The following is a 1,132,031-nucleotide window of genomic DNA, read 5'->3' on the forward strand; positions in this document are numbered from 1 at the left end:
GCTCCTGACCTGGCAACCCTAGTTTTAAGTGGGTTTCAATGGCATCCAAAAGATATATGTAACTCACTTAAGCAAATATCTCAAGGCTTATTGAAACCCTAACCCAAATCCAGACTCCACAACTGTATGGGGTGGTTGTTGTTGCTGGATAGATAGCTGGACCCTGGCAAAAAAATGTGGAGTATGGTGAAGAAATGATTGGACAAGATAGGGTTGAGCATCCATGGGGTAGTAGGTCATCACTGTTGACAAGCAGCATCCTTCATCATCAAGGTGGGAGCATCTTGGTCAGCCACATTGAATGGACTATCATACATCTTCAGCCAATAACCAATATCATGATATAAAGGTGAAGGTAACAACGCTGTTGCAATAGGCATTCTTTACTAGCAGGTCTGGATTCATGTTTGAATTGAATGTTGTTTGCCCCCAAGAGCCATCTTTCTGAGCCTGAAAATGTGAGCCTCAAAAAACACCCTATAATAAAGCAGTGAATAGATAATGAAACATAGCAAGCAACCCTATGATTTGCTCACCTCCAGAATTATACTGCCTCAACTTTGAAATACAAGCCAGCTCATTTCCCCCCTTTTTCTTTTGTACTTTAGGTTTATACTGTTCTTCTCCATATATATCTCTAAAGATTAATATGAATATGTGTGCATAAGTATGCATTATTCCTACCCTGCTCTCCACGTCAGAATGGAAAGTAAATCAAGATTGGTGGAAGCTGGTCAGGTTGATTAACTGCCCCCAATTAAGTTAATCCCCAAATGAAGGAACTTAACACTTTTTAATTCTTTCTATTGGACAGCACAGATCTCAATACCTATTACACAGTTGGCCAATGGGGACCCAGAATGTGTGGCTTGTACTTTGTCAGCCTCCCAGCAGGCACTGTGGGACACAGTTAACAATATATCTGGTGTTTCTTTTTTTTAAAGTGTGGATCTGTCTGCACAACCTTTTAAGTAATTTATGAGGGAACATTTAAACTGCATATATCAAAAATAACAACATGTGATTACTTATATTAATGGGAATTTCATGCTACAACGATAATCTCACAGAGGAAATGTAAATTTTAAGCTTGGCTTGTAAGCAAAGCACACACATTTACTCATGTGTGTCTGTTCTGCCCAATTATGTAAAAATCACAGACATGGGGAGGTGAACCTCCTGTACAATGTAAACTAGCCAAGGTAACAGCACAGTTGTCACATGCTGTTGAAAAATAGATACTGCAGAACCTCGCTAATGTTAAAAGAATTATGCTAAAGCAAGCGCCGTGTGCAGTTGTACCACCAAGGTGTTGATATGAAACTGCGCGAGCGGGACCTGTGAATAAACAGTGCAGCGCATCCCCAGTGAAGTACAGGTTAAATTCAGGGCCTGGTGCCAGTTATTCCATCCTTCATCTGTCCCAGTCTTCCCTTTCCCCACTATGGCAGCTTGAGAGCACAGACCCGAACAGCCTCAACTCCCTAAATTTATGATCAGAGGGATCATAAATTTGCCCATTATTTTGAAAGCAATAAGCAGAATTCACCAAGTGGGAAGGATGCTTTTCATACTTAAGGATGCTCAGCATTATATTTTGCAAGTGAAATAGGGTAGGGTATCCCACTTCCAAGGGATCACAGTTCTTCTAAAGTGCCTCTTACTCTTTGGAATGGAATAATAAGAACCAACTCCAGAGAAGCCTTCTTCTGGGTGAAAATGTCACCAAGGCTGCTTGAGCTGACGATATATGTGAAGTTCATTCCCATGTATCAGGGCTAGGTGGAAAAACCTTAAATCCCTCTTCTTTGGCAAGGGAATTGTGCCTCCTGCATCCAAAACTCGCTCTTTGAGGAGCTGTGGCAGTGGCACCAATGTCCCATGTAGTATATGATGACTCCCTTCTTCACGTTGAGGGTGTTCCCATCTGTCCCTCCCACCTAGGGAAAAATACTCTCCAGCAATCCACCTGTGCAAGGTCAAAGCAGGGGGAATGCTCAGACTGTGACGGTATGACAACATACATAGACTTCTGTGTGTGTGCGCGCGCATTACTGCATACATTTGTACACTAAATATTTATCATTAAGCATGTACGCAATTCAAAAAAACAGCACCTTTCTCTTTTGAAAGAACTGTGAAATGTTAATGAACCTATAAGTACAAAAGTCTCAAGGCTGCTGAGAAAAATGGTGGCTCTGTATTGAGTTGTGTGTCTCGTCCCTGCTTCCCCATTTTGGTGTCTTGAAGCTGTGAATTTCCTGGGGCAGAGCACATACTTTGCAGGCAAAAATCTGAGGGTCAATCTCTGGTATCTCCTGCTAGGGAAACCCCTTTCTGAAACCCTGGAAAGCCATTGGCAGTCACTGTTGATAATACTGAGCTAGATGAACCAATGGCAGCCGCCTATGTTCCCATCATCAGCTGTAACACAGGCTTGAGGAACCACACATTATTTTGATAGCAGGGAAAGGAATAAAATGAGAGGGAAACCTGAGAGTGAGTTGCCATTTATTTTCAGATCATCATTATGGTGATGTACTTTGTAATAGCTAGTGTTGCTGTCAAAAAGGAAATGAGGAGCACTGCTGGGTCATCCAAGGATTCATCTAGATGAGCAACCTGCTCCCACAGTGGCCATATAGATGTTTCTGCAATGCCCACAGGAGGGAATGATGTGTTTAAAATACGCCAGCTTTTGTTCGTATGTGGCACTCATGGTATGCAACAGACGGAAAAGTGGAACGTTAAATACAGGCCATCCTTACCATACACTGTAGACAAATGTGCCCTCTGCCACCTATAGATAGAACTGTCCTGTATTAAAGTGGGGTTTTGGTACCCAAATGTAATCAAACCAAAGTGAGTTCTGAATAACCTTCCCCAATTACTAATAAGGAAAGGAGGAGTTGTCCACTTCATGAGATATATGTAGGGTGTCACATATTTTCTTGTCCCTGAAAACTTTCCTTAATCTTTCATCTTTTTTTGCAACTGAGCAATTCAGAGTAATGTGTTACTTTGGGCTTTATATGTAGGGATGCCAGAATGACCTTCTGACAATTTCAGAGATGAAGGCACATCTTAAAGCAATATATTCGTGATTGGAATGGTGAGGGGCGGGGCAGGATATTTACTTTTTTCTACCATCTCAGCCATTTCTTATTAGCTGCCGTAAAGATGAAAAACATTCCACTTCTGATTCCTTTCTCTTTCTCTGCCCCCCTTTTGCTTTTTTTGATTGAGTAGGTCAGTAATGTAAACTGATAAACAGTAGGGAAACATGAAGACTTTAATCAAGCACATCGTTATAGAATAGCCCTCAAGTTAAAAAGGGAAAACGGCGGGGGAAGTTAAGAGAGATATTCATAGATGTCTGAACTTGAATGCTTTCTTTAGTTTAAAAAGTTGCGTTTTGTGCTGAAAAAGTGCACAGCATCAGTAAACCTCTTGGAGAAAAAAAGCCCCATATCATTTTCAGATATGCTAAAATTCTTACATAAGTTTTTCCAGAACAGAAACATCTGCATGCACTATATGTGGATTTAAGTGAAACTCAGTTTGCACACATAGAAAATTCAATATGGAGGAGAAAGATTCAAGCACAGTTTTCCCCCTGCCATGATAGCTTTCTATACAGTAGAACCTCGGTTCTCTATTGTAATCTGTTCCGGAAGACAGTTTGACTTCCGAAACGTTCAACAACTGAGGCGCAATTACCGGTTGGCAAAATCCATTGAAAAATGGAGAAAGGTGCCTCGGAAGCAGTTTGACTTCCAAGGCGCATTCAAAAATGGAAGCATTCACTTCCGGGTTGTTGGCGTTCGGGTTCTGAATTGTTTGGCTTCCGAAGCATTGACAATCAGGGTTCCACTGTATATGAACATCCCATCTTATGAGCTAGTGGCTCTAACCACTAGCAACACAATCCTATGCGTGTCTAGCTGGAAGTAAGCCTCACTGAGTACAATGGGATTAATTCGCTGTGTATAACATTGCAGTCTAAAATGATGCAGCTCAGACCGGGGTTTACCACCTTTGTTGGCCCCAGAGTGAAATCCAATGGGGAGACCCTGAATGTCTATATTGATTTGAAACCTATTGCTATAACTTTGGTGTTGCCATAGCACCACTGGGTCTTGATATACCCAGGGTAGAATTTTGTATTAATGGGGTTGAATGCATCATATTCCCGAGTAATTACTAAAGAAACAGCTGCAGTTTTCACCAAACTATTAAAATAAATAAATAAATAAATCAGAGTTTATTTCTAACCCCACCCCCACCCCACAGATTCGGAGTATTTCTGGAAGAACTTCAGTCTCTCCTATTATTGCTCCCCAAACCTAAATTTACCATTCATTTTGGTTTTTATAGCTTCCAAAATCATTCATATTTGCATAGATCCCTTGGCTGAATATACATTTTACCTCGCACCTGATTAGAAAGAAATACACTCTCCCTAGGTTGGGAAGCTACATCAAACCCAGAAGATAAAACAATGCCTTGTGTGTCTTTGTTGTTGCGCTTTAATTCTGTTAATCGCCCTAGGTAAAGATTAGCTGCTGTTGTCAATTTAATTCAGCTTCAAACAAAGCAACAAGGTCACTACCCCTCCCTCTTTTTTTTAGCAAACAGGATTGAGTTGTCATGTAGTCCTAATAGGCAGCACAGGGAATCATTAGTCCACCTCGGCTCCCTGACTGATGGGCATTTCATTTCAATCATCTGACTGAGCTCTAGCGGTCCAGTACTATTGACACCATGTCAGGGCTGAGAGTAGATGCCTTAATCGCCTCAGACACTCTCTGCATTGATTTGACAAGTTGCTGTAATGACCTTCTTGCTTCCCCACCCCCCTTCTTTCTGAAGGATTACTGTTTACCCAGGGAGGTGCCTGGGACTAAATGCACCGCATTGTCATGGAAACTATTATTGTTGCATCTCAATCCCATTAACGCCGTGGTGTGTGACATTGATATGAGACACTGAATATTTCAATGGAGTTCAGGCCACTTCAATAACACTAATCTCTCCCCATTAATCAGGCTTTACACAATCCACAAGGAGTTTTCCCCGTGGTTGAACCAGGAGGAGGTATGTAAGTGCTATTTGGTGGTTTATTTTCACGAATGATCCTTAACGTTCATTTTTGATATTCATCTCCAAATTGAATTATATAAGGAGTCATTGATTAGAACATGCATTCAGTTTAAGCATAGATTTCTTTTTTGCAACTAATAAGTGAATATAGATAATAAGGCAAAGAGTCTTACCGTATTTTTCGCCCTATAAGACGCACTTTTCCCCCTCCAAAAATGAAGGGGAAATGTGTGTGCGTCCTATGGGCCGAATGCAGGCTTTCCCTGAAGCCTGGAGAGCAAGGGGGGTCGGTGCGCACCGACCGCTCTCGCTCTCCAGGCTTCAGGAAGCTATCCACTAGCCGTGGGAGACCCAGCTCTCCCAAGGCTAGCGGAGACCTTGCCGGCACCCAGAAGCTTGGGGCGCGCTGAGCTCCGCTCGCCCCAAGCTTCGGGATTAGCGCAGCGCTCCGCTAGCCCTGGGAGAGCCGCGCAGCTCTCCCACGGCTAGCGGAGACCTTGCCGGCACCCAGAAGCTTGGGGCGCACTGAGCTCCGTGCGCCCCAAGCTTTGGGATTAGCTCAGCGCTCTGCTAGACTTGGGAGAGCCGCGCGGCTCTCCCAGGGCTAGCGGAGACCTTGCCGGCACCCAGAAGCTTGGGGCGCGCTGAGCTCCGCTCGCCCCAAGCTTCGGGATTAGCGCAGCGCTCTGCTAGCCTTGGGAGAGCTGCGCGGCTCTCCCACAGCTAGCGGTGACCTTGCCGGCACCCAGAAGCTTGGGGCGCGCCCTAAGCTTCGGGCTTAGCGCAGGGCACCTGGGGGGGAAATAATTTTTTTCCCTTTATTTCCCTCCCAAAAAACTAGGTGCGTCCTATGGGCCGGTGCGTCCTATGGGGCGAAAAATACGGTATAGGCTACCAAATTTATTATGGAAGAAGCTTTAGTGGACCATAGCTTACTTCATCAGATGCATGAAGTGTTATCCTGAGTTGTAGGTACACGACTTGGGATGGGGTGGGGATTGTAAACATTGATGTCGGAAGGAAATAAAACACAGAAAACTACAAATGATCATAATTACCTTAATAACAGTCACCATTCACTCACACACACAAACCCAGCAGCTGATAACAAAGACATCCTGACATTAGCTAGCCAATTAGCACAAGTAAAGTGAGAAAAATCCGCTGTGCTGATTCAGCATACCTGTGATAGCATTTAATATTTTTGTGCATTGCAACTGTTTCACATCATAGACAGTGCACACAATTCCATTTGCTCTGCATCCAGTGTGCACCCACCACTGTTTTGGGAAGCTGTTGTACACATGGTAGTAACAACACACATCTACCCTGTATCTATCCTGTCATTTCTTAGAAATACTGCATTTTGATACATTTCCCATCAAGCCACAATTGAACACCTAGCAGTGTTTTAAGTCAACAATCTGTACATAGCTGTAGTCTTCACTCTATCCATTATGTAGTGTCCTGGGAGGCTGAAATGTCCCCCCACTGGATTTTCTATAATGCCATTTCTGATGCCAGATTTCTATCCATTTATTATTTTGCATAAAAACTGGTCTTCTTGTGCTATGTAGAATGCAAAATGCCACTGCTGGCAGATCGTATCATATGTCCCATTGGAAGGTGAGTGGGTGAATGAACCCCTGAAATTGTGGGTGACATTATCAGGTCTTGTTATAGCACACTGTTGGGTAGGAGGATCCAAGGCCACAACCTGATATGGCATCATCACTTTATTGGGCTGGAACACTTTTATAATTCTCTGTGTTGTGGAAGATCCTCATTTCCATGAGTGGCTGGCTTGCCAAACTCTGTGGGGCACAGATCTCAGGTCCCAAGAGCCAATCAGCCAATGTACTGGTTTCAGGATAGACCCACATGATCACATTAAACTGTACATACAGACTGGGATCATATGGACTGGGGCGGTGATATTGACCAGCACTTAGGCTGTCCAGTGAGAGGATTGTTGATTTACACCATGCTAAACTCAGTGGGCTTTAATCAATAAAGTTATGGCCATCATTAATTTCATCCTAGCTATTGCTGCTGGGCACCAGCACTATATGCTGCTGGTTCAAGCTTTGAGTTGGTGAAAAACCCGTAACCTCTTCTGCCCTGCCCCAATCCACGCTGCTGTTCCTTGCTTCTCTTTTGTCGTTATGCACTTAACAGCTCATTAAAAATACAGCCCTTGGGTTGCCAAAGGGGAAAATAATATGCATAAATAAATATTATTAATACTGTGTGGCATTCATCTGATTCTTCTGGGGTTAACCTCATGCATTTAAAAATATGTTTTGTGTGCATATTTCATATACAGCACAAGATGTGTGCTGATACGCATGATGCTAGAAAGGAAATGACAGGAATATGTGCTATGTTCAAATAGATCATATAGGGACTTGGCTAAATTTATATTAAGATGACAAGACTCCAACCACGATGCACTCTAAAACTGCTAATAGACAGTATGTTGTCTGTTGTCTCCATAGTACATTACCAGTGATTCAAATTAAGGAGGGAGCAATGCTGGATTATGGTGCGTCACTTTAAATCGAAACGCATTTTGGCAATGTACATGGGCATAATGGAAGATTATCTATCTAGCATCAGCATGTTATTGTTATAATACATTTAGCCACGAGAAATGCAGCACACAGAGAAAAATAGTAATAAATGGCATCCAAATTAGGAGGGGACTAGCTCCTGACTAGCTCCTTGAATGAAGGCCCTCAGGGCTAGCATGGAATATGCACGCTACAGCCTTTACCTGCCTTGTTCTGTCCTTTTCTGTTTGCTACTTGCCTTCTATTTAAATTGAACTTTGCCTGGTTCTTCTAAAATGGAATCTACTCAAGGCATGCTTTTATATATATATATATATATATATATATATATATATATATATATATATATTATTAAAGGTTTTCTCAATACAACAAAAAAAGCAAACAAAATAACATATAATTTTTTCAATATCCACATTTTCTTCACTTCTTTGGACTTCCTCACATCTCTCGTTCCTGCGTTCTAGGTTTTTCGAACTTTACCCAGCAATTTATCACCTTGTTTCAATTCTTATATTATAATTTCCAATATTGTGTCCCTAATTTTAGATAGTTTTACCCAAACCTTAAAAGCTTAATTTTAGCATAATATTTATCCAAAATTTGTCTTTTCTTATATTTTCATTTATCTTCATATTCCTTTTAACTATCTTAATGGTGCCATATTATTAATAATCTTACATCTTTCTTAACACTCATACAATTTACAGTATTTTTGTAAATAGTCCTTAAATTTCTTCCAGTCCTCCTCCACAGCCTCTTCTCCCAGGTCTCAGATTCTGCCAGTCATTTCTGCTAATTCCATATAGTCTATCAGTTGCATCTGCCATTCTTCCAGTGTGGGCAAATCTTGGGTTTTCCAGTGCTTGGCGATAAGTATCCTTGCTGCTGTTGTTGCATACATAAAAAATGTCCGATCCTTCTTTAACACCCTCTGGCCGACAATGCCCAAAAGGAAGGCCTCTGGTTTCTTAGGGAAGGTATACTTAAATACTTTTTTCAATTCATTATATATCATTTCCCAGAAAACCTTAACTCTAGGGCAGGTCCACCAGAGGTGAAAGAACGTTCCTTCAATTTCTTTACATTTCCAACATTTATTATCAGACAAATGGTATATTTTTGCAAGCTTGACTGGGGTCATGTACCTACTCAAGGCATGCTTATGCAACCATAAGTCCAATGGTATTTCTGAAGTTTCACATTGTGACTTTCAGGATATAGTCAGTGGTATCAGAAGCTAGGTTAATGGGTAGATATCAGGTATCAATTTTTTGCCATTTTTTGGGGGGTGTCATTGTTCTGAGCACTGGGCAGGAAGCCCTGGTCAAATAGCTGAATAACAGGTTCTCCCTAGAGAAGAAACATGAGTGAACACCCTAGAAAACTGGAGCCCGGTATGCTTTCTCTCTTCCCTTGAGTGGTCTCACTCTTTGGAGAATAATATATTCCTCATACCAACATGTCAGAGAGATGGGGGAAGCAGGGAGAGAGAGGTCACACTCACTTTTGTGTCCTCAACCTGTTATCCTCACAGGAATACAGCGTTCAGTGTTGAGGACACTGTTGAAAGGAGCCTGAAACTTTTTCACATGCGAAACTCCTTGAGGAAATAGGGCCAGTTTTCCTAGCTTTCAGTAAAAGTGCTAGTTTTTGCCTGAAGACAGTCCAACATTCAAAAGTGTGCTGGAAGTGATTTGAACATACACCTACTGCATTTAATGTATTGTAAACCACTTTGCGATTTCCCCCTCTTAAAAATATAAAGTGGTATAGAAATAAATATCATCATCGTAATCATTATTACATCAGAGGCATTTGTTTTTAAGTCAGCAAATGAGTGCTGAAGTGGCTCAGGGTCACAGGACCACAAGGACTGCCTCTCCCTATATGAACTGGTCAGGACCCTACAATCATCATCTGATGCCCTGCTTTGTGTGCCTCCTCCACAAGAGGTCTGGAGATTGGCAACACAACAATGGGCCTTTTCTAAGTTGGCTCCCTGTTTGTGGAATGTTCTCCCCAGGGAAACTCACCTGGTGCCTTCATTATACAGTGGTACCTCAGGTTACAGATGCTTCAGGTTACAGACTCCGCTAACCCAGAAATAGTACCTCGGGTTAAGAACTTTGCTTCAGGATGAGAACAGAAATCGTGCAGCGGCAGCAGCGGAAGGCCCCATTAGCTAAAGTGGTACCTCAGGTTAAGAACAGTTTCAGATTAAGAACAGACCTCCAGAATGAATTAAGTTCTTAACCCGAGGTACCACTTTAGATGCCAGGTGAAAATGTTTCTCTATAACCAGGCCTTTGGCTGATTAACATTCCATGCGCTTTTAAATGTGTTTGTAGGAGGGGGGTTATTGGTTTGTTCTTGTCCTTATTACGTATTTTGTGTTCTCACTATTCATGTGTTGCTTGTGTGAAGGGGGCCCATGCATAGAAAAGGGGGAAGTGGGGCAGTTTCCCTCTCCACAGCGGCCCATACATTAGACATGTATGGCTAAGTTGTTGGAGCCTTCACACACTGGCTTCCCCAGCTCAGACATCCCATCCCTAATACTGGTGTCAGTCAGATTAAGCTGTGCAGGGCAACCTTAACAGCAATGATGTTCTACTGCTCTTTTCTCTATGGACTCTGTTCATGTGGGCAATACATGAAGGGAAGCCTGACATTCTAAGTATTGTAGAAGTGGTTGGAATCTACATTTTCTGCTCTGAGAACAAATGTCTCAGAATGCAGCAGGGGCATGTTCAAACTGGGTCCGCCCCACTTTGAAAGATGGCCCCATGTGACTTTCATCAGTTCCCATCCCCAGCCTTCAGCCCAGACCTGGATGTGGGTAGAAACCAACACACCTAAGGAAAGAGGCAGACATCTGAGCCAACAATGGGGATTGTTGCCAAAGCTGCTGGCATCACAAAGGTACGGATGTCATCTCCTAGTAACACAGAAACAGAGATGGGCTACAGTTGAAGAGGAAGAGGGGAAGGAAACAGGAGTTGTGGGCACAAGAGTCCCACAGGATGGAGAGAGGGAGGAAGCAGGAAACAAGGAAAGACAAAGGTGCAGTTCAACATCTACACAAACCCACTGGGAGACTGGGAATGCAGTGTCATCAGTGTGCAGAATGATGTCCACCATTATCTCTTCTATGAGATGCTGTGGAAGACCTGAGCCATCATACACTTTTTCTCACTTGTCCTTTGTTAGAACATCTTCTGTCTTTGTTGAGATCATGGTAAAACCTTATTGGGTATCCCTTTTTTTGCTAGGTTCCCCCCTAAATGTAATACTGAACTCATCGATGCCTATAAATGTCTGTGTATGAGATTTTTTCTTTTATTTGCAAGGTAAAATTGTATAGCAGTTATTGACTTGAACTTTCTAACTACAGTCATAATTCAATTGTTTTTGAATTATCTAAAATACATAATTGTTCATAGGCTGGCACTGTCAGTTTTAACTTTTAAAGAAAGTGTTGTTAAGCTGATGAATATTATCTAGGAATTCAGCAAAACATAATTCTCTGCTCACCAGTTACTAGAATTTGGCTATTCTACTAAAACATCCATTTCCACCCTGGTATCCTCCAGATTTTTGGGACCACAGCACCCATCAGCCTCAGCCAGCATGACCAGTGGGTAGGGATTTGTAGTACAGCATTGTTTTGAGAGCCCCAGGTTGGGAAAGGATGTACTAAAGGAACAGTGACCTTTCTATTGTAATATGTAATGATCGGGCAATACAGTATTGACAGTTACAACCCAGCTGCCATTCTGTTCTAGAAATATTCTCCCCCCACCTGTGTTTTTTTCCAAACTTCTTTATCTTGCTGGGGTTTTTTAAAAGATTACTAGTGTCTGGCACATAAAATTGACCCCCCTCTTTGTACTTCCACTTTTTAATATAAGTTACCCCTTTTATGCAAGCACCTTTTTAATACAATTCTCTCCCTGCACCCACTTCCTTGAGTATATTCTATTAGCTTTCTAAATTGGTGGTGCCTTTTTTAATTAGAGGCACTACTGTCAACATTTTATCCTCATAAATTTCTATTTTTGTCCCCATTCATCTTTCATTTGTCCTTTCTTGTGTTCCTACAGTTCACTTTCTGTCTTTAAAAAATGCTCCTTTCCTAACTCGGACATCTGTCTATGGCATTCTAACTTCCTTATTATATTCCCTTCTTTCTGTGGATGTACAATGTTTTCATCTTTACTCCTTTTAATAATTATGCCCTGTATTCCCTTTTTCTGTTCGTATGGTTTATAATTCTTCCCCATAGACTATCAGCAGTCATGTATCACGCTTCTATATTTTCCCCATCGGTCCCAGAAATTTGTGTGTGATTCAATCTGTGACTCTCCGTTCCCTCACAAAATGCTTAATTGTTCAGTTACCTGCATTCTTAAAGTTAATGTTCAGTTGTCACCAACAGACTCAGATTCCCACTCACTGCATTCCCTGCCTTCCAGTAGTGATTCTGAGAGGAATGCTCATTTTGCTTAATCAATTAAAAACATGGCCCACTTAATTGGTCAGCAGATCTTTTTTATAATATGCATTTGTGATCAGAAACACAGACATCAACATGGATAAAGCACCCCACCCAAGGCCAGATCAAAATCCTCCAACCCCAGTTCCCTAGCTCTATTCACTATAAAATTGGGGAGGCAGGCCTTTCAGCAGTTTTCAGGGTGCAAATGTAATTTAACAGAGGTCTCAGGAACTATGTCAACCAGGCAACTAACATTTTTTATTTCCTAGAAGGCCTCATTCCAGTAGATATTGGAAGGGGCCAATAACAGCCACTAGAAAATAATGGAACCGTTTTTTGTGAGTGCTGCCATTTGTTTACCCAAACGCACCATGGTACAGAACATTTTGGGAAATTAGAAATGGCAACTGTCAATTGGACAGTGCTTCAAAGAGCTCTGGTAAATTGTGTCCACCCCTTGTGAAAATTATGCCCCTCCAAATCATGAAAAAGAAGAAGAAATCTCCCTTTTTTTGCCACCAAGCCCTCCCCCCAAAAATTATTAGTGTGAACATTTGCCTTTCGAAGGTTTGGTCCAGGTCTGATTCCAAACTCTCTCTCACCCAGGAGGTAGTACCTTTTCAATTTAGATAACTTCTCTGGTACCCTGTTTTTAGAAGTACATGTAATAATGATGTGAATAATAATGCCTTTTCCTTCAAAACTATTTTATCAGATTTCATCAAATAACTAATTGATTAAAACTCATATATTTGATTTACTAATGTGCCTTTCTACTCGAAAGCAAGCATGTTTTTGTTCAATGGGGCTTGCTCAATAAGTGCCTTTATTATTGCAGGCTTAATTAGGTTATAGTCACAACTCCGGGCCAAATTACAAATTCCTTGTAAGGAAAAAAAAGTATTTCCACCTCAAGATTTCTTTGCATTAAGCGAATATGAATATATATATACACATACAGTATATATATATAACCAAGTCAATCCCTGTCTGCAGCTCATGGTTTAATAAACATATACAATGTTTGTTGTTTTTAAAAAAAGACGGGATGAAACAGGAACGTAAGCCAATCCTCACACTGACTTCATGAAGATATAAAAGTATTTAATGACCAGGTGGAATGCTCACAGAGGTTGGCTGAGATGACTGACGAGCTTTTAACGTACAGTGGTACCTTGGGTTAAGAACTTAATTCGTTTCGGAGGTCCGTTCTTAACCTGAAACTGTTCTTAACCTGAAGCACCACTTTAGCTAATGGTGCCTCCTGCTGCCGCCGCGCCGCTGGAGCACGATTTCTGTTCTCATCCTGAAGCAAAGTTCTTAACCTGAGGTACTATTTCTGGGTTAGTGGAGTCTGTAACCTGAAGCGTATGTAACCTGAAGCGTATGTAACCCGAGATACCACTGTATTGGCAATTTGCTTTGACTTACAACTTCACCCCCCACCCTGAAATCCCTTCTGCTCTTCATTATGGAGCTTGTGAAGACAGCAGTTCTAAGAGTGAATGGGACACACTTGGATACTGTAGAGTTCACTCTTCCACATTCACAGTTGGAAGGAGAGTTTCCAAGGTTGGAGGTCTCCTTCAGGTCTCCTTAGCAGAGAGCTTCACCATCATTGTCAGTGTTCTGAGGGCAGCACGGCAAAAAGAAGGTAGACCGGGGAAAGCTTTGGATCAGCCGGATTCAAAGAAGCCTCATTCTCCGGACACACCTTCAAATCGGAGGGGAGGACTAAATCAACCCTGGCATTGTTAGATTTTCATTTTTTAAGAAAGAGGAACTGGTAAGGAAAAATGGGTTAAACATGGGTCAAGAGCCACTTGCCCCAACTCACACAACTCCTGTCAGGGGTGCTGTGTGTCCAGCAGGGCTTTTGAAGTGGTGGCTCCTTCATCACAGACTCTCCCCACCATCAACCCCTGTAAGGTTACTCAGCTAGGGTGCAGTTCTATACACACTTACCTGGGAGTAAGTCATTGGAACTTATGTGGTGGTAGTAATAGAGTGGACAAGTATTGGCTTTTGTTGGAAATGGCGTCCTTCACCCCACCAGGAGCTATACTTCGTACTGAAAATTGCCAAATGTTATCATTTCCAATCTCTAAATTTAGATTAGGAGTTTTAGAATTGGAAATCTGATTTTCTGAACCAGATTAAATTTAGCTCTATTGAATATGTTGTTTAGCAGCTCTGCCGAAATCAGCTGCAGCAGAGAGAGCCCCGGGCTATATTTGTTTCACCTCTAATTTCTCTCTTACTTACACACACTTTCAGTAGTTTCTTTTTATAAGAGCAAGAATGAATAATGACAGCCCGAGGAAATACGAAAAGTAATTTTTTATTTAATTGGTTTTGGACACAAATGTCATCTTTGGTTGTTTAGTGGAAGAAAAAAGACAACTGCTAATGGCAATGCAACCTTTTGCAAAGAAAAAAATGCTATTTAAACAATAAATTGCACTATTATGGAAATGTCAGCAGTCTTTATTCTGCATATATGTTTTGAGGTGAACCAGAGACCATTTAGTCCTCAGTGTTTCCCATGCAGATAATGTTTATCCCAGATAATGGTCCAAAGGCACACACTGCATTTCTTCTGCTAAAGCTGTTCAGAAGGTTTCACTATGTAAGCTGCCGGAGTGGGAAACTACCTGCAACCACATGTAAATTGATGGGGGAGAAAGAATGGAGTGGAAGTATAAAACATAAAAAATGTAAGTGAAAAAGTGGGAATGAAATATTGTAGTAACATTGGACATGTGGAAGAAGTGGCTGGAGGAGAATTACCTTCCCGCCGGAGTGGTACCTATTTATCTACTTGCACTTTTTGGCGTACTTTCGAACTGCTAGGTTGGCAGGAGCTGGGACTGAGCAATGGGAGCTCATCCCATCACAGGGATTCAAACCGCCGACCTTCTCATCAGCAAGCCCAAGAGGCTCAGTGGTTTAGACCACAGCGCCACCTGCATCGTCCCATTTAAATGGTATAAGATTAACAAGATTTACTAACTAAATTGACCAGGGTATTGAAAAAAAAGTTTTGTACAGATACCCTTGTCAAGGAGTCACAGTTGCCTACATTTCTGTACTGCATGTACATGCAGTAGGAAGCCTGGGCTTGCCAGTGTTCAGTCCCTGAAAAAGGCCTGTGGCTCATGTTTAAGTCTAAGAATGTAGGTAGCAGCCCTTAGAGTTAAACTTGTTGGTTTGTTTGTTTTTAAATTTATATACTGTCTTTCTTCCAAGCAGATCCCAGGGTAGTGTTTGATAATATCTAGAAAACCTTGCATTTATCCCACCACCACCCCCCAAGCCACACGCAGACAATAGGGTTAATTTTGAACAGACACTGCTGTCCTTTTCCAACATGTTTATTTCTTTAGGTGGCCAAGAATAATTTATTTCCCTTCCTTCTAATTCCTCTGCTTTTATCAGCACAGCTCTTAATTGCTCACTTTTAGAAGGTGGTTGTGCCTTAAGTTTTAAAACTCTGTTTCCTTCGACCAAGAAAGTTTACTGCCCTTCTTCTCCCTTAATGAGTGCCAAAATCATCACGAAAATATACTTTATGAATAATGCATTGTGGCCCAATTAAATGTGACTGCTGCTTATTTATTGCAAGGGGTATTTGCTACCTAGTAGTCAAGTGGCACTATCTTTTGACAGACAAACCAACAACCTGGAAACACTTTAACATAGTGGGAATTGTATAAATTAAAACGGCTCCTGTTTTAAAACCTTAACCTGAAATATCATCCCCTCTCAAACACATTAATCATAATGTTTAAGTTAAAAATGTGAAACTATCTGCATCTATTTCCTTACACCAGCAGCGGCTGCAATACAGAAGGATCTCACAGCGTCAAAACACAAGGAATTGTGGTGAGGATTCAGATGGTGGGGAATTCTTCTAAAATCCTGTTATGAGTTGGAATTAGAATTGCAATTTGGACAGAGTTGGAGACAGAGAAGCAAATACCTGTGGGCTCAAAATGGGGGTATATATTAGGTTCAAATGCTCACTTCGGAGGCCCGATGCTGGGTTGGTGTATCTGCTGCCGGCAGTAAGAGGGTTGATTTCCTTCCAATAGATTCTGCCTCTATATTTGTAATTAAAGCAAACATTGCAAAAATGCCACGAGTGTCCAGTGCTATTTCATGCAGTAGAAACTAAACAATGTAGTACAGACCCTGGAGCTTCTCATCGCGTGGGGAAGTGGGGTAAATATACCTTACCATTTGTTGGATGGATAATACATTCATGTTTAGGATACGTGTGAGAAATGAGGGTTTCTACGTTGCCACTTCTATGCCCATTATGTGTCGGGTATTATACTCGGAGGGCAGGAACTCTGAATGAACTACAAGATAGGCAGCAAGATGACAAGGTATTGCCGTTTAAGGGTAGCAACAATTGCAGTGAGGCTGCAATAACTCGCCCAAATCGAAGTGCTGCTGCAGGAGTGTTGAGAATTGTCACTGCTGTAACCACTATGCCAGTGTTTCACAAACTTGGGTCTCCAGCTGTTGCACTACAACGCTCACCATGTTGTCGGTCCTCCTAGCTAGGGATGATGGGAATTGTAGTCCAACAACAACTGGAGACTCAAGTTTGAGAAACACGGCACTATGCTGAAGGTGCATAAGATTTAAAGAAGAGGAGGAGGAGGAGTTTGGACTTGATAGCCCGCCTTTCACTCCCCTTAAGGAGTCTCAAAGCGGCTAACAATCTCCTTTCCCTTCCCCCCCCCACAACAATCACTCTGTGAGGTGAGTGAGGCTGAGAGATTTCAGAGAAGTGTGACTGGCCCAAGGTCACCCAGCAGCTGCATGTGGAGGCGCAGAGAAGCGAACCCGGTTCACCAGATTACCAGTCCACCGTTCTTAGCCACTCCACCACGCTGGCTCTCTTTGCAGACATGCACTATGGCAGCATTAGATATTGGCCACAATGTGCATATTGAAAGTTCTTCAGAAATGCTCCAAAATATTCTCTAATCTACCCTCCACCCTGATATGTTACTTTTCTATATCCAGAGGTTTTTTTGTTTTGGTTTGTTTTGGTTTTAGGTGGAAAACCATTAAGATACAATAGCTGTCTTTTATTCTGAAGCTATACACTCAAAAAGGACATTGTCATATGCTTTGGTTGAGCTTTTAGACAGTCCTGATAGACTACAATGTACTTTAAAAGTAGTTTGAGTTTCTGTAAATAAAATGTGTATTTTTAATGTGGAAATAATATTGTTTCATTGGGTGGCTGGGGAAACCCAGCCAGATGGTGGGGTATAAATAATAATAATAATAATAATAATAATAATAATAATAATATGGGTCTGTCATTGCTGTATGACTGTATAAAAATGCACAGATAATAAGGCTAAAGTTTGGCTGATTAGAGGGGGGAAGTGTGGAGCTGTTTTTAGGAAATATATTTTCCCTCAAGTTCAGTTTAAAAAATTATTATAGCATGTTTCCCCCCCCACACACACACTCACAAGTATGTGTCCCCACCCCACTATAGTGGGTAATAATATTGATAAGTAGTTTAACTGATGAATTAATCACCACATTCTGGCAACTCTATGATTCGTGTCAATTATTTAGACTATATTGCTGGAAATGATTTGAAATAATTGCTAGTGAAACAATAAGATTCAAGATCTTTTGGAGTGACAAGGCTCTTAGTTAAACTAAAAAAACAACTGCTGTGCTTCATTACAACAAGATGGAGGAAAGTATTATATTATGTGGTTTCAAGATCATGTGAAAATTACAGCAAGAACCTAATGAAATAATTCATGATTCATATCCATAAAAAGACATAGTCTTTGAAAGAATGGGGCTGGTCATATAGTCATAAGTGGCACCTGCAACGAAGTGTTGCAGTGTAGCCCCACTCCTTCAGAGGAGCTCTCTGTTTACACCTCTAGCCAGGAACTGGAGCCTTATAGTCGTGTGGAGGCATGGAAGTGTGAGGAGTGGGAAATTAGCATTTCCCCCCTTTCCCATCCCTTGAGAGCTTCCCTTTCTGTGATATTTAGTGCTAGAGAGCTTAGGGTAGGGGCTGCTAGCTCACAAATCTGAGTGTTTTATAGCTGTGCAGTGGGATGGGGTGGTTGAGAGTGGGTATCCTTTGTCCCTTGCCTTCTTCCTGAAACATTCCTATAAACATCCCAGCTCCCACAGTGGTCCCTCCTTCCCCCAACGGCCACCTCAGAGGTGCCCAAAGGACCATCTGGATCTCAGGGGAGCGAAAACAAGTCTTTTCCTTTCGTTGTGACATATTTGCAATGCTTTCTGTTATAATAATCTTATGTAAACTGCTTTTGTGAGAGGGGCATCAGAAAAAAAATTCTCTCCAATCCTAATCCCCCCTCCTTTTCAAGATACTTTCTAGAACAGACTTGAACGGGCCAAGGCCCTCTTTGTTTTAAAACCTTTCACCTCCTTTCTTTTTCCTTTCTCTCAGCTGTTACTTTCACATTGCATACATCCTAGAAGCTCAAAAGTACTTGTCAGACTGTGTGTGTGTGTGAGAGAGAGAGAGAAACATACTTTTTCCTGTTAATTTACAGATAGTTCTGTAAAGTTGGGGTGATGCATCCCGGTTGCATCCAGAAGCCACCATATTGATTTTGAATAGTCCTGGTTTACTTTCAAACCATCTAAGTTTGTTTTAAGAGGAGTAGATGAGCAGCTCATACAGACAGCTCCTAAATAAGTTTTATCAGAAGTAAGTCTCATTGAATTCTGTGGCTCTTAGATTTATTCTACATATTAGAATATGGCGGGAGAATCCTGCTCTGCCCGAGCTTTGATCTTGGGCTTCTGGAGGCTTCCTCCCAAGAGGTGTGGGGAAAGCCAGAGGAGCTTGACATCCTACAGAGAATAAATGAGGTGTCATTGGTCCACAACTCTGGTTTATTTGCCCTGTTATTTCTCTAGTTATCCTTTTGAAGTAATCATCCACCCTCTCCATGCTAACTGCTAGGGAAGATGAGTTGAGTAAGCTTACTAGGATAACAGAATGGGTCCCTGGCATTTCCCTCCTCAACTTCAAAGTAAGGCCCTCCAACATTCCTCAGGTGGGAACCTTCAGAATTCTGAAGAATCAAAGCCAGGATGCTTTTCACATGGTGAGTGCAGTGAGACATTTATTGTATGTTAATTAAATATCAATGGAAAGAGCACTGATTTTCAGTTACTTTAATTAAGGTGTACGTCTTCATTACCTGAAAATGGCCATAAGTGGCACAGGCATATTTACAAGCTCCCTGAATATATTTGACAGCGATTTTTAGAGAACATCGACTCATTGTCTGTTGGCTTAGGCCTTAGTGGTAGAGAATCTGCTCTACATGCAGAAAATCCCAAATTCAACCTCCGGCATCTCCAGTTAGAGCCAGTAGATTTCCACTTGTGCAGTAGGACTTTTTGCCTCTTTCCCCTTCCCCTGCCTCCCCCAAAATGACCCTGGAGAGCTCATGAGAACCATCTGAACAGCACAGAGTCTGACACGTTATAGTTGAACCTCACATTTTTCCACAATGTGCATCACTTTATGCTTAGTGTATTTCACCTGCCTTTTTGTTACCCATTTACTCAGATTAGATCTTTTTAGAGCAGTTCTGCTTGGGATGTATTTATGGAAAGGTTTTCAGGTACCAAAATATGCCTTTGGTAACCTCTTACGTCACTGCACTGCTTCCAAACAATAGGTCCGCCTAGCGTTTATGTCTCTGGCATTTATCGTCTTAAAACACAGCTACGTTGTTCTTTTTCTCAGTTTGGATAGGAGCTGGTTTGAGGGGGAACGGATCAAAATGCATTATTTCACAAGGAACGACAAGATGGGTACAGGATAGATATGGATTGTGGCTAGTGGTGTGTGTACTCCACTTCATAAACTGGGAGTGAGGGGAGTACACTGGATGCAGAGTTAACAGGAGTGCATACACAGCCTCTGATACCAAATCAGATGAATGCTAGCCAGGCACATCTCAGGAGTCACTAGAAATAAGATTGGCAACCTCTGGTTCGGTATGCTTCTTCCACATGTGTCCGGCTACTGTTATTGCAAGTCAAATCATTCTTCCATGGGCTAAATGTGTTCTTTCACTCTAGGGTGGTTTTACCTGTCCAGACTATTAATTTGATTTGGAAGACACAATGAAGGTTTTCTATAACGATATGCAGGTAAGGTTGGCCCTTCACCTAGCAGATATGCCTACTTAGCTGTGCAAGGTCTTATAAAAAAAATTACTCTTTGAGGGTGCTTTATTTGTGATTAATAACAAATATACATTAGGTGAAGTTGAAAAAGCAATTTAATAAATACTTTGGGGAGGGGGATACTTGTCAGTGCTGACCCTTAATTAAGATGAATGATGGAAGCATATGCATCACCATTTACAGGGCATGGTTCAGTCATCCAGCACATATTGCCCACACTCTGCTGTCCATGATGCTAACAATTGAGTTTTGTTTTTTTTGTGCTGCACACCCAAACCACCCATGATCAGAAGGGCCCTCCTACATTAGCCCTTCTCACCTCATAATTCTGTTCTTCATTGCATCGCTACAGGAAATGGTTTAGGATTCTATGGCTTCTTGAATCCACCTGGCAGGATTTTCATCAGTGTGGGGAAGAATCTAAAAAGAGGGCTCTGGAAGTTGAAATGCAGTATGACTTCTAAACACTCTTTAATCAAGCAGAAAACAGGAAGAGCTTTTGCCGAGACAGCCAGATACTGTTGATGAAAGAATTTATCTTTTGTTCCATAAATAGGTTTCAATCCATCCCTTGTTGACAGAGCAAGATGCAAGATAATAGAGAGGTGATGATTCAGGGAGGAAGAGGATTGGCTAGTCCAGCTTATTCTTCCTCCTACTTCTCATTCAGAGCTCTCATCTGATGCCTGGACAAAAGGAGAGAAAGAGAGAGAATAGAATGCCTGGAGAAGGAACAATAATCTGGGCTGGCCAATCTTCCCACCACCAAACCTTCCATGCCACCCAAACCTTGGTCTTTGCTCTGTCTGCTTCTCATCTTCTACACATGGCGGGGGGGGGGGGGAGAATTGTATCCACAGTGACTTTATAATGATCTCTTTACCCTGTTAAAATGTTTTCATAGTATTCACTCAAAAGCTTTCCATCTTGGATGGGAAGAGATCAATTTGCCTCAGTTGTTAAGTGATTAATTCCTCAAATGAGCTTTCAAAATATTGATGACAGATAAGCTCTGACATCCACATACCATGATAGCATGGCTTCACTTGTACAATCATAGCTTCACAGGCCATAAATATTAGAAGAATAGTGATGCCATGAAACCCTGGAATATAATTGGGGTGCTGCTAGTTTTATATAATGGGAGAGCTTCCACTAGAGGCTCATCAGAACAGTTCCTGGACAATGCCACTTCAGACTCGAGGTGAGGGGTTTTAGCCTTGCCTTCTCCATGTCATCATAAGTGTTGTATGTGCATGGATTTCCTCATATGGGGAAGCATTCTTCAATGTGATCTCCTATCTCAACTTTATTTGAAAATTCTACACAGGTTTCATCTGATTAGGACCCACCTAACTGACCACAAAATTTGGCTTCAGGTAAAATTCAATTTATAGTTTTTGAAGCCATGAAAACCTTGTTTCACCATCTAAAAACAACAACCAGCACCTCCCAGAATCAAACATATGTGAAAACCTTACTTTCTTACTATACTTACAATTTTCTTGCTAAATGTAAACTTACCAGTTTAGTATTGTGGACTGTTTTGTGTATAACTTAGCACATAAAGTAGTACTGATTGGTATTGTTCCACTCACCCCACCTTCTTTCCTAGTGTATTGCTAGGCAGGCTTCCTCAATACTCTCTTCCTTCCACCTTCAGTTCTAGCAGCCACCCAACCCGTAGGTAGTTCCTGTGTGCCTTCCTTATTCCTGTCCTGGTGCTTCCTATTTTTTTGGGGGGGGGGGTGAGTATTGTGAGTCATCCTTCCCTGCCAGCAGTAAATACTGCCAAGGCAGTAAGAGTAATGCATAACAATTTTCTCCTAACCTAGCCACCCCTTCCGCTCCCCAACTCTGGCAAGGTAGGGAAGCACTGGCAGGAGTCAGTGTTGGTGGCAGTGGTGGAAGTTGCAAATATTGTCTTGAGTTGTGGGGGAAGCAATACTAGTGTGGAGGCAATGATGTGGGAACATTGCAGAGCAATTTATGAAGTGGGAGGTAATGCAGTCTACTTCAAATCCATTATGAATACACTTTGATCACAGAAGTCTCTCAGCCCCACTCACCTCACAGAGTGTTTGTTATGGGGGAGGAAGGGAAAGGAGAATGTTAGCCGCTTTGAGACTCCATAAAGGGAGTGAAAGGCGGGATATCAAATCCAAACTCTTCTTCTTCTTCATCTGTGGGTTGCTGCTTCATATACCTGCAGTAAAAGACCTGTCTTGAGGTGCCCATAGACACCACCTTGCTTATATCATCATTAGATGGAGAGGAGAGAATTGTATGTCCTTTGCCAACATGTGTACCTATTTCCTGGTCTTTGTGGGCCATTTGCCTGCAAGTATCCTAACAAAAGATGTGCATCACAGCTTTGCCACTGACTATTCCATAAGTTTCAACTCCTCCTCCTGGATGCATTAACCCTTTCCTTTTGCAACCTCCATTCTTAAGATATATTTATAAAAAACATGAAGTATAAACACTTTAATTCAATTCAGTTACAATATACGCTTTGTTAGATACGGAGATGCAAGCTGTTGCACCATAAGGGTACCTAAGTATATCTTAGATTTTGCCAGTTGGGAAAATAAGAAAAAAAATACAGTGAAAATTGAAACCATAAATATTGTAGTAAAAGGAGGAAAGTTTTATTATCTGGACTTAGAAACAATATGTTGATATAAAAATTCTCTTTTAATAACTTTTGCCTTGCATTTGAGGGTGTTCACAGGGCCAAAGGGAGCCAAAACTCCTATCAAGTGTTGTTGGTTTTTTTTCCTGGGGGGGTGGAGAACAAAATTGGGGTTAGGGTGGAACTTACTAGTATCATCAGTGCTTCTCACAGTAGTCTTATGATATATATATGTATGTATATATTTTAAAAAGGTGACTGCCAAGAAAACCATTGATGAGGCCAGTGACTTTCCCCTCAATCCCCCTCAAAGGTCCTCCCCAAGTTTTGCCACCTGAATGCCCTGTATAGACCTCTGCATTAATCATGCAGAAACAGAAAAACCCCTCACCTTTTTAAGACAAGTTCAGAAAATAAACATTTGTATACTGTTGTTAAGGAATGGCAATATGTTTAGATACCCAGTAAAACTTTGTAATAGTATAGCATATCATCATTAATATGCATCACAAGGCTACAGTCCTATTCACATGAAATGGGAAGGGAACCGGGTTGAACGTAGTAGAGTTGGCTTCTTGAGTAAGTGTGGACACGAGTAGGCTGCAAGCATCATACTAACTGCAGAGAAACATAACTATCCTGAACCCATATAGTCATATATTGCTCCATCCCAGTAAATGAAATATCCTTAAAAATACTAATGTATATTTCTGAGTTCTCAAATTGGTGTCCTAAAGATACATGTTTTCTGGTCCTGAACTTTCGCTTTGAGCTTGCATGAATTCAGTGAAGCTCCTCAATTCTTGTACGTGCTTGCTTGTTCCTTGTGTGTAGGTATATATTTTCAAAGTTCTATCAAATTGTTTTGTTTGATGCAATGACCTGAGGAATGAGAAAGCAGAAATGTCAGAGGCCCAGTTGCCCAAAGGCCTTGTCACCATGCGGCAAAAGAAGGATGACTGGCAGATTCCTAGTTTAGTGCTAAGAGGCTTATGTATTTACTGATGCAGACAGATACGGTAGCAATGCTATAATTACCAACCTTATTACCTTTCAATACAGGATATAGGAGTTTTGCATCTGTGAAATTGGCAGTAATTTATTTCAACGTGCTACTTCTAAAAGTATTTCAATCATCATTCTAAAAGGTTTTTCTTCTTTTAGAAAAATGCAATGTACCAATATTTCTGCTGGGATAAAGGGAAAAGACCAAAAAAATGGGCGGGAGTAAGGGTTAACTCTAAACCTTCACATTGCTAGATAATAGGGCTTGTAAAACCCAACTTTGGAGTCAAGAATTATTCTTCAAAACCCTGTTGCATGTTTCCCATCCAATGGGCTGCAGTTTGTTATAAGCTCTCTGTTGTTGGCATCTGTCTGTCTCGGGAGACAATGGAAGAAGCGTCTTCCTGGGAGCAACTGCCTGAGAGTGGCACCTGACAAAGATGCAACCTCTGCACTTGTTACAACCTTTTCTAATGCATCTAAGGCAGTCGCAGAAAGCTGTGTGTGTACAAGTCAGAGTTCTGCATGACGAATGGCTCCTAACCCTCACACCCCGCTTGCCTGAGCCGTTGCTTCTTTTAAATCACCCATCTTATCTTGAAGAAACACATCTTGTTCTGTATCCGAACCAGGTTGCTTATCTCACCTCCAGAGGCTGCCCATCAACGTGAGGGTGTGAAGTGAAATGACTTCGCCAGCTATCGGCTCAATTTGCAGTGAGCAGCCCACATCTCGATACCAACACATAATTCAGTTGGTTTTGGCAGATTGCTAAAAGGAAGGCTAGAATCACACTGCCAGGGACGCTGAATTATATCAACTTGAGACAGAATCTGAGCCCTGCAGGTCAGGATTTGAGGACACTAAAGGAAGCTTAAGCTTGTATTTGTAACAACAAATATTTTGAAATGTGGATGCTCAATGCAGACCAAACTATAATGGAGGCTGAGGTTAACATTCGACAAAATTTTGCAGAAGCAACTAAATACAATACGTATGTTATCAGTTAAATTTATAGTTCAACACAGGAAGCAGCTGTATTGATTGATCTTTATATTCAGTGTGATCATTGTTAGGGGAAACAATTCTTATATTCATTCCTAAAACTGGTAAGAAGCTGCTCAAAAATCTTTCATAGCTAGTTAGTTTAAACATACTGACCATTTATATGCCAACCCTAAGAATTGCCAGGCACATCACTATCAATGCTCAGGACTGTGTTTTGCCGTAATACCATGAGAATGTAGAAACAGCACAGAACTGAAAACAAAATTGCGTTTCAACAATTTTTAAAGCAAGTTTCTAGCCCTTATGGTCAGGAACACATGCATGTTGAAATTGTGGACAATGATTTCTGAAAACATAGAAGCCTGAGAATTGGTTAAAATGCATTTCCACTGGGGCTTCCATGGCCTGCGTAGGTCCTTGGCCCTCCACCTCAACTTTTTTGAACTTGTATTATCCCTTCCCTCCTTTGGTTTGTTGATTTGCAATTCCTCCTCTTAGTTGGTCCCTGGTTATTTAGGGGGAACCCTTCTACCCACCCCATAACAAAATCTGTCCAGAGGTGTCAGCTTTTATAATCAAATAAACCAAAACACTGTGATAAGTATATGTTGTTATGGGCTTCTGTTTCAGGTTTCTGTGAATAGGACTGTTGGTGTAAGTTGCCTAGGGAAATACCTTGACGTCCTCTTAGTAGTCTGTTGAAGCATATAGCTATGCTCCATGCAACCTATCTATTTGTAAGTAAACACAAAATATTACAAGACAACTTGCACCTGCATTTTTGGACACCAAAGTCAATATAGGTTAGGCAAGGCCCTTGTTTTCAAATGGCTCCTATACACACATACATACATATATATGTTTTGTTCTGTTTATGGCCTGACAGCTGCACATCAGAATGAAGCCCATAAAATGGTGACATATGGGTGTATTTCACCAAATCCTTCCTGGGTGACATTTCAAAAGCTGTAGTGGCCAGCCACAAATGTAACCTTAATCACTGAAAAAAGCACATATATTCAACATTCTATATATATATATATTTAGTGTGTGTGTGTGTGTGTGTGTGTGTGTGTGAAGAGCATGGGTAGAGTGTAAAGAAGGGCTGGGTATGGTTATTTCTGGCTTCTGCCTCCATTGGTTTAACCTATCTGAACTGGTCACAGTGCCGACATCCCTTATACTTCGTTAAAATGCACCACAATCTTACTCATGTTTATGCAGAAGTACATCTCCCCTGTGACTTACCCTCTGTTAAGTGTGCTTCAGGTCACAGCCTCAGAAGCGATGTTTCGACTGGAGTCCTATACCCACCTCCCTGGGAATAAGCCTCACTGCACTCAATGGGGCTTGTTACTGAGGAGCTATGTGTAGGATTGCACTGTCAGCGAAGTTTTACAAACCTGTAAAGCAGCTGTCCCTCCTGGTTCCTCCATTGTCAGCATCACAACAGAAAGATCTGCAAGAAGGGAGGGTCTCTCTTTCTTTTCTTTTTATCTTGTCATTCCAGAATCCCACTTCTCGCCTTCAGCTGCTTGCATCCATATTGATGGGGAACAGGATAAATAGAACAAGCTAATTTGTAATCCCAGATAGAAAATGATGGCTCGACTGTTTCCGTCATTGAGCACTCTGCCAGTTTAAACAGCTGATTAGTCAGCTTCTGTGGAATCGATCTGAATCAGTTCCACCTGCATGCTCCCACCAGGAGCCACTTTATTGTAAATCAATCATTCTGAAAACAACTCACAAAGGGGCCAGTCCTCACTAACAAGCCATCAATTTGACCTGTCTGTCTGGAGCACACTGCCAATTAGGAGTGCAACAAACATTTATTCAAAAATTATGGGCAAGTTTACACAGTTCATTTTTCCTCTTCTTAAGAGGCACCTGTAGCAATATATGTTGCTGCATCATGTTTGTTTTTAAAACCTTATTTGGGGAGGGGCCAGTTTCCAGCTATCACAATAGAAAGGGCTTTCGGTATGTGCATGAGAAAGAAAACATGTTCAGAATTTTAACAAACAGATGGGGCAGTTAGCCTTTATTACCAAAAGCCAATGTTAGCAGGAACTCAGAAGCTTTATGTCCTGCCCTTGATCCCCCAGGGTATAAAGATCAATCCTAGAAGTCAGAGAAGTTCTCCTCTTTCTTTGACATGATGAATTGCTAAATTTTGGCCTTGCGGGATAGTGGCTCATCCAACTGGCAGTGGTTGGAGAATCTGCCTTAGGAGGGATGCACAGATATATGGTTTGGTCTTTCAACTTTTCCTTTAAGATAGTTCAAACTATCCTAAATAAAAGAGAATGAAAAAGATATGTTCTAGTTTTCTGCCCTTTCTTTTCCTTTCTTTCTTTTTTAATTGGCGTGTCTGGGCATTTCATTTATGTCAACACTAAAGTGTGAGAATAATGTTTGGAAGCTCTGTGTCGTGTTTAGTATCTCAAGAGTGTAAGACTCTTCCAATTAGATGCAGGAGGGATGGGTGCGGGGATATGTACTGATTTAAGCTCTGATGCCAGGCTGGGTATGCTAGCTGAGCTAACGCCATTGCATTGCCAAAGTGTGCTTTTCGAGACAGGTTATGGTTGGCTATAAAAATGTGATACTCTGTCATACAAGCTGCATAACACCACAGCTCAAGAAGACGAAAAAAGGCTAGGGAAAATATTTCATTCAAACCCTAACTTAAAAGCGTAAGAAGAACCTGTTGGATCAGGCCAATGACCATCTCGTTCAGCATCCTGTGGCCAACCAGGTGCCTGTGGGAAACCGCCAAGTTGAATCTGAGCACACAAGCACTCTTTTCTCCTGTTGTCTCCAGCAACTGGTATTTGGAAACCATACTGCCTCTGACTGTGGAGGTAGAGCGTAGTCATCATGGCTAGTAGCCATCTATAGATAGCCTCCTTTTCATGAATCTTCTTTTAAAGCCATCTAAGTTGGTGCCCAAAAGGGACGAGGGTGGCGCTGTGGGTTAAACCACAGAGCCTAGGACTTGCTAATCAGAAGTTCGGCAGTTCGAATCCCCGTGACGGGGTGAGCTCCCGTTGCTCGGTCCCTGCTCCTGCCAACCTAGCAGTTCGAAAGCACGTCAAAGTGCAAGTAGATAAATAGGTACCGCTTCAGCTGGAAGGTAAACAGCGTTTCCGTGTGCTGCTCTGGTTTGCCAGAAGCGACTTAGTCATGCTGGCCACATGACCCAGCTCCCTCGGTCAATAAAGTGAGATGAGCGCCACAACCTGAGAGTCGGCCACGACTGGACCTAATGGTCAGGGGTCCCTTTACCTTTATCTTTAAGTTGGTGCCCATCATTGTCTCCTGTGAGAGCAAGTTCCATAGTGTAACTATGTCCTGTGTGAAGGAGTTTTTTAGGAAGAACTTGGTGACTTTAAAACGTCCTACCATCACAGAACTCTTTCCAAATCAATGCATTTGCTAAAGAGCTCCTCCACATGTGTCACAGAACCCCAGCGCATCGCAGATGATTCTGTGATGTTCCAGGGTGAATTGCACACTCATTTGCTCAACAGGTGGAAAAGTCTGAGAACGTGACCCAGAACGTGTCCAACACTCTTGTGCAGCTGGAGAGGATTGAAAGGGTGTGGATATGCTGTCTTTCACACAAGTTTGTCTGCTATTACTCACTGGTGTAGCGTGGGCAAGTAATTTGTGCCCCCTAACCCGTGGATTTGCGCCCCCTAATCCGTGGATTTGTGCCCCCTAACCCCCAGATGTTGCGCCCGGTGCGGCCGGCCCCCCCTGCACCCCCACGCTATGCCACTGCTATTACTAATATAACAAAACAGGTGTGAGGGGAAAGGCAGCGGACTTTGCATCTTGTAAGACTCTTAAGAGGAGATGTGGAAATAGAGGAAGTACAATACAGGTCTGTGAGGATCTGTAGTTGCAGTGCAAGTTTCACCAAGCCCTTTTGGGAAGGAGAGGCATACAGTGGCTGATTTCTCCATCTCTTGAAATACAAAAGCCAAAGAAGATTGTCACATAATAAAGTAAGAATGTCCACATTTACCAGGATAACTTAATTTATAATTGCTGCTGCTCAAAATGTGAGAGAGGACACCACCCATTGCATGCCGTTCCTCCGCTCCCAGAAACTGAAGCAAGAACTTGACAGTCCTTCTCATGTCCCCTCTCTTGGTTCTACTTTATTACCACTGTAGTCAGCCCATTCTTCAGAAATGCTGAAAGTCCAGCGAAAAAAATAAATGGTTTCTTTAGCCTATACTTGTCCTGCCAACTGATCCTTGGAATGCCTTTTGCTATAACTCACTTTCATTCTAGGCTGGAATTATGGAGGCTCAATGCCGAAAAGCGACACCAAATGCTTTGTATTTTCTGTCTCAATGACTTTCACCCTCCGTTTGTAAGGAAAGAGATGTAGGCAGAGTCCTCGATAGGACAGAGAAGAATTCACAGGCTCAAATGGAACCCAAGCCCTGTTTATTATTTGGCTGAGGGATCTGAACTGTTTCAGTGGGACTGATATCAGAGTAAACATAGACATATTGGTTGTAGTATGTTTATAGTATCTGTAAGTCACTTTGAGTCATTTCCACAAGTAAAGTAAGTATGATGATGATGATAAAATATCTGGTCTGGTTTCATACCTGGTTTTGGGAGAGAGATGGGGAAATGTGAGCCTGTTGGTTCCCCTTAATCTCCAAGTGGCTCTTGGCACCATAGACCATGGTGTTCTTCTGCAACAACTCAAGGAGGCACTGTACTACAACAGTTCTGCTCCTACCTGCAGTGTCACTACCAGAAAGTCGTACAGTCGTACCTTGGAAGTTAAACGGAATCTGTTCCGGAAGTCCGTTCGACTTCCAAAACATTTGGAAACCAAAGTGCAGCTTCTGATTGGCTGCAGGAGGTTCCTGCAGCCAATCAGAAGCTGCGGAAGCCCCGTCGGACATTCGGCTTCCAAAAATAGTTCACAAACTGGAACAGTCACTTCTGGGTTTGTGGTATTCAGGAGCCAAAACGTTCGAGAACTAAGCTGTTTGAAAACCAAGGTACAACTGTACTAGGAAATAGCTTTTGGGCTGTGGGGATCCACAAGGATCCCGTCTGTGCTTCCTATGCTTTCTATATGGAACCATTGGAAGCTGTCTGTCTTTCTGGATCCATGTTCCTTCTCCTGCATCCTATTCCTCACTCTGTCATGTCCTCAGGTATCACTTTGGCACCAGATAATGTGTAGCTTCATGTCTACTGAGGAAGAGATCTGATCTTCCATTTAGTGCATGGAAGGTAATAAATGACCTTGTTTTCTTCCTAGCTGACTATAGCATAGTATCATAAACCTCAAGAGGCAATTGTCTGGTCATTTCTACTTACTGCACTCAGAGCTAGGAAGGGTCTATGACCACTGGCAGGAAGAAAATGGGATTGCTACTTCCTTTTTGGGTGGGTTTCATGTATTTTTGAGGGTTATGTGACCAGCAGAGTTGTTAGCACAGCTTTTAAAAGCATAGGAACCCTCCTACACTGGAGAAAAGGCAGCAACACAAGAAGGTAATCTGGAATAAGAGGTAACCTATGCAAGCTGTTCTATAGAGGCTAAAAAGCGAGAAGCCCCTCAGTTCAAGTGTAATCTCAACTATGAATTCATTAGGGGACCTTAGACAGGCAGGTGTTCTTCTAGTTTCTGCCCCCTCCATCCCCTGCAATATGAGGTCAATAAAACTGGCTTCTGTTACACAAGTACTGTAAAGAATACTGGAGAGCTTGACTTACACTATACAGAAGCTACTATCATGCTAAGATACACATTCTGGAATGTGAGGGTCTCAAGGGCTTGCAAATTGAAATCCATGCATTTCTTAGAAGGCAGTCTTCTGTAGGTCTTTAGGACTGTCATGGAGCCATAATTCTTCATATGCCAAGTCTATTTCTTGAGCCTGTCCTGTTAAAAATAAAAAAAAAATGCAACAGGATCCCACTATCCCATATGAAGCTGCTACATTCCCAGCCAAAATGATCTGAAAGTCCCTCACCAGCTGCCAGTGTTTCCATAAATGCTCCAGAGTTGTGTCTGCAGCCAGATGGTCCTTGACAAACTCTTCACATGTCAACTTGCATTGTGATATCAGAGCAGTTTCTTCCCCATAGTTTTGTGTGCATGTGCACACACTTGCCATTATTTTGCTTCTCTTTTTTTTCTGCACTCAGAAGAAGGATTTCTGTTTTACCTCAGACGTTATTCAGTAATGGCAGCCTATGAATCGCTGAGAAATTCCGACAGTTCTAACACGTTTTATTCCAGGATGTGGCTTTCCTTGGTACAGAATTTTTACCCATAGAATGGATAGCAGAGAGATCCACAGCTTTGCTATATTTTCTTGTTGTGTGCCAAGGAGGAGGAAGAATTGCCACAGAACCCTAGTGAACTGCTAAAGGAGGGACAAAGAGAAAGGAAGGGAATACAAATAATATGCAAATGGCTAACTAACAAGACTTGGGAGAGTTGGCCTAGACTAGTGGGAGAAGGTACGTATAAGGAGCTACAATGGCACCTTGGTATACCCAAACGGCTTAGTTGTCGAACAAATCTGCTCCCAAATGCCACAAACCTGGAAGTAAGTATTTTGGTTTGTGAATGCTTTTCGGAAGCCGAATGTCCGACGCAGCTTTCACGGCTTCCAATTGATGGCATATTATCAGCTTGAGATGGAGAGAAGAAGGAGGAAAGGGAGAAACATCCAGAATGTCCCTTTCCTCTTTTGAAAGTCTTTTGTCCCCCATGAAAGGGGGACATTTAATGGAGCTTGGTGTCTTCTATTCCTTATGGGGAGGGAGGCTTGCAATTGTTTATAAGGATTTCTACTTTTTCTTCCTTTCTTGAACAGCAACAAAATCTTTGCTGCCACTCCCAGTGATGGTTAAGCTGCAGTGGGCAGCCTGACGATTTTCCTAACTGTAGTCATTCTGTGACAATGATAAATACCACCCCCAGACATATATTAATACTCCATGAATTCTTATTCTCACTCACTCACTCACACACACACACACACACACACACACACCACCCCAGCCATAATTGTAGCCCACCTCAGGGTTCGAGTCACGAGTGGCAGCTGGTACCCATGAAAATCAGAGTGCTCAGGATTCCAACTCTGCCCAAGTTCGTCCACCAGCCCCAGCCTTAGCCTCACCCCCTCTTGAGATTCAGTATTATCATCCCGTGCTTATGTGTGAGTGACCTCAGCTGAAAAACGTGTGTGAGAGAGATGAATTCTCTTGTTTCTAGTGTCTGACTTGAGATACCCAGTTTACACATGCAAACTGTTACTTGATCGTCATTAATGGATGTACTTCAAACCAGCTCTGAATTCTTATCAGTGCTCCTCCTTATTTGATACATTTTCTCTGGAGTTTGCATTCATGCTGCGATACCATGAAAACTGTCATATTTGATTATATTTTTTGTGAGACTTTTTTTTTCTTTTCATTTCCATACATTTACGATGAATATTAGTTTTAAAATTTGAAACAGCAAGAGGAAATACTTTGCTTGTTGGGGAAAATATTTCAGAGTCTGTCCAGTTTAATCTTGCCACCATAACCATGAGATGGCCACCCTAACCAGCAGCAAGGGTGTCCTTCAAAGACTAGCCCCTAGGCACTGGCACTGGCGTCTAACATCTAGCAGCCGCACATCAGTCCTAGGGAAATTAAAGCCAATTTCTGGACACCAGACTGTGGTTTTTATGCATGCATCTAGACAGCATGGAGACTGCCTTGCCATATACTGACATAAAGGACAAATAGACCTAGTTATTATCTGTGACACAGTGAGAGCCCAGATGACATGCTCCGACAAGGTCTGAAAACAGTAAAATAGAGATGTTGAAAAGAACTGGTGTTAAAATGAAGCTCCAAGGACTGCATCATGGGATGGTGGCAGGATTAGGTGTGTAGTGTCTTAAAAGTAGCGTATTGGGGACACACACGCACCCCTTGCCAGTTAACTTCCAATCCTGTCCATATAAGAGGCTGAGTTTGATCTTAGCAGTGTTAGTCCAGTGAATTCTTTGTTGGAGTTCTGAATTTGCAATATGTGGTGTGAGTGTTGATTCTTATGTAGCCAAAATTCATGGTAAAGGTAAAGGGACCCCTGACCATTAGGTCCAGTTGTGACCAACTCTGGGGTTGCAGCGCTCATCTCGCTTTATTGGCTGAGGGAGCCGGCGTACAGGTTCCGGGTCATGTGGCCAGCATGACTAAGCTGCTTCTGGCGAACCAGAGCAGTGCATGGAAATGCCGTTTACCTTCCCGCCGGAGCGGTACCTATTTATCTACTTGCACTTTGACGTGCTTTCCAACTGCTAGATTGGCAGGAGCAGGGACTGAGCAACAGGAGCTCACCCCATCACGGGGATTTGAACCACCGACCTTCTGATCAGCAAGTCCTAGGCTCTGTGGTTTAACCCACAGCCCCACAAATCCAGAGGGTGGTAGTCAACTAAGTCTTACTTAAACATTAATGAACATAATCCATTTCAGTGGGTCTACTCTGAATACCACCCACTAAATTGCCATACACCAAAGAGAACCCAATGGAAACAAAGCATGCTAAATAGCCACTGAAATTGCTAGTAAAAACAAGTGGGGCCCATGGAGAAGGGGAAATGGGATTGGCTGGTGAAGGGGAGTGTATAGCCCCAGTGGTCCAGGAGGCTTCAAAACAAGTTGGCAGGATAGGACTAGCTCAGGTATCTTCAACCTTTTCAGGCCAGGACCCATTTTTAACACACACATTGGGGAACCCATTTCTTATTCTTTTACCATACATTTGCATGGTGGTAATGTTCCTGTTGCGACCCGCCTTGGATCTGGCTGAGACCCATGTGTGTCCCCACCCACCAGCTGAAGACCAGTGGACCAGCCCCTAGAGAAGGCAAGGAGTGCAGAGGGTGTAAAGAGGAGAGTGGGAACCGAGAAGTTCCGTATATTTATTCCTCCTTTGCCCTTTACTCCATTTCTGTCTTTTTCTCCAAGTGAAATGAGCAAAAGAGAACAGAGGAAGAGACGTGTGTGTGTGTGTGTGTGTGTGTGTGTGTGTGTGTGTGTAAGAACCTTCTCATTGTTTTGATATGTCACTCCCTAGTTTACTTTGAGATGCTATTTTTAATCGTCTCCATAGAAGGAAGTGAGAGTTGCCTATAGAAACCAATAGAGAAATTAAGTTAGGATTGGGCATTAGTACATCCTACACCTAATGATAATACCGAAAATAGAGCAGCAAAGAAAAGAGTTCCTGCAAGTTAAGGGATGGGCTGAAGCCAAGAGGGTTACAAAATAGAATCTTATTCTGTTTTACTCAATTTGGAGGGCTGTGCCGAGATACAGAAACCCTGCGCTGTTGTTAATGCAGATCAGAGGTAGGACTGAATCTGCTTCGGATTCTCAAGTTGCACCCACTCCATACATTTAAAGCAGCTGTTACATGCCACTTTAATTGTCGTGACATCTCCCAAACAGTCTCAGGAACTAGTATATACAGTTGTACCTTGGTTTAAGAACAGCTTAGTTTATGAACAACTTAGATTAAGAACGCTGCAAACTTTGAAGTAGGTGTTTTGGTTTGTGAACTTTGCCTTGGAAGCAGAACATGTTCCGGTTCCTGTCGAGTGTGTTCCATTTGTAAATTGAGTCCATTGCTGCTATGGGAAAGCATGCCTTGGTTTAAGAACGCTTTGGTTTAAGAATGGACTTCCAGAACAGATTAAGTTCGTAAAGCAAGGACCACTGTAATTAGTCTTAAGGGAATGGGGAAACATTGGTGATGCATGAATGGCTTCTGCATGTGGTTTCAAATGCAAGAGGCTGTGCAATGCAGTGAAAGCTTGTTCATGCTAGAAGCACCAAATTCTGTGTACAAATCCACTTAAAATGGATTTCCTTTCCAATCCTGGTAGGAGGGCCCCAGCAGTGACTTTGATGCCAGAGGCCTCAGACATCCCAGAATGCGGCATGATTGCCAGTCCGTGTCACTGCTATTCTTGTAGCCTGCAGGTGTCAATGCAAGCACCAATAAAAATGAACCAATAAGGATAGGGAAAGGAATTTAGCAAGATGAGGAAGTTGGGGAAAATATATTTTTCATGCATAAGTCGATCAAATTCAGCAGCCTGCTGTGATGGGAAAGATACATAATATGATAAAGCTTGGTAGCAAAGACATGTGTGATTGAACAAACCAATGAAGAGATAACATTTGAAAGCTTTACAGCTTGGAAAGCTGTTAGCAAGCTGGGGTCCCCTTCATCATTTTTAATTTTAGTTTTACTGCCCTTCATTTGCTTTGACAGGTTGATGTTGCCATGGTGCAGTTGAAATCCTCATAAAAGTGCTGTTACCCTTTCCAAGAAGGCTATTTTTTCCAAGGGTTTATGCCACATTTTATAGTTATGTCAGAAGGTTTACTTGGTTTATGAATCCTGCAAGCAGTAGGATTGCTTTGGAAACTCTGAGTTGCATTTTGGCTTCTGCCATTTAACGGTTTAAGCTTTAAAAAAAGATCACCATATCAACGTGTTATGTCCTTTCAATAATTAAACTCATTACAAATTTATCCTTTTGTTAATAAGGGCACATAAAAAGCATTCGATGCTTATGCTACCCATTTGATCCAAAAAATATTTGCTGCAGAGGGTGGGTGGGTGTGGGGAGCTGTCACATGTCCTTAAATATTGATCAGATATAGGAAACAACATCATCAATCACATAAACATTTACGATTTGGGGGTGGGCGTGTGCGGATTGGTACTTACAGAGTTTTCGTCATACCTATAGAGTTATTCCCAGTATGCCCATGACAACCTGTCCAAATGCTATGGCCAGCAGCATGCAAATGTCAGTCTGAAATATAAAAACTTTTGCCAGCATGAAAAATTGCATGTCCGTGATAGCTCACTTTCTCTGACCATTGGCAGAGGAAGTATTCATTTGACATCAAGTTAACATGGGGTCACAGCACAGTAGGGAGTTAGCCAAATATGTTACACTACCCAACTAGCTCTGATCCCTATTGCACTTGGCCCTAAACTACAAGAACAGAGATGGGCTAAGATATGTTTATGCAATTTCCATTAAAAATGCAGTACAGTGATACCTTGGGTTAAGTACTTAATTCGTTCCGGAGATCCATTCTTAACCTGAAACTGTTCTTAACCTGAAGCACCACTTTAGCTAATGGGGCCTGCTGCTGCCGCCGCACCGCCGGAGCCCGATTTCTGTTCTTATCCTGAAGCAAAGTTCTTAACCTGAAGCACTATTTCTGGGTTAGTGGAGTGTGTAACCTGAAGCATATGTATCCTGAAGCGTATGTAACCCAAGGTACCACTGTATTGGGCCACGTGGAAAAGAAACAAGCTGCCCAGTCTGTGTTTTTTGGTGAGCCGCCTCTGATGGATAAGCTTGCTAGGAAGTAAGTTGCACTGAAATAAGTAAGACTTCTGTGTAAATGTGCTTAGGGTTGTGCTGCAAGTAACTTGCAACATCACAGAAAGCCTATATCAGCGGGTGGAATTGACCTCAGGCTTCTCAAGAACCAGGCTGGTAGTTTTCCTTCTGTTGCAGGCTTCCTCTTCAACTTTTGGGTGGTGGTGGTGTGACGTGTGCCTTTGCATTAAAGACATCTTTGATCCAAATATTTTGGAACAAGAACACTATTTCTGCCCCTTTCTCTTCAGTCAGTTAAGCAGGTCACTTTTGTTGCAGCTTTATAATCCTGCTTTGTCTTAAAAAACAGTACCCTGTCATTGGTCCCTCCTTGCTTGATACTTTCCTCCTTAATTGCCTTTCCATTCGAGCCAGAGACGTATAGCGGCAACTGCAGTGTGGTGCAAAAAAACCCATTCATTGTTATCAGTCAACAGAGTCTCCTACAGGAGCACCTTAACAAGAGCTAGTTCACAATGAGCTGAAGGCACAAGATGGATGGTGTTCATAGTTCATTATTTGAACAAGGGTATCTGACTTATGGCAAATCTATCTGAGAGAGTGTTGTAGAATTCTATTTTATCTTTAAGAAATGGTGTTTTAGAAAAGTAAGATATTTACTTCTCTTGCAGTGAAGAATTTAAGTAGAAAAATTCCCTCTGTTTGTTTGAATCATACTGGAATGATGAGGCAGGGCCGAGTCATACATCAAGAAACCAAAAGGTGGGAGTGGCAGGGGGCAGGGAGAGACATGACTCTTCAGGGTTGTATTTTATTTTGTGCAAGAAGAAGATGCCCCATGCTATTGCTGGACATACTTTGTGCTTTAAAAATATTGTTGCACGCCACCCCAGTCTCTGAGCAGTGCAAGGTTACGGGGGTTCCAGGCCAGGGTACGTGTTTCCTTTGGAATGAGGCACAGAGAAGACTGTGGTGTCTTTATGATATATGGTTTATTTACACATGTATACAACCCGAGGCTACGAAGGAGGGGTTTGCAGCATTGACACACCAGAGGGGCCTTGCTTCACTGCCTTGGATTCAACCAGAAATCAAGCATCACTCTGTCTCTCTGGCTTCCTAGCCTGTTGTTTTCCCATTTCTAGCTTCTAGCTCAAATCTTTCAACTCTCACCTTTTTTCTTTCTAACTACCAACCAGTTTGCTGCCTGGCACAGATCCACTTCATTTGTTCCTTTAATGACCCATTACCTAGGCCAGGCATGTCCAACAGGTTGATCACTATTGACTGATCGATTGTGGGGGTGTCCCAGGTCGATTGTGGTATCAACTTTGGTCACCCCCCCAAAGCTCTACAACTTTGGTCAATCTTAATGGGTAGATCACAGCCAGTCTTTTTATACTGTGAGTAGATCGCAGTCCCTTGGGAGTTGGACGTGCCTGACCTAGGCTATCGCCCCATCAGGATGCTAGTAGCCTGGCTTAATTTTTAACACTTGCTGGATCCAGAGGTTACAAGGGTCTCGGCATACAGCCTGCTCCCCTGCCTCTAAATTCATAACAATGAATTCATTGTCGGTTCTTTTTTTTCTGCTTATGTTACTCCTTAAATTACATAAATGCAAATGTTTAATAATTGTTTCTCCACAGTTTCAGCTGTTCTCTCTCTCTCTCTCTCTCTCTCTCTCTGTGTGTGTGTGTGTGTGTGTGTGTGTGTGTGTTCGTTCCCAGTCATGCCAGATACCAGATACGGAAAACAGCTATAAAGTTGATAGGCATAGATGAGATAAATATAGGCGGTGAGCATTTTGTGTTCATTCTTTTGGACCTGGAAGAGGGCATAACAGGTGTAATGGGGCAGGACAGGCTTATGCACACTCAGCCAATGTGCATAGGGGCCAGGAGCTGAGCTCCCATGCAAAATGACCACCACCTGTAGCAGAAAAGGAGGGAATCATTTTCACCACTTTGGATGGGTCAAAACTTTATAGCTGCAATATCAAGTGATGACTTCCAGATTTGAATGGGCTATAATATTCCACATTGCTTTACTTCACCTTACCTAAGTATACTCAATTAGAGATAGGATGATTCCCCCACCCCCTTCATTAACAGGATTTGTACAATTAATTTCAGAATTGAAGATGCATAGTTTGTTACTGCTTTAAGTCCTTCAGTTGTTTTGCATATTCTACTCCTTGCCACATTGCCGATGGAAAATAGTAAAAATACTGTTACAATTTATCTTGATGTGGCTGATTTTAGTTGCAATCATGTGTATGTTCTTTTTGTGCAGCGTTTCACTAACACACACACATATGTTCCTGTGCCCCATTCAAAATGATAGTGATAAAACCTGGACTGTAATTTGCTTTCTTGTAGCATCTGATCACTATGCACAGCTGCATATGCATGCTGGTAAAGCACTGCACAAGAAGAATATTGATAATAAGTAGAAGCATTTCAAGATAGAAGTTTTGCATTATGAGAACAAAAAAATATCCCCAAACCCAAACAAACTCAGGGAGTGTTGACACTCTGTTTATGCGGGTGGGAGGAACTGAAATCTGAGAGGAACAATGGAAATTGATCATGTGCTATGCTTTGTACAATTTTTAAATTAGATATAATGAGAAAGGGTCCCTAATGAATCTGCTACGTTGAGGGGGGAAAAGAAAGAAGGAAAAGATAATATCCAATATTTGGTGAGCTATTCAAATGGATAGAATTTCAGATGCATCAAGCTTCCCCAGCTTCTTAGAGCAAAGGTGCATGGCGCATAGCTTTAAAGCTAACTCCAGAGCTGCAAGCTTCAGATCCAGGGATGAAGGCTGTTTGGCTTTGGAGAGTTTTATGGAGGAATTAACTTTCTCTGGCCCATATCTGGCCCAAACATGTCCCTGACTGGTAGTTTATCATAGGAAGAGGCTGGTGCATTGTGAAGCATTTGAAGGAGTGTCCTGATACTGAGGCGAGCGACACTGCTTTGCAATGATGTCTCTGAAGTGCAAGCATATCACAAATCATTTGGGCTGCAGAAGCACAGCAGAACTGATGTGCACCGATGTTGCCATTTAATGTAGTTTCCCAGCAAACCTTTCATAAAATTCATGATTGTAGCTGACCTCTCTTACTGGGCTCCTCTCTCTTTCTTTTTTAAAGGCCTATAACCTGGCTTTGAGAAACTGTGCGCCGGAAAAGTGATGTGCAGAGAATCATGTTCTCTTCAGAAAAAAGATACAGGAGGTGAGGCCCCAGTCAAACAGTTGATTAAATGTCACAGTGCATTGGGCCATTTCCTAGACTGTGGTGGGATTTATTTCATTCTGTCTGCACAAGAAGAACCCGACCCTGCACTCTTCTTATGTTACAGCTGCCACTGAAATGCAGGCTGAAGTTAATTTTATGCATTTATTAATTAAATGTATTGCCCACTCTTCACCCAAAGGTCCCAGGGCTATATTTAAAAAGTAAAATAACAACAACCACCAAACAAAAAGTTTACACAATAACACCCTATGGTCACAGTTAATATGCAACAAAAGCAGCAGCACATCAATACATCAGAGAGAGTTTAAAAACATCGGAGACCTTCTAGGATCTGCTTAAATTCCCCCTGGCCTTCCTCTCGGTCACTCTTTCCACTTCCTCTAGTGCAACAGAAAGGCGTCCATCCCTGAAAAACAGATATGCACTAAAAATAATAATCCTGCAGACAAAGTGGCAGTAACTAGGAGGAAGGTTTGGTTAGTGGGAGCTTTCAAATTCCTCTCCAGGAGGTGCCCTGTGTGGTTGATATCTTGCATATGTACTCACATATTGGAAACCTTCAAGGTCCTGTATGGCATCTAATTAGCAGAAAGTTTTATGCCCAGCTTAGGCAAGACATATCCAAGGGCTCCTCTGCGGATTCCTCAGCTCAATGCACTCATGCACTGCCCCCCCCCATCTCAACACCTGCTGTAGCAACTGACCTTCAGCAGATTCTGATGGCAAGCCTTGTCCTCACTTGCTACTTGCTGCGTGTGGGCCAAGCTGCTGTTGAAGGCACAGTTGCAAGCTGCAATTTACGCTTAAGGCACAGCTTTGGGAATGACACTTGCAGGGATGCTGCTTTGAAGATGGGCCTTGCCCTCTTACCATTTTTCAGTCCCTTCTCAATGCAGCCCGCCCGCAAACATAATTGCTGACCAGAGCTGAAACAGATAAAACGCTAGGGCAGAAAATTGGGAGGCTGCTGTTGGCATTTTGACAAGCCAGGACAGTATGCTAAGTGGATGTAGCTGAAGATTGAACTTTTGGTTCTTTTAGTAAAGCATATGCTGTGTTAATTGATCCTATTTGATACTTGTCTTTTGGACAAAAACACATTAATGCAATCCATGTTATGTTTAGTCTGGTCCAAAAAGCTGAAGAGCTCACATTCTAGTTACCTGCTTCCACCAAAGAAGAAAGAGAAAGGAAATTTGAACAGGCAAAAAACAAATATATCAGTTAGGGTTACTCTGAGTATATGATAATCAAGGAAATGCAACTTGGAGAGGCAAGCAAAAGTTCTTTCCCCCATCTCTTCACTGTAATCATTATCAAGGAAAAGCAAGTATTGGTCTGTTCAGCATAGCCAATGAAATGTTCCTCCACCATTAGAAACTAGAGGGAATGAGTAGTTTTCGTCTTCCACTGTTACATCAGTAGCTGTTACACCAATCCACTGCCATCTAGGTGAATGCCTACCAAGAGGTATGAAACAAGACATGGGATTGGTAAAATGGCTGCTGATGTCACAAAGGCACTTCTTCCACAAGCCTAGTAACCAACACAGAATAAATCCCAGCCTCCTAAAAGCTCTGTAGGAGGAAGCTGGAAGAGTAGGTTGGGGAAACACTGCAGTTATTGCTGCATATTCTATTCCTTTCCAGAATGACTTTACTAAGCCTTTGTGCTGTTTTCTTAGATCATCAGGCTGCCCCCAACTTGACTCTGAATTTCTTAATGCAGGAAAACATGAGAGGAAGGAGGATTAGGCTTAAGAAGGTAAGGCAGAAACAAGATAAAACAAAAGACGAGCGAAGCTAGTTGGGAAGGAACACAGCCAAAACTACTACCACATATCCACATACATTTGAGGACTTTCTGCTAGTAATAATTACACCATAGGCTTTTCAGCACCCCTGCTCTCAAAAATGATTTCTGCAGTTTTTCACATATCCATCATCAGTTAATGAGAAAAGAAATTCCATTCATAAATTATCAAAGGGAAGAGAAATTGCAGTGACATTTTTATGGGTGGGGTATGGAGCTTTTTTGTTGCACTTGCCTTACCTTCAAGGTGGCCAAGGGGGTTTTCTGAGAGCCCTGTATTTTTGTGGTCTGCTTTCTGCAGACCTCCTGGGTGCCCACACTTCCTGAAAGCCCCATGATGTTATAGTTATAGTTCATTACTTCTTTTAAATAAGTACAGCTTTGTTTTGTTTTTGTTTTAATTCAAAAGGAAGGATTTTCCTTTAAAAGGAAATCAGCAAGCTCTCTTCAGTCTCAGGTGCTCATTAACCAATTTCTCCAGCCTCCTGTATTTCAATTAAAGCTGAAAGGGAATAGGTCATGAGGTAGCTCCTCCCATTGATATTTTTCAGGTGGGGAAGTGTGAGCAGCTGGGGGAGCCAGGAGTGTGCTGGAGAAATATTCAATGGACATAAAAAACACACAAGTGACCTTCAGGCACCTCGCAAGGCTAAGGTAAGCTCAACTCAGCACCTATCAAGCTTCTAAAAGAAATTCTAAGGCGATACTAAAGCACACTGTGAATAGGTCATAAAACAGGAGCCAAATTTTAAGCCCACTTTGGAAGAAAATTTTAAGTAAATTGGAGGGTAGGTAGTTTTCTTGGAGTAGTGAGCAGCAGCCAGTTGTGATCGTTTCATTGTCCCTTCATGCAGAATTTTCTCAGTCCCATCTCCAGCACTCAGTGGAAAATGACAATGACTTTTGCTGTTATAAGGGCAAAGAGATGGGGAAGCTGTGGCTCTCCAGGTGTTGTTGCATTAGGGCTGGGGCTGACGGGAGTTGGAGTCCCCCTTTCCTGGTATTAAAATATGCTGAAATGAAATTACGTATGTAAAAGAAAAAGAGAGAACACCAAAACTACATTTTTTTAGCATTTTGAATTCTAAACTGAATACTAATACATGATTTGTTGTTGGCATCCATCTGCCTCGAGAGATGATGGAATGCACCTCCAGGGGTGAGGTCAAACTGCTGTGTTAGCAGCACCAAAGTGACCTGGGCTGCCTAGACAAAAATACCCCTCTCTTTGCCCCGCTGATATGGGCCAAAGGAAAGCAGGGCAATACATTTGACACTGACTTGGGTGCAAGTGTTACTGGAAGGAGGTGTACAATGTACCATCCTGCCGTCTTAGGAACTCCACTCTGCAAGGCGTGTGTAGGGTTTCTCCTTAGGCTTTTGTTTTTCCAAAGATATCCTGCAAGGCAGCAGAAGTTTAGCATCAGAGTTTTCCTTCTAGTTGGGCTACCTTCCTAGGTGGATGAGCCCCATCTGCCCCTCGCTTCCCTCTACAGCATGTGCAGAAACAGCCTTGAACATTGGACCCATTATTGGTCTCGTCTGCTCAATCCGCTGGAGCCTGTCTTTGCATGTAGGGGAAGCTCCAAACTCAACAAGGGTTTGAGACACGTTGACTACCGTCGCCTGGTATGGCTGGCCAAAGCTGTTTCTGGGGTGTGACCTCTGACTCATGCTGACAGCTTCTAGGAGCCACTAGAGACAGCTGAATGCAGGGTGGAGCCAAAGGTGGGCAAACTACCACACAATGAGGATGCTGTGTTTCTCACCAGAGGGACTGTCTGTCTGTCTGTCTACACCAGGGGTAGTCAACCTTTTTATACCTACTGCCCACTAATGCATCTTTCTTGATGGTAAAATTTCCTTACCACTCACCAGTGCTCGATGGAAGGAGGATTCAGCTTCTGCCGTAGAACCCCCTACCACCCACCTAGCATCCTGAAACGCCCACAACACCTAGTCTACACCCACCCACTCCCCTAAGAAATAGTAGCTAAGCTGTGTAAACTGTAATTCCTAGAGGGAGATTGCTGTTTCAGCCATGAAGGGTATAAGCCAGGTTTGTGCTTTCATTGTCATGTTATTTGAGGTTGACACAACCTCTTCTTCCTACTGCAAAAACAATACTCCTTGTACATCAGTAAACTGAGAGGATAGCCTTGAGAGTGACTACAAGGGCAAATTGGCAGGACATTGTCGTGGACAAGCACAGTCTATTAATTGCAGCAAAAACAGCTGTGGAACATGAACTAGCTTCTCAGCCCAGACAATATAAATCTGCTGGCGCTAAATGCCTTCATTTATATATGAGGATACAAAAGAATGGTCTTTAATTATTTCTGGCATATGTCCTTTAAATTCAAAGCTGAAGAATCGTTGCGGGCAAAGGGTAATACTTCTTAACAGGTTACACTTCCCTCAGGATTTCTTGATTGACATCGAAATGGGTTCCCCCCCTCCCCATCTGATTGACAGGATGGCAGGTGTGAAGTGATGCTGGAGTGCTGTAATAATGTGTCAAAAGACCTTAAATCAAGACTAATGTGGCTTCAGTGATAAGTTCCCATATGGCTCATATGGAATTACAGGGACAAGCTCATCCAGGGACTGTTATTTTTGGAATATCTAGATTATTTAATAGTTCAGTCTCCAAGGAGTATTTGGACAGAGGTTTAAGAAAAGCAATTGGTTTTTTTGGGGGGTTTTTTTTTACTTTTGTGAGGAGGTTCCTTAAGGCAAGAGACGTATGCAGGGAGGGTGGGAGTTTGCCCAGACAAAAATTGATGAGCTAACCATAAGAAGGTGCAAAGGCGCTTTGAGGAAATTGATTTTTCTCGACAAAACTTTATAGTAGGAAGTGCCAAATTCATATTAAGATTTCATTTCAAGTACTGGTAAGTGGCAACTTTAGTCCCGGACCAAAACCAGCTTTTTCCACTGCATCAGGAGGGTCCCCCCCCCCCCGCATCATCTCTGAATCCTCAACAAGGACATTCAGCATTGGTGAGAGGCCAATAGCTCTCACACTATACTTTGACTATAAATGTTTACTGCATGTCACTTCAGTGCTGCAAATGCAGCAGCTACAGCCGTAGCAGGTGCTGTAACCTTCCAACGGTTTGACTTGATGTTCTGAGGCTCCATGATCTTGCGCAGGTTGCATGACTCCTGGGGGAGCATGTCCTGGAATACGCACATCCCCATTTTCTCCCCATGACCTGTTGGAGGGTATGTGAAAGGCATGCTCTCATCGAGGTGGCAGACCTGTGTCTGAGTTTCAGATTGCCGGTGGGGGCTTTCATTAAATGAATGTGCCATATAAATCAACAAAAAATCTATTCCACATAGAAAAACAAGCTGACTTGAACCAAGTTGAAGAACCATCAGGTTTACCTGATTTTGGGGGGTGAATTTGGCGACAGAGGAGGGGGTGAAGCATCTTCTTTTCTTTCTTTATTTTTTGAAACTTGGGGTTCAATTTTCGAAGGAGATAAAACTTGCTAGATCTCTTTAATGGTTAATCAGGCTGGTGGCCACCACTTTGAATTTCTCTCAATGCCCTGAGGTTCCTGGATTGAGGAACGATAACTGCCCCAAAAAAAGTTGTTGGGAGGGCTACCTCTCTCCACCCCTGATTAGATTAGGACATTCTGGAAAACTATAAATGACAACCACCATTTTTGAGGAGCTTCAGTAAGTTTTGCTCCGCCCCCTCAAAAATCCACCTCATGACCAGAATGCCACCTCATTTAATGGTGAACAATGCCATGAAATTACCCGTATTTTTTGCTCTATAAGACGCAACAGACCACAAGACGCACCTAGTTTTTGGAGGAGGAAAACAAGAAAAAAAAATTCTGAATCTCAGAAGCCAGAACAGCAAGAGGGATTGCTGCACAGGGAAAGCAGCAATCCCTCTTGCTGTTCTGGCTTCTGTGATAGCCGCGCAGCCTGCATTCACTCCATAAGATGCACACACATTTCCCCTTACTTTTTAGGAGGGAAAAAGTGAGTCTTATAGAGCAAAAAATACGGTAGGTAACGGGTGGATTGCCTAGCTCCCTGGGAGAAGTAGGCATCAGTTATGATTGGCATGGCTAACCAACAGTGCACAGGGTGACCTAGTCAGAAGCACACTGCCTCACAACTTTCCCATGGAAGAGGTGCTGAACAAAAGTTCTGCTTAGGGGACAAAGGCTTACCGCACAAAGAGGGTGTACCAGTTGGATTGTCCAGGCCAGCTGTCCATGGAGCCAGCTCTGCTAGGAGGTGATAACTTACAAGTGTTTGCTTGTGTCCTGCCTTCTTTCTGCCTTGCTAAATGTGAGGTGCTCCTCGGTAAAGTTGCATGTATTTCAATCTGCCTTCAAATTTTCCTTCTGCCTAGTGTGATATTTATCACCACCACCATCATCATTTTCAGTGCTCCCTAGCAAACTGGCAAGAACCACTTCCCACCTGACAGACTGCATTGCATCAACCAAACAAGCCAATATAGGTATGTGGATAAGAGTTTTGTTTGGGTAGGTTCATTGTATCGATTTGATACACACACACACTGACAGACAGAACAAAACTTGATAGATGTTAGATAAAGACGGAGGATGTGAGTATGTTTTGCAGTTTGGCATCCTCCTGCAACAACACTTTCTTGAACAGCTGACAAGAGCTTGGACAATCCAGCAGTATGCATCAGCTTTGAGAAATGTGGAGGTTTGTGCGTTTTTTGCTTCATGCAATCCTGTTGGCCTTCGTCGGATTTCTCTGCTTTGTGGTAGAAGCTTGATGTATTGAGTGGACTCTGGCCTTCCTTTGTGTCCGTGAGTTAGCCTTACATTAATTACAGCTGTATGCTGTCCTCTCATATTCTTCCCTTCTCTCTAGCTCCTTGTTCCCCTAAGAGCAGGCTGTTTCCAAATATGAATAAATCTGAATGTCAAACCGAGCTCCCCCTTACTGCTTCAAATACCGATCTGAATATGAATGTCAGGACCCTGCACATGCTTAGTTTTTCGTATGAGCATTTCTCGCCTATCCGCAGGAGTGATTTGACTTCTCTGTATTGCATTAGACCACTGTCATTAACGACAGGGGTGTCATTTTGATGTGATCTGTGAGGCAGCCGAAGCTTTGAAGTTGAAAGATAGAACAGACATAGATAAATTGTGCTCAGAGTATGCTGCTATTGCAACCATTATTGCTGGCAATTATTTTGCCAAGTGACACATCTGATAAGAAGTCATCCGGCTTGCTGGGAGGGAAGAGAGGGAGGGTGGGGGAACCTCCATTCATTGCAGAAATGTGGTAGATCTGTTGATTTTATTTATTTGGGTATTTTTTTAAAAAAATAAATAAACAAAACACACCAGGCTGATAAAAGCATATTAGATTTGAGAGTCGGTTCTGTCCCCATATATTTCTTGTGCTGTTCTTTCTAAGCTGTATTTAAGGTATGACTTCCTTTCTCTTTGGATGACCTTGGGCCAGTCAGGTTTGCTTTCTAGCATTTTGGACACCAGTCTTATTTTTTATTGTGTTCTTCTGAGTGTCTTAGCCATCAAGGGCCATGTCAGAATAGCCATAGCAAGCCCAGCCCACCTTTCCTCATAATATCCATTAGATTATACACTGTGGGTAGTGCACAACCTTGAAAAATGGCAGAATTACCAGCTAGTTCTGATAGTAAGCTCTGAACAGCCCAACACTGCTCAACCTGTTTCTTAATCACTTGGATGATGGAGTAGAGGAGATGCTGATTAGATTTACAGAGGACACCAAACTGGAAGGTGCAGCTACTTCTCTTAGAACAACCATGGGTTCCCAGACATTGCTGAACTACAATCTCCACCAACCCTAGCCCAGCCCAGTGATGCAGCAAGATAGACCCCACTGTGGATCATCAGGAGAGGGGGGCTCTCTGAATATGTTTGTGTGTGCAATACTGTATATACAGTGTGGACATTGGCTTCTTAGGCCAGTGTCCTATGTGGAATAGATTCCTACTAGAATAGGAACCTTGGTGGGTTGGCCAACCCTTGATGCAACTTGGTTTAGCCACCCCAATCTTAAGAGGTTTGGTAGACCACAAGCTAATCACCAGTTAGCATTTTTAGCTGCTGTATTGCATAGCTAATGCAGTTGTAGACTGCATCAACATAGTGAGTGTCCATATCATGAAAAGTAATTGGTCCCACTCTACTTGGCTTTGCTCTGACTTTACCTGGAGTACTGTATCCTGTTCTGTGCACCACGGTTTAAGAAGCAGATTGATGAAGAGGAAGGAGTGCAACAAAGGTAGTGAGGAGCCACCACTGGTGGCTGGTACCTATTGAAATTGGTAGAGAGGCCAACAGTAGGTGGAGCCAGAGCCATTAATTCTGTTTTTACCCCCACTCTCCTCCCTGCTGGCTTCTGTAATGGCAACACTGAGACTAAGGAGGAGAAAGATAACAGTTCCACACCAAAACTATAGAAGGCAAGTAGGTGGGGTCTACCTGAGGTTGGTGGTGCAATGTCCCATTTGCCCTAATGGACCAGCCTGGAGGTTACCAAGTCCTAACGAGAAAGGTTGAAGGAGTCAGGTATGCTTAGGCTGGAGTGGAGAAGAGATGATTAAGAGGTGATATAACAGCCAAGTTTGAAGGAGCAAGTTTGTTTTCAATGGGTTCAAATAACGAATAGTGTTTTGTTTTTAAGAAACATTAAGAAAAAATTCCTAACAGTAAGTTCCTGATCAACAAGACGACCTCTCCTCTTATTCCATGACTGCTAAGCTTACTCAGGAATCTTTGGTGTGATGCCTAGTTGAAAGCTTTTTGAAGCCACACTCTGCCAATGGAATCACCTCTCTGCACATGCTCATTGACACTCTCAAAGAACCCAGATAAGTTAATGAGATAGGACTTACTGTTGCGGAGGGTCATACCCTTGTCATCCAAGGGACCAACAGCTTCTCTAGCTAGTTTCTTGCTACTAAGCTCTTAAAATAACTTCTTGGTGTTGGTAATATTTTTAGATATGTGCTGCTCCTTTGGTTTCCCTTACTATATGCCAGCACTTACTTTGCCAAAGTTTTGTTCCTTTTCGCTCTCTTCATTTGGACAAGTCTTCCATTTTTGAGGGACTCTCCATCATTAGTGGTGGACTCACCTTCAGCAGAGGTTCTTAAGCAGAGGGTGGTTGGCCAAATAGCAGAAATGTCCAGAATTTCTATTCATGGAGGAGAGATACTAGAAAAGTTGTATTTCTTTTGGGAGGGAAATACAATATTTTTCAATCTGTACAATATGAAAAACAAAATGGCTTGTGTCCGCTGATTTGTCTCATCTCTCATAGAGAGCCAGTGTGGTGTAGTGGTTAAGAGCGGTAGTCTCGTAATCCTGGGGAACCGGGTTCGCGTCTCCGCTCCTCCACATGCAGCTGCTGGGTGACCTTGGGCCAGTCACACTTCTGTGAAGTCTCTCAGCCCCACTCACCTCACAGAGTGTTTGTTGTGGGGGAGGAAGGGAAAGGAGAATGTGAGCCGCTTTGAGACTCCTTAAAGGGAGTGAAAGGCGGGATATCAAATCCAAACTCTTCTTCTTCTTCTTCTTCTTCTTCATCCACATCCCTCATTTTAAAATTAGAACTGATGGTTTCAATCTGTCTTTATAAGGGACATGTTTCTCATATTCTGTCTTGCTTCCCAAATCAGAATTGTACATCGTGGAAGCTTCATCAAGCAATATTAATTCTGTTATCCACACTGTGAAAACTCAAAATTTCATAGCAATATTAAACACTTTAGCTACTCCAGTGTTAAATGATACTCAAAGAGAATCTTCACCAGCAACTAGCTATAATACATTTGAATAGCTTAAAAATACTGGAGTTAAAACCATTGATTTAGGGTCAGTGATACCTCCCTTGCATTAAAAGGTAAAGGTAAAGGTACCCCTGCCCGTACGGGCCAGTCTTGACAGACTCTGGGGTTGTGCGCCCATCTCACTTAAGAGGCCAGGGGCCAGCGCTGTCCGGAGACACTTCCGGGTCACGTGGCCAGCGTGACATCGCTGCTCTGGCAAGCCAGAACCGCACACGGAAACGCCGTTTACCTTCCCGCTGGTAAGCGGTCCCTATTTATCTACTTGCACCCGGAGGTGCTTTCGAACTGCTAGGTTGGCAGGCGCTGGGACCGAGCAGCGGGAGCGCACCCCGCCGCAGGGATTCGAACCGCCGACCTTTCGATCAGCAAGTCCTAGGCGCTGAGGCTTTAACCCACAGCGCCACCTGCGTCCCTTTTTTCCCTTGCATTACAAGACTATTATAAATAGGAAACAAAAGCCTAAATAGGCAAAGTCATCCATTGAAAGGCATTCTATCTCACAGTTGTTAATGTGTGAGAAGAGGTGTCAACTGTTGCATCTGGCTAGATGGCACACCCAGTGATATAGAAACCCTTCGCTGAAATCTCAGATGTGTTGAATCTGGTGTGGATGCCAAGCTGGAGTCCTGGGCAGTTTTCTCCAGATCTAGATGTGGAAGGTGTCTTCTCCATTCCAGGGTTCCTGAGGGCACTTGGTATGAGCCAGAAGGGGCCCAGGCATTATTCTGTTGCCGAGTATTCTGAGCAGACCTGACCAATCCAGGAGCTCTGGATAGTTTGCCAACCGCAGGGCCCAATACAGCATAATCCTACTTCCTTCTATGCTTGAAGTGTCTCAGCTGAAGCGGTTTTTTCATGGCTGGCCCGCTTATGAGGCAGGATGAAGCAACCGCCTTGGGCGGCAGAAGCTGAAGAGGCAGAGCCCCACCCCACCCCTCTCCACGACTGGCAGCATTGCCAGTTCTCTGTTGTGATGGGGCAGGTGAGGCACCAATGGGGGCACCATATCTTTGCCATTCCAGGCAGGGGCAGGGGCACAGGGGTGGCACATTTCCGTTTCAGCTCAGGAGCCAAAACAGATGGCGTGGCCTTGAAGTCCTATTTATATAGCAAGATTTGCCTTTTTTCTTTCTTTCTGGCAGACTCCTACTTTTAAACAGCAAGCAAAACTTCCCTACCTCTGTTGCCACCTTTGCATTCTGGTGAAAGCTTCACCTGTTGAAAGCGACACCTCTGGATTTCTGATTCATACTCTGTGCTCCTTGAGTAATGTTTGTTATTACTCTCTGGTGAAGAAAATGTACTCTGCACAAATGAAGATATATTCTCTCATTTGTTATTAAAAAGCTGAGCTCAGGCTTCAAAAGTTCCAGAGCTGAGCCCTGGCTCTCAAAGCAAGTCCTCTTGCTGCAGCTCTGGCCTGCTAAAGTTTGTGTTTGGGTCTCTCTGGGCTGATATTTTAGTATCTGCTTCTCCTTCTTACTATATTAGCAGTGTTGGCACAGGAAGCCCATTCTGATCTGGGGCCCAGTCCAGCTGCTCCAACATGTCTTTGCATTAATCTGTCCAAAGGCATACATAATAGATTATAAAGGGCTGTCTGTATTCTGTGGAGCTGCAAGTTCATGCAGAATGAGGCATCTCTCTGACAGCTGACTTAGATATAACTTTATAAATGTAAGTATCAGATGGAAAATGCACCCCCCCACACACACACATAGTGAACTGGTTGCGGATGAGATCAATTTATCAGTGGTGTGCATGTTAACCTCTGATAGTTGCTGTGTATCAGAAGTAGAGGAGGGGGACTTCTGCCATCTGTTTTTCGTATCATTTTTTAACACATAGAGAAATCCCCAGCCCTTTCATTTGCAATATAAAACTTCAGAATTGGTGGGCAGTGTCCACTGAAGGCTCAGGAAAAGTGAATTTAGAGCAGCCAGGAGTTGCGCTGTGTTTATCTTCCCCTTCTCTTTTATATTCTTGCCCAGAGACTGAGGAGGGGCTAGAAAATGCCGTTGTTGGCAAGAGAGATAGTGTGGTTTAGTGAATAGAGTCCTGGACTTGGAGCAAGGTTCAAATCAAGCTCCCTAGATGACCTTGGACTAGTTACGTTTCTCTACCTAACCTTACCCCCCATAGGGTGGTTGTGCAGATAACATGGCAGAAAACCACATATACCACTCTGAACTCTTCAAAGAGTGTGATGGGCAGTTATGATGATAAGACCAGCCATTTGGAACTTTGTGAACCACAGAAGAAAAAAAGTGGAATGTGCTGCATTTCATGTATGAATTGTGCTGGTCTAATGTACTGTAAGAGGACGTGGGTGGCACTGTGGCCTAAACCACAGAGCCTTGGGCTTGCCGATCAGAAGGTCAGCAGTTTGAATCCCTGCGACGGGGTGAACTCCCATTGCTCAGTCCCAGCTCCTGCCAACCTAGCAGTTTGAAAGCACGTCAAAGTGCAAGTAGATAAATAGGCACCACTCCAACGAGAAGGTAAACGGCGTTTCCATGTGCTGCTCTGGTTTCGCCAGAAGCGGCTTAGTCATGCTAGCCACACGACCCGGAAAAACTGTCTGCAGACAAACGTCGGCTCCTCCGGCCAGTAAAGCGAGATGAGCACCGCAACCCCAGAGTCGTTCGCGAATGGACTTAACTGTCAGGGGTCCTTTACCTTTACCTACAAAAGTTGGGTTTCAGGTCTCTGCTTCTGTGTAATTTGCATATAGTGGGCAGTATTCAGCTGCCACCCAGAACCACACACTATTTAAGATTGCATTTGTGTGTTTTTGTTGTTGTTTTAGTCGGAACCATGTCTGATCAATATTTGGTCACTTAAAGCACTTTCATGCAATGACACACTTTGGCGAACACTCGTAGCCGAGTAAGATTGTCTTCCATAAATACGGTTTTAACAATGAGTTGGTATTTCTGGACACACCACAACCATGGCATTGTGATAGAAACAAGTGGCAGTTTTATTATAATATGTTTTGTGTTACCATTTCACCTGGTTCTTTGGTAGTTTTGTTTGGTAACTTCCCCGTATAACTTGGCTCAGAAAGCGCCTGTTTGAGTTCACACATGGAGTGTGCCTTGTGTCAGCCACATCATCTGACAGATGGAACGTGATTGCTCAGCTTTAAAACATGCCGTCTGGGATCTGCATCAGTTCTCTTCTTAGAGTTTTAATTCTTTCTGCATGCCTCTGACTAGTCTTTGGGCTTCAAATGTAACCATTCTGAATGAAAGAGATGAATGACCCTCTATTTTCATGGGTATGGGTCATTATGGTAAATCCAGTTTGGGGCCTATTCTGTCTTCAAAAGAGAGGCCGCTTCTGGAGCACCAAAAGGGGAAGAATGGACAGTGCTCTTTTTTCCAGGACGGCTATCATAGCATAGCAAGGTCTGGAAATATAAAGGGACATTTATGCTGCTAACCCTGCAGATTTCCGGGCAAAATGCCCACCAACTTTGCTTTCAAGTGCATGTTGATAAAAATTGATTCTTGGAAGTCCGGATGATTATGTGAAGTTGAAAGAGAAAAGGATTCTGCCTCTGGCAAGTGCCGGCCACAAAGCAATACCAAGAGATTTCAGAACTGCCCCCTGGTCCCCCAGCATCTTGAGGCCCACTGGCTGATTTGGATTTTTGAGAAGGTGCCATGGGCGCCACCACAAACCAAAAATCCTGGGGTCCCATAAGGAGCTGTGCCCCAGATCCATTTTTGTGTCCAATGGCAGCCGTGTGAAGTGATGGGTCTTTAATCTTTACTGTGCAGTCTATAGATACTCTAATTTGATGGTGGTCTGGGGAGCCCAGGATTTTTCTTTTATTACAGTACTCACCAGTACAGTACTTGGCTTAAGTCAGTGCAATGTGGCAGCAAAAAATGCCAAAGTAGGTGAGGACTAATCTCCGAAGCCTAACTGTCCACATTGTTTCAGAAAGCAGACCGCGTTATGCAAACCAGCTCAGTGAATTTACAAGGGTTCTTGGTAGCAAAGAACTTCAGGAAATATTCAACTTTCATGCTAAAAAATACAAATCAGGGATATAATATTTATTATTATATTTAAATCCTGCCCTTTATTCAAGCAGCACAAGGCAGGGAGCACACACAGACGCACACCTTATTACACTGCGGTGTGAAAAACAGTCTGATGAAGAGGGTCAAACTTCTGCTAAGCTGTGAAGCTGGTCTTGGACATAACACTGCCTCTCAGCCTAACCGACTTGAGTTACTGTGAGAGAATCATCACAAGTAGGCCACCTCAAGCTCCTTTGTTATTCTAAACATATTTCATGCAGGTGATCTTTAAAACACAGAATTGATCATCTTTCTGCAAGCATTTATTATTTTTGTGCCAGTATTCCAATAAACCATTTACCCCTGAAAATGAAGTAGGCACGTTAGGTTGCTTCCAGATGGCCTCTTTATTGAGCATCCATCCTGATTTGTTTGCAGGGGACTTAGGCGATGTCAGGTATTTACTGAGCATTCATTCTGATGCAGTTGAAGGATGTTATGACATTGGGTCAAGCAATCATTATCCCACACTTTCCAGTGCATTTTCCCATCCATTATCACAAAAAAAGTCTGTTTGGGGGCAGTGGGATGGATTTGTTGCACAGCACCTCCCAATGGACTATAATTGCACATCTTGAATTTGCCAGTATGTGACTGAATCCCACCCAAAATAGTGATAGTCTGGAAGTGCCCTTGTTTTGATAGAAGAAGTATGTAACAGACATGGTGTTGTTCCTGTTTTTGAAATATTAAAAAAGTCCTTGACAAAGTGGATTATGTGAGAAACTGATCATGTCAAGGCAGGAAGCTGAAAAGAGCAGCCATGCTGTGTCAAATTTCTGTTGCCTTCAGCTGATGTTTCTTGGCAACTGGGCCTCTCACTCCCTAAAGGGAGAATAAGTCTGTGGTGGATCAGAAGATCTGGTCTTCAATGGTCTATGTGCCTTGACTATTTGTAGGGCACATTGCAATAAATTGTTTTTGATGAATGCACAGATGCACCACAGTAACCCTGCAGAGGAATATGCTAATAGTTTTGTCTATTCTAACATGCAGCTATCGTAATTGGTATAAAGAGTCAACAAACAGCCTGTCTGACCCTATGGAGCCATTTTAGGTGTATCAGGATATTTTAGTTGCATCATTGACATTGGGATTGTTCTTGGAGGTGCAAATGTCAGCAGGGTTCTCCCATAATCCACTAAGCACCATCCTCTGCCCCTATACCACTAGACTCCATCTCTGGGGTCTTAAAGTTCTGAACCTGAAATCCAGAACCCGATTAAGAAAGCCGATCAGGGAACAGACTCTCCAAGACCTGGCCATGTGCATTGTGGCCAGCAGACAGTTGGTTTTGGTCAGTCAGGGTCCACCTCCAAGGTTCCTGAAACAAGCTGATATTAGAAGATATTAGATATTAGCTAGGAAGATTAAAGGAAACAGATTTACTCCATTGTCCCTTCAGCCCAGGAACATTGTGATGGTGGTGTTAAAAAAAGCCAACACCCACAAAAAGCTGGTTTGTAGCACATAGTGTTGAGACTGGCTGGCTTTTCATTGAGTGAGATACATAATCTCCCTAAATTTCATTTCCTATAATCCCCCCCATGCTAAATACACATACTTTCAAGTTGTGTCTCAAGATGCTTGGCAGGAGGAGTCTAGGGGTCCTTGAATCAGATGAGGCACTTCAGCATTTATGAGATCTCTGGTGAATGTACCTGTTGGCAAGTTGAAACTCAGGCCTTCTCTTCCTAATTCATTTCCTCTGGGGCAGGAAAGAAAAAGGGTTTCCAAAGGTGCAAGAGACAATAATACTGCTGATTCACTTTCCAAGGTTATTGTAAGCATTACTGGGGCAATATATGTGAGTACTGTACTTCAAACTCTCAAAGGGTTACTTCTGGGTGAGACTTTTAGTTGACTGAGATGCCATGAATCGTTCAATTACAAGATGATGGTTTAGGGCTTTGATTTAACACTGCACAAGTGCAGAACAGTCAGATCTATGTTCATGTAGCCCTATAAAATAAGGTGCAATTGCACTTAGCTCCCTGCTACAGCTTCTAAATAGATGATTAGCACAGTTGTACCTTGTTTTACATGGTTATGTGCACAAGCTCCTGCTGGTAGATTGGGCTGGAAATCACGTGTGCTACTTGTTTGCACACATAATTCCCTGGCCAGCTGTGGCGGTGTGTGCACACGTCTGCTTCTATATGCATATGACCCCCAACCTAAATATGCATTATATCATGGGGGAAAGAAGGAAGAAAAAAGCCACACAAGTATAGCTCCTTGGTTTTTAGAACACAAATACATAAATTTTTAATCTGAGAAAAATACAAAATGAAACCATGTACAAGTTATGTACAAACCCTTTTTACAAGACAATATATTTATCACTGGATATTACATATGACAAAGTCAGGTAGATCATTTCTGAGCACCAGCATTTGCGCACTCTCTTTCTCTCCCTCCAATCCTTACTCAAACAAACAAACAAAACAAATGATGAAGCCACACTCCTTTTTCTTGATGAACTTTGAGTTAACACCCCTGTTTCCCCCCCCCCCCCCCGTTGTCCCTTTGGGAGAAACAGCTGGCTAAGACAGATGCCTCGGTAAGTCATAGTCCCATATTTGCTTCATTGCTGGGCCGTGGGGAGAATGGGTGGGCCACCTTTGATAATTCACAAGATTCATGGACAGTATCCCAAAGGAGAAGTTAATTTTTCAAAAAGATTGCTTTGAAAACGTAACACAAGTCTACTAAACCTCACCTTGGAAACATCTGATGACTTTTCTGTAATGTTCTAGTCTATCTTCCTAAACTGCATTAAGGTACCAAACTAGCGTTTCTCCTTAAATTTCAATTAGATGCATTTGTGCAGTTTTCTTTTCTCATTTGAAGGCCTCCAGACCATAAATTAATTGGGAATGAACCTGGGTGAAATGGAACATGCAACAATAGCTGCCACAAAACAATACGAAACTTTGCTTGCCTCACAAACCCACTGGGAAGCATGTCTGGGTGATCTGTGCATAGAGAGCGCATTGCTGCCAGGGTTTAATGCTTATGCCTGCTCTTGGGAGGCACTTTAGCATGGGCACAGCACTCGAGAGTGAGGGAGCCTGCCATAGTGAATGCAACTAGGCAGGCTTAAGAGTGCTTCACTGGTCAGTTCTCGAGGGTCATATGCATGTAGGTTGGCCAGGTCAATTTTTCAGGAAACAAGGCATGCTTGGGACTAGTAGTATCTGAGACGAGGGTATTTCTTTGTGGAGTCTGTGGAAATGGGACTCATGGAAGTAAGGAAAAACCAGTTACCCTGATGCAGCATGGAAGCAGACTGCCCCTTGCACAGCTGCATCATGCACATCTGGCCACGTTGGTCACGGGTGAGATTGGTCTTTGTTCCCCATTGCAGATGGAATGGTAGGATTCTGCAAAAGGGGGCGATGCTTTAAAGTGTAGGACAACTGGTGACCCTGGCAGGTGCATGCCGCAAATGGAGCCCTTAAACTGCTGCTACACTTATGTGTGGTGTACTTAAATCTTTGAAGACCCTATAAGGTATTTAAAAGGAGGAGGTGGCCGACCTGGCTGTGGACAGTGTCATGATTGCTCAATTTTGAAAGCATGGATCATTAACCCACTTGTAAGTTATTGCTGTTGTTATGTGGCGAGTTCTGCAGCTTATTATTGCAAAGTACCTTAAGCACGTGTTTCTGCAAATAAAGCACTCAAGTTTACCCATTTTGCTTGCCTCTCAGTGGCATTCCCACCACATCAGATTAATAGTTAGACGCTAATACTGTTTTCTGAATTTCCTTTAAAAATATAGTGAAAGCTTTCTGTGGTCGCCTTCTGCATCACTGCTAAATAGTGTGCTTGAGGAAATACCTTTCATCCTTGCATTCTCACCTGCTTCTGCTTGCTTAACTCTTTATCCTTAGCTGAGTCTCAAGAAAGAAAGAAAAATGCACAAAGAAAAATGCATTGGGAGGGGCTGAGGGGAAACGACATAACTCCCCCCTTACTTGTGTTGCTCCTACTAGTTCCTCAAGGCAACTGGCAACTTGGTTCCCTGTTACTGTGGCCTCTTTCTCTAGATCTAAAAGGGCTAACTCTTTGATATACCCTGGATGGAGAGAGATCCCATAGCAGTTTCTTCCCCAGTGATTCTTACTAAGTAGTGCTTAGAGGGAGCTGAAACAAATGAAGAAAAGACTCTTCTTCAATTCAATGCAATTCAACTCAGCTGTAAATGACACAGTGAAACAGTTAAAGTGAAAGAAGCGGCTAATTGCACAGTATGTACTCAAGAATGTAAGAATCTCTTTGTAGTCCATTTAATCCAGCCTTCTGTCTCCAGCAGTTACCAAACCCCTATGATATACACAATACAAAAACAAGCAGGGCACAGTGAAGAAAACCACCTGACATTGTTGTTTCATCTCTGGCATCTACTAATTAGAAGTATGCTGTATCTGAATATAGATCTTCCATGTTTTAGCTATCATGGGTTATCAGCCACTGACTTGTCTTATATGCATTGGTATAATGTTGAATTATAGAATGTGTGGCTCTTGGAGTCATCACACCTTATGGTGCAAGACCATTAAGAGGTTGTCTCTTGAATTTTGCTATGTGGCTGCTAATCCAGACAACTTCTGAAATTACAGATGCATAATTCAATGGGATTGGGGGAGACTTGCAGCTCTACCTTCATTAATTGTTGTTTTCTACCACCAGAACTGGAGGATTGACTGTCTAGAGGCAGTTCACCTATGTGCAAACCCTTTTCCAATATTTTTCAGTTCCAAAATTTAGTTTTTCATTTCATCCCAAATTCAAAGCACAGAAAAACATCTTTAGACTTGGCTTTATTCTTCTCTAATTATTATCACTAAGCATCCCATGAGCTAGTGTGCGCAAATATTCACAGTGTGTGACTGATGGCACAAGGGGATAAGAAAGTGGGAACATGTTTGCAGGATAGCCATGTGTTTGTGGTCCTGCCTTGCCAATGCTTGTAGACTCTGCGTGTATGAGAGCCACCACAAGGTAACTGCAGAAAAAACCACCTTCTGTTGAATATAAATTTGTGGGCATCTCTTTAGCCAGACACCACTTATCTGACTTTGTTTAATTTCTCTGTTGCCTAGACAGGGGCTGGTGGGGGTGGAAGGCAGGGCTCCCAGCAATAGGTGGCAGCAGAGCCAATGGCAGTCAGAGCCAACAAATACCATTTCCATCTTCCTGCCTGGTGAGTTCTACAAAAGCAACACTAAGGAGGATGAGGATGATGGCAAGTGCTGCCTCTTGGACCAGTTGTGAACAAGAAAGGCAGGCAGATGTGGGATGGCTGAGGGACCAGCCTCCACTGTGTCTAGATTTGTAGGCCCAGTTTGCGTGTAATGCTAAGAATAAACCTTGATTACAGCTCATGGTTTTTCGGGAGTGAAGCACGCCATGAGCTTGAGTTCAGACATAATATTAACCTGCAAAAAAGGCTTAGCCCTGGATTGGCTAGGTGTTGCATGTATAACTGGTTGCAGTCACACAGAAGCCATCATTGCCTGATGTATTTGATGTGTGTGTTGGGGTGGGGGGATACTATCCTGGGGCATAGTCTGAAGGCACTTGATGATGCAGTTTTGCTGAAGCTAAGCAGGTTTGGCTCTTGGCAATGCCTCTTTGAGTGACTGCCTGGAAACCTCTTGTACCCTGCCTTCATTTCTGGTATGGAAGGAAGGTGGAATATAGGTGCAAAATATCACTTGTGGAACTGATTGGTTAACACATGAAAAGTTCCAATTCTCTGAGGCTGCATATTAATGTGGAACAATGTAGTGTGTGATCCAGGCGGGCATGGCCAACTGGGAATGCTACTGCTATCATGGAAACTGTTACCAATGAAGGCTGAATTGCCTCTTCCCCAGGGCTGTCTGTGTGTCCTCTATATGAAATGTATTAAAGTTTGGTACTCACTCAAGACAGCCCATATTCTGCACCAAAAACCTGAACTTCTTACAAATTGTGCAAACTAAGTACAGTATTTTTTCCACAGATTCCCTCATTCTGTATGTTATTTTGCAGTGTTTGTTATATTGAGTCATGCATTCTAATTTTGCTAGATCTGGAGAAGAGCAAGGAACCGTGCTTAAAGGCCAATAAAGTCCCCCTGCCCCATGCTGATTTCTGAAAATCTGTATCAGCCATCCTCTCTGTTGAGTGAGATTTAAACGGACTTACCCATACTCAGAGACTTTCAAATATACCTTCATAGCAATAAGGGCTAGAAACTTGTTTAAAATAATACATACATACATACATACATACATACATACATACATACATACATACATACTAGAAAGTGAACTGAGAGTCTCAAGAAATTCTATCTATACCTAAGGCCACATTTTGTACTTTTTCTCAACCCACTGAATTGGAGTGCATACACAAGTCCTTGCCTATCGATATCCAGTCATTCAAAGCTATTAGCAGTCACAAGAAGGAAATCGTAAGAAAGCTTCCACTATAATTCCAATCTGTGATCATCTTTGCATGGGCTTATCCGTGTGTTGTATTTATTTATAGGCTACACCTGGACCTGCCCAATTCTTAATAAAGATGCATTGCACAGCTGAGCTATGAGTGCCACTCTCTATTATTTTAACTTCATTGTTATAAAACTTTCTGCTTTATGTAACGTGGCCAAAGAAATAGAATGGTGAGCTTTTTTTCTTTACAGGTAATTTAAACTGATTTAATTCCTGTTCTTTGCTCTCAAAGCAAACAACCACTTGGACCCAAATTGAGTGAATTCTCTTGGCATTGAGGCATATTTCACTTTTTTGTGTCTTGCAGTTCATGAATGAAAAAGGAGTACAGACTCAGGCACAATCCACATGCGTTTGCACAACCTACACAGGCTGCAGTTTGGCCTTTGCAAACCGTCTGGGTGGATTGTGCCCTTTCGGGGGGGGGGGGATTTTTTAATGACCTAAAGCAAAATCCAGAATACAAATTGCAGCCTGCCTGTAGACTTATACTTCTCAAAGCTAAAACCCACCTTGGTTTTGGGTATTGTGATATGGGTATAAAACAAACTGCTGTTCGTTTGCTCTTTGTGAGGAAAGTGGTGATATAAGTACTTTTGATAAGCAATCCAATTCCCCATACATTATATTCACAGTTCTTAATTTCCTCTCTCTTTTGAAAAGCTAATTCTACAAAACATAATGACAAAGTAGTCACAGTCCAAGAAGTCACTCCGGAATTAAGTCTATTAGGTGTGAGTATGAATATATTTGTACTGCAGCCAGTAGACAAACATTAAAGCTGAGATAGTTTTTAGCTTAAAATAGTGGGTTATATAGTGGACACCTTTATCTGCGCAGTACTCGTTTGATTCACTGATATTACTCTAATGATAACAATATCACAGAATGTTTAATCTCAGCGTTGGTTTTTGTTTTTTTACAACTTTGCACAATTACAAAGCCTAAAATCAGCTTGTGTAGTGGAACCAGATGCCAATCTCTTGCCTCTGCCTGATTGTGTCCCCCTTCACTTCAGGAGATCATCTCCCCAGCTCAGCCTAGATCAGCAGTTTGTCATTTAAACTGGAGAGAGTTGCTAAATTATTTAGAGCCTCAAATGCTGGAGTGACCATATATTGCAGCGCAGATATGAAACATCACCATTTTGCCTGACGGCTAGAAAGCTTGTTGGCCGTTTTGTAGAAAAAACTCCTGGTGACCTTTCCTACAGGCCTTTTTTAAAATATTCTATTGAATACATTCATTATTCTTTGTTACTACAGTTATGCTTGTTTTGTTGTTACCTTTAGGGGCAGAGTCCCAAAAGCTTGGAAATTAAAAGTTTTATTTCTATCACCTAACAAAGGAAGACAGAAATTAGGTGGCTGCAGCATAGCATGAGCAGTGCCTGAACTACAATGTTTACATCACAATTAGAGCTCACCTACTATCTGGATGTATTGCGATTGGGAGGCTGGATTCAGCTTTTCCAAGCACGAGAGGCCATTGGCAAGTTGTGGTATGGAAATTAGTTTTGTCACCTTTCGGGCTGCAGCTTATCTTTTGCTAAAGACAGTTCCTGGCATATATTACAATCTGATTCCTTGTCTCCCTCCCCTTAAAAATCAAAACAAAATAGGTTGGGATTAAAGGCCTCTGAATCTTGGTGATAAACTTGAAATTTCCATGCTTGGCCCCTTTGCACCGAGATGTGCTAATCATAGTCAACATGAAGCAATGAAGGGAAGCAGCATTTCTTCTACCGCTTTCTGGGTAGTCCCCATTAGACTCTCATTTATTTGCTGCATTTTTGTTTTATGCAATGCTAACGTCCGCTACTTTATTGCCACTATTAGCCATTTATGTGATATTGGACTTTCTATTTACCTGTGAGGAAGATGCTCTGTATGAACATCTGTAGTAACTATTGGAGCAATCCCATGCATATTTACTCAGAAGTAAGACCCTTTGTGTTCAGCGGGGATCACTTCCAGGTGAGTGTGCACAGGACTGCGCCATATGGTAGTAATCTAATGGACAATTTCAGAATGAAGTTAATTTTACAAAAATATGACGTTTCCACTTTTTTTTTCCAAAATAAATATGCTTCAGTTTATTAAGAGCTGGTGTCAATGCTAAACAAAATACACATCTTCCAGGAAAGAAACATTCTAGTATGCTCTTCTTTGTTACTTCTTCTTTGAATTACTAAAATACAAGTTGGACCTTTTTAAAATACATAATTTTTCTCTCTAATTACATTTTTTTTCTTTGTTTTGTGACCATCATTCTCCTGAAAGACATGAAAAGGAGCAGGAATATAATATATATATTTTGCTGGAGTCTGGCCACATTTGTAGCTGTTTTGTTAAGGGAAAATACTGGACAGTGAAATAAAGAAAAAAATATATTTTCTTTCTAATAAATAAAAATAATTTAGAACGCTAGAGGCTATACATGACTGCTTTGATTATGTTGTTTTATAAATGAAATAGTTTCCAAAAGACATGGAAGCAAATATTAAAGGCAGACAAACAAAGATCTGTCTACTTTGCTTTCTGGCAAACACTTGCCTTTCTTTAACTTTTCCCACCAGTGGTTCGGCATGAAAGAGGAACAAATGTCACATCACCATTCATGAAGTCTGTCAAGTTGTTGTTTTAAAAAAAATAGTTCTGGCCTTCTGTGAGTCAACATTCATCTTCAACTTCTCTGATTGGTGGTATCAAGCTGCTTGTAGACTTATACTGATTGATCTGATTGGCCATGTGTGTACTCATGGGCTTGATTTGAATGTTTCTGGGATAGGCATTATCCGGCTCATCTGTAAACCATTTCTTTTCTGCTAAAGAGCAAAATGGATAGAGAGACAGAACAAGGGAGGAGGAAAAGGAAAAGTTTAATTAGTGCCATGCCAAAAGCAGTTGAGAAAAGTGCAGGGTGCGGGCGGGGGGGAGCAATCAATAGAAAGTGACTTTGAATAATGGCTAGCAGTGAAGTGCTGTAGATTTTATAAACCCAAGAACACTGATTAGAAGAGAGGGTGGAACGTTTGCAGGCTTGAAAGCTAAGGGTTAAAAAGAACTGGCAGGTGACTGACTCATTTGTGGAAGGTGACCAGAGCCTTCAAAGTGGTGTCCGAAGTGCTGCCCTCTGTTTTAATGTGATTAGTGAAATGACTAGTGATTGGCTTTTAGAAAAGCACTACCTGGTTTAAATTTGAACTGAAATGAATTTGCCCAGATACATTTCTCTCAAAGAGTCCCCATTGTGACTTTCTTTGTCAGATACTTTATGAGTGCTTGATTATCTGAACAGTTTTTAATATTTCACAGATGATTTTTAGTACCGTATTTACTCGAGACTAATGCACCACCAAATCTAATGCACCACCAAATCTAATGCACCACCTCAATTTTCAGAACCTTGAAACAAAACAAAAAAGTATTTGCTGGTGAATGTGAATGTGCATCGAATCTAATGTACACCTTAATTTTCACAATGTAATTTAGCCAATAAAGGTGAGCATTAGATTTGAGTAAATACGGTATTAGACAACACACATGTTATTCAATGGCATTAGAAAAATATGTAGTGTTTATTGGGGAATTAATACATGGTGGCTATATCCGATAGCTGACACAGTACAGTGATGATGTGCAACAATACCAGTATCTGACAGCATCTGGTAGAGAATGTATAATGGAATTTAATAGATAGATGACAATTCATGAGACTTGTATTTCATGTCTGCCAAAGTCAAATTAAGAGACACCAACATGTCCAAATCACATACATTTTGAATTTTGAGGTTAAAAATCGGCATTCAAAATGTGGTTTATATTTCAAATGCGAAATGTCAAACTCAGAATCTGAATGGCAAAACTGGAAAATGCAAAATTTCAATTGAATCAGGGCTGGGGCTACTGTATTTCCCAGCGTTTAGTGACAAATAGTTGCTGCTGTCTGTTCCTACATGAGCTCCTTGGTAGCCATCCCAGGCTTTGTTTACCCTGAATACAGTCATGAGTAGCTTGTTCAGCACTGACAAAACCCATCAGGATACCCCCCCCCCTCCTGGTCAAATAACCTATTCTCTAAATAAGTACAAGTTTCTAAAATCTCTATCAGGTTTGAAGGAGATTCTGCTCATATAGTGATGCACACAGAGGGCTCATTCCATGCAATATGGAATTCTGCTTTTTCAACAGTCTCTTCTGTATAATATTAGTGGGACAGTTACTATGTAACTTCATATTTTACTAAATACTGATGTGCAGCTTGGAACTTAGCTAGCCACTTTGTGAATGTTCTGTTGAAATTACTGGCTCAAAAAAGTAGTCAAACGCATTTTAGGGTGCAATCTTACGGTCGCTGGGAGCTACAGGGCCATAGGATAGATCAGAACTACCCCTCCTACTCTGGAGAGCTCTGACGTTGAAAAAGGAGATTAGCAGAGGGATGTTTTGGAGGCGATTTGGGAAGCAGCTTGGATCTGAAGATTCCCAAATGTTTCCTGCCCCTTAACACGCCCCCAAACCAGGAGGAAATCGAGAAATGCTTCTGAGACTGTCTCCTCTCTGCCCCCTTTGCCTCCCATTATTTCCAGTGGGAGGGAAAGAGAGGAAGTTAAGGAAGACTTTATCCGAAGCCTGGAGAGGGATGGAGGATTTTTTTAAAAAGCATTCCTCTGCCCTGCCAGCCTGAGTCCAGCAGAGGGTGTTGGTTCAGCTGCTATTCGTCATTCATCCACACCCCTAAAGAATGGACTGTTAAAATTAATATTTTGTGAGAAAATAATTTTTCATTATGGGGCAGTGGGGGAGGCAGATTACTGTGGGAAAAGGAATGGAACGGGTTTGTGAGATAACATATGTACAAGTGGCAAAGGCCAAAAATTGGCTGCTTTCTCAATTCCTGGAACTGGGGAAATGGGCGGTTAAGGTAGGAGCAACTATTAGAAGGCATGGCTAAGTATCTGTGGGAGGATGGAAGTGAGCCCTACTTTGGTGAGGAGGTGGGTGCCTCTATCCCCTCCACTATGAGGGGATTGTTGCCGCAATGGTCCTTGCCAATGCACCCATCCCCAAAACAAAATTTAACCCATATGGGAGCATCCACACTGTTCCCATTTAGAGGAACTCCTGTTGGGTTCCTTTGGAAACTTTACATAAAGAATTGTGCATGAATAAATTGCCATGATGGTAGTCAGCCCAGTTTAATGATTTATGTATGTGAGGCCCACAGACGCCACTCCTGAACACTGTTGCAGATACATCTTGATATTACTTTGGAACTGAGCATAGTTTCTAGAGAATGTGTGTTATATTTGTTAGGTGTCCAGCTGAAATTTATGTGCTAGAAAATTAGCTGACACGCTGAGGTTTTATTCGCCTAGTGGCTTGTTATGTATAACCTTATGTTGCTTGTAGAATTTTTTTACTTAACAGATTAAAAACGGAAAATATCCTGTTATTTAAAGAAAGGCACATTTTGCCTTTTCTGTCATATATGTGTTCAAGAGTAGGGTATGCTTCCTTTTTAAAAAAAAAGGAAGCATGTATGATTCTGAACCAGGTTCTTCACTCTCTAATTAAGTTTGCTCTGATGTGAACAGATTGGCTGATAGGAATTCATAATGTTAAATCCTGCACAGTGAAGCTAACTGATTGAATGCCTTAAATTATTCTTCCTGACAAAATGATAAAGTTACAGTCTGTTCTTAGATGATCTACAGCTTGCCAGACTCCTACAGCTTCTTTCTATATTCATTTATCTTTTTTGTCAAGCTGGGTTTTATACACACACATATAGCCATAGATCTTTTAAAGTCATCAGAATATCTGAATTGTTAATGAGGCTCTAAGGGAAGGGTTTCTGACGGGCTGGCTTCAGAAAGGTTGTAGGGGGTGGAATTCTGGGAAATGCGTACACATCAAAATAATTTCAGCTCCATTTAAAAACCATTTAGTTCAAGTGTGACACATGAACCATTATGCATTTGTGGAAACCAATTTTGTATGATCTACGATTAAACTAACCTTTCAGAGAGGTGTTAAAATGCACTGGTTCTCATGTTTTAAAAGCCTTGCAAGATCACATAAACAATTTCAAACTAACAGTTTTTCAAATACTTGGTATTTAAAATGATATTGAGAGAAGTTAAGTTTGTGTACTTTTTATCTCCCTCGTTTGTCATTACTTTTCGTCAGATCTGCTGCTTTACAAACGTTGCAGATGGGAGAAAAGCTGGGGCAATTGGTCTGGTCATCAGAGTCTGCTCCCACTCGCTCCCCCCAAAGGGGCAATCAGTTCCTGGACTTTGAAATTTGTATGAAGCATCTATTTGGGCATGTGTTTCCATGTACTGGTGCAGCATGAGCTGCCCGGAAATAGAGGAGTGGTTGCTCTCATGGTCTAAATATGATATGTGTGCGTAATTTTCCTGAGACATTTTGATGGTTGTGTCAAACTCCTGTTTGTTTCCTTTGCAGTTCTTCAAATATTCTCCCAGAGCCTGACCTCACATTTTGGTTGAAGCGAAGTTTGGCAGTAACACTACTACATTTCCAAGAGTTCTGCAAGAAGAAGGGCACAGATAACCAAGCTCAGGTAGGCAAGCTTAGATTATTTTGGAAGGCTCTGCATTCTAGACTTGTGCTGTGAAATTGCCCATTAGTTTGGGGTTCAAATGTGGTTCATGCAAAACCTACATGCAACTTTCTTTTCAGGCTTTTGATATTGGTTGGAGTAAATTACACTTTATTTCCACAGCAATCAAAGGGACTTGAGTTAGTTGTGATCATGACTAATTTGCCTCACTGATTTCAATGGGGTTAAAACTTGATGAACTTACAGTACAATCCTATACATGTCTACACAGAAATAAGCCCCACTGAGTTCAGCAGAGCTCTCTCTCAAGTGAATTGGTATAGGATTGCAGTCTTAGCCTGGGTACAACTGAAAGCAAAACACAATCCATATATGTCCCCCCACTTCAGTCCTTGATGTCACTGGAGGAGATTTAAGTATGGGCTACCATTGGAACTTTACTGTGCTTAACTGTGACTAGATTGTACTCTTGGGGTGGTATTCAACTTTTACTCTTAAGTAGACCTATTGAAATTAATGGACCTAATAGAGTAGATCAACTAGTATTGATAAATATGACCTAAGTAAAACTACGTAACGCCCCCCCCCCAAAAAAAGAAATGTATAGCTAGATGAAGGGGTCGTGTGTACAGAATGCCGCTGGCTGCACAAACTTTCGTGTGGGAGAGAGAAATATATAATCTGCTGCAAATACCTTGCAAGTAACAAGTTTCACAGCAGAATATTTACAATGATAAAAGCAATGTGTGTGTTTGTGGTGGGGTGGATTACCTTGCATGCCTTTTTTCCCCTCCCTCTAAATGGCATATTAAAAGTTCTGCCACCCCCATGCTTGTTTGTTTGGCAGGGAGTATTTTATATGCAGTAGGTGCCAATCAGCTTGCTGGGAAGGCAGAGTGCTCTCATTATATCTGAACTGCTTTCACAATTCCTGACTTGGTTTTCCCTGCAAACATGTTTCATGGCATGAACGATGAGGGGCTGAAATAAATGAAGATGCTCAGCTAAGGTTGTCATCTACATTGCTTCACAGCTCTAGGTTGTTTCTCCTCCTGCACTCCATGTCTCACTTGTAAGGTTTTATGTTCTTGAGTTTTCTGTGGGCCAGATGAGGTGAACATGCAAGCCACATTGCCTGAATTATATGTGTCCGTCTTAATTCATGCATAAGCCAGGGTGTGTAGCTTCAGTTTTAAAGAATTGTGTGGGTGAGGAGAGCTGAAACCTTCCCCTTTACCCAGCTTCCTTATAGGAAGTGATCCTGGTTGAGAAAAAAGGAATGCTTTGCTGGTCCCACACAGAAGGAGGGGATGAGGGTTTCAAAACCCCTCCCCTGGTCACGCATTTGAATGTTCAAATCACATCTTTAACTGTCCTGCTTTACAAAGTAAACAGACATGATTGCCACCATCGCCACTAGTCTAGCCCTGAGCTTGGGAAAAACCATCAAGTTGTAATTGTGGGACTTTCTGACCCAAGATTAGGGCCATATACGTAAAGGTGCATCAGTCAGCTCAGGATCCACAACTAGGCTTGTCCTCAGCATCACTTTGAAAAGATACCTATCCATAATCTGCAAATAATATAGTCTTTGCTCCCCCCCCCCCCCGCCTGCCTTCAAAAGCCATCCGGGATAGCGGGAAGCGCTTCCCTGCTATCCCGGACTGCTTTTAAAATGCTGGCGGTGGGGAGCAAAGCCTTTCGGCCCCCGCCGGCCTTCCTGGACCTCTTCTGAAGGCCGGAGGGGGGGGGGAAAGGCTTTGCTCCCCACCGCTAGCATTTAAAAGAGGTCCCCGGAGATTTCCCTATGGGCTTTCTTCTTGCGAAGCAAGCCCATAGGGAAATTCGTTTTGCGAAGCGCCTCCTAAACGGAAAACCCTTTCGTCTAGCGGGTTTTTCATCTTGCGAGGCCTTCGTCTTGCGGGGCACCACTGTAGATAGATAGATAGATAGATAGATAGATAGATAGATAGATAGATATGATACTATACTATGCTGAACTGTTTAAATGTTCCTTTGATTGTCCTTGAATCTTCCCACCACACTTGCCATTCTCTCCTATCACACAAGTGTGGCGTGCCACACCCTTTGAGAACCACTGGTGTAATGGGACTGTGCCTTTGACCTGATCTCTGTCAGAAGTACTGCAGCATACCAGGATATAGAGAGGCATGGCAGCAGTAATGTTGGGGCAGTGTAAATGCACTGGCATGAGACCACATTGGTTCCACTGGTGGGTTTGCATCGCACCTGCCATGCAGTCACCACCCATCCTGGTCTGCTGCAGCTACTCGGCTGGCCAGAGGTCAGGTGAACAGTGCAGCCCAATAATGTTGTCCCCTGCTTACCAACTTTTTGTATTCACAAGTTTTCCAAATGCAGCTTACAAATGGACACTTTCTTATTACCACCATGCATTTTAACATCGGTTCTAATCTTCCTGCAATCATGGTGCTGGAGCCAGAGCTATACCTCCCACTTACACGAGAGAGGTATCAGACTTTGTTAACGCCAAGGTTTGCTGACACCCCCAAAAACTTTACAGAAAAACCTAAGAGGTTGAACACATCCCTGTCAAACAGCCCCATGATAACTCGGTGGCATGAAATGTTGAATGAATGAAATGAGAGAGCGCGAGAAACAGAACTGGATGGAAGGGAGTCTGGGGTAGAATGTGTGGACCTAGCTATAAAAAGGATAAAAAGAATCATCTCATTGTCCGGATAGATCAATTTCTGGTTCACACTGAAAAGCCATTTTAAAATGTCCTGAGGGATGGAAGTGAGAGCTGCTCATGAAATCAGTAGGGAAAGCAGAAATTTTAATCTAGCTGAAACAAAGTGCAAGTGTGTTCCTCCCCACCAAAACAGGCTGGGGAGGTCTGTGCATACTCAGCGGGCCCAAATGCTCACTAACTGTTGCAGTGCAGAGGGAAACCAGGGAGCCGGGTTAATGGCTCAACCCTCTGAACAGCAGCATTCCGTACAGCAACATTATGTTGCCAGGCTCACTTGTGTACATATTTGTTGAAATAGCAACTTGCACAAAGTGTGAAAGGACATCACTTGTTTGTAATGTATTAAAGTCAATTCATGGCCTAAATCCTCTAAATTCAGAGGGGGATAACTGAAGCATGTAATAGCTCAATAGGATCCCTGCTTTTATATCTTAAAACCAAGTATGTGTCCAGCCCTTACAGTTTTAGTTCAGAGATGTTTGGTGCCTTAGCATTTTGTGCCATTGTGGTTTCAAAATAAAAGCAGTTGGGCGACACATCTGCCTGTCGCAGTTTAGCCATCATTCATGTAAAGAAAAATTGTGGGAATAGGTGTTCGTGTTACTAAAATATGCAAAACAGCTGTGCTCATCAGGCTCATGAAGCGTTCTGCCTTCAGTGGGGAACAAGCTGCCCATTTCTGATCTCAACATAAATGCCCACCCAATCCAGCAAGGGAGATCCATGTGCATAAGCAGGCAGTGGACACTGACCTGGATGTGCACCTGCAACCAGAGGCGGAGCTAGCTGTGCCGGCACCTGGAGCAGCACACATGCTATGCACCTGGGGGCAGGGCTAGCTGCCCAGCGGGGCAGGGGAGCATCCCGGGGGGTCACCACCTGCGACGACTAGTGAGCATCGGGGGGGGGGGCTCTGCCTGCGGTGAGCATCACAGGGGCGTGGGGCAGCAATGTCACCCCTCCAGAGATGACACCCGGGGCCCACTGCAGCCCCTTCCTCTGCCAGTGTGTGCAACCACACTGCACTGTTCATCTGGGCCTCAGTGGACATTGCTGGATGCAACTTTCATTGTGGATGTCCCCATCTTTTAGCACATCTCCACCCCTGCCCTTGGCCACCACTTGCACTTGCCTCCTTGCATGAATAAAGCATGGGGGGGTGGGGTTGTGCGTATAATGTGTCTAGTATTAGAAGTTAGGCACATTCACATAACATTTTCAGCATGAAAAAAGGCTTGAGGACTTCTAAAACGTTCCCCAAATGTTCTTGCATGCTTACTGTTCCTTTTATTTGTCTTTTCCCACTGGTTTGAAGCAGCTTCATAGAGTCATCTGGCTGCTGCTGCAGTGCCACTCATTTTTTTAAAAATCTTTCTCTCCTCGCCATCACCAAAACAAGCAAGTCAACCTCAGTGAGCTTGCTCGCTGGTGATGGGAGTTTTTAATGGTGCTGCAGTAGCAGCAGCTAATCAAGGCTGTGAAGATGCTTCCAGTTGCCACCCTCCCTGGAGAGAGGAGCCTATATGGAAAGTGGCTTTTGTCCCCTTTGAGCCCCAAAAATAACTATGGAGGATACCAGGGACTGTGCTAAACTGTTTTGGTTAACGTCATGGGAAAGAGTGTGACCCGGGGTTCAATAAATGCCCCATGTCAGCCACAAATCCCATCTCTGTATCACTGCAAATTCTTAATACCCTTTGTAATTTGTACACTGTAACCTGCAAATTTGCTAAGCCAGGGCACCTGGAATTATAGTCCAAATTAATTGAAGGGATACCTGTAGGATGTAGTACCATTTCAAATGGGAGATGGCAGGGACAGGAGGGAATAATAAGCGCATTATTTGGTGTGTGTTTCTCATATAATTTTCACATCTGTTTTTATGTTACAAAGCCTTACGTGCTTCAACACTTTATAAACACCTGGACCTTTATTCAAAGACAATGTTTTCCAAATGAGTAAACAAACCAACAAACAACCCCATGCACACTATCTCTACTAAGTGAATCTACTTGTATATTGAAAGCAGTGTAAAAATGGGTAGTGATTTAGGGCACAATTCAGCAAGCAAAGTGGGCGAATACTATTCCAGTGAATGTATGGTGTTCCTGTGCTGGATCTTGTTAAAAGAATGGAAAGGCCCTACAGCAGCAGTATTTGCTGAATTGAGCTCCTTAGAGGCCCAATTTAAGCAAGGCTTTCATTGATAATTTTGTGTCATGCAGAACATTTTCTGGTCTTTCCCCCCTTTTCTTTCTTTCTCTAATACAAACACATAATCTACAATGGTCTCCATTTTAGATATACGGTTATGCATTTCCTCAGACACATTCGTTGCTGCGTCAAATTCATGGGACAACTGCTTTTATATTGACATCCCTTCCATTGTTGGAGGAACCAGGTTGTAGCATTAACAGAAAAGCAGGTCTGATGGCAAAGCAGCATATGGAATCCCCACCCGCAATCCCTAAATAAATTAGTAACATAATATCAAGTCAATATTCACCACTAGAAATGGGGAGAGGGGGAAGAATGGTGGTGAATGTATACTGGGTGACAGAAGTGGGGAGATAGAGTGACAAGACAAGATGGCACCACAGGAAAAACAAAAAACAATAAAACAGTTTCACCAAGTGAGCACCTAGTTGTTCAGTTGTGGGGGACACGTGCAGTTGGAAATGAAATGCAAGCAGGTGATAGGGTAGAGAGAAAAAATCACAAATGAGAGTTGAGCAACAGCAGCAGCAACAACAGCCAGTTTACTTTGGGTTTAGAAACAAAGCCAAATAAATAAATAAAATTAAAATAGACATTACAACAAATCTGAAATTAAAAAAAAAAAACTGAATCAAGTTTGGTAACGTGGTTTTTAATGTGTCACAAGTTTCCACAAGGACAAAGTTATAGAAGGAAACCCCACAGCAGTTTTCTAGCTCATGCAGAACCATCAATTGTCATACCTTGGCCCATCCTATTCATCCTTGTCGCACTTTAGAAAGAGAAGTAAGCTATGTAAGTTTTACAACGCCTTTAAACTGTCACGCGTCCCATTGAGCACTTTAACTGGCACATCCTTGGTGTGTGTTAGAGAATGCCTGGTGGCAAAGATCAGGACCTTCTTTTGCAAAACTGTGCAAATTTATCTTTAGGGTCCCACACAATGAGTTGGCAGTACTGCTTTGGTCTTACGGGGCAGAGGGTGAGTGGTTGATGGGGGTAGGGACAATAATAGTCTGAAACGTTTTCCAGTAATGCCAACTTGCAGTCACCCCTCAGTATGTAAGACTGGGAATTCCCAATCAGGATTACAAGTAAGGCGGAAAGGCTTTAGGCATTGCACCAAACCAGAGGTTGTCAGTAAAAGTGCTTGGCTTCATTGTCAATTCACACAGCAAGCTTCTATAATCGTCATGCTTTCCGGAGGAGGAGAAGGGAGGGGAAATATCTATATAGCAACTCCCCGCATCCCCAATATACTTTCTAAAACATAAAGCACATGCCAGGCAACCAGCTAGCTACTATTTCTATAAAGGGAAGGGGTAGGACAGAGGAATAGGGAGCAAGGAGGTGCAGTTGCAAGGAATTAGTCTTCTGCAATGGATAAATAAGGTGGTGCAGGGCTCCAAGGTGCAAGCCAGATAGTTTAGAAACATGTTCTGTGAACATTCAATCCTGACTCCATTCCTGTGAACCACATTTAATTCTCTGCAATGTTGTTAGCTTGGCCAGTGTCTTGCTGAACTACATTATTTATGCACGTTTTTTTCTGAAACTAATGACTAGGTCTTACTGACAAGTAAATGGGTTAGGCACTAGATATGAGCTACTGATTAGCACAGAGGGTTGCAAGATGTCCTTTCAGAGAGCTTCTTGACTGTACAGCGATTCCCCCCAAATGTTCACTGAGTACAAAAGCAGACATATATTGGGGCGGCTCTGTGCAGGATTGTTTCTTCACATACAACCTGCCAATTTATGGTGTGAGAACACACCACAAATCCCTCAAGTAGCCCTGCCTGCATTACAGCTGGTAAGTGAGAAGAAATCCCTGAAGCCTCAGCAGGGCCCAGAAAGTATGGGGATGATACCATCATGGAGCCTTCCCTGAATGGACAAAAGAATTTTTTTGGTGCTGGAAGGCCATGTTAACAGGGCTATTCCCAGTCATAAGCATGTCTGCTGCTCTAGGAGCAGATTGTTGTTGTTGTTTATTAAAAAAAAATGCATATATTTTTGAGGGAGTGCAAGAGAGACAGAGAGAAGCAAATTTCTAGTTTCAGTCCAGAAACAATTGTTCCTCACTACTTTGGGAAACTCTGGCTTACTAGTTCTAAAGCAGTGGAATCTTGCAACCCCGATTGAAGGAGTTAGCAATAGGCACTAATGCAAGGCAATCTGTTTTGTACGTTCTTTAAATCCTTTCAGGGATTTAAAGGGTATGTTGCCATTAAGTTCAGCAGGTGCTATGCAACAGCTATATTATTATTTACCTTGGCTAAACCCATCAACCTAAAGCATGACCCCAGATTTTCCTGTTCATGTGTATGCAAGTTCTTTCTGGAGGTTTTAATAGCACACAATTAAGCTATCAGAATGGGAAGGGAGTGCGCTGATAATAAGAGTTTATTGATACGTAAAGTTACTTGCTCTTTTCTGAATAAAATGAGCATGAGCGTTTGCCATAGCGGGGAGGATTTATACCCCATTTATTCTGTACATAAGGTGACTAATTCCCCTTTTAATAGATATAAAAGTCTCAGGGAGGAAGATTCTAATAAGCTGTATTCTGTATTTATGATACACATGGCTTTTCTTCCCAAATGTCAAAAGTAAGAGGAAATAGAGTTATTCATGTGGCAGTATAGACAAAAATTAATATGCAATTAGAACATTGTTTTAAAAAGTGGGGGAGGTTAAATAATTAGAACTGAAGAACTACAGGCCTAGTTATTTTTTTAGTATTTTCCTATTAATGTGAAAAAGGCACTCTCTCTATATATTTTAACAGTCCTATGTGCAAGAAACATCCTGATATTACTTTGGTATAAAAGCAGGTGCAGCAAAAGTCTATAAAATAGTGTGAGGCTGTTTCAGCACAAAAGACTGACCCCCACCCCTACAGCACATTTATCTGAGGCTTAGAAAAGTAACCAATTTGGGGTTGAATTTCATGTGTGTGAATTATTTTACGCAAGTGCTCCTTTTACCACACCAGCCTTGCATTAGATAACTTTCTGTAGCTGACACCACAAAGTCAGTAGTCACACTACATGTGGTTTAATCTCTGTTAGAACAGTTATGGTGAGGGGTTCTTAGCATCTGCTCTTAACTTCCCCCCCCCCCACCTGCTCTGCGTCATAAATAATGTTTGGTCTGCCTGTTTCGTTGCTGTTGTGCTTAAGGGTTTTATGGTATTGAAATAAAAAATGACAACCACATGCACACTGTTATACATATGCAAAATATGTGTATAAAAATGGGAACTCCACAGGGGAGGGCTGGGGAGAAGAGGGAAAGCTACTATTGGACACACCAATTGGGAGGGTATGGGTGGTGGATACAGCTTCACACACGGTGGGAGTGGGTACACGTATCAAAGTCTATCTTCCTGCACGTACTTCTGCTTTTCCCGGGAGTCCCTGGTCTTAGTTCGATTCTGTCGGTTTGCGGTTGCTGGGATAGAATGAACCGATGAGCTTTTCTTGCTAGACGTATAGGAGGAATGGGAAGAATGGGAGAGACTAGCCCGGGACTGGCCAGCATTGTGGTCGTACTGCATCAAACAGAAGATCCAGTCTGTCGGCACAAGCTCAAACTCATAAGGTGGGTTGGCTATAACAAAACTGAAAAAGAAAAGAACAGCCTTCTTACTTCATTTCCATGAGATTTCCATGCTCTACACAAATAATATCAATTTCATTGTTCTGCATGGGACAATGACAATAAAGATATTGTATATCGTATATCGTAATATCATCAGCTTGATATTTTCACGCTCAAAGGGATGGAGATAGCTTCTATTGTACAGTCATTGCATAGGTATCTGATAAAGGTTGCAGTAGTGTTGTGGGGAGCTGCTTTTTCATGCATCCATCCCACAGCACTACAGTAAAGGTTCCCAACAACATGTGTGAGGGCCTTGACTTTGAAATGTACTGCTGGCGGAATCCATAGAAGAAATAAGCGTTTTCAGGGTAGTGGTGGTGGTTCAGCAAATCTCGTGAGTTATATGTGTCAGTCGGAATTTGAAGCGAGTTCATAGAAGCCTCCCCAAGGCGAGACATCCAAGATGCTTCAAGAGATGCCCCAAGATTTTCAATGAACCTGTTGTAATTTCTCTGTAGCTTTCTGCACATCTCTCACCACCAAATAATGCAAGATCCTCCCATCTTAATGCATTCAGGGAACGGATATTTGCATCAGCACAAGAGACAGAAAACAGCTGAGGCCATTTTCAGTTCAAAGGGTGAGCATCACTGAGATGGCCAGGTTTGGGAAAAGGTGTCTTACTATCCCTGCAGCCATGTCTGTAGGAAACAGATCCAAAAGCTGATAGGCAGGTGAGGAGAATATTATAAAGTAAGAAAAGTGGGCTGAACAAGTCACTTTGTCTTGGAAGCAGTTGCCTGTAATACACTAATGTGTGTGGCAGCCCCCCTTGCTGGAATATGCTCTGCCACAGTAGACAGGTTGGGGAAGACAGCTTGTCCTGCAATCTGTGACTCTTTTGATGAGTTCAGTTCAGATATTTTTTGTTGTTTGCCTCTGAACCCTATCTGCTGTAAGTCATACCTCCAGTCTTCCCTTCCCCCTAATTTCCTTCGCCCATTTCTCTTCCTTGACCCTCTTTCCATACTATTGCTATATCTCATTTGCTAACCTGAGAATTGCAGGGGCTTTAAATCCTGTGCCTACTTTGGAGGCAAAACAATTGTTAAGAGGGAAACAGAATGGGGAAATCTTGTATGTGTTTGCTCACCAGTGGTGTTTGTTCATTTACTTTATCTATTTAAACTACCCATATCTCGTGTTTCTACCCAACAAACGTACAACATTCAAATGTTGAGAATATCAGCTACAGCCATGTCAGGAATTTAACAGTAATAATTGTGTAGTTTTTTTTAAAGTTATCCTCCCATTTCAAAAGCCCAGAGAAACAAAATAAGTTTTACCTGTTGCTGGAAAAGGAGAAACACATGAGCTTCGGGGAGGGGGGAGAGAGAATTCTAGAGATAGGACATCACCACAGAAAATGCACGGGGGCATCTAAAGCTGGGCTTTTGATGACACTCTCAGCACACAGACAGGTTCAAATGAGAGAAGGTACGACTTCAGATATCTCAGTCACCTTTGCAACTTTGGACTAATTGCTTCGGGTTATTTGGAATGAGGAAGGGAATATATTTTCTACATCTTCTAAAAAAACACGTGGCTTATTAACAGTTAGCTCAGTAGTGAAGTATTCTGGTACATTGTGATCAACTGGTGACAGTTTCTTAGTTATTTATTTGTAGTTCAAAATCAGCTTGTTATACTAGAACATTAGGGAAAAAATGGAGCTGCTAAAATAATACCCTTTAGGCTTTCAAGTTATCCAGTGTACTTCCTCAGGTTTGATATGGGGGGGGGGGGAGTGTGTGAACCCAAGAATGGTTTAATCTTTGCCCATATATTTTTTTCTCTCTTAAGACGACTGAAGGAGTACTTTTATGCAGGGCTATCCTCTGCGTTAGGGATGTGGGTGGCGCTGTGGGTTAAACCACAGAGCCTAGGACTTGCTGATCAGAAGGTCGGTGGTTCGAATCCCCGCGACGGGGTGAGCTCCCGTTGTTCGGCCCCTGCTCCTGCCAACCTAGCAGTTCGAAAGCACCTCAAAGTGCAAGTAGATAAATAGGTACCGCTCTGGCGGGAAGGTAAACGGTGTTTCCGTGCGCTGCTCTGGTTCGCCAGAAGTGGCTTAGTCATGCTGGCCACATGACCCGGAAGCTGTACGCCGGCTCTCTCGGCCAATAAAGCGAGATGAGCACCACAACCCCAGAGTTGGTCACGACTGGACCTAATGGGCAGGGGTCCCTTTACCTTTATCTTCTGCGTTAGGGGGTCTCTTGATAAACATGGAAGTTCACTATACTGTATTCAGGAAATGATCAGTGGTAGTGAACTCATATAGCGAAAAAAACACAGGATGCTTCATACTTACAAAATGGGCTTAAACTCAGTGAAGCTTACTACTTCGAAAGAAGCATGCAGTAGCATATGCACAAATACTTCTACCACCTTGGTGCTGTGGTGAAGTTTACAGGGACAGTGAAAAACAGCAATAATGATAATGGCTGGCCAAGAGGCTTAAGTTTATACATACCGCTTAGTGCATTGGCTAGGCGTGCTTTGGTTGAAATCTCTCAATCGGTATATTCCAAAGCAAAGCATATTGTATGTTTTCAAAGCTTTACAAAACAAATCTCCATAACAACCACCGTCCTAGGAGACAAAAAGGGGAAGAAAGGAATTAAGAGGTTGTTCTTCACTTCCTTCCCACCCCCCACCCTTCAGCCTCCTTTGCAACAGTGATAATGAAAGGATGTATGGAGGGGGATATTTTTTAAGTTCGTAGTTCTGTGCCAAGGGGACAAGGTGTGAGGCAATCTGTTGTTTACTTGTCACGAGTGAGAAACAATTAGTCAAGGAGCTGTCTAATTTAAATATTTAATCTTGAAACCAGCTAATAAATGTGTGCATGGGAATGTGTCCGAACCCAGTGATTGTATCCCCCCCCCAAAAAAAACCCCTCACAAAAACCCCAACCTGAACTGGGAACAGTGACTGACTCTTATTTTAATTGAACATGTAAGCTTGGGGCCCAGAGAACAGCTATTCCACAAATTAAGAGCAATGTAGTCTGAACTACTGGATGATTAAGAAGGTGTGACTTTTCCTAACTTGCTCCGGTCTTGCAAATTACTGTGTCATATGGCTCAGTTTATTTAACTATGTTGTCAATTTTCACCAAGATAGTTTGGATTTCACTGGGGAGATTAACACTTAGTAGGTAAGAATCCCCCCCTTTCTTTAGCCCTGAAAAAAATGGAAATTAGAGAAGGTGAGGATGTGTTTGTCTGTAACTGAAGTTGCCACCTATCAAAATTGTCTTTTGTCTCCAAGCCAAGCATTTGTTTTGATTAGGGGACTCAACTGGCATTCAGTATGGCAGATATAGAAACTGTTTCATATATATGACGAATCAAACTTCCAGCTTCAGTATCATCTGTATAAGTAACAGCAGTATGTGACCCCCACTTACTGCGAGAACCATGGGGGGTAGTCAAAACTGGTATTTCACAAGGATCCAATTTGTGCAAAGGGGCAGCAGGGTTGCGCATGTGCTTCCCATCTCACATAGGATGTGCATGGGCATTTGTGTAATCCCATTTGCGGGATTATCCCTTCTACAAATTAGGTGTCATCACCTCAAGCTCAGAGGAGGAGTCAGCCAAGTCCAGAGCTGCTATGCTACCAACTGGGGAATTGGATCAGGCTCTGGATGTTGGGGCTTCAGAGCCAACAGTGCTTGACTTGTCAGAGCAATCAAGCACTTCCCATGCTACCCCATCTGCCCAACTGGTGGTGAAAGAGACCTAGCAGGCCTAAGTTCACCTCTGGCCTTTGTTGAACCAAGTATGGAGTGACTTGTGGTGCTCCAGCCACTGGCCTGCCTTGTCCCTGTGGGTACCTGATTAAGATGGGTCAGAACAATAAGGGGAGGGAGAATCAAGTGAATGCCCATTGGGGTTAGACATACTTAATCTGTTTGATGTTATTCTATATGTACATGGCTTCATTTTCTACACTGGGAGTTCAATGTTTGAACTGATGGAGAAACCCTGTGTCTAAGATTATGCTGTCCTTGTTTATATTTACAGCCTGCCCGGGTAAAGAAATCTTGAAGAAGATGGAGATGCCTAACTCTCACGGAGGTCGGGTTTGAACCACATCAGATACAGATGGGGAGCTCTTATGGAAGAATATAAAGCCATGTATAAAGCACATAAAGAATTGACAGGTCAGTGAGTCCTTTCTCCTCAACATTTGTTTTCTGTTTTTTATATAAAGGGCCATTCAGCCACACTGAACTACTGGCACGGTTACAGCCCAGTTCACGTTTATCACCACTGCCAACCCTAGTTCCAGTTTAAATTTCTTTGACCACAAGGAGGGCTAGTCTGGTTAGAGGGATGACTCCTTCCCCTTGAAGAGAAGGCCTAAGGATGGAGAGGAACCTGCCTGAATCCTCCAGTAGGAGGCATCCATTCTAGGAAGAAATAATAGCTCAGTCAGTAGAGGACAAGACTCTTAATCTGAGGGTTGTAGGTTTGAGCCCCACACTGGGCAAAAGATTCCAGGGTTGGAATACATGACCATCGTGGTCCCTTCCAACGCGGTGATTCTATAAAAATCTCCCACTTGGATATGGCAAATTGTAACAGCAACAATATAGCAAACAGCAATAGAAAAATAGGAATTTACCCAAGCCAGAGCAGATGGGACAACTAGAAACCTCCCCACAGAACCATGTTTAATAAGGTAACTACAAGGAAGGTAAAATAGGGCTGGGGTGTGTGTGTGTGTGTGTGTGTGTGTGCCTACCTTGTGGAGGACATTGCCTAATGATGGTGCCACATCTAACAAGGTCCCTGGGCTACTCCACTATTCCCTTGCTATGTCAGGTTGCACTTGGAAGCCAGCAGCCAAGGTACATAAGTGAAGAGCTCTTCTTTGCTGCCATTAACAGTTGGAAGGGGGGTGTTTGGGTATTTTGCCCAGGTTCCAGCTAATTTGGACAACATTTCCTGTGATGCAGGCTGGATGATGTTGGGTTTTCAGCATTGTGGTGTATCACCAGTAGGCCTGGGCAATATATCGCCCAGGACTGGCATGAGGAGCAGATTACGATGGCGGTATCTCTCAGTGGTATATCGCTGGTGAAACCACCACTGCTCCTGACTGAGGCCCTCTGCTAGCAGTGTCCACTGGAGGGAGTCAAGAGTTCCCTCCTCCAGCGGGCTCTTCTATCAGAGGGACTCAGGGGTGGTGGCGGTTTCACCAGCGATACACCACTGAGAGATAGCGCCATCCCACTCTGCCGTCATATGACGCAGAGGGAGAAACAAGCTGGATTGGTGAGGTGCTGATACAGCTTGTTCTTCCTTCTGCATCTTTAAACTGCTCGACTGAGGAGTGTGCAGCTGCCTTGCCTCAGCCGAGCAGTTAAAGGAGCCCTGATGCTCCTGGGAGAGCACCAGGGCTGTCTCACCTAGTGTGGGGGAACCTTCCTTTTTTAAAAATAAATCTCTGTTTTAAACAACCTTAAGATATCAATGACTTCCCTTCCTCTCTTTCCATGGTTCATTTTGCACAATATAAATCCCTGCATATTTTTATTACATCCATCAAAACTTATTTACACTGTTGAATTTATCTTAATGCTGCCCACGTTTTCAAACACAATTTTCCTCCATATATTCAATAAACATTTTCCAATCTCCTTTAAATATATGTTCTTCTTGTTCTCTTATTCTATATGTTAGAACCTTCCTCTTCCTCAGCTAAGCTGTGTTGTCCCAGCCCGTGAACGCCTGAGCTCCCACAGTGAGAGTTGCAGCAATTTCACTTGGTGCCTTGTGGGCCAGTGCAGCTTTTTTTTTTCAACATCACGATATATTGCCAAACTGTGATGTTTGGCAATACACTGCAATGGCGATTCACTTTCAAGCTGCATTGGCCCCAGCTGGTGAGGCGCAGGGTGAAACTGCCTCAGCTCTCACTGCGGGAGCTGAGGCGCATTCACTCAAGTGCCTTGTGGGCTGGGGTCAATGCAGCTGCCCCCAGCCTGTGGCAGGGGTCCTTGGCATGGGGGGCTGCCCGCTTGCCTTCCACTCCCCAAATATGGACCAGGTGACAGTAGTGTTTAACTGCCTTCACCCATACAAGCATGCTGCCTCTTTCCCCGGGGTGGTTGTTCACCCCAGGAGGAAAGACAAAGTCCATCCTCCTGGGTGAAGTCTGCAAGGCAGGGGCTGTCTTAGGTCAGGATGGTGGGCTCCGTTTTTCTGGGAGGAAAGATGCAGCCCACCCTCCCGGACAAAGCCAGCCAGGCCCTAGCCAAGTTAGGCTGCTTCTGCACGAGCTGGAGGTGTAAACGTCTCCATTGAGGGGCATGCAGCTGCGCCCCCCCTCAATTGAAAATTGTCACAGAGCCTGCACCTCCCCAGCTAAACAACCACAAACCCGTTCCTACTTGTGTATGAGCAGGAACTGGGAAGAGGGAGAGCACATTAATGGAGACCCCACTGCGCTGCTGGCTCATGTGAGCCAGTGGCTTGTCAGGCGCTTTGTAAAACAGCTTGGCTGAGGCGAGGGCCCACTGTGGCGGTATGAGGGCAGAGTGCGGTGGCAGTTTCACTCAGTGGTATATCGCTGGTGAAACCACCACCATTCCTGACTTCCTTTGCCTCCAGCGCCTGGCTCCCCTTGTTTCTCCCTCAGCTGGGCGCTGGAGGCAGAGGGACACAGTGGCGGTTTCACGAGCAATATATCCCTGAGTGAAACTGCCATTGCACTCTGCTGCTCCCTCATACCAGTCCTGGCCAATATTATCAATATATCGCCCAGGACTGGTATGAGGGGGCAGAGCGCAATGCAGATCTAATTCAGAAGAGGGTTTGCCGGGAGTGGGGGACGAGGAATGGTGATTATGTCAGGGGACAGCTGGAAAATATCTGGGAGACGGGTTAAGTCTTCCAGCTGCCAATTCTCAGATCACTGCAGCGAACAACCCCAAAATTCAACAGCTCTGAGTGGGATACTCAAAGAAAGGTAACACTGCCTTTAGAGATTACGCATCTTCTCTGCTGAGGACAAGACAAAGGCAGCTACAGAATAGCTCCTGGACTTTTCCTTTTGCTGTCCTGGTCTTACCCCAAGGTCTGCAAAAGGCCCATCTAGCAGTGCCAGCTGCGCCACCCGACACCTGTCCCTGTTTGCAAGCGTCTGGGGTGTGCTGTAGCCGCCTCTCAGCGCGTTCTCCTCCGCAATCAGCGACTCCAGCTCTGGCGTGGCTCCTCCTGTTACCAGTGTACGTATCAGCGTGAGAATATTGTCATTGAAGTATGTCTGTGGAGATAAAAGAAAGCTCTTCAAGCAAACACCATTAAAGTCACAACTGAAGACATCCAAATTACAACTTTTCTGGGTTTCTGCTGTTTAAAGTTCTTGGCTTGTCGCTTCAAATAATTTCTCATCGGAAGTGAAAAGACAGCAGCCCCCAATTACTCTATTTTCTTCTGTCCCATTAGGCTTCTGCTCGATCCCCCTCCCTTTATTTTATTTTTTTTAAAATCTAACTCAGGACTGATTTTTATTAAAGAACAAAAATGTAAATCATTTATGTTTCCTATAATTGGTGTTAGTGGTGAAGCAATGACTGCCTTCCTTCTCATTGCCTTCATGTCTAATAACAGCCTTTAGGACATGTAATTGTAAAAATCCAGACCACATTTAAAGCTTACACAGGCTAGATTGCCTTTTTATACTTGTCACCAATCCATTGGGGAGCCGCCTCTGTGCTTCGGGTGTCATTACTTATTACTGTTGCTGGACTCGAGCTGTCTTCCTGCTGTATTGTACTAAACATCTTATTACGAGACTTGACAGTGTTCAGACACAAGCATGTATCAATTAAACATTTTGAGTTCATTCCAGATAAATGTATGATGAGTTTAGGGTCCTGCTGGTCCTTTTAAAAAACTCTAGGGTATGGGGTAAGTGTAGTTTATTAGGGAAGATTTTCTCCACAGTGACATTTTGCCAGCATCAGTAGCTGCTCTGGTCTCTCAGGCAAAACAATGGGCATTTTAAATATTAATTAGACGCCAGCGGAAGGAAGTTCATTTAAAAGTGCACATGTCGAGTTGCAAGAGGCTTCCTTAAGTAGCTGCAGTCTATGGCTGGTGGAGGACAGTATTTTATTTTATTTTTAAAGAGGATTATCTCTAATCCTAACAAGGACTGCTGTATTGGTCACATATATGGCAATCGCTTCAGATTTTGCTTCAGGAAAAATTGGATGGCAACCCAGGAAAAACTCCTACAGCACAATCCTATACATGTCTGCTTACTACTGTAAGCAAATCAATGGTGCCTTAGCATTCCTCAAATTACTCATATGGGAAGAATCCTCCAATTGTGCTTAGCAGGCACATTTCTGTTAACAGCTCTACTCCACTGGCTTGGATGATAATATCCTTTTAGATTCAAATAACATCTTTAGAGATATAAACATTTCTGAATCCTCCCAGTTACAAAAACTGCAATCAGGGCATTGAAACATTTTTGAGGTGTTACCATCTGAGAAAGATCTTTGAAACAGGACCTTATCTAGAAGCCTGTCTGCTGTCAGCTGCTTAGAGCATTCTTCAGCGAAATAATAATTATTTTTGTGATATATAGTTTTGGGATTTTTTAAAGCCTTGCTGAAATGCTCATTTTGCAATTGTGATATTTTATCTACTTGGTTGTGAACTCATGATTATCAATATATTGTTGTTGCAGTCCTATGGCTTTTGTTTCAGCACTTTCTGTGGTTGCTAGGGAAACCAGATTCAACAGAGGGCGGGGCGCTTGCACCTCTGAATGGCCATGAGTTACAGAAGCCCCGTTCCTCTTGGCCTCTGGTCGCACTATGGACAGCAAGGCTGCTGCTTTCGGATAAGAAGATGGTTGCTGGTTTGAGTTTCAACAGGAAGGGATTAGAGTTAGCATCACAGAGACCTCACACTGTTCTGAAAAGATGCTCTTTCCAGAACCAGGTTGAGTATTTTAATATCCACAGAGCTATACCTGCTACTTATTCTACTGTGGCTTGGACTCCTGCATATTTAACAGTTGGTAGAAGTAGGAAAAGTTGCATCTGTCTAAATTCCTGGAATTGCATGGACTGAATTTCAATGGATATGTTTGGTAACCCTGTTTTTTCTTTGAGGGTGTAGCAGCTAATCTTTAGCTCTTAGATTACTACAACTACTACTAAAATAACAGAGGAAAATCTTGTGGCAGCTTCAAACATCCTAAATAACATTTTACTATGTAGTAAGGACTTTGGACATGAAACATAAGGAAAAATTAACTAGAAAACTATTTTCTGATCGATCCATGAAAGAGGTAATGCAATCTGAATTTGCTACTCGCAGTAGGAAAAAAATCTGAATGCATTTAGAAAGGTGATTAAGTTTAGAGGAATCCTTTTAGGCCAAATTCCTGCTGTTGGCTGTGTAGCAATCAAGGGTAAAGACCTTTTAATTTGCAACCACAGTTGCTAACTAGAAAATCATGTGAGTCTATCTGCAATTGTTCCAGCATGAGGGACAAAGGTAAGCACAACCCTGGCTTACTATAACCTGGGCAAAAGATAGGTCTCTATATTTGAGCTTGCAGTGCCACCTAGCCCTTTTTTCTGCATTCCATCAAAACTGTTTTGAAAGAGCACAACTATTTGGGGCCTGCTTTGTAAAATCCCCCCTCCCTTTGAAAAGTAAAATAATCACACAACATCTTATGGTTCACCATTAATGCTGTCATGCTTCTTAAACTAATTGGTCTCTTACAGAAAATTTAACTGAAAATTAACAGAGCTCTTTAATACATTCTAACAGCATTTTGCCTTTCATTTATAATTATTCTAAAACTATCATTTTCTGTGTCAAGGCTGCCACATTTAAAATATTTGCTAGTTTGCATAGAGTAGCTTAAAGAAAAACTCCAGTGCTGGAGTATTTGTTTTTTGTCAGTATTACAGAAATGCATTTTTATTTGTATAGTTTATTTAAAATATAATGGATCTCCAAATGCTGACAGTCTTGAACTGAAGTCATTATCTTAAAGCTAGTGATGTTACAGGGAGTGAACCCTAAACAGAGCAGAAATAATCTAATGTATTTATCTGATAAATCTACCAAACAGATTTGTACAGAATTGCATGATTTAATCATAAGATAAACCAAGAGAGTAGTTTATCACCTGATAATATTTCTGAACAGCAGGAAAGTATAAGACTTGTGTTATATTTTATTTAACAAAAATTGCATACCACTTGATTGTAAGGAAACCTCTAAGCGCTTTACAAAAATAATCATTGTGGCTGTCAACCAATATTAAAAAAAAGAAAATTTTATTAGATGGATTGCCTTGTTTTTGACTAATTGACTAAAGTAAAACACTGTATTTACACAAATCTAATGCACACCTCAATTTTCAAAACCTTGAAACCAAAGATGTATTTGCTGCTGGCTGTAAATGCGCCATCAAATCTAATGCGCACCCTCATTTTTGCTGCTTAATTTGGTCAAAAAAGGTGCTCGTTGCACAGTAAAGCCACATATTGCAAAATCTAAACATCCACAACTTCAAGGACTGTGAATGAAAGGATAGCTTTACTCTTAAATGTGATAACTTACCTCATTAGGGAACTGCTTACTTCCTCAGCTGTGTTTCTTATGAGGCCCGTACTTGGCTATATCCCTGCACAACTCCTTGGCTGGATGGCTGGCTTCTGCATACCTGCTTCTTACCTGCATTCATTTTAGGTGACTATCTGTAGCCATATAGGAACATCCTTGCATTTTGGACAGGATTCTTTAAAGGGATGGGGGAGGTCCAAAACAGCGTACAGAATGAGTCCCTGTGTCTTATCACTACTGCAGCCATTTGTTCCTACAGTAGCAGTAGCAGTTCCAGGCCTGTTGTGCATGCAACATTTATTCTCCATCCTGGATGTAGGCTGCACACGTGAGCTGAGACAACATTTGAATTACACAGCATGGAGCAAAATTAGAGGTGGGTGTTTTCAACCATGCAACTAGTTGTGGGCTGAAGGACAGAGGCTTAGCTTAATGTCACAAGGACACTTGAGCAACCTATTCTCAGACCACCTTGCTTGTTTGTCCCCACTGTAGTTCTTAAGGCAAATGAGGCACTGGGAGATGTTTCCCCAGCTGAAAAGCTGTGTTTTCTCTACAACCTATGAGCCACTGGTTTCTGACTGTACTACTTCTACCAGCGCTGATCGAAAAGTTAAGGATGTACAGGCAGAGACGTACAAGGTCAGGTAAAAGGAGCAGTCTGTTTTCCAACAGAGCTGTGGTCAAAATGGCAGGTTTCAACCATCTGTGTAATGAGGAAATAGAAAACACTGGATACTTACTGCGCTCATGAGAGAATCCAGCACGCTGACTGCAAATGCAGTTCCACACGCAAAAGGTTGTGTGAGATACAGTTCTGTATCAGGGTCGTCGTCATCATCTTGGTCCAGAAACTGAACATTTGAATCATTCACTAAAAAGATAATGGTTAACAAATAAATAAACCAGCAGAAGACCTTGTCATGCTACATGTGTCCGGGTGTGTGTGTGTGTGTGTCCCCAGAAACATAGGTGAATGGTGAGAATGGAGTTTAAATGGCTGTTTGAAATGAGTGTTGGGAGAGGAAACAAATAAACAAACACCAGCTGATCGTTATGAAATGTGAATGTCCCAAAAGGTGAAATAACTTTCTCATATGAGGAGTTTCTTGGTATCATCAGGAGCACAACCAAGATTGCCTTGTCAGTAGGAGGGAACAACTCCATTACACAATAGAAATCACACAAAATACTGTTTCAGCTCAAAGACAAGTAAAGGCCCAGATGGCTTCCTATAACAGACCTGGTGTGGCACATTTGAGGAATTTCACCTGAAATTAAACCATATCTGAAAAAAATAGGATCAGTGTGAGGAAGATTTGCTTTATTTATTTAATAGATTTATAAACCACTTCATGACCAGAGGCCATCAAAGCAGAGTGCAAGTGGTTTGTTTTGGTTTGTTTGTTTAGTTTGTTTGTTTGTTTGTTTTTTAAAAAAGATGGTCAGAAAGGAATAGAGACAGTGTCCTGGACCCATATTCTCTGGTCCTAATATTATACAACAGAAACGCTACAGTGTGTTTTACATGCCTTATTATGAGCACTCCCTTTTCCCAGGCAAATTTTGGCCACAACATGTGTGAGCCTAGTTCACACTAAAAGGATGAATGTGAGGCTGCAGTTGGGAATTGACATTCTCCATTTATAAAAATCCCCCTGTGTCTTATAGTCAATGAATAACAAAATTGCTTTGTTTAACATTCTTTTCTTCTTCTTTTTGAAGCAAATGTCTATTTGAGAGAGTACATTCCGCTTCAAAAATGGACCTTTGGGGAAGACAAGAGTCTGTTTTCAAATGCTAAATTAAACCAAGGCACAATCTTCAGCAGCATTGTATATACCACTTCCTACTGGCAGACTTGAAAGACTAATAACTCACACAAGGCTAATACCTGACACAAAAGCTTTCCCACCTTTTACATGGTGACAATTTCCGAATCGCAGCAAAATCTAATGTGAACGTTGCAAGGCTAAGCCTCAATAGCTTTATCGTCCTGGCCTACATTCTCCTGCTAGGATTAGTATGAAATGTCTCTGAGCTAAGATGGGACTAGAGGTAGGATTGGTTTAAGAGTGCAGGACTTTGCCACAGGAAGTGCTAATCAAAATTTCACTTTCCCAAAGAAGCCTGTTTAGAAGCTTAGCTGGTTTCAGGACATCAGAACCCTTAGCTTTTGTGTGGAAAGTGGGCCCCCAAAACAAACCAACAGCTTAAGGGAAGAGCTGATGCTGGAGTTTCTTTCTCCCCCACCTAAAATGTCTCTTATTTCTTCTTTGACTCCTCTGAGAGCTGTTAAGACATGTCAGTCAAATTGACAGGTGGCTAGATTTTTTTTTAAAAGGAAAGCAAAGCAAGAGAGAGAGAGAGAGAGTGAAAATGTCTAGACCAAAGAAAAATGAATTGGTGTGAAGATACTATGGGAGCAGCCGGCAGGTCAGATGAGTGTGATCAAAGATTTACTGATGCTGCGTATGGGGGGGGGGGGGAGAGAAATCATTAAGAAAAGCCAGAACAAGACAGTCGATTTCAACTGGAATCACAAATAAAACACATTCAAAGCGGTGCTCTGAGGGTAGCCCCCTCTGATACAGCCAGATAAATAAAAGAGAAAGCTGATGACAGTAGGAACAACAATAAAACAAAAGACAGTTGATGTGAAGGAAAAAGGCACTTCTTACCCAGTTCAGTTATCATTAGAATGTGAGTTCCACTGTTTTTTTCCTGACTGATTGAAACCAAAGGCAGAAGTTTGCCAGGCTTAGCTAATAAGTAAAGTGTTTAGGAGGGGATTGGGGTGGAAGGGGAAAGAAGGCACAGAAAGAGAATAAAGTAAGGGATAAGACAGGTAAGGTCTAAAACTAAATGGAAAGAAAGTGAACAGGACAAAAGGACTACAAATCAAGCTTGCCTTTACTATGAGAAACAGAATGGCTTTCACGCTTCACACTGCTTGACAACACTCACTAGTCTAATGCCACAGCAGAAATGGGAAACAAGCAAACGGTCGCCACATTCTCCATGATAACACTCCCAATGCCATTACAGAACAAATTAGTTATTAATTTGTCAGCATAAGAGCAGAGGAATGAACAAGCAAATATTTATTTTTGTTAAGATGCAGGTAGCACATGAGGCAAATGGTTGCATTTTCTCTGCAACCAAAGAGCCACACCTACTCTGATACATCAGTCCTAATAAACAGATGTGCAATCCTGCATCTGCCCACAGGGGTGCTGTAATCCAGCGGGCAAGTGTAAACTGGGGGATAATTGCACTCAATGCAATGGCTCTTACTACCACAACCACCCGCAAGGGGGAGAGGGAAGTGTTAAGGTGGTTTTGTTGAAAGGCAAGGGGCAAACAACAGAGTGTAATGGTGGGCAGTAGCCTGTGGACCTTCCAGCTGTGGCAGGTTGCCCACCCACCCTTCTGTCTGAATGTAGGGATCAGCCCCACTCTTAGCACTGATTTCTGTTCCCCCTCTGGTGCTGCATCCAAGCTTTGTTTTATAGAGCAGATTCTGAAGATCTGTCACCAAATAAGGGAAGAAGTAAAATTATGTTCAGGCTTCAGTGAAAGAGCTTGGTTAATCATTGTTCCCCCGCCCCCTTCCTTCACAAGAATAATTAAACATAAGTACATTAAATGAAAGGTACTACGTATGACCTGTGTTCATTTCCTTAGGCTGGCAAAGAGGGAGAGAAGGAGGGTAAAGAAATGAGCAAACAAGAACAGATCACCTTCAATTTCTCTTACCTAATTCTGTTATAATAGGGATATCAATTCCTGTTGTGATGGAGTGCTGCCGTAGAAGGCCATGCACAGGGCTGTTGTCTGGTGACGATCTGTCCATTCCTGGTGGTGAAAACCCTGCGGAGAAAACATCATGCCAAAATTTAGGCATTACACTGGGTTACCACTTATTTAACAGCTTTCAATGGTTCCTGGTCTATTCCTGGGCATATTAAAAAAAAAAACAACACTTGTATTTTATTTACTTTGCTTTCAAAACCCTTCTTTGGTATGGGATCAGAAATCCTTATCTGAAGGATTTCATGTCTCTATATGTGCCTGTCCAGATCTCCATTACCATCTTCTTAGGCCAGGGGTTCTCATACGGTGTGGCAATGGCGTGGCAGGAGTCTCAAGGACAACCCAAGAAACAATAAATTCTTTTTATTTACAGAATGTGGATAAATATATTTTCAAAATTAGAGCAAGAACATCAAGTGATACTGAGGACAATCCTAGTTGGATCTCCCCCACCCCATGTATTCCTTATCAATAAAAAAATCAGAACCATGCTGGTTTTGATTGCTCCAAGAAGCTCAGAATGGTATGTAAGGGATACCTAGCTGAGTTGCAGCATTGACAGGACCTAATTAACATCAGACATAATAATGGCACCTGCAGACCATCGACCGAGCTTGGAATTGTTATTTCAGATTAGTGGACTGAAATCTCTGAACTGGCCTATGCCTTCCATGCCATGCTATCTTACAGACCTTATCATACGACAGAATGGTTAATCGGTTTAAAAGGTAATTAAAACAAGGAACAGGGCTGTGCTGCTATCCTTACCCTCGTCCTTACTTGCACTACAAGGCTCCACCCCCTGAATATCCGTATGCTGTCGCAGGGAGGAAATCTATACGTCAGCAGTCAAGGCCAAGAAGTGAAACACTTCGACCTTTTGTGCTCTATTGCTGTCTATTAGGTGTATCTGACCAGCCGTGTTTGAAAAGAGTTTTTGGAAACAGGAGAAAATCAGTCTATAGTTGGCTGCATTATTCAGAGCTTCTCCAAAGTGGAACTGGTAGTCCTTTGCATTCTTCTCTAAGCAAAATATGGCTGCAATATAAATACATGGACTCTTCCTACTCACCGCAGCAAGCCAGCTTTTAGCCTCAACCCACCCACCCCCACTATCCCCTCTCCAGTGTTTGTTTGAAATGCATATGACATTTCTGTGAGACTGTCAGCAGCTTTATAATTTCAAATTGTATACACAAAGCAAATGCACAGAAGAAAAAAGTACTAAATGGCTTGCACTTTCTCCCTGAATGGAAAGCTAGTTCTACACAACTGTATACAAATGTATTTATTTAAAACATTTGCGAGTGCATGGAATTAAATGGCTGGTTGGCATTTCCTCACCAAAATAAATTAATAAAGGTCGTCTGGTTTGCCAGTCTGGGGGTGCCATATTTCAATAAAATAAATGCGCCTTTAGAGCAACAGGAATGAAACAAGTCCACTCCAGGGTTGCCAGGGGAAATGATTTGCTTATTGATATAAATGTTAAGTGTTATTATTTCCATTCTCTTAGAGAGCTGGCAGGAAGAAGAGAGGTAGGCAGTAGGTCCTCCTTCCCTCCTCCAGGAACATCCTCTTTGCAGTCTTTTCTAGCCAGCCCAAAGCATAAATTTTAGATGCTGCCTATTTTCTTCCTTCAAAAAAAAAAAAAAAGTGAAGGAAACATAAACTGTTTTATCACAACTTTTATTTGAAAGTATGAAAAACTGCAAGTGACAGCTGTGCGAATTCAGTGGATGTGAAGTTTTTGAATTTCTTCAACTTGACAAGTAAACACCTTAAATCGGTAATGCTATATATGCATAATACATGGCCTGTATTTTGACATCCATCATCAAATGCTGACTTGAGAAAATACAGATTTGTACGTCAAGGAATAGCACCCACAAAGCAGGAAGGAATTCAGGTCACAGGGTATTAGGAAAGCAGTATTTCATTACAGCACCAGAAACAGGCTAAGTCATGAGATGTAAGTGCTGTTTGGGGATGTGAAGAGATTCTCTTCTACTTCACAGAGCCCTCCTTCATTCAGAAATGACACGCTTTACTCAAAATATCCATTTTCATTTGCCTTCTCATGTTTTCAGTCATCCAAGCTTAAATATTAGGACCCATAAAACTGAAGAGGGGTGACTGTTATTGTTGATTTTCCTTTGGTTCATAAAACAACCCCACATTAATTAGGAGCCACAATGCTAGCAGTTGCTTTAGTTTATTGTCTAGAACAGTCATTCTCACACTCCAAGCCCTTCCTCTGCTAACCACTTGAAAATGGCTGGGGAGTCTCTCAGTGGACCATTAAATAAACTTTTTCCTTCTTCAGCACCACCATCATCTTCAAAAACACCATCATATGTTATGGAAATTACATGACCTGGGCCTGAGAAAAGGGCAGCTTTAATTGGTAGGTTGCTAGGGGGGATAATTACATTAAATTTATATCTATTTATTCAATTTAATTTTTAATTGTGCCAAAAGCTTATTTGAGCTACTGAAGGCAGTGTGAGACATCTTGCAGTTTGATAGCTTCCACCTAGTGTTGGAAGGAGTTGCCATATTTATTATATTTAAATAGTATCGAGGATATTGGCTTGGACCCTTAGTCTATGTTCCAGTCAGGATATGGCGATTCCTGCCCGCTTCTGGCTGCAGCCTCTAAAAAGCCAGTCCTGGTGATCAGAAGCTGCAGAGCAAGAGACGAAAGCAGTGACTTCCGCAGACACAAGCAAAAAAGGCTGATTGGATCTAACCTCTTAATATTAAAGCACATCTTCATTATTTTCTCTTAATCCCAGTTACACAACATACTAAACTAAAGCTGCGTACGAAAACAAAAAACCACACATACAATTATGTCTTGTAGTCTTAAAGGAATATATTCTTTCCCTTCACTGAAAGGGCATTTGTGCTTGAAAGGAATCTTGTTTTTGCCTCGCTTGATCTCTGGGCCCTCTGCTTTTTGGCTTCTGCTACCTCTATGGGCACCCCTCTGAACACACCTTTAGGAAGGGTTCACCCTGACATCACACACCTATCATCAAGAGAGCAGGAAAACTAAGTTTTATAAGCCAATTTCATAGGCTACAAACAGAAACGCTTAACCCACCACCAAGGGGAACAGACCCCAGGGCAGAGTGCTCCTTAGGTATTAAACTCTGCACAGTAGACTAACAGTATTTTCGAGGAGAGACAAAAGCAAGTTGTGTATTTAGCCAGTGTGGAAATTGCCACTTCCCAAACTAAAGTTAACCAGACAGTTGGGGCTAATAGCTATATTTTAGCTGGTACCCTCACATATATACCCAATGTGTAATGGAAAGAGTGGGGGAATCCAGTTAGCAGATATGTTCAGATTAAAGACTTCTGAAACGTTAAGGGGAAGGTCAGTTTTTTTTGCACAGTGCTATCCAAAGACACACACCCCCGTATATACACAGATGTGCATGCGAACACAAATTTGACCCAGTTTCTCCCTGATTTTCATATATTTGCCCCACAAAATGTGTCATTCAGAGCTATTTCACATTTGACAAAGAGATTGTGTGTGGCTAAATGTTAAAAAGATTAATAGCCTTGCTTCTTTTTAAAAGTTTAATAATTGCTATGGGGCTCACACACGAAAACAAAGATCACCACAGCCAATCACAAACAAACAACCACACCCTAGGCCAACCCCAACCAATCTCACCACCAAAGGAACACAAGTGAACAGCACAAGCAATGCTGACACCAAACCCTACATACATTAAGCATAATAGAAACATCGCCACCCAACCCCACCTCCACCCCCTTTTTTTCTTTTCTTATTTTTCTTCTCCCCCTAATGTCTCAACAAATGAAACGGATTTGTAAAAGTGTTACATGGAAAAAAATATGAGGCATTACACTTACTTCTGTAAAACAAGAAAATCTTTAATAATTTTTTTTTAAAAAAAAATTGCTATGGGGGCTTCAAATCTAATCTGAACTACTACAGTGCTTAAGGAGCAGGTGCTTAATTTCCCTCCCAATTTCCATATAACCCCCCCCCCCAAAAAAAAACCCATCCCTGTTATTTCTGGGGTGGAGGGGGGCAGATAAAACAATGTTATCGTCCTTCTATGTTTCTACCGCAGGACAAATAGCAGATACACAAGGGATTTTTATAAGGAAAATGAAGGGATGGAAGGATGTAAGACTGCTCTTAAACTTTTTAGAACAGTGGGAAATCCTACCATAGCTTTCTTAGTATCACATCTAGTTGTTCCTTCATTTAAAAAAAGTGTTGTCATTGAAATAGGATTACAGTGAAATTTCAGGATAAAATCTGTGGTTCCTGCTTTGGTCAAACATCCAAGGGATTTTCAGAGGTGGTAAGAAATTTCAGCAAGAAATTTATTGGGAAAGTCACATACATGCCTAAATACATTCACCTGGGCAAACACAAGCAGCAGGCTTGAATACTGATTATGTTACTTGAATACTGGTATGTTCCACTTGGCATGAATGAACCATTTCACAAGATCTGAGTGTAATTATCATGATTTTGAAATACTTATCCAAACTCTGTTTGCTTTCTGTTGCAAACCAGTGTTAAATTTAGTCTTGGTATTAAGGTATGACCCGTGCTCACCTATTCAAATTAATTAAACTGCATTAATCTTTACGTTTGCTAAGGCAGGTTGTCAATGAGTTGTAAATGGAAGCTCACTGTTTCAGAAAGGGAATTTTAAATGCAACTTAGGGAAGACTTCTATAGGCACCTGGCTTTTTAAGTGAGAGAAAAGCAAAGCAAAAATAAAAACATCAGTGCAAACAAAGAACAAAACATATTTTGTTAAGTAAACACAACAATGCTGTTTAACACATGACTGGCAACTGCTCAAACCTAAATTATTTAAAAAAAATTCCCATTGCCACTTATGGGGAAATTATGCAGATTAGAATTTGATTAGGCTTATTTCATGAGACTCAATTTGGACTTTTAATCTATTAAGCTCCAATAAATGAGGCATCTGAATAGCTCCCCTGAGCAGCAGCTGTAATAACCACAGCAGTCTTCCCTCCCTGCTTCTGCAATACGTATTTCAACAATTTCTTTAGCAGACGATGTTAACGGAAATTCCAGGTCTCTGAGTACAATTACTTTTTAACTAGTATGAAAATGTCAGGTGTACAGGGTAAGGCAAATGGAGCCTTAAAATGTGCTTAAACTGCATTTTTATGGGCCTCAACATTCATCACATTTTCTGGTGCTACCGTCTCCCCTCTCTTGTTTTTGACCAGCTTTGTGTGTTTGGTAGGGCCTGCAGATCTGTACATGAATAAAACCGCAATGAGGCACAATTAAAACCAATGCAAAGCACACCCTTGTGCCAGGCAAGGTCTCCATGGAGAAAAGGCCTGCACGCTGCACTCTCACCTCGCCACCTTGCAGTGGGATGGTGTCTGCTACTGGAGCCTCTTTCTGGGTTCTGTGTTGTGATCAAATTGTGGGACACTTTTTTCCGGTGCTCGGCAAATCTTCCGAGCACCAAATGTACAGAACCAGGGGGTGGGGCAAGCCAAAGGGGCAGACAAAACTAAAAAATGCCCCATCTGGTCATTTTCTGTCAATGGGCTGGTAGGGATTTCCAGCCCAAAATAGCCTGGGCCAATATTTTGCCCTTTCAAACACCTCCCAGAGCATATCTAATTTTCAGTGGCCTGCAGAAGCCTTGTGATTCATCAACGTGTGTGCCTATTCCTTGCACTTGTTCATAAAGACTCCAAAAAAGTATGCTTTCCCCACACAAAACTCAGAGCAAAATTGGTATAATTAGCAAACCATTTGTACAATATGTAAATTGCGGCTGCCTATATTTGAGGAACTGGAATATGACATTCCAAATGCTGTTAAGTAGCCATTGCTGAGCATTAAGTGAAGCAGGAAGAGGGAGCTGCTGTGATGTGAAGTGGCAACAGAGGGAGGGAGGAATGTATTGGGTTCTGATAAGCCCTCTCCTTACTCACTACTTAGCTACAGTGGCCAGCCAATGCGGCTGTAAGGATACTGCAGACAGCCTATATTGGAATGAAATGTGGTTTTAGAGCTATGAAATTGTCCACCCTCAAAGCTGCTATTAGTCCAAGAGCTCTGAGGCTAATAACAGCTTCGGGGGAGGGGGGCATCATGGGGAGGGGGAAGGATTATTGCTCTCCCTGCGGTCCCGATCCCGCTTTCTTCCACAAACCCTTCTTGCAGCTGCTCCTATTACAATGCGGAAAACAGGCGTGCTGAAGGCGTTTGTGTATTTAAACATCACATTTGTATGGGTCCTAAACTTGTGTGACGGGCAATAAGTCTTTGTAGTTACACAGGACAAAGAAGATACTGCAAGAATGGGCCGATACCTCAGAGTAAGAGTAACCAGAATACAACAGACGCTTTGCTTTTGGTTTTATGGGGAAGCAAACATACTTGAGAAATAAGCTTCTCTTCAAAACAACAACAACAAACAGTAGAAAAAAAAAGCAACAACTGTGTAGACCAATCGAGTAAGACCTTGGTCCAGCCCTGAGAGAAAGCATGCAGAACGCAGGCTGAACCTTGCATGCTGCGTACCAGTTTTTCCTTTGGTCAATGCAAGTACCTAAAGTTATATTCCTTCACAGTGGCCACAAGGAAGTGAAACATATTAACCAGGTACTGTGTGATAAATAAAAAGTACTTCCTCATAATTGGAAGTAAATTGGAACTGAAATTTAGGAGGATAATATTCTTTTGAACAACATACCTACTATATGGAATTTGACAACTGGGCAACAAAAATGGGTTCTGATATAGATGCATTGGAAAGATAAATGTGTAGCTCTATTTATTCAATGGATTGAAGACCTGACTACACATGCCAACCGATGAATGGACTGCTTATAGACATAAACTTTGCATGGACAAATAGAATTAAATTTGGAACTCATTTACACAAAATACAGTAGGTTAAAAATTGCAGTTGTTAATTGTACCCTTTTATTTATTTTTCCTTCTTCACTTTTTTTATTATAAAGAAACACTTTTTTATGTGCTGTATTTAAATTTAAGAATAAATAAGGAATAATAATTGGAATGAAAAGAGCTAATAAAATCTCTTACAGTCTGCAAGAGAATGTTCAGATTGCGCAGAAATGAGGCTACGTTGAAATACAAAACACATCAGAAACATTATGCTACACTGCCCCTTGCTGAAATACCTATTATGCCACTGCCTTCCATTAAAATAAATACCTTTTACAATAACGTATTACAGGGAGTATGGATTTATGTTACCTGATAATAGGTACAGACTGATGGATAATAATGACTGTTATTATTGAACAAGAGTTTTATGCTATATATGATGGCTAATCATCAATTTCTTTATGCAGTTAGCGGCATTGTTCCACTAGTGCCAAACAACGGAAGCCTCTTTTTCCCATACAAATATTACCGTATTTTTTGCTCTATAGGACGCACCGGACCATGGGAGGGAGAATGGGGGGGGACTCCCCCTCTCTGCTCAGCACCCATTCAGCGAAGCGGCAGGAGAAACGGAGTCCCTTCCATTTCTCCTCCCGCTTCGCTGAAGGGGCACTGTGCAGCTCTCCCTCTCTACTGAAGCCAGGATAGTCTTGCTCTCCCGGCTTCAGCAAAAGGAACCCGAAGCCTTTGGAGCACAGCGCAAGGTCCCCCTGCGCTCCAAAGGCTTCAGGTGGCTATCCCTGAAGCCTGGAGAGTGAGAGGGGTTGGTGTGCACCGACCCCTCTCGCTCTCCAGGCTTCAGTGAAAGCAACGCGAAGCCTTTGGAGCGCAGGGGGACCTTGCGCTGTGCTCCAAAGGCTTCGGGTTCCTTTTGCTGAAGCCAAGGAGCCTGCATTCGCTCCATAGGATGCACATACATTCCCCCTTAATTTTTGGAGGGGGAAAAGTGTGTCCTATAGAGCGAAAAATACGGTATCTCTGTAGATCTGTAGTTGGCAGTGCTTTTCCAGTTATGCTGTTAAGATGACACAGCCTACCAGAAGGAAGGACTCATTTGTGCATAGTCAGTGTAATGAGCAGGGGGGACACAGCACCCTGGGCTGTGAAGGGCTTCAGCTCAGTGGTAAGGCACCTGCTTTGAACAAAGCAGGCCCAGCTCAATCCCTAGCATCCCCAGGTAAGGCAGGGGGAGATCCCAGTCTGAAATCCTGGAAAACCGCTGCCTGTCAATGTAGCTGGACCCATGATATAAGGCAGCTACCCGGGTTCCTATGGCAACATTTCAGGCTTGGGGGGGGGGGGAAGAGACTGGGCTCTTTGGAAATCAGGCAGGCACCTTCAATGTACTCTTTTCGGTGCCTGCTAAAAGCTTGTTTCTTTAGGCAAGCCTATCCAGACCAGTAGAATGCCGACAAGCATTTTAATATGGTCTTCAGCTTACCATTTTAAATATCCCACCCGCTACATTTCAAACAGCTGTTTTCAAATGCTTTTTACTGATAGTTTCATTCTTGCTGAAAACCACTTTGAGGTTTTATTGCAATCAAGTGGTGTATAAATCTTGTGAAGCAAGCATCCAGAGCATCTCCATGCAGCAAGAATGGCAGTGAAGGATCAGAGCGTTGCAGCTGGACATGGAGCAAAGTAATGCTAAAAATCATGTCTTGCTGTTCTTATAGCATGACTATAAGAGCTGTTCGACAGTGGAATGGACTCTGTTGGAAGGCAGTTGTCTGTCCTTGGAGGTTTTTAAGCAGAGGTTGGATGGCCATCTGCCATGGATACTTTAGTTGAGATTCCTGCATTGCAGGGGGTTGGACTAGATGATCCTGTGATTCTGAGTCTGTCTTAAGATTCTTGGAAAACACACACACACACTACGAATTTTCTGTATTCCCTCTAATAACTACAACTTGTGGACCTTTGATAACCATAAAATGCAGCATATTAATAAGGCATTTAAAGTACAAAAGAATGACTCAAAGCGAATCACCCATCATGATAATCTAAACTGTAGTGTAAGATCTTTGAAATTTATATTTTACCCATTATAAGTAAGCATAAGGGCAATTGGGGGGCAGGGAGGAGCCACCAGCCTCAGTCACTTTCAGAGTAAGCAAAGGTGTGCTGGGGAAGCTCAAGCCTGTGAGATGTGATATTACACACACACACACACACACGTGTGAGTGTGTGTGTGCAAAAGACACAGTTGTCTTCCATTGAATAAAACAGAACAAACCATTGAAAAATTCAGTGGAACTAGAATCAGTCAGCTAAAACAGCTCTGGAATTCCATCTAAGATGAAGGTCACAGCTGATTAAGGAGATCATCTAAGAAATTTCCAAGGAAGATACAAGAGTTTATCTTCACCTAGTGAAATTTCCCAGGAGGGTTCTGAACATCCTTAGACTGTCATTAGATTTCACTATCACCTAAAATGAATTTCGAAGTGAATCTGGAGAGTCATCCTGGGGAGAAATTTTTAAGGCAAGCCAGAAACAGCATAATTTTGCAGTAGGTTTCTCCACACTGATTGCTATTGCAAAAGTAAATGTAAACTGAAGCCACTTGGGGAAATGTAGGTGTCTCTTTAAACCGAAATATGCTTCACAGTTGATTTACTATGGCCACAGATGATGTGAATAAATCAATTTGTTTTAATGTTACTAAAAATGCAACATTTCCCTCCTAAGTAATAATACGAACTTCTTGCAAAATAAAAAACATCCCTCCCCACCAGGTTGCCTTTTTGTTAACTAGCTGCAAAGCTCAGACTTGGGTTCCCTTTACTGGCCACGTTGCCATTCACATGTGCCCTCTCCAAAACTCACCCAAAGATTAAAGGTGTATTTAACACAAGCCAACTATGCTCAGTAACAAAATACCTTATTCTGGCCATTAAAAGTCATTAAAGAAGCATCTTGAACTAGCTTTGAGTAACTCTCTTAGGCTGCAATCCTAGACACACTTACTCAAGAGTAAGTACCACTGCAATTGATGCTACTTACTTCTGCATACACAGGTTTCTCCGCCTTGCTATTACAGTGGTGCCTCGCAAGACGAAATTAATTTGTTCCGCAAGTCTTTTCGTCTTGCGAGTTTTTTGTCTTGCGAAGCACGGTTTCCCATAGGAATGCATTAAAAATCAATTAATGCGTTCCTATGGAAACCGCCTTCAGACCAGGTCCGGGGACAGTCTGTCCCCCGACGTCTTCTGAAGGCCGGCGGGGGGCGAAAGTCTTTGCTTCCCCCCCCGCCTGCCTTCCCGGGAGAGCCGAGAAACGCAGCGCTGCCTTCCCGCTCTCCCGGGAAGGCAGGCAGGGGGGACAAAGACTTTTGCCCCCCGCCGGCCTTCAGAAGAGGTCCAGGACCTCTTCTGAAGGCGGGCGGGGGGCAAAAGTCTTTGCTCCCCCCCCCCCGCCTGCCTTCAAAAGCCATCCGGGATAGCGGGAAGCGCTTCCCTGCTATCCCGGACTGCTTTTAAAATGCTGGCGGTGGGGAGCAAAGCCTTTCGGCCCCCGCCCGCCTTCCTGGACCTCTTCTGAAGGCTGGGGGGGGGAAGGCTTTGCTCCCCACCGCTAGCATTTAAAAGAGGTCCCCGGAGATTTCCCTATGGGCTTTCTTCTTGCGAAGCAAGCCCATAGGGAAATTCGTTTTGCGAAGCGCCTCCAAAACGGAAAACCCTTTCGTCTAGCGGGTTTTTCGTCTTGCGAGGCGTTCGTCTTGCAGGGCACCATTGTATATCTGCACAACCTTGTGAGTTAGATGAGGCTTACAGATAGTGATGGCCCCAGGAACACCAAAATAGCTTCATGGCTGAGTAGGGATTTCATTTTTTTTGCTCAAAAATGGGAGGAATGTTGGAGTTATTATTAAGTATTAATAAATAACCACAACAAATCTATTCTGTGCTTGCTTTAATTAAATCTTGAATTTATCCCAATCATGATCATCTGAACAGAACTGCCGTAAATCGCAAATTACTTTTGATCCCCTCCATCTGAAATGTCACACCTGGTCTTACAGTGAATGTAGCATAGTCAGACCTACAACAACACAACTTGCTTACAATGCATGAAACTTGGGATTATTTTTATGGTTTAGGGTAGGCGTTGGAGGAGAGCAGGGCTCTCGTGCCCTTACGAGATATGTGCCTTTTGCAGTATGGAACCACAATTTTAGGGAATGCTCCACCTGTTGATATTATGTCTGTTGGGCTTCTTATTACTTGCGTGTTACCCCTGGTTTATTTTTGCGTGTTCCACTGCCACCTGAGAAAGAAGGTACAGATTTGCATGCCACATAAAGTATACATAAATGTTAGGCAAATACGTGTCCTCTTTGGCGAATGCAGCAGAAGACCCAATCTACATACAGTATAGTGGGCCCAGTAAAGCCTTTTGGCACCCCTGCGCACACCTGGTATCAGTGCAACGTCAGGTCTAGGGCAGATACATGTTGCTTTGCCAAAATGGCCTTGTGGGCCAAATGGGGAGGCCTAGCAGACTTAACAGTGGGCCAGATATTCCCCATGCCAGCTATAAAATTTTTTAGAATCGACCAGCATTTGGACAGTGCACTAAACGAACGCCACATGGATGGGATACCATGCAGCATCACTGCCAGTTATGCACTAAAATATTAACATGGACACAACAAAACCCTAGCCCTTTGTTCCTCCCATTATACATTGGGAACATCTTGAAGTTAACATTCCTTTGGAGGCACAACCTTCTAAGCCAAAGAGAAAACACTGTATTTTTAAACTCATGAACTTTCCTAAAGTAATTGCCTAAATGCACATAAATAACCATTTATTAAACAAACAATATGTGCCAAAACAAGGAAGGTATCCTGGAATTATGCTCGGGAGGCTGCCGGCTATCAGCCATAACATCAAACCTCTCTCATAATCCTGTAATATATTATCGATATGTTCCATTTTGTCGAAGCTATCTTCATAATCAAGATACTATCACAGCCGCTGTGGGCATTGAAACTATTTTTAATTTTAATTTAAAGAGCAATTAAAGAAAGACAATGGATACACAAGATAATAAAGTAAGTGATTAGCGGCATGCAAACGACACAGGCTTAATGATAATACCTAGTCCTATTCTCTAAAGGGCCTGTCGAGAGAACCCTCTTCTTACTTGGGGGTTGTTCAGCTAATGTGCCTCAACCTACAATTACAACATTGCTGACACCATTAACCACTGAAACAACATCACTTCGTGAAACCCTTGTTGTCTCATTAAAATGTAAAGGGTCAGGTAATTTGCCAGCTTTGTAGGTCTAGTTTTGTTGTTGATAATTAGCAAGCATTACCCAGAATAGGCTCCCACTGGGAACCAGTGAAACTTTGTGAAATATTAAAGAGGAAACTCTGCATTTTATTGAAAACTGAAAGATTTGCAGCCGGCTGTGACAATAGGTAGACATCTGAAAATATGATTTGGTACTGTGCTAAAGCCCAGCATTAATGAAATGTGTGTCAATTTTAGTTGTTAATGCTGATGAATCAGGTCTAAATTTGACTTGTCTGCCTCAACATAGGCAGGTTATAGATCGACACCCCCCCCCCCCCAAGAATGACTTACTCAGAGGTCTCACTGTATTGAACAGCACAAAGCCACATCCCTATATTCACATAGAAGTAAATTCCATCAGATGCAGCACTCTTACTTCCAAGTCAAGGTATTTAGTAGTGTTAGATGGAGAGTTTATGCCTCTGTGTGATTTAGCTGCATTTGTTAAAACAAGGAGATTGAGAGAGAACGTCTTGGAATTCCCGGTCCTCCTTTTATTATAACTTTCCTCCCATCATTTTAAAACAGCTCCAATAACATTTACCATCAGTTAATATGTTGTCTGGGAACTGAGCAGTGTCCTGTTCTTTAAATGGATCTTTTGGAACATAAACCACATTCCAATAAAAAGTGAACAGAAAATTATGAATTCATTAAAACCACTTTGGTATCTTTGGTACTACATATAATATTTATATTCCAAATCCTGTAAAAATATGCTTTAATATCTTTAGGCAACTATAAGGGCTTAAATATTTATAAAATGGCTAAAGATAAAGCATAGCCCTCTTATTCCGACATACAGATGATGTAAGGCATGCAATCAAAGACAATAACACTTTCAACCCATTTGTCATCTTAAAGGAGCCTCTCGACTTCAGTTCCCTTGTGAGCCATCTGCATGAGAATTGTTGCCTGCACGGGGCACTCCAGAGGAGTTTGCTCCTTAAAAACTACCAAGAGTGCTATACTTCACATAAAACAGGGTTTTCAGAAAACGGAGACAAAACTATAAATTTGCAGGCAAAACAGCTCCGGGAGGGGCTTCAAAATACTGCTGTATTTATCTCTGGGACATCTGGGAAACAGGAAGCATTTTGATTTAATATTTCATAACACACAGGCAATTGCTTCCTTGCCTGGTATATAATTAATGCTCATAAAGAGTGTGTGTGTGTGTGTGTGTGTGTGTGTGTGTGTGTGTGTAAATTTTATTTCTCAGTATCAGGAAATATATATATATATATATATATATATATATGCTTTCGTAGATTTTCACGGGTACAGGAATGCAGGTTTTGGTGTCCTCGGGTGTCTTCCCGTGTAAAAGAGCTGTTCCAGTAACAAGAAGCCGAAAGCACCAGCCTGAAGATGACGAGTGAGACCTCGTCGAAACGTCGCCTAGACACCCCAACTTTTACACGGGAAGACACCCGAGGACACCAAAACCTGCATATATATATATATATATATATATATATATGCACACCTGCATATTAAAAGGTTTTGCTTTCCTTTTGAAATGCAGAACAACAAATAATAATACAAAGGAGCCATAATTTGTTTCTCTGCTACTATTATTTATGTTTGCAGTTAATGTATACCACCATATGCTTAGCAGTAGATTATATCCCTCCTCTACCCATTTTCAGCTCGTTCATTTGGCCAGAGCTGGCTTGACATTAATTAGGAGCAGAGAGGCTGTGGTGGCAGATGAGAAAGGTGTCTCTAACTGAACCAGCTATTTTCATAAAAGCCCATCTGTTTTCAGGACCCTTGGTTCTCTTCTCCTCCACACAACTAAAGCAGTGCAGAAACCGTGTGGCCACCCTGTTGGCCGGGGAGCCAGCCGCAGCCATGCGCATTCCCTTCCCTCCGACATTTGTGTTTCTCTTCACACAGGGTATGAAACTCACTTCATACTGCCATTTTAGATTCTTGGTTAACAGAAACTCGGCTTAACGTAAATGCTGGCTAAAGACCAATCCACTGTTAAATGGGGAAGGTGGATTCCCCAGGAGTCTGGTGATTGGATCCCAATCTGGAAGCTAGCATGAAGTGGCCCATTCTGCCTTCTGCCATGTTGGGAGCAATTCTCCCCTCTATCTTCTTTTTCAAGAGCTAGGCCTTAAAGGCCTTAAAGAAAGGCATCTCGGCACTATGTCCCCCCACCCCGGCTACTTTTGCTGAAGTTAACTCTGCCTTGTTACTGCTTACAAGGCTTTCCCTGGCTTACAGTGGTACCTCGGGTTAAGTACTTAATTTGTTTCGGAGGTCTGTTCTTAACCTGAAACTGTTCTTAACCTGAAGCACCACTTTAGCTAATAGGGCCTCCTGCTGCCGCTGCACTGCTGCTGCACAATTTCTGTTCTCATCCTGAAGCAAAGTTCTTAACCCAAGGCAATATTTTTGGGTTAGCGGAGTCTGTAACCTGAAGCGTATGTAACCTGAAGCGAATGTAACCCGAGGTAGCACTGTATTGTTCAATTCTGTGTTGTAAGCTAAGAGAGGCATGGCTAATCCACTTGTGTTTGGCACACCACCTCTCATGCATTTATGCCAAGAGTTCTGCAGTAACTGTGGTAATGATGCCATGAGGTGAAATAATCTATAAAAAAACCCGACACCTTCCACAAGGTGCCCACAAACCAAACCTTTAGAGCACATTTAAAGCACAGTCCCCACCAAAGAATATAGGGTAGTTTACCCCTCACAAAGCTGCAATTCCCAGCAATTTCCCTGCACTTCTACCACAGCACCTAGGATTGGGAGGGGGGGTGTGATATGCTATGGAAATGATGTCAGGGTTGCTGTGTTGTCTGTTTAAACTGGTATAATTTTATTGTCAACTTCACTGCTGGGACTGCATAGGATCTCAACTACATTATGCCAATATTACACTGCTGGTGCTAGAGTCACTGCTGGCATAGGTTTGTCTAACCCCAAACTCATTTTCTGTTTTTCTCTATTTATTTACTTTTACACCATCTTGTCACAGGTCCCATTACAAAAATTGAAAATGGACCTCGCAACAAGATCACTTATGTGGCTAAAATACAGTTCCCAGGAGAAACTCCCATAAGTTGAAGTCATTCAGAAAACCGTTCTCTGAACATTGCAAGGCTGAACTACACCTGAACTGTTACATTGCAATCTGTCTTATAATGCCTTTGGAAAAAATGTTACTTCTCAGTCTCTTTCTCCTCCCACCCAGCTTCAGAACTGTTCAAAGCCATAAGGTGTTTTTATTGTCTGAGAATCAGTTTTTAATGACATGCATTGTTCTTATTATGCAAGATTCAAAACCACAGCTTAAATCATTAGATGATAAAATAAAATTATTGGACAGAATATTCAGAGTTACGACTCAGAGGCAAATCCACCACATAAAGGCAATTATTATACTTAACTGTTTAGGAATTTATACATATAAATTTATACTTATTTATACATATAAATTCCTAAACAGTTATGTATAATAATGGCCTTTATGTGTTTGGCAAGAAGCTACCATGCGCATTCTGTTTCAATTGAGGTGTGTGTGATGTTTTGGATTTGGTCTGTTGGGCAAGTATCAGCAGGTTTGAGGAGAAGCAAAGACACATAAGAAATTTAAAGAGGGAATACAAAAAAAGAAAAGTGGTAAGCACTATATTTTTGACAACATTATTCTGCAGTGCATACAATATACTTCAAACTTTCCGTTTCCTAGTATTGTAGCATCTGATAAACAAGAAATTTTATCATATACTGATAACCCCTTTCCCTAAAAATTGTTGACCATGCAGGCATGGCCAGCACCAATTGAGAGTGATGTATCAAATGATACCTGCACATATGAATGGGCCACCAGGCATATTTACAATATAGATGGAATGTGTATGACCCTTCAAACTCAGTTATCTTCACAAAGAGTCAGTTCACACATGTTGTTGCCGGCAATTAAGTATACAGGAATCAACTAAGGGACAAGTGTGAATCAGGCCTAAGCCTCCCTTTGGCTGTGAAAATTTAGAGCAGAGTAAAAGGCCTGGCCTTGCCCACTTAAGAAATGGCAAGAATGGCAAAAATCAAGGATGCTGATTCTGTGGAAAGTACTCACACACGTGCATGCAGTTTGAATCAACATAAACTTCCATTGTGGACAAATGGCTCCCACATGTTTGCAGTTGGGGTATTTGTATGCTTTTGAGCAGGGGGAAAAAACAGCCAGGGGAAAAGGGTTAAGTAGATCCTTTCCCCCCCACTAATGACCATAGCTGTCAACTTTTCCCTTTTCTTGCGAGGAATCCTATTCGGAATAAGGGAATTTCCCTTTAAAAAAGGGAAACGTTGACAGCTGTGCTAATGACTGTGACCTCCCATAGCTGCGTTTCATTTTTAAAAATCCTGCATAGAACAAACATGCAACTGTGTGGCATGTGTATTTTCAGTTTAAGTGCAATTATCATTACTGGATTGTTGCCTTTTTCTCAAGATTGCTCAAACTAGAACCTGTTGGAAAGCTACATTGTTTATTGTGTATTGTTTAAAAACCTATTTTCAGGTTTTTTCCAGTTTTAAAAACTATTATTTGCTGTTTGTATTATGTTTGAAAATCATCTTGAGAGACATTTAAAAGGCAATACATTATTATTATTATTATTATTATTATTATTATTATTATTATTATCTTGGTAAGTGACTGATTCTGGGCCATGTTTTCTATCTACAAAATCTATAGTTAAAGCAGATAACTATTTGGAGCAAATGTCGAAGGCCACCAGCAATCCTCGCAGTTCCCAATGTTCTACTGTCCCTCATAAATCAGCAAAGAAAATGCTTCAACAGTCCAATCTGTGGATCCTCAGCTCTTCTATTGAATGTTGCTCATTAACTTTTGAAAAAATTAGCCACTTAAAAACACACACAACCTATTTATTAGTCTTTGGGACCCCGCTTCTCAAACCTGTTACAAAGGGGGCCCCCTTTATGAAGTGATTTTAAATAGGAGATGGGACTGTATGTTTTAAATTTGCTTAGTTGATCTTCTCAGTTTCAAAGGTGTTCATTCCTTAACGCTCATTTGAAAAGCCTGAAGAAACCCTGTTGTTCTTTATAAAACGTCTTTGAAATGACTGTTTGGCTTTGACAATGATTTACCGCCTCAGAATAAACTGTTAAGATTATAAACAGCTGTTGAAACAGTTGATGGCAACCCAGCTAATTTTGGGCTGGTTTAACAGAGGTGAAACTGACAAATTATGGTTGGGACAGATTCCCTCACTATCATACAAGAATATAATGTACCCAGCAATCCATATAAAAGCAGTTTAACTTGTCAGGGTGCACATACAGGCACACCTCTGCCTTCATTTAGCCAAAAAAAAGGGGGGAGTATAAACAAGCAGAGGAGGGTGAGTAACCCGGCAGGGGCAGGAAAACTGTTTCCACTGGAATTTTAAGTAAAGTCAAAGCAAGAAGACAATTTCTTTGAAATTCCTCAGTGAAACATCTAAAGAATATCCAAAGCCAAAGAACTCTGATACCAGTTCACCAGTTCAGTCTATGCAATGCTTTTAAGAATCATTAAATGCTTCAAACCTGGGGACACGGATGGCGCTGTGGGTTAAACCACAGAGCCTAGGATTTGCCGATCAGAAGGTCGGCGGTTCGAATCCCCGTAACGGGGTGAGCTCCCGTTGATCGGTCCCTGCTCCTGCCAACCTAGCAGTTCGAAAGCACGTCAAAGTGCAAGTAGATAAACAGGTACCACTCCAGTGGGAAGGTAAACGGTGTTTCCATGTGCTGCTCTGGTTCGCCAGAAGCAGCTTAGTCAAGCTGGCCACATGACCCAGAAGCTGTACGCTGGCTCCCTCGGCCAGTAAAGCGAGATGGCGCTGCAACCCCAGAGTCGGTCACGACTGGACCTAATGGTCAGGGGTCCCTTTACCCTTTACCTTTAATGCTTCAAACTTGGGGGAAAATCTTCTAAATACTTGGAACAAATATTCTCAGATTTTGATATTTCATTGAAAATAGCACATTTAGTGCAGCCAAATTACTGCAAAATACTCACACTTAACATCGGCGTTATTTGAATGCTATTTGGCACCCATTTGTTGCCTCTCTTAGTGGCTACTTCTGGGCACCATCTCCCTCTTCCTTTGCCCTCACAGTCTTCAGCTTAGTTTGCCCACTACTTTGTTTACAAGTTGCTATGGAGTCCTCACATCAGGTGACCTCACATCACAATGACGTGTTGTGATGTAATTGGCAAAAAAAAATGCAGGCAAGGGAGGAGGAAGGAAATGGTATTCAGAACAGCATCAGAACTATTTGAATCCTCCAGCCAGGCAAGCAAGTGTTATTATCAGAGCTCAAGTACGCATTCCAGCCAGGCAAAAACACTCAAGAAGAATACTGGTAGGGGTACAGACTGGGGAGTGGGTGGTGTGGGGAGAAGCCCCAGTGCCAGGCAGAGCAGCTTGGAATTTCATTTGACCCATGAGTCTGAGGGTCCTCGACCCCGTGTGACACCCAAGATAAGAGAACAATTTCCAGACAGGTGTTTTGTTTTATTGAAAAGCAGCCTTTGAAGATATGACCGAGAGCAGGAGTGGAGAGGTTAATTACCCATTCAGCTCCTTGCTCAGTCAAAATCCATCTCTTCCCTATGTCCTTCTTGCTCATTAGAAGGCTGGGGTGGGATCCTGTATTTCTGTATTTTTCTCTCCTGCAGCTGGGGCAGGTGATTTGGAATAGATAAGTGGCAGGAGACATGCTCCCCCCCCAAAAAAAAAAATCCCCACAAAAAAGTATACAGCTTTATATATTCTAATTTATAAATATATATATAAACAAATAAAAAGGTGCATATTATTAAATGGTGGCAGCAGTCACAAAATTAAAAGACGCCTGCTTCTTGGGAGAAAAGCAATGACAAACCTAGAGAGCATCTTAAAAAGCAGAGACATCACCTTGCCAACAAAGGTCCCTATAGTTAAAGCTATGGTTTTCCCAGTAGTGATGTATGGAAGTGAGAGGTGGACCATAAAGAAGGCTGATCGCCGAAGAATTGATGCTTTTGAATTCTGGTGCTGGAGGAGACTCTTGAGAGTCCCATGGACTGCGAGAAGATCAAACATATCCATTCTGAAGGAAATCAGCCCTGAGTGCTCACTGGAAGGACAGATCGTGAAGCTGAGGCTCCAGTACTTTGGCCACCTCATGAGAAGAGAAGACTCTCTGGAAAAGACCCTGATGTTGGGAAAGATGGGGGCACAAGGAGAAGGGGACGGCAGAGGACAAGATGGTTGGACAGTGTTCTCGAAGCTACCAGCATGAGTTTGACCAAACTGCGGGATGCAGTGGAAGATAGGAGTGCCTGGTGTGCTCTGGTCCATGGGGTCATGAAGAGTCGGACACAACTAAACGACTAAACAACAACAACATTATTAAATGATAGCTGTAATTGAAATAGGATACATCTCAATACAATAGAGGGGAGGGTTGTGACCAGGTGAGCAGGTACGGCAGCTCACTTTGCTGGCTAGGTGCTAACTGGGCAAACTTCAATGTCCCTGTTCTCAACTTCTTAGGGGTCTTTATCTTTTATGTGGGCTTGGACCAAGCAGATTCCTTTCAAATAGGAACTGTCTTCTGTACACTAGGAGACTCTGTCGTCGTCGCCACCCCTTTATTCTGCTTAAAACGGCAGCCTCCCAGGGCAGCTGTTCCATAAAAGAAAAACTCTTGGGAGACTGTTGATGTATCTCCGATGTAACATTGAGTTTGTCCCTTAGAAAAAGTGGTGAAAAGCTAGAGGGAAGGCCGGGTGCAATAGGATTTGAGGAAACAAAACAATCAAGGACAGCACACTGAGATTCGATAGCGAGGGACAGAAATTAACCACTAGCTCTGCTGCTTCCTCCTGATACCTCTCAAGAAAACTGATGTATTGTCAGTGAAAAATTGGCATGCGATATAACCTATCAGGTGGACTGCTTGGCTCATCAACTCATTTGAGTTTGATCTCTCTGTCTATATTTGTAGATGTACACGTGAGTAAACTCTCAGGTTGATATGGCCAGAGAACTGCAACCAATGTTATTCTTTACAGAAAACAAGCAGGTGAAGCTTTTCTAGGTTCTGTCTAAAAATATTTATGGGTGTCAATCTGCTGTTAAAAGCATAGAAGCCTGGACAGAAAGAATAAGGAGGTGGCGGCCCTACATGGTCACTGCCACTGCTTTTGGTGCAATTTCAGCTTCCTTGCATTTCAAAGCAGAAAGCTATGCCTAGTGATGGGTCAGGGTTTGTACCAAATGATGTGAATTGAAATGTTTTCCCAGGATAAATAATGCACAAACTTTTAAGCAAAAGGAAAGTGACAGCCGGCTCTGTAAATAAAAGCACTTAGTCGCCAGTAAGGAGCTGCAAAGTGGAGGCACTCTTTGCTGATCAGCAGAAATAGGATCACCATATATATATATATATTGCCGCCGCTGCCACTGTACTTCCTGTATATTAAGGACAGGATCTGTGGGGAGGGGGGAGCTCTTCTGAGCAAGCCCCCCCCCCCCATTGACATTAATATTCAACCGGGACTTGTGCAGAAGGGCTTTTTGCTGGGTTCTACACTAAAACTGCATCTCACAGAGAATACTGTCACTCCAAATACAATTTGCAGCAAAGTTTATGCCACCCCTTTGATCTAATTGCTTTTGACAATGTGAACCGTGGTATTTAAGATCCTTCAAGAAAATCTACTGTTCTGTTGTGAAAGCACAATAACGAGATCAGAAGTAGTGCACACGTAAGTGGCACAAACCTCCATGAAGCTAAGCGTTTCCTCACTGGGTACTTTGGAATTTTAAAGAGTAAGGTATCTCAGCACCATTCCCACTCAGAGCCAAATGGCTTACTGCTTGTTCCCAACTTTGAGTATGAACTATTGCCCAGGCCCTCTTAAAAACTGTGACCTAGGAACAGATTGTCTGTAGATCAACAGAACAGTCTGTTTCTGGCCTCTCTCAGTTCCACATATAAATCAAGTTAGGTATTACAGTGAAGTTTATAAATTCAAAGGATCTGTATGAAAATTCATATTTAAATATAACTTTTCACTCAACGCACGGTCCTGAATTTGTTTTCTCCCAAAGTCAATATTTCTTAATTGTTTATTGTAAGATATGTAGTTTTGTACATTGCTTTAAGTGGAGAACTGCATCAAAATGTGAAATCCGAAAGTTAACTGTGTTCTGATTGGCACTTTAGCCTCAGAGGTGCAAATCAGGCTGGTCACAAAGAATCAATTCCTCAAGCATTCCTAATGTTGAAGTGGTATGTATAGATAACAGGGCATGGCTGCAATAGCACCGAATCACCCATATATTCAATCAAGACAAAATAATAGGATTTGAAAAAGAAGAATCAAAATTACAGAAATAATTATTACAAAATTCTAAAAAGAATATATCCAAAATGTATAATCTGTTATTAGAGTGGGATTTAAAGGACGAAGAGGTGAAGGAGGTCATGATTGAAAGACCTACATTGGCTCCCAGTACGTTTCCGAGCATAATTCAAACTGTTGCTGATGACCTTTGAAGCCCTGAACGGCCTCAGTCCACTATACCTGAAGGAGCGTCTCCACCTCCATCGTTCTGCCTGGACACTGAGGTCCAGCGCTGAGGGCCTGCTGGCGGTTCCCTCGCTGTGAGAAGCCAAGTTACCGGGAACCAGGCAGAGGGCCTTCTCGGTAGTGGCACCCACCCTGTGGAACGCCCTCCCACCAGATGTAAAAGAGAAAAACAACTATCAGACTTTTAGAAGACATCTGAAGGCAGCCCTCTTTAGGGAAGCTTTTAATGTTTAACAGACTACTGTATTTTAATACTTTGTTGGAAGCCGCCCAGAGTGGCCGGGTTATAAATAATAAATTATTATTATTATTATTATTATTTTTTGATGGTGATGTTGGTGTCTTTTCAAAACGCATGTTTCCCTCCCACACACATTATGAGGATGTTGCAGTTATGGACGGACTATGCCCCTTTATGCCTCTGCAATTATATTTTCTCCTAGGCCCCTTTTATAGATGTGTTGGTGGCTGCTCAGAACACAGCAGAATGGGTAAGAACACATAGGAAGTTTTCCTTATGTGGTTTTGGCACGTTTTCAATATACCAATGCAAATTCCTCTGGGTGGAGGGAAAGTGTTCTAATCTGCCCAAGCCTCATACAGGGTATGGTTCCTTCTATAAAATTACATTGTGAACAGCCTCTCAGTGGGACTGCAGGATATAGGAACCAGGAAGTAGAATAAATAAGGCTGCACAGAGCAGTATTGGCCTTTGCTACTGTGCTGCATAGATATTCTCTCCACAAGCAACTTTGTTTGGAATATAAAAGTGGGATGTTGAAAGCAATAACAATTACTATGTACGTTTACTATTGTTGGTGTCTCATCAAAACTTCAATTATTATATCCACTTCCGATATATTATATCAGTCTGAGCCTTATATATTTGGGTTTGCTTCTGGAGTGTTAGCAGAGAGTGGAGATTTTTTTATTTATTTATATATATATATATAGGGATCTATGAAATACCCTGCAAAGTCTGCCCAGCCACGTACATTGGACAAACAAACAGACGAATAAATGCACGTATCGCAGAACACAAGAATGCCGTCAAAAAAGAAGAAAAAACTTCCTCTCTTTTCCAACACATGAAAGAAACAGGACACGAAATTAATTTTGCAGATTCCAAATTGCTCTTTAACACGGAACATCACCACAAGAGAATAATCATGGAAGCCATCGAGATAGAGAAACACCCTCACAACATGAACAAGCGTGACGACACATCCCGCTTGCCAGACATCTGGAAATTAGCCCTCCCCACAAAAACTGACACCAGATCCAGAGGCACACAGAACGCCAACACCAATCAACCACACCAGACCCAAACCCAGACCCTCTCCACAGATGAATTACTGACACCATCCAGTAGCCAATCCATGGTGGCACCTCCGGATGCTGCACCCCCCTGCAATCCCTACACAGATCTGGCTGACACAAGCCACAAAACCACAGCTCGCCCCTATACACGAAGCCAAGCCAAAGCACAACTAAGTGCAATACAGCCATCTTCTCAGGAAAACTCTTCACAAAGTTCAAGAGGTCAAGACACAAAGACTTTAGCAACTAATCCACACCTAATGACCCACCTAAGTGGTACTCAGGATATCACTCAAGAAATCACTCAAGGTATCTCTCAAGTAATTAAGGAACAAAAGAAGAAAAGGCACACTAGCCTGGGAACTTCCTCTCTGCCCAGAACATTGGAGGCTAGACACCACACCCCCTCTACAGTATTTATAGGAACTCAAACATTGAGATCCCGCTCTGTTCCAGTAACAAGAAGCCGAAAGCACCAGCCTGAAGATGACGAGTGAGACCTCGTCGAAACGTCGCCTAGACACCCCAACTTTTACACGGGAAGACACCCGAGGACACCAAAACCTGCATTCCTGTACCCGTGAAAATCTACGAAAGCATATATATATATATATATATATATATATATATATATATATATATAATTTCATAGGATGGAAAGCAGAGGTAACTTCAAGGCAGAGTTGGTAATAACAAAAACACATATAAAAGAAATGCACAAAATACAGAGATTTTTACTTGTTTTGCATAATTCTTATTGGTTTGCTTTTTTCTGTGTTGCAATAATGGGATCTGATAGGAAGCGCACAGGAAATGCCCAGTCTTATTTGTGCATTATAATTTTATAGGGTGTTTGTTTTGCTTTCATAAGTGTTTTTATCCAACTTTGGGAAAGCATTGGTGAATAGTGTGGGGGGTCAAAAACAAAGGACTCCCTTCATGTAGAAATCATGTAGAATTGTAGATAAATTGTGAGAATCTTCATGTGCATTCTATGAAGCCAAACTTTCCATTCTTTCCCCCCTTTCTCTCTCTTTCCCCCCTGCCTTTAAAAAGTATTATCATTATTTAAAAGGTGTTATTATTGTGCCGTGTGGCACTTGGCTGCTATCTTGCGGACAAAGCAAACACCCTTGTCAGAGAACATTTGCAATTATCCCATTTTGCATCCAGCGTGAGGACAAGCCACCTCTGGCTGTGTGATGTGTAGCAATGTGACTTCATTGCTATAAACTTGGAGGCTGCAGAATGCTACAGATTTAGCAATCACCCATCTGAGAGTGAAATGAAATAAAATTCTACCACTCAGTCAATTTTCGCTCCCTTGCTAGGATTGCCAAAACTTGCCTTTGTGTATGTGTGCAAACAGTGTGGTGTTGCGACCGTCCCTTAAAAACCCATCATACCAATCAGCAGGTTTAACTGTCAAGCAAGCTGATGTAAGGTCCCTTTGAATTACTGAGTGAGGGATATTCTTCCTGCCAGGTCCTGTCCCCTGTAGGCACTATAGAGAAGTATTATAGGGCAGTTCTTACCTTGGGAATTAGCCTGCAAGACCCCAATGCTGTCATCAAACTGCATAGACTTGATGTTGAGTGACGCCAAGATGCATTCCTTGTCCTGCAGCGAAGTATCATCAATATTATTCTGATTGGCTGACAGGATTACGCACATGTCGCAGAGGTTGATGTTGACAGCCCTTAAATCAGCTCGACTTAATGGTGTACCCTTCGGCAGAGAGAGAGAGAGGAGAGAGAGAGAGAGAGAGGAAAAGGGGAGGGAGGTGGAGGAAGAAATGGAAAAAAAACAAATTAAATACTGAGAAGGAGCTTTGGGAAATTATTTAACAAGTATCTTTTTTATGCTCTGACATTAAGCTGGTCTAACTATGTGCCAGGGAATAGAAGGAATGTGCTAATCTAAAGGGTAGTTGGTGCTGATGGCAGCATTTTAGCGTTAAGTCTCAATACTCAGTCAAGCTATTACTAACAAACAAGAAGCAGGAACGTTGCCAGAGCTCTGCATCTTGTCTGCAACTCAGAACTGCCTTGATTTCAGTCAGCCTTGTGTGGCAAGTTCTTGCCTTCCAAGCATAGCAAGGGGTGTGTTCAAGTATCTGGAATATTGGGCCATGCTAAACCTGGGGGGAAGAATGCTCTGAACACACAAATGCAAAGAAAACACACACTAGGTGAAGCAATACCCAGCAAAGTGTAATTCTAGTCATCCCCCGCCCCATGTACTTCAACAAACTGTCATTTAAAATGGTCTGATTGAGCCATTTAAAAAGAAAACGGAATTGTCTCAGTGCCTATTCTTCTGGGAACAAAATTACCCATCAGAATGTAGTAACATTTTGTAATGTAATTGTCTTATGGACGTGTATAAGTTTCGGACTGATGTTTACTTGGGAATAAGGGATGCTCAAAACCATTGTGGCTCCTGTGAGACGGCCCCTGAAATGCATTTATTGTTCCAAGTGGCAGACATCCATTTTTTGACGGGCCTTTCCTGATGCAATGACATATGCATGCATATGGACCACAGCAAGGGGCCAAATGCCAGCCACTTGATGCATGATCAAATGTTAGTGTTTTTGAGGGGGCTTCCACTTGGCAGGCCACAATGTATGCCAGTGTATAGTGTTTACAGTCTAGCATGATTTCCTTCTTAGCCACAGTGGTGTGCAAATGTTGCATGGATGAGGGTCGATGGCCAACACAGATCTGAAAATGTGACATGATTCGCCCTGGATGCAGCACAGGAATGTGCATTTAGACATGCCCAGCACTTTGGAGAAACGAGGCATGATAGAGCGATACATTAGTAATTATTAGCTGCCTTGTGTTTTGGGACAGCGAGGTCACTCGTGATAGCTGCAGCTTTGAAAAGTAACAAGCAACTTGGATAGACAAGCTGGATTTGAAGCCTTGTTACTTTTAGGCACAAAAGAAGAAATAAAAGAAAACAGACAATATTAATGCAAAGCATTTGATGTGGAAATCATTGCAATTCTCTTGCTGCTTTGCACCTTGTTTGCTGGGTGTAAACAGCAACCTAATAGAAATTTGCACTATCGTTAGCAGTCAGGCATAAATGGCAACACCAAGTAGTGAAGAATTGGGGCCCTTTCAGTTCAGGACTCATTGTGTTAGAAAGAAATTCATATCTTCTGACTGTATGCCTCCTTAAAAAGATGAAATGCCACTGTCAGGCTGTTAAATAAAGCAGAGCCAGCAGGCCAGCCTTTCAAAGGTCTTTATGGATGCAGATAGATTAGGTAGATAGACAAATAATACAAAAATGTTTCCAAAGGTTTCATAGGCATAAATAATGCCATAAGTAATGACTGTCATGCTGTCAGAAAAAAAATCATAACATCAAAATTGGCTGCATGCAGGGCACTCAAGCAAGTGTTCAATAGATAACATAGCTAACATATTTGATAGCAGCTGAAATTCATCCTTGACGAGGGACTGAGCACGTCGGCAAATTTCTTCTAATAAGGTCTCCCAGGGCTTAGTTTTCACAGATACAACAAACAGGGAAAAGGCCAAGTCCTGAGGCCTATAACCGAATAGGAGTTTTAAAAGAAGAGGAAGCCCAAGATCAAAGCCAGTGTGGTTCTGTTCAGTTGGTGCAAAAGAAAGAAAGAAAGAAAGAAAGAAAGAAAGAAAGAAAGAAAGAAAGAAAGAAAGAAAAAGAAAGAGGTGGGCTTTGGACTTACAGGCAAGATTGAGAGTTTGGGGAAGTTATGCATTGTTTCCCATTCCCTCTTCAAGTATTCAAGGGAGCCCACAAACACAATGTGCTTAAGCTCATGGTAGTGGAAATTGCTGGCTCTTAATGGCATCACAAAATTCCTTAGTCCAATCAGCGCTGATGTCATATCACCAAATATGCAAACCACCACATGGCCACTTAACACTGTCATGGCTGCTTCGCTTCGAGTCTGGAAAAGCAAAACAAAGTCAGTAAGGAGGACAATAAAGAATAACAATTAGGAGGAGGGGTAAACAAACAAACAAACAAACAAGTTTGTGTGTGTGTAAAGTCTGGCCTTGGGAGCTGAGACGTGCTTTCCGAATTTAATATTTAGGCCTCCTATACTTATTTTGCTGGTGGTAAGCCTCATTGAATGCAAGGGGGCTTACATGAATAGGGCTATCAGAATACCAAGATGAAGGTGGGGTACTTTGACATGTGTGACAAGCAATAGTTGATTCTCTACAAAACACATATTTCAGGGTCCACCGTTGGATGAACAAACTCCAAGCGTGCAGTATATTCTCAAGCATATCCAGACATAAGAATCATTCACAGGAGTGTGATCCCTCAACAGAAAAGGAAATGTCTAAATCAGCCCTAATATAAATCTTACGAATTGAGTGGGATTACTTAGGGTTTAATGCATGATTTATTGCTAGCAATCTGATATTCAATGGGAATTGATGGACCATTGCTGCTGTACTAACACACCACATTGATCACCGTTATCCTGTTCCTTGCAAGAGTGGCATAGGCAGCAAAGAACATCAAACAGTAGCCTTAGCCCATGTCTTCTGCCTTAGTCAGTTTAATGAGCAACCAGCCAGGGAATGTGTGTGCATGAGCACCCGCATTTCTATGTATTATTTACTGCAGTTCGCATATTTGCATTGTTGGCAGACACACAGAGCAAAACTAAATAGATGATTTCAATCTCAATCAGCAGCCGCAAAATTGTACAGATAATGATTTCAATTACAGGGCAGTCCCAAAACTCGGTAATGGTGGCTCCTGCCTAGCTAGGATAGATAACTCCTGTCCCAAAGCTATGTATGACTGTTTGAATATTAAGTAACTCTGTTCCTCCATCACTTGGAGGGGCTATGTGGCATTCTCTCTCTCTCTCTCTCTCTCTCTCTCTCTCTCTCTCTCCTCCCCTTCAAATCTATCCTAAAAACATTTTCAGTGAAGTCCTGGCTTAACACTGCTACAGCTGTAATGATGATTATGGGCCACTTGCCACCTTCATCTCATCCTTTAGAAGCTTAGTGATACAGCGGGTGACGCTGTGGTGTAAATCACTGAGCCTTGGGCTTGCCAATCGGAAGGTCGGCGGTTCGAATCCCCGGGACAGGGTGAGCTCCCGTTGCTCGGTCCCAGCTCCTGCCAACCTAGCAGTCTGAAAGCACGTCAAAGTGCAAGTAGATAAATAGGTACCGCTCCGGCGGGAAGATAAACAGCGTTTCCGTGCGCTGCTCTGGTTTCTCCGGACAAACGTCAGCTTCCTCAGCCAGTAAAGCAAGATAAGCGCTGCAACCCCAGAGTCGTTCATGACTGGACTTAACTGTCAGGGGTCCTTTACCTTTATGCATGCAGAAAGTCCCTGGCATCTTGGAGAGAACCATTCCTGAAACCCCGGGGGAGCCCCATTTCGGAACCGGAAGTGGGTGGGGCAGGCTTACGTGCACATGGTGCCTCGGAACACAACCCCTGCATAAATGGGGAGTTGCCTGCATATAAAGTCCTCAACAGCTTGGGACCAGTTAACTCAAAGGCTTGGCTTACCCCACGCAGGCCCATTCAATCACTTAGATTTGTGGATATGGGATTTGGAATGTCTGTTTTGCATCTGTGAGGAATCAGACTTCTAGTGTGATACCACCTACTCCCCACCACTTCCTGTTACTATTAAGCAGCTGCCTTTGTTATATTTTTCCGAAGCCTGCTTAAAAACCTTTTTGCTTCAGCAAACCTACTCGGAAATGCAAATTTATTATGTATATTTCCTTTTAAAACGGTTCATTTCATTTATATCTTTATAATTTTGTTATGTCTACTTGTTTTTAATGACTGCTTGCTTTATTGGCATTTCCTTATCAATATTTTATACTATTTTTATACTATTTTATGTAGACCGCTTAGAGGGATATTTTTTTGGGGGGGGAGAAATTAAACGGCATATAATTAAATTTTATTATATAAAATAAGACCTGGGAAATATAAGTGATGCACAAGATAGAATTGTATATGCACATCCATTGTGTGCAACTGGGTTGCACACAACCTGTGTCTTAGATGGAATTGTTGCAGCAGCAACAACAACAAAAATGTAATCCTGGCCGCACATGCGGTTATTCCTTGTAGCCATTCTCTGGCAGACGTGGATCTCCCATTGGGATCATAGCCCCAACCCCAAGGACCAATTCTTTTGACTCTGTACAAGCCAATCGGGTATAGCAGCACTCTCTTCTAAGGTGAACCCCTTGCCAAAAAGACAAACATAATCAGACTATAGAACAAACTAAAATAACTAGGGATTGAGGCACTCATTTTTTTTCTTTTCTTTAGAAGGTTGAAAGCGGAATGAGAGAGCCATCATCACATGTAGTATGACCACACATTGTTTTAACATTGTCTCCTGTGTCAATATATTGTCCATGAAAGTTCTTAGTACTGCAGATGTTGACTATAGTAAGCTGAACTTGTTATTTGTCGCGTTGCTATGAAAGGGCTCTCTCTCACACTCACACACCCCTTTTCCATGTGCAAATAGAATGAATAAATGTTAAGTCACATCCTGATCAGGAGGCCACCCCCAATGTCAAATATTTTTTTTTACATGCAAACTTTCTGAAGTGGAACATTAAGGTCATTAGCGTCATATCTGTTTGAAATATATTTAAAATATTCTAGCTGACATCTGTCGCCCTCAGTTATTTAAGAACGCAAGGAAAAGTTGTCTCTGGTGGTCTAATGAACACTGTGGAATGCATATCAATTTAAACAGTTTTGAATCAAATTCGTAACAATTTACTCAGTGGAATTGACTGCTTTATCGATTGCTTAAATGCCAATATTGCAGTTCCAGACAATGTCATGGTTATTATACAAACTCCCTGAGGAGCCCGAGGAACAAGGTTTTGTCTCCCAATCGTTAGACTAAACCAGAGCTGTCACCATTATTGGTTGCACCATTTAGTGGTACAGGGAAATCTTGAGGAAGCAGACGCTGGAAAAAGCTGCATCAACTGCAACAAAGTGAAGACACACCAGGGAGTTCATTTCACATATCATCAGTTTTGTCTATGAGATGTGGAGCTGCTACTCTTTGATTCAAGCACATGAACATAAACGGCACAAACTTTCGCTGAACCTAACAAACTAGAAGAGGCCTTTTGATTATATTTAATTAGTTGAGTCAGTTTGATGGCTGGCCCCACAAGGAATAAAAGGAAGATGGAGAGAGCCCAAATTAAGGACTGGGATAGCAAGAGCAGCAGCTTTACACTTCAGCTTGTTGGGCTGAGGACAGAAGTTGATGTTACGGAAGACACAGGGCTCTTTCCAAAAATGGCACTCTTGTGCTGGAATTTTCTGCCTCTGTAACCTGTATAGAATCGCTTGTTGCAAGTCACCCAAGGGACAGGCAAGCAGATAATGTCACAACATCACAACATAAAGAGGAGTAGCGCTCAACATGGAAATGCTGCTTTCAGCAGCAACCTCATGCTTCTTGTAATGTCTGAAATGGCCCTGCAAGTGTGAGAAACTGTGGACACAGCTTACCAAAACTGAATAAACACGCTGGTTGTTGTGAGATGCAAGGCAGAAATATTTTCTTTTGCATTCTCACCTGATTCTGAGAAACCAGCTGTTACATCTAGGCTTCGCCTATTTATTTTAATCTAATGAAAGTTCTTGAACTTTGCTCTTGGACTGGACTGAAAAGAGAATTTCAGTACTGTATCTATGGAAACTTCCTTTCACAATCAACTAGCATTTAGCAGAAGAACAGCTCAAAGGCCCCCACAGATATTTCTGAGTGTAACATAATCGTTCGTATTACGGTAATCAAGGCTGCAGCATTGATCAGATTAGCTGTAGATGAATCAGCTAACTCATAAATCACATTTAAAATGTTGATTCTGAATTGGGACTTTAATATTGCCAACGTTGCTCAATCATGTTAGTGGCATAGTTATAAAGCGTCCGTGGCAAAACATGGGCGTTAAAGGATCTAGTGACCTTATGGGTTTTCCATAGAACAAATGACTTATTTGTATTTAATAAAGAAACCTATAATTGAATGGTCTCAAATTAACATGTGGACAACTAAAGATTTGATTTCCTACCTGCACTTACAATTCCCTCTCTCTCTTTGCTCCCAGCAATGAAGGTAGAGGACTGAAGATAAGCACAATCTAACCCTGTGGTAAATTATGACACCAGGCAGTCTGAAAAGCAGAAACTGGCAGCAAAGTAGGAGTACTGGCTGTTGAATATCCACAAGGAACAGGAAACCTCAGGGGTCCATGCCCACCAAAAATCTGTGGACCGACCAACAGTCAGGAAAATGGGTTGGCTAAGGCACACACAGCCTACAGTCCATAAATCCTTCATCCTGGAGTTCATTACTCACTGGATTGGTTATATGCAAGGAAATAAACAAAACAGAGTGCAGTCTGATAGTATGATTCAACTTGGGATGTGCTCCTTCATTGCAGATACCTACCAAAATAACCTTGTCAATCTCCTTGGCTGGACACCAATGAAACATTCCCGTGGAGTCGTATTTTTTCACGTTGCAATCCATGTTGTCAACTTGTTCATTGCCAGGTATTAATAAGGGGTCGTGTCTGAGGAAGAAGAAAAATGTCAAGGTTAATATCAATGGAAGCCATATCTAGGAGCAGTGCCTGTAATACGGTTTGACACACCTGCTTTTAAGACAATAACAGAAAGATGAGGTTATATTTAAATGTGGGGAATTGAGAGGGGAAGAAAGAGGCTCACAATAACCTTTTATGAAATACAAGTCTTTCCTTCACCTTATGGCCCACGAATGTCCCACCCCAGTCCTCATTCCTTCCTCCAAATAAACATCACAAGAGTCTCTATTAGCATCTGCAGTGGAGTGGAAGGGATAGCTACAGAACCCCCATGCTAACTGACTAGCATGAGGATGGGAAGCCAATCGCTTGCTTTTACCGCATACAACTTTTGACGTGACGCTCTTCGAAGTAAAAGCTTTAACAGGCTGCACTTTAAATATTTTAGCAATTTGCCCAATCATATTTTGCTTTTCCAAACTGAAGCCCTTTAAAGATTCAGCAGTATGTCATTTTACAGCAAACTGACTAACAAATGCCCACATCTAGAATACATGATTTTAATACTAAACAACAATGCCCATTTTCTGTGACAGCTACGGCATTTGTAACAACCTTCAAAGCATTTCTTGTACTAAAACAAAACCAAATAATAATAGTAATAATAATAATAATAATAATAATAATAATAGTGTGCTTCATCCTCACATATTTAAAAGAGGCCAGGAAAAAAATGCCTGTAAAATCAAGCTACATCTGCCACAATGTCCACTCTCAACATGCCACACTGATCATGCCCTCTTGAGTCTCCAGCTTTAATAATTTAATGCAAGTTTCCAGAATTCTACCACCCTGACAGCCCTCCCCTTCTCCAACCCAGCTCAGAAGGAAGATGAGAAAACTGTTGAAGTGTACCTCTTACCCCACAGAGGGCTGTGGCTATGGGGTTGTGGGCTCCAGGGTGAATCACACTGTGTACCCTTCCTACCCCGCCATATGAACCATATTCATATGTGCCAATGAGTTTTTCAGTTGTGTTCTGGCACAATGTTGCTCTTCCACCTCTTTCCACGTCACCCCTTAGGCAAATTCTGAGGTGTCAACTTTACAGTGAATGCACATTATACATCACATAGAGTGATCCCTCACATCTTTAATCCAACTTCTTAGATCCATGAACAAGAGGGGTTAACCAATGCAAGTTTGAGTAAATTAAGTTCCATCCATTATAACGTTTCTGTTTTGCAGGATGCATTCTAATTTTGATTTCTAAAGAGCTAATTGGATTTGTAAATTGTATAGCTGGGATGGTGAAGCTGCAGCCCTCTTGGTTCTTAGACACCAGCACTCATCAGCTCCAGCCAGCGTGGTCAATGAGGATGGTTGGAGCTGTAGTCGACCACAGGTTCTTACAGTGTTAGTCCATTCTATTCCTTCTCCAGTGCTGCAAGTTACCTTTTCAATGCACTTTGTAGAGGATCCCTGCCCCTCCTCCCATGTCTGCTTTTTCAAGGGTTGCAAAAGGACTTCCAGGTGAATGTGTGGGTCCTGCCCAGATGTTGGTTGGGTGTTTGGGATTACCTCCCAGGCAGTAGGGCTGCTATTTGTGGCCACTGGCACCACATTAATGCACTCCCCATTTGAAAAATTGGGAGGGGGGAGGCTGTGGAAACCAATTTATACCACTCCCCCAGGGATGGCTCTGAGCCCGTCACTTAATTCTATATTCACCAGTTCCTTCTGTGGAGTTGAAGCTTATTGGGCTAGCATAATGGTTTTCAAACTGTTCTGGAGTCCTGAGGTTCCTTGGAAACATATCAAGGATTTTTCAATGAAAAGAACTGTAATGGTGGAAAAGCTTATTTGGAAAATACATTGTCTGCCATGATGAATTCCCTCCTGCAATGCAGAGTCATGGGGTGGGGGGATTGGGTGGGTGCACTTAATACAGTGGTCCCATATGCTTGGTCAATGGCCCATGCAAACTGAGTGTACACTTATTACAATATGCTCTATAACACACAAAGGTTCTGTGGCAGATCGTTTTAAGTTTCCTAGTAGACATATTGATGCAAAAAGTGTTTCTGAAGCTAGCTGGAAAGTATGAAAGCCACTGGGTTAATGTGTAATCGCATAACATTTGGGGAGTTGCTCTTAATTCATCTTTATCTCCCCTCTGCACCCCCTGCATGCTTGCACCGGATTTTGACCAAATAAAATGAATGTGTTCATCCTCAAGCCAAGTGTGCTCATCAATGAGTACAGCTTAAGAGTAAAACTTGCATTGCTGCAAAGTTGCAAAGTGGGAGTTTGTGAATATCTTTACTGGTGGTGCGGGAAGGAGACCCCACTTGTAAGTAATTAAGATCATTATTTTAACCCCAATGGCCAGAGGCTGTACGTTTTCAACGCACTGCAACATCCACAATTTCGTGCAAGGAAATAAACAGAAATCAATTGTACACGCTTCAGAAAAGCTACCAAGCTACTTTTCTCACATCTATATCTCTAGCCATATAAATAGCTTCTCTGTTCTTATGGCAAAAATTATGTGCGCCTGAGTTAAAGCGTAGAGGAAAGTACAATCTTTTCAGGGTTTTGCGGAGCATATAATGCCACTTATCATCAATTAAACTCAAGAGCGACACTAAATGCCATGCTACAGCTGCAAACCCAAAAAGCCTGCCTGGAAGACAACAGCCTAAAGCAAAACCGCAAATCCCTTTTCCAGCAAACCTGCTGTGAGATAGCCGGCATTATATTTTAAAGAGCAGTGCTCCCCTTGCAGCCATTTACAAGTACTCTAAACACATTCAATTGGCGTTTTCAGCTCTGGAACTTTTCTTCTGAACTGACCTGGAAATGGAGGAAAAAGTCAAAAGAATGAAAAGGATTCACTCCCCCGCTCCCAGTTCAAATTCCGTTTCATTCCTTTCACGCTCTCCACAATTCTGGCACTCTGTTATTATGGTATGTATTTCAGTGTCTTTATATTGTAAACTGCCCTGTGATCTTCAGGCGAACGGCTCAATAGAAATGTAATAAATACTACTAATAATTATGGGGGTCCTGTTAGTTTAAGATGGGAATTGCCAAATGGCCCCACAACCAGTCCTTTTTTTCCTAGGGGGACGCATACCCCTAAACATGTTGTGAATCTAAGTTTGGCCACATTGAGGGGCAGTATTTCAATATGAATAGGAAAATGAGAGTACCTCTAAACATTTTTTTAAGGGGGGGGGGGAAGACTGCCTACAACATTGTAATCACGGTATTGTTTTGAGTTGGAGGTGGGGCTGTATGCCTGAATCCCCTCTAATTCCTGGATCCAGCAAGGATTTAATTGCTGGAATAGCAAAGGCAGCTTCTTGGTGGGCCAATGGCTTAAATGTGGGTCATTAAGGTAGCAAAGGAAGTGGCTCTGTGCCAGAGGTCAAATGGGCGGGACTGCTTCCCTCAACTGGCTGTTGTTTAGAAGGACAAAGGCCAGAGTTGTGTGTGAAAGCTAGAAGCAAGCTGCAGGCAGAAGTCAGAGAAGAAGAGAGATGCTTGATTGGAGTGTTAATGCTATGAGCCCCTCCATCATAGGCTCAGGTTGTATTTAAATGTAAATAAACCACATATCCTAAAGACACCACAGTCTCAGCTGTCCCTCATTCCAAGGAAACTGAACCCAGGGTAAGGATCTGCTTGGAAGATTGGTGTGGCATGCAGCAGTGTGATGGTGGGGGTGGGATTATCGCAATTTCATTTGCATAAAAACAGTGAATGAAATTACTATGCAAAACGATAAGGAATCAACAGTGTGCTTTTGTAATTCTGCTGGCAATTAGCTATTAAGAGTTGTGGCCCTAACTCAGCAAGACTTGTTGTTGAATAAACAGAGGGCATAAATCAAAGGATGGTCCAGTGTTCTTATGCCACTGAAATTTGGGGTGACAGTTCACACTTTATGAGTCAAAGGTCTAGTTTTGCTCATGGAATCAGAGTTGGAGAGTCAATCATTTAGTCCAGGCATCCCCAACCTTTGGCCCCCCAGATGTTTTGGACTACAATTCCCATCATTCCTGACCACTGGTCCTGTTAGCTAGGGATCATGGGAGTTGGGCCAAAACATCTGGAGGGCCACAGGTTGGAGATGCCTGATCTACTCCAACTCCCCTGTTCTATGCAGGAAATCAAGACCTAGAACATCCTCAACAGATCAACAGCCAGTCTCTGCTTGAAGATCTGCTGGGGATTTCTTTCATTAAAGCAGACATAGGCAAACTTGGCCCTCCAGATATTTTTGGGACTACAACTCCCATCATCCCTAACTAACAGGACCAGTGGTCAGGGTTGATGGGAATTGTAGTCCCAAAAAACCACCTGGAGGGCCGAATTTGCCTATGCCTGCATTAAAGCCTCTGGTAGGACAGTATATTTAAGGAAAGTTATATGTCACTTGACTGTTGTAAAACCTCTAAGGCAGGTTACAAGAGATATTAAACTTCTCATTTAAAAACTCAGTTAAAAAACACATCAACAATTGCCAATAAAAGAACTTAAAACACATCAAGATCTACATAGGCTTGCCTAAATAAAAATATTTTAAGTTGCTACATAGCTAGCAAATGCCTATTATGTTATGTGACGCTGCACAAGTTTCACCTCTGGTTACCCTAGGCTCTCCCATCCAGTCTTAAGCTACTATATACATATTGTGTTTGTCTTATAAACTTTATTGTACAGCTACTTTATTGTACAACCACCACCCACCTGCTTCTTAAGAGGATCTTTCACTCTGCAGCCCCCCCTCTCAGTAAGTTCATACCAAATGCATAACTTGCAAAATGACAGTATTAATAGAGCCTAACAACATAGAATGAGTTTGTGTTGTGCCAGCCATTTGGAGTTGTTGTTATTATCCTCCACCTAGAGATTCTCACAACTAGTGAATTAGTGGGAAACCCAGCCAGATGGGTGGGGTACAAATTAATAAATTATTATTATAAATTATTATTATTATTATTAGGGAAGAATGGAGTGAACGGCCACAAAAGTTAGCCATTCCCAACATTGTGCTATGTTGAGTGTTTTGTCAACAAAAGCTTTTCAGGTTACCAGACAAAATGATTCCCCCACACTTCCCCCTGTGTGCTGTTCTGAGGGTTGTCCTGGCCCAATGGGCCAATTTTGTGGGTACAGCTTGGAGGAGCGGGGAGGGACAGAGGAAAACCACATAGCATTGGCAACAGTCCTTGTGCAGACTTCCTCTTGATGGGACTCACTACACTCTGGGCAAAATGCAGCTGCATGAATACTGCTGGGAGCCAGAAAACCTGAATACACAACATCAATCTTGCACAAGTTGCACTGGCTGCCAGTATATTTCCAGGCCCAATTCAAAGAGCTGGTCTTAATCTTAGAAGCGCTAAATGGCTTGGGGTGAGGTTACCCTAAGGGCTGCCATCACCCATATACACCTGCATGTAAACTAAGTTCCACTTCAGGGATCCTTCTTGAGTGCCTGCTGTTAATATCTGTTAGGCTGGCATGAACATGAGGCAGGGACTTTTAGTGGTGGCCTCAGAACTATGGAGCTCCCTTCCAATGGCCTTATGCCTTGACCCTTGAACTCTAGCATTTAGGCAGGCCTTGAAAACCTTCCTCTTCACAATGGCTTTGTCACTCTATAAAAATTCGCCATCTTCATCTGCACATCATGCTATTCCCATTTTTCTATTGCAACTTGTCTCTCGCTCCTCTATACTTTGCTTTGTGAGGGTGTAGTTCTAAAAAGTGGCTTATTTATTTATTCTGTAATAATTTGTTTCGTGAAACAGCCAGGGATTCTTCTTTATTTGCTGTGAGAAATAAGGAGGCAACATTTTATATGGTATGAATGTGCAACCAATTCACAGGGTGACCTTCCTCAGTTTTGGAGGGGCAAGTACTGCATAAATTGGATGACTGGATACTGTCCCTCCTCATATTCCACAGGGATAATCCAGAGAGGAGAAAGAGCAGGCAGGAAAAGGATAAAATACTATCATCTCAAGCGCACTGCTTCTCTGCTCAAAACCCACTTCCAAAGCTGCTTTGGGTTTTTGTTACACTGCATAATGGATAGGCAATCCATGCTGGAGAGGAATGCCTCCTTCATACAACACAGAAAGGAAATTATTTGATGTGAGGGGTCCATGGAAGGTATTTGGGTGGACCTGCTTAGCATGATTCTTCCTCAAAGGGAAATAATAGTCACAGGGCTATGCATGCATGCATGGCTATTGTCTGATGTAACTAGGTTTATACAGGAGAGGTTGTGCATCATTCTCTGCCACACAAGAAGATGGCACAGGCCCGTGTCTTCTTAGCATGGGAAATATTTAGCAGCAGTTGCTCTCCCAGAGAGTAATCTATTGTATGTCCTGTGGGAGCAGGTGGACACACATTGACTCTACAAATGTGCAGCTTTCTGTCTGCATGCAGCAATGTAGTGATTTGGTTAGCTTGGGATATTTTGGAAAGGTGTAAATGGGAACAGGCACCTTGCAAATGTACCATATTTAAATGCAGCGAGTAACATCTCCTGCCTTTCACGGTTCCCCTTACAGCCACCCTAACAAATTGTGGCAATTAGCATGCTGTTAGTGTTAGATGTAGGCAGAGAATGCAGGTGCTAATAATTGAAAAAGCGTTTAGAGGTTTTACACCCCAGCTGAATATTTCATAATGTGCTGCATGTTTCGCTATTTGCTCAGTGGGTCTCTGTCACTTCAATCTTCCCTGACTGCTTTGACTGGCGCTCCAAAGCTCCACCAAGCCAAGACTGACGGCTTGTCACAGGCAAACTCCGCCGACTACTGCGGCAGCTCGCTGGGACTGGCTGCAGAGGTTGTCACGCCGCTCTGATGGAACTTGGCAAATGTTTTGTGACTAATACACCCAACATTTGTCAGCTAGCATTAGCCAGCGCCCGTGACCCTCTCCAGTCTGCACCAATGGCATTAAGTTGTAATGAGAATTTGTAGCCCCTGTGTGTGAGTGTGTGTCGCACTAATGACACTTTCTGGCTGACCTTTACTTTCACAAGCTTAATCAGCAATGAAATTTCCAAGGATTCAGAGCACATGTGAAAGCAGCTCTGTCAGGCAAAAAAAAAAGGCTCACAGTGATGAGTAAAGAAATGTATCTTTCTCCTCCCGCTCTGACGTTCAGAGTTTAGCCCCAGACAACTGCCATGAGTGGATCACCAAATGAGAGGCTTTTCATTCAAGTCCTAAAAAGATTTAATGTGCCGTGGACTATTCCCCCAGATTTCTGCTCAACACTTTATCTGCTGCACCTAACAGGGTTTTGATTCGGTTTTATTTTTGTGTTTCAAACCTCAGTACATTGTATCTGAAACATTATGGTATCTTAAGTGCATTTGGTTAGCAAGGTTTCCGACATAAATAAGAATTGTTCTCATGGCTCCCACTTGGAACATTTTATATGAGGATTCTAAGAGGATGCCATGAGTTTACTCATCCTTTAGCCCCTGTCAATTTTCTTTTACCAGCTGCTGTTTTCAGAATTTAGGTAATTTGGCATGGGAAGGGGGTACCTAACACCCAGCCAGAAGAATTTGTACAACAGAATGCCTAAGAATCATTATTCAGTGAAAGAGTCTTCTAGTTGCCCGACTATTTGATGTTCTATCTGGGAAAAAAATTAAAATTCGTATTTTACTCTAAATGGAATCCCAGTTTACATAACCCAGCTTTTGTTAACCTTGGAGAAAAGCCAGCCAGCATTACATCCAAACAGACAAACCATGGTTTGGGATGTTGCTCCTCCCTTGGAAGCCACAATTTAGGAAAGCATTTGGGGATTTTCAAGGGACATGAGAAAAGACAGAAACCACACAAACCATGGTTTGTCTGTATGCCTGGAACACAAATTGCAGCTGAGAGTCAGAACTGCAATTGTTTCATGCTATCTTTTAACCAACCCACTATCTCTCTCCATTGATCTCCACTCTTTAAAACAGGAAATACCATCAAGTAATTTGCATGTTAAAAGTACTAAGTAAAAGATAACAATTATAATGGCAGTTATCTGCAAATGTAGTTGGCAACTAGCTATTAAGAGTCTTAACCTAATCCCTATAAGGCTGCAATCCATGCTTGCCTGGATTTAAATCCCATATATGACAATGAGAGGGACGCGGGTGGCGCTGTGGGTTAAACCACAGAGTCTAGGACTTGCCGATCAGAAGGTTGGCGGTTCGAATCCCCGCAACGGGGTGAGCTCCCGTTGCTCGGTCCCAGCTTCTGCCAACCTAGCAGTTCAAAAGTACGTCAAAGTGCAAGTAGATAAATAGGTACCGCTCCGGCGGGAAGGTAAATGGCATTTCTGTGCACTGCTCTGGTTCGCCAGAAGTGGCTTAGTCATGCTGGCCACATGACCCGGAAGCTATATGCTGGCTCCCTCGGCCAATAAAGCGAGATGAGCGCTGCAACCCCAGAGTCGGTCACGACTGGACCTAATGGTCAGGAGTTCCTTTACCTATGACAATGAGAACTGAAAAGTGTTCAGCTGCTCAAATTGGCCTCAATCAGACATAATGTTAAAGTATGGCTTAGTGATATGTGAATGAGCCTTAGGGTTGTATACTTCCTACTCCCCTCCTCCTGTGGCATGGCCTTGAGGAGACTGGAAGCTGCCAGTTCCACTATCTATCAACCAGAGCTTATGGTTATGGCCAAACCCTAAACTGTGGTTAATCTTAACTATGGTTTATTGAAAATAAGCCTGCTTCAGAAACCATGGTTTGAAGTGGGCATGTTTCAACACACTGTGGCTAAAACTAAGCACAGTTTGGGGTTGATATAACATTAAGCTATAGTTAATTAACAACAGAAGTCAAAGTTTTCTGTCTTCTCATAGTTGTGCAAGAGGAGTGGGAAGTGCATGACTCTAAACTTTGGGAGGATGGGGCTTGTTTTGTACATCCCACACTGTAGCCACTGATGCTTCTAGTAATCATAGTTTAATAGGACACATTGGTTCTCCACAGCCTTCATCCTCTACTGCTAAGTACTCCCATATTGCCTTAAATGACTAAAGCCATCGTCAACAGGTAGGGACGAATAAAAAATTATGAGAGTCTCTTGTCTGGGTGATCAATATTTGAAGAGTTTAGTTTGTCTATCAGTGTTTGCTTTGCATGGAAAGGAAGGATTAGCTCGGATACCTACTTCATACAGTAGCTGAATGTATTTTTTATTGGGATATTCTAAAAACAAATATCATAGTGCTGCTGGAAGTTTAAAAATGGGATGAATTTGGAAGAATCCAGATTTACTCTGCATACATGGCAGACTTTGTGCTTGATTGTGGGATCTACAGATGTAGGGTTAGACAAGTGCAAGTAAGAGATCTATGGGAGTTTCTTTTTATTTTTTACATGGTTGTAAAATTGAATTTAACAACAACAACAATAGACAAGTGTAACATAATAATTATTATAGCAGTGAAGTGTATATGAATGAGGCAGTTGGGATTTTATGTGATCAGAGCATTATCAACATGTGGAAATTGACTTATTTTTCTCATCACTTGGGATCCTTGATGGCTGCCCCTCTCCTTTGTATTTCTGTTTCCCTGGAGACAAGCTTGTGTATGTCCCAGAAGTGGTGGCCTAAATTTTTATTCAAACAATCTGTGGCCAGATACAAAGAGGGATATGGAATAGTTTATTATTTTGTTTATTACTTATATAGGGATAAGTAGGGATGATGGGAGTTGTAGTCCCAAAACAGCTGGAGGGCCAAGCTTGGGGATGCCTGCTTTAACCACTACACCATACTATCTTTCATAACAATACCGTTAGCAGCCCCAAGCCCCTGGGATGGCGTCCATTTAAACCAGAGCTTTCCAAACTGTGCATCACGACACGTTAGTGTGGTGGCTGCAGTGTGTAGGTGTGTTGCATGAACGCTCCCTGCACTCCTTCTGGGGCTGGAAAGTGGTTCGTTTAACCTCTGGTTTGCTAGTAAAACTGAATTGCTGTGTTGCAAAATGATGCAAAACTGAATTACTGTGTTGCAAAATAATGCAAAACTGAATTACTGTGTCATGAAATGATGCATGTCCAAAAAGTATGTCATCAACTTGAAGGAAAGCTTTGGTTTGAATAAATCCTGCTCACTAATGTGCCTAATCCTTCCCAATCCCATAGGTTAAGAACATCTTAGAGTATAGTTTCCCAGACTTAGGTCTCCAATTGTTTCTGGACTACAATTCCCATTATCCCTGAGCACTGGTCCTGCTAGCTGGTGCTGATGGGAGCTGTAGTTCAAAAACAGCTGGAGACCCAAGTTTGGGAAACTGGCTTAGAGCATTATGTGTCATAAAGAGAAAGAGAAAGATGCAATTCAGCACTGCATTGACTGAACAGAATATAGCATGCGTCTGTGAAAAGGGGGGAACGTTTAGTAGTCCTCATCCAACAAACTACAACTAGTCTAACATAGGAGAGCATCATTTAAATATACACACATTGTGGCTGTGTTTTATATTTATTCATAAGCCTGTCTCATTATATTTTCACAAACACTGCAGAAGCGCTGTCCTTTTCGCAGTCACTTTGCTGGACCTTGGCAATCTCTGAGCAAGTTTAGTGTGTCCTGGTTCGGTTGGCAAGGGAGTGAAGGCAGTGGTGGGGTTGAGGGGATGGGGGTTAGAAAAATCAAGAAAAATCCTCAGGGTTATGAAATTCTCCTTGGCAACAAACTGGAAACCCAGCAGACCCAGATCCTCTGTGATTCTGGTGTGTGATCAGGGACACTAATGAGAATGACCCTTTGCTGAGAATGCTGCTTGTCTAGAGGCCAATGTCAAGTATACCATTCAGTTTGGAGTGGACAGGGACAAACTATTTGTTTTCTCTTCAGGCCCTTGGGCCCTGTCACATGCTATTTGCTTCTGCATTAAGAGGCATTGTCTCAGCAGGTCTGACATTTCCTGTGTACGCCGGACTCATGAAACTGCAGCGACTGAAGCACTGAGGACTAGAGGCACAGTCCACCAGGAATTTCCCCCAGTGCAAGCCCAGTTGCAACAAATAGGATATAACACAAGAACAAAACGTGCTCCAATAAAAACCCCATTCAATTAAATGGGCTTTATGCATGAGAAGTTGGATTATACTCTTCAGTGTCGCCAGTTTACACACCTTGTCAGGGTCTGGTAGGTTCCACAGTTTTGCTTAAGTTGCCTCCAGTTTCTTTTCGGTCACATACCATAGGGGTCACATTAACTATAACCATACAATTGCTACAAAGATTATCCCATTAATCAATGCATTTCTTATTGTCAATAATGGCATGTGACATTTATTTCCAGCCCTCCACTGGGATCCTAGGAAATATTAATATCCTCTCTGTACAAACCCTACATTATTTCAAGATTTCTAACACAGGTTTAGACTTCAGGCTCCCTGAATGAGACCTAAACCTCTTCCGATGGTGATGCTAACTACAGATCAACACCACAGATCTGTTGCAGTTTATGTTCTACCACTGTTTTGTGCTCATTAATAAAAAAAATTAACACTTTGCATGTCAACTGTGTTATACGTCTGTAACTGTTTACTTATTGCCTAAAGTTGGAAATAAATGTCTTTGACAACATCTCTTTCCTCTTTCATTATGGATAGCTCAGTTGGTTAGAGAGTGGTGCTGATAATGCCAAGGTTGCAGGTTCACTTCCCGTAAGGGACAGCTGCATATTCCTGCAGTGCAGGGAGTTGGACTAGATGATCCTCAGGCTCACTTCCAACTCTATGATTCTTCCATGTTGTGTGGAAGTACTAGGTGCCATGGTGGATCTCCCCCCTACTGCTTTAAACATTATTTTCCCCTACTTTTTATCAACAGCCACCAGCTGGCAGATCCCTCACCCCACCCACCAGAATGTCCCAACTTATTTTAGGAAATTCAGTTTGGGGCCCCAGGGTCTTGTGTCCTGGCATATTGCCAAGGAAGCATGGCAGCTTCTGGAGGAGGAGGAGGAGGAGGAGGAGAAGGAGAAGAAGAAGAAGAAGAAGCAGCAGCAGCATTTGGATTTGATATCCCGCTTTATCACTACCCTAAGGAGTCTCAAAGTGGCTAACAATCTCCTTTCCCTCCCTCCTGCACAACAAACACTCTGTGAGGTGAATGAGGCTGAGAGACTTCAGAGAAGTGTGACTAGCCCAAGGTCACCCAGCAGCTGCATGTGGAGAAGTGGGGATGCGAACCCAGTTCACCAGATTACGAGTCTACTGCTCCTAACCACTACACCACACAGGTGCTCTACTTGTGTTCCCTGAGTGCTGTCCCCATATACTTCATTTAAAGGGGAAAGGAGAGAGTTGGAGAGAGAGAGAATGGGTGAGAGGGAGCTTAGATTTTACTCAGATCTGGTGAAGAATTTCATTCATTTCCCCTCCTACAAGTCAGATGACAAACCACCTCCAGCCAACCCACTTATATGTGACTGCTGCTCCGTGGCAGCAGCAAGCGACAGAGTGGAAAGAAAGGAAAGGGAATGAAAAGGAGATTTCCCTCTTCCTTCCAGTGCCTGGCATGTTACTAGGCAATGAATCGGTCAAGCACAAGTAGACCAAGGAAATGTAATTTCCCCAAGAAACAGTGACAAAATAACCCAAGTTAAAACTCCAGGGCCCCCGGAGGTAATTCAATCTGACCCCCTTATATTTCCTGGAATTTTAAAATAAAGAAATATAATGGGTAAACTGCTCTGAGGAAGAGTCAGAACAGCAGCAACAACTACCAGGGAAATGGATGAGAGGGAGGGGCATTTGGGGTTTCTAAGTACTGTCAATCCTAATGTTAATCCCAAAGTTGTACTCAAAATAAACGTTGCATGCCATTAGTGTTAATAAGCACCAAAACGAACTCATAGAGTAAGCAGTAGTTAAACTACAATTTCTCATTTCAAATGTCACAGGAAACAGGTTTTTAACCAACCACATCGTCTTCCTTGAAGGTGGGTGCGTGTGTGGGAAGGAGAGAAGAGGGAGAACATGGAAACAAGACTGATTTCTGATCTGCTTATTCATTCCACTGTTATCCCACTCTTCTTTTAAAGAGCTCAGGATAGCATACATGCTCTTCCTCCCTTTTTATCTGCACAAAACAACCACCGCCCTACGAGGTAGGTAGGGTTGAGAGATCATGACTAGCTGAATGGGGATTCAAACCTAAGTCTCCACCATCTGAGCCCAATGCTTTTAACCATGACACTACGCTGGCTCCACGGTTTATTGGATCATTGCGTTTGAATGGGGCCCCTATCCTACGAATGCCATGAATTAAGACAGGGAAAGGGGATTCCATTCAATTTTGTTATTCAAGAGCAGAGTCCTCCCTAACAGCCAGTTTAAGAGCTCCCCAGAAGAAAACACACTATGCACCAATTGTACGTTTACTATGTACGTTTACTGGTGAATCTTATCAATGTATCAGTTTTAAATGAATTAAAGGGGGGGAGTGCTCCAAGTATACAGCTGCATATGGGTGTAAAGATAAATCAGTAAGCTGTCAAGAGGTTGGTAATAGTCTCATTAACTGAAAAAATAGAAACTTTCCAAATAAATAAATAAATAAATAAATAAATACAGTAACCGTAAGTGGTTCCATTTTTATGGTAGTCAAATTGTTCCATATATAAGTCTCCACAGTCAGAATCCCAAGTACTATTTTAGGTGTGCCCAAGGCTGTGTGAAATGACCAGGGGGATTCTCAACAATTTTTTTCTGTTTTATTGGCAGACTTCCATGCCATATCACAAACAACTTTTGAAGTCCTGTCAGTTTCTAAAGCACTTTGACATGAGGCATTTCAGGGTGGGGCTACTGTTTGAGAACCCCCCCTCCACTTAAGAGCATGGATTGTAGAGGTTTCCTGAAGCCAAAAAGGGCCACATATTAGACTAGAATCATTTCCCATTGTGGATTTTAGTCAACCCTGAAAGTTACCAACCTAAAATGAAATTCAAGCTAAATTTGGAAGCTCCCATTCACAAGACACTTGCATACAATATTTCAATAGGGATTAGAAAAAGTTTCGATAAGACTAGTTAAATTTCTCATGGGGCTTTTGCATATAAACTCAATGAATTAGGCGGAGAAAATTAGCTGGGGTTAGTCTAATAATTTATTTGCAGATGTTTAAGATAAATAGTATATTTCTGGTTCATACAAATTTGCAAAACGGCCTTTTTCAATATTCTGATTTATCATCTTTGAGGCTTCGTAAACATGGAGCCCACAAATGATGCTTCTCTTGGTCAAGGGCACAAGACACAGGGTGTAGGGACAGGGTCAGGGATCAGCCACTAAGGACAGGTGACTAGAGTCCAGCAGAGAAGACCGGGGAGGAAGCAAAAACAAGTTCAGTTTTGGCAAGCTCCCCACTCATTGCCTGACCTATGTTTAGCAATTCTGATGTGTTACTGAGCAGATAGCTCAAGCTTGGGATGAGTAATCTCCCTTAGTCCCTCTTCAGCAGGCAATGAAAGCAGGTTCCACTTTGAAAATTCTTCCCCCATCATGCAAGCTGACACAGGCATGCTTTTCAAAAACCCACAGCCAATCTGTTGATCATTACTTATTTACAAAGGCCTTCGGGCAGAAAGTCCTGTAAAAACCATACTTGATATGGTATACACTAGGCTTTTTCGGCTTGCAGAAGGGGAGGGGGGAAGTCCCCCTAAGGCTACCTCAAACCATCACTTTCTATTGCACATAAAATGTACCGTGTAACACTAAAGTATTTAATATATATGGTATAATATATCTACAGGAAAGGCATTTGTGTAGAAGTGTGTTAGCCTGTATTTGGTAATTTGATGTTTTGCTGAAGGCTATGACTTGAAAAAGCCTGCACCTAGTGCCGAGGACCTGTCATCTCAGTACCCAAGAGCCGGTAGAATAAAGAAGTACCCTAAAGCAGCAAAACTTTGACACAGCTTTGAAGCATATGAAAACAGTATAACTCCCTAGAATTATTATGACTTAAGATCAAAGAAATGAGGCATACTTTACATAGCAAACAGGGACAGTGCACTTCACTCCAAATGTTGCTCTGCCCCCTTCTCTCTCTCTCCTTTTATTTCACATTGATGCCCCTACATTTGTTAGATGATAGAAGGAATGGGAGGTGGGGCGCTCTCCCCCCCCTTAAAATTTCAAGTGGATAAAATTAATGGAGATGAGATGACTTAGAGATAAGTGGATTGGAAATGATGGAATGACAACATGCACCATACAAGTGAGAAAGTTCTCCCCCACCTCCCATAAACATGCATGCAAACCAGTATTGCACAGGCAATTACTGCAGTTTACATAGGCTTAGTTAACAGAACTCTGGGAGCATTTAGAACAGCAATTTAACAGCGATACATGGCCTGTGGTGGGCAAAAAGGACAGAACTAGGTGTGTTTCCCCTCTAAGAATCAACCCAGGTCCTGCAATCCTAAATTATTCCAATGGAAACAACTTGGAGATAAAATGGTGGTCTCAGAGGTGACTTACTGCAGGAGCAATTGAATGCATATTTCTCTAAGCTGCACTTAGTGATAGAAAGTGTGGGGAGGGGAAGTAAGATATGGATTTGTTGACAGCCATCAGAGAAACATTGACCGCTGCCAGGTAGAGATGCCTGTAGGAATTCAACCTTTGTGAGTTCCAATACAATCCGATCTGACTTGCACCTCTCAAGCTAATGTGAGGATCAAAACAGTTATCCTGATGTTTGATTCTTCAGGTGTGGTTCTCGGGGGGTTTTTAAAATATTATTTGGAAGAAAATATTTTTTTAAATTGTATAGTCTGTTAAAAATATGTATTTAAATGTGGATTCTCAAAAATTGTACATTTTTACCAAAACAGGCAGAGCAGAGCTGTGCAAATGGCTCACAGACCAGAAACAGGATGATCTGTCCATCCATATTGCCACTGAAATAAGATAGCAGTTAAGCAGAAATATCAAATAATTGCAAATATTTGTGTATTCATCAGAGGAGGCATGCCTTTGAATACCAGTTGCTGGGAATCAAAAGCAGGGAGAGTGATGTTGCACTCAGGTCCTGCTTCTAGATCTCCCATAAACATCTGGCTGGCCATTGTGAGAAGTCGGTTCTGGACATGTCCCTGGCATGATCTGGCAATGCTCTTATGTTCTTCTTTAATCAAATGCACCCACTTGTCTTTCTGCTAATTTAGGTATTATAACTTGGATCTAAATCGGTCATAATTTGTACCCAAAGTTCAACTTTACGTGAAAATACATGCAGGGAAAAGGGACTAACATTCTGTCCCAAAATTTCTGCAACAGTGCCATCACAATGTTCACATAACATGGCTTTGGAGTGTTGCAGTGGTGTAGCTGTGGTACTCCTCTGCTTGTATGTGTAACATTTCTTCAAATGTGGTTGTAAAATCACCACCACCACCACCACCATTGGTAGGGGATTCTTGGCAAGTGAAACAGACTTCAAAGGGGAATATCTTTTTTACAAATTCAGTGGGATGGCGCTTACAGAATCATTAATAGAATTTGGCCAACAGCAAAATCTAAAGTGAATTTGGGGCCTCCTACTAGAGCAAAACATCTGAGGAATTGTGAGGGTTTTAGCAAGGCCGTCGATTTGTTCTTGGCAGTGGGTATCCCAGATATCTCTATTTTGCCACGGGATTTTGCCTCAAGCAAAACTCAGGGTAATGTGGAGCTTTTTCTCAGAACGAGAAAGCTTTAATAAGATGAGTGAAAACTGTGTCAGAACTTATCACTGCTCCTAACACTATACCGCAGGGGTGAATAACCTCTGTCAGCTCAAGGGCCTCATTCCCTTCTGGTCAACTTCCCAGGAGTCACATGACAGTGGTGGGTGGAGTCAGGGGCAAATGTGGGCGGGGCAACAATGGCGAATTTTAGCTTTGTACAGTACTGTATATTAGTTTCTATTTACACTCAGACACTCCATCCTAACATCCATCCAGACAAGCAAGAGTTATTATCTGAGTGTGAGGGCACACACTCCAGCCTGGAAGAAACACTCAAGTGATTAGAGGCCCATGAGGGATGTGGTCTGAGGAGAGAGGGCTTCACTGGGGATGGGGTGTAAAATGGGGAGAGTTCAAGACAAGCCTACTAAGGGGCAGCGGTTCCCAGAGGCTTAGTATACAGCCTAAGGTGGGCTTGCTTGCAATATCAGCTCCAGAAAACCTTTGCTTAGGGCTCATCCCACGAAAATAATCTATAGGGGAGCTCTACTGGAAACAAATGCTGCACATCTGAAAACACACGGGAGGAGAAAACCACTAACATCCATAATATGTTTTCACCACCTGCCTTCATAATGTCTTTTTTATTAAAAAAAAGCAAAAGTCCCCTTATTTCATAATTAATATTGCTTTTAGCCTCAGTAAAACTGCATTAGTTTCGAACTTTGCTTTGGCAAGTACAAAGATTACTAGACCTTTTAAAAAAAACACAGTCAAAATCAATTAGGGGAAATTTGATTTCAATCGACAGGATAAAAGGAAGGTAATATTCAGGTTCATTTTTGATTGTGATGATACATCTCACATATGGCCTTAAGTACAGAAAACAGTACTCAGAGGGATTCCGACAAAAAGAGAATTGCCCAAGGCAAACTAACCACATGAGTTCTTCTGATTGGTTAGTGCTATCATTAGTGCCACTGCTGTTTAAGAATTACACATGGACAGGACAGGGTGACAGCTAAGACTTTAAAGCCTATGTATTTTTCAAACAGCTTTTCAAACTGTTTTTCATGACAGATTTTTTTTTCCAGCTCTATCATTAACTGCTGACAAGCTGACAGAATAAATACTTCAGCCTTTCAGAAACCATCTAACAATCTTCTCCTTTCCCCACCACCCTGCTATGACACCCCCACCCCGTCCACCACCATTTTTATTGGGGAGGAGGATATGTTGGGAGAGGGGATAAAGATGCGAGTTGCTTAGGGTCTTACCTCATCAGCTTGGGTGAGGAGTTGGGTGAATTTCTCATGCCTCCGTTTCGCTGCTTCTTTTTGGGCGAGAGTGTCGTCAGCTGCTGCTCATCTTCAACTGGAAATACAGGCAACCCATGATGAGGTTAGGATCAGCTCAGATCGCCACATGTCATACAGGCGAAATAGCCAAAGAACACACACACACAATTCCATTCACACACCGATACTTCACTGCTATCGTGTCTATGTTCAATAAAGACCAAACTGGTGTTAGTCAAAATAGATCAGTTTGAAAGACGAGGAAGAGGAGGAGGAAAGAGAAGCAAGGTATTGACTGAAGAGATTATGACATGCTTTCATAAAAGATCTTTTTTTCCCTCCTTTTTTCTTTTAGTTAAGCTGCGTTTTGGGAAATGGAAATTAGTGTCCTGCTGCATACACCAAAAGATGATGTCTATTCAGAATCCGAACACTGAGCGTTACCAGACTACACTTTATTAAAGAACCCAATACCCATCGGTTCTGACTCCTTGAATGCCAGACCACAGAGTCTTTGTGAAGAGATGTGCAGCATTCAATGCCTTGATATTCAATGCTTGCAATAAATAAAAACTCTGCGGCTGCGCATTGATCTCCAGCACAACTCAGAACTCATCGCTTCACCCTTTATCACAAAAGGGGATGTTATCACAGGAGCAGGCGGAACAAGACCAAATGATGGGAGAACTTCCTGTATAACGAAGGATGGGAATTGTGGCAGAGGTTCTTTTGATGGGGATGAAGTGCACTTTGAGTGGAAGATCATCTTCTGAATAATAAAACAATAACAGCCAACCACCTTAATATTATTAAAAACAAAACCCCCTTTGGCTAACACTACTGCACGAGGGTCTTCACCTCACCCAAAATTACAGCAAGTTTCCTTACAAGCTAGCAGTAAGTACCATATTTACTCAAGTCTAATGTGCACCTCAATTTTCAGAACCTTGAAACCAAAAAAAGTATTTGCTGGCGAATGTAAATGTGCCATCAAATCTAATGCACACCTTAATTTTCGCAATGTAATTTGGCCAAAAGTGAGCATTAGATTCGAGTAAATACGGTATTTAACCACTATTGTTAATGTTTAAGGCTCTATCATTTATCACTCTAAGCAGATCGGAGCTCTGCCAGTTTAAAGAGTTTCTTTCTGTCAATGTCCCATATGAGAAATTTACACAAACAAAATAAAACAAGTTTATTTCCATCTTGTAACTAAAAAATAAAAATAAGACTAAATATGACTGAAGTGGCTGAGCCTTAGGTAGCAGTTGCTTCCAAGTTAAAAGAAAAAGAACAAAAAGTACATAAGTGAGAGTGATGTTATGAATTACCATGAGAACCGTGGCCAAAGAGCAGGACGAAAATTAACAAAAGAAACAAAGAACTATGTGGATATAACAATGACCCACTTAAAAGGTAGATCTGATTTAAAATACTAATCCATTTCCACAGAATTATAAAATGCATCTTTCAAAAAAACAAGGAAATGTCATTCTGCATGGAACAAGCACTGCAAAAGTCAAATTGCTTAATTTCCCGAAATGATCCCCGCCAAAAGGGATCACATAGGAAACATCACCACCATCAGTTTGATTGGGAGAGAGTTAAGCATGTGTTTTAGGTTGCGACTGAAATCAATGGTATATAAAAGCACTTGAATTCAGTTGCATTTTCACTGCTTCTAGGGAATTCTAATTGCAACGCAATACATAAGAAATTGAAGAAAATGCGTCTAAAACTCATACAGCATCTAGCACATTACAATTGCTACAACAGGCAGAAAAATAAGTGGTCTACCAAGACCTTCAGCAATTTTCAACTGGCTCATGGCAGGGGAGGGGGGAAGGTTTGGGAACCACTGTATTAACTGATTCTCCAATTAACTGCTTCCTGACTGAAGCAATGAGCAGCACATATGGATTGCAAATGGATTACAAAAAAAAATTAAAACGAATGTTTCTAAACATTACTACAGACCATGAAAAGCCAACTGCAGAGCCCACTGCAGCTGGCACCATTTTAAAAACACCACCATTACACACACAAAACCCCCTTTTTATTACAATTTTGAAGGGCTGGTGCTGATTGGAGAAGAGCCAAACCAGGTAGCTGAAGCACCTGTACTTTCCTTTCTCCACAATATGTCTCTTCTCTACTTAGTGATGGACCTACATTTTTTTTTAAAAAGGAGAAGGGGGGACAGGGGCATCAGGGGCACTTTCCTTGCTGCCCCACTGCAGGTTTACCAGGTGGCAGAAGTGGGAGCAAGTGGCAGGTGGAGTCAGTGGCACTGCAATGCCCAGCCCCATTTTTGCACCTTTAAAAGCTGGGCCTAATGCTGAGTGGGGCGGGGGGGGGGGAAGGTATTATAGAGGGAAGCAGAGGCTGGTCACTACAGCTCCTTGGCCTGGTGCTGCTCCACTAAGCACCAAGTTTTAAAGGAAGAAAAATAAAGCAGGGACAGGCAATACCAATACCATCTGGCGGGCTTATGGATGGTACTTGTGGGAGATGCTCTGGGGAAGGGCCTGCTGGGCAGTTTGCCCAGGGCGCTGTGCAACCTGTTCCTTGACCTCAGGCACTCTCAAATGCCTGGTGAAGCAGATGCACTTCCGGTGGCTTACAAAGATGATGCGTGGCCTGCCCTAGGAACCAAGTCCACCGCCACTGAAAACATCTTGTTCCATGCCTTCGCCACCTGCACTTGACTTTCAGATGGGACTTGGAGAAGAGCTTTATCCAACGAGATCTCATCACCACTATTCAGGATGCAAAAACCTTTAAGTTAAGAGTGCTGCGATTTGCTTGGTGTGGGACAAAGCATTTGCAGACAAGAACTTTGCTCCAACTCCTCTCTTGTTTGGGCATCGAGTTAAATCTGTTTGAATTGGGCAAGCGTTTGGGGGAAGGGGGGAATGCAAACTCCCTTGATATCTTCTAGATCCTCTCATCCCAAAGTAATTCACTTGACACATTGGGCAGTAGTTGTTGTTGTTTTTTGATATTTTGATTTATTTCTTAGCCACCTTAGATACTTAAGACTAGAAAGGTGAGATAATAGTTATTTAGGTAAATCATTTGAGGGGGGGTATATGGGAGAGCATGCTTCCTAAAGTATGTCAATCCCAAGACAAAATAGAAATTGGTGGTTAAAATAACACAGAGATGGTTTCAAACGAAAAGGGTAATAACAACCAAATTTTAATTTACACGAACTAGATCTTGCTCTCAACCACTTGGCCTGGCCTCCCTGGAAAGGTAGGCATAGGGATTCCTCTATAGCAGGCTTCCTCAGCCTCGGCCCTCCAGATGTTTTTGGCCTACAACTCCCATGATCCCTAGCTAGCAGTACCGTAGGTGGTCAGGGATGATGGGGATTGTAGTCTCAAAACATCTGGAGGGCCGAGGTTGAGGAAGCCTGCTCTATAGATCCCCCCCCCCCAACACACACACCTCAAGTTTCTCACACCTCCGAAGTCTGGAGAGCTCTTAATTGGTCGTGAGTAATAGGACTTGTTCACAAAACTGGTCCCAAGAACAAAGCTAAGAAGAATGCAAAAAACTGAAGGCAAGCAGGTCGTGAGTAATGGGACTTGTTCAGAAAACTGGTCCCAAGAACAAAGCTAAGAAGAATGCAAAAAACTGAAGGCAAGCAGGTCTCATTCTGGTGTTAAACTCATTCTGGTCATAAACTAGCTCTGGATCGGGCATCCATTGTGCCAGCTTAACCTAAGCTGACATAATTTACACCAGCTTTTGTTAACACTGCCCAATTAATTGTTAACACTGCATATTTATTGAACTGCCTTTTAATGAAAATGTGTTCCTTTTTGCTGAACTGATAAAAGTATTATTCTTTGTTTGTTTGTTTAACTATTCTGGGAAATAAACTGACATCAATGCATGTACAGAATTATGCAGGCTTCCTTTTATCAATTCTGAAATACAGTGGTTCAGGAATTTGACACAGAATATTGTAGGATCTGAACTCCCATCCTGTCAAATCCAAGACCTCGGTTTTCTAGATATCTTTGATTGTGATACATAATATACAGTACCATCCTCACAACAACCTAGAGCTTACTTTTGCCTAATAGACACAGCATTAAACTGTTTTATCTTTTGAGGAATACTTGGTGTAGGAGAAGCATCAGACAATGGCTAATGAGGCTTCAGATACTATGATTAGACTGCAGTTTAGCTTTAAAGTCACAAGGATGTTTTAAAACCTTTGATTATTCATATATATATATATATATATTCATTATTTCAATGACATAACCTCCAGACAATGTTTCATGAAGTGATTTAAGATGTGCTGGTAATTTTAATGGCCTTTGTGCAAAGGCGAACATCTGAAACAACATCTTACTTGGCTTTTATCCTCAATTCTTACTTTAAGCACATTCAAGAAAATGACTTCAAAGAAGCAGTGGTCAAGGTCTTTAGCTATTTAAGTTATTTTAATACGCTTATAAAAATAAACCTGTCACCTTCATTGTCTCATCTATGTCACCAACAACACAGTTAACAGGGGCTTTTAACAAAACCCAACTTTGCTGATCCCAAAGTAAGTTGTAACAGCTAACAAGATTAATCAAACATTAATGCAAACTTGTACACTTGCCAAGCTTATTGATGAAAAAAGGTAAAGATTTCAAAGCCAGCCAAACAGGAAACACAAAACCAACCAGAAACCATTAGTTGACTAGCTATCTCGATTAAGGTATTAATCACTACATCTGGAGAAACTCACATCTGCAAGGACTTAGCTGAGCATTAGTAATGTCATTTTCACATTGAAAATGTTCAGATTGAACAACCCATGCACAAAGCAGTATCGGTTGCCTGATGCATCCGGCTTATGGGGCTACCTACAGAGCTCTCGGTTCACCCCCGGCTTTTTGTTCTGGTAATGGCAGCATTTGGAAGGTAGGCTGCGTGCCCTTTGCAGTCTACAGTAGGACGTTTTTCCATGCTCAGCAGAGTTAAGGGGCAGCAGCGAGGGATTGCTGGGTAGGAGAAGGGCTCCTTTGCGGTTATTAACAAGCATAACTGGTTCCGGGACTCCATCAGTGGACTTGATGCCAACTACTGCATGGGTACATGAGCTCTTGGACTGAACTGAGCGGTTTGAGTAACTCGGTTTAGCTTCATTCTTTACCTCTAAGCAATAAGAGAAAAGCGCAAATTAATGCTTTGTGCATTAAAAAGACTGCCCAAACTACATTGATGTATCAGGTTTATGTGGCAATCTTGGGCTTGCGGCAGTTGCCTCCAAAGCCCAGTCCACACGGGCTCCAAACTATTCACTAGGTGACTCTGGAAACCTCCAGCTTTTCATTAAACTTTTTCTCCATGTGCAGGTGGGTTCTGAACCTCCCTCCCCATCAAAACTACAGACTCTTGTGGTGCGTTGTAGTCACAATGGAAGATTCAGCGTGCAGGTTTTTGGATCCTGGCCTACGTGTGTGGTCAGCTTCATTTATTCTAAAAATGTACTTTTGCAAAAATAAATATATGAGGTTCATTTCACTATATTATCATCATCTGTAAGCAATATCCCAACCTAGAGGATGTGCATCCAATGCAATCTTTACTTCCCACATGTTGATAAAATCTCTCTCTCTCTTTTCATGGCAGAGGAGACAGATTCTCTCAGTTCACCCAAAATAACAGGGGAAGCATCTATGAATATGCTAACAGAGCTAGGTAGCTCAATTTACAACGTTTTCAGGCACTTATTCATGAAATAAACTTTATTTAATGGGACTAAATGATGTTGAATCCTGGTGTCCTGACTTAACTGAGTTGTGTATTGGACTATACAACTTCATCTTCAGGCTGGCTGGGGGGGGACTATTAATGTTTCTGGACTATTGCTAATGTATTCCCCCCCCCCTTTTGAAGATGCACACTTGCACAGCATTGCTAATCCACCCTTCATCCACCCGGATCCCAGGGCAGTTTACAACGGGGACATTAAAACAGCAATAGCATAAATCCTAAAACAATACTTCAAGCAAATAATGCTATACACAATTAAAATTAGCCATATTATTGCAACAAACTAAGAGCTTTGTTTTCAGCTAGTTTCCCCCAGCTTTCCACCCCCAGGCCTCTGTGAAGAGACATGTATTCTAATGGCATCAAAAGACTAGTAGTGAAAGTGCTGGACACCTCTAAGGGGTGGAAGGACCCCCCCTCTTCCATATCACCAATAAATAAGCTAAATTCATTGGTGGAACAACAATTTTAGATTTTATTTTATTTGGTTGCGTTGTTATTTAGACATGGTTTAAATCATCATCATCATCATCATTTTATTATTTATACTCCGCACATCTAACTGGGTTTCCCAGCTAGTGATTTCCCAGCTAAAGTGATTTGAGGTGCAATCGTCTTACACGTTTACCTGAAAATAACCCCACTGTATTCAATGTGGCTTACTCATAGGTACGTACATATTTGCTTGAGAGGAGGTTGCCCCATGGAGTAAGCATTTATAGGATTACCTTGTCATTTTAACCACCCTCAATACATTTGGGCACCTGAGGCGAACCACAAAATGGTGCCGTCCCCCACCCACCAAGGAAGAAGGGGTGAGTGAATATATCTGCATCAGGATCAAGCAGGTGAATAATAATACACATCAGGAACAGCCCTCCTATTTGCAAAGAGGCCTCTGTAGAGGTGGCATGGGGAAGGGATGTTGAGACAGAAGATCCAACAGATCAGGCTGTGGCAGTAGTGAGCGGGTTATCCTTGGTGTCTGAATCTGCTGCCCCTTTGGTTCCTGATGCCTGAGGCAATCTCCTCACCTTGCCCCATGGGTGGGCCAGCCCTGTACAAAGCTATGCTACACTAGTGATCCCAACTACATCAAAAAGCGAATAAAGCACATGAAGAAATTTCAGAGCAATGAAAGCAAACTTTTATGCTTATAAATATATTATAATACTGGTAAATAAAAGGGAGTGCAGGGAACTTGTGTGCTGATAAGCACGTATCTTTGTATGTACAGGAAGGTATGCAGAGTTCTGCAATCAAATAAGTAGCTCACAAGTAAATTGCCGATTGGGATGTATACATAGAACCCAGATGTCAACCAGTTGCTTTCTAGAAACAGGAAACATGTCTCTATCACAGAAAGCTTATCACATGCTATCTACACCAGATACATTAAAGCTTGAAAGAGTTATTCCGGTTTGCTTTTTAACAAATTCCATATGAATGGCTTAATCCTGTGCCCGCCAAATTCAGGAGGGGGGGGGGGAATCAAAGTTTTCAACGTTAACATTTTGCATCTGCAGCCTTGCTCCAGGAGTAATTCCTCAGGGTGCATGCATGTGAACATGTTTCATCTAAAGTTATCTGAAAAACTTGCTTGTGTGTTATCTTATGAATGGCAGTATCAAGGATGCCAGCCATGACCTTTATTTCTAGCAAAGAGTTAATAACGCAGATGGCATCTTGGTTTCATATGAGTGCACCAACAGGGATCACTCCAGGAGCTACAACTAGCATAAGACCTAAAATGCAATGAAAATGATACCTACTATTATGTACCCTTTCTAGTTTATACAAAACCCATGGACAGAGAGGCAAAGCAAAGCTAACTGTGAAAAGACAGTGTGCACAGGTGGGCTAGATGTAAAAAGATCAAGAGGTGGAGTTGGTGGAGCTGCAGAACCCAACAACGCTGAAAAACCAAGGTAACCTTTTCCAGGAACAGTCAAGGGAAGACTGAACAGATACGGCCCTCCCTAGGTTCAAGAAGACAATAAGGAGAGCTCAGCTGGGTCAGAACAAATTTACACTTTATCTAACACCCTGATTCCACCAGTGGCAAACTAAATGTCTCTGGGAAGCCCATGATCAAGGCTTGAAAATAAATAGCTACTAGCCATATAGAGAAATATACACATTCTATTTGCCTTTTCACAGTGGTTGCCGATCTGGTTCCCTCCAAATGTTGTTGGGAGTACAACTTTCATCATGCCTGACCACTGGTCATGTTGGCTGGCACTGATTGCTGTTGAGTTTATAGAGGTAGCAACAACTCCGCACCACTGCCTTTTATTGGTGTGGAGTATGAGATGCAAAGGGATGCGGGTGGCGCTCTGGGTTAAACCACAGAGCCTAGGACTTGCCGATCAGAAGGTCGGTGGTTCGAATCCCCACGACGGGGTGAGCTCCCTTTGCTCGGTCCCTGCTCCTGCCAACCTAGCAGTTCAAAAGCACGTCAAAGTGCAAGAAGATAAATAGGTAGCACTCCAGCGGGAAGGTAAACAGCGTTTCCATGCGCTGCTCTGGTTCGCCAGAAGTGGCTTAGTCATGCTGGCCACATGACCCAGAAGCTGTACACTGGCTCCCTCAGCCAATAAAGCGAGATGAGCGTCGCAACCCCAGAGTCGGTCACGACTGGACTTAATGGTCAGGGGTCCCTTTACCTTTACCTTATGAGATGCACAGCAGCTCTCCGATCACAGCTACATTAAACCCTGGACGAAACGCACGATGTGACCTCATCACCCAGCGTGTTTCTCCATCCCTCCTCCATTTCACTGGCTGCCATTTGGCAAGGAAACTCAAGAGCACAATGAGCTCATGTCACACATTTTGGGTCGCTAGCCATTACCAGGAAGAGGGGGAAACAAAATGCAAGGCCAATGTCTTTGGCGGCAGCCCACATCTAAAGAAACTAGTCCTAATCCAGGTGTCTAATCTATGCATGTAGAGGGACATAATTTTGGTTATAACTAATTTTGGCTACATAACGCCTGCAGAAATCTTGTTCCAGAGGCACCCAGGGAAAGATGTCATTAAAGCTTGAGTTATGTAAAGACAACTCTGGACTTTCGTTGGAATTTTCTTTCCTTGATATTTATTTGCTACATTAAAGTTAATATTAATGATAATCAAGTCCCAAAGCATTTTTTAAAAAGTAACCAATGTAGATAATTGGGTATTTCCATGCCTGTGGCACTCTCTGCTATATTCCCTTTGAATGTGCACTTGCCACAACTAAAAAAAAGGGGGGCTTTATGTAGCTTTAATTTAAATGTAACAAGGCAGAATACCAGTGCAGCATTTTGAAACAAATGGCTGAAACTAGCTCCTGCATGATTTGCCTGGAAGCAGCGCCAAGAATGCATTTAAAATAAAATGATTAAAAAAGGAAGAAAAAGGAACTCGCCCACTGCCAGCATCAATATTCTTTGGAATTGTTCAACATCCAATAATCACTGTGTCTCCAGATGCCTATGGAGTATTAATCTGCATTAATGGCAAAAACCTCATATTTATTTCTCATCCTACTCAAGCATTATGAGCCATGAAGAATAGCATAGCTGTGTTTTCCACTATTTCTTGCCACACCCTAATCATAGACACTATTTTGTTCCCTCCCCTCAATTTACAGTTTCTTACCTCTTCTTAAGGAACCAACAAGAGCAAATACTAGGCTTCTATTTTCTGGAAGTTTACATAACCCCCCCCCCCCTTCAGCTATTCTCTGAGCATGTTAAACAAACATGCAAGGGTGGAGGGTGGGTCAGTGAGAATCCGTGCCTTAGCTCCACCCGCTATTCTCATTGACCTCCATTAGATGCACAGAGACTTACTGAAGTGGGGAGCCCCCCCTGTAATCATGCGCCTCTGATTTGTGGAGGGTAACAAGAACAATGACAGGGACAGAGCTAGCACACTAATCCCCTTTAACACACACACACACACATACCAAATCTTATTTAACATGCTTAGGTAATGTGACTTGCTGGGTTACGATGAGCTACAAATTCTGAAACACAGAAACACAAAAATGATCAAGATTTCTGGTGACCAAAGTTCAGTTTGATTCAGGTGTGGGCAAACAATGCCTGTCTTCCCATTTTTCAATGACAATGCCTATTTAGACTTATCTACTTATGACTCTGTGAATCAGGCATCTGAAAAGACTCACAACGGTTCCTCCAAACTGTCAGCTATTGCTGTGATTTTACCCAGCACCCTCTGTACAAGACAACAGATTAACCATTAGACTAGATATGTTGAAAATATACAGCTTCAACCTTTCCCCAGCTAGCTCAGAGCGATGTATGGATGATTATTTCAACCGTCAGCTGCCGCATAGACTTAAACCCCTGCACAATAACTCCTGGATTCATCTGCCCCTTGTCAAACTCACACAGCCTTACTTTGAATATACGTGGTATGGCAGTTTCACTGCGGATCTAGAATAATCCAGACGGCCGCTGTCTCTTTGTTAACAGGAAGTTGAGCTGATGAGTTTGTAATGCATTTCTTATCAAAGGTAGTTAAAAAAAAATGCACTCAGTCGGTCTGGGTTGGAGTTTATCATATACTCAAAGAGAGTTAAATCAAAACATTTAATTTTTTGTTCAGAGAGATAAAAATTCCTTGCAAGTTCCTTAAAAAACAACAAAAACAAACCCTTCCAGTTATTTGTTCATACATTGGCCATTAATACTTCAGTTTCTTTCCATTTCCCAAGCAAGATAAGTAGCAAATAATTGATTATCAGAAATACAGGGTCATGATATAAAGTGTTTGTTCTCTAAAACAGTCAATCTGAATGAAAGGGAAGGTTTGCAGACTTGTTTAGGATTGATGCAAGAATCTGTGAATTTCTTTTCCCAATGAGAAAAGCTAGGAACATTGGTTGTTGCACTTAAATGTCAGAAGGTTTGAAAATATCACTCTCAGATCTGTGAAAGGAAAACAAGGTGAGGGGACCAGAACTGTACACAGTATTCCAAATGTAGTCGCATCATAGTTTTGCAGAACAGCATTATTATATTGGCAGTTTTATTGTCAACTCCTTTCCTAAGGATTCCTAACATAGAATTTGCCCTTTTCACAGCTGCCACATACTGGGCCAACATCTTCATCAAGCTATCCACTATGACACCCAAGGTCTTGCTCCTGGTCAGTCACCAGATCCAATGAGCGTATATGTAAAATTAATAATAATAATAATAAATAAAAAATGTCCCAACATGCATTGCTTTACACTATTTTTCGTTGAACTGCACTTGTCAATTGACCAACCATTCATTCAGTTTGGAGAGGTCCTTTTCGAGCTCTTCAAAATCCCTTTTTTTGTTTTAATTGTCCTGAGCAATTTAGTAGCATCAGGAAACTTTGCCGCCTCACTGTTCACTCCTATCTGTAGATCATTTATGGTCAAATTAAAAAAGCATATGTCCCAATATTGATCCTTGGGGGATTCCACTTTCTTCATCTGTCCATTTATTCCTGCTCTGTGCTTCCTGAAACTTATCCAATTCCTGATTCACCTCTAATCTTATTCCTTGACTACTAAACTTACTGATAAGGTACTTTGTTGAAACGTTTTTGAAAGTCCAAGCACACAATGTCAACCCAATCACTTCTGTCTATATGTTTGTTGACACTGTCAAAGAACTCTAATTGCTTCCTGAGACAGATCCTGCCCTTGCAGGATACTTCAGTAACGCTTGTTCTTTCATATACTTGCTTATTTTATCTTTAACAATACTCAAATTTTCCTGTAATAAATATTAAGCTAACCAGTCTGTAATTTCCAGGATCCTCCCCCCACCCCCAATTTAAAAAATGGTGCTACATTGGCTAATTTCTAGCCACATTTGAGTTATTTGAGAACTATCAGGTAGATGCCATCTGGCCACAGTAATTTGTCAGTTTTTATTTTGCCTTTAGGCCTCTAACATAATCTCTCATTGCCATAATTTGCCTCAGTTCCACTTTCTCTTGCTGCATTTCTATGTCTGGCTCACCTCATTCCTCGCTTCTCCATTTGCTGTCTCACTGCTGAAATTTTGCAAAGCATAATGTATACTGCTGGCTCAGGGCTGGGGCTGCTATCAGCCCCAGAATCCTTGGAGAACTCTAGGGGATCTGTACCCTAGAAAAGCCCATGGGCACTGATAAGTACCATGAGCTTCCTCGAGTGGTGCTCTCAGGCATTGTGGGAAATTTAAAATGGTGGTGCATAGCCACCAGGTAAGCCCAAGGCCATAGTTTCCATCCAACTATGGCCCAAAGCCATAGTTTCCACCATAGGCAGCACCTTGTTGAGGGCCCCCTCAAACCTGAAGCAACCCTGATCAGGATCCCAAATGCTGCACATTACTCCCTCTGCACATTATTCTCTCTGCACATTATTTTAGTCCCTCTTCCAGTGGTAGGTCTGGGATGTTCTTCCCCAAGGGAAGGAAGACCTTTCTGCTCATACGCAGGGTTGGCTGTTGCAATCAGTTAAACAAACAATAAAATGACCTTTTCCCCACAATGTTCATTATATCAATGACTAGGCCAGGGGTCAGCAAACCTTTTCAGCAGGGGGCTGGTCCACTGTCCCTCAGACCTTGTGGGGAGCCGGGCTATATTTTGGAGAGAGAGAGAGAAAAAAGAGAACAAATTCCTATGCCCCACAAATAACCCAGAGATGCATTTTAAGTAAAAGGACACATTCTACTCATGTAAAAACACGCTGATTCCCAGACCGTCCGTGGGCCAGATTTAGAAGGCGATTGGGCCGGATCCAGCCCCCGGGCCTTAGTTTGCCTACTCATGGACTAAGCAGCCAAAATTCTCTTTCCCCAGTACTCCAGCAAATGATCTAAAATGTGAGAAAGAGTTGTGCACATGCAGAAATGATGGTGACTGTAATAGAGCATCAGTTGCAGGTTGCAGAAAATGTACACAAATGACATTTTTGCAGCATAGTTGGATTGGCCGACATATTATGTCCCTATAGGTAGAGACATAAATCTGGGTGCTCAAGAATGCAACCATCACTCTGCTTTCTAACTCACATATGACCACACTAAACATTAACTGCTAATTTGTGGGAAATTAGAATCAAGCACAATTTCCACTCTGGCACTTTTATGGCCTTATTGAACCATGCATATTTTGGGACTTTTGTCCTCTGATTCCTTCATTTTGCCTTTTCAGGCCTTTCTACAGTGCTGACTTCTAGTTTATGAATCACTGTCTGTTTATTCAAGTCATTAAAGTGCTATTGGCAAACTGTCCAATGAAAGCTTTCAAAGATATCAGGGGGCATTTTTCTCTGTCAGCTTGACAATCCATACATGTCCATGCCGCCGTGGTATAAAAATGTTATGATTAAATTCCGTGGATGAAAATTCTACAGCCATCCACCCACTCACACATTAGTACTATTAAAATGGAACAGAAAGTTGTTTTGAACAAGGCCAGCTCTACCATTAGGCAGAATATGCTGACTGCCTCAGGCAGCAAAGGCAGGGCAACTGTACAATAACATACCCTCCAACATTTCTCCGATACAAATAAAGACATCCTACCATACCCTCCAACATTTCTCCAAATAGGAATGTCCTAAGGAAAAGCAGGGCATTGTGGGATCAAATCAAAAACTAAGATGGCTTCTGTAAATCCAGGAGTGTTCCTGGAAAACAGGGACACCTGGAGGGTCTGCGATAACAGCCTCATTTGGAAAAGCCCAAAAACATCTGCACACTCAGGACTTTATTTGACTTTCCATGACTACAACCACCCTATAATTACTGGGGGGGGGCTGCCTGTCTAGTAACATAATATTTAACCTGAAAAGTTAAATATTAGAACTTTGTATTATGAGCTACAGTTAGACTCCACCCATTGGACTTTCGTTTGTTCTACTGTTCAGTTTCAGTTCTGTTCTCTGTGCAGTCACCAACAAAGAAGCATTCTGGGTTGCCAAATTAGTTTTTTCTGCAGTTATTATGAAGGGAAGAGCAGGACTGGGTGCTTACTGCTAAAGGGTGAAATAAAGAGAAAACTTAGTGATCTGGAAAAAGCCTACCCTAAGTTACCCTATGTTTTAAATTCATTACAACCTTTTCGTTCTTCTTCTTCAGTAACTGATGGCAAAGGATGAAAACATCCCTAGAAGAATGAAAGCACTGCTGTGCACCCTACAGTTAGCTGGGCCATAAATCAGGTCCAATTTCTGATTTTCCCAAAAGCACAAGATATTTTCAGAAAAACCAACCAAGCAACCAGTAAACTTAAAAAAAATAAAAATTCAATTGATTCCACAATGGGTTTCCAATCTCTCAATAGGCCTCTATATAGCAATCGGTTAAAAAGTTTTTCCTTGATTGTCCAACAGGAAAGAAAATCTGAAGGTCACAAATATGACTAGAAGCAGGGACCCTCAAGAAGGAGTTACCAAACCTACTATAAAGTATTTTCGTCTCTGCCCTTCCCCAAATTTGTAGTATGGAAAGGTTTGTCTTTTGGGTGGAATTTGAGATACCCAATTCTGTATTTCAAGAGGGTTAGCTACATTTCTTAAAGTTCTCTATGATACACAAATTCACAGCCAACATTGGGAGAAAATATATATTTCCCCAGAGAAAATATATGAAAGCTTTCCAAGGTAATCAAGAGCATTTCAATAAGACTTAACAATATTGTATTTCTCATTAAGTGTGTGCATATCTAAATCATATCCTTAAATTCAGGCAAATATTTTTTTCTTAATCTAAAATAGATATTTTTTTTAATGAATGGCAGCATTCCAAGACTCTTTTGTAAATGTAAGTTTTAAAACCTGACTTTAATGTATTTATTTAATAATAAAATTATTGCTATTATTATTATTCCTTCTTAAAGCTTAACAGTCTCAAGCTAAACTGTAGGCTTAAGATTATTTGCACCTACATATTTGGGTTTTCTGAACTGAGATACACAAAGTGTCCTTCTCTTAATATATAGCTAAGAAAGACATCCTCTGCCCTTTGTCTTGTTGCCTGAGAGAAGGTTTTGACACCAGCTACAGGAGACATGGAAGCAAGGAGTTGCAGCGTCAGAAGCATTAGTGGGAACGGGCTGCGATTATGTAGTTCTGTCAAACTGTACTAGTGATCTGTCCTGCTGCTGTTGTCTGCTAGACACTAATGGAGGTTGCACCTTTGTGGCTAAATAGACTGCACAACGATCAATCACGTTAAGGTCAGTGAAGCCGCCAACACGCTCAAAATGCGGAGCTCACAGGTGGATCATATTTAAAATGGAATCACCTACAATCCACCAGTTACCTGTACCTGGTGTCGTTAACTATTTATGCCCACCCAGCCTAACCAAGTTTATGTGGGCGAGCATAAATGAAGATATATACAAGTACCTTGTTGCCAAAAAGAAAAAAGAAAGAGGGGAAAGAGGGAGAGAGAGAATAGGGCCCTTGGTGATTGTTCTGTTCGCCTGGATTTAGAAGCCTTCTGTTTATTGTATACAATGTATTTGACAGGAAACTAAAGTTATTTAGTAGAGAGGGAAAGGGTCCAGCAATACACACATGGATACTTCTCTATAGCACTTAGCTATAAATCTGGAGTCCAGCTCAAAACTCCTTTCTTACTATCAGAGACTGAAATAATTCTACCCTGGACAATGGAGTTAACTTATTGTGCAGGATGTGCGACTAGCTTGGGAGAACATACCAGTAGGCATTGAGACCACAGATGCAGACAAATTTTTGATGCATATTTTAAGATGTACCCCTCTAAACCTTTCGGACTTGGGAGCTGCCTTTAATCCTTGCCTGAAACAGGACACACACGATTGATTTTCATTTTTTAATATGTACACCTGCCTGCCTTTCTTTTTTCTCCCTGTGCTCTCTTTTATCGCTTTCTGTCTTTCTCCTTGCCTTTCTCCCTCTCTTTAACAACAATCTAAGAAACTGAAAAAAAGAGAAAAATCCACCTTAAGAGTGCAGGGCCGGCCCATGCATGAGATGGACTGATGCAGCTGTCTCAGGTGGTGGAATCCTGAGGGGTGGCGCCTATGCCTGCAGCTGAAGTGGCAGCAGTGTCTTCCAGCAAGATCTTGTGGAACTCTCACAATTGCTCACAAGATCTCACCAGAAGCTGCTGCCACGCAAACCCCAGTACATGATGCTTCAGTGGCAGGGATGGCACCTTCTTGTTTTGCATCAGGCGGCAAAACAAATTAGGCCACACCTGTTACATTGGGTGTGATTCATTTATGGGTTTCAATCTACAACTCCAGAGTTTTCATTTCAAACCAGTAATGAAATGTCTGGATCTTTTTAGCAGGAAAATGAGGCTACCAAAAATTCACCGTTATGAAGACCTGTGAGACAATCCAATTATATTACTGTATCAGCTCTTGGGGGCAATCTATATCTTACTGACTTTATTTATTTAGCTTCGCAAAATCATTCCTTATTATTTTGGCATTGAGTGTAGTTTTATGCTAAAAAAGCTAAGGGCCACTTCACACATTTTTTTTTAAAAGCCATATTGGATGTACACCCAAACCTGTAAAATATGAATGCTGTAAGCAGGTCTTTGCAAATATGTACACCGAACAGGGTACATGAGCTGGAATCTGCGGCTGTTTATCAAGAATGCATTGGGACAAACCTGGGTTTGTTGCACAATGTGTGATATGTAATAACCTGCATCTCTTGTCTGGGATAGCTCAGTTGGTAGAGCATGAGACTTTTAATCTCAGGGTCATGCGTTCAAGCCCCACATCGGGCAAAAATATTCCTGCATTGCAGGGGGTGGAGTAGATGGCTCTCGTAGTCCCTTCCAACTCTGCGATTCTATTATTCTTCCCAGGTGAGCATCTGGGCTTTTAATACCCTTTTTTCAATTCTGCTACTTTTTATTTGCCACTATTCGCAGCATCCTTTCATGATCTCCAAGACCAAATTATATGTCATCTGTGTGCCATAAGTAGAGGTATCCATGATCTCTCCCCCCCCCCCCGTGGTTATGGGAATTTCTTCCCACATATGTTCCTCAAAGTCTGAGCATCTTCTGAAAAGTGTTGTTAAAGTACTTTATTTGAAGCAGCTTCCGGTGAAGTAGCATTGATGTTTGCCTCAGCACATTCTAGAGCCAATGCACTTCTCCTTTATATATGTGTTGGCTCCTGGAACCCAAAATTAAGGAGATAGGATCAGGTTGTTTTTTATTTTTATGATTATGATTATGATGATCAGTGCTTTTGTTCTAAAAAAATGTTTAGGGGTACTCTCATTTTCCTACTCATATTGAAATACTGCCCCTCAATGAGGCCAAACTTAGATTCACAAAATGTTTAGGTGTATGCGTACCCCTGAGTCCCCCGAGAAAAAGCACTGTTGAAGAAGATTACAGCATCTACCCCATGCTACATTACCTATTTGATATGTTTCTTTGTTTTAAAAATACAGGATTATGGAATTGGGGTGTGGGAACTGAAACAAATGCTAAGATTGTGTCACATACATTTGGCTGTGTGATGTTCTGACTTGAGCCAGCAGTATGGAGTAGGTTAGCAATTAAAAACAAAACCCTACAGCAGGCTTCCTCAACCTCGACTCTCCAGATGTTTTGAGATTACAATTCCCATCATCCCTGACCACTGGTCCTGATAGCAAGGGATCATGGAAGTTGTAGGCCAAAAACATCTGGAGGGCCAAGGTTGAGGAAGCCTGCCCTACAGTTTGTGAATCCAACAGTGATTGTTGATCAATCGAATTTCAAACCAAAACTATGATGGATAAGCAGTTTATCAGGGGGTGGAATATGTCCTTGCTATTTATGTTTTGCAATTTTATATGTGAAAACAATTCAGAACTTTAAAAGAAAAGCTGATTCGCACAAGCAAATGAGGCAAACCACTCAAAAGCCCAGCCCACCATGCACAAAATGGATTCTGACAATGGATGCTATAGTCAGCTCCCAAGGATATTATCAGCTAGCATCAGCACACTGGTTTAGCAAAGAGTTTTTGATGTACTGTAGACAAATCTAGAGGGTTTGGATTATTTACAGAGTGGGGCCAATGAAGTTAGCCCATCTCTAAAGCAAGCACTGGTGTGAAATACAGGCAGTTGTTGGTTGTTACTGGCCATTGACGTTCAGCGGATCTGGCAATTTTCACCTGCAAATCTTAATATATAAATTATATTTATACATCCTTTAAAAGGTTATATAAGGAAAAGGTAAAAGTTCCCAGTTCAGAGCACACAACCCTCTGAAACGTTTGTTTCCCTTTAGCAAAGCTCTTTTGGCTTCCTGCCAAAGGATAACCCCCTGACTCTGTTAAGTTTCAGGGGCAACTCTATGTAAGACACTGTATAGCAGGCTTCCTCAACCTCGGCCCTCCAGATGTTTTGAGACTACAGTTCCCATCATCCCTGACCCCTGGTCCTGGTTGCTAGGGATCATGGGAGTTGTGGGCCAAAAACATATGGAGGGCCGAGGTTGAGGAAGCCTGCTGTATAGTGATTGTAACTAATGAGCAAATCACAAATTGAATGTGCTCCATTTAGCTATGCAGCGGCACCATGAAGGCAATTCAGACTGTGGGCAATGCTTCCTACTCTCACTCTGAATGGATTAATACTTCAGCACACACACCTCTCAAAACTCACAGACAAGGGCAGTTTTCATACTGCGGAGTTTCAGTGAAAAAATGACCCTTTTTGGCTCAGCCCAAGATTTGCTTACATGTCGCATAATATAAATATTTATGTACTTGTATGTACATTTAGACAAGTGATAGGCATGTCTAAGTTTTCAAATGTGTTTTAATTGGAAAAAAGTAATTCTTCTCTCTCTCTCTCTCTGTTTGATTCTTAAGGTGGCAGCACCATCTGCTGGTATTATCTAGTAGTCTGAAGCTACCCCTACAATCTTTTTTCTTTACTTTCCCCTTAACTTCTTTCATGAAATATACCCTAAAACAGGCACATTTCTTGGCCACCATTAACGATAGGACTTTCATTAACAGCTTTCAAACACAGAAAACATAGCTTACTCCATTACCTCAGTTACGTCTTCCACGAAAGGAAGGAAATCTTAATAGCTCCGAAACCTAATACTGGTATGGAAAGACTGGAAGTCACAACAATTAAGCATGCAAGCAAGTAGATAAATGAATTATCCCATTTCAGTAAAAGCTTGCAATTATAGATGCCATTGGATTGGATACTGAAATTAAATACAGCTCCTCCTGAGTAGAGATGGTGGGGAATTTCACATTAATTGAGCTTTATTGCAAACTCTGCAATATTCTTCACTCATTTTTCCAACTGTGCAAGCCAGTCAGGTTTCTTGCGAGTATCAGCAATATTTATGACACTTAACAACAATGCTTTTGAACCCAGGCCATTATATCAGTGATACTCTGGGGTTTTGGGAGGTAATTGTTTTGGAGTTAGGGTCTGATCTGATGTGCTAAAATGCGTATTCCCTTGAACTGTGCTATAGCAAGGTAAAGATGGTTAGATTTGTTGTTAGCTTTCTCATCCTGTCTCCCTACCAATATAGCTCTATATTACATGGTGGGGTAGGGGATAGAAGGCCATGCTTAATAGTACTAATAGATTATACAGTAAATACACAGGCAAATACATTTTAAAGGAAAAACTATTCTCCGAACATCTCTCAGAGGTATGTGAAGTAATCCCAGAGCTCCCCCCCCCCAGCCAGAGCTCAGTTTTAGCACCTCTCAGGTGGGCACAATGTCCATTTTAAGAGAATAGGGGAGAAGTTCATGGTGAACTCTGGTGCCCCTTTTTCTAGGAAAAATAGCACTGGGTAATCCTATCAATAAAATACCTCACTAATTTACGCAATCAGTGTTGCTTAGGAGTCTGTGCCCTGGGACCAAAAGTATCATGATTGCGTGCATGGCAGATGGAAAGTAAAATACTATCTATACCACAAATAACCATGTTATGTGGTGGGCCCAGCATTATCAGTTTTAGGCCGGGTCGCCCTTTACTATTACACTATGCAACTAAAGGTCATCGGAAGAAGAACAGAGCATTGCAATGTTTAAAGTAGAACTATACAGACACGTTGCTCCTCAGTAACACAAAAAACAAATGAATTCCAAAACAGTTAGAGCCAACAACACAATTGAAGATCAATAATTGCATAAACTTTAAAAAAAACAGCAAAACAATATGCCTTGTTCAGCTGCAAACACAAGCCTCCCTGAATTCCTAAAAATATATATAAGAAAGAAGGGACACATCAAAATTAATGTGATACTACAAGACAGACCAATTACAATACCTCTGGGGGCATGCAAATGGCTACTTGACGATGGGCATTGAATAACTGTAGCAGTACTGTAGGTCATGATATCCATTACAGCTGTCAGGAGGATAGAAAACAATAATGTTATTCTCACAAACCACCCAATCGGGCCGAGGTCATATAAGGTTAACAAAAGCCGAACTGCAGCGGTCCAAATTTGAGTTACATCAGTGCTGTCAAAAGACCAGCAGATACAGAACTGTAAACCACACCCCTGTTCATGACACAGAGGCCTCCGGAAATACGTTACGAAATATGAACATTTCTTTTTCATGATTACAAGATGGTGGAAGGAGGAAGTCAGAAGAGATGGCTTGCATTTTACAGAAACACACTGCACCTCCAACACCTGAAGGCCAGGATTTGCCCACATGCAACTGTGTCCCAGAATGCAGGGTTTTCCTTTATATCCCATAAAATTCATTGACAACTCAACCACCCACTACCTGCACAGCCTCACTCCTTCATCTCCTTATCATTGTCCCAGTTGCATTTCTTGGTTTGACACTACAGTGTGATGAAACATTGGGATCCATCTTCTCAATATATTTATATTGATTCCTGACATACACCATTACAGGCTTCAGTGCAACACAGTTCCATTTTCTTCTAAATAAACCCACCAACACCAGATTTGTCAGTGAATGTATTAATGCAACAAATAACCCCAGTTATAAATACTGAAGATTAAATCTGTAAAATAATAGTAAAAAGTGGCAATAGAGGAAGGCAGAACTGAAGCATATTTCAGCAATATAGAGTAGCAGAACATGTGTGGCCTATCATTTTTGGTAAATGACGGCAAGAGAGAAAAGGCAAAGTAACACAATAAAATGGAGCTATGGGTATGTGATAGCTAAATCTGATTACATTTGCAAAAGAGAGAGAGAGAGAGAGAGAGAGAGAGAGAGAGAGAGAGAGAGAGAGAGCTCTTCCATAAAGAATATATTCTAAAACATCCACCAAAGTACATAGTACTTTGGCTAGAATTGATTGTTATGGGGGAGCCCAGACTGGCAATTTCATGAGTGGAAAATAAACTGTAAGCTAAGAAATCTAGCAGTGATAACTAATGGCAGTGATACTTACAACGGCGATTTGATCTCTAACAGAAAAAGTACTCTAAAGGATGGATGTATGCAGCCCAGGTCATTTTTCCATATAAAAACAAAATAGGATCAAGGCACTTCTGCGAAATAACAAACGGTTGCTATACGTTTCCACTGATTCAATCGCTAACAAAAATATTACACCGATAACACAGGAATGGCTCTAGAGGGTAGCAGCAGACTACTTATGATTGTGTCATGAAGGAAGGAGAGTGTCATTTCACATATATCTGTGAAATGTGATGATGTGCTTTAAAACTTATGGAAATGATTCTTCCCTCCCTCCCTCTTTTTTAAAAACAAACAAACACCTATGTCAGAACAATCCCCTAAAACTTCATTCTTCAAATGAGTTGAAGTACAAAGTCTGGTTATTACGGGTGTGCATGGAACATAATGGGCATTCCCTCTGCAAAAGCTACGAGGCAACTACTGGATTGAGCTGCATTGGGGGTTTGTTGGATGAATTGTTAGTGTACTTTGAATTATCCTGAAGGATATACAGGTTGGCCTTTAAGCCTTCTTTTAAAAGAATTTTAATTTCATGTGATCATATTTTGGGTCATCTACCTCCAACTAATTTATTTGTTCTTTGAAATGGAGGTAGAGAACAATGACAGCAAAAACAGCTGGCTTGTTTACCGAAGATACAAAAAGGAGCAACACCCACCCGCCCCCCCTACTGTGCAGAGACTTCTGAATTCCTCCTGGATAAAATGTTAAGGCAATGGACAGTCTCTGGAGGGACATGTGAGACGTGAGCCTGGGGGCTGACTAAAAGCCTGAAGGGGTTCTCAGGCAATTCCTCAAGCTATCTTTGCAAAACTTGTGATGCTTTCTGTTGACCCGTCTCAAAAGAAGGAATCTCGGGGGGGGGGGGAGATTGCAGAGGTAAAAAACACACCAAAAAAGGCAATTACTAATAAAATCAGTCAACATTCAAAGCTTATGAAGAAAGAGAAATCCATAAGATCTGCATGAAATACGCTTTTGCCTCGATTCCGGGCAATGGGTTTGGGATGCCTGTTGAAAGGTTTTGCTAATGCTATCACTTGCAAGCAGATTGACTTGATTACCTTAGAACCACAGCGTATACGGCAGGAGTCGGGAAATGGACTCTTCCCACCCTGACCCTGCAGACCATTCTGAGAGGTGGGCAGGGCCATCATATCCACCTGTCAATCATGTGACATCATTCTGATGTCTAGTGACAATTTCAGAGGGGCTTGCTGTCACCAATGATCAGCTGATCAGGGCTGACAGACAGCCCCTTTGAAGGCATGCTGATTCGCACTGACAGCAGCAAGCCCCTTTGAAGTCCATTTGCAGACACTTTTTTGGCTTCAAAACAATGCCTACAAGCTCTGACAACAAGCAAAGCTATCTGCAAAGTCGGCATGCAGAGGAAAAATGCCCATTTGCAGGTAGAGTGTAAATCCAAATGCACCTTCAAACAGGCAGCCTCAAAGGACAGCTTGCCAAGGAACCACCAGGAACACAATTTAAGCTCCTGGTTGTTCTTTGGCAGTCACATATTTACCTGTCCCACATCTGGTGTCACATATTGTCTGTTTGTTAGTTTAACTATGGCATGAATTTTGAAAATATTAGAGCAGCATACTTGGATAGCAACAAAGGACCATGTAGTCAACAGCAGGTAGCAGGGGCAGACTTTGGGCTCCCAAATTTCAGCGACACCCTGTGTGATGCTAAGATTTGGTGCCCCACTGCTTCTCATGTTCCATTCGACAGCCTGCAGTGTGGCTGAACCAGTAGCATTACCCTAGAACCACCTCTGTGGGCAGACTTCTACTTTGCACCTGGCGCAAAAGACATACACCGAGAATGAGAGAATTGTAAGTCCAGGATTTTGTTTTGAGCACCAGAGCTGAACAAAGCTGAATACCCATGCAAACATCAGCTCATGGTTACCCCAGGCTTCCTCCATTTCAGCATCATAATTTATAGCAGGGAGTGGGTCTTTTGGCTGCTGTTTTTGCTAAACAATTGGGAGTCAAAATGCTTGATAATCAACTGCAAATCACTCAAGAGTACCTTCTGCCTACTTCATTTCTTCGCCCAGTATTCTGTTCCCAACAGTGATCAACTTCCAGTATGCCCACAAACTGCAGGGCACATTAAACAACAGTTCTCTTTCACTCAATGCTCACAAGTGTCTCTTATTCAGAGGTGTACTGCCTCTACCTTTGGACGCCACCCTACACTCAACTCTCCCCTGTGGTTCCCAGAATGCTACACCCAGGGAATGGCTTTGACTAGCTGGCTAAAGCAGGTGAGTGTAGCCGATGGGTCTCCAGCCCTCAGTGAGACAGGGACTTTCCCTGCATGCAAAGACCCACTCCCATTGAAATGGAGAGGCTTTGTAATTAACTCTGTAAAAGCATCCATACACCTGAACTCATCTGAAACGAAAACGAAACAAACTTGATTTGACAATGCAGCAACTAAGTTGTGAGAGTATCTAAACTCAGTGGTAACCAGTGCATTTGCTGAAAGAGGGGAATGTTGCAGATTTACTCTGATACAACTGAGGGCAGAGAACCATAAAACACATTGGCCAGAGAGCATGAGGCAAGGTGGGCCACTGCAAATGAAAGGGGAACTTGCTCTGGGGCTGGCATTTTTTAATAGCAGCTCCAAGTTTCTTATAACCCATAGTTATATCACTGCCTAGAAGCAACAGTTTTATTTAAAACAAACAACAACAACAACAACAGCCCTTTTCTTGAATTTCTGACGTTAGACAAAGTTGCTGCTCAGTTCTGACTAGTACTAAAATCCCTGAGCAACTGTGCTACCACACAGGCAGTGATGGGAAAATGCTTTGCTGTGCTGCAGTGGCAATGCGAAGCAATTTGAGTTTAGAAAAATAAGGATAATGCTGTGCACACCGTGGAGACAGTGACATCTAATGCAACCAATGTCTTTTATGCAAGAGCAAGCGAGGAAACTTGCACAACAAAGCCCAGAGATGCTGTATGATTTCTAAGATTTTATGTGGCAGTTCCATCTCCCTTATTCCACCCCCCATGCACCCCTCTTTTGTGGCTTATATTAAAACTAGAGATTAAAAGTTGTTGGAAATTACATAGGATTTGCCATTTGTTTTCTTCAAACTGAGTTTCCCAGCAATAACCCTTAGAGTAAAACTTTCTTCCAGAATGGAAATATATGGAGATCATCTTTTGCCATTTCCTTTAGTGGAGTAAAGGGTTCAGACAAGGCAAAGAACACACAGAGAAACAGTTCTATATAAAGAAGCAGCTTTTAACTATAAAGCAGAGGTGAGAAGCCTGTGACCTGCCAGATGTTGCTGGACTCCAACTCCCATCATCCCTGACTAATGGCTATAGTGGCTGGGGCTGATGGGAGTTGGAGTCCAACAGCTTCTTGAGGGTCTCAGGCTCCTCCCTGCTGCTAATGAAGCACCCCCAAAGTTGATTCAGATATCCAATTCCTGTGACATCTTGAGCTCTGAATCTACCACAAACATTTCTACGCCACTGCTGTCTATGCAGACACTCATGCACTGGGCCCTATCAATAAACCTAGTGCTATGGGAATCTCAGCCTGGGAAGCTCCTCTGTAAAATGCAGAATGGAAGCCGTTTTAGAACGTGACTGCATCCCACTTTCAAACAGTTGTCAAAATTGGAATGAGCACTTTAGCTCTTCTTTTGTGCATTACTCTTTCCGTATTCTCCTAAGAGTTAATAACCCTGGAGTTATTGGTATGACACTAATTTGAAGCAGTGCCCAATCGCATCGCTACAAATTAGCTTCAGACACCAAACAGCATTCAATTTAGGATTGGAAGGAAGCGGGTGGGGTGTTGGGGCGGGGAGGGATAATCTGTCCTGAAATTGGTGCAGGGAACTTCCCAGAACACTTGATGTACTTTCTCAATCCTGCAGCTGTTTCTAAACGCTTCCTCCCAAAGGCACATTTAGGACTAAATTAAATGTAACTTTGACTTAATTAACATTTTAAATGATAATGAACACAATGTAGATTCATAGGAAGCATTTATATTGTGTTGTAAAAATGGATAAAAATTTAATAGCTCTTTGTTAATAAGTTATGTCTCTCCAGACCTGTAAAGCCTAAGGCAGTCCAACGCTCTACTCTAAGGTCTAATCTGGGCTCCCTAATGCAGGTGGAAGAAGGAGGCAGAAGTCTGGCTTGACATTTGCTCTAAGCCTGCTCTGGATCAAGGCTTTGCTTGTTCATAAGTACTTTATTTCATATAAGTAAAGGTCAGGATTTGGGCTCAAGGCAGGGCTACGACAGAAACGTTCAAGAGGAAACTGAGCTAGTCCTGGCATCTGTCGCTTGAGATAGCTCAGGAGAAGGAGAGACGGAGAGCTAACTGGCTAGCATCTGTCCTACACCGAGGAGGTAACAGGGAGAATCTGTTGCCTGGTGGTAAGAAACTGTCAGGGTGAGTTTCATGACAACCAGCCACACTCAGGAAATAAAAATGCAAACATAATTTCCATGTCACCTTTCATAAGGCCCTCTCTGAAACCCGCTCCACGGGCTGGAGACAGCTTTTCTTCCCCTAGCCTGTCCCCATCAAGGCAATCCATTCACTAGTCACTTTCCTGTGACCCTGGTAAGAAACACTACACAAAGTAGAGGCCCGAAGCGATTTCTCAAAAAGACTTCTCCCTGCCTCTTCCGTGCTCTCCGCCTTTTCCATCTAACTCTGCTGCTAAACTTGGGAGCATCTAGTGCCTGCACAGAAGCTGGTACATGTAATATTCAAAGGGTTGAGGACATCAAATTCCTTTGCACTAACCCCAACGATGAGGATCTAAGCTAACCCACTGCATTGCACAACAAAACCCATCTATTTCATACATTCTAGCTATTTATAATAAGCTAGTCAGGCTGTCTTACGTTTGTTCTTCTATTGCAGCAACCAGCTTTGAATGGGAGAGTCTACCCCCTTTCCCTGCTACACACTCCTTGTATCTCTCCAGCTATCAATCCTTCAAATCTGTATCATCCTCAAGCAAGCACAACAGTCCACTGAAATATCCATGTTAAAGACCTAAATATAAAACTACACATACTAATAGTCTTGGAAATTAATATTTTACGGGGGAAATGTGAATGAAAAATGATTGTGGCAAGAAAAAAAGCACACCAGTTTGTATATGGCCGGTCTTAAGCAGAGCAATTGAGCACAGGGATGAGGACCTACAGATGTGGACCTACAGATGTTGCCTGGCAACTCACAGCATCTTTGGCTAATAGCCAAACTAATGGGGCTGGTTGGAATTGCAATCCAACAGAATTTGGAGGACTACAGGTTCCCCACCCTTCACCTAGCAATTAAAATGTCTAGCAAAGGTTCCAATTCTCTACCTCAGTGGTCCCCAGTTAGTGGTCTGTGGACCCAGTGGGTCTATGGCACATACCCATCAGCTGTCAGGGATATCTTGTTTTTGGGCACCGTGCTCTCATGTGGGTCATGTGACTTGCGTGGAACCATGGTCTGGAAGATGTGTGTTCCGGTTTTGTGCTGGGACATGTTGGAGGGTACGGTGGCAGCAGTGCTATTTTTCGGGGGGGGGGGAGGTGTCGTAACTCACCAGGAACTCCTCCTTTGTTCTCATGGCAATGACGTCCACCTGAGAAGTGCCAGAACTGAGTTCCAGTGAGTTCTGGCTGGAAAAGAAAAAGCCCTGGGTGGCACTATTCACATAACAAACATTACCACGGAGGGACGCTGGTGGCGCTGTGGGTTAAAGCCTCAGCGCCTAGGACTTGCCGATCGAAAGGTCGGCGGTTCGAATCCCTGCGGCGGGGTGCGCTCCCGCTGCTCGGTCCCAGCGCCTGCCAACCTAGCAGTTCGAAAGCACCTCCGGGTGCAAGTAGATAAATAGGGACCGCTTACCAGCGGGAAGGTAAACGGCGTTTCCGTGTGCGGCTCTGGCTCGCCAGAGCAGCGATGTCACGCTGGCCACGTGACCCGGAAGTGTCTCCAGACAGCGCTGGCCCCTGGCCTCTTAAGTGAGATGGGCGCACAACCCCAGAGTCTGTCAAGACTGGCCCGTACGGGCAGGGGTACCTTTACCTTTACCTTTATCACATTTGCAAAAGTAAGGGGTCCATGGCTTGGCTTTTAAAAAACAGGGAGTCCACAATACTTAGCTATTTGTAAGCTGCTGTTCTACTTCCTCATTTGTTAAGAAAGACAAGTGATGTAATGATATAAAGTAAGACAAATAACTTTTCTTTCCCCAAATACACAAACTCTACTGCTAGGAAAAAACTTACTAAAAGTAGCAAGTATTCCTGTTAGTCAGACTGCACATTGTTCCGGGCAGGGACTTTATATGTTGCTTGTTTGTTTAATTTCTATACCGCTTTATATTTTTAAGAAAAACCTCAAAGCGGCTTACAGCATATTATATCAATAAAACAATCTGAAGAAAGTCAAATATAGAGTATACAGTCAAAGCAACATAATTAACAGAAAAGTAAAATATTATCTTAAAGATTTCAAAATAAAACATTACAAAGGAGGTCAACTACAGAATACATATTTAACATAAAGAACAAAAAAATTTATATTACTACTGCTGCTGCTACTAATAAGAATAATAATAATAATTTTCATATTGCAGAAGCGCTGCTAAGTGATTGCCTAGTTGGCATACTATAAAGTATTGACAGTAATTCATTCTGAAGCAATGACTTCTTGTTCATTATTCTATCTACAGCATGATATTTATAGTGAAGCCAGTGATTCCTAAATAGTGGATAAAGCATCAGCCACCGGGTTGCTGGAGCCTTGTGGGTGGTCCATCACACTGCCAGCAGTTTGTACTGGGATTATAACAACACAGGAATTTGAAGAGGGATGACAGTCAGGTCATGGGGTTAACTAATAAAGCAACATGTGGGTCTCGGACAAAAGCAAAATCCCACTGGTGTTCCTACCCAAGTCAAGCTTTTGCATTATTGGAAGGGTGTATTATTCACATACCTTCCCTTTTGCCTGTTTTTTTTTCCTTTTTCTTTACACAAAGTATACTGAAAGCAGCGGCGGATTTAGAGCGGTGCGGGCAGTTCTACTGCACAGGGCACTGAGCCGAGAGCCCACATAATTGAGAATATCCATTTGGAGGCACCAAATTGTGGCCTCAAACAGGACACCATATTACAAAAGATTACCAAAGTATACCCCTGATGAAAGTATCCCTGTTAATACATGGAGTTCGCAACATGCAAGAACTGTACATTAGATAATTGCGACGGGAAGGCTTGAAAACTACCATAGTTGAAACTTGTTATTTGGGCATTCAGGATTATCATCAAACATCACAAAGAGGAGAAAAGAATGAAAGGCAGGTCGTCTACAACAATCCTTATTCCATTTTAATGTACATTTTAATGTATTTTTCATCTTTGTTGGAAGCCGCCCAGAGTGGCTGGGGAAACCCAGCCAGATGGGTGGGGTACAAATAATAAATTATTATTATTATCACTGCGAGAGGCTTTCGTTTCCTGGAAGTTCTTCTCCAGAGAGAGTCCACTCACATAAATATAGCCCCTCACTTTCAGCTTTTTGTTTCTTCATTGCCCATGCCAATGAAATACTTTAGAAGGAAGAGGTTTGTATGGAAAAGGCACACAAAATCCTGAAGACTACATGCCCAATGCATTTTTTACTTGGGAGTAAGACCCATGGAGCTCATAGGATTTTACTTTCAAGTACACACATGTAGGGCTATGCTACAAGGCAGATGAAACCCCTTGACTTGATTAGTGATGGCTAATGGAATAGAAATGGGGTACATGGGTGACTCTGTGGGTTAAACCACAGAGCCTAGGACTTGCCGATCAGAAGGTCCGTGGTTCGAATCCCCACGACAGGGTGAGCTCCCGTTGCTTGGTCCCTGCTCCTGCCAACCTAGCAGGTCAAAAGCACGCCAAAAAGTGCAAGTAGATAAATAGGTACCGCTCCAGTGGGAAGGTAAACGGCGTTCCCGTGCGCTGCTCTGAAAGCGGCTTAGTCATGCTGGCCACATGACCCGGAAGCTGTACGCCAGCTCCCTCAGCCAATAAAGCGAGATCAATCAATCAATTTCCTTTATTCGACCAATAGTCAGAAATAATAAAGCGAGATGAGCACCACAACCCCAGAGTCGGCCACGACTGGACCTAATGGTCAGGGGTCCCTTTACATTTACCCTTTAATGGAATAGAATAGAACGTTACAGCAGAGGAAGGAAACTTTTTAATGTTTTTTGGAAGAAAGCAACCTAAGCATCAGGCCTGTCTTACCTATAGAGGCTAGTGGTGCAGGGTGCCACGGTGCCAAATTCTGGAGGGCGCCAGGCGAAAGTCTGGGAACACCAAATGAGTGCACTGAGTGTGCTGCTCCCGCCGAGTGTCGGCTTGGTTTTTTTCCCCTTTTAGCCTGCAGGTACCAAATTCTGCGGGGTGCCAGAAGGCTAAAAGGGGAAAAACTGAGCCGATGCTTGGTGGGAGTGGCGCATGTGCCCTCGCTCACTCGGCACAGGCCTGTTCGCACGGTGTGCTGCCTGGCATGGCCACCATGGTACAAAGCGGCCAGCTGAGCCAGGAGGCACCGCATCCAGTGTCCACCTCTTCCTCGCCAGGGGAGCCGCCCTCTAGCCACTGCCCACCTCCTCCAGCCCTAAAAAAGGTTGAAATCTATGGGAAAGGGGGGGGGGTGCAGAGGGATCTTTTCACCACGGCACTGGATATGCTTAAGATGGCCCTACTAAGCATCTATATTCATTATGAGTTTCCTACACAGCAAGAGTAGGGAAGTTCCAGCCCATGGACCAAACAGGGCAAGGTATGGCTCCTAATTTGGTCCATGCTGTATAATATACTGAAAATGTCCTAACAATGCTGGTATAATACCTTGCTCTGCAAGCAACAAAACAGCTGACATTCGTCTCCCCAAGCTTCTATTTTCTAGTTTAGCAAATCTGTGGATGAGGCCATTATACCATCCCTTCTACACCACACTGGCTTTCTTTACAAAGGTCAGATATTTGTGACACATATAGTGTGTGATTTCTCATCTCTGTGGGCTTGAATTAATACATTTTTTTATTGTGTCACTCTGCCCTTGATTTAATTGTCTTTTTATATTAGTCTCGTTAAGAGAATGTCAGGCCAAAGTAATGCTTAATGCTCTCCAACAGAGACCAGTTTGCTTGTTTCATAAAAATTTGGGTTAGGAAAACACAGCTGCCTGATTGCAATCTCTTGTGTAGCCCTAATAAGATTTTCCTGCAGGGCTTGAAATCATCTCATTTTTCTTTGCAGGGTTTCTTAAGTTCCAGTTTCTCAAAGATACCTTGGTTCCTTGCTTCTTCAGTTGGTACCATACCCCACGCCAAGATACTAATAACTACAGGTTCACAGGATGCTGAAAAGGATATACTCTAACAGTGAATTTTTAAAAATAAAAGTAAACAATAAGGACAAATTTAAATTATATTATTTCTTTGCAACATATTTCTGTTCTGTTGCAGCTATTGAAAGTCATGTGCAGCAAATAGCTTAAGAAATAGTTTTCCTATCCAACTCATCCTGTGCTTCAAAGGTTAAACATTCACAAAAACAATACTTTTAGCATTGGTACAGTGCAATCTCACGTATGCTATCTCAGTAATTCTTTCAACCCACTAGTAAAGTCAGCCAATAAGTTCATGAGCTACGATTGCTCCCCAAAACCCTCTACTTGCTTCTCAATTCAGAGGAAGCCTTTTTCTCTCTCTGTCCAATTTATTCCATCTCCACAACAGCTACTTGGACAACACAGTCACCAATACTAATATCAGAACATTCCCAATGCCTTACCTACACAGAGATTCAAAGCAGGAGAGCATTATGATGGCAAAAACTAATGTCCGTGTGACATAAAAGGAGCCCTTCTGGATCAGACCAAAGGCCCATCTAGCACAGTAGTCTGTTCTCACAGTGGCTCTTCAGATGCCTAAGGGAAGCTCATAGAATTGCACTCTCCATCTCATATTCCCCGGCAGTCATTATTAAGAGGCATCCTGTCTTTAAACTGGAGTAGTAGATAGTTTTATCCTCCATGCAAGCAGGACATCCACTGAGGTCATAGTCGTTCACTGTGACATCATATTGGTGGTTGGCAGGCAGAGAGAGTTCCCATGGTATCATCATCAACCTCCCAGAAATGGTAGTGATGATAATAATAATAATAATAATAATAATAATAATAATAATAATAATAATTTATTATTTGTACCCCGCCAATCTGGCTGGGTTTCCCCAGCCACTCTGGGCGGCTTCCATAGAAACCAGAAAACACTAAAATATCAGACATTAAAAACTTCCCTGAACAGGGCTGCCTTAAGATGTCTTCTGAATGTCAAGTAGTTGTTTATCGTTTTGACATCTGATGGGAGGGCGTTCCACAGGGCGGGCGCCACTACCGAAAAGGCCCTCTGCCTGGTTCCCTGTAGCTTTGCTTCTCGCAATGAGGGAACCACCAGAAGGCCCTCGGCACTGGACCTCAGCGTCCGGGCAGAACGATGGGGGTGGAGACGCTCCTTCAGGTATACAGGGCCGAGGCCGTTTAGGGCTTTAAAGGTCAACACCAACACTTTGAATTGTGCTCGGAAACGTACTGGGAGCCAATGTAGGTCTTTCAAGACCGGTGTTATGTGGTCTCGGCAGCCGCCCCCAGTCACCAGTCTAGCTGCCGCATTCTGGATTAGCTGTAGTTTCCGAGTCACCTTCAAAGGTAGCCCCACGTAGAGCGCATTGCAGTAGTCCAAGCGGGAGATAACTAGAGCCTGCACCACTCTGGCGAGACAGTCAGATAGGCATAAACCATCACAGAGGTCATATCCACTAGTTTTTACAAGGAACATGTAACACATTTCGCCATAATCAGAGAGAGAGAGAGAGAGAGAGAGAGAGAGAGAGAGAGAGAGAGAAAGAGAAGAGTTTGGCACAGTCTGTGGTTGCAACTTGCTGAAGCATCTAAATTTTACCACTACTGGAGAAAGGATACTGAGCCTTGCAGATAAGTGATTTATCTGATTGTAACTACATAGACTGCTGGGGGCGGGGGAAGCAGCGGTGTGGGGGTGCTGGTTATGGAGGAGGAGAAGCAGAGATAAGCAGAATGAAGGGACTGCTTCCCCATTTGTTTGCTTAGCAAGCCCATTTTAATCCGTGCTGCATAACCATAGTGCCCTTGATCTGAAGAACCCTACAATTAGTCCTGCCCACCTAAAAGAGCTTTAGAATTTTTCTTCTTCTTGCAGTAGCTTTCCATTCTACATGGAAAATCTCTTTCGAAACTGGTGGGTTTTGCAAAGGGTGCATGGGTAAAAAATTTCCATTGGGTAAGCATCCTGTACACCTCTTTGAATCTTTCTATTTTTTCTCTGGGGGGGAAGTCACTATTTTGAATGGTGTTGTGAGTCACCCAGTGAACCTTTCTGCTACTGCATAGAAAGATATTGCAAGGCCCATGCCTTTAGCTACAGGAGGGTAGGCAATTCACAACACTGCAAGTTTAAATGGATGTGTAAAATAGATGTTTTCACAGTGCACAGTCTAGCAAGAAGTTCTCCTTTGCCAGATAAATTAAAATGGATGGGGGCTGCGGAGGAGTAAAGGTTTTGCAGTTTCCATTCATTACATGGAAGAATTTCCCACAGGATTGTGACCAAAATACTGTGGTAGCCACTTTCTCTTTAAGGATTTCTTTCACCAGTCTCTCCCCCCCCCCCCGTCCTGTTTATTATTATTATTGTACGATTGTTTCTCTTTAAAATGAAAAGCCAGGAGAGAGATTGGTGGGAGAGAGAAAAAGGGAGAAATGAAAAACACATTAAGCCATCTTAGAAGCACACACTGACTCAATGGGGAGAGGGGGTGGCTGTGACCAAAGCCAGCCCTGTAATAGTATAATGACCTTTAATGAGTGTCTTGGGAAACAATACAGTGCTAGCATGAAAGACAAAGGGCAAAACCGATCAAGGTTTTGCTGACACTAATTCAAAATGATTTCCCGAACAACTGAAGAATGTAAGGGAGGTAATCTGATCCGCCAATCTGACCTCACTTTGATTCCAGGGCCTTACTGCTGCCATTTCTAATTGTCAAGCACTCTACATTTCACATCTGCTCATATTTAATGAAAAGCCAACTCTCACCACTGTTCTTTGAGCTAACCAGCTCTTGTCAAAATGGGCATTGTCTGACCTCTCCTCACTGGAAGGAAAATGCTGATTTCTATTGAAGCCTTGCCAATCGGATTTCAAGGGTGTGTGGGTGTATGGAGATGCAGATATTACAATCGGGGACAACATCAGCTAATAAACTAGCATTGGTTTACAAAGGGCATGGACTGGTATTGATGCTTGTTTCTTATTATTAACCAGCAAAGGTGGGCGATCTCACACACAGAGAGAAGAATGAAACCTTGTTTTTGTGTGACAGTGTGAATGACGGGTGGAAGGTGAGAGAGGGAAGCAGAGGAACTAGAGACCTTCTAAGCCATCAACATCACTTTTATGACTGAATGCAATATGTGGCTAATGCATTTTTCAAAAGCTGTACTTTGGGAGGTGTCGATGATATCACATGCAGCGTGTTTTGGTTTGTTGGGGGGGGGGCTGATTAGGTTATGCAGCCCAAACCTTAATGCTCCTTTCCTTCTAAAGGCAGCAGTAAAAAATAGAAAGTTGCACCACATTTCCAAGTTATAGTTTCTTTTTTGCTTGCAGATGCTACTATGAAAAAAAAATTATGGGTAGCTCTAGTTGTTGTGGATACTCCAATGATGTGCTAGCCACAATTCAGTAATGACTGGTAAGTACAATGGATACAAGAAGTGCTAGGTAGGTATTGGGGGGAGACTGGGTTCAAGGTAGATTAAGTTGCTTAAATCAATGGGACTTAAAGTCATGAGTAACTTGCTTTATGGATTTCAATGGCACCTAAAGTTAACTTACCCTGGATCTAGCCCACTGACATCAAGCCATCATTAAAGCCCTTGCCTTGGAACCTTGAAGTTCCTCCAGAGCAGGGTTCCTCCAGACAGATATACTTTGGGTGTTCACCAGAAAGATTGAGCTTTGACCTGTGCCATTTTGGATGACTCATTTTTATTTCAAAATACTGATCCCTAGATGGGTTAGAAGTAGGTATTAGGCAAAGCTGGTAGGCCAAGGTGGAGGCAGAGCCAGGCGGAAGGCTGTCAGGTCAATCAGGGGCATCTCCAGTTAATGGATTTCAGGTAGACAGCATGGGAAAGTAGTAGCCAAGACTTTGGAGACCTATTGCCAGTCTGAGTAGACAATACTGGTCTACATGGATCAATGGTCTGATTCAGAGTAAGGCAGCACCTAGCAACTCATGGGAGAAGCATGGGAGAAGTTAGTGCACTATGTATGGAATACTGTAACTCCAGGAGTTTGCTATTTCTGCTCTAAAGTTTACTGACTTTTCAATTCTCAGTGCTGGTTACCTGTCCCCAATATGTTTCACTGGCTACTCAAGTGTTACCCTCAAAGGCTTGCATGGACCACCAGGTCAAAACATGTAATTAGATAAGTTATACAGAAGAAAGAGTTTGTGAAACACCCACCAACCATGAACCGATACTGGTAGTGCTAAATGATAATCAAATTATGTTAGTTCAGACAAAAGATGGGTTATTTGCAGATCTCCAAAGCCACACCTTTGATGCTAAACAGGTTGCGTGCTACACGTACTGCAAACTGTTCCAAATCTGCCCAAAATAGCTACAGCATTTGTTCCCTAAGTCATTGTCCCTATGCCTGGTTCAGAGCATAGCATGTCTACCACAGCCATTAAGAAAGCATTTAACCACCATTATACTGTGCGTATGAATCAGAAACAAAATGTCACGAAACTACACTGTTGCCAAGATGCATTTTCCCCGAAAAGCTCACAAGAGGAAGGGAGAGCAACAATTACACAAAATATTGTTTCTTTTAATGAAGTACATTGAAGAATATATAAATATAGATCTGTATAAATTAAAGTAGTTATAAGGGGGGGGGGAGGAAACGTGCTGACTCACGGTATATATATATTAAAAAAAAGAAACAAGAAAAGGAAAAGGGGAGGGGAGGGGAGGAGAGAAAGCCAAAACAATAAAACCACAATGTACGACACAGGACGGGGATGATACCACAGACACCACAGACATGGAACAGCATGTGCTGGTGTTAAAACTTACAGGCACGTAAACTGGTGGAGCAATCATTAACAGAGACAGAAGAAAGTGGGAAGGCTCTCTCAAGGGTGTCCATGTTACTATGCACACTGCCTGACATGCAAGAGCAGTCACGCTCAGAGCGTCCGCAATCAAAACAACATGCCAGTTTGATTCTCTTGTAGATGGACATCTTGGCTATAACCATGGGTTGGATGGGAGGAGAGGAAGAGTAGCAGGTTAATGGAAAGGTTAAATATAACAATGCAGCTGGAAGGTCATTTAAGGGATTTAAGATACAGGCCTTAGTTTATGGCAGTCTTGACCCAGGGATATAATCATTCTGATTATTAATAGCACTGTGGTTGTACGTCAAATGTAAAGGAAAGATAAGTGATTCTTTCTGTTCTGTCTAGGGGGTGACACAAGACAAATACTTTTTTTTTTTTTTGCATGGGGGTAATAGAGAGGCAGAAACATATAAAGGTTTTCCCTCGCACCCTTGTTGCCACTGTAATCTTTAAATTGAAAAGGTGAATAGTGCAAAGCCATTGCTTCCTAAGCTAAATTTGGCTTCGGCCATTTCCTCCCCTCAGTACTAAGGAGATCACAATCCCATTCGTTGAGCATGCACCTCAGAGGACATAAAACCATTTTGACAAAATACCAAATTATGTCCATTGCAAGAGATGCTGCTACTAGCTGGGATTCCTGCATTGCAGGGGGCTGGACTAGATGACACCCAGGGTGCCCTCCAATTCCACAATTCTGTGGTTCTAAGATCAACATTAAGGGCAGTTCACATGTAAGGCATCACCAGAGTGCACCAAATATGGGTCCACTGGAACATGTTGAACTAATCATCATCATCTTTTCTCTTCTGTATCTATTGCGGGATTTCAGTATTGTAGCCACCACAAGAAATAATTTTGAAAAGCCATCAAATGTCATAAAGTCAATGATTTCCCTCTTTTTCAGTGAGGCTGATGGAGCTCAATGCAAATTGACAGTTCTTCAACTTGGAATGGTTTCAGGTTTCAGTGCTTCAAGTGAAAGCCCAATTTGTTCAATTCTACTAACGTGACTTCATTCACAAATAACACATGAAGGTGAAACCAAAGGACATCTTATAATTGTTTCTCATGTTGCACTGGGCCATATTTTATTGGCAATGGCTTAGCATGAACTAATTTAATTTTAGTGACATTGAAGCATGTCGCTGGTAGTCAAAAAGCACAACCCGTAAGAGCAAATGAGCACCCAAACTTTTTTAAAAAAAATACAAAGAAGCAGTCACAATTCCCATGTTAATTTAAAACATTTCCCATTGACTTGGGGGGTTGCTGTTGTTTTTAAACTGAGAAAGGATATAAATCTCCCAAAATGGGTCAAGTCCTATTCTAAGGCCTCTATGACTTGCCATACACAGTATATCTGACAAGCAAGGGGTAACACCATGGTTGTGGGGAAACAGGCATTGAGGGAGATGGATGAGTGATCTCTTCAGCAGTGATTCTGTTCCTCTAAAACTTTGCTTGCATTTCCTGTGGCATGTGTTCTTAGCATTCTCTTTGAGTTATCTTGCAGCTGTTTGAATATGTCAACATGCAACATCAGGCTCGGTCAGCACACCATACATCATTCCCCAGAACTTGATTTTTAGGAGAAAGCTGGAATTCCACTACAGCTTTTGATAGGTAACAGTTTAGACGGCTAAAAATTATTCGGGACAACTTATCAGTTTCCCCCGTCTTTTCTTTGCATCTCCATAACTCATTTAAGGGTTATTCAGAAAAAAGAAGGAAAACATTTCTTCATTCAACAAAGATGATGTTTGTCCAAATATCCCTACATTAAAAAATCCCCAAAACATAACAATATTTGGCTTTTTCTTCTTGTTTAAAGGAAAATTAAGATCTGGTCTGAAATGCACTGATTTAGTGAAAGAAAAATGAAAGTTCTTCCATGCATAATATACAGCTGCTTTGAAGAAGCTTCTACTAATCAAATGCTGTAGCGAAACCCAAGTAACTGCCAGTTGTATAATGTTTTGATATTGGTTAGTAACAGTCCCTGGTTTTCATTTCCATCTAAGTTGTATTTTGTCAAAATGCAATAATAGAATAAGACACTGGGGGAGGGAGGGTACAGAAGAGGAAAATATTTAAGAACCATTTTCTTCAACAATAATTTGTATTCTTCTGTTCAATAATGGAACTGGTGCAAGGCACATTTCAAGACCCAATGCATTTCAGGGACTGTTTTTAATTATTAATATCAATTATTCTGGAGACCATGCATCATTTTATAATACATTCTGTTAACATGCAGGAAACAGTCTCAAATCTGATAGCAAACTTCTCAAAAGGACTTGCTATGAAGGTTTTAATCAATCATCATATGAGCAATCACATATCAGAGCAGCACAGTTTATAAGGCAACATGCTTATTACTCTTCATTCCTGTTACACAGTCATTTTGCATTCATACCAAATAGAAGAGGAAAATAAATATTTTTAAATACACCCGCAAACATATAACAAGATGGAGTATTAGGAATAATGGTTGCTGAGCAGATTAAAGACATGATGGAGTGATTAAAGCTGGTACAGCCAGACACATACTGTTTCCCATTAAACCACCATAAATGTTAATTAAATATGGCAATCAGCAGAAAGACGGGAGACTCTTCTGTACAACTTCATTAATTTTGGTGTCATGGTACTTGGAGCACCTCTAAAAATTCTACAAAAGCCAACCAGTTTCAATCATATACCCTCGGTAGAAGGTATCTGCCCACTAAACAATATTTTCACTTTGACAAGCAAAGCAAACAGGGATAAAGGTCTTCTCTGCTGATTACCTGCTTTTTTGTTACCATTGTCTATATCCAACTGCTACCACTCCTCTGCCTGGCTTTTACATCGCCAATGGTAACAAAAAGTAGATCTATGAGGACATCTAGTGGAACTGCACCAAACAACAGCTGGCTAAAGAAAACCTGGACTCCGTGTCAGTCAACTGGGGTTGAGTAAAAAAAAAAAAAGGGAAAGGGGGAAAAGAGCCAGACTATCATTATGAATTGAAATGGATACAATGTCATTTCAATTCAACTTCTCTTATGATCCACAGCAAGAGGTAAGTGACAACAAAGGAAAACTTCACAAAGAAATTACGGTCACAAAGGAACTGTAGTGTTACAGGAACAGCTAGATTGATTTAATTTGCCTTGTGGCGATGTTGGAAAAGATCATCAACCTGAAGAATAGCAAAGGGTTCCCCCCACAGCTGTTTCAGCTGTGTAAAAAATATTTTAAAAATTTAAAAATACAGCAGCGTGTCTTAAAACTGGTTGTGACAATTGATTTTTCTCTGTGCTCAACAGGCAGAGCTTTCTCTCCCTTATTCCATAGTAACCACAGCCTTCCTGAGCCTTCTGCAATTTTTTTTTTTTTAAAGTTCTGGCTTTTAAAGAATATTAAAGGGAGAGTGTTAGCTGTTTCCGATTATACAGATTGCCAGGGCTTAGCAGTCAGAAATTGCTTAGCTATATATAAGTTATTGAAGGAAGCAGTTTGATCATTCTACTATATAGCACTTTTCCTAATGTTTCATAGCATGTTTGGATTAATGGTGTCTAAGAAAGCAATCAACTTTTTATATTCCCTGCCTTTTATATTCCTTCAGCATACAACATGGGGAAGTCGCATGTTTCTTAATAAGTGAGTATCTACACTAAAATTATATTATAAACTGCAAATCTAAATACCACGGAAAATCCTCTGCAAGCCACAGTCTTGTCTTTCCCACACTCAGTAAGCATCAGCAATGTATTGCCTGCCGGTACTGGTTCTAGCCGAGATCAGAGTTTGAGTGTTGATGTGCAAGGAAGAACGAACAAAACCTTACTTTTAGATCATTTAGGGCAAGTTGGGCAGTATTATTTTTGGTTGAGTTCCGCATTCCTTTAGGGATAATCTGTTGAGTGCTGCATGCTGACTGTGCATGGGGTTTAAACAGGGGTCAGCAACCTAAGGCCCATGGGGCACAAGTGGCCCACGGGGGTCATTTAACCGGCCCCCGAACCAAGCTGCCAGTGCAGCACGGGGACTCACTTCCGTGGCATTGGAAATCGTGTCTGCGCAGACGCAGGTGCTGGAAATCGCAGGCGTGCGCGATTCGGCCTGTGGAGGGATCTCCGCTGGAGTGAACCGGCCCAGGAGTGGTAAACCTTGCTGACCCCTGGGCTAAAAGCCAGCAATGGGCAAGGTCAGAGTCAAAGGAAGCATAACTTTTTCTCCCTTTCTGACAGCGGCTTCCACCCGCTGCTTCTCCCTCTTCCTTCTGATTTGCTGTTCATTTTTGACAAAGTTCTGAACTAGCCACTTGCAGGGGGCTTTGGGAATCAACGGGGGTGGGTGGGTGTCACATAAAATTAGGCTGAGGGACACATGTGTCTCTAAGGCTGTTCACTCCTGCTTTATCTAAACATTGGCAAAATAACACCCTATAAACTCACACCAACAGCGGTGGGTGTGGATTTTGTAACCAGAATTGGCAAGAAAAATCTACCCACCTTGACTCGCCTCTGAAAATAAGGTATGTGCCAGCCCCACAACGGATCTTATTTTGACTGCCGAAATTTGACTCCTCCAAATATTCAGGTAACAAGTTTGAATTTCAAATACACTAAAATTTGATACCCGAATTGTGCATTCATTGATTGATTCAGACCTTGTCTGTTGACTGTGACTGACATTTCAGTTGATACAATTTATGCCTTTCAAAGACTATGGATTTATTTCCCTGCCAGTAACTAAATGATTTTGCTGAACATTACTTAAGAGTTAAATATATTCACAACTATCAGGATTCTGACTGGGATGATGTTTTACAGAACTAGTGTTTCTAAAGAAAACCAAAATAATTTTAAGAGTAAAACCAGGATTATAATTTAATCATTATAATTTAATAAAGTAAAATGAACTCTAATACGACATATAGTTTGTTCTCATTAAACATGGTTAGCTCTCCCAGTGCTCCAGTCTCTGTGCTTGCTAGTCGACATATACATGCTATCTGGGGACAGGGTTTAGTGTGCCAAGCTAACCCAAAGTGTTAACCTGGGCCTTAACCAGAGCTGGGGCAGCAAACGATCCATGATTCCTGCTAACCATGGTTAAGTCTTATTTCTGCATTTTTTTTAATAAGAATGTTGATAAACTGCCAGCTCGTTATAAATATCAAGGCTGCCATAAAACTATAAAGTCATAAAGCTATAAAATCATATAACTCCAGGGAAATGTATGTGTGAGAAGGAAATCTTTCAAGTGGTGCAAAATCCAACAGTGCTAAGTTCTGAGCAATTGGTCCCAAATTAAATCAACAAGGGGAATTCAACCCCAGAAAGTCATACTAGTGAATTCTTTGTGAACTCTGTGCAAGGCAATGATCTTGGCCAAACCTGGCCCTCCAGATGTTTTGATACTACTACTCCCATCATCCCTAGCTAACAGAACCAGTGGTCAGGGATTGTGGGAATTGTAGTCCCAAAACATCTGGAGGGCCAAGTCTGGCCATGCCTGAACTTGGCTCTATTCAGCCATCACTGATCATCTTGAACAAGCTGGCTAATTAATGTGATCCCTGAGTTGCTCATGGATGCCGAGCCGTGAACATGAACTAACACCGCAGAAATTTTATGTTCCTCCTTGCCTCACAATGGGTATCATAATCACTATCACAAAAGGCTACTGAAGTGCAGGAGTACACAAAGTAACCCCATGTGATAATAGCTTTTTGAGAGGTGCCAAAGATGCACTCAAGCTGGGTGGGAGGCCCACCAGGCAAAGTGCCATATTACTTGGGCTTCTTGTCCATACACGTGTGCCCTTTTGAAACTGCAGTTCCCTTCCACTACTTTAAAATATTTTTAAGTGGCTTATCAGGAGGTGTATCAACCCTGTTGCAAATGGGGGCAGGGGTTGCATTTCAGGAAAGCCAGCAGGAAGGCTCCACTCCTTAGACTGAGCACCCCACATCCTCTGGAGGACAGAGGGGCCCCCTATGACAGAGTGGACTTGATTCCCTGAAAGCTTGTGCCATAATGCATTTGTTAGTCCTTTAAAGTGCTACAAAGCTCTTGGGTGTTTTTATTTCTTAAAAGAATATTCCACACCATGTCCTGCCGCTACTTAACTTTCCCCTCAAGTGCACAAGACTAATTAGAAGTTTAGCTTAGAAGCATTCAGTGCAGACTCTATTTTTTTTAAAAAAATGGAACAAAGAAGAAGGTGCACAAATGCAACAACACATTTAAAGCAATGTGTAGCTTGGGTACACTTTCTCTCCCCCACTCCCAGATGGTAAACTGTCTTTTGAAATGTAGCCCAAAGGTAAATGAATAGCAGTGCCCCAGGGGACTGATTTACACTTCACGGCTTGCATCCAAGGTTGTGCCCATGGAGTTCCACTTGTGCAAATGGGCTTCCCTTGCCTTTCCTCTCCCTGCATGCTCTCAAAATCTGCTTGGGGTGGGTGGGCAGCCCATCGACCCTGTGGAGCCCATTTGGACAGTGCATGGAGGGCTACAAGGAAAGAGGAGGGGAAATTCCCATTGCAGAAGTAGAACTCTGCTGTGCTGGGGGAACAGCAGCACTGGGATACGAATGAGGCCAAGGCACAATTAGGGGGTGGGGGGCATTTAATAAGGGTACAGTTTCACAGAAGGCAGGGCCTCCTCAGTAGTGGCTCCTGCCCTGTGGAACGCCCTCCCATCAGATGTTAAGGAAATAAACAACTATCTGACTTTTAGAAGACATCTGAAAGTAGCCCTGTTTAGGGAAGTTTTTAATGTTTGATCTTTTATTGTGATTTTAATATTCTGTTGGGAGCTGCCCAGAGTGGCTGGGGAAACCCAGCCAGATGGGTGGGGTATAAATCAGGCATAGGCAAACTCGGCCCTCCAGATGCTTTGGGACTACAATTCCCATCATCCCTGACCACTGGTCCTGTTAGCTAGGGATCATGGGAGTTGTAGTCTCAAAACATCTAGAGGGCCGAGTTTGCCTATGCCTGGTATAAATATTTTGTTGTTGTTGTTGTTATCCTGGATTAGCTGCAGCTCTCTGCTTAACACATAATTGGTTACAAACCAATTAAGCAGCCCTATGCTCTGATACATTACAGAAAATGTAGTATTTAGGATTTCCACAATGCCAGCATTCTTTTTCTGACGGAGGTATTATTTAGTCTTTCTTTCTGAAACATAACAAAAATGCAGGAAGAAGGAGGCTAAGTTCACCAGGCCAAACTATCTACAGTAAGTCTGACAACCCTCTTGCCTCCCACTCAGTGCTACACTCTATGCACACACGATGCTGTACACTAGACTGACCTGGCCTCACTTTTGCTAATATTTGAAACCAGATAAAATTCACAATGTGATGACCTTTTACACATTTCTATATCTGCATGGGAACTACTTATCTATGAGTGGTTTATAGCTGAGAGCAACATTTAAACAACCACATAGAAGGTGGCTTATTGCGATGGTTCCTGGCCATGGAATTGGTACTTTGCTTGAGGCGAAGTCTTGGTTCCCATGGAAAGAGTGGTACAGTCAGCCCCTACCTATGTGATCGGGATCATTTAAAGGCCTTCCCTGCTTTGTGGGTACCACTCACAGGGAAGTGGTCCTCATGTGTTTTGGAGGGTATATGAAAAGCATTTCAATGGGGAGTGATAAACAAAATTGGAGACAGTGGATGCCACTAAAAATATACTTAGGCCATGCGCACATGATCGTTGTCATTTCTTCAGCAAAGTCTACAGACTGAGGGAAACACTTAGCAACAATAATTTATAATTAGTGCTTTAGAACCACCTCTTTCTACTGAAGAACTGGTGTCTAATCAGTACAAGTACCACAACTGTATTAGCATATCAGGGTGCCTTAACTGGTGCACAGATGAGTACTTGCCAAGTTTGAATGTTTGATGCCGGAAGTCATTCATTGGGTATTTTATATCGAACGTTCTGTGCATCTTTGACTGGGACCTAGAACTGAACAACAGAGGAAAGGGCATTTCTGCAGTACAAATATATACTGGTTTAAAACCAGTATACATGGCTTCCCTCAACCTTCCACAAAAGACTCCTAAGAACTGATGGGTTTTCCGTTGGAGACCCTTGTAGGAAAACAGTTCCCAGGGTTCTCCTGGGCTGAGGGGACGAATATTAACCTAGTCTGTGATGTTGACCTGCTGCAAACAGGGATGGCAATTTCTCTCAGCCTCGTAATACATAAGGAATTAGGAAAGCTTGAGAAAAAATTGTTTGATTTACAATTGGGGGAGGGGAAATACAGTTGGGAATGAGAAGAGGCCAGGGGAAAGCAAGTTGAAAGACTGCTGTATTTTCTTCAACGTCACCCTGACCAAAAAGGTCAATAAAGAATGAGGAAAGGTGTGGGTATGGGACGCCACCGCTACATGCAACATAAAAGTGTAAAGAAAAGAACCGGAATACTGAACAAATGAATACTCTCTACTGGAAGAAAGACAGGTTGGATTGCACTCTGGGCTACAGGGAGCCCGTTTTTACTCACAATAGATCACTATCAGTGTGTAGTTAAAATATAGTAGGGGCCGTGTTCCAAGGCAGCAAGAGGAAAAATAAATCAAAACATTGTCAATTATCACAGGTTAATGCAATTTCCTTCAAACATTATCAGTGTACACACACATGACCTGTACCTCGGGGGTTCAATGGCCCCCTTTTGGAAGGAAGCATTGAGGCTGGAGGAGGGGAAGAAAAGCATTGCATATTTATACTAAACTGGTTAATACAACAAGAAGAAACAAGAGTAAGTATATCATCCTCCCCCGTTGCAACTTTCATCTCAGGCTGGCTGTGGCAAATATAAACATTAGAGCGATCATTCAGTTACATGAATCAGTCGTGTTAAGTTTTCATTGATCATTCTGTTAAATAAGAAAGTCAATCACCAAATTATCTGAATATGAATCAGACGATTGTTCTGCTTGGGGGGGAAAAACAATGTTCATTTTTAGATGATCCATGCAAACATTTCATAGCATCTCAGCAGGCAGGCACCATCTTAGAAGAGGGTTCTCCTCCTTGCAAGAGAAGGGGGAAGCATCTCTGCTAAAGTGCCACCTGCAATTTTTGTAAGAGCTTGCATTATATATATATATAGTTAAAAAGATGTCTAACACACTTAATCGACTAAATACTGCAGCCTCAATGAAGGTTTGTTTCTCTAACCACAATATGTACACATGCATTAATACTGGCTCTCTGCTGGAAAGTTGTAATGAAATTAAAGCAAGAACACAACTGAAAGCAGATTATACCGCAAGGCTACCACAGTAATCCAGAGCACAAGATTTTCACAGCAAAATTTCTTTTTGGACATGAAAATCTACAGATTATTAAAGGAAAAGGGAGAAGAGGGCTGTAAGAAGGGGGGGGGGAAATATCTGTGAAAGGAAAGCACGGTTACTCTAATTATCTCTGGCTTTGTGGAACTGCAGAGCTCTGTGCTGAATTATTAATACTAGGCTTAACAGGTTTGGACAAACAGCTATGTAGGTCAGACTCACTTTTAGACCCTGACAATACTGAAGCTAATGTTCAGACAGCATCTGAAGGGACGTGAAACCTCTGATGCATTATTAAAGAACATGGCTTTCAACTATCCCAGGAAACTGCATGTAATTAATGCCACAATAATTAAGATTTCCATGTAAAAGAAGATATTCTATCAAATTCCATTCACCTGTACACACAGGTTTATTCTCGTGCCTCCCTTTCATCTTATGCATAATTTCCATTTAAGGTTTCTAATTTTTATTATGAAGCTCATCAATTACAAAAAGCAAAAGTGTGGCGGGGGGGGGGGGAGAGGGATGGCAGAGAGAGAAAAGGTTCGTTCTCACGGCCATCCATAAATGAAGCTGACAAACTGAGTGGAGAGTGTAGAACTCCAAATCTTGCAGCTTTACAAAGTCCATTGTCAGTACTAATGTAGCTATTTGACATATTACAGCAGATTAGTCAAATTCTGCTGCACAGAAAGACATGGGGAGTGGAGAGGAGAGGGGGAAGAGAGGTAGGCGACATTCCTCCTGTCCTGGCTGACATGCTTCTCTCCTAACATGGCCTGCAATCCTCTACTGCTAGTCTCCTGAAATTCAACTGAAATGAATCATATTCCTTCCGTCTATTCACGTGCACTATTTACCTAGCTTTCACCAGGTGGTGCTACGCTTCTCTATGCCTCTGCCAATTTACAGGTGAAAACGGCAGAATAGGCAGTCCCCAGACTCAGAAATTCTTGGGGTGAGGGTTGGAATCTTGGGTAGCAAGACTACAAAGACCTCTGCCTCACTGCTGGAGGGCTGGATTGAAGAGCTGTCACCAGTATGACTGAGCTGTGTCGTCATTGGCTTTCTTGTGAACCCTGGGGTTGCTTTAAAGCTTACCAGGGGTCCTTCAGTGAGAAGAACATGAAGGGCAGATAAGCAGCCTTCAACAAGACCTTGCCCACGGATACTGATCTTCCCTGCAAGAGAATTCTTGGCCTGCTATAGGGAGCCTTCTCTGCTTACGCAGAGCAGCATGAAATGAGTGAAGTCCCCCCCCCCCCCCAATTCCTCTAGAGCAGCCTTTCTCAACCTGTGGGTCCCCAGATGTTGTTGAACTACAACGCCTATCACCCCCAGCTAGCAAGGCCAGAGCTCAGGGATGATGGGAGTTGTAGTCCAACAACATCTGGGGACCCACAGGTTGAGAAACACTGCTCTAAAGCATGCAAAGCTATTGTGGCAAACATGCAGAGGGTTCCCAGGCATTCTGAAGTCCTCATGTGACAAGAAAGAGTGGAATCGAGCACATTCACCCCCCCACTTCAGGGTTCAAAATCGTGCAGGTAGCCTACATGAGTGGAACAGAATCCCCATTCCGTTACAGAGGCAAACAGGGATGGCAAGAAGATGACAGGTATTGGAGCTAGTGCATTCACAAGCACTCTCCCTCTTCACTGGAGGGATTTAGAACTCCAGCACATGGCTCTTCCCTGAGGGATAATAATGCACTGCGACTGGGCATGCAAAAAACTGCCAGCGACTCTCAACAGTCTTAGGTATCATGGTTCACTGGCAGGGCCTTAATCAAATTACAAGTAACGGCCCAGTTACATCCAGCTCTAGGGGACATCCATTGGAATCAATGGGATTTGGCCATGCTTAATTAGGCACAGGTTGCTCTCTAATGAGGGATCACTTATATTCCGTATGTGTTGAGATGCCAAATGCATACTAGGTTTGTGCCCGGAACCACAGTTATGTGAGCAAACCCTACTGCCACAAAGTGGTTTTTCGTAGGGAAAATTTGCAGGGCAGATGCAGTCAGTAGAAGGTGAATTGGCTGCTTTCCTCCTGCAACTCCCCCCCTCCAGGTTTCAGACCTAGATTTGCATTGCAACAATGCAACATGGTGCACTGTATGCAATTCTGGCCAATGTGTGGACTCATGTGCAGATGGACTCACACAGAAATAAGGAGACTTAGGATGGGATGCAGCAAAGTAGCCCTATCAGCATAAAGGCTGCTCAAGAACTTCTGCTTGTGAATATTCCCTTGGCAGAAGCCCCAGAACAGCCCATGGAGGAAGGAAAGTGGGATTGTTCCATCTGGCAAGCTGAACTGCTCACACAGACACAACATTCACAGCAGTGCAATGCTGAACTCCACTCTTAGTCTGCAATGCTATATATAGTTGCTTGGACATAAGTCTTATTGAACTCAATGGGACTAACTTCTGAGTGGACTGCATAAGATTGTGCTGTGAGGAAATACTCAAAGGGGTGTGTGTGTCCAATTTTGCTATCCATGCCTTCTTCCCAACCTGTCTGGTTGATTCCATGCTTAGGACAACGTTTCTGACATCTTCCTTCTATGCCATCCTTCATTTTATTTCAGCATCTGTCCAACAGTTTTTCATTCGCTAGGGTGACTGATGCTTGCAATCACTAGACTATTTCTTATATACCGAGGGCTGACAGTTTGGTCCTCTGAGGGCTTCCCTGTAGTTTTAGAGTTACCTTCTGCTGGAAGGCATTAATTGGAGGATTAATTTCCAGTTCTTTCACTTCCTCCCATTGGCCTCCCAAATGTTTATTCTCCTTTGTCATTCTGTTATCTGTCTGCCTGTCATAATATTTCTGTATGGGCAGTGACGCAAATATATGATCTGCAGTATTCATATAAAGGAGGAGTTTATATGATCAGCAGAATTGCGATAAAACTTCGTCTCCTCCCTTGGTGTAGACCACTTCAGCCTTTGAGAAGGCCCCTTCCAACTCCTCCCCCCACCTGTGCATGAAAAAATAGCACATGAATAGGAAGGATAAGATGGTTTTGTTATTGGTGAGAAGCATTCAAACATGCAACCCGCAGCTCTCAAACGCAAGCCCACATAATTGCAGTCCACATAAAGTGTTATCACTTGATTCTGCTGATTATATAAACTGGCCCTAATATTAACTCGTTTACTGCAGGGGTGGCTAAATTGTGCCCCTTCAGATTTTGTTGGACTGCAGCACTCTGGCTGGCTGCAATTGATGCAAGCTGGAATCCAACAGCATCGGCAGGGACACAAGTCAGCTCTTCCTGCTAACCTAGAATAAATAAATGGACTCTGGGCTGAGGTTTCAATGCGCCAGTGAGCTTTTGCACAGTTTGTTTAGGGAGCTTCCCAAAGTTTGGTCCCTGTGGAGCAGCTTGGGGATTATAGATCTGCTTTGCTTCCCAAGGCTGGACACAGCCTCTTTAAATTTCCTGCACAGCTCTTTCTGATCAGTGCTTGATGTCCACGATTTGTATATGCAAAACGAAACAAAAACAAATATGTGCAAAGTTCAGGTAATTTAAAATTAGGGTATTTTCATTCATGTAAGTTATGGTGGGTTTTGCTTCAAACAGGCAATAAGTGTACTGATCGGTGGAAACCCTTATTAATGTTTTTTTGGGGGAGGGGGGAGGGGAAAAAACACTAAGCCTATATACGTAATTTTGATACCTATACATAATGTAATCATTCTCTAAATTTTGTTAACTTAAGATGCCAAATAAGTTCTAATAACGGCGCAAGTATAACCAAACAGTGGGAAATTTAAATCTCAAAATATGCAAGCAGATATTGCAGGAGACAGTTATTAACTGTGTTGGTATGTACAGATTTCCTAGCCTCTCTCTAGCACTATTCAAAACATAAAAATATATTTAAAAGAGATCCCTTAATGCTTAACAGTTTCTGTAGAATAGAAAAGCTGGGGGGGGAGAGGGGGGAGGAAGATTACTTACGTCGTTTGCAGCCGCATTTTTTTATCCTTTTGGGATCTGTGATGTCATCATGACAGGCCTTGCAGTAAAAAAATGCCCTAGAGAGGGAGGGAGAATGGAAAAACTGACACATTTCTTAATCCATACAAATGAAATTAGTCCCACATTTCCTCCTTGCTACAAGTGCCAAATTAATGAAACATGCCAGCACTAATTTCCTTTAATCTTTTGAAAGGTTTAGACATTTAAAAAAGGAAATGTTTGCTACAAGACAATTAATTTCAAACACAAGGCCGGGTGATTCAAGTTCGTGCTTCTTTTAATAAATTTAACTTGAAAATAATTGGGGGAACGGTTAATAAATATGACACAGTGGATCAGATCATCCAGCTTTCATCTTGGAAAGTAGCATCCAAAGTGACTTTATTATCCAAACACACAAGAGATGAAAACACTGTTCTTGGCAGGGGAACTGCTGGCTCAAAGCCCCCTGGTTTTTATTTTAATTTTATATATATTTTTTTAAAAAAGCAGACAGCTGAAGATATATAAGGCCATTTGTTCCACTTAGTTTCACATAGCTTAATGTTTTAGAGGAATTCAGATGCTGTCATGAAACAAATGCAGGACAATAGCAATTATTCTTGCAATTACTGTGCTTAGACAGACACCTCTGATCCTTTACGAATATTTGGCTTGGCTTAAGGACTCCTCTGTGAAAGGTACTTCTGCTCATACAAAGGGGGGGTCACTCATTTATCCTTTTCTGTAGCCCTCCATGTACCCCACTGAACTGGCATGAGGTCAGAGCCCCATTCACGCACCTTATTGTAGGAAAGTATAAACAGGGAGGGGAGAACTGGCAACTTCCTGCTTGCTGTGGGGGCTTCTGATCCAATATACTATTATTTAGCAATGCAGTTCTAAATGATATTGTGACAGATAGCTGGGGCTTGGGGCTAAATGAACTGCCTTTTTTAAAGGTTCTCCTCACCCATATACTTTGAGCATATGGTGAGATCATGTTTTGAGGGTCTCTGACTTCTAAGACTTGGTCCTACAACAGGCAAGGCTTTGTGGTTGCAGCACCCTCTTTATGGAGATCTCTCCCAAATGAGACCCATTAGGCCGGCTCCCTTATGCTCTTTAGGAGGTTGACAAAAGGTGTTCTTCTTCTGAAAGGCCCTTCAATACTCATGTGGCTGGTGTCACCTGATAATACAGATTAGTCTTATGATGCAATGTTGGTGATGTTCAATTGGTATGCTGTTTTAGTGCTGATTTCAAATCTTTAGGTTTTTTTATATGAGTAAGCGTAAGCTGCCTTGAGGTCCACCTTGGGCCCAATTTTTGGAGCAGAGCTTGCTCCAGCTTACCTGGACGGAGCTAGGGTGAAGCAAAGTGACAATAAAACTGGGGATGGGTGGGTGACAGGTGGCACCTGCACAGTCCTGCCTCACACCAGCCCCATTTGGGTGTGGAGTTGATGCAGTGATGCTGGTGTCGGGAGCATGGTTCCACCATACCACGTGAGCCACCACTGAGTTGGAACTACAGTATCTGTTTGTGGGCTTTTCAGAGTCATCTGATTACCTTCCACCAGAAACAGAACACTGGACTACATGGGCCTTTGGTCAGAACCAGCAAGGCCTTCTCTATCTTTTATCTGCACTGCTGAGGGTTTGCTCTATTCCTCACCAGATGAAGGAAATTTATGTGGGACCAGTTTCTGAAACATGCCTTGGACAGTTGCCAGCACAGTTTACCAAGACAGTTTAAAGTTGCACCATATACCACATTGAAGAAGGAGAAGAAGAAGGAGAAGAAGGAGGAGGAGATCTAGAGAACAACATAAAATCTGGCAATGTATTACCTTTTTACTTCTTTGGCATCGCTTGCAATGAAGAATCCTAAAGTACCCTCTTGAATCTTCACATGGTTTCCAGGATTGATTAATATACTGTCCGACGAAACCAAACAAAACAAAAAACAAACAAAAGCCAAGAAGATAACATCATGAGGTCATGCTGCTTTTCAGTTGTGAAATCAAACTAATTGCTTTATCTTTGTTCTGTGATAGGGGGCCCATTAGCTGAGAAAAATCAAAGTAAGAAACCTGGAAGCCACTTTTATTGAAGGTCTCGAATCTGACCAGGGCTCTAACCTAAAGCATATTTTAAATATACCTAAAATTCAAAAGATAAACAATGGCAATAATCATACAACTAACTCCCAACACTTGCATTAGGAGTTGTGTGTCTTAAATTAGGAGAGGAAAAGTCTATGGAGCCTCTCAGAAAAGCTTTGATTTTTTTGCTCTGCATTAAAGGCTGACAAAATCATAATGATTGATGTGAAAGGAAGTGATTCCCAAGGAAAGAGTTGCTTGGAAAAGGCTCTATTTCTCAGGCATTTTACCTCTTCATGTCAATTTCTGTTGAAATAGGGACGTTATTAATGGACCCCCTATCTCTATATATCACATTACTTACAGTACAATACACATATATACTCAAGGGGAATGGTACAAGACAACCAGTTACTGTAGCTAAAGAAAACATAAAATGAGTATAATGGTTAATAATTTCTCCATCCCAAAGCTCCTTTTCAATGTGTTGCCAATGGATAAAAATAAATTACTCATCCTTTCAGGGCGGGGGTGAAATCAGCTAGATTTGAAGAAAGGGGATAATATCTAATCACATTGTTCCTTGCTAACTTCTGTGAATTTCAGGTATGGTCATCAAAATGAATTATTTTGGGTTTCAGGCAGTAATCAGCATAAGTCTAAACAATGCCAGCTCAGGGGTCTTGCAACTACATGAGGTTTGGTGGGATGTTGGGTAAATATAGAAGTCCATTTACCGAGTATGTAACTCATCATCATGTGTAGGTATATAAACATTTGGAAAGCCAAATCAATGTTTAATTTTATCTCACTTTCAACATCAGCTTAGAAATATGGAGCCAGAGTAAACGTCTCTTCACTGCAGGACAGCACAGAGAACTAACTTACTAGCTGAATACACACAGGCTGTGGTAACTTACCACTTGATAAATGGTTATGCCTATTTAGTGTGAAATATATTGTAGGAATAACTGGTTCTTTGTGTTAAAGGATGCTAAGTGGTGGCTTTAGCATATTATTAACACTAAAGAGTGGATGAATTTCTCTGGTGTTGCATCCTAATATCCTGATGAGCATGGGTGTTCATGAATCCCCCTTCTGATCTGCTCCAAATCCCACCCATGAGAAACTAGGTTCTCTTATTCCAATGCAAAGTTCACTAGGGATGTATTTGGTGATGGCAGGGGGTGGGGTCAGGAGGTCCCTAGCATTACCTTTTGCATAAACAGCAGCAGAGAGCTTGGATATTAATATAACACTGTGTTGTGTTAACACCAGTAATCATTTTTCTCTTAAGTTTTTTCTGCATTCAGGAGAGCAGCTTGTTCTGTGAAGTATCAGGCAATCCCAAATTCTTCTAGGGCAGAACTTAGGAGGCAATGGGTAAGACGACTACTACTACTACTACTACTACTACTACTATCATCATCACTGTGACACTTTTGTGTTCCTAAAATAGCTCGTTCCCTTCAATAACTCCACCTCATCCATTTTAAGGAAAGTCCGTGAAACTTGCCCTATCAATAAACTGGACCATCTAAGCTATTTAGGACTCTATCCTTTGTTTGTGGCAAAGCCTCAGATTTTTCCAAGTAGTGTGAGAAGAGTGTTAATTCTTTTGCTTTGTCTGTGTTAGGTGAGAAGAGAGTCGACATCCATGCAATACAACTTGGCAGAAAACCATGTTTTTAAAGGGATGAAGCTGATAGGACAGTTAAAGCACATACATATGAACACATGGCACAAACAGTGCAGGTCACAAAGGGTACAGTTTCCTGGCATTGTCCTGTCAGAGTTGTTGTCCCCCACCCTCAAGAAATACTGCTATAAATTGTATACTTGGAAAACCTTGAAGTACATGGAAGAGATTCTGTAGCACATTGGATCACTAGAAATAATGGGAGGTATCTAACTAGACAGTTCCACCAATGCAAGGACTTTTAGCTATGCAATGGAGCCCTCCCACCTTCTCCTTTCCCTGCATGCCCCAACCTCCATCTTAAATCTGCTCTGGAGTGTTGTTGGAGTGGAAATCCAGAACATATTTTGGAGGGACAGTGGAGTTTCATTGTGCAGCTAAAAGTCATTGTACCAGGAGAACTGATACCACCCAAAGTTGGGAAGCAGAGATTTAGTTTCGTATTTACTGCTATATCTGCAGTATCTGGTATCTGCACTGTCTTTTCTCTTTTCTAACCAGGACCGAACTGACTAATATAATTGACAAGGGAGGGAAGCACAGCCATCCAGCCTCTTCTCCTTCACTGATCAATACGTGCAAGAGAAAGCCGTGAAGGATGACATCATTGCTTCAGTAACATGCCAATCATATCAGTGCACTTGCACTAATTGGTCAGAACCCTGGAAGACAGGAAGAGGTTTAACTTCTTACAAAACAAATGAGTAGAATTAGAGTTGCCACTCAATTTCACCTGAAGCAAACATCAAATTTGGAAGTTCCCACTCGGGCAAAACATCCAAGAAATTTTGGGGGAACCAAAAGAGATTTTTACCTTATTTTTGCTACTTATTTTTTACTATTTAAATAAGACAAGCAAAATGCCCCAGGTGGTTTTTCCACAAAGGAGAGGTCCTTTGTACCCAAACAGAAAATGTGAGTGCAGGTTGTTATATAAGCTTGTCTGTCACTCAGCAGTACTGGATATCCTGGTGGAGCTGGTAAAAAAAAAAAGTTGATTTAACTCAGGGATAGAGCTTGCCAAAAGTGAAATTCCAGAATGACTTTTGGAGGCTCTTGCCCAAGGTATTTCAAAGGAAGCAAGAATGAATTTTAAATGCAGCTAGAGAACTTTCTCTAGGAAAGGGCATTAAGCACAGTAGGAATGTCTCCAGCAGGTTTTTCCTGATAGCCTCACATTTAAAAGAGCTACTGATCTTTTTAAAAAAGAAAAACGGCTGAAAATATAGGAGAAGGAGGCTTGAATATCCATAGTGAGTTATGGCCCCGCATGCAGACCTCTGCTATATTCAGGTATATGAGCGATTAACATTGACTACATTTGAATAAGTATTCATGAAGGGAGATGTTGTTAGGTTTTTTTAAAAGTCTATTGGAGATGATAAACTTATGTTGGATCCAAAGCGATACTCAAGTAGCTCACAAGGAGAGTTGACACTCAGTATATCTATTATGAAAGCAAAGCTGGATGTGGAATTCTAAAATATGGGACTGAAGTTGAGAAATATCAATTCTTGATATTTTCACCATACACAGGCATGTCTTGAGCCAGAAAAAAACTAATACATCAATTTAGACAATTCTAGGCAGATATTAAAGCTCTCTAAAGAATCTTGCTATAAACCACAAACTACTTAGGTATCATATTTTGGCAAATACCTTTCAGTTTACAAAGCCTGAGAATTCTTAGCAAAGTGAGGCTTACTATGGGCCTGCCTGATCCTTACTATTCGTGGCTTATTTGATCTTGTCTAATATGCACTGGATTATGGAGAAAGCTAGAGAGTTCCAGAAAGACATCTACTTCTGCTTCATTGACTATGCAAAAGCCTTTGACTGTGTCGACCACAGCAAACTATGGCAAGTTCTTAAAGAAATGGGAGTGCCTGAACACCTCATCTGTCTCCTGAGAAATCTCTATGTGGGAGAAGAAGCTACAGTTAAAACTGGATATGGAACAACTGATTGGTTCAAAATTGGGAAAGGAGTATGACAAGGCTGTATATTGTCTCCCTGCTTATTTAACTTATATGCAGAATTCATCATGCGAAAGGCTGAACTGGATGAATCCCAAGCCAGAATTAAGATTGCCCGAAGAAATATCAACAACCTCAGATAGGCAGATGACACATCCTTGATGGCAGAAAGTGAGGGGTAATTAAAGAACCTTTTAATGAGGGTGAAAGAGGAGAGCGCAAAATATGGTCTGAAGCTCAACAAAAAAACTAAGATCATGGCCACTGGTCCCATCACCTCCTGGCAAATAGAAGGGGATGAAATTGAGGCAGTGAGATTTTACTTTCTTGGGCTCCATGATCACTGCAGATGGTGACAGCAGTCACGAAATTAAAAGACGCCTGCTTCTTGGGAGCAAAGCAATGACAAACCTAGACAGCATCTTAAAAAGCAGAGACATCATCTTGCCGACAAAGGTCCATATACTTAAAGCTATGGTTTTCCCAATAGTGATGTATGGAAGTGAGAGCTGGACCATAAAGAAGGCAGATCGCCGAAGAATTGATGCTTTTGAATTATGGTGCTGGAGGAGACTCTTGAGAGTCCCATGGACTGCAAGAAGATCAAACCTATCCATTCTGAAGGAAATCAGCCCTGAGTGCTCACTGGAAGGACAGATCGTGAAGCTGAGGCTCCAATACTCTGGCCACCTCATGAGAAGAGAAGACTCTCTGGAAAAGACCCTAATGTTGGGAAAGATGGAGGGCACAAGGAGAAGGGGACAACAGAGGATGAGATGGTTGGACAGTGTTCTCAAAGCTACCAACAAGAGTTTGACCAAACTGCAGGAGGCAGTGGAAGACAGGAGTGCCTGGCATGCTCTGGTCCATGGGGTCACAAAGAGTCGGACACAACTAAACAACAACAATATGGAGAGGCTATCAATGGCTCTCCAAGAAAAAAGAAGAACCCTTATTCCAGATAAGATTACATGGTTCGTTGGGGGTTCTGCAGGTGCTGATTAGGGTGTTCACCCTGTTTTGGCTGGAGTTTGCACTTTCCTTTAAGAATCAGCTTCATAGTTTGGAGGTCTGGAGAATCATGAGTCTGTTAGCATGGTTGGATACTCAGGAGGCATTAATGCCCATAAATATTTTGACCAGCTTAAATTTGTTCACCAACAGGTCTAAGCATGGTCATTTATGTTCTAATAGCATCCAGGTTATACTACTGTAACATGCTCTATGAAAGCCTGCTTTTGAGAAATAATAATAATAATAATAATAATAATTTATGCCCTGCCCATCTGATTGGGTTGTCCCAGCCACTCTGGGTGGCTTCCAACAAATATTAAAGCATAATAAAATATCAAACATTAAAAACTTCCCTATACAGGACTCCCTTCATATGTCTTCTAAAAGTTGTATAATTATTTATCTCCTTGAAATCTGATTGGAGGGTGTTCCACAAGGTAGGCACCATGACAGCAAAGGCTGCCTGGTTCCCTGTAACTTCACTTCTCGCAGTGAGCTAGATATGTGTCCAGGCTGAACAATGGGAGTGGACACGCTCCTTCAGGCTCTTGTACATCTGACAGGAGGGCGCTCAGAAGTGCTCCGATACATCAACTGGACTGGAGCATTTTGACCGAGCAAAGTGTAAAGCGCATATTACTTTGGTGTTATATCATCTCCACTAGTTGCCATTTTTTTGCTGAGCCTAATTCAAAGCGTTAGTCAGAATCTTTAAGACTTTAAATGGTCTGGGACAGAGATACCTAGCCAAATACTTAGGTCAACCTTGGAGGCCCTTCTCTCCATTCTTCTACCATGCTGTAAGCAATTATAATGAACAGGCTTTTTCAGTCACCTTGTCAGACTTATGGAACATCCTCATCTGCTTGCCCCATTGTCGCTGGGCTTTCCACTAGACTGTAAATATGTTCTTTTCTAGAACATTTGGCAGGTGTATTCTAGAAGGTGTGGCCCACTAACACCTGTCAGGCATGACATTGGTTACCCCTGGACTAAAGCAATTGTATCTATGTGTAATTAGAAGAAGCGCCCATTTTGTCTACTGAGACTTATTGCCAATTATGTGTGTACAAGCCTTAGAAAGTGTGATCCTATGCATGCCTTCTCAGACATAAGCCCTGATTAGCTCAACAGAACATACTACCAGGTCTGCTGCATAGGATTTATGCCTAAGTGTACTATATACTGGAAGTGGGCAGGAAACTGATTGAGAACTTGGAAAATGTTACATACTGAAACATCTGCTCAGTCTTTACATCAGACTATTCAAATTTGAAACTATATATTAGGTTCTAAATCTGCTGCTGACAAATGCAGCTTCCCACGAAATATAAAACCACCAATATCAATTTGGCACCGAAGAGCAGGAAAGCTAAGAGCATGTAGCCCTGAATGGTGCCAGGACAAAAGACCACAGGGAGACCCAAGCAAGTTTCTCAAGTTTTCTAGAGCATATGTATCATTAAAAAAAAAAAAAGTGTTGGGGAAAGCTATTCCTGCCAAACTTCTGGATATCACACAGCTAGTTGTAGTAGTAGTAGTAAATATATTTGCATCAAGAGTTGGCATCTCCAGCTAAAGACCTACTCCTGGCTCCATGTCAGTAAAAAATGTCTAGTACGTCCAAATGCACACCAAGGCACACAATTCCTGAGTGCATATATTCTGAGCTCATGTATAGAACAACGAGCAAACTTTTGATGGGATGGGTAACAAAACAAAAAAAAGTACAAGTAACTTCCATTATAAGGTAGATGTGCTGTACCATTCCCCAGGCAATTTAAGATCACAACAAAATATATTATTCACCATCATATTGCAATTGCTGTATTTAATTTAATAGACATGGGATGTTCTTGATTAGGTTTATCACAAAGTCAAAACACAGCTGCTATTGGTTGTCTTTTTAAATGTTTGTTGGTCCATGGGCTGTGCCTATTGGTTCATGATAAGGCCAGCTTGTAATGTGGCAAACAGCTCCTTAAACTGTGGTCCTTAAAGCAATTAGGAATTATAGGTGTGCTTTCGTTTTCGTTTTCACCCTTACCCTCGCAGCTTTTTGAAGAACAGTGTGGGAGGCATGCACACACATCTCTTTGGGGAGCTGTGTGTCTCCCACCTACTGCTTCTTTCTTTGGGGCTTCTCTGACTAATTTTAATACAGATTCCACATCTTTATATATACATAGGGGAAAAAATTCACTGTAGACAATGCAGACAACAAGGCAGCTCCATAAAGTTACAGAATACTGAAGCTCCATTTAACACCAAAGCAGACAATCGCAAGAGTTGCTCCCAGGGAGTTAAAGTCCTTGCTAAGAATGTCAACTGCCAATAGACTACATCACCTGCTCCTTTAGCAAGAATGTGTCCAAACTTGTTTCAAGTAAAACGGTGTCGAACACAATGTGTTCTCAAACATTCAAATTGTTCATGGTCATTAATTGGGTTAGCCACATAATGCGAACAAATGAACGTTAAGGTAGCACAAAGCTGTTCTATTCTGGGAGCAAGTCGGTGCACTTTTTAAACCACACACACTTTTCTCACACTGCCAAGCATGCCTTTACCACGAGGTTAACATTACTGGTAAGCAAGAAGCCATATTAAGAGGTGCAACAACTGCAGATCCTTGAAGATGCCAAGTGTTGCAGTAACTTCTCTGCAGTTGGATCATATGAATAATGCCAAACTGACAGGAAGCCACCTCTCTTTTTCGCATATCTACTCCAAATCCACAGGATATAAGAACTAAAAAGAAAGAATGTTACAAACTACACAGAATGATGTAACGAAAACAGGAGCAGGAGGGAGAGGAAGGGAAGAAGGAGGAGGAAGAACTAAGGTTGGGGTATGCAGTGCAAGAAGCAATGAAAGTATGTCAAGGTTGAGGAGGTCCCAGTGGGCGAGACCCTCGGAAGTGCAGGCTAGTGAAGCAATAGAGAAGTAAAAGGGATTTGGTAGTTCATGCCTTACTTATTTCAAATCCAAAACAGCAGGATGGCATGTAAGCTCGAGATGGGGCGCTGAATATCGGCCCACAAAAGTAGTATGCAAAACATGCCAGTGCAAAGTGTGGAGAAATTAGCCAACTCATTCAAAGGTCCCAGTAAATGGCCTCTCCCATGTTGGTATGAATATGAACATGTAGGACAAAGAGCCACCCACTGTGCATGGATAAAACAATATAGTTGTTTCTCTGTGTGACGCCGTGTTCTCAATTAATCCGACTGAATGTTATATATCCCAAACTTTTAAATGTAAACAAAAAGAAAAATCAACACATTTGTACTTTGTTAATGGAAGGTGAAACTTTAGGACATGGAAATAATATTGTGTGTACAACAGGTATGCTGAAGGAAGACTCAAGGGATCTCTCAGCAAAGGTGTGAATACGACAAAGACAATGGGGCAGTGCAGAGGTTAATAGACAGGGAGCAGACACTGTGGCAACATAAGGGAGGTACATAAAACAGGGGGTGGGGAGAGTACGGAACAGGAGAGGCAGTTCTCCTACTGTAATAATCTTAGGCACCTCTGGCATCTTAATATAGAAGCCTGGAATCAAAATTTCATTTGTATATATACCCACATGTGTGCATGTATATATATATAGATATAGGTATATTCCTGCAAAGAAGTTAATGCGAGAGTCACAAGAACCAACGAAGAAACAAACTGTTGCTATAAAGTTCTCTCTCCTCTTTGAAACTGTGGGGGGGGGGGGCTCATATATAGAGATACATATATATATATATGTATGCACACTTGGATGTGTATATACATATATTTACGTGTATATATATGGAGAGAAAGATAGACAAAGGTGTTATCTTCCTGTACTCTTGGCAAGGGGTTAGTCCTGAAGTTAGGAGGAGTGAAGGTAGGGCTGAGGTTGGAAGGAAAGGTAACGAAGAGGGCATACCGCTTTCGGCTTCTGCAAACGACAAGAAAAAAAATGCAAATCAAACACTTTGGTAAGAAATCAACTGACACCAAAACAAAGGCAAAAAAACCCTTTTATTTCAAGTCCTCCACAGGCTGCAACATGTTTTGCACTTCTTTTTTCAATGAAAAAAAGGTTTTTCTGCTGAGAATGAGGACAAAATGGAGAGACAGGGAGAAAGTTCAACGGAGGAGTAAACATGGGGTGTATGAGAGAAGGGTGTTGATTCTCTTTCCATTTTTGCAAAAAGAAGAAAAGTGTGTTGGGGGAGACACTGTCAAAGTTGTATTTGAGGAAGGAAACCGTGTTTTTAGTAGGGTACTGAAATATCTAGTTGCTTGATTAACTTTCCCTCTGCAGGGATCTTAGATTAGATGTTTCAGTTCTGCATTGGGTTGCAAATGATGGTGTCCTTGAGTCTGAAGGAAGACAAGAAGCAAACTGAACCCATCCACTTGGGAAGCTCAGCAGTGTGGGTCCAGCTGACCTAAACTGAAGAGTCACCTGGAAGCCCCCTTTTCAATCAAATACTAACACTCATCCCTAAATGTATACTCCTGCAATCAAGTTCCACTGAATTCAGCTTGTGAGATACCAGAAGGTGACACACAATACTAGTGACTGTGGTGAGACTGGGAGCAGGGGGAGAATCAATATGTGTACCACAGATAATGATTCTATTATTATTGCTCAGCTGATAAATGTTAGGATATGCCAAGGCATTGGTCACCAGAGAGCTGGTTTAATGGTTCACACAACTGGCCATAAATTATTGTTGGCATTTCCTAGACTACTAACTATAATGGGAAAAGAAGCTTCGCTATGGGCTGGGAATGCCCGCTACTGCAGCCACTTCCAATGTAAGTTTAGGGAACTTTGGGGCAGGAGAAAGTGGGGGTACAGCCTGCTCCTTTCAGGCTGTGCCATCCTCAGTTCCATTCACCCGAACTCAGGATGCTCACCTATGCAAGAATTCCCTGCTAAAATTCTCACAATACTCCCTTAAAAACAAGCTTAAAAGATCAGCGACATGCCCAAACCCTTGGGAGTACCTTCAGGTAGCTCTTTGTACCCTATGCTTAATTTCTAAGAGGATGCTCTTGAGATATTTTTTATATATATATATATATATATATATATATATATATATATATATATGCTTTCGTAGATTTTCACGGGTACAGGAATGCAGGTTTTGGTGTCCTCGGGTGTCTTCCCGTGTAAAAGTTGGGGTGTCTAGGCGACGTTTCGACGAGGTCTCACTCGTCATCTTCAAGATGACGAGTGAGACCTCGTCGAAACGTCGCCTAGACACCCCAACTTTTACACGGGAAGACACCCGAGGACACCAAAACCTGCATATATATATATATATATATATATATTTGCTTTCGTAGATTTTCACGGGTACAGGAATGCAGGTTTTGGTGTCCTCGGGTGTCTTCCCGTGTAAAAGTTGGGGTGTCTAGGCGACGTTTCGACGAGGTCTCACTCGTCATCTTCAGGCTGGTGCTTTCGGCTTCTTGTTACTGGAACAGAGCGGGATCTCAATGTTTGAGTTCCTATAAATACTGTAGAGGGGGTGTGGTGTCTAGCCTCCAATGTTCTGGGCAGAGAGGAAGTTCCCAGGCTAGTGTGCCTTTTCTTCTTTTGTTCCTTAATTACTTGAGAGATACCTTGAGTGATTTCTTGAGTGATATCCTGAGTACCACTTAGGTGGGTCATTAGGTGTGGATTAGTTGCTAAAGTCTTTGTGTCTTGACCTCTTGAACTTTGTGAAGAGTTTTCCTGAGAAGATGGCTGTATTGCACTTAGTTGTGCTTTGGCTTGGCTTCGTGTATAGGGGCGAGCTGTGGTTTTGTGGCTTGTGTCAGCCAGATCTGTGTAGGGATTGCAGGGGGGTGCAGCATCCGGAGGTGCCACCATGGATTGGCTACTGGATGGTGTCAGTAATTCATCTGTGGAGAGGGTCTGGGTTTGGGTCTGGTGTGGTTGATTGGTGTTGGCGTTCTGTGTGCCTCTGGATCTGGTGTCAGTTTTTGTGGGGAGGGCTAATTTCCAGATGTCTGGCAAGCGGGATGTGTCGTCACGCTTGTTCATGTTGTGATAGAGAAACACCCTCACAACATGAACAAGCGTGACGACACATCCCGCTTGCCAGACATCTGGAAATTAGCCCTCCCCACAAAAACTGACACCAGATCCAGAGGCACACAGAACGCCAACACCAATCAACCACACCAGACCCAAACCCAGACCCTCTCCACAGATGAATTACTGACACCATCCAGTAGCCAATCCATGGTGGCACCTCCGGATGCTGCACCCCCCTGCAATCCCTACACAGATCTGGCTGACACAAGCCACAAAACCACAGCTCGCCCCTATACACGAAGCCAAGCCAAAGCACAACTAAGTGCAATACAGCCATCTTCTCAGGAAAACTCTTCACAAAGTTCAAGAGGTCAAGACACAAAGACTTTAGCAACTAATCCACACCTAATGACCCACCTAAGTGGTACTCAGGATATCACTCAAGAAATCACTCAAGGTATCTCTCAAGTAATTAAGGAACAAAAGAAGAAAAGGCACACTAGCCTGGGAACTTCCTCTCTGCCCAGAACATTGGAGGCTAGACACCACACCCCCTCTACAGTATTTATAGGAACTCAAACATTGAGATCCCGCTCTGTTCCAGTAACAAGAAGCCGAAAGCACCAGCCTGAAGATGACGAGTGAGACCTCGTCGAAACGTCGCCTAGACACCCCAACTTTTACACGGGAAGACACCCGAGGACACCAAAACCTGCATATATATATATATGTATATGTCTTTTGTGATGAAAGATTTGTTCCAGTTTCCTTTGAAAATCATGAAAACCACTCTGGTTAGCTCAAAAGAAGGGATTGCCCAGTGCGCTACTAAAGAAAGGATGTGGGAAATGTACATTTGATGCACATGTTAGTAAATGGCAACAAAGGAAATTACTGTGAATATTCAGAGCAGGAATTATTGAATGATGTGCGGAGTAATGTATGACAGCAATTGTTGAGAATGTGGTATTGGATATTGTAGCAGCTGGGGTGGTAGGGCAGAGGCATCGTCCTGTCACCGGTGCCACAGCAGCTTACCTGGACAGGACAGAACAGAAGAGCTGTGCAGGTTCTCCAGCAGAAGCGTCAGATTGGCTCTGCTGGTGCACCCACACAGCACCAACTTCATCACCGCATTGTGCAGGAAAGCTGCAGCAATGCCATTATTGGGAGGGAAGCCACAGTCAGCTCGACTACTAACGAACAACTCTGTTCAAAGTCAAGCATAGACTTTATGTTTGCAAATACATCGTGGGGCTTCTCAATGGCAATATTTATTTTGAAACTGGAACAACTTTCAAGTTTGTGAATTTTTGAAACTGGGATCCCTTTGAAATAAACAGAGATTAGTATTTGACAACATAAAACAAACATCTGGGATCACATACACCCTTTCTACATATCACTTGTCGGCAAAGTGTTACAGGAGATACGTAGGACCAAACGTGCATGTTTTTGCTCCAAACATTAGTATAACAAAGAGTGCTGAATCTGTGTTTTCGGAGAGTACTTAGGTCACCAAAATGCAAAACTGATAAGACACCAAGTAGGAGATCAATAATTTCGGGGGGTGGGGTGTCGTCCCTTTCAAATGCCAAGGAAGTGTGACAAATTTTGGAACGTTCCTTTCCAATGAATGACTGGCCTAGGTTCACCCTCAACCCAGGAGAAGTTGGTGCACAGGTGAATTAACAAAGAGCGCAATAAATTTCCATTGTAAAACCTTATTAGAAAGCACAGTTTTGTTCAACTGGTAAGCTGTCTTTATCAGACCTAATCAGGGCTGTTTAGAAAACCGAACTCCCTTACTTTGCACTCATCTTTAGCTTTATGAATGTTTGAAAGGTCACCTTCCATTCACATTCATTTCCAACAAGTGCGGCAAGCACCTTCTCATAGTTTCAGTCCTGTTCTTTCCTTTCTTCTGTGTTGCCCTCATCTTTATTTGTTTACATTGCTGTAAGCAATGTGGAAACCCATGATTTTGCCAATCCCAACACTACACCAGACATGATTATACCACAATCTTTTGTATACAATATATTGTGGGTCAAGACAGGTGAGCTTTCCATAGCATCCCCCCCTCCCAGCTTAACTAGGAAATTATTCAAATTCCAAGGGGGATAACGTAGGTATTTTTTCCTGGGGGCTTGGGGTGTGTGGAAATGCTGCAGTTGTCCATGTGGGGACAGCTTTAGGTTACCACCCTCTGATTTCACCCCTGCAACTCCTAAAACTGGCCCTGTGAAAGACCGTGGAGCAACCTAGCTCCATTATGCATTTATTCCATCATTCTATTTGTATGCCTCTTCTCCATATAAATGTGCCCACAGTGGCAGAGGGACAATTTTTAAGAGGTGTGTGCAGCCTTTGGAGATCAACACACCCACAAATAATCCTTGTCTGGTAAAGGCTTTGCTTAGGCTGTAAACAGCATTTGCCAGTCAGGAAAGCTGGCAATTCTTCTCCCATCTGGATATCAGTTCAAGCAGAGAAAGAATCAAGGGGTCTTAAAAGCTTGCCTCTCATCTGAGTTGGGCTTCTATAAGCCCTTGATGTTCTTCTCTGAGCCAGGCTTGGAAGAAACTCACTGGCATCTACAGTCCCCCACAAACAGTGGAATTGAAAAGCCTTATGGGCAAAAAAGGCAGGAGGACTGCGAAGGTGAAGATGGAAAAAACGAAGCTGAGCCAATGGAACAAATGATCACTGGATAGCATTAAGAAACAAATGTTTGGCAAGGTCGTTCCCCCCCCCCCCCCGGCCTTAATAATCTGTTTAACTGTGTCGAAAGAGACACTTTCAAAGTGAATTATGCAATAGTTAGCATGGAGCTACATGTAATATTTACAAGAAATTATTTTCACTGATAACTATACACAAATCTATAGTAGCTGTGTATTTACAAGGACTAATCGGAACCATCTGTAGAATTAGTTCAAAGAAAAGAACCTTTTGCAATACTGATAAACATGGACAAACACCGCAAACCAAAACAAAAAACGAAGTTGATGCAATTATATGTACGATTGCATCAAGATTGGGGTTCTTTTTTGCAGCATTTTATGCAGGGGTAGAAAAATTGATCCCTCCAGATGTTGTGGATTACAGCATGGTCAATGGTGAGGGATGATGGGAACTGTAGTTCAACAACATCTGAAGGGTGCTAAGTTGCTACCCTTGGTTCCTAAATATGCAGTGCATTTGGGGCAGGGAAAAAGAGAGAGAGAGAGGGAGCGCGTTTAGCAACAGAAATTAAAACACTGTTCCTTTCAACCATCCTCATGGGAGTCTCGGTCAGAAGAGAGATGGTGCAGCCATTTGGTTGGGTTATGTGAGCTGGTGCAGCGATGCCACAATGAGTGAGATTTAGAATGTTTCCATAGGTATAAAGATCCATTCAAGGGAAGGAAGGAAGAAATATAAGCGGGCCAAGTTATCAAAGGTGCATTAGGAAAAATGGTTTTGTCGACAATGACTTACCTGCTTTCCCGTTGTTCCGACTTGTACTCTATGGCTATCATTAAGAGCTTTAGCTTCGCAAACACCAGCCTGCCAGAAGGAAGGAAGAAAACAGTCACCCTATCATGGGTAAAAATGAACACTTCTTCATTACAAACGTTACCAAGACACAATTCCAGCTGGAAATAAAAGGTGACAGCACTGTTGAGGCTAAACCTGCGTTGGGTAAGCAAAACAACATTGTGCCAAACACTAAGCTGTCAGTGCATGTCATATTTCCAAGGGAAGATTATTTCACATGGCTGATACAAGCACAATTTAGTTCAGGGGTAGCCAAATTGGTTCCTTTAAATGAGGCTGTACTTCAGCTCCTGGTATCCCCAGTCAGTGGTGAGGGAATGGGAGTTGCAGTCAGCATCACCTGGAGAGTGCCATATTGGCTACCCTTGCTTTACATAATGCATAAGCAAGAATCTTTATGTTGTTTCAAGCCAGCTGATTTCATATATATGAGACCAACCATTTCCCATGAAGCCAGTTTTAGAAAACAATGTTTCAAAGTTAGGGGAACATGATGAAGGGGGTTTACATAAATGAAAAAATCCCAGTTTTTCTACACCCTCTTCCGCAGCTTACTGTTCTAATGGCAGCTGCAATAGGGACCTTCTTGAAGGTAGGAACCAACAATAGCAAACATATTGATTCTAATAAATGCTTTTCACTGTGTAAGTACTATAGCAAGATTCACAAAAAGCTTTTTTTAAAAGACATTACTCTTTCCTATTTTTTGAAATGCTAACATTTTATTAATGACAGCAGGATGAACACAGAGGATCAACTGTTTCCACCTACCTAGAGAGAAATAAATTATAATTTATTATTTTGGTTTTTTTTTGGGGGGGGGGGTATTGAACTTACCACTCACATAAAATAGATTTGAAACATTCTGTATACCTAGTTCACTAAAATATGAATGTATCATTCCCCACCCCAACACCTGCTATTATCATGGAACACAGAGATATAAACATGGACTGGTATTGGTATTTTGGAAACTTCAATGCATATAGAAAATAAAAGGTTACTAGAAAAAGAAAAGGCTAGCCACCCCTTTCCACCTACAGTGCACAGATTAGGAAAACTGTGAAAAGGAAACAACACACAGGCCATTCCTGCCACCACAATAGCATTAAAACTCCACTTTAGCATGTGGCAGTAGACAGAAGTTCCCATAAAAAACAACAACACACACCTTTCACTAATTTGACACCAAAGGGGAAAATATCCAAAGTGATGAAATGTCGTGAACTGGCAGGACGATAGAGAGGAGGAAGAGGATCCTAGCAAGGGGCGTAGCACACAAGCTGAGGATGGGGAAGCAGAAGTTGGTGTAGGAAGTACTCACAGAGTAACAGGCGATGGCGAGGGGATGGGGGTCAGGGCACAGGAACCCGAGGAGCAGGACCCATCACCAGAGCCAGAGGGGCCCCTGGCTCCATGAACACGGCAGGCTCTGATGCATAGGAAGCAGCCGAAGGGACACTTTAGGAGGCTGAGGCAAACAAGGGCCCACAGCCCAGCTCACTAGCTGGCCAGGTGGGGTTCATTAACTCTGGGAGGAGGTGTGTGATTCCTCAAGCCTGAGAAGGCTCAGAACAGGTGAGGGTCATGTGCCTCATCAAGCTCAGGTGCTACAATCAAAAAAGGGAAGCCAAACTGAAGTGCTTTTTTTGGGGGGGAGGGGGACTATGTTTGTGCAGGACTGACCTCCATCTACCCTGACCCCTGGGTCAGCTGACCTTTGTGGTCCCTTCCAATCCTATGAACCTACAAAATATTAATTCACAGCACATGGATATTAGCTCAATTAAGTAAGTACCCCCCCTTTTTTACACTTGGTGGTTAGAATTAAGGATAGGTGCTGGTGTATAAAGGGATCAATCCCTTTCAGATGCCAGTGGGGGAAGGGAAGATACTGGAACTAGGGAGTGAATTTTCAATCAACCACTTAGAACAGGGGTGGTGGACTGAATTTGGGCCTTGAAACTATTTTTCAAATTGTACTATCAAAATTTTAATCAATGATTCCTTGCACTCACTTTCAATAATTCCTGAGTTGTGCCACCCCAAATGGTGAATTGGTACCAGTTGTGTTGAGTAAGTGTGTTGTTGTTTTTTGACATGATCTATACGTCAGTAGTTTGAAAATAGAATGATGTCCCACAGAACGATGACGCATCTCAAAGGAGAGAGTTCTCAGATGATGGAAGTGCATGATCTGGGGTATTATGATATATACTTTGTGGTGCAGGGTGAAATAAACCATTTAGGCTATTCACACAGCTTTTTGTTCAATAAGGAAGTGAGAACCAACTTCAGTATCATTTGTTCATTTTTTAAAGACAATGATGACTTCATGGTTACCACCTATATTCCAACTACTGAGGTACAGATCTTGTAAAATAAAAGAAGAAGAAGAATCACATTCAACCTCATTAAGCACACTTGGAACCCATTTTGGTCCTGGCTTATGTTCTCTAAGGAAAGGAAAATAATGTTTCCAAATTGTAAGAAATAAAAAAACATTTCACATTGCAATGTTAAACATCTCTTTTTAATTTTGTGTTTAATATCAACATGAAACTGCTCTGAGAAACTGTCTGGAGATTTGGTGAGAAGTGCTATCGGTAAGCTCTGTTCTGTTACTCCTTTTCTCCCCTGTTTCTCCTTTTCAGTGGAGCCAGATGAGGCAAAAGAAGCGCTCAACAGATGCTTCACATCAGGATATGGGTGAATGAATTAAAACTCAAGCCAGGCATGATGGAGATGTTCGTTGTGGGAGGCCCAGTTGGTATGGGATTTGGCAGTTCCCCTTATTGGGACATCACCCCCCCCCCCAAAAAAAAAATCAAAGACAGAGCATGTGGTCTGGGTATGCTGCAAGTCCCAGCACTTATCTTGGTTTCACAGGTAGAGACAGTAGCCAACAAGTGCCTTTTCCTAGAGTAAAATGTTTTTTCAATTATGACAACCCATACAGGAAGTTAGTAAGAGTAATTTTGAAGCTCATGAACTTTAATGAACTCTATATTCTACTAGGAGAAAATTCAATTGGTTCAAAATAGCCAGGGGTTAGTAACAGGTCTTTTTCTTGCCAATTCCACCCCCACCCAGTACAATTTTAAAAGTGCTGGTATTAGGAATGGGTGATTGCCTTTCTACTAATCGCAAAAGATCTCGGAGTTTTCATGGTGTTCTGTTTGAACATTCAAATAATTACTGTGAAATGGCTACCACTGCTATCTCCTCCTCCTCTGCTTGCCTTAAGATAAAATATGAACCTTACAAGGGAGGTGGAGGAGGCGACAGCAGTGGAGGCGGGCTTTCCCAAAGGCACATAGAGCACAATATTTTCCCACCACAGACTCAAATTTGACTGCAAATCCCAGGATTACTAGTGGGGAAATTTAGTCCGTGTGCCATTTATTGTAGGAACAGGTCATGTATAGACATATGTGACCTCAGTGGGAATAATGTCTATGGCAGAACCCAGTGACACCTCTCATTTCTTCTCTCTCTCTCTCTCTCTGCATTGTGAAAGGGTTAGGAGGAAGCACTGGCAGAGGCAACAGTAGCAGGTAAAACCCTCATTGGTTGTGCTTCCTCCATTGCTAATGCTAACTAAAAGTCAGTGTGACTACCCAAGAGACTGCTGAACCCTTCTGCATGCATGCATGGATGCATGTGTGCGCATACTCTCTCTCTCTCTCTCTCTCTCTCTCTCTCTCTCTCTCTCTCTCACACACACACACACACACACACACACACAGTAAAACTCTCTGGACACCCTCTGCCACTGCCAAAACGCTAATATGATTTGATTGGCAGGGGAAAGGAGCAGGTTCCTTCCAATTCAATGATTCCATGAGTTTGGCTTTCTACATTAATTTTTGCTCCTACTCAGAGCCAATTTGCATGGTGGAAAACTGGCTGTGGCCATGCAACATTTCCATGGGTTATGAAAAAATCTAGTTGTGCAATACTGCAACTCTATATCTGTAGGTAGACAGGCATTCATTCAGCTGAGCCCCGGTTGATTTCACCTCAAACAGATTGCAGGTAGGCAGCGTGTGTGGCCCTGTGAAGCAGGCCTTTATTGGGGACCTAAATAATTGGAAATCACTGAAGCCCCAGGATGGTTCTGTGAAGAAGAACTGATAAGCAAAAGACTTGCAGCAAGTAGCAAATCATTTATCTGTATCATTTTGCCTTGTTAGTAGCCAGCCAAATGACCTCTCTGACTCTGTGTGTGGCAGCAACCTTTTATCAGATGCGCCAAACCATCAACAAAAACTCTGAAGTGATTCCAGTTCCCATTCCTAACCACCACTCAGAGCAGGAAACCGGAAAGGGTAAAATAATAATAAGACCTCCTTCTATTCGCTGCCCTCTCAATTCCAAGAAGATACCATAGATATCCCACTTGACTAAGTAAATGAAATATAATTAAGCTTTATAAATTGGAAGTAATTAATTTCAGCATGAGGTTGATGGAGAAGAACAAGGCTCGAACAACAGGGACAATGTGATGGTCCTCAGTCTAAGACAGCTCTGAATAGGAACACTTTTTATTCCTTTATCTTGAGCTTCCTGAAATAATTTACTATCCAGCCCCCTAGGAAAAATTATCTGCTTTATCCCGAATGATCAATGTTACATGATGCAACAGTGCCCTCAGAAATGCTGCTTTTCTATGGCCAGGAAGAACCAGCTACACAAGATCTACCAGTAGTATGTGTTAAAAGGATCTAGGGGTCTTAACTGACCATAAGCTTAGCATGAGTCAACAGTGTGATGCAGCAGCAAGAAAAAAGCTAATGTTATTCTAGGCTGCATCAACAGAAGTATAGCATCCCAGTCAAGGGAAGTAATAGTACTAACATCTCTGCTCTCCCTTGGTCAGAGCACACCTGGAATACTGTGTTCAGTTCTGGGCACCACAATGTAAGGATACTGGAAAAACTGGAATGTGTGCAGAGAAGGGCAACCAAGATTATCAAGGGTCTGGAAATCAAGCCATATGAGGAATGGTTGAGGGAGTTGCGTGTGTTTAGCCTGGAAAAGAGGGGACATGGGCTGGGCGATATCAGCTTTTTAACATTGTGATGTATTACCAGCCAAACATTGTGATATAGGGATACACTGTGCTGCTGGAAAGTAGAGGGAGGAACAAGCTGCATCAGCCCATGTCCCTAAATAAAGTTCACAAAGCGAAGAGAAAAACTACAGTATTTTAATCACTTTCATGTTTGGCCAGCTCAAACCTCTGAACTTCCCCCCACTTCTTTTTCACTTGGAGTTGCTCTGAATTGCAATTTACATGTTGGCCCTGATCTTTTCTTTGCTCGTCTTTTTTTTAAGGTTGAGACCTGTGAAAAGCCTTCTGAGAACTATGCTAGCTTAATCAGAACCCTTCCTTTCAAATTCCTCAGACTTTTTGCCTAAGAAACACACATGCACATTTTGCTTTGCATTTCTCTTCAGGCACCATTTTGGGTGGCAATTTAAGAACCGGATTATCAATCCCTATAAAAGAGCAATATCCATTACAAACTGTTTTAAAGCACGAAAGGCTATTTAAAGTGCTCCATCTCTGTATATTATATCAAAACAGCTTATTATAGGTGTGCCACCATGTGACTAAACAATAGGTACAAGCAATTTATGTTTGTTTTCAAGAACCAAGTACAAGCACATTTTAATGTATTCCATGTTACCATGAAACAAAACACAAATTCCTTGCTGTAATGAAAATATTCATGCTCCAAGCTTGGTGATATACAACACCACATCCTAATTGCCGCTGAGCTTTAATTAACCCGAAGTGATGAAACATGTTATCATTAAAATGTTGGTTAAGTTTGAGTTACTGCCTCTCTTTAATTTAAATCAGAAAATAGATAATTAAGTTTCCAGATAATCAAATACTTCAGGAGCGTGCCAATGTTTTGGGGGTGCTCCTAAAATTCATTAAAGGCCTCTTTCTTTATCGATTCTACCTCAGCACTTGGTACAAATGATAGCCGTAGACTGAACACAGGCATAGCGTAGGCATGTTTTCAAGAACCATATGGAAACACAGCTGCCTTGACAATGAAAAATGCTTTGAGCTTTTGCTCCCAGTGGGTTTGCTTCACGTGACCCATGCCCACTGGGGCATGATTAGCTGCACTGCAAAATGTTGTAAGAATCGTTTGAGATTTTATGTTTAGCAGGTGACATTTTCGGTTCAGATTCATATAAAGCCATGGGGACTGCTCACCACGTTAATAAGCTAAGCACCAAGCTTTGCAAACTACTGCAAACCCTGCTAATGGTGAGCACATAAACTCACAAATCAGTTTTATACACTGGCAGGGGTGATTAGAAAAAGGATGAGTAGGAAAGCATCTTATGTATTTCTATACCTCACTTCTTCATGCCCCTTCCTAACGATGCAAGAATTAGGCCTCTGAAATGATGCTACATGGAAATGACGTTAACATGCAACTCAAAGAGTCCAAAAGTACCCCTCCTTAAAAAAAGAGTAAAATTGTAATCCGCATATAATTGCTGAGATTCACTTGATTATGTGATGAGAATTTAAATATATGGCATAATTTAAGGTTACCAGACATCCCCATTTCCCAGAGACAGTTCCCGGATTTACAAATCAGTCCCCATACAAAAACCATTGAAGTTGAAAAGTGTCCCGGGATTCATTGAAAAAAATCTGGTAACCTTATTATGTATAGATTTTTATGTGATAATCTGTATCTCATAGTGAAATAGTTACTAATGCAGGAATTAAACACCTCTTTTTTATATAAAAAAATAAAATATGGCCAAATCATCAGAAATGGAAATGTATTTGAAACATCTTACTAATTTTGAAAAAACAAAAACAAAAACACAGAGCAGTTTTATGTGGAAATAAAAATGTTTTATCCAAAGTTTGTCACAGTCTGTGTAGGTTGAAGGCTAAATGGAATGAAGACTTGCAGTGTGAAATAGATGGTGCTTTATTTTCATTGCAAGTAAGAACATGATTTGAGCTACATATTCAAACTATGTTAGCACTAGCATAGCTAAAATCAGCATGCTACGATCAAACTGCTCAAGCCTGGAAACTATGTGTGGCCCTGCTATTACTACAGCCAGACAGAGGCAACCCTGACTGCTTATGATCAATAAATAGCATGCAGGAGGAGAATGGAAAACAGTTGTCCAATAGTTGTCCAACTAAGGATTATTCAGCCAGCCACTATTGTGGACATGAGCCATTACTGATAACGTGTTCAATTCGCTGGTTACACACTGTTATATTTCTTAATGGTTTAAACTTTACTACGTTTAAGAAAAAACTGATTTAACTGAATTTCATTAAAAACACAAAAATAGTTTTGACCAAAGTCTTCCAATATATATATTGATAGTATCTGTATGTATATTATTAATCAATAAAGTTTATATTCAATAAGTTTATTGTACTAGCTAGAGGCCATTTCTTGTATCTTAATATGAATCAAGAGGTCATAGACTAGTTTAAGAACAGTCACAGAGGAAGTCTTTGGTTGAAATGTATTTGGCTCTTTTAATGAAGTTCAGTTCTAATCATGTTAAGCTGATTTACTGTATTGGACAATCCTGAAATTTTTCACTGCACATATTATATGATGGAGATGACAGATGCAGTTTGTCACTTTTATTGAAGGCATTGTGAATGATGTATAGTAATATAAACTCTGGCATGCAAGACAACTATTGACATAATTGTTATAAACAATTCTTTTCCTCCCTGCCATCATAACCCTTCGTTTTTACCATGTGTACAGCTCAGTCACCTGGTTGTAGCTACTCAACAGTTAAATTCCCCAACTTTTGATTAAACCAGGAAGCTTGTCTGCAAGTTCTTGGAAGTCTGTAAGTGCCCAGCCACAATCAGAACCAACTTCCACTCACGGAAGAGACATTTATACCTAGATAGCTGCATGTTTAAAATTAAACCCAAGACCTTGTACAGTATCTTATGCAAGCATGAGATCCACTATAGAATTTACCTACTAGAGCATCCAAGTGTTTGCACAGCAGCTTATGTGGCTGTTTCCATTCCGTAGATGATTATTTTGGTCCAGCTCTATTATAGGTATGAAAATATATGCAATGCAAAGCCTATAATATGTCAGTATCCTAAATATGTCTCAGTCAACATAGCTCTCTTCTTTGTGAAATGTATCTATATGACAATTAAAATAAGCCTGAACTTGCGGTTGGCACTGATTATTCTTGTTTTGGTCAGTTTTTATAATCGTTCATAATGGAAGCAATGTGTCATGTAATCCCATCCTGCAATGACCAGTCCTGTGTGTACTTTGACTTAAAGTAAGTAGATATCAGCATTCTGGAAAAATAAAAGAATGATTCTGTGACCTGCGTGTATATCTCAAAATAATACCCCTCTGCCTAGATTTGCTTAATTTATTCTGCTTCAGCTATTGATGGGAGGAGGTGTTAGGGAGTTATGAAAGAACCCAAGCCCCACCTGACCCATGGAAATCCTATTCAGCTCACAAGCCTCATACAAATGTGCATGAACACTTTCAAGCTCATTTTCAAGCTCAGTGATAGGAGCTGCCTTTTTAAAAAAGCAAAAATGGGGAGCAGAATTTCATACCAATTTCTGTGCTTTCATGGTATGTCTACAAAATGTGCAATGTTGTACTTCTTGGAAGATAGTTCTAAGAAACAGATCACAAGTAGTCTGTTTCCAAAAAAACACCCCCGCTTCACATCAATTCTAAATGCATTTACAGTACATGGGGAAAAAACCTTAGTATTTGAAGATGTCCTGCAATGCTATTGCATTAACACTGAACCATGGTACAGTTGTACCTTGGAAGTCGAACGAAACCCGCTCCAGAAGTCCGCTCAACTTCCAAAATGTTCGGAAGCCAAAGCATGGCTTCTGATTGGCTGAAGGAAGCTCCTGCAGCCAATTGGAAGCTGCAGAAGCCCTGTCGGATATTTGGCTTCCAAAAATAGTCACAAACCAGAACAGTCACTTCCAGGTTTGTGGCATTCGGGAGCCAGAACCTTGCAAGAACTAAGCGGTTCAAAAACCAAAGTACAACTGTACTGGGTTTGGAACAAGGAGCTTCTGGTGCCATTTGAGAGGAAGAAGGCGGCTTACAAATAAATGGTTGTATAAATACTTACTCACAAACAGCAGGGAATGACAAACCGACAAAGGCACTAGAAAGATACTCTGTATACATTTCATTAGCAACTCCTTCCAAGTAGTATTTCTGCCACGTATCCTCCTCAATCTAGAAAGGAGGAGAGAGAGAAAAGGGGGTGGGGAGAGACGGTTTTAGAATTTCCAACCACATTCCACAAAAACAAATGGAGGTGATTAAAAAACAAATCAATTCTGAGGTAATTAAACATTTTATCTCAGTTATTTGCTTTACCAATTAATTATGTCTATTAAGTTTCCATTGCATGTTCTCTCTATAATTGTCAGCAAGGAGGAATAATAATAATAATAATAATAATAATAATAATAATAATAATAATAATAAAGGCAACCTTTGGAGAACAATGGCCTTAGATTAAAGTAAGCTAAGTCCTATGAATTGCAGGAGGAACCTGGAACATTTAGTTAGAAAAATATTCAGATGGGTCTTGTATACAAAGGCTACAGTACTACATAGTGCTTTCTCCCAGTAAAATTAGATGCATTTCTGAACAAACCAACATAGGATAGGGCTGCCAGCTATTGATACAGATATAGATATACACAAATTTCCATCTATTTCAGTTTTCTACTACAATAAAATATCTGCCCCCTTTTGGATTACCCATGTATTTATTTATTTATTTATTAACAGCAAATTGATTTTGAGTCTTATGAAGGAATGACTAAGCCTTGTAAGCAGTGTGTAATTCTGTTTTTTTATTATAATTGTTATTAATAATATAATTTTATTATTCTAGCCAAAGGCCATGACAAACCCGCAACAACAGTACCAATAAAACAATACAAATCATATACACACAATATGAGCCAACATCCATGAGGTAAACAGAGGCTGCCAGAGACCCCAACAAACTCCAATCCAGCTTGGTTTCAGATTAAACATCTCAATCAGCACAACATTTTATAGCAGTTTTATCTACCTCCCTTTTCCTGATTTTTTTAATCCAGTGCAAGATGTATATTTTATAGACCCACCCTATTTTTTGTCATTGTACATTTTAAGTATTATTTTAATGTTGCATTTTAAATGCCTGTAACCCACCCTGGGACCCTAGGTTGAACAGCAGGCAATAAATTAAAAACAATCAACCAATAATAATTTATCTGCTAAGTATATGTATGTGACATATAAATTCCTTATAATGAAATATGAATGCATGTCTCCAGCAGTAGTCAAGCAAAGAAATTAAAACACTGAACTGGAGCAACTCGCTGAAAAATACCCAAATTAATTCTGTAGCCATTCAGTAATCAATTGAAAACATCCTGAGGCAATGACTTATATCTGACTGTCTTGTTCAAGGGCAAGCTGCTTCAGAAAAGCATCAATGATAGCCAGTGTGTCTCCACAAAACACAAGACTCTTTCAACGATGGTTTCTTACTGCAGATACAAATGCATTTCAGGTCGTAGAGCTAAACCACTTGTAAAGTGAGCACTGTTTGCTATGGGAAGCAGTTCAACAATTTCAATCAAATGCTTCAACGATCGGGCATGTCGAAATATAGGCGGGAAAATGCTCCCCCCCAACAACAACTGATTTCCTCCATGTTCTAAAGAAAGCAGAGTGGTGGATATGCATGTGTCTAATTGGTTACAAAACGGGTCAGACAGCTAGCAATCAAGGAATGGAAGTGCCATATTACCATGTAGAGCACAAATCAAAACGAGGTCCAGGCAAAATAGTAACATGCATAAACATCTGCAGGAAAAACCCCCCACAATTTATTCTCTTGTATAGAGACAATTTGGTGGCAAAGGGCATCACTGGAGATTGCAATCCTATGAATACTTACTTCGAAACAACCTGATTTAAATCAATGAACTGTAACACTGTAAGGCCTTACAGAACTAGTTTCATATTTCTCCTTGGATCATTCAGCCCAACTTAATTTTTAGTAATTCTAAAGCAGTATTTATATAAATGATGCACAGAGTTTACTGATTTTCTGGTTAAAACCCTACTGCTAACTACACTACTCTTTATCTTAGTATGTAGTGGGGAGATGTCAAGATTATTGTTGCTATTATGCAACCTGAATATCCCACTCTTCCTTCAGATATCTCAGAACAGCTTACGCCAGGAATAGCGAACATCATGCCCTCCACATGATGTTGGAGAACAGTACCCATGAGCCACAAGCCAGGAAGGTCAGTAGTCAGGGATGATGGGAGTTGTAGTCCAACAACGTATGATGGGCATCATTCTGGCCACTGTGCTCCCTCCAATGCACTGATCAGGTCCTTCAGCTCTAGTCATTGATATGAGTTCATTAGAGTAACACTGGCCTTGCTTGCCACTATCTCACATTTTAATACATTGAACTTACAGCTTGGCTTAGGCTGCAGCACAACATGTCCCACTGCAGCTGGAGCAGGACACTAATCCTTTCCTAAAAAGCGAGTGTAGTCCTGGAGGTTTGGGGGGAGATCAGGGGAGGGATCATAAGAGAAGTCATGCCACTGGCCAAAAATTGGGGTGTGCACACTTCCTAGACCAGCCTTTGCTAATCTGGTGCCCTCCAGATGTTTTAGACTATAACTCTCAGCAGCCCAGCCAGCATGGGATGACAATGAGTTATAGTCCAAAACATCTGGTGGGCATCAGATTGGCAAATGCTGCCATAGAAGATTTCATCATTTCATATATGTTGCTAGAACAGTGTGGAAGGCAATTATAGTGAAGTGGGACCCACAGCCACATTCATTTTGGAGGAGAGATGCTTGACCTGGGTGACTCCTTTGTTAGAATACTGTCAGCATTTAAGCAGGGACACTCACAAAAGCAAGCACTCTTGTTTGAGTGCTTGAGGGCAAACAGGATGCAGGACTAGATGGGCCTTTGGTCTGATCCTGCAAGGCTCTTCTAATGTTCTTAAAGTGAGCACAGTGCTACTGGTTGTGTGGACCATCAAAACCACCACTATGTTCCCTTTCTCCAAAGCCTTTTGGGTCAGGAGAAAATGGTGGTATCTGCTGGTGCTTCCAAGAGGCCCAGCAGAGTAGCTTTTCCTGCCAAGGACGGAATTGCAACAACTAGTTTAGCATTACAAAGATTTCTGAAGGATTGTTACTCACTTTCATCACCAAAACCACCATCAGAAACATAAAAAACTGTCCTATACTGTCATATTTTTTTAAAAAGCTGGATTTTACTCTGAAGTGCTTTTTCAACTTCGTCATTTCACAAGCTGAAGTCATACGTCTTCCAAAGTGTATGAAAACCTTTGAGGAATATATCAACTATCAAACCCTAAAACAGCTAGCACATCCACAGAAACAACAATGAAATGGCGATAAAGCCTGGTTCTGCGGCACATGATATCTGAAAGAAACAAGCACATCTATTTTCTTAGGCTCTTCAGTACTTAATAAAGAGAGATTTATACCCAGCGCCTGAATAGTTTATTCGGCAAAACAAACTTAAGGTTTTACAGCTGAAACCTGTGCTCTGAAATGAAATCCATTGTTGCTGGCTCAACTTTATTAGCCCACGTTGTACAGAGATTGGGGATCTCAGGTACTGAAAATCAGCTGTCATGGAGCTAAAGCTTTGTGTCTTCAATGACAGAATTGTGTCTTTATAAAAGGAAAGGGAAGGTCTGCTTCTCACGGTACTCCAAGTGCGTTTTCACAAGGCATGTATGATTTGTTTATGAACCTTGCCAGTTCAGTTAAACTTTGTGGTGATGTCTCATGAGACTTTTGGAGGTCCAAGGACAACCACTGGAGCCTACATTCTGTCTTTTAACCAAATCAGTCGTAAATACGCCAGGGCTAAACGTCTGCAGGCTGAGAATTGGCGAATGAGTTCATATTAATATGTGAAACTCAGCCCCTAGTCTTTCTGCTGCTTCCTGTCTTTCTGTTGCCCGGTCAGGGTTGTCAGGTCACAGTGCAGCAGTGACATCATAAGCCACAACTAGCTCAGTTCTACTTCTATGTAATTATTGAAGGAACAGCAGCTCAGGTAGTTCTAGAACAGAGGTGGTGGACCTGCAGCTATCAAAACCTGTGGGCTCCAACTCTCACCAGCCACATGCAGCATGGTCAGGGATGTTGACCAGTTGTTGTCTAGCATCATTGGAAAGGCCACAGGTTTCCCTTCCCTACCTCTAGGCCAAACACCCCTCAGCCCATCAAACCCACTCTGTATACAGCATGCCTCCTTCCTTCTTACAAACAGTACATAGTCCCTCCCTGTCCTTATCTCCTCCTTTCTTCAAAGGGATAACTCCACCACACACATCTGTGGGCCTCTGTTGGGGTGAGCTCCCATAGGTACCGCTCCGGTGGGAAGGTAAATGGCGTTTCTGTGCGCTGCTCTGGTTCGCCAGAAGCGACTTAGTCATGCTGGCCACATGACCCGGAAGCTGTACGCTGGCTCCCTTGGCCAATAAAGCAAGATGAGCGCCGCCATCCCAGAGTCGTCCGCGACTGGACCTAACGGTCAGGGGTCCCTTTACCTTTAACATGCATCTAGCAGTTCAAAGATTGTTCCCTTTTATTGACCAGCTGAGGGATAATATGAGCCACATCAGGTTCTGGTAGAGAAACAAAACTCTTCCCACCCACCCCTCCTCAAATCCATATTCCAAAAGCTATTAGTCTTCTGAAAGGTGGATGGGGAGCTTGCGCTGAAAATTTGCGAACTGCATGTTTTGCTTTGTTATCTAGTTCCAATGAGCGCCACAAAGCATATCATGCAAGCGTGTCGATTCGGTTTGAACAGTCAGAGAATGATTGTGGAATTGCTGTCTCGTTACACACAACAAGCTGCAAGCAGCAGATCCAAAGGATACAATTGGGAATAAAGTATGACACTAAAAGTGTGTGTGTGTAGAAAAATACACATATCTAGGACCTCAGGGACGCAGGTGGCGCTGTGGGTTAAAGCCTCAGTGCCTAGGACTTGCCGATCGAAAGGTCGGCGGTTCGAATCCCTGTGGCGTGGTGCGCTCCCGCTGCTCGGTCCCAGCGCCTGCCAACCTAGCAGTTCGAAAGCATCTCCGGGTGCAAGTAGATAAATAGGGACCGCTTACCAGCGGGAAGGTAAACGGCGTTTCCGTGTGCGGCTCTGGCTCGCCAGATGCACCTTTGTCACGTTGGCCACGTGACCCGGAAGTGTCTCCGGACAGCGCTGGCCCCTGGCCTCTTGAGTGAGATGGGCGCACAACCCCAGAGTCTGTCAAGACTGGCCCGTAGGGGAAGGGGTACCTTTACCTTTACCTTTACGACCTCAGAGAAACAGCATGAAGTGAAACTATGGGCAAGACACGAAGGTTCAGAGGGAAAAGATGAGTACAAAGTACAGAACACGACTAGACACAAATCTGGCCTGTGTACATTATAAGGAGCTGATGTGCTTCATATCCTTGTCACTTGTGAAATTAAACACCTTGGCAGGTTTCTACCCTCAGGCCCTTCCGAATACAATAGGAAGTTCCAATAGTGAATTTCCTTTGGAGGACAGAGAAGATAAGTTTTGTGCAGACAGAGCAGGTATTTCTGAGGTGCAACTTGCAATCAAATTTATTTCATTTATATATACAGTGGTACCTTGGGTTACAGACGCTTCAGGTTACAGACGCCGCTAACCCAGAAATAGTACCTCAGGTTAAGAACCTTGCTTCAGGATGAGAACAGAAATTGTGCAGCGGCAGTGCAGCGGTAGCAGGAGGTCCCATTAGCTAAAGTGGTACCTCAGGTTAAGAACAGCTTCAGGTTAAGAACGGACCTCCAGAATGAATTAAGTTCTTAACCCGAGGTACCACTGTACACCACCCTTCATCAAAAGATCTCAGGGTGGTTCAGAAGATAATGATTTTGTTAACTCCAACACCTTGGGAGAGCAGCTGTTCAATGTGGCCATGAGTTGCAGTACACATGGCCTTAACTGCCATTCATGTAGGCTCACATGCTGATTTCAAGAACTTGCCTGCAGCGCTTCCCCCAGAATTTGGAGGGCTCTCTCCCTGAGTTCATCTACCTCCTCACTGAGATGGTCAGTGCTGCCCATTCACTTACCCTGGCTATCAAGGACTATTCTTCTGTCACTGATTTCTCGCTCAAAAGGGCAAATGCGAATGCAGACACGACCAGGTGGACCAGCAGCAGAAGAGCCAGGGAGGTCCAGGGGCTGGCAATGGCCCCCCTGTCAGTGCACAGGCACTGGTAGATGATGCCTGATTGTTGATGACCCAACAATGGGCATTCTGACCTGCACAGCTGATATGACATGTGAAGCCAGCTAAGCAAAGTGGAGGTTCCAGGACCTCACAGTTGGCACCAAACAGGCTACCCCCCCCCACACACCACACATTCTTTCCTGCGCTTGTTCTGTATTCAAGCACCTTTTGGGAGGGGGGCCCTATGGAGCTTTCCCCACAAAAACCTGCTATTTAAAGCTCAATCAGCACAAATGTCAATCTGTGGAACTCCCGAATTGACATTTGCTCCGATTTGGCTTTAAAGAGTGGGTTTTCATGGGGAAAGCTCAGAGCAAGGCAGCAAACAAACAAAGCAAAAGAAAAGAAAAAGACACGGAGCGTTGATGTGCGGACCTCTGTCTGAAAGGGGCAAAATGTAAGTGTAGATAAGCATTTAATTTGCTATACTATTTCCGCACACAGCAACAATTCTGTCTAGTCCTAAGTATATGTACATATTTATGTACTCATCAGTATTTTATTATTTTACCAGTAATACAACTCTGATGTGGGTATATCCTATAAATTACTTCTGCTTTAATTCTTTCTTCTTTTGCTGTTAAAATCCACATTACTAACACTCTCTCTCTCTCTCTCTCTCTCTCTGTGTGTGTGTGTGTGTGTGTACACATACATACACTAAGTATTTTCAGAAATTGCTCAGATCATGCACAATTGAATGTTATGTACTTTGGTTGTCTTGGCTTTGTTTTCCTTTGGTCAGGTTAGATGCAAAATAAGAGTTTCCATATGAAGAATGCTGCTTTAAAAAAAAAAGCAAAAGAAAAATATTCAGATGCAAAATAGCATTTTTGGTTTTCTAAGTTTGTTTTACTGTGGAGAGTTTAGACAAATAATTTGGCTGCAAAGTTAAGCCATAATCAGTTAAGTATGTGCAATGTCACCACTGATCATGCACCGTTGTCAGTGATGGATCAAACATTTATGATGTATTATCCTGCTTTGCAATCAGGCTAGTGACAGTGGGGGGAGAAACTCTCCACTTCAATCTATTTTTTCCAAAAATGACAGGACTTCTGCTCAGATTTTGCTGGCAAGCTTCTAACATTGTATATTTCCACTAACGTTATTTACCTGAAGCGTTTTCTATATGGCCTGGGAGCAACTGAGACTACCTCGCCATTCCCCTATCTCCACAGAGCTGGAGTAGGGTGGGGGCAATGCACTCAGCCAGCAAAATCATGCAAGCTTCAATGCTAAAAAAAATTGATTCTTGTTTTTGTGGTCCTGTTCGTGATTGTAATCACATTCTTGACTGCTGCCGGGCGCCTTTAAAAACAAAACAAAACCCAAAAACCCACAGGCTTTTTTAAAAAAAAAAACTGATAAGAATCCAGAGTAAGGCCAGGAGGTTTGAAACAAACGCAGAACAGGACAGGGAACTGGCACTGAGCAGAAGCCAGGAGCACAACCACCATCAACAGTAACTGTGCTGAATGTTTTCTCACTCTTTGTTGCAGGCGCACACATCCTGCAACATAATAAAAATAATAATAATTTATTTGTACCCCGGCTTTCAACAAAGACCAAAAATACACTAAAATGTCACGTGTGTGTGTGTTTGTGTGTGTGTGTGTGCGCGCGTGCGTGCGTGCGTGCGTGGGTGTCTTGGGGACATATATTTACAGCATTCCTAAACATCACATCAGGGCCATCCATAGGTGGCCCTTTGGAGGTACCTGCTGCAGCCCGAATATCCCCACTTCCTCCCTCACCTCTGCTTTGAGAAAACTGTAGTGTTAAAGAGAGAACAGGAAGATAAAACGAGATGCTTCTGTTTCCTTCTCTGCCAGTATCTATCTGCTATTTAGGGTGGGAGACTAAGGGAGAGGAAGGTCTGCCAGGTGGGAAGTTTCAGCTCTCTGTGTGTGGAGATTAAGATAAAATGGTGACTGAGCACTACATAGATATAATTTTGTCTTTTATGAGTATCATATGAGATTATTAATGTATTTTGCTCCCCCCCCTTTAGTTTAAGTTTAGTTTTCTTTAGTTTTCCTGTTATATTGGGTTTTTAAAATATATATATATTGTTCTCTTTAGTTTGAATTTTATGGTATATTAGGTTGAAAAGCTTTAATAAAATTGATTGTCTAGGGTTGTGGAAGCCTCCATGTATGTGTGACAGAGAATGAGTGAACAGATGAATGAGAGAGGGAAGGAGGGAAAGAAAGAAAGAAAGAAAGAAAGAAAGAAAGAAAGAAAGGAGGGAGGAGAATGGATTAATAAAGAGGAAAGTGGGGAAAGAGAAAAATGAGTTTTCCTGTTCACTTTGGCCTTGGCCACCACAGGTATGTAGCCCTCAGCCACCTTCTTTCATTGGAATGTGGCCCTCAGCCCCTACAAGGTTGTCTACCTCTGCTATGCTCTAGGCAGCTTCTCCATGTTTGCTGAGCAAAACAATTACTAGAGTATTCCATCCCCTTTCTTTCATGACTGCGGTCCTGTTTCCTTGCATTCCGTTTGTCCAAATGAATCAGCCCAAGTTCCCAATCCGGGGAGAGCAGCCAAAGACCAAATGGGAGCAAATTAACACTGAGGGAACTAGTGGGGTTTTAGCCGAGAAGTCCCTACTGTAGTCGCCTCCAAATGCTTGAGAATCATTGGGCTTTATAATTTATTACTATTTTCACGTAACCCTCGAGGGCCTCGTTGACTGAAGAGGATAAATGAATTATTATTGTTAGAGACTTGGGCTTTTGTACAGACACATGTTCTGTATTTTATACTTGAGGTAAGGGATCCATTGGCCACTTGATGGGTTGGAAATGGGGTGTGTGGAGAAGCCAAGAAAGGAAAACTCTTGTGTCTTTTTTCCTCTCGGCACTTTGTTGCCATATGGATTGGATAGAGATCACTTTTTATATATGTATATATATATATTTAAAAAACAAACCTGTGGGGGCTTTCTACATTGATAAACATGTGGTTTATCTGAAAGAAATAAAGTATTAAAAATGCACTTTGAACAATCTTTAATGCCCATGGATGTGCCAAACAAAAACAAAAGCATAATTTTGAAGGAACCTGGCCCACTGCCCAATTTGTAATAGGCTATGGGTTTTATTTTCCTTTGGAATATGTTGTTTAATGTTTCAACCATCAGAACTGATGTATTTCTCTCTGTTTTGAGTTTAGGCCATGCACTCTACTCAGCCCCATGACAAATTGAATCCCATGCTAATGTCCTGTAATAAGATGAGACATTACCTTTATAAATGACCTCATGGAGAAGAGGTTGGCCAGCATTGTCGATAGGCCTGGTGCCAGGCAGCTCTGGGCGATGAAGCCCAGCTTGAGTTCTGCAAGGCATATTGCATCATCCCCTTCTTTCCAATTCCAGCTTGGGATATTTAGCAGATGGGCCTGCAAAGGAAAAACACAGGTTAAAGAAAAGGGAGGGGAACCCTAACCAAACATTTGCATCTGCATTTTGCTAACAAAGGATGGGAGAGAGGAGGGGGCAACAGGCAACTGCTCTAGGGTTGCTAGTTGTTCAGTTAAAAAATCACTTCTACCCTACTCCTAAATGAGTGTATCAGAGCATGTGCAAAGTGCCTTTTCTTATTTGAAAATAGTTGCCCTAAGGGCAGAATGGCCCCGAGTGCAGGGTCCTGCCCAAATGGTGCCATATTTTGTGCACAAGAAATGAATTTTATTGACTGTACAGAAAAAGAACACTGAACATACAGGGTATTGCTGGTTGATGTCTTTTTAACAGGCAACTGGCCAGGAGGATGATATTCTGGCTATCTGGTACACCTAGCTGTCCCCCAGGGAAATGTTGGATACCAGAAATGTACCGCTCCAGCCCCTTCACCTCTCATCCTCTGTGTTGTCATAGCTGGATAAATCAAGGTTTGCCATATTAAAAAGTACTGACAATTTTGCCACATATTTAACCACACGTTCACAACTGATGAGTGGAAACACTCAGCACACCGCTTAGCAGAAAAAAAAGTTCGACCAATAGTTTGGTTACCTCTTTTGTCTTGGTTTTTTTTACTACACACACACACTGCCCGTCTGGCTGGGTTTCCCCAGTCACTCTGGGCAGCTCCCAACAGAATATTAAAAACACGATAAAACATCAAACATTAAAACCTTCCCTAAGCAGGGTTGCCTTCAGATATCTTCTACATCTTCCTTGACATCTGATGGGAGGGCGTTCCACAGGGCGGGCGCCACAACCGAGAAGGCCCTCAAGCTTTAACTGGTTAGACTGTTGCAGAAAACCCATACAAATGACCAAGTAACTTCGGGATGAGATCCTGGAGTAAACTTGGTCATTCATAGAATTCTTCCAAGTGGTGAGGATGATTTTACCACTTATTTAGTGTAGATGGTGGTAATATGTGCAATAAAATGGCTGTAACCACCCTTAAAGGTTGTATCTTAATCAGAATGTAACTGTGTTACAGATTACCTTTATTCACAATTTCCTGCACATTACTGAAACTTACAAGAAAGGCTTATGAGTGAGGTGTTAACAAGAGAAAGTTTGGAGATGAGCATCCCACAGACTTTCCATTACCTTGTTGTGATACTGCAGCATCTGGGTGATTATTCTTATTTTTGGATGATAATTCTTGATGGAAATTACTCTGAAAAGAAAATACACCAACATTTTTTTATTTTCACTCAACAGCAATTCCACAAATATGACTCCATGGCCAAATAGGATGTCATATTTTTCAGTTCAATAACTCCTTCACGTACTTCAGTGGCTACTTAAAATACAGCTTTCCATAATGCCTAAACCAGGAAACTATGGTTTAAGGGCTCCCTCCCAACCATGGTATGAAACCAGGGTTTGATCAAAAGGGGCAAATGTTGCACAGCCTACTGTGAACTGTTAACACAGGACTTTATGCCCACCATTTCCACGCAGAAAACTCTATAGACTGTGTACTTGCTATCTTGCTAGGCTCCAGGTCAAACACTGCACCCCAGCATCTCTGAATTCTAACAACTTATTGCTCTGTTAGGTCTTGTCTACATTGTTAGCAAAAAAAATCAATATGTTTGGGCCCCATTCCCTTGTTGAGTAGCCTGGGTCACTCATACAACACTGTGTTTCTCTATACACACCATCCATAATATATTTTGTACATTATAATTTATATCCCATGATTAAAGTGAGGCAAGAACCTCTGGTTCTGGCTAAAAATCCATACATATTCTATCCACTTTATTAAAAAGCAGGAAGACACGACACAAAATACTGCATTTATCGGAAAACAAATAGTAGTTCCTGTCAAACAAAGGGGGGGGAGAGACTTGTGACCTGTCCTTGAATTGACCATTTTGTGACAGTGCAGATAATGGCTAAGGGACAATGTCCCAGATGTAGGGTAGAACAGGAACAAATGATTTCACAATGTGGTTCAGCTCCCAAGGGGTGCAGTGAATATGAATGCTCTTGCCTTGCTTCTTTTCCCCACCCACAAAATAGATCTCCAAAGCCTTCACCAAACAAACAAATGTTATGGTAACAATACCGCAAGTGAAGATTTCCAGTCAGCTACTGGGAGTGGAGGGGAATGTATTGCTCCTATATTCCACAGCCAAGCATGGACTTGACAAAATTGGTTGCATAGCTTGCTCTGACAAGCAAGAAGCAATTTGCAAAGATATTTATCCCACTCTTAATTCTCCTTCTTAAACTCTTTTTTAGCTGAAGCATTTAATTAAGCATTCAATTTTATTGAATCAAACTCGTTTGTTCTGCAAATACGCAGGAGGATTCTGTTCACCCAATAACTTTTTTTTTTAATTAAACACATGGAATCTATTTAAAAGCTCACTAATCTGCATCTGGATTTCTCTTTAATCTATGTATATAATTTAAAATCAAAGCAAGAGTTCTCCCACCAGATTAAAATGTGCCTTTGGAAAATTAAAGAAGCCAGGGTTGTGTTTTTTGGTGGTGGGGGGGGACGGAAAGGGATATTCCACAACTTTGTTGCTATATGTAGTAACAGAGGTTCTTGTCAGATCCTAGTCTTGCAAGACAGATTTGAAAGGGGAGAGGGGCTAGCCACCTGCCAATTATGTCAGATGATTGGACACTTTGAAATCCCAAAGTTGGGACTTCAAAGCACCACACAAGGCTTGCAGAGAGCCCTGCGTGGTACTTTAAAGCAAATATGGATTTGGGCTAAGAGCCAAAGCCTGCTTTCTGTAGGTAAACTCGATCCAGTAGGCTTCAACTGGTGTGCAGTAAAGTCAACACTTGCTTTCTGCCGGGAAGCGTGATCCAGCAGTAAAACCAAAGCCAACTTTCTTTGTGCATTGGGTGCCTGAGTGAGTTCCCTGGTGGTTCCCCAACCCTGCCATAGGTATTTGGACACCTATTTCCTAGTTGTTGCTGTTAATCAAGTTATTTGCAAAACTGCCCAAACAGGAACAGGGAAGCACCTGTGGTACTTCTGTAGCTGGTCTGGGGTTTACCTCCCCACATTGCCTTGTGGGAGAAGAGAAGGGATGAGCTATCAATCACACCATGCCAGATCTACATATGGCTATAGACAAATCCAGACTGTGATCTCCGACCCACAGTCCCTGGAGGTCGAGTGCTTGAGTAGGGGTTGGAGCCTGAAGCACAATGAGCACAATGTATATATTTTGTTGATGAGGCAAGGGTAGAAGGCCAGATACATAGGACTTATACAAGGCCTGGTGAATTCAGAGGCTCCTACCAAGCTCAGGGTTTGAAGTTCCATACTCTTAGTCCCCTGTTCCTGAAGAGGGCTCTGACTCCTGAGGAAGCACAGTGCCATGAAGCTTATTACAATCACAACCTTGAGATTCTGGGTTCAATCCCCAGAACTGTTGTTGCCATTATGGGTGAAACACTGCTGCTATCCAACCTCAGTTGGTTTTCACACTGGGGCTCTTACAAGAGTCCTATGCAAGCCCTGTCAGAACAGCAGCTGCTGTACTTATTGTACTGCTGTCTTAAGAACTTCCTCTCAAAATGGCACTCAAGAAAAAATAAAATAAAAAAGAATGGGCACCACCCCATGCAGTGCTCCTTGAATTTAAATTGCTTCTCATAGCTCTGCCTTCATTTTGCAGGATGTGTGTGTGAGAGAGAGCCCAATAAAATTGGTTCTGAACACGGGCCAGTTCACTGCATTAGTTCATTTTTAATGGCACTCTGACATTTTAGTGTTGTTGTGCTTTTTTTAAAAAAGGGGAAGATTGGTTCCATTAAACAAGATCTGTATGAGCACAATGCAAATAATAAGGAAAGCTGTCTTATTATAACCCTACATTTGTGATTGTTTTGCTACCTTTCTGCCATTGAGATGAACCATAACATATTTTTTCTTTAGAAATCGGTACCACCCAGACTGGGAGCTGTATTTTTCAGTTGTGAATAAAGCTTAAATCCAACAGGTTAGAAGCAAGGTAGGAACTAACTTCCTATGAGAAGGAGACTGGTGTGACATGTCCCTAACCAGCCAGATTGTTACATAGCTAACTGGATTCTGAATAAAAAAACAATCCTTCTTACAAGACTCATATGACAGGGAGATTTGCCTACCACACAAATGATGCATCTCCCAAGAGTCTATGTGCTATTTTTATGATATGCTGAAGGAACCACTTAGTGGGAACATTATAGATTCTAGGAATGTGTGATAGCAATAACGAAGGCAACTGCAACCACATTAGCTAAGATACTTGTGAGGAAAGGGTAGATTTTAACAGTGTGATCCTATGGCAAGTGCTAGATTTGGGAGCATGCAGCCTCAGTGAATGAAATGTTGAGAGGGAAAGGGAGAGGAATGTCTCAGCACTTTTGCCTATGATGTTGGACTTGGAATCTGAGCAGTTCCTGTTCTTCCCAGTTCCCATTTTTCTATGTGAAAACTCAATTGTTTAGTGTGGCAGCACTAACACTTTGGAACTCCCTGCCTTTGATATCAGGCTGGCACCTTCAATGAATTTTGTTCAGCATCTGCAGAAGACATTCTTATTTAGACAAGCCTACCAAGATGTCTAGAAAGCTTTTTGAGTTTTAATTTATTTTAGCATACTCTATTGTAGGTTTTGTTTTGTTTTTTAATTATGGTAGCAATTTTTTAAAAAAAATTTTTAGTGATAAGGTTATCTATTTTTTGCAAACTGCTTTGTGGCTTTTTCCTCCAATCAAGCGGTATATAAATTTTATGAAACAAACAAACAAACAAACAAATTCATGAAAGGGAGAGAGAGGAAGAGGATGCTATGAGAAACACCATCATTATCCTCACTTTTAACCCAACATATCCCAAGAGCTCAGAAACAGATTGAAAATATAAAAGGAAACAGTATGATATCTGTGTTCATGACCCAATACTTCTTCTCTGAGATTTTGTAGCCTGAGGTGGTCAAGAAGCTTCATTCAACATGCAGAAGCTGACTGGACTAACAGTCTAATCTTATCTCTAAGTCCTTCACCAGACATGAGGCGGCAGGCTAATTTAGATGGGAGGGGTGCAGGACATGCCACGTAGCAAACATAGCTCTGTCCTCTAAGGGAGAGGAATGGTCCAAGGGGCATGGAAGGGAACAGCAGGAGGGATTCCTCCTCCTCAGCATTTGCTGTCTGAGGCAGTTGTCTCGCTTGCCCAATGATAAGCCTGGTTCCATTCTTTCCATGTTTGTTTCATTGAGTAAAACTGAATCAAAATGTCGTCTTCTAAATTACCTCATAATATTGGAGGCATCTTCAGCATCTGGGTCAGCGCAGTATTTGTTGGCAAGGATTAGGCACGCGTCTGCTGACTCTATCTGGACACCAAAGGAGAAAACAAACATAAAGAGCAATCTGATGTTTACAATAATTTTCTCCAACCCATATCAGCTTTCATGGAACCTCATCATTCCTGCACTAGACTGCAGAATTATGTATATGTGTGTGTGGTGTACCATGCCATGAGCTACATCCAGAGCTTTCTGGATCAGTCCAAAGGCCGATCTAGTCCAGCATCCTGTTCTCACAGTGGCCAACCAAGGAGGGTATCTCTAGTCCTCCACTACTCTATCCTTAACACCATATTGGCTCATGCAGAGGAGACTAGGCCTCAAAAGCCTGGCCATTCAACAATAACAGCATTCCAGAAAGTGGAAGGCTCTTGAGGATTAGAAAAGGCTTGCCTAGTGAGGTGGAGCCACAACACCAATTTAACCATAGGTTTGTCACTGTCCTTTACCAAGAGATGGTGGGGAGGTCTGTGTGGATACATTGGGCACAAATGCCAGATTGGCTATTCCCCAATGCAACTCCCACTCTTGGTAAACGACAGCAACACCACTGCCAGGAAGCTAGTGTTGTGGTCCTGCCCCACTACGCAAGTCGCTTCTGCCAATGATGTAAACTCCATAAACACAGGTGGGAGGAAGCTGGGAGGGGTGAGACACCTCCATGGGTTGTGGGGAGAGGTAGAAGAATCCTCTCTGAGGTTTTCAACAAATTGGAAGAAGAGTTGTGAAACGTCATGGGAAACTATTGCAGGCCAGGACAATCTCTATGACTGAAAGTGTGGAAACACAGTAAACCTCAACAGAAAACCCCCAAGGAGTGAAAGCAACTGAAAAGAATGGGTAACACAACATCAAACCCTGAACCTTTTCATAGATGAGGTAGGGGATCCTCCTTCACACATTATCTGCGTTAAGAGAATCCACACACAGAAAGAAGCAGCAGGGTCATGCTACTGGTCTCACCTCCGACATCCACATATTAGACATGGATGTGACAGCTGAGGAAATCTATACATTCAGACCTCTATGCATGAAGGTTTCCATGGGAGCTGGAACTCTATGCAATCAGAGTTTTAGCTTCCATAGCTTCCTCTCACATTGCCATCCTGGCTCAGACACTGCCTCAGCTGTGGGCATCTGCAGCCATATTTTGATGTTATTCCATGAGAGGCGGGGAGTCACCACCCATTCTGAAAATAACAAATGCTTTCACACCTTTTATACCCGATCTGCTAGTTTACTAGCACATCAGGTCCCCCACCTCTTTTCCTGCTGATAATTAATTGAAAGGTTCCTTTCGATCCACTCTGAAGTTGAAATAACTAACAGATTGTTTCGAGGTTGTATCTACTGTATACTACAAACCAGTACCACTTTTACTCCCATACCTTTTCCCAAAGGATCATGGGAACTGTAGTTTGGTAAAGATGCTAAGATTTTCTTGCCTTCCTCACAGAACTATACATCCCATATTTCCATGGGGAAAGAAAATAACTGTAACTATACAGTAGGACCTTTAGTTAAATGCAGACACCAAACAGAAAAGTAGAAAAAAAGGAAGGAAACCAATACCTTTACTCGAGCCAGGTCATGCGGATTGAGAACTGAACCCTGAAAAAATTCCACCTGAGTGAAGTGTCGTTTAAAAAGAGCTTCCAACTCAAGGTTAGGGGAGATACTAAATTGAAAAAGAAAGGACAAAACAAACAGAATAAAGTCAGTTTGTGAGCATTACTCCTGTTTTTCTTTTCTTTACAAAATTATTTAATAGGTATGGAGTCAATTCTGTAGGAACCATGAGTGGTTTATGTTCTAATTTTCTCTTCCTTTCTATCTCTATTAAGGTTGTCAACAATCCATAATTTTACTGGTCCAGTCTGGCAAGTCATCAGAACAGAAACATTTAAAAAGGAAGAAGAATAGGAGAAGAATATATGCATTGTTGTCATTGTAATTTCCCTACATTCTATAAAAAAAGCCTTTTTTTAAGATGGTGTTCGTCAGAAGACAAGAGACTGTCCATACTATTTATTTCATTAGGAGGCCAACTCCAATCATTTGGAGAGATACTGTGGGTGCCCTCAATTTGCATTTAGATCCTTTTTTTTAAAGCACAAGACAGGAGACAATCTACTTATGCTGAAACACACAGTTTAAGGTGTCAACATTGTCTTATGCAAAAGTTGGAAACTCTAATGCCTCACCATTTCCATTTTGCCATCCTTGGTGACTTGCTAGACGGGAACAACCTAAAATGCTCAGAGCTTTGAGGCGATCCTTTCTATAATCATTCCCCACTTTGAGTAACACAGTGACCATACTAAGCAAACTGTGGCTTTGCATGACTTGAGCAATCACTTGGACTCCCAGTGAGAATATCAGGGCAGTTTGGCTCTTCTTGCTATGAGTTTAGCCATGGTTTGGTTTAGCATGTGGTGTTACTCGTATGTGGATTGTGTAATGGCTTACTGCTTGTGATTTCTCTGGGAAATATAAACCATGAGCCCAGTTTGAGACAACAGCCATGATCCTTCCCCCTAAGCGCTAAGATATTTTCTCCTTTGAGCCAAGCCAAAGTTTGGCTTAATGTTACATGAGAACTGAGCTAATCTGTTAAAAACAAAACAAAAGCACCACTTTGCCATTTGCACTTTGCTTTATCCCACACTTCTCAGATAATTATACCCCGTTTAATGTAGCCTGCTGTTAAGGGCACTGATATCACTCATTTCAAAATTGCTCCCAGCATTTAACTGATAAGAGAAAGGTCAAAACTGCCTTACAAGCAGCTTTGAAAAAAAGGAAAAGGAAAAACAACAACCCTGTCAGTTCTGGAAGACATGTCAGATCTGATGTTGGATTTTATTGTAATGGCAGGATCATGACAAACAGCAACTATTTTAGAGCATTCATGACTATTGGCAAGGACATTTATGGGGAATTATTAAAATCTGTCTAGAGAATCTGAGATCCAGCCTCTCTTTTTTATGTGTGTATTGTTTCATAGTTATGAATATTTGCAAGAGAGGAACACTTCTGCCTCTCTGGAAATTTGTAAATTTAACCACCTGCGGCAATCATGGATAGCCTCCAAGCAGGGAACCAGGAAGAGACACTTTCATAAACTGGAAGAGAGGAAGGAAGGAAGCCTTCCTATCCATCAATATGATTTAACATTAAGTAAGTGTAAGCAAGGGGACACGGGTGGCGCTGTGGGTTAAACCACAGAGCCTAGGACTTGCCGATCAAAAGGTCAGCGGTTGGAATCCCTGCGATGGGGTGAGCTCCCATTGCTCAGTCCCTGCTCCTGCCAACCTAGCAGTTCAAAAGCACGTCAAAGTGTAAGTAGATAAATAAGTACCGCTCCAGCGGGAAGGCAAACAGCGTTTTCGTGCGCCGCTCTGGTTCGCCAGAAGTGGCTTAGTCATGCTGGCCACATGACCCAGAAGCTGTACGCTGGCTCCCTCGGCCAGTAAAGCGAGATGAGCACCGCAACCCCAGAGTCAGTCACGACTGGACCTAATGGTCAGGGGTCCCCTTTACCTTTAAGTGTAAGCAAGTGGGCTAGTAAGAAATATTGTGGACTAGAAACTTGTGGATTGACTTGCAAAGCTGGATACAGTCAGAGACAGAACTTGAATAGCATAATGCATCATCTCAAGTACAATGCTTCTGCTGGTCTTATATTCAACTGCCAGCCATTTTTATATACAGTAATAAAGTATAGAGAAATAAAGTCATGCACATGCATGTATGAACCTGCTCTCCACAGAAGTATCCAATTTGCATTTAAAATTTATTTTTTCAGAAGATGGTTTCAGCTTCAGCCTACGCCCCAAATATCAAAACAATAGTACCTGGGGGAAGGGCTAACAGAGGGCATGTAACAAGTTTCTTGTATAAGCCAGAAGTTTATTTGGGTTGGGGCGATTTCTGGGGGCTTTGCTAAATGGTCTTAGAGACTGTGCAGCTTATTGTTTCTAGCGCCCCAGCAATTCCCTGCACTTCCCCAAAATGTTATTTAAGAGCCAGCCAGCCTGTTGGTTTATCACCATCTGAGCAATGATTAGTTTCCAAGACATGGACAAAAAGTAGGCTTATGCTAAAAAAAACAACAACCCCAAACATTCTGTACATGTGCAAAATCTCATTTTACATTCCGAGTTGTAGAATAACTTCTCAGGGAAATTTATGCTTGGATTCATAATGCATTCAAGCATTACTACCGGGGCCAATTCATAATCTGAAATAAGGAATGACAAACTAATTTGAGCCAGTTTTGCATCTGTTGATTGAATTTGGACATTCCTTCCATACATGCAGAATATATAAAACCTTTTGTGGTCATCCTCTTGTTAATGACTAGGGCTGGACTGTTTTTTGACTTCATAGTACAGAGTGATGGATTTTTGGTTCCAAGTCTTGGGAGTTATAGGATGACAAGCTATAGAGTATATTTGAGCCCATAATCATGTTTTCTTACATTGAATGATTTCCTCTTTAATAAGCATTATAACATTTATAGTTATTTTTAAAAAGCGGGGGGACAATGGGTAAGCTTAACTGTTACAAAGTATTATAGCATTGTTCTGCAGTATGGGTTGTGAAACAAATTTTGCAAGCAGGAGACACCCATTGGATTCAGCTCTTGTGGTACACTAAGAAATAGACTCCTGCTAATGGAATGGTCATTGTGCAAGTGGAATGAAAGTTGGGTATTACCCTATATTATGCAGGCTAGTGGTTTCCAAACTTCCTACTTTCTAACAATCCTGTCTATCTTAACTTGTCTACTGAAGAGTCAATGCACATTCACAACAGACAGAACTTTTGCTTCTTATTGAAGTTTCATGAGCATCTTTCTTAGGTACAAGACCACACACAGTTCCATCGGGTTGCTGGCCATCACTGTTGGTTCTCATTCCCGTCCCACATGAACTGACAGACAAACTTCACTTTATATTTTTCTTTCCTTTTTTTTAAAAAAATAATAATTTAAAAAAGCACGTTGAAGCTGGTAATTGAAGGTTTGAATTTTGTACTTACTTATGCAGAAAGACAATTTCTACGTTCACATCATCCCTGTCCTTGTGCAGGAAGTCCTTCAAGAAGTTGGACACGCTTTCCAAAGTTATGTGGCCACAGACAACTATGTGCCTGGGACAGGGAGAAAAAAAGGGAGGGCACAGTTAAAAGTTTGCTGAGAGGAACAACCAGGCAGGAACACAAGCAAGCTCAAGAGAATTTGGAAAATCACTCCTTTGTTGTGGAAAGAAAGAAATGTGAAAAGGGGAAAGGAAAGAAGCACCAATCTACTGGTGTGTGTCTCCAGTTCATTCCTGAAAGAGAGAAAGGAAAATACCAACACATTGAGAAGCCCAGAGACACCAAAATACTCCAGCGGTCTAATTTAGCAAAGGATTATTACGAGCAAATGGCCAACTGGTTATGTGTACATAATAATGGGACACAGGCCCTTTTCGGTGTAACAATTCTGCTTGCTTAACTATGGGCCATTCACTCATCCCTCACCTCTTTCCTCTTTGCTTAAGTGCTTCAAACCTGGTCTGTTTAAACTAGGAATCCCTCTTTACATACAAAAAAGGGGAACTCTGGTTTAATGCCTGTTGACCTAGCCTGATCTTAAACCAGATCTGAGTTTGGCCTAGAACTATTAGTTTCTAGTGTTGCTTGCTGAAAGGGTTACATGATGCTTTACCAAAGGTGTCATGGACTTTGAAGACACTCAAACTCAGAACCCAAGGGAGAAACGTGCTAAGAGGAAGGCACACTTGGCAAATCCACACCGTGATCAACTCCTGTCCGGAAACCAATGCCCCCACTGTGGAAGGACGTGTGGGTCCAGAATTGGCCTCCACAGTCACTTACGGACTTATTGTTAAAACCGTGTTTATGGAAGACAATCTTACTTGGCTATGAGTGATCGCCAAAGAAGAAGGAGAAGAAAGAAGAAGAAGACGACATGATGCTGGTGGTTTCTTTCAATCACCAGGTTTATTGCCCATTATAATCAAAGGTTCCTTCATCTTAACTGTTTGCTAAAAATAGATTATTCTACATTATAGTATATTGTAAGAGCTAAAGTTGTAAAAGAACTGAAGACTTAACCTAGATCATGCACTGATCAAATGTATGCTTGGGGTATGCACCATGTAAAAAGTCTATTTTCCTAAAACTATAAATTTATTTAGCTAATAACTGATTATTCCTTAACCATATCCTCAATACCAAAATATACTTATCCAAGGAAAACATGATTCGAGCTTCTTGTTTAAAAGTATCCTTCCTCTTTCCCCTTTGATTTTTTTCCCACCCAGCACTGTATCTTCTGGAATTTTGGGATCGGTGCTTTTTCTTTCTTTCAGGGGGTACTCATGGGTATGCAGTACCGGCACCTATCTTTTCTGTTTTTAATAACAATAATAATAATGTGTGACACTTACTGGAACAACTTCATGGTGAGTACTTGCACCTATTTTTCTAGAAAAAGGAAGCACTGGTGATCTCGGTCAGGGATTGGAAACCCATTGATTCTCCAGATGTTGCTGAACTACAACTCCCATCAGCCTTGACCAACGGCCATGCTGGTTAGGGTTGAGGGAATTGGAATCCAACAACACGTGAAGGTGTAGCCCTGACAGTGTCTGTCTCAATTTCTTCCTGTGAGTTTCATTTGCCATAAGGAAGGGCCCAGTGCCCTGTGAGCAGTCCCATTAGCAGGGGCAAGGTAAGGCCACCTCCCCAGGCGGCAGGAAGCCCCCCTCCCCAGGTGGTGAACTTTGAACTGGAGACTTTCTAGCTCTCAGGTAACCATCCTTAGTCACTATGCTCCATAGACATAGAAATCTGCTATGTCCTTTGAGAATCACATATTCCTCACCTCTACATTCAGATAAGTCATTTAACCTATCGTACATAATAGCTAGGGACGCAGGTGGCGCTGTGAGTTAAACCGCAGAGCCTAGGACTTGCTGATCAGGAGGTCGGCGGTTCGAATCCCCGCAACGGGGTGAGCTCCCGTTGCTTGGTCCCTGCTCCTGCCAACCTAGCAGTTCGAAAGCACATCAAAGTGCAAGTAGATAAATAGGTACTGCTCCGGTTCGCCAGAAGCGGCATAGTCATGCTGGCCACATGACCTGGAAGCTGTACGCTGGTTCCCTTGGCTAGTAAAGCAAGATGAGCACCGCAACCCCAGAGTCGGCCACGACTAGACCTAATGGTCAGGGGTCCCTTTACCTTTACAGTGGTGCCTCGCAAGACGAAAAGAATCCGTTCCGCGAGTCTCTTCGTCTTGCAGTTTTTTCATCTTGTGAAGCAAGCCCATTAGCGGCTTAGCGGATTAGCGCTATTAGTGGCTTAGCGGATCAGCTGATAAGCGGCTTAGCGGATCAGCTGATAAGCGGCTTAGCGGATCAGCTGATAAGCGGCTTAGCGGATCGGCTGATAAGCGGCTTAGCGGATCGGCTGTTAAGTGGCTTAGCGGATCGGCTGTTAAGCGGCTTAGCGGATCAGCTGTTAAGCGGCTTAGCGGATCAGCTGATAAGCGGCTTAGCGGCTTGGGGAAAAGGGGGGGAAGGAGAAAAAACCCACAGGAACTCGCAAGACATTTTCGTCTTGCGAAGCAAGCCCATAGGAAATTCGTTTTGCGAAGCACCTCCAAAATGGAAAACCCTTTCGTCTAGCGGATTTTCCATCTTCCGAGGCATTCGTCTTGCGGGGCACCACTGTATCTTTACCTTTACATAACAGCTAACGCAGCAAGACTACAGATCTCCTTGCAAATACAGTGGTACCTCTAGTGGTACAGTGGTACCTAATTCGTTCTGGAGGTCTGTTCTTAACCTGAAACTGTTCTGAACCAGAGGCGTGCTTTCGCTAATGGGGCCGCTTGCTGCTGCTGCACTGCAGGCACACGATTTCTGTTCTCATCCTGGGGGAAAGTTCTCAAATAAGGTAACTCTTCCAGGTTAGCTGAGTTTGTAACCTGAAGCGTTTGTAACCTGAGGTACCACTGTATTTTCTTTGACATGCAAATAAGTAAGATGTTAAGTTATACCCAAATATTTTTTCTCCAAAGGCAGAGAATATGGCATACTGGAATGACTACTGAGGGCTTTGGGCTTTTTCTTCTTCTTTTAAGTAACATAAAAAGGGGTTCCTAAATGCAGTATAAGCATTCACTGCATAGTTTGCAGCTTAACCCTTAATTTACACATGTTTTCACAAAAATGATTTCCACTGAGTGCATTAGGAGTCATTTCCTGGTAACTATAATTAGGATTGCAGTCTTAACATACCATTGCAAATGAGCAACCAAAGAATCAGATTTGACAGTAGCGAATATGACAGCATTTTATAATGTTCCATGACACAGCCTCCAGTGCCTTACATCTCAATCCTAATTATTTTTACTTAGAAGTAAGCTTCTTTGATTTCAGATGAACTTATTTTCAAGAAAGTATACTGCAGATCACAGTGGGGAGGGGAGGCTGGCAACCCCAACTGACATCAATGAGATTGATTTCCAAGTAATACAATAGTCTATGATCTTTGCAGAGTGTTGAGTTTTTGCTGGCTATTTAGTGTGTAAACTGGTTCAAAGACTGAGCTGAAATGGCCAACTGAGGGATGGCCATTTTCATCACAACACAGATTAAACTAACGCTTTTATTCCTCACAAGTTTTCAGAAGGTTCCTTCATATGAAGCATTGTGCTCCCATGCTTCCTGCCATTAATTTCCCACGTGTCTCCCGATATTCACTGGTGATCTATGGGAATGAGTAGAGACAATCTCTTGCTGATATCCTACTACAGTGTGCATATGACTCACTGGTGAACCAGTCATCTGTGTCATCATGCTAACTGGTGTGGAGAATTTGACTACTATCATGTTTCCCCCAATTCCGCAACAGGTGCAAAGTACGGGGGAATTATCCTCACTGCTTGGCCAAACAATGCCAGCGACCAGTTTGCAAAGTTGGGACTTGCCTCCCTTGGAAACCTACCACCTCCTAAATGGTAATCTGTATTCATTTCCAGAAAAGAGCGTGGCTAAAGTTCATTTTGTTAAGGCAATGGCGCCACACTGTTCAATACACCGGTCTTGTGGAGGGTCACCAAGCCTCCCCCTTTTGTTGTGCACAATGTAAGACTGTATTCATCAGCTGGCAGCTGAACTGGCAGCAGGTGGCAGATAATGAGCAAAGCACTTTCAGAGGTAACATTTAGACCATCCAGGTCACTCCTGCTTTGTAATTGTTCTGAACACATTCCAGTAAATGTGTCTGTGTGGTAGTGGGGAACCACTGACTGTAGGCTATGAGAGATAGGCAGCAAGCAATCACCATCCATGTAATTTACCATTAGGGGCCTTTATGAGCTCCTGCCCTTGTTTCATAATTCAATGCTTGACTAAGAATGTGAGAAATAATTGTGGGGGTCTTGTTGGTGGGAGGATAATAATGCAGAACAATGGATAAACCGAGAACAAGCACAAAGGCTTCATTAACATTACCACCCAACATGGTTCTACTTGGAGTGGCGTCATTAGTGACAGTGAAATTGCACCATTATATAGCACAGTACATCCTATATAGCATTGCTTTCTTCAGTGGGCCAGAAAGAACGAGTTAAAACAAAACCCTATGTATTTAACAAGTTCTTTCTAGCCCAATGAAAGTTTCTTTTTCAATAAAATAAAATAAAATCATTATAGTGATTCTGTCTATATGTCTAAATCCAAGGCTTTTATTATTAACTCTCAGAAATTGTGTTTCTCCACTAACATAATATAATACAGAGGATGTGTTAGGGTGCACAGAGGGATTGTGAGTCAGTAGGGGGAACAGAGCACAGGAAGACTCTGAAGAAGAGCACAGAGATGGACAGATGGCAGAAACATGGCGGAAAGGAAGAGCAGGGTTGGGACAGGATGGAGGGAAGAAACAACAGGGTGGAAGGAGGAGTGAGCAGACTGGCAGAGGATAAATTGAGCTACCACAGGCTTCCTCAAACTCAGCCCTCCAGATGTTTTTGGCCAACAACTCCCAATATCCCTAGCTAGCAGGACCAGTGGTCAGGGATGATGGAAATTGTAGTTTCAAAACATCTGGAGGGTGAAGTTTGAGGAACCCTGAGCTAGCACCTCCTTTGTGGAGCAGTGCATGTCACTTGGGGAGGAGGGTGTCCTATTTATTTCCGAGGCCACCTCTATTTTCCTGCAGGGGAAAATTCCTTACTCTCTGGTGGGGGTGTCTTCTTCCTCCACCAACACAGGGGGAGTTGATTTTTGTTCTTGTTTTATTGGTTTGTTTTTGTTCTCGTTTTATTAAATATTTAGTGTTCTCTGTTTGTATTTTTATGTTGTGAACCGCCCCGTCATCTATGGATGAAGGGCGGTATATGAATTTGCTAGTGTTTCAAGGAGAGCAGGGCTCTGCCCAAGCCTCTGTTGCTGTTCACCATGAGTAGTTCCTGGTTTGTGAAAGAGTTAAGTGGGCAGAACCAAAGCTGCTAAGCCTTTCAGCCCTTGCTCGGTTGAAAATATGACCCCAGTTAAAAATTAGTTGTCAAGGAAGGCTTATCATTCACATTCTGAATAAGAAAGGCAGGCACAGGGGTGGTACTAAAAACCCCTACATGCTGTTGACATCGTCCAGCAGCCCCACTCTTATTCCCATACAATTGCCAATTTTCTTACAGCATTCTTCTTCAGCTGTTGCATCACAAAACCAAATCCATACCTAAAGGAGCATGAAACTGAAAACCTGGCCTATTGGCTATAACCAGTCTCCCTCCCTCCCTCCCTCTCTCTCACAGAGTTTTGGCTTACTTTTTAAAAAGCTCCTTCTTACAGCACAGTTTCTGATTTATGCCACCAAATCTACAATAATCTCTCCATGTGGCCATGTCACCACCATGAAGACTACTCTTTGCCATGTGCTGCTCAATTGCCAAAAGGAAATGATGGAAGAGAATACAACATTTTAACAGCAAGCATCTATTGATCTCCACATGCCACTTGGCACGATTCAAAGATGTGCACAGCAGGTCAATGTAGCCATTAAGGAAAAACTTGCTTGCCTGACTGCCTCCATTCTCCAGCTGTCCTCCTGTCTCCAATACATGCCTTCTATATTTTCTTGTCTGTAAGCAACACAACCTATAGTCTATGGTGAATGACCTCTGTTACCATTCTATCCTTGGCTTGTTTTACCTCTCCTACAATCCACTGCCATCTGCCTGTGTCATATGCTTCAGTCCAAAACTGGTTTCCTTTGAACAACCCATGACTTAATTGCCATAATAACCTTGTTAAGCCCTACTTGTTGAATTTCCTACGACCTTCTCAAGCACTGCACTTATTTCCGACCCAATTCATCCAGATGATTAGATTCATCTAGGAGTGCCAGCGGCTGATGTACACCAATCCAGCAGCTTTTGAGCAGCTTGCCTCAAAAGCGAAATATTGGCCAGGGATTCCTGAAGACAACCCACCACTTCCAAAAGCTTACCAGCTCATGTTGGATAAAGCAGGAGGTGGAACATGGAGTCTCCTCTCTCTCTCTCTGTCTGTCATCTATCTAACATTCCCCCCACTGAAATGAATTGGAATAACTAACCACTCTAGCACCAGCTTGAAGTAGTTGATGGAGATGCTCCTGGGGCCTCTCAAGGGAATAAAATACAAACTGCCTTAGAAATACCCCATACTGCTTATACCTGTGCATATCTACACCTATGCAGCTTCCCATATCCTCTGTGATCATTCTGCCCCACCCCAACAGAAAGGTGCTTCCAACCCATAAAAACTCTTTCCAGCCATCAGATCTCCAAGCTAAGATTGCTCTCTTAGTGTGCAATAGCTTCACTTCAAACTTTAGCTGCTCAGTAGAATGGTAAGAAGAAATCAGCTGGTTCTAGACTGTCATCTTGAATTGAAAAGAATCACTTTTCTCCTGCTAGAATAAGTGAAATTTATTCTACAGATAAGATCAAAACCAGATTGTCTGCAGGCTTAAAGAATGTTATTAGGGACACTATTTCAGAAACCCTGGAGAACCCATATTGTTCCAATCATCTGATCTGAAGAGTTACAGATTCCCCAGTTCCATGCCAAAATTCATGTCTTAAGTGTTTCTTACTTCAGCTTCGTTAAAACAAAATGCTTCTAGAAGCCAACTTAATGAAATTAGAGATGCTGACAAAGCTCATGACAAGGCCCATAAACGAGCTTCAGGGGCTCAGACCTTCACCTCAAAGAATAAATGAGCATCAGGATACCCCTGAATTCTTCTCAGTTCAGATTAAAACCCAACTCAGAGAAGAATTCCTGGCTTACTGCAATGCTAGCAGCCCTTGAGAAAACTATTTCCCAAGGGCCACCAGGACCTACAGAGCATGTCAACCAAACAGGAGCGGACTTTGGTAATATGGCACCCTGAGTGAGGACAAAATTTGGTGCATCCCCTCTAAATATTTCTTATTTTCACAACAATTCATTCAGGTACAGTTTACCCATTTGTATATTTTATTATTACTAGTAACACTACTATAGTTTGTACCCCCTTGGCTTGGTGCCCTGTGCAAGGTACTGCACTGCCCTAAATCCTGCACTGAGACAAAGAGAGGGAGAAACTCCACTATCCCTCTCACTGCAGCTGTTGCCACCAGCACCACTGCCCTGATAGTTGCACTTTAAAAGGGCTCCTGAGTCCCACAGGGTTGCTGCAGAAAGAATGTAGTTGGTCAAGGGAGCCATGGACTCAAATAGGTTAGAAACCTAGCTGGTCACTAAGAGTTGCTTGAGAAGAAGAAGCAAATAAATATATTTATTCAATGATGATTAACATGCAATTCTGGAGCCAAAATCACTGCTCCATGCTGGACCTTAACACTGCATCTCTTTAGCACGGAATAATTAATTATAAATTTATTATAATTCTTAGTTATTGGTTTGAGGTAATGTTGTTATATGTGGAGCAGGGGGAAAGCTAACTCAGAACACTTTATTAGTATTAGACCTTTAGTTAATTATTGTTTTTCTTTTTTAAACTTACTCCAAATTCCTCTGGAATTGACTGCTATTACTGCTGGGCTTCCCCCTTTCCCATTGGTATTAGCACTTAAGTAAGGCAAAGCTGCAAAGTCTGGGGTTTTCCCATAATACCATACTGCTAAAACTCAGACCCAGAATGGAAACTAGTCCAATAACATCTGGAGGACCACATGTTCCCCATCTCTCAGCAGGAATTCAGCCAATACTAGAATATCCACAGTTACTTCTAGTCCAGTTGTTTAGTTTAGTTTAGTTTAGTTTAGTTTAGTTTAGTTGTTTAGTTTAGTTTAGTTTAGTTTAGTTTAGTTTAGTTTAGTTTAGTTTAGTTTATAGCTGTTTGGTGATGTGGGTGCTGATTTTATATCAGGCTTGCACACATGGTCTACAAAGTCAAATGCCACTAATTCCATTTCCCATCCTCCAAAGTAAACTAAAACTGTTAATACAACAAATGCACCACTATGATTTAGCACATCCAGGTTTTCCAAACTTCTAATAGACAATACACCCCCACCCCGAGTTAAAAATAGAGGTACATTTCACTCATTATATCAAATGTTTATTTTTAGAATATGCACAAGTAAGACTCACCAGTCCTCATAGGAGCCCACTTTCATCTTTTGCTTGTGTATACGCCCCCCCCCCCCAATTTCTAGGAGGCAATTCCCAGAGCAATAATTCTTGCAGTGGCTGCAAGCCCTGATCAATGCATCATGCGGAGATACAGTGGGCTGCTGAGTAGATATTAAAGGCACAGGGGCTTTGCACTTTTAAATTCATTTAATTTTCATTGCATCCTGCCCATACTTCTTTCACTGCAGACTTGTGTAACCCAGTGCACAGTTTGGAAAGTATAATTTTAGAATAAGTGAGCATGAATCCATATGAACAAAATAGGACATTGTTTTTGTTTCTTTCCCCTACGTAAGTAGCTTTGCCAACCACAATTAGCAAATCAGTTCCCAGCTGGGCTCACGTAAGCTACTCCCGAAATTAAAACAATGGGAACCTCAGCATAATCCTTGAGGTGGGATATTCCCTTTCAGTGCACTCACAGGCAAACAATGCAAAATGCAAAGCTCCCCTGGCTGTTTATTTTCAAGGAAAATTACATCCATTCTCTTGGAACAAATATAAAGAACCTCTTAAAAAGTCACCCTTGCCATCCCATCATTTTAAATCACAGGCAGTAAATTGAAGATTCTGTTCAACATCCACTGACCACACTGCATTCATTTTGTCAAGTAAGTAAATGAAATATGACATATATTGATCTAGATGTCTCTGTATAACTATAATATTTATATCAAATACATGTGTCTGAGTCTCTCCACTCCCACCCCCACCCCCCGCATCTTCCTTCTTAACTTTCTAATTGTGCATTTGTCTACTAGCTGTCCAACATCTCTGCTCCCACTCTCTGGTTCTCCCCTGCTCTTTCTGTCTCCACTCCAGGAGCTGGCAAGCTTGAAGAAAACTCAAGGTATAACATAGCTGACGTAAGGCCAAATCCACATGTAGATCATTATTACTTTTTTTTAAGTGCGTGGAACAATATTCTTAATAACTGCTTTCCCCATTAAACCTATAATGGAACACTCTTTCACATAAATAAAAGCTGTGTATGATTGAGTTTGGGCAGATTAACCATCTTGGACCTAGATTCTATTACATGGTGGTTAAGGTGGGGAGGGGAGGGGGGTCAGACCTGGTTCAAGAAAGTTCTTAGAAACAGCATTCTTTCAACAGTTCTATATTTTTGAACCGAAGTTAGATCAGACTATTGCTTCAACAGGACTAATAGAACCCAAATCCTATGTAAGAAGTCATAGAAAGTCATGCTCAAAAGAAACCACAGAAGATAACTGCTTTGAAGATCTTGTTAAAAAAAAACAAAAACACAAGCTGTTTTCCTGCCTAGGATTTCTAAAGGAGCAGTGAGGGAAGGGGACAAAGGTTATAACACTTGATTTTTAAACACAGGGATTAATTTAAGCCTGCTTTGCCCACAAATACATGGCGCTAGATGACTGCATTGGTATCTCACGCTCAAAAAGGGCAACAGTGGCCCACCAGGGAGCTTAGTGTCAACCTTGTTTTGCAGCCTATCGCTGATAACAAAACAGCCCTGGTAAGGTTGGTGGGCTGTTTTCAATTCAGTCACCATTTGTGAAGGCCTGCTGCACAAGGATATTTAGAAGAAGAATGAAGTATTTACCCTACCTAAGATCTGCAGGACTTCTGACCACACCTACCATATCACCAGCCATGTGTAGAAGCAGCCCACTTGAGAGAGCTACATTAGCTCTGAGAAAGCCTTCTTTTTTTCAGCCTTGTCTCTCCAAGAGCCCTTCTCCTTTTGTGTCCTAATCTATTTCTTGGTTCTAATTTTAAACCCTAAGTTTGAACCTGAGCTGGTGTGCATATTCCACATTTGAGTTTGTTCTCAGGTTTGAGCTCTAGGCCTGTCCCTTCATGTCTAGCAGCCTGCAGTGCCAAACTCCCTGTGCCTCACTCTTTCCGTCTCAATAAATGCCACTGATCCAAAGTTTTGGAAAGCTGGGGCAGCCAAGAGGGCCCCACCTGGGCTGATTCACTGGTCTCTACTGACCTTGACCCTGTAGCAAGTTCTAGCACTAAGAGGCAGGAGAATCACCAAGTATCCTGACTATTACCTGCAGAGCCCTGGGACAGAAGGAAGGTTGCTCAGTGAGGATATTTCACCATCTTGAGAATTGTGAGAGCCATTTACTGGCACTTAAAAAGTGGCCTTATTGAAGCAGGAAGTACCATGACATTTGCTACCGTACAATTAAATCAAGATTGCTGAGAAATGTCATTGATCTAATTGCAAGGGTTATTTCTTTGTTTGCACCCCCCCCCCAAAAAAAATCCCAGATGTTTTGCCTGAGTAACATTTTGTTTTAGACAAACCTTTAGGGATGCATTCGGAAACCCCACAATTCACCTCAAATTTCACTTTAGCCAAAATTCTAGTAGCAGCTCTATTTTTGCACTAACCAAGCAGGGATGACTCTAAGGTATATTAAGGGGTAGTAGGCAAGCCCCCAAAATAATTTCCCACTACTCCATTGGCTTCCCCAGCTTTCAGTCTCAAGGTCCTAGCCCAGACTACTTCCCAAACTAGTTTTTTTCTGGAATCCCCTCATGACCAAGGCTATAGCAATAAAACTTAACAGTATAATTCAACCTCAGTCCAGGATAAATACTCTTTCATTTGCTCTGAGACATACAAACACTGTCTCAGCTGTGAGCTGTCTTTCTTTTGCATGACATACTGTGATGAAGTGGACAAGCAGAGTCTAGATCTTTAGTCATTAAGAACTGAGACCAAAACCCAAAAAGAAAATGTTAACAGCTGTGAACATGCAGTTAGGACGGCATGCTAGCCAGCAGATTCATAGGACACCGCAGGATTAAACCACACTTCCAGCACCAGCAGTTTCAGCATCAACCAGACTTCTGTCTACTGCTCTAATCCTTTGAAATCCCGGCAGTTCTTGAGCTTCCAGAAGCAACAGTTAGGACACACAAGAGACACCCTGCTATTATTAAGCAATCAATGTTTTTGCTCCTGCTCCTCATTTTACAGTGTTTCCCCCCCCCCTATTTAAATGGCCTTATAATCTTTGCATAGCTTGCAATATGATTTGAAGTTATAGCTAAGCTTTCCACCACTGATGACTACTCTTTTCTAGGGTTACCATTTTAACTGGTACATTAATCAAGAAGTTGTCAATGCGGTGCCCTTCAGATACCGCTGGACTCCAACCCCCATCAGCCCCAGCCGGCATGGCCCATGTTCAAGGTTGATGGGAGCTGTGGTTCAACAACATCTGAAGAGTCCCATGTTAGCTACCTTTGATCTATTGCCATTAATTTATGATTTGGTATGGTCCATTTTAATCAGTTGGACTAATGACAAATGTTTTGGTTTTTTAAAGGCTGGTGGTTTTTTTTGTCCTGACAAGCCACATATATCAAAATTTGAAATGGCACCCTTGGGTTTACTGAACCCCATTAACTCAACAGATGCTGGGACAGCAGTTGCGCATGACTCCTGTTGCAAGATGATTGGGGTGGGTGGGGTGTAAACCTTAACAGTATGAGAAACGGCTGGTGTTAACTTCACCTCTTAAGAGGTGTTTAATCTAAGGGGGGAGAGGGCGTCAATACACCAGGTCCATTATATTTGCCCTCAATTTCTGAAAGAAGAGGAGGGGAGAAGAGAGCCTATAAATGGAATTCTCAGTTGCAGGATGTAGAATCATAATAAGAAATCAGAGTGGAAGTTCACAGTATGGTATTTTGAGAAAGTTGTCTATAGGCTTGACAGTAGATCTATATTTAGTAGTGAGAGAGAGAGGTAGAGGGAAGGAGGGTGGGGGATTGAGAGCAGACTATTATTTTAATCAGTGTTTTATTCAGAGTTAAGTAAAGCAACTGGGAAATAACTATGCAAAGGGCATTTATTGCTGAAATACTTCAGATGAAGCCTTGGAGTGGTTGAAAACAGAGCCTTCCCATGTTTTCTAACTTTTCTCTTGAGAATTTCAGAGGAAAAGAGACTGCAGTAAGCAGTTAAATCACCAGGAGAAGGTCCAAGTAGCTGTTGAAAGTTGCTGAATTTATTCTTCTGCATTGTCAAGAATCACAATATACTGACAAAGTAAAATACAGTTTGTTCAAGTGCCATATATTTATGTATCATATTTCTGTCCTCTTTGAGGTGAAGGAAATAAATGTCCACCATAATGCTAATGCAATAAATGTGAGCGTTCACATGGGTCGTGCAAGTCATAGTGCAGAAGCTTAATAAAAACAATTGTGCTAGGAGTTGTACAACATCTTTCACAAATGCAAAGCACTTGTTGGAGTCAGTTGCTGTGCAGCACAAAGAACATTAGTGTTGCACTAAGAACTAGCACAGTGGTAGTTGCGCAAGTGGGTTGCCACAACTGGATAACACCCACAGAGCTATTTCATTTTACCTCACAACTATGGAGACTAAGAGACGACAATCCACTGAGCATCATGAATAAGTAGGGATCCAAATTTAGCTTTCTATAATTTAAAAAGTAACAGTATTCACATTAAATTAGCATGGCTCTTCTTTCCTTTAAGCAACATGTGGATGGATGCACATGGTTTTGAAGAGGTTAATTTCAGTGGAGCTTTGCCACTGAGAGATGTTTCTCTCAGGCCTTTTAAATCAATATTGTATGGGCTTGCTCTGTGTCCCTCATTTTAGTGAAGTAAATCAAGCACAGCAAGGAAAACAGGACTCTCCATGTGGTGGCCCCAGTACTCTGCAGCACTCTGCTTCTTTGTGTATACATTCTACCAAGAATTGAAAGCATGTTTATATATGAGACCTTCACATCCACTGTGACTACATTATTTATTTAATTCCGAACATGCTGCTGATGTTTAAGTATTTGATTTGTTGCTATTCTAGTTTGATCATATTGTTTTTGTTATGCAATGTTTTAATGTTGTGTACAGTGCTTTGAGTGAACTTTTACCAAAAAGCAACTGCTACTACAGACAGGTGAGGTTTTTGTTTGTCTGCATTTTTAAGTAAAGCGGCCTGAATGGCACTTCCTGACCTAATATGTGGACCGAAGCACAACTATTCCTTAGTGTTTGCACTTCTCTGAATTTTGTAATATGCATCTCAGCTCAAAAAACAACAACACTGAAATGCATGTAAAAATATGCATTTTTAAGATAAATTGTGAATATCATAGCTATGCTGGGGCATGGGAACCTATAGCACATAGCTCAAGGTCTTCACCACTACAATATACAGTATTGCTTAGTGGAACGTCATTTGAAGCCTAGGAAAATCAGAGGAATTATTAGAAAATTTAAAAAGATCACAAGACAGGACAGTAGTCTAGGTCATATGCTCTTCCAATAAAAATGTATTTCATTTGCCTGTTTTTCCAAGACAATTTAATAGGAAATGATATTATTCCTTTTCAGACAGAGTTCTTCCCCTCAGCTATGGGAAATCTAGAGGCAAATTGCTAAGTAGAAGAAAAACAAAACCATGTTATAGCTCAGAATCAACATACTACATCTAATCTATCCAAGGTGTCTTGTCAACTTAAATTATCTGTTTGTCTGTTCGTTTACACTGACTGTCTCTCCTCAGTTCTTTTTTATGTCTGAGAAATGCTGCTATTAAGTCCCTACGTTTCCTTCCTGAAGGAATCTCACAGATTGTTCTTCTTCTTCATGATAGGCTGATGATTTGGTAAGTTATGGCTCATAGATGAATCAGAATAAATATCTGAGAAGCAATCATGGACCGTGAGAGAAAGAAGAGGTCTTCACAGTGCTACATAGCAGAGAACCAAAGCTAGCTTAAAAATTAAAGGCATTCAGACACATGACAGAAACTTAAGAGGTCTCAGGATAAATGCTGATATTACTTAGTGCTTTTAAAAGCATTTTCAGCAACAAAACACCAAAAAGAGTCAAGGGAGAGGCAGCCCTCAAGCTAGTCCTTGAAAGCAGCCACTTATTATGGGAAGATTGCCCAGTGTGCTTTGACCAAGGCTTTTCCTCTGAAGAAAAGGTCTAAATAGGCCTCAACACCTCACTCAATAATAAACTCACTCGCGGGTGGCGCTGTGGGTTAAACCACAGAGCCTAGGACTTGTCGATCAGAAGGTTGGCGGTTTGAATCCCTGTGACAGGGTGAGCTCCCGTTGCTCAGTCCCTGCTCCTGCCAACCTAGCAGTTCGAAAGCACATCAAAGTGCAAGTTGATAAATAGGTACCGCTCTGGCAGGAAGGTAAACGGCGTTTCCGTGCACTGCTCTGGTTCACCAGGAGCAGCTTGGTCATGCTGGCCACATGACCTGGAAGCTGTCTGCGGACAAATGCCGGCTCCCTCAGCCAATAAAGCAAGAAGAGCGCCGCAACCCCAGAGTCGGTCACGACTGGACCTAATGGTCAGGGGTCCCTTTACCTTTACCTACCGGGGGGGAAATCATTTACAATGGTGTGGCTCACAGATTCATGTTTGATTGACTGCATGCATGTGCTCTTATTTGATTCTTCCTTAAGCTCCTTTTACAAGATTTATCATGCAAGGGACACATTTTGACAGAAAAATCGACCGAAGGAGAGAGCAAGACATTGCTGAACATTCCACATTTTTGGCATGGTTTAAGAAAGGGAAAAGATACAGCCCTGTTACTCAAATCCATTGACTGGCTGTACAAATAAAAACTGAAATGAGAAACATGGTTGTCATTTAGCACTAGTGACTGTAGCGCTTGGAAATGTTTTTCTTGAAAAGCCCTTAAGAGTGCAAAAGTGCTGCATATCCCTAATCTCATTCATCCTCATAGCAACTCTCTGAGGTGGGCTACTCTTATTTACACTTCAAAGATGGGGAACATGTGTCAGGGTGAATTTGCGTTATCAGGTTATGTGGTTGCCTCTCTATGGGTGCCTGGATTAGTGTGCAGACTTGTGCATCTTCTAACGAAACTGTTACTTAAATGTGGTCTGGTATAATTCTGATACATGTCGTCCCATAATTTCTCCAATGGAAATTCCAACCTCCTGCTTTAACTAAACAAACATTCCAGAAGGGCCCATTTGGCAATGTTAGTAGAGGCAGTTACATTCTGCCTCAAGAAAATGGCTGGTTTCAAAACTATTGGGGCTACTTCCACATTGGGCTGACAGGATATAAAGTGCTGCTTTACCTTGAATCAGGATACTATTCCATTAATTATGTCTTACAGGAGCAAGTACTTGGGATAATTATATGTTATCCTAACAAACCTGCAAAGTAGACTAGACTGAATGATAGTGAATTTCTCAGAATTTTTTTCAGTCTTAGGTTGCCAACTCCAAACTCTACTCTTCCCTCTCCCCCTTTCCGTGCATCAAGGCTGCACTAGTTATGATTTAGCAAGTTGAACAGGATTCTCCACATATGCCAGTCAATGAGGTAATCAGTTATACCCTTTGCATCCTCCTCTCCTGATAGATGGCAAAAGCAAGAGCTACAATCTTAGCCAATGGGCTGCATCTGGGACACAAACTGTGGTATGCCTCAGTGGCTGTCAGATAGACCTGTTGTTGTCCACCTAGGGCAGGATTATCTGTTTTGACTGGTGGTAGCTGCTTTCCAAGAACTCATGCAATGACTCTTCCAAACTTGTTGCCACATATTTTAATAGGAGATATCAAAAACAGAACCTATAATCTTATAAAAGCAAAGTGCATACTGAACATTTGGCTATGACCAAAATATTTTCCATCATCATCATGATCTCCACTTGTAGTGGCTTCACTCAAGCTGGTATCCTATGCTTCAAGCCACACCACTGTGGGATTCATTATTCCTACATGATCTGCCTTGGAAGCTGAAAGAATCTGCATTAACCAAAAACATGACTGGGGCCCTGCTTCACTTCAGGAGCCAATGAAAACACTGATGGAAAAGTCACAAATTTCAGATTTATTGAGAGGGAGTTGCAAAGACTTAATATATATCTCGCTTCATAAGAAATACTGACAACCCATAAACTCCAGAAATAATCAAGAACAATTGCATTGTGCCCTATCATGAACATTCACAGCAGGCAACGAAAGCCTAATAGATAACAGTATGAAGATATAAAACAGGGAGTAGAATCAACCAAAAGAATCCCTACCAAATCAAACACAACTTTGCCCAAATTGTTCCAAGAAGATACCTAGTCTTTCACAGTATCCAATAAGAAGGAGGTCTGAAAAATGTGGAGTAGTTTATGTATGAACCTAAATGTCCACAAGCAGTGAATCTGCCCCAACCATCTACTCCTTCTAAACAGCCACACCACATTGGAAGGAAAGGTACAGAAATGCAAGCCTTTCACCTGGGAGAGCTACACAAACAGCCCATCCCCTAGGTAAGAAACAGACTCCTTGGATACAGAGAGGTGGAACATTGTGACATCAATGGCCAGTGAACCAATCACCTTACTCTCTCCATATTTGAAAACACCAAGTTCTAAAGGGCAAGTTGGGCCCTGTTGCTGGCTTTAACTATTCAAGCACTTAGTAGGATTCCTGCTTATCCTTTATTATTCTTGTTGACTGACTGAAGAACCTTTGGTGTATCCAGAGTACTTCATATATAATCTTCCATAACTTTTACAACAACGCTGATATGGTTGGACAGTATTATTATCCTGTAGGTGAGAGTGGACTAAGTCTGGAAGATAGCAGTTTACTGAGGATCACTAAGTGAATTCGTGGCTCAGGCAAAGTTTGAATCAGAGACTTCTTCACTCACAACACATAGCTAAATCAGCTTTCTGTTAAGTACTCTCAGTACAAATTGTAGATCATCTTGGTGATAGGGACAAAAATAGTCTCTAACATAGGTCTGCTTTACTTGAGTCCCACCAGACAGAATGCAATCCACAAGCCATGTGGGATGGTCCACCAGAGGCTCAGTGAGTCTCTAATTTTATGGCCTGCAGAAAGTGAGTGCTTGTCAAGCACCAGGCAGGTCAAACAATACTGCTGAACTACATTTGGCTTGGTAGGCACCATATTTTTCACTCTATAGGATGCACTTTCCCCCCTCCCAAAATGAAGGGGAAATGTGTGTGCGTCCTATGGAGCGAATGCAGGCTTTTGCTGATGCCTGGAGAGCAAGAGGGGTCGGTGCGCACCAACCCCTCTCGCTCTCCAGGCTTCAGGCAGCCAGAATTTTCCAAACTGTGTGTTGTGACATATTAGTGTGTCAGCTGCAGTGTGTAGGTGTGTTGTGTGAATGCTCCCTGTGCTGCTTCTGGGGCTGGAAAGGGGTTAGTTTAACCTCTGGTTTATTAGTAAAACTGGATTACTGTGTCATGAAATGATGCATGTCTAAAAAGTCTGTCACCAACATAAAAAGTTTGGAAAGCTCTGCTTTTATGCCAACATGCAGAATGAACCTATGTCTGTTGACTCAGAAGTAAAACCCCACTGAAGATTCTCTAGTAAGTGTGCATGGTATTACAGCCTTAAAGCATTATGGATCAAAACTATACTGTCTTCAGAACGGCAGCCTGCTGCCATATAAGCCTATTTATGCTTTAAACTCTGCATGGCATTTTTAAAAAAAAATATATATATATACTTAAATAATATGTATAAACAAAGGCGCTGAATGTATGTTTCTTCCTGGGAGAAGGAAATGCACACATAATTTTAGGACTCGGAGCAACATCTTTCAACAAAGTTTAGCGGCTCCAGATTTTGCAAATGCATTCAATTTTATCTGGAAACTTTTTGACATTAGAAATTGCAGAACTGTAGTTTCTCATTACGTTTGCTGCCAGAATCTTTGCTGAGCTGCTCAGCTAAAGACTTATATTGCTAATTATTACCACATGCCTCCCATCCCATGCAATGGAAAACTTATTGGTTCTGACAACCCATTCTCTCAATGTTGAATTCCAAAGGAAAACTCAAATTTTTGGCCAAACATAACATTTCATCAATCTTGTTCTACTGACTGCAAAACCAATATCAAACGTAAGATGCTAATGGTTTTTTACTGTGCTGTTCCCAAGCTTATGTGCTCTGATGAAAGATGTACGTGAGCAAAGGGCTTCTCCAAAGTATTTAGAAATTAGCTTTTTGAACCAGGAAACAATGCATAAAGTTAAATTGAACAGTCTGTGCACTGATGACAGAGTTCAGCTTCAGTCAACAAAATATACAAGCAAATAGAAGCAGATGAACGGAGACAAACATAGAGTATGTTTAAAAGAAAGCAAAAGCCCCCAGAGGCAAAACAGACTTAAGCAAGCCCCCAAGCTAGCAGTGAAGCCTATGAGCTAGTTGTTAAGAATCAGCAGGAAGTGGGAATTTGAAGATCAGGTCTAGGTTTAGAGACAACAAAGCACTGCTGGGTACCAGTGACAAAATAGCTTATCTTACAGACTAGCTTCTTGAAAACTCTATTTATCAGGGCAAAGTGTAAATGGATGAGATATCGCTATAATCCTGTTACATCAAAGTACTTTGTTCAACATTTAAACTTCAACTGCAATCCTATTCATTCCTCCCTGGGAACAAGGCCTACTAAACTGAGAGGGGCTTATTTCTGACTGGATGCATTATGAAGACCTGAACTTGTTCAAGAGTAAAGAAAAGTCAGCATTTCCCCGCAATGGGGTGAGCTCCTGTTGCTCGGTCCCTGCTCCTGCTAACCTAGCAGTTCGAAAGCACGTCAAAGTGCAAGTAGATAAATAGGTACCGCTCCGGCAAGAAGGTAAACAGAGTTTCCATGTGCTGCTCTGGTTTGCCAGAAGCAGCTTAGTCATGTTGGCCACATGACCCGGAAGCTGTACACTGGCTCCCTTGGCCAGTAAAGCGAGATGAGCGCTGCAACCCCAGAGTCGTCCGTGACTGGACCTAATGGTGAGGGATCCCTTTACCTTTAACACTGAGGGAAACCAGATTAAAAATGAAACACCTTCAACCTTTAACACTGGCCCTCTTCACATGTAACACTAAGCCAAACCACATTAGTGTGAGCAAGTGAATGTGTGGGCTCCTAAGGAGAAGATCACAGCCATTATGTTCTTCCTCTGGTGCTACTGTAAGCTAAACCGTGGTTTGATTAGCATTACTTCTGAACCTGGAATCATGGTTTACCTCCCCCAGACAAACCATGTAACCTGTGGCTACAATTTCATGACTTGTCTTCAGCAAGAAAAGACAATGGCTCTAGGTTTGAATGTAAGGCTAACTTGCATTACAGCAACACAGCAGCAGCAGGACCATAGGAGGAAGAAAGAGGACATGATGCCTTCTCTGGGAACCTATGTTTGCTCATTTGCCCTAAACCACAGTTTGGCTTAGCATTACGAGCAAACTGGGTCAACGAGTCCTGTAAAAATGAGAGGTGAGACACACACCAAAAACACACTAGAAGAGAAGTTCAGAATGATTAAGTCCTGTTGAAATGAATTGGACTTTGAAGTAACCAATGAAATAATCCTTTCACGGCATTCCATTGGACTTTATAGCTTTTCTTCTCATAGTGCAGAATAAGGTGATAGAATTCTGGCCTGTACTACTTCAGATTGCAGGCAAGGAATGTCATATTTCTGAATATTCTCCTATGTTTCCAATATGTAAAAAAATTCTGCATTGCAGAAGGTTGGACTAGATGACCCTTGCGGTCCTTCCTTCTCAACAATTCTACAGTTCTATATAGTAATAAAAAATGTTATTTTACACATGCGGAGGCTTTTGTTTTAATGCAGCAGAGCATTCAAAAACCCAGTCTCTGATTAACAGCCTGAAGTTATTGTAACTGACTTATGCAGGATTCTACCTACTGTTTTTAAGTTCTATCAGAGGCATTTCAATCCCAAAGCTAAATTTCATGTTTAGAATTGGTGAGCATGCACTTCAGGGCTCAAATAATGTCTGAATTTAACAGGGTTTGTACTTGTGAAAACTTCCATCACAGCATTAGGATTCAACATTTTTTTCAATGGATTGGGCTCGTCACATGAGCTTCAACAGGGAAAGGAGAGAGAAAAATCTCACAGTATTTAACTATTTAAATAAATTGCATCGAAAGATGGACATTCCAAAATCCTAGAATGCCATAGACAATGCAAAGAAGTACTAGTTTGGAATGAGTTAGGATAAGATAATAGGTCTTTTGGAGTTTGTCAGATGTGGAGGCAAAGAGGGATGGATCCAATATCATCATGCTCACATCACATCAAAAAGCGACACAGAACTAGTAGTTCTCACCTCCTGTCCGCCCCCCTCAAAAAGACACCACACAATGGGAAAATGTGGTTTGTGGGTTGAGAGTAGCAGCAACAAGGTTCATTAAAAGGAAATAGTTTGAAAGTTCACTTTTGTATGGTCTATCTGCTACAGCAAATGGGAATTTAGTTTGTTGACTAGTGAGTTGAATGTTGGGTTAGCAGACGAGCTCTTTCCATCTTTTGCTATGGAATGGCAGAACATATACTGGACTGAAGACGAAAGGAAACAAGGAGACTGAATGAAGATACAACAGGGTGCAACTGGGAAAGGTTAAGGCCCTGTTCAGATTTTCTGAGGCAAATTCTTGTTAATGGTATGCTTAAGGTAACCAATAATTTTTAGATGTGAATTTAGTGCAATTAATTTCTGAAAATTAGTAGAACTCACATCATTACATCATTAAATGTTTCTGCCACCCAAAAAGGGACTTTAGTGCTGATGTTATATGTGTATTTATTCTCTATTTACAGATAACACTGATTCTGTTTTGGAGACGGACACAAGTTGTGGTCTGATTTCCTGGCTGAACTGTTCAGATTTGTCAACTGTTGACAAATCTTCAGAAACTCTGCTTGCTGTTAATAAGGGTCATTTAAAAAACCCAACTAAAATAAAAATTAGATTATCAGCAGAAAATCAGATCAGTGAAGGGCTGCATCTGACAGTACTTTTGGCATGAGTTATCTCAACATCAATGTCAGAGTCACTTGAAAATATTTAGGTATGTCCCACTATCACCAATGAAACACACTTTCAGGGAGAGATAGAAAATGTAAGCTAGTTTGGCAAATGCCTTGAATAGAGATTAATCCATATGGTCTCTTGTGGCATTAACATGGGAGCTGGTTCACTTACAACGTTCCCCATGCAAGTAGCTTGGATGCGAGTGTTCAGAAAAAAGCAGCCACAGAAGTAACCCCTCACTGACATGGAGATATTTGACACAACAAACATCTTAGTCCTATACACTGACTTCAAATTAATAATAGCAGGGTCATCTTCCAGACTGTGTTAACTGAGTTCTAGCATTACCAGTAGTTCCTTTAGAGAACAGGGGAAACCACTTTGACTTGTACCTTAGCATGGCCCAGGTCTCTTAATAGGCAGTGTGACAACTTAGGGAGGAAACGACATTTGATGTCAACAGGACACACACACAAAAATGGCACGTGGGGGAGAGAGAGAGAGACAGACAGAGAGTGCATATCAGGGTGTGTCCGTGAGTCAGATGTCACCACCATGGCAGGTTCTTTTAACGTCACACAAGCACACCTGGTCTTCGTCTCTTTTTGGACTTACTTTCTGCCTCGGGTTGAGTTAAAAGTCCCTCCGTATTTCTTCCGGTTAAGGATGAGAGCAGCAATTTCTGGCACGTAGCGCGCAAACATTGCCTACATGCGTGAAACAAAAGCACAAAAAAAGAAAATGGCATGCAGAGAGTGTTCTACTGCACCAGAGGCAGCAGAGCCTCTTGGAATACTTACTTTCTTCCACTAACCGCACTATAGGAACCACCATATTTCTTGCGGTTTCCTATTAACTCTATGATTTCAGGGACGTAGCTGGCAAACATGGCCTAAGGAAGAAGATAGGAGACAGAAGAAAAGACTAAAAAGAGAGGCCAAAGAAAGGGGGATGATGAATATTTTAAGATATATCATCTTTAAGATCTGAAAATGCAAAAGACTTAGATCTATAAAAGGTTTTTTTTCCCCTTCAAAAAGGTTTTAAAAAGGGTTTTTTCCGCCATAAAATTAAAACAAATAGGTTTTGACATAAATGTTGGGTCTCAAAAGAAATGCATGTCTGGTCAACTAAAGAAAATGGTCAAAAGAGGGAGAAAGGCACACAAAACAAAAACCAAAAAAAAAAAAGAAGCCAAGAGCAAAATGAGGTCAGAGTGGCATCTGAGTGATAAAGTGCAGCTGCATGGCTAACACTTTCTGAAAAGGGGCAAGCGGGGATATTCAAACGTTATACACCGCCAAAAAAACCAAAAACCTCCACCAAGACAAAACAAACCAAAATATGTATTATTGCTAAGCTGATGGTGCTAATTTATAAAAGAAAGACGAGGAGTTCCTCCCCGTTACCAAAGAAAACAGGATGGTAGCAGAGGCTTTCCTCCGCACACATGAGAATGAACAAGATGTAACTAAAACGTATTTTTAAAAGTTTGTCTTTTAAAAAAGTTGATAAGAACATGTAAAGATGTAAAAGCAGGGGGGTGATGGTGGGGAATGGAATCTGCCATGTTTTGTCCAACAAACATTTTGCTTGTGGCTGGATACTTCTAAGAGCTGCTGCCAGTGAACTTGGCCTCATTTTTTGGCACACAAATACGGCACCTCTTTTGGAAATAAATGCGTATGAAATACTGCATTTATAATGCACTTAGCAGATGCAACATCCCCAAGAAAGAGATGTATACAAGATATACAAAAATATGTGAGAGGATTTAAAAAAATACTTCAGTGACTGCATATATGTACATTACATATATTGTGGATTGAAGTCGATAAGTTACTTACCTTAAGGAATGAAAAGCTTAATGCTAAGGGAGCTGTTTAAGACAATTTAAGACAAAAAAATTGCAACAGTTGCCGCATTGTCTTTAGCATTGACAGAAAAATAAAGAGGCAATTTGATTAGATACAAGATATGTACATCTACCTATCTATGCAAATATTTTCCTTCTCGTCGTTCAGCGTGTACTTACTCAGCTCCTCAAGCACAGCAGAGACATACTTGACTGACTCCTCTTAGGTAATTGGCAATGACTGCCTGAGTTAGTACCATGTTACTCCTTGTATGGTTGCCATGTGTCGAAATGAAAGAAAACACAGTTTTGCCATTGTCTGGAACGGGCAAGCGGCTCTTTAAAGGTGGTCCTAAGCCACAGTGTTTGTTGGAATATTGGGAAGGAACACAGAGGGTGGGGAGGGTTCTTGAAACCGCAGCTAACGTTAACATTATTGCTATCATAATCACCAAATTAATGCACTGCCGGTAACTGCTAACTGGAAAGTTCATACTGAGAACTCCTAAGGCACTTTGTGTACCTGCATGCATTATAATCTTAAGCACACCACCGCAGTCATAGTTTAGTTATAAGTCAACAGCTCTGCATAATGATAATTGTGCATACATTATTATTATTATTCTTTAAAAATAAAAATGTTTTGTTACTCATCAATTTATTATAATTACTACACTAAGGAGAAAAAATCCAGCAGAAAATAACAAGAATTTTACCAGTCCCCCGAGGATGAAGAAGACCATGAAAAGGCGACCAAGGGTTGTTTTTGCATAAACATCTCCATAACCAACAGTGGACATAGTAACCATTAGTAAATAAACACATTCCCAATATGTAAGCGCTTGGTTATTTTGGAAGTTTTCCCATGGATCCCCTGAGTTCTCCACCTACAATGAAAGAATAACAGCAGATGAATGATTCAGGTGTACAGACGCCCACAAGGCTGAAGAACAGAACAGCCCTTTACAAAGCTTTGTTGCATGAAGGTAAGGAGCCATTGGGTGACTGAAGGCAAATTCTTTTATTTCTAGCTAGCAATTAGTAGCAGCGTTACAGGGGGCTGTTGGGATGTTGAATGAAATAAACACAGTAAAACACTATAAGAGTGTTCCCCTGATTTTACAGGTCCTGCTATCTGAACACAATGTGTTCCCTGGAAATCATTTGTTAAGCAAGTGTTTGCATAATGAGTTGACAAATTCCCTTGATTCCTATGGGGAAATTTCTAATGTGTTTCCAACTATGGAATTTTGGTCGCCCAAAGCAAAAAACAACCCTCTGGTTTGTCTGATTGCTCCCCTCTCCTCTCCTTCCCTCTGTTCTTCAGTCAACCTGCAAAAGGCAAACAAGGGGGAAATAAAATAATGCTCTGTCCAGATATCTGAATCCACTGTGTGTGTATAGTGAGGTTTGGGTACTAATTCCCTGAGTTTGGATAAGTGAATTTTCACATAGCAGGCGTTCAGAAAGCAGGACCGGTGTGTATAGGCAGGGAAGTGTAGCAGTTGTGGGTTTGGGATTTACACTGGGGAGACCCAGGCACAAATCTCTATTCAGCCAAAAAAAACCACTGAATATCTCTGAGCCAATCCCTATTTCTAAGGCGAATTGATTTCACAGGATGCCTGTAAGGATAAAACAGAGGCTCAAGCCCTACCCCCAAAACTCTGGAGGAGGGCAGGATGGAAATGCAATGACTAATGCACAAGACAACTGGGGAAGCTATTACTGCAATATAAGGCACTTTCCCCCATAAGTAGCTGCCTTATTACTGAGTCAGACCATTAATCCATCCTGCTCATTGCTGTTTACAGCAGCTCCCCAATTTTTCAGGCAGAGGCCCCTCCAAGCTCTACCTGGAGATGCTGTGGATGGAAATTGAGACATTCCGCATACACGGCAAATGCTCTATCACTGAGCTGCAGGGCTTCCCAAGCCATAGCAAACTTTGGCACACCTGCGTCCACCGTCTGTTGCAATAATAATCGGCCACTGTGCTGCTCGGGACGTGGGTGGCGCTGTGGGTAAAAGCCTCAGTGCCTAGGGCTTGCCGATTGAAAGGTCGCGGTTCGAATCCCCGCGGTGGGGTGCGCTCCCGCTGCTCGGTCCCAGCGCCTGCCAACCTAGCAGTTCGAAAGCACCCCCGGGTGCAAGTAGATAAATAGGGACCGCTTACTGGCGGGAAGGTAAACAGCGTTCCGTGTGCTGCGCTGGCTCGCCAGATGCAGCTTTGTCACGCTGGCCACGTGACCCGGAAGTGTCTCCAGACAGCGCTGGCCCCCGGCCTCTTGAGTGAGATGGGCGCACCAACCCCAGAGTCTGTCAAGACTGGCCCGCACGGGCAGGGGTACCTTTGCCTTTACCTTTACTGTGCTGCTCACAACTGACCAGAGCAGTCGCACAAATTCCTGAGCAGGAACAGGGTGGCAGCAGCTCCCATGTCCTGGGAGCCAGTGCTAGAGTTCTGACCACCCACCGCAGTAGCAGGTGTTGACTTTCTCAGCTGCAGAGGCAGAGAAGGATTTGAAACATTCGGGCCGCTGCCGCAACAAAGATTCAGTGACTGTCACTCAGGGATGCGTTTCAGTGAACGGAAATGGTCCGTATGAATCAATTCCCACCAACTTGTTAGCTGGAAAAGGTTTCCATATATGTGAGTTTCAGCCATGTATGACTCAACAGAGCATTAGGATTCAAGAGATTTATTTAGCCCTTACCAAGGGAATATGTTTGTTAAAGTAATGTGCCTCAAGTGATTTGTGCCTTGGCCTCAAAAAGAATTGCTGAATGCTGACTTAAGGAAGAAACTAAAGCATTATTTATATAACAATTAAAGTATCATTTAAATATTTTCTCCCCCTCTCTCTTAAATATTAGTAACATATAAAGTGCTTGTTAGAACACAGTGTTTTTTTCATGCGTTGCCTTTGGTGACATTTTTTCCCCTCTTGCTGTTATTAAGCAAACACTACCATCTAGTGGTGACATTTTGTTAATGGCAATCTCAGTAAAGGACTCCTGTGATTGTAGAATTATTTCAACCTCTAGGACCAAACAGCACAGTACTAGTTGCTCTGTGATGGCTCCCCACCCCCCATGGATTGATATTGTGCAAATGAATAATGGCTTCTAAGAGAGGGGAGGACCCGCAGGGTGGGAGCGAAGGTTTAATCCTTTCCTCTGCCCCTCCCAAGCAGCTTTTCTCACCAAGAGGAAAAAAGGTTCCTGAAAATATGTATCAGGAATCTTCAATTGGCTGTGGATTATTGGCACATGTTCACAACACGTCTGGGGGGGACGGGACACAGCTCTCCTTTACAGCCAGCGGTGTACCTGAGCCATCACAGAAAGTGTGAAATGGCTTCCTGATACCTCTTAAAATCCTTTAATCTATATTTATGTCAGTGCTTTATGTCACATGGCAATAGCCATGTGAACATCCCCAAGTAAGTTTTTTCCCCTTAAAAAAACAACCCAAATACTTACCAAATGTATAAATCCAGCTGCTGTTAGCCACGTGCTAATAAATATTGAGCACAGATTCACCAACTTGATGGAATTACTGGTTTAAAGAAAGGAAGGGGGAGGGAGACAGAAACAAAGAAGATGTTTTCAGACTTTATGTTTTAGATGAGCATCCTTTACTTCAGTGTTCTTCAATCTTGAGTCCCCTTTTTAAATGTGTTGTTGTTTTGGGGGTGTTGTTGTTTTTATTTGGATTATGTATTTTGTGGTTTTCTATTTTGATTTTATTCTGTGAACCTCCCTGAGACCTCCGGGTATAGGGCAGTATATAAATTAGAAGAAGAAGAAGAAGAAGAAGAAGAAGAAGAAGAAGAAGAAGAAGAAGAAGAAGAAGAAAGATGCTGTTGAACTACAAATTCCATCTTCCCTGACCACTGGTTAAGCTGGGGTGATGAACATTTGAGCCCAGCCACAGCCCCCAGAGCTGCATTATATTCTGTAGAAAAGTTAACAAATGTGTATAGTGAACTCCACCAAAAAATCCCTCCCTGGTGTGATATGGAAGTTCTCCAATGACTCATTCACACATGTGAAAACCACCAATGGATTTTTCAGTTGTTCGTATTAAGAGCACAAGTGTGTGAACCAGCCTAATGCTTCAGACATTTGCATCCTTCTCATGGCTCACTTTGGTGCAGTGTAGGTCCTGTTTTACGCAGAACTGTTTCCTGCCTGTAGATGCCTTTCCTCTTTTCAGTCAGGGTTCTAAATATAGATGGACGGATTAGTCACCAACATTTCCCTGCTCTTTAAGCTCTTTGAGACATCTGTGCAATCTCTGATTCTGACTGAGTCCAGTCTAAGCCCCTGAAGTTGTACTAAAAACCTCATTTAAACCAGCAGCAAGGAGACATAAATAATCAATTCAAATTTGTTCACGTTATTCAGTTTAATACGTCATGTTTTTGGGGGGAACAACGCCTGAAAAACAGTTGTGCAACCAGGTGAAATTGCAGAGGTGACTGTCTTAAGTGCCAATAAGTAATGGATTTGTTCTTTCTAGCACCGGGTGAATTATTGGGATGTTGTCAACTGTTCCTTGCTGAGATCCAGCTAGAAGACATTTGAACACTGAAGCAGGCACCCACAGATGTATATCCTTCACTGGATGATAAATTGCGTGCAAATGACTGCTGAACAAAAGAATCCTAGTCTGATCAGTGACTGTACTGTGAGACACCGATCAGCAATTCAAAAATGGGAGCAGGGAATTCAGATTAAGCCTCTGCATTCCCTTCCTGTACCACTCAGCTGATTAATGCTGTCACCTCAGCTATCTGACCAGGTAGGGGAAAAGTAAGGGGGGAGAGATATTTGATTTTGTTTGCATTTCAATGAGAAAATGAATGCACCATATTTATATATATGTGTAAACGTCGCCTAGACACCCCAACTTTTACACGGGAAGACACCCGAGGACACCAAAACCTGCATATATATATATATATATATAAACTGAAACACAATTATACTTTGAAATTTTCACTTTCCCAAATGTTATGACGCAGCCATCGTGCATGGACCTGCATCTGTTGGTGGAAAGTGCAAATAAAAATGCACATATTTGTGGAAATACCGTACAGAAATTATAATGAATGGGGAAACCGATTGCATTAGTTAAAACTACCTACTAGGAGAAATTTGCACTACAATGCTGGCACATGTTCATGAGGATTTATTTATTTTTAATTAAAACTGCTGCAAAAAGGTGGATAACTGGATTTAATGCTGGAAACAATGAGTAACAGAGGGTTCGTTTTAACCTGGGGAATATTGTGTTATAATTTCCTGATTATAATACAAGAGCTTCTGTCTAATTTTATTACAGTGGTACCTCGGTTTTTGAACATAATCCATTCCGGAAGTCCGTTGGAGTTCCGAAACATTCAAAAACCCAAAACCGGAAGCGGAAGCCTCAAAACACAAGCCTCAATACGGAAAACTCAAAATGGAAGCTGTGTTTCCTGTTCGACTTCCAAGGTGCATTCGAAAACTGAGGCACTTCCGAGTTTTCGGCGTTCGAGTTACAAAACGTTCGACTACAGAGGCATTCGAAAACCGAGGTACCACTGTATGTTCCTTTCACACTGTAGTATCTGTTGTGTGATGGAACTGTGGCTCTGTGATCAGTATGTTGCCATGTTGCCCTAAATTTCATTCAAAACATTGAGCGTGGTATGCCACAAGCATATACATCATTGGACAACATAGACATGCCCTCATGCTTTCTGCACATGTGTCCTTCTGTATCACTATGATTCACCCACAAAAACAGCAGGAAAGAACTCTATGGTTGTCTACTGCTCATCCCTTTATGTTCACGGTTTTCTGGGTGAATAGGGTGGCAAATGGACTTTTTTTCCCCCTGGAAGCAATTAACATGGAAATAAGCACTGAACTTTCGCTATATTTCCAGAAGTGGCTTTTTAAATAATAATAATAATTTGTAATAATAATAATTTATTATTTATACCACACCCATCTGGCTGGGTTTCCCCAGCCACTCTGGGTGGCTTCCAACTGATTAAAAATAATATAGCGTCAGACATTAAAAACTTCCCTAAAGAGGGCCACCTTCAGTTGTCTTTTAAAAGTAAATTAGTTGTTTATTGCCTTGACGTCTGCTGGGAGGGTGTTCCCCAGGGCAGGCACCACTACTGAGAAAGTCCTCTGCCTGGTTCCCTGAAACCACACTTCTCGTAGCGAGGGAACCACCAGAAGGCCCTCAGCGCTGGACCTCAGTGTCTGGGCTGGATCATGGGGGTGGAGACGCTCCTTCACGTATACAGGACCGAGGCTGTTTAGGGCTTTAAAGGTCAGCACCAACACTAATAATAATAATACTAATAATTTGTTTATACCCTGCCCATCTGGCTGGGTCTCCCTAAACAGGAGATGTCTTCTAAACATCAGATAGTTGCTTATTTCTTTGACATCTGATGGGAGGGCGTTCCACAGGGCAGGTGCAACTACTGAGAAGGCCCTCTGCCTAGTACATTATGTGAAAGCAAAAATATAGGGCATTAACAGGGAATGCCCTCTCTAGGGCCTTGAAGCTCCTGGGGGGTGTTTTTTCAGCTGTAGGTAGTCTGGGTGGCGAGACCGCAGTGTCGCGGGTGCCAGTTTTAGGCTTTGGGTGAAATCTTTTAGTCTGACTATCAATAAGGGGGTGAAGTGGTGACTCACCCCCTGTGCAGCGGTGATATCAGGGTTCTCCATTAAGAGGGGCTTTGAGGGGAGTCTCTGGCCTCAAGCGCTCAGCCGGCAGGCCTTGAACTCCCCTTAACAACGCACACACACTCCAGCCAACCCGGGTGCTGCTTTTGGCGCCAAAAGGGGGCAGGACAGAACAGGGGAATCCCCACTCACGTGTGTCCCAATGACACACGTGGTGGCAGGAATGGAACCCCTACGCAAGTGGGGAACTCCTGTAAACTGCTCTGTGAATGCAGTCTGTGAGAAGCTGCAACTGACAGGTTCGTCCAGCCCTAGCAGCAGCAAGGCACCTGAAGGATCTGTTAAAGAAATATCTGAGCATGGGGGGAAATGTTTAAAATAATTACATGAAATCTAATGACCAGCTGATATGTCTCTCCCCCCCCCCTTTGCTTAATGATTTGCTTAACTGATTTTCTAAGCAACAGAGCAATATGAATGGCCCCTGCACTGATCACTGATTGCAGGAAATAAATTTGTTTGCCCTAGCAATCCTTCAATAGACTGGATGCACACAGCTTCTCTCTTTAGCTCTACACACTACAAAACAGTGTCTTGTGAAGAGTGATATGGAGTGCAAGCCAAGAGGAGGAGGAGCCACAGGAGAAAAGGGCACCCCAGGAAATGATGCCCCTCTCTCTTCAGTTACACTAGCCACGATCAAAACACACTTTTCTATATGAAGGGAAATCAATGGTTTTATTTAAAAGCCTTTAAGAGTCCAGGAATTTGGGCAGGGGTAGAAATTTCACCAAGTTTTGCACTTTTCAGTTTGTCACCTTAGAGCAGTTCCTGATGGGTGGAATCCCCCCCAGGATACAGGACAGACACTTATAGCTGAAAACAGAAGGCCCAAGCAACATTCCTTCTCCCCTTCCATAGTGGGTGGCTTCAGGGAGCCACCAACCTTTTTGGGCTGGTGGGAACATTTGCAAACTATTTGCAATATGCACACATCACGACTGTGCACATGCTGCAACCTATTCAATTGCCTACGACAGAATGCTTCTTCTGAATCTACTTTCAGTGGGCAGGGTGCCTGGTGGGAACCAGTGGGAGCGTCTGGGGTGCCTGCCTGTCTGCCTGTGGGCATCACACTGGCAACCCCTAGTGCAGCACAATTTCATGTCCCCGTGTCATTACACTGTCCAGGATGTGTGCACGTACTGCTGTTGCGCTGTGTTCTCAGGTTTTTATTTTAGGTTCCATCAGCCTCCCCACATCAGATTGTAACTGCTATCAAAAGCAGGGGTTTACAGGACCGATCAACTAGATACTTCCTAATTTTTGTGTCCCCTTACTATAAAGAAAAGAAACCGAACAAAGCTACGTTAGAAATATAGGGTCACTAATACGTTAGAAATATAGGGTCATATTCAATTACCGTAGGTTTCACACAGTGTGGACCTATGAAAATTTATGGACTTAAAGTAGCTATGTTAATTAATTTTAGTAAGCTAAACTTAGTTGAATGCCACCTACACTTTTGCATTAAAATTCTTATGCTCCACTATTTGGTTCTTAGAGGACTTGGGAGAGGAGAATCATTATTAAATAACTTATCAGTGGATCCCCCCCCCCCCCCGCTCTTTTTTTCCAAAAATGGAGGGAAGTCCTCTCTTATTCAAAAACAAAACTGATACACTTTAAGACACACCTACATGCTTGTTATTTGGCAAAAGTACAATACCTAGATTATTTAATTATTTGAGGATGGTTGGACTGGGATGGATTAAATACTAGAGAAATAGCTTTACGGCAACTGCAAACTACAATATGGCTACCAGCCTATTACTGGGCAAAAAACCAAGTTATCTAAAGGGATCACCACCTCTCATAGGAACCTGACTGTCTTCATTAGAGGATCTGCTCCCTTCACTGGAGACAGAATAGGTGGCAGCCAGGGGCAAAATCCTCTCCTTAGAAGCACACTGTTTGTAGCAGGGGAGGGGAACGTGAGGCAAAGGGTGAAATGTAACCCTCCTGGCTTCTTCTTGGCTCTTGGGACTTTTCCCAGACCACATCCTCTCTCTTCAGGCCACTCCTTGTACTACTGACTCCTGTTGTTTTGTTTTTTTCTGGATGCAAGGATAGAGAGTGTGTGATTGTGTGTAGAATCTTGCCTACTGGACAAAGGTAAAATTTGCATACATTGCTCCACCTATGTTTGCATCTGGCTCCACCCTCTACCTTCACCCACATCAGACTGAGCAAAAATGAATGCAGCCTTAGGGAGTGATCTACTTTAGCATGCCTATTTTACTTCTATTTAGTAAACCAAGCAGAAACTAAGAAACTGCCAAGCTTGTACATGCCAGGGCACCCATTCATTGTTACTAATGAACTCATGAAATGGAGAGAAAATTCCAAGGACGGAAAAAGCACTGGGAAAAGTTCTACCCTGCATCACAGGTCGCACTCTGAAAATCATTACTACAGCTTTAAACCCCTGCTGGAGTGGTAAACTTAGCAACTGCAGCTATTTCCATCTTTCTGCCCTGCCCAATGTCCATTTGTCTGCTAAAGGTCTTGGCCCAGTATACCTGAAGGAGCAACTTCACCCCCATCATTCAGCCTGGACACTGAGGTCCAGCTCCGAGGGCCTTCTGCAAGAAGTGAAGCTACAGGAAACCAAGCAGAGGGCCTTCTCTGTAGCGGCACCCACCCTGTGGAATGGCCTCCTATTCAATGTCAAGGAAATAAACAACTATCTGACTTTTAGAAGACATCTGAAGGCAGTCCTCTTTGGGGAAGTTTTTAATGTTTGGTGTTTTGTCGCTCTTTTATATATTCAAATGGGCGGGGTATAAATAATTTAAATAATTATTATTATTATTATTATTATTATTATTATTATTATTCCCTTCTAGGAGCAGCACTCTAGGTGTGTTACAAATAGGCAGAGGACAGGACAGACAAAAGGACAAGAAGTGGCTAGAGGAAGGTGTGAATTCTCCCACTGTATCAGGGAATTTAAAGGTACAAAGACAATCTCTAGGTTTGAATCTTGCTGTCAGACTTGTTGTGCAGTAAGGGCTTTTAAGACAAACATAGGAGAGACTAAGATATTTAGAGCTCTGAGAAACCATCTACTCCAGAATCAAATGGGAAAGTATGTTTGTCATTATAATTCAGAGGCAAATTTTGTTTCAACAAGCACACAGGGCTGGAACCGGACTAAGTTATTTGCACCTCAGTGGGATTTAAGTCATGAATAAATTCCCAGTGGGAACCTAAGTTCAACTCATTCAGGGTGAGACCCATTGTTAAATCAGTACAAGAGGTCTGAATGCCAACACTTCTGCAAGCTAAGCACAGAGGCTCAACTGCTACCAGTTAATAATAATCGTTCCTGTGCAACATCTACCACAAGCACAAGGCTTGTTGTGCCGTGTTAATGAAGCAGAATGGCAGTTGCATGACTGGGCTGCAACAAATAGGTATCACCCTTCAGCTTGTTCTAACCTACTCTCAAGGTTCCATAAATCTCTCCTTGGGACATTCGGAGTAAGACTGCACTGTTGGTTTATCTAACAAACTCCTTCCTTGAAAATGTGGAAGGAGGGGTGGTGCCACACTGTTTTTAAGCTATGTTTGCTTTGAACTGTAAAAGTGCACCAAATGTAAAAGTGCACCAAACAATGAAATCAATGAATGAATGCCATTCAGTATTAAGTTTGGCAAGGCAGAACTAGCTGTGAAACTGAGTGGAAAATAAGAGTATTTCACAGAATTTAGCAAGAGCAGTTAATTGCCACATTTATTCATGATTCAATCCTATGCACGTTTACCTGAAAGTAAGGCCCTTCTGAGTAAACATGCATAGGACTGTCCTGTAAATCCCTGGATTTTCTGTGAAGTAGAGAAAGGATGACTCCCGGGATTGCTGCTCTGGATAAAGCAATTAATTAGCCATTACCTGAATAGCAGTAGCTGAAGAAATTTAAGCATAACTTTTGTTCATATTTGATAATTAGACAGGAGTCTAAACCTTGTCCTTTCAGTGCCCTGAGAAACTGTGAAATTAATCACTGTGCAAAAGGTTAAGGGAAAATACATTAATGTCTTACCTTGTTTTAAGGATATTCAGAAACTGCAAAATTTCTGAGAACTGTATCAGCCTAAGAGCTCGTAAAAATCTTAAACCTGCAATTTCAAAAGGGTAGAGGGGAAGAGAAAGAGAGGGAGAGAAAAAAAATCAGGTTATTTTTATCCCTATATGAATTCCAAAGGCAGCTGTGAAATCAAAAGTCACTAACATGGTGAATATCAAATACCTCTGAAATGTTGCTCCATATTGATCAGCCCCAAAGCTTAGCCAGCTATTTTCAGAAAAGTATAGATTTCTTTTGAGAAAAGTGAGTATGAACCATACAAACACTTAATGCATTAAAACTATTTTAACTATAAAATGCATAGTGGATAATGTCTCCTTCCAATGATATATTCCTGAAAGCTCTTAACTCCCGCCCACCCAAAGCTTCCTGAAAAAAAATGAGTGATTATGGGCAAGTGATCAGGAAACCTGTTTTTAAAGAGAACCAGAAAGTACATATTCATGATTAAGATAATACTTTATGACGTAAAAATCTCTGGTTGACACGTTCTGCATTATCACAACAAACTCCCTAAGTTCTAACAGCTCTCCAACAGACCATGGCTTAATTTAGTATAGGTTAAACTATACTACCACTTTTTAGCCAATGCAATTTTTCTAAGAAATTACATTTTTATTAGTGAAGCCAGGTTGTATGGATAGCAACTCTACGGATGACTGCACAGGGACAGAGAAATACTGTAAAAGATTAAAGGCTTAAATTATTAAGGGAGACTTATGGTGATAGGAAACAATTCTGCTGCAAATCTCTCTCTCAGGAGTTAAAGGTACATTGGGTATTATACAGCTTATAAAGGAAGGAAGGAAGTTTAGAGGACAAATTTGTGTCTTTGTGCAGTTGTGCAGAGCACTGCATAATTATGTGCTCAGTGTCGCTTTTGCTGAAAGTCACAGTGCTTTATATTTTCCCTATGTATCACCACCATTCGCTCCAGCAGAAACAGAACCATCTGAGTTCATTATCAGTTTGGAAGTTAAAATCAACAAATAAGGTACTAGTTCCAATATACTTGGGAAACTCTCCAGGTATGCATACATATGGAAGTTTTAAATGAAGAAAGAAAGAAAAGTTTTGTTTGTCTACAAAAAAAGAGAGAAAGAAAACAATGTCCCGTGAACTTTCTGAAGGTAAAACCTAAGACTCTTACAGCTTACAGCAGGCATCCTGGAGTGGGTGAAGTTGAGCATCCCTGCACTATAGAGGAGCAAGATAAGTGAAAAGGGAACCTATTCTCTTTTTCACTCCGCAGCCCTTCCAACTATACAGTGATACCTCGGGTTACATATGCTTCAGGTTACATATGCTTCAGGTTATAGACTCCACTAACCCAGAAATATTACCTCGGGTTAAGAACTTTGCTTCAGGATGAGAACAGAAATCGCACGCCGGTGGCACAGCGGCCGCAGGAGGCCTCATTAGCTAAAGTGGTGTTTCAGGTTAAGAACAGTTTCAGGTTAAGAACGGACCTCCAGAACGAACTAAGTTCTTAACTGAAGGTACCACTGTATAGCAATTTGTGACCTTTTCTAGTACTATATATATATCATAGGGACACAGGTGGCGCTGTGGGTTAAACCACAGAGCCTAGGGCTTGCCAATCAGAAGGTTGGTGCTTTGAATCCCCGTGACGGAGTGAGCTCCCGTTGCTCGGTCCCAGCACCTGCCAATCTAGCAGTTTGAAAGCATGTCAAAGTGCAAGTAGATAAATAGGTACTGCTCCGGCGGGAAGGTAAATGGCGTTTCCGTGCACTGCTCTGGTTCGCCAGAAGTGGCTTAGTCATGCTGGCCACTTGACCCGGAAGCTGTCAGCCAGCTCCCTCGGCCAGTAAAGTGAGATGAGCACCGCAACCCCAGAATCGGCCATGACTGGACCTAATGGTCAGGGGTCCCTTTACCTTTTTATATATATCATAGCACAGGAAAGTCTTTGGGAGACAGAATGGCGGTGGAAAATAAAAAGGTATCTGTCTTCCATTCTCCCCCCCCCCTCAATCCCCCCCTTTTTCCTCATGGAGAGATGCCTGAACAGCACGCAAGGATTCAGTTCAAGGCTGCAGTGGCATGTGAAACCGGTGGGACAGTTTTGGTGGCCTTCCACTTCTGTTTGCTGGGATGGGGACAGGGCAGCGAAGAGAGCTCTGAGCTGGCAGCATTTTTCCCCTGCAGGGGTGTATGTGTGTGTGTGCGTGCGCTCCTGCAGGGCACTGCTGCTGCCTTGGGCTCACCACCTCAACAAGCGGTCCAAGGGGGCAGTTTAACTGGCTCACGAGCTGCCCCCAAACTGAATCACCCACTTGGCGAGTCCCCCCTTGCTGTGCTGAACCGGTGCGGTGCAGCAGAGGAAATCACATCTGCACATGCCCAGACACCAGAAATCGTGTGCGCACATGCCCAGACGCCAGAAAACACACGCGCAGAATCCGGCCCATGGAGAGATCTCCGCGGGACTTGACCAGCCCAGGCAGGTAAAACCTTGCCAACCCCTGCTCTATCTCAACAGAGTTCCACTGCCAAGCGGGCACCGCTGTGTCATTACTCTAGTGTCAGACTCCTCAACTTCAAGGGCTGAAGAGGAAGACTTTGAAACAGAAAGAGAGAGCATGACAGGGTGCTCTCAGATGACCCTGCTGGACCAATACCCCTGCTTCAACTTAAGGATGTGGCACTGCTCCTCTCCTGCATCACACTGGATTACTGGAGGTGGTGGGGCTCTTTCAGTACAACCACACCTTGCAGCACAGGGGTTACAACACACTGCTGCTACCCACCCGGCTCACTTGCAGTTTCTGGGTACAGGTTGGCCAGAGCCCCAAATAGGAGAGCTTGCCTTCTGCAACATTTTGCTGCAGATCCCACTTGCAATGTATTTTTAAAGGCCACTCCACTTTCTGCCGAGCAATACAAGATTCCAGGCACTTAACCATGTGTTCCTTTCGGGAAAAATGAGGAGCAGCAGAGGCTGTGGTGTCTTTATGAGATATGGTTTATTTGCACATATTTACACCTGAGTCTGGATAAAGAGTGAGGGTTTGGGGCAACACGTCTCAAGAGTGGCGTGCTTCGACAGCAGCGCAGCACTGGATTCAAAGACAGCCCAAATGCCATTTCTGTGTCTCTTCCACACAACTTGCATGGCCTCCTTCTTCCCAAAAACTCTTGCTAAAAACGTAACCCAAGCCTCATGCAAAAAGAACATTTTTTCCTGTGGTGACATAAACCTTGACAAATCCCCCCCCCCAACTCTCCTATTTTCTTTTGCTAACTAACACACAGTGAGGCATCTGATCAAGGCCTGTATTTTAAAATGAGCTTAAAGATTTGCAAATGTTTCATGCCAGGCAGAAAACCAGCTGGCTAAGTACTTTGGCACTTGTTTATCCTCCTGGACAAGGGCCCCCCCTGATTTATAGCAGAAGCAGGAGACAAGTTTCTCAAAGTCATAAAAGGGAAATACAGGCTGGGAGTAAAGGTTACACTGACCCTACATATTACAGAATACAATCAAGCTGCAAAAACACTAATTAAGAGTTGGTAAATAGTAAGATCTCTGTTTAACAGAAAATAATACCATGAGCCATCTGTTTTAGCCATTTGTTTTGGAATGTAGGGGCAACAGGGGGAAAAGGTGATCTGGTAATTAAGGTGCCTTGTCGAGGCAAATGTAAGATATATGGCTACTTGTCTGCCATTTATGGATAGAAGGAAATATAGCTCTTTGTCTCCCATGAAAGGTAATAGGAAATGGGTGTATCTTTTATGATTGGTTCTAGCAAACAGCCAATAGGAATTTCAACCAGGCTGATTGGACAGAGGCAGCCAAAGGAGGAGCAAGGGGGCTGGGTTGAGGAAATATAAGTGCTGGCCATCAGGGTTGGAGGGGGCAGAGCTTTGGTAACCATATACCACTGTGCCTATCATTTATTTGTCTGACAAATAAATTATTATTTTAATTTCTCTATTGCTGCGTTGAATATTTCATTCCAGCTAAGCGTTAACCACAAGCAGGGTGCTACAACAGCTGGGGGAGGGAATCAGGACACTGAATGCTTTTACCAGGGTAATGACTTTTGCATCACCTGTTTAGTTATTTGCTGGCGCCTCTCTAAGCCAGTCTCCAGATAATGCTTACTTGACTTCTTCTTCTTCTTCTTCTTCTTCTTCTTCTTCTTCTTCTTCTTCTTCTTCTTCTTCTTCTTCTGCCTTGCTGAATCCATTGAACAAATCCCACATTTACTAATTTCAGAAATTATGGTGAGAACCTGGCATCCCATAATCCACTAACACTTGGTGGATCTAGAGTGAGGTCTAAAGCATTGCAATAGATAGGCCCAAGTGCCCAGTGGATATTTAAAAATAAAACTTTTTATTTTAACTTTCGAGCAGCAGACACCCTCCCAATGTTATTCTGAAAAGCTGCATTTAAAACTCCTCTCAGCTCTAACTGTGGGCAAAAGATGTCTATATCAGAGGATATAGTTTTGTGTGCAAAAAGCTAGCATATCCTTAATAGGACTCTAAATCCTAAAGCTAGAAAGGCCCTAAGGTATTCCCATTATTTTACCTAAAGCATATTTGAAAAAGCTTCCAGCCTAGTCTTGAATAATTAGTTGATTTCACTGTAATTAATTCCTCTATTTAATAGTGGAGATGAAAGGGGTCCTGGTAAGCTTACATAATTGTATGCATGAAAAACAGTTTTATTATAAATGTGCTCAGAACATTCAAATTAGCTGCTTAATAAAAACAACAATGTTTCATTGATGTTTTCCATGTTTATACCAATTCCAATTACTGTCATGTAAGTGCAACCTACCATCCCTTAGAGAAGGTATATTTTATTATAATAAAGGCAAAGTAGAATTCACCATGTTTGAACTGTGCATGTGCAACAACAACTACAAAACTGAAAATACCGGACAGTAACTTTTTATTTGGCTATGTCCCAGTCGGTAGGAAAATGTTGTACCAGCAGCTGAAAGTCCTGATGAAATAATCAAAATATGAAAGAGAACAAAATTCCAACACTATCATTTGGGGTGGTGGTGGTGAGGGTTTTATTAACTACAAAGCATTTTGGAGAAGATCATTTTAATTCTCTCCAGCTTGAGAAAAAACAATAGTGTATCTCTGAACGCTTAGAAGTGCAAAGAAAAATTTTACTTTGAGAATGGGAAGATGACATATATTCACCGCCTTCCTAGCTACAATCTAATCCTCGTGTTACTAGGACCACCAGTACATGGAAATTGCATCGTTTTCTCTTTAACAGAAAACTCAAGTAACCACAGGACAAGGGGAGGCCTCAGCACACTTAAGTGAGCCCCATGGTATGCAAAAGAGCAAAATCTCAGTGCCCCCCGCAACCCAGTGAAGACTAAGCCTGCTGAGCAGCGTCCATGAGTCACAAAATACTGATTATCAGCTGGAAAACAAAAACAGAAAACAGTGGAAGAGGCGGAAGGAAGGAATTGATACGTTCGAGTTCCTTGCAACTTATGGTATCCTGAAAAGGCTGGCTCTCTGAACATTATTGTTGCAGGAGGCAGGTCCCATATACACACAAGACCTGCAACCATTCCATTTGTAATTTCCTCTTCCACTTAGTAGGAGTGCCCCTGTCCAGAGTTCCTTCCAGCCAGCCAACTCCTCTTCCTCTAGGACTCTAAAAATTGTGAGGAAGAAGCAGGAGAGTCAACTTCCTCTTTCCCCAACCCCCTCACTGCACTTTTCTGTTCTTCTTTCCAACTGACACTCAACATTCAATGGGTGCTGGGCATTCAGCCCTCATAGGACTGGGGTTGTGTTTGGGGGGGGGGGTGGAGAACAGTGTTAGAAACTGAGATATGAAAACTAGGAGATAAATAGCACCTTCAACCTAGGTTATGGGGGCAACAACGGAATGTTTAGTGTACTTTTTTTAAAAAAACAAGAATACAAAGCTGGAAATGAATGAACGGCAGCTAAAATATTGTGTTCATTTTTCACATGGTCTAGTCCTTCCCCTGCCCACCCCTGTAATATTCTTAAGAGGGTCTCTTCTCCAGTCTTCAGACAGTAGCTGGAAGTGGAGAGGCAGAAAAGGTCCCCCTTTCCTTCCACTCTGCAGTTTTAATCTGAAATCTTAGGTGCAGTACTGAGCCCAGAGCTCAGAAACTGCACATGCTAATAAAATTGCCTGTCGCAAAATGCGCATAGAACAAGGGGAGTTTCAAACACTGGGGAAGAAGTGGTAGGCTCCTTAGGGTTTACTAAGAACTTCTTCTTCTTCTTCTTCTTCTTCTTCTTCTTCTTCTGCTGCTGCTGCTGCTGCTGCTGCTGCTGCTGCTGTAAACCTTAAAGTTTCCCTGATCACACCAACACCAACCTCTTGTTTCATAGATTCATAGAATTGTAAAGCTGGAAGGGAACCGAGGGTTATGTCATCCAACCCCCTGCAATGCAGGATCCCTCACCCAATTTGAAACTGTACCGGACTCTGTTTAGCTTTGCAAAGGTGCTAGCAGTTTTATTGCTGCACCACTAGGAGGCCCAATTTGATTCCATTTCTGCCAGGACTCTTATCGCTTGACTGCATGTTTGTACGACATAGAGGACAGGACATGAAACGCTTTGCGAAAGGCAATACTTAAAAGTCAAAAGAACACTGCATTTAATTTATAGTACAAAGGAAGCAGGCGCATGACAGGAAATGTATAACACAAGAACTGTGGGAAACGTTCATGGATCTATACTTGTGAAAATATATTAATCAAGCCCTCACCCCAACCCCCCTTCTGCTATTAAACCCGGTCTTCCAATAAAACCACATCCCCCATTTTACAGAATAAAAACATAAAAGCCATCTATCTGGACATTACGAGGAGGGGGGCGGGATAATGACTCTGTTTAAGAAAATGTCTCTAGGCATACAGATGAAAGCACTTCAGCCTTGCAAAAGCATTACAAACACAACTAGTGGGTTCATCATGCATTCAACCACAGACAGAATCACGCAGGGCAAAGAAGTAAATCAACTATTTCAGTAATTTATACCTTACCCCAGTATGAGCCAACTTTGTAACAAGACACCAAGGTCTGTCGATACGTATTTTGTTCTTCCTTTTCAGAGGCACTATGCCCAGGTTTGACTCTGTATCCATTTTTGAATAAATCTCCATGAGACTTCTTACGACGCCGGGTACTTTTGTATGTTTCCGTCCGTGTACCCCCTGTGGGGTTGTGATAGACCAAAATCTTGCTGGGAATCATCGCAGCAGAGCTTCAGGGTTGAGGGAGGGGAAATCAAAATTTTACCCGAAAAGGTGTTTCCTCCAAGGTGTGGGGAAAATTTGCTGGAGTGTAAAGTCTCTCCCCCCCCCCCCACTACACACTAAAAATCAAAGAGCATAAAGGAAGAGAGGTTGCTGAGAATCAGCCACTCATGCTGGAAAATTTTAAGTTGTGAAATAATTAGGAAGACTGCATATTCTGTATTTGATATTGTTACCAAAAATAATTTTAAAATGGCATAAGCAAAGAAAGGAGGGGGGAGGTAGTGACTGGAAGAGGGAGAAATAGAACAAATTTCTATCCCAAATTGTGCTCTCTAAAACGCAGAGGACATCACGGAAACAGGGACCAAACTGCTATGGCAGAGAGACTTGCTGTGCAGATGCTCCTCTTGTTTGTGTGCTACCCCAGGGCTTAAAAGGCATCTCCTATCCGGATATTGCCATATAAGCTTCTTTCGTTTCCCCTCCAACCTGCGTCCTCCCCAGGAGGAGAAAACAGAACAGATTACAGTTCCTGCAAAAAGGAGATGCTTTGATCCACAAATCCACAGGCCCACCCACAATGCCACGAAATGTATTTGGTTGTCACGGAAATTGTTCGTTTGACAGCATTACATGCCCTATCTCAGGTTAAAGCCTGCACACTGCAGAGAGGTCATGTAATCAGCCAACTCTTACAGGATTTAGTCCTTATGAATTGGGGAGGGATGTGTGTGTGTTGTGTGTGTGTGTTGTGGGGGGAAACCTTCAACTAATCCTCAGTTAACGACAACTGGAATACCAAATATTTTAAGCTATAACAAGGAGTGGCTAGAAATAAACAGTATTCAATTAAGTTTTGATAGATGGTATTTGCAAATCCCTTGTTTCCACCTAAGGCCTTGCCCAACCCATTCAGGTTAAGAAAATGATAGTGAAAAAATATTTTTTTTAAATGAATGCTTGTTTTGCACAAAAGAACTAGGGCTCCCCACAGCTGTCAGATGCTATGGCTTATGCAATCCATTATGAATTCAAACACAGTGGGGGTTTTTTCTTCTTAATCTCCACTTTCACATAAAAGCTGTCATCCCAACCCCCAAAAGCTGGGCTAATTCAGAGGATTGCTTATCCTTACATCTGTTTCCGTTAGCAAAAGCAAAAGAGGTCTATCAGTGGCTATTTAACATTCTAGCTAAACGAAACATCCTTGTTCAGAGACAGCGCGGGCATTCTGTCTCCCCCATGTGATTAGAATTGTTTGCGGGAGAGCAAGGGCGTGTCTGTTATCCATGCCCCCTCCATTGCAAATCTCTTGCCCAGCCCCGCTGACCTCCATACACTACACTATGAACACCAGCAGCTGGGAGCCTTCTGTACTCCTGCAGCTCCCCCCAATCAGGGCTCTAAGGCTCCCCACCACTAAAATTCACCGTTTAGCACATGAAGGGCGGTGAAGCCAGGCACAGGATATGCTGGGTGGAGACAACCAACACCCGCTTCTTTCTTTAATGCAGTTCTAATTGCAGGAATTGCCAACATGGTGCCTTTCAGTTGTTGGATTGCAACTCTCAGCATCCCTGACCACTGGTTCTTTTGACTGGGGGTGATGGGAGTTGGAGTCCAATGTCATCTGGAAAGCTGCCCCTGCTAGGAAGTAAAGGAAAACGAGATGTTCCTTCTCAGCAAGCTAACCTTGCAACAGAGGTAGGTCTTTTTAAAAAGCCACCCACCAACTAGTACAACTTTCTGGAAAGCACATTTGCTTCACAGAAAGTCGTACGTCAGCAATGACTTTTCTATTTTTATCTGGCTGCTGCCAGTAACATAGCCCTAAACCAGGGCCAGGCTCTTCAGAGAGGTTTTAACCTATGGACAGGACAGAATGTCAAGAAGGAAAGTAAAGGAGGACAAAGGTCAGGGGCAAAGCCTGGATTATGCTACAAGGCACCATTCAGATGAAGATGACCAGAGGCATCTCCTGTAAATCACAGAGAACTAGTCACAAGGAGAGGGTGGATGGATGGATGGATGGATATACAAATTAGAGCAATGTGGTTGGGTTGATTCGATTTATACCTTGGGAAACTGGGCTCTAATCAAAATGGAGTTCCAATCCTACTTCTACAATGGAGTCAGATGAGTGGCCTAAGGCATTCCTCTTCAGTTAGTGGGCCATTGCCCACAAGAGAGCCATACCTCCAAGATTCTGGTGAATACTAGTGCCACTATCACCTTTTCCCTTTTTGTTAGGGATGTGTGTGAGAGAGGGGGGGGGAGAGAAAAAGAGAGAAATAGATAAAGCAACCCACAATAACGTTGGATCTGAAGAGGTAAAATACTATTGGTCTAAGCAATGAAGTGGGGCAGTAAATGTTATGTGTAATGTTTTTCATTTCACAAAGCCTATTAGTAACATTTAACAGATGCCAGATGTAAATACAGTATTTCGCAAGCTGGGCAGTTTTCAGTATTATTTACTGAATTCATGGAAAGCAAACATGCTATTATTTCAGATCACCCTCTAGGGCAGCCTTTCTCATCCTTGGGTAACCAGAGGTTTTTGAACTACAACTCCCATCATCCCTGAGTACTGGGCCTGCTAGTTAGGGGTGATGGGAGTTGTAGTCCAACAACAGCTGAGGAGCAAATGTTCCAGGGCATTTAAAAAAAATAATCAAGTGTGAATTGGACATTTTCAAATTCAAATAATCCATGCAATCTGCATAGCTATTTTCTAATCCAACATGTGCCCCCCCCAAAAAAAAACCCCAGCAACCCTCCCCTCATCACTAAGGGTTCATGATTGCTCTCCCACCTCTCAAAATTGCCCACACTGTTGTTGTTTAGTCATTTAGTCGTGTCCGACTCTTCGTGACTCCATGGACCAGAGCACGCCAGGCACTCCTGTCTTCCACTGCCTCCCGCAGTTTGGTCAGACTCATGTTTGTAGCTTCAAGAACACTGTCCAACCATCTCGTCCTCTGTCGTCCCCTTCTCCTTGTGCCATCCATCTTTCCCAACATCAGGGTCTTTTCCAGGGAGTCTTCTCTTCTCATGAGGTGGCCAAAGTACTGGAGTCTCAGCTTCAGGATCTGTCCTTCCAGTGAGCACTCAGGGCTGATTTCCTTAAGAATGGATGCATTTGATCTTCTTGCAGTCCATGGGACTCTCAAGAGTCTCCTCCAGCACCATAATTCAAAAGCATCAATTCTTCGGCGATCAGCCTTCTTTATGGTCCAGCTCTCACTTCCATACATCACTACTGGGAAAACCATGGCTTTAACTATACGAACCTTTGTTGACAAGGTGATGTCTCTGCTTTTTAAGATGCTGTCTAGGTTTGCCATTGCCTTTCTCCCAAGGAGCAGGCGTCTTTTAATTTCGTGACTGCTGTCACCATCTGCAGTGATCTTGGAGCCCAAGAAAGTAAAATCTCTCAATGCCTGCTTTCTCGTGGCTCCAAATATGTGTCTTTCATACTTGGGCAAAACTGTGTTCCTGAAATGACCAATTTCCCACAGTTCTGTCCAGGCTCAGAAAAGAAGAGTGACAAGCAATATGCTTGGTGGTTGCAGGAATTTGCACGCGCGCACACACACACACACACACACACACACACACAATTTTATTTTATTTTTACAAACAAAACTGGCACTGCAAAGTAGTTCTGCCCTCTAAAGTCATTGATGCCCTCCATCCCAAAGCCTTTCCATACATACAACTGAGAAAATATTCCTTCTGTGTCTGCATATTATATGATCTCCAAGCTACAAATGTCGTTTTTGGTAAATACCACCCTCTTAAAGGATTTTCTGGAGTGTGAAGTTGTGGCACCATTTTTGTGTCCTGAAGGACACACTATCCATGTCACAATATCCAGAGAAGGGCATAGGATGTGAAGGGAAAACTGAAGGGAGGTAGAAGTCGGTTGGTTACTGTTGTAGTGAAGCAGCTGAAGAAAGAGGAAAGCAGCAACAGATAGGGCATTAAGAAAATGAAATTAAGGGGCAAATGAAAACCAACTTTTTTTTTATTAACCGAGCGTCTGACTGCTAACACCCAGCTAGTACTGAAGACCATTGACAGGATGGTAGGAATGGGAGTCCCTCCAGTTTCTTTCTTTCTTTTTTTAAATAAATTTTTATTCATATTGCACATATATACAGGAAAAACATAAACAAAAAAATCCACCACATACCTTATACAAATTATATCCCCTTCACAAATCATAAATAAAATACATAACTGAGTTAGTCTCAACTAAGCCTTGGACTTCCCTCCACTCCTTTGGTAAGTATCGAATAAATTATATAGTCGCGTACTTTTTAACTCTTTTACATAGGCCTTTCCCGCTGTTAGAGTTATTTCAACCCCGCCAGTGTCACCTGAGATTTAGATTCCATATACGTTAAATATTTCTTCCAATTATCATGAAATTTCTGTTCATCTTGGTCCCTTAATCTTCCTGATATTCTATCAAGCTCAGCATAATTTATCATTTTAACCTGCCAATCACTTATGTTGGGTATTACTTCTAATTTCCAATTTTGTGCTAGCATAATTCTTGCAGCTGTCGTAGCATATAGAAACAAGATCTTGTCTTCTTTTTTAATTTCTTTACCGACCATTCCTAACAAAAAAGCTTCTGGCTTTTTGGGAAATGTATATTTCAAGATTTTTTTAAGTTCATTATAAACCAATTCCCAAAAGCCTCTCACTTTGCAACACGACCACCACATATGGTAGAGGTCACCTTCTACCTCTCTACATTTCCAGCATCTTTTATCCTTCAACTTATAAATCTTCGCTAATTTCACTGGTGTGTGATACCACCTGTAGATCATTTTCCACAGGTTTTCCTTTAGTGCCGTGCATGCCGTAAATCTCATATTCTTGTTCCATAGTTCCAACCACCTCTCAAAATCGATGTTATATCCAATGTCTATCGCCCACTTAGTCATGGCCTCCTTCACCTCCTCATCTTTTGTATACCACTCCAGCAAAATATCATACATCCTTGACGGTGTTTTGTTCTTACCTTCTATAACTTCTACATTAAATTTAGATTTTTTTTATCTTCAAATCCTACTTTCTTTTTGTCTTCTTTTAGCAGGTCATTTACTTGGTGGTATTGCAACCACCCTGTAAATAATTTTTTGATCTCTTCATATGGTCTAAGTTTAATCCCTTGATCTGTCTTCCAAGTTAGTTCTTCATAAGTGGCATTCTTCCCTTCCATGTTTATTTTTTTTATAGTTAACACCTCTATTGGTGAAATCCACCAAGGTGTCTTCCTTTCCAATATATTTTTATTTCTTTCCCATACTTGGAATAGTGGTCCCCTAAAAATATGATTTAGAAAGCCTCTATGAACTTTCACGTTTTCGTACCACAGGTACGAGTGCCACCCGTACCTGTTATCGAAACCTTCCAAGTCCAAGATGTCCCTATTTTCCAATCTTATCCAATCCTTCAGCCACAATAAACACGCCGCTTCATAATATAAACTTAGATCCAGTAGAGAGAATCCCCCTCTTTCTTTTTTGTCCACCAATATTTTCATTTTTATTCGTGGTCTTTTGCCTTGCCAGATGTATCTCACTAAGGCTCTTTGCCACTCTTTACACTGCTTTAGACCTTTTAGTACCGGAATGGTTTGGAACAAAAATAACATTCTGGGGAGAACATTTATTTTGATAACCGCTATCCTCCCCAAAAAAGATAACCTCAATCTCTCCCAGATTTCAAGATCTTTCTTAATATTCTTCCAAGTGACTTCATAGTTATCCTTATATAGGTTAATATTTTTCGCTGATATCCACACTCCAAGGTATTTCGGAAGTCCCTCCAGTTTCTGACGAGTGAAAGAAAATGAGACTTGTTCTGATCCACAAACCTATGTGTTTTTTCTTTGGAAGCTCTCATTAACCCTGTTCCTAAGCATTCCCCTGAAAACACCTAACTTGATAGCACCACAGGCTTGAACCTGGAGCCAAGTCAAGTAATGACCGCTCCCCACATCAAATGGAGGGTGCCTTTTGCGTCATCGCGAGCAGCCCCCCAGACCCCAGTACAGCGTGGCTTTGCCCTCCACAGGGTGGATACCTGGAGATCTCCGCCCACCTCAGCCAATTGCCCAATCCCACCTGAGGGAGGCGTTGCCAGGGGATCGGGCCAGGTAAGGGGAGGGACCGCCCTGCCCACACAGTAGAGGGTGGATCTTACCTGGGAATTGTCAGTTGGCTCCAGAGCTTCTCCCACCCTGCCCTCCCTCAGTTAGGCCTTCTTTTGCAGGTTAACCTTTTCTCCACAAGTACGCGGGCGTTGCTACATCAGGGTCGCTGTTGAAGGGCCGGAAAGGAGTTTTCCTGCATTGGCAGGTTTTGCCTTCCCCGCAGCAAAAATCACAACTTTGACGGTTTCAGGCTTGGGCAGAATCCGTAGTCTATCTTCCCTAAATGGGGGGGGGTGAAGCGGTGACTCCCCCCCCCCGCACAGCAGCGGGGGGTTCCCCATTAAAGGGGTTTTGAGGGGAGGCATTGGCCATACGCTGAGAGGTTGTCATTGCTCTCCCCTGTGATGGCGGCGAAACGGGGGGCGGGCTCTCTGCTTGAACATACGTTCTCCAGAGCCAGCCCAATCCCCACACATTCTGGATAACCTTGATATCCCCCAGGATAAACTCCCAATGCCTAAGCCAAGGTCTCCCCACATCTGAATCTTAATAAAGTTGTGGCCAATTTTAATTCCATAGCACATTGTCTTGAGTCATTATTCCACTCGGGAGTCGTCTGGGGTTGGGGGGACTCCGCCTGTCCATGTAAATGGGGGCTGCATGCAAAAGATGTAAGGGGGCAGGAACAAATGAAGAAAGGATCTGTCCTGGTGCTTAATTTCTCAGACCTCCCCACTTTTGCTGTAGAAAATTAACGCAGTGTATCCAGAGCCCATCCCCAGGATGAGCAGGAGATGACAGCGTGCAGCCGTCAGAGTGAATTGTTTGGAGGCAAGAAGCAGCAAGGGGTGGAAATGGGGCCAGTTATTTAGCTCCTGCTTCCTCAATAGCATCATGCGAGATGACTGGAAGGTTCGCTAGCTGTCACTCTTAATCATTTTAGATTAGAGCCTGCTAAGTTAACTATTCGGTGTCAAAAGCATTTAAGGGCCAAACTAGACACGATGGGGGCAACTACATGAATTCATCCACGTGTCTTTTTAAAAAAAATAAAATAAAAAGGAGCAGTGTGGGTGAGGGGACCTGAGCCCCCGTCCCTATCTATGTGCACTCAGTTGCTTCAACAGTTTTCACTGCCTAGTCCAGCTTACTTGCAGTAGCGGTGATAAGCTGGGGAAGAAGTACTTTAAAAAGCAACAGAGCACAGCAAGGTAAGACAGAATGGAGAGGAAAGTTTGGCTTCTCTCACCTGTATGGTTCTATCTTCTCCACACCACTCTCTTGCCTTGCATATATTTGTGTTGTTTTACTTGTTTTGGATTTTGCAAACTGCCTCGAAATATCTGATGAATGGTGGTACAGAAATGTTTGAAATGTATGCATACATACACGGGTTCCTCCTGTGTTTTTCAAACTTGGGTTCCCCGGCTGTTGTTGGACTACAACTCCCATCACCCCTAGCTAGCAGGACCAGTGGTCAGGATTGCCCTCTCATGTCTAGTTAGCTCTGAGGGCTGGCCTGAGGCAGATGCTTGTATTCAGCAACTTTGCTGAACATTTTGCTGGAGATGATCACAACTCAGTTGTGATCAGTGTAGAGAGCTCCAGGCTGTTGGAGAAGGTACAGTGGAACCTCGGGTTGTGGACATAATCTGTGACGGAGGCATGTCTGCAACCCGCAGCATTTATAACCTGCAGCGCCGCGTCTGCGCATCGCGTGATGCAATTTGGTCTTCTGCGCATGCGGGAAGCATGATTTTGCACTTCTGCACATGTGCAAGCGGTGAAACCCAGAAGTAATCCTTTCCGGTACTTCCGGGTTTCCCATGGTCCACTACCTGAAAACACATAACCCTTAGCGTTTGTAACCCGAGGTACCACTGTAGTTAAAAAAGAAAGGGAGACAGAATGCCTGTGTGTGTATATGTGTGGCTGCAGATGTTGTCTATACACCTTACGTTAATTCCATTGCCACACACATTCTGAACACATACTGTCATCCACATTCTTCCCACAACTAGTCATACAGAAGCTACTACATAGGTCTAGAGTTGAATCTAGGCAGTCCTGGTGAGCAATGAAACTGCCTGTGCATTGTGGCAGCGATATGCTAGATAGCTGAGGAATGGAGCTGTGTTTTCTCTCGAATTACCATATTTTTCCATCTATAAGATGCCCCCATGTATAAGATGCCCCCTATTTTGGGGGACTCAGATTTAAGAAAATGAAGGGAGATGGCCCAGAGTATAAGACACCCCCTAATTTTTGACCTTATTTTTTAGGGAAAAAACCTAGCCTTATACACGGAAAAATATGGTACCTAAGTAGCTAGAGGACAGGAAAGCAATGCCAGGATGCACACCAAAAATACTGAGGACAGGAGGAGGTTCATAAAGGTTCTGGACTCCCTCTCCACCAAAATGAAACAAAAACAAAAGCCCAGCAACTTTCACTCTTAAAAAAATCAAAACTTGTGGCAATTTCGAGCGACACCAGCACTGTCTGACTCAGAGACCAATTCCTCCAAGCCCCTGCCTCTCAATGCTATTAGTCACTTTATGACATCTGCCTGGCTTGAGGTCTGCAAAACTCTTTGTGACCTCAGAGATTCAGCTGCAGGCGCTGAAGCGTCACAGTTTTTCTGGCTGCCATTGGTTTAGCTCTGCTGACATCACAATCTTTGCTGGTGTGATGTCACAAACAGGGCATGCCACGTGCCATCTCAGGTCAGACTACTGACTGCTTACTCACATTTTAACACATATTGTACTGTGCTCTGTTAATGATACAAGAGAGAGTCTAATTACTACCCAGCTTTTCTTACTGCTGGTGCATAAGTGGGCAAGAGCACACAAGGTGATAGAGGGACGAATCTCAGGAGAATGGGAATAGAGGTGAACACCAATGGGGAAAACAGGCGTGATGGGAAAGGTAAGCAAACAAAGAGGCTGGGAAATATGGATGTTGGGTAGCAGAAGTATTCTGAAGGTGTCCAGATAACCAAACAGACAAAGTCAAAATATGGCCTTTGCCCTAAGGCACAGGGCTGATCCAGGGATCAGATCCTTAGGAGGGAACTAATGGTTTGCTTGAGTGGATGGAATTGTGCTGGAATCTGGGAAACATCAATGGCCACAGTGTCCTTGCGGATCCTCCCACTGTAGGACCCATTATAGAACATCTGCCCAACCCAGATGTACCACAACTCCTACCTGGACCAGCCAACACGGGCAATGGTCAGGGATGAAGGCAGCTGTAGTCCAACAATATTTGGAGGGCACTACATTGAGGAAGGGACGCGGGTGGCGCTGTGGGTTAAACCACAGAGCCTAGGACTTGCCGATCAGAAGGTTGGTGGTTCGAATCCCTGCGACAGGGTGAGCTCCCGTTGCTCGGTCCCTGCTCCTGCCAACCTAGCAGTTCGAAAGCACATCAAAGTGCAAGTAGATAAATAGGTACCACTCCAGCGGGAAGGTAAACGGCATTTCTGTGCACTGCTCTAGTTCGCCAGAAGCAGCTTAGTAATGCTGGCCACATGACCCGGAAGCTGTACACCAGCTCCCTCGGCCAATAAAGCGAGATGAGCGCCGCAACCCCCGAGTCATCTGCGACTGGACCTAATGGTTAGGGGTCCCTTTACCTTTACATTGAGGAAGACACCAATTTGCACACAATCAAGATCAGCTACAAAACAAAAAGGGAGTGCATTTCTCTGGCTAGCTACTCTTTCCCTTTTGATTATTATAACGCCCCCTCTTGTCTCCGTGAAAAGGTTCTGCTTTTGTTCCATATATGACAGTTTCAAAAGGACATTTCATTCTCATTCATCTCTGTCCCTTTCTCTCCATTATAGCTTTTTTAAATCACCTAAAGGATTCAAGTGGTTGTTCAGCTGTTTGGTGACAACAAAAATCCGCTGTCTGCACTTTCATGGATTATAGCATTGCATAATCTTTTTTCTTTTTTTTCAAAAGAGAGAGAGTTTGCCAACCGCTCTCTAATCTTTCCTCGTATTTATTCCCACTAATACTCTCTCTTGGGGTAAAATTATGAAATAGTATTCAGAAAGAACATTCCATTGCTCCTCTTTCTGAAGGGTGCTTTCTGTATGGAGCACAAATGCCAAAAGCAAGCGAAGTCTTAAGAACAGCAGAACAGAAATGAAACATATGCAGAGGTTCTCACATAAACGTTTAAATTTGATTGATTGATTGATTGATTGATTGATTGATTGATTTTATATACCACCCCATACCCAGAGGTCTCATCTTAAAGATGTAAGTATTTTGAAACTACTACTGCAGAAACATGAGCAGGGGACCTGAATGAATGACTACTATTTGATTCCTCTCAATCTACCCAGATCTGCCTAGATAGTTTGTGGAGTGAAATGCACAGGGCAAGGAGTCAACCAGAATGCAGATCATGATCTACACTCTAAATCTAAATCTTTTGGAGATTTACCGTACAGTGGTACCTTGGGTTACATACGCTTCAGGTTACATATGCTTCAGGTTACAGACTCCGCTAACCCAGAAATAGTACCTCAGGTTAAGAACTTTGCTTCAGGATGAGAACAGAAATCACGCGGTGGTGGCACAGCCACCCATTAGCTAAAGTGGTGCTTCAGGTTAAGAACAGTTTGAGATTAAGACCGGACCTCCGGAACGAATTAAGTACGTAACCAGAGGTAGATTGTCAAGGATATCTGAGACCCAATTGTTTAAGAACAGGAATAACAAATCAACACCTGCTATCTAAATTAAGCTCATTAAGTGAAGAAAGCTAATCAGGAGTGGTCTTTTGTGTGTGATTTAGCTGAGATTCCTGCATTGCAGGGGGTTGGACTAGATGACTCTCCAGCTCTACAATTCTGTGATTCTATGAATCAGAGCAGCCTGGCACAGTCCTATTACAGCATCTAATTCCCCTTGCTAATGTCCCTCACCCACTGAAATTGTTTGCTTAGGTTCCAGTGAGCTAGATCTGTGATCTTTGATATGTGCATTCTCAGATTTATCCAGTAAGCAGGATGTCCTGAGCTACATGTAGCCACATGTCATTGTTCTAGCTCATTAGGAAGTATCCTAACTGTTTCAATATCCCAGGCCAGCTGGCCTAAGTGTTTTGGAGTTTAGGATTCGTCCAGAGTCCTTCTATTCTAGGTCCATAAGTGACTCATGAATGCATTTGTTCTGAACACATACTTCACTTAATTTTACTGAAGGCTATAAGCCTTATTCATGGCAAAATTCCTCCATGTTTAAAGAGTAAAAAATTTAAGTACAGTGGTACCTCTGGTTACGTACTTAATTTGTTCCGGAGGTCCGTTCTTAACATGAAACTGTTCTTAACCTGAAGCACCACTTTAGCTAATGGGACCTCCTGCTGCTGCGCAATTTCTGTTCTCATCCTGAAGCAAAGTTCTTAACCAGAGGTATTATTTCTGGGTTAGCGGAGTCTGTAACCTAAAGTGTATGTAACCTGAGGTACCATTGTAGATCTAACATAAGGGAACATGGCATAAAGCATATCAGTTGTTTGCTTTTAAACCCAGACAGCAGCTTGCTACTCATAATTAATGGTATAAGATATAAAGTTCCCTGTTCCCTAAAATGTTGTTAGGAGACCAGCTCTACCTCAGCTCCTGCCAACCTAGCAGTTCAAAAGCACGCCAGTGCAGTAGATAAATAGGTACCACTGTGGTGGGAAGGTAAACAGCATTTCTGTGCACTCTGGTTATCGTCCTGTTGCGCTAGAAGTAGTTTAGCCATGCTGGCCACATGACCCAGAATGCTGTCTGTGGACAAACACTGGCTCCCTTGGCCTGAAAGCAAGATGAGCACCACAAACCCATAGTCACCTTTGACTGGACTTAACTGTCCAGGGGTCCTTTACCTTTACCTTTTTTATTACGACATGGGCTCCCTCATTATGGGCAGTGGTGGTCTCTCAGGACATTATGGCGCCCTGAGAGAGGGCAAAATTTGATTACCACCCCCCATGGGCGTGGCCAGGATTTTTGTTAGGGGGGGCAGTCTTTTGTTAGGGGGGCAGAACCTCAGATTTGTATTGGTTTTTATTAAGGGGGGCAGCTGGCCCCTGGCCACGCCCATGCCCCTCCCCAAATATTGAGTAAGTACCCATATACCCACTACCTTAAGTTACACCTTTGGGAGAAGAAAAGGCAAATGAGTAAACCCCAAGCAAATCTGGAGTGGAGTCCCTGAAACGGTTGAGTGGTACCAAGAATGCCTCCTTCCGGCAACGGCTGCAGCCAAGCTGGTGTCAAATGTATTGTTTTGCTTTCATTTTGACCACATTAGTGCAGCCTAGAGGAGGATGGGTCTTGTCATTTGGGCAGCCCAGGGCCTCCACACATGCTGTCCTAGCTTGTGCCTTAGAGAGGTCACAACACAGGAGGCATCAGTTACAAGTTACCCGTGTCTGCAGCCGCAGCAGGCGCTGTGATTCTCCAGTGGCTTGACTTCATATCCAGAGGCACACTCCATTGTCTCTCAAGACAGATGGATGCCAACAACAACATGTTGTTTTTATTATTATTAATTATTATTAATTGTTGTTGTTGTTGTTGTTCTTGTTATTATTTTGCGCCCCTTGGCTTGGTGCCCTGTGTGGGGAAATTGCTCACACTGCCCTAGATCCCCTTTACTTAGATAGTTGGCTTTAACCAGAGTTCAGCTTGATAGGTGTGCATTGACGCTAACCGCGTTATCCCAATATTGGTTCTTAACCAGGCTTTGCAAAGCTGCTTCAGAAATTGCGCTCACAAACTCTGGGGGGTTACAAGGGCAATATTGGATAGCACCACTGCAAAGTTAACCATGTCCCTTCTCTAAAGCATGCGTCCACACAGGGGTGGCCTGTCTCATTTCACCACCTGAGGCAAAATGGGAAGGTGCCACTTCTCCCTGCCCAAGCCTCACTTACCAGGGTTATGCAGCAGGGTCTCCTGGTGAGATCTCGCGTGAGTTCAGTGAGATCTCACAAGATCTTGTGGAAGCAGCAGCCACAGCTGTGTGGCCCTGGCGCTGGCAGCAGTAGTAGGTAGGGTGCCCACGGAGGCACCACCCCATTGAATTTTGCCTCTTGACGTGGGAAGCTGGTCCTGAGCCCAGCAAACATTCTTCATTTCCTACCTAACTTTAAGAGACTGGGAATATGTTTGCTTTAGACCCCTGAGCTACAGGATGTGCATAGACAGAAGGCCTGGGCAGAGAACTCTGCAGGATCTTATCTTTTTGCACCGGGATTTGAGAATACAGCATAACAAAAGAAATAGAAACCTGACAGCTGAAATCTGTTTTGTAGGTCACAGGCTTTTTCAGGCCCTTTATAAGCCTACGATGAACCTCGTACACTGAAGATGCTTTCTCATATTTCAACTTGCTAGTATTATTCCCTTTGTCTCAAGCAATTAGCTGTGTCAGTGCAACTACTCCATGCTTTGCACAACTTAATAAAGATAAAAGCAGTTTGCTTCTGGTGGCAAAGTCATGCCTCAGCATGACCACTGGATGGCAGAAGCACACAATTCTTTAAGCCGCATAAAAATGGAAAGGAAAGAGCAAGTTTTGTGGCCACTTCTAACATCTGCAGCTATGGAATCAGCAAAACAGAATTAGACAGATCCTCAAGCTAGTGAATACAACATTAATGTTATGAAGCTCATAATTATTATTCTATGTCAGTGTTACTACTACAAAACTAGATGCTACCAAAAAAAAAAAAAAAGCTGCTAAAAATTCTGTGCTGAGTGAATAAAATTATCTCCCCCTTTCCTCAACATTGTTCTCTCTTTAATACCAACCTAACAGAGAAATTTTCTGGGAGGCAGGTGGCACTGTGTTCTAAACCACAGAGCCTAGGACTTGCTGATCAGAAGGTCGGCGGTTTGAATCCCCGCAATGGGGTGAGCTCCCGTTGCTCAGTCCCAGCTCCTGCCAACCTAGCAGTTCGAAAGCACGTCAAAGTGCAAGTAGACAAATAGGTACCGCTCCGGCGGGAAGGTAAATGGCATTTCTGTGTGCTGCTCTGGTTCGCCAGAAGCGGCTTAGTCATGCTGGCCACATGACCCGGAAGCTGTACGCTAGCTCCCTCGGCCAGTAAAGCAAGATGAGCGCCCCAACCCCAGTGTCGTCCGCGACTGGACCTAACGGTCAGGGGTCCCTTTACCTTTACTAACAGAGAAATTTAGCAGATGAAACAAATATATAAAGTGATGGGGATGGGGGGGGGGGAGAGATTCACCTACTAAAGTTCAAGATACAGAGCCAGTTTAACCATAGGGGCACACTATGCGTCTGCCTAGGGAAGCTAAAATTTTAGTGCAGCCACATTTGAAGGGCAATTAAATTCAAAAGGCATCAAACAATGGTGCCGGTGGTGGAAGGAAGAGTCAGCAATGGCCAGTTACAGCAGTCTGCATTTTCCAGAATGCAGAGTCAATGACACCATTCTATCCCAATGGAACAAAACCTCCTAAATGGGTCTTTCTTAGAGACACAGTAGCGCCTGCTTCAGAGCTCTCCTGAGAGCCAAAGAGGCCTGCCGCAGTGGTGGTGATGGAGCTGGTGTGGAACCGGTTACCATTTTCCAACATGCTGCCATACCAAGATATTGTTGGGGCACAGCAGGGAGGCAATGGTTTTGATGGAAGTTGTTCTCTGAAATCCCTTGAAGGCAAGCTTCTTGGAAGTACCTGAGAAACTCCTCTGATAACAGCAACAAACCCCCAAGTGTCAACATGCAGAACCATAATGGGCAGCAAACTGATTTCCTAATCAGTTTTCCCCCGCCTCTCCTTTCTTGCAGAGGAAGCCCATTCCCTTTTCCAGATGAAGAAAGGATGCTTAGGATTGCACCTCCTCACAGTGGAGAAGGTTTCAGCTGCCTGGGGCCTGATCCTGCCTTCTTCTTGCTTGTGTGAAGCATGGACAGCTCACTAGACTGGTTGTCTTGCAAAACCTGTGGAAGTCAGTGACACTTGCCTATATGTGCTTAGGCAGGTGCAGCCAGTGATCACGGTCTGGTAAGTCTAGCAGAACTTTTGAGGGGCAGAGGAGACAGCTGTGAGCCACCCCTGCAGGAGAGGAGGCCATCTCTCATACAGGCTCTCTTACACCAGGACCAGCTACAGCTTCTCTCCCTTTGCTTCAGTGTGCTGGGAAAATTGCGCAACCCCTCCCCCCCCTCAAGTTGCCACCAGTCTGCCTCGGTTTGTGTTTCTTTCGGAGGGAGGGGGGAGACTCAGTACCTTTCTCTCAGTGCCAATTGCAAGTCATTGAGAACACAGTACCAGTAGCCAGCATCTTGCAAACCCACACACAATTAAGAAAAACGCTGTTTACTTACCCAGCCAACTTCTGTTTAAATACACTGAAACGAACACTGGAGGGACTGTGAAGAAATCTACCACCGAGTTTACTTCCAGCCAGAACCATAGCTTGTCGTTGGCTGCTATGAACTGGGGAGGGAAATGAAGAGGATAAAGATACTGGTTGTTGTGGGGTGGGGGGTGGGGATTCCTTATGAAAGATACAACAGATTTTCTGTTTGTCCCTTGGAAATAATTAAGGCATTGTTTCGTGACCTCTCATTAAAATACACCTGCTTATTCATTTTAATTCATTAATTAATTGACTAATTCATTTAAAAAATGTTTTAGACCTGTTTTTTAAGGGTGCACTCTTCCCACCCGAAGAACCCTTTGTAAAATACATTTTCATGTAAAATACATGAAGATACAATTGCAAACACGCACACAAAATGCCCCAGCAACGAAAGGTTACCCCCCTTCCCAAACTATGTAAACCACCTGGGAGATTTCAACAATAAATCAGCATACGGATTTTACAAAGAAATGTGTCTTGAATAAATGAGTTTTTATTTAACAGCTAGCAGTAATGAGACAACACTTATCTCTCTGGAGAGGGGGTTCCAAAGGTGGGGTGGGGCCATGACTGAGCAGGCCCTGTCCCTTGTCACCACCAGCCTAACAACTTTTCCTGGTAGGCTAGTGATGCTTGAGATCACTTCAACCTTGTGTACATGGTCCTACAAGCAAATCTACTTCAGCATTTAAAAAAACAAGGCAAAGGGACCACTGAAAACCTTCTCTATGGACAGTCTGCAAGTGTTGGAGTTTGTAGGAGCTGGTATGAGGCTAGAAAAGACTGAGAAGCTTTTGTCCCACAGAGTTAAAGCAGTTAAATAATAATTCCCTCTAAGGGAGCAGTGGTTAACGTGAAGAAGGAGAATATTAAAGATCTCTTAATATTCCCAGGACAAACTCCACTCCTCAAACTACAATTCCCAATACAGTATATATTCTTTCTGGGAGTTTTTCAGGTGGGAGAGGGGGAAAGGCCACAGCAGCTGAAAAGGGTGGTCCATGCATTGGTAACCTCACCATTAGACTAATATAATGTGCAGAAACTGCAAATGAGCATAAAATTAAGTTCACCCAGCTTTCCACATCTTGCATCACAAGCGCACTGGAGGCTTAATAGGTACTGAGTCAAGTTGAAGGCTTTGCGACTGACGTTTAAAGCCCTAAGCAATCTAGGAATAGGAAATCTAGCAATCCACCTTCCCCTACACAGACCAAACCAATCTTTCCACCTTTGTTGGTGGTTCTCTGGTTTGGTGACAATGTGGCAGTGGACTTTCCCAGTGATAAGTCCATCCTCTGGAATGTTCTATCTCAGATAAGGTATGAGGCGGAGACATTAGCAACCTTTCAACACCTCCTAAAACGTTTACCCAAGCTTTCCTGGATGCCTGACTCCTGATTTATTTTGTTCTCCACACTGCTCACATTTATTTGGGATATAATCGTTTTATCTCATTTTTAATCTATTTCCCCCCAGGGAATTTTATTGAATGTTTCTGTTTTCATACTGTAAACCACTGATATTATTATTATTATTATTATTATTATTATTATTATTATTATTATTCAGGGTAAAATAAGCAGGGTTGCCTCAGGCATCCAGCAGCACAAAGGTAAAGGAGGGACCAGAAGGCAGAACTGCCACAGATTAGTCTGACTAGGGTCTAGGGAAGGACAAAGGCTATATTGAGGTAACAGGATCTTCTTCTGGGGCCCCATGCAACTGTATGATCTGTTGTCTGTGGCAAGGGGCTCGCCCTCACCCTGACAATTGGGTGGACTGCTCCTGTCTGGTGCCTTTAGACCCCCAGCCCTCTATCCTTGGGTTGAAAGTGAAAACTGGTTTGGATTTTTGGTCCAATGCAAACAAACAAAAAAATCACCCTTTGGGGATACTACTTAAATCGCCTTCTCACATTTTACTCCAGTTCAAATTCAGTGCTCAAATGAACATGGAAGCCTTTACACTCCATTGGCTTGCAATTTTTAAATGTTTAAAAACTAACAAAATATAATGGTTAAAATCACATTCTTCACATGAAATAAGACTTGAGCTCTTCATATGAGCCTACCTATATCCTGTGATCGTCAGCTGAGGCCCTTCTTCGTGTGCCTCCTCCATGAGAGTTCTGGAGGGTGGCAACACGAAAATGGGCCTTTTCTGCAATGGCTCTCCACTTGTGGAATGTTCTGCCCACTTCGCACCTTCATTATACACCTTTAAGCACCAGGGACCAGGCCTTTGGCTGACTAACATCATATATTCTTTTAAATATGTTTGTGGGAGGGGTAGGGGGTTATTGGTTTGCTTTGTTTTTGTTCTTATTTTTATTATGTATTTTGTGTTTTCATCGTGTGTGTGTGTGTGTGTGTGTGTGTGAGAATCACCCTGAAATCTACAGATGCAGGGTGGTATAAATATTTTAATGACAATGATAATAGTAATATGCTTTGACAAATAACTGTTACACCAAAATATTGGATTACTGCATTGCTTTCTAGGGGGAACCCAAAGGAATGGGGGGCAGGGGGGGGGAGAATGTATCAAGAAACCAGACAGCTCCCTATCCAGACAATGGGATTAATTTGTCTACTCTTTAGCAGGTGCCACCAACCCATAAAGGCTTTCAATGGTTCCCCTGGGAAGGTGCCCTGGTCTCTGAGTTTTCATGGAGGGGGAGTTTCCAGCCCACCTAGGAAGAAAGTTATGGGACAAAAAGTGCATGTACCTTCTAGATGTAAAGTGAGAGCAAGTGTGGTGTGTCCACCTGGTGTATTTTTTCCTAGTACTGAAGAATGCTCCCTGTTGCTATTAGCTGATGCTGGAAAGCACTGGCAGAGGAAGAGGAGTGCAGGGGGAGCGCACCGCCCCCGGCAGCATGACCCCCAGGGTGCCATTGTGGCTGCCCCCCCCCCCCCGCGCTGGGCACCCTGCCCCAGCAGGCGCCGCGCCACGCCTCTGGGATGCGTGCCAGCCCCGCCCCGCCTGCTTTCCGCCCCTGGTGGAAAGTGGAGACACAAAGGCTTGTTTCACTCTGTTGCAGGCTTAGCGCATCCCAGGAAACCCAATGCGAGGGATAAGAGCTCTTGGGAATGTTAGTGCAGTGAGCCTCTCCATCCCATGCTGTGGTTGTAGATATGTGTAAACAAAACCATACTTCCCACTGTATCACTGCTGTATTCATCGACATTCATTCCAAGGAAACCAAACTTTGGAACCTCAGGAGCATCTCACTGCACTGAGAATGTGGTGCGTGCAGCAAACACCTTTGGGAAGTTTTTAATGTTCAATGTTTTATTTTGCTTTTATATGTGTTGGAAGCCGCCCAGAGTGGCTAGGGCAATGCAGCCAGATGGGCAGTGTATAAATTATCATTCTTATAAGCAACTGATGGTGGATGGAGTAAGATCTGCCACAAACAATGTGTTTGTGTGTGAGAAAGAGGGAGAGCGCACTGCTGCTGCACAGTAAATCCATAAACCTCTTTATCATGGAGCAAAGGTTTATTGAAGCAATTCCTGTTCTCAACATGACTAGAGAAAAGTCTTCCCATTCAAGGGCAGTAGCCTGTTTTATTTTATTTTTTAAAACCTTTATGGATGCGGTAAAGTGGTACCTCGGTTTTCAAACATAATGCATTTGGAAGACCGTTCAACTTCCGAAATGTTCGGAAATCGAAGCATTTATTTCCAGAAGCATTTACTTACGGAAAACTCAATATGGAAGCCGTGTGGCACATTAAAACGAAAAGCCTTTGAATACCGAAGCAGTTACTTCTGGGTTTTCGGCGTTCGGAAACCGAAATGTTCGACTTCCGAGACGTTCAAACACCAACGTACCACAGTATTTTAAATTGACAAACTTGGCTTTCCAAATATAAACAAAAGAACCCCCCACCTACCACACATGAAAACCAATTTACTCAAAAGGTACTGGCACCTATGATGGCCTTCGTACACTTTTGTGCATCCATAGCAGTATGTTGCTGCTTGACACTTTTATGCCGCTGGCATCCTTTTCTCCTGGTTATCCCCACAAGTGCCTCTGGGGAAAAAACACTGTGGCACCTCGCCCTCCCCTCAAGCCAAGCAATGTGGAGATTCACACTTACCCGCAAGCCGAAGTAGAGCAGGAAGAACACGTTGAACGCCATGTCTATCTGTAACGTGAAATCTTTGTAGAAATTCTGGCAAGATTCTATTGGGCTATTTGAGAAAAGAAAAAAAGACCAGAGTAAACTAGAGGGAATGAAGTTTGCATATCAGAAATATGGCAAAAGTAACGTCAGCTGGCCACTGTTATCACTTCGATTAGAGAATGGACAGGATTCAGTCATTATACGCTGCTTCTGGCTCTTCCATTATTTCTAAAGCACGCAGGCATTGAAAGAAATAATAATATTTGGAACATTGTTTTTGTATTGTCAGCCATTCTTACTGTTCACCTGTTAGTCGCAACAGGTGAGCAGAAACATGCAGGCACTTTTAAGGAATGACAAGCAGGAAAATCTCTTAGGATTCCTTAATCCCACATTAACCCTTAAAGAACTGGCTTCTTTCTACCAGGTACGTAAAGCTATAACAGTTCAATCATCAAATTTGGGTTGCCAACCTTTTGGCAGGTCTTGTTCCTCTGCCTGTTACAGCAGGTGGCTCTTCAGGCAACAGTAGGTGCCTATGCATGCGAAAAGCTTCATCTGCTAATTCCTGCAGATTCAGCTGCTGTTAAAGGTACAAGAGCATGGCCACCAACCCCCCCCCATTAGTTGGCAACCCAAAATCTAGCAAACTTGATTTCATTATAAAATGTTTTTGTGTATTTTGGATGAAACAGCATCTTGTAAATCAGTAACACCAACAATTTCAGAAAGTTTTCTAAAAAGAGCCCCCACCAAATTAATGCCATCTTATATTACACACTCCCCTTTCTGGTTAATGTAATATAAAAAGAGTTGCTTATGGATTTTAGCAACTTGGGGGAGATACTTGTTTGCTTCTTTAAAAATACAGTACCATGAATCTAGTAGAAAGAAGAACATAGCCCGCTGTTAGAATTAATGCAGAACAACATAAATTAAAGGAGTAGAAGCAGGACTCTAAGGGTTAATTTTCACATGCAGATTTCAGATTCACCTCTCTTTCTCAGGCAGCCTTGCAAAATCTAGTTTTGCTTTTTTTAAAAGGGGCACATCCAACTCTCTAGCATACTCTATACAAACTGGTACTGTGGAATGCTTCAATAAACCAGGTTGCAGCAAATTGAAAAATATGCACGTGTGTGAGAGAGAGAGAGAGAGTGTGTGTGTGTGTGTGTGCGCGCGCTGTGATTTATTTTGATGGTCCTACGAGATGGTTGGAAAGACTGCAGATCACAGTCCCCAGGTTAAGTAGCATGTCCCAAGATTTGTAACAAGTTACCATTCAGTCAGCATAACCATACAGAGGTCAGGAATGATGCTTAGAAGTTACTTAATTCTGGGAAGGAGATGTAAAAAATACAGGCTTGAGGTAACGGGAAGGAAAATGACAATTAAGGAGAAATTCCATGACTCTTCTTTTTACAAATAAATCACTACGTATACCATACCAGTTAGTATAGCGCTACATCTGAAGGTGCAAGGCTAAATTGCTAAACAAGCAAGGTTCTGTGCATTCTGAATGTTGCTGACCTAACTGAAGGCAGGGAAGGAAATTAGCTGGATTTTGAGGGTATTACACATGCAGCCAGGTTCCCATTTACTTGCAAACATCGCAGCTCAAACAAGTCCGATAACAGCATGCCCCCGCTTTATCCTCAGGCATGTTTAGAGTTGCCAACATTTCCCTGAAGGGCAGTGACGCACAGTTCTAAGAAGACTTGGTAGCAACCAACGCCATATTCACAGTGTTTTGAAATACTACTTGCAAATGTTGCATCAAAAATATTAAACACGCAAGTCTTATCGAAACAGTGTCAATTGCAATAAATAAAGGACAAAACGGTATATTTGTGGTATTGTTGTTAGTATCTTACATTGTCTTGGTAGCAAACCAACCGAAAATAAATCTTGCTTTAATACGTTAGAGAAAAGTGAGGAAACCAGAACAGGGGAAAACTTCTGCTTTCAGTCCTGTCCCCCCCCCCCCACACTTTCCCCAGAGTATGAAGAATGAGAGTCATCTCACCCACTTCCAGATCCTCCAAGTATCTGGAAACCATGGACCTGGCAAGGGATGAAATGTGCAAGCTCCCACATTGTCATTGTAACAGAAACGGGAAAAGCAGAAGTGTGAGACATTAACGCATCTGCTTTGTAAGCTTCTTCTGAAGTCCACGAAGCAACCCTTCCAACAGAAGCTTCTCCAATGCAAAAACTAGTAAGGAGATGAGTTCTAGCTAGCCTCCTTTCAGATATGTGTGGGGAATTGTCAATGAAGATGATTCAGACATGTTTCCCCCTCCCCTCACTTGCAGTCTAAAGTGCCCCAGTACTGTAGTCCAATATTGTGCAGTCTAAAATGGTGTACTACTAATAGTCCAAGATTGTCAGAGACACTGGGTAGGGGCTTATTTTCACATACTGATTTCTTTCCAGACAATCACCATCACAGAAATCTGAAGTCAACCGAAGGTAAACAGACAACAATTGAAAAAGCACAGTTGTATGGAACTATTCTGCAAAGGACTAGTTGCAGTGGAAGTAACTATTGTCAAGTTCCCAGACTATGGGCTGAATCCAGACTGAGAGTTAGGGTCCACTGAATTCAATGGGGTTTAAGCATAACTACCAGTCTGGATCCAGCCCTGTGTTTACGAAGTGATAGTCGAAATTATCACATGGCAAGAGTGGATAGTGAAATGTCTGCCATGGGCCATCACTCTCTCTTTTCCCTTCAGGAAATTACTTGGCAATGAGGGTGGAGTAATGAGCCTTCCATACATTTTCTCTAAAAAACCCAAAAAAACTAATTGTACATATTCACCATGACAAGCGCTGAGTTGCAGCAAATCCCTGATGTGGGATTGCTGTTACACAAAGCTAAGCTGTGACACCACAAATACAATCATCGCATAACAAACACCTCTTAAACACAAGCTTAGCCTTTAAGATCCTGACAGTAGGTTGCTTCCAACTGTAGAGTTGGAAAAGGTCGAGGGGATATAGTGGCTCCCCCCACGAGCAAAGGTTACGGCACCTGTAACTTCTTAAGTTTCCAGAAAAGGCAGGTATGGCATGACATGCTAATTTCACTTTCGCTTGCATCCCTCTTCCATAGCACTAGAACTTGTGGACATCCAATAAAGATGAATGCTGGGAGATTTAGGGCAGTTAAAAGAAAATACTTATTTGCACAGTGCATAGTCAAAAACTATGGAGCTCGCTCCCCCAGGAGGCAGTGGAGGCAACAAACTTGGATGGCTTTGAAAGAAGGTTGGGCAAATTGATGTTCTATCAATGGCTACTAGCCATAATGGCTATGCTCTACCTCTACAGTTGGGGGAAGCAATGCTTCTGAATAGCAGTTGCTGGAAACCACAGGAGGGCAGTGCGCTCTTGTGCTCTCGTTCTGCTCCCTGGTTTCTCACAGGCAGCTGAGGACAGAATGCTGAATGAATAGCAGAATTAAAAAGTATGTATTTTTGTTTTGTTTTGTTCCACTTTAGGCCAATTCAGCTACATCAATCGATCACTTTTCCTTCCATCCCACCCTGCCCAACTCATAACATGAATAACCCATAATAAGTTGTTTATTTATGCATCAACAGGGCTATTAAATGAGCCACAGTATCCCAGACAAGATGCACAAAACAGAAGGCCCTATACAGCGGGTTTTTTGTAGTTTCTTCCTAGCGTCCTACAAATTTGCTGGGAAGTAATTAGCAGTGCGCTGGGGAAGTCTTGAAAACCTCTACAGCATTCCAATTAACAATTAGAAAGAGTGCTGACTGGGCAGGTTGTCATTAAAACTTAAATGAAACATGAAAATTGGGGCGACTGCAGAAGGTGGCATTGATAAACAGCAAATGCAAAAGAAGGATAAACTTCCATCACTGATATATCAGCAGCACATTAATATATAATCAAGGGAAAGATTAACTGCAAATGGAAGCCCAAATGGTTTTGTCCGCATAGATGCCTGAAATTCAAAGACATATACATGTATGCCCAGTTAACACTGTGGTATGAGATGCCACACAGGCATAGCTAGATCTGACCCAAGTCACTGGGTTGTAGACAACTTTAAAAAAAAATATTTAGAGTAAATTCATTGAAATGTATGAACACGATTAAATTTGGTCTACTAATTTCAGTGCATCAACCTTGAGTCCTCAAGGTCTATGGTCCACTAGGAAGCTTTGTTATGCAAGCACCATGGGAAATAATAATGTTGTTGCACAATTTCTGTTCATTTCGCTGCTGCATAGCGGGAGCTTGCCAGTGGACTGTTTCTATCAGAACAGTCTTAAAGCCAAAACAAAATAAAATTTCCTTCCAGTAGCACCTTAAAGACCAACTAAGTCAGTTCTTGGTATGAGCTTTCGTGTGCATCTGAAGAAGTGTGCATGCACACGAAAGCTCATACCAAGAACTGACTTAGTTGGTCTTTAAGGTGCTACTGGAAGGAATTTTTTTTGTTTTGACTATGGCAGACCAACACGGCTACCTATCTGTAGTCGTAAAGCCAGTTGGCTCAGCAGTGAATGTTAATTGTTACAAACAGGCAAAGAACATACATGTTTTATTTATTTTACTTCTACATGGGCTTCAAAGCCATATATATTAACTGGAGTGCAGGTGTTGGGAGAGCTGCTGTTCAGGCTAGGTGTTTTTTTAACTGATAAGAAATGCTTAGAAGACCATATTGACTGAATATGGATACTCTGAAGTTTTAACATGGTTACTACATAAGCACAAACCTGCAGTGCCTTAGATAAAGCATCCAGAACTCCTTTGCCATATTTCGTCCAGAAATCTATGCTGGGGCACAGCCCTAGACTACAGTCCTTTTTTGATGGTGGTGGGGAATAGTGCCGTGAAACCACACAAGATTATGGTAATCAAAATGACTGCCATTCTCTCTCTCTCTAACCCCCCCCCCCCCCAAACGTTGGATGTCCCAGTTTTCCTAGGACACTTGTGGGGTATGTGCTTTGACCTTGAAGAAGAGTTAGCTAAGGTGTTAGCTCTTCTGAATAGAATCCTGAAGGGACCTGCAACTAATTAGAAACACCAAATTTCCCCCTTGGTAGCCACTCTTGAGAACAAAGCATAACAGAAGCAGTTTGGCTGCCTGCAGCTGCGCCCATGCCCTTGTAAGCAGCAATATAACTGTGAAGAGCAACAAATCGAAGCACAGTAAAACAAGGTATGCCTGTATTATGGAGGTATGCCTTGTATTATTTTATTAATACTATCGCTTAACATATGTTTGCCATGGTCTTTGGCTACAATAAATTTATGAGTAGCAGCAGCAGCAGAAACAGCAGTAGCAGCAGTTTTACAAGCAGTATACAACAATAATGATAGCATAAATATATAATAAACCTCCAACATGCTTTTCCTTTTCATCACCGTTATATTCATAAACACTTCCTCCTCTCGGCTCCACATTAAAGAATCCAAATTCCAGTGGTGTCCAAAATGTGCTGCTTCTCCTTGCCTCACAAGTGAGCCACCTCTGGGTTCCAACAAGTCTTGGTCCCAAATTATCCTCAATTCCTTGCTTCTGTTCTAATTCTATCATGCAAGAGAACTAGATTTCTTACTTTGCAAGTCAGTGATGAATTTATAAAAGGTAAAGGTAAAGGTACCCCTGCCCGTACGGGCCAGTCTTGACAGACTCTGGGGTTGTGCGCCCATCTCACTCAAGAGGCCAGGGGCCAGCGCTGTCCGGAGACACTTCCGGGTCACGTGGCCAGCGTGACACCGCTGCTCTGGCGAGCCAGAGCCGCACACGGAAACGCCGTTTACCTTCCCGCTAGAAAGCGGTCCCTATTTATCTACTTGCACCCGGAGGTGCTTTCGAACTGCTAGGTTGGCAGGCGCTGGGACCGAGCAGCGGGAGCGCACCCCGCCGCAGGGATTCGAACCGCCGACCTTTCGATCGGCAAGTCCTAGGCGCTGAGGCTTTAACCCACAGCGCCACCTGCGTCCCTGATGAATTTATAGATGTCTCCAAATCTGAAACACCCATCTAGCTGCCCAGTGAAAAGCAATGGCCAGTATAAACCTTGGCTATAGCTTGACCGCAAACCTAGATTTAGACAACATGTTACGCCAAAGCATTTGTCAGTGGGGCTGTGGGAGTAACAAACAAAACCCATGGAAGAGCAAAGTGACTAACTGCAAGTTTGTTTTCTGGAGCCCATTAATTTGCATGGTATGAGTAATGCAGTGTTCTGCTATTACTATTATGGTTTCTGCTACTTAATTACCCAAAGCCATGCACTTAAGCCAACTGGTGCTTTTTAGCTTTTACACTGTTTTAGTTGTATCCTGGTTTTAATGTATGCTTGTGTCAGGGGCTCAGGAGCAGAGGCACAGGAGAGCGAAGGGGAAGAATCGGAGGGCAGCGTAGGGGAGTATGACAGTGGCCCGAGAGATTCCATGAGCTTCTCCAGCGAATCAGAAGATTCCCAGAAGGGGGCGCCGATGGCCAGGGCAAGGGGGGTCCCAGGGGGGACGCACCAGAAGCAAGGGGCCAGCGCGGACTCCCAAAGCAGCAGCGAGAGATCAGGGCCAGCTCCCCCACCAGAGCGTAGTGGGGGGGAAGAGTCCCATGCATCAGGGCCAGCGTCTCCTCCAGCAGGGAGAGAAGATGAGTCAGGGCTGACCACGCCTCTGTTGGAGAGTGAGGGAACGGAGGGGAGGTCAGGCCCAGCTAGCCCCCCCGAAGGGGGAAGCAGTGACAGGAGCAGTGTAACGGTCAGGAGGAAGGTTGCCGGCTGGGCGCGGGCGCCAAGTTCAAATGTACAGGCGCGCGGCACAACAGAAAACCCGGATTGGGAACCAGGTCCTAAAGCCTGACGGAGGGAGGGGGAAGACTCAGGGGACTCAGCATCAGAAGAGTCCAGAAAGGGCAAGACCCCAGCGGACAGGCGGACCCAGAGGAGGAAAGAGCAGAGGAAGAGGTGGAGCAGGGCTAGAGTCTTAAACTGGTGCCTGGGGGGAGGAGATTCAGACGGAGCTTCAGTGGTCTAGAGTTCAAGACGTAGAGCTGCGCGCCGTGGCTTTGAAATCGAAACCGAACTTCAATAAAGACTTTTGTATATAACAAGAACTGGCATTGGTCCTTTGTGAGCTGGGACCTAGGGCAGCTCTGACAGTAAGCTCCGTCTGCACAAAAAATTTAACCCTCGGAGCGTGAGTTGGCGCAGCGAGGGGCAAAACTTGGTGTTTTGCGAGCTCACGAAGATCGGCTAAGATGACTACAGAGGACAAGGTGAAAGAGCTGACAGAAGCGGTCACGGCGCTTTACGCAGAAGTAGCAGCATCCAAAAAGAGAGAGGAAGAAGCACTAGCGCTCTGCCAGGATCTGCAGAACAGGTGGGAACATTTGGGCAAGGAGGGACTGCCAGGACCTAAGCCAGAGGGAGTTGGCCTCGGGAAGAGGGGGGGCAGCATCGTATCCCACTTCGACGGGAACCTGCAGGAGTATCCTAACTTCAGAGCAGACATAGTTTTCGTGCTCAATTTGCTTCGGAAAGACTTTACAGATGAGGAGGAGAAAGTAGGCTTCATACTAACTCATCTGCATGGGGAAGCTAAAGCGTGGCTGCGCAATTTATGGCGCGAAAATGACCCCGCCCTCAAAGATTCAACAGCTTTTATCAAGGCTATGGACGCTTGTTTTAAATCAACAGTTGATGTGGATGTGGCCAGAAGGGAAATGCATGGTTTGAAGCAGGGCAAAGCCACTGTGAGACAATATCACTCCCGCTTTTTTGCCTTGGTAAATGTGCTGGGCTGGGAGAAGGACTCCGCTGCCGTCAGAGATCTGTTCTGGGAGGGGCTTAATGGGGCCGTGAAAGATGAACTGGCGAGGGGGGAGAGACCCAACAGCACCACAGAGGTCGTGCAAAGAGTGCTGGCAATTGGGGTGCACCTGGAAGAACGCCCTTGGAGCAGGGATGAGGGACGTATGGCACGCACACCAGCCAGAGCGACTCCCTTCCTACCCAGGGAGACAACGCGCGCGCAGTCCACGCCTCCACTGGGAGGGGGAGAAGAGCCGATGGAGATAGGTGGTGCCAGGGCTCAGACAGCAACCAGAGCCCAAACACCAGGAGCAGTCAAGACGAAGGCTCCTAGAGGGAGCAGGAAGTGTTATATCTGCGACAGTGCACAGCACATGGCCAAAGAGTGTCCCCAGAGGCTCCAGAGGCACACTGCAGCCTCAGCAACAGTAAAAGGAGCAGTTCAGCAGGGGGAACAGCTGCAGGGAAACGACGAAGCCTGGTTGGAGGCAGAGGCACTGGGGCCCAGCCAGGCGAGTCAGTGAAGCAGTCCCCAGAGATTTTACAGCCCACAGACCCCCTCCCACCCAAACCAGTGGTGCAACTCACCGCATCGCTCCAGCTACCCAATGGACTCACCATGGAAGTCCCTATTACCATTGACTGTGGTAGTAATGCAGACTTTGTAGGAGTGGATTTCATCAAGCAACATCGCATAGCGCTCCTACCAGCCACGATGCCCCTAAACGTCGTCACAGTCGATGGCAGAGAGCTACTGGGAGGACAGGTGGTACAGCAAACACCGCCAATGGTGATGCAAATTGGAAATCACCGCGAAGTCATCAGCTTCAACGTCACCCACCTGTCGGATACGCCCATAGTATTGGGCATGAGTTGGCTGGACAGGCACAGCCCGGCGTTGGCATGGTACCAGCGTCAATTGACCTTCTGCTCCTCCTACTGCGCAGAACACTGCATCCTGACTAGCCAGGAAGATGAGGGGCAAGAGGATGAACCACAGCTACACTTAGGCATGCTGCAAGCGGTACCCAACAAGTACAAGGCGTTTTTGGAGGTCTTCTGCGAGAAGGAAGCGGACAAGCTGCCTCCCCACAGGCCCTACGACTGCAAGATTGACCTCCTGCCGGTGGCGACGCTGCCGACTGGAAAACTGTATTCCATGTCTGAAGACGAACTGCAAGAACTCAGGGAGTTCATAGATCACAAATTGAAGCGGGGATTCATCCAAGAATCCAAAGCAACGGGGGGCAGTCCCGTGTTTTTCGTGAAGAAAAAAGACACGTCCCAACGGAGGCTGATAGTTGATTACAGAATTATCAATTCCAGGACGAAGCCCACGGCATTCCCCATGCCCAAGATCGACGACCTGCTCGCGACGGTGAGGAAGGGACGCATCTTCACCAAGCTGGATCTTCGAGGGGCGTACAACCTTATACGCATGCGGGAGGGCGATGAGTGGAAGACAGCCATGTTTACGCCTTTGGGCATCTATGAATACCGAGTTATGCCATTTGGTTTGCAAAATGGCTCCCATTGTTTCCAAGCCTTCATGCACCACGTGTTAGCGGGCCTCCTCTACAAGAAGTGCGTCTGCTTCCTAGACGACATCCTGATTTTATCGGAATCGCAGGAGGCTCATAACAGAGACGTCAAGGAGGTCCTGCAGAGACTACGGGAGCACAGACTTTACGCCAAACTGGAGAAGTGCCAGTTCGACATGACGGAGGTGGATTTCCTGGGCTACAAGCTGTCCGACAAGGGACTCGCCATGGACAGCACCAAGGTCCGCTCGGTGTTGGACTGGAAGAGCCCGCGCAATCGGAAGGAGGTCCAGAAGTTCGTCGGCTTCGCCAACTTTTATCGCAAGTTCATCAAGGGTTTGCGATGGAGACGGCGGCCATCACGGACACCCTTAGCTCCAAGAAGAAGAAGTTCACCTGGACGGACCAGGCGGAGCAGTCCTTTCGGAGACTCAAGCGTCTCTTCGCGTCCGAAGAACAGCTGCTACACGTCAACCCCAGCAAACCAATGAGGGTTGAAACGGACGCCTCAGACAGAGCGGTGGGGGCGGTCCTGTTGCAGCAAGATCCGCAAGGGGACTGGAGGCCGTGTGCATTCTACTCCAGGAAACTCAGCAAGTCGGAACAGAACTACACCATCTGGGACAGGGAGTTGCTGGCCATTCATGCAGCCTTCAAAGCGTGGTGGCACTTCCTCATCGGAGCCAAACACACAGTGCAGGTCCGCACGGACCATAAGAACCTGGAGTACTGGCGCACGGCGCGGTTCCTGAACCAGAGACACATCCGCTGGGTGGAGTTCTTTGCGGATTTTGACTTCCGGATAGAATACATCCCGGGAGACAGCAACGTCATGGCGGATGCGCTATCCAGGAAGCCGCAGTATCTCGAAGAAGCGGCACCGGTGGCGGCCAAACACATTTTCGCACCGAAGGCGTGGGCGTGCGCTTCAGCCACCGTGGACCTGGACACGGTACGTCGCGCGCTGCAGACGGATTTGTTCGCACAATCCAAGATGGAGGAGGTGCGAAGAGGCACTGCGAAGGACGATGAGTTCCAGATACGCGACGGACTGCTCATCCGCAAAGGAGCCCTCTACGTGCCGGGAGACGACCTCCGCGCGAAAGTACTGCAGCAGTTACACAACGCGCCCAGCGCCGGGCACTTCGGCAAGGACAAGACGGCGGAATTAGTAGCCAGACACTTTTGGTGGCCCAAGATGAGGGGAGAAGTAGCAGATTACGTCACTAGGTGTGACACATGCCAAAGGGCCAAACCAGTACACAGGCCGCCGGCGGGACTGCTGGAACCGCTACAGACGCCGCTTGAGCCGTGGGAGAAAGTGGCCCTGGACTTTGTCACAGATCTGCCCAGCTCGCGAGGCAAAACAGCGGTACTCGTGGTCGTAGACATGTTCACCAAGATGGCGCACTTCATTCCTTGCACGAAGGTGGCCACAGCGGAACAGACCGCCAAGCTGTTCATAGACCACGTGTTCAAGGTTCACGGCTTACCACGGTCCATCCTGTCTGACCGGGGTCACCAATTCATCTCGAACTTCTGGCAGAAGCTGCTGGGCATCCTGAACGTCAAGATCAATTTAGCGTCGGCACGACACCCGCAGACCAACGGACAAGCGGAGAGGGTCAACGCCATCATGCAGCAGTACCTGAGATGCTACGCGAATCAACAGCCCTTGACCTGGGTGGACTACCTACTGCTGGCCAAGTTTGCCTACAACAACACGAAGCACGTGTCTACGGGGGTGACACCGTTCTTCGCCAACAATGGGCGGCATCCCAGAACCTTCCCGGGATTAGAGAGAGTGGGGGAGGGGGAGCCACAGGGAGCAGAGGCCTGCGCAGCGGAGTTACAGGAGGTCCATGAGCAACTCCGAAGGCACTTGGAGCTAGCAAAACACGCCTACAAAATGCAGGCAGACAGACACAGGAGGGTTGGGGAAGACATCCAGGTGGGGGACTGGGTCTGGTTAGCAGCCCAGGCAGTGCCGGCCAGAACGTTAGCTAAGAAGAAGCTCGGACACAAGCAGCTAGGGCCTTACCAAGTTGAGGCACAAATCAATCCACTGGCCTTCCGGTTGACACTCCCGGAGGCTTCCAGAATGCACCCGGTCTTTCATAGATCAGTGCTCACACCCTACAAGGAACCCCACAGGTTTCAGGCGCCAGGGAACGCACCAGACCCACTCAGTGAATCGCCAACGAAGGGGGGGTCGCCGAAGGCGGCGCCACTCAACGAGGTCACGGAGATTTTAGACTCGAGATGGGGGGAAGAGGGGGTTGAATATCTCCTCACCAGGGAAGGTACCCCAGCCAGCGCCAACAGGTGGGTGCCGTACTATGCTGTGGAGGAGCACTACCTCAAGGACGAGTTCCATGCACTCTTCCCCCACAGACCCATGCCGGCAGATTATTTCGACAAATATCTTTTCACACCCACACTTTCAGCCAGCACGTTTCAGGGGTTCTCTTCAGCTGAGGAAAAGGCGCCAGAAACGAGCTCCGCAGAGGGATCACTCTCAGGGTCGGTCACAGACCGCTCTTATTAGTGGGACGATCAACCGGAGGTGGGGTCGAGCAGGGAACTGCTGAGGGGGCCCTTACAGGCAGCACCCCCCGAGGCAACAGGGGGAGAGACGGACATGGACGGGTTGGGGGAGGATCCTGGGTTCGAGCACAGCTGCAGAGAGATGGAAGCAGAGGAAATCGACGTCGACAAGCCCATTACGGACTGGCCGGATCCAGCTGGTCGGCTGCACACCAGGGGGGAAGAACTGTATCCCGCACTCACCCCCACAGCACTGGAGCACCCGGAACCCGCACCCGAAGAGGGGGAGGAGGGAAGGGGGGGCTTTGAGGGGGGATGGATGTCAGGGGCTCAGGAGCAGAGGCACAGGAGAGCGAAGGGGAAGAATCGGAGGGCAGCGTAGGGGAGTATGACAGTGGCCCGAGAGATTCCATGAGCTTCTCCAGCGAATCAGAAGATTCCCAGAAGGGGGCGCCGATGGCCAGGGCAAGGGGGGTCCCAGGGGGGACGCACCAGAAGCAAGGGGCCAGCGCGGACTCCCAAAGCAGCAGCGAGAGATCAGGGCCAGCTCCCCCACCAGAGCGTAGTGGGGAGGAAGAGTCCCATGCATCAGGGCCAGCGTCTCCTCCAGCAGGGAGAGAAGATGAGTCAGGGCTGACCACGCCTCTGTTGGAGAGTGAGGGAACGGAGGGGAGGTCAGGCCCAGCTAGCCCCCCCGAAGGGGGAAGCAGTGACAGGAGCAGTGTAACGGTCAGGAGGAAGGTTGCCGGCTGGGCGCGGGCGCCAAGTTCAAATGTACAGGCGTGCGGCACAACAGAAAACCCGGATTGGGAACCAGGTCCTAAAGCCCGCCGGAGGGATGGGGAAGACTCAGGGGACTCAGCGTCAGAAGAGTCCAGAAAGGGCAAGACCCCAGCGGACAGGCGGACCCAGAGGAGGAAAGAGCAGATGAAGAGGTGGAGCAGGGCTAGAGTCTTAAACTGGTGCCTGGGGGGAGGAGATTCAGACGGAGCTTCAGTGGTCTAGAGTTCAAGATGTAGAGCTGCGCGCCGCGGCTTTGAAATCGAAACCGAACTTCAATAAAGACTTTTGTATATAACAAGAACTGGCGTTGGTCCTTTGTAAGCTGGGACCTAGGGCAGCTCTGACAGCTTGTAAGTTGTTTTCAGGGTTTTCTGTATAAAAATAGTTACAAAGAAGTTCAAATAACAGCAATAACACTAATAATAGTAGTAATAATAACGGAGCACAGATTGAGGTCAATTGCCCCAACCCAATATTCCAGGACACATGTCTGCAATGTAGGGAGTGAGAAGTGATTGATATTTATTCCTTTTACCTCTATAAAGTACATGGGTGTATCTATCTACAGAATTAAGAGGTGTGTGTGTGTGTGTGTGTGTGTGTGAGAGAGAGAGAGAGAGAGAGAGAGAGAGAGAGAGAGAGGGAGGTGTAAGGCTGGGACTATTTTGAACAAATGTGGCTACAGCAGGATGAGTCCAGTAGTTGCCTCTTGATCTCAATGATCCTGCTTAATTATAAAAGCTGCCATTTTCCTTACTCCTCCATCACTGAAGGCATAGCTGTCAACTTACAGATTTGAAAATAAGGGATCAGCAGCCAAAATAAGGGATTTTCGAAGCACAGGTATGTTCAACTTCTGAGCCCCTCCAAGCCAAAGGCAGAAAGGCCAGCCAGCAGCCAAACGAAGCCTCAAGGAGTGGTTCCCACTGCGCAGCAACCCAGCAAAGGGGATGCATCAAGGGAAACCACCGTCACCTCTCTGCTGGGAAGCGCTGAGCAAAGGCGAGTCCCCAGGCAACGCGGCCGATTTGATTGGCACAAGGCATGCAAGCTCCACCCCCCCAGTCATTCTTAGACTCTTTATTGGGTGAGCAATGCAGCCAAGCAACACAGTTGGAGCCTCCCTCCTCCCTGGCCAGCAGGGAGGGAGGGAGAGGAGCTGCTTCCTTTGAAACCTGGAAAATTTAAGGGACATCATCAATCCGGGACAGCAGAGAGACACAGCGCTGGGATAAGGGACTTTCCCGCCAAATAAGGGACGGTTGACAGCTATGACTGAAGGGCCATGACAAAACCTATCACAATACTGTTTAAAGAGGAACAATCCATGAGCCCTACCCAACAGACACACCACAATGAAATGTCTGGCTTTGAGTAGCAACTACAGTGGTACCTCGGATTAAGAACAGCCCTGTTTACGAACTATTCAGTTTACGAACTCCGCAAAACCAGAAGTAGTGTCCCGGTTTGTGAACTTTACCTTGATCTAAGAATGGAATCTGAAAGGTAGAAGGACACTGACGGCAGGAGGCCTCATTAGGGAAAACGCACCTCAATTTAAGAACAGTTTCAGTTTAAGGACAGGCTTCCAGAACGGATTAAGAGCAGTGGACTCGTAATCTGGTGAACCAGATTCAATTCCCCGCTCCTCCACATGCAACTGCTGGGTGACCTTGGGCTAGTCACACTTCTTTCTGAAGTCTCTCAGTCTCACTCACCTCACAGAGTGTTTGTTGTGGGGGAGGAAGTGAAAAGGAGATTGTTAGCAGCTTTGAGACTCCTTAGGGTAGTGATAAAGTGGGATATCAAATCCAAACTCTTCTTCTTCACAAATGGATGAGGACATTTATGCAGATTCCCTCCTTCCCACACCACCTTCCACTTTGTCCCTGCCCCCCTCAGGAGCAGATTGACAAAAATATGTCTACTTTTCTCTTCCGATCTGCTTGATCAAAAGTCCTCCCATGAGCACAACACCATCAATTGAAATCTACCCAATGTCCCAGAAGCTAGGTGATTGATTAGATATATAGAACACAAAGAGAGAGTGATTCATGTAGGTTGCACAAGATATATCTAATTTTGTAGAGATAAGTGACTAATGAGTCTGAACAATAAGGCTTGGTGACCTCTTATAGATTGAGTGCCAAAGGCTACGCCTGCCAAACTTGATTAATAATATTTTATATTTTCTTTTCTTGGTAGTCAATTTATTATCAATACCAGACTAAATTTGAGGCTGACATGAAAAACTCAGCTATAACAAAACAAATATTGATTATAGACTTCTGTCTCATCTGCTGATTCAGAACAGTATATTGTTCTGGGAGCAGAACAGTGATTTACTGTTTTCACCATACAAGTATGTGACGATATATCAGCCTTCGACGGAAATGTAATTTTGTCATCTGCTACTGCATTTTGCGCTGAGGTCTTCAGTGGTGCAACAGTAAGACCAAAAAGATGCACTTGTCAAATCTCTTACTCTTCAGGCTTGAATTTATTGGAAATCCTGAACTTTAACACTATGAAGTCTAAATGTATGGTGCTGCAGATGCACTTGCTCAGGCTCAACTCTTGTAACCCTCTACTCTCTTTCCGCTGTCAGAACATATAGGATGAGTTACTAGTCATTTAACCTGGAGCTCATCAGCATGATCTGCCCATCCCCGTTGGCTGTTAAAATGCAGAAAGGGGTGCGAGGGAGCAGAACTGGTGGCAAATGGATCCTTCAAAGTGTGCCTCAGGCAAAGCTACTTGCTAACCACAGAGGCTTACTGTAGTGATCCCATTGACTAAAACAGGGATCTGACACATCTTTCCGGTCTTCCGCTTTCAAAATTGAATGTTTCCCAGTTTGAGATCCAGCACATGGCCTACAATGCACTCAAAATGCTCCATTATCTGCCTATTGTAGAACATTGGCAGTGGTGCTAATCTATCTCTTGGCAATGTGCTATCACTGTTCTTTTCATTGGAGAGCCCTTGGTAAGTTTTCAAGGAATTCCAGGCTTCCATGGAAAGCCATGTGAAAAACAGTGCCTTTAAAATAGTAGCCACATTACACTAGTAATCTCCCCCCGCCCAAAGGAATCATATGGAGGGGGCAAGGTTTCATCATTCCACACATTATCCAAAGGGAAGCTATGAGACTCAGTTGAAAACATTTCATAGGGCAGCCTTCCCCAACATGATACCCTTTAGCTGTTTTAGGCTGCAGCTCCATCAAGACACCAAGACTAATGGTTGGGGTGATGAGAGCTGGTCCAACTGCATCTGTTGGGCCACAGGCTGGTCGGTCCTGTCCTAAATGAGGACTGAGAAAGCACCATCTCTCCTGCTGTCCAATAAAAGCAAGAGAGAACATTTTAAAGTAAAGAAATGGCCTTTATACTAACTCCATCTCTCATATAACCACTTCCTTCCCATTCAGTGAAATGGGACTATACCCATTACCTGTGTAAGAACAGGACTATGCCTTTGCTATGTTGGCACCCATGCTCTGAAATGCACATTGATTCCATCACTGTTGTCCTTCAACCATAAGGTCAGAATCAGACTTTCAGCTGGCTGGCTATTAGATGATGCTGTTCTATTTATATTTTACTTGAATTTCTACAGACTGCATTTCTTGTTTATTTTTTTGTATTTGCTTTATTGTAGTGTGTGTGTGTGTGTGTGTGTGTGTGTGTGTGTGTGTGTGACAGAGAGAGACAGAAAGAGAGAGAGAGAGAGAGAGAGAGAGAGAGAGAGAGAGAGAGAGAGAGAGAGAGAGATGGCTTTTAGATGGTTTTAGGGCAGATTATAGACTGCCTTTGTGACAGAGAATGAGGTGTATAAATGTTTAAATAAACAAACAAACATTTCTACTAACCTCTGTAAAAGACAAATGACTAAGATGTTTTTCTTTGCACCTTTGCAATCTTTTTTCATCTACATAATTTTCATTTTCATGCTCAAGATAGCAATAAAATACTGGCATCATTTAAAGCTCTTTTCACAAGTTTAAAACATGCACTTTTCTCCCTCCCATTTGTCATGGGCTTCTACAGAATAGCAATCAGTCTTGAAATGAAAACAGGCAGATTATTACATTGCAAGAGAGAATGCAGACAAAAGCTGTGTGACCAATCTCTAGTACCAAATGGAGGCTTACAATGATCTGAAAGTAGCCAGTGACAGCAGTCAATCAAGAACCATTTTGCTAAAGTGCTGCTAAATTTTTCATTTCCTCCTGATTTTTAGAATGCATTTTCACTAAGGCTTTTCAAACAGAAAATTAATGTAGTGCTCTTTAGGATGGTTGAGAGATGAAGACTGCAGTCTCAAACATAGTAACTAGACAGTAAGCCTCATTGAACACAATAGGACATACTTGTAAGTAAACACATACCAGATTGTGTGGTGAATTCTTCATTTCAAATCTCATACACTGTTTTGCTGATTGAGGTTGCAGTCTTAAGTATACTTACCTGGAAACATTCCATTCAAAGGAGTAAGACCCCCCCCCACTTCTTCTTTTTTTTAGTAAGGACTAGACTCTGTGTTTTTGCTCAAGTTCTTGTAACAAGCAAACTATGACAACTTTTCAAGCATATTCAAACTCTCAGCAGCTATAGCTGGCAACGTCAGTGGCCAGAGATGATTTAAGAACTGGGTCCAGTTGCTATTTTTTTTTACAGGCTTTCCTCCAATGCCTTTAACAGCAGCCTGACAGGCAGAATTGTTGCAGGTGAAGCTTTCCTTGGCACTGAGATGTGAGTGATGGGAAATTCTTACTGCTGCATTCTGTACATCAGGCTTGTACAAGAGCAGGGCCAGTAAACCAATGGCAAAGCCATCTTTTTTCAGGGACTCAACATGTTTCTGATGGAACTTGATCCTACATACTTCTCAGCTTCTACTCTCTTGCTTCAGGACCTATATTGCTTCTCATTCCAAAGACCACAATACTGTCTCTTTCCCCGTTTTCTCCCTTTCGTATCATTGTACCTCCAAACATCATACATTGCCTCCTCCCAGTTCCAGCAGCTGAATGCATGGTGCCTATAACAGGTCTGGCAACTGGCAGAAATATTTGACCTTTATCATGTTACATGTGTTTACTTATTATAGTGCCAGCAATGAACACAGTGCTTTTTACAGAGGAACAAAAGAGAAAGACAGGACTCCATCCCAAAGATGTGTATTTATTCCCTTTAAGCCATCTCACTTTCGGTGCAACAGAGATGTTTAGGAAGGGGCTCTAACTAAGCAAATGAAATCTGGATTAATATAAAGACATGAAGTACAGAAGAGATAGGGCTAGTGTGAGTCAAGATTTCTATGCTTCCTCTTCCACCTGCTCCCCCTGCGAAATCTCAAATAGTTGCTTATGTCATTCACTATCTAGCCAACAGTAATAGGAAGTCATCAAGTGAGAGCGGGGCCAACGAGGGATCTAACTTGAAAGACAGACTGCCTCATTAGTCCCATCAAAATATGAAACATCATAGCCATAATTTAAACTCAAGTTATCACAGATCCATGGTCTCAAATTGGGTTCATGCACTTAATGCTTAGATCGCATTCAGTGTACTGGCTGTTAGAATAAGCATGTTGGCATGCACCAAGCACTATGCGGACAAAGTTTTGCATTGGTCTTAGAAGACCCCCAACATATGAGGTTGCATCATGCAGTGAAACCAACAGCTTGGTTTTGGCTGCCATGCAGGGGGAGGGGGGAACCTACATCAATGAGTCTGCAGAGCGGCTCCTAGGTAAGAGTTGATATGAAAGAGGTGGGTTATTTCAGCAATGAAGACATAGGCTGTAAAGTTTATACTGATGTAAAAATACACTGTACATAGCACAAAAGCAGACCTTGTTGTTGTTTTTTACGGCATTTTGAAAATCCAGGAAAAAACCACAAGGCATTGATTAGGTATCAGCACACACCCATTCTTAAAACATCCACCTTACTAAGCAATTGAGGAACAGCTCCAATTGTTAAAACAAATAAATTTCAAGGTGGCTTCCCAGCACAGGGCCTGCCAAATCTGAAAGCATTTTACTTTCCGCAGGTATCAATGTGCAATGTATTGAACCAACTGGAAGGTAAGTTAGAGGGTGCTCAAGCTTTCCTTGCTCCTTAGCAGATGAATGACCTTTCTGCAGCTTGAAAAGAATCAGCACTAACTCCAACAAGCCACAGATAATGTTATTTGCTTGACCACCTCATCTGTACATCTCCAGAATCCCACAACTTAGTGCAGAAGTGCATTATCCAATATCATACACTGCAACTTTTACAAGGTTGTGCCATTTCACACTGATGGTTGGAGGAGTGGTTATTTCATGTTTGAATACCCAACCCAATTTTTAAAAGTTTGCATCATGAGTGCTAAAACCTTTCCCTCCATCATATTAGTTTTGAATGAGTTTTATATGGGTGAAATATTCAAACATTCCACATTCTGAAGTGGTATAGCCTAGCAGCAAAAATATTATGTGAGGCTGTGTCAATGGAGTTGCACTCAATGACTGAAATACTGTATGGTGTTTACGAGTAAATAGCACGAGTAATGTTGTGCTCTATGGCTGTACTCTATAAAAAGGTGGTCACTCTATGTAAATGTTAGGACCATTCACAAGAGGCAAGTACCAGTATTTCGGGAGCCCTTTCTCAGAAGAGCTTTAAACGTCAATTAAAATTGGGCACACTGGAAAAGGCAGTCACAAGTCATTTATCCCTGAATGAATAACAGCAGTGTAATCTCAGTACTTCCCAACTTACTTCAAAGCGCACTCCTTGCACAAAAACAGAATCTATGGGCTCCCCTCCCCACCAGCACATACACACACAGTGGAGTTCTCCTGCGTAAGCCCCACTGAAATAGCATTAAATATAGTCAGAACTATCCCAGTGCGATCTCATCTAGAACCCAGTGCCCATACCAGAAACCACTTCACGTGGTGCTCTGTTATGATACGAAAGCTCTCCTATGTGGAAAACATGACACGTAGAAGACATCACATGGGAAAGTTTGGTAGATCATTATGCCCCCAGCAAGACGTTCAAGGGAAGAAACATTTTGCTTATAAATCCTTGAAATGCCTATAGCTTCTACAAGGAAATCTGTGCCTAATTTCACTTTCGCTTAGCAGGCAGATTGCTGGCTCTGGGTTGGTATAAGGTAAAGGTAAAGGTACCCCTGCCCGTACGGGCCAGTCTTGACAGACTCTGGGGTTGTGCGCCCATCTCACTTAAGAGGCCAGGGGCCAGCACTGTCCGGAGACACTTCCGGGTCACGTGGCCAGCGTGACATCGCTGCTCTGGCGAGCCAGAGCCGCACACGGAAACGCCGTTTACCTTCCCGCTGGTAAGCGGTCCCTATTTATCTACTTGCACCCGGAGGTGCTTTCGAACTGCTAGGTTGGCAGGCGCTGGGACCGAGCAGCGGGAGCGCACCCCGCCGCAGGAATTCGAACCGCCGACCTTTCGATCGGCAAGTCCTAGGCGCTGATGCTTTAACCCACAGCGCCACCTGCGTCCTCTGGGTTGGTATAAAGGCTAGCAAATCTTCATTGGTTAACAAGGGCAACATCACTTGCTTGCCGCATTCCAGGCACTGGTTCTCCAACTGCAGGGAACCCGGTTGCTAAACATGCACTTCACACTTGGTTCCTGGTACAGCAAGTCGTGGCCCTGGTGCCACCCAGGCTAGGCCATGAAAACAATCCCTTTAGTGGAAGGTTCCCAGTACTAAACAGGTTGCTGGAAGCCACATGCCTAAACATGTGTCTTCAATATTTCACAGGCTTCATTTTCACAGTTGCACTTCTGAATCAGAATTTCCCTCTGCCCCACATAGACCTGAATTCTGAGCTTATTTTATTTAGCTCTTGGTTTTTTCACAACTGCTTTGAAAATGCAGAAATCCCTTGAGCAGATTTTCTCTCTCTCTCTCTCTCTCTCTCTCTCTCTCTCTCTCTCTCGCAAGGGCAAGAGAACAACAGCAACCCATCCTTACAGGAATCCTTAAACTTATCTTGAGGCAGCGTGAACAGAATGTTTTTTTCTTAACTGAAAGAAGAAATCCCACATGAACATCTGTACAATGCATGCCCTTCAGAAGGCACTGTGCATTTCTTTAAATCATGTGCCATTCCTGTGCTATCAGAGAGTCAGTCAACAGTGTACATTTCCAAGTATATTTGTGTGCATGTGCACACATTCAAAAGACTGTCTCTGCTTTCCCCCACTTTGTCTTATTTACTCTCACTTCCTTCTTTGTTCATAACTGTCTGCCCATATTATATAATCCTTGACAGTGCGGGTCTTTGGACCTGAGCCAAATGCTAAGAAGTGCGCAAGGCAGCACAAGTGATACCATGTTCCGAGAGCAGGCATGCACAACTGATGACCTACTAAAGTGAAAGTATTGAAATAACTATGTATGGAGGCTCACCAGGGGCACAATAAATCTCCTGTTTTAGCTGTCTGTGATGGACTTCGAGGGGTGAAAACAACAGATTGTGTACCTGACAAACCACAGCACATGGTGTTTGACCTGAGCATTGTGTATCTGTTACAAAGTGTGTAGACCTGGGCTAGAGTCCTAGACTGTGATGCGGAAAACCAGGTTTTAATCTCTTCCTTGGACAAATCACTATCTCTCAACCTTATACCTCATGGGTTCATTGTGAGAGTGAAAAATCCTTGGAGAAAGGCTATGATAGAATTTTAACAAATTAATTCTGAGGGCTGCAAACCAAGCATGCTGAATACAACACTACATACAATTCAGTGGTTCCTAAACTCTATACTTCATACGAGATGTGGGGGATATTTGGCCCTCTCATCTTGTCACTGGACTAAAGATCCCATCAGCCCTAGCAAGAATGGCCAATGGACAGGGACAGTGTGAGTTGTAGCAAAGCAACATCTGGATGGCCAAATGTTTCCCAAACCTGCCCCATACAGTTCAGTGGTGTCTGTGGACTGCATTTGCCCAGCAGGAAAATGTTACAAAAACCTATTAAAATTTTAGACAGCCGGTTCAATGGAACCCTGCAGCTTGAAACTCTTTCCCTTGTAGCACAGTTAAATCACAGATGACCTTCAACAAGAACAAGGGTATCCATTCAGTTTTTAAAAGGATCTCCATGTAACTAAGAAACAACTTTTGAATTTGATCAAGTCCACACACACACATACAAGCACTTTCAAACACGAACAGGTATGTCTACAAGCCCTATGCATGCATACAGTTAGCTTAGTGCTCGCTAGTTGATTCAATAAAATTATAAGCTCTGCTGACAACGCCAGCAGTTCTGGTTGAAGCTGTGCAAGGCAAGGAGCTATGGGGCAAAGTAACTTAGAAGTCATGCTTGTGAACTTCTAAGGTGCGCAAGCCAAATAGTTGAGTGCATTCAGTATATACAAAATATGAGCTATACACATATAATATAAACTATTCATAGGCATTATATAGGTAACTACACATTGCTTAGAATATTATTTCACACATCTGGGGTTGGGGGGGGGGGAAACAAAGAGCCCTAAGATTAGGTACTTTCCAATTCTGTAAACATGAATCCAGTGAAGAAAGCATATGGGGGCAGAGGAGAAGGATAATGCCCATTAAAAAATAGTAACATTTCCTGATTCAGCTTGCTATTTAAACAGGTTTCTTTAAAAATAATATATATGCAGGTTTAAGTACATATTCACTATACCCTGGAAACACATTCCAGAAACTGAAAATGCTTTCAGGGATGTATGTCCTAACCACTTCCATCATGCATCAAGCATTATTTCTCGCTTCTTCCTTGTAATGCACCCTATGGTCCAAAGCAGACTTTCCCCAACCCATTGCCCTCCAAATGTTTGGGACTACAGTTCCCATAATCCCAGACCATTGGCCAAACTGGCTCAGGCTGATAGCAGTTGTAGTCCAAAACATCTGGAGAGGAGAAGGTCGGGGAAGCCTGCTGTAAAGCCAAATGATTCAGACACAAACATAGGTCACAGTCCAACTTCCTTATGCATTATAGTGTGAACTGTGTATGAGAGAGAACAAAGCAAGGTCCATTGTTTCTGAAAATGCTCAAAAAAGTCACCACACAAAACAGAGTTCTCACATATGTGCTTAAGCAAATGATTTGGGTGTCACAAACTCCATCATTAAGTCCAACTAAAGGAGGAGCGGGAACAGCAGTTAATGTGTGTTTATTGATAGTTTTTGGGTGACAAATATTCTCTGCTGTTGGAAAAATGCATGCCATACAGCTAATAATCATCTCTTTTATTAACAAAGTCATTAACAGAGATCCAAGTCTGATAAGCCATTAACAGAGATTTAAATGCATGGGGTAAGGAAAAATGGATTTCCTTTCCCTTGCATATTCTGATAAATGATACAAGCACAAACATCTAGCTTATTAATAACTTATTTCACTGGTTAAAATGCACAAGGCTGACAGTGAAAATGAAGCTTTGCCATGATGGTAAATGAGAAATCTCCACTCTAAAGTACAAAACACCCATTTGTCATAATAATTGTTGAATGCACATTGTATTTCTCTTATACTAATGGTAACCCACTGGGCACAATCCATCAAGCTGTATCATACCCAAGCCTCATGGATTGCACAGAAACACAGTGTGATAAAATGCATGGCCAGAATCTAGATTGCCAACTTTCAAACTGTTCCCTGTAGCTGTCCTTTTAACTGCAGCTTGATCCACAGCAATGAGCAGGTAATTATACTTACCTGCAGTCCATAAAAAGCTCCATCTGCTAATTTCTATCAAACCTCTAGCAAAGGTACAGGAGCAAGCAACCCCAGGTTTTGTTTCAAGCCCAGCTGAAATCCAGCTTTCATATTCATTACTGTATACTAAAGTTCTGCTAGAGTATTACTTGTTTGTTATTATAATTTTAATGAATATGCTCACAGGTGTCTTTAAGCTGGGTATCACAGCAGCACAAAGTTATAGGAAAGCAACCAATGTATTCCCCACCCATCTTCCAAGGATCTCAGAAAGGCATGTTCTTATGAGTCCTCTACCCTGAGCAACAGATGGAACCGTCCAGGCTGATATTTGGATCCTGAACTCTTGCTCTGATTTGTTGGAATCAGAACCTTTGTCTTGAAGTCGTCCTTAGAATGGAGCCCTCCTACTGCTGAGGCCATAATTCAGAACAGAACAATGACACAATCTAGTAAGTTATATGCTACACCAGAAGTGGCTTGACTTCAAATTTGCATAGCCTACTTTTTCCTCACAGAATCCCCACAGTCTACCAATGCATATTCAATTAAAATGCAACAGTGCATACTTTGGATCTCTTAACAAGTAAGCCCTAAATAATCTATGTTAGCTGACCCTCCTGAGTAAAAATGCTTACATAAGAACTGTCTTTTTGTACCAAAGGTCTACTTAGTACAATATTATTTGTAAGAACCCCAGCAATAACTAACAGCAAGCAATATATGTACTACCAAAAAAAAAAAAAAAAGGCCAATCATCACGCGGTGGATTGTGGCCTATATTCTGGCCTTCCCTGTAATGCCAGTTTTCTAATATTTATATTATTTTAATTAGCAATCATCTTATTAATAAGTTGTAAGTGAATTGCAAACAAACTTAGAGTGATCTAAGTGAATTTCGGCTGATATTGGAAGGGTCACCTATGCAGTTATGTGAATGCTATATTAGATGATAAATATGATTTAAATATGCCGGAATATACATGACCTTCGGTCAAATTTACCTATTTCAGAAAATTTATATTCTGCCTTTCCACTGAGTCCAAAGTACTTAGAACATTTTAAAACCAGAGGGAGAGAGAGAGAGAGAGAGAGAGAGAGAGAGAGAGAGAAACAATACCAGAATAACAACAAAACAATAAATAAAAGCAAGCATTGACAGACACAGTGGATGATACCATCTAAAAACCAGCTTTAACTTAAAACATTCTTGCTTTGGTGTATTTGTTCCTTGCTATGTTCTCTGGACTTTACCAGGCAGTTCTGGCTCAGGCTGAACACTGACTGCATAACAACACACTGTTCTTATGCTAACAAGGGAAGCAGAATGCAAAATAAGCTCTAGAAAGAAGGAAGGAAACTGAATGTTCATCTCTATCTGTGATGGGTCAAGTGTGTTACCTAGAGACTATCTAGAGAATGAGAACTGGCATAGCTATTCCCCAAGTTTTCGTTGTTATTTGTTTATCACTTGCCCATCACCTTAAGGTCCCAGAGCAGGTAACAATAATTTAAAACAAAACTTTAGGCCAAGGTAAAGAGATGCATCTCCAGCATATGGTGAAAGCTGTATATATCTCTTTGGGGAGAGAATTCCACTACTTACGGGCTGCCACAGAGAATGCCTTCTCCCAGGTCACCACAAACCAAAGCTTCTGAGAGTGGTGGATCTACCAAGAAGGTCTGCTCTAATGGTTGTAACACCTAAAAGGTGGCCTTTTCAGATATTTGGGGCCCATGTCATTTAGGGCTTTAAACACTAGTGAATTGGGCTCAGAAACATACAGGAAATGAGCTGTTCTGATATGACTGTACCTGGCAAATGGTGCTTTTTTCTGCTTTCACTGCTCTTGGGTGTGTTGTCCTTTGTTGCTAGGAAGAATTCTAGGCCTCTGGAATTCAAGATCTGGAACTGGTGTAACCAGGGGACTTACAACAATTAGGGGTTACTGCTGTCATTTCAGAGAACAACTCCCAAAGAATTCCAAATGGCATAAAATCCACAAGAGCTTTGACCTGTGCTATATCGACAGCCAAACGTTTTAATTCGAAACAGACTTGGCACCTATCTTCTGCATCCAACTGCGGTCAGCCAGAAGCCTCCAGGAAACCCACAAGCAAGACATTGTTTGCCCCGGAATTCAGAGGTATATTGCAGTCAAACTTAGCAGTTCAATTTGGCTCTTATGGCTAGTGCTGACAGATCAACCTTCCACGTCAAACTTATTTTTAAAGCCATCTAAGCTAACAACAGAGACGCGGGTGGCACTGTGGGTTAAACCACAGAGCCTAGGACTTGCCAATCAGAAGGTTGGCGGTTCAAATCCCCGCAACGGGGTGAGCTCCTGTTGCTCGGTCCCTGCTCCTGCCAACCCAGCAGTTCGAAAGCACATCAAAGTGCAAGTAGAGAAATAGGTACCACTCCAGTGGGAAAGTAAACGGCATTTCCATGCGCTGCTCTGATTCGCCACATGCTGGCCACAAGACCTGGAAGCTGTATGCCGGCTCTCTCGGCCAATAAAGCGAGATGAGCGCCGCAACCCCAGAGTCGGCCACGACTGGACCTAATGGTCAGCAGTCCCTTTACCTTTAAGATAACAATCATACCAAATCATATGTCAGGGATCCTATAAGTTGATTATGCATTGTGTGAATACAAACTTCCTCCTGTCAGTAATTCAACCTACTGCCAAATCAGTTTTATTTGATTAAGCTGAGTTGCGAATATTGTTGCATGTGTCTTCTTATGTCTCTAAACTCTAAACTAAACATCATATGAATGGTAACCCCACTTGACCCACTTTAGGTGTTCTTTTCTGTACCTTCTCCATTTTTAGGATGTAGAATCATAGAATTGTAGAGCTGGAAGGGATTCTGAAGATCATCTAGCCCAACTTCCTGCAATGCAGGAATATACTTTTTGAGGTGGTAGGGAAACCAGATGGATTGAAAATAAGGCTTTAAAACATGAGACCAATGTTTATTTCTCCTTTTTAAACATGTGTATAAAATGTATAAAAGGCACTAGAATGAATGAGTTAAACTGTCAGTGACTTACAAATCTGATATTTCTCCATTAGTCCAAATGACTTCAGAGGGGCCAGTCGAAAGGAATAAGTTTTGGGACAGCACCTTAACTACTTGTAAGAGTCTGCACTTACAGTCCAACTCACCATTCAATTAATCCAAGGCATGTGGGTTTAAATGAATTAACTTTTGCTTCTCAGGATATGGGAGCCCTGGGGGAGCTTTTTAAACCACCCATGTCTAGCAGCTGCTTCGTTCAGTCAACTCCCCACCTTGTGGTTTGTAATCAAATGCTTCTGGTGGCAACTTGTAGCAGAACAAAGACAACCATGTCGCAGAGACCAACAAGCCAAGGCAATATGACCATCTTACCAAATGGAGGAACAACCATGAAAGTAGTTTCGAGCAGCCTTCATGCAACGGCCATATTATGAAAAATGGCCATCAGCCGCACAGAGAGGGATGGAGAAGGAATATAAATATATTTCCATATTGCTTCTTGTTTAGATGAAATACATACACAATGGGCAATTTTCTGTTATTCATTCAGTGTCTTCTGGCAGACCTGCAGATTTCCCTGAGGCTTTAAGATTGGATGCATTTATCTCTCACAGCAGCAGTAACAAATTGAAGGCTATAAATTATTGCAGATTCACCCGCAGACATGGTTTTCCACCATACACACACACACACACACACACAGAGAGAGAGAGAGAGAGAGAGAGAGAGAGAGATATTCTGATAGAAATTGATGCTCTCAAGAAACACAAGTAAATTAAGAGGTGCCCTCTTTGTTGATGATGACGTTAAATAATTTCTACTCATCCATTTAAAAATGGTGGGTGCTTTTTGTATGTTGTTAGCACATCAAGAGGTCTGCAGCAAGCTGCAATAAAACCAAATATCTTTCAAAGGTCCTGGAAAAGAACCACTGATTCCAATATTCTAATTTCAAGCAAGCAAAGGGGTGGTTTCTAAGGTATTAACAAGACATTAACATCAGTAAAACTGTTGGTCTGCTGCAGCTTTGTAATAACTTGAATTAAGAGCAATTGCATCCTCAGGTTATGCTTCTCTTCAAAATGAAATGCTGATTAATTAAAATCAGGAGACAGTGGGATATTTTTTTTAAAGAAAAAGATGCGTAAGGGTAAACTATAAATATTAAGTGCAACACTGCAAAAGGGCAGGAAAGTCACTGATAAACATGGAAGTCACCATATAGAGATCAGAGGAAAAAGGACAGCAAAATATGCCAGAATTTCCTGATGAAGCTTGTCCCTGCAACTGGTACATGTTAAGGAATTACAGAGGCATCACCATTACCCAGTAAGTATGGTACCATAGCGATTGGGCAAAGAGGAGGACAAACCATCAGGAGGTCATATCAACTGAGGTGTCTGGCTGCTAGGATGTCCACCCACTATTTCAGGAGCTGAACAAGAATAATTTAGTCTGCAACCCAAGTATCAAAAGTTCAGAAAAGAATAATTTGATCTCTTCCACAGTGCTATAGACATGTTCTCCTGCAAAGCTTTTCTGCCACTAGGTTTTTGTAAGTTCAGTATCCTATATGGTTACCTACAAAGTCTGGTGGCTGGCCCTGAGGAGCTCCTATCAGTCTGTTTCCCCATCCAGCTTCTCAACCCAGTTGCTCTCCCTCCTGCCAATTATTCCTCTTTTATCTTGCCTTCTGATTCAAACCTGGTTCTGCTTTCCCCACAACCCCAGTCCTGCAAAAGCCATCTACGCTCCAGCCTACTAGAACCTGGCAGACTTGCATGAAGCCCCAGAACACCAATTAAATTCAAAGTGTGAGTGGCATTGCCCTCTTTCATGCCAGATATGGTATCATTAAAATGCTATAATATGATCCAAACAATGCCCCTTTTCCTCAATTCTTGATAAGCTATTCCCCCCACCATACAGATGAAAACAAGAACATAATATACTTCTGCTATTCTGTGAAACAGGCATTTTATTCCACCCACTCCTTTGGGAAATATACAAAAGTTCTCTGTGGGAGTTTGACTAGCACTCCAAAAGCAGAAGTAGTTGACTCACTTTAGTACTCAACCCCATGGCTTTAAAACTATGCTGAATGCTTACATGCACATAATACCCATAATGTACTAACCAGAATAAAATCATAGGCTATATGTTAATAACCTCTTGTACTCGAGGAACCCTTTTGTCAATTGTTTGTTTGTTTAAACCAGTCTTTTTTCCAATACTGGGTCCCCCGGATGTTGTTGGACTAGCTAGCATCCAGTACAACATATATATCATGTCCTTACATTTATAGTGCTGTGGGCAAAGAATAGGGAAATGTACATTATTTTTCAGTGGTGGAGAGAACACTGTGATGTCAGGGCACAGCTAAGTTGGGAGAATAGTTAAGGGGGAGAATAGATGAGACATGTAGTTGCGGTTTGTACTTCCGGACTTGATCTAATAGTATTAGAATTGCAGCAGAACCTCTCCCAGAAAATATGGGACTGATGGCTGTTTGCCAGCCTCGAGTCATATGGTATGTAACATCCCGGCAGTCTGGATGCTTGCATCTCACATCACTAGAAACTTAGGTATTCTCTGATTGCTAACAAATTTCATTTTAGCTTTCTGTATTAGAGTGCAGCAGTAATCCTAAATACATAATCACAGCTTCAGCCACTCACAAACGGATGCACATTAGCCACAAAATAACGAAAAGAGGGTGAAAGAAAGTGGGTGGGTGGGGAAGAAGAGTCTGTCAATATTAGCACTAGGTGCATATCATTTACCATGGAATTTCGTGTTCTTTATTTCCTTTCCCTTCCTTTCCTCAGTTAAGACAGAGTTCTTGGGACGTAAGAATCTTTATAGAATCATAGAGTCCTAGGGACCTCAAGGATCACTTAATGCATCAAACCCTGCAATGCATTGAACCCGCAGCCTTGCTATTATCAGTACCATGCTCTAACCAACTGAACTCACTGGTTTATCTTGTGCTATATCTTACTCTCCTGGAGTCCTTCTGGGAGATGGGAATCTTTCTACCGCAATGAATACACAAATCACCAGGCAGCTCAGGGTGTCATATATGGGAGTCCCTCACAACAACCCCTTGAGGTAGGTAGACTGAGAAATAGTGATTTTCTCATAGGTGGAATTTTGAACCTCATTACTGCTGTGGCTCTAATATCAGTAAGTATTCATATATTCACCAAGCACAGCTGCACATTATCTATTCAGATCATGTATAATTGCATTTTCTTTCTCCTTCCCTTCTTCTGTTGTCTCCCTTATGTCTGTTTTTAGACTTAAAGGCCTTTGGATAAGAATCTGCAATGCACCATTTCCATAGACAGTGAAGTAATCCCATCAACATCACTGTTACTATTACTACCACTACCACTACTACTTATAATAATAATTATAATGCACAAGCCCCATTGAAATGTATTGGCAAATGATAATAACAGTGGCAGTGTTTGTATAGTGCTTTGAACACACTATACTGCTAGCAAACAAAATTGGCATTCTCTCTTTCTCTTGCTCTCACACACAAACACATTTATGGCAGTGCACCCACCATTAGTGACTTAGAGTAACCATAATTCTATGTTCTATTGCTTTGGGCTGGTTTGGATGAATAAGACCAGTTATAAAGATACTAAGTGCAAAAAAGTGGACTTGGGATATGTACTTTTGCAATATTTCTTTGTAAGTAGCATCTCAGTTATGGCCTCAATCGTAATGCGGCCAAAACCCAATATTGTGGAGCAGGGGTGGGGACTCTGTAAGGTGCCTTATACTGGATCAGACCATTGGTACTGCTAACTCAGCATTGTCTTCACTGAATGGTAAGAGGTTCTTCATAGTTTCAGAAAAGGGCCATTCCCAACTCTACCTGGAGATGCCGGGGCTGGAACTTAGGATTTCTGCATGCTCTACCACTGAGCTTCGACACTTCCCAATCCTGCCTTTCTCACTGTGTCCTCTTTTCACCCTGCCATTTCACCCTCCAATGAGTTCCACCCTCCAAGGGAGTTCCACAATTACCCTGTGTCTGTGTTACCACCCATTGCAATTCACACAGAGAAGGCATATCTTAATCTATAGGTAGATTAATACAAGACAGGACAATTTACAGCAATGGAAACCAACGTGGTGCCATCCTGATGCTGGCTGGGCTCCAACTCCCATCAGCTCCAGCCAGCATGGCCAATGGTCAGAGGTATTGAAAGCTGCAGTTCAGGAAAACTGGAGGGCACCATGTGGGCCACCCCAGATTTAAGGCTTTGAAGGTCAGCACCAGCAATCTTTCAGGCCAGGAAACCACTTGGGAGTCATGCCATTGTTATAAATTCAGTGTAATATACTGTATGTTACTTGGCAGTTGTGTTCTGTGCTCATATTTCACTTTGTAAGCAGCCTTGAGTATGGCTTTAACTATGGAAAGGTGGCATACAAATAAAATTATGATGGTGGCGATGGCGATATGGTGTGTTATAGGATGTGACTAAGGCTGCGGTCCTGTTTACTTGGGAGTCAGACCCATTAAACCCAGAGAGACTTGTATACAACATTCTAGCAGTTTACTCCTTGAGTTGCTGGAATGTTTGTGAACATTCCATGCCATCATAGCACTTCATCTGATTGATTTGGCGGCATTATGTATGTAGGCATAACTTACACATGCTTTGTAGTGTTAACGCCCGAGGACAGCGCGCTGGCCTGCTTTCAAAAAGTGAGGAGAAATGCGAGGGAGTGGCCAACCCTCAGCTTTATGAGCTGAACCTGTGTTGTGCTGGGGCAGATGCCAGAAAATCCAAAGAAGACTCCCCCAGCCTGGTGCCTTCCAGATATTGTTGGACTACAAATCCCATCATCCCAGACTACTGGCCATGCTGGCTGGGGCTGGTGTGAGTTGTAGTCTAAAACATCTGGAAGGCACTAGTAGATATGGGGTGGAGGGATCTTGACAGAGCAGGTAATTAGAATCTGGTACTCAGCTCCCCCATTTTGGACTTTAATGCCCACACTATCCTTAATGAGGAGTAAAGGATTTAATGTATCTCTTTAAAATAGGGGGGGGGGGTTGTTCTTTTTAGGAAGAAGACTGTTTTTTCTTTGGAGCTGGGATTGCCAATACATTTGACAAGCAACAAAAGACTGTTGAAGCAGTTCTGAGAATAATCTGTCATAGTACATACTGCATATAAAGGATGTAAAAATTGTCCTTGCATTTTTCACATCTGTTCTGTTGCCATTTAACTAAGTGGCAGGTAGTGATGAATTATTTGAATGAGTCCAGTAATGATGTACTCAATCAAAAATAGATTATTGCTTTTGTTTTCCCAGCCTTCTGGAGTCCAGACAAAAGGAAGTGTTCTTTTCTTTCTTTCTTTCTTTCTTTCTTTCTTTCTTTCTTTCTTTTAATTAAAATTTTAAAAGACTGGAATGGAGAAATGCAACTGGAGCAGTTTGGTCTCACAATAGCTAAGGGCAAGCATGAATGTTAATCCTCATTTCACAATGTGGCCTTGATCAAGCCATTACCCATTCCTTTCAATTCACTGTCACCTGTACACTAGAAAAAGGCTTGTATGCACATGTCTCTTATATTTAAGAGCCTTGGGGCTTATTTGTTCTTTAAGATGCCAGGCAACTATTTTCTCTCTAAAAGTCCATTCTTATGAACAGAACAAGGACTGGCAGACAGGTGCCATTTGGTAGTTCATTTAATCCTTCAGTCTACTGGTTAAGGCTAAGTGAAGCCCTTGGCATAATTTGCTTGTGTGTAACCCAACATCTGTGTCGAATAGTGTGATGCTGGAATGAATTTGGTATACATGGTCAGGACACAATTTGATGTCAATAGTCCAAATACAAACTCACCTATTTTCAAGTGTGGGTGGGTGGGAGAGAAATACATAATAATACAATAGCTGAAGTTTGAAATTTTGGAAAGACAATTGGGACACCATACTGGTTTGACGCATACTGGGACGCAGGTGGCGCTGTGGGTTAAAGCATCAGCGCCTAGGACTTGCCGATCGAAAGGTCGGCGGTTCGAATCCCTGCGACGGGGTGCGCTCCCGCTGCTCGGTCCCAGTGCCTGCCAACCTAGCAGTTCGAAAGCACCTCCGGGTGCAAGTAGATAAATAGGGACCGCTTACCAGCGGGAAGGTAAATGGCGTTTCCGTGTGCGGCTCTGGCTCGCCAGAGCAGCGATGTCACGCTGGCCACGTGACCCGGAAGTGTCTCCGGACAGCGCTGGCCCCTGGCCTCTTGAGTGAGATGGGCGCACAACCCCAGAGTCTGTCAAGACTGGCCCGTACGGGCAGGGGTACCTTTACCTTTACCTTTTACTGGTTTGAACCTCAGACTGAAACCCATGGAAGGTAGCAGGAGGGCAGAAAAAAACAAAAACCCACTGCAGATTGATATCTGACTTGATGACTGTGAGATCACAGAGAAACTTGGTATGCAGATTTATAGCATAATTCACTGACACTGAAATGCCTACCCAACGTCCGCTTCCATTTTTCAGAGATGTGAGGGAAAATCCCAAAATATATTGCAAGGACAGTGGTGCCCTCCAAATGTTGATGACTCCAACTTCTTTCAGTCCCAGTCAACATGCCCAGTGTTCAAGGATGATGGGAACTGTAGTCCCAGAAGATCTGGAGGGAGCCACGTTTACTGCTACTGATTGCTGTAATGCAATATCTGCCGCGAAATGTTAGACACTGTAACCTGTTAAGCACATTCAGCACATCATTTGACTTTTCATGTTCCAATCTAGGTGCAACAACCTTCCTCCTCACCACACACACACACACACACACACTTTCAAGCAGGACAGGAACGATATTTCTTTGGCGATCACTTGTAGCCAAGTAAGATTGTCTTCCATAAACATGGTTTTAACAATGAATCCGTAAGTGACTGTGGAGGCCAATTCTGGATCCACGCTTCCTTCCACAGTGGGGACATTGGTTTCCGGACAGGAGTTGGTCACAGTGTGGATTTGCCAAGCGTGCCTTCCTCTTAGCATGTTTCTCCCTTGCGTCCTGAGTTTGAGTGTCTTCAAAGCCTATGACACCTTTGGTAAAGGCTGTTCTCCAACTACACTACTGACATAGCTCAATGAATATAGTTATGAACTTTTGCAGCATAATTCACCATCTCACTTTCTGCACTTGTCTTCTTGGACATATACTGTTTTACTAGTTTATGTAACATACTATTTATTGCCTCCCGGGCACCCATGGACTTCATGGATTCCTCTGATAGAATCACAGAATTGTAGAGTTGGAAGAGACCCTGAGGATCATCCCCTGCAATGCAGAAATATGCAGTTGTCCAGGATCAAACCTGCAACCTTGCCATGGTCAGCACCACGCTCTAGCCAACTGAGCTCTCCAGTGTTGATAGTGAACACAAGACAAAGGGATCTATATTGGAAAGTGCTATACCACCAAAACATACCTGAGACACACTGGGGGCCAAGGAAGAAACATTATCAGCAGTTGAACCTGGAGGCTGGAACTTCAGATACTTCAGCTGGAAGAAGTCTGGAAGAACTGCTACATCAGCCATCCCTGCCCTCTCTCCAAGAGGCCTCCAGTTGAGGAGGCTGCATACAAACCGAGCTTTTCTAAGTGTGTAGTGTCTGCAAATCATACTGCCCTCCCACATTGCCCAGAGTGTTAAAGGACCAGCATTTTCAAATATAAAATGCTTCTATGATACTCAAAGCTTTTCCAGATTCTGCTAGCCCAGATGGAGAAGTACAAGGAGCCATCCAACTGTGTTAAGGACTCCACTCTGGATTTGTGCGGGGTTTACTCCTTAGCCTTTTCCTTCTCCTGAAGATGTCCCACAAAGCAGTGGGTATGGATTTTTCTGTGGGGCTTCTCCTTAAGCCTTTCTCACAAATGAGTATAGCCACAAGGCAGCAGAGGTTTAGGATCAGAGTTTTCCTTCTCCTAGATGGTCTTCCTTCCCAAGTTGATTAGCACTGCTACTCCTGACTCAGAAGTAATGGGAAAACAGAGCTGGGCCTCTTGCCCAAAGATGGAAGGAACATAAACTACCTACAAAAGAAGAATGGCTGATAAAGATGATGGAATATGCTGAAATGGCAAAAATGACCGGGAAGATCAGAGATCAAGAAGATAATAAATTTGATAAAGAATCGGGAAAATTTACAATTTACTTAAAAGAACATTGTAAATAATTAAAAACACTGGCAGGATTCTAAAAAACACTTGCAACGTAGTGAGAACTATGGTGAGAACTGAGTATTAAGAAAATATGGAGAACATTATAAGATGCAGTTGGAAAAGAATAACTATGGAAACCGTAGAGGGATGGAGGGAAGTCCGAGGATTCAGAGAATCCTATGTATACATGATTATGATTTATCTGTGATGATAATTGCTAAAGATAAAAATGAATAAAAAATATTTAAATATTTGTATAAAAAAGGGAAAAAACAGAGCTAGACATCATACTGACGCATCTTGCTGCAAAATTCATAGTGACTGGTTCCAATGGCTTCATACAGATGCAGAATACTTTGTAGACAAAATAATGTCCAGTGCGACCTCATATGTTGAACACCAGGGGGCTGAAGAGCACTTTTCCAATGCTACTCTCTGGACAGGAGCCAACAGGGAAGAATGGAGCCACTGTGAAACAGTGCTGCTGATAACCATCCCACCAAGTTGGCCCAGAAGCATCCTATTCTTGTCACTCTGCTCTGCTACCCTGTCTAGGGGTCATCTTCCTCCCCAGACCCAACCCTGGACCAGTTTCAGCATCTTCTTCTTTTTCATCCCTAGGATCTGTATTTTTCTTTATGTATCATTTCGTCTATGGTTAAAGCACCGTCAACCTCCCATGACCAAAGTCTCATTGATTTTAATGGGTTTGGATTGCATTGTTAGATCACTGCAATCTCCTCGCTGTTGCTCCCACCTGTCACCACCCTTCTTCTCAGTAATTTGCACTCACAATCAGAATGAGCGTAAGCTGAAATACAGAACAAGATGCCCTTGTTAATCATGGACTCCTGGCTGCCATTTGTTTCTTGCTAAGTGACCAAATAAATAACAAAGATGCTAATTGTCAGGTATTTAGGATAGTAATAGTGAAGAAAGGTTGTCTGTAATTAAGTCAGGTTAGTGGGCTTTCTTTACCATGAGGATAAACTGTGAATTACCTTCATGGAAATTGACTGTGTCAAACAAGTAATCAGGTTATCAGAGAGGTTTACAGATATTTACAGCATGAACCTCTCCATTTCTTCATGTACTGTGGGAATTCTTTAAGCCAAAACTGTTTGGAAAGGTCACACGTTGTAGGAAATAATCCATTTCAAATGTCATGATTTTTGTTACATTGCAAGGGAGACCCTGTTATGAGTGTGGCATAACCCCCATTTCTGAATCCAGCTGATAAGAATTTCACAAAATCCAGAGGTGGTTTAGGAGAATGGACCTTAGTCATTTGACAACTGCAGTTTACTTTTCTTTTCCACTAAAAAATAGTGAAAAATGCAGTTTGCAAGACGAATGACTAATAAACGACACTTCCACCACTGTTTTCTTCAATGCAATCTTGGGTGAGACGTGCAATAAAAATGTTACATTAGCTCTTATCTGTGCGGAACTGCAGGAGGCTCTCAAAATATAATGGGGTTTATGATAAACAAACTACACTTTCTCTTTAGGAAACATTTTAAGCATACAAAATTGTCACTGCAGCTCAGTAATAAAGAAAAGTCCATCATGGATGCTCGATGGATTAAGTATGTGAAAAGAAAAGAGTGCAGCAAAAATCAGAACTTTGGGGAGCTGTTTCTTTGTTTCATTTTTAAACAAAATGTATTGCTAGAACACAATGAGCAGTTTAAACTATACAGTGGTACCTCTGGTTACGTACTTAATTCGTTCCAGAGGTCCGTTCTTAACCTGAAACTGTTCTTAACCTGAAGCACCACTTTAGCTAATGGGGCCTCCTCCTGCCGTGGCGCCGCGGCCACCCCTATATAATGCTGAAGTCTCCCAGGGCTATCATTGTTAGGTCGTCCCCATTCTAGCCTCAGAAATGCCTGCCAAGTCAGCCTCTTCATCCACAATCAAGTCATGGATGAGCATGGTTTACTATGGGTTGACCTGGCATTCAATAATAGCACCACCAGACCAGAGGGCTTAATGAAACAGCTACCAGTGATGCATTGTTATCATACATTGGCATACATTCCAGACTATGGTAAATTATATGAAACAAACATGCTTTTATAAAAAGGGTACATGTAACTAATATGGCCAAATTCTGGGCAATGGTGGGGATGTGCAGGGTTTCTCCTGAACTTCGCTCGGGAATGAACTCACTTAGTTGGGAAACCCAGCAAGTGAAATTTAGACATAACCCTCAATGCCTGATGAAAGCTTAGCTGCCTTGCTTGTACATAGTCCTTGCAGAAATGTTTGTGTTAAAAGTACTGAAACCAATGGTAGAACTTCTGAGTGATCCCAACTATATCAACAAAAGGTTGCTGCTTGTTCAGATGTAGTACAAAGAACAGGGGAACAAGCATCACAAGACCGCCTACACAATTCTCCTTCTTATGAAGAGTTCATCAAGCTGATTAGCAGCAGCTCTGGTGCTGAGTTCCTCAACCAACTAAGAGATCAGATTTTAATATTAATAGTTCAAGCAACCACTATCAGCAGCTTTCCACAACTGAAAAGGCAAAAAGTATCTCCTCAGCATAATCAAAAAGACTGCTACAAAGAACACTAAAGGTGTGTCAAAAAGCTCTTCTGTGCAGCTTTTAGAATTGATTGCATATCTCCCTTCCTTGACAGAAAATGGAGCTTTCTCCATCACCCTGTGAAATTATTATGGGTTCAATGTAATACTAGCTGTGTGTTCTAAATAAAAATACTTTTTAGAAATTTATGTAACAAACTAACAATAAAGGTGTTTGTTTGTTTGTTTGTTTGTTTGTTTGTTTGTTTGTTTGTTTGTTTGTTTAGAAAAGGCATTCTCTACTTCGTTTGTCAGGTACCCAGTTCAGGCACATACCATTGCCTACCAATTGGCCCAAGGTGACTGCGTCACACTACATTTCATACAATGTGTTTGTTTTAGTATTTTAAATTGCAAAGTGTATTGGGTGCTTTGGCAGAAAGACAGTACAGAAATTATATATTCTGAACTGGACAGCTACACGTTTTGGTTCCGTGCATATGTACATCTCTGCATTATCTGGATATCTGTATTATGTATGTGTTCTAATCTCGCACACACTCAGTGTGCACCATCATTATCCAGAGTGCACGCTGTATGGTTTGCTGGGCTGAACTGTCAATATTTGCCTCTGTGTATCCTGAAGGCATAGCAGGGAACAAGATAAAAACATGAAACACCCAACACACCGTAATGAAGGCATTGCAAAATTTGGACTTTAACCATTTGAGACAGGGAAATTCTAGTGACCACCAGCCAATATGAAAGTTCTTGAAACACCCCAATCCTATGCAGATTGTCATAAGGCCACCAGGGACACATCCAATCATGTCTTGACTTGTAAAATAATAATAATAAATGTTAATGTAGCAACCCTGTGAAAACTCCATGTGCCCCCAATTCAGCACTGAATTCCTATACTTCAAATCCCAAAGTGTACAATGAAAACACACAGGTGCAGAATGGTGGTCAGGCTGGGTTCAAGTCATACATGCTGAATGTCTGAGTGCTTGACAGGTTAATTATATTTTCCCTGAATGAGCTCTGTTTACTTCCAAATCAGTCCAAAGAATGTTTTGGAAACTTGCCCACCCCTACAAATTATGCCTAGCCATCCTATGCCCTACTACCAGCCCTTCAGTGATTATGATTTCTAGATGCCCCTAAGACAACCCCCATTTGTGAGACTCCTTCAATGGATCTAGAGAAGCACACTACAGGTAGCTTGCAGGATAACAAATGTCACACCTGTTGCTGTTATTAAATCTCCCATTTCTGGCACAAAGCTCCACATTGCACATCATGAACATGACACTTAAATGGAAAATGAACAAAGCATTCTGAAAATGGTGGTGAAGAGACTGCACAATTTAGGCAGCAACAGGGTGAGAGAAAAGAGCTTTTGAAATGGAGAAACTTCTCAGAGCCTTTGTGCAGCAGGCAATTATCAATCCACTGCTGAACTGAAAAGCCACTGCCATATGAAAGTAGCTTCAGATAGCATCTGAAGCCTACCATCACTAAGTACCATCACTAAGTAGGTTCAGTGGTCAGTAAGCAGGCCAGCAACAACAAGGAATGCTGTGCAATTCTCATACGCTAAGAGAACACATTAAATATCAGGACCCTGGACAGAACATTGGGGAATGAAGGCAAAGCGAACAGGCAACCGAGTAGCTAGAATGTTGCTCTAGCAAGCTCTAATCAGGAGCTTTTTTTATATAGGGTGGCAGAGCGTTATCTGTTCATTTCTGCTTCCCTGGAGAAAATGAGCCCTTATTAAAAGGGTTAATGCTTTGCTTCCAAGGCATGTGCTCCAGCAACATTGGTAGGGCTTCTTGTGTTCCTGCTGCCATCTTTCAGCATGGGTACCTTCTCTTGCATTACACTGCGTTAATAATAGTAATAGTAGTAGTAGTAATCCCTTTAGATATTTGAAGTTGGCTATCATATTTCTTATCAGTCTCCTCTTTTCCAGGCTAAACATACCCAGCTCCTTTAACCATTGTTTCCAGACCCTTTATCATCTTCCCTCCTCTGCATACATTCCAGCTTGTCAATATCCTTCTTAAACTGTGGTGCCCAGAACTTGACACAGTACTCCAGGCAGAATAGAGTGGTACTATTACTTCCTTGATCTGGACAGTATACTTCTGTTGATGCTGCCTGGAGTAGCATTAGCTTTTTTTGCTACCGCATCGCACTGTGAGTCCTTGAGCTTATGCGTCCTTGAGGTATTGCAATCCTGAGCAATGCATCGGGCTTAATAGGTCAAACCCAGCACTTTGAATTGGCCACAGAAACTAACTGACAATGCAGTCAGGCCAGGATCGGTGTAATATGCTCAAACCATCATGCCCCAGTGACCAACCTGACTGCCAAATTATGCACTAGCTGAAGTTTCCTAACAGTCTTCAGAGACATCCCTATGTATAACACATTGCAGCAATCTAACCTAGAGGCTACCAGAGCATAGACAACAGTAGTTAGGCTGTCCCTGTCCAGATAGGGGTGCAGCTGGGCCACCAGCTGAAGCTGATGGAAGGCACTCCATGCCACTGAGGCCACCTGAGCTTCAAGAAACATCCATGGATCCAGAAGTATCCCCAAGCTGTGTACCCACTCCTTCAGAGGGAGCATAATCCCATCAAAAGCAGGCAACCTTCCAACCATCCAGTCCAGGGAAATGCCCACTAACAGTGCCTTAGTCTTGCCGTGTCCTCAAAGCCCTCCGTCAACATCAAACCAAGCAAAAACAATGACACTGAAGACTACTTTGAAGAATGTTGATGAAGAAACAAATGTTCCCTGTTCCAAACATCAGTTTTGACGACTACATTCACAGTGTCCCTAGAGAAGATAAATGCTTTAAAGCTAAAATAATGAACAAGATTTCTGTCATGTTGTCACAGATTCAGTCCACAACAAATCCTCACTGGCCAAATCGAGTCCAGGTGGATTAACAGTGCAATCCTCTGCGCATGTCTTCTCAGCAATAATTGAGTTCAATGGGATTTAATCCCGGTTAAGTGTGTATATATGATTTACAGTCTAAGTGATGCACTCTTAATTCATGGTCATCTTAAAAATGTAGCTATGTAAAAGGGTATAGGAGCACCTCATTCATCCTGAAAAACACAGGAGATGAATGTTTAACATAGCCTAATAATTGAGACAATACGGGGGGGGGGTCCTCCTTATTCAAAACACAAGACCACAAGATGGCGATGTTTTCCGCTCATCTGGACCTTTTGGAGCTTGAGAGTAGACAGGCAGTTGATAAACAGACTGATTTGTGCACTGCGAAAGCTTATTAATATTACTAACACACACTTCTGCCCTCATTATGAGACTGCTAATAGCTATAATCAACTAATATATTTCAAAACACTATTGTCCCTTGGAAGTATGTTACTGGACTCTTGATTGGCTTTAGTGGCATTTAGGGTGATTCCCAGAGGTCCTAAACAGGACGTAACAGGAAGTCTATCATTTTCTGAAGCGAGAAAATGCCTTGCAAATACATCTTTAGATAACAAGTGGAGTGTTGACGATACATACTGTACTCTGATCTGAAACGAACTTTTTCATCTTAACTCTATGTGCTTAGGAGTATTGCCTATTCATTTTAATTGGACTTACTTCCCCAAAAGGGTTCGTCCAGACTCCCATTTGCTTTACCATTGAAACTGAACAAAAAGCAATCCGTGAAAAACCTGATTGCTGTTTGTTCCAATTCAACTGTAAACAGCAGGTTTTCCAGGGGAAAGTAGTGGGACGAAAAGAAAAAGGGAAGAAACTGCTCAGACATGGACCTAGAAAGTGCCTAGAAAGGGCAGTGTGAAAGGAAGTTTGGATGAGTCCCAAGAACTTACAGGATTCCAGCCAGTTTGAATTTGTATCCTACAATTCTAACAAGCTAAGTGAATTAGTTCATTAGAAGTTACTCACTAGTCAATATACTTAGGATTGCAGTGTTACAGATAAACCCTATTATTTTAAGTGAAGTAAACTGAGTTCAATAGGGCTTACTCCCAAATGTGTGTGTGTGTGTGTGTGTGTGTGTGTACGTACACACACACATACACATTTCTCATGTTATTTGCCAGAATTCAGCAGTTCCAGCTCTCACTGGTTGCTGTTTTTTTGTGGGGGCTTGTTAGAAAAATGTGTCCTACCTAAAAGGGTTCTCAAGGCCGTTTCCAGATTTAAAAGATAATAATACAATAAAAATAGATTTTTAAAAAAACTAAATATGCCTGAATTAAATTATTAAAACAAGTGCAGCACAAGAGAAGTATAAAACATATCAGGAAGTTAAAACAGATAAAAGACACAGCATAGGCGACGGCTTGTGTGCTTCCCATAAGCATTTTTTTGGCCACTGTGGTAACAGGATCCGAACTAGGTGGTTCCTTGGTCTGATTCAGCAAGGCTCTTCTTACCTTCTTATGCTCTTTCCTGCCATTCTAAAATGTCTGCCATGTCTCCAGAGTTTATCAATGACCTGTGCACCAAGTAGGAGGCTGCAGTGTCATCAGCTGAAGGTCTGGACTAAGTTCCTGGCCCTGAGCCTGGTGCTGGTGAAAAGGATCCCACTGAATCTGAGGCTGGCAAACAAGGAGCCTCTGCCAAACTGGATCCCATACCCCTAGGGCCCGTAGAGCTAGGACCCTCACAGACAACTTCCTCTGGGTCCAAGATCCTTCCATGCTACCTTGCTCATTTAATGGCACAGGAAGTATACCAGGTGGCAGGACATAGAACCAAGGAGAAGCACCTCTCTTCAGGCCTTTAAAAGACCAAGAGGGTGGCAGAACACAGGAGAGGTTGGCTGGAGGCTCAAAAGCCATCTTCAGCCCTCGTGGGGTCCCATTTGCACACTAGGAGCTCTCCTTGGTGCTGCAACAGCAAACCTGCCTTGCCCCATGGGCTCCAACTCAGAACCTAAACAGCACATCCTCACTAAACACACCTCTAAAAGCGGTGGAACATGGAGCAGGGCCTCAGATGATGCATGAAATGCATGGAGAAGTTTCTCTGGAAGGAGGCACTTTTTGAGATAACTCGGTCTCATGGCTTTATAGATAATAACCAGCACTTTGAATTGTGCCCAGACCAGTGGAAATGTTATAACTCTCCTTTAAAACTGAAGATTCAATGTACACCCCCAAACTGAGATAGAGTAAACTCAGCACATATCTATACCAAGATATTTTGTTTACTAGTAAAGTCTAAAAGGGAGACATTTGTCTGTCTCTTTAGGGCATGTGTACCACGTCCGAAGACGATTAAGCTATTTTCAGGTCAGACTGAAAGCCCCAATCAGATAATTTGAAAAGCCTGACAAAACATGGGGGTATGAGATTTGCCTTATAGTAGAGACCAAGAGCAAACCAAGCCAGATCCAGAGAAAAAGACTGGGTTGTGGGAGTCCCATTTCCAGATTTTGGGGAGAGGACATTTCCACTTGCAACAACGAAGACTTGTGGAAAGAAAGCTTCACTTGCTAGTGGAGAATGACAATAAAGCAAGACATAGTTGAAACACCCTTGTGAAAGATAATCTATTTGGTGTATGTCTCTAGCCATTCTGCTCCCACCTCTTCATTGATTCATTGAAATAGGTAGGGTGGGTGTGGGTGTGAACACTTTATTCAGTAGTCAATCATCCACGCTACAACAACAATAACAGCAACAGAAAAGAGGAAAATATTATACAGATGAATTTCAGTGATCAGCCTCCTCCAAACGCCCACACCCATTGCATCTTATGCCAACCTTTATCCAATGAGTGACACGGCATCCTCAGCGCAGTCTCCCTGCCATGTCCCTTTTGCAGTCTGACTGGTTCTCTTAATGGCCAGAACACCAGCCTCAGCACGGCAGAAAGAAAGTCTCCTTGACCTCTCATTACATATGATTCCCCTTCTCAATCCTCTTTTCAAGGGGCAGTAGCATAACCAGATATTGAAACACTGGAACCCTGAACTCAATTATGTATCATGAGGAAGCATTTCAAGAACAGAAAAGGCGCTGCTGGATCAGGCCAAATGCCCATCTAGTCCAGAGTCTTGTTTTCCGACAGGCCAGCGAGATGCCTATAAGAAGCCCAGTAGCAAGACATAAAGGGACACGGGTGGCAAAGGGACACGGGTGGCACTGTGGGTTAAACCACAGAGCCTAGGACTTGCCAATCAGATGGTCAGCGGTTCAAATCCCCGCGACAGGGTGAGCTCCCATTGCTCAGTCCCTGGTCCTGCCAACCTAGCAGTTCGAAAGCACGTCAAAGTGCAAGTAGATAAGTAGGTACCGCTCTGGCGGGAAGGTAAACGGCGTTTCCGTGCGCTGCTCTGGTTTTGCCAGAAGCGGCTTAGTCATGCTGGCCACATGACCCGGAAGCTGTACGCCGGCTCCATCGGCCAATAAACTGAGATGAGCGCCGCAACCCCAGAGTCGGTCACGACTGGACCTAATCGTCAGGGGTCCCTTTAACTTTACCTAGCAAGACATGAGTGCAAGAGCACTCTTCCCACTTCTGATTCCCGGCAGCTGGCATTCAAAGGCCCACCACCTCTGGAGGGAGGGCTTTTCTTTTGTCTGTGCTCTTATCTAATGCCCAGTAGTGCAACAGTATGGCTCTGAGTTCTAGTGCTCTAGAGATTGGGGGGGGGGGTAAGAGAGTACACTTTCTCTGCATAACAGGTGGAGAACCTGGGGCCTTCAGTCTAATTTTATGTGCCCCTCAGCCCAATTTCAAAGGCCCACTTCAAGCAATCCTTTCAGACATCTGGTAGGAACGACCTCTTCCCCCTCTGGAAGTCTGCTGGTCAGGGAAGTGTATGTGTGTGTATGAGAGAGAGAGAGAGAGAGAGAGAGAGAGAGAGAGAGAGAGAGAGAGAGGAGGGGGTGGAGAGAGAAGGGTCCCCACCCACATTTATGTTTTGTTTCGGCTGACTTTGTTTCAGCTTCAGCCCCACCCACAGTCAACACTTGACATGTGACAAGTAAGCCCCAAGGGAATGCAGCCCTCATCAGAACAAGAGCTGCTCACCCATGCTCTGTACTATGTACCATCTATCCATCTATGGTACTATGTACCATCTACTATGTCATATCTTTTCTAACCAAAAACACAAAAACAAATAAATTTGTTCTGGCCTTTCATCATTGGTAGCTGAGGTGCATTAATGTCCTGATCATTCTGCTTGCTGCCTTTCCTTCACCTTTTCCAGCTCAACAACACGGATTGAACTCAGCATTCCAAATGCTGCTGCACCAGAGATTTAAATGAGGACATTGTCAGACACTGTAAAATTTATTTTCAGGCCCTTTTCCTAGAGAATCTCCAACCTGGCACTTGTCTTTCCCACTGCTGTCTCACACTGAACTGACATTTTCACCGAACTTTCTACAGCGGCTCTACAATCTCTTTCCTGGTTAGTCATGACCGCATCAGGCCCCTCCAGTGTATGCCTCAGATTGTTTACATCAACATCTAGATATTTTGTACTGCTGTGCTGAAAAAATGCCCTCTCACTTTTGTAGGCCCATTCACAGGTTGCAAAACACGAGGGGATTTTATGCAGCTTCCAGAGCAGGGCAGAAGAATAAAGCCAATTTCTGAAGGGTAGCTGTTCCTCAAAACTGACAGCAGTTTCCTTCCCATTCTTACCTTCCTTAAAACATGAGGATCTTGTATGTTTTTGCTGTGGTGTCAGTGCTTCCCTAAATAGCCAGAGGCTATGTCTTTCCCACAATACCTCCCTGAACACCACTAGGATCATTTCAGTTACATGGGGGGGGGGATTTTGCTGAAAGTCCATTCTCATTCCATACTGTGATTGATTGATTTATTTATTTCTAGAGTTGCTCTGTGCATTTCAGGACAGTGAACTACCTATTGTCACAGCTGTTTTAGAGCCTGGCTGTGAAATATTCAAGGAGGGGTACAGAGCGAAGCAAACGGAAATATGGCACATTTGTCAGCAAAATGGCCAGCTATTTTTCTCCTAGCAATGTGAAAAGCCTCCTCCACAGAACATAAATTTTGTACTGTGGGCGCAGCTTTAACACACACTACCAGGATATTTAAAGAAAAATACAAAGTTTACTTGGCGAAAAACATTCAAACTGGTAAACATCATGTCTGCCTTGTAACCACAGTGAAACCACCATGGACAATAATACAAGGTTAGCTTTTCTGTCAGTTTATTTAGCCTGGTTTGTTTAACACACACACACACACACACACAGAGCAGCTTTCCTGCATTATGCATAATGTACCAAATCCCCACTACGTGGTTTGCACAGAAAGTTAAATTCCACCAGGAGCACTTTCTCCTGTCACTTCAGAACTGCAACCATTTTCCTTCAAATGCAATTCTTAAAACTGCAGGAGCTCTCAGAGGAAAACAACAAACCCTGTGACAGTAGGACCCTGGTGGGAATTCATAATGAATTCATAATGATACTTGAGGTGCCAGGTAGATAACTGCAGTCCTCTGTCATCAGCTGCAACTGCTATAAAATCTAAGGCTGACAGCAGTAGTGCAGGAGAGCAAAGAGGTCTGCCAAAAATGATAAAAAGTCAAAGGACACTAGGTGATATTGGCACAAGCTTTAGAGATGATTCTCATGAAGATCACCAGGCTCAAGAATTATTAATGATGAGAGCCTTACACAGCTAGAATCTACCAAGCTATTATACACACATGGACTACAATAAAATGCTACTGTGTGAAATGCTTGGGTTCCAGATTCTAGACAGCCATGCTCTATTTTGCAATATTCCACTCCTCCTCACCCCTGATTTCAGTTCCCCTCCCCTCAACAGTAGGAATGGAAGATAATATTATTTGGTGCACATTTAAAGGCAAACCTATCAAATTTGCACTTTCCAAAACAATATGCAAACTGAAACACAGCCATCCCTTGAAATTTGCACTTATCTGACTTCTCGGATACAGTTTTCCAACCAGTGTTTGCAAAGATGCATATAAATGTGTGCATGAAGGAATGAAGACATCGGTGCAAATAACATACAAAGATGTAACATATTTGTGAAATTGCTTGCAAAAAATGTATACTGTACATATGCACATAAAAATGTGGTTATTCTGAGAAAATCACACCAAAATACTGCTTGGTTTTCATGAGGACTTTTTTTAAAAAAAGAAGAAAAATTCACAAATTGCTGCAAAAAGTGGACAACTGAATTTCAGAATGGAAAAAATGAGAAACTGAGAGAACCAAAATCCCATCCCTAATCAACAGTCAGTCAGCAGGTCAGTGCCCACAGAGCATGTTTAGTTTTCACTGAGTTGTTTTCGCCCTCCCTCCACATAATTCTAAGTCTCTGTCCCTGGCCTGTTAAGTTTTTTTTATTTTTCTGCAAACCTTAGGGTTTCTCAAAACTGCTGATACCTTTCCCTTTTGTGCATGATATTATATGATATATATAATATGATAAAGCCTCACCAAGACTGTTGTCCCATCTTGCCCAGTAATGTTTCAATGACTGGTAGAGGCTTTCTTCATTTGCATGAGTTTAAAAGTGTTTGTAGTCAGCCTTCTGAGTCACAAAATCCCCAAGGTGACATTAACACCAATGATAAAACAAAGGGATGTTTAAAATATTAGAATATTAAGACCATTAAAACAAAACTAAATCAGCCCAAAGCCACATAGCAAAGATCAGAAATAAATAAGCCAGGAAACAAAAATGAAAAAATGGGCAGGATAAAGAAACCAGCAAGTAAAAATCAATGTAATCAGAGGCCCCACAAAACCCTCTGCATTAAGACAGTACCGCATTTTGCAAGCAACTAAATATTACTATGGAAGGCATGAGGCAGAGTCCTCTTGGGAGGAAATTCCATCATTTTAGTGCCACTGTCGAGCAGGCTTAAGATTATTTTAAGCAGAGATGCCAGGGACAAAATATTATGTGAGCAAAGCATGCACTCGACCAATGAGCTATGGGGCTTGACATTAATATTGCTCAGAACTGTCTACTCCAATTGGCAGCAGTAGTCTATGACCTCAGACCAATATTTCTACCAGGGATCCATTAAGTCAGTGGGGTCACCAACATGGCACCCACATGCGCCATTTTGCCCACCAACACCTCTTACATGAAAGTTCTCAGTAAATATCCCCTCAAAAATCCACAAGATACAGGAGACTGTCGTGCTCTTCCTGCTTAGTTTCTGTATGCACTGTCTCGGCCTCTCCTGCATTGAGCACATCCTTGTGAAAAAAACTACATTTCATGGACTGGACACCAGCCATCCCTTCCATGCTGAACAGAGGAGAGATACAAAGAGCTTTTCTTTGTGAGTAAACAGAGCAGTCGCCGATATAGGTGCCTTTTCTCATGGATGATGGAGGCATGTCTGCACCATTTTGTGCATTTTAGATGTGGCAGCCATTTTGTGTTATGTTATGCTACACACCACACTGCATCCATTTTGTGACTGGCACCCACAGTAGTTTGTCAAAATTTGAAATGTGCCCACTGGCCCCCAAAAAGGTTGGTGACCTCTTCTTTAACCACTGAGAGTTGAACATGGGTCGTTACCTCTGTAAATTATATGCTCTGTCACTGAGCAGTGCCCCCTTCCTACTTTTCCCGTGGAGGGATTTTCCATGGAGCAAACCTGTTTTCTGCTAATTGTATAAGTCTGAATCAAGTTCATCTGTTCATAGAATCATAGAGTTGGAAGAGACCACAAGGGCCATCGAGTCCAACCCCCTGTTATTTTAGCAGAGTCGTAAATCTCATCGCGGAGATGAGCAGGGAGCTTAACATCAGTGCAAGTGGACCACTGCACACAAAATAGCTTTTGTACAGTACAGTTCTCATGTGATAAACCACAACTTAAATATCTGACATGTTTCATATGGTGGAAGATACCTAGCTACAGGTACACCCATGCAGTTGTGACATGATTGCACTGGTGTTAAGCACCCCTACTAGTCTTAGTGGTGATGATCAGAGCAGAACATCTGGAACAATGATGATAATGACTTGAACTTATACTGAAGCTGAATGAATAGCCCCACTTCAAGTGGGGCAACCTTGCTCTCCCGAAGGGGAACAATACCAAGAAAAGGGAGCAGGATGTAAGGGGGGGGTGTTAGGGGCAAATCAGAGAAAGAAAATCTGGGTCGCCTAGGAATAATGAATGATGCCCATGAATATAGAGTAGTTCACAAACCACAGAATAAGTCAAAACTTGATTATATTATCAACATGTCTAAGATTTAGGTTTGCTTCATCAAAGCAGTGAAAATTGAATCACACTGTACACTTTGAAAAGGACAAACCATTAGGTTTGTTTGGTTGGGTTTTTTTTAGCACAAATGACAGTCCCTCCTGTACTGCTGATCCGGTGTATTATTGCTAACATTATTAGCATTATTTGCGCTGTGCTATTTCTATGCATGGAATGGTATACACAAATAATGGGGCAGATGGGAATGGTAACTATATTCAGCAGTGATTCACAGGCATTAATGTTTGGCTCAGAGGACTCCTGTTTATGTCAGCACTGCTAAACATTCTACTGAAAAACAAAACACAGAGTTCACTGGGCAAGTCAGAAAGGTGTAAATTAACAGCAAATTCACTCCAGGTTAGCTATTATTTGCATTGCACAACACCCCCATTACAGTTTGTGATAATGTTGCTCATAACTTTACTTGCAATATCCTAGTTCTTTCACACCCCTGGAGATACGTGAAATGGGCTGTCCCTCGTGTTTGCATGTTGACTATTTGTCTCCATACCAACAGAATGCTGCAGCTGAGCCTGTGAACATGCACAGCGGAATCCAGAACTTCAAGGAGGCCCTGACAGTGGCTTACAGGGTGTCACTCACTGAGCTGGATGAATATTTATTTATTTATGCATTTAAATATTTCATCCAAAGAGCCATAGACTGCCATAGATTGTTTAATCTGCCAAAGGCCTGGTTATAAAGGAATATTTTCACCTGGCACCTAAAAATGTGTAATTATTAATTAAATTTCTATATCACTTTTCATGAGAGGATAGTTTACAATATAAAAACATAAAAACATATAACACAGTAAAAACAAAAATAATACCCCCACCCACCCACCCCCAGTTTGAAAGGCCAAGGAATGCTTTTGCCTGGTGCCTAAAGATATGTAGTGAAGGTGCCAGGCAAGCCCTGCTGGGGAGAGTATTCCACAAATGAGGAGCCACTGCAGAAAAGGCCCATTCTTTTTTTTCTCCTCTCCATGAGACAACACAAGAAGGGCCTTAGATGGTGATCACAGGGTCTGAGTCAATTCAGACGTGGTCCTTGATGTAGGTCATCAAGGGCTTTAAGCCATTTAGGGCTTTATAGGTCAAAGCCAGTACTTGGGCCCAGAAAGTGTTTGGCAGCCAGCAAAATCGGGCCAGGATTGGTGTAATATACTCAAACCATCTTGCCTCAGTGAGCAACCTGGTCACCAAATTCTGCACTAGCTGAAGTTTCTGAACCGTCTTCAGAGGCAGCCCCACACTGCAATAATCTAACCCAGAGGTTAGATTGGGAAAGATGGAGGGCACAAGGAGAAGGGGACGACAGAGGACGAGATGGTTGGGCAGTGTTCTTGAAGCTACGAACATGAGTTTGACCAAACTGCAGGAGGCAGTAGAAGACAGGAGTGCCTGGCGTGCTCTGGTCCATGGGGTCACGAAGAGTCGGACACGACTAAATGACTAAACAACAACAACAACAACCCAGAGGATACCAGAGCATAGCCACCAGTAGGTAGACAGTCCCTGTCTAGGTAGTGGCACACCTTGCCACCACCTGAAGCTGATGGAATGCACTCAGCTCCACCAAGGCCCTCAGAGCCTCAAGGAACATTAAAGGATCCTGAAGAACCCCCCAGGGCGTGTAACCCCATCAAGAGCAGGCCACCTCCCATCCATCTGGTCTAGGCAGCCACCCACTAACAGTGCCCCAGTCTTATCTAGATTGAGCCTCAGCTTGCTGGCTTTTATCTGGTCCATTACTAAGGCAAGGCAACAGTTCAGCACACTCACTGCTACACCTGCAGACATAAAGGAGAATTAGAACTGTGTGTCATCAGCATATTGCTGGCAATGTACTCCAAAACTCCAGATAAGTTAGCTCAGACTTTGGAGGGGTATGGGGCCAAAGTGTGATAGATCTGGAGTGTGGATTGTGACATTCAGTATCCAGCCTTTTGCCACCTTTTCGGATTCTTCCCCAACCTACCACATAAACACAATTTATTTTTGTCCTTGAATACAGTCAGTACTATTTTACGTATTCAGGAAGTTGCCTTATACTGAGCCAGAACATAGGTCCATCACAACATACAAATTGATCAGAAAGCAACAAACACTTAAAGTAGTAGCTATTTTTTTAAAAAAAAGTAGAGGAGAACTCATGTAAGCCTGTCAGTACTTAAGGAAGTGTCAGAGTCCCAGGAGAATGGGTTGTTTATCTTCTTCTGCTTTTGCTAACAGCGATATTATTTTCAGCTTCTCATTTCTGCAGTTACTATCTTTGTCTTTAAAAAAAAGTTTGATGAGAATAAAGCCAACTAAAAATAATAATAATAAGACAGAGCAAGCCTGCACACTGCCAAATCTCCAACTTGTTTATTTAGAAGCTAGCTCTTCACTGGGGGTGGTGTGAGGGGATGCTGCATTTTTTATTTTTTGAGAAAGCAGTTGTATATTTCCACCCTTTGTGGCTAAAGCAACAGGTCAGTCTTTGCACAACAACCAGCCTTTCTCCTCTCAGCTGTGAAAGTATTAGGGGTAACTAATTTTTCAAGTATGAACTTACAGAGGGTTTTGCAAAGTTCTGTCTTATAAGTGCCTCAACAACACAGTTAGAACCATTTGTATCATGGCCTACACAAGGGAATGTGAGCAAACAATGAGCATGAAGATACACTCTTCCAGAGTCACAATTGCAGCTCAGGCAGTTCACAGTGGAAAGGGGAAGCTCTTTACCCATATCTTAGCTTGGAGGAAAGAGGTTGAGGTGCTGAACAGCAAGACAAGCTTACAGCTGCCTGTCTCTATGCAAGGAATTGTAAAGGGGAATTGCAGTTGTATAGAATATGTCTCTCTCCCACCCCAGCAAGCACAGTCTCAGAGACAGGCACATGTCAGCTTGAGATGGCATCACAGCGCCCCTTATGTGCCATTGAGATTCACATCAGTGAATCCCACTCCTCCCCAGCCAATGGCAGTAAGATCTCTTTGTTATACAGTATTGTGGGGAGAAGGCACAGAAAGAGTCTCTGGGCAGATCCACACTGGACAGTTAAAGTGCATTCAAAGCACATTTAAAGCACATAGCCTAAAAATCCTCGGAGCTATAGGTTCCCCCTCACACAGCTACAATTCCTAGCAGAATCCAAAGTGCTGACGTTGACCTTTAAAGCCTTAAACAGCCTCGACCTTGTATACCTGAAGAAGCATTTCCTCCCCCATCATTCAGCCTGGACACTGGAGTCCACTTCCAAGGGCCTTCTAGCAGTTCCTTCACCCACCCTGTGGAACACTCTCCCAGCGGATGTCAATGAGTTAAACAACTATATTACTCTTTGTAGACATCTGAATGCTGCCCTGTTCTGGAAAGCTTTTAAAGTTTGATTCCCCCCCCCCCCACTTTCCTTTTTGTTGGAAGCTGCCCAGAGTGGCTGGGACAACCCAGTCAGATGTGTAGAGTATAAGAAATACATTACTACTAGTAGTAGCAGTAGTACAGCTCCCAGGATTCGGCCGGTGGGGGGATTTGTGTGCTTTAAATATGTGCTAAATGTCCTGTGGATATATGGAGTGGATCTGCCCTCTGCCACTTCTTCCTGCAATAAAGGAACCACATCAGACCATTTTCAACTGTCTCAGAATCACAGGGAAACACACACTGACATCAGATGGGGCGGGAGAGGAGAAAGGACGATCTGGCAGCTGGTGTGAGTGGGAGCAAGCAGCCTTAAGGACAGTGTGCAAAACGCAGCAGTGAATGACACTTCCATTTTTATCAGAAGCTAAGCCTGGGGAACCTTTAAAACCAGAACTGGATCTGCTGCTTTAATATTTGGTTTTCTAACCTACACACCTTATTGTGTGTCGTCGTCGTCCCCCTACTACTTATGGCTGCTTCTATCACTGAAGTGAATTCAAATTAAATGCAGATGGCTCATTTGGAAGCATGGTGAGGCATCCCCACTAAACCACACAGGGAACCTAAAAACAACAACAAATCACTGGAAATAACTCTGGATGTATGTTTCTATTTCTGTAATGTCAAAAACTCAATTTTGATTTTACAGTTAATATAGTAGCAGCCACTAAGTCCTTAGTTCACAGTGTGGGGATTAAGCTTTTGAGATCTGGGTGCACACAGTAATCTTTGCAGGTAGATGAAAGCTTACAACTAAGCAATTGTTAGAAGCAGTTGAAAATCCACCACAAGCCTAGCTGCAACCTACCTTTAATATAATGTAGGGGGCACAGAGCAGCTGCTCCAGAGTAAAGCTAATTTATCCAAAGGGGAGGCAGATCATGAAACAGTTTCTATGTAGTGGCACTCGTTGGAAACCTCAATGTTGCAAGCATTAGCAGCCATAGAAATAGCATTATTGGCAGGGAATTACCATAGAGCTGGCATGGTCTTATTATCCAGCAGTGCCCAGGGCACAGAGGCTAAAGGATCACCAGCTAAGTTAGTTGGGCCAGGTTTCCAGGCTCTCAGCTGGACGCTGGATTTTTGTGATTAATGAAAATGGTTAGGTAGCGAGGTTTAGGTAGTGAGGGAAGGCAATGCTGGGTTTATGGGAATAGGCTCTGGCAAAGGCAGAATACAGCAAATTTGGCAAGGCAGCAGCAGCAGCAATGACCTGGAAGATTTCCATAAGGGTAAAGCCTTATAATGTGACCTGGTCTGAGTGTCCATGGGTATCTTTTAGGTCCGGCTCTTCTTGCCATTTCCTCCTCTCACCAAAGGCCCACAAACCAAGTCCTTGCTTGGTATCATCCCTGTTTGGTTCCGGAACTGAAGTGGGTGAAGACCCAGGTTCAAAAACATAACTAGGTAGCTTATGTGGCATTTAGATATCAACCTTGATAGAAGACAAAATGGCATTAGAAATGTAATGTATTTCGTAAAAACAAAAACAAAACACCCCAGTAAGTATTGCAGTCTAAGCCTAAAAGTCAGACCTTCCTTCCTTCCTTCCTTCCTTCCTTCCTTCCTTCCTTCCTTCCTTCCTTCCTTCCTTCCCCCTCTTCTTTTCTAATGTTACAGCTTCTGTAATCCCTACATTCACATGGCATCATATCACCCTGTGCAGCATATTTTAATTTCTATGCAAGTAATGCAAATCTACATATTAAATCTTTTCACGAAACAGTGACAGCTATTAAAACTGATGAAAGCTGGCTGTGGAGCGATGCTGAAAGATCAATACACATTCCAGCTTGCATAGGATCAAACTACTCTCTTTGTAGTTTATCAGAGACGACACTTTTCCAGAGCTGTTGATACTGAGAGTTGTTTTTCTGTGTGTGGATCAATATACAGCAATGGAATTAATGGGCTAATATTTTCTAATACAAAGTTGGAAACACAGACAATTGTTGACAGGAGTTGCCTGTTTGCTGCCGCCCCTCCCTCCTTTCTATCTAACCCCGAACAAGCCTGTTTTGCTTTTAAGGTATATATATCTAGTTTGAGAGTACAACCTGCTTCACATAGGGTTTTTCTCACTACAGATTAGATGTCACTTCAGGGTAAGTCTGGTAGGGAGAAAATAGGCATGAAAATATAAATAACATAATTGGGGATGGACATGTCCCCATTTTCTTGCTTTGTTCACACAGGAAAATGTGTCATATGAAATACCCCTCTTGTTAGAGCTGCCACTGAAATTTTGAAGAAATAATAATAATAATCCCAAGTTTCGAAACAGGTGAAACATTCAAGAAATTGCAAGGCAGACTAAAAAATAAGAAGACAATGAAGATTCTTCCTAAAACCTGCAGCGTATGTAGGGAAATCCATATATTCTTTGGCCTTTACCAGATTTGTCTGAAGTGAACTCAAATCGCATTGGGAGGTTTCCATTTTGAGGGAGGACACCCCCTCCCAATAAAAATAAATAATCAGAATGACTTACTGAAATTCCTCAGTTAAGGGGGGGGGCAAGGTCACTCAGTTTCGTGAAACGGGGGGTGGAATTATCTGAGGAACACTAGCACAAAACTGATTGCAAGTCCTCTCATCATTCTGGTGAATAACAACTTCAGCTACTCTGCTTATGAGCTGTTTTGCAAAGCCTTCTTGCTGCCTTCAATATGTAGCTGTGATGAGAACACCTTAGCCAATGAAACCCACTTGTCTTTTCAGATCTGTTGAGATTGAGACTGAAAAGCAATTTCTTACTATAAAAATCATTTATGAAGGCAGCCTGTCTCAAATAATTCCATTTCCATGGCTTAACTGGGGAGGAAAAAAGTGACACTTGACGGGAGGAAATCCACAACGTGACCACTGTGGGTCATTCATCTCGCACAAAGATTTTAGCACAGCACAAAGACATAGGACATTGTAATGGGTTGGAGGAGGCGGGGAAACACTATAAATCACATTTTTCCTTAATGGAAGTCATTCCTTTCAAAGAAGGTGAAAGTCTTAACCAAGTGGAAGTTCTCATTTAAGCTGATAAATGGAAGCAATGCAGCTTGAAGCCTTTCCCAGTTTCTGCTAGCCAATGTGCCCCACTCATAAATGGAAGATTAGTGAAAATTATGGTGGATGAAAGTCTTTCCAACATCCCTGATGTCTCAGCCCCAAATTAGACAGACTAATGGGCAGTCACATTCCATGTGCACATGCCTTCCCCATTCACACAGACAGCAGGGCATGCAGGCCTAAAATTTTTGGCATCAAAGGCAAGGCTTCCCAAACTTTGGTCTCCAGCTGGTTTTTTTTACTACAGTTCCCATCATCCCTGACCACTGGTCCTGCTAGCTAGGGATGATGGGAGTTGTAAACCAACATCAGTTGCAGACCCAAGTTTTGGAAACCCTGATCTAAGGGATTGTGCAGATAACAGGAGTGGACCCCTCTCCTGCCTTGCCTCCCCAGAGTCTGTTCCTGGACTCCCCCACCCCAAGCTTTGCTTCAATATGAAGTCTCTGGATAGGACTTCCGCCTGGTCACAACAGAGGCATTCCTTCTGTTTCCCACGTTGCCAGCTCCCAAATACAACTCAGTCTCTCCTGTTCCAATCGTAGGACCTGAGCTCAGTGACTCTGCTGTACTTGAGAATGCATCCCTCCCTGCGTACTGTTTTAAGTGCAGCTGCCCACGGCTCTCTCTTGGGTCACCTCACACATCGCTGAAGAATGCATTAATAAATATCATAACTAAAATGGAACCATTAACTACCGTATTTTTCGCTCTATAAGACGCACCAGACCACAAGACGCACCTATTTTTGGAGGATGAAAACAAGAAAAAAAATATTCTGAATCTCAGAAGTCAGAACAGCAAGAGGGATCGCTGCGCAGTGAAAACAGCAATCCCTCTTGCTGTTCTGGCTTCTGGGATAGCTGAGCAGCCTGCATTTGCTCCATAAGACACACACACACATTTCCCCTTACTTCTTAGGAGGGAAAAAGTGAGTCTTATAGAGCAAAAAATACAGTACTCAAACTGCAAAAAAGCAAAAATAGATCATTTTTTAAAAGTAAAGATCAGAGTTCTCTAATAATTTTGCTTCTTCTACTACTGAATCATCACCAACATCGTCATCTTGTTCTCATGCTCCCTTAGGAGTGTATTTTATTTTTTTATGCAGATGCAAAGGGGCCTTTAATATTAATGGGAGCACCACATGTTCATTAGGAAGTGAATAATAGGCTCAGGGTTTTTTTTTAGCATCAATACTGTTACAGGACATGTAGATTATACCAACAGATTTATTGCCCTTTTAGTCAAATAAACTGCAAAGCATGCCTAATAAACAACCTACTGGCTCAACTCCATTCACACCATGCAATATGTTTCAAAAGCTGCAAAACCACATTTTTAATTACCTTGACCTCACCCAGCTTTTCTCCCCAAACCCCCTAAATTGCCGTTTGAAAGAGAGTAGCACTTGGCACACAAGAGCAATGGACACTAAGAGAGCATGTTGGACTTGGCAAGGAGTTTTGTTTCCCTCTGCCAAAAGAGGAGGAAGTGGAAGAATACATACCTAAGTGATGAGTGTTAATAGCTCTCACTGTGAAAGTTCTCTCTTTCCTCCTATCAATTTACTTGATAACCTCCCTGTTTATTTGGGGCACAGTCTGTTTGACTAGCTGCAGACTACTTGCCCATAAACAAGTGTGACACAAAAACACGATATACTGTTTCTGACAAGGGATGTGTGAAAACTGCCCCTTTCTCTCCATGGAGCTTTCTTCTTTTCTGCCCTTTTGGTCTTGGCTACTGCCTACAGTGTCCTTGCGTATAGGAGCAGACAGCATAAATAAGCTGTATGTTCAGAAATGTATCCAAATGTGGATGCCATCCATTACTTCCAATGGGATCCATATTCAAATGCACCCCCCCATTCATAAGCTAGCTTGCTTAAGTGTGTGCATTGATATATTTCCCCTTCCCCCACTGATAAAATCAGACATGAGAGGGGCTCAGGCTTGTTGTCCACACCTGGAAGAACAATATCAAATCTGCGTATTATTGCAGCACCCCTAATTCACACAGTTTTTCTTAATGGGTACCTTACGCAGCAAGGCACATCCATATATCGTTCATCATTCCCAACCATTGACCTTTCTGGGTAGTGTTGTTGGGAGTTGTAGTCTTCTAGAAGGTTGCTACAGATATTTGTTCAACTGTCTTTCAGAAAGAAGCCAAACAGTTCTTGTTAAAAGCAAGTTTCTTTGGGTGCAACAACACACAGGGCTGCTTCAAAAGCAGCATGCCTTTGTTGAATTTTCACCTTCTCCTTTTGAATTGGGTAGAATCTTTTACAGTATAGTGTGGGGAAGTAGGCAGAAGTCTGTATATTGTGGGTACTATACCATACTAGGGGCGGGAAACATGTGAAGCTCCAGAGGTTATGGGAACCCAGCTGTCAATATCCCAGTGGCTGGGGCTAATGGGGAATGGAGTTTAATGGCATACCGAGGGCCACAGGATTCCCATCTCCATGTTATATAGAAGAAAGAAAAGACCAAGCAAAGGTTTTGCTCATGTGATGAGCAAAATCCAGTTAAACCTGAAATGGTCCACAATGAAATTATAGAATGCCAAAGCAGGAAATGTCAAGTCATAAACTAGGGGAAACACGCCCACACCCACATCCACAACATGACAATATCCCTTTTGCCTAAATATAAAAGAGAGAGAAGTTTTCCCACCATGATTCTCAGCAGCTTACACATGAAGTTAAAAAGCAAAATCAGCTAGATACTCATTAGGGTGCTTCATGTCTGCATTTGCAATGTTTAGGTGATGAATTATTACCTCTTCTCCCTCTGTTGAGAGAAGTGCATTTTATAACGAAATTAAGATAGACATCTAATTAAGCAGGGTATTCGTATGACTGTCCAAACCAGGGGACACATCAGGTTAGAAAGGGAAATGGATTTTAAATAGAAGTAATTGGAGGCTCATTCCTAAAGGTACTATTCAAGGTTTCTACTTTCTCAGATTTTAATGATGCACCTGAATGCCTGAACAGAAAACACAATAAGGCCACTGGGATCTGCCTCAGTTTTAATGTACAGTACAAAAAAAGGGCCATTGCACCAACGGAGCATTGGTGTCACATTGCATTTCCCGCAGTAAAACATTTGGGATTAAAACATCAGGCTCCAAAAAGGCATGTGAGAACTTGTTTTTTGATTTATTAGAAATTTTGAAGTGTTAGCTAGGATAGAGTCACTTTTCCATTTAAGTCCTGGAAATAGCTGACCTGAAATTTAAACAATAATGTTTAGCAACAGGCTTTCTTTACCTAAACTGCTTTATGCCCATTAGTCTATGTCTCCCATGTGTTCCACTGACAACCTGCGAAGAGTTATATTAATATGCTGAGAGTTACATAAATTATTATTTAGTTCCGGGATATAATGTGACAAGGATAGTTGTACAGCACAACAATGGATGCAGTCTACGCAAAAATATGTAACTTGAAAGTGTGTTGATTTCAAGGGATGCATAGCTGTATGGAGTTATTTCTATGCTGAGATTAGTCTCTAAATTCTACCCTGTCCAAGGGTGAATGACCCATGGTTTATGAACTTCGAGGGTACTGCTCCTTATTTATTTATTTATTTATTTATACAGATGTTTATACCCTGCCCTTCTAGTGTTAATTGCACCACTCAAGGTGGCTAACTCTATTAAAACCAACAGTAAAATACAACAACGCTATGAAAACGCAACACAATAAAAACAGGTGCAGCAGAGGCATTGGATAATAAAATTATCTATCACATAAACAAAAAGCCTGCCTAAAACAAAAACAGGGTTGCTGTATGGCAAATATTGTAAGAGGAGCAGGCAACCGAGCCTTGTCCATGATTTAGGCAAGGCCACAGTGAAGCCCCTTCTCTCATCTTCCCCAACAGAGCCTTCACTGAAGAAAGAACACAGAGAAGCACCTCTTCACCCTATTTTTAGGCAGCAAACCTGCTGGCTTGTGAGGAGATGATTTTCAAGGTATTCTGGACCTAAGCCAGTCAGGGTTTTAAAAATTATCACCATGTCTGATCTTGATGGGGCTGTGGGACTCGTGACAATAACCCTCTGAGCAAGCTGGTATCTGGCTTTCTATCTACCTTCTTGAAAACATGCTTCACCATTCTATACCAGGGCTGGGCAGAGAGAACCTGATTATGTATTAAACATTATTTCAATATCTTCTGGCATGATTGTTCACCTCAAACAGGAGAATGATCATCTCCCCACCCCAATTGAATTCATTTAGACTTTAAATTCCCCAATGTATTTTGAACAAGATTGTTTGCTTATAAAGGACACTGCCTTTATTACATAATAACATGTAGCCAGTATTGAAAGCCATATAATCGTAATAGCCACATTCAGTTTTCCTGTTGAACATGCAAAACCTATTCAGTCTTAATTATGACATTAAAAGGGAGTTCTAACATATGGTGCTCCTTAAAGGCTTTTGCATATATTGTATTTTTTATAGCATTCAGCCCTGGGCTGCTGCCATCTGTCCCAAGGCAGCTTCAAGGTAGTTTGAAGATATGCAGTAGGAATTGCCCTACATGGAAAGATAAGTATAGAGTAGATCACGGATGCCTTTTTGGTTGGGCAGTTGTGCTGCTAGAGTAGCAACCTTCTGAAGGTAGAACAACATTCTTATGCATGTAGTGCGGAGATGATGGAATTAGTAGGTGAGCAGGAAGGGGGAGGGATTTTCCCCGCAGTTCCTACTCCACAAGCTTTTACCATCAGCTTGTTCACAGTCATTCAAAGTCAGCTACGGCAGGGTGGGGGGAAAGAAATGGAAACTCTGGCACAAAACGTATTTGCAAGGAAGGAGCAGTGAGTGCGGAAAGGGCAAAGTATTCCTCGGCCTGCTCAACAAATGTCCTCTGCAAATGTTCTCACATTACTGTTACGAAGGGACAGAGATAGAAAAGCTCTCTCTCTCTTGCTCTCACACATGCATGCATACATACTGTATGTATTTTCCCAGCTCATGATTTTTATTTTGTATTAGCAAATCAGTTTGACTTGGGGTGGCAGTTTCTGGGTTTCCTGGGTTAGAATTTCAACACCTAACATAACCGATAAATTATATTTATTTAAATGTACTACATTTTGCCCACTGTCTATCTTTAGCCGCCAAAGCAATAGTTTTAGAACTGCCTTGAATCATGAACAACAGCAAAGAGAGAGAGGCTCCCCTCAGACTTCCAACCATAATGCGGCAAAGTTGGTGCTATGACTCCATCAGTGGTGACAAATGCATCAGAAATGGAATGGGTGTCCTTGCTGTGGGGAAGTCTATTTTTAACTAGAGATGACTCATTAACTACTGGGGTCTCCCAAAAGCTACATCTGTCAAATTGTCACGGTGGGGGGGGGGTGGCAGCGGGAAATAAGCAAGGTCACGTTTGCTGAAAGCTGATAATGGGGATGTGATTATTTTTTTGCTTTGTCACATTGAAAGGCAGTGATCCTTGCAAATCCTCCTGTTTTGACAAATGGTTTGTCACAGAAAATTTGCTTTGCAAAAGCCACCCCGTCCTTCTGAAATCACCCAGGCTTATTTTACAGTTTGCACTGCATCAATTTTATGTGTAAAGAAGTATGCCACTAATTCTGTGTGCATAACTAAATCATTTCCCATGGGGGGGGGATGAATAAGGAAGGCTTGTGAAGGCACTCTTAGAAGCAAAATGCAAGATTCCAAATAAGAAAATGTTGAGGAGAAAGGAGTTGCAAAAAGTATCAGACATGATGGGCTTCAGATGTGCTTAGAAATAGAGCAGAGTGTTTCTTGTTTTGGGATGCATCATCCCAGCAGCACAGAAACTCAAAGAAAACAACACGTATCTCTGAGTGCCAGTGCTTAGGCAGTCAAAATGGCTCCATCATGCACAAGATCAGCAAGCTTGAGGGAACCCCAGGGTTTGCAGAACTACAAAAATAAGTTTAGGGATAATCCCAAAAACATCTAAATGAGGACTGGCCATATGCTCATTGGGTTAGGAACACATAAAATATGGGGGATATGCCCCTCTCTCTGGGATAGGGAGACTGTGGCCCTCCATATGGTGTTGGTCTGCAACTTCAATCAGCTCTCACCACTGGTCATACTGACTGGGGCTGATGGGAGCTGGAGTCAAAATAACACCTGGAGGTCACATGTTCCACATTCCTGATATAAAAGTAAAAAGAACACAATACTGTAAAAAACAAACAAACAAAGCAAAACACTGGAGATAACATACGTAGCACAAATCAGTCAAAGTCAAATGCTACGTGATGTTTTAATAGGATACCCAGATGTAATATAAAGCACTGTACTTTTGCAATAAAAACATAAATGGCAAAAGAATGGATTAGTTCTTGCTGGCCGAGGTCACTGGGCCATATATGAACAGCTGTAACTTTTTACAATAACCTGTAAGATGTACTGAAAAGACATATGATACTTCTAATCAGCTGTAGGATCAGATTCTGTACCATGCATAACCTGGCTTTGACCTGAGCAATGCCATAGGAAGGTAAACAAAAGGAAGAAAACACTTCAACAATGAGCCTTGAAAGGATGGATGAATTTCTTAAACACTCAAAAGATTCCTTGAGACAGCCACTGATAAAAATATGTGTTTTAAAGCAAAGAAACAGAAAAAAGCCCTTCCAAAATATTTTTAACCTGTAATGAAATGGAGCTGCAACTTCGACTATTTCACAATTAGTAGTGCCAATCGGAAGAAGCCACCTGGTACTCAGCATCAATCAAAGGGGCAACAAGCAGGAATATGTACCAGTCAAGATAGCTCTAAGCCTTATTTTCCATGCCTGTGGTTGCAACCTGAGAAAACAGGTTAGCTGACTTGCCTTCCATGGGCAGAAACCTCTGCTGTCATTGGACAAGAAGACTGTCACATTCTGTGATACTTCATAATATTTTGCCTTTTCATTGGCGGGTGATACTTTTGTACCACATAAGACTACATAGGTAGAATCTACATATGTTAAAAACTGTGAATTTTTTTTATTGTTTTGAAAAATGCATTGAATTAGCTATAGCTCACAGTTGCCATCTAGTGTCACAATTGTATATTGCACTTTGCAACACATTCAAAACATTTTATTTGCAGTCCATGGTTTTGCTACTGTTTATTAAACGTGACCAAGTGTTTGCAACATACTTATTAATTATCACATCTTCCATTCTTCTGCACAAGATTCTATTGGCCATTATTGTTTTCATTTTCCATTACGGGTGCTCTTCTTTATTGGCTTTTCTGCTTTTTCCTGGCTTTTTCTCTCCCTTCTTGTTGACTTTCCATACTTTAGTTTTTCACCCATCAAAAATGTAGACTTGATAAAATGCGCCGGCATGAAATTTTTGGCATGACTTTACAAAACAGCAGACTTCACTGGGAATTTTAATAGGATAATATTTCACTCGCTTTGATTGTACACCAGCCTAATAGACCTCTGCATAGCCCTTAATGTGAGAAATCGAGCTGGACTGTCTCCCTCCAGAGTGCTGAGCACAGTGTTTCTGTGTTGCTAGTGATGGCAATTCCCCCCCCCCCCCAAAAAAAAGGAAAGGGTGTGTAGATACCAATAGCAACTTAGCTTGGCATTCTTCAAGATGACTTTTCTTTTTCTTAATATGAGCTTTCATTCACTGTTCTCTTATTTTCAGAAGGTGAAAAGCAAGACTAGGAGCGGATGTAAAGCACTGAGTAAGAAACCCATATAAAGTTCAATCTATCCCAGGGGCATCTCTTATTATTAGGGAAAGTTCCTTATCTGAAGGAGGGGAAATTAAATGCTTTAATCAAAGAGTTTCTGAAACCCCACAGGCTAGGACTCCCAAAGCAAGCAGGCTCTTCAAAACAATTCAGTTATCAGCAATAACTCTGCTGTACTACAAAGCAACACCCGGAGCTTCTAGTGCAATCAGCGCTGGATTCGGCCAGAATCCAAACAAGAGATGAATCCATATCATTTTACAAAAGTGGTTTGTTGAAAATGGAGTTAGACATGCTGCCCACACAGGAGTAGTCTACCCTTGCACAACACAAGCCAACTGGCCAACCAGCCTGCCATCCTCTTTTCTGGCTGTTCCAAAGTGGCAGCAGAAACAGGAGGTTTGCTGAGTTTCTACTGGACCATCACATCTGGTTGGGACCTAAAAGGAATCTTAAGCAGCAAAACCTTCACTGCTGTGTGATCTTATCAAATTGCACACATAAATTGTCATCCCGGCAGCAATTCATGAAGCCAGGTGGTACAGCCAAAATGCTTCTAACAAACCTCCAACCCTGTGTCTTGATTTGAGCCTAGCTGCTGCCACTGGGAACAGAGCAAACACTCACTCCAAAAAGGGAGATAGTGAGGTTTAACTTGCCTGGCCAGTGCCCCACATAAAACAAGTGTGTGTCCTGGAACACATACACACACACAATTCTTCTGCAGTGCAATGGTGCCTTGTGATAAACATTCAGGGGCTTCTCAGCAGATGAGTAAAACGGGGGGGGGGGGGGGGAGAGAGTTTCTGTCGGTGAAGAAGCTGAATTCCATGCCGAGGGACATTCAGAAAGGAACTGAAAATAAAACTGCCAATATCATAACACCGCCACAAATCATTGGCGCAACCACACTTGGAATAAGGTGTTCATTTCTATTGTAGAGCTGAGAAGCCTTCAGCAAAGGCAACTGGAATGATAATGAGGCTGAAGCAACTCCCGTATCAGGAAAGGTTAAGGATTTGTTATTTTAGAACAAAAATGGGTATAAAAGAAAACATGGTAAGAGGTGTATAAAATTAGGCATCATGGAGAAAGTGGATTTTTTTTAAAAAAATTCTCCCTCTCTCATAATACCAGAATCCGGGGTCATATAATGAAGATGAATGCTGGCAGATCCAGGGCAGTCAAAACAAGGTACCGTATTTTTCACTCTATAGGATGCACCCGACCATAGGACGCACCTTGAGGGGGAGAACAAGAAGAAAAAAATCTCTCCCTCTCTGCGCAGTGCCCCTTCAGCGAAGCAGGAGAAATGGAGCCCCTTCCATTTCTCCTCCCACTTCGCTGAAGGGGCGTTGCACAGAGAGGGAAACCTGCGTAGCGCCTTTCCAGCAAAGCAAAGCCAGGAGAGCGAGAGGGAATGATGCGCTACACAGCGGGCACTCCCGCTGCACTCCCGAGGCTTCAGGCAGCTATCCCTGAAGCCTAGAGAGCGAGAGGGGTCATTGCGCACCGACCCCTCTCGCTCTCCAGGCTTTAGCGAAAGCAACACGAAGCCTCTGGAGCGCAGCAGGAGCGCTCCCACTGCACTTCGGAGGCTTCGCGTTGCTATCACTGAAGCCATGGAGCCTGCATTCGCTCGATAAGACGCACACACATTTCCCCTTAATTTTTGGAGGGGGGAAGTACGTCTTATAGAGCGAAAAATACGGTATTTCTTTACACAGCAATGGCTGGACCATGGAATTCCCTCCCCTGACATATAGCAATGGCCACCAACATGGATAGTGTTAGAAGGGATTTAGACAAATTCATGGAGAATTAGGCTATTGGATACCTTGGGAAATAGGATGTTGGGCTGGACGGGCCATTGATGTGACCCAGCAGGGCTGTTCTTATGTTTGTATGAGCTGCAGCCCTTCTCCAAAGGGCCCCACACCGCCTGCCCACAGCAATCATCTTTGGCATCCACAGTGTGAGAACATATTCTGCAAGATGCTATGGAGGCTGCCTTTCTGCAGCAGCCTTAAGAGGATGGACCAGCAGCCACTGCATCCTGAGCATTGGGGATGCCCACCTGCCTTGGTTTTCTGCAGCCAAAATGATTATTGTTATAAGGTTTTAGGCACTCTGCTCTCCGCTTTGAGCAAGCCCCAGGAACAGTAAATTTGGAATAGATGAAAACCTCATGTTGTGCTTCTTTCCATTCAAAAGCATCAGGTAACACGACAACAGAAAGTGACTAAAGATTTTAGAAAAATGTAATGAGGTGCAAAAAAAAAGGGGGGGGATTGGAAACCAGGGGTGGGGGGGAAGTATGAGGGGTCTAAATAATCCCAGGAGTGTAAAAACTGAAAATGATATGAATATATAAGAATACTGTTTAAAAAGTGAAAATAAAATGCTTTTTAAAAAAGTGACTAAAGATTAACATTGATCGAAGGAAAGTAGGTGTAGTTCACAATAGCTCTGACAAAAAAAAATGAACAATAGTCAGGAAAAAGGCAAGTACATTTTCCTACAGAAGTGCAATTTTATTTAGTCATAGGAGACTTCCCCTCCTGCCACACATAGGCGTGCTGCAGAATCAGCCAGACCCAAGTTAGCTAATGAGGTCCTGTGTTCAGCATGTTTCCATTCTTCTTTCTCTCCTTCCCTTTGTCTCCTTCCCATGTGTGTCAAGGAGATGGAAGTCTTTGGAATCGCCACTGGTGTTTGCCACTTCTGCATCTGCCCATACTCAGAAAGGGGTTTTTGGTCATTTATGGATTAAATCTGCATGTTAGGTGGTTGTGACATTCCAGTGTTATAAGATAATTCCCTTATCCTGCCCACAGAATGGTATGGATATAATTTCACCACTATTCCATTCCAGTCACAATCCTGCTCTTCCCATATCTGACTAATGGCCTGATCTTTCATGGCACAGCTAAACCAGTGGTCAGCCTAGCCTCATGCTCCATAGTAGTGGTGGTGGGGAAACCCCATAGCTAATTACATACCTTCAAGTTACAGTGGTGCCTCGCAAGACGAAATTAATTCGTTCCGCAAGTTTTTTCATCTTGCGAATTTTTCGTCTTGCGAAGCACGGTTTCCCATAGGAATGCATTGAAAATCAATCAATGCGTTCCTATGGAAACCGCCTTCAGACCAGGTCCGGGGACAGTCTGTCCCCCGACCTCTTCTGAAGGCTGGGGGGGGGACAAGGGCTTTTTTCCCCACCGCCAGCCTTCAGAAGGCTTTTCTGAAGGCTGGCGGTGGGAAGAAAAGCCCTTCTCCCCACCTCCCGCCCCGCAAGCTCTGGGGACAGGAGGGCTTTGCTATCGACCGCCAGCATTTTAAAAGCCCCCGGGACAGCGGATTTTAAAATGCTGGCGGGCGGCAGCGAAGTCTCCGCTGTCCCGGGGGCTTTTAAAATGCTGGGGGAGGGCAGCGAAGGCTTCGCTGCTGCCCGCCAGCATTTTAAGATCGCCCGGGACAGCGGAGAAGTCTCCACTGTCCCGGGAAGGCAGGCGGGGGGGAGCAAAGACTTTCGCCCCCCGCCGGCCTTTAGAAGAAGTCCAGGACCTCTTCTGAAGGCCGGCGGAGGGCGAAAGTCTTTGCTCCCGACGGCCAGCATTTTAAAAGCGGTCCGGGATAGCGGGAAAGCGCAGCGCAATTCCCTGCTATCCCGGACCGCTTTTAAAATGCTGGCGGTGGGGAGCAAAGCCTTTCGGCCCCCCACCGGCCTTCCTGGACCTCTTCTGAAGGCCGGAGGGGGGCGAAAGGCTTTGCTCCCCACCGCCAGCATTTAAAAGAGGTCTCCGGAGATTTCCCTATGGGCTTTCTTCTTGCGAAGCAAGCCCATAGGGAAATTCGTCTTGTGGAACGACTCAAAAACGGAAAACTCTTTCGTCTTGCGAGTTTTTCGTTTTGCGAGGCGTTCATCTTGCGGGGCACCACTGTACTTTTTTAAAAAAAAAAAATGTTGATGTGCCTTTTCTTGAAGGAGGATTTTTTTTTTTGCATATGTTGTAGACATGTTCACATTTTTTTGTGTTGTTGTTTTTTTCCTGGCGCCACCCCCCCCCACCCTTTGAACTCACTGACTTTTGCTTCATTTGTCCACACTTGATAAATCCTGTGGGCTGTGGTGACCAACATCAGTCTGTTGCTGATGCCACTATACATCTGACATGATGACATAACAGACAAATATTCAAATCAGGTAGATCGCCACAGCCAATAGAATAAAGTGGCAGCGAGGACAGATGAAGCTGAGCACAGCAAGGAGGGAGAAGAAAGGAGGCCTCAAGCTAAGCAAGAGGGTGTTGATGTTTTAGCCCAACAACAGAGTTTTGCCTTTTTGGGGCACTCCCGAACAACCGATTTCCAGCTCACGTCAAGATGCCAAGTCTGAAAGGCAAGTATTTTGGGAGAGGGTAATTTGTTCAACTGCATTGAATGTGCTGCTTTTGAAATGAAAACCAGATCACAAAATATTTGATACACTGCAAGGGCTACATAGAGGGGTGCTGTAATGCTGTGGAGGTGCCATGGCTTTTGCACCTATTTCCCCCTGCTTTTTGCCTTGCACAGCAGATGGCAGGGTATCAAACCACATCTGGAAATACATGTGCACACCCTGTCAGACACACACACACACACACACACATTATAGGGCAACCAATCCTAATTCTCTGACAAATACATCCATATGAGAGGCATGTATGCAACATGTTTGTTACATTTACATCTCAGGCATGAACCTACGAAACAACAGGCATGATCCAACCAAACTGAAGCAGTAACACTGAGTTCAATGGAAGAACTAGCCACCTGCTTCAGTCTCTCCCATTGAAGTCAAAACACTTGGAGCTGCTTTGCTTTCGGTGGATTGTGTGTGAAGCAAGCAAAACTAAGAGTAATATTTGGTGCACACAATCATCTGGAACAGCCTTCCCCAACCAGGTACCCGCCAGATATTTTGGACTCCAACTTCTGTCATAGAATTGGAGAGTTGGGAGGGATCATCCTCAATCATAGGCTGTGCTAGCTGGGGTAGATGGGACTTTTAGTTGAGAACGTTAGGAGGACATCAAGTTTGGGAAGGCTGTTCCGGGCAAACACCATAGCCATGCTAGGTCATCTTGCAGGTGGGACTACAGATGTGATTATTAACTAGATCAAAGATAAATTATAATCATATACAGTAATTGTACATAAAGACACAGTGCTGCTTTTGAGTTACTGTACTAAAGAAAGGCACTGTGATGAAACAGTGACACTTTCTGAAACACATTTACAGTATTATATTACTTGATTGACATCAATCGAGATTGCTAACCATAAAATAAAATGTTATATTGTTTTCAGGATTCTGCATTCCACAAGAGACAGGAAAAACAACAACATGGCAGAATTCACCCATTGACTTTTAGGTTCTATTAGCAATACCAGACTAGTTATTGCGGTACTGTATGTGGTTTGGCCTGACAATGCCAACACAGTATCTAGTTTGGTTTCAATAATGCCCACAGTGTGCCGCTGATACTGCAAATGGCTGTGTCCTTCCCACTCATGTCAGTTGAACTTGCCTTGTGTTGCGATGTCACAGTGTTCCACATTCCTGGCTCCTACTCGGCATCATTAACTGCCAATGGCAGTAAAATGTGGAATGTTATAACATCACAATATGATGGAAGTTCTACTAGGTAGTGCAGAGGAGGAGGGATTAGTTGCAATGGTGGCATTCCTGAGTTGTAGCCATGCATTTACCCAGAATGTCTAATTTGGTCCACGGTACATACAATTATTTTAATTTTTACAAATATAATTTTCCATGAGGTCCCCTCTCCTCCTGTCTTATGATGCTATACTCATTTTTTAAGAAAAATGTGTGTGAATAGATATTTAACCTGCTGACTGTAAGAATAAAATGTGTCTACATTCCTCATATTCTGAAAACAGGAATTATTTCTCTCTCACCCCACAGGAAAACATTTTTTAAAAAATGGCAAAAAAGTACACAAGACCTCCCCCCCATTCTCTTTGAAACTTAAGCCTGGGAGACTGTGTCATGTGTTAGTGTTTTCCCGCCTTTCTCTAATTGTATGCAGGTGATGAGTACAAAGCTTTGAGCTGAAGTAGATGAATGGAGCAATACAAAGTCTCATAATTGCTTTAGGGGAGGGCGGAAGGGAACAGGAAATGTATTAAAATACTCACTTTGACGAATCTATGAAGTATATTACAAGAGCACCAATACTAAGAGCGAAGACTAAGACAACCTGCAAAAGTGAAGAAAAAGAAAATGCAATCACTTTAAGGGCTACAGCTGAGGCATTCATTATTCAAATAAACAGGAATGAGAAAACAGTGCAAGAAATTTCATGGTTCCATTTTAATTGCCTTATGCTTTACCAGAAATAGGAATCATGCTTGCAGCGCTTGACAAAACTGGGGACAATGCTGGAAACGTATACAACCAGAGCTTGCCAAAGATATCTGCGGGCCTGAGGAAGAAAATCCAGGTGGCATCCACTGGTGGTAATATAATAATAAACACGATAATGGACGATTTACTGTCCTTTAATGGTGTCCTAACACCTGCAACCTAAGGCAGTCTACCACGCCCTAATATGAATCATACAGACATGCCCTATGTTCATGTGATCTGGGGTTTTGTTCTAGGCCGTATCTTCTCAGGAAGTGAAGCCTTTTGGTCCCTGGAGTATGGTGCTCTCAGAAACATGACCACAACTGCAGAATACATTTTTCACTAAGACCTGTCAAAGCACCTCGCTGCTCTGTTTAATCCACCTTGGGAAAACCTCTTTGTTGACAAGAGGACGTTTAAACGTTTTGAGAGAGGATTCCCAAGTAAGGCTTGTATGCCATTTTGTGGCCTATTGGATTATGAGCAGAACACAACAGGGTATGACAGGTTGCGGGCAGAACCTTGTGGGGTAAATAAGAAACAACAATGTTATTTGTGGGTAATTGTCTAAGTGACCAATCCACACTATTTCATAAAATACAGTAAAGACCTGAAGTATGTAGGATAGGTTTCACTCTGTTCATAAAACATGCAGCTATAGATTGCTTTTTATGGTCCTTACTTCCTAGAGAGAGTAGTGGTCAGCTACACTTTTTGTTTTTCATTATGTTCACAATAATATAATGTCAAAGGCAATTGTACAAATAAAGCTTCAAACAAACGGTTTCTTTGCGGTTTCATATTTATCCAGCACATTTACTATCACGGACAGATTTTACTACAGACAAAACACCTGTGGGTTTGAGACTCTGGCACCTGCTAAAAACATTCCTGTTCAGACAAGCCTACCTAGGTACTTAGAAAGATGAGGTAATTTTAATCTGTTTTCATTTTTGGACTTTTGTATGTTTTGAAGTAGGGCTGTGGTTTTTTTTTCTTGATTTTGCTGTTTCATCTTTTTGTAAACTGCTTTGAGGACTTTTATAACCAAGCGGTGTATAAATTTCATTAAATAAAAAGTAAACTAAGAATTTTGAAAACGTATATGCTTTTGTGCACACACACACACACACACACACACACACACACACACACACAATATATACATTAATCAATATACCACAGGCAGAGCTGCTAAATTATTTGCACAACTGAGTAAAAGAAAAGTACAGGATACTGGTCTGTAATCTATTGCTGGATGCAAGAAGGCTGTAGCTAAAGATTTAACTCCCCATTGGGTAGAAGTGGGATTAAAAAACTGTTTTAATAGAGGAAGGAAGCAAAAATATGTGGGATTTGATGATAATGAGCTAAAAACTCCTTGGTAATAACAGAGGTATGATTATAGAATATTCAAAGTGGGGAACAGAAAAGCCACAGGGGAAATGTTTTGTTTATAACAACATATGCTCAACCAGTGGATTTAAAATCAATTATAAAAATGAATATGCTCTGTCTCTCTCACTAGCCTATATCCTTTGCCCAGTCGCATACCCTCATGTCGAAGCACCCAAAGGCCTGGAACATGAGTGTCCATCTTGCATGTCTCTTGCCTTGCTGATATCTTTAAATTGTCCACTTGTACCAGTGGTGTAGAGATATCATCATATGGAATTGCCAGTTTCACAAGCCCGAGCGTGTCTTGAATTGTACATGCCTCTCTCTGAAAAGGGCACATAACTCATGCGGGAAAGCAAATGCTTAGCAGACCAATGACCCCAGTTTCTCCAGATAAAAAAAAATCTCAGGTAGGCAGACTTGGAAAAAAAATACTCTTCTTTAAGACCTTGAAGCAATGCTGCCAGTCAAAGCAGAGAATGCATGGCAAACTTAATGGACTGTGGTTTAAGGCAGCTCCTTACAGTTTATATATCTCACAGACGTCAGAGCCAATTTGACAGCTGCGTACATCTCTGCCATTTGTCTGCTACTGAGACTGAGAAGCACACATAGCTTTGCCTTAGACTAACAAAAATCAATACTTTATGCGTGGCGGAGGTGGGTCGGGTAGGGAACGGAAATCAAACCCAAAAGGTAATACTGTCCGGGGTCATTAAAAATCGCAAAGGCCTTGTGAATCTTTGCAACAAGCCCCCCTTTGAATGCAAGATACCTGAAACAGTGTGAGGGGCAGCAAATGAGTTTACAAAGGCTTAAAAAGAATCCTATCTGGAACAAATATTTCCACTCGACTCCCTAAATCAATTAGTTGGATTTATATAACTGCTTAGCCAAATCAACCACTTAGGAAAGTAACTCAGTCAGATGTGCATTTTCTATTTTGCTTAATTGACCCGAACAAATAAAATGCTTAAAATCAAAAGTTTTGGCTTTTTTCTTCTCCCTACAGAAATCTCTCAGAATTACAAATGAACCAGGAAAGGATTTAGGGGACCTAGTGCAAATAGGAAGAGGGGCTTCCAGCAGAGCAGTACAGTGGTACCTCAGGTTGCAAACTTAATTCGTTCCTGAGGTCCATTCTTAACCCAAAACCGTTCTTAACCTGAGGCGCACTTTTGCTAATGGGGCCTCCCGCTGCCGCCGGTGCGCTATTTCTGTTCTCATCCTGAGGTAAAGTTTTTAACCTGAGGTACTACTTCCAGGTTAGCGGAGTTTGTAACCCAAAGCATTTGTAACCCAAGGTGTTTGTAACCCGAGGTACCACTGTATCAGTTCTCTGATATCTGGCGATCACGCTGAACCTATCAGAGAATGGAGAATTGAACTGCCACACTCAGACCCCTTCAGGTCATTTTCCCTTTGGAAAAGTAGTAGTAGACAATTTCTCAGTGATGCTTCCCTTCTTAAAAAAAAAAAAGTTTAAAAAATGTTGTCAACAAAACAGTCTGCATTAACAAAAGTGTTTAGGCACACAATCTGTGGAGGAGCCTGGCAGTTACATACCTTAAGCCCTGAAGTGGGGAACCTTTTTCAGCAGAACAATGGGTGTGCCTTTGTTTGAGAGGCTACATTTACACCATGAAAACAGACACATATCTCTATCCCCCTTCGAGGCAAGCAAGAGAAATGACCATGGTCCAGGAACTTTAGAGGAGAGTGTGGCACAGGAACAATGAGGGGTGTATTGTGTGTGGCAGACATGGGCTGGTGAGAGTTCTAGCCGCTGGATAGAAAGTTCCAGAAAGATGCATTTTACTGTTGGGCCTGAGGTTTCCTCAGCCCTCACCCCTGCCTTAAGGAAACAAACCCATCCTCCTTGGTCATACCAGGTCAACCAGGAGACCAGAAGTAGAGAAGGGATGTGTGCTTCTCCTCAACTATACCCACACCAGCCTGATTCTCAGGAAGCCCTGCCAACTTCTTCAGCTCTGTAGCCCCTGCCCTGCTCAGAACTGCTGTACACAGAAGAAGAAGAGGAGTTTGGATTTGATATCCCGCCTTTCACTCCCCTTCAGGAGTCTCAAAGCGGCTAACATTCTCCTTCCCCTTCCTCCCCCACAACAAACACTCTGTGAGGTGAGTGGGGCTGAGAGACTTCACAGAAGTGTGACTGGCCCAAGGTCACCCAGCAGCTGCATGTGGAGGAGCGGAGACGCGAACCCAGTTCCCCAGATTAGGAGACTACCGCTCTTAACCACTACACCACACTGGCTCCCAACACAGGCTCCAAGGTTTCATCAAACATGGTTAAGCGCCCCAGGGAATTGTGGGTTGTTATCTGGGACCATCGACAAAATCAGTCATGCACTGAGGAAGAGACTGCAATGTTGTCACAAAACAGGAAATGAGTTAAAACGGCAAAGGGTGTTAAGAAGTGTGTGCGGCATACTTAGAGATAGTCAATATAGGGTGTGGGTGTGGTGGGATCTTATATTGCGGTAAATTCTGCCTGTCTTGGGCCAAGGAGGAACAAAGGAAGCTGTCATATACTGAGCCAAAACACTGGTCCATCAGTTCAATATATTCTACATCAGTGTTCATCAACCTTGAGTCCCAGACGTTGCTGAATGGCAACTCCCATCGTTGTCAGCCAGCTTAGCCCAGTTGTCAGGAATGACCAACAACATACAGAGACCCAAAGCTGAAGAACACTACAATTTTTGAGACGGGTTTCTCCCAGTCCTACTGGAGATGCTAGGGACTGATCCTGGGCCCTATGTATGTAAACCAGATGTTCTCTGTACCACTGAGCTATTGCCATTCGTATCATGACACCAGTTGAATCCCAGAACTAGTAGGTTTAGGAATTTGCTGCTCCCCACTGATTTTTTAAATATTTAAATACTCATGCATGCCTCTCTTTCCTCCCATCCTTCTGATCTAGCCAGTTCCTGTGGGTCTCATCCTGCAAAAGTCCCATGGCTTCCACAATCTCCTGGATTGGCTATCAGCCCAAAACATTTACAAAATGACTGTTGCTATCTTGAATGCATTTCATCAGAAGAAAAGACCTGATTTTGGCAGAGTTCCTTTCGCGGGCATGTGTGTTTCAGGATTGCGGCCTGCGTAGTTTCTGAATGCATTGTCAGAGGGCAGACTGACTGCAAGACAAGGCAGGGAATAATTAGCAGTTAACTCCCCAGAGAGATGGAGGGGAAAAACAAAGGAAAGAGAACCTCTGTTCTTCAAGCCATCATTCAGCTGTGTAATAACACTTTCTGAAGTGGGGATAACAGTTATTATATATGGTACACTGAAGCTCCATGAAGGCACAGTCCACAGAAAAGCTAACTAGGCCTTGCATTATTTTGCTTTTGTCTAACAAAAGAAAAACATTAGTTCTTTGGTGTACAACTTTTCTGCTCTGTGCACGTCAGCTGGGTAGAAATGATTTACAAAGATGCTTGTAAAATCCCAATCGCCAACAGATTCAGCCGTCTTCATATCCAGATTTGTATCCTCATTAGAGCCCTTTCATTCTAATTTTATGCCCCCATTTGAATAATGCTTTACTATTCATTTTGACAGAGCAGGCTGTTCTTGCGGAATCTGAAGCAGCCGTGCTATCTAAAAGGACTGGTGAACTGAAAGAAGAAGAGGAAAGCCATTTCTCAGGTAGAAATGGTGTTCTTCTTTTGTTGATTCTGGTGCATCGCAATGATTAACTGATACTTCGGCAGCCCAGGAGAGGCAGCTCACGCGACTGCTCCTACAACACTAAGGTCACAAAGAAAACATCTGCTGACATGGTCAAGGTGACCCTCTGTGGTTCAGGGTCAGAGAATCTAGCCAAACCACACTGGTGGAGGCTTTATAATCTACCTATAGTAAGATGGGAAGAGTGTGAGGTGTTAAGGCAGGGGGCGGGCAAAACTGTTGAGGAAGGCATTCCCTTGGGAAATAATCTGCATGGGGTTTCGCATGCCGGTGCAGAGCTGAGCTAGTTGATCACAGATGGAGCCAGGGGCAATTTTGTTCTGGATTAATTAATCCAGAATAAAAAATGGTCCTGAATCTATCATCTCAGAAGTAAACCCCATTGGGTTTAACACCTACTCTCAAAAAGAGCATTAAAAGAAAAGAAACCCAAAACAGTGGATCAGATCAGCGCAACTGCTCATCTGGAAAGAAGAAGAAGAAGAAGAGTTTGGATTTGATATCCCGCCTTTCACTCCCTTTAAGGAGTCTCAAAGCGGCTAACATTCTCCTTTCCCTTCCTCCCCCACAACAAACACTCTGTGAGGTGAGTGGGGCTGAGAGACTTCAAGGAAGTGTGACTGGCCCAAGGTCACCCAGCGGCTGCATGTGGAGGAGTGGAGACACGAACCCGGTTCCCCAGATTACGAGACTACCGCTCTTAACCACTACACCACACTGGCTCTCAAAGCAATTTCTTCTTCATTTTAGTGTGCTATATACATAACCCAGAGAACTAAGAAAAAGTGAAGGGCAAGATAAGGAAGGAACACAAAGAATGAAACCCTGATAGGATGTTACATGAAACTGCACAATACATTTCTTGCCCACATAAGCAGGTTAGATGCTATGAATGTTTGGTCAAAACTAAATCCTCTTGCATTCAGTGGGATTTACTCTCAGGTTAAGTGGAGTTAGAACTGCAGCACAAGGCTTCCACCTTATGCACACTGACCTGGGTGTAAACCCCACTGAATATTGTGGGATTTACTTCTGGTAAGTATGCCTTGCCTAAGACAGTTGATGTAGAGTGGAATTCCATGCACACTTTCCTGGCCACAAGCCCACTCAAGTTAATGGCCTTAATTCCATGCAAAATTGAAAAACAGGATCATGCTGTACTTCTACTGCTATATGTTCAACTTTCCCTGCTAATCTGCAGAAAAAATGTCAAGGCTGTTTTCAAACAACATCTTATTATAGAATCCATTAAGACTAGGTACTTGTTGTAGTTTTCCCCCTACATAGTCCACACACAGTCTAGATCTACTGCATATTTTTTTGCCCCTGAAAAGCACTTCTTGAGAAATTTGTTTCACTCTGAAAATAAAAGCACATTGCAGATTTGAGTCTGCGTTTCCCCTCAATATGTCCATTTTAAAACAGATGTAGGTGGTTCTGAAAATGGTGGGTGGGTTATCTACTCCTGCCCAGTGACACTGCGGGTGGGCATATACCAAAATTGCAATCACCACTTCCTCCCTTCATTTACCTGAGGCATGTGCAGGGAAGAAAAGGCATGGGTAACCTAATCAAGGGGAGGGTTTTCAAATGTGGCTGAGCATGCATGAATCCAGATTGAAAAAAACTACTGTACATGTTTATGCTACGATCAGGTTAGTGTGTATGCAACCCCAGCCTTCCATTTACTTTCTCATTTTCAAAGCATTCTAGTCAGTGGCAAATCCACAAGAAAGACACTCCCATCTGTTAGCTGGATTGTGTATTTGAATTTAATTAGGGGTTTTTTGTGTGAGAATGCCTAGCGAGCAAACCAACAGACGTACAGAGAGCTTTGCCAATGCAAGTTGCAATTTAATTAGCAACAAAACAAATCTTTCTGGAATAGTTTGCTCCTGCTATGAGTTTGTTTCTGCTGTAATGTTGAATTACCAATCCACTTGGTGTTTAAAAAGCTTGTTACATCCCTCTTCAAGTGGCTGAGGAATGTATCTGCCCTACATAATTTATTTTAGTTGTACCAATGTAACAGACATCACTTCTCGCAGAGGATCCTGGCAATTGCAGTATGGTGACATAAAACATTTCATTGGAGCCTTACTCTACAGCTGCATGTGAAGCTATGCCTGACTGAATCTCGCTTAGTTCTTCTGAGTTATCTCAGCAAAGTGAGAGACTGAAATGCTACTCCAGTATTGTTTTTCTGCTGTCCAATGGTTTGACAAGAGAAAAACCCCTCTCATCTTGAAGGCATCAACAGCCACAGCTTTCAGCTGTAGATCAGGAGGAAGGCAGTCTGAGGGATCCATTTTAACCTGATTTGTCCATGGGATTTAACTGTTCCAACCCAACTACGTCATACCCATATTCGACTGACTCTCGCATCAACCCCCTGCTTAGGTCCAAGCCACTTGTGATACATCAGGATTTGTTTATTTATTCATTTTTTAAAAGCCCAGCTAATTATACACAAAATTATATATCCAAATTCACATGTGAAAAATGTATAATATGTATGAGTCAAGCCCCATGCTGGACTAAATTTCTGCAGCATAATTTTATAAGTATTAACACTAAGTATTTTTACACAGTTACATTAACTGTTGTAGGCATCTGTTTATATGCAGGATACTTTTTAAAAATGGAGTATATATGCACATAAAATTATACGTATCATGTGTATAATAATGCATATAATATGGAAGAGTTGTTTGTTATACTATTAGCAAAACCATTCAATGAAACCCCTTCATGGAAAAATCCATGCAGATAAGCTCCATGTCGAGATTTTCAGAAAATTCCTTCCATACCCCTGATATCCCCCACTTAAATAATCCAAACTCAGAAAGACAGTGGGAATCATACATAAAGTTCTTCTGCTTGAGTACAATGAAGTGCAGTTGTTTCGTAATGCAATAAGACCTAGCCTGCCTTTCATTTCAACCAGAGTATAACTGGTGATAGTGTGTACAGAAGCACATAGCCATATTATTCTTTCTGAGTGTGTTGCTGCTAGAGAGAAAAAGATTCTACAGATTGTAACCTATTGTAACCATAACAATGGTTCCACCCTCCCATACGGCCCACAACTACTGGTGTGAAAGGAGGTCCAAGCGACCTATCCCCTGATAGCTATGGGTGAAGAATATAAGATAAGGTTACCGTTTCCCGGGGACAGTCCCCGGATTGACAAATCAGTCCCTATACAAAATCCACTGAAGTTGAAAAGTGTCCCCGGATTCATTGAAAAAAACTTCTGGTAACCTTAATATAAGAGCCTGGGCAGAAGATACTATCTAAGGGTGAAGATGTGAAGCAAATACTCTGCATCCACTTGCAAAAACATGACACATCTGATGCTACAGTTACACTCTTTGGTCCTTGTCACTCTGATCTCCTAGACTGGCCATCTAGCAGTCAGAATACTCTTCTGCAGTGTGTGTGTGTGCGCGCGCGTGTGTGTGTGTGAAAGAGAGAGAGAAGGAATATGTACATTAATGTGTATGAGTTAAAGGTTTATGTATGAAAGCACTTCAATTTTCTGAACTATATCCAATACCTTACTGTGTCCTTACAGTTTCCCCATACAGTATAAGATTCTCACAAGCTGTTACTTCTTATGAGCTTTATGTGCAAACAATATGTTGCACTAATTTTGTTCGTTCTTCAACAGGTCTTTAACCATGGTAAATTCTTAGAGGAGTAGACCACAATATGCTAAATTTCTTTTCCAGGCACCCAATGAAGCACCTTCAGCAAAGGGCCAGATGAATATGCCCAACTCCACTGAAAGAATAAACTTGAGCAGATTTCCACACATTGGGGGGGGGGGGGGGAGAGCTGTCCCCAACAAGCACAACAGCTTATGTCTTATAAATAAATAAAGTAATGAGTCCAATAACATTTTACTAGCTTATTCACTGAAACATGCCTATGATAGTCACATGCCCAGATTAATTTTCCTAAAAAGAAACCATTTCCCCCCTCAAAAAAACAACAAAAAACTTTCCTGCCTAAAGAAAATATTTACCCTATTTAACTAGGTAAGTGGTTTTTACAAGCCCATATTAAGCACTTGCTAAGCTCAACCAGAGGTTCATGGAAATATACTGGCTTAAGATATATACATTGCTTCTAAAAAAAATGTTCTGACCCCCTGCAACAAATTTTCAAGCTATCTGAAATTATTACATATAGGACACCCACCTGCACCCTGCCGCTTTTGAAAATGGCAAATAATCATGATCAGAAATTTAAGTTTGAATCTGTACTCCTTGTGCAAACATCATCTGTAGACATGGATAGAGTAGCTTCTTTGCAATCACTCAAACAAGCAAAATAATTTTCACAACAAATATATTCACGAAACAAGTTATAAATAACACTGCTGTGGCCTCAGCTTGAAAACTCAGGCTCACACTTGATTCTATGCATGTTTAGGCTGATATTCAAGACACACTTATCTGGAAATAAATCCAGCAGGCCGTGCTTAACACATTTAGCTCAGCTGGTAGAGTATGAGACTCTTGATCTCAGGGTCATGGGTTTGAGCCCCACATTGGGCAAAAGATTGTTGTGGGGGGTACCCTTGTAGTCCCTTCCAACATTTTAGGACGAGGCTGAAAATATACTGGCTGCAATGAAACCAATGCAAGACAAAGGGGGTCATGCATAACTTGTATACCCAAGTTAAAGTTGGATGTGTTGGGGGGGGGCATGTGGAATTTACTCAGAATTACTATTATATTTTCAGAGACAATTCTTGATTTTGATTCTTTGTAGAGACCTTACTATTAGTGGATTGTTTTATCCACGCTCCACCCTCTCCATCCAAATTATTGCCATTTGTTAGCTAAGTGATATGTGAAGGGCATGACATTTTGCAGGGGCGTAGGGAGAAAGCTGGGAAAATCCAACTGCATGAAAGCTAATCTCTAGTACAGCTATGCTGGGTTCCTCCCATGTGATGCTGGGTGATTTAAGCATATTCAGAATCAGTTCTAACAATAAAATAAACTCATTGTAAGATTCCAAACGGAAATACCACGAGGAAGGAAAGTTGGTCCTCTAAAACTGTCAGTTAAAGAAATGAAGTTCAATGGTAGGGTTTAAAAGCTAGATGGTGGAGGAGGAAAAAATGCCCAAATATAGGCCTGGCATCAACAGCTGGCATCAAGCTGCCATGGTCTGAGGTAGGTTGGGACGAATGAATCAGTCTGTTTCTGGTCCATGACTATTTCTCATGTGTTCAATCATTTCTATTCCATCCTGTTTCCATCTTAAACTCTGGGTTGTTGTTGTGTTAAAAAAAATACAGACGATTTGCATTTAAATATGTATTTTTGCACACTACATATTTAAATATTTTATATTCAAAGTATTTTATTTTATGTGCTATCATAATAAAACATATTTAAATTTAAAAGTTTGTTTTTAATACATATTTTAACCCAATGTATTCCTTTCTAAACACATTGAATGTGTTATTTTTATGCATTTTAGAACATGTTACGAGCTGAGACATATATCACAAATGTTGGAGCTCATAGACTCATAGAATTGTAGTGCTGGAAGGGACCATGAGGGTCATTTAGTCCAACCCTCTGCAATGCAGGAATCTTTTGCCCAACACAACTCACAACCATGAGATTAAAAGTCTCTACTTGAAAGATGATCACATGTATTAGTTTCAATCTATATATAGGTCTGGGTGGTGCCAATTAGTTCAGTCTGCTTAAAAATGTGGGCCAAACCACAGTCTCCGCCATCCCTAGCATTAGGTCCCTGACACTTGCCCTGGGCTACCAGGCAGCTAGGTCTTGTTCCCCACAATGCCCCAAATGTCGCATCACTTACAAACATTGTGGGAACTAAATGGCAGCTAGATCCAGCCACCTAATGCTGCTCTGAGCATTGCTTCTGCTGCCATCCATCACAACTGCCAGATAAAGCCACAATCCATCAACAGAGGGCACTTTGGGCAACTTAAGGCATCTTTGCCCAGGGACCCCTCAAATCTTACACAAGACTTGTAAAGATGGCCTTCCAAAACCTTTATTTGTCTGATTATCACATGAGCAGCACTACTGTGAAGTATTGAAAAGCAGGCAGAATTGAAGATCATTAACTACAAGGGATATGCAAAACCTGTCTCTTTATTTCTATGGATTCTGCCACCTTCCTCCATGCTGAACTTCATCACTGCCTGGTTCAGAATACAAATACAGAACACAAATCTGCCTGGCTTGTAATGCTCAGATGAATTATGAATCAACTGTCATTTCCCCCAGAATTTTAACAGCTCAGGGGAGAAAGAGAGATTCGGCACGTATGCAGAATGGGTCTTTGGTTGAAAGCCTACTTTTTGTCCAAGACTTTGGGCCAGGCATCCAAACGACTGAGATAATGCACAGCACTGCAATGCATAGCACGTGGTCAGTAGAGAGACCAAACTCATGGAGGTGTAGCAGAGGGGCCAAGACCAGGAAATCCAGCCCCTTCGGTTCCCTCATTGTGTGAGCTATGAATATCTCAGGAAATGGAAACACCAAAGTCCCTTCCCGACTCAGGGCAGTGAGCAAGTCTAACCTGTATGGCTTATGGGCAGGAATGGGGAGTCTGTGGCACTGTGACATTGTTGGGACTCCAACTCCCATCAGCCTGAGCTGTAACAACAATGATCAGGGATGAGGAGAGTTGGTAGCACACAGGCTGAATCCACAAATGACATCCATCCAGTTGCCAACTCAACACCTTCTGCAAGCCTGAGTCTTGAGAGGTGCTCACATTCTACATTGGCCAGAGCATATTCTGTGAGCCAGCTAGGCTGAGTAAGGAAACAACAAAAATGAATGAACAGAATGATTCTTCCATAACTGGCTCACTCCATTGGTTCTTACTAAAGGGGAAAACCTTTCTCACTGACTTAAGGGAAGCATTTTTTATAGTAAGTAAGCCTCCTCGAAAATAAACACTAGAGGAGATACATTTACTATGCCCTAGTTAAATTAGTCGTGAATAATTACAGTGTACTGTTGATCACATAACTGAAATAGCAAACACTGAATTGCTACATTGCTGAATTAATCAAGGGAGAGTGGGCTAATTAAGAGTAGGAAATCTGCTGGTAAGGCAGTTGAATAAAATGTGTCTGAAGGTCAGTTTTAGAAGGTCTTTTTGCAAAGCAGCTTTGTCTCTTCATTAGGCTTGTAGAAAAAAATGATAAAATTGCCTAAGAGAACAAGAAAACCATCATAAAACTTATACACAGTTTGTGGAATAGGTGCAGATTGTGTGTGTTTGCTTGCCCACCCACCATGTCTTTCCACAATTAAGACTTCATATACCAAGCAAATGCATGAAGAAATTAATTAAAAAATTGTCCAGTAGCACCTTAGAGACAAACTAAGTTTGTTCTGGGTATAAGCTTTCATGTGCATGTGTGTTACCTTAATCGTCTTCAAACATTCTGCAATGCTTGTCATACAAGCAACCACACACACAAATGTATGTCTCTTCTAAAATCTGAGTTGCAATAATCCCCAGTGAGGATGGGAGCAGTTCTGCTCTCCCCCGTCTGCTATGAGGCTGAATGCACTCTCCCTAATTCCCTACAAAACCAGCAAGCACAGCAGGGGCTTAGTAAAGAGGGTGAGCTTCCAGCATGAGACCTTCAAATTTCTCAACAACTCAGGGTAAGGGGCTTCCCCGCCCCCTTTCTTTTCTCCAAACCCTGCCTGCCGAGTCCTGTATCTGCAGGGCCTTAACATTTATTGTACCTTGATCCAGGCTCTCCCTAGTTTCACATATTTTTTAGGGACCCAAAGAACATCCATCCAGCCCTCCTGTGGCTGCCTCCTCCTTCTGAAATACAGAGGGTAGCAATAAGAGTGAGGGGGCTTGGTTGGTGGTGGCCCCATTTGTGGAATGTTCTCCCCAAATAGGATTGCCTGGCACCTGCTATAATGTATTTTCCCCACCAAGGGAAAAAACCTCTTCTCTTCTACCAGACCTTTAAAAATAGTTTTTAACAGTTTAATATTATTTTACTTAACTCTGACTTTGAACTTATTGCCTCTTTTTTTTTTGCCTGTTCTGAATCTCCAAACGTTCAGCTTCATTAGATGACCCAGGGTTCTAATGTAATGAGAGAGGGAGGGAATTCCAGCCTAATTCTTGATATGTTTTCAGCAAGAAAACTGAGGATGGCAATTTTATTGCATTTGAGGGGAGGGGGTGCTAGAAAATGGAGAAGTGCAGCTCCAAAAGGTGGATTTCACAGATATGCAGCTGCTGTGTTTTGTTGGATATCAGTTATCGTCTTAATCAGTCTGACTAGTGGCAAAAGTCTTCAAACACCTGTGCTTTCATTAATCTAGGACACCCCGAAAGTTGTTGAGCTTTTTTGAAATCCTGGTAATTTCCTGGAAAATCGGGACGTATGGCAGCCCTATATTAATCTCTAGACTAAGGACAAATGATGGGGGAGTGGGGGAACAGTATTATACAGACACTGTTGCTTGTAGTACACATGCTCATTTCCCCCTGTAGCATAAATATCTCTGATCAAACAAGTACTGCAAGTTTTTGCTGTGTTTCAAAGGTTAGAGTGGGACAAAAGGAAATGGGTACATAATGACAGGTAACAATGGCTCTATCAAACCATCTTTAACTATCCTAACAACCACTGCCTGGCTCCACCCTTCTTAAGCAATAAACCTCTCAGCATTGAAATCCTTACGGCCTGCTGACATGCACCCCTTGCCTGCAGTTCACAATTCATTTATTATTAAGGTATCTTCTCAACAGGTGAGCTGGTGCCTAGAAAGTCAATGAGGTAACTGGGTCTTCAGAAAAGAGACTTTTGACCTTCACGAAATGATGATAAAGTATCAGCGTGAGAAATAATGACACAAACACAGCCACACACAATATACATACGCCGTAGATACACAGAGAACCTCTCAGTATCTCATTAACTCCACCCAAGACTTTCGCTTCTTGCCTTTGCTTGACCACTTGACCGCTTAATGGAATACAGTATATTAATATTTTTTATTAAATTAATAATTTAATAATTTCTCCTATAAATATTAGTACAATTCAAATGGCTACTTATGTCATATGAATCATTCTGGCTTCATGAACCAGTTAAGATCACAGGGGGAGAGGGGTTGAGTACCAGTCTCTTTTCACAATATATACTGAATTTTCTACTCACTGTTTCATATCAATTTTCTTAATTTTTTTAGTGACTCTTGAAAAACGTGGTCTGACGGATACGTGGAATAATAAGAATCAGACACATTACGGTGTACAGTAATCATCAACATTCCATCTTTTAAGTTTTGTCTGTTGTTGTAATAGTCTCCTCTGTTTTATATGCATTATAAAATGAAATAATAAAAAAGCTTTAACCCCCCCCCCAAATCCCATCAACAGAAGTCCTTATTTCTACTTCATAGTAGCGTTAGACGTGACCAAGGGGCCCATTTGTAGCAAGACAGGAGATGGCATTGTTCCAGAGGCAACCAGGGCGGCATCTCGTCACTTCCAACCTTTCCATGACCTTCTAATTCTTTGCTGCATTAACAGCTGAAAAAGTAAATGGCGAAACGTAACAAATGTTCCATTTGATAATGTTTAAATAGACAGTGCCAGAAAAGATAATGCTTACTTGAATGGAGCATTCTTGAAGCGAACACTATTAATGTACCTAATCTGGCTTTGTGCTCCCTTCAAAAAGAGGATTCTGTGCTTGTATAGCACATCCCTAAGGACTTCCTTCTCCAGTAATTCATTGCCTTATAAAAGGGATGGCTGCTAGGTAGAATAATGGTAGAATAACTGTATAACTTTGTATTTGCTTATTTATAGTTCCCTAGCGGATGGATTTTTGTTCCAGGACATGTTAGGCCTGGAATAAATCATATATCTAGCACTTGGACTTCTAAAAGGCTTTTCAGATTTTTCTTCTTTTTCAGCCTGTTTTCTGGTGGGAACCAAAGGAGATCCAATAAGACAAGTGAAATTTCTCAGGCTTGGTTCAGAGATTTAAATGCAGTTTGCCATGGTGATCTCCATTAAAAAAACTACAGCAACAAACCAGCAATGACAACAAACAGCAATAGTTGGGAATAAATGATGAGTTGGATGTGCTGCTGGAACCATTTCAATGTAAGTCACATTGTGCAAAGTGGTCCCACCAGTGGTGGAATTCTCACCTTATTTCTCTACCACACCAGCCTCCCTCAACCTGGTACCTTCCCAGATTGTGTTGGACCCCAACTTCTATCAGACCCAGCCAGCTTGGCCAATAGTCAAGGATTATGGGATTTGTAGTCCAACAGGACATGGAAGAAGAATGTTGTACCCTGTACACTTGACAACTTTCAGCTGAATGGCAAGTTCCTAAAACTATGATGGTAGAAGAAGAGAAAGCAGCTGAATCTTTTCCTCTCTGTTCCTTCTCTGACCTTTTCACCCTTAACCTTCAATAGAAAGAAATGGTTGAGAGGAAATCCTCCTCCTTCAACAGCAACAACAGTAAAGCCGTCAAATAAAATTCATCTGGAAATTATATATTGCACGGCATCTCTTAAATTCTTAAGTTCTTAAATGTGACCTGGAGTTTAGAAGAATAGCTCAGTCAGTGGATCATAAGACTCTTAACCTCAGAGTCTATGATCAGCTTCAGTATTATTCATTTTTCCAATTACATAATGTAGCCATTAGCTAAACAAGAAATTCCAAAAAATATTTCTACTAAGAAAGGTAAACACAGCGTCTTTGGCAACATTTATGTCAGCTAAGATGAAAAAGAAAGGCAGCTTTCATTTTAAACAAGGAAAATCAATTGCCAAAATAGCAAAACTGTGGACAACTGTTGGTGCACTTGCTAAATATGTGGGTTATCAATTTCCCGGCATATCACGGACAACTGGAAACGCCAGATTAAAACTAATACTAACTGCCAAGGCCAGGAAATGAGGCAGTGGCCAAAAAGCTTGTGACTATTTACTAAATGAAATTAAAAGTAGTAAAGTTTATGAATGAAACAACAGCAGCAATAATATAGCAGTTTTGTTATTCATACCGTTTTACATTTATTATGTCAAAGAGCAAAGGTAAACATGTTGGCCATAAGAAAAAAATCCAAAAGGCCATATTCAGATATTCTTTTTATTAGCCCATACAAAAGATAACAAAATACTGTTCCCTACTGTTTAGTGTTCCCTAAAACTCTTAATAAAACTAGATGCTTAAAACCCTGAGCAAGATGGAGGTGGGAAAAGGCTCCTGGTGTTTTTTACTGCATCCATATCTGCATCTGGTAACTTTTAAGGTGGAGTGTGGGATGTGCTAGCAGACATTCAAAGGAAGTGCTTTCAGGTTCCAAGCTGCACTGTGGCCTTCTGGGAAGAAGAAACACACAATGGCTGAGTCCCCAATGTCTGCAAATACAGCAGCCAACTGTTACTCAGTTCTGCTTCTATCCTTAGGCAAAACAGAACGGTTCCTTTAATAGATTGAAAACAGGAACAAAGAGAAACCATATATTTCAACAGAGGTAGATATTTTAGGTGTGGTGCCAGGTAAAAACTAAAGTCAATGACAAACCTAGACAGCATCTTAAAAAGTAGAGACATCACCTTGCCAACAAAGGTCCGTATAGTAAATGCTATGGTTTTCCCAGTAGTGATGTATGGAAGTGAAAGCTGGACCATAAAGAAGGCTGAAGAATTGATGCTTTTGAATTATGGTGCTGGAGGAGACTCTTGAGAGTCCCATGGATTGCAAGAAGATCAAACCTATCCATTCTTAAGGAAATCAGCCCTGAGTGCTGACTGAAAGGACAGATCCTGAAGCTGAGGCTCCAATACTTTGGCCACCTCATGAGAAGAGAAGACTCCCTGGAAAAGACCCTGATGTTGGGAAAGATGGAGGGCACAAGGAGAAGGGGACGACAGAGGGCAAGAAGGTTGGACAGTGTTCTCGAAGCTACCAGCATGAGTTTGACCAAACTGCGGGAGGCAGTGGAAGACAGAAGTGCCTGGCGTGCTCTGGTCCATGGGGTCACAAAGAGTCGGACACGACTAAACGACTAAACAACAACAGCACCAACCACTAGGCAAAGCTACTCAATTTGGCTTCTCTAACTGCTAGGTAAATCTACCAAGAACTTCTTGGTTCCCAATTCATTCTCGTAGAGACATCATGCTACACCAGCTCTCAAAAGGACTGCACTTTTACTGAACCCAATAGGATCTCATGAAGTTGTTTCTCAAGTGCCTAACAGGAGAAAGGCAGGTTATAAATAGAGTAAGTTCTGCTGAAACCAACGAACTAATTCCAGAGCAAATGGCAGTGGTCCAGCCCCCATGCACACATGTCAGGCTCTCCAACTGTTGTCTATGGCAAGAGGAAGGGGAAAGCTTTTGTGCAGTACAAAGCTGTCAAACAGGGAGAGATCCATGCTCACACAGAGCTCTGGATCACGGCCAATGCATTTAGGATCAGGGTGTCAAAAAGATTAAATCATTCCATCGATTTTATTTTTAATTGTATGGCACAGCCTCAACAAGAAAAGAAAAAGCCCTGAGTCATGCTCACATTCTGCTGTCAGGTGCCCAGTGCTTTGTGTTTCACTTTGACATTTTTGCCTCATAAATTAAGCTTTAGTAGAATTTAGTCTTTCCAGTAAAATACATCCTTGGCAGAATACCAGGAGAGATTTCAACCTCGAAATATAAGTATAATATAAGTATATGGAGGAGGGATAATGATTACAACAAAGCAGGTGGGATTTTTAGGAAATCAAGTCCAAAAAGTATCTTGCCATCATCATTACTGGTACCATATTCTTTACAATAGAGCAATATATATGGGTTTAAGTTAGGCATGGTGTCTCAGTGCATGTGTCTCAGTGCATGTGCACTGCATGCAAAAGGTCCCAACAGCTCTAAGTAGGCCTGGATAAAGACCACCTGAAACACTACAAAGCTGCCACCAGATATTGTAGATGAGCAAATGAACCATCTTAGTATAATACAGAATAAGCATCAAAGCGGCATTTAAGTTGGCATTTTAAAGCAGCATCTTCCAGCAAGTCATGTTCACTGATGCAAGCCACGTTAAAAGAAACAGGAGCACTGCAAAAACATGTGAGTTTTCTTGCAGACTGATTAAACTAAAAGGGAGATTGTGGCCCATGGTGAATTTCTCTGAAGCTCACTGTTGCGATGATCCTTCTCTGGAGTTAAGGGAATGCTTCCTCACTCACATACAACCTTTGACGCCAGCGCAAAGATCTGATTATACATTTCATTCAGGAATTCAGCAGTAGCCAGGAAGCCCATTGAGCAGCAAGCGTGCATTGTGCTTGGCAGCTTCCAGCTTCCATTCAAAGCCTCCATAATTGGAAACCAAACAAGAGTATCTGCCCTGACCTCTAATTGGAGACACCCACTTCTAACTCTGGATTTGATGCTGTTAACCCACCTTTTGTCTGTTTGTGCAAAAGAAGAGGTCTGTGCTTCCTTCACCTGGCACTTAATTGTTTCATTTGTTTTGAGAAAAGCAGTTTTCCCCATAGTGGTATTTCCCCCTCTTTTTTGGCCTACCTTTCAGTATACTTGCACAGTTTTTACTGAAGCAAATGTGAACCTATAGCTGCAAATGGGGCACCACGGCAGTTGTTTCTATTACACTCCATACACGTGGAATGGATGTGAAACTTCTCCACCTTGGACAGAGAGGCCTGATCCAATACAGAAATTCAGCAGCAAATGCCTTTAAGCAATGGTGAGTTATTCCTTCCTTGATGAAGCAAAAATACAATGAAAAAAGAGTGCCAGCTCTGCAGCACTGGATACCTACGCTCTGTGTTTCCATGCTGAGAAACATATTTGCCTTCAAATGCTCTGTAGACTCGAAAGTGAAACATCATTAATCTTAAACAACATGCCACCAGGAAGTCTATGCTAGACGGGGTAGGCAGCTTAAGTTTGGGGTGGTTTTTATCTAGTGTCTTCGGTTTTTATGACTGACATTTTTAGCTTAGCACTAAAACAGGAAGCAGGAAATCTGTGGACCAGATCATACCAGTGACCTTGCTCTCTTGTTTCAGCCTAACCACTTCTCTGGCTTTGACAGCTATCCCTGGCTCCAGTTTTCTGCTGTACTTGTGCCAGCTCTGTTTTGACATCCCTCATCCACTTTCACATTGGACTGAAGGGAATCCTTCACTCTCCACGTGCTCCTGCCTCCTCATCACAGCAATAGCTCTGTTCAGATTTTGTGTGCACTAAATACGCAATGGAAGAGTTCTAGAGGCTCCCCATGCATTTTAGAACCCTTGAAATACGGGTTCAAAAGCACATGAGTAGAAGAAGCAGCTCACTTTGGGAAGCTGCTCTCCAGCTCCAAGAGGCGGGCCAGAACAACAAAAGGGGGGCAGAGGCAAAGCACTCATTCCTGCAGCCCCACCTTGCTTCTTGGCTGCACACACAATCGGAACATGTGATGGGGACTTGTACTAGTTCTTTGTGTGGCAAATCCATCCCCACTCGCCCTCCAATACTTTTAATTAAAATGTGGGCACCCCTTTATTGACGTGGCCTGAATCCTCCCTTGCGTTCATACACAATTACACAAAAACTCTCCTTTTCTTTATGTGTGCAATTAATTCCTCTTACCCTCAGACTGTGCTTTACCACTGCCCTATTCCTGAGCAAACAAAAAACAGCTGGACAAACCTGATAAGATGTTCAACGTGGGGGCGGGGGCACTTGGGCCCACTGCTTACTCAGCTCGCCAACCTCCCTACAAGGCACTTTACTTGCCCAGCCAATAAATCATCCCAGCTTCTCCCACCTATTTTGTGTCCATTTTCACCTCCCACCCCGTCATCCATGCCTCCTTCTCCCTGTTCTTTTCCAGAACCACCCTCCCTTGCTCCCAAACCGTGGTAACCCACCTGCATCTTCCCCCTCCCACACATTGCAACTAGTAAGCACCCTCTTGACCTTATGCCAAATTACAAAGCCACCACCCCCTTCTATTCTGCAACCCCTTTCATTTTCGCCCCATTTCCATGCCTTCTTCCTCCTCCTTTTTTGCAACTCCCCATTGCACTCCTCATTTTTACCGTCACCCCTTTTCCCTCCCCAATTCTTCCAACTAGCCATTGCACACAGACCACCACCATTTCCATGCCTCTTCCTATTCTTCCTATATATAAATCACTTTGCATTTATATATTTTACTAAATCTTTTAAGACGAATAGAATCTTAAGTGCAAGCCTGTCAATTCAGTTCTGTACTGGTGACCACAGCATTTACTTGTGTGAGACTGAAACTGAAGTGCTACGCCGACATATTCAGGAGTAAGCCCCACTGAACTCAATGGCAGTGGCTTCTGAGTAGACAAACATAGGATCCTGCTATTGAAGGACCACACATTTCTGCTATTTGGGTCCCTGAAGCACAGATTCACACAAAGCGGCAAAACGTCCTTGCAGGTTATTAACAGGATTTTTTTATTTGAAGTGCCTATGCAGAACAAAGGTACAGAGCAATAAGTTTGCAATCTGTACACCGTAGTCAGGGTGTGCCCCCCTTTATATAGATTTGCATAATAGAATACCACATGATCTCTTGTAAACCGAAAGTTTGGCACTTCCTATGACCTTACATGGGCTTGCCCCCCCTTTCCTTCCTGCACCAGCCTCTCTACGCCATGAACCTCGAGACGTGTTCAAATGTAAAACATGTGATTTATACTAGTAGCAATCCTCCTCCCTTCAACTTGCCTCCTTGTCTTCAGTCTCCCCCACCCCACCCCACCCGTCTGGGGCTTTCAACCTTGCTCTTATCTCTACTGTCGAAGCTAGACATTCCACAATGTACAAGCTAGCCTTGTTCTTCTGGCTGGTGAAAAACCTCGCCTTAAACTGTTTTTGGGATCATATAGAGAACAATATTCTAATGGCGCCCCCTTCACTATGAATTACAGTTCTGGAAGACTGTTTATGAAACTCGCTCATCTTATTCTTCCACATAATGAAGGGCTCAGTCATTGATTCTTGCAATAATCTGAAATCTACATAGCTGCCTAATCCAAACAACATTGCGACAGCCTCCTGCCATCCATTTTAAGACTCGCTTGCTCTGAGAGTCAAAGGGGAAACATCCAGTTCAGAAAATGACATTTTCAGGGACATTTGAGATCCAGTATTTCTCTGGGTTAGAAATTCTGCTTTCATCATGAAAAGAACTCCACACACTCACTGCAAATAAAAATAAATAAAAGCAGGCACTCAAAGTAACTCTGTGTGTTAGAGAGAGAGTTCCATGTAGCTTTGGCAGGAACTAAACAAAAACTCATTACCAGAGTCACTTCAGGAGGCATTTGATCGCAAGGGGTGCCAGCAGAGCATCACAGAGCACAAGAACTCTTAGTGCAAAAACTGCCCAAGTAATAAACATCAAAGCCTGCTTCTGAGTGTGTGTCACAGGTTGTTCTGACACTCTGAAGGAAGCAAGATGGAGGAACAGAAAGAGAGCACACCAAATTGTTTCTTTTAGGATGAGTGCCCCTTACTTCAAAATATCCCATATCCACACAGCTAAATGGGATCTCCTCTTCTAGGTTCCTGCCATCCACCCTCACAACTAAATCAACAGCCATGGGTGTCTTCCCTCCTTGTTGCACTGCTATTCTGGGGTGCTGTTTTGTTAACTTTGTTACCAGCTAGCTTACGGTTGTATTTTTGTGATTTTAATAGTTTTGGGTTTGTTTTGTTTTAAAGGCGGTATTTATGTAACCTGCCCTGGGACCATTCACTGAAGGATGGGCTATTAATTACAAAGAGAAAAGGTGTCTCTAATTTCATAGACTTTGATCCAGCCATCCTAGTGCAACATTTCCATTCAACTTTGCCAGGCTTTCTTTGCACCTCTCCAATGCTTATCCTAGTGGGGAAAGTCCCATTGCACTCAGGCTTACTTCTGAGTAGACATAGACTCATAGAGTTCTAAGGGACCACCAGGGTCATCTGGTCCCACCCCTTCAAATGCAGGAATCTTTTGCCCAATGCCTAGACTTGCGCTGCTAAAGGAGCACTTTTTAAAAATGAGCCAGTTGTTTGGCTTATCACTCCCACCTTCTCACTGGTCTGCCACCATCCTCATAAAGGAACTTAAGAGCACCAGAGCTCCATTGTAGCAGTGGCGTAGCGTGGGGGGTGCAGGGGGGCCGGCCGCACCGGGCGCAACATCTGGGGATTAGGGTTAGGGGGCGCAAAGCCACGGGTTAGGGAGCGCAAATTACTTGCCTTGCCCCGGGTGCTGACAACCCACGCTACGCCACTGCATTGTAGTGGTGTGTTTTGGCAGCAATGGGGGCAGGAACTGGGAGTCTGGCTGGGAACTGCCACGTGCTGATTGTTTATGAAGGTAGCCCTGGCCGATTCTGATCCAAACCAGGCTGGCAGTGCTTCCTCTGTGGCCTTGGGGCAGCATGAGGCCAGGTCACTGCAGGGTGGCATCTGGCGTGATAAGCATGCACAAGGGAAGTGGATGCAAGCAGCAACCAAGAGGTTCCTGCTCCTAACTCTGTCTCCACTTTCCCCCTCCGTGCCCAGCTGCACCCTGCTGCAAGTAGCACACTGGATATCAGGCAGGCAGCCTGGCTTTCTATGGCAAGGAGAGCAAGCAGGCAGGAGCAGGTGAGTGGAGACAGTGATGAGGATATTCTGGTTGGAGGGGGGCTGAATTGGAAAATTAAAATTCAAGGGTACTTTGTATCAGAACATTTCTCAGTGCCCTGGAAGGTGTTCAAATTTACCATGCTTATTTTACTCACGTTTAGTAAACTGCCAGGCTCGCCGCCTGACACCCATTCACAGCTCCTAATGAACTTACGGATTGGGGGACAATTCACGGAAAAACAAAGCAAACTGGGAAATGTTTTGTTTGGGAAAACTTTCTGCCCCGCATCACTCATTCAAGCAGAGGAAGGGACACTTCTGGTGGATGAAAGTGTCCCCTCCTGTTGGTGATGCAGGATTCCAAATCTCCCTCTATCTCTCTCCTCTTTCTCCATTGCTAGTAGTGCCATTGAAATCAGAAGCCATGACTGAAGGACGAACCAGGAAACAGGAGCAAAGAGCAAGACAGAAGTCAGGAATGAAGGGCAACCAAGGACACAGGGATACACCAGAACTCAGGAATACCTTTTTCCTTGAGAGCAAGGCTTTAGCAGGCCATCTGACCGAAATACCTTCCTGCCCAGGAAAATCCCAAATAATCCTAGCAAGGGTTCCAGTTTGGTTGGAGTAGCACCCCGCCAAACAAACAGCTAGGGTTAATCCAACACCAGGTGCTTAAAATATTTAAATAAAAATTGCAAGCAAGGGCAAGGAAGTGGCATTTTCTTTGTCCAGAGCTGTCAGTTTGTCTATTTATTTATCTATATTTGGCACCAAATGATATTAATTTATTGCCAAATAAAACATAAGCACTGGCAGCCTGCTGAGGCAAGCACATTAGACAGGATTCTATTTCATCAAGGCAAATGGTCTCACAGAGCTGCCAGCAAAGCAAGTGCACTAGGCATTCCATGTCAAAAAAGAAAAGAAAAAAGAAAATCCCAAAGCCACTTTTCTATATGCAACTAATAAATGCAACGGAATAGAACAAAATAAAAGACAAGTTTTAGCATTAGAAACTTCTTTTACTCTTCCATACATCTCAGAAATGCTGGGAATCAAATCAGCTAGCCAGCTGTAGCTTTTAAAAGATCCAAGTGTGATTCACATGAATACAATGTCATAGGGAAATGGCAGATGTGAAGAAAAGCACATGGGGTTTTTCGAAAGGGAGGAAGAACTTTTTTTTTATCAGAATCAGCCTTTAAATATGCCTTCTTCTTCTGTTTCTTATGCTTCATTGAATCAAAAATGATTTTTTTAAAAAAAACTGAGCATGAGCCAGCCAAATGGTAAGTACTTTTGAATCTTATTAAACACTTGTGCAAATTCCATTTATTTCAGTAAATGTTTAAATCTTTGTGTTCAGTGGCAGAATATCTTTAAACACCAGCTATTAGGGACAGAAAGCCATTTCATTAATGCTCTCTTTGTGGGCTTCCAGAGGCAATGGAACAGCGGCTACTGAAAACAGACTGCTGGATTACCTGGGACCTGGTCTGGGGTCTGTGCACACAGTTTACCTTTGAAGCACATTCTAACTTACATCACAAGGTTGTGGTGAGGATCAAATGAGGAGGAGGAGGACCACGTATGCCAGCTTGAACTCATGGAGAAAAAATGTGGGGCATGAAATGCAATCAATCAATATTCTTTCCCACAAAGAATTCTGGGCAATGTAGTTTACCCACCACAGAGTTACAATTCCCAGCAATTAACTACAGCACCCAGCATTCTTTGAGGGAAAGTGTGTGCTTCAAATGTGCTCACAGGTATAGTGAGTACACAGCTTAACTCCATTTCCAACAGTAGCCTGGTTCCAACAGCAGCAAGGCTGCACCTTTTTATACAGGGGTAGTCAACCTGGTGCTGTTGGACTACATCTCCCATCATCCCTGACCAAGGAGCCACAATGGCTGGGGATGATTAAAGCTGGGAGTAACAACATCCAAAGGAATAACATAGTGCGCCATTGCTGCAACATGCACTCCATTTAGTGCTTAAAAGTAGTCATTTGGCTGCTTATAGGTATGTATTTATTTTTTTAAAAAAACCATTTTGGAATAGCAATAAAAATAAAATAAAATGGAATTAGGTTCATAAACCCTTATAAAGATTGCATTATGCAGCTCTGATGACACTGTCATTTTAGTTTCTAAGCCTGACATTAGCTCCGATTTTTAAAAAAGGAAGAAAGAACTGTCACACTGTCTTTTACAGATGCTGGATAGTTTGAAAATACAGCTGCTTATATAACCAAAAATGTTAAGTCATCCAGAAGTAGCTTCCTTCCAAAGGGCAGCCAAGCTTATTAACTAGCAGAAAAGTAAAATAAATAAATGCAACTCCTTCCTATATGAGTTTCCATTTAGCAAAGGGACTCATTAGAATTTGCTTTCTAAAACGTTTAGTTCATTGTTCCAAAACAGAGAAAGAATAGAATCTGGGTGGGGCATATGAAGGGAGAAGGAAGGGGAAAACAGGGAGTATTTGCTTGAGGCGTTGTGTCAGGAAGGCAACACAACGGGGAACACATTAGCAGGTTGTAGTTATTGTCCCAAGCGCAATGAAGTGTAATAGCATGGCAAGGGAGTTGATGAATAATGCACGGCAGCAGGACAATTGCCTGCTTTCAGTATAGTGACTGATTCATCAGCATGCATATAAAAGCTACCGTGCAAGTTGGATGAGGTACCATGTGAGGGTTTCTGCAAATGGTCTGCAAATGTTATGGAGCAGGTGATTTTCTCCATTAGCTGAAAACTGTTTGCTGTGTTCTCAGATGTGTCTATACCAGTGTTTCCCAAACTTGGGTCTCCAGCTTTTTTTGAACTACAATTCCCATCATCCCCGACCACTGGTCCTGCTAGCTATGGATGATGGGAGATGTAGTCCGAAAACAGATGGACACCCAAGTTTGGGAAACACTGGTCTACATTATGAGTCGCTAACCTGGCACTTGCAGAGACACACCAGGTTGTTTGCCCTTGTGTATTACTATTACTATTATTGGAATAGTAGGAACTGCTTTCACCCGTCGAGGAGCTTTTCTGAATGTGCTCAAGCATGTTCCATAGGTGTGATTGAGATGTACTTGCGCAAAGACAGGGAGGGAGGTTTATGTGTGGTCTGTGAGAGAAAGGAAATGATACACTTGGGTGGAGAGAGAGGGTTGTTCTGTATGTGTGGGGGGTAGGTGTATTTGTGAGGTGTATGAATGTGCATGAGAAAGAGAGATGCATGTTTGTGTTTAGCCTGTATAATACCCTCCAACATTTATCTGATGAAAAGAGGGATGTCCTAGTCAAGAAGAAGAAGAAGAAGAACTTTACTATTTAGATCCCAACCATCTAACTGGGTTGCTCCAGCCACTCCAACATATATAAAAACATAATAAAGCATTAAACATTAAAATGCTTCCCTATACAGGGCTGTCTTCATATGTATTGGGGGGTTGGATAACTCCATACCCTCCCATATTTCACCGATGAAAATAGGATGTGTGCAAGAGAGACTGCACGTGGTATTGAGGGAGTGCAGAAATGACTACACGCTTTCTAATTTTGTCTTATGCCATGGCCCCAACAGCCATGTCACACCCACATTGGCAACCATTTTGTGACTGACGCCCACAGTGCTTCTCGGAATTTGAAATCTGCCTGCAGGTCCACAAAGGCTGGCAATCCCTGGTCCACATTTTCAAAGATTGCACATCAGGGGTTGAACAACCTGCGGTCCTTCCAATGTTGTTGTTCTTGTTGCCATTGGTCATGCCGGCTGAGACTAATAAGATTATGCTGTTTTCCTGATCTATAGGAAACAGAGTATTTTTAGCAGACTTTGCGACTGGGTCACTTGACTTTGACTTGACTGTCAGTTCCATGAAATTCTTAATAATATAGCTTTCTAACGTGACCATTTCACATTAACACAGAGAGAGCCCAAAAAGTTTACACTCTTAAGATTTCAAGCAGCACTGTTTTCTGACATTCTTGCAGCCTCAAAAATTGCCACTTTCTGCCATGGAAAGTTATGTAAATTATATTTAAATAGGCCTTCACAAATCTAAGGCCATCAATTCAAACAGTATTACAGACAGAGACTGAATATCTCTTCAAACATAATGTCACCTGCCCATATATTGGATGTCTTGGTTAAACAGCTTGAACTGCCTAGAATTGTTTTATTGCATTATTCCTTGCTTGTTGGACTCTGGCATGATGCCCTTTGATCACTCTAGCTCTCCACTGGGAAATCACACTGTGCAGAGGATCCTGACTCAATGCATTACTTTCAAGGCTTTTTTCTGCTCCACAATTATATTACTTCAATCTTCTTTATCATATTTTTAAAGATAGATATTAATGAGATAGATTCAGGACACATTTCAGCATTATTAATAGCATTAAAGCCTGGTAAGAGGAAATCTTCAAGTAGCCCAGGTATCAGTCAGTGGTACATAAATAGTTGGAACAGCATTTTCTTAACCAAGAAGGATCTAGGATAACAGGGTAAGTGAATAAAAATTTTTTACTGAAAGTTTGTTAATAAGTTATAGGAATCTGAAATTTCAAGATATTATTAATCTATATTGCTCTGTTTAAATTAATTTGAATGCTTTGTTACTTAATGGGGTTGTTTTCATATGCTTTTAAAAATCTTTTAAATTATTATAATGATTCTTTTTCAAATGTCTCCAGTTCCAGGATTCTAAACTCAACAACATTGAAGTTTTTTGAAGAAGAAGAAGAAGAAGAAGAAGAAGAAGAAGAAGAAGAAGAAGAGGAGTTTGGATTTGATATCCCGCCTTTCACTCCCTTTAAGGAGTCTCAAAGCGGCTAACATTCTCCTTTCCCTTCCTCCCCCACAACAAACACTCTGTGAGGTGAGTGGGGCTGAGAGACTTCAAAGAAGTGTGACTGGCCCAAGGTCACCCAGCAGCTGCATGTGGAGGAGTGGAGACGCAAACCCGGTTCCCCAGATTACGTGACTACCGCTCTTAACCACTACACCACACATTGACCTTGTTCTTCAGAATATTTATACATGAAACATGGATGACGGACATAGCACCGAGGCTATTTTCATTGCAAAAGCTGTTATGGAAAATAAGTGGGCAAACGAGTCTTTTCCAACATGGCATACATACACTGTAGGATAAAATATTCTGAAAGGGGGTGCACTGGCAGGAAGCCATTTTGAAATCAGTGGGGATGTTGCTGTTGTTGTTTATAAGTTTCTTGGTGATAAGGAGAAATTGTGAGCTGCAGGTTTCAGTCTCCCGTGGGATCGATTTAGAACGTTTGCAACCACAACTGTTAAACAAATTATATTATTTTAGAGTGAATCATGAGCTGGAATTTATTTATTTATTGACTGGATTCCTCCTCAAACAGGTAGAATAAGACCTGAAACACCCTATCTTTCTATCTGCATTTCTGATTGGAAGGAAACCAGGTTATTACCTACCCATCAAAACCCCTTCCAAGGTTATGCCAATGAAGCCAGCTTAATTATAGGAACATTCTGTGGACTTGATTAAAAAAACATGGCCACATATGGCTAAAAGAGCATTCAGTGCTCAAGGAGGGGGAGGCCAGATACTTAATTAGTTTTCAAATGTCACTGCAACAAAACAAAACTCCAAATAACAGCGTAACAAAAACTGGCATGTCCAACGGTGAACCTTTACATTGTGACACTCTCTGATGCCTCCCCCCCCCAAGTTTATTTGAAGATTCTGCTTCCAAAATTTGAGATTTGTAAGCTTCTCATAGGCGCTGCTTCTGGAAATTTTCGGGGACAGGAGAGGATGAAGCAGATGGGAACCAAGGAAGCCCTGTGTATTTAGATTTGGTTATGTATTGCTGGCAGTGTGGCACAGTGGCTAAGAGAGTGGTCGACAGCAGGAGGAGCCCCCCCCCCCCCAGTCAAAAGACTTCACCTCTGCCACGGACTCACGTAGGTGGCTTTATGTAGGCCTGCCTCTTGCAGTTTGCAACATAAGGATATATATACTGATGTGCCTTACATGGTTCTTTTAAGGTGAGTAGCACAAGAAAGTGTGTAGGAATTGCTTTGATAAACTGCTACATACATGTCTGGGCATTACTTATTTGTGTAAAACAATTATATGTCGATCTCTGGGAAGCTTACAGTGAGAAGTTAATATATTATAAAATAAAATTTAAAATCAAAGAAAGTGCAGAACACAGAAGCATTATTCATTAGTGTGGGCTAATGACTATGCATGACCACAGCTGTGTGGAACCACCTCCCCATGACCCTGTTCCATGGACACCCCCCCATTATAACTTGCCAGTGTGTGGGAGCCATAGATTTCCTTTTTCAGATATATTAGAAATTTTCTTCAATATTGGGACAAGCCATGCTATCAATCTATAGCCAGGTCCTACATATGTTTCCTTCAAGCCCTATTGAGGTTCAGTGTGACTCACTTTTTAATGGGTGTGCTTAGGATTCCAGCTTTTGTGGAGACAGGGTTTGAATGCAGCACCTAAAAGGTACAGATAAATTCCAGCGCAACCCCAGATGTGACAAGGATTATGAGCCCCAGATTAGCAAACACGTTTAGTGGCAGATTTTTATGCAGTCAAAGACCAAAGATTCCCATTGATCCACTGCAGGAAAAGACAGCCTGCTTATATTAACCAATTGTCCAGTTCAGGAGCCATCCGTTTCCAAAAACAAGCATATTGTACAAGAACGCTGGGAACTCTGGACTGGGCAGGGTGCTTTTCTTACCATCACCCCCTTTAATCACCACCATGGTGGTGGGAGGTAAGATCTCCCCACCCCTTCCTTCTCAACCCTCTCCCAATATTCCCTACCTCATTTGTGAAATTTCATGGTGGCAGTGAAGTAAATGGGCAGTGTGCCAGCTGTTATCATGGACTTGCATAGCAGTGCACAAACAAACAAGCCAAGACTACATTACAAATGGTGAATTTTTTAAAGCTTAGACTTTAAACCCTCTCTTCCACCGCCTCCTACCGAGATTTATAAAAGCTAAACAAGGAACTCTATGAAATTATTCCTTTAAAAGGCAAAGGTTTTTGAAGAAATGCCATCAGCCATGCCCCTTTAAAATCAAATTTGCTGCATGGCAAATAAACAAAGAGCCAGCCTGTCTCTTCAATCACAACTACCCTTTCTGGCTGGAAACCCCCAACGTCTTTGCGGCAGCTTTTATAAATAGATCTTGACCTAGATATCTTGAGAGCAGGAAAGCCCCTTAAAGAGCCAGAGTTAAAAGCATTACCTGCCTGTGGATTAGAGCAGACAAGTAATCACGTTTTATACCCAGCAATGACCTTCATCTAATGCAAATGCCACCTTCACTTAGGAAAGTACCTGAGCAAGATAAATAGTGCCGGTAAGCAACACATCTAATCCAAAACACAGAGCTCAGCAGATTGAGGAGCCTCATGCAAAAGCCATGCTGTTTATCTATCACTCCTCTTCGGTGCTCAGGAAGATGGATGGATATGCTCCTTGGCAAGTTTGCTTCCTAATGCATGTTGAGTTCTTGTCACTGTTAATAAGCCTTAGCTGTATTTGGGGGCAAATTCAGTGCATCTTTACTAACAACAAGTCTATCAACAGATGAAAGAGACTTCTGTTGCTTAATTGGTTAAGAGACAGGTGAGTAGTCAACCATGAATCGACTGAACTTAAATAAATGTGCATATTATTTCCAATACCTCAAACAGAACTCTTTTTAGGACAAAGGGCATAGAGACGGGAACGGCCGTAGCTAAATGACAGAGCAAAACCTCATGTGCATTAAGGAAAGTGGTCATTGGGTTAATTCTCATTGGTTGGTAATGCTGACTCATGCCCCACAATGCACCTGGCTGAATCTGGTGGCTTTCTTATCTACGTTACTGGGCAGATTTGACAAGTAGCTTTGTGTATAAAAAAGATCAAGCGACATCGTGCAGTGTGGGTCATGGTAGGAGAATAAAGGAATTGTTGAAGACTAGCTGTTGGAGCTACGGATTCATATGCAGATTTTTCTGAAGAGATCACCTGAGAGGAAGCTGGAGAACTGCCAGACTTCAGAACTCAGACTACTCTGTCAGTTGCAGGACTGGGAGCAACTGGAATTGCTTATGAATTTTGGTTCAGCAAGGACTTTGAAGTACAAAACCCTCTCTGGGACCAGAGAGAGAGGGGGGGGGCAGGCTTGTGTGTAGGCTGAATACACAGTGTGTCAGCCACTTAGGTGAATGGACCAGTGGTATGACTCAGTATCAGTCAGCTTCCTGTGTTCCTAGAATACTGAAAGAAGCATAAGATAACTTACAATTTAATACATAAAAATTCCTACTCATTGTTGCTGGTAAAATAAACATCTTATTCATTTCCTATGACAGCCTTCCACAATCTGGTGCTAACATACACCAACTCCCTTCCATAGGAGGCACTCCTAGGGGCCAAGGTCCCTTCACACACACCCCAATAAAATATTGGAGGGAGCTGCCCCCCAAGTTGATGAGCATTGCCATTCAAATGGGCATGTTATTGATTATGTAGAGAAGGGCTTACCTAGCCCCCTCTCAAATATTTTATTCAAGTTGGCACCTCTGCTCCCATCTGCCTCAGTAAATATGGTCAATGGTCAGAGATGATGAGAGCTGCAATCCAATAATATTTGGCTTGAACCAGGTTGGTGACAGCAACACACAGTACCAGAACTGTAACAAACAGACACCCTTCTTGTAGTCAAATGTGAGGAAGGTACATAAGTTTCTGCTCTGGAGAGGAGGGAGGTGGGCTGCTGAATTTCCAAGCAACTCTTCAGCAGAACAGGTGCTGACAATTGGTAAAATACATACATGCAGCAGCAGCAGCAGCAGTACACATGAACCTACATTATAAGCTGGGAGATAACCCCCAGAAATAGATTAGCTTTTTCTCTGAAGAAAAGTCCGAGAAAGCTTTCATACACAATCAGTGCCACAATCAAGCCAAACAGAGCTCACCTGCCACTAATAAAAACCTTGTCTAAGCTCATGAAATATCTAGTATGCCAAGTTTTGTGACAGTGTAATGCTCATTCTAATCCAATCCAACCATCCATTGAGATAAAAAGGACCATCCTATCATAGCTATTATTTACTAGTTCTCACCCTTTTGGAAAGAACCCCAGTTATTTATTGGCCAAGGTCTCTGTAAAGAAATGGCTTCTACAATATTATTCTAGTAGTGAAATAAACCTGCTCTGTCCTAAGCATTAGGATTCAAAATGTTAGTGTGACTGTACTGAGTGATTAAGAAACAGAAGTGTCATATCATACAAAAAGTCAAATATTAAATTTGACTCAAACTGTAATATTTGACTTAATGTATGAAAGGACACCTCTGTCTCTTATAATCACATCAGTTTTAGAGATCACTAGGTAACGTTAGGCAAGCCACTGTTCTTTTGGCCTGACCTCCTTCCTCCCTATATAGGGATTCTAATACTGGCCAACCTTGCAGGCAGCGTCAAAAAGCCAACTGGAATAATGTATGTAGACCACCCAAGAAAAGTACAAAACAGCAACAGCAGCAACAACAATGACTAATGATGATGACGCTACCACAGTAGCTCTACATAGGCTGTGGATGTCAAGGAACATAAAGAAGGTCCGAATGGATAATCACGTCCTGCAGCTTTGTTCGCCATTACTTCTTTCCCATAAACTTAGTAGTGGCAGTGATAGGACTACCTCTGTTACTGAAAGTCCTCTGCTTCTCCTGAAAAGCCCTCAACCTAATTCTTTAGATGTATTTTGCATGCAAACTCTTTGCTTTGTTCATCATGTGGAACAAATTATCCTTGCTACCAAATGTCCAGTGTTTACATTCACCGGGATCATTTAGCCACAAGGGGCACAGAATCGCTAGGCTTGACCAGTCCATTTCTAGTTATCAGGTGGGGGTCAATCTTCCCAGGCATGTTGAAAGGGGCTTCTTCCCTTTCACCCGTGCATATACCTGATTTCTCACTACTAATTTTCCAGGTCACTCCAGAAAACACAGCACTTCAAAAGTCAAGTGTTGCGTGTGAGCTCACAGAGGAGACAGCCAGTCCAAAGATCAGATGAGGTTAAATGTTGCTGCGAGTATTTGTTCGATAAACTGATAAGGGGCTATAATGATTAGAAGGCTTCACTGGCTAACTAGATACCAGAGATTATATACGACAACAAGTCATTTGACATTTCAATAGTATCATAGAATTGGAAGGTAACTCCAAGGTAAGTCCAACCTCCTCTGTCAGTGTAGGAAATCCACCATCCAAACTCTGCTTAAACTGTCTAATTAAGAAGAGTGCATCACTTCCACTGTCGAACAACTTGCCAGAAAGTTCTTTCCAATGTTTAGTTTAAAACCCTTTCTCCATGAGATTTGAACCCATTGCTTCAGGTCTTTTCCCTTCTGGAGAAACAGAAAACAAAGCTGCTCCAACATCTGACATCTGAACATCATTCAAATATTTGAAGATGGCTAATGTATTTTTTCTCATTTTGTCTCCTAAGTGTAATGAAAGGCAAGACTAGCCATAATTTTCCAAGGTAAGCAGTAGCAATCTTATACCCATATGTGGATTTCTAGAGGTCACTGCCTAGACTATACTACTTGCAGGAGGGGGAGAATACTGCATTGGATGGCAGTAGAATAAGCTTCACATTATATTTGCGGACATCAAATTCATAGAACTGTGACATTCTTTTACTGGTAATAAGCTACGATTTTCAGTAGTAGTTTTCCCCAAAAAATATACTGCATTGCCACCTCTATCAAATCGGAAAGTAAACAACTTCCAGTAACCTACCTATAGTTGCATTTGCACGGTTCTCCTCTGGACAAGCAAGGGCAGCGCTCCTTGGCTGTGACTTTGACACTGAAATCTATGAGCACACACCATTAAGCACTGGAGTCAGTCACAGGCCCATTAAAAATGACTGGAGATGACTAGGCAGCACTTTTTGCTGGACTGCAAGCTATAATTGATTCTGAATGCAAAATTAGCATCCCAATTTGGTGGGGCTGCTTTGTAAAAGTAAATGTCCAGCTTTCTCTCAAGAAAGTAATCCTTTCCAAACTAAATATACAAATAGTATATTTACCAACCTGGGAACAAGCTAACAGTCAAAACTATACCGAAAGTTGGATGATTTTGCTTTGTTCTACACCATGAATGCTAGGTAATTTATATGAACAGTTAATTTATATGAACAGTTTTCCAAACTTGGGACTCCAGCTGTTTTTGAACTACAATTCCCATCATCCCTGACCAATGGACCTGCAAACCAGGGATGATGGGAGTTGTAGTCCAACAACAGCTAGAGACCAAAGTTTGGGAAACACTGAGTTAACAGAAGGGTCCCTAGTTTTATCAAAGCAGGGTTGAGCTATAACAGCACATTAGCAAAACTGTGGCTCAATTCAGACATCATACTCAGCAATAGTTAAGGAAAGTTAACTGTAATTTGGTAGTCCCAATATGGTTTGTGATTGCCTGGAAAAGCAGACTGACAAACCTTGCTTTGAAGTTTGTTTGCAACCTCGGTTTGTACTAGTTATGGTTTGATGCGATCCCTTGATAAACAAATCATAATTATGCCTATTGTTCAGCCTCCAGAGCCAGCTTCACTTTTGAGATACAAACAAGCTTGCAAATGTAAAAGCTCTGAGGACAGAAAATAAAAAACACAGAGCAGCTATAAACACTGGTATATTTTTTTTAATATACAACAAACTATAGTTAGTAGAAACCATGGCTTGGCCTGATGTTTGAACTGAGGCAGCGTTTGGTGGGGGGCAGCCTTCTTAGTTCTAATTATGGAAACTCCCCCTGGATTGAGATTCCCTACTTCCCGGTGTCTACCATATTTTAGCTTTGCTTTGCTTTTTCTTCTTCTTTTGGAGCATGGCGATGGCATGAAGGACTAAAGCTGAGCTACCGCAGTGCCTGAAGTGAAGATCACTCCACAGGCTTCCTCAACCCCCCATTTTAATTGGTCCTGATTTATTCAAATCTCCAGTACCCACAGCGCTGCTTTCTCATGTTATAACGCGTAAACTGTTTTTTAAGATGTTGCCATTAACTGTGATTTAAAAGCATCTAAGAGTTCCTAGTGTGTTTTCATACGGACTGCTGCTTTCTCCTAGAATTAAACATTTAGCAGCAGATGAAATGTTTCTAGCAGGAATACAGCTTAATGATACATTTCCCCATAGGGATCAATTACAGTACAGTTGGACCTAACTTTTCTCCCCTAATTTGCCAAGGAAAGGTTGTTTGGTTGCCAGAAGGTTGGGAGGGGTACTTATTCCTATTTGCTGTGATGGGTTAAAATCCACAATAAAATGCATTGTCTTCTCTCTTTTAGCTTCTCCGGTGGCCATTAGCTACATGTGGAGTCCTGCATCCTGCTTTTCTGAGGGTGGGTGATACCCAGACTAAAGTGGACTAAAATACTCTGTTGCCCTAGTACAACAAATCCACTTTTTAAAAGGAAACAGACTTTTTGCAGTTAATAAAATGATAGGGAAAATGTCTTGAAAATTGTGGAACAAACAACCTTTTAACAGGACGATCGATGCATAAATAGCCCACAAGCAAATCAGGATGAATTTCCATTGCTGTCTGCATAAACACCCCAGAAACCAATCAGAAGCAAATGCACAATGAAGCCTGGATACAATCTATGCTCCACCTAAGGTTTGTGCAAGCAAGTCAGGATGAATCCTCAGTGAGTAAGTTGTCTGTCAGAGGCCCAAGAAAGATGGCAAACCTTTATGAAAGCAAAAGAAACATTTAAATAATCTGAAAGGGAGAGGGTCATTGTGCAAAATTATATAGAAATAAAGAGAGCGAACCATATCCAAAGGGACCTTGCACCAGACTCTCTAGCAGAACCCAGACACCTCACTCCCATTGCCACTGTGACCGCTTGTTAAAAGAGGCAGCTTCTTGCCTATTCCCTACTGCAGTTCCACACAGCTGGCACAGATGCAGCAAACAGCTCAGTAACAAGTGACAGCCAGGGCCATTGGGGATCCACTTGGTCCTATAAAGCTACTGACTATTGGCTCCATGGTCTCTGCCACTTGTTGCCTGAGTGAAGACCAAACCAGCTGCTCTTAGGCGGGCCACAGCTTCCTGCCTTTTCAATCACCCCCTCTCTTGCCTCCAAAATGCCAGCTATAAGCACTGCTATCTGCCTAGCTCTGCATTTTTAACCCCCCATGTTGTTTTAGTTATAAAGTGAGCCACAGGAGGGGGAAAAAATCTTCTGTATGCCTCTGATTATAATCAGAGACTCATTCACCATGTGTGCAAATCCGAAAAAGAGCCCAGATTTATTCATGAGTGCTGAACATCCAGCTTCCTATTAAAGGCTCTGTATTTGTAAGGCACAGAACATCAGATCTATACAGCCAAATGCATGGTGTCAGCTGCTGTGTCCGGATGCTGAACAGGAATACAAAACATCCTGGTGCTGTATTTAAATTGACAAGGGTTACTATATTGGGAGTTTTTGCTGTCTCACTGGGAGCCTGGGGACACAGCTGTCAAACCGAGAAGCCAGGAATGTCCTGCAAACTGAACCCTGTCAACCTCTTTCATTTCTGCGATGGGAAACTTTCCTCGTTCAGTCCTTCTCCTTCACCCACCTCGTGCGATGTCTTGTGTGAGTTGAGCTCTTAAACTGCATGTTGTCATTCACTGGATACTAAATCCTTTCACTTCTTGGTTAGGAAATAATGCTTCACAGCCTGCACCACTGGATTGTATATGGCAAATGTTTACACAGAGAGCCCAAATCCCAGATCTATAAATTCTGGTCCTGAACTATAAGAAATAAGTAAGTGAGGGCTAGAAGTGGGAATGAACAGAGCTAGTTATGAATGTCCAGCTGGGGTTTAAATGAACTGTGGCCTATGGATCAGAGCAGGTAAGTGTGAAAGTGAATGGAGAACCAATTTCAAGGTGGGCATAACTAGTGTCATCACTGGTGTTATGGTCGCTTTTGAGAGCACAAACCGAATGTAAAAAGGTAAAGGTACCCCTGACCATTAGGTCCAGTCGCGGACGACTCTGAGGTTGCAGCACACATCTCGCTTTACTGGCCGAGGGAGCCGACATTTGTCCACAGTTTTTCTGGGTCATATGGCCAGCATGACTAAGCCACTTCTGGCGAACCAGAGCAGTGCACGGAAATGCTGTTTACCTTCCCGCCAGAGCAGTACCTATTTATCTACTTGCACTTTGACGTGCTTTTGAACTGCTAGGTGGGCAGGAGCAGGGACCGAGTAATGGGAGCTCACCCCATCGCGGGGATTCGAACCGCTGACCTTCCAATTGGCAAGCCCTAGGCTCTGAGGTTTAGACCACAGCACCACCCAAATATACTTTACCTTTAAAACTCCTCATGACTTATCTATTTGCCCTTGAATTTCAAAATGTCCTGCCCATGATGCTGCCTCCTACACCTTGCAATTATTTCCAAAACATGGTGGTGTTGCCTCCACCTGTTCCTTCAGATCCCTCCTCAAAACTCACCTTTTATGTCAAGGCTCTGGCTCAGTTCCTTACAGAGCAATCCAGCCCCTCCAACCTCCTTACATTGGGCTTTGGGATATGTGGTTTGAGTTACGGTGTTCATCTGCTCAACGCTGCCACCTACCAGTTACCAAACTTGCAAGCAGGAGGGCTGCTGGTGCTTCTCCTGAAATGGGGGGTGCCAAGGAGGGCAGCAGGTCTGAGCTGGCCTGGGATCCACTGGATCCAAAGTGATTGTACAACAGCATTGGGGCCTGATCCAAAGCTATTTTCTAGGCTAGCCTGGAGCTGACACAATAATAAAGTTTCCTTTCCACACCAACACCCCCACGGCTACCATGAGTGGCTGGGCTGAGGATGCAGCCATGGCTCTGCAAAACCCCACCAGCAGGGTGAGGTTGGAATGTGCCTTTAGTCATCACCCTCCACCCCACCCTGCTGAGTCTAAGCCTTTTGTGCATATTCTCCCCATAACGCTTTCATCCAGCTTGTCTTCATCACTGTTGAAATGTAATTATAAGCATCTTAGCCAGGGACCTGGTCAGTCTTTAAAAACAAACGAACACTGTTTCCCAGGGGTTTAGAATTCAATGTGCTTTGGATTATCCTTGGCAACCACCCTGCAGTACATTGAAAAGATTAAGGGGTCAAATTTTCCTGTATGGACCTCTCCTGAACATCCAAATGTTGGCAAGTTGAGAATCCCAGGACACCCAACTGACATAATTCAAGGGGAAATGTGAGTGAAAGTTTGACACCTGACATTGTTTCCTAGTTTAGCAGTGGAATGAAAACAGAGTGGGTTCATTGTTAAGAAATGTTGATGCCAAGCCTGTACAGAGCTATCAAGCTGACAAATCAAGAGAGACGTTTTCATCCTGTAGCTAGATTCATATGGATGCATTTGATCCAGATATACAGAAGTGCTTCAAACAGGCTCTAGATGTTAGGTGTGGGCTGACAGCAATGGACTACTGCAATACACACCACCAGCAACCCCATGGTTCACCTATGTGTCATAATGTTAAAAGCTTACTTAAAGACATCATAAATATATTCTAAGTTACCCTGATAATGCACACTTGATTCAGAAATGCCTCTCAGGGTCTGACCATTCCCCTAGTTCAGCATTCATTACTAGAATTCCAGCTTTAGAATGCTCCACTTGCCTTCACCCAATTCTATGGGGCAAGAAACTTACTCCTGGCACACTTTTCAATGTTCAATTCACACACAATAAGACCTGCAGGGTGGTCCCTCTAAGACACTGTCACTAATTGTAATTTGTACAAAGTTACTATTTACATTTTCTTTCTAGAAACAAAAAGAACAGCAGCGGTATAAAGAGACTCAGAAATGCATTGAATACTGTCATTGGAATGTGTTTACTACCCCAGCCAATGTTAGCAGACTACTAGCACTGTTAGTAGTTTTGGTTTGGGCTACTGTACTAGCTGGGATGATGGGAGTTGTAGTCTAAAACTTGAGGAAGGGGACCAGGCAGGTGATGGGTGCACTAGAAACTGGCCCAGGATCAAGTGAAATACAGTTTCCACATGTAATGTAAAGAATCAGTAAGCAAATTATATATGCCAGGGTTAAGATATTTGAGATTTCTAGCCAAGAAAAAAGGTTGGTCTCTTCTCTCTTCCACCCCACTTCCTCCTTCCAATTCTTTGCAAATATTTGCATTTTCAGTGGTTAGGTTCATGGGTTGTTGTTGTTTTTTAAAAAATAAAATGAATCTTTTTGAAAATACTGCATTATGGAAGTAAGGCAACTGACAACTTCTATACCATCATTATCATCGCCATCCAAGTTAAAATTCTCCAAACTAGGGAGAAACACTTTACACTCAACAAAACATACTCTCCCTCCCTCTAATTACACAGCAAGACAAATATGCTGGCAAAACACATCTGCACAAAACCAAGGAGAAGGTGTTGTCAAATGTAATTTGATGCATTAAATATTTAAGTCGCTCTTTATATAAAATTCAACAGATGCTGGTGCAGTGCTTCTCCTACCAGCTATTTAACTCTTCTCTTTAGCATAAACAAAAAACAAAACCGAGAAAAAGTCTTGACTCAGCAAAGAAAAACATGGTGCATTTGGGTAATGTCCATGGAGACACACACACACACACAGAGAGAGAGAGAGAGGGGGGGGGGGGGACAGTAATATGGAGGTGGAGCTGAAGAGGATTCTATGAAGTTGAACACATCTCACACCAGAATTTCAAAAACCACCATGTGAATTCTAATCACACACACACCCCCGGTGATTTCAATAAGAACTGGTGGAGCATTTCAAAATAATCCATTTGACAAGCTGATACTTCATTGCCTTAAGATTCATCGACAATATTAGCTGTATCGGGTCAGCTCCTTACATGGACTGCAATCCTTACAAATTGCTGCAACTTTATAGCTGTGTCCTGGCTACATCTGCAGCGATGTTTTCCCATGCAATTCCAGCTACATGAGTGGCCAAGGAGGAAGTGCAGCTGCTCACCGCAAACTGGCAGCCCACTGTATGAACTGGCATTCAGCGTGTCAAAATGGCAGGCGTTCAACATTTTCACACAACTGAATAACCTTGCAGTTGAGATGAATGAGGAAGTAAAGCTGAAAAGAGGTTAAGGGGCAGGGGACTGGCTAAGAAAAAAAGTATTGCGCTGTTGTAAGGTTCCAGTAATTGAGCATACGTAAACCAACAAAATTCAGTCTTGAGAGCATTTTTTCGAGACTAATTTTGCATGTTACAGTGTTCCGCACTCCCTTAAATATCAACATTCCATTCAGAGTTGAGAAATATATTCTTCATTATGACCCTTAGCTTCTTGGTGTGTGTTTGCTCACTTTGACCTTTAACAATTTCCATTTGCTCCTGTGCCCTTGTCACAGGAGTGCCTTACACTCCGAGCTTTAGCATTTGCATTGGAGTGGCTGTTGGGACTTCTTTTCCTAAATCGCTAACATGCATGTGCAGCAAATCCTAGGACTGAGCTGCCGTTTTATCACAGGGCCCAGTAAATCTTTGCTTGCCCAAATATCAGTTTACATTATTTGTTCAAACTGTCTCTTGCCATCTTCAGAACAGAAGGCAGAAAACCTACAATATTGAATGGCTTTGTAGCAGTGGCTCCCCTGGTAGCCTTTGGCAACTAAAAACTGAGTCTAAGTACCAGACATATATAATCTTTGGGGCACTGATCAGAAAACAGTATTCCATCCTCACTACAACATCCTATAATGGCAGCCAGAAGCGGAGGAGAGCATAGAGAATATGCATGACATAGATTCTTATTGCAACCCATTACTCAAAATGCAAGACTGATTTCTCCCATAGCTATAAAACAAGATTATTTTGAAAAAATAGCAGAATTACCACTATAGACATCTTTAATTGCCCATGTCTGCCAAGCATCATTCTCTCTTGAGAGAAAAATTGCTGCTCAAATAAGTTAGGCAGTGGTATCTGATCACCCATTTACTAGAATATAATATTTGATTGTGTGTTAGTTCTGATGCTTCTGCAAAATGGAAAAAATTTAGGACTTAAAATGTTTGTTTGTAGGAGCTTGCCTTCATAATTTTAATCATTTGCTCCACCCCAAGTTCCCTGTACAGTCCCTGGATAAATAAGGATGAGTACATTTTCATAAACCTAAAAATGAATACAAATGCAGAAGCTCTAGCTTAGCTGCCCTGATTGTGCCCCTGACCAAGGACTTCTCAGCTCTCTGTTACTTGGATGGTGTTTTAGCTTGCAGGCCTTTATTTATGACTGTAATAATGCGAAGAGTCAAAGAAAGCTGTTCTCTCCCTTCAATAAAGATGATATTATTATTATTATTATTATTATTATTATTATTATTATTATTATTATTATTATTATTATTATCCTTCCTGCACTTGCTTTGAGAATTTGATCTGCATTACCTTCTGGATATCTTTTTTAAAAAAGAAAGAAAGAAAGAAAGAAAGAAAGAAAGAAAGAAAGAAAGAAAGAAAGAAAGAAAGAAAGATAGATCATATAATTCTGTTTGTTGTACAAAAATGTCTCCACTCGTGGAAAAAATCTGGCTAGATATGTTGTCATGCCTAAGGCCAGCTACATGGCTGAGAAGGGATTTTCAACACAGATCTACCATATTCAAATCCAAAACTTGTCCACTGCATCATTACTACCTGTCCTTCGCCTTGAAAATATCCTCTAAATAATGTTACGTCCCGAACTGCCTTGCATCTTATGTAAAGCCAAGCAAATCTGCATTAGTGTTGCTCATTTAAATGGGTAAAATAATTAAAAGAATGGAGACTTTAACGGGGGAAAGCTCAGTATTGTCGCCATCTTCTTTACCATGGGTAGAGCACATGTTTTGCCTACACAAAGCCTGAGGCTAAATCTCTGGCATTTCTCAAGGATCTCAAATAGCAGGACTGGGATCTCGAAACCTGGGGTGTCAGAGGGCTGCTGCCAGTCAGACGGGAGAAAACTGGGCTAGATGGGCAAGTTTCAATAATGTGTGTATGTTTATTTGACTGACGCATTCCAAGGACTCAACGTAGGCAACAGTGAATTCATTACTCTATGTGGCAGTGTGTTTTTTTCCTGGGGGGACGCAGGGGTACGCATATCCCTAGACATTTTGTGAAGCTAACGGGAGAAGAAACATTTTTAAATATATATATAGTTTCTTCTCTAGCGTGGTGAATCGTCAGTTCTGTTGCTACCCCTGATGGAGGCCTCATTTCCCGTCGCAGTGTTTACTGGAAGCGAGCGTTTAATGAGAGTACTCCTAAACATTTTTTTTTTTAAGGAAAAAAAGCACTGCTATATGGTATACATTTTTTATGTTTGTTCATCAGTAAATGTAAGGGCCTTTTACAGTCCTTGTATCTTTCCATAATCTTTTCATAATTCAAACATTTTTAGCTCCTTGGACAAAATCACACACCAAATTAAACAATTAAAAAAAACTGCAAACATGGGAGCTGAGGTCAATTACCTCTCAACACCTTGCAGAGTATATTTCTGGGAAATGAATCAATTGTGAAGCTACCGTCTTCTGTAACTGGGATGTACCATATCAAACAACAAAGTTATTCATCTGCACCTTATTAATGTTCCCACAGCACAGTTGTTATGACTAATTTTTGACTACTTAATTTCTGCTGCTCAAAATACATACCTTCTTGAGGGAGGAGGAGGAAATCAGGGTTTTCTTTTGCTTTTAAACAGAAGAGTAGTCATAGGCACTTCACTACTGAACACAACACCTTAATCATGTCCAGAACGAAAAGCAACCAAGTAGCCACTATAGTATTTCATTACTAGCAGGAATTCAGAATGAAGCCAAAGTAAACGGCAAAGCAATTCTTCTCACTAAAACAAGAAGGAATACATCACCAACCCCTTGCTTTAGAAGCAAGCAAGCAAGTGTGTAGTTAGGAACTGTGAAATTTAATCTGTTTGTGGATAAGGTGACCATGTGATATCTATGAGCAGGTGTTGGGTTCAAGCAAGATGAACTAGTTTATGCTGCCTATTCAGCCTTCCCTTCGAATACCACCCCACAGTGGGGTCTACGTGTCAATAGTTAAATTATGGAATTTGCTCCCACAAGAGGCTGTGATGGCCACCAACTTGGATGGCTTTAAAAGAGGATAAGGCTACCAGTGGCCACCACCCCTACTGCCACTGTTGGAGGAAATGGGCATCTGGGTGCTTGTTGCTGGAAACCACAGGAGTGGAGAGGGCTGTTGCTCTCAGGTCCTATTTATGGGCTTCGCAGAGGGATCTGATTGGCCGGGGTGGGCACAGGATGCTGGACTGGGTGGGCCTTGGGCCTGATCCACCAAGGCTTTTCTTCTGTTCTTATGTGTCTTTACTGTGATGTAGGCACACCCAGCTACCCATGGTGCAGGGGCCAAGATTGCTTTGGGTTAGATGCTTTATATTAGTTCAGAATATTTGTTGATCTAGCCCAATATTGTTTTACTGTGACTGGCATTGACCTTCCGTCCCCCCCTCCCCAAAGAATCAATCCATTCTATGCTGTTTTGGGAGGAGGTGGGACCACATGTTTCCCTGAAGAGCCAGATGGTCTGTAAAGTCTTTCATGTCATGTGTAGCATTTAAGCAAACTCCCTTTCACAGTCCCATTAGTAGAGGACATTGGGATTTTCCTCCGCCTGAGGCTTCCCAACATGAGCAAAAAGTCGCAGGAGGAAAGTCCTTGTTCATATCATTATATAATGCTTTGTATATAATGCATTGAGGAAGCAATACTTGGGACAAATTTTAGGGAGAGGTCTGACCATGAGCTTGCAATCCATATACTGGTTGGCCAAGGTAAATATAAATCTGTGAAGACTACACATTTTCTATCTGCAGTAACCAACGTGAGGACAAAATTCTTCAGGATGACTGCTGCGTCTTGCCAGGGAGATTAAGAATTCTAAGTTTGTTTTACGCTTTGATTCATTAAGTTCTTACATAATTTTATTCTGATTTGCATACCTTTCAGATTCAGTTAAACTCAACCCACTCTACTGCTTTAATATTTCATTTTAATATTTGTTAAAAGAGGAACAATCTTTCCTTTTTTTTGAAGGGGCATGTTATGATCTGCCAGGGAAATTCAGCATTTTAAGTTGGTTTATGTTGTAGTTCGTTTCGGTCTCAGCTAACCTCTCTTGATGTCACATAGTGCTACTTTCATACTGTTATAAACCTTGTACTGTGGTGGCCTGATGATTAGGTACAAATAAAACAATCTGAATCTTAACTGGCAGGAGCTCTGCAGAGTTTCATGCAAATAAAGTTTTTTACATCACCTACTCCCTGATCCTTTCGGTTCAGGTGCCAGAAATTGAACCTGGGTTCTCCTTCATGCACAATAAGCAGTCTGCAACTAAGCTATGGTCCCTCTCATGACCATATTTTTCTAAGTACCGGTATATATTTGTGTCAGCTGCTAATTAAAACTCCAGTCTCAGTGATAACTAGGGTGGCCATGTGCCCTCCCTTACAAGAGGGCAGGATTCTGTTTGAAGGAGTTGTCCCATCTTCCTGTGCGAAGATAAAAGAACCATAAGAAGGAAGTGCAGGTGCCTTTAAGTTGCTGATGAAGTTATCACCTGGACTGCAGACTAAGCCTCCTGGTCAAAGTATTCTCCCATGGTGGTGGGATGCACTGTATTTCTATTTAAATCATAGCAATTATTCCTAAATTTGTATATATACACATAAATTAGCACATGCAAATTTCATGCAAATCTAAGGGTGGAATTAAACAGAGTGCTAAGTGAAGTATGTACATTAGGAACAAGGTCTGTTCTCAGAATGAGACTTTTCCACCCTCTCCTCCTATGTCCACTCCTAAAAATGTTATGGGGTTTTCTCCAACCCTCCAAATCAGATTTATAGGAGGGTGTGCATGGGGAAGGGGGAAAGTCCCATTGCAACAAGCATACCTTGTTCTGCACATACAACAATCCCACCCTATGTTTTTTAAACAAAATAGTAACATGTCTCCTGTTGAGATTCCTGCATTGCAAGGGATTGGACTAGATGACCCTTGCGTTCCTTCCAACTCTACAGTTCTATGATCCCATGATTCCTCTTTTTCACAATGCGTCAATGTGAAATGTCATCCTATTGTCAGCAGAAGGGTTTAAAGCACATTAAGCATTTGAGAAACTGAAGTCAACAGTTGGCACAAACAAGGCCTATGTCATATGATGAGCTCTTCCCAGTTGGCATCTCTTTGGAAGCTGGTTTTAAAAGGCCCAGTGCCAAGATTCTACAATTATACCTGTCTGGGCTCCAGACCTACCCCACAGATTAATGCACAATGTGAAAACATTACACTACGAGATTCCTTTTCCCCTTGCCCCATTTTAGTACATTGTGCATCTCTGAAATATGTGGAAGTCTAAACTCTTCTTCCTAAAGCTACCAGTGAGAAAATGGCAATGCAAGTGCAGGAAGAAAAAGCTGAGTAACAATTCATTGACCCTTTCTATTCCTTTCTGACAGATAAGGAAAATATACTCACGGCGTGTGATCTTATTATTGTGTATGTATCACTAGACATGACAAATCATGGCAGCTTGATAAAGCTACATGCCTGTACCTTTCCAATCTACAACTTCAAGTTGACAGGATTGTGTATGTATATAACATAGTTGGTTTTTTTATTCCTGTGCCTAGAAAAGCAATAGGACTAGAAAAGCAATATTCCTTTCTATTATTTTTTAAGAGGGAAAGTGTCCAAATTATACAGTTTTGTCACACCATTAACTCAAGTACTATTGACTTTGTACAAAAGCCAATGCACACAAATGAAGTTCCTACCCACTGAAATGACTACATAGCTCCCCCTAAAACCAGATTATGCTTCCAGGACAGACTCTCCTTATGCAATGACATGCGATTATATGCATATGTGTTTTGGGGCAAGAACAATGGGTCAGATCCTCAGCTCACATATATCAATAATACAGCTCCAAGCAAGGAGCTATATGGGCACACATGCAAGCAGAGAATGAAATGAGTCACTGTTTAAACTGGCCAATGATTCAGGGGAGCTCCACTTTCAGTCTAATCCAGTCCTGCACATATGCAGCACTCTGAGCCAAATATACATACTGTTTGTTACCTGTCTAGTGCTGAACAACCCCAGGAAGTTAAAACTGGGCCTCCATACACAGCTGTCTGTTGGCATTTGGCTTAGGAGATCCCACCCTGGGTCACCTTGATCTCATTCATGGACTACCTGGAAACATCCAAATGACAAGCAATGGGAACCTACATGGACAGTCATAAATATCAGCCAGTTTGGGCAAATGATGGATCCTGGAGCTTTCTGAGAGGCAAATTGCACAGACACCTCACTATGCATACTCCCACACACATCAGTGAATAACTAATGCAAGTCCCCATCAATATTTTTTCTAGCCACCTAGTGAAAAGGGAGAATCCCAGTATCATAGCTGATGTTGCACCAAACAAATGTTACCCAGACTTTTCAGCACATTTTTCTTATTGCATTTTAAAAGCTCCAAATCAACTCTGCAACCTGAATTTGCCGGTATGTAACCAAATCCCATCCAAAAATAGTGGCAGTCTGGAAGAGCCCACAAAGGGCAAATGGGAGGGCCATCTGCACTTGGGGCAGGCTTCCCAGGAATGATCCCAGGTGCATCTCAGGGGCATCACAGGGGCAGCAACACATCTTGCTTTCCATAAAACTTCCTGGAACACTGGCGTAGCAAGAGTAAGAGACCCGTGCTGCCTGTCATTCTTGGGACCCCCTACTCACAAACCTCCAGGCCGGTCAATGGTATTTCTGCAAGTTCTAGGAGACTGGGTGGCATTTTTCACAAGGTTTTCTTTACTGACACCAGATTTGAGAAGGATAAAGGCAAGACTCAAGTCAAGTGTGTAATAAGAACCTTGGACTGTAAGGACAGGGTTTGTTTAAGAGAGAGAGAGAACCCATCAGGTTCCAACAAATGTGGTTTTAATTAGTTGATACAGAGCTCAATTAGAGATTAAGTGAAGTAGTCAGCGAACACTCAAACTAATCCATCTCTGTGCTTGTTTGACAAATGGAGTGTACATTCTCTAAGAGAGGTTATTGAGTTGCCCAGTGAAGCTGGATGGCTCGGGAGTCCCAAATCTGACACTAATTCACTATTAAAATAGAAGTTCTGTATTAGTGATTGATTTATTCACCAAAATATCTCATGAGGAAGTGGAGAGCAGGAGATATCCAATTTTAATTTAACAGTGAGAGAGTCTGATTTACAATGGAGGGCTTTCCCCACACCTTAGACCAGGACTGCACATCTTGCAACCCACCAAATCAACCTCAAGGGTTCAGTCCCTGTTACCCAGGGTCTCCTGCTCTAGATCTGGCATCCTGGTTAGTTCTCAGATTCCCCCTCATCTCTCCCAGAGACCCAGGAGCCAAGGAAACAGCAAGCTGCCATAGAGCTCAGCTAGCAGGATCTGAGTCTACTTAAGGGGATGCAGAAGCACATGGAAGAAGTTGCCCAGGGCCTGGCTGAGAGCCAGAAGGGGGTGAAGCCCCCATTTCCTTCTAGTATATGCTTCTTCATTTGCTGAAGCAACAGCTTCAGCCTTCCTGAACTGGGAATACGGATATGTGACTGCATTTAGCTTGGTAGCTCACAAGTTGTACACCAGTAATGCCTCGATTATGGAATGTATTTTAGTCACCGGAGCAAATTATTTTTAGCTGGATTTTAAGTGCTGTTTTAGAATGACTGTGTCCTTCACGTTAGTTTTCATGTCAAAATCTGAACTTATTTTATTGCTTTCATAACATTTTTTTACTGCTGTGTGTATTTTATTGTTTTAAACTCATTGTGAATTGCCTGCAGGGTGGGGTTAATAGGCAGTCTAAATACATGCATAGGTGCAAAAGGGGAAAGTCGGGAATGGTCCTGAATGTTCACTGGTATCCGCCATAGTACAACACAGTATAACAACCCCACTTGTCCAGTTTGGTGGACAGCACAAAATTATATTCAGATGTAATAGATAAACTTGGGAGAGGAAAGGCGTTGCCTTGACTCCTGGTGTGGTGTAGTTGTCAGGGTGTCTATGACCTGGGAGACACCCACAAATACCACCCACAGCCAGTTGTTCACTAGGTGAACTTGGGGCCAGTTAATACCTCTCAGCTTAACCTGCCTCAAAGGGTTGTTGAGATGATAAAATTTGAGGGACCTTTTATACTACCCTGAGCTACTTCAAGGACGGACAGGTTCAACATGTAATTAATAATGATTCTGGTGCAGGTTACAGGTTGGCTGCAGCCAGATGACAGTCCTGTTGGATGCTTTTGCTTATAAACAAAATGGTGTATATAGAGACTCGTGTCAAAGAATCGTAGAATTGTAGAGCTGAGAGGGACCATAAGGGTCATCTAGTCCAATGCCCTGCAATGCAGAAATCTTTAAAAGCTCCTTTCTCAATAGTATTACACACCTAAAAGAAACAGAGGATTTTCAAAATATAGGGTTTAAACTTGTTGGAATTCATTCATTCATTCATTCCTTAAAGCTGAATGAGTGCCTTTGCCTTGCAGTTACTCAGTTGAGGATCACACAGTTTCTAACACCATGAAATTGCATTGGGAAGATCATGTTCTGAACCATCATTCATGGGGACAATTTGTGCAGGCTGCTCCTGTCTTTCACAGGATGGATGGATTTTCCTTTTTTACCTTCCAACAGCTTGGACATCTATGGGGCTGTGGGAAAGCAGAGTGGAAGGTGAAACCTCTGAGGACTAGGGACAGATTCTACCAAGCTGCTTGTTAACAGGAGCTGCATTAGCAAGGAGGTGAATGAGAGGCTGCGGGTTTAAAGGAAGGGGCCAGTGACAAAATGAGGTTTATTCTTTTTTTTGTGTGTATGAGAAGATAAAGAGTATAATTTTTTCTGCTATTTACGGAGTTGGGGAATCCAGATTGGGAGGGCTTGGAATAGGTAGGTTAATTTTGGGAGGGTGATCATTTTGATCACGGCTATTTCGTCTGAGAGGGTGAAGTTGGTGTTGTTCCATCTCCTCAAGTCTTTGTTGATTTGTCGTCACAAGGGGTTGCAATTGTGGAGGTATAGATTGCTGAGGTTTCTGGTTATTTGTATCCCTAGGTATCTGAACTTGGTGTGGCAAATTATCTCGGTGATGTTGGTGAATTGCCCAGGGGCAAAATGAGAGCTGCCTCCTCCGGAAATTCTGGGCAAAAGTAACCCTGGAGAGTATTGTGCCGACTAGTGCTAAAAATTGAAATGCTGGATTAGGTAAAACTCATGTTCTGTGACTCAGTTCTGTGAGTTCTTTTCTAACTGCCTAACCAGGATAAATGTGTTAGCCAATAGATGGAAGTATGTTATACACATTCACTGCTGTTGTCAGGATGAAAGAAGAGAGCAATAGCATATGTTCAGCAATTGCCCTTATTGCTATGTATGGGAAGAGATCTTCATCTGTGATATTTTCATCAAACACATGCATGACGCGGTTGTACACTTCCAAGAGACTGGAAAGCCAATAAAGCCATTATATGCCTTTTTTGTTTGTTTGTGGATAATTTGTTTGCCTGAAAGTGCCCAATGGTTGCCATCCCCCACCCTCTCAAAGCAGACATGGCTTGCAACAGATGTTGCTGCCATAAAGCAATCTCTGTTCTAGGTGCTTATTATACTGCACAGAACAGCAGCAGACAATTTACTGCTCCATTGCTCACATCCTCCAACTTCCTCTGCCCACAATCACATGCTGATGTTTGCCTGGCAGATGCAGAATCAAATTGCAGGGAGCCAGGCAACAGCAGGCCACAGGCTGAGCTGTTTATAAGGGAGAGAGTTGGGCGAAACACTAAAAGGGCAGAACCATGGGGAGGGGGAGAAGGGTCTCTGAACAACACACAAGTCCCAAAGCAGACCAGAGTTTGCAGGAGGAACCACTGAGATTTTCAGAATATTCCATCCCTACTTACAGAGCCGGCCTACCCATTAGGCAAGCTGAGGCAACCAGCTCAGGCAGCAGGCTCCACAGGGGCAGCAGATTCCCATGTAGATATTTATCCCCCCTATTCCTGATGCAGATCTTCATTCATGTTTTCTTCCCTGGAGGGGAGAGGGGAGCCATTTTGTTCTTCGCCTCAGGTGTCAAAATGTATTTGGCCGGCCCTGCCTACTCACCATATCCAGACCAAAGACTGGGTTTCTCCCAACCCAGGTCTTAGCTGCCCATTATTCAGGCTGGAGCTGCAGCCTGGAGTACAATATACAGAGCTTTTTTCTAGAAAAATTAGGTGCCAGTACTCACAATGTATAAGGACGCGGGTGGCGCTGTGGGTTAAACCACAGAGCCTAGGACTTGCCGATCAGAAGGTCGGCGGTTCGAATCCCCGCAACAGGGTGAGCTCCCGTTGCTTGGTCCCTGCTCCTGCCAACCTAGCAGTTTGAAAGCACGAAAAAGTGCAAGTAGATAAATAGGTACCGCTCCGGCGGGAAGGTAAACAGTGTTTCCGTGTGCTGCTCTGGTTTGCCAGAAGCGGCTTAGTCATGCTGGCCACATGACCCAGAAGCTGTACGCTGGCTCCCTCAGCCAGTAAAGCAAGATGAGTGCCGCAACCCTAGAGTCGGTTACACACTTTTTAACAACAACAACAACAACAAAAAGAAGTGTCGGTACTGCGTACCCTTGACTACCCCCCTCGGCGGGGGGGGGGGGAGCACTGACAATATATACCATGTTATTATTGTTGTTTACAAAGTGCCAGAGGGTAAGTTCCTGCCCAATAGGCTTACAATCTTAAATCAAACATATGGGAAACAATAGGGAAATACAGGCAAGTGCAATCAGATAAAGCATATTTCAGTTGCATATACCTAGGAATAATTACGGTATATGGTTAGTGGATCGAAGAACGGAGCCAAAAGCACCAAGGGAAAAGTGGGTTTTAAACAGAGATGTGAAAGAAGCAAGAGGGCTGGTGGTAGTTCCCTTGCAAAAGAGACAGCGAGAAAGAAAGGGTGGAGTCATTTGAGGGAGTTGTGAACTTTTGGATAAGGGATGGGGAAATGGTGGCCTTCCAGATGTTGCATTGACCACAACAGGTAGCAATAGTTCCTCTTAGTGATGATGCAAAGTTTCCCCTTCCATATATTCATAAATATGCCACTAGGGCTGCCAACCAGCCACTAAGCTGCAGATTCTGCCAGGCTCCACTCATAGAGCTCCTTTGTACTACAGCCCTGGCTCAACGCCCTGACCCTGGCCCAAGAGGCCCAGTGCTGTTGAAATTAGAAACTGACAACCCTTTTATAGCACTCATTAGTAAATTCCCAAAAGGAATTATTATGAACTTAATGGAAATCTCTCCGATCAACCGGAATGCTGCAAACAACAGCATGAGTAGTAGATAATCTGGAGTTCCAGATTTTGAAATCTAGAATTGGTATAATGAAAAGTTCTATTTATTATTATTATATTATATTATTATTATTATTACAACACCTGTTTTTGTTCACTTGAAAATTACATGAAATCAACAAATGGTAAAGAGGAGCTGTGCTTTGAGAGTTGCATCTCAACAGAGCCTATGAACTTCTTGTGCCATGTCAGAAAAGAAACATAGAAAGTGGAGCGCACATAGCAGTTTTCACTTTGTTTCCCATTGTCTTCCTAAGCCATTTATTATAATTTTTTTATCCTGCTCTTTCTCTGAAGTAGCCCAGCATGGCATGTCCACAATCCAATCCAACAACAGAATAAAGCACTTAAAACACTCATATGAAAACAACACAGCACATTGTGGAGAACATTTTGCATGCAGAATGGCCTTGTTATCTTTGGCATGTACATGGTTCAATCCCCAGCATCTCCATGTGGGGCTGAGATATCCATCTCCTGCCTCAATTCCTGGAGAGCAGCTGCCAGTCAGTATAAACAACATTGACTATGTAGCCGCCGCCCCCCCCCCCACTTTGTTTCAGAACTATTATTTAATTGACATGCAGATTTAACAAATCCATTCATTGCTCGACAGTACAGTGATATTACAGGTCTACTTATTAAATGCAGCTTACTCCCAGAAAATAAAGGATTGCAGCCAAACTGACTAAAACTCATACCGTTCAGAGACTAACTGTGGGCTGAGAGACAGTTAGCTTGAATAAAGCCAATGGCATAAAGAAAGAGACAATATTTGAACCGAAGACAGCTTAGTTAACATCTGTAAATGTTTCTTGATAAATTTAAACAAAAACAAAACATGCTTTTCTGGGGTCAGGCAGTGTTTAATGAATTCTTGAACACATAAAGGTTCCCTTTCAAAGATGAGGTTTTTAAATCCCTGGAGCCCGCATTCCTGTTAAAGCAGGGGCAGGCAGATGTAACACTGGGGAACATCACCTTTATTAGAAGAAGAAAACAGTGGCACTTAAGCAAAGGAGTTAAGTAATGCAGTTGAGAGATACCGAGATCATTACAAATCCAGAATCCAAATTAACATATTGGGCTGCAGTCCTATATTGAGAATAAATCCCTTTGAGTTCAATGGAGCATGCATATAGCACACATGCATATATGCGTATTATTCCGCTGTGTTTCCTCTTTGGTTCCTAAACAGTAAATACGGCTATCTTTAGAACACAGTAGACTGCAGCAATTTTTGTGTCTTTTTCCCTTGGGGTCAGATCCTTGGAATTCCCTTCAGTAGTTATGTAATAACTGATGCATTGCTGAAAAATGTTCTGCTTACAAAATATTATCTGACAGTCCTGCCCTGCTTCCTCTAACTAGTCTGTGGTTTTTTCTTCTTCTTTTAAAGCTTGCATTTGAAAGGATAACATTTTATTTAAAATTGTGTGTGTGTTTGTGTCTGTGTCTGTGTCTGTCTGTGTGTGTGTGTGTGTGCGCGCACACACACACCATGTGAGGAGGAGGGAGGGAGAGGAGGAACGTGGGCGAGACTGAACTACGCAGAGGATAACCAAAGGATGGAAGTGTCACTGATTATAAATATTAGCAATGTGGATGTTGGCAGAGCCAGGCTGCATTTGCAGTCCTGTTCTCTTGGCCTGGATTCCCATATCTAGTAGCTGGGCTAAATGGCACATTAACCAGATGGCACCTTAATCAAATGGCTCATTAATGCAGATGGAGCCACACTGCAGCCCTTGGGCACCGTCCAAGCAGAAGTTAGTGGCATGACGATATCCCATCAAAAGCTAGAAAATGGAACTTAACCTCCATCAACTCAAGTTCTGCTGGAACCAATGGGACTAAGGGTCAAGGAATCCACGGTTCGTTAGGGACATAACCAGATCTCTTCACTCTGGTTGGTTCCTGCACTAACAGAGTACCATGCAAAACATCCACCCATGTAGTTCAGCCATACTGTTATACCAACTGGGTGGAGAATGGCTAGCATGAACATGACACAACAGTATTTACAACTTATTGGATCAGCATGAAAGTTAATCACAGTGAAGAGGCAACTGTGCTAATGAGTAAATAATGTCAAGTCATCATGGATATCTTCAATCGGACTGCATCCCTTAGGGAGCAAAAAATAAATTTATTTCTCCCATATGCCAAAGGGCACCATAACATTGCCAAGCACTGGCAGGCAAAATACAGCTGTGTTTGGCCCATCCAATGTTTTTACCTAACCCACGTGTGGGAAACCTTTGACCCTCCAGATGTTGCTGAACTACAAGTCCCATCAGCCCCAGCAAGCATGGCCCCTGGTCAGGAATGATGGGAACTGTATTGAACAACACCTGGAGAGCCAGAGGTTCCCTGTCCCTGACCTGACCTCTGCAGCCCCATGTTGCTATCATGTGCAACACACTGAGGGGCCATTCATTCCAGGTAAAACAGATTCTGGGTATTAGAATGGACAGTAAAATTACTACCACATATGCAGTTTAAAATGCTTGCATTCTGTGTAATTTAGCCTTGCATACCCAAGAGCAAGCTTGCTGTGAATCTTGCGGAAGTCATCGTCTCCTCCCCACTTAAACCTGAATAAAGATTACCCCTTGAATTGTAGAGCAGCCTGATTCCAAAACCCTTTTCAGCATGAAGTTCACTGGATTTATTTGTTTGCTGGGCATTTCTGTACTGCTCCTCTGTTGTCATAGCAGCAGGACTCAAAGCAATACAGAACGAACAAAAACTGTACAAACCAATCACAATGGCAGAATTAAAAAAAAAAAAAACATTGCCAAAAGAACCTATACTTACAAATACTTAGCCATCTAAAAAGAAAGGAAAAAAATACAAATAAAATACTGCCATAAAAGAAATCCAAAACCTTTCAGCCCGCATTAAAACCCTGCCCAGAGTGCCATGTTTTCCAGCTGCTGAAACGTCCAGAGGAAAGGAAACTACCGGTAGTCAATCCTCTGATAGAAATGCATTTCATTCTGTCGCTTTACCTGAGGGACATCATTGTCTCTCAACCTAACCTAACACACAATAGAGGCAGTAGGAATGGTAAAATTACATTTTGTGCTGAAAAGTACTTGGGAAATATTTGATCATCATTATTAGGCCTAAGGAAACATAAGGTTTCTAATCAAATTGGGATCAGAGAAATGAAAGATCCTTCCATATAACACCAGTCCTGAAACGCCTACATTGGCTCCCAGTACGTTTCCGAGCACTGTTCAAAGTGTTGGTGCTGACCTTTAAAACCCTAAATGGCCTTGGTCTTGTATACCTGAAGGTGTGTCTCCACCCCATCATTCAGCCCGGACACCGAGGTCTAGCGCTGAGGGCCTTCTTGTGGTCTTTCACTGCGAGAACTGAAATTATAGGGAACCTGGCAAAGGGCCTTCTCGGTAGTGGCATCCTCCATGTGGAACACGCTCCAATCAGATGTCCAAAGAAATAAGAAACTATACAACCTTTAGAAGACATCTGAATGTTTAATGTTTCATTATGTTTTTATATGTGTTGAAAGCCACCTAAGGTGGCTGGGGCAACTCAGTCAGATGGGTGGGTAACAAATAATAAAGTTGTTGTTGTTTACAAAAAATGTTGTTGTTGTTGTTCCCCACCTCCCAAAGCTTTGAAAGCTTGTCAGAGTACTAAACCCTACCCTAGTTGGGTACAGTTTGGTTTGGGCCATACAGCATGGGAAACCTGCCTTTCCCAGAGATTTTCTCATTTGCTTGCTTTTGTTTCTGTTTCCACTTATTCATAATTTCTCCTCATTTTTTGGGATGAACTTACTGCTTCAGGGACTTCACCATGAGGCAGCGCTAAGCTGAAGCAAATGTCCATGCAACTGACTTCAACAAATCAGTATTAACTTAGTTGAGCCATTTAAAAAAGGGACAACATTCATCTCAGTGTACCTTCTGCATGTCCGGCGTTGTTGTTTTAATCTTTTCCCTCTCTCTGGCATTTTTACTAAGGCCTAGATCTCGCTGTGGTAAGAATTCTCCTATTCTCTCCTCCTTCGCATACACAAAAATTATTTCCCAACTGTCTTTTCTGCACTGCTTAGATCCTGTAAGAGATGCTACTAACGGGTGTGGGTATGTGTGTGACTAGATATGACCACTAGCTTGTAGGCTGCCTATCCCTTACAAGATCCTTCTACAGGTGAGTTGCCACATGGTGGCAGCACAGCCAAGAAGAGCTTTGGAAGCCAGATAAAGTCCAGGTAATTCCCTATCTAGTCTTCCTCGGTGGTTCCATATTCTGCTTACTTCATATACTATTACTCACTGCTGACAGGCAATAAAGAAATATTTGGAAATATAAACTGTCTGTCTGCCCAGTAAGATGGTCCAGTTTGATTACTGTTCCTAACAGCCAACTGCTGGGTTTTGCCTTAGACATTAAGTTTGAAGGTGACCAGGCAGCTCATTTTTATTCATTCAGCCGTCTTAATTGTCTATGCCGGGCATGATTTGGAAACAGCAAGTCTGGATGGAATACATACATCTTAGAACATTTTCACTTGCGGGGCTTAAATTGCCTTTTGAGTTTCTCTCACATTGTTTATGAGAAACTGTGATTGTTGCTGATGCGGAAGAGACAGCAGCGGAGAGGCATTTGTAAAGTGAATGAGCATTCTATCTAATGTGAGTTTCCCATTTGCATTTCGAAAGGGACTGAAAAGCAAGAGCTTCTTGTGTGAAAATGCCTCTCTCACAATATTTGTGCGAATGTTTGATCACTGCTAATGCGGAAGACAGGCATGTGTACATCAAAAGTGCATTCTGTACTTTTTCCATCCACCCAGCAATTCAGCTGAAGGCATTGTGAAGATGCACTAAGATAGGGATGGGCAGATGTCAGGATCTGCTGGTTTGTTTGTTTGTTTGTTGCTGCAACCTAGAGCTCCACCAACCAGAGACAGGTGCAACACTGTGGCTCAGCTGAATAGATGTTTGATGCAGGACAGAGTGCTTCTCAGCACATGCACACCTCAGGAATTTGTGATCAGTACCAGAACCAAGCTCACAAACTCTTCCACTCTCGAATTTTCTTTGGGGACATTTTTTAGTGAGAGGCAGGAGCTGCTGCTGCCTTTAGACAATTGGGAGTCAGAAACCTCTGATCTGCTGCAAACCAGCCAGACGCATATAAGTAGATCCCAATCCCCCTTCTGCCCACTGCTGTCCTAAGAGGCAACCGCTGCCCAGCTGGAATGAAATCAGTACTTCTAGAAACTAACCCACCTCTGTGTGTCAGGTGGGTGGGGGCAGGAATGCGGCCGCTGCCACCCCCCTGATAAAGAAGAACTGAAAATACATTTGTCTCTGTCTCCTCCAGTAAAATCATTTTAAAATACTGGTTACTGAAATAAAAATTTATCTTCATATTGGGCGCGGTGGGGGTGGGGGAGCTTGCAAGCAATACTAGAAATCAGTCTTGCCTGACACTATTTAAATTGAATCTCTGTGAGTGCTATCCACAATTTGCAGTGAAAGTTGAAGCTATTAAAAAGTCTACGCCCAAGATTAAAAGTTAGAATGCTGTTTTTTAATAATAGAAAATTCTACTACACTTTCACCGAGCTGCCATTTCTAAACTCAGCCAGCTTTAAAAGCGTTTGACAGATAATATATAGAATCCAGAGTAATTGCAACTATAATTTCCCCTCTTTATAGTTCTGACAGAAGAAAGATTATTGTGCAAGGTGGAGATTAATTGGAGCATAAGGAAAGCAACTGAGTCACACAAAAACAAATAAATTATACGATGGACAGGATTTACACGTTCTGGTTGCTTCGCATGGAGGAGACATTTAACACTACTGGACTCCAAAGAAAATTAAGGCTTTCACAGGCACTGAGGCACCTCTTCCAGACTGTACGTAGGCTATGATCTAATGAACATCCGTAACACTGGCCTGGTTCATATGTGACGAAGGCCCCCACATCACGGCAGCAGGAGCCACCCTAACTGGCTCGCAGTGAGCTGTATGGAGGCATCATGTGTGTGAACCACCACCAACAACACCATCTCACAAATGCACCCAGATGGAGCCACAAGCCCTCCAAAGGCAATTACGGGGGTGAGGAATCCTCTATGAACTAGCCCTCGTGCAACAGCTCCTAGGAGGCCAGTGCCCCTAAAATGTTCGCGACCCTGAAACACTTCAAGTAGGTCCTGTTTCCCAACAAGTTCCCCATGATGAGATAAACAGTAATCTGGAGAGCATCCACAATATGCAGAGCGAGCCACAGTATGCACAAAAAGGGAAGGTTTTATGCATGGAGATTGTGATTTATTAAAGCAGCATTCACATGGCTTACTATTTCATCTGCACTACCAGTCCTTTGCATTACATTGTTTTTTTACAGTCACAGCCGCCCCAGTTCTGCTCACCATAAGATAATTGTTGTGGGAAGGTGTGCAACGCGAGAGGTGTTTTCGTTTCGAAAGCTTGCTCACAAATAGTGACCTGGAAACTGACTGAGCTCCACGGCAGCTGGCAAAAGGGGTGAATCTAAGACTCAGGGGAACCCAAATAATTCCCTTTCCTCTTGGTGGTAGTGGAAGGTATGGCATTATGGATTACATAAAAAATATGTAACCATTATCCTGCTAGCTATGGATGATGTGAGTTGTAGTCCAGAAATACTACCCTACAGAGTGAAGAACCCTGGCCTTTCTTCATTATCTGGTTCCTCACCTGATTGCGCTGATTTAAACTCTTTTCCTAGCATTTAAATGGTTGTCAGACAGGCTATAGTTTCAATGGGGGAAATGATGATAATGATGAAGAGCTTAGCAATTTCTCATATTGCCTAGATAACGTGTTGCTGCACCATCTTCATAACATTGTACCTTCCCATGATGTTTTTAACTGCTAGTCATCCCCAATTTCTCTTTCAGATGTAGGACATCCACCTGTATGCAAAGAGACATCCACCTGTATGTCTTCTCTGTTGAAGACAGGCAGAAGATGGAGGTTCAGCTTCCACTAAGATGGTTCAGTATTTCTGATTTAATCAGTAAGTCAAAAATAATAATCACCACAGGCTACAGGACTGCTTTCAAGGAAAGTATTGAAATATTAAATAACCCACAGAATTAGGGAGCAATAACTTAGAATCATAGAATCATAGTTGGAAGAGACCACAAGGGCCATTGAGTCCAACCCCCTGCCAAGCAGGAAACACCATCAGAGCACTCCTGACATATGGTTGTCAAGCCTCTGCTTAAAGACCTCCAAAGAAGGAGACTCCACCACACTCCTTGGCGGCAAATTCCACTGTCGAACAGCTCTTACTGTCAGGAAGTTCTTCCTAATGTTTAGGTGGAATCTTCTTTCTTGTAGTTTGGATCCATTGCTCCGTGTCCGCTTCTCTGGAGCAGCAGAAAACAACCTTTCTCCCTCCTCTATGTGACATCCTTTTATATATTTGAACATGGCTATCATATCACCCCTTAACCTCCTCTTCTCCAAGCTAAACATGCCCAGCTCCCTTAGCCGTTCCTCATAAGGCATCGTTTCCAGGGCTTTGTCCATTTTGGTTGCCCTCCTCTGGACACGTTCCAGTTTGTCAGTGTCCTTCTTGAACTGTGGTGCCCAGAACTGGACACAGTACTCCAGGTGAGGTCTGACCAGAGCAGAATACAGTGGCACTATTACTTCCCTTGATCTAGATGCTATACTCCTATTGATGCAGCCCAGAATTGCACTGGCTTTTTTAGCTGCCGCGTCACACTGTTGGCTCATGTCAAAGTTTGTGGTCAACCAAGACTCCTAGATCCTTTTCACATGTACTGCTCTCAAGCCAGGTGTCACCCATCTTGTATTTGTGCCTCTACACAAATACTTAGCAAGGACAGAAAAACAAAGGTTGGAAGGATCTGTCTTATCACCATTAGAGAGTAGTTTTAGGAGGTGCTACCCTCTTCCTAACCAACTGGTGCAACATCAGCTGTTGCGTCTGATTGTAGAAGAATTAATGTGTATCCTATCAGATTGAGTATGCTGACATTTGAAATAGAGAATAAAATAAACCCAAGAATCATGACACAGCAGTAGCCCATCAGCGTTTAGTTATAAAAGAGCTGCCTTCAGTGAAATTCAACCATCCCTATATTGCAGTGACCCATTCAGAATACAGCTGTAAAGCATGCCAAGGGCCAATTCAACACATGCAACCAATGTTTGTTTTAAAGGCCAACCATGGTGATGGAAACACAACACCATTATTTATAATAGTTGTTGTTGTTGTTTAAAAAGGCAGAACACTAACATACTCCTCTCCTGCTCAACATAGATGTATAAGAAGAGGAAACCCTCAAGGCTCTGGAGCATGTCATCTGTCAACACTCAAAAGTCAAATTAGTGGCCTGTAGCCTTGCTTCAAGAACATAATTTCCCAATTTTCAGGCATAATGCAATCTGAAAGTCAGTTGATAGCATGGTCTCATTTAATTCTATTTTTGTTTTCTCTGTGGGACAGGTCTATTGATCAGAGTGACTTTTTTTTCTCAAGAAAAAAAATGAAGTCTTTTCTTTATGCATGTATTAACAACAACTTCTGCTCAAGGAACCCAAGGCAAGAGCTGCCACCTCATCAGAACAAGTTATTCACATGGGGGTAAAAACCATAGCTTAAGACTGGCAAGAGATTCAATGTTTTGCCACAAGTATCTATTTGTACCTTTCAGAACACTTCCCCCTTATCTTGTGGCAGGGGGGGGATCTTCCAAAATCTACCCCTGCGACCCTTCCCTTGGGTATGCTGAGTTCCAGGGAATGAAGTATGCTGAGTTCCAGGGAATGAAGAGGAGCTCTTGAATTTACCTATTCCTCTAGAAGCACTGAACAAGAACTTTCTGCTAGCCAGATGGCACAATCCATAGACAACCAGGAGCTCTCCTCCTAAACCAGGCATGTCCAAAGTCCGTTTTGAGGGCCTAATCCAGCCCATTGGTCGATTTAATCTGGCCTGTGTGGTGGTACATGTTAACGACTCTGGTCGGCCCTTTGGTCGGCCCTCCACTTCATCAAATCTAGCCCTCTTTGAAAAAAGTTTGGACACGACTGTCCTTAACTCTGCCAAACCAGGCCTCCAATAGAGTACAGGAAACTACTGCAAGATGTATTCACAATGGCACTGCATCCCTGCAACTACCAACAGAAACACTGTTAAGCCTGCACTGTCTCAGTGGCAGTTTGCTGCTCTTGCTGCTGTCATTTTTGTGCTGAGCATTGTGGCATATGTTAAAGTACGTGTGAGTTCTCTCATTCAGAAAAGGTGTGTTGTCCTTCTTGACCTGAAATAGTGGGATTAATGGTTGTGATCAAGCTCAACGTTCCAATGATAAGACAAATTTAAGTCCACTTGATTTTAATAGGATTCAGTTATAACTACCACTGAATGCTGGATTGTGACCAGAAAATGCAGAAAGACCCACAGAGGGACACCTCATCCCAAACAGCAAGTAAGCAAACAAACAGGTTTCACATATAATCAATATGGCAATCCCATTGATAACCCCTTTGAAATAGGGATCAGTTAAAATAACCGGATTAATCAACTACAGTAAAAGCTATGGACCATGACTGACAATCAACCCAGAAAGTAGGACGAAAGATTTCCTTAAAAACAACAATGTGGAAATTAAGGAAGGAATTGTAGTGACAATCCTGTGGCACCTATGGAATTTGATCGGTAGTTGCATGTGTGAACTAACTCCACCAAAAAGCATTGCATCTGCTGTAGAATTAAAGTTATTTTATAACTGTGAGGGCCCATTCCACAGTCTTCAGCTGATGTTTCTGTAACTGAGTGATGAAAACGCCTATGTGAACATGGACAGTGCTGTGAACAAATTCATCTCACGTAGCTACCTCAACCAAAAGTGCAAAAATTACCATTTATGTTGCCTCGCGAGGTGTGCAAAGAATATGCCACATTCCAAAATAAGGAGATTTCCTTTTCCTTTTCTTTCTTTTTTAAATGCCATTATAAGCAGGTTATCTCTGAGATGTCAAACAAGCCTTCTAGGTCCATTTTGCTATTTGTAGCCAAATGATCTTGTCACAAATGATGATAACCTTAGAAGTCACCTTTCCAACCAGCTTTGCAGATATTAAGGCAACTCCCAAGTTTTATTTTTACATTTTCTAAAATGTTGCTATTCCATTTTTTTAAAAAAAAATATGTGTGTTATTTAGGAAGATATTATGCACATAGCTCAAAAGAGTTGCACTCTGCAATTCCCCAGGGGCTGGGGAGGGGGTGGGATAATGCAACTTTGCTATTTAAATGAGAATGTGTCTCCTGCCTCCATCCACTTACTACTAATTGCCAAAAGACATGGCTTAGTTCTCAGATTTGCATCCAGCGAACTCATCTGTGGGAATTTCAAGCAAGACGGATGCAGCAGAGGAATGTAAAAGTAAGGTTTGAAACAGAGCATGCCAAATCAGAGTTGGAGGAAGGAGCAGTAGGCTGTCTTTTCTTACGTATGTAAATGTAGCAAATCTATAGAATAAAAAAATGTATGTGAGAAGTGAAAAGCTCCACTATACTAAGGACAGCTGTGGTACCACCATCTGACACCTGCTGCAAGGATCAAGTGGGTTGACTGACAGCAATAATAATAAAAAACCCAGACTGGGACTCCTATATTTGGTGAGCAATTCAGACATCACAAGTGCAGATTGCATGGCAGTTATTCAGCACATAAGTCTTCACTCCATCACATTCTGTGGAAGTCAGTTCAACCAAATCCTCAACTCAACAGCACTCTGGAAACAAGCCGGCATTAGGTTTCACAGCTCATTTTTCAGGTTTAATGGGGGGTGGGACCGGGTACCTGAGAGGAATTTGAAAGAGCAGGGAGAAGTAGAACAGCAACAGGAGGGAATCCCCCAACTCCCAACCACTTCTGCTCCATCCGCTTCCACATACGCAGAAATCCACCCCCCTCTTTCTTAGGCCACAGAGATGTGCATCTCTAGACTGTTCCTTTCTGAAACACACACATGCACTCAAGTGCCTGCTCAGCCAATGTTTCACTGGGTGCTAGGAAGCTGCTTTCTACTGAATCATAGAATCATAGAGTTGGAAGAGACCAAAAGGGCCATTGAGTCCAACCCCCTGCCAAGCAGGAAACACCATCAGAGCACTCCTGACATATGGTTGTCAAGCCTCTGCTTAAAGACCGACAAAGAAGGAGACTCCACCACACTCCTTGGCAGCAAATTCCACTGTCGAACAGGTCTTACTGTCAGGAAGTTCTTCCTAATGTTTAGGTGGAATCTTCTTTCTTGTAGTTTGGATCCATTGCTCCGTGTCGGACTGCACCAGTCTGTCTAGCTCAGGAGGGTCTACACTGACAGGCAGAGGCTCGCCAGGATTACAGGCTCCTTGCCCTGTCTAGAGATGATGCCAGTCAACTTACTAGAATCTCCACATACTGGTTTTAGTTATCAGCACTGCCTTCTCCACTGGGAGTAGACGAAATCACCTAGAAAATTCACTGGTCATATCAGAATTCTTTTAGCCTCCCTCCAAAATTCAATCTCTTGTTACACCAGAAAAGGGCTCTCCATATTCATGTCAGTTATTGTTGTTGACACTACAAGAGATGGAAAAGTATTTAGTATTTTGTTCCGTATTTTGCCCTTCCTCCAAGAAACCTAAAACATGGGGTTCTCCCATTTTCTCCTCACAACAAGGAGACTAGGCTGAGCATGAGTAACCCAATATTACCCTTATGGCTGAATGGAGATTTGTAGGTTTTCTAGTCAAAGTTCAACACTATGTACTATCTCTTTGATGGTTGGATAGTGTTTTCGAGGTTACCTGCATGAGTTTGACCAAACTGCGGGAGGCAGTGGAGGACAGAGGTGCCTGGCGTTCTCTGGTCCATGGGGTCACGAAGAGTCGGACACGACTAAACGACTAAACAACAACAACAACAAAACTATCTCTTTGCCCTGGCCTTTGACACCTGAGGTGTATATTTTCAGGACCCATCCTATTTTTTACAATTTCATTAATTTTAATTGTTTAATGTTGTATTTTATGTTGTTATAACCTACTCTGGGGCATTAGGGTGGATTAGAAACAACAAGAACACCCCACAGTGGCTCTTCTTCTGTGCAAGGTCTTTTGTGATTAATAAAGGTTGTACAGCCTCCATCTCAGACTTAGTGACAAACAACTTTCACACTCCTGAAATCTATAGTATTAACTGAGTAAGTGAATGAAATTTTCTAAGAGCATTCAATTTCTTCCCCATGGTTACTATCCACAGGTGCAATCATTATACCACTGATGATAAAACAGTCTGTAATTTGATGTGTCAAATTTAAAAATAGAGTTTGGCTTTGTAGGAATTGTGTGAAAAAAAGCTCAGTTCCTAAATCGAGAGATACTACTGACAGAAGAGCAAAGTTTCAAAGCAATTATTTCTCATTCCAGCTTGTAGATGAATTAATCTATTTGGTGTGTTTTCTATGACAAAGGTTCTTGTTACATAGATTAAAGCTCTTTTCAATCTCCACTGCTTCACCTGGCAACCCCACCTCTCATCAAACGGAAAATAAGACCCATTCATTTGGAACACCCTATTAGTTCCCTGTTAATAGAACGACCTTCTCTACTCAAAAGGACTATTACTTCCAACTCAGACTGATATTTTTGTCCTCATACATTCACTAGTCAGTTCTCTCATAAGTCCATTCTTTCCTGGCATTAAAAAGAAAAAAATGCTTTCCAACTGCTAGCATCTTTATATATACTATACACAAATTCCATAATCTATTTTCTTGGCTTAACCTGATGTGAACAACCACAACATACTATAGGACGAATTAAGGAATAAAGACCACATTAAAATCACCACCCACTGAATCAATGTCCCCATTTTACTCAAAGGCAACTTTCCAGATGCCTCTGTCTGGAAAAAGCAAAACTAATGAAAAACAAGCAAGCTTAATAATAATAATGAAGAGGGAGAAGGGAAGGAAAAGGGGGTCTATCAGATTTGGGCTGTGCAATGCAATTTGTTTTCCTTATATTACTCCTTCCATCTGCAAGGAGGAAGGAACTTCTTACAAGAACATGCCTCAATTTCTGGCAAAGCGCATCAGCACTAAAATCCAAAGTATCGGACAAGCCACCGATAACATTCCAGGGGTCTTGGATTCCCAGAAGCCAGTCACCAGCACCTGAACTCTCCTGCATCACCCAAGAAGCATGTCGGCTGAAGGAGTTGCAGGCAGAGCAAACCTAGACAGTGTTAGAAGTCCTACCGGTTGATGCATAATCCAGTCAAGTGACCAAAGGAACCAATGAAGCTCTGGAAGACCTTGGATCCAGAGCCTGATTTTCCATATGAGCAGCACGTGTCTCAGTGAGAAGATCTGGCCAGCCCAATTGCCCCCTATACCTTCTGCCTCTGAAACTCAACATTTCCCCCCTCACTTTCATCCATGCAGCCAATACTGTTTTCCTGTGGTCAGAACTGTGCCTTGCCCAGGGGCCTGCTAAACAAAAAACTTCACTGGCTATGTGCTGCTCAAAGTGCAACTGCCTCCTATGATTAAAGGGCCTTGTCCCAGGGTGACACAAGATTTCTGTGTGTCAGTTTTATGGTAAAGGTTAATAGGAACTACTTAGGTTCAGACTTTGATGTATCTCTATGGGAAGGTATTTCCATCACTGTGAGGCAGGCAGAGAATTTCCCAGTCTTCCCATTACCTTGCTGCTCAACTGTTGTTTGCAAACTGGGCCACAAAAAGAAAGAAAAAATGTGGGGTAAACAATCTTTTCTGAAGTTCTGCAAGTTTGCAGCAAGCGAATCCATTCACACTCCCCTTCATGCATTATTCCTTTATTTTCAACTGAGGTTTATATCCTGCCCTTCCTCACCTTCATGATCCAAGAGCAGGTAACTTTTAACAACCTTGAAACAAACCAATTACAATAAAACACCAGACAACAACAATTTCAACAGATAATACCAAAACCTTCCTCTACAGCATTACAATAGAAGCTACGTCCCACTAGGTATCTCCCATCAGTTCCCAATAAAAATTTATTAGACTAAAAACACTTTTTAATTTGTGTTGAAAGACGTCAGGAGGCAACACCAATTCAGAAGCGAGGAAGTTCCATAGGCAGGGTATGATCGTGGAAGAGCTTGTAGCTTGGGTATCACCGCATAATGAACCTCACGTATTAGTGGAACCACATGAAGGGTCTCCTCTTAACAATGAAGGAGAAGAGGCACTCCCTCAAGGATCTAGGATCCATGTCATTGGAAGTGACCCTCCTTTGAGTATCCATGACGCAAGTAATCCATGTCTTTCAATTCTAAGGTCAATATATTAAATTGGGTCCAGTAACATACAGGTAGCTAATGACACACCTTCAAAAGTGGTGCAATGTGACTCCAGATCATCACCCCATCAGGGTTCTAGGAGCAGTGTTTTGCACCAGCAGCAGTTTCTAGCCTGTCTTCAAGGGTAGCCCCATGCAAAGTGCATTGCAGTAATCTATTATTTGTGTTGCAATGCTGGTAAAAAGGGGCTGCAACATAGAAAGGGGCTGAAGCATAGAAAGGAGATGGGTGGCTGTGCCTCTGGCCCCATCCATGATGATGCTCCGCTCCCCCATCCTTCCCTCATGTTTATGTATGAGGCAAGGAAGCCTACGGACATTGACCTCTATGCAAATAGGTTTATTTATCTCTGACGCCCATGCTAATCTGTGGACATAAAGCTAAGCAGGGACAGAGGAGCTGTGCAATGTCAGGATGAGACTAGAAGGAAGCTGCCACAGGCCTTTCCTACCCATCTTGCTCCTTCTCACAAGTACACGTAGAGGAGGCTCCTTGCATTGGCTTTCTGATCCAAGTACTGTACTAATAGGGGATATCATTTAGTGGCCCAACTCATTTATATTTTGATATGTTCTTTCTGGCATGAAAGATTTCTCAGCTAAAAAGCTCAAAGGGGCATGTAGCATTTTGAGCAGTTTTTTAGGTGCACTCATGCAAACAGAGTAATGTTCGTCTGCCACAGGAACAAAAGGTTTCCAATTATCTAGCATGCGGAGATCAATATTTTACTAATGTTCCATTCTAGCTACGTCCCTTGCAACTAAATGTTGATTAAAACATAAAAAATAATAAAACACCCTAGTATTTCTCAGTTAGTGTTCTGAGTTTTGAAAAAAGCAATGCTTTTGTGGACTCTCTTTTTCCTCTGCCTCTCTGTCTCTGCCTGGGCACGTAGCATCACCTGCAATCAGCATGCAATGTCATCCCCAGGGACTGCCTGAAAAATGAAACCAATAGACTGGGCAGTCATCTTTCAGCAAAAGCCAACTGAAAGAAACTGATTAATGGTTATTCAGACACATGGCCCGCATACAAGAACAATCATCTCCTCTTGCACAACAAAACAAAATAACCAGTAGGCAGAAGAACCATGAAAACTCTCTAATGACAACTATCATCATCATCATCATCATCATCATCATTATTATTATTATTATTAAATGGTGACAAATCTTGTATCAATTACGAACATTCACATAGATGTTCCATTATGAAGAATCTTTCTTTGTCTGCAGCCTAAGTACCATTTAGAAACTTTCCAAAGCTTTTTGAATTGGGCTCACTCCTGATCCTCAGAAATCAGGTGGTTGAAGTTTCTTAGCTCTGGACTTATTTTCTTGCTTTAAAAATAAAGCCCATTTACCATAAGGTTTTATTTATAAACCCAGCATTCTTCTAAAGGGCTCAGGATAGCATACATATGATTGTGCCTTTCCGCGCTTCTTCACATGGGTCCCACAGCTAAATTAGGCTGAGAGATACTGATTTAAACCTTCCTCTCCCTAGTTGTCCATCCATCCCTCTAACCGAGCCTTCCTCATCTGCTGCCCTCTGGATGCTTTTGGATTACAACTTCCATCAAGCCCAACCAGTGCAGTCATGCTGGTGGAAGCTGTGCTTCAAAACATCTGTTTGGGGAATGCTGCTCTATCTGGTGTTTCTTGAACTCCCCCCTACTGACCCCTTGAGAGTTGCTAAGGGTCGTGGCACACGGTGGTGTTGTTGTTTTCTTCCTGCCTGTATCAAATGCAGCATGCTGTGTTGGATGATATATGGTTTTGAACTGATTTTTATCACTTCTTTTATTTCTTATAGATTGTGTTTTACTTTGCTCCACATAATTCAAATTGCAATACAGTACAATAAAATAGAGTGTGAGAAATAGAGAGTTTGGATTTGATATCCCACCTTTCACTCCCCTTCAGGAGTCTTAAAGTGGCTAACATTCTCCTTTCCCTTCCTCCCCCACAACAAACACCCTGTGAGGTGAGTGGGGCTAAGAGACTTCAAAGATGTGTGACTGTTCCAAGGTCACCCAGCAGCTGCATGTGGAGGAGCGGAGACGCGAACCCGGTTCCCCAGATTACGAGACTACCGCTCTTAACCACTACACCACACTGGCTCTCAGTGTGAAGGAGCAATAAAAATACAATGTGAGTATTAAATGTGATGGGGGTGCCACCTCCCCAACTTCAACCACAAATCCACAGGTGTGCCACAGACCACCTTAATGAAACTCATGGACCACTGGTGCGCCACAGTCTGGGAACCACTGCACTATGTCACATCAGCAGGCTAAAGAGTAAAAAGAGAGGTGTAGCAGGATCTGCTGAATTTCATACAAAAATACACAGTGGGGCCCCATAATTTGGGGGGGGGGGGTATTTAACTATGGAGTGTAAAGTAAAGATGTGAGACCATGCCAGAATCTGGTTTCATATGCTCTGTTAGCAGCAAGCACACTAATAAACTGATGTATTTTTCAGCTTTGGTGTGCTTTATCCTCAGTGGGCTATAGAGAATACAGTTTCCTACTGCTGTTCTTTTACTCACTGATAATGCCTGCTCAATATTTTTCACTCCCTCCTTATATATTGGGCTGTAATGGGATCTAATCAAAATATCAATGGTAACACTGAAGGATAATTACGAGTTCAAACAGATCCACAAATTGCATTGTGTTGCGTTCAGTTTTGTCTATTCTTATCTCTCAGGCGGGCAGAAGACAATCAGCGCTTAGCGTTAGTTGATGGGGTATCTTTGGCTTCTCCTATCAAACCAGTTTCTAGCATTCTTTTTAAAGGATCTGAAATGATCAGAAGAAGTGTGTACTACAGGTGTGGAGAGAACTAAAAGGCCAGGATATCAGTGCACAAGCTATGACAGTGTACCATGGAAGTTTATCTTATCCTCAAACTAAACAAAAATGGGAAACCTTGCAACAGCTTTAAATGGCTTTTTTTTTTACAAGTGGCCATAAAGAACAATAAAGTTGTTAAATAAATTCAAGAGTTTTGAAAGCAAAAAGATTCCTCTTATCCTGGCCTTTAACTAATTAAACTATTTATGGCCTTTTAAACAGCATGTTGGGGCGGATATTGTTTTTGTTTGGTATGTATTTTTATGTTTTTATACTGTGAACCACCCCCTGATCTTCAGATGAAGGGCAGTATAGAAATAATAATAATTGTTGTTTTGTTGTTGTTGCAAGGAAGGAAGTGTTGCAAGGAAGTTTACTTGTCTGATTCTGCTGCTGCTTCTAGCATGGGGGAAAGTATAATGTTTTGGAAGGTCATAAAGTTGTGCCCTGTAGCAACCACACTTTAGCACCCAACATTAATAAATGAAGTTTTAATAGCTGCAACAGGCATATCTGCATGCCCATATATGCATCTTAGGGTAGAGGTCCACAAATGCAGAAATGATTTTGTTTCCTTGCAGATCTCTAGTCACAATACCTCCAAATCATGGTGTTTTTCAACACAATCCCCACCACCACCATTTTTTTTTTTTTGCCTAAAAACAACGACCACATAAGGCCATGTTTTGCAGCTTATGCAAATAGCCTTCCTATATTATTATTATTATTATTATTATTATTATTATTATTATTATTATTATTATTATTATTATTAAATAGTAGTAGTAGTAGTAGTAGTAGTAATAATAATAATAATAATAATAATAATAATAACCCATCCTCCACCCAAAGGTCCCAGGACAGGTTACAACATTAAAGTACAATATTAAAAACAGTTTAAAACAACTTACAATTACAAAAATAAGCAAAAACTTATGCAATAAAATCAGTCAAACAGAAGATAATGGCATTTGTTATTTTTAGAGTGGTAGCCATCTTGATTATTTCACATGTGGGTTATGTCATCACAACTACATGCCATGCATGAGATTAAATCCTCTGGCTATACTTTGCACTAACTGTGCCACAAAACAGGTAATTCATATATTATGGTCTCTGACCCAAAGCTTGTATTTTGCACAATGAAATGTTGGCCAGCAGATAATAGTGGTAACACAGTGATAACACACCCAGGTGTTTTCCCCCCCTATTACCATGGAAAAGAAAAATAAATGCAGAAAATAGCAATGATTAAGGGATGCTTATGACCTTGCCTAAGCAAAAACAACCATCTGGTCTCTGTTCTTCACAGTCTAAATAATTAATAGTGAAATATACCGCTTTTAAAAACACACTCACTTAATCTATGTACAGTACAACAAACGCTGCCATTTAAATGCCCCATTTTATTAATCTTTATCCCCTGATGAGTTTCTCAACTTCCCATCCCATTGAGATTATAAATGGCTTATGTAAATTATGAGATTTAAACAAATAATTTTCTCGGTTCTTATCTGAAGAATGTCTCTCATTCTCCTAGAAACTATTTCCAAATTCCCTATTCAAAAGGCACACAGGTGAATTGCAAAAATGACACAGAATACCTAGGCATTGGACAGTCATTCTTGAACATCTTAATTCATTCCCATCACCACAGGCATCTATGGCAGGCTGCTGACAGTGACTGGGGAAGGTGGAAGGTGAGAAGATGTCAACCTGATCCTTGTTCAGTGCAATGGGAACTCAGGAAAAAAATCCTGCACTCAAAGCTGTATCATGAAGCAACCAATAACACTTTGGGGGGGGGGGTAATTGGTGGCAGCAGGTATGTTACAGATCGTTCTTCCATGTAAGAAAGCATGCACCCCTCCGGATAGAAATCTAGGTGTCAAGAACCTAGCCTTCTCCCTGACAGGCTAATGTTCTATTTATGGGAAATATTTTTGTATAGAGGGCTACTCCATCATATATGAGCCCTCACTTTTAGTCTGAAGTTTGCACACTGTGCCCCTTGGCTTTGACTTTTCTAGCCATGCTGAAAAATCATTCTGATGGTCCTTGGCAAAAGTATGCTTCCAACTGGAGCAAACATTTTTCAGACACGATGAAAAGGAGATATACTATATATTTTGGAAATATAGTTTGTCCATCTGTGCATTTGTCTGTTCCCTAAATGTCTGGATGCTTCTTGAGATACTGTCACCAAACTTGGTACAAAGGTTCCCAAGGTGGGGGCAGCACACTTCACTGAAGTTTGGACACCAGCTGCCATTTTGAATCAATATGGTGGACTGAAACATTACTTTGGCATGACTGCACGTTTTTTGACAGAGATCCAGACTCCTCTCAATAGACCATTGCCAACTTGGCATGAGGGTTTCTAAGGTGGGGATCTTCACCAACGATTAGATTCCAGGCACCATTTTGAAATGTTACTTCACCCCATTTCTGGTGTGATGGGCCTAAACTTATTTTCTTCTGCTCCCGAGGCAAGGGCTCCAATGAATTCAAGTTACAAGAAAGAAGATTCCAACTAAACAAAAGGAAGAACTTTCTGACAGTAAAAACTGTTCAACAGTGCAACAGACTCCCTCAAAGGTGGTGATGGGTTCCCCTTCCTTGGAGGTTAGTAAGAAGAGGTTGGGTGGTCATCTGTCATGAATGATCTAGCTGAGATTTCTGAATTGCAGGGGTTCGAATTAGGTGTCTCTCAGGGATCCCTTCCAACTCTACAATTCTACACTATCCATTTAAAAAAACACAGTATTTGGGGGTTTCTAAAATTTTCCACACAGTGCTGGGCACTCCCTAATATATTTATAAAAGGGAAGAGGTAGCAATGATGCCAGATTCATTCAAATTTACCTCTTGTCCAGTTATAGTTGCTGTTTTTAATGCAGCTAAAACATTCTACTGGGAATGCCTTAAGCACAATCACCACTGGAATGAACATGTCCTAGCCACAAGCAGTGAAGTTCTAGTTTCTTTCACTGACGTATGGTCTGCAGCTGGAAACTCCTAATAGAACTCCCAGGTTGTTTTTAGAAAGAGATGCTCTAATCTTCATAACTGCAGTCCTTTGTTTGTTTGTTTCTGTTTTAACGGCAAACACCTTATATGCAGATCTGGCCAAGCTAATCACTTCGCAAGTTTACAGATCAATCCTATATCCAGCATGTCCTTGGCTATCCTGCCATCGCTGAGACAGAAGTGCAAACATGCTGGGAATATGGACTTGTGAAAGCACATCTTTATTTGAGACTGTCTTGCCACGTGGTGCCCAGAATCTTCCTTTATGCTGTGTGTTAAAGGATGAAAGTAAATAAAATCAAGTACAAGATACTCATGCATTCTAAAGCACTCATCTCTCAACTCCAGGTACATCTGAAATACATGTCAGTTAAATGGAATAGGGAGTTTAAATCAGGATCCAGCAGCTGAAATATATTATTGTGAGTCCACTTCTCTGAATGGAAACACATGAAAGGAGTCCATGTATTGTTTAGTGTGTCTTCCCCACTTCCCTGGGTCACAGCATTGGCCCATATAAACACTAAGACCACCTAGAGACAGCATACAGTACTGTTCTCCTAAGATAAGAAACAAACTACTAACAGTGACATCTAGTGACAAAACGGACCACTGGCTTTTCTAGGACAACAGGAAAGTGTTAAAACACAGATTCTTCTAAACAGCCAAGCACCTTGCAAAATATTCAAAGGCATAAAACACGTCGGTTCCATAAAACCAACCTGTTAAGCATAGTTCTATCCAAAGAAGCATTGCAAAATTCAAGACAGCAAACGGGCCTCAGATGAAAGGAACTGTACAGACTGTGGTTGGAGACATTTTCACCCAGATGGGTTTGAGCACGCACGTGCGCATACACACACACACACACACACACACATGGGCGTAGCCGGGGGCAGAGGGAGGGGCAGCTGCCCCCCAAAATCAATAAAAATCAGTAAAAGATATAGCAAACTGAGGTTCTCCCCCCCATAAAAGGCCTGCCCCACAAAAAATCCTGGCTACGCACAGGCACACGCACACAAGATTTGTGTGGAATGCAGAGACAAACACATAAAACATATTGCGACCCTCTGCTTGCTTGCTTGCTTGCTTTTTTTTTTTTTAAGGAGTTTCAGAACTTTGTGGCTTCAAATAAATTTATGTTATTATTAAGGAGCCTATTCAGTTCAACCCACAACTTGTATCTTTAACCTTGTTTGAATGTACTAAGGACGACACACAATCCAAAGATCTTTTAATGTATTTATTGTTGGCCGTGTGCCACTCAATTGTACAAAAAAGGAAAAACTTTTTTCTGATCTTATTTCTTCATGGTTGAACAATATATGGACTCTTGTATCACCAGAAAAGAGAGCCTGCCGTATTAGAGCCCTTAATGGTACCACAAATTTGGACTCCTTTTCACATGATATGGTGGTACTTTATATCACAGGTTAATGCTGAACAACTGCAACAGACATTACCAACTGCCTCTTTGGACATATGGAATATATAACTCCTGCCTTGGGATCGATACTAACACCTTTAGTATCTGTATTGTTAACTTATTCATTGAGTTTGCATCAATATCAAGACTGGTTCCTGTTATATCTATTTATTTTTCTGCTTTTTCTTTATGAGTATGATTATGTTTGTTCCTTGCAGAAACACCAGTGCAATGTTTTTCTGAACAAGGAAGAAAAATCTGAAATTATTGTATTGGCGGGGACTTTCTGGGAACCACACAAAAGAGCAGACACCCAGAGCGAGTGAGACCATAAAGAAAATAAGCTTGGGGAAAGTTCCCATAGCAGCGGGGGACCCAATTTACAAATGGAACGCACTCATCAGGAAGTGAAACATGTTCTGCTTCCAAGGCAAAATTCACAAACCAAAACACCAATTTCCGGGTTTGCAACGTTTTTAATCCAAGTTGTTCATAAACTAAGCTGTTCTTAAACCAAGGTTACCACTGTACAGATCTTTCCAAGTGCCTTTTTCAGAGATTTTGACTGGGCTTGTCAGGCTTCTCTTTGAAATCACATGAGACTTGTTGAAGACTGGGGCCCAAGAGAAGAATGATAGCCTGGCTGGTTCTTGGGGATCCTAGCAGACAAACCTGTTAAGAGATCTCTGCAGGTAGCAAACTTGTTTCCAGGCTGATGCTTATACAGTAGTACCTCAGGTTACAAACGCTTCAGGTTACAGACTCCGCTAACCCAGAAATAGTACCTCAGGTTAAGAACTTTTCTTCGGAATGAGAACAGAAATCGTGCTCCGGTGTACTGGCAGCAGCAGGAGACCTCATTAGCTAAAGTGGTACCTCAGGTTAAGAACAGTTTCAGGTTAAGAACGGGCCTCCAGAGCGAATTAAGTTCTTAACCCGAGGTACCACTGTATGTTAAACAAATGTTTTAAGTGCAGCACAAATGACTTAACAAATAGCATGCTTGCCGTGATGGCTACTTTCTGCAACCAGCGTTGCTGGCCATATGTCTCTGAATCCCAGCTGCTGGGAATCTTGGATGGGGAGATTCTTGCTGTGCTCAGGCCCTGATTGTGGGCTGGACAATGGGCATCTGACTGGTCACTGTGGGAAAAGAGTGCTGGGTGATATGGGCCTTTAGCCGGATCCAGCAAGGATCTTCTCATGTTCTTGAGGACTAATAGTACTGAGTGTGCTTTATCAACTCCAGCAGCTGCAACCTGTTGTAAACAGAGATACCCCGGGCACAGTTATCCGTGTTCTGGTAACTTCCCATTTGGACTACGAAGGGCTGAAAACTGGAAGCGTTAGTTATAGTGCAGAACACAGCAGCCATGATTTTGACTGGCACCGCTCACACAGGTCGTATCTTGCCAGAAATTTCACTGGCTGCTCTTGTCTGTTCTCTTCCAGACCTAATTAAAAAGTGCAGGTGCTCACATTTAATGCCCTAAATGGCTTGGGACCAGAGCATTTGAAGGAGCGCCTCCTCCCATAACAAACTTCCTAAGGTAAGGCCTACCCTGTGTGGGATTGCACTCCCTCTGAAGGAGGAGATACACAGTTTTGTGGGGCAGGGTTCTGAGTCCATCTCTGTCACTGGAAGCCCAGGCAGCCTTTGTGGCTAGAAGGACCTTCTACCTGCTGCAACCGAAGCAACAGCTGTGGCCATTCCTGGGCCAGGGAAGCTTGACCACAGTAGTGCAAGCAATGGCGACTTTGAGTCTGGATTACTGCAACACCACTCTTATGTTTGGGTTCCCTTGCACTTCAGCCAGAAGCTGCAGTTAGTGCAGAATGCTGCAGCACAGTTGCTGACAGGAATGAGACCCTGTCAGCACAGAACACCTCTGCTCAGAAATCTGAACTGGTTTGAGATTTGCTACCAAGCCAAGTTTAAGGTGTTACTGTTAGTATAGAAAGCCAAAACAGCTTGGGACCAATTTGTTTGTGGGATCGTGTAACCCTCATGGTGGATTTGATTTACATCAAATCGATTTAAATCATGATTTAAATCACTAGTCAGTAAGACTTGATTTAAATCATTTATTTATTTTTACAGAAAGAGTCATTATTGCTGGTATAATCTTAATTTTTACAACCAGATGAAGGTTTCATTTTTGGAATAACAAATTTTCAGAGTAGTTTTTACAGTTATATCAAAAATTACTGATTTGGCTATACTATTAGAAATACATAGATAATTATGAAATTATTGAGAGGTTTACTAAGCTAACTGTTTATATTTGGACAACTTTTCTGCTGTACTTTATTGGAAGGAGAAAAATAATCATTTCCTTAATAACAATTTAAACAATTTATTTAACTAAAACAATAACATTATAGCATATGTATCCATGTTTGTTAGGGACGTGGGTGGCACTGTGGTCTAAACCACAGAGCCTAGGGCTTGCCAATCAGAAGGTCGGCGGTTCGAATCCCCGCAACGAGGTGCGCTCCTGTTGTGCGGTCCCAGTTCCTGCCCACCTAGAAGTCCAAAAGCACATCAAAGTGCAAGTAGATAAATAGGTACCACTCTGGCGTGAAGGTAAACGGCGTTTCCGTGCACTGCTCTGGTTCACCAGAAGCTGTACACCGGCTCCCATGACCAGTAAAGTGAGATGAGCACCGCAACCCCAGAGTCGTCCACGACTGGACCTAACGGTCAGGGGTCCCTTTACCTTTATCCATGTTTGTTAACTGATGCAGTTAAATGGCTTTTTAAAAAAAGAAAACGTAGACTGAGTTTTAGCACACATGAAAAACTTAAAACAAATCCTTATTTCCTGATGAACAGCCTTTAGACTATAATGTAACTTAAATAGAAAACTATCTTTAGAAAGATGTTTCCTCCGCAAGCATTTTATTTAAAAAATCCAATTTAAATTTTTTAAATCCATTTTTTAAAAAAAAAAATCATTAATTTTTATCCACCCTGGTTACCCCACATATGCCCATTCAACCACTCCAATCTAAGGAACTGGCACTCTTAGAGAGGTGCCACAAAATGCTCATTCCGCAGTTGAAAAAAAACTTATATTTTAGTGTAGAACTACCTATGCTTTGGAACCCCCTGCCCAGTGACACCAAGAAGACACCTTTGCTTTAAAACCTTTAAATTAAAACCATTTGAACAAATTAAAGATAAAGTGAATTGGTTGCAATATTATCAAATTAATGAATTATATAAGAAGGATAAGAGAAATGGTTTTGCAACAGAAAAAAACCAAATTGAAAACGGAGTTGTTAGATACTAATGATAAGAATATGTCTAAAATGTACAGTTTGTTGTTGGAGTGAGCTACAAAGGATGAACAAGTTAAATCGGTCATGATTGATTGGGCAAGGGATGTGGGACATAATATAATAATGGAGGACTGGGAGAGGCTATGGAGGAAAGCGGTTAAGTTCACTGCATGTACGATGTTAAAGGAAAACATTATGAAGATGATGTATAGATGGTACTTGACCCCTGTAAAATTAGCAAAAATTTATCACAAAAGTGATAATCTTTGTTGGAAATGTAAAAAGAAAAAAGAAGGTACTTTTTTCCATATGTGGTGGACTTGTCCCAAGGTGAAAGACTTCTGGGAGAAGATTTATAATGAAATGAAAAAAATGTTGAACTATACATTTATTAAGAAACCAGAGGCCTTTCTCCTTGGAATAACAGGTTTAGAATTGCCCAAGAAAGATGTTAAATTATTTTTGTATGCCACAACGGCCGCTCGAATATTACTTGCTAAAAATTGGAAAACACAAGAACTACCAACAGTGGAAGATTGGCAGATGAAGATGATGGATTTTTCGGAGCTAGCTGACCTGACTGGAAGAATCCGCGACCAGAAAGAAGAGGAGTTTCAAGAGGACTGGAATAAATTTAAGGTCTATTTGAATAAATATTGTAATATAAAAAATTAGAAATTACTTGAAAGAAACAAATAGGCCTAGGACAAATTAAGTTATAATTAAATAAATGGGATTCAGAATGTCAAGAAAAGTGAATAAGATGACTATAATTGGAAATTGTTTTAGTTTAATAATGATATTGGAAAGCTGTTACTTTTAAATTACAAGGAAACTCAGAAGGGAGGGATTTGAGGAAGTCAATCAAGATGTTTAAAAAGTTGGATTTGTGAAGAATTAAGTTTGTTATTATTATCTATTTGTTTATTGTTTCCCCCTTTCCTCCCTCCCTTTTTTCTTTTTTCTTTTTTTTTCTTTTCTTCTCTTTTCCCTTTTCTGTTTTTGTGTATTAATTTGCTTTGTGGTTTGTGTTATTATGGTGAAAAAATTTAATAAAAAATTATTTAAAAAAGAAGAAGACGACACCTTTGCTGTTCTCTTTTCAGTTCCTGCTTAAAACAGAGCAGTCACAATAACAGAAAGGGCTTTTTCAGTAGTGACATGCCAGATACCAAATTAAAATTCACTTGATGAGCTAAGGAAACAGTAGCGGATAAATTGGCCTTTTTCATGCCAGCCAAGAGTAGCTTCACAATCCAAGACTACGGTTATATTTTCCCCCATATGAAGACAAAATAGAGTGAGCATCTGTGATAAGCACCAAGGCACTGGCAGCTGAAATAGGGTCAAAGGAGTGGCAAGATGCAAATTAAGAAATCCTGCTGCAATAAAAACTGCAGAGCAAGAATGCTTCTGCGTAACAATGAGTGCAAGACAAAAGGTTCCCTCTGTAAGACAATGTTAATTGAACACATTTACTAAGCAGACCATTTCATTGTCAGCAGAACCGGTTGTTCAAAGGAGGCCCAGGACAATGGTTAAGACACAGTCATTCCCAATTTCCACAGCACACTCACAAGTTCTCATGAGCCCCCCCCCACCTTTCTATCCAAATGAGTTAAGAATGTAATTTAGCAAATATTGTGGGAAAGATGCAGACTTTCCGAAAAATAATTTGTAGAAAGTGGAAATATTAGTAAAGTATCCTGTTTATGTCCTTTTTTACCGAATGTGCACATCCAACAAGTTAGATAGCCTTCTTTATTGTCATTATGAGTGTGTGTCATTCCATGTCAGTTCAACACGGTCATGCCACCCACCATCTTGGATTTTGATGAAACGTGGTGCACACCCTTCCCTTATGGTTGAAATAAACCTCCTTAATTTTCCCCCCTCTATCTCAAACGGTTTTAATTTTATAGCACTTGAAAGTTTTGTGAAATCTGTGTTTCTGTCCCTCTTGAGATCCTCGGCCTTGTGTGCATTTTATTTTTTTCTCCATAGCCAATGATCAGATCTCTTTGAAATTTTATACAGAGATCAATAACATGATGAGGATTTGAGGATTTTTTGGTGGAAAAACTAGGTTTAGAAAACCTAAATTTTCAGTGTCAGGGCATGATGCAATCAAAAGTTTTTGATGGTGGAAATTATTGCAAAGAACATAAATGTGCCATCAAATCTCATGTGCACCCTAATTTTCGTGGTGTTATTTAACCAAAAAAGGTGTGCATTACATTTGAGTAAATGCAGTATTAAGTGTCTCCTACTCATGCTAGCTTTGCATGACAGCTGTTAACTCTTAGTCAGAGGATTTTACATTATTTAGATCAGTAATTCTAAAAAGTATGATTAAGGACCATTTATTTTAGGCACTTTCAGATGGTCTCCAAGCCCACAATGGAAATAATAAAGACTTGAAGACTGACGCATTTCTTTGGAGCTTCCACTGCATGCTGAGGAGACAAGTCACTTTTCAATGCAAATTCGAAAATTTACCATGAAAAGTGGTTTGCCTTGTTCGCAGCAAGGAAACAGCCTTTCAAGCATATCCCATATGGTGGCTTTAAGATAAGAGTACAGTATGGGGAGATCTGCAAAGGACAAGCAAGCCAGATAGTGATCCTCAGTGCCATGATGGATTAAATAACGGATTAAATAATGCTACACGGAGCCAGAGTAGCTTTATATAATGTAAGAGTTCCAGCACAAAGCCATAACTACTCTGGCCCTCTCACCTCCGTCCGTAAAGAAAATCCAAGAGACAAATGGAAGGGTTACTGCTCTACGAACCACAAGAGATACCCTCTGACTGCCTGTTGTTCCAAGACAGGCGGTGAATTCACAATCAGCCTGCAACATTCCTGCCTGTTACGCAATTGCATTTTTGCAAGGGTATGCTAAATATTTAACTTTGAGATGGCTGCTTGGAGCAGTTTCAGAATAACCTTGCCATCTCTCTCCTTGAAGGTTATGAGACCGTGTTTCAAATCCCCATCACATAGCTATGTTATTTACATGCAGGTCTAATTCCTCCTCAAGCTGTCCAGCCTGTAAGCACAGCATGAAAATGGAAACTGATGAACATCTTCAAAGCACAGAGGAAAGCACAGCAGAAAGGTCAGCTGGCTAAGGCGCATATTCTGCCTAATTGTCTCAATGGAGTACACCTTTCACAGAGGAATTAAAGTTTCGAGTAGGGCTTCGCTATTAACACTATTATCCAAGGCGCCTACATGCTGGTTTAATAAACTGCACGTTCATTTCGATGTTCCCCTCCTCCCTTATTTATGATTGATGTGGTTGCATAAAAGTCTGAAAGAACAACCAATTGATAGCGAGAAGTAAGTTTACCACGAGCATATATCCAAATGTATTTATTTTTTAAAGTTCTGCAAAACTTTGCTACTGTAGTCTATCAATATTGTAGTCCAATAAAAGGTCTTGTTTTGAATTGCATCATTTGCAATCAGGAAAACAATATCATTACATTTTTATCCTTTCCACATGGATCAAGCTGTTGTCTTTCATCCATATTGCAAGCAATTCTGTTCAGCTTGACATCAATGGGATTATTTCACAGGAGCAGCAAGCACGGTATTTTGAATGCAAGCAAGTGCACACAAAATGAAAGCCGGACTCCCTTCTCTATGCAGCCCTAACATTACCCCTGGCAATAGAATGTCCTCTGGACAGCAGTGGGGGAATGTTGAGGTTTGTGCAGTTTAATAAACATACCAAGGGGATCTAATATTACCTTAATATTGGGGGGGGTGGACCATTAATCACATTTATTACTATATTGTACTTTGCCTCAGGCTAACATAATGTCCTGGGCCCTGGATCTTTTGCCTAAAGCTATCTGAGAATTCAAAGGGGAAGGAGCCCCATAGTGCAGGGAGCTGGGGGGCACTAGGTTGACAAAGGAAGGCTGTTGTACAGTATTGTAAACAATATTGAAGTGGGTATAATTTTTAACTAAAGGCTCAGGATCCAACCCAACAAAGTTCCAAAGCTTTTGCAAATTTTAATTTTACAAACTAAAAATGAAATCAATCAATCTGGAATTACTGAAACCATGTAAGGTAGTACAGTTATACCGCAGGTGTGGGGCTAAGCCCGAGAGACTGTGCCAATCCTAAGGTCATCTACTTAGTTCTTTTTTGAAATCTTTAAACTCGTGAAACAGGTTCCCACCCTCCCCTCTCATATTTTCCCATCAAAACAAAACCCCCAAAGAAATAAAGACAATGAGAAAGATGTACAGAACTCTTGATAGGATTCGTAACTGCTGAAAAAAAATCATGGGGAGAGAATCATTTCTTCCCCCTGAGCACACAATTTAAAGCATGAACTAATAAAAAGGGAGCATTGAAAGGCAAACAAGAGCAAGCCCAGCTACATTTAACAGCTCAAAAAAATTATTATCTTTGTAAACTGAATGATATATAAAACATTTAAAAGGTGACCTGTTTAGAAAAGCCCTTTTCACTTATTCCCCCCCAAAGGTTCACTTACAAAGCACCTTAATGTTTTTTTCTGACATTGACACAATTAAAAAGTAACCTTTTTACACAATTATGCAAGACACAAGAATGAAGAAGAAGAAGAATACTGTATTGTTAAAAAAAATTGAGGAAAGCAACCCCTAGCCCAAAGACCAGAAAGCCTTTTTCCATTCATACAAACTGGCATATATGCACTGGGAAGATGACAGTCAGATGAAGAAAACTGACTCCAGTATTTTGGCTGCCACCACTACCCATGAAAACATGCACTACCAGTTCTGTGACCCTAAAGAACAGAAGACCAGCAAGGGGAATAGGGGCTGTTTATTATGGACAAAAAGCACCAGAAAATGACTCCACCTAGAAAATAGGAACTGAGCTAAGACCACTTCAAACACCCTTTCATGCATTCAGTAACCATGCTGAGGAGGCAGTGGGATCATGTCCACAAGTCACTCACACACACACCCCTGTCTTTTCCACCTTAATTAACAGCAGATCCCAGTCCCCTCTAAATTTAAAATCTGTGTTCAGGGTTGTGTGATATATACTACAGGACAGGTATGACTAAAAGGGAAAGGGGGGGGGGGGGAGTCCCAGTCTGACACAAATATGAAATAGCATTTTTCGTGATCAATTCTTTGACCTTTGACCTCTCATATATTATAATAAGATACCCATATTTTGAAAGTGAACTGCTACTACAGCTCCTATAGTCCCCAGTAAAGGGAGAATTTAAGGGTTTGTCTTTGTATTTTCATTTTGCGACTGGACCTGGCAATAAAAAGGCTAGATGCAAGTGATGGGTTGAACTAGGACCACATTTTATTTAAAATATATCTGCAGGGGAAATGTGTGGGAACCCAATTTAACTTCAATCACGGGCAAGCCAAAAGGTACCCATTCCTTTTTTTGTGGTTTTTTTTGTTATAGCATTTATTAATTTTCCAATAAAAAACATCCAATTAACATATCAAATCACAATCCAATAAAAATAAAAATGATAAAATAAAATAAATCAATTTGTCTTCCAAATTATAATCTTGATTTTATGACTTCCCACAGTCTGAATCTCGAAGCATATCCAAATCTCAGTCCTGCCTCTCATCTCTCATCGATATTTTCATATTTTCATATCTCGATTTTACCTCTCCAAACTTGTCTCTGGCTCTGCGATCCTCAATCATGTCAGGTACCCATTCCAAGGGGAATAACAAGGCAAAGCTCCAAAGCCTGGGCCCAACCTTATGGTGAGCAGGGAGGTCTGCTTGGCCCACATGCTCCCAGCCCCACAACTCCAGAGAGATGTGGAAGTGGAGCCTCAAGAATGTCCCATGTCCAGGCTAAGAGACTCACAACTCAGAGCAGCTGACCTCCAAAAACGCCCTTCACCTTCAATGGGTGCTCACCTTCTGTAACATTCAGCTTTCATGCACTTTCCTGTGAATAAGTTATCTCCTGCTTGGATTACTGCAATGCGCTCTACGTGGGGTTACCTTTGAAGGTGACCCAGAAACTACAACTAATCCAGAATGCGGCAGCTAGACTGGTGACTGGGGGCAGCCGCCGAGACCACATAACACCGGTCTTGAAAGACCTACATTGGCTCCCAGTACATTTCCAAGCACAATTCAAAGTGTTGGTGTTGACTTTTAAAGCCCTAAATGGCCTCAGCCCAGTATACCTGAAGGAGCTTCTCCACCCCCATCGTTCTGCCCGGACGCTGAGGTCCAGCGCCGAGGGCCTTCTGGTGGTTCCCTCATTGTGAGAAGCCAAGTTACAGGGAACCAGTGGCACCCACCCTGTAGAACGCCCTCCCATCAGATGTCAAAGAGATAAACAACTACCTGACATTCAGAAGACATCTTAAGGCAGCCCTTTCCAGGGAAGTTTTTAATGTGTGACATCTTAATGTATTTTTGGTCTTTGTGGAAGCCGCCCAGAGTGGAAGGGGAAACCCAGCCAGATGGACAGGGTACAAATAATAAATTATTATTATTATTATTATTATTATTATTATTATTATTATTATTACAATGTGACCAACTTAAACATGTAGCCAAATTAACCAAAACAACCCTTTTAACACCACAAACCTCTACACATCAACACCCACTGAATTCAGCACAGACCAGACAATAAACCCTGCTTACTCAATATGCATGAAATGACTCAAAGAGGTGTGGCCAGGCTCATCAAGCCTGCGACCACATCTTCCTGATGCAGATGCCAGTATGTGCATATGTGCACGCCAAGCAGCCTTGCCCAGACACACTGTTATGTGATTGGCAGGACTTTAGTGGCTTTTAAAGATGCAGTTGTCTTGCAGTCAATCATTCAAATATTTTTGCCCTTCAAGTGCAATTGATTTTGTTCTAACCAATGGCTAAGAAGGGTGTGTAACCCTGGAGACTGTGCTGCCGCCTCTGTTCTGTTCTTAAAACAAACAAAGTTTGCTGACACAAACCCCTGCTACACAAAGGATAGACAATGAAACAAAATAATAATACCCCCATCTTCCCCCCCCCAACTGCAAGATGTCTATGATGAAAGTGTCTCTCACCAAAAGTAAACGAACTGTGAAAAATACTATGAACTTAAAGTGGAGACAACAGATGTACCTTTTCCTGTTTATCTGTTTGCTTTGTAACACACACACACACATAAACTTTAATTTAAAAAGCAAAGTTTGAAAACAGACAGTGGACTCATGGAAGAAACACAGAAGAACTTGATGACAGCACTATGTAAAAAAGTGAACAAAATTAAACTATTCCGCACTAAACGTCTGGGGTGCAAGCGGTCCTAATTATCGAAAATTCCAGGTCATACCTGAAATGATATTTGGAGTCTAGCTTTTAATTTATCGTTATATCCTCTGCTATCTGTCACTTTCACTAGTTATCTCTGGCAACACCATACAACAGCTGACCTGGGGAAAGGAATCAGCTGTTCTGTAAGCTTAATACCATATTATGTGTGGTGTGCTGACTGCAGACTTATTCATTAGGCTGAATTATTATGGTTTCTAAAGTGCTCACATCTCTCACTGGCACTCCAAAAATAATTTTAGATGGCCAATTACATACAGAAGCAGGCATTCTTTTGCAGTAATGCCAATCCTAAGGGGCTGGAAGGATAGGTATTGCAGTCAAAGACTTACCTCTCATTCACAGCTGCCTAGAAAGAAATGCCACTGTTTTTATTTTTAAAAAAGCAAACCTTGCCCTGTTCCTGCGGCTTTAACAGCAGCCAGACATACACAGAAATGGCAGGAGTATGGAAGTAAAATGGTGGGGGGAACTTCAGCTGCTTATTTCCGCAGTTCTGCTGTTGGGAGGCCCTAAAGCAAGCCTGGTTAAAAACAACAAAAACCAGCTAGCAACCTTATTCCATAGCTATTCCCATGAAATACTGACCTGGCCACAAGCAACACAAGCAGGGGAAGAATATGCACCTATGTGGTTAGCTTAATGTCAGGTCTCTCTTTGGTTTTTCCACAGAGCTTGACAGCTACTGCATTCCTTTCCAGGCAACTTTTCGGGGCGAACGTGACAGAGGAGGCCAGGGCCAGACGCGAAAGTGGTTGGATCAATGAATGTCAATTTTACTCAGTGCTTTTTTTCTTTTAAAAAAACGTGTTTAGGGGTACTCTCATTCCATCTGAGACTCAGGAAACACTGTGACAGGAAATGAGGCCGCCGATGGGAGTAGCAATGGAACTATGATGATTCAGCATCCTAGAGATTTAAATTTTTAGTTTCTTCTTCCATTAGATTCACAAAATGTTTAGGGTTATGCAAACCCTTGTGTCCCCCCAGAAAAAAAGGACTGATTTTACCCTTGTACAGTAAACTTGTTTGTGCACGCACACACACACACACACACACACACACACACTCCTCTGCATTCTTCATCCCTGCAAGCAAGAAATATTATCAGGGTTCAAATGCAAAATCCACCAAAGCAGAAATACTTGAGGAGGGTGCAAAGCAGGGTCAGGTGTGTGAGGCCTGGGAGAGGAGGTGTGGCCTTTGGGAGACCTGAGGGCCAGATAGTGAGGACTGCATCCAGCCCCTGAGGTTCCCTATCCTTGCTTTATTTATATAGCTCAACCATGTATGTGTGTGTTCATATCTATATTGCACTATAATACTCCTCCCTGTAGATGGACAGCTAGAGTGGCATCCCCCCCCCCAGGCTAGAATGTAGGAAATAAATTCATGAACAAAGGAACTCTAGACACCACATAGATGTTAAGGTCGTTGCCTGGAATCGGTCCCCTCTTCACCTCCTGAGAGTAAATCCTAACAATGAGCATGCAGAAAGATAAATACAGTTTACATGGGTTTTATCTAAGCAGCTTCGGTCCTGTATACCTGAAGGAGCATCTCCACCTCCATCGTTCAGCCTGGACACTGAGGTCCTGCTCTAAGAGCCTTCTGGCAGTTCCCTCACTGCAAGAAGTGAGGTTACAGGGAACCAGGCAGAGGGGCTTCTTGGCAGTGACGCCCTCCCATCAGATGTCAAGGAAATAAACAACCCATCTGACCTTTTAGAAGACATATGAAGGCAACCTTGTTTAGGGAAGTTTTTAATGTCTAATTTTTACATTTTTTTAATAAGCTGTAAGCCGCCCAGAGTGGCTGGGGAAACCCAGCTAGATGGGTGGGGTATAAATAATAAAGTTGTTGTTGCTGTTGTTTTTATCTAGCGATATTTAGTTTGCTCCCTATGAAGTTTAAGGTTGCCAGAAGCCGAGAGTTCGCCAACACATTTTGCTGACCACCTTTGTGCACAACTCTCCCCCCCCCCAACAACTCAGGTTACATACGTGTTGCAGAACACCCAAGTTTGCCAACAGCTTTGTCACTTTTGTGCTGGAGAACGCAGGCATCATGTCGCTCAATGGAGTAAAAATAGTATGTAACAATTAAACAAAGTGTTGCTAACTACAAGGTCAGAGCACTGCTCTTCTCTGCATGAGGAGGCCACAGCGCCTCAAGGGAAAGCCATCTGTGAGGTTTTGCAAATACGCTTCTTTGTAAAATGGGAAGCAACAGTTTAGGGCATTCCGTATACACTTAATAGAGACAGACTAATTATTAATGGCAGTTTACGGAGGTGGAAAGGGCGCAGGCAGCAAGAAATGGCTTTTCGCTGCAGATCAGATTCAAATGAAAATGTCTGGATTTTTTAAAAAACAACTTTTTTAGCATATGTATTGGGAGAGGGTTCCCTATTCCCCTTGTTGCAGCCTGTTTTCCTTGCAGCTATTTATACCCAAGTCGCAATGTGACACACATGGTTGCAACACAAATATTTCTGCAACCTGCCAATTGATGTGGAAACGCTGATGGGCTCATTTCAGCTACAAATACAATTTTTAGGCCTTTCTGACTGCATAAACAATGTCCGAAAAGGTAATGGCAAGAAATAAACCAGGATTTTTTGTGGGAAAAGTAAGTGACTAGGTATAAGAACTGGGCTGCCAAGTCTGAGTTTGACCTGACATTTCAGTGTTTTCCACTCCTCAGGGGCCCTCCAGAGGAATTTAAGATGGGGAAAAGTTATTTTCTGCTTGGCTCAGTAAGAGCTTTTTGCTATTAGCTCAGTTCCCATGTCAATCAGGTACTGCTCTGTGACCCATGGAGAGCAACTAGGCTCCCCACTTCATCCGCCAAACTCTTCTTCCCTGATCTAAGTTTCCGAGCACAAGTCAAAGTGTTGGTGCTGACCTTTAAAGCCCTAAACGGCCTTAGTCCAGTATACCTGAAGGAGCATCTCCACCCCATCATTCTGCCCTGACACTGAGGTCCAGCTCTGAGGACCTTCTGGTGGTTCCCTCACTGCGAGAAGCCAAGTTACAGGGAACCAGGCAGAGGGCCTTCTTGGTAGTGGCGCCCTCCCTGTGGAACACCCTCCCACCAGATTTCAAAGGAAAAAACAACTACCAGACTTTTAGGAGACATGTGAAGGCAGCCCTGTTTAGGGAAACTTCTAATATCTGAAGGACTATTGTATTTTAATATTTTGTTGGAAGCCAGCCAGAGTGGCGGGGTATAAATAATAAATTACTATTATTATTATTATCTACAATGCCAGTGTGGTGTAGTGGTTAAGAGCAGTAGTCTCGTAATCTGGTGAACCGGGTTCGAGTCTCCGCTCCTCCACATGCAGCTGCTGGGTGACCTTGGGCCAGTCACACTTCTCTGAAGTCTCTCAGCCCCACTCACCTCACAGGGTGTTTGTTGTGGGGGAGGAAGGGAAAGGAGAATGTTAGCCGCTTTGAGACTCCTTAGGGTAGTGATAAAGCGGGATATCAAATCCAAACTCTTCTTCTTCTTTATGTTCCAGGCTACACCCTCTCATCTCAGGAACGGAGGTTCCAGAAATCTCAAACTTTGAAACTCATTTCTCAGTCTCTGTGTAGCCAAACACCGCAAGGGCTAAAATGTTTGCAAGCAATGATATCGTCAAAATAGTTTATCATGTCCACCAAACCGTAAATTGGAATCTATTCTGCTTTAAGATTGGTTCTGGGTGGTGTACCATGGCAAGAAGAATGCCAATAAGAGCAATAAACATCACAACACAAATAATAAAGTGGCATTATAAAAAATAACTGCAGCAGTCAAAGCAATGCCAGTCAGCACCAATGAATTTTAGAATAAAACGCAAAATAAAAAAAAAAGGATTTGCCTGGCATCAGAAGCTATAAAGTGATATAACCTACCAAGCTTTCCTTTCCTTGACAGTTTACTATATGCAAGCTACTTAGAGTCCCCCAACCCCAGTATTGCTATCGTTACAGTTTATTTATTTATATTTATATGCCACATTTAGGAAAACTGGCTTCCAACACACAAATACGTAATTTAAGCACAAAGAAATGCAGCGTACAAAAAAATTAAGACAACAAAATCTTTTTTTTTCAAAAAGTGTTAGAAGCCAGATACAATCTTGCTGAAACAAACAAACGAAGACAATTGTTACATTTCAACCAAAACCTGCGTGCCAGGCTTATTCGCTGACATGCTAGTTTTCCACACACAGGGATTTATTTATTTTTGTCAACCTGCAATTTCAAATGATACAGCTGGGGCATGTTTACCATTTCCATGAGAACTAAGCCAAAGCTTTGAGATGAGAATGGATCTAAAAACCACCCAACACATGAAACTAAATTGAACGGATGACAGGCCGTGAAAAGCCTTGCTTGTATATTGTTGTTTCAAATTATTTACCCAAAACATCCTATTAAAATATACTTCTAATACAGATGGTCCAATGGCATGAATACTGCCTACATTTATCCGTTAAAATAAACACAAAAAAGTATTCGTTTTTAAAGGAACAGTTCAGCTTTTACCATTTTGGTGCTATCCATGACCTTGCATCAACGGTCATTCTTGGTTTTTTTTGCATTCATGGGTCTTTTCTCCCAATTTAAATAGACGTTCATTAATTTATGTCTGAAGTTACAAGTTTTTTCTTTCTAGGTGCTCTTGTAATGGAAGGTAAAGGTAAAGGTACCCCTGCCTGTCAGGGCCAGTCATGTCCGACTCTAGGGTTGCGCGCTCATCTCGCTCAAGAGGCCGGGAGTCGGCGCCGTCCGAAGACACTTCCGGGTCACGTGGCCAGCATGACGAAGCTGCTCTTGCGAGCCAGCTCCAGCGCCGCACACGGAAACGCCGTTTACCTTCCCGCTATAAAGCGGTACCTATTTATCTACTTGCACTTAAGGGTGCTTTTGAACTGCTAGGTGGGCAGGAGCTGGGACCAAACGACGGGAGCTCGTCTGCTCGTCTGGGACCAAACGACGGGAGCTCACCTGCGGGGATTCGAACCGCGGACCATGCGATCAGCAAGTCCTAGGCACTGAGGTTTTACCCACAGCGCCGTGCCAAATGGAAGTTACTGAAGTGCACCTGTGAATGGACTGAGCTCACTTTTTTTGCTTTTGCTTTTTAACAAGAACAACAGGAGAAAATCAGTTCCACAGCTGATTTTCAAATAGGAGGGGTTTTTTTGTAGTCAGGAGATTGTCTTGATGACACACCTTGTTTTTTAACTGATTTAATGAACCAATTATTGTCAGGGCTGCAGTATTTCAGTTCAGAGTATATTTAATGAAAAGCTGATTAATCTCTTGATTAAATAATGTAGGGAAAGTATTTCTCTTTTGAAAAAAACATCTTAAAAGCTTTTGCCCAAGTCACAAGACCAGGATATTATTATCTGATTAGAACTATATTAAGCTGTACATGCCTCTAGCCCACTTTTACAGTGAAATCCAACTACTTAGATGTGAGACCCATGGAGTTCAGGTAGGCGTGTATAGCAGGAATGGGGAATCAATGGCTCTCTAGATATTGAAGGACTCTAGTTTCCATCATCCCTCACCCATTGACCATGCTGGCCAAGGCTGATGCGAGTCCAACAACATTTGGAGGACCAGAAATTCCCCATGCCTGGTGTACAGAACTGCAATCTCAACTGGGTCCCCTACCCAATAATAATAATAATAATAATAATAATAATAATTTTTATTTATACCCCGTCTCCCCGGCCAAGACAGGACTCAGGGCAGCTAACACTGAATATAAATACAGTAAAAACATTAAAAACAAAACAAAGCAAACAGTTGATTAAAATATAAGTTAGAATACAGCTTAAAATGCAGCCTAGTTTTAGTGGTAGCCTATAGATCAAAGCCATAAGGGGAGAAATCGTCAAATATTCACCAGGGCCAACTATCCATGCTGGTCCTACATGGGCCAGCAAAAAGAGCCGAGGGAAAAACAAAATCCCATATGAGGGGTTCCATTTAAAAAAAAAAAAAATGAGAGGGGGGGTTAGACTGAGTCCAGCCCAAAGGCCAGGCAGAACAGCTCCATCTTGCAGGCCCTGCGCAAAGATGTCAAATCCCGCAGGGTCCTGATCTCCTGCAGTAGGACGTTCCACCAGGCCGGGGCCAAAGCTGAAAAGGCCCTGGCCCTGGTTGAGGCCAATCTAACCTCCTTGGGGCTCGGGACTTCCAAAGTGTTGTTATTTATGGACCTTGAGGTCCTCCGCAGGGCATACCAGGAGAGGCGGTCCCAGAGGTATGGGAAGTCTTTTAATTTCAACAGGTCTGTTCTGAGTATGACTAACATTGAATGCAATCCTATGCAGCTGGGTAAAGAAGATTCTCAGCAGGTACGTGATAAAATTTGATTGCTGTAAAGAAGTATGTATAGCTTTAAAACCTTGATCCTACATTCCATATTTCCATACTTGTGCTAACTGCTGATTTCTATAGCCGAATCTTGAAAGATGCCTGTCTCACCTTTTGTTTAAGACTTTCAAGGAAGGGGTTTCACAGCCTTCCTTGGCAACCCATGCCAGTGCTGAACTGTTCTATAATTAGACAGCTGCATCTTCTTGTAGTCATTTCTATTATGCACTAGGTTTCCTAACGGCAGAACGGAAACAGCGAGGAAGGCTGCCTATGGATGGCCTGCTGTTGAAGCCTGCAAAAAGTCTGTCTAGTTCAGCAGCGGACAAACAGATGCTTTTGGGAATCCCACTGGCAGGATGTGAAAGCATAAGACAATGTTTACATTTATAAGAATGTTACAAAACTGCCAACTCAATATAAAAAAATGGCAGTGTACAATAAGATGAGTAAAAAAATTCATAAAATCATAAAATAGAGAACAAATGACCAGCAATGCATCGTATTAAAACTGCTTAGCAAAAGAAACATGTTTTCAGCAGGTGACAAAAGAACAAAATTGTAGGGTGCTTGTCTTATTTCAATAGGAACTAGTACAGTATTCCGAATTACTGGTGCCACTACACTGATAAACCTTGGCTCCCATAGAAACTATAAAAGAAGCTCACAGTGGGACATTCAAGAGGGATTCTCCAGGTGATCACAGTGATCTCGCCAGTGTATAAGGGACAAGGTGGTCCTTCAGATAATGCCTGTGGCACAGCCATAGTCTTCAAGGAACATTTCAGATCCTTTTGCAACGTAGGATTTACCATGTGACCAAAGACAAAAGCTGCCACAAGAACAAAACTATTTTTTTTAATGGAACAACATTCTTTTGCAATTTGGACTCTAGAGGGAGTCATTTGCTATAGATGTTGAACTGGTAATGGAGACTTGCAACAGAAAGGTGTGTTTTTCCCATTCCTTAAAAAAAAAAATCACAATTCTTTTTTACAAAAACATTAAAAAGGTTTTCTAAAAAAAAAGAGAGGAGGATTTGGACTTGATGCTTTTGTTTCTGCTGACACCCCATTTCAAATGTTCCTACTGCCACCTTCTTAAGTAGCGTTTTAAAAATGTCTTGAGAGTTTGGTCTTACTGCAGTCATCTTTTTCCAGCTTGATTTAGATAAGCGGAGTTTTTGCATGCACAGCAAAAACTGTAGTGTAGTGTAGTGTAGTGTAGTGTAGTGGCACCAGTAATTTGGAATACTGTACTAGTTCCTAATGAAATCAGAGAGGCTCCCTACAATTTTGTTACTTTGTCACCTGATGGAAATATGTTTCTTTTGCTAAGAAGTTTTAATGTGATGCAATACTGGTCATTTGTTCTCTATGATTTTTTTACTCACTTTATTGTGAAAATATGCAATAATAAGGAAAGGGTGAAATCATGAGATTAATGCTGAGCTTTGCACATTGTGGCCCTGGTTAAAAATAAAAGACAGAACACTGTAACCAATTAAAGATTATCATAGCATGTTGCATGCTATAACTGGCGAAATGCAAGAACATAAGAAAAGTTCGGTTGGATCGTTCTAAGGAATCCTCAAGTCCAGCACCTTGTTTGAACGGTGACTAACCAAATATTTCCAGGAAGCTCAGAAACAGAGCACAAATCAAGTCAGATGGGTTGGGTGCAGATTAATATAATATAATATAATATAATAATATAATATACAATAAGCAACAGGTAGGATCATGACTGGGGAGGGGCAAACAGAAATATAATCCCTTCCAGGAACTTGCCAGGGCGCTGGGTAACCTACTCACTGCATGTATGGGGTGTGACCTTTAACAAAGCCAGATTCTCAGTATAACATAACTGTGAGGTCCATGGGATCTGGAGAAAAGGAGCAGCTCTCTTACAGCCTTGCTACTTCCTGAGCCTCTTCACAACTGGGGGAGGGGGGGTTCCCCTCAGTCTTGTTTGGTCTCTTAAGTCAAAGCCATGTATGATACCCCTTCCCCATCAATCCTCAGGAGAAAGGCAGGGCCAGTGGAAAAAATAAATTTAGCTTGGCTGCCAAGGACAGCCCAAATGTGTGGGCCCCTGGTAAGTACAGTTATATAAATCATCCACTATGCTATCCTGAAATGACATCATGTGGATGGATGTACTATGTATGATTAATAGATGAGATTGGTACAATAAGTCGTTCATTGCATCTTTCTAGCTTTATATCTCTGTTTCACAACATAACATCCTGAAATGACAATACTGAATCATTTTATGATTCATCTAGTTTTATTTATCTACATGGCCTCTCTTATCTTTTTCTTTCTTTCTTTTAAATTCAAACACAGTTGGATAGGTTTTCAAATCCTGGCATTCGTCAGGTGCATAAAAACCAGACCATCCCATAAAATTTGAGGCAGATGGCACTACTGAAGGTCTGGTAGCACTTTGGTTTTGATTTCGTAAGAGAATGGAGAAGGCACACACACACACACACACAACCCAAACCCAAGATGTGCCAAAAATATATTTCTGCTTCATCATCCTCAGAATTATGCTTGCATAGACCTCCTACAAGCCCAAAATCAATTTCCAAAAATGCACCATAGGTTTGGCAATAATATTGGTGCAGAAGCAAAAAGGGGAAGGGGAAGAAACAGAGAGAGAGAGAGAGAGAGAGAGAGAGAGAGATGGTGGATTAAAGGAAGCTGCAGTTACCATAGAAACCAATGAGACCAACTCAACACTGTGTACTTTGTAGCATCATCATTCTGTGGCTGATGAACCCCAACGGGAAGCATTGTTCCTGTCCCTATGGAAACCTAGGGAACAGCCCACACTGTAGTCACGGGAGATTAAAGCAAACTGGAGCAAATATCTTCCAATTCAGCTATGAGCAATCTCTCCTACTGAGAGCTAACACTGATTTACACATACACACACACACACACAGAGAGAGAGAAAAAGAACATAAACCAGGGACATCAATAACAGACCCAAGCCGAGCAAAGGTGTTCGGTCTACAAATTAATTTTAAGGAAAGAAGAAGTGTTTGCAGGCAGCTTAACACATGTGAACACCTAGGAAGCGGATTTATGGCTGCACCTAATCCCCATGGCAACCCACGAGGAGGTTTAAAGCTCAAAATAAACTGCTCCATAAAATGACTTGTTTTTTTCCTAATACAAACCACTACCTACCATTCGATAATTAGCATCCATTTCATCCACCGTCCCCCCAGGTGATTATATTTCAAACTAGGAGCTCCTTAGCTAATTATTGCACTAGTAGGGACCCTGAGCTAGTATGCCCAACAGAGACTGTAGCTTCCTATATTCCTTCTGCAAGGGCAGAGCTTCGAGTGTGTGGAGCAATAAGAGACAGGAGGAAAAGCAGGAAAGGGGCGAGTCTTGCTCTACTTCAAAAGCTACTGTGGTGAAGTGTGTTAAAAATAATAGTTTACCAGTAAGTAAATGTTCGCCAAAATCAGTGCATATTGTACAGTTGGTTGCTACAGTTCTGCTCCCCAGTAAACCCTTCTCTACCACCATGTAATATGTCATGCCACAATCAGCTCTTAATTATGCCAAACAAAGATACCATCCCAGGAATGCCAATGTGCAGGCATATTAATTAATTGTTTAGCGATGCTGACCAAGTTCACAATTATGGCCAACACAGTTGGGAAAGTCTCTGCTATAAGGGAGGCCCAGGCTCATTCAAGTCAAGCTCCATCTCAAAAGGGGGTTCACCCCCAACCTCTATCACTGCTCCTGCTAGATCTTTCCACTTTTGCAAGCAACCCCACCTCAAAGCTTCTGTGATGGAGGGAAGGTAACAGAGGGCACCAATGCTCACTAGCTGGGTCTGGCAAACTTTGCCTCTTAGAACCTGCTCACTGTCGGGAGGTTACAAAGCTGACCATGTGGTGAATACGTTTTTTTGCACACGTTCTAGCTCAACGCTCAAAAGAACCAGGTGGATTTCAAGGGAAGTAGGGCCAGGGATTGTTGGCAACGCATGGCAGGAATCACGTAAAACTCGAGCGCTAACAGGGCAGGGCACAGGGAGGCGCTGGCGAGCTCCCACCCTCAGAGCCATGTGACTTCCAGGATTCTCAGGTGATCGCAGTGAACTTCTGCAGCCAAAACCTTAGACATATACTGAGAACCCTGGAAGATGGTTCAGGCACAGTCCGTTGCAATCTATCCCACATAACACAAAAATATATGTAAAGCCCATGGCAGTGAGCAAAGTTATAGTGCATAAAACATATGTACGAAATGTTAAAATACATTCTTTCCAACCATCAAATTAGGTGGTGGAGGGGAGCATCTCAAATGTTGTTTTCTTTTAACAGCGTTATTTTCGAAGTGTTCAGGATTAATTTAGAACCGAATTAGCTTTCACAAACTGTTCCTGGTTTTGACAGCTGCCCAGGCAAAGGATGTCACATTTTAAATAATTTTCACACATTGAGCTGCTGACAAGTTTTCTAATTTTTGTAACATGGAAATGAAAGAGAATAGGGATGGACGGATATCCTCAGTTTCCCTTTCCCCCCTCCCATTCTGGTCCCATTCTGGTTTGCTTCTGACCCATGTTCTGGTTCTGCCTGCCTGCCTGCCTTAACTTAGAAAGAAAGTGAATTAATTTTGGAACTGGTGCGTGCACAGACTGGTGCAGTTTTCAGTTTGCAGGTGATCCAAGACATGCAAGCACAATCAAAGAAATTGTGAGCCTTTCAAGGTTCCTTTTTGCAAAGGGCTTTCATGAATGTGTACCTACGTTCCTGTGGCTTTAGTAACCAGCAGGGAAACCAAAACTTATGCTGCGCATGTGCAGCACTCTGAGCCAACACAAAATCAGAAATGAAGAATGGTGCGTAAAGGATATAAAAACAGCTCGATTTTGTGGATGCAGCCTGAGCTAGCATAGGTTTGGAGATGGATACTAGACTCTCCAACTTGACCCGGCTATACTAACAGACCTTCCAAGTGTACCTATTTTCCAGGAAAAGTCCTAGATTTACAGAAGCCATCCCAGTTTCCAATTTGTTCCCAGAATGTCCCATATAATCAGAATGTACATTCCTATTACTATTATAGTTGGTCCTTCTGGATTCAGTGACACTGACTCCTTATTGGGCATAAGTGGGCATCGGACTGCAGCCTTACAAAGTTTTCTTTTCTATGGAAAAGAAACTCCTTGACTGGACTTGATATAAAGAGATCTGGTAACTTTTGGTTTCTTCTAGCATTTACGAATGCAACTGGTTATTTGTTTCACAGATGGAGAAATGTCTTAGTTCACTCCATGAGCGCTCCTTTCACAGCTAGCTATCAAGAAGGTAGGCAGATCTCACTAGCTGCCAGATATGTGCTGCCATCCAAACCAACTCTTTTGCACTTTGATTGGTGAAGGTAGGAACCCATTTCATGAAGAATGAGGTGAGAGCCATACTAAACTGAACAATATGCAAAAAACAACAAAAACAACAGAGAAAGGGTCCTGAAAATATTAGCCTTTGTAGCTCTTGCCCTTTTACCATGAGTCTTATTGAACATATGGTACTGCCTTAAATGGGTGAGACCATTGGCCCATCCTGCCAAGAACTGCCTACTTGGCAGCAAGTCTCTAAGGCCTCAGGCAAGGGACTTCCTTAACCCAAAAGGCCAAAGACTCAGTCTGGAAAGTTGTGCAGGCAGAGCTCTGGGCTGCTCAACTGAGAGACTGACCACCCTCATTGGAGCTCCTTTCCAAGGAAATAACTGATCATATAAGAATGAAAAAAGGGTGATCTGAAGAAAGAACTATTGATGAAGTCCTGTTTTTAAGATCAATTTTCACACCACACCTTAATAACTTTTTTTCTTTGCTTAGCAAAGAAATCTAGGCGGCAGTTGCACAACAGCTTTCTTTGCGTGAGCACGCCAAACCAAAAATCAATTGCTACTATTTCTTCTCCCTCCACACCAGTGTTCAGTGAACCACTTCCTAAAGGTTATTTAATTGTGAATCTGGAAGATTGATTTTGATTTAAACTGTGGCCTACAGTATGAAAAGGTACTGTAATTTCTTCGTCTGTCACTCTGGCTGATCTAATTTTGATCTGCAACTGACCTACAAAAAGCCATAATCTTTTACTCAATAAAACAGAATTTTCTGCAGTTGGCTTTCAAGGGGAAATGATCAGACCTTTCAGGAATACATGGCGTGCTAGGTCACTAAGAAGCAGAGGCGGGTAAATATCTTTAAAAGATTTTCAATAACTATGCCCTCAGTTTCAGCTGGGATTTTACTTAAAAGAGCCACAACCCATAAATTCATTGGCAGAAATGTCCACAGAAACGTTGGATGCAAAAATGCTACCTAAAAGTAAGCTGCATTCCTAAACTGACAGGAAAACAATGTGTGGTTAAGTACATTTTCTTCCTATCTTTTTCAATTATATTGCATATTAATAAAGCAAAATATGCACATTTAGTTTTGCTCTGCCATAAAGCAACCAAACCCAAATGTTGATCCAATTTTTAAAAAACAACAATTCCTAACTACCTGTGCAAATGTCAATATACTGTACCCACTTTTAGTGAACCATTGCAACAGACAAAACCATGAAAGGCAGAATATTCATATTGGCCATATATATTCTATCAAAAAAGAAAGAAAACCAAAACCACATTTGCTATCTCATCTTTTCTTTTCATAGAGCTAGGCTGTTTTTAAACAGATCCTTGTCGACTTGTGTGGCGAAGATATTGACATGCCTTTTTGGGGTGTTTGTTCACAAAAAAATTCTAGTTACATCTAGTGTTTGTTGTTTGTTAGACTAAATTCCATTACTTTTAATTTATCCAAACTAAATTTACAATCTGACAACGTGTATAGAGACCAATAAACTTATTACATCCTTTGACTGTTCCTGATATATAAAATTTTAAATATAAAACCATGTTACCTGCATGGTGTTTAAGCTAATATCAATATAGAGACAACTGGATTCCTTATATGTACAGAACACACTGTTCTATACATGGTTCAAAATGGCTCCATAACACTTGCAAACAATTCTTTAAAAATAATAATAAATTAATGGTGTGGGTGTATGAAACTTAATGATAAAACCTGTTAAAAGTCCACAGTAATGATACTTCCATAATATAAGCACTTTGGACTCAAATCTAACAATACTAGCTCTAAATCTCAATTAAATCTAGGCAATTAACCCAAATTAGCCTGTTGGTTGCAGTGTGTCCTAGCAGGCAGCCTACCTAAATTCATTTTGCATAACAAACGAGCCTTGTTCCCACAGGGCCTGGATCCAAATTACTTACACCCAAATAAGGGAAATCTTTCCCCTGGAGGCGAAGAGCTCAGAACCAGGCTCAAGGGAGGCAAAAATGTTCCACATTTTTAATTTCCTAATAGAACTAGCCCTCTTTCCATTCACAAGGTTCCATCGAACCAAGTCTTACTTAGACCAACTGGAATCAATAGACTTAAGTAATAGGTTTATTATTTCAGTGGGTCTACTGTAAGTATGATTAATATTGGATATTGCCCACCATTTAACAACTCTACAAGGATAACAGTTATCTAGAGAACTGAATACAAGAAACTTTTGGAGCTTTTGTGGCACAAATGCACCATTATGGGGAAGACTTGCTGTGCCTGGAAGTTGGTGCAAAATTATGACAAAAACGATGCCTATATTGAGTATCAGAACCTCCCCGACATTAGTAGTTAATTTTCATAACCTTAGGTGTCAGAAACAATACTTTCCCCTTCAACAGGAACAAACCTGTCCTCCTTTAACTTTCTGTGCAAAAATTAGTCTACCAGGATCCTGTGGAAAGGAAAGGGGTTTCTGAAGACAGTTTGTCACATAATATGGCACCCTGATACAAACAATATTTACTTGGAAGATGCATCTCATTTCTCTTATTTGAACTAACTCTCAAATACATAGGTTTAGGAACCAAGAGCTAGAGTGGATGCACATTGCCAACCTTTTCACCTAATTACTTTAAATATCAAGGAATAGCCTGGTTGCCTGTCCTCATGAGGCCATTTTCTGTATGTATCAGCAAGCAGACACCAAAGAGAGAAAGTGTTGTTCATGTGAAAATTACTATATTGTTAAATGGGGGGTATTGGCTAGCCTACTGAAAAAAGTAGATGGAAAATCTGAAGAAAGCATAGGGAAACTCACAAGGACTCTGCCAGTTAAGGTCTGGGCTGAAATCATCACCCCTGCCCAGTCTTTAACAGAGGTCATCCAGCCCACTTCTGCTGCCACAACTTCTTCTTTCTCATCTGTGGGTTTCAAGTCCCCATCTGCCTGGGTCTCCCCATTGCTGGTTATCTTCTGGACCTCCTGTAAAATTGAGAGAAAGAGATGAACAGTTAGAATGGCAGGGGTTAAACTGCAACAGAGTACCAGATAAACACATCATCTCTGTTTGTGGTCTCCCAGTTCAGTGCATTAGAAGCTAAACAGATACTACTGACAATTAATGTCTCTGTGTAAAGTTACCCAACGCCTTTATATCCTCTTTACTGGGGATCCCCCCCTTCCCTGTTGTTTGTCTATTTTATAAATAATGCTTGCATTGTGGTAAAGTAATAATACAAGTTATCACACACACACACACGACAGTTATCACCACAACACATGGTGAGTGGGAAAATTATGTTCTTCTGTCAAATGGAAAACTGGCCTGCCTTCTATGGGATACACAAATAAGAATATTCCTGTTAATGGCAAGTGCTTACTTTCTTGAAAGAAAGAAAGAAAGAAAGAAAGAAGCCCAAGTCAAGCCATCAAAAAGCCAACTCTGGTACAGCACACTTTCAGTTATGGCAAGTTCAGAAATGCAACCACAAGCAGCTCTGTGATAGGGGCAGGGAGGAGATGATGGCAGGACCTGTTGTCTGAACAGTGCACCAGTACTAAAGTGTTGGTCCTAGCAGGGAGGGAGATATCATTTGGGATGTGCTTCAGGCACTGTCTAGGCCTGGCACTGCTTTCAACTTTGAGTTGATGAGTTATGGGCAACGTAAGGTGACCCCACCTAAAAACTCCCCTGGTTGGCATTTCTCTTTCCCAAGCTCTATGCAAATACAGTGAGTGGTGTTTTTCAAAAGTTGCTAGGGAGATGCAGTAGGTATTTTTGACACCACAGGAGCCAGTTTCCTCTCTCTGTTCTCATATGCAATGTAGCTGGCACCTGGAATGTCGGCAATCTCAATACAGCCTCATATTTGTATGGTCCTGTACGCAAACCTCAATGCAAAGTATGCACACAGACAAAATTAACCTACGATGCAACACACAGTGAATGCGCACGATAGTCAGGTCTTGTTTTAATTTATGGTTTCCTGAATGAGTTTTCCAAGGAAGCTCACACTGGGCGAGTGCGTGGAACCTTAAACACCAAACAGAATGGGGATGCAGAGCTGCCAATCTTCCAGCAAGCTGCCGGGTTGCCAAGGAGCCACTCTGAAAACGGAGCTGCGTGATTAATCCGAGGAACTCCTCTCTGGCTGTAAGCACTGTCCCTCACTGAGTCACCAGAGGAAGGGAGGAAGAAGCAAATTAAGAGGAGGCATTCTTGCTGTGCTATGCCGGCTGAATCACCACTGACCCCTGCCATTCACAGCCAGCCCTCCTCGCGGGGCACTGCTGCAAGGACACTGCATCGCCACACCCAAGTTCGATATGCTTCAATAATGAACAGCACAAAAGATATGGGGGAGGGGATGATATGGGGTGGACCCACCCAAATACTGTAGCTTGTTTGTTCAGGTCAGTAAGAGAAGTTCAACTCCCAATGCTGTTTTTAACACTCTTTACTGCTTCCTGAAGATTTCAACAAGACAAGGATGCAGAAAAAGCCGCAACTCAAAGGAATCTCCCACTGCGTTGGTGACACAACAGCAGTAATATTTATTAACTATCCCAGCATAGTAAACATTTGAGTTGCCTGGTGTAAGTAAGCAGCATCCCTCAACCCTTGTAGATGTCCCCAAGGGCTTTAGGAAGCTCTGATTCTCACCAGAGGTTTCAGAGCATGGAACAGCAAGCCATAGCTTCATTCCTGTCACATCCTCCACAGATAAATCAATATTGCATCCACTGAAATGTTACTGACTTCTCCATATTTTAAATTTTACATTGCAAGTTTCAAAACACTAATATTTCAGATTTTGAAGTTTTATTGACATTTTATTCACAGTTGGAATCCTTCCCAAACTTTCCCCCCAAATTGGGGGGGGGGGGTATATCCAGAATATTAGAGTGAAAACAAATACGGTACACATTCTGTGGATGGATGAAATCTATGCATTCTAAGCATGGTAAGATTTGGTTTGAACAAGCATTTTCTTCCTTTAAAATGCCTGATTGCTTGATTGATTGATTGCTTGATTGACTGATTGATAGAGAGATTGATTTTCTATGTTGATTCCCATTCAACTAAATCCCAAAGCAGCTTGCAAACAATGAATAACAAGCAATTAATGGTTCAGAATGCAGCAAATGTGTAGTCAAATTGTTTAGATTTAGAACAAATTTATGATTCAGAATGATTGCTCATGTTCACATTCCATTGTGAAATATGAATGGCAGCATCTGACTGATAAAGTGAAATATACCATCATTTGCACTGTGGTCAAAACAGATTTCTGCCATACAGAGTAAATGAATTATAATTCAAATCAAAACTCTGTGTGCACGCACGCACACACGCATGCATGCACAAATCAACATCTGTGGCAAGGATAAAAGTCATGCTTCCTTTTCAATTATGTATAGTCTTTATTATATGATAAATATAGATCTGATGAATCAGATATTCTGCAGTCAACATTCATGAGTGATACATTCCACACAAAAATTAGCCATCCTCTTGCTGTTTAATGAAGTCTCTATGTGAGGTTGTGTGGGGTTTTAGGCTGAAGTTGATGACAGGCAGTTTTAGTTCTCCTTTACATCCATTTCAGCTGAAGTTGTAGATGTGCCTATAGTCCACAACAGATTGGATTGAAGGGAAACAAACTTGAGTGCAATGCAGGGAAGAGAGCAGTGCAGTTGGCAGATGGTTCTAAACCACTGAGCCTCTTGGGCTTGCAGATCAGAAGGCTGGCGCTTCAAATCCCCGCAATGGGGTGAGCTCCTGTTGCTCTGTCCCAGCTCCTGCCTACCTAGCAGTTCGAAAGCACGCCAGTGCAAGCAGATAAATAGGTACTGCTGTGGCGGGAAGGTAAACAGTGTTTCCGTGCGCTCTGGTTTCTGTCACAGTCCTCTGTGCGCCAGAAGAGGTTTAGTCATGCTAGCTACATGACCCAGAAAGCTGTCTGTGGACAAATGCCGGCTCCCTCGGTCTGAAAGCGAGATGAGCGCAGCAACCCCATAGTTGCCTTTGACTGGACTTAACCGCCCAGGGGTCCTTTATCTTTTACCTTTTCATCGGACTAGGGAGATGGTGTTCAGACAGTTCTGGGTGGGGTGGCACTTCCCATGAAGATTAGCGGTTTTGAGATGAAGGAGATGCTTTTCACCAGTGTTTCACCTTTAAAACTCTGCATGACCTGGGATCCAGGTACCTTAAAAACCTCCTGCTTCTACATGAATTTGCCTGCGTGTTATGAGCCTCACCAGAGGGAAAGAGCATTACGGTGCCTGGGGAAGGAATCTTTTCCTTTGGAACGCTCCCCTCCAGGCCTGTCTGCCTCACACCCAATTTAATGAGTTTTAAGTACCAGACAGATTTCTTCTTAATTTCCCCCAGACAGTTAAGGTTTAGCAAAGTTGAAGCTACTTTTTTTTTTTTTACTGTTTGATTTGTTCTATGGTTGCAGCTATTTAAAAAAAAGTTTTAAGGTTGTTATTTGGTTGTGGTGGTTGTATCAGCTTGAAAATGTTTAAATATAAAGACAGAGAAGAAGTAAATGGCATTGCAGCCCTTCCATGAGCCAAGAAGCAGGACCAGGGGAAGGGAGAGAGACATTTCAAGAAACCTAGAATGAAGTTTTAATTGGTGCCTTATTTAGAGGCATGGCAGGTACATTTTAAGCTAATACTATCTTTATGCAGGCTGCTTACCTGTTGTTTTGTAAAGTATTCATTATTTTAATTGCTTGATGACAGGAACATATAAATAGAGTGAAGTGGGAGGGTGGTATATCTCTAGCGCTTGGTGTGATGTTGTCTCTCTTACATTTATAAATGGGGAAAGAGAAAAAGCCTCTTTATCAGAATACTTGGCTAAGCAGTGATGAATCCATTTGGGGGCTTGTGCCAGACCCTGAAAAATCCAGTTAATTGGGGGAGGGATAAGTGTAAGCGATTTTTATTTAATTCTCCGGTTTTCTAATATCATTCTACCCCCATGGCAAAATCCAAAAGGAATTAAAATGACCAAGGCCAATGCATTTCTTTTTCATAGCTTCCTGCAAAATGCCCAGGGTATGGGGTGGAGTGTCTAATTGTGTCCTCAAAACAACCCTGCGAGGTAGATTAGGACGGGAGATTGTAACTTGCTCAAGGCCAGCTAGTAAACTTGGCAGAGATTTGAACTGAGGTCTTCCTGGTCCAAGCTCAGCAATGAACCCCATTACCTCCATGCCCTGATTTCTTTCCTTAATGGAGTAGTCATTAGCCAGTAAGGAGGGCAGGGGAGAGAGACTGTGCTGCTGACTTGCCTTCTCAGCTCCAAACGCCATGGCCACTTGCCAAGGGGAGGGGCGAGGTAACAGGAGCTTGCTATGGTGCAGGCAAGGCAAGAAGAGCATCTGATTGGCTCTGCCATAGCTCCTACACCATGCCACTCCTCCTTCCAGTGTGCAACAGCAACACACACTGATGGGTGGTGCTGATAACACCAAGGTTGCAGGTTCGATCCTCATATGGGACAGCTGTGTATTCCTGCAATGCAAAGGGTTGGACTAGATGAACCTCAGGGTACCTTCCAACTCTATGATTCTATGGAAATGGTTCTGGAGTGCATCCTTCCTTTGTTCAGAATGCCTCAGCCTAGGAGGTTGGGGAACATTTATTTGCCTTTTGCATAACAGCTGCAGTTTCCTACAGGGTAGCAAGGCAATGTTTATTGCCGCTTGAGCACATGCAAACGGTTAAACGGAACTCTAAATAATTCAGCGTCCAAGTCTGATTGCATCTTTTGGCACAGGGAATGACCTCATCCTGAAACTGAAAGCTCCAATTAAACTAAAGCTGAGAAATGAGATCTCAGGTTTGAATAGCACCATAACCATTTGTTTTTAAAAGCACCAGGTACATATGTCACTGAGAGTTCCAGAAAATATATACATATGGAATCACTCCAGGTGAGGAGGTGATCTACTGAGCTCACCCAGATTAAAACTGTGCCTACTGGTAGCACAGAAAGTGCAAGGAGGCAGGGGAAGGAAGTGTTTGCAAAACATTTTAGCATGGAGATTTAAAAAGAAGCAGCAAAAGTGAACCAACAAATGTCACCTAACAGCTATGGCTGCTGGCTGACAAACTAGGTTACCGCCAGCCTCCTTCTGAATTTCTTATGTTCTTATTAGGTTGCATTGACGTCAGATATCATACTGTAACACCCCCCACACCCCAGTTTAAAAGGATTAATTATTGATACCTAGAAAAACATTCTTCTTTTCAGTGCAGAAAGGGAAACAGAGAGCCAAGTGGAAAACACATCTGATGAAACAACCGAACGTTTTTTCCCTATAAATTATTCACAGGCTATGTAATGGTTGCAAATTTGGCGGCTAAAGAAAACCTGCACCCAAAACAGATTTTAGTTCATGCATCCCATGCACAATCACTTGGCGGAAAGTCACACTTTCAAGGAGCCTTACTTCCCAGGATGTAAGGAGCCAACTATTTGGAACCTCCAGTTCAATTGCCATCTTCCCCCAATTGCTTGAAGGCAAATAATTGCCGGGAGGGTGTTGCCTTTTATATGCTGACAGCTGATTTGAGGTTTTGATATGTTTGGAGGCTCCATGACAGCCCAGCAAAGTAACAGGAGTTGGGCAGAAGGTTCTGGGACAAAATATGAAGCCTTGGGTAATGGTACTTATTTTGATCTAAATATTAAGGATCTGTCTATGGCTTTAGGTAAAGGTAAAGGGACCCCTGACCATGAGGTCCAGTCGTGGCCGACTCTGAGTTTGCGGCACTCATCTTGCTTTATTGGCCGAGGGAGCTGGTGTACAGCTTCCAGGTCATGTGGCCAGCATGACGAAGCTGCTTTTGGCAAACCAGAGCAGCGCACGGAAATGCGTTTACCTTCCTGCTGGAGCGGTACCTATTTATCTACTTGCACTTTGACGTGCTTTCGAACTGCTAGGTTGGCAGGAGCTGAGACCGAACAAGGGGAGCTCACCCCATCACGGGGATTCGAACTGCCAACCTTCTGATCGGCAAGTCCAAGGTCTATGGCTTTAACCTGAATTAAATGGCTCATATCAAATCCTTCCACATGAAGAGAAACTTACTTGAAATGTGCATATGAGGGAAGGGGGACTACGGACAAGCACACACACAAACACAGCAAGAGAAGAATCAGCTCATCTGCTCATTATCTGTCATCAAGAAAATAGTTACAGGAATAATTCAGAGCCTTGATTTCATCACAGGTACTACCATGCCAATGCCTCACCCTGCCAAAACTGCTGTTGATGTTGGTGTGAGGGCCATTTGGTGATGTAATAACACAAAACACTTGTTTTGAAATGTGACTCAACTTCCTGGATCCCCACTCAGAAGTTAAGTTGTTTGTGACTTCTAATGTCAGTTTTGAGTTCGTTCAGAGAGATAGAGAGGTTCTATCATTCCGAAAGAGCTCAGACTTTGAATTCCATATCTAGGTACCAATACGTGTCTGATGCCCTCTGTCACAAATTGCAGAGGGGGAAAAGGTTGTTACTGCTGTAAATACATTAATAAATCTGCAGTTTGCATAATGTGTGTTAATGTTGTGTGCTGCATATATGCTGGAGTTCGAAAAATAATATGGGCCATAATTCAACACAGCTAAAACAAATGGGCCTAACTCTGTGTTGGATTATGGCCAAGGAAAGATGTGAATCTTGCTAAACCCTAATGGAATAGTTTCTTGGCAGAATGGAATTCAAGTTTTCTTAAAGCTTGTACAGGGGTCAGCAACTTTTTTCAGCCGTGGGCTGGTCCACCATCCCTCAGACCATGTGGTGGGCCAGACTATATTTTTGGGGGGCGGGGGAATGAATTCCTATGCCCCACAAATAACCCAGAGATGCATTTTAAATAAAAGCACACATTCTACTCAAGTAAAAACATGCTGATTCCCGGACCGTCCGTGGGCCAGATTGAGAAGGTAATTGGGACGCATCCTGCCCCCGGGCCTTAGTTTGCCTATCCCTGCTTGTAAGGTAAAAAAGAATACTTTGAGCATGATTTCACCAAAATGAAGCATTTGAAGCCATCTCTATTTTAACAGCAATTCTTAGCCATGTACTTCATTGATTTGGAAAGTTGCTTTTCTGCTTGCTGTGAATTTGGCCATCTCTTAAGATATCATAATCAAAATTTGAATGATGGTTTGTGAGATCAAAGAGCAGGTTTCCATCTGTGCTTGGACATGATTGGATATAATTTTTAAATCAAGATGGCAGACTGAACATTTCAAAACTGCAATGATTTTAACCATTAATTTCAAAACTGCCCTGATATTTTGGTTTTTAAGAATTCCCTAGCAAGACCGGGTAAGAAGCTGCTAGCCATTTAGAACGTATGAAACCCCAAACAAGCATTTTGATACAGCAAACTCTAGATGCAATGATAATCCCTGTTTGAGAAAGGCTATAGTCCTTCATAACTAAATGGAACAAAATCACCACCATTGCTCTGATTACTCCAGCTTAGATTGCAGGTAAAATAAAGTATGTCACATTTAGAAGTACACTCTATACTTTCTCTAGTGTACCAGAATATGGTGCAGTACCAACATAGGTGTTGAATAAATGGCTCAGTCTCTCCACAGCTTGGACCTGAATAAGCAAAACATTCTGATAGCCTGGCTCTGAACTTCTCTTTTCAATAATGCAAGAAAAGGCCTGCTGGATCAGACCAAAGGTCCATCTAGTCCATAATCCTGCTCTCACAGTGGCCAACCAGATGCCTGTGAGAAGTCCAAAAACAGGATCTGAGTGGAACAGAACACTTCCCACTTGTGATTCCAAGCAACTGGTAGATCAAGGCACACGGCCTCTGACACTGGAAAAAAATACAGATGGCTCTTTCTAGCCTCGTTCCTAGTGATCCATTGCATGGACTTCACCGTGTTCATTGTACTGTGGCAACAGTTTCAAGTAGTGACTTGAAGGTCTGAATGAACCATCAGCCCCATTCCCTCCAACACAATGCTGCTCAGCAGGAATTTCACACATCAAGGAATGCATATTCATGTCAGACTATGAACTTAGAGAAGGTTATTTTGTGCTTTGCACACTGTTGATCCTGTGACATTACATGGAAATGTATTCAACCACAACAATGCCCCATGTTAAATGCAAATTAAATTAGGCTGCAGTCAAATTAGGCCTAACCACCTGGGAGTAATCCCATTGAATTCAATGGGGCTCACTTCTGAGCAGACATGGTTAGGATTGCAGCCTTAATCCACTAGAATTGTAGACCAAAAGTGGTCTACAAATGGTTGGTTGGTTGGTTGGTTGGTTGGTTGGTTGGTTGGCTGGCTGGTTGGTTGGTTGGTTGGTTGGTTGGTTGGTTTGGACATTGTGGGCTGTCTCTAAAGCTGTGGTCAGACATTCAGCTCCTTGGTAATGTGCTCTGCATAATTCAGACAGCTAAGCTTTGGCAGAGTGCAGCTCTAGCTCCTATCATTTGCAGACCGCCAGGCAGGGCTGTTGCCACAGCCCAGAACTTGCTGTCTGTATCAGGAAAAAGCTCATGATTGTTGGGCCCAAATATCTGAATTTGGCTCAGGTCTCAAAGTAGTTCAGATACTTATGAACTAGGATGATGGCACCACTCTCTCTGCATAACCTAATTTATTAGATGATTCAGATCACATTACTTAAAATAATCCCCCCAAAGCTCCCACCCAATTATAATGTTGCAGCTGGAATTAAAAGTCAAAACCAGGTATTTAATTAGATCAAAGTCAGGACACTATTTAAATCAAAGGTGGAACTATCATTGTTTCAGGGACCTAGTTACTGTGGCCTTTAGCGGTATTACATAAGACAATGGTTTACTGTTCACAAAGAGATTGCTCAGCTTTGTATGAGGGAGGGAGAGCTTGGCTTGCTACTTTACTTTATGAAAGTTATAGCTACTTCTTCCTGATTGTACAAATTATGACTGCCGAGTATAGAACCAGGTTCAAATTATGTTGAAACCTTTTGTGCCCACCCACAATTGTAGCATGGGGAAAGGGGCAGGTTTCTTCCCATTATTTCCATTCCTGTTTGCTTATGGTCTGGACTGTGAAGGTGGCCTCGCTTGGGCTCTTTTTGGTACAAGAAGTGAAGATGGAAGGTTCTTGGAGCAGGGCTCTCTCATTGCTGGCCTTAGTACTCTGCAGTTTATTGCAGATTGATTAGTAAAGACCAGAAAACATTTTCAAATTTATATGAGCACTTAATTGACTCATACTTAAAACATCTCTGATCCCTGTTAAATGCTGTTTAATTGTTGTTTTCCAACTCTGACTGGGTAGCTTTCATGGACTTTTGTTCTTTTGCTGGCTTGATTGTTTGCAGTCTAATTATTATTTCAACATTATGTTATGTTATATTGTCTGGAATACTTTGGCAGATGAGGACACAAATTATGGAAATTAATTAATGAGGGTTGCAAATATTAAGCCAGGTGGTGGCAGTTGTTCATTCCAGAATGATTAATTCAGCATAAAATGGGCACAAATTTATTGAAGCTTATGCAGGTGAATTCTCGTTGGATTGCATTTCCTGGTGGACCTGGCAAGATCCCATTCCACTGGTTTATCCTATATCCCTCCCCCCCACACACACACACCAGCCCTGGATGGCTTGCTTTGTGTTGCATCTTCATAGAGCAACGTTTGGGCAGCCGAAGACACATGGGGAACAGGTAGGCTTGGAGAAGATGAAACATGAAGATAGCCTGAGTCATGGGGAGGAGGGAGCCTTTGTATATAAGTGCCCAAAGAGATATGTGAAAGGAACAGTGATATTTGTGGGAGGAGCAGAGATTATTATTATTATTATTATTATTATTATTATTATTATTAAACAACTGGCCAAGGAATTTTGACTGCTGGTATTATTTTCCTTGAGCATGGACACAAACACACCAAGAAACCATGCAAAAGGGCATCTTGATCGTGATCATGACATGAAAGCAACAGGATTAACTATCTCCATCTTTCTAGCCCCAAACTACAACACTGTCATAAAGAAGGCAAAGTTTGTGTCACAAACGTCAGGAATTCTTCTTGCAAATGTCTATTGTCGCTCGCCTTGACAATACTTAAAAACTCCCACGGGTAAGGATACATAATTAATGGTGATATTTTTGTCACTTTTACATCCTTAAGAAAGCTGGCATACCACTCTCTTTCGAAGCATACGGGTGTCTGTGAAGTAACCGATATCATGACTTTTCTGATTGTTCTTTTGATAAGGACCACTCCCAAATAATAAATCTCAACCAGCTGCCTTTTACTGATTAGCTTTGGGCTGATCTAGCTGCTTATCGAGACTGTGGTTCTCCAAGGCTGCAAAGCCAGAGATCCTTGAGACGCTGTGGTCTAATTTGTAGACCTCAAGTGGCTTACTCTGGATTTAGCAAAGCGCCAACTCTCCTCTTCTGCATTTTGCAGAGCAAGACCCAATACAATTGTGCACGTAGGGCAAAGTATCAGAAGGCAATAAGGGTATGGGTCCATTTTCCTACAGTATGTCTTCCCCTAATTAACAATTAAATGGGCAGCTTAAGAGTTCACACATACTCCTTTCTGTTCTGCAACAGCAGGTCAAGAGACAGTAAACATAGGCCCTTGATGGCTGGCTTCAGTCCAGAAGGTTTGGCTAGAATCTGGAGTCAAGGCATTCAAACAGCATATGGGTATAAATTGATCTCATATACTTTTCTAGATCTCTACAGGTTTTAATCCAAAAAGAAATGCCTCATGCGAAGTATTTGTAGAGCTCCTGTCACAATGGATGTCTTGATCTGAAATGCAGAGCTTTCAGGCTGATTCTTGGGGAAATAATAATTATTATAAGAAAACAAGGGTAGATTAGTGAAGGCGAGAGGGAGCATTAGTAAGTCTGGAAGCAGGAAATCAAAAATCTGTTTCCGTATGGCTCTTCTCACCGAGTCTGCTCCTGAAGCATTATAATGAAACCATTTGAAAACTACTACAAAAGGGGTATTATAAAAAGCCACATGTTTTGCATTATTTATCATGCTAATTACTGCAATAATACACCCAAGGAAACAGCAGTAGGTTTGCAGAGCACATTTGTAATGCCTGTCAGCACATGGCTTAAGCAGGTGCACTGCACATCAGACCTTCAGACTGTGACGAGCACTAGAGGCAAAATAAACTAAAAGGGAAGTGAAAAGAAAATACAGGCATCCATATAGGGCACAGGGTAGTTGTAATGTGTCTGCACTGTTCCCAAGCACTCACTGTCCAAATAAACCTGGAGGGAGTTTGCTGGAGATAATTAGGGATTCAGAAATGTACCCGCCAGGGCGAATTGTGGCAAATGCAAAGCGAGAGGCTAAGCTTTGGAAGCATGTGCCCTCTGCCGTTCTCAGAATCAAGGGAAGTGAAGGGAGGCTCTTCCCTATTGTGACACAAAGTTCCAAAGCTGCTCCAAGTCAGTGGCTTCTGAGCATCACCTAAAAGCAACTTACCGGCAACTGCCATGATGAGCCTCTTTCCTGGCTGGCCAAAGGGCAAGAGTTTGTCCTTCAGAGGCAGACTTCCAAATGCCTTCAAAGCTCAGTGAAGTCAATTGAGGAGCTGCACAGGGCAGCCATGAATTCAGGCTGGTTATCAAGGGCAGTCAAAAATGTGTGGACAGCTGTAGATAATATAGGTCAGCCTAAGGGAGATTAGAACATTTGCCTGGAGTTTCATGCCTGCCTCAAGCTTTATTTCCATCAGGTGTGCACTGCTGAACAGCTGATGAGCCAAAGAAGCTCCTCGCAGCATCCTTAGCTCCCCTTTATGCCTTGCAATTGCTGACCTCTCCCTGCAGTTCATTATATGGCATCAGTCATGGATTCCATGTCATACATTATGTGGGGAGTTTGGGAGGGGGCACACCTAAAACAGTAATGCAAATGTGTCAACACACATATTTGCAAACACATCTGTCTGTTGTAAGAGAGCTGTGATTTCCTGTTGAGCATATGCCTGCGAGGCAAATCTGAGGGTGTATGAAGCATGAAATGGCCCTAACAGACAAACCCCATGTTCTGTGCAAACAGATGTAACAGAACATTGAAGGGAGAAAAGGATTTTGGAGGCAATTCGTTTGGAGTGGAGCAGTGGCAGAGCAAAGAGATGCTTAACTTAAAAAAAAAATTACTGGCATTCAAAAAGATAACTTATATATTTATTTTATGTTACGACAATTAAGGAATATGCACGTTTTCATTAAATTAAATAAATAACTCTCCCCCTGTCTGCTACTTCTCCACTCCAAAAATGACCAGAACCATCCTGCCAGGCCCTCTGTGGCACACTAAATGTTTGTTTACTCCTGTGTGGGGAAGAAGCATCCAGAAAAGCATTGGGATCATAGAAGCAGTGAATAATTTAAAACTTAAGCATTCCCTTCCTTGTCCTACTTCTGTGCTTCAAACGTATCCCTCTCAAGATGGCTTTCCTTGCCTTCTTTTTTTAAAAAAAGGCATCAGATCTCTGTTACATGTGTCTGCGAGTACTGTGCACACAATGAATCCTAAGAGTTGACCTAAAACCAGCTTATAACCACCTGGTTCTACTGTAACTATGATTGATTTTTAAGATATACAATGTTAAAGTTATACCAGACCTATAAGGTAAAGGTAAAGGTACCCCTGCCTGTCCGGGCCAGTCTTGACAGACTCTAGGGTTGTGCGCTCATCTCACTCTATAAGCCGGGAGCCAGCGCTGTCCGCAGACACTTCCGGGTCACGTGGCCAGCGTGACAAGGTGCATCTGGCGAGCCAGCGCAGCACACGGAACGGTGTTTACCTTCCCGCTAGTAAGCAGTCCCTATTTATCTACTTGCACCCGGGGGTGCTTTTGAACTGCTAGGTTGGCAGGCGCTGGGACCGAGCGACGGGAGCGCACCCCGCCGCAGGGATTCGAACCACCGACCTTTCGATCGGCAAGTCCTAGGCGCTGAGGCTTTTACCCACAGCGCCACCCGCGTCCCTATACCAGGCCTATGCATTTACTTAAACCTTGTCTGTGTTGCAACATAGCTATTTGCAGTACTTGTTTTTCTAGAAAAAGAGGTGCCAGAACTCACCGTGAACACCTCCCTCGTTCTCTGAGAATGGCAACGGCACCTACCCGAGAGATGCCGGAACTGAGTTCCTGAGAGTTCTCCCCGGAAAAAAAGCCCTGCTAATTTGTCTATCCAAAGTGAAGGTATTAAAATGTAGCTAGCCTACTAAACTACTTTCGAAGGAATTAAAATGATAGCAGGTCTGTTGTGAGGCAATTTAGATTTGTCTGAAAAACAAGCAAATTATCCCGCTGTCACTGCAAATTACTCACTGTGGAGCAAATTTATCAGTGAGTTTAAAAATGAAACTAAAGATCTAGAGCCTTTAAATAACAAAGAGATTTATTACAGAGAGACAGTGATATACACATCCTAAGATTGTTTAGTTTGCATGCTTGAGGGGTGGGGGGTGGGGGTGGGGAGCTATGCGTCTGGCTTTTACAATTCTACATTAACAGTTAATTGACATTTTTTACTACTCAACAGATGACTACCCATTCCATAAATTCAACTACTGAAATCCCTAAAAGCCTATTCCTCTTGTGAGCCAATTCCTCTTATACTGGTCCCCCGAGAAACAAAACAGATATGATGGGAGCAGGTTTGTTGTTTATACATGTGCCCGTTTCGCCTATAAAATGGGAGGCTGGGGTGCTTTATTTTTCTTTTGTAAGGGGTGCACGGCAGAAGCTTCACCTTCCTTATATCCCCAAGCTCTGTCAAGGCAGACACTTTTCACCCACCTGAACTCTAATACAGTGGTACCTCGGGTTAAGTACTTAATTCGTTCCAGAGGTCCATTCTTAACCTGAAACTGTTCTTAACCTGAAGCACCACGTTAGCTAATGGGACCTCCTGCTGCTGCCGTGCCGCCGGAGCACGATTTCTGTTCTCATCCTGAAGCAAAGTTCTTAACCCGAGGTACTATTTCTGGGTTAGCGGAATCTGTAACCTGAAGCATATGTAACCTGAAGCGTATGTAACCCGAGGTACCACTGTAGTAGAAATGAATTGGGCTGAGGGGTAAAGTGCCTTCTGGAAACATCCTAAGATTCTGACTGGCTGAGTTTCCAGGTTTTCACATCAGATAAAACCATTTTGCATAATATGAACTATCACTAAAAGGATAGCAAATCACCTCTATGGATAATAATAATAATAATAATAATAATAATAATAATAATAATAATATATTATTTATACCCCGCCCATCTGGCTGGGCTTCCCCAGCCACTCTGGGCGGCTTCCAAAAAAATATTAAAATACTGTACTGCATCAAACATTAAAAGCCTCCCTAAACAGGGCCGCCTTCAGATGTCTTCTAAAAGTCTGGTAGTTGTTGTTCTCTTTGACATCTGGTGGGAGGGCATTCCACAGGGAGGGCGCCACTACCGAGAAGGCCCTCTGCCTGGTTCCCTGTAACTTGACTTCTTGCAGTGAGGGAACCGCCAGAAGGCCCTCGGTGCTGGACCTCAGTGTCCGGGTAGAACAATGGGGGTGGTGACGCTCCTTCAGATATACTGGATGGCCCAATTCAAAGTCTTTGTGATGACTGGGACCCAGATAGTTATCCGAATAACCTGTATCTCTCCATAAACTTGTCTGGGTCCTAAGATCCACCAGGAAGGCCCACTTGCTTTCTTGCCATTTGGTGTGGCACACTCTGCAGTGCATTAGATAGGATCTTTTCAGTAGTGGCTCCCCAGCTATGAAGTTCACCCCTCTGACAGGGTGAGTAGCTACCACATTACGAAGCTCCTGTTCTCTCAGGCTTTTGGAGAGACTTAAAAGTCATTCTGCTTTTAACCGTGACTAAAATCTGAAATCTGTTTGATCTGCTTCATCTGTAATGGTTTCATATCAGATTACAGGTTTTTCTTTAGAATTACATGGTTCGAATAAGTTGTGTGATGCTTTTAGATGTTGTGTTGGAAAACCACCCTCGATTATTTTTTCAAAGTGTGGGCTATAAACGTGGTTAATAAAATAAATATCTACACTTATGGACTTAAACAGGACAGGTAATTTAATTTCTTGGGTTCTTAAATATTTAATCCCTAAACCAGGTAAACATTAAACATTATACTTTAGAAAAACAGAACAAAAGACATTTGGTTTTTCTGTGCTGCACGGAAAGATTCCATCCAAAACAGTTTGCAAACATGAAGCATGCAGTCAGCAGCTGAAGATGGAAACCATTTAGGACCTCGAGAGAAGAAACTGACTAAGCTCTGCAGCACAACTGTCCCTCGCTTTTTGAGATGGAAATGTTGAAAAGACAAACACTAAGGCAGCATGAAGTGTCCTGTATCAAAACTGAAATCAGACCTCGAGAATCCTCCCCTGAAACAGCTTGTACACAGGCCAACTCAATTAAATACCAAATAAAATTAAGCGCCAATTTTCTGGAGGCAGACTATGATGATGATGGCTCCAAGGTTTCATTCACTGCTCACTGCAAACAGGACTAGATAAGCCATTATGCTAAATAATAAGACCACAGTATAACAGGGGCCACAGCTAAGGGGTAATTTTATATATTTTTTTAAAATCCCCATTTAGAAAATGTGTCCATTTGCTTTCTGGCCACGTGCCCAGAAAATCTATCATATTAGTGAAGACTAGACAAGGTGAGGAGCTAAGGCCTGTCTGGAGTGCGGAAAGGAGGACTGGGTGGTAGGGCTGCCCGATTGTTATTGACCTTGGTCATGTGCTTTTAGCAATGAACTAATGTACATAACATTTGTGAATGAAGCTTTTTACCAAACCTAAATGTCCACACCAGGGAAAAGCATCACCTGTGAGATTTATACATGTCAAGATGCTGCTAAAGGCACAGGAGTAATAATAAAATAATAATAATAATAATAATAATAATAATAATAATAATAATGGTGACAATCCTGTGGAATAGATGGGAGTTCAGCCGCAAAGGCTCTGTGTATGCACCAAAGCATAACGCATATATATTGTATGTCAAAGTCAGCCTGGCAAAATAAAACAAATGGGTTATGCATCAGATACCAAAGGGACAATCGGAGGATTGCCCCACAACACCTTAAATGCAAAACTGGCAACAAGGACACTACAGTGGTACCTCTGATTATGTACTTAATTCGTTCCAGAGGCCCGTTCTTAACCTGAAACTGTTCTTAACCTGAGGTACCACTTTAGCTAATGGGGCCTTCCGCTGCTGCCGCGCCGCCACTGAGCAATTTCTGTTCTCACCCTGAAGCAAAGTTCTTAACCCGAGGTATTATTTCTGGGTTAGCGGAGTCTGTAACCTGAAGTGTATGTAACCCGAGGTACCACTGTACTTTCGAGGCTGCATTTTCCAAATTAAGTTGCACTTTGGGCTCACTTGTGTGATCTGTAATCTTAAATCCGGGCAGCCTTCTCACTCAGAATCATCACAGATGCTGCTGGGTGGGTTTTATTATTATTATTAATTTTAGCCAGAATAACTGTCAGTTACTCCCATGGGTGTAGGCGGGGGGGGGCAGGGGGCAGCTGCACCCCCCATCAAGTACCGTAAATAAATCAATAAACTTAACTGACCAATCGCATCGCAGATAGCTCAGTTCTGCCCTCCCCAACACAAACCCTGGCTACTCCCATGGTTACTCCATGCAGAATTTTCCACTGTGCTCTGCAGAAATCAATGGCTTCTGCTGGAGTCCAAGCACAGTGATTTCCCTGCATCAACCAGGGGAAATACAATTTAGAAAGAGTCCTCTGTGTGGCTAGTGACTTGGATCTGTTGATTTTCAAATTGACTGCTTTTCAAACCAACAGATCCCAAGAACCCTGCAATTAGCTCCAAGTGCCTAGGGGGCTTTCTCAAACAGCAGCCACTGGCCCAGTGCCCAGTGGCAAATTGTTTTTCAAAGTGTAGGGACTGCCGGGCATGTCCGGTCCCTTAGAGAAATGCCTGGAGAAGTTTGCTTAAAACCAGGCAGCAATTAAAGATTTGGCTGGTTTATCGCGCTGATTAATCGGTTAACTCTTGCAGGCGGCATTTGGTAGGAAGATTTTTCATTGCTTAACACAACCATTACTGCAGCTGTGCAGTGCTTAATATAGATCGTAAATAACAGTGCCATAATGCTATATCAGACAGGCTCTCCATATGCCCCAAAACTTGGAAATGCTCTGCTAGGAACATGGTGTATTTGTAAAAGACCTAATTAAACCATGTGTATACTCTTAGGTATGCATTTAGGCATTTGTCTCGTTCATCCTTCATAAAGATGACTACAATGAAAAGGTGCCATTTGCCTAGAATACCCAAATGTTGTTGCCGCAAGAGATTAATGATGGGATCTTAAGATTAGACTTTTTGATTGATCTGTCTTTTCTTCTTCTTCGTCATCTAAAGCTTGTGCACGTTTTGAATGCAGACAGTTTTTACTTCTGCTTGATCAAAATAAAAAAACCAAATTGAAGCGCAGGTTCCCCTGGGCCTGAAATGACAACCCACATGATATTCCCCAATCGTCCCAACCGGCTGATATTTTCACTAAAATTTGATGCCTGGATAGTTTTAAAAGTAGAATGCACACAAGTGGTTCTTACACCTCCACTTATGCTGAAAATCACTGTCAGGATCTGGCTGGGACCCAAGTGACAATGACCAAATCCAGACCTAGATGTTTGAGGTCAGTTCTTGGGTCTGGACCTGGACAGTGCCAGGAGCTTGAAATGAAACAGGCAAAATGAAAAGACCTCTTTTCCATGCAAGGGGTGACTCCTGTTAGTAGAATCACAGAATCACAAAATTGTAGATTTGGAAGGGTGATCTAGTCCAACACTCTGCTATGCAGGAATCTCAAACTAAAGCGTTCATGACAGATGACTATTCAACCTCTGCTTAAAAACCTCCAAGGAAGGAGAGTCCACCTCCACTGTCGAACAGCTCTAAGTGGTCAGATGACTAACCTAAGTCCATAGATCTACTCTGAACCCTTGTCAGTTAAGTAATAGCAGGCCTGGTCAATCTAGAAAATTCATGCTGTCTGACAGTCACCAAGATTGATACTGCAGCAGGCGGAACATTCCTGGCTAGCATTATTCAGGCCTGCTTATTCTTTGCGGGCTGCCACATTGTCTGAACTTATGGCTGTCACACGAGAGGCCGACCACATGAAATGTCCTTCCTCTGGCATTGTTCCTGCCCTGGAACTTGATTCTCTCTCCTTTATTCCATTTATCATCTTTCCACTCTTTGAAGTTTCCACCGCATCAATTTACGTCGCTGTAGAGGCAAGTTGCTTTTTAGGTCAAGTTTTAAAATGAAATAAAAATAAAAATTGCACTGTAAAATAGCCTGGCTCTTCAGCATGTAATGACACTCAGAAGAAAACACTTTCCAGTGCTTTCAACCTCTCCCCCCCCCCCCTTCTATCTGAAAGTGCTCCAGGGGCAATTAGTGATGGTGGGCCTGGAATTTAAAAATTGCCCATCTCCATTTTGATCCATATACACGTATAGATTTGAGACTTTGGCAGAATCATCCTGGGATTAAAATAAGAGGCAGATGTGTTTTGGGGAAAGGCAGGCAAGTCAAAGGTCTTATGATTTATCCCAACTAATGGATCGGCCTGCCACTGTCAAGCTATTTGAACACTTGAACGTTAAATTCCACTATTCAGCCAGGACTGGTAAGGAGTACGCTGAAGCATTTACTTTGCCTCTAAATTTGGTCCTGAAGCTGACATGGCTTCAGAATGCCTCCCTTTTTTTCCTGTCTTTTGCAAAGCTCCCAGTTTTCTCAAACATCAAACTCAACACAACTTAGGTATTACTCATAACTGGTGGAATTTGGAATTCCGGATAAGAAGACCAATGGCAATAAATATATTTAATTATATCAAGCTAACTAGCTTAGATTTATGCCTGCTGCGTGGGTGCTAAAAATAAAAACCCCAAATCCCCTTCTTTTGTAACTATATTGTCTAACCAATCAATTATACCCTCCTGGACTTAGTGGTAACAATTCAGATGATGCATCCTCACAAGAACTCTCTGCTTGTTTTTGTTATCACACCAGTCTTGCCAATGAACCTCTGAACATTAACAACATGAAGACAAACAGAGGATACAGTCTCTATTTGCAGGGTTTTTCAAGCTCTACACTGACCCCAGAAGGGCTGCCCCATTAGTGATCATTCATATATGTACTTCATTTCTTGAAAAAGCCGCCAGGATTAGCTAGAAGGAGGACAGATAGATAATTGGCCACCATCGCCCCCTGCCATACAAAGGCACCTTTTCTCACACCAAGAAACCCAATCCCTTTGGAATAAAACAACTGAGAGGTACAGAAAATGCATTATTTTGTCTCTACTCCATGCATCAAAGTGCCACATATCAAAGGCACACACATACACCTAGGAACATATAGTGACTGAGGAAGTCTCTAGCTTTTTAACTGTATGCACAAATATTAGCCAGTGTTGATCTGCATCTCTTAAAGCAGTTCCATATCTGGCTAATTCTGTTTTGCCACCAAAGAACAAGGGAAGGAGGTAGCTTTATTTTATCTTAGATAAGCCTCAAGCTTACCTTAGGACACGGGTGGCGCTGTGGTCTAAACCACTGAGCCTCTTGGGCTTGCCAATCAGAAGGTCGGCAGTTCGAATCCCCACAACGGGGTGAGCTCCCGTTGTTCAGTCCCAGCTCCTGCCAACCTAGCAGTTCAAAAGCACATCAAAGTGCAAGTAGATAAATAGGTATCGCTCCAGCAGGAAGGTAAATAGAGTTTCCGCTTGCTGCTCTGGTTTCGGTGTTCCATTGCGCCAGAAGCGGCTTAGTCATTCTGGCTACATGACCCGGAAAAACTGTCTGCGGAGCGGACAAATGCCGGCTCCCTTGGCCTGTAAAGCGAGATGAGCGCCGCAACCCCAGAGTCGTTCGCGACTGGACTTAATTGTCAGGGGTCCTTTACCTTCACCCTTTTAAGCCTCAAATGTGGCAATCATAGCACTGTCCCATCTTACAGGATTGTTTTAAGGATGGAGTATTGTATCTCTTATGGAACAGCCTATCAGGGGAGATCTGCATGCCTAAATCTTAGTTTGACTTCTAAGGGGCAGCTGAAGTTTATCTGTTTCTGCAGGTCTTTGGCTCTTGCTATGTACATTTTTGATCCGCTGACACTATTTATTTTGCATGATTCTGTTAAATGTGATTATTATTTTAATAAGTTTTGTGTTGCATGTTGTTGTCAGTTGGAATTTGTTAACCACTTTCGGTGGGGGGGTATTTTTCTATAGAAAAGTGAGGCACTTTTCAGGCTAACTATTCAGGCTAACTAACAATTTTGAGAATAGAAAACCAGGTATTATTCTTGTTTTGTAATCCAGCTACTCCCTAGAGAAATGTTGAAAAGTATTTAGCAGGCAGGAAGCATGCAATACAGAGTTCAGCAGATTAAGCAGATGGAAAGGAGTACAGCAGATTTTCAGCTGGGTCATAAAAGGGATTTTAGCAGGTTGCATGTAGCTTGACGTTTTCCACCTCTGCTTGACATGCTCAACTCTGCTCACCCCACCATTTACAGAACTATGAAAATGTATGGGAGTTTTTTCTTCTGCCTTATGAACAGCTAGATATGACCAGAGAGATGCATAAACAAGGCTGACCACACTGCACGGGGGGGGGGGGGACCTTTAACCCTCTTCTCTCAACCCCAATCACCCAATTTAAATCACCCAAAGCTTCTGACTTCTGTAACAATTACATCTTATTTAACTTAATCTCTGGAACAAATACCTTAAGACTATATCAAGTCTGTTCTCGCTGTGGTGGATTTGATCTAGTATGAATCATAATGGCATCCTGGATCCGGTAAAATGAGGGCATTTTACTTGTTCCCCTGTGAGGAAAATTTGCAGCAATGGAGGTGACATGCCAGAAAGTTTATAAAATTTAAGCATGGATCAAAGAAAGTGAATAGATAAAAGTGCTTTCCCCCTCCTTCCTCCATTTAATCTTCATAAAGATCCTGTTGGGTAAAAGCTTTGAAATACAGAACGCCCCAAGGTCACCCAGTGGGCACTAAGCTTCATGACTGAGCGGGGATTCAAACCTGGGCCTCTCCAATCCTTGCCCAACACTCTTAACCACTACCCCAAACCAGTTCACAACATGCTTTCCTAAGTAGTTCAGATGCTGTGTGGTCCAGTGATGGCACTGCAGCATTGGCCTTTCACCTTAGGAGACTTGGGCATGGAGCATTAAGCATCCTTAGAGTCACAATACCTAGACAAGCTACCATCTCTCAGGCCTTATCCACATTTCTGCTTGTTCCGTGACTAAAAAGCGCAAGTCCAAGCGGTTTCCCCCAGCAATCTGTGGAAAACCTGAATTGCTGTTTGCTCCGAATGAGCGCTAAAGAGTGGCTGCCCCTGCAGGAAAGCAGTGGGGGGGAAGAGGAAGTGTGGATAGGGCCTTCGTTTCAGCTCCCCAAATATCAAACGAAACGTAACACGATCTAACTCACAGGGACGCTGTGAGGATAAAGGAGGTGAGCATCTAAAATGCTTCTTGCATTAGCAATCCACGTTAAATAAGAGAAAAGTATTGTAAAGCTAGGCCTGCATAACCTCCCCCCCCCCAAAAAAAAAATCAATAAATGGTGGGAAGTGTTTGCACAGGCCCACACTATGCCCAGTTATTTGAACCAAATGATGAATTACTGTCAACAAAATAATGAAGTAAAATGGAATCCTATGAGACACATTTATGTTCATAAGAACATGCTTCTCAGGAATTGTGGATGATCACATGTGAAATCTGCTGAATCCATTTATGCACACAAAGTTGGAAGTCCACAAAGCAATTCACTTTGATAGAAACAAGGCTATACCTTAAATGGCAATTCCTGCAAGTACGTGGCGGGGGGTGGGGGTGGGGTACTGAATTCTAAGGGTTTGCTCCCATCCTTCACTAGCTGCCTCTCATCTTTACTTGGCAATATTAAGAAGGCAGCAATCAAATCTGCAGGTAAAAGAAAAATACCCTGGGATTATACAAGAGTCTCTGGAGAGTGGTAGGCTAAGCCAAGATACCTATAAAGACAAAGGCCTTTTGATGGCTTCACAATCATCCATCATAATTCTTTTCATATAGAGTTCAATTTACTCTAGACAAAGATTTGCTGATGTACTTGAAGGGAAAATGTAACAGCCTGTGAAATCTATAGCTATCGCACACAAACACATATTTTATACATAATGTAATTTTATTTAGATGGATAACTATGGAAAGTGCCTCACTATTGACTGCCTCACTCACTCATGGGGAAGTCACAATTGATAGGACACATCAGCAAAGTTCTAGAAAGCAGAATAGGGTACAAAAGGCTGCCCAAGGCTCAGAGCTCCTTGTTCGTCCATGTGAATCATACTCAGAGTAGGCACATTGAAATTAACAGACATAACTAATTTGGGCCCCTTACTGTCAGTGGGTTTACTTTCAGTAGAACTTAGGGTACATTCAGACATGGGAATTACTATTATCCCGCTAGATTTCCAGAAGCGGCTTTCACGTCCTGTGAAAGGTCACATCAGATGCAAAAGTGATCAGGTAAGGAAACACAGAGAAAACGGAATAAAGGGCTGTCTGAATGCAACCCTAGTTAGAGACAACAGTCGGAATGTCTGAAAGGAGGTGCATTTGTACATCTAACAGTCCAATTTCAGGTCATGGAGTTTCCCTCACAGTCTAGTAACTGGACACATGGGACAGGCTGTCAGGCAGGAATAATTCTGTTCCTCCTTCACATGTTTGCATCAGTCCTGATGGGGGTTCCCAGTAGCCAGGGAAGAGGATTATTATGCTGTTTGTCTCAGTAACAAAGGTATCTGCACTCACAGCAGCTTTCTTCTCCCAAACAACTCCAGAGAGTGATTTCAAGCAAGAAAAGGACCAGCGAGAGAAGGGTTAAACCTCCCCTTGCCCTTCTGTCATTGCCACTTAAGCTGCCTCAGGCAGCAAGCAAACAAAAAAGAACATGGAAGTCTCCTTAAATATAGTTTGAGCCTAAGAGACCAAGCAAACTATGAGAAGATAAACAATATGTTAATAGTCACTCAGCCATGGCCAAACACAAAAGGAAGACAGGGAACAATGTCCTCCTCTGCCTTGGAGAACTGGTTTAGTTAGTAAGGAAGATACTGAAATAAAAGGTTTTTAATTCAGTGTGTCACTGACATCGAGTGCTTTGACCTGCCTGTGCAACAGCCTGCACAACTTGTGGTCCACTCAATGAGCTACATTACATCCCTCAACCATGTATGGCAATATTCCTAGGCAGTCAGCAAGGATAATAAGCCTACTGGGCCCTTGGGTGGGTTGTGTTTAGTTTGATGGGCCAGAGGTTGCTCCAGAAGACAAATCCACAGAAGATCTGGGCTCTCGCTTTGGGGTGTGGGGGCATTTAGAACTTACCAGCTGCCATGGAATTTAAAATGCTTTGTATTTAAACTCCTTGAACATGCAGTTCAAGAGTTGCGGACCATCAAGAGGTTTCTGAACCACAACCGCCATCACCATGTCTGGCAAGCGGCCGTGCTGTCTGGGGATGTTGGTAGTTGCTGTCCATTAGCACCTGAAGGGACCCGTATTCTCCATCTCTACTGTAGATGATGCAACCACGCCTGAGATTACAAGGCAGGGGCGCCCAAGAGAACTTCTCAGAACACCTTCCTTACCCAAATGCAACATAACACCCCTGCAGTGCTGCCAGTGGGTCTTACTCGCCAGTAGCTGCAGCGACCAGCCTCCCACTTACTCCCGCAACCCAGATGGGAGGGAACATGGAATGCATAAAACAATTATTATTTTTAAAGGATTTGAGCCTGTGCCAGGAGCTGGGGTATTGTTTAGGGGCTTTTGTTGCATGTTTTTGTTGCTGTTAATGAAATTGATTTTTTGTATCTTTATTTTTAAATCTTATGATTTGGGTGTAAACCATTCCTTTTTCATGTCTACTTTTTATTGATTGATTGATTGATTGATTGATTGATTGATTGATTGTTTATGGCTACTTTTGTAATTAGGTAAAGCTGCCTTGAGTGCGGTTCTAACTATGGAAAGGTAAAGGTAAAGGAACCCCTGACCATTAGGTCCAGTTGTGGATGACTCTGGGGTTGCGGCGCTCATCTCGCTTTACTGGCTGAGGGAGCCGGCGTACAGCTTCCGGGTCATGTGGCCAGCATGACTAAGCCGCTTCTGGTGAACCAAAGCAGTGCACAGAAACGCTGTTCACCTTCCCGCCGGAGCAGTACCTATTTATCTACTTGCACTTTGACATGCTTTTGAACTGCTAGGTGGGCAGGAGCAGGGACCGATCAACGAGAGCTCACCCCATTACGGGGATTCAAACCACCAACCTTCTGATCGGCAAGTCCTAGGCTCTGTGGTTTAGACTACAACGCCACCCACGTCCCTCTAACTATGGAAAAGCGGCATACAAATAAAATGATGATGATGATGATGATGAAGATGATGATGCCCCAGCACTCCTCAGTTCAACCTGCACATTTGTGCTTTAGTCAGAGTGGAATGGACTCCATCAGAAAGTGGTGGACTCTCCTTCCTTGGAGGTTTTTAAGAAGGTTGGATGGTCATCTGTCAAGGATGCTTTAGTTGAAATTCCTGCATTGCAGGGGGCTGGACTAGATGACCATTGGTGTCCCCTTTCTAATTCTACTATGATTCTATGATTGCTGTTTGACTAACAATGTCTGCCTCTAACATTTCACAGATGAAAATACTTACATTCCCATTCATATGATTCTATGTGTTATAGGGCAAGATACAGAACAGTAAACTGACAATGCTTCTGGACAGGTCCTTATTGTGGGATTGATCATAGAATCATAGAATCATAGAGTTGGAAGAGACCACAAGGGCCATCGAGTCCAACCCCCTGCCAAGCAGGAAACACCATCAGAGCACTCCTGACATATGGTTGTCAAGCCTCTGCTTAAAGACCTCCAAAGAAGGAGACTCCACCACACTCCTTGGCATCAAATTCCACTGTCGAACAGCTCTTACTGTCAGGAAGTTCTTCCTAATGTTTAGGTGGAATCTTCTTTCTTGTAGTTTGGATCCATTGCTCCATGTCCGCTTCTCTGGAGCAGCAGAAAACAACCTTTCTCCCTCCTCTATGTGACATCCTTTTATATATTTGAACATGGCTATCATATCACCCCTTAACCTCCTCTTCTCCAGGCTAAACATGCCCAGCTCCCTTAGCCATTCCTCATAAGGCATCGTTTACAGGCCTTTGACCATTTTGGTTGCCCTCCTCTGGACACGTTCCAGTTTGTCAGTGTCCTTCTTGAACTGTGGTTCCCAGAACTGGACACAGTACTCCAGGTGAGGTCTGACCAGAGCAGAATACAGTGGCACTATTACTTCCCTTGATCTAGATGCTATACTCCTATTGATGCAGCCCAGAATTGCACTGGCTTTTTTAGCTGCCGCGTCACACTGTTGGCTCATGTCAAGTTTGTGGTCAACCAAGACTCCTAGATCCTTTTCACATGTACTGCTCTCAAGCCAGGTGTCACCCATCTTGTATTTGTGCCTCTCATTTTTTTTGCCCAAGTGCAATACTTTACATTTCTCCCTGTTAAAATTCATCTTGTTTGTTTTGGCCCAGTTCTCTAATCTGTCAAGGTCGTTTTGAAGTGTGATCCTGTCCTCTGGGGTGTTCGCCACCCCTCCCAGTTTGGTGTCATCTGCAAATTTGATCAGGATGCCCCTGATGATCCTCATAAGCATTTTTTATTATTTTGCAACATCTACAAGCCCATCATTGGCATCAAAATGCCAGTATGTATTTCCCCCTCTCCTATTTAATCTGGATTTACCCTTTCCTGGGAAAATCTGATAAACAAACAGTTGCTAACTATCTGCTTGTAGCATCTCAGTAACCCATCTGCAAATTAGGCCACCGCTTGGAAGCACCCAAAATGCCTTTGAGTATATTAAAAGTATTTTTCCTCACTGACTACAGCCTGCCTCCTCCTCACAGAATAAAGAAGCTGTGTACATACAAACGCAGAGCGACTTTCACTTGCTACAGTCAGCCTCCCCTGCCCTCCAAACACACACACACACACACACACACACACACACACACATTTAGTGATTTGCACTTCACTTCCAGACACAGAGGATGGGGCCACTGGAGGAGATTGGAGAGGAAACAAACACAAAAAGAGGGGTTTGCAAAATGGGACTGGACTGAAAAGGCATGCATTTAAATTTCAAACCTCCTTGATCATGGATGGCGCCTTGGGGCTAGTGCATGGATTGTACAACTCCCTCAAAAACATTGATTTTCTTCTACTCAGCTGTCTACTTTGCTGAAAATGCATCTTTCGATGCAATATATATATATATATATATATATATATATATATATATATATATATAAATCATCAGCTCTGTATCACAGTAATGCTTCCTGGGTTTGAGAGAGAGAATGAGAACCTCAGAGAGCACAATTTAGACAAAACAAAGGCATCCAAGCTTTACCCAGTTTGTCCTATTTAGCCTGTAAATTGTCCATCAGTACTATGGTGCAATTTGTTTGTTTCATTATAGTTATATACCGCTTGATCATAAAAAAACCCTCAAAGATAAAACAATAAAATTCACAACCAGAGTTTAAAACATAAAAAAGTTAAAATACTAAAGCAGGTTAAAAAGTACCTCGACTTTCTAGGCATCTGGGTTTGGCTTGTCTTAACAGTAATAGTAGGCACCGAAAAGAGTACAGTGAAGGCACCTGCTTGATTCTCAAGAGGCAGGGAGTTCCAAAGTGCAGACGCCGCCACACTAAATGTTGGAATTAATACACACACAGAACGGGTATTATGTAGCCGTGCCAATTCCAGTGATTGAAGTGGTCCAGTGGACAAATGTGGGGCAAGGCGATTTTATAGGTAAAGCAGTCCCAAGTTGTTAAGGGATTTATATACGAATAGTAACATCTTGAACTGGGCCTGGTAGCAAATTGGCAACCAGTGTAGGTCTCTGAGCACAGGTGTTCTATGCTGACAAGGCCTCACTCCTGCCAGCAATCGTGCTGCAACATTCTGCACTAACTACAGCTTCCCGATCAAGCACAAGGGAAGTCCCACACATAGTGTGTTGCAGCAATCCAGTCTTGAAATAACCAGCACATGAACTACTCCTGGCAAGGTTTTGCTTTATGCACCAAAGGCACAGGAGCATGGCAAGAAAATGTGAGGAAGATGCTCGCCCTTAGTTTGAACAACTACCATTTGCCTCCTTAGAAAGCAGACCTTTTGAAAACCTCACAGGTTGTAAAACTTCAGTATTTATTTCTAATCACCCAGGTTTGAAGTTTATAATATCATTTGTGAACCTGCATAATTCACATTTTCCAGATTTTGCAGTGCAGTGCTCCTGTCAAGTGAGATGTACAAAACTGCATATAATAGGGTAGAGGAAAACAGTTTGCAAAAATGTATATATTAGGCAAAACTGCATAGACATATGTGCAATACGAATAAGAATTTTAATATCTAGTGCCACACATCCAATTGGGTTGCCGTAGCCACTCTGGGAGGCTGGGTGTATACTAAGATAAACTCACACTAAAATGCAGGTAATTTTTTCAATGACTTTTTAAAAGAATGCAAATGAATATTGAGAATCTAATTTAAGATTTAAGAATGAAAAACAGAGAAACTAAAAGAAAAACTGACAGATTTGCCCATCCCTCGATCTAATTGCCTAATTTCCCATCTCATATTCTAGGATTTCAGAGATTGTTCTAGCAACTTACAATTCTCTGTTGCTATAGGATGGTTACACAAATGATCCTGGTAACAGATGAGCTGAGCTTTTTTTCTTCCACACACTAGTTCAACCAGTCAAAAATGATTTAGATGGAGAAATATTATTCTGATTAACTTTCCAGAGAAATACCTTTTCCCTGGGATGACAGGGCTGAACAAAGAGCTTCTTTCATCTGCATGGAAAAGCCATGGGTGGCAATCACATTTATTTATGGCTATCATAAGGCTATTTAATTCCAGGATATTTATGTATATAGGTATGCAAGCACTGAGAAGATGTTTCTATGAACCTAACCACTTTCAGGTATATTAAAAGGAAATGCAGTGGAATAGCTCAGGGCACAAACTTTTCTGTTCTTCCCTTTTAAGCAGCCCTTTTCATGGATTAAGTACAATGGAGAAAAGAGACAGCAAGAACTCAGAAGAGTACATTTTGGTCTCTTTCAGACAGAATGACTGCGAGCATCCGTTCCTGTCCCTCGGTCGGGGAGCTAGTTCAATGACACTGTCAGTCAGAACCCAAGAGAAAGATCTGAGGTCTTGAAATCTGAACTGGATGTTGAGAAAAGGTCAAGGGCAATTTACACCTACCAATGCAGCTTCTTATATACCCTAAGGGAATAACTTTGCTGGAGAAGAGGGCAATCTGACAACTTTCACACTGCAGCTGTCATCACATAGATTCTATCTAAGGGCTCCTTCACACATTACTGGAGCTACTTGCAGAATGAGGTGGATCTTGGGCAGTGAAATGCTGAAGAGAGGGATGCCACCCCTGAATGCTCCCTGTTAAAAAGCAAAACACCTCCCTGCAAACAGAAAGCCAGCTAATCAGAAACAAGTATTCAAGCCCAACACTTTGTGCTTGTTTTCTACTTGCAATGAGTTTTTAAACAAAGTTTTTAACATTATTTTTTTAAAGTGATTTCACCACCATCACCAAACCTGCAGTCTGAAATAGAGCAGTTCATTTTGCCACTTCATCCTGCTGCATGCGTAAACCAGACCTGCAGCATCAAATGATGAATGACCTGTGTAACTGACAGAACCCATGCTACAGAACTTGCACACCACCTACGATCTCACATTGCTCCAAACACAAGCCTCTCAAGGGGATCAGTTCACACATTTAGATGGGAGCTGAGTGATCAGTATTTAAGTCAGGAGATACTAGGTCATCTAGATGCATGCGTGAACCAGCTGAGAAAAGTAATACAGTACTGGGAATAAAACACTGGGCCTCTAGAGCACAGCTCTAGTGATGGGTGATCTCAAGACAGAGAAAGAAATCAGGGAAACAACCAGAAGCAGAAATACAGTGATAATGGGTGACTTCAATTATCTTCACATTGATCGGGTCAATGTACATTCAGGTCATAACAAAGGGACAACATTTCTACATACGATAAATGACTGTGTCATATAATAGCCATGGAACCAACAAGACGGGAGAAAACTCTTGATTTAATACTGAGCAGTGCCAGGATCTCGTTAGAGTTGCAACTGTTGCCCAAAGGCTTAGGAAGTGTGATGATATACAGGAATGAAAAATGACCTGAAAGCCAGGAATTGGATGCTGCGGCTGATAATGTTGTTGATGGTAATAAAAAAATGCTGATTAGTAAATTGGAAATTGAAAGGAGATTCAGGAAGGCTGTACTGTAGTCCCTCCAAAAGGTTCCAAGGTCATTCAAAACCAGGGCCTGCTCACCCACTCATAGAACTCTTTAAATGTATGAGTTTTTGATTAATTAATTGACTGAATCTGCACAAACTATTTTAATGAAAAATGATTCTCCTAAAAGGCAAACCTTCTAGAAGATGCATGCATATGTTATAGGAAACAGAATCATAGAATTGTAGAATTGGAAGGGACACCAAGAGTTATCTAGTCCAACCCCTGTGATGCAGGAATCAAAATAGAGGTGTCAGAATTGGGAAAATATTTCCCCTTCTTTCACACCTGCAGGAGGGAAAGACACTTTTAAGGTATGTATTACGCATGAGAAAACAGAATGTTATTAAGATCAATTGCCTCCCCCCCCCCAAAAAAAATCTGCTGCCTGTTTACCTGGGGATTATTATTTTAGTCTATCAAAGTGTTTTTTTAAAATGATGGATCTGCTTAATGAATTGATTTAATATTGCAGTTCTAGTCAAAACCACTAATAAAGGCCTAGATAGAAATGCATACAATCAGGTAAAAAAAAGAGATCCCTTTAAGAGGTTGCCAACATGGTCTAAATAGCAAATTCAAAAAAACAACCCAAAAACTTTCTTTCAAAAGTGGAAGCTATTCCAAAATGAAGAAAACAAACAAACAAGCTTTAGCAAAGCAAACACATCAGCGATAAGGCAAGGAATATGAAGAGGGAAATTCCTGACGGCATAAGAACAACCCAAGATCAAATCTTTAAATGCATCAGAGAAAAACAAACCACCCTGGAGGGCTGTACAACTTTTAGTTAACTGAATAACAAACATTGCAGAGAGGATAAATGAATTCTTTACATTGGCCCTAACTGGGGAAGATGTTGGAGACATAAACCCACCAGAACATTGTTTTTAGAATAGGTATCAGAGGAGCAATGTCAAATAGAGAGGGAAAGATGGTGTTATAGAAAAAAGATGATGTGATTGACAAATTACAAATCAACAAGTTGGCAGGGCCAAATGGCTTTCACTCAATTGGTCTTAAAAGAACTCAAAGGTGGAACTGCTGATCTTTGAACAAAAATTTGCAACACCATTAAAATCGGGTAATTGGAAGCTGACACGTAAAACCATTTACATGCTGCATTCTGATCCTATCCAATGTCATGGGGAAATCTGAAATATCTCGCTGCCCTTCAGGAGATATTGCCACAGTAATCAACTGAATACATCAGTGGCAAGCACATTTGTGTAGATCCATTTATAAACATTGTGAATGATATGGAGAAAGTTCTCTCCTCCACCAACACCAACTCTTTTTCCTTTCCTCCACTTAAACTGATTGGCAGCAGCTTCAGGACAAGACAAAAGAACATTATAGGTCACATAATACATATTTACTCATGGAATTTACCTACAGCAGATGTGATGATAGTTGCTGCCATAGATGGCTATAGAGGAGAATTAGGTGTCCCCATTGTTATGCTGTGTGAATTGTTTACAACAGGCATTTGGGCTGGTGTCTAAAATGCAGAAAACTGGAGTTAAGGTAAACAAACCATAGTCTTCTGTTAATCTTCCTTTTTGTGGCCTTAACACAAAGAGCAAATATTGTGTACAGACATTTATAAACAGTAATCTGTTAGGAATCGTGGTAGATATGTGGAAAGAATCAAACAAATGAAATGACCTGCTTGCTACAACATAAGATTTGGAAGTCTTCACGAATGGTAAACTGAGTCCCTCTAAATTATGGAAGAAACCTAACCTAGATCATTTGTGTGCACTAATTCACTGTTTCTTATTCCACGAGAACTGCTGGAACACAGCCCTCCCATGGAGAATGTCAAGCAATTTTAACCCCCCCCCCATTTGTTTTGTCGTTTGTTTCATGACCTTGCTAGAGGGATCGCAAGCAACGGTGGACAGTGTGTGTGTCTTTCTAAAATAAAAATCTTTCCCTCCCTTTTACTTAATAATTTCAGTTATTTTGTGAATTGGATTGGAGGAGAAATGATAGATGGCTTGTGCATGTACTGCAGTAAATTCTATATTAACCATTTCCCTGAATTCACCCACTAGAAGCTGAGGCATCTGAAATTCCAGAGGATTTTCCAGAAGGCTTTCAGGTCCTGGGTATGCATGTCCTTAAAAGGATCTGGCAACCAATCTGCCCCTTTGGTTTCTGATCGTACATAAGTCTCAAAAGCCTGGGATGCAAATTTTCACAGCTGTCTAACGGGTATGATGGCTCTTTTACCTGAAGTAATGTGCAGTCATACCTTGGTTTTCAACAGCCTAGTTCTCGAACGTTTTGACTCCCGAACGATCAAAAAAAGTGTTCCAGTTTTTTGACATTCTTTCGGAAGCCGAACATGTGACAGGGCTTCCGCAGCTTCCTGCAGCCAATCAGGAGCCGTGCTTCGGTTTCTGAACGTTTTGGAAGTCAAACAGACTTCCGGAACGGATTCCATTCTGACTTCCAAGGTACGGCTGTACAGTACTTAGTGTTAACTCTGTAAGTGTATACTCAATTATGACCAAACAAAGCCTCCTAGAGCAAAATATACGTTAGGAGGCTTTGTTGGTCAGAAACAAGTATACACTTCCAGAGTTAACACTTAATATACTACTTCTGGTAAATGAGCCACCAAAGCTACTAGAAGGCCATGAAAATTTGTGTCCTGGGCTTTTTAAACTCATCTAAAACCAAAGGAGTGCATTGGTTGCCAGATGTGAAATATATTGACATTATTTTCAGCCCTCCTACCCCACTAAGTTAGAAAAAGGATGTTCGAATAACTGGACCATCAGTCTGATGCTAAGCTGAACCAGATTTGAATATGCCATTTAGAGAAGGATGTGAGATAAATACAGCTTCTTGTTTTTGAAATGCCTCATGATGGAACTGCATGAATACAATCTGAAGACGAGTGGGCTGAATATCTGGTAGAACACATTATTGACATACAAAAGGTCCCAGGCTGAATCCAGAGCATCTCCACTTAAAGGATCTTTACAAAGCAAAGTGACAAAAACACCTCCACCTATTGACTTGGCTGCCATGTGCAGTGAAAACACACAATACTGAGCTAGACAGACCAATGTCCTGATTCAGTACATAAGGCAAATCCATATATTCACTATTTAATATATCCACGCAGAACGCAGGGATAAAATGTGTCTGAGGGCTGCTGGTTTCAAGACTTCCCCAGTGATATGTGGCTCATACAGATTACTTTGAAGTCCAAAGATGAAAGCGTTGCCAGAAGCATGCAAAGGTATTACAGCTGCATTGTAAGAAGTGGTTCCACAGAGCTTTTTCCTCCCTCCATCCTTTGTGAATTAGAAATATGACAATTTCCCGTAATTCTTCACCATGCCTATGGCTTGGTCTCAACTGCGGCATGATATGGTACCTTAGAAGCTGCATATAAACCTGAGAGAGGATGAGGGTGTGCGTATGTGTGTATACTTATATAGAATACTACCCAAGGTTGATATAGACAAAGAATACTTTGGCAAGATTAGTTTTTAAAGGAACACCTACAGCAGGCATAGGCAAACTCAGCTCTCCAGATGTTTTTGGCCTTCAACTCCCATGATCCCTAGCTACAAGGACCAGTGGTCAGGGATGATGGGCATTGTAGTCCCAAAACATCTGGAGGGCCGAGTTTGCCTATGCCAGACCTACTACAGCTTAATACTAACTACATCTACTTGGATGTAAATCCTACTGATTACCAAGTAAGGACTGCAGATGCAACTGTGAATCAAAACAACTCTTCATCCTGCAAAGAAAATAGCCTGGGAAATGTCAATCTTACAATTTCAAAACAAGCTGCAGTGGAGAAGGGTCTCAGCTCTTTGGTGGACCAGAAGCCTTGTATAAGCAAAGGTCCAATTTCCAGTTTAAAAGGATCTCTGGTAGCAATGTGGAAAGCTTCAGCCTGGGAACTTGGGAGGCTTGTGTCAACACTATTTAGAGCAGGCAATGCTGTCCAACCTGGTCTGACTCAGTGTGAGGCAGCTTCAATAGTGCAGCCCAGCTTGCTTGTCATTCAGCTACACAGGCTGAAACTCCCTCTTCTACACAATTGTTAAAGGTTGAGGAGGCCTGTCCTCTTTTTCAGCTGGACACCCTTTTTGCTGGCATCCGTATGTCTCAAGAAACAATGGAGTTTGCCTCCGGGGGTGAAGTCAAACCGCAGCGTTAAGGTTTACTTCTTCAGCTTCCATTTATTATACATTAGTGGCACTTCCCATTTTTTTTCAATTTACAAAAGCATTCACTGCAGCCATTCAGTCCGTTATGAAAAACTAGGTCAAGCCATATAATTCCATTCATGCGCCTCTGTTTCTTTTTACCCTTCCATTCAGCTTTTATGCTTTAGTGACATTTTGCTTCAGAAAACAAAAATAAAAATTAGAAAGGTACAGTTTTGATATGTCACAGTATACACGATGAAATGAGGCAATATCACAACTCCCCCTAGTAGCACCAAGTCAGACTACACAATCAATAATCGGAAAGAAAGGGGCTGGGGAGCACCTGAGTATGTCTCACGTGTACTGCAGCAAACAAGTTATAAAACTGCTGCATTTCAATTAAGTGAGAGACTTTGGCCAAAGAACTGCATTCAGGGAGGTGAGCAGTAGAGTCTAGAAGCCAGGATTTGCAGTCTTCAGATCAATGATTCTGGAACTGTGTGCCAAGGCACTTCTGCAACCCACTTTGAGTCTACTGGGTAGAAAAGGAGGTAAAGCTAATAAATAAACGAATTACACAGCAACCCAACCCCCCTTTTGCTCCAGGACTGGGGGAGTGCTCATTCAGACAACTCAGTAAGTCAGCCCATGATTTGATTCCTGGCGCTACCTTATTGCAGCAGTCAAATTGAGAAAAACTTGAAAAAAATAATCTGTAAAAAAAAGTCAAAAATATACTGACTTTTGAGATCTAGTGTTCTGTGTGACATAGAATGTCATTAATTCATTTTATTAGAATCCCAGGCCTCTAGGATTTGAAGTAGGTCTTTGAGAAGGGTGTTTTTTTTTGTGCACAGAGAAAACCATACAGAAACTGATTGTTTCCATAAGCAGATATTTTGGATTATGCCCATTTATTTGGTTGCTGGGTAATATACTTTAACTGTTATAGCAACCAATCCATGTGTATGGTTATTTAGGAAATATTAATTAGGAAGTTGGAAACTTGATTTAAATTCCTTCCATATATATAACCAGATTTAAAATCTCCTTGATTTAGAATGAATCAACCTGGGTGATGACCAGAAGTACCTTTTAGTAATCTTATCCATTACCTAGACTATGCTCCTTTTCAGCAAAAAGGGAACATTTGCACACTTGTCCATGTTTTTGTAACATCTAGGATTGTCTACTGAAATGTGCTCTTTGTAGGGCTAGCCTTGAAGATGACACAGAAGCTTCTAGCTAGTTCAGAATTTTGCAGCCTGCCTCCTGGTAGTTCACTGGAAGTGGGAACACAGTTAATCAATTCTGTAGCAAATGCATGGGTCAGCAATTAGGTTTTTAAAAAAGATATTATTCATAAAAGCCTTCACATGAACCACAGAGGTGTCTTCTCCTCATGCAAACCCAGCTGCCATGTGTGTTCTGCATCTGTGAAAGGCACAGTCCCTTTCCTGAAATTGATGAAAATAGGTGGAATGACGTCCCCAATGCATTCCATGGCTGTCATGTTCTAACAGCTTTTTTGGAGAGGATACAAAAAAGGCTTAGGGTTGCTGAGTGGCCGCTGCAACTTTGTGTTGCTGCTGCTACCACTAGTGCTGCATTTTATTGACTGTCTCCCCCCCCCCCCCATTTCTTTTCATTGTCATTTAATGTTTTAATGTTTATTTTCTGTTTTCCTGGAGAGGCTATGTGCACATGTTTAAAGTAATATATATATATATATATATATATATATATATATACACATAATCACAGAAATATTGATTATTTCACTGTCATCCATAATACGTTAACATCAGAATTAGCAGCAACGCAGCTCCCAAACCATCAATGTGTCCAAATCAGAATAAATTGTTTCATTAGGCTAGTTTGCTCTCCCAGCTTTTAGTACACAGAACAGCTTATTCTAGGCTGCAGTGTCATAAATAAAAGAAAAGGGCTTAGGCACCAGGTAGCAGGTGTGCCTTTCTTGTCCATATAAACAAGGCCAAATGGCAGGCAGGAAACAGCACAGGAGAGGTTTAATTAACAAACTGCTGAGATCTTGTATTCAATGATTCACAACTGCAAAATTAAAAAAAAGGTTTTTCCTTTCCCATGAATATTTGAAGGGAGACATGATCAAAGCCCTTTCCGTTTTACAGGTATCTCAAAAACTTCCTTCCAATTAAACGCAGAAATAAGCACAGACTCCAAATGTCACGCTGCACAGCTCTTGTCTAGCAACTATGTGAGGGAGACTCCTTTGAGCATCTTGTTGATGAAACTGTACTTGAATCCTGGATCAACAAAGAACCCAGGCTTCAACCCAGAGAGGAATAGAAGGGGATGAGCTTTCCTGCCCCCCAGGCCTTGGCAAGGAAAAGCCAAAAAGAACTTGGGTAATTTCCCAAGCCAACCCAAGGCTCTGAAAAATGACCCTCTCCTGGTCAGGAAAATCCAAGGCACTGCAATTTTGCCCCACCCCTAAGCTAGGATATCTTTCCCAGGGTGGGACATGTTTTCAAAGCAAATAATAATAATAATAATAATAATAATAATAATAATAATAATAATAATTTATACCCCACCCCTCTGGCTGGGTTTCCCCAGCTACTCTGGGCGGCTTCCAACAAAGATTAAAAATACCGTATTTTTTGCACCATAACACTCACTTTTTTCCTCCTAGAAAGTAAGGGGAAATGTCTGTGCGTGTTATGGAGCGAATGCCTGCGGGTGGTGGTGGGGATCTGCTGCAGTCGTGAGCAGAGGATCCATGGTTCCCCTTCCTTCCCTCCTCCGTGGTTACAAAGCATGTATCCACATGGATCCTCAGGATTTTTGCATTGGGCTACTCCAAACTCACTGTCAGATCACATGTCTGTGGCCACAGCATGAACCACAAAAATGATATATCCACTATTTTGTTTAGAATATTTTTTCTTGTTTTCCTCCTCTAAAAACTACGTGCGTGTTATGGTCTGGTGCGTGTTATAGAACGAAAAATACGGTACATTAAAATGTCACACACTAAAAACTTCCCTGAACAGGGCTACCTTCAGATGTCTTCTAAATGTCAGGTAGTTGTTTATCTCTTTGACATCTGATGGGAGGGCATTCCACAGAGAAGGCCCTCTGCCTGGTTCCCTGTAGCTTTGCTTCTCGCAATGAGGGAACCGCCAGAAGGCCCTCGGTGCTCGACCTCAGCGTCCGGGCAGAACAATAGGGGTGGAGACGCTCCTTCAGGTATACTGGGCTGAGGCTCTTTAGGACTTTAAAGTAGCTACCTTGGCAAAGCAGCAAAGAAAGATCTCCTGGAAAGTGAGGAGGAGGGAGCTCACACTGCACAAGTTACAAAACTTGAAAAAAAGATCATCTCCCAAAGTTCTAATTCTTCCCCTTAAGACACAATGGAGAAATCTAAAATGTATCCACCTGTTTAGATGTTCCTTCGGAAAACTGTTGCTACAGTTTTGATATAAAATGGCTTGCTTAACCCACTTAAAAATAAAAATAAATTGACACATGAGCAAAGCAGCTTCAGAGGCCTTTCAGGGCTTAAATAGCAACATAATAAACAGTGCTTTTCCAACTGTGTTCCTAGGATATCTTACGAGTTCCTTAGAATAGTAACAATAGTTATTCAATAACGGTAAGGAGCTTTCCCAAAGACAGCTTGTATACATTGCTACAAATTTTCAGAAGCAACAATGAGGCCCAAACAGTCTGGCCCATCATCCTACACATCATCCTCTGCTATGCATGTGGGTTTTGCAGTGAACAGTCAGGGTTTCAAGCAAACATGCTTGAATTCATGTACAGTGAATGAAGCTTCCACCTATTGCAGTGTTGAAAGTCAATGCATTTGATAACCAACAGCTAATCCGTTTTGTTGTTGTTTATTGAACTATATTAATTGTTTTGATTAATTTGTTGTTCTTGCTTGCTTTATATGCTACTGTGTTTGATATTATAGAGAATGAAATGTTTGTTGTTTTTACTGCTGCTGTGATTATTGTGAGCCGCTTTGAGCTCATCATTTGTTGTTGGAAAAGTGGAATACAAATATTACAAAATCCTTCCCATCTGAATTTCTACCTGCCCTTTAAGGTTCTGAATGATCTATTTGGTTTTAGAGCAGCAGCACTGTGTTAGTGATATACAATTTGTTCACACTTGCAAATTTCCATACTTGATTCAGACTGCTCAGTTTGCAACAAAAATCCCTCTCCCCGCTTACAGATTACTAATGTGTGCTGATTAAAAACTCTGCACAAAAGCAGAATTTTGACATGACAAATGATAGCCAACATTCCCCTTTGGGCAGCGTTTTGTTCAATGCACATCTGCACTCACGTGCATTGGTGGCCGTAAGTAAAACACAGACGTGAAGTGAAAACTGCAGCGAAAGAGCACAGGAGCCAATTCTGAAATTAATTTTCGCAATTAAACTGAAAGGTAGGCAGAGCAGAACACGAAGCAGAGCCAACCTACAGAACAGAGATAAAGTGGAACTGGGGACATCCACTCATCCCCAGTGAACAGACACATGAATCAAGCCTATTAGATAGGCCCCTAGGAAGCCTTTCCACGTACTGGTTATTTTTAACAGCGGCTGAAAAGCTCTGAATAAGCATTCCTCTTGGCAGTTTCCCCAGCTACTGACAATACACATCATTGCTACCTGAACTGGCCCCACCTACGATTCCATGCCAAAGCAACACTGGTTGCTGCTGCTGTTGCTGCTACTTTTCTGGAAAGATATGCTGGACTTGCAATGCAATGGTTTGCAAGAAAAGGGACTTTATGAAATGGTTGACCTTTTGCTTTGACCTCAGCAGCTGATTCCACATGGATGAAAGCAGACTGACACAACTGTGTGCAGTAACTATGGTGTACATTAGGCTGCAGAGATGTGTCTCCGTAAGATTTATAGTGTAATCCATAGGTTTTGCTTACGTAACACAGGAGGCCAATGTGTAGTTGTTACTCAGTCGCTGCAAAGCAGCAGCATCCACAGGAGTGTAATGAGACCAAGGGACCTCCTGGGCCAACATCCTGTTTGAGGCCTGATTTCTTTAGGCCTGCAAACAAGACATGAAGGCAAGAGCCCTACCCTGCTGTTTGACCTCCAGCAACATCTGGAGATGCATTATTGTTTCTGAATCAGGAGGTTCTATTTAGTCATGGACTAAAGATGTCAGAGAGAAAGCAACTCAATAAGCACCTGTTAAATCAAAACTGGCTTGTAATATCCATTCCCTCTCCAAAGGGAACTGGATTTCAGTGAGAGTAGTAGGGAGAAGGAGTGGCCTAGGTGTCTCTAATACCAGATACCAACTTATCAGGAGGTCTCTTCTGTACCATGTTGGAAATTAGCCTTCATCTTGGCAGCAGCCACCCTTTGCAACACCCTCTGATTGAAATCAGGCAGGTGCTGTCTCCACTGCCTTGGTCTTTTGAAGACCTTCCCTTTGCAACAGTGGAATTTTTTTTTCCTCCCAGTATATCTGCATGGGATTTGAAATTGTTTTTCATATATTAAATCCTTTTAATTATCCCTATAACATGAAGCGGCTCTGTTTTATTTGTTTATGACAGTTCCATCCCACCTGTCCTTCAAGGAGCTCAAGGGGGCATATGTCAGTCTTCCTTACCCCATTTCATCCTCACCACCACCCTTAGGCTATGAGATGGCGACCCAAGGTCACCCAACGCGTTTCATGGCTGAAGTGGGGATTAGAACTCTGATCTCCCAGGTCCTAGCCCAATATTCATTCTAACCACATTGTTTGTATTGCATTTATATATAGGTTCCCCCCACCCCACCCCTTGCTGAAGCTTTTATTGTTAAATTGCTTTGTGATGTTTGGTAGGAAGTGGTATGGAAATAACTGAATAAACCACAGAATTCTCACCATACTACACTTCCCAGGATCCTTTGGGGGAAATCACATGACTGTTAAAATCAGCCCAAGCTTGTAGCATAGACCTTTCTTTACAAAAATGCATGCTGAAAGCTGCTTGTCTGTATTGAATCATGCCTATATACTCCCCCCCCCCCGAAACTCATTGGAATGATAGCCTGACACAGCACGACACCCTGTCCAGTATCTTGCTTTTGGCAAAAATGTGACTTTTGGAAGCTTCTCTGTCTTTGAGTCTCCATCCAATGCACTTCATAATGACTCTCGTGCACCCAAATTCACATTCACAGGGTGAGTAAATTAGCCCAATCAATATATTTCTCACAGTGCATCACTAACAAATTAATTATAAAACCCCTTTCAAGCATTATCTCCACTTATTGAGCAAATTCAGCAAAACATGGCATTCCTTGTTACTATCTGGTTTCTGACAGTCCTAACAATCACACTGATTGAACCTTCAGTACAAAGTTTATCTTCCCATCAATCTTATCTTTAATAGCCTGTCAGGTAAAAGAGATAGGGGGACGGGGGAGGGGGGAGTACAGATCCACTTGCTAGGAATCCAGATAATTCTTTATAAGTTGTGCAAGCGAATGAGGAAAATCCCTATCAGGACATCTGTCAAAAATTAACATCTTAATACAGATTTTCATGTGGGGAAATTGTATTTAGATGAAAAATCTGATGTGAGAACTCAGTGTGGAATCTTTGATCTTTCACTCTGGGTGGCATGAATATTAAAATGATCCAAATACCAGATCTTGCCAGGTACTAGCAACTTGGGGAAAACCCATGGAGCTGGACTGTTTCCACAATTTTTCACTGCACATTACTGCTTCTAAGAATCAAATTGGCCACTTTTTAATAAATAAAAAAACCACTTTCAACATGAATCAAAGCTTTCGGCATAATGGCACCATTAACTGTCCCAGTAATACTGTCCCTATGGAGCAATCATACAGGCCTCTACACTTTTGATATTCCATCACTTACTGAAAATGTTTTTGTTTCACCAAGCATTTTTAGATAATTTATTTGATTCATTGCTTGTCATTTGCTCTGTATGTAATGTTTTTACGGTGTTTGGATTATTCTACTGCACACCACCATGATTTTTCTGATGAGTTGGTGGTTTATTTAAATAATAATGATCTTATGGGCAGGAGATCCCAAAAGTCCATGGGAGAAAAGCAACCAGGTGGAGCATTGACTAGTGGAGATAGGATTAAAAATCACCAAAAGAACATTACACTCCTTAGATTGGCCCTAAGTCACCTTACAATGTCATGCCTGATTCTATTTCTGATACATTTCCAGGCTTAAAAATAAATAAATCAAAAATCAAATGCAAATACTCACATGTGCAACAAAATGCCTATTTGATGACCATTATTAATACAACTAGACTAAAAACCCTTTTGGAAGTATATCATTAATGAACATATCTGAAAGCAGTTCTTCCACTCAACTATGAACAACCCTTTAAGGAATGAACCCATTGCATACATCTTCGCTTTCAGAAAAAGCTTGTTTAGTGGTCAAATTCCGGTACAAATAATAGCCAAATGAGAAAACATTGCTACAGGCAGGCAATTATATCAACAGCTCCAGGACTAGATTAAAGCAGCCTTATTCTGAGCCATCTTGGGACACCTATCCAGGAAATGTGCAAGCTTGGACTGTCCTGAAAACCACGAATATCTCTCTTATTCATGGGGAATGAGTAACAGGGACAATGTATTCCTCCTCAACCGTCCCCACATTTCATTTAACAAGTTGCACTCTGAAATGGCTACAGCATTTCAACTAACTAGAAAATAGTTATTAAATTGTTTCAACATATGAAGTCACTGGGAGAGATCATCAGGTGATTTGGGCTGGGTGTTCATCAGTATGCGGATGATACCCAGCTCTACCTCTCTTTTAAATCAGAACCATTAAAGGCAGTGAATTTCCTGTGTGAGTGTCTGGAGGCGGTTGGAGGATGGATAGCAGCTAACAGATAGTGGCTGAATCCTGGCAAGACAGAAGTAGTGTGGGGGACTCCCTGGTCTTGAATGGGGTAACTGTGCCCCTGAAGGACCAGGTGCACAGCCTGCGAGTCATTTTGGACTCACAGCTGTCCATGGAGGCATAGGTCAATTCAGTGTGCAGGGCAGCTGTCTACCAGCTTCATCTGGTAGACTGGCTTGCCTGCCTGCAGACTGCCTCACCCAAATGGTGCATGCTCTGGTTATCTCCTGTCTGGACTACTGCAATGCACTCTATGTGGGGCTACCTTTGAAGGTGACTCAGAAACTACAACTAATACAGAATGTGGCAGCTAAACTGGTGACTGGGAGCAGCCTTCGGGACCATTTAACACTGGTCCTAAAGGATCTTCACTTACTCCCGGTATGTTTTCAAATGGCCTCGGCCCAGTATACCTGAAGGAGCATCTCCACCCTCATCACTCAGCCTGGACACTGAGGTCTTCCTCCAACTCTTATGGCAGTTCCCTCACTGTGAGAAGTGAGGTTACAGGGAACCAGGCAGAGGGGCCATCTTTGCAGTGGCACCCTCCCTGTGGAACACCGTCCCATCAGATGGAAGAAGAAGAAGAAGAAGAAGAAGAAGAAGAAGAAGAAGAAGAAGAAGAAGAAGAAGAAGTAGTAGTTAAAGAATTATACGGCTTTTAGAAGACATCTGAAGACAAGCCTATATCGGGAAGTTTCTAATGTTTGATGTTTTTATATGTCCTGTAAGTTGCCCAGAGTGGCTGGGAAAACCCAGCCAGATGGGTGGGGTATAAATATTATTATTATTATTATTATTATTATTATTATTATTATTATTATTATTATTAGCAGCTTAGTGTATCAGGAGTCCTGAATACTTGAAAAGTCTAAAAACAGGACAGTTGTATCTTCTATTCAGATCCCTTTTTGTGCATTCCTTATTATTTGTGCTTATGATGCTATCAGGGTGTCCAGACGCGCCCCTGCTTTCAATATGATTTGTGGCTGCAAATGTTTTTGGGTGGGTTTTTTTTTTTTTGGGGGGGGGGGGGTAATCATGGTGGTTCATTTCCAGCCAGGGCATATACTGAAACTTGCTGTTGAAATGCCGTCACATTTTATGCCACAAATGGGCCCATCAGAGAGCAATTAAAATGGAAGCATCACAGAGCAAACCAGAAGCAGAAGAAACACTATTATTGTGTCAAGAGCAGGTTGCAGGATACCCACAATAAAAGAGCAGCCTGGAGGGGCCCAAACAATCCAAATATGTGCATTTTCTCTCCATTCCTCTGCCCCCCCTCCCCAAATAAAGGATAACTAGCATCTACTCAATAAATCAGGATGTGGCGTTGGACTACTAGTTCCATTGCCTCTGCGTACACTTGAACCTAGTTCCCTTTCCCTGCTAGTGAAAGCTAACAACCTTGCACTGCAAAAGGAAGGAAAAGAACAGGACTTGAGTGAGGGAGTAGGAAGAACAAGGGAACATGTGGATTGTTTTGGGAGGGATAGACAAAGGGAGAGGTCATCTTTTGTCTTGTGACTCTTACTCATGTGATGCCCACATCTACAGTACAGTGCATGCAAAGCAGTCTTTATACAACCTTGACAGTCATAGCTTCCCCCACCAAAGTATCCTGGAATACTGCTAGTTTGTTAAGGGTGCAGGGAACTGTAGCTCTGTGAGGGGGATCTCCTATTAAAGCTCAGTACCATCAACAAACTACAGTTCCCAGTACTGGAGGGGAGAGAATCTATGACTGTTAAGGTAGTATAATAATGTTTACATGTTTGGTGTAGATTGACGTGCAAGTCTTAATATGGGGGATTTCAGCCACCCTGAACCTTCTGGGTGTTTTTTTCAAAAGCCCTCAAGGAAGGCAGGATGAAGCTCCCTCTACTTGCCCTCTTCACCTTCTGTCAAAGCCATTTAGCTACTTTCAAATTCTCTTTGTGAAAGAACTAGGCCATTCTGGCATCTATCTCCTCATAAGGCAGAACTTCCTCCCTTTAAAACACATTTAGATAGGTCAGACCTGGAACGTAAAAATGTAAATTAAAAAAAATTAGCTGCATATTCCACATGGAATGCTGCTAGAAATAATGAAAGAATGCATAATTTCAGTTCGAGAGAATGCTGTTTTAAATACAGATTTCTCCACAATTATTGTTATTAGATCATTTTGTTGCCATTCCTCAAAATGGCACAGAGCAAAAATGTCAGCAAATAAATAAGCAGAATCAAAACGACCTTCCCACAACTAGGATCTGTTATCCTAGATGCAAATTAATGGCATTACTCATGAATTCCTAACACAAAGCAGGTTATTGAATGAGTGTGTCATAGAGGAAATAATGAATTTTTTGTGTGTACCTGTAAAATCTCTAATTTTAAATCTGTAAAATTACAGATTCACCCTAGTTCAATAGTCATTCCATCTCCCATGGGAACTGTGGTTATATAAGGAAGAGAATGGGACCGGGGTTTCTTAAGACAGAATTATCAGCACCCACAACAAACTGCAGTTCCTAGAACCTTTTATGAGAAACATGCTTAATTAATAATAAATAAATAAAAATCTATCCCATGTCCCTGCAGCTGCATTCTCAAAATACCAATTCTTACTGGTATATTACTTTATTTGTTTTATTTATTAATAAAAGCATTTATGTACCACCCACTCATAAATTGTCAGAGTGGCGTTCAGCAATAAAAAACCAGTTAGAAACCATTAAAGGCAGTGCAGAAGAATGATTAAAATGACGGGCTACTCAATAAAGCTTTAAGCAACTGCACAGGCCTGTCAGCATTTAAAAAAACAGGTTCAAGGGACACCTGGAAGTTAAAAGTCAGGATGCCTGCCGAATCTCTGCTGGACGGACATTCCACAGCAGGAGACAGGAGACACTAAATGCCCAACTCCCCAGGGATTTTGACATTTCCCCCAACATACAAACACCCCCTGCACACATACAATGTCAATGTATTTAAATGTATGAAGCTGCCTTAAAATGAGTCAGGCCACAGATTCACCTACCACAATATATTTTAATTGGTTGTGGCTCTCTCATGGAGCAAAAGCATCTCTCAGTCAAAAGCACACACAAAAAAGGCAGAATGGGATGCAGCTGTGATAAGTCAGCAGCCTCCAGCAACTGAGCCTCATGTCCAGGTTGCCTCTGCTTGCAATCTAGGGAGAGGCTTACTCATGCCAGGGTTTTTCTTGGGCAGGGGGACAATGGGGATTGCTTCGGTTCCTGCATGCTGTAGAAAAATTGGAACAGCATGTCAGAAAGCCCTGCTTTCTAGCTGGTTGGGGCTTCAGGGAGGGGGGCTGAAACTGAACCAAAGTGAGCTCTGTTAGCCACGAGCAATTAATAAAGCTAGAGACTACAATTATCCTCAAAGCTATTCCCTCATTAGAATAATTATGTTAACTGGTCACTGAGTAGGCAGAGTGATTTATAGAAATCGTGACAGCTTATTAAACATCCAATAGATATCAGGATGCTAGCTAGAACAAAACCTTTTGCTATAAAAATTATCCCATACGGAAGCGACTACCTAACTAGCATGCTTTGCATTGTAGTAAAAGGAAGGCATCTTTCATTGGCTTGATATTCACTTTTCTATGTGGCAAAGATGCAAAGCCAGAGCTGCACATTCCACAACAAACTCGGGATGCCCCAAAGCATTTTTGGTTGGAAATTACCGATCAAGACTCTAGGTGCTGGTATTGGTACCCAAAGGTCTATGCAGCTTGGGACCAGGATATGTAAGAAATTGCTTCATCCCCTACTACTGTTCACTGCTTTCTGCAGGAGAGGGCAACCTACAGACACAATTCTATTGGAAGGTCCATTCCATATGATGTATGGGCAATGGTTTTAACTGTGTGTGTGTGCCTGTGTGCGTGTATAACGGTATTATTGCAAATCGTTTCAGGGTGTCTTATGGGAGGCAATTCCTAAATAAATTTTTCGTATTTTTTAATTTTACCATATTTTTATGGTAATTTTAATATTTTTACGGTAATTTTACCGTATTTTTCGCTCTATAAGACACACCAGACCATAAGATGCACCTAGTTTTTGGAGGAGGAAAACAATAAAAAAAATATTCTGAATCCCAGAAGCCTGAACAGCAAGAGGGATTACTGCGCAGTGAAAGCAGCGATCCCTCATGCTGTTCTGGCTTCTGGGATAGCTGTGCAGCCTGCATTCGCTCTATAAGACGCACATACATTTCCCCTTACTTTTTAGGAGGAAAAAAGTGAGTCTTATAGAGCAAAAAATACGGTAAATGAAATAAAGTGAATGAAGGAGCAATTGAAGAAGAGAATCAGCAAGAAGAGGGTGCTTAACCCTTGTCCTGCTTTTCTCTTGTCACTCCTCCTGCGACCCGGCAACATTTTATTTTATCTATATGTAGCTTTTCTGGGCAAAAAAAGCCTGAGGAAATGCAATTCACGCACACATACAGTCTTGTAGCCAATAGTCACAAATGAGGCTCCATGGCTGACAATAAGCCTGGCTGGGTGGGATTGCAAGGGCAAACCAGTGAAGCAGGGGAAGGGTCAAGTACATTTAAAATGTGTTTGGCGGGTTACTTAAATAAGCTCCACTATAAAGCTCTGCTGATCTATATCTTCCAGTCTGGCTAATCTGTTCTGAAAATTGTTCCCATAGTGATGGGTCATACAACACGTTGAAGGATTCCCATCCTCAGTCAACTGAGTTGAGGGGGACAAGCCAGCAAAAGTTAATCGAGGCTTTTGAAAGCAGTGGAATAAGACTTTCTGTGCAGCTCTGCTCAGGTGTAAGCCTTATTTAGGTCAACGAGACCTACTTCCAGGTAGGGAAGGGGGCCAAATTCAGTTCATATTTAAAGACAATTTGCAATTTGAATTAAATGAGAAACTGACAGAACTGAAGTTGACATACCCTTCCAGCTATCATAGAAGTATGTATAGGACTGTAGCCTTAGTTGGAACTAAAGTTTCTCTAATTTCAACGGTCTTGTGCCCATTATATCTGCATTTTTAAAAGGCTCTCTTATCTAAAATCTAATTTTTTCTTCTTCTTCTTTTTACAAACTATTAATATTCACAGTATGGTGTCTTAGTGTTTTGAGATAGCCTTACATTTCCACAGGAAGCATATCTAGCCAATTGCTAGAAATACATATTCAGCAGCATGAATATAGGCTTGTAAATAGTCAGTTGCCTGCTGGCTTACTATGAGTAAGTACATCCTCAGGGCAATCAGGCAGGAAGCCTTCTTGTAACTTGGGATAGGAGCAGTATTTTTTGTTCTTCTTCTTGAGGCACATCAGTAGCTAGAAAATGGTTACAATATGCATAGGCAGGCAGCACAATGAAAAACAAACATTGTGGGTTAGTAGCTTTGCATTCTTGTTTGCAAGGCTGCGTGAAGAGGCCCTGTGCTAAGTGTACACCACTTTCTGAGAAATGCCCAGAGAAAACAATTCTGAGAGCAAAGTTCACATATTCAAAAGCAAAACTGCTTCCAATATATTTTAAAATTAGGCCGTTGTTGTGTATGCATCTCTGCCCATATATTTTTTTCTCATTAGACCTTGCCTTTCTGCCCCATAATCCTCTCTGGCCTTGTGCCTTGGGAGTGCTCCAGACTGTCCGATTTATCTCTATAATCTCATGTCACTTCCCAGACATCACCAGCACCCTGCATGAGGGCTTTTTTTCCTTTAAGCCTTGCAGTGGCTGTAATGCATCCCCTTCCCACCCCCTTCCATTTCTTCTTGGCTAGCTAAGGCGATTCATTGATGAACTGCACCTCCGTCCACAAAGCATAATAATGTATTAATTAGTTGAGAATTAGTTCTGCGCAGGAATGTCCTCTGAAACGATCTGGGTTATTTATTTGTCAATCTGCCACTTGAGATAGGATAAAGCTCACATTTGGTCCAATTGATCACTGAAATGCAGGCCCCAGCTGAAGCTTAGCTTTTATATTATAGTTTACATTCAAAGATAATGATGAAACATCCATTCCATGGGCAAGAGATTGGGATACAGCCCGGGGGGGGGGGTGTCAGTTATTCAGATGCTCACCATTCTCTCAAAAGAACCCTGTGAAAATACACATAAAATAACGGGTTCGTGAAACAATGCGAGTATTTTCATACTTGCCAGTAGACTTGCTAAGTGTTGTGTGCCCACAAAAGTGATGCAATTCTACAGAAATCCAACTGAGGCCGGACATGTCTCCTCCTTGTTGAACTTCAGGTGTTTGACAACGACTATCCCAGCAAGCATTTTAAGTAAGTTGCGTTAGGCCTATTTCACATTTCTACCTTTGGTTTTTATCATTTTAAATACCATATCATTTGACTGGTGCACTGTTTCACTGATTGTTTTGTAAACTGCTTTGAGGACATTTATAGTGAAAAGCAGCCTATAAATGTCGAAAAGAAAGAAATGAATGAATGAACTTTGTGTTGTTTCGCACAAAGACACACTGTCCCACCACCAGTTCTCTACTTCCATTATACCCAAGCTAAAGCGTATCAGAAGTGCTTAACCACCATGCCAATAAAGCACTGGAGATATATATAGAAAAAGCCCAACATCATGATAGGCATATTTGCCTTTCACCATGACAGTGTTCCCAAGTACTCATCTGCAGAGCAATGAAAGGGATCTAAATGTAAGAGGAAAAAGATGTCCACTGGGGACTAAACCTGTTTCCATCCTTGATGTCCTGAGCCACTGAGAACCAAGCCTGTTCCTATTTTCATAACCCCATTTGCACAGGTCCAGTAGTCATGGCCCCACTCAGTAGATGAGACTGGAACCCAAGGAGACTATGATTCTACACCTGGATGCTAATACTGATCAGTGCAAAGTGGCTGTGCAGATCTGGCACCAGCAGCCAGCCAGGTCAGGCATTGGCCAAGAGTTCCAGGTCTCAGAAGATCCTCTCACTGCCCCAACATTCCACCGGCTCACTTACCACAGGGTCTTGTGTGGAAATGCAAGCATGCCGCTTGTGAGCCAAACTCAGCTTCCAACCATGGTGGCCAGTTAGCCACCTGCCTCCACCTGCCTGCCAGAATTGGCCTCCACAGTCACTTACGGACTCACTGTGAAAACCATGTTTATGGAAGACAATCTTACTCAGCTATGAGTGATCGTTGAAGAAGAAGACCTCCCCTGGGCTCTGAGAAAGAACCATGGGGGTCCTTCATATGCATGCTTTGCTGAGGTGGCACAGAAAATGCGTGCTTCACTTTAAACTTTGATTTTACACACAGAGAGAGAGACCCCTAAAAAGTCTGTCTAGCTGCTGCAGAAAACTAGTGGCGGGACAAGCATTCTGCTGGCCATCTTGCCCAGGATCCCTAACCCAGAAGGTCTCCCCCCCCCCCTTTTCACAGAGAAGCCACAGCTCTGCCAGCACTATTGCAGTGGTGAAGAATATTGCAGGGAAAGATAAGAGGGGAAAGTGGGGTGGCAGTGATGCTGACACTTCCAAGAGGAATGTTGATTCCAGCAGCTGGGATGGTGAGTCCAGCAGCAATAGAGGATCCTTCAGCTGGACCATGCAAAGAGACCCACATAGCCACCCAAAACATCAGCCTAGTTCAGAGAGGAATGTTGTAGGGAAGGAAGACATGCAACCAGTAACAAACCCCAAAGCCAGGAGGAACCTCTTGAAATGTGTGTGCGCACACACACACACAGAGAGAGAGAGAGAGAGAGAGAGAGAGAGAGAGAGAGGCAGGCACCCAGGCACCCACCCATTGTGAGCGACACCCAAGGACTCATCAAGAGAGCATGAAACTTCACATGAGTGCAAGGCATGGTGCCTTTAAGAAAACACTATTCCACTCAGGAATGGCCAGGTTACACTTCAGAACCTGCATCAACACCTAAGAGTTAGATTAGGTGCAGGACATTTCTGGAACAAGTTGAAGGGCTTGGAACTGTCCAAGGTCCTGCAGCCCAAATCTAACTGATCGTCTAGCCTGCCCTGCTTCCTCCTCCTCTGATGAACTGCTTCTGAATGATGAACTACTCATGGGATGAAATACGACCATTTCAATTTATGAGGTCTTTAGCCCCTGGCTATGGCCAGAACAGAACAAAATTCCACGTTTGATGTTTTGACCAGAGTGTGACATGATGGTACTTTGACAACTGGGTTTATGTACATATCTAAACAAATTAAGTTTCTTAGTTATTTTCTTACCTGCTCTGTTACATATCTACTTATACAACTCTGATCCAGTAGGAATGCCCTTTATGTTTTCTGTAAATGTCATTTAACAATATTATCATGACACCCAAGAGAGTAACACTGAGGGGAGAAGGGAGAATGGAATAATTGCAAAAAGATTATCTAGTTCAAATCAGCCTTACTTCTCATCTCTCTTTTTTATGTTGTTGGTCTCAAAATAGATCCATCATTTGACAAGCATGAAGGAGTGATAGAGGTAAGTGGATGTCGTGTTCTCAGATGGGTGAACTTCACTTGGTACTCAGTTCAGCACATATTTAATTAATTTGCTCAAGTACTTGCAGAGGCCCGAGAAGGGAACTTAAAAAAAATCCAGGCAGTCAGCAGAGATTTACATTTTAATTTATTTTTAATTGGATGCACCATTAGTGGTGCATAAGGAATGCTTTTAAAACCATGTTCCCCGCCTTTAGTAGTTGGTGGCATAACTAAGGAAACTACACAGCTTAATTCAATCTTATCCTTCAGACTCAATGCATCATTCAGCTAACAAGGAATTTAAACTATGACTTTGTTCCCCACATAATAAACTTGTGAGTTTATTCCAAAAGCAAACAGGCAGCAAAATGCCATTGGACTGTGGAATAAAATAAAATGCCCACTTAGGACAAGATTCTACCAGTACCCTTCTTTGGCATCTCAGTTTTTGCTCTCTAGTGAAACTACAGGTGAAAGATTGAAATACTATACAGTATATAAAAGGGAGAAATGTTCCTATTTTGCTTGATTTAAAGTGCTATTTATTTCCCTCTACAAAATTACTGATGCTCCATTTGGGGACACACACACACACACACACACACACACACACACACACACCTAAATGCATTTTAAAAGTCTGGTTCACACATCACAGTAAGCCAAGAAATGCCTTATGGGGACAATTCAAACTTGTGGGCGTCCAGCACTCAGGTACTTTGCTACTTCCTCATGCTTTTTACTCCCTTGCTGCACTGAGCTAAGCCAAGGTTAGCTCATCTGAACCCAGGCTTATGACTAAGCTCTCACATAGCTAACCAGGACCTGTAGCTGAGTACAAACCATAGCTACAGTTTGTGGTTAGTGTGGAGAGGGTTTAACCACAAGACCAAGATCAGATAACACGTTAAGACAAACCTTAACTTAGCTCAGCACAGGAGGAGAAAAAGTTGAAGAGGAACAAAGCCACTGTGAGCTCCTCTTTGAAGTTCATCCATGCAATTTCAATAAGCCATAATCTGGCATAGTTGATATGCAAACCAGGCCAATCAACCTACTGCAAATGTTGGTGTTATACAAATACTCTTTGAAGTATCGGCATCGCTATTCAGAAGGCACAACTATTGGAATTATGTTCAAGCTATCCAATAAGGTCCCATGTGACAGCAGAAATAACCCCTGTGCACACGTAATCAATCTCTTTACTAATTTTGTGCACCCACACGTTTGTGCTGAAAATGTAAAAAGTGCTGGTACTTGTGTGTAGCAATTAAAAACTTCACGCTACCTACACATAGATTTGAATGTGTGCCCTCAAAATCTTCATATTCCCACTGAGTTGCATAATGCAAGCAACTGCATATATAACATCCGGTGCATATATTCTAATTTGCCAAATACAAGCACCAACATGTCCAGACATGAGTTTTTGGGTGGTCAGAGAGCGATGCTCAGTAGGAGAGTCTGATGGCATAGGAAACAAGAAAGTTGACATGGGTCTCAGTAGGCATTTTATAAATGATTCCTTCATCCTTTATTATGTCATGCTGTGGCTCAGATTGGCTGTCCCTCAGAGCTTCACCCTTTCCTAGGCATGCATGAAAATACCTACTATGTCATCTCTGTGCTTCAGGCAGCTGAGATAAAAAGTGATACATTGGTTAGGCTGCAAGAACTACCAATCATGCTCTCTCAGCCTAGCCTTCCTCACAGTCTTGTGAGGATAAAATGGGATAATCTCCCAACTAGGAAGGGGAGGAGGGTATGTATTTGAGCAAGAATAATAAGCTAGAGCAGAAAGCATCATGAACTTAAAGTAAAAGAGGGAAGATAGAAGGCCAGGTTAAATTATTTCTGAAAAGTGGACAGGGAAAACTCATTTGGGATCATTACTGCCATACACACAAATTATATCCATATTTATTCAAGACCTTGTCCCCTGCATTTTTAGCTTACCACAGATTCTCAAAACAGGACATGAATCTGAGTGGCTAGTTAATTCAATAAGTTGTCCCAATTAACAGGCAAATCTAGAAACATCCTGAAAGTGAAAGTATTCAACTAAGTTTGTTGAAACTTAGTTGAATACTACCCTAAGGGTCAGATTCAACTAGACAGTTGTACTTGTGGGAGCCAGAAAAGGCAGGCTTTCCCTCTTCCCCCTGCATACTTCCTGCACATACAATCAGTTCTGGAGCTAAAGAGAAAACCCAGAACAGCATGGGGAGCAGGGGGGAGGGAGATTGTTCTGTGTCCACTGATGGAACAATCACCTTGACATGTAGAATTCCACACTATTTAACAAAAGAAAAAAATCACCTTGCCAGCTAATTTAAGTTAAAACGCAGCCACGTGCAGGTGTGTACACACACTTTAAAAGAACAGCAGCAGGTTCATTTCATAACTATTAGAAACCACCAGACCACTAAGAGCCATTCAAAAGACATTAAGAGCTCTCAATATATATTAAATATCAGGGAAGACAACCATGTCTTGGCCTGATGCTGGAAAGCAATCAAATTCATCATTGGGCAACTGTCGGAGGGCAGGTTCTTCTATTGTACTGAGGTACCGCAATAAAAAAGGCTACCCACATTATCTCAGAAGGTGGAACCCCCAGAGTCAGGTCTCCAATGGTGACTTAAACCAGAGGCCAGGATCTCATAGAGGTAGATAGTCCTTCCAATACTGTGGTCTTAAGCTTTTTAGGAGTTTAATTAATTTGAACCAGTACTGTGAATGGCACCTTGAAACAAATGGGGAGTTGAGTGAGGGTCTTTAATAACTGGCAAGGCCTAAACATATCTAGAAATCCGAAGCCATATTTGTGTGTTCAGTTCCCCTGTATGATTAGCACTCGCCAGCCCTGCTCCCTGTGACCCTCCACACGCTTGAGGGTGAACATCTGTAGCAGGGAGCCTGTGGTACTTGTGCACCTCCATGATTTAGAACCCCGCATGAACAGTGTTCAACTATTATATAATATTATAGGACAGTCATTTAAAGATTAAAACACAGAAGGTAAGGCGGAGCCTCCTAGATGCCTATAGCAGAAATGCCACAGGGCAGAGCAGCTTCTGGAATCAATTGTTTAAATAGGAATGGAGCCATCAGAGTGTGGATCCTCCAATTCTCACCCTTCATACTTGATACCTGCTACATGGTAAATGGCACTGAAAGCCACAGACAACACCAGAAAAATTAGAAATCTCACTCCTCCTGGCCTTCTCCTCGAGAACCTAGCACAAAGAATTTGGAGTAGGCTTTCTATCTTGGCAACCAAGGCTTCCAAAACTGGGATGGAAGCCAAATCAAAATGAACCTAAGAATTCAGTTTCATACAAAAACAGCTAGAGTTGGGTGGCAACCGACTGCTCAAGCCCTTTGCTCAAAAGGCGAGCTCCGGCTACCGGTCAATATTTGCCAAGGTCATCTGAGTCATGACCACCTCCATCAAATGATCCATTATGAGTCTCAAGAAGGCGTTAATCATCTTCTACGACCCACATAATTGTCCTTGTCCAGCTGGACACAGTAAAGTGCAATAAGCAAGGGTGAAAGAATAATAGAGGAAATCTACACCTCTGTACATCGATGTAGGTTGTTACCTAAACTTTTATTTGACTATATGTATACACTTTTATTGCTTCCTCTCTGGTAAGTTTTGTGCAAACAGATCATAATCTTATGAAATTCCTTCCCAATAGAATCATGCTTGGCTCCTTCGATGTTTGCTTTTAAATAAGCCTTGAATATATATTTTTTATGTTTCTTTGGTTAAAAATAAGATTGAGCTAGGTCTTTAAACTGGTTCTGCTTTATGTTTTTTTTTTAATTAAGAAATGTAAGAAATTAAGATTTTATTTTTATCCTGCTACTTCTGGTTAGTTTTAATTTTACAAACAATCTTTTAAAAATATGTATTAATTGTAAGCCACATTAATAAGTCCCCTGTTTTGAAAGACAGCATTTAATTCTTTAAGTAATTAACACAAACTGGAATTGTTAATTTTAATGCAAAAATCTGAGGTAATCTCCATTAATGCAAGCATTCAAACATAAAGCAATTATGTTACAGCTCGGGGGGCTGTTTTAAGGAGTCCCTAAACAATACTAGAAACAATAAAGCATTACATTTATTGGACATTTTGATCTACACACTTCAGAGAACACCATAGTGAATAGTTATGCTACATTGCATTTTAAAGTGTTATGGTTAATGTGTAGTGCAATCCTGAATGTGTCAACTAAAAATAAGCCACACTGAGTAAAATTGGGTTTTCTCCCTGGGTGTAAAACTGCAGACACAGAGTACATTTGTGCCTGTATCATCAACCCACTACATCCCTGTGATGTGTCCATACATGAGGCCATGGCAGGCCATCAGTGCTAAATACCACTGAGCAGAATCAATCACCAAAGCTTTTCCAGGACTGTATCTCTTCTGGCTGAAGGTGAGTTCTGCATGTTTAAAAGCAGCCCTGCAAAATAAAATTCCTTCAGATAGAACAATAGCATGTTAGGAAGAAGGCTTAACCATTCTCACAAGCACAAATATATTCACAATGGCTGTCGCCTTACAGTGATGAAACTTGCTGTTAACTTGGTGCTAAACTGTAGGGATTTAAAGGCTACCATAAGGACCTTCGCCCACATGAACCTACTCAAGTTTAAATATCAATGGTGAAGGCCCTGCTTTCAGTCCCACCATTGGCTAATAACATTGGAAAGGCAGGTATCAGTGAAAAGGCCTTTTCAGTGGTGGCCCCACGGTTGTGGAATTCATTCCCAAGGAAATCACCAAGCTCTCTCTCCTCTTACCTTCAGACACACTTGGAAGGCCTCTATGTTTTGGGAAGCTATTTATAACTGAGATGTTTTTACCAGACTCATGAACATTAACCGTTGTGTTTCTAAATGTTTTAATTGTGCTCAACCTGTTTTAATTGTCTTTATGTAGAGGTGTTTATCTTGAAAAGTGGGGTATGAATGCCTGTCTAAATCCTAATCACCTTATGCCACATAAGAATAATTTTGGCTTATTATTTATTTATTTCAAAATATGTATATACCACTGTATCATAAAGATCTATCACAGCAGTTTACCACGACCTAAAAAAAATAAAACCAAGCAATAAAATCATAAAAAATAAATTAAAAATAAACATCACTTTACCATTGTGAGGCTTGTACTCTTAACTGCCTGCACAGACCTGGTGGTACAAACAAGTTTTCAACAAGCATTTGAAAATCGGCACAACTTTTATCAGTTTCAACAGAAGCCTCAAATTCAGTAGAAAGTCATTATAAGAACATAAGTTCTCATAAGAACTTCATGATTACAACAAAAACAATGTTTCCTTTTGCTACTTTCCCAATGTCTTTATTATTGGGAGCTCAAAGTAGATACAGCAAACGTTCTGCCAAAGTTTCTGGGAATCAATGATTACAAAATGAAATTAATCTAGGAAAGGCCTCTATTTCCACCTGCTGAAAGAGAAAGAAGGGCAATGAATGACCTTTCTATCAACTTTTAATGTAAATTCCAAATGATTCCCCGCCTTAAAACCCATGAGAAACTAATTTTAGAAGATAAATTATCCATTCACTGACTGGGAAGATTGGAATCGGGGGAATATGCAGGCGACTGGTTCATTCTAAATATTACAACATCAGGGAATGGTTACAAAATAGACTCTGTGTGAGGTGGGGGCATGGTTGGATAATGCTCTTCCCTTCCCATTTTTTGGCGGGAGGGGGGCAATCCCTTGCTACCATCCACAGCAATTATGTTAAGGACACATTGAAGGATATGCTTGAAAACAGGTCAGTTGTGAGAGAGGATGTCAGATAAAAAATACTGCTCCATTACCGGTTTCAGAGTACGAATAGCAAGGGATTCTAACCTCTTATCTTGTCTTATGCATTTTGTGGGGTCCAAAACCATGAAACACCATTCTAACACCAGGACCTAGAAAATAACTTAGCTGTGAAGCAAAGAACAGATTGCACTGCCAGAGCTATAGGGGATTGCAGGACTGTCCTTCTGCACGATGCCACCTTTTCAATATTTCATCATAGATGGTCTGTGGTGGCCTGAATTCTCCAATCTTTCCCCATGCTTCAATTCTCTATTTGTTTACTGATATACGCAACAGCTTTGTGCTCAGCTTTTGCGATCCGCCAGCATGTGTGCAGTCACACCTCTGTTTGTGGCAATGCAATGATCTTGGTGGGCTGGCAACATCACCGCAGTATCCCAAGTGGCTCCACTGAACCAGCAGCACAGTCCTTGCACCTCATTCTGCACAGCCATCTGCAGATTCAGTAGTCCATAGGACCTGTTCGTGCGCTCTGCTTACTGCCAATGTCTGTTTTACTTTACGTTATGGAGGAGGGGGAGCGGATTTCTTTACCCAGCCCCATTTTTGGACATCATCACTCAGATTGCCTGCTTGCATGGTTGAAAGCTCCCCAAATGCATGTATTTATTTATATATTTACAGTGCTAGTTTTTCTAGAAAAAGAGGTGCTGGAACTCACCATGAACTCACCTCCCTTGTTCTCTTAGAATGGCAATGGTGCCCGCCTGAGAGATGCCGAGACTGAGTTCCAGTGAGTTCCAGCTGAAAAAAAGGCCTGTATACATAATATATATTTGTGTGTGTGTGTGTGTGTGTGTGTGTGTGTAATTGTTCCTCAAAATGAACATTTTCTATGACAACGTCAGCTGGGCATCTGCTAAGGTTATATTTTTGGGGGGAAGTTTCAAATACTACACTCCTTCACCCACAGACTGAAGCAAGAGATACATTATATGAATGTGTTGATCATATCCTTTGTCTTTTAATCCGATTCAAATTGCTTGTGCATTCAACACCTGAGCTTTCTAAGCCTAAGAGCTTGCTTTTGTTAAGCATGATGTCATGAAAACCATTGCAACATGGGGTATAAGGTATACAATGCTGGCTGGATATCGCAACTTGTGGTGTTGGTGGTGACACGGCAAGCTGACCCAGGATGTTGTTTCACTACAAAGCGTTTCCAAGCAGAAAGCAATAGGCCCAGCAGGTGCAACTGGCATTTGATGACATTATAGTGTTTAATTTTCTAGACATGAAGTACTACATGAAAGGGTTTGGTAGACAGGCCTGGCTTGCCGCTTATCAAGTAATGGATACCATCAATCAATAGCTGCAACATCACTCTCATTAATCAGAGTGGTTCGGTTGTCTGACAGGAAATGCCATAGAAAGAGTTACACAGGGAAGGGATCACATTATCACCTGCGAGTGTTGACAGTGTCCACTTGGAGCCCTCTTTCGGACAAAAGGCTGGGTGTCTGAATCCCTAGCAAATGATAACGCATGGGGAAGGGATCTGTCAGCAGACTTCACAGCACCGACAATAGTCTTCTACCATCTAGACTAGAATTCAAGCTTGATTTCCGACTGCTGACAAGCTCCATTGCCACCCCCTCTCTCTTCCCCCCTTTCCCTACGCATTCGGTTTTCTATCTCAGTATCAAGAAGCGAGGCTTTCCCAGAACACTGTTTCTCAAATGTTGTTGGACCACAGCTCCCATCATCCTTGACCACTGTTCCTGTTAGCTAGGGATGATGGGAGTTGTAGTCCAGCAATGGCTGGTGACACAAGTTTGAGAAACATCACTTTGATTCTACAATTTGACCTGGGGAGTGGATTTTTTTTTATTTAAAAAAATGCCTTGCACACAACAGGTGATTCTAACATTGTGCAGCAGATGAAGGCTAAAAAAATGCTCACCGGAAAGTTTTAAATGTACAATATTACATCTTAACTACCCCCCATCCTTCCATAATGCCTCTTAACAGGCTTCTAGAAGTTACACCGACAAGGTTACAAGACCATTTCTGTTCTCTGGCAAAAGGCATTTTTCAATAGGTCTCCCTCTCTATATTGTTAGACCCAAAAAATATGGTACACTCAAAATCCATTGCAAAGCTTTCATGTTATTTGAAACACAACCTGAATTCTAGGTGGGAATCAAACTTGTTTTTTTCTGTACATCTCACGGGTATTCAATCATAAAAAGAGCTCCTTACCCTTTTGTCTTTATATGACCCTACAAAAGGTTGGTAAGAAGCAACTGGAAATGAAAACAAGTAGGGAGAGAGAATTGTGGCTTATAAATTTTGTGTATGATGCATATTCAGGACTGGCTCTACAAATACCAGAACTATACCTCATCTTCCTTTCCCCCAGTCTGCTGGACCCTGTATTATGAGGAACTGCTCAAAACTTGATTCAGCACTTCCCTTATCCTATCTGCTTCCCCTTCTAAGTTGGCACAAATTTCTTCCCCTCCATTCTTTTTCCTAGCTATATTACTGTGCTCAGTGAGCCATTTTCCCAGTGCCAAATCCTGGATATACCTAGGGAAGTACAGATGCATACTGAGAAATGTAATCAGTATTATGGAAGTTATTCTTTGTTGCAACGCAGCAACTTGCATCAACATTTTGCTTTAGGGAAAAACCTGGAGGTACCTAAGCACTGGGCAACTACTTCTAAGAAATTTCGTGACTCGTATCTGAATATGTTGCTTCCTTGATAACTGGTTTGCTAAGCTGAACCCTCCACATTTACTTTGTCTTTTCTCATTCGGTGAAATTCAGTAGCAAACTTTGGAGCAGGAGTGGGGAACCTGTGGCCCTTCAGATGTGGTTGACTTCCCTGAGGGTTACTCTCATATAAGAGAAATGCAGTCTTAGCTGAGCTTCATAAATGCAAAATTGTTCACAGGATTCTTGCCCAAATTCTAAAGAAAGATTTTGCCATCTGTTCTTGAGAAAGGCTTCCATATGCTAGGATTTTTTCCCCCCAAGAGGAATCATGGATTTCTGCCCAAAATTACCACTTTGATATTAATATAATAGAATAATATGGTCATGGATTCCTGAAATTGTAGTCCAGGAACATGGGGCGGGGGGGAGAGGAGATTCTGCTCAATGCAGAATGGTGTACCCTCCAATGAATTACAGCATTAGCAGCAATATTGCTAATTACTCTTTGATGTTGATGTATGCTTGCCTTCTAAAATGTGAAGAGCTTGTCCGGAGCCAAATGCTAAATACCTAGTGGACTGCATGATTCTGTAATTCTTTGGTTATTCACATGACTGCTATCAGTGAGGGTGGGTGGTCCAAAAAAGGAGATATAACTGGGAGTTGATCTGAGATTTGGCTTTTCATGTAACACACTACTAATGTGTACACACCTCATTTTCATTCTTTAACAAAAGTCTTATTCTTTTACACTTTGTTTGTTTGTACCCTACCTTCCTCCAATAAGCTCAGAAAGGCATCTATGTGAAATAAGAATCACAGAATCATAGACTCATAGAGCTGGAAGAGTCATCTGGTCCAATGCAGGAATCTCAACAAGAATTCATACCTGACAGATGACCATCCAACCCCTGCTTTAAAAACTCCAGGCAAGTTTTGTTCTTGGCAATTGGGCACTCTTTTAAAGTGACCAAGGAAACATTAATCAGCCCTAACACCCAGATAAACTATATTCAAGTACTGCTAGTGGGTGTAAAATAAAATCTTCATAGCAAAAACACTATATGAAATGTTTGTATTATCACACTTGGCACACCTTCTCTGTATAAAGTATTAATTCCAAAGGATTACACCAGGCTTGTAAATAGATGTGGGAGATAACGGAACTGTCAATGTGCCATAAATGGCTGTATCTAGCCGGTGGGTAGTAAAGACACACACACATACACACACAAAACAAAACTTTGGCTAGTAACTTACATGGACTTATTTACAAGGTTGGATTAAAAAAACAAGACCATGGGGCAAGCCTTCAACTAACAATAGGTATTCCTACTGTGAGGGTGAAACCCTTAGGTACAAGCACTCCCTCTCACTGACTATGCAGTCACCATCAGAATCTGCACAGGAACCTAGATGCACTCTCAGCTCTCACAACAAATATGTGTGAACATCTCTTAGCAACAGCTGGTCATAAGCAAGCAAAGAAAGGCAACATTTCCCATTTAAATCATCCCACTTATGCATTATAAAGTAAAGTGAGAGAAGTCGGGGAGGGCAGAAAGAGAGACTTCATCCAAAGCACTTATGTTTCTGTGCATCTAAGAGAAAACGCACCCTTGATTATCCTCAATTGCCTTATCCTTAACAAGGAGGTTAAAGTTTGATATATATATATTGTTCTCATGTTGATTTTTCAGGGCCTAAATGAGAAATCTCAAGTGTTGGCGGCATGGACTCCAGCTTAGGCTGCAACCATAACCCCACTTACCTGGGAGCAAGTCTCAGCAAGACTTACTTCTAAGGAAGCATGGTTAGGTTTCTACCCCTAAATGGGGGCTGTCTGTCTGTTATTAAAAACATAGAAGGGAATGGGGGCTTGTAACACCATCCTCTGCAACTGGCAGGAAATGTGAATCTTGTTTACTGGTAATACATGGAATAAATATTGGACTTCAGCCAATATTTCCTGCTTTTTCACTGCAGGCTCTGTTTTTCCAGCACAGCACAAGCCACTAAACACTGGGGATCCTGAACCTGAATCCAGGTCTAAATGTGGGTAGTTGTGGGATATAGTTTCAACTTGGCACTGACTCAAGAAAAAGAAGAGGGAGGGGTGTCAGAGAAATATTATTTGGCCAACCTCTGTTAATATGGGTGTCTGGAAGCATTTAATTGTGCAGAATTTTGGATCAAGAAGACTGGATACAAAAATGGCACTCCTTGCACTTGGGGAGCTGAGGTCCTTTGTATTTCTTACTTAAATACCAATACCTAAAATAACAATAACACTAATGTAAAATGGTCAAGATTCACATGACCACTTCGGCACGAGAAAGTGTGGATTCCTGGGCAAGACTTAATGGTGTGTCATATGCCCAAATGAACAAAATAAAGGGTTGTATTCAGCTAATACTCAGAACAGACCCATTGGAATTAATGGCCATGACTAATTTAAAAGGTAAAGGGACCCCTGACCATCAGGTCCAGTCGCAGATGACTCTGGGCTTGCGGTGCTCATCTCGCTTTACTGGCCAAGGGAGCCGGCGTACAGCTTCCGGGTCATGTGGCCAGCATGACTAAGCCACTTCTAGCGAACCAGAGCAGCACACGAAATGCCGTTTACCTTCCTGCTGGAGTGGTACCTATTTATCTACTCGCACTTCGTGCTTTCAAACTGCTAGTTGGCAGGAGAAGGGACCGAGCAATGGGAGCTCACCCCGTCACGGGGATTCGAACCGCCGACCTTCTGATCGGCAAGCCCTAGGCTCTGTGGTTTAGACCACAGTGCCATCCGCGTCCCTAAATGACTAATTTAGGGTCCATTAAATTCAGTGAATTTGCTTCTCTGAGTAAAAGTTAACTGAATAACAACCCGAAATCTATTGCTTCTCTGAAGATTCAGTGCTTGCTGCACAGTCTGTAATTGAAAGCTTGTTGTGATGGATGGTGTTAAGCCACTGGGAAGGATGACTAAGGCTCCAGTTCATCCTCAGCCAGGATGCTCACTGCAGACATCCAGATTGAAACTGCAGCTCAGCCCACCTCATAGGGCTGTTGTGAGAATCCTGCACTGGGTAACAAGTGGCCAAGAGTTCTGCTTCTTCAATCACTGGAGTTGCAGTAAAGCACTCCCATAGAAGGCACCAAAAATGGCAGGGAAAATGTTTGTTGTAACTTGAAACTTCTCACCTGCTTTGCTTTATGGTTATGCTGTGGACCCATGACAGTCAATCCTTCCTATTGATCTGTGGTCATCACCACAAAGTGCAAATCAAACACCGATTTCTCCTTGACAAACCTAGCATGCATTTTAAAGAGATAAAAGATCCCTTTGAGTGGTGTCTGAACGCCACATTTCTCCATTCCACTGATAGCAACAGACGCTCTTCTCTTGCGAAGGCATTAAGCTCCCCCGTGGTATAACACCAAAGTAGGAAATACTTAGCATGGGTATGTATATAGATTAATGTGTGCCGTGTGATGTGTGTTCAGGGACCTGTGTTAGGTTATAAATAAGGATTAGCATAACTTTAGGGAGATTAATGTGTGACAACTTGGGCCTGTTTCCTTACAGCAGAAAAAGATCCCAGGCAATTCTGACTATACAAGGGGGGAGGGGTACAAACTGAGGCTTGAGAAGTAATGGCCAGTTGAGGGGGGAAATCCCATGGAGTACTGTAAGGTCCTGGGACTACCCTTGAGAACTATTTGGACACTTCAGTTAGTGCAAAACACACCAGCTAGGATTCCTAACTAGGACTAGCCGTGTGGATGATATCCTCACCAGTTGAATAATGGCTCCTAGTCTAAGCCAAAACACAATTTGTGGTGCTGTTTCTTACATTTAGAACTCAAGAGCTGGAAGGACCACATTCTCTCGTAGTAACTTGGTCCAAACATTAAAATAGTATTCAGAGACTTTTCTCTGAGTTCCCTCTGAAGTAAGAGGGACAGTGATTAGCGAAACAGCCTTCTCTGTGATGCTGCCAATTAGGGATGTAACCTGGTGTCCATTCTCCATGTACCGTATGTTTTTCAACACCAAGGAAAGTGTTGGACAAGGACCAGAGAGATCTGGGTTCAAATCAATACTCTGCTCATTAGGCGATGCTGGGCCATTCACTATCTCTCAACCTAACCTACCACACAAGGTTGTTGTAATAATAATACTCTGGGCTCCTTGGAGGAGTTGGATATACATTAAATAAACAAACAAACAAACATACAAATGCTCAGCTGTAATGTAATATCTCAGCTATACTTTAACTCGGATTTGTTTTGTTTTTTCCATTATGAGATAGTTTTGTTTACTGCTACTCTCAGTTCTATTTCTTGTTCTAATCATAGCTGTCAACTTTCCCCTTTTCTTGCGAGGAATCCTATTCGGAATAAGGGAATTTCCCTTTAAAAAAGGGAAACGTTGACAGCTATGGTTCTAATCTAGGGGAGCCTGTTTTGACTCAGCCCCAATTAAGTTTCACTGCAAGCTCTTCCAGTCTCACATTTCCTTAAAAAGGGCTCTATGAATGGCATTGGCCTCACTGAATACTACAGCCATCAGGCTGGGCGTAACAGAAGTAGCTGTCTGGATTACTATCTAGGTTAAGCAGGCCCCATAGTGCAGCTAACACACTAGCAGCTGCCAGGCGCATGGCTGCTTTTGAAGGCGTTCAAAATCATCCAGCTTATCCATCAATGGTGGATCATAATATTCTGGATACTATTTAGAGCCCAACCAAGTATTCCTGCTGTCACAATGGTATTCTCTGCAGGTGTGGCCAAAGCAGCCACAAATATTATTGCACCTCTCCAGCAACACAGTAATCACACACCCTGTTGGTACTAAAGGGTTAAGAGGTAACAAGTCGCTCTAATCACTGAGCAGCTGGAAGTCATTAAGCATCCAGGAATGTGAGTTAGTTTGTATAAATAGTCAGTTTACCCGTGTGTTTCCCCCCCTTTTTGACCTGACTCGCAGACTCAGTTTGTGGCCATGGGCGTGTTTGCTGATATGAGTTAAGTTTAGAGTAAAGTTTTCTTTATGCCGGAGATAAAAGCATGTGTGCTTTATCACCAGGGTTTTTTCTTTTGTAAATGAAGTTCCTGAGTTCCAAAGTGCTTGCTCCAGGATTCTTCATTGAAAGGTACTGACTCTCCTGCCTTCTTCAACCGCTGCACGAAATTCTCTGCTGAGATAAGATTTATGGCGTTGGAAGCGCACTGGATGTTTACTTAACATTAAACTAATTAAAGTTTAATGGACACACCCTTCCGACATTTCACAGATTAAAACCAGGATACCACCCTCCTCTAGTTATTGAACCCCCATTCTCACTACCCCATCATTTCCTATCCCCACTAGGCACTGCCAGCTGTTGGTGCTGAGGGATAGCTCAGTGGGTACAGTGTAAGATCTCAGGGTTGTGTGATTGAGCCCCACACTGGGTGAAAAATTCTTGCATTGCAGGGGGCTGGACAAGATGGTCCTCATGGTCCCTTCCAACTCTACAATTCTATGTTCTGGATTCATTTATTTTGCATCAACCGGTCTTGCACCAACTGAAAAAGAAAGAGGGTGCCTGATCTTCTGAGTAAAGGTATACCAAGCATAATTGCCCTACCATCAACAGTTAAAAATGAATCCCACTTCCCACAGCAGCATATGAAATGTCAAGCCACACCCTGCATGGTGTCTTAATTGTTTTATTCTTACATTTGTGTTCTGGCTTTTTTATAGGGGGCAGATGGGGCACATCAACTTGGGAAGGTGGCCAATCTAGGAGAAGGTAGACTGGGATTCTGAACCTCCACTGCCTTGCAGGATATCTTCAGGAGGAGAAAAGGCTAAGGAGTAAAAGTAAACCGTATGCAAATCCAGAGTGAAGTCCTTAAGATGTTTGGGTGGCACCTTGTACGCCTCCTTCTGACAACTCCTGCAGCTAATCTGCCCTGCTTTCCTTTGAACCCCATCAGTGAGGCCAAGAGGGAGTTCTTATCATCCGAGCAGCCCAGGACCTCAATACAAATTGCCCAAACTTGCGCCCCGAGGAGGTCACTTTGGTGCTGCTAACACAGCGGTTTGATTTCACCCTTGGCACAACTCTTCATTGTCTTCCGAGAGAGACAGATGCCAACAACAACCAATAATGTTCCGGCTTTTCATCAAAGGAACTCAAGGTGTTCTACATGACTTTCCTCCTCCCTGCTTTGTCTTCACAACAACCCTGTGAGGTAGGTTAGGCAGAGAGTCAGTGACTGGCCCAGAATCACCCAACGAGCTTCACAGCTGAGTGGCGCTTTGAACCTTGGTCTTCCAGGTCCAAGTCTGACACTACTATACCAGGCTGACTAATAACACTGTCCAAGCATTCAAGATGCATGTTGCATCTACCATCTACTCCACAACATTTAATTTATTTACACTTAAGGGAAAAAAGCTGGAAGCCCAAGACTGGCAATTCTAGCAAATTGTGCCAACAAAATCCAACAACAATAATAATCTGAAAACCCCCTTAGAAAAAAAATGAGAAAGAAAACAGGTACCAAAAAAGAGAGCATATGCCATTGAATAAGCCAATAGTTCTATGCTATCATAACAGGAACAATAATTAATGGGTTGTAACAGAGTTAATGGGCCACTTTTCTATTTAAAACAACGGTGAACTTTCAGATTGAAATGTATCTTTTTAGCTTCTCTCTTTTTCTTTTTGTTTAAAGCAAATAAAATCCAGCATTTGAAAACCCAAATAATTTCTCCCTCACACACACACTAGGAATGCCCCATTTGGAATATGACAACCCTAGGGGCAGGACATGGGTACCAGCAGGATTAAAACACAGCATTTGACAGCAACTTCAGGCGGCTGAGTGGCCATGTTGTTCCTGCAACCATTGTATGCAAATCATGACCCATCTGAGGTACCATTATCTTCAAAACAGTGCAGATATTACAAGACATGCTTGTCCTAAATGGTTGAATATGATCCAAGCCAACTGGGGGCTAGGGAAGGGAGTGAAGAAACAGCAGGGATAACAAAACAAAACAAAACAAAAAAACCTGGCTAGGATTCAAAGGCAAGCTTCTGTTGGCACAGTTCCTGCAATATGCACAGAAATCCTCTAATCTGCTGGACCATCCTTCTGGGATATTACACCAGCACAAACATTTATTACACACATAGACACAAACGAAATAAATCTTAACACAATTTTGTGTGTGTGTGTGTGTGTGTGTGTGTGTGTGTGTGTTTGCACACGCGCGCGCACGCGCACACACACACACACACACACACAGAGTTTTTTGACCTTGAAGGCTGGTTACCAGACCCAAGTATCTGCACAGATAAACTGAAGGGAAAATCCTACCTACTATGGTGGAGTGGAATCCCCATTGATACAAATAATACATTGAATTACTGTACAGTGGTACCTCGGGTTACATACGCTTCAGGTTACAGATGCTTCAGGTTACAGACTTTGCTAACCCAGAAATAATACCTCGGGTTAAGAACTTTGCTTCAGGATGAGAACAGAAATCATGCTCCGGCGGCACAGCAGCAGCAGGAGGCCCCATTAGCTAAAGTGGTGCTTCAGGTTAAGAACAGTTTCAGGTTAAGAACGGACCTCCGGAACGAATTAAGTACCGTATTTTTCGCTCTATAAGATGCACCAGACCACAAGACGCACCTAGTTTTTGGAGGAGGAAAAGAAGAAAAAAAATATTCTGAATCTCAGAAGCCAGAACAGCAAGAGGGATTGCTGTGCAGTGAAAGCAGCAATCCCTCTTGCTGTTCTGGCTTCTGGGATAGCTGCACAGCCTGCATTCGCTCCATAAGACGCACACACATTTCCCCTTACTTTTTAGGAGGGAAAAAGTGAGTCTTATAGAGCAAAAAATACGGTACTTAACCCGAGGTACCACTGTAGTTACACAAGTGACAAAATGAAAGACATGCGTGTCAGCATCTGGAAGTCAGGGCTATCAAGAGCAAAAGCAAAGGAAGACAGAAAGCAAAGGCCCAGAAAGAAGGAAACAACGTGTTGACGTCCAGTCAGTCAGTCAACATCTGGCAATACTAGTATGGATGTGTTGCAATGCATGCTCAGATGAAAACAGGGCCTATGCATCTGGTTATGGTACAAAGTCAGGCCTGAACTCGTGCCAGTCTCTATGGCACTAGGTTAGTAAACTGGAGGCAAAGCCATTGGGAGACATGGCTAGCGACCAAGTGCTTGCAAAAAAAACAAAACAAAAAACAAACCATGGCCACCTCTCTTGTAGACCACATCTGGGGCTGTGACCTGATGCAGAAAGGTTTCTAGAAGGCTCCCAAGGTTAGGCCAAAGCTCTATTTGAGAGATCTTTTGAGCAAGACAAGAGAGGGTAGTTCAATTGGGCTAGCCATTTATTATATGAAGCTGAAATGACTTAAAAATTATAGCGTTTTCGCCTCTCACATATCAGCCACTTAATATATACAAAACTGCCACCTTGAGTATACTCCTATGATTACAAGGATGTCTCAACCCCCTGTAAATCACAGGAGATGCTAATGAAGTTCTGTCTATTGCTAACTTTAGATATTCTATATGCAAAGCAATCAGTTAACACCACAATATCTGCTGCTCCCTAGAGACACCAGCACTTGAATAATTCAGCTCCCTTTTGTTACAGATCACAGGCACATACTTCTTTACACTGCAGAAAATAACTCTTTCTGCTCAACTAAAAAATCCCAGTTTATGCTTGTCTGATGTTGTACTGCTTGTGAACCATTTGTTAAAAAGTAGAGGTGGGTGCATTACCCATGGTTTGCATGAGAAAAATTCTGAGCCATTTCTTCTTCTTTTTTAACAGGGGGGAGGGAATCATTACAAACCAGTCCAAACTTGGCACCTTAGGTGTTGAGTTACAAGTCCAAGGGTAGAGGAGGAAACAGCACACAGTGCATCCTATGCTGTTGAAAGGATTTCTCATAATTCCTGGTAAAAGCTAGCACTGCTTACTCAGAAAGTAATTTAGGAGCTTTTGGATGTTGCTATTTTAATTCTAATTTATGTGGGGTTGGTGGTGGGAGAAAGACTGATAAAGCAGCTTGTATATATGCTGAAAGGTTAAAATACAGAATACAACAAATGGCAAACAATTTTTTTTAATAAACTTTCAGCATAGAGTGTCTACAAATTGCAGCATTCACTTTAATAATCAGAAAGATGCATAATCAAAGCCCTTAAGTTTACAAAGCTGACATCTGCCCTTGCCTCAAGGACATTTAGTTACTTGAGTGTGGCTGAGATTTGTCACAAAGGTGGCAAACCCACATGAGGTGCAATGTGGTGCTTTCTGCTTGTAGGCAAGAGAAATGTGTGGAGAAAGTAGGCACAGGAAAACACTGAAGCCCAGACCTAAAAGGAATGAGTCATCCTTTGCATCTAGATAAATCTTGATCTTGCAGAATTACTCGTGAAGAAAAATCTTCTTTATCCAAGTACTTCTCAAAGCACAGAATTTCCTGATTGTGACTTATTTATTCTACAAGACACATCTGAGGTCAAGGGTTTATGAAAAGCAAAGAGTGAAAATGAAGGAATTAGATATACAGGAGCAAAATATACACAGCTTGATTATCAAACCTCCTGCCAACTGCACCAACATTTTGAATGGGAAACTGGCAGCCTATGTAAGCTAGGCCTGCTAAAACAACAACAACCAACTCAATCCTCAGCAGCCTTTTCATTCTGAAATCAAGATACAGCAAGGATGTTTTGCCCAGTTCTTTTAACTGTAAGGAAGCAGACTGGGTCCAGATTTCTGAGAACAGAGTTTCACTTGCAGAATACAGATGTCTGCTCCCCTTTCAACACTGCAGCCCCTGCGTTCTCCAAAAATCTCTGGATGTTTGGAGGTTCCTCTGGAATAGTGTAAGACAGGACAAGTGTGGGGATCCTTTGGCCTTATAGATGTTACTGAACAAAAACTCCCACAAACCCTGGCCATGCTTTTTTGGACTAGTGGGATTTGCAGCTCAGCAGCCCTGGCTGTGACAAAATTCCTCTTGAAGGTAATAAGAATTAGAAATCAACATGCTCTGGATAAAACACAATGACTGTCTAGCAATGTTTCCCCTGTATCCCTGCTGTATTTTGCTTTCAAAATTGTTTTTGTGGGTCTTTAGACTATAATAAAGAATGTGTATGTGTGCCTGACCACTGGATGTGAGGGGGTTGAGCTGCTCAACAAACACCACATTTAATTTCGTTCCTACTCCAGTTAGCCTCAGGAGAAGCGTTCTGATAAATAGACCCAATTCAACACAGAGACAAAGACACACTGTCAGTGTTCGGGTCCTCAAAGAAAGCATGAGGACATAAAGTGAGATGGGGACATTTCTGTTGCCAACACCCACCATGCAGTGTTCAAAATTAGCCAGGCACCAGGAGCATTTTGCACCTGTCTATTGGCCACTTGCGACCAAGTGAAGATGCCTGGGTGCCACAATGGTGCCTTACACCTCCACCATTGGGTTGGCTGGCGCACAGAAGCTCCCCCCCCCCCCCCCGCTTTGCTATGGCATGGGTCAGATTTTAGCTGGAGCTCATAATATACACAATTCATTTTCAGCTTTGTAATCTTTAAGGCGCCCATAACCTAGGTTTGAGTGGCCATATGGTGAATAGCTTTTTATAAAACTTCCACCATGTCCCCACCCGTGCCTCATTCCCAGCTTGCTTCCACTAAGTGGCAAGGTGAAAAGGGGTTTTGTACGAAAATTTGGCTGAACAAACTTAAAGCCTCCCTATGATTGGGAACCCTGAAAATACAAGGGGAGAATGAATGATTTCCAAAGCTATGTTTCTGCAGTACAAATTCAAAATTGGAATATTATAGTTATTGACAGTAAGGGAGTGAATAGGATCTCAACCTGCCCTATGGAGAAGTCTGTAGCAGAGCTGATCTCAGCAGAAAGCAGAACTTGAACTCAACAGATAGGCATTAATAGCCAGCTCCCTGGTATTTGTCTGCAGCCAGCTGATCCTTTAAAGGGCTTGCAAACAGCCAAACTGGACTGCAAACCCATTCTGCCTTGCAAAAAGCCCTGCTCAGTGCCTTGAAGACAGAACAGTCAACTGATGGGCAATGCTTCAAAGCTGAAGGGCTCTTTGCAAGCCCCAAGCTAAGAACACGTTTGGTGCTTTGAAGTACCAATGGCCAGCCGATTGACAGAACTTCAAAGCACCATGCAAGGCTGTTTGTGAGCTCTGAACGGCGCTTTGAAGATTGTTGAGACTTCAGAGCACCCCATCACCTGACATCATTGTGACATCAGTAGAGTGTCAGGTGGGCAGCTCCACCAACTTGATGAATTGGGCCCACATGGGATAAGAGAAGTGGCCAGATCCAGTTCCCCACCCAATCTAAATGCTGGCACTGGGGGAGATTCAAAAGCATCAGTTTCAAGTTAATAAATGATATTTCCTCAAGACACCTGAGAGTTCATGATCTTTACTACCTCTTTCCCCTTTGTGTGATCACCCTCAAGTCTGCATGTGCGCATGGTTTCAAGGAGACAGTAGTGGATCCAGCTGTGGTCTAATGATTTCAGTGATTAGGGCAGAAATAAGCATTTGGTGTACTTTATGTTGTATTTTCCATGAGATCGTGCATACTCGAGGGCAGTCACCTAACATGTGCTAAAGCTAAATAACCGACACTTCTCAGTTAGTAGGAAAATCAGGGCACCGTGCATAAACATCAAGTGAGTCTATTGTATACAGATGGCCTAACTACCTATAAATATTGGACTTGCCCAAAATAAAATCATTCATCGCTTACCAGAATATACAAACATGTACAGTATATTCATCCCAAGCTAGAAGTTGTTAAGGGTAACTGCCCTTTTCATTTTTGCAACGTATAATCACTATCCACAAGGGGAGGGGGGAGGAATGTGGAAAATTACAGGATTAGTCAGAAGGGAGGCAGGACAAGACGGAATCAACTTAACATGAGTAATGCCTCCTGCTTTTGTCAGTGTATGTTTATTACAAGAAGAAAGCAGTTTACAAAATCCTCAGTGCATCTAGAAATTAAATCAAAAGTGCAATACGATACTGTGAAATCTTTGCTGGCCTAGTACATACCCAATTTGCAACATTGGCAAAACAAGGTTAATATAATGCTTTACTGTTCTAACATAATTGGCAGGATGTCTTCCCAGGTACAAGGAATCTTCATGGGAGCCACAAGCATTTATGTACAGGGAGTAGGGTTGGGGCTGACTGTAAAAGTATCCCCCTCTTAAAAGTTGTCAGAACTGAAATGAAATGAAAGCATGTGGCAAGAGTTGTCCTGAGCTAAAAATGACTGTATTTTGCTGAGCTTTTCAGCAGTGCCCAAAATGCCTTGCTTTTTGGGGTAGTATTTTGACTTTTGGGGCCATTTATTTATTTAAAATGCTCTCTTGGTGATGTCATCATGTAGCTAAGTCTGATTGGCTGCATAGTGTTGTGACATCACCCTGTCCACTATTTATAGTGTACTCTCCAGTGCCTGTTCTTTCTTCATGCTGCAGCCTCCCTATGTCGCTGCAAAATTCTCAGTCCTCCCCAGGTACCCTCCAGATGTTTGGGAATACAACTCCTATTGGTGCTATACCAACTGGGGCTGATGTGAGTTGTTGCCCAAAATGTCTGGAGGGCATCAAGTTGTGGAAGGTTCCCGTGTCTGGTGAAAATTTGCTATCATGTGCCTGTACCAAGGAGGAAGCAGCAACTAAGGGAAACAAAGGTGTCAAAAAAGGTGAACATCTAGACTGTGTCAGTGTATTCATTAGTAGCCCACTGAAGTCTCAAAAGTAAAATAGATAATCTCCTGGACAGCCCCAAATGACATAGCAGACCTCTCTACTGTGCCTTTGGTGTGTTTCTTTCATGCCTAACCACCACTAAAAAGCTCATTTTGTAGTCCTTTCAAAATTCCCTCCAAGAATATATCTCTCATGGTTTTGTCAACCTTTGTTGCTGAAAATGTTGGCACTTTGGACTAAGTGCCTCTGAGCACATGCATTCTTTTCTCTTCTCTCCAGCAAAAAAATATGTTAATTTGATTTTACCACACACACCTCCAATTTTGCTGGCAATAAACACACCCAATGGAATGCACCACATTATATGTGCTTGGCATCTCATTTAAAGAGGGCCTTCATGGGTGCCATATTGCCACACCAGCCCAATGCTCACACCAGCAGGCTATGGAGCCCTGGTATGCCAGCCATGCATGTGTAATGCCTTATAGGTTTAAGGCACTGCGCATGTGCAATGGCACATGGATAGGTCCCTCTTCTCCACACGCATCTGATTAAAACTGGCCTAAGAGGCAACTGTCTATATTACATGGTAGTGAGCATGTGTTCACATTTGACAGTGACCAGCAGCCACCAACCACATGAAACACATTAGTGCACATGTGCATAGTGTTACAGCTCAGCACCAGCGACAATCACTCAGCTGGAATTTTAATTTGATAAGTGTTTGGCCCCTTCATTTGCCGCAACCTGCTAAGAATGGTGAAATTCAGGCTGACCTTTATAGTTTTGGCAGGTTTGTAACTAATTGGTAACTTGCTCTGTTTGTGTAGGGAAGAATTTTATTTTATTAAAGACCCAGCGGGTCTAACACAAAATGTTGTGGTTATAGAATTAATAGGTTCTTAGAAGAAATTAAAATTAATGTATAAATGACCCTAAGGCTATACCATTTAATAGAGGATAATATCCATCCTCATTATTTTTTGTACCACCTGCCAAACTCCAGGATGTAAATACAATTTCATATGACATCTTACAGTTCATAAATCTGTTTTTTAAGAACAAACGAAAACCACCCACTGTATGCCATTTCCAATAAATGTTTTCTAATGCTCCCATTAGTTAGATGAAGCAGTTTGCCTTTCAATCACTTATCTATAGCATAGGGCTCTTATAGCTACTCAGGGAAGCCTAGCCCACCAGTTTGGTTTTGAAGGCAAAACATAAAATAAAACAAGGCACTAAAATGGTGGAAGGGAATTTAAAGTCACTTTGACAGCCAGTATTTATGACTTGTTTGTGTACCAAATGAAATAGATGTATTTTATTTGTTTAGGTGGCTGCTTAAGTCTTGCAGGGGGAGATAAATTCTATATTATTTATGACCTGCTATTTCAGCTGGACACTATAAATTCAAATCACTAGGACTGCATCTCTTCTATTCCATCCCACAACACATCCACCCATTTTTTTTAATCTTCTCCATGTCTCTCAGAAGTTATTTTGAGATAATGTATTATCATTCAGGGATTTCTGAAAGGGGAAGCCAAGTTGGCATGACACAGTTTCCGCTATGCCAATGCTGCAATTTAACAAAGAGACAAGTTAAGTGATGAAGACAATTTATGCAGCTGGAACGGGATGAGCATTCTGATCCTCTCTGCCCTCCCCTTTTCTGAAATGGTCTCGACACACCTACCTGCCTCAAATGACTCAGACACACAGTTTATCACTAGCAAGGTTGTTTCTCTTGATGGCAAAACGGCAACCTCTCAGATTTGTTTGTGCACACTGAAATCCTCGCCGTACCTACTCAGAAATAAGCGTACTTGAATTCAGTGGGGCTTACTCCCAGGTAAGTGAGGTTAGGATTGCTGCAGTCTTGGAGCAAAACCAAGAGAGGATTTTGTGGCACCCTGAAGATGCAGCACAAAACCTGCATCTTGGCAATGTTCTTCAGGAGTCTAATGGATTGCCACATCGTAAGGTTAAATCTGGTTTCTTCCACAGGGAGTGATTCCAAAAGCATAGCTGAGCAACAAGTGTATTCAAGGCCACCAGAGTAGGTGTGTCTTCTGATTTTGCTAAAAGAGACCAATTCCTTTAGGAACTGATCCCTATGGAAAAAATACCAGATTCAGCAATATGAGGCAGACATCCATTAGCTCTGGGGAAAAACTCACCCAGATCCAGTCAACAAATGTAAGTGACATCCAAGTACACAATTGTGTTATCACCTCTTCAGTTGCTTGACCTCTGTTGTACAGATACCGCAAGAGGGAAATGATTATACCTTTTAAAAGTAGCAAGCAGCAATAATATATTGCATACTCACTTCTCAATCGATGCCACAGGCACATATATTGTGCACAGATACCTCTACCAGACAAGATGAATGAATGAACGAATGAACGAAAGAGAATACCATGTCCTGTAATAAATCAATGAACTGTAATTCCCATTTACTGATAAGTTATCATAATACCTCAGTCAATCATGCTCTGATAACCTCCCTCTTGATTACTGTAACACATTCTGTATTGGGCCACCCTTGAAAACAATTAGGGAGATGGAGCTAATACAGGGTCCTGCCACTCACCTTTTAAAGAGGGCAAGCTGGGTGGAGCACTGTGCCCTGATACACACTCACTGTACTGGCTGTCAATATGCTTCCAACTCAAAAGGGCTGGTGCATGTTATTTCAATACTGAAAAGTTTATTTAAAGCCTGGCGAAAAGATCTCCTGGATCTGATCAAAAGCCAACCTGATCCTGGAGGTAGCACACTACCAACATGACTAGTAGCTACTTGTGCCTCCTCATTCACACAAATCTGCAGAAGAGGCATCTCCATGTTTCCTCTTTTATTCAAGTGAAATTAGCTATGTCACAAGCTGGGGCCTTCTCGGTGGTGGCACATATGTCCTATAGGAAATCCATCCTATTCTGCCTGCAATCTGACGGCAAATGAATATGACTCCCTACTTGCAATCCCACAGTGGTATCATTGCGTTATCCAGGACTACCAAATAGGAATGGTGGAAGGGTGCTGAGATACTCAGTAATACGCTCTATTAAGCTGTATCTAGTCACCAACCATTCATTTTACACCATCTTCTGCCTGAAGCATGTTCGGTTAATGTTCAAATGCCATTAAATTCCAGAATCAAACCTCTCTGAATAATAGATCTTGATCTCTGCAGAACCGTGCGAGAACCTTTCAAAAAATTAGGAAGCATGTAAGATATATTTCAAGAGCAGTTCTTTGGAAGCATCCAGGTGGTTTTTAGGGCTGAACGGCGGGGTGCCAGAATCAGCAGATGCAGTTTAATTAGTTCACTGCATAAATAAAAGGGAAATAGCCTTTAAAAACCTAACGCCACAGAGCGACAGAGCTGGTTGGACTAGATCTGTGGAACGTCTCGTGGTGACGACTTCAAGGCAGCATTAGGCAATCTTCTGGAGGGCAAATCTTATCAGTGGCCATTAAGGAAAACAGAATGTACAGAAGCTGTATTCTGAATGCCCACTGCAGGTGTCCAAAAAGCTCATTTTGTGACAAATCTCATCCTCACCAAGGCAGGGGGAACGAACTTTCGCACCATGCCTGAAGGAAAAAGAAAAGCCCTAGTGTCTCAGGCACTGTAAACTCCCAGCCTTGAACAAAGTGTTGGTATTTTTAGATGGAGGCTTGTTTCCTCTTCCCCATTATGCATATTCCAACTCCAAACTGCTTTTGCTGAAGATTATAATAAAGCCTTCAGGGCAGCAGAATTAGCTCTCAACATTTCTCAAGTGCGTTTGTGTGCCATAGTAATGGTGTGTGTGTGTGTGTGTGTGTGTGTGTGTGTGTGTAAAGGACTCTGTACTCTCTCCACACACACACACCCCCCACTGGTTGCCTTTGCTATCTCTCTACAGAAAATCCCCTCTTAACATTTTGCTTCCTGCTAAAATACCTGTACTAGTGCTACTGAGGTCCACTTACGGATTCTGAGAGCTGCTAACTGCCAAGAGGCCTTCAGCTCCTCCTCAACAAACAGAAAAGGTGCATATCACAGAGAACAATGACTCAGCATTCCCCACAGCCCTACCTGGGAGCAAGTCCTGAACAGATACCTTGCCTTTCCACCTGAGAACACAACATACCCCTCACTCTTAAACATTTGTGTGTGGAGAGGAAGGGTCCAATAGATGGACACAAACCAAAACCACAAAATTATTTTCCTTCTAATAAAAACAATGAGTTCGGTGCCACCTTAAAGACTAACCAATCCATTAAGTCATAATAATACTAAATTCAATTTATCTGAGGTAATGCCACTGAGCATCAGGATCTGCTCTCTCATCTACCTCTAGTGATCAGCAAAGACTTTCAAGAATACAGGAAAGGGGTATTAACTATGATCTTTCAATTCCCCTTCTATAATGGCCGGCTGCAGTAGAAACAAAGGAATCATAGAATTGTAGAGTCAGAAGGCACCCTTCTCGTCCAACCCCCTGGATCAAACCTGCAACCTTGCTGTTATCCGCACTACACTCTCACCAACTGAGCTATCCAGGCATTGGGAAACTTGTCTTATTACTGAGCCAGACCATCAGTTCATCTAACTCAGAATTATATGTATTCTACACAGAGTCCATAGCTGTCAACTTACAGATTTGAAAATAAGGGACCAGCAGCCTTGAAAATAAGGGACAAGCAGCCAAAATAAGGGACCAGCAGCCTCACCAGCTCCAGGCACTCCAGTCTTCCTGTCCTCCTGCAGTCTGGTCAAACTCATGCTGGTAGCTTCGAGAACACTGTCCAACCAACTTTGTAACCAGAGGTTCAACTGAATAGAATCTGAATCACATGCACCACAAGGCCTATGCAGCCTCAGCTTAAGATGGCTCCCCGGCCTGGCTTTGCACTGCAAAGTTTGCAGCAGCACGTGCAACAAAATGGCGTCCAGCATTCAAAAAGCCCCTCAGCTTGCATTAACTAGCCACACACAAGGCATGCAAGCTCCAGCCCCCAGTCGTTCTTAGACTTCTTATTGGGTGAGCAACACAGCCAAGAAACACAGGTGGAGCCTCCCTCCTCCCTGGCCGGCAGGGAGGGAGGGAGAGGAGCTGCTTCCTTTGAAATTTAAGGGACACCATTTAAGGGTCATCCATCAATAAGGGACAGCAGCGGGACATGGTGCTGGAATAAGGGACTGTCCCTTCAAATAAGGGACACTTGACAGCTATGTGTGACACAGACTGACAGCGGCTTGCCAGGGTTTAAGCAGGGGTCCCCCCCCCCAGTTAGCCCCCACCCCAAGATGATGAGAACTGAACTTGGGGTGTTTTGCATGCGCAACAGAAGTTCTACCACCAAGGCCTGACTGGGTGCAAAAGTCAATCAAAAACTCTCAGCAATGTTAATAGATATGGCCTAAGGTTGTTGCATAGCTAAAATCCAGAAGATATGCCTTTGCCTTTAACATGGGGCTGTAAACAGCCACTCATTCACCTGGTAATCATCTTCTTCTACATTTGAGTCTTTTACTTCCAAGCTGTAAATTACCAGCATTAAGTATATGGAATCTTTCGTGGGTTTTTCTTTTACAAGGCTGTTTCCACAATATGATGCAACAGCCACTGTCTTGACCAGTCTCGAGTCCCACTGCTGACCCTCCTCACCATCCGCTGAAGCAAGAGAGACTTTCATTTTACCCCCACAACAGCTGGGGGAGGAGGGCAAGCAATGGGACTCAAATGGAATGCTGCCCTAGTCTCTTTGGGAGGAAAAGGCAGGGTAAAAATGTAATAATAAATACAGTAATAAATAAATGGGGTGGAAAGAGACATGGCAAGCATTTCAGCTGGAGTTTTACTCGTAAAAACAAAGCTGGCAGCCCTATCCTGGGCTGCATGTTATGTCTCCATGAGAGGCAGCGGGCAGTTGCTTCTTAGTGTCAGAGTTGGCAAATCTGCCCTGCAAACGGGCTTGTGCCAGTTTCACTGTCTTGGTTTTCCCCTCCTTGGGAACTATAGTTTGGTGTGCATGCTGAGAATTATTTGTTATGGATCCCTAGCTAGCCTCAACGAACATTCCCTGAAGAAAGGGAATTATTAAATCAGTTAAATCCATGTACAGTCTTCTGATTGCAAAAGTGAATCCTTAGCAGAAGAAAATCTCAGAGTAGCTCTACCTTGCCATAAAAGACCAAACAAAGAAAAGACGAGGTCTTTTTCTCTCTCGACTACCTCCGGCAGCACCCCGAGCCCCTCCTGCATAATCCTTAATTATGCATATGATTATCTTAGCTTACAAACAGCAGCTATAATTGCACCTAATAACCGTTTGTGGTCTTGTGAGTTCCATATAGTTTCCCTTGATGACCTGTTTATTGCAATGAATCTGGCATTCAAATACACGCCAGCAACATGTAGCAGCACTGGACTGGCAGAGAGAAATGCTGCCTTAATCTAATTAGCAATGTCTTCCCACCATCTCCCAGTGCTAGGCATGGGGTTTAACTTGAGTTCAGTAAATCACAGGTACTGCAAGACTGGAAGGGCCTACAAACATAATCCACTAACTCCAACACTAGGGCCTTCCTTCCACAAATGGATATATGAAGGCCCGGATTTTTTTTAAAAAAAAAACCCAGATACAGCTTATGAAAGTTTGGATAATGACTATATAAATCGATATAAATAAAATACTGAGATAATGTGCAATCTTTTAAAAATAACCACAAAATGCAACTATTTGCACCATTTTGCAAATACTGTAAATGGTTTTGGACGTAAAACAGAAAAGCATTAATTGTAATACACATCCCATGTACATAAGGAAAGAACTATGAACAGTACTGAAATGAACAACTTGGCCCCCATGCAAAAGTAATTATGTGGACAGGCACACCCATATATCATGCTCAAATGCTGTGGCTTTCCTTTCCGCGTGCAACATGAACTAAATGTCAAGGGTTCCATTGCCAGACAGTTGACTTAAGCAGAATGAATAGCTCTCCCGACCCCACCCTGACCAAACACAAAGCCAAAACAGATAGCCACATCTATAGCATCTGGGGAAGCAAATTGCTGGGTGTGCACAAGCTGCAGCGATGATTGTATGACTAACCCACTCTGCAATTACCATCAGACCACATGCAGTATGAGGGATGGAATCTGTAACTTATTTCAAAATTTTAAAAATCAAATGCACCCCATCTTATTCTCCTGTGCCTCCTTTCAAAGTTATAAAAATTAACCAGGAGAATAAGCAAGCCTCACCTTCTATCTTACAGTGCTGTCTTGTACATTTCTACTCATAAGTACTTCCCCCTGACCTCAGCGGAACTGATTCCCAGGAAAGTGTGTATAGAATAGAGCATTTGTTAGAAAGCAAGTGTGGAAGCTTTTTTATTATTAAGTGAATTCCCAACTTGATCCAATATCTTTTATGTGTAGGGGCTAGGTTCTAATGGGCATATTCCAGGCTTATTTTCTTAATTTCCGTTTTAAAAAACCTAAGCCTCTAGCACCTATGTTTACAGAGATATAAAGAAAAACATGCAGGCCGTATTTATGTACATTGCATTTACCTACCTACATTTTTAACATTTAATGCACTAAATTATTTTAAACATGTGACCTCACCCCCCCCCAAAAAAAAAAATGCTGGCTACAGCTTGCATACACACACTGTAAATGAGTATTCTGAAGGGTTGGTTCCCCTTGTTGTTGGACTACAACTCCTATCATACCCAGCAAAATTAGGCATAGCTAGAGATAATGGGAGTTGTAGTCCAACAACATCTGAGGACCTAGGTTGAAGAACACTGCTCTACATGATCAAATACATGGGGACTGAAAAAAGAATTCTCTAGAACACTACAAAATGTTGATTTTGAAATTAACTATGCTTTACGGTGTTGCACTAGATTATACCAGTTTGGGAATTCCCTCCATCCCCCATCCTCAGTAATACATGTCCACTTTTACTGTCCTTCATTTTCAGCTAAGCAAAGAAGTCAGGCATGTGTTAAAGATGGGTAGACCACCTATGAGATATAATCTTCACCCTGATGTTCACCCCATGGTGGAAACAGTCGAGGAATACATGTAACAATTTTTGCTTGTAAATACAAAGAATTCATATTTCACTTGAAGAAGGATACTGTACAGTTCAGTTCATCTGGCCAAACCCAAGCAGCTCTTCTATATTCCTTTTTTTTTTTTAAAGGCCACTGTCAGCCAAAAATTATACATTGCAAAATGAATAAAACCGTACGCTATCTATCTATGCAGTGCCTTTGAATGCATGCATATACCACAATAAAAAATGGAAGCTACAAAAATGATCGAACTCGTGCACCAAGAATTCAATTTAGCTGAAGACAGAAAAAGAAGCCGCACTCCTTTTGAATGACCTTCGCATTCAATGCAAAGTTTTCTGCCGCGCATAACCTGCATGCATGTTACTGGCGAAAAGTCATGAATGCCCCACAAGTCCTGCTTCTGAAATTCTGCCTTATCCTTTATGGTTCTCCTATTTGCATGTATGCGAGTATGCATAATATATGTGCAACATGCTCCCATGATTTCATTTTAGCCATTTCATTTCTCATGAGGATAATCTGACTGTCTAAAAAAAGTCAATATTTGTTATGCAATCAAATTTGCAGAGCCCAAAGGTCATGTGCCGACATGTTGCTACGAGGGGGTTGAAATGTCATTGCTACGGAAAGTGTCTTCTCATCACAGATCCTATTCCTTGAGTCATGACCACAGACAGGAAACAACCCTCCCCTCTTTCAGCCCCTTTCCCTTTCCAGGCTTTAGCAACACCATGGCTGCTCAGCGAAGGGATGCACTGGCAGACAGACGCACATCACCAATGTTTACTTCAGGCTTTATTCCCCACTCCTTCCCCAAGTTGCTATGACTTTTATCTGTTTTGCAAATAATCTCCATGTACTGTCCTTTAACCTAATTAGACTGCGACAGCATCCTCCATCACCGTATTGGGACTGAAGTGAACTGCAGGAAACACTCTGAATTGGGCTCTCACCGAGAAACATCTCATACCTGCCTTTTCCAATTTTGTTCTGAGCATCCACCCTGAGGAAGAGTTCTGCTTCATTCGAAAGCTTCTTATCATCCACCCTGGTGACACTGGTTCCAATGTATTATTTTATACTGCCTTTGCAGAATCGGTTCTAAAAGTAAAATTTGGCTGGGTGCTAGGTTTTGTTTTTTGCTTTTTAAACACATTCTCTTTCTCTTGCAAAGAGCTCAGGGGGTTATTTCGATTTAGCCCTGAAACGATTTATGATTCCTATACCTGCTTGTGTACAACCTGTGACCCATAACCACAAGGCATGGGTTGTGGCCTGCTAGGCTCCTTCACAGTGCACAGGAACTAGTTTATTTTGAGGGGGTGAATCAAAAACCGCCTCAGGGCCAGTTAGCCACTCTCCCCAGAGGTGGATTTTGGGCAGCACAACCAGTTCCACTGGGAACTGAGCCTACAGGGTACCATTAGGGCGTTGCAACTATGACATAGTGAATTGAGCAGAACAAAAGGCGAGAGGTGGAGGGATCAGTGTCGCCAAATTTCGGGCTTTTACAGGGTGCCCCTGCCCTCCCATTCAGAGATGCCAGGGACTGAGCTTGGGATCTTTCATTAGGCAAAATATTCTGCTACTGACTCATGTCCCCCACTCCCCTCCCCTAAGTTTCCCCTATGAGGATAATTAAGTTAACAACTCCAGTGTATTACAGTCCACTAACCTAATTTAAGCCGATGATTGAAGAATGGTCCCAAACCTGGGAAGCCAGCACCACTGACTCAAGCCCAACCCCACCACCAAGTACACAATAGGTTGTCAACATTAATTAAAAACAAAGTCTAAGCCTAGATGCTTGCCTGGCTTACAGTCTACTTTGAGAACAGGAACCGCACTGCATGTTGTAAGCCAATCAATAACCCATAAAACTGGCGCTGAGGTGCAGGCTGGCTGCCAACAAGCTACAGCCACTGCATTTCTTCAAGGCATCATCCCAGGCCTTTGCCTATATTAAATTTCAAATTAGTGCAGAGCATTTTTTTTATTATTATTATACAAGCAGGCAGGATAGAGGAAGATATCAGCAAAAAAAGGATTGGGAGAGAATCAGCAAAAAAAGGATTGGGAGAGAGAGAATGGTGTGCCTCTGGTGAGGGGAGATGGGGACGACCTGTATGGATAACTGAATTACTGTCAAACTGGAATTATTGATATGTCACCTCTTGCCCTGGACACCTGCTACTGGCTGGGGAAAATTCATACTGACTTGGTGGTGGGGTGTTTACACAAGGCCTGTACAGTTACATAAAAGTAGCAAGTGTGTTAAATGTGATTTACAAACTGCCTACCTTTCCACCTTGACTCACCTGCAGATAAGCCACGCCCTCAGCACATGGTGAGGAATTCTGTGAGCACGCCCAGCTTAAGCAGGACTCAGGCCAGGCCTCTTGGGCCTAGGGCAGTTGTCAGGAATTACACCAAAGAGCTTGTAGGGGAAATCCTTAACTCGCCAAGACCCATCGGCTACCGGAACCTGATTTAGCCATCCAGTCAAAGCCATTTCCCGGGGTGTGAGAGCTGAGTGCAGGGTGGGGACCAAAGATGGGCAAACTGCCCCAGAAGGAGAATGATGTGTCCCCTATCAGAGGTACTACCGCTCCCCACATCACAATTATCACAATAATGATATTAGTAATCGCTAATGCCCATGACGGACACTGAAGTTTCTGGGTTTTTTGTTACATGAAAATGAGTATCTTGGTAGGATCTTGTGACCGTTTTTTAGATTTATATAACTAGCCAAGTAGGGAAAGAGGCAAAATGGCAAGGGAGTTGGAGAAAACTATTTTCTGTTCAGGATTTAATTCGTGAAGTTTATCATACCTACTGCAGGGACAAGAACTGTGTTTTACAACCTCCACCCCCCTCTCTCTCTTGTGTGTGTGTGTGTGTGTGTGTGTGTGTGTGTTTGTCTCCAATGTGGAAAGAAATGTGTTTTGCACAGTTGTTGTCTTTTCTTTAAAAATTTGCCACAGACATACTTATGGATCAGGTCTAAACACATTCCAATTTGAATTTCAAAGTCCACTGTGATGTTGTGAATGGTCTGACATGTAATTTGCACATAAGGCAATTTTTTGAGGGGAGCATGGTATTTCCATGAGACCACTCTTCTCAACCTGGTGCCCTCCAGATATTTTGGGCTACAGCTCCCATCAGCTCTAGTCAACAGAGTCAAGTTGGTTGAGGCTGATGGGGGTTTAAGTTCAAAACATCTGAAAGGCACCAGGTTAGGGAAGGCTGCATTTGTCAGTCAGTCACAATTATGAACCTCAAGCATCACCAGAACCTCTGCCAGAATCTCCCAGAGAAACACTGGCACCATCCAACAGAGCTGGTGCAGTGTAGTGGCTCACAGACTGACTGAGCTGCAATTCAGAAAGCTCACGGTTCAAATTCACCTCCAGAATGCATGCGCTAGGGGGCTTAGGTAAGCCAAACTTCCCCAGCTCCCTATGTGCTATATAGAAATAATAATACCGACCCACTTTACAGGACTGTACAGACTGCAATAAGACACCGGACGAAAAGTGCTCTATCTAAGTACCTTTAGAATGGTTTCTGTAACTTGAAACCATATCAGTGGCTGAAATGCTCTAATCCGACAATGCTAAGCTCATCCAAGATGATGTGTGCAATGAACTGCAATGCTGAAATTCAAAGTAATAGTCATTGGCATCCTCTGGTATTCTATTGCCTCACCAAGTGATTCAGGAGTCAACCTATACTGGCAGGAGCTTGGGCGTGGATGTCAAAACCGGAATAAATGTATGGCATCTGTATTGACCTTTATATCAACGTTCTGAAAACCTTCTAGCTTCAAGGTGCCATTTCCACATCAACCTGCCTCCTGAAGAAACCTTGAACTTTCCACACAATAACATTGTCTCTTGCAGAGGATGCTAGCTGGTCCAGCCATCAGCAGAAGCCAACCTCAGGCAGCTGCTGGGGCTCTAATAATAACCTGGCAGTGCCCAAGGCTGTATTGCCTGAACCCTTCACAATGGGCAGAGGAGTCTGAGGTGCCATTTTGAGTCCCCACAATCTCCCTCAACATGGTGACGTCCTGGGGCATTACGGGGAATTAAAATGGCATGCCTCTGCAGCTGTGCATATTAGGAGATAGATGATCTGCTGCAAAGCAAGTTGTCTTTCAGGGAAGTCATTCTGCCATTGCTGATCTTTTCATTTGAGAACCCCCACCCCACATTTTCATTTCCCCCCCCTCCACCTCCACTGCAAGCGCCTTCATTTCTGAAGTAAACTATTGTCAGCAGTGAGAGTGATGAGATCCTGGATTTACTTGGCCTGTCAAGAGGCAATAAGATGAGTGGCATTCCTCAAAATGAGAAACAATTGAGGTACCTGGAAGGCAACAGGGATGATGGAGCTAGTTTTTCTCTCACAATTGCTCTTATGGGATTGAATAATGGCGGGAAAACAGCCGCTAGCTGACCCACATGTGGGGTGATATACCACATTTTAATAACTCCATGGCGCTTCCTTACTCATGCTTTGGTTCCTGCACTTAGAGATAAATAACTGAATAGGAGATTATTTGAACACAGGAACTATTGTAATCTGGGAGAAGTTATCCCCTCCCTGCTTTAAAGAAGGTTTTCTTTTCCATGGTCAGGGAAGATCACAAAGTTAAGAAACCACTGGATCTTCAATTCATTTGTATACTTCTCCATTTGTGAAAGGAGCAGGTGGGGGCAAAGAAGGAACTAGAGATGCATATGATCCTGAAGACGATTCTCAGTATGTCTGTCTCCAGGAACAGCTAATGCCCACGTCCAATTCCTCTCCAAGGACAATCATGGAGTTGCGGGGGGAGAGAATTCTCCACAGTTCATTAGGCTGTATATGGGTAATTATATCTGAATTAACTGAAATTACTTCCCCTTAACCATTTCACTAGTCCTGATGTGACAGCATCCCCTTTGTTTTTCTCTGCTACTTATGAACATTTGGTTTTAAACTTCATCTTTGTTTGGCAATTATTATTCCTTTCCAAATCAATGTTTTCTATACTATTTACGAAGCCATATAAGATAATATTTCCATAAAGAGCTGAATTCAGACTTTATTAAATCAGTTGCTCAAATGGGACCAATGAAGCAAAGCTTTGGGGCCCAAACCAAGGAGGGAGTTCTCTTGCACTAGCTCAGCTTGAAAGGAAAATAGCTTGATGGGCAATAGGTGTCCTTTGCCTGTAACTTCCATTTAGGAATATAATCTGGATGGCTGGAAATATCTGCACATCTCAACTTGTTTTTCTAGGTTTCATTTCAGCTTGGGTCAGAGGTGGGGGCAGAGGGGACGAACTAAAGGCCATGAGGGGGGAAAACCTAACTTCTCTTGGAAATGTGCTTTCATGTTCTTATTCATCATCTATTGAAAGGTGCTACTTTTCAAAAGCTGCTGCTCCATTTTAAAACAGGCCTTGATTCCATCTTTCTGGCATGTCTTCATTTTTAGCCTTCCAGAGAGAAATCCTTGTACACTATTATTCAAAGAGGCTTTACGTAATGAAGCTTCAATGAAACGTTACTCTCATTGTGTTTGCCTGCGGTAAATAAAGAATGGATCTGTTAGCTCACAGCCCTAGCTACATGATGATCTACTGAAACCTTAGGCAAGGAGCCAAATACAGTCCTCGGATACAGCTACACACACGTGAGTGCTGCTAATAAGCCCGGTGATCCTTCTGCGCTTACTCTCAAGATGAAATTTGCCTTTTATGTCTTTAATGCCTAACGTAACAGCAATAATCAAATGATTAGGAGCTGTTTTTAGAAGTAGGCATTGGGTCCTTTCTTCTGTCTCTCTAAAAAGAGGGCATCAATAATACAAGCAGGCAAGTGAAGGCAGAATTTTCCAATACACAGCACGTAATTCTAGTATCAGTTACACTGAAACAAATTAAGCGTTGTCTTTACTGGAGCTGCCACAGCTACTAGCATAGAACCCATTGCAACCAAATCTATAATCCAGTTTTCCACATTTTAACCTTTGGCCCCATGCTAAAATATAAAATGTTGCAAGTAGTACAAATTATGCATGCTTCTGTTCTCCAACACAGCAGGATGAAGGAGATAAAGGTAACTTCTCAAATGCAGATACTGTGATGGTTAGCAATGATGTTGCCTAAAGAAACTTAATACTATTATATGTTTGTGGGGTGGGGGGTCCCCCCAAAACCTATAAATTAATAAAGGAAGAAATACAAGCTGCAGAGAAATTGCTGGGCTAGCCTGTGCAAAAAGGACCTGGCCAAGCTAGGGCCATTAAGAAACATCGCAAGGCCACTGAGGGCCATTGGCAATGAAGGGAGCTGTCCTTTCCCACTGCCATGAGGTGTGGACAGACACTGGGGATTTGGACAGTTGCCAGGGTAAGCAGGAGAGTTTGGGGCCTTTGGCATGAGGCTTGGAATAGCTGGGAAAATGCTGGGTCCATATTGGGAAGGCTGGCTGAAGGCAGGCTGGAAGAGATGCCTTGGACGCAAGTGCTGCATTGCTGTGGAGAACAAGCCTCTCTTGAGATGACCATGCTGTAAAATCTGGACTCCCTCTATCTAAATTCAGGTGTAAGTACATGAATAAATCATATTTCTTAAAGCCCTGTCTTAAATTCTCCAAAGGAGCACAGACCCTGGTGGAGGGTTAAGACCCCTGGGAAGCCCATGCACGGCTCAGCAGGGATTGGGGTGGCCTGCAGAAATACCTTAGGCATTCCTTTTCGTCTTTGGTCCCACAAATTTAAAGATGCATCTGTAAGGCCCTCTTAGGAGGGGTTGAAAGTATACTTAACATGTATCTAATTTCTCACAAATCATACTCAAGACAAATTTCGTCCTCCCTGTCTGCGCCACAATCAGGGGCCATCCTAGGGCCACCACAACCCATTCATTTCCATTTCACTAATTTATCCCACCTCCCCTGTCATTTAAGGGGACCTAAGAAAACAAAGCAACATAATAAAAACAATTTAAAACATGAATAAAATCCACATACACTAAAAATGGAGGGGGTGGGATTAACCACAGGAGATCACACAGAAAACGTGTCTGCTTCCTCACTTGCATGCAAGCAGACAGGCACATGAAGGAGGCAAATGAGGGAAGAGCTAGAGAAACCAGCTGGAGAGAGCATGGGCAAACTTTCAGAGAGCTTGCTCCATGCCCATCAGTTCCCATTTTAATCTCTCTGGCAGATGGAATGGAGGAGGGCACTCTTAATGCAGGGATAGGATTGTTGGCATAGGTGATTCAAGCACTCAGTGAATTGCCTTTAAGCGGGACAGAAATACTGGATGTAAACAGCCTAGACCTCCAGTTTAGAACTATCATGCGTTACTCTGCAAGGCTTACAAGAATTATTGAATGCTTTCATAAGGTGCACCATAAGACAGAGCACAGGAGAGGTGATCACTTGGATCACTTTACTCGATAGCTATTGGAGGGGTGATCTTAGAATCCTAGAATTTTAGGGATGGAATGTACCACGAGGGTATTCTGGTCTAACCCCTGCAATGCAATAATCTTATACCCAACGTGGGGCTCAAACCCATGACCTTGAGATTAAGAGTCTCATGCTCTACAGACTGAGCTATCCAGGCAGCTTCTCTGGCTCTGACTCCTCCCTAGCTGAATAGGAAGAAGTAAACCTGTGCCTGACTTCCAAGGTGCTGAGATAGCTGTCAAGCATATTGCCTTAACATGACATGCATTCATTTCAATGTGGCTTGCACAGCAGAACTTTTCACTGAATCGTGTCCTTCATGTGCAATAAAAAATAGGGGGAGATGTTCTTTCTATATTACACCCATAAAATAGAAATTACAAGAGTACTGCCATATATGAGTCTCAAATCCTCTCTGGATACTATTGCAACATATAAATGCATCATTAATTCACGCTGTTTCCCTCTCCACACCCCCCCCCCCCCGGAAACAGGGGTGTTCCCTGCCATTCACTGCAAATAACCATTGCTTTATTATAACTCTCTACAATTAATCTGACATAAACTGCTGTACTAAAGCCATCAGCCTCCATCTCTGTATGCAACATGTAATTTCTATAATTGATTTCTAAATAAATATATTTATTTAGCTGTTCGTCGTATAATGGCCTCTAAATGAATTATTGGCATACATAAACACAATTGACCCTGATTAATTTATAGGAACCAGTTTAATTAAATGAATAACAGGATGCTAAATTTCCCAAACGGGGACAAAACGGAAAACAACATTTCTCGTCCCTGTGGACACTGTAACCCTCAGAGGTGGCTTTAAAGCTTTGTGTTGCTTTTGTGTGTGCTCTTTGAGAGGCATTTTCAAAGACTCTGCAGAATCCCTGAGAAATTTGTGGACAACAAAGAGCCACTGAAAAGAAACAGGTATTGATGAATATACTAATTATATGAACATGGACGGTGTCAGGACTGAGTCTGTTGGCTGGCCTGGGTTCCTTTTGCTTCTTGTTGCCCAGCTGCAACCTGGCACTGATTGTGCTTAGCACACCCTCCTGGGAAACCCAGGAAAGCTCACATCTTTCAGAACCAGCCAGATTTGAATGTTTGTGTGCCTTCTGGGCCACAGAGGGGAAAGGCCAATGGGACTGTACTATGCTTTTCAGACTCCAGAGTTGCTGTGCGCGCGCACGCACACACACACACAGAGAGAGAGAGAGAGAGAGAGAGAGAGAGTGTATTGGTCCTGTCCTTGACCAAAATGCTTCCTATATGGCAGCTCGCATATCTTTCCACGTTGGCCTCTGGCTTCCATGTTACCTACATTTCTATGGGACATGACAGCTGACTTATTAACTGTGATCTGGTTTATTCCTGGTGGCCACCAGTTGTACAGAGGGAGGTGCCCACGGAAGATTATGTTGGAACCGTACTAAGCAGTCAGCCTGCGGATTGCCTCATGCTGCCGCAGTCTTTCTTTGCCTACCTTCTTAGCATGTTTTTCCCCCCAGACTCCCATGCTAACTAGCGTACACAGATGTCTTTCTCACGTCCACACTGCCAGCAAACTGGAGAAGCATCTTGAGTTACCAAGGAAAGGAAAGCAGTAAAAGGGGGAGGGATTGTAAAATTGAAGTCAATGGAGAAATAACTTCATCTTAACATTTTAGGCTTTTTGATACTTAAACTGCTATGGGGACAAGGACAAAAGTGTCCTAAGGATTAGATTACATATTAGGTATTGAAATTCCCTTAGAAAGCACATTCCTTGAGGGACGAATTCCATTTGTCCTCTTGTGCTGAGGATAATTCTCTGGTGGCTGGCTGGGTGGATTGTGGTAGTGGATGATTTGATCACTAGAAGACAGTTAGGGATGTCGTGGGCGTACGGACCGCAATGTGAATTGCCTACCTGAACCAAATGTTGCAGATATTGCCCATCACCCAGATGGCCTGGTAGGTAGTGCTGGGTGCATGTTGGTTGAGATGCAATGACACAGGGAAACTTACTGGACATCCAGTGAAGCTGAATGTTGAGTCAAGGTAGATACAAGAAAGTACTTTTTCATGCAGTACACAGTTACACTGTGGAACTCACTTCCACAGGAAGCAATGATGGCCATCAATCTAGATGGCTTTAAAAGAAGATTAGACAAATCAGTGGAGGAGAGCGCTATCAATGGCTACCAGTCATGATGGCTATGTTCCGCCTCCACAGTTGGAGGCAGCAATGCTTCTGAATTGCAGTTGCTGGAAACCACAGGAGAGGAACATGCTCATGTGCTCAAATCATGCTTGTGGACTTCCCACGAGCATCTGGGCAGCCACTGCAAGAGCAAGATTCTGGACTAGTGTCAGGCTTCAGAGAATCCGAACCCTCCCATGGTGGCAGCCAAGAAGCAGATAAAAAAAGAAGAGCTCTTACCAAGTCTTTTATTATTCAGTATCACAGAGAGACAATGTAGAAATGCCGTCTCTCCTAGATAATGGTGTTGCTCTGAGTAAAGCACCCCCCCTTCCGCCTCTCCTATTGTACGTCTTCCCTGCACCAGCTAATCTGTGCTTTCTGCCTCTGAGCTTTCTGTTCTACTACTCTCAATGCACGCTGGGTTCTAGGAGAAGGGGGTGGTCAGGAATGCTTTCTAGTGATAATAAAGTGCCAGCCAGATACTTTGGCTCTGCTGCTCCCCCCCCTCCTCTTCCATTATCTCCTAGCTTTTCTCATCTTCTGTCTCAGAGTCATGACCTTCTGCAAACCACTGTTGTAATTCTGTACTGCCCTCCTCTTCTCAGGAAGGTTCATGAGAAGGAGGGGGGCTGTCTCCACCGTTCCTCCTCTGGTGTCCAGTCCCTGATAACTAGATGGGCCACTGATCTAGGTTCTTGGCTTTCTCTAACAACTGTTAGCTCAGTTTAGATGTCAGGTCAAACTGTGGTTTGTTGCAACGTCTGCACTCGCAAAGCACAGTCTGGGATCAGCTGGGAAATTCGATCAGAAACCAGGCTTTTAAATGAGTTTGCAAATCATGATTTGTGCCAAATATGGTTTGCTGTCAGAATTGACAAACCTTAATTATAGTAAATATTCAGCCTTCGGAGCCCACTGAACCCAAAGGATGGTACTCTGAGAAGGCAAACATTAAATCAACAAACAGCTCTAAACGGTAGCATATTCAGAAGCTCAAATGTTGGCTTGGGTTCCAAACCATAGTTAGTGCAAACCATGGTTTGATATGATGTCCAAACTGAGCTGTAGTATAACCAGTTTCCTACAATAGGTTCTCAAAACTACTGGCCCTTTTTAATGTAGTCAAGGAGATTTGCTAAGCAAAATTTGAATGGTTAAAGGCAGACACTAAAGAAATCTGGCAGGTCAAGGGCATAATTTGGAGTTTATTGTCTCTTCAGCCCTAAAGCAGACAAGGGAAGACAGTCTACTGTTGAGTTTCCATCTGCACATACTCTGTTGAAATGGAACTTTGTGCAGTCCTATACATTTCACTATGGCTTGCATAGGAGTGCTACTCTGTCATTCACGTTGCCACCCTTAAGGACACCAAAACCTTAAGGTTAAAGCAGCCCTTCCACCTTGACCTTATGTTAAAAGCCAGCATTGTTGTGGCCTAGCATTTTTCACCCTCTGCTCTATTGTACTCTGGAAGTTTAAAATGCCAAGGTGGCATTATCTGTTCTCTTTGAGAGCACTTCCTGGCAATAGCCTCCTGCCAATCAAAAAGAACTTGCTGTACTAAACATCTTTCAAGACAATAATGCCCACTTACACCACAAAGAACTCATAATCCACCTACTTTCAGCAGCCAGAAACATCATAACCAGAAACTGGAGAGGCCTGTCAGGAATAAGCATGAACCAATGGTACCAAATAGTATGGGAAACAGCCTTACTAGAAAAATTCACCAATAAACTGAAACTGACACAGGGACAAATAGAAGAAGACGCCTTCGCCCCGGTATGGCTCCCCTTTATCACACACACAGCCCAGCAAGACAATGACAAAAATCCACCAACAACATACAAATCAATATGGCTAACTTGATCCAAAACACCCACCCACCCCCACTCACACATGAAAACAAAGACCACCACAGCCAGCCCCAAATGAACAACCACACCCTAGGCCAACCCCAACCTCTCTCACCACCAAAGGAACACAAGTGAACAGCAAAGAACCTGCACAAGCAACGCTGACACCAAACCCTACATATATTAAGTAAAATAGAAACATTGTCACCTGACACCCCCCATCTTCCCCCCCCCCACCTCTTTCCCCCTTTTCTTCCTAATGTCTCAACAAATGAAACTGATTTGTAAAAATGTTACATGGGGGGGGGGGAATATGAGAGAGAGACATGGCACATACTTTTGTAAATCAAGAAAATCTTTAATAAAAATACATTTTAAAAAAAAACCTTGCTGTCTAAACAATGGTGTTTTTCCCACAGTGTCATATGGAGAACACATGTTTCAGGACTCAAAGAACTGTGGAAATACTTTCACATGTCCAAGGGGACTATGGTTGGCTCCTTCTCAGGCAGCAGGGTCGCCACATAACAAGTCAAGGGGCAGACCAAAATGAATTCCAGCCCTGAGAACTTTAATTCCACTTTCCGGCCTGAGTCAGAAAATATTTGCAGCATACAAGCCGGCTTCAGACCACACCTGGTATACAGTGTCCACTTCTGGACACCACAATTTAAGAAGGATATTGACAAGCTGCAGAAGATAGTAACCAAGATGATCAAGGGTCTGGAAACCAAGCCTTATGAGGAATGGTTGAAGGAGCTTAGTATGTTTAGTCTGGGTAAGAGGAGACTGAGAGGAGATATAATAGCCATCTTCCAACATCTAAAGGGCTTTCACATGGAGGATGGAGTGAGCTTGTTTGCTCCTGCTAGGCTAGGACCTGAACCTATGGATTCAGGTTACAAGCAATGAGATTTCGATTAAACATCAGGAAGAACTACCTGACAGTAAGAGGTGTTCAACAGTGGAACAGACTCCCAATAGAGTTGGTGGGCTCTTCTTCCTTGGTGGTTTTTAAGCAGAGATTGGATGGCCACCAGTCATGTATTATCTAGCTAAGATTCCTGCATCGCAGGAGGTTGGGCTAGATGATCCTCGGGGTTCCTTCCTATGATTCTATGAAGCAGAAGATAGCAAGGCTGGGCATTTGCCAGGGTCCTGAGACCATGAGAATTACCCACCTCCTAGCAGTACTCACTTTGAACAGAGCAGCAAGAAAAGTCAAAGGCGGATGGAGAGAACATAACATTTGCACGAGTTGCCTCATCTAGGTTGGGGAGCAATGAGGCACTGAGCCCCAATCCTAGCACTAGCATCAGACATTTTACTGTTTGCTTCCTGGAGCCTCAAACTCCGGTAAGATATGAGGTGTATGACATGGGAGTGTGAAAAGCAAACAATTGTAAGTTGTTTCTGATTATTGTAGCCATTATGATTATGGGTGTATGTAGGGTTTTTCCCCCCTTATAGTACCTTCTATGTGCATAGCACTTTACAAAGCAAATCATCATTAGGGTGCAGCTGCAAAGGCCATTTCGGGAGTGGGCAAATAGTTTCACACTCTCAGTTCTAGCAGTAGAAACCAAAGGAGGAGCCAACAGGGGTGTTTAATTACTCACAACGGGGCTCTACATGGTCACGGAAGATCCATATCGTTTTCTGCGAATAGAATTTATAGTTTTGGAGGACCCACTGCTCATGAAAGGTATCAAGTCCCCTTTTCCAACACTGCACTGCTCACAATTATAAGAGCATCTGCATGGGCAGCTCAATGTGCATATCAGCCAATTACAGACATGGCATGAACTAACTGCCTCTCAGGCTAAAATCCTATATCCACTTATGTGGGAGTAAGTCCCGCTGAACTCATTAGGAGTAAATGGGTAAATGAATATAGGATTGCGCTGTTAGCTGCACGTGTCCTACTCTTTGGACAGAGATGCATTTAAGAAACTTAAACACTGCTGTTTTACATGCAAGCTTCTGATGTTTGACCAAAGAATCCATCTGGAAACAGCTTCATCTCTAGCTGAACATGTTTCAGCTCCCAATTATCTCTGAAAAGCTTTATAGGCTCTCAAGCCCTTTTGAAGGAGGACTTATCAGGACCACCCTTAGTCAAGCAGAAAAACACAGGACACGTTGATTCCAGCACCACTGCTTGGCAGATTGTCCCAGCAAGGAGAAAAAGGATTGCCTAGGCATAATCTTCTAGGAATTTATTCCGTACAAGTCCTCATCAAAAGGCAGGGAGTTGTATGAGATCGCAAATGGTTTACACAGGAATTGTACCTAGTTCCTTTTATTTCTTGTAAATGTTTCCCAGACATATTCTGAAGAATTCAGTAGCATCAGAACCTTGTCATAGCTACGCTGGGACAACAATAGTCACACATACAGAGATCCACAGATAATTAAATAAAGCCTAGTTTTGGCCCTGTTCAAGGAGTGTAAAAGTGTAATTATACCGTCATGGGAAGCTGTGCGATGCCACTTGTACAGCTGCAAAAAAGACAGATCAAAACACATCATTATGAAGGGCAGGAATATATGAATATGGAGAGAAACAGATCTCCCCACAAACCCAAAGAAGAATTATAGCCAAGCTTTGGTTGATTGGATTCTGCAACATATTAGATGTGTTTTTTTTGTATTGGAAGCATGTATTAGATGTGTTTTTTTTTGTATTGGAAGCAAACCAGACTGGCTGACATTTTTGGAAGGAGCTGCATGTCAAACACCACATCTAGTTCCCTCTTCTTGAATCTCTGTACAGAGGGGTTTTCCCCGCAAAGCCTGGAAGCTGTTAAGTAGATAGTCAAAACAGATGAAGAGATAATAAAAAAGCGCTTCTGTTTTCCTGGTTCAAACTGCAGCATGAAGAATTCTCCCCATGAACCAAATTAGTAGAGTGGAAAAGAGCAAGGATGGCAACTGCTCCAGCGCCAGTCAACCTATTTATATCTGCACATAGTAGGGATATAATTAGTAAGACCACAATCTGAATAAAGCTATATTAAACTACAAGAGTTAAGGGGAAGAAACAAAGCATTCTTGGGGGGGGGGGGGGAGATGCAATCAAATGCCTTATGAAAAAGCACCCTTATAAATTAGGTGGTGTCTCTAAATAGCCTCGATTTCACACACACTTTTCCAGAAAGCTTGATTGCTTGGAATTCCCTTAATGGAGGCCACCCAGTCTGCCAAACAGAATGTCAAGGTTTCCTAGATCTGGACAATAGAAACATCACATTTGACCCATATGGAGGCTTCCACTGGGGTGGGGGCGGGGGGGGGGGTTGGTGCAAAAGAGGACAGGGCTCCTGTACAGAAAAAGGGATTTCAGCATATGGGTGTTCTACCTGCTGGAATTCCCTCTTCTACACAATGGTTAAAGGTGCAGGAACCTTTGCCTCTGGTCACTCTACTTTCACTTGTTTTGCAGTTTGTATGAGTTGGTAACAAAGGCTGTCATTCTGCTGTCTTACAGCGGAAGAACTGGCACCACATGCTGGGGCCCCATAATAATTATTTTCTTATTTCCAGGCACATGAGGTTAGGCTGAGAGTGCAGGAAAGCCCAGGGAGAATGTTTGCTTTGTGGGATTTTAAGGAGGCAATTTCAGAAACAAAGAGTTGCAGGTGGGTTGGGAGAGAGACAGTGAATAAGGGGCAGGAATGTGTCACTCTTAGGAACACAGGATGGCCAGATCAGACCACTGGTCCACCTACCTCAGTACTGTCGGCACAAACTGGCAGTGAGTTTCCAAGGTTTCAGACAGAAGGCAAGCTCAGCCCTGCCTAGCCATGCCAGGAATTAAACCTCCGACCTTTTGCGTGCAACACACGGGATCGGCTGCTGAACTGCAGCTCTTCTTCTCAGCGGGGAGCTGACCTGTCTTTATTTTACAACAGTAGTGAAATCCTGTTTTGGCTCGGTTTCAGATTCAGGATGTGAGACACAATTGCTATTCGTTTGGCTTTGGTTCCAATTTAAACAGCGGGGGGAAATAGTTTGGATTACTCTCCACTTAACCCCCCGATTTTCCCCTATGGCTGCAGCACGTCAGGGCAATGTGATGCTCTTCTGCCTCCAGCATGGCTGACCTGCCATTTTTGCCAAGTGCTGTCAGAGTTGCACAAGTCGCTGCCCCAGCTCTGAGTCTTACAATCTAATGAGATTAAGCCAGGGGTAGCCACCCTGGGACCTTCAAGATGTTATAGACTCCAAAATCCCATCAGCCCCAGCCAGCATTACCCATGGTCAGAGGACGCTGGGAGTCATAGGCTGGATCTAAGACACATCAAAGAAGTGTTCCAGTTTAAAGCGTTGTAAATTGAAATGGGAAAAACAGGTAGAGAAAAATGGGACACCACGTCGCCATCTGTTGGCACAATGTTACATCGCACATACAACGCATATGAATCGCTTTTTCTTTACCATATCTAACTGAGTCCATAGTTTAAAACATTTGCAGGGTGCCCCTGGGCTAGACAGTCAAAGGAAAGAAGGACAGAGGGATTTATTTTATTATTTTATTATTATCAAAATTTGTATACCACCCTATTCCTGTAGATCTCAGGGCGGTTCATGACATAAAACCACAAGAAACAGGAAATACATAATACAAACAAAGACAACCCAATAATTCTCCCCCCCCCCTTTCCACAACACATTTTAAAAGGGCATCGGATGTCAATCAACCCAACATTTTCGCCTGGTGCCTAAAGATATGTAGTGAAGATGCCAGGCAAGCCTCCCTAAAGGTGTATAATGAAGGAGGCAACCGATCCTCCCTGGGGAGAGCATTCCACAAATGAGGAGCCACTGCAGAGAAGTCCCTGTTCTCGTGTTGCCACCCTCCAAAAGATAATGGAGTGGGGGAAGCAGTTGGAGAATGCCAGAATGGAGGTTAGCTTTACACAGGCACGTAAACTTAACACATGAATGGAAGGAACCAGGAATTACACAGGCGCCCACTCCTAGGGGCTGTGGGGGCTTTAAAAAATATTTGAGGGGGTCGAGCCCCCACAAAGTTGATGGGCGTTCCCATTCAAATGGTGCGTGTGTGCACTGTGTCATTTGAACGATTAACCGGGGTGGGGTTTACCTGGGCTCCCACAATATTTTATTCAAGTTGGCACCCCTGAGGAGTTAAGAAGTACAATAGTAAGGAGCAGTGAGGGAAGAAAGGTACTGCTATGCTTTGGAGGATACGGTTTAGGTATAAAGTTACCCAAATAGTGAAAAGGAATGAAAACAGATTTGGAGAAAGAGTAGAACAGAAAAGAGGAAGCAGGAAAATTAAGACATTTCAAAGTCAACAGAAGTTAGCAGACAGTATGTGAAGAAAGCCTGTCTGCACAGCGTGTTTGAATAAATAATAACCATAATAATCTCCCAGTTCTTGTTGGCACAGCTATAAACTGTAACCAGCATAGAAATCTCGGCCAAAATAATTAGCACAAGGTTTCTGGAGCTCATCACATCTGGCAAGTGGGTCACGGCGATTTAGAGCGAGATGACCCAAAAGAGAACAGACTGAAATAACCAATGCAGTGGTCTTGCTTAAAATGATTATTTTCCCCAAAGCCAGGAAATTATCTAATTAGTGATTTATTTTTTCTCCTAATGGTGACTGTCTAGCAGGACCTAACATGTCTGTCTTATTCTTGCTAGGTTCTGGAAATTATTCTTTAAGCCACCTTCATTATCATAGCTAGGAAAGTGGGGTAGAAATTCTTCAGAGAAAAAGAAAACAGTAGTATTCAATGGGATGAATAAAGTCAGGAAAATAGTATTATAAAGCGTAGTTTTATTATTATTTTAACACCTTCTGAACCACTGTCTCAATGTTCTTTACACAAAAGATAATTAAAAACAGTTAAAAACACAAATGCAACAAATACATTTAAAACAAGACTAAAGCTCTCGAAGTGGCCAGGTTATTCATCTTGAAGGACACTTGCTTTGTTATCTATTATCAAACAGAAGATACCCAACACCTTTCTCCATACACTCATCATAAAATAAAATAAAAACCTGCTTGCCTCATTTGCCTGTCATGCAGAGTCAAACAATGGCTTAGCATTAATCTGCAGGCTTCTGGAGAGGAGATTGCAGTTGCTTCGCTCTTTCCTAATCCATTTGCTGCTGCATCGCCCTGAGCTAAACCATACTTTGGTTTAGTGTGTCATCCAAGCCCAGACTCATGGGCAAACAGCATGCCATAAGCCATAGGGTAAGCACTGGTTACAGCTCTTGGTTAGCCTGCAGAGAGCTAAAACAGATGGAAAATTCCAGGAAGGAGACTGCAAATGCTTTTCTCCTCCTTGGTTGAGAAAAATAGTTGCAATCTCCTTCCTGGAGCCCACACACTCATATTCAACCATGGTTTTGTTTAGTGTGATGTCAAAACTAAGCCATTAAGACCATAAGTATATAGGAGTACCTTACGATCCAACACATTTTAACCTACGCATCTGATATAAAAAGTTATCTCTCACAATTAATTTATTAAAAACTAATATATGAAATGTATGCTAAGTTTAACTTAACTACTTTCTTTAAAAGAAAAAGCAACCGATTAACTATATTCTAGGACAGTGGTTACTAATCTTGCCCCCTCTCTGCAAACCACTTGAAAATTGGGTCCTGACTGATGATTTTTTTTCTGTCTGTTGCAGCAATTGAAATGCACTGTGCTAGATACTGTGTGATTTTTTATTTTTTTTGCAACTGTATTTTTAAAAAGCTCGCAGATCACCTATGGTTCACAGACCACAGTTTGGGAGCTTCTGATTTAGGTTCACATGGTCAGCTGGCCTCACTGTGCCCCTATGCAAACTAAAAAGACAACCAGAGGAAGATCAGCAATGGCAGCCACACCATTATCCAGGAATGTTTATCTGCCATTACTTACCTTCTCACTGAGGAACCCCAGGTGAGCACCCAAGTGCTTACAGTTTGGAAACCACTGTGTTGAATGACATGCCCACATCCCTGAAATGTGGGCCTCAAGCAGTGGAGGTTGGTCTATGAGGACAAATGGAGAATCACCCTCAGGTAGCCCTCACCTGTCTCCTCACCTGGTTCTGCCTTTCATTGGCTCTGGCTCCACCTACTCCCTGTCTGTCACCACTAGCAACAAGAGAAAGAGTACAGCACCCAGGTTGTTAATTGGGTTTCAGAGATATAGCTTATCTATATATTTCCTTTTATGGTTACCTGCTCATGCAACTGTGTGTTCTTCATATATGAAGCTAGGCCACTTGTGTGTTATCTGTGGAAACTTGCTAATTCACCCAGCCTGGTAGGTTTCTAAGCACGGGCCTTCAGCAGGAAGTATCCTAAGGGGCAACACAATTAATTCATTGTGCCTCAATAAAAAGGTAAAGGTAAAGCCCCTGGATGGTTAAATCCAGTCAAAGGTGACTATGGGGTTGCGGTGCTCATCTCGCTTTTCAGGCCGAGGTAACCAGTGTTTGTCCACAGACAGCTTTCCTGGTTATGTGGCCAGCAGGACTAAACCTCTTCTGGCACAACGGGACACCTTAACAGAAACCAGAGCGCACAGAATTGCCGTTTACCTTCCTGCCGCAGTGGTACCAATTTATCTACTTGCACTGGCGTGCTTTCGAACTGATAGGTTGGCCGGAGCAGAGACCGAGCAATGGGAGCTTACCCTATTGCAGGGATTCAAACTGCAGAACTTCCAATCAGCAAGCCCAAGAGGCTCAGTGGTTTGGACCACAGCGCCACCCTCTCCCCACGCCTCAGTAAAACACAGTATGAATACATCAAGTTCATTCATTCATTTAACAAATGTATTATGCTAGCCAGAGGCCATGATTTGGCGGGAGAGTGGGAGGGAATTAGAGCAACCAAGCACCTCTGCCATCAAGATTTATTGGAAAAAATGGAATATTAGCCAACTGTAAATGCTACATAAGCACAAACAGTTACTAACCATATCTACTCAGAAATGTCCCACTGATTTCAATGGGGCTTGCTGCCAGGTTATCAGTGTTCAGATTGCAGTCTAGGCCTCTCATTTTTTAAGAGGACAGCAAGGGGAAGCAGAAAGCCACAAACCCTTATCCCCACTGTGATCTCTTTGGAAGCTGTTGGAGGCTGAAACTGACAGCAGTCCCTGCAAAAACAGAGAAGGAATATTCAGTAAAGCTGTCCTAGGTCTTCCAGAGTCCTAAAACTATTCTAGGTTGGGTGGACAATAATGCCGAGCTGTCTATTCCTTCCTCCACAAATTATCAGGGATACTGACTTGTTTTTCCATAAAAATCTTGGTGGATTTGCATAAGTTCAGAACAAACAAAGCAAAAGTCTACAAGACATATTCTAACAGCCTTTGCTTATACTGCTTTTAGAGACATTTGCAACATGGTGAGCTGACTTATTGGATAGCTGCCTGATTATATTTTCTGAGTACACCTTTTACATTTATTTGCTTGCTATCAGTTTCTGGCTGTACAGTCTGTCCTCACTAGGTAATTAAGTTAATTGCACTGAAACGCTTCTTTACAATATGCCATTTCAGGTTTGAAACATAACACAATTTATAGGCCGGAGTGCCACAAGAATCACAATTTCTGAAAGCAACGCTTTAAATTTTGTGGCAATCAACAACACCCTCCATGCATCATTCTACACTAATCCGAGAAGGAAAGCCAGAGCAAGTCTTCATATATTCATTGGTACACCCTGTTCTAGAAGCGAGAGCATCTTCAAGACTCTAGAGCAGGGGTCAGCAACCTTTTTCAGCCGTGGTGGGCCAGACTATTTTTTTTTGGGGGGGGGGGATGAACGAATTCCTATGCCCCACAAATAACCCAGAGATGCATTTTAAATGAAAGGACACATTCTACTCATATAAAAACACGCTGATTCCCAGACCATCCGTAGGCCGGATTGAGAAGGCAACTGGGCCGCATCCGGCCCACAGGCCTTAGGTTGCCTACCCCTGCTCTAGAGAAAGTGGACAGAAGTCAGAGCCATAGCTACAGGGGGCTAGCCAGGTTTTTCGCCCCAGGTGAAGCCTTCAGAGGCTCCCAATCTATCTCTCTCTCTCTCTCTCTCTGTGTGTGTGTGTGTGTGTGTGTGTACGCAAATATACATGTTTTTCTTCCTCTCTCGTCCAATGAAGCTGAAGGGTGGGACAATTCAGGACAGATGAAAGAGATGCTTCCTTCTAATCATCATCTCACCCAGGAAGCAAAATAAGTAAACAAGAATTGACTGTGCCACATTTTATTTGGTGGCCAAGGAAGAGCGATGTTGACACCTGCTGATATATTTATGACTTCTTTTTTTACTCCCTTGATGTTTTTCCTGTAAATAATCAGCACTCCATTCAATATATATCTACATGACATTGCTATCCAATTGCCGTTCTCCCATGTTTTTGACCTTTCGCCTATTTTCGGATCACAGAAAATTCAACTATTTTGGGGGGGGGACGACACAGAATAGTGGTGCAATGTCTGTAAATATAAATCACCTCAGCGCCATGCTTTGGCACATGGAGTGATGTATCAGGTGGGTAGACCCATTGTTATGCATCTATTTTTGCACACCTCCACTATTTGTGCCAGTTCTATTTAACCATGTGCCATTTTAAAATTGGCGCCGACTCAAATTTCTGCCTTAAAAAAAAAACCTGCTGTGTGAAAATTTGTGCAAAAGCACTTGTTTTACTGCAAATTTAAAATCACACTGCTTTTACAACTAGGGTCATTTTAATGCCATGTTGATTTTTGCCAACCTTTCAAATCACGTGGCTGACTTAAAAACAAAACAAAAAAGAGTTATTAAAGTAATCACTTACTAGCACCTAAATAAGCAAGTGCTTTAGCATACACTAAATGATTTATTTTAAAAGTCAACGGGGGAAAATATTTTTTAAATTATATACAAAATGTGCCCTTCCCAGCCCACATGGCTATGTCACACCCACTAGTGGCAGGATATGGAAAGCCAATTGAAATTCTACAAACATTTATTGCACTCAGATATTACCGTACTTTAGAAAGTCATGGCTTTCCCCCATTAATTCTGGTAGCTGTAGAAGGGTGCTGAGAATTGTTAAGAATGCCCTATTCCCCTCACAAAGCTACAACAAACAGAGTAGTTTAGCAATCAATCCTACTTTACAGGGAACTCTGTAGCTCTATGAGAGGAATAGGAGATCTCCCTTAACTACACCTCCCAGAATTATTTGGGGGAAGCCTGTTAGCAATTTCACTCCTCCAATGCTGCAGATGAGATTGTTGTAAATCAAATGCCTGTCTGGGACAAGTCTGGGAAAGGAAGGATGTCTGTTTGAACATTTGATGTGTGGGGAGAAAGGCCACCTGAAAGGTGACTGCAGGAAGCACCAGAAGCCCAAGGAAGCTACAAGGAGCTTTGGGGCAGGAGGGGCCAGTGGCAAGAATTGTGCCAAGCCCAGCTCTACCCAGGCACTTGCTTTGATCACGCAATGCACCACCTCACCTACCCTGGTTGATTATTATTCTGAATATGCATGGGTGTATATGCGAGACTGTTTGAAGTGGTATGGTGCAAACGTGGCATAATCTCATTCTGGCTTTGCATAAATGAGCATCTGGAGACAAATTATGTATTCCGGTTGAAGATCTGGTCCTTATTAGGTCAACTCATTTACTTCAAAAAGGTGACAACAGGATGATACACTGTTGGTGGAGCCCTTGGTGACTCACCAGTGAATGCCCATTCATTCTTAACTTTTATCATGTTGCCAAGTCACGATGGCTTTTTCCATCCTGGCATTTTTAAAATATATATAAAAAAGTAGGGGAAAGTCTGCATCAAACTGTACATGATTTCAGAAAGGTGGAATTCTACTGACCACTGGGTTTGTTTATCTAGAAAGAAGAGAACACTCTGCCCCTGTTATATTGGGGACAGGCACCAAACTGTGAGAGCTGAGCACATGGAATTCAGCGGGCTTCCTACCGGACTATTTGTATAACAGGAGGAAGGAATGAAGTTCAGTGACAGCAGAACACATGCTATGTATGCGAAAGATCCCAGTTTCACTCCTTGGCATCTCCCGGGAAAGACTCCTGCCCATGGAGAGACACAGCCAGTTGGTGAAGACAATAGGCCAATGGTTTTATTCAATAGAATCATAGAATTGTAAAGCTGGAAGGGACCCAGCGGTCATCTAGTCCAACCCCCTGCAATGCAGGAATCTCAACATGCGGTCCCCCATACAATTTGAAACCATACGAGACCCTGCTTAGCTTTGCAAATGTGCCAGCAGTTTCATTGCTGCAGCACAAGGAAGCTTTCTATTTATTTATTTATTTATTTATTTATTTAGTAAGTAAGTAAGTAAGTAAGTATTTGCCACTTGGTTGTAAAACAAAACAAGAGCTCAAAACAGTTTCAAACCTACAGAAATGGGATTGTCACCACAATGAAATTATATGGAAATATGCAAAGTAAATGTCATTTTGGTACTTTTAATATATGAATCTTCAATCATAACTACAACGTATTTACATTTATTTGCATTTAATATACAAATCTCCAGTCATGTATACGTGTTATACCAGCACACCATGCTTCTGAGTAGTGTTGGTGCAAAGGTTCTCCCTGCAATCTAAGAGTTACATTTCATCAGCATCTCTGCACTTTACAAGGCCTGCACAGACCCTCCATGTCCTCTTCTAATCTCTAGAGCAAGCGCTAAGATCCCTGAGAAAGAGCCTTTAACAACAAAAACCCTGGCTTTCTCAAATTTGGCTTAACGTGATAACACTGCAGCTGGTATGCAAAAATCACATACTTCCTGAAGGTGAACAGAAGCTACATTCTGTTGAACAAAATAAGGTTATTGAGCACAGGTCTAGCTTTCAAGGGAAGATAAAAATCAAAGATATTTTCATCCGCTAATAGTCAAGACAGCTACATTACAAATGATGCTTATGATAATCCACTCAGCGGCTCACTATTCTGATGTGACATTTTTCTATGAATATATAAATAAGAGATAGAATTGTTCATTTCTTAACTTCTCATTTCAGCGAGAGAGAAAATCATCATTCAGGCAGGCAATCGGAATCAAAGTACATGTGTCTCCTCCTCTGACATGCAGGGAATTTAGGCCAAGCTGTAGGAATTTGTCTGCTCTGCATGGGAATAGCTCTAAGCTGGGTTCCCTCCTTGCACCAACATACTGTACATGTATAGTTGGAATTGGCCGAGTGGGCTCTCCATCTCGCTCCCCTACCCACCCAAGGAAATGCCACCTCTTTCTCTTTCCTAAGCTGCCACTTCCCCCAGTCCTCCTGACTCAAATCCTGCCAAGCGCAATGGGCAAAGTGGCAAACTGGGACTATGGGCTTTAAAAGGTGGTTCTCAACTGGAGCTGTGGATTTGCAACACATGCACAGAACAGTGGATTTGCCTAGGATGGGCATCCAGGGGAAATGTCCTATTTTTTTTTTTTAAAAAAAGATTTTTATTAAGTTTTTCAAAAGTTATATAAAGACAAAACAAAACAATAATAAAAAACAGACAAAAATAAAAAACAAGTATAGTTTCAATCCCTTTTTTTTCTTATAACTTACTTTCCCGACTTCCTCATACCTCCCCTCTCTGTATTCCAATTTCTATTTTATTAGTTCAGCAAATCCTTTCCCTTAATTTTCATTTAATTTTTGGCCCTTTTTATCCAGTGAGGAAGATCTTCCCCTTAATCCCAGAAGTGTGGGGCCTTTGTAGAAATTAAAGGAAAGGGCACTTTGCACATGCCAAAGGGGTATCAGTCAGTAAGTCCTTTTATTTCCTGAGAATCACTGCAAAACTCAAAATATTCTCAATTACTTCATGTGCCTGGGCTGACATCAAAGGCAGGATCTGGTGAGCCACTGATGCCTGCCTGCTAGCTGGCGCCATAGTGAGCTCCTCTCTGTCTGGAATACAGGCAATTTCTTGTACAAAGCCTGAAGTGGGAAACTTTGGGGGTGGGCAAAGGAGCAGCGGACAGGAGCCCAGGAGAATAGTCCACCCCCCCCCCCCCGAGATCCTACATTTAAATCAAAATTGCCTGCATTTTCCCCAAGGGCAGGCATCTCACACTTTCCACTTGCATTTTGCTACCACTTTCCTTATTGTGGAAAGTCCAATGTTTTGGGGAAGAGGGTTAAACTCCCAATTGCACAACCGGAATTTGTTGGTATGCTGTTGAAATTAGTGACTGTCTTAAGGCACCCTTGACATAAGTTTGTTATGCTCTTGTTCTGGGTGCTTAGCACTAAATTACGGCTCACAAGAACCCACCACTTGATGCAATGTGTTGGGTTAAATTTCTGGACTGATGGTCCATTCGCTGAAATGAAGAGTAGGCAAGCAAGTTATTCAACGGTAAGGGAAGAATGTTTGTAACTAAAACTGGTGGTGTTTTCGTTGTCGTCACCAGTTCCAGCACTACTTCTCCATTCACATTAAATAATAAAAAAACCTTGTACACACAGTCCTTCATCTATTTTGGAGTTCGTGTTCTAAGTGCATAATGTGTTCTTCTCCGTGAGGCACATCTTCATCTGGCCATCTGTGGAGATCTGGGATTCTCAGATCTACAAGACGTTCACTGTATGTTATGCCATGAACATCAGCTGCCTCTTTGTCTCCCTTCACACAAATTGGCTGCTGTCAGCAGTCTGGAGCACAAATCGCCCACCGATCCCTGATCAAAAAACCTGTCAAATGCCTATGACTCTGTTGCCTTTTTCCCTAGATGAAGCCCTTTCCTGAAATGAGCCTTTGCTCTCGAGCTCTGCTAACCATCAGAGCATGTTTTCCAAGCCTTGTTGCTTTGTGTGTTTTGTCAGACTATAAAGTCGTGGTACTCCGGTGCTTGAGACGGATGGAAAGCTCTGACAACACATACTGTCATACCAGAGTCCCAAATATAGAACAAACTCCACAGAGAATATTCTGTAAGGCCTCTGTATGTCGGTCTTACTGTTGCACCTCTCTTTTAATCACATGCAATCGCTGTGCAAGGCAAAACAGGTCTACTAACTCGGTCTCTTATCAAATTCATATTTTCTCTGTTGGAAAAAGGAAGCATACTGGGTGGGTGGGTACAGGTGGGTGGGAGAGAGAGAGAGAGAGAGAGAGAGAGAGAGAGAGAGAGAGAGAGAGTTTTCTAAATTGTAAGTGCTGTTTCTAGAAGTTGGAAGAAGAATGCAATAGAACTCTGAGTCAGGAACTTGCATTTCCCATCAGTTCCTCCCGCAGGGATGCTTTCTTTTTCTCAGAAGTCCTGACTTTGAAGAGTGAAAAGCAAATGCCCAGCAGAGGTTCAAGGACCTGGAAGGATGGAGGCTTTGGCTCAGAGAAGTCTGTTGTTCTTTGGGATTCTCCAATTGCAACTGTAAAAGCCTGTTCTGAAGGAAGTTTGATGCTTTGATCCTAGGTAGGCTTGCTACTATTTTTGTAAAAAAAAAAAAAATCACCAAGGCTTAGAGTAACAGGAGGTAGAGACCACCCATTCTATGAAAATAACAACTCCAGGGAAGATTAAGGGTCACATCAGACTTCTTCTTTTTTAAGCATTAACTTTTGCTTCCTATGTTTGTATGGCTCCTCGCTATTACCCCAATAAATTACAGCATTTAAAACCACTCCTGTGTGCATTATTCTTACAGCAATATTGCAGCAGAGTGCTACTGTTTCTCCAAGGTATTGGGAAATGGGTAGACCGGCAAAACTAGTAAGGGAGTTCTACGTTAGAATGACCAGGCATTGAAATTAAAAGTTTGACCAGATTCACTAGGCCCAACATTCTTGCTTCTGGGTTTACACATTTCATTCTATGACCAAAAGTATATGTCTGAAGTTGACCTATCTTATAGTTTCACTTTCCTTGGCTAATTTGTTCTGTAGAAGATTTGAATCACTTCTCTGAACGATTCACTCAGTGTCCTTGGACCTAATCTTAGCCTCCCTAGTGGAGGGTAAATCACATTCCTTAGGTAAACCATTAAATTAAATGGGTAAGCACAAATGCTTAATTCCTTGATGATATAGTATATATTCTGTGATGGGATGTGTAGTCTGTGGATGAGATTGTGTGCTTTAGTTGCTGACTATGCGCTTATTTTGAGTTCTTGTTTTGTACAGTGCTACCTCGGGTTACATACGCTTCAGATTACAGACTCCGTTAACCCAGAAATAGTACCTCGGGTTAAGAACTTTGTTTCAGGATCAGAACAGAAATCGTGCTCTGGCGGCGCAGCAGCAGCAGGAGGCCCCATTAGCTAAAGTGGTGCTTCAGGTTAAGAACTGTTTCAGGTTAAGAACGGACCTCCGGAACGAATTAAGTACTTAACCTGAGGTACCACTGTATTTGCAGCACACTGTACTGGTCCAGGCTATGGAAAATTGATAGCAGAGCTGCATAACATCTCTGGGAGGTGGGGAAGGAGTGGGCAGTTTCTTCTTGAATGAGAATTCCACCCCAAAGTGAGTCTCTCGCTTGCCTTGAGATAGAAAGAGTTTTGTCATTCTCTGCTCCATGTACTGCACTCATTACGAAATGCATTAGTATACCAATGCTCTCAAATTAAATATTTAAGAACATAAGAAGAGCCCAATGGTCCATCAAGCATCCTGCTCTCACAGTGGCCAACAAGATGTCCATGGGAAGCCCCCTATCAGAACTTGAGCACAACTGAACTTGCAATTTCCACCAACTGGTATTCAGCAGCAGGCTGCCCCAGACAGGGGAGGTAGCTCATAGACATCACAGCCAGCCATTGATAGTCTTACCCTCCATAAATTTGTCTAGGATAAACAAGTAGGTTTCTCCACACCAAAGCTAGACATATACAACTGATGAGCAATCTTCCCTTACCAAATGTTTATCGCTAGAGTGACTTCCAAAGCCCCAAACATGATTAACACCAAAAGCAAACAAGCAACACAAATTGCGAAGCAAAGCTGAAAGTTTGCAGTCTCCAGTTCAAATGGTTCTCAATTTAAAAGCTGGGTTGACAAGCCAAAGCCTCTTCTAATCCTGAGATAGCTAAATATGCATCTTGTTTCAAAGAGAAGATATAAAATACAGAATCCCTGATACAGTATCTGCTGACAGACTTGTTAAACTTTCCACCTAGCTTGAAACTTGAGGTGTATATTTTTAAAAGTTAAGCATTCCCCAACTTTGTATAACAATAATAATTTATAATATATATTTTATTTATACCCTGCCCATCTGGCCGGATTGCCCCAGCCACTCTGGGCAGCCCCCAACACATATTAAAACACAGTTGGGAGGCAGGGGGGGTCGGCCGCACCAGGCGCAACATCTGGGGGTTAGGGTTAGGGGGCGCAAATCCACGGGTTAGGGGGCGCAAATTACTTGCCTTGCCCCGGGTGCTGACAACCCACGCTACGCCACTGTTAAAACATAATAAAATGTCAAAAATTAATAATAACAATCCAATACTATACAAAAAATCACAATAACTTTAAAATAAACAACTTATATCAAATAAATAAATATTCAATAATCCATTTAAATCTAGTTGTGTATTTAAAATTGGGCTAAGAAAAGTTAAAAGTGTTAGCTTTATCATCCCAACAAGCTACAGAAGGGAAGCCACAATTCTTCATTTGTGAATCTGACTTAAAAGTCTACAAGCCAATTGCAGATACTATTTCCTATGGATTTCTGGTAGGTTACTTTCCCCTGTTCTTGAAACAGGCTATTTATCTTTAACAGTGGCGTCACGTGTCGAAATTCAGCAGGTACAACTCTTCTTCCCCTCCAGTGATGGAGAAAGCAGTACCTACTGGATTTCTGCCTACTCACTACTCACTATAAGACACACCCTTGCCTAGTGAAATGGTGGCAGCATTACATAAAATCTATACATGTACTTGAGAGATCAGCACAGTGCAGTGGACAGAGTAATCCCTGTTTAGTCATGAAACTCAGTGAGTGATCTTGGACTAGTCAACATAAACTCAGCATCTTCTAAATCACAGATAGTTGATGTGATAAAATGCCCTGAGCTTCTGAAGGAAAGCTGGAATACAGGTGTAATAAAATAATAATAATTATGAAAGCATTTTGCATCTAAAGGGTTCCCAACCTTTTTATCGGCCCTGCTTGTCTTCAGGCCAAGTCTCTATGTCATAATTTAGGCAATCTGCTTCTTCTTTAAAAACACTTGAACTCCCGCTCTGCCTTCATCTGTAAGTGACTGTCAAGTAGTAATTAAGTTCTAAGTTCAAATGGCCAAAGACGCATGCAGGCTACCATGCAGTTAAAACACAGCAGAAAATGATGTTCAACAAAACACCTACACAGAGCACTTACAGTAATGCAACAAGGATGATGAGTGGAAAACACTTGGCTTTATTGGGTCTCCCTCTAAGTGTGCTCTCCACTCTTTCCATTTAAGCTGACTCATCTGCCATCATTGTGATGTCAGGTGATTGATTGACAGGTGGGAGGGCTTGCCCACCAATCAAAGCAGCAGGTGGGGAATGCCTGCCAAATCTTGTTCCCAACTCCTGACATGCAAAGATGTTTGGGATGGCCCCATTCAAGCAGGCAGGTCATCATGAGATAAAAGCATGTCTGGCCCAAGGCACCTCAACATTTATACATCTCTCTCTCAAAATGGTTAAGGTATTTCAACACCACCCAGAAAGGTGAAATTGGATGGACACACCTAGCCCAAGACAACCCAAATTCTACAAAGAACTATTTTTTTAACGGCTCATAGTTAAGACTGAGGACATAGAATAACAGAATTGTAGAGATGGAAGGGACCACAAGGGTCACCTTGTCCAACCCCCTGCAATGCAAGAATCTTTCAGCCAATGTGGGGCTTGAACCCCCAACTCTGAGATTAAGAGCCTCATATTCCAACAACTGAGCTGTTTATATCAAAGCAGAGGTGAGCAATCCAGTATACAGCAAGCCAAACTACACCTGGAATGGAATGTGGGGCTGTGGGAATTCCATTTCTCTTCACATGCTTGAACCAAGTTCATATTTGGATTGGGGAGGGGGGCTTTTAGGAGTAGCCAAAAATTTGTGTGCATGTTTACAAAACCCAAGCTCTATTTGATAGTAAGATATCTGAGGTTCCAAAGAGTGCCGCAGAACTGTCATTAATCTGAGGCTAAGAAGCGCATAAAACTGAGGGCAGCGCTACTTTCCTGGGCAGAATATCGTTGCGGGAAAGAACTGAAGTCAAAGTGCGGCGTCCAACCAAGTTGTTTCTCCTTACAGTACTGCTCTCATTCCAGGTGGCCAGAACTGCTGGAGTGGAATTTTCCTGCAACGAGCAACATTAGTCATTGGCACACAGAGAGGGCCAAGTGACCTCACCATCCTTTAGTCAAAATAAATTTAACTAATTTGGAGGAGCTGGACTGATGGCTTTTATACTCCCTTTTCCAAGCTTATTTTCTTGAGGTAGTCAAAAGTTGTCCTTCAACAGAATCCAAATGAGACATTCTGGGGAATGTATTTCATGGTTGTTACAGTCTAATTCTGAATTAGCTGTAAACTTCCTTGGGTTTTCTTGTAAAAAGAAAGGCAGTACATAAGGGTACAAAATATTACATGGCCTGTATTTCAATGTTAAACTGCAGAGGTTTGGCAATAATGGAAAATCTGTTGCTGGCACCACATATTTCACAGACATGTTTCGGGAAACATCCATGCAGATCTCCATCATAAGGCCAATGGAGTGCTGGGGGAAGGAGAAGTTCTCGGAGGAAAAAGCTGATACCCCTCATTCAATTCATGTAAACATTTTAGGAGACCAAGTAAACATAACAACTAAAAAAGAAGACAATGCACTTCATCACATTTGGAACTTAAATCAGTGTGTGTGTTGATGAAGAGCTAAAGTTCTCATAGGTACACAATTCATCCCTGGAACCAGCTGTAATTAATGATTTGTATTCATTTGGCATACGCAAGACCTTTGGCACATTATTTACTGAAGTGTAGTTCCATGCAATAAAATTCAACTAAGCATTAGCTCGTTAGACTGAGTTTAGTTACTGCATTACATACAGAGGAAGGTGTGGGACCCTGTGTGGTTGAGCTATATAAAGTTCCAATAAAGTCTATAATGTGCTTATCCAGGCCATAGACCACATCCACTGTGAATGTGCTATGATAGTAATTGTTGTAAGTTCATCATGGTCTTCCTTTAGTGTTCAAAGCCCTAATAACTGTATATACCAGGAACAGGCAAACTCGGCCCTCCAGATGTTTTGGGACTACAACTCCCATCATCCCTGACCACTGGTCCTGTTAGCTAGGGATGATAATTGTAGTCCCAAAACATCTGGAGGGCCGAGTTTGCCTATGCCTGATATATACATTCAAATAAGACCCTCTGTCCTACTCACCATTGACAAAGTGCCTATCTTGGAAAATAAACATTTCCAACAGACTACCCCCCTATTTTGCCATATTTTGCTTCAGGGTACTTTCTTTTAGACTACAGGAGAAATATATTATTGCTTTCCGTAATGGGTACACTTCATTGGGAAAATAATAAAAAGGTTAGTTTCAAAATGCTGGGACGAAAATTTGGATTTAAACATCCTATAATCCCCTAGCTGGCCTTCAGGCTTCTTATAGGCTAAAAATAAAATGTTCCAATATTTGTAGGGCTGTGAAACAGCCATTTCAAGGCACATTTAAATGCCTATGTTTGGTATTTTGCCTCTTCATAGATTTAGCTGAAGGAAGGAAAGTATTTTGCATTTCCCATCTATAACACTGAGCATCTTTCATCTGTGTTCAAAGTCCAGGGAGGATGGGAGATTGAATCGGAAAGTCCATAGACAGAAGTCACTGTTATATCCTAAAAGATTATCTTCAATACTGGGAGCTCACTGTGACACAAGACTTACAATGCAGGGGATGATAAAGGTGGAGAATTTGGCCCTGGAATAATGGCTTTGTGCCAGAATACATCATGAATTTTTTTTATAGTCTATGCCTGAAGGAGAGTGATGGTTTTAAGAATGAATGGAAAACAAGAGGCTTCATCAGAATTCCAAGTCAGGAATAAGGCCCACAAGTGACCCCCAAACAGGGATGGCTTAATGATTCACAGTGTCACAGTTTGTCAAAGTAAGTCAGAGACATTCTGTGTAATGCTAAGCTAAACCATGGCTTGGTGTGAATATGTGTATGTGGGGGAACAGACAGCATAAATCATGATTGCTCCTCTTCTTCCCCCTGTCCTTCTGCTGCTGCTGTGTTACCCAAACCCAACCCATGGTTTAGCTTAGCATCATGTCCCAACCCAGGTTCTGGTTTGTCTCCCCCAAACAAACCATGATTGGCAAGCCAAGAACAAACCTTGGCGGTGATTTGGTGTAGTTTTGCATGCAAACCGGGCCATTGAAAAAGTGAGGTTGTTTTTGTCCGGAGGAAGCACACAAATACATGCATCACCTCTGTGAAATCACCTTATGCATATCCATTGTTTATAGTTTGTGTGTACATTAACATTTAAGGTGTCTGGGCTCATTTCAAACTGGTAGTTATGCTGAAAAGGGCATAACCACATGAACAGATAAAACAAAAAAAAAATCCTTCCAGTAGCACCTTAAAGACCAACTAAGTTAGTTCTTGGTATGAGCTTTCGTGTGCATGCACACTTCTTCAGATACACTTTTTTTTTTTTTTTACTATGGCAGACCAACACGGCTACCTATCTGTAACTGGAACACATGAACAGATGTTGCAGAAAACCCAGCATGCTGAAACCCTTGTATCTCTCTGCAAAAACAGCAAAGATCTTTGTGGTCTTAAAAATAGTTTTACATGCTTTCATGAGCTTCAGCCAACTGTGTCAGAACTGTCTGGTTCAAGAACCTCAGCAAAGCAGATCTTCTCTAGTCTCCAGTAATGATTAAATTTCCATTGCTAAGCCTTTCTAGTGAAATGACTGGGAGCAGTCTCAGTAGACTAGAGCATAGTGTTCTTAATTTATTGCAGTGGTTTTCAAACTACCGTATTTTTCCGCCTATATTTGTATAAGAAGACCCCTATTTTTGGAGATAATATTTAAGGAAGAAAAGCCAGTCTTATACATGGAAAAATATGGTATGTTCTGGAGAATGGTGAGAGTACCTCATCAAGGCTTCCCCAAAAAGGAGATCAGTACTGCTGACCAAATTTCCCTCAAAGACTGCTGATCTCAGCTCACTCAGTGGCAGTAATGCAATATGAATTTGCCAACAAGAATTTGCCCCAGAATTCTCTGCAAAAACAGAGGGTTTTGTGGCTTATATGCAGGGCATCCTTGACAGTAAAGTTAATGTGGAAGGATTTCCTAAAAGTGGGATGTTTGAAAACTACTGTGATGGGGGAATCAGGAACCAACCTGGGCCAATAGACAGGTGCTAACGTTTACAGTCCATCCCAAGCAACATTTACTCTGGAGTAAACTGCATCAAGTTCAGTGGGACCTACTTTAAAGTCAGAATACTTAGGATTGCAGCCTTAGCAAGCAAATCATTCCCTTCACTGTACTCGCAATCCTGGCAGAAGCAGCCACCGCCACCTTATGCCTCTTGAATGATGAAAATGGACTGGGGTTTTTATCTGCTTGACTTCCACTGCTTTTTAATTGGAGTCATGCAGCTTAGAACCCCATGTGGACCTAAGCAAGGAGGAAATGGCATATCCTCTGCTCAGCAGAACTCAGAGAGCCCTAGGACACTGGCTACCAGGTGTTCCCTAATGGCAGCCCTTTACTTTGAATACATTTAATACTGTTGTTGTTTTCATGGCTAAATCACATTGAAACGTTTCATGGGAAGAGATTAATAAATGAAATGAAATGCATCAAATAAGTTTTACTGCCGGGGGGAAAAGAACCCATAAACTGGCTGCAATACACTGTTGGCAGAAGGGGGATTGGTGCACCATCTCCTGGTCCCATCCCTGAAAAGTAGGGGCTGAGAGAGGAGTTGAGAAGGGAGTTCCTGCACACTGAATGGATCTGCATCATGCTGCCTAGAATCATGCTTCAGCCAGAAATGGAATCAGAGGTGGCCTTAGAAGACAGCACTGTTGGCACTCAAGGCCTAAAGTGAAATAAGCCCTTTCTGCTTGCAAGACATCTGGTGGGTCTAGATGAATGCTAGACTACAGGGATAGCTTAGCTGGTAGAACATGAGACTTCTTAATTTCAGGGCCGTGGGTTTGAGCCCCACACTGGGTGAAAGATTCCTGAATTGCTGGGGGCTGGACCAGATGATCCTTGTGGTCCCTTCCAACTCTCTGATTCTATTATCTATGACTTTTTGTCTGATCCTGTATTCTTCCTGCATCCTTAGGCCCCATCTGCACTATACATTTAAAGCAGTATCACACCAGTTTAAGCAGTAATGGCTCCCCCCCCCAAAAAAAAAAACAATCCTGGGAACTGTAGTTTGATACAGGTTCTGAGAGTTGTTAGGAGACCTGTACTTCCCTCACAGACCTACAATTCTCTGGGAAAAGACTGTTAAACCACTCCAAGAATTGTAGATCTGCAAGAGAGATAGGGGTCTCCCAACAACTCTTGGCACCTTTAACAAACCACAGTTCCCAGGATTCTTTGGGGAATGTATGACAAAGGGAAGGGGCATAGCTCTGTGGCAGAGCATATGCTTTGCATCTGAGTACTTCTGGGGTCAATCCATTGCATTCTCAGTTAAAATAAATCAATTGACCTTATGAATGCAAGGCAGGGAGAGAGTGCTGCCCATGGTCCTGAAAGGCCACTGCGGGTCAGAATAGAGTACCACTGGGTTATAGTTGGACCAATAGTCTGGCCCAGTCTTCTTTGATCATTTAGTTAGAGAAAGGAATAAAATAGAGTGGAGGGGAAGAATAGGAGCAAGGAGGATGCTGGGTCCTTCTGCTGATCATCATCTGCTTGGTTCAGCACCAAACAACTTATGAACTATAGCTGCAGCCTGTGGCCTGCATGTGTGACTCATTGCAAAAATGCACAGGCTGCACTGCCCTAAGAACATTTTGGGACAAGGTAAAAATCCACCTTGAGCCTTTTCTGGCTGAATGTTCCCATAAGTGGCATTCTGCTCTACAAGGTAGATAAGCGCCTCTTTTCGATCTTCTTGCAAAAAAGGATATGTTACGCAGGGCTTGACAGTCTGCTTGCGATGCCATGATCTGGTTATCTGCTGTAAGAATGAGGGTTCTAGTGCATGCACAGAGGAGCTCTCCTGACAACTAAAATGGCCCCATTCATTTCTGCCCCATTAATTTATGTCTGTACCGGCAGGAGGGTGCATAGGAGAAGTAAAAATTCAATGACTCATTCAGGTCTTCATTTGGCTAGAAATGAAGAAGTGTTTTGCCTGCTGGTCTTGTTTCCAGTTTCAGTGCACTCAAGGAAGCATGTGCAGGCTTCTGTGCGCACAATCCGTACACTTCTCTCTCTTTTTCAAAGTATGGATTGTGCAATAGGTTCTGTGTACATGGGACCCTTGAAGCAGCAGACACAACCCTGATGCTCATTTCTAGCTGAATGCCTAAACAGGGCTTGTACGTGCAGGTGCACACACAACTGGAGTTGATCCCCAGGATTCCACTCCACCAGTGGAATCCCAGAGAGCCTCACAAGGAATATTACCTTCCATGTACACCCAGCAGACTGCACTGTTAATGCACCAACTCCAGCTTAAGACAGTGGCCTAGCAACTGAATACTACTTAGGTGTTGTAAGCCGTTCAAGCCACTGGGCCTTATGAAATCAAGAGAATGGCACTTTTAAGCAAACCAAAGGAGAAAAATGGGGAGAGGAAATGGATGTGTAACTTAATTGCCTCTTGGCTACGCAAATTATAGGGCTTTTAAGGCTCTGACAACCTCAGTATTTCATTGGAAATAGAATCAATCCTTTTTTTAAAAAATGGTTGGGCCATTAAGATGGGGAGAGTTAAAGCAGTTAGTTAAGTGATATGCAGAGGCAATATGCTTGCTTGTTTTTTTTTAATAAGGCAACTCAGATGGGCTATATCACATTATCCTGTTGAGCCATATATCAAATGATGTTTCTGAACTCATCGAGCTCCTGCAGTCTTCCCAGTTCCTAATGCACATGGTTGAGCCAATGCTCCTTATCAGAGCCAGCCCAAAAACATCTCTATGCCTGAGGCGAAAAATTCAAATGAGTCTCCCTCCCATTGGTTGCCACTTTTCCATTTTTCCTGGCCAGGTTCATGTGACAAACAGCTGTTGCCCCTGGAGGTACAGCAATGGGAAATGTCTCCTACTGAATTTCTACCTGCCAGGAAAAGCCGACAAACACAGGCATCTTATGGCAGGGTAGAGTGGGAAAGGAGGTGCCAACCCTTTTAGCAGTGCCAGACACAGTGATGATAAATTAAGTAACTGACCATTTTTGATACATTTCAATGGTGCCTAAAATCTGCCGCCCAAGGCAGATACCTCATTTTGCCCAATGGTTGGGCTGGCAGCTTGTCATTTACCCTGGTGTCGGAGATACGCATGTCCCATAAAAGAGCTAGGGCCATCTGTCTTTGACTCTTTGCAGCTCTTGGGGGAGTGAGTGAGGAAATCTGGTTTCATGAACAGCATTAAAACGCCACCCTGGAAAGTCTGACAATCAGTAACGTTTTAAACGGCTTTGAATAGCCTTTTAAAATCGATAATATTTTATCTTGTTCACTTCCTAAACCCCTTTCTAATAATAATTATATATTAAAAGGAGGGTAACTTGATGGATCTCTGCAGATGGCCAGTGTGTATTCTTACTACACAAAGGGGCCAAGCCCAGTTTTAGCAAGTCAAACAGGATCGATAACAGTGAGATGCATTTATTCTACAATGGGATTTGCCTGTTGTTCTTCCACTAAATCATCCAGCAGGACACTTCCATGAAAACCTGGCAAAGCACTTTGCTACTTATGGATAGAAACAGGTTTCCAAACTGTGGTTTGGGTTAGTTGGCTAAAAAGCTAGCACAGGTATAATGCTAACCTCTGAAGTTAAATGGGAAGTGCCTGCACAAGAGAAGAAGAGGAAGGAGTTCACAATCCCACAAGGGTCAGAGAAAAAGAATGGATGTCTATAATTTTGTATACTGAAGACGTAGGGGGAGAAATTAACTTGTATTAGAGAAACCAGAGAATGATATGGGAATATCAATATTTCTAATAGAAGCTGGAGAAACATTATTGATTCTTGAAATAACCATTAACAAACTGTCTGCTGCTGTGAGCTTGTGGATTTAGTTTATGGTTTGCTATTAAGTTGGCTGTTATGTTTTATGTCTACATATTTTTTTTAAAAAAAGGGAGGGAGGGAATAGCACACTTGACCACCTAAAGAGGACCAGATAGTGTTATATCATCATCACCATCATCATCAGGCCGATATATTCTTGCCTGTGACAATTGCTCCTCTGGCTTCACCCTCCTGAGTTGAACAAAGGTCCCCTTCTTTTAAAAAAAAGTTCTGCCCATTCTCCCTCACTGCCTCTTCAGCCTAGAAATCCCCTGTAGCTTATTTTGTAACCTCTTGCTCACTTTCCACCTCTCTCCCAAATCTTCACCAACAATTGCTATTGAACATATGAAGTTGATTCATATGAACAATCAGGCCATTGATCCACCTTGCCTAGCCCTACTACCTAAGGACATTTTAAACCAAATATGCCAAGGGCTTAACTCCTGAGTTGCAGCCCCATTCTGAAACTGAGAGTATTGGGCTGCAATCCTGTGCTCACTTGCAGCATTTACAACCATCCACGCCTCAGTACTCTCCCACACACCCCAGTTCTGCCTTCATCCCCCAAAACTATGTAAATGTATATTGTAATTATCCTCTGGACCAGTGTTTCCCAAACTTGGGTCTCCAGCTGCTGTTGGACTACAACTCCCACCATCCCTAACTAACAGAACCAGTGATCAGGGATTATGGGAATTGTAGTCCCCCCAAAAAGCTGGAGATCCAGGTTTGGGAAGCCCTGCTCTACACCAACATTTCTCAACCTTGAGTCTCCAAATGTTGTTGGGCTGCAGTTCCCATCATCCCTGACCACTGGTTCTGCTAGCTAGGGATAATGGGAGTTGTAGTCCAACAACATCTGGGGACCCAAAGTTGAGAAAGGCTGCTCTAGACAATGACCTGCCTGTGCTGCTGTGAGATGTTCTGTGTACCCTGAAAGTGTATCACTTTCTGATGGCAAATTCAATGGACTGCACTGCTTGGAGGTCTTCAAACTTACTGCAGGGGTGGGGAATCTCTGACCTGTGGGCCAAAGTGGCCCAATTTGGCTTGAGGGGCCACTTTCCCCAAACAATGCTCACTCACCAAACACATGACATTGTGAGGCGGGTGCATGCAGTGAGTTTTGTTTGTGTTTGTGTGTGAGAGGGGAGGAGGGAGTTGTTGGGTAAAATTAGCCATACCAATTTGTACATGTAAATTGGTTTTCATACATGGAAATTCCTTTTCCATTTAAGTTGGGCATTTGCTGCTTTGGAAGGTAAAACCTTTTGTCCCTCCCTCACTCTGTGCACCTGAAGAGCAGAAATTTTCAGCATTAAGGAGTGAGCTGCCTCTGAATGCATCAGGTCAGAAGGGAAAGGTGCACAAAGGAGAAAGGATCCCAAGGGCTAAATCCAAAGTCCACTTGGAGACTGGAAGAATGGAGAGAAGGTTGGGGTAGGTACATAAAGGATGACCTAGAAAAGCATCACTACTTGAGATATTCAATTTCTAATCCAGGTCTGATTACATTAGATTCAACATCCTCTTTCTAGCGTTGCATACTAGCTAATTCTCTGCTCTACATTGCTCTCATCTTGCTCTTATCTTGCTTGCATTTCAATGCCGAGCAGAAGAAGCAAACGTCCCTAGGGCTCCTAATTCAGTAAGTGTAACAATTATGTTACAATTTATGCATATGCATATGCTGTAACAGCTACTTCAACAAATAAACCATAGAAAATTCCTGAGAGGGAGGAACGGTGAGCTGGTTTGAGTTATACGGAAAGGTTCATTAGAATAAAAACTGAATGCTAAAGCTGCAACTGCATGAAAAACCCACCACATAAACCATGAGAGCTAGTGTAGTGTGGAGGTTCTGGTGTCGGACTAAGAATGGGAAGCCCTGGGTGCAAATTCTACATTTAGACATGAAACAAACAGGGTGACTTTTGGGTGGTTGCTATCTCTCATCCTAAACCACCTCACCCCACACAGCTTATTGGCCCAGCTCCACACTCTCTTCAAGAGTTCTTGCCCTTTTTTATTGAACTGTGGTAATGCTTCTTGCTTGCTTGGATAGACAATGTGTTTGTGGATGTTTGTGTGTGTGCACATGCAGAAACCTCTGACTTTTGTCTGGCTGGAGTGTAGCCTACTGTGTGATGGTATGAGTCTGTCTATTTATCTATCTATCTGTCTGTCTATCTATCTGGGCGGCTCCCAAGGGAATATTAAAAACACAATAAAACATCAAACATTAAAAACTTCCCTAAACAGGGCTGCCTTCTGATGTCTTCTAAAATTCAGGTAGTTGTTTATTTCCTTGTCATCTGATGGGAGGGTGTCACTACCAAGAAGGCCCTCTGCCTGGTTCCCTGTAACTTCACTGCTCGCGGGGAGGGAACCACCAGAAGGCCCTCGGAGCTGGACCTCAGTATCCGGGCTGGGCAATGGGGGTGTAGATGATCCTTACTCTGCCCATTTTTTGTCTCTGGCTCCGCCCACCATCAGCATATGGCCCCTGGAAGGTTGTGGAGGAGGGAAAGATGCCCTCAGAACTGGGAAAGAATCCTCACCTCTCCCTTAAACCAAGTTCCTTCCGTCAGACTGCTAAAGAAACCTCGTTTGCTTTTATAGATGCTGCCTTGACACGTTAAACAAAATCAGCCTGCCATCTGTCGCACAAGGACATTTAAGGAAAACTAGTGGATTTAGTGTTTATTTTGGCTCCCAACACATCACCTGTTCTCTCTCACCCATCCCCTCCCCTAGAATCACAAGGCAGCAAGGTCCAGGCAAAAGATACATTTTACGAATGATTCTTTGTGATTAATAGCCGTTGACTCAGGTCCAGTCTCCAATGGACAGGCCTCCTGCTGTTGTCCTTTCTTGGTTATAGCAAGAGAGCCTAGCTGATGCTCTGAGAGATTTTCCTTTTAAGAACAGAATACCGCATTCACAAATGGTAGCTGGGGAGAACATGTGTTGCTTAAAAGGGCTAAGAATAGCCCTGCCAACAAGACCTGCCGTTGAAAACTGAAATCCTTCTGAAATCTAAAAGCCAGGTTATTTGGTTCTTTAGTGGCCTGTGAACTTCAAAGCTGAAACTTTTTTAGAAACTTAACCCCTTAGGATGCAGTCGGCATGCATCACGCAGAGGGGAATGACAAATGAAAGCATTAAACCTGAGGGAGAAAAATATCACATTGGTATGGGTGATGGATTTGAAGGGTTTTAGGGAATTTGCAGAAACATACTGTAGTCTAACTGCTATGCATTTTTTAAAATGGAACTGATACAGTGTATCACACCATACATTTAAAGTGCACCAAAACCGTATCATTTCTCCCACAGAATCCTCAGAATTGCAGTTTGTTAATGGTGCTGGGAACTGTAGATCTCTGAGAGGTAAACTCTAGTTCCCATGATTTGGGGGTGGGGGGTCGGAATATGCATTCACAGCTAGATGTGAATTAAATGCTCAACCCTAAAGTCTAGCTTGTGGGAGTCTGTGTTGAATTAAGAAAAAGCTTGTACGGCATATAGAATCTTGGCCTAGGTTGGCATCATTTCTTGGAAAGCAGCCCTTTGCCACTAGCTGGGAGCACAATCGGTACCCTCTGCGAATGGAAACCTGGAGATAATTGGCTGGCGGTTGATGGCAAGCCCTGTGATTCTGGACAGAATCCCACCACCCTACAGCACTGCAGATGGTGAAACCTCTGGCTGCATTGTGATTTTGTCATTGCTAAACTTTGAGGGGCCCTTTTTCTTCCTGTCTGAATCTCTGGGAAGATGAAGTAAAGCTGTGTGGAGAGATGCATCAGGAGGGTTTAAGGACGTATGTAGCAGTCCAAACTAATGGGAGCATGTACAGCGACTCTGAGGAGTCGAGGGAGTTGTTTCAGTTGCTTTTCTTCTGCAGCTAGGATGTCATGGACCTTGCCCAGAGAAACTCTGAGCATATCTAGGCTACAGACTTAAATTGATTTTATCCCCTTACCACGGGGAGCACTGAAACAGCAGATCTGGGAATCTTCAACAGACAATTTTCAGCATCCTCATCAAACTGCAGTTCCCGGGATCTTTTTGAAGTTGCTTTGAGATTTATTTGTGGGCAGTGGCAAATAAATTCAGTAAATAGTAGCAGCAGTAATAGAAGTATTAGTACCAGCTGAGCTTTTAGTGTGAGAACTCCTCAGACCAGAGCTATGTTCAATATGCAGAGGCTAAATGCTCCTTAGGCAGGGGTCAGCAAATTGTTTCAGCGGGGGGGCGGTCCACTGTCCCTCAGTCCTTGTGGGGGCTGGACTATATTTTGAAAAAATAATAATAATGAACGAATTCCTATGCCCCACAAATACCCCAGAGATGCATTTTAAATAAAAGGACACATTCCACTCATGTAAAAACACGCTGATTCCCAGTCTGTCTGCGGGCCGGATTTAGAAGGCGATTGGGCCGGATCTGGCCCCTGGGCCTTAGTTTGCCTATCCATGTCCTTAGGTGAACCATCAATAGATGTCCAGTCAAGGAATAAGACGTATCCCTGCTTACATCACCCTGTATCTGTGATGGCTCCACCATCTCTTATACTGTCTGCTACTTTGCTTGGCAGTCTTTGGCAGAGGATTTTCCCATCTCTCCAACATCCTTTTAACTGGACAGCCACACAGAGATTGTCTTAAGTATTAAGTCGTATACAAGCAAATTAAAGAAATAAATAAAGACCACAGATTGATCTGCACACACAGCGCATGTGCTCTGCTATTGCAACATGAACTAGAAGAACCAAGTCTCATGGGCAACCCTCAATAAACCCTCCTTTATTTCAGGGAAAGTGGAGCTAATTTTGCAGACACCCTCCCAAGTTAAAAGTGCATTGTCCCGCCAACCCTATCTGCACCCCAACTAGAATTAATTTGCATCCTGACATGGTAGAGATTCACATCTCTCACAGCATGACTCAGCATTGTATCACAAGTAGGTGAGTATGGTTGATTTCGCTTGGCCATTAAAGTACAGAAGAGCAGAAAAACCTGAGCCAGGGGGGAAAGGAACCAGGAAGAAAGGCTGTTAGGCAAAATACACAGAGAGCGAGAGCACCATATTGGCCTTGTTTAACTACTTAAGGCTACAATCCGACTGACAATGTGTCGCCCGGTCTTCTCCTATTTCACCTATCTTGAAGCAGCTTGCACTGGCTTGCAGGACCAATTCAAGCTGCTGGACCTGATCTTTAAAACCCTAAACAGCTGAGGTCCTGATTATTTCAGGGAATTTCTCCTCCTTGTCCAGCATTCAAGGTCTCCTAAGGATGTCCTGTAGAGGAGACTACAAAGAGTGTGGCACACTCTGACTCTAGAACTTTCTCCCAAGAGAGGGTCTTTCAGCTTTCTTCCTGCTGTCTCTCCAGTAGTTTAAGGCTGTTGTTTTTTATTGAACTTTCAATTTTTGATATTGCCTGTCTTAATTTCTGTTTGGTGTGCAGGTTCTGCCCCTATTTAATAGGACTGCTTTGCTGGTTTGAATTCACTGTTTTGATGTTGTTTATGTATTTTGTAAATGACTCTCTTTTAAAATGAAATGTGGCATAATAAATAAAAAGAAAAACATCACCGTTTCTTCTCTATAATAACTGGTGCTAATGTTCAACTATACATACACAAACAAACAAGCACACACCCACCCCAGACTGATATATAAGACAGGGAAACTGAGCAGTTCTACAATCTCCTACCCAATCAGTCCCACGAGACACCCAAACCCTGTATTGCTCTGATGCTGTTAAGATTTCCTGCAAAGCTTCGCATTGGTGCACCTGATCCCTGCAAACCACAAGGGGACTCCACCAATCCTCTAGTAGGATCAGCATGAGCGGTAGAGCTTGGCACTTCTAGTGCCAAATTCCTGTTTGGGCTGCTCAGAGCTAAAGTTGTAGTGGCAGGGCTCGTTGAAAAAAGTTTTGAATTCTGCACTTCAGATCCAGTATGCATACTGCACTAGGATTTGGGGGACTAGGGTCCAAATCCCTTGGCCATGGAGCTCACTGGATGACTTCAGACAAGTCAACATCTCTGAGCCAAACCTACTTTGCAGGGTTGTTGTGAGGATAAGAGAGAGAGAGGATAAGTTGTGTATCCTTGGAGGAAAGGTGGGATATAAATGTAATAAGAATAATCTTTTGCTTCAAAAGGCCAGTTTCTGTAACCTGCATAAGTTATGCAACTTAAGTACATGTACATCTTATATTCCACCATTAATTTTGGTTCTGCTAATCATGGGGAGCAGGTAGGCACTACACAGGGCATTGAAATCCTGCCTTCAACCACTGAAAACCTTGTTCTGCAACCCCTGGAGCTTCTGAGATTTTAGCAGATCTTGCCTACACATTTTCAGGCCTAACTTCACAGCCGTAAGCACACACAAAATGTAAGGAAGTTGCATTCCATTACAGTGATACCTCGGGTTAAGAACTTAATTCATTCTGGAGGTCTGTTCTTAACCTGAAACTGTTCTTAACCTGAGGTACCACTTTAGCTAATGGGGCGTCCCTGCCGCCCCCGCCCTGCCGCCCCCGCACGATTTCTGTTCTCATCCTGAAGCAAAGTTCTTAACCCGAGGTACTATTTCTGGGTTAGCGGAGTCTGTAACCTGAAACATCTGTAACCCGAGGTACCACTGTAATTTACTGCTATATATATTTACCTGGACTGAACAACAATGTTTTCCTTTCCTTACTTTTCCCTCCCAGATTCACATGGCCTCCCCCTGACCCTAAGAAACCTATTTAGTGTTGTGATATTTTGCTCCAGGAATCAAAAACTCCAGTGGCTACATGAGGCTCATGTTCTGTGATCCTTCAGCAAATAGGATACTGTAGTTTGCATCATCTTTCTGCATCATAATTAGACTAGTAGGATGGAGAATATAACAGATTTGTTTCCTTCAACATGCTTCACGGGTGTAACTCAGGTATTCTTCTTTTCCTCTGTGTGCTATTAAATGGCTAAGCAATTGGAGATGCAACATTCCCTGCGAGGCAGGAGAAAAGATAAATGAACAGGGAGGCAGCTGGTTGTAAACTGTCACAGATAGGAGTGAGAGGCGTAAACACGGTTGCTTCATCTCTTGCAGGCTGGCTGGTACCTGACTCATTGAAAGATCAGAGAACATTACAATTACATTTACGTATTTGTATCCATTATTTGATTGCCTAGCAGAGACCATTTGGCACTTGGCTTGAGTGGGAAAGCCAGCCTTGGTAAGTGGGTGAAATATTTTGCAAGCCCAAATGCCGTCATATCTCAGGAAAAGCCTCCACCCGGCACATCCTAAGCCCGCCCACCCGCCACTCTGGCTGAATCACTCACAGCACTTAGGCAGCCTCTTTCCTTCTCAGTCTTTCTTCTTTATTTGGTGGGATGGTTCTCTCGCAAATGTTCATCATTTGATGACTGCAATATCAGGTGATGATGGCCTGCATAATTAGTACTCCAGTGTTGTACACATACGTATGAATTAGTCATAGGTTTTTGCCTTCAACGTGCCCGGTCTCATACCCAGCTACCCATAGATACATATCCCTGCTCCACCAGTCTTTTCTTCCCTCTTTATCCCCTTCTATCCTGTCATATATGGGACGCAGGTGGCGCTGTGGGTTAAAGCCTCAGCGCCTAGGACTTGCTGATTGAAAGGTCGGCGGTTCGAATCCCTGCGGCGGGGTGCGCTCCCGCTGCTCGGTCCCAGCGCCTGCCAACCTAGCAGTTCGAAAGCACCTCCGGGTGCAAGTAGATAAATAGGGACCGCTTACCAGCGGGAAGGTAAACGGCGTTTCCGTGTGCAGCTCTGGCTCGCCAGAGCAGCGATGTCACGCTGGCCACGTGACCCGGAAGTGTCTCCGGACAGCGCTGGCCCCTGGCCTCTTAAGTGAGATGGGCGCACAACCCCAGAGTCTGGCAAGACTGGCCCGTACGGGCAGGGGTACCTTTACCTTTACCTTATCCTGTCATATTCTCACTTTTCTCAACCTTTTCATGCAACCAAGGCAGCGCCTGGGGTCAGATCAAAACATCTGCCTTTTCTCATTCACCTCCTGCAGACAGCCACCACTTGCAGCATTTTCAGCCACAGGAAGACGAATATATTGATCTCTTTCCCTACTTTTACCTACAAGACTGGGAATGGAAACCACTGTCCGAGAGTGAGATCTGTTCTCTAGTGCTGCTTGTCATTTTAGATGGAAAGGCTTGCTGAGAGAAAAATTCTACTCCATTTAACTTCAAAGACAATTGCAAACATATAAGAGCAATGCTCTGTGAAACCTCAAAAGCCAAAGAGAGACTTTCCAGTAGTTGGAAGGGGGGGGCAAGGTTATAATGTTCTGCATAAGTCATAGCTCCTTCCTGTGACTAACATCAGCAGAGTAAGACATGCTAGATTTGTAGATTTGCAATAATCTGCACAAAGTTCAGATTTCATCTTTTCTTGGTGAATAGCCAGAGTTCTCTTAGAGCAAATGTGTATTTTGTGACCACACAATACATACTAACCTTTAAAAATACAATTTTTAAAGTATTTCTAATATATTTATAAGATCCAGCCAGCTAAAGTTTACATTTGGCAAGCTTAGTGAGGTAAATGAATATGTGAAGGCTTGGTTGATTGATGGATACAACACCAAATATCAGATGAGGCAGCTGAAAACATTCACCCCCTATCACAACACCTCAGACAAAAGATCTCATCGTATCAGCTCATTATATAAAGCACAATACTTTTCCTTCCAATGAAAGCAGTTCTCAATAGTGAATCATCAACAGATGAAACATGGAGCAATGTTCATGTATGAATTAGCCCAGGTAACCATTCTGAAATGTGCATCTGTCAAACAATAACAACAATCCCCAAGCATTGTGGGCTCCAGACATCCAATGTATTGTGAAAGTATGCATATTTGTGCTCATGATGGCATACTGGTGCATTCAAGCTATATGAAGCTACAATTTACAGCCAGAACATTGGAACATGTAGTCCACTCTTGTGTACTCCAATGTTCAGCAACAATTACTCAAAGTCTAAGGCAGAGGTCATTGTAGTGTTTGAGTCATGTCCATGTTTTACATATATTCCAGTTCACAAAGGGTTGGAACAGTTCCAGTGCAGGTCTAGAGACCAGTTTCTAAGGTGGCAAAGGACTGAGATTTCTAGTGCTCTCTTTGTTATGCTTGATGTTTGCTTGAGGTTTGGTGTTTTGTTTTGTTTTGTTGTTTTGTTTTGTTTAGCATTTTAGCGACCATCCTTTGTACTGCTCCTACAACTTACAGTCCTTTCGCTGAAGATGCCAATAGTTGAACCAGTTACATCCTGCTAGCAAAAAATGTATTCTGCCACTGAGCCATGGACCCCCTAAGAAACCTATTTTTAAAATGTTTAAAATACCCTGGCGCTTTCTTGAAAGCTTTAACCGAAATAAGTAGGCTAGTTCGTTTGAGAACCAACGTAGAAGGTTATTCATTTCATGTTTTGGTTATTTCAGCCTAAGACCATCTGTAATTTGAATCAAAGGCGGGTCAAGACGACTCCCCAAAACATCTGTTTTCACAGAAACAGCTGCCATGTGGTTCACAGTTGGGTTTGGGCAAATGTGCATGATGCCCACTGGCACTTGGAGAGATTCTATATTAAGCGTCATGCATTTAAGGGTACTGCTGGCTTCCAGAGTCAAAACCAGTGAGAAAATAGAAATATACTAGGCTGCCTTCCTAAATTTTCATGTCTCACTCTCTCTCCTGAAATGGAGGACTAGAAGACCCTCAGGCCTTCCAACTCTACGATTATCTCTCTTGGTTAAATAAACTCTGTCTTTACCCTTCTTCTGTGTTAGTTTTCCTTTCTTACTTAACTTCAGCAGCAACAAAATATGGCCAGGGGAATGGGAAAATCTGGCGCTAGGTCAACATTAGTGCACTGTAAGTAGTCCGTTCGAAATAATGAATTTGCCTCAGGTAAAGGAAGGGGAGAAACAGGAGGAGAAAATGGGTGCCCAGCCAGTGATCAGTCACCCTAGGGCACCTGAGCATGCGTTTTGACACCTGGTACTTGAAATCTAATTCAGGTTCTATCGATACATTTAAGCTGCAATCCTATACCGAGCCTTCCATAAGACTTACTTTTGAGATCGGATTGCACTCTGAAAGACTGTAAATGTATCCAATTTAGGTTTTTGCTGCTTCACATTGACTGACAAGGGATCTCCCCAAAGTGCCCCAAAATGTCTAGCTGCAAGCTTGCTGGCCACCTTCCAACATTCATAGTGGAGAGAATCTCCGTTCTACTTTGGATAGCAATACAGGTGGTCTTCTACAATTCACAAGGCTGGCATAGCATAAAATTTGATAGGTCAATAAAGAACCCAGTCCTTGATACATTTCTTTTCTTAAAAAAAAAGTCATGTGTTAAATACATAAATATAATAAATGATTTAATAAACTCTATTATTAGTTGTAGTACAAAATTTATATATTACCCTTTATCAAAAGATCCCAGGGTGATGTATGACATGAAAAACATTTTACAGAGCATAAAAAAATTATACAAAGCATAGTAATAGGCAGCATAATAGTAAAATAATCATAATAATTGTCCCCACCTTTAACAGGCCCTATGTTATTTAATGGCCAAAGGCCTGGATAAAGAGAAATGTTCTTTCCTGGTGCCCAAAGATATGTAATGATGGCGCCTGGTGAGCCTCCCTGGGAAGAGCATTCCATGGTCAGGGAGCCACCACAGAAAAGGCCCATTCTCATGTTGCCACATCACACCAAATTCAAGAGGGGCACTGGCATGCACAATCCTCACCTGCTTTGCTGTTTGATTCAGCTGTAGTACCATTTAGTCTGTGCTGACAGAAGAGGAAGATGTGATAAGCCAGGGATGGGGAATCTGGGGCCCTCCAAACAGTGGTGGCTGTTGCCCATTAAGACTAGAAAGCAGGGTGCCCAATTGTAGGGGGCACCAGAGCCAATGACAGAGCCATCCTCTTCCCTGCTGAGTTCTGCAAGGGGCAACACAGAGACTGAGGGGGAAGAAGCTGACAACCAGTGCCACCCCAAACCCCAACTGGTTTTAAGAAGACAGGCAGGTGGACCCTCACTGAAGCTGGTGGGGTAGTGCCCCATTCGCCCTAATGGACCAGCCTCCGGATATTGTTGGACTCAAAGTCTCATCAGGCCCAACCACAATGGCAAATTGCCACTGATGGTGGGAGTTGTAGTCCAATAACATCAAGAGGGCCACAGATAAGCACTCTTCTAACATGCTTCCAGCAAGGGGAACACCACAAGATTACCACACAGCCAAAGTTTTCCTCCCTTCACAAAACAAACAAAATGTAGCTGGATTCTAGTTCCAATCAGCTGCATCCCCAGTCAATGCTCACTATGATGGGAGTTGTAGTTTAGACACATTTAGAGGGCCACATGACCCCAACCCTGATATCATGCTGTCCAACGTTTCTCCTGTGAAAATAAGCATGTCCTATTCAAATTATTTATTATTATTATTATTATTATTATTATACCCTGGCCATCTGACTGGGTTGTCGCAGTCACTCTGGGCAGCTTGCAACATATATAAAGCATTAACTATGAAAACAAATCCCCACATACGGATGGCAGGTTGGAGAACTCCATACCCTCCAACATTTCTCCAATGAAAATAGGGACGTTGTCCTAAGGAAAAGCAGGATATTCCAAGTTCAAAACATAAACCCAGACGTCTTCTGTAACTCAGGAACTGTCCCTGGAAAACAGGGACACTTGGAGGGTCTGCAATATAAGTAAATAAGCAATCCTCAAGCCAAGGTATTGGGCTTTCTACATAAGGGCAAACTGTGTCCATGCCATTTCAATGATTAACTGCTATCAAGTGACTTAAGGTAAGGGTGGGGCTTTAGCACCTTATTGTGCCCACAGCCTGGTTGAAGCAAGGCAACGTTGGATCAACTCCAGATGCCGCCAACATTATCCAGAAGACCGGAAAGACTCCATGACATTGCAGGTCCGAGCCACAAGCAGTCAGGTGCACCTCAGGTCACCCTGACCTGGGTTCTGAAGGTGCAGTGCAAACAGACCTGCTGGAAACATCACAATAAATTCAGACCAGTAACCACCGATATTTCCTTCCAATGCCAAAACATCCAACTCCACAGTGCAAAATGAACATAATAGTACAAACGGGCAGTGTTTTATGGGACCTTCAACAACATGCCTGGAATGTGAGGAGGGGGCTTTCCCCCTTTCCCTCCCACCTTGAGGCCTTTCCTCTGCTGTGCTATATTAGTGGGATCAGATTTAGGGCTGACAACTAGTTGTGAACCTGAGCATTTGATTACTACACAGTAAGAGGAAATTGTGGCATGACAGTAAAGGTAAAGGGTAAAGGGGATGACTCGGGGGTTACAGCGCTCATCTCGCTTTATTGGCTGAGGGAGCTGACGTACAGCTTCCGGGTCAGGTGGCCAGCATGACTAAGCCGCTTCTGGCATGACAGTAGAGGGAAGTTAATCTACTGTTTTCTTATCTCTTCGATCCACCGCCACCAGTTTTCTGTAAATCCTGCCAGTGCATAAGTCCTTTGGGGTAATTATTTTTCTTTTAATTTACAGGTGTGTATACTTCTGCATACCAATGATACCCAGGTAGAGACCATTTGCTTACTTTTGGGTAGTCCTGTTTTGCTTCCAAACAGATAATAATAATAATAATAATAATAATAATAATAATAGGAGTAGTAGTAATTTTTTTATACCCCACCCACCTGGGCAGCTTTCAACAGAATATTAAAATACAATAATCTATTAAACATTAAAAGATTCCCTAAACAGGGCTGCCTTCAGTTTGGGTGATCATGTGATCACCCAAGCTCACAATTAGAATGATTATGGGCCATCTGATGTGCTATTCCTTGCATTTATACACTTTATATCACAATGTCATGAGCAACAACCCAGGAATAAGAATTCATCTAATTCCCCAACATTTCCCCCCCATTTTTAGATACAAACCAGGACCCAAGTTAAGGGAAGAACATCAAACACAATACATATTTCTCCCTAGATCATACAAGCAAACAGTACTTCTTAAAATTGCACAGTTATACTTTTAAAAACTGACATTAATAATTCAATTCATATCTTTAATAGAGAAATCACCAGTTATATATATATTACTCTGCTCTGCTGACTGAGCTATCCCAGCTACAAGTAGGGAGTCACACAATTGAATACTTCTCTATACAAGGGGTAGGGGGCCCCTGCACATGGAATGGCTATGTAGACTCTTCCCCCCCTCCCTGACTTAAATGTTCAAGAAAAATTTGGATTTATTTTTTTGCTTTTGTAGGAAGGAACACTCCGTTATGTGAGCTCCCACCTGCAGTTTGAAGCGGTACTTCCAGACAAAGGTTTATCACCTCTCAGTGAGAACCAAACTACATGTTATACCACACCAATGGTTTATCTTCTGTCTATCCTTAAACTTAATGCAGCCACAAGGAAGGAGAGGCTGCTAATTTGAACAGGGAAGTGGCTTAGGGATTTTCAACTCTGTTTCCCCATCCTATTGTGCCAGTCTAAACCACATACCCCCTAGCTGCTATTTGAGAAGAAATGATAATGCAGGCAACTGCATTCCACCCACCAGCAAAATGTAAGAAAAGGGTGAGGAGGGAAGGGATTGGGATAACAGTGCAGGGAGGGAAGTGTTAAAATGCCTCCAGGTTGCATGTGAAGTCCAATTAGCAGTTCCTTTCCCTCACTATAGCTGCATTTAGTAAAAGCAAACAGGGGAAGATTAATCAACTCCTAATCTCCTGATGCAGCATGCAGTGAGAATAAAGTCATGGGAACTAGGCCCTTATGTTCAAAATGATGCCTCCTTTAATAATAATAATAAAAACCACACTGTATACAATACCAGCATGCTTTGCCAGGAAAATGGCCAGAACCTCTCTCTTTCTTTTTTCTCCCTAGTATGTTCATTTGTATGATTTGCAAGGAGGGGGATTTTATGTGGGAGAGATTCAAGCATTTGACATCTTCCCACAGACACATTCACAATCTGAAATGGTGCAGCTCAGCAATGGATAATGTGGGTCTTCTTTGGCTGATCTGCTTCTCCCTCTTGTATGGAGGCAGTGCCTTAAATCCCAGTCAGCTTTCCTCCACCTGCTGCCCTCCAGATGTTTCAGACTGCAGTTTCTATCATCCCTGACCATTAGGCACATACTGCCTGTGGATTATGAGAGCTGTTTTTATCACGTATTTTTATGCTGTGAACCCCCCCCCCCCCCCGAGATCTAAAGATGAAGGGTGACACTAACTAACTAACTAACTAACAACTACTACAACACCACGGAATTATTAGCACCTCTCCAGGAATCGTTGGGGGAATTCTGTGGAGGGAGCCATGATAGTTACATTAATATAAAGCTTATAAAGAGGTTTGTATTGTAGAATATGCTCCCTGCCCCAACAAATACCCTTAAAAGTACAACTCTGTTTAGAAAATCCAGGTGTCTTTGAAAATCTCCCGCTTGCTTTCCTCTGCCCTCTGCCAGACAGACACTCACAGATCTGAATTTGCTTGCTCCCAGGCATAAAATCATTTCTCCACACGGCGGAAACCAACCCTCACATAACTAAGATGTGTGGGATTGAAAGCAAGGGGTGTCACCCAGGAGTGAGCATTCTTATTTATTTTTATTTTTCGTTTCAGCTACTTTGTATTTCCTTTCACACATTGGAGGGCCAACCGTTCCTAAATATTGTGGAAGTTTTTGCTTTGTTCCATTCCCTGTTGGAAATAAACCTTACCCATTCTCCCTTTCTTCCCTTTCCATTATATCATGGCATCAGAAACCTTAAGGTGCAAAGTATGCACAACTAAACAAGTTATTTGGGCAGTAACAAGGCAGAAAATCAAATAAGCGGGGATTTGTGTAGCCCCTTTAATGGCCAAAAAAATACAACAACAAGAAATGAAATAATATAATTTCCTGATTTTTAATGACACCCCAAAACACTGTCAGAGGTGCATGCCTCAATTTGCCTAATGTTAGGGCCCTGGTTGGGGCTTCCTAACATATTGAGAAGATGGAGCATTCAGAAAATTAGAGAAAAGAGCTCTCACAAGAGAGGAAACTGAATGCATGCAATATGGTGCTTTCAGTTTTGAATGAGAAAGCTCCTTTTCAAAGACAGTTTATGAAGTGTCAGCTATTAGCTTGCTCAGGGGCTTAGGGAGGGCAGCATGCCAGGAGGAGTGCCATCTCTGCAGTTTCTCTTGGACTTTAAGCACAGCACAGTACAGCACTATTCAGCCACCCTGTACAAGTGGAGATGTGTGACTGTCCAGATTTATCAACGACTCTTTGAGAGACGCTGCAGGGTTAACTGACTTGGCAAGTGGGACATACAAGAGCCCACTCAGGCTGTAGAAATTGCTAATACTGCTGGACGTTCAAAGGGTGGAAACTTGTTCCTACAACCGAGTCCACGAGGATGACTTGGCAGGATGACCTGGCAACCCACAGAAGAACTATAGGTACTTTGTTCAGTTCTGTAACTTTGGGATCAGGTGCTCAAAGGAAATATAGGTAGTGCTGGTAATCATCTCCGAACAATTTCTGGGTATTTGCTGACTTCTGGACTCCTTAAATATGTTTCTTGCAACAAACAAAGGAAAGCACTTGAATATATTTATTAATATATGAAAACATAGAGAGAGGGAGAGAGAGAGATAGGAAACTCGTTCAGACCTATCTAGCTACCGTATTTGGCTTTCCTTTCTGAGGAGCCAGTTCTCTTCAAAAATATACATTTGTCATCATATAAATAGGGATGAGTGTTACAACCCCAACAAATCTTCCTTTCCAAAAACTCACATTTCCATTTCCCCTCCACAAAAAGAATCTCTTCAGCAGGAAAAGGCTATTGCTGTTATTTACTTAGCAAGTCAAAATGAATTTTAAAGCTTCAAAATACCCCATAGCTTATGATAGCATGCTTTCCAGAGTAAACCCAGTTTGAAATGATGGCAATTCGTCTGCTGGAAGATCGCAGGCACTTTTAGGAAACTCTGAGCATTCTACGACTTAACTACACATACTTGAGCCCCCCCCTATTTTGATGGGATTTAGATGCACCTAACTTTCTCAAGGTTGCATTCATAATTGACACACAGAGACACACATACATCCCTACTTCATCACCACTTTCAAATTAAAAATAAAAATGAATCCACGTTTGCACAGCCAGGTTATGCCATATCTTGGGGGAAGCAGGGGAAGCCGATAGCTGAATGTCAAATCATGACAGCAACCTAGCAACCATATATATTTAAAAGGTTTGGGTGCTTTTTGTGTAGCTGGGTGCCAGGAATAGCTGAAGCAGATCTATTCTTCCATTCGTAATCCGAAAAATGTGAAAAGGGGAAGGGAGAAACTCCAGCTGCTGGTCTATTTTGGAGGGTCCAAATAGCCTGTCAGATGCCACGTTAGCAAATATAGAGCATTAACAATGTTTTAGCTAAAAAGAATTCTTACAAAGACTGGGGTGGGTGGGGATCCTCATTATACTCTGTTTCCTAACCTTCAAAATGGGATGGCATTTTAAGCATATTCTACCTTCTGGGTAGCTATACGTAAAACTGGAAGGGGAAATCCTAACAAGGCAGCTGTAAGCCACATTACACATTGTTTGGAGTAATCCCACTGAGCAGGAAATGGCTGTTGGCTTCACTGTTTGCCTTGACAAGAATCTCAAATCCACAGTGGGGAAATATATTTATTAGGACCTACCCAAGCCTCACAAAATAATCAAGGTTTTGAGTTCTCTAGAACTTTTCGTGAGGCTATGTATTAAGCAAAGGGGGAGTGGGAGGGGGGTGAGAACGAAAAAGTTGGCATGATGTTAAAGTCCTTAGCAAGAGTCAAGTCATCCCTTTACAGGAAGTTGGCAGTGAAGAGGCAACACTTTGCTTCCCTGAGACGTCCCTTTTGAGCTCTTTCTTGATGGATTTTTTGTTAAAGCTGACATGCTCCAGGTTTTAGTGGGCCTCTAAAGGTTGAGGCGGAAGGGAGATGGCAGGGTTGGCACTGCTCACATTCACTGGGCTGATTCACACATATCTGCTCATCACTTGATGAGAAAGGAGACGTTTCACATCTCAAATGCAACTGAGTCCATTCACATGCCAAGCTGCACATCTGGCAATGGCATGCGTGCACAAATGGGCCCAGGGAGGGACAACCAAGAGGGTGTCACCAATGCAGAAGGATAATGATTAGCCAAGTCAACAGCTTCACAAAAATATATATGAAAAATAAGCTGCCTTGAGACAACTTTGTTATCATTTCACCTTTCAGCAGTGGTTGCCCCCATCGCCCTCAGGTGTACGGGGAACAGAAGCAGCACGAACCAAGAAATCTTGCTTACACCAAGTTCCATCATTTGCCATATTTCATGGAGAACCTTTTGCCCTCCACATGTTGCTGAACTACAACCCCAATCACCCCAGCAATTGGCAATGCTTCAGGGGCTGATGGGAGCTGTAGTTAAGCTACATCCAGAGGGCCAAAGGTTCTGCATCACTGGTATAACACATGAAACATTGGTGACAGGTGTGGATTTTCCGCAGGTGTTGGCTTTCCAGTCTTATTTTTTTACTCCTAGTCTCACAGCAGCAGAGACCTACAGCCAGTGAGCAGGAGATGGATTCAGGCAGCAAAACGCAGCGGCTGGCTGACTTGCTTAGTGTAGCTCATGGCTCAGTATGGCTTGTTTTGCGTAAGTGGTATGGGACTTCTTTTGCTCAAATGGAGGGCAGAAGGCTCTAGAGGCAGTGTCTGAACATCATGGGACTCAGGCTACATTCCTGAACACAATGAGGCTGCTTAAATCCTACCAAAGTCAATGGGATAGGAGTAACCCAACTATGCACAGGATAGCCACCGACTGACCCAGTCCAGAGAAATTTACATAGCAATCCTTTGCAAGTCTACAGAAATCTAATTCTCACTGTGTTCCATGTGCTTGCTCCCTAATAAGTGTGGTTTAGGACTGCAGTCCTAATTGTGCTTCCGTCCCACTGAAATCAACAGCACAAGTTAGTTGTGAGCTGCCATTTCAGTGGGTCTCATGAGAGAGCAGCTTTCTCTGGATCAGGGACAATATTTCCAAGACCAGCCCTAGGTCGGCCGTAGCCCAAGTATTGGAGCGTAACACACAAATGCAGAAGTAAATTCCATTGAAATCAATGGGAGGCTTGCACCAAAGTAGCTGGAGAGACCACAAAATATTCGGCCCACTGCAATCAACCAACATAAGCCTTCCTGCACAAGCAACAGGCAAAGAAACAACAGCTGTGTGCTTCTCTGTAGCTCCCTGCTTCTTTCAGTGGAGCTTGCATGGGAGTACCTCCTCACAGGATTCTGCCCAAAATGTGTTTTCGGACAGCCGAAATCCCAAATGTCTTGAGTTAACTGAATGCAATGGGCAAGGGTCCCATGGATTTCAGAGAGGGTGAGATACTCAAAATCCTGGTTCCTGCGATATCTGTGTGTAGATACAGACCTGTTTCCCACAACCACCTATTGCTCAGTTCTTTTACTTGACAGTTTTCAGCAGTCACCTTAAGGGGGGCAATGTGGCCTGGTCTCTTCCACAACAATACTTCTGGCAAGCTAAAATGTTTCTGCCTCTACAGTGCTTATGGGATTCTCTCTCCATGGCAGATGACAATTCCACATGGATTCTGCTTACAAAGAAGGGCAGAAAGAGCCATACAGAGTGGCTCAATTTGAATTCTGACCTTACGAGGAGCAAGATTTTGATGGAAGTGGGAAGAAACAGGGCTGAATGAGAAGGGGTGGGCAGTGTGTGATTGTTTCAGGAATATTCACCCATTTAAATGTCTTTGTGTTCTGTTTGCATCTATTTTCACAGTCTGCCATCACTTCTGGCAAGTATTACAAATGGCAAATCCCGAATTCCCCCTTTCCTCACCAAAACGCTTTCACTGTCATTAGACCTAACATAAAACTCTTGAATTGGATTATACATATTCTGAGTTACCATTTGTAACTTTGGGGGCCACCGCATCCATGTTGTTAGCTAGTTTATCCATTGATTTGTTACCACCTATGGCTAACCCAAACAAAATGTGATTTGGACATAGCAAAATCGACAGTACTTGCTGTTAGAAAGGCAAACCCATCCGAGCGCAAGAGAGACCTGGCAGCAATAATAGAGCAAATTGGGTATCAAGTTTATTACTGCCAAGGTATGTTTCCTTCTCAGCCTGTTTGTGTGAGGTGGGGAGGAGTAGCTGAAGCCATCATTCAACAAGGAAAAGAGGAACCACCACCACTGTTCTGAAGACTCCCTGTCCACTTCAGACAAAAGAAGTCTCAACCTTTGAACCTCAGCTCACCCATGACCACTACTGAACTGCTGGTCCAACACAGTTTTATCCAAAATCTGAGGCTATTGCCTTTTGAGGATTTCTTTAACTTTTCATGCTGCAGCAACAACAACGAAGGGCCCTCCGCTCTCCTAGTACCAAAGCAGCAGGAGTCAACCTGGGGCAGCAAACACACAACAAACAACTCTTGCTGAACTGATGATGGTTAGAAGGCAGGAGGTTGAATTACTGTAATTGTGTTAGAGTAACAATAAACCTTTGATGTTACTACTCTGACTTCTATTGACGCTAAAACTCAATATATGGAAAACAGTATCAGAAGAAGAAGAAAGGGAAAATGGAAGGGGGAAATGAAGAGAATAGTAAACAAAGGGGCATGGGGGAAACATGGAGAAGGGACACAGTAAATTAGAAAGGACTAAAAGAAGTGAAGGAAAGAAAATGAATCTTCCCATCCCTTGCAGTTTACTTGGGACTAAGGCTGCAGTCCCTGAGTCCTTTGAAAGAAGGGCTTCTGAAGAAACAGGTTTAGGACTGAGCTGCATGTGACATTCAAAAGCACTTGCTCTCCTAAGCAGATGCCCTCAAGAATGAAGCCTCTGAACTCACTGGGACCCATTTCCCTGTCAACACGCAAAGGCTCCAGCTGCACGGTTGCAATCTTAACATACAGTTTATTTGTAAGTTTCCCTGAAATGAGATGCAAATAATACCAGGGATAGAAGGGCCGCTTCACACATTCTGCAGGTGTAAACCCTCACCTTCCCCCCACTCCACGGCCATTCGCAGCTCCCTGGAGAAGACAACTGCAAGACACACGAATGTGCGCGCTTTGCACGACCTCAGCTTCCAGCCCCGCACTAGGCAACGTGTGAAGCGGCCCTCAAGCGGGAGAACCCGGGAAGGAAGAGAAACGTTACCTTCTCCTTGCCCCCACAGTGACAGCAGACGGTCCACAGGTACTTGAGGGTCCTCCAGAGCAGGATAATAAAGAGTCCCCCGAAAAAGGTGACCATGGACGAGGCCAGGAAGGCCCACCACATGCGCTGCCCGCTGTCGCAGGGGACCTCCATGGTCATGGGGATGATGACCGCGTTGATCGCCTTGGCGGGCGCCGAGGAGGAGTCCGCGTTCAGGTTGCTGCTGGCGCTGATGGGGCTGTTCATCTTAATGCCGCCGCTGCCGCCGCCTCCTCCTCCCGAGTAGTAGCTACTGGAGCCGCTGGAGCCGCCGCCGCCGCCGCCGCCTCCGCCGCCGCCGCCGCTGCCATTTGCCATGGCTAACAGCGGGCAGGGCGCGCCGCCGGGGCCCCGGGGAGCTCCCGCTGCTGCTGCTGCTGCCGCCGCCAGCGCCCTCGGCCAAGCCCATCCCCAGCCATAGCGCTGCTCTTGGGCGGGGAGGCGCGCAAGCCGAGCCTCAGCGCACGTCCAGGCAGGCGGCCGCCGCTCGGCACCTCTCGCTCTGGCGCCCTCGCTGCCGCCTTCCAAGATTCCGGCGCGAGGGAACCGAGCGGGAAATAAAGGCGCCGCCGCCGCCTCCTCCCGGTGGCCAAATCAGCGGCTCCCCCTTCCCCCCACCCCCCTCCCCGAAATCAAGCCAGCAGCCACCCCTCGCGCCGGCACCTCACGACGCCCGCCACGAAGGGGAGAAGGCGGGCGGGCAGACGCGCGCAGGTCCCGGCCGAGATCCGGGATTCGCTCCTTGGTCGCCTCACGATTTGAGCGCCAAGGCGGAGAGCGACCCCTCGTCAGTCGCGCCCTCTCTCTCTCTCCACCGACCGGAGAGTGAGCCCACGCAGCCCTGCTCGTTCGGCGTCTCCCTCCGGCAAGTCCAGCCCCTTCCTCTCTCCTAATTCAGCCTCCTCCACTCGCCCAGCCGGGCTTGCGTCGTCGCTGCGGCGGCCGCCGCCTCGCCTGCCATCCTCGGCTGCTGCTGCTGCTGCTGCACGGCCGCCTCCTCCTCCTCCTCGCCGCCCGTTAGCAACGCGCCCAGCCCGCCGTTGCTGCGCGCCTCAGCTTCCCGGGCAGCTGGCGTAGGAGACTCGCCGGGCGCGCGGGAGGAAAGCGGCGCCTTGTGATTCGGCCGCTGAGGAGGCGGCGGTGGCTTCGGCTCCCCAAGAAGAAGGGGCTCCCCTCACGGTTGGAGGCCGAGCACGGACGGCTCCTGCCGGGCCAAGCTGCTGCCTGGTCTCGGGGCTCTCTCCAGGCTCCCCCTCGCCTCCTCCCAAACGGCCCTGCGCGCTTCTCCGAGGCTGCCTCGAACAGATGGAGGCGAGCGAGAGAGCGACGCGCTTTACAGGTAGCGGCGCAGCAGCGGCGGGAGGAGCCAAAACGCAGGCGGCCCGTGTGACCTGCCGCTTCAACAAGTCCTCCTCGCACCACACAGAGAGAGAAGGCGAAGGGCTCCGCGCGTTGCTTGGACGCGGAGCAATTCGAAGGGCCGTGGAGGCGGCGGCGGCGGCGGCGCAAGAGGGACGCGCAAAAAACCCTGCGCGATCCTGGCACTTGCTGAATGGCGTGACGCACTGGCTGTCACTCTCTTCTCCCGCTCGCTCCCCCACTCCCGCTCGCTAATACGGTTGGAGTCCCAATACACCGATGTTTTCCCAGCCGCTCTCTCTTTCTCAGTAGATCTCAGTGACTTGCATGCCTAATGGTCGGGTCGGGGAGGAAGGACCCCAAATGGCAAGAAGGAAAGGCGGAAGAGCAGAGAAATCGGCCTCACCGCACCCCGGCTCGCCTGTTTGCCATTCATTCTTTCTCTGTTTTCCTTCGTTCTCCATCGGAGGAGCAATGAGACATAGCGAGCACCCCCGAAAGGGACACGATCCCCGCCGATTCAAGGCTGCTCTTGAAACCCAGCGTTCGGCTGGGATGGTTGGCGTTGTTGTTGTTCTTGATCGCGGCCCAGATCTGAAAGCAATCTTTGGCTGAGGGCAGGGAAGGAGGCCGTGGGGTCTGGGAAAATGAACGAAAGCAGCGAGCCGGATCTTGTGCCAGGGTTGAGTTGCAGAAACAGGTGCTTCGCGATGCGAAGGGGGGGGGGTTGTTTTGTTTTGTGCGGGCTTTTGTCGCTCTCGCTTTTAAAGCGAAACACCCACCAGGATTTTATTTTTTAAAAACATCTTCGTGAATATGGCTCGTGGTTTTAAAATTGGCACAGATAGCAGGGTGGGGTGGGGGCAGAGAGAGAGAGAGAGAGACTTAATCCCAAAATGCAACAGAAGCAGCCTGGCAATGAAACCTACATGACATGCAGGGGGAGGGGAGAATTCCAGGAGAAAGTAAAGCCCATTGTCAACGTCACAGCGACTGGATTCAGCCCGAGTCTCCCCTCGCGCGGAATTCCCAAGGCGCAAAAGCGAGTGCGCCTGGAGACCATTTGCACACGCGCCCCTCCGCGCCATTCGCAGAGATCTAGGCAGATCCATCCTCTCGCTCCCTCTCTCCAGCACTAAACACCGCCGAGTCCGGCTGTGCACTGACGGACATGCTCTCCTGTTCGTCATATGTTTATAGCTCCTGCATAAAGCCACCATTATAAAATAATCGTTACTTAACCTATGACACGAGTGGTGTCCATTTTGGCATCTGTCACTGGGTTGTTTTTTCTTTCGCCTAAGCTGTCAGCTACTTGGGACTTTTACAGTGTTCCCTTTTGAATTATTGTGCAAAATAAAATAATATTATCTAATCCCCCTCCTCCACGCAGACAGGGAGTGCAATCCAGTGAGGGGTTCTCCTGCACAATCCCCACTGAAATCCCATTCATTTCTATGGTTCAACTGCCCATGAGATTGCAAATCCTGCCGGCAACCCTGACTCAGTTCTGTTCCCTTCTATGCAGGTCTACTCAGAAGTAAAGTCCATTGAATTCAAGGGGGAATCCAAGGAATTGCATCGTGAGCCAATCACATTACTTTACAGTAGCATGTCTCATTAAAGGTAAAGATAAAGGTACCCCTGACTGTTAGGTCTAGTCACAAACGACTCTGGGGTTGCGTGCTCATCTCGCTCCATAGGCCGAGGGAGCCAGCGTTTGTCTGCAGACAGCTTCCAGGTCATGTGGCCAGCATGACTAAGCTGCTTCTGGCGAACCAGAGCAGCGCACAGAAATGCCGTTTACCTTCCCTCCGGAGCAGTACCTATTTATCTACTTGCACTTTCACGTGCTTTCGAACTGCTAGGTTGGCAGGAGCTGGGACCGAACAACGGGAGCTCACCCCGTCGCGGGGATTGGAACCGCTGACCTTCCAATCAGCAAGTCCTAGGCTCAGTGGTTTAGACCACAGTGCCACCCATGTCCCCGCATGTCTCATTAGAGTACAACTAATAGTGGTACCCATAATGTTGCTGAGCTAATAAGGCTATGATGCCTTCGAAATTGTGAAGAGGTAGAGAGGAGCTGTCTTAGCAAAAGGAACCATTCATCTCTACCCTTTTTCAATAATGGGACTACTATGATGACACCCAGCTCTTTTTCTCCCTGTCATCATCTAAGACAGGTAACACTGTCTTAGATAATAATGATGTGGCTGAGGGTCAATAACCTGAAGCTGAATTTTGACAAGATAGAGATCCTACAGAGTGGTGGTTCCTGGGTCAAGGAAGTGATGAGGTGGCCTATTCTGAATGGGGCTGCACTTGCAGAGAAGGAGTGTATTATTGGTGTGAGGGGGGACGTCTCTTTTTTCATTACATATTGTATGCATTATGGTTATGATGTTGCAACTTACACTGGGTCTATGGCAAAGGGCGGGATATATAAACTGCGACTGCAACCTACTGTTACTACTAAAAAATAGTAAGGATAACTGGGGCCTTATTCAGTCTGCCCTTTATGTATACCATTCAGGATGTCCAGCTCGCCACTCCTAGAAGGGCTATTGGTAGGAAATGGGGTTGCAAGCAGTAAACTCCCATGCCCAGAGGGTGTGGAGATGGTGGATAATAGCCTTGGTATGAATTGATAGCTGTCATGCAATAGCATCTGGTGTGCAGCAGCTTGTCAAAATCAGAATAATATTCACAAGTCTAAAAGAACAGTGAAACGCTGGTGTTAAAATTCATGTTTAGATTTTGAATTTAAATCCCAGAATTTTAAAACTTTTCCCCATTTTTCTGCTTTTGGTTTGGTGGGTTTTTTTGGGGGGTGGGGGTGTCATTCAGCTCTCTTGGACAGTGTGACACACCAGTAGGGCAGCAGTGGCTGGCAAGGAGCAGCAATGTGAGGACTTTTAAGACTGACCATACAAAAAGAAAAGGAAAGCCAAATACAGTGGTACCTCAGGTTAAGTACTTAATTCGTTCTGGAGGTCCGTTCTTAACCTGAAACTGTTGTTAACCTGAAGCTCCACTTTAGCTAATGGGGCCTCCCGCTGCTGCCACGCCGCCAGAGCACGATTGCTGTTCTCATCCTGAAGCAAAGTTCTTAACCTGAAGCACTATTTCTGGGTTAGCGGAGTCTGTAACCTGAAGTGTATGTAACCTGAAGCGTATGTAACCCGAGGTACCATTGTAAACTTTAAAATGCAGGGCTTCTGGTTTGGGCCAGCCTTTCCCAAAAATTAACTAATGTTTAATTTGGTATTAGGTATGTTATTGCAATGATTCCCAAACTCCACCCCCACCCCCCATGGCCCACTTGAAAATTGCTGAGGGTCTTCACTGATAACCCAACGAGTTTTCTGCTTGTTGTAGACGTTGTAACACACTGTGCTAGATGTTCTATGATTTGGCTTCTAAATTGCATTTTTACAGACAAGTCATGAACCACCTGAATGAAGCTTGTGGATTATTGTGGTCCACAGTCCACGTTTTGGGAAGTGCTGCACTTATTAGGTATTTCTGCCCTTCTATCATAAAAACTCAAAACTTATCGCACCATTTTCAAACTCTATGGCTCCAATATTATACCCACTAACCTGAGAGCAAATTCCATTGAATTCAATGGGAGTGTACGGTACTTCTGAGTAGATGTCCATAGGATTACATTATAAAGCTGCAGTCCTATACATACTCACCTGACCCATTAAACACAGCAGGACATGCATAAGATTGTGTAGGACACAACTCAGAAACATTTCAAAGATTTTTAAAACAACAACAACATGCAAATCCCAATAAGGCTAACATTCTAAATAAGCACCACCCCACCCTGATACACTGAAAGCTGACCCAACTTACAGGATTTCTAGAGCATTCTCTCTCCTCTGCACCAGTTAATGAGCCCTAGGACTGAGAATCAATAAAAGAGGAATGCAAGGAGATAAACTGTGAATTAATAACCAGCCTTTAAACTAGGTCCCCTCTGCTTCTGCTCCTTCAGCTCCAAGGACATTTTAGCAGCAAGTAGACAAAAGGGCATTGCTTTTATAATCCTTGAATGTGGCTTCCGGGATGACAATTTTTGTTTTAAATTGACATGGTAGTAACCTGGTAGCCCTGTTCAGCAGTGACTGTACACTATCTAATCTGCCATGCAGTTGTGCATGATTTGGTCCCCGCTGAAAGGCAAAGGCAGCTCACTCACTCCAGCTGCTATTTAAAAAGGGGCAAAAGAAGCAAGAGCGAAACAAGACAGCAGGAAGACTCGGGAACCTCACAAGTGGTGTTGGTTTCACAAGGACTTCTTTAGACGGGCAGCAGTGACGGAAGGAAAGCCTTGACTATTTTAATGATGGTTTTATGCTCTTTAAATAAACAAATGTAACTGGGATGAAATAGCACACACATTGTGAAATCTCCCTCACACACACTATGGAGCTCCTTTGATGAAGGGTGGGGTGCAAACTTCATCACCTCTATATGCATATTTCCACTGATTCTCTTGTTTTCAGTTCAATGCTGCTTCAAGACAGCCATAATCCACATTAATGTTTTAAGCATTTGAATCGTGGAACTGTAGGCTTGAAAAGGGTCCTCAAAGCTCATCTAAACCAACGCCTGTCGATGCAGGAAACCCACAACTCCCGCATGCTTGACAGGTGGACATCCAGACTCTGTTTCAAGATCTCAAATGAAGGAGAGTCTGCCACCTTCGGAGGCAGTCAGCTGCATGGTTCTTCCCAGCGTTTAGTCTAAATCCTTCTAATTTAAACCCTGGTGCTCACTCTGAAGCGTGCCCCACTGTGTTCATTGAGGCTTATTCCCAAGAAAGACTGTAGCTTGGGAAGCGCTTAGCTTTGGCTAGGTTGAGCTCTACCAAAGTAATTATTCATTGCCAATTAAGTAGCATCTGAGCACTTCAGATATTACAGATGAACGATCCTATTAAATCTGCCATGAAAGCGCACAAGAGGCATATATAAAATAGTTTTCCCCATCTTTATTTTCTACAAACATAAAATCTTAAACCATGAAGTATTGAGATCGGGCTCAGCTGAGAGCTCAGTGAACAATGGAAAAAATGTTTCTCAATCATTCTTTTAGATTCCCATGGAGGTTTGCCAATGCGTTTTGCTCAGCTCTTCCTCCCCTCCTTCAGCAATTGAATAAAATAATTATTCTCATGTGAGTCTCTGCATTAATATTATGAAAAATCATTTTATACTCTAATATGGCTACGCTCAAATTACCTATCCAGACTAGGGGTTCAAATACGGTACCTGGCTAATGTCTTAAAATAGTAATGTTGACTAGATGCAGAAGCATTCAAATAAATTAGACTCTATAAACTATAAAACCAGTAGAAACATCCACGTTTCTACTTACAATATACTTGGTATGTAACTGAATCATTGCTGTTCCACAATTAAGTGCCTTAGGGTGCAATAGCCAAAGTTCAGAGCCCATGAAGTTATGGGAATGTAGCAGAGGTGCTATAACAAGTATTTAGGGCTTTGGGCCTCAGGCTGAACTATTCTCAAGGCAGACAAAGAAGGCACAATTTATTTATTTAATTTGCTGCTGCAAGATATGGTGTTCGCTGACCCAGATGGCTTAAAAGGGGAACCAACTGTTATTAGTAATGATAATTAAATGGATATTTCATGATCTGAGGCAGTGTACCTCTGAACACCAGTTGCTGGAGGAGGGACACAGCCTTAATGCCTTGTTTGTGGGCTTCCCAGAGGCCACTGTTGGAAAAAAGAATGTTAGACCAGATGCTAGACCTTTTATCGTCTGATCCAGCAAGACTCTTCTGATGTCTCAAGTGCCACATATCCTGAATGGATCCATCATTAAACTAAATCTGGGGTGGCCGTGTTACCTGGCTCCTGAGAGCCCTGCTGAAAGATCTCATATTGATATAATAATTCTCCCTTGATACGTTGTGCATCATGTCCCAACATTCGTCCAAGCAATGTTTGCTCCATACCTTATTTAGCTCTTAATGCCTGGCACCAGCTTTTGTTTAAAGAGCTTGACCAGCTGTGACAGGGTAGGAATTGAGTGGGAAGGGAAGCTTGTGGGCCCCACACCACTGTTTGAAAAATGGTCTGGTTCCTTGCTACAAAGAACACAGTTCCTCTGTGCTAAGTGCAATATGGCATCTGTCAAATGTGTGTGCAGGGCACAGCTCTGCCATGCTAGAATTAATTTAGAGTTTCCTAATGTGAGTTCGTCCTGCTTTCTTTCATGCACTGTCCTCCACCAAATTCTCTGTTATCTTCTCTCTGTTGCCCCCCGCCCCCGCAGTGTAGCAAAGCAGTGCTAATATGCCCAGGGAACTGCAAAGCCACCTACTTTGTTGGTATCTTTGTCAACATGATGAATGAATCATAGAACAGTAGAGTTGGAAGGGACCTCTAGAGACTTCTAGTCTGACCCCCTACGATGCAGGAATCTCAACTAAGGAATCCATGACCGATGGCCTTCCAACATCTTCTTAAAAACCTCAAACGAAGGAGAGTCCGCAAAAGTTCCACCTGACATTTAGTAGAAAGCTCCTTTCTTGTAACTTGAATCCATTGGCTTATGTCCCATCCTCCGGAGCAGGAGAAAAAACTAGCTTGCTCTGTCTTCCACGTGACAGTCCTTTAGATATTTGAAGATGTCTATCATATCTCCTCTCAGTCGCCTCTTATCCAGGCTAAAAATACTGAACTCAAACTAGGAGTTGAGCACTGTCTCAGGCTGACTGCTCTGCAATGGAGAACAAGAGCAAATAGGTCAGTTTCCTGGGTTCTTGAAAGCCTACATACCTTAATTCTCTTACTGAATGTTAGAAGAGCTGGACGATTTTAAAAATAGTATCACTGCATGTGTTCAAAAAATAGGATGAGTTTTGCATTTTATTCTGCCCATTCGAAAGCATGTTGGATGCATTGAAAGGGTTAGGAAAGAACTCATCTTTAGAGTTCCCTCTTGTGGATATTCTGTGTACAGAAAAATTCCACAGTGGATTTAAAATATATTTCTCAGAATGCAGTCCTGTATACTGTCAAGCTTAAAGTTGCAAAAGCTGTTTCTTAGATCATATAAACTCCAAGATGTTGTGGAGAAAATACCAATCTAAGCTGGCACATATTAACATTAATATTTGCTTTGAAACACCTTTTTATTCTATAAATAAATATTTATTCTATAAATAGAAGCCTTATGAAGAAACATAATATCAATTTATTAGTTCTTCTGTCCAGTAAGTATTCATTAGTCTTGCTGAATAACCAGGGTCATAACCATGCCAGCTCCTTCCCTAAATTTTCAGTTATCATTTGAAAACAAAATCATAACAGCACAAATTGATGCCTCCTCACTTGAGAGGCAGTGTGGTTTGGTGGTTAGAGTGTCAGGCTAGGGCTGAGAAAAAGTGATTATTATTAATTTTTATGTGCTAAAATACATAACACAGGGCAGCCCTAAGTAAATTAGATCCCTACTCAGCTATGAAACTCACCTTGGACCAATCACTATCTCTCGGGCTAACCTACATCACAGGATTGTTGCAAGGATAAGAGAGAAGGCAGGATATAAATGTAATAAATAAATATATGCACAAAGCGCTGCCTGCACCCCACTCCCCGCACATGGCAATATTGATCTCCTTTACATAATAAAGGAAGTATGTGGTGTAGCAGTGCCAACTTGAATAAAATATTGAGGGGGCCAGGTAAGCCCCGACTTGCATTATCAATCACGAGACACAGTGCACACACAACATTTGAATGGTAATGCCCATTAACTTGGGCTCAAATGTTTTATTGTGGGCTCTAGGAGTTGGCTGCTATGACCTGGTGCAAATCAACACTCCGATGGAAGGTTAAAGCTAAAGGGACCCCTGACCATTAGGTCCAGTCGTGACCGACTCTGGGGTTGCGGCGCTCATCTCGCTTTACTGGCCGAGGGAGCCAGCGTACAGCTTCTGGGTCATGTGGCCAGCATGACTAAGCCGCTTCTGGCAAACCAGAGCAGCACACGGAAACGCCGTTTCCCTTCCCGCTGGAGTGGTACCTATTTATCAACTTGGACTTTGATGTGCTTTTGAACTGCTAGGTGGGCCGGAGCTGGGACCGAACAACGGGAGCTCACCCCGTCGCAGGGATTCGAACTGCTGACCTTCTGATCGGCAAGCCCTAGGCTCTGTGGTTTAACCCACAGCTCCATCCACATCCCTGGAAGGTTAGAGCATACCAAATTAAGCTTAAGCCACCTGGCCGCCTGTGGTACGGTGGATGCTTTTGTACCTACACAGACCCACAACATGAGCAATGTGAGCACATCATCTGGAGAAACAAGGTGGTATTCCTGCTGATTGGTCGTGTGGACAGGTGCCGTACGCGTTAGAAGACAATTTTAAAGCAGAGCTAACCAGATGCAGTAAGTGCCGTTGAGGTCACTGGCCACCCCAGAGAACGCACATAATGTCATCTCAGGGAAACACCTCCCGGCCGTGGGAGAACTCAGTAAAGAGAAACACGATAAAAGAAGCTTAGGTTGTTTTGAAATCCAATTAGGAAATTAAACCGAGAGGAACGTGTTTGGAGAAAATCCAAATGCTGCAGCAGGACAATACCTTTATTAGGACCAGCTGAAATGTCACCAAGTGGTGAGCATGATTTCAAGTGCTCCAGAACTTCTTCAGGTTGGCTGTGTATGTGATAAAATGTAGTCATGGTGCTGATGCCCCAACATTTGTAGACATTGTGGCTGGTGTTTCCTATCTACCCATTTGCCCCACCCTTTACCTGTATTTTGAAATCCAGCCTAAATAGAAATCTTGCTCACTACTTTGTGACATTTCAGTTCTAAAAATATTGCTCTGCTGCAGCTTTCGGGGGGTTTTTTCCCCCCTATTTGGCAACATGTTATATTCAGAGAAGTTACTTAATGGCATTTGGGGAAGAAACCATTTCACCCAGAGGAGTGAAAAGGGATAGCACTGAACCATCAAGAGGATGCCAAATCCCAGTCAATGAATGACTGCCCGTGGTTTCTAGAAGCTATCAATTATCTGAGCAAATATAATTTATCAACCTATTTGCTTGTATACTGCCCTTTGTCATATTTGATCTCATCCTCCGTTACACTGTGAAATCACATCACTAATAGCCTAAATGGTACTGTTCAGGAAAGTTGATCAAAAATAAAATGAATTTGAACACACTTCAAGAAGGCAGGAATGCCTTAAAAGAGAAGCTAACGAAGAAGCCATAATAAAATTTTATACTTCAGGTGCATCCATAAAGATTTCAACCCATGCACCATCACAGAAAAGGCTGGTGCCCTTAACATAGCAGTTGCAAATAAATGTTCTGTATTTAATATATAAGGCTAGATGGCGATAGTGGCAATAGACCACAACCCATTTTTTACAAAGGCAATGAACAAACGGCAAGTTAAGAATAAGCTGCAATTGTAGAATTGGGTTGCAACATGCGCTAAATAAATTTATGTATACCGCAGTGGCATTACCATAGTCTAGAGCAGTAATTTGCCATGTGAAGTCAGAAAAGGCCTTAGAAAGTGAAACAAAAGCGTATGCAGATTTAATTGCCCAGGCATTTCCATTAGCTAACACAAATGCAGCAGATAAAAGCAGACACAAGGAAAGATGAATCACTAAGAGACCTGAAAGAAACAGCAGTTAAAGAGGGTGATCAGAAACCCAAAAGTAGCTGTGGTTTAAAGCCTAAGATACTCCTAGAGTTGCAACCCATGTGATAACTAGAAGAATTTTTTGAGCATAGCTAGCAAGGTAGGGATAGAGCGATTAGACTGATAAACCATGAAAATCAGCTGCACTGCAATCCCTCACACACTTAACTGACTTACTAACTGAGTAGACACACATAAGATTGCACTGTCTGGCCATGAAATGAAAAGTTGGAAAGAAAAATACAAAAGGAAGGAAGAAGTCTGATAAACAAAATAATGGTCATGATGTTTCAACATAGTAGCAGTCCTTTCTCTTATTTCAGATTTGAACTAAGCCAGAAGGTGGAGTTACAGATAGGTAGCCGTGTTGGTCTGCCATAGTCAAAACAAAACAAAATTCCTTCCAGTAGCACCTTAAAGACCAACTAAGTTAGTTCTTGGTATGAGCTTTTGTGTGCATGCACACTTCTTCAGATACCAGAAGGTATCTCCAGAAGGTGGAGCCACTGAAATTATACCCAGGTGCAGCAGTAAATAATGCAATTAGGTAATAACCTGATTTGGAAGAGAAGCTTATAGGACTCTGCAAAATGTCATATATGTGGATGGTGCCATATTATGACTTTTTCTGACTCAAACTGGAGTGTGGGGCAGATTTTGCCAATCTGGGGTAATTTGGGTGGGGCATTCAAAAGGTACAGAAGGCAATTAAAAACTCACAGATATTTGAAAGTTACAGATAGGTAGCCGTGTTGGTCTGCCATAGTCAAAACAAAACAAAAAAATCCTTCCAGTAGCACCTTAAAGACCAATTAAGTTAGTTCTTGGTATGAGCTTTCGTGTGCATGCACACTTCTTCAGATACACTGAAACAGAAGTTTCCAGACCCTTCTATATAGTGAGAAGGTGGGGAGGGGTATTACTCAGAAGGGTGGTGGGAATGGGTGGTTGGCAGATAGCTGTGATGAGCCTGTTGACGACTCTTAACGACTGCAATAGGTCTTACAGGAAAAAGCAAGGGGTGAGAAGGCGAAAAATGGCTTTGTCATGTATAATGAGATAAGAATCCAAGGTCTTTGTTCAGACCAGGTGTCTCCATGGTTTTAAGTTTGGTGATAAGTTGCAATTCAGCAGCTTCTCTTTCCAGTCTATTTCTGAAATTCCTTTGTAGTAAAACAGCTACTTTGAGATCTGGTATAGAATGTCCTGGGAGATTGAAGTGTTCTCCTACTGGTTTCTCTGTCTTGTGATTCCTGATGTCCGATTTATGTCCGTTTATTCTTTGGTGTAAGGTCTGGCCTGTTTGTCCAATATAGAGAGCTGAAGGACACTGTTGGCATTTGATGGCATACACAATGTTAGACGATGAGCAATTAAATAGTCCCGAGATAGTATGTGTGATGTTGTTGGGGCCAGTAATGGTGTTGTCCGGGTGTATGTGGCAGCAAAGCTGGCATCTGGGTTTATTGCAGGCTCTGGTGCCAGTGTCCGTGTTAGGTCTGGTTGTAATATTATTGTGGGTTAGGAGTCGTTTAAGATTGGGTGGCTGTCTGTAGGCAATGAAAGGTCTTCCTCCCAGAGCTTGAGAAAGAGAACTGTCATTGTCCAGGAGAGGTTGTAGATCTCTGATGATGCGTTGTACTGTTTTAACTTGGGAGCTGTATGTGATGACTAGAGGTGTTCTGTTATTTTCTTTTTTGGGTCTGTCTTGCAGCAAGTTCTCTCTTGCAGCAAGTTCACCTCTAGTCAATCTCCCAGGACATTCTATACAAGATCTCAAAGTAGCTGTTTTACTACAAAGGAATTTCAGAAATAGACTGGAAAGAGAAGCTGCTGAATTGCAACTTATCACCAAACTTAAAACCATGGAGACACCTGGTCTGAACAAAGACCTTGGATTCTTATCTCATTATACATGACAAAGCCATTTTTCGCCTTCTCACCCCTTGCTTTTTCCTGTAAGACCTATTGCAGTCGTTAAGAGTCGTCAACAGGCTCATCACAGCTATCTGCCAACCACCCATTCCCACCACCCTTCTGAGTAATACCCCTCCCCACCTTCTCACTATATAGAAGGGTCTGGAAACTTCTGTTTCAGTGTATCTGAAGAAGTGTGCATGCACACGAAAGCTCATACCAAGAACTAACTTAGTTGGTCTTTAAGGTGCTACTGGAAGGATTTTTTTTTTTTTAGATATTTAAAAGTCATACTTTATGGTGCATCACCATACAGATTATTACATAGTAAAAGAGCTAATATAAAAAAACGAGTGTGAACAATGTGCTTTCACATTAAAAATGGTAGCAAGGTAGCAGGAAACCAGGGCAACAATGGGTGTGAAAAATGTGAACGAGTGAGAGGGAGGGGTTTTTCACTGACGTTTTGAACCCCATCTAATGACGATTTTTGCATTTAAAAATCGATCACCTGAAAAATGCATCATAACAATAATTATTATTAAGGGATGGCAAGATATAAACTTGGAACCCAAAGTATACGTTATACCTGCAGATTGATATTATTATTATTATTATTATTATTATTATTATTATTATTATTATTATTATTATTATTATCATTATTATTAGCCTGCACATTGCACAACGCTGCAATCAGTTTTGACAACATACTGAAAAGATGTGCAATTTCAGACAATTTCATGAGTAATAATGACTCATTGTTTTAAGTACTGTAGTCAATTGAAGCTTAATAATTGAGATATGGCTAGAAAATCCCCCCCCCCAAGGGCTGAATGTTGGTGGTGGATAGGGCTGAAGCCATTGGTAGACAGAGCCACTCCTCTTCCTTCTATGCCACCCTGTTTTCCCTCTTTCTCTTCACCCCTTCCTCACCCCCACTCAGCAGACTGCCAGGAGAGGGACATATCACTCTCTCCAGAGGTCTGAACTGATAGTTTACTTGCAGTTTAGACCAAGGGTTGCATTGAATTAGTCAGATGGCTGCAGGTTGGGAACCCCTGCATTAAGCACTTAACGTAAATGGAAGCAATTGGGGATGTTTTAAGAGAATATAAATTCAAAAAAATATATTTAGAATGTGAGAGACCTGATGTTGAAAACATTTAACTTGTTTGTTTAATACACCTCTAGCTTACCTAGGGACACCTCTGAAACGTAGCTGGTTGTCTGCAAAGCTGCTAATAGGAAGGGGGGGGCGAAATTCACTTCATCTCCTGTCAGTATTGATTTGCTAAAGAATCATAGCAATAGAAACACATGCCGCAGTAGAAATAAATGAGGTAACAGGAATAAATATGAGTATGAAACAAGATTGTAACATGGGATTTTTTTCCAGAGGAATTGTGTCTTGTCATAGTAAAAACCAGACTAGAACTATTAAAGAACAGCTGAATCTATAATAGTATTTTTTATTTTTATTTGGGGGGGGGACAAACACAGAAGACTTAGTCCAATGGAATAACTACTGTAATTTCGCTGGGTGGGATTCTACACTTCCCAAAGAGGAAAAAGGGTTAAGTGGTTCTAGAGGGAGCCTAGGAAACAGAAATGTGTGAGAAAGTGAAAGGATGGGAAGGCAGTTGGGTAATCTCCTTTCTCCATTCCCCCTCTCCTTCTTTACCATTCACCTGCCAAGCTCCAAGTGTGAAGGTAGAGCTGCTGAGATCCTGGCCTATCCTTTCTCATTCACAGAACATTCTGTTTCTCAATCAACACTCCTCCTGAAACACCATGTGGTACAGAGGGCAGGCAATTCTTCACTGAACACTTCCACGTGATTTGATTAGGAATCTGGGTACCATCTCTTGTGTTCATTCCCACTCCCAGGCAGCAACGAGGTAACTGCCTTTTTTATTTTTGAAGTGGTGTTGGATTGTAACTCCCATCAGCCACAACCAGCATGGCCAATGGTCAGGGGTGATGAGAGCTATATGCCTACAACATCTGGCTACCTTTGCTCTCAGTCAAAGGCATGGATTAACAGTGCAAATTGACACACACACACAGACCATGCATGTGAGGGACATTAGTTTCTGGGTGAACCATAGTTATGGCTCTTGAAGTGTGAAATGAGTCTCTCTTTGAAATATTGAGAGGTGCTAGAAGAAGGTACAAATTTTGTACCTCCTGACCTTTTCCTCCCAGAAAACTATTCCAAATATTGCAGTGCTATCCAGGGCTGCTGTGTGTCTGGGTTCTCACTGACGTAGTCAACCTGTTTCAGATGTAAAGGTAAAGGTAGCCCTGATCATTAGGTCCAGTCGTGGACGACTCTGGGGTTGCGTACTCATCTCGCTTTGTCCACAGACAGTTTTCCTGGGTCATGTGGCCAGCATGACTAAGCCGCTTCTGGCAAACCAGAGCAGAACACGGAAATGCCGTTTACCTTCCCGCTGGAGTGGTACCTATTTATCAACTTGGACTTTGATGTGCTTTTGAACTGCTAGGTGGGCCGGAGCTGGGACCGAACAACGGGAGCTCACCCCGTCGCAGGGATTCGAACTGCTGACCTTCTGATCGGCAAGCCCTAGGCTCTGTGGTTTAGACCACAGCGCCACCCGCATCCCTTGTTTCAGGTGTATTCCACTTCAAATTCAGTGGGTGGGATTGTCATGTGATAAAATGCTTCTCCATACAAAATGCCCCTGCACCAAATAAAACCAATGTTAGAGAGAAGGGTTCTAGACTAGTTTGACATTCTAGTTTTCCATGTGGAAGTATCTTTATGCTATCATTTATGTGGAGGAACATAATCCCTGACCTGCAATTTGAAGCAGTTCAAGCCCACTAAACTAAGAGACCTTTTGTTTTTCAGAGACACTTCACTTGTTTCATTCATTCACATTCATATTGGAACATGCTGATTAACTATTGTGAAGCCCTGATTCTATGTATTTGGTTCTGATTGTCCCCGAGTATGAGCAGAATATAACAACTGAGATGTCATTCTTTTCTAAGTTCTTGATCTTGGTGAAGCTTGAGGAATTTTTGCTTCTCTTCCCTTGAGGAATAGGAAATGATCAAGTTTGAAAAGAAAGTTTGAGAAGACCGTATCTGACATAATCATTTCCAAAGAGAAGCTTGTGAGACTATAACATCGTATTTCAGTTTGTGAGGATCCATTAACCGATGGGGAAATAAAAATTACAAGCCTTCCCCCATGGGTTCTATCCAATATAGCACCAAGCTGAAGTCACTTAGCAGAAAACTTGTTCCAGTGGCAAAATGCTTTATCAGTGGAACATTGTTGTGCAAGAGCACTTATAGGCAGGTCATTGTGACTTTGTTGCACAACAGAGTGCACCATCTGTTATGCCACAAATGTCTGCTAGCACAACTTTTGCACCAGATTCCTCTGTTGTGTAATGTTAAAATTCACCCATTTGCTAGCATGAGAGCCCCTGTTCTGGGGTCAGAGAGCACCCATTACATTTCTTGATTTGATGCACAGGCAGAAAAATGAAGGAGCAGGAGAGAGTGGGGGTGGGAATGATTCTGTCAATTATCACACATGGTAGACTGCGGTCCAATTTTGAAAGCACACTTTTGATGGTTGGTGATCTCAGCTGGAAAGGTTGCAAGTAGCTTTGGATTAAATTCTCTTACGAGCGTGCATCTCTGTGATGTATGATTACAATGTATTTTTAATTAAGGTTATCACAATGGGATCTTAGCAGACGTGGCTACATTTTATATTCCAGAATCATTGCAAGAAATCGTATTAAGCTGCAGCACAGCAAGCCAAGCAGTCTCGTTTGCTGAGCGAAATGTCATCCAAAGTCACCACCTCCGGTTTATTTTCTATTACCTTATCTCTCCCACCATGTTTTCCCACTGCCACCTTCTTAAGCAGGAAGTAATGTTGCTGTACAGATAGTGCCAACTATTGTTTATCTACCTTCAGCCGGTAGAGAATCCAAACACATACGGCAAGTGAGCCAGTTTTAACAATATTTTTAATTGTTGCACAATTCACTCACTACATTCTACAATATGCAGTTACATAGCTGCTATTGTAGTGCTTCAGATAATTCTCTTTGCAATGAGTTGTCTTTCCTTTCATAACACCACAGCTTCAAAGTTGGCCTGTGCTTCACGCCAGAAGAGTGCTGGCATCTGAGATATTGCTCAGTCTCCCTGTGTAGTGATTGCTGCAATGATTGCTGTAATGTAGAGGCACTTTCTTACAGCAAACAAAGGGATGAGAGTTGAGAGGTGATTCTTGGGGGTTTGTGTAGCGGAGCTGAGAGAGGAGATTCAGCAGAATCTCTTGGGGAACCATACAGTGGTACCTCGGGTTACAGACGCTTCAGGTTACAGACTCCACTAACCCAGAAATAGTACCTCGGGTTAAGAACTTTGCTTCAGGTTGAGAACAGAAATCGTGCAGTGGCGGTGCGGCAGTGGCCTCATTAGCTAAAGTGGTACCTTGGGCTAAGAATAGTGTCAGGTTAAGAATGGACCTCCAGAACGAATTAAGTTCTTAACCCAAGGTACCACTGTAAAATGTTATATTAATTTGTTCAGTGTGACCTTTATGTTAGCAAACCTCCAAGTTAGTACATTCTGCATGTTCAACTGGGTCAGAAATTTTATGAGATCATCTGCTTTCTTTTGGGGAGACACATTTGGAAGAGAGATTCCTACTCTCCAATGGCAATTCATCCAAGCATATCAAAATTTGCTTAGATTTTACATCTGCCCTCATCCACCTTAAACAAATATTTTCCATGGAAATACTTAAAAAGGTAAAGGTAAAGGTACCCCTGCCCGTACGGGCCAGTCTTGCCAGACTCTAGGGTTGTGCGCTCATCTCACTCTATAGGCCGGGAGCCAGCGCTGTCTGCAGACATATCCGGGTCACGTGGCCAGCGTGACAAGCTGCATCTGGCGAGCCAGCGCAGCACACGGAATGCCGTTTACCTTCCTGCTGGTAAGCGGTCCCTATTTATCTACTTGCACCCAGGGGTGCTTTCGAACTGCTAGGTTGGCAGGCGCTGGGACCGAACGACGGAAGCGCACCACGCCGCGGGGATTCGAACCGCCAACCATGTGATCGGCAAGTCCTAGGTGCTGAGGTTTTACCCACAGCGCCACCCGCGTCCCTCATGGAAATACTCAGGCTAGAATAAATCACAGACATTAGCTTTCCAAATAAGTGAATTTTTCCAGAAGTTACAGCAAACGAGTCTCCATCTGCTGGCAGTAAAACAAATATGAAAAAAGGTTCCAGACAACTTAAAAAGAAATAACTTGGTTTCCTTTCAAGAAGGATCATGCAATCTTTGGGTTAGCATATATGCAAGCTATAAAATCTCTTTTAGAGAGGTTCAGTTCACTTGCAGGGAGCCATGGTTGCATGGCTTCTTGTTTGTTTATTCTAGGAAGCATGAAGGTTGGGAAAGGGTTGAGGGTAGAGGCTGTAGAGAGCCTGCTAAGCTGAACTTTCCATCAGTCCCAGGAAGCATGACTCAATGGCCAGGGATAATGGGAGCTCTGAAATGAATTAAGTTCTTAACTAGAGGTACCACTGTATGTATACTAGGACAAATGTGCACTGAAATGCCAGTTCTCAATGGGTCTTTTTGTTTTTTGTTTAAATGCAAACTGATGTGGAAATGTGGCAAGCTGAACTTTAGACTGGAAAAATGAGAAGCTGAGAGAAACTGAAACTGACAGATTGATTCATCCACCTCTACTTTTGAGGAGACATGTCTAGAATTGCACTGTTTCAGAGTACCAAAAATTGCTGGGGTGGATCTTGACCCAGTTAATACTTGCTATTTAAGGGTGAAATAAGTCCTTTATCACCCCACAACTCAAAGCAAAATGTGAGACTTCCCCTTTGCCATGCCTTTTAGCCACTGAGTGAGCTTTCCAGTAGTACAGCCCTGCTTCTGAGATCCATGTGGGTTGCAGGGTGGAAGGTGAAAACTTCTATTTCTCAAACTCAGCTCTACCAAACCACCCATAAAACTGTTCTTATAAAACCATTGCACTGGAGTGCTTCTACAAAGGGAGGGAAAGAATCATTATAAGAAGTCTCAGCTTTACAGTGCTGCATTATCTGCGTAAAGCTGTATCAGACATGGGCTTAATGTAATAATATGCTCTGCAAGATAGATTAATTTCTCCAACTAGGTGTTTTTGAAGTATTCACGGCCGCCTGACACCAAAAATCAGTTCTGAGGGAGAAAAGTGGCATGTGGGGCAGCAATATTTGTTCCACCTCAAATGATCTGAATACTCAAGTCAGTTTCTAGAAGAATTGACCTATTTGAGCTTTTATTTGGCTGGCATATCATCGCCCCTGAATTGTTTGGTTTCATTTTGCATATCTGTTTTGTTCTTCAAATTTTGTTCCCCAAATGGTGCCTCAAAGTTATTGACAGTCAGGGTTTATTCCTGTCATGACTTTCTTCCTGAACCAGGTGAGTTACCTGTGAACATAGGAAGCTGCCTTCTTATAGGGTCTGACCAATGTAACTCGTACTTGTTACTCCTAGATTCATAGAATTGTAGAGTTGGAAGGGACCTGAGGGTCATCTAGTCCAACCCCCTGCAATGAAGGAATGGTTAGTAGCACTTCTCCAAGGTTGTCCAAATGCAAATCTTGAAGTTTGCTTCCCTGCTTTTTTTCAAAAGATAGTTTGAATCTGCTTCCTGAGACTCTGAAACTCAGATTCTGGCCAGGCACTTTCTGCATGGGAAGCTTGATCTCTCCACCTTTGTGCCATTGGAGCTCCCCCACTGCCAGAGGCTTCTGTAATAAATGAACTCTGGAAACCATCCTCAACCCATTTTGAACTTGGGAGAGTTCATTATTCTTCTGAGCCTGCTGTCAGTCCATTACTCCTCAAAGCTGCATTGGAGGGGGGGGGGGACAACACGAGCCAGTACAAAACAACAGCAACAACAAATGCTTAGAGCTATCACTTGATTAAAGAACTCTCAGTCAATCAAGTGTATGAGCTCACAGTTAAATTATATGTGCACAGTTCCTTGGGAGTAAGTGGCACGACTTAACCCAATGGGACTTCTAGATAAACATGCCAAGTCAGTGACTCAGTTAGTTATATTTGCACATACCAAAACAATAGGCCTGAAGCAAGAAGCATCCTTTGTGTTTAGTATTTGTTTGTTTGTTTGTTTGTTTGCTACCTTTGTATGCCCCCTTTCTTCCAAGGAGCTCAAACTGGTGCACATAGTTCTCTCCACAACTCCCCCTCCATTTTTATTCTCACAACTAGGGGTTGTTTTTTCCAGTCGGAGCTCACCAGGACACAATGCCTGGCTAAGAGACAATGCCTGGCTAAGGTAACCCAGTGAGCTCCATGGCTCAGTGGAAAACCCTGGTCTCCCAGGTCCTAATGTGTATGCTGGAACAGGCATCATCTTCCAAATGGCATTTCCTTTCATGTAAGGGAGGAGAAGAAGGTTTATTTTAAGATGGTCCTTGTTGCCTGCACTTTTTCCTAGTACTTATTAGCAGCCCCCTGTAATAGCATATGCCAATCTGATTTTTTCCTGTAGTTTATTACTGCAGATCAGTCAAGTTGGCATAACTTGATATAAAATACGCCCCTCAATGAACTGTTTTCACCCTGATACAATTCCTTATCTCAAACAAAACAAAAAAAATTCCTTCCAGTAGCATCTTAAAGACCAACTAAGTTAGTTCTTGGTATGAGCTTTCGTGTGCATGCACACTTCTTCAGATACACGGTGTGCATGCACACGAAAGCTCATACCAAGAACTAACTTAGTTGGTCTTTAAGGTGCTACTGGAAGGAATTTTTTTTGTTTTGACTATGGCAGACCAACACGGCTACCTATCTGTAACTTATCTCAAACGAGTTCAGGAAGGCATTGGTAAATATTCTGAGCTCTTAATACTTAATGTAAAGATCAGCACACTAATCCTAGGTTATTAGCAAACTTAATTTTCACCTCCTGCTGAGTTTCTGCAGAGACAATAGTATCTTCCTCTTAAAAAACAACAACCCCAGGATTCCGGAAACATAGTCAACCAGTTTTGTCATTTCTTAGCAGGGCCATGTCCTTTCTGCTGTCAACTAGGAAAGGTAAAGAAAAAAGCAGATGGGAACTTGTAGGAAATAAACAATAAAAAAGGAATACAGTGGTAGTTCAGGTTAAGTACTTAATTCGTTCTGGAGGTCCGTTCTTAACCTGAAACTGTTCTTAACCTGAAGCACCACTTTAGCTAATGGGGCCTCCTGCTGCCGCTGCGCCACCGGAGAACGATTTCTGTTCTCATCCTGAAGCAAAGTTCTTAACCTGAAGCACTATTTCTGGGTTAGCGGAATCTGTAAGCTGAAGCGTATGTAACCTGAGGTACCACTGTAAAGGTATTATGAGAAATCACCTGTCTAAAAAAGCCCCCCTCCCCTTTTCATTAGAATACATTGACTTAAAATAGTACAAGAACTCCAATTTTCCAGTGGCTGGGTAGCTCTCAAAGCTCCACTGAAACCCCCTCTTTGCACCTCAATAATCTCATGAACCAACACTTCACTGGGCCACAGACCAAGGAATGGCTGAGAGAGAAGCTGTAGCCTTGCTAGTACAGGTGATTGATGAGGAGAGCATAACTCTCAAAGGAAAGGCACAGCAGGATGGTGCTTATGTAACAAAGGGCATTTGTGAGGTCACAACTAGTGACATGTCACAGATCTGGCCCTTGAGCAACTTAGCAGGTGAGGTGGAATCCTCTCCCCAAGTTTGCCACCCCTGCTTTAGAGGTTCACCAGATCTCAAACATCTTCTAGGAAGACCTCTAGATTTTGTTTTGAGATGGCGTTTGTCCAGTACTGAAATTCTACCCTCATCGCTGAAGCTGAAGCAGCTGCTTCGGTAGCAGTCCCTGTACTACAGGATCAACAAAATGTTTGTAAGGCTGATATTAGGTCACCTTTCCAGTGTAGACTGAATACTGTACCAGCATAAGATTAAGAAATGGTGGAAGCAGCTAGATTCTGTTACACTGAAACCAGCAGCTAAGTGACATTCAGCAAGAGATTGGATTGCATTTTAATAAGCTACAAACAGCCGATAGAGTTGATCCCATGGAAAATAACTCTTGAAGATTTTCCACTTTGATCATGGAAAGAGAGAATCAGCAAGAATGTCAGTAAATGGAAAACGACTCTACATACTCCGGAAGAACTCCTTGACTTGTGATGTACCGTAACTTAACAGCTCTCTTGCAGAAAGGTAGAATAGTTTGGGAAAGCCACATAGGTTTTAATATGATGTCAAAACACTGCAATGGAGGGAAAACAGCAAGGAAAGTGTGGAAAGTTCTTCCGCATGAGTCCCATTGAAATGAATGGGAGCTACAAAGGAGCATAGTAAGTGCTGTCATTGTTCATTTCCTCAAGATTTGTCTTGCAGAATTGTATTTGGTTACAATTAGAACACATCCACACCACGGATGTAAACTGGTTCCACAATCATTCCCTTTCCAGTGCAGAAACCTGGGAGCTATAACTTTGCACAGAAGGCTAGAGATCTCTAACAGAGCAGCCCCACCAAGCTACAGTTTTCAGGGGTTCGGGTTGGGGGGGGGGGAATCTTATACCACAGAGTTGTGTAAAATCAACATGACTTCATAGTGTAAATCTGTTTTTATCTACAATTGTGTAAACATACCTGAAGATTGCTTTCCTGGAAGGTAGCACATTCTTGGGGCAGTCTTCTTCATGGTCGGTATCCTTGTGAGACTGCTGTGAACCAGGTGGTTGACCTGGTCAGCTGATCTTAGAACCCATTTGGATAGGCTTTGGGCATGGTCAGATGGTGAGAACTTAGGGCTGGGGTAGGAACTTAGGGTAGGGGTCCTGCCCTAACTGCTGAACTTAAGCCTTCAAGTAGTATAGAAGAAAGATGCAATGCAGTATCTGGCTCCCATTCTGATGATGTATGTATGTTTGGGAAGCAGTTAAGGCTCATCATCAAGGATTTCTCTGCAGCAAACCAGCTCAAGAGGACTGGATACATATGGTGGCATTTGTAGTAAATTCTATTTGCAGGTTCAGTAAGTGGGAAGCAAGCATACCGGCAGATAGTGTTTTTTGTTTAGTCGTTTAGTCGTGTCTGACTCTTCATGACCCCATGGACGAGAGCACGTCAGGCACTCCTGTCTTCCACTGCCTCCCGCAGTTTGGTCAAACTCATGCTGGTAGCTTCAAGAACACTGTCCAACTATCTCGTCCTCTGTCGTCCCCTTCTCTTTGTGCCCTCAATCTTTCCCAACATCAGGGTCTTTTCCAGAGGTGGCCAAAGTATTGGAGCCTCAACTTCACGATATGTCCTTCCAGTGAGCACTCAGGGCTGATTTCCTTAAGAATGGATACGTTTGAACTTCTTGCAGTCCATGGGACTCTCAAGAGTCTCCTCCAGCACCATAATTCAAAAGCAGATAGTATTAGCATCTGCCTAAATTAGCATCAGCTAATCAGCTTCAATCCTACCCCCTACAAACAGAACAAAACAGCAACACCCTGAGAAGTCATTTTGCCAGCCAGCTGTAAATGTTTAAATGTCTTTCTTTTTTAATGGCCAAATTAAAATAAAAACCTCTCTCCCCAATCCCCACTGTGACACACAAACTTCCAGGCAGCAACCTTGTTTAAAATCAATTGTTAGATTGCTGTGCAGGTCATACCCAACCACTCTTGAGTTGGTTGGCATCCATCTGTCTTGGGAAACAATGGAGGAGTGCACATTTAGAGGTGAAGTCGAACCGTTGGAAGGTTGATGTGCTTGCTGTGGCTGTAGAGACAGATACAGGAAAGCTATGTTTTGTTGCAGCTGGGGCAGGTGAAGGTGTTTGGTTGTGCTAATGCAGATGCACTATGTTAACATTCATTGCTAGTGTCCAGAATGCCAAAAAGCACAACACTGGTCCATGTCATTAAAAGTAGTTGACTAGATTGAGGGGAAAGGGAGCTCTTTCAAAATCACTCAAGAGTTTCAGAATGTAAACCTAGCAAAGTCTGTAATCCATCTATTTACAGACTAGCTGATGCCTTTATGGGCTACCCATAAAGTATCCGATAGGAATCAAGCCATATCCAAGGCATCAGGTCATAAACAACCAAGGTTGAAATCCCCATTCAGCCATGAAGCTCACTGAGTGACCACTGTCTACTTTGCAGGGTTGTTTTAAGGAGGAAACTGGATTGGGGAGAACCATGTTCATCTCCTTGGAGGGAAAGTGGGATGGAAATATAATAAATAAGTGCCAATACATAAAATCCATTGGCATTTCTCCTCCTTTTCCCAACATAACCCCGAGGCTCCAGACATTAGCCAAAGCAAGTGCATCTGAGAGATGTGCAGCAGTGAATTGCAGAAATGGATTCCAGAGACCACAGGCTTGAACAATTTCAAGGGGAGACAGTGGCCAAGGTGCTTACTGAGAGGGCAGGGCACACGGGGCCAAAGCAGATGCAACCCCACCCAGTTAGGAACCCCCATCCCATCCCCAGCATATTTGTTCCAAATGCATTGCTACTTGTATTGTTGTTGTTGTTCTTTAAATTGTCATGAGCCATGTTAGAAGCCAATTTATGATTGGCAAGCTGGATAAAGATATGCAAAGAAATTAGACCTTGGAGTATTTCAGTGCCAGAGCTTCCCCATCTGCACTGGCTCAGTACACCAGCAGCTTCACTCTGTTACAAAACCTCGGGCAAGGCTGGGTACCTGGGACTGTCAAGTCTGATTAGCAGACATCATAAACAATTATTTGCTGTCTATTGCTGCTGCCACTACATTAGGAAGTGGAAATGTACAGAATGAAAGCTAAGCTTGCTCAGGAGTCTTTGGTGAAGTACTTCATCAAACACGTTGTGGAAGTCCAAGGCTCAGAGTTTTGCACGTCTTTTAGCATTTGACATTGCACAGCTCACCTAAACACCAATATCAGCATGATTTGGGTCCACACCACACATTCAAAGTGTGTTGCTTCCTGCAAAAAACACTGAGAATGTAGTTTGTATGGGGGGCTGGGAATCATAGCCCTGCGCAGCTCCCAGGATTCTCCAGAGGAAGTAATGTGCTTTAAATGTATGGTACACATATGACATTACAGTCATACCTCGGGTTATAAATGCTTCGGGTTTTGCGATTTCAAGTTACGCACCGTGCCGAACCCAGAAGTACCGGAATGGGTTACTTCCGGGTTTCGGCGCATGCGCAGAAGTGCTAAATCATGCTTTGCACATGCACAGAAGCACCAAATCGCGACCCGCACGTGCGCAGATGCGGCGCTGTGGGTTGCGAATGCTGCAGGTTGCGAACGTGCTTCCCACACAGATCACGTTTGCAACCTGAGCGTCCGCTGTAATCAGCAACACGCTCTGAATTCCTAGTCCCCTCCTTGCCTTGCATTAAATCCCTGGCCTGCTGTTGTCCTTTTTTTTCCCCAACCCAAGACAGGAGATAATATCAGTCAGTTCTAGAGATTTATGCTGAGTGGGATTGTGTTAATTAATTTTTTAAAAAATCTTTTGGAGTTCTGAACAAGTTTTAAAAGCCAGGTTTCTTTAAACTGCCATCAATTACTATTAAAATATATTTTTCCATGAAGTTTCTTTTTATATAGAACTGTGTTTATTTAAAATGAAGATTAAAAATGCCCTTTTGCATGATTTTAAAGACAACTGTTGGGGTTTCTCAGTTTGTAGAGCATGAGACACGTGGGTTTGAACCCCACATTGGACAAAAGATTCCTGCATTGGACTAGGCGACCCCTGTGGTCTCTTACAGCTCTACAATTCCATGATTCTAAAGTGCCCCTTTGAGTTCATGCCCCTGCCATGAAAACTCATTTAAAATAGACCTGGGGCAGCATGTGCAATTTGTCAGCATTAGCACCTAAGGGGAGGGAAGAACAAATGGAAGAGGTAGCCTTGGGTCAACAGATCCTTAGATTACATGGATGTTTGGGACTGGCAGGATGAGGGTGGGAGAAATTGTTTTGGCAGGTGGTGGGATTTTGGAAAGGATTCAGGGGACAAGTGGAAAGCTGGTTATGGGATTTGGGTGGGGCGAAGACAAGTTGGCAAGGCGGGCAGCTGGTGAAGGGGCAGCAGCAATGCCGGTAAAGGGGGTTTGGCATGTAAACTGTGAAAGGCTGGCACACTGGAAAGGGGATTGGATGGTGAAGTGTTTTGAAGGTGGCTGATGGGTGCAGGAGTGTCATGACCCTGGGGTGATCAGCTTGATAGCTCAGTTGGTTACAGCATGGTGCTGATAATGGCAAGGTTGCAGGTTCAATCCCCATATGGGACAGCTGCATATCCCTGCATTACAATTCTATGATTCTATTTCTCATCTTCAAGGAACAAGGCTGTTGATTTGTATGAAGTATCAGATGGACAAATATAATGAATAATAACAATGCTGGTGCCTGATTGAGGTTGGTTTGGTGGAATTGACTTTTTTGCCAATCAAATACACTTCCCTGCTTACTGGGAATGTGACCCTCTGATCTGCAGTTTATTATTCATAGAGTGCTTCCTTGCAGTGATTTTCCTTCAAAAACTGGCAGTCCACAGGGTCACCACACTATTGCAGCATACTCTGCATCATGGTCTCATTCAAGAGAATTTTCCTAATATATATCATGGGGTGGTGGGATTGTTTTATTTAGATTTTTAAAAGCAGAATCCAGCAAAAGACATACATTTCCTCCATGGGTTCAGGCTTGCTACACTCCAATTCCTACCTCCATTTCTCGCCTCAGTTTACTTCTTGCCAAATATCCCACACATACCAATTTGATGTTATTATATAAACAACCCCCCTTCGCATTAAAGTAATGGTAGACTTGCAGATAAGCAGTCAACGTTAAATTTAACCATGCAGCAATAAACAATGACTAAATTAAAGTGTGAGAGGAAAACCCAATTGCATTTCACAAGAATTCAGGCAGTTATAATCAACTAGGAAGCAACCTCCGAAGAAAATAAAATGAACAAGATGCTTTCCAGAAAACAAACCTCTTAATGTCTTGTCCAGCGGGCATCCCCCAACTGCAATTTGTTCAAAGAAATGTGTGCGAGATAATAAAGGTAAACACAGAAAACACTGTTGTAAACACAACTTTAGGGTCATTGCTGCACACACATCCCCAGTCATCACAACGTCTCCTAGTAGCGATGTTCAAACAAGCACTCTTTGTGTGTGGGATGGGGGGGGGGGGGACACAGGGTCACACCTGCCAGATCTCTAACACACTGGCCAACTATGCTGTACAAACTATATGTTCAGCAAGTCATGCAAGGGAGGACAACTGGCCAGCCAGTTTTTGATCCTAAAGCTCTTCTAGGCAGGGATGTGTCTCTGTGTTGTAATAACTATTCCAAGCATCATTAACACCAATGGCCCTATGTAAATAAATAATAAATTTGCTCTGTTTTGCTACATCAGCTGTCTCTCAAGTTTTGTTTTAGTCCTATATTTAAAACATTAAAAATCCAAACATATGAATTGCCTATGTCATCTTATGAAGGCAAACATGGGCACGGTCAGGATTTATGTCGGCGGGGCCAGGGAGAGGACACCCACCTGTCCTGTTCCAGAACCGAGCTACCTGTGACGCGATTGGGCAGTTTGCAGAAGCCACACCTATTGCTCAGTCAGGTTTCCAGTTGTGTCACTAGAATGCACCACAATATCATCCAAGTGAACTCAGCGAGTATTTCAATTCCAAATATTCTGATTATTTCTAATTTTAGTTAAGCATTTTTATCATTGGGGGGCAGCTGCCCCCTTGTCCCCCTGGCTATGCCCATAAAGGCAAACTTGAATTTCAAAACAAATTCTGATTATCCTTATATGACCACTTATCAGTTCAGTATTTGATTTTCTGACCAGTGAAGAAGTGCAATTATAAAACACTGGGTTCTGAAATGCCAATGAATTCAAGGTTCTGCCAGGCCCAGGCACACCATTTTCTGCAAGTCTCCACCCACAAGCCACCAGTTCTATTCAGGCTCCGCCCCAACTTCCCATGTGCCACACTTGGCTCCACCTCCAATCTGCCAGATTCTCTAGGTGCCACATTTTGTCACAGCAGGTTCATCAGGCTCTGCCTGCTCAGGTTTCAAACATCACTTGTCCTGCACTATGGCAACTGTGATTTCAGAAGTTACAGGAACTATACAGAATGAAATTCTTAAGAAATATGTTTTTTAATGTTTATGTCCTACTACGTAGGTTCACATTGGGATATACAATCTTGTCTGCAAGTCACACCAAGTCACTAAGGCAAAAGTTTAGAGGACTTTCTGGAGAAGTTTAACAGGTCTCGCCGTCACTTGAATGACAGATGTACTCAAGGTCTTGGTGACATTGGCAGTGGTACAGAGGCAATGTTTTTCCTTCTCTCTCTCTCTCTCTCTCTCTCTATATATATATATATATGTAAAAGGACAAAGTGTTCTGAACCATTTTACTAACCTGTCAGGAATACAGATTATTTCCTTTAATACCTCTCATCTAACCAACCCACTCCTTCTCACTACGGAACTAGTAATTTTCAAATCCTTATTTATAATGGGGGAATAAGGAATGCTATAAGGTGACTTCCAAAGGGCACAGAGACCACAGACAGCACAACCTGGGATCCGTTCTGTCTTTGGCCAACCCTCTGGGGACCACATGCTACACAGTGCATGTGGCAAACCCCCTCTTCCCCCCCCCCACACTCTTGCACGTGGGCATGCACACGCACACACAGGTGGACATTCACACAGGTACATAGGCCCCTTCGCCAGCTGATCCATGACACGATGGAGGATGCTAGAATAGATGGGTCTTTGGCCTGATCCTGCAGGACTATTCTTACTTCAAAGCTGGGGCAGGGGGCTCTGCAGGGGAGAAGAAACTAGTGGGGCAGCTATAAAAATGCTAGCACACATTTGCAAAGCTAAGCAGGGTCAGGTGTGGTTTCGAATTGGATAGGGAACTGCATGTTGAGATTGCTGTATTGCAGGGGGTTGGACCAGATGGCCCTGGGGGGGGGGGGATTTCCAGTGCTATGATTCTATGAAAACCCTCTACCAATACAGAAAAATATGACGGGTCAAAATCCCTCCCCAAGCTGTAGCAGTATTGTGGTGCAGTATTCACACTTTCCCAAGCCCTCATGAGTGCCCAGGGCAGTAGAGGCAGGTCTGTAGGTACTGAACCATTATCTGAGCCTTGGCATCAAGGAGAACATCATGGCACCAGGGAACTGGAGGGAGGACAACTCACTCTCAACAGAAGAGTTCTCTGCCTTCTTTTTCATTACCTTCCACAGGAACTGCTTTTGGCCACCCCTTTCCTGTCTGCTCTCTTGCCTTTTGGTCAGGGATGGAAAGTTGGATTTGAAGTTCCAGTGTAGTACAGAAGCAGGAGAGCAGGTTGACCAACCTATTGTTTGGTTGGTGGAAGAAAGGTTGAGGGCAAATAAGTATGTTGTGTTTTCCTGCTTCTCACTGTCCCTTCCTGGTTGGGGACTCCTCAGGAATCCCTCTCTGTTTCTGTTTCCTCTTTGATATTTATTTATTAGGCAGTGTCTTATCATAGGCCTGCCAATATTGTGCTTGTTCATGACTGTTGGCCATGCTGCCCGAGGCTAGAGGACTTTCTGGAGATGTTTAACAGGTCTCACAGAAGTTGTAGCTCAACAATATCTGGAGGGGACCAGGTTGGGGAAGACTGATTTAGCTGGTACCTGTTATACTTATTGGTCTCTTGCTTGTTTTGGGGTCTCTCTCTGAGTTACAATTCCTAGAGTAGTTTAACTATCAATAATTCTCCACACAGAACCCTGGGAATTGTAGCACTGTGAGGCTCTCCTAACAACACACAGCAAATTCCTAGGAATTTCTGGGGAAAGCAAAGACTCCTTAAAGTGGAAGGATCTTGCTTTAAATGTATAATACAGAAGGGGCCTGGGAATGCCTGTCCATCTTTACTCTTAAGCCGCAAGCCTGCGGTCAATGAGTGTCCTCTTTTAATCTCTTTGAGCTGCCAAGATACCATCTGCCTAGATGCCTAGATAGAACTGCAGTTTCTGAAGTGATGATTAACTTTCCCCAAAGGTTCAGACTTCCTATTTTATGGTACACAATGAAATACAGCTTGTCAGCTCCCAGGCTGAGAAATATGCAGCAAATAATACACAACCCTGCAAGTGAGAGAGGGCTTCAATTCTTCAAACCATTTGAAAGTGTAGGCAGCTAACTATCCCCCCATGAATTCACAGGAACAGACTTAAAAGAGGTTTAGGGTGATTTTCCTTCCACTACCGCGGATCAGAAGTCATTCAGAGACCATTAAAGCCAGCCTTACTAGAAACAGCCAATCTCTGGATCTCATAAAAATGCAGCCTCTGAAATGTGATTTAGTGTGCTTTGGGAATGAACTTTCCTTCATCCAAATTTCCTAGAGTTGCAGGGACATGGTACCAGCTGTTTTTCATCTTCTCTATTGAAGAACAGACAAAGCTCTGGTACTTGGGTACCAATCATTTTGGAGGAAGCTTAGTCAATATGTGCACTCCAAATAAGCTTTGTGTGGGGCCCTGGGCCACATTCCAAAAACACATGGTGGCACAACCATGCAAAAACCAAGCAGGTCTGGATCTGTGCAGTGCTTCAGATAGGCACTGAAGACCTTTCCCAGTCTGCATCTGCCCTGGTGTTTTCATCACTTGTTGGCCTCCCCTGAGTTCCTTTGGGAAGAAGGATAGGACATAGATTTAGTAAATAAATAATCTTCCTACACCTGAATAATGTACAAATAACTTCGGGAATATACTTTGAGCCCCTTTCTTGCAGGAGGAATGTGCAGATATCTTGTTTTAATCCCCCCCCCCCCCATTGTGGTGTCTGCTAGAACCATTAGATATGTACCAAAGCCTCAAACCTCTGGCTTTCCCAACCAAAAGATCAATTGTCTACTTCCAGTTTCGGCATCCACAGTTTTGTTTAAAATATATATATACTATATAAATGTGCAGTATGTTTAAATCTCCCCCTTCTTCCTCCTACAGTATTAGAAATAATAAATGGTTTGCCCCAGAATTGAACAGGGTATTTATTACAGAACCAGATACATAATGTAGGTAATTTTGAAAGCCAGTGCTTATCCCTGTATAGATTTAAATATATTTGGATAGTTTCCCGTGTCTTGTTTGGCGCTATCATAATCTATAGGGTTTTTAAGGCAGCAGGAAATAATAAGAAAACAAGCTTTCCTGCACATATGCTAGTAAATCTGTCTAAAGAAAAAAGACCCAAGTGTTCATCTCATGTTTGAACTAGTACTACATCACACTTCGAATCAGACTGAAAATGGGAAAGGAAAAGTGTGAGCTAGATTTCTCCCACCACCTGCCCCATTGCCAGCTTCAAAAGGTATTGCTGGAAGCGTAGCATGCCAGTTCACTTGTCTATGATTTGACTTCAGTCATCCAACATTTGCTAAACGTCAGTCATCTATCTTCTTCTTCTTTTTAACTCGGCTTCATTCATCTATCCCTTGTTAGCTATGAAGTCACCTGTCAGGGAGAGCTTTCCAGATAAGGACACTTGTCCCCTCTTTAAAAATCTGGATAACCCTAATACTTCTGATGGTTAATAGTGAGCCAGCTGAACTGTAAAGGTAAAGGGACCCCTGACCATTAGGTCCAGTTGTGACCGACGCTGGGGTCGCGGAGCTCATCTCGCTTTACTGGCCGAGGGAGCCGGCGTACAGCTTCCGGGTCATGTGGCCAGCATGACTAAGCCGCTTCTGGCGAACCAGAACAGTGCACGGAAACGCTGTTTATCTTCCCGCCGGAGTGGTACCTATTTATCTACTATTTATCTACTTGCACTTTGACATGCTTTCGAACTGCTAGGTAGGCAGGAGCAGGGACCGAGCAACGGCAGCTCACCCCGTCGTGAGGATTCGAACTGCCAACCTTCTGATCGGCAAGTCTTAGACTCTGTGGTTTAACCCACAGTGCCACCCGCCTCCCTAGCTGAACTGTAAAGTGCATTAAAGCCAAAAAGAAGATTAGGAATGGGGATTAAGCTTGAGGGTGTGCATGAAGATATGGATGTTGACATTCAAAGAACTTAAAAGGCCCATGTGGTCCAGTATCCTATTCTCACAAGGGTCAACTGGGTGCCCATGAGAAGCCTGTAATCAGGACCCAAGTTCAACAAGACTCTCCCCACTTGTGCCAGCAGCTGTTAAATTCAGTGGCATGTTTTCTTAATTCTAATAATCATAGCTTATTTGGATTGAAAATGAAACCAGTTTTTTATGCCTTGTTGACTTACTGATTTACCTGCTCTGAGACCCAAGGCTGAAGGCCACCTAATAAAGATTTCACAGTCCATCCATCGATTAAGTTTGCCTACAAGATTGCTTTACCCAATGTGCCCACTCCACCGCTTCGATCAGTGGAATGGGCCCTTTTACAGGTGCCACATAATACCTGCACCCCATCTGTAAGAACTTGATTGTTTAATGTGACAGAACTGACACTTTGGAACTCCCTGCCACTTGATATCAGCCAAGCGCCTTCATTGAATTATTTTCAGCACCTGCTGAAGACATTCTTATTTAGACAAGCCTACTCAGATGTTTAGAAATTTCATATGACTTTCAGTTTCTTTTAGTTTATTCTATTGTGGTTTTAACTTTCTACGTGTTTTAAATAATGGTTGTAACTTTTTTTTCGTGATAATGTTATTGTTTTATCTTTGTTGTACTGTAAACCGCTTTGAGGTTTTTTCCCTACAATCCAGCAGCATGTACATTTTATGAAATAAATAAAGATGCAGGTATATATTTAAATCTATGATTATACAAACTGAAACTATTTTCCACTGAGTCAGGCTATTATATGGTCCTTCACTGCAGAACCTACTTTACAAGATAATATAGGCTATGGATCAGACCACCATTTATCTTGTTCAGTAGTCCGTTTTCAGCAGTGGTCCAGCCAGAGCATGGTACAGTTGTTTGTCCTCAGCACCTGACATTCAAAGGTATACTGCTTCAGCATGGAGTATGCATTAAGCTCTGTGCATCATGAGTCTAAAGGGTTTACATGTGATCATACCCTATATGGGTGAGGAAAAGACTGTCTGAACAAATTTTAGACAAATCGCATACAGCGAACAGCTGCCAGTATGACAACAGGTGTGAATTAATGCAGGTGGGTCACATTCCTACAAAGGGTGGAATCAGACAAGCCAAAAGGTGACCCAGCCAAGATATCAACATTTCTAGAATCCAGCCAGCTCATACGCTTATTGGCATTGCCATGCTATAGGCAATGAGGTGCGTAAAAGGATTATCTGCTTAGGTGACAAGAATTGACTTTGCCAAAATATGAGGAGACGCCCTGTACTGTGGATTCATATTGTTATGTCATGTTTATTTTGCTTTCCCTTCCTCCAGGATCTAATTAAGGCCATTATAAAATCAACAGTGAGCAAAAAGGACAACTTCTTCCACGTACCCAAATGAATAAGTGGGCCAGTGTGGGGAAATTCCACAGAGTTGCTCAGCAGCTGCTCTTTGAGATCAGACAGCAAAGAGGCTTATGGTACCTTGCAGCTTACAATGGCATAAACTAGACTAGAGCCAACCTTGTCTGATGCATAAAGAATCATACAATTGTCGAGTTGGAAAGGGTCCTGAGGATCATCCAGTCCAACCCCCTGCAGTGCAGGAATATGCATCTGTACCATAAGGGGATAAAACCTGCAACCCTGGCATTATCAGCACCACACTCTAACCAAGTGAGCTTTCCAGGCTCCAGCAGAGTTCTGCAATGAGCATTGATGGTTCATGGCTTTGAAGCTGGGCTTGCCCCTGTTCTGTAGGGACTGGCATGTTTGTATTGGAGTGGGCTACAGAGAAAGAAAGCAAAATGTGGACAAGGAAGAAGGCTGGCAGGAGGAAGCAGCCTCATTTTATTAAATATTATATCTATTTCACCCTTCATTGTATAAGTTCCCAGGACGGTTCGTGATGCAGTCTGCTAAAACTGCACCAGCAGCAACTGTTTAAAAAGCCTGGGTAAATATAAAGATAACAAAGGGTTGGCCCTGTGCTCTTGGCAAAACTAACACTGCTTTGCTACCATTGCCTGCCTTGCTTCCCATGCTCAGTCTATTCATCTGCAGATAAACAGTTCTCTCTCTCTCTCTCTCTCTCTCTCTCTCTCTCTCTCTCTCTCTCTCATACACACACACACCTCTGCAAGTGTCTGGGTACCCTCTTTTCACAAGTGTAGTGGCTATACTTCAGGAATGGGGAACCTGTAGCCCTCCAGATAATGCCCTCCAGACTTCAACTCTCATCAACCCCAGCCAGCACCTCAAATGATCAGGGATGAATGGAGCTTCAGTCTAGCAACATCTGGATGGCCACAGGTTTTCCATCCCGGGTTTACCACTTGGGAAACGGGGAGCTTGTCACCGGCACACAAAACACATTTAATTGCAGTGTTGCCTTGTGCAATAACTGCTTCATTTAATACCCTATTGTCACTCGGTAGCTGGTCAGTTTCAGGCATACCCTTTCCTCTAACTGCCGTGCGACAGATTGGCATTTTGTTTCAGGCAAGCACTGGTCCAAGCCAGCTTTCACTGTCAAGACATCTTTGGCTTTCTCCGAGTGCGAAATTCCTGGTGTGCCTTGTGCAGGACATGTAAGCTGTTAATTGCCTCAAGAGCAAGACTTTTTCCCTTGAAGGAGAATTCAGGCTAGGGGAGGTTTCGCCTCCATATCCCTTTCCATGCCACCCGAGAAACAGCTGTTAACTACCAGATGCCTAAAGTGGATGGCAAAACTATGGGACGAGCAAGGGCTTTGCTATGCGCAACTGTTCCCTCGCTGAAATGCCAGAGAACTCTTGCATTGCTTCCCAGTGACAGAGGGAAAGTGTGTGTTCCTGTGGATGATGTCCAAGTTCTTTAATTGGACCACAATTTAGAAGAGGTCAAGGATACCCAGTTGCACGGCCTGATGCCCCGGAGTCTAAGACATTGGCGGACATAATAGGAGGCTCAGAAGGGCATTTGTCAGATGCACTGCCAATCTGTCTTCACGGCTGAACTGACAGACAAGCATCCCATCAAACGAAGCAGTGGCTCAACTTGTCAGTCCTGCTCTTTTTTTCACCTTCATTGCTGCGACTTCCTTCTGCAATAGGAGAACATTAACAAAGCAGCCTGCAGTCAAGTGTGTAGGATAGGAAACTTCCAGTCTCAAGCAACTACCTGCAGGAAGCCACGTCAATTTTCACCAACCAGAGCAGAGGGAAGGCAGCAAAGGTTGTGGCAGCAAAGGGGATTGGGGGCACACAGGCCAATCTAATTTAGGCATGAAGGCTCATTTGCAGTGCAGTCACAGTGAAGCGAGCTGTTTTATTGTGTCATATCTGTCTTCTCCAACTCTTATCAGCCCCAGCAAGCATGGGATGATGTGAGTTGTAGTTAAACAAGATCTGGAGGGGCCACAGGTTCCCTGCTCCTGGCTCTCTTGAAATGGACAAGTAGTCATTGCAGTTGATACATCATTTTAGTAACATGCTCAGTTTAAGAACTTGTCTTACACCAAATCAGGTGACTGGCCTATCTATCTATTAACTACATTGACCGGCAACTGCTCTGCAGAGTTTCAGACAGGGGATAGAGGCTTCAATCAGCTATGACTTGGGCTTCAGGTACTGGCCAAACAATAAGCCTTATGAATCTAGTGCCAGATTGGCCAAATAGCTTGGCACCATGACTTTCACAATAGGTTTCCATTCTGGCCTCCCTTGCAGCCCCTGAGTTTTTTAAAGTCTTGGCTTCTTTGAGTCACTTACAATGCAGCACTGCTAGTTGGCTGCAAGCAAAACAGATTGCATGTTCTGCTCCAATGGCTAAAGAAACACCCCAAGGTTCTTCAGATGTTGCCAGACTACAACACCCATCATCCCTGACCATTGGCTGTGCTGGGGCTGATGGCAGTTATAGCCCATCAGTGCCACAGGTTCTCTAGTCTAAATTGTCCTATAGAGTATTCTGGAATGCACAGATTGTGAGAATCTCTCTCCCAGTCTAAATTCTAAGTTCTACAGTCCAGGAACAGCTATATCAAGTGATATGCTGTGCCTAACCCATCTCCTGCTTTCAAGCAAACTATGCTCAGGATTGCAACAAGAGATTAAGAGTCTCATGCTCTACCAGCTGAGCTATCTGGGAACACACACTTGTATTTCAGGAGGTGCTAACCTGATGCCCACAGAAGCACATGTGCCCACAGAGGCCTTCCCTGGTGCCCGCAGGCTCCCCTACCCCCTGCTGAAATTAAGCTTGAATAAAGCATTATGTTGTAAGTAATAGACTACTGTGTCCTTGGTCACAATTTGTGTGCCCACAACAGTTTCTCGATTTTGCAAATGTGACCCCTTTGCTAGAATGTCACTAGTATAGGAAAGTACCAAAATATGTAAAGTACCAAATATTTAAAGGAAATCTGCTTTTCCAGCCAAGCATCTCCATGGACTCAGCTATACAGCTGCAAATAAAACGTTTTAAGTGTGGTATCTGAAGAAGTGTGCATGTACACTAAAGCTTATACCCAGAATAAACTTAGTTGGTCTCTAAGGTGCTATTTTGGGACGCAGGTGGCGCTGTGGGTTAAACCACAGAGCCTAGGGCTTGCTGATCAGAAGGTCGGTGGTTTGAATCCCCGTGACGGGGTGAGCTACCGTTGCTCAGTCCCTGCTCCTGCCAACCTAGCAGTTCGAAAGCACATCAAAGTGCAAGTAGATAAATAGGTACCGCTCCAGCAGGAAGGTAAACGGCGTTTCCGTGCGCTGCTCTGGTTCGCCAGAAGCGGCTTAGTCATGCTGGCCACATGACCCGGAAGCTGTACGCTGGCTCCCTTGGCCAGTAAAGCGAGATGAGCGCCACAACCCCAGAGTCGTCCGCTACTGGACCTAACGGTCAGGGGTCCCTTTACCTTTAAGGCACTACTGGACATTTTTTAAAGTTTTTAATTTATTTCAGCTGCAAATAAAACGTTTTAAGTGCAATATACAATGTGACACTAGATGGCGATAGTGAACCTTATGGAAAATTCAATTTATTTTTAAAAAGGCTTTTTAAAAAACCATTTTCAAAATGGTTTTTATATGTGTGTGGATTCCACCCATATGTTGCTTTTATGTTATTGAAAATAGAGAGAGAGATGGGGATAAAGTCAACAGTCCCACATTGCAGGTACTGTACAGCCAGGCTCTTAGAGAAGCCTCAGAGGAAAATTCCATTCGTCCAAAATGGTGTTTTGTGAAAGTTACATTTCCCCCTTTCTTCTATTAGCACACATTGCATCTTGTGTGTTGTTGAGTCTGTATTTTATTCACTTTACTGACTTTGAACAACTTTTTCTGCAAATCCACCCCAACAGACAATTTATCTAACCTGCGCTTTCTCTCCCACCGCCACAGCTTTGAGTTCAGGAAAAACGAATGCAAAAACAATGGCGTAATGCCTAGCTTCTCATCAAATTCCAAGGAAACTCTTTTTGCATTGCATACTTCAAGGGAAGCTGCTGTTCTTCTCAGTGACTTTTAATAAAATGTAAGAAGTAGTAAGGGGGAAGGTGTCTTTGTCTGCATCTCTTGTCGTTAACTCGAGGCACACATTACCCTGTAGTTGCTATAGTTTATGGTGCAAGTTGGAGACCGAGGCTGAAAGTGGTACATAAATTTCCCAACACTGTCATATCTTGAAGGGGATAAAGTCGATATCTGGGTCAAAGCCACAGGGCAGATGGCACAGGACTTTCATTGCAGAGAAATAGGAATATTCCTTTTGGTTGGAAAAAAAGGGGTGGAAAAGGAAAACAGAGAAAAAGCTGATGAAGACTGAACAACCCAAACCAGCAAGGAAAACCCAGTGCATGGCATGAAGCAAGCGAATGGTGCTCCGCATGTCTTGGAGCCAAAGTATTTTGAGGTTATGAATGAAATTGCTTCCCGTCTTACGCAGGCTACTTACATATGAGAGCTGTGAAAATCTGCAGAACTGCCGGTGTGCCACCTGCAATCATACAAATATGCCAAACTGAGAATGATCTGGAGAATCTCAGCTTTCATTTTAACAGTTCCTGGCCGTTATGGGTGCAGGGAGAGCCATAAAAGCACATTGCTAAGCAAAACACATAGTCGAGGAAGGGGCCTCTCATTGAAGCAGCTATTAACCACTTGCTATGGCTCCCTTTATTTGCCTTCCTGGAAATAAAAACGCATTATCCCTCTCCTTCCACTTTTCCTTAAAAAAACAACAGCTTCTAGGAATCTTTGGGTGGAGTCCTTAGATTCATATAATTGTAGAGTTGGAAGGAAGCCCAAGGGTCATCTAGTCTGACCCCCTGCAATGCAGGAATCTTAGCTAAAGCATCCATGACAGATGGACACCCAGCCCCGGTGTTATGTACTGAGTTGAATAGGATCCAAAATACAGCAGTCTGATTGGTCCTAGGACAATAGGATTCAGAATGCAGCAGTATGATTGGTCCTAGAACAATGCAGCAGTATGATTGGTCTGGAGGAGCCACCCAATCCAGCTCCAGGTGGAAGTGAATCCACAATCTGATTGGCCTACAGTAGAATCCCGGAATTAGCCAATCACGTGCAGCCCATTGTGTAAATAATGTATATAAAGCAGATATTTTGGGGGAACATTCATTCCTCCTCACCACTATGAGCTGAATAAAGAGCATGAAATCCACTCTCGACTCTGAGTATATTTCACCCTGCTTAAAAACCTCCAAGGGAGACCATTCCAATGTTGAATGGCTCTTACTGTCAGAAAGCTATTCCTGATGTTTAGTTGGAATCTTCTTTCTTGTATCTTGAAGCCATTGGTTCAAGTCCTACCTTCCAGATCAGGAGAAAACAAGCTCGCTCCATCCTCCATGGGACAATGTATGCCAAGTGGTCAGAGACCATTTTGACCAGAGAAGTGGTAGAGCAGCAAAAGGGCTAGGAACATAGGAAGCTGACTTATTAGTTCATCTAACTCCTTAGGGTTTCTTTCGGCCCTTTCTGGAAATGATGGGGGCTGAATCAGCAACAGGCATGCCAATCTGATGCTCAACCACTGAGCTACGAACCCTTCCCCAAGTGTTCCCTTTTTCTTCCTTCTTTTCTTATCCCCCTTCCCCTTCCAAAGGTACTTTCCCATGGAGAACACAGCCACAAAGCATGTGCTGCACATGTCAGCCTGGATAGCTCAGTTGGTTAGAGGGTGGTGGTGATAATGCCAAGGCTGCAGGTTTGATCCCCACCTGGGATAGCTGCATATTCCTGCATTGCAGGGGGTTGGACTACATGATCCTCAGGCTCCCTTCCCACTCTGTATTTGCAAGTGATGTGTCGTTAGGGCCTTATTTTTGGCGAAAAGCAAATGTTTGGCTAAAGGTGGAATGCATCACTTTAGCAAACAGGTGCTTCTGCTGGATTTTACAGGGAGTGTTGCATGCATCATGCTGACAAAATTAATGCTAATAACGGAGTCTCAAGCTCGCATAAGATAAATTTAGCTACAATAGAAAAATGGAAACCCCATATTCAGAGGCAGTATACTGGGTGCTGGAGCAGGCCACAAAGAAAGTTGTTGTTTTATGCTCTGCTTTTAGGGTTCATTGATGGATGGTCTAATATAGCATGGCTCTTATTATGTCCTTATTGAAACGCTGTGAACATGTAGATTTTAGCCAGGATTTGTTCATCATTAGTAGCTTAATCTGCGAGAAACAAAGCAGAAAAGAATATAGTATCAGCTTCCCACTCGTGTTAAGCCATCAGTGCAAGACCAATGAAACTCAGTCAAGAACTGAAAATCAATACAAGCATATTACCAACTTACCGGCTGAAAGGGAATAGATTTTCTCAGGTAAAAGCTGCACACAGTTGGTAAGATCAGACAGTGTCTGGCCTTAAAGAGCAATAATGGTCCTTATAGCCTTTCCAGGTGATTCATGCTCTACTGATGGACAATCTTGCTGCCCACCCAAGTCGCATTTAGCAGGAGCATCATCACAGGAATGCCAGAGGACAGAGCAGGGAGGCAGGGAGGAATAAAAGTACGGTACCAAGGAAGGAGAGGGAATGCATTGCTTCCCCCTCTGTATGCATCTTAGATCCATATGGTTTCATACTGATGCAGATATATACTTTAGAATCATAAAACTATAGAGTTGAAACGTACCCCCAAGGGCCATCTAGTCCAACCCCCTGCAGTGCAGGAATTTTTTGCTCAATGTGGGGCTCGAACCCACAACCCTGAAATTAAGGAGTCTCATGCTCTACCAACTGAACTGTCTCAGCAGAACCTCCAGAGATCCCCGTTATGCTTGTGCAAAGAGGTAGAGGAAAAAGAGCTGCTTCAATTTGGTTGTGTATTAGCATCACCTCCAGTCCCACCTGCACATGGACACAACGCTCCATCAACTCAAAAGGTTCATGTGCCAATCAGCAAAATTTCAAACATTAACCTTTTCTGAAAGGCTTTGCAGTGACCATGTATTACAATATATGCCAGGCTGCTAGGAGGCAATTTGACCACATGCATTTGTTCCTCCTTTTAAAAAGTACTTGCAGCAATTTGATACACAAACAACAACAACAACAACAACAACAACAACAACAACAACAACACTGTACTATTTCAGTATTGAGTATATTTGAGAACCTTGCTGCAGGTCTTGGCCCTCTATCCAAGCCTGCTCCTAAAAAAACTTCAACAAGTGAAAAATGCAGATGCACGCTTTACAGCAGGAACTTGCAGCACAAGAATGTCCTTATACGAATCTTTAGTGCTGCTGCTTTTTGGAACAATGTGTACCATTCTGATCAACCCATCTCAAAAAGGATAGCATGGAAAAATGCAAGCAAAGGATCAAAGGTGTGGAGCAGCTCCCCTACAAGAAAAGGCATTCAGTTTTTAGTCAGTTTTGGGGAGGGGGGGAACAGGGAAAGATAGAAGTTGTATGCAAGCTGTCTTTCAAGAAAGCATCTCTTTCTTTACTGATCTTATCACTGAGGAAGCCCAGGGCTCTCCAGAGCATGCTAAACAGTTGCCCTTATTCTCCAGGTCAATGTAAATAAGCTTTTGTGTGCCAATGCTACAATGTTAATAACATTCAGATAACCAATATATCAGGACCAGTTGTAAACCAATGACACAGGAAAAAGGCAGGTTGCATATCCATAACCCATTACCAAATCCCCTAAGCTACCTAGGCTGGGCTTATGTTGGAAGCAATGCCATCTGTTGCAGAAGCTTCTTGACTTTCCAAAAGTATTACAGGCACAAAGACAGGCAGCTCCTAACCTAACACTAAATATCAGTCTCTGATCAAATTGAAGCTCCTGCCTTTCAAGATCCTAGGAAAGGCTGTGGCAGAAAAACGAAAGGCTATATCCTGGCAGTAATATGCTGAAGCCCAGGGGTGGGGAACATTTCTCTCGCGGATGATATTGGGGGGGGGCACACCCTAGCTGTGGGAGAGGCCAGTGAAAGCTATGGGAGTAGTTCAATCTAGCAGTGGGTGGTGCTAGAACCAAACATGGGCATTATTCTTTTTCTCTGTCTCTCCTGCTGCCTGCCATTCATCTCTTCCTGACATTTTTTAAATTTCCTTCCATGCAATTTGCATGAAATTATGCCGAGGACAGTATTTTGCACTCAGACTTGCCCAACCAAGCTGTAACCAATTTATGCACTTTTTAAAAGGGGTTTGGCTTAGGAGAATTCAGGTCATGTGGCTCAAGGGGGAAAAATTCAGGTCACCTTAATGGGAGTGTTTGGCACCCTCGTTCCTGGGCTAGCTATGGCCAGGCTGTCCAGAAGAGGCTTTAGTTGGTTCACTGGCCCTAGTTGGTGGTAAGGTAAAAGGTAAAGGGTAAAGGACCCCTGGATGGTTAAGTCCAGTCAAGGGCGACGATGGGGTTGTGGTGCTCATCTCGCTTTCAGGCCGAGGGAGCTGGCGTTTGTCCATAGGCAGGTTTCTGGGTCATGTGGCCTGGACGACTAAACAGCTTCTGATGCAACAGAACACCATGATGGAAACCAGAGCACACGGAAACGCCGTGAGCCACCAAAGATTGGGCTGGATCTAATAGCACCCCCAGACTATGAACATGGACTTGCAGGGGGAGGACATGCCCATCCAATGCAAGCCACACATCATTTTCCTGGCGTACCTAGACCATCTACCAGCAGACTCCCCTTCTCATTAGAACGGACCTCCAGTAGTCAATTATCTATAGTAAATTTACAAATTTAGCACTGCTGATGTTTTGCCTGAATTCTGTAAAAATGCAGTAAAAAGGAGAAATAGAGTAAGGTATCATTAGTGTAACGATGAGCCCACACTCTAACACTCTAGAGGACCTCACACAAATGTTTCAAGAAGATGCTAAACAGCATGGGGGATGAGATAAAGCCTTGAGGCTCACCATAGCATGGGCAGAACAATAATAGTTCCCCAGCACCACCTTGTGGAAACAGCCACCTACATAGGCATGGAACCACCACTGAAGCACAGTGCCCCCCAATTTGACCACACATTTTATCAAGAACGAGTATCAAGGTTGATTGCTTTGGAAACTGCTGAGAGGACCAGGAGAATGATCATGGTTGGGCTCCCCTGTCCTTCTCTCAGTGCTGGTCATCATCTGCACAATCAAAGTTTGAAGAGCTAGAATCTGGACTGGAAACTAGATTGAAATGAATCCACATAGCTAACACTCTCATAACAGTGTCATCAAATAGCATCTGGAGTTCTGCAGCAGCCGCTCATTTAAGCATCTTGCCTGTGCATCTTTAAAACAAGCGTTTCCACACAGAGCAGAAAGTCGTCTGTCCCCGCTTCAAAATGAATACCAGGCATCCTAGGGACTTCTAATTCAAGTTCAACATTTAAAATAACTGTATCCTACATAACACAACTAAGGTAGTCTTTGGATTGGAGCCATCTAGTCGGTTCAGCATCTTTTCAACTCTGCTTGATGAAGAGTTCTGTAAAAGTTGCATACACGGCCTAAGGAGCTGCAGCTTTTCCTTACTTTTGTGTCTCCTATCCTTTAGGCACTAACATCTTTCATACTGAGAGCCTTCAAAGGAGTCTTTGCCATCCTTAGAATTCTTTTCAGCTGAAGAAGCCTAAGTAATTTGGATTCTCGAGGTGCTGCTCACAAAGCCTTAAAAGGTGAAATCTCAGCCTTGCAATACCTGCCAGAAAAGGACTACATCAAATAAACAAAAAACAACAAGGAAAGCCTCCAGCTTTCAGGGAAGGCTTTAAGGCTTTAAGTCCCCAAGCATTTCACGATAATATATCCTTGTTTCTGTCATCTCTCACAATAAAGGACAAAGTTAAGAGTAATGCTATCATCAATATAATCTCAAGAACAAAACCTAAAAGTCTTTTTAGTATCATCTACCCTATTAAAACACAAAAAGGTGGAATTGTAATGGAGAGGGGAAGCATTTGTTTCTGAATATATAGTAACTGAAAATCTGTAGTAATTTTTTAGACCACTTAAAAAGTGTTTTTCCTATATTGTAGCGGAGTAGTACCCCATTTTTCAATAGCAAAGCTATGCTTTATATGTACAGTGGTACCTCTGGTTGTGAAAGGGATCCATTCTGAAGGCCCGTTCGCAACATGAAAAGAGCGCGACCTGCAGTGGCGCGTCTGCGCACGCGCGGGTTGTGATTCACCGCGTCTGCGCATGCGCATGACTTCATTTTGCGCTTCTGCACATGTGCAAGCAGCGAAACCCGGAAGTAACCCTTTCTGGTATTTCTGGGTCACCGCTGGATGTAACCTGAGAGAATGTAACATGAAACGGACGTAACATGAGGCATAACTGTAGTAGGTCCCAGGTTCAGATCTCTTAACATTTCTTGTTAAAACAAGGAATCATTAAGCGGTGACGAGAAAGACACTAAACCTTTAAAGTACAATCAATGCACATTTCCCCCCTCAAAGAATTCTGGGCACTGTAGCTTACCCCTCACAGAGTTACGATTCCCAGCAACCCTTAACACACAACGCTGGACAAAACTCTTTGAGGGTGGAAATGTGTTTTGAATGTGCTCAGTGGCAGATTTGTGGTCTGTGGGACCCTGTGCACAGCCATTTGGGTGGGTGGGGGGCTCTATTCATTCACCTACCATATTTGCTCTGTATGCTATTTGCTCTGTAAACATGGCTATGTCAAAATTAGTAGGGTATGAGGAGATTATAATAACGTATCTGCCCTTGCATTCCTCAAACAGCCTGGGAACAAACAATCCCAACTGTGGGCATGGCAGGAAGAAGAGGTGATGGTAATAATTATGCCTCTGAACTGGATCCCCCATGTCAAAAACAAACAAACAGACAAACAAAACCTTGAGAAAAAATAAGAAAAACCATAATAATCATCAATGTCATGCACCTGCACTTCCACACCTGCAAACAACTTGGAAACAATCTGGGAAATGGCAGTCATAATGAAGATGCCATTGCACTGGGCTCCCCACCTTCAAAAATAAAACCCAACAACTTGGGAACAATCAGGAAAAAGAAGATGATGAAGGTGAGGATGCTTTTACACCAGGCTCCTCCCCAACAGCTTTGTAACAATCTCTGTGGTATAGCATGCAGCTGAATCAGGAAAGAGCTGTGATATCTTCCCCACAACCTCATATTCCATTGAGGCTCCGCTCAAGTAGCTGCCTGCTCTATGTGCTGGCAGGCAGTAAAACAAATGCAGCAGCAGCAGCAGAGGAAGAGGAAGAGGAAGATTCCCATGTTTCTTCCTATACTCCCCAACACCATTTTCACATGACTGGCAGGCAGCAAAATGAGAAACAGGTGATTTGCATGCTTTCCCCGTCCCATCCCAACACACACAATAACAGCAGCAGCAGCAGCAGCAGCAGCAACAACAACCTGCCTGCTTGCCTACTGCTCCATGTGGCTGACAGGCAGCAAAACGAAACAACCAGAGCAGGAAACGGGTGGATTCTTTGGGGCAACAACACAACAACAGGCCTTTTCTGAGGTGGCTCCCCACTTGTGGAATTGTCCCCCTAGGGAAGCTCACCTGGTGCCTTTCTTACATATCTTTAGGCACTGGGCGAAAACCTTCTCTTCACAGGCCTTTGGTTGCTTAAACAATTTAAGGCCTTTTAAACTGAGGGGGTTATTGTTTGTTTGTTATATGGTACAGTGGTACCTCAGGTTAAGTACTTAATTCGTTCCGGAGGTCCGTACTTAAACTGAAACTGTTCTTAACCTGAAGCACCACTTTAGCTAATGGGGCCTCCTGCTGCTGCCGCGCCGCCGTAGCACAATTTCTATTCTCATCCTGAAGCAAAGTTCTTAACCTGAAGCACTATTTCTGGGTTAGTGGAGTCTGTAACCTGAAGTGTATGTAACCCGAGGTACCACTGTATGTATTTTATTGGCTGAAGGGCAGTATAGAAATGTAATAAATAACAACAATAATAATGTTAACAATGAATACTAATAACATGGGAGGGGGAACACCTTAGCTGACCGGGGATGGGGAATCTTTTTCAGCCTCAAGGCTGCATTCCCTTCTGGGCAACCTTCCACAGGCCACATGCAAGTGGTGGGTGTGGCCAGGGGGAAAGTAGGCAGAGCAAAGAATGCACATTTTATCTTTATACACTAGGCTAGTTTCTACATACAGGGACACTCTAGTAAAGCATTACTGGTTATCTAGGACACATTCCAGCCAGGCAAAAACACTCAAGGAGGGCCAATAGAGTGTGTCCTTGAGAGAGATGGTACGGCCTGGGAAGAGTCCTGAGATCCTGCTAGAGAAGGTGGGGAGGCTGCGTTCAACTCCCAGGCCTGAGGCTCCCCACCCCTTAAGTAGACAACATGGGGTTAGATGGAGAAACAGTCTGACCTGCCAAATGGGCCTCTAATCTAATTTAGGCAATTGAGTATGAGAAATGAAAGGGGAAATAAATAAATTGGAAGGAAGAGAAGGCCAAAAACAATCAGGCGTGGGCTGGCTGAAATAAATGACTCCACAGTTGCTTTCAGAAAGAGGAAGGGGATCAACTGAACAAATATCAGAAGGTAAAAGAATAAATACCAAGAGAAAAAGCATGACGATGCAAAACCGAAAAGCACACTTTGACAAAAAACCAAGAACCAGAAGAATACAAAGGGCAAGGAGGAAAATGCAGGCAAGCCAAGAGGAGAGTTGGAGGCAGGATCTAAGCTTTGGTCGGTATTGGCAGGTCTCCAGGGTCTCAGGCAGAGGCCCTTCCTCAAACAGAATAGATTTTCAAGAGCACTTTGTGATATGGATTTGTTATAAGATGTTTGTTACATTTGTTATAAAAAGGGCCCATAAACGCTGCTTGGCGGAGTCTTAGTTCTTTAGGGAGTGATCCCCCTGAGTCTATTCGCTGTATAGCTGAAATAAAGAATCTTGGACTCTCTCCTCCTGTCTCTCGAGTCTGATTGGCTGGACCCAGGAAGAGCCAGGGTTCTCCTGCTACACCAGCACAAATCAGCTGGACAGAGGGGAGATGATCTGAGGGTCACAGGCTGCCCATATGTGCTTTCAAGCCCAACCCATCCATGAGGCAAGGTTAGGTGACCGCCTTGTTGCTGATGTAGATCTTCACATACCCCTTCTTCTCTGGCGGGGAAGGGGGTGCGTCATTTTGTGGTTCACCTCAGGTGCCAACATGTCTTGGGTTAGCCCTGTGTGCTCTGAAGTACTTTCAGGGACTGCCAGCTTTCTATATAATCCTGGGGAAGGGTACCCCTCTCTCATGCTTTGGATTTTTCATCCCCCATCAAAAAAAGTCAGTGTTTGAGAGCAATGCCCATGCCATGAAATCCCAATTCCTCTTCAAAAGAATTTAGAAGTGATTAGAGATAGGGGAGCCATTTGCCAAGATGTCTGCTTCAGTAGAACTAAAAGCTAGCAGGCAATAATGGTTGTTTGTCATTGTTTGATTTGCTTAATGAATGAGCATTTGTTTTAGCTCTGAAAAGAGGGGAAAGGCTTATTTAGGCATATTAACTTCAGGAAGAAATTGTCACTGCTGCTGAGATCCTAACCACATGCAGGGAGTAGATGTGCAATAATTAATATTGGAACGCTCTGCAAATCACCTTCCAGATTCCTCCGAACTCTCCTGCTGGGTCAAATGCTGTGAAGCCCACAGAGGTGAAATTGCACCATGGTTTACTGCTGCCACTCTTCCAGCTGTGCCACCTCCAGTATACCACAGGGGGGTTTTAAAGGAACGAATCAGGAAAACAAATCCCTCTTTTTCTTTCAGTGGGATTTGCATGCTGACATTTCTTCAGGATTTCTGAAAAGCTCACCCACACGAGGGGCTGTGCTTTAGATCTCACGGTGTGCAGAGGGAACACAGAAAGTGGGCAGGAGGGTGTAAAAAGATGTTTGTTTCCATCTCCTCCCAAGCCTAGCCTAGTTCCCAAAGAGTACATCTGTTGCGTTGCTCTGGTCTCCCTTATATAGCAAGAGTTGTTATTTCTGAAATCTGCTGCAATTCTAGTCAAATAGCTAAGGAGTGTGATTGTACTGGTTTATTGCCCTTAGCCAGGACTGTGCTTATGCTGTGATGTAGAGGGAGCATGGAAAAACCATTCTGATATTAGGATGTGGAATTCAGCTTCCTGTGAATTTCAACTTTCTTTCTTTTTTTTAAAAAAGGAAGTTTAGAGACATCGTGGTGGCAGATAAGTGCTTAGAAACATCTAGCCCATGCTTGTTGAATAAGGTCAATAATTGGAGGTAGAATACTGATACCAGGCAGGTGCCTTCCCTGTGTTCTTTTCAGCACTTGCTAAAAACATACTTATTTAGACAAACCTACCTAGATGTTTAGGAAGTTTGTATGAGTTTTAATTTGTTTATTCTATTGTGGTTTTAGCTTTCTGTAATTTTTAAGTGATAACTTATAGTTTCATCCTTTTTGTAAACCGCTTTGCGGGTTTTTTTTCCTGCAATCAAGTGGTATATAAATTTTTATTAACTAATAAATAAATAGGTTTCAACATCCTGCAGAACTCATTTTTACTCCCCTTGTTTGGCCGATTCACAGCAATGCAGAATTATGCAAAGGAAGGTAAAATGTCTACTTTGCATGAATGATAGAATTGCACAATTTAACTCTCTTTGGTGCAGCTTTTGAGTTTCAAAGCTGTACTTCTGGGCATGTTGCAGAATTCCGAGTCACATATCATCCATCAAAATGCCTGGGTGAATATGGAACATCTTTTCTTGTCTCTAAAAGATAGTATATGGTAATTTACTATCTCTGGAGCAGGAATTCCCATGATGGGGTACACCACGGTCAAAAAGGCCCCAGCCCATCCAGCCCAGAAGGCAGGGATCCCCAGAGCAGAAGAGCCTTCTTGAGAATTATTAGACTTTCATTTAAAAACAGCAGCAGCAGCAATGGGGTTATTGAGTTCATTCTTCTCATGCAACAGTACTATAACCAGAAAGGAGTTGCTTGGCAGTATGTGGCATTTAGTTAAACTTTCTGATCACTCTTAAGATGGAAAACCCCACCAATGTTCCCAGAAAAAATCCAAAACTATAAATCACTCCCCTATATAGGCAGCACTTTAACACAATTAAATCTTGCAGTATATTTCTTGACTTTAACCCAGTAAGCCTGCCAGAGAACAATAGTGGCACTCCTTGCTCCTAAGCCAAGGTCATTGATCTTTGAGATGAGTAGAATGAGCAGACACAAGTCATACTTCTAATCACATAGAGGCACTGGAAAGAGAAAATAGCCAGGTACAAATGGATCCATACCTGCCCAAGCCAGCAAAATGGGAAGTGAGGAAGCCAGCAGGTTCAGACCTGCCTTGCAGCACATGGTATTATTGATTTGGGACCAAGGAGCATAGTCCCCATACTAGGCTACTCCAGCCAATAGACTTCCATTACCTTAAGACTATGGCACAATAGAGAATGGACACTTCACACCTTGAAACGTGATCATCACTATTTCCAAGGTGGAGATCGCAGGCTACGTCCTTGCCAGGTGCTATCAGATTACACACATCGGCTATATAGAGCCCCTAGCTCTATTTGCTTGGTCAGTCAGAATACACCAAGTGTTTATGTGGGGGAGCAGGATTGCAATAGCAAGCTCCAACCCAAACTATGCACATTTAGTTGGTTGCATGAATAGTACATAGATATGTGTGTCGACTCCGTAAACATGACCAGGGACCTGGCAGGGCCCCATTGTGCAGATCAATCTATCCCTCTAAGTTTGTACTTGTGTAAGGTCTGCTCATGTCATGTGTGGCCAACTAAACAAGGAGAAGTGAGAGGTGGAATCTTCCCCCAAAAACCTGCTTCCACCCCCTACACACATTCATTGTTCCCCAAGTACAGGGCTTCTGCGAACACTTCTAGTTGGCTTGCCAGCTCTCGGGATTCAATTTCTAGTGTTCTTCTTAGGGTGTTTGGAAAAATGGGCCTCAGAGTGAGAAGCTAAAACCAAGGAGATGGGTTCTTTCTTTTCTGCTTTCCTTTAGTGTTCTTGATATTTTCTACATTTAACCTGTCTTTCAGGCTCCATCCCTCAGACAGGCTCTTCTAACTGGCCAGCTATGTTACTCGCTGCTTCCACTAAGCACCCCAGGACTCTGTCAAATCTCACTGCCAGACTCCATCACTGATCTGCCAGGATGGAAACATGTCTTGTTGGCTATGTCCACGCAGCTGGGTCTGAGTTTTGGGAGACCTGGAATACTTAGGGTGGCTAAAGGGTGATGAGAAGTTAGAAATTTTATTCTAGATTAATTAACAGGATGCCTTTGTTATGTGTTACCTTCTGAACTGGGCTGCCACTGACATTTTTCTTCCATCGTTCTGCATTGGAAAGAGGCACACATTCAGCACAACCCTTGCAGATTCCCATTTTTAGCAGGTTTGCCAGCTTTTTCCTCAAAGCAACCTGTTTCCATGCCCTCAGGCTGAGCCTGCAGGGGGAGATAAAGAAATCCTTCCTTGACTTGTAAACAGGGGACACTTTATATATGGATAAAGCCATTACTCCCTTCCTTAGCGGTTGCTAATTTTAGGACAGTGCCATGCAAAGTCATTATAGGTTAGTTGTATGCTAATTTTCTCTCTCTTCCTTATCTCTTTCAGTGTTCTGAGATCTTAGGAGTTTATCCAGCAGGGATGATCTGTTTTTATGGTCAGGCATACCAAAACCTGTAAGAGTGCCAGGAAATCCTAATGCTTCTGCCTGCCTCCCCAGGGATAAGCTTGCCCTGAGGATTAATTCCCCTGCCTGGAGTTTCAAGATTAAGAATCTGTGTTATTCTAATTCACATCCTCAGCAACTTTGCCAAGAAATGATGACTTTTGCCCTGCACAAGGGCAGGAATTCAGACCTCCTGAACCATAGATTCCCAGAAGGCAGCAGTAAATCAGAAATTCTGCCTTCCTCGAAGCCTAACATAATGGCTTTCTGCTAGCTATCTTGGCTCACGGTTATTATTTGTAAAGCTTAACATGGGAGGCTAGTGCACATGGTGAGTTATTACAGAACGGCTGCTGGTGGGTGTAGCTGAACAAGACCTTTTAACACTTTCCATGAACAAGGAAACCACTTCCAGAAGTCCCTTGGAACCTGATCTTTGACAGTGAAAGTCTGTGACCTCCGGTTTCCCATATCATCGGAATAAATTGCACAAGCAGGATCTATTAAAGTCCAAAATGACACGTTGCATGTAGTTTTGAGATTCCATTAAATGGGGGCGCGGGCGCACCCCCCCACACCTCCTGGGGAAAACTTAGCAGTCACAACAGGCTTTGGATTTAGCAGAGGACTGGTGGGTGGTACTGCATTGTCATTTCTTTGCAAGCAAGTTGATTTTCTCCCTGAGGACCATATTTTTTTCTCTTGCAGGTAGGGAAGCAGGGGCGGGAGACAACAGATCTGAAATCTCAATAATGGCCAATCTGAAGCTTAGGGCTGGCTTTAAGGAGAGAGCATGTGCTCTCAGCCTCCAGGAAACCCGCCCTGCCAGGGCAAACTGGAGATTCGGGCCTTGCAACAGGTTGGGCTGGATGACACGGGCAGGTGGATGGCTTCCAACTTTGCAGTCCTATGAGTCTATGATTCTCTTAGCACGGCTATGAACATGGTCCAGGAGAGTAAAGTGGGTGCTGGAATAGGTGACAGTGTTATCTGAGTGTGTGCAGAGGGCAGCTCAGCGAAAGATGAGCATTTTGGGGGCTATACTCTTACTTGAGTCACCCGACTTGCATGGGAGCACGGCCCCAAAAGACGTGCATCCCGATTTTCCTCTGTGGCATGTTGGAGGGTATATCATTTACATCATTGAACATAATAACACAAGAGTGTTGCTGGTTTTGGTCCAAGGCCCCTCAAGTCCAGCATTCTGTTCTTACATAGCCAACCAGATGTCCATGGGAAGCCCAGAAACAGGAAACAAGAGCACTCTTCCCAGTTGTGATTCCCACCAGCTGATGTTCAAAGGCACAAAGCTGCCACCCCACAGAGCCAGAGGCTCCTCATGAAGTGGTGCCTAGTACAGAGAGGACATTTCCAGATCCTGTGAGGCCAGCATGCATGGAGTCTTCTGGCTTTGCGAGAACAAATTTACCTTCAACGATCTGTAGCATTATACATCATAAAAGCAATCAATTGCACATTCTCCTTCAGAATGCTAATATTCTTTGGCTGCTTCTGCAAGCAAAGCTAAAGGCTTCAACTTCCCGTACAGTAACCTGATAATACACAATGTTAATTTCTAGAATAATAATTGTAATTGCAATTATAAAGCAACAGCAACTTTAATGTCACTATGGCTGCAATATATACAAAATTATTTGGAAATAAGCCCCAGCGAACTCAATGGGATTTGCTTCTGATGTACAGGACTGCACTCTATATACTGTAAATATCTGCTTAAAATATGATATGCAACAAATATGTTACTTTTCCAGAATTCTATGATAGTATTTGCAAAAATGGGACGCGGGTGGCACTGTGGGTAAAACCTCAGCTGTTAGGACTTGCTGATCGCATGGTCGGCAGTTCAAAGCCCCGCGGTGGGGTGCGCTCCCGTCGTTCGGTCCCAGCACCTGCCAACCTAGCAGTTCAAAAGCACCCCCGGGTGCAAGTAGATAAATACCAGCGGGAAGGTAAACGGCGTTCCGTGTGCTGCGCTGGCTCGCCAGATGCAGCTTGTCACGCTGGCCACGTGACCCGGAAGTGTCTGCGGACAGCGCTGACTCCCGGCCTATAGAGTGAGATGAACGCACAACCCTAGAGTCTGGCAAGACTGGCCCAAACGGGCAGGGGTACCTTTACCTTTACCTTTATAAAAATAGAATTGGCATATGATAATATATTTTTAAAAAGGGCTTCAGGTTCATATTTTTCATTAGTTGCCACTGGAAAAAATGTCCAAATGTCATACTATTAATTACCAATTTGTAGTTTAATATAGTCTGTTCCGATGTATCAGGCTGCAGCTCTTACTTTCTTGTAGGAAATGCCATTTAAAAAGGATGACCTTTCTGTTTGAGGATAGGTCCAGAAATACAAAAGAAGAGGATATTCAAAGATGCCCTGGAGGGTTAATTTAATTTTAGGAAATTGACTAAGAAATATGATTTTTCTAGGGTACAACAATACTTTAACTACTATTAATAAATATAAAACATACACATAACAATTGAATTATTAGTCTCCTTAGCATTATATACAATGCATCCAAAAATATACAAAACCTGTACAGTATATCTATATTATCAAACAGTGAGACAGATGCAGAAGATTCATTGAGTTCAATGAGACTTACTCCCATGTAAGCAGGTAGAGCATTGCAGCCTGAATAGGCTTTGTTAAATTTAAAAAGCTATTCCCCTTAAAACAAAGGGGTATATTTTGGTTATATTTCTTGGCATTTTCTTCATAGGAGAATCATCACATAGAACCAATAAATTTAATGAACAAAGCAAACAGCAGTTTGAAAAATAAATGTTTTCAAAAAATTTTAGTTTAAATTTATCTCCACTCTTTTAAAAACAAAATAAAAAAAATTCCTTCCAGTAGCACCTTAGAGAGCAACTACCGTTAGTTTGTTATTGGTATGAGCTTTCGTGTGTAGGCACACTTCTTCAGATATCTTGTGCATGCACACGAAAGCTCATACCAATAACAAACTTAGTTGCTCTCTAAGGTGCTACTGGAAGGATTTTTTTTTTAATTTGTTTCGACTACGGCAGACCAATACAGCTACCTACCTGTAACTATGCACTTTTTAAGTAATCTTTTTATTAAGCTTTTATTTATATCAACACAACTTACATAGCCTTAAACCCACCCACCCCCCACAAAAAAGCAAACTTATGTTGAGGGTGGAGAGACAGGGTGTGGGTGAGCACTTGTTCCCCAAGTTTTTTTAATTTATGGGAGTGTCATAATCAAAATAACTTGGCATTCACCTAGGCAGAGAAATCAGCATATGCTTGTCATAGAGATAGCTACGCAGTACCTGATTTCACTAATGCCAAGTGATGATAGGTCTCCTGTCCCTTTGCCGATGGATAGACTGAATTTACAGCATTGTAAAACAATATTTTGGGGAATCAACAGGGTGTGACTAATCCATTTCCCCCAGGCGAGGATAAGATTCCATACAGATGGGAAGCATTGTCCATACTATTTTGTCTGCAAGTTTTAGGTCTGTCTCCGGAAACAGACAATAAATTCTGTCCAGCTTTCACACACAACACAAGAGTACAACATAGTTGGCATGTCCACATGCAGTGATAAGCCAAGAACCTTACAGTGCATAGGCCATGTGCTCGGTTTGCTTCGATTTTGGACCTCCCCTAGTGCAAGGAAGTAAACAAACTAGCTTAGTGTTACTTCTGACCCCAGGATCATGAGTTGGCTTGGGCAGCATTGGTCAACAAAGTAGATCCTCTACTATGGAGGACTTTTTGGAAGCACTGACAGCAAAAGAACTACATTTAGAACCAGTTTATGTTTCAATTGCAGGAGGTGTCACTAGGAAGTGTCAAGAGGTCCATATGATTCTCTAAAGTAACAAAAGGGGGCAAAAACTACCGTACTTGCTTGTGTATTCATTGCTCAAACATAAGGATTTGATTAACTGTCCATGTGTTTCATAAAAACATGTATGCAACAATGTTTATTTATTTTTATTTTCTTACATTTATATCCACCTTTTCCCCTTCCCTCATGGAACCCAAGGTTCCCAAAATGTCACCCACCCAGGCATTGATCAGACCCAAATCTTGTTAGTTTCAGCAACCTGGTGGCCTCATATGCCCTTTGACTTTATGCCAAAGTATTTCGTTTTTTAAATATGCATACAGGTTAAAGTTGTGTTAATGGTGTGGGATATTCTATGTCTCTCGGGTAGTGGTAGAGATGGTAGAAAGTTAGTAAAATTATAAATAAGTTTGAAACTAAGTGTTGTTCACCCTGTCAATGGAGAAAGGTGTTCTCGTATTGCCCAGGCTGGTGTTTCATATGAGAATGCTGACTGAGGATGTAGTTTGGAGACAAGAGAACCTTGGAAAGCAAGAAATTTGGAAAATTAAAGCCTTCTTCGACAGGAAATTGGAATCAATGTATCAAATATATGGGATGTTGTGTGCTCCATCTAAAGGCGATAAAAAGCTTATTGATACGTGCAAAATAGGAATATTTGTAATCGATACATAAATTAAGTGTGGCATCACATTCATTTTGATTATTTAAATCTTATTCTAGATGCTATTGGATAATGTAACCCACTGATCCAAGTCAAGTTTATAGCACAATATGATCCCTGTTGTCTTTGACCATGGAGGCTATATTACATGCTATTTTGATTCCTGGGTTTGTTAGCCCCTGGGGATCTGATACTGGAGCACCAAAACTATGGGGGAAATTTCCTGTGCCATGCAGCCCTGTGCTCCCTGTAGGGGCATCTCAGAAGCCTTGGGAAGCATTGGATCTCCCTCTCTGAGGGCAGAAAGGGGATTCTGACTTTGGGAGAGGGAGATCCAGGATAACCTACTTTCTGCTGCACCTGCAACTTTTGCTCTACCAACACCAAAACTCTGTTGTCAGTAGGACTGCAAGGGGGCCATGCAGATAATTTACTGAGATTGTGTCAGATGCAGGCCAGTGAAAAACTGTTTGGATCTGAAGGATCCAGTGCCTTCCCAATCCTCTCACACACTCCTAAACCAGTGCGAAAACCAATTCCAATCCTGGAACTGGCATTGTTTATTTCCCATTTAGCAGCAGCTAAATCCTTTAAGAAAATAAAAACTCAGAAAAGGTCAGAGGGGAAACTACAGTGCTGATTGGCTCTTGTGTCTGCCTTGAGGGCAAGAACCCAGCAGGGTGTTGGATGAGGCGATCAGCCACTTTAAGTTTTTGCTCCCCTGCCTTGGGAGTGCCGCTTAAAGACTTTCGTTCCCATTTGGATCAATCTGTGATCTATGCCCAATAGATGGCAAATTTGTGAATCAAATCACATGAAGCTGGTAAAGTTTCAAGGTCATCGAGAAATAGAAAAACAATTAACCCACTTTCCCCTCTTCAACTCTTTCCACACATGACAGTTTCTTTGCAACTGTACTTCTCAGTTATTGCAAGATTCACATATCTGACTGTCAATGCATGGTGCTAAGGACTTTTCTCATAATAAAAGCGTCCTTTAACAAATCTGGGTGATTCAGTAGAAAGTTTTAAAATAGAAAGGCCTTCCCCATTTAATATATGCCTTTCATTCTTAAAAGATATTGATTCCACTGCCTCAAAAGTAAAATCCATAGGCTTGTAGATGAAAATGCTTCACTGGCCAGGTGAAGCATGACTTTTATATTCTCCTGTTTGTATATTAAGTTCTCTTGCTATCCCATCCAAGTCCTGTTTAAAGAAGGGAGTGAAGCTAAAGATGCCCATTGAGAGGCAGCACCAGGACAGAGAACTAAGCAAGCATGTGATCACCTGGTCAGGCTTCCCCACTAGAGTGTAATGTCTGGTATTTCTATTTAAATTATCATCATTGTTTACTAAAGTTATTAAAAGATTTGTTGCAAAACTATCTAATTTCTTTTTCCAACAGCCAAAAGTAGTTTAACTGAAATATTAGATTGGGGGAGGGGGGTTGAATAAAATGCAATAGGGAATTATTTCCATCAGAATACTTTTAAATATTTTAAGACATGACAGCTCAATAACATACACTTCCCTTACATTATTCAGATTTTAAGGGAGGGAAATGAAGGCTCTGTTAATATATTAATTTTAACATGCCTCCAGAGCTAGGCACATAACTATATGGTCTGTCAAAGTTAATTATCACTTCGATTTTAGATTTGACTAGCATCCATTCCAGCTGCCCAGTTTGACTTGTTTTGTGTCAATTCCTTGTGATGCTGATTAATTTTATGAAACAATGCATTTCCGAAAGTGGAAACATTTAAGGTTGGAAAAATATACCCACAACAAGGTTGCACCAAAGACTCATGCCAAAGACTGAAAAGGCCCCACTCCTGGGTTTCTGTATCCTGCCCCGGTCCTTGGAGAACTGAACTATAAATTCTCTAAGCTACTCAAGGTCTAAGAATTTCACATCAAATACTATGGAGTGCTGTGTGCAAGGGCCCCCTATTTCTGGGAATAAGATATAAATACTGTGCTAATTCTGAAGACTTTATTCTTGGAAGGAATGTGAACAGCATGACGGGACTCCTCAAAAATAAGCATATTCCTGAAACACTGGAGAACAATCTGTTGCCAGAAGCACCGTATTAAGTATCACAATTCTGAAATGCAGATTGCTATCTGCAAATAAAAATGTCATTGCCACCTGGGATTAGTATTCCATTGTAGTCGCACGAGCCCATGTGAAGCACAACCGTCAGGTAATTCTCATATTAAGAGTCCTTTTATTCTTCCTGTTCCACCTAAACTCTAGTTGTGAAGATGCATTTGGTTCCGCCTGCTATGTAACCTTGGCTGGTGCAATTAGTTGATTCAGATGAGGAATAGTGTCCTGCAAAGGTATGGTCCGGGGACACCTGATGCAGCCACCTTGCTCAAGCTTAGCAGGTTCGGGACTGGTCAGTGCCTGGATTAGGAGACCAGCTGGGGATTCTATGCATACTGCCTCGCCTTCCATGTTAAATACCGTATTTTTCGCTCTAGAAGACGCACAAGTTTTTGGAGGAGGAAAACAAGAAAAAAAATATTCTGAATCTCAGAAGCCAGAACAGCAAGAGGGATCGCTGCACAGTGAAAGCAGCAATCCCTCTTGCTGTTCTGGCTTCTGGGATAGCTGAGCAGCCTGCATTCACTCCATAAGACGCACACACATTTCCCCTCGCTTTTAGGAGGGGAAAAGTGAGTCATAGAGCAAAAAAATACGGTAAATACTTGGGGAAAAGACAAAGGAGTAAAATCGGTGGCAAGATTTTGAATTTGGAAAATGAAAAGTGTTCGGTTTGTTTAGAAGCGTCCTCCACTTTGCCCTGGGAGAGTGGGGATCCCAAATAACATTCATAGAGTCACAAAATTGTAGAATTGGAAGGGACCACAAGGGTCATTATGTCCAACCTCCTGTATTGCAGGAATCTTTTGCCCAACATGGGGCTCAAACCCACGACTCTGAGATTGAGTCTGATGCTCTACTGACTGAGCTAGAGTTGGCTCATGTTGGCATCCATCTGTCTTGAGAGACAACGGAGTCTGCCTCCAAGGGTGAAGTCAAACCGCTGGAGAATCACAGCACCTGGTGTGTCTTCAAAGACTGGCAACTTGTAACTGCTTCCTCCTGAATTGTTTCTGAAACAGCAAAGTGACCTCTCCAGGGCACAAGCCTGAAAGTGTGCATGGAGGTCCTGGGTTGCCCAGGTGACAAGATCTCTCGGCCTTGCTGCTGTGCCCCAGAGAAAAGCAGAGCAACCAGCTTGGCTGCAGATGTTGTTGGAAGGAGACTGTCCCCAGTGTTGTTTTTTTCTAAAAAAAAAATGTTTAGGGGTGCTCTCATTTTCCTACTCATATTGAAATACTGCCCCTCAATGAGGCCTAAATTAGATTCACAAAATATTTAGGGGTATGCGTACCCCTACGTCCCCCCAGAAAAAAGCACTGACTATCCCAGAGCCTAGGACTTGCCGATCAGAAGGTCAGCGGTTCAAATCCCCGCGATGGGGTGAGCTCCTATTGCTCGGTCCCTGCTCCTGCCAACCTAGCAGTTCGAAAGCACATCAAAGTGCAAGTAGATAAATAGGTACCACTCCGGCGGGAAGGTAAACAGTGTTTCTGTGCGCTGCTCTGGTTCGCCAGAAGCAGCTTAGTCATGCTGGCCACATGACCCAGAAGCTGTCTGCTGACAAACGCCGGCTCCTTCGGCCAGTAAAGCGAGATGAGTGCCACAACCCCAGAGTTGGCCACGACTGGACCTAATGGTCAGGGGTCCCTTTACCTTTACCTATCGCTACCCATGGCCAAGGTATTGGTAAGTTCCAACAGAATGAGTGCATTTTATATACAGTACAGCCAATTTGCAAAATACACAACACTGCTACTTTCAGCCTTCGCTCAGGTGTTATGTAAGTAAGACGGGTCAGAGTAAAAGAAGGCTATTATGGAGCTTTCGGGTACCTGAGAAGGGGCAGTAATTTCCTCTAATCAACTAAACTGGCAAGGTATAGAGAAGTGTGAAGGAATTCAATATTCTGGGAAACCAGGTTACTCTTTCTTTAATTCTTAAAAGTGAGCATTGACCAGTTGCCTTGGCAACAAGAGCTATGTGGAGCTGTAATTTAGAACCGAGGCAGGGAGGTTTTTGTTTTTAAATCTTCACATTTAAATAGGAAGAAAGGGAAAAAGCTGCTAGGTGGGCATGCCTAGATGGTGGTGGTGGTCGTTATGAGGTTGATGCCTTCTGTGGAAAAAAAGGCCCAGGATAAAGAAGAAAACTTGAATTCTCCAAAGAAACTGATTGCAGTGTACAGTGGTACCTCGGGTTAAGAACTTAATTCGTTCTGGAGGTCTGTTCTTTACCTGAAACTGTTCTTAACCTGAAGCACCACTTTAGCTAATGGGGCCTCCTGCTGCCCCCGAGCTGCCACTGCACAATTTCTGTTCTCATCCTGAAGCAAAGTTCTTAACCCAAGGTAATATTTCTGGTTTAGCGGAGTCTGTAAGCTGAAGCTTATGTAACCTGAAGCGCATGTAACCCGAGGTACCACTGTATAAGCTACTGGTGGCTGCAGAAAATCAACATAACTTTAGACTTCCAATCCATTTCCCTAGGGCTCTGTAATAAGTGAGGAACAAAATATTGAATTTTGATGGAAATGATTGCAGTCGAGAAAACTGACATGCATCACAGGGCTGATTACAGGGCAAAAACATGTCAATTTCACATTGATCTCCTTGTTAGTTTGGGGAACCGGCAAGCCCCAGGGCATTTCTCGTGTGTTGGTCCCAAAGGGCCTTTTTCTTCTGGGGAGATGCATTTCAAAATGGCATGGCAGCAGTTGGCAAACCGTTTTCTTTGTTAGGCAAGTTGTGATTTAATATCCTGGGATGAGTGCTGATGTTCCTTTAATGGAAGATAGTGCGTAGGAAACAGATGAGATTATCTCCATATGTTGGAATAAGATAACCTGAGGGGCGGACAAAGGACCTTTAAATTTCTGTGGCTCCCTATGCAAGGTCACAATTTGGCAAACACCTACCTCTCACCTTCCATTCTGCTCAATTCACTGTCGTATTTGGGTGCCCTCTAGGCTCAGAGGCCAGTGGCAGAACCAGTTGCACTGCCCTATATCTGCCTCTGATCACCTATCAGAGAGTCCCCTCCAACACACACACACACACACACACACACACACACACAGATGAGGAGGCAGCAGAAGTGTGTACTTGTTTGAATAAGCAGCCTGCTGTTGGGGAGAAGCAGAATGTGAGAAAAACCTATGAAATGGCTGTAAGCTGAATGTATTTTGGGGGTGCAGGGCCTCTCTGCCACTACTTATATTTTCTACTTATATACTTGCCATGCTCATCAGAAGTCTTCAGTGCTCTTCCTTACTCAAAGCATCCCTAAACCCAGAGAGTTCTGACCCTGAAATTTCTCGTGGCTTAAGCAACTGGGAAGCATGAAAGTATATGATAGCAATAATTGCTAAAGGGATAGAAACCAGGAAACGTATTTTAAAAGCCAGCATTCAGGGTGATCATCTCTCATTATTTAATGCTAATGTATTCTGAATTTTAAAAATATTGTTGTGCAATGAAGGCAAAGCATTTACAGTTTGACACATGTCATGTTAATAGATATATGCAAATCTACTTAATTAATTACAAGTACAGTTGGTAGACATTTCACATTCCTTCTACAATATTTATATTCTGACCTGTCACACTATGCATATAAGTTGTTTCACAATACTATTTCTGATGTGGCTCTTGATCCTGAACCAGTTTCTTGCCTCCGACAGTGTATCAGCATATCTATTACCTCTGCTGCATTTTGCATGGTGTGCTTGTCTCTCTGAAGAACATCCTAAACTATTTTGTAAATTTATGAGATTGCATTCATTCAGGAAAATCAGGGTGGCTTGATCCTTGCTCCATTTTATCCTCAACATTACCCTGCAATGGAGGCTAGGTTGAGATACAGTGACTTGCCCAAGTCTGCTTAGGATATTTCATAGGCATTTCTGCATCAAGTTGCATTTGTTAAAAAGAATCCTCACAAAAATTCTTCAGAATGTTAGTGCGGCATTTGCCTAAAAACCATATTCATGTCTGCAGTTTTGACTAAGGTACATATTTTTGCAAGCAGTTCTCAGGTTTTAATATATTGCTGCAAGAGCCATTTTGTTCTATTAATTGTGCAGATACTTATTTCAAGAGGTCTCGTAAGCATGCATAATGATCACTAATGAAACACAAAATCACCTCTGGGAGGTATTTGCATTCTATTGTTGCTGCCTAAATAAAAAATTTCCTTTTGCTTGCATAATCTGTCAAATGATAGACAAGACCTGCTCTTATTTCACATGTCTTAACTTATTTGCTAATGTTGATAGTGTGATGCACTCACTGGTGGAGGAAGGCTGGTGAGGGGGGGTGCTCTGCACTGGGTGTCAGCCGTGAGGGCGGATGACATTGCTGCCCACCCCACTCGCTGTGCGGGCGGTGGGCCACTAGGGATGATGCTGCCGCGGGCAGCTAGCAGTGCCCCCCCCCCCGCTCACCGTGGAGGCAGTGGGCGGCTAGCCCCGCCCCTGCACCGCTTTCGGTGCTGGGGCAGGTAGCTCCACCCCTCAATGCACTGAAGAGGTTCTATCGAAGAGTGGACCAAAACACTGGTTAAAAGGGCAGGTAAGATTGCCAACTGATCAGGGGAGAAAAATTGACCAGGACATTTCTTATGATTATTATTATTTGCCCCTAAGCCCAATCATCAGCATAAAATTTGGGGCTGGATGTTAGAATTTTTTTGAGCAGAAGTCGACATCAACAGGGAGGTGGGTGGCACTGTGGATTAAACCACAGAACCTAGGACTTGCCAATCAGAAGGTTGCGGTTCGAATCCCCGCGACGGGGTGAGCTCCCGTTGCTTGGTCCCTGCTCCTGCCAACTTAGCAGTTCGCAAGCACGCCAGTGCAAGAAGATAAGGGAAGGTAAACGGTGTTAAACCACAGATCCTAGGACTTGCTGATCAGAAGGTCGGCGGTTCGAATCCCCGCGACAGGGTGAGCTCCTGTTGCTCGGTCCCTGCTCCTGCCAACCTAGCAGTTCGAAAGCACGCCAAAGTGCAAGTAGATAAATAGGTATCGCTCCAGCGGTAAGGTAAACGGCGTTTCCGTGCGCTGCTCTGGTTTGCCAGAAGTGGCTTAGTCATGCTGGCCACATGACCCGGAAGCTGTACACCGGCTCCCTCGGCCAATAAAGCGAGATGAGTGCCACAACCCCAGAGTCGGTTACGACTGGACCTAATGGTCAGGGGTCCCTTTACCTTTACCTTTAGATATCACCATTCTCAGTTTGTGTGCATGTTTGAATACATGTGCCAGGCTGTGGAGCTCACCAAGAACTCAGGCCAATGTAAGTTTCAATAGTGGGAGTGGTCCCTACTCACAAATCAATAGTCAATAGTAGCAAAAACTATTGAAACTTACGTTGGCCTGAGTTATTGGTGTGCTTTTTTCTTGGTATATTTAATAACAAGAACTCCAACTTATTAAAGGCTGTGGAGCTCAACTGCAGTATACAGAATGGTGTGAGAAACTTCCAGGAGCCTCCATTTGCTTCCTTCTTAGCTAACTCCACAGGTTCTATTAACCAAGAGCTTAGGTTTATTCTCTAGCACAAGGATGAGCAACATGTGACTCTCCAGATGTTGCTGGACTGCAGTTTCCATCAGCCCCAGTCAGCATGGCCAGTGGTCAGGGATGATGGGAGTTGTAGTTTGATGACATCTGGAGGGCTATATGTTCTCCATCTCTGATTTAGCCTAGGCAAAAATAACATTACAGCCAGGCTGTCTGTCTGTCTGTTTATCAATCCCCATTAAAGTCTGCTCTGTCGGTTGCCTTTTACCATCAAAGAGGATGCAGAAGGCTTTATAAAAAATCTCTTTGATCTTAGTGCTATGGGAGCATAGCACTAAGGTTAAATAGAAGCCTATGTCTGCTCCCAGCTTGATATTTGAATCACCTGACATCTTATGACATTAGGTGATTGACGGGTGGTTGGCTCCACCCATGCATCAAAAATGGTTCCCCATCACTGCCCTTCAATTATATAATAGGCAGGTGCTTTAGATTACTTGGTTACTGGGGAACCAGCAGTTCCATCCATGATAGCTATGAGCTGACTCAGGGGTACAGAGGAAGTACAGACTTGTCCTAGCCAAGCAATTCCCATCTGGGATGATTTGGTGTCTAGGGGTTATCTGACACCAGCAGGAGCAAATCGATGTGTTGCCCAATGCCAGGACAGGAGTTATTTAATACAATTTATTTCTAACTCTGTGTGACACAGGATATAAATGGAGGGGAAGACCTGTGGTGACAGGTTCAGAACCTGGACTGCTGAGCCTCAAAGAAACGCAATGGGCTGTCAAAATGGCCAGCTGCCAAAGATGGGAGGCAGTGCTAGCAGAACATTGAAAAAGACATTTCTATCTCGCTTCTAAAGGCTTGCCATTTACTGCAGTTTAATGAGACAACAAGCCGCTACAGCTAAAGTTCTCACTCCATACTTTCTGCTAAGCACCATTCTCTTTTCAGAAGAAAGAGGTGACTGAACTGACACAACAGACATCACCCCACCCTATCTCTCTAACACCCAGTGAGTTGATTCACTTGTTTTGAATTCAGAGTAAGATGTGGATTACAAAGTGATAGTTCTTGAATCTGTGGTACCCCCATCATTGTTATTGTCTTGCCGCATTTCTCAGTCTCTGTTTACCTGATCACTACCAGCTTCTGAAAGTCAGCTGAGCGATGGCAAGTTGAGCCACAATCTTTGTCAGATTAAACAAATAGCTTAATAACTGCATGGCTGTGGCTTCATCAGACACTAAACAACTCACCCATGCTCCTATATGAAAAGCATCTGTAAACAGCCCATAATCCTTGTGGTACCACCATAATCGACACGCATAACACTTTTCATTCAGCATGTCAGCTTGGGATGGAGACAACACTGTTTTTAAAGCTGTTGAACGTGGTTTGATAGAGCCTTCGCTTCCAAAGGAACATTGGAAGCACGCAAAGACAATACTGAGCTTTATCGATCAATGGTCTGGCTCAGAATTACAGTATTGATTGATATAGTTCAGTATTGTCTCTATGCTGACTGACTGTGGCTCTTCCAGCCTTACCTGGAGATGCTGGGAATTGAAGTCAAGAGCTTCTGCCAAACCCATTTCCTGCAGGTGAAAGTGGTGTATGAGCATATTCACAACAAGCAGTGATACCTATTATCATCTACCTAGCTTTTCAGCTCCTTCCTCCTTTCATGGTGTCCATTTCTATCTTCTTGTCACTCCAATGGTGCAAATATCTCTTTCATATGTATAAGTCTCTAATGTTTATGAACCAATGTGCCCAGCACCAGATTTAGGGTGGTGTGGGTGGTTCGCCCGCACAGGGCACCCAGCCGATGGGGCACAAAATTTAGAAGACCCACAATTGAGAAGATCCATTTGGGGGTGCCAAAATTTGGCCTCACACAGGGCACCAAAGTCCACTCTTGAATGTGCCAACCCCCTGGAATTGCAGTCTTGAGGCACAGAAATCAGCTGGAGGGGGGGAATCATCTACTCCTTCCAAGACTGTATTGCTGACATCACTGCTGACATCACAAACGCTGGGCTTTGAGGTCACAAAATGAAAAGCTGGTACAAGTAACTGCCAGAGTTGTCAGATAAAAATATCTAACTAACTTACACGCAGTTTAATGCCAATACATCTTATTTAATCAGGCTTATTTGGTAAACACTGTGGCCTGATTGAACAAAGCACGCGTGCAAATAGCCAGACCAGAGCACACGAAACAGGTGAATCAAGAAAGCTGGAATCACCTGTTTGGTAGAAAGGACAAAGAGAGGTACTGAATCTCTGCTTCCCTTCCTCTGCGTCCCTTCCTACACAGCTGATCAGAGGCAATCTAACTTTTTGGCTTTGGATACATATATATTGCTGGGTCAGTAGTATTCCTAATTCATCTAGAGTTACCGTATTTATGTTTTATTTAAGGAGTTCCCTTGTAATCTTCTAGTCTATCATATAGCTTCCCAAAGCAACATACAATAAAAATGTTTTAAAACAACCACCACCATTCTCATTTAAAATATTTGAACAGTAAGACCATTTCATTTCAAGCCAGCCAAAAATATACAAAAACCCTAACTCCCAGCCACTGAAGAAGGGTAATGAAGTCACACATCTAGTCAAAAGAAGATAGAAGTCAAAAGAAGACAGAGCTCACTTATAAGAAAATGCCGGGGTATGTGTGTGTGTGGAATCATACTACTAAAGCAGGGAGATCCTTAGCTATGGGGCCACCACTGAAAAAAACCTTATTTCCTGTGCTCATGATTAAAGATCTGGCTTTTTGACCAAGCAGGTACACAAAGCTGTTTTCTAAAAGAAAAGAAAAAAAGGGGGGGAGATAAACACTCAGAAAGCCGGTTCCACATGCTAAAAGCTGGACTGATGTGCAAGTTATAATTTATTATTGCTAGCATACCAACAATCCTGACCTGAACACTGATGGGTTATTTAGTTATTACCAGCGGTAATAACTAGCGTAACACTATTGCAGTTAATTTCTTTTGGCCTGAAGACACACATATTTGGAGAGGGTGGACAGAAGAATCATCTTTTGAATGCAAGCCCAGTCTTGAGCTGCAATTAAATCTATTCAATTTAGAAATGGCGTGTTGGAAAAACAAAGATCTCCAAGACCTATAATGCAAATAAGCTGATATTAAGAAATGACTGTGAAACTGAAGGCTCATTCTTCTGATTTATTTATCACCCTTCACTCCTGTGACTCACTGCCAAATGGATGAACCAACTCTACTGAAAAGCACAGTACTGGAGGGTTTGTTCCCATGTGATGGGGGAATGGGTGGTAATCTAGAGAGACATCACACCAGCCCAAACTAAATGTGATGGGGGCAGACACACCTGTGGTTCACATGTTTGCCCAGTTCCCATATGAGGGTGTGACTGTCTTACTTTTGCTTCAAAAGAGGAGCACAACTGAGAGGAAACTACCCAGAACAATTATCCCCACCCTCCTGCTTTATATGCGTACAGGCAGGGCAGCTGGTCAAGTAAAGCAGGGGTTGGGAGCCTGTGGCCCTGAAGGTATTGCTGGGGCTCTAAATCCCGTCAGCATGTCTAATGGTCAGCGATAGTGGGAGTTGTAGCCCAGCAAGACCTGGAGAGCTGCCAAGTCCCCCACTGCAACCCTAAGCACAGGGCGGCCATTCAGGGCACCAATTCACCATGAAGAAAGGAAGGCCCTGTGCTGATTAAAAAGCTCTGCAGAGTCTCTTCCAAAGAGGCTGCCATGCAAATATTAATCTGTCCTAGTGGTGCTTAATTTATTGAATCTGAAGTGATTGCAGTGCAAGGTGGGCTGCATTCGTCTCTTATTCCTGATTAACCATTTTTCCTGGAGAGAAAATGCTATTTATTTGATTAGGAGGAGGTAAAATGTATCAGCAATTTTTATGCCATCAATATAAATTTCTTTTTACAAGCCGAGAGAGAGATGGTTAAGTAATTGTTTTGAGTGCTAGAAAATTCCCACTAAACACATTAGGTCTATTTCATTAGTCAATTTTCTGCAGTTCAGTCATCTAAAACTTTCATCCTCTTGTTTGGGAAATGTTATTTGGAGTCCTGTTCTACAGAGCATCTGGGGCTGTTATTTTTAACTTTTTAAAATGCTGGCACCAAGTACTGTACTTTAAATTCCTAATATGTCAATTACTAACATTAAGCAACATTAAGCAGGTGCAAATAAACTCTATTACCAACCATCCATGAGCAACGCAAATGCACTTGGTCACCATCCTATAACTAAGATCCCTAAGATTCACAGATGAAGGATATAAAATAAATAAATTCCTTCCAGTAGCTCCTTAGAAACCAACTAAGTTTGTTATTGGTATGAGCTTTCGTGTGCATGCACACTTCTTCAGATACCTTCAGATGAAGGATATGTAAAAGGGGGCTGGAATTGCACAGCAGTTCTACAAAAAGGCTTACTAAAGGTTATTGATTTAAATCTGTTATCCTGCACCAATAGCTAGAGGCTGCTTTAATGGCATGGCATTGAAATCTGGGATTACCGGATTTACCCCAAATTTGAAGGTATGGGGCTTGTGGAACAATGACAGCTCTGGTTCTTCTGGGTTATCAGAGAGGAGTAGAGAGAAATAGATAAATGAGGGGACGATGCTGTGAAGGGTCAAAGTCTAGATCTGGATAACGGGTTGTATCCATTATCTTGTTCCTGTGTGTTACATGTAATGGACATTGCAAATATTTGTTTGCAGTCTTTGTTCCATGTGAAAACAAGCTGGAATGCACAACGATATTCCTCTTCCTATCCCTCAACCCACCCCATGCAACTTATTCATCCCAATGGAAGCTTCTGCGGAAATGCTGATTGCTTCAGAAAGGAGATTTTTTTTGTGGAGACCTGGGCCAGGAGAGAGTTGCATTTTTCCTCTCCCAGAGCCATAAAGATGCTCAGGCTTCCCTGCGGCTGTTATTTACATAACGGGAAATGTGCCATGTTAACTGCGTGAACGCCATCAACAGCACATCTATTTTGGCCCTCAGCTGTGCATGAGACTCTCCACATCCAAAGCGCCAACTGATGACTAGTGATGGCCCTGCTAGGCTTCTGGGAGAACATGTACTTTGTGTATCCAACGTCCTAGCAACCGTTCTGGCACCTCCAGTTAAGAGGAACTTAATAAAGCAAGCAACATCTCCCTTGCCTGAGAATGGAGCACGATTGCTGAGGCAGCCCTTCGAATTATCCGTATGCTTGGAACCACACTCAAAAATAGATGTTTCCACCTCCTTCCCCAGAAGTCTTAATAACTGCAGTGATAATTATGTGCAACATAAGAAGCTGCAAGGTGAACTGATGAATGTAACCACTGCTAAAAATACCATAATGGCAGAATTTTGAAAAGACAACCTTGGCTGACTCTGCTCTGACATTTGTAATAGATCCAGGACATCTCCCTCTCCCCCTGCCCCCTGAAAAGGAGGAAAGACTACATATATAAATTAAGTTGCGTGTTCTCAAGTTTAAAAATAGCAAGATGTTGCCATCGGGGTCTCTTCATGGGGTGAATCTTGTTTATCTAACATTTCTCATATGTCAGCTCCTCCTATTTCATTCCAGTCTAAATGAACTAAATACTTGAAGAAGTTAGGACTTTGGGATTTGCAAAAGGGTTTAATGACCCCGCATGCAACATTTCAGATCTACAAAGGAGCCTGATATAAAGGCATCTGTGTGTGCACACCCCACTGATAGCTTCTAGCAGGAGGACAGGAATAAGGATACACTGTCAGAAGGGAATCAGGAACACACCATCTTCTATGATGGGGAAGCTGTGGCCCTCCTAGGCTACAACTCCCATAATCCTGATTATTGGCCATGCTGGCTAGGGCTGATGAGAGTTGGAGTCCAACAATGTTTAAAAACCATGGTTTTCCCATCCCTGATTTTAGGCTACTGAACTCACAGCATAAAATCCCCTCTTATGGAAGTTAGTCAGTCAGGCTGGCAGTTAGCAACATTCAGGTTACACACACACACATTATTATACAATGTAGACAGCAGGCTTCTTTCACCTCTTGTCTTTCACATGTTTTGGACTACTACTCCCATCAACACCAGCCAGCATGGCCCCACTTGTGCTTGAAGGGAGGTAACTTTAAACTTAACTCAAGCATCCTTTAGCTGGTTCTTTCTTGCAGAGTTCAGGCAAGAAGCTTCTTTTGCAAGAGCTGGCAATTCTCAAGTCCAAAGAGAGTGGAAGGAATCGTCCCACAAATGGCGATTGACAAATATTGTGCTTTTACTTTGAACAGGTCCAACTGATGCATTTAAGAAGTAAATCTTTCTTTCTTATGAGCATGCTGCTTCTGTAACTTCAGTTCAGATACTGGGCTATCATGCTTTGAATATAAGCAAGGTGGATATATGTTAAAATTCAGTAAATCCAGATTTCCACTCCTACAACAAGCTAACCCTCCAGCATCCTGGAACATTCTGTTGTTGATCGTGGTGGTTATAGACTACACACTTCCAAAGAGGACCAGTGAGTAAACTTTAGCTGTAGCTAGGACAGCTCTGACTGACTTAGGAGAAACTGCATTTCTCATACAGCTGACAACCTGGAGTGCAATTATCAGCAAACAAATCTCAGAAACTTGCTAGTCCTCCTAATAAAGTGTGTTTTCCTTTGTGGAGAGCATGTGTTGCAGTGGGGGCTAGCAAGACACCCCGCCATTGCTGGGCGGGAAAGAGTTTGGCCACCATTAGCAGAGGGCTGGCTGTTGCTGGGGAGAATTATATGTTGCCATTTTTTGATTGACAGCCCTAGTCTTTAAATGCCCTGCATGCAGCGTTGAGCTTCCTCTTTTCGCTGCGTGCATTGGATCACCCACCCTCCCTCCCTATTTTAGGCTGTTGGCTTGACCTTGCTATGCCTGTCATGGGGTCGTCTGCTTTGGGGGCAAGGGCCCGGTAGGAATTTTGTCCATTTGACTGATTGGCTGGTTCCATTTGGTTTTTGCCTACTGCGTAGCAAATCGTCAGAACTTGTAAGGTTGCGGTTAGGCATTGGTTTGGGAATTGGTTGGTGGAGGGGTATGGATTTGGCTGTGCCTGCCCTTCCAAAAGTGCTGCTGCTGCAAGGGTTTTCCACTAAAGGAACCCAGGGGCTTGCCATACTTTTGTCCGAACCCTGTCAAGGGGCTAGGGCCACACAAGAGCCCCCAGGAGCATTTGGGGAGAGGTGAGGCATGGTTCCCAGTCCCGTCTCTCTCCCCGGGTGTCTTACCCTTTTCTGACTTCGCAGGCATGCGAATGTCAGACTGTCCCCGTGTGGGGTCAGATAGTCGCAACCCATGCCTAAGCAACCACTCACATTGCTTGTAATTTAATAAAGTTGTGGCCAAAATTATGCCAAAAACCTTAAACAAAAATAATGTGTCACTTGTGTTTTATTGGAGGGTGTCTTGGGGACCTCGGCATGCAAAGATCCTGCAGAGAAGACTAGATAATTTACAGCACAATCCTAACTATGTCTGCTCAGAAATAAATTGCCCAAGATTCATGGCTCAGTCAGTAGAGCACGAGACTCGTAATCTCAGAGTCATGGGTTTGAGTCCTACATAGGGCAAAAGATTCCTGCATGGGGTTGGACTAGATGACCCTCATTGTCCCTTCTAACTCTGCGATTCTGTAATTCTATTCTAGGAATTCATTGGAGCTTACTCCCACGTAACCAGGGCTCGAATTGCAGCCTAAACATCCACGTGGGATGAAGCAGTGTTCCTTAAATCTCCAGACTTAAAAAACACGCTAAAAAAACTGAGTCTGAGGTTAAAAGTTTAAGGGCCAACAAATTTCAAACAAGTTGTTAATGTGCACACAAAACCCAGTACACTGTTTATGTGAATGTCCATTAGTTCAAGTGCCGCAGGTCAACACAAAGCCAGATATGGACTGTTTTGAAGCTGGGGATCCTAAACAAAAGAGTGAGAGAGAGAAAAGACGTGCTAATCCTTATAAGGCAAAAGCCAACAGCAGAGGCCAGAAAAGTCGATGTATGCCATTTTTAAAGTATGCAGAAAGCCCATAAGATCACAACAGCAACTGGCAGGGTATCAAGGAAAGGTATGACTGTGAAAGGAAAGAATTTTGTGACCAAGTCTACTCTCATGTGACTGAAGGGGGATTTGTTTTCCATCACAAATGCACCAGGCAGGAGATGTGTCACAGAGACCTATTAACATTACAAGACCTAGCTTGCTGTTGTCTACAGCACTGATTCACAACAGCAAATTTTGCCCAAGTATTTTGTCTTCCCAGTTACTAATTTGTTGGAGATTAGTAGCTGCTGCAGCAGCAAGTCCTAAACATTTGGCTTAGTGAGTTAAAACTGATATTTTTATTATATTTCTAGAAAAAGAGATGCCGGAACTGTCCATGTTCTCTTATAATAGCAATGGCACCTACCTGAGAGGCACCAGAAATGAGTTCCAGCAAGTTCCAGCTGAAAAAAAACCCCAGACTTGGTCAATGTAAGTGTGGGTTCCAATCCTATACTCCTCCTAGCCCAGAGGAAGAAGGGGTTCTGTAGCTAAGAAATTGGGGGTGAGTGGATATAGATGAGTTAAACCCCTCCTGTTTTGGGCCAAAAATATATCTAAATCCAACCACAGCCAACCAGATACATTCCTGCCTTGCGAGTGATTGTTCCAGAAGTAACAACCCATTTCTCCGTTGGCCAACCTTAGTAGATGATATTCAGACATATACTACTACTGATCACAGGGTTCCATTTAGCTATGATGGCTAATGGATGTTGGTAGACCGATCTTCGTGAGATTGTCAGTTCCTTTTAGAAACTATCTATCTAAACTAGTTAAGAGGAAGCCAATCTGAGATAGACCAAGCTACTGCTGGCTGAAGTAGACATTATGGGAATATAAAGAACAGGTTATAATTCTGCATTAAACAGTTCATATATTCCACATCACAGAATTGGAATAAATGTAGCCTTGTTGACTCCCAAGGTAGGGAAAAACGAAAGTCCAAATTAGAGCAATACCTTTATTAGGTACACTGAAATGTCACAAAATTGGCAAAAAGCTTCCTCTCTATTTTATATTTATATCTTGATCTTAAAATCTTGCACACTGGTCTGTGGCATGTTGGTTGGCTTAATAAAAGCTATTATTGTGTTACACCCACAGATTTGGGCTTTAAAGCACGTTCAAAACACTTTCCATCAAAGAATCTTGGGAACTGTAGCTTACCCCTCACAGAGCTCAACAAACTATAGTTCATAGGATTCTTTGGAGAAAATGTGCTCCGAATGTGCTTTAAAGCTATGGAGGATAAATTTCCTTTTGCTCCTTCCACGTTTCAAAACTAATGTTAGATATAGCACAAGCTTAATTATGGGCAGTGTTGTTTTTTTCTGGAAAAAGAGGTGCTGAAACTCACCATGAACAGCTCCCTTGTTCTCTTAGAATGGCAATGGCACCCACCTGAGAGGTGACGGAACTGTGTTCCAACAAGTTCCAGCTGAAAAAAAAGGCCCGGTTATGGGAAATGTTTTATTTTCTTTCTAAAAAAAGCCCACCTCTTTTCCTCATAAGCACGAAGCACAATGAATCACTGGCCAATTATGTTTCGTATCTGCTAATGGGCATTATTGCGGCAACAGCTGCCATTTGGCAAGGAGAAGCAACATAAGCACAGGCTTATGTTTTTGGCCCAAAACAGGAGGTTAACTCAGTGGCAGAGCTTTATGCTTCGGCACCGGGGGCAGAGCGTGGGCGGGGGCATGGCTGGCGTGCGTCTTGGGGGAGTGACGCACCGCCTTCGGGGGCATGACACCCAGCGTGTGTGGGGGTAGCCGTGATGGCACTCCACCGGGATCATGGTGCCGGGGGTGGTGTGCTCCCCCCGGCCCCTCTTCCTCCACCAGTGGGTTAACTCCTCTATCTATCGCTCCCATTTGGCTAAACGTCTGAAGCATGTTGGTGTACTTTCTGATCCACAGCTACTCAAAAGCAACCCAATCCCTTCAGACCATTGTTGACCCCTTACCTCGCAAGACCCTGTGTGACTGACCATCCAGGAGCAATGGCATTTCAAAGGGAACCTGTGGTGTGAAACCCACTGTACTGCAACACATCAAGAGAGGCAATGCTATCCCTTGTGGCACAATGGGTTTTTCTTGCACTAGACGTGTTCATTGTTTTAATGATGCCAGGATGTCTGTACTGCTGTCCTTTTCTGCAGTTCATTTCTGGCACAGATACATAGTGGACTGTAGTCCACAAATGCCACATCACAATGGGACAGTGGCACTGTGGTCTAAACTACTGGGCCTCTTGGGCTTGCTGATCAGAAGGTTGGCGGTTCGAAACCCCACAACGGGGTGAGCTCCCGTTGCTCTGTCCCTGCTCCTGCCAACTTAGCAGTTCGCAAGCACGCCTGTGCAAGAAGATAAGGGAAGGTAAACGGTGTTTCCGTGCACTCTGGTTTCCGTCATGGGGTTCTGTTACACCAGAAGCAGTTTAGTCATGCTGGCCATATGACCTGGAAAGCTGTCTGTGGACAAATGCCTGGCTCCCTTGGCCTGAAGTGAGATGAGCTCCACAACCGTGTAGTCGCCTTTGACTGGACATAACCATTCAGAGGTCCTTTACCATTTACTTTTCTTTTTTTATTACATCACAATAAATTTGTTAGTCTTTAAGGTGCCACAAGACTCTTTGTCATTTCAATACAAAATGCTGGTGTGTCAGCAATCACAACAATAAGCTGGGGAAGAAAAAAAGGACTGCCAAATCCTTGTCTTGAATGGAGCTGGGTGCAACTTTAATAGTTGCTTGTTATGGAGGCGATTGAACATGAGACGTTCTGAGTGCGAGATTGGCTACACTATTACCAAATTAGAGAGGTTTTTAATATGGATAAAAAAAATAGGTTTCCAGGTGGAAAAATCGAAATTAGAAACGGAATTGTTAGAACCTAAGACCAAGGTACTTTCAAGAATGTACAACTTGCTGTTAAAGTGGAATACTCAGGATGAAACGGTCAAATCAGCTATGATTAAGTGGGCGCAAGACATCGGTTATAACATTATGTTTGCTGACTGGGAACGGTTATGGACCATTGGTGTGAAATTCACGGCATGTAATGCCTTGAAAGAAAATATTATGAAAATGATTTATAGGTGGTACATGACACCAGTCAAGCTTGCAAAAATATACCATTTGCCTGACAATAAATGTTGGAAATGTAAGGAAACTGAGGGAACATTCTTTCACCTCTGGTGGACGTGCCCAAAGGTTAAGGCTTTCTGGGAAATGATCTATAATGAACTGAAAAAGGTATTTAAGTATACCTTCCTTAAGAAACCAGAGGCCTTTCTCTTGGGCATTGTCGGCCAGATGGTGTTAAAGAAGGACAGAACTTTCTTTATGTATGCAACAACAGCAGCAAGAATACTCATCGCAAAGTACTGGAAGACACAAGATTTGCCCACCCTGGAAGAATGGCAGATGCAATTGATTGACTACATGGAATTGGCAGAAATGACTGGCAGAATCCGAGATATGGGAGAAGAACAAACGGAAGAAGATTGGAAGAAATTTAAAGACTATCTGCAAAAACATTGCAAATTATTTGAATGTTAAAGTGATGCAGGATATAAAGATAGTGCGGCATTAGTGACATAGTTGAAAGGAATATGTAAAGATGTTTTATGAGCAATAAGTAAAGAAATATGGCAAAATTAATCAGGGTTAAAATGATGGGGGTTTAGAAGATAAGTGGTCAGTAGCGGAATGGTTAATTTAAAAGAAAATAAGCAATATTATAATTAATCAAAATAGTGGAAGGATTTGCTGAAAACAAATTAGAAATTGGAATACGGAAAGGGGAGGTGTGAGGAAGTCAGGAAAGTAAGCTACAAGAAATTAAGATTTGAACTTATATACTTTTTCTGTTTTTTATGTTTTATACTATGTTTTGTCTGTTATTGTGTTGTTTTGTGTTGTTACGATTAAAATTTGTTGAAACTTTAATAAAAATATTTTTTTTAAAAAAAATGAACATGAGACTTTCTGCATGTACAGCATGTGCTCTACCACTGAGCTATGGTTCTTCCCCACTCCGGAAAATGCTCAGACTGCAAAGCCTTCCTAGACTTGAGAAAACAGTCTCAATAGCTAACTAGGCTAGTCAAGGAAAAACAGGCAATGCAATTAAATAATCATGAGAAACACCAAGTTACTGCTGGCTGAAGTAGTTAAACGCTTTGACCAGCATTGTATGCGCTTCCTAGAACAGTCTTGCAGTGGCTCTTTTAAATTGCCATGGCGTCCTCCAAATAATTCTGGGAGCTGCAGTTTGCTTTCATTTTTATTATTATTATTAAAGATTTCTTGGTTTACAAATGTATGCGCAATGTCTCTTTTTTCAAGTTACATTTTCCATCGGTCAGTTTCATTTGTTGAGACACTAGGAGGAAAAGGGGGGAAGAGGTGGAGGGGCCAGAGCTGCAGTTTGTTAACGGTGCTGTGAGCTGTTAGGAGTCCCCTATTCTCCTCACAGAGTTACAATTTTCAGACAGGTTCAACAATCTCTCATCCTAATCTCCAGTCCTAGGAAATTCTGAGAACTGTAGCTTTGTGATGGTACTGCAGGTCTCAGAATTCTTTCAAGGGCAAGTAACTGACTGTTTAAAATGATATGATACCGCTGTACATATATACCACAGATGGGGCCTAAGAATAAACAAAACAAAGCTAGGAAATGAGCAACGGTGCCTGCTGATCTCCAGGGCACAGTTCAGCACTTTTAAAATGATGCAGATGCTCCCGTAAATTTCATATTGGGGCCCACCAGCATGGGACTTTTACAACCCTAAAATGATGCTGGAGCCACCAGCCAGAGTGTGTGGTAAGTCCAACTGCTAGGCAAGTGAGGAGATGAGTTCTCAGCAGCCACAGGACACCCTCTCCTTAAACAACAGACAACCAACTTGATAGCAACATTCAGTAGATGCCTCTCTGACACCTAGTACACCTAGTGGCAATCATCACCCTCTCAAACCCCTTCCTCCAATTGTTACCTTTTCTTTTTCTTTTTTAAAGTTCTCAATAATGTTATTTAAAGTCATTACCAGCTTCAATGCAAGGATAATCCCCAACAGTAAAGCAGAATATCTGAAGGTTCTGAAATGGTAAGTGGCTGCAATTTGGAGGCTGGCTGCCTGCAAGCATGGCCCATTCAGTTTCTTCTCGACGACCCTCCGCTTATTAAAGTTCAGGCTTGGAAGGTGCTGCTGCATTTCTCATACGGCTGCCTGCCTCTAATTAAAGGGGATGTGAGCACAACCAGAACCCAGCTGAAAACTGCTCCAATGCTTTATCTTTTAATTCAGCTCCCTAATGCCTTCCCCCTTGCACATGAAGAGCAGCTCATTAATTTCCCACCCAAATGTGATGTGTGCTCTTCCTGAATGCATTTAGCCATGCTTCACAGCCTCTGGACCTAATTGCTATCATTAGAGAAGTTTTCTGCACCACAACATACGGCAACCACAGCCGCTTCCGTTCATTTGCACATTGCTTGGTAAACCTCGGGGTTCCCACCTTCCCACCTCTCTTCACATGAGCATCTCAGTTTATCATAACTTCTTGTGTATCTAATAATGGTTTAATCACTCAGTGTATCATGGCTCAGTAGCAGAATGAGATGTGCCCAAGAAACTATTCTGTCCATGAAGTATCTCTATTTCAATTTCATTAGTATTCTTACCAGGATCTTCTGTTCCTTTTCAAAGTATCTGCTGCACACACCGTGTTTGCTAGGACTGTCATCAGCAACTTGGTTCTCCGGCGGCTAGATGCATGTGCTGCACCGTAACACATTATCAGTTTCAACACGATGCTTTGGATGATGTTTTTGTTTTGTCAGCGAAGGATTTGCCTCATTGCCTCCCACAACTGCCTTGTGTTCTGCATTACAATGTTCAATCTTCAGTATCTTTATGTGACGTCCTGGCCACAACTCTGATTGCCCTGTTGCTACCTTGTCCTGGTAAAACCAGCATGGATAATTCTGGCTTCAAAAGGCTGGAGAGATGGAGTGGAAAATGTTCAGAAATGGAGGCCAGCTGTCCCACAATGCCCTGAAAGAAAGCAGAGGAGGAGAGTCAGTTCCCCTGTGGACATCTGGAGGACCACTCTAACCCCAAACTCAAGGCTCAGGGTTGAACTGGCCCAATTCCTGTATGGTCCTTCTCTCGCCCCCAACCCCAGGCTCTCCTTCCACCCGACATCTTCTGAATCTCATTCCCAGCTCTCTAACACACCCCACTGCCAGATATCTTGTGAAGCATCTCACTCACCACAATTGTCCATGTGGCTTGCATTTTTTGAAAAGGCTGCAATTTGCTGGTGGCTCCGGTAAGCCTCTGAGCTAGCGGCAAGCATGCAGACCAGAAATTTGTCATCCCTGTTGAGTGGCCCAAGTTGCAAAAAGCAGGCTTTTCATCCAGGGGAGGGGGGCTTCTTTGCACCCAAGACTGCTGAACTGGGGCAAACACCACAGGTGGACAGAGCATCTGAAGGACTTAGTACCTCTGTTCCTCTGTTTTTTATCTTAAAGTCAAACCTCAGGTGCTGGCAAGGCCTGGCTCTGTGGTGAAACTGCAATGGGGGGGGGGGCAATATTTATTATACAGTGACAGGCAACACCTGTCACAGACCCTGCATCTCTCCTTGCTTGAGTGTTTCTGCCTGGCTAGATGGTGTCTTTGAATTGGGATTGTGTTCCCTGCCTGCCTTGTTGCTTGTGTGTTATGTGTTTGTAAATTTAGTGATTCCCCCCCCCCCCCATGGCTGGAATGTAAGGCAGTGTAGAAATGCAAAAGCTGTATCTTCTGCTCTACCCCAGTGATTCCATTCCCAGGCCATTTTTTTTGCCATGCCCCACCTTAGCATCTCTAAAATCCCGATGCCCCCCCCCCCCGGTGACATGTAATTCTTATTATTCAAAAAGTGAACTTCTGTTCACGCAGAGGAAGCCTAAAAGGCCATTAACTTGGTTTACCTCATTCTCAAATTGCTCCCCTTAAAAATCAAACTGCCCTTCTGTGGGGTGTGGGAACCACAGCTCTACCCATTTCTACCTCTGGCCCCAGCTGCCACAGGCATGTGGCCCTCAGAATGTGGCTCAGGAGAGGAAATGTGCCCCCCAAACATCTGTGACTATCGGCTGTGTCTGAGGCCTACTCAGAAATGCCTTCTTGTCTCAGTCAAAATCATCTTCAGACCCCACTAATTTCTGGAGAATGAGGGTACTTGTGAGGGCTAAAAGGCAGCTGCAGCACGACACTGCCCCCTCCCCCCGTTGTGTCATAACTACCATTTCCATGTTTTGTTGGGGTTTTGTTCCCATTCACAAGTATTCCTTGGTTTATTAGGCGTCTTAAAAGGGCCTGTAGGCCTCAAAAGGTGGCTTCAGCTCTTGATTCTGGCTCCACTTACCCTCATTGGAGCAACTGACATTAAAGGCCTCAGCTGGGCCTAGCAGATGGCAAAGCTGTAAATAAGGCTGAATTAGGGAAGCCAAGAGCCTCCATAATATGAAATATAAACAGAATATTCAACATATTTTACAGGGAGTTAACCATTTTGTCCATGTGGTGTGTCTGTGTCTCTCTCAGTCTCCATGGGAAACAGTAACAAAGAGTCTGTGAGACTTCAGCCACTGTTTCCATTCTGGTATAAACTTTTCTAGGCCAAAGCCTACTCCTCTAACTATCTAATATTTTATTCTACTGAGCTTTAAACAACAGCTTTTTACAACAAACACTCATAAATTAGTTGTTTTGTGTTGCCAAGTCACCCTTCTGAATGAAGGGGAAAGAAAAGACTCCCGTAGCTGAAGGGCCAGGAAGATGAAAACAGTATTTTCTGTGATACTTTTCTTAATGCATAATTTGTTTCCATTTATTCATCTTGCACAGAGATCACCTGGTAGCAGTTTGCCCTATGTATGAAAGTTTAAATGTACATAAAATGCTGCATCTGAATGCTCTGTATTTTAAATGCTGTAAAGGGAAGTTTACCTTAGGCCAGAGGTTCCACTACAGCAAGAGCATCAAGAGAAGGCTGGTGTTTTTCCATTTCGATGAGCTGCCATTTTCCATTTTGATGACCTGATGAGTCATCACCAGAAAGGAAACACAAGCTGCAGAGCAACCACAGCAGGAAGCTGAAGCTTGAGAAACCTGTGTGTGCTACTTGGTGATGGCTAGCAGTAGCAATAGTAAGTCTGCATATCCCACTTCTGCGTTTATGGCCCCTGTGAGAAAAGCCTGGTTTGTGAGCATGGATGGAGGGGAATGACATCTCATCCATTAAATATGATTGATGTGTGTCCACTACAGATCTGAAAGGGCTATCAAACTAAGGAATTCCAAGCACTACCATGTCTCAAAGGGCTTGGGATTTGTAAGAAAGTATTCTAATCTTGTTCACTTCCTAGATTACTTTGTGGAAGTGAAACTTAGGTTTTCAATCTGGCTGCTCCCTTAATTTTTTAAAAATATATCTTTGTTAATAACTGCAGCTATCTGACATGACCTCATGGTCCTATTTATTTGGTAGGTGGCAAAGCTGTCTCTAGACTAATGTCACTTCAAAATGTCTAAAATGAGCTCAGATGGAGGCCTCTCTACAAGTTAAAAATAATAATAATCTGCACATAGAAAACTAGCATTTTAACAAGAAGGGTTCTAGCCCTGCCTTCTTTCAGACATGCTACCTTTCTGTGTATAGGAATCGTTTGAAGTGGGGCAGGGTGAAGAGGGTGTCACCCAGTTATGAGAGATTACATCTGTATTCTGACATATGCAGCCCATACATTTACCACTTTGGTGTGAATGGCCATTTTGGGATGTCGGCCACACTTGTACTCTCAAGAACACACTCATATCTTAAGAAGCATAACACCAGACCATAAAATCAGAACATTTGCTAATAATGAAGATGCAATTTAACCTAACCAATTCAGTGTGTGCTTAAACTGCAGAAAGTTTACAAAGAGTCAACAATAAAGAGTAGAGATATAGCAACCTTGCACAGAAAAGCAAGGAAGGGGCTTTCATCTGTCAAATTGACTTTTCCCCCCCAGGAGGCTGCATCACATACTGATTTTGAAAGTCAGTAGTTGAACTAATGTTAAGGTTTGACAGCTTGCAGACATGACTGTGTCTTTGGGATTCAGCTTCGAACACTGGTATTTGGTATTATTAAGAAACACAGGCCTATATGCAGTTGTTGTAACTTATTCTGGCAGTACTTGGGAGTCATAGTTTCAACATGACATGAGCAAAAGGCAGTTCAAAACGCTTCTGAATGGGGGGGGGGGAGGTTGAAATGGCTTGCGTAGGAATTTTCAGGCAATATGTCTTATACTCAAATGCATTCAAAGTTCCATACATACTAATCATCCTTAAATCTGGGAGATGTTTGATCTGCATGTGCATGCATGCGTGCACCCCCCCCTTCACAGTTTGCCAAATCACCTGAATTCTGTAATCTGTGTGACCAGATAATTTTTTTCTTGAGCATTAAAAGGAAAACAATAAGAAGGTATGCTGTAGCAAGCATAGGAATATGCTTGCACAGGATTTTGCGAAGCCTGCCTCCCCGTGGCAGAAAGTAGAGATGTCCCCACAAGTGGGTTTTGGTGGTCCTGGCCAGGAAGTAAGAATGGAAGGCTCACAGTATAAAGCAGGATTCTTTGTACCTTAACAGGCAGCGCCTTCTAGGAAGCGATGAAGACTAGCAGTGCCAATTCCTTTGGTCTTGTAGAAGTGCAATAGCCTTTCTTGCATTGAATGGAGGGCTGGAGCTAACCCCTTTCCCTCCCAGTTCCATCATGCACTAGCAGAATAGTGCACTAGCTAGGGACGCCCTAGCCAGGATATGTAAAGGCATAAATCACCCACCTGAATAGCAAAAGTTACAGATAATCAACTATTTTCATCTTTATGTGCCCCAAGCATCCCCAATCATTGCCCATACTAACTGAGACTGACAGGAATTCTAGGGCAAAAATACCTGGAAGGCACCACATTGGTTAAACTTACTGGAATTACTTAATTATCTTCTTCAGTCTGAATTTAAGAAGAGCTGCAAAGAAATCAGGCAATAATACTAACACTAGGACTGTTGACTACAAAGAAATGAAATTACAGAGGACGTTTACTCAATAGTATTTTGAATACCCCAGTAAAGAACAATATAATATAGAGAAGATTAAAACATGGGTGTGTGAATCCCTTAATCTGATCCTAAAGCTGTGGAGGAGAAATAAATTAATCCATCTAATGTATCAGAGAGCCTCTAGCTATGTTAGTTTTAGCTAAACAATTATGCAACTCATTGCAGTGTCCACCATAGTTCTGTCATTTTGTCAAGTCAAAGTGCATTATTTTTAGAATTACAAAAACCACCTCATTCCTTGAGATAACCACATGCCCCATATAACAGCAGAAAATATTTCACTTAGCCATTATGTGGAATTTATGGCCATCTTTCAGTATGATCACCAAAACAAAATCATGCAGATTATTAACCAGGGAGAGGAAGAGACAGCTATTCAAATATTTCAGTAGCTGAAGGAATGCTAGCTTGCTTCATAAAGTGTGCATTCATAAGGCATTCTTTATCTCCCAAGATATCTGAAATCAGATCCAATTATTATTATTATTATTTATAAGATATTTATTAAAGATTTTCTTAATACAATAAAAAAAACACAAAGTAACATATAACATTATAACCATATTTTCTTCGCTTCTTTGGACTTCCTCGCATCTCTCGTTCCTGCGTTCCAAGTTTATCAAACTTTACCCAGCAATTTATCACCTTGTTTCAATTCTTGTTTTATAATTTTCCAATATTGTGTCCCTAATTTTAGATATCTTTACCCAAACCTTAAAAGCTTAATTTTAACATAATATTTATCCAAAATTTACCTTTTCTTAGATTTTCACTTATCTTCATATTCCTTTCAACTAACTTAATGGTGCCATATTATTTATAATCTTACATCTTTCTTAACACTCATACAATTTACAACATTTTTGTAAATAGTCCTTGAATTTCTTCCAGTCCTCCTCCACTGCCTCTTCTCCCAGGTCTCGGATTCTGCCGGTCATTTCTGCTAACTCCATGTAGTCAATCAGTTGCATCTGCCATTCTTCCAGTGTGGGCAAATCTTGGGTTTTCCAGTGCTTGGCGACAAGTATCCTTGCTGCTGTTGTTGCATACATAAAAAATGTTCGGTCCTTCTTTAACACCCTCTGGCCAACGATGCCTAAAAGAAAGGCCTCTGGTTTCTTAGGGAAGGTATACTTAAATACCTTTTTCAACTCATTGTATATCATTTCCCAGAAAGCCTTAACTCTAGGGCAGGTCCACCAGAGGTGAAAGAACGTTCCTTCAATTTCTTTACATTTCCAACATTTATTATCAGACAAATGGTATATTTTTGCAAGCTTGACTGGAGTCATGTACCACCTATATATCATTTTCATAATATTTTCCTTCAAGGCATTACATGCCGTGAATTTCAACCCGGTGGTCCATAACCTTTCCCAGTCAGCAAACATGATATTGTACCCAATGTCCTGTGCCCATTTTATCATAGCCGATTTGACCATTTCATCTTGTGTATTCCATTTTAACAGCAAGTTATACATTCTTGAAAGTACCTTAGTCTTAGGTTCTAGCAATTCCGTTTCCAACTTTGATTTTTCCACCTGGAATCCTATCTTTTTATCCAACTTAAAAACCTCTTTAATCTGAGCATAATGTAACCAATGAAATCAGATCCAATTAATCCCTTGCATGGTCTAAAATATGTATCCCCCACCCCACAGCTTTGCCATTTTAAGTGTTCTCTTTAGATTTTTTTCCTTAATTTTTCCCAGGCAGCAATCTGAAAAACCAAAATTGTTTTCTTTTTCAGCCTTACACACATTAGCTTGAGAAAAGCTTATAAAGCACTCCCATTTCCAAACTGGGCTTTGGAAGCTCATGGGTTAGGACTCCAAATATGCAGGGCTGAGGTAGTAGAATTTTTACCTTTTGCCTAATGCCTCTTACACTGGAAAGAAAAACTACCATCTACTAAGCCCAATTTCCGTCAGGCAGATGTTTACCACTGATACTCAAAATGTAGTATTTTGTTAAATTGGAAGGGCACAAAGAGTGATATGTCAAGTTGGATCTTTTAAATTCAATGGTATCAAAACTGAATTTTCTTTTGGCGTCATTATGATTCACGGGTAATTGCAACTCTAGCAACAAAATGCAATTTGGAATCTCACTGTAAAATAACCATTACAAATGTCTGTGAATTTGTTTTAATTCTGTAACCTGGTTGATAGTAGTAAACTGAACAACGGAGTCAGAGAGGGATTTTTGCAACACTTCCATACAAGTCAAGTTATAGAAATTGACCTTTATTTTAACACAATACTCAGTTTCTTTTACTTTTTTTGTTTTCATACAGTGACTTTTTTTAGTTCAGAAAATATATTGTAACAAAAATTAAAAAACAAAACAGACACATTTTTCGACAGTGGCAAAACTAACAAGTTACAGGACCACACCAGAAGTTGTCATATCTCTATAATAGAGGCTGCAATTCTAATTAAATAAAAATCCCTATGGCTATTACACACCAAAAGAACAAAGCTTGAGCAATCTAAGCTTCCAATTACATAGACTACCTAAATGTGATAAAGTAAAGACTGGGGTAGGGGAATCTGAACAGGTTGCTTGCAGCATCAGTCTTATGAAAAAGGAATCCACAGGACCTTGTTTTGTTCTTGATCAACTGTTGTCATGATCTGAGTGCAAGTGATGGAAAGAGGGCCTAACCCTGGACATTCCCTGTGAAAAGAAGGATCACACACACCAATCAATCAGCATGATTGTTTACTGTTGGCGGTGTGGGGTGGGGGCTGAATTTGCACTAGCGCCAAGAAATCAAAACATACTGAAGAAACAAAAAGGGGGATTAATAACCCCCTTCTTGGTGGTGATGATGTTCCACCCTTTCTCCTAAGAGCTCAAGGTGGTCATATGGAGGACACCCTCCTTTATCCTCACAACAACCTGCAGAGAACCAGGCATGTCAGTTGGGCTTTGTTTGGTTTCTCACCTGTTGTCACTTATCAGTTCAAAAAGTGGCCTGCCTCTTTGGCAACAGGAACTGATGCTGCGAAAGGAGGGAGTGTAATAGCACCTGCACGGCCTGTTTCCCTATAACCATCTCCACCAGCGGGTATATGAACTAGACCTCACTCTTGATGTGGTCCAGGAATCAGGAAAATGAAGGAAGGTGCATACAGAGTGTGCCTCTCTATGTGTTCTCACTGTACAGTGGTATCTGGGCTTAAGTACTTAATTCATTCCGGAGGTCCGTTCTTAACCTGAAACTGTTCTTAACCTAAAGCACCACTTTAGCTAATGGGGCCTCCTGCTGCTGCTGCGCCGCCAGAGCACGATCTCTGTTCTCATCCTGAAGCAAAGTTCTTAACCTGAAGCGCTATTTCTGGGTTAGCGGAGTCTGTAACCTGAAGCGTATGTAACCCGAGGTACCACTGTATGGCCTTTGGGTTTGATGGTGGAATTTGTAGGACCCAACTCTTAGCATCTTTAATGGCATTCAGGCGTGCTCAGCTATGCTTCTCATAGACAATAGTATCAGTTTGTCACTGAAGCACTTATGCAGATACAGCCACAAGAGATCACAAACAGGACATCAGGGAGGTGGGTGGGGAAGAGGGAGGCTTCAGCAATGGTGTCTGGCTTCTTATTTTTTTTTTATAAATATTTTTTATTGCTTTTTAGAAATACAGAAATACAGAAAAAAGAATAAAGGGTGGTTATAAGAAAATAGAATAGACAAATAACAAATTTCCATATTCTTTTTCCATCTAATCTATAGGACTTCCCCACATCCTCCGAACCCTGCGTTCTCTGTCTTATAAAGCATCAGCAATTTGTTAACTTATTTCAAAACTTATTGTAACTTCCATTTTATCATGTTCCCTATTTTCAATTTTACTATAACTCAATTCTTATATGTTTTATATTAAACACAATAAAGTTGTTTCATTATTTTACCTCTGAATTCTTGTGTCTTAATTTTCATTTCATTAGCTTACATTTGCTGAAGCTAGAATTTCCTGAAAGGTGCATTTTTTAACATTCATACAGCTTATAGTGTTTTTTCAAATAGTCCTTAAACTTTTCCCAATCCTCCTCAGTTGTTTCTTCTCCCACGTCTCGGATTCTGCCAGTCATCTCAGCCAATTCCATATAGTCCATCAACTGCGATTGCCATTCCTCCAGCGTGGGTAAATCTTGTGTCTTCCAATATTTTGCAATCAGGATCCTTGCTGCTGTGGTAGCATACATGAAAAAGGTTCTGTCCTTCTTAAGCACTCTCTGGTCCACCATGCCCAGAAGGAAGGCCTCTGGTTTCTTAGGTAAGGTAAATCTCAGTACCTTTTTTAGTTCTTAGAAGAGCTTCTTAGAAGAGAGACAAACAGCAATGCAGAGACACACAGAGTAATTTTTTCAGGAGACTGAAACTGTGTGTTGTTTCTTTCAGGGGAATAGTTTGAGAGTGACACAGGGAGAGGCCTAAGATAAGGGGGCATCTCTTTTTGTAACTCCCATTGAGCTTTGGGAAAGGAGAAAGAAACTGGGCTTTCTGGCTTTCACTTTTCTTTAACGTTTTGCGGTTAGCAAAAGAAATCAGTGTTGAAGAAGCCAAGCTTCTGAGAACCTTCATCCCTGCTAAGAAAGCCTTTGCTGTTGCAATACAGCTAACAAGAACATGGCAAGAGGAGAAAGCAGCCAGGCCCCACGAGTATGATCCTCTAAGACAACTGTTTTGTTACTGAGCCCTCCGAAAGCTATTTTCAGTGGCATCAGGTGACAAAGTTTACATATTAAATCTAAATATGGTTAGAGGGACCCCTGTTATAGCATAATAAACCTCCATGGCTGAACAGAAGGCTAAGTTTAGTAGCAAGGCAGAAATATACAAAGAGATGATGGCTGTAGCAACAAGCCACTATTTACTAATATAAGAAGATGGCCGTTTATGGGTTTCGTTAATAAATCAAGCATGACTGGTTAATAATAATAATAGTAATAAAAAAAGAACTGGCAGGCTTATTCAAGGGATCAAGTTAACAGAAAATACAACACACTGGTGCTCAGTTAGAGCCTATTAAATGCTTTTAGGGACATTCAAGTTGGATTTGCAAGGCAAAGCACAAGGGGAAATTGCCAGGAATTTCCTACCACCCCATTCTGGGGGATTCAGAGTTAAACAGTTAAAACTGCATTTATGATCAAAGCCTGTCATAGTTGCTTTGTTGTTCTACCACAGCAATCAGTGGAGAAAAATACCAACACAGCAAGAGTCTCTCATAAGGATATGTTGGCCTATTTTGCAAGCTTCTCAACACTTCTCAAGCAAAGTGTTGCAGGGTTACTCCATCCAATAATCTTGCTGCACTCCAAAAAACCTGACTATTTAGCATGTCTCCACTGCACAGATCCCACTGATTCCCAAGGCTGAGAGGGATCATGCCATTGAGACTCCCTAGTAGGATGCCACAGTAGATCTGCATGCATAAATGAAGTTCCCTGTTTCTCCCTCAGCTTATCTCTAATTCTACCAGGAAACTGAACTTTCTGTACTTCTTGAGGGAAGGAGGGCAGCTAGCCCTTGGGGCTAAGAGAGTAGCCACCACCCTTAAAGCTTGGAGGAGGAGGGGAATTCCCCTCAAACCTCCAGAAGCATGTCAATAGACAGCAGTAAAGCGTGGGGGGGGGGGGAACCATGGGAGTGATGGGCAAACAGAAAATGGAACCACCTCCAGAGAAAAAAATTAAAATCATATTTATTGGTTGATTTTGTCATCTGCAAAATTGTTTTGAGCTCTGGGAGGTGAAGTATTACTTTTGTGAGACCAAAGACCCTGAACTTACTTATTTCCTCCTCCCTTTTGTGACATGTCCTTTAAGGTTGTAAGCTTGAGGGCAGGGACTACATTCTTTTTAAAAATAGTGATTTGTACTGTGCATATGAACTGACCACACAGTCCCAAGCAGTCAGAGAAACCAGGATGTAGACCAACAGACAGAATAGCTTCATTCTTCAAACAAACTAAAATGCTACTAGCCATTCTCCACAGTGTCTTCCACAGTCTCCTTGCAGTCCTCACTTGCTAATATTGGAAAAGGGTCTTGCATTAAAATGTTGCACAGGCAGTATCTTGGACATAGTCAAGTGCCTAAGTAACTGAGCAGGGGCTGGCAGGACCAGTTTGCAGCAGCAACCTATGTACCGTATTTTTCGCTCTATAACACGCACCTGACCATAACACGCACATCGTTTTTAGAGGAGGAAAACAAGGGAAAAAACATTCTGAATGAAATAGTAGATGTATCATTTTTGTGCTTCATGCTGTGGCCACAGACATGTGATCTGATGGTGAATTTGGGGTGACCCAATGCAAAGATCCTGAGGATCCATGTGGATCCATGCTTTGTAACCACGTTTTTGCACCATTGCAGCCCCAGGCAACAGTGGGTGCGTGATTTTTGGGGGGCAGGCTGTAGCCATGGACATGCTATGTGATCTGATGGTGAATTTGGGGTGACTGAATGCAAAGATCCTGAGGATCCATGTGGATCCATGTTTTGTAACCACGTTTTTGCACCATTGCAGCCCCAGGCAACAGTGGGTGCGTGATTTTTGGGGGGCAGGCTGTAACCATGGACATGCTATGTGATCTGATGGTGAATTTGGGGTGACTGAATGCAAAGATCCTGAGGATCCATGTGGATCCATGCTTTTCAACCACATTTTTGCACCATTGCAGCCCCAGGCAACAGTGGGTGCGTGATTTTTGGGGGGCAGGCTGTAGCCATGGACATGCTATGTGATCTGATGGTGAATTTGGGCTGACCCAATGCAAAGATCCTGAGGATCCATGCGGATCCATGCTTTTTAACCACATTTTAAGTGGGAAGGGAAGGAAAAACACAGAAGGGACAAGGAGCAGGAGAGGGGTGTGCAGAGAAGCAGCTGGCTAAGAATGCAGGAGTGGGGTTTAACGGGAGGGAGGAAAGGAAGGCAAAAGTTTTCCCTCACCTACCCACCCAAGCCAGCCAGCTCCCGCTCTCTCTCTCTCTCTCCCCCTCTTGCATGTTTTCACTCTGCTTTCCCCTCTGCTTGCCTGGAGGGGAGGGGCTTTCCCTGCTCTTTGTTCTGTTTGAGCAAACACAGCAAGGAAACAGAGGTGGGTGGGCAGTAAGACCCTGAGGCAGAATGCCGGAAAGCAGCCGCTTCCTCTTTTCAGGTTTCCCTTCTAGGAGACGCGCAATTTGATTTTTGCCTGCTTTTTTTTGCCTCCACTCACACCATTTGGCTCCAGGGACCACACATTCGCTCAATAACACGCACAGACATTTCCCCTTCCTTTTTAGGAGAAAAAATCTGCGTGTTATAGAAGGAAAAATACGGTAGTTGGAAACAGCTATGGCACCATTCTCCAGACTGTAGCATCACTGCCGCTTACCTGGATCAGACTGGGCAGCTGCAAGCTCTGCCCCCCACTCCTCTCAGATGCTTCTGCCAGCTTTTAGTGCCCGACATTGCTGGGTTTCCCATCCCCTGAGCTGACCATTCGGGAAATCCTAGCACGTAATACAGACTTAATGGTTGTTCCCTTTCTTTGAAATAGAACATGCTTAGTACTAAAGGGATGATTTATAATTCTTCTGGTTGTTATGGGGAACCAGGTGCTATGCTGTGATCTACACACAGGAGACTGCTAAGGGGGGGGGGAATGCTGTTGCAAAAAAATACACACATACAGTGGTACCTCAGGTTACATACGCTTCAGGTTACATACACTTCAGGTTACAGACTCCGCTAACCCAAAAATAGTACCTCAGGTTAAGAACTTTGCTTCAGAATGAGAACAGAAATTGTGCTCCGCCGGTGCGGCGGCAGCAGGAGGCCCCATTAGCTAAAGTGGTGCCTCAGGTTAAGAACAGTTTCAGGTTAAGAAAGGACCTCTGGAACGAATTAAGTACTTAACCCGAGGTACCACTGTAAACACGACCCAGCTAAAGGAATCAGAAGCCAGCCTTCCACTTTGCTATTGTTTCCTTTGGCATACAAACCTGTGAAGTACAGTGGTGCCCCGCAAGACGAATGCCTCGCTAAACGAAAAACCCGCAAGACGAAAGGGTTTTCCGATTTTTTAGCGGCTTCGCAAGACGAATTTCCCTATGGGCTTGCTTCGCAAGACGAAAGCCCATAGGGAAATCTCCGGGGACAGTGGGGAAGCGCAGCGCGCCTTCTCCTCTGTTCCCGGACCTGTCCTAAGGCTTGCGGTGGGAGGTCCGGGAACAGAGGGGAAGGCGCGAAGGGCTTCTCCTCTGTTCCCGGGGCTTGCGGTGGGAGGAGGGTTTTTCCTCCCCACCGCCAACATTCAGAACAGCATTCTGAATGTTGGCGGTGGGGAGGAAAGCCCTCCTCCCACTGCAAGCCTTCAGGACAGGTCCGGGAACAGAGGGGAAGGTGCGCAGCGCTTCTCCTCTGTTCCCGGGGCTTGCGGTGGGAGGAGGGTTTTTCCTCCCCACCGCCACATTCAGAACAGCATTCTGAATGTTGGCGGTGGGGTGGAAAGCCCTCCTCCCACCGCAAGCCTTCAGGACAGGTCCGGGAACAGAGGGGAAGGTGCGCAGCCTGCTGCCCCGCGCGAGGGGCGCTCTTAAGCAGAGCGCCCCTCGCGCGGGGCCGACATTCGCCGCTTGGAGAGCCCTGCGGGGAAGTCCTGCAGGGTTCCCCAAGCGGCGAATGTCTGCGCCGCGCGAGGGGCGCTCTTCTTAAGAGCGCCCCTCGCGCGGGGCAGCAGGCTGCTATCCGCAGCTTGGAGAGCCCTGCGGGGAAGTCCTGCAGGGTTCCCCAAGCTGCGAATGTCTGCGCCGCGCGAGGGGCGCTCTGCTTAAGAGCGCCCCTCGCGCGGGGCAGCAGGCTGCTATCCGCAGCTTGGAGAGCCCTGCGGGGAAGTCCTGCAGGGTTCCCCAAGCTGCGAATGTCTGCGCCGCGCGAGGGGCGCTCTGCTTAAGAGCGCCCCTCGCGCGCGGGGCAGCAGGCTGCTATCCGCAGCTTGGAGAGCCCTCTGGACCTCTTCTGAAGGCGGGTGGGGGGCAAAAGTCTTTGTCCCCCCTGCCTGCCTTCCCGGGGGATTTTAAAATGCTGGCGGGCGGCAGCGCTGCCGCCCGCCAGCATTTTAAGATCGCCCCGGACAGCGGAGAAGTCTCCGCTGTCCCGGGAAGGGGGGGGAAAGCAAAGACTTTCGCCCCCCCACGTCGGCCTTCAGAAGAGGTCGGGGGACAGACTGTCCCCAAACCTGGTCTGAAGGCGGTTTCCATAGGAACGCATTGATTGATTTTCAATGCATTCCTATGGGAAACCGTGCTTCGCAAGACGAAAAACTCGCAAGACGAAAAGACTTGCGGAACGAATTAATTTCGTCTTGCGAGGCACCACTGTACTTGTTATATTCCTGTTCTATCTTCTGAGCAGTCTCAAACTGTTCTTTAGAATGTTTCTGCGTAACTTTGTCCCTCAGGAAGACGGAGTCTTTTTGCTCTCTAACACAGAAACGTAGAAAAAGCTCGTTAAATGCTTAATTTTTCAGGGGACACAAGACAAACCATTAGGGAGCTAAACAGATTTGCAGCCTGTTTCAATCAGCATAGATATACAATGGTGTGTGCAGAGCGCCACCTGGTGTCCAGTATAGGAAGGCTGCCTGATACACTGCAGCAGCAGGAGCAGCAGCAGCAGCTAACCTTTGATCTGCTGCAACTGGCAAGGCAATCTGCCTTAATCAACAGCCACCTACACAGAGGCAGTGCTGTCAACTGTGACAGGAAAGCACCCTTAGGCGCTGGATGGCTGTCCAAAACATTTATATATAGGAAACATTGTTTATAAATGTTGCTTAAAATCTGAAATTTCAGTTATCTTTTATGAACCATAATTGTAAGGAAGCAAGCATTGAAAATTGTTGTCAAGGTGGATATATGGAGTGTGAGTGCAGCTGCCCCACAAAGCCCAGTGGTTGCCACTTGGCTCCCAAAGCTGGCTTGCCTCTGTCACTCCACCTGGGCCTGGATTCCTGTTTTCTTATCAGAGCCACTTTTCAAAGTTACTACTTCTGTACGGAGATCTCTTCCCTCTCTTCTCCCTCTCCCCCACTGGCAGTTTCATCTTGCCAAAACCTTGGGGTACTTGTCCAATTTTCACATCTTCATTCTCTCTCCAATGCCTCCTGACCTTTGCACCTCTCCCTCCTTGCAAGGGTTTAAATATCATGCTGGCAGGGAACATCTGACGGGCACCTTGCTGGCTACCCCTGGTTTAAACAGCTTCTATGGAGCTGACCCGGCTTTTCCCTGTTCCCTTCCTAACTGCCTTACTTTTCTTTGCAAACCCCGGGGGCCTGTTCTTAATGCAATTATTGTACAGTACACCTTGGCCTCAAGGAATTTTAAAAGCATTAAAAATAATAGCCACAAAGGACTATATATGAATATAATCCAATGCAAATCTGTAGACCTCATATGGAAAAAACTACCTGATTAAATAAAATCAAGCCTTTGATAATGCAGTGCAGCTCCATTCTCAAAAGTCATAGAATTTCGAAGTGCAACCCACACACGTCTACTCGGAAGTTACCCCTGAATGGGGCTTACTCCGAGGTAAGCAGATATAAGACTTCAGCCTAAATGGCATGTCTAAGTGAAAGCAGATTTCCTGTTGCACACGAGAAAGCACCGGAAGCACGCCATCCTCCAAGCACTACCCGAATCCCTACAGCCACCACCCGGCCCACACCTTACACTTACTTGATCTGCTTGGCATTTTTATAACGGACAAAAATGACGATTGGGTAGATGTGAATGCTGTGGAGCCGCTCGATGGCATGAGGAGCAATGTCCAAGAGGCAGTGACAGTCCTGATAAAGAATAATCGATTAATGATATGTTCAAAGCATTTCACGTGCATTCACTCAGCAACCCTTACAAACAGCTATGCAAGGCAGCTCAGTATCATTAGCCCCCTTTTGCAGAGGAGGGGGCTGGACAATAACAGCTCACTTTAGACTATCATGGAAATTCACAAGTGTCCCTGCAGCTTGCCTGCTCTGAGACAGTGCTCGAAACTCCCATTGTTCCAGGTACATTTTGTGACACGTAATTTCATTATCGTGAGCAGTTTCTGAGCTATGGGCACAGTACTGCACCTCAGATTTCAGATTAAAACTGCAGTGGAAGGAAAGGGGGACCCTTTTTCACTCTTCCCACTTCCAGCTACTGTCTGAAAACTGGAGAAGAGACCCTCTTAAGAATATTAGCGGGAGGGCAGGGGAAGGACTAGACCATGTCAAAAATGAACAGAATATTTTAGCTGCAGTTCATTCATTTTCAGCTTTGTATTCTTGTTATTAAAAAAGCGCACCTAGACATTCCGTTGTTGCGCCCATAACCTGGGTTTAAGGTGCCATTTAGCTTCTAGCTTTCATATCTCTGTTTCTAGCACTGCTCTGAGACACCATTCTGGTTGCGTTCCTATTCTCTCTCTGCATTTCTGTACTTTTTGCTTCCCCCATGCGACTTCTCACTCTCTCGCTTGGCTATCCTTCAATTTCCACCTCTCCACCACCAACACCGTGTCCTCTATCTCTCTCTTACAGTTCCTGTACTATTTAAATATACCAACAGAAGGAGCCAAGAAGTGCAAACACCTGACTTTAAACTCATCACCGGCCTAATATTCTCAAACCTGCCTCTCCCCAAGCCGTCTTTCCTATCTGCCCAGTTAACAACGGAAGGGGAGCCTGCTGGACTAAAGGCCCAGCATCTCACAGTGACCAGCCAGATGCCTTTGGGATGTCCAAATGCAGAACCTGAACACCATAGCAAATTTACTTAGGCCCAAGCTAGCTGTGATGGAGGCAAGAGGCATGTTCTTATTTAAACATACGTCTCCATTAGTGGGGTGGGCAGAGCATACTTTTTTACCATGGAAGTTGTGCTCAGGTAAGGAGACCTGAAACTTCCAAATGGCCTAAAAGTACTTTTCTCATCAGCTTGGTTTACTGCCAGTAGCAGAGCTGGCCTGAGATAAAAGTTCGTGTATCAATGGGAGATGGGGAGAGGAGGTGGGGAGCTTGGATGGGTGCTCTTCCTGATAGAAGAAGCAGAAACCTCCCACTCCTCACCTGAGATTAATATTCTACTGCTTTTTAATTGTATTAAATTAAATACAATTTAATTTGGGGTACTGTTTTACTGTTTTGATTTACTTATTTACTTATTAAATACAATGTAATTTGGGGGATTTACTTATTTACTTATTAATACAGTGAACTACACTGAGATCTTACGATGAAAGGCGGCATGTAAATTGCACACGATCAACAAATGGCTTTGAGGTTTATTACATTCCCATACTATGTAAGTGTTGTTAAATAATGATAATATTGGCTGCCATGTTGCATCAGATTTGGCCCGTGAAGTGTAAGCTTAAGAACAGGGGCAGAAAGTTTGTTCAGTGTGCCATGGAAAGTTACTGCCATGTGCTCTGAAGCCAACAACACCCGAGGTTAGACTCGAACACAATACTTGCTGGCTCACCTACTTAGTCACTTTCATCTAGGGATTACAGAATCAAAACAGCACATCAATCCAGTTTTTAAATATAAGAATGTAAACGTAATTGGGAAAGGGCCGTATTTCTATCTCCTTGTGTGTTGCCTCTTCTCCAAAGAGTTCAGATAAGTTTTTGTGTGGTTCCAGACTGTCTCCCACTCGAGAAGCTGGCAGGCCCAAACTAGTTTAGCTACAGCAGAACTGTGGGTGGGTGCCTTTTTTAAGAGGAAAAAATAAAGCTACCATAAAGAGAGAGAGAGAGAGAGAGAGAGAGAGAGAGAGAGAGAGAGAGAGAGAGAGAGAGAAGCACCTTCTCTGTTATCTCCTTTACTGAGGCAACAGTTGTCACATCAAAATGTCCACTCCTACATTTATAATCTATGAATAAACAGTCTTTCACACCCCGCTCGATGGCTTGTTGAGAAACTTTCATCACTTCTGTTTTGGAAGAACAAAAACAAAGAATGGTTTATTCATTTTTACTTTGACAGGAAGGCGGCATTCAGATGCTTCAGACCCAAGTTTTCCTTTGCACACATACAGTATATATATAAAGCACGCTAATATTTAAACCAGTTAAAAGCAATCATTTGGCCTTATGTCTACTGAAGGGCTTAACTGGATCATCAAGGAATATGCACCCACAGCTGCACATTCCCCACAATGCAATATTCGCGCAAGCTAATACCATGATGTTTTCCCCCCTTCTAGAATGGGGAGGGTAGAGGGATGTTACATTGCGGCCAGGAGAAAGGAGAGAGAATGGGGGGGGGGGCAGCACTGCTGGCGTCTCTCCTGCCTCATTCAATGTAGGACCACACACAGAGTCTTGGGGAAAAGCAAGGAGGCTGTTGCAGCAGTTGGCTTCGTAGCATGACAACTGCTTCATAAACCCATGCTTTAATAAATCCATGCCGGGACAACTGTTTAATAAGTCCGTGCTGTCAAATGAGGATTTCCAGGCTGCATGCATAGCTGTCAGGAAGCGCTCTCCCCAAAGCAGCAAGCAGATAAAGAGTTTAATAAATTGCACAGGAGGGGAGACCATGATGCTAAACTCTGCACCATCACTTGGTACGTCTGCTTAACCAGGAGTGTGTAGCAGCACCTGTACCTTGGCTGATGATTGCCATCGTGGCTTGTATTTACTTTCCTTCTGAATTGAAAACAACAAAGTAACGGTGTTGTTCACAACTCATATTTAGCAATTTCCTACAATTGAGTCTTTCTTGCCTGTCTCTTCCCTATACACACGGAAAGAAACAAAATACGACTCTTGGATCAACTATTCCGTCCAAAACCAAAGATCATTGTTTGTTTATCTCCCAAAAATACATAGCTCATATTTGTTCTTGATCCTAGTTTTTTGGGAGTGAAAAAAACCAACATCTCTGGTTCGGAGATAACACTAAACCGGTTTTTTTCCTCTGTGTGCTGGAGGGGAGAGGATGAATACTACAGTAAGGAGAAGAGACTTAGAGGAAAGAGAGCAGAGGGAGAATTATAAGCTGAAGAGGGAGAGGAGGAAAGAGTACCTGAGAATGCAGAGAAGCACAATGGCCAAATGGGCAAAGGAAAAGAGGTATAATAGAAGGGAATTCTTGCCGATAGAGGGTGTGTGTCACCTGAATTACCCATAACACCTAAGCAACCATTGTTTTTCTACTGCTCCCTCTGGAGACCAGCTTTTTGTTACTAGAGGACCTTCAAGTGCTGGCATATTTACCTAGAGGACACCGACCAAATTTTCCTGGAGATTCCTTGACTAGCATGTCCTTCACAGCATCAAGTAATGGCCCTAGAATAAGCACAGGCCTGGGAGACGTGCAGTCCACTTTCTGGACTCGTTGATAAGCAAGGTTTACAGAATCTGGAGAGAAACGGAGAGTTGCTTACATGATCAGGAAAAGAAATAAATAAAAGAATGCAACAGCTCAAGGGCCCATGATAGTGAAGGTAACTGAGGTGTGAGACAGTCGCTGTCTGAAAATTGTGAATCTGAATTCTCTAACAATATAAAATCTGAATTGAAAAAAAGCAAACCCCGAACAGGTAATACAGAAAAGGATCATTGGGAACAACTGGAGAAACTCCACATTCTATAGCTGATAATCCAAATCCATACTTAGCTACTGTGAATAGCAGATTTATGGGGACATGTAGAAATATACTTTAAGAAGGGTTATGGAACATGCTAATCAATCTTGTATGTAAAAGATTAAATGTGTGAGAGAGTGGGACATGAGATACATGGCATTTGGCTGGTACCGAACAGCTTTGAACATGCAGCGGATATGGCAGGCTGACTCTCCTCTGCTCACTCTTCCCTCAACTCCTCTGTTTTGTTTTATTCTAAAACCCAAAGTCATAGGCCCTCCTTTACCTGTTCAGGGAAGTTTTTAATGTATGACATATTGGTGTATTTTTGGTCTTTGTGGAAGCCGCCCAGAGTGGCTGGGGAAACACAGCCAGATGGGCGGGGTACAAATAATAAATTATTATTATTATTATTATTATTATTATTATTATTATTACTACTACTACTACCAATGTGCAAATAAACCTAGATAATTTTGTTGTGGGTTAAGCAAATTCAGTTAAGACAATTGCCATCCAAAAAAGAGATGGAGTCTGTGCTGATGGTGTCAAGGGCTAGCAGTTCCTTTCCATCTTTGGACCCGCTGCGTTTGTGCTTGTGCTTCCTCCTAAAGAACGACCTCCGAGCTGCTGCCGATGATGTCTTTGCAGAGCTGTTTTCATCTTTAGCTTCGGACATGCTGTGCCTCCTGTAGAACTCCTGCTCCATCCTGCAAAGAGATTGTGGACTTAATTGGGCAAAGTCTGAAATGCTCTCAAACAGAATACAGGTAGCAGTAAAACCAACATTGGATCTTGAGACAGGCCTCGCTATGGGGTTGTCTGTAGTTGTCTTGAGGACATAAGCCATGACTTACCACAATTGAGCAAACACAAGGATTCCTGGGGTGAAGTCTGTGGCCTCTGCACCTAACCTAGGCTTGTGGCACGTCTCACTACAGACAAACCATGAGCTGTAATTAAGGCTCCCTACTCATGGTTTGTCTGGAGGAAGCCAAACCATGAGCCCAACCTCAGATGCCCAACCTAAGTCAAATAATGAGCTTCTGTTCAGTGTGTGGTGGTCATCTAAGTGGGTTGGTATAAAAACTTGAAGCACAAAGTGAATAATTTAGTTAAGAATAATGGAGTCCTATAGAAAAGAGGAGAGCAGGTATGGCCACACTATAACCCCATGATTCTACAGTTCCAAGGTAAGATGGAGGGAAATGAAGTGAGAAGGTTGGTGAAATGCTATTGCAAAGAGGGAGAAAGAGAATGATATGATCAAGTAAAAGACCTGAGAGTGAGTGAAAACCAAAAAAAGTATAAGCTGGCAGCCACAATTGGCTGCATATACACCATGACATCAGGATCTTAGCTGAGGCAGCAGTGCCCAATTCTGCCCCTTGATCTTGATCTCCTTGACCTTTATTAAAAAGCAAGCATTAATTTGGTGGATTAAAGGGGGAAATGTGGTGTTCTCTTATGTTCCAACCCACGGACCAAAATTAAATATGGATGCCATCCATCCCTGTCTAAAAGTGCTGTGGAATGACGAAGGGAAGCCACTCAGGCTGTCCCGGAATAAAAGCACAAAAACAAAAAAGTCCTTTCCATTTTTAGGAAGTAGGCAACCATCGGCAGCACTAAAAATGACTTGACGGAATAGTTTCTTTAATTGAGTTATTAAAACATGCCACCTCTCTCAAGTAACTTTACTGGGAAACTCAATACCCCCTCCAACATTAACATCAAGGCTTTGAAGAACAAAATGCTTGGCTTTTGTTCATACTTAATCGTAACTGCCCGCTTTTAGCAATGAGGCAAACGCCATTTGTATCCCAGAGATTTAATTACATGTATTTGCTGGGAATCTGTCCTCTTTCCAGCTTTTGGGCGTTTTCATCCAGCTGCCACGTCATCCAGTAGCCAAAGTTCCCCTGCGGCAGAGTGTCATCGACGTACAAAATGTCATCCTTCTTGAAGCTCAAGTCCTGCTCCACTTCTGCCATCCGGTCATAAAGTGCCCTGCAAAAAAAGAGAGATGAAGAGACCCTTTTGATTTGATTTTATTAAATATTCTTTTTCTTTTTTTTCTTTTTGACAAACTAATAATCATAAATAAATAAGAATAAAAATGTGCACCCCACCACTGAGACCATTCCATTGTAACTATCCAACCTCCCAAAATTTCAACACCTCTTGCGATGGTGTGACCTCTTTCTGTTTTAACAGTACAAATTCTGCAAACACCCTCCATATATCCTCAAAATCATTTTGCCTGCATATTCCCCACCTTACCTTAATGGCATGTGTTAATTTCCTTCTCTCTTTCTCTCTCTGCGTTGGGGTGTGTGTGTGTGTGTGGGCAGCTGCTGTATATTCTAGGCTGATTCAAGGGGAGTAGAGTTGAAAACTGGGTGCCAGATTTAAAAGCAAGGGCTCCACTTCTACAAGGAGCTTGGTCCGCACGTTGGCCTTCTCCGGGGCCAAGCAATTCAGCACAAGAGAGTGGAAGTTCCCAAGACGAACACTGAATTTGGATCCATTGTGGCAGTGCTATTCTTCTAGAAAAACAGGTGCTGGAACTCACCATGAATGCCTCCCTTATTCTTTTATAATGGCAACAGTGCCCACCTGAGAGGTGCTGATACTGAGTTCTGGCAAGTTCTGGCTGGGGAAAAAAGCCCTGAATGGAGGAAAGGAGTCGATTCCTTCCTGCCAAATAATGCCACAGAGAACTCAAATTGGGGCAGCTGGGACATCTTTGGGGCCTCTCTTGCTGAGAGCTGAGAGTTAGCAAGGGAACAGGAGTTAAAGGCTGGCTGGAGCTGAGGGTTTGGAGGAGCAGGACCTGATGAGGATCAGCTTGTCAAACAGGCCTTGGGTGTCTTCTCTTCTTCTCTTGCCATTGAAAGGAATTCTGTAGACACCAGCAAGAGGACACCTGAACCTAGAACAGTTACCATTAAGAAGTCCCAAGTGGAACTCGGAATCCAGATCTGTGGTGGAAACCTACATGGTATTTTTGTGTCCGATGTAGAAGATGACAGCCCTGCCAAAGGACCTGATGGGCTGGTGCTTGGAGACATGATACTTGAGGTAAGCAGTAGATAGAAAAGGAAGGTGGTTGGTGGTTCAAACTCTTGCAGAATCTGTGGATGCAAAACACATCCATAGTTTCCCCCATGAAAGGAAAAGCAGCTTGGGTTTTTTCGTTTTTAGTGGACAAAAATAGTTAGCAAGGAAAGGGGAATTCATCCCTTGTTTTCTTCCTCTTCTCATGCACCCACATGCCACCTCCACTCCAGCTGATCCTTCATTTGAGATTCCAAGATACTGCTAGTGCTTTTGGAAAGGAAAAATAAAATACCATAAGGAAAAATAATCGTACAACTTCATCTGATATGTAGTCTGGCCCTCAAATATTCTAGTGTGGTGAGGAAGGTTCAGATAAGCAGGAAATCTATTAGGTCTCAGTTGGAAAATGTACAAAATTTGAGGTGGAATGTCACCTGAGACCAGCAAGGATGCTTAAGATTCAGAGCAGTGACGCATGGATGAAATATGGCCTAGACATTCTCCAACGAATGACGTTTCTGAAAACTTGTGCTGCCCAGCTGTATTTTTGGACTGAGTTGCCATTTCCCCATTTTCGAAGACGCAGGGTTCTTAATGCACTGTGAATGTATTTCCTTTCCCCCTGTTTTGGCATAGTCAGGCTCTCTAGTCCTACATAAACATCCTTTTCATTGTTTGGTTTGTTGGACGCGTGCATCCGATTGGAGATTTCAAGTGTTTTTATTTCTTCTGCTCCCCCCCCCCCCCAGTATGGATCTGTTGACATGCGGAACAACACAGCCGAAGAAGCTTATCTTGAAATGCTCAAGCCAGGTGAAAATGTTAGAATAAAAGCTCAGTACAGAATAGAAGAATTCAACAAGATCATAGAGTTACCTGGAGATGGATTCTATGTCAGGTATGTAAAAGTTCAGTCGGTAAACCAGGGGTCTATTCATCTGCTACAACTGTGGGCTAATTCACACAGATATGAGCATCTCTTGAACTTTCAGCACTTGATGGCTTGCAGATGAACATGTAAATGGGCTGCACTGAAAGCACTGTGTACATTGTGTTTGAACTGACTGTAGGGAACAGGACAGCACTGTCTCCAGTGACTTAATCTGCAGTGGTTTATTTGCACATAAAAGTTGTCACTTGCTGCTATAGTCAACAGAAGCGAACATGCATCCCACTTTTATGAATACAGCTCAAGAGCACGCCTACAAAACTGGCATCAATAGTTCAGTCACAATAAGGCAAACTGTATTTATGGTGATTCCATGCTTCCTTTTCAACGAATTTAATAATCCCCCTTAATTACCTGAAGGATAGATATCCTATGATTAGGGAAGTGGGCCTTAGGCTCAGCACAGCCCTGTTAAGGATTCTTGAATGATTCCATAGCCTGTAAAATTCAATATTATTAATCTACCTCCCAGAGATTTGTGAAGATGACTAAGTATCAGAGAGAGCACTTCCTTAAAAAAGAGAAAAAGATAAGTGAGCCAGCAGTTTTCTGGTTCAAAGCTTATCTCAGTCATGAACTCCTTGAATAGCCTTAAGTAATTTAGGCACACAATTAAATAACGTGTATTTAATAATATAAACTATTGAAGAAACTAATATTCCCAGCCTCTGTGCCCCACCAGGATTTGTGATATTTTGCTGGACTGCCTTTTAACAGATGGCTCTAATGTGAAGCACAGGGGTAAAATAATAGAATTGTGGAGTTGGAAGGGACCCTAAGGATCATATAGTCCAACCCCCTGCAATGAAGGAATATGCAGCTTTCTCAAATGGGGATTGAACCTGCAACCTTGATGTTATCAGCACCATGCTCTAACCAGCTGAGCCATCCAGAGCATGTATTATATGCCCTGAAGCACAATGATACAGTGGTGAAGCATAGCTCTAAATCCCTCTTGTTGGGTTGGATCTGGACTATGTTAGTTGAACTTGGGTCCTGTTGAGATAAAATTAGTCATTATTTACTCAACTTCCATTGAAATCAATGGGAATTAAGTTCATCAAACTTAGTCTGAATCCATCCCATTAACAATATAAATATACACCCCAGGTAGATAAAGGCTGTGGGCAATCATGTCCACATCAGCCCTGGAACTGGTCGCCTCCTACTTGGGATTCTTGAAATGGCTGTAGAGGGAGAAGTGGGAGCTTTAAGTTACTACTCTGTTGACCAGGCATGAGAAGAAGTATTTATTTCTCCCAGGCCTTGCCATTCCACAGGCTCCTTACTGCCTACTAGTTGCAAGGACTGACATGCCCTCTCTGTTCTGAACCTGAGGACACCGCTGAGGCTCAAGGATGCATAGTCCCAAGGAGCTCAACTTGGCAAAGTCCCAGCCTCAAATCAGGAGGTTCCTGGTTCACCCTGGAGTCTCTGATATACAGTGGTACCTTGGTTCTCAAACTTAATCCGTTCAGGAAGTCAGTTCGAAAACCAAGGTGCACTTTCCCATAGAAAGTAATGCAAAACGGATTAATCCGTTCCAGACTTAAAAAAACCCACAGCAATTTAACATGAATTTTACTATTTAATAAGACCTGGCTTCCTCAGCCTCGGCCCTCCAGATGTTTTTGGCCTATAACGCCCATGATCCCTAGCTAGCAGGACCAGGGGTCAGGGATGATGGGAATTGTAGTCTCGAAGCATCTGGAGGGCCAAGGTTGAGGAACCCTGAGCAAGACCATTAATCCATAAAATGAAAGCAGTAATCAGTGTTCTGTACTATAAAATAAGACAGTATTGTAGATGATAAAAAATATTATTATTATTTTTTCTTACCTACACTGATGATAGTCATTGTTTGGATGGGGGGCTTTTTTCCATTTTTGCTGTCACACAATCAATCAATCATAAAACAAAAAACAAGCAGCAGTCACAAAAATTTAAAAGCCACAAAAGCGCAAAAAAAAGCAAAAACAAAAGCACCAAATATCACCTCAGAACGCTGCAATCAGAAATGGAAGGCTTTAATTATGATGGGGGGGATTCAGATGAGTGGTGCAAGGGCAGAAGAGGGAGGGAAAAAGGCTTAATTACAATCGGGGGGACTCAAATGAACGGTGCAAGGGTAGAAGCGGGAAGAATAAAGGCTTAATTACTATGCAAGGGACTGAAATTTGCTACGCAACAGTAAAAACAGAAGCTCACGGACCCCATTTGGGTTCCGGGGCAAAGTTTGAAAACAGGAATACCTACTTCCGGGTTTGCAGCGTTCGGGTTCCAAGTTATTCGGAAACTAAGCTGTTTGAAAACCAAGGAAGGGGCAAGCAGAATATAAAATGGAAGAATGGTATAAAGAGGTGAGGGATATAGCTATTAATGATAAAATGATGAAGCAGGTTACCTGATTGAATTGCGGGGATTGGTGGTTGGGGTGGTCTGCTTGGATGGAGGCGACATGGTCCCTTCATCCTGTTCGTTCACAGTATCAGTTATGGAATGGCTGTCAGGGGTTGCAGCTCCGCTGCCTTTTGGAGTGGAATGGCTGCTCACGGGTTCTAGCCGGGAGCTCAAGTTAGAGGAAGGAAGAAGAAGAATACCAGAAAAATTAAAAGCTGATCAACTGCATTGTATCTAAACAGTTTCAGATATTTAGATACTTAAATGGGTGCTTAGATTTTCATCCACATCCTGCTCCAAAAGCTTAAGGATGACTGCCCCTGCTGCCTATAGAATATAGATCTATCCTGGTCCTGGCTAGCAGCTGCAGTGACTGGCATCTTGCTTATTCTGCGATCAGCTGCTCTCCCCTAGCAGACAAAAGCAGAATGCAAAGCAGAAATATTGGTGGCACAAGGACAGCCAGGGGACATGGAAGAGAGGAGCAGAAAGGTAGCATAGATAGTAGGGACTGGGATGGGGTGGGGGGACAATCAGTTAAATTTTGCAGATTGGGGTCAAAGGCAAGTCCCAGCTTGAAAAAAAGGCTGAAGGCTACTGGTCTAAAAGGCAGCAGTTTCTGTACTTAGCACATTTTCCCCACCCCCTTTCCTTTTCTATTTTTTCCATTTACACATTTAACCACTATTTCAACTAGCCCTACCTAAGACATTTACAGAATAACTTACTTGTCTTTTTGATGTTGCCCTACAGACACTGGGCTCACCTGGGCAGGGTGGAAAGTGAGTTCTGCAACTGGCTACTGGCAAAGGATGAGGTCTCCAGGTTAAGCGGTGACTGTGGTGGGGTTACCAGGCTGGGGCTGCTACATTCAGAATGAGACAGTGAACCTGTATAGAACAGCACAGGAGCAGCCATGGCAGTTGGGTGTGTTGCAAAAGTTATCAGGGAAGTCACACCATCCCTTTACGTTGGCTTCCAAGTGTTTTTAATAGTGGGCTTCCAACAAGAACAGCACCTAAATGTTCAGTTATGTGCACTATTTAAAGACTACCCTACCACTAGGATATCATGGAAAATTTCATACTAACACTGATAGGTTGAGGGGGCAAGAGAAAATGTTTTTAATACGCATGCACTAGAAATATGGGATGGGGACATGTCCTTGCTCAAAACATGGAGTGCTCAATGTGCACAGTGTTACCTTCAGACTCCCCCTTGAGCCCCCCTCCTAACCCTCTCAATTAAAAAATAAATAAATCAGGGTCTGGCTTCTTGTTGTTTTTAATTTGGGGGTCGCTTCTCTTAGTGCCTGTGTTGTATTTGTTAAGGGGGTATGCGTGGGTGTTTTACCTGGTGCTTCGAGGAAGAGGCTATTCTCATCCCATTATTGTGTTTTTCTTCTGCAGAAGGACTATGTTATGGTGCCCATTATAGTTTCTTAGATTTCCAAATGTGACCCCCCCCCCAAAGCAGGGATGGTGCCCTGCTTTAAACATTGACAAAAATCCACTAGCTAGAATACAGAACTCTCCATTCATGCAGTAATTTCCAAGAAAGAAATAATATACCGGTAAATATAAATATATATTACCCCTACTGGAGCCAATGACGGTCCTCTGGTACTTTGGCATCCATGGTATTTTTATTCCTTCTGTCCTATACTGCAAGTTGCTGGAAGAACCTACCTTTTTTAAAAAAAGGAAGTCAAAACTTGCTTTTATTTTAGTCAAATCACAACATTTTTTCCCTTTAAACTGTCAGTGTACCCACAACTTACAGATCCTTTAAAAAAAAGAAAAAAAGACTAGCTTGGGAATATTAGAATTTTCCTCCTTCAAACAGATGAAATAATCCTCCACTTTTATTCCAACTAGAAATTAAGTATTCAATTCCAACAAATAGTAAGAATACATGAAGTTACAGCCAGCCATCTAGTTGACAGCCATGGAGTCTTCAACAGTTTATTAGAAATAATGTAGACATTAAAAAAATCCCCACTGCTCTGAACACAAACTGGTCAAAAAACAACAACAAACACACCCAAAAGAAGATCGTATAGTGTATTAACATTTTGTCACTTGCTTTCATACTAACAGTGCAAATACAATTTGGTCTAAATGTACAGATTGACAAGCAACAACCTCTAGGCTCTAATCCCTCCCTAGTGAGATGTAAGAGCTTTGAGGATCAAACATACAAATGTATGGGCTTTACTCATTTTAAGTTTCAAAACGAATTGCTAGTTTTAACTAGGATACCTTGAACACTAACTAGTGATTAAAAACAACAAAATGAAGAGCATTAAAAATTAGTGGAACATACCCTGAAGACACCCTTTTCTCCTTTTCATAAACAACATAAGACAGTTCTGTCAGTTCTTTTATGCTTGGATTCATTTGGATCAATTGAATTATAAAGATCAATTTCATTTAAATGCTTGAAGTTATCGTTTCCTCCAAGACAACTGAACAAAAGTTTGGGTTTCTCAAAATTTACGTTAACATCCTCAACACAAAATTCAATAAAGGCGTAGTCCCTTCAGCCACTTCGCAGAAGCAGGCTGCATGGCAGATGCCGCTGGTGGTGGCGGTGCGGGTCCTCTTCCTCCTCTCCAAAGGGCTCGGCCAGAAAACAACGGTGGCGGGGCAGGAAGACCCTCAGGTAAAGGTGAGGAGAAGGAGGAGGCGGCTGGGACTCCTTCTTGGGGCTCAAAGGCTCAGGCCTATTAACCACAGAGCACTGCACATATGCATCGGAAGAACCTACTTTAAAGTACAAAAGGAAAAACAGTCAGGCTTAATAAGAAAGAGGGGGAAAACTCCTTTAGGCCCTGAATTTCACAAGAAATGTGCAAGATTTCTGCTGTAAGCAACATAAAGTGCTCCTCCGGAACAAGTTTTCTTATTACAGAGAAAAATCTCACTGCATTCCCTGGTAGTTATATGGAGATTTATCAATCTCATGGGGGACATCTTTTTTTAAAGAATAAAAAACCAAAAGGAATGTATGGGTAAGGAGTGGGACACCATTGTCCCCTCCCTGCTATCCTTCTCCCGAATGCTTTCCTCCTCAGCTGAGCTCACATATTGGAACTGTGCTCAGCTGGGAGGGAGAAAACATTTGAAGAAAGGGTTCTGCACTCCTTACTCCATACAGCCTTTTTATTCTCAAAAATAGGACCCTTCCCATCCCTGTATTATCGAGAAATTGCTGTCTTTAGCTACAAACACACACCACTCATACATGCATGGAGCACACACAAATCACCAGTAGCTAATGTGGCCCTTATTTTCATATTGCAGTTGAACTATTTACCACCCTAAAAACAAAGCCAACATTACTGCCTATTGTTTTCTTCCCCTACTTCAGGACTGCCATCCTGAGAACAGTTTCAACTGAATGCAACAGGGCTGCAGCCCTAGCAAACACAGTGGTACCTCGGGTTAAGAATTTAATTCGTTCTGGAGGTCCGTTCTTAACCTGAAACTGTTCTTAACCTGAGGTACCACTTTAGCTGTGGGGCCTCCTGCTGCCGCTGCAGTGCAATTTCTGTTCTCATCCTGAAGCAAAGTTCTTAACCCAAGGTACTATTTCTGGGTTAGCAGAGTCTGTAACATGAAGCATCTGTAACCTGAGGTACCACTGTAACTGGGCATCTTAACTGTACACTATCATTCCATGAGCCCACCCTACCTGGATAATGGCTTCTGTTTTTTTCTTCCTAGCCACACCTCTCTCTTCCTTCACTGAGTTCAGCTCCTGAAATAAAATAAAAATCCATCATTGGAGGTACATTAAGTGTACAAGAAAGTCTTTCTCTTAATGAAAACACACTGAATTTTTGAAAGCCTGTGCCATGCATAAGAAGGAATAATACAGCATACTGCATGAATTAGATGCAACTAGCAAATATCTTTAAAGCTGCAACACATACCGTATTTTTCGCTCTATAAGACGCACCAGACCACAAGACGCACCTAGTTTTTGGAGGAGGAAAACAAGAAAAAAAATATTCTGAATCTCAGAAGCCAGAACAGCAAGAGGGATCGCTATGCAGTGAAAGCAGCAATCCCTCTTGCTGTTCTGGCTTCTGGGATAGCTGCGCAGCCTGCATTCGCTCCATAAGACGCACACACATTTCCCCTTACTTTTTAGGAGGGAAAAAGTGAGTCTTATAGAGCAAAAAATACGGTATTTGCTTGCATAAAAAATTGAAACACTCTGCAGCCCCAAAGTAATAATAGAGAAATCAGAGAAGTTAATTCTGACCAAGGGATGATTGGCACAGAGGGCAATAATACTTAAGACTTTTGTTTTGCCAGCTGTAGTTCTAAATACAGTGGTGCCTCGCAAGACAAAATTAATCCGTTCCGCGAGTCTCTTCGTCTTGCGGTTTTTTCGTCTTGCGAAGCACGGCTTTTAGCGGCTTAGCGGCTATTAACGGCTTAGCGGCTATTAACGGCTTAGCGGCTTTAAGAAAAAGGAAACAAACTCGCAAGAACTCGCAAGACTTTTCATCTTGCGAAGCAAGCCCATAGGGAAATTCGTCTTGCGGAACGACTCAAAAAACGGAAAACTCTTTCGTCTTGCGCGTTTATCGTCTTGCGAGGTACCACTGTATCTGGAGGGCACCGGGATGAGGAAGACTGGTCTAGAAACTCGCAGAGTTACACAGTCAACACCACTAGGTTTGAACAACTCTTTCTGGCCAGAGCAAGTGCCATACAATACCACACCTGTCTTAAGGCTTCCATTTCCCCACTAGCCACTCTTTTCTCTGAGGACATGTTTTTCAATTTGGATTCGGCAAGTTCCAACTCTGTATCCAGCCTATTCATTTCATTGAGGACTTCGTCCCTCTCGCTCATGATGAGACAATACTCGGTGAAAACGGCGTCCCTCTCTTCCTTGTACTTCTGTGCATCCTTCACTGCTTTCAGCTGCATTGTCTTAAACCTTGTCACTTCTGCCTGCATCCGCTCCATCTCTCTCTGTAGCTCCTTGTTTTGGGCAGTGGCTTTGCTCAGTTCTTGCTGCCCGGTCTCAAACCTAAAGAGAGGTGGGAGGAGAGTCACAGCAAGTCTTTTCACCACATGTAAGCGAAACGCAGCCCTATGAAAGCTTCCTTCCTCTTTTACACACCAAACTAAACTGTGTAAAGGACTAAATAAGAAGTGGGAGAGTCAGCCATGTTTTCTTTGTCACATTACTGCCCTGCTCACATTTCAATGTGGGAGCGGCAGGGGGGAGAGAAGCAGTGGTTCTCATCTCATTATAAAAGAAATGTTGGTGAAAGGAGATGAGCTCCTTTCACTTCACAAACCATGGTGCAGGGGAGGGGAATAGTTCACCCACGTATGATGTTTTTACTTAGACATGGGACACATAAAATTATATTGAATGCCGTGCAAGCAGAAATCCACTTCTGCAGCAGGACTGCAGTTTCCTCTCTACCTCCACATCTCTCCCCCAAATGTGCTCCAGAGGAGAGAAAGTGGAGGTGTCACTGTGTGCACAAAAGTTTTTTGCATCATGGGATGCAGCCCTCATACAGGCACACATACACAGCACTTTATATGTGGCTGGAGCAAACACATGAACAAAATGTGGCTACTGAGTCAGGTCAACTTTGTTTGTTCGATTTTTGGTCACTAGGGAGCAAGCAGAAAAACCATGACTAAAGCCAGGAAAGTTCAGAGAGGTAACTTGAGTGTCAAGTTTGTTCTAGTAAAAAACAAAAACATGAAATGGCTTTCTGGCAAAAGCATCTTCTACCTTCTGTTCAGCTTGTCAATCTGCTTCTGGAGTCGTCTGTTTTCGCCTTCCTTCTGCTCTAATCGGCTCAGATCAGTATTGTAGCTCGCCATCTTCTCATTGTACCACTTCCTCAGTGCGTCATAATTCTTCTTCACGCCCTCCAGCTTGCCCATTGCTTTATTGTAGGGTTTATTGAGTGTCTGCGACGACCCATTCTGCTTCATTACCTGGAATAACGGAAGATATTCTGAATAATAATTCCTGGCAGATAAACTTCAGTCATATTGTAAACAGGAGGGGGAAAACACAGGGAGGTTTTATTTTCTGCTCACTAGGGCCCTCAAAAGAGCTCACGAGGTAACATATTTAAAAAATCACAACATGCTTAGAGCCAAAGAACTGTGAGCAGAAGGAAAATAGCTGCTAGTGCTGTGTTCCAAAGAGACTGTACAGAATCCTCAGGGCTTTGAAAAGCTGGTTTCATGGCACAACACATGATTCTGCTCATATAAGAGGTTGAATTAAGTTCTTGGACAAACGTAGTAACCTTTTTAGATTTAATTTCAGTTTTCTCCTTTAAAAAACCTACAGTATAGAATGGAAGGGGAGGAATTCCAGGAATGAAAAGGGCCCATAACATCCAGGAAGGAACATAAACAGCAGTTAACAGTACCCAGACTTTGTACTGCATATTCCCTCCCCTTCTGAAAAGAAATCTCTCCATATGTATACAAGTGGCTGCTCTTAAGAGATTTAGCTTTCCATGATCACTGGGATTTATACTCAATTTATTAGCATATGATCATTGATTAAATACCCTTTGGACACCAGAAGGCCCAGAACACCTCTCATGTATGCAATGTACATGTTAAGATGTAAAACTATACAGGGCATCAAAGCAGACAGCAAGATGAAGGGTGTGCCCTGCCTGACACAGTTACTGATTTTTCCTTGAAAATAATATACTCGCCCCTTCCCTTCTATTGATTTCTGACACTTTTAATCCAATGTCTCTTCACGGGGCTTTCTCCCAATATATCACCCCGCCCAAAGGTGTCTCCTGAACATGGATCTTCTCCCACTGTGTCCTTCTAAGTCTGAATGGCAAAATCATCCCCGGCCCCAAGCTCCTCCTTTCTTTGATCTACTGTCCACTATTATGAGACAAAATGCAACTGCAGTTCTGTTTAAGTCTACCACAAGGTGGCACACCAGTTACAATGTCCATTGCAGCCCTATTATAGATGCGTAATGTTCAAAATTAAGCTAAAACCATTAAAATATATTCTCAACAAAGGGAGAATGGATTGCTTTCGAAACACTTGTTTTTATGGCCCTGTCAATGTTAATACACGTTTATTGGGGTCAATTGGTAGGCATGCATCTATTTCCAGAGAGTGTTCATAAACTCAGAGCAAAAGAACCCTTTGCCGGTTTTTATTATTATTATTTAATCATTTTTTCAATACAAATAACAGCCACAAAAAACACATACAACAAAAACCGCAATGACGCTAATAACACAATTTAACATTTCAGATTTGAGTACTAATATACCTATGACTACACCTTTTTAACAATATTTCCCCACCTCTCATCCCCCTACTTCCCACCACCGTCCGCCTTATCGCTTAAATATTTCTTCCAGATTTCTTCATATTTATCCATTCTTAATTTGCGTCGACATGCAATTTGTTCATATGTGGCTAGTCTGTTCATATTGTCAATCCATGTGCTCAATGGAATCTTTTTGTGGCTCTTCCAATTCTTCAAAACAAGATTTTTGCTTCTAATATGGCACGGTACATCCATTTTTTTTGGACCCCTTGTAATCTCCCACGTTTCCGGTATATAATTTAGAATTCAATTCAATTCCCCTAAATAACAATTTCTTTTTATTACTCTTGTTATATATATCTTCACCTCGCATCAAAATGTTCTTATCATTGGGCAGTTAATCATCATATGTACTAAGCTCGCATTTTTACTTCCACATCTCCAGCAGTTGTCTGCATTTGTTATTTTCTTCTGGTAAAGTTTTGCTGGAGTCCAGTGGACTCTGAATATTATTTTCTGCTGAATAAGTCTTAGTCTTAGATCCATAGAGGCTATTTCTGTTGATTTTATACTTGACTCCCATATACCATCTGTACCCCTAACTCTTCACTCCATTTTTGTATTCAAAATCATATTTCTTCCTGTTGAGTAGGGTTTTATATAGTGCAAGTATAGAGTTTTTTGTTTTTGTTGCAGAAATTAAATCTTGTAGCAGCAGGGGTGTTTCTGATGCTACTATAGCGTCAGGGCCAAACTGTCTTTCCAACATATGTTTCAATTGGATGTGTTGCCATTGTGTTTCACTAGTTAATCCATACTTTACTTGCAAAGTCTTATATTCCACAAATTTGTAATTTTCATCAATTAATTGATTCAATGTCAAAATACCTTTTTTCACCCAATTTTGCCAAATTATTACTTGATTTTTTACTTGAATTCTTTATATATTCTGTCAAAAGCCTTTTCTGCATCTAGTGCTGAGTAAAAAGCCTTTGAAACTACATGGGTTGACAAAGACACAGCTCCACGTGTTGACAAATGGATGCTACACAAGGACGGCAGGGTTAAAGAAGAAATGAATAAGCCGAGGCTCTCTTAAAGATACCTGTAGGCTACATTCAAAATATGTTTTCAAGGCTGTGAAAGGAGAGGGATTTCAAGGAATAAAGCTGCCCACACTTGACTTAGAAAACACCCCTATGTAGTAGGGGCAGTCAATGTGGCAGCTTCTAGATATTGTTGGATTACAGCTCCCATCATCCTTCACATCTCTGATATGAAACCAGCAATATTCCCTTTTGGTCTACATGCAGTTGACATCACAGATGCTGGGTTTTTTTTGGGTGGGTGGGTTGGTCCTCTATGGAAATTAAAGAAAAGAAATAAGTACTGTGTATTAAAGAAATGGAATAGAAGAAACACTCTTCTGAACCCCCCCCCCGAAACACTTCAGAAATCAGTGGGAGCGGGAAGAGAATAGAAAATAAATGAGAAGCTGAACTCAGCTGGCAAAAACAGAGCAAAGGCTACCTGCTGCAGCTGACTGCGCAGGTCTGTTATGTCCTTCAGATCCTCATCATGAAGTCTCTTCATTTCCTCACATGCCTGCTGGAGGTGATCGCGCTCTCGTACCAACTGGTTGTTCTTCCGTTTCAAAGTGTCCATGTCCTCCTCTACCTGCGACTGGTCACTCAGCAGACGACTGTGCAGTGTACTGTTCAGATATTAGAAATGTACATATAAAAATGCTCCAATGGCAATTAAAAAGCAATTTTAGAAAACGTGGAAAAGCAACATTGCTTTATTGAGTAAGCATCCCCGTTAAGCCATAAAAGAACCACCACAAATACAGCAAATCCTCCGGACTCAGAGGGGTTTGTTAATTCTATACAGCTGTGTCTCTCCAGATGTTGTTGGGCTCCCCATCAGCATGCATCAGTTGTGTTCCAAGACTCTCTGGAGAATCATAGTTTAGTCACCACCATTAAAGGTAAAGGTACCCCAGCCTGTACGGGCCAGTCTTGACAGACTCTAGGGTTGTGCGCTCATCTCACTCTAGAGGCCGGGAGCCAGCACTGTCCGCAGACACTTCCAGGTGACGTGGCCAGCGTGACGAAGCTGCTCTGGCGAACCAGCACCAGAAAAGCACACGGAAACGCCGTTTACCTTCCCGCTATAAAGCGGTACCTATTTATCTACTTGCACTTAAGGGTGTTTTAGAACTGCTATGTAGGCAGGAGCTGGGACTGAACGACGGGAACTCACCCGGGGATTCGAACCGCCGACCATGCAATTGGCAAGTCCTAGGCGCTGAGGTTTTACCCACAGCGCCACCTGCATCCCACCAGTTACCACCATTATACACTATCAAATACAGAAATTAGTATGTGTAGTGTCATCTCCTCCAATTTGATAAAGAAGTTAAAAAATTAAGAAATATCCACCATTAGAAACCACCAGATTTTGCACTGTTGCTTGGTGTGGTGAATTTTGTTGATACCTAATTGCCCTTAAGAGAATCCTCCTTGGCAGTGTCATTTACTGCACTGGACTCCAACTTGGAACTGGTGAAAGCAGGGTTCTGAAAGGGGGAAGCAGGGGACAAGTATCATCAAATCGCTGAAGAGGAGGTCACCCAACAGTTGCTAAACTCGATTCATTCCACACCAAGCTAAGCTTATACTCCCCACCATAATTTTCAGAAACTGGCTCTCCGTCTTCAAATTTTTTAAAAAACTAATCCTAAATCTGCAACCAAAAGCTCTGAACATTATCTCTCTATTGATGTTAAAATGATGCCATTTTAAAAGTTGACTGAAGCTGGGGATAAGAAAAAAGCTATGAAGGACCTTTAAACATTAAGATCTAAGGCAGCTTAACAGACACGTAATAATGGTAAAAGGAAACCAAAATGCATCCCTGTGCATATGCTGTGTGCCTTTACTTACTGATAGAAATCAGCCTCCTTAGCAGACTCTTCACATCTTTTTAGCGCTTTGGTGTGTTGGTTTTGTAGAGACTGCAGATCGGGCATTGCCTTCATGCACTGAATCTTCAGCCTTTCATATTCATGGTTTGGCTTGTGGCTAGGCGGCCCACCAAGATAGATATCAGATGAGCATGACCTTAGCATAAAATTCACATGTATACACATCAAACATTTTAAGTACAGTGCAAACTCGGTTGCCAAACATAATCCATTCCAGAAGCCAGTTTGGCTTCTGAAATGCTCAACAACTGAGGCTCAATGGGGCGGTTGGCAAGCCTTGGAATGGGGCGGTTGGAAGCCGTTCGGCTTCAGAGGCATGTTCGAAAATGGAAGCAGTTGCTCCTGAGACGCGTGACAACAGGGGTTCCACTGTATTAAGGTGAAAGAAAACATGCACCCTCCCATAAAGGTTACTTTATATGAAGCATAAAGAATACATTAAGCATACTCTGTACCCACATGGAGTTGGCCACTGGTGGTGTAAGTAATTTGCAAAGATAACATCAATAGCTAACAAAGACTGGGTCATCTAGTTCAACCCCTTGCAAAGCAGGAATCTTTTGACAAACACGGGGCTGTAACCCACAACCCTGAGATTAAGTGTCTCATGTTGTCTGACTGAGCCATCTTAGGCATCCTTTACTGCCCCCCCCCCCCAATTCAAACAGCTGTGCCGTGGAAAAGAGCCAAAGACCCATGCCCAAGTGCACATGCATTAGACCTGGAAATATACCCTCATGTGACCGTTCAGTCTTTTACCTGCACTCATCAAAGGTTGACCCAGGAGACGACAGTGCAAGACGTTTCCTCAACTCATCTTGCTCCTGGCATGGCTGAAACAAAATGGTCTCCAGTTTCTCATTCATCTGCCTCACATCAATGACTGCAGGGGGTGGTGATGATGGTTTACCCGTTGTACCTGTTGCCAAACACAAACAAGCACGGAATTAGGGGGTTCGACAAGAGCATTTTCCAAAAACCAAGCTAACTGTTTGCCAGAAAAAGTGGGAATGTGAACAAAGGAAATGAATGGTAAATTTGCCAGGACCATGCATGCCTGCAATGAAGACAGACTTGTGGTCAAGTGCACACATTTGGGGTGCTATCCACAATGCTTCCACAAACAATTGGTTTTGTTGATTTGTTATCCCCTAAAATCAGTTATCTAAACACAACATATTGAGAACTGCTGCCAAGTTTCTAGGCTAGTTTCCACTCTAGCCACCAAAGTAGGCTCACTCATCTAACTGTGATGTGTCCCATCAACATAGTGAAAAAAGTAAGTAGTCTACCTACTGAAGCGTGAGGTCACCAATGCTGATGTGGAGTGCTGGTGACATCCTGACCAGTTGACATTGGCGCACAAATTCTTCCCAGGGAATAAACTTTGGGAACCGTGACCCTTAACATATGTTTCCAGTTTCCTTAGAGGAAACTCCTTAAAATTACAAGCAACAACTATTTTGCGCAAGTTCTAACCATGCATGACTGTGCAGGAACCCTGGAAGCAGCAAGAGTGATGACCTGAAATGCAACCCCCGAACAAATCAGGGGTTGCCTGTACTACACAGACAGTACTGCACTCCTTTGCACATGTCAAAAATGCTTTCTTCTATATCACCTAATTTTGGGGGGAGGATTGCAATAAACTATATACATATCGTTTATGTTGGGAATGTCAGTTGGTGCAAGATTTTTGGTATTTAATTTTGATAAGAGTATTACTGAAGAAACTACTGTTTGTTGTCTAAATTTAACGTTGCTGAATATTTTGATGACACCAATGTAAATATATTGTCCAAAAAACTGCTTGATAAATGAGCTTGGCAGTGTGGAAAGCAAGCAACTCATTGGGAAACAGCCTGAAATCTTACACTGGACGCTTGGTACCACTCACTCTGAAATACAGCTATAATGGAGCAAGCTTTATGTAACCTGAGATTTCGACAAGGACTAGATCCTCCAGCCACTTTTAAATGATTTGGCATTCCCTCATGACATATGCAGGGGAACCATCATTTCCAAGAGAACCCTCGTCACAAACCTGGAAAATCTGGAACTACAGTTGCAATCAAAATTATTCAATTCCCTTTGCAAAGCAGGGGTATTATCAACATTTACATACTTTCAGCTGTTTGCAATGAGCAAATCAAACCAAAGCAATTGAAATAGCTCAACACAATGGATGCTTCAAGTGGTTTCTCTAAATTCAGCTGAAAAAGCAGCTTCTCCAGTCTCACTGTTATTCAACCCCTTGAATGGAATTCCTCGCAACAGCACAAATACAACAGGTGTTGTCTCAAGTGTACCCAATGCAACTCATCAAGGGCTTTGTGAGTTGCACCAGGTGTGCTTGAGGTGGAACACATGAAATAAGGACCACAATTTTTTGGAAGACATATTTGCGTGTGACGGATTGTATGTAAGGCCCTCTTCCACTGGAAAAAATGCAGCTGACTTGTAACCTGAGCTTCTGTGACTGTAATCTGTGCCACTGTGATTACAGTTCATGGGCATTTGTGATGTCTGCCTCAGCCTTGTATCCCTATTGAGAGTTGCCTGCAGTTACAACACATGGCTAGCAAGGGAAGTGCAAGGCCATATGGGCTGGCGGGGATCAGAGAACCTTGGAAAGAGTTGCAGGGGTTCTTGTTTCTAAAGAAAGGTATCTCCCTGTGTGACCTTGGCTCCTAAATGCAAAACAAGAGTCCTTCTTCCTGCCATTTCTATCAGAATGTCAGAACAATGCGATTAAAAAACTACTTATGCAAGAGTCAGGGGTGAGGCGCACAACAGTGGGGGAAGATATATGCATCAAAGTAAAAGAATCGCTCTTTGCATCTCATTGGCATCTCAAAAAGGACATGATTCAAGAAAGTAAAATTTAGAAAAAGGCAGAGTACAGCAGGCCAAGGCTCCTTATGAACCACTAAGCAGCAGGGCATAGCTCAACTGCTACCAAGTTTGTCCAAAGCCTCTTGCTATTGGTGCTTGGGATATCAGGTCCAGCAAACTCCCATTTTCCACACATTCAAAGCATGCACAACCGTGCACGCAGTTGCCGCTTTCGGACCTGGAAGAGAGTTGAAATGGGGAGGAATGGGACTCAGCCTAATGGGGTGGGCTTATGACAAAACTGACAAGGCAGCTGAATTTAAGTTTCCTAATTCACAAGAGAAGAACGCAGCATTTTGTTTAGGCTGATACCGAGGGAAATGCTGCACAAAGTACTTCTGACCAAACCATATGAATCAAATGTCCGCATTCTTGTTATTAGTTCTGTATGCTGAAGGGGATGTGCACATGTGCATCTCTTAGCAAGCCTTCCTAAATTAGGAAACTAAGAATTCAACTAAGGCTATAATCGTATGCAGTGCTACCTGGGTCAACTGTGATGTACCTGTGTATGATGATGTCATCATACCCCTTACTATACCATACAAGGGTACACCTCTTCTTTGCTGAAGCTCTGAGAAAAACCATGGTTCTATAGCAGGGCTGGGGAATCTCTGGCCCATAGGCACAGCACAAGTCTCAATTTGGCCCACAAAGTCTGCCGATGCGTGTAATGACCAGGAACTCAACTCCCATGCAAATAGGGGTATTAGGAATTAAAGTTCACTCTTGTTCGACATTAGGTGTGGGCCAGGTATAAATGTGGCTACAAAGGAACAACCAGGAGCTTAAATCCTGATTGGTGCTGTTGGAAAGCTCTGCTTGCAAAGGAGAAATCAGCTGGTTGGAACTGACAGGAAGAACCATGGGGACTGAGTGCACCAGGGCTGTGTTTTGAAGTAGTTTACATTGAAATTTCATGCTAAAAGAGCACACACACAAACCCCATTTTAGCAAGCTACTTTGAGCTAACTGAGCAACCCTCTCCTTTGAAAGTGGATGCTCTCTCTCACTCTCTCTGCCAATGAGCTGATTGATGCTGGAAGCACACCTTCAAAGAGGGTCGCTATAATTGCCCATGAGCTGGCCAACTGTTGCAACAAGACACACACCCCCTTTGAACTCTGATAGGTGTCAATCACCTGACATCTTTACAACATTGTGTGATTGACAGGGAGTGGCCCTGCCTTCTAGTCAAAGCTGGCCCATGGCAGGCTAGGGACCAAGGGATCCAATTTGTTGAGCTGATCCAAGTCCCCCATCCCTGTTCTATAGAATATACAGTGGTACCTTGGGTTAAGTACTTAATTCGTTCTGGAGGTCCGTTTTTAACCTGAAACTGTTCTTAACCTGAAGACCACTTTAGCTAATGGGGCCTCCTGCTACCGCCGCACCGCCAGAGCACAATTTCTGTTCTCATCCTGAAGTAAAGTTCTTAAGCTGAGGTACTATTTCTGGGTTAGCGGAGTCTGTAACCTGAAGCGTATGTAACCTGAAGTGTATGTAACCCGAGGTACCACTGTAATGAAAACAAGCTTTTGGAAGGAAAAAAATGACTGTGACATCACTGAGGCATAAGGTAAAGGTAAAGGTACCCCTGCCCGTACGGGCCAGTCTTGACAGACTCTGGGGTTGTGCGCCCATCTCACTTAAGAGGCCAGGGGCCAGCGCTGTCCGGAGACACTTCCGGGTCACGTGGCCAGCGTGACAAAGCTGCATCTGGCGAGCCAGAGCTGCACACGGAAACGCCGTTTACCTTCCCGCTGGTAAGCGGTCCCTATTTATCTACTTGCACCCGGGGGTGCTTTCGAACTGCTAGGTTGGCAGGCGCTGGGACCGAGCAGCGGGAGCGCACCCCGCCGCAGGGATTCGAACCGCCGACCTTTCAATCGGCAAGTCCTAGGCACTGAGGCTTTAACCTACAGCGCCACCTGCGTCCCTCACTGAGGCATAGGAAGCCCCTAATCTCAGTTTTTTTAAAAGGTTTTAGCTGTTGTTGTTTTAAAAAAGAGGCATGACAAATGGGCATGTAAAACAAGCAGCACTTAAAATATGAAAAGGAGGGCAGCTCACCTGAAGGTCTGGTTTCTGAACCAGCTTTTCTACTTAACTGAGTGGAGGTCTGTTCTGCAGGTTGTGCAGGTGGATGGAGACCATGCACACACCGTGGATCAAGTTCCTGCTGTGACTCGTCATCAAAGAAATGTACAGATTTACCTCTCCCTGAACACGTTGCTGTAGCTTTGGTGCCACTGCGCCCCAAACTGGGACAAAGACCCATTTTCAGTAGAAAACCTCACCCTGTGTTCTGTACCAGTATGGGTGAATACATTCACAGCTGATCCTTCATTTCTGGAATCCAGCAAATGAACAAAACAATGCTTAGACTGCAGCCCTAGACACAAGGACCTGGGATATTCTCTCACTTTAGTTAATTCAGATTGTTCTTTGCATTACAGTGACTGAACAACATAAACCCATTTATTATTTCTAGAGTGACCTTGACCTAGCTCACCTGGTTACTCAAAACAGCAGCAGACTAGCCTGGGGTGGGGGTGTCAATGAACGTATATTCCTATTGTCAATCAAAGAACCATCTCCTTTATCCCCAATTACAAAGAGCCACTGGGAATGGTGATTAGGAGTTTTGGGGCAAGGTGTCATCTGTATGCTGATGACACACAGCTCTATTATTTCATAACATCTGGATCAGGAGAGGCTGTGCAAAACCTGGGCCAAAGCCTAGAGGCAGTGGTGGGATGGATGACGAAAAATAAGCTGAACTTGAATTCTGGCAAGACAGGGGTAATGTAGGTGACAGTTTCCTGCACCTGAAAAGCTGGTCAATTGCCTGCCCTATATAGGATTACACTCCACTTGAAGGAGCAGCTACACAGTTTGGGGGTGCACCTTGATCTACCTGTCACTGGAGGCCCAGATAGCTTCAGTAGGATTGGTGATTTCAAGGTTAGATTACTGCAATGCCTGTGTAATCTGGCAGCGCCTACCACCTTCTGAAAGCCACATATCATAGGAACACAGCACTATTAAAACTGGTTCACACGAGACAAGGTTCTTTTACTCAATGGACATCCCAGCCCTACTCAGATGAGAGTCTTGAGTCTCAAACTTGGGTCTTCAACTGTTGTTGGGACTACAACTCCCATCATCCCTAGCTGGCAGCACCAGTGGCACCCCAAGTTTGAGAAATGCGCATCTAGTCATTTGAAACTGTCACCTCCAGGCAACCAGCCCACCCACAGTATTATTAATTCTATAACAGCACCTACAGTTACTTAACACTGGTCTTAACACTGTATCAGAGGTACACAGACCCCACCGACATGTGGTTGCCTCCCAAAAGGACTTGTCCTTTGGATCGGTTCTGGACTAGTTGGTTTTGCAGCTCTTGATTTTTGTTTTTTAAAAGATTTTATGTTTATGTGATTTTTATTTATCTCACCTCTTTCATTCCCTAACCTTTCAATTTCCTTAGATCGCAAGCCTCTTTGGGACAGAAGAATTACAAATTGGGGGGGGGGGGGCGGAGAGAACTGCTCTGAGTTGTCTTGAGTCTTCTAGGACAGAGCAGTAAATTAAATTAATATGTGACAGGTCATTTGCACAGCATGCCAGCTGCTACTAAATGACATAAAAAAGGGGAGAAAGGAATGAGTCAGGAACAGGAGAGTAGGTACCAACCTCTTTCATCTGTTATGGGATAAACAAGTGAAATAGTCGTTGAAGAATGCTCTGGAAAGGGGAGGAGCCAAATGGCTGTTGGTTCCAACAGTCACTGAAGGTTCCGTTAGCAAGGGGCCAGGGCTTGCTGTTGTCTTTTAAAAACATTTGAGTTTTAACAGCTAGCTTTCAATTCTACTCACAGCACAATCTGTCACTGGCTGCGAGGCTGGGAAACTCTGAAGCAAGAATGCATTCAAGGGAAACCTTTGGCAAACTATTGGGGGAAAAACACATAGGCACACACCTCATCTTTCTTCCTTCTTTTGGGAAACATTTATTATTTTTCCTTTGTGGAATGTGAGCCATTTAATTTAGAAATCAACGGATGTGATTAACGACTGAGCAGCAAAATCCCACCGTTGGGATGCAGCCAATGAGGAGCTAATTGTAATTGTATGTGAATTGTGCCTCTTTTACTTCCCCGGATTGGGAAAGATGGTGGCAAACAAATTTCCTCACCACATAGGCAGCCAACTACTCCAGGTGTCTAATTTCTATCAGAATCACTTTTTCATAACTGCCAGCTTATTCAGAGTGGAAGGTTTAAAATATCCTTATGCTTTATAGCATTAGAGGTGAGGAAACAGCAACCTGTAGCTCCATTTAAAAATAATAATGCTACACTTCGATTTGCTGAATTTGTGTTAAGTCACTAGGCGGACTTATTTTATTTTTTTCCTGTTGATGTTGTGGAACTGGCTGTATTGAAGAAGAAAGCTATGCTGTCCTTGTTCTTTTTTTAATGCTGCATGTGGAAACAGACAAGAAGGGGTAGAAAAAACCCCAGTAACTGCACTGAAAAAAGCAGGGTACTTTTAAACCTTGGGTAAAGTCTCCAAGTAGCTTTGTTTACAATAACTGCACCTTTAAAACAGACACACATTTACTCCAATGCAATATAACCTAATTGGGATCGCTCAATTGCCTGTGCCTTTCAAGTTAATTGCCTGGTGCTTTTTTTATTATGATTGAAGGGCAGTCATCAGGGAGCATAATTTTTAAAACTTAACATTGCATCACTATTACATTTCATATTATCATGCGCTTCAAATGCCTCTCCATTAGACTGCTGCACTGCAGCAATTAGAACTTTTATTGAAATTATCTTCAAGCAAAATGGAAATTAAAAGGAGGTGGGGTTTTTAAGGCATAATAAGGCTTCATATGGGACGCGGGTGGCGCTGTGGGTTAAAGCCTCAGCACCTAGGACTTGCCGATCAAAAGGTCGGCGGTTTGAATCCCCGCGGCGGGGTGCGCTCCCGTTGCTCGGTCCCAGCGCCTGCCAACCTAGCAGTTCGAAAGCACCCCGGGTGCAAGTAGATAAATAGGGACCGCTTACTAGCGGGAAGGTAAACGGCGTTCCATGTGCTGCGCTGGCTTGCCAGATGCAGCTTGTCACGCTGGCCACGTGACCCGGAAGTGTCTGCGGACAGCGCTGGCCCCCCGGCCTATAGAGTGAGATGGGCGCACAACCCTAGAGTCTGTCAAGACTGGCCCGTACGGGCAGGGGTACCTTTACCTTTACCTTTAAGGCTTCATATATAGAAGCTCACCCATGCAATTTCCCATTCAACTGTGCAATTAAGATCTGGCTCAGCCATGGCATCATCACGTAAGAAGTGCATACAGTGGCATACATAAACTTCCACTGCTGCAGTTGCTGGTAACTCTACGGAATAAAGCAAGGTCAGACTACTACTATTAATACTAAGGTTGGGCTTCCTACTGTCTGCAAATCAAAGTGGCTGATATTGCAAACCCAGTCTTCAGCATCTCTTCAGCGGGAAAAGGCTATTGCTGTTATTTACTTAGCAAGTCAAACTGCATTTTAAAGCTTCAGATTAAGGTAAAGGGACCCCTGACAATTAGGTCCAGTCATGACCGACTCTGGGGTTGTGGCGCTCATCTCGCTTTATTGGCCGAGGGAGCCAGTGTACATTTTCTGGGTCATGTGGCCAGCATGACTAAGCCGCTTCTGGTGAACCAGAGCAGCTCGCGGAAACGCCATTTACCTTCCCACCGGAGTGGTACCTATTTATCTACTTACACTTTGACGTGCCTTTGAACCGCAAGGCTGGCAGGAGCAGGGACCGAGCAACAGGAGCTCACCCCATTGCGGGGATTCGAACCGCCGACCTTCTGGTCGGCAAGTCCTAGGCTCTGTGGTTTAACCCACAGTCATAGCTTATGATAGCATCCTTTGCAGAGAAAAACTTGTTTGAAATTATGGCAATTCATCTGCTGGAAGATCACAGGCTCTTTTAGGAGACTCTGACTGAACACCCTCCCCTTCAAAAACAATAACTCAGAAATTAGGAAGTAATTACACAAGATGCAATTCATAAAACATACTTGAGCTCCCACCTACTTTGATGGGGTTTAGATGCACCTAACTTTCTCAAAGTTGCTTTCATAATTCTCGGCATAGCAGTGTTACTTATGTCATCACACGGAGATACACTCATATCCCTACTTCATTACCACTTTCAAATTAAAATTAATAAAGGATTCCACGTTTGCAGAGCCATGTTATGCCATATCTTGGGGGAAGCAGGGAGAGCTGATAACTGAATGTGAAGGGATCTCATTTTACTCTGTTTCCTAGCCTTCAAAACACAATGGCATTCTAAGCATATTCTACCTTCTGGATAGCCATAAGTAAAGCTGAAAGGGGAAATCCTAAGAAGGCAGCTCTAAGCTACAGTACACATCTTTTGGAGTAATCCCACTGAGCAGGAAATGGCTGTTGGCTTCACTGTTTGCCTTGACAAGAATCTCAAATCTACAGTGGGGAAATATATTTATTAGGACCTACCCAAGCATCACAAAATAACAATCAAGGTTTTGAGTTCTCCAGAACTCTTCATCAGACTATGTATTAAGCAAAGGGGGAGTGGGAGGGGGGAGGGACAACCAAGGGAGGGACAACCAAGGGAGGGACAACCAAGAGGATGTCACCAATGCAGAAGTATAATGATTAGCCAAGTCAACAGCTTCACAAAAATATATATGAAAAATAAGCTGCCTTGAGACAACTTTGCTATTTTTTCACCTTTCAGCAATGGTCGCCCCCATCGCCCTCAGGTGTATGGGGAACAGAAGCAGCACGAACCAAGAAATCTTGCTTACACCATGTTCCATCATTTGCCAGATTTGATGGAGAACCTTTTGCCCTCCACATGTTGCTGAACTACAACTCCGGTCACCCCCGGCCATTGGCAATGCTTCAGGGGCTGATGGGAGCTGTAGTTATGCAACATCCAGAGGGCCAAAGGTTCTGCATCACTGGTATAACACATGAAACATTGGTGAGAGGTATGGATTTTCCGCAGGTGTTGGCTTTCCAGTCTTATTATTTTACTTTTAGTCTCACGGCAGCAGAGACCTACACCCAAAATGTGATTTGGACGTAGCAAAATCGACAGTTCTTGCTGTTAGAAAGGCAAACCCATCCGAGTGCAAGAGAGACCTGGCAGCAATAATAGAGCAACTTGGCTAGCAAGTTTATTCTTGCCAAGTTTATTCTTGCAAGTTTATTCTTTCCTTCTCAGCCTGTTTGTGTGAGGTGGGGAGGAGTAGCTGAAGCCATCATTCAACAAGGAAAAGAGGAACCACCACCACTGTTCTGAAGACTCCCTGTCCACTTCAGACAAAAGAAGTCTCAACCTTTGAACCTCAGCTCACCCATGACCACTACTGAACTGCTGGTCCAACACAATTGGATCCAAAATCTGAGGTTATTGCCTTTTGAGGATGTTTTTAACTTTTCATGCTGCAGCAACAACAACGAAGGCCCTCTGCTCTCCTAGTACCAAAGAAGCAGAAGTCAACCTGGGGCAGCAAACACACAACAAACAACTCTTGCGGAACTGATGATGGTTTGAAGGCAGGAGGATTAAATTACTGTCATCTGTGTAAAAATAGCAATAAACCTTTGACGTTACTCTGACTTCTATTAACGCTAAATCTTAGTATGTGGAAAACAATATCGGTAGAGGAAAAATGGAAGGGGAAAATGAAGAGAAATACTGTAGTAAACAAAGGGGCATGGGGAAAACATGGAGAAAGGTAACAGTAAATTAGTAAAGGTAAAGGGACCCCTGACCATTAGGTCCAGTCGTGGCTGACTCTGGGGTTGTGACGCTCATCTCGATTTATTGGTTGAGGGAGCCGGCGTACAGCCTCCGGGCCATGTGCCCAGCATGACTAAGCCGCTTCTGGTGAACCAGAGCAGAGCATGGAAATGCCATTTACCTTCCTGCCGGAGCGGTACCTATTTATCTACTTGCACTTTGACGTGCTTTCGAAAAGCTAGGTTGGCAGGAGCAGGGACCGAGCAACAGGAGCTGACCCTATTGCGGGGATTCGAACCACCGACCTTCTGGTCGGCAAGTCCTAGGCTCTGTGGTTTAACCCACAGCGCCACCCGCGTCCCCAACAGAAAATTAGAAAGGACCAAAAGAAGGGAAGGAAAGAAGATGAATCTCCCTATCCCTTGCAGTTTACTTGGAACTAAGGCTGCAGTTCCCAAGGACTGAGCTGCAGGTGACATTCAAGAGCACTTGCACTCCTAAGCAGATGCCCTCAAGAATGAAGCCTCTGAACTCACTGGGACCCATTTCCCTGTCAACACGCAAAGGCTCCAGATACACGGCTGCAATCGGAACACACAGTTTATTTGTAAGTTTCCCTGAAATGAGTTGACAACCATGAACGGGACATTCTGCAGGTGTCCAACCCTCGCCTCCCCCCCCTCCACGTCCATTCGCAGCTCCCAGAGGAAGGCACCTGCTAGACACGCGAGTGTGACCCACCCTAGGCAACGTGTGAAGCGGCCCTCAAGCGGGAGAACCCGGAAAGAAGAGAAACTGTTACCTTCTCCTTGCCCCCACAGTGGCAGCAGACGGTGCCCAGGTCCTTGAGGGTCCTCCAGAGCAGGAGAAGAAAAAGGGGACCATGGACGAGGCCAGGAAGGCCCGCCACATGCGCTGCCCGCGGGCGCAGGGGACCTCCATGGTCCTGGGGAGGATGGCCGAGGAGGAGCCCGAGGAGTATCTCCTGGAGCCGCCTCCGCCACTGGCCATGGCTAAGAGCTCTCGGCCAAGCCCAGGCCCAGCCATAGCGCTGCTCTTGGGCGGGGAGGCGCGCAAGCCGAGCCTCAGCGCACGTCCAGGCAGGCGGCCGCCGCTCCAGTCAGAGGCTGCCCCTTCCCCCTCGCGGCGCAGGGGAGAAGGCGGGCGGGATTCCTCCCTTGGTCGCCTCACGATTTGCGCGCCAAGGCGGAGAGCGAGACCCCTCGCCAGTCTCTCCGGCAAGTCCAGCCCCTTCCTCTCTCCTCGGCTCCCCCCCCCCGCTGGCTCCTGCCTGGTCTCGGGGCTCTCCAGGCTCCCCCTCGCTTCCTCCCAAGCGGCCCTGCGCGCTTCTCCGACGCTGCCTCGAGCAGATGGAGGCGAGCGAGCGAGAGAGCCACGCGCTTGACAGGGACCCTTTCTTCTCTCGCTCGCTCTCTTATACGGTTGGAGTCTCAATCCAGCGAAAGTGAACGAAATGAACGAAAGCATTGCAGTAACAAGGATAGGAATATGCTTGGATTTTGCGAAGCCTGCCTCCCCGTGGCTAAAAGTGGGGATGTCCCCGCAAGTGGGTTTTGGTGGTCCTGGCCAGGAAGTAAGAATGGAAGGCTCACAGTGTAAGGCAGGACTCTTTGTACCTTCGCAGGCAGCGCCTTCTAGGAAGCGATGAAGACTAGCAGTGCCAATTCCTTTCGTCTTGTAGAAGTGCAATAGCCTTTCTTGCATTGAATGGAGGGCTGGAGCTAACCCCTTTCCCTCCCACTTCCATCATGCACTAACAGAACTTGGGACGCCCTGGCCAGGATATGTAATGGCATAAATCAGGGTTCAGCAACCTTTTCCAGTGGGCCGGTCCAGCATCCCTCAGATATGGGGGGAGGGGGATGAATGAATTCCTATGCCCCACAAATAACCCAGAGATGCATTTTAAATAAAAGGACACATTCTACTCATGTAAAAACACGCTGATTCCCGGACCACCCGTGGGCCGGACTGAGAAGGCGATTGGGCCAAATGCGGCCCACAGGCCTTAGGTTGCCTACCCCTGGCATAAATCACCCACCTGAATAGCAAAAGTTACAGATAATAAACTATTTTGATCTTTATGTTCCCCAAGCTGTAGAGGAGAAATGAATTAATCCATCTAATGTATCAAAGAGCCTCCAGCTACATCACTTTTAGCTAAACAATTATGCAACTCACTCCAGTGTCCACCATGGTTCTGTCATTTTGTCGTGTCAAAATGTAGAATTAGAAAAACCACCTCATTCCTTGAGATAACCACATGCCTCATATGATAGCAGAAAATATTTCACTTAGCTGTTATGTAGTTTATGGCCATTCTTCAGTGAGCTCACCAAACCAAAATCATGCAGATTATTAATGAGGGAGAGAATGGAGACAGCTATTCAAATATATCAGTAGCTGAAGGAATGCTAGCTTACTTCATAAGACGTACATTCATAAGACATTCTTTCTCTCCCAAGACATCTGAAATCAGGTCAAATGAAGCCTTTGCATGGTCCAAAATTTGTATCCCCCACCCCATGGCTTTGCCATTTTAAGACTTCTCTTAACTTGGGGTAATTGTTTTCTTTTTCACCTTACACACATTAGCTTGAGAAAAGCTTATAAAGCACTCCCATTTCCAAACTGGGCGTTGGAAGGTCATGGGTTAGGACTCCAAATCTGTAGGGCTGAGGTAGTAGAATTTTTACCTTTTGCCTAATGCCTCTTACACTGGAAAGAAAAAGGACCATCTACCAAGCCCAATTTCCGTCAGGCAGATGTTTACCACTGATACTCAAAATGTATTATTTTGTTAAATGGGAAGGGCACAAAAAGTAGTATGTCAAGCTAGCATCTTTTAAATTCAATGGTATCAAAACTGAAGCAAGCTTTGCTCTGAATTTTCTTTTGGAGTCATTATGCTTCACAGGTAATTGCAACTATATCAACAAAATGCAATTTTGGATCTCACTGTAAAATAACCATTACAAATGTCTGTGAATTTGTTTTAATTCTGTAACCTGGTTGATAGTAGTAAACTGAACAACGGAGCGCGGATTCGCTGGGTATTAACGGCTTTAAGAAAAAGGAAGCAAACTTGCAAGATGTTTTCGTCTTGCGAAGCAACCCATAGGGAAAATCGTCTTGTGAAGCAACTCAAAAAACGAAAAACCCTTTCGTCTTGCGCGTTTTTCATCTTGCGAAGCATTCGTCTTGCGAGGTACCACTGTACATACTAAAGCTAATTTTGGTCATCTGTCTCTTTAAAAATCCCTTGCCCTTCCCTGTGGAACCAACTGCCATAACAGCCATCAACAGTTATAAGGCTGAAGCCACCTCTGCTTCAGAGCATCTGACGACGTGTGTGTTACACACGAAAGCTCATGCCTTGAAAGCTTATATTTAGTTGATCTTTAAGGTGCCACTGGAATTATTAAAAAAAGATTTTTTCATCTTTCATCTTATTTATTATGACTACATTTATCGACAGTGGGAAAACTAACAAGTCATAGGACCACACTAGAGGTTGTCGGGTCCCTATAATAGAGACTGCAATTCTAAGTAAATAAAAAACCTATGGCTATTACACACCAAAAGAACAAAGCTTGAACAATGTAAGCTTCCAATTACATAGACTACCTAAATGTGATAAAATAAAGCGGTCTCTAGGCACAGCTATTAACCCTTATGATTTACTGCTTAATGTAGGCCCAGCAACCCAAAATTATTATTCTGAATACACAATGAGCACAGTTTGATCAGATACACCATGACATTTAAATATTAACCCGTGCAGAAAAGAAGCCAATAACTTTTTTGAACAGACAAAGGAGTTTATGAGATACAAACAGTGGCCTCACCCATATATTGGAAGAGTGCTTCTCCCCCCTGGATTCACTCCCCAAATGGGTACCTAGAAGAAAACCCATTCACAATCCACACAACTGATTGTTCTTGAAGGTAGAACAGCTCTTATGGAAGGACAGAACCACACTTCATGAAAAAGTCATGCTCACTCAGCTGAGTAGGAACTCAACACTGTTTCGTTTCGTTTTCTTCCTATCAGAAGCAGAGGAGAAATAAGCAGGGGGTTACTGGGGAAGGGGAAGCTGAACAGGTTGCTTGTTTTAAAAAAATTCAAGTAAACATGAACCACCAAATACTTGGGATGGGGGGGGGGGAGAGAGAGAGGTTTTTTTAAACGTATCCTAAAGGGTTTCTCTCTCACTCACTTTGCAGCATCACAGTCTTATGAAAAAGAAATTCTGTTGTCATGATCTGAGTGCAAATGATCGAAAGAGGGCCTCCCTGGACAATCCCTGCGAAAAGAAGGATCACCCACCCACCAATCAATCAGCATGATTGTTTACCGGGGGGGGGGGGGAGAGCTGAATTTGCATTAGCGCCAAGAAATCTAAACACACTGAAGCAACAAAAAGGAAGGAGGATTAATACCCCCCCTTCTTGGTGGTGATGATATTCCACCCTTTCTCCTAAGAGCTCAAGGTGGTCATATGTAGGACACCTTTATCCTCACAACAACCTGCAGAGAACCAGGCACGTCAGTTGGGCTTTGTTTGGTTTCTCACCTGTTGTCACTTATCAGTTCAAAAAAGTGGCCTGCTTCTTTGGCAACAGGAACAACAACCAGATTTAACATGGACACTGGCACAAGAGCCTGCAATAAATTTAGATGCCAACTTTGCTGTCACATACACCCGGACAAGATCATTATTGGCCCCAATAACATCAAACATACCATCTCAGGCCTATTTAATTGTTCATCTTCCAACATTATATATGCTATCAAATGCCAACAGTGCCCTACAGCTCTCTATATTGGACAAACAGGACAAACTATACGCCAAAGGATAAATGGGCATAAATTTGACATCAGGAATCATAAAAAAGAGAAACCAATAGGAGAACACTTCAGTCTCCCAGGACATTCTTTACAAGATCGTAAAGTAGCTGTCTTATTGCAAAAGAATTTTAGAAATACACTTGAAAGAGAATTTGCTGAATTGCAACTCATTACCTAACTAAAAACTATGGAGAGACCTGGTCTGAATAGAGATATTGGATTCATGTCCCATTATACATACTAAAGCTAATTTTGGTCATCTATTCCTTTAAAAATCCCTTGCCCTTCCCTGTGGAACCAACTGCCATAACAGTCATCAACAGTTATACGGTTGAAGCCACCTCTGCTTCAGAGCATCTGATGAAGTGTGTATTACACACAAAAGCTCACACCTTGGAAGCTTATATTTAGTTGATCTTTAAGGTGCCACTGGAATTATTAAAAAAGATTTTTTCATTTTTCATCTTGTTATTTATTATGACTATGACAGATCAACACGGCTATCCACTTGAAAAAGTTTGTGAATTTGTTTAAATTCTGTAACCTGGTGGATAGTAGTAAACTGAACAATGGAGTCAGAAAGGTAATTATGCAACACTCCCATACAAGTCAAGTTATAGAAATTGACCTTTATTTAACAACTTTTCTTTTCTTTTCATACAAAGTGACTTTTTTAGTTTAAGAAAATCCGTGCTGCAACAGTACCAGTCTGTTTCAATCCAACTCTGGCCTCCCTCTTAAAAAAAATAATGTTGTCCCTCATCTTATTTTAACTAAGAATTTATCAATAGCCTTTCTACATTTCTTCGTCTCTCTCTTTCTCTCTTGTATTTTGATCTATAAAATAGTATCTGCAAAACAGAGGTTTAAATTTCCAACCAAATTTTGGCTTTGAACAACTGTGCAAGTAGAATACCTTTTTTTAATTAATGCAAATAGAAAGCAAATACTAAAAAAAAAAGGAAGGGGAAAAAACAGAAGAAAGAAAACCTAAGTACATAATGAAATGATAGGAACAGTCACCACAAATATTATTAATAATAAATATTTATTGTGTTCCAAAGACCCACAACATAGATTCAGAATAAAATACGGATTCATACAGACAACCCCCCTGGAGAGGTAGACCGAGACGATATTTATTTAGTCTTGAGTATGATGATCTTTGATATGTATGACTACTGAAAGAAACTTTGCCACGGCCACTGTATTACACTTGTCGTCCACAAGATACTTAGTATAGTAGGCTTTAGATTTACCCGGCCGATTTGCCACTTGGGGTTTAATCAACAGATCCCTAGCTTGCTCATATTGTCTGCAATGCAGTAGGATATGCCTCATACAATCGACGTCCTGAGAGCATACACAGAGCCTATTCTGATAAGGGATGCCTCTCAGTCTGCCATTTAGCACTTCTGATGGAAATACATTTAATCTGGCTTTGGTAAAAAGACGCCGATAAGTTGGTACAGACAGATTTGCAGCTATCTGAAAATTGTACCCGTAATGAATTCCTACTGCTATTGGGCCACAGATAACATGAGATTGAGATCGGAGATCACTATGTGATATGTCCCAGAGGCTTTGCCTCAGAGATTCAAGGGCAGTATCATATCCCAGATGGTACAAGAGAGAAGGTGGTACAGTGGTACCTCTGGATGCGAACGGGATCCGTTCCAGAGCCCCATTCGCATCCTGAGTAGAACACCACCTGCATCTGCACGTACGCGGGTCGCCACTTCTGCGCATGACGTCATTTTGAGCGTCTGCACATGCACGAGCGGTGAAACCCGGAAGTAACGCGTTCTGTTACTTCCGGGTCGCTGCAGAGCGAAACCTGAAAACACTCAACCTGAAGTATATTTAACTGAGGTATGACTGTATTCCAATCAAGTGGTTTTCTGACCATAGTTTTCATCTATTAGCTGATAAACTCTTGTTGTTTAGGTGTGGAAGTAACCCCTTCCCTAGGCCAAAGACTGAGATCCTAAGCCAGTACAGTCATACCTCGGGTTAAATATGCTTCAGTTTGAGCATTTTCAGGTTATGCTCTGCGGCGACCCAGAAGTTACGGAACGCGTTACTTCCGGGTTTTGCCGCTTGCGCAGGCACAGATGCTCAAAATGATGGCATGCGCAGAGAATCGCAACTTGTGCTTGCGCAGACGTGGGTTGCGTTCGCTTCAGGTTGCGAAAGGGGCTCCGGAACGGATCCCATTCGCATCCAGAAGTGCCACTGTATCTCCGGAAAGAAGAATCCCTTTTTTTAAAATTAATGCAAATAGAAAGCAAAAACAAAAAAAAAATGGAAGGGGAAAAAACAGATGAAAGAAAACCTATGTACATAATGAAATGTTAGGAACAGTCATCACAAATATAGTCCTACTTAAATGATACTTGAACAATAAAGTTACAGTACCTACAAAACATGACATGCAATTTTTTATGAAGGAAAAAGATAAACACATGGTTGAGAAATGGAGTCAGAAGTGCAAAAAGAAACACAGAATGGAATTTGGTACAGGCAGAAGATATGTATTGTAACAAAAATTAAAAAACAAAACAGACACACTACATTTATCGACAGTGGCAAAACAAGTTACAGGACCACACTAGAGGTTGTCAGATCCCTATAACAGAGACTGCAATTCTACTTAAATAAAAATCCCTATGGCTATTATACACCAAAAGAACAAAGCTTGAGCAATGTAAGCTTCCAATTACATAGACTACCTAAATGTGACAAAATAAAGACTGGGGTAGGGGAACCTGAATAGGTTGCTTGCAGCATCACAGTCTTATGAAAAAGGAATCCACAGGACCTTGTTTTGTTCTTGATCAACTGTTGTCATGATCTGAGTGCAAGTGATCAAAAGAGGGCCTAACCCTGGACATTCCCTGTGAAAAGAAGGATCACACACACACCAATCAATCAGCATGATTGTTTACTGGAGACACAAGGAGAAAAATTTTTGATATTAGGAATATATGCTCCAAATGAGGGAAAATCGGAATTTTTCAGGAAGCTGCACGAGACTATGCTGGATTACTTGGACTATAGTAACATCATTATGCTGGGTGATATGAATGGGGTTGTGTCTGTAAATATGGATAAGTCACAAAGTGTCAACATATCGAAAGACGGCAGACTACCCAAAACTTTTTTTGAAATGACAGACAATATGGACTTAGTTGACATTTGGAGGGTTAAGAACCCTCTAGGGAAAGAAGGGACTTTCTTTTCTGAAGCTCATCTGACATGGACACGAATCGACCAAATCTGGACAACTAGAGGACTGGCACCTAAGACTAGAAAAGTGGAAATCTGCCCAAAAACCTGCTCCGACCATAATGCTTTGAAAGTGGAATTGAGACTTAATACAACCGGTTCCTTTAGATGGAAAATGAATGACACTTTATTAAGAGATCAGGAGATTGTGAAAAAGGCCCAAAAAACTTTAAAGGACTATTTTGAGATAAATTTGAATACCACCGTGGAAAAAAGAACAATCTGGGACGCAAGTAAGGCAGTTATGAGAGGGTTTCTAATACAACAAAACACGATTAAGAAAAGGCTCTGGAATGAAAAGAAGGAGAAGATATTGGAGAAAATAAGAGAAGGAGAGAAAAAATTAAGATCTAGGCCTAAGTCGAAGGATGTGTTAAGAGAAGTGAAATTTTTCCAGGCGCAATATTCAAAATTGATAAATCAGGAGGTGGAATGGAAAATTAAACAAATGAAACAAAGATCCTTTGAATCGGCGAATAAGTGTGGGAAACTGCTAGCTTGGCAGTTGAAAAAGAGACAAAAGCTTAATACAGTTACAAATCTAGAGATTGAAGGGAGAATGGTTCAGAAACCCGAGGAAATTAGAAAGTGCTTCCAGAGGTACTTCAAAGAACTCTATTCACAAGGGCCGCAAAAAGCTTCAGAGGTGGATCAATTTCTTAAAACTAATGGATTACAAAAAATACCCCTGGAAATGAGAACAAACCTGAACTGTAACATTACACAGCAAGAAATTGAAAGTGCCATCCAAAATCTTCAACTTGGCAAGTCCCCAGGCCCTGACGGCTTAACCTCCAAATATTATAAAGTTTTAAAGGACTATTTGATACAACCTTTGATGGAGGTTTGTAACCAGATAATGGAGGGAAGGAAGGCACCGGAAACGTGGAAAGAAGCTTTCATCACATTGATACCTAAATTAGAAACTGAAAAGACTCAACTTAAGAATTACCGCCCCATTTCACTCCTAAATGTGGATTATAAAATTTTTGCCGATATTTTGGCAAGTAGACTTAAAAAAGTACTAAATGAAGTGATTCATAAGGACCAGGCTGGCTTTCTCCCTGGTAGGCATTTGTTTGATAACACAAGAAACATTATTGACATTTTGGAACTTCTACAAACAAATCTTAATACCAGAGCGGTTTTAATTTTTATTGATGCAGAGAAGGCCTTTGATAATATTTCTTGGATGTTTATGAAGAAAAATTTGGAAGGGATGGGAGTGGGGCGGAGGTTCGAAAATGGTATAGAAGCAATCTACACAGAACAAAAAGCTAAATTGATAGTAAACAATGTGGTGACAGAGGAGTTCAAAATTGAAAAAGGGACACGTCAGGGGTGCCCCCTATCCCCCCTATTGTTCATTTCAGTTCTGGAGATGTTGCTAAACATGATTAGAAAGGACCGGTTGGTTCAGGGAATTGAGGTCGGAGTGAAACAATATAAATTGAAAGCATTTGCAGATGACTTGGTATTAACATTACAGGAACCAGTCTCCAGTACTAAAAGAGTGTTAGAATTAATTTCTGATTTTGGTCGGGTGGCGGGGTTTAAGTTAAATAAGCAAAAAACCAAGGTTTTAGCAAAAAAATTGACAGTTACAGAAACAGATGAGTTCTCTAAAGAAACGGAGTTGAATGTGGTTAAAAAAGTAAAATACCTAGGGGTGTACCTGACCTCCAAAAATTTGAATTTGTTTAAAGATAACTATGAGAAATGTTGGTCAGAAATCAAAAGAGATTTGGAAACATGGTCAAGATTGAAACTTTCCTTGTTAGGCCGAATAGCTGCTGTAAAGATGAATGTATTGCCGAAAATGTTATTTTTGTTTCAGGCCCTACAGATCGTGGACAAGGTGGAATGTTTTGGAAAGTGGCAGAAGGATATTTCTAAGTTTGTTTGGCAGGGCAAAAAGCCCCGAATAAAGTTTAAAATATTAACTGATGCGAAAGAAAGAGGGGGATTTGCCCTGCCAGACTTGAGGTTATATTATGAATCTGCAGCCTTCTGCTGGTTGAAAGATTGGATTTTATTGGAGAACACTGACGTCCTAGATCTGGAAGGGTTTGACAATGCGTTTGGGTGGCATGCATATTTGTGGTATGACAAGGTTAAAGTGCACAAATTGTTTAAAAACCATATTGTCAGAAGAGCAATTTGGAGGGTCTGGATAAAATATAAAGACTTATTGGAGAGTAAAACTCCGAGGTGGCTCTCACCGGTGGAGGCCAAGGCACGTAAGAGACTTAACATGGAGGCCCATTGGCCTAAATATTGGGAAATAATTGAAAAAATTGGAGACAATTGGAGGTTGCTAAGCTTGGAGAAATTGAAAACTAAGGTACGAGACTGGCTGCACTATGCGCAAATTCAAGAGGTATTTAAAATAGATAAAAAAGTTGGATTCCAGGTGGAAAAATCGAAACTAGAGACTGAATTGTTAGAGCCAAAAAGTAAGCTACTTTCGAGAATGTATAACTTGCTGCTTAAGTGGAATACACAGGATGAGACAGTCAAATCCGCTATGATAAAATGGGCTCAGGATGTGGGGCATAACATTATGTTTGTAGACTGGGAAAGGTTATGGAACACCGGTTTGAAATTTACGGCATGCACTGCCTTGAAGGAAAATATTATGAAAATGGTATACCGGTGGTACATGACCCCAGTCAAGCTAGCTAAGATATACCATCTGTCTGACAACAAATGTTGGAAATGTGGAGAGGCGGAAGGGACATTCTTTCATCTCTGGTGGACCTGCCCGAAAGTGAAGGCCTTCTGGGAAATGATCCATAATGAACTAAAAAAGGTACTGAGATTTACCTTACCTAAGAAACCAGAGGCCTTCCTTCTGGGCATGGTGGACCAGAGAGTGCTTAAAAAGGACAGAACCTTTTTTATGTATGCTACCACAGCAGCAAGGATTCTGATCGCAAAATATTGGAAGACACAAGATTTACCCACGCTGGAGGAATGGCAATCGCAGTTGATGGACTATATGGAATTGGCTGAAATGACTGGCAGAATTCGAGACGTGGGGGAAGAAACAATTGAGGAGGACTGGGAAAAGTTTAAGGACTATTTGAAAAAACACTATAAGCTGTATGAATGTTAAAAAATGCACCTTTCAGGAAACTCTAGCTTCAGCAAATGTAAGTTAATGAAATGAAAATTAAGACACAAGAATTTAGAGGTAAAATAATGAAACAACTTTATTGTGTTTAATACAAAGCATATAAGAATTGGGTTACAGTAAAATTGAAATTAGGGAACATGATAAAATGGAAGTTACAATAAGTTTTGAAATAAGTTAACAAATTGCTGATGTTTTATAAGACAGGGAACGCAGGGTTCGGAGGATGTGGGGAAGTCCTATAGATTGGATGGAAAAAGAATATGGAAATTTGTTATTCTTCTACTCTATTTTCTTATAACCACTCTTTATTCTTTTTTCTGTATTTCTGTATTTCTAAAAAGCAATAAAAAACATTTAAAAAAAAAAAAGCATGATTGTTTACTGGGGGCGGGGTGTGTGTGGGTGTGTGAATTTGCACTAGCGCCAAGAAATCAAAACACACTGAAGTTTCTCACCTGTTGTCACTTATCAGTTCAAAAAGTGGCCTGCCTCTTTGCCAACAGGAACTGATGCTGCGAAAGGAGGGAGTGTAATAGCGCTCCCCCCTTAGACCCTCTTCCTAACCCTCTCAATTAAAAAATAAATAAATCAGGGTCTGGTTCGTTTTTAATTTAGCGGTCGCCTTTCTTTGTGCCTGTGTTGTATTTATTAAGGGGGTATGCATGGGTGTTTTACCTGGTGCTTTGGGGAGGAGGCTTTTCTCATCCCATTACTGTGCGTTGTTCTTCTGCAAAAGGGCTATGTTGTGGTGCCCATGACAGTTTCTTACGATTTCCAAATGTGACCCTGGGGTCCCACCAAAGGTGGGAGGGTTCCCTGTTCTAAACATTGACAAAAATCTACTACCTAGAATGCAGAACTCTCCATTCATGCAGTAATTCCCAAGAAAGAAATGATATAAATATATATATTACCCCTATTGGAGCCAGTCTTTGGGTACTTTGGCGTCCACGGTATTTTTACACCTTCTTTTTGATATTTTATGGTGATGGAAGAACATGCTTTAAAATACAAAAGGAAAAACAGTCAGGCCTAATAAGAAAGGGGGGGGGGACTCCTTTAGGCCCTGAATTTCACAAGAGATCTGCAAGATTTCTGCTGTAAACAATATAGAGTGGTCCTCTGGAACACGCGTTATTATTACAGAGAAAAATCAAACTGCATCCCGTGGTAGTTATATCAATCACAAGGACATCTTTTTTAAAAAAATCCAAAAGTGGTATATGGGTAAGGCGTGCAGCACCATTGTCCCCTCCCTGCTATCCTTCTCCTGAATGCTTTCCTCCTCGAGCACAATATTTACTCACACAAGCACAATATTAAGAGACATTGCTCTGTTCTATCTTTGGCAGTTCTAAACAAAGATGTAAACTCACTGAGACAAGGAATCATGTGCACTGGGCGTGTAATACAACATGGGCAGTGCATGGGGCCCAACACAGTCCTTACAAGAGTTGCACAAACCCAATGATTCACTCCTGTGTCTCATAGGAGGCTGGTACATGAACTTGGGAGAATTCTAGAAATCTGCATGACAGCACTGCAGCAGCATTCCTGGAAGTTGAAATGAGGATTATTCCTGGGCCTTTGAAAGGCTGTCTCTGAGTGGCCAAAGACAGAGAACAGAGTCTGAATCAAAGGCTTGCAGCAACAGCTGGAGAGAAAGCAGAATATTTTCTTCCTAAATTGCACAGACGACAGAAGGAAAAAAATGGCCTGCACTGTCCAATCCAAAATGCCACTTACCAAGTCTTATCATTGAAGGCCGTGGTGGTGGATTCCGAAGTGGAACTTTCTGTTTGTGTTAACAGAATCACTTCTCTTGGGAGGGATGGAAATGGCTTCCGTTTTGGAGGGCTGAGATGAATATCTCAACGCTCTTAAGCCCATCTTAGGAGTCAGAGGCCTCTTGAAAGCAGACTTCTGTTGTTAAGGCAAGAAGAAAAAATAAAGGGGACTGTGGTCAGAGAGAAATCTTCTAAAGCAAGCACTTATGCCAAATATCTAATATTAACCACTGATGACCCTAGAGAAAGCACCCATTGAAAGAATGGAGTGCATTCTTGTACCTGTGGGCAAAGTTCAGAATCACACACACTTTCAACTCAAAGTGAAGAGAAGGATGCTCTTCACTTGCTGGAGTGTCTTCCCTTCATGCAGGGAAGACTGGGATGTGTGGCTGAGCGGGGGGGGGGGGTCCTAGCTTCATGTAGGGGAACTGGGGTGTGTGGCTGAGGGGGGCCTGGCGGGGGAGGGTGGCTGAGGGAGGGGGATCCTACCTTCACGCAGGGAAGGCTGGGGGCAAAGGCGAGGCCTGTCTGCCGAGCGCCCAGGGCGGCGCTGAGCTGCTGTTCCCAGAGCCTCTCCTTTGAAAGTGGGTGCTCTCTCTTGCTCTCTCTGCCAGTGACCTGATTGATGCTGGAAGCACACCTTCAAAGAGAGTCGCTATAATTGCCCATGATCTGGCCCATGACGCCCCCCCACCTTTGAACTCTGACAGAGGTCAGTCGCCTGACATCTTTAGGACATTGTGTGATTGACAGGGGGGTGGCCCTGCCTTCTTGTCAAAGCTGGCCAATGGCAGGCTGGGGACTGAGGGATCCAATTTGTTGGGCAGATCCAAGTCCCCCACCCCTGTTCTATAGAATATAATGAAAACAAGCTAATCTCAGTTTTTAAAAGGTTTTAGCTGTTGTTGTTTTTTTAAAAAAGAGGCATGACAAATGGGCATGTAAAACAAGTGGCACTTAAAATATAAAAAGGAGGGCAGCTCACCTGAAGGTCTGGTTTCTGAACCAGCCTTTCTACTTAACTGAGTGGAGGTCTGTTCTGCAGGTTATGCAGGTGGATGGAGACCATGCACACACCGTGGATCAGGTTCCTGCTGTGACTCGTCATCAAAGAAATGCACCGATTTCTCTCTCTCTGAACGTTTTGCTTTAGCTTTGGTGACACTGCGCCTCAAACTGCGACAAAGACCCATTTTCAGCAGAAAACTTCACCCTGTGTTCTGTACCAGTATGGGTGAATACATTCACAGCTGATCCTTCATTCCTGGAATGCAGCAAATGAAGAAAACAAAGCTTAGGCTGCAGTCCTAGACACAAAAACCTGGGATATTCTCTCACTCTAGTTAATTCAGATTGTTCTCTGCAATACAGTGACTGAACAACACAAACCCATTTATTATTTCTAGAGTGACCTTGACCTAACTGAAATCCACATATCATGTGAACTCAGCGCCATTAAAACTGGTTCACAAGGGACATGGTTCTTTTACTCGATGGGCATCCCAACCCTACTCAGACACGAGTCTTGGGTCTCCTAACACCTAGCCCAGTGTTTCCTCAAACTTGGGTCTTCAACTGTTGTTGGACTACAACTCCCATCATTCCTAGCTGGCAGGACCAATGGCGCCCCAAGGTTGAGAAATGCGGATCTAGTCATTTGAAACTGTCACCTCCAGGCAACCTGCCAACCCACAGTATTATTAATTCTGTAACAGCACCTACAGCTATTAGCACTGGTCTTAACACTGTGTCAGAGGTACACGGAGCCCACCAACAGGTGGTTGCCTACAAAAAGGGCTTGTCCTTTGGATTGGTTCTGGACTAATTGGTTTTGCAGCTCTTGGTTTTTTTATGTTTATGTGATTTTTATTTATCCGACCTCTTTCATTCCCCACCCATTCTATTTCCTTAGATCGCAAGCCTGTTTGGGACAGAACTATTACAAATTTATGGGGTGGGGTGGGGAGAACTGCTGCAAGTTGTCTTGAGTCCGTAGGACAGAATAAATTAAATTAATATGTGACAGGTCATTTGCACACCATGCCAGCTGTCCTAAATGACATAATACCAAAAAAAGGGGAGAAATGAATGAGTCAGGAACAGGAAAGCAGGTACCAACCTCTTTCATCTGTTATGGGATGAAGAAGTGAAAGAGTCTTTGAAGAATGCTCTTGAATTGGATTATAAAACTCTTGAATTGGATTATACATATTTTGAGTTACCATTTGCACTTTCAGGGCCACCTCATCTCTTTAGTTAGCTGGTTTTTCCATTGCTTTGTTACCACCTACGGCTAAACCAAACAAAATGTGATTTGGACATAGCAAAATTGACAGTACTTGCTGTTAGAAAGGCAAACCCATCCGAGTGCAAGAGAGACCTGGCAGCAATAATAGAGCAACTTGGCTAGCAAGTTTATTCTTGCCAAGGTGCAGCTCCTTCTCAGCCTGTTTGTGTGAGGTGGGGAGGAGTAGCTGAAGCCATCATTCAACAAGAAAAAGAGGAACCACCACCACCGTTCTGAAGACTCCCTGTCCACCTCAGACAAAAGAAGTCTCAACCTTTGAACCTCAGCTCACCCATGACCACTACTGAACTGCTGGTCCAACACAATTTGATCCAAAATCTGAGGATATTGCCTTTTGAGGATGTCTTTAACTTTTCATGCCACAGAAACAACAACGAAGGGCCCACCGCTCTCCTAGTACCAAAGCAGCAGGAGGCAACCTGGAGCAAAAACACACAACAAACAACTCTTGCTGAACTGATGATGGTTAGAAGGCAGGAGGTTGAATTACTGTCATTGTGTTAGAGTAACAATAAACCTTTGATGTTACTACTCTGACTTCTATTAACGCTAAAACTCAATATATGGAAAACAGTATCAGAAGAAGAAGAAAGGAAAAATAGAAGGGGGAAATGAAGAGAAATAGTAAACAAAGGGGCATGGAGAAAACCTGGAGAAAGGTAACAGAAAATTAGAAAGGACCACAAGAAGCGAAGGAAAGAAGATGAATCTCCCTATCCCTTGCAGTTTACTTGGAACTAAGGCTGCAGTTCCCAAGGACTGCGCTGCATGTGACATTCAAAAGCACTTGCTCTCCTAAGCAGATGCCCTCAAGAATGAAGCCTCTGAACTCACTGGGACCCATTTCCCTGTCAACACGCAAAGGCTCCAGATACACGGCTGCAATCGGAACACACAGTTTATTTGTAAGTTTCCCTGAAATGAGTTCACAACCATGAACGGGACATTCTGCAGGTGTCCAACCCTCGCCTTCCCCCCAATCCACGGCCATTCGCAGCTCCCAGAGGAAGGCGCCTGCTAGACACGCGAGTGTGACCCGCCCTAGGCAACGTGTGAAGCGGCCCTCAAGCGGGAGAACCCAGGAAAGAAGAGAAACTGTTACCTTCTCCTTGCCCCCACAGTGGCAGCAGACGGTGCCCAGGTCCTTGAGGGTCCTCCAGAGCAGGAGAAGAAAAAGGGGACCATGGACGAGGCCAGGAAGGCCCGCCACATGCGCTGCCCGCGGGCGCAGGGGACCTCCATGGTCCTGGGGAGGATGGCCGAGGAGGAGTCCGAGGAGTATCTCCTGGAGCCGCCTCCGCCACTGGCCATGGCTAAGAGCTCTCGGCCAAGCCCAGGCCCAGCCATAGCGCTGCTCTTGGGCGGGGAGGCGCGCAAGCCGAGCCTCAGCGCACGTCCAGGCAGGCGGCCGCCGCTCCAGTCAGAGGCTGCCCCTTCCCCCTCACGACGCCCGCCACCCAGGGGAGAAGGCGGGCGGGATTCCTCCCTTGGTCGCCTCACGATTTGCGCGCCAAGGCGGAGAGCGAGCCCTCGTCAGTCTCTCCGGCAAGTACAGCCCCTTCCTCTCTCCTCGGCTTCGGCTCCCCTCCCGGCTGGCTCCCCCTCGCCTCCTCCCAAGCGGCCCTGCGCGCTTCTCCGACGCTGCCTCGAGCAGATGGAGGCGAGCGAGCGAGAAAGCCACGCGCTTGACAGGGAGCGGCGGGAGAAGCCGAAGGGCGGGCAGGCGGCCCACGTGACCTGCCGCCTCAACAAGTCCTTCTGGCGTTACAGAGAGAGAGAGAGAGAGAGAGAGAGAGAGAGAAGCGCCTTAGGCTTGGAGGCGGCGGCGCGATCCTGGCACTTGCTGAATGGCGTGACGCGCTGGCTTTGGACCCCAAATAGCAAGAAGGAAAGGCGGCAGAGCAGAGATCGGCCTCCCTTCACCCCCGCCCGGCTCGCCTCTTCTGCATGCCATTCTCTCTCCCCCCCCTCTCTCTCTGTTTTCCTTCGTTCTCCATCGGAGGAGCAACGAGGCATAGGGAGCAGCCCGAGAGGGACACGATCCCCGCCGATTCAAGGCTGCTCTTTTTCAAGTATTCAAGTACTTTATTACGGTCATAGACCAGCATAAGCAAAACATATAAATAGCATAACAGTATGAATCCAGGCGAATAATTATTAAATAAATAGGAGCTAGAACCAAACGTAGATTTAAACATATACATAGAATACTTAATTAAGGATAGATAATGGGTGAATAAATATTTTTTTAAAAAATTAAAAGATCAGTTAACACAGCTATATGGGGTGGGCTTCAGAAGTGCGGATCTAATAATATGGGCCTTCAGTTTAGGATTGAATTGTAGCATAGATCATTCTTCGTCAAATATCTATCATGGCAGCGCAATATCTGGTGACTGAATATGTGACTTCTGGGCTCTCTTCCTGTGAACCAGACCAAGTTTTATTGCGGCAAAAGCCAGTGACACTAAACACCACAAGCTCAAACAAAAAGAAATCAACAACAACATCAGGAAAAAAAAGATTACACAAGGGAACTTCACAGTGTGCCATTCAACAGAAGAAATTTACGCTTCCTGATTACTAAAGTGCAAAATTTGGCCACCTCAGATGATATTGAGCTTGAGGAATCTTCCAGAAGGTATTTTCGTAGAATTTCGGGGGAGGATTCCAAATAATGTTGTAGGGGTATAAATTTTGATAAAAGCGGCAAAATAAGTTGAACTCGTTCTTCACTATAAAATTCGCAGAATAGAAGGATGTGTGTAACAGATTCTACCTTATTAGACATACAGGGGCAGAGACGTGCATGCTCTTTTTATTATTATTAAAGGTTTTCTTGTTTTACAGATGTGTAATGTCTCTGGTATGTTCAATGTAACATTTTTACAAATCCGTTTCATTTGTTGAGACATTAGGGGGAGAAAAAAAGGGATGGAGAGGGGAAGATGGGTGGGGTGGGGATGTTTCTGTTTTGCTTAATATATGTAGGGTTTGGTGTCAGCGTTGCTCGTGCAGGTTCTCTGCTGTTCACTTGTGTTCCTTTGGTGGTGAGAGAAGTTGGGGTTGGCCTAGGGTGTGGTTGTTTGTTTGTGATTGGCTGTGTTGAACTTCGTTTTTGTGTGTGAGTGGGGTGGGTGGGTGGGTGTTTTGGATCAGGTTAGCCATATTGATTTGTATGCTGTTGGTGGATTATTGTCATTCAAACCCAGCATTCGGCTGGGATGGTTGTTCTTGATCGCGGCCCAGATCTGAAAGCAATATTTGGCTGCGGGCAGGGAAGGAGGCCGTGGGGTCTGGGGAAATGAATGAGAGCAGCGAGCCGGATCTTGGGCCAGGGTGGAGCTGCACAAACAGGTGCTTCGCGATGCCAGAAGGGAGGCGTGTTTTGTTTTGTGCGGGCTTTTGTAGAATGGTGGCTTTATGCAGGCGCTATCAACATAGGACAAAGAGGAGGGCATGTCTGTCGGTGCACAGCCGGACTCGGAGGGGTTTATCGTTAGAGAGGGAAACAGTAACATGCTTTGCAGTAACAAGCATAGGAATAGACGCTTGGCCAGGATTTTGCGAAGCCTGCCTCCCCGTGGCTAAAAGTGGGGATGTCCCCACAAGTGGGTTTTGGTGGTCCTGGCCAGGAAGTAAGAATGGAAGGCTCACAGTGTAAGGCAGGACTCTTTGTACCTTCGCAGGCAGCGCCTTCTAGGAAGCGATGAAGACTAGCAGTGCCAATTCCTTTCGTCTTGTAGAAGTGCAATAGCCTTTCTTGCATTGAATGGAGGGCTGGAGCTAACCCCTTTCCCTCCCAGTTGTTACAGATAATCATCCATTTTCATCTTTATGTGCCCCAAACTGTGGAGAAATGAATTAATCCATCTAATGTATCAGCCTCCAGCTACATCAGTTTTAGCTAAACAATTATGCAACTCGCTCCAGTGTCCACCATGGTTCTGTCATTTTGTCAAGTCAAAGTGCACTCCTTTAGAATTACAAAAACCACCTCATTCCTTGAGGTAACCACATGCTCCAGATAATAACAGAAAATATTTCACTTAGCCGTTATGTAGAATCCATCTTTCAGTGTGATCACCAAACCAAAATCATGCAGATTATTATTGATTATTAACCAGGGGGAGGATGGAGACAGCTTTTCAAATAGTTCAGTAGCTGAAGGAATGCTAGCTTGCTTCATGAAGTGTGCATTCATTTGAATTAATAAATGTTATTTCTCTCACAAGACATCGGAAATCAGGTCCAATGAAGCCGTTGCATGGTCCAAAATCTGTATCCCCCACCCCTCCATTTGTCATTTTAAGCCTTCTCTTAACTTTAGATTTTATTCCTTAATTTTTCCCAATCAGCAATCTGAAAGACCAAAATCTTTTGACCATTTAATCATCACTTCCTTACCTTCTTCCTCTTTTACTTCCCAATCTAACGGGAATCTATACATTTTAGATAATAATTTCTTTTTATTTTGTATTAAATATTTTTCCAGCCTCAGTACTTCTGTTGCACACCCCTTTCTTCGATCAAGTTTATGAATATCATTTAGTTGACGGTACTGCAACCAATCTGTAAGATGGTGTCTAATTTCTTCAAACTTTCTCAATTTTACTTGGTTTTCTTCCTCCTCTAGTATTTCTTTATGGGTTGCCCCGTTTCCCCCCACATTTTTCCTCTTCCCTGAGATAGCCTCTAGGGGAGATAACCACCAGGGTGTTTTTGTTCTAAGAGGTTTGTAAACCTATCCCACATCATGTATAATGATTTCCTTATTATGTGATTTGAAAACCCCGTGTACTTTGACTTTTTCATGGCCTAAATAGGCGTGCCCCCAAATCTGTTGCCCCATCCCTCCAAATCTGTATTCTAATATATCTGTATTCTGCAAAATTATCCACTCTTTCATCCAACATAGGCTTTAAAAAATATTCTTTAATTTAAAATATTAATTAGCACAAGTATTCTACAAATGTTGCTACTGTTTAAAAAATCACGTACATCTCTTAATCAAAATACGAAAGAGCCCTGCTGTGAAAATTTTACTTCTATATTTAATATCCTTTCAAAATATACACATTAACAGGAGGCAGCAGAGCATTTTCTTTTTCTTTTAAAAATATACATAACATCACTGCAAGTAGTAATTAAAACAACAAAAACTTTAAAAGAGTTTTCCCATTTGTTCCCAACTAGGCTGTACATTCTACATTATGAAAGAAGTTAGTTTGGTTTCTATGAAGCTGTCAAATGAATTGTTTCCTATGAGGAGGTCCATTGTCACTGCTGAGCTGCCCACTGTGGGCAGGAGGAAGAAACCTCTGTATGGAGATACAATATCCACAAGATAAGAATGTATGATACGTAGTTAGTAAGCTTTTAAGAAAGAGATGCATTTTGTAGGATAAGGGGAAAAAAATATATTCACAAGTTCAGTTCCACACTTACAGCTCTTGCATATCTTGCAAAACAAACTGGAAATTCAGTTGTTCAAATTTTCAACCAATGCAGAGGTAACAGTAGTCATTTGTCATATGCAAGATGTTGCTCCTCCTCCTCCTCTTTCTCCATCCTCTTCCTCTTCCGCCTCCTCCTCCTCTTCTCCTCCCCCCTCCTTTTCTGTCTCAAGCATTTTTAGATAGTTGCTAGCCAAGATCTTCTTTGGCAGGATATCTGCAAGGAAGTGGAAAGTATCGTAGTTCTCTGCTGTATGGGACAAGTCACTGTAGGTTAATGATGTTTTGTTCTTTCCCTGGCCGTGATTGTAGGAATGCACAGCTAAATACTGTACAAATGGTTCCGTGGTCTTCAGCGTGAGGAAAATGGCGTCCGGGTTGATGTTGGAGACCTCAGGCAAGTTCTTCATGATCACCCGGATGCGAGACAACAGCAGCGACACCAGCTGGTTTTCTTTGCCGCCGCCGATTCCATTCACCATCTTCCCGGACCATCTCCCTCCCACAACCGCGTGGCTGTTCTGTTGCATTCTGCAGATTTGTTCCATTAAACTGTGGGGGGAGGAGGAGGAGGAGGAAGACACATGCATTCAGCAGCACATTCCGGCTGAGGAAATAAGTACAGATTTCCCCATTTAACTTCATATTCCTTTTTGAAATCTGAACACACACACACACACCCCCCCCGATTTATTGGATCTGTAGCGCAAGATATTTGTCGAGTTCAAGTCAGGGTGGATAGGAATACCATTACTGATTCTATATTATTTAATTACCACTTTGAAGAAAAAATCAATGCCATCATAAAATCTCGACAATTTGATCTGACTGCTCTGTAAGTGGAAAACTTACTGACCTACTTAAGTACGGAAAGGTTTTCCTAAATAGTATTCTTAGATTTCCAAATGTGTCCCCCGCCCCACCAAAGGAGGGAGGCTACCCTGCCCTAAACATGGACAAAAATCTACTAGCTAGAACCCAAAACTCTCCATTCATGCAGTAATTCCCCCAAAAGAAATAATATGAATATATATATTACCCCTATTGGAGCCAGTCTTGGGGTATTTGGGTGTCCAGGGTATTTTCACACCTTTTTTATATTTTATAGTTATGGAAGAACCTGCTTTAAAATACAAAAGGAAAAACAGTCAGGCTTAATAAGAAAGAGGGGGGAAAGTCCTGTAGGCCCTGAATTTCAAGTTATCTGCAAGATTTCTACTGTAAGAAATATAAAGTGATCCTCTGGAACAAGCTTTATTATTTCAGAGACAAATCTAACTGCATCCTCTGGTAGTTAAATGGAGATATATCAATCTCATGGGGGACATTTTTTTTTAAAGAATAAAAAACCAAAAGAAATGTATGGGAAAGGAGTGGGGCACCATTCTCCCCTCCCTGCTATCCTTCTCCCGAATGCTTTCCTCCTCTGCTGAGCTCAGATAGTGGAACCGTGCACAACTGGGTGGGAGAAAAGCATTGGAAGAAAGGGTTCTACACTCCTTACTCCAGCCTTTTTGTTCTTAAAAACGGGACCCTTTCCATCCCATCCAATCCAAAATGCCACTTACCAAGTCTTATCATATATGGCCGCGAACCACTTCCTGCTGTGCATTTTTGTACCTGTGGGGAAAGTTCAGAATCACATGGCCTTTTCATTTTGGGCTCTTCCATGCTTTTAAAACCAAAGTCATTTGGGCAAATGTCCCAAGACCTGATTGGGAGACAGGTAGTCCATCTTAGGAGGAGTCAGACACCTCTTGAAAGTGTCCAGATCAAAGACGGTCTTCCGCTGTTTTGGCTTTTTGTACACAGAGAATTTTTCTGTTTCTGCAGCAGCAATGTTGGCCATTATCTTGGGCCAAGTGCCACTGCTGTGCTATGCACAGATGCAAGTAAGCCCATGTTTTAAAATGAAAGGTGCATCTTTTACTTTCTTTTACCTCCCATCTCCTTTAACACTCACCTTCATCAGTGAAATGGTTTCCCTTTTGGAGGGCTGAGAGAAATATAAGAAGGCTCCTACGCCCATCCTAGGAGTCCGAGGCCTCTGGACTTCTGTAGTAGACTTCTGTTGTTAAGGAAAGAGGAAAAAATAAAGGGGACTGTGGTCAGAGAGAAATCTTATAAAGCAAGTGCTTATGCCGAATAGCTAATATTAACCACCGATAACCCTAGAGAAAGCACCCCAAAAGCAAAGGAATTAATAAATGAATTTGGACACATGGCTGGATTTAAAATAAGTTATAAGAAAACCAACTTGTTGGTTACAAATATGGGAATTAATGAATAAAATGAATTACAGGAAATTACAGGGCTGGACTTTTTTTTTTAAGTCAAGTACTTAGACATATGGCTAATGGCAAAATGGATTAATCTATTTCAAGATAATTATGTGAAAACTTGGAACGAAGTAAAGAGAAACTTAGAAAGTTCGAGCAGGCTCCATCTCTCCTTCTGGGGTAGAATATCAATAGTGAAAATGAATGTCCTGCCGAGAATGGTCTTTTTTGTTTCAGACCATTCCGGGCCTAGGGGGAATTCAGACCATTCCGGGCCTAGGGGGAATTAATTGTTTTAAATGCTGGTAGAGAGATATTGCAAGATTTATTTGGGATGGGAAGAAGCCCACAATAAAACACAAACTGCTTATAGACCGGAAGGAGAGAGGAGATTTTGCCTTATCCTACCTTCAACTATGTCATGAGGCAGCAGGGCTGACCTGGATCCGCGAATGGATTATTCTAAAAGATACAGACTTGCTGGACATGGCGGGGTTTGATAACCGTTACGGTTGGCACACCTACCTAGCCTATGATAAGGTGAAAGTCCACAAAGGGTTTCTAAACCATATAATAAGAATATCTTTATATAAAATATGGAGTAAATATAGAGAACTACTGGAACCCAACCCCCCCCAGTGGATTTCACCTATAGATGCTTTAGCTGTGAAGAAGAAAAATACGAAGGGAAACTGGGCAATGTACAAGATGTTATTAGAAGAGAAAAACAACAAATTGAAATTAAAGAATTTTGAAGAAATTCGTTTTCATTTGACTGATTGACTTCAATACTTCCAAATTAATGAAAGATTAGGCATGGATGAACAAAAAGGGTTTGCTCAAGAAACATCAAAGTTAGAAGAGAATTTCATTCAGCCCAAAGGAAAATATTCACCAAAGATGTATAACCTCCTCTTCGACTGGGAAGTCAAGGAGGAGGAGGTGAAATTGGTTATGGTACGTTGGGCTCAGGATGTTGGACACAGTATAGGATGTTGGACACAGTATATGAATGAATGAATGAATGAATGAATGGGAAAGGCTGTGGAGGGTAGACATAAGGTTCATCGCATGTTACAGTCTTTGAGAAAATATGATGAAGATGTTAAACAGGTGGTACCTAACCCCAGCCAAATTGGTCAAGATGTACAAGAATAGTTCAGATGTTTGTTGGAGATGTAAAACAAGGGTAGGTACCTTTATGCACATGTGGTGGGAGTGTAAGAGGATGAGAAAATTTTGGGACACTATATATAATGAACTCAAAAAGATCTTCAAATTCTCATTAAAAAAACAACACCTGAAGCCTTTGTTAGGTATTATGCCCATGAAAATTAAAAAATAATATTCTTAGACCCCTGTTTATGTACGTAACCACAGTGGCTAGGATCTTAATAGCAAAGAATTGGAAAGGCGACAATATCCTCACCAAAATGGACTGGCAAGCGAAAATGACTGGGGCAATAAGAGGAAATTCAAATCAGAAATTTAGTGAAGACTGGATAATATTTAAAGAATACCTTAGAAATTATTGTGATAATGCAAATCTCCTGACAGACTTAGACAGAATCTTGAAACGTAGAAAAAGTATATAACAAAGTTTTTCGATAAATAATGGGAAAATAAAACAATAATGAAATGCATATCGATTAACAAAATGTAAAAGGTCAGTGAGGTGAATCGGAAGTTAAAAGGGGTGTTATGCTAAGTTAATGTCTAGGGTGTGCTTATGTTGATGTATGTATGTATGTATATAGTATGTACTGTTTAAGTTTATATGTTAATTGTTGTATAATAAAGGTTATTTTTAATATTAAAAAAGAAAGTGGACTTCTGTTGTTTTGGCTTCACATTCAGTCAGGGATTTATTATCTAGTGCAATGCCATTTATCTGCAATGAAAGTATGGCATATCAAGCATGCAAAAGCTAGGAGTGGGTCAACACCTTGGCTGGCCGACATTCAATAAAGAGAAATGCCAGGCTGCCTCAAGGCGATACCATCATGTGGTATTCACTATGCTCAACTCCTCCAAACTGCAAATTAGGTATCAGACACGGGTTTCCTACCGGGTATCTGGATGGCCACTATAAGAACAGGATACTGGGCCAGATTGGCCCTTCTGGCTGTTCAATGTTCTTAGACTTGGAAGATTTATGTTCCTACGCCCTCTAAAGAGTATTACTCCATCCCATCTCATGTCACATCTTTGCGTACGAGCAAACCATGATTTTCAGGGAGCCAATATTATCTGTGTCAGAGAATCATCAGAAAAGAAACTCTGAAAATTTGACAAATGGGGTTTAACCGTCAAGTTTAAAAAGTCTTGATTTTAGACTGCCCCTCAGATTTATTTCTGCAGAGCCTTGCATATATCATGAAACATACAGTATGTCTCTTAAAGGTAGAGGGACTCCTGACCATTAGGTCCAGTCGTGACTGACTCTGGGGTTGCGGCACTCATCTCGCTTTACTGGCCGAGGGAGCCATGTGGCCAGCATGACTAAGCCGCTTCTGGCGAACAAGAGCAGCGCACGGAAACACCGTTTACCTTCCCACCGGAGTGGTACCTATTTATCTACTTGCACTTTGACGTACTTTTGAACCACTCGGTGGTTGGCAGAAGCTGGGACCGAGCAAGCTTGACCCAGGAGACGACATACCTGTTGCCAAACACAAACAAGCACGGAGTTAGAAGGGTTAGACAAGAGCATTTTCAAAAAACCAATCCATCTGTTTGCCAGAAAAGGTGGGAATGTGAAAAAGCTATTCCAAAGGAAATGAATGATAAATTTCCCCGGGCCATGCATGGCTGCAATGAAGACAGACTTGTGGTCAAGTGCACACCTTTGGGGTGCTATCCACAATGCTTCCACAAACAATTGGTTTTGTTGATTTGTTACCCCCTAAAATCAGTTATCTAAACACAACATATTGAGAACTGCAGTCAAGTTTCTAGGCTAGTTTCCACTCGAGCCACCAAAGTAGGCTCATTCATCTAACTGGGATGTGTCTTATCAACACAGTGTTGCGTCCAATGTACTATACACACAAAGTCGATGAACTTTGGGCATAAAAAAGGAGATATAGATATGGTGGCTGGGGACAAAGAGGGCAGTGTCCTCCAAATTGGCAACCTACAAGAACAAACTGTTGGCAGTTGCAGCGCCTGCTGTAGGTATAGAGATGAATGGGGGAGAGACATGTTTTGTTGCAGCTGCGGCAGATGAAGATGTCTGATTGTGCTGATTCAGGTGTACCACTGTGTTTTTCTCCTCCCCTCAGTGGTCATTTCTCCTCGTCATTGCTAGTAATACACAATTTGACTGCCTGTCTCCAGGAACTTCGGTCATCTGCAAGGGATTTCCCCATGGTGTGGTTAACGTCACTAGCCTTTGTGTCACATTTGCAGACATCTGTGTAACACAGAGATGGTCTGCCAATTGGCCGGGGGACTGAATCTAGCTCGCCATAGAGCACATCCTTGGGAATCCTGCCATCTTCCATTCTGTGGACATGGCAAAGCCAGCATAGGCATCACTGAGACAGTAGTGCAAACATGCTGGGAATACGGACTTAGGAAACAAAGATGGTTGGCATTCTGTCCTGCCATGTGATACCCAAAGTCCTCCAGGCACATATGTGGAAGGAGCTGAGGCATCTCTCCTGATGGTTGCCCACGACTCAAGTCCATAAAGCAGCATGCTCAACTCCTTAAAATTACAGGCCATTACTATTTTTGCGCATGTTCCAACTATACATGACTGTGCATAAATGAATTGCAGGGACCCTGAAAGCAGCAAGAAAAGGGCTCCTCCATTGCGTGCCATGACCCAAAATGCAACCCCCAAACAAATCAGGGGTTGACTGTACTACACAGATAGTACTGCACTCCTTTGCACATGTCATAAATGATTTCTTCTGTATCACCTAATTTTGGGGGAAGGATTGCAATAAACATTGTACATAATGTTTATGTTGGGAATGTCAGTTGGTGCAAGATTTTTGGTATTTAATTTTGATAACAGTATTACTGAAGAAACTACTGTTTGTTGTCCAAATTTAACATTGCTGAATCTTTTGATGATACCAATGTAAATATATTGTCAAAAAAACTGGCTTTATAGATGATCTTGGCAGCATGGAAAGTAATTGCAACCCATTGGGAAACAGCCCCAAATCTTACACTGGATGCTTGGTACCACTCACTCTGAAATATAGCTATAATGGAGCAAGTTATGCGTAATCTGAGATTTTGACAAGGACTAGATCCTCCAGCCACTTTTATATGATTTGGCATTCCCTCATGACATATGCAGGGGAACCATCATTTCCAAGACAACCCTCGTCACAAACCTGGCAAATCTGGAAATACAGTTGCAATCGAGTTTATTCAACCCCCACCGCAAAGCAGATTTATTATCAAAATTTACATACTTTCAGCTGTTTGCAATGAGCAAATCAAACCAAAGCAATTGAAATAGCTCAACACAACGGATGCTTCAAGTGGTTTCCCCAAATTCAGCTGAAAAGGCAACTTATACAGTGGTACCTCGAGTTAAGTACTTAATTCGTTCCGGAGGTCCATTCTTAACCTGAAACTGTTCTTAACCTGAAGCACCACTTTAGCTAATGGGGCCTCCTGCTGCTGCTGCGCCGCCGGAGCATGATTTCTGTTCTCATCCTGAAGCAAGGTTCTTAACCTGAGGTACTATTTCTAGGTTAGCGGAGTCTGTAACCTGAAGTGTATGTAACTTGAAGCGTATGTAACCCAAGGTACCACTGTACTGGCTTCTCCAGTCTCACTATTATTCAACCCCTTGAATGGAATTCCTCGCAACAGCACAAAAACAACAGGTGTTGTCTCAAGCACACCCAGTGCAACTCATCAAGGGCTTGAAATAAGGACCACCATTTTTCGGAAGACATATTTGCGTGTAAGGCCCGCTTCCACTGGAAAAATGCAGCTGACTTGTAACCTGAGCTTCTGTGTCTGTAATCTGTGCCACTGTGATTACAGTTCATGTGCATTTGTGATGTCTGCCTCAACCTTGTATCCCTATGGAGAGGTGCCTGCAGTTACAACACATGGCTAGCAAGGGAAGTGCAAGGCCATATGGGCTGGCGGGCATCAGAGAACCTTGGAAAGAGTTGCAGGGGTTCTTGCTTCTAAAGAAAGGTATCTCCCTGTGTGACCTTGGCTCCTAAATGCAAAACAAGAGTCCTTCTTCCTGCCATTTCTATCAGAATGTCAGAACAATGCGATTAAAAAACTACTTATGCAAGGGCCAGGGGTGAGGCGCACAACAGTGGGGGAAGATATATGCATAAAAAAGTAAAAGAATCACTTTTCGCATCTCATTGGCATCTCAATAAGGACATGATTCAAGAGAGTAAAACTTAGAAAAAGGCAGAGTACAGCAGGCCAATGCTCTTTGTAAACCATTAAGCAGCAGGGTGTAGTTCAACTTCTACCAAGTTTGTCCAAAGCCTCTTGCTATTGGTGCTTGGGATATCAGGTCCAGCAAACTCCCATTATCAACACATTCAAAGCATGCGTGAATGTGCACCCAGGTGCCGCTTTCGGAACTGGGAGAGGGAGGAAGAGGGGAGGAATGGGACGCTGTGTAATGAGGTGGGCTTCTAGAGTGACCTTGACCTAGCTGAAATCCACATATCATGTAAACTCAGTGCCATTAAAACTGATTCACAAGGGACATGGTTCTTTTACTCGATGGGCATCCCAGCCCTACTCAGACACGAGTCTTGGGTCTCCTAACACTAGCCCAGTGTTTCCTCAAACTTGGGTCTTCAACTGTTGTTGGACTACAACTCCCATCATCCCTAGCTGGCAGGACCAGTGGCGCCCCAAGTTTGAGAAATGCAGATCTAGTCATTTGAAACTGTCACCTCCAGGCAACCTGCCAACCCACGGTATTATTAATTCTATAACAGCACCTACAGCTATTAGCACTGGTCTTACACTGTATCAGAGGTACACAGACCCCACCAACAGGTGGTTTCCTACAAAAAGGGCTTGTCCTTTGGATTGGTTCTGGACTAATTGGTTTTGCAGCTCTTGGTTTTTTTATGTTTATGTGATTTTTATTTATCTGACCTCTTTCATTCCCCAACCATTTGATTTCCTTAGATCGCAAGCCTGTTTGGGACAGAACTATTACAAATTTATGGGGTGGGGTGGGGAGAACTGCTGCAAGTTGCCTGGAGTCCCTAGGACAGAACAATAAATTAAATTAATATGTGACAGGTCATTTGCACACCATGCCAGCTTCTCCTAAGTGACATAATACCAAAAAAGGGGAGAAATGAATGAGTCAGGAACAGGAAAGCAGGTACCAACCTCTTTCATCTGTTATGGGATGAAGAAGTGAAAGAGTGGTTGAAGAATGCTCTGGAAAGGGGAGGAGCCAAATGGCTGTTGGTTCCAACAGTGACCATGTAGAACGGTCATGGAAGGCTCCGTTAGCAAGGGGCCAGTGCTTGCTGCTCTCTTTTAAAAACATTTGAGCTTTAGCAACTAGCTTTCCATTTTACTCAAGCGCAATCTGTCACTGGCTGCGAGGTTGGGAAACTGATGCAAGAAAATGCCTTCACGGGAAACCTTTGGCAAACTATCGGGGGGGGGGGGGAAACGGACACAAAAATCCCACTGTTGGGATGCAGCCAATGAGGAGCTGATTGTAATTGTATATGAATTGTGCCTCTTCCCCAGATTGGGAAAGATGGTGGCAAACGAATGTCCTCATCACACAGGCAGCGAACTACTCCAGGTGTCTACAGGGATCACTTTTTGATAACTGGCAGCTTATTCAGTGTGGCAGGATTACAGCAACCTGTATTTTCATTAAAAAATAATAATGCTACACTTTGATTTGCTGAATTTGTGTTAAGTCTCTAGTCGGATTTATTTTATTTTTTTTGCTGTTGATGTTGTGGAACTGGCTGTATTGAAGAAGAAAGCTATGCTGTCCTTGTTCTTTTTTAACCTTGAATGTGGAAACAGACAAGAAGGGGTAGAAAAACCCCCAGTAACTGCACTGAAAAAAGCAGGGTACTTTTAAACCTTGGGTAATGTCCCCAAGTAGCTTTGCTTACAATAAGTGCACCTTTAAAGCACACACTCATTTACTCCAATGCAATATAACCTAATTGGGATTGCTCAATTGCCTGTGCCTTTCAAGTTAACTGCCTGGTGCTTTTTTATGATTGAAGGGCAGCCATCGGGTAGCATCATTTTTAAAACTTCACACTGCATCACTATTACATTTCATATTATCATGCACTTCAAGTGCATTTCCATTTGATTGCTGCACTGCAGCAATTAGAGTTTAGAGTTTGGACTTGATAGCCCGCCTTTCACTCCCCTTAAGGAGTCTGAAAGCGGCCAACAATCTCCTTTCCCTACCACCCCCACAACAAACACTCTGTGAGCTGAGTGAGGCTGAGAGACTTCAAAGAAGTGTGACTAGCCCATGGTGTCTGTACATCGTGGGACTCAGGCTACAATCCTGAACACAATGAAGCTGCTTAAATCCTATCAGAGTGAATGGCATAGGAGTAACTCAACTAGGCACAGGATAGCCACCGACTGACACAGTCCAGAGAAATTTACGTATATAGCAATCCTAGGCAAGTCTACTAAAATCTAATTTTCAGTGTGTTCCATGCGCTTACTGCCTAATAAGTGGGGTTTAGGACTGCAGTCCTAGCTATGCTTCTGTCCCACTGAAATCAACAGCACCAGTTAGTTGTGAGCTGCCATTTCAGTGGGTCTCAGGAGTGAGAAGCTTGCTCTGGATCAGGGACAATATTTCCAAGACCAGTCCTAGGTTGGCTGTAGTCCAAGTATGGGGGTAACTGGAGAGACCTCAAAATATTCGGTCCACTAAAATCAATGAGCATAATCCTATAGGAAGCATTCCTGCCTGAGCACCAGCAGGGGAAAAAAGCCAGTGGTGCGCTCCTCTGTAGCTCCCTGCTTCTTTCAATGGAGCTTGCATGGGAATAACTTCTCACAGGATTCTGCCCAAAATGTGTTTCCGGACAGCCGAAATCCCAAATGTCTTGAGTTAACTGAATGCTATGGGCAAGGATCCCATGGATTTCAAAGAGGGTGAGATACTCAAAATCCTGGCTCCATCGACATTTGTGTGTGGATTCAGACCTGTTTCCCCACCATCACCACCTGTTGCTCAGTTCTTTTACTTGACAGTTTTCAGTGGTCACCTTAAGGGGGGCAATGTGGCCAGGTCTCTTCCACAACAATACTTCTGGCAAGCTAAAATGTTTCTGCCTCTACAGTGCTTATGGGATTCTCCCTCCATGGCAGATGACAATTCCACATGGATTCTGCTTACAAAGAAGGCGGGAAATAGCCATTTAAATGTCTTCTTTGTGCAAATCCCGAATTCCCCCTTTCCTCACCAAAACGCTTTCACTGTCATTAGATCTAACATGAATGGGCAGTAAAACTCTTGAATTGGATTATACATGTTTTGAATTACCATTTGCACTTTCAGGGCCACCTCATCTCTTTAGTTAGCTGGTTTTTACACTGCTTTGTTACCACCTATGGCTGAACCAAACAAAATGTGATTTGGACATAGCAAAATCAACAGTACTTGCTGCTAGAAAGGCAAACCCATCCGAGTGCAAGAGAGACCTGGCAGCAATAATAGAGCAACTTGGCTAGCAAGTTTATTCTTGCCAAGGTGCATCTCCTTCTCAGCCTGTTTGTGTGAGGTGGGGAGGAGTAGCTGAAGCCATCATTCAACAAGGAAAAGAGGAACCACCACCACTGTTCTGAAGACTCCCTGTCCACCTCAGACAAAAGAAGTCTCAACCTTTGAACCTCAGCTCACCCATGACCACTACTGAACTGCTGGTCCAACACAATTGGATCCAAAATCTGAGGTTATTGCCTTTTGAGGATTTCTTTAACTTTTCATGCTGCAGCAACAACAACGAAGGGCCCTCTGTTCTCCTAGTACCAAAGCAGCTGGAGAAAGGTAGCAGTAAAATAGAAAGGACCAAAAGAAGCAGTTTACTTGGGACTAAGGCTGCAGTTCCCAAGGACAGAGCTGCAGGTGACATTCAAGAGCACTTGCTCTCCTAAGCAGATGCCCTCAAGAATGAAGCCTCTGAACTCACTGGGACCCATTTCCCTGTCAACACGCAAAGGCTCCAGATACACGGCTGCAATCGGAACACGCAGTTTATTTGTAAGTTTCCCTGAAATGAGTTCACAACCATGAACGGGACATTCTGCAGGTGTCCAACCCTCGCCTCCCCCCCCCCTCCACGTCCATTCGCAGCTCCCAGAGGAAGGCACCTGCTAGACACGCGAGTGTGACCCGCCCTAGGCAACGTGTGAAGCGGCCCTCAAGCGGGAGAACCCGGAAAGAAGAGAAACTGTTACCTTCTCCTTGCCCCCACAGTGGCAGCAGACGGTACCCAGGTACTTGAGGGTCCTCCAGGGCAGGAGAAGAAAAAGGGGACCATGGACGAGGCCAGGAAGGCCCGCCACATGCGCTGCCCGCGGGCGCAGGGGACCTCCATGGTCCTGGGGAGGATGGCCGAGGAGGAGTCCGAGGAGTATCTCCTGGAGCCGCCTCCGCCACTGGCCATGGCTAAGAGCTCTCGGCCAAGCCCAGGCCCAGCCATAGCGCTGCTCTTGGGCGGGGAGGCGCGCAAGCCGAGCCTCAGCGCACGTCCAGGCAGGCGGCCGCCGCTCCAGTCAGAGGCTGCCCCTTCCCCCTCGCGGCGCAGGGGAGAAGGCGGGCGGGATTCCTCCCTTGGTCGCCTCACGATTTGCGCGCCAAGGCGGAGAGCGAGCCCTCGTCAGTCTCTCCGGCAAGTCCAGCCCCTTCCTCTCTCCTCGGCTCTCCAGGCTCCCCCTCGCCTCCTCCCAAGCGGCCCTGCGCGCTTCTCCGAGGCTGCCTCGAGCAGATGGAGGCGAGCGAGCGAGAAAGCCACGCGCTTGACAGGGGGCGGAGGGAGGAGCCGAAGGGCGGGCAGGCGGAGGCGGCGGCGCGATCCTGGCACTTGCTGAATGGCGTGACGCGCGGGCTGTCCCTCTCTTCTCCCGCTCGCTTATACGGTTGGAGTCCCAATCCAGCGATGTTTTCCCAGCCGCTCTCTTTTTCTCAGCAGATCTCTGTGACTTGCACGCCTGATGGTCGGGCCGGGGAGGAAGGACCCCAAATGGCAAGAAGGAAAGGCGGAAGAGCAGAGATCGGCCTCCCTTCACCCCCGCCCGGCTCGCCTCTTTTGCATGCCATTTTCCCTCTCTCTCTCTGTTTTCCTTCGTGCTCTATCGGAGCAACGAGGCATAGGGAGCAGCCCCAGAGGGACACGATCCCCGCCGATTCAAGGCTGCTCTTGAAACCCAGCGTTTGGCCGGGATGGTTAGCCAGCATTGTTGTTCTTTTTTATCACTGCTCAGATCTGAAAGCAATCTTTGGCTGCGGGCAGGGAAGGAGGCCGTGGGGTCTGGGGAAATGAACGAAAGCATTGCAGTAACAAGGATAGGAATATGCTTGGATTTTGCGAAGCCTGCCTCCCCGTGGCTAAAAGTGGGGATGTCCCCGCAAGTGGGTTTTGGTGGTCCTGGCCAGGAAGTAAGAATGGAAGGCTCACAGTGTAAGGCAGGACTCTTTGTACCTTCGCGGGCACCGCCTTCTAGGAAGCGATGGAGACTAGCAGTGCCAATTCCTTTGGTCATGCACTAGCAGAACTTGGGACGCCCTGCCCAGGATATGTAAGGGCATAAATAAGGGTTCAGCAACCTTTTCCAGCCGTGGGCCGGTCCAACGTCCTTCAGACCATGTAGTGGGGCAGACTATATTGGGGGGGGGGATGAATGAATTCCTATGCCCCACAAATAACCCAAAGATGGATTTTAAATAAAAGCACACATTCTACTCATGTAAAAACACACCAGTCCGTGGGCCGGACTGAGAAGACGATTGGGCCGCATCCAGCCCACGGGCCTTAAGTTGCCTACCCCTGGCATAAATCACCCACCTGAATAGCAAAAGTTACAAATAATCATCCATTTTCATCTTTATGTGCCCCAAACTGTGGAAAAATGAATTAATCCATCTAATGTATCAGAGAGCCTCCAGCTACATCAGTTTTAGCTAAACAATTATGCAACTCGGTCCAGTGTCCAACCATGGTTCTGTCATTTTGTCGCGTCAAAATGTAGAATTAGAAAAACCACCTCATTCCTTGAGATAACCACATGCCCCATATAATAGCAGAAAATATTTCACTTAGCTGTTATGTAGTTTATGGCTATTCTTCAGTGAGCTCACCAAACCAAAATCATACAGATTATTAATGAGGGAGAGGATGGAGACAGCTATTCAAATATATCAGTAGCTGAAGGAATGCTAGCTTACTTCATAAGACGTACATTCATAAGACGTTCTTTCTCTCCCAAGACATCTGAAATCAGGTCCAATGAAGCCTTTGCGTGGTCCAAAATTTGTAACCCCCACCCCACCCCACCCCACCCCATGGCTTTGCCATTTTAAGACTTCTCTTAACTTGGGGTAATTGTTTTCTTTTTCACCTTACACACATTAGCTTGAGAAAACTTATAAAGCACTCCCATTTCCAAACTGGGCGTTGGAAGGTCATGGGTTAGGACTCCAAATCTGCAGGGGTGAGGTAGTAGAATTTTTACCTTTTGCCTAATGCCTCTTAACACTGGAAAGAAAAAGGACCATCTACCAAGCCCAATTTCCGTCAGGCAGATGTTTACCACTGATACTCAAAATGTATTATTTTGTTAAATGGGAAGGGCACAAAGAGTAATATGTCAAGCTAGCATCTTTTAAATCCAATGGTATCAAAACTGAAGCAAGCTTTGCTCTGAATTTTCTTTTGGAGTTATTATGCTTCACGGGTAATTGCAACTATATCAACAAAATGCAATTTTGGATCTCACTTCAAAATAACCATTACAAATGTCTGTGAATTTGTTTTAATTCTGTAATCTTTTGCTTGGTGTTCATAATATGGTTGATAGTAGTAAATTGAACAACAGAGTCAGACAGGGAATTATGCAGCACTCCCATACAAGTCAAGTTATAGAAATTGACCTTTATTTAACACAACTTTTTTGTTTTCATACAAAGTGACTTTTTTTTTAGTTCAGAAAATCCATGTTGCAACAGTACCGGTCTGTTTCAATCGTACCGTTGAAGTCCAACTCTGGCCTCCCTCTTTAAAAAAAATATATGTTGTCCCTCAACTTATTAACAGTATTTTAACTAAGAATTTATCAATAGCCTTTCTACATTTTTCCCTCTCTCTCTCTCTCTCCTGTATTTTGAATTATAAAATAGTATCTGCAAAACAGAGGTTTAAATTTCCAACCAAATTTTGTCTTTGAACAACTGTGCAAGAAGAATCCCTTTTTTTTTAATTAATGCAAAAAGAAAGCAAAAACTAAAAAAAAACGGAAGGGGAAAAATCAGAAGAAAGAAAACCTATGTACATAATGAAATGTTAGGAGCAGTCATCACAAATATAGTCCTACTTAAATGATACTTGAACAGTAAAGTTACATTACCTACAAAACATGACATGCAATTCTTTACGAAGGAAAAAAAAAGATAAACACACGGTTGGGAAATGAAGTCAGAAGTGCAAAAAGAAACATAGAATGGAATTTGGTACAGTGAGAAGATACATATTGTAACAAAAAACAAATAAACAAAACAGACACACACTACATTTATCGACAGTGGGAAAACTAACAAGTTACAGGACCACACTAGAGGTTGTCAGATCCCTACAACAGAGACTGCAATTCTAATTAAATAAAAATCCCTATGGCTATTACACACCAAAAGAACAAAGCTTGAGCAATGTAAGCTTCCAATTACATAGACTACCTAAATGTGATAAAATAAAGTGGTCTCTAGGCACAGCTATTAACCCTTATGATTTACTGCTTAATGTAGGCCCAGCAACCCAAAATTATTATTCTGAATACACAATGAGCACAGTTTGATCAGATACACCATGACATTTAAATATTAACCCATGCATAAAAGAAGCCAATAACTTTTTTGAACAGACAAAGGAGTTTATGAGATACAAACAGTGGCCTCACCCATATATTGGAAGAGTGCTTCTCCCCCCTGGATTCACTCCCCAAATGGGTACCTAGAAGAAAACCCATTCACAATCCACGCAACTGATTGTTCTTGAAGGTAGAACAGCTCTTATGGAAGGACAGAACCACACTTCGTGAAAAAGTCATGCTCACTCAGCTGAGTAGGAACTTGACACTGTTGCGTTTGGTTTTCTTCGTATCAGAAGCAGAGGAGAAATAAGCAGGGGGTTACTGGGGAAGGGGAAGCTGAACAGGTTGCTTGTTTTAAAAAAATTCAAGTAAACATGAACCACCAAATACTTGGGATTGGGGGGGGGGGAAGAGGTTTTTGTAAACGTATCCTAAAGGGTTTCTCTCTCTTTGCAGCATCACAGTCTCATGAAAAAGAAATTCTGCATTCATTCATTTGTATAGGAACAAATGTAGAAGAATTCTGCCAGCGAAAGGCCTACCGCCTTCCACGGGTGCCTCACAGATGTTGTCCACGACGACTCCAAATTGTACCAACCATACAGGCAGCTAAGGGTGGACCAAACAACACCCACCGCAAGCAACTGTTTTATGTACGAATCTGTTGCAGCGTTTCAGTCACTTCACTGCATATGTCTATAGGGGGCCGGCTGGAATCCACAGGACCTTGTTTTGTTCTTGATCAACTGTTGTCATGATCTGAGTGCAAATGATCGAAAGAGGGCCTCCCTGGACAATCCCTGCGAAAAGAAGGATCACACACACACCAATCAATCAGCATGCTTGTTTACCGGGGGGAGCTGAATTTGCACTAGCGCCAAGAAATCTAAACACACTGAAGCAACAAAAAGGAAGGGGGATTAATACCCCCCCCCCTTATTGGTGGGGATGATGTTCCACCCTTTCTCCTAAGAGCTCAAGGTGGTCATATGTAGGACACCCTCCCTTATCCTCACAACAACCTGCAGAGAACCAGGCACGTCAGTTGGGCTTTGTTTGGTTTCTCACCTGTTGTCACTTATCAGTTCAAAAAGTGGCCTGCCTCTTTGGCAACAGGAACAACAACCTGCCTGTTTCCTTATAAGCATCTCCACCACCAGGTATATGAACTAAACCTCGATGTGGCCCAGGAATCAGGATAATAAAGGGAGGTGCATATACAGAGTGTGACTCTCTATGCGTTCTAACTGTATGGACTTTGAGTGTTGATGGTGGAACTTGTAGGACCCAAGTCTTGGCATCTTTAATGGCATTCAGGTGTCCTCAACTATGGTTCTCAAAGAATAGAGACAAAGAGTGAAGCAGAGACACACAGAGAGACATTTAAGATGTAGATTTTTCAGGAGACTGAAATTGCGTGTTGTTTCTTTAAGGGGAATGGTTTGAGAGTGACACAGGGAGAGGCCTAAGATAAGGGGGCATCTCTTTTTGTAACTCCCATTGAGCTCTGGGAAAGGAGAAAGGAACTGGGCTTTCTGGCTTTCACTTTTCTTTACCGTTTGTGGAAGCAGAGTTCTTTTTGCGGTTAGCAAAAGAAATCAGTGTTGAAGAAGCCAAGCTTCTGAGAACCTTCATCCCTGCTAAGAAAGCCTTTGCTGTTGCAATACAGCTAACAAGAACATGGCAAGAGGAGAAAGCAGCCAGGCCCCACGAGTATGATCCTCTAAGACAACTGTTTTGTTACTGAGCCCTCCGAAAGCTATTTTCAGTGGCATCAGGTGACAAAGTTTACATATTAAATCTAAATATGGTTAGAGGGACCCCTGTTATAGCATAATAAACCTCCATGGCTGAACAGAAGGCTAAGTTTGGTAGCAAGGCAGAAATATACAAAGAGATGATGGCCGTAGCAACAAGCCACTATTTACTAATATAAGAAGATGGGCGTTTATGGGGATCAAGTTAACAGAAAATACAACACACTGGTGCTCAGTTAGAGCCCATTAAATGCTTTTAGGGACATCCAAGTTGGATTTGCAAGACAAAGGATCCAAAGCACAAGGGCAACTTGCCAGGAATTTCCTACCACCCCATTCTGGGGGATTCAGAGTTAAACACTTAAAACTGCATTTATGATCAAAGCCAGTCATAGTTGCTTTGTTGTTTTACCACAGCAGTATCAGTGGAGAAAAATACCAAAACAGCAAGCGTCTATCATAAGGATATGTTGGCCTATTGCAAAGCCTCTTTCTCAAGCAAAGTGTTGCAGGGTTACTTCATCCAATAATCTTGCTGCACTCCAAAAAAACCCTGACTATTTAGCATGTCTCCACTGCACGAATCCCACTGATTCCCAAGGCTGAGAGGGAACATGCCATTGAGACTCCTTAGTAGGATGCCACAGTGGATCTGCATGCATAAATTAAGTTCCCTGTTTCTCCCTCAGTTTATCTCTAATTCTACCAGGAAATGAACCTTTCTGTACTTTTTGAGGGAAGGAGGGCAGCTAGCCCTTGGGGCTGAGAGAGTAGCCACCACCCCTAAAGCTTGGAGGAGGAGGGGAATTCCCCTCAAACCTCCAGAAGCATGTCAACAGACAACAGTAAAGCAAGGGGCGGACCAATCATGGAGTGATGGGCAAACCCAAAATGGAACTGCCTCCAGGGGAAAAAATAAAATAAAATCATACTTATTGGTTGATTTTGTCATCTGCAAAACTGTCTTGAGCTCTGGGAGGTGAAGCATTACTTTTGTGAGACCAACTGGCGTCCAGTGTCTCTGGGTGTTCTTACGTCTCCTGAAAATTCTCATAAAATGGGACACCCAAGACGCTGAACTTGCTTATTTCCTCCTCCCAACCTCCCTCTCGAACCCTTTTTCTTTTGTGACCTGTTCTTTAAAGTTGTAAGCTTGAGGGCAGGGACTGCATTTTTTTTATAAAAAATAGTGATTTGTACTGTGCATATGAACCAACCACACAGTCCCAAGAAGTCATAGAAACCAGGATACAGACCAACAGACAGAATGTCTTCCATCTTCACACACAAACTAAAATGCTATTAGCCATTCTCCACAGTGTCTTCCGCAATCTGCTTGCAGTCCTTACTCGCTAATACAGTAGTACCTTGGAAGTCGAACGGAATCCGTTTCAGAAGTCCACTTGACTTCCAAAACATTCAGAAATCAAAGTGCGGCCTCTGATTGGCTGCAGGAAACTCCTGCAGCCAATCAGAAGCCCCATCAGACATTCAGCTTCCAAAAATAGTTCGCAAACAGTCACTTCCGGGTTTGCAGCGTATGGGAGCCAAAATGTTCAGGAACTAAGCTGCTTGAAAACAAAGGTACGACTGTATTGGAAAAGGGCCTTGCATTAAAATGTTGCACAGGCAGTATCTTGGACACAGTCAAGTGCCTAAGTGACTAAGCAGGGGCTGGCAGGACCAGTTTGCAGCAGCAACCTATGTAGTTGGAAATAGCTATGCACCATTCTCCAGACTGTAGCATCACTGCCGCTTACCTGGATCGGACTGGGCAGCTGCAAGCTCTGCCCCCCACTCCTCTCAGATGCTTCTGCCAGCTTTTAATGCCCGACATTGCTGGGTTTCCTATCCCTTGAGCTGACCATTCGGGAAATCCTACCACGTAATACAGACTTATTGATTGTTCCCTTTCTTCGAAGTAGAACATGTTTAGTGCTAAAAGGGATGATTTATAATTCTTCTGGTTATGGGGAACTAGGTGCTATACTTTGACCTACACACATGTGACCGCTAAAGGGGGGGGGGGAAGAATGCTGTTGCAAAAAATTACACAAACACACATTAACACAACCAGCTAGAGGAATCAGAAGCTAGCCTTCCACTTTGCTATTGTTTCCTTTGGCATACAAACCTGTGAAGTACTTGTTATATTCCTGTTCTATCTTCTGAGCAGTCTCAAACTGTTCTTTGGAATGTTTCTGCGTAACTTTGTCCCTCAGGAAGATGGGGTCTTTTTGCTCTCTAACACAGAAATGTAGAAAAAGCTCGTTAAACACTTAATTTTTCAGGGGACACAAGGCAAACCATTAGGGAGCTAAACAGATTTGCAGCCCATTTTAAACAGCATAGATGGTGTGTAGAGACCGCCACCTGGTGTCTAGTATAGGAAGGCTGCTTGACACACAAACTGCAGCAGCAGGAGCAGCTACCAGGGGTCAGCAAGCTTTTTCAGCAGGGAGCTAGTCCACTGTCCCTCATACACTGTGGGGGGCCGGACTATATATTTTTTGGGGGGGGGGGGATGAATGAATTCCTATGCTCTATAAATAACCCAGAGATGCATTTTAAATAAAAGCACGCATTCTACTCATGTAAAAATACGCTGATTCCCGGATCATCTGTGGGCCGGATTTAGAAGGCGATTGGGCCGGATCCGACCCCCAGGCCTTGGTTTGCCTTCCCATGAGCTAACCTTTGATCTGCTGCAACTGGCAAGGCAATGTGCTATGATCAACAGTCACCTACACAGAGGCAGTGCTGTCAACTGTGACCGGAAAGCACCCTTAGGGCACTGGATGGCTGTCCAAAACCTTTATATATAGGAAACTCCGTTTATAAATGTTGCTTAAAATCCTAGATTTCAGTTATCTTTTATGAAGCGTAATTGTAAGAAAGCAAGCATTGAAAATTGTTGTGCAAGGTAGATATATGGAGTGTGAGTGCAGCTGCCCCACAAAGCCCAGTGGTTGCCACTTGGCTCCCAAAGCTGGCTTGCCTCTGTCACTCCACCTGGGCCTGGATTCCTGTTTTCTTATCAGAGCCACTTTTCAAAGTTACTTCTTCTGTACGGAGATCTCTTCCCTCTCTTCTCCCTCTCCCCCACTGGCAGTTTCATCTTGCCAAAACCTTGGGGTACTTGTCCAATTTTCACATCTTCATTCTCTCTCCAATGCCTCCTGACCTTTGCACCTCTCCCTCCTTGCAAGGGTTTAAATATCATGCTGGCAGGGAACATCTGATGGGCACCTTGTTGGCTACCCCTGGTTTAAACAGCTTCTAGGGCGCTGACCCGGCTTCTCCCTGTTCCCTTCCTAACTGCCTTACTTTTCTTTGCAAATCCCGGGGTCCTGTTCTTAATGCAATTATTGTACAGTACACCTTGGCCTCAAGGAATTTTAAAAGCATTAAAAATAATAGCCACAAAGGACTATATATGAATATAAGGTAAAGGTAAAGGTACCCCTGCCCGTACGGGCCAGTCTTGCCAGACTCTGGGGTTGTGCGCCCATCTCACTCAAGAGGCCAGGGGCCAGCGCTGTCCGGAGACACTTCCGGGTCACGTGGCCAGTGTGACATCGCTGCTCTGGCGAGCCAGAGCCGCACACGGAAACGCCGTTTACCTTCCCGCTGGTAAGCGGTCCCTATTTATCTACTTGCACCCGGAGGTGCTTTCGAACTGCTAGGTTGGCAGGCGCTGGGACCGAGCAGCAGGAGCGCACCCCGCCGCAGGGATTCGAACCGCCGACCTTTCGATCGGCAAGTCCTAGGCGCTGAGGCTTTAACCCACAGCGCCACCTGCGTCCCATATATGAATATAATCCAATGCAAATCTGTAGACCTCATATGGAAAAAACTACCCTTTACCCAGCATATATTATTTATACAGTGGTACCTTGGTTTACAAACATTCCTGTTTACGAACTATTCGGTTTACAAACTCCGCAAAATCGGAAGTAGTGTTCCGGTTTGCGAACTTTACCTCGGTTTATGAATAGAGGCCGAATGGTGGAAAGGCACTGCCGGCAGGAGACCTCATTAGGGAAAGCGTGCCTTGGTTTAAGAGCGGATTCGGTTTAAGAACGAACTTCCAGAATGGATGAAGTTCATAAACCAAGGTACCTCTGTATAGCATAAGCAATGTACAAAAATCAGTTCTGCAGAGAAGGCAGATTTCTTCTACTTTGCCCAACGTATGCATAATTAAAAACACGACAACCTTGTGTGATCTGATTAAATAAAATCAAGCCTTTGATAATGTAGTGCAGCCCCATACTCAAAATTCATAGAATTTCGAAGTGCAACCTACACACATCTACTCGGAAGTTACCCCTGAATGGGGCTTACTCCGAGGTAAGCAGATATAAGACTGCAGCCTAAATGGCATGTCTAAGTGAAAGCAGATTTCCTGTTGCACACGAGAAAGCACCGGAAGCACGCCATCCTCCAAGCACTACCCGAATCCCTACAGCCACCACCCGGCCCACATCTCACACTTACTTGATCTGCTTGGCATTTTTGTAACGGACAAAAATGACGATTGGGTAGATGTGAATGCTGTGGAGCCGCTCGATGGCATGAGGAGCAATGTCCAAGAGGCAGTGACAGTCCTGATAAAGAATAATCGATTAATGATATGTTCAAAGCATTTCACGTGCATTCACTCAGCAACCCTTACAAACAGCTATGCAAGGCAGCTCAGTATCATTAGCCCTCTTTTGCAGAGGAGGGGGCTGGACAATAGCAGCTCACTTTAGACTATCAAGGAAATTCACAAGTGTCCCTGCAGCTTGCCTGCTCTCTCTGAGACAGTGCTCGAAACTCCCACTGTTCCAGGCGCATTTTGTGACACGTAATTTCATTATTGTGAGCAGTTTCTGAGCTATGGGCACAGTACTGCACTTGAGATTTCAGATTAAAACTGCAGTGGAAGGAAAGGGGGACCCTTTTTCACTCTTCCCACTTCCAGCTACTGTCTGAAAACTGGAGAAGAGACCCTCTTAAGAATATTAGGGGGCGGGCAGGGGAAGGACTAGACCATGTCAAAAATGAACAGAATATTTTAGCTGCAGTTCGTTCATTTTCAGATTTGTATTCTTGTTATTAAAAAAGCACACCTAGACATTCCGTTGTTGCGCCCATAACCTGGGTTTAAGGTGCCATTTAGCTTCTAGCTTTCATATCTCTCTTTCTACCACTGCTCTGAGACACCATTCTGGTTGCGTTCCTATTCTCTCTCTGTATTTCTGTACTTTTTGCTTGACCCATGCTACTTCACTCTCTCGCTACTTCACTCTCTCCAACAGAAGGAGCCAGGAAGTGCAAACACCTGACTTAAAACTCATCACCAGCCTAATATTCTCAAACCTGCCTCTCCCCAAGCCGTCTTTCCTATCTGCCCAGTTAACAATGGAAGAGGAGCCTGCTGGACCAAAGGCCCAGCATCTCACAGTGACCAGCCAGATGCCTTTGGGATGTCCAAATGCAGAACCTGAACACCATAGCAAATTTACTTAGGCCCAAGCTAGTTGTGATGGAGGCAAGCGGCATGCTCTTATTTAAACATACGTCTCCATTAGTGCGGCGGGCAGGGCATGCTTTTTTACCATGGAAGTTGTGCTCAGGTGAGCAGACCTGAAACTTCCAAATGGCCTAAAAGCACTTTTCTCATCAGCTTGGTTTACTTCCAGTAGCAGAGCTGGCCTGAGAAAAAAGTTCCTCTAGCAATGGGACATGGAGAGAGGAGGTGGGAAGCTCGGATGGGTGCTCTTCCTGATAGAAGAAGCAGAAACCTCCCACTCCTCACCTGAGATTAATATTCTACTGCCTTTTAATTGTATCTGTGGGAAGGGGGTATTGTTTTACTGTTTTGATTTATTTATTTACTTGTTTTTATCCTGTATTTTATTCTGTGAACCACACTGAGATCTTACGATGAAGGGCAGCATGTAAATTGCATGCGAACAACAAATGGCTTTGAGGTTTATTACAATCCCACACTATGTAAGTGTTGTTAAATAATGATAATATTGGCTGCCATGTTGCATCAGATTTGGCCCATGAAGTGTAAGCTGAAGAACAGGGATAGAAAGTTCTTCATTTTGTCCAGTGTGCCATGGAAAGTTACTGCCATATGCTCTGGAAGTCAACAACATCCAAGGTTAGACTCGAACACAATACTTGCTGGCTCACCTACTTAGCCACTTTAATCTAGGGATTACAGAATCAAAACAGCACATCAATCCAGTTTTTAAATATAAGAATGTAAATGTAATTGAGAAAGGCTCATATTTCTATCTCCTTGTGCATTGCCTCTTCTCCAAAGAGTTCAGATAAGTTTTTGTGTGGTTCCAGACTGCCTCCCACTCGAGAAGCTGGCAGGCCCAAACTAGTTTAGCTACAGCAGAACTGTGGGTGGGTGCCTTTTTTAAGAGGAAAAAATATAACCGATGGTAAAGTTACCATAAAAAGAGAAAGAGAAAGAGAGAAGCACCTTCTCTGTTATCTCCTTTATTGAGGCAACAGTTGTCACATCGAAATGTCCACTCCTACGTTTATAATCTATGAATAAACAGTCTTTCACACCCCGCTCGATGGCTTGTTGAGAAGCTTTCATCACCTCTGTTTTGGAAGAACAAAAACAAAGATGGTTTATTCATTTTTACTTTCACAGGAAGATGGCATTCAGATGCTTCAGACCCAAGTTTTCCTTTGCACACGTACAGTATATATATAAAGCACGTTAACATTTAAACCAGTTAAAAGCAATCATTTGGCCTTACGTCTACTGCAGGGCTTAAACGGATCATCAAGGAATATGCACCCACAGCTGCACATTCCCCACAATGCAATATTTGCACAAGCTAATACCATGATAATGTCCCCCCCCCCTTCTAGAATGGGGCAGGGTAGTGGGATGTTACATTACGACAGAGAGAAAGCAGAGAAAATTGCCAGGTGTGGGGGGGAAGCAGCACTGTTGTCGTCTCTCCTGCCTCATTCAATGTAGGACCACACACAGAGTCTTGGGGGAAAGCAAGGAAGCTGTTGCAGCAGTTGCCCAGTTGGCTCTGTAGCATGACAACTGCTTCATAAACCCATGCTTTAATAAATCCATGCCGGGACAACTGTTTAATAAGTCCGTGCTGTCAAATGAGGATTTGCAGGCTGCATGCATAGCTGTCAAGTAGCGCTCTCCCCAAAGGAGCAAGCAGATAAAGAGTTTAATAAATTGCACACGAGGAAAGGGAGACTGTGATGCTAAACGCTGCACCATCACTTGGTACTTCTGCTTAACCAGGTGTGTGAAGCAGCACCTGTACCTTGGCTGATGTGGCTTGTATTTACTTTCCTTTTGAATTGAAAACAAGGTAATGACGTTGTTCACAACTCATATTTAGCAATTTCCCACAATTGAGTCTTTCTGGTCTGTGTCTTCCCTATACACACTGGAAAGAAACAAAATACGACTCTTGGATCAAGTTCTCTGTCCCAAACCAGGGATCATTGTTTGTTTCCCTCCCAACAATACATAGCCCATACCTGTTCTTAGATTACTGATCCAAGTTTGTTGGGAGTGAAAAACAACAACAATTTCTGGTTTGGAGATAACACTAAACTGGGTATTGTGGTTTGTTTCCTCTGTGTGCTGTAGGGGAGAATAGTACAGTAAGGAGAAGAGACTTAGAGGAAAGAGAAGGAAGAATTATAAGCTGAAGAGGGAGAGGAGGAAAGAATACCTGAGAACACAGAGCAGCACAATGGCCAAATGGGCAAAGGAAAAGAGGTATATTAGAAGGGAATTCTTGCTGATAGAGGATGTGTGTCACCTAAATTACCCATAACACCTAAGCAACCATTGTTTTTCTACTGCTCCCTCTGGAGACCAACTTTTTATTACTAGAGGACCTTCAAGTGCTGGCATATTTACCTAGAGGACACCGACAAAATTTTCCTGGAGATTCCTTGACTAGCATGTCCTTCACAGCATCAAGTAATGGCCCTAGAATAAGCACAGGCCTAGGAGACGTGCAGTCCACTTTCTGGACTCGTTGATAAGCAAGGTTTACAGAGTCTGGAGAGAAACAGAGAGTTGCTTAAATGATCAGGAAAATAAATAAATAAAAGAATGCAACAGCTCAAGGGCCCATGATAGTGAAGGTAACTGAGGTGTGGGACAGTCGCTGTCTGAAAATTGTGAATCTGAATTCTCTAACAATACAAAATCTGAATTGAAAAAAACCAAAGCCCGAACAGATAATACAGAAAAAGTTCATTGGGAACAACTGGAGACACTCCACGTTCTATAGCTAATGATCCAAATCCATACTTCATAGCTACTGTGAGTAGCAGATTTATGGGGACATGTGGAAATATACTTTAAGAAGGGTTATGGGACATGCCAATCAGTCTTGTATGTAAAAGATTAAATGTGTGAGAGAAGAAGAAGAAGAGTTTGGATTTGATATCCTGCTTTAGAACTACCTGAAGGAGTCTCAAAGCGGCTAACATCCTCCTTTCCCTTCCTCCCCCACAACAAACACTCTGTGAGGTGAGTGGGGCTGAGAGACCTCAGAGAAGTGTGACTAGCCCAAGGTCACCCAGCAGCTGCATGTAGAGGAGCGGAGACACAAACCCGGTTCCCCAGATTACGAGTCAGGCATTTGGGTAGCACCAAACAGCTTTGAACATGCAGCGGATATGGCAGGCTGACTCTCCCCCGCTCACCCTGCCTCAACTCCTCTGTTTTGTTTTGTTCTGAAACCCAGTCATAGGCCCTCCTTTAAAGGTAAAGGTACCCCTGACCGTTCGGTCCAGTCATGGACGACTCTGGGGTCACGCGATCATCTCACTATATAGGCCAAGGGAGCCGGCGTTTGTACGTAGACAGCTTCCAGGTCATGTGGCCAGCATCACTAAGCTGTTTCCGGCGAACCAGAGCAACGCACGGAAATGGCGTTTACCTTCCCGCTGGAGCGGTACCTATTTATCTATTTGCACTTGACGTGTTTTCGAACTGCTAGGGGGCAGGAGCTGGGACCAAACAACGGGAGCTGACCCTGTTGCGGGGATTCGAACCACCAACCTTCTGATCGTCAAGCCCTACGCTCTGTGGTTTAGACCACAGCACCACCCATGTCCCATGAAGGCCCTCCTTTACCAATGTGCAAATAAACCTAGATAATTTTGTTGTGGGCTAAGCATATTCAGTTAAGACACTTGCCATCCAAAAAAGGGATGGAGTCTGTGCTGATGGTGTCAAGGGCTAGCAGTTCCTTTCCATCTTTGGACCCGCTGCGTTTGTGCTTGTGCTTCCTCCTAAAGAACGACCTCCGAGCTGCTGCCGATGATGTCTTTGCAGAGCTGTTTTCATCTTTAGCTTCGGACATGCTGTGCCTCCTGTAGAACTCCTGCTCCATCCTGCAAAGAGATTGTGGACTTAATTGGGCAAAGTCTGAAATGCTCTCAAACAGAATACAGGTAGCAGTAAAACCAACATTGGATCTTGAGACAGGCCTTGCTATGGGGCCGTCTGTAGTTGACTTGAGGACCTAAGTTCGGTTCTGAGCTAAACCAAGCCATGACTTACCACAATCGAGCAAACACAAGGATTCCTTGGGTGAAGACTGTGGCCTCTGCACCTAACCTAGGCTTGTGGCATGTCTCACTACAGACAAACCATGAGCTGTAATTAAGACTCCTTACTCATGGTTTGTCTGGAGGAAGCTTCTGTTCAGTGTGTGGTGGTCATCTAACTGGGCAGATATAGAAACTTGAAGCACAAAGTGAAGAATTAAAAAATAGTAAGAATAATAGAGTCCCATACAAAAGAGGAGAGCATCTATGGCCACACTAGAACCCCATGATTCTACAGTTCCAAGGTAAGATGGAGGGAAATGAAGTGAGAAGGTTGGTGAAATGCTATTGCAAAGAGGGAGAAAGAGAATGATATGATCAAGTCAAAGACCTGAGAGTGAGTGAAAACCAAAAAAAGTATAAGCTGGCAGCCAGAATGAGGGACATCCCCCTCCACCAATTGGCTGCATATACACCATGACATCAGGATCTTAGCTGAGGCAGCAGTGCCCAATTCTGCCCCTTGATCTTGATCTCCTTGACCTTTATTAAAAAGCAAGCATTAATTTGGTGGATTAAAGGGGAAAATGTGGTGTTCTCTTATGTTCCAACCCACGGACCAAAATTAAATATGGATGCCATCCATCCCTGTCTAAAAGTGCTGCGGCATGACGAAGGGAAGCCACTTAGGCTGTCCCGGAATAAAAGCACAAAAACAAAGTCCTTTCCATTTTTAGGAAGTAGGCAACCATCAGCAGCACTAAAAATGACTTGACGGAATAGTTTCTTTAATTGAGAGTTATTAAAACATGCCACCTCTCTCAAGTAACTTGATTAGGAAACTTAATACCCCCCTCCAGCATTAACTACAAAGCTTTGAAGAACGAAACACTTGGCTTTCTTTCATACTTCATCATAACTGCTCCTTTTAGCAATGAGGCAAACGCCACTTGTATCTCAGAGATTTAATTACATGTATTTGCTGGGAATCTGTCCTCTTTCCAGCTTTTGGGCGTTTTCATCCAGCTGCCACGCCATCCAGCAGCCAAAGTTCCCCTGCGGCAGAGTGTCATCGACGTACAAAATGTCATCCTTCTTGAAGCTCAAGTCCTGCTCCACTTCTGCCATCCGGTCATAAAGTGCCCTGCAAAAAAAGAGAGATGAAGAGACCCTTTTTATTTTATTTTATTTGTTTTTTAAATTTTATTTTTTTTCTTTTCTTTTTTGACAAAATAATAATCATAAATAAATAAGAATAAAAATGTGCACCCCACCACAGAGACCATTCCATTGTAACTATCCAACCTCCCAAAATTTCAACACCTCTTGCGATGGTTTGACCCCTTTCCATTTTAACAGTACAAATTCTGCAAACACCCTCCATATCTCCTCAAATCATTTCTCCTGCATATTTCCTGTCTTACCTTAATGGCACGTGTAAATTTATTATTAATAGCAATATCCCTCATCTATTTATACCATTCTTCCATTTTATATTCTGCTTGCCCCTTCTACTTCCTAGCTATAGTAATTTGCGCAGCTGTCAATAAATTTGTGAGCAAGTCCTTCATAGCTTGTAAACCTTCCATCCCATCATAAATTGATAATAATGCTATCTCTGGACTTTTAGCCAGCTTTAACCCAGAGATTTCTGTTATCTCCTTAAAAACTCTTTGCCAAAAAAATTGTACATATTTACGCTTTTTATTTTAACAATGCTTTATATCAGAGTTTCCAGGGTGTGAACCAGGAACCTCCAGATTTGAGGCTGGGACTTTGCCGAGTTGAGCTCCTTGGGACTATGCATACTTGAGCCTCAGCGGTGTCCTCAGGTTCAGAACAGAGAGGGCATGTCAGTCCTTGCAACTAGTAGGCAGTAAGGAGCCTGTGGAATGGCAAGGCCTGGGAGAAATAAATACTTCTTCTTCTCATGCCTGGTCAACAGAGTAGTAACTTAAAGCTCCCACTTCTCCCTCTACAGCCATTTCAAGAATCCCAAGTAGGAGGCGACCAGTTCCAGGGCTGATGTGGACATGATTGCCCACAGCCTTTATCTACCTGGGGTGTATATTTATATTGTTAATGGGATGGATTCAGACTAAGTTTGATGAACTTAATTCCCATTGATTTCAATGGAAGTTGAGTAAATAATGACTAATTTTATCTCAACAGGACCCAAGTTCAACTAACATAGTCCAGATCCAACCCAACAAGAGGGATTTAGAGCTATGCTTCACCACTGTATCATTGTGCTTCAGGGCATATAATACATGCTCTGGATGGCTCAGCTGGTTAGAGCATGGTGCTGATAACATCAAGGTTGCAGGTTCAATCCCCATTTGAGAAAGCTGCATATTCCTGCATTGCAGGGGGTTGGACTATATGATCCTTAGGGTCCCTTCCAACTCCACAATTCTACAATTCTATTATTTTACCCCTGTGCTTCACATTAGAGCCATCTGTTATAAGGCAGTCCAGCAAAATATCACAGATCCTGGTGGGGCACAGAGGCTGGGAATTTTAATTAATTCAATAGTTTATATTATTAAATATATGTTATTTAATTGTGTGCCTAAATTACTTAAGGCTATTCAAGGAGTTCATGACTGAGATAAGCTTTGAACCAGAAAACTGCTGGCTCACTTATCTTTTTCTCTTTTTTAAGGAAGTGCTCTCTCTGATACTTAGTCATCTTCACAAATCTCTGGGAGGTAGATTAATAATATTCAATTTTACAGGCTATGGAATTATTCAAGAATCCTTAACAGGGCTGTGCTGAGCCTAAGGCCCACTTCCCTAATCATAGGATATCCATCCTTCAGGTAATTAAGGGGAGATTATTAAATTCGTTGAAAAGGAAGTATGGAATCACCATAAATACAGTTTGCCTTATTGTGACTGAACTTTTGATGCCAATTTTGTAGGCGTGCTCTTGAGCTGTATTCATAAAAGTGGGATGCATGCTCACTTCTGCTGACTGTAGCATCAAGTGACAACTTTTATGTGCAAATAAACCATTGCAGATTAAGTCACTGGAGACAGTGCTGTCCTGTTCCCTATAGTCAGTTCAAACACAATGTACACAATGTTTTCAACACAGCCAATTTACAAATTCATCCGCAAGCCATCAAGTGATGAAAGTTCAAGAGATGCTCATATCTGTGTGAATTAGCCCACAGTTGTAACAGATGAATAGACTCCTGGTTTACCGACTGAACGTTTACATACCTGACATAGAATCCATCTCCAGGTAACTCTTTGATCTTGTTGAATTCTTCTATTCTGTACTGAGCTTTTATTCTAACATTTTCACCTGGCTTGAGCATTTCAAGATAAGCTTCTTCGGCTGTTTTGTTCCGCATGTCAACAGATCCATACTGGCGGGGGGAGCAGAAGAAACAAAAACACTTGAAATCTCCAATCGGGTGCACGCGTCCAACAAACCAAACAATGAAAAGGATGTTATGTGGGACTAGAGAGCCTGACTATGCCAAAACAGGGGGAAAGGAAATACATTCACAGTGCATTAAGAACCCAGCGTCTTCACTAATGGAAAAATGCGGAAATGGCAACCCAGTCCAATAATACAGCTGGGCAGCACAAGTTTTCAGAAACGTCATTCGTTGGAGAATGTCTAGGCCATATTTCATCCATGCGTCACTGCTCTGAATCTTAAGCATCCTTGCTGGTCTCAGGTGACATTCCACCTCAAATTTTGTACATTTTCCAACTGAGACCTAATAGATTTCCTGCTTATCTCAACCTTCCACATCACACTAGAATATCTGAGGGCCAGACTACATATCAGATGTAGTTGTATGATTATTTTTCCTTATGGTATTTTATTTTTCCTCTCCAAAAGCACTAGCAGCATCCTGGAATCTCAAATGAAGGATCAGCTGGAGTGGCGGTGGCATGTGGGTGCATGAGAAGAGGAAGAAAACAAGGGATGATTTCCCCTTTCCTCGTTAACCATTTTTGTCCACTAGAAACAAAAAACCCATGCTGCTTTTCCTTTCATGGGGGAAACTATGGATGTGTTTTGCATCCACAGATTCTGCAAGAGTTTGAACCACCAACCACCTTCCTTTTCTATCTACTGCTTACCTCAAGTATCATGTCTCCAAGCACCAGCCCATCAGGTCCTTTGGCAGGGCTGTCATCTTCTACATCGGACACAAAAATACCATGTAGGTTTCCACCACAGATCTGGATTCCGAGTTCCACTTGGGACTTCTTAATGGTAACTGTTCTAGGTTCAGGTGTCCTCTTGCTGGTGTCTACAGAATTCCTTTCAATGGCAAGAGAAGAAGAGAAGACACCCAAGGCCTGTTTGACAAGCTGATTCTCATCAGGTCCTGCTCCTCCAAACCCTCAGCTCCAGCCAGCCCTTAACCCCTGTTCCCTTGCTATCTCTCAGCTCTCAACAAGAGAGGCCCCAAAGATGTCCCAGCTGCCCCAATTTGAGTTCTCTGTGGCATTATTTGGCAGGAAGGAATCGACTCCTTTCCACCATGCAGGGCTTTTTTTTTTCCAGCCAGAACTTGTCAGAACTCAGTACCAGCACCTCTCAGGTGGGCACTGTTGCCATTATAAAAGAATAAGGGAGGCATTCATGGTGAGTTCCAGCACCTGTTTTTCTAGAAGAATAGCACTGCCACCATGGATCTAGATTCAGTGTTCCTCTTGGGAAATCCTACTCCATCGTGCTGAATTGCTTGGCCCTGGAGAAGAGCAATGTGAGGACCAAGCTCCTTCTAGAAGTGGAGCCCTTGCTTTCAAATTTGGCACTCAGCTTTCAACCCTACTCCCCTTGACTAAGTCTAGAAGCAGCTGCCCAACCCCAAAGATGCAGAGAAAGAGAAAGAGAAAGGGAGAATCTTCATGAAGTGAAATGAGGAAGCAGGTTACCTGATTGAATTGCGGGGACTGGTGGTTGGGGTGGTCTGCTTGGATGGAGGCGTCATGGTCCCTTCATCCTGTTCGCTCACAGTATCAATTATGGAATGGCTGTCAGGGGTTGCAGCTCCGCTGCCTTGTGGAGTGGAATGGCTGCTCACGGGTTCTAGCCGGGAGCTCAAGTTAGCAGAAGGAAGAAGAATACCAGAAAAATTAAAAGCTGATCAACTGCATTATATCTAAACAGTTTCAGATATTTAGATATTTAAATGGATGCTTAGATTTTCATCCACAACCTTCTCCAAAAGCTTAAGGATGACTGCCCCTGCTGCCTATATAATATAGATCTATCCTGGTCCTGGCTAGCAGCTGCAGTGACTGGCATCTTGCTTATTCTGGGATCAGCTGTTCTCCCCCAGCAGACAAAAGCAGCCGGTCCCAGAGTGAGCAAGGCACAACTGCAGTAGCCTGGACAAGGAAGGGTTGGTTGGTGTAGATGGCAGCAGCTCTGTGGAATGTCCTGGGTGCTGGTGGGATGGAATCTGCTCCTGTGAACTGGATTCCAAAACAGGTGAGAGGTACCTAAAAATACATGTATTTCCTGTGTAACATATAAATTTGCTGTCAAGAATCCCATCCCCCCCCACACTTTCACTGCTTCAGACAAGTGTTGTGATTGGCTCTTGGTTTCGACACCCAATAAGGAGGTTCAGCCTGGGGTTGTTGACATGGAAAACAATATGCACTCTTCCCACCAGTCGTCCTCAGGGAGAATATGTATTTCACAGTGGTTCAATTCAAACATCATAGCAAACCACAACTAAGGAAGCTTAACAATTACAGCTATCTGCCAGCCTCCAGATGCCTGATCCGAGAAAGCAAAAACTACCAGTTCACACAGCGTAGGCCATCCTGGATAAGGGCTAACTAAGCTTACCTTGATCGTGAGTGATTGCCAAGTTGGAACATGTGTAGGTTATATTGTGCTAGAATAGTTATGGTGTCACACTGCTGTCCGATGATGAGCCGTGCTTGCTGTTCTGTAGCATTCCGCAGATTTATTCCATTAAACTGTGGGAGGAGAAGGAGGAAAACGCATGCATTCAGCAGCACATTCCTGCTGATGAAATAAGTATAGATTTCCCCATTTAACTTCATATTGCTTTTTGAAATTTGATCCCCCGCCCCGATTTATTGGATCTGTAGCGCAAGATATTTGTTGAGTTCAAGTCAGGGTGGACAGGAATGCCATTACTGATTCTATATTATTTAATTACCACTTTGAAGAAAAAATCAATGCCATCATAAAATCTCGACAATTTGACCTGACTGCTCTGTAAGTGGATAACTTACTGACCTACTTAAGTACAGAAAGGTTTTCCTAAATAGTATTTTTTTTTAATGAAAAACCAGCTTTTTACATAAGAAACATTTTAAACACACATACAATGAAGTAAATGCATTTCAAATTTGATTAGGTATTTTCTGAGGCTGGTGGGATACCAAAGACTAATTAACCTTTAAATTTTAAGTAAATTCAAGAGTGCGTGGAAACACAAGCCTTGTGGGCAATCCCTCTGATCCAAATAGGTGCTCTTTGAACATTTGTCCAGGCCGAAATTTGATCCAGTAGCCAGCAATGAACATCATACATTTGGAAGCTGAATAGGTGAGTGAAAGAGGATGAGCACTTCTGACGACAATTTGACTGGCTTTGTTTCCTCCTGTTGGATTACGCCAATATGAGTAACAGCTTTGTGGGACCCCCATGCTCTTCTTTTAGGCATCCAAGACAGCAATGTTGTGAAATTTGATTGCAAACATGCCAGACAACTTAGCAAGGGGGTAAGTCAAAGGAAGCTCCCACCCCCATCTTTTAGGATTCTCACATTACAGCTTAATTCAAAAGTGCAATGTGTGAATGTGGCAACGCATATTTCTAAATGTGTGTTAACATGCAGGAATACTCATTGGGGACCCAGAGCAGGTTGCTGCTCCTCCAATGGGTGATACAGACCCAAATCCCGGTTTGGTTCATTTCCTGTGTTTGTAGGTGGCAATTTCAGGCTACTGTAGAAATAGCAACACACTAAGTACATTGTGATATCCATTCTCTTTATGAAAACAAGTTGATCCGCAAATACAATTGGCAATTTGTAAATGCCAGCATCTAAACCATTTGGAGCAATCTGCCCCCGGTGTAAAAATAGCAGCATTGGTCAGCTTACAAAGGTCAGAAAACCTTTACCTCCAGTAACTGGTCACCATATTCAAGGCCAGCCTGATGGGCGATGCTGCCACCAGTCACTTTAGAGACAAAGATCCCACCATTTTCACCACATACGATGGAGATTCCTAGTGGCTCTGAACCCTTCTGCACTTTGACATGCCGCGGTTCTTCCATATAAGGCCTTTGAGAGGAAATGAGAAGGAGGAACCATCAAACCATGGACACCCCACACAAAACGGAACAAATTAGGCCAAAGACATGCACTACTCATTCCCACCCTAACCCTTAAAAGCAGAAGACCACATTAAAAAAAGAAATGCTGCAAGAAGCAGCATTGCCTTAACACCATCATGCAATGTATGGTGGCCAAATCAATTAAAACGAACATTTTAAATGCATTTAGAGAGAACAACAAAAAGGGAGGGAAGAAAATTCAAACACAAGAAGTAGAAATTAAATGATGAGTTTGAAAGAAAACACACCTTTATCCATATTATATATAGGTAAGCGAACATATATAATATGCATTTTAGAAAATGTTTTAGAAGGAAGCCTTACGCCAATTTACAAAGAAATGTGAGATCCTTAAGAGGCAACAAACATAAATATAACATGGTAAGGCAAGGGCAAGGAAAGCACAATACCAATATTTAATATCTGTATGCAGGGAACACAACATTAGTCAATGAAAATTAAGCAGCTGTAAAAAAAAACCAAACCATTAAAAATGGTCAAGCCATTAAAAATGGCAGCTTGCATGGTAGGATTGCAATTACCATGCAATTTTTCCTTTGGGGGGAATTATCCAAACATGTAAATAGCACAGGGAAGGTGCGCAAATACTGCTTGAGAAGGACAACCTTTATATCAAGCCAACCTCAAACTCCTTAGTGAACAGAACCTTGGCCTAGGAGCCACAGGGATTCTCAGAAAAGACCTATTACGGAACAAATATCTGAAAGATGCAGAGGGGTGCAGAAAGGAAGAGAAGAAGAAACACTTAGAAAGAGAGATAGTAACAACAGAGACTAAATTGAGACCAGAAATCAAGCCCCATGAAAAGTGCAAGTCAAGCCTTGGTGCCAATTTCCTATCAAACGCAGCTCAACCCTGGTTTGTGTCAACTGTTTGACTGACAATTCCTAGTGGGTGCGATGCATGCACCATTCACCTGCATATGGCACCAAGGCCCCCAACCTCTTGACTTTGGGTAGTTGCAGGCATGCAAAACCCTGGGCTAAACTTCCACTATTGGTAGGGAAGGAAGCCGCAGCTTTCTCGGCCATCTTGCTGTTTGCACAGGGAAGTGTCCACTTAGTGGGTGGCTGGGTGACAGCTCCCAGCTCCCAGCAAATTGTTCGGCTTTTTACTCCTATTCCCCCCTCTCCCCAAGGTGCAAGATTAACCACAGACTCTTGATATCAGCTCTAAGGCACTTGTAATCTTGTGGGTACTCTTGTACGAAGAATGAACATAGTGAATAGAGTACATGATACATTTCTATTAAACACATGCATGAGCTGCCCATGCCAGAGAAGCCAGACCTGTCCTGGTTTCTGGGCAAAACTGTCTTTGCGTAGGTGCTTTTTTGGAAAACAAAATGAAAAAAGAGGGGTGTGCTTTATAAACATTATCTCCAAAGTATTGTTTTTGTGAGAGTAGCAGACAGGGCTGTAGTGAATAATAATAATAATAATAATAATAATAATAATAATAATAATAATAATAATAATAATACTCTTGTGACCAGTGATAGAAGCCTCTACTACAGTCAGTTGGCCTGCACGAGAATCCACTGGCAGCCTCAAGCGCTCTAGCCTCATGTACGACCCCTTCTTCCAATATTATTGGGGGGTTGGGGAGCTGGGGAAGACCACCAGCCAAACCATTCACAGATTAATGAATATGCTCCAAAAATCCACCAATCTGTAAGCTACTTCTGTCCCTCCATGCACCTTTCAATGCTATGAACGGGAGCTTCACAGATTTGGTCATGATTAGAAAGGGACACCACTGCCTTTGCTCAGTGTGATGACAGGCGAGTCTCTGTGATTCCGAATTTTGTCATGAATCTTTTTGTAAGAATCTTTCATATTCCCTGGAAAAGCTTTGCTCAGATGCAGTCAGCTCCTTTGGGAGCTTTGCCATGAGTTTACATAGCACCTGCTTAACCTTAAGTACAGAATTTTTTTTTGGGGGGGGGGGTAATACTCAGCACAGCACTAACATCTTATCATACTTATCCCTCAAGCAGAAAAGATGGGGCAGATCAGAGTTGCCAGACCTCTCTGTTTCATGTGTCACAGAAAGGGGTGTTATCACGGTTCAGATCGTACTACTGCCTTTCACCCTTCCGCTACCCAGAAATTGTTTTATTTGCAATGGATTATGCATGGATCACTGGTCACCCTATCCTTTGACCGCAATAAAGTCAGGAATGCCCTGGTCGCGGTCCTTCTTTTCTACAGCGCAAGAGTGAAGCCTCTTCACATGCTGCTCAACCCTGCAAGAATTAAAGGTCGCACACACATATGTCTTCATTCAGAAGCAGCTGCCTCCCCCTCCCCATGCAATTCTCTCTCTTCTTTCCATTTAGGCGCATGCCTTGGCTCATCATACTGGCCATGTGCTGTTAAGTGAAAGAATCTCCAAAATGGAACAATCAATTCAAGAGCAATCATGAAGCAAACCCACGTAAGCTGTTAACGCATTCCATGTTGTGTTTGCTGCCAGAAGGGGGGCATCATCTATGTGACCTGGCACCTGTAACTTTTCTGGGAGGGACTGCTCTCTGGAACATTGGTCCTCAACAACTGGGCCACCCTAATGTGGGCTGCACCAGGGGTCCAACCCACACCTTTGCCGCTTTTCTCCATTTTTTAAGAAAAAAGAATGCAAAGCAGAAAGTTTGTGGGCACAAGGACAGCCAGGGGACATGGAAGAGAGGAGCAGAAAGGTAGCGTAGATAGTAGGGACTGGGGTGGGGTGGGGGACAATCAGTCAAATTTTGCAGATTGGGGTCAAAGGCAAGTCCCAGCTTGAAAAAGGGCAGAAGGCTACTGGTCTAGAAGGCTGCAGTTTCTGTGCTTAGCACATTTCCCCCCCTTTCTTTTTTTTCTTTCCATTTACACATTTAGTCACTATTACAACTAGCCCTACCTAAGACATTTACAGAATAACTTACTTGTCTTTTCGACGTTGCCCTACAGATACTGGGCTCACCGAGATCCTGGGCAGGGTGGAAAGCGAGTTCTGCGACTGGCTACTGGCGAAGGATGAGGTCTCCAGGTTAAGCGGCGACTGCGGTGGGGTTACCAGGCTGGGGCTGCTACATTCGGAATGAGACAGTGAACCTGTATAGAACAGCACAGGAGCAGCCATGGCAGTTGGGTGTGTTGCAAAAGTTATCGGGGAAGTCACACCATCCCTTTACGTTGGCTTCCAAGTGTTTTTAATAGTGGGTTTCCAACAAGAACAACACCTAAATGTTAAATTATGTGCACTATTTGAAGACTACCCCACCACTAGGATATGATGGGAAATGGGGAAAATTTATAACTTTTCTTAAATACCATTGTAAACAGTTAATAGGATTGGAATACCAATTGTAGTTTAAAGGTGAATTTTTGACACAATAGAGAGGTAAAAGATTTGGATTATCATAAAAGATGCAGGAGGAAACGATTAACAATAGGGGAGGAGGGAAGTCCAGGAGATTCTCTGGAATCTTGTTTCTATGTTGTATGTTGGATATGTGACTGTAAAATTATAATCTGAAAAACCAAATAAATAAATTAAAAATAAAATAATAAATGCTCTAATGAATTGGGGGGGGGGGTTCATACTAACACTGAGAGGTTGAGGGGGTAGAGAGAACATTTTTAATATGCATGCACTAGAAATATGGGAATAGGGGCATGTCCTTGCTCAAAACCTGGAGTGCCCAATGTTCACCGTGGTACCCTCAGACTCCCCCTTGAGCCCCCCTTCCTAACCCTCTCAATTAAAAAATAAATAAATCAGGGTCTTGTTTGTTTTGTTTTGTTTTTAATTTGGGGGTTGCCTCTCTTAGCGCCTGTGTTGTATTTGTGAAATGGGTGTTTTACCTGGTGCTTCGGGGAGGAGGCTTTTCTCGTCCCATTACTGTGTTTTTCTTCTACAAAATGGCTATGTTGTGGTACCCATGACAGTTTCTTAGATTTCCAAATGTGACCCCGGGGCTCCCACCAAAGGTGGGAGGGTTTCCTGCTCTAAACACTGACAAAAATCTACTAGCTGGAACGCAGAACTCTCCATTCATGTAGTAATTCCCAAGAAAGAAATGATATAAATAAATAAATAAATTACCCCTATCAGAGCCAATGACGGACCTCGGGTACCTTGGCGTCCATGGTATTTTTATTCGTTCTGTCCTATATTGCAAGTTGCTGGAAGAACCTACTTTAAAGGAAAAAGAAAAAGAGTCAGGATTAAGAAGAAAGAGGAGATAAACTCCTTTAGGCCCTGAATTCCACAAGAGATCTGCAAGATTTCTGCTGTAGCAATATAAAGTGGTCCTCTGGAACAAGCTTTATTATTTCAGAGAAAAATCTTAACTGCATCCTCCAGTAGTTAAATGGAGATATATCAGTCACATGGGGGACATCTTTTTTTTAAAGAATAAAAAACCAGAAGGAATGTATGGTTAGGAGTGGGGCACCATTGTCCCCTCCCTACTATACTTCTCCCAAATGCTTTCCTCCTCAGCTGAGCTCACATAATGGAACTGTGCTCAGCTGGGAGAAAAACATTTGAAGAAAAGGTTCTGCACACAGGCATAGGCAAACTTGGCCCTCCAGATGTTTTGGGACTACAACTCCCATCATCCCTAGCTAACAGGACCAGTGGTCAGGGATGATGGGAGTTGTAGTCCCAAACCATCTGGAGGGCTGAATTTGTCTATGCCTGCCTTACAGCCTTTTTGTTCTTAAAAACAGGACCCTTCCCACCCCTGTATTATCGAGAAACTGCTGTCTTTAGCTACAAACACACACCACTCATTCTGCAAGGACCTATGGAGGCTCACATCTTTCTCAGTATGAAGAATGCAATTGGGACAAACCAAAGAAAGTCATCGCCAACTCCCTCAAGCACAATTAAAGAGACGTTGCTCTGTTCTAGCTTTTGTAATTCGAGACAAGGATGTAAACTCACTCAGACAAAGAATCATGTGCTTGTAATATGACATGGGCAGTGCATGGGGCCCGACACAGACCTTACAAGAGCTGCACAAACCCAATGATTCACTCCTGTGTCTCATAGGAGGCTGGTACATGAACTAACTTGGGAGAATTCTAGAAACCTGCATGACAGCACTGCAGCAGCATTCCTGGCAGTTTTAATGGGCTGTCTTTGAGCGGCCAAAGACAGAGAACAGAGTCTGAATCTTGCAGCAACAGCTAGAGAGAAAGCTGAATATTTTTTCCTCAATTGCACCAACTTAGGAAGGAAAGAAATGGCCTGCATTGCCCAATCCGAAATGCCACTTACCAAGTCTTGCGCTAGAAGGCAGTGAATTTGAACCATGCGATGACCTTGTGCGTGAGTTGTCAGAACACTCACTAGAGTGCTTGTGACTCAGGTCCAAACTCAGACGGCCCTGGTGTTGAGCACTACAACACATAGAAAAACTGGGTGTAACTAGTTCAGAATCACCAATCACCCATTATGTGTAGTTAAGACACAATCCTGACATATGAAAGTGATCAGAACACAACAGCAGAATGGAGACGATTCACCGATTTGCTTGTGGAGAAATAAATGGAAACAAAATGGTGGCCTTCATGTACTATCTGGTTGGATATAATAATAATAATAATAATTATTTATTATTTATACCCTGTCTATCTGGCTGGGTTTCCCCAGCTACTGTGGGCAGCTCCCAACAGAATATTAAAAACACGATAAAAGATCAAACATTAAAAACTTTCCCATACAGGGTTGCCTTCAGATGTCTTCTAAAAGTCAGATAGTTTATTTCCTTGACATCTAATGGGAGGGCGTTCCACAGAGCGGGCACCACTACCAAGAAGGACCTATGCCTGGTTCCCTGTAACCTCACTTCTTGCAGTGAGGGAACCGCCAGAAGGCCCTCGGAGCTGGACTTTAGCTGGGGGTGGAGAAGCTCCTTCAGGTATACTGGGCCGAGGCCGTTTAGGGCTTTAAAGGTCAGCACCAACACTTTGAATTGTGCTCGGACACTGCTGAAAGCAGAACAGAAAAACAGCTAGACTTTCAGTCAGATCCAGCAAGCTTCTTTTTTTCCTTTTTCCTTTTTTTTACATACCTGGGATGCAGATGCTGATAACAATACTGGCTGGCAACAGAAGGGCAATTGCTGGTGTTAATTCTATGGCTCCAAGCAGTGTAAACAGGATTTCTCATAACAGCTGTTACTGCAGGACATGGTGCAATGTTTCGTGGTACCGTACCTATAGGTTGTGGAACAATACATTAATTAAGTGCTGAAGGTTCATTCAACAACAAGAAAAAATACATCCCGTAACAGCATAAATGATAACGCCTCTGCTTACCAAGGATTCAAGATTTCAAATCAAAACACAGTTCTTATGTTGTAACTAACCTGATGACAGGCTTCCAGGGTATAAAGAGGTAGGCACAAACCCATCGCTGTGCCTACCAGACTGTTTTGGTGAATACATTGGCCATTCTTGCAGCTCAGGAGAAAGATGCTCTTCACTTGCTGGAGTATATTTTTGTACCTGTGGGGAAAGTTCAGTATCACACACACTTTCAACTCAAAGTCATTATTCTGGTATCCAGCATGGCAGGGATGACCAACATCTAGCCCAGCATATTTTGCTGCACAAAAGATATCTAACAGCTCCCTGAGATTCAAGTAGGTAGCCGTGTTGGTCTGCTGTAGTCAAAATAAATTAAAACAATTCTTTAAAAAGATAAGTTAAAAAGACTCTTCTTAAAAACCTAAAAACTCCCTTAAAAGAATCAAGTCTTCAAGAAAGTTATATGATCTAATAAAGTCTTTAAAAGAATCCTTCAAAAAGAATTAAAAAATTTTAATGTAACATCTTAGAGACCAACTGAATAATTTTAGGTATAAGCTTTTGTGTGCATGCACACTTCTTCAGATACACTGAAACAGAAGTCATCAGACCCTTATATATAATTGGGAGGGGGGAATGGGTGATCCGCTAATGGGTATGGGTAAGTCTGTTAGTGACCATTAATGACAGTCTGCGGGCAGGTAGGGTCTCAGCCTGCATACCAGATGGAGCTGGTAGACAGCTGCCCTGGACACAGAATTGACCTGCACCTCCATGGACAGCTGTGAGTCCAAAATGACTCCCAGGCTGAGCAGCTGGTTCTTCAGGGGCACAGTTACCCCATTCAGGACCTGGGAGTCAATACCCACCCACCCTGTCCCCCCAAACAGCACTTCTGTCTTGTCAGGATTCATCCTAAATCTGTTAGCGCCATCCATCCTCCAACCATCTCCAGGCACTCACAGAGGACCTTCGCAGCCTTCACTGGTTCTGATTTAAAAGAGAGGTAGAGCTGGGTATCATCTGCAAACTGATGAACACCCAGCCCCAACCCCAATGATCTCTCCCAGCAGCTTCATATAGATGTTAAAAAGCATGGGAGAGAGGACGGAACCCTGAGGCACCCCACAAGTGAGAGCCCAGGGGTCAGAACACTCATCCCTCAATACCACTTTCTGAACACAGCCCAGGAGGAAGGAGCAGAACCACTGTATAACAGTGCCCCCAGCTCCTAGCCCCTCTAGCCAGTCCAGAAGGATGTTGTGGTCGATGGTATCAAAGGGCGCTGAGAGATCCAGAAGAAGTAGGAAACAGCTTTCACCTTTGTCCCTAGCCTGCCGGAGATCATCGACCAGCACGACCAAGGCAGTTTCAGTCCCATGGTGAGGCCTGAATCCTGATTGGAAGGGATCCAAATGATCCACATCCTCCAGGCATGCCTGGAGTAGTTCCACAACCACCTGCTCAATCACCTTGCCCAAGAATGCAAGATTTGAGACTGGCCGATAGATGGCCGTATTGGCTGGGTCCAAAGATGCTTTTTAAAGAAGCGGTTTAATAACTGCCTCTTTCAGCAGGTCTGGAAAGGCTCCCTCATAGCTTTTAGGAGCTAGGATGGGCAAGGGTCAAAGAGACAGATGGTCGGTTCACCTAGCAGCCTGTCTACATCCATGGAGGTAACAGATTGGAACTGATCCCATGCAATTTGACTAGACAAGACTCTAGCACTCTCCCACCCAAGCCCTGCTCCCACGGTGGAGTCTACCTCTTTCCGGATCTGAGCGACTTTATCTGCAAAAAACTTTGCAAAATCATTGCATGAAATCTTGGGGTCCTTACTGGGCACTGATGGCACAGGTGGTTCTGTTAAATTGTGAACCACCTGAAAGAGTCTCCTTCTGCTGTTTTCTGTAGATGCAATAGAGGCAGTGAAGAAGGTCCTCTTCACTGTTGCTATCACCACTTGGTAGGCTCGACGTTGAGCTCTAACCTGTGTCCGGTCAGATCCGAATGAGTTTTCCACCACCGGCACTCTAGCTATCTCAACTATTGTTTCATTTCCCTCAGCTCCAGAGAAAACTAAGGGGCTGTCTGGGCTCCATGCAACTGGAGAGGGCACTTTGGAGCCAGACAGTCGACAGCCCTGGTTAACTCCGCATTCCAGTGGGCTACCAGGAAATCAGCTGAAAGGCCATCAACATGGGATAAAACATCCCCTACCACTCTCTGGAAACCATTTAGATCCATTAAGTGGCAGGGGCGCACCATCCGAATCGGTCCCACCTCCCTGCAGAGGGGAAGGGCTATGGAGAAGTTCAATGCATACAAACATATACAATTTCATATTTACATGCAAGACGTAATATCAAAATGGAGGACAGTTTCTCTTTACAGCTTGATGAATCCTACCCTGCAAGTGGAACTGTGAGTTAATCTATCATAATTTGATTACAAATTGGAAGTTCAACCAAGGGCTCAAATATAAACTGCCTTGGGGTTGGATCTTGACTACAGGTTGCTAATGGGCCACTCCTGCATGATGGGGTTCTGCTTCTTAGTAAAGGCAACTACCACGTGTGGAACTGCCCCACAAACGTTCCACTTCATTTCAACTTCCAATTTCCGGGATCTTAAACATACACGTGGGACAACCAATTAACCCTTTTCTTTTGCTCTTTGCCTTGATGCAACACAGATAAATCTCTTTGGAAAGTATGTGCCAGGACCCACACTTCACGTTCTGGTATCTACCTGAAGAGGTGGATTAGGAATAGGCACAGGGGTTAGTTTATGTCTCAAGGCAGGAGCAGACTTGGGCCTTGGCCTTTTAATTTTGGGCTCTTCCATTCTTTGAAAACCAATGTCATCTTCATAGGATTTCCTTGAAGGCAAATGTGCAGAGTCGACCCCCTCTTCCCTGTAATAATGTCCAGAAGGTCTACCTCGCCCCTTATGAATACCACAGTCTGGCTTGAGTTCAATGGCCACAGGAGGCTGAGCTGTGGCAGGACTGGATGGTGGCGAGCCGGTCATGGCGGTGGAGTCCGAGGTGGAACTTGCTTGCTGTTTGTGTTTGAACTTAATAGAATCGCTTCTCTTGGGAGGGGTGGGAGGGGTGGAAATGGCTTCCGTTTTGGAGGGCTGGGGCGAATGTCCCAACACCTGATTGGGAGACAGGTAGTCCATCTTAGGAGGAGTAAGAGGCCTCTTGAAAGTGTCCGGATCAAAGATGGACTTCCGTTGTTTTGGTTTTTTGTACACAGAGAATTTTTCTGTTTCTGCAGCTGAAATGTTGACCATTATCTTGGGCCAAGTGCCACCGCTGTGCTTCTCACCATGCCCTTTGTCCAACACACTCTCAATCACCATGCAGTCTGCTACTGTGGGCTCAAAAGGCAGTCTCCTGCTGTCCAGACCAACAATGCCATAGCTTGGCTCCCCATACACATCTGGACTAAAGGAGCCTAGGCTGTGTTCAGAGGTACTGTGGCACCCATGGACTGCACTCTGGTGAGAGTCTGTGTGCAAAACTGTGTTGGAGAATGGTTTGAGATCGCAGTACAAGTTGCTCTCCTGATCATTCTGGTCCTTCTTGGTGTCCATTATGTCTGGATTGAAAATGTCTGTTTGGGTTGAGCTGTTGTGTTTTAAGTTTCTTTTATTCTGAGCCTGCACCTCCGATGCATGGACCCTGCAGTTTGATATTTTCTCTGAATCCTTGAGGTTTTCAAATATGTTTTGACCACTCCAAGATGAGCTTGAGCTCTGAGGAAAAACCTAGGTGGAGAAATAAAAAAGAACATGCTCTCAGCAGAATGCTAAGACTGAAGCATCTTGTTATGTTCTGCCCTCCTCTTCCTGCTGGTATAATTTGCAGGTTGTTAGGCGGTATATTTAACAGCTACGCAGTAGATGAAAGTAAGCCCATGTTTTAAAATGGAAGGTGTGCCCTTTACTCCCTTTTACCTCCCACCCCCTTCAACACTCACCTTCATCAATGAAAGCGTAAGTGATTCCCTGCAGTTTCGCAGCAAAGCTTCACATTCAGTCAGTGATTTATTATCTAGTGCAATGCCATTTATCTGCAACGAAAGTATGGCATGTCAACCATGCAAAAGCTAGCAGTGGGTCAACACCTTGGCTGGCTGACATTCAATAAAGAGAAGTGCCAGGCTGCCTCAAGGCAATACCATCATGTGGTATTCACTATGCTCAACTCTTATAAACTGCAAATTAGGTATCAGACATGGGTTTCCTACCGGTATCTGCATAACCACTGTGAGAACAGGATGCTGGGCTACATGGGCCTTCTGGCTGTTCTATGTTCTTAGACTTGGATGATTTATGTTCCCACTCCCTCTAAAGAGTATTACGCCATCCCTTCTCTTGTCATGTGTTTGCATATGAGCCTAAACTAAGTATGTCTCCTTGGGAACCATGGAAACATTGTGTAACAATGACTGAAAACTTGGACAGCGCTGGATTCAAAGCTGGAGCCCCAAACTACAAGCCTTGATTTTTAGGGAGCCAATATTATCTGTGTCAGACTACATCATCAGAAAAGAAACAAACTGTGAAATTTTGACAAATGGGGTTCAACCGTCGAGCTTAAAAAGTCTTGACTTTAGACTGCCCCTCAGATTTATTTCTGCAAAGCCTTGGATATATCATGGAACATATAGTATGTCTCTTACTGGCACACAAAATCGTGGTCAAGGAATCTAACTATGTTTTGGTGTAATACCTGAATAGACAAACTATGGCTTGCTGGCAAACAGCAAGCCAAAGCCCAAAACCATAGTTTGAAGTTAGTCTTGCAAACCATGGTTTATGCAAAGTAGGGATGTGAAAACCACTGTGTCTTATAGACTGGAGTGCTAAGCAGATAAAATTCTAAAACAGACTAGTAATTCTTAAAGCATGCATTGCCTGGATGTTTGGTAGCACAAATCATGGTTTTATTAGCACAAACTGTAGTTTGTCATAATATCTGAATCTCAGTTCAGATCTCTCTATATACGATACCTCAATTCTCAAATGTGAGCTAAGAAACACTAAAAATGTGACTTACGGCAATTATTCTATCTCCCACTGCAAGGGATCCCTCTTTGGCAGCTGGGCTACCAGGCACAACAGTAGCAACAAATACTCCATTTTCTAGACCAATTCCACTATCTGAAATTGAGAAGATAGGTGTATAGGTTACTTTGTTCGTTACTATGGTATATATTTTTGTGTCTTTATATTGTGATATTTGAATAAAGGACGGTATAGAAATTTCACTGGGGAATGTGTGAAACAATACCATGAACTCATCACTGAAATTTAAAAAGTATAGGGGAATTACCTTTGTGGCCAGCAAGATTTATGTGTAGTGGTGTTATCACTTTCCCTCCTAAGGACTTCCTTCTGCGAACAACCATATTTATAACTCCTCCGCCGTTAAGTACCGCTTTTATTACTTGCTTCTTATCCTTGTTGGTAAGGTCCACATCGTTTATCTTCAGCAGCCAATCATTCACTCTGATTAATTAGAGCAAAGGCAAGGAAATCAATTTCCATTTATCCTACATGTACTTATAAGCAATGATTATGCCAAGTGAAATGCAGACACTTCTAAAACCATGATGATACAACAATATCTTAATTCATTTCTTGGTTTCAGGAGAACGGTTTGGTGATTGCTCTATTTTTGTCATGACATCAATTAAGGATTCCTTAAGGATTGCAGCATCTTTCACATTCATCAGACAGAGAGAACATGTCTCATAATTTTTTCTGAATCAGCATTTAGGTACAGCTCACATGAAGTAGTAATATTTCTGCCAAAAGCTGTACGGATGGAGAATTTCTGGTTTACAGATCAGTCTCTTAGCTACAGGTGAAACTCGAAAAAATAGAATATCATGGAGAAGTTCATTTGTTTCAGTAATTCAACTTAAAAGGTGAAACCAATATATGAGATAGACTCGTGACATACAAAGCGAGATATGTCAAGCCTTTATTTGTTAAAATTGTGATGATTATGGGGTACAGCTAATGTCTTGAGCAGCCCATCCACTGTGTCGGGATTGTGTTTAGAATTAGCACACCAGATGCTTTGGGTAGCTTAGAAACAGTCCAAGCCTAGATGCCTGGAGTCATCCACCTGCCTTTCCCTAAGGAACGTATGTCCGTGCAGAGGTAGGTATAAAGCCAAGGCTGCATTCAGCAGCCTAGGCAGGAGTGTGAGGCATTAACTGAGAAGAGGTTTTGCTCTGTGCAAGGTATCAGCGGAGAAGCTGAAGGTTACATGCTGCATAGTTCAGTATAGCATGGTGAGCTAGCATGGTAAAGTGCTAGTGGACCTCTCTGTATACTTGCATCTTCACAATGTTAACTTCTAAGACCAGAAGAACTGTATTATAGTAGATTAGCTCATGATGTACCAGCATCTCTTAAAGCAGGCATCCCCAAACTCGGCCCTCCAGCTGTTTTGGGACTACAATTCCCATCATCCCTGACCACTGGTCCTGTTAGCTAGGGATGATGGGAGCTGTTGTTAGGTTTTCTTCATACTGATGTGGTCAATGGTGCTACTCAGAGGTGTGTTTGTAATTATAAGAGTGGCCAGCCAGATGGGCAGGGTATAAATAATACAAAATATTTACTTACTTACTTACTTACTTACTTACTTACTTACTTACTTATTTATTTATTTTTATTATAATATAACCTGCAAAGCAGCACACCTGCGAGCTCTTGACAAAACAGCACACCTGAGGTATCTTAACAATTTAACTAATTAGCAGGGGGAGTTTACCTGCTGCACCGAATGCAGCGATGTGATTTTGAAAACTGTATTTAAGTTGACCAAATGCTTTGTATGGTACTGGCTGGTGTGGAGTGGTGAGTTGCAACTGTTTGACTATTATTTAAAAATAAAGTAAGCAAAGATATTGTGGGCAAGTTTTTATTCCATCGCCCCAGTTGCTGCGCAAACTCGATTGGCGAAGGAAGTCCAACAGTTGTAGTCCCAAAACAGCTGGAGGGCTGAGTTTGGGGGTGCCTGTCTTAATGTTTATGTAGCTGGTGTGCTTGTACCATGAGACAACAAACACTTTACACTCTAAGCTGAACTGAGAGGGAAAGGAGTTTTCTTAACTGGGAACGCTAGAAAAGGCTGACTACTGGAAAGCAGGAAAACTCTTGATGCTCTGTTGAAGCTGTGCATACTCTGCTGATGGTCCAAGTGTGGTGTAGTATTAACAACAGATGGTGGGCCCAAGTCAAACAGGGTAGGGGCCGATTGACTTTTACAGGTCATAAAAGGTGTACTCTGCTCTTCAAAAAAAGTAACCTTCAGAATGCTGACAACCACTTCTCCTTTGCTGCCAGCACTATTTTTGGGGTGGGGAGAGAAAATCATATGCCCTATCAATGTAGACCTGTGCAGACTATCAAACCCAGTAGAAACCTACAGATTGAAAGGGATCCTATTCACCCAGCCCCTACCTCCACAGGTTGATTGCAATTTACACATCAGCATGCAGTGTGTCTGAAAGCATTATCTGAAACCACAGTCATCTCCCCTGACCCTCCATGTCAACCCAATTTGTCCTCACAGGACCAATATATTATATTTACAATGCACGTTATATATTAGCACTGGCAACTAAATGACAAACTACTGATTCTTTACCTTAATCGACCATCTGCAATGCTTCCTTTGTCCACTTTGGTAACAAATATCCCGCAGTCTCCGGGAAGATATGGTTCATTCACACCTTCGGCCACATCAAAACCAAGGGCTTTCAAATCCATATCTTCCTAATGGATATGAAATGCTATATGTTATATGCAGTGATTCTGTACACATGCAGAGTGTAAGTAAGTGAATTATTTTGACTATATAGTACCTCCAGTTTTCTGTGCCTGTTTTTTCTTGGGGGGGGGGGATAGGGGATGAGAGAGAGGCTTCAACAAATGGGACACTCTCTCTCACACACAAAGGAGAGAGTAACATTTGACCAGGACCTCAGTCTTACCCTGTCTTTCTCAAACTCTACTACTTCTGTTTCCCACTCTAAAGAATCCGTATCGATGGCTGAATCATGAGAGCTGTGGGCCATCAACTGCCGGAACCTTGCTTCTTTTTCCAACTGATTCTCCATCTTCTCTCTATGGGGAGAAACACACCTGAGTACTTTAAGCAAGGAAAGCAGGCATCAACAGCATACAGTAAGAACAAAAATATTGTAACAGACAGTGGAGGTTGTGTCGGCATTCCAAAACCTTACATCAAATGGGACTGAAGCAGCAAATGCAGACCTGGATCCTTTCTCTTTCATAAAGCGGTTACAAATCATGCCGACGCGTACTTGGAACATTAATGCTATTCAAGAGGGCATCCACCACACCCCATTCTGCTTGCCCAACCTGCTACTGCCGCCAGCACCAAGTCATCTCCTTTACTCTTCCAGCTTTAGAGGGCTTTTAGCCCTTCAGGGCTGGAAGAAGGGAGAGATCTGTGTGCAGTGTTTCACGGATGCCATCTTGGCAGAGAGACAGCCCAGAAACTGAACAAGCGAATGTATTTAAATGCACAGGTAGTGGCACTAAACTATATCAGTTATGGAGGCTGCTCTATCTCCACTGCAGATGCTACAGGAAGGCTCACCTGGGAGGAGACTGGCTACCTGCAGAGATGGTCAACACGGCCCACCTGTTCCAAAGGCAAGTACAACTGCCCTCCTGATTATACAACTGAGTGTTTTCTCCCATTTCTCTCTCTCCTGCCCTCTGATTACTTAGCTATAGGCCTGGCTACATTATTTTGTGACGTAATTCTGGTACACACCTCCTCAGGTTTGCCAATTAACAGCATTTTTTAAAACGGGAGGGGGAAAATGCATACACATTCTTTTCAGCCTTCTAGGTTGTCCTACCCAAGGGCTCAGGTAAGAAAACACTTAACATACAATATCAAGTCAGAGTTACACGTTGAAGGGGTTTCTGGAACGCACTTCAGCTCTTTCAATTCACGCACAGCGTCGTTCTTTTGCTTCCTCATATCATCCAGATTGCGAAGAGCCTCAGCCAGGTCGCTCACTGCTCTGTCTCTTTCCCTCCTCAGGTTATCACACAGAGTCCTTCAAAATGGAGAAAAATTGAAAGGAAATGTTAATCTATTGAGATACCTATTTTTTTAAAAAAAATCACCAGCACCCAAGGTGTTGTTTTCCAAACAGCCTTGTGCTAGACAACGAATTAGATGCAGGTGCCGGACTGGAACAAGCAGCCTTTACTCCCAACACTTCAGACTCTTTTCTCCTTCACTCCACTGGCAGTGGGCTAGAAAGACGATATCAAGTGCAATTAATTAATAGAGTCATAGAATTGTAATTGGAAGGGGCCACGACAGTCATCTAGTCCAACCCTCTGAATTGCAGGTATCTTTTTGCCCAGTGTGGGGCTCAGACTCATGAACCTGAGATTAAGAGTCTCGTGCTCTACCGTGGACTTGTAAAAGGGTAAAAGAGTATTGGGAAATGATACATAATGAATTGAAAAAAAATGTTAAAAAGAAGCTTTCCAAAAAAAAAAAAACACCAGTCCTTTTAGTCGGGGATAATTCGGAGGGATATTCCCAGGTGTCAAAAAATATTATTTATGCATGCTACTACTGCGGCCCGTGTTTTGCTAGCCCCAAAATGGAAAACGAGCGAGGTCTCAAACTAAGAAGAATGGCAACTTAAACTAATGGAATATGCACAGCTTGCAGATTTAACATACAGAATAAGAGAACAAGAAGAACATACATTTAATAAAGACTGGAAAATGTTGACTGAATATATGGGTGAAAATTGTGTTCATTTAAAAACGCTGGTAGCATTAAGATAAATTCAACAGTGCAAATAAGCTTTGATGCGATGTAACAATGATTCATGAATGGTTTAGTTCATGTAAAATATGCAGGGATGTATGGCATGCAAAATGAACCATGGAAAGAGAAGAAGGGAAGTCATTGAATTAAGGCTGTCTAAATGTGTGTGTGTGTGTGTGTGAGAGAGAGAGAGAGAGAGAGAGAGAGAGAGAGAGAGAGAGAGACTCATGCTCTACCAACTGAGCTATTTTTTAAAATGCAAATTTATTACTATTAATCTGGAATATTTGCAGAGAGATAAGCTGGAGAGAGGGTATATTCTGATATAAGGCTTGCATACCACTCCCAGTTGTCCACATGCATGGAGAACACATGAATCAAAAGTAGCTAATTTGGCCCTTATGTTCAGATTGCAGTTGTACTATTTTCCCTCTCAAAAACAAAGCCAACATTACTGCCTATTATTTTCTTCCCCTAGTTCTGGACTGCCATCCTGAGAACAGTTTCAACTGAATGCAACACGGCTGCAGCCCCTAGCAAATAACTGGGCATCCCAATTGTACACTGCAAATAAACTCCTGGGGAGAACTGTCAAACTGTTGTTTGTTTTTACCGTATGCTCTCTCGTTCTGCCACAATCTTGTCGCGTTCTTGAAAGGCCCAATCTCTTCTGCATTTTGCGACTTCTGCTTCCTGGACAGCTTCTTTTAACTCCTGTGACATTGCCTCGTATTGCTTCCGCAGCATTTCAATTTCTTTGTTTGCTCGTTCTATATCCAGTGTAGCAGAATCTTGTATCTGAGGAAGTCAAATCATGTAATTCATTTAAACACCATTCATGGGATGTAGTTGGCTTTAAAAAAAACCAACCTTTTTACAGGGGTTTAAAAAATACACAAGAGTTCTGGATTTGGGGTATGAGCCGATTTCCCAGAATGTGTTCTATTATCGTGCCATGGGCTCACTCTACCTACCTCCTGCACATTTTTTTCTTACAGGTTACTGAACACCACCAGTGTGTGCATGTGTATTGTTCACTTACTTAGTCACTCGGGTTTCTGACATCCATTACTACCAATTGCTGTTACTGAACTGTTTGTAAGATGCCTGCTACATTACGCTTTTGTTTTACTTGTGCATCATTTCTCTTTTATTTTGAATGTTTTGATTTTTAATTGCATCTTCATTGTTGCTTTTGTTTTACTTGTGCATCATTTCTTTTTTATTTTAAATGTTTTGATCGATAAGAAAAAAGTATGTCCACTGATTATATCAGTGTGAAGTAGAAAATGGTGAGATTTGTGGGACACGTCAATATTCTTTTTTGTACACTAATTTAATCACAATGTGCATGCACTGGTATGTTTTTGCAACCTAGCAGATAGAGAAAACCAAAAACTACGGCAAATTATGCATTCCTAGCAGGCTGAATAGCAAAATAAATAAATAACAGACAAGTGAGAGATTATTAATGTACTCTGGAAGCAAGGATGGGTAATTCAGAATGCCCAGATCAAGTGAGAAATTTGGAAAGAGAGAATCTCTTAAATATCTCAACTTGATGCCAGATGTAAACCTTTGAGTAGCCAAGGAGTGGGAGCTGATTAACAAATTTTTGTTTTTAGTCATGTGCATAATAATGTAATACAGGCACATGACAAACACAATTTCACAAAGGTACACGCATAAGAGAGCTAGGGGACTGATTCATCACCTAATGATATTACGGGTTGAACTCTACAATGATTTGAACAGCAACTACAATGATTTGAACAGCAACTCACACTGAACCCAGCCCAATGTCTACTGAGTCACAGAACATCTTTTCCCCAATTCTATCCTTGCCATTTGCAAGATTGTCACTCAAATAAAAAGCATATACTGATAGGGACTGCAGGTGGAGAAAAGGGGGGAGGAAGAGAAAACCCACCAGTCCTGCAATTTTTAAAATGATTATTGCATCTTTCAACCAAGGCTTTCCCCCTTATTTTCTGTTCCCTTTAGCCTCTGTAGAAACCAAATGAGAAACTCTATTGATGGGCTTCCTTGTGGTAGCTGACTGCACAAAGAGTCCTCAATGAGTGCAAGAGGAAGAACAAACGTGCAAACTTTGCCTCTACCTGGCGAGCTTGATAGTACTCTCTCAGTAGATGATCTCTCTGGATGATGGCTTCTGTTCTTTCCTTCCTAGCCACATCTCTCTCTTCCTTCACTGTCTCAATATCCTTGCAGGCTTGATCCAGCTCCTTCTGGGCTTCAGCCTTATCTTTCACTTCATGGCAGTACTTTTCCAAGAGCTCATTCCTTTCACAGATTGCTCGATCTCGTTCCACTAGAGCAGAGTTCAGCTCCTGAAATAAAATAAAAATCCATCGTTGGAGGTACATTAAGTGTACAAGAAAGTCTTTCTCTTAATGAAAACATACTGAATTTTTGAAAGCCTGTGCCATGCATAAGAAGAAGGAATAATACAGCACAAAGCATGCATTAGATGCAACTAGCAAATATCTTTAGAGCTGCAACACATATTTGCTTGCTTCAAAAGTTGAAACACTGTGCAGCCCCAAAGTAATAATACAGAAATCAGAGAAGTTAATTCTGACCAAGGGATGATTGGCACGAAGGGCAATAATACTTAAGACTTTTGTTTTACCAGGTGTAGTTCTAAATATCTGGAGGACACCAGGATAAGGAAGGCTGGTCTAGAAACTTGCAGAGAGTTACACATGCAACACCACTAGATTTGAACAACTCTTTCTGGCCAGAGCAAGTGCCATACAATACCACACCTGTCTTAAGGCTTCCATTTCTTCACTAGCCACTCTTTTCTCCGAGGATGTGTTTTTCAATTTGGATTCGGCAAGTTCCAGCTCTGTTTGCAGCTTATCCACTTCTTTGATGACTTGATCCCTCTCGCTCATGATGAGACGGTACTCGTTGAAAACGGAGTCCCTCTCTTCCTTGTACTTCTCTGCATCCTTCACGGCTTTCAGCTGCATTGTTTTAAACCTTGTCACTTCTGCCTGCAACCGCTCCATCTCTCTCTGTAGCTCCTTGTTTTGGGCAGTGGCCTTGCTCAGTTCCTGCTGCACAGTCTCAAACCTAAAGAGAGGTGGGAGGAGAGTCACAGCAAGTCCTTTCACCACTTGTAAGCGAAAGGGGGCCCTATGAAAGCTTCCTTCCTCTTACACACCACACTAAACTGTGTAAAGGACTAAATGAGAAGTGAGTGTCAGCCATGTTTCTTTTGTCACATGACTGCCCTGATCACATGTTCGATGTGGAGGTGGCAGGGGGGAGAGAAGCAGTGGTTCTCATCTCATTATAAAATATATGTTGGTGAAAGGAGATGAGCTCTCCCCTGGATTACTTCTTTGAACTCCATCACTTCAGACACTTTTCTCTCAGCTTACTTCACTTCACAAACCATGGTGCAGGGGAGAGAAATAGTTTACCTACGTATGATGTTTTTACTTCAACATGGGACACATATGATTATACTGAATGCTGTGCAAGCAGAATTCCACTTCTGCAGCAGGACTTCAGTTTTCTCTCTACCTCCACATTTAACCCCCAAATGTGCTCCCCAACCCTCAGGAGAGGATTTTGAGGGCGCACCAGGTTGGGGTAGAGAGGGCAGGAGAGAAAGTGGAAGTGTCATTGTGTGCACAGAATTCTTTTGCATCATGGGACACAGTCCTGACAAACACACACACACACACAGTAATATGTGACTGGAGCAAACACATGAACAAAATATAGCTACTCAGTCAGGTCTACTTTGATCCCGAGTGACCAAAACATGAACAAAGAAACAGAAAAACCAAGACACGACAAGAGTCAGACAAGTTCGGAGAGGTAACTTGAGTGCTGAGTTTGTTCTAATAAAAAATAAAATGGCTTTGTGGCAAAAGCATCTTCTACCTTCTCAGAGAGGTAGAGTACTGCTGCTGGAAGTGTATTGCTGTGTCCCGCTGTTTCATCAGCATGTCAATCTGCTTCTGGAGTCGCCTGTTCTCCTCTTCCGTCTGCTCTAATCGGCTCAGATCAGTATTGTGACTCGCTATCTTCTCATTGTACCGCTTCCTAAGTGTGTCGTAATCCTTCTTCACGCCCTCCAGCTTGTCCATCGCTGTATCGTAGAGTTTATTTAGTATCTCTGACGACCCATTCTGCTTCATCACCTGGAATAACGGAAGATATTCTGAATAAGAATTCCTGGAAGATAAACTTCAGTCATGCTGTAAACAGGAGGGGGGAAACCAGGAGAGATTTTATTTTCTGCTCTCTAGGGCCCTCAAAAGAGCTAACGATGTAATGCCTTAAAAAAATCACAACATGGTTAGGACCAAAGAACGGTGAGCAGAAGGAGAATAGCTGCAAGTGCTGCGTTCCAAAGAGATTGTACAGAATTCTGAGGGCCCTGAAAAGCTGGTTTCATGGCACAACACATGATTCTGCTCATATAAGAGGTTGAATTAAGTTCTTGGAGAAATGGAATAACATTTTTAGATTTACTGTATTTTTCTGTGTATAAGACAACCCCTATTTTTTAAGCCCAAAATTAAGAAACAAATAATTGCAACATTCCGTGTATAAAACGACCCCCAATCTTAAAAGTTTGGGGGGGGAAATATAGTCTTATACACAGAAAAATACAGTAATTTTGGTTTTCTCCTATAAAACACTCCAGCACAGAATAGGAGAGGAATTCCAGGAATGAAAAAGGCCCATAACATCCAGGAAGGAACACAAAGAGCAGTAACAGTACCCAGACTTTGTGCAGCATATTCCCTCTCCTTCAGATGAACCTTGCTGCATGGAGGAAATTATTTCACTCTGAAAAGAAATCTCTCCGTATGTATACAAGTGGCTGCTCTTAAGATATTCAGCCTTCCATGATCACTGGGATTTATACTTAATTTGTTGGTATATCAGTGTTTTTCAACCTTTTTTGGGCAAAGGCACACTTGTTTCATGAAAAAAATCACGAGGCACACCACCATTAGAAAATGTTAAAAAATTTAACTCTGTGCCTATATTGACTATATATAAAGTAATTCTCTTGAATAGGAATCACATAAACACAAAGAAAGTATTTTATAATTACTTTATTATGAAATAGTAAGTAAACAGAAATATGAAAAAATATAAAATACTTTATATTTAAATCTTTTGAATTTTTCAATTTTTCCCGCGGCACACCAGGCAACATCTCGCGGCACACTAGTGTGCCACGGAACAGTGGTTGAAAAACACTGTAGTATGTGATCATTGATTATATATACCTTTGGGACACCAGAAGGCCCAGAACACCTCTCATGTATGTAAAGCACCAACTTGAGTACAATCAAGGAGATGACAGTTGCTAGTTCAAGTAGTGATGACACCAGGGTCCACGGACTAATAACCGATGCCCCAGAGGTAGTGGAGGAAATACACCAGGAAACGTTCAGGGCCCCAAGTGATAGCCAACCCATAGACATGCACCTAGATTGACTTCATGCCATGGTTGGGAACCTGGTGTAATATTCCTCTCTGAAGCTGCTATCATGGAATGTGGCAGGATGGTTTTCAAAGTTGTGTCTCCCTGACTTTACAAAGTTACATGATATAGTTTGTTTACAAGAAACCTGGTCATTATGATCACATTGAACTTGCAGGTTTTAATGCCTTTTCAGTTCCGGCAACCAAAAGCCATAAGAAAGGTAGGCCTTCAGGTGGATTGTTAACCCTGGTGGCTCCCCATATAAAAAGTGAACATATCCTATCGACAAATGCTAGTTGTAAATTACTAGTAACAAAGATAGAGCTAGAGAGCCAGGAAATGTTATTGATCAATGTGTATATCCCTCCCATTCCCACAGCCAAGTACCTACAATGAAATTTATTGCTCAGGTGCTTGAGAATCTGGACTTCATCTGCCCTGACCTACCTATTATCTTCACTTTAATGCCCGCCTAGGCCAAGGGTGGGAAGTGTACACAAAAGCATGCGAGATCTCGAATACTTCTGTTCTCCCAGACTTCTGTTTTTGGGAATGTAGATCCCGGGACCCAGTAATTAATCTGGCTGGTCTGCGACTCATTAAGCTGACCACCATCAGGGCCCTGACGTGGCTCAATGGGCTAACTGACTGGGAAGGCTCTGGGAATTTTACCTACATCTCCCTACAGGGAAATAGTGTGGTGGACTATATTCTGATTCCCACTAAAATGACATCCTACGTGGTTGAGTTCTACATAGGTGATCATCAGCAACCATCTCCCTCTACACTGCAAACTTGTCTTTCCGCCGAGAAAGACAGAACAGTTAATTAATCCATCCCCCCAGGAACTGAGACCCCAGCACACAAGGATACGAGTTAACGAGCGTACATTATCCCTTTTCCAAAGCTTGGTGAATTCTGACCGTATGATCCATTTGCTCTCGGTAGAGAAAGGTGAACTTTCCCCTGTTGTTGGAGTCACTCAGTTCGAGGAATTTATCAACATTTTAATAACTGATCTGTCCTATTTACACTCACTTTGGCCACCCAAGGAGAGGGGGATTGATCATTATAAACTGAGGAGTAAAACAGGGCTGTGTACTCGCTCCCTCTCTTTTTAATCTTTTTCTTAATGACCTCGCTTCTTCACTAAAACAGGTGGATGCTCATAGCCCAAAACTCAACGTATCAAGCGTACCCATCCTCCTATACGCAGATGACATTATTTTGCTTTCACGGACAAGAATTGGCCTAAAACAATTGTTAAATTCCTGTACTGACTATCTGTCCAGAATGAAATTGTGCATGAATTTTGATAAAAGCAAAATAATGGTTTGGGGGGAATTCACACAAGAGCTATAGCTGGGTATTTGGTGGAAAACCCATCCAGCAGGTATTTGAATTTAACTATCTGGGAATTACATTCCATCACAGGCTTCTATGGCCCTTGCACCATGCAATGGCGGTGAATGCCAGTAAGATGTCTATGCAGGCCATAATGTGATTTTTCATAACAAGAGGTAATTCACATATGCCCTCTGCCCTCAAGGTCTTGAACGCCAAAATAATAGCTCAATTGCTCTATGGAATTCCAGTCTGGCTGCCAGGGTTTACCCAGCTGGTAAACGAGTGCAGGAAGCTTTCCTTTTTAAGATTTTTGCTGTTCCACGTTGTGTACCCTAGGCAGCCTTGTGTCTAGAGGGAGGTCAACACAAGGTAGAGACCGTTGCCTGGGCAAGATTTCTTCTATGTTGGTTATACATTAGACAAAGATCCCCTCCTCAGCGAAGTCTTGTCAGACCCCTTTCTTTCCCCAGGGCTACAAGTTTAACATAAAGGTATAGCAACTTGGACTGTCTATGGAACTTTTGCAATTGATGCCTCCACCATCTGCCAAGGCTATAATAAAAATTAGGTTGTGGGACATTGAACGCCAGGAACTAACAGCAGCAGCAGCAGCAGAGAAAACATGTTCCCCTCTTTACTTTCAACTTTATTGGGGACATGAAACTAATTATAATAATCTTGAATTTCTGCTTATCCCTCAAGAAAGAAGGGCATTTTCACTGGCCAGGTTTAATTCAAACCCATCAAACCTCCTTTGGGGTAGGTTCTCGGGAATGGTGGAAGGAGAAATAATTTGCCCATGTGAAGACCACCTGCTGGAAGCTCTTACTCACATGGTTCTTAAATGTAAACTATATGCTGATCTCCACCAGCAGTTCCTAAATCAACTCTGCATGCCCAAATGGAAACCAGAGTTGGAGGTCATACATTTTCTATTACTGGGGAATGATTAGGAGCTCGCCAAATTAGTGGCTAAATATATTTATTTGGTTTTTTGTCGCAGAAACACATTGCAGACGTCTGATCTCCCTAGAGACCTAGAGATGTAACGTTAGACTTTTTCGCCTCTTTTCATTTGACAAATGTTCTGTGACATTGGGGAGGTGGTAATTCTGTATTGATTTACTATGGATGTTTGTATGTGATGCCAATAAAAGGTTTGATGATGATGATATGTAATGCAAACGTTAGGATGTAAAACTACACATGGTCTTAAAGCTGCCAGCAAGACGAAGGGTCTGCTCTGCCTGACACAGTTACTGACGTATTCCTTCAAAATAATACGGATGTCTTGCACATACTCTCCCCTTCCCTTCTATTGATTTCTGACACTTTTAATCCAATGTCTCTTCACAGGGCTTTCTGCCAATATATCACCCCGCCCAAAGGTGTCTCCTGAACATGGATCTTCTCCCACTGTGTCCTTCTAAGTCAAAATGGCAAAATCATCCCCCAGCCGCAAGCTCCTCCTTTCTTTGATCTACTGTCCACTATTATGAGACAAAATGCAACTGCAGTTCCGTTTAAGTCTACCACAAGGTGGCACACCAGTTACAATCTCCATTGCAGCCCTATTATAGATGCACAACACTCAAAATTAAGCTAAAACCATTAAAATATATTCTCAACAAAGGGAGCATGGATTGTTTCCAGAACATTTGTTTTTATGAACCAGTCAATGTTAATACACGTTTATCGGGATCAATTGGTAGGCATGCATCTATTTCTAGAGACGGTTCATAAAATACTCAAAGAGAAAAAGAACCCTTTGTTGGTTTGAAAAGGACAGCATTCAAAACTTTTGGTGAAGAACACAATGGGGAAAAGAAGCCTCAGGTTAGAGTGGTGGGGGTGGGTTGGGGGGGAGTCCTGTTCCCCAAAGCAAACATGATTGCTACCACTTTCCTCTGCATAATATCCAGGCCTGGCCCACCCATAAGGCGGGTGAAGCAGTTGCCTCTGACGGCAGAAGCCCCCAAGGTGGCACCCCCATGGGCCTACCTCCACTGGAAGAACCAGCATCAGCACTGGTGTCTGTTTCCAGTGAGATCTTGCCAAAATCTTGTGAGATCTCACGTATAGTGCAAGGCCTTCTGAGATTTCAGCAAAATCTCGCTGGAAATTGTCTTGGGTGCTGGTGATGGAGGCTGCAGGGTGGGTGGCAGCAAGGTGGGGTGGCACCTCACATTTTGCCTCAAACGGGACACACTGGCCCTGACAGCATCAGCGCAAGTCCAAACCAGACCCCAGGTCCTGAGTTTTTGAATGACTAATCAAGAACCAACAATCTGCTCCTCCTTGCCTGCCAGCACCTCTGTGTGAGTGGAGGACATTATATATGTAGGTCTCACACAAAAAATTTGGCATTCACTGGCACAAGATGTGGTAATGACCACTAGCTTTCATGCAGTTGAAGGCAAATGAATTAAGTTAACTTCATTGAGCACAGGTCTATCAATGGAAATTAGCCATTATGGCTACACAGAACCTCCATGTTTCAATGTCCAGCACAATCGAGAAGGGATGGATTTAGATGATTGCCTTCTGTTGGTGACACACTTCATAAGGGGATGGTATACACATATATGCAAACACTTTCCTCCTGCAGCGCAGTAAATACGGTGTTTCCAGGGGGAGGTTCAAGGTCTGAAAAGGTGACCATGAGCTACCCAAACTCTAAAAAGAGGACAAAATCAAGAGTACCACATTCAGGCCTTACTAAACATGGACCTAAGGTAGTCCTAATGAGAAGGGTTCACTTCCTCCACAGTAAACTGAGCTCAGTCACTTCCAGATGACCTCTTTAGTGAGCATTCACCCTCATTTGCCTGTACAAAGTTTGCAAGAAGATGAGGACGGCATTGTGTCTAGCCACCCCACACTTCCCAGTGCATTTTCCAATCACTTCTCTTACCTTGAAAAGTCTGATTGGGGGGGCTTTGTTGTGCAAGAACAACTTTGGCTGTATGCGGCAGTGACTGAATCCCACCACAAAATAGGAACAGTCTGGAACTGTCCCTTATCAAGAATTGACTGCTTGTCTGGAAGAAGACAGATGCACCATGTGCCCAATCTTAAATCTAACTCCCGCCCAAGTAGGTCTACTTTTATAGGGGAGCGCCAACCCACCTCATTCATCCAAAGCTTAATGATAAAATAAGTCTTTCTATAAATCAAAGATGAGTCAATAAGGCCCTAATTGCTCCCCTATGCATGGCAGGGAACAAGAGCACTCCTTATCTACCTCCCATACCCACCTGGCACACCTGCCCTGCTTCCAATTCCCCAAGCTGTCTAAAATGGGGTATAATATTTAATGACAGTCCACACATGTCAAAACTGCAATGTGTACAGTATTTCGTGAAGTCAGTTTCCCCAGGCGCAAATCAACAATCAATCACAAAATCAGACTACACGCACAAAGGCTGTATTGAAAGGTTATACCCACAAATGGATTGGGGGAGGGGGGCAAACAGATTCTGCCACATGCATCTGAGAGGAATTGGGGAATTATCAACAGAGAAGAAAGGGGTGCAGAGGGAGTAAGAAAACGGACAAAATCATCTCCCCTTTTGCTCTTGAAAAGTTGGCAACTCATGGCTTCCAGCTCAGCCGCCACTGCGAGCAGCTGTGTTCGCACTAGCGGACGCCAGCTGTGCAGGCAATCAAGGATAATCTGGGAGTAATTATCCTTGCAAGCCCCCCCCCCCCGAGGATCATCCAATAACTGCCTCTTGCTCTGGTGGAATGTGGGGGCAGGGACACAGGGGATAGCGCTGCACGTATTGGAAACTCCCCAATGCTGCCGCCATGAGCGGAGGTATCTGTTTTTTATGAGAAGTATTTGAATTTGGATTTAAGAAGCAGGCGTGTTCCTGGAGAGACAGATAACCTGTGAAATGAATCAGCCACTGAGTGCCATGTTATGAACTGGAGAGGACTTTCATCGTCACAACTGCTGGAGTGCTAGTAGGTGAAGGAAAGCCTTTGTTCTTTCTTTACTTTACTGTTGTGCTATGAATTGGCAAGCCTTCACTGAAAAAGAATTAACTATTAATTAACCATTAAGGGACTGAAATTACTAATGGATTACAGCTATGTATGGAATGCAGGGGGACATAACAAGAAGTTATGGATCTATTTACAGAATGGTGAAAGAATGGATTGTGCAGAATTTTATGAGGATTCACACATTGTCAATTACAGAGAGCTCAACTCTATATATTACAGTTTGGATGAGATGCCAGCTCATTACAGTGGTACCTCGGGTTAAGTACTTAATTCGTTCTGGAGGTCCGTTCTTAACCTGAAACTATTCTTAACCTGAAGCACCACTTTAGCTAATGGGGCCTCCTGCTGCCGCCGTGCCACCAGAGCACGATTTCTGTTCTCATCCTGAAGCAAAGTTCTTAACCTGAAGCACTATTTCTGGGTTAGTGGAGTCTGTAACCTGAAGCGTATGTAACCTGAAGTATATGTAACCCGAGGTACCACTGTAAAAGCAAAAAGATAATACAGTGGTACCTCTGGATACGAACGGGATCCGTTCCAGATCCCCGTTTGCATCCTGAAGCAAACATAACCTGTGTCTGCGCATGCGTGGGTTGCGATTTGCATCTTCCGCGCATGACGTCATTTTGACCATTCCGTTACTTATGGGTCGCTGCGGAGCGCAACCCGAAAGCACTCAACCTGAAGCATATTTAACCTGAGGTATGGCTGTAATTGGAAGTGATCCAGTCGTGGCCAGACCTGGACTACTTTCGATTTCAAAGCAAGATGGAGAGCTGTTGCATACCTGAAATAGAGCTCTCGAGGGAGAGGCAATGTGAAGGTGATGTTTTGATTTCAACATGGACAAAGGAAGAAAGCAAATATTCTGCACAGCTACAGGAAATAAATTCCTTCTGCAAGCTGAAGAATATGGATTTATAAAAATATGATGGAAAGTCATTCATCAGCGGCTGTGAGAACAAAGGGTTGGATAGGAATGGTGGAACTTGGACTAAGTAAGAGAGCTGGCACAGGATTAAGGGAATAACATCAACTCCCGAGAGCAGGAACATGGGAAGTCAGGCAAAATGTTTAATTCAGATTAATTGGCTAGTATTGAGATTTGGCATGATTTGGAAATGTATTAATGTGATTACCATTGGATTGTTATTAATGAAAAATTAATAAAAAATATTTATTTATAGAAAAAGAAAAGTTGGCAACTCACATATTTCAGGGCAGACCCGAAACAAAGGGGTCTTACTCCAGTTTGAGCCCAAAACCAACTAAATAACTGCTTATTTTCATACCAACATATATGTGTGGAAAGCCAGTGTAGATTTCTGCTTCCTACAGAGGTGAAAGTTAGGGTGAGGGGACTCCACCTCTCTACATTTCAGAATGCATATTATTCTTCAGGATCACTGATATCGCTCACCAACTTCATGGGACTACATACTAGCTGTTGTTGTAACTCAGGATTGGAATCATGCACAAGGGATGTATGAAAAGGCAGAAATATAAGCGGTTGCTGTTTGATCTGTGCTAACATAGCTACAGTAAGTATATATAGAAAAAACAAAACACACCAAATGCTTATAAAATGCATTTAGTACAAACACACACACACTTTGCAGCCCTTCTTGGGTTACTTTGTGCTTGTGTACAGTGTCAATATTTGTGCACTAATAACATGCAATTCAGCCTTATACAGGCACAGCAAATTCCCTTAAAAACCAAAGCTTCTGGAAAGGGGGATAGAGGCAAAGACTGGAGCGATGGAACAATTGCTTCCACTGGGGGGTGGGGGGTGGGCAGAAAAGTTTGTGCCCCTTTGAAATAATTCTGCTGAAACTCCTTAATAAACAAATAGAAAACGAAGGCTAAGCCATCTCTGAAAACGTTTGCGTTTTCAAATGCTTGCTCTTTAACGGAAATAAATAAAAGTCGAGGCATGAGCATAATGGTGCTAGAAGAGGAGAGAAAATTTAACAAGGAGGGAATTCTCCCATTCAAATCCTTGATAGGAAGAAGAGTAAATAATCCGAGCTGGGCCAAAGGGTGCCACCATGACAACAGCAAGCAGGAAGAGACTTACAAGTTAGTCAGCTGCTGCCCGGGAGAATCAGTGGCCATCTCTGTCAGTGGAAGTAATCTGATCCCAACTCTCTGTCCTGTTAAGCCATCAGGCTCCTTGTGCCTTTTGAACAAGCTGAAAAGACACCAAGCTCAACGCACCTACAAAGATCGGCACATGTTGCTGTTTGCCTCCCACCCCCACGTCAATAAGAATGAGACTAATCCTGATGGGCAGTGACAAAAGCATGGATGCACACTCGCAGCTCCTGTTCCAGACCAACGCAATTCACTTCAGCATACTGAGAAGAGAAGCCGCAGATTCTTTCTTTTGCTATCGACTGTGATGAAAGCAAACAGGGTGCAAACCCCTCCCCAAAGGAAAATAAATGATGGGGGCCCCAGGTTAAGATTGGTACAGTCAAACTTCGGCTCCCAAACGCCTCCGTTATCATACATTTTGGCTCCTGAATGCCAGAAACACAGAAGTAACTGCTCCAGTTTTTGAACGATTTTTGGAAGCTGAAGGGCTTCTGAAGAGGTTTTTTTTTTCTTCCCTCCATTGACTTTGTCGACTGCCCTTTGCTCCTCGGTTGTCAAACATTTCGGAAGTCAAACGGTCTTCCGGAATGGTTTATGTTCGACAACCAAGGTTTGACTATCATCTCTCTTGCCAAAGCACCAGAACAGATGCACCAGATTTTGGCCCTTTAGTTCACAGTGTTTGTTATTAGTATTTTTATTTAAAAGCTCTCAACAAAGATTTTTCACAATACTTTCAATAAGAAGCATTCACTAACAAAAGCCTGGCCTGGAGTCAAAACCAGCACCCTGCATGGAGAGTAGGATCAGCAGCAGCCAACGCACATGCACAAAGATAGAAGCATCATCATCATCATCACTACCACTTAGTGAACACAGTTTCCCTTGGTTTACAGAAGGCCCTGTGGTGGTTGAAACAGAAAAGGTAGGTGACTGGAGTGGAAGTGGTTCTCCACCGAAGTCCAAGCTGAGCAATTATGGCATAAATTCCAAAAAGGAAGAAGAAAGGAGATGGGATCCATGATGGCGGAGGCAGTGAAGTATCTCATCTGCTTTGTAGCAGCTGTCCAAGTGCGTTTCCTGTTCCAGGTGGTGAACAACCTAGCAAATCTTGGATCTCCATGCTCAACCTTCCTATCCAAAATACTGAGGAGTTTTAACTAAGCTGTTTTTCCAGCGCGCACCCACCATTATTGTCTTAACATATCTGTTGCAAATTAACCCAATGCACCAACACCTCCCTGCAATTATACTTGGGGTCTCTTTCGAAAATGAACATTGGATCCAGTGCCATTTCCACTTGAAGCGCTTTCCCGCAGGGCCCTAATGCACCCCGTGTTCCTTGCCCGGGTGGAAGAGGCTATGTGCACTTCGCCTGAGCTGCTCCCCATCTCTGGCCAGGCTGTTCAGTTCCCCCCACTTTGCACGCTTCAGCAATGGAAGCAAATTAGGGAGACGCCGCACTATCCTTGTCCCCCTTTCTCTACAAGGGTCAGGTTGCAAAGCCAGAGCTCAGTCCTGTGCAAAAGGTGATTTCCTTTGGATTCAGAACAGGGGTGCCAACTTGAAATATTGGGGTGGGTGTCACGGAAGCTACACCCTGCATAATCAATCCCAAGTTCCAGCACACACACATACACAGCATTTGAACGGCAATGCCCATAAACGTGGGGGGCAGGCTCCCTCAAATATTTTATGGGTTGTGGCGAAGGGACCTCGGCCCCTAGGAGTTGACTCCTATAATATTAATAATAATTTATTATTTATACCCTGCCCATCTGGCTGGGTTTCCCCAGCCACTCTAGGCAGCTTCCAAAAGAACACTAAAATACAATAACCTGTTAAACGTCAAAAGCTTCCCTAAACAGGAGGATACAGGGGGATAATTTGGGGTTCTGGACCTAAGTATTAACCCCATCACGTGCTTTCAGGAGGTTCAGCTTGGGCAGTTTCACACACTACTAACATGTTCACATTCACATTTCAGATGCCGAGCAAAAACAGTGAATGAATGGGACAAAAGAGCTTGTGGGACTTGCACAGGTCAATGAGCTCTTTATGCCTCCATCTCCTACCTCTGGGAACCAATGAGACCAATCCTTCCCCTTTATATTGCCTAAAAAGCAGTGGCGTACCCAGGGGTTGGCCCCAGTAAAAGGCAGACCCATGGGAGCACAAAAATTGCACCTGTCTATTCTGGCTCACAGGGGCGCGGGTGGCGCTGTGGGTAAAACCTAAGTGCCTAGGACTTGCCGATCGTATGGTCGGCGGTTCAAATCCCCGCAGCGGGGTGAGCTCCTGTCGTTCAGTCCCAGCTCCTGCCCACCTAGCAGTTCGAAAGCACTCTTAAGTGCAAGTAGATAAATAGGTACCGCTTTATAGCGGGAAGGTAAATGGCGTTTCCGTGTGCTGCACTGGTGCTGGCTCGCCAGCTGCAGCCTCGTCACGCTGGCCACGTGACCCAGAAGTGTCTTCGGACGGCGCCGGCTCACGGCCTCTAGAGCGAGATGAGCACGCAACCCTAGAGTCGGACACGACTGGCCCGTATGGGCAGGGGTACCTTTACCTTTATTCTGGCTCAGATCCTCTAGCAAGGATGCAAGGGACCGATACATCTCCTTGCCAAGAGCACAAGGGAGCCTAGGTATGTGCAGTTCCTAGGAAGCCTGGGAATTGGTTCATTCCCCCCCCCAAAAAAAAATATAGTCCGGCCCCCAACAGTGTCTGAGGGACAGTGAACCGGTCCCCTGTTTAAAAAGTTTGAGGACCCCTGCTCTAGATATTGTTGGGTTACTGCTCCTCCCACCATCCTTCTCATCTCTGAAATTAAGAGCAGCTGAAGTGCAATTTGAGCAGCCCACTTTACTAGAAATTAATGAGATAGAAAATGGCAGCATTTCTAATTTACACAACTAGGTCTGTGTTATAATCGAACGTAAACTGCTCCTTGTAGTAATGGGGGGGTATGGAAATTAAGGAAATCTATGGAAATTAAGGAAAAGAATAAGCACTGTGTGTTAAAGAAATGGAATGGAAGAGACACTCTCCTGCAGTGCCCAAACAAACACTTGAGAAATAAGTGGGGGTGGAAAGAGAATAGAAAATAAATGAGAAGCTGAACTCAGCAGGCAAAAACAGGGCAGAGGCTACCTGCTGCTGCTGACTGCGCAGGTCTGTTATCTCCTTCAGATCCTCATCATGAAGTCTCTTCATTTCCTCACATGACTGCTGGAGGTGATTGTGCTCTCGTACCAACTGGCTGTTCTTCCGCTTCAAAGTGTCCATGTCCTCCTTCAGCTGTGACTGGTCACTCAGCAGACGACTGTGCAGTGTACTGTTCAGATATTAGAAATGTACACAGGAAGCGCTTGTAAAAATGCTCCAACGACAATTAAAAAGCAAATTCAGAAAACACGGAACAGCAACATTGCTTTATCAAGTAAACATCCCCATAAAAGAACCACCACAAATACAGCAAATCCTCTGGACTCAGAGGGTTTTATTAATTCTATACAGCTGTGTCTCTCCAGATGTTGTTGGGCTCCCCATCAGCCCAGCCAGCATGCCAAACATCAGCTGTATTCCAAGACTCTCTGGAGGATCATAGTTTAGTCACCACCATTATAGACTATCAAACACAGAAATTACTATGTGTAGTGTCATCTCCTCCAATTTGATAAAGAAGTTAAAAAATTAAGAAATATCCACCATTAGAAACCACCAGATTCTGCACTGTTGCCTGGTGTTGTGCATTTTGTTGATACCTAATTGCCCTTAAGAGAATCCTCCTTAGCAGTGTCATTTACTGCACTGGACTCCAACTTGGAACTAGTGAAAGCAGGGTTCTGAAAGGGGGAAGCAGGGAACAAGTATCATCAATGTATGATGAGGTCATCCACACCAAGCTAAGCTTATACCCCCCACCATAATTTTCAGAAACTGGCTCTCCATCTTCAAAGATATTTTTTAAAAACTAATCCTAAATCTGCAGCCAAAAGCTTTGAACATTATCTCTTTATTGATGTTAAAATGATGGCATTTTAAAAGTTGACTAAGCTGGAGATAAGAAAACAATGATGAAGGACCTTTGAACATTAAAATCTAAGGCAGCTTAACTGACACATAGTAATGGTAGGAGGAAACCAAAATACATCTCTGTGCATATGCTGTGTGTCTTTACTTACTGATAGAAATCAGCCTCCTTAGCAGATTCTTCACATCTTTTTAGCGTTTTGGTGTGTTGGTTCTGTAGAGACTGCAGATCGGACATTGCCTTCATGCACTGAATCTTCAGCCTTTCATAATCATGGTTTGGCTTGGGGGTAGGCCTACCACAAAGATAGATTTCAGTTGAGCATGACCTTAACACAACATTCACATGAATACACATCAAACATTTTAAGTATTAAGGAGAAAGAAAACACGCACCCCTCCCCCAAAGGTTAGTTTATATGAAACAAAAATGATGTATTAAGCATACTCTGTACCCACATGGAACAGAGTTGGCCACTGGTGGTTTAAATAATTTGCAAAGAACATCACTAGTTATCAAAGACTGGTAGTCATCTAGGATCATCTAGTTCAACCCCCTGCAATGAAGGAATCTTTTGCCAAACACAGGGCTGTAACCCACAACCCTGAGATTAAGCGTCTCATGCTCTCTGACTGAGCCATACGAGGCATCCTTAGCTGCCCCCCCCCCAACTCAAACAGCTGTGCCGTGGAAAAAGAGCCAAAGACCCATGCCCAAGTGCACATGCTTTAGACCTGGGAATATGCCCTCATGTGACCGTTCAGTATTTTACCTGCAGTCATCAAAGGTTGACCCAGGAGACGACAGTGCAAGACGCTTCCTCAACTCATCCCTCTCACGGGTAACTTGGCGGAGCTGAAACAAAATGGTCTCCAGTTTTTCATTCATCTGCCTCACATCAATGACTGCAGGGGGTGGTGATGATGGTTTACCCGTTGTACCTGTTGCCAAACACAAACAAGCACGGAATTAGGGGGTTCGACAAGAGCATTTTCAAAAAAAACCCCCAAGCAATCTTTTTGCCAGAAAAGATGGGTAAGTGAACAAGCTATTCCAAAGGAAAAGACTGATAAATTTGCCAGGGCCATGCATGGCTGCAATAAAGACAGACTTGTGATCAAGTGCACACATTTAGGGTGCTATCCACAATGCTTCCACCAACAATTGTTTTGTTGATTTGTTATCCCTTAAAATCAGTTATCTAAACATAACATATTGAGAAGTGAAGTCAAGTTTCTAGGCCATATAGCTTTGGAGATTGGCTCACATACCACTGAGCAACATCTGATAGACTCCCAAAGATTATCAAAATAACAGCGGTAGAATTTCTTATGATGAAAGAATAAAATCTTAGGGCCTACTCTCTGGGTACAGTATCCTGTCTTCAGCTACCTATTCCTCTTACATCAATTTTGTACTTAATCCTAGGCTATCTGGAGATTATTAAAGCATTGTGGAGCAAGCTGAAGCGCTAATGGTGACAAAAGCAATAAAACAAACAAACCTGAGCCAAAGAGATTCGAATTCTGCCTTTTCCATGGGAGGAAATTCTGAAATAAGTCCCACAGCCCTTCTCTTCAATAAATTGTCCCCCAGAAACAGCTTCTCTCTGCTCAATTTAAGAGGGAGCCTGAGTTTTTCATTACCACAAAAGGTTTCCTAGCATTGTCAAGTGTGACTTGGCATATGCTTCAAGTAGCCCTCTAGCTTCAGGGGATGGGGAAGATTTGCAACACTCATCCCTTTCCTTACAGAGGACATTTCTAGCTGAATGCTAAAAGGCTTTTTATTTCATCTGACAGCTCACTTCAGTGTGAAGGAAGTGACCTGGGCTTAAGCTCTGTCTTCTTTTTTTCCACCTGACTGACTGCTTCATGCCACAGCATTTCCATCCTTCGCTCCAGCCAATCCAGTTCCTTCCAACACGCTTGGGCCTGGAGACCGAAGCTCCGTTTTTTAAATTATTCCCCCACCTTTCGGTAACACGCCTCTTTTCAGACAAACTGGATTTGTCATAACATTTTTATTACAACTGTCGCCAAGTGCAGCTTGTTTTGTCAGCTTAAATAAGTGCTTCACAACTCAATTTTTGCTTCCACACTCAGCCCTGAGAACCAATCAGTATGTGGGTCATTTTTCAGGCTTGCTTCCAGGTAGCCAGTTTCCACTTTAGTCACCAAAGTAGGCTCACTCATCTAACAGGGATGTGTCTCATCAACATAGTATTGTGTCCAATGTACTATACACACAAAGTCCATGAACTTTGGGGATGAAAAAGGTAGATACAGATATGGTGGCTGGGGACAAAGAGTGCATTGTCCCTCAATTTGGCAACCTCCAAGAAAAAACTGTTGGCAGTTGCAATGCCTGCTGTAGGTATAGAGACATGTTTTGTTGCAGCTGGGCAGATGAAGATATCTGATTGTGCTGATTCAGGTGTACCACTGTGTTGTTGTTTCTTCTCCTCCCATCCAGCAGTCATTTCTCCTTGTCACTTCTATGGATGCACAATTTGATGGCCTGCCATCAAACTTCGGTCATCTGCAAGGGATTCCCCCACGGTGTGGTTAATGTTACTAGCCTCTGTGTCACATTTGCAGACATCTGTGTAACACAGAGATGGTCTGCCAATTGGCCTGGTGACTGAAGCCAGCTCCCCATAGAGCACATCCTTGGGAATCCTGCCATCTTCCATTCTGTGGACATGGCAAAGCCAGCATAGACATCGCTAAGACAGGAGTGCGAACATGCTGGGAATATGGACTTGGGAAACATCTTTGTTTGACATTCTATCCTGCCATGCGCTACCGAAAGTCCTCCTGATGCAGATGTGGAAGGCAATGAGGCATCTCTCCTGATGGCTGCAAGTTGCCCACGACTCACTTCTATAATGAAGTGCCGAACATACAGGCTTCGTAGACCTTCATCTTTGTAACACATTCTCCTATACCCTTCTGTGGTGGTGGGCCCTTGCCATAGCTAGCTTGACAATACACTTGTCCAGCTCAGCATTGATGGAGAGATTGCTGGTTATGGTGCATGCATGCATTGCTGTGAACCCAGAAGCAGCAAGAAAAGGGGGCGTGGCAGGCTTATACACACTCCTCCATTGTGTGCAATGACACAAAATGCAACCCCCAAACAAATCAGGGGTTGCCTGTACTACACAGGTGGTACTGCACTCCTTTGCACATGTCAAAAATGCTTTCTTCTATATCACCTAATTTTGGGGGGAGGTTTGCAATAAACATTGTACATATCGTTTATGTTGGGAATGTCAGTTGGTGCAAGATTTTTGGTATTTAATTTTGATAAGAGTATTAGTGAAGAAACTACTGTTTGTTGTCCAAATTTAATGTTGCCGAATATTTTGATGATGTCAATGTAAATATATTGTCAAAAGAACTGGCTTTATATATGAATCTTGGCAACATGGAAAGTAATTACAACTCATTGGGTGGGAAACAGCCCCATTTTTTACACTGGACGCTTGGTACCACTCACTCTGAAGTATACCTATAATGGAGCAAATTATGCATAATCTGAGATTTTGACAAGGACTAGATCCTCCAACCAGTTTTATATGATTTGGCATTCCCTCATGACATATGCAGAGGAATCATCATTTCCAAGACAACCCTTGTCACAAACCTGGCAAATCTGAAATACAGTTGAAATCAAAATTATTCAACCCCCATTGCAAAGCAGTTTTATTATCAAAATTTACATACTTTCCGCTGTTTGCAATGAGCAAATCAAATCAAAGCAATTGAAATAGCTCAGCACAACGGATGCTTCAAGTAGTCTCTCCAAATTCAGCTAAAAAGGCAACTTACACTGGCTTCTCCAGTCTCACTATTATTCAACCCCTTGGATGGAATTCCTCGCAACAGCACAAATACAACTGGTGTTGTCTCAAGCATACCCAATGCAACTCATCAAGGGCTTTGTGAGTTGCACCAGGTGTGCTTGAGGTGGAACACATGACAAAAGGACCACAATTTTCTGGAAGTCATATTTGCGTATGACGGATTTTATTTAAGGCCCTCTTCCATTAGAAAAATGCAGCCAACTTGTAACCTGAGCTTCTGTGACTGTAATCTGTGCCACTGTGATTACAGTTCATGGGCATTTGTGATGTCTGCCTCAACCTTGTATCCCTATGGAGAGGTGCCTGCAGTTACAACACATGGCTAGCAAGGGAAGTGCAAGGCCATATGGGCTGGCGGGCATCAGAGAACCTTGGAAAGAATTGCAGGGGTTCTTGCTTCTGAAGAAAGGTATCTCCTTGTGTGACCTTGGCTCCTAAATGCAAAACAAGTGTCCTTGTTCCTGCCATTTCTATCAGAATGTCAGAACAATGCGATTAAAAATACTACTTATGCAAGGGCCAGGGGTGAGGCGCACAACAGTGGGGGAAGATATATGCATAAAAGTAAAAAGAATCACTCTTCACATCTCACTGGCATCTCAAAAAGCACATGATGCAACAGAGAAAAACTTAGAAAAAGGCACGGTAAACCAGGCCAATGCTCTTTGTGAACCACTAAGCAGCAGGGCATAGTTCAACTGCTACCAAGTTCATCCAAAGCCTCATGTTTTTGGTGCTTGGGTGGGTTTACAATATAGCGCGGGTGGTGCTATGGTCTAAACCACTGAGCCTCTTGGGCTTGCCGATCAGAAAGTTGGCGGTTCAAATCCGCGCGACAGGGTGTGCTCCTGTTGCTCTGTGCCAGCTTCTGCCAACCTAACAGTTTGAAAGCACACCAGTGCAAGTAGATAAATAGGTACTGCTGTGGTGGGATGGTAAACGGGGTTTCTGTGCGCTGTGGTTTCCGTCATGGTGTTCTGTTGTTCCAGAAGCAGTTTAGTCATGCCTTAACACAATCCTGGAAGCGTAAAACAGATCTTCCCCTTACCCTCCCCCAAACAAATACAATGTGTGGAATCACCACTCCTAGTTGTGCAAGAACAAGTACTGCACTTCCAACAGAGTTCTCAGCTATTTCACCTGTGTGTATTATGAACAAGAAGACAGATTCGTTCACAATCAACATGCAACTTAAAGCAAACAACCACAACACCACAGGCACAAGCACGGTTCTTACCAGTACTGCTGAGAGAACTGCTGCTTTCAGAGTCTGATGGCATTATGGACAGTACGCTGTAAGTCGATCCTGTGGGGGGTGGGGAAGATAAAAAATTACAGATTTTTTAAAAAGTGTTGCTTAATTTACATGGGATATGCAATTAACAAGCACAAGCAACCTTAAAATTTTTCCTACCATCTCCCAATCCCCCTTTCTCTAAAACAGCTACTCACCTCATTACCTATGGCAAATAGCAGATGCAATGGAGTGAGGATAAAGGGCTTTTTGTCTCCTTCATTCCATGACTACCAGTTTAGGTAGGCCAGTCAAACCGAAGACTAAGTCGGCTGCCACCACTCCCCTTTATACTCCTAATCTTGGACAGGAGAGAGCTCTGAAGCAGAGATAGCATCCAGCCTTAGACACAAATACACCCTCGCACCTACTTAGCATAAACTAAGGAACTAGGAACATTGGAAGCTGGAATAATCCCGCAAGTTTCCATATAAATGCATCCAGGACCCCAACAGTCAAATTCTACCACATTTATTCAAAATAGAAAAGAAAGAGGAAGAATAAAATAAACAAGTGTCTATTACATCCTATCCTATTATAGCTACTTACAGTCTTTTGGCTTTATGTATAGCATAAATGGTCAATTGAGGGATTTTGTGTGACAACAGCACACTTTTTAAAGAATTCTGATCCAGGTGGGCCTTAACTAACAGCTGGCAGTGTCAAGACAATCACAAGCCAGTCAGGTGATTGTCCTGGGGGCCGAAACTGGGGCGCATTGAATTTTTCAGCTTTCAAATTTCAAAAATGAGGGGCACTAAGAAGTTGCAACATGACTGGGGAATTACAAATATGTTTTGGTACAATTCATATAATTTAGTTTTGTTCGCTAAGTAAAATGTGTGTAAAATTGCACAGAAATCATGAAAAATGATTGTCAGGCAGTTGCAGTTATAGTATATATCATTATTAATTTTTATTTAGCATTACCTGACATTTTCAGAAGGTAAAATTGCAATTCTTTGGTTTTCAGAAAGCATCAAACATAGACTTACCCAGCTAAATGTTATCCAATCACAAAAATCCCACACACCCAAAACTATATTTTAAGACCCCCTCACTGAAGAAATTCACAAAAATTAAGCTCCATGCCCTAAAATGACATGACCTACAAACAACCAAAGGGCAGTGAGTGAGAGATAGGCTGGAGATAGGCAATCAAGGCAATCAAACAGTCTTTTTTCAGCTCTTGGAAGTAACTTCTTACAGAAATTGGAGGACTGGGGAGATCGAACAGGCTCAAAGGAGGAGGTTAGGGAGAGCAGAAATGTGCTACAACCCTCTCCTCCCAGCAACCAGGCAGGGGAATTTAGCTGGAGCAGGACTCTGGTTCACCCATGCTCCCTCACCAAACACAAAATGTCTGCAACTGGTCCCCAAATACATTCATCCATCTGTACATATTCCCACGCATATGAGTGACACCATTTTTACCAAAAGGAAATGAAACCCACAAGTGCCATTCTCCTTTTCAATCTATACACGGGCGTACCTGTTCATAAAGCGAAAAAAGGGAAGGCATGTACAGCTTTCCTCAAGCATCCCTAAAAGCTTGAGAGTATCCTAAAAAGGTGTAAACTTTTCCCACCCCTTTCTCTAAGATACAGCATTGCGCTGCAGTGGCAATCCCAACTACCCCCACAAACTCAAATTTTCAATATCCCATTGTGGCTGTGTCTATTCACCCACTCCCACTCCTCCAGGCTGCTGGATAGTTAAAAGCTTGATGGTTTTTTGGTGTGTGTGTGTTTTTAAACACCCTTTCCCTCAGGACTGCAGGTCTCTTCAGAGGGAAAGATCCTCCATATAGCCAAGGTCCCTGGCCTGATGCCTGACTTGAACCACAGACTGAAAAAGGAATGCCAACCATTAAAACTGTGTATCCTTTCTCATCAGTGCAGCCAGATGACAGCCACCAGGCATATCAGGGCCTGGCAGACCTCCACAGAAGCAGCTGGTGCCACAAAAACAAGAAATACCCATATGGGAGATCAACTGGCGACAGGGAAAACGGAGGAAAGAGATTAGCATACGAATCCGAAAGTAATTAAACGAAAGGGCTTCTCTCCTTCCTTCTGTCTCGTTAACCTCAAATGGTCGTACCGCAAAAGAAAAAAGTCAACAGCACTGGTCACTGTAATTATTTGAAACAAAGAAAGCAACAAGTACTTTGTCCAATGCAAGACTACTTAAATGGGAAAGGATGACCAATCCTTCAGCAGAAAGGCCAAATGAGGCAAGGCTGTAACCCATCACATGCCAACAAATGGCACAGTGGGCAAGAATAATGTAGTGTTACATAAAAAGGCTCAGGATGTCATGGTAATGAGTGACGGTTTACTGAGCCGCCTCCTGCCTATCCTACACTAAGGCGGCAAAGGGAAATGCTCTCAGCGAGAGAAAACAAGTCCTCCCTCTTCCCTGGCCAGTTCCGTCAACAAACTGCTCAGGTTGACTACGCTCTAGCTCCCCTCCCTCCCTTGCCAATGCCAGTGGGATTGAATCTAGCTCCAGGACAAGTAGCCAACTTTGGGCTCTTCAGTAATCAACAGCTGAATTGAGACTGACAACAAAAACAAGAAGAGCTGATTGTGCTAAAGGCACTCTCTGACCCATCACATACCCCTGATATAAAACAGTCTTTACTTAGCATGTAAATGCCACAATGGCAGGAAGCAGTCAGATCTTCCACAGCAGGAAATTGCGCAGCTTGGGTGCCATGACAGAGAAGCAGTGTTTGAAATGTGTCAGGCGCATTTTGCTCCTGGCTTTCGACCCCTTGCGACCAAGTGAAGATGCCTGGGCACAAGGATGGCGCCTGACATCTCCACCATCTGGGAAGCATTGGAACTGGACTGCTTTCACACACTAATGCCCCGTCCTGTAGAATTCTATCAGTTATATTTTATCTGCACAATCGGAATGAATTCTGGAACCAAATTGCTTTTTCTGTGCAGACTGAGCAGGAGCAGTCACCATTAAGAAAAACAGGTCAGAATAGGGCACAATATATTTGGACTGTCCCTGGATCAAGTGACTTTTCTGCTTTAACCTCTCAAAGCTCTTAACCTAGCTCAAAGTTGTCATCTGAACTAGCCAGATGTTTAACTGAGAATCAATCACAGTCAGTCCATCATTTGAAAAATAAGACTTTAGAGCTGTCTTGCCGCCAACTGGCAACTAGACATTCTGTTTTGGCGACCGCAACCTTGGTTTAAGGAGCCATTTTGGCACCTCCTCATTGGCAAAGTTGATGAAACTTCTCTCTGTTGCAGGAAGCCATACATCAAAACAGCTGCATAAGGCCAAAATCTAAGAGTCATACTCTATTATTGCTGTTGTATAGCCTCTGTACAAAAAATAAATAAATAGATTGTTTAAAAGAATAAAAGCCTAATCAAGCTCAGTGTTCGAAACTCCCATTGTTCTAGGCGCATTTTGTGACAGGGAATTTCTTTCATTAGCGTGAGCAGTTTCTGAGCTCTGAGCGCATTACTGCACCTGAGATTTCACATTAAAACTGCAGAGTGGAAGGGAAGGACCTTTTTCTGCCTCCCTGAGGCAGAAAAGCTACTCTCTGAAGACGGGAGAAGAAACCCTCTTAAGAATATTAGAGAGGTAGATAGGGGAAGGACTAGATCATGTGAAAAACAAACATAACATTTTAGTAGCAGTTCATTCATTTTCAGCTTTGTATTCTTGTTATTTAAAAAAATGTGCCTAGACATTCTGTTGTTGTGCCCATAACCTAGGTTTAAGGTGCCATTTAGCTCCTAGCTTTTATATCTTAGTTTCTAACACTGGTCAAGCTAGATTTTAAAACTCAAGCATTTCTATAATGCTTAAGGCAGGTGCTTAATCTTATACATTAGATAAGGCTTCCAACTGAAGTACTTTGGTACAATGCAAGATGTAGTTGGACCTGCTTACCTAACATTTTTGAGATTAATTTAGAAAAGGTTCAGCTATTTTTCTATACATATTTTTCACTGCACCTTCTCAGAAACAGCATCAGTAAGCATCTCTTCCTAGTTGCCTGCTGAGAATTTCCATTATCAATTAAGCACAGATTTCCCCTTCCACCTTCTCTTCCACACCACTTCTGTTGCTGCTGGTAACACCTTCTCTCCACTCCTCCTGACAAAGGTCTGAGTTCAGCAGTATGGCAAATGTTTGCTTATCCACATCTCAGTGCACCAAACTGAGCACCAAACAGGACTTTGGGGATGCAAAGGAAGTTTGATTAAGATGGGAAATGATCCAGTTTATAAGGCTTCCGTTGCCTTTCACATCACCAGAAAAACTGCCCAAGGAGCTGAAAATTCACATGGATATGCCATGCTGCATCTTCTTTTGTTAAAAGCTTGTGTTGCCAGATTTGTCAGAAGCAGTAAAACTCACAGCAGTTGCAAGTGCTAAGGGGTGTTTTTTTTTGGGGGGGGGGGGCGGTAAGTGCTGTGGTTATCAAAGCCAAATTTGTGCATTACTGATGTTCATTTACAACTGCAAAATGCGGTTTGACATATGCATCAATTTCACATTGGTGTTTTGCTGCTAATATATATCTAACAGTATGCTGATTTGTGGTCTCCCCTTTTCCAAGAAAATAGGAAGTTTCAGGGCAGTCTTTTACAGGGTTAATTTCCTTTTCCAGAGAAATAAAAGTACTGGAGACTAGGCATGTTTTTGCATATCCATGAATAAAAATGAAAGTTGACCAGAAGGAGCCGGCAAGTACTGTACCCTGTCAAACTATGCTCGTCCTTTACAAGCATATTGTAAGAGTCAAATTTGGTCCATAGCTATTGCTGAAAAATTAAGGTATAGTAAGTCAAACAAAAGGCTTGTAATCAACCACATGGCAAAAAAATAATAATATTTAAAATATAAATGATGCACACAATGTTAAAATGTATCCAGTGAAATATGCCAGTATTTGGAATTCTTAATAACTCTTCAAGTGAAGAATCTCATACGACCCCGAGGACAACGTCCTGATATTTACAAACAAAACAATTTATAATAAGGACATGTTACTATGCTCCAATATCAAGAATTGTTCTACTTCCCAGGAACTGTGAATGCAACAACTCACATTTGTACTTTTTAAAAAAGAGTGCTTAATTTTAAACTTAATATTTCACTGGATACATTTTAACATTGTGTGCATAATTTATATTTTAAATATTATTATTTTTTTGCCATGTAATTGATTACAAGCCTTGTATCCCCCTTTCTTATATGTTATTGAAATATATGTTACCAAATTTTATGCTTCTCTGCTCAGTATGGGATTCATCGGGATTCTACGAGAGTTAGTCCAAGTCACACAAATATAAGGAGTCAATCTCAGAAGATCAAATATTGGGCTTTTGTAATTCCCCCTTTAAAAGTTTTATTGGCCAGGTGTACAGAAAAATTCAGTACAAAAAGAAAACACCTACTGTGGTTCATAGAATCCTTCTAGAAATTTTTAATCATCACCAGAATGGGGCCATAGTTTACTGAGAAGCTAGCAAGCAAACCTCTGGAATCCTTAAATCCAACTCTGGCATTTCACTGAAACGAGACTCACGGTATACTGGTGAGCAACAGATAGGGGTAAGGGAGGTGATCAGAAGTTTGAGGAAGTACATTCTCTCAACAGTTGCCAAAAAGAAAATCCACTCCAAGTATATCTACTTTAACAGATCTCAGTAAATGCTACCTTCATCATTATAAGCCACACAAAAACAAACTTTTCATTGTTCTTCTTTTCGCACCCAACATGATGGATGCTAGAAACCAATAGCTGTGACCTGCAACACAACGCAGTTGTGCAATAACCTCCCTCATGTAGGATGATAATGCTCACAGTGCAACGATTGTCAATCTGACAACTGACCTTGGTTCTTGGAAAGGGAGCATTTCCCAAGGCAACGACAGTATAAAAGGGTGTCTGACTCATCAATAGTTGGCAGACAGCTAGTGTACATTGTGAAATCTGGTACCACAGTAAGGATCTCAACACTGCCATATGAGAAAAAAATGGGCACACGGTCATTATGCACTGTTTTACACAGATTTTTACAGTAAGGGTTTTTACATTGTATTTTCAATAGCTGTATTTGTTCTGCAGAGGACACAGATAACTTGCATTATGTGGTGTATATATAAATTCTGTTAATTAACAATTAAATGAAAGATGTTGGGAATTTTTCTACCTCTGCCATGAAAGGGCAGTTAAAGAGCTATAATGTAGCATTGGGATGGAGAACATGTGACCTTCCAGATACTTTTGGACTAAATTTCTCCAATCACTGTCCATGCTGGTTGGGGATTATGGGAGTTGGAAGTCCAACACACAACAGGTTCTCAGTCCCTGGTGTAGTACGTGTTTGCTGCCCAAGGCCATGGTAAGAATCTCTAGATTAACAGTGGTAAATGTTCTTGCTTTGCCAGAATTTGGGTTCCTACGCTTGATAATATGCACTGAGGAACATTTATCATGCACGTCAATACTTTAACCGCTTTAACTGTTTGTTTAGTATTTCTGAATGTCAGTTGCATCCTGACAGTTTGATATTAAAGCTAAGGCAATATAACCATATGATGAAAATTTGGCACATACCAAGGAGAAAACAATCTTTAAAATAGAAAAGGGAAAATATAACCATCTGGATTCTATTTTTCATTTGCAATTTGTACGTGGAGCAAGAACCCATCTCTAAACTGTGTACGTGTTGAATGTTTGCTTGAAAGCTTCCCATATTAACAGGAAAACCACTTTGCTCCATTAGAGGGAAGAAACTTTACCTCTATCTTAAATGGATTACAACTCAGTAACTCAGGCAGGCAACCTTTTCTGGCGCTAATCAGTGAAGGGAGGGGCACTATCTTCTCATTCCTGATCCAAACACTGAATGTTTCTTTTACATACAGCCTATCTGCATGTAGACTCTGTGAAGACAACCCAATGGAGAAAAGCACAAGCAACAAGTGCAATCCCATTGCTCCCTCCTACACCTGGCATCTGTTCATTATCCCTAGAATTAAGGTAATCTGCATAGGACATCAGACACCACACTGAATGAACTATGGTTTGCAACAGACATGGTTTAGAACTCAAACCATAGCATGTTTAACAAACAATGGTTCAGAACCATTTGATCTTATTCTCCACCCTTTCAGCGTCACTCTGTCTCCATTGCAGGGACTTACAGAAATAAACCATAACTATATTTTGTCAATTCGGACACTGCATCAAATCACAATTCAACTTAACCATGGCTGAGCCTTATGTTTGGGCTGTAAAACATGAATACTATATACAGAAAGTAAAAAAAAAAAGTTACCTACTACTATATAGATATATAAAATGACTGGAGGGTTAATCGTCCTTGCCTGCACAATGTAAAATTTGCTTCTAACCCTTGTAACACAAAGAATTTTGCGCTCAATTAATCTGAACAGTAAATGTTGCTTGCCAGCCGTGCACTTGCAGAAGACATTTTCTTCAAAGCTTAAATAAGAGAGGCCATGTATTATACAAGCTTTCAGAAACTATTATATTCGTTTGGTAGATAATGCTTGATACGCCAAAGGCAAAAAGAAAGAGGGAGGGAAAAAGTAAAATGCCATTTTTACTATAAGCTTTAGGGTTCCTATGATCTTTTTATTAAATTACACTGGTATATTAATATAATTTATAAGACCTATTACATAAAACAACCATTCTACTGAGGAAGAGAGACTGCCCTCCAAGTCCTTGGTGGCTTCCCCTCAGAGCTCCGAACTCAAGAGTGAATTCATGCATGCAATATCCAGTGATGATTTCCATGTGTGAGACAGATTAGACCTATATAACAGAGCTTTCAGATCCCTGCATGTCATCTCAAGCACAAGCTCTCTCATAGAAGGCAACTCATGCTTCTGCCGTGAGCCATCAAGTGTGTTTTAATCAAAAGTTGAGATCTCTGCATTGGAGATTCAACGAAAGCATTTTTGCTCACTAGATTAGGGTTGCCATATGTCCGGAATTTCCCAGACATACCCATGATTCGGCAGTCAGAAGCAGTGTCCGGGCGGAAATCGCTGAAATGTCTGGGAAAATCCGGATGCATGGCAACCCATTTCGGAAGTGTAGATTTTGATGCATTGTCTTAAAAATAGCTTGTAAACATCATTTTAAAAAAAGATTTTTTTTTTGGGGGGGGGAGCTCAACAACTAAAACAAAAACAAAGCTATGGCAACCCTACACTAGATAGGAGACCAGTCTTGGAATAGCCAACATGGTGCCCTCCAGGCTATGGATGCAGTGAGCAGTGAGTTACAGTCCAAAATAGCTGATGGACACCACACTGGCTGTTCCTGGTGAAATTACAGCATATTTAAGCTGCAAAACCACTGATTCTCTGTCTTGAACCCACCATCTTAAAACATGGATAATACGGGGAATTGTGTGCTACATTAAAAACTTCCCTAAACAGGGATGCTTTCAGATGTCTTCTAAAAGTCAGATAGTTGTATTTCCTTGACATCTGAAGTGTGTTCCACAGGGAGGGCGCCACTACCAAGAAGGCCCTCTGCCTGGTTCCCTGTAACTTTGCTTCTCACTGTGAGGGAACTGGCAGAAGACCCTCAGAGGAGGACCTCAGTGTCCAAGGTGAGCGATGGGGGTGGAGACACTCCTTCAGGTATACTGGGCTGAGGCCGTTTAGGGCTTTTAAGGTCTACACCAACACCTTGAATTGTGCTCGGAAATGCACCGGGAGCCAATGAAGATCCTTTAGGACTGTTGTTATATGGTCCCAGTGGCTATTTCCACTCACCAGTCTAGCTACCACATTCTGGATTAGTTATAGTTTCCAAGTCACCTTCAAAGGTAGCCCCACATACAGTGTGTTGCTGCAGTCCAAGCGGGAGATAACCAGAACATGTACCACTCTGGCAAGACAGTGTGTAGGCAAGTAGGGTCTCAGTCGGCGTACCAGATGGAGAAAGTGCCACTAACATGGTTGCACAAGCATCTGTGCAACCATTGGTGCATTTTGCACATTGCCAAAGATGGAGGTACATTTTTTAGTTAATTACATTTTTCTCTTTTCATGATCTAGGTCAGCCTTTGTCAACCTGGTACTGTCCAGATGTTGATGGAATACAGCAAGACAGCCCTGCTGTAGCCAAACAACATCTGAAGGACCAGGCTAGTAAAGTCTGCTCTGGGCCATTTTTACCTTACATAATCACAAGGTCTTTTCAGCATCCAGGAGGACACTTCTAAATCCATTGTGCTGAGATGCGGTGTAGTGGCTCATTGGCCAACTGGGTGTGTTCCTCACCTGCCTAGGGGCCACCTCTTGACAAAGATCATACTACCAAGACATCTGCCTGGCAGGTATGGCGAGGTGAACAATTGCCGTTGGATCTAAGCTAAATGTCAATAAAATTTATTTTACTTGCAAGGGTTATTCCACACGTCTTGGGGCAGGACTGACACTGAGTGCCCGCTCAGCAGAAAGCTGCAGTCCAGGGTAGCAAATATAGTGAGCCCTCCAGCTTGTTACATTTCTACACTTAACAAATGGTGTGTGATGTGGCCGTTAAGAGGCTCACTATTAGAGAACCTAATTCCACAGAAGAATTTCTGATTTCCAACACAACACCCACCCACAGAACAAGTATCAAAGGGCAAGAAATGCACCATTAAACGAGGAGATCTGCTTGCCTCTTCTTAATGCCTGCATTTAATCAAAATGGGAACTCATCCTTTCATTCCCATAAACTCATTTGATACTGTATAACTCACAGCGGAAGAACAAAGGAGGAGATTAGAATACACAGTTTGAAAATGACGAAACGGGTATTCAGAAGGCCCAGACCTCCGCTAGGTAAAAGCAAACATTACTTCTCCAAGATTAGGCAGCGAGTGAGTTACTGCATCCAGCTCTTTCATTAAATGCTGGGAACTGGGTATTTCCCACTGCAAAACATGCCAGAGGGCAAGTCTGTAACTGCTGGCAGCAGGAGGTTTATCACATGTGTGGCTCAAGCTATTCTCTAGTAAATCAAACTTGAGCAGTGGGGAGGGAAAATCAACATTATAACTCTTCAAATGTATTTATGTAAAATCAAAGGAAAACACTCTAAGCCTGACTTTTCTACCCACAAACTTTTAACATTATTATTAGCATATTAACAAAAATGCCAGACCCAATGATCATTTGGTCTGCGTAATGCTGTGTGTGTGTTTCAAGACCAGAAATGTATTGGACTCCACTGCACGAGCCTGGCCAGGCAAGCCTTGCTCCAACTGGCTGCACCTGCTGAATATAACACTAAGCTACCATAATGTATACATATTGCGTGCACCAATACATTGTCTGAATGCTCCCACTTTGCTCTTCCTTTGGCTAAGCAGGGAAAGCAAACCATGGGGTGACTAGCTTACCATAACATCCAAACAAGCACATATGTGGTTGGCTTTCCCAACGCAAACCACAATCTGAAGGCAATACTTTTTCCTGGCCTCCTGTTGTAGTTTTGTTTTGGGGTTGTTTTTTTTTGGGGGGGGGAACCATGAATGCTGGTTCTGGTGTGACGCTAAGCCAGCAGCACCATGGTCTGCTGCCCAGTCAACTGAGGCAAGAGTGAAGTGGGATCTCTTGAACTGCATGTGCCATTTATGATTTTTAAAAACTATGCAGCTTTGCCTAGTGTTACGCATGAATGCAGAAATTATAACACTGCCCCTAGCATTGTGTTTGATTATTGAATTAATATACTGCCTTTCCTCCCAAAGGATCCCAGAGCGTGTTTGCTAACTCCCAGAAGGTTCATAGTCCATTCATACAAAGTGCTGACCAGGCCTATGGGAACTCAGTGTTATCCTGCAAGAGAGAGGACTTGCTCAACTACCCTCCTTGAACTTTTCTGTAGCTGAGCATCACAGGGAAGATCAGGAGTGATGCTGTCATCCATCCATCTTCTCATGGGGAAAACACCTAATCAGCTTCCAAGGAACACAAAAGTTCTTGGACCAATTTGAAAGCCACCATATTGCCCAATGGCACCTCTCTGACTAATGCAGCCCATCAATTAACCTGTTTAGATATCGAACCTTCAGAAAAAACAGGGGAGACAAAACACATCCCTTTGTCCGCAACAAGTGTATGGAAGTACAAGAAGTGTCAAAATGCATGCTTTCAGTAAGTGCAGCAGAAAAGGGGGAATCCCCAGGCAAATTGTGTGTTGGTGGGGTGGGGAGCAGGAAGCAAAGGAGTAGGAGAAAACATTTGAAACCCAATGCATTTCAGACCTCACAGCTGCTTCATCAGGGAGTTTCAACTACTGAAGTTCCACCTTTTGTTATATAGGGCTGCCTTTCCTTCCATTGTACAGGCTGCCAGCTCTTAAGCCTGAGAGATGCTCCCACTCCAGTACTTCCTATATGATTTTTTAAAAAAGAAATGGCTTCAGTTTGTTATGACAAGAAAGAAGCTGCTTGAGGCCTGCCTGAGGGGAAAAGAAGCTGAAGGAGTTACACCGGTCACCTCAATGGAAAAGATGATGTGTGTCAATCCAAAATCAAATCATGGTAACCAAGCCACAAAGACCATCTGTGGGCCAGTAAATCATGGCATATGCCCCCTACGCTCAGCAGACATTACCACACTTCTAAAATATAAAGAAGCTATTGCACTGTGCTGGAAAGAACATTACCAACATCTCCTTAACTGCACCCCTCCGCCCCATAGCTGCTGAGGTCCTCTCACAAATTCCACAAAAACAAGTTAGAGATGAGCTTGCAGTATCTCCAGATCTGGGAGAGTTGTGTACAGCTATTACCCAAATGGAAAACAACAAAGCCATCGGACCTGATGGGATACCTGCTGAAGTCTTCAAAGTGGGTGGAATTGAATTTACACAACAACTTCACAAGCTCATCGAAAAAATCTGGGAGAGAGAAGAGATCCCAGCAGATTTTAGGGATGCCAAAATTATCAATCTCTTTAAAAAAGGTGACAGAACTGATTGCGAAAACTACTGAGGCATCTCTCTATTAGTTGCAGCCGGCAAAATTCTTGTAAGGATCTTAGCAAACCATCTCTTAACAATATCCGAGGTGACCCTTCCTGAATCCCAAAATGGTTTTCCGCCTTCTAGGGTGACAGTGGACATGATTTTCACCGCTCAACAGCTTCAAGAAAAATGCAGAGAGCAAAACCAACCCCTGTATATGGCGCTTACTGACCTGACTAAGGCTTTTAATGCTGTAAATTGTAATGCCCTGTGGACTGAAAATTGGCTGCCCGGATAAATTTGTAAACATCATTCGGCTCCTCCATGATAATATGACAGCAACCATCGCAGATAAAAATGGCTCTCAAAGTGAACTATTCACAGTGGGATCAAGTGTTAAACAGGGGTGTGTTATTGCCCCAACTCTATTCATTATTGTCATTGACATGATCCTACACTTTGTCAAAGGGAAACTCCCCACCGGAGTAGAAATCATGTATGGAACAGATGGAAAGCTCTTCAATCTGAGCAGGCTGAATGCAAAGAGTAAGGTTACCATAACTTCCGTCATAGAGCTTCAGTATGCTGATGACAACATGGTGTGTGCATGCTCAGAGGATGACCTCCAAACCATCCTAAATATTTCGCAGAAGCTTACGAAAAGCTTGGCCTATCACTGAACATTCAAAAAACCAAAGTGCTGCACCAATAAGTACAAAATAACCCCTCTGCAGCACCACAAATCCAATTCAATGGTGTAACGTTGGAAAATGTTGATCACTTCTTCTGCCTGGGCAGTTATCTTTCCGCAAGGGCTGACACTGATGCCGAAATCTAGCATTGCCTGAGCTCTGCGAGTGCAACTTTCTCCCGATTGAAGTGCAGAGTGTTTGAGGACCAGGACGTTTGCAGGGAAATCAAAATGCTTGTTTACAAAGCTATTGTACTACCAACCTTACTGTATGCTTGTGAAACATGGACCACTTATAAACGCCATCTCCAACTCCTCAAAAGATTCCATCAATGGTGTCTCCAAAATTTTTTACACATCACTTGGGAAGACAGGCGAACTAATACCAATGTACTGGAAGAAGCAAAGATCACCAGTGTTGAAGCAATGATTCTTCAACATCAACTTCGTTGGACTGGTCCTGTTGTGCGGATGCCCGATTATCTTCTCCCAAAGCAACTACTCTATTCCAGACTTAAATATGGAAAGTGTAATGCTGGTGGTCAACAAAAGAGGTTTAAAAACTGTCTCAAGAAAATCTAAAAAAATGTAGTATAAACACCAACAATTGGGAAACACTTGCCTGCGAGCGCTCCAATTGGAGAACAGCCTTTACCAAGCCTTTGAAGCCACTCGAACTCAGGGTGCAAGGGAGAAACGTGTTAAGAGGAAGGCACGCTTGGCAAATCCACACCGTGATCAACTCCTGCCTGGAAACCAATGTCCCCACTGTGGAAGGATGTGTGGTTCCAGAACTGGCCTCCACAGTCACTTACGGACTCATTGCTAAAACAGTGTTTATGGAAGACAATTTTACTTGGCTACGAGTGATCCCCAAAGAAGGAAGAAGACACCAATGAAAGAAGCAAAAGGAAATCCCGCCAGGGTGCTTGATCTTGGAATTTGCTTGGAAGCTTTTATCCACATTTTTTCTGCCTCCATAACTGTTCCCTCTTCCTGCATTTGAGTATGTGTTTTGGGAGGGGGAGGGGTATTTCAGAAGCCACCCTCTGGTCCTGTGCATGAGTGAGGCCTAGTCTGCAATGTGATACCAGGGGGAAAGTGCGGACAAGTATCTTCTGTGTGTGTGTTTCCGTTGCTTTAGTCATAGGTAATAGCTAATTCCTTCAAACAACGATATAGATATTGTTACTGAGCTATTCCTCACTGTCGTAATAACCCTTAACTGATCTGGACCCTGCGGTCATCACTTGAGGCCCTTCTTCGTGTGCCTCTTCCACAAGAGGTTTGGAGGGTGGCAACACAAGAACAGGCCTTTTCTGTGGTGTCTCCCTGTTTATGGAATGCTCTCCCCAGGGAGGCTTTCCTAGCACCTTCATTACAGAGCTTTAGGTACCAGTTGAAAACATTTCTCTATAACCAGGCCTTTGGCTGATTAGCATTCTATAGCCTTTTAAATGTATTTGTGGGAGGGGGTTGTGATTGCTGGCGGTTCCAATCCCCACAATGGGGTGAGCTCCCGTTGCTCAGTCCCTGCTCCTGCCAACCTAGCAGTTCGAAAGCACGTCAAAGTGCAAGTAGATAAATAGGTACCGCTCCGGCGGGAAGGTAAACGGCGTTTCCATGCGCTGCTCTGGTTCACCAGAAGCGGCTTAGTCATGCTGGCCACATGACCCGGAAGCTGTACGCTGGCTCCCTTGGACAATAAAGTGAGATGAGCGCCGCAACCCCAGAGTCGGTCACGACTGGACCTAATGGGCAGGGGTCCCTTTACCTTTACCTCCTCAGGACATATGTTCATGAAAACAAAGGAATCCCCAAAACATAAGCAACACTCCAAAAGGATAGCACAGAATTAGAGAAGGTGAACTCCATGGATTTAGTCACAGCGGCTGGTGTAAAATAATATTTCCCACTAACTTTATATAATTCCCCTTTTCAGGATAAGTATAGGGCAAAATTGACTGGGCAGCTGAATTTAAGTTTCCTAATTCACAAGAGAAGAACGCAGCATTTTGTTTATGCTGATACTGAGGAAAATGTTGAACAAAGTACTCCAGACCAAGCCATATGGATCAAATGTCCACATTCTTGTTATTTATCAGTTCTATATGCTGAAGGGTATGTGCACATGTGCATCTCTTAGTAAGCCTTCCTATATTAGGAAACTAAGAATTCAACTAAGGCTGTAATCGTATGCAGTGCAGTGGGTCACCTGTGATGTACCTGTGCATGATGATGTCATCATACACCACACTATATTCAATACAAGGGTACACCTCTTATTTGCTGAAGCTCTGAGAAAAATGCTGGTTCTCTAGTAAGGGTGGGGCCTCTGGCCCATATGCCTGATTAGGCACAGCACAAGTCTCAATTTGGCCCACAAGGCGTATCCTCACTAGTCATGCCCACCTGCCTCATACCTGATATCTCATGTGACATCAGATGTGGGGCAAGTATAAATGTGGCTACAAAGGAATAATCAGGAGCTTAAATCCTGATTGGTGCTGCTGGAAAACTCTCTCTCTCTCTGCCAGCCAGCTGATTGATGCTGGAAGCACACCTTCAAAGAGGGTCGCTATAATTGCCCATGAGTTGGTCAACCATTGCAGCAAGACACACACCCCCCGAACTATGACAGGTGTCAATTGACTAACATAGCATTGTGTGATTGACAGGTGGTGGTCCTGCCTTCATGTCAAAGCTGGCCAATGGCAGGCTGGGGACCGAGGGATCCAATTTGTTGGGCAGATCCAAGTCCCCTACCCCTGTTCTATAGAATATAACGAAAACAAGCTATGGGTGAATAAAAATTGACTGTGACATCACTGAGGGATATGCAGCACCTAATCTCAGTTTTTAAATGGTTTTAGATTTCTTTTTTTTAAAGAGGCATGACAGATGGGCATGTAAAACAAGTAGTACTTAAAATATAAAAAGGAGGGCAGCTCACCTGAAGGTCTGGTTGCTGAACCAGCTTTTCTACGTAACTGAGTGAGGTCTGTTCTGTAGGTTGTGCAGGTGGATGGAGAACATGCACACACCACGGATCAAGTCCCTGCTGTGACTCCTCGTCAAAGAAATGAATAGATTTACCTCCACCTGAACACGTTGCTGTAGCTTTGGTGACATTGCGTCCCAAACTGTGACAAAGACCCATTTTCAGTAGAAAACTTCACCCTGTGTTCTGTACCAGTATGGGTGAATACATTCACAGCTGATCCTTCATTTCTGGAATCCAGCAAATGAACAAAACAAAGCTTAGGCTGCAGCCCTAGACACAAGGACCTGGGATATTCTCTCACTTTAGTTAATTCAGATTGTTCTTTGCAATACAGTGACTGAACAACATAAACCCATTTATTATTTCTAGAGTGCCCTTGACCTAGCTCACCTGGTTACTCAAAACAGCAGCAGGCTAGACTGGGGTGGGGGTGTCAAGGAACGTGTATTTCTATTGTCAATCAAAGCACCGTCTCCTTTATCCCCAATTACAAAGAGCCACTGGGAATGGTGATTAGGAGTTTTGGGTCAAGGTGCCATCTGTATGCTGATGACACACAGCTCTATCTCTTCATAACATCTGAATCAGGAGAGGCTGTGCAAAACCTGGAGCAGAGCCTTAGAAGCAGTGGTGGAATGGATGATGGAAAATAAGCTTAAATTATTTTCAAGACAGGGGTAATGTGGGTGACAGTTTCCTGCACCTGAAAAGCTGGTCAATTGCCTGCCCTGTATAGGATTACACTCCACTTGAAGGAGCAGGTACACAGTTTGGGGGGTGCACCTTGATCTATCTGTCACTGGAGGCCCAGATAGCTTCAGTGGCACTGGTGATTTCAAGGTTGGATTACTGCAATGCCTGTGTAATCTGGCAGTGCCTACCACCTTTTGAAAGCCATATATCATGTGAACACAGCACTATTAAAACATGGTTCTTTTACTTGTTAGTTACCTAGCCCAGTGTTTCTCGAACTTGGGTCCCCCACTGTTGTTGGACTATAACTCCCATCATCCCTAGCTGGCAGGACCAATGGGGACCCAAGTTTGAGAAACGCTGATCTAGTAATTTCAAACTGCCACATCCAGGCAACCAGCCCACCAACAGTATTGTTAATTCTATCACAGCACCTACAGTTACTAAGCACTGGTCTTAACACTATATTAGAGGTACACAGACCCCGCCAACATGTGGTTGCCTACAAAAAGGACTTATCCTTTGGATTGGTTTTGGACTAGTTGGTTTTGGGTTTTGCAGTTCTTGTTTTTTGTTCTAATTAGATTTTATGTTTATGTGATTTTTTGTTATCTGGCCTCTTTTCATTCCCCAAACCATTTGATTTCCTTAGATTGCAAGCCTGTTTGGGACACAACTATTACAAATTTATGGGGTGGGGTGGGGAGAACTGCTGCAAGTTATCCTGAGTCCACAGGACTGGGTCAGGAACAGGAGAGCAGGTACCAACCTCTTTCATCGCTTACGGGAAGAACAAGTGAAATATTCATTGAAGAACACTCTGAAAAGGGGAGGAGCCAAATGGTTCTTGGTTCCAACAGTGACCATGTAGAACAGTCATTGAAAGTTCTGTTAGCAAGGGGCCAGGGCTTGCTGTTGTCTTTTAAAAGCATTTGAGCTTTAACAACTAGCTTTCAACTCTACTCACAGCACAATCTGTCACTGGCTGCGAGGTTGGGAAACTCTGATGCAAGATTGCATTCAAGGGAAACCTTTGGCAAACTATTGGGAAAACACATAGGCACACACCTCATCTTTCTTCTCCCTTTTGGCAAACATTTATTAATTTTCCTTTGTAGAATGTGAGCCATTTAATTTAGAAATCAAGGGAGGTGATTAACGACTGTGCAGCAAAATCCCACCATTGGGATGTAGCCAATGAGGAGCTGATCATAATTGTATGTGAATTGTGCCTCTTCTACTTCCCCAGATTGGGATAGATGGTGGGAAAAAAATTCCTCATCACACAGGCAGCCAACTACTCCAGGTGTCTAATTTCTATAGGCATCGCATTTTGATATCTGGCAGCTTATTCAGAGTGGAAGGATTAAAATATCCTTATGCTTTCTAGCATTAGAGGTAAGGAAACAGCAACCTATAGTTCCATTTAAAAATAATAATGCACCACTTTGATTTGCTGAATTTGTGTTGTCACCAGTCAGATTATTATTATTTATTTATTTATTTTGGGGGTGGTTGATGTTGTTGAACTGGCTGTATTGAAGAAGAAAGCTATGCTGTCCTTGTTCTTTTTTAACGTTGAATGGGAAAACAGAAAATATGGGGTAGAAAAACCCCCAATAACTGCACTGAAAAAAGCAGGGTACTTTTAAACCTCGAGTAAAGTCTTCAATTAGTTTTGTTTTCAATAAATGCACTTTTAAAGCACAAACACATTTGCTCCAATGCAGTATAACCTAATTGGGATTGCTCAATTGCCTGTGCCTTTCAAGTTAACTGCCTGGTGCTTTTTTATTATGATTGAAGAGCAGTCATCAGGGAGCATAATTTTTAAAACTTAGCATTGCATCACTATTACATTTCATATTATCATGCACTTCAAGTGCCTCTCCATTAGATTGCTGCACTGCAGCAATTAGCACTTTTATTGAAATTATCTTCAAGCAAAATGGAAATTAAAAGGAGATGGGGTATTTAAGGCATAATAAGGCTTCATATATAGAAGCTCACCCATGCAATTTCCCATTCAACTGTGCAATTAAGATCTGGCTCAGACACGGCCTCATCATGTAAGAAGTGCATACAGTGGCATACATAAACTTCCACTGCTGCAGTTGCTGGTAACTCTACGGAATAAAGCAAGGTCAGACTACTACTATTAATACTAAGGTTGGGCTTCCTACTGTCTGCAAATCAAAGTGGCTGATATTGCAAACCCAGTCTTTCTTCTGTGCCTGAAGAAGGCCCTAAGACCATAGCACAAAGGATGGTGGAATGATATCTAACCTGTCAGGAACAAGGTGCCATTTCTAGGGGGAACAAGCAGGCAGACAGAAGTGGATGCTCAATCCTTTCTATGTCCATTGATTTTCACTTGCAAACACCCCCAATGACATTCCCCCCCCCCGCTGTGCTAAAATGGTCAGGGGGCATTTGCAGAAGAGAATCCATAAATATCTCCCCACAGACCCTGCTTAGTATCTTGTTTCCCTTGCAATGTGTAGTTCAGGCCAGTCCTAGACAGTTCACTGGGTCTGAGCCCTGAAATAGGCTGTGAGATTATCAATGCAATCCACAAAGTATTGAGCTTGTTATGGAAAAGGAGCTAAGGGAGGGAAAGGGTGAGGTGCAAGAGAAGTAGGTGCATGCAAGTGGCAACTATCCACTGAAAACCTTGGGCAAAATCCAATGTCAGTCAAGCAGGTCTCCCCTTCCTCTCCCGCACCCTCCTCAGATCTGCTCCAGAGAGTCTCCTAAAGCTCTGGAGCAGATTCTGGAGCAGATTCTGCAGGAGACAGGACAAAGGAAGCATGGTGTATGGGGAGATGAGGCTTGCCACTCAGCTGTAAAGAGGAAACCAAAAGAAGTAAGGTCCACATACAGAATGCTCATCTGTCTATTTCATATTTACCCATCCTACTTGTATGTATCTCGTCCTCTCTCAAAGGAAACTCAAAGGATACACGGGGTTATCCAATATTTTCCTCGAAGCAACCCCTTGAGGCTTGTTAGGCTGAGAGTTAGTGAGTTTCATTGCTTGTTGATGCAAATCCTTCCCTATCCCCGACACCCCAGGGGAGTCTCTTCATATATACCCACCCAAAAGTGTTTTAGAATCTTCCCCTAAACTCAGAGGACAAGGGAATTAATCCACTGAAGTAAATAGATGAACCACTAAAATATACAGGAGTTGGAAATAAGAGTGCTACAGATGGCCATAGCTGTCCTTTAAAAGATTCATACTGTTTTGAGGTCAGCTTTTTTGTCTTATAAAAATTTAAAGCAGAACACCGTCGATGCTTTTAAAACCGCATCCCAAGCTTTTAAAGATGAAAGATTTTGCTTGATTAGTCCTAATTATGGCAGCATCATTGAAGCTAGAATGTCAATGAGTGTAATAACTTGGTCCAAAAGTGACTGTAAACGCAAAAGGACAACACAACAGGATCTCATGCAAAAGCAGAAGTATCTGACCAGTATTTCTTCAAGTAGTGCAAGTCAAAGCCACCTAACGGTCTGCTTGATTTCTAATCGCAAACCTATCATAAACAGCACAACAGATTGAAACCCAAGTCACTGGGATACCAGCTGACAGGTCCTCTAAAAAGGGGGCGGGGAGAGAAAAGAAACATAGCAACCTGCTGACAATGCACTTTGGACAGCCAAGCACACAACAAAGGCCTTTTGTTCCACATTAGCAAAGACACAGTGGTTGAACCAGTTGGCCTACTGCTTTAATGCAGGCCTGTATTGCGACAAAAAAGACTTGCTGTGACCTTAACAGAAAATTAGTAAATTGGTGTAGAATTACAGACTTCTAATAGGCCAGCCAAGCGGTAGTAGAACAGAAAATGTACTCTTTGCTGAGGGCGGTGGGTGGGAAGATTTTCTAGAGCATTGAGGAATCTTTACAGAGCAACGTTCAGAATCTCTACCTGCTAGAAATCCTTTCCCACAACAACTAACCCTGCCTTCCAGCACAGAACCGTTGCATTTTTGAAATGAATTTTGTATCTAGAGGTTGCAAATTTATTGGGATAGATACTATAAATGAAAATAGCTGGACATACTTACAAGCTACTGAAAGAGCTAATTATACCTATCCAACAGAAAAGTTGAGGCAGTCCTCCATTTAACCATTCCATGCAGGCAAGTAAATGTAATTCACTCCAGGCGAGTGAGTAGACTAGCAAAGAGCAACAGAACACTATTACAGTGGATCCTCTGGATACGAACTTAATTCATCCCGGGGTCCGTACTTATCCCGAAAAGTCCGTATCCGGAGGTGCCACTTCTGCGCATGTGCGCAGTGAAACCTGGAAGTATAGAATTCCGGGTTTGCCACGTTCGTAACTTGAAATTACATTACCCGAAGGTAACGTAACCTGAGGTACCACAGTACACCTTGCCAGCTCAATTTGCTTCTAGTCTGCAATATGCTTCACCACCCCGATTTTTACTCATGAGATGGGTCCCTCTTACGAGTAAAAAGTAGGTTAAGTAATTATTTTGCAGGCTTGTAATTTTTGCAGGCCTAGTAACAAGGCTGTATTCAGTGTAAAAATACAGTGGAATAAACTGCTTAGGCCTGTATGCTCTTTTTTGTGGTTAATACTGCCGCCCAATTAAAGAAATCTTAGTAATTCATAGAAGTTTAACAATGCTATCTTATGCATTTGTACACAGAAGGTAACTAGGACTTCCAGGCAAGCATGTATAGGATTGCAGCAGTCATATACAGGATTGCACTAACCACTTGCATAATTGCACATATTAATTAAGTAATAGTTCTGAAGGAGGGAGAAGCACTTTTCAAATTATCCTTCTGCATGCTTTAGTTTGCAGCCTATGATCCACAGCGGGGCAGGTATGGATAGAGCCCAGACAATAGCTGGTGAGCAAATTAGTAGGAGAATACGAGAGGAGGAAAGACATGATGGAGAAATTAGAGGGCAAGCAACAGCACTGGGGCAGAAGTGGCTGAGCAGAGAAGGGGACAATGATGCGTATGCAGGAAGGAGCAGCTGGACCAACTTCTACAAAGTCATTCGCCATTCTCAGGAGAGGATATTTTTCATTCTGGCACTTAAGAATGCTGCAGGGGCCAGGAGGCAAGCTTGTTAGTCGTGTCCAATGGACACATGATCACCAACATACGGGGACAGGGCACGCTTATATGTAGAATTCTATCAGTGATATTTTATCCACACAATCAGAACAAATTTCAGGAACCAAAAAGTTTTCTTGAAAAATGCGACTTCTGAACTGTGTGGCCCCAAAATGGCAGGCATTCCATTTTGGCAACTGTAACCCCGGTTTAAGGAAACCCTGGTTTGGCACCTATCTGAGTTTCTAACACTGACAGTAGCAGAAGGTAGAAGTGCATTGAGAACGCCTGCATTACATCCACTACATGAGATTGCTAGACCTCTTGCTGCATTAAAAAACACACACAAGTTGTTGTTCTTCTTTTCTTCTTCTCATGGAACAAATGATTGTGTTCACCACTGTTTAGGCTGGTGCTGAGAACAGTTTTGTTCTGGGAGCAAATTAACTCCTGCATTGTTGGAGTTGGGTGCATAGAATAAAGAGCTTGCCTGGGATAAGACAGTCAGCATGGATTGTTAATTATGAAGGGCTGCTGGTTGGGCAGTAGAGCTTGGGGAGAGGGAGTTTGTATTCTCTAGACTAGCTAGGGAGGCAAGCACAATACTTCAATTTAAAGAGGGAGATGGATAAGGGACTTACACTTTATGGAAAGAGTGAAACAATACTGTCTTGACCCATAAGCTCTTTTCCTTAATTTTGGGGTTGGTGGGAAAGAGATTTTAGTTGCTCAGTGGAGAAGGAAAGACACTCTGCATGTGCTCAGGGTGACTTTTGCTATATCCCCACTGGTTAGCAGAAATTGTGGTTGGCTATCAAGCCCAGATACAATTTGTTGATCCCAGGCAACAATGGTTGCCAAGGTCTCAGGGGAGCCCCAGAAACAAAAGGTTAACCTTAGGAACACCAGCTGCTAGGGAAAATAAAGGATGAGGAAAAAACACAGTGCGACAGACAGAGGGAGCAGATTAATGAAAATCAAGAATTGCAATAAAGGCAAAGCAACACCTAGGCAAAGCTAAGGAGGAATGAATGAAAAACATATAAATGAGTGGCTTTAGAATGGGGATGTGATTTGGGAAGCAAACACTAGAGAGAAAGATGTGCCAGACACTCTGCACTTAGCAGCAGACAGGGGATCAAAACAATGGCCATCTTTAGAAACAGTTTTCACAGCGCCTTCCCACAAAGCCCCTAACAGGGAATTATCAAGTGGGGACATAATCAAACAGAGACTGGCATCCATAGCTTAGTGCTTACTACCTGATGTGTTTGCAGTGCCAAACACCATTATGATCTCACTCCTTTTTGGCTATGTATTTGGATCCCCATCTCCTGGCAGACACCTACGTACACAGAATATACAGTAGGGAAACTTAATTTTCTACACTCGTTGCTACTGTTTCTGCAAAAAACTACCATATTTTTCCATGTATGACTATGCTGTTTGCTAAAAAAAATAATGCAAAAATTGGGTGTCATCTCATACACTGATAGTGAACACAGAAGGGGGACATGTGATTAATGGCAGCAGCAAGCAGGAGACTGGCAGCAGTGATTGGGTGGGTGACTGGCTGTGGCTGCAGCAACTGGGAAGGCGACTGGCGGCTGTGGTGAGGCGGGCAGGTAATTGGCGGCTGCGACAAGTGGGCTGCTGGTGGCGGGGAGCGGGCAGACAAATGGTGGCTGCAGTGAGGTCTGCAATCGGCAATGGCTGTGGTAAGCAATCGGCAGTGGCGGGCAGGTGGGTGAGTGATTGGCGGAAGTGACCTCCTCCACTCCCTCCCCCAAAGCAAAACAACTTAATTTCTTAATTTTCGGTTTTAAAAAAGGGGGGGCATCTTATACATGGAAAAATACGGTCATTTGGGAGTGGCAGGGGACTGGTAGAAGTTGCACAAGCTACTTTTGAGGCCATGGCGGCCCAGGGGGCGGGCGCCAAAGAAAGATGGCAAACGGATCCAATGATTATATTGTAGGCGTACTTGAAGAAACTTGGAATAAGCCCCAGGTGGAACAGATAGTTCTTCAGATAATTTCTGCCAAAAGGTTAACTGCCCATGGAAAACCAGCATAATGTCTGCAGTTATAAGACTGGTTACTGAAAAGGTGGAATAACACAGGCCTTTTAAAACTTGTTTGCTCCATAGGATTGAGAGAGGAAAGGGGTCTTAGATTGAATAAAGTCTTTCATGAAGAACAGATTTGTTTAATGCTGGAAACTGATACAACAGAAATAATGTATAATAAAATATGAGCTTAAAAATATCAAGCCACACTTTGCTCTATCATCTTAACAGGGGAAGGGGAGGAAACTGCTGCAAAACACCATCTTGCTACAACTTCCTTAAAATGTGCAACAGTAAACTAACAAAATTACACCCGCCACTAGCTCAAAATGCTTTTCACGCAGAGCCTACAGTGCAGCCGCACAATCCCATGACCCACAAATAACCTTGGCATTAGCGTTTCTTCACACATGCCCTATTTCCTTAGGCATCTCTGAAACTTCAAAACAAGAGATGCCTTTTAAAACCTTCAGCTGCATTCAAATTTCCTTCTCCGTAATGATGCAAGTGCCAGGACGCACATTTGACACTATCGCCATGTTTTTCAGCTACAACTTCAACCAACAAGTCAGCTGATCCTACAAAGCAGAAGGAGAGAGATAGTTTTCCCAGAAGTATTGGCTTGTTTCAAGAACTGAATGGAAAAGGCCTGAGAATCACGTCACTACTGGGCGACTGGGAACAAAAGAAATCTGGATTCTTGTTAAAAGCTTCCTACCCCTCTTTTGGGACGCGGGTGGCGCTGTGGTCTAAACCACAGAGCCTAATGCCTGCCGATCGGAAGTTATGACCACGACAGGGTGAGCTCCCGTTGCTCAGTCCCTGCTCCTGCCAACCTAGCAGTTCAAAAGCACGTCGAAGTGTAAGTAGATAAATAGGTACCGCTCCAGTGGGAAGGTAAACGGCGTTTCTGCGCGCTGCTCTGGTTTCACCAGAAGCGGCTTAATCATGCTGGCCACATGACCCGGAAAAACTGTCTGTGGACAAACGTCGGCTCCCTCGGCCAGTACCCGCTTACCTGAAAGTAAGCCCCATTAAATGCAATGTAATGGTTAGGAATGCACTGTAAATCAATTTCACTCAGTCTTCTCCATGTCCTTTAATCCCAGGTAACTTTAATCACAAAGTTATCAAAGCAACACCAGGCTGCTGTGCACAATTTAACCCAGGTGACACACGTGGTGAATCTAAACAGAATCTAATTCCTGCTCAAGTGGAGATGGAAAGATTAATGGGCATGTGGAGAGCTTTGAAGTCTGAAGATAATACTCACGGTTCTCATTACAGTATAACAATTATGTGGCTTAGTCACCAAGAGCAAGAAATCACAGAAGACGACCTGCGACATTTAGAGTCCCGTTTTGAATTCTACACTTGCCCATACTAACAGCAAGCTCAGTACATGGACCAAACTTGACATAGACAATGATCTCATAACTCAGCCTGTCGCTCAGTTTTCCAAAGCATGCATTCAAGGAGGATTATTATTCAGTTGCATATACAACAGTTTACAACTGTTCAATATATCTTCTCCCACTTTAATTTCTTTCTCTCCAAATCCCTCTCCATCACTTAAGTTTGGGCACGTAAACGTGATGCGCTAGGGATAGAGTGTGTCTCTCTCTGTCCCTGTTGGCCTCTTACCTACCGGTATTTGGAGGGAGGATACTTCCCTACATCCCTGGCAGGTAGGGGAATGAGAGCCTTCCTCCACACACCATTGATGTCTTCAAAGGGGTGGGGAATGGGGGCACAAAACACACAGCATGTCCTTGAGATTGAGATGCAAGGTAAACCTTGACAGAGCTGAAAATGGGGACTATCATGTCACTGAGAGGTGGGGAGGAAGGTGCTTCAGATTAGGGAAGGACACAGAATCACAGAGTTGGAGAGTTGGAAGGGGCCACAAGGGATCATCTTATTCAACCCCTTGCAATGCAGAACTCTTTTGCCCAATGTGGGGCTTGAACCCACAACAGTGGCGTAGCGTGGGGGGTGCAGGGGGGCCGGCCGCACCGGGCGCAACATCTGGGGGTTAGGGTTAGGGGGCACAAATCCATGGGTTAGGGGGCACAAATTACTTGCCTTGCCCCGGGTGCTGACAACCCACGCTACGCCACTGACTCACGACCCTGAGATTAAGAGTCTCATGCTCTACCAACTACCAAATTGCATTGGAGTTAACAGGGGAGAAAAACCCAGTATTATTGCCTCTCCCCCACTCAACAACAGATAGAAACTCTTTGCTATCATGCCTAGAGCTGCATTCTCACTAATGTTGCCTTTGGGGAGTGGGATCTGGGCTTGGGGTACGCTCACTACGGAAGCCAGGGGAGAAAGATGCACAGAAAGATACTTGCTAGCATCTTCATCCCTGAGTAACACGGCCTGGTAATTCTACTAATTTCTGTTGGGGGCTTCACTTCCTAGAAGCATTTGAGGTGGAAGGTTGGGGTGGCTAATGAGAATAACTGCACTCCACACTCCAAACTGAATTACTACAAAGCACTTTGTGATGCAGCCCTTGAAGGATACTCAGAAACTTCAAATGATCCAAAGCACAACAGCCAAGATAGTGGCCAGTGTTCCACTTAGAACTCAAATAATGCTTGTTCCATTATAAGAATTTTATAACATTTTTTTTAAAAAATGTAGTAATTTAAGTGAAGAGCATTTTCTCCCTCCTTCCACCGCCACCATACTGGTTACATAATTTTTTGCACAGAAGTTGCTTTCTGTTCCAGCTATACTAATTTAAACAAAAGCACAGATATATAATCAGTGGCTTAATGCCAGCTGTAATTACGCCCTGTTTGGGTTGATTTGCATGAATGGGGAGACTGTTGTACTCTAGTTGTAGCTGATAACCACTGTAGTTTATTATCCGTGTAATGACTACTTCAGCGGTTGTTCACGTAAAGGAGTGGTTCTCAAAGTTTTTTCTCTGGGCCACACTTTCAGAATAAAAAAATGTGCATGCCACAATTTTTTAATTGATACCCTGGAAAACACAACTAGGATTGTCCTCAGTATCGCTTCATGTTCTTGCTCTCATTTTGAAAAGGTATCTATCCATAATCTGCAAATAAAAAAAATTATGTGATGCTATCCTATTCCATACTATTTTGTACTACAATGAAATGTTTAAATGTTTCTTTGATTGTCCTTGAATCTTCCTGCCACACTTGGTAGTCTCTCCTGCCACTCCCTTTGAGAACTACTGATGTAAAGATACCTTACAGGATGCAATGGTGCGAGTGTTCTAACTACTGAGATAAGGGAGGTAAAATGTTTTAGAACTTACACATAATACATGTTGGCTTTCTGATGCCACAGATGTCTGTCCAAAATTGTTCAAATGTGTCCAGCCTATTAGCTATCATTCAGGAATATTAAAGCTCCACCTTTGGGACTCTGCTCAGAGGAGGCAAAAAACATTGTGTCTGGATAATGCTAGGAGGCTTAATTCAGACACTACACCAAACTATGGTAAGGAAAGCTTAACTGCGGTTTAGTGTGATGTCTGAAACAGACAAACCATAGTTAACAGTCATTGCTCTGCCCTTGGAGGCCACTATCAATTGGACAGGTAAGCAGAGAGAAAATCAAAGCATGGAAGCATGTGCAGGTTTGCCCACACATTTCTAAGCTATGTTTGAGTTCAGACAATGATTTGGTGCAGTATCTGACTTGAAGCAAAGTGTATACAGCCTACATACTAGGGGGAGCCAAATTACATGTGTCTATTCCACCATCAGACATCTACACATAAGGCTTAGCATTTATAGGGCCTAAACATAGCATGTGACACACACCGGGCAAAACTATATGAGCACTAGTCCTCAAGAATTAGTGAAACAACTGCTATGTTTAAGCTTGTCTAGAAGGACCCTATAAGCAATCTATGCTCATGCAGATGTCTGGCAGTCCCAGAGGCAGAGCAGAAACGGCATGCCCCATAAACAGAGACTCAAGCAAAAACTGATATGTTTGGGATTAGAGTTTGTATTCCTTTTCATCTTTAAACTGTTTAACATGGCTGCTTTTGAGATCTATCTTTGTTTACATTAGGGGATGCGGCAATCACATAAAATTAAAAACAATAAAACACTCAGGCAAACATTTGTGAATATATTCACAAAGTTGTGTCAAGGTGTATATAGCAAAATTACAACAATTATTACCAATATGAAATGATGCATAGTGATGTGTATTTGCTTGGATTGTGAGCATAAGTATTTTGTATCAATAACAATTAGCTTTTATGTGAAATTATGGGGGGGGGGAATTAAAATATATACTTCATGCATGCCAGACTGTGGTAGGTAAAGGTAAAGGTAAAGGTAGGTAAAGGTAAAGGCCAGTCTTGACAGACTCTGGGGTTGTGCGCCCATCTCACACAAGAGGCCAGGGGCCAGCGCTGTCCGGAGACACTTCCGGGTCACGTGGCCAGCATGACATCGCTGCTCTGGCGAGCCAGAGCCGCACACGGAAACGCCGTTTACCTTCCCGCTGGTAAGCGGTCCCTATTTATCTACTTGCACCCGGAGGTGCTTTCGAACTGCTAGGTTGGCAGGCGCTGGGACCGAGCAGCGGGAGCGCACCCCGCCGCAGGGATTCGAACCGCCGACCTTTCGATCGGCAAGTCCTAGGCGCTGAGGCTTTAACCCACAGCGCCACCTGCGTCCCTTTGCCAGACTGTGGTACTGTTCTATAATTCTATGAAATGCCTCATTATTTGTGTAATCCATCATCATCATCACACCAGACTGCATAAAAATTGTCATGTTTCTTTTGGCCTCACTGCATTTAATTTTTATGTTAGTTTTTCCAATAATGCTGTTTGTGAACTGCATTATATCATTGGTCCATAGTTAATAACTGTAATGATTTCCATGTTCTGACAATAGTTTTTCTTGCAGCAGTTAATATATGTGTTATCAGTTTTTGTTTCTTACTGGCAGCGTATCATGACTATATAAGTTAAGCACAGCCAGTCCTGGGGTCATGGGGACTGTCTGCCTTGTAATCAAATGTATTTATGTAAATACATTAAAAAAGAACTGACCCTATTTTAAGTTGAAACAGAACGTACATTACATGGTATCTTTTTCAATGCAATGTTCCTGCTCTAAGTGTGATGGATCAATGACATATTAAAATTCCATTTATAGAGAGTAAATGGATGGTGGTTCTATGGTTTCACACCTAACGTACCGGTATTTTCAAGCCACTTTTTGTTAGGCATTTTAAGCACCCACGCAGAGAGAGGCAACAGAAGAAGCAAATAGGGAAAAAGAGTGCTTTAATGATTAGCAATACACTTTGCTCCAAACCAAGGAAATTTACAGCAAACAAGACTCCCTTCTACAAATCCACCTGCAGGCATTTAACCCCCCCCCCCAAAAAAAAGATTTCTACTTAAACAGCCCCAATTAAATAAGGCAGTGCAATGCTAAGAGAGCTAAAACCAAGGGAGTATTTGTTTATTTTCTTTCAAAAAGAGATGCATTCCCTGCTTTCATCCAGTGTTCAAGATGGCTTCTAACAAAGAAGCAGCAGCATATCTGAAGTGTTCCTGCATGCATTATGCAGCGTACAGTTTGGCTCCCTGGAAAACACAGCTAATTTTGTCTCAAGTTTCTACCCTTCGCGTTGTGAATGAATTGACCAATTTACACAAACAAAACACAGAGCATACAACACTCTAGAATCTGACATGTGTAATAGTCACCCATAGACATCCACAGGGGAGTAAGGGGAGCATTTGCCACCCCAATTAATAGTAATATCCAAATCCCCAACTACACACACACACACACACACACACACACACACAGTTTCTAGCTTCAAGTAACAAAGTCTGCATTCACACAGCTTTTTTTCCCCATTTTTGCAACTTTCCTCCTATTTCTACAGTATATATGAGCTTTCACATGATGTAAAAGGTACTTCCAGAAGTATTGTGGAACAGAGCACAAGTTTAACAGTCATTTCCATCAAGTCCGCCCCCCCAGAAGCAAATAAACATGCACTATATTCCACTATAGTTCCAGAAACAGCTTTTACATCATTTGGAAGCTCATATATAATGCAGAACTTAGGGTTAGGGAAAAGTGATGAAAACAGAACAAATTGCTATGTGAATGCAGCCAAAATATACAGACCAGTTAGCATTATAAAATCATAAAATTGTAGAGTTGGAAGGGACCCCAAAGGTCCTCTAGTCCAACCCTCTGCAATGGAGGAATAATAATAATAATAATAGTAATAATAATAAATTTTATTTATGCCCCACCCTCCCCAGCCAAGACCGGGCTCAGGGCGGCTAACAACCAATAATAAAAACAAGTTGATTGAAATACAACTTTAAAACATTAACTAGATCATGCAGGGCGGATGGCCATCCAACCTCTGCTTAAAAATCTCCAAGGAAGGAGAGTCTATCATGGTCTACCCAGTGTCGTCTGCTTTAACAACTGGTTAAGACTAACTATGTATAGCTTTGAACAAATGAACTTGAACTGTATACAGTGTATACAGTGGTACCTTGGTTCTCAAACTTCTACATGCAGACATTAAATGGAACACAGGACAACTAAAAACTGCATCATGTTACAGAGTCACATAAAAACCAAATCATGTTATTTGATATAATTCTATCGCGTGTTTCTTCAGTCTGAACTGAAGAAAGAAAGAACCGTGAAATTATTGTTTCTCGATTTTGGTGGGGGGTTTTTTTCTAAACACACATCTGTTTCTTCAACATGCTGCAGATGATGGAGAAATCAGGTGAGTTGATTTGAGAGCTGCCCAAGTTTATAGTATATAGGAATTGTAGTACTAGATTGTCTTATACAGTATAGTTATTTGAAAGCATTTTAAAGGCGTAATGGGCAAGCTTAAACAACATTTTAAAACCTTGCCTTTAAAAGCATTACACTGGTCATCTTAAGAGAAAATATTTCATGCCATGTTTTTAAATTTTCTTGATATTGCAAATTACTTTCATTGGAAAAATGGAGGGAAAGCCCATGGTGTGTGACAATGAACCCAAGTTTTCGGGGTCCTCATATATTTATTCCCTTCAGCACTCAGGGAATGTGGAATGTGCTGCTTCATGGCTTATATTGCCTCTCTGCAAAGGCGCCAAATTCTGCATAATCACCAATGCAGCAAGAATACTAATACTAATACTAATAATAATAATAATAATAATAATAATAATATATTGAGCAAATTCAGACAAAACCCACATCATCTACATAATTTATTCCAAGTCAAGTGAGATTTATTTATATATGCTTTCCATGCAATTACTGCACTCAAACTGGTACAATGGAATATTGTATGGGAAATCAAGTTTGTTACAAAAGTGAATACTCAAAACTATCAAATCATGGAACAATCTGAATAATCAAATTCTCAACAATTCATTACACTAAACCCACCATCAACACTACAACAACAGAATTAAATAGTGATTCATTTTATCACCAGTAGAAAACAGCAGCAACAAAATATAGACTAAATTAAAAGGAGCAGAATCTGCAGCAAAACGTTATCGCGCAAGACGCTCCTGTTCAGAGTTCCAGCAAGCCAGTCACATCTTGTTTCAAAGTATTCCATTCCATTTCCACACACCCCTGCAACAAGATAGGCTCAGTTCTCAATAAACTGCCCCCCACCTCCCCTCATCCCTACAATAGTTGTTTGGAACTTCTGCAAAACTCTCCTCCCACAAAGCCTGGAGATACCTCCTTTCTGTGCATGGATGTTTCCATTGTGGCAACACAAAAACCCACACTTGGTGAAATAGTTTGCTATTACCATATTAACTCGAATGTAATGCACGCCTTTTTTGGCCAAATTATGTCACAAAAATTAGACTGCACATTAGTTTTGATGATGCATTTACATTCACCAGCAAATATTTTTGGGGTTTCAAGGTTTTGAAAATTGAGGTGCACATTAGGTTCGATGGCACATGAGATTCACGTAAATACGGTAGTACAGGAACAATTAAGGTATTAGAAACACATAGCTAAAACTTCAGCTTTATGGAGAATATTTTTCTTTAGAATCAGTGGCACTGTCACAGGAACAAGCATGGCTCAACATCTTCATGGCTCTCTTAGAACAGCACTTTCCCAGCTCCTGTTCCCAAAAAACTTCCCCCATATACTGATGACATCTTTATCATCTGGACTCATAGACAGGAGTCACTGACGCAGGGAGACCGCTGAGTTTACATCAAGAGATGTCAATACTATTACTTTCAGACTAATCTGAGGCAGTGGATTTCCAACGCATTATGTGTGCTAACTGGCAGACCAATGCCACAATGTCTGTGTTATCTACCACTGTTTTGTGAATTGTCACTGTCTACAGTTTTTCACATTTCATTTCCCACTGACCTTGGTGTTTATTATTTTCTCCAGCTGTGTGTGTGTATGCACGCACCTGTAACTTAGGATAACACTTCATACCTCCAATGTAGTCCACAAAAACATGTTATGGTTCCCTGACTCTTTGCACCTTTGGCTAAAACCTGAACACCTTCAGTGTAGTCCAAGTGCAAAATTTGTTTTCCCCCCGACATATGAACACAAGACATTAACAGGTCCCAGAGCCAGTCAATAGTGCATGGTCTTATAAATGCATTCTCCAATAATTTGATCTGCAAATATGCTCAATGGAACCCCTCACTGCATTTCATTTGGGAGCATACTGAAATCCCCCCAAAAAACATAACACACTACTGAAGAGAACCTTGCAAATCCCAGAAAAGGATGTTCTGACCCTGCCTAGGAGATTCATCCTTAGACGCGCCAGCCAAGCAAAGAAGCACCCTTTTTTAGAAGGGGATTCCTTTGCTCCTCACAACATGTTACCAGGAGCCACTACTGCTACAACCAGAAATCTTCCTGGTATGGCGTCATCATTGATGGCTTTTAAAAAAACTTTGAAAACATTTTTTTATTCCTGGCCGTATTTAGCTAATTTGCTGTGCGGGGAGTTAACTGCAGACTTTTAATTCTGTATTTGTATTTTATATTATTATTGTGTTGTGGTGTTATAAAATGTTCTCTTAAAACTGACTTGCAAGGAGAATGAGCCCTGTGAGGTGGGGGGTAGGAACACATTACTTTTTTTCTGGTACTTTTAAAGTTTTTTATCAGAAGTTTTACTAAGCTGTTAAAAAAAAGTTTAATTTGGGGGTGGTTTTAATCCTGTTATGGTTTCATCACTTTTTAACTATTATCTTTTATATGTTTTTAGCTTTCTGTATTTTATGTGCGTTAACTTGCGCAAGCCACCTTGAATCCTGGCCTGGGAAAAGGATATAAATGAATGAATGAATGAATGAATTTTTGAACCATTTCATTTCACCAACTATTGTTAAGATTAACCACAGTTTAGGGTTAATATGTAACACTAAAATGGAAATGGAAGCTTCTGATCTCACTGTAGCCACGTTCTAAGACAGGGGAGCAGAGTACATAAGCTTGAGACTTGTTACTGCTCATAGAATCATAGAACTGTAGAGGTGGAAGAGACCCCCGAGGGTCATCTAGTCTACCCCCCCTGCACTGCAGGAATCTCAACAAAAGCATCCATGGCAGATGGCCATTCAACCTCTGCTTAAAAACCTCATCTTCATGACACTATATGCAATCCAAGACATTCTCTTTTCCCACCATGGTTGTCAATGAGGAAGTAAATAATGCTGTATGAACTAGTGACAGAGCAGTGTGATAATACACCTTGCCCACTCCCTCAGTTTTCTTCTATACATTCAGCTGATGATTGCAGGAAAGTGACTGATCTATTTGCACCAGCAAGCCAATAGCAAATGACACATGCAATCATCTCTAGGTTCAGTTACTTAAACTGGAAAAAACCAAACTAGCGCATTTCATATAATGATGATGATGTTTGGGAGTCTACAGGCAAGATTGTTAAAATGTATATACAGAACTCCTATCTCCAAATCTGCATCAAGAAACTGCTAACGCTCAGAACACAGATTCAGGTTTTGTCCTTCAAGATGTTAATTTTTTATTTGGTCATGCTTTAATAACTGCAATGCATCAGAGCTATGACTCAGGAAAAAAAACACATCATCAAGACAGAGTGTGTGTGTTTTGAGCAAAAGTTTTGCTTTGTCATCCAATACACATTTCCGTTTGGTATTCCCAGCCAACCTACAAGGCTGTGAGACACAATGCCCTCAATTTAGTAACTTCACTATTATTTTTAACTCTGCCAAAGCAATTAAGTAAAGCTGCAATCCTATGTCTGCTACTAGAGAGGTTCATTGAGCAAAATAGGACTTGCAGCCTAATGTACATTATTCAGAAGTACAGTGGTACCTCGAGTTACAAACGCCTCAGGTTACAAATGCTTCAGGTTACAAATTCCTGGAAGAGTTACCTTGAGTTGAGAACTTCGCCCCAGGATGAGAACAGAAATCATGTGTTGGCAGCGCAGCGGCAGCAAGAGGCCCCATTAGCGAAAGCACGCCTCTAGTTAAGAATAGTTTCAGGTTAAGAATGGACCTCCGGAACGAATTAAGTTCGTAACTAGAGGTATGTTTTACCAATGAAGACATAAAAAAATTTGTGACAACTGAGATGAGTCATCCATAACTCAAGACTTATCAGGAGCGCCTAGTTGCCCGGAAACTCTTATTTAAGTCATAACAGTTGCTGGGCAACAAAACTGCATTTGCTTATCCTCGCCTTTACACCTCACCTCCTTGGAGGAGGGACCTGGCTTTTTTAGGTAGCTAAAACTGGCTTCCAGCTCCTTAGTTGCAATTCTGTATTTGACTCAAAGGCGCAAAGTAAGTAACAGGGATTTGAATGGCAGCACAGCCAAAAATATTTGGCATCCCCAAATGTTGGCTTGGCTTACTAGGTAGCCACTATTTGTGGTTGCCTGCGACAGGTGCAGAAGGAGCTCAGGAGTGAGATTGGGTCTTTGCTCAATTACAATGGAATTTGGAAAAGGTAAATAACTGAAATGAACAGTCTAAGAAGCTCCAGCTTCTTCATAGCTCCTCTTCAATTTTCTAGAACTCAGAAAGAAGAAGATTGTGCTGCCTTTCCCCTTGCTAGCCAGGGGGCATTCACCCTTGCTGGATTTCTGTAGGACTGACCCTGGGCAACCTCAAGATCATAGAATTGTAGAGTTGGGAGGGCCCCTGAGGATCATCTAGCCCAACCCGCTGCAATGTAGGAATATGCAGTTGTCCCGTTTGGGGACTGAACCTGCAAACTTGGCACTATCAGCACCATGCTCTAATCAGCTGAGCTACCCAGGCAGCTATAGCCATGTGTCACTAGCAGACTGTCCCCTACCTCATGCCCTAGCGGAGCTACACAAATAATAAATGCAACATATATAATAAAAGTATTACTTGTGATAGAAAAACAGGCCATGTCCTGCCAAACTTCTCAAGTCTCCTCCTACTGTAGGGCCAGATCTGGAGGACTGCAAGTGGCTTCCAGGCTAGCTAAGGGTCTAAACCCCCCCCTCAAAAAGCACCCCCATTCTCACTTCAAACAAAGCCCCAAAGGAAATCAGACACACAGAGAAAGAAGACTGCCTATGACATTTCTCTTTAAAATCAATGTGCCTCCGAAAATCCTAGATTTTGTGCCAACTACACACACATGCACGTTTTCTTCTATGTACGCCATAATACTATCCAAATAACCATGATGATTTTATGCAGCTATCTTGACAGTGATACGGCAAATAGCAACCCTTCTCTGACCGCACGGCATTAAACGTTACAAACACAGAATACTCACAAAGGAGAGCAGAAGCCTTAACATTTTGGTTCCTGTCCACATATTCAAAGCACAGTAAACTGTTTATCACTTTAAACTCCAGCAAGAGCATTCAAAGAGATGATTGGCTGTCGCCAAACAAGCCTGTAATTTAATTGTGTTTGCCCTAAATTCCTTCATTAACTATACTCTAAATAAGGAGACGGCTGGCTGAGGGAAAGGGCCTTAGGCTAAGCCAAATGGAAACAAACATGACACAGTCAGAATATATACATTTTCTTTATCCTATAGATATGCAGAAATGCTTTCCTTGGCTTTTATATCTTTTTTATAAAAGTTATTTTTTAAATTTTTAATTGTATTTTGACAAAGTAATAATCATAAATAAATAAGAATAAAAATGTGCACCCCAGCACTGAGACCATTCCATTGTAACTATCCAACCTCCCAAAATTTCAACACCTCTTGCGGTGGTTTGACCCCTTTCCGTTTTAACAGTACAAATTCTACAAACATCCTCCATATCTCCTCAAAATCATTTATATCTAACATATAGAAAAAGACAAGTCACCTCTTCAGGAGTTGCAGTGACCCAGTCACAGAGTACTGGTCACAAAGCGAAGGTTTGTCCTCAGGGTGAGGGACTCAGGTAGGCCTGAACTCCAAATTAAAGGCAAGAAGACACTTGCAAGGAACCCCAAGGAACCATGGGGATCTGTAAAGGTGCCTAAATGTTCCCCCTCAGAACAGATTTCCCTCAGCACTGCCATAAGAAAACAACTCCCACAGTTATTTAGAAGTAAGCTGCATCAGTTAAAAGCATATAAAATGTTTACCCGAAAAAAATTCGCCTCAGAATGAAGGAGCCTCCCCAAATCTAACACATGGCTCTGTCAGCACTAACGAAGATGAACGTTTAGAATGAAAACTGTCAGAGAGGTAGCCATATTCGTCTGTGGCAGCAAAGTCCACAATATTTAGGGAAGTTTTTAATGCCTGATGTTTTATTGTATTTTTAATGTTTTATTGGAAGCCACCCAAAGTGGTTTCCAACAAAACCAGATGGGTGGGGTATAAATTTATTATTATTATTATTATTATTATTATTATTATTATTATTCCCAATCCTCATTCTGACCCAGGCAGATGAAAACGGCAAAGATATACAGGCTCTATAATCCCAAATGCACAATTTAAAATCCTTTGGAGAAAGAAACCCAGCAGCGTCCTCAAGGATTGCTGGAACTGGAAATTAACTTGAGAGAGAAGTTACCACTTAGCTGCTCCATAGTCTCTCAACTGCCGTCTACATCCTACTCAAGTCATCGCTAAAAGCACCTCAGGAATATTTATTTTGAGGCCACCACATTCACAAGGAGGTGTCATTTGTGTGAAATAGTGTCTCTACTAGAGGGTGAATATGCCTCTGAGGTATTTGCACGACAGATACCACAGAAGGGAACCGGCTCCAGTTTACCTCAGACACTCGCCAACTTGTTTGAGAGAGGGTTAATAGCCATGTTTGCCATTTTTTGCTAGGTCTGATGCAGGGATGCCAGATCTAACATGGTAAATTACGTAAGACATTTCTATAATAAAGAATGTTAGCCAAACAAGTCTAGGTCAACTATTACAGATAATAAAGGAAAGTTCCTCAAAATGTCAGAAGTGGTCCGGAAACTTTGCTCCGAACACCCTCAACAGGGCTTCAAGATTCCTCCCTATATTCACTGCCCCCAAGATGAATCAAGAGAGTCTTAGGCAAGTCTCAACCTACCCTCCCTCACATGGTTGTTGTATGTTCCACAATTCTTCCCATACTGGCTGTTTCTCATGGAAACTCAAATGTTGGCAAACGATCTGTGACTTTCTTTGAAGCTCAGTTCACTACCCCTTGCGAATGGAGTGTACCCTAAGGAATTGGATGCAAGTTGCTTTGAGGGTCAAATCAGATATAATAGTGGCAGACACACTTGTTTATAAGTCTGCTCTGTTATATAGGCTGATTTTTCGAGCAGGTGACAGTCTGTGCCTTCAAGCACTTCCCAGTGTTAGAAACTCAGATATATAAGCTAGGCACCAAATGGTTCATTAAACCAGGGTTGCAGTTGTCAAAGCAGAATGTCCAGTTGCCATTGGGGGGCCAGATGGCTCAAAAGTCGTCTTTTTCCACCACCATGTGGTAGACCTATAAAAGGGTAACGAAGTATTGGGAAATAATTCATAATGAATTGAAAAGAAATGTTTAAAAGTACTTTTCCAAAAAACAAAACAAAACCCAGAGTCCTTTTTGCTGGGGATAATTCAGATGGAAATTTCCTGGTGTCAAAAAAGACTATTTATGTATGCCACTACGTCTGTGTTTTGTTAGCTTTAAAATGGAAAATGAACGAGGTCCCAAATAAAGAAAAATGGCAACTTAAATTGATGGAATATGTGCAGCTTGTGGACCTAACATATAGAATAAGAGAAAAAGAAGAGCATACATTCAAAGAAGATTGGAAAATGCTTATTGAATATATGAGGGAAATTGTGTACATTTGAAAACATTGGCAGCATTAATAAAATTCAACAGTGTAAACAAGTTGTGAGGGATGTATTAACAGAATACTGAATGGTTTAGTTTATGTAAAATATGCAGGGATTTATGATATGCAAATTGAACCATGGAAAGAGAAGGGAAGTCACAGATAAAATATCACTGATAGAATTCTACAGTATGTGTTGCTAGTGTGTGAAAACAAGCAAGATCCAAGGATTCCCCCGACATGCACCTCCAGATGGTGGAGACCTCAGGCACCCATCCCAGCATGCAAGCATCTTCACTTGGTTGCAAGTGGCTGATAGCCAATGCACCTGGTGAATTTCAAACACTGTTCTCGCCCCTCAATCAATCTCCGATACTGGAAATGGGTATGGCGGGGGGTGGGGAGTCTGAAGTGAGAGAATCCTACACCCCCAATCTGCATCAGACTACTGCCTCTACAGTAGCCCACTAAATAAACTATGCCTTTGTCTGAGACAATCTGCAGATTAGCGTCTTGGCAAAGGTGTCTTGCGGAAGGTTCCTGCATAGAGGAAATGTGGACAACTTTCAAACTCATAATTAAAACCAAACTTCTCTTAGCTCCTCTCACTTCCCAAGCAAGAATAGTCAAAGCATACAAGAAGGCTCTGTTGCCTTTCTACCCATGGATGAAGTCAAGTCCTGTCGTCTTCCACCAGACCACTCCAGTTCAGTCATCCACCAACAGAAATAATTTCAACACTGCAATTGGCCCTGAAGATTTTAGTGGCTCATCCACATTGGATGTAACAGCACTGCTGACGGAGGGCAAAATTTCAGTTTTCCACTTACCAATACATTCACTGCCTTCCAGGCACAATAATGGTTAAAGGCATTAATTAAACAAATATGCAGCTTCTCCAAAAATGTAATATCAGGAAGCTTCAACATTTGTACTTGCTCAACAAGTAGAGGCACCTTGTTGCAGAAAAGAAGCAAGGCTCGTGAACATAATAGTGAGGAGGAAAAAAGCAGATTAAGAACAATAACAACCCCTAAATCAGAGTATAGATAAAACTACCATCAGATCTCAGTCAATCTTCTGCCTGCCATCACTGTAGGGATCCTTTGAATCTGGACACAGTGACATATTGCGTGGTTTTAATGGAAGGGGTCCACACATTTTGGCTTTGCTGTTTGCCATCTCCACAAAACCCTTTGGCCAAGTTCTGTGGCAGGTGCAAAACACTCAGGGAAGGGAACAAAATTTGCCCCTGTGCTGAGTTTCTGTAGAAGGCAGAAGTGCCTCATTGCTGCTGGCACCTTCTGCAAAGCCCAATGGATGAGAGACCAGTAGCCTTTCCTCCCCTCAAGCTCCCTATTTATTTATTTTCCTGCCTCAACACTGCACTGGGCTTCTTCAGGAAGCACTGGCAGCACCTAACTGTTATAAATCTATTGGCCTACATGGTCATCAATATATATTTAAAACCTTGATACAACCATGTTGAAAACTGCATGTCAACGTTTCACACATGCACACCAAATAGCAGTAGAGTCGAAAACCATTTAGGCGACGTGTGTTAAATCTACCCCTCCTAGCCTTCTCCAGCCTGGTGCTCTCTAGATGTTTTGAACCACAACTCTCATCAGTCACATCCAGCAGTGCTAATATGTGACATCCTTTTCCATTGCACAGAAGTTTGACGCCCTCTATTAATAACAACAACAGATTTTAAACGGAGCTTTTTGCATCTGTTGTGTTTTCCTCTATTGCTCTTGGGCGCATTTTTCTCCTCTGGTTTGCATTATTTGCAATTGGCGCTATTGCTTTAACTTTGTATGTGTCACACTGCCTGGAGAGGGGCGATGTGCCAGTAATGTTACTTACCGGTACTTCTTCTACCGCTGCCACCAATACTTTACAGCCTGAAATGTGCTACCATGCATTTCCTCCTAGCTTCCTGAATCAATGCAAGCAGGCAAAGCACTCCCTTGGTCCCTGTATCCCAGGCTTCCCGCACCGCCACCATGCTGCCCCCCACGAGTGATACAAAGCCCCACTCACCAGCCGCCTCGCCAGGCTGCGCGCCCGCCACGCCGTTATTCAGGTACAGGATGGAAAGCAGGTGAGGCTGCGTCTTCTCCAAGGCCACGCGCAGGTCCTGGAAGTGGTCGCGGTCCTTGGCCAGGAGCAGCTTGATGAGCACGTCAGCCTTGCAGGCGCTGGCCGAGGCTCCCTCCTTCCCTCCATCATCGCTTCCTCCTCCCGTTACCATCCCGGCTTCCTGCAGCTCCCGCAAGTCGTTGGGGCTCAAGGTCCCCGCAGCATCCAGCAGCTCGATCACCTTGTCCACCTCCGTCATGGCCTGGGCCAGACTCTGGTGACATTGGGCCAGCAGTTCCTTGTGCTTCGGCTCCATGGCAGCCGGGAGGCAGGCGCTGCAGCCTCGCCGAAAGTAACTCGCCAAACTCCTCGCCTCCCGGGAGGAAGAGCCGCGCGCCCGGTGCGCGCGCCGGAGGCACAGTGGCAAAGAGAAGATGCTTGGCTATGGTGCGTTGCGCCTTTGCCTTTCCTTTCCCTGTCTTCCTTCCTTCCTTCCTTCCTTCCTTCCTTCCTTCCTTCCTTCCTTCCTCCCTCCCTCCCTCCCCGCACAACAGGCCCCGCCCACCCCTGCAATCAAAGGGAGCTGGACAACTTTTCTATTTCTTCCCCTGCTCTCCTCCCTCCCTCCAGACAAAGATCCAACGACCCCTCTTCCTTTTCCCACCGCAAAAGCAAGCGCAAAAGAGCGGCTACATTCCGCCTCCAACCCCCCTTCAAAGTCGCCACTCCGGGGGAGAAGATTTCCAGAGAAAAGGGGGGAAAGAGTGAGGGGGGAAAAAAGACTTATTTTTGCACACACTCAGGGCAAAGTTATGCAGAAGGGAAAACAACTGTTGCTCTTTCGCTGCCTCCTCGATCAAGCCCACCCACCCCTCGCTTCCCTCTGAATGCCTAAACTCCAAATCAAACAGGTAGCTCTTAAAAAATACCTTTCCTGCACCGGGTCATCACGCGCTGAAGACGGCGGAGGCTGGCGTGGTTCCTGCGTTCCCTAACAGTTCGGCACCTCCTGTCACCCACCAACTCCCCCCTACGAGAGGAAAGGGGGGGGGCCCTCTCCTTTTATTTCCCCTCCCCCTCTTCTGTTGTCTTCCTTGCCAAAGCTTGGAGAGTTCAGCTGCAAGCTCCGAATTGGCTCCGCTTTGGGCAAAGGGCTCCCCGCTTCATCTCGGCCCTAAAAAAAATTAAAGCTCGAACCAACTTCTCTCCCACCCAGAGTTGTTGGGGTGTTTTCTTGCAGGGCAGAGGCCCCGTTTATACAAAAGAGGGGGGGGATGGCGGTGGAAAAGCGAGAGGGGGGGCGAGGCTTCAATTCCTCCCAGGGCCTCCGCTCAGGAGCCCCGGCAGCCGCACGCAGCCATATTTGCTGCACCGGGCTTCTGCCGCTCCTGCAGTTTTTCCTGGGTGCAGGAAATGCATTTCCCTGCGTTGCCTGCGGCCGCCTTCCTCTCGGCTCCGGGAGAGAAGAAAGCGGGCGCCCGCCCCGCCCCCAGCAATGGAGAAGCGGGGGGAAAGGAAGGAAGGGAGAAAAAGTGAGGAGGGAAAAGGGGTGCAAAAGCGGGAGGCAACAAGCACCTAGCAGGAGGAGAAGGAGGAGGAGGAAGGGATGAGGGCGATGGCCACTCGTGCTGCTGCCGCCGTTGTTTGCTCCATGCTTTGGATCCTTTCTGTTGCTGCTGCTGCTGCGCCCTTGCTCGGCTAAGTTTCGCCTTCCCAGCTCCCCGCAGGAGCTTCCTCCGCCATAGCTCGCCCTGGCCGTCAATCAAAAGAGCCTTTGCTTTGGCAAATGTGTAAGGCGAGGCAAACGGGAGGAGGAGCTCCCTCTTTCTCCAAGCCGCTCCCTGGCTCTGTTCAAGAGTTGCAAGGGAAAGGGCGGGGGTGGGGTGGTAGAAGCCCGTCCCACTCTTAATTACCGTCCTCCAACTGCACCTTTTAAATAGGTACAGGCAGCGCTGCCAAAAAAAAAAAAAGCTCTTTGGGATGGAAGTTATCATTTAACAAATGCTGCTTTGGTCCTCCTTTGCTGTCTCCCCATGTGGACAGTCTTGCACCCAACACCCTTTCATCTTACCCATATCGACTACCTTGTAGTGAAGCTTTGTTCTTTGTGCTTCACCTGTCAGCAACCAAGCAAGCTGCAGCATGATGACACACTTGCATGTTTATTCTATAGTAAGATAGCAGGCATCACCTTTTTTTAGCTCTGGCTGGTTTGCCAGCTGCAGCTCCTTTGGGAATAGATAGAGATGACTTTGCCACTGTACACCATGCTCCGGTAACTTCCAGGCTGGGTTATTGCAATGCACTCTACGTGTGCCCTTGAAGAGGACTCTTAAGCTTCAATTGGACCAACATGCAGAAGCCAGGTTTCTGGTTGAGGTTCCATTTAGATCTCAGATAAAAACTGTGTTTTAAAACAGCTGCACTGGTTGCCAGTTTGTTTCAGGGCCCAATTCAAGGTCCTCGTGCTAGTATTTAAAGCTGTAAATGACTTAGGCCCCAAATATCTGAAAAACTGCCTCCTTCCCTATGGACCCTCTCAGGTGCTAAGATTGATAGAAGCATCCTCTTGTTGGTTCTTCTGTCCTCAGAGGCTCAGGGGATGGGTTTGGTCCAGGAAAGCGCATTGTCTGTGGCATTCCTAAATTGTGGAACTCCTTCCCTTCTGAGGTGGCACCTTCATAATACATCTTCTGGCAAATGCTGAAGATGCACCTTTTTAGCCTGGCTTTTGACACTTGAGCTATATATTTTTAGGACTCACCTTATTTTTTGTGATTGTAAGTTGCTTTAAAGTGTTTTTAATAGTGTTCTAATGTTGTGACCTGTCCTGGGACCTTAGAGTGAAGGGTGGGCTAATATTCATCATCATCATCTGCTCGATTTGGAGTCAAACCATGCCTTTATCCACATGTTTGCCCTCCAGCCTATCATCTGTGCCCCCTCCTGTTAAAATTAAGGGGGTTTCAGGCGTACAACACCTGTATGGAGACTGAGATGGGAGGATGGCAATGGATAGGAAAAACTAGCATCCCTGATTCAAGAGATTTAAAAAGCAAGGGGGGAATCTCTGGGTTGCAAACTTCCCCATGAACTGCTCCTAGAGCAACTAACCTCAACTGGTCACAACTTGAGGTAAGCGGGTATAGTCACAGAGAAGGAAATCCTGGGGAAACCCAGCCAGATGGGCGGAGTATAAATAAATAATTATTATTATTCTCATCATCATCATCATCATCATCATCATCCAAGCACTTCTGTGTCACTGTGGGAAGCCCAGGGCAACCAGGGTAGATGCCTTAGAAAGGTGAAGGTAAAGGGATCCCTGACCATTAGGTCCAGTCGTGGCCGACTCTGGGGTTGCGGCGCTCATCTCATTCTATAGGCTGCGGGAGCTGGTGTACAGTTTCTGGGTCATGTGGCCAGCATGACTAAGCCACTTCTGGCGAAACCAGAGCAGCGCACGGAAACACCATTTACCTTCCCACCGGAGCAGTACCTATTTATCTACTTGCACTTTGATGTGCTTTTGAACTGCTAGGTTGACAGGAGAAGGGACTGAGCAACGAGAGCTCACCCCGTCACGGGGATTGAAACCGCCGACCTTCTAATCAGCAAGTCCTAAGCTCTGTGGTTTAACCCACAGCGCCACCCGCATCCCTACCACAGGGCTCTAAATCTCTTAGTTCCAGGCATGGAAAGGCTGAGCATGGGACCAGAGGTCTCAAGTAGTCATACACATGCCTGACCACCGAATTGCATCTGCATTCCCACAAATGACATTTGAATGACTTCTGCCACATATTACACAGTCTCATCCTGTTCCAACTTGCATGAACTGACAGATTGACTGAAGTATGACTGGAAGCAGTTCCCTTTTTAAGCTCATCTTGTGGAAAATAACTTTGTCGAAATGAAGGAGTCTCAAGGTTGTGCTTTTAAAAATCACAACAGATGCACAGATAGCAGCAGAGAATCACACTGTATGGTGCATGTGCACACCAGCCTCCCTCAAGTCACTCTGCCCACAGTATTTCTTGTCCCCTTTTTGTTCTTCTCACCACTTACACTGGGGTGGACAGAAGGTAGACCAGGATTTATTGGTAGATTTATAGGCGATTTGCCATAGATCGGCAAGGATATCTGATTCTAACTGCTTAACAATAGCAATCGAAAAACCACTGTTCCCACCTAAGTCCCCATCTGCCCTATGAATTTAAAGCAATATCATACCACTTTAATAGGCATGGCTCCTCCCAAAGAATCATGGGGACTGTAGTTTGTTAAGAGTGGAATAAGGGTTACCTAACAACTCTCAACACTCCTAACAACTAGTTCTCAGGATTCTTTGAGGGAAGCGCTATTTATAGTGGCATGGTACTGCTTTAAATGCATAGTGCAGATGGGGCCTAAATTAGGCTGGTGAAATGAAGAAAGCTAATTGGGAGTAGACTTTTGCATGGAAAGGACTCTGAGCTCAGTTAAGATCTGGTACTGGCAACAAGTTCCTGGACTCCGTATGTGCTCAGAGATAGCCTGTTCTTTCATTGTAGTTGCCTTGGTCTGGATGGTAGATCCTGAGCAGGGATAGTCAACATAGTGCCATCCAGATATTGTTGACTACAGCTTCCATCATCCATGGCAATTGGTCTTGCTAGCTGGGACTGATGACAGCTGTAGTCCAAACCTCCAGGCATTGCAGGGAGTTGGACGAGATGATCATCAGGGCCCCTTCCAACTCTACAGTTCTATGACAACATGTTGGCTATCCCTGGTCTTGGATCCGGTTTGGGTTTTTACAAGAACTCCAAGAAGCCAGAGACCTGCCAACCTCCGCCTTAGATTGCCTGCCAGCTTCTGTCCCACTTCCCATTTTCCACTCCAACCTAATGGCTGTTCTAACCAGGAGGAGGCTGCAAAAAACTGTATCGCTGTGATGGGTTTTCCAGCCTTCATCTGTAACATTGAAAATATAGGACATTATAGGCAATTGGCAACTCAAGCTGGTCCCCCAGCAGTGTCCCAAGGACCTCTCCTATTATTTGTGATGTGCTGATGAACAAACATAAAAAGAATCTGGTCTCACTGCAACTTTCTTGCCCAAGTTGTTTCTTCTGAAGTGAACCCTCAACATTTGTCTTTGAATTTTGTTTTAAGTGATGTTTTGGTGGCAACTTGTAGAAATACATTTATATAGCACACAAAGCATTATCATCACAATTGTCTTATAACACAGTAACCATTGGAAATAAGCCAGTATTATTATCCCCACATTTTGGGTGGGCAGCTGAGACTGAGAATATATATACAGTGGTACCTCGGGTTACATACGCTTCAGGTTACAGACTCCACTAACCCAGAAATAGTACCTCGGGTTAAGAACTTTGCTTCAGGATGAGAACAGAAATCGTGCTCTGGCAGTGCAGGGACAGCAGGAGACCCTATTAGCTAAAGTGGTGCTTCAGGTTTCAGGTTTCAGGTTAAGAACAGACCTCTGGAATGAATTAAGTACTTAACCTGAGGTACCACTGTATATGCCTTCCTTAAGACCACCTAATAAGTTTATGGCTGTAAGATTTCAACCATTGACCTGGACCACAGATCATTCTCTTAGCTACAATGTTACACCAACACTTGTCCTTTTTTTACTGTTTGCAAAGGACTGCAGAGATGCTATAGGTACTAAATGGAGAGCAGTTGGGATTAATATAATTTTTTAAAACCCTAAGTATGTAGTAGGTGATCACGTAGCATACCTGAATCATTGCCATTTTGAATTCCCATAGAGAAGTTGGTTGAACAGTTTTTAAAGGTGGAATCTCGTCTTCTCACCCACTTTTTCATTTCAATATATGTTTACTAATTGGGTAATCATTGCAGTTGCAGAGTGGGATGGTAGTTATTACTGGTTTAGGACTTGGGGGACATTATTGTTTCGTTCTGTTTTTCTTCTTGTTTTCATTCTGTATTTTGTGTTTGTTTTTTTGTATTTTTATGCTGTGAACCACCCTGAGATTTTTCGGATGAAGGGTGGTATACAATTTTTAAAGAGACAGACAGATTTATGATGATTTACAGAATGAAATGGTGTATATGGTGGAGATGGGAAAGCTTTTTGGGTGTTAATGTCAAATGCTCAGAAAACCATTCCAGAGTTGTTTTTATTTTGTTTTGTTTTAAAAAGTTTTACTTGAACACTCAAAAAGCCCAATTAATTTTTGGGCGAACCAGATCGCTTCCACCCATCCCCTGATGTCAGGGAGGACACTAGGCTACAACCTGACGCCTAGGTTTGCATGTGGAGGAAATATTTTTGTACAAAGTAGTAAGTATTCAATCCTGTGACACCCCTCCTCCATGGTCTGAAGTGGTACAGTCCAACCCTAGACATAGGCTTGCCCCCTCAGTAAGAAAGGGGCCATGGCATGAGATTTAGAACACATTTACAGTTGCCATGGAAATATAGCCTGGTGGGCAAGTTCTCCATCCCTTACCTGCTATGAAGTATTGTGCAGAACCAGTCATCGTCCCATGGTGGGTCACCAATGGTCACCAAGAATATGGACCTTCTTCTTCGGCGATCACTCATAGCCGAGTAAGATTGTCTTCCATAAACACGGTTTTAACAGTGAGTCCGTAAGTGACTGTGGAGACCAATTCTGGATCCACATGTCCTTCCACAGTGGGGACATTGGTTTCTGGGCTGGAGTTGACCACGGTGTGGTTTTGCCAAGTGTGCCTTCCTCTTAGCAAGTTTCTCCCTTGCATCTTGAGTTCAAGTGTCTTCAAAGCCCATGACACCTTTGGTAAAGGCTGTTCTCCAGCTGGAGCACTCACAGGCCAGTGTTTCCCAGTTGTCAGTGTTTATACTACATTTTTAAAGATTTGCCTTGAGACAGTATTTAAACCTCTTTTGTTGACCACCAGCATTACGCTTTCCATTTTTAAGTTCGGAATAGAGTAATTGCTTTGGAAGACGATCATCAGGCATCCGCACAACATGACCAGTCCAACAAAGTGGATGTTGAAGAATCAGTGCTTCAACACTGGTGATCTTTGCTTCTTCCAGTACACTGATATTAGTTCGCCTGTCTTCCCAAGTGATGTGTAAAATTTCATTACACAGAGTGGTGGTGGTGGGGCGCTGTTGACAACTACTTTTTAATAGTGGCCAAAGAGATTCCATTTCAAGGAAATACATCTTCATCAAGGGAAAAAGTTCAGGAGATGCTTCCTGTTGCTTTCAAACTTCAGCTAAGCCATTGTCAAGGAAATAACTCCTGATCACGCCCCCCCTCACCCCGACAAGAGAAAGTGCCTTGAAACACATTGGACACACTGAGCATTTATGAATAAATCACATAAGCTAATGCAGTAAGTGGAATTCCTTTGTAAACTATTATGTATATATATGATGAAGTAACATTTTTACTTAAAAACCCCACTCCCCCATATCGTTGCTGTTCGCATCCGTCTCGGGAGACAATGGAAGAGTGCGCCTTCAGGAGTAAAGTTGGATAGTTACAGTGCTTCTATTTTTTAATGTATTATATATTTTTTCTATTTTATTTATGAATTTCAGTTTTATACATTTCAATAAATTTACAATCATTTTAACATTTCAAAACTTGACTTCCTTCCCCCCTTTTCTGTGGTTCCTTAATTTTTAATATTTTCTGCATATCCAAATTAACTTAATTTGCTCATTTATTCATCTACTTTAAATATATACTCTTATAAAACTGCAGGTTATTACTATAATCCTGCCAATGTTCTTATCTGTTTACAGTTTGTAAATCTTCAGTAAAGCGTTTCCATTCTTTTATAAAAAGTTTGTTATATTGATTTCTTATTTCTCCGGTAAGTTTCGCCATTTGAGAGCCAGTGTGGTGTAGTGGTTAAGAGCGGTAGTCACATAATCTGGGGAACCGGGTTCGCGTCTCCACTCCTCCACCTGCAGCTGCTGGGTGACCTTGGGCCAGTCACAACTTCTGTGAAGTCTCTCAGCCCCACTCACCTCACAGAGTGTTTGTTGTGGGGGAGGAAGGGAAAGGAGATTGTTAGCCGCTTTGAGACTCCTTAAAGGGAGTGAAAGGCGGGATATCAAATCCAAACTCCTCCTCTTCTTCTTCTTCTTCTTCTTTTCTTCATATTCCATTAAGTTTTTGTATCCATTCTTCCTTTGCTGGGACTTCTTCTTTCCATTTTTGGGCAAGTAACATTCTTGCTGCTGTAGTCGCATACATGAATAAATTTCTATAGTTTGGGTAGTTCTGTCCCTATAATTCCCAAAAGCCTCCTCACTGATATAAACTGTATATGTTTGCCTCCAATCCATGAGGGGGAATTGATATCTTCAGAGAACTGTCCTTTTCTGCATCTATTGCTCTATAAAGACATTTTCTTAATTGCTATGTAAAATAAACAAGCACATATTCCACAAATTCAGGGCAACTGATATGCAAAGAGGTTTGGGGTTTGGGTGCGATGCATCTTTCCTCCAAAGACGTTCATATCAGGAAACCCAGCATGATTAAATATGATAATCATCTATAAAGGCGAGAAAATAATTCAAAAATGTGCATCCATAAGATTACAAGAACTTTTGGCAGGCAACACACGGAATGCCTTTGGGTCCATATATTAATTTGAAGCAAGACCCAGTCTTTAAACATCATGCTAATGCATTCATGATTATCTACAAGCAGTTGTGCCTGAAGTATAAATTATCGCTGCTCATCCAAAAGGAACACCTCTCCGAAGTTCTTTTTAAAACCTATCAATATGGCGCTTATTTATTACGCTGTCCTGTCCCAAAGGCTTGGAGCCAGTTCTATCATGTTCAAAACCACATTATATAAAGCAAATATATAACAAGGAACAAGACACCTGCAACATTTAGGCGAACAGCCCCCCAATACAGTATCAGCTAAATGTGGTTGCTAAGCAGCCACTACTCTATTGCCCAAACAGTAGAGTCGTGCTCTGGCAATAAACCTCAGTGCTAGGATGGCAAATATTTATTTCTATTGACCCCCATCCCTCACCTGATACATACCCACGACCTCATCTGGGCCTTGCCCCCAACATCCAGGCCATGAATGACACAATATACCTACCCATCTTTTCAGAGGGTTGTAGTATGGCTGTATTTCTCACTTTACAGACTAAAGTCCTCTCCCTGAAAGGCTGTTCAATTGAAGTCTCTTTTAGATAGACATAAGGAAACATAAACAGGGGTTGTCCCTCAAGTTAGTACCTGGACAGCAGACATGCATAATACCTGTCTCTATCTAAATTACAATCATTCTGAGTTTGCATGCAATTAGATACATAAAGGTAAAGGGACCCCTCACCGTTAGGTCCAGTCGCGAACGACTCGGATTGCGGGGCTCATTTCGCTTTACTGGCCGAGGGAGCCAGCGTACAGCTTCCGGGTCATGTGGCCAGCATGAATAAGCCGCTTCTGGCGAAACCAGAGCAGCGCATGGAAACGCCGTTTACCTTCCCACCGCAGGGGTACCTATTTATCTACTTGCACTTTGACAGGCTTTCGAACTGCTAGGTTGGCAGGAGTAGGCACCGAGCAACGGGAGCTCACCCCGCACGGGGATTCGAACCACCGACCTTCTGATCGGCAGGCCCTAGGCTCTCTGGTTTAGACCACAGTGCCACCCACGTCCCCTAATTAGATATATAAGCATATGAATTTTGATATTTTTACTTTGTCCCCCTTTTGGTGACAAAGTCCATCTTTTTTTTGCTGATGCATAAACAGCCACCCTATAGTACTGTCAGCATAGCATCCTGGATACTATGGTAAGCATGGGGCGAACGTGGCAAAACGCTATTGAGGCAAACGTGCGGGTCTCTTTCTATCTCGTCACCCCGAGTGTAAGCTCGCTTTCCAGCACAGTCGGTCGTTTACAGCCGGAAATCACTCAAGTCAAGAGTCATAGCTGTGATGGCAATCAAATTCCAGCTTGCAATACACAAAAGGACTCCCGCCCTCCTTTAGTGGCGAAATTGCCCCAGAGGGAAAGAGTTCAGCATGAACCTGCATGGCTGAATTAAAGTCAGCCAGTGGCACAATGTGGTTAATGTAGCTCCGCTCTGGGGAAGTGTTGTCTCTACCAGTGACATCCAATGTGAGGCCAGAGGGCAGAAAAGTTCTCTGTTAAGAATAAGGATGGGGAGGGGAGGACACTAAATATAACAGGAAACTGTAGGGTATGAGATGGGAATGCAAAGATTTAGATAGAAGTATCGTGTCAAGGCTAGATTATACAAGCAGCAGTATGGGAGGGAAGACCAGAAAAGATCACTAGAGAATGATACTGTGGACCCAAAGCTTTTTGCCCCAGTGTTTCCAGAAAACAAGGAAATGTGCTGAAGTTGTAGACATTGCTGCCATAGAGCTTACACACACCAGAAATACCTTATTTAAGCCCAACAGACCAGTTAGTTAAGACAGCATCTTTGCAAAATCTCTGTACGTTTACAAAGACAAAGCAGCAAAATCGTTTTGCTGAATTACAGAACACCGAGTTAAATTGGTGTTTGAAATGTGTAGAAACCACTCCACCCCCAAAGGAGTTTGTCAGAGCTTTGGGTTTTCAAGAAAATAACATCCCTTTTGACCAACTTCTATAATCTGTTTTGTGTTTGACTTGCTTTTAGTTGTTTTTATTTTTTTAGAGTTTGCAGAAAACTTATTAACTTTACTTGAAGTTTCATTTGTGTTGTCATTTCCCAAGGGCCCAATTCCCATAACAAATCCTCTGTGCAGGAAGGATCTTCTGAAGACTGCATATGCTCTGTGTGCGTGACAGCAGCTTAAAATCTGGACCTGTCAGAATTGATGTTCTCCACTCTTCCACCCCTTGTTTTAGCAGGTGGAGGGGTCTGGCTCGACAATCTCTTTTTAAACCCCCAACCAGCTGACAGCAGCACTGAATGGAAATGTAGAGACAAGCTAGATGACGATTCATTTCCAATCAACGTATTAAATTTAATGACAATAATTATTGGCGCATACTATTATGAATTGGCAGCCACCATCTCTACAAACAATGATCATTCTCTGCACTATATTGTGTGTGTGTGTGCGCAAGCAGAGTATGGTCAGCTGATTCATGCAGGGCGGGAAGAAAAGATCCTTTGATTGGCTCATACATGATAGAAGCACATCACATGATGAATCAACACAAAATTGTGGGGAACAGCTCATGAGAAACATTGTAAATAAGGCAAATGGAGGTTGTGGCTGGGGGTGTCGCATCTGTTACTGAGACAAGGAAGTCATTACTTAAAGTCGCCACAATCATACAACGTTCATGTGTGGATCAGCCCTTAGATTACTGGAAAGGATTCATCTTTCTGCATGATCTAGCAAGTTACATAAATGCAACAAAATGGTCTCAGGGTACCCTAGGTATGCATGAATGTTCAAATAGTTATGCTTTATTAAGAATATTTACAGCAGTTTTAGGTAGAGAATTCCATCAGTAAATGACCCTGAACGCACACCTTGAAAAATTATCTTTATTCACATCTACAGTACAGTATAAGAAAGCAACATTTTCCCATGCTACATGAAACTGTTCACATTTTGGAAGGGAACTTCCTTTTGGAAGCTTCTGGATTCTGAGTACCAACTTGTCTTGTATAACATTATTCACAAAACTGGGGATAGTGACCTGACATTCAGACCCGCTACTGGCTCAAAGAAGAATTTGCAAACTGCCATACAAAGCACAAACTGCAATCACACAGTGGTCTTTGTTGCCCCATAGCATCCCAAATACATAGTAGCTTGTAGTGAATTTAGGGGGGGGGGAATCATCTCGTTAGTACTCCAGCTTCATACCTTTTAGTCCATGGTGCTATTAACAGCTCAGCTCAGTTTTCATATGAGTTGCTACACTCAATTCCCTCTAGTGGTAGGAGAGATTTGGTAGTTCATGTTTAGATCTGGATCATCTTCTGGACTGGCTTCTACTCTAGTCTGGCTTTATCTGGAAGGCTCTGAAGTACTGTCTCCATCACAGTCTTCACCTTCAAAAAGGCATCCAGAAAATAAGCAAATGAGTGGTCATGAATGCTATTCTGGCTGCATTACCAATTTTGTTTATTTTATTTTATTATCACTATTTTTTCGTATGATCTTTCTTTGTATTCAGAATTTGTTTCTTTATGCCTAGCAAAAAAAGAATCATGCAATTTGCTATACATTATCCTTTTTCTTTAACAAAAAAGCAAACAAACCAGAAGATGACCTTAATTCCTATGTTGGGGGTAATACTAACAAGCACATACAAATAAAATTGTGAATCAGTTAAATCATTTGCTCTGATAAACAATGTACGGTAGTTTAGGACCGACGTGAAACGCATGAATCAATATGAACCAAAAAGGGATAATTTAAACAATAAGGGGGGGGGAGAGGGGCATTGCCTTCATTTCCTCATGTAGTTTTCCCCATCATGTTACTTGCTATAAAAGTATTAAAGGGTTCCAAGTACCTTCATTTACTTAAAAACTTTACTCACAAACTCTTCAACATTCAGCAATATGACAAGTGTCAGATATTACAAAAGTGAGTTTTGCAGCTTTCTTACCTACAGAATGCAATTCCACAATTCCCAGTCATTCCCATTAGCTCATCATTAGCATAACACTACTGTGTATTAATTAGGCTGGAGAAATAGTCAGTGTATCAGTGCCTGAACTTTAGCAGGTAAGATCATTCTCTGAATCTCCTAATAAATAAAATCAATGTGGGCCATGATCCCAATGCTAACCCCCAATAGCTCCTCCCCATTCAATTCACTACCATTTAGAGCCAATTTTGATTCCCACCCCTCTGTCTTCCTCTCTCTTTCTGTAGTTACTCGGTGGTGGAATCTACATGGAATGGAGTTGTGTGAAATGGCCCCAAAATATAAATAATTTCTTGGGCCACTCTCCCCCTTTTTTTCTAAGAGGTCGCCACACAAAGTGTACTTGGGAAGCAAACTTTAACAGAAAAGGATATGCACTACATATGACAGCAAACACAACCTATTTGACATCAACCCAACTGGAAATTACTTTGGACACTCTGGCAGATGTTTATCACAGCTGGTAGAAGCAGCAGAAATCTTTCCTATTACTATAGCTAATGCTTCTGACAGAAATCCAGGCAAAAACGTTAAGCGTCTTCCCTTTCATAGGGATTTGGTGTCCCACAATCCATGTTACAGGTTTTTGATGTAGCAGGGAAAATTATTGCTTTTAAAAACCAAACGCCGTCAGCTGAAGTTCACTGCGGATTAAGTACACAAAAGATAAACGCCTGCAGCAGTGGTGGATCAGTTGCGCACATCATGATCTCTCACTTATCCAGCCTCCAAACCCTACTTAGAGAGGCATGCAGCTCCAGTTTAAAACATGCCATCTGCTTGGTGTTTGGTGCTCTCCAGCTGCTACGTAGTAAGGGAAATATGGAAATCGGGGTTGTCGAAAATTAAAGGCCTTCTTGGGGGGTCTGCTTCCTTGTCAGCTTTATGCAGCAGCTTGAAAAGTCCAGTTCCAATGTTCATTGGGATACCCATAATGATGCACTCAGAAACGCCTAGAGAAGATCAAGAAAAAACGATTAAAGCCTCATATTTCCCATGCAATGTGCATCATGGACTTAAAGAAGCAAAGGTTGTTTAAGAGATTAGCTACAGTAATATTACATACTACAATCGTGAAGACTGATCTAACGCAATTATTACCTGCAAACCAACTTCACTACGTCAAGGCCATGGTGAAAAAAGGAGTAGGACAAGAGATTATTCCCTACTATGGGGCAACAGCAGAAAAGGCCATGCTCCACTTCCCCCATTTTCAGCCAGGATACATTTAGAGAGCTGTGGTTAGTGGCAAGATTCATCACCCAAGACACTTACCACACACTGAATCCTTCTGCCCAAAATATGCAGCGTCGAAGAGGTGATCTGCCGTCTTCTCAAACGAAGCAAGCATCAATACACTCTCCTTCATTTTTGCCAGGCCAAACCGAGTAATCCCCAGAACCTCACCCTAGTCCGAGAAAAGGAAGACAGCGGAACCTCATAAGCTAATTCATGCTCAACAAAGGCTTTGACTCTGTACGAAGAAGGCAAATCTATACGGTGGATGAAGTTGCATTTCTTGTCCTGGGCAAGTGTACACTGATAGCTATATGGATGCATAATAATTTGTCCAGCATGGTTGTTAATAAAGGAGATTTGGAACAATTGTCTTGCCCGCCTCCTCTCAAATACAACATATACATATATAACATATTTTTTACATATACAACAGCCTAAGACCTACCAAGCTTAGTTTCTTATCATTCTATTATATTAGGCCACTGATTCTTAAGTGCCAACTTCCCTTTCCCAGGCTGGTGGCCAATCAGGTGCGGGGAAATGCTAATGTCTCTTGCAATTGTTGGCAGCAGAGGCTGATCTCTCCCAGTCAACAAAGCAAGTGGAAAGAGTATGGTAGAGCGGCAGCTGACAGACCAGCCTGCTCACTCTGCCCACACTGCTCACTCTTGTGGCGATGGGCAGAGAGGAAGGAAACGGGGTACTTCAGTGGGGGGAGGGGGCAAAATATGTGTGGACATTCCTGGAAGGCCACATCCGAATGATTCACATATTACTGATTACTTGGACCAAAAGAAAAACAACCACCCTAAACCTTAATTTGGGCTTAGAAGATATACAGTGGTGCCCCGCAAGACGAACGCCTCGCAAGACGAAAAACCCGCTAGACGAAAGGGTTTTCCGTTTTGGAGGCGCTTCGCAAAACAAATTTCCCTATGGGCTTGCTTCGCAAGAAGAAAGCCCATAGGGAAATCTCTGGGGACCTCTTTTAAATGCTAGTGGTGGGGAGCAAAGCCTTTCCCCCCCCCTCCGGCCTTCAGAAGAGGTCCAGGAAGGCGGGCGGGGGCCGAAAGGCTTTGCTCCCCACCGCCAGCATTTTAAAAGCAGTCCGGGATAGCAGGGAAGCGCTTCCCGCTATCCCGGATGGCTTTTGAAGGCAGGCGGGGGGGGGGAGCAAAGACTTTTGCCCCCCGCCCACCTTCAGAAGAGGTCCTGGACCTCTTCTGAAGGCGGGCGGGGGGCAAAAGTCTTTGCTCCCCCCGCCTGCCTTCAAAAGCCCTCCGGGACAGCGGAGAAACGCGCTGCGTTTCTCCGCTCTCCCGGGAAGGCTGGCAGGGGGGAGCAAAGACTTTTGCCCCCTGCCGGCCTTCAGAAGAGGTCGGGGGACAGACTGTCCCCGGACCTGGTCTGAAGGCGGTTTCCATAGGAACACATTAATTGATTTTTAATGCATTCCTATGGGAAACCGTGCTTCGCAAGACGAAAAACTCGCAAGACGAAAAGACTTGCGGAACGAATTAATTTCGTCTTGCGAGGCACCACTGTACTGTATGTCAGTACAGTAAACGGATGCCCATCATGAGGCTCTTTGCTACGCAGGTGCCTAGGAAGGGAGTAAACCATGTGGATATCGCAGCAAGCAACACTCGTATAGGTGTTTCCCTGGTATTTTCTTCATTTACATTTATTTGAGGGAAGGAGAGCCAAGTGCATTGGTGGCAAAACAATGAAAAGGGAGAAAACAAACCTTGTATGTCATCAGGTCAGACAGCAGCATCACATGCCTCCGGTCAATGCTCATACCATGGTTTACCATAGTGTACTGAATCTCATTGATGATGGTGGTCCGGGCAGCCTCAATGCCCAAGGTTTTCTCGACCTAGGGGATTCAATTATGTGGTTTAGGGAAGTGGCAAAACATTCATTCCGCTGGCACATAAGCACTGTGATTTTCCAAAGCAACTCCTTCCCCCAAACTACAATCATTCCCACATATTTTCGCTTAAAAATTGCCCTGGCTTGCACCCGAGCTTGCCCCTGCCTCCTTACAGGCAGTATCTTCCAGTGGTAGCATTTTTCTTCATTATCACACTTAGAATGCCTATAGAATGCTGGTTTTGACCTATAAAGCCTTAAATGGCTCAGGACTGCAATACCTCAAAGACTGCCTCTTTCCATATGAACCTACCTGGACCATGAGATCATCTTCCGAGGCCCTTCTTCACGTGCCTCCTCCTCCTTGAGAGGTCTGGAGGGTGGCAACACGAGAATGGGCCTTCTCTGTAGTGGCTCCCTGTCTGTGGGATGCTCTTCCCAGGGAAGTTCGCCTGGTGCCTTCAATATAGTGCCAGGCAAAAATGTTCCTTTTTAACCAGGCCTTTGGTTGATCTGATTGACAGCCTATGCCCTTTTAAAATGTGGTTTTTTTGGGGGGGGGGGAGCTATTGGGTTGTTGCTTTTATTTTTATTATGTATTTTGTGGTTTTATATCTGTGAACGACCCTGGGTATATGAAATATATAAATTCAATAAATAATAATAATAACGCTTTCTGAGTGTTCAGAGTGTTTCCCTATATTACCTTGCTGCAATCTGTATTAACCCCATATTGTAGATTGTGTAGGGGGGGAGAAGTTAGTCTTGAGAGAACATGGCCTGCCTTAGACCACCTAGGACAGGGGTCAGCAAACCTTTTCAGCAGGGGGGCAGTCCACTGACCCTCAGACCTTGGGGGGGGGCCCGACTATATATATATATTTTTTTGGGGGGGTGAACGAATTCCTATGCCCCACAAATAACCCAGAGATGCATTTTAAATAGAATGACACATTCTACTCATGTAAAAACATGCTGATTCCTGGACTGTCTGCAGGCTGGATTTAGAAGGTGATTGGGCCGGATCCGGACCCCAGTCCTTAGTTTGCCTACCCATGACCTAGGAAATTCATGGAAAAGGTGACATTTGAACCAAGAACTTCCACAGGCTCCATCGCTCAACCACTATGCCACACACTGCTAGCTCATATCGCCAATGCCCTCTTGATGGCTACCTCGTAAGTGTTGTTCGAAGTAGTCCTTGTTCCTTTGACTCCATGCGTGGCCATGACAGCTCGTAGGTTGTCACCTTCCACCAGCAGCTTGTACTTCTCCTTCCCACTCTGCTCATCGATATGAATGACAGCGCGAGACACTTCCGGGATACCCTGCACAACCACCTTTATGTAGGAAAGGAAATCAAAAAAAGTGTCTAGAAGACAGATACCCTAATAAATGCTTCTTGCTATAGACCAGATATCGCAATCAAAACCCCACTCTTTGCCCTCCTTGCTCTTTCCTACAGTGACTGTTTAATATTGCCTAAACTGGAAGTGACACACCTGTAGCCCTCCAGATGCAGGTGACTCCCAGCTCCCATCCGTCCCAAGCCTGCATAGCCTAATGGTCAGAGATAATGGGAACTAAAATCAAGCAACATTGGGATGACTGCAGGTTAGCTTCCACCCCTGGCTCTTCATATTTGCTTGGGAGTTCCACGGATGTGTGTTGTGACTGTGAAGGAAAGCAGTCAGAACACTCGAAGGCAAGGAGTCCACATAACTAGGGCTCCCAATCTGCAACATAAAAACAGAATTCCTACAAAGGTCTTCAGGGACTTCTGTACTTCGAGCCTTTTCACTTGGTGTGTGCATTTTTGCAACCCAAAGAATACGCATCCAGCACAGATCAGTCTACTTCAATTAGGCACTCAACTGATTTTGTTACATAGTTATTTGATTTCTTTATTGGAAAGGAAAGGAAATAGTTTGGCTTTGGTAGGGAACTGGCTGTTTTTGAAAGGCCAAGCTATTTTCAATGCAATTGCAACCAAACAGAATCAGTTTCTTCAAACACCTCCTCCCACTGGTTTCTTCCTCTTCCCCCAGTTTCTGCATGCCACTCTCTGCTCTTCATTATTTCCTTGGCTCCTCTGCATCCTCTTCAAGGGTCCCCTTCTCCTGTCCACCCTCTTTCTCTCCTTACCCCATTCCTCCAGCTCCTGTCTCTTCAGCCTGTCAGGCTCCCTTTCCTTCAGCAAACCTCAGCCCTGAGCTCCCTTTCCCTAAGCTTCCATCTATTGCTCAGCTTCTTTGTGACATCATTCTTCTTTGTGACATCATTACTACTCAGCCAATGGGCACCAAAGGCTTCACTGCTTTGACAAAATAGTGAGTGTGCTCACTGTAATTAAGAGAAGCCACCACTTATCACTCCTTCAAGCAAATTTGTGAAGTTATCCTTAAGAGGAACTTCCCAAAGAGCTTCAGTAAAACTAACTCAGTACCCTGAAGGTTTAGCACCTAATTTATTACACTGAAAGGGAGAAACGAGCTAAGAGGAAGGCACGTTTGGCAAATCCTCACCGTGATCAACTCCCGCCCAGAAACCTATGTCCCCACTATGAAAGGCTGTGTGGATCCAGAACTGACCTCCACAGTAACTTATGGACTCACTGTTAATACCGTGTTCATGGAAGACAACCTTACTCGGCCATGAGTGATCGCCAAAGAATTACACTGTGATCTCCAGTATTATTTTTTGAATGACTGAAGGCATTTTATTGTACTTTACTGTGTGTGTGTGTGTGTGTGTGTGTGTGTGTATGTGTGTGTGTGTGTGTGTGTGTGTGTGTGTATATATATATATATATATATATATATATATATATATATATATTATAATGCAGGTCATGGCTTAGGGAGCCTTTCGGCTGAAAAATGGTATGTAATAAAATCTGATCTCTCTACATATACATACAAACACATGCAAAATAGAGATCATGATATAAAATAGGCTCATCCAACAGCAAGAGGGCAATACCCAGATCAGCTTCTGTTAAATATGCACAACTTTATAAAGGTACAAGATGCCCAATATGTTTTCAAATTACAAAAGCTTCTTCAGGGGAAAAACGGAAGAAGAAAGAAATGAAACAGGGGTATTCTTAGCAGAGGTTTTCAAGAATTCTCACACTAATGCAGTGAATCCTTTGAATGCTGTGATCTGAGCACATGCATTTGTTGTCGAGCATCACACACGGAAGGTGGAAAGTCCTTACTTTTGGTAGCTCTTCTTTCAGAGACTGCAAGACATAGTACATTGAACTCTTGCTGTTCTCTCGGGGAGTAATGCAGACGACGGCCTCACCGTGAACAGCTACATCCCCAGGCTTCACTCTCAGCTTCGAGACACAAATAGAATACCGCACAGTCTCCGCATTAACCTGTGTCACAAATGTCACTTTGTTATTTGCATAATTATTTCGACACTGGGCGCAGTTCCGCGGGCATGCAATTTGTTACACGGTGTCCAAAACACTAGTCTGGCAAAAGCTCTGCAAGCCATTATTTGACGGCCTTCACAAGATGCTATTCTATTCGGCCAGGCGATGTTCGCTACTGCCCAGGAGCCCAAAAAATATTCAGTTCTGAAATATGTGAATGTCCATTTCAGCCTCATGCTACTGAAGACTGAGGGAGGCTTTGGGCGGCACAACTGACCCATACACCCTCTTCTTACATTTTCAATGTAATGTTGGAAGTAAGGACTCCCAGGTACGCTCCCCTTCCATGCTCCTCAAGTTGGGTACATGAATTACAGTCATTCAACATATTGCACAGATGTGCAACTTCAGATTGCAACTGGTTGTGCTGAGTGCCATTTCAATTGACCTTGTACAGATAAAAAGGATGTACTGAACTGAGAGAGGATTGCTCTAAACCTTTCTTTCTTATATGCTAATGTATTGTAAGAGAGGTCTTTTGACTAGGTAGAAGCTGTTTTACCACTGCAGGACTTTCCCAACTCATTCTGTGCCATGTGTAGCTTCAGCCTCAAACAGGGAAATTAACAGGAGGTCAGAACTCTCTAATTTCATCTGGCTAACACTGGTGATTGATTTGATTGATTGTATTTCTAGGCCACTTTTCATTCAAATGAATCTCAAAGCGGCTTACAACCAATAAATAACCATAACATAATAAAGCATAATAGCACACAATACAGCATAATAGCACATAATACAAAACATAATACAGCATACATCATATAAAATAATTAACAAATGATCAGTTGCAAGCTATAAAAAACTAAACAGCAACTAAAAAAATAAGCTAAACCTCACAATTAAGGCAAGTCATATGATTAACAAATCAACGCAGCATTTAGAATCTATAAAACAATATTAAAAACATTAACAACATAGCAATTAAAATTTAAGCTAAGCACTATGTTCACTCACACAATCTCTGCACCCCCATGACTCATAACCTTTTACTCTGTTCAGTTCATTAAAATACACACATGCGAATCATGCCTATTGTTAAGCCAGCTCAGCCAGATGTTTGCTGGCTGGGGTCCTCAAGTTGCAGGCCATGGTGGAGATGGTGGGGCTCTCAGGCCTACCACCAGTGGTAAGGTGGAGGTTGTCTCTGGGTAGCCTGCCTAGGCACTGTTGAGTAGGAACTTGCCCACATTGCTTTCAATAATCAGGAGGTCCATTCCCACTTGAGGAAGTCCAAGACAAGCCTGTCCCTCTGAAGCAGTGAGTGGCAACTGCATTTGGCACGGTAGATGCAAATAGAGGAGGTAAAGGTAAAGGGGCCCCTGACCATTAGGTCCAGTCATGATCGACTCTGGGGTTGCAGTGCTCATCTCGCTTTATTGGCCGAGGGAGCCGGCATACAGCTTCCGGGTCATGTGGCAGGCATGACTAAGCCACTTCTGGCGCAACCAGAGCAGCGCACGGAAATGCCGTTTACCTTCCCGCCGCAGTACCTATTTATCTACTTGCACTTTGAGGTGCTTTCAAACTGCTAGGCTGGCAGGAGCAGGGACTGAGCAATGGGAGCTCACCCTGTCACGGGGATTTGAACTGCCAACCTTCTGATCGGCAAGTCCTAGGCTCTGTGGTTTAACCCACAGCGCCACTCTCGTCCCTCCCTGCTCTGGCACAGAACTCACTGGGCCATCTCTGGCTATCCACTGCCTCGTAACCTAACCACCATGATTTGCAGCTATTCACTGCCCGTTGCCATGTTTGGACTAATAAGAGAAGCGTGGTGGCAAGAGCAACCCAACGCTGTTGAAGAGAGATTACTTGGGGCCATATGGGCTCACGGATTACAGGGGTGGATGAACTGCGGGGGCCCTCAAGAGAGCAGAAATTGATGCATTAGTCGGGTCTGAGACAATATTAGTTTTACATGCCCTAAAGAGATCAGTGCAAATCACTCCAGGAATTGCCTGCTCAGAATTTCATCAGAAATTTATTTAAAATATTGTCTGCACAGCAGCTGCAAGCCAAGTTCTATGAGCCAGCTTACATGGTCAGAGTAATTACATAGTGCAGATTATTGTTAAGATGCACCACTTTGGACCACAGGTGTAAATGACATTTGGATGCTTCTGCATATGAGAAACAACAACCAGGCATTCTGGGGTTACAAATCCTGGTGCAGACAGGGATGGAGGAAAATTTCATTTAGTCTGAATTTTCAAAAACACTGACCTACTTCACACCTCCAGACTAATGCGCAAATCGGAGTGCAATTATCCTTTGGATTTTGCATTTTTCCAAATTTTGCAACGCAGTTTTCATCTCAAAAGAAAAGGCATACCAACATACAGATTTCTATTTTTTTATCCTGAAATATGCATGTTGATATATATAGGCATGTTGATATATATATAACTACATATATATATATTCTGCGTAGATATTCAAATATGAATTTAGATACTACAGTCGTACCTTGGAAATTGAACAGAATCCGTTCTGGAAGTCTGTTTGACTTCCAAAACATTCAGAATCCAAAGCGCGGCTTCTGATTGGCTGCAGGAAGCTCCTGCAGCCAATCAGAAGCTGCGGAAGCCCCGTCGGACGTTCAGCTTCCCAAAATAGTTCACAAACTGAAACTATGAGGAGCTGCTGCCAATCGATGTAGACCTTACTTTGTTACATGGACCAATGGGCAAAATCTTTATAAGGTAGCTTCCTATGTTCCTATGAATAAATGTGTGTGAAACTGACGTAGGCTGGAAACAGAAAGACAGCTAGACTGATCCATCTGCTCCCTGCTCACTTCAAATCTGGTTAGGGGGAAACTAGCAGACAACATTAATTCTCTTTGAAAATGTGCATAGATGCATGCTGCAGAAGCAATTAACATATTGAAGGTACCACAGAGCAATAACTAGAATAAATTAAAGCACTACAGAAAAAGCCACGCTAATTTTCACTGCGGTATCTACCCTGCCTGAAGGCACCCCTGTGGCAAATCAGTTCCTCGAACACAGTATCAGTGGAAAGGGGACACACTCACTTCCAGCCTCAGCAGCCTAATCCGCTCTAACGAAAGCTTGACGAGAATGAAACAGTCGTCAGGAAGGAAAACCTCTTCAATGTACTCTGAAATCTGAAAGTCAAAAAGAGAAATTCAACCATGCTCATTGTTTAATAAGCATCACAGCAGTGCAGAACCATAATGGGAAATATTGTATATTAAGCAACAATAAGGCTCCGTCTACCTCTCCCAGTAGTGTCTTCTCTATTCTTCCTTTAACCAAACGGGCAAAGTCTGGATCATCGTCCGTGTCAAGGTGGGCTGTGATAATTGGCGTACTATAGATAAGTAGCAAAAGCATATCGTTGTTAAAAGCTTACTGGTTTATTACCTTTCCGTACCATGAACATTACTAATAATTCTATTTTATATATCGAGAACTAAACATTGTACGAAACTACTTATGATGCCCATACATTTAAAATCTAAAAAAAAATCCACAAACTGCATCTCTGCAGTTATCTGCTGTGGTATTAACTCACTCTGCTGAAATTTGTTGCTTTTCGGTAAGAAGAATCCCAAACCAATTATTTCAAGGATACTGAATCTTGCTCATAGCTTGGAAGACGTAGCACAACACTTTTGTGTGAATGGAGGTTCCTCTTATGAGCCATGACCTTGTTCGCACAGTATCTTGACTTCGTTAATCAAGAGTCTACTAATTATAGTGCAATCAGCTACTAAATTGACCCCCTTTTATCTTGCTGCCTTAGGTCGAGGTAGCAAATGGCAGGTACAGTGTAACTTTTTAGGTTCAGTTATTTTTGTGCTTTGATCAACAGGTAGGCCTAAGAAATAACTCTCTACCTTAAAAAAAAGGTCTCATTTTGTTGGATCAAGAGAGTAACAAATACCTTGAACCCCTATAAATGAGAGCATTTAGCAGCCACCCAAGATAAGGGATATCATCCCGCAGCTTATCCCCCCCCCCCGTAGGCAACTTGCCAGCAGAAGTTGAGTTACTCAACTTGTTTCCTTATCAGAAGACAAATGTTTGTGTTATAGGCAAGAATTACTGGATAGATCAAATGTTGTTGTTATCCTGCTCCTGTCAGTTTCTGTTTATTATAGTGGCCAGGCTCTGACTCCAGCTAGCAAGCTGACACACACACACAGAGAGAGACCTCCCTCTGTTATAATTAAATCTGCCATTCAAATATCAAGATGAGAATAAAATCTGGCTTCAGTACCTGATGGCTTTGGAGGCATTGATGATCTCTTTGATTCTCGGCACCCCTAGCGTGATGTTCATTGAGGCAACCCCAGCAAAATGGAAAGTTTTCAGAGTCATCTGTGTGCCAGGCTCTCCGATACTCTGAGCGCACAGAGCTCCCACTGCAGAGCCAGGTTCCATCTGTGCCCTAGGTTATAAAACCAAGAAAACTTTTGTATTTATTAATTTTCACACTTGCGAGTCTACTCTAGGGAGTTCCTGGCTGAGCTGGCCTCTAAGGACCAAGATCCCCATTCTCTGAACCCAGAAAGTTCAGTGTGGCACTATGGAATCATAAAACCCACTTCTTTAAACCCTGGTGGAAGACAAGAAGCTGTGTCGCAGCCTAGGAGCACAGACAGCTCAAAATCTTTCTGTCACCTTTTTTTTTGCGTTCTAAGAATTCATCAGGCACTGGCTGCACACTTTCAACTATATATTATATAATGGTCAAACACTCTATTTTAAGAAAGTGAAAGCACAGGTGTTCAGGAGAGCCGTGCATTTAATACACATTTTGTTTTTCTCCCTGATCCTTCAGAATCACAAAGTCCCAAGATCAGCTGCTTGAAACTTTTCCCTCATAAGCCTCATGGCATATGCCCCCTACGCTCAGTAGACGGTACCACACTTCTAGAAGATAAAGAAGCTATTGCACTGTGCTGGAAAGAACATTACCAACATCTCCTTAACCACAACCCGACCCCCCTCCCTGTAGCTGCTGAGGTCCTCTCACAAATTCCGCAAAAACAAGTTAGAGATGAGCTTGCAGTATCTCCAGATCTGGGAGAATTGTGTACAGCTATTAACTAAATGGAAAACAAAGCCATCGGACCTGATGGGATACCTGCTGAAGTCTTCAAAGTGGGTGGAATTGAACTTAAACAACAACTTCACAAGCTCATCGAAAAAATCTGGGAGAGAGAAGAGATCCCAGCAGACTTTAGGGATGCCAAAATTATCAACCTCTTTAAAAAAGGTGATAGAATGGATTGCGGAAACTATCGAGGCATCTCTTTATTAGTTGCGGCAAAGTTGCGGCAAATTCTCGCAAGGATCTTAGCAAACTGTCTCCTAACAATATCCAAGTCTCCTAACAATATCCAAGTCTCCTAACAATATCCAAGTCTACCCTTCCTGAATCCCAAAATGGTTTTCGGCCTTCTAGGGGGACAGTGGACATGATTTTCACTGCTCAACAGCTTCAAGAAAAATGCAGAGAGCAAAACCAACCCCTGTATATCCAGTTACAGATAGGTAGCTGTGTTGGTCTGCCATACCGTATCTGAAGAAGTGTGCATGCACACGAAAGCTCATACCAAGAACTAACATAGCTGGTCTTTTAAGGTGCTACTTAAAGGAATTTTTTTGTTTTAACCCCTGTATATGGCATTTTTTGACCTGACAAAGGCCTTCGACAATGTAAATCGTAATGCCCTGTGGACTGTCCTTCTGAAAATTGGCTGCCCAGATAAATCTGTAAACATCCTCCAACTCCTCCAGGAACAATCAGGGTCTGCTATATATAATTACCCTATTTTGAAATGCCTTCAAAGGCAGACAAAATGTTTTTTTACCCTATAATAAAACATATCAACCATTTGACAGCAAATAACAATACGGGGACAGTGAACACTAGAAGCACCAAGGCTATGAACCCCATGACATGAAAAAGGTGTCTTATTATATCAACATGAGTTCATTTGGTAGATGAGATTCAATTGGTGCCCTTACCAAGGTCACTGGACCAGCCCCGATCTGAATACCCCAATGAATATTATCAGCACTGTCGTTTTCTTGTGCACAGGCTAAGTGATGTCAGCCAAGGAGGTCAACATCAAACAATTATTTTAAATCCCATTTGTTAACCATCCTCATCTGGCAGGGCAAAGCTAAGGCTCCAAGATGCACAGAGTCACAGCAGCAATATGCTTAGCGAGAGACCTTATGCAACGAAGCAAGTAGAAGATCAGAGGACAGCTGTCACCCTTAGTTAAATCCCAGCGAAACAATCCTACGGCATATTATGGACCTTCTCTACATAAAGCAAATCAACTCACAGAGCAGTAACAGCCTCAAGACTAGTACTGTCTTCTTCCAGTATAAAAAAAGCCTCAGCCTTCTCAAAACCAACGTCAAGATTCAGGATAAAGGCAGTTCGGAAACAAAGGTAACTTCCTTTCCACTGATGCCGAGACAGAATATTTAGATTGGGGTGTGTGTGTGGAATCAACCCACCCCAAAATATCCACTCCAGGAGGGCTGGGAAGGGAAATTGCTGCTCCCAATAGTCCTGTTTTTTTGGTGATCTTACAGACAAGTAAATTCATTCGCAATTCAGTGTTTTATGTGCCCCTTTGCTGCTTCTGCAATACACTTTCAATATGGTTTTAGCGCTGCTATTCCTTATAGAAGCTGCTTTTATGTTGTTATGGGCTAAAAGCAAGCACAGACATTTAAAACAAGCATTATTCTTATACAGTATACCCCCTATTACAAAACCTAAATGACAGAGAAACCATAGGTACAACATGCTTAAACTTAATAGTTTGTCTAGTGGGATTTATTATTAGTTAATGCAGCAGCCGTCCATAGTTGGATAACTTGAGGCCTAGGATAATTTCAGATCTCCTTCCGTTTCGTAATCTGGAGCCTTCCGAGTTTGCTACCACCTGGTGGAAGGCAATCAGCACATCCAAAGGCAAGACTACTTATAGCGTTTCACTGCAATGCAGAGATGGGGAAACTGAGGCCCTCCAAATGTTAATGGACTTCAACTCCCATTAACACTGACAATGATCAGGGATTAAGGGAGCTGCATTGCAGCAGCATCTAGGGCAGGCACCCCCAAACTCGGCCCTCCAGGTGTTTTGGGACTACAACTCCCATCATCCCTAGCTAACAGGACCAGTGGTCAGGGATGATGGGAATTGTAGTCCCAAAACATCTGGAGGGCTGAGTTTGGGGGTGCCTGATCTAGAGGGCAGCAGGACCCCCATCTCTGCAATTGTCGTGTTTCATAATTACTGTTCAATTCAATGTAATAACATTTGTTTAAATATATACTGTAATAATAATAAATTTGAATGTCATCCAGGAAATGTCCTGCTATATAATACCCTTCGTTTCAGTAGTAGTATTACTGGGAAATCTCAGGTGCTTGCATTTATATTTTGTTCGACTGCAAGAACTAAAACGTGTGCTTCATACTACTGGAGAAATCATAAGTACAAAAAATAACGGCGGGTGGGTGGGGTGAAGGTGGATTCACCTAACGCAGTGGTTCTCAAACTTTTTTTCTCTGGGATGCATTTTCAGAGGAAAAAAATGCCCAATTTTTTTACTGGTAAGAAATACATTGGGAAACAAAACAAAACAACTCCCAGCAATGCTTGATTTGTAATACAGAACACAACTACTTTACAATATGATCACAGGACATCCGGAAAATAGAAATCATTGTGGCTAGCTACACAAGAACATGAATTATTCCCAAAATATAATACTGATTTTCCTCGAATCTTTCTGCCACACTTGCCATCCTGCCCTGCCCATCATCCTTTAAGAACCACTGACCTAATGAGTCCCCTCAGTGCAAGCTATGCATGAAGGCTTCTGCAATGGGGCTTCCCCCTTCTACTTTCCCCCCCCAAATGGCTCTGGGGGTTGGGAGAAACCCCAGAACAATGTAATTGTGGGTGGGGGGTGGGTAGGAAAGGGATGATCCTTTAGTCTGGGAAGCTGCAATGCTTTTTAGGTTGGGGAAATACAGTGGTACCTCGGGTTACATACGCTTTAGGTTATATATGCTTCAGGTTACATACACTTCAGGTTACAGACTCTGCTAACCCAGAAATAGTGCTTCAGGTTGAGAACAGAAATTGTGCTCCAGCAGCGCGGCAGCAGCAGGAAGCCCCATTAGTTAAAGTGGTGCTTCAGGTTAAGAACAGTTTCAGGTTAAGTACGGACCTCCGGAACTAATTAAGTACTTAACCTGGGGTACCACTGTAGTAAGTATGCGAGGAATTTAACTATGTATCAGGAGAGATGGGCATCTTTACAATCAATCTGAGGGAAGTTGGTCATTGCCATTTTAGCATGAATCATGTAACAATTGCAGATCTATTACTATTTAGCTATATTGACACTGAGACAAACATCTGAGGGAAGAAACTGAAGTTTGGCTAAAACTTGCTTCCCGCTTCAGACCTCCTAAGTTCTGCCCGAGAAGCAGGAGAATACTTTCTATCAGTTTCTCACCTACTTATAATCAGATTTGGCTAAATCAGTTCAAATGACATTCACTCCTACCGGGGGGGGGGGGGAGGGGGAAATTATCCATACCTCATATACTTCTCTCTACAGGTTTCTAGAAACTTCTCCAGCTGGGTTGGAGTAATCCGGTCCAATTGGTACAAAACATACGGCTGAAGCAATAAAGAGCCAGAACAGTTAGGAATTTAATTCAATAGACAGGGCATGCATTATGCATTCCCCTGGTGCACAATATGAAAACGCAGAGGAAAAAACCAACAGTGATATTCACTTCTGTTCCCCCCTTCCCTGCAGTAAGCGAGATAGTAAGTTATGGAATATGTTTAAGCCGCAGCTGTTATTCAGTACATATATCCAGAATCATTGGAGGTTAAACTTTAAGGATTAGGTTTTTTTTAATAAAAGCATTGTATTGAGTTTCCGAACCTCCCTGCTTCAGAAACAAGTGTAGGACAGGTTGCTGCAGATTATTAGACAAAGTGCAACACTTCGTCCAGCATTATGAAATGACAGTAGGAATGGGCAGTTTTGGCAGAGATACCAGGTATGGGAATTAAGGGTGTATTACACAAGCTTACATGCAAAAAATAGTGCCCCTATCTTCATCTGTTAAAGGGTATGGAATTAGCACACAACCCACAAGCGGCATTACCTCTGTTGTGCCGTTGTCATTAATGCCATACTTGTCCCTGGTTTTCTTGATCTTCTCGGACATAGCTTTGATGAATTTTTTAATTTCCTGCAACAACAGCAAAAAAATAATAATAAAATGCACGTTTTAAGGCTTCTCCGCCTTATATTCTTCAGCCCGGCTACTATGGAGACGCTTAGCTTATAAACATCTGGCATTATTTTGCATTAGTAAAAAAGCCGTAAAGCATAAAAGTGACTCAAAAATGCATTTCATGCCACAACTGCACACTTCAAGTTGCTTTTGGAAAGCAGTTGAAATAGCTACCTGCCAAGAAGCAATAAAGTGATTACAGATGTTCTCTCTGCTAGAATTTTGGGGACTTTTCTGACTTTATATACATCTCACAAAGCTGAGAGAGGCGGGGAAAGGAGGAGGAGGAGATTCTGGAATATTTCTCTTATGCCAAGATTTCTCTAACATACAGAGACCTGGAAACCTGTATTAACAGAATGCAAAAAGCAGATGCACAAAATTCAGTGGGACTGGCAGGGGGGGGGGACACACCAGAAAGGAGCAAGAGATAAGAAGGTGTGTTTGGAGGAGCTTCTCTAACCTGACTGAACCCCAAGATCATCCTTTGAGGCTCTTCTCTCTTTGCCACCTAGGTTCTTGCAAAATACAGACATTCCACGAAGAAGAAAAAAGCAAGCTTTCCCTGGCTCTTTATCGTTTCAATATACCATGTCAACAACCAGAAACGTTTCCCATAGAACAAAACGTTGACCTCTGCTACAATGGAGAATGTCCTCAGATTTCAATGTCAGACTCGTAAGTTCACTCAATTACATATTCAAAAAGTAGAGGAGTAAGTATAACTGCTGCATCTACTGTAGTTTCAGAAAATGTACTTTAAAGTTAGCCTAGCAACAGCGGAGACTTAGAAATGCCCCCCACTGACTGACACGATAAGGCCATCACCACTTTATCACCTGTTGTGAAGAAACTACATTTTTTATGAGGTACAGTTTAAATGCAAGAATACTGTGATAATAGGGACACACACAAAATATGAAAATTGTAAATGCGCGAAGAGGGGGAAAACACCAGCCATTTACTCTTGGCTAGAGCTAGAAAGGTAAACGTTATATGCGAGTTCAGCTGACAGTCTGCCAAGTGGCAGTTGCTAAGAGGAGGTAACTATGTAAAATGCGAGGTTTCAAATAATCAGTGCACCTCAACCTTTATGCATCAGGCAGGAGTATCCAAAATAAGTCGGTTTATGATTGGTCCCTTTGTGAAAATTCCTTCCTGACAACGGTCCACAGTTATAGGCCAATGAACATTCAGAATTTCAGTGCAAATACATGGGTTGGAGAGTTCTAGCTGGCGTGGAATGTAGAAGCAGATTTAGCACTCGGGGGGACAGGACCTGTTGCGTTTTGCTGCCTGAGGCAAAACGGGATGGTGGTGTCCCACTGCCAAAGCGCCCCTCACCTGGCTTGTGTGGTGGCATCTGTGAAGCAGCGATGGCCTGCAGTGAGATCTCACGGAGCACACAAGATCTCCTGAGATTTTGGCGACGTTTCGCCGGAAGCCGCTTCTCCACTGGTGGCAGAGGGGGGCACCCCCTCTTTGGATTCTGATGCCCAAGGCAGCTGGTTCAGCCTGCCTCATGGGCGGGCCGGCCCTGTCACACTCTTTGCGGGGTTCAGTTGTGGAAGCTGAGTCAAGAAGTGACTCTGAAGGAGGAAGAGGAAGCCTGGAGACAGAGCCTGAAAGCAATAGCAGCAACATTTGGGGAGGAGGAAGAGTGAGAAGCTCATGCGAGAACTGAAATCATTGACGGCAGAAGCTAAGGAGGTCCAAAAGAGAGAAAAAACCTCCAGCAGCAGCCTTCAGGAGGGCTCAAGCCAGCAACTGGCAAATTCCTGACTAGAGAAAAGACTTCCAGTGAAGTCCTCTGAATAAACTTGTGAGTTAACTGAGGTGGAGATAAGAAGGTAATTGGTTAATGGTTTCATGTAAGGATTAGAACAAATTCGTGGGAATCTTCTTAAAGCAACACTAACACTGTTACAGGTAATGTACTATTTTCTCCAATCGGTAGTGATATCTGATAGTATAATACTTTGCTGTCTACCAATAAGCAAATCCATTATATTATGTTGTAAATAAGCATTAATGAATTCCCTTTAATTCTCAAACATGAAATTCTTGAGCTGTCTGTCCCATACATATACCCAGCAACAGTGTGCGAGGGATTTTTTTAAAAATTGAGTAAGGTATTGGGTGGAAACAATGGTGGAAGCAGAACTCTAAATAAAAAGAGCAGGCTCCCTTAATATAAGGTATATGTGGTGAGGATTCATCAGGGAACCTTACATGTACAGACTATTTGAATAAATTTTAAAATAAAACAACATGAATACAGTGGTACCTCAGGTTACATACGCTTCAGATTACATACACTTCAGGTTACAGACTCCGCTAACCCAGAAATAGTGCTTCAGGTTAAGAACTTTGCTTCAGGATGAGAACAGAAATCGGGCTCCGGCAGGGCGGCAGCAGCAGGAGGCCCCATTAGCTAAAGTGGTGCTTCAGGTTAAGAACAGTTTCAGGTTAAGTACGGACCTCCGGAACGAATTAAGTACTTAACCTGAGGCACCACTGTACAACATTATATACAGCAGAGGCACTGAAGGGACAGACTGGATTGTTGCAACACATTCTATGCGTGGCTTCACTTGCGCTAGATCCAGGAGCTAGTGCAGAATGCTGCAGTACGGTTGCTAACACAAATGAGGACTTGTCAACGTAGAACATCTGCGCTGGTTGCTAATTTAGTACCGGGCAGAGTTCAAGGTGTTACTATTAGCGTATAAAGCCCTTAACCACTTGGGAACAGTTTATCTCCGAGATCACCTGAGCACCCACATATTCCCACTTGACCACTTTGATCAGCAGAATTGGCACTACCTACAAGTAAGCACCCCATAATGCCTGTTCCGCAAGTGTAAGAACTCGATGGTTTAGTGTGGCAACACCTATGCTTTGAAACTCCCTGCCTAGTGAGATCAAGCAGGCACGGTGCTCTTTTTGGTGCCTGCTAAAAACATTCTTACCCAGCTACTTAAGAGTTTTGTTTTAGTCTATTGTAGCTTAACGCTTTGTCTGTTTTGTAAACTTTTACTGTGATAATATCATTGTTTTATCTTATTTGTAAACTGATTTGAGGTTTTTCATATAATCAAGCAGTGTATGAGCTTTATGAAATGAATAAATAGTAAACCTCCAAAACATGTGTTTGTGATGTTCTGTTCTCCTATTGTTATTTATCATTTGTCGGCTGCTTTGTGATTCACTTGAATTAAAAGCGGCATAGAAATATGAATCAAATCGACTCAAACAGCTGATGGATCAATATTGATAGGGAAGTAGCCTCATCAATCAGGCTCCCAAATCCTGTCAGGACTTTGAGGTAAGCAAACTGAAGTCTTTTGGACTGGGGCTCTGTTTCTCCAGCTGCACTTCAGTGAACCTCTCCTGCTTTTCCTGATTACAGTGGAACCTCGGGTTACATACTGTCCTCCTTACGAATGCTTCGGGTAATGAATTCTGCTAACCTGGAAGTAAATACCCCTAGTTGCGAACTTTGCCCCGGGATGCGAGTGGAAGTTGCACGCCGGTGGCGTGGTAGCAGCGGGAGGCCCCATTAATGAAAGCGTGCCTCATGATAAGAACGGTTTCGGCTTAAGAACGGACCTCTGGAACGAATTAAGTTCGTAACTGGAGGTACCACTGTATTCTGAAGTTACTTCTTGTAGTACACAAAAAACTTTTCTTGACACAGCAGGACTTTTGAGGGTGAGATGGGATTCCCAGGGACTCTGGAAGGTGGCTTGGGTGGTGCAGAGCAGAACAGCATTCAGGGAGAGGGATTACTAGATCTGAATGAAAGGAGGAAAGTTCATGGAAGGTGTGTGTCCAGTGCCTTACTGATACTTGTGTTGCGGGGAGATTCCCACAGGTTGGGGAACTGAAGAGTTGGCAGTGGAACCAAAGGGCTGTCCAAGAACGGTGGCAAGAGGGAGGTGGTGGATGGAAGTTCCAGCACCAATGAACATATGAACTGGGGGTTAGTAGTACAAAACTGTTTCAATTCCAGAAGCGTCACCACTATAAAGTTCTACATAGTGCACACACATGCTACAATTACCTCATTGTACACTGCATAACCTGTTTCAGTAAATGCCTTCAAGAAAGAACAGGAAAAAAACAAAGTAATAGGTATTTTGCTGTTATTGAAATAAACTATTCATAGGATAGCACACGTTAATGCTCTTTCTGAACCAAATCCCTGCTATTGCAAACCAATAATTATGCCAGTCACGGAAAATCAAAGCAACAGAGCCCTGGCTTATATTTACAAGAAAGTGCTGCCTTTAAAAGTGAATATTTAGGCACCTCATCAGTTCCTAACTGGCAAGTAAAAACAATTCCTCAGAAGGCAGAGCACAAACACCTGCATTTTAACCCAAAATCTGTCTATTTAACAACTGAGATGGTGCTACCGAAGCAGAAAACATGTAAGATTACTGAATCGTGCTGCTTTGTGTTCTGGGGAGAGCAGTTTGTAAAGGACTAATGATCGTGTGAAAAAGAAAACGACGCAAAGACATCACCTGTAGGAAGCTGTCCTGGCAGCAAAGGAATTCGTTCTTCTTCATGATGGATTCAGCTGTTAACACCAATTCATTTTTACTAAGTGCTGGCTCACTTCGGCTTGGATACACTGCCTTAAACAACAAAGAGTACACAGACACATTACAAGGGCCTTTTCAATTTAATTCCTTTAGACAATCTAATATGCTTTCAAACTGGATGTGCCCAACTCCCCTCCCGCTTTTTAATCTAATCCTATCATTTAGGGCAAAAAGCCCAATTCTTACAAAGATCCCCAGTCTCCATTAGAATCATATAATTGTACAGCTGGAAGGGACCCTGAGGATCAACCCCATTGAAATGCAGAAATATGCAGCCGTCCTACACAGGGAATCGAACCTGCAACACTGGTGTCAGTAGACCCACACTCTAACCAACTGAGTCATCCAAGCTCAAAGACAGATGGAAGAAAACAGATACAAGATTAAGAATTCTGTAGCATATTTAATTGGTAGATGCTGAAACGAGGACTGGAAGGTCCATTCACTAAAATCCAACATGAAGATTTCCTTCAAGCTTTGTAGTGAAGGAATGACTTTGGCTGTTCCAGTGGAGTAGGGATGACATGTCTAGGTCTTATCTTACGTCCTGACCACACTCTGACGCACAGACCTACTCCAGGAACAGCGCCAGAGTGTGTTCTTGGAGTTGGTGACCTCTTGCTCCAAGATAAGAGTGTAGGAAGGAAAACCCTTTTATGGTCAGGAGTACAGGAAGGAAATCCCTTTAATGGTTAAGAGTGCTGGAGCAGGAACATCTGTGATGTCAACCTGCGTGTACAAGCTGACGTGGCTGGATTCCTGGGGAAGGGGGAGAGGGTGCCTGGAGGATATATATACTGCATGAAATTTCTCATTTCTTTGGACTTGCTGTGGATTGACCACGCGATTGCCTTTCTGCTGCTCCGGAGAGCAGAAATAAAGAACTCTTTCTCTGAACCAACCCTCGGTGTCATTTGACTTCCTTCCTCCCGTCCGGGAGCAACGCAGAGCCCACCAATCGGTAAAGTCTAATAAGGCTACAGTAGTATGTTGACATTTATTGATACCGTTTTAACTTACTCTGATGTTGTCCAGGACACGTTTGAACTCCAGAGGTTCATCTTTCCCCTCCATAGCTGCAGGATCTAAGCCATCTCCGCCATAAATGAACTGTATGATGTCACCAGTAGAACTCCTGACGGTCAGGTCATACTGTGAGCACAGGTCTTCAAGGGATTTCACCAGCCGCCTCTGGGAAGCAAGGGAAGACAACTCCTTCAGGACCTATCTAGTAATGCAGTTTACAAAACTTCTAAAATGTGGGCGGGGTGGCCAATTCGCACTGCCAAACGCAGGATGAGCAACTGTGCTGCATTTTGAGAGTCATTACAGATCTGGAAATGTAACCCGTGGTGTAATAAATAGGAACCATCGCAGTCCAGTACACTGAAAGTCCCCCTCCATTTGAATCTTTTAAGGGAGCATTTCAAACACTTAATATTGCATTAAAGGCAGTCAAGGTACAATTCTTGAGGTCTTGCTGCCTGGTTTGGCTTGGATAAATCTCATTAAATGTTCTTTATCAAAGTCTCAATTTTTAAAAAGCAGATTATTTGAAAAAAAAAAATGCATCCCATCCCATATTTCTAAGCATTGAAGCCTGTAGAAGGGATGAAGGCAGAAACAAGACATATTTTAAAGTATGATGGGGTTTTTTTTTTGGGGGGGGGGATAATCTGGAGTTTTGAGCTCCTTTGCTACGTAGAATTCAGCTGATGAGACAAAAATCCTCTCATATGAAACAGGCTCACACAGGTTTCAAAATGACTACTTAGCTGGTTAGCTGCAAATAGAAAGAATTGACTGCAAGCAACCAGACAGAAAAAATGGATAAAATGAAAGGAGTGTGGTCTCTCTCTTTCTAGTCATGAACAGGTTACATGTGTATTAACACTGGTGAATATAGACAGCTTGCAATAAATGTTTGCTGTTTTTGCAAGGCTCCCCCTTGTGGTAAAAAGACAAATCGGACATACAGTGGTAGCTCGGGTTACATACGCTTCAGGTTACATACGCTTCAGGATACAGACTCCGCTAACCCAGAAATAGTACCTTGGGTTAAGAACTTTGCTTCAGGATGAGAACAGAAATCGTGCAGCGGCGGTGTGGCGGCAGCAGGAGGCCCCATTAGCTAAAGTGGTGCTTCAGGTTAAGAACAGTTTCAGGTTAAGAACAGACCTCCGGAACGAATTAAGTTCTTAACCCGAGGTACCACTGTAAAGGGAAGACCCACAAAATTTCCTACAATCACAATATACGTCTACAGATATAGGAATCTTTCTATAGATGTAGTATAGACATTTCTAGAGATACAGGATTCCTTCTTCCTCATCAGAATTGAACCTTGAGGAAGAATGAGGCCACAAACTGGGAGAGGAATGCTAGTTATTTTCTTGACTTAGGTAAGGAAAACGAACCTTTACATGTAACGGATAGGAATTGCTCATGAGTGTTTTGCTACACTAACACGGTCTCCTCCCACAGCAAAGTATCCCCAAGTTACCTGCATGTATCCCGTTTCAGCTGTTTTTACAGCAGTATCAACCAGGCCTTCTCGACCAGCCATGGTGTGGAAGAAAAACTCAGTGGGCGTCAAGCCAGAATAGAAGCTGTTGGCAACAAAACCTTTCGCTGCTGGAAGCTGTAAGAGGGTAGAAAAAGACCTGAAATGTGCTGCAGTAGAAAATGCACTCAGAGTCAATGAGGTGCAGTAGCCAATAATGTCAAAGTAGGACCAGGGAGACCCAAGATGCACACTATGAAGCATCCTGGGTGATGTTGGGCCAGACACTGTCTCTCACTCCAACCTAACTCTCAGGGTTGCAGTAAGAATAAAGAGAGATGGGCAACCATACATGCCACCTTTAGCTCCTTGTTAATTATATAGAAATTATAATAAATATGCAAAACACTAAGTTCATATACCATTTTTTTCCATGTATAAGACAACTCCTATTTTTTGGGAGATGTGGGTGGTGTTGTGGTCTAAACCACTGAGCCTCTTCGGCTTGCTGATTGGAAGGTTGGCGGTTCGAATCCCTGCGATGGAGTGAGCTTACGTTGCTCTAGCCCAGCTTCTGCCAACCTAGCACTTTGAAAGCATACCAGTGAAAGTAGATAAAAAGCTGCTGCTGCTGCTGCAGCAGCAGCAGCAGCAGCAGCAGCAGCAGCAGCAGCAGGGAAGGTAAATGGTGTTTCTGTGCACTCTGGTTTCCATCATGGTGTTCTGTTGTGCCAGAAGCGGTTTAGTCATGCTGGCCACATGACCCGGAAAGCTGTTTGTGGACAAATGCCAGCACCCTCGGCATGAAAGCGAGATGGGTGCCGCAACCGCATAGTCGGCTTTGACTGGACTTAACCGTCCAGGGGTCCTTTACCATTTTACCTTATTTTTTTAATCCAAAATTTAAAAATTGGGCCAGAGCCAGAACCACCCGCATCAGAGCCCAAACCTCTGTGCATTCACCATCTGTGTATAAGACGACCTCCAATTTTTGACTGTTTTTAAACAAAGAAACAAAACAAAAAAATCTTATACATGGAAAAATACAGTATTACAGGTACGATAATATTGCTATTATCTTTACAGCTGTTATCTGTACCTCTTTAAGAAGTGCTGCATGAACAGATGAAATTATCAGCTCTAGAAAATGTGAGAACTCATCTCCTAGGAGTGCCAGTGAGGCCAAGAAAGGATGGAGGGGTGGCCCTTTTGCACACAGTAAAATATCCTATAGTAAAAGCTCCACTCTTACCAAAATATTTCCTACAGGTTAACAGTTGTTCACAGAATTGCTTTCCATAGCAACGATCCAGCGTGATTGCTAAACTTCTTGGAATTCCTTTACCACAGGCCGATTCCCAACATTTACGTCTTGTATTTACTCCTTACACCAAGGGTGGAGAACTGATGGCCCTCCAGATGTTGCTCGATTCCAGCTCTCATCAGTCCAAGCCAGCATGGCCAAGAGTGAAGGATGAATGGAGTCCAGAATAACTGGCAGTACCTCCACCCCAACTTCCTTGCTTTTAGTTTGCCAATTCCTGGTTGCCTCTAGAGGATTCCAATTCCAATACAAGAAGCCACAGGCCTCTCTACTTCCCGGGGAGTGGGAAAGAGAACTAGCTATAATAGGCAACACAGAGGAGGAGAATGCTCTAAATTTGATGCCTGCCAACTTGTGGCTGGGGAGAAGGAAGAGGAGCGAGAGGGAGAAGAGACCAAGATCTGGGCAAGTTGCCCACTGGAACTGTTACATCCTTATGGAGTTAAACTCCAGTGGTCTAAAGCAAACGACCCAGCTTGTTCAATTGAATTAAGAGCAAATTATTTCACATTGTAGCAACCCTATGGGGTAGGTCATTTGTATTAACCTCAGAGCGCAAGGAGTAGGGAGGGAGGAGCAGAGAGGGAGGTTTTCTCAAGGCCAACTAGTCTGTAAGTTCACAGCAGTCAAGATTTGAACCGCTCAGACATTACATCGCGCCAGAAATTCCGTCTTCATTTAGTATTCAAACCCACACCTCCCCATTTCATAAGGTTGTTAGGTCCCGCAATGCTATTCACCTTGGAATGCTTCTTAAAATGAGGCAAGGATCGGTTCTCAAAGCCGTCAGGCACGCGTGAGCCACTGATAGCCTGCTGTCCTACACAAGCAATCATCTGGGAGATGTTAATGAAGGAGCCTAAAAAGACAACGCCACAAAGAAAGAGGTAGGTCACATTTTGCCTCATGTTCCAAAGCAGCATACTGTGATGGAGGTCTGCCCCACTCTACTTTATTTGTATGTGCAAATTTGCTTTTTTAAAAAATAAAGTTTTATTAAAACTTTTCACATTACAACAAAAAAGACAAACTAATCTAAACCAAAACTAGTAAAAGAAATAAGAGAAAAGAGAATGTGCGTGGACATTTTCAAAATCTGGAGCAGATTATGAGGGTGTGCAGGAGAGAGCGCAAAATTTCTGTGGCACAATTGAAGTGGCAGCACTGGATACAACCCACTGTAGAAGTGCTGGTATTCGACATACAGTTCAACCAGAGCTGGAGAACCAGTGTGCAATGTTGAATGGGCAAAAAAAAAAAGCAGACAAAATTCCCACTCATACATGACAGTCCAATGAATTAAGAACAGTCTATCCAGAGTTGCACAGAGAGCAAACTGACCTATACACAACTGAACACAAAATTAAGATGCAGCTGCTTGGTCTTTAAGCAACCGTGCTATGTAGGAGGTATAGAAATGACGTGGGAAAGTATCCGATTTAAAATGTGGTGCTGCCATGTAAAAACCAGAAGCAAAACTTACCTGTGCAGTGTTTCATGCTGCTAGCATGCCATTTAAGCCAGCCTCCACAATGCATAACATTGGCATGCCAGTACGATCTTTGCCCACGCCACTGATCTTTGGTTGCTAACTGTGCACCAACAGGCAGTGCAACTCAGATTCAAATAGATGCTGGTCATATGGGCTGTCTCAGGTTCAAAGCCTATCTGCATGCACTTGGAATTACATCTAAACCTGTGCTTCCTGTTCTAGAGCTAAGTGTTGTCTGAACCGCACCCATAACCTTTTGCTGCCTTCTTTATTTATTGGCAACAGAAAAAGAAGAACAAGTGGGCAGCAGCCATTTGTTTTCTAAAGTCCTCACAAGCTTACCTTTCGAACCACAAAGAGCCATGACGAGGGGGCTGTTACTCTTGTCTAGTTCTCGAAGACAGGCACTGCCAGCATGGTCTCTGATCACAGACAGCTCTTTCAGAATCAGCGCCTGGGAGGAGACTTACAATTAATAAGCTAACCATTTCAAGAATTCACCTAAAGAGATTGTTGCATATTAGTAAATTCTAACGACCAAGAAAAAGCAGAGTGTCCCAAAGGAAAGGTCTGTAGGCCGATCATTGTAACAACAGAGGCACGACCAAGAATTTTGTCAAATTGACAAACATGCTGGTTTTCTGTGGGGGTTTGTCCCAGCCTGGCCCCTTTGGTGCTTCAGAAGACCCAGAATTCAGGGAGGCCAGAAACTGCCTCTTTCTTTTTCCTGCACTTATTGCTGTTGGGAGGTGCCTGTTTCCTGGGTAGGGGAAACCCTATATTCAACCATCAGGAGATAGGAGGGTTCACCTATGGTGAAGCAAGAAGTGGCAATCTTTCCCTGGGGACAACCTTGGGAAGATTAAGATTCTGATTCAGCAAATTGATTTACTGTGATTTGGCCCCTTCACATTTTGCGATTGTTTGGCCAAATCACAGCAAATCAACTTGCTGAATCAGAATCTTAATAGTTATGGTATACAACTCACCTCTAATGTCTCTTCTGCTGTACAGCCAGGTTGCTGCTGCAGTTTGCCAGTCTTCAAAGCATCAATATATTCATCACATTTCTTGTACCCAGCATTCAGAAGTTCATACTTTGCCTTCAGCAGCCCCTGTCCTGGAGTCACATCGCCAATTCCAATTGAAAATCCTCGATTAGCTAAGTGTTTGGAAACAACAGCCAAATGTACACATCAGTTCACTGAGTGCCACACGGAGAATTTTATCCGAGGTTACTTTTGTACTCAGGGTTTAACTTCTTATCCATGCAAGATATGTTTAGATTTTCCTAAAACTAGCATTTTTAGTAAATGGTCTTGCTGGCTTGTGGTACATTTTGACATTGTGTCTCTTTGGGCCTTTCTAGAGAATAAATTGATAGGCATAGTTATGGCTTATGTGCTCATTGCACAGGACCCAGATAATTTTTGTTGTTGCAAGGCCAGTACTTTTCCTGCACTCAAATTTGATTATCTTGTCACTGGGGTGTGTGTGTGTGTGTGTGTGTGTGTGAGAGAGAGAGAGAGAGAGAGAGAGAGACAATTCTTCCCTAAACAAGTGGCATCTATTGGAACGCGCCTGTGGCATCACTAGGGATGAACAACAACTACCTCCTTTGTACAATGCCTGTGCAGTTTAATGACTCTTTTTAAAAAAGTTATCCAACTCTAAGCTCCACCATGCCATGGTCCCAGTGAATTCAGTGAAGAGGGAGACACAAATTCCAGACCTTAGTATTGACTCCAGTTTTGACTAGGAAGTGTCAGCTGTGGAGGCTCTTCTTAGAACTATTGTGGTATACCAGTTACAGTGTCAAAATTAGGACGATCTGAATTCAATTCCTCATTCAGGCATAAAACTCACGAGGATATTTCAGTCAACATTTCTCAGCTAATTTTCCTCTCTGGGTTGTTGTGAGGATAGATAAACAGGGGTGGGGAAGAACTGTGCACCACATTGCCCTGAGCTCTTTGGAAGGAGCGCAGGATAGAAACATAGTGCAATAAAAAATGAATGAAATTACCAGAAAGCCACTTTTCAAGGTACTTACAGAGGTAGACAGGAGCAAGTCTGGCTAGCCGTGACATCGCATCAGCTGCCTCCACTTGTCCCCAATCTCTTAGCAAAATGTAGAAGATATTATTCTTGGATCCAGACCCTAAAGTTCCTTTGTCCATGCTGCCAGCCATCAACTCACTATTGTGGATTGCAACGTCTGGAAAAAAACGTCAGAAGCTTGTCAACCTAAGCTTCCCATTTTCAGCTTTTTCAGACTCACGACCACTTTTAGCCCCAACATGGCAATATTTCATCCCTTCTCTTAAAGAAACTCTTCTCAAAATAATGGTGGCAGTGTTACATATGCAACCCAGTGTACATTAGGGCATTACCCGGTTGTGGTTCCTGGTTTGCAAATGGGAAAAACAGTGCTTTAACACACCCAGAAACCTATACGGTAGATGCAGAAACGCTGAGAGCTCAAGTTGTAAGACAGGGAGTGTGGGTGGTAGAATCCAAGCATATTTCAGTCATTTCATATTTTGTAACAGTTGAAGGCCACCAGGGCATATAAACAAACACAAATTCTCAACCACGAAGGTCATGGGACCTCTTACAATTAAAACTAGTTACAAGAATAAATACAGAGACTGAAACAAGGACAGAGACATAACTGAGCACAGTCAAACAAGAGCCTGGCTTTCTGTATGTGAGCTATAATTCTCAAACAAGGGGATTCCTTTTCTTACTCTGACATGTCAAGGTCTGCAAAGCTAAAGTTGGCTTTGCTAATTTAATAGACAAGACAAGCAGGACTGTCTCTTCATTCAACATGCACGTATAAGATGGATGTGCATTTTCACCTGGGGTCTACAGCATCCTTCAAAGGACTTTCTGCTTCAGCCACAAACAATATTAAGCTGTGGGCGTCCACACCTTCCTTGGGAACATCTGCTTTTGGGCAGCAAAAAGACTTTCAAAGGGAGCCTCAACAGTATTTTCTACATCAAAAGGCCAACCAAGTAAACCTCTCCTTGCAGAACATGCTGCAAGCATTTGCCCAAATCGAGTTAACTTCATAAACACTGTTCTCATTCCAAAAATAATCTAGGAACTGTTTAACAGTTTGATTTCAAATAGAACAATGGTTTGAGGTTAATCAAATCAAAATGTTTATTCGGCTTTACGCCCATCATATTGAGGTTAAGTTAGTTTCAGAAAAAAAAAAGAACCCTCCCTACAAAGTCAGATTGCTCAAGTTTTGCCCAATGTTCAGCTCCTATGAAAGCAGCAACCTGCACTGCACTTGCCAAACAGTGATAATTTTCCTTAGAAATGACAGCTCTCAAGTACCGGTAATTTCTTTTCTAGTTGCAGGTGCTTCAAGGCAGGCCAAAAGAGACTTGTACCACTTGAGGCCCATTTGTCCACCATGTATGGGAGCCACTTTGGTGCAAACTATTCTCACTTTTTTAAATGCAAAAACCATAATGGCAGAGGCTTGTGAATGCTTGGAAACTGACGTGGTACCGAAAGAGTTTGATCCATTTTCCTCTATCAGCCAGCAAATTCCTTAAGTTGTGTTATGTACACAAAGTTACTTTCTTTGCTGAAAACATCTCACCTGTCCCGCATAAAATAATAATTTTAAAAGGTCCTTGGAAGATATACTATCACTTGCTACCTTAATAGCACAATTCTTTTTTCTTTTTTCTTATCATATATGGTGGTCTTGTGGTAAGGTTAAGGCTTACTGGGAAATGATATACAATGAAAGGAAAAGGATGTTTAAAATAACATTTGTAAAACAAAAAACCAACAACCCCAGAAGCTTTTCTCTTGGGAATTATGGAACAGAACTACCCAAACTGTATAGAAATTAGTGGCAAGAATGTTACTTGCCCCAAAATGGAAAGAAGCAGAAGTCCCAGCAAAGGAAGAATGGATACAAAAACTGATGGAATATGCAGAAATGGTGAAACTTACCAGAAGAATAAGAAATCAGCATAACAAACTTTTTATAAAAGAATGGAAATGGTTTATTGAATATTTACAGATAAATTGTAAACAGATAAAAACACTGGCAGGATTATTGTAATAACCTGCAGTTTCATAACAGTATATATTTAAAGAAGATGAATAAATGAGCAAGTTAAGTTAATTTGGATATGCAGGAGGTATTAAATAAATTTAAGGAATCGCAGAAACAGGGAGAAGGAAGTCAAGTTTTGAAACGTCAAAATGATAGTAAAATCAGTGAAATTTATAAATCTAAAAAGTATTTTCGGTCACTTCCACTTTACAGCTTGACTACTGTAATTCGCTCTACACGGGGCTGCCCTTTAAGCTGTCCCAGAAACTCCAGCAGGTGCAGAATGCTGCAGCGAGGCTCCTCACAGGGTCTCTGCCATGGGAGCATATTCACCCAGTGCTTTTCCAGCTGCACTGACTCCTGGTGGAGTACAGTGTCAGATTTAAGGTGCTGCTTTTGACCTTTAAAGCTCTTCATGGCCTAGGACCCTCGTACCTACAGGAATGCCTCTCTTGGTATGCTCCACGGAGGACCTTAAGGTCCATAAATAGCAACACCCTAGAGGTCCCGGGCCCTAAGGAAGTTAGATTAGCCTCAACCAGAGCCAGGGCCTTCTCAACTCTGGCTCCGGCCTGGTGGAACGCTCTGTCTCATGAGACCAGGGCGGATCTGATTTCTTTCCGCAGGGCCTGTAAGACAGAGTTGTTCCAACTGGCCTTTGGCTTAGAATCAGTTTGATCTCCCCCCCCTTATTTTTTATTTCTCCTCCTGTGAAGAGGCTGCATCCTAATGTTTTAATGTTGTATTTTAATCTTTTTCAATTGTATTTTAATCAACATGATTTTATTATTGGTTGTTAGCCGCCCTGCGCCTGGTCTTGGCTGGGGAGGGCGGGTACAAATAATAATAATAATAATAATAATAAAAAAAAAAAAATTGAAGAAGAAGAAGAAAGCACAAATCTCCAATAAACCCAGTGGCCAGTAAGTATGTCATAAGTTACAGTTGCCAAGTCTCAGGCTTCCCCACTAGCTCCACTTACAGGAATCGTTGCTGCACAAGTCTTCTCCCTTGCCACAATACTGCTTGCCCTTGGTTCGAAGGTTGGCTTTGACAGGACAACTGTCACTAGGCTTCAGAATGATACCGAAGACCTGCTTTCCTGTCCACAGGGTTACAGGCTGGAAGAGGACAAAGGATTATGAAGACAAGCAGAAGAGCTTCCACTAAAGGTATAGAACTAGAACATGCAAAAACATTATACTTTAGGACTCCAAACCACTCTTCCACTTCTTTTCAACTATTCTACCTCAAGGAGCAACATACAGCTCAGCTGGTAGAGGACGAGACTCTTAATCGCAGGGTTGTGGGTTTGAACCCCACATTGGGCAAAAGATTCCTGCCCTGCAGCGGGTTGGGATAGATGACCTTTGTGGTCCCTTTCCAGTTCTTCAATTCTATGATTCTAAGCAATGGGATGGTGCCACAGTTTCAATCTCTACCAATTAAATTGATTAAACCAATCAACTGAAGCTTTAATCACAGATTAAAACCTGCCCTTTATTCAATCCATGAGGCAGAGGTCAAAAGATACAGCCACACAAATATGTCTGCTCCCTTCCACCAAATGGAAGAAGACCCGTCCCTTTGTAATCAGAATTTGCAACCAAGCACTGCAGAGATGGTTCATGTAATGGGGAAACCCTTATGGCTATCCTTTCGCCAGTAAGAATTACATCGATAACTGAAGCAGCGTGTGCTCAGCTGAAGTCAACGGAAATTTTTATCTGCAACAGCAATGGGAACATTCATTTTTGAAACCCAACATGGTATATTAACTGCAGTGCAACACATTTAGTGTCACAGGGGAGACAGATGTGTTCAGCTATTGTCCAGTTTGAGACTTTGCCACCCTCCAAAAAGGCCTCTTGGCCTTCCTCAGAGCTTGCCTTTTGATACAACAACACCAGGGAGACCCGCTCCACGTCCAGGCAAAAGAACCTCACCAATTTATTACTGACTAAACTCAAGTGTGCACTCTTTCTCCAAGACGTTCCATACCTTGAGAATTGCTGGCGGTGGGAGGCGAACTTTTATTTTCTCATCCTTGCCAACCAGAATAGAAGCGATAATCTGACAAGCTTTAGCTCGATCGAAGAAAGTGTCCTTGAGGGTGAGGAGGTAAGCCCCTAAAATGGGAAATACAGAACACAACGCAAACACTTCCGTATAAGGGGATAAGCTAGAAAGGGCATTGAGTAACATACACTATACTGGCAATACATTTAAACGTAATCAGATCACATGGAACTGCAGTGGCGTGAAAGAAAAATGCATCTTAATTATCTGTATTAATATAAATAAATAAATAAATTTCATGCAGGTTGCATTTTGGACGCTAGAAAGGCCAAAAGGTGTTTAAAAAGAGAACAATGAAGGCAAATATTTTACCACATGGCTCTCCTTGTATACATCCTAGAGACAACAAGGCAAAGCTTAAGAATATCTCAGCAGTGGCCACACTTAGGCCCAGGTCTTCAGTGAAGAAGTTCCAATACTGATGCAATCCTGCAGTCCATACAGAACCCTCCTTTGCAGATCGTTGGTCACCTCTACACCCATGCATCTCTGTGGCATGCCCAGCAGGGAAAGTCCTCTTCAGAAGACGCACCACCATATCAATGACACCATGGTAATAATTCTTTTTTTTTGCAAGGAGGTATTATTCTATCATGCATGAGCAAGGAAGATCTAAGAGGTCTTGAAAACAAATGAGTGTCTCATAACACAGGTAAACACATATTTGACTTCAAATACAGACCTGTAAGGAAATCCTGAATTGCAGCAATAAGGGGCTCTCCATTTCTTGGTGTTACCAAGTTTGCTTTAGTCTAGATGAAGGAAGATATATTAACTAGGGAAACATGGCACAATATTTCAAAAACTCTTATTATGTACATGATCATACTACTACAAGATCTTTCTACTCCTCTCTGTGACATATATAAACACACGTTATATTCCAGTGCGTTTTCTTAATGCAATAAATCTGTTTAGGGTTTGATAGGGCTTTACTGCCTAGTCAGTGTAGACACGATTCCATCCTGACAAGATTGTTCTACAAAAGGCATGGAGCCAAACTGTGGCCCACAGGCTAAATCTGGCCCTCAGCAGTTTCTCTGCCCTGTTTTCTTTTAAGTAACTTTCCTCTGTACTTATCTCCGACTCCTTCCCCTTCCTCACAAAGTGGAAGCATGAAGGAAAGCAGTTAGCAAAATGCAGACTTTGTGCAGTTCTTAAAAGGTTTCAACTAGTAAAAGAAATCAGGCAGCGGGCAGTGAACCTGCCCCATCTCAACAGTCAATAGTACGTAATAGTACTTTGCTTACCCCCATCAGAACAAGGGCTTCTGCTTTGGCTTCTTCGGTTTGAGGAAGATGAAGATTCATCTCATCACCATCAAAGTCAGCATTGTATGGTGTACAGACACATTCATTAAATCTGAAAGTCCGGTGCGGTTTTACTCTAGCCTGGAAAAAACATATCAAAAGAAAAAATCGAGGGGGGGAAAAAATACTGTGTAAAACATACAAGGAATTCAGAACGTATCATTTGGAAAACGCTTGGAAAATTTGTGCTTTTGCTTTTACATAATTTCAGTTTTACAAAAAAAGAGAGAGGACTTGCTGCATCAAATGACAAGTTTATTTCATTTTTGCCTGGCACTGCTGGAGGCTTAAGATAATGTAATGATGTAGGCATTGTGAGCCATAATTTTACCCAACTCTTAGACAAGAGAAAACATGATGGCATTAGGATATCTGGGCTTGTACCTAAAGCACAGATCTGGGCTCACACCCTTCCATGTATCAGTTATAGGGAAAGTCTAGCAAACAGCCACTATATGCATTATCCTAATAATTTAAAGCATGGGGGGGGGGGTGTACACATGCAGCAGATTGAGGTGGTAGAATACGCTGTACCACATCAGACTGCAAGTGGGGAATTACATATTTAAATGCCCCCCTATGCAAAGGGCTCCTTGCAAGTAGAAAAGTACAACAGACTGGCCTAGAGACATCCCCCACTCCTACCAATATGCTAGTTTTATACATGCAGACAGGTTTGGGCGTCTGAACCAGAGAAGCATTAAAAATGTACTCCCTGCTCCTCTGCAACCCAAAGGTGATTTTACTATCCCACTTTGCTGCATACACAGAGCCAGCTTTGCTCAGGCACGTATCAGAAAACCTGGATTTTAGATTTAGCTGGCTAATATGGTCCAGAAAGAGAGGTGAATGACAACTCTTCTCATGCGACATGGAGAAGATCCTAAGGTTATTTTATTTATTTAGTCAAAATCCCAAGGCAGTGTGCAATATTAAGAACATAATACACAACATAATAATAAAACAATCATAAGAGCCCCCCCCCCAATCTCACAGGCCATAGATTATTTAATGGCCAAAGGCCTGGGTAAGATGAGTGTTTTCACCTGGAGCCTAAAGACATGTAATGATGGCGCTAGGTGAGCCTTTCTGGGGAGAGCATTCCAAATGGGGAGCCACCACAGAAAAGGCCTGTTCTCATGTTGTTGCCCTCTGAATCTCTCAATAGCAGCCAAGTTGTGATCATTGCCATATCTGACTTGAATAGTGTTCTACTTAGATTGGATCTGGGGCAATGGTAGCCATACCACACAGATGAAATTACAGAAGCTGTGGAACAGCTACTCAAGTTGGAGAAGGTAGCAGGCAACATGTACTATTTGGATCATGTAAAAATCACACAGATCACGCCCGAAGCCTGGCAGGCAGAAATCAGTGATCACACTCTTTTTCTCTCGCAGAAGAATAATACTCTTGCACGAAAGCCTTAAGAACTAATGAATGTATGTGTTAGGTGACCAATTATGACGATGAATGGCAATAAAAATAAATACGCCCCAGGGAACCACAGAAATAAGTTGCTATGCTTACTATATGAGCCATGATGCTGAGCTTGTGCAAAGAGGGCTGTCGATTGAACAGGACTATATCTCCATCTATGAGGTGTCTCTCCACAATGTCCCCATACTTCAGTTCCTGAGCCATCTTCTCACGGTTTCCATATTTCAAAAACCTGGGGGGAGGGAGGGAGGGGGAGAGAGAAAGAAAGGAAATCTATCATAAGAAATAATCAGTCTTAGAGGAAATGATTGTTTTCCAGTTATACAGCTGCTCTTCCACAGGACTGCTGAGCTTCCTCAGTAATAAGAAAGGAAATCACAGCTGAAAACTTTTCCATACCATTTTACAACAGTGAAGGTAACTTTTTAAAGTTAGAGGGAGGGTGAGAATCTACTTGTGCAAATGGACGCAGAAAGCACCAACAATTTATGAAAAGTTATCATCATTAAAGAACGCTTAGGACACATGTATGAATAAAAATTTTGGAAGGGGGGGAAGCATCCATTTTTAGATGCTGCCTACTGCAACCCAATCAGCAGTTCATGGGAGAAGAGAAGGGCACTTAGATTACCCTCAGCACACTTTTGCAGAAGACCTATTTTTGAAGGTCACATGCACACAGCAACTGGATCAAAATTAAGTTTTGCCCACCAGATGTGCCACTGCTTTTCAAGGCAAGTACTTAGTGAATTGTATAAGGAACAAATTTTGAATGTTTACACAAACAAGACTAGCATCTTAGGCAAGAATCAGTGAAACTGAAAAGAGGGGAAAGAAAAAAATCCAGATAGCCTCTCGGTATGTTCAAAACAAGCCCTAAACTTTCAAATCAAGTGACTGAAGTAAAATGAGTCTATTTCAGATACAAGGCCGCACCTTTTCATCTGTGTGTGCCTCTGCTGAATGAAGTTGGCACCAGGATGAAGCTCTGGACCATTCCGAACAAGTTTCCTCATAAAGTCGATGTTAGCTTTATTCACCTGTAATAGGAATGCTCGAGTTAAAGGCAAAAAACTTGCACAATTCTTGTGAAGCTTTGCCAATAATTTTTGCTGCCCTGGGTAAATCATAGTTATGTGATTTTCTCTGTATTATATACTAGACAGAACAAACAACAACATATTAAACAATCAAGAGTTAAGATAGCATTTTCTCGCTGTTATTTTAAATGCCTGTCACTCCTTTGTAACAGAGATAATACCCCAATACCCTGGGATATCCCTTTACATCACACAACTGACAAGATGCCTCTGTTCTCTTCTTCTGGTGGTCTCTTCAAGGCATTTTGAAAACAGGAGGAGACACTTCTGGAATTTTAGCACTAGAAGACTTGCTAAGTTCCATGTTTGGGTTAGCCCTATTCTTGTGCACATACTACAGCTCTTTTCAATATTATTGGATGTCATCTATAAAAATATACATACTAAATGACCTTTCAGCTTGGCAAGAGTGCAAGGAGCAGGGGGGAGGGGGGAATGCTATTGTGAAGATACCAGATTAGCTTCTGAATTTAAGGAACAGACAACATACAGCTAAATTTCTGTCAACGGGACATGGGCCTGTCCTTTACATGGAATGATACCAGGAGCAAGTCTGACATCCATCTCTTTCCCAAGTAAAGCCTAAGTCAAAAGGGTGTTTAATTCCACTTGGTGATTCAAACAAAGCTTGAGATCTGATCTTGATAGAACCATGTGCAGACTCTCTGGAAGCTACTACAGCAAGGGACTGCACCACACAACAGAAGATTTCATTTTCTCCCAATTACCTTCTCAGGAAACGTTAGTATTTTTGCAACATGAACAGGCACAGCCACTTCATCAATGCGCAGGTTTGGATCAGGTGAGATCACTGTTCTGCCCGAGAAGTCCACTCGCTTTCCAGACAAGTTTCCTCTAAACCGACCTTAAAGGAAGTGGAGGGAGGCGAGAAAAGAGAGCAAGTTGAAGCCAGTCAAGGAAAAAACCAACAACTCTGATCTTCCACAGAGAAAATAAACTGAAATTATTATTCTTTATTATTATTGTTATTTGGTGTTATCAATGTACAGAGTGCTTTATGCAGTCTAACAAACAAAACAATGTGTTCCTGCTGCAAGGAGAATAGAATCTGAAAATGTAACCCAGGAATAAGCAATGGGGTAGCTGGGGACAAAGGAAGTAGGAGAATATGCATTCAATTCTGTTGAATATATGTCAGCTCCGTTTCAGTAAGTGATGATGGCAAGAGGGTTAAACCAAAGGCTTCATGGAGAAAGTGAATTTTAAGAAGGTATTTGAAGGACGAGAGGGAGAGAGAGAAGTGTTGTTGTGCAGATGTTCTTAGAAGAGAGTTTTACACAGGTATAACGGATAACCAAGGTGGAGTTATCTAAGCTAGCAAGTAGAAGACTTTTGGATGACTAAGGATTGGGCTGGAAGATTTAATGGCATAGGCTGCGATGTACTGGTATAGGAAGGATGTGAAATTAAGGTGGGGGCAAAACCATGGAGGACATTAGGTATAACACAGAGCAGCCTCTATATCCCACTTTCAGCAGTTGGTAACAGAGCTCAACACACAAATGAGTTTGCTCTCATTACTTCCCCCTAAAAACTGCTCTGGGGAGCAAGACAAAAATCCAAGAAATAAATGTAATCCTGTACAGCGTTTGGAAAAGGTTCCACCACCAGACTCCAGAAAGAGCTTCTGTCAGACTAGCCAATACTGGGGCTAGATGGACATGACGTAAGGGGACTTCACATGTTCAAATGTGATAGCAGCAGGAGCCAGAGATTATGCTGAAACACCTACCCTGCTTTCCCTTCAGTCTTTGAACAAAGCCTCGTGTCCACTTCTTGGGTGCCATGTTGAGAGGAATGCCGGAGAGTTCACTATTGATGTACAGAGCGCACTGCAGCTGCAGGAAGTCCCAGTCCTCCATTATCATCTGTGTTTTGGCTCCTGATATTCTATGCTGCCCAACAACAAAACAGCCAATTCAAGAAAGGAAATTTCAACAAAAGCAACTCCATAGTTCTAGGGAACATTCGGCAAGTTCTGCAAGGATGTAACGATGTTCTTAGGAGAATCTAAAATCAAATTTCTTTCACAAAGTTTTATTGCAAAACAAGGAAACAAAAATAACCAGAGTAGTAACCATTTCAGAGCAATTCTGAATATGGACTTCCAGATGTGAACTCAAGATCTGAGAACTTTTACCAGACCAAATATATTACAGCTGCAGTTAAGATCTTTGATTAGGAACATATTGCACCCTAACCCCTGCAAGGTTGCCCAAAAAGAGAATTCTCTGGGGCTGAGAAATGGCTTTGCCCCTGGTCTCTGCTGTGTTTTGCTCCTGTGTAAAAAAAATATATTATCTTTGTGAATTTGCCGATTCTGGAAGAGCCTGATTCAATCCCTGCCCCAGCCACAAGCTCATTAAGGATGCTTGATGGAGACATAACATTACACCATAGATATAAGCAGAAGGGATAGGAGATTTGCATGGTAGGAAAGGAGTTAAGAGGTCAGGAACTTTATGGCAACCCCAGGCCCAGACCAACCTCACATATATATGCTTAGAATAAGAAAGCAACGAAACTCAGGCACTCACAGAGTTTGAAGGGGACCTAAAATAAGGTGTCTCCTATGGACACTAGCCATGCATTTTACTACAAATTCAAAAGCTAATAGCATATGAATTTAGGACGGTATTCTAAAAAGCACTGTTAAGAAGCACAATCCATACCTACTTTAACCACAAATACAAAGTTAAAGGGCAACTCACCTTTTTGATCACATCATTGAGGAAAATTATTTCTGTCAGCTTCATCGTTAAGTCATCCTCGTTGGTGCCGGATTTTAAGTCGCTTACCACGGACGGCCTAATGCAGAGCGGGGGGACCAAGAGTCGTGTCAGGATCAAGTCCGAAGGCTTGCCGGATTCGGGGTTCATCAAAAGCAGAGGGATGTCTTCTGCGGGAATTCTCTTTAGGATATTTAAAACCACTAAAGGATTCAAGTTCTCCTACAAAACGTAAAAGGTTACAATCACACTTTTATCATTAAAGGTAAAGGTAAAGGTACCCCTGCCCATACGGGCCAGTCTTGACAGACTCTGGGGTTGTGCGCCCATCTCACTTAAGAGGCCAGGGGCCAGCGCTGTCCGGAGACACTTCCGGGTCACGTGGCCAGCGTGACATCGCTGCTCTGGCGAGCCAGAGCCGCACACGGAAACGCCGTTTACCTTCCCTCTGGTAAGCGGTCCCTATTTATCTACTTGCACCCGGAGGTGCTTTCGAACTGCTAGGTTGGCAGGCGCTGGGACCGAGCAGTGGGAGCGCACCCCGCCGCAGGGATTCGAACCGCCGACCTTTCGATCGGCAAGTCCTAGGCGCTGAGGCTTTAACCCACAGCGCCACCTGCGTCCCTACTTTTATCATTACAGAGCGGGAAACTCAGTTTCTGGCTAAGACTCAAGCAATGCCCTGTCCACTGATTTGTAACGTAGCTTTAAAACCACAAGAGCGGGTGAAATGTTGTGCCAGCATTTCATGTTTTAAGGATCACAAATGTGTTCTTTACTTTCTTTAGAACACAAAGGCTTAAAAGGCTTAAGCAGACATTTCTCAAACTTTGCCTATTTCCTAAAGTTATTGGGCCATCCCCCATACAAAAAAGTGGGTAGAGTAACGGTCTAAAGTACTGTACTTTGTACAGTAGGCTATAAGCCAGCCACACATAAATCAGAGGTTTCTACACGCATACAAATGAACCTTCCAGGCAAGGAATAGCATTGTCATAGTCCAAGGACACATTCCAGTCAGCCGAAAGAACATGCTAACAACTACTGCATGGGTAGGCAAACTAAGGCCCAGGGGCCGGATCCGGCCCAATCACCTTCTAAATCCAGCCCACGGACGGTCCGGGAATCAGCATGTTTCTACATTAGCAGAACGTGCCCTTTCATTTAAAATGCATCTCTGGGTTATTTGTGGGGCCTGCCTAGTGTTTTTATCTGAGTAGAATGTGTGCTTTTATTTAAAATGCATCTCTGAGTTATTTGTGGGGCATAGGAATTCATTCATATATTTTTTTCAAAATATAGTCCGGCCCCCCAGAAGGTCTGAGGGACAGTGGACCGGCCCCTTGCTGAAAAAGTTTGCTGACCCCTGAACTACTGCATCCACACACTTCAAATATATGTGGCTTCATACACACACAGAACCCAGAGTCTAGACTGCGTATTTGCTTATGAAGGCCAAGTACACTTGCTGCCCAGACACAATTGTTTTAAGAGTATGAGGCAGGGCATCTAATGGAATTGCAGGCTGTTACCAGGAGACACACAAGGCTAAAAGCTTTCCTTGACAAAATTCAAGGCAGCCGATTACAGCAGTTGGGAGACTGTGCAAAGTGAACATTCAGCTCTTCGAGCGGCAGCCAAGATTTATAGTGATTCAGCCCACACAATAACTCAGTGATTTTGGTACAACAACACATGTACTTTCACAGACTCCTGTGCTACATTTCCTCCCTCCTTGACAAGAAAATAAGAATGTCTGGCTTTTCATCACCACCCACTCATCATCTCTCACACATGGCAAATAACCATTATTAGAGTTTGATGACAGAAATGATAAGGGACCTCCTTAGACTAGTGATTCCTAGAGCCTGAGAATCCCAACTCTGACCATCTCAAACCAAATTCTCAAGAATCACACGCAGTCAAGCTCTTACAGGCTTGCTGCTAAAAACCCCCTGCAACAATGCAAATGTCAGAAGTAAGCCTAAGTTCAATGGGACTTGCTCCCAGGTAAGTGTAAGATTGCATACTAAATTGGAAATGCTTTTAATCTAGGGTTTTGCAAGAAAGCCACGCACTCAGCTGCTACGCTACAATCTCTCCAACTTCTTTTAAGGTGTTGTGAACCATCTGTAGGTTGGGCAGACAAGAGAAGGCACTTCACTGGTTTTATAAATGCTACGAGTAGCGGATGGCAGAGGGAGGCTGCGTCGATTACCTGACCTCCCTACCTACCTCCGAATCACTGTTGCATACTGGGTGGAGAGGGGAAGGAAGTGGTGAGGTTAATACGGTGCAAATTTGGTAGCAGAAGGACCAGATTGGCTCTGCTGGCAATGTATGCTCCATACCAAACTTATCCCTGCCTGTATGCAGCAGTGTCTAGGTGGGAGGGAGGTTGAATAAAAGGCAAAAACCTGCTGTCTGCTACTGAACACTTCAGAGCAGGGTGGATAGAAATCAATGATTTATAAAATAATAACTGGATTTTTAAAAAAATTAAATCAGATTTTTAATATACAATGCTTTTCGAGAAAAAAATCTTTCTAAATATAGTTTTCTATTTAAGTCACATTATAGTCCAAAGGCTAACCATCAGGAAAGAAGGATTTGTTTTAAGATTTTCATGTGTGCTAAGTAAAAAAAAAATTTGTTTAACCACAGACAGAGCTGTTCCATCAGCCTTTGGCCAAGGCACAGTCTGACCCCCTCCTTTGGCGATCCTCGTAGAACTCTGGCCCAGTGGTTGCCATTTGATTTTGAATTGATTTTAGAATATTGATTTTAGAATTCTGTGTTACTTTTATTGCTGTTAGCCGCTCTGAGCCCGGCTTTGACTGGGGAGGGCGGGATATAAATAATATTTTTATTATTATCAGTTAACAAAAGTGGATACATATGCTATAATGTTTAAATCAAATCCACCCTGCCGCAGAGCAAAAACATGACTAAGATAGGCTACCATCCTCTAGGCACTAAGCATCAAGAAATGCTTTTGCAAAAAAAATCCTTGGTTTGTTTCAACCGAAGAAAAATCCCCATTCCCAAAGGAAGAGAAAACTGAAACAATACAAGACTGCACAGGTTTCTTATTATTTACCTGGGCTTTCCCCAGTAGGGATTCAATCTCTTTATTATGTTCTATAGCGGTGTCAAAGGACTGTATGAAGTTAGACACAATGGGGTCCACTATCTTCTTCGTTGTCTTGTATTTCTCATGGATTATCTTCAGCAAGCCACACTTCTTTACAGTACCTACAAGAAGATCCAGAAAATTTGCTCACACATTTTTGCATTTTTATACTTTACATCGGTCAGCACTCCAGAGTCATGCTCAATGTTTTACAAACAGAATTAGGAAAAAAGAGGAAAAAATGAGGAGCGCAGGAGACACACCGACCAAAACCTTCAGTAGAATAAGGTTACTGTATTGTGGTTTAGTCACTAAGACTAAGAATGTTTGGTTCAAATTGGGTTTTTTTTCAGGCATTACATAATCTCGGTTATAAAACAGCAACCAAGAAATTGCAGCGACTCTTAATGTCAAGCAACAATTTTAAAAGCCGAGAGTGACAACCACATAGCAAATCTCAACAACAAAAATAAGACACTATCTATAATCAAATACCCGTGATAATATGAGGCAGTCTTATACTTCCTATCCGTCCGTGAAGTATTTCCGAACCCTTCTGAATACCAGCTGCTGGAAACTGCAGGAGCAGAGAGAGCCCTTGGATCCCTGCTTGCAAGCTTCACATAGGCATCCAGCTGGCCACTGTGAAAACAGGATGCTAGACCAGGTGGTCCCCTGTCTGATCAGACAGTGGGGTCTCAAGTTCTTAAGTGGTTTCAGACTCAAGTTGCTTAAGGACCAAAGGGCAGATTAATGCACTCACCATTAAAAGCCCCACAATATGGGCAGGTGTTCTTTTTTCTGCACTTTTCAGAGATCTTTTTTTTCAAACCCCGTTTCTGGAGGTAGGTCAAGCCAGGTCTCTTCAGATAATCCAAAAACTGTTTCTGTTCTTCGAAGGTCAGCATGATACGGCAACAGGTCTTACAAATCATCTAGAGCAGAAGCAAAAAACACAATTTGCCGTCAACCAATACACCTTTGAACACTCCATAAATTTATATGCACGTACAGGGACACTGTGGAAGGTTGAAGGAGTTGAGCTTCCTGTCATGTATTCTTCTTCAAAGCTATGCTATGCAGTAAATCTAAGGAAACGCCAAAAGCCCAAATATCTATATGAATACTTTTTTTGGGGGGGAGGGGGAGTCTATTCTACTGAGCACTTCATTAATAAGAACTACTCAGAAACTTTATATATTGAACATCGGGTAAGCACAGTACTGTAATTAATTTCTAGTCCACCTTCCCTCCAGTAAGCTCAAGGCAGAATGCATAGTTCTCTTCCTCTCCATTTTACCCTGACAACAACCCTGAGAGGTAGGAGAGGCTGAGAGAGAATGACTGACCCAAAGTCACCCAGTGAGCTTCATGGTTGAGTGGGAATTGGAACCCTGGTCTCCTATCAGAGGAATCATAGAATCATAGAGTTGGAAGAGACCACAAGGGCCATCGAGTCCAACCCCCTGCCAAGCAGGAAACGGCATCAGAGCACTCCTGACATATGGTTCTCAAGCCTCTGCTTAAAGACCTCCAAAGAAGGAGACTCCACCACACTCCTTGGCAGCAAATTCCACTGTCGAACAGCTCTTACTGTCAGGAAGCTCTTCCTAATGTTTAGGTGGAATCTTCTTTCTTGTAGTTTGGATCCATTGCTCCATGTCCGCTTCTCTGGAGCAGCAGAAAACAACCTTTCTGTGATGATGAGGACATCATCACAGGCAATGGCCCACAACAGGAAGAGCATGTCAAGTGTCTTCAATCTCTGTCATCTCCAGTCCTTGACATGAAATGCAACTTTACCTGCAAAATGCCTATCACGGCTTTGAAGTACCCCACATGGAAACAAGGCAACTCCAGGTCAATGTAGCCATAATGACCCAAACACTCCGCCAGATTCTTTCCACAAGTTTCACAGGGACGATCCTTCTCACTTGTACCCTTGGGAGTAGAAATGCACAAAACAATTAACAGTGGCACCTTCTCTACATATCTTTAGATGGCAGGCAGAAATATTCCTCTTCTCCCAGGACTTTGACTAATTAAACAATCTTTTAAACACACACACTTTCTCTGTGTCTATTTTTTTTGTTTACTACTACGTTATGTATTTTGGGGGTTTTTATATTGTAAACTGCACTGTGGTTCTCAGATGAAGGGCAGTACAGAAATTTAATAAATCAAATTAAATAGATAAGATATTGTCAAGCTGCTCTCTGGTGAATTAAGACATGGGCAGTATATGGCTTTATTAATCCATTGTAATCTTAGAACTCACAAGGATCTTAGTTCTCACAAGTCCACACACACACACATCCATACACAATTATCTAGCCACAAATAAGCATGCATAACAAGTGCTCTTCTTTTCAGTAAAAGAAAACCAGACTACAGAAATCAAGCTTTATTTTAGCCTACAATTCTAGACCTCAAGTACTGTTAAGTTTTTCATCGACATACATTTTGCACACTAGAAAAGACTGATATGATCTGAAAGTAATGGGTGCACAAAGAAACACTTTTGGAATGTAAGCATCCAAAGCTGTTTTATATTGTCAAGTCACCCATCTCTCTCCTATCTCCTCTGCCTGACAGCAGTTCCACAGGTTGAGTTTTTTCAAAGTCCTGCAACCCAAATCCTTTCTAACTAGAGATACTTTACACTACTTCTGATGCATTGTGGGATATGATTGAACAACGAAAGGTCTTACCATTCGATGGTCCAGTACACCATACTGCAGAGGTGAATGATTGTTGTCTTGACTGTATAGGTTTTTACTAACCACCTGGATGTGAGCCTGCTGTCGCATCTCTTCTGGAGACTTCATCCCAAAGCAGATGTGGCTTCTAGAACAGAAAACACCACCAGGTATATCACAAGATGGAGATACCCTGGATGACTATTTTGAAGTCTCTGCTTATACAGAATGTTGCCTCTGACAAGTAAGCAATACCAAGAATCCAGCACACCAGACTTCTGTATTTATATCTTGCAGCCTTCTAAGCACAATTCAGTGTGCTGACTTTAGCATATAAAGCCATGAGTGGCCTGGCCCCAACAGACCACCCATTGTAATCTCCAATATTGGTCAGGAGTCTCCCTTAAATGTACGATTCACATAGGACATGAAGCCTTATTTGGCTAGCTCAAGACTAAGCCAAAAAGTGAATTAAAAACACATACTTTCCTGAGTATTGCACATACCCCAACACCATAAACAAGCGCTCATGTACACAGACAGCAAGGATACTTGAGTTTAATAGCTGGATCTTATCCTCTTCCCTTCTGTAGTATATCTGTCATAATGTGAAGTGAGGCAAGAAGCAAGAGGTGGGAGCTGACTCTACGCTACACTGTGGAAAAGTAGATTTTTAAAGAAAATATTTTATTACAAATGATTATGCCTCAGAAGCTTCTATTTCTGTGACTAGTTGCCATTAGATAATATTCAGAAATGTTGTTGGGTGGATAGCGATGCTGAAACTCCTAGAAGCACAGCCACAGGCGATAGAAAGCATGAAGTCCCTGATGTCTACTCACTTAAGAACATAAAAACAGCCTGCTGGTTTCAACAGAAGAGACCAGCAACCACCTGAGATGTCCTGCTGCTTTGTCTTTTGTTTTGGTATTTTACATTTTATCCAGCGTAAGACAAGCCTGCTGGATCAGGCCAAGGGCCCATCTTGTCCAGAATCCTGTTCTCACGGTGGCCAATCAAATGCCTGTGGGAAAATGGCAAGCAATATTTGAGCCCTTCCTGTGACTTCCAGCAACTGGTTGGTACAGTGGTACCTCTAGTTACGAACTTAATTGTATTCAGAAGCATTGCTGCCTCCATCATCATCATCATCATTATTATCATCATCTGTGGAGCCACCATGGCTAGCAGCCATCAACAGCCCTCCACTAATTTGTCTAATCCTCTTCTAAAGCCATCTAGCTTGGTGGTCATCCTGTGGGAGCAAGTTCCATCGTTTTAACTATGTGCTGTGTAAAGAAGTACTTTCTTGAGGGCACAGGCCGAAGAAACTCTGTGTATAAAGATGCAAATCTCATGCGGACTTATATGGGACTTGCTGCCAAGTCAACATGCATAATATAGAACCATAGAATCCTACAACCAAGGGGAAATGCTGAGTACAAGAGGAAGGCATGTTTAAATGCTACAGAAAATTACTTTTTTCTATTATTTTACTTTATTCCCCACCCTAATGAAGTCCCAGGGCAAGCTACGCTTGCAAAAAAAGAAAATGCAAGCAGAAAATATAGCCATCTAATGTAAACAAAATTGCTTATATTTAGATTTCCAAAATACTTCCTTTTCCTTCTTTTTTTGGCTGAGCCAAAAATAGATTTATCCCAGGATAAACCAAGAAGACAAAAACTTTAAGAAAGAATGGGGAAATTTTATAATTTACTTAGCAGACCACTGTAAGCAGATGAAAACAACAGCAGGATTTGAATAACACTTGTAATGTAACAACCACTGTGGACAATTATGGACAGATACAAAATATGGATTACGAAATAATATGCAGTTGAAAATGCTGACAATAAGACCCATGGAGGGGTTGGCGGGAAGTCTGGAGATTCAGAGAAATCTCTAGAAGTGGATATTTACTTGGTATTGTTACAACTCTACGCTTGTAAAAGCAAATAAAAATCACTTATAAATAAATAAATAAATAAATAAATAAATAAATAATCCCTTCTGCTTTCCAAAGGGGCTCTCCGTAAGGTGCCTTCCGTGCCTCTGGACTATTCCCCTTCACACCACTCAATGAACCGCTTTTCTCGCCCCCCAAACTTGACAAGCTTGTTCTTCGACGCCCCCCGAGTCCCGCTTACATCTTCTTGGCCACGTCCGTCTCGCGGAACTGCTCCTTCACCATGGCGGCGGTTCCCCTCTCTCGCCCGGGGACGGCGCAAGGAAAGAGAGCGGAGCGGTGCGGAGCCGCCGCCGCCGCCGCCGCCTCCTCTTTCCCCTGAGCGAGCTGCACACCGGAGCCGGCAGACGGGCATCGGGCGCGTGCGTCGTGCGTCGCCGCCAACCGCGAAGGGTCGCTCGGAGCCGCAGCCACCCGGCGTCGCAGCGCCACCTAATGGCCGGAGGTGCAACGAAAGGGAAGGAGAGCGCGCAGGTGAGCGCGCGGGGGGTCCCACCTGCCAGCCCCCCCATTATTATTATTATTATTGTTGTTGTGGTTGTTGTGGTTGTTGTTGAATTTCTACGGCTCCCAACACCCGAGGATCGCAGGGCGGTTTGCAACCACAGCTATGTTGCGCATTTTGGTACTTTCGTATTGCAAAATATTTTTTTGCTTCCCCACCCTTTCATTAATTAGACCTTTGGCTGATTAAACCATCTATTGTGGCCTTTTAAAGTGTGTGCATTGTTGGGCAGGGGAAAGGTGTTTATTGCTTTCGTTTGTTTTTATGGTATGTATTTTTGTGTTTTTCTTTTTAATATTTCTTATTAGTTTTCCAAATTATTACAAATCTGTCCAAATGACTTTAATGCAATTTTTTAAAATCAGGTTTCCCACTCCCGTTGCGAACATACGTTCATCTCTTTTTCCTATTGCCACATCTTGTTTAATATCCATGTCATCCTTTAATAGTTGTTGTCCATTCTTACAGCAAGCTGCAATTTTTGTGTTTTTCTACTGTAAACCGCCGTGTGTTTCCTCGGACAAAAGGCGGCATAGAAATTCAATATATAACAGTCATCTATCAGTGAAGCTGTGGGATTAGCTGGCAGGCGAGCGGTGCCTTATGACAGCCAACCTTAAAGCGTTTAAAGCCGATACGCAGGTCAGCGATTTGGAAACGAGTTTTCTTTCTTAGTAAACAGGCCGCTCCGGCATCCGTACCGACACTCGGAGGTCTCTATGGTCGCCCGTCGACTTCCGTCGACGCGTTTTCTGTGCCCTCCCCTTTGGACGCGAAGGCCCGCCTCCTTTTCCTCCGCGCGAGCGCCGCTATATGATTGGCTGCTGAAAGTTACTTCCTTCCTTTTGCCGGAGACGCCGCCAAGATGGTGAGTTCTCGTCGGGCTCCCCCGAGTTCCCTGGGAGATGCGGCTTCAATCCGAATTATCCCCGCGCCATCCTTTGCCCGCTGGCCTTCGGAGTGACTGCTCTCCCTTCAGCGGGGCTTTCTGGTTGTGCTGGGCCGGTTATTGGGCGGGAGGAGGGAGTTATAGGGGTCCGGCTCGCGCTCTGAACGACGCACCCCCCCCTCCACCGCTCTGTTTTCGGGCTTAGTGTGCGGCCTGGTCTACCAATAAACGGGGATGGCGGAGCGTGTGTGTGTGTTATATCAAAATGCCCTCTCCTGTATCAGCTTTTTCCCAAGCTGCTGCTGCTGTTTCTGTATCCCCGATTTCCATCATCCCTTGCCGTGCTGGCCGGGGCTGGTGAGATTTGGGAATCTCACCCACTTGGACCGCGCCGGGTTTATGGAAGGGCTGCTAGTTCAATGAATCGCTATTTTATCTTATTGTTTTATTTCATATCTGCCTAAACTTCAGAGGCAGGGTGGGGGTAGGTAGCAGTTTATACTCCTCCCTTGAAAAATAGTTGAAATTTGGCACTTTAAGGTAGCTTCAAATCGTTGCATTAGCAGACATTAATACACACGGTGTCTTTGAATTTTGTTTTTTTGTTGCAGAACGACACGGTCACCATCCGAACAAGGAAGTTCATGACCAACAGGCTGCTTCAGCGTAAGCAGATGGTGAGGCAGATGTGTTAATGCTTTTATTTGATTCATTCATAATAGTAGCCTAATTTTCACATACATAAAGTCTATGTCTGTGTTAAAGCTGAGGTTGGTAAATTTAGTGACTGCAGTGTTTTTCCTGGATTAACTAGTAATATAGCATTATATTTTGGGACGCTACAGTGTGTTGATCTGTTTTTGTTACTGTGTTAATATCTTGATTTGCAGTTATAAGCAAAGTTTCTTGAATGGTTATCGAGAAGTTTTCTTTTAGATTACTAAAATATCTGATAAATTGCCATGCTCCCCCCACTGTTAATGTTATTTTTTGGCATGATAACATACTGTGGCATAGCAAGGAGTGCATTGAAAAGCTGGAATGGCCCAGCCGATTTGTCAATGTTTCTATGTGAGGGTAAACAAGGGCTACTCAGATTTATCAATCTTTTATTCATTTATATGTTGAATGTATTGTTAACTTTCTAGTTCATAAGTTAATATATATTTGAACACCAGTGATCCCGCCTTCAAACTGAAGCTAGCTGTAATAGACTCTGAACTTAAGAATGCTTTGTACAGGAAGACTAGAAGCTAAAGAAATTATTAGCTATATTCCAGAATGTGGCAGTGGAACATGAATTTTCCCCTAACAAATGTTTCCGTGCTGGTTTTCATTCCCGTGTTCAAAAGTTTACATTGCATCCTAATGTATATGTCCCACACAGGGCATTGCTACCACTGTGTTAGGAGCAACTTATACTCTGATGTGCATGTTTTGCCTTGTGGTTTACACGTCTTGTGATACTGAAGCAGCCTTAAATGACAGAAAAGTTCTTGAAGTGCATTGCATATAAAGAAAACCAGTATAGCACAATCAGTTGGTGGAATTCATTCGTTTTGCTATTTTAGATGTTTCCTCTGCACCAGCACATTGGTTTGCCAGAGAGAACATTTTGCCGCACATGCTACTTGGGGCTTCTCTCAACTCCCAGGAACCAATTTTGAGGGGAGGGGAGGAAAGCTCTATTAAAGAAGCCCTTTTAAAGTTCTTCCACTGACATTAGGTGAAACCTACCCAGTAGATTTTTGCAGGACTGCCATCGGCACTATGTGCAAAAAGTATGTAAATATAAATAGGTTTTTTTGTTGCCACCTGAATAACATCAGTGCTGGGGGACAGCTGGATTTCCGTAGAGGATGTTTAGGGCCTACGTGTGTGTGACAAAATAAAGTAGCTCACGAATAGTAACTTTTGTGAAGCTCTTTGCATTCATAGGTCCCCCCTCCCAATACATTAAAAGTGTTTAATGTTTTGCCAATTCTGTATTTATAGGTGATAGATGTTCTTCATCCTGGAAAGGCCACTGTTCCCAAAACTGAAATCCGCGAAAAGTTGGCCAAAATGTACAAGACAACCCCAGATGTCATTTTCGTCTTTGGCTTCAGGACTCATTTTGGAGGTGGGAAGACAACAGGCTTTGGCATGATCTACGATTCCCTCGACTATGCAAAGAAAAATGAACCAAAGCACAGACTAGCCAGGGTAGGCTTCTTTGGTTGTTTACCTTGTTTGGACAGGCTGGGGTGGTCGTGCTAAATGGTTTTTCTTTCTTTCTGGGACCTTTTGACGCATTTGTTTTGTTAAAGATGCACTCTGAATTTTTTATTTTAAAATGGTATCTTAAACTGTTGTTGTACTTAGTGGTATTAAGAAGGTTCATATTAATTACATCAGTATTTTATTTATAGCTATGTGTATCTTGTCTGTCCCCTCATTGCAGTGAACCTTTTGCATGCAAAGCATATGCTGTGCTCAGTTGGGATAGCTAAGTTGGTTGAGGATCAGACTCTTAATCTCAGGGCTGTTGGTTTGAGCCCTACATTGGGCAAAAGATTCCTGCATTGCAGGGGATTGGACTAGAAGACCCTTGTAATCCCTTCCAACTGTGTACAATTCCACGATTCTCCCATGTTTAACTTGTAACAACTTCCTGTTCCTATAAAGGCTTGTCACTACAGTCTTCTAGGAGCCAGTGTGGTGTAGTGGTTAAGAGTGGTAGACTCGTAATCTGGCGAACCAGATTCACTTCCCCACTCCTTTACATGCAGCTGCTGGGTGACCTTGGCCTAGTCACACTTCTCTGAAGTATCTCAGCCCCACTCACCTCACAGAGTGTTGTGGGGGAGGAAGGGAAAGGAGAATTTTAGCTGCTTTGAGAATCCTTCGGGTAGTTATAAAGCGGGATATCAAATCCAAACTCCTCCTCTTCTACTGAACTTGCCAACATAGCCACTTTTTAGTGTGCCTACATACATCATAAAAGGCCTGGCTACCAAGTCTTGTAAGGAAAGGTTCAAATGATGTGAGTGTGTTGAGCTTGGATTAGAGTTTAGAATATAATAATGAGAGCCATCTTCAACTTTTGAAGGGTTGTCATATAAATGAGAGAGTGAATTTGCCTTATGTCGCTTCAAAGGCCACAACTTGAATTACAGTCGTACCTTGGAAGTCGAACAGTATCCATTCTGGAAGTTGTTCAATTTCCAAAACGTTTGGAAACCAAAGTGCAGCTTCTGAATGGCTGCAGGAAGCTGCGAAGGCCCCACCGGACATTCGGCTTCCAAAAATAGTTCACAAACCGGAACAGTCACTTCCGGGTTTGTGGCATTTGGGAGCCAAAATGTTCGAGAACTAAGCTGTTCAAAAACCAAGGTATGACTGTATTGGGTTCAAATGAGAAGAAAAAGCATTTTACAAGCTGTTCAGTAGTGGAGTCAACTGCCTGGCAAGCTGGTGGGCTCTACTTTGTTACACTTTTAAGTAGAGGCTGAATGTCCACCTACCAGGGATGTTGTACGGTGGTACCTTGGGTTACGAACAGTCCTGATTATGAACACTTTGGGTTACGAACTCTGCAAACCCGGAAGTAGGTGTCCTGGGTTGTGAACTTTGCCCCGGGATATGAACTCAATCCGCTTCCGGGGCCACGGGAGGCCTATGTAGGGAATGTACGCTTCAGGTTAAGAATGGACTTCCGGAATGAATTAAGTTCGTAACCTGAGGTACCACTGTAGTGGATTTCCTGCATTGGCAGCAGGATTGGACTGGATGTCTTCTGAGATCCTTTCCAATGCTATGACTGTCCAAGGTTAAATGCCAGTGTGTATTTTGAGTGATTTACTTTGCTTCCCTTTTACTAGCATGGTTTGTATGAAAAGAAAAAGACTTCAAGGAAACAGCGTAAAGAACGTAAGAACAGGATGAAGAAAGTCAGAGGAACAGCTAAAGCAAACGTTGGAGCTGGCAAGAAGGTAAGTTCAACCCATCAGTGCTCATAAGCGCAGTCATTGTTGTAACTGTATTGGATGTTTCATGACAAAAATAACCTTTTCCTTTTCTTTCAAATTTCAACTTTTACTTCTGGATTGCAGAAGGTAACGCTGAGATGCTGCGTAGTTCTTAGCTTCTCACGTAGTTTAGCTTTTGTGCATCTCTTATTACTTAGTAGATAACAAAATAAAAAGGTAACAGTACCTAGTCTCCAAAGTCTTCATCTGAAGATGGAGTGTTTTGGAGTGTCTTTTTCCCACCCTTCCCCTCTTGCGTAGCTAAAGTAGATCTTGCCTGACCCCATCCTCTCCTGCCTTACCCTCCAAATTAGCGCATACTAATGGCAACTAAATGAGACTTGAAATATCCCTCAGTAAAGTGGGTACAGGTAAATAGAAAAACACTTGCTGGCATTCAATGGAGTTGAAACGTGGAACATTCAAGTTGAATACAAGTTTTGCTTAACATATAACAGTGAAGAAATCAAACTTAAACACAGTAGGCATTTTTAACATAAGCATGGTTTAAATTTGGATTTTAAATAGCATTGAGTTCAAACTTTTCATTAAATGACTTACTGTAAATTCAATCTTTTGATTAGTAGTAATCCTTTACTTTCACCTTTTTTCCTACTTTCTTGGGATTCTTGTTGATCAGAAATGAAGTGCCTAGCAGGTACCGAGAATAAGCATGGATGTGATTGCGTGTATTATGCATCACTTGCTTGACTTCCTAATGCTCCCTTGCTTTGTCTGTGTGTTTTTGCTTTGGAAGAAAGTTTTCTTGCCTCTATAGATTTTAATTTCCAGTAGGAAATACTTTGCTGTAGTATCAGGCAGGTTTGTAAGCTTAAATGTGCTGTAGTTAATATACAACATCTATAAATTGAGTAGCATCCCCCGTATTGAGAACAAGTGTGGCCCTAGATGTCTAAAATGTACGTTGCATGTTCTCACTTAGTGTGCAACAACCTTCTTAAAAGCGTGATGAAGTTTCATGCTTCAGGCTAACCACACACCAAAGCAAATATTCTGCTTATAAAAACACTACATTGCGGGCTGAATTTACATGTGAGAACTGCTTATAGCTGAACAAGTTGGTAACTAAAACACTCGAAATCCTGTTCCCTTCTGTTGAATGGTGAGGATTTAGTCCTTTTTTCTTTTTTTAATGCAAGTGGCAATTCATACACTATAAAAAATCATATTGTTCTAGGCTTTACCTTTTATCTGAGACTTTCAAATAGTTAAGTGTACCTCCTGCTTCACCACAAGCACAGAACAGTCCCATTATCCAGGTGTCCCCCACACTGGTTCAGGCGCAAGACTGCATCTGCTTCTGGAGCTCTTCACACCAGCATCCTTGTTTCTCCTTTTCTGTGATGCTACATATGAGCCTGCCTGCTTCAATATTGGCTTACAACCATATGAGAACAAATGACGTAGGTTTAGGCATCACAATACCTTCACAAGGCACTTTCCCTATCTCATAGTTTGTAAAGTCTTCCTTGGAACTGTTCCATTCATGTATAACTAAGTGAAACTTAAGAACGCTGCTGATGTGCCTGTAAAGGTGGAAAACTGAGTGGGGATCAGGACCACAAATCCCTCAATTTATACTTTCCTGTAATCTAGTGGCAGTAAACCCTCTGGGTAAATGTGTACCACAAATCAAGGCCACGTGGGTGTGCACTTCTGTGCATATACATTGCTTTCTCTAGTCTGCTGAGCTATGGAGTAGAGAGGAATATGGCCTGATGCTGTTACATAGCTCACATAGTGTGGCTCACTGCTGCATATCAGCAATTGTATATTCTAAATATCATTGCAAATGCACACAAAGTATTTGAATCCTTGTATAGTACACCTTATCATACCACTTAGGCTTGTACACTGATGTGTGTTTATCTAGTAAGTGTCTTGGTTTTCTGTGAGAAGCTTTTTTTTAGCAGTGGGAGGCAAGGAATTGTTTGCCTTTTGTCTAGTTTGCAATAATCCCCCTTAAGTTGCAAACAACTTACCCTTAACCGTGGCAAACTGCTTCTTAAGCTATTCACTTGACAAGCAGCCAGCTCCTAAGCTACCTGTGGCTATTTTCTCTCACCTTCAAAATCGTCCTGCAACTTGACTTTTTCTCACCTAATCCTTTGTGTTTCATCGCTGTACTATTTATGCTGCAAACTTGGATCTTGACACAACTGAAACAGGAAGCCTGCTAATACAATTCTGGGCCTGATTCTTTAGTTAGCCCAAGGCTACAACTAAAATTAATTCTGTATACATGTATGGTATGGAAATAGGTGCGATCCAGTAGTGTAAAAACAATGGTACGTAGCCTAAAGGGCTTGTCTTGTCTTTTAAATGAAAATGATGTGATTAAAGATGTACTGACATATTTTTCTCCCTTTCTTACAGTGAGCCAGCAGTGGATTTTAACAGGTAAAAGTACATCCATACTTCATTGCTGAGGGACCTGCTTATTGCTAGTCTCTTCAGAAGTTCATTCCTCCTGAAGGCTGTCTGATAACTGATGGTTAACGTGCTTCATTGCAGTTCTTTAAAAATCTCCTTTAGGTGCATGTCACAGTAACTATCATAAATATCTGCAGCAGGGAGTAGTTCTTCCTTGAAGGGTATTGTGGGGAGTGATCTGGCTCCTCAGCACAGCCTAACTCCTCCCATCTTCAAGGGTTGGGGAAAGAGGTGGGCAGAGCAGTCAAAGTTAAAATGCACCCCACATTATCTGCAGAGTGTTCTTAACAGTTGGGGCAACTGGCTGGATTGAAATTGCCACACAATTGAAAAATCTCTTTTAGACATGCTTGTCAAAATTTATTTACTTACAATTGGTGGGAGGAGAATTCCTTAGCGTTATAGAACGAATGTATATTTAGTGCACGATATTGACTGACATTCTCTTCCCTTTCCTTTACAGAAATTAAATTATCCTGCCAGAAAATATATGGAGATTGTACTGTTGTGTTGCATTCCGGTCAAATAAATTCTGTGAAAACTCAAATGATGGGCTCCTAGAATTTACTTGATAGACGTTCGGCTACCGAGGTTCCACTGTACTGCAGACCTTTCTGCAGTGTGCAATTGCAAGAGAGTGGTGTGTTCTGCGTCTGATTCTTTGGTTATAGCAATGAGGACTAGAGATTTGTCAGTGCCTCCAACTGGAACTGTCACAGAACATACCTTTAAAAATTCTATGCTGCAGTGGGTTTCTCAGGCTGACGCTCAGGTGCTCCTTGGCAGATGAGCTGATACAAAAGGGATCCTCTGAAAGGATATTTTTAAAATCACACATGGAACATCAATGATGGGCTCCTAGAATTTACTTGTAGGTTAAAAAAATAAAGAAAGAAAAGTATCTCTTAATGTTGCCCTGGCGGTTAATCAGATTGGAAGGTCTTGTACCTTGAGTAGGGATTGAGTGGGAAATTAGGCTTCATGCGTAAGACCGTTACACTAGCCTAGAAACATACAGCCAGAGAATTGGCTTGTTGGATCAAAACTCAATGTGAAATTCTGACCTTGTATGCGGCTTTCATTAGATTTTATAGGTCACAGTGGTACAATTGACAGTACAAGCAACAAGCCATCAGAATTCCCCTGTATGCCCTGCTCCCCCAAATATTTCTTGCACAACCCTACCTGTGTCAACTATGCATGTAGTTCTGCCTGAGACCTAGTTTTTCAGGGAACTCCCTATTTTGTTTTGTTTCTGCTTGCTACTCTTGTCTCTTAATCAGCTTTCCTAGTACTCCTTTCCACCCATAATATACAGCTCCTCTCATCTTTAGTACTGTGACGTTTCCTCAGCCTCAAAGCTGCATAATAAGGAACTACTGGTGTAAATGGCAATGCTCTTATTTTTTTTTTCCTTCTCGCCCTGCCTCAAAAGTTTCCCACAATGCTTTGTGATAGTGCAGAGAAGTGGTTTTCAAGCAGTTTGAGGAACCCCAGGCTTCTTTTGAGAGATCCATGGTAGGTACACATGCTTCATAGAAAGATTCCTTCGTGGTACAGATGTACCTTGGTTTTCAAATTTAATCCGTTCTGGGAGTCTCTTTGACTCCCGGAATAGTTTGAAAACCACACCAGACATTTGGCTTCTGAAAATCATTCAAAAACCGGAAAAATCACTTCTGGTTTTCAATTGTTCAGGAGCCGAAACGTTAAGAGTTCAAAGACGTTTGGCTTCTGAGGTTCCACTGTACTGTAGACCTTTCTGCAGTGTGCAATTGCAAGAGAGTGGTGTGTTCTGGGTCTCATTCTTTGGTTATAGCAATGAGGACTAGAGATTTGTCAGTGCCTCCAACCTGAACTGTCACAGAACATGCCGTTAAAAATTCTACACTGCAGTGGGTTTCTCAGGCTGACACTTGGGTGCTTCTTAGCAGATGAGCTGATACAAAAGGGGTCCTCTGAAAGGATATTTTTAAAATCACATGGAACATGAAGCAAAACATTCTCGATAGGGAACTCAACCTATAACTTCCTCAGCATTGGAGCAATCTCTTCAGCAGCTGCAAGAGTCTTCACTTTCTTTTTTTGAAATAGCTTTTCAGTTGATGGGTCTGATGTGGTAATGATGCCTCTGGGACCTAATTACTAAGAAAATGGCAATTAGCCCTTCACACCAGATTTTCCCAATGTGCTACCTCTTGAAGTGTCTCACTCACTTGTGTCAACATATTTGGGGTAGCTTTTCTGCTGAGAAGGAAACGGCAAAAAAAAAAAAGACTGAATAGTTATTTATAGAAGAAACAGCTTTTTTTTGACATGTGGCCGGTGTATTTTTAGGTTTTAAATTTGTTGAAGCCAATGTACTTTGTGAGTTCACATAAATGGAGGTGTCTTGCTCCTGAGTTCAGGAATTACTAGATTTAGTAGTGTCATGTTTCCTGTCAAACAATGCTTTGGGTTCAATATGTTGCTGTGAGAGCAGCTTAGAAAGATTTCTTTCAGGGAAATCCAGCAGGTAAAAAAAAGTTTTCCCCTGTTACTGCATCTGTATATGGGTTAATATGGCCTGTCAGGTTAGGTCTCAAGAAGGTTGCTGATGTGTGATGCTCTGAGGTCTAAGGCTACTGTGGTACAGCGAATGACTTTTGACAAGTTACACCTCTTGCAAGTGTATTTCCAGAAGAGGGATCAAAGCAATAGTTTTTGAAGATGTTGATTTTTTAAAAAAGGAAATTCAGTTTATTACCCCTGCAAGGGTGCCCTTGTTCATTTTCTCCTCAGACAGAAGGATGCTAACCTCTTTCTCCCCAGCACACCAAAAAAGACCTTTTGATGTGCTCTTGGTAAACATTTGGTAGTACTGTATGCCAGCAGTAACGCTGCACAGAATAATTGCATGAGGACAGGCTGGTTAGTCTTTCTTATGCAGTTCAGAGTCCCAATATTCGCTTCCACTAGCAGTAATATTAAAAACAAACTTTGACTTGCTCTTGGTGAAACATTGCTCAACTTCACATTCGTAAAACGTAAGCTTTCTGTGAAATTTATAAGCCAAGCTTGGAATAAGCTGTATTGGAGAATAAGGCAGGAAAAGTTTAAAAGACAATAAAATGCTGTTGTTTAGTCGTTTAGTCGTGTCCGACTCTTTGTGACCCCATGGACCAGAGCACGCCAGGCACTTCTGTCTTCCACTGCCTCCCGCAGTTTGGTCAAACTCATGCTGGTAGCTTCAAGAACACTGTCCAACCATCTCGTCCTCTGTTGTCCCCTTCTCCTTGTGCCCTCCATCTTTCCCAACATCAGGGTCTTTTCCAGGGAGTCTTCTCTTCTCATGAGGTGGCCAAAGTATTGGAGCCTCAGCTTCAGCACCTGTCCTTCCAGTCAGCACTCAGGGCTGATTTTTCCTTAAGAATGGAGAGGTTTGATCTTCTTGCAGTCCTTGGGACTCTCAAGAGTCCTCCAGCACCATAATTCAAAAGCATCAATTCTTCAGCAATCAGCCTTCTTTATGGTCCAGCTCTCACTTCCATACATCCAGTAAAATGCAGTTCTACTTACTTACATTTTGTATTCTGCTAGTTGTCACTAGAGGGAAGTGTAACCACAGCAGCAGCTGAAACCAAAGATGCAGTCTCTCTTTAAACAATACTGCAGAAGGCACGTTCTCTCCAGCAATATAAAATAATGGCTTCACCTCCCCTCCCGCAAATGTTGCTGAATTCCAGCTCCCGTCAGCATGACCAATGGACAGGGATGATGAGAGCCGTCCAACAACACCAGGAGGCTCCCAAATTCTCAATCTCTATACACTGATACCTCTGGTTATGAAAATTCGTTCCAGAGTTCCGTTCTTAACCTGAGATACCACTTTAGTTAATGGAGCCTCCCACTGCTGCCGTGCCGCTGGTGCACGATTTCTATTCTCATCCGGAGGTAAAGTTCTTGACCCAAGGTACTACCAGGTTAGCGGAGTCTGTAACCCAAGGTGTTTGTAACCCGAGGTGTTTGTAACCCGAGCTACCACTGTATAAAGCAGAGTGGTCGCTTGGTTGTATTCTTTAAAAAATAATGTATTAATGTTACATCCTTATTCCACAGTATTAACGGCTTGAATAAACATATTTAAAAGGGTCCAATGGATTTGGTGCAAAGTCAAATTGGTCGCTGTGTACAGTAAATAAGTTATTGGCACCTGCCAATTCAGAGGAACGTACTAGTGTAGCAAGCAATATTCCCCCACAGGCACAGCTTCTGTGCAGAGAGCTAAAAGACAGATTGAAGATCGGGGAAAACTTGCACAGGGCCTAGGACAGGAGGAGAGTTGTGGTACAACTGGTAGCATAGAGCTCTCCCACTTACTATTCTGTCCTGGTTGAGGGGGGGGGGCAGTTTGGCTTCAGATACCTGAGAACCTAATCCCTGTTTGAGCCTAATCTGAGGGAAAAGTCAAGAGGGGTACAACTCCTGCTCCTATTGCGATGAGGGTGAACTTTTGCAGTGGGTGGTGTTTTGCAGCCATGGAGGCTCCCAACATGGCTGAGAAGCCTCCTTGGATGCAGAAGGCTCTCTCATGAGAGAGGGTGAGCTTGGGAGGACAGGCTAAATAGCTCTGCCACATTCAACCAATGCCTGAAGAGGATGCTTGAGGTGCACTGTTTGCTGTGAAGAGGTCTAGCAATGTGCCTTTTCCATTCTCAGTACTGTAAGAGGAAGGGCTTCATCTGGTGCAATTCTTCCCACATAAGGGGTCCTCTCCAGGCATGGGCCTCATGATCCTGTTTAGCAGCGGAGTCTCACAATAAAGGATGAAATATTTCAAGAAATGGAATATGGCCGCCCCTGTGGAAACCCTTCCTGTCTTGGAGATGTTAAAGAACCAGATGATCTCCCCAGATGAGGAGTTGGTAAACTTAGTGAGGCACAGACTTGTGCTTTCATCCTTTCTGATTTTTAAATGACCAGAGGAATTTATGGTGCAAGATCCATTAGGCAAATCTTTCTGATTTTACCCCATGCTAACTGAGCATGATGGGATTTGTAGTCTAATACAGATGGAAAGTACCAGGTTGGGGAAGGCTGTTCTAAATGGTATCAGAAAGGATTGCTATTATGAGCCAAAGACTCTGTTATAAGCTGAGATGATGGGTTAAGAAAACTTATTTATTGAACATTCATCCTGATTTGCTCACACAAAATTTACACAGAGGTTAGATTCAAAGGTGGGTTTGTTGTGCCAGAGTGCAAAGCTAAATTTCCAAGTATACACTTTAATCTCTCCTGCAAAATGGCCAAAATCTGGAGATGCCCCATATCTGCAAGTTAAGAACAGTTTTGTGGCTATGGGGATAGAAATGTGGTGTAGTGGTTAGGAATGTAAATTATGAGGTTCAAATGCCATCTCACCCATAAACCTGTGGGATGCCTCTCATCCCGGCCTGCCTTACAGACTTTTTCAAAGGTTCGCCAAGGACTTAGTTTGAAGATTTTTAAGAATGAAATGGAAAAATCAAAGTATTACAAACAATTCTATGTATCTCCTTTTCACATTCTCCCAGTTTGAAAATCAAATGTGTTCTTCAGAACAAATGTGTGTTTAAAGCACAGCCCAAATAAGTATCAGCCTTTCATAACCTGGATTTATAAACCCCACAACAACCCAAAAACCATGCTGAGTTTTGCAAGCTTCGTGCTGTGATGATACTGTGGGTAACCCTTTTTCCTGTGGGAGGTGAAGCAATTATGTGGAAGGTATTGATGAATTGGAGGCTTTTAATGCTGTTCCTACTGTGTGTTGAAGACACCTTCATATCTCCTGCTGACCTTGCTACATCTGTCATCTGCAGAGGCTGCAATCTTAGTGATAGCTGCCCTACTTCAGGCTTCTTTGTTAAGGCCGGGTCTTGCTATCATCTTATAAGGTTTTTCACATTTTACTATTTTTAATAGACTGCCTTTGAACGTCAGGTTTTTCCCCGGACTATTATCTGTAGAGGAAGCGCAATTAGAAACTGCGAGGTGGTCAATATTCCTGTGGCTAACTTTGTCCCGGGACGCAGGTGGCACTGTGGTCTAAACCACTGAGCCTTGGGCTTGCCAAGCGGAAGGTTGGCAGTTCAAATCCCTGCGACAGGGTGAGCTCCCGTTGCTCGGTCCCAGCTCCTGCCAACCTAGCAGTTTGAAAGCACATCAAATTGCAAGTAGATAAATAGGTACTGCTCTGGCGGGAAGGTAAACGGTGTTTCCATGTGCTGCTCTGGTTTGCCAGAAGCGGCTTAGTCATGCTGGCCACAAGAACCGGAAGCTGTACGCCAGCTCCCTCGGCCAATAAAGCGAGATGAGCACCGCAGCCCCAGAGTCGTCCATGACTGGACCTAATGGTCAGGGGTTCCTTTACCCTTTACCTTTACAGTGGAGATACTATGGTCAGCTTCTCCAGCGCTGCAAGGCTTTTCCACAACGGCTTCCCAGCTCGTAAATCACCATGGCCGCTCCAGCTGCTGCAACATCTCTGTCCAGACATGGGGACTCTCCAGGTCCTCCTCGTCCTCCTACGACCTTTCGGCACAACCTAGCAGTTTGAAAGCACATCAAAGTGCAAGTAGATAAATAGGTACCACTCCGGCAGGAAGGTAAACAGCATTTCTGTGCACTGCTCGGGTTTCGCCAGAAGCGGCTTAGTCATGCTGGCCACATGACCCGGAAAAACTGTCTGCGGACAAACGTCGGCTCCCTCGGCCAGTAAAGCGAGATGAGCGGTGCAACCTCAGAGTCGTTCGTGACTGGACTTAACTGTCAGGGGTCCTTTACCTTTTTTTTAACTTTGTTCCACCGCATCTTCACTGTCCGTTTCGTATTTACAATCATTTTACAGAAATGACTTGGATTATTAGAAAAGAAAAGAAAAAATGTAGAGTGTCTGAGGGGTACATACTTCAGGAGAACTGTAGAAAGCAAATTATGTCCTGGTGCCGCTACAGGCTTGAGGCAACAAAATTTTTTGCTTAGCTTGTTGAGATGCGTGCACTCAGCAGAGCAAGGAACAAACCCAACTCGGCAAAGTACAAACCTAGTTTCAGAGCTGTCTGCATTCCTTTTCTTCCCCCCGTGCTTTGAGAGGGCCCCAGTACTCTTAAAAAGCAATGCAATGACTCAGTGTGAAGTGATGCCTCCTTTCAAGAAGCAAACATGAACCAAGGAAGGGACATACTTTCTTTGCATGATGGAGTATTCAGTCTTGTGGGCCATGGCCACTTATCAACTGATATGAAACATGTCCCAATTTTTAGACAGTTCTCGAAAGCACGTCAAAGTGCAAGTAGATAAATAGGTACCACTCCGGCAGGAAGGCAAATGGCATTTCCGTGCTCTGCTCTGGTTCACCAGAAGCGGCTTAGTCATGCTGGCCACATGACCCGGAAGCTGTATGCCGGCTCCCTTGGCCAGTAAAGCGAGATGAGCGCCGCAACCCCAGAGTTGGCCACGACTGGACCTAATGGTCAGGGCTCCCTTTACTTTTTAAATATTGGGACTCCACTGTCAGAGGCAGTCTACCTGCATACCGGTTGCTGGCTATTGCAGGTAGGGAGAGTGCTGCTTGTGTTTTTCCCCACTGGGGCTTCTGGCTGGCCACTGGGAGAAGAGGATGCTGGACTAGATTGGTCTTTGGATTGATCCAGCAGGAGTCTTCTGATGTTGGACTATTGCATGCCAAATTTCAGGCCCCTGGGTACCTTCAAAATGTTGTGAGATTTACAAAAGGGAACCAGTGTGGTGTAGTGGTTAAGAGCGGCAGTCTCGTAATCTGGGTAACCAGGTTCGCGTCTCCGCTCCTCCACATGCAGCTGCTGGGTGACCTTGGGCCAGTCACACTTCTTGGAAGTCTCTCAGCCCCACTCACCTCACAGAGTGTTTGTTGTGGGGGAGGAAGGGAAAGGAGAATGTTAGCCGCTTTGAGACTCCTTAAAGGGAGTGAAAGGCGGGATATCAAATCCAAACTCTTCTTCTTCTAAAATAGATTTTCAACGGGAGCAAAACAGGTATATATCCAGCAGGGGACTCCATAACTCTGCAACAAGGAACGATTGCTTCTAATATCCAATGGGAGGATGTATGTGTGTTTGGGGAGAGAGGGCTTAGCAGAAGGATAACAGAACCTACCAATCCATGATGAAATATTGCCAATTGAAAGCCTTTCTTTTTTATATTAAAAAAATGCTATTAAAAGAGTTTCATTTGTTCATTTCCCCCCTCCCCCATCTCTCCCCCCCCCCCCGGCAGCAGCAGATTGATGGGAATTTTGTTTACATTTTGAAGAGCTTTGTTGAGAGTACTTCACATGCAAAGTCTACCGAGCTCCCTTTGCAGGGAATAGTAGCTTATTGAAATGGAGGCGCAGTCCCTAAAGGAAAACATACTTCATTTGTAATGAACGTTATGTCTGCAGAAACTAATGGCACAACCTCCTCTTCGGTTTATGTGAAATAAAGCAGGCCATATGCTGCTGCTTTTCAGAGTTTGGGGTTTTTAATTTAAATGTTGTTTAATGAATATTCAAGCCCATTTGCTCGAAAGTTGTATGTGCTTATGTGGTTTTCTCGTCTCTCTCACCCCACCATCACATTTTCCCATCCTTACCTAGAGGATTAAGCCATTAGAACCAGGGTTATCACACACACACACACACACACACACACACACACACACACACACGGTGCATCTGCTTCCTCCCTGAAACTTGGGATATGCAAATGCTAGGGCAGATGAGAGAGTAAATAAAGGCATTCAGTGAGAGTCTAGTGTCCCTTTTTTCTTTTCTTTGTTTTGATTTGTCATTAAGGTGGAGAGGAGCTTATTTTGACAGACCCAACCACCATTTAAAGCAGAGAAATATTCTTGGCACCATCACCACAGCAGAGTTCCTTTGCCATACCTTAACACCCTGTGCTTTCTGCTGGTTGGTGGTTCAAATCCCCGCCACGGTGGTTCAAATCCTATGTCCCAGCTCCTGCCAACCTAGCAGTTCGAAAGCATGCCAGTGCGAGTAGATAAAGAGGTACCACTGTGGCAGTAAGGTAAATGGCATTTCCATGCGCTCTGGTTTCCATCACAGTGTCCTGTTGTGCCAGAAGTGGTTTAGTCATGCTGCCCACATGACCCAGAAAGCTGTCTGTGGACAAACACCAGCTCCCTCGACCTGAAAGCAAGATGAGCGCCGCAACCCATAGGCACCTTTGACTGGACTTAACTGTCCAGGGGTCGTTTACCTTTTTACCTTTAACCCTTTCAGAAGGTATACCTATCCTGAGTTGCACCTAGGGTGTTTCGGCTGTTCCTCCAGGACTGATTGTGCGATGCATCAACACACTACCAACATGAAAAGGTGCATCCCTGTGACCTTCTAATTGAGCATCCATCCTGATTTGCTTGCAGGGACATTAAACAAGCTATTTGATTTGTTCTGATTTGTTTGTGGGGAAGTTGGATAATGTGTCTAAGCGAGGGTCATATCCTGCACTTTCCAGTGTATCGTCCAACCCTTTCATTATTGAAAAAAGTCTGATCTTTGGATGAAGCAGGTTTGTTGTGTGAGGCCTTCCAAGCAACTAGAATGGCACACAACATGCATTTGGCGTTATGTAATCGAATCCCACCTGAACACCCTGACAGTCTGGAAATGCCCATAGAATGGAGATTGAGAACTTGCCTGCTGTCCCCAGTCACCATGCATTGATTGGCTCCATGTACCCAGTCATTGCATCTGTTAGCTCTCCATTCTCAGCTCACAGCCCAGAAAAGGGCCCCCAGGCACACACAATTTATGTACTTGTGAGCTACTTGTAGACACCTAGATTCTGGGTACACAAAAGTCCACTTCAGACAGTCTTCCATGTCTATAGATAGGGGAGAAGGACCATGTCTCCTTGCCTCACCCTCAGCTAGGAACAGCCGTATTAAAGAGTTTCAGATTTTTCCTATCATAAATTCAGTTTGCCTCACTTCCACATACATTTGCAATTCTTTTTTTTAAAAAAGACTGTAGGAAAATGCAAATGCGTTTTTCTCCACGTGTATCATAATATGTGAACTTGGCCTAATGTATACATTTGGCAAGCAATTTTCTCTAAATGGAATTCATTTTGGTCCATTCTTTTTGCTAACAGGTGCATTTTAATGTGCGCTTTCACCTTACATGTGCTCCCCCCCCCCCAGTTCACATCTTTTGGATGGAGAACTGCTTTTTGCAAAATCCGGAGAAGGGCTAGGTTTGAAAGATTGCTGTGTTGTGGTTCATCTGTTGGATTTGGGTCGGGCAAAGCAACATAACATGATGCAAACACGTCTCCCCTACCCTGCCTTGCCCTTCACCAACCATGCTTGGGTACAGTGACGGATTTACGTATAAGCTAAACAAGCTATAACTTAGGGCCCCACTCCCTTGGGGCCCCCCTAAAAAAAACAAAGAAAAAAAACCCTGGATGTACATTTCCAAAATATAAGATAAAAAACAAATAAAACAAAACCTACATACAGCAACCGTGTTCTGTGTTGTGTAGGTTCCTATGATGTAAGAAATGGGTCCCGCCTGCTAGCCTGCTCCCTAAAATATCACTGGTTTGCTCATTTCTATATATAGGGCGCCTACATTCTGCATGGACTTTTCAACAATTGCTTTGATAAAATACTGTACATAGTTTGTTAAGTGCAAATGGCTTTAGATGCCTATTAGGTCCATAAATTACCATATAGCATATATTCAACACAAAAAACAGTGACAATTTGTTGTTGACAAAGGACAGCTGGACATATAAAGGGCCCCATTATCCTCAGTAGCTTAGGGCCACATTAGATCTAAATCTGGTCCTGCTTGGGTACAACACTGCAAAGAGAGGAGTTTATGTGTGTGTCCTATCCTATGTGTGAAACCCTTTGCAGATGTCACATGGAATGCATGGATAGGGCTGGATATTGGGGTTGGGACCAAGAAACCTGGACCCACTCCCTCCTCTGCACTTACTCTGAACACATGGAAGACTGTCTGAAGGTAACACCTGCATGTGGAGGTGCAGGGCCACTGGGAGTGTGAGTCTCCTTCTACACACTGATGGCATGCACAGATTATTAACAGTCCTTGCCTGGTTGCCCTTTGCATTCTAGATCCTCTTATGATCCTATTCCTTTTGTGGTTGATCTAGCTAAGCTAAATGTGCCTTGGTTTGACCCCCACTGCCAACAACCTCCTCTGAAGCAATTTAATGTGATGGTTAAAGCAAAAAGCTACTTTGGCTATTCTTTTTATCGATTCTAGCCCACCTTTCCTTAATAGAGCTCAAGGCAGGGAGCATGAATGATCCAAGGTGGTCTTCTCTCCAGGTTCAGCAGGAGGTAATGCTTCATGGGTCCTTCAGGCCATGCACTGGACTGGAATGATTTGATTTATGGATTTCTCTCGCGTGCCATCTTGCCATTAACCACCTTTACAAACGCTCTGTGACAGTAAGTGCTCCCATTGTCGCTTCTGAAAATGCCCCGAGTTAGTTGGGGACAGAAAGCCCACAGCCAGGATGGAAACCTACTCAGATGCTTCACAACGTCAATGAGGACTAGGAACTCTCATAATGTTAACAAAGCAACAAATACCAGGCAGCTAAACCTATGCTATCTCTGATTTTAAATTATGACCAAGCTGTGTTCCTTCTGCGGGAGGCAACAGAAGTGGGGGAACTGTGGCAATCTTGATTTCTAGCCTCCCTGAGCCCAGATTATGAAGCTTCAACGATGCAAGGCGGGGTGGGTGGGAATACTTTAAAAGGATGTGTATTTGGCTCCTCTGCCATTCCTCGAGGAGTTTTCTTCTTCACCTTTCCTTGCCTCACAACAAACACAGACGAGCTGAGGGAACAAAACAAACACTTGATATGATAACCAAGCCCTTTGGAGACGTGCGGCATTAAGTGTGGAGGCAGCCTGTTTTGTGACAAACTTAAGGCTCCCGCTACGGATGCCACACTTGGGGGCTTTCTCATTCCGCTTCTTCCAGGGTTGTCGCATTAATGCTAAAGTGGGCTTTACATGCTTCTCGCGGTGAAATCTTTCAGCCTCTTCCTTAACTCTGTGTAGACAAGATGAAAGGGACTGTCGGGAGCAGTTGTACTTCACAGTAGTAGCCCTCAGGATAAAGATGAGGCTGGTGACAACCTGTCAGAACACGGCGCTCCTGTTTACATGCGGTTAAAAGAGAAGGGATGCAAATGAGAGAGAGAGAGAGAGAGAGAGAGAGAGAGAGAGAGAGAGAGAGAGACGAAAACAAAACCTGTCTGGTGCTTGGGGCAGAGTTGTGGGATTTTGCACACCCCTAGCAGCTAGGTAATGATCCGCCCACCAGCTCACAAGCAATTTCCATAGAAACAGCATATGGTCCCCTGATATTGACTATTAGAAATGCCTCCACAGTGCTCTCCATCTTCAAAATAACCACATGATGATGATGATGATGATGATTATATTTTGCCCTGGGCTCTTTTGAGAGGAAGGGAAAGGTAAAATAATAATTAATAAATAAAACATCATGACTTCCATGTTCTTACTATTTCTAGACAGCTTGATCAATGCCACACCAGCAAAGCTAACTTTAGACAAAAGCATTGGTTTTTAGACTCAGGACTAGTTAAGTCCCAGACAACTACCAAGTCCAGTGTATTATTTTTTTTTATGGTTGTGACATTGCCTTTGCTTCCTTCCAAGGTCTAAATTACTGCACGCAAAGAGGGGCCACGTAAACACAGAGGAGTAAATCAAAGTAGTTTAGCAGCTTTGGTTTTAACTTCTTGAGAGATCAAGTCAGTGGCGTAGCGTGGGGGTGCAGGGGGGGCCAGCCACACCGGGCACAACATCTGGGGGTTAGGGTTAGGGGGCACAAATCCATGGGTTAGGGGGCGCAAATCCACGGGTTAGGGGGTGCAAATTACTTGCCTTGCCCCGGGTGCTGACAACCCACGCTACGCCACTGGATCAAGTGCTTCCAAACTCCTTTGTATAGCTCCTGGCTTTGGCTAGGGCCCGCAGCGGTTCTCAACCTGTGGGTCCCCAGATGTTGTTGGGCTGCAACTCCCATCATTCCGAGCTAGCAAGGCCAGAGCTCAGGGATGATGGGAGTTGTAGTCCAACACCATCTGGGGACCCAGAGGTTAAGAACCGCTGGCTGGGGGTTTGGATCATGGCTGCCTTCCTGGGCCTCCAGCAGATAATATCTCATCAGCAGTTCCATTCCATATGATAGTGGAATCAGGCACCTATCTTTTGGAGCAGCCTCCCATAAGCTGTCATTCTGCAGTGTCTTCGAAAGTGTGGTGTAGTGAATAAAAATGATGTATCTCTGTTCAGCCATCAAGTTTACCTCAGGCAGCTAGGGATGTGTGAATCTCTGTCTTGCTTTTCTTCAGTTCCTTGTTTTTCCTCACTTAAGTTCAGGACTTCACATTTCCATATCAGCTTGAGAGTCTTTAAAAAAGAAAAGAAAATGCCAATAAATCAGCTTTTTTCAGTGTGAATTTCTCCTAATACACGTGTGCAATTCTGCCCAACACAAACATTTTTGCAAAACAATGATATTGTGCAATATTTTCAGCAACATTTTATGCACACTTCACTGCAGTACATATGTATTTTTGTATGTATTACTTAGCTAGAGAACTGCAGTGAAAAATTCAGAAAAGTGCAAATTTGGAGGGACAGCTGCCTTTAGGTTCAAATAAATATTTATTCAAATAAAATAAAACCTACATACAGCAACAGTGTTTTGTGTTGTGTGGGATGCTATGATGTAAGCCATGGGCCTTGCCTGCTAGCCTGCTCCCTAAAATATCACTGGTTTGCTCATTTCTATATACAGTGGTACCTCGGGTTAAGTACTTAATTCGTTCCAGAGGTCCGTACTCAACCTGAAACTGTTCTTAACCTGAAGCACCACTTTAGCTAATGGGGCCTCCTGCTGGTGCCGCTCCGCCGGAGCACAATTTCTGTTCTCATCCTGAAGCAAGGTTTTTAACTTGAAGCACTATTTCTGTGTTAGTGGAGTCTGTAACCTGAAGCATATGTAACCTGAAGTGTATGTAACCCGAGGTACCACTGTATAGGGTGCCTACATTCTGCATGGACTGGTTGCAAATGGCTTTAGATACCTATTACCATATAGCATATATTCAACACAAAAAACTGCGACAATTTGTTGTTGACAAAGGACAGCTGGACATATAAAGGGCCCCATTACCTTCAGTAGCTTAGGGCCTCATCAAACCTAAATCCAACCCTGCTCCTGACCAGTCTCACGGCTTCTCAAGTATTACCTTGATCTTCAGCCAAAGAGAAAGGGCCAACAGGACTGGCAATCTTCAGTACGAAGAGGAAACCCGATACATTTCAGTCCTCTCACTCCCAGCACCCTCTGCCTCGCTGCCTTGTGGGAGAGGATGCTTTGAAAGGAAGCCACAAGAGCCGGTGAACCAAGAGCTACCAGCAATCTTTCCTGATTTATTACTTCATTCATTAATCCATATATGAAGCGCAATTTAGGATAAGGCTCAGAAATCCTTGCTGTGACATGTTCTCGCATATTTGATAAATGATTCCTCCGGCAGAGGCTTGAAGGGCATCTGCAGTAAATTGTGCTGAGATCTATTTTTCAAAACACTCCTGCACTTTCCTATCAAATTAGAGGATATCCTTTAGATAAGGGTAAGCGATGAGATTTCTATCGCACGGCTGTGTGCCTCATAAGTCACAAAAATGGAAGAAAGCGAGAAACCCTCCCAGTAAAAATGTTAGCTTTCTTCTCCCACCAGGGATGGACTGGGAGTTGGTCAACCAGTCGAGCAGGAAACAGAAGCAGCCCAGAGTACTTCCGTCCCCCCAGATGGATGGGTGGGACTCCTGCTCCCTTTGGTCTGCTTATGTATAGTCAGTGTTAGTTTCAGGATCTTTTGTGAAGGTGTTTGGGCAAAATGATCTTGGCGGACCCCCAAACCTGGGTAGGTCCACTTCTTCCTGCTCCCTGCTTTCCCACAGGCATCTGGTTGGCCACTGTGAGAGCAGGATGCTAGACTAGATGGGTCATTGGCCAGAGCAAGAAGGCTATTCTTATGATCTTACATTCTTCCTCTTGCCACTGCCTAGTCACTCGCTCTTCCTGTGGGACAACCAGCCTCAAATAACCTACATAAGACTAATTAATGCATGAAGGGGTTAACACCATAGAGTAAGCTGTTCTTTTTTTTTATAATATTTTTTATTAGTTTTATAAAATACAGAAAAAAGAATAAAGAACGTATTATAAAAGTAAAAAAGAAAGGTTACAAATTTTTCTTACTCCTTTTTCCAAATCTGTTGGACTTCCCCACGTCCTCCCAACCCTGCATTCTCTGTGATGCATAACGTCTGCAATTTGTTAGCTTATTTCAATACTTATTATATCTTCCTTTTTATCATGTTACCCAATTTCAAATGTATTATAACCCAAATCATGTACATTTTCATTTTAACACAATAAAGTTGTTTCATTATTCTATCTCTGACTCCTTGTACCTTAATTTCCATTTCTTTAATTTAACATTACTGAAGCTAGAATTTCCTAAAAGGTGCGTTTTTTAACATTCATACAACTTATAATGTTTTTCCAAATAGTCTTTAAATTTTCTCCAATCCTCCTCGAATGTTTCTTCTCCCAAGTCTCGGATTCTGCCAGTCATTTCGGCCAGTTCCATATAGTCCATCAACTGCGTGTGCCATTCCTCCAGTGTGGGTAAATCTTGTGTCTTCCAATATTTTGCAATCAGAATCCTTGCTGCTGTAGTAGCATACATAAAAAAAGTTCTGTCCTTCTTAAACACTCTCCGGTCCACCATGCCCAGAAGGAAGGCCTCTGGTTTCTTAGGTAAGGTAAATCTCAGTACCTTTTTTAGTTCATTATGAATCATTTCCCAGAAGGCCTTCACTTTCGGGCAGGTCCACCAGAGGTGAAAGAATGTCCCTTCCGCCTCTTTACATTTCCAGCATTTATTATCAGACAGGTGATATATCTTAGCAAGCTTGACTGGGGTCATGTACCACCGGTATATCATTTTCATAATGTTTTCCTTCAAGGCACTACATGTCGTAAATTTCATTCCGGTGTTCCATAACCTTTCCCAGTCTTCAAACATAATGTTGTGCCCCAAATCCTGCGCCCACTTTATCATGGCGGATTTGACTGTCTCATCCTGAGTATTCCATTTAAGCAGCAGGTTATACATTCTCGAAAGTAGTTTACTTTTTGGTTCTAACAATTCTGTCTCTAGTTTCGATTTTTCCACCTGGAATCCAACCTTCTTATCTACTTTGAAGACCTCTTGAATTTGTGCATAATGGAACCAATCTCGCACCTTGTTTTTTAGTTTTTCCAAGCTCTGCAACCTCCAATTGTCTCCAATCTTTTCAATGATTTCCCCATATTTAGGCCAATTGGCTTCCATATTAGGTCTCTTACGTGCCTTGGCCTCCACCGGTGAGAGCCACCTCGGAGTCTTACTCTCCAATAAGTCTTTATATTTTGTCCAGACCATTAGAATTGCTCTCCTGACAATGTGGTTTTTAAACAATTTGTGCACTTTAACCTTGTCATACCACAAATATGCATGCCACCCAAAAGCATTGTCAAACCCTTCCAGATCTAGGACATCAGTGTTTTCCAGTAAAATCCAATCTTTCAACCAGCAGAAGGCTGCAGCTTCGTAATATAACCTCAAGTCTGGCAGGGCAAATCCCCCTCTTTCTTTCGCATCAGTTAGTATCTTAAACTTTATTCGGGGCTTTTTGCCCTGCCAAACAAACTTAGAAATATCCCTCTGCCACTTTCCAAAGCATTCCACCTTGTCCACGACCTGTAGGGTCTGAAACAAAAATAGCATTTTTGGCAATACATTCATCTTTATAGCTGCTATTCGGCCCAACAAGGAAAGTTTCAATCTTGACCATGTTTCCAAATCTCTTTTGATTTCTAACCAACATTTCTCGTAGTTGTCCTTAAACAGATTCAAATTTTTGGAGGTCAGATACACCCCTAGGTATTTTACTTTTTTAACCACATTTAATTCTGTTTCTTTCACAAACTCATCTGTTTCTGTACTTGTCAAATTTTTTGCTATAACCTTAGTTTTTTGCTTGTTCAGCTTAAACCCCGCCACCCGACCAAAGTCCGAAATTAATTCTAACACTCTTTTAGTACTAGAGACAGGCTCCTGCAATGTTAATACCAGGTCATCTGCAAATGCTTTCAATTTATATTGTTTCACTCCGACCTCAATTCCCTGTACCAACCGGTCCGAGTAAGCTGTTCTACCAGGCTTAGCTTTGTCACTTTTCCTTGCCTTGGGAGGATATAGGTAATCAAGCCTATTGTTGTATTCAGTTTACCTTATAATTCAGCGTGTAAACAGGTCTGAGCTACTTGCTCCAGCTCAGCCGCATGGCTCTCACCAGCCATTCTTGAGTGCCTATACCAATAAGCTAGGAATTTTTATCACAAAGCTAAATTTTACTGCCCACGCAACTTTTCTGACTGGTGTATGGGAAAGCACATGAACCTGACCTTTGGAGAGTTTGCAAGAAGACCATTTTAAAACTTATCAAATGCATACCTTTGTGAAAATAATATGCAGAAGTGCATTACATATGGGAAAACAGCTTGCAAACATGCACGTATTAGGTAAAAATACATGGAGTAAGAAAACAATTGCATGTATTAGGATGAGAATACGCTGACAATTTTTCTCACCACAGCTTTCTTTTTCTAGCAAACTGATGTGGAAATGTGGCAAATTGAGTTTACGGTTGGGGAAAAAAAAGAGAAACCAGGAGAAACCAAAATTGGCAGATTCATTTATCTCTAATCACTGCTAGAGCTGTAAAGGTAGCTGGTGTTGTGAGGCTCCCAGATTTTCTAAAGCATGTCTTCCCTCTAGGTCAACTGGCACCACCCGTTCTGTCTGTGCAGCTCCCTCTTTTATAGTAACTCTGCACCTTTACTTTAAAATGGAGCAGTAATGCACCCACTTGGCTGGTCTTGCTTCGTGGAGTTAATTGTAGAGAGCCTTGCATAGTTACAATTGAATTAAAATATCCTGAGCCTGACTGGTTTCAGGAAGCATTAATTATATCTCAGTAAGAGGAAATGAAAACCCCATCAATTCAGAGTTCAGCTCTTTAGGCCCAGACAAATAACATTAAGGTGACATTAAGAGTTCAGACTATATATCTCTGACTAAAGAGTAAAAAACGTTCTTACTTGCTTTGGAAACAATAAATGCAAGGCCTGCAAAACAAGGCACTGGGAGATTCCATGGCTGGCATTAAAACCTGAAGACCACAACATTTGTCTGTAGTAAAAAGTGCTTGGATTAACTGAGTTGGGGAAACCCTTTTGGTATGAGAAAAGGGTAAGGCACCACCTCCCCTGACACTTTCACACTCAAAGCCCCACTTCCCAAAGCTTTTTATTTTATTTTATCTTACTTACAAGGAAACAAAGACACTTAGGCTCAGTTACACGTAGTTATCTGTAACACCCAGTGAACCCCAGAAAGTTAAAACTTCTCTTGAAGTTCAAGGGCCTTTTGTGTATGTCTTAGAGCAGGGTTGCAGCCCTCCAGAGGTTGTGGGACTCCTAACCCCCACCAATCCATCCAGCAGCGACAGTGAGAGTCAGGGCCAGCCCGAGACATTTTGACACCTGAGGTGAACCACAAACTCCCTTGATGAATTTCAGGCATTGTAATTTACCCCTCACAGAATTACAGTTCCCAGCAACCCTTAACAAATGACAGTTTGAGGGAAGAGTGTGCTTCAAATGTCCTCTGAAGGCAGCAACAGTAGGCCTGGCAGCTGGAAGCCATGGCAGTGATGGGGGTAGACACTCATTGAGAAAAGGGGGACCGCTGAGGATGGAGCAGGGCTAGTTAAACAAGAGATGAGACCTTCCTTCCAGATAAGTATCCCAAAGGTGTCGTTCAAAGGTTAGTCTTGCCTAAATGATGCTATGCTTTCTTCATTCTTCCGGCTGGCATCCTTCATGATATGACTGCACAAGGCATTGGCTATTTGATCTGAACCTGTTTCAAGCCCCAACAGATGGCACTGGGTGATCTTTCCAGAGTGGATGAGAAAAGTGATGCAGAGAAGAAAAAGCAAGACCCCTTTCTTGCAATTGAAGGTCTCCAGCAATTTGCTTGATAGCCTATCATAAGCTCACCAGAGTCAATGAGCCATTCTAATCTAACTAATTAAGACCCTCAGCTTTTAAAGTTAGAAATGAACCAAATAATCTTGGTTGTCTGCGCAGTTCCAGTAAACATGAGCATCAACCTCATCACTCTTTTCCTTCTCTTCCAAAGTCCAAAGCAGTTACATTGTTCAGATCCAAGAGGCTTCTTCTTCCTCTCCCCGTGCTGACTGCCTCCTTCCCATAAAATCACCCTAATTTAGCAGCTTTTTTAAATAATAAAAAACCCACACCTCAAACAAGCTGATGAGTAGCAACTGAAATCTTCCCCCATAGATTCCAAGGGAGATCTTGGCACAAAATCCAGTGACAACAACCCATTGTCTTTCACCTCTTCCAATGGGCTTTTGCAACACCTGACCCTTCAAGCTGAATGTGGTTCTTGGCAGCCCCCAGGGATCTTGTGAAACCTGCTGGTTTTCCTGTCTGCCTGGAATTGCAAGAATAGGGGATTGCCGAGCACCTGACAGGGCACCATAGAAAGCCGGTTTGGCTTGGCGGGCCATAGGATGAACAGGTGAATGAGGATGAAGAGAGGAGAAGGAAATCATGGATTGGGGGAGCGTACAGAGAACCATGACTCCTGTATGTTCAACAGAAACGAATGGTTTCCAAACTGTTCTCCCTGATGTCAAGTCTAAGAACTTTCTTTTGTTGGAATAGTGAGATTCTCTGAGCACTGGTGTAGCATGCCTGAGGCTGTGGGGGTGGCGGCACAAGAGGGTGCAACCAGGTGCCCCCATGACAGATGCCCTGCGGGGAGACAAGCCGTGCCAAGGCCAGGCCTTTGGGTATGGGACAACACCCCCTTCTCCCAGAGAGAAAGGAGTGTGCGGCTCTGCGTTGGCCATCTGAGCTACCTGCCCCCACCGGAGAGAGATAAACTGCACTAGGAATGGGGAACTAGTGGCCCCTCATATGCTGTTGGCTCCCCCACCCCTAACATTGGCTAGCTCTGGAGGACCAAGAGTTTTCCATCCCTAAATTTCACTCAGCTCATCCAGAACAGGGATACTCTGATTAGCTATCCTGACTAATATTTGTTGGTAAACTTATTGCGTATTGATTTAATTTTTTTTTAAAGCCATCTAAGCAATCAAGAGGTAATTGAGATGACTGACTCAGTTGTGGCGATGTGCTGATGGGAGACACCCGTGCATAGCTACAATGAGCAAATATGTCCATTTAAATTGCAGCCTTTGTCTTCCTCTCTGCAGTGCTTTCGTTCCTCTTAATTCCGAGATTTATGTAATATGTAAAAGTTTTGAATCCCCACCTTACGGACATTTAATATATGTTTGTAAATTGGTCTCAGCATAGCCTGCTCTCTTATCCTGAAGGTTCGAAGGCTGATAGAGTAATTTCTGATCTCTTCCACTGCATCAATAGACATTCACATAAATTCATGTGGCAGTTTAGAGCCAATTAAAATTTATAAGCCACAAGGAGTGAGTGAAATTCTGAGGATTAATTTACTCACTGGAGTATTAATCTGTGTAATGTAGTAGGTTATCCTCCAGTAATCTTGGCTATGCAGAGATAGGGAGATACATTTCCTTGCATGTTTTACTGTAAATGCAGTAATTAGTCCCACTGGGCCAGCGAGCTCGAACGGCTACGGCGGGTGCTACCGGCACAGCCTCAGCATGAACTCTGAGAAGGAGAAGAAAAGAACCAGATCAGCAACTTGAAACCGAGCTGCATTCCTAGGGAAGGAGCCACTTCGCCTCCCGTTCTTCCTGCTGTGTGAGTGTGAGATTAGGCCGAGAGGAAAAGGCTCAAAAATAGGGTATGATGATTACAAGGTGTAGCTTCCCTTCTGCCACCAGCTCAGAGCAAAAGAGAGACATGTCGGGCAACCCTTCCAGAAAGATCTCAGTGACAGGGACTGAGGCACTGCCAAGGCTCAGGGTGTCCTTGTCAACCTCCTCTACGAATGAATGGGATCAGAAGTGAAGCAGCTCCTCCAAGAGCGGCAACAGCGATAAAAGAGGCTCAGTCAGTAGAGCAATGGACTCTTAATCTCAGGATCTTGGGTTCAAGCCCCATGTTGGGCAAAGAGATTCCTGCATTGCAGGGGGTTGGATGAGGTGACCCTTGTGGTCTCTTCCAACTCTATGATTTTATGAAAGTTCAAACCTATTTCCCCCTCTTATTCTTTCTCTGTTCCTTCCTGCTTCCCCTCCAAGTTAGTCCAAGTGTGAGTTTCCATGCAACTGTGCTGGCTTCTTTGCTCCAGCTTGCTGTTGTTGTTGTTTAGTCGTTTAGTCATGTCTGACTCTTCGTGACCCCATGGACCAGAGCACGCCAGGCACTCCTGTCTTCCACTGCCTCCCGCAGTTTGTCAAACTCATGCTGGTAGCTTCGAAAACACTATCCAACCATCTCGTCCTCTGTCATCCCCTTCTCCTTGTGCCCTCCATCTTTCCCAACATCAGGGTCTTTTCCAGGGAGTCTTCTCTTCTCATGAGGTGGCCAAAGTATTGGAGCCTCAGCTTCAGGATCTGTCCTTCCAGTGAGCAGTCAGGGCTGATTTCCTTAAGAATGGAGAGGTTTGATCTTCTTGCAGTCCATGGGACTCTCAAGAGTCTCCTCCAGCACCATAATTCAAAAGCATCAACTCTAATTGGCGATCAGCCTTCTTTATGGTCCAGCTCTCATTTCCATACATCACTATTGGGAAAACCATAGCTTTAACTAAACGGACCTTTGTTGGCAAGGTGATGTCTCTGCTTTTTAAGATGCTGTCTAGGTTTGTCATTGCTTTTCTCCCAAGAAGCAGGCAGAACCTACACTTGGAATGGCTTTTCTCCCCCAGCTATGAGGGATACACCTGAAGCTTTCTTCATCCTTCCTACCAGCAGTCTTATCAGACTCTTTCTTTCCGCACATCTCTGCACAGACTCCCAACATCCAGTGCCACCTGGAAAGGGGTTGATTCACCCAACTGCATGACTGACCCAAGGACTAGCAGCAATCTGTTTTGTGGATGCGACTCTTTTCCTCTAACCTTTGGGCTTGTGGGATCAGCGTGTATGCAGATGTTAGAGAGGTGTGTGCCAATAAAGGTAATAAAAGGTGTTGAAAAGAAAGAAAGGAAACCAATGTCCCTGCTGCATTTGTTCATTATCCTCTGATATTAACGGCAAAAGGTACCTCTCAAGTTTTGTGAGAAAGGAGGACGTTAGCCCAGCTTTCATCCTCCCTCTTCTTAAATCCGTAGGTGACCGCAGGTTGGCAAACGGGTTCCTGGGTTATTATCTTGCTTTATTGCCTTTATCTAGCATGATCTTGGGGACGGAGATGTGGCAGGCAAAGGGCAGAGCCTGCCGAGTTGCCTTCATTATCTAGATGACATGAGAATTAGCCCCAGCGTCGCCCTTCCTTATAATGAGTGTCCTTCATCTGATACCGGCGCCCCTTGCAGACCTCTTTTTAGCCACAAAACCAGGCAGTGGCCCAGCAAATAACTGCAATTTTGTCCTTAAAAAAGAAAAAGCACCCCAGAAAACTGAAAGATGTATTTCTCTGTAACATCAAGTAGGAGACAGCGCTATAGAAAACATGGAAGATATAAGGATTATTCAGTGGAATGGAACTGCATTTAAAACGGGATTTGCATCTGCACTGTAGCCTTATAAGCATCCCTTGGGACTCACTGGGGCTTGTGTCTCAATACATAAGACCATAAGAAGGAAATCCACTTCCGAGCTAGAGAAGAGGTGGGGTTGCTGGCTTCACGCCTCCTCCATGTGCGCGGGGGCTGGCTCTCAGCCTCCGTGTGATTGAGGGAATCCCTGGGCACGTCACCCATTGGCCAGCCAATCGGTTGGCTTGGGGTGTGTGGCCTGTCCTATTTAGTGCTGGAGCGGCTGGGGATCTCCCTCTTTCGACCGCTTCAGCTGCTCCGGTTTCCCACCTTCCCTCCCTTTAAGGTTTCCTTTGACCTTGCTATGGACCTCGGTTGGTCGCTGTTAAGGGGCTTGGTAGGAATTTTTTCCACTTGGCAAATTGGCACCAGCCACTTGGATTTTCGTCTACCTCGTAGTGTCACAACTTCCTTGGCATTGGCGGTTAGGCATTGGTAGGGGTATTGTTATGTAGATGGAAGAGGGGGAGGAAGCGCCATCACCTCCCCCACATATTGAAGGGTAGTCCGATAAAGGATTCCGGGGGGCGTGGCTCTGTCCGAAGCCTATGGAGGTGAGGGCCTAAGGCATGCCCCCGAGCGGTGACCCCGGGGGGAGTTCCTAGTTGATGTGCATCAGCAGGACTCCCTCTACTGGTGGCTAACCCTTCCCGGACTTCAAGCAGACAGGCTGAAGCTGGATAGTCGATTAGGACCAATGCCTAAGCCAATACCGCTCATTACCTGTAACCAATAAAGTTGTGGCCATTTTAGCCCATTAACCTAAATAATTGCGTCATGTGTCTTTATTTCTGCTGGGGGGAGGCGGGAACTCACCACGCAACCTGTTGGATCTGATCAAAGGTCTGTCTGGTCTGGCATCCTGTTTTCAAAGCAGCCAACCAGATATCCATGAGAAGTCCATAAGCAGGACATGAAGACAAGAAACTTCTCCTGCTTGTGACTCAAAGCAAGTGTTGCCCTTAGAGAAGGAACCAGATCTCAAACCCTCCTCCTGATGCCACCATCTCATCCACACTTTGAGGCTACACAGGTGTGCCTATCTAGGGCTTAGAACAAGTAGCATTTCACGAAAAAGTCACCTTGAAACCTAGCAACCAATTTTTTGGTTCAAGGACTGCGCAGCTACAGCTCCCATGTCATCAGGGCCAACATCTAAATGATGGTTGCCATCTCATTGGCACACCATCATGCTGGTTAGGGAAGTCACCACACGGCCCCCAGGCCTAAAAGTGAAAACACCCATTACCAAAAGCCACCCACGCTTGATAGCTATCCTGGTATGAGAAGGTATCTGCCCATCCCACAAGGAATGGGTCCCAAATGCTTGCATAATGTAGTTTTCCTTCCCATTCCAAATTCCTTCCCAGCCCTACCATCAACGAAACTGTTTCCCCAAAGGTCGTCACCGTTTCCCCCAAATCTAAATTAAGATGCGTGCAATTTTTTTTTGCAGCGGAACTCCCCAGTTTATATTCAGAAAAGGATTAGCACAGCAAGTCTGCCTGCTGATGTAGAAATGATTGCATGCCCAACTCCTTTCCCATCTCACAAAGCTACTGAACGAAACAGCCATGGGGGTGGGGGGCTTACATTTGAAGACGGAAAGGACTGAAAGCCAGACTTAGGACTGACCAGATGTATCAGGATTTCAGTGGGTTTCCCCACTGAAAGGGGGGCCCAAGTGAAGGCCCAAGACAGGTGTTGATCATGATGTGAGCTGCGCACAGGTGGGCTGTAGTGAGCGAGCCAGCTACCACCATTCCTGTGGAGCCTCCTTTTATTGAGACAAACATGCAAGCTAGGCAAATACATTTTTGGGCTGTGACCTTTACACATCTTCCATCCCGAAATCGTGGGGTGGTACAGAGCTATTTTGGCACCTGTTCCACAGCGTCATTTCCCCCTTGCTCAATGTATGACGTAGGAGACAAACATCTCATGGAAAAGGGTTACAGACAGGACACCGCAAACTGCTGAGATCGCGAAAGGTCAGGCAGAGGTGGAACGATGTACAGACAGCTGTGGCTTGTCTGGGGGAGGGTTTGCCCCTGCACCCCAAGGTCACGCATGCAGGCAGACTGTGGCTGCCTGCTGGTGGGGAAGTGTGCTCCCTCCGGACCCCACTCCCCACTCCGCGATATCCCTACAGGCACCCATGGGGGAGGCAGTCCTCCTTGCACCCCCATGAACCACAGACCACCCCCAAGTGTCCCTATTTTCCAAGGACAGTCCCATATTTACAGAAGCCATCCCAGTTTCTGATTTGATCCCGGGATGTCCCGCTTTTCCTTAGGACGTCACTATTTTCATCAGAGAAATGTTGGAGGGTATGGAGTTATGTGACCCCCCGAGCCAAGAAGATTCAACCTTTAGAAGACATCTGAAGGCAGTCCTGTATAGTTTTATTATGTTTTTTAAATATGTTGGAAGCCACTCAGTGGCTGGGGCAACCCAGTCTGATGGGCAGGATATAAATAATAAATTATTATTATTATGATTCTGGAATGGAATTATTTTCATCGTAGAAATGTTTGAGGGTATGGAATCATAATCACCAGCTTTCCTTTTTATCCTTCTAAAAAGAGCCAGTTTCTAGCGTTTATAGAACTTGAGACATGAGGCAAACAGGCACTGCTCTCCTAATTTTTCTGAGAAAGTAGCCTGCCTCCTCACTCCCTGCCCTCCTTTATTACTTATTATTTTAAATTTTATTTAGATTGATATATCGCCCTTCCTCGAAAGATCTCAGGGTGGTTCACAAGATAAACACCTAAAGAAGTAGTTAAAATAAAAACAGCAAAACATGTTTTACTTTGCCCACCTTCTAAAAATATTCCTGGGATCTCAGAAGGCCTGGCAAGCAACCCAAGAGGGAACACCATACACACAAAGCCCTGTTGGGGTCTTCCTTTTACTTATGTGTAAGTAAACATGTGAGGGTGAATAGCAGTGTGCTGCCAAGCCCCATCCCCTCTGGCATGTGAGCTTTACCCAGTTTACACCTGGCATGAATGTGATGGCAAAGGTCTGATGTAGAGAGCCTCCTTTACTTGCTGATGTTCTCCACGTGATGTCACAATCGGGGCTCTAAGTCACACAGGGAGCTTCCTAGAGTAGAGCTGGCACACTGCTTGGTCATGTTTCCATTGGGAAACCAAGGCACAGTGGAGACTGGTTTCTTTACGAGAAATGGTTTATTGTTCACATAGGTGAAAAAAGGTAAAGGACCCCTGGATGGTTAATTCCAGTCAAAGGTGACTATGGGGTTGCGGCGCTTATCTCATTTTCAGGATGAGGGAGCCGGTGTTAGTGCACAGACAGCTTTCCGGGTCATGTGGCCAGCAGGACTAAACTGTGAGATTTTGACCAGCTTCGGCCCATCTGAAGCTGATACAGGCTCGTCTCATCTTGAGCCCAAGCAGAGTAGTCCACACAGCAGAAGGATAAGCAGTATGTGCCACATTCTTAACTTTATTTCCACTCTATGTGAGAGAATACAAACATGCATCTTGCCTCTGTGAGAGCAGAAAAGCAACTGTCTCTCTAACAAAGAAACCGAGAGAACAGTAAAAAAACAGGAAACCAGTGTACGTCACATCCAGTCTCCCATTCCCGTGGGAATGCAACAGTAACTTGGACTGTGGAATGCAAAACAATGTCTTGTGACTGCAGTTGCTGCTCAGTGAGGGAAATGGAAACCAACATAAACCACTTCTGGTGCAACGGGACGTGATGAAAACCAGAGCGCATGGAAACACAGTTTACCTTCCCGCCACAGTGGTACCTATTTACCTACTTGCACTGGCATGCTTTTGAACTTCTAGGTTGGCAGGAGCTGGGACAGAGCAACGGGAGCTCACCCAGTCGTGGAGATTCAAACCGCCGACCTTCTGATTGGCAAGCCCAAGAGGCTCGGTAGTTTAGACCACAGCGCCACCCGCATCCCATACTATTCCATATTGTTCCACATCATATTGTACTTTGGAGAGAGTTCAGAGCATTACAATCTTCGTGTCTGTCGCAGCCTGCCAATATGGTTCTGCCTTGCATGGCCTTTGCCTGGAGTTCTGGCTCCACCTTTCTCCTTCCCAAGAACCATTGCCCAACCCCAACCCCCCCCGCCCCCAAGCCTTGTGTAACATAACACTTTCACCTTCTTTGGGCACAGCCCCCTCCCCTGTTTTCCAAGTCCTAGAAGCTGAAATCCTAAACTTTCTCCATCCACCATGGGAACTCCGCCCCCCCCCGATTCTGTCCACTGGCAAAGAATCTCGTCCCCCTGATGGTTTTCACTGATGTGTTAAAGACTTGCTTCCAGAATTTGTCATTCTTAGCCATTTCTACCTCAGATGCCTAGCCTGGCATCTTCCCTTCAATACGTCAAATATTATTCAAATTCTACCACTTATTAATTTCTAACACACACTTGCTTTAGCAGATATAAGTTAAGGTTACCAGATTTTTTTTCAATGAATCCGGGGACACTTTTCAACTTCAGTCGAAATGATAGTGGAAATGATAGGGGACTGGTTTGTAAATCCGGGGACTGTCCCCAGGAAATGGGGACATCTGGTAACCATATTATAAGTGCCCCTGCACCCCCAAACTCTGTTACCCCCCCCCCCCAAGATCTATAACAATATCTTTACTTTGCTCCACCCTTTGAAAACAGCTGGGTGAGTTGTGCTGGTATTTAAATATGAAATGTAGAATTTGGGTCCTGGCTAGGGCTGGGCGATATATCATCCAAAACCGATCTGAACTCCATATCGTGACAACCAGCTTCATATTTTTTGACCTGCCAATATACCGTATTTTTCGCTCTATAGGACGCACTTTTTCCCCTCCAAAAATTAAGGGGAAATGTGTGTGCGTCCTATGGAGCGAATGCAGGCTCCTTGGCTTCAGCGATAGCAACGCGAAGCCTCCGAAGCACAGAGGGAGCTCCGTGGACCACTGCGCTCCGGAGGCTTCGGGTTCCTTTTGCTGAAGCCAGGAGAGCAAGACTCTCCTGGCTTCGGCAGAGAGGGAGAGCTGCGCAGCGCCCCTTCAGTGAAGTGGGAGGAGAAATGGAAGGGGCTCCGTTTCTCCTGCCGCTTCACTGAAGGGGTGCTGAGCAGAGATGGGGAGATTTTTTTTCTCTTGTTCTCCCCCTCTAAAACAAGGTGTTTCCTATGGTCGGGTGCGCCCTATAGAGCGAAAAATACGGTATTGTGAATCATGATGCATTTGTGTGTGTGCATGCTATGTAAATATCACAATGTGGGAAAATGCTGCTTTCGATTCCTGCAGCCCCTGTTAACTCTGCTGGCTCTCCTCTGCAGGGGGCAGAAAATCACCATAGCAGGCGCTGTCAAAACTCATGATGCAGGAAAAACTGTAAAGCCAGTCAATGCCTCTACACAGCTCTATCCTTATTTCAGACATTGTGATATGTCAGTATATTGCAATGCTGAAAAACAGATCTCGCTCAGCCCTAGTCCTGACCATGTGTACCAAATTTCATTCCCATATAGTATCTATCACTAATCATGGGAGACATCATGTTTCAAGCAAGCAAGCAAACAAAGAGAGAATGCCAAACAGACAAAACCAGGTAACCACTTTTGCAAATCATAGGCAAAGGAGCAAGTTCACACCTTGGCTAACAAGCTACCTTCTTGTCAGGGGAGTAAAACAAACAGCCATGTCCCCATTAGTGGGTGTCACCAAAGGCATCCAAGCAACAAGGCAGGAATGCAAATTAAAAGCAGGTCAGAAAGGTGATCAGGTAGCTCAGTAACCAGCACACACAAGCGTCGGCAAGTCATCTCTCACAAGACGCTGCTCATTGTCATTCAACTCCCCATAGTGTTCTAAAACCTAGATGATCAGATAATAAGAGGTTGAGTGGGATGCATAACATCAAACTGATTAAATTTGTTTACAGATAATTCTTTCAAGGTTCCAGGAATATCATGTAATTTTCAAGGTTTATTTCCAACCGATTTTGTGTAATGTATTATTGACAACATCCTTGTGGACCATTTCGACAATGTCATTCAGGATAATTATTTCACAACAGATTTTTCAGAGCTCCTGATTCCTGTTGGGATTTGCTTTTGCATAAATTATGACACAGAATATTTAATCAGAGCCCTGTTAGTACCCCATGGATTGGTGTTTTGTTATTATTATTATTTAGGAAGGAGGAGAGGGGCGGAGGATGAGAAAGGGATGGCTTTGTAGGATTTTAGCCACAAACACATTTTCCTCCTCGGCGCGGTTTTCTACAGTGCAACGGGCAAAATGCTATCCTCTAGCATCTTTGGTTAATAAAGATTAAAAAAGAAAAGAAAGGGAAAGAATTGCAGGCATTAATCTTCAAACTACTTTAAATTAAATATTAATGTAAACAGATCACAAAATGCAGTTGTTGTTTTTTTTAAAAAAAGCATTTTCAGCTGCATTTTTGTTTTGATTATTCCAATGAATGTTAGTCCCCTTTAGCTAGCAATGACAGAAGCATAATAAAACTGAGAATTAAGAACTGTCTTAATATAAGTTGGGACCATCTAAGCCAAAGTGCCACTCAGCAGACTAATATACAAACAGGGATGCTGAGAAACACCAAATTGGCTTCAGTTCATGACTAGGATGTTGTGTCCAGCAGGCTCAGTCAAAGGTTGTGCTAACCCGACATTTAGGGACCAGCTATCCCTTGAGTTTGACATATGTCCAAAAGACCGCCCCTGAGCTCCAGACTTCAGAATGTATCAACAAATCTCTCACCTTTTCCAATAATCCTTTACTCAAAAGTCGGTACTGGATGCTCTGTTTACAAAAGATAATTAAGCATGCAGATCAATATGGCGCTGGGATTTGACAGTATTAATGTATCAACGGCAAAGCCATATGGATTAATTTTCTAATTGACAATGGATCGCTCCGTTTTTTGAGCTATGAACTGTAACTCGCAGAAAGCCATGCAATAGATTCATTAGGATTTGGGTTCCTTAGAATAAGTCAGAATGAACCATGCGCCAGAGGCACCGATTTGAGCAGAAGATTAGGGGTGCTGATGATGCATGTGATGTCAGGATGCTAGGAGGAGTCAGGGGGTGGTACCAAATGCTGTGGGGGCACAACTTCAGTGGCCGATGACTCCTCTTCTCAGGCACTTGGCTTCCTCCTCCTCCTCGTGCCACTGGCCTGTGGATGCTTCTCCCTCCCTTTGTGGCAGGAGAAGGAGCCACGGAAGCCATGCCACACCACACTTGCTCCTTGTTTGACCACCTCTGCTCCTGATTGTCCTCAACATTGGGAGGGGGCAAATATTTTATTGGTGGCCCCGAAGGGACCTGGGCCCTTTAGAATTGGCACCTATGCATGCACCTAAAGCTTACCTGTAGGAGGATCAGACAGCCCTCTCCATGCTCTTGAGGAACATGCAAGAAGGTCCAGAGATGGACACATCTGTTACCCTCATGGGTTCTCAGAGGAGGAAGGAGAGAGTCATTTGCCCCCCACCCACCCACAAACATGCACAACCTCTTCAGAGAAAGTCTGAATTCTGGGAAAGGTAGTATTCTTGGATCATTCATATTCTAGCTTCCAAACAGGCTTGCTTCTGCCAGATCCCACACTTTCTACTTTGGGATGTGCCACATCGTGAGTAGGTCAAACAAGCAATGGATCCGATTAGTTCGACCGCAACTCCCCACAGTACAGCCCAGCAGGAAGCTGCTGCTCCACATCCCCACTCATTTTTGTTCCTTGTTAAATGCTCAGAGAGGGAAGGAAGAGAGAGCTACTAGCTCCCCCCCTCAGCTTGCTGAAGAGATGAACCACGAGAATCCTTTCCAGTAACCCTGCCACTTCAAGGACTTTGGTTACGGGAACCCGCACATTGAACAGCATTGAATTGTACAGAGATTGCAACGGAACTTGCTTCCAGATAAGTGTGGTTAGAATAATCACCTAACATCTTGATCTTACAGGTGTGCATAGGCAGGTGGTGAACAGAGGGCTTGCATGGATGTCGTTACAGTGGGATTTCCCCTGCTTTTCTGTTAGGGAATATCCATCCCATCAACTGCAATGACATCAAAATAGGAGCAGAATGCTTGCTGCATGGGTGGCACAACCTGTGGCAAAAGCAGCAAGAATTTATGGCGGTCCTAGGCCCAATCCAAATGTAACCATTTCAGTAGAGTAAACCCTGTTTTGGGCATTGGGAACAAGCTCAATTCCTGCATGTTTCCTCTTCACCCCTCCTGTCGTCTCCTTGTGCATCCAGCTTCAGCAAAAATAATAATCCATTTCTTATACTGCCATTTCCCATGACATCTGAAGTGGGAAGCTGTGGCTTTAGAGGTCCTTCCAAAGGATACATGGAGCCAAGAGTACAAAGGCTATCCATGAAAACAGAAGGAACACAATGGGGCAATAAGGAGGGAGCCACATTGGCATTAAGGCCTAGGAAAGGTTGTGGCTTCCAAGTTCTGATGTGCAAGAATGATGTCGTCACTAATATGGCGTCCAGATTTGCTTTTCCGACATTTAGAGGGCATGTAGGAAATTGACCTGACTACTCCCAATTATTTATGAAATGGGCTGGAGCAGGGATCTGCTTACCAATAGATAAACATGGCTGACTGACAGTCCTTATAAACTAGCAGTGGGACCACATTTTACATTTGGGATTTGAGATGTGTGTACATATTGTGGCCAATGTGGAATGCACAAAGAGATTTGTGCATTTAGGCATTTAAGTACTTCAGGAAGGACATTTTATGCTAATATTTGCAAGTCAGCTTTCATAATTGCTACTTAATCACCTTAGAGTTGCATAAATCTTCATACTGGCATTTCCCCATCTGCCTCCCCTTCTTTCTTCATTATTCTTCTCATTCTGAAAGAAGTGACTGATACTTCAGGCTCCTCTTTTGAATGATGCTGCTCTGCGCAGCCCTTGAAAAGCACCTTCCTCAGAATAAAACCAAGTGGCCTCTTCCTCCCTCTAGTGCGACCATTAAGCAGAATGCCTCATGTGTCAGAGGCTGTGATGTGGCAACAGTGTTCCTATTATTGCCCCGGTGGGCTAGCTAGCCAGTTCTGCACTTCATAAGCTGCCCCATTGTTCCAGCTGTGGTGGATAATATTGTTGCATTGCTCCATCTTCTCTTTTGCTTCAGGCAGCAAAATGTGTTGGGCTGGCTCTGCTCCTGTCTTAGCCTGGTGTTTGTTCGGGGGTCAGTGACTTTGCTACAAGTCTGTTGAATAGCTACAAATAAATTGATGACAATCACACAAAATATTCAACCCATTTACCAACTTTTAAATGATCTATTTTGGAGTTTGTAGTGTGTTGTTGTTGTTTCCTGCAAAGGACGTGTTTCAAAAACACAAATTCCACAATTCCAGTTTTGGTCCCAAAGGGCACAACCCAGGCAATTTTAAGCAACTTTTACCCTCATTGGTGACATCAGGAAGTACTTGCCATGCAAATCTATTCTCCGTGCAGACTGGTTGAATAAGGATAGGATACTTGCACCAGTGGAGCTCTAGTATCAGGGATCCATATGGGAATGTTTTCAGCACAGGACAGTATGACCGGTGGGAGCCAACAGCATTGCTGTCAGGAGTCTAGGTTCCGAGCTTGATAACACAGTAAGCTTAGTTAATTAAAAAGGAGGATTTATTGCAAAAACAAACATATAGCTCCGGACGGCTCTAACGCAGCCACCGGCATTATCACTCAAGATGACCCTTCGGAAGACTTCTTCCGGTTTCTACAGAATATATTGAACCATTACCCCTTATGTCTCTTGTTTTGCTTCCTATCTAGCAGCCCTTCCATTTGCTGACTCTTCTGACTTATTGGATTCGCTCCAGCCTCTTCCTGTTCTGACAGACTGTCTCTGTGTCTGTTTGCAGCTATTTGAGCTTCCTGAGAACTTTGGCTTTGTTCCAGCCCACTCTCATTTGTTCCCTTGGCAACCGACATTCCAATGTCCAGAGGATTCACCACTGACTGCTGTGTTCTTTGCTCAGCCTGCATCAAATCTAAGCCTCTCTGTTCTGTAGCAGGCTGTAAAGTTCCACTAGGAGCTGGCTCATTCCTGACAATTGCCATGGAAGCTGGGAAAGTGTTTGTAAGGTTTGCTGCATCATGGTTTGCAGCGGTGCCATTTTGCTGCCACCTTTGCTGCTGGGACTGCCCAGGATCCCAACTGCATTATGCTATTGTTCTGGTGACATTGGCAGCTGCCAGCATAATGGGACAATGGGATTGCCCAGTGGTGGATGACATGGTGGGACAGCGGTGCTGCTTACGAGGAGGGTGAGGAAGTGAGGCTGCAGCAAGGTTGGCGCAGTGCAAACACACCAGCGGGAGTCCTGGATTGGCTTCATCCAAGTGTCTGCAGTGCATCAAACTCACAACTGCCACACCTTCCCCTTCAACCTTCTGGTAAACAGCAGAGCCATGACTGACCAGAGGCTGGATGAGCACCACACTGTCTGCTACTAGGATTGCCTTGTCTATCATGTGCTTAACTACAGTGGCAGAACATGGGTTGCCAGGGCCCAGGGCCACATGAAGGGGGAAGGAAACAAAAAGAGCACACATGTGCATTCAACTGCCTAACAGTGTCCACGTCACCCCAAAATTCACAGCCTCAGAGATAACAAGAGTCATTTTGTTGTCTGGAGTGGTCATTTCCTGGTTTGCATGGAGAAACCCTTTTCAACAGATCCCAGCATGCAGCTGTATTGAAGCAGCACTGAGTGTTAAAATTTTGTGCCTGCAGCAACCATCCCTGTGTGCCCCCCCCCCCGCTATGTCACTGCTTTACTTTCCTCTTGGGATTAACTTGAGTGCTTCTTGCAATGGATCTTGCCCATAAATTCTGCGGTGCTAAAATTTGATATTTTACCACATCACACTTTCTCAGTGCTTCCACAGAAAAGCAGTTCATATATGGAGCCTATAGCCTTGCTGGCTAGTGTAGTCTAAATGAACACCTCTTGATAACCCTCTTTTCATATTTACTGTAAATGTTAGAAAGCTACTGCCAGCATCCCCCAACTCCACACACGCATGCACGCGCGCGCACACACACACACATTTGGATTTGGATGTGAATCATGTGAATCCAGATTTGAACATTGCTGTGCCATTCTAACTTGCAAACCCCTGAGGGGTTTCGACTCATCCGGCTTTTACTTTCATTCCACATCACAGTGTCTTCGGTCTGGCTCACCTCCTTCAACACCCCACCTATTTTTCTTCATTATTTTGTATCCTGCAGCAGCGGCAATGGCAGCGGTAGGCTCTGAATGTAAGAATTGATTGACTTGGCCAGTGCCAAGGGATAACAAGCAAAAATTACAGCCAGGAAGTGACTGATTTGAATGCACGCGAGAGCATTAAAGCCTGCCCGGCCTTCACAGGGGCTAAATCATTTGGTCAGCCAGTAATTGCATTAAAACGTCTCTGCAGTTTTGGAGCTACGATTCTGTCTGCGCCAGAGCACAAATACCTACTGTCAAAGGCACAAGTGCTTTATTGGGGTTGGAAGTGGGCAACTAATGGAGCCTTGTCTGTTAGGGTGAATAGGATATTGGCCCACTAACTGTCAGGAAGGCAGATGGGGCCAAAACCAGAATTAGTTGGCTCTGGCTCCACCTACTGGTAGGCTCCTTGCCTTCCATCCTACCAAACCCAATGGGCAATAGACGTCACTGCTGGCAACCCTTCCTGCCCTCCCACCCAGTCAATTCTGCTTTCCTCAAACACAAGGAAAGCTTGGCCAGAGCTGTTCTTCCCCCCACCCCCTTCAACACGTGAATTTCCTGCTTTCCCAGCTATTGGAAAATGGAAATTTTGAGGATTTGTTCCAAACGATGCTTCTGTTATCTCAGTCAGATCCCTGTGTACATTCTCAGCAATGGAAGTCCCTGCCAGTTCCTTGACTTATGTGGCTATTGGTGGGTTTTTTACCCATCTCCCCTTATAAAACAGTCACCCACATGTTATACAGTGGTACCTCTGCTTACAAACTTAATTCATTCCGGCAGTCCGTTCTTAACCTGAAACCATTCTTAACCTGAGATACCACTTTAGCTAATTGGGCCTCCCGCTGCCGCCGGGCCGCTGGCGCACAATTTCTGTTCTCATCCTGAGGTAAAGTTCTTCACCCGAGGTACTACTTCCGGGTTAGCGGAGTCTGTAACCTGAAGTGTCTGTAACCTGAGGTGTTTGTAACCCGAGGTACCACTGTATATCAAAAATGGCTTTGGAGAGTTCACTCAGCTTCAAAAGCAACATGTGACGGATCTACACAGAGCCGTTTTTGAGCAAGGGGTTAGTTCTTTGGATTCCAGCCAATAGCTCAAAACTGTGCCTGCTTTAAGAGGCAAATTAAACCCTTTAACTATATAATCTCTCTCTCTTGCAAAAGAAAAAAGAAAAGGGCGAGCTCCCAGCTTTCCACCATACTCTAGCATAACCAAGAAACAGAACCTTGGATGGAGCTATGTAGATTAGTTGTTGCCATCTGTCAGTCTCAGGAGACAATGGAGGAGTGTGCAGATATGAACAAGATTCATTTTCAGTGCCTGGAGCCAAAAAGCACAGTAAGTGGGCTCAGCTTCCATCTTAATGTAGTCTCTCTTTCTTGTAATGATTTTTATTAAATCTTCCAAATTATTGCATAACTCCAATCACACACCTCTCTCTCTTTTTTTGTTACACGTTTTCTTCTTGACTTCCCATGCCTCCTTTCTTGATGTTTTTTTAATTCCCCCTTAAAAGCCGCACTAAAACACATCTATATTTATTTTCTGAGCTCCCAATTTTCTACAAATCCTTTTTCTTTCCTCTAAATAAGTAAATAATCACCATTTACACCTCTGGGGAAAGGTGGGTGGTATTCAACTAAGTTTTACGTACACATTGAAATTAATGAACATGTCTTGTTGTACGCTGAAAGAAAATTATATGAAAATGATGTACCAATGGTATTTGACTCCTAGTAAGCTAGCAAAAATGTATAAAACAAGTACAAATACCTGCTGGAAATGTAAAGAAAAAGAAGGTACCTTTTATCATATGTGGTGGTCATGTAAGGCAATAAAAGCATTTTGGGAAATGATATATAATGAATGGAAAAAATGTTTAAAATAACATTTATTTTAAAAAAACAGAAGCTTTTTTTATTAAGAATTGTAGGAGCCGAAAAGACTTTCTATGTATGCAACAACAGCTGCACAGATGCTATGAGCCCAGAGATGGAAAGAAGAAACAGTCCCTACCAGAGAGGAATGGCAAATCAAGCTGTTGGAGTACACCAAAATGGCAAAACTGACTGGAAAGCTCAGGAACCAAGAAGACAAAAACTTCAATAAAGAATGGGAAAAAATTATAATTTATTTAGGAGATCACTGTAAGCAGATGAAAACATTAGCAGGATGTTAGTAACACTTGTAGTAATTATCATGGACAATGTGGAGAGATATAAAACATGGATTATGAAATAATATGCAGTTGAAAAGGTTGACAAAAGGACCCATGGAGGGGATGCTGGGAAGTCAGGAGATTCAGAGAAATCTCTAAATATGGATATGAATTCTACACTTGTAAAATCAAATAAAAATTATTTTTTAAAAAGAAGAAGTAATGACCCCACTAATGCAGAGAAATGTAGGATGTTGGACAGGAAAACCAGGAGATTCTTTGGGGGGAAAGACCTTTAGCGATGATGTATTACGACAATCATTTTTGGTCTTTTCAAGTCTACCTTCAAAAAGGACAGGCATCGCTGTCTAAGCTTACCACATTATCCTTTTGTATCGGTCTGTTAGTGAGCCATGGAAATTTACTGCTCTAACCAAGATGGAGGCAAGGAGGTGTTTGCCCCTCTGATGTGATTTAATTGAGACCCAGATGAAGAGCAGCAGCCTAGCTGCCATAAATCATCCCTCCAGGCAAGCTGAGGAAATCAACCATAGAAGGTCTAATCAACGTACAGCCGGCAGTTAACCCCCGGCGCCTTGAGGTGAACATCTCACCCGGTGGAAGTCAATGGGAGCCTTGTTGCGGACTTCAATTGGGGCCATGATTTGACCGCCGGCTTTTCATTGTGCTCGCTGAGCTGCCGTTGTTCCATGTCATCCCTCTGAAACGTTTAAGCTCCTCGCACAGACCCGGGGTCAGGCAGTGCCTGATGAGAGCTGACCTAGAATCCTCCTAGCGCAACAGTGCAATTGTTTGAGATCACGTCGCCTTGTTCTGATGCGCAGAAGTCACACCAGCCCTCGTGAAGTACACACAGCCAATTTCAACTGATTCTAGAGCCGTAGATGCGGTGAGAAAAGCAACGGCGGTTTCTCACGGCTCTGATATGTTAATGGGCCGTGCAGAGTTGGCCAACGAGAAAGAAATCTAGATTGTGAAAATACAATAATATGGGTTAAAAAAAGAGAGGTTGCTGCTGAAATTCCACCAATCAATTGTGGGGGAACAGAGGCCTACGCTCATCATCCATCCCCCCACAATAACAAATCTAACTGGTAAGGTTTCAACTTTTCCATGCTTTGTCACTGTCCCATCGCTTCGGCTCAGCCTTTGAATCCACAAGAGTCTCTTTCTGTTCCTTGCACTGAGTCCCTCCCCCCCTTCCTAGTCTGCAACAAAATATTGATGCTGATCTTGCTTTTTTAACAAAATTAGTCTCAGGTCATTTACTTCCAATATAATTACTCTTGAGTTGCATTATCTGTAACTGGGATAAGAGCTATAAATGTTATGCGTCCAAGTATAATTTCATTTGCAGAGCTTTATGTGATCCCTGTCCCAAAGGACCCGGAGTACTTCTTTACATTGCACAACTTCGAACTTCTACTTCTTTTTTCCCTGTCTGAGTGTCTCTTGCCCTTTTATGAAACTAACTACTGCAGTATAACTGACCCATTATAATTGGACCATCAATAATACTCAACGGGGATGACTTCCAATTGCCCAATTTTACGGTCAATTCTACAGGTGCATCAATTACATACTTAATATGTAGAAGAACAAAAATCATTGTATTATGGTTTTCAAAAAAATGCACTTTAAATCTTGCTGGACAACAGGGAAGACTGAAAATGCCCTTTATATGGCAGACAAGATCTTGAGGTTCATCCATGTAGTAGTGACTCTACCCGCCTAGAGCTTTCACTCATTTCCCCACCATTTTTGAAAGATCAGGCCCCCCCAAATATGTTTGTTTGCATGTTTTCTGAGAACACCAAACATGTGACAGCAGCTGGCTTTGGAAGATCTCTAGCAGTTTGATGATGAAATGTGCTAAGAAGTAGCTCTGGAAGACTACCAGAATATCTCCATGGTTCTGGAGGACCGCAAGAATATCTCTGTTGTTTTGGAGTGGTTCTGGATGACTGCCAAAATGTAGCTGGCTGCATTCAGATTGTGGAGACCCTACTGTACAAAAAAGAGGTACCAGCATACCACATGAAAAGACTTGCAACAATACAAAATGGCCTTGTTTACCCGTCAAGTGTTCTGAACTGCCAAGGGCTTGACAAGCTCCCTGTTTTTCAGACCCAAGCAGGCAGCAATACCAGATTTATCGAGCCTTTCATGAGCAGCCCAAGTGGTGAGGGTTCAACTTGAACAGAAGAAAAACAACATACCTGGGATTACATAGGCTTATTGGTGAGACAGTATGGTTTCCAAGTTCTAATAGCTGTATTATTATCTTTTAGAAATTAGCCTGTTTGACATCACCTTGCAACATTATGGTGGAATCTTCAAATCCACTTAAAAATAAAATAAATAAAAACCCTTATTTGAAGGGCTGCATCTTCAAAGGGCCCGTTTCCAATGGCTCACTTGACTCCAAAACTATTTCCTCTATGAACACTTTTTTTTTTTTTTTGCTTTTTACACCTTTGTCCAAGACCGAGAAAGCAAAATATAAGAGTATCCACATGATCAAACCCTGGCAAACTGAAATCCCCTGCATATTCTCTAAATTCATCAAGTGGTCCACCATGTCAATGCAAGCCTAGATAAACAGAACTCCTGTTTGTTTGTTTTTGAATTCATGACTCATTAAGTATTTTGGATGCTCCCCTCCAAGCAGTTTTGACTAGTAAGACATTAATGTATTTTCATAATGAGGAAGAGTGCACATTCTCAAAACTGGCCTAGCAGAATATTAATATCTAACCAGGTCACCACTGTGTTTACTATCAGGGCTGCCCAATACATTTTGCTGCCTTAGGCAGAGGAAAAGACTCTCCCCCCCCTCTCTCTCTCACACACACACACGGATCGCCATATGTCCAGATTTTCCTGGACATTACCAGAAATTCAAAGGTGGAACTGATGTTGGGGAGGGGGGATTTCTGAAAGGCAGCACTTTGTCAATCAAATCAATTGAAAAATTGTTCTCAACGACTTTTGGGGTGTCCTGGTTTTCACTTTTTGAAATATGGCAACCCTAAATGTACAGAAGCTGACTGGGCAATGGGATAGCAGTCAGCAGGCTAGTTTAGAAGGTGTAAGGCACACACCTCTGATCTCCAAAAGGTGGGAATGGCTAGGAGGCTCAGGAGAAAATGCTGGGCAGGCTGTCACTGTGGCCTCCCAGCACCTGCCGCCTGAGGCGTATGCCTCACTCTGCTGAACAGTAGAGCAGGCCCTGCTTATTGTTGTCTTCTTCATGCCATTCATGGTTTGTTCAGGCAGGATGCTAGTCACATTGTTGGCTGAACCAATTAAAGCTGTCAGGAGCTCACTGATGTTTTGGGGCTTGCTGCATAGGATTAAAAACGAGTGAGAATGAACATGAAGTAAACAATTGTTTGGTGTGTATGTGTGAGTTTGTGAGAGAGGAGGCCGCTTCTAATATGTCTGTTTGCTAAATACCAGTAGCCAACAGAAAAAGGTCTAAGGGTCAACACAAAACATTTCACTATTAAAAAAAGAAAGAGTTTGCTGAAATAAAATACTAATGCCTCAACTAATCCGCTACCCTGGAGTTATCCTGGAGAGGTTGTGCTAAAATATTTTTGTTAATCACCACCACCACCACCACCATTATTTTCTTTGTATACCACTGTTCCACAAAAAGAATCATGCTCCAGGTGGCTTGCAACACAGAAAGCAGGAATATACAGTGGAACCTCGGTTGTCAAATGCTTTGGAAGTCAAACACTTCGGCTTTAGAATGCCGACAACCCAGAAGTGAATGCTTCCATTTTCGAACGCGCCTCACACGTACAACGGCTTCTGAGGCGCATTTATCCATTTTTTCAATGGATTTTGTTGACTAGCAATTGTGCCTCGGTTGTCAAACATTTTGGAAGTCGAATGGTCTTCCGGAACAGATTATGTTGGACAACCAAAGTTCCACTGTAGTACATCTCAAAATCAGCCACCACAAGAACACTTTTGTTATAACATAATAAAACAACGACATAATAGCAAATATATCAACATACCCCCCAAAAATTACATTTCAGCAGTATAGCTATAACAAGATTACATTAAACCTCCCAGGCAATGGCCAAAACAAGAAGTGAGATGGACAATCGCACCTTGGTCTCAGAAACACTTCTTTCATGATGTTGCTAACAGTCCCCCTATCAGGCTTCCAAAGGCACCAGGTGGGGCAGCTGGAAGCCCCCTGCCCATGATGTTGCTCAAACAATTTCATGACAGGGTCCTTGAACACTACATGGGTTGACTTGTTGATATGAGTGGCTGTCTCTTCTACAAGCCAAAGCCTCCATTTCTCTGACATCCAGTTCATCTCCCACCCCACTCCTCTGCAGACCTCAGTATAGTCTGTCTCCTCCATTAAACATTTTGTTATCGTGCTAATGTTCATCTAAATTTCACACTCAATCTTTCAAACGCTCAGGGTTGCCCAGCATGTTAAGGGAAAGAGGCCTTTGAGTCGAGAAAGAAAGAAATTCTGCAGCAAGTAATAGAAGATCACATACTAAAGGTCCCCCTAGTGACCAATTGCTTCATGTTTAACAGGATTATGTGCCTTCGTGATGTCTGGCATTTGCATTGGTCTTTCCATCTCTAACGCCTTTTCTCAGATGCTTCCTACCTTACACAGACACTTTTAATACCCGTAGCCTCTTGCTTTCCCTATGCTTAAAGCTTCACGGACACAGTGCCCTTTGTGTAGAGATGCTCTTGAAATATGTTCAGAAGCTTTGGCTGGTGCAAAATGCACCGAAGACTCATCGCGACAGCATGAAGCCTCTGTCTGTCAACTTGCTTTCCTTTTGCCAAGACTTGGAGCTTATCCCATTTATGACATCATACATGGCATCAGAATGTCATGCTTGCAGTTGACCTTGGCTATCTCCATAACTATGGAAGAGGCTTAATAAAACTCCACAACTAGAAAACAATGAAGCTGACTCACTAGCAAGTTTGATCTCATACTCTAGGGATGAAGAGGAGTTTAATGTAATTTAAAAACCTAATCCCAGTACCAAACCAACCCCAAGCACCATTTAAACCAATGGAAGATACCATCTCACTTGTGTGTATTAATACTGAAGCGTGAGTCCATTTTTACAAAAGGGATTAGCCAATGTAATATTCTTTGTGTTAAGGATAAGCTGTTGATCGGACATCTTGATCTGAATATCTCGTCTGGTTGTCTCAAGTCCTTTATTTTAAGGAAATATCACCTCCAACATGAAATACTACTGGCCATTACAAAGATATCTATGGAGTTCAATCTTAGATTATACTGTAGACTTTAATGTAACCTTTTCTATGGAGCGCTTGACTGAAGGTACTTTGTGGTTTATTAAATCGTTTTTATTTTATTTTTCAAATATAGATTTATAACAAAACCATATACATTTCCATCCTCCCCGTGGGTCCTAACGTCAACATTTTCAATTGCATATTATATCATAATCTATATTTTATATCTATCCTTATTGTCCATAGTATTTGTTACATTACAAGTGAGATTAATGCTAATGTTTTCATCTGCCTAAAGTGGTCTCCTAAATAAATTATAAATTTTCCCATTCTTTCTTAAAGTTTTTATCCTCTTGGTTCCTAAGCTTTCTGGTCAGTTTTGCCATTTCAGTGTAGTTCAAGAGTTTAGTTTGCCATTCAGTTAGCAGGACCTTTGGATGAGGAATGGCCGCTTCCATTTCATGGCAGCTTCAGTTGCAGAGTTGTATTCAACAAGCACAATGACTTTTGCCTGCACAACAGAACTTTGCCCCGCTCTTCTCCCCACACAACTGCTATGGGGTGGCGGCAGTTCCCAAACCCTCAGGAGCAGGTTTGGGAAAACATGGGAGTGAATGATTTGCAAGACTGGATGGGCATATCTTCACTCCAAGCTCCGTCCCCATGTTGCTCTTTCCTCCCTTTTCCCTGATGCTGATCTTTACTCTTCCCCTGAAATCTAGTTAGCACTTTCCACACCCAAAACCTTCTCCATTCAAACTGGAAAGACTCAGGAAAACTGCAGTGGTGCTCTGAGAGAGAAGGTGTGCTGTTAATAAAGGTTACCAAAATACCCCAGCAGCACTCTTCCCTGCTAAAATGAACCACCTCATTTTAGGGAGCCTTGCTGGCTGAAGGACAGGATATAAGGCGTCAGCCAACTGAGCAGTTTTACTTGCGCAAACACTTTGGGCTGCGCAACAGAAAACCCACTCTCTCTCCTCTCCCTGTGTAGTCTGACTGAACTCTGGAGGGCTGGAGGGAACCCCAGAATATATTTCAAGGGTGCAGCAGGCTGGGAGGGAGAGGAAGTTCTGTTGTACACCAAAAGTGTTTGCAGTAGCAGAACTGTTTTTTTGGATGTGGGTGGCGCTGTGGTCTAAACCACTGAGCCTCTTGGGCTTGGCGATCAGAAGGTTGGCAGTTCAAATACGCGCAAAGGGGTGAGCTCCAATTGCTCTGTCCCAGCTCCTGTCAACCTAGCAGTTCAAAAGCATGCCAGAGCAAGTAGATAAATAGGTACCACTGTGGCGGGAAGGTAAACGGCGTTTATTTGGATACCACCCTCCAATATCCACATAGATGAAAGGAAACAAACTGCATCTGTTCTGCAAATGAGTAGGGACATAAGAAGAGCCTGCTGGATCAGGCCAAAGGCTCATCTAGTCCAACATCCTGTAACTCACGGTGGCCGACCAGATTCCTGTGGGAAACCCATAAACAGGAGCTGAGCACAAGAGCACTATTGGCTCCTGTGGTTTCTAGCAACTGATATTCAGTGACGTAGAACAATAGCTGGTGGTCCGGTTGAATTTCATGTTACAATGCAGACACGATTTTCCCAATCCAGTGTTGGCTTCATAATACTAATGCAGAAACGAGTGGCATTTGCAGGGAAGGATCAGTGGTCAGCGTGAGCGTGTGCTTAACCCATCCCTACCGACTCTCCCTGATAAACACCTTCTTCCACAGCCACTTTTGTAGTCTGTTTCCACTCAGTCGGGCTCTGAGATAGAAGTAAACATGGATACTAGGTGAGGGGAATGGCCTCAGTGGGCACCTACAAGAGAGAAACAGAAGGCAGGGAAGGGTTAAGCACTCACAAACACGTGTTTGCCAAGGCCAAATATTGTTCTACCCTACTAATGGCCCAAGCAAGAACCACACAAGAGTTCTTTTGGGGCTCCAGTGAACAAGTTCTCATTCAGAATATTATTCCTGCTCCTAGATTTATGGCCCTTCCTTTAAATGAAAATGGGAGGTAACACTAGTGTTTGGGAGATGAGGATTTGCTAGTAGATTTCAGAGTAGATTTCAGGGTAGCTTTAGAGAAATATATGACGGAATTAGATGTGGCACCATCACAGCATTGTTTTATTGGCAATTAGGTTTCGAACTGGCAAGGCTGTGTGAAAATAAACCTCAGTTATGGGACTGTGGTGTTTCAGCGCCATCTGTCAACAGTTTGCTCCTTATGCCTCAACATGTGTATCTCTGGAAAGAGGGAAAAATGATTTAATAGCACAACTGAAGAGGTGAAGCACACCAAATTGTACTTCAGTTTTTACAACAAAAGCTTTCATTTATGATGTTTGATGTGGTACAAACAAATGTAAATTTATCACAATGTTTAAGCTTTGCTTACGCTTGCCAAGACTCCAGACTTTGGAAAGTGTATTATGCTGTTTTCAATTTCTCTGAGTGGTAGGAATTTACAAGGCTCGACCTTTTACGGTATCCATTTCCTTGTGAGGCAAGAGTATTGGAAGCTTGTAATATTTGGGAATGGGCAGGTTCCTAGCATTAGCTTTGAAAGCAGAAGCACATTGGACTTTGACAATGCCTGATTCTTGCTAGCCTGGTGCATATAGACTTCTGCCTTCCCTAGTTATATACTAGCTGGCAAAGTGTTTCTCTCCAGCTCCTGCTGGTGAAATACATTACAGCTAGTAGCCACCAGCCACCAAAAGCCAGCAATGTTCATTTAAGCAAGCAACCATGCTCCATTGAAGCAGCAGCAGCATTAGCTGTTAAGCCAAAGAAAAACTGATTCCCCCCCAACTGCGATATTTTAGAGAATAACAACAGGCCCTCCAAGTGTCCCTATTTTCCTGGGACAGTCCCAGATTTACAGAAGCTGTCCCAGTTTCTGATTTGATCTCCGAATGTCCCGCTTTTTCTTAGGACATCCGTATTTTCATCAGGCAAATGTTGGAGGGTATGGAGGTCTGTGACCCCCAAGCCAGGGAGATAAGTAACTATATAACCTTTAGAAGACATCTTATTAGTTTACCCCTAGCCCATCTGACTAGGTTGCCCCGGACCAGAGGTCGGCAACCTAAGGCCCATGGGCTGGAAGCAGCCTATGAGGGTCGCTTAACTGGCCCATGAGCCGCCCCCGAACCGAGCCGTCCACTTGGCGAGTCCCTGCACACTGCGCTAAACCGGTGCACCGTGGCATGGGGACTCTCTTCCGCAGCTCCGTAAATTCCTTCTTCGCATGTCCAGATGCCAAAAATCTCTTCTGAGCAGGAGCAATTTTCGGCATCTGGGCATGCGCAGAAGCAATTTCTGGCACCAACGGACATGCGCAGACGTGATTTCTGGCGTCATGCTGCGTCGGTCCAGTCCATGGAGAATCTCCATGGGAAAGATCTGGCCCATGCCTGGTAAGCCTTCCTGCCCCCTGCCCCAGACACTCTGGACGGCTTCCAGCATACAGAAAAACATAATAAACCATTCAGCATTTTTTTATACAGGGCTATATAATTCAGATGTCTTCTAAAGGTGATGATGGTTTGTTTATTTATATGCCAGCCATCTGACTGGGTCACCCCAGCCACTCTGGGCAGCTTCCAACAAATTAATGGGTTCCAACATCGCTACTTATCTCCTTGGCTCGGCGGTCACCTGACTCCATACCCTTCAACATTTCTCTGGTGAAAATAGGGATATCCTAAGGAAAAGCAGGACATTCCGGGATCAAATCAGAAACCGGGGTGGCTTCTGTCAGTCCGGGACTGTCCTAGGAAAATAGGGATGCTTCGAATCGTAGACTTGGAAGGTCTGACCGTGCAAGGTAGGTTAGACTGAAAAAGAGTGACTGGCCCAAGGTCACCGAGAGAGCTTCGTGGCGGACTCTTCATTTGGCACCCGAGTCATTTCACCACCTTTAGCTATAAGGACTAATAGGTCTAGATCAGTGGTTCCCAACCTTTTTTTGGCCATGCCGCCCTTAAGCATCTCTTAAATCCTGACTCCCCCCCCCCGCCATGACATATAATTCTTATTATTCAAAAAGTGAACTGTTCACATAGAGGAAGCCTAAAAGGCCATTAATTGTTAGTAACTCATTCTCAAATTGCCCCCCTTCAAAATAAAATTGCCCCCCTGTGAGACATGTGCCCCACACTGAGAAGCACGGGTCTAAATAGACCTTCCACCCATAGCAATTTATTTTTATTTATTTTTAAATGTATAACAAACAAGACTTAAAGTGTTCCAACAGTTCAAAGAAGAAAACCACAACAACTGAACATGCAAAAACTACTCGTTTAATGCGCATTTCTCTCTCCCCTGTCGCCTCAAGAATTCATGGAATGGTAGTTTGTTAAAGGTGCTGGAATCCATAGCTTTGTGAGGGGTGAACTACAGTTCCCAGGATTCTTTGGGGGCGGTGGGAGGGATGTGCTTTAAATGTACGGCGTGTACGCAGCCTTCGTTCATGTTTGCCATAGCTGTGGTATTAGTTCTTGAGAGTCCGGTATGCCCCATGAGAGTGGTCCCCCCCCCATATCAATACATATTTGGGAGTGGGACTGTGGATAGAAAACAAACAGAGAGATGGAAAAAAGCGCTCCAAGTAGATCATGACAGATGGTTGTAGAAAATGAACCTCTCTTTGGCGCTACAAATGCTCCCTCAGGAGGCTCTTCAATTGCTCTCCCCCTTCCCTGCGTTCATTCCCCTCCCCAAGCCAGTTGCCACTTCCTTTCATTTGATTTAAATGAAAGCATCATAAAAAAGGGGAAAAGACAAAATTTGTTTTTAATAAGTAAATAGGTAGCTAACTCTTTGGGTTTGGGGCAGCCGTTTACCATGCAGGGGGAGCAAGAAGGAGTGGGGGGAAGCCTGAATCTATATAGATCTCTCTTTCTCTCCCCCCCCCCCAATTCTGGTAGTCACTCAATGGCACTGCTTGACTGCTATCAAAGATTCAGCGTGGGGGGGGGGGCAGGAGGCAGAGAGAAGTTGCCATTTTGTAGGCAAAAATAACAGATGGTTGCTCATGTTTGCCTCACTCCAGGGGCCTTATAACTGTGTGTAAGGTCCAAGAGAATCTGAATAACTTAAGGGGGGGAATGCACACATGCATCATTTATAGTTTAAAAGATTTTTTTTTAATCTTCCCTCCTGCTTTTTTTTTTTTATACAGCTAATGAATTTGATGATGCCCATACATTTCCTGAGACACTTGGAGGACACATTTGTTTTCCAAAGCAAGTTTTAATTAATTTTTCCGCCACTCATCCACAAATTTAGCACTCTTCTGTTGCAAAAACAAGCAGCTTGCCACAGGTGGCGGGGCACTGATGTGACTTTAAAAGCATCTCTCCACACTGGCAGCCTAAATAAACATGTTTCTTTATGGGAAGATTACCCGGAATGCAATTCTCATTCTCCCTCTGTGAAACTGTGTAGCGTGAAAGCAAAAATCAGTGTGTGTGCCAGTATATGGGGTCAGGAAGGCTAAAGTAACTGTGGTTATGTTGCATAATTTTGAATAATGTGTAACACCCAAGCAAGAAAGGAATATGGACTCTGAGGATGACAACTACATTTTGTGTTTAGCATTCGTGCCCTTACAAGCATTCAGCCTGAAGTTTAGGCTACGATAGTGCACAAGAAACATTATTCACGCACTGAACATTTTAGGGTCTAGGTATGACTTTTCTCAGGACACGGGTGGCACTGTGGGTTACACCACAGAGCCTAGGACTTGCCGGCCAGAAGGTCGGTGGTTCGAATCCCCACGACGGGGTGAGCTCACGTTGCTCCGGTCCCTGCTCCTGCCAACCTAGCAGTTCGAAAGCACGTCAGGGTGCAAGTAGATAAATAGGTACTGTTCCGGTGGGAAGGTAAACAGCATTTCCATGTGCTGCTCTGGTTCACCAGAAGGGCTTAGTCATGCTGGCAACATGACCCGGAAGCTGCATGCCAGCTCCCTCAGCCAGTAAAGCGAGATGAGCGTTGCAACACCAGAGTCGTCTGCTACTGGACCTAATTGTCAGGGGTCCCTTTATGACTTTTCTCACAGGTGAGAGAAAGTGAGAGACGGAGAAAGGGAAACCAGAGAGTGGAAAGAGGAAGGAGAGGTTGTCCTTTTTGAGGAAGCTGTGGGTGGGAGAGAGGGCGGTCTTTGTGGGTAGGGCAGATAGGCAAGTATTGTGAACCTTTCTTGGGTTTGGAAACTGAGGAAGAAAGAACACATTACAGTCTTGGGGAGGGAAAGTGAGGCAGGGAGTTGTAGCCCTAAGGGGAAACCGAGGCAGGGAGAAGGGGTACGTTGTCGTCATTCACTGTTTACTGGGCATTCTTGTTTCACTTGCACAAAGCTTATGTTGAGGTTAGATTATGCTGGGTCTTTACTGAACATTTGCTCTGATTGTTTGCAGGGAGGTTATACAATAATGAACTGGCTTGCTCGAACAGTGTACGTATTTCTTCTCGTTAATTTCCCTCAACACAAAAAGGTTGTTGTTTTTTAAGGGAATTTGTTGTGCTACTGTGACAGAACACTTTAATCCACTTTAATTGCACAAACTTAAATTACTAGCGTACAGTTGATTGCCTCCTGTAAAATACTGACAGTCTGGAGGCAACCTTAAAGGAGACAGGAGTGGGATCCAGTTCAGGAAGCTATCAGACATAGGAAGTACTCTCACACCAAGTTAGAGCATTATTCCTTAGAGCTCAAAAGTATATCTTCTGAGAGAGAGCCATTGTGGTGTAGTGTTTAGGAGTGGTAGACTCGTAATCTGGTGAACCGGGTTTGTTTCTCCGCTTCTCCACATGCAGCTGCTGGGTGACCTTGGAACAGTCACACTTCTCTGAAGTCTCTCAGCCCCTCTCACCTCACAGAGTGTTTGTTGTGGGGGAGGAAGGGAAAGGAGAATGTTAGCCGCTTTGAGACTTCCTAGGGTAGTGATAAAGCGGAATATCAAATCCAAACTCTTCTTCTTCTTTTGGCTGGCAACAGCTGCCTAGCATCTCAGACCAGGGTCTTTCCCAATGCTACATAGAGATGTGAGGGATTGAACCTGAGATCTTCTGTTGGTGACTTATCACCGAGCTATGCCCCTTCTCCAAATGTTTTGGGGTATACATTTCTTCTCCATGCTGCACCCTGAGGCAACAAGGATTACAATGGCGGAACATATATACCACCACCAGATTGGCAGACCTTTTTGCCATCATTACAGAAAACAGCAGAAGACAGAGAAAGATTCTCAAGAAGAAAAACATTGGCAGGGGCTGTTTCCTTTCCCGTCTGATCCCTCACCCTGGGCAAAATGAGTCAGGTGGAGCAAAGGGGCAAATGTGTTTCCCTTCTCAATTTGTCTCCCCCTTTCTTCTTTCCTAAATCTTAATTGGTAGAAACACCTGAATTTATTCTAGATGAGAAAAAAAGAAGGATCTACTAAGTATTGGAGATGGTCGATTGTGGAATAATGGCTGCTTACCCAGTCACGGGGTGGGCGGCTGTGATTGCTCCCATTCCTAGAGAGCAACGCTGGGGTCAAGCAGCCGGCCGTTGGGGAAAACCCTAGCCGGCCGCTGTGGATTGGCGGACTCTCCCACCATTCTGGCCTTCTGACTGGGCTGAGTGGACGAGGCTTGGAGCCCCATATAGGATGGGGCCTCCAGAGTCTGCCTGCCTCCCCCCACGCAGCTGCCCTACAGCTGGGGGGGGGAGGCAGTGGGCGGACCATTTGGGCAGCACGGAGCCTATGCGCGCCCAAGCCACTGCGTCTCTCCCAGGAGAGACATGTGGCTCAGGTGTGCTGCAGGCCCTGCAGTGAGTGCTGCCCGGCATTTTGTCACCCCCTCAGTGGTGACACCCAGGGTGGACCGCACACACTGCACCCCCCTTCCTCTGCCCCTGGGAGCACCATCCTGACTGCATCCAACCCCAAGAACTATTCTAGTCTAACATCATCCCCATCTCAGAACTGTGCAATAACAGGATACCCCATTCCAGGGGTCTAGTCAGAAGTCTCTCTCTCTCTCTCTCTTGATAACAATTTTTATTAGTTTTCAATTACAGTTCAATAATAGCCTCATTATAACAATGCCAAATAATAATACAGTTACTAATACCAATCATTCAGATACCAAATTATATAATTTAGGTGGCCCCCCGCCTGCTAGAATTGATGGTTTGATTATTTTCTTTATTTCTACATTCCAAAATCTTATTAATTTCAGTTACATTCCAGTCAAGATAACAATCCCTTAAACAACAACTGCAACATTAACAACAACACATTAAATGATTTATGGAACAACAAGTGAGGCACTCAGTCTATATCCTTATTCTTCCTGTGTGTGACAATTATTCTGTCCGTCATGTTTCTTCCTGTCCTTGTAAAATGGTACGTCTATCTCTTCTCGGTTGTTGCTGTCCTCCATCATGCCTTAGTCGGAAGTCTCTGTCCAAAAGCCAAGGTGTGCAGAAGATGGGCCATAGCACTTCCTTCAGCTGCCTTCATCTGTGTAGACCTGCATCTTGTGGAGGACCCATTAATCTTGGGCCTGACCCTGTCATGCCACAGCCATCCACCAGGGGTGCTGTGAGGCATACACACCTTGGACTAAGCCAAGTCCAACCTACATCTGAAACCAATAAAGTTGCAGCCAATTTTTAAATCCCAGAATGTTGTCCTGTCCAGTTATTTCACCTTCACAGGCTGGGCCTTGCTCATTGCGAGAGGGTCCACAATGTCTCCTCTCTTACAGCACAACCTAAAGCTGAGAACACTGTGTAAGTACTTCAAACTTGCCTGTTTTTCACCAGGCAAAATATCCACTTTCTCTCTCTGCAGACCCGCAAACATTAAAAAGAAAAGGAAATTATCTAAAACATTTAAGTGAAGAAAACAGGAAGAAGAAGAAGAAAAAATACACGCAGCTATGATGGTGGCCAGCCCCTCCCCTTCCAATTTTATTTATCTCATTTCCATGGTCACTGGAGGCAGCTATGGAAGATAACCAGATGTTCAAGCATCTTTGTCTTTTTTCAGAAATTGCATCTGACGCACCTGCATCTTAGCAACAACAGGCAATGTTTAGAAAACCCATTTGTTAGCGGAAAGAAAGGCAGAGCATTTATATGCACAAACAAATCCAAAAGCTTCATAAAAAGTTCCCCTGGTTTCAGGTCCTGCCGAAGCAAAGCATACAAACTGCACCTTCTATTCAGAGCCCCTCCGGTCCCTTGTTGCCAGAAACAAGCTGTTAGCAAAGGCAATAAGGAAAAATAATAATCTTTTGATGACACAAGAAGGCATCTGAATAACGTAAATAAGGAACTGGGTGCCAAAGTAGGAAACCGTTCCTTTAAATGAAAGGGGAGCGCAGCGAATGCTTCCCTCTTGCTCCCCAGCCTCCCTCTCTTTCAGATTAATATGAACACCTTTTCCCAATGGTCTTTGAAGCCCTATCGCTATAACTACAAATGATCTCCAAGGATGTTCTTCACAGAATCCACAATGGGGAAGCAAGAGCAGTAGTACAGGGGATCTTTAGGAAAGAGGGCAATTTCAGCATTATGAAAATCACAGCGTTATTTCACACACAACAACAACAACAACAACAACACAGAGTTGACTTTTTGAGAAAAGGTTTTCATGTGAAAGGAAGGACTGCTTGAGCATGGTGAATTGTGGTACATGTCAAGCCCATCTCTCCCACAGCGAAGAGGAAGGTTTGCAGCAGCTGAAGACCTGGAGGCCTCCATTGTTGTCAGGCGGCAATGAGCATAACAAACAGCAATTTCTCCATTTTTTTAAAAAAAGGGGGGAGGAATAATGATCTGTTCACTTTCTATGGTGGGCAGTGTCACAGTGGTGATCTAGCGAATGGCTGGGGTGGATGGTCTGCCTGCCGGCGATTGACCAATGCCGGAAGGTTTTGGACAGGCTTTCCCCAGGGAGTGAGACCAGCCGGCCAATGAGTGCCAAAAAGCTTTCATTAAAGGCTTCTTCTGTGGCAAGGGAAACTGACCCTGGGGCAATTCAGAAGCTGTTTGTTGAAAATGAACAGGGGGCAATAAAGCAAGCTGTTATGCAAAGGAAAGGAGCTTAACTTTAAAGACACGGTAAGTCCAGCTTGCTTTCCCTGTCCACACTGGGTAGATTGCTGTTATCGTTGCTTTTGATCGCACACAACCCCGCCCCCCCCAGCCCTGAGAATTATTTCCAGAACATTGGAATGCAAAGCGATGTGCCCTGAGGATGTTGTGTAAAAAGTGGTGACTTTTTACCACTTTTACCATGGTGGCAACTGCACGGAAAAGGGCAAACGTGGGAGCATTCTCTGCCAAAGTATGCAGTATGGTCTTGCCTGGGGACTGTGTTTATTTCAGCCAGAAGGAAATAGGACTGGGCAGCTTAAGCCCCGTGTGATTGGCCAGGTCTGTACGTTCTGATCTGAATAAGGCCCTGTGGGAAGAGTTGCGTCATGATGTCCACCTGTGGGCTTTTAACTGAAGGGTGGGCACCCAGGAAGGTCACAGAGTACAGACAACCCATGAAATGACTTGTAGAATGAAGGCAAGGATGCTCAAAAAGAGCCGTTAAAGGTAAAGTAAGTACAGACACTGAGGTCCAACTCTGAGGGCCTTCTGGCGGTTCCCTCACTGCGAGAAGTGAGGTTACAGGGAACCAGGCAGAGGACCTTCTTGGTAGTAGCTCCCGCCCTGTGGAACATCCTTCTGTCGGATGTCAAGGAAGTAAACAGCTATCTGACTTTGAGAAGACATCTGAAGGCAGCCCTGTTTAGGGAAGTTTTTAATATTTGATTTTTAGCGTCTTTTTAATATCCTGTTGGGAGCCACCCAGAGTGGCTGGGGAAACCCAGCCAGATAGGCAGGCTATAAATAATAAATTATTATCATTATCATCATCATCATTATTATGAAGCATGAAGAAACCCCTGTAACCAATCCATGAGAATTTCACTTGAATTTTCTCTTCCCATTGTTAATTTTTCAATGCAATTTCTTTTCTCATTAATTGATGGAGAATGCAGGGTTGTTGTTTTTTGCCAGGATTAGGGGCGGGGGGAGAGAAAGCAGGAGAAATTTTCAGCACAGCACTGATCAATACTAAGAGGCCTGCTGTCTGTTTTTTGCCATCTGTGGAAAAACGGAGGTTTGTGGTTTGTCTGGGGAAGAGTGTGCTTTAACAGACTTCCTTAGAAATCCCAATTCTTCATTTGCCTGGGGTGTTGCTCTTCTAGCCTGGGGCATTAGACTCGAACCACTGATGGAGATCTGTAAGGGTTTTGCCGTTAGAGTTGAGGGATGAAGACAGCATGCCCTCCAACATTTCTCTGGTGAAAATTCCATGACTGGGAATGTATTAGAAATTTCCCCTTAGGAATCAGGGGAAACAGTCCATTTGTCATGCAAACGCTTGCCTAGCAAATGATTTCCAGAGAACGCATTGTGTTCAGAGATTGAGACCTGCGTGTGGTATATCCTCCCCACAAAGGAATCCAAATGAATGCTCAACAAAGAGCAGCAGACATCACATCACCTCCCTGAAAGCTTTGTGCAAACAAAACAGGATGAATTGTCAATAATCAGGTCATCTGGAAGTGACTTGGGTACCAGGCAGCACACACCAGCTTCTGGACAGAGAGTCAATAACAGGGAGAAGTTGAGTTCTGCAGAAATGTCTACTCATTGGAGTTTTGCTCTGCTCTCGTCCCTGTGAATTGTGTGATATTTAATGCCATGAGCATTAGCCAGACACAAACTGGAAGATCAAATAGCATCAGCAGGCCTCTGATGTCATGCTTCGTGGAGCAGCTAACAATTGCCCTGGCGCCGTAGTGTTTCACTACATTTGCTATGTGATAATGTGCTAGCGGTGGCAAGTCAGTCCACTTCTTTGAAATGTCAGTGTCTTGCTCAGGTTCTGGGGCAAAACAATAGTGTTTGAGATTAGTTCAGCTGCAAGAAAACACATGGGAATATTAAATGAGACAGACAGAGAGAGACTATAGGCTTGATCTTGACTTCCTTCATCTGCTCCCCAGTTTTCCCTTCGCCGTTCCCAAAATACTAGCAGAATCGCCTCCCACGCCATCCCTTTCCACACAGTCTGGAAGATTGCATAGGAGAGGGAGCTTACTGAGCTTGATGTTCCCACCCCTGGCCTTCACACAGTCACTGCTTCTTTGGGAACTAAGCCTACCAAATTGTATGTGCCTAATGGCAGAACCTGGGATGCGGGTAGCGCTGTGGGTTAAACCACAGAGCCTAGGACTTGCCGATCAGAAGGTCGGCGGTTTGAATCCCCGTGATGGGGTGAGCTCCCGTTGCTTGCTCCCAGCTCCTGCCAACCTAGCGGTTTGAAAGCACGTCAAATTGCAAGTAGATAAATAGGTACCGCTCCAGTGGGAAGGTAAATGGGGTTTCTGTGCGCTGCTCTGGTTCGTCAGAAGCGGCTTAGTCATGCTGACCACATGACCCAGAAGCTGTACGCCGGCTCCCTCAGCCAATAAAGCGAGATGAGCGCTGCAACCCCAGAGTCGTTCGCGACTGGACCTAATGGTCAGGGGTCCCTTTACCTTTTTAATGGCAGAACCTGCAGTTTGATGAGTAAGATTGTGTGTATAGAGTCTGCACTCCCATCTCAACTAGTGATGGATAGAATCCCCCTAGTCTGGCTTAGAACTGGTCTGTAAAACCCAAATTGTTTCCTCTTAGATTCTGGGGGTATTTTGGACTCTGTTGCCCCCCAGCGATATTATTCAGAGCAGAACAGAGTCCGATAGGAACAGAGGAAGTTGCCTTATAATATTTGGTCTGATTATTTGGTCTAGGTGCAGGGAATAATTTTGGTTTGCTATACCTGTATCTCCCTCCGCTTCCTTGTGCCAACTTTGACAGGTGGGGTGGGACCACCCACTGAACAATCCTCTGATGCCATAATGCCATAATGATGTCAGGTGATTGACACCTGTCAACTTGCACTTGCTCCCCAAACACCTGACAATCAGCCGCTTGTTTTTTGTTTTTTTTATAATATTTTTTATTAGTTTTATGAAATACAGAAAAAAGAATAAAGAACGTATTATAAAAGTAAAAAAAAAAGGTTACAAATTTTTCTTACTCCTTTTTCCAAATCTGTTGGACTTCCCCACGTCCTCCCAACCCTGCATTCTCTGTGATGCATAACGTCTGCAATTTGTTAACTTATTTCAATACTTATTATATCTTCCTTTTTATCATGTTACCCAATTTCAAATGTATTATAACCCGAATCATGTACATTTTCATTTTAACACAATAAAGTTGTTTCATTATTCTATCTCTGACTCCTTGTACCTTAATTTCCATTTCCTTAATTTAACCTTACTGAAGCTAGAATTTCCTAAAGGGTGCGTTTTTTAACATTCATACAACTTATAATGTTTTTCCAAATAGTCTTTAAATTTTCTCCAATCCTCCTCGAATGTTTCTTCTCCCAAGTCTCGGATTCTGCCAGTCATTTCGGCCAGTTCCATATAGTCCATCAACTGCGTGTGCCATTCCTCCAGTGTGGGTAAATCTTGTGTCTTCCAATATTTTGCAATTAGGATCCTTGCTGCTGTAGTAGCATACATAAAAAAAGTTCTGTCCTTCTTAAACACTCTCCGGTCCACCATGCCCAGAAGGAAGGCCTCTGGTTTCTTAGGTAAGGTAAATCTCAGTACCTTTTTTAGTTCATTATGAATCATTTCCCAGAAGGCCTTCACTTTCGGGCAGGTCCACCAGAGGTGAAAGAATGTCCCTTCCGCCTCTTTACATTTCCAGCATTTATTATCAGACAGGTGATATATCTTAGCAAGCTTGACTGGGGTCATGTACCACCGGTATATCATTTTCATAATGTTTTCCTTCAAGGCACTACATGCCGTAAATTTCATTCCGGTGTTCCATAACCTTTCCCAGTCTTCAAACATAATGTTATGCCCCAAATCCTGCGCCCACTTTATCATGGCGGATTTGACTGTCTCATCCTGAGTATTCCATTTAAGCAGCAGGTTATACATTCTCGAAAGTAGTTTACTTTTTGGTTCTAACAATTCTGTCTCTAGTTTCGATTTTTCCACCTGGAATCCAACCTTCTTATCTACTTTGAAGACCTCTTGAATTTGTGCATAATGCAACCAATCTCGCACCTTGTTTTTTAGTTTTTCCAAGCTCTGCAACCTCCAATTGTCTCCAATCTTTTCAATGATTTCCCCATATTTAGGCCAATTGGCTTCCATATTAGGTCTCTTACATGCCTTGGCCTCCACCGGTGAGAGCCACCTCGGAGTCTTACTCTCCAATAAGTCTTTATATTTTGTCCAGACCATTAAAATTGCTCTCCTGACAATGTGGTTTTTAAACAATTTATGCACTTTAACCTTGTCATACCACAAATATGCATGCCACCCAAAAGCATTGTCAAACCCTTCCAGATCTAGGACATCAGTGTTTTCCAGTAAAATCCAATCTTTCAACCAGCAGAAGGCTGCAGCTTCATAATATAACCTCAAGTCTGGCAGGGCAAATCCCCCTCTTTCTTTCGCATCAGTTAGTATCTTAAACTTTATTCAGGGCTTTTTGCCCTGCCAAACAAACTTAGAAATATCCCTCTGCCACTTTCCAAAGCATTCCACCTTGTCCACGACTTGTAGGGTCTGAAACAAAAATAGCATTTTTGGCAATACATTCATCTTTATAGCTGCTATTCGGCCCAACAAGGAAAGTTTCAATCTTGACCATGTTTCCAAATCTCTTTTGATTTCTAACCAACATTTCTCGTAGTTGTCCTTAAACAAATTCAAATTTTTGGAGGTCAGATACACCCCTAGGTATTTTACTTTTTTAACCACATTTAATTCTGTTTCTTTCACAAACTCATCTGTTTCTGTACTTGTCAAATTTTTTGCTATAACCTTAGTTTTTTGCTTGTTCAGCTTAAATCCCGCCACCCGACCAAAGTCCAAAATTAATTCTAACACTCTTTTAGTACTAGAGACAGGCTCCTGCAATGTTAATACCAGGTCATCTGCAAATGCTTTCAATTTATATTGTTTCACTCCGACCTCAATTCCCTGTACCAACCGGTCCTTTCTAATCATGTTCAATAGCACCTCCAGAACTGAAATAAACAATAGGGGGGATAGGGGGCACCCCTGCCGTGTCCCTTTTTCAATTTTAAACTCCTCTGTCACCACATTGTTTACTATCAATTTTGCTTTTTGTTCTGAATATATTGCTTCTATTCCATTTTCAAACCCCCGCCCCACTCCCATCCCTTCCAAGTTTTTCTTCATAAACATCCAAGAAATATTATCAAAGGCTTTCTCCGCATCAATAAAAATTAACACCGCTCTAGTGTTTAGATTTGTTTGTAAAAGTTCCAAAATGTCGATAATGTTTCTTGTGTTGCCAAACAAATGCCTACCAGGGAGAAAGCCAGCCTGGTCTTTATGGATCACTTCATTAAGCACTTTTTAAAACCTACTTGCCAAAATGTCTGCAAAAATTTTGTAATCCACATTTAGATGGGGCGGTAGTTCTTCAGCTGAGTCTTTTCAGTTTCTAGTTTGGGTATCAATGTGATGAAGGCTTCTTTCCACGTTTCCGGTGCCTTCCTCCCCTCCATAATCTGGTTACAAACCTCCAACAAAGGCTGTATCAGATAGTCTTTCAAAACCTTATAGTATTTGGAGGTAAGTCCGTCGGGGCCTGGAGATTTGCCTAGTTGGAGGTTCTGAATGGCGCTTTCAATTTCTTGCTGTGTGATATTACTATTCAGGGTTGTTCTCATTTCCTGAGGTATTTTCTGTAATCCGTTGGTTTTAAGAAATTGGTCCACCTCCGAATCTTTCTGTGGCCCTTGTGAATAAAGTTCTTTGAAATATCTCTGGAAGCACTTTCTAATTTCCTCGGGTTTCTGAACCATTCTCCCTTCAATCTCTAGATTTGTAACAGTATTGAGTTTTTGTCTCTTTTTCAACTGCCATGCTAGCAGTTTCCCACACTTATTTGCTGATTCAAAGGATCTTTGTTTCATTTGTTTAATTTTCCATTCCACCTCTTGATTTATCAGTTTCAAATATTGTGCTTGGAAAAATTTCACTTCTCTCAGCACCTCCTTCGACTTTGGCCTAGATCTTAATTTTTTCTCTCCATCTCTTATTTTTTCCAATATCTTCTCCTTTTCATTCCAGAATTTTTTCTTGATCGTATTTTGTTGTATTAGAAACCCTCTCATGACTGCTTTACTTGCGTCCCAGATTATTCTTTTTTCCACAGTGGTATTTAAATTTATCTCAAAATAGTCCTTTAAAGTTTTTTGGGCCTTCTTAACAATCTTCTCGTCCCTTAATAAGGTGTCATTCATTTTCCATCTGAAGGATCCGGTTGTATTTAGTCTCAATTCCATTTTCAAAGCATTATGGTCGGAGCAGGTTTTTGGGCAGATTTCCACCTTTCTAGTCTTGGGTGCCAGTCCTCTAGTTATCCATATTTGGTCGATTCGTGTCCATGTCAGATGAGCTTCAGAAAAGAAAGTCCCTTCTTTTCCTAGGGGGTTCTTAACCCTCCATATGTCAATTAAGTCCACATTGTCAGTCATTTCAAAAAAAGTTTTAGGTAGTCTGCCATCTTTCGTTATGTTAGCACTTTGCGACTTATCCATATTTACAGACACAACCCCATTCATGTCACCCATCATGATGATGTTGTTATAGTCTAAGTAATCCAGCATGATCTCATGCAGCTTCCTGAAAAATTCCGATTTTCCTTCATTTGGGGCATATATTCCTAATATCAGAAATTTTTCTCCTTGTGTCTGAATTTCAATCGCCAAAATTCTGCCGTGTTCATCTTTAAATAAGAATTTCGGTGACAGGCTCTCTTTTGCATATATCACCACACCTCTTTTCTTCACTTTATCCGAAGAGATAAATTCTTGGCCTAGTCTTTTATTAATTAACACTTTTCTGTGGAGCCTTGTCACATGCGTTTCTTGCAGGCAAATGATGTCCAATTGTTCTTTTTTCAAAATATGAAATACTTTTCTTCTTTTTTCCGGAGAATTTCCACCATTTATATTCCAACTAAGAAGCTGCAGCGACATCCTGGTCTGATTGGTGGGTCTACAGTGGGGTGTCTAGGTTTCCCTCCGATCCCGGAGGTGGTAATGCTGGTCCAGATCCAGACGTTGTAGGCTTTGGAGATGGTCCCGGTGGTGGTGGTGGCCAAGAAGCTGCGGCTCCTTTCTGGAGGTCCTCCTCGTGGTCGTGTAAGAACTTCTGTTGGTCCTCCGGTGTTTTAATTCTTACTTTCCTTCCTTTGTAGGTAAATGATAGTCCTTGCGGAAACTCCCACCTATAAGGGATTGTGTTATATCTCAACAATTTGGTCAAATCTGTATAAGTAGTCCTAAGGTCCAAAAGGTGTTTAGGTATGTCTCTGTAAATTTCAGCCTTTTTTCCTTCTATCTCCAAGGATTTTTTGAAGTGTAGGCCTAGTATCTTGTCTCTTTCCTCTCTCGATCTCAAAATAACCAAACAGTCTCTGGACTTGTCCTTCTTTATCAATTTTCCCAGTCTAAAGGCAGTCACGATTTTAAAGTCCTTATCTTCCTCTATCCCCCAGAATTTGGAGAACAAAAGTGTTAAAAATCCCTGTAGGTTTCCTTCCTCCAATTCTGGGATAGCCCTTAATCTGAGATTATTTTCCTTACTTTTCAATTCAACCAATGACAGGTAGGCTTGTTGTTCCCCTACCTGTCTTTTCAGAGGCCTTACTTCCCCCCTAATCTCATCAACCTTTTTGTTCGCCTGTTCTGCTTTTTGACAAGCTTCCACCGCAAGCTTATAATTTTCAGTCGTTGCCCCTTGTAATTTTTCAATTGCCTGGGTATGATGGGAAACTTGCTCAGATAATTTAGTAATAGAGGATGTAGCTTGGTCAATTTTTGATGATTGGTTGTCCACTTTTTGATTTAAAATTCCAAGTTGTTCCAAGATTTGCTTCAGGACTATTTCAGATCCTCCAGTTGCCATATCTTCTGCAGCAGGCTCTGCAGCAGGCTCTTCAAATTCCACCTCCTGTGCTGTCAGCACAGTTGGGACGGATGATCTTCGTTGATGAAATAGGGTTGTTTGAACAAGTTGCCCTGGTTTCTTTTCTTTCTCTTTAACTTTAGCTGCTCTTGTTCTTCCTGTGCCACTCATTCCACACCTGCCTCTGTTCAAGGTCAAATTTTCTTTTGTTTCATAAGTTAGACAAAGTCCAGAGTGTAAACAATTTAACCACAGAGAATCACAATAAAGTACAGTTCCCAGGCCTCTATATCTCCACAATCCTCTAGGTGGGGGTATTTCAAAGTTTCAAGGAGGGAGAGAACTCTTGTCCGCCATTGAAGTTCTTATATTCCCTATGTTAAGTCTTTGATAGTTCCAGAGCACAAAAGGAAGTTTCCACAGGCTTTCTTTGTCTTAAAGAGAAGCCACAAGGTGTCAAGAAGGGTCCCAGCAACAATGTTTAAACGTTAATGTCTCAGTCTATGTATCAGTTAAGCTCCAATAACAGTATCAGCAGTTTGACAGTTCTCCTTTGCACGCTGACAGCCCGATCGCTGGGTTGTCTCTTTTAACTCCACATAGCTCAAAATTAGGAAGAAGGTCCCAAAAATAAAATCCACAACTCTTACAAAAATTTCCTGCTTGTCTTTTCGCTGCAAAGTCTGTCAAATACACCCTCGTTTTACTTTTACAGTCCCCTTTCAACGCTTCAGCACTCTTCTGCGCAATTGCTTTAATCTGGTTAGCAGGATCGGGAGACGGACTTCCTGTTACTCGCCTCCCGTTTTCAGCCGAATTTCAACCAAATTCCCAAATTTTCCGATGTTTAGCTCCCCTTACTCACGGGTATGTAGCAGCCAATTTTGATGTTTTCAAGAAGAAAGGTCGGCGCTCATCAGCAGCAGCAGCGCGGCTTTGCATCCACGAAAAGAGCGATGAACTCACAGCGCCGCTCCCCCTTTCGCGTTCCGGAGCCCCTTACGGAACCCCTTCTTCGTTTCCGGGGGGGCTTTGGGCGCCCGTCGAGTCCCACGTCCGCAGGCTTGCTCTGCCTGCGGTTTTTCTTAACGGGTCTCCGCTTTGCCGTAGCGGACGACCCTTTTTCGCGGAGCCCCTCTTCACCAGGTAAAGAGGACCGCCATTGCTATTTTGCGCCGCCTCCGGAAGTGACAATCAGCCGCTTGTTGCGCCTTTGGGAAGTGTTGTTGTGTAAGGGGCTTTGCATTTTGTGAATTTTGTGTAGCACTTCCCAAACGCGCAACAGCCAGCTGGCCAGAGGTTCCTCCTTACCCATGATTTAGGCTAGTTAGTTCAGTATCATCTACACAGATTGCAAGCGGCGCCTGATAGGATTTCAGATGGGCCAATCCCAGCCCCACCAGGAGATGTCTGGGGTTGACCCCAGAACCTTCTGCATGCCAAGAGATGCTTCACCGCTGAGCTACAACCCTTCTCCTAAGGGTCCCCAAACTCATCCATATCTGTCCTCCTTTGCAGTGCACAGTGTTCTCTGGAGAGTCATCAAGAGACTGTCCTCTGTTTGGAGGGATCCTCTGCTTGAAGGGCTGTCCTGTCCAAGTCTGGTCTCAAGATGATGAAGCACTAGGAGGGACAGCAGGCACTGTGATATTGTTCACCAGCAACTAGATCCCAGACAGCAGACTGAGTAGACACACAGGTCACCTGCTCACATTCTATCCCACTGTGGTGAGGTGTATTGAATTTCTTTTTCTTCTTTCTTTTCTTTTCTTTTTCTGCCAGAACAGACCAATAGGTCTGATCTTTCTCTTCCTTCCTTCTTTTTAGCAACTTTCGGTCTCTTTCCACTTGCATAAATTTGGCTATTATTGTTTACATCTGAACTATGTCTTCAGGTTGGGGGAAAGGGTATATTTGTATTCCCCCCCCCCAAATTAAAAAATAAAAACTGGATTGGATTTTTATCCCCCCCCCCCAAATTTAGCCCTATATTAAAAAATTGGTATGTGCAAATTTTATGCAAATCCGTGTCCTCTAGTCTTCTTTTTTGGCACTATGGAAGTGGCTACCCTAGTTTTCCCTGCTTCTGGAAAAAGGCAAACAGTGAGGTAAAGTGAGCCTCCAGGATTCAACAAGTGAGCATCAAGCATTTTGTGACATTGGGGCAACTGCTGAAAAGGCCCTGCTCTGAATGAAGGCTGATCTTGTGTCCACAAAATTGATAACCCAAACAGAACCTTATTAATGTAGCTTAATTTACGTGTGTAGTATGCTGAGGAAGGCTTGCATTTTTAGTTGCCTGGTCTCATGATCTCCCAAACATCTGTGGCCTTTGAAGAATTAAGGAGAATTTGGGCTTGTTATTGTTTTTTTCAGTTATCACCTTATCTTATGAGGTGCCACACAATTGCCTCATTACTTCAGTGGGAAACAAGTGAAACTACCACTGTCTATGATGCAAAAGCTTTGGCTAAGCTTGATAAAAATCTTTCTCGATTTATTAAGTTTAAGTTAAAATCTTCTAATTAAGCTTAAGTCAAAGATCTCTTGTCTATAGTTAAGTCATGTCATCCTCCTAATTGCTGACTGATAATATAACCTCTGAAGTATTGTAATCTTATAATTGCTAATAAAGGCTTTTAACTATTAATCTCATATTTCAGTTGCTAATTTTTACTTCTATATTGTAATCTCATTATATGTTTCTGTTTCTTGAGTCATTATAGTCCCGTTTTCATTTATGGGAGTTGGCTACTTGCTGTATTAAGCAAATTTCTTTAATTTTCTAATTATTATTTTGGTAAGCAGTAATTGTATATTTCTTTGAATGTGGGGGTCAGTCTGGATGATATCTATGGGATCCTTCCAGGCATACAATTCTGTATCTAGTGAGGTTTAGAATCTAGTAGAAGAGGCCGCTGAACTAGTCAGACCAGTTTCTTTGAAAGAAAATGGCCTTAACCACTGAGTACCACCATTTACATGTCCAAAGTAGTTGCCCAGGTGTCCTAGAGACAAATGGAGGTGACCCTCCCCCACAGTTAGAAGCAACATCACCATGTAAGGTAGAAAAAGAATAGCCAGAGTTTGTGTGTGAGTTTTGGCTAATTCTGTAAGCTAGAGACATGGAGACCTGTCTTGCTCTCTACTGGACCCAAAGCTCTGGCTTGGGGGTTCTCCCTGGGAACCTAATGGGGATGGAAGATTTGCTGGTGTGTGAATGCTGTGAGCCCCTCCATCAGGTGAGCCCTATGCTCAGGTTTTATACATGTGCAAATAAAACCATATATCCTATGGGCACCACAGTCTCCATTGACATTCATTCCAAAGAAAGAGAACTCTAGGTAAGCGCTGGCATCCCTGGAGCATCCTGCCACTTGAAAATTGGGGTGCGCACCACAATATTCTCTTCTCATCTTAATTTCATGTTTTCGTAGCAAATCACTTTTATTTGATTTTACAAATATGAATTAATAACCATACCAAATACACATCCATATAAAGAGATTACTCTGAATCTTGGGACTTCCTCCCATCCCCTCCATGGTTGTCAGCATTTTCAACTGCATATTATTTCGTAATCTATATTTTATGTCTATCCATATTGTCCATAGTATTTGTTACATTACAAGTGAGATTAAAATCCTGCTAATGTTTTCATCTGCTTACAATAGTCTCCTAAATAAATTATAAACTTTCCCCATTCTTTCTTGAATCTCTTGTCTTCTTGGTCTCTGAGTTCCGGTCAGTTTTGCAATTTCAGCATAGTCTAACAGCTTAGTTTGCCATTCCTCTCTGATAGGGACCCTTCTTTCCATCTCTAGACTAGTAGCTTGCATATTTTCAATAGCCAAATTACTTACTTGCATATTTTCAATAGCCCAATTTTTAATGTCAAATTTCCACACGGTGGCAATTTAATTATTTATCAAAATATCTAAATATGCTTATAAGTAGATGGTGGAACAGAGGTATGGATGAATACTATTTGGGGGTCCAATTTTCCATTTAGATTTTCCAGGAATTGGGACAGACTTCCCTTATTTTGGGAGTGGCAGCAACGGAATGACATGGAAGGTTCTTTCTTGTTCTGATTTAATAGCAGAGACAGAATGTCCATATCCACCTTAGAAGTATTGCATTTCAGTGGAATTAGTTCACATATTCACTCACCAAGGGCTCGTTCACACATGCGTGTACACCTGGTATGTATGTGTGCACAGCAATATGACGCCTTATATCTAGTTGGACTACACTTCCCATCAGCCTTAGCCAGCATGATCAATGAGGAAGGATGATGGGAGCTGTAGTCCAGAATCATCTAGAAGGCCACAGGTTCCCCGCCCTTCAGTGTGCACTATTTGATCACTTCAGCACTGTGGCAACTTGCATATGTGCGGAAGCATCACAAGCCTATCACCATGGACAGAAGATTAAAAGAACTGATTCACAGCTGGGAGTCATTTGGAAAAATAAGGTAATGCACATTCACGAGCGAACCAGTTCTTAATTTTGGCTGGAAGAGGCCATTTCTCCTATACTTTTGGTCCGATGCTGTGGGAGACAATGCAGATGTGGGAAACTGCAGTGTCTTGGGCCAGCAAAACAGCTGTGAATATGTTGACTCCCTTCTATCTAGCCTTATGGAGAAAAGCCCCATATGGAAAGAGCTGTTGTTGCACAGGGACCGCATAGGCTTTCATTGGGGTCTTGACTGCAGACAAGCACAAGGTTTATCTGACACCCCCAGTTGTTTTCTTACATAGTAAAACGTCCAGAGCTTGGGGTACAAGAAAACAGCATTGAAACCCACCCAAACCCAGATATTTCTCTCTCTTTTTGTAGCTGCTTTTGTTTAGATTTGTCACTCAAACACACAATGGAAATCCCAGGGGTTCCTTAGATCAGGATCGCCTCCATATGTGTGACCAGCTGTGTGAGCCAGATTTGTAGGGCGGAGGCTGTGCTCATGACTGCAAGCCCAGATGGGGAGCTGAGAGATGGTAGCTACTGCTAGCAGTCACCAAAAGTGCAGAAAGAGAGAGGGAGAGGGAAATTGGACCTTTCAGACGGAACTTCAAGGCAGCTCCCAACAATAAGTGCTTGGAAACTTTGGCTCCTCTTATCCTAAGGGAAGGAACGCCAGCTTTCTAGATTTTGATCTGCGAGTTGGAGATAAACAGTGTGCTATCTGAACTGAAAGCCAAGTCTGATGTGATACAGACAGGAACAAGAGGGTTAAAGTGCAATGATAACTATAATTTAAATTCATTGGAAATCACAGGAGGGGAGAGTTCTGCTGCACTCAGGTTCTGCTTATGGGCTTCTCAAAGGTAAAAGGTAAAAGGTAAAGGACCCCTGGACGGTTAAGTCCAGTCAAAGGTGATTATGGAGTTGCGGCGCTCATCTCGCTTTCAGGCTGAGGGAGCCGGTGTTTGTCCACAGAAAGCTTTCCAGGTCATGTAGCCAGCATGACTAAACCGCTTCTGGTGCGATGGAACTCCATGACAGAAACCAGAGCTCATGGAAACGCTGTTTACCTTCCTGCCAGAGCGGTACCTATTTATCTACTTGCACTGGCATGCTTTCAAACTGCTAGGTTTGCAGGAGCAGGGACAGAGCAACAGGAGCTCTGATCGGCAAGCCCAAGAGGCTCAGTGGTTTAGACCACGTCGCCACCTGCTTCTAACTTCTCATAGACATCTGGTTGGCCACTGGGAGAACACGATGTTAGACTAAATGGGCCCTTGGTGTGCTACAGTGGAGCTCTTATGTTTGTGTGTGTGTGTGAGAGAGATAGAGAGAGAGAGAGTGTGTGTGTTTGGTATGTGAGAGAGAAAGAGATTGTGTTACATAACTGATCCAGGAAGTTCTGGGCATTGCAGGGCAGGGGAAGATCATGGAATAGAGTTACTTAAGACAGCAGAAGACTGTTGGCAGTGTAGGATGATAGAGCAGAGGGAGGTCACTGACAGAATCATGTGTGTGTGTGTGTAAATTTTATTCAGTTTTGAAAACTTACATACATCAGCTCCCAATTCAGTATATGTTCCTCTTACAAAATGAAGAAGGTTCACTCCCAACCCAGATTCTGCTGCATTATATGCCAAAATATATCTAACACATATTTCCACTACAGTGGTACCTTGGGTTACATACACTTCAGGTTACAGACTCCGCTAACCCAGAAATAGTACCTCGGGTTAAGAACTTTGCTTCAGGATGAGAACCGAAATCGTGCTCCAGGTTAAGAACAGACCTCCAGAACGAATTAACTACTTAACCCGAGGTACCACTGTATTACATTTATTACACTGAGGTCCAGTGCCGAGGGCCTTTTAGCTGTTCCCTCACTGCAAGAAGTGCAGTTACATGGAACCAGGCAGAGGGCCTTCTTGGTACTGGCGCCTGCCCTGTGGAACGCCCTCCCATCAGATATCAAAGAAATTAACAACTATCTGATGTTTAGAAGACATCTGATGGCAGCCCTGTTTAGGGAAGTTTTTCATGACTGATGTTTTAGTGTATTTTTAATTTTTTGTTGGAAGCCACACAGAGTGACTGGGGAAACCCAGCCAGATGGGCGGGGTACAAATAATAAATTATTATTATATAGTATTGTATCATTTTCAATCCGTTGCTCATAATTCAAATCCTGCTTTGTGATTTCATTTGACTATAGCTCTTTCTTAAATATTCCAAAAAGGGTCTCTGTTCTTCAATAAAAAGTTGCAGATAGAATCATAGACTCATAGAATTGCAGAGTTGGAAGGGACCCCGTTGGTCATCTAGTCCAACCCCCCTTCAATGCAGGAATCTCAGCTAAAGCATCCATGACAGATGGCCATCCAACCTCTGCCTTAAAACCTCCAAGGAAGGAGAGTCTACCACCTTCCGAGGGAGGCCATTCCACTGTTGAACAAAAAGTTCTTAGAGATAGTTCCATCAGCGAAACTTGCATGGGGGAAATTTCCTGATGGATTAGGCCCCACAGTAGTCAAGAAATCTGAACAAATCAGTGTATGCAGGGGTTGTCAACCTGGTCCCTACTGCCCACTAGTGGGCATTTCAGGATTCTAGGTGGGCAGTAGGCGACTCTACGGCACAAGCTGAAACCTTCTTCCATCGAGCACTGGTGAGTGGTAAGGAAATTTTACCATCGAGAAAGATGCATTAGTGGGTAGTAGGTATAAAAAGGTTGACTACCCCAGTGTATGCTAAGGAAATCTGTTTATTTTGGTGGCAGGATACACTGCCCAGTGGATTCCACAGGGTCCGTATTTAACTGGCAGCTCAAAGAGTTTCATTCATTGGCAATGATGGGGGGAAGACACATCACTTTTAGAGAAAGGAGCTGTGTCACAGCAGTGAAAAAACGCACACCTGAAGCTGCTTAATGATTAAATTCCCTCCTGCTGTCCCTGGTTTTCTCTCCCTGCAGTGCCCACCCTGTTCTGGCTTTCCCTTATGCATTGCACAGGTTCATTCTTCAGCCAGAGGCTAAGAACCCATGTCGATAATACACCGTGTAGCTGCAAGAGGAGGGAGCAATCGGAGTGCTCCAGCTCAAAAGAACAGCATCTGTATTGTACAGACAGGATCCTACATCTCCTGGCCTTCGTTCCGTGTTATTTGCATCAAGTCCCCGGCATGAATCAGTTCACTGCGGCAGCCGACTGGCCAATGTGACTTGCATTCTTAACAGGTCCCCGGTACGTGGTCCCTGGATGGATGGAGGACTGGGATGTGACTGGCATATCAAAGCAGCCTGACATGGCGACGGTTGTGCAAGAGTCGGGGGCAAGGAGAGGCAAGCTCGCTCAGCCCTGAGGAGGAACTGGTCGTTTCTTGAGATCACAATAACCCTTGTCAGAACCCTGGTCAGTCAAAGGGGATTTCAGCCTGCCCACCGACAGACACCAGCAGCAGACACTGTCTGCGAGGGAAAAAGCTCCAGGAAGGCTCTGTGGATAAGGAAGTCAGTAGCTGCAGAATTGCAAATCCAAATGCTTTAATCTCCCCTTGAATTAGGTTTTGTGAATATAATCCTTCACTGTTTTTCATTCTACTTCTTTCAGGAACCCACTGCTGCTACGGTACATTTTTGATCTTCTCCTTTGAGGAAATACTCCAACCTTCCCATTACAAAGAACGCAGGGCTGCTGCTGAAAATTTTGGGTCAAGCTTTCCCTTGCTCCCTCTCGGAAGTCCTCTTCAATTTGTCCTGAGCTATTACAACCAGTGCTTTTTTCCTGGTGGTATGGGGGGACTTTTTGGGTGGGGGAAGGAGGTGGGAGGGCTCTTGGACCCCATCAGAACATCATGCCTCCTTCCCCAAGCCCAGGAAGTGTTTGCCCAGCTTAGGGAAGGAGGTGTGATGCTCTGGCCGGATCCTGGGGCCCTGCTGCCTCCTTCCCAAAGTCAAGCGAGGGAAGCCTCCCTCTTTACCTGGACTGTGAGGCAACAGGGACAGCCAGGCTGTTCCTGAAGAGCCGAATGCTGCCCTCTGCCTCCAACTAGGATGCTGGTCCAGCATCACCAAGCTTCTCACTGAAGCTCCAGGCTTCCGAGGAATCCCAGAGTTCCTTGGGGCATCGTTTGAAAACCACCCACGGGTGCCATTTGTTTGGTGCACACACAGCCCTGGTTATTTTTGATGAGCTGTTGCGGTTGGGGTGGATGTGGTTTCGGATTTGGGGATGCAAGGGAGAGAAAAACTCAATAGGGCAAAGAGATGCTGAGGGGGAAATTCTAAGGAAAGAAATGGCTCTGAACATGCCGTCTGTAAGAAAGAGAGCAGCTTTTCAAATATGCAAGCCATGCGCAGGCTGGCAGATAAATAGCTTCTGTGCTCAAAAGAGCCTCCGGCTCTGCCCCTCCTTGTACAATAGAATGCCACACTCGCTGCCGTGACCCTGGAGAGCCAGTCTGGAGGAGATACTGCTTCCTTTCCGCACCCAGCTCCCAATCAGCCATTTTAAATGGGAAGTCTGATCTTTGCTGAATGCAGGAGGAGAGGATGATCTGAAAGACTTACATTTATAAAGACCACTTGAAGGAGCTCTCTGAGCCACAGGCTTATCGTTGACAAGCAGCACTTACGCTCACCGTGCGAGGGAGGGGCGGCGGGGAGGAAAGATGTGGGAGAAGCGATAAGTGAAACAATGGGAAATTTCAGGGACGCAAGCAGATGGGTGGGTGGGTGAAACAGGGCTCCCCCCCGCCCCAGTTTCCTGACACTCATTTCTGAAAACGGTTGTGCCAGAATGTCTGTTGTGTAACAAAACTCTCACGGCTGGCAGAGGGAAGCGGCACAGCCCTCACGGTGCATTATTTATCTCACCAGAAAGCACTTACCATTTATCTCTTGGGCTGCCAGGTTGCAACCCAGAGATTACCTCTGCAAACTGCTGCTGTAGGGAGATGAGTCAGAAGTGGCTTCTCTTGTCTCTCTCTCCCCCGCCCCCCCCGCCTCCGTGCAATCCAGTCCTTTCAGCCACCTCCCCCAATTTCTTGTGAAAAGCAGGATTCCAGGTGTGCTGCACATCAGGGAGAGGATAATGATCCCAGCCGGAGTGGGGGAAAGGAAGAAATGGGTGAGAGAATTATCTGGGAATTAGAGACTACTGGGCTGGTCTTCCAGGTCAGGGGGTACAATTTTCAGCTATGCTTGACCTCTCTATCTTTTCCTTTAGAAAATAACTAGTGTAGAGGTAACCAACAGGATGACCACCGGTGCCAGTGTGCCCTTTGGCACTTCCCATGGTACCCATGAAAAGGCGTGATAAATACACCTATAAATATCCACTATACACAAAAGGCAGTTCCTGCTTAGCCCCGCCTAGATTCAGAAGGACCTGTCAATTTTGGTTCTCCCAGTTTCTTCTTTTTCCAACCTTAAATTCAGTTCTTTACATTTCTGCAGAAAAGAAAAGAAATTCTTGTAAAAACTCATCAGCGTTTTAGTGCATAATTTCTCCATATTAGGGGACTGCTGGGGAAGAGCAGGTACTGCAGATAACAGCAGCAGCAGCAACAAAAATTAATGATTACTAATAATTTAAATAATATTTTTTGTATGCAATTTTTGACTAATATATACATTTCGGCAAGCTGTTTTGTAAGGCTCCCCAAACAGGCGTTTCGATTCTTTGGTTATTTCCAGGGTTGAATCGTTACTTTTGTGGGACCAGGATTGTCGCTTTCCCATGGTCCTTTGGGGTCTCCTGAAAGAGTTGATTGGCTCATCCTTGGGAGTCTCGTGGAGCTGAAAAGGTTTCAAAACTCCATAGCTTTCAGTGGCAGCTTAGGCAATTACCATTTTGCAATGGTACAGGCCTCCCTGAAGCAACTGCAGGCAACTAGAGCACATGGGATTCAGCTCATGCCAAATCTCATCTGTCGTAACACCAGGTGTCCACCCCCCCCCTCCAAATATATGACAAGGCCATAGTAAACTTGCCACCAGCTTGGCATCTTTGAAATAGGTTCTTGAGGTTTCCTTTCAGGTGGTGAAGTGTTTCGTCAATCTCCTTGGAGCCACTTTGTTTTGGATGGTTTGGTGAGTGGCTTTTGCTTATTTCCAAGGCCTGACATCTTGCCACCTGGCCTTCAGAAGAACTTCCCCCCACCCAACCACTCCATAACAAACTGGCTAAAAAACCGCACACCTGGGAGCGAGCAGATGTGCATTTAGCTTATCCAATGCTTGTGATTCATTTCACTCACTTATTGGGCAGTAATCCAATTTGCATGGTGGTCATTCTAATTAAATTCAATTAGCAAAATAGCAAAAACAAAAAAACACCCTTTGGATTTAAGAGGTTGTGTCAAGGGCTTTCGGCATTCACTCAAGCTCCAAAATGTCGGGCAATTACTGCTGCCAAGGGTTTTGCCCTTATCAGACATGTTACTGTATTTAGACAGTATCAGTATGGTATGGTGTGCTATCTTCTGGCTAGTTCCAACTTCACCACTGCTTTGGCGCTGGATGGCTGTCCATGCAGAGTGTTGGACCTATGTCCCAGATTAGTTTGTTCACTAGAACAGCCACATGGAGTTGATTCAACTGAAACTTTCAGTTACAAGCACCCAGCTCAGTGGCATAGCATGGGTTGCTAGGGCCCGGGACTGTGAGGACGGGTGGGTGGGAAGGAGGGAGGGAGGGAAACGGACAGAGTATGCAGGCACATTCAACTGCCTAACAGAGTCTGTATCACCCAGGAGATTGCATCCACAGAGATAAGAAAATAAGAGTTGTTCCATTGACTGAAGAAGTCACTTCCTGGTTTGCACGGTGTTATAAGAAAAACTGCTCCTTTTCCCTTACAGGGTATTCCAGGGTGCGTATAGAGTCCTTAAGTGGGTTCCCTATCAGTAGGAGAAAATAACAGAGGCCAACCAGAGTATATTGAGAAGCAAACAGGCTAGTAAGCCAGATCTTTATTAAAGGAGCCGTTGCAATAGGGTCCCCACTCACAACACACAGGAGGGAGGAGAACCCTGAACAATGGTGTGCAAGCCCTTACATAGACTTTTGAACAGAAGGAGGCGGTCCACAGCAGAAATCCTGTTTGCCAGGATACCTGATAATGGTCACTAATTGCATTACCTGGGCACTCTGGCCATTCATTTGTGATGGTTAATACTTTAGTTCCTGAATCCAGGTCACAGGCTGGTCCTATTCATATACAAATATGCCCTTAAGACAGTATTTGTACACAAAAAGACAATGGGAAGGCTTTGCCCATTTGCCTCCCTTACTGCAGAGGAATATTTGAGGTCAATGGGAGAGTCAAAATGGCTTCAGGATTGCTCTCCCATACTATTTCATATACAGTGGTGCCTTGCAAGACGAAATTAATCCGTTCCGCGATTTTCTTCGTCTAGCGGTTTTTTCATCTTGCGAAGCAAGCCCATTGACAGCTTAGCGGATTAGCGCTATTAGCGGTCTAGCGGCTTTTAGCGATCAGCTGAGAAGCGGCTTATCAGCGGAACAGCTGATAAGCGGCTTAGCGCTTAGGGAAAGGGCGGAAAAAAGCGGGGGGGGGGAAACGCGGGAACTCGCAAGATTTTTTCGTCTTGCGAAGCAACCCCATAGAGAAATTCGTTTAGCGAAGCGCCTCCAAAAACGGAAAACCCTTTCGTCTAGCGGGTTTTTCATCTTGCGAGGCGTTCGTCTTGCGGGGCACCACTGTACACGGGTACCTCGGGTTACATACGCTTCAGGTTACATATGCTTCAGGTTACAGACTCCACTTACCCAGAAATAGTGCTTCAGGTTAAGAACTTTGCTTCAGGATGAGAACAGAAATCGTGCTCCGGCAGCGCGGCAGCAGCAGGGGGCCCCATTAGCTAAAGTGGTGCTTCAGGTTAAGAACAGTTTCAGGTTAAGTACGGACCTCCAGAACAAATTAAGTACTTAACCCGAGGTACCACTGTACATGGTTCATATATTTAGATATGTGTGTATTTATGAATATTTATTCTATATTTGAGACCTTAAAATTCTTGTAACAACGGAGAAGCTGTTTGCGACAGAGCCCTGTGTCGGAAGCATGCAGCTGTACTGAGACAGCACTGGGTGTTGAAATTTTGCGCCCCTAACAATTTTTGCACATGCGGCAACCGCCCCCTGGCCCCCACGCTACGCCACTGACCTAGCTGGCCTTCTACCTCTGCATCTTGCTTGTGAGATTCTAGAAGCATTTGGATAGTCGATGTCAGAAACAGAATGGTGGTCAAGATGGAACGTTAGTTCAATCCATTGGGGCAATTGTCAATGTAAGTGTAATATAACTCTGAAAGCTGCATGAAGTTTAAAAACAAAGAAACATACATACATACATACATACCCTTCCTGTCCACATCTTCTGTCCATGTTTCAAGTAACACGTTTCTCATTGTATTTGTTCATTTGGACACAGAACCCCCCCCCAAATCCCCCCCAAACAGGACCAGAGTCACTGCCATTTCTAGAAATACACTTTTGTAACGGGTTGTGGTACACATGCTGCTTTCCTTGAATTGTTTAAGTCACTATTTTTGTTTTGTTTCCCTTCACCCCACTGATGGACCCTGGGGTAGCTGAAATTCCAGCATGCTGACTTTCCCGTTCTCTGTGTAGTGTACTGGATGAGAAATGTGGTGCCTTTGTCCTAAAATGCTAATTTACAGTAGAGCAGGGAAGGGGAGGGAGGAAAAAGACAGGAATATCTATCAGGGTTATTTGGAAGAAAATCATATTCGGATGGAGAGAAGGTGGTTTTAATTTCTGTAACTATGACTGGTTCTGAGTCGCACCTATAAAAATCAATCTGTTCCAGACGTCAAGGACCAGGGAAGAGAGTTTTATTCTCCATGAAGTGTGTTAAGCTCATAAATGGATATGAGAAGAGCACCTTGCAAGTCTTTTAGGAATCTGTCTGTTTATTCCATGATGATAGCAGCGGGGGGCTACCTTGAATATGCCACTGTCAAGGTTAAGGTTAAGGTTAAGGTTAAGCATGAAGAGTCCATCCACAGAACAAGAGAGACATCCATGTGGGGAAGCAGGTTGCAATGCTTGGTTTCTTTGTTGGCTTTGGAACTGCAGGTGGAACAGAGAAAACCGACAGCTCAGCTGGTAGAGGACGAGACTCTTAATATCAGGGTCGTGGGTTTGAGCCCCATGTTGGGCAAATGATTCCCTTCCAGTTCTACAATTCTACAAGCTACACCATTGGTCCATCTAGTGCAGTATTGTCTACATTGACTCGCAACCACTCTTCTGGGTTTTAGAGGGAGGTGTCTGTCCCACCCAAGCCTGGAGAGGCCAGGGACCAAGCCTGGGAACGTCTGCACTCAAAGCATGAGCTCTAGAACCGAACTGCTACCTTCCCCAACACCGCAGATCTCATGTGCTTTGTTCCACTCAGGTTTCGAGCCTGCAGGCCACTAAGCACAGCAGTACTGGCTAATGGTGGCAGCCATCTTTTTTACCAGGAGACCAGTCTCCTGGTCAGGACACGACATCACAATGCAGCATTGTTTCCATGGCGCATTCTGTCTCAGAAGCATAGCTGTTGAGAGCATGTTGAGAACATGCAAACCACCATCTGAGACAGCAGAAATACTTTTTTTGTTTTGAAAGAGAGTAAAACCCTTGTCCACATCATGTTTAAAGTTAAAATGGAAATGCTTAAAATTTGACTGCCTCATGGAAAGTTGCTGAATATCCTCCCAGCACTTTTTTCCCCTTCAGGGGCTTGAATGGTCACATGAAAGAATAGAGGAGCTATCCAGGAGAAGAAGCTACTATTGTGCTGAGATGCGTCACGGCTGCTTATTGGGGGGAAGTGGAGCGATGAGGCATTGGGGAGGACAGCACATTGTAGATACAATAGCGGAGCTAATCTGTCACTCCTGACGCTGCCTCCACCTGCTAAGCAGCAGTGGCTCACCTGCTGGGAAGTCAAGTAAGCATCTCTGCTCCGCATACTGTGTGTGTGTCCAGATTTCTCTCTCTCTCTCTCATCTTAATTAAATTTTCTGTTTTACAATTTAGAATACTCATTTAAACATCCTTAAAGTATGAATGATTTCCCTTCTTCTCTTTCCATTGTTCATTTTGCATATCATAAATCCCTGCATATTTTACAAAAACTAAATCATTCAATATTCCCCCCATATATTCAATAAACATTTTCCAATCTTCTCTCTTTTTTAAAGTAATATTTATTAGAGTTTTAAGAGTTACAAAATGCAAAAATAAAAACACCATATTAAACAAAAGCAAAACATCACATCACAGTAAGTAAAAAGGGGGGAAAAAAAGAAAAAAAAGAAAAAAGAGAAAAACAGAGAGATACAAACAGAAAAAACACAGCAAATCATCCCATAACTTATCTTTCGTTTACATGTTTCCTTGACCACCTCATTTTCCAATCTTCTCTAAACGCATGTTCTTTTCGTTCTCTTATTCTATATGTTAAGTCTGCAAGCTGCGCATATTCTGTCAGCTTAAGTTGCTGTTCTTCTTTAGTTGGGATCTCGCTTGTTTTCCATTTTGGGGCTAACAAAATACGGGTCGCTGTAGTGGCATACATAAATAACCTTTTTTTGACATCTGAGAATTTCGGTCTGAATTATCCCCAATGAAAAAGACTCTGTTGCTGTTTTTTTGAAAAGCACTTTAAAACATTTTTTTTCAATTCATTATGGATTATTTCCCAATACCCTTTTACCCTTTTACAGGTCCACCACATGTGAAAGAATGTTCCTTCAATGTCATGGCATCACCAGCACTATGTGTGTGTTCAGATCTGCAGGACTTGGGAGCACCCCCAGAAAAGGCTGATGATAAGCCCTCATATCTGCAAGTGGAACTGCTGAATCTAAGTCCTGCTTGTCAAATGTTGTATGCAACAGTAGCCGCAAGGCTATTGATTGTGAAAAATTGGAAAAGTGGTACTATACCTACAAAAATAGAGTGGCTTGCCAAATTATTGGAGTACTACAATATATCCAAAACAATGGGAGAAATTGGAAGGATCTCAAAAGAGAAGATAGACAGGGACTGGAAGGTGTTTAAAGGATACTTGCAAAACCATATTGAAAAATCAGAACTCCTATTAGAATAAACAAGTTCCGTTTTAAATACTGAAATACTAAATAAGATGGATAACAATGTGTAATAGAAAAAGAAACATGAAATTAGGTTAAAGGTGTGTGAAAGAAAGTAATAGAGGTGGAAAGAAATTGCAATTGAGTAGATTGGAAGTCTAACACAAAGGTGGGGCGAGGGGTGGTGGATGGTGATGGGACTGAATGTAGGTATGTTTGAATATTCTTAAGGATTGTATGAAATGTATGTTTGTATGCTTGTATATTTGTAATATGTGTGTATAAATGCTGAATTATTTTAACAATAAAAACTTTTCAAATTAAAAAAAAGTCCTCTTTGTCAAATGAAACTGCAGGGAATGTAAAAGAGTAGCACTTTGGATCAGAGCTGGCTACTGTGGAGACACTGAATGACCGTGAACTGCTCTTTCTCCTTTGGTACCCATGTGGAAATGAGCAGCCTCAGATAGCTTGATTCAGCCTCCCCAACTTGTACTCACATGTTTGGATCAGGTAACATCACCTCCTGCCTCTCAGGTACTGGACTCTAGAGCTGATGGATTCTGGGAGCATGAGATCTTCTGGAAATGTTCCATTGGCTTGAGGAGAAGTTGCTATCAGTTAGTGCAGGAATTGCTCTCCGTTTGGGTGGGAGCCAGGTTGCACCAAGTTGGTTGTAAGGTGGCTGATGTTCAACAATAATCAGGGGGTCATTTCAGCTTTGGAGCTCAAACCAGCAAGAGTAGTACTGGCGCCATCTGTATCCTGCAGAGGAATGAGAACGGACTGGCAGAAATAGGAAAAAGAAAGAGGATGTCAGAGGAAGACAAAAAAGGGAAAAGTAGAAGCTGACTACAAGTCTGCACGACACACAAGGGTAACTGGGGGAGTCCATTCATGTGGAACTGGAAGGTGAAAAGAAAGGTGTGTGTGTGTGTGTGTGTGTGTGTGTATGTGTGTGTTGAGGTACTAGCCCTTCCTATACTGAAAGCTTGCAAAGTTGTCTCCATCAGTCAGCGGCCATCCATCTTCCCCTTAAGCTATTGGACATGCATTCTCCCTGAGGTGCACTTCAGCTAACGTCCTTGAATAAAAAAGGCTAACACAACAAAGACAATTCCGCTGCTCAGGAATTTCTTGACAACAATATGTCCCCTGCCAAGTACAAAAAAAAAATGCCTGCGAAAATATTGAGCTTCTGAACCTGGATAGTGCAGAGCTAAGATCAGATGAACACAGTTGTTCTGCCCTTCTGTGGCAGGGTTTCTGGAGCTTGCTGGGATGCCCCCGTTCCTTGTTCATAGTCAAGGAGAAGGCAAGGATGATTGTGTGTCAGGAATCTTTGTGGCTGCTTCCTGTAGGGACCACAGAACTGCTGGTAGCAGCTCCCGCAGTGAAGGGTCTGCCCACTAAACAAGGCCAGTTCGCTCTTTCTACATAGGAAGAAGTATCAAGCGGCTTCCTTTCCCAGATGGGTCTTGCTTGAGCAACTAGGCCTTCCTGAGCTCTGGTGTGTCCCTGTGTCCTTGGGTCCTGACTTCAGGCTTGCATCTCAGCAGTGGTGGCTGGTGTCCGCAGTAGGTAGATCCATAGCCAACCACAAACAGGGTCAACTAATTCGAGTTTTGTCCCCATTCTCCTCCATGCTGCGTTTTACAAGGGGCAACATGGAAGACTAAGGAGGGAGAGGCAGCTGACAGGTTGTAAGGAAGAAAGGGCAGAGGTGGGGGGCTGACCGAGGGCCAACTAAATTTGGTGGGTCAACGGCTTCCATTGCTTTTTGATCCTGGTCAGGCCCCCGCTCCTATCTTGCTTCTTAGTGCTGACTTTTGGCTTGTTCCTTGCCCCTACCTCCTGGTTTTTGACAGTCCTGAACTTCTGGCTTGTTCCATGGCTTCTGGTTCCCGGCTCCTGCCTCACCTTGGACTACTGCCCATGGTTCAGCCCTGACCCTGGTTGTGAGCCCTGGTTCCTGCTGCTAATGTCCTGTGTTGGTGCTGTGGCTGGCTGGCTGGCCCAACAGCCGTCCATTGCCAATTGAAATTAATGGACGTAACTTAGCCACGTCCATTCATTCCAATGGGTCTGCTTAATAATAATAATAATAATAATAATAATAATAATAATAATAATAATATATTATTTGTACCCTGCCCATCTGGCTAGGCTTCCCCAGCCACTCTGGGCGGCTTCCAAAAAAATATTAAAATACCCTAATACATCAAACTGGTGCTGGAGGAGACTCTTGAGAGTCCCATGGACTGCAAGAAGATCAAACCTATCCATTCTTAAGGAAATCAGCCCCGAGTGCTCACTGGAAGGACAGATCCTGAAGCTGAGGCTCCAATACTTTGGCCACCTCATGAGAAGAAAAGACTCTCTGGAAAAGACCCTGATGTTGGGAAAGATGGAGGGCACAAGGAGAAGGGGACGGCAGAGGACAAGATGGTTGGACAGTGTTCTCGAAGCTACCAGCATGAGTTTGACCAAACTGCGGGAGGCAGTGGAAGACAGAAGTGCCTGGCGTGCTCTGGTCCATGGGGTCACGAAGTCGGACACGACTAAACAACTAAACAACAACAATACATCAAACATTAAAAACTTCCCTAAACAGGGCTGCCTTCAGATGTCTTCTAAAAGTCTGGTAGTTGTTGTTCTCTTTGACATCTGGTGGGAGGCCGTTCCACAGGGAGGGCACCACTACTGAGAAGGCCCTGTGCCTGGTCCCCTGTAACTTGGCTTGTCACAGTGAGGGAACCGCCAGAAGGCCCTGGACCTCAGTGTCTGGGTAGAATGATGGGGGTGGAGACACTCCTTCAGATATACGGGACCGAGGCCGTTTAGGGCTTTAAAGGTCAGCACCAACACTTTGAATTGTGCTTGGAAATGTGCTGGGAGCCACTGTAGGTCTTTCAAGACCGGTGTTATGTGGTCTTGGCGGCCGCCCCCAGTAAAGCAGAGGAACAGTTGGTCAAGAGGAGGGGGCATGGTCAGAGTCCAATGCAGGGGAATTTAAACACCCCAGGGAGGATCCCCTCCCACCGATTGTCCCCACTTGGGGGTATATTGCAAGTAACTGGCCAACAGACTAATGCTGCACAGGGGCGCTGTGTAATTCTCATCATGCTTGGAGTTCATCAGGGACCAGGGCACCAACTTGGAGGTTGCGGTGCTATGAGCTAATGAGCCAATCTGGGTTCCTGGCTCCGAACCTGATGCCAGTGATCGGGGTGGCGGGGGTGGGGGATGGCGTTATGCAGTCTGAGGCTGACAGGCAACTTGCTGAACTAGCCTCTACAGCACCAGGACCGTAGTGCAAGTCCACCCGCATGGACGCTTAGTTGGGGCATGTGCAGAGCACCCACCTTAATGCCACCAGAATGTGCCAAAAGAACAGAGAAACACCAAACGGTTGTAGGAAGAGTCAGTTGCTTTACTGACAGTATAATGCCATTTCAGCTACATACAGTTGTAGATACAGTTTTTCCTTACTGGCCAAAGGCGCAAACTTGCCTTAAACGCGACAGCATTTCCACTGTAGATTGTGCTGAGTCATTTTCACATATTTGCTGACTCATTCTCCCATGCTTTGCTAGCTGCAGGTGCAGGACAAAACATGCCCAAATTAAACAGCACACCAGAATCAACCCTTTCTCCCTGCATGCATAAAACCTTAAATATTAAAACGCCTTTCCCTGGGCCTGAGGAACTAAGTGCTGCCCACAGTACCCTGCTGGTCCAATGGAGCCATGAAATGCAATTAACTCACTCTGGATAAAAGACAGGAACCATCGCTCCATTACGGTAGTTCAGTATTGTCTGCACTGAATGGCAGCTGCTGCTCAGGGCTTCAGTTGGGGTTTCCCCAGTCTCACCTGGAGATACTGGGGGTTGAACCCAGGACATTCTGCATGCAGAACAGAGGGCTTTGTTCGCAATAAATGGTGTATGGCAGGGAGGGTTCACTTCTGTGGCCTGATTTGGTAGGATGAACATGCTAATTTGCCTATGAACCAGCCCCACAGAAGTTTCATTACAGATTGACTGTCTTGGTGAACAGACAACTAAGTGGACTTCAAGTAACAGTCTAGACAAAGAAAGAACACTGCGTAGTACAATACTTACAGTTTTTGTATTGTGCCTTTCATAGGAACTACGGTAATTCAAAAGGCTTTGTAGAATTAGATAATGCCATTGCGGCTAAGCAATAATGGTAAAAGGGAGAGAGAAATTAAGAGCTTTAAGCAGTGGGGATGAGCTGAGTTTCCTGATGAGATCTGAAAAGAGATGGGAAATTGGTGAGGCAGAGAGACTGAGAAAGCTCAAGAGGTGATGAAATCTCTGGACGTAATTGTGAATACTAAGGGAAACTTCTTTGTCAGAGCTGGAACCCATTTAGAATCTAACCAGAGGCTGATTTGGGTCTTGTATCTTGCTGCTGTCGACATGGCTGCTGTAATTTTCATGGCTGCCACTCAGGGTGGAGAGTCAAAGGAAGTCAGAGGTGCACAAAATGAAAGAGTGGGGTGGGGGGGAAGAGAGCTTATTGACAAACCGGATACATTTTGAGCTAAAACACACTTTTCAGTGAGATATATGTAGTAGAAAAGTGTGGAATCTTCATACACGTCATCAGGTAGGGGTAAACCCAGAGGTTCTGGGTGATGCAAAAAGCTCCCTGAAGACTTGCTTTGTTGGGGTCTTGGGTGTACTGAAGATGGGGAGCAGAGCTGAGAGTGTGCGTGGCACGTCTCGGGTGAACTCTGTGAGTTTACTGAGGATGGAGTCAACGTTAAAACAGAAGACTTCTTGAGTCATAGCTCCACCTCTTAGGTTGCTAAAGGGAACGGCTGGTTCAGCTACTGTTCAGCACAACAACGCAAGAGATGAGCAGTAAAGAAGTTGGTTTTGTTGGGAAAACGCCCACCCGGGAGGGCTGCCAGCTTCCCGGGACTCCGGGGCCGTTCTCCGGAGGTCATTCTCTGGCTGGAATCCACCTTTAGTCCAGAGAGACCGTTAATAAGCGATCCCTCCCTTCTGAACCCCTGTTGTCCCAGATCCACCTTTGGAACTACCTGCAACTGGATCCACCAGTTGAAACCTCTGGTTACCTCTTTTCCAAGGAACTAGAGCTTCGGCTCTACTTTGGCTAGGGAGAATTGTGTTGTGCCTTGCAACCTCCAGGAGTGGCTTTGTCTCTGCCCTGGACAAACCTTGAACATGGCTTGAGTTGTTAACTACAGCTATACATGCAACAGCTGAGTTAGCAAACTCCTGAGAGTACCTTTTGGGTGGTATGCCCTTTGTGACTCTCTCAGATCTGCGAATAAGGTGCAGATCCTCCTTGCTGGCTAGTTCTTCCTTGGGACTTTTAGGAGAAACACGTCCAACAGTAAAGAGACAAAACACAACAGAGAGCTCCAAGGGCAGGACTAACCTGATGAAGCAATTGCCAGAACTGAGGATCTGAGCCTCCCATATCCTCCTAAAGACTCCTCCCTAGCCACCTTCCCAACAGCCGCAAACTCCATTGAGGAGGGACTGTCTGTGCCTTTTGTTCTGCTGCATTTAACACCCTCCTGGTTCTTGGGAACAGAGGAAGAGGGGAGACAGTAACAGTGGAACTGGCAAATTGCTGGGGACCTGCTGCAGCCTCTGCCTCCTATTCCTCCTCTGCTGCCTCACTCTCACTTAAACCTATTGCTTCCTCAGCCTCCAACCCACCCACTGCCACCCTTCCTCCTCTGACCTGTCTCCTGTATCCCACCACCAGTCTCCTGGCCTGGAGCCTTCCCACTCTGATGCTTCCCTAGGGGGTTCCTCATCTGTAGCCTCCAACCATTCCTCCTCGCCTAGCCAGCCCCCGACACTAAACTTCTTTCTGCTTATTGGGCAAGTTTACCCATGAAAGCATGGAACAGGCATTTTTTTAAAAAAAGACTGTAACTGTGCAGGAGCCTTTGAGGCAGCAGGACATACTAGCATCCGGAACCCTGCCTTCCCCAACTAAATACCGGTACTGAATTGGTCAAACCACAATAGATAGATAATATGTGACAGTCGCAAAGTGCAGGGCCCAAACTCTGCATGTCAAGGACTTTGTGAATATCTCTCCGTGTTGCTGTTAGCAAAGAGGTGGAGGGAGGGAAGATTCACGACTATTTTTATCCTATTTTATTACAACTTTAATTGGAGATCTTCTTCGCTTGCCATTTTTGTCCAAATATTTAAGCCATCAGACATATTTCCTGCAGACTTTTCTCTGCTTCCCCCATCCATTTGAACCAAGTGTCCCCTTTCAATCAGCCCTGCTAATTAGATTAAGTCCTACAGTGTGACCCTAGAATTGAAGCCTTTGTAGCTACCTATATTATATTTTTCCACTGAAAGCAGACATTCTCCTCCACATTTCTCTGCGGAACATTTCCCCCTTTTGTTAAAATATTTCAGTGAAGCTTTTCAAAGGACGCAATGTGAGTAAGACGTCCATTTCCACTCCGCCAGTGGCTGCTAAGCACCCAACTGCCCTTTCGTGCCTTAAAAAACCCTCAACCTTCTCTTTTCATGTTTACTTTAGAAAATATTTGTGCTATCATTGCTAGTTCATCAAGCTGGAACAGAACGATCTCCCACACGGTTAACCCACTAAACTGCATTTGATCCTTGTAACAGTTCTGTGCTTAAAAACAACACTCAAGCTATTATTGGAAAAAGGAAATGCAGCATTGTCTAGAAAACTCTATTGTCATAGAGTGGATAAATGCAGATGGTGGAGGGAATGTCTATATGCCAGTGGCATAGTGTGTGTGTTTGTGTGTGTGTGGGAGGGTCACAGGGGCGATTGCTCCGGGTGCAGAATTGTTAGGGGTGCAAACATTCAACACCCAGTGCTGCCTTAATACAGCTGAGCGGTTTCATTGCTAGGCTCCATTGAAAATGGCTTCTCCTCACGAACCAGGAAGTGACCTCTCCAGACAATGGAGCAACTCTTCTTTTCTTATCTCTGTAGCTGCGATCTCCTGGGTGACATGGACTCCATTAGGCGGTTGAATGCCCATGCATACTCTGTCTCCCTCCCCCCCCCACTACACGCTGCCCTGAGCACTGGTAACCCAAGCTACGCCACTGCTATATGCACTCAGTTGAATGTTTGCATGGAGTCTACTAGTGTAGAATTGTACATATGAAAGGCTCTTTCCCTCTGACGGAAAACCTCACGCAGCAGACAACCAACTGAGCTGTGATCCTGCTGCCACTTCTACATATTTGCCTGGATATGTCATGAGAATAGGTATCATGATGTTCTGATGATCCAGAATATAAAAACAGCATCTGGTGTTCAGAGGCATTTTCTATCTCCAGCCTTTATCAGCTCAGAACATCCTTCCTAATAATCCAGTGGAAGGAAGAGCTTTGAAATGGCAAGCTTCTGCCGTACTCTGAAGAAGGAATAAAGTCGGGCAGGGGGGTGGAGACAGGAAAAGTTGTAAAATGTTGCAAAGACCTAAAAAATCTGTGTATCCAAAGTGATATGCACCCTCTATAAGGCAACATTGCTTCTATTAACCTCATTGCAGCACTCTGTAAAGCTATTGTCTGTCTGTGCCAGAAGGGAAAAGAACACAGGTCAAAGGTGGTTGATCCAGAATAGACTGTGAAGGGAGACAAGCTGGAAGAATTAAGAAGGAAAGTTTTGATCATGGGGATGATAACAAGTAGCTGTGCCTCCTTAAGTGAATCCACAGAGAGAGGATATGAAGGCACTTAATGAGACAGGTTTGCTTTTAATAAACACACACGGTATTGTCAGGGCAACGTAGCTATAAGTTGTTTCCATCGTATCAGTCATCACCCCCAAAATAAATTAGGTTAATGATGGCTGGCTGACATAAGCCTTGCAGCCATAAAGCTCAAGCTCTCTCCTTAATAGGCAGATGAGGGACTTGTGAGCAGCATGCAGCTCCTCTCAATTTTTGACCTCTTGCCTAAACAGAGCCCTTTCTTAAAAGGATGAAGAAAGCAGGGCACTTTGGGACACTGGCTCTGCTTAATGCTAAGATATGATTGAGGTCGTATCTGTAGGCAGTGAAGTGTATGCACCCCATTAGGTCTCCGAATAATGATACACCATAAATTCATATTGCTTTTAATTTAAAAATCTGATTTAAAGAGAGAGCAGGGAAGAAAAGACTGTAACTTGGATCTCTCGGTGCTTCTTACCTCTGGGCTCATCCTGCTTTATAATAATCAATAACTAATTGATAATCTGGCTTTGAACAAAGCTCGAGGTGGGATCAAGCAATGAACATTCTCAGAGTTTGCAGTTCTCCTTATAGGTTTATATGTTCTCTTTATATGAGAGTCATAGCCTGGCTTTTTTCAAATCCTGCAATTTGCTTCCAAGCATGTATACTTAGAAGTGAATCCCAGTGAGGTTCGATGGAACTTACTCCCAAGTAAGTGGGCACAGGGCCGCAGTTTTCATCCGCCTTTGCTCCCTTGCTTGTGAATGCGCAAAACCAGTTGCTCACTCCACCAACACCATGTTTAAAATCAGTACATCCCCGAGAGGATTCTCACTGGACTATTGGATTTGGAGTGGATAATAACAATTTGTTAAAGAAATCACAGGGCATTTCATCAAACGGTCTGATGTGGTTTTTTAGTTTTGGGGTTTGGCAAACTTCCTTAGTTACTTGTCCTTTATAACAATTCTCTATTTAATGTGAAACAGCTATCCCGTCAAGGCTGCGGTTATGATATGTTGCCGCTGTTGTCTATATTCTTTCTGTGTCTGCAGCACATCTGTAGAAGCTGAAGCCCCAGCTAATAACCATGGTTTCTCCCCTGGGTGACTCTACTTATTATTTATTATGTTCAATAGGAAAACATCAAACAATTGCTGGTGATTGGCTTGAGCCCACATTTCAGTAAGTACATTTACTATGCTGGCCATAGATTTGTCATGATTTTAAATCACTATGCAGCAGCATTTAATATCTGAACTAAAGATGTGTTCGTTAAAATGAAACTTTATATTTATTTTATTTTATGTCCACCACTTACGATCCAGTTTCCTTAAATAATGTAAGTTCGTTCTTTCTTTTGTCTTCAGCCATGCAGAAGTACAGTTCCTTCACCATAGTAAAGAGAACCTGCTCAGCACATCATTGCTGGATACCATCATGTTTGATTAGGGGTGAGTTGATTTTTGGTAGGTGGTTGATCAAAAGATGTCCCATATGAAGGGGCAGGAATATTTTTTTTTATTTGGCTAATATGCTGCCTTATTGATTTTTTAAAAAAATGCTTTTCACATTTTTGGGGTGGTCTTTATAGTGTAGTGTTCCCGATAAATCACCAAGATTTCTACCCTTTTCACTGGCACTGAATAGCATGATTTCTTGTAGATAATAGTCTTTGTTAATAAGTTGATTAATTTCTGTTGGGATTTGTTGTGTTTTAAAAAATTGTCTTGATCCGCAAGCCCAAAGGAGGGCTTGGGGGAGTGATTGGGTTCAGGAATACCAAAGAAGGAAGTCAAAAACATCAGAGCAATCAGTTCTAGTGCTTTATTAAAGAAAGGGGTAGGCTTAAAGCAAAGCAGCCTGCTACGGGGTGAGCTCCCGTTGCTCGGTCCTGCTCCTGCCAACCTAGCAGTTCGAAAGCACATCAAAGTGCAAGTAGATAAATAGGTACAGCTCCGGCGGGAAGGTAAACGGCATTTCCATGCGCTGCTCTGGTTCACCAGAAGCGGCTTAGTCATGCTGGCCACATGACCCGGAAGCTGTACGCCGGCTCCCACGGCCAATAAAGCGAGATGAGCGCCGCAACCCCAGAGTCGGTCATGACTGGACCTAATGGTCAGGGGTCACTTTACCCTTTACCTTTAGGTCTCCCAGCCTTTACAGGTGTGTGGGGGGGTGGAAATGGCAGCAAGAAAATGGCTTATCCGCTCCGAAGCAAACACTCATACATTTGTTATACACAAACAGCATACGGCCCTTGGATCAGGACTTCCCATCGCTTCACTTGACCAGATGAGGGCCTAGGTGTCAAATACTATCAAGATGGCATTTGCAGAGCTTCTGGAACAGTTCACCTTTTGTGGCATTTGAATATAGACTGCATTTTTAATCAAGACTTATATTGGCTTATATCTTGATCAGGTTCCTAAATTAAATGGGCTTAGATTTTCAAATGTTTCATGCCAGGCAGAAAGAACCTTGGCAAGAGGTTTTTCTCCTAAGACAAGGGGGCCCCATTGATTTATAGTAGAAAAACAATTCTCAAAGTCATAAAAAGGGAGAATTACATATGCTGCCCTTGCAGACTGAGAAAACACAATTAAAGGCAAGGGTAAATAGTAAAATAATACCAATGTGCCTCCCAGTAAAATGAGCCAGATCTTCTTTCCAAGGTTAAAAAGGCCAAGAGCAATGGAGAGGCATCTAGCTGGCAGAAAAAGAGAGCATTTTAAAGAAATCTTTAAAAGCTGTTTCTTTTTCTTAAACTGAGAGAGTTAAAAAGGTTAAATGTTGGGAAAGGCAACTGGCTTGGCTGGAGAAGAAGCATCTAGCTGGCTGGGAAAGGAGGGGGAAAGGGGGGAGGTGTAAACTGAAGAGGCTTCTTTTTAAAAGCTGTTTTTTACTGAGTTCCTTTTTACTTTACAAAGGCTTTATTCTTTTAAAAGGCTACCTATGATAAGTGAATGAAATATATTAGCTTAAATATATTGGCTTAAATGTAATTATGCAAAGGATTTAAGGAATGCTAGATTCTTATTTCATATGGTTGTAAGAGTTGTATTTATCCTGAAATTAAGTCAGCCACCAGCCTAGCCCCCCTGCTAGACAGAAGACGCCATCCAAGCACTCTTGATATATATATGGTTGACAGGCATTTGTTTAGAAACTTTCAAATGAAGGAAATCTTTCAATATTGATGTGAAATTCAAGATCCTTGACATCTGTTGAACATAAAAATGTAAGATTAAACATTTGTTTTAGAAGGCAATAAGGGCAAGGAGGGCAAGAGGTGAGCTGGTAATTAAGATTCCATGTAAGATATATTATTACTTATTTGTCATTTATATATAGCTCTTTGTCTCCCTTATAAGGGCAAGGAAGTGGGTGTATCTTTTGTGGGTGTATCTTTTGTGATTGGTTCTACCAAACAGCCAATAGGAATTTCAACCAGGCTGATTGGACAGAGGCAGCCACAGGAGGAGCAAAGGGGGCTGGATTAAGGGAATATAAGTGCTGGCCAGGATGGCAAGAGGCCAGGCCAGAGCTTGGTAACCATATACCACTGAGCCTCTCATTTATTTGTCTGACAAATAAATTATTATTTTAATTTCTCTATTGCTGCGTTGAATATTTCATTCCAGCTAAGCGTTAACCACAAGCAGGGTGCTACATTTTATGGTGCCACTGTGACTCGGATAAGTGGTCTGCTGGAACGCAGCCCCTTCGCCCTACTGGGCAGGGTACAAGAGAGAGGACCACTGCTTACCCAGCGCGCACTGGTAAATTTTTCCAGGGGGAACGCAGAAGACTCGTCTGTCTGATACCCTGCTCACTGGCGGCGACGGACCGGGGGAAACAGGGAACCAACCAAGGGTAAGTGCACAAAGGGATTTTTTGGCCCTCCAATTAATTGGGAGGAAGAGAAGTCTTGATCAAACTTCTGCGTCTCAGTAAGGGGAAACTGAGTACGCTAGGTGGTTGGGTACATCAGATGTTGGTCTGGTGGAGGAAAAGGGAAAATTGACAAAGCGTGTGTGTGAGTGACTGAGTGGATACTTCACAGGGCCATACAATGGGAGTTGGGGGTTCAAAGGGGGAAAATACACCTCTTGAGTGTATGTTAAATAATTTTAAGAAAGCCTTCTCAGGGGCATATGGAGTCAAAATGACGCCAGAGCGCTTGAGAACGTTATGTGAACTAGAATGGCCAAAACAAATTACTGAATGGCCATCTCAGGGAACTTTTGATATAAATTTAGTAAGCAAACTTTGGTCTAATATCGCCAAAGAAACTGGAGGGTGCCCAGAACAATTTCCATATATAGATTCCTGGCTGAGCACATTAAATAAAAATCCTCCATGGATAAGGGAATGCAAAGTCAAACGATGCAAATTATTGGCTGTAAAAGCTGAAGCTAGGAAAGGAATCTTGCCAAATAAACTCAAACCCATTTTTGAGGGACCAGAGGAAGAGGTGCTTCCACCTCCACCCTATGCTCCACATCGAAGGGAGCTTAATTCAAACACTCCGCCAGTTGTAACCCCAAGGCAAGAAAGTGGAATGAATAATGGGAGTGGAGTCACAGAGCTTGATTCCTTGATAGATTATGATAAATATCTTCAGGAGGCATTGGAGTCCTATAATAAAGCCCAAGCAGAAGTGGTTATTCCACCTGTGACTCCTAATAGACCTGCATCTACAGTCTCCTTTAGTGGAACAACTGATTGCCCACCCCAAACCCCTGTACATCCAAGTCCTAGAGAATTATTACAGAAGTTACAGGGAGACCTTAATCGGTCAGCAAACAATACAGCCAGGCGTATAAAGCTGCTAAAAGAACGCCTTGGGACAAATACCATCCCCTATGATTTGAGGCCCCTAGAGCAAAGCGAAGAGAAAGATCACGTAGTAGCCCCTCTTAGAAGAGTATTTGATGCACTTGAGGAGCCTGCGCTGGTTAACGGGCAACCCGGACCACGGCCACCTCGAACTTCGACCCTGCAATATATTCCATTCACAACTACAGATTTGATGAATTGGAAAACACACACCCCATCTTTTGCAGAAAAACCTCAGGCTATGATGGACTTGGTGACTTCAATAGTAAATACTCATAGCCCTACTTGGACAGATTGTCGCCAGCTCCTAAATACTCTTTTCACCACTGAGGAAAGGAGAGACATAATTGAAAAGGCACAGATATATTTGCGTGAGCAGGCCAGAGTGGGAAATATTTTTAATATTGACCGTCATCTCCAAGATAACTTTCCCTTGGAAGATCCTAATTGGGATCCAAACAATGGAATTCATCTGGCCAGACTTACCACCTACCGCCAGACACTTGTGCAAGGTATCCGCAGGGCATGCCAGAAGCCCACTAATATGTCTAAAGTCTCAGAAGTAGAACAGAAACCAAATGAGAGTCCAGGAGACTTTTTAGAGAGGCTGCAAGAAGCCTATCGTATATGGACTCCTTTTGACCCTGAAGCCCCTGAAAACAGCAGAATGATTACTGCTACATTTGTGGCCCAGTGCGCTTCTGATATTCGTAAGAAAATTCAGAAATCAGAAGGATGGGAAGGGATGCTGATGAGCCAAATTATGGCCATTGCACGCCGAGTTTATCGGAATAGGGATGAGGCTGAGAAGCAAGAGAAGAAGAAGTGGCAGAAGGAAAAGATGGTAATGCTAGCCACAGCAGTGAAGCAAGACCACCGCCCCTTAAATGGAGGGAGAGGGCGAGGAAGGAATCCACCACTGGGAAGGAATCAATGTGCAAATTGCAAGAAGGAGGGTCATTGGAAGCGGGAGTGTCCTGAACCCCTGAGGTTGGAAGAAGTACGCCCAGGCCCAGGCCCAGGCCCAGGCCCAGGCTCCGGCCCAAGAAACCAGGGACGGGGACGGGGAATGATCCGAAATGGAAGATATCAGAGACCAGGACAAGGACAGAATAGAGACAATTTCATTGGACTGGCAGAAGAAGATTTTACTCAAGACTAGGAACGACCGGACTCCATAAAGTTAGGCTTCCAGGAGCCCACGGTCACGATTCAATTAGGGAGCCATTTAATAGACTTTATGATTGATACTGGGGCTGAATACTCAGTACTCCCAGAACTATTGCAGAAAAAGGCATCCAAAAGTGTAGTCATTAAAAGTGCCACTGGACAGTCAGCTAAGAGGTCTTTCCTCCAACCTTTGGAATGCCAGATTGGGGGACATCGTTTAACCCATCAGTTTTTGTATATACCTGAGTGTCCAATACCTCTCTTAGGCAGAGATATGCTGTCCAAATTGCAGGCCCAAATCACCTTCACTCCTCGAGGTCCAGAAATGAAACTGCCATCAAAAGCAGCAGGAATAATTACCCTCTCAGTACCTAAGGAACAATCATGGCGCCTAATGTCAGCCCTGCAAGTCCAACCCACATTGGATACAGAATTAAACAAGCTCCTCCGAACTCTACAGGTGCCACCAGGAGTATGGGCCGAAAATAGCCCACCAGGAATGGCTAAGAATATAGCTCCAATTGTAGTAACCCTAAAACCTATGGCTACCCCCGTATCTGTAAAGCAATATCCCTTACCCCGGCGAGCAGCAGAGGGCATCCAGAAACATTTGGACCGCCTATTAAAATATGGTCTGCTTAAGCCTTGCCAATCAGAATGGAACACACCCCTTTTGCCTGTTCGAAAACCTGGGACAGATGAATACAGGCCAGTGCAGGACTTGAGGCTCGTAAACCAGGCTATCGAGACCTTGCACCCAAATGTACCAAACCCATATACCTTGTTGAGTTTGATCCCACCAGAAGCAACATTTTTTACTGTATTGGACTTGAAAGATGCATTCTTCTGTTGCCGGCTGGCACCACAGAGCCAACCTATATTTGCCTTCCAGTGGGAAGACCCTTTGACAGGAACAAAAGGCCAGCTAACCTGGACAAGATTGCCCCAGGGATTTAAAAATTCCCCAACTTTATTTGGCACTGCCTTGGCGAGGGATCTAACAAGTTACCCCTCAATACCGGGAGAAAAGGTGGTTCTGCAATATGTAGATGATCTTATACTAGCGGCAAAGGATTTTAATACCTGTAAAGAAGGGACAGAGGAACTGCTCCACTTGCTCTGGGAAGCTGGCTACCGAGTTTCCCAGAAAAAGGCACAGTTATGTTTAGAAAAGGTCAAATATTTGGGCTTTGACATCTCACACCAACAACGAGCATTGAGACCAGAGAGGAAAGAAGCTATTTGCCTTATCAAGGAACCTACCACAAGAAAACAACTTAGAGGATTCCTGGGAACAGCAGGGTTTTGTAGACTATGGATACCTGATTTCAGCAGTCTGGCCAAGCCCTTACATGAAAGCACTCGAGGTGCAGAAAAGGACCCATTCGTATGGGGACCTGAGCAGAAACAAGCCTTTTTAGTTATCAAACAACGACTTATGGAGGCCCCAGCCCTTGGATTGCCTAATTCGGAAAAACCCTTTCAGCTGTATGTACATGAACAGAATGGGATTGCAGCTGCAGTCCTGACCCAGAGATTAGGAAGTTGGAACCGCCCAGTAGCTTATTTGTCTAAACAATTGGACTCAGTAGCAAAAGGATGGCCTCCATGCCTAAGGGCAGTAGCGGCCACTGCAAGCCTTGTCAAAGAAGCTGATAAATTTACCTTCGGCCAGACGATGTATGTGAATGTACCTCATGCTGTTCTGACACTCATGGAATATAAGGGTAGTTATTGGCTAACGAACCCAAGGATGGCTAGATACCAAGGCCTATTGTGTGAAAATCCCAGGATTCATCTACGAGTAGTGAATATGCTCAATCCAGCGACTTTGCTGCCCCTACCAGAGGTAGATGATGAGGAATCACATGATTGTCTCCAAGTAATGGATGAAGTTTATTCCAGTAGACCTGATCTGAAAGATGAACCATTGAAAAATCCAGATGTTGTATATTATACGGATGGTAGCAGTTACCTTCATGAAGGTGCCAGACGAGCAGGATATGCTGTGGTCACCAATGAGGAAGTTGTGGAAGCTGAAGCTTTGCCTGCTGGCACATCAGCACAAAAGGCTGAACTTATAGGCTTAACTAGAGCTCTGCAATTGGCAGCTGGATGTAAGGCAAACATCTATACTGATTCTAAATATGCCTTCTTAACCCTGCATGCACATGGAGCTCTATGGAAAGAAAGAGGTCTAATAGGAGCCCACGGGAAGGCCTTGAAATATGGACCTGAAGTAGAAATCCTGTTAGAAGCAGTATGGGCTCCAGAACAGATTGCTGTAATGCACTGCAAAGGTCATGGACGAGGAAGGGATCCAATAACCAGAGGAAATCATGCTGCTGACAAAGCAGCCCGAGAGGCAGCCCAAAAGCCTGTGGGAGGATTTATAGCAGCCCTCATACCAGAGGTAGTTCCAGAAGAAGTTAAACCTCACTATACCCCAGAAGAGAGGAAGTGGGCTGAACAGGAAGGAGCGGTTATGAAGGACGGTTGGATGATCCTGCCGGACAATAGGATTTATGTACCTCATCATCTAGCAGGCACAATTGTAAGAAATTATCATGAATCTACTCACCTTGGCGGTACTGCAACCAGAGAGAGTCTCAGTCGGAAGTTGTATATTATTAATCTATCACAATTAGCAACTTGCATTTCACAGAAATGTGTTCTTTGTGCTAAAAACAATCCCAGGCAGGGACCAGTACAACCTCCTGGAATTCAGCATGTGGGATATGTCCCCATGGAAAGCCTAATTGTGGACTTCACAGAGCTGGTCCCTTCTAAGGGATTCAAGTATCTCCTTGTGTTTGTAGATACTCTTACCGGATGGGTTGAAGCTTTTCCCACCCGAACTGAAAAGGCACGAGAGGTAACTAAGAGACTCCTCACTGAATTGATCCCAAGGTTTGGATTACCTAGATGCATTGGAAGTGATAATGGGCCAGCGTTCATTGATCAAGTAGTACGAGATGTATGTCGAGTCCTACAAGTAAAATGGAGACTGCATGCAGCATATAGGCCTCAGAGTTCAGGGAAAACTGAAAGAATGAATCGGACTCTGAAAACCCAATTGGCAAAATTAACCCAGGAAACGGGATTGGGATGGGTAGATGTGTTACCCATAACACTGTTTCGTGTTCGGTGTGCACCCACAAAAAGACTTAAGTTGTCACCTTTTGAGCTCCTGTATGGGAGACCGCCCTCCTTTGTTCAGGATATTCCAGCTGACCTTAAACAAATAGGAGATCATGTGACACAGGGACAAGTGCAATCTCTCTCCCGTGTTTTTGTTTCTCTTAACAGGTGGGCCCTCGAACGCACGCCGTGCAGCATTGCCGAGCCGATTCATCAGTTCCAGGCTGGCGATAGCGTATGGGTGAAAGAGTGGAAACGTGATCCACTTGCACCAAAGTGGCGTGGACCTTACACCGTCTTGCTCTCTACTCCAACAGCAGTGAAGGTAGCTGAGGTGACCCCCTGGATTCATCACTCTCGTTTGAAGAAGTCCGAAGGCAGTTGGACGTGCAAAGGTGACCCCTCTAATCCTTTAAAACTAACTCTCTCCAAAAACCCCTGTATCTAGCCCTACCGGGAACGGGCTAGGTCACGGGCAACATTTGACGACCGGCCTGCTGCAGCCACAACCTGGAAGCTGGCTGACCTGCGCACGCCTGAAGCTTGAGGAGCGTCTGAACCAGCAACTGTGAACGGAAAGATTCTCTAATACAATTGATTGACTGCCCCCTTGTGGAACAATTATCAGAGATATTACTCATTGGGGATCCTCGGGATATATGTTTTGGTCTTGGTGGTTCCCCATTTCTGTCACTGGGGGAATTATATTGGGGCTAATAATTATTTGCTATCACAATAAGGTAATCTTTTGTGGAAGGAATGCATATACTAGACATCAACATGATTTTATTATTAATCCTGATCCCTTGGGAAGGGGAAGGGTCCTTGAATCTGACCAAATTGGCTAAATATGGATTCAGCCATGACCACAATATGTGGGTAGGCTTAGCTGAGATGGTAGCCAATGTTGCAAATAGGACCAATTGCCTTGTTTGCTCTCTTGGGCCAGATGATTCAGAGGGAGGTATGCCCTTATTACCGATACCATTAGATGCCATTGGTATGGTAAGCGAAATGCCACACCAAACAGAAATACAGAATTTCCCCGGATGGAACTCAACTAAACCATTACGAGTTATACCTGTACAAGGGGAATTCTGTGTACATAAATCATCAGATGCAGCTGATTCTCCCATGATAGGCTCTTCTCATTGTCACTATACTTGGGATTATATTAAGAATAGTCATACCTGGGCACACGGTACTACCTATCGAACTCGGAATACCTTGCCCTGTGCACCTCCTTTTATTCACGCATGGAAAGTGGTGTGGAACATAACTGTGACAGAAAAAGGCAATCTAACATACTGCACTGTGAACTCTCTACCTCTTTTGGTATTTCGCCTTCTGTACTCCACGTACCAAAAACCTCAGACCCGATGGTTGTGGTGGATATGTGGAGAATGGGCATACAAAAAGCTCCCTTCCAAATGGAGTGGGACTTGTTTCTTGGGTTGGGTATTACCACCAATGTGGATTATGCCCACTAGTTCGGCCAGGCGAACACGAAGGAATGCTGATATTTCTCATATAGCAGGAGGAAGTACCCAAAGTTGGAGCGGTACTGATGATTGGCCGCCAGAGCGCATTATAGCCTATTATGATCCTGCCTCCTGGAATCCTGGTGAGCTCATACAAGGGGCACGGGATCCTATTTATAATCTAAACAGAATAATTCGATTGCAAGCAGTAGTGGAACTTGTAACCAATGCAACGGCCCAGAGTTTGAGACTTATTGCACAACAGTTGGATGAAAGTAGAGCCGCCATTTTGCAGCTGAAAATGGGAATGGATTATGTACTTGCCAGGCAGGGAGGCCTATGTGGAGTCTTGAACTTGACAGGGAATGCCTGTTGCTTTAACATTTCTGATAATGGTGAGGCAATCCGTGTGTTGGCCACAAAGATGGAGAATATAGCACATGTCCCAGTACAAACATGGGAAGGATGGGATATGGGATGGCTCACCAATTGGTTACCTAATGTCACAGGACTCAAAGGGATACTATTGTCTTGCTTGTTTTTCTTGACAGTAGTGGTAATGGTTTTGTGTATGATGCCATGTATCATTTCATGTTTTAGAAGTACAATTAGCAAGATGGTTTCAAATGAAACTCTACCTCATATCATGGCCCTATACAGAGCTTTACCTCAGGAATATGATGAAGGTCAAGCTATCAAGGACACTTGGGATGAAGGTCCTTGAGCTTGAAAGGGGGGAATGTGGCATTTGAATATAGACTGCATTTTTAATCAAGACTTATATTGGCTTATATCTTGATCAGGTTCCTAAATTAAATGGGCTTAGATTTTCAAATGTTTCATGCCAGGCAGAAAGAACCTTGGCAAGAGGTTTTTCTCCTAAGACAAGGGGGCCCCATTGATTTATAGTAGAAAAACAATTCTCAAAGTCATAAAAAGGGAGAATTACATATGCTGCCCTTGCAGACTGAGAAAACACAATTAAAGGCAAGGGTAAATAGTAAAATAATACCAATGTGCCTCCCAGTAAAATGAGCCAGATCTTCTTTCCAAGGTTAAAAAGGCCAAGAGCAATGGAGAGGCATCTAGCTGGCAGAAAAAGAGAGCATTTTAAAGAAATCTTTAAAAGCTGTTTCTTTTTCTTAAACTGAGAGAGTTAAAAAGGTTAAATGTTGGGAAAGGCAACTGGCTTGGCTGGAGAAGAAGCATCTAGCTGGCTGGGAAAGGAGGGGGAAAGGGGGGAGGTGTAAACTGAAGAGGCTTCTTTTTAAAAGCTGTTTTTTACTGAGTTCCTTTTTACTTTACAAAGGCTTTATTCTTTTAAAAGGCTACCTATGATAAGTGAATGAAATATATTAGCTTAAATATATTGGCTTAAATGTAATTATGCAAAGGATTTAAGGAATGCTAGATTCTTATTTCATATGGTTGTAAGAGTTGTATTTATCCTGAAATTAAGTCAGCCACCAGCCTAGCCCCCCTGCTAGACAGAAGACGCCATCCAAGCACTCTTGATATATATATGGTTGACAGGCATTTGTTTAGAAACTTTCAAATGAAGGAAATCTTTCAATATTGATGTGAAATTCAAGATCCTTGACATCTGTTGAACATAAAAATGTAAGATTAAACATTTGTTTTAGAAGGCAATAAGGGCAAGGAGGGCAAGAGGTGAGCTGGTAATTAAGATTCCATGTAAGATATATTATTACTTATTTGTCATTTATATATAGCTCTTTGTCTCCCTTATAAGGGCAAGGAAGTGGGTGTATCTTTTGTGGGTGTATCTTTTGTGATTGGTTCTACCAAACAGCCAATAGGAATTTCAACCAGGCTGATTGGACAGAGGCAGCCACAGGAGGAGCAAAGGGGGCTGGATTAAGGGAATATAAGTGCTGGCCAGGATGGCAAGAGGCCAGGCCAGAGCTTGGTAACCATATACCACTGAGCCTCTCATTTATTTGTCTGACAAATAAATTATTATTTTAATTTCTCTATTGCTGCGTTGAATATTTCATTCCAGCTAAGCGTTAACCACAAGCAGGGTGCTACACTTTGGTTCAACACAAAAATTGTTTTAAGTTACCCTGAGAAAGGCAAATGAAGTGGGATGGAGAGTCAGTGGTAATTGTGGTATGGACCATGCACTTCAGAATGCAACTGAACCCTGGCAAACACTTTCAACAGCCTTTTCAGGAAATGCTGGAAAACGGAGTCCCATTTGCAGCAGCAACAAAATCAAAATGACGTACGGGTGAGTAGTTTTCGTTTAACTCTACCTCCCTTGTCATAGGCACGTCTTCACTTGGCTATTCTTAACACAGTCGCCCCAAGAAATAACTCACAAGCAGCTCTCCGCTTCCGAACATGTGTTTGCCTTTCATTCATCACGGAATAATTAAGCTCCTAAGAACTGATCTACTGTTTGCAGATTATTTAGGAGCAAACAAACAAAAGGGCGAAATTAATCAGATAAATTGTTTGCCGTGAATCATTTTCTCTGCTCAGTTAGATACCAAGGTGTTGTTTGTGTGTCTGATGAGGAAGGTCGTAAATCTGTCTGCAGCCCTCGTTGGATTTCAGAAACCTCACTCCACCTTTTTTTTTTTTTGCCGGGATCATGTTTTGTCAAGCTGAGGGCTTCTCAAAGCTTCCCTCTCTGGGGGCGGGGGAAAGACAGATGCTGGAAGAGTACTCAACCGCTTTAGCAGCAGTTTGTGTCTGACACTGCATCCTGCGTGACAAACGTATGCATGCAGTAGGAGGTCAGATTTTCGATCAATTGTGCCCCTTATGTTGCAAATGAGATGGTACTGGGGGTTAGAACCATGAAACTGTCACGTTCTTCACTGCTGGTCCTTGTGATGAACCTGTGCAGCTATTGACGCTTTCTGTGCTGCACCTTTGGTTACTACTGTTCATCCAGGCAATCCCTTTATTTGTTCTTAAATAAGCCTCAAATGACACAGTTTCAAATTGTTGTAAACAAAAATTGCCCTTTTCCCTTATGGGGTATCCAAGAGCCCATATAGAGTCCTTACATAGGTTCCCTATTGGCAGGAGAGAATAACAGAGGCCAACCAGAGAATATTGAGAAGCAAAGCAACTAGTAAGCTTGATCTTTATTGAACGGTTGCAACAGAGTGCTCCCCTCACCCGCAGGAGAGGAAGAAGAACCCCGAAAAATGGTGTGCAAGGCCTTATAAAGACTTTTGAAATTGCCACCCTGTAGATCAGGACCACTCCCAGAAACATCATACATACATCACAGAAGGGGTGTAACCTAAGACCACTCCTCAGATACATCATACCTACATCACAGAAAAGGCGGTCTAAAACAGAAATTTGAATGTTGTTTTTCTCCTGTCGTTGTTTATCTCCTGTCTGGCAGGTTACTTGATTGGATTGCCTGGGTAGCCTGGCCAGTCCTTTGTAATGATAAATACTTAGTTCCTGGGCCATGTCACAGGCTCACACCCCATTCATATCTTAAATGTGCCCTTAAGACAGGATTTGTGAGGAAAGAGACAATGGGGAGGTTTCCCACTTTGACCTCGTAGAGAAAACATTTACCCAGTTTAGGAATCAAAATGGTTCCAGGTTGGTCTTCCTGTGCTGATCTATGTACGTGCTTGGTTGGTACACTTATGAACATTACCATATATCTAAGACCATAAAATTCCTATCACAATATTCTTCACTGTTTCTGACACCTCACCCTGTGGCTATTTCAGGTCCAGAACTGGCAATCTGGGAACCTGCCCCCATTTTAAAGCTTGGAGCTGTGTGCAGAAATGCTGCACAAAAGGGAAGCCTGAATGAGCACTTACAGGAGATGCCAACAATATCAGAATCACAGAATCATAGCATTGTTGAGTTGGAAGGGACCCTGAGAGACATCTAGTCCAACTCCCTGCAATGCTGGCTTTTTTGGTCCAAAGTGAGGCTTGAACCCATGACCCTGAGATTGAGAGTTGTCAGTTTGCATTTCTTAGTGCAGAAAGTATTCATCTGATGTGTAGAGATCTTTCTTATTCTGATTAATCCAAGAGGGCTCTGGAAGCTACTGGAAGCTTCTTTGTATGAAAGAAGCTTCATGATTGTTTGGGTTATACCTTCAGAGAAGCTGAGTACAGCTGGCTTGAATTGGTTCTCTTATCTCTTCCAATTAAGGTCATGTTGACTATAAATATAGGCCAGAAGGAGCTTGGGTTTTACTTTTCTCTTTTCTACCTCTCTTCATTCTGGTGTGGTGTTCTGTACATAGTATGTTTAGTGTTAAGGTTTAGTATTGTTATACATTTGTAAGTTTTCTAAGTGCTGCAACTGGATTGTTATGGACTGTGCCAATCCTGAATGTACTGGATTAGTGAACATTATGCTTATCTGCCTTCAGTAGCAAGTAAAGCTCTGATGAATGAAGTACAATTGCCTCTGGTCTATTTTTGGAATCTCTGCTACATGTTTAAGTTTTTCCTCCACATGTATGGCAGGTCATGTGCCCAGAATGCTTTTTTGCTGCACTGATGGGTTCCAGAGGCTGAGCAGAGTGCCAGAGGCCCAGCTGTGAGGTGCTGGAGTGTTTGTTGTGAATGAGCAAAGGAGTAGCTGTGCCAAAAGGTCGTAGGAGGACGAGGAGGACCTGGAGAGTCCCCATGTCTGGACAGAGATGTTGCAGCAGCTGGAGCGGCCATGGTGATTTACGAGCTGGGAAGCCGTTGTGGAAAAGCCTTGCAGCGCTGGAGAAGCTGACCATAGTATCTCCACTGTAAAGGTAAAGGGTAAAGGAACCCCTGACCATTAGGTCCAGTCATGGACGACTCTGGGGCTGCGGTGCTCATCTCGCTTTATTGGCCGAGGGAGCCGGCGTACAGCTTCCGGTTCTTGTGGCCAGCATGACTAAGCCGCTTCTGGCAAACCAGAGCAGCACATGGAAACACCGTTTACCTTCCCGCCAGAGCAGTACCTATTTATCTACTTGCACTTTGACGTGCTTTCAAACTGCTATCTATCTCTATCTATCTATCTATCTATCTATCTATCTATCTATCTATCTATCTATCTATCTATCTATCTATCTATCATCTATCTATATCTATCTATCTATCTATCTATCTATCTATCTATCTATCTATCTATCTATCTATCTATCTATATCTATCATCTATCTATATATCTATCTATCTATCTATCTCACAAAATCCTGGAGCAAATTATATATTTATATATTGCCATCTCTCTCCAAATGTGCTTCCCCTTTTCAATAAATGCACTTCAAAATATTTTAAAATAGCCCGGCTTTCTTTAATTTGAGCTGAGAGCTTGTTGTTAATACACTGGGGTTGTCCTGGGTTGTTAATACACATACAATTAATTACACACACAGCTGGAAAGATCCTGAATAAAGGACTCCCCACTAACAACAAGAGTAAGGGAGAGAGAACCCCCCCCCCCCGCTCAGCCTCTTTTTGCAGGGAACTCCTCTATTAAGAAGGATGTACAGAGAATCAATAAGCAGGTCTGTCTCTTTCCCTTTCCTCCCCCCCCCCCTTTTCTGAATAGCGGCAGAACATACACACCTCTGCCATTCTGCAGGCTGCCTGTCTTCATAGCGACAGCTCAGCAGGGATGTTCCAGCCTGTTTGACCTCTGCCAATCTCTTAAACTCATGTAAAAGGCAGCAAATCCCCTATTATGAACATTATTACCAGCAGACTTCTCTCCCCATCACCCCTGCCTCAAACATACTGCTCTACATGATTCAGAATGGGTGAGTTCAGTTCCTAATTCTGAGGAGAGGATCAAGTGAGGGAGAACTGAACTCTCTACTTAACTTAGAGCAACTTTCTGGAACAGTCCCCATATTGTAAGAGTGTGTCTCGTTCCTGGATTTGTCGTTTCATAAATTCATCTACATGTGTAATCCCTTCCTATTATAGAGACAAATTCGCCAGCTCTTCTGCTTTGCAACCATCGAACTGGAGGAAAATGGATTTCCCTTGGAGAAGATGGCTAAATTGTATTATTTATCCATCTAATCGGCACGTCAGTACATCTGCGGGTCTGTCTATGCTCTGCCTGTGTTCTCTTCTCTTTTCGCTCTGTTACTTAATGAAGAAATTTTGCAACGTGCGTTTTTCGTAACAGTCATTTGCGGCAAAGCTAATATATGTAGCAACATGATTTATGCAAAGATATAGCTTGGTGGGCTGGTCGGTTGGCATCCGTCTGTCTCGGGAGAGAATGGAAGAGTGAAGTCAAACTGTTGGAGAGCCACAGCGCTTGTCGTGGCTATAGAGACCGATACTGGAGAGACATGTTTTGTTGCAGTTGTGGCAAATGAAGGCATCCAGTTTTGCTGCTACAGCTGCACCATGGCATTCCGTCTCTTGCTCTCCTCCTATTGGTCATTCCTCCTCTGGTCACTGCTATGGATCCAGCCATTGCAGTCATCTGCAAGGGAATCCCACACAGCAGGGGTAATATTGGGTTAATCTTTGTAACGCAGCCTTGGTCTGAGCACATCCTTGGGGCTCCTGCCACCTTCAATTCCGTAGACATAACCAAGCAAATGTTTCGTTCCAAGGCAAGTGACACAGATTATACTTTAACTGCAGACTGGACCAAAAGCAAGTGATCTACGGCCACTGAGCATTGCAGTCCCAATTGAGCAGTTTTGATTTTTTCTTTTACCATGTTAGACTTCTCCCATATTCCCCCCATTGTCAATCTTGGGGTTTGTCTGAGGATGCTAATACCCTTCTCTTGTTTCTTAGAGGCTCAATTTGGCTACAGCTCCATCAGCGCTGAGCAGCTGTGTTTGCTGTTAGAATGTATTGATACTGATTGAGACTTCTGTACATATATATATATATATATATGCAGGTTTTGGTGTCCTCGGGTGTCTTCCCGTGTAAAAGTTGGGGTGTCTAGGCGACGTTTCGACGAGGTCTCACTCGTCATCTTCAGGCTGGTGCTTTCGGCTTCTTGTTACTGGAACAGAGCGGGATCTCAATGTTTGAGTTCCTATAAATACTGTAGAGGGGGTGTGGTGTCTAGCCTCCAATGTTCTGGGCAGAGAGGAAGTTCCCAGGCTAGTGTGCCTTTTCTTCTTTTGTTCCTTAATTACTTGAGAGATACCTTGAGTGATTTCTTGAGTGATATCCTGAGTACCACTTAGGTGGGTCATTAGGTGTGGATTAGTTGCTAAAGTCTTTGTGTCTTGACCTCTTGAACTTTGTGAAGAGTTTTCCTGAGAAGATGGCTGTGTTGCACTTAGTTGTGCTTTGGCTTGGCTTCGTGTATAGGGGCGAGCTGTGGTTTTGTGGCTTGTGTCAGCCAGATCTGTGTAGGGATTGCAGGGGGGTGCAGCATCCGGAGGTGCCACCATGGATTGGCTACTGGATGGTGTCAGTAATTCATCTGTGGAGAGGGTCTGGGTTTGGGTCTGGTGTGGTTGATTGGTGTTGGCGTTCTGTGTGCCTCTGGATCTGGTGTCAGTTTTTGTGGGGAGGGCTAATTTCCAGATGTCTGGCAAGCGGGATGTGTCGTCACGCTTGTTCATGTTGTGAGGGTGTTTCTCTATCTCGATGGCTTCCATGATTATTCTCTTGTGGTGATGTTCCGTGTTAAAGAGCAATTTGGAATCTGCAAAATTAATTTCGTGTCCTGTTTCTTTCATGTGTTGGAAAAGAGAGGAAGTTTTTTCTTCTTTTTTGACGGCATTCTTGTGTTCTGCGATACGTGCATATATTCGTCTGTTTGTTTGTCCAATGTACGTGGCTGGGCAGACTTTGCAGGGTATTTCATAGATCCCTTGGTTTTCCAACTGGATTTTATCCTTGGGGTTTCTGAGGATATTGGCTATTTTTTGGTTGGTGCAAAAGGCTGTTTTGATATTGTGTTTATGGAGGATTTTGCTAATTTTATCTGTAGTGCCCTTGATATAAGGAAGGAGGGCCATGCCATTGTTTTCTTCTGTGTCTTGGTTTTTGGGGGGTGTTTCCTTTTGGATTAGCTTCGTAATCCTGTTTTGCTGGTATCCATTGGCAATTAACACATTTGAGAGATTCTGTAACTCAGTTGTCAAGTGGTCTTTGTCAGCCAGGCGTTTGGTTCTGGAGATGAGAGTCTTGGCTACGGAGTTTATTTGCACACAGAACGCCAACACCAATCAACCACACCAGACCCAAACCCAGACCCTCTCCACAGATGAATTACTGACACCATCCAGTAGCCAATCCATGGTGGCACCTCCGGATGCTGCACCCCCCTGCAATCCCTACACAGATCTGGCTGACACAAGCCACAAAACCACAGCTCGCCCCTATACACGAAGCCAAGCCAAAGCACAACTAAGTGCAATACAGCCATCTTCTCAGGAAAACTCTTCACAAAGTTCAAGAGGTCAAGACACAAAGACTTTAGCAACTAATCCACACCTAATGACCCACCTAAGTGGTACTCAGGATATCACTCAAGAAATCACTCAAGGTATCTCTCAAGTAATTAAGGAACAAAAGAAGAAAAGGCACACTAGCCTGGGAACTTCCTCTCTGCCCAGAACATTGGAGGCTAGACACCACACCCCCTCTACAGTATTTATAGGAACTCAAACATTGAGATCCCGCTCTGTTCCAGTAACAAGAAGCCGAAAGCACCAGCCTGAAGATGACGAGTGAGACCTCGTCGAAACGTCGCCTAGACACCCCAACTTTTACACGGGAAGACACCCGAGGACACCAAAACCTGCATTCCTGTACCCGTGAAAATCTACGAAAGCATATATATATATATATATATAAGCTCTGCTCAGTTAATTCTAGCAACCAGTTGTGATAAACCAAGGTATATTGTAAGAAAGAAACTGAGATGGAAGGTTATTATCAAATCGGCAATACTACATAGAAAATGTGTAAAGATATGAAAAATGGATGATTGAAGGAGGTACTGGTGGAAGTTCAAAAACTGTAAATTGGTAAACATGGTTGTCAAAATTATTTGTTAAAGAAAAACGTAATAAAAATTTATATATATATATATATATATATATATATTTGCTTTCGTAGATTTTCACGGGTACAGGAATGCAGGTTTTGGTGTCCTCGGGTGTCTTCCCGTGTAAAAGTTGGGGTGTCTAGGCGACGTTATATATATATATATATATATTCTAGCAACCAGAGTGCACAAAATTCTGGCAACCGATCTCGAAGCTGAAAACTGGCTTGGCTTCTTTTCTTCTGGTAAGTTGGCAAATCTTACAGGTACTAGTAGCCAGGGACACAGTTTAAAACAATTTAAAAGCGTACTGTAAGTTTCTGAGCAAACAGACAAGTAAACGAAATGTTTTTAAAAATCAAATCTCCCACCATTTTTTTTTATATTTCTCCCCCTTCTTCCTTGAAATTTTCCATTTTCAACACCAAGAGAATGGATGTAGCTGTGTCTGTAACACATTGTGCACTTTCCAGAGAGTTCTGTGGCTTTAACCAGGCTCCTGTGCCTCAAACTGACAGTAATTAGGATTATTGTAATAAAGGAGACCCTGAAGAATATTAAATGGAGGTCTGTGCTGAAATACGACTGAGCGTTAGTAATCAGGCTTACGGATTTCAAGTATTCATTTGGAATGAGGAAAGGCCAGCATACACAGACTTCAAAAAAAATGTTGGGAAAGGAGAGATCTGTTCAGACATGTTGAATAAGGTTTCTGTATGGATATAGTAAGTGCTGCTTGCAAAATGTGTCAGAAGTAAAAATTCTCCTCAGTCAGTTTGATATCAAATGGCTTCACTTCATGTTACTTGAGGAGAGGCTATGAGGGCTTTCCAAAGTACACAGCGAACCCTATCATTCAGCAGAGTGAAGTGGCAGGCTTAATTTGGCAGATTTTGAAGGACCAGCAAAGGCCAATAAATTGCAATTGTTAAGTTTATCTTATCTTTTTCCAGATTGAGGGACCCATTTGAATTTACTGTCACAGACATAGAAATATATTGACCTGTTTTCATGGAACACAGAGAAAATTAAACTTGGACAGCCAGAAATTTCACTTGTTTAGAATGTAAGACCCAGACACACTTAGAATCAGATATGAACATAATTTCTGAAATCTGAAGTAACGTACAGTAATGCTTAGATGGGAGGTAGAGAGAACCCTGGACACAGAAAGGAACTTCAACACAATTCCATCCAGGCTTTTGTAAACTAACATCTAGTATGCCAGGAAGAGTATAACTTCCCAGTTTGGATTGGCATTATTCCTTCCTCACAGTCCCCAGTAATATGGGCATAATATTAGTCTACCCTAAGCGGGACGTGGGATGTGCTGCGGTCTAAACCACTGAGCCTAGGACTTGCCGATCGGAAGGTCGGCAGTTCGAATCCCCGCAATGGGGTGAGCTCCTGTTGCTCGGACCCAGCTCCTGCCAACCTAGCAGTTTGAAAACATGTCAAAGTGCAAGTAGATAAATAGGTACCGCTCCAGCAGGATGGTAAACGGTGTTTCTGTGCGCTGCTCTGGTTTGCCAGAAGCAGCTTGGTCCTGCTGGCCACATGACAAACGCCAGCTCCCTTGGCCTATAGACCAAGATGAGTGCTGCAACCCCAGAGTCGTCTGTGACTGGACCTAATGGTCAGGGGTACCTTTACCTTTACCCTATAGCTCTATTGTAAAGGTCACTGATATTGTATCCCCTGAACTGAATGAGGAGGTGAAACCTCTGCACCTATGTCAGGCTCAGTTTTGGCTTTATGGAAATACTGAGATCTGATTGAAATGGACAAACTAACATAAGAAATTCATAGAAAAAGGTTTGGTACAACACGGAACATAGTAGCATGCCTTTATTGTTCCTTGGAAAGTGTCTTGGCATCATGTAAGACTGGAAAGAAGATCACTTCTGTAAATCCCTGTAGCTTAATTTATTAGGCAACTCTGTGTTACAACTTCTATTTCTGCTGTGTTTCTGCTTTAAGCAAAAAAAGAACAAAAAGAAAAATCAAGACCAAATATAAAATCAGACTTATAGGTGGATGAAATGAGATACACATTTTGGAAAGCACTAACACATATAAGCCCTCATTCATCTCTCTTTATCCATAGCCACAAACCAAACTTGAATCAAATGTTGCAACAGCTGTAATTCTGCCTCCTGCATCTCATCGAACATTTAGCATTAAATGACTCAGTTTTGAGTGCAGGTAGATTATTCTCACGTGGCTAGCACATGAAGCAGTATAATCTCCCATCTATTGACATTTGCAATGTAACTTGTTGACGTGACACCACCATTTATCATTATGTTTGTCAAAAACAGTGGCTGCTAGTGCCATGCTAGACCATTTCAGGGGTTGTCTGCTATTTCTGAAGCACAATTTTAACATTGCATTTGCCTTGTGGTGCTAAACTGTGGGTGGGTGTTCTGAATATTGTCTCCTCCACTTTTTTGTGTGGACAAAGTAAAGCAATCCTCCCACGTGGCCCCTGACCCTCAGAAACAGACCCTGTTGTGCATTTCAGCTGCTGTTTTCCATGGATACGGAAGCAAATTTGTCTGGCAGGGCAAAAAGCCCAGAATTAAGTTTAAGATAATAACTGATGCTAAAGAAAGAGGGGGCTTTGCCTGCCAGACTTAAAGTTGTACTATGAATCAGCAGCTTTCTGCTGGTTGAAAGACTGCCTGCTTCTTGAAAACACTGAGGTTTTGGATCTGGAAGGTTTTAACAATGCTTATGGATGGCATGCATATTTGTGGTACGACAAGGTCAAAAGTCATAAGGCTTTCAAGAACCATATTGTCAGGAAAGCAGTGTTCAATGTCTGGATAAAATATAAAGACTTATTGGAAAAAAAGACCCCAAGGTGGTTATCACCAATGGAAGCTAAGGCTCGGAAAAGACTCAATATGGAGGCCAAATGGCCGAAATATTGGGAAATAATAGAAAAAGATGGAGATAATTGGAGGTTGCAGAGTTTGGAGAAATTAAAAGATAAAGTGCGAGATTGGTTACATTATGCTCAGATCAAAGAAGTTTTCAAGTTGGATAAAAAGATAGGATTCCAGGTGGAAAAATCAAAGTTAGAAACGGAATTGTTAGAACCTAAGACTAAGGTACTTTCAAGAATGTATAATTTGCTGCTAAAATGGAATACACAAGATGAAATGGTCAAATCGGCTATGATAAAATGGGCACAGGACATTGGGTACAATATCATGTTTGCTGACTGGGAAAGGTTATGGACCACCGGTTTGAAATTCACGGCATGTAATGCCTTGAAAGAAAATATTATGAAAATGATATATAGGTGGTACATGACCCCAGTCAAGCTTGCAAAAATATACCATTTGTCTGATAATAAATGTTGGAAATGTAAAGAAATTGAAGGAACGTTCTTTCACCTCTGGTGGACCTGCCCTAGAGTTAAGGCTTTCTGGGAAATGATATATAATGAGTTGAAAAAGGTATTTAAGTATACCTTCCCTAAGAAACCAGAGGCCTTTCTTTTGGGTATCGTCGGCCAGAGGGTGTTAAAGAAGGACCGAACATTTTTTATGTATGCAACAACAGCAGCAAGGATACTTGTCGCAAAGCACTGGAAAACCCAAGATTTGCCCACACTGGAAGAATGGCAGATGCAACTGATAGACTATATGGAGTTAGCAGAAATGACTGGCAGAATCCGAGACCTGGGAGAAGAGGCTGTGGAGGAGGACTGGAAGAAATTTAAGGACTATTTACAAAAATATTGTAAATTGTATGAATGTTAAGAAAGATGTAAGATTATTAACAATATGGCACCAATAAGCTAGTTAAAAGGAATATGAAGATAAATGAAAATATAAGAAAAGATAAATTTTGGATAAATATTATGTTAAAATTAAGCTTTTAAGGTTTGGGTTAAACTATCTAAAATTAGGGATACAATATTGGGAAATTATAATATAAGAATTGAAACAAGGTGATAAATTGCTGGGTAAAGCTCGAAAATTTGGAACGCAGGAACGAGAGACGCGAGGAAGTCCAAAGAAGTGAAGAAAGTATGGTTATTGTAAAATTATATGTTATTTTCTTTGTTTTTTTATTGTATTAAGAAAATCTTTAATAAATATTTAAAAAACAAAAAACAAAAAACAAAAAACAAGATGTGTTAGAGTAAATTAGGCATAACTTCCTTGATGCATTAGTATAGAATGGCAGGAAGCTACATCAGAATTCGGCCCCTGATTTTTAATATATTGCTGAGTCAGTGTGGTGTAGTGGTTAAGAGTGGTAGACATAATCTGGGGAACCGGGTTTGCGTCCCCACTCCTCCACATGCAGCTGCTGGGTGACCTTGGGCTAGTCACACTTCTCTGAAGTCTCTCAGCTCCACTCACCTCACAGAGTGTTGTGGGGGAGGAAGGGAAAGGAGATTGTTAGCCACTTTGAGACTCCTTAGGGTAGTGATAAAGCGGGATATCAAATCCAAACTACAACTACTACTTGGACAATGATATGTCTGGTCATGGAGGAAACCATGAATGTTTACGTTCTGATTTATGACCCAGTGCTGTGTTGGGTTCTTTGTTCAGATTCACTAGTACCCTTGTTTTTGTTTTAAAAAGAACTACAAGTTTCCAGTCCCCGAGGTTGTTGGTAAAAAGCAATCAGGAAATACCAAGCTGAAACTCTGAACTAAAAGGGTCCTGAAAGGGATTTCTAGTCACCAGAGGAAGAGACGTTGCCATTTCTGAGATCCCAGGCTTGGAGGCAGAACCCCTCTATAGGCTTTATAGAGGGTTTGAAAGGAGCACTCATAATATAAGGCTGACAATGCAGCCTAATAAATTATGCAGGATTGTGTATATGGTTCAGAAGGACATAGGAATGTGCAACATCAACCCCTGTGATTGACTAGCAGTACAAAGCCCCCGGATTTGTCAGATTAATAGGAGAAGCCTCACCTCCTGCCCTTGTTTGGTCAATAGAGCAGCTTATTCTGCCTACTGGACTCCAGCCTGTCCCAAACCCAGCAGTTGATTAAGAGCAATTTGGTCCGGAGAACATATACACCAGATCTGGTTCTAAGTATGGCTGTACCCAATCTGGGCCAGTCCCAGACAATGCAGATCATAATTCCAGGAGTTACAGCTGTAGAACTTCCTGCTTGCATTTTAGGCGCATTGCTGGCTCCTCTGTTGTGGTTGAATCTCAAGGTTGCAGCTGCCACTAGGAATAGCTTACACAAATTGCACCTGCTCTGGAAGCTGTGATCACAAGTGCTTTGCAGTTTGCAATACTGAAGGCTGTTTACTTAGGAAAGTTTGTGCTGAGGTTTGCACCAGTCGTTCATCAGACCCGAGGTCTGAGCAGGGCGAAACCGAAACAAGTTGAGTTTAACAGGTATCCATGTTCCAATTGCCATCAGGTGGAATGGGATGTGCTTTTGATCGTGGGCAGCGGAGGAGAAACAAGGTAGGTCTCTCCCCCAGGCTTACAATCCACAAGGGGTTTCTGGAGCAAGAATGGAATGGGAAAGGCAGCTGTAACAACGAGTGAATGGGAGCAAGTGCACTTGTGCTTGTTGGGTCAAGACCAGGGCTTAAGCAAGGGCTTCACAGAAAGGATGGATAAGGTGGGAAGAAACAGAAAGATGAAATCCTATTAGAATAGCACTGGTCCTGTACTGCATCAGCAGCTTCTTCTGAAATCCAATCTACTTCATTGGGGGAGCAATTTTTGATGTGGTGGGGAGTGAAAGGATAAAGGACAAACAGGAAATATGTACTGTGTGCATTCACGCACAAGGAGAGTCTTCCTGAACTGGAGCCAATGCAGGCCTAAACAGGATGTCAGTTGCATTCTGGGGAAACTGCCGTCACTTTTTAAAACGTTTGATCGCAAAAATGAGAGCTAGAAACTTGTTATTTTAAAAAGGAAACCTGGGATTTTCATGGTTCTGATATATTCTTTGCAGTTAACCCAGTTTAATGGTGTGATTCTGGTAGTGTCGAAAACTAGATAGGACGAAGAGTGCTTTGTGTTTCCTTGGCTCAGAAAAGGTCCCCCCCAACAAGCTGGCTGGACTTAGTGAGGGAGTTGCCCACTTCACTTCTTTCTGATAGAAGTGAAGATTCAGACGAAAACCGATCTACATCTGTGAATGAAAAAAAAAAGGTCTCCCTTTGAAACAAAACAATGCCAGGTATAATAATGAGATTATACCATGATATTAATTTACAGCTATTGGAGAGGAGTTTAAAGTAACTATTTTAATACAACGTTCGGCGCAGAACACAATCTGTTATTTTTAAATTGGTTTCCTTCGGGTGCCATTTCATTGTTTGAAATGATCAGTTTTAACAATTACACTTACCAGAGCAAATCACACACCTGATTTACAGCTTAAACTGTTAATTTGCCTTGTTTGATTGTTCACATTGGCTGCCAATTACTGGACTGTAAATTCACTGAATTCTTTTTTTCTTTTTCTTTTCTTTTCTTTTTGTAATGGTTGCATTGGCGCCCGGGAAAGAGAAAACTCAGCTACCAACAAATCATCCAGACAGAACCAGGGTCAGGAGTTGCGCTTGTGCCAGAAAGTCCCAGCCAGTAATGTGGCAGCCAATTGTTGCATCTCTTTTTTGGATCAGCGGCCCTTAAAACCATCAGTAAACATGACCATGTTGACATGAAACCTTGGCAAGGGTTAGGGTGGTGGGCATCAAATGGTATCACTGTTAAAAAATTGCATCCTCCAGTAGTCTTGCTAGAAAGGGCAGGCAGCTGGCCATCTGTTCTGAGGAAATACCCATTTTCTATACTGCAGTGACCTGGCCCATGACTCACTTTCTCAGTGTTATGTATTGGGTTTAACACATTTTATGTTACAAGGCATGTTCTAACCAATCGTATAAGCGTTGGTAGACGAACGTTCTAATGGCAAGTAAGAGCATGCACTTTCAACTGTCAATGGTCAGTTCATGGTGGGTTTTTTTATTGTGTAGTCCTGTGAGTTCGGTTCTTGTTTTCCTATGAGTAAGCTGTTGTCACTGACAATGTTGAATAAAGGTAGTCGAGGAACTTATACTGCCTTGGGCTTCTGACTTCTTCCGAACATTTAACACTCAGCATGCAAGCAACACTGCCATGAGGCAGCTTTGAGTTGTGAGCCTCATACAGCCACTAACGGTGGAAAGAGGAGGGTCCTGGTTGGCTTACTGAGCTGGTGATGTTTATCAAGCCCTCAGCGGCCTGTGTTAAATTTGTTGGCTTATAAGAGGTGCCTTATTTGGTCAGACCGTATTTTCCAGAACCTCAGAAACCAGCAAGCACCAGTTTTGTATGTCTTAATAACCAAGGTGGACCATCAGAAAGTGACTGAAGGTTCCCTAGTCGTCCACACTGCACTTTCTGATCATCTCTGTTCCACACAACTGATAATAATATAGGCTGGTCATCCCTGTCACATATGAAGAGATCTGGTAGATCAAATAAGAGGTGTACGATCTAGCTGTGTACAAGAGGAAACTCTGTCTCACCCAAGTGATCCATCACTCCTTTTAATGGAAGATAGATCAAATGTGCAGGACACGTCTGTCACGCCTGACATTGTGGGTGTAGTGTACGGGGGAAGGAAGTCCTCTTTCCATATGAACCTACCTGGACCCTGAGATCATCTTCTGAGGCCATCCTATGTGTGCCTCCTCGAGAAGTGTGGAGGGTGGCAACATGAGAACGGGCCTTCTCTGCAGTTGGCTCCCCATCTGTGGAATGGTCTCCCCAGGGAAGTTCGCCTGGTGCCTTCATTATACACCTTTAGGCACCAGGTAAAAACATTCCTTTTTCACCAGGCCTTTGCTTGACCTGATGGACATCCTATACCCTTTGAAAATGTGGCTCTTTTTTGGGGTGTGTGTGTTATTGGGTTATTGTTCTTATTTTGATTTTATATATTGTGATCTTTTCTGTGAATAATAATAATAATGGTAATAGTAATTTCAGTCCCTCACTATGTAAACAGACAAAACATCATCTTATGAAACACAGGTTTGACCATGGGATAAGTTATGTTATACTTCCCCTTTGTATGCAGATCTGGGTGTGATTCTTGTTTCTGCACAAGCATTAATGTCTGGTGTGATTTGGTTTTGATTTTAAAGGACTGCTTTGGGTTGTGCCAAAGAGTCCCTTTTGTCATACTGGGCTTTTCCCACTTCCAAGCCTTTTCAAACTTTATTTCCTACCCAGATGCACCTGTTCTGCACAGAGCAGCCACGGCGCACTATTCTGAAGTGCCACCTCATTAACAAGACAAGTTATAAACATGCGGCTTTGTTCCCAATGCTACTGCTTTGACTTTTAATAGAACTTCTCTGGTGTCATGACACTTTTCAATTTAATTTCATTGAGAGTTTATATATATATATATATATGTACAAATCAATCAGCATTTCATTAACCCGCTATTACAGATGTTAAAGTGGTGTGGCTGTGTGAGCAAAGAATGATGGAAAAACTTGGTGGGATCCTGAGTCACCTGTTGGAAAATCAGTGATGTATAAAAGTCAGCCCAGGGTTGATTAATGCACATGACCACGTACCAGAGCTGACCAGCACAAATTGCGGCTAAAATGGCACCCTATGTGCAGTTCCATAATTCCTTCCTCTGATATAATTCATAATTCCTTCCTCTGATATAATTCAAACCCAAAGCAGCCTGTGGCTGGGTGAGAGATGGGAGGTTAGGGAAGACCTGGTCATTTCCCAGCTCAGAATCATTCCTAAAACTTCGTCACCTGCAGGATGAACAGCAGTGGGGAGATATGGGGCTCAGCATCTTTTCTCAGGTAGGTGAATAACATATAGAGAAAGAGATGAAAGTGGACTAAATAAGAAGGGCTTATTCCATACACCCCTCCTGTCCTGTAGCCAATCTAGGGCTAGTTTTGGTTCAGAAACAAAACCACCATGAAGGAACACGCCCAGCCAACATAACTCCATAGTTTGAGCCTATGTGTGCTTGCTGTTGCTTTTGGGGACCTCCACCATTACTTGTTTTTCAGCCCCCGTCCAGCCATCTTGATAAGCATCCCAACATGGCCGCCAAGGCCATTCTGGTTGCCTAGCAACCAAAGGGAAGTTTTTCTCTCTTCCTTAGGACCAGCCAAGGCCATTCTGGTTGCCTAGCAACCAAAGGGAAGTTTTTCTCTCTTCCTTAGGACCAGCCACTCTTTCTCTCTTCCTTAGGACCAGCCACTGTTTCATCAGGTGGGAGAACTGATGAAACTAACTGACCAATCCTAACTGGTCTTGTGTTTTGTGTGCTTTCAAACTGTCCTGAAATCAGATGATATGGGGCATGTATATAATGTCAAGCAAATCCTGACTTAATCCTCACAACGGCACACTTGATGTAAAAGAAACCATGGGAAAGCAGAACAGAGAGCTCATCATGAGCCATGGTGCTGTTGTCTCCTAATTCCTGGACAGAAAGGCCATTTTTAAATTGCTTCTATCGTTGTTCCCTCAGGGAATTCTCTGATGTGTAATTCTGTAGGGGGAACAGGAATTGCCTAAGAGAGAATTCACCACACTCCCATCAAACTGCAATTTCCTGGACTCTTTGGGGGAAGACACAACAGTTAAACTTCTATAAAAATGATATGCCCCAACTTTAATGAAGAAGGGTTTCATGGCAATGGACTGAAATAACCAGCTCCTTTCCTATCAGCACCATTTGAAGTAAGCATTATCCTAGTTTTGTCAAGTGGTTGACTGCAGGCAAATTGCTTGAGGATTTACCTCTGTTCATTTGAATTATCAATATTGTCATTTATTTTTGCTTCTATGTTGTGATGGTGGTGATTGATGAGGATAATAATATATTAATTTATACTTAATTTACATTCCAAAATGGCTCCTTACTGGTTTAACTATAAAATCAATATATAATTAAAGCACACAATAACAAATACCTTATAGGCTTTTAAGCAGTTTACGGAATATAAAAACCAGTTCCGGAAACATTAAAATAAACATGACAAAACAATCATATTAAAATGTTACAGGTGTGGAAAATATATAAAATGGACTTCTTCTACACCAGGTTTTGAATGTGTGGCTTTGACCACACCGTGTATCTGTAAGCAAAATTAGAAGGTGGCATTGTGAGCAACAAATGTTTTTATTTGCTTAGTAATAATGATAATAATCACATATAGTTATTTAAAGTATGCCATGGCGCCCATACCATTATATTATTGTCTGCTTTTCCAGTTAAAGTATCCTAAAGATTATACACCATAAACATAAAATAACAATAAAAAGGTTCTTTTTCAATATATATACATTCCACTTAATTTTCAAAGCAACTCAGAGGGGGGAGGTTGCAGTCTGAAATACTATCAACCTACTGACCTACTCCCACCAACAGCAATAAAACAATACATCATAAAACAACTTGAAAATAGAATTGATCGAAGCCTGAAATCACAGTTTCAATAGAAGAGAAGCAAAGTTCTCAGTGCAAAAAAGAGTACAGTGGTACCTTGGGTTAAGTACTTAATTCGTTCAGGAGGTCTGTTGTTAACCTGAAACTGTTCTTAACCTGAAGCACCACTTTAGCTAATGGGGCCTCCTGCTGCCGCCGCACCGCCGGAGCATGATTTCTATTCTCATCCTGAAGCAAAGTTCTTAACCCAAGGTAATATTTCTGGGTTAGCGGAGTCTGTAACCTGAAGTGTATGTAACCCGAGGTACCACTGTATTGTATTCAAGTTTCTGAAAAGAATTATATCCAGTTTTACATGGCATATGCCCCAAACATTATGTCTTGTTTTTAAAACCAGCTGCTTCACCAATGGCAAGATTTTGTTTAAAACCTGAAGCACTATTTCTGGGTTAGTGGAGTCTGTAACCTGAAGCGTATGTAATCTGAGGTACCACTGTAAATGGGACAATTCATTGTTCACAGCATGCAGAAAAGGCCCTCTGGGAGAGGAAGATTTCCACCTACAGCCTGTGTAACTTTTCAGCTTTGTTTTTTTAAAAAATATTTTATTAAGGATTTTCTTACTGCAGAGTTGAACATTGTCTCCACCTGCCAGTGCTTTGAGGATGTTCCATGAAACTAGGTAGAGTCTGCCCACTGTGCTAGGGGTAGGGGGAAGAAAGCGTGTCCCCACGATGCCTAGGCAACTGGACAATGCTTGCACTCTCCCTGGGCAGTGTCCTGAGGCTGCAGCCATTGTGGGAAGAGAGTGAGCATCACTCTGTTGCCTAGGCAACAGGGGGACATCACTCTTACTGGGTCAAAATGGCACAGAGGACCAGAGAGAGAGAGAGAGAGAGAGAGAGAGAGAGAGAGAGAGAACAAATTGAAGGAGCAACAAGACAAAATTGTTGTGTGTCCCCGAGGGGGGCAGGCATTTTGCACGCACACCGTTTGCGTTTCAAACCATTTTAGTCGCAGGCCCAGCCCTAGAACTGCGCCGGCAAATAAAATATATTTAAGCCAGCAAGGTAAACGAGCGACATAGGCAATGAGTTCATGAGGTAGTAGCAAGCGGCCTCCAGCAGGTGGCACTGTTTGGTGAGTTTTGCCCCGTTGCCTTTATTACCTAAATACATATTAATGCTTTGATAAATGATCTCTCCCCACCCCCTCCCACCCCTAATAACCTCTTCCTGGAAATATTAAGCAAGCTGTATTGTATAAACCATGTATTTGCAGAAAGCCTTTTATTGGAACTTCCTATATATATTAGCACACATATCCACAGGTACTTTCCCTGTGCTTTCTTAAGGGAAGAGACAGCGTTGCTTTGTGTGTCAATTGCTGAATCGACAAAAGATTAGGATGCTTTGTAATGAGTTGGAAGGGCAAAACATGCCTGCCTACCTCAGAAGGGCTTGACAAGGCTTAATTAAGTTTTGTCAAAGTGCAGGCTGGGGTGAGGTGGGCAATTCAGCATGTGGTGCATTTTTTAATGTACCTTGCATATTCCTTTTCATGTACGCATGCTTTATATTTCTTTGTTCTCCTCTGAAGTCATTTCCGCTGCCAGCTTCTTGCAAGGACGGTGGTGAACACGCTAACTAGCAGATATTGTGGAACAGGCTCGTTCATTTCAATTAGAAATCTGCCACGCTGAAAGCACCCCTACAACGCAGTTTACACCAGGTTCATGCCAGTGTCTCCACCATGACCTCGCCTAAGGAATATGAGGAACTGTAGCGTGTTTAATGTGTTGAGAATTCTCTATTAAAGACCTCCAGTTTCCCTTAGAGAATGGCAGTTCTCAGGTTTCTCTAGGCAGAAGAAAGGACTGTTACATCAGGCATGTCGGACCCGAAACATCAAGTTGCAGCGCGGAACACAAACCCTCCAACATTTCTCCGATGAAAATAAAAGGTAAAGGTAAAGGTACCCCTGCCCGTACGGGCCAGTTTTGACAGACTCTGGGGTTGTGCGCCCATCTCACTTAAGAGGCCAGGGGCCAGCGCTGTCCGGAGACACTTCCGGGTCACGTGGCCAGCGTGACAAAGCTGCATCTGGTGAGCCAGCGCAGCACACGGAAACGCCGTTTACCTTCCCGCCAGTAAGCGGTCCCTATTTATGTACTTGCACCTGGGGGTGCTTTCGAACTGCTAGGTTGGCAGGCGCTGGGACCGAGCAACGGGAGCGCACCCCGCTGCGGGGATTCGAACCACTGACCTTTCGATCGGCAAGCCCTAGGCGCTGAGGCTTTAACCCACAGCGCCACCCGCGTCCCTTAAAATAGGTTCTGATGAAAATAGGGACATCCTATTCCATAGTAGTAGTAATTTTATTATTTATACCCTGCCCAAGTTGCCTCAGCCACTCTGGGTGGCTCTCAACATATATAAAAACATAATGTACACATTTCAAAACTTCCCTATAAGGGGACTGCCTTCAGATGTCTTCTAAAGGTTGTGTAGTTATTTATCTCCTTGTCTCAGGGGCCACGTAACTCCATACCCTCCAATATTTCGCTGGTGAAAACAGGGACCTCCTAAGGAAAAGAAGGACATTCCAGGATCAAACCACAAACCAGGAAGGCTTCTGTAAATTTAATACTACTGTCGCTGGAAAATAGGAACACTTGGAGGGTCTGGAAATGGTTCTGCGTGGCAGAAATAGCAAAATTTACCGGAAGAATAAGAAATCAAGATAACATTTTTTTTTTTAATTATAAAAGAATGTAAATGGTTTATTGAATATTTACAGATAAATTGTAAACAGATAAAAACATTGTTTATTGTAATACCCTGCACTTTCATAAGAGTAAATATATTTAAAGAAGATGAATAAATGAGCAAATTAATTTGGATATGCCAAAGATATTAAAAAATAAATTTAAGGAACCGCAGAAAGAGGGGAAAGGAAGTCAAGCTTTGAAATGTCAAAATGATTGTAAAATTAGTTAAATGTATAAACTTGAAAAGTATAAATAAAAAGAAAGAAAAGAGAGAAAGAAAAGAAATGGTTCTGTTCAGAGCTCCGGTGAGTCAGCCAAGCCTTTTTTCTGGACACGCCTTTCCATACCCCATTCTCCCTAGGTTTCTTGTTTTTATTCCTCCCTCTCCATCAATCCTCCTCCTCCTCCTCCTCCATCATTGGGATGTGGGTGGTGCTGTGGGTTAAAGCACAGAGCCTAGGACTTGCGGATCAGAAGGTCGGCGGTTCGAATCCCCCAACAGGGTGAGCTCCCGTTGCTCTTTCCCAGCTCCTGCCAACCTAGCAGTTCGAAAGCACATCAAAGTACAAGTACATAAATAGGTACCGCTCCGGCGGGAAGGTAAACGGCGTTTTTGTGCACTGCTCTGGTTCGCCAGAAGCGGCTTAGTCATGCTGGCCACATGACCCGGAAGCTGTACGCCGGCTCCCTCGGCCAATAAAGTGAGATGAGCGCCGCAACCCCAGAGTTGGTCACGACTGGACCTAATGGTCAGGGGTCCCTTTACCTTTACCTCCATCAACAGACAGCATTCCATGGCTACTAACAATGCTCTGTCCTCAGGGGGCAGTTCCCCCCTGCTTTGCATCCCCTACCCAAAGTGGTTTTGTCATTCAGCAAACCTTGCAGTTCCTCCATTCTCTTTTTGCCTCCCCTGCCCACCTGGTTTCTACACCTCCCCAACCAATTAGCATTTTGTGCTGATTGATCTTGCTTAGTTCTCATTGGAATGGCACTCCCCCTCCCCTTTTTAGTACTTCAACCCATAACTATTTTAAGTTGGGAATTTATGCCAACTGATTATTTGAAAAAACAACCACCACCAAATGAAATCATGGGCAGGATTTGAAATTTGAGCAATGGGAATTAATGATAATATATGTCACAGAGGAATATGCATTAAGTGAAAAGTTTGATATTATGCAGAATATAAGAAGGATGAGTTATAAAAACAACAAGGAAGGTGGGAAGTCAAATTGTTAGAGGAATGTATAAGAAATTGGAAGTCTGGAAACAATTGGTTAAAGTTATGACAATCTAACAACCACAACCACAACAACCACAACCACAACAACAATGGATTTGATGCTAACTGGACATCATTCCAGACTAGTACAGTGGTACCTCAGGTTACATACATTTCAGGTTACAGACTCCGCTAACCCAGAAATAGTGCTTCAGGTTAAGAACTTTGCTTCAGAATGAGAACAGAAATCGTGCTCTGGCGGCACAGCGGCAGCAGGAGGCCCCATTAGCTAAAGTGGTGCTTCAGGTTAAGAACAGTTTCAGGTTAAATATGGACCTCCGGAATGAATTAAGTATTTAACCTGAGGTACTACTGTAGTTTGTTTTAAATGTAGACACTGCATGTACTGGGACAGTTTCCTGCACAAGACCCATTGACATCAAAGGGGACTCCTCAAAATCATGATAGAGTTTAATTGGAGGTTGCACAGAATAACATCCCAGTGGATCAGCTTTTGCCAGTCTGGTACCTTCCAGATGTTGTCAGCAACAATTTCCACCATCCCTGGCCTGGCTGGCTGGAGCTGATGGAAGTTATCTAAAACATCTGGAGGACACCAGGTTGACTGCAATGGATTCTGCCCCAAGGGTCATTTGTTTTCAGCATTCATAAGCATTCCCAAGTATATATGGACTGCAGAGACAACTGTAATTAATCTCTGGAGGGCTGAGTAGAACGGACTTGGAACATTATATAGCCAACGCCAATTTTTATAATGGAGTTACAGACATGGAAATGGAATGGGGAAAAGCATTTCCAGCATTTTATGTGAATATACTCTCCCCCCTCCTTAGCTTTCTAAGTTTATTTTAATCTAATTTACAGTGGTACCTCGGGTTAAGTACTTAATTCGTTCAGGAGGTCTGTTCTTAACCTGAAACTGTTCTTAACCTGAAGCACCACTTTAGCTAATGGGACCTCCTGCTGCCGCCGCACCGCCGGAGCACGATTTCTGTTCTCATCCTGAAGCAAAGTTCTTGAAGCACTATTTCTAGGTTAGCGGAGTCTGTAACCTGAAGCATCTGTAACCTGAAGCATATGTAACCTGAGGTACCACTGTATATCTATCTATCTATATCTATCATCTATCTATCATCTATCTATCTATCTATCTATCTATCTATCTATCTATCTATCTATCTATCTATCCTATCTATCTATCTATCTATCTATCTATCTATCTATCTATCTATCATCTATCTATCTATCTATCTATCTATCATCTATCTATCTATCTATCATCTATCTATCTATCTATCTATCTATCTATCTATCTATCTATCATCTATTTTTAAGAATTTTCAGTGAGAAGAATAAAGTAAAAGGAAAGGGAAAAAGCAAGAAGGAAAGCAAAAATAAAAATAAAGCAAAAGAAAAAAATACTTGAAATTTTGATACAATACAAAATATCGGTATAGAAGTACAGTGGTACCTCGGGTTACAAACACCTCAGGTTACAGACACTTCAGGTTACAAACTCTGCTTACCTGGAAGTAGTACCTCGGGTTGGGAACTTTGCCCCAGGATGAGAACGGAAATCACGTGGCAGAGGTGAGGTGGCAGCAGGAGGCCCCATTAGCTAAAGTGGTACCTCAGGTTAAGAACAGTTTCAGATTAAGAACGGACCTCTGGAATGAATTAAGTTCGTAACCTGAGGTACCACTGTAATACAGTTATTCCAACTAATGAAAAATTGCTAACAAGATAGTATAATTTTTATAAGTGCATTTTTATAAATGCTTTCCAAATTTCATTGCATTTATCCATGCATAGTCTACGTCTATCAGCAATCTCTTTGTATATTGAGAGCTTTGTAATATCTTCTACCCACTGCTCAATATCAGTCTTTTGACAGTTGTATTGGTGCAAAGAGCCCATCTACACTGGCCCTCTGTCAAACCCCATGTGGTTGGTATATGGCTTAAAATAATATTATCACCTGAGAATTTCAATTCCATCCCCAAGATAGTATTTATACATCCCAATGCTTTCCTTCAAATTCATAAGCTTTGAACATTGCGTGAATATTTGCATCAAAGGGGCATTGTTGTTATTCTGTCTCCAGCAACATGTTGTTGCAGATAATCTCTTTCTCTACAAACATTTCAGAGTCCAATGGATTCTAAATAATATTTTTTGTTGTTGTATAAGACATAACTTATAATCTAATGACACATGAGGTACAGAAGCTAAAATATTGTCCCACTGCTTAGGTAAAATAGGAACCTCCCTTTCATTATCCCATTTATTTCTCAGCTACTGTATTTCAGATCGATTAACTGAGACCAGATATCTGTAGAAAGCAATCACTGAGTTTTTAGTCTCACAGGATTTAACCAATTTCAAAGTGTCTTAATTTTGGTTTGTAAGCTGCACTTCAGAGGCCTTGCTTTTGGTGCCATCTCAGGACATGCCACAGTGACGTCATTTAATGTGTGTGTGTGTGTGTGTGTGTGTGTGAGAGAGAGAGAGAGAGAGAGAGAGAGAGAGAGAGATGGTGTTGTGTCCAAAACACACTGTGCAGGCAGCCACCCATGGAAGTGTGTTGCTTTGCATGCATCATGTTGTCAACCTGAGAGAAATGGACTGTGGCTGAGAGCAGCCCACCTCTTGACAATGCAGAGACACCATCCAAGATGTCATATACCACCCACTTTAACATTGCTGTGTGGGCAAGAATTGTGTGATGCCTACAGGGGATAGATATGGTGCAGAACCCATACATGTGTGGAAAGGAAGTAGCAAACCTAGTTTTAGAAAAACAGCAGGCCATCTTGGCCATTGTCTCTTCCACAAGAAACAGAAGACATGCTTTCCTTTCTGGTTTTAATGCTAACACCTAGTTTGGTTGCTGTCAGTTGCGGGAGAGAAACAGGAGCACTGGGGTCTCACTGAGCATCTCCCTTCTTGTTGCCTGCAGAAGCAAAAGAGACCACTTGGAGGCAGCACTTCATATAGCCCATCGGTTGAAGACAGGTTTATGAGCTCATTGGTACACCACACTCCCACAGTTAGTCTGCTTTGAGATTGCCAAGTATCTGGGGCCAGGTTACATGAGATCATGCAACAGCTGGTTGACAGGACCAGCCCTAGCATTGCGCAGAGTGAGGCGTCCACCTCAAGTGACAAATGGTAGGGGGAGGGCAGCAGGAGCAGCCTCCACCCAACAGCTCCTCCTAAGTGCCCTTGCCATGCCCACCTTCTGTTGGAGCACAGAACTATGCATGGCACACAGCCCACCTTGTGCTCCCCAAATGACGTTGTTGCCCTCAGGTGCCACGGAGGACGCTATCTGTTGCCAGTATTGAACATGCAGCTGCTAGTCCAGTTGGCTTCTATATGTGGAATGCTAGGGCAGAAGGCTGCATTCAGTCCTCGCTTCTCCTGTCCAGCCAGCTCCTATGAGGAGGACAGGTGTCCCTTAAACTCCTTAGCTAATCATCCAGAAAATTTATTGGATCTCCATATCAACAAATACCTTTCAAGAAAAAAGGCTATCTTTCTAGAACAGAGCCCAGTTCCAATAGGTAACCCAAGGGTGATGATTGCCACTGTGGACTCCTTTGGCAGGAAGTTAAGGATATAAATTCTAATAATAATAATAATAATAATAATAATAATAATAATAATAATAATAATAATTTATTTATACCCTGCCCATCTGGCTGGGTTTCCCCAGCCACTCTGCGCGGCTCACAAAAGAATATTAAAAACACGATAAAACATCAAACATTTAAAACTTCCCTAAGCAGGGCTACCTTCAGATGTCTTCTAAAAGTCAGATAGTTGTTTATTTCCTTGACATCTGATGGGAGGGCGTTCCATGGGGTGGGTGTCACTACCGAGAAGGCCCTCTGCCTTTTAATATGTTAAATCTTCCAATGCCTGACAAAGAAATGTGTTTTCACTTCCCCTGACCTCTGACTTGTACAGTGGTACCTCGGGTTAAGTACTTAATTCATTCCAGAGGTCGGTTCTTAACCTGAAACTGTTCCTAACCTGAAGCACCACTTTAGCTAATGGGGCCTCCTGCTGCCCCTGCACTGCCAGAGCACGATTTCTGTTCTCATCCTGAAGCAAATTTCTTAACCCGAGGTACTATTTCTGGGTTAGCGGAGTCTGTAACCTGAAGCATGTGTAACCTGAGGTACCACTGTAATCTGCTCTTAGGGCTGCTGTTCCACTTTAGACTGTTTCTGATGTTCTCATTGTATGTGTCATATAGAGATTAGGGATGGACGAACCTGTCCATTTCAGTTTCTCTCAGTTTCTCCTTGTTCTAGTCTTCTGGAAGGGCTGGATAAACCAATAGTCATTGACCTTCATTTGTTCTCTATTAGAATATGCTACCTTCTGTATGAAATACTGACTTTTTCCGAACCTTTTCCTTGTGTGCCTATTTCTTTGTTTTCATGTAACTTGGGGTCCTCTGAAGTGGCACTGGCAGTGTGAATTCTCCAGGTAGGGGGAGACAGATCAATTTACTTACAGTCTGTATTTTCACATGCTCGTTCATAAGCATCTTTTGTCTCATTTTCCCATTGAACCTGCATTTAAAAGCAAAACCGAATAGTGCAAAAATTGTGTCTGGCTGTATACATGTTTAATAAATTGGGTCCTCCTTTAAAGAGGGCATGTATTACTGAACACAGAGAAAGCCTTTCTTCTCTCAAGCTCCTAAAGGTAAAGGGACCCCTGACCATTAGATCCGGTTGTGACCGACTCTGGGGTTGCGGCACTCATCTCGCTTTATTGGCCGCGGGAGGCGGCGTACAGCTTCCAGGTCATGTGGCCAGCATGACTAAGCCGCTTCTGGCGAACCAAAGCAGTGCATGGAAACACCGTTTACCTTCCCGCCGGAGCGGTACCTATTTATCTACTTGTACTTTGACGTGCTTTTGAACTGCTAGGTTGGCAGGAGCAGGGACCGAGCAACGGGAGCTCACCCTGTCTTGGGGATTCGAATTGCCGACCTTCCGATCAGCAAGTCCTAGGCTCTGTGGTTTAACCCACAACGCCACCTGCATCCCTGTAATTTGCCCCCTCACTTCTGCCATCAGGAAATTTCCTCCAATTCAAGGGACAAAATATTTTTTACTACCTGCAAGTTCCAGGCAGTCTCTGTGGGCAGTCCCACAGAGGTTACCAGGGCATGGATAATGGTGGCCAAGCTATATACAGTAGGTGGGGAGGAAGGGAGGCTGGAAAGTTAAGAATCGTAAAACATTATAACCCTTTCAGTGTGGGGTACATTGTTGTATTTGTAGGGGAAAAAAACCAAATAGTTCTATTAGAAAATTACAGACACGTATATAAAAGCCCCACCTTGCAGCTCAGTCCTATACATGTTTACTCAAAATTGAGTCCTATCAAGTTCTCATCCCCTGGATGAGAATTGCAGCCTCACTAGCTGAGATTCATTATATTATACTCCAACTGCAAAGTCTGAGGCTGCATGCCGGACTCCATGACACATTCATAGCTCTGCAGACCACTTTATCCCACTGTTCTGAAATAATATATAGAAATTACTCAAGGTATGGACCTAGGAAGACAGAGCTTGTTATCAGCCTTCAGCAAAAGGATGTGCCTGCGCGCGTGCGCGCGCGCGCGCGCACACACACACACACAAAGAGCCCTGGGGGGAATGCTATTTTGCCAGAGCAAAAGTACGGTCAGTGAGGAGATAAATCAAAATGCAGTGAGTAATCTGCTTCTTCTCTGCAAGCTGTAAATCAGGAAGAAAGATGAGGAGGTTCTCAGAATGGTTGCGGCACAAATGCAGGATTACACATTCTGTTCTGTACCAAGAAGAAAGAAAATACCAAAACACAAACACAATGCAAAAATCATTATTAAAATAAACTAATATTAATAATAAACAGTTAATGATATTTTTTAAAAACACCCTCAGCCTGTGGCTTATTAATGAATGCAATGTTTAGAGGAAGTGTCAGCTTAGACACCCTCCAGTTTCAAGAAAATTGACGGGAAGACTAGAAATAATAGAAATGTTAATTGTCTCCATTTACTGTTTTGACAGTTGCGGTGATTCTTAGTAGTAGTGAAGTTAGCTTCCTAATGTATCTGGATTGCGCATACCACACAACAGACTGTAAGTGTCTGCACTATTGTTCAGTCTATCAGGAACCGAATGTAGAGTCCTACTACATTATAAGTCTATATTAGGTTCCTACTGGCATAAAGTATCATTAGGAGAGACCCAACGCTTTCTCCTGTAAAGCATAGCCTTCTGAATGTTGTTGTTGTTTAGTCGTTTAGTCATGTCCGACTCTTTGTGACCCCCTGACCAGAGCACGCCAGGCACTCCTGTCTTCCGCTGCCTCCCGCAGTTTGGTCAAACTCATGCTGGTAGCTTCAAGAACATTGTCCAACCATCTTGTCCTCTGCCGTCCCCTTCTCCTTGTGCCCTCCATCTTTCCCAACATCAGGGTCTTTTCCAGGGAGTCTTCTCTTCTCATGAGGTGGCCAAAGTATTGGAGCCTCAGCTTCACAATCTGTCCTTCGAGTGAGCACTCGGGGCTGATTTCCTTAAGAATGGAGAGGTTTGATCTTCTTGCAATCCATGGGACTCTCAAGAGTCTCCTCCAGCACCATAATTCAAAAGCATCAATTCTTCGGCGATCAGCCTTCTTTATGGTCCAGTTTTCACTTCAATATATCACTACTGGGAAAACCATAGATTTTACTATATGGACATTTGTTGGCAAGGTGATGTCTCTACTTTTTAAGATGCTGTCTAGGTTTGTCATTGCTTTCTCCTAAGAAGCCTTCTGAATTGGTCCATACTTATATGAAATCAGCTTGTTTCTTTTACTTGATCCTCATGTCAGAATGTAAATGCAGGAGGAAAGCATTCACCAAATGGAAACTTTCCACAATATGCATCAGGGACAGGGAATCTGTGGCACTCCAGATGTTGTTGCCACATAACATCTCTGAGCACCAGCTATACTAGATGAAACATGAGAACTGAAGCATCAAACAAGACCCAGGACATGGTATCCCTCTTTGGTGTATATATTGCAGCTAGCGCTATTCACATATTACTCACACGCTGAGCAAGGAGACACATCATATCTTTGTCATGTCGGACGTATTTGTGAGAAAAAAAGGCTAAGGAGTAAACCCTACACAAATCCAGAGTGGAGTCAACCTTCTTCTGGCAATTCCTGCAGCCAAGTTGGTGCTAAACACATTGCTCTGCTTTCCTTTGGACCACATCAGTGAGGCTGAGAGAGGGGTCTTGTCCTCTGGGCAGCTCAGGACCTCCATACACACTGCCCAGGCTTGCTCCCTGGGAAGGTCACTTTGGTGTTGCTAACCCTGTGGTTTGACTTCACCCCCAGATGCCATCAAAAGGGTCTCATGGCTCACTAGATGTGTTAGAGCATCTGTTCCAACTCTTCAAATGTACTGACTATTCCCCATTATCACCACCACTTTTAACACACCAGAGGCCTCAGACCAGAGGTCTGGAAGCCATGTCATTTGTAATAATAAAATTTAAGGTCTTATATATATAATAAAAAGGGACACGGCTGGCGCTGTAGGTTAAACCACAGAGCCTAGGACATGCCGATCAGAAGGTCGGCGGTTCGAATCCCCACGACGGGGTGAGCTCCCATTGCTTGGTCCCTGCTCCTGTCAACCTAGCAGTTCGAAAGCACGCTAGTGCAAGTAGATAAATAGGTACCGCTCCGGCGGGAAGGTAAACAGCGTTTCTGTGCGCTGCTCTGGTTTGCCAGAAGCGGCTTAGTCATGCTGGCCACATGACCCAGAAGCTGTATGCTGGCTCCCACGGCCAATAAAGTGAGATGAGCGCCGCAACCCCAGAGTCGGCCACGACTGGACCTAATGGTCAGGGGTCCCTTTACCTTTACCTATATATAATAAATGTTCATAAGTGTACCAACCAAGCACGTACATAGATCAGCACAAGAAGACCGACCTGAAACCATTTTGACTCCCAAACTGACCAAATGTTTTCTCTGCAAGGAGGGTGGGGGTCAGGGAACCTTCCCATTGTCTCAGGAATTGGGAAATCACCATCTCAAAGGGTGACAGACTACCAGGAAAAGCAATCAGATAAGGCATTATCAGATAACCTGGCAGACAGGAAAAACAACAACACCTTTTTTGTGATGTAGATATGATGTTTGTGGGGGGTGGTCTTGGGTTACACCCCTTCCGTGATGTATGTATGGTGTATAGAGGGGTGGTCTTAAGCTCCAGGGCAGGGAAGAGTCTATATAAGGCCTTATGCGCCATTGTTCAAGGTCCTTCTCCTTTCTGGCGTGTGAGGGGAGCACCCTGTTGCAACAGATCAATAAAGATCAGGCTTACTGAGGGGGGCCACTAGGGGTGCATTACATAACATCTCTCCGACCCACACGAGGTAATTAAGAGGCTGTGATGGGAGTATGCAGCCTCCCTGCCCCCCCAAGGAGATGGGGGGGACTGCCCTTGCCTGCTGTGCCCACATATATCACCCCCGAACCCGAGGGGGTGGGGGCACTAGGCAGAAAGCCCTTGTGTGGACTTCGGCTCTCCTGGATGCTGTCTCTGATTCGCACCTCTAGCTGCAGCAACTTCAAAAGAAACAATTAGAAAGAAGCAAATGCACATATTTCAAGCAAGAATGGGGAGTAAAGACTGCTAATTGAAGAGATCTCTGATAAAGAAGACGGGTTGGATAAACAGGAATATATCATGAGAAGACACACCAAGGCTCGGTATGTCGGCAACGGGACTGGATGGGGGGGAACTTTCCTTTCTTTCTTTATGTGATTAACCAATAATCCCCCCCCCCCAAGTCAGAAATGCCGCTTAAATGACCTAAGATGGATGATTTAAGACTGTGTGGAGATAATTTTTAACCAAAAGCATGTTTTAAGGAGACCGTGGAAAGTACAAGAGCTTTGGGATGACACAGTAAAAAACAGCATCGCTATTTTGGCAAGTTCTGTCGAAAGACTTATGTCTGGGAGGAGGAATGCATTTGTTTTCATACAGTGAGCAAATCTCCTCAGAGGACAGAAAGAAGGCGACAGATTTGCGAAGATTAATGATGGAAAGAGAGCTTTTATTTATGGAAGTGATGACACATGGAAACTATCTTGATAAGGATATTGGATGAACCGAAAAATTCACACAGGATTACAATTTGTGTTTACCTGCTTAAGGAGATTATCAGAAGAGATCATAAAGAAAAAAGAAAAATATATGAAAATAATAAGAGGAGATGTGGAAACAGCAAGATAGGACTGATTGTGAACATTATTTGGACAGATTTGTGGACATTAATGCAGCAGCAAGAAGATGATTGGAATCCCCTCCGGAACTTGAAATATGGGTACCCCCAACAAAAATTTAAAATTTGGCTTTGTAATTCGGAATTTATGTGATTTGATTTGATTTGATTTGATTGGTCAGTTAATAAAAATTATTATTATTTTCTTTAAAAAAGATCAGGCTTACTAGCTGCTTTGCTTCTCAATATTCTCTGGTTGGCCTCTGTTATTTTCTCCTACCAATAGGGAACCCACGTTTTGACTCTATACGGGCTCTTGGATACCCCATAAGGGAAAAAGGGCATATTTTGTTTACAGCACGTTCCAGATCTGCTTCTATACTAGAGTGGCAATTGGCCCTGATGCAAATTTTTTTGCATTACACATTCACGCCTTCTGTTCCAAAAGGTGTAATCCTACTCTCCAAATTGTGCAGATTTTTTTCCAGTACGTGAGTCCAGCACCTGCACTGTTATATAAAATCCATGCTAAACAAAGGCTGTCTTCCCGTTCATTTTTAACGCTCATTTGAAGATACCATTTCAGTGCCCCATGCTGTAAGATTTCCACATCCCTGACTGCTTAACATGCACATTGGAGCTTCTAACTCTGAGCCATATAGATTTGTCTTTGTCTTTAGTGCTAATTATTAGCTGCAGCAGAGCCGTCTCTGTGGGTGAACGCATACAGAAACAAAGGCGGCAAGGTTGTAAAACCTTTTATCTCTATCAGGGCACATTATTTGATAAGGTGCTACGCTAATAGTAACGCATGTCAAATTGTGTTTAGACAGATCACTGTGCTGGGAATTGGAGGGTATATTTGTCTGTAGACACCAGCACCTGGAAGAGTAAAGAGAAATTCATACCAATATCTGTGGCATAATGCAAGTAACAAACCCTCTCAAAGCAGTTATTTTACAAATGGCTGCTACAGAGATAATGAGCTGCTTGCTCCTTTTGCCTCGAAAGCTCACCCTCCCTCTTAGATGTTAAGCAGTTTGGGGCTCTAGTAAGACGCAGAGAAAACAGGAAGCAGAACGCACGAGCGGCACCAAAAGAACAGCAAAAATGCTTACCCAAAATGCAATGTATGCACATAAACATGACTCTTTTCATTCTTACCACCCTGTACCAATTTGGTGCCATCAGTGAACGTGGCCACTTCATTGTTCACCTGTAACTCCAGGCCATTTATGAAAAAGAACAAATCTCAGTACTGATCCTTAGGGGTTCCCATTTCTTTCACCCCTCCATTGTGAGAACTGTTCACTCATTCCCAATATCCTGTTCTTTAACTGGTTAGTGATTCAGAAGGGGACCTGTAATCTAGCATGAGATGACTGATAAATTTATTCAGGATTATATGAAGATGGACTTTATTTACTAGGGTATCTAGCACAACATGTCCCTTCTAGCTATATGCTTAGGGACAATCTCAAAGAACTTTAAAAGGAATTGTTCAGGTAGAATTTATTCTTGCAGAAGCCATAATTTCCCCCTTTCTCATTGGATCGCTTTTCAAAAGTTGGTGTTGCCCTTTTTGATCCTCCAGTGTGGATGCTTGGATAAGCTACATATTTTTGTTAGAAGGCCATCTATTTCACATTTGAGTTAAAAACTCTTCAGTTAAATGCCATCTGGCCTTAGTGATTCATGCATTTTGAATTTGTCAATAAGGTCTAGAACAGCCTTTCTTGTCACCACTATTTGTCTCAGACCCCCTTCCAGAGAACGTAAGTTCAGGCACAAGAATCTGCTCTATGTCTTCCACAGTGAAAACATATGCCAAGAATTCATTCAGTTTCTCTCCTTTTCCTCCTTTAGCATGCCTTCGACTTCCTTGTCATCCAAAGGTCCAACTGCCTCCCAAGTTGTTTTCCTACTTCTAATGTATTTTGAATACCTTTTTTATTGTTGGTCATAATGTTCTAGCAACGTGTTCCTTGAATTCTTTTTGTGCATCTCTCATTGTTCGTTTGCCAAAGATTGTTGCATTTTGTTTTAATTTGGACAAGGCTTCTATTTTCTAAAGGAAGCCTTCTTTTCTCTCCCAGCTGCCTTGACTCTGCTCATTAATCACAGAAGCACCCTCTTGGCCTTGGGGGTACCTTTCCTTATCTGTGCCGTATATTGTTTCTGGGCTTCTATTATTGTGGTTTTGAATATCTTCCACACAAGAATTCTGGAGGGATTTGGCCCTCTCAACTTTTCCTTTCAACTTCCTTTTACCAATCATCTCCTTTTTGAGAAGTCAAATGTGTCTGTCTCGGCATTTCATTTTCCCACTCTTAAGTTCAGTTCTCCACATTTTGTTTGGGGCTTTTTAAAAAAATGCATCCTTGTGAAAATTCACAGCATTTTAGTGTGAATTTATCCACATTTACATTTATTTGCATGCAATTTTGCTCCCATGGTGGCCCAGGAATAATGTGTTGAGATCTGACTCCCAGAGCCTCTTGTTTGAGACCCCTAAGATTGAACTCCTGCACACTTGATTAGAATAACTCAAATATTAAATAGTAGAAGTTAACTTTTGAGCATTTTGACTTTGATTTTTGTTTCAAAAATCTGCTATGATACAAAGTTCCTACTAAAACCATATCTCTCTCCACGCTCCTTGTTAGCTTTAGGATGAAAAACATGAAGTGTAAACATTGAATCAGAGTGCCAAGTATTATTTCTTCCTGGCCGATTACAGAAACTGCACTACCTTTGATGTTAGATCATTTAAATATTTCTTTTCCCCAGTCGCCTTCAGATGATCTCAGAAAGAGGTTTAAGCGAAGTAACATATCTTTAATTCAAAGGAGCCCCAGCACTTCATGAGAGGATATAAATGAGAGCAAACCTGTGAGGGTCCGGCCTCAAAGATGGCTTAGGCATGTCATATTTTCCACTCTGTTTCTCTTAAACATGTTTTGCACATTCAACTGCTAAAAATAACTCTTGCAGTAGGCAAGAAGAAGCAGCAAAACCCAGTGCAGGCCAGCTAGCCATTTTTTCACACAAAGGAACAATATTTTATTTCCAGATCTCTGCAAGGTACTACAGCAGTGCAATAGCTTTGCAAGGCATAAAGGAGTAGGCTCAATTATATTAGCACACCCTCAGTATCACTGAGATTTCTTTGTCATGCCTGTGGCTCATTCTCAGCTCTCACACAAATGCACAGGCACCAACTCGTGGAAGTGGGGTTGGAGAAGAATTTTGTTGGGTCCACATTTTTAAGCGAGCTGACCTAATTTGCACCTCCCAGGTTAATACATGGACTGGAGTGTGACTGTCCTTCAAATTTCTCACATCTCTGAATTTTGCAATATATAGCTCAGATTTCAAAAAATGTACCAAAAGGCATAGAAAATTGTGTATTTAGAAATTTATGCATTGTGTTAAAATATTTGTGTGTTCAGAACCAGAAACCTCCCCCCTAAATAAATTCACACTTGACTCAAATTTTTGGTTTCGTTTTGGCAGAATTTAGGCCACAAATTTATTGATTACAGAAAGTGACTGGTTGCATAGGCTCTGGTTCGACTAGCTCCCTGCCATGCAGGTAGCACTGACCCAGGGCATCAGCACAGGTCAGACAAGGGTGAACACCTGGATAAGCGGAAAGCCGGGAACGGGCTAACTCCGCCACCCAAATGTCCCCCTGGACTCAGGCACGGTCACAACCCCTCACAGGGGTTGACCAAACTACCAAGTCCCTGGATTCCTTTAATGGACTACCCTCCACATAGGGGTGGAGAGAGTGTTCTCCCATCCCTATCACCTGAACCAGAGCCTATCCACAACCTTACAAGTTGTGAAGATTTGCTAGCGGCAGGTGAAACCCAAATGGCAACAGCCAATCAGCCAAGTGGGGAAAATTCCTTCCGTGCCCCTGTCCCAACAACAGATGACACACGACGGCATAGCAAGGTCAAGCGCAACAAGCCCTAAAAACAGGGAGAGGTGGGCGAGTGTTCCGAATGCATGCGCTGAAAGAGGAAGCTCTGGGTCATGTGCATGGGCATAAATAGGTCCCTCGAACCGTTTGAACTGCGTCCCATTGGCCAGATTATACCCAGCTTCGAGGGACCTACCAACTGGGTGTTGTGGCTTATCAATTGTACCCACCCACAACACAGGGTGCTGGTTGTTCAGGTCTCCCTGCTAGGATTCATTAAGGTCCCCACTCTGAGGCAACACAACTAGGACATTCAATAGCAGGTAGGTCACTTGGCAGTTTTCTAGGCCAAGTGTAGCATGATAGTAATGCATTTGTTTTTGTGAGTAGCTACAGTGGAAGAGGTCATATTAACCTCTTTGCTGATATGGGAGTCCGCTCTACTGCTTTCTTACTGTTGTCCAACTCTACCTGGGTTAAACAACACTGCAATGATAGCTCCATACATAGTGACCAGTTGCTGTGAGATGATCTCATGTGATCTTGCATATCAGGCCTGCTAGCACTGCGGAGAGAAGTCCTGAGAGTGATTTATACCATTCACAGCTCTTCTGGTTTCCATCCATTTAATGGTTTGTTCTATCCCAAATGCCGTAATTGGGGCTTCAAGAATCTCTCGTTGCGCCACTGAGCACGGAGGAGTCTGAATAGTTTGGAGTAAATCTGCTATTGCTACCTCCTCAGAGAGATGATCTCCTCGTACAGGTCTGAATAAAACTGCTAAAACAGCACATTGATTGTTCATGTGTCTCTGTGGTGCTGGCCCTTGAGATCTTTAATAGGAGGGATCGTGATTGTACTTTTAGCTTGTTTAACTCTATGGGCTAAGAGACTACCAGCTGTTCCTCTAGAGTCCCCGAATGCTTGTTCTGTGTCTCTGTGTAAGAAAATCGTGTTTGTGTCATTTGCTTCCTGTACATCGAGCTCATAGGAGCTTGTATGTCTCATTTGTAGGTTTAGAATGGTTAGAGTGATAAATCCTTATGCCCTCTTTTATTTTTGTCTCTGGCTCAGGGTGTTATTTAATCCTGCCTCTTTTTTTGCATATACAGTGTAAATAAACTGTGCAGTCACACAGCCTACAAGGGTGTCCACAGATTTAATTATTAGGTGGATTGGGCCAAGGTCTGTAAATGTGGATCTTTGGTCCGATGCTCAACAGGCCCTGCATCATTTAATTTTCTTCTTCAGATGATGTCATGTAAAACAAATAAACAAAAAATTCAATATTTTTTTCCTTCTGCTAGCCTTGTAACTTACGGTGCCTTGGAAGGAAATAGCCAAGAAAATGGGAGACAATCCAAGAGTCCGTATGAGAAGTTGAGGCATGGTTTGGCCAATGGCAAGTACTTCTAGTCCTGCTTATTTCCAGTAGCAGCCAGTATGGTGGGGCAGAGTTGCTCTCCCGTCAGCTTACCTGGATGGGGTAGGCTAAAGTGGTACCTAGGTCAGGTCTGTATGGAAGCACCGGTGGAGCTTCCACCAAGGCATTCATTCATCCCTGATCTTGCTGCCACTCTGCACTGCTCCAGCCCCATCCAGGTAAACTGCAGTGGCTCTGCAGCTTTGCCTGCCACCCTGGCTGCTACTGTTATTTTTTTAAAAAAATATATATTTTTATTATAGTTTTATTGGTTTACAAAAATATGTGCATTGTCTCTTTTTTCAAGTTGTGTTTTCTACGGTTCAGTTTCACTTGTTGTGAGACATTAGTGTTACATACAGTGTTAGGTTAGGAAGAAAAGGGAGAAAGAGGGGGAGGGGAATGGTGGGTGGGGTGGGCCTGGGTGGCAATGCTTCTATTCTTCTACTTACTGTATGTATGGGGTTGTCTTAATATTCTCTTGTTGTATTTCTTTGGTGGTGAAAGAGGTTGGGGGTGGCCTAGGGTGTGGTTGGTTGTCTTTGGTAGGCTGTAGTGAGATTGGTTTTTGTGTGTAAGTGGTGTGTGTGTGTGTGTGTGTGTGTGTTTGGATCAGGTTAGCCAGATTGATTTGTATGTTGTCAATGGATTCTTGTTGTTGTCTTGTTGGGCTGTGTATGTGATAAAGGGGAACCATACCAGGGTGAAGGCATCATCTTCTATTTGTCCCCGTGTCAGGTTCAGTTTATCGGTTAGTTTTTCTAATAAGCCTGTTCCCCATGCTATTTGATACCATTGGTCCATACTTACTCCTGACAGGTCTCTCCAGTGTCTGGCTATGATGCTTCTGGCTGCTCAAAATAGGTAGATTATGAGCTCTTTATAATGAGGGTGGGCATTATTATCTTGGAAGATGTTTAGTTTTAGCTACTGTTAACACTGACTGATACAAAACGTCCCATATGATAGGTGTTAAGCATGCACCTATGATGTTTTGAGCTGGTATACGTCTAAGATTGTAAAGTGTAAATCTATCATGCAGGTATGTTTGTCAGGTAACTCTGATAAGCTGCATCTTCTTGATAAGCAGATGCTGGATGGCAAATTTGGTACTGCCTACATGTGTGAAATGATCCTATGAATACGAAGTAGGTTAGCAGCAGACAATTCTCTCCCCCTCAAAGGCAGCCAGGCAGAGTCATCATTGTGCACAATGCATACACTTATTACTGCTATTATTACTTTCCACAGAAGTTTTGTTTTCAATACTGCTTCGAACTACAATGCCCAGAATTCTTTTAGGGGAAACTATGAGTAGTTAAGCTGGTATAAAACCAATATAACTTTATCATGCAGATCTGCCTGAAGTCTCTGCTCTCCTTAAAGCACCTAGCTCAAAGAAAGCAGCCTGATCTCCAAAGGATTTTCTTTGACCTAGTCTTAATCAGCATAAGCCTTCAGCCCAGCAGGCAGGTGCCATTATAACGGTTCGTTTACAAGGTAAGTGCGTATGCAATACGACAAGTCCAGAATTAGTAATGCGAGTCATCTGTCATTTTTATCATTGGACCCTGCAGGGAGGATCTGATTAAATGGATATTCAACTCTTTGCATTAATGTGCACCCAATTTTAATTTGCATTTCATTAACGGCACAAAAATGGCATAATTTTATTATTTGCTGTTCAGAAAGGATCTCTGCCAGCAAGTAGCTGTGCAGAATTTAACTCAAGTACATAAAGTGTAACATTGCCTGGCATTGTTCTCTTTTCTCTTCCTTCCCTTCTACCTCCACTCTAAGCACATTAGGTTCGGCCACTCTTCTAGTTGAGAGACAATGCACTCACTTAGTCTCAGGCTTAACATGCCTCAACACCTTTGTAGCCTCTCAGTAAAATCTTATGCATGAACAAGAGAATATAGCCCATATGTTGATTCATTTAAGAATCCAATTACACAAAGCTTGCATTGGGGTGAGGGTCAGCAATATTGCATAGTAGCTTCTGGACTGAGAGCTCTATGGTGCAGTAAATAATTCATTCTATTATTTTTTGCACATTTATACCATACCCTTCCTTTCAAAGGATTGAGTTTTAGGCTTGGTCTAGACCAGGGTTTCCCAAACTAGTAGTTAACTGGTTTTGGTCTGCAACTCCCATCATCCCTGACCACTAGTCCTGGTAGTTTGGGAGTTTTAGTCCAAAAACATCTGGAGACCCAAGTTTGGGAAACACTGGTCTAGACAAAAACAACTCATTATAAGAGCTTAAGAAGAGCACCCTGATGCGTCAGACCAAAGTTCTGCCTGGTCAGTTTTTTTCTTTCCAACAGTGACCTGTTAGATGCTTCCAGAAAACCCCAAAGATGTTGTGTTTCCTTTCCTAGTTGCTACCTAGCAACTGGCATGTAGGAGTACTGACTCTGAACGTTTTGTTTAGCTGTCCTGGAAAAACTGTTCATGTACTGCAGCTTAGATGCTCCCTCACATTAAAACATACACAGAGACCTCCTGCACACAATAAGCTAGGTATTGTGGGGAAATGACTCTAGCCTTGTTTTCTACATATAACGATTTAAAAAAAAAACGTGAGGAGGCATTCAGATACACCATCTCCCACCTGTAATTGGCTGCACAATCAAGAAACAAATTTACCAATCCACTGATCTATTTGTCTAGGCTAGACTTTAGTAAGCTTGAAGTCACTCACACCTTTAAGAAAGAAGTAGTCCCTCTTTCTGTGGTTGATGTGGGCATTAATAATGTCACTTTTGAGGTGCCTGCACACCTGGTCCCACAGAGGATGTGTGCTTCCTATTTTTTCCACTGGTTGTCTTCATTGTACACACCACACTGAGAAACCTTTGCAGCGTTCTTTGTTTACACCACGATTTAACAGGAGCACAGCAAAGCCACCCAGCTTTTCATTCTCTTTCTTAAGTTGGGAAATGCTTGGAAATTCATAGCCAATTCTAAGTGCATAAAGTTTCCTCTCAATGCTGGTGGGGAATTTCCTCAGGTTTATGACTACGGTAGTCTATTTGTAGAGGACAGTCCTCTATTTGAGATTCTGGCCAGTCCAAGTCCCGCTTAAAGATTAAGAACCACAAGTTAGCATATGTAAATATTATATTTGTGTCCTGCATTGTCTCTTTTTTGGAGATGCATAGAAGTGGCTGCCCTAATTGCAGCAGGGAAAAAAGTCTTATATCCCTGCTTCTCCATGCCTGGTGCAATGCCAATAATCATCAGCTACCTGCCTCTTCCCCCCTCACATATCTGCATTTTTAAATACATGCATGTTAAATGCAAAGACACATGTCATGTCACGTCTAGCTTGGTCCTTAGTCAGAATATTCCCTGGATTGGCAACTGGGGCTGTGTATTTAATAAAAGGCCAACAAACCTCAGAGAGCTAAGAGAGCTAGGGGGTTGAAAACCATGACCATCAAACTTGTTTTCCATGTAAAGACTTAGCTTTCAAGGTTATCCCCCCCTTGCTTTTTACCCATCTGCTTTGAGGTGAACCTTGAATGGGAAGCCTCATGGTGTGTGCTGCCTTATTACACGAAGAAAGTACTCTGGCATCTCACAGCTCTTGAATTATTTAAAATACAGATGACAAAAAAGGGAAGGATTAAGAAGATCTGATACACTCTCCAGACTGAAATATCAATTATACACACTTACACTTTTAAAAACTTGTTTGTGAGATTAAGAATTTACTATTGAGCTAAAACATTAATTACAAGGTTCCTCCTGCTTCCCTCCACAAAACTTGCAAGTCCTGATTATATAATCTACCCATCCCAGTCCATGTTGCTGAAAGGTTGACAATAGGTGTGCTTCAGAAAGGCGAGGGCAGAAAGGCAATATTTAACTGGCAATCTGAACTTCCTCTGTGGTGAGGAACTGTTTTAATACAACGGCAACAATTCCTTTCAGTAACTTTTACAGAAAATATTGTTATGGGTTGGGGTTGGTTGATCAAGATGCTGGAAGGAGGTTTGCCAGGCACCGGATCTAGGCCTCTCCATTGATAGGTCCACAGATAGTCTGATGGGCCTTCATGACAGGCAGAAATTAGAAGGGGAAGCCCTTTTCCCCACCTCTCCCAAATAACTATCTATCTATCTATCTATCTATCTATCTATCTACTGTTGTTGTTGTTTTTAAAAATGAAATACAGAATTTTGATGCCCTTTGCCCACAAATTAGCTTTGAACTGAATTGAGAAAAAGAACGACATAGTTGCATTTTAAGCTGGAAATGCCCACGCAGCTGGTCACTCCAGTTTGTCTTTCTGTATGGAATGTAGGATGGCAGCACAATCTTGCCCCTTGCCTCAGGTAGCAAAAAGTTTTGGGCTGACTCTGCCCAAGTCTGAAGAACATTATATCTACAACAGAAGAAGATTACACTCTTGATCTGCTGAACCCTGACCTCTAATTACTTGAAAGTTGTCTTTGCCTGTCAAAGAGGCTTCCATTTTTGCACCTCATCTTCAAAGCACTTTTCGAAGTTCAGATGTGGAACTCTAGTGTTTTGCTGCATCAACAGCTACCCATGGTCTGAAAAAGACCCATGGGTGTAGCTGCCTCGTGACAGGTTCACTGGGGTTTTAACTGATGTGTGAGAAGCTAAGCACCAGAGATTAATGTGCTTGCTTATTTTGTTTTTAAGGGAAGCCTTTTGCAGATCACCATCTGATAGAGCTGATTTGTAGAGTGAAAGAAAAGGACACTCACAAATAGCCTTTGGCCTCCCTGAAATTAAGGTAAGCACAACTAAAACTCTATACCTCTCTCATAAAAAGTTCACTGATTTTTTTCTCCTGCTTGATCATTTTTGCATGTAGTACCCCCCATTGGTTGAGGAAGAATGGTTAAAAATGAGAATTTTTAGCACACCTCTGTATTATGTAGGCATCATGCACCATGAGTGGTACAAGGAGACAAGTGAGGCTTGCAGGGAAAGTATTTAGGAGCCAACATGCTTTTGTACCTAGTTCCTTTCAAGGGAGATACAAAATGTAAGGCTTCAATGTAGACTTGCTGTTTCTTTATTAATATTGCTTTTCTTATTGGTTTTGTTTCTCCCCTCAGAGCAGGGAGATGCTATTGCCTCATTTAATAGCAACTGGACACAAAAACTAGCAGTTTGTATGGGGTGTTAGAAGAGAGGTAGTACCTCTGGTGGGGGACATGTCATGTTGCTTCTGGGGTAGTTTGTTCACCTTTGGTCCCCACCCTGCACTCAGCTCTCACCTGTGGCTCCTAGAAGCTGTCAATGTGTGACAGCAGCCACACCCCAGGAAATGGCTTCAACCAGCTGGCTAAACCTGGTGGAGGTGGTCTGGTGGACAAGAAGGTGGGAATGAGGGGTAACTGGGGCTCATCAACCTGGGAAGGTAGCCCATCTAGGAGAAGGAGAACTCTGATCCAAAACTTCTGTTTCCTTGTGGGATATCTTTGGGAGAAGAAAAGTCTGAGTGAACTTTACACAAATCTGGAGTGGAGTCCATAAGAGAACATCTTCCAACAGCTCCTGGAGCCACACCTATTGGCTCCACATTAGCTTTCCTTTGGACCACATTAGCGAGGCCGGGGTGGTGGTCTTGTTATCTGGGCAGCCCAGGACCCCCATATACATTGTCCAGGTTTGCACCCCAAAGATATCACTTCAGGTGTTGTGATTCTCCAGTGGTTTGACTTCACCCCTGAAGGTGCATTCCATTGTCTCCTGAGACAAACAAACGTCAACGTTCCAGGAAAAGCTTCTCCACCACAACTTCTACCAAGTACAGTGGTACCTCGGGTTACAGACACTTCAGGTTACAGACTCCGCTAACCCAGAAATAGTACCTCGGGTTAAGAACTTTGCTTCAGGATGAGAACAAAAATCGTGTGGTGGCAGCAGCGGGAGGCCCCATTAGCTAAAGTGGTGCTTCAGGTTAAGAACAGTTTCAGGTTAAGAACGGACCTCCGGAACGAATTAAGTACGTAACCAGAGGTACCACTGTATAAGAGCAAAGTCAGAAAATGATGCAATTGTATGCACAATGCTATCACTTTCCATATGTGTTTCGAGAAATAATTTTGTCTTTGCTGGGATGTGGCATTCAATGGGAACAGTTTTGCTTATGGACTAAAAATAAGGAGGAGGAACTAAACTCAAAGGCTGCGGAGCTGCTGCTGAGCAAATAGGCCCCTGTTCCCTAATGCTGATCTCTCTCTTCCTCTTTTGAAGACTGTAGTGGCCTTTTCATAATTTTATTCCACAGCAGTGTTTTGTTCATTGGGTAGAAACTGTTGACCTATTAAGTTTCCAATTATTCTCTCTGGGACCGGGAAAAAGAACCCAAGCATGAAAGGAGTATAAATAGAGACTCAGTGTTTAGAATTTTAAATTGAACATCAGGACGCCAGCTAGAAAAAAGGCTAAGTAAAACTTTCCCCAAACAACGCTGGTGTGGAGACAAATTTCAAGCATTCTTTTAAAGCAGGGTTTGGGAACCTGCGTCCCTTCAGCTCTTGCAGGACTGCAGTTCCCATCATCCCTGATCATTGGCTCTGCTGGCTGGGGCTGATGGGTGTTGGAGTTCAATGACATCTGGTAGGCCACAGGTTCCCGGTCTCCGCTTTAAAGACTGGCTGACAGGACAGTCCTGGGAGTAAACCTCTTGAACTCAATATGATTTACATATGAATGGATACATATAGATTGCTGTCCCACATTTCTGGAGGGTATAGTCTCTCATCAACACACTGAAGAGTGGGAGATTCAGCGGGGATAGAAGGAGATCTTCAAATAGCAGGTAAAGGTAAAGGACCCCTGAATGGTTAAGTCCAGTCAAAGGCGACTATGGGGTTGCGGAGCTCGTCTCGCTTTCAAGATGAGGGAGCCGGTGTTTGTCCACAGACAGCTTTTCAGGCATTGTGGTCAGCGTGACTAAACCACTTTTGGTGCAACAGGACACTGCGACAGAAGCCAGAGCGCACAGAAATGCCATTTACCTTCCCGCCACTGCGGTACCTATTTATCTACTTGCACTGGCGTGCTTTTGAACTGCGAGGTTGGCAGGAGCTGGGAAAGAGCAACGGGGACTTACCCTGTCGCAGGAATTCGAACCACCAACCTTCTGATTGGCAAGCCCAAGAGGCTCAGTGGTTTAGACCACATAATTCAGTGGTTTAGACCACATAATAGGGCCACCCGCGTCCCTTACCTTACCTTCAGATAGCAGCACATCGTTAAACAGTGGAGTTCACTTCTGCAAGAGGCAGTAATGACCACCAGCTTGTATGGCTTTCAAAGGAGATGAGACAAGCTAATGGAAGAAATGGCTACCACTGGCTACCAGAATCATAGGCAACATGCCTCTGAGTACCCATTTGTCATGGCAGTCCCTCAGATACTTCTGGGTGTGCACCCAATGAAACAGCTCCTGCAACAAAGACGCCCTTTCCCTGACCTTGGTTTATCTAGCTCCCCTATCTGAGCTGCATGCAAAGACTCCACCTGTGTGTCACTTGCTGCCAGCTGCCAGCTCATCCTCCTCCCCGAGGGAAGAGAAAATGGGACATTCTGGGATCCAGCCTCCTCCAGCACCGATGGCCTCTGTAATTTTGGGATGTCCCAGGAAAATCGGGATGGTTGCAGGGTATGCCTACGGCATGTTGGACATGCCTGTGGGGCTGTAAGATAAGGTAGTCACCTCTTCACGAAGGACGTCAACTCTCATGTGGCAAAATATGTTCATTTAAATGTGAGAGGGTGCATGTGGAATGCTTATATGGGGTAAGGGCCCATGCGCGTCCTGTATAAATTGGTTACATTTAGTGAAATCTAATCTCTTCCCCCCTCCCTCTGCTCACTGGCTGCCATGTAGGTAAGGAGGTTGACTTTGACAACATCTGAGAGGGAGAGGCCCTCTAAATGCGGATAAATTTTGCAAGCATTATTTTCAGAATGAAAACACAATCATCTTTCAATAATGACTGTGCTTTAATTGTATTCATAAGGCTCCACCTCTACCCCTCACATCACCAGGAATGCTGCAAAACATAATGAAAGCAAATTACAGTACAAGAAACAATTATGCTTTTGCTTCTTTAAAAACACAGTCAAAAGTTGTTACCCTGTTTACTCCTTTGTTGGCTAATCACAGTGGCCAGAGCAGCCATGCTAATATGGCACTTAGTGTGTCTGTGAATGAGTTATAGCATCATAAATAATGTGAGGTTATCCAAGCCGTGTAAAGCAGAAACAAGATTATCATAATCAGTAATTTGCATCATCGTAAGGAGAAAGTTTCCAGGGGACAGATAGATACTGGTATTTAATTACTTAAAGGCCATGAGAGTAAAGGTGTCCCAGACATTTGCATAGTCCCATGTGTTTTGAATGGAAGCTCTGTGTTTGGAAGGCAGAAGTAGGCTAGACTAAATTAGGATTTTATTTTTACTGTATTTTCCCATTCTTCTCTATGGGGATAACTCCAACTCCTCTCAAATTGTCTCTCTGATTCTCTCTCTCTCCTCCTCCCAACCATAGCTGTCAACTTACAGATTTGAAAATAAGGGACCAGCAGCCTCGAAAATAAGGGATCAGCAGCCAAAATAAGGGATTTTCCGGGCACAGGTATGTTCAACTTCTGAGCCCCTCCGAGCCAAAGGCAGAAAGCCCAGCCAGCAGCCAAACGAAGCCTCAAGCGGTGGTTCCCACAGTGCAGCAACCCGGCAAAGGGGATGCAGCAAGGAAAACCACCATCACCTCTCTGCTGGGAAGCGCTGAGCAAAGGTGAGTCCCCAGGCAACGTGACCGATTTGATCGGCACGAGGCATGCAAGCTCCACCCCCCAGTCGTTCTTAGACTCCTTATTGGGTGAGCAACGCAGCCAAGCAACACAGTTGGAGCCTCCCTCCTCCCTGGCCGGCAGGGAGGGAGGGAGGGAGGGAGAGGAGCTGCTTCCTTTGAAACCCGGGAAATTTAAGGGACATGATCAGTAAGGGACAGCAGCGTGACATGGCGCTGGGATAAGGGAGTTTCCCGCCAAATAAGGGACGGTTGAAAGCTATGATCCCAAAGGTGGCAAGCAGGAGTCAAGGAGGGACTCCACTGCTAACAGAAGTTGGTGCTTTTGCTGCAATTTTTAAATGCCTGCTGAAAACTTCTCTAGTCTGCCAGGCCTATGTAGGCAATTAAGATTGTATCCCCCACAGTGGTTCACTGATCTTTGTTTTAACTTTTTATGCTCTTATTCTATGGTTGTTGGTTTTTTTTTTTTAAAAAAATACTGTTGCAAACCACTTTGATATGTCTTTTGGATATAGTGGTATATAAATATGTTTAATAATAAAAAAGTGAGAAACCAGTTTCTTTCAAATTAAATGTAGCTTTAAAGATAGTGTGATTGGTATGACATGCATCTTGGCTCTGTCATGCATTGGAGGACAGCAATGCCTGCATTTGAGAGGAAGGAAAAGTAAAGAAATATGGTTGCGAATAAACCTGCCTAGTGCAGGGTGCAAAATGCATCCTACCTCAAGAGAATAGTCAGCAATGTGTAAACTAATTGGTCTGTCCTTTTTCCTTTGTTGGTCTTTCCTATAGTATATAGGAAATATTTTCTTCGCCCAGCACACTGTATGTGGATTGAGTTTGCTGCCCCATTTGCAAAAGAGGACCTACATTTGTATCTGCTTTGTGTCATTTGCATCCCATTTTGCTGGTGGGTTGAGGACTGAAAAATAAATCAGGGGTCACAAGCAAGTAATAAGACGTCTGACAGACTGAATGGCAGTAGGTACAGCTTTCCCCATAATTATATTGCGTGGACAGGCGGAGTCCCACAGATCCTGAGCGGCCCCCCCCCCCGGTCATGTGGAATAACAACTCAAGACAACGTGCTATGGGATTAAATTGGCTACAACTTTATTAAATTTCAAATGTGGGTAGACCTTGGCTCAGCCATTGGGCATTATCCCTCCCCAGTCCCCAGCCCCCAGCCGGGGACCTAGGGAGCATCAGGGTTATCCAGTGTGTGTGTGTGGGATGGGCTGGCTCTGGAGAACATATGTTCAAGCAGAGATAGCCACCCCTGTTACGCCGCCGCCGCAGGGGAGAGCAATGACGACTTTTCGGCGTACGGTCAAAGCCTCCCTTCAGAAACCCCTTTAATGGGGAACCCTGGTATCACCGCTGCAAAGAGGAAGATAGACTAAAGGATTCCGCCCAAGGCCTGATACCGCCAAAGTTGTGACGCTTTGCTACGGGAAAGGCGAAACCTGCCAATGCAGGGAAATTCCTTTCCGGCCCTTTAACAGCGACCTTGACGTAGCAGTGTCCGCATACCTGTGAAAAAAAGTTAACCTGCAAAACCTGTGAAAAAAGTTAACCTGTAAAATAAGACATTAACTGAGGGTGGGTAGGGTGGGAGAAGCTCTGGAGCCAAGTGAGGATTCCCAGGTAAGATCCTCCCTCTATTGTGTGGGCAGGTAATCCCTCCCCTACCTGGCCTGATCTCCTTGGCAACGCTTCCCCCAGGTGGGATTGGACAGCTGACTGAGGTAGGTGGAGACCTCCAGGTATCCCACCTGAGGAAAGGCGGAGCCAAGCCTATGCTGATGGGGCCACTCCAGATCCAGGGGCTGCGCGCGTCCACGCAAAGGGTGCCCCCCGTTTTATGCAGGTAGCGGTCATTAGCGTATTAGAAAAGGCTTGACCTGTTGAATTTCTGCTTGCCCCACAGCTTCATGAGCTGGAAGCTTGTTATTCTACTGTATGTCTTTCATCAGTTGATCTGAAGCTGGCAAATGCAAGTATGGTAGATCATATGGTGTGGTGTGCTTAAGGACGAAAGAGATTCAACTTATACAAGCACCCAAGGTTCAGGTCTCCATGCTTTGAAAAATTCAAGATTAAATAGTCAACATGCAAGTATTCTAAGAGTAGTTGTTATTTATTATTTAGACCCCATTAAAACTACAGCAGTTTCCAGCACAGGCCAATGAACCACCCTTTTCATCCTTTTTCTTTTGAGCAAAGGATTGAACCTTTGACATAAGTGTTCATACCAGGAGAAACAACCCACTTTCCAAAATTTCTTTATTTCCCCTGTGTTTGTGGGAAAGCAATTAACCCCCCCCCCCACTGTTGCTAATGATGGATTTTATTTGCATTAGCAGGTTTTTTATTATAATGTTTACATACTCAACAAAACCCACTTGTTTTTGCATAAAATTCAACCTTGAGTTAGAAAGAGCATGAACCCTTGTCTTTGCTCCCACCTTTTCCTTTTCATGGGCCTGCTAATGCCCAGACACCGCTACGCTAAAAATACCTGGATTGCTCCATTATTTTCTCTAGGCAACAAACAGGGGAGACCCAAACCGGACTTCAGATTGAACCAGGCAGCCCTCCATTGCCTTGAATCTAGAGAGAAAATGTTAAAAGTGATGCACGCACCAAGGAAGACCCAAACCCAACTTCACAACAAAGCAGCAAATGGAGAAAAGACTTATGAGTAATTCTGAGGCCACCTTTTGACACTTCTTTAATAAGTGTGTTGCCCTACATTTCTCTATAGCACCCGTCAATCTCAGCCGTTAATGCACTCATTGGCTTAAACACTGAAAGGTGGGAGCAGACACATCTCTAGCAAAGCAATTTATTTGAAGGAAGTCTGCCTCCTTGTTTTGCTTTGGAACCTTAGTTTTACTACTACTACTACTACTACTACTACTACTACTACTACTACTAATTTATTATTTATACCCCACCCATCTGGGAGGCTTCCAAAAAATATATATTAAAATACAGTAATACATCAAACATTAAAAGCTCCCCTAAACAGGGCTGCCTTCAGATGTCTTCTAAAAGTCTGGTAGCTGTTGTTCTCTTTGACATCTGGTGGGAGGGCGTTGCACAGGGAGGGCGCCACTACCGAGAAGGCCCTCTGCCTGGTTCCCTGTAACTTGGCTTCTCGCAGTGAGGGAACCACCAGAAGGCCCTCGGCGCTGGACCTCAGTGTCCGGGTAGAATGATGGGGGTGGAGACGCTCCTTCAGGTATACAGGACTCGGGCTATTTAGGGCTTTAAAGGTTAGCACCAACACTTTGAACTGTGCTCGGAAACGTACTGGTGCTAGAAACTTACTTTTCATTTTAAAAAAATGAAAGCCCAGAGTTTGGCCCCATGCTGGTTCTGGGCCTGTTACAGCAGTGACCTCTATTCCCTGTGGGTCAGCTCATCAGTCTTCTAGCAGGTGACACCAGCACAAGGTCACAAGGACTGGTCTCTCTCTTTCAGGCATGTTGAATCAGCATGAAGTCACAACAGGAGGTCCCTTACCTGGAGGCAGTCTGGATCAGCATGAGATCACAATGGCCAGCAGGCCACACCAGCATGGGGACAAAATGGCCAGCCTTTCTTCTTTAGGCATGTTGAACCAGCATGAAGTCACAATGGCCAGTAGCTCTCCTTTAGGTGGGCCACATCAGCGTGAAGTCACAATGGCAGGTCAGCGTGAAGTCACAATGGCAGGTCCCTTACCTTCAGGCAGGTTGTGTATGGTAACAATGACCAGTTTTTCATATTGAAGCAGCGTAGGGGTGGGCTTTCTCTCTCTCATATTGATGGTGGGCACATGTATGAGCATGTGGGCATTGCCTGTCATTGAGATGAGTGGGCCTAGGGCTGCCAGCATATATCTTACTGACATGGACCAGAGGAGCATCGGCCACGCAGAGGTGGCAGGCAGCCACTTCAGCTATTACAGGCCTTCTGCTCACTCTGAGTATTCCCGTAGTGGCCCGGCACCAAAAGAGGCAGAAATAATGGAAGCGGACACAGAAACTTTGGAAGTTCCCCAGAAATAACAAGGTAGCAGTCTGTAGAATCTGCCAGGGTGGCAGGTGCAGTTTAAAGACTAGAAGGCTTGGAGTTCTGGTATCAATTCCCTGGCTCAGGTGTACAGATGTGGTGCACAGAATTCATTTCCTCCTGTTTGAGGGGGAACTGCAATATTCAGAGCATCGAATGGATGTCCGTCTGCATGTTCATGTTGGATCATGGAGGAAGGGGGACTGGCTGGCTGGTTGCTTAATGGCCAGCTGCCATTTCTTGAAACTATTACTGAATTGTGCATTTCAGTGCCTCTTCCTGAGAGTCTCTCACCTAGAAATCAGCTCCAACCCCCTCCACGTCCCTCCATGTGGATGGGAACAGAGTTGGGATGGTTTGGGCTGTATTATTAACATGGGAAAGATAAGGAAAAGGGGATTTTTTCTTCCTTTCAGGGATGGAGTGGGAAGGAGAGAAGCACAGCAAGGAATTCACTGGTGGGGGGAGAGCTCTGGATGGTAGAATAATTTTGTGGAGGAATCAACAGAAGGAGTGTGGATTTGGGACTTAATTTTTGTAACTTGATCTGAGGGAGATTGGTTAAAGGGGAATTGATCTCTGTCAGAATCTGAAAGCCACATTAATGGGTATGTTCTTTCTTTGCAGCAATTTTTTTTTAATGGTTTGGTGATTTGGGGCTGAGATCCCACTTCTGTTTGTGTTCAGTTTGTGGCTTTGGGCCACTTCATCTAGTCCAACAGTGGCCAACCAAATACCTCTGAGGAGCTCATAAGCAGAATATGAGGGCAACTGTCTTCCCTTGTGTGTTGTCCCACATGAGCTGTGCCATATTTTTAAGCAAGATAAATATTTTATAAAAAGTGCTCCACACATTTAATTCCTTCATCTATAATGTACAGCATATGTGGTATGGTTCGCTTTCTTGAGGTGTTGTCTCTACATGCTTTCTGACTATAGTGCAGTTGTAGCTTGGATTGTGTTGATCTGTAATAACCCAATGCCATACCCTGCAAGTGTCCTGGAAAAAATGGGGCATTCCGTTTTCTTGTGCGAGAGCATGGCAGCCATTTTGGGTGCTGTGATCTCATGTGCTTTCATGCTGAGATCTCGCCCTGTAAAAAAAGGACACTTTTCAGGGCTGTGATTTTGCGTGGTGCTCTGAAACGTGAGAAAAGGGCATCTTGGGGGTTCTGTGATCATGCATGGGTGGGAAGACACATTTCCCATTTTTAGGACTCAGGTTGTTGGGGGAATACAGTGCTATGTGTGGATGGTGTCCACTGAGCCTCTTGGGTTTGCCGATCAGAGGGTCGGCGGTTTAATCCCCACAATGGAGTGAGCTCCTGCCGCTCTGTCCCGGCTCCTGCCAACCTAGCAGTTCAAAGGCACACCAGGTCAAGTAGATAAATAGGTACCGCTGTGGCGGGAAGGTAAATGGCATTTCCATGCTCTTTGGTGTCCGTCATGGTGTTCCGTGGTGCCAGAAGCGGTTTAGTCATGCTGGCCACATACAATATGATTTGATACAATACAATACGATAATCTTTATTGTCATTGTCCCATACAGAACAACAAAATTGAAAAAATCTCCATCAGACATTCAGAACCAACAAGCCTGCTATCCCAGCTATCCTAGCCTGTTTAGCCCCCTAAAAACTCTGATACCCCATAATTAAATGCAATATACTCACATAGAGTCTACCTTACACTGTGTTTAAAACCAAAATCGCATTTGGATAGAAACTTTCTCAGGCAGCTCATGACTCAGAAAGCTGTCTGTGGACAAACGCCGGCTCCCTTGGCCTGAAAGTGAGATGAGTGCCACAACCCTATAGTCACCTTTGACTGGACTAAACCGTCCAGAGGTCCTTTACCTTTTTACCTTACATTGCAGGGGATTTGTGAGCATATGCAATACCTGTACACCTTATGACCCGAGTGGTTTTTAAAAAATGCTCCTTGACATGTGAGGTATTGTCAGGCTCTGCCTCTTCTAGATACTGCCAGACTCCACTTCTTCACCTGCCAGGCTTAGTTTACTCAACCTACCCCCTTGCCAGGCATCATTCCTTCTTGAATAGTCAGGTTCTGTGAGGCTCCACCCCCTTGAAATTTAACCTTTCATGCCAGGTTCTACTGGTGGGAGTAGCTTGGCAGGCTGGGAAGGTTTTGTAGCACCCCAACTTTTGGTGGTCGTGGTGGGGATGGAACGAGCTATTACTTCCACATACATTGTGATGTGCAGTTCTGCGTAAACAACGATGTTTTTGGGTGGTTCTCTCCTTATAATAATGTATTTTGCAAGCTGCAGCAGAGGGAAAAAATGTATTTTGTCCAATATTTGGTATTCTAATTGGGTTGAGAAAAGCATTTCCACAGTTTGGTTGCCAAGGCAACCATGTCCTTCATCTCCATGTGTTCCGCATATGTGTATCACTTTATCTTGCATCTCTCAGAGGCAATATCGTGGCGTTGCATTTTAGATTTTTTTAAAAAAAGAAGAAGGGGGAAAAGCTCATAAAACCTTTTAACATCTAGAAGACTCATTAAATGATTTTGCTCAAGAGCAGCTTAACTTATTCTTTCCCCCCCAGCTGTATTATGAAGGGGCTGTAAACGCAACTGGGCTCTTCTCAATATCTCTTTGTACCAAAGAGAGCTTGTTGTTGTTTAGAAACGAACAAATCAGTGGTGATACCGTTGTGTGCTTAAGCGGAAAGTTATGTAGAATATGTTGATCCATCAATATCTGTATGTGTGTGAGTGTCTCAGATTGCCATATATAATGGGAATGGTATATATGTGTGCGTATGTATAATTTTGCTTCTAAATAGGTACTTGCAGGTGGTGAGTGAGAATCAAAAAAGAGGGACAGAAACTTCTTAAAAGTTACTCCCTTAAAAAAACAAAACAAAACAAAAGCTCCCACAATCAGGACTAGAATAGAGCTTGATGAAAAATGAGCTGTTTTCCCAAAAACTTTAAAATGATTCAGCTTATTCGAGACTCCACTCCCCGAGTTATGTCTTTGGGAGTGTGTCAGGGTCCAGTTCTCCACCAATCCTTCTGGTTAGCCTTCATAACCTGTGACCTTTCTACCTAATTACCTTTTCTGCTGGTCTGGCAGTGGTGACATGAAGGGTGGTGGTTGTCTCTGATGCCTACCACAGCTGTGTGCCTGGAGCGCTTGGGAAATACTGTTGCTAGGGAAATAGCTGTTTTTCCTTGTAAAATTTGTACTTGAAGCCCCTAGTACACCAAACTGGGAGGAGTAGCCAATGCCGCAGAAGACAAAATCGGGATTCAAGGTGACCAAGGGGAACTAGGCCCAAGCTAACAAAATGAGTGCCAGTAAGGACAAATGTAAGGTTCTACACTTGAAATGTTGTTGTTTAGTCGTTTAGTCGTGTCCAACTTTTCATGACTCCATCGACCAGAGCACGCCAGGCACTCCTGTCTTCCACTGCCTCCCGCAGTTTGGTCAAACTCATGCTGGTAGCTTCGAGAACACTGTCCAACCATCTCGTCCTCTGTCGTCCCCTTCTCCTTGTGCCCTCCATCTTTCCCAACATCAGGGTCTTTTCCAGGGAGTCTTCTCTTCTCATGATGTGGCCAAAGTATTGGAGCCTCAGCTTCAGGATCTGTCCTTCCAGTGAGCGCTCAGGGCTGATATCCTTAAGAATGGATAGGTTGGATCTTCTTGCAGTCCATGGGACTCTCAAGAGTCTCCTCCAGCACCATAATTCAAAAGCATCAATTATTCGGCGATCAGCCTTCTTTATGGTCCAGCTCTCACTTCCATACATCACTTCTGGGAAATGGAACTTGAAATGGAAGACCCTATATCAGGATATCAGGGGTGCCCAAACTTTTTTCAAAGAGGGCCAGATTTGATGAAGTTGTTGAGCTTTTCTTCGGATTTTATGGGGGCCGGATTAAATCGACCAGCGGGCTAGGTTAGGCCCTCGAAGCAGACTTTGGAGATGCCTGCCCTATATAAAGAAGGGGGGCACCTGGCTTGCCAGTAGTACATATGAAAAAGATCTAGAGGTCTTAGTAGACCACAAGCTTAACAAGAATATCAACAAATGTATAGCATCCAGATTAAAGGAAATAGTAGTCCCACTCTAGTCTGCCTTGGTCAGAACACATCTGGAGTAAGATGTCCAATTCTGGGCACGACAATTTAAGAAGGATATTGAACCTACACAGAGGAAGGCAAACAAGATGACCAAGGGTTTGGAAACCAAGCCTTAGGAGTGAGTTGAGTATGTTTAGCCTGGTAAAGAGGAGTCTGAGAAGAGGTATGATAGCCATCTTCAAATATCTCAAGGGCTGCCACATAGAGGATGGAGCAAGCTTATTTTCTCCTGCTCTGGAGGCTAGGACCTGAACCAATGGATTCAACTTACAAGAATAGAAATTTCAACTAAACTTCAGGAAGAACTTTCTAATGGTAAGAGGTGTTTGACAGTGGAATGGTCTTCCTTGGGAGCTTGTGAACTTTCCTTCATTGGAGCTTTTTTTTTTTTTAGCAGAGTTTGTATGGCCATCTATCCTGGATGCTTTAGTTGAGATTCCTGGATTGGTGGGGGTTGGACTTAGATGACTCTTTGGGCCCCTCCCAACTCTACAAATCTATTATCCCTTTCTACTTTCTTCCCTGTCCTTTTTGTTGTCCTAGTGCACTTATTCAGTTAATGGCAGCGATACGTTCTGAGACGCGTTGCTCATTTAATTCATAATTCAGAATGTTTCTTCCACTTGAACTTCTGACATGTGTTAATATCTAAAGTTATACGGTGCAGAGGCAGCTGAGGTTGGTAAATCTTGAGCGTGTTGTTCTTGTTCCTATTTCTCATTCCTTCAAGCGACCTCGTTAATTTGCAATGTGGTTTAATGTGATTTTCTCTCCCCATCCTATACTGCCTTGTTAAAGGGGTGCATGGCCAAGGCAGGGGAATAAACCTAGCATTTGCCCCTTAAAATATTTAACTGCTTTTGAAATTTCCTCTAATCAACCACAACTCAAATTGCCGACCATTATTATATTTAGTTGCTTATGGGATGACAGAAACCCATCAATGAGCATCACCTTTAAATGTGGAGCGTCAGCCTCTTCTCTGACTCTGAAAATCCTCCCCCCCTCCCACTGTACTAATTTGGTTACTATGCCCCAGCATTAATTAGCAATGAGTGGGATCTGGCTTAGAGTCGAAGGGCCAAGCAATTTCAGAAGCATCAGTTTCCTGCAGTGAAGCAATTAGTTTCTGGAGTTTTGTTCGGTCCTTTTTTTTCCTGCCATGAATTCAGTTTGAGTCATATTGCTGCTCAGACATCAATGGCTTAAATGCAGAACTGCGAACGAGAATATTTTCTCTCTCCATCAGAAGAATTTATTAGTGTAGCAGCAATCTTGTACCACTGAGTTTATTATTTACTCAGTAAATAATGCCCGTAACTCTCACTGTGGCCATGTCCGGTCCTTGGACTCTGGTAACCAGACCCAAGCACTTTCCTCACTGCTTTTCCATTTCTGTGCTTCACTATCTCAGTCTTGTCCCAAAGTTTCAAATTCTTTCAAAGAGAAGCAGAAAGATTATGCGAATTAGGGCAAACCATGTGAAATATACTCGGAGTCGTGAGTGGATTTCATGCTCTTTATTCAGCTCATAGTGGTGAGGAGGAATGAAAGTTCCTCCAAAGTATCGGCTTTATATACATTATTTACACAATGGGCTGCACGTGATTGGCTAATTCCGGAATTCTCCTGTAGGCCAATCAGGTTGTGGATTCACTTCCATCTGGAGCTGGGTTGGGTGGCTCCTGCAAACCAATCCTACTGCTGCATTGTTCTAGGACCAATCAGACTGCTGCATTTTGGATCCTATTCAACTCAGTACATAACACCATGATTTTTCTTTGGGAAGAGGAATGTGGTTTTTTTTTTTTAAAGCGAAACGTCATTTCCTCCAGGGTGTGCATGTGGTGGGATTATAGGAGGGGTTGGCAAATTTTTTTAGCCACGGGCTGGTCCACTGTCCCTCAGACCTTGCGGTGGGCCAGAGAAGCTGCACCGGGGGGGGGGGGGAGCTGGAGAAGAGGCGAGGGGGGCAAGTAGTCCTCCTCCCCACCCCCCAACCCCCTTCTCGTGGGTAGGTGGAGCAAGCTTGTCCAGTCTGCCCTCTGGCCCACAGGAGCACCAGGGCGGCGGCGGCAGCAGAGGGAAGATGAGCGGCACGAAAGGGCTGGCTCTGGAGAGGGGCTACTTAAAATGGTGCTCAGGCTGCTCAGCCCAGCCCCCTTCCTCCTCTAGGCAGGGCGGGGAGAAGCCAGGAGGAGGGAGGCTGGAGGCACCACTGTGGTGTGTGTGAGAGGGGGGGAATGGAATGGCGCAGAAAAAAAATGGCGCAGCCCGAACGAACAGAATCCCCATTCCGATCCATGGACAGTCTGTGGGCAGGATCCTGAAGGCAACTGATCCTGATCCGGCCCGTGGACCTTAGTTTGCTGACCCCTGGATTATAGGGACCTAATAATAGATGTGGTACAACTGCTAGCCAAGGGCTCTTGGGCACATTAAGAGTTTCTCTGCTATTACCAGCCTATTTCATAAACAGCTGTGACTAATTAATGTAGTAGCGCTATTAAGGGACATAATATGGGTTGAGTAGAATAACTTTGCATTTCTGCTCCTTAAGCACACTCTATGTTTGCAAATTAAAGCATTTATGCTGTAGTTGGGTACCATGAATTCCCATTGTGGACCTTCTCATAGGGCATAATGCAGCCGGCCATATGTTTCGGGCTACAACTTTCGCCATCCCTGACTGTTGGCTATGCTAGCTGGAACTGATGAGAGTGGTAGTCCCTCCCAGAGAAGAATGGCAGATCAAGTTGATGGATTATGCTGAAATGGCTAAAATGAGGATGATGACGTTGTTAAGGTTTTTCTCAGAATACATGCTCAATGGAGGGGTGGTATCCTGGAATGTACCACTTCAGCTGCTGCTTTAATTTAAAGAGATGCTGACTGGAGTAGGAGTATTACCAGCTGCAATTCCTCCACACACACAACACCACACCTGCGTCCAGCTAGTAACAATCTGATGGATAGATCTGTTTGCAGTTCAGTTCAGTTACTGATCCTTCTACGCCATTCTTCTCACGATAGATTTTAGCCCAGCCCAGTGAGGCAACCAGGAGCTCTGGCAGTGTGTTTATTTACAGCCGCTGCAGCTGATCTTATTTATTTATTGCATTTATATCTTGCCTTTCTTGGAAGGACCTCAAGGTGGCCTGCATGTTTTTCTGTCACTTCATTTATCCTCACAGCAACCCTGCGAAGGTGGGTTAGGCTGAGAAATAGTGGTTGACGCAAGGTCACCCAGTGAACTTCATAGCTGACTGGGAAACTGAACTTGGGTCTCTCCAAGTTCACTCCACAGTGGCTCTCTTATTCTTTGGATCACTGTTAGAGTAATATAGGGCATGGGTCATCATCTAGGTACCCATGAAGGCTTCCAGTGGCATCCCTGGGCAGATGCCTCAACATTTCACCTTCCTTCCTTCCTTCCTTCCTTCCTTCCTTCCTTCCTTCCTTCCTTCCTTCCTTTTTATAGGTAGTCTCTAGCCCTTCTAGAAAGAAAGTTATGAGGCAAAATGTGCAGGTACCTTCTAAACAATACCTGTGAAATCAGAGTGATGTGGCTAGCTGCCTTGTATATTTTTTCTGGTACTGAATAATGCTGCTGGTTGTTACTAGACAGCAATGGTGTGTGAGAGTGAGTGAGAGTGAGAGAAAGAGGAAGGAAGGAGAGAAATCTCCATAATCAGGATCAACAAGACCTACTTTACTTGCCATGGTAAATATAAGGTTGTCTCTCTAATTTTGTGTTATGCCATGCCTCCTCCGTGGCAGCCATTTTGTGACTGGTGCCCTCAAAACACTCTCAAAATTCAAAATGGTGTCCAATAGTCCCCAAAGGCTGATGTCCCCTGATATAGGGAGAGATGTTTAAGGCAGAGGCAGACAACTGCTGGAAATGGTTTGAGAGAGGCTTTGCTTTCATTTGTCCATTGTCACCTTGGCTCAAACAGGTTTTGCCTTTTTTGAAGTAATGCAAAAAACTTTCAAATCTGTTTACTTGAGGTAGGGTGTGTGTGCATCATAAGCAGCAATTCCTCTTTCAAAGTCCCTTTCCCATTGCTCTCACAGATAAGGAGACCCCTTCAGATGTTTGTGCTGGGGGGCGTCTGCTTGGTGTGGTCCTGTTTCCCACTCACACATTTCCCTTAACAGAGAGCAGAACACTCAAAAAGATTTTCTGAATAAACTCATCTGTTTCCAAAACTTAATTTTCTCTTGTAAATATAATGCAGCTCCTCTTTGAGTGGAAGGGTCAAAAAGGACCAGCTGGTGTAAACAACTGCAAGTACTGAAAATAATGTGTTACAATAAAGTATTTCATATCCTTTTTTTATATCTGGTCGAGATCATCAGAAAGTTCAGTCTGTGGAGATTTGATCTAGCTAAATCAATCTACCAGTTTCTGGAGGCAACCATTTTATTTCGGGTCCGTGATGGGTTTTCTTTGATCTTTTTTCTCATTCATTTGATTACACACTTGACACCTTTTATCATGAACATATTCCCTATTTTCCATCTGTATTTCAGATGTTGCAGATCAAAGACTGGCAAAATGACAAGAGTGTTTTGATATTCTGAAAACAATTCTGATCTGAAGGAAGGGCTGTATAAGACATTGTAGACAAAGATAGAATGTCTCTTGCGAAACATTTTTACAATGATACTAGAAATAATGGACGTGGAAGGGCTTGAAATTTGATGTGAAACTGAATATGAAGAGATACACGACATCAGAAAATAACAGAGCAGTTTGAATTCCTAAGTATGTTTACTTGGAAACCAGTCCAATTGAACTTATTTCCAGATAACTGCACTTAGGACTGCAGAACAACGGGAGCTCATCCAGCTTCTGCCAACCAAGCAGTTCGAAAGCACACCAGTGCAAACAAATAAAGAAGTACCACTGCAGTGGGAAAGTAAACAATGTTTCCATGTGCTCTGGTTTCCGTCACAGTGTCCCATTGCACCAGAAATGGTTTAGTCATGCTGGCCACACGACCCAGAAAGCTATCTGTGGACAAACACCGACTCCCTCAGCCTGAAAGCGTAGATGAGTGTCGCACCCCATAGTTGCCTTTGACTGGACTTAACAGTCCAGGGGTACTTTCCTTTTCCCTTTCCCCCTTTTTTCCTTTACTTAAGACTGCAGCCCTAAGTTATGTGGTGTGTTTTTATGTGGGCCAAATTTGGTCCAACAATGAGTCACTTTATATAGATCAGATTTTTTTTTTAAAGCATGAGTAGTCTGTGATGGTACTTGCTGGCCAAGCTATGCATCCAACTTACATGTATTGGTAGGCACACTTGCTGTGTCCTACTCACTTACAGCATGATCCTAACCATGTCTTGTATCTGGAGAAGTGTGCATGCACACGAAAGCTCATACCAAGAACTAACTTAGTTGGTCTTTAAGGTGCTACTGGAAGGAATTTTTTTTGTTTTGACTATGGCAGACCAACACGGCTACCTATCCGTAACTGGTTCTCAGAAGTAAGTCCTAGTTAATTCCTGGTTAAGTGGAGTTAGGACTGCTGCCTTGGGCTCCAACTGCACAATCCACACATTCAATTCTGGTGTACAGATTGCGCAGGTGGAAAGAGATCTCCCAGGTTGATGTGTCGTCAAACTGACATGGCCTTCAGAACATGGAGGTGAGGTGTGATGATAGGCTGGGGAATGCCATTGCAGTCACAATCCCCACCACCAACACAGATGTGCGCACGCTTCTTGTGCTTCGAAAAAGAACGAATTAACTCGAATTACTCTTTTTTATATATAAAGTTCATTAAATTTAAAATAGTGTATCATGAAACAGCACTATGAAAAAGAGCTGTCTTCTACCCTCAATGAAACACAACGGCTGGTGACAAATGAAGACGAGTTATTTCAGAGCCACACCTTTCATTCCAAATACCATTCTGTGTTTCACTTTTTTTTTGGTGATAGCGACCAGCACAGACTTTCCTTATCTCCTTCCTGAAGGAGATGCAAGGTGTAATGTTTCTATACATACACATACACAGACAGCCTTCACTAAAATGTCCCATCTCCCCCCTCACCCCCCTGCACTGCCAGTATCTTCCCTCTCACAAAAAGAAGGTCCTGGAGCTTTTCTGAACTGGAGCAGAGTCTAATTAACTTGGTAGATAAGAGTGAGGTAATCCTCCACATTAGGTCACTTTTCCTATTAGGCATTGAAAGCAGACTATGCCTTCCTTGGTCTTAACTGGGGGAGGGAACAGGGGCAGTGAGAGATAAGCAGAGAGAATACTGTTTCTCATCCTACCAGCTATGGTTTTGTCTGTATTGAGTACACCAATCTTCAGTCAATCCGAAGCAAGAAGTCAGCAGCAGTTTGAGATGGTGAGATTTTGGGTTTATCTTCTGTTGCTGCATCTGAGGTATTTTCCTACCAGTGATAGTTAAAGGTGGCCCAAGACATCTTGGTTCCAGAGGCAGGAAATGAAATTCTGTAGAAACAAACAGAATAATTGAACATTTCCTGCATAGGAACAATACCCTACAATCTACCTCACTCTGCCTAATTGTGTTCTTCCTCCTGCTCCTCGCCTTGACTTTTCTACTGCTCTCCCAGACCAAATAATCTGGTCTCAGACATCATTGTTAGGAGGCTGAACTTCCTCACTTCCAGGAAACTCGCAAATGCACATATTCATTATGACTGCCATCTGCTCTCAGGCCCAGTTCTTACTGAGGCAACGCTTCTGTGGCTGGGTTGTACCACTTCAGACTTTAGGTAGGGGCTTGTATGAGAAAATGCTCCTCAAACATGATCATCCCTTTACATATCTGATCCTGCATTGTGGCCAAAAGTACTGCATCCACACAGTGGGTTTGAATTGGCTGAGTGAAATCGAGGATATGGCTATCCCAAAGTTTCTTGAAAACTTTGGCTGAAAAGGTTTTAGACAATGGGGAGAAGCTGAAAAGGTTTGGCTGTTCTAAGAGTTCCAACAAGGCTTTTTGCGTTGGCTGCAAAATGCATCCAAGTGGTGACCCTCTGTTGGTGTCAGTTCTTTCCTTGGGAATCCAGGACCTACGACTAGAAATACTTGAATAACATTCTGAAACGGCATGAGAAGTGGATGGAAACAGAACCCAGGTTTCATCAGTTTGTATCCTGTGTTTGTCATTCTCTCGGGCCATGTTCTGCACCAATACACTTGTCTGGAAGAGCATTCAGACCTTTAGATTATACATGGCAGGGATTGAGCTTGGCAACTTCTGAATGCAAAATATTTGCTCTGCTGCTGAGCTACACCCCTCAACACAGAGACTGTACTAGAGCCATGCACGGAGAGGGAATGGGATCCACGCTGGATGAAGAAATGACAAACTCGACATCAGTTCCTTAGATTCCTGAGCAGTTGCTGAGGACCGCTTCCCCCAGCAAGGTCCATTGGCACCGCCATGAAGAGCTGCCATACCTGCTCCCTGCACCACTACAGCCATTCAGATCTCTTAACACTGCTGATTGATTGTGGTGGCATTGGCCCTGATGCGGTGTCCCTGCCCAGCTTTTCCTGGGGTTGACACTGGCTGTTTACTGCACTGCATGTTAAGAAACTGACAATTGCGTGAACCTGTTGTTGATCATAGGAAGCCTATCATGCCACCAGTTCAGACAGGAGTGGGGAGTCAGTGCTGGCAGGGACTGATTGGCAGTGGTGCCATGGCAGCAGCTGCAGGGGCACCGAGAGCTCATTTTATGGCCTACTGTGAAACATGGCATTTGCCAGAAAGTACAGAAAGAATGGAAAATCTTTAAGGAATATCTAGAAAACAATAAACATCTCCTGGCAGAACTAGAATTATTCTTGCAAAATAAGAAATATAATGTTTTTGGTATATGATGAAAACAAAGACAGTAATACAGTAATTTGGAACTGTGTGTGAAAAATAATAGAAATAATAATACAATGAGTCTACTTGGAAGTCAAATGTGTTTATTTATTTTCCTTTCTTCTAATTCTTTCTTTAAATCTCTCCCCCCCTTTCTTCTTTTTCTTTCTACCTTTTATTTTGGTCCTTTTCTTTTTGATCTGCTAAGAAAGAGATAAAGTGATAAAAGTTAAATATGAAAATTTGAGCAAGTTAAAGTGATGTTCTGTAATTTTTCAACTACTGTTAAAGATGGCCAATTGTAATGAACTGATCTAGTAGTTATTGTGGATTTTTTTTGTTATTGTTGAATCTTAAATAAAGTATTAAAAAAAGAAAAGAAAAGAAACAAGGCATTTGCACAACCAAACATTGCAGGGGGCCATTTGCAGGGGTTTGGCACCACTTTAAAGTGAATCGGACAATGTCAGGTTTTGGGGCAAAACCGTGACCGATTAGTGATCATTTGTGATGGAGGAGCACAGAGAGAAGAAACACCGTGGGGCATATGCAGCAGTACAACTGGACGCCTTCAATTGCCCGACCTGCAGCAAACATGTCTCTCCCATTGCATTGCCAAAATGAAACGGCCTTGAAGCGTGGCCTTGAAGTACATCCCTGAGGCACACCTAAAACATCTGCTTAGCAATGGAGTGTTTGGTAGTCAGAGTTGGTCAGTGTGGCTGCCAGAATATCTGAAAGTCTGTGAGCCTGTCTCTCTGGCTGGATGGCTGAAGGGAACAGAGACCTGTATATAGTTCTGTTTCTTATTTTATACATAGACTAGGAGTGTTATGAAGCTTGTAGGGTAAACAATAAAGACTGTAAGGGAAGAACTGGATGGGTGAAGTGGTTATTCCTGTCATGGGAATGCAACAAAAAAGTGCTGGGCTGCTGCTGCTGTGAAGATGCAGGAAGACATTCTGAGTAACTCTGCTGAGGTAAAAAAAGGAATCCCGAGAGTTGGTGCTCATGTACTAATATCTCCTGTACAGTGGTACCTCGGGTTACAGATGCTTCAGGTTACAGACGCTTCAGGTTACAGACTCCGCTAACCCAGATATAGTACCTCAGGTTAAGAACTTTGCTTCAGGATGAAAACAGAAATCACACAGAGATGGCGCAGTGGCAACGGGAGGCCCCATTAGCTAAAGTGGTACCTCAGGTTAAGAACAGTTTCAGGTTAAGAACGGACCTCTGGAACGAATTAAGTTCTTAACCCGAGGTACCACTGTATTGGTCTCTACAACACAACACAAAGCCGGTGTTGTAACTCTCCATCAGTTTGACCCGCAAAGGTTCACTCCTCCATTGTCTCCCGAGACAGACAGATGCCAGTCATTCTCTACTCAAGTCCAGTGCCAGCTCTGGGCAGCTCCCTTAAGGGCCTCAAATGCAGCTTCAGGGAAGATTCAAACCATGGACTCAAGGCAACTCTCTCAAAACTGCAGCCCAACAGTAAAGCATAGCTTATCTTGCCCTCTGTCTCCACTGCCCTGAGTACTATTTTCTATTGCTTCTGTCACCGCTGTGCTGCCGCCCCTCGTTCAGAAGCTTGTATATTCATTTCTGAAGGCTGAAAACAACAAAACCTAAGCTGAAAGCAGCACCTGCTCCTACCAGATGGCAAGTTAGTAGGGGCTTTATCAGATGCGGATGGTGCGCTGGTGTTCTGTACAGGCAGGGTGAAGGGATCATTGTCTCCTCTCCCAACCTCCTCCTTTCAGCTCAAGTGTCACACAGAGGTTCAGCTGCTTGCTAAGTGGACACAAAGCTCATCAAAGTGTCAGGTGTTTTTCCCTTGCGGAGGGAAAACCAGCGCAAAGGCCACCTCCTCTGTCTGGTTTCTTCAAGCTGCATGCATATGAAATGTTAATGGTACAGAGATTGTGCCCAACAGTATGCAAACCAGTGCAGGAAATCTGTGCTGGGACATTTTCTCCTTTAGCCTGAGATTTTTATTCCTTTGTGTTCCCATATGGTTTGGAATGGCTTGAACTGCATTTTTCTGTGTATAAGATGAGGTTTTTTATTTTAAAAAAATGCTAAAAAAAATGGGGGTCGTCTTATACACGGATATTTCGGGCGGGGGCATTGGTGGCAGCTGTGAGCATGAGATTGTCACCGGTGATTGGGCTGGTGATTGGTGGCTGGAGCAAGGCTTGCTGTTGATTGGATGCTGCGGCAATTGGGCAGGCAATTAGTGGTGGCTGGCAGTGAGCAAGTTGACGATTGTTGGCTTTGTTGAGGCATACGATTGGCAGGCGGTTGAGCAATTGTCAGCAATCCCCCCCCCCAAAAAAAGCTGAACAACTCTGGGCAATTTCCCCCTATTTCCTTAATAAGGAGTCCAAAAAAATTGGGGTTGTCATACATGCGGTTGTGCTATACAGTGGTACATCGGGTTACATACCCTTCATGTTACATATGCTTCAGGTTACAGACTCCACTAACCCAGAAATAGTACCTCGGGTTAAGAACTTTGCTTCAGGATGAGAACTGAAATCGTGCAGCGGCAGCGGGAGGCCCTATTAGCTAAAGTGGTGCTTCAGGTTAAGAACAGTTTCAGGTTAAGAACGGACCTCCGGAACGAATTAAGTACGTAACCAGAGGTACCACTGTACACGAAAAATACCCTGCTCTTTTCTTCTTATGTCACGATGCACACAAACTCTTACACAGTAGTACATACCTTTGACTTGTAGTCTTCAGCCTTTTCAAACCTTTTAACTCCAATCTGCAACATCTAATATGCTTTATTTATTTGTTTTGCTGCACACACATCTTTTATTTCTCTTTTTCCCCTTTCCAGTGTAATCTAGGAGAAAAACTTCAGAGCTGGTGGGTTCTGGTAGTCCTTTGTAATATATAGTGCCTTGTGCGAGGCCAACATTTGGTGCCCCCAAGTGGCATACCCTCCAACATTTCTCCAATGAAGTTAGGGATGTCCTACTCCATTTTTATTTTTATTTTTATTCCCCGTCTGACTGGGTTGCACCCCGTCACTCCAGGTAGGATTCAACATATATAAAAACATAATAAAACATCAGACATTTAAAAAACTTCGTTATACCCTCCAACATTTCTCTGATGAAAATAGGGATGTCCTAAGGAAAAGTGGGAGATTCCAGGATCAAATCAGAAACCAGAATGGCTTCTGTAAATCCTGGACTGTCCCAGGAAAATAGGGACACTTGGAAGGTCTGAAATGGATCTTCTCAATTATGGATCTTCTCAATTTTGCACCCCCTCAGCTTGGTATCCTTTGTGGGGTAGCCACCCATTCAACCCTATATCTGGTGCTGCTCAGCATCTCCTTCAGGGTATTCCATACCTGGAAGTTGCAGGGGGAAGCAGAGAGCATCGCAGTGGCTTGGAGTGAGCCACCATGGCTTCCCACCATTCAAAGCTCTTTTTTAAAAAGAACTTTTCACCAGCAACTTCATTTAAAGGCAAGCTAATCTTTCTCTTTGGAGTCAAATTCCACAGGGTCTAATTCCATTTGCAGCAAGGAGCAATGGCAAATCATGGCTCAGGTAAGGATATGTTTATGTTTACAAACATCTAAAATCTGTAAGGTGTGAAGTGTCTCCTACTTAGAATGGTGGGGGGCACATACTTATGAGGTACATGTATGAAAAAGCAAATAATTGGGGAAAGGGGTAGAGAGAGGGTAAACACATTTGAAGGTCACTGCTATGAAGAGGAATAACGTAATTCCTCTTCAGACACACTTCAGAATGAAAAGAGTACTGTAACTTTTCTAATGAAATAAAATAAAGATTATGTTGCTGGTTTCATAGCAGTTAAAATACATATATTCTATTCATTCCCTTGCCACCCTCGGGGAATTCTATAAACTTACAAAACTCAGAGTGAAATGACCTCATGGCGATCTCATTTTTCTCCCTCTCTGCATGAGGTTATGAAGTTTCTAATCCAGCCTTTTATCTCGTATCCACAATTAGAATGTCAAGATTGAGCACCCTTTATCTCCAGGGTGACAGAGATGGAGAAACTTCAAAAGGGGACAGTTTTGCCAGCATCTAAAGACTCTTCTTAATTATTATATCCTTCCGGAAGAAAAGTGAAATAAAAGGGAAGGAAAATGATATTTCCTTTTGACAACCCTGTAAAAATATCAATGACCAACTTGCACATTCTAAACTACTTGAGGAATGCATTTAACTGAGATCAAGACCCTTTCACTCCTAGTATCAGTTAACATAATAGTAATGTTTAAGCAAAAGTATCTTATTGTGATATTGGTCTGCTGGGCTGGTTAAATTGCTGAAAGGAATTAAAACCAGAAAACAAAGTGTTTTGCAAGATTTATGTTCTTGTAACTCAAATTTTGCTTACCTAAATGATAGTTTATTTGTACCAGTCAAACAGCTTGGCAAGTGTTGGGCTAATCAGTAAGAATAAAGGTCTGGTATAGAAATGCAGCAAAATTGTGAGGTAGACTCCTGAGTTGGTAAGAATGGACTGGAGAGCTTCAGGCTGCAAATGGGTGACCACTTTAATGAATGCTCCCCCATGTAAAAAGAAGAAGCTCGTCGCAAGTTAACAAGATTAGTCAAATGGAGAAAAATATTCCAGTCCAACATGATCTCTATTGTTCTATATAAGAGGACTGGTAAAAGGTAAAGGCAAAGGACCCCTGGATGGTTAAGTCCAGTCAAAGGTGACTATGGGGTTGTGGCACTCATCTCGCTTTTAGAGAGAGGGAAATGGCATTTGTCCATAGACAGCTTTCCGGGTTACGTGGCCAGCATGACTAAACCTCTTCCAGCACAACGGAGCACCGTGACAGAAACCAGAGCGCACGGAAACACAATTTACCTTCCCGCCGCAGCGGTACCTATTTATCTACTTGCACTGGTATGCTTTTGAACTGCTAGGTTGGCAGGAGCTGGGACAGAGTAACAGGAGCTTGCCCCATTTTGAGGATTTGAACCGCTGACCTTCTGATCGGCAAGCCCAAGAGGCTCAGTGGTTTAGACCACAAGGACTTGTACACATAGGTGAACATATAAAAATGTGATGTACCCTTGTACTTTGAAGTGATACAAGCCATACCTGCACCCAATTTGTTGCTCATTCTCCTACTTCTGCATAGGCTGGGCTGAAGTTTCTACCCTGGAGGGTAAGGAATAGAATAGCAGCCAGTGTTCTCTTAGGCTAGATGGATATATTTGGTTAATTGGATATATTGGGTTAACTATGTTTTTATATAAACAGGCATAAATTATGCCAGCCTGCATGTGCAGTTCTGCACACATCATGGGAAGAGATTTTCTTTGTGAATTTTAGTTGGAGGCTCCCTTGTACACATTGCTGGAGGCACTGCATTGCACCCACTCACGGAAGATGGAATCCGTGCAGTTCTTCATTTCCTATAATGGTAGCAAGTATGTCAGCCTTGTTGTCTCTAAAGCCTTGGCAAGCAAGCTCCTCTTACCAACAGTTCAAGCAGGCTGTGTGTTGGCAGCCTAGAGAGGAATGGGCTACGCATGCCTCTCTAGAACTGCATGTGTAGTCGAGAATTGCAGATTCACTCCTTTCTCTTTCTTGTCGACCCTCAAGAGTCTCAGACTAAGCCCTTACGGTAGGGTGTGCCTGGTGGTCTCCGGTTCCGCTGCAAGTCATCACAGAGCTCCGTAGAGCATGTGAGATTAGCTGGAAGGTGGTGAAACACAGCAAGGTAGCCTTCAAGCATCACTTAGTCTTAAGTATTCTTTACCTAAGTGGTGCTTGAAGACTAACCTGCTCAATTCCACCACCTTCCAGCTTCTCTCGCACGCTCTCTCGCCATGCTCTGATCTCAGGGCTCCCCTTCCAGCCTCCTTTCCCTTGTAGTGCTCTGAGCCACTCTAATCCCAAGGACTCGAGGGCTGCCTCTTATACAGCCCCCACGGGCTGCATTTCCTGCCCCATCATGTTGAACTTTGGGCCCATCCATTTTTGAGGCAGTGCACAGCTGCTGTTCAGATCTCTTGCATTCTGCACTTTTGAAAGGAAAATGTGTGATGTGCAGTTGTGCGTGTTGCGAATGCAGTGTATACAAATAATTCAGGCTGGCCCTGTTACAGTCTTGTCTGCTTTTGTTGATAAATGCCTGAAATGTGATGCCGGCGGAAAAGAAAAGGTTTTGTGCATCAGTAGCAGACCACATTCTGCAAGAGTGAGCCATGTGTGGTATTGAACTGTGATTGAGAGTTAACGCCGGATACACAGTGCACAAGCCACTCCACCACTTATTACATAGTTGCCTGTGTTGTTAGAAGTTGGGTGCTGGCTTTTAGAAAGTTCAGAAAAAGCCTTGTGTTGTTTCTACATTAATCATGAGAAGAACAGTTCCAAGAGCAATGTTAGTTTGGCGTTGCACATTCCAGCGATAGTCTCTTCCTCCTTTTTCTGGATTGAATTATTTGTCATAAACTGGAAACAATAAAACCTGCAGACTCTTCCACTTGGCTCCAGCAACATTGTTCTTGGCTTCTTGAACTTTCCCTTCCTTTGTCTCTGTCTTTTCTTTGCTAGGAGAAATTTGTAGTGCACCTTTTGCATCAATACCAGTTTGAAATATATGGCAAAGCATGATTGATGTTTGTAAGGTTGGCCCAAACCTATAATGTGCCAAACGAGAGAGAGAGAGAGAGAGAGAGAGAGAGAGAGAGAATCAAAGAGGCCTGTTTAATGCATGCATGAATTATTTTCATTTAAAAAATAATGTCCTACATTTAGGGACCATGGAGCAAAGTGAAGTCAAGTGTAGCTTTCCCATTTTCTCAACACAGATGACTCCTCTCCAAAAACTCCCATGTCCCTGAAGATCCCACTTTCACTAACATACCAGTCCCAGAGGCAGCAGAAGACATTGCAGTCCTGGCACAGGGCCTTAAACAAAGTAGGATCTGGAGTGGGCTATTGCTGGAGTAATGTTTGAGGTTACTGGCTTGGTGACAATCACTCCACCTTTTGGTAGCAAATTCCATAATTTAACTTAGATGAAAATTGTAGATCATATGTAGCGTCAGGATAAAATCTCGTAGGCCAGAGAGAGAACCACAGTGGGCTATAGAGTGTCAGAGTGAAGCCAGGGCAGTGTCTACTAGATTATGAGTGGAATCTGATGGACTATGGTTTATAAACTGGTTGGGCCATGGAGTCTTGGGATAACTTTTGCCAGGAGTCATTTTGAAATTGAAACAGGCACTCAGAGAACGAAACCACACAATCCAATATTGTCACAATCAGTATCACTGGTATAAAAATACAGATAGAAGCAGGAGTGCCAAGATAAGATGTACTCTAGATGAATCAGTTCTCAGAATGTGGTTGCAGGGAATAACACAGCAGAACGGTGGTCAACTCACCTGCTACATATGCAAACTTATTCTTGTTTAATTAATTAAAAGGATTTCTACCCCACCTTCCTTTGAAAGTTCAGGGTGACCTGTTCAAATACCACACCACACAATGTTACATGTTACTATAATGTCTCCCTACATTTGTGATGAATCTAATCCATTGTTTGATGGATGACATTTGCAGGAGAAGAAGAGTTTGGATTTGATATCCTGCTTTATCACTACCCGAAGGTGTCTCAAAGCAGCTAACATTCTCCTTTTCCTTCCTCCCCCACAACAAACACTCTGTGAGGTGAGTGGGGCTGAGAGACTTCAAAGAAGTGTGACGAGCCCAAGGTCACCCAGCAGCTGCATGTGGAGGAGCGGAGACGCGAACCCGGTTCACCAGATTACGAGTCCAAATGGTTGAACATAGATAATGGTTGATAGAAAATGTGTGACGATGGTGAACTCCTCGTTGGCTTTCCATTCATTTTTTTTGTGATTACACAATAGCAGATATGAAAATATACGAGCATTCTGAATGAACCTTGCGCCTTTCTGAGTGTTTGCAAGGGATTAAAAAAAAAAAGAATTAAAAAAGCAAGTAATGCCTCATTTACTTGTGATCCCTGATTAGGTGAGAATGGGAACACCCATGCAACTAAAGGAGAAACAAAATGGGGGAAAATGCACAAAATCAGCAGCATCCAAATGAAAAATGGCACTGAACATGATGTATATGTGAAAATTTTGCTTGAAGTTTTTGCACCACTGAATCCCAGATCCAAACTGGAGAACATTTGACACATCTCTAGGGAGAGAGAAAAACCATCCATCTCCAGCCTTTCTTGTCTTTCCCCACAGTGCTCTAGGTTATGATCAGTGCTGCACATAATAATAGTTTATTTATACCCCGCCCATCTGGCTGGGTTTCCCCAGCCACTCTGGGCAGCTCCTAACAGAATATTAAAAACATGATAAAATATCAAACACGAAAAACTTCCCTAAACAGGACTGCCTTCAGAATGGCCCTTACCCCATTAAGTTAACTGTACAGTGGTACCTCTGGATGCAAATGGGATCCATTCCAGAGCCCTGTTTGCATCCTGAAGCGAATGCAACCCGTGTCTGTGCATGCATGGGTCACGATTTGCTGCTTCCATGCATGTGAGTGACGTCATTTTGAGCGTCTGCGCATGCACGAGTGACAAAACCTGGAAGTAACACGCTCTGTTACTTCTAGGTTGCCGTGAAGCGCAACCCGAAAATATTCACCCCGAAGCATATTTAACCCGAGGTACGACTGTACAAGAGGAGAGGCTCCTCACCAGAAATCTTGTTCTTGCTGACTTTGTGAAGACTGTTTCTTGCTGCATAGTTTGAGCCCAGAATCTTGCAAAAAAAACCAACAACCTGCCTTCTTCTGTGTTCTTTGGCTGAAGATTGTAACACTTTCTGGCTTTATCAACAAAATTGATAATGGTAGCCATTTTTAAAAGAAAAGAAAAAAGAAAAGAAGCACGTTAGAATATTAAACTCATCTGCTTCATCTCCTTGGCATAGAAAAGTGAGGGCCGCAACCTCGCATTCTATTACAATAACCTTGTACTGTAAGATAGAAAATCTCTGGCCCAACCTTGGCGCCACAAAAGCACTTGCCTTGGAATGGAATAGCATGCCAAATGTTTAAGCACACTCCCCAACAGTAATTACTCTTACCTAGCAGAAGAGATTGACAACATCATTCTTTAAATGTGTCACCCTAGAAGCCTTTAATTCTATGAACCATTGGGGAAGGGAGGGTAGGAGGCCATGGTTTAATTGCAGGCATTTTCACTGTTGCACACAAAATCCTTGGATGTGGATGGATATGAATAATGCCATGGATGACAACCGAACGCTATAGGAAGGGGAATGAAACTCTAATCAGAATCTTTATTAAGGCATATTCACACATGGGTGTGCATCTTTAAACTTGAATAACTTCCTCAGGCCAATGGTCCGTCTAGCTGAGTATTATCTACCCTGCCTGGTAGCAGATCTCTTGGGCTTTAGGATCTTGTCCTGCTGCCTGAGATCCTCTTACAGGGTGACACCATGTTGGTGCAAAGAAAAGTGGGTATATGAAAAGGATAATTCCCTGGATGCCAAGATCCAAGTTTTGGGCAAGTACAGTGGTACCTTGGGTTACAGACGCTTCAGGTTACAGACTCCGCTAACCCAGAAATAGTACCTCAGGTTAAGAACATTGCTTCAGGATGAGAACAGAAAGCGCTTATGGTGGCACGACAGCAGCGGGAGGCCCCATTAGCTAAAGTGGTACCTCAGGTTAAGAACAGTTTCAGGTTAAGAATGGACCTCCAGAACAAATTAAGTTCTTAACCTGAGGTACCACTGTGCTCATTGGTGAGAGAACCCCAGCAGCAATTTGAAATCGCAAAGTAAAGCAAAGTAAAGTATGGAAATATATGGCAACTATTTTTTTAAATAAAATATTTCTCAGATATTATGACCAACATTATGAAATACAAAAAAAAATCCTTCCAGTAGCACCTTAAAGACCAACTAAGTCAGTTCTTGGTATGAGCTTTCGTGTGCATGCACGCTTCTTCAGATACAGATGTGTATCTGAAGAAGTGTGCATGCACACGAAAGCTCATACCAAGAACTGACTTAGTTGGTCTTTAAGATGCTACTGGAAGGAAATTTTTTTGTTTTGACTATGGCAGACCAACACGGCTACCTATCTGTAATTATGAAATACGATCTCCATCAAAGCATGACCTAGAAAACCTAGAAAACAAGAAGAGTTTGGATTTGATATCCCGCTTTATCACTACCCGAAGGAGTCTCAAAGTGGCTAACAATCTCCTTTCCCTTCCTCCCCCAAAACAAACACTCTGTGAGGTGAGTGGGGCTGAGAGACTTCAAAGAAGTGTGACTAGACCAAGATCACCCAGCAGCTGCATGTGGAGGAGCGACGCGAACCCAGTTCCCCAGATTACGTGACTCTTAACCACTACACCACACTGGTTCACAAAGAAACAATGGAAGCAAACAATGTCACAAACGTGTTTTCTGCAGTCATAATGACTGCAAGTTGTTCATGACCAAAGGTTCTTAGAGAAGAACCTTCAAAGCATCAAAATAGATGAATGAGCATAAATCCAAAGAATATTGCCAAATTTGCTGTGCTTCAGCTTTCTAGAGAATGTAGCGTGTGCTGTAAAAGTAATAAAAGGATTGGTGGCTCCCATTTTGAGCCCTCCTAGTTAAATACTTGTCCCATCTGTAGTCAAAATTGTTCAAGAAGAGATAAAAGTTTCATCTCAGCCAAACACACAGGTAATATTTAACCACCTTATTTTCCACTCATGAACAAATATGATGGAATCTAAGCTTCAGCAGAATTAGGCAATGCAAGTATTGTTGACCTAACAATCTGTAGATATGACGTAAGAGCTAACTGCCATGTTGCAAGCTTGGATGTTGCATTAAGGTGTCTGAATTAAGGGTACAATGGTGCGGTTTTCACCATGAACTTATTAAGTCACCTTTCAGTTGTCATGAGCCAAGGCCACTTCCACCATGGGTGGCCCTGTCAGAATGCTTACAGGAAAGAGGATTTTGGTAAAACACAAAATGTGAACACTTCATTTGTCCACCTGTAGCAGTGAGCTGAAATTCTTCTCTGCAAAAAAATAAAAAATAAAAGCCTTGGAGCAGTTTTGTCATTTAGTTCTGACCTTTTCAGATACACAGCTAAGCAGTAAGGAAATTGGGTTTCCTGTCAGCTCCCACTATCTACTGTTTCTCTCTGTTTCTTGTGGTCAATACTTGGCTCTTCTTTATAGCTTTTTTCTGGGGATATTGTTGTTTCAGTTAGACCATAAAGACCCTCACCTGTCACTGCCAACGTGTTTCCTAGCAGAAATAGATTAGCTCCAAATGACAGGAAGTTCAGCTTTAATGTCTGGATCCTTACAGAAAAGTAGCGCCGTGTGATCTGTGGTTTAGCTTCCCTGCGCTGTCGATATGCCCTTCTTTCGAGGCTCTCTTCTTCGCAAGCCACTTTAAATGTGGAGACAGGGCAGAAAGTCTCCATTTTGGAGGGACCTTGTTTCTGCTTTCCTGTAGAATAACTGTGGATAGACGACGGCAGGCGCTGTGCAAAAGAGAACGACAGAGAAAATATTAGAAGTGAAAAAGATCAATTAAGCACATCAGCCCAATTTGCAAAATTGATTAAATTAGAAGGAGGGTGGGGAGAAATCTTGAGGCCCAGAGGGGATACCATTTATCAGGGTTGTTTTACAGGATGTTGAACAACGGTGGGACTTGTCCCTTTTGTTAATTGGCAAAGTTCTAAGGTGGAGGGATGCTGCCCTGCGATTTTCTGCACATTCGCTGGAGGGGATATGCTTCAAAGTGAGTTATTTGTCTTATTCCAGGGAAGACTGACACTGCTGCAAGGTTTAAACAGGAATCCTTTGAGAGCCAGTGTGGTGTAGTGGTGAGAGCTGTGGACTCGTAATCTGGGGAACCAGGTTCGCTTCCCCGCTCCTCCACATGCAGCTGCTGGGTGACCTTGGGCCAGTCACACTTCTCTGAAGTCTCTCAGCCCCACTCACCTCACAGAGTGTTTGTTGTGGGGGAGGAAGGGAAAAGAGATTGTTGGCCGCTTTGAGACTCCTTTGGGTAGTGATAAAACGGGATATCAAATCCAAACTCCTCCTCCTCCTCCTCCTCCTCCTCCTCCTCCTTCTTCTTCTTCCTTTGCTTAGCATGACCAGCCATTCCATGTTACAACAGAACAAGCAAGGCAGGGGAAATTGATACTTAAACACACAAGCAGTGGTGGCCTCAGGTGGAGCCCTGTGCTCTGCGCCCCCTGCAGTGGTTGATTCTGGTAAGATCTCATGAGATCTTATCGGAACTTGGACACTGAGTTTGCCATTTCTCCTTGCTTCTCTGGCGGCAGTGGTGTCTACAGTTTTGTCCCTTGGATTCTGCTGCCTGAGGTGGCTGCCTCAGTTTGCCTTATGGATCAGCTGGCCCTGCTTACGACTCAGGAAGGCCACTTCCTGAGGGTGCTCTCCCCGCACCACACACCCAGATACATCAACCCTTTAGTAGACTTTTCTTCTTAATGCAGTGGGCATTAATTAAATACTGTTGCCCATTCCAGCATCCCTTCTCAACAGACATACTGTTTGAATTAACCCCCTAGGCTAATTTTACTTAATAGTTCATTATTATTATTTGTATATATATACGGTATATAACATTTTCTGTTTTACAATTGGTATTGATTGGAATGAAAACAGCAACCTGGGCATTAGGTTCATTTTGATAACTGAGATTCTGCCAAGTACGGAGAGCTTATAATTTTTTACTTAATAGTTTATGATGATGTTCGTCTGCTGAAGGTTTGCCAGACCCAACAAGAATCCCTTCTACTGCTTTGTTCTGTAGTTTGCTGTATTCTCTTCTGGAACATATACATATGCTTTTCAGCCAAATACCGGGTTTTTCTCCATGCTGTAATTCTTATGGAGTTTAGTTGACTGTTCTGGAATACAGTAGCTGTGGCTATTGCCTCTCCCCAATATTTTTTCTGATAAATTGGAGTTTGTTAACATCACAATCCCATTAAGGTTCTGGGGTCCCTCCCCCTGGCAACCCCACTTTGCTCAAGTCCCCAACTTTCTTATTTATTAACTCTCTTCCATTTCCAGTGTACATTGAAATCGGTTGCCACATAGCCCTGTAATTTTTAAAACATTTCATCCTTACTTTTCATGGCATATTTGCCTATGTACCTTGAGTAGTCTCAGTAAAAGTCACCATTTATTTATTGCACACACACTCCCAGTGTACACAGTGGTTTTGTGGCTGAACTTTATGCTTCGCAAAGAAAATAATGCAAGGGCTGACCCGAAAAGGATAATTTCCTTGAGTGCTGGCCTTTTTGGTGCTGGCCCAACTAGCAGTGATTTGTTGTCCACAAAAAGCTACAGGTTAATTGCCTTCCTCCATTCATATTGCTTACTATACTTACAGCGCAATATACAATATATACTTACAGCGCAATATACAATATATACTTACAGCGCAATATACAATATATACTTACAGCGCAATATACTTACAGCGCAATATGTGGCATTGTGGGTAATTAATATGCATACACTATATAGCTGTGTTTCTAATCTATTTTGCTGAAGTCACGTATCTCCTTTGGCTACAGGGCCTCTCCTCGAGGGCAAATGACATGCAGTATATATTCTCATTTCTTCCTTGCTTTCAGAAGTTAACTGTCATAGCAGGCAAAAAACCCCATTACCTCCTGTGAAAGAGAGGAAAGAATGAATCTTCTAAGCTGGTGCCTCCACCAATGATATTTACAAGTTCATGTATTTAAAAACAATTATTAAAATATTTTAAATTAGTTGTTATTAAGGATTTTTGGGTGATACAAACAAATAAAGAAAAGTACATATAACACTATGTAGCTCAGTCGGTAGAGCACAAGACTCTTAATGTCAGGGTTGTGGGTTCGAGACCCATATTGGGCATAAGATTCCTGCATTTCAGGGTTGGACTAGATGACCCTCGTGGTCCCTTCCAACTCTAAGATTTCTATGATTTCTATGTGCTAGTGCTAGTTTAATTTATTGGTTAATTTTTCTAGTGAAGTGGTTTCCCATACATTTTGGTACCAGTGGTGTATGTTCACTCCTGATAGGTCTTTCTAGTATCTGGTTATGATATTTCTTGCTGTTGAGATTAAGTGACTTGTGAGTTCCTTGCCATGTGCATCTGTGTTGTTACCTTGGAAGATATTAAAAGACTGTCGTCCGACTAGTTATAGCAGGAATCTGGAAATCAGATAAACCAGCTGACATCTTGCAATGGTATTAAAATGTATGGATTATAGCATTGTTGACAAAACTTACATGTTTTAAAACATAGTGTCTGATGTGCATCAATAAATTTACTGAAAAGTTGAGTCTGTTAATTATTGGAAAGTAAAATGCCAAGACTATGTTCAACCTTATATATTATTTACACACATGTAATCTGATGTTCTGTTTAAAATATAATAGTAACCAAGAACACCTAATAGGTGTATACAACACTATTTAAATCATATTTATCCTCTTGTATCTGGATACACGATATTAAGAAATTATATTCATATTTCATATTCACATACATAGATGAAGTATTTCATTTCTTTTCAAATGACCTTATTTTTGCATTAATTTTCTTTTTTTAAAAGACTGCTGCTGAATTTAATGAGTGTTGCCCTTCTAACTGACGAAAAGGTTTTGGGTTTATTAACCAATTCATTGGCTAAATATTGCAAATGTGTTGCTTGGATCTGGAAGAGCTTCAAGGCAGATGACGAGCAAAAGGAAGAAGAAACAAACAGGGCCTGTTGTTTGTGTGGAAAATCCTATTGTTAGATAATATTATTTAATGCAAGTTTAAAAACAAATATAACGTTTCCAAAGCCCTAATTAAAACTCGTCTACAGACAACAATAAAAAATATGAATAAGTGTGCGCATGCAAGTATAGGGACCGGCTCGTTCGAAATGCTAATTGTTACTGTGCCTTTTGTGATCTGCAACAGTTCCTCCTCTCCTTCAGTGATGCTGTAATTAATTGAAGGGAATTAATTATCATGTTGTGATGTTATTGCAGTAAACGCCAGTAATGGGAGCTATGCGGATAATGAATCACACCTAAATAGGATCCTCTGCTTTATTTGCCGCTCGCCCTCCCGTTCCTCAGCAGCCGGCTGGAAGAAAGCTGTATAAGAAAAGAGATTGCAAGGGATGCTGCCAGTTAAATAAAGTCCCACAAAACCCCTCATGCCGCATTTTCCTGCTAGCATTACCTTGCTTCTGATGCAGTTTTAGCCATAGCATTCTAAATGACAAACGTAATAGCTCCACCTGCTGGCATTTAAAGAAGTAACCACATTGTGTACTTCAATGCACTTTAGTGCATTCATGTGCTTTTCAATGTACTTTAGTACGTCTTGAACAGTGGCATAGTGTGAGTTGCCAGCACCCGGGCCAAGGCGCTAAAGGGGGGGGGGCATCACCCAAGGGAGGGGGCTAGCCATAATGAAAAGTGGTGGCCCCAACTTTATGGAATAAAGCCTTTTGACACCTTTGTGAAACCCACCTGTTTTGTGTGACCTCTGTTACATGGAGGGAGTGCTCTGCTTTTATATTGGTAGTGCAGCTGCTATTTTTGCTTTTAACGCTAACAACAGAGACAGTTGTTTTCAGTTTAATGATTGGATGAAATTGTTTTAAATTGAGGCTGTGAACCTACATAAGCAGCTGTAGAAAGGATTATTGGCAAAACCTGTTGGTGTTTCGCAACTTTCTGACTTGTTGCAGGACCTTAGCCAGACCTAGCAGAGTAAACGCAGAGTCCACGGAAGCAATTGGCAACTTGGCTGCAGACAGGATGGACGAAGCAGGAACCAGGAACTTGTAGTTATAGGTGTTTATTATATGCAGTGGACTATTTAGAGGAACAGAACAGAACACGGGTCTTTAACTTGCTTTCTCATACACGACTCACAACTCCTGAACTCAACCTCGTACACTGACACATTCCAGTTAGTAGGCCATTAATCATTACTCCCGTGAGAGAGCTTGACCAATCATGGAGCTGTCTCCATGCCTCTGTATCACCAGGCAGACTTACTCCTTCACACTGCCTTGGCTGTCTGCCAAACCCTAACTAACTCTGTGTGAAAAGCTGCACATATACAGATTCCCAACAAGGATGCAGGGGCAGAGGGTATAGGGGGCAGAGGGGGCCTCAGCTCCCCCAATATTTTTGGGCAGGGGCAGAGACCCCCCCAATATTAAGGGGGCTGCCACCACCACACCCCACTGCTGGGACCCTCCGCCTGCCCCAGCCCCAGCCTCCGCCCAGCAGCCTGGGATCTGGGCGGTGGCTGGGACCAGCGAAGGTGATTTTTGCCTTTGCTCATTCCAGTCTCCACCCAGCAGCCCAGGAACCCAGGAGCCGGGCAGCTGAGATGAACAATCATGAAGATCACCCTCTGCATGTCCTGCTCCTGCTTGGCATATGGTGGGTGGTGTCACATGATGTGTCACATGGCTGTGCCCCCTCAATGTGTGTGTGTGTGGGGGGGAGGCAGGTCAGCACCCTTGAAAGGATGCAATATAAACCTTTTAAATAGATGGCAAACTGTCTTGAGCCATCTTAAGGATGGACACATTTACTATGGCATAAACTTTGAAGGACCCAAGTTCAATTCGTAAAGGGCCTTATGTCCACCAAACCTATGCCACAATGGACTTAAGGCACCACAAGTCTCATCACTGTTTTTCCTGCAAGAAACTGACATGGTTAGCTCTCTGGAAAATTTTAAATGATTAGTTGGAGGTGACAGTATGGAACTGGATGGAACAAAGGTCTAGTCCAGGCATAGGCAAACTCAGCCCTCCAGATGTTTTGGGGCTACAACTCCCATCATCCCTAGCTAACAGGACCCTAGCTAACATCATCAGGGATGATGGGAGTTGTAGTCCCAAAACATCTGGAGGGCTGAGTTTGCCTATGCCTGGTCTAGTCTGTTAAAAGGTAACTTCAAGTGGTCATCTCTCCAGATGTTGGGGGCTAGATCTTGCCAGAATCAGCCTTGGGTGGTTGAAAGAGTCAAGTCAATGTTTCAAGCCCAAATCTTTAAAATTATGACATTCCACGACTGAAAGCAGTCCAGCCCCAAACCCTGTTGAAACTGTAGATGTTTTCGATCCCTTCTGCAAGGAGGTAACAGTGGAATAAGAGTAAGGAAAGTTGACCTTATATGTCCTCAGAGGCAGGTGGCATCAGCAAGTTCAGCCCGCATATATTGATGAAGCAAGCTGAGGAAATGTTGACTACTGCCTATAGTTGTGTGCACACCTAGGGTAGAGACAAGGGTACATGCACAGCTTTTGTCCATCGCTCACGCACAAGCCATTGACTCTCAACCCACAGGAGAAAATGCAAAAACTGGAAAGACAGATGGAATGGCCTGCAGCAAAGGAGAACTGTAGCTTCAGAGGTGGGGGGAAATAACCTAGAGAGAACTGCAGTGCTATCTTTTGTTCATTTTGTAGAGGACTTTGGTGAAGAGGAACAGAGGGCGCTGTGACATCTCTTATGCTGTTTTCCTTTGTTGGGTGTGGGGTTGACTGTCATATTCCGGCGCAGCAGCCCCTTCACCTTTCCCCTCCCCTTTGTGTTTTTCATTACATCGCCTTACTCATTAGTCACTGACAACATCCTGCGAGATTCAGGGGATCTGCAAGAGACCAGGTCAAGATGTGAAGAGCTAGACAGTTCTCTGCAGAAAAAAGATGGGACAAAGCAGTCGAAAGACCCAAAGCGTCAGAGCACACAATGATGCTACAAAATAAGACGGTGGCAGCAGCTATCGGGTACCACAGTAGGCAGTGTATCCAGCCCAAATATGTCTTCACACATGTGAATTTTCTAGAAAATATTACTTGTTTGAATTTCTGCTTTTACCAAATTCCAAAAGGGTAGCTGTTTAAGAAAGAAAAAACCAACATGGAGTCTTAAGGCATAGATGGATGGAAGATCATAGCCAGCATTTCAGAGGTAAAGGTAAAGGACCCCTGACACTTAAGTCCAGTCGCGAATGACTCTGGGGTTGTGGCGCTCATCTCACTTTACTGGCTAAGGGAGCCGGCGTACAGCTTCTGGATCACGTGGCCAGCATGACTAAGCCACTTCAGCCTAAACCAGAGCAGCACACGGAAACGCCATTTAGCTTCCTGCCGGAGTGGTGCCTATTTATCTACTTGCACTTTGACGTGCTTTCGAACTGTCAGGTTGGCAGGAGCTGGGACTGAACAAGGGGAGCTCACCCCATCGTGGGGATTCGAACTGCCGACCTTCCGATCGGCAAGCTCAGTGGTTTAGACAACACCACTTGCATCCCTTTTCAGAGGTAGACTGCCTCTAGTTAGAGAAGTTCGATTAAGCAGGGCTGCACAATTTGTAACTTACCAAGCTGAACAGAACCAACCAGTCACATATGATAGTTCAGTAGGAGCTGAAACTTCCTGTTTCACTTTTTGCTACATTGGAACTGATTGCAGAAACCAGGAAACTGTTACAGAATTGGGAGGATGCGAAATTTGGTTGAGCTGTGCTTTGCATGGTGGTTCACAAGTTAGCTATCATGTCTAACAGCCACTGGCTGATTCTATGAGCTTGCTTAGTGCTTAAAAAAAAAAAAAGCTAGAGGACATCACCAAGTTTCAGTAAATCCCATATGTTAGCAAACAGAGATATTGTGGGGAACCTCTATTGGTGGTCCCCCAAGGCTCAGAGGCATGGCTTGTAACTACTAAAAGCTATGCAAGTCCAGAAAACTCCCTCCCAGCTGAGTTTAGATAAACTTCAAATGCTTGACTTGAGACTTTCCTGTTCCAGAGGGCATTTTAAGGTAGCATTTGGTTTTATGATAATTTTTGCCTCATTTTCTGTGAGCTGATTTTATGGGACACCTCTTAGAACAGCATAGGATTAAGTTGTATATAAATGTCTTAAATAAACAAACAAGAAAAATCCTATACAATGGGACAACTCAGTTAATGTAGCCTAACCAAAGGCATGCAGACAGCATGGGAAGGGAATATAATTTACAACTAAAGAGGATCATAATTAATTTCCAGAATTCGCTACCACAAAATGTAGTAAGAGCCAGTAGCTTAAATGTCTTTTTAAAAATGATCCAACAATTCATATGTCTATTTGTCACTTTTAGCCAAGAAAACTTGAATCAAAGGACCAGGAAAACAACCTGTGAACAAACACATTTTGATTGATGACAACCTTCCTCAGGGACACAAGACTAAAGTTCCCTTGTAAAGACAACATCTCTCTCTTTTCTTTTCTTTTCTTTTCTTTTCTTTTCTTTTCTTTTTTGTACTGGATCCTTTTCTTCTTTCTGTGTTGCATGGATGTCCCAGAATGATGACCATATAAGACTCTTTCTCCAGGCCACAGAAGGCACTCGAGCTGAAATATCTCATCTATTCAGGGATCATATTTACTGTACAAATGTTTGGGTTCCTGTTTGAAGGCAACTTGTTCACTCCTAGTTTGTTTATTGGCCTTAGGACTGAATGTTCCAGCATGTCTGTGAAATATTAACATTTCCCCTGAATTACATCACTGTGAGCTAAAAATGTATGTTTGTGGTACCGGTACCACCAGCCTGACAAAGCCCAACATCCTTGGGCCCAGACACTGCCAGCACTCCACACATCAGCATTGGTGACCACACGCTTGAGGTGGTAGACAATTTTGTCTACCTGGACTCCACTTCTCCATCGACACTGAGCTGGACAAGCGCCTTGGCAAGGCAGCTATGGCAATGGGTCACCTCTCCAAAACAGGGTGGAAGAATGTGATGCTAATGACCAATATAAAAATGAAGGTCTACCAGGCTTGTGTGTTGAGCATGCTGCTTTATGGAAGCGAGCCATGGGCAACGTACAACCGCCAGGAGCAATGCCTAAACGCCTTCTACATGAGCTGTGTCTGGAAGATTTGTGAAATCACATGGCAAGACAGAGCCTCAGACAAAGATGTCCTCTCCGATGTCAGAAAATAACTGTCAAAGATCAAGGCCTTATGCTGCTACTATGATGCAGACTTGATTGGCAATAACTATTTGGTGGCAAGGGGTGCGTGTGCATGTGTTGCTTTTAGTATTTATAGACAGCGCTTGGATTGGGTAAATTCATTTTGATTGGTCTGGGAAACTACAGATTGATTGACTGGAGGTTCCAGCCCGTGAAGAAATGGCAGTTAGCTGTCAGAAGTAACGTAGGTTGAGGAAGTCAGTTGACCAGATAAAGCTGAGGTGAAAGAATAGCTGAGATCTGAATATTAAGCTATTATTCCCCAGTGTGATAACTATACTTTGCTGGTGGAGATCAAAGAAGGGCCAAGAGAGGATGACCCGTGCAAAGGCTTTACCAGAAGAAGGTCACACAAGTGAGTTTTTTAAATCGGCTAAACTGTCCAAGCAACTAGACATACAACTGAAGAAGTTCTGGGGTCAGAAGCACATTGTCCCCAGTTGTTGGACAACGATATGATGAGTGAATTTGGCCTGAGGTAAAAGCCTTTTACTCTGACACCAGTGTGCTCCCACCGCTGGATTTCGAATCTGTGTACGCATACCGTTAGCTACTATCTAGAGGTATCCTGTAGTTTCTTGTTAGCTGCTGCTGTTTCATGCAAATCCAAGCCAGCTCTGACCCAACTTGAGATCAGTAGCCATATCCAATTTGTACCTAAGCCCAGGCGTGTGCATTTGAAATGGCTGGTGGAGCAATCTCATTTGCCTTCCTACCATCCTTGCTTGCACTCCTGCTGCGGTGAGGGGAGAGAGCCAATCAGGCTGGCTTTGCCTGCTGGTGATGTGACCCCATTGGCCACTGCTGGGAGCCAATCCCAGCTCCTGCTGTCTTTTGGGTTGTTACTGGCACGGCACAGTTGCACTTGGCAGTCTAAACCCATATAACTCTCCTTCCTCTGGTGAATCCTCTTTCCTTGAACTAAGGTTACCAGATTTTTTCAATGAATCCAGGGACCACTTATTGCTCGCTACATACATGTGAATGCTGAGAAAGCTGTAAATCTGGGGACTGTCCCCAGGAAACGGGGACGTCTGGTAACCTTCCCTTGAACCCCCTCTCCATTTTATTTTTTATTTTTTGAACTTTTATACTCTCACCCCCTTCCTTCCTTCCTTCCTTCCTTCCTTCCTTCCTTCCTTCCTTCCTTCCTTTTCTTTCTGTGTACCTGTGGGTAAAACATGCTTTTCAATTAAATACAGACCATCCAGGTGATCAGCATTCTCAGACCGCCTTGTAGTATAGACAACAGTCAGTTCTTCAAAAACTAACAGCACATTCCTAACCATATCTAATCAGATGTAAGCCCCAGGGCCAACCCGCCTATGAGGCAAGGTGAGGCAAATGCCTCAGGCATCAGGGCCCACTGGGGCAGTAGATCTCAATGTCAATCTTTCTTCCCTCCCTGTTCCTGATGTACATCTTCCCTGACCCCTTATTCCCTGGCAGGGAGGGGGGCACCATTCTGAGGTCCGCCTCAGGTGCTAAAATGTATTGGGCCGGCCCTGGTAATTCAATTGGCCTGGCACATAAGTAAGTGGGGTTAGGATCACTGTCTTAAGCTGTAGTCCTACTAACCCCCTTACTTGAGAGTAAGCCCTATTGATGGCTCCTTTTAAGTGGTCATGTTCATGGCTCCCATCAGGTTCTTGTGCTTTCTCACTTGGAAGGGAGATGACAACCTCATAAAGATTATCTCAGGGAGGAAAGTGTTATGAATAACAGGTTGGGGTGGGTGAAAGGGTGGGGCAACCAGGTAAGTCACATCAGACAATGACATCCTCACCTGCTCTTGAGGACACACAGTGGAGGAGGTGGAAACACATCAAACAGTAGCAATGCTTACAATGATGAGGAAATTCGAAATGAAAGCAGCTAGAAAAGCCCAACGTTGCCTCATTTTAAGCTGGCAATGTGTACACAGCCAGCGTCTCTGGAGTCCTTAGAAACTGTCACTAAGCATATGTAAGACCTCAGTGTAAACACCAGTACTCCCTTATGTACATAATAACCCTTTGATAAACAGTTAATAGCTGGCTCTGTCTCTAGTGTTGGTGGCAATCTCACGCCAAAGCCTACCATACCGGGATCTCAGGAGTTTTAAAATGCATTCTAAGGGAATAGGTGACGGCAGGAAAAGGTCAGATTGAGTAAATCCAAATTTTGGAGGCAGGAGAGTTCCATGGGCCCTGGAACATAAAAATTAAAGAAGCAGAAATATTTAAATTTGTGTAGGAACTAGAGAACTGTTTCCCTGCAGAGGCTATGCTGGAGAAAGGCAGTTCTTTGCTGCCAACATGGCTGCATAGGTATTCATAGCATGCCCTTTCATACAGGAGAACTCCCAAGCTATGAACCTGAAGCCCTATTCACAGGTTTCATTATATGTATGGCACTCATGTGTGGCTTTAGGAGTGGGATGGGCTTCTAGCCCCATGACTGATGTTTGCACTCCCCCTTGCTGCGCTGCCCCAACCTTTGCATGTTGAGATGTTGCAGGTCAGGCATAGGGAATCTGTGGCCCTCCAGGTGTGCCTGGACTACAACTCCCATAATCAAGGATGGCAGTTTGCACCCAATAATATCTGAATGGTTACAGGTTGGCATGGTGGGCTACAAATTTGACAAAGCCTCTCAATCTTCTGAGACCTAACATTTCCCTGTATAGTAATTTTTTTGGCAGAAGCAGATCCCCAGAATTGGAAAACTATTCTGCAATGTGCTGCCTGAAGTTATTCATTCATTCAGTCATTCATTTCAGGTTTATACATTTCCACTAATTTTATAATCATTTTGACATTTCAATATTCAATAAAGCATTTCCATTCACACACACACACACACACACACAGAGAGAGAGAGAGAGAGAGAGAGAGAGAGAGTTATCTTGATTTCTTATTCTTCCAGTAAGTTTCGCCACTTCTGCATATTCCATTAAGTTTTTGTATCCATTCTTCCGTTGCTGGGACTTCTGCTTCTTTCCATTTCGGTGCAAGTAACATTCTTGCTGCTGTAGTAGCATGCATGAATAAATTTCTATACATTTTAGGTAGTTCTGTCCCTATAATTCCCAAAATGTGCTTCCTGAAGTTAAGAATCCTAATGAAAAGCTCATTCTGTCAAACTGCCTCCAGTGTGGAAGTCGGTAGCTTTGCTTTTTCTTGTTTCATGGCTTCTGAGGCAGCCTGCAGTATCTCCTCTCACCTGTGGGTGGGGGGTGGGAATGCAAAGCTTCTTCACCACCCCACTCTTCTCCCTGCAGTGGCTTTGGTCCCATGAAGAGACTGAAAGACAGGGGCACGAAGAGCTACTCCATTGTGGAAGGGAGAAAAAGCTTCCCTCACCTGTCCTGCCCCTCATAACCACAATGATATGAGCAACTCATATGAAGGAATTCTGCAAACTTATAGATTTGCTAACTTACTCGACCAAAGGAATTCTTCAGTGGTTATTTAGTCTAGGCAGAATTAATTAAACCCATATAATCCCTGCCAGATGTTTATCCGCTGCCCACTATATGACTCCTGACAGGTTTTAATTTTAATGCGTTTCCAATTATGGGTTTTCTCCACCTCCCTAATACATCTGCACATACAACCCCCCCCTCTCTCTCTCTCTGTGTGTGTGTGTGTGTTGGTGGCAGGAGGACCTTTTCATTCTGGTTAACCTAAATCTTCCTTTCTGTAAATTCAGCAACTTGCTTCTGGCCTTACTTCCGTTGCCATGGTGAACAATTTATCACTAACCCCCTTTTATAACAATCTTTTACATAGCAGAATATGGTTATGTCTCCTCTTTCATACCCCCCACCAAGAAATAGCATGGCAAGTTCTTTCGACTCTCTCCCTAAAAAGACTCCTTCCTAAACAATGCATTTCACTGCATTCTTCTGAAACTAGGCTAGGCTACTTAAAAAGGGTTAAGTGTATGCCAAAACCAAAAATTATACTTGGGATGGGGCCCAACATTTACTAAGTAAGGGTTGGTTCTCAAATTTCACATTAAGGTGATTGTACAGATGGAAGAATATTATTTTGCAGGACTTATTTAACAGCCTTCCTAAATACCATTATTATTCCAATTTATTAGTCACTTGACACATAAGGAGCCTCCAAGTGAATTACAAAATTACAGAATTAAACAGTACCATATATATGATATACTTCCAGGGAACCCTAACTGCTATCTGGTGCCTCAGCTTTTGCAAATCAGAGAGCACAATTCGAATACCCGTAATCCTTTGTGGTCATAGTGAGCAAAATAAATCCTGCATATTACATGCTTAAGCAACTGTGGTTTGATTGTGTAATGAATCAATCAAGTTTGATTTATTAGTCACATCATAAAATGTGGTAAAAGCTTATTCAAAGCAATGCCAACCAATACTTATTAGGCACTCTGCACTGTTTGCAGCATCGTGCAATGATACAGCAGAAAGGGGAAGACACAGGCTGGACTAGACCAGAGCTTTCCAAACTGTGTGTCACAACACATTAGTGTGTCGGCTGCAGTGTGTACGTGTGTTGCGTGAATGCTCCCCGTGCTCCTTCTAGGGCTGGAAAAGGGTTAGTTTAACCTCTGGTTTGCTAGTAAAACTGAATTACTGTGTTGTGGAATGATGTATGTCTAAAAAGTGTGTTACCAACATGAAAAGTCTGGAAAGCTCTGATCTAGACACATAAAAACAAACAAACCACGTTTCAGGAAACACTACCTCATAATGGGAAATCACATTGCCGAAAGATAGTAGGTAGTGACAGACACCAGGGATCAGGGGCGCCAACTTTAATAAAATATTGGCGGGGCCTAGGTAAGCCCCGTCCCATATAATTGATCACAAGGCATGGCACACACGTACCATTTGAACGGCAATGTCCATCAACTTGGGGGGGGGGCATTCCCTCAAATATTTAATGGGGGAGGTAAAGGGTTCTCGGGACGCAGGTGGCACTGTGGGTTTTAAACCACAGAGCCTAGAACTTGCTTATCAGAAGGTTGGCGGTTCAAATCCCCATGACGGGGTGAGCTCCCATTGCTCGGTCCCTGCTCCTGCCAACCTAGCAGTTTAAAAGCACGAAGTGCAAGTACAGTAGATAAATAGGTAATGCTCCAGCAGGAAGGTAAACGGTGTTTCCGTATGCTGCTCTGGTTCGCCAGAAGCGGCTTAGTCATGCTGGCCACATGACCCGGAAGCTGTACGCCGGCTCCCTTGGCCAATAAAGTGAGATGAGCGCCGCAACCCCAGAGTCAGCCATGACTGGACCTAATGGTCAGGGGTCCCTTTACCTTTACCTTAAAGGGATCTCAACCCCTAAGAGTTGACTCCTGTGCCAGGGATGTAGTGCCAGGGTCACCAAGCACAAAGAGGAATATATGCTTGAAGGAATCAAACCCAAGATTTGCAGAAGTACAAATAAATTTCTTAAAAATAAAATAAACAATGGGCCAAAGCAGCTCAGTGAGAACTGAGCATGCTCAGTAGCCACAGAATGTAGAGCCCCAGCTGATAAAGAAAAAGGGGAGGAGGTGGATGTTTTGCTTGGAGGGAGTGGCTGCTTGGAACTCTGAGTAAGAGCTCCCCTATAAGGGGCTAAGATACAGTGCAACATTTTGTTGTTGGTCCCTCTGGTGTCGCTTTATTTGCTGTAAGATTCAAGAAGATTAATTCTAGCTGGCGGAATTTCCCTGTCTTCAAATACAAACACCAGGGGTGAGCAACCTACCAGCAGAGAAGACAAAGAAGAAGGAATTAAGGCCATTAAAGGTGGGACGGGGGGAGAAAGAGAAGATATAAATCAGAGGAGCAAAAAATTAGAGGGAGGGAGACGAAGACAGCCCCCTGTAACCGCAGCACCTGCTCCCCACACATTGCAGTAGCAACAACAAAACTATATCTACATCCCATCTTGTCCTTACAAAGCGAACTGTATTCTTTTTAAAAAGTAAGAAAGAAGAGGAAACTGTCTTCCTTGGTAGGTTACGGGGGGCATGTTGGGAGGGGGAATCCAGCTATAGCTGCAGTGCAGCTCCCTTCTCCCTTCCTATAATCTCTGCCTTGTAAAGAGGACTGTGCAGGCATGAAAGAATTGGAAATCTTCTCCCTCGCTGGGATACCTGCTGCTTCCCATGTCCTTCTGGTCTTTGGAGTCTGCAGAACTCTCCTCTTTTGCTGCTGAGTAGTTCTCTTGCACAATAGCACACTACACTCCAGCCTGAGGAGACTGAGTCAGCTGGCAGGAGTGCACCACACAGCCACTGGGGGAAGCTGGAACTTTACGGGTGGTGGGTGCTGGTTAGGAACACCCCTATTTCATGCTAAAAACTGTTCTGAGTGCTCCTAATGGACTAGGTGTTGCCAGTCACAAGGAAACATGGCTTAATGTAGGATTCTTGAGCCTCACCAGGCTACTTTCAGTGGGAATTGCTAAATGCTGTCTCTACAAGGGAAGGGATTGTTTTAAAAAATATCCCCAAGACAGGAGTCGGATGTAGCAACATGCAGAATGTGTACAGACTTGCAGCTTGTGGCTGACAGAGACTGGAAATAGACTCCAGAGACATTGAGCAAATGATCGGATTGTGATGACTGATTATTATGTTTGTATGTGTGGATAGAAAACAGGCTCTGGTTCTGAGGGAAGGCACAGTTCCAGAGGCTGAAGCTGAAAATCCCTCTACCATTTGGACAGGCCTGGATAAATGGTATGAAGGAAATAAGACAAATATGAGAGAAGGACCTAAGTAGTATGTCTTACTATATAATAAAATTGTAAGGCTATCATCACATGGCAGTTTGTGGCCCTAGCAACTCTACCATGACAACACACCAGTAAGCAGGTGAGCTAGCAGGCAGGCAGCCTAGGCAAACTTTAAAAGGGGGTTTGGGCAGTTTATGAGGGGAAGTTTGGGGGAAGGTGGTGGGATGAGCTGGGAGCATAGGCTTTGGGTGACCTGTGAGAGGATAAGTGAAGGTTGCAAGTGAAGGAACATTGCAAGTAACATAAGACTATGAGAAACTGCCCGCCCCTTGCAGGAATTTTCAGCTTCCACAGCTAGGAAATTGGCTTAAAATATGAGTGTCTAAGGTTGTACCCTTATTAGCCTAACAGTTAATCTGGCTCTCTCTGGGATGGCAATCTGGAGAAAAGAATGACAGAGAAGTAAGTAAATCAGAAACAGCATCCCTCACAATAAATCTCTCTGTGGGGCAGTGGCTGGGACCCAGAGGTCAACAGAGGGCTCACGGAAAAGAACTGGACCAAAACTTTCAGAAAAAGTCACCAACATGGCCTTTGCTTTCCCCTTAGTTTTAACTGGGACTGCTATTGCCTTCCATTGAAAGAAACCATTACTGGGGGTGTCCCCCCCTGTAACTGCTGGGAAGGGGTATATTCACTTCTTTGACATGTGATTTGGTTACCTTGCACAATTCATGTGAGCAGAAGTCTCTGGGATCATCCATCACTTTGCCCACTTCAACCCCCTGGCTTCCTTAAGGTACCATATTTTTCGCTCTATAAGACGCACCAGACCATAAGGCGCACCTAGTTTTTGGAGGAGGAAAACAACGGGGGGAAAAAACATTCTGCATCTCAGAAGCCAGAACAGGAAGAGAGATCGCTGCTTTCGCTGCGCAGCAATCCCTCTCACTGTTCTGGCTTCTGGGATAGCTGCGCAGCCTGCATTCACTCCATAAGACGCACACACATTTCCCCTTGCTTTTCAGGAGGGAAAAAGTGAGTCTTATAGAGCAAAAAATACGGTAAATGGGAACCCTGATGGTTTATTTTTGAGGGTTCCCCTATTCCTGAAGCCAACTCTATGCCTACAGTTGTTTTAGTATCTGAAGCGGGTGTGTGTGTACACAGACACACATGCAGAGAGAGAGACAGTGTGTTGTTGTTTCAAATGAAATAATGGATTTTAGCATCCAAACAAGTCATGTTTTGTTTGGCTCTAAGTCACCTTTTTAATAACCCTGTTTGATGCTTCTGCACAGCAGAAGCGAATGAAATGCAATGAATGCAAAAAGTCAATCAAAAGTCTATTTCCTCTAGCAAATCCACTCAATTAATCTTTCCGGGTTTCTCTCCCCCACCTTCTTTCTTCTTTAAATAAACGTGAAAGCAACAGCTCACAAAGCTGGTCTTGAAAATCCTCCGCTGCTGCCTGTGTTTCCTCTCAGAGCTGTAGGTGTCAGTATAAACATGGCTTTGAGGTCAGGTGCTTCTGGGATGTCATTTGAACCCATTGAGCTGTCCACATTATTGAAGGAGTCGGCATTCAGATGTTCAGCATGCATGGGACATTGTCTGCTTGGCTGTTTGAAGCCCTGGCAGCAGCAGATGACATCTGGTGACTAATGGGCTCAGATGTGAAAGCCGTTCCCACAATGCTTTGGGCTGCAGCTGCTCCAAAACCACAGCAAGAAGCTGGAAACAGAGAGGAGAGGATCAGTCGAGGGAAAAAAACAAATCAATACCTCCTGATTTCAGAGGAAGTCAAACATGGCCCTGACTACAAATACATTTTCCCAACCTGGCCTTTCTGGGCAAATGAAAAAGAACCACACAGCTTACTGCATTGTGGTTTAGTTTATGCCACTCAAAAGCACACCCCTTTATTAAAATGACACACATTATGTGCTGCATGATAGTGAAATGAAGCCAGATTGTGTTTTCCATGAGGAAAATCTTTTCCACAAGAAGAAGATGCCTCTGAATTTCTCTTGGTGGAAAGAGAAAAAAAAAAGGGGGTCGGGCAGGACCTGCTGCCGGTTTAGAATAATGTTTGAAGTGGACACATTTTGCTAAATGTTTAGAGGCCAGTTGATTACTCTTGAGGGGAATGGCAGAAGAGAATCTCCCCCTTGATCCGGCTGGCAAACTGGACGCTCATTTTATAGTGTTGCTTACTTAATTAATAAATAGCAAATAGATTACTAATTGGGACAGGTTTTTCAGAACATCCCTTGGCAGTTTTGAAGTGAACTATATGGGCTTCTGGTCTGCTTCCAGGATGAACAGAAAATACTGGTTCTGACCTTTAAAGCAGGGGCGAAACTAGACTTTATTTCACCTGGGTCAGAGACCCAGTTTGGCACACACACCCATGTGCATTTGTGTACACACACACACACAGGCTAGGAGCCCCCATGGAGCACCTCTGCAGGCTTCACCTGGAGCAAAAAAACCCCTGGCTAGTCCCCTCCCCATAGCTATGGCTCTGCTTCAAAGCCCAGAATTGCCGTCTTCCACATAAACCTTCCCAGACTCTGAGGTTGTATTCTCCCCCCGCCCACACAAATATTTTATTAAATTTTTCACAGTGCAATAAAATAATATTAACACCAATAGTAATCATAATAAAACACAAAATTATATGTACGATACGATACGATAATCTTTATTGTCATTGTCCCATACAGAACAACGAAATTGAAAATCTACATAAGACATTCAAAACCCAACAAGCCTGCTATCCCAGCTATCCCAACCTGGTTAGCCCCCTAAAAACTCTGATACCCCATTTTTAAATACAATATACTCCCATACAGACTCCTTACAATGCGTTTAAAACCAAAATCGCATTTGGGGAGGAACTGTTTCTTAGGCGTGTATATAGTCCACTACCATAATTATACCTTAATCTTCACATCTAAAGAAGTGAGTCTTCCCAGCTCTCGCCTGAAAAAAGTTTTCCCTTTCCTCAGCCTTACACCTTGAGGGAAACTCACTCTGACCTGTCTCTACACAGGTCTCTCTCTTCTCTCCATCAACCCCTCTATATGTATCTTCATTTAACCTGACCCTTAGATTGTATTCTTTGAGATTCACCATCATCTGAGGTAGCAATCCTAGATAGGGCCTTGAAGTGTTGGCACCCCAGAGGGTCTGATACTTTTACTTCCAGAGAACCTGACTTATGAGTATTCATTCGGATCAGACTGCAGGATGGTTGCATCAAGCAATTCTTACCCCGTGCTTTCCAGGGTGCTCTGTCACTTTCCTTAGCACAAAACGTCATTTTAAAAAATCGGTTTTGTTGTACATGAGCACCAAATCCGCTTTCTCTGTGCAACCTGAATTTGCCAGTGTGTAATTGAACTGCATCCTTAAAGAGTGACAGTCTGGAAGTGTCTGGTGTTCCTTTATTTTTTATTACTGACACATCTTGCCATTACTAATGCTCAGTAATATACTGCTCTTTTATGGTTATAATGAGATGATTGTTGTTTTAAATAGTTCTTTTATTTGTTAGCAGGTCTGGAGGCTTCAATGTTGGAATAGTGGGGTGGAAATGTTGTTAAATACATAAGAATTAGATTCAGCCAGTTAAAGCAGAACTAACATAAGCCCCTTCCTCAATTTTTGCAGGCTGGGGCAAAATTTCTACAACCCAGTTCAAACTATATTGTTGCATCAATTTGCAAATATATTTTAAGAAGACATCATAAATAAATTCAGCCTTTTAAGGCAGGTTTTCTCACAACATACACAATTCTGCCTAATATGTGCAGTCCTGCAAGCACTTTAATATATGCTCTTTTATGCACACTTTCCTCTAATATATGCACTTTCTATAAATCTTTAGGTTGGGGAACTGCATCATAAAATGCAGAGATGTGTGGATTTCAAAGGGCAGCATTTAGGTTCACATTTTTTTTTATTTAAAAAAGGGGACGCGGGTGGCACTGTGGGTAAAACCTCAGCGCCTAGGACTTGCTGATCGTATGGTCAGCGGTTCAAATCCCCGCGGCGGGGTGCGCTCCCACCGTTCGGTCCCAGCGCCTGCCAACCTAGCAATTCGAAAGCACCCCCGGGTGCAAATAGATAAATAGGGACCGCTTACCAGCGGGAAGGTAAACGGCGTTCCGTGTGCTGCGCTGGCTCGCCAGATGCAGCTTGTCACACTGGCCACGTGACCCGGAAGTGTCTGCGGACAGCGCTGGCTCCCGGCCTATAGAGTGAGATGAGCGCACAACCCTAGAGTCTGGCAAGACTGGCCCGTACGGGCAGGGGTACCTTTACCTTTACCTATTTTTTTTTTAGGAAGGGTGAATTAGGAAGGTTCACATTAAAATTCAAACTGAATTGAATTTCTCTGCCATCCCTAATCAGCCTTTGTTTCTCATACAGAACAGGGAAACTCATTCTTCACAATTGTTGCAGAATCAAAGGCAGAGGCATGGACTGGACTCAAATATTTTACATGTGACTGGCAATTTGTTTCTGATGCCAAGGAGAAACTATAGGAAGGCCTTCGTGCTGTATGTGGAGGTAATTTGCGTGTCATGAGAAAAATGATGTTGCAAGCCACCTAGACATATGAGATGGGGAAAATAATGCATTCCTTTGGTAGGACATTAGGAAATGTTTAGAGCTAGTGTTGAAAGGCAGGTAATTTCCTTAGCTCCCGGCCACTCCACCTCCAAAAATAAATCAGTATTTTCGATTCGAGAGCAATGCCAAAACAAGTAAAACCAGAAATGGAATGGCAGGAAGGAGATCCCACGCAGACGTTTGCACCATTAAGTGCTGAGACAAAGGGGAAAGAGCTCGTGTCAGATAGTGGACAGTGTCAAACAATGAATGGGAGATTGGGTTTCAGCTCACCACTCAGCCATGGACCTCACTTGGTCAGTCACATTCTCTCTGTCTCTCCGCCTAGCCGCTTCACAAGGTTTATTTGTTTAGGATGAAATGCGAAGAAGGAGAGAGAGACTGTGTAGGCTTCCCTGAGCTCATTGAGAAGAGCAGAATAAAAACATAATAGTCAAGACAGGGGGCTGTAATTGTCCCCCCTCCTCTTCTCCTTATGAAACAAGCCTTCCCTTGTTTTGGAGAGTATTTGGCACTCAATGGTGAAAGTGTGTGAAACTGTTTGCAATGGGCAGGTGTCAGCGAAAGAGTGAACATGCTGTTTTGCAGAAGCAAATGGGTCAGTAGACTCTCCTGCACTGAGCTTAGCACAGAAAGGGGTGGTCCCCATTGCTTTAGCACTGGGGGTGTCAGCTCTTCCCCGTCCTCCCAAACATAAGCGGATCAGAGGAGAAAATGGCCACAAACAGCCACAAAGATGTGTTCAAGACTGGAAGGAAGAAGGTTGATTTTTTTTTTTGCAAACGTTTTTATGCTCTCGACACCTTTTGCAGCGAAAACCAAACCTTGCGAAAATAAAGCAAAGGGCGCTGAAAAACAATACATCTGAGGGACACATACTGCTGTCTCTCGCCGCTGCTGTCTCATAGAAAAGTGCAAAGGCACTTCTTATAGTAGTTACTGGCAGTTCCCAGGTCCCATGCAGAGAAATGGCAGCAAAATTGTCTTTGTAGGCAGGCATCCCTAACATTACCATGCCCTTAACTGTCATCGTGTATAAAGTGTACTGTGTGGACAGCAACTTAGAACAAGTGTGAAATAAATGTTTGAGAGGCAGACAAGATATAAACAGAGGTATAAAGATTTCTACTTGCACCTGCATCACACACAGCTTAACAAAAGAAAACAATTAGTTCAACCTGTATTTTCAGGCCATTTTTTGGTTGTTAGTTTTGGCCACTGAGACATTGAAAAACAATCTCTGCCCTTTGCATATCAGTCGTGACAGATCCCCTCTTCTCCAGGCTTCTACTGAGGCCACACCATCAACAAAGGATTCGGCTTCTCCCAGAAGATAAAGGTCATACTCAGAGTAGATCTACTGAAATGATTGAACACAGCTTACTTTCAGTTGGTCTAATCTAACTTAGCTGGATTCAACCAAGGGACACCTTTCACCAGGTAGTGTGGGGTTACCTTTGAAGGTGGCCTGGAAACTACAACTAATCCAGAATGCGGCAGCTAGACTGGTGATTGGGAGTGGCCACTGGGACCATATAACACCAGTCCTGAAAGACCTACACTGGCTCCCAGTATGTTTCCGAGCACAATTCAAAGTGTTGGTGCTCACCTTTAAAGCCCTGAACAGCCTCAGCCCAGTATACCTGAAGGAGTGTCTCCACCCCCATCATTCAGCCCGGACACTGAAGGGCCTTCTGCAAGAAGTGAGGTTACAGGGAACCAAGCAGAGGGCCTTCTCGGTAGTGGCGCCCACCTTGTGTAACGCCCTACCAGCAGATGTCAAGGAAATAAACAACTACCTGACTTTTAGAAGGCATCTGAAGGAAACCCTGTTTAGGCAAGTTTTTTATGTTTGATGTTTTATCGTGTTTTTAACATTCTGTTGGGAGCCACCCAGAGTGGCTGGGGAACCCAGCGGGGTATAAATTATTATTATTATTATTATTATTATTAGAATTAGAATTAGAATTAGAATTAGAATTAGAATTAGAATTAGAATTTGTATCCTTCCATTCCTGCCAAAGGAGCCCACAGTGGCAATCATTGCCCTTGAGTTACCTCTAGGAACTGGGCTCTGTTCTAGAAAGAGAGCCTTTTTTTGTTGAAAGGTATTTGTTGATATGGAGATCCATTATGTTTTCCTGATGATTAGCTAAGGAGTTTAAGGGACACCCGTCCTCCTCATAGGAGCTGGCTGGACAGGAGAAGCGAGGACTGAATGCAGCCTTCTGCCCTAGCATTCCACATATAGAAGCCAACTGGACTAGCAGTTGCATGTCCAATACTGGCAACAGATAGCTTCCTCCATGGCACCTCAGGGCAACAACGTCATTTGGGGAGCACAAGGTGGGCTGTGTGGCCTGCATAGTTCTGTGCTCCAACAGAAGGTGGGCATGGCAAGGGCACTTAGGAGGAACTGTTGGGTTGGGGGCTGCTCCTGGTGCCCTCCCCCTACCATTTGTCACTTGAGGTGGTTGCCTCACTCTGCGCAATGCTAGGGCTGGTCCTGTCAACCAGCTGTTGCATGATCTCATGTAACCTGGCCCCAAATACTTGGCAATCTCAAAGCAGACTGCCTGTGGGAGTGTGGTGTACCAATGAGCTCATAAACCTGTCTTCAACAGATGGAAGGGCTGGCTATATGAAGTGCTGCTTCCAAGTGGCCTCCTTTGCTTCTGCAGGCAGCAAGAAGGGAGTTGTTCAGTGTCTCAATGGGCCTGAAACCCCAGTGCCCCTGCTTCTCTCCTGCAACATAGCATGGAGCGGATTTCATGATTGGCTGCATGGTGCTGTAGTAATTCACACAAACAGATGAAGGAGACTTATCATCCAACATTCACTGGGTGAAGATGAGTATATGTTTGTTACATTATTTGCCACTGACTCACTGAATGTAGCAATGAGTGATGGAGGGAAACAACCAAGATATTTCCAGGAGGTCTGGCAGTACATCTTATTCCTGCTATTTTACTGCCTGAAACCACATTCTTAAACGATAGCTTCTTTTTAGTTCTTTCACACAAAATCTCATTCTCCAGCTGTGCTCCTTTGCTCACTTACCTGGGAGTAAGTACCACTGAATTCAACAAGGCTTACTTATGAGTAGACATATACAAGATTGCACTGCTAACCATTTTGTTGTTTCATGAAGGATGCTCAGATATAGACACATCTTTCCCCCTTGATTAGGGTTGCCATATTTCAGGAGCTAAAAATCTGGACACAAAACGTTTTAGAGCTGTTTTAGGGTAATTTCTCCATAGCTCCTCTGTCAGCACTGATCCTGAGCCACCCACATCAGAGCCCAAGCCATCGCCATCGCCAGAGCCTGAATAAGAGCCTGGGTCGCCAATGCCAGAGCCAGAGCCAGAGCCAGAGCCACCAACACACCAATTTTTTTTTATAAAAAAACCCAAATCCAAGACATTTGCTTTCAAATCTATAATTCCCCCCCGGATGGGCATGTAGGATCCCCAAAAGCAGACGTGTCCAGGAATTTGCTGGCATATGGCAACCTCATACTCTCCAACATTTCTCCGATGAAAATAAGGGCATCCTATTCCATAACGATAATTTTATCCTCCACACAGCTTATTGGGTTGCCCCAGCACTCTGGGCAGATTCCAACATATATAAAAACATAATAAGACATTTAAAAAACTTCCCTATACAAGATTGCCTTCAGACAGCTCAGGGGTTGGATAACTCCATACCTGTCAACATTTCTCCAATGAAAATAGGGACATCCTAAGGAAAAGTGGGACATCCGAGGATCAAATCAGAAACCAGGACAGCTTCTCTAAATCAGGGACATCCCTGGAAAATAGGGACATTTGGAGGGTCAGCAACCCTACCCTTGATTTGTATGGCATGTTCATTATTTGGACATGTATATTTGTGTACATTAATACAGATGATGTCCCCTGCCAAAAGCCAGAAATGAGCACTCAACTTCCAGTTCTGCAGATCTTCAACCTTGTAGTTTTCATGTTGTAAACTCCTGAGCACAGGGACCTGCTGGGTTTTTCTTTTGCTTATGCAATTTCATAAAGTGTCACCTGTGAAGACGGTACTGTATAACACTAATACAGTACACAACTGTTATAAGTCGTCATGCAACCTGCCTGAGGCCCATACAGGGAACATCATTTACAGGACAGGGACAAGGTTCATGAAAAACTTTAGTCTGGGGACCCAGGTCTCCAGAACATCTGAAAGTCAGTAGAGATAGGGCAGGTGAGATTTAGAAGAGAGACATGATGAGCAGTGGGATAAACAGTGGGCAGGAGAAGAATTAAGCATCCTTTTACAACCTGCCACTTCTCCATTCCTATCCTGCAAATAACCCCATTCTTTTTAGCAGATGCTGGTTTCCATAACCAATTCTGCTTTCTGAAGGTCTAGTGAAGGCCTCAACAAAAATGGGGCAGGGGAGACACACAGCAATCGAAGTGAAGACCACTTACAGCAGAATGCAGACTGACCTCTCTCAGCTGTTTGGAGCAGACCCGGAACTTAAAAGAAATCAGCAACTGCCACAAGGATTGCCTCATAAGGCTACAGGTGGTCTCTTTGGTATCTTCCTCATTTCGCCATATCTTCATTTTCCCTTGTGTCTCTCTCAGGCCAGCAGATTATGTCCTCATGGTGAAGAGCTGTTATGAAGCCAGTCACAAGGTAAGTTTTATTTGTCTTCCAGAGACCATTGTGACCTCATGTTGGCCTCACACTGCTTGTGACCTCATACTGGGATGTCTCTGATGTAACAGAACCTGGCATGAATCAGAACTGAGCCAACTCCCAGAGGCCTGTCCAGTTTGACTTAAGAAGTGTTTTGTTTTTAAATCTTCTGATTCATTTATAAGAGGAAATATATGTTTCCAAAAGTTGCAAGGAACTAAGATGTTTCGCAATTTCTTACTTTGGCTTGGATCCGGAGTTCGCATGAGCAGACCCTGCCTGCGCAGTGGGCCTTTCCCCTCCTCTCCTACCCACTACAGCCCCTGCAAGCCCCTCCCTGCAAGATGGTCAGAGGATGTGGCTTGGCAGGGGTCTGCATTGCAAAAGAGATGGAAATGAGGTGGAGGCAGCTTTCATGAATAGAGGTGAATGATCTGTCAGGATTGGGCTATTGCTGCAAATGCTTAGAAAGATTACTTAGAAAGATCCTCAGAAAGTTACCATTCCCAATACACTTCCGAGCACAATAAGTTACATTGGCTCCTAGTACGTTTCAGAGCACAATTCAAAGTGTTGGTGCTGACTTTTAAAGCCCTAAATGTCCTTGGCCTGGTATACCTGAAGGAGCATCTCCACCCCCATTGTTCAGCACAGCCACTGAGGTCCAGCTCTGAGGGCCTTCTGTAGTTCCCTTACTACAAGAAGTGAAGCTACAGGGAACCAGGAACACCCTCCCAGCAGATGCCAAGGAGATGAGTAACTATATAACCTTTAGAAGAGATTAGAAGGCAGCCTTGTATATGGAAGCCTTCTAATGTATAATGTTTTATTATGTTTTTATATCTGTTGGAAGCTGCCCAGAGTGGTTGGGGCAAACCCAGTCAGATGGGCAGGGTATAAATAATAATTATTATTCTTTGGTGATAACTCATAGCCGAGTAAGATTGTCTTCCATGAATATGGTCTTAACAGTGTGTCTGTAGGTGACTGTGGAAGCCAATTCTGGATCCGCAGTACCTTCCTCAGTGGTGACATAGGTTTCCAGATGGGAGTTGATCACGGTGAGGATTTGCCAAATGTGCCTTCCTCTTAACTTTTTTCTCCCTTTCATCCTGAGTTTGTGCTTCCTCAAAGTTCATGACGCCTTTGGTAGAAGCTATTCTCCAACTGAAGCACTCACAGGCCAGTGTTTCCCAGTTGCCAATGTTTATACTACATTTTTTTTAGATTTGCCTTGAGAGCATCTTTAAACCTCTTTTGTCGACCACCAGCCTTACATTTTCCATTCTTAAATTGGGAATAGAATAGTTTCTTTGGAAGACGATAATCAGGCATCCAAACAACATGACCAGTCCAGTGAAGTTGATGTTGAAGAATCATTGCTTCAACACTGGTGATCTTTGCTTCTTCCAGTACACTGGCATTAGTTCACCTGTCTTCCCAAGTAATATGTAAAAATGGTCACAGACATCGTTGATGGAATCTTTCGAGGAGTTAGAGATGGTGTTTATAAGTGGTCCATGTTTCACAATCATACAGTAAAGTTGGTAGTACAATAGCTTTGTAAGCAAGCATTTTGGTTTCCCTGCAAATGTCCCAGTCCTCAAACAATCTACGCTTCAATCGAGAGAAAGCCGTGCTTGCGGAGCTCAGGCGACGCTGGATTTTGGCATCAATGCTGGCCCTTGTGGAAAGATAACTGCCTAGGTAAGAAAAGGATAAACATTTTCTAACATTGCACCATTAAGTTGGATTTGTGGCACTGCGGGACGGGGGGTTGTTTTGTGCTTGTTGGTGCAGCAGTTTGTTTTTTTTGGATATTGAGCGATAGGCCAAGCTTTCCACGAGCTTCTGCAAAGATATTTAGGATGGCTTGAAGGTCATCATCTGAGTGTGCACACATAAATAATAAAATGATGATGATTATGATGGTGGATGTTGGAGGATATGTGAGCAGTGGTGTGCTGGACCACTCAGAGGCTCTCTGTGATAGATTTGTAAAGCCTTTTTAGGACAAAGTTGCCCACATCAGCTTAGATTGACACCATAGTACAAATCTACACGTATGGCAATTGTGGCACTGTGTGACAGTAGCTCCCTTCTTATCTGTTGGCCCACTATCAGAGAATATCATTGGGAGACTATTGCTTGGCCCTGTGCCAGTTGACCTAGGGGATACTGCAGGGTTCCATCTTGTCCCCCATGCTAGTCAGCGTGTCTATGAAAACATTTCAGTGAAGATGAATGGATATGTCAGTTTTGGTTCCCCCAGCTTCTCATTTGTCCAATTTTAAATTCAGACCTCCACATTTCTACTGCAATATGTGATTTATTTTTTTAATCTTCATGAAAAAATGTCTGCATTTTAGTTTGAATTTCTTGTAATAAGCAGGTTTTTGAATGCTCTTTTCCTTAACGTAACTCAGAAGCTGTGCTTTTGGCCTGAGGAGCACTGTTTCCTGTGCAAAGTAGCAGCAGCACACAAGGTGCCACTTCTGAGGTAAAACAGTGAAGTGGACCAGGTTGAGCCAGCTGGTAGGCCCAATATAACCCATGAACCAGTCCTAGACCTGGACCATAGAGTTCAACTCAGAGTTTTAACTCACATTACATTGGCCCAAGGACAAGAATGGTCTGAAGCATAGCTGAGGTATTACTTCCCCATAACAGTATGATAATATTTTAGATGCTATGAAAGATTTACCTTTGGAGATCTCTGTTAAGAATATCTGAAAAGCCATTGCAGATTTGTATTAAATTACAATAGAAATACGACAGGCTTGTACACTGTTCTCTCTCTCTGCTGTGCCAAATGGATTAATGTTATGATAATGAATACCCGAGGAATTAAGTGTGATTTGTCACTTGTAAAACGTTGCCCACCACTGTAATCCATCACTGCTTTGTGGCAACGAAGGTTGATCTGTCAATGAGATTGCAGAACAAGATGGTAATATCTTCACAGTATCTTTCTCTCTCCTCCCATTTCTGCTCTTAACAAAGAATTTTAATTGTACTTATCCAGGTGAAATCCTGTAGTCATTCGACCAAACCAAGGCTTAATACGCTTTATTTTAAGTCACGTAGATCTCCCAACCTGCAGTAACGTCCTTCCCCTCAGGTTTTATTTTTTTTTGCCATCTTATATCCTAGTAACCGTCATGCATGACGATCCCGATCTTCTCTGCAGTGTGCAGTGAGCAGATGGAATGGTCAGTGATTCAAAATGTGAAATACTGAAAAGGTCAAAATCCAACAGAATGCTGCTGTCGGTTTCATCTGTGATCTCTTGTTCTCGTATCAAAAGTCATCATAAGGACAGTAATGAGAACATCATAAATCTAGTTCTCTCACCTAGAGGCCGATGGCGAAGGATGAGTGAGTTCGTAGCGATAAAGAAACTGAATCTGCTGCAGTTCTTTATGGGGAAGAGGACTGCTACCCACATAATCACAGGAGCCTGACCGGATCAGAACAATGGTGCATGCAGTGCAATATCTTTCATCTGATAATGGCCAGGTCCAAACGCTTCAGGACCATTTAAGAATATGGAGTTACAGCATTCATTTCCCAGGCTGATCTCATGGTTGCATTAGGAACACCTTGATTCCCATCCAAGGAAAATTGCACTTATACTCTATTGAGATCTTGTCTAGCACATATTCATATAGATCTGCACAGTATATCAAACCCCATACAATCTTCCAGGCATATATGGTGGCCCACCAGGAACTTAACAAACTTGTTTTTCTTCCGGCTTGTTGTCAGGCATCCAGCAGGTATGGGCAAAATTCTGCTGGCCTGATGGAGGGCATGATCCAGACCACAGAGTGGTTCAGTCCACCATCCTGATTCAAAACGGTGTCCAGCTGTTTCCAAATATAGACAAAACCCCACTCAACCAGCAGATCAGTTGTTTAGAGCATGGCCCTTTCTTACTATCATCTCCCAAATAATTCGCAAGGCAGAAAACCCATTCTTACTCAGTATGTTAAGTGTTTGGTGAACAATACAGGGGTACCTCTGGTTACGTACTTAATTCATTCTGGAGGTCCGTTCTTAACCTGAAACGGTTCTTAACCTGAAGCACCACTTTAACTAATGGGGCCTCCTCCTGCTGCTGCGCCGCCGGAGCACGATTTCTGCTCTCATTCTGAAGCAAAGTTCTTAACCCGAGGTAATATTTCTGGGTTAGCGGAGTCTGTAACCTGAAGCGTATGTAACCTGAAGCATATGTAACCCGAGGTACCACTGTATACAGCAAAGCAACTTCCGCAATCTGCATGCTGATTCCACTTAGGACCCCTCCCCCCATGTTTTGTGAAGCTGGTGATATGATGGACAAGGAAGGTTGGGATCAAACAGGTCTATATAGCCTCAGGAATTTTTAGGTAAATAGCTTCCCACAAACACATAAATAACAGATTTTGGTTAGGCCTTATCATCTGTCAGGAATAGGGTCAACTGGCCAATGGGGCAGCTACCTTTTGTCCCCAAGGATGCCACAGAGAATGATGTGAACTAGGTCTTTGTGACATTGTGCATTGTGGTGCTGCCAGGTTGTTAAGGGCAACCAAGTCACCTCGTTTTTTATTGTGGGTGGGGGAGAGCAAAAGCTTACTCACCTAGTCTTTAAAGGTAAGTCTACCCCCAGTCAAAAGTTAATAGATCCACACCCCCAAATTGATAATAATAAAAATTGGGGTTCAGCATTCCCAAAAAGTCATGACCAAGTCTAGGCAGAATGCTTTGGCCCAGCAGTAATCTGAGGGCACATCTGGGGTGGGAAGTATAGCTCTCCTCCCTCCACTCCAGACATTGAGAATAGCTCCTGCTCCTATATATGCACAGCCCTATACCTTTATCTGCATATCCCCCCTCCTGGGTTTTGTTTCTTGGTCATACCAAAGTGTGTGACAGAATGTTGAGAGCTCACTTTTATACATAAGAGATTGCATTATTGAACAGAATCCACACAGCAGGGCCTACTGTGTTCAATAGCATATAAGCAGAAGGAAAAGATAGATAATCTCTTTGCATTTTTTTTTAAAGAACGGAGACAATCGATGAATACAACAGGCAGGGGAAGCACAAAGAGACAACAAGGCAGTGTTAGCCAGAGGTTTCTGCACAATGGTTGCCTAGCTGTTGTCAGGTTTTAGGGCAAAGTGTGGAAGAGGATCTCTTTTCTGCTCTCAAAGTAGCCCACAGGAGAGGCACCAGCACAGAGCCTGGGGCTCAATAGAGTTTCATCTTGGGGAAATCATGGCTGATACGCTACTAAAAGCAGAGCTGACTTTAAGTTCGGGTATTCGTTTTGCAAAGCGAGTTCTTAGGAATGCTGTCCCGCACCCCCTTTTACAACACCCCATCCCTCCACAAAGCATCTCATCCCACAATTCTCATTCCCTTTTAACAAATAACAAGGTTGCCGGAGTTGGAGCGTTCATAGCATGAATGTAGTTACCATTTGCTCGATGTGCTATTTGCAGCTAGGAATAGCTGCATTTGAGAAAACTAGTCTCTTGTTAGATGGTGAAAAGAGGCATACGGAGATGTCGGCATGGCATCGCATGGGGTGCTGGAGCAAAATGGTGGGCTTTCCTTACTAACATTACATCACTAGAAGGTTTGCATGTGAGGCTATAGCCTCAATCCTATATGAGGAGTTACGCTGCAGTCCTAAACATACTGACTAGGGAGTGAGCCCCTAGTATTAAGGTAGGGGAAGGGACACAAGCAGATTTAGATGTACAGTGGTACCTTGGTTTGCAACTGTTTTGGATTACAACCGTTTTGGATTACAACCACGTCAAACCCGGAAGTGTGTGTCCCTTTTTTTTGGATTACAACCCATTTTTAGGGGGAGTCCTCACTGGCGAAAGCACGCCTTGGGTTTGGTTTACAACTGGACCTCCGGAACGGATTATGGTTGTAAACCAAGGTACCACTGTATTTGATTTATGTATTGCTTCACACATAGGAAGTCTTGAAGTGATTTATAGGGCCAACATACAATATGCAATGGAAACCTATTAAAAGAAAAGCGAATATACTAAGAGCCTTCATCCACAAAAATCACTGACAACATAAAAAAACTGCCCAAACCAAATATAAGAAACCCAAAAGCCAGGCCACTAGTGCTGATCAAGTGCTATCCTTAAGGTCCTGAGTGAAAATGGACCTTATGTCAATACCAGAACTATGAATTGGTTCAGAAACAAATTGGTAGCCACCACAAGTGGGGGCAAACTGTACTTATATGTCCAGATTGTCTAGTACTGGTCAGCAGCCTGTCTGCAGTGGTGGACTTGGGTACTGTGGCACCCTGTGTGAGACCACAATTGGGTGCCCCTTCCCCAGTCCTCACGCTGCCTTCCCAAAGGTGGATAAGGAGGTGCCTGGCTATGGGAAGGAGGCACGAGGGCTCTGTTAGGGTCCTGGAGCCCTCCCACCTCCTTCCCAAAGCTGGGAAAGTGCTAACTAGGTTTTGGGAAGCTTAAGGGAGGACTCTACGCCAGTGTGGTGTAGTGGTTAAGAGTAGTAGACTCGTAATCCGCTGAACCGGGTTCGTGTCTCCGCTCCTCCACAAGCAGCTGCTGGGTGACCTTGGGCCAGTCACACTTCTCTGAAGTCTCTCAGCCCCACTCACCTCACAGAGTGATTGTTGTGGGGGAAGAAGGGAAAGGCGATTGTTAGCTGCTTTGAGACTCCTTAGGGTAGTGATAAAGTGGGATATCAAATCCAAACTACTCCTCCTCCCCCTCCTCCTCTTCCTCTTCCCAAAACCTCGCACCTCATGTACAGGGCTTTGAGATGGCGCCCTGTAGGCTCAGCACCCTGCGTTTGCTCCCAAAAATCCACCCTAGTATCTGCTACAGTTTCCAAACTGCCTTCAAGGGCAGCCCAACAACACACCACTGTAATCTAACCTAGAAGTTACCACCGTATAGACCTCTGGATCTAGGCTATATCTATCCAGATAGGGTCACAGCTGGGCCACCTGCCCAAGCTGGTAGAAGACGTGCCATTCCAGAGGGGCCTCTTGCACCTCAAATAACAAGGATGGATCCAGGATGCCCCCAAGCAGCACACCTGCTCCTCCAGGGTGGTGCATGACCCTATCTAGCTACTGATCTTTCATTATTTCGGAGTTCAAGGGATCTGGGATTAACTGGGTCTGCTCTGTGACTATTGTTGGGGGATCATGGGATATGAAACAGTATTTACAGGGCTATTGTAATGATTTGGACTTACCATTCAGGCCCAAACACAGATTTGTACGGAATTTTGTTGCTGATGTAGCAGCACATTTTGGCTCTCCTTCAGAGCAATGAGCTCTTAAAAGTTCACCTCAAAACACTGGTGGAAAATATTAAATGACAGCCTCTCTGCTTTCTCTCCAAGCCAGTGATGCATTCCATACTGCTTCTCAAGGTAACAATCCTTTTGCTGGCCACATTAGGAAAGATGGAAGTATTAGTGGATATTTTCCCCCACCCCCACCCCCCAATAATGGAAGATGGCTTCATTAAGTTGTTAGGATGAAGCCATTAGTGTTTATGTTGCTCTGCAGAGTAACATAAGCAAAAGACAAGTCCACGTCCTCAGGAGCTTACAGGCTAAAAATACACCATGATAGGGAAGGAAGACAACAGAGGCAAGGCTAACAAGGGACAAGTGCCAGAAAGCACAATTACATGTAATGGGGCTTTGTTTTGGCTGGGGATAAATGCTAAGGCATCACAGAAGATATGGACTTTGAGCTGAAGACTGAAAGAAGAGAGGAAAGGTTGTCAGAACGCAGAATTCCTCCTGAAGTTTCAGCTTCTTACTCCCCTTCTGAGAAAGCCTGCTCATGCGTTTCTCCAGAGTGAATGCAAGGAAGATGGAGCAGAGCTATGCCTCCCCCTTCATCACATGCCATGCTGTGCTGACCTCACTTCCACCACCTACATATTGAGCATGGCATTTGCAAAGGGGGAACCTATGCGTGACCTCCTGTTTTGTGAAATGCCCATATGCCACCCAGCAGCTCATGCGCTCCAAGACATCCATGTTCAATGCACACACATTGAGCAGCATAGTGTGGCATGCAATGGCTCAGGCCAGGCTGATTTACCATTCACGTGGAGAAACACATGAATAGGACTAGAATCATCAGGAAAAGGTGTGGAATCTCTGGGAAAGGAGCCAAGGCCAAAAGCTTTTGCTGTTAGTTCCATTCCTATGTTCATTAGGCTCCATCCTAAGCCACCAGGTGCTGCCCTCTGACTAGGGGTAGGGGACGAATTGCATTCAGTTCACGTTTAAAGGAGAACTTTCCCAATTTGCACATTCTGAAGCTACAGTCATACCTCATGTTACATTTGGTTCAGGTTGAGCGTTTTCAGGTTGTGTCCCGCGGTGACCCGGAAGTACTGGAAAGGGTTACTTCCGGGTTTTGCCACTCGCGCATGCACAGACGTGCAAAATGATGCCACACGCATGTGCAGAAGTGGCGAATCATGACCTGCAGACGTGGGTTGTGTTCTGCTCATGTTGCGAACGGGCCTCTGGAACAGATCCTGTTCGCAACCAGAGGTACCACTGTATATGCAAACTGAAACACAGCCATTCCACTGAAATTTGCACTTCTCTGAATTTTGTAATGTGGTTCTCTAGCCAAGCAGAGTGTGCCAAAACTGCATATGCTGAGCTAAGGTGTTCATAAAAATGCATGTATCGTTGAAAATAAGACAAAATTTATTATATTGGGGAAATGGCTTTGTAAAATTGCATACAAGATGCACACAAAAGCTAAAATTGCATACAAAAATGTATATGAGAATAAATTTGCACTAAAATACTGATACATTTTCATGAGGACTTCTTTCTTTCCTTCTTTCTTTTAAAAAAGGTAAACTGATGTGGAAATATGGAGAATGGAACTTAAATGAGAAACTTGAAAGAAAACGGAACTGACAGATTCGCCCAATCCTACCTCTGACCCACTCGGTGCCATCCCTTCCTTTCACCATGCTCTACTAGGCTTCATCTTCTGATGTATCCTCCATCTACCCCTAGGGCTCTACTCTCTGAATCTCCAGGCCTAAGGTTCCTGAAAGGGGCAATGGTGGGAAGGGATGTACTCAGGGTGAGAGTTCCGGGCATAAGGAGCAACAAGAGGAAATGAGTGCAGTTCCTAGACAAGACCTTTGAATAGCTCTACTGTGACAGGACTTGGAAGCGTGAAGATCATTATCAGGATATGTGAGTGGAAAAAAGAAGGGGAATGGCATAGGGGAGGCTTTTAAAGGATGCACCAGGAGTTTGCTCTGTATGAGCTCCTCTGCATTACTGCGAATGTTCCCTTCTACTCTTGAATGTTCCCTAATTAGTCATTTGAGGGGGGAAACTTGAAGAAGGAAAAGCACAAAGTGAGAGCTATGCATAATTTACAAAACTGAACGGTTCCTTTTAGGTTAATGGCATTGCAGCTCGTTTCTCCCTCCCCCTAAGCCTCTGGCAAGAACCTTCGGCCTTCCTCATTTTTATCACTTCATTTGGAGTTGTGTCCCTCCCATCACCTTCCAAAAAACTGGGGAGACTCTCTTTTCCCTCTGCCACCACAAAGTACCTTTTACTAATATACCGTCTTCCCTCCCTCCCTCTCTCTCTCTCCCTCCCCCCCCTCTCTCTCTCTCTCCTTTGCGCAGACCAGGTTAAAAGTCTGGTTTTTGCAGATGCCCTGAAGAATGTTGTTGAAGTGCCTTTCTAGAAACCAGCACAAATCAAGGATGTGAAGATATTGGGGGGGGGGGGAGAGACTTTGGGGAGGGAAGGAGAGCCTTCCTCAAAAGGTTTTTAAAATAACAATTTGCATCCTCAAGTAATTCCCAACTCTCCCTGGCAACCATTCATTTCTTCCAACCGGCAGAAATCTGCAATATGAGAGTGGATTGGCTTCTTTTTCCCATGGGGCCATGTATCTCTTCATCCGCCGCCTAGGGTAAAAAGCAATGCATACGTTTACAATATAAATGTGATTTAATCGACCTCCCTGTCAGCAAGAAATGGCAAGCATATCAAACAAGACCAAGATGTTAGGAGAGGGAAAATGGGAGGGGGGAATCATAAATTATTGCTGTGATGAGTTTCTGAGCTGGGGGGGTTGTGGGTGGGTGGGGGGGGAGGGGGAGACTACTGGATGATTTTGTGTAAGGCTTTTCCCCGAAACAATAATTAAGATAATTCTGTATGACAAGGAGAAAAATGTTCAGCTTTGTATGAAATGTGCTCTATGTTTAGCAAGCTGAAAGCTCTCTGTATTGATTAGAATTCCCCACAGCCCAGCAATGCAAAGCTAAAATTAATTGAACTGCGGTCCATCTCTTTTCTCCGAATCCTTATTTACTGGATCCTGTGTGTGTATCTTGAGCTGAAAATTGATAGGTTCCTTTGTGGCGAGTGTGCGTGTCTGTGTTTGTGTACACCAAAGCTGTCAGAAGCATGTTCAAGGCCGGCCCTATCAATAAGCAGCACAAGGAAGCGCGCCTCAGGCGAGGGATTTGGGGGTACTATTAAAAGGCAGCAAATAGTCAATTATTTGGTTTGTTGTTATATTTTCACCACCAGGGGAAGACCATTCAGATTTCTTTCCGCCTTCTTCTTTTGCCTTGGGCACCAATGTGTTTCTGGCCATCTCTAAGAACGCAGGATCCTAATACCCAGCCTCTTACAGCTAAGAGAAGCACAACCCACTGGAAAATATTCCCGCCCGAACCCCTTGAAGTGAATGGGAGCCATGCAAGGAGCACAATAGTTCCACAGGCTGACTTTCAAACAGTTTGGATGGAAGGCTAGGTCACCTGCCTGTTCCACATCAGCACATTTCAACACATGGGAGAAAGTCGTTCTTGTGCCTGAAAGCAGAAAGGAAAATATGAAGCATTTAATCAGATTGGAGAAAGATATGTAAACCACATTTTAAAAAAATTTCTTGTATGCCACCCTTCCTCACGTGAGAACCCGGGGCGGCTTACAACCAAGATGCACTTGCGCTTTTAAGGGACCCCCAGTTACAAATGCTCCCCCAAATGGTCCAATGACAATTTATGGAAGAGTGGAAACTTTTGGGGAGATTGAAATGAAATTGCTGACAGGATTTGAAATCTGAGCGATGGGAAGAAATGATAATACAGTGGACGCTCAGGTTGCGAACGTGATCCGTGCGGGATGCACGTTCGCAACCTGCAGCATTCGCAACCTGCGTCTGCGTGTCTGCGCACGTGTGGGTTGCGATTCGGCGCTTATGCGCATGCGCAAAGCACGATTTAGTGCTTCTGTGCATGCGCGACCACCGAAACCCGGAAGTAACCCATTCCGGTACTTCTGGGTTTCAGTGGTCCGTAACCTGAAAAAACACAACCTGAAACTTCTGTAACCCGAGGTATGACTGTATACGAAATACAGGAATGCATATTAGATGAAATGTGCAATGTAGCAGAGGAATATGTATTAGATTAAATGTGCGACATTATGCAGTCTACAAAAGGGATGGGCATATAAACAGCATAGAAGGGAAGGTGGGAAGTCAAATTAAAAGAGAAATATATAACCAAATCTGAAGTTTGAAATCAATTGGTTAAAGTTATGAAAATCTAATAAAAATCTTTAAAAGCGAAAGCAAAGGTGCACTTTCCCCTTCTCAACCCCCATGTGTGGCCTCATGCCCCCCAAAGTGGCTCTGGGGTACATGGGTTGGGGATCAAAGAAGGGGTCTTTCCATCTGGCAAGCTGAAATGTTCCCGAGATGGAACATTTGTCATTGTGGGCTAAATGGAACTCTTAAGGTCAGAGCCACAGTACTTCTGGATCCCAGATGCTAGGGCCCAAACAGTGTGCATGTGTGTCGGGTGTGTGTGTCCCTTAACTCCCTGCTTCTAGGCACCCCCCTTAACATCTGGATGGACTAAAGGATCTCTTAGTGCAGGCCCCTCACATTCTTCGTTTCCATTTCCCTCACATCTTCCAATTCAGGCGTTTCGACTTTCCTCCTGCTCAGCCCATCCTCTTTATCCGTAACCCACGGCTTGCTTTATTTACTGTCTCGACAACCTCGTCAAAAGCCCACATTCCCCTGCCGTGACAACACTTTCTTCCAATATTCTGGTGAATTTTTATGTCAGTTGCTATGTGTGTGTTTTTTGTTCTTAGTGAAATATATTTCTTTCGAGCTGCCTTTGACAAAATGTGTCATTTTTGAACTTTACACTGGATTTCTTGGCTCCGGCTCCTTTTGAGTTACGGCCTCTCTTCCCCTCTCTTGAATAAATTACTCTTCCCACCTTTTAGAGGACTGCTACACTGTCTCCTTCAGTGACCTCTTGTTCTTCATTCTCTTTGAAATTTCTCATTATTTAGTTTAAGCCCTTCTGTGGCCTCCTTCTTCTTTTTCCTGCCATGATTTTTGTTTTGTTTTGTTCTGCAGTCCTCAGCCTTGCCAGTTTTCTTCTTTTCCTGCAGGGGCGAAATCCAAAGCACCCTGGCTGGAGTCCAGATTTGAGTAATTATTTTCTGTCTCCCTAAAACCCTTTTGCCCTGACTATTGTATATGATTCTTAGGGTTCATCTTGGCTTCTTGCCCTGCTAAGCACCGTTGCCTTTTGTTTCCAGACTCTCATGCCTGAGACTGTGCTTAACAAAGAAATGGAGAGTTTTAAAGTATTTAATTGATATATATTTTTGCAGTGCACCCAGAAAAAGACTGAGGGGTGCTCCTTACAGCTTACTTATCTATCTAGGTATTGAGATCAATTCCAAGGCTACGGATACCCTGCTACGGATGTCGGAGGAATCTGTTGAAAATGGACTATCAAGCTGATTTCCTTCATCAAGGCATGCATTTTTGCTATGGATGCTGTTTGCCTGTGTTTTCCACAATGAAATTTTCTCTCTCTCGTTTTGTACAAGTTGCATTATTACATATTAATTGACGTATAAATGCTGCTCTCCTGACGGGGGCCTCATCACTGTTCTTTTTCCCGAAGTGTCATTGGTTGATTTTGTGTGCCCATCAAATGAGGCACTAAGGCTGCAAGTCTAACCACGTCTACTTAGAAGTAAGTCGGATTGAGTTCAATGGGTCTTACTCCCAGGTAAGTGGAGTTAGGACTGCAGCCTCAACCCTACTTCCTACTGTAAATTTAAAAACCACATGGAAAGTACTGATCTTCTGGACTATATCTGTGCTCATCAGTTAAAATCTTAAGAGTTTCAAGCTTTCTTTAAACTGGGTGTGGAACGAAGCAAGCTAAGCTAAGAGACATCAGGTAGGATCCATAGTCTGGGGCAAGCAAGAGTGGGTTCCCCATTTTCCCACTGGGCACGCACATAATGCACGGTTCCGACTTGGGCCCCAGATTATGAGTGACCAGCGGCACAGGTAGTGTAATCGCCCCCCCCCCCGTAGCGGCAAGAAGAGACAGGGTTGAATTATGACAGGACACTGAACCACCAAGTTATGAAGTATTGGGAGAAGAGAGAGAGGGAGTTGGAGAACAGATAGCAGACACATCTTTAGAGAACCTGGGAACTCCCCCTTCTCCAAGGACAATTAGGATTCAAGGGCAAAGAATGCAGTGATGAGACTTTCCGTAGGGACACAGGGTGTTGTTGGGGAAGGAAAAGGAGGAGCTCAGAGTGAGCAATGTCATGATGGCGTCCAGGACTAGATTCCTTGTCTTGCTCCACAATTGCTGAATAAAACCACAAATACAAACTTCCTTGTTTCTTGTTTGATCCTGGAGGCTGCTGGGGGAGGAGAGAATCTTTTGAGCCTGACAGGTGCTGATGCTGAGCACCCATAATAATTTTTTTGTGCATGCATGCCTGAGCCCCCAATACTGGTGCCAGTGACATAATGAGTTTGGGGATATGGACTGATGGGCCTTCCCAGCCGTACCCACAGACAGACAGTGGGCTGACAGTATCATGGTTGCCCTAAGTCAGTCTTTCTCTCCTTTAACTCTAGCCTGCTTGCTGGAGGGAAATGTTATCTCTGTCACCATATGGGATGTCAGAATCCCTGCCCTTGGTATAATAATAATAATAATAATAATAATAATAATAATAATAATACTTGTACCCTCCCCATCTGACTGGGTTGCCTCAGCCACTCTGGCCAGCTTCCAACAGAATATAAAGAACATATGATGCACCAGACATTAAAAGCTTCCCAACAGAGGGCTGCTATAGCATACAAAGTTGAGCCAATGAAGTCTCTGTGAGGATCTTGCTCTCCTTGTCAGCTCTGCTGTGAGAACAATGGACAGCTTACAGAAAATTTGCCTCCTCTGTCTGTGTCGTGGCTCAGAATTTCCCAGTCCTGAAAGACCAGCATCACACCCTGTCAAAGCTGAGCATTCATTCGGGTTTCCTGCAGCTTGCTGCCAGTGTGCAGCTCAGAGTTGTCAATAGAACCTGGTGGTTGGGTGGACAGAAGCTGGCAGTTTTGCGTATAGGCCCCAATTTAAAGCAGAAAGGTTGTGCAAACCTGAGGATTGGTGAAACATCCATAGCAGCGGAAGTCTTAATTCTGGGGCTGCATTACAAAAAGCATCTTTCCAAGAGGAAAAAAAAAAGGAGAAAACATAATTAAGTAAAAGCAATATTCTGCCTGTCATAACCATAGAAACAGGCTGGCTAAGCTGGGGACATGTAAGAATTCTTGCAAATTTGATGCCAATCCATGTGACAGTCAAGAGTGTACACTCTGAGGCTGAATCAGGGAGAATAATTGAAGCCTTGCAGAAAGGCAAGCCAGAGTGTGGGTGAACACTTAGCAGTAACTGGAAATTTAATGCACTATAGAGAAATGTGTGTTTCACTTCCTGAAAGAAAGGGATACTCATGTGTTTGGACCTGGACAGAGAGACCATTTGTGATCCTTATTCCAGGAACTGGGACTTGTTAATAAAATGTGGGGGTACAAATAGATAAGGGGAGAACTGTACTGCTCCTATTGTTATTATTAATCTACAGTGGTACCTCGCAAGACAAATGCCTCGTAAGACGAAAAACTCGCAAGACGAAAGAGTTTTTCGTTTTTTGAGTTGCTTCGCAAGACGAATTTCCCTATGCAAGTTTGTTTCCTTTTTCTTAAAACCGTTAATACCCAGGGAATCCGTGCTTCGCAAGACGAAAAAACTCACAGAATGAAAAAACTCGCAGAATGAATTAATTTCGTCTTGCGAGGTACCACTGTATTTTAATTGCGCACCACAATAATTTACAAAGTTTTAAAGAATTACACAAGCAAAACAATAGGCCTCTGCTCTAAGGAGCTTGCAATCTAAATTTTGACTGGGAGTGTGGGCAGTCAGAACAAGGGGAGGAAAGAGAGAGGCAAGGAAAACTTATTTTCATTTTTGTGAGTGCCTCTTTTTTATGGGGCTTGGCAACCCTTGCTGTAAACATATTTGAATTGTTTCAGTGCCATTACCCTTAGTTTTTGTATCCCTGCCTCATTGCAGCCCTTGGTCTCGTTTTCTCACATTGTCATTGACCCCACTGGGTGTCGTGACCCTCGAGAATGGATGGATGATGTAATGTGTAACATATCAATGAAATCACATTAGTCCCTGCTGCCAATTGGCTTAAATGATAGCACAGGCCACGAGGGCATTGGAGAAGGAAGAAAATGGCGGAAGGAAGAAGCAATAGCCAAAGGAGCAAAAGGACACTGAATAATATCAAAACGAAGCAAACATTCAGCCAGGTGGGGTTGGATGATGTTTCGGCTGTGTCAAATGTGCTACTTTCGAAGGCCCATTACAAACAACCAACTTACCAAGCAGCAAGGGTTTTACTTTGTTAAGAACAAAGTTGTGGAGTAAGGCCAAAAGTCCAGCATCCTGTTCTCACAGTGGCCAACCAGATGCCCATGGGATGCCCAAATGAATGATGGAGCCTTGCTAAAGCCCACAATAACAAGAGGTAGTAAATTCAATAGCATGGTGATCAGATTTCTCCACTAGCCATATTCAGTCATTCCCCTGCATGAGGGGAAGAGGGCAGGGTCACAATTCTTTG

At 43.0% G+C, this 1,132,031-nt stretch overlaps 7 protein-coding genes and 13 long non-coding RNA genes across 62 annotated transcripts; 7 read left to right on the forward strand and 13 right to left on the reverse strand.

Moving 5' to 3' along the window:
• Positions 1–29,513: 29,513 nt before the first annotated feature.
• LOC310844458 lies at positions 29,514–31,178 on the reverse strand. The gene is made up of 2 exons (XR_014564147.1): positions 30,827–31,178; positions 29,514–29,697 (listed from the first exon to the last, which is right to left on the reverse strand). It is a non-coding gene; the product is annotated as an uncharacterized lncRNA (long non-coding RNA).
• Positions 31,179–41,319: 10,141 nt separating this feature from the next.
• On the forward strand, positions 41,320–133,106 carry LOC310844387. 6 transcript variants are annotated; one of them, XR_014564060.1, is made up of 7 exons: positions 41,320–41,531; positions 42,131–42,233; positions 46,003–46,077; positions 66,526–66,643; positions 79,301–79,440; positions 110,031–110,108; positions 132,988–133,106. It is a non-coding gene; the product is annotated as an uncharacterized lncRNA (long non-coding RNA). The 6 variants fall into 6 exon arrangements; XR_014564061.1 differs by lacking the exon at positions 132,988–133,106 and adding an exon at positions 121,098–121,380; XR_014564062.1 differs by lacking the exons at positions 110,031–110,108; positions 132,988–133,106 and adding an exon at positions 105,569–106,154 and having other exon boundaries at positions 79,301–79,444.
• Positions 55,779–601,319, reverse strand: KCNMA1 (potassium calcium-activated channel subfamily M alpha 1). Of its 14 annotated transcripts, XM_083738255.1 has the most exons (32): positions 599,961–601,319; positions 462,862–463,026; positions 364,281–364,342; positions 295,316–295,409; positions 291,164–291,275; positions 268,313–268,388; positions 260,988–261,063; positions 258,218–258,388; positions 256,447–256,538; positions 234,103–234,213; positions 230,629–230,734; positions 229,001–229,083; positions 224,834–224,903; positions 223,510–223,665; positions 214,027–214,136; positions 204,793–204,861; positions 199,195–199,206; positions 190,326–190,412; positions 188,474–188,550; positions 175,110–175,283; positions 139,574–139,670; positions 121,442–121,565; positions 116,669–116,893; positions 114,477–114,669; positions 89,651–89,764; positions 88,573–88,656; positions 86,635–86,765; positions 82,356–82,550; positions 77,743–77,861; positions 74,999–75,223; positions 72,341–72,369; positions 55,779–62,876 (listed from the first exon to the last, which is right to left on the reverse strand). In XM_083738255.1, exons 1-32 carry the CDS (start codon positions 600,315–600,317, stop codon positions 62,722–62,724), a joined length of 3,951 nt encoding a protein of 1,316 aa, XP_083594381.1. In that variant the 5' UTR covers positions 600,318–601,319; the 3' UTR covers positions 55,779–62,721. The 14 variants fall into 14 exon arrangements, with proteins under 14 accessions (XP_083594381.1, XP_083594377.1, XP_083594383.1 ...); XM_083738251.1 differs by lacking the exons at positions 175,110–175,283; positions 256,447–256,538 and adding an exon at positions 256,262–256,353 and having other exon boundaries at positions 599,961–601,108; XM_083738257.1 differs by lacking the exon at positions 175,110–175,283 and having other exon boundaries at positions 55,779–62,873; positions 599,961–601,104.
• On the forward strand, positions 212,935–232,019 carry LOC310844410. 2 transcript variants are annotated; one of them, XR_014564098.1, is made up of 4 exons: positions 212,935–213,192; positions 216,130–216,220; positions 227,640–227,715; positions 230,901–232,019. It is a non-coding gene; the product is annotated as an uncharacterized lncRNA (long non-coding RNA). The 2 variants fall into 2 exon arrangements; XR_014564099.1 differs by lacking the exon at positions 227,640–227,715 and having other exon boundaries at positions 212,987–213,192.
• Positions 362,307–388,027, forward strand: LOC310844408. Of its 6 annotated transcripts, XR_014564091.1 has the most exons (5): positions 362,307–362,475; positions 365,324–365,421; positions 369,481–369,567; positions 379,593–379,785; positions 387,722–388,027. It is a non-coding gene; the product is annotated as an uncharacterized lncRNA (long non-coding RNA). The 6 variants fall into 6 exon arrangements; XR_014564092.1 differs by lacking the exon at positions 387,722–388,027 and having other exon boundaries at positions 365,303–365,421; positions 379,593–380,176; XR_014564093.1 differs by lacking the exon at positions 387,722–388,027 and having other exon boundaries at positions 379,593–380,173.
• LOC310845287 lies at positions 441,932–447,645 on the reverse strand. The gene is made up of 2 exons (XR_014564616.1): positions 447,462–447,645; positions 441,932–446,884 (listed from the first exon to the last, which is right to left on the reverse strand). It is a non-coding gene; the product is annotated as an uncharacterized lncRNA (long non-coding RNA).
• Positions 601,320–602,992: 1,673 nt separating the features above from the next.
• LOC310844395 lies at positions 602,993–606,549 on the forward strand. Its single transcript, XR_014564078.1, has 2 exons — positions 602,993–603,036; positions 603,068–606,549. It is a non-coding gene; the product is annotated as an uncharacterized lncRNA (long non-coding RNA).
• Positions 606,550–619,439: 12,890 nt separating this feature from the next.
• LOC310844405 lies at positions 619,440–621,687 on the reverse strand. The gene is made up of 3 exons (XR_014564088.1): positions 621,566–621,687; positions 621,009–621,133; positions 619,440–619,560 (listed from the first exon to the last, which is right to left on the reverse strand). It is a non-coding gene; the product is annotated as an uncharacterized lncRNA (long non-coding RNA).
• Positions 621,688–623,368: 1,681 nt separating this feature from the next.
• On the reverse strand, positions 623,369–677,915 carry LOC310844434. The gene is made up of 3 exons (XR_014564123.1): positions 676,950–677,915; positions 676,358–676,730; positions 623,369–623,852 (listed from the first exon to the last, which is right to left on the reverse strand). It is a non-coding gene; the product is annotated as an uncharacterized lncRNA (long non-coding RNA).
• A 5,153-nt stretch (positions 677,916–683,068) lies between these two features.
• Positions 683,069–755,706, reverse strand: LOC310844374 (uncharacterized protein). The gene is made up of 8 exons (XM_083738561.1): positions 755,489–755,706; positions 748,648–748,712; positions 745,735–745,839; positions 745,340–745,391; positions 744,811–744,894; positions 735,132–735,218; positions 727,192–727,245; positions 683,069–683,461 (listed from the first exon to the last, which is right to left on the reverse strand). Exons 2-8 carry the CDS (start codon positions 748,708–748,710, stop codon positions 683,418–683,420), a joined length of 489 nt encoding a protein of 162 aa, XP_083594687.1. The 5' UTR covers positions 748,711–748,712; positions 755,489–755,706; the 3' UTR covers positions 683,069–683,417.
• On the reverse strand, positions 688,733–704,357 carry LOC310844326 (disks large homolog 5-like). The gene is made up of 11 exons (XM_083738444.1): positions 704,225–704,357; positions 703,494–703,587; positions 702,666–702,789; positions 701,904–702,068; positions 697,327–697,497; positions 696,001–696,197; positions 695,117–695,260; positions 693,701–693,828; positions 691,585–691,694; positions 690,222–690,324; positions 688,733–688,852 (listed from the first exon to the last, which is right to left on the reverse strand). The coding sequence occupies exons 2-11, from the start codon at positions 703,531–703,533 to the stop codon at positions 688,748–688,750; spliced, it is 1,287 nt and encodes a 428-aa protein (XP_083594570.1). The 5' UTR covers positions 703,534–703,587; positions 704,225–704,357; the 3' UTR covers positions 688,733–688,747.
• On the reverse strand, positions 703,702–739,635 carry LOC310844327 (disks large homolog 5-like). 8 transcript variants are annotated; one of them, XM_083738448.1, is made up of 10 exons: positions 739,418–739,635; positions 738,127–738,294; positions 717,174–717,452; positions 712,965–713,124; positions 712,165–712,302; positions 710,747–710,930; positions 707,678–707,886; positions 706,639–706,951; positions 705,596–705,661; positions 703,702–704,664 (listed from the first exon to the last, which is right to left on the reverse strand). In XM_083738448.1, exons 3-10 carry the CDS (start codon positions 717,379–717,381, stop codon positions 704,611–704,613), a joined length of 1,332 nt encoding a protein of 443 aa, XP_083594574.1. In that variant the 5' UTR covers positions 717,382–717,452; positions 738,127–738,294; positions 739,418–739,635; the 3' UTR covers positions 703,702–704,610. The 8 variants fall into 8 exon arrangements, with proteins under 8 accessions (XP_083594574.1, XP_083594576.1, XP_083594571.1 ...); XM_083738450.1 differs by having other exon boundaries at positions 703,702–704,667; XM_083738445.1 differs by having other exon boundaries at positions 712,165–712,341.
• A 2,455-nt stretch (positions 755,707–758,161) lies between the features above and the next one.
• Positions 758,162–857,981, reverse strand: LOC310844259 (disks large homolog 5-like). 7 transcript variants are annotated; one of them, XM_083738171.1, is made up of 34 exons: positions 856,086–857,981; positions 816,090–816,158; positions 811,754–811,922; positions 811,133–811,276; positions 810,099–810,282; positions 797,927–798,186; positions 796,792–797,104; positions 796,123–796,353; positions 794,616–794,800; positions 793,143–793,268; positions 792,165–792,297; positions 791,819–791,946; positions 789,485–789,660; positions 789,209–789,312; positions 788,127–788,219; positions 786,889–787,914; positions 784,197–784,335; positions 783,900–784,044; positions 783,104–783,225; positions 781,922–782,011; positions 780,759–780,927; positions 778,452–778,529; positions 777,593–777,755; positions 776,282–776,415; positions 775,357–775,521; positions 774,553–774,736; positions 773,674–773,822; positions 771,419–771,589; positions 770,093–770,289; positions 768,800–768,943; positions 767,363–767,490; positions 765,370–765,479; positions 763,004–763,113; positions 758,162–759,912 (listed from the first exon to the last, which is right to left on the reverse strand). In XM_083738171.1, the coding sequence occupies exons 1-34, from the start codon at positions 856,438–856,440 to the stop codon at positions 759,809–759,811; spliced, it is 6,198 nt and encodes a 2,065-aa protein (XP_083594297.1). In that variant the 5' UTR covers positions 856,441–857,981; the 3' UTR covers positions 758,162–759,808. The 7 variants fall into 7 exon arrangements, with proteins under 7 accessions (XP_083594297.1, XP_083594296.1, XP_083594295.1 ...); XM_083738170.1 differs by having other exon boundaries at positions 781,922–782,014; XM_083738169.1 differs by having other exon boundaries at positions 781,922–782,014; positions 793,098–793,268.
• Positions 857,982–867,561: 9,580 nt separating this feature from the next.
• POLR3A (RNA polymerase III subunit A) lies at positions 867,562–915,612 on the reverse strand. 4 transcript variants are annotated; one of them, XM_083738240.1, is made up of 32 exons: positions 915,365–915,587; positions 913,227–913,362; positions 912,319–912,456; positions 911,279–911,450; positions 910,483–910,637; positions 907,365–907,604; positions 906,386–906,548; positions 905,361–905,497; positions 904,469–904,572; positions 903,623–903,764; positions 902,033–902,173; positions 901,465–901,534; positions 900,705–900,832; positions 899,686–899,824; positions 896,664–896,828; positions 895,600–895,772; positions 894,953–895,064; positions 893,859–893,977; positions 891,795–891,932; positions 890,312–890,482; positions 889,211–889,324; positions 888,745–888,780; positions 884,547–884,633; positions 883,964–884,046; positions 879,597–879,767; positions 878,591–878,684; positions 878,386–878,478; positions 875,121–875,285; positions 873,076–873,240; positions 871,773–871,904; positions 870,062–870,194; positions 867,562–869,739 (listed from the first exon to the last, which is right to left on the reverse strand). In XM_083738240.1, exons 1-32 carry the CDS (start codon positions 915,406–915,408, stop codon positions 869,591–869,593), a joined length of 4,209 nt encoding a protein of 1,402 aa, XP_083594366.1. In that variant the 5' UTR covers positions 915,409–915,587; the 3' UTR covers positions 867,562–869,590. The 4 variants fall into 4 exon arrangements, 2 of the variants coding, with proteins under 2 accessions (XP_083594366.1, XP_083594367.1); XM_083738241.1 differs by lacking the exon at positions 888,745–888,780 and having other exon boundaries at positions 915,365–915,612; XR_014564032.1 differs by lacking the exons at positions 867,562–869,739; positions 870,062–870,194 and adding an exon at positions 870,253–870,332 and having other exon boundaries at positions 871,660–871,904; positions 915,365–915,576.
• Positions 915,613–915,618: 6 nt separating this feature from the next.
• RPS24 (ribosomal protein S24) lies at positions 915,619–923,588 on the forward strand. Of its 2 annotated transcripts, XM_083738567.1 has the most exons (8): positions 915,623–915,657; positions 916,364–916,556; positions 917,189–917,254; positions 918,573–918,782; positions 920,441–920,551; positions 921,228–921,245; positions 922,985–923,008; positions 923,505–923,588. In XM_083738567.1, exons 2-6 carry the CDS (start codon positions 916,554–916,556, stop codon positions 921,231–921,233), a joined length of 396 nt encoding a protein of 131 aa, XP_083594693.1. In that variant the 5' UTR covers positions 915,623–915,657; positions 916,364–916,553; the 3' UTR covers positions 921,234–921,245; positions 922,985–923,008; positions 923,505–923,588. The 2 variants fall into 2 exon arrangements, with proteins under 2 accessions (XP_083594694.1, XP_083594693.1); XM_083738568.1 differs by lacking the exon at positions 921,228–921,245 and having other exon boundaries at positions 915,619–915,657.
• Positions 923,589–934,839: 11,251 nt separating this feature from the next.
• LOC310845297 lies at positions 934,840–949,030 on the reverse strand. Its single transcript, XR_014564626.1, has 3 exons — positions 948,821–949,030; positions 936,435–936,538; positions 934,840–935,255 (listed from the first exon to the last, which is right to left on the reverse strand). It is a non-coding gene; the product is annotated as an uncharacterized lncRNA (long non-coding RNA).
• Positions 949,031–959,392: 10,362 nt separating this feature from the next.
• LOC310845298 lies at positions 959,393–964,811 on the reverse strand. The gene is made up of 2 exons (XR_014564627.1): positions 964,116–964,811; positions 959,393–960,427 (listed from the first exon to the last, which is right to left on the reverse strand). It is a non-coding gene; the product is annotated as an uncharacterized lncRNA (long non-coding RNA).
• Positions 964,812–995,623: 30,812 nt separating this feature from the next.
• Positions 995,624–998,767, forward strand: LOC310844419. Its single transcript, XR_014564108.1, has 2 exons — positions 995,624–997,290; positions 998,069–998,767. It is a non-coding gene; the product is annotated as an uncharacterized lncRNA (long non-coding RNA).
• Positions 998,768–1,107,879: 109,112 nt separating this feature from the next.
• LOC310844398 lies at positions 1,107,880–1,116,076 on the reverse strand. Its single transcript, XR_014564082.1, has 2 exons — positions 1,115,762–1,116,076; positions 1,107,880–1,108,367 (listed from the first exon to the last, which is right to left on the reverse strand). It is a non-coding gene; the product is annotated as an uncharacterized lncRNA (long non-coding RNA).
• A 2-nt stretch (positions 1,116,077–1,116,078) lies between these two features.
• LOC310844396 lies at positions 1,116,079–1,127,129 on the forward strand. Of its 2 annotated transcripts, XR_014564079.1 has the most exons (4): positions 1,116,079–1,116,382; positions 1,117,558–1,117,664; positions 1,124,857–1,125,209; positions 1,126,575–1,127,129. It is a non-coding gene; the product is annotated as an uncharacterized lncRNA (long non-coding RNA). The 2 variants fall into 2 exon arrangements; XR_014564080.1 differs by lacking the exons at positions 1,116,079–1,116,382; positions 1,117,558–1,117,664 and adding an exon at positions 1,120,454–1,120,595.
• The last annotated feature ends 4,902 nt before the right edge of the window (positions 1,127,130–1,132,031 follow it).

Source organism: Podarcis gaigeae, assembly GCF_964106915.1.
Source record: "Podarcis gaigeae genome assembly, chromosome: 5".
NCBI lineage: Eukaryota > Metazoa > Chordata > Lepidosauria > Squamata > Lacertidae > Podarcis > Podarcis gaigeae.

Coding starts and splice junctions, on each gene's coding strand:
- LOC310844327 (XM_083738445.1), bottom strand. CDS start 717,381: ATGGGTCTTTGTCCCAGTTTGGGGCGCAGTGGCACCAAAGCTACAGCA. Junction 712,342..712,964: donor TCAACCTTTGATGAGTGCAG/GTAAAAGACTGA, acceptor TTTTATGCTAAG/GTCATGCTCATCTGATATCT. Junction 704,665..705,595: donor AAACAGAAGCCATTATCCAG/GTAGGGTGGGCT, acceptor ACTTTAAAGTAG/GTTCTTCCGATGCATATGTG.
- RPS24 (XM_083738567.1), top strand. Junction 917,255..918,572: donor TGCTTCAGCGTAAGCAGATG/GTGAGGCAGATG, acceptor CTGTATTTATAG/GTGATAGATGTTCTTCATCC. Junction 918,783..920,440: donor CAAAGCACAGACTAGCCAGG/GTAGGCTTCTTT, acceptor CCCTTTTACTAG/CATGGTTTGTATGAAAAGAA.
- POLR3A (XM_083738240.1), bottom strand. CDS start 915,408: ATGGTGAAGGAGCAGTTCCGCGAGACGGACGTGGCCAAGAAGAT. Junction 902,174..903,622: donor TCAGCATCATGGCTCATATA/GTAAGCATAGCA, acceptor TGTTTTTTCCAG/GCTAGAGTAAAACCGCACCG. Junction 899,825..900,704: donor CACCGCCAGCAATTCTCAAG/GTATGGAACGTC, acceptor GTCCTCTTCCAG/CCTGTAACCCTGTGGACAGG.
- LOC310844374 (XM_083738561.1), bottom strand. CDS start 748,710: ATGTCGTCTCCTGGGTCAAGCTTGCTCGGTCCCAGCTTCTGCCAACCA. Junction 745,392..745,734: donor AAACCATTTCACTGATGAAG/GTGAGTGTTAAA, acceptor CTTTCCCCACAG/GTACAAAAATGCACAGCAGG. Junction 727,246..735,131: donor AAAGACTGGCTCCAATAGGG/GTAATATATATA, acceptor TTCTTTTCGCAG/GGATTGTCCAGGGAGGCCCT.
- KCNMA1 (XM_083738255.1), bottom strand. CDS start 600,317: ATGGCAAATGGCAGCGGCGGCGGCGGCGGAGGCGGCGGCGGCGGCGGC. Junction 116,894..121,441: donor AGATTGACAAGGTTATTTTG/GTAGGTATCTGC, acceptor TTGCTTTTCCAG/ACTCGAAGCGAAGCAGCCAT. Junction 62,877..72,340: donor GATGAATAGGATGGGCCAAG/GTATGACAATTG, acceptor TTTGCTCTTTAG/CAGAAAAGAAATGGTTTACA.
- LOC310844259 (XM_083738169.1), bottom strand. CDS start 856,440: ATGGAGCCGAAGCACAAGGAACTGCTGGCCCAATGTCACCAGAGTCTG. Junction 789,313..789,484: donor AAATCTTGCTGGCCACAAAG/GTAATTCCCCTA, acceptor TCTCAATTTCAG/ATAGTGGAATTGGTCTAGAA. Junction 788,220..789,208: donor TGGGAGATAGAATAATTGCC/GTAAGTCACATT, acceptor CTTTCGTTGCAG/ATAAATGGCATTGCACTAGA.
- LOC310844326 (XM_083738444.1), bottom strand. CDS start 703,533: ATGCCAAAGTACCAGAGGACCGTCATTGGCTCCAGTAGGG. Junction 696,198..697,326: donor CAGATTCCCAGCAAATACAT/GTAATTAAATCT, acceptor ATCTCTTTGCAG/GATGGAGCAGGAGTTCTACA. Junction 690,325..691,584: donor AAAAATGCCAAGCAGATCAA/GTAAGTGTAAGG, acceptor TTTCTGTGTTAG/AGAGCAAAAAGACTCCGTCT.